This window comes from Corvus cornix, chromosome 15 (assembly GCF_000738735.6).
Source record: "Corvus cornix cornix isolate S_Up_H32 chromosome 15, ASM73873v5, whole genome shotgun sequence".
Lineage (NCBI taxonomy): Eukaryota > Metazoa > Chordata > Aves > Passeriformes > Corvidae > Corvus > Corvus cornix.
The window spans coordinates 6,163,258-7,188,259 of record NC_046345.1 but is presented as its reverse complement, the minus strand read 5'-3'; the positions used below and the strand labels follow the sequence as shown (position 1 = coordinate 7,188,259).

At 44.2% G+C, this 1,025,002-nt stretch overlaps 6 protein-coding genes and 3 long non-coding RNA genes across 31 annotated transcripts; 5 read left to right on the top strand and 4 right to left on the bottom strand.

Moving 5' to 3' along the window:
* Nucleotides 1-12,843: 12,843 nt before the first annotated feature.
* Nucleotides 12,844-22,195, top strand: PGAM5 (PGAM family member 5, mitochondrial serine/threonine protein phosphatase). Of its 2 annotated transcripts, none has more exons than XM_039560848.1 (6): nucleotides 12,844-13,115; nucleotides 16,137-16,315; nucleotides 17,582-17,707; nucleotides 18,154-18,242; nucleotides 18,546-18,676; nucleotides 20,505-22,195. In XM_039560848.1, exons 1-6 carry the CDS (start codon nucleotides 12,859-12,861, stop codon nucleotides 20,653-20,655), a joined length of 933 nt encoding a protein of 310 aa, XP_039416782.1. In that variant the 5' UTR covers nucleotides 12,844-12,858; the 3' UTR covers nucleotides 20,656-22,195. The 2 variants fall into 2 exon arrangements, with proteins under 2 accessions (XP_039416782.1, XP_039416781.1); XM_039560847.1 differs by having other exon boundaries at nucleotides 18,543-18,676.
* Nucleotides 22,196-24,494: 2,299 nt separating this feature from the next.
* ANKLE2 (ankyrin repeat and LEM domain containing 2) lies at nucleotides 24,495-39,793 on the bottom strand. Its single transcript, XM_039560846.1, has 13 exons — nucleotides 39,523-39,793; nucleotides 35,619-36,050; nucleotides 34,454-34,645; nucleotides 33,438-33,631; nucleotides 32,421-32,609; nucleotides 31,986-32,108; nucleotides 31,572-31,638; nucleotides 30,726-30,907; nucleotides 29,224-29,330; nucleotides 28,211-28,404; nucleotides 26,934-27,615; nucleotides 26,666-26,797; nucleotides 24,495-25,924 (listed from the first exon to the last, which is right to left on the bottom strand). Exons 1-13 carry the CDS (start codon nucleotides 39,791-39,793, stop codon nucleotides 25,705-25,707), a joined length of 2,985 nt encoding a protein of 994 aa, XP_039416780.1. The 3' UTR covers nucleotides 24,495-25,704.
* Nucleotides 39,794-40,850: 1,057 nt separating this feature from the next.
* GOLGA3 (golgin A3) lies at nucleotides 40,851-66,276 on the bottom strand. 3 transcript variants are annotated; one of them, XM_039560967.1, is made up of 24 exons: nucleotides 66,188-66,276; nucleotides 64,009-64,361; nucleotides 60,914-61,195; nucleotides 59,960-60,072; nucleotides 58,781-59,472; nucleotides 57,467-57,578; nucleotides 56,108-56,414; nucleotides 55,308-55,510; nucleotides 54,950-55,087; nucleotides 53,830-53,991; nucleotides 52,600-52,968; nucleotides 52,188-52,265; nucleotides 50,979-51,242; nucleotides 50,410-50,504; nucleotides 50,030-50,246; nucleotides 49,317-49,460; nucleotides 48,488-48,685; nucleotides 47,887-48,003; nucleotides 47,519-47,658; nucleotides 46,653-46,785; nucleotides 46,325-46,447; nucleotides 45,819-45,983; nucleotides 45,453-45,613; nucleotides 40,851-44,992 (listed from the first exon to the last, which is right to left on the bottom strand). In XM_039560967.1, the coding sequence occupies exons 2-24, from the start codon at nucleotides 64,136-64,138 to the stop codon at nucleotides 44,785-44,787; spliced, it is 4,551 nt and encodes a 1,516-aa protein (XP_039416901.1). In that variant the 5' UTR covers nucleotides 64,139-64,361; nucleotides 66,188-66,276; the 3' UTR covers nucleotides 40,851-44,784. The 3 variants fall into 3 exon arrangements, with proteins under 3 accessions (XP_039416901.1, XP_039416902.1, XP_039416903.1); XM_039560968.1 differs by having other exon boundaries at nucleotides 61,037-61,195; XM_039560969.1 differs by lacking the exon at nucleotides 60,914-61,195.
* Nucleotides 66,277-72,191: 5,915 nt separating this feature from the next.
* On the top strand, nucleotides 72,192-104,579 carry LOC104688626. Of its 2 annotated transcripts, none has more exons than XM_039560855.1 (7): nucleotides 72,192-72,557; nucleotides 90,485-91,476; nucleotides 95,560-95,611; nucleotides 95,712-95,814; nucleotides 97,067-97,230; nucleotides 101,064-101,309; nucleotides 101,937-104,579. In XM_039560855.1, the coding sequence occupies exons 2-7, from the start codon at nucleotides 90,518-90,520 to the stop codon at nucleotides 102,672-102,674; spliced, it is 2,262 nt and encodes a 753-aa protein (XP_039416789.1). In that variant the 5' UTR covers nucleotides 72,192-72,557; nucleotides 90,485-90,517; the 3' UTR covers nucleotides 102,675-104,579. The 2 variants fall into 2 exon arrangements, with proteins under 2 accessions (XP_039416789.1, XP_019140676.2); XM_019285131.3 differs by lacking the exon at nucleotides 72,192-72,557 and adding an exon at nucleotides 77,001-77,323.
* Nucleotides 104,580-108,226: 3,647 nt separating this feature from the next.
* Nucleotides 108,227-129,868, bottom strand: CHFR (checkpoint with forkhead and ring finger domains). 4 transcript variants are annotated; one of them, XM_039560858.1, is made up of 18 exons: nucleotides 129,778-129,868; nucleotides 129,244-129,391; nucleotides 127,274-127,373; nucleotides 122,379-122,488; nucleotides 120,770-120,829; nucleotides 120,404-120,616; nucleotides 119,492-119,707; nucleotides 119,046-119,202; nucleotides 118,665-118,819; nucleotides 118,004-118,166; nucleotides 117,047-117,189; nucleotides 116,437-116,556; nucleotides 116,047-116,130; nucleotides 115,267-115,337; nucleotides 114,565-114,652; nucleotides 114,290-114,397; nucleotides 113,159-113,231; nucleotides 108,227-111,347 (listed from the first exon to the last, which is right to left on the bottom strand). In XM_039560858.1, exons 2-18 carry the CDS (start codon nucleotides 129,377-129,379, stop codon nucleotides 111,317-111,319), a joined length of 2,028 nt encoding a protein of 675 aa, XP_039416792.1. In that variant the 5' UTR covers nucleotides 129,380-129,391; nucleotides 129,778-129,868; the 3' UTR covers nucleotides 108,227-111,316. The 4 variants fall into 4 exon arrangements, with proteins under 4 accessions (XP_039416792.1, XP_039416790.1, XP_039416793.1 ...); XM_039560856.1 differs by having other exon boundaries at nucleotides 108,227-111,012; XM_039560859.1 differs by having other exon boundaries at nucleotides 108,227-111,012; nucleotides 119,492-119,659.
* A 33,614-nt stretch (nucleotides 129,869-163,482) lies between these two features.
* FBRSL1 (fibrosin like 1) lies at nucleotides 163,483-671,284 on the bottom strand. 15 transcript variants are annotated; one of them, XM_039560806.1, is made up of 20 exons: nucleotides 670,923-671,283; nucleotides 534,079-534,279; nucleotides 448,012-448,113; nucleotides 437,016-437,051; nucleotides 334,449-334,478; nucleotides 258,576-258,629; nucleotides 218,703-218,748; nucleotides 190,189-190,585; nucleotides 188,359-188,612; nucleotides 184,350-184,510; nucleotides 181,859-181,909; nucleotides 180,852-180,947; nucleotides 177,399-177,470; nucleotides 176,791-176,829; nucleotides 175,875-175,946; nucleotides 174,528-174,660; nucleotides 171,311-171,388; nucleotides 169,781-169,864; nucleotides 168,524-168,764; nucleotides 163,483-166,493 (listed from the first exon to the last, which is right to left on the bottom strand). In XM_039560806.1, exons 1-20 carry the CDS (start codon nucleotides 671,214-671,216, stop codon nucleotides 165,260-165,262), a joined length of 3,675 nt encoding a protein of 1,224 aa, XP_039416740.1. In that variant the 5' UTR covers nucleotides 671,217-671,283; the 3' UTR covers nucleotides 163,483-165,259. The 15 variants fall into 15 exon arrangements, with proteins under 15 accessions (XP_039416740.1, XP_039416735.1, XP_039416737.1 ...); XM_039560801.1 differs by lacking the exon at nucleotides 184,350-184,510 and adding an exon at nucleotides 184,023-184,258; XM_039560803.1 differs by lacking the exon at nucleotides 184,350-184,510 and adding an exon at nucleotides 184,044-184,258.
* Nucleotides 671,285-696,395: 25,111 nt separating this feature from the next.
* Nucleotides 696,396-716,207, top strand: LOC109144431. Its single transcript, XR_002045202.3, has 4 exons — nucleotides 696,396-696,585; nucleotides 697,918-697,985; nucleotides 714,664-714,791; nucleotides 715,585-716,207. It is a non-coding gene; the product is annotated as an uncharacterized LOC109144431 (long non-coding RNA).
* A 106,177-nt stretch (nucleotides 716,208-822,384) lies between these two features.
* LOC109144415 lies at nucleotides 822,385-826,287 on the top strand. Its single transcript, XR_002045183.2, has 4 exons — nucleotides 822,385-822,503; nucleotides 823,380-823,772; nucleotides 823,975-824,046; nucleotides 826,099-826,287. It is a non-coding gene; the product is annotated as an uncharacterized LOC109144415 (long non-coding RNA).
* Nucleotides 826,288-827,293: 1,006 nt separating this feature from the next.
* On the top strand, nucleotides 827,294-842,464 carry LOC109144414. 2 transcript variants are annotated; one of them, XR_002045182.3, is made up of 5 exons: nucleotides 827,294-827,401; nucleotides 830,891-831,078; nucleotides 832,337-834,718; nucleotides 839,086-839,215; nucleotides 841,948-842,464. It is a non-coding gene; the product is annotated as an uncharacterized LOC109144414 (long non-coding RNA). The 2 variants fall into 2 exon arrangements; XR_002045181.3 differs by having other exon boundaries at nucleotides 830,891-834,718.
* Nucleotides 842,465-1,025,002: the final 182,538 nt, after the last annotated feature.

Here is a 1,025,002-nt window from a genome sequence, read left to right as displayed (position 1 = left end):
TCCTAGTTATGACCAGTGCATCATGTTTGTAAGGTCACAGCAAGTGGTCCATGAAACAACATTAAATAAAGCTTTCTGTACTGCTTTTTATTTAAGTTGTGGGGTTAAGAGGGATCCTGTGGTCCAGCACAGTTTTGAATCACTGCCACAGAGTAACTGGAAAAATTTTTATATTGATATTTGTTGAATACATTCTGTCCAGGTCATCTGGGTTTATAAATCCCAAACGTGTGCAATTCTTAATCTATCTTCATCTGTCAGCCTGTTTCTAGTCTTTGGAAATATGTCCATTTGATCTGTCAGACTGTCTTACAACACACACAGCTGCCAAGCCCTGCAGCTGCTGCAGGATTTCTGATGCCATAATTTGCATATATAGGCTAATTGCATTAAGTGAGGATCCATTCGAGCATGTTCATTATAAATGCCAGTCATATTTGTGTGCTGTCGTGTCTTCACGTGGCAGAGATTACCTTTTATATAAAATGGCCCAAACTGTGGTCACCAGGCTCCATTGATGTTGGCTACATCAAGCAGGGTTATATAAGCCCATGATCTCTTTCAATTAATTTTATTTAAATATATCTTGGCTTACCGCAATCTCTGCTTTCTTCTCTCTAAGTAATGGGTAAATTATCCAAGTTCGTATTTAATTTTTTTCATTGTTGTTGTTTTTCATTTTGCAGGACACATTTAGGTTCACATTCTGGAACATAAGGAGAGACAAAGAAAACTATTTAAATAGGTGAATTTATCTTTTAAGAGAGAATCAATTTTACAATAAATAGATTAGAATTACTGTCAAAATTGGTTTTGTTCATCTTGTCACAGTAACTTGAAATTTAAAGTAAGGCTTATTTCACAGCTGTTATCTCTAACCCTGAAACACTTTTAAAATGTTTTGGTTAGATATTTCAAATTACATGAAGAAATATGATCTACTTTTACAGATTATAACAGTCCTGGACAAATGATGGTACATTTTACAGTGCCTTATATATATGTGTATATATTTATATGTGTATATATAATGCCTATATATATAATGTATACATAACTGTGTACAGAGAGTCAAGTAAAACTAGTTACAGGTGTCCCTATCTGATGTATTTTAAGTGGAACTGATCTGTGTTGATAGAAAAAATGTGGTTGTATCAGCAGCAAAATACAAAATCGGAATTACTTAAAAAAAATGTAAGCAAATAAAGTAGACTGGAAACAGTGTTTTCTGCCAGTAGTTGTGTTCCAGGCTGGTAGACAAACCCACCATTTTAAGGGATATTCAGAGAGAAGGGAAAGCAGTGCTGGAAGCTTGGAGAAAGTAGAGAATATGTAAGAGCAACTTGCCTTACAAGTTATTTCACATTGTGTTGCCGTCCTGTTCACCTTTTACAATTGCATCCCTTGTGTGGATTTTTCAGACAGTAATTTTGCCATTTATTTGCAAGGAACGTAAAGCACTGACATAGTGCTTTATGTTCATAAAGCATATGGTATTAGATCTAGAATACACCTGGCCTGGGATGGACAGTGAGCACTATGGGCAGTGCTGAAGTTTAATAACATTTCTAGGCTGTGTTAAGATATTCTGTCAAATGGCTCTTCATTAATCAAAGTAATTTCTGCCTTTGTGGGCATGGGCCAGTTTGATCAGACAATGGCAGAAGTGCACAACATGGCTTAGGCAGCAGATTCTGCCAGACCAGGAGCTTTTCTAGGGGTTTAATTGCATTGAAGAAAAAAGGGTACCACAGGTAAGTCTGGTATTTTGAAAAATATCCCCTTTCTGAAATAAAATGATTTTATGAACATTAGTAATTCAAAAACCTCTCTTCCACCAGACTTTGTGAAGTATCTGCCATGTAAAAGCCATAAGGGCCATGTATTGCTTTCTGAGGTTTATTTCACACCTTTTAACTTCCAGCCTCCACATGGGGCTTGGCCTATCCATCTATTTCTTCAATATGGGGTAAGAGCAGAATTTTCAAGGATTTACTTGAGCACTGTCTGTGTGTGTAAAATCGTCCCACTGAGCTCAGTGGTAACTGAAAGGAAGAATGGGAAGGACATGTGTGGTTAGCCAGAGAAATGGCAATGCCTGGAACTCTCTAAGAGAAAAGTAGCCTTCCATACAAGTAAAGAACTGTCCTTTAGCAGTGTTGTTTTGGAACTAAAGCACGCCTGTGAGTTTGGCTTCAGTAAATCATATTACACAATCAACCATGAGGACTCGATGGAGGGCTTTCAACACCAAAATCACAAGCTTTTATACCCCAGATGAACACCTAAAATGAGAATTCCTGTTTTCAGAATGGCAGAATAATGTATTGAGCTCATGAGTGCCATGCCTAGCTCACACTAAAATCTTACTTCCCCTGAAATCAGTGGTACTTTTGCCTTGAATATTAATGGTGCCTCATTATACTTGACATGCCATTGGGAGTGGCACCCACAGGAATTCGCTCACTGCCATAGTTCATTGACATTAGGACTTCTTCAAGCCTCTAACTTGGAGAAAATCAAATACTTCCCATCTTTTTTTCTCACAACGGCACAAAGGGAAAAGTGGAATCTCATAAACACATCCCATTTTGGGGTCAACTCTATTTTTAATGGAACTGCTGTCCCTACTCTACAGAACAGAGATAGTCTTCACAGAGGCATTTTTGAGTGGCAGGCAGCAAGGAGGAATTTGGGATTAGTAGTGGAGCAGCAATGTGGGCTGTTCTGCCTTCTGGCTTGTCCTTAGATGCAGTGTGCAGGGCAGCGGCTCCTGGGCAGTGGTTTCCTCCTGCATTCACTGTTCCCACGGATATGAGGTGGATGGCTCCTGGTGTGCCAGTTGCACACATACATAACATGAAAGTCTCTTTCAGTTACGTAGGAGCAGAGCACATGGGAATCTTTGGGACAGAGCTGACTGTGGAAGCTCATAAAATTGCATTATATTCTGGTTCTAGTCACAGGCACAGGTGGTTTAACAGAATACAGCTTTGCTGTCAGCTTTTTCTCTTGTACACTCATTGCAACAGATGGTGAAAGGATTGTTGGGGGTTTTTTTTAAATACAAGCCAATGCTACTTTTTCTTAGGAAACTGCAGTGTCTGAGTAAATTCAGTGAGTAACAGCATAATCCATTTTTTGCAGCCTGGATATTATGGATCCATCTGGCCTTGGGATCAGCCCTTATTGTCTCATTGACAGATACGTAAAACAACAGACTTAAAAACAGAGAAGTAAGTAGTTACAAATAGGTGGTACTTGGTTATGAGTAATTTTTCAGGCACACTGTGATGTAGTGGAGACAAACTGCTCTCTTGTTGGCCAGAGTCTCCTCCACCAAAACTCACGTGCTTTGCACTGCTGTTGTTGGGAGCTGCTCAGCATTGAGCTGTGACTCACAGTGACAGAGGTACCAGCCAGATGTTCTCCTCCAAGCACTGCACGTGAGGTACAGGAATGGGCTTCAGGCATTCTGGCACCAGTTCCTGACTCCACTGTAGATTCCTGCTGCCTCGTATGTCTTTCTGTGCCTCTTTGCTCCATGTTGGATGGGGATGTGACTTCCTGACTCACAAATGTGTTGTGTTGTGAGAGGTTCAAGCGCTACTGTTCTGCAGTCAGCTCTGTAGCTGAAATGAAACAGATGCCTCCCACAGGTGTCCTGGAGCAGTATGGCATTTTTGGGGCATATTTAACCTCAAATGAAAGTATCACTCAGGTCACGTACTTGGGGAGGAAGTTTTTGGGTGCTTGTGATGGGTGTTGTTGACAGTAATTTCGGTCTTTCACGCTGACTTTGGAAAGCTGTTTTAGTACAGCTAGATAAAAGGCATTTCTGCCTTGATCCTTCCATTGACCCCCTGCATGTTTCCCTATAATCCAAACCCTCTGCACAATACCCACACAGCACAATCCGCATTCCAAGGGACCATATGCTTCATTGCCTTAAGCAGTTCTGCTCTTCCCTGCCTGCTTCTTGGAGCAGTTGTACATATATATAATAATAACTGAAATGACTGAGCAGAAATACAGTAAAAGAAATGGCTGTAGCTTGGGAGTGACCTCCAAAAGAGGGGACACTGTGATGTGCTGGTGAGGCACAGAACACATCAAGAGCTGAGTTCCACAGCCATTGACATGTCGTGGGCAGCTGAGGAAATCCAGCCTTTCACATCTTCTCTTGAGAGCAAGGATTGAGCTGCTGTGTTGCCACGTGAAAAATGTTGTTAATTCCTGTCTTTTTTTGTGTCTGTTACAGTGTGGTACAGAAGTACATATCCATTTATCTACATTGCCATATTCACAGCACATAAAGCTTGTCAAAGAAGCAATAATGCCTATTAATGCTCAAAATTATTCCTTTTCTAGTATGGTCTTTCACTCAAGGAGCAGGAAGAAGATAGAAATTAATAATTCCTGGGACTTTTAACATGGGATAGCACATGCTGATTTAAGGAATAGGAAAAATAGGTGTGTCCATGTGTAAACAGAAGTTATATGAGTTTATTTAACTGTAAAGGCAAAAACAAAAAATTGTTTCCAATTACATTGAAGAACAAAATATCTACATTTTTCAAAACATGTAAAAACCTTCATAAGAATGGATATCCTAGAAATGTAGTGTATTTCTGCCCCATTTTTACAGAATTTTTAATATCATTCTCTATGAGTATTTTTGGTTTTCTTCAGAATAATATTTTTAATTATATGTACTCAAATTCTAGAGATATTTATACAGCCTCTCTTTATGTGTCTCTGAAGCCCTGGATGCTGCAGGACTGCATTTCAGCACTGTGACACAAATGATGGAGAGAGTCCTTTTTGGGTACAAGAGACTTGGGGTGTGCTCTCTGCTCTTGGTTCAGTTAATAAATCTATAAAAATATATATACACTCTGTTACTATTATTAACAATCCCCTGCATGGGTTGGGAAAGCAATGCTCTCCTTAGCCTGGGTTTACATGACTTGATTTTTGAAGCAGAGTTCCTTGGATCCTCCGTAACTGCCTAATCCTGTGCTTAAGGATAAATTCATCACTTGAATCCTACAACTAGTGACTTGAATAACTTACACTAACGTGGTGCTCAAACTGGCTCAATGCAGCAGGCTGATTTTCACCTGAGGGTCCTTCACATTTCCCTAGGAAATGCATGAATACATTAGTAGCAATTCAATGGAATATGTTCGGTAACATAATTTGGAAGAGAGGAAGAGCCACAATGACATTTTGCCTGATCTATACCTATAGCAATTTCCAAGTTGTTACACACACACATATAAATATACACATACATTTACATATATATGTATGTATGTGCCCAGATATTTCTAAAACCAACCACAGCCTTTCAATTGTGTGTGCTGTGATTCATCAGCAGGAATAGTTTTTGGCAGGGACATAATTCTAAATCTTCTGCTAAGGATGCCTGCCAAAACATTGTTGGACAGAGATAGGATGAGGAAAGTTATTTATAAATGGGGATAATTAGGTCCTGTGCTTATTAGTGTTGAGGATGAGACAGAAAGACGGCATATGTAGTAATGAGTATCATAATATGAGAAGATGCTCTCCATGGTTTTCTAATAGATGTTGATAGAAATAATGTTGATAGAAAAAAATAAAAACCCTTCTCAGGTAAAATAACATAATTATGTGCTGCTCCCAGCTACTAGATTCAGACTGGGAGTGTGTGTACTATGCTGTAGGACAGGTTTCAGATTAATGGAAACTTGGAATACTTCCACAGGATCCAGGTGCTGACTGTCATAACTGAGATTAGATCGTTTCCTCAGTCCTGGACTCTGCATTTTGTGTTCAGGCAAAAACAAACCCTGATCAGACATAGGAACTGCATTAACTCCTCTTATTTGGAAGCAGTGCTCACAACGACACCGTCAGGAGAGAGCACTGTGCTGTCTGGTGCTCTGCTCACCACCTCTATCAGCAGAGGCAAGGCTATTTCTGTGTTCCAACAGTCATGTAGATGTATGTTACACCCCGTTTTTCTTCAAGAGATACTGTCACTGGGACAAATTCATCTTTCCATTGGTATTCTCCCTAGAGGTATAAATCCAGTGAGAGCCGTATGAAATTCATCCCCGCAGGGTCTGAAGGGCACCCATGCTCACAGACTCCACACAGCACCCAGGACAATGCTCTCAGCCAGTTACTACAGAAGAGTTGGTAACATCACACAGTGAGTCAAGAGAATAGCAATTAATATTAAAGATTTCTTAGCTCCAGGCATTGTACCAAGCTTACTAGATAGTGTGACTAATGTGTAGGAGACACTTAAGCACACATCTGTGTTGAAACAGTTGAATATCCCATTAACTTTTCTTACTTCCAAGCTATTTGGACTGGTTGCACAATGCTTGGGATTTTTACGGCCTGAAGCTCCTGAAGTCTCAAGTAAATGGTTGCTTTGGGGGTTTCTGAGTTTTTCATTAGAGGTGAGGGGAAGAAGTAGTCTTCAGCATTGCAGAGAGAAGCTTGAAATACAAAATTGGATTCCCTCCAACAGTCATTATTTCCCTGCACAGTGTGGGTTTTTTTTAACACTGGCACAATACCGACGCGGTTCAGTGCCTTCAGAAAGATTATTCATATATTTAAAGGTAGGTGCAGTGTAAGCAAGTGCCTGGCTTGGCCTCAGCCTTGGTCTCTCTGAAGGGGGTGTGGTGCTGGAGAGTTTGTCTGGCTAAATCGCAGCCGCAGCTGCTATTTGTGCCCTGTCACCAGGGGAGAATGTCCCCTGTGTGGCTGAGTATCAACCAGGCTCTCCAGACCTGGAGTTAGCGTCACTTCCCCCAAAACTATTTCATCCCAGGGTTTTGCCTACACATCCTCAATGCAGCCTGTATGTGAAAACACTGCATTTAAATGCTGTTGCCAAAAAAAGAATCAGCAGGGTTTAGACAGCCTGTGCCAAGCTCATCCCTAGGGTGATTTTTCTGAAGTAAAGCAGGGAATATCTAAAACAGCTCCTGGCAGAGAGATAGGAAAGGATATTTGGGGGAGCTAGAATTTTGCCTTTGTATTTCTTGTAAAGCATTAAAAGGATCCTTAGAACTAGAAATCTCCTAAAGTGTGTAATTAAGTACGTCACGGTGTCTCAGATGGTTCTGAAGGCAGAGCACTCTCTTTTGTGCTAAGGGAATTTTGCAGAGCAGGTTTTTTAGTGGCTTGCAAGGGCACCTAAAAGCAGTGCTGGGTTTACAGACTGCAGTGCCTAAATATTAAATGCTCAATAGTGACAGTTACTATCAAATGCAATAGAAGCCAACACTGTCAAGACCATAACAACTATTTATTTTTCTTTCTAAAACAAAAAAATAAAAGAAAATGGTGCAAAGAGAGATCAGCTGAACTTTGCAAAAGCAGCATGTGCTGTTGCAAAAGCAAATTCTCACTTGCTAATCAGGATTAGGAGAAATGCCTGAGTTATTTCATTGTTGGGAGCTATCAGCAGCACCTGTGCTTCATTAGCAAAATCGAAGTTTACTGTTATCTAAGACAAAAACGTTGGGGGGGCAGGTGGTCCTTGAGGCAATGATATCAAATCCCCTTTTGTTTACTGGAGAATGATTACAGTGCAATACTTTGCTTATGTTTCCATTCTTTAGACCATCTGTTTCAAATTAAACCCTTCTGGCGGGATACAGCATCATTTATTAGAGCGTTACATTAGATAATGCAGTGTTAGTATGGCTGTTATAAACCCTTAGTTTCATGAGTGTGACTTCAGGGACAGAACTGAGGTGTTTACTTAATGAAAGCGCCAGGGACTGTTAATGAAACTGGTTTTCCAGTTCAGAAATGACTTTTTTTATAGGTCTTTCACAATTACATTTTTGGTGTGTCTTGATTTGCAACTCTGAATGTGTTTGGTAGAGTGAAAACTTCTGGCTTTAGATGACTGAAAGCAAAGGTACTGAGAAGGACTTGTCAGTAACGAACTGTGAGACACCTAATGCTGGAAACACAATCCCTGCACAGCATGGGCTGACAGCCATTTCCATAAGTCTCCAATGCCCTGGAGCATTCAAGGCACACCCCATGTGATTCTAGAGCACACAAAGATCTGGCGGGTAATACCCCCACATCTGATGGAATTTTTTACATTTCATTCTTGTCCTCTGCAGAAACTCTTTTTTTTTATGCTTTCCATCAGAGGCAAGGCTTCATACGGCAATAGAGAGAAGACAGGCTTTGATCCTAGAACTATCCTGTCACTGCAGTATCAACGATTTGGGGACAGTTTAAGAAGTACAAGACCTTGCAAGGAGACTTTTTTTTTAAATTCACAGTCCCAGTGTACTAAACAAGCTCAGTCACTCCTTTCTAAAGGAGTAGGGAAAGCAATTCAATCCCAGGAAAGAAGTGCAGTTCCTCATAGTTATACTTGAGATACTTCAGTTTACTAGTGATGCCCACTGTTACTAAAATAATTTCTTTCAATCTGCGTCAATTAGAAAGATGGTGACTGTGAGTGCAAAATTAAGAAATGGATTAATCATGCATGATATCAAGACTTCGCATACTTTAGATAAGGCAAAGCCTACTTTTAAATAGGTTTATAGAGAGTGTGCCAGGGGAAGAGGACAAGTCTTTCATCTCAAATGAGCGTCTCTTTTTTTTTTTCTGGTCAAAGGAAATCTGAAGAATCCTCTACGAGGTGATTCACACCACCTAGATTAAATTCAAGATCTGAATCACTGCTAAAGTACATATATGTAGAGTTTCTTTCATGCCAAAATCTCCCAAAATTTTGTGCTGTATTTACCCAACACAGTATTTGTCCTGCTTACCCTTCAGCGATGCAGTCAGATACAGTCAGGAAACCAGCATCTGCTTCAAAATCTTTGGTTTTTAACTGATCAAATCATACTCACCAAAGCTGCTTAAAACCAGTATTCTCTCTTGCTCTATAAAAAAAATAAAAATTATTAAGTGGGCTTAAGTAGCATCATTTTATAACCCAAAAGTTTAAACTAGTGTATCATTTAAATGTTGCAGGGTCTGAAGCAGGCCAGGATGACATCAATATTTCCTTTAAGAAGGCCAGCAGTAAGTCCACAGCGTATGTCTGAATACATGTGGTTCAAATGACATAATGTTAACTTTTTTTCTCTCTCTCTGTAGCTCTTCTGAGAATAAATTTACACTTTTTTTTTTACATTGGGAAGGTGATACATGGTGAGTAAATATTTTTGAGGTCATAGAAGAGGCTTTACAAAACCACTTTTTCCTTGTTTCACATGTCCTTTTATTACTCTGTTTTGTCTAAAAAAATGCCTGAAAGTTCATAAATTTTGCTTGCCAGTTGAAGGCTAGAGACCTGCTCTTGATCTCCCTTTAGCTAATGGTAAAACATCCAAACACTGACTCATCCCTGTGGTGATCCAAGTCCCATCCAGAGATGAGCTGTTTGTATTCCTGGTGAAGTTAACCCTGGGGGCTGCCTGGGCCTCCTTTTCCCACAGGGTTTTTCTGCCTGCCAGAGGAAACCATTTGTTGGGCCCCACCTGTGCTGACCTTTCTGCCTTTTGCTGGCTGACTTACCTTCTCTTTGTTCTGGTCACAGCATAGTTCAGAGGCTGCCCTAACCTAGGGCATCCTCCTTGAAGGTATCTCTGCATCTAACCAGAGAAATGGGATAAGCCCCTGGGAATCATCCCTGAGGACTGGACCTGTGGCATCAGTAGCACAAGCATTTACTGTTTTTGCTAACAGAATAATTCCATTAGTGGGCATCAGTAGGTTGTTATCCTCTTAGATGGATTTTCTGCTTACAGATGAAATACAACACAATAAAACTGGATTACAATAGCAGCAAATATAAATAGGTATGAAAAGAACAAAGAGCAAGAAGCTGGGTAGTTATTGATGGAACACAGGACTGTATGTTCAAATTAATGGTAACCTTCAACAAATTATTTTTAGAGGTTTTTTTTTTTTTACATAATTGAATTGCAATTTTTACAAAGTGGTAAGTATAATCTAATTAAAAATAACATTTTTTGACATACTGAGGAAAATCTAAGGTAATCTCAAAAGACTTTTGAACATAAATTGTCTAAGTGTATTATTACCTAACCCAAGCAAAAATAAACTGCAGAATGGCGCATAGGCACAGGAGTTTCCTGATGGTGAAGCGTTAGTGCAGAATGACAGCCAAAATGCAGCACTGAGGCAAACAATCAATATTATCCATTTTCATTTTCTAGCACAATGAGATTGCCCAGATGTTCAGCAATACTTTTTTTGTGCTGGGGAAACAATTTTGACTATTGCTTAACAGCAGTCTGAAGCTTTTCTGGTGGTGAGCAGAGCTCAGCTCTGGTGTGTTTGGTGACACTATCATGCACTCGGGAAACTTGCCTGTGTTTATTACTGGGACTTTGACCCCAAATGGCAGATTATTTGTGCAAGCAATGCACCTCGAATAGCACTGAAATTTCAAATGGAACCATACGATTTTAGAATTCAGTTCAAGCAACTGAGAGATTAATCCGGAATTTTTTATTTGTCTGATCTAGCTTCAGCCTGCCCCTGTCCCCAAGTGAGCGATGGTATCTGGTGCAATTTTTTCCTTCTTTTGTGAGATGCTGGAAGTCAAATGGGATTCAGGTTAGAGAGCAGGCTGGAGGGGAAGAGGTAGGACACAAGTGGAACCATTTAATGGAGAATAAGTATTACTAGGGATAAAAGAGAAAAGGCATCATGAGAGGAAAGATTTAGAAGGCATTTGCAGGACTCTGGGACACTGAGACCTGGGGAAAAGGGACCATGCTACTTTAGGAGAAATTGGATGTTTTTCTTCTGGGCTCTTGGTAAGAAGGAACATACAAAGTATAAATACACACACCTGCCTATATAATAAGATAAATGGAAGAAAAATAATAAAATTAGCATTTTAAAGCTATATAAGAAGAAACAGCTGAGTATCTTAAATACAGAGAATGAGCAGGCAAGAAGGATAAAGGAGGGTCTGTGGCAGATTTTCATCAGGGTTAGATTCTCTTACGTGACCCCTGGGAGCCACTGTTGGTCTGTGAAATGCCCCAGAGCCAAAGGATGTGTGCTCCAGTCAGATGTGTCTCCTCTGCACCGTATGTGTGTGAAGCAGAGACACGGAGTGGTGGACAGGGGAAAGACACTCCACTGGAAAAGCTGGAAGGTGGCTTCACTTTAACAGAAAGACCGTTTTCTTTTGGATAGGCACAACGTTCTTGTGCACCTGCTGTCAGTGCCACAGGAGGCTGAGCGTGTTAACTCCAGGGCTCAGGGGAACATCTCTGTGTGCTCAGGGAGGGGGGAACAGGTTCTGGTCTCAGTGGCTCTGGAATCACTCACACTGGTTGAAATCTGGCTGTTGGAAACTCTGCCCAGCTGGCATGTTAGTGGAATAACAGGAATAGTAGTATAGAATTTGTAGTGTGGGGAATGTGGGTATGGAGTTGGAGCTTGAACAGGTGGATGGGACTGGTAAGAATGCACAATTAAATATGCAAAGGCTGGATAATGGAATCTCTAAAATCTGCTGACATCCCAAGGTCCACATTCAGAAGCAGTTCTGTCACCATTTGCAAACTGCTGAATCTGACAGGTAGAAACCAGTGCTGAATTTGGAATGTCAGCTCAGGAAAAGGGTGGTCTGTTCTGGTTATCCTTCCCTGAGGCCTCTGTTGTGAGGTTACAACAGCACCATTGCCCATCTACAGGTAATTAACATTCCAGTTCCACCATATCTTTCTTCTGCACAAGGCAATGCGTGGAGCTGTAATGAGCTCTGGCTTCTGAAAGGAGTCTCCATGTGAAGAGGGGAGCAGCATTCAGGCCAGAGGCCCAAGCGGTGGGACAGGAATGCCTGGGGGGGTGCTGCCAGCTTGGCTCTGTGGAGTGCACCTCGCTGGTAACCACTTTTATTTCCGAAAATGTAGGTTCCTGGTTTCCAGTGCCAGGGACCCAGTGCTGCCTGTAAGAGATTGATTCCTGTATGACAGAATCACAGAATCGCTGGGGTTGGAAGGGACCTGGAGACCATCCAGTCCAAGCCCCCAGCCAAAGCAGGGTCACCAAGAACAGGTGACACAGGAATGCATCCAGGTGGGTTTGGAATATCTCCAGAGAGGGAGACTCCATGACCTCCCTGGGCAGCTGTTCTACTGCTCTGCCACCCTCAACATGAAGTTCTTCCTCACATTGAGGTGAAACTTCTTGTGTTTCAGTGTAAGGCCATTGCTCCTCATCTTGTCATGGGCACCTGTGCAAAGAGTCTTCTCTTCAGACTAAACAGGCTCAGCTCCCAGAGTCTGCCTTCGTAAGAGATGCTCCAGACCCATCATCTTTGTGGCCTCTGCTGGACCCTGTCCAAAAACTCCTGGTCTTTGTTGTACTGAGGAGTAGCCGGACACAGTGATAAGGCTCAGGACTTGTAATTAGCTATGCTGGACTCGGCAGTGCTGGGTTAGTGGTTGGACTCAACGTACAGGTCTCTTCCACCCTGAAGGACCGCACAAGGCGGTTAAACCAGGCAGGGCTGCCGGGGATCCCCTGCCCAGCCCCACCCGGTGACCCGGCTGGGGCGGAAACCGGTTTGGGAGCGGCCCGGCAGAACCAGTCCCTGAGCCCGGCCTGAGGCGGGTGCAGTCCCGCGGGCACCGCGGTTCGGGGAGAGGGGGCCGGGCCGAGCCCGCAAGGGTCAGTGAAGGGCCGGGGGTCGGGGGGGTCTGTGCAGCCCCGTGCTCCCCGTTCGCGGAGGAATCTTGCCCCGCGCCGCGCTCCGTCTGGGGCGGGGCGGGCGGCGCGGGGCGGGCTCGCCGGTGAGGGGCTCGCGGCCGCCCCGCCATGTCGGTCCGCCGCGCCCTGGCGCTCGCCGCCTGCGGGCTGGCGGGCGGCTCTGTCCTGCTCTCCGCCGTCGTCGTGGGCAAGCAGCCCGCCCGCGGCGGTGGCGATAGCGAGCCGCGCCCGGGGGGCTCCGCCGTGCCCTCCGCCGCGCCGCCCGGCTTGCTGCTGCTGCCGCCCACCGCCTCCTGCCCACCGACCGCCGGCTGGATCGAGAGACCCGCCGGCACCGGCAGCTACTGGGACAGCAACTGGGACAGGTGGGTGCGGCCGGGATGCGGTGGCGGGGCCGCCTCCTCGCCTGGGGAGGTCGCAGCTGTGGTGAGGGGTCGGGAGGGGCTCAGCGGGGGCGGTGGGAGCTCCCCTGAGCCCCCTCCGGAGCCCCGCGGGGGAACGGGCTCGGGGCGGGAGGCCCCGGAGCCCTGCGGGAGCAGCCGCCGGCCCCACGGGGCAGCCCCGAGGCGAGGCAGGGACCCCACGAGTCGTTTCCCGGGGAAATTCCGTGTGGTGACCCGCTCAGAGTAGAATGCAGTTGAAGTTCGTGAACACCCGTGGAACGCTGGAGCGCCCGAGTGCCGTGGAGGGATGTGCTAGCGCTGGGTTTTGTTCGGATAGCTCAGAGACTTACCCTGTGCAGATCCCTTTATTCTGATGCTTTCAGCCAGCGAGACTGCCAAGCCTCAGGCTTGTGGTAAATGTAAGCACTGGGCAGAAGAGGTACCCTTTTTTTTTTTTTTGGCCATGTCTCGGTGTTGCTCTGTGTCTGCACCAGGGTTTTTCAGCTCGGCAGCAGCTCCTGTGTGGATGCCAAGCGCTCTCACGTGCTGGGCAGGCACTGGGCCTGCTGCTCGTGTTGGCCATGAGGCTGCCCGGTCTTAAATCCTTGTAAAGGCAGCGGCGCTTTGAAGCCTACTCAGTCGTGTTCTTCAGCGTTGAAACACATTCACGCAAGGGTTGACTACATTTTTTCTGAATCTTTAATTAGAGCGTGCAGATATCTGTATTGAGGTTTGGCTCATTTAGCTTCTGTCTGCTAGAATTATCTCCCAGGGGAGACTTATGTCAGGCTCCAGTTTAATCATAGTAAATCCAAACCTAAGCACTAACAGATTTTTATTGTATAATGCATCGTTTTGATTTTTGAGAAGCTACAGGATCAAATGCTCATATAAATAGGTCTCTGTACACCCCCATGATAAAAATAAAAGCGTCATTAAATAAAGTTGCAACTGGTTACACAGTTACACTGAGGGGGATACTAAAGCTGCTTGTTTAACTGCAACTCCAGGCCTTCCTGGTTCTGCTAAATGGTTGATTTTCTTCAAGGATTCTAAAGTACTTTCAGACTCACGTAATTTTTTTTTTAACCAATCCAGGAAGTAGAGATTGTGCTGTAAGTGGCAGAGCTGTCGACAGATAGTATGGCCAGATAATACTTCCTAGCAGTTCAGAATAGTGTATCCGCATTCGTCATAGTGTGCAAACAGTGGGAGTGTGAATATATTACCGTAGATTAATTTGTTTTCTGCTGCTTGCAGTCTACCAGTTGGTGTGCTGTGGCCTGCTTGAAATCTTAATCTTGACTTTTGGATGTTGTTGGCAGAAGCACCTAGTGAGAAAAGTTGTTAAATGGCTTATAAATACACAGAATATCTGACCACTGCTCTTTGGGAGCAGGGAATGTTCAGAAGGTCAAATCTTGAGCAGATGACCAGATAGTACAATATTCTTAACAACCGATGGCTTTTCAGGTTTCAAACAAACGAATGCAAATATCAAACTTGTTGTTGGTCAGATAGGGTATCACACTTGGGATGTTGCATTGGTCTGTGCCACTTGCACAGGAATTGTGCAGCTCAGTTCTCGGTGAGGATAGATCTAGTTTCATTCATGTGGAATACTTTATTTCAGATATCAGATGAGTTATTCCCTTTGCTGCTTTACAAATGTTCTTGAAATGATTTTAGAGATTTTTTTTGTTTTCCCATTGTATCTTGCCAGCAGTATAGTTTCCAGTGAATCAAAAGAAGTATCCTGTGAAATAGCAATAGAACTTCTTCTTACTGGACTATTGTTTAATTTTTAATGCCTTGCTGAACTTCAACAGCTTGAGGAATGTGTAGATCCTCATTGTTTAATGGAAATCATGTGTTCAGTAAAGCAAAATGGAGGCAGGAGGGCTTTGCACAGCCAGTCTTGCTGTGAGAAATAGGTATGGGAAACAGCAATTTTCTATGAGCAAATTACTTTGTCCCAAACTGAATAAAAATTATTTTTGATTAAAAAAATCTATCATCAAATAAACAAGTTTAATAATGGAAGAAGTGATGTCTGGTATGAATGAAATATGCTCTGGAGTGACATAGCAAAAGGATTTGTATTAATGGAGTGGAGGATCAGTGCAGAGAGCAGCCCAGACTAATGTGGGGAAGGTTTGGACAGGGTTGGTGATGATGGTGCAGGGATGGTGCTGGCGGTGGGAGATCTGTGGCACTAAACCTGTGATAGCAGGGACAGGGGAAGATCCCCATGCCCTCAGGAGGAACCAGGTCAGCTGTCTGGGTGATGTGCAGAGCAGGGTGCTCGTGTGCACTGTGACAAGTGGAAGAGAGATTAAAGTGGCATGAGGGGAGAGAGTGCTGAAAAAGATGGAAGGATAAATAAGCACTCCAGGCTGAAAAATAAAAAAAAGTTTTACTGGAGAGACCTGATGTGACCTAGTTTAAAGCAGAAAATAATTCCCAATGTGCACTGCAGAAGGTTGGAGTCTTTCTAGGATGTTGTTGGGGGGAGTGGTTTTTTAGTCATTTGATGCAAATGTGATTGATAAATTGCAAATTGTGTAGGTGTTATCACAGGGCCTTTTAGATATGGAGCATTTTCTTTCTTTAATGGTCAGTCAACACCTTTTCCCCTTTTCCTGGGTATCCTTCCTGGTTAGTTTTTCTTGTCAAAAACCCTACTATTATACCCTACAAGTTTTTCTGTTGTTCACTGCTTTTGTTTCCCAAGAATTAATTCAGGTGGCTGGCACTAAGTGGCAAATTTACCTTTGTCAAGTCACGCCTTTTAACCTATGACATCAACTTTTTTTTCATGCAGGCATTTATTTATACCTTTCACGGAAAGGTTTGAATCAGTTTCATGGTACAAGTGGCTAAATTGTCAGTTTTAGTTCTTCAGCTATATCTGGAAATAAGGCAAGACTATATATCTGTAAAATTCCCCTGCCTCTTAGTCTCCCCAATCTAAAAATGACTCTTTAAAATGTGTTTGTTTAGACGTGAACCACTGGCTCTTATCAACCTCAAAAAGAAAAATGAAGAAACCGGGGAAGAAGAACTTGCCTCTCGCCTAGATCACTGCAAAGCAAAAGCCACCAGGCACATATTCCTTATCCGTCATTCCCAGTATAATTTGGATGGCCGGGCTGATAAAGACAGAACTCTGACCCCACTGGGTAGGTATCACTAGCAGCATCATACTTTGCATTTTGAGGAAATTATTTTTCATGTGTGCTGTCCTGATGAGTACAGGTCAGTAACTCAGCACTGTTTTGGGTCTTGCTGCCAATCCTTAATCCAGTTTCTGGATTCCTTTGCGGCAGAAAGATGTCATGAGTAAGTTTGTTTTCTTCATTTTTGATCCTCTAGATCCAAACATTAAGATGTGATTTAGAGAGTTCTAAACACACTCAGTTGTAAAGAAACTTGTCAAAGGAAATTCTGAATTATCTTAAGGTTGCTTGAGCAAATTTTCATGCCAGCTGATGTTATTCCTAAGGGCTGAGGCTTTTAAACTCTGCTCCATTGAGATGGATTTCTCTTAAAAGGTGACTTGTGTTTCTTGTCATTTAATCTGCTGATTTATTAAAAAGAAAACACCTCTGACTTTCAGTTGGAGTGTTTATAATTAAATACATTTCACTTTTGCTGCTGTCACTGTTTCTGGGAGTACTGCTAATCAGTTACGTGAAATGAGGATAACCTCTGTTGGTGTTAATCTTAACTCACTGATCCTGTGACTAGGTCTCAAATGCTAATTAGTATTATTTTTAATAGTGTACTTTAAAAGCATTGGACACTTCCTTGATTATATATGTGCCAACACTATTTTGAGAGGGGGAAGAATTTTTATTGTGGGCTTTTTTTCCACTCACATCTCAAGTACTGGTGTGTAAACAGGAGTGAAATGCTAATTGCAGGCCTTAAGTGCTGTCTTAAACTGGTAACAAAGTATAATCTTAATCCTGTCTCATCCTGTGCCTTAAGTAAGTGACTTAACCTGTCTGTTGTCTTTTCACCTGCCTGCATGAAAGGTGGGATGAACCTTCCTGAGGCTGCCCAGGTGCTGTGAACTGTGCCAAGCTGGTGTTGCCTTTATGAACAACAACACACTGTCAGGCCTGAGTGGTCTGTTGTGTCCTTGGGATGGGGCTAGCAGGGGTATTGAATACTTCAGTGAAAGCTGCTGAATAAGTTTTGATTTTTTTTTTAATTAAAACAATTTTTTTCCTACCAATGGAAGAATGACTTGAAATTGTCCAACCAGTAAGCTTGGCCTGAGTAAGCAGTGGCTCTAATAAAAATGTTTTCCAGTTGTTTTTTGAAAGGAAAAGCCTGGCATCGATGGAGGCCTTTTATGTCTGCTGGACAACTCTCTTGGTAGTTTGCCTGAGGTCTTTAAGGGAGTGTCACCAACTTATATAATGAACGTACTTTTTAAGGTCGAGAGCAGGCTGAACTGACTGGACACAGGCTGGCAAGTTTGGGATTAAAATTTGATCAGATTATCCACTCCTCCATGACTAGAGCAACTGAAACAACTGAAATTATAAGCAAACATCTCCCAGGTAAGAGTTCCCTTAATTTTTCATTGTCTTCTGATCCTTAAAACTGCTTCCAGTAGAATTCTAAGCTTGTCCTTAAGGTTGAGATGTTATTTAGCCATTTTCCAGCCCTGTGTGAATGTCTGTATTTATAAAGAAACCTACAGCCGTAAATCTGCTTGTTTCCAGTTTATCTTTAAAAGTACAAATACACTTTTTCAAAGTGTAACAGACAGGGAAAACAGCTTGCTGTTCTGTTCACAGTTGGAATAAGTTGTCTTGCTGATGGCAAAACAGTTTTGTTGGAGAGATCCATATCCCTTAACAGAAGTGTGTAGACTAAAACGGACTTTAGGATGAGAGTAAGCCTTCCTCAAAGAAAGACTGTGAAAAATGTATTGATTGTAGAGTTGTGGGGCTGTTTGTAATGGCATGTGAACTCCTTTCTGATTGTGTATCTAATATTTCAGGAGTCAAAAAGATCAGTACTGATCTGCTGAGAGAGGGAGCACCTATAGAACCAGACCCTCCAGTCTCCCACTGGAAACCAGAAGCTGTGGTAACTTTTTCTTTAAAGTTTTCTTTATGTTTTTTTTCAGTATACTCTGTATGGACAGTAGCAGTAACTTGCAGTGTCTGAGCTGATGTTTCTTATCACAGCCCTTAGATAATTGCATACTTTCCTCCTCCCCAGTAAGTGTGCAGAACAGTTAAAATAACCTGCAGCCCTTGAGCATTAGTTCAGCCCCAAGTGTGCACCCCAATAACCAAGAGCTCTTGAGGAGAGAAGACCCCAGGAATGCAGACAGTGGCCCGTGCTGCTCTGAGCGGTGTGTAACTGTGACCTCGGTGCCTTTAGCAGTATTACGAAGATGGAGCTCGAATTGAGGCTGCTTTTCGAAACTTCATTCATAGAGCTGATGCCAAACAGGAGGAGGACAGCTACGAGATCTTTGTGTGCCACGCCAACGTCATCCGCTACATCGTGTGCAGGTACGGGCTGGCTGCTCTGTTCACCTGGGGCTTCTCAAGGGAGGGTTCACTGGAACAGGGTTGGCTTTTGGCACCACTGAGGGAGGAGATGTGTTGATTTGACTTCTTTGAAGTGGTTGGAGATCAGTGCCTGCACTGTGAGCAGCTGCTTCTGCAACTTCATCAAGGCACTTTTGAAAATTAGAACACTTTCTCATTCTAATTCTAAAGCAAAAAATGGTTAAATAGGTGAAACTTAACCTTTTTTGTCCATCTGGACAGTCACTTTAATTACCATATGCTTCTGCTTCCATAAGCCTGAGGGCTGGGCCTGTTGGAAAACATTACAAATAGAGCATTTGACTGGATGCGTCTCTTTGAGGTGACATGAATTTGATCCTGTATAATTAAAGATTGATTCAGTTTTGGGAATTCTTTGCTAATGGATATTTTTGAGTTATGTTCAAGTTGCATTAGTGTGTTTTTGCAGTACCATCCAGTATTGGATTAAGGGGAGAGTGGATCTTTCCAATAACGTCAAGGTTGTTCATAAAGGAGAAAACAGTTCTGGATCTTTGCCTGTCTCGGTGTCCAGTCAGCTGAGTCTGTTTTATTCCTCTTCCCCATCAACAAAGCACTCTCTGTAAGATAATTTGTCGTGAGCAGGACAGATGTGATTAAAGTTTAATCTGATCAATACCTACAACAATTTCAGTTAGCTTTATTTAGCTGAGCTAGTTAAATGCTGGCCTGTCTGCTCTGTGGGCTGCTTTAGCCTTTCAAAATTGCTGTACTTAAAATTATTGATCAGGTAAACAGAATATTCTTTGCTATGCTAAAAAATACCATGTTGCTCCTGCCAAGGCTTTTTCTGAAAGACTTACATACTTTTTGCTGTTGCTTTCCTCTTCATTTTAATGTCTCTTCTGTGCCTTCTATTCCAGGCAGTCTGATAGGACAATTGAAGACAATCCATGTAACATTCACTTCAAATCTAGCTTGGCTGTAGTGGTATTTAATTTCTTCAGCTTTCTACAAGACTGTCATAAGAGCCAAAACCAAGTTATTCCTCAGTATCACAGGCAAAAGCTGTTTGAGGCAGCATGGTATTTTTTCCAGCTGTTTAATACAATTGATGGAGCTCCTGGGGCTGTTGAGTTAGGAATTTCAGAATGGCTGCAGACCAGCTGTGATGCTGTGGAAGGCACAAGGTACTTTTTCTTGCCCTTCCTGAGGAACGATGTAGCCGATGGAAAGTAGTTCTGGTGAATTTCTTCTGTAGGCACGTGCAGGCCATTGGAGTGAATCCTGTGTCACTGCCTCTGCTGTGGTGGCGTGGCTGAACTGGAGTGTGACAGTCACTGTTTGCCACATCCACCTCGTCTCTGCAGAGGTGGCCCTTGGGTGCTGAGCCAGCCTCTGCCCTGTCCCAGCTGCAGAGGTGTGGTGGTGCTGCAGCCTCCTGGGGACAGCTGGAGCCTGGGCCATCCCCAGTTCTGTCTGTGATGGGGCTCAGAGCACTCCCGGCAGCCTCGCTGCATTCGAGCTGCTACCTTCTGTCCACTTGAACTAATCCTGTCAGCAGTAATCACACCCATCTGGGGCACTCTGCTTAGCCAAGTGCACTCTTGGCCCCAGTCCAGTTACCAATGCTGCGGTTTTATATCAGTTCCAAAGAAAAGGCTTTTTTCCAAGGCTGACTGGGGGCATTGGTATGCAAGCTGCACAGTGCCCACCAATTTTGATTTTCCCCCTCCTTCCCCTCCTTATCTGGGACAGAAGGTGATGCTGTGAGGGCATGTTAATTTAACTGCTCATGAATTAATAATATGTGTGTTTTTGTCACCAGAGCACTGCAGTTCCCCCCGGAAGGTTGGCTGCGACTGTCTCTCAACAACGGCAGCATCACTCACTTGGTGATACGTCCCAACGGCAGAGTGGCCCTTCGAACACTGGGTGACACAGGTTTCATGCCTCCAGACAAAATCACACGCACCTGACTGAGCACAATGAATGGATGACTGTCCAGGAGCTGCCTCTAGTCTCTTTGCACTAGCACATTCTGCTACAGTACCACTAGATTTTTATTACATTGGGATGTGATGCTGTCTTAAAATGTCCTTTAGCCCCTTTTCTCCTTCATATTCATATCTGCCTTTCAGTCCAGAAAAGAAGAAACCTTTGTAAGCCTGAAGCTGTCCTGTCCTTAAGTATTCCCCAAAACTCAAAGCTGAGCTGTGGAATACAGAGATTGAATGTCTGCTCAGCAGTTGCAAGAGCACTGACTTTTCCCCCACCCCGCTGTGAATTTCTCTAACCAAAGCTTCCTCCTGTGGGTATTTTTCTTGTGCAGGAAAGCGATTGGTGTGGGAGCAGCCTTGTATCACACTGCAGCTAAAACAAAAGGTGAGCCAGCTTGTTCCAGCGCCTGCAGGAGTGATAAACAGGGTATTCTGCTGTTCAAAGGACAAAGGGATAAAGCTTCAGTTTTTGTAAGCTGTTGAGTGTGTATGTTGATGTTGCCACTGTTCCCCTCTGCCCCCCAAAAAGCCCATGTAAACTGTGCCTGGAGGTTATGAGCATAAAGGAAAGAGGGTAAAAAACCATTTGACTCAGAGCTGTGGTGCTAGAACTAACCGATGCTTATATTAAGTGTTCCACCATCCTCAGAATGTCCTTTAAGATGTTCTTAAGAATATTTTTCAGTCTTGTAAAGCCTTTAACTAAAACATGGTCTGGAGAAGGCTGTAGGGATGAGCCTGTAGCAGTAAGATGGGAGGAAAGGAGAGCAGCAATCTTCTCAAAGTGCTTTCAGTTACTGATGTATTTTTGAGTGCTCTTTCCCATTGATTTGTATTTGTTGATTCCTTACTTTCAGAGTAGAGCAATACCACCACAGAGTTCAGGGTTGTGATGCTGCAGGTCCTGCAACACTGGAGCAAACTGCTGTTGCCAGAATGGTGAGCAAGTGGCCGTGAGATGGCTCGTCCAGGCCGAGTGTATAGGACAGGCATTGGGCAGAATGCTCCAAGTGCCTCCTTCATACAGCTCTGACACTGCTGGGTATGTGGGAGGGCTCAGAAGCATTCTGAAGCTTGCTGGGCACCTGAACCGATGTAGAAACTTGGCTCAGGTTAATAGGTGGAGGCTTGGAAAACTTCACCATAGGCATTGTCTGCCTTGGGGAGAGAGGACAGACTGTAGGACAGCAAACAAAAGTAGGACAGCAGACGTAACTTGTTTGACAGGTTCTCTGATCAGTAAGGATGTTGATGAGATACTGTCAGAGCTGTAAGAAACATAATCAGGGCACACAACCTATGGAGAAGAGGATTTAAGGGCTTGATACTGAACTGCTGCTACATCAGGGTAAGTTCAAGGAACAGGGACTGGTAGGGAACAAACTGTTGTGTAGTGTAAGGTTGTGGGGGCAAGAGGAAACCATCATGCCGTATCTCTCATTGATGCAATGAGAATAATTTATCAGTTTTTGTCTATTAACTTTTTAAACGTTTTGAATAAAATACTTTGTCTGTCTTTCTTTCCCATCTCTTCAGCTGAATGGCTGCATGGGGCAGCTGTAGCAAGTGTGGCTGGAGCTCTGCGGGGACTGCCAGTGCAAGAGCTGACATGTCCCACACTGCTCAAGGGCAACAGCTCTTTCACCAACCATCTGAAATGTAAGCTTGAGATGGGAGCCAGAGCAGTTAATTGTCGTCAGCCACAGAGCTGCCCAAGAGGGGAACTATTGTAGCCTCAGCACAGCCATTTGCAGGGCTGTGTCACCACCACGAGGAACACGAGCACCAGCACCTGTAAGATGGAAATTCTGTGCGTTTTTATTTTTGTGTGTGCGCACATGTACCCTCTCACACACATCCCCTTCTACAACCTCTGTGTCACTGAACAAGCTCTTGGTGGGCAACCAGATGACACACCACCTCTTTGCCCAGGTACAGAAATTAGCAATAGTTTTGGTGACACTTAAGGTGGGGGTGGAAAGCATGAAATTGAAAATTAAGTCTTTTTTACCATAGTCTGAGTTCCTGTTTCTTCAACACTGTAAAACTCTTCTTTTAAGTCTTTGATGGTGTGCACTTTGTTGCTGTGCACACACACAACAGCTGCAGGTATTGTGTGAGCAAGGCCTGCACTAACCAGTGAGTCACTCCTTCTCCCCACGTCCCATGCTGAACACAGGGTGACACTTTCAGCTATTCATTGGGTTTTTAATAGAAAGTGGGATAAGTCTGTATTTTTAACATGACACTTTGCTAATTAAAAAACAACCAACAAAAACACAACCATTGTTTTGCACCTTTAAAAGTGAACGTTTGGCCAAGAAAACACAATTCAAGCACTATCACTCTGATTTAAAGTGTCTCCACAGGCTCAGTGTTGAAGGGCTTTCTTCACAAAATCACAAATGATCAAATCGCTACATAAATTGCTATTTTTATCATAGCTGAAGTAATACATTGTTAGAAAAATGACCTCTTAAGTGCAGTACAACTGGACTAATGCACACTGTATAACACAGTTAAAAAAAATACTCTCCTGACTGAACCAAAACAAGATTACAAAGTGAAAGGCAAGGGTATGGTGGGTGGGTGGAGGGGTGTGTGTGGGGGTGCCTGGCTACATATACATACCAGTAACGTACATTTAAATATTAAAAAAAGAAAGCAAAGCATAATAAAGGTAAAAAGGACAAAGAACTAGTGTTAGTCTCCCTGGCTCAGTAACAAACTCTTAGCAAAAGGGCAATGCTACTGTACCACAGCTCTGAAGGACCAGGGTCGAGAACAGCAGCTGCACCCACAATTTACCCCAGCAGCTTGGCTCTAAAATGGTATTAGACAATTACGTCAGCTGATCAATTTCTCCAGAATGATAAAGATGTAATTTACATTAAATTATTTAAAACCCCAAAACCAACCAGCAAGAAAAGAAGCCAGTCTCAAACCTTTTAAAGTAAAACTGGGGGTATGTGGGGACCTTAAAATATTTTGAAACCATGGAGCCTGCTGAATAAAAAAAAAAAAACAAAAAATCCTTATGAAAAAGTCAGTTAAAATACTTGGTAACAGCAGCTTATGTTTGTGGTTCTGTTTTTTTGTTTGTGTTTTTTGTTTTTTTGTTTTTTTTTTAAAAGATGTTTAAGTACAACACCCCCCAAGCCCCTGGTACTTGTCTAGAATATGACTGAATGAGAAGCATTTATGTAAAATTGCTCCTCCTAATGTCCAGCTCCATGGCACTAGGCTCGATTTTAACAAAAGAGCAGAATAAGCCTTTTTTTGGTTTTTTTTTAAGAATAATTTCTAAAAGAGGAGTCTCTCCCCCAGTGGAGAGCTATCGCACCAAATAATCCAACTTAGAGACATTAAAAGACATCCTGTTCAGAAAGCCCAGAGAAAAACTGTATTTTATCTGCCCATAATAAGTGGATGCCACTTTTTTTTTTAAACTTCTAAAAGAACAAAAATTTAATTAAAAAAATATATTACAAAAGGCACTACTGAGCTTGCAAAAGCATTAAGTGCAGTGTTTTAGGTTAGTACCAGTCACGAACCTATGAGGGTGCACAGTTTGTGTAGGAACAGTCACTGCCGTGTGAGCAGCCCCAGGGTCTGGAATGGCCCCGGGACTGGTGGGACCCTGGGGGAGGCTGGGCTGGCCCCTCCTGCCTCCCACCTGTGTTTGCTGAACTTGGTGCCCTTCCCTTCCAGCCCTGCGAAGTGGCTCCAAGCTCTCACTCACCATGTGGCACAGCCCTGCAGAGCTTCATTTTCTGATCAGATTTATCTTCGAACAGTAAATAGGTCTTCTTTCTTTCTTTTTCTTTTTTTTTTTTTTTTAACCTAGAGAGCTCTGTTTCTGGAAGCCTTTCATGCAACATTACAACTACTAGGCTTCATAAGGAAAACTCTCTGGAGTTTTGAAAAGCTTTCTTATTCTCAGCATCACGCTGTCAAAACAAGTCATTCTTACAGAAGGCTGAAGAATAAAATTATTGACTGCTGTAACAAAAACTCATTACCACGTCCACACTAGAGACATAGTAAAAGCTCAGATTCCATAAAAATATTTTTAGTCCTTAGTCCTTGCTCTTTACAGCTGGGAAATAGCCACCTCCTGGGCCACTGGCTACCATGCTAACATATTACAAACTAGACCATTAAGTTAAGGTATCTTGCTGGTAAATCTGCTGAGATTATTGCTGATGTGCTTTTGTGTAATAACTATTGAAATCTGCTAGTGTTAACAGCTTCTCTGGGGGAAATAAACAGCTAAAGTTTTTTTCCTTAAATCTTCACACTACCACTTAAAGGAATCCCAGTAGTTTCTACAGTGCCCCGTTTCTAATGCACTTGGTAGATCATGGTGTCTGTAACAGCCTCAGAACAAGCAGAGCCTCAAGGGTCTCATGCAAATCTGTGCACACACACACACGGACAGACAGGTGAGTGTGGGTGTGGGTATCAACTAACCAGCCCAGCTGGCTGTAAACACTCTGCTTATGCACAGGGTTTCACAGCCCTCCTCCACACTGCAAAGCATCCTTGCATTCCCAGGCAGGTTTTAGGCTTTTGACTCTGAGCATTGCCCCTGAAAGCAGGAGAATGTTTCACTTCCTGCCATCGATTTCCTCTCCCGTGTTCTATTTGCTGATGATGCGTTTCCTCAACTATCCAAGGTAAAGAAAGGCAGTTGAGGGCTGTGTGTTCATTACAATGAGGATAAGTAGTGACAGCAAATACCACCATTGCTAGGGGACAGTTCAGCCCACCGTGGTACTGGCAACAAGGGTTAATTCAGAGCTACTGGACAACTGCACTGTCACGAACTTCTTGCATGTCACCAGTAATAATCTACCTCGTATATGGCATTAAGACATATATTCCATTTTTTAAACATACAGTTGTCCTCAATTGAGGAAAAATAAATAGCCAAGTAAAACCTCATGTCACTTTAGTAACATTGTAGTTTTTCCTCCACTCTAACAATGAAAACAGCTCTCAAGTCCCAGGATGATGAGTTGTATTTTAGTGGGCAGGAGGCTCTGAGAAATAGCGCAGGACACAGGCGGGGCTGTAGCGCCCAGGGCTCCCAGGCTCTGGAGGGAACGAGGCGGCACTGCCGTGTTTTCCCGGACTTCCTGGTATGGGACTGTTTCTTCCTGAATTAGGATACACTGAAGCATTTGGAAGGCCAGCAGCAATGGTTTGGGACCGGAATCTTGCCTTCAGTGCTGGACTTGGCCAACTGAAAGAAACCAGAAGTTACTGTGCACTTTTTAAAGGAAACTGCAATAAAGAGAGCAGCACTTTAACTCAGAATCACTTTAGATCTCAGAACCAATGCACCAGCTGAGAAAAATCCTATCTGGTAAGAGACAGGCCTGGAAGACTGAAAGGAATAGGAAGAGCAGGAAATATTTTATGTAGACGTGTTGCCCCTATCAAGAAGACATCGTTTCTTTCAAAATGGCCATGAAGACATACACTGTCCTTCACATGAACAGTTCCTCTGAACTGGGGTAATAAAGACTAAAAATAAAAACAGTAATAAAAAGATGCCTAAAGACATTAAATTCACCTTAACATGCCTCTGCACAACCTAAGGCAACACAGCATTCCTGCACTGCATCAACAACAGGGATAAATTAGAAACCAACAGCACAACTACCACTGAGTCCAGTGAAGGATCCAAGTACCCAATCAGTGAAGTGAGTCGTTGGCCAGGAGGAAAATACTCATGTCTGATTTGTCTGTGGAGACATGCTCAAGTTACTTGGAACAGCAGTGGAATGGAAGGAACATGACGGCAGCACCAGGAAACTCCTTATCAATAGACACCAGCCCAAAAGGCTTTGGTGATTAACTTCAGAAAACAGTTAATTCTGCTGAATATTTAAAATATGGGTTTGTGGGCAACACGACCTGAAATTCTGCTATTCAAGCTAAAAATGTATCCCAACTCCTGTGATTGAATTTGCAGCAATACCTTTGCCTGTCAGACGAGGAGTAGGACTGCACCGTGTGTTTCCATTTGTAAATCATTGGGTATTTCTGGGGATCAATCTCTGCTCCTTCTATAGCTGCTAAGACATCACCATCCAGCTTCGAGGGCTGCTCCCTAGAATGGAAACAGAACTAGATGAAAAGAGAACGACGTATTTGTTCAGGCCATAAAACAATTCCAAAACACTTTAGTTTTTATATAAGCAAAGAGATTCCCTGTGCAAGTAAGAGTTTAGAAAAACAATTCTTACCCAAGCAGGAATAACTTTAAATTGTCATTTGTGGGTGAAGTCTTCAAAAGAAACTTCTGGGAAGAAAGTTCTTGACGTTGTTGTGCCTCCTTAATCTGAATTCCAGATTCCCTGGACACTCTCTCCTTATCTAATGATATTTTGTGGTCTGTCCTTAACTTGGTCTCTCCAGGTTTTCCTGTAACTCTCGGCTCAGAAGAACTTGCCAGTGACGCTGCATAGCAGGTCTTGTCCAGAATTCCCTCATTCTCAGTTTTTTCAATGATTTTATGAGATACTCCTGCAACCTCTTGCTCTTGGAACGACAGGCTTTCAAATTCTGACATCAAATTGGAAACAGGTGACATGAGGCATTCTGACCCATCATGCAGCTGCTTTCTGTCACTGATGATCCTTTCACTGGACACAGGACTGCAAAACCCATTTTTGCTGGAAGCAGCTCCCTTCTCATAGTGCCGGGGGTGAGCTGAGGTCTCTATGATGTTTCCTGCACACTCCATGGACAGGATATCACACTCAGCATCTCCAATGGCATCAATGCTGGGCTCCCTGGACACAAGAGAGGGGCTGATATTTCGTGCTGCATTTTGTCTGTTTTTAATTTCTTCTAAGCTCATGTCATCATCATCCTCATCTAAAAATGCTCCAACAGAAATGGAATTGCAGGACTTTTTACTTTTACCTGTAAATAATTTTAACAAGAGCAACACATAAAAAGACTTTAAACAGAATGTCAAGTACATAAACCAGGAACAAATACACAATCTTTATGCCTAATTCTATTTCCTGAAGATGTCTCTGAATTTATGTAAAGCATGAACTAACCTGACTAAAGCTACAAATCCAAAATGCACACATGGCCAGCAGTGGTCTAAGGTATAAAGGCTTTCCTTGGTTTTGCTTCTTGTGTCTTTCACAGTTGTAAAGAATTATTCTTTTATTTTTAAAAGTTATTTATTCCATATCTGTGGATTACAAAATTCTATACTTTAAGATGAATTCCCAAATGCTCTGAGTGAAAACATACTGCAGATAGAGGTTTTCTTATAGGGATTTCGTTTGGGGGCTACACTCAAATAAAGTACTTCACATGAAAGATAAAGACTGCACTTCTACATTCACAGTGGCTCCTTTTTTGGCACTGTAATCAGACTGGACAAGAGATGAGTAACAGCAACCACAACAGGTGAACACTGCTTCCCCTGGGCACCAAGCTTTTCCTCTCCCTCTTCTCCCCAGGTAAAACCCATTGTTTGCAGCATTTGCCCTTCTCTTACCAGAGGGATGTGGACTTTTATATCTATTGCAGGTTTCATTTTCCCCTGTTTCTGGCTGAGCCTTTTCGCTCATTTCACGATGACTCAGGTACTCTTCTAGTTTTCGCAGCCCCTCCTGGGAAGACAGATCAACAAAACAGCCCAGAAATTCCCAGTATTCAACCCACGGGAACCCCAGTTCATGAGCTAACTCCCTGCAATAAATAAAATAAAACGAATCATTTGTGAAGACATAAATATTAGTTTGACAATAACTTTTCTGATCACATTTTAACAGCCAAACGTGCAACCAGGCAACACAATCCCACAACAATCAACAGTCTGCAAAAGCACAGACACATCCTTAGCAAAGTATCACCTCATTTGTTCTAGAGCATTTTTCACATTTAATCTACTATTTTAACAGCAGCATAAACATTGCTATCTTTAAGCTGATTGTATCTAGACATTAGATAGACAAGAATCGCCACTGATAGTGCATTCAACAGCTTTTTCCTATTTGGGAGAGGTAGGAGGAAGTGAGGGATTATTTTAAAGAATGAAATGCAGTCAGCTTTTAACGAAGTATTTTTTTCCGTATGTTGCTGACAGAAGGTATTTTAACTGCAAGGACACACCACACACACAGAGCTTTTATAAGCAACACATTTGTATTAGGGTTATTTCATTCTGCTCCCTTTTAACAATCCCTCACTTTCACAGAACAAACAGGCTATGCATTATTTTAGATCTGCCAAATGAGGCAAGCAAATGTCTGTGAAAAGCATTCCATACATACCATCAATAATAGCTAAAATATCTTTATTGCCAAGGCTAAGAAAGCCAGGTCTCACATTTTAGCTATCTTGTTTACACAAAAATACAGTAAAAATCCAACTGCAAAACACTTCATTAAATATTTCTGCAGTAGCTTTTGCCCCAAGATATTGTGCAGTAATAACTGTACTCTCAGCACAGTCTTTTGCTTTTACATGCTCTATTATTAATTTTTTATATTGACATCTTTTAGATACCTTCCAACTCTTTCAACACCTCTCTCCAGATCAGATTTCCTGACATTGTGAAAGAAGCCAGCTCTCTCTCGAGGTGGAGTCTTCCACAGCCTGCGAAATTCTTCAGCCTTTAAAAAACAGAAATAAATTAAAAAACCACCCCCCACAATATGAACTAACTCTGTGCTGGCTACATGTCTACCTACAGGTCTAGAAGATGTTCAGCTGTTTGCTGTCCACAGGTGTTGCTCAACTCCAGCTATGAAGGATCTCACACTGGATCTAAAGTTACTCCTTTCACTACTGGTGGTTACTTTTATCTCTGAAGTGCTCATGAAAGAGAAGGACCCTAATGTACAACCATCTGAAAATCAACTGCATAGACACCACATCTGCCTGGTTTTAATTTGTGTGCAGCAGGAAACAGAAGTATCTTGTGATTTTGCCATGTCATTTTATTTAATTACAAATGCGTCCTGGTCATTGTTTTCTAGGATGCAAAGGGGATATTTTTATATGCACAGACTTGCTACAGTTATTAGAATAAATTCTTGCTGTCTATTTTGAATTTGGAATGCCTCAAGGGAAATTCTTTGCAAAATCCCACCCTTCTTGACTTTATATGACAAAGATCACAGTGACTAAGAACTACATTCAGACATTAAAATACCTGTCAGCAATCAAAATTATGAACTGTTTACACTGTAGATAGTATTTTTCAGAGTATAAATGATATTTAAATTTCTGTCAGTTGAACAGAAAACTGATCAAGAACACTAAGAAGAAAAAGCACTAGCATTTTGGTAAAATTGAGTCTTAAAGAATGCAACCATCAGATGACACAAAGTCCTCCACTGCATTTATTCACTGTTTCTAAAGCTGTCGTACCTGCACCATGTTCATACTAAACAAATGAGTCAAACAAACACCAGTAAGTCTGGAATATATTTAACAGGTATCTAAGCATTCCTACTGAAAACTGAAGATTTTGCTTTTCCACTACCATCAATACATTTCCAAAACCATCCCAACACCTACTATTTGGTTGTCAATTTTTCCATCTAGAAAAATATATTAATGTTAATTCAACAAGCAGAGGTTAAACTGCTTCTAACATCCAGTGGCAACATCTAGAAATGAGATAAATTTATAGTTAAGATTTTTTTAAACTGATTCATAGCTGCCTTGAAAGGCTTTGCTTCAGGTTAGAAAGTTACAGTAATCATCTGTAAGAAATAAAGGCTTGCCAGAGGTGCTCTTTGAATAGATTCCAAGAGGAAAAAGAAAACAATATTCGACTGAACTTCTACTCTTATTTACACCGCATTTCTGTTTTCGGCAATAAAAAAATATTTACAAGTTTCTGTGCTTCTCCGTGGAGAAAGATTCATCTCCTCAGCAAAGAGAAAGCCACAATCTGTGCCAGGAGCAAGCTACACCACACAAGGAACCCTGTGGGGATCTTCTTCATCCATAAAAAGGAGAAGCATAGGCATTAGAGTCACATGAAGTTCTCTCCTTACCTTTGAGGGGCTCATGGGGCCTGCAAAAGCTCTTATGGACAACACTGGGTCTTTGGGGCTGCCAGGGTATTTAGACCAAGTTCTCTGGGGGCCATCGTCCGTCTGATCGGGCGACCACGGCGCGCCAATGACCGGAGCTGAGGAATTGTCTTCTGCTCTCAGGAGAGGTACATAATAGCGACCTAAAAGAAATCATACAAAGCTTTCTCATTAAGTTTATGTTACATCAGCCTGCTGCTTCTTCCTGGACCATCAGTGCACCTGTACACTGAACCATCTGACTTTACTTCACGAGTAAAACTCCTTGTAATTCAAACTAACTGCTTTAGTGATTACAGATCACATTTTAGTGCAGGTTCCCTTCTCTTTCAAACACAAAACCACCTGCAATGATTCATAGAGCCCTTCCCTCAAGGTCTTTAACAAATTTCACAGCCTCCTTTTGCAAATGCTTCAACACACACATGACAAAACAGAGAAAGTTCTATGTCAAGGAAACTACAAAATTACAGGACTTCCCAGCATGTCAGATACACCTCTTGCCCTGCAAAGGGTTTTTGTTTCTTTTAGATTAAACACTCTGCTCCAGGCTTGCTGAATCAGGGCCTTGCCTACGTTACACAGCCATGAGGGCAACCTTGTGATGCATATATTAACAGTTCTGACTGTAATTTAAAAGACAAAAAGTTTTCTGTCCCTGATCAGTTTTAGAGTTTCCCTTTGGTTTTTACAGCACTGTACAGCAGCATCACTTAGGAACTGAAATGCTACAGAAAGCAAACAGAATAGAAGACAGTGAAGAGCCAAAATACACGCCTGACATAGTACAAAATTCTGCATACAGACCTTTCAAGTACTCTCTTAGCTTTTCTTTCAGTTCTGCAGATTTATTCTTGCTTCTTTCACAAACTACCTGTAAATACAATTTTAATTGTTAGTACAGCCTAAGAACTTCAGTTCCAAATCAACTCCAATGTGTCTTCTTCCTGAACAATCACATTACTGGCCCCTACTCATCTCACCCAGTACTTTCAATTCATAGTAGTGCAACTAAAATACATCCAACTCCATACAGTGAAAACTTTTCCACAGACACAATCAGCATAAAATATTTTTAAAATTATACAGAATTTACTCTTTAATCATGACACTAGCACCTTACTACAAACCTTCTATCTATATTAGTCAGTAATGCTTGAATATGAAAAATACTGATCAGGATAACATTTTTGGGTTTGCTGTGGACATGGAGAGACTTACTTCTGCTGGAGTTTGATCATATTTGTTTCTTGGATTTTTTACAATGGCTGGGTGTGAGGTAAGCACATTAACAACATCCAAATTCCCAAACTTGCAGGCAAAATGCAATGGAGTATCAAACCACTGCAGTGGGAAAAAGGGAAAAATTCACATGCACTTAGAAAGATGATAAAGTCAGTACCACACATTTAATTTTGAGACTGAGGAAAGTAAATATGTGTCATGACTAATTATCCGAGCTCTTAACAAATATTCTCCCACCATAGTGCAGAATAATGACTACCAAAACCCACAGAACTAATGGACAGCTCACCTTCTGTTCTCTGTCAGTCTCCCTTACACATCATTAACCCCTTCCAGTTGTTTCCATAATAATAAAATAATAATAAAAAAATAATAATAACAATAATAACCAGGTAGCCCCCCCAATCTTACCATTTTATCTGGAGTGTTCAGGTAAAGGTCAACAATATATTGGATGCGTTTCTTCAACATGACATCATTATCATCTGGGTACATCAGCCGCATAAATTCTGGATTTTCCAGAGTGTCCAGCAATAACTGGCAGATAGCAGGCTGATTCTCCTTGGCAGCAACATGCATGACATTGTACCTACACCCTTCCTGGAAAAGAAAGACCAACATTAGAATGAACCCCAATCTAAACAGCTCTCTTACACCTATCGATGTAACTGATTTAACTGCGAAAATACAAGGGTTCCCACACTGAGTGTTATACTAATATTTTTGTAAAGCCTTCTCTTTACACCCACATTATTCTTATAATTAATGAAATTATTCTTGTACTCAGCTATAGTCTTCATTCCAGGAAAGAATGTGGCAAAAAAGGTATAATAAAATATCAAGCAATAAAGGGAGGTAGGAAGTTCAGTTTATAAGAGGAGCAGGAAAATGGGTGTAGATAGATATAAAACATTCAAACGCTTTGCTGTATGACAAAAAATTTCAACAGCTCCACAAAGCTGGTCTGATACAAGTTGAAGTAAGATTGTCAGTGTTTGCTAAATGGCACCTTATACATGGTTTTAGAATTTAATAGGGGTGCTTAGGTAAGCAATGCTCTAGGAACACCTAACTACAGCTTAGGCCCTACCCTGGTCTTTACAATTAGTCTGTTTTTAAAAAGATTCCAATTATTTGGAGGAGACCAAAGAATAAAAAGACAAGACTATTCTTGCACTACTGAATAAAACTATTCTTCCCTGAAGAACTGCACACTCAGTTCCTTTAGCTCCGCTGGAGCTAAGGAGCTCTCAGGGTGACTTACAGAGAAGTGCCCCAGCTGCTGTCAATAAACACTGAGAAACCCTGAGCTGGGTGGAACAAGGTGTCTTGAAGGAGGAGCAGGAAACATCACTCCTTCCACTTCTGCTTTCAGGCCCCAAAACTAAACCAGAACCTGGATTTCCTGTTTCCTTGCTGTTTTTTTACCTGTACGATCGTAGGGTTGTCTCCTGACCCGATCAGGTAACGAGGGTTACTCCAAATAAGTTCTGAAAATGTTGCTGTGTCTCCTTTCTCGACAGCTTTCCGAAGCTTAGCTGTGAGATCCTGAGTCCGTGGACTTTTGTAGCTGTTGGCTCTCTCCTTATTCACAGTCTCACTCTCAGGGGAGCACAAGCCATCTATCAAAACACAAACCACTCCTTTCTAGATACATTCTTTCCAGTGATCACCATTTTCACATGCTAGCCATGGAAATTATGCTTTTCATCTAAACCATGTATTAATTTTGCATCTTTAATATACAGGAGTAAGGAAACTAAACTCAATAACAAGACATTTAAATACACCAGTAATTAGTAATAGGGAGGGAGAGGAAAATGATTAATCATCTTGTAAAACCATTTCAGACTTTAATAGGGACTGGTAAACTTTGTAATTACCAGTCTGCTCCCATCCAAACTTAAAAGCAAAATTCAGCAAGAAACAACAATTTTCTGATTATTAAAATTGCTTCTGCAGTTCTGTGACTCCTGAATCCCTTTAATCTAGCAGCTGGGACACTGTGAAATATGATCAGTGCTTAACATTTTATTTTTGAACTTAAAAATTTACTTAACAATTGAGTACAGTTTTAATATACTGTGCAATTTTATCAGCTTCTTACTAAACCTGAATATCCTGAAGTCCATGAGTAAAATCAAATCCTAACAAATATGACCATGGACTACTAAGCAGGGTATCCATGCAGACCATTACCTACATTACAGCCTTAAAAAAGTAACAATGCTATTTTACATTTAAAACATTTTCCACATTTTAAACATTTTTACACTTAAAGTTCTTTTAAACTTCAGTTCATTCAATGCTCCACCCTTGGAATTTTTTCTGTTATTAGTATATTGATAAGGCAGCTGTTGCTTGTTCTCTCACCAAAAATAATAATAAAAAAAATTAACGCTGTCTATTGCAACTACTGTACATAGATGAAGTTCCCCACTTACCTCTGTTAAATGATCCCATTTTCACTGGAGACAAACATAAAGAGGACTTGCCTGGAGATGGGAAATAATCACAGATTCCCTTAGCAAATTTCTCAGCATCCTCTCTTTTTGTAAAAGCTTTAAAACGGGAACCCTTAATCATCTTAACAGCCTGGAGAGCTTCCTTCCTATCTTCATACACATGTATTCTCTCTGCAACAAAGAACAAACAAAACTACGTTATTTCAACAATCTCAGATTTCAACTCCTAGAAGAAGAGTACAGAATTCCTAGACTATCATTCCAGCTTTGGTCTCAGACTGTTTCTCTTCCACACATGGCATAAGGATCAAAAGTCCTTTTAAATCCTGTCTCTGGAAACTGAGTAGGAGCCTCCCACACACTGCAGGTAATGTCAGGTGAGACATGTACAGGGCTCAGCCATTTCTATCAATCAATACCTGAGCACCCCCTTTAATGGACAGGCCAGCTTCAACAAGCATTTCACTTCCAGATGGGAAAGCAAACTCACAGCTTATTCACCCTGCATTACTTTTGATGTTCTCTTGTTCAGAAAGACCGAATTTGTAAGTGATCCACTATCACAACTTTAAGATCTTTACAGAGAACCTTAGATAATAAACAAATTTTTCTCCTTCTCCTTTTAATGATATTGCTCAGATAAGGGTATCTTAATGTACTTTTTCTTAGTAAGAATTCTTACTACTGTCTCACAGTAAATGATCCTCTGTGCATTACTCTACTGCCAGAAACAGAAAAAGTGAAAACTTTTAGAACAGATCATTAAAGCTTCAACTGATGACAGTATAAATATTCTTTTGATTGTTTATTTAGAGGATTACTTTTTATTCTTGAGAGGGATTAAAGGCACAGAAGGGGTCCAAGAGTAGCAACAGGAAATCATTTTCTTCATCTGAGCTACATCAGGTAGAGGATCTTCATGTGCAGGAACTATAATGGCAGAACACCTGGGATGTCTTATAACTGTGTTGCTTTGCCTCAGAAAATCAAATAAATACTATTTACAGGAACAAAGAAATACTTCAAGCAATGCTTACATACTAATGCAGTGGTGTTTGTAACACCTGCTACATAAACGAGGTCTGCTCAGACACAACTGTAAAATAAATGCCTGTCATTGGAAATAAGGGCAGTGAGTATTTACCATTCCTTGCCAATATGTCATCATAAACTGGGCAAACACCATAGAATAGTGGAGGATCTCTGGACGGTGTCTGAGCAGCGATTTGTGAATCAGCACCACAGGCTGGAGCTGCACAGTTCACGTGTGTCACAGCATCTTCCTCTGGAGGGTTCAGACCCACACAGTACCCAAAGTCTGCCTCCTCAGAAGCGCTTCCATGGCTGTTGTGATTCACTGGGACATTTCCAGCAGTCTCCTCTGGCACAGCAGACCCTTCTTCCTCCAGGGCTCCTTGCTGCTCCAACAGTGCCTGAGCCAATTTTTTTTCAAAAATAAACCTCGTAGTTGCAGTAATGGGCCCACATTTCAGTCCTGCTCTCATAATCTCTTCTCTAAGTTCATCATGGCTCAGCTTCTTCAATCGGGATAATATAGTATCCATTGTTATTTCACCTACAGGAAAGGCAGAAAAGGAGATGTAACAAACACAACTTTTCTCCTGCTATTTAAATGGTATATTAAAGCCAAGGAAAAAAGTGCCTCTTAACAATTTCTTGGAATTCTGAAGAGATTCTTGCAGTGCAGAGAAGACAAAATATTTTTCAATTCAATGTGTTAGGCATGTTTTTAAGCTACCAGACCTACACCAAGTTTATTTCCTCCTCTCTCAACTACTTAAAAGAATATTTACAGCTTACATTTTATTCTTGTTCATCCTTTTTCAATTTCTTCTGCAGTGAAAATTCAATCCAGAGCATTTAATCATTAAAGTTTATGACAGGCTGAGAAATATTTGATTCCTGACAAGAAAGGCACAGTCTGTGTGTGCACTGCAATACATGGACATGAGCACTAGTCAGCCCCAAGGAAAGGGGCTGCACCTCCAGCTAAAGGCACAGAACTATTTCTAGTATTTCCTTAGGACTTTCCTTAGACAGAAGCCTAAGGCACAGTGCAGAAACCAGAGCAGGCTTTCTCTGGCTGTGATGAAAGGCTGGAAATATGTACACAACATGTTGTTTCCCAGGCCTGTTTCGAAAGCAAACAGCCAGAAAACAAAAACAACTCATCTTCAGATCTCCCTCTCCAACAAGAAACTGGAGCTGGGAGAATTTCTCCATTTCCAAAGGAATATCCTTCTCTCTGCTAGGATCCAATTCCCTCAGCTCACATCCCTCCATGTAATCCACACTGGTCAGCGAGAAGATACTAAAACCAAACTGATGCCAACACAAATTCCTTGCTGTGAAAAATACAACTGAAAAATACAGGATTTGGGCAGCTCAAGAATGTACAAAGCTTTCACATTACTTCATCAGGTACTGCAACCATGTACCTCCACAGAGGCTGTGACTCTCCTGGCACACACTGCTCAGGAAGGGAAGCTCCAGACAGAAATGATTCAACTGGGCTGTTCCCTCAGCTTGCCTTCACTCATGCCTTACACTGCCCCTTCCTCCACTGCTGAGCCATTTCATGGGTTCTACTGCTTTGGACAGGGGTGTATGGCAGTTCTAGTACTTTCTTTTCAATTTTGGGTTTCATCCTCACATAATGAAATTTAAGACTACTTTTCATATAGTCAAAAAACCCAAATGCACACAGTTAAGTTTTTGTCATTTCCAACCACAGTCAATATAGAGCCAAGTAAAAGTTTCACTGCAATCTGATTCAGAACAAACGCATTCCTAGTATCAGGAAATCCTATGAAAATGTACTTAATGCCAAACTTAAACAGTCTTTCAATTATTACAAGTCAACAGTCATGTGAGTTTGAGGGTTGTTTCCTTGGAGGGACATTTCCTTTGAGAGCTGTCTCTTTTTTATGAATGTCTTATTTTGAATGTCTGTGCTTAGAGAGCAAAACTCAGCCCCTCAACATTTCACAAGTATTAAATGGAACCTCGGTGAAACAATGGGATATGAGAGTATTTCCAAGTCCAAAAACCCACCAAACAGCAGCAGAGCCACAGCTGATGCTGCTGAGCCACTTCCCCAAAGTACTGTAGTTCCCTTGAGATTCCTGAGCCTCTAAGCAACCTCACTGTTTCGATTATCTGACTTGCCCACAAGATTGCAAAGACAGATGTGAAAGATCCTCTCACTTGTTTTCAATCCTTAATCACCTGGTTTTTTAAATAAATTTGATACCAATGTGTTTTAATCAAGGGATGCAGCCCTAAGGGCAATTAAAATATCCAAACTTGCTATTCTAAGGATTTTCCTTTTGAGACTGAGTAACTGTAAAATCACAAGAAAGATGAAAACTCAGGGGTGAGAAAGTTCATTGCAAAAACACCTCAATGAAAACACTTTGAAGAGTCAACATAATGCCTTAAAGAATTAACTGAGAACTGCTCCTATTTTTAGGGCTCAGAACTAGCACAATGATTCGGCAGAAGAGCAGACTTTTACATATATATAATTCATGTATGGAGAGCAGACAGGAACACACAAAAATCCTTCCTCCCTTGTGGTTAAGAAAAAAATGCCATGAAGGAGTGATTTCTCTGGTTTCCTATGTTTTGACAGAACATGGTACCTAAAACTTAGTGGTCAAAATTTTGTCTATTTAAAAAAAAAATTTATTTATTTTGTGTGCCTATTACAACTCTGGCATGACTAAATCAAAATGAGATGGCAAAGCAGATCAACAGTGAAGCATCAGGTTTAAGATCTGCTGTTAGGATGAAGAGTTTTCTACAGTGAGTTTGGCGTGGAAATAGGGAAAACACTGTTGGAATGAAAAAACAGAACTCTCACTAAATATTTGCGTTCTGACAATAAGATTTCAGCTAGCTTAGATAAGCATTACTGGTTTTTAACTTCATCACCTATTTTAATCGGTCCAAAACAAAAGGTGTGACTTGCAAACCTGAGAAACAGCAACTGCCTGGTTTGAGACAATACTTCAACCGTTTGTTACATGCAGGTGCAAAAGGAGATTATTTGAGCCGTAAAATGTATTATATAACTACAAATGATCCAGAGCACAGCCAGCACTGACGTTGCCACCTCTTCCAGTTCGGCATGTAAGGCCTTGCAAGTTACCTCTGCAAACGTGAGTAACTGCTTTAACAACAACCACATGTTTGAAGGTTCTTCCATATCAATCAAAACCTGGAAGAACGGGCAAAAATTCTATTTTCCCTTGTCTTGCTGGATCAGTAAGAAACAGGAGAATCTGCTCTGAAAAAATATTAAGACTAGACCCATGACAGAATGAATGACTGACTTCTAAGGATGGCAGTATTAACTCTACTATTCTCATTAAATCCTTCAATAAATGAGTAATGTAAGAAAATGGGCCTGGGTTTGTTGTTGTTGTTGGGCTTTTTTTCTTTTTTGGAGGCAGGAATGGAGAGTCACATCCTGTCTTTGGCTGTACTTGGCTGATAGGATTTGCATATGTTACAGCAACCGTGGCTTCGCGATCGGGTGATTTGTCTGTACCGCCTGTGGCTAAATGAGCCACCACTTACGAACTACGTGGCTGAAAGGGAAGGTTTGCAAAGCAAACTTGAAATAAGCCACGGGAAAAGAAGAAAGAGAAGGGAAAAGGTGGCAACTTCTCAGGAAAGAGAAACGCACACCTATGTCTAGACCCGGAGCGGGCGGGCAGGGCGCGGGAGGGGACGCGGGAAGCAGGGACAGGGCCGCAGGAGCGGGGCCGGGGCGGGGCGGGCGGAGCCGACTCTGCCGCCGAGCCGGAGGACGGGCGGGGCCCGGCCGTGACAAAGCGGGAAGGGGAGGCGGGGCGGCGGGGCCGGGCCCGGCGGGGCCCGCAGGCGCTGGGGCCGCGCAGAGGCGAGAAGGGCCGCGCGGCCTCCCCGGGGCGGTGCCCGGTGCCCTTCTCCCGGCCCTTCCCGCGGGGCGAGGGGCAGCGGCCACCCCCCGCCAGGCCTCCCCCGGCGAGGTCTCTCACCTGGGCGGCTCCCGCTGCAGCGCCTGCTCCCCGCGGCGAGCGGCGCCGGGACGGAGCGGGGAGCCGGGCAGGCGATGGGGGGTCGGGGAGGAGTATGGCGGGCCGCCGCCGCCGCCCGGCGGCCGCCCGGCCTCCTGTCCCGTAGCCGCAGCAGCCAACCCACGGCGCCGATGACGGCGCAGGCGGCCAGGAGCTCCCAGCACGGCCATCGGCCCCAGCCGGCTCCCCACAGCGACTCCCAGCCCCCGGCGGCCCCGACCCACCGCTCCATGCCCGGCCCGCGGCCCGCCCGCCGCGCGCCGGCTGCGCCCGCACGCCCTCAGGGACGGTACCTCCGCGGCCTCGCGGCTTCCGCCTCCTCCGCCCCGGCGCCCGCCCCGCGCCCGCCCCCGACAGTACGCAGCAGCGGCTGCCGCCCGGCGCTGACGGAGCTCCGCCGCCTCCCTGGGCCTCGCCGGTGACTGCGGCTCCGCTCGGCCGCCGCTCCCGGCAGCGGGGAAGGGCGGGGGGAGGCCGAGGGGAGCGCGGCGCCGCTGCTGCGGCGGAACCACGCGGCGGAGCTCCGCGCATCAAGCCGCGGCTGCGGGCCGGGCGGGCGGCGAGGGCGCTGCCCAAGGCCGGGACAGGCAGGCAGGGTTTGAACTGCACCCGGCCAGCACACGGTTTGCCATCAGCCCCGGGGACAGGGGACACACAGGCACGTCGAGAGGCCTCTTTCGAAAGGTTCCGTCCGGGTATTAACCTCAAAATGCTGCAGCGGTCTCGCATAACCCGTGAGAGATGGAAAACCACGAAGAAGGAGGCCTCTAGTGTAGAAGGAAACAATTCCCTGCACAGTTGTGAACCAGCCATCCCAGCGAATACAACATTCCTACCTTAGGGGTATAGGCACCTGTACTATGTGCAATGCGGGCACTTGCTGGTTTAAGTTACTGTCCTTAAAGAAGAAAACATTATCCTTTTAACTCACACTGCTTAAATTGCAAGTAAGGTGCAGTAATTTCTCTCCTTGTCATTGCAATTGGCTAAATTAGAATGATGATGACATTTCTGCATTGTTCCATTTTGTACACTCAGACTCCAGATGCTAACAAATGCAGGCCAAGGAATTGTGTTTCTTCCCTGATGTGATCAACTAACTGAGAAAAATGGAAATACAGTGAAGTTTAGGTGTGTGAAAAATCAATACCCAATAATGTAGTATTTTAAAATAAAGAGGTTTTTTTCCTTAAAGGAGGCTATACAGCATATTCAGGATCCCAACATAAAAATTACTGCCCAAAACCAAAAAGAAGATGGTAACTCTTTTAAAATAGAAACAACATGGGGCCCTTTAGCAAAAATAGTTTATTGCACAAAACTTTTAAAGGAATCCCTATGCACATAATTTTTATAATCAACATGCTTTGTATGATCATAAACATTAATTGTACATAGTGTAACTCCTCCAGCCCCTGGCTTATCCATTCTTCAAGAACATGGAATTATTAACTTCTATCTTTACAAACACAGCCTAAGCAGACATTACTGAATGTCATACATGAAACAGAACCATTTCATTTACAATATCCAGAACATCTTTCCCTTCCCTAGAAATCTGTGCATCTGTATTGGAAATGAGGCTGCCCAAGACTCAAGTGTTGCTCATTAGTAGGAGGCAGTGATCAGATGACAGCTGATGAGCATTAGTAATTCCTCTGAACAGCAATTGCTTTCACAGGAAAATACTTAAAGACTCTGATCACAGTAAGTCACATGCAACTATTCCCACTTTCCCCACAAAATCAATAAAATATACATCACAAGCTTCTGCATCTCCAGGAGTGAATTTGTCATCTTTAAGGTAAATTTATATTGATAATACTACCTGTCCCCAGCACACCTTTAATGTTGTCATAGCTAACACTAAAATAACCATGCCACTGCAGTTCTCTCCCCTAAGGAGGAATATATAATCTATGACAATATGAACAATAGAACATTCATCCTGGATATTACTTTACACATGTGAAAATATCATAGATTTCTGCTAGGATATTGCCTAAATAAACAGTATGGGATCAGATCCTCCCGTTGCATGAATGGATAGGGGGCTCAGCTGATCCCAATACAGTGCACAAATATTTCCAAGAAATCTGGAAGACAACAGAATGGAGCATTATGCAATATTCAGCAATGCCAGGGTCTCAGTAACATTTTATTCCATTGTAGAGTTTGCTGGTCTTTGTTGTGATTTTTTTTTTTAATGCACAGTTATTCAAGAGCCCTCAAAAACTCAACAGCATCTGAAAAAATAATGCGCAGCTTTCAGCACTTGGGAACATTGTCACATTGCTGTGGCATTTCTCCTTCACTAACTCGACTTGGTTTAGTAGGTAGCAACCACTGAAGAAACACAGAAAATACATTCTATTGCAGTGCTTGAAAAAGGAAAATAATTTTTAAAGAGATTATTCTTCAGGTTCTCCTGATTATTTGGCAGGGCTGTGACAGGCAGAGGGAGGCAGTTTTCATTCCTACAACTATGTTATTTTATTGCCTAGACAGCAGAGACCTGAAGTTTTGTAGACTGAGCATGCTTAGCCTCAGGGTGAGGCTTTTTAATAAAGCAGCAACTATTTCTCTGGGTAATTAAAAACATAGCTGATGAGCTTCAAAGAAAAGGCCTTGCTTTTATCACACACTGCATGCTCCTTCTAGAAGACTTCCCAGTGACTTCTGTAACTTGACTTAGTACCTCACCAGATTTAGACCCTCAAGTCTGTCCTTCATTTAAGTAAATGACATGGTGTTTCTGTTTGTAGAAAAAACACATGGTGAATGTAACAGGACCATACCCAGTGTCCACATACTTCCAGAGCAGGTGGGTCAATGCAGGAATCTAATCCAAAACAGCTCCCTTATCTTGGAAAGGGAAACACACATCTAAGGCTACTTGATTGTGCAAGCTCAGATGTCTTCAGGAGCTAGTCAGAAACTGCAACTGGATGCAGAATGGATACAAAAAGGAGAGCTGACATTCAGAACAACTATGAAGGTTTCTAACAATTCTGGCTTCTTTGATATCAGGTAAAACCTTTACCCATACAACCACTGCCGAACTAACAGATTGGAACATAGTGGATTTTGAACTGTAGGCAATGTGTTTAATAAAGTGAACAGCAACATTAACGCTGCAACAAGTAGTATTTTAAATCCTGGACATTTGGTAGTTTTTTTCTGTACTGAATATATTATTCACTACAGTTGGTTTTTTTCTTTGACAATACTGTTGTTTGGTTTTTTCCTTCTTTGAGCTTAATATACAGGCAACTTCAAGAACATGACAACAGCAAGCTAATCAGTACCATTTACTCTACAAAGTACACTGCAGCAGTGTGCAGACATGTCTTAAGCTAGTCTGTAAAGCTTTTGAACTGTTTGGTAAATCCGTTTCATGGGCACCTAATGCCACACCAATGCATTTCTTCCTTTACCAATTTCAAAACCTTGACTGTCAGCATCACTTGACTTTGATCCCAATAAAATATAAGTTAAAATCCAGTAGCTGCAGGGCATGAAATCATTCAGTATAAACACTTTTAGTGCAAAGTGTTCAGTTGGACTAGAGCTTGAAGTGGTAGTTATGAGAAATCAGACGTTGGATAAATATAGGTGGGTTTGGGAGTTTTGTTTGTTTATTTTTTACCTTACTGCTAAACAAAATGCAATATCCTTCCCCCTCCTACGCAACAACCAAATCCAAAACCAGCAACAGCCTCTCTGGAAAAATACATGAACCAAAACTTTTTTTTCCAGCTTCTGAATCCACTGGTACTTAATAGACTTTTTTTTTTTTTGTAAACACCAAACTATAGTGGATATAATGGACTAGTTTATATTTTAAGGACAAAAATATTCTAGTACATGAGTTGCCACTAAATCTGCCAAATACCTGAACACTGAATTTTTGAGTGAGGAGAAGGCTGGCTTAACACTGCACTATGAGCCACAGGGAGCAATGGGACCAAAGATGAAGGAAACTAAAGTGAGCTGCTTTAAAAGTAACTTAGTCAAGGTGCTCTGCAGAGGGGCTGCCACAGTACCAACACTTCCATTCACGGTGGACACCTTGTAATAGAGGGTGCAAAAAGTAGAGGAAGTGTGTGGGAGAAGATAAAGCTTTTAAAAATAATAATTTTATAGGCATTAGAATTATGTCTTTTAAAGTAAAAATAATTACATTTCTAAAAGCTCTGGCTTTGGGGGCTAATTTCCCCAAGCCATTTGTACGGTATGTCAAAGAAGAGCAAACTTAAATGTAATATTAAAACAATGACAGTAACAAAACCCCTCATTGTAGCCTTAACTTACAGTATATAAGCATATTAAACCAGATATTCAAAGTCAGAAAATTATGATTTTTTTCTTTTATATATATACATATATATGTATTTTACACGCATACTTTTTTAAGGGTGTCTACTTCAAAACTTGAAATAAAAAGGTGCAAAGTATTTGTGCAGTGAAGCAAAGCTCACTACTGGCCTGTGACTGTAAGAGAAAAACATCAGCAAACATCCCAGGCAAATCTGCCAAAGATACCAACTGCTCCGCATTGCTTGTCTTTACAGTCTTGTTTCTTTTGCTATAGGTCAGAGGTCATCTTCAAAACTGGAAATGGCTTACTCAAATACAGATATCCATAATCTGAACTTCAAGAATAAGAGATTATAAGAGGGACAAGAGAATGCTCAGCATATGCAGTTCTCAACCACTGTTAACGGCTGAACATGAGAAGAACTTATTTTTCCCTGTAGTTTGGCTACAACCCAAGATGGGGGAAAGAAACACATCCTACTCCCACAAATTAAAAAAAAAATCCAAATAAGAAAACCTAGCTGTTACATAATTAACAGTAATTCCTTAACAAACTCACCCAGATTGAACAATTACGTACTTGGAAACAGATGCTCCTCTTGACCTCATTTTAAATCTTCACCTGCATTTCTTACTAAACCCTCAAGTGAGCTAGATTCACCACTTGGCAGTATCCAACATGACAGAATTGTTATGGCAAGGTTTCAAACAAACCCTTAGAATAGCACATTCTTATTACATCAGTTACAAAATATTACATCACTTTCTCAAATCAGTGCCCTTCGCTTCTACAGGCAAAAGCACAACTCCGAATACCATTTTAAAAAAAAGGAAATAAATAATTTTTATAAAGATTTGTTTATATACTTAAAGCAATAGGATGAAAGACAACTGATAAGGAGGTTATAGTGTCAAAGCTTCCTTGTCACTAACACTACAATTCTCGTTCTTTTCATCTGCAGTAGAAATCTCCTGCTGGTCTGATGCAGTTGTGGGACTTGTAGAAGTAAGGTCCATTAACTTGCCCTCAATCTGAGTCCATGAAGACATTGATTCATGTACTGTAATGGTGTGTTCCTCCATCTGGCGCTGAAGGCTGTCCATTTCTTGCCTTTGAATGTATTGAGAACAAAAAATGCAAAAATTAACAAGCAGAAAACTGACTGCTAAATGCAAGATCAAAAAATTACTTTTCTGATTCTTGATACCTACTCCAAGACTACCTAAGATATAGCTGTATACAAGAGTAAGAAATCTACAAGAAGCTTAGGAATTGTCTACGAGCAAAACAAATACAATATGCTTAATTAAAAAATATTAGTAGCTGTTTCTGACTTTTTTCTGCTGTGTACTATTTACAATGGACATTTTGTTTAGTTTATTGTAAAGTCTTCTTTCACTATGGTAATAGCCATATAAGCAAGCACTTACAATGACAGAACATCCCACTGTCCTAAATATAGTCCCAATAAAGAATTAATTTTACAAATCCTTTCTTCCTCATGGTGGCAGCTGGTTTCCTGAAAACATTTTTAAGATTATTTAATATGGTTTAAAATAACAGGCCATACTTTAATTGCCGGAGACAGCTGTTCAGATTCTTTAAAGGCTCCTTGCTCACAGCTGTTGGTTTCAACAGTTCTTCCAGCAAGGCAGCAGGCACTGGACAATCAGGAATCTTGACTGGAGTCACAGGATTGGAAGAGTTATTCTCGCCTTTCAGTTCTTTCCTCTGGTTAAAGGAAAAAAAGAAGAGTCAGAAACACGATTAAGTTATTTCTTCAATATCATTTTTCTCACCTAGAATCTCACATCACACTACTGGTACACATCCTCATTACAGATCAGGAATCACAGGCATATTCATGTTAGGTTATTTAAGAACATTAGCAGAGGATTTTCCTGTACTGTACAATGTGTTCTTCCCATTTAAATACCTTCTTCATCTTGCCATGCTTCAGGTCCAACTTCAGTTGCTGGTTTTGCTGCAGCAGTGACTTCATGCTGTTCTTCAGTTCAGTCACTTTAGCTTGCAGCATAAACTTATCCTTCTGAGCCACTGACAGGTCTTCCCTCACCATTTCCAGCTCTGTCTTGATATTCTAAATGGGAAGAGAATCAGTATGATGTAGAGAAACAGTATAAAAATTCCAGCCAACTAATGTTTTTATAATTTTTTCAGTTTCCAGAGGAAACTAGAAAAACCCAACACACAACACTGCTGTTTGAAATGAATTTGCCATGGCAGAAAATCAGATACTAGGTTAAGTCAGTAGCCTATTTCAATGGCATAAAGGTTGAAAAAAAACAAAGGTAACAGCACAGCCAAAATAAAAATTTAGAAAAAAGTATGCTTTTAAAAAATAAAAATATTGTTTTAATTATCCCCCTACAGCAATCAGAATTTCAATCCATCAGAATTTCCACTGGCTCGACTAAATACCTGCAAGACAACTTGTATCCCTTCTAACTCCTTGTGGCTGCGCTGTTCAGTCATGTCCAGCTGCTGCTTAAGTGTTTCAATTTCTCTTTCTTTTCGTTCTACTTCCCACTTCAGGTCTTCCACCTACCAGGGCAAAGAAAAAAAAAATCATTGGAATTATCTACAGGTGCAATCAACCACAAAATCTATCAGAAGAAATATATTCTTATGTCTAATAACACCTTTCCTAAGAAAACCTAGCAAAACTTTATTAAAAACGCTGAATTAAAGACAAAGTCATAAAATGCAGTATCAGTACAGATAAACACAGTAAGTGTTCACTTTTTACCTCTTGGTTTACTAGAGGCTGTTCACTAAGTTTGTCATCCAGGTTTTTCTGCAGAACTTGGAGCTGAGATCTGGCTTCTGCCAGCTCTTGCTGAAACTGAGATACTTCCTGGGAATGTTTTTCATCCTCTACCCTGCACAGCAAGATTAACAGACAGAGCAGTTATTCAATCTGTTCTTTAAAACAGGAATTTCACTGGGTTAGCCATGTAACTGTAAATGTCATGACCATGCATGGAACCTGGTTAATTACAGCTCTGACTGAGGGCTTTGCCAACACATTCATAGCAAGAGTTAAATTACAAAAAGATTTTATGAAAGAGATGTATAAATATTAAATATTGAAAAAAGATTTTACAAAATTCATTGAGCACTGCTAATAGTCCATTTACAAACAACAGATTATGCAGTAAAAAAAATAAAACAAAACCCTGTCAGCAATTTTGCTTTGTTTTTTGAGGAATAGGGTTAAGTTTATATCCATTTTCATGTAGGTATGATAATTTCTTATAATTTAAGAAAAATTTTTATATACAAGCTAATTGAATTTTAATACATTGTGGAACATAGTCAATAATCAAATTAATCAGAGAAGAATAATAGGATCTATATAAATTGTTAATCCTTACTAGTAACGTGAAATAGTAGAAAGTGGGAAAAAGCAGATAGTGAAGCCTAAAACCAGTGTACTTCAAGTCTAACTGAATTGTAAAGAGAGAAAAATGCACGTATTTGCTCAGAGTCCAAACAAGCATCTGACAGCCAGGCTCTGCTGGGGAACGAAGGGGCAAACCCAAAAACTCACTAATGTGCACCTTTTTCAGATGATTTGTTTTAATTACTGTTCTTTTTCAGACAATTACTTACTGCAGCTTGTCCACCTCAGCCTGCAGGGCCTGGACCAGCAGTTCTTTGGCGTGGAGCTCCTTCTTGATCTCACTGAGCTCGAGCATCGCCGCCCGGTGGTGTCGGCGGTTATGGGCTGCGTCTGCTTTGGCTGCTGCTTCCTAACAGGAGAAAGAGATGCAGTTTTATTTTGTTTTGTCACTGTAGCATGAATCAGAAAGGGAGCTTAACGCAGGACACAACAGAGAAGGCATCAACTGATCTTTCAGCCACTGGCTATCGTGACAGAGACCCTGCAGGAAGTAGTATGTTATAAAACAGATTTAATTCCAGATACTTTTAAAATACCTTTAAATCACTTTCTAAGTAAATAAAAGATGAGCCATTACCTGCTTCTGAAGGTCTTTAACTTTTAACTTTTCTTTCTCTAGGGAAGCCTGTAGAGCTTGAATAAGTTGTTGCATTTGCTGATCCTCTTCCTCTTTCCGCTTTAGGACTGCCTGAACCTGTAACACATCAAAAAAGCAAATGCACCTTTTGTGTGGGCTCACTGGAAGTAGAGGAAATATAAACACAAACCATGCAGGGATTGCAAAACAACTCGCTGCTGTTCACTGATCACTCTTTCCACACAGTACCTTCAACATTGAAAGTAGCTATGGTTAAATGGTAGCTCATTGCCTATGTCCCCATGAATGTATTACTACTGGCATAAAAATGATTTATCTCAATGAATCCATATGTAACAGGGTTTGTATGTTCTGACTACCTACACTTTCACTATTGCACGTATTGTAGTGACATTTTATTAATTTTTTTTCCAAAGAAAACTCTGTTTAGTGCCAGGTCCCATTTCTGATCTTTTGTTCAGCCCCCCATATTGCTGCTGTTATGCAACACATGGAGGACCCAGAGCTGGAGAAAATGCACTGACTTCGTACAATATGAGCCAATTCCTTTCTTAAGTTATTACATCAAAAAGTCAAATACCTGTAGATTCAGTTGTACCAAGTCTGCCTCTCTTTTTGCTAATGCTGTTTCGAGGATATTATTGTGCTCCCTCAAAGCAGCGTTGGACTGACTGAGACCTGTAAGTTTTCCACGTTCGTGTTCCAGTTCAAGGGTCAACTTCTTATTAATTTCTTCTAAACGTTTTATCTTCTTCCTGAAGCCTCTAGATTCCTGAAGCTATAGTCAAAGGAAAACACAAATCAAACAAACATAACCAAACAACTTCAGACTACTATCACAAAAGAATTGAGAGTTAAACTCATTAAGCATTTTGCTTTTCCAGAGTGGGATTTTTTTTTTTCTTTTTTTTCTCCTTTAAATGAATATCAAAAACTAAGTTCACTTTGGTATTTTTTCGTGTTGGAAGACTAAAATGCTTGCTAGAAAGAAGAATCCAGGAGTACTGTTCAGGTGCAAATCCAGAGTAGTTGATACATACAATTTTTTTGTGCCACTCTACAACTGAACGCCACCACCTGGCCCTCAAAATCACTGGGGATTCATGACTCCCAGTAGTTCCAAAAGCTCATGATTCATGTATCCTCACTGTCTCATGACCAGACACAGCTGGTATCTAATACAAGAAGCACTCGTCTCTCCCTATACATCCTCTTTCCCTATATGACAATGACTCATGAAACCAAGAAGAACCAGCACAAGACAACAAAATTTGCAAGTATCACTGACATGATGTTTCCTATCCAAGATTCTGATTTTCTCCACCGTTGGAATAAAACTTTGGTACTAAAATTTCTCAGGCATTTTTTATTGTCATATGCCCATCTACGAAGCAAATTGAAGCAATCACCTCATCCTCAAGTTCCAGGACTTTCTCTCGGTACTCTTCAAGCTCCTGGCTGGTCAGTGAAATCACTTCTTGCAACTCTTTTTCCAGCATCAACTTACTGCTGCTCACAGCTCTCAGTTCTGTCTTCAGAGCTTGAATCTTCTCCTAAAGACAAAGGGGTCACACATGTGATTAGTGCATCACCCATCCTCAGGAGTCACTTCTGCTTTGGTTACAATGCCTACTCCTCTAGCAAATATGAAATGAGGTGGCTAGTGTTTAGTTTAAAGGTCTTGATCAGAGTTTTCCACCACTACATCCAGCTACTGCTATTGGTGTATTTGATATCTTGCTCCATTGGTTCAAGAAACTGGAGCTTCCCTCAGTAAATTAATTTTCTTATCACAGGCTTAACATATATAAATAAGCTATGGCTACCTTGAAAAACTTCTAGCTGTCAATGAGAAAAAAGCAGTAAGCACTAGAATTTTGGAAAATCTTCAGATACTAACCCTTAAGAAAAAAAAGGTAAAAAAATCCCACCAAAAAACAAACCAACAATAAAAATTCATTAGGAAATCTAGCCTCAAATATAGTTAAAGAAGTTCTCAGTGCTCAGAACACTGACACCATGTCTAGCTTTATTTTCCAAATATTTTCATCACTTCAGGGTGAAATAGTATTTCAAGACATATAGCTCTGTCTTTGTACAATGTCAGAAGACATCTGCATACCTGAGCAATCTGGTCATTCCCACCATCAGTAATTTGTGCTTTTAGTTTGCTCAGCTCTGCCTCAGCAGATTCCTTTGCAGTCAGAGATTCCTGCAGCCTCCGACTGAGAATGCTGACTGCATTCTCATAGGCTTTGTGTTTTGCTTTCATCTCTTTCTGAGCGCTTGTCAGGTCTGACCCGAGACGCTTCATTTTCTGTTTCTGCTCTGTAATGGCCCTGGCGTGAAAGGAAAAGAAAACACCAGGTAAAAACAAAAGCTGCTTGACAAATAGTACTACAAGATTAATTTTTCCCATGACCCAACAAAACCCAACATTTGAAAGCCAAATATGAAAACCAAATGCTGTAGTTCTTTTGTCTGTGCTAAAAGAACACTTACTTCTTTGCTTCCTCTTGCATTTGTTCTACTTGTTGTTTTAATGCCTGATTTGCCTCAGCAAGAGATTCCATTTGCTCCTTATCGAACTGCAAAGACTTAACAGGAAGGAAAAGACCCATGAGCGTAAGAACAAAAGCATGTTTGCTGTGTATGTTTGATTATAAAAGAAAAAGCATGAAATTTCAAAATTACTTCCATCTCTAAATATAAATGGCTCTCCAGTTCTCCATATTCTCTTTCCCTTTTATATCCTCTTTAACTCATCCCTCTGAGGCCACCACTGTTAACACATATGAACAGTGTTTGGATTTTGTTCTTGGAGTTCACTTTAGGGCCAAGGAAACTGCTTCAGCATCAGTGCTTCCCTCCACTTACACGAGATGTTAGTAAGCAGTCATGCATTTACAGAACTTTGCTAGGTATATGTTGAAATGTCTAGACTATTTTAAACATATAACCAAGAACATTAACTTGCAGGTGGTTATTCTGTTTGTTTCCAACATTACTAGAAATAGCAGTGTATCCTGGATGTAACACTCTCCAAGTTCAGGGCTCTACACCTTCCATACCTGTAGGCGTGTTTCCATATCATCTCGTTCTTTCTGCACTGACTGGAGGTGATTTTCTATTTCCACCATTTGCTGGTGAACCTGAGACACTTCCTTCTGTAGTTTTGCATGCTCAGATTCGAGGGACTGTTTTTCAACTTGGATTTTCAGCAGCTCTCGTTTTATCTCCTTCAGCTCTGAGTCCAGCCGCTTCTTTGTAGCTTTCAGCTCACTAATCAGCTGGTCCTTGGAACTTGCATCCCTCCGGTAAGCTTCCACCATGACCTTGCACACAGGAGTTTCAAGAGGACAATGACACTTCTGTTTCAGCTTTGCAAATTTATGACTAATTTACTATATTCTTTTAGTTTGAGGAGGGTGTGTGTCATACAAACCAGCATCAGCTTCTGTATTATATTTACTCTGATTCAAAGGCTTTTATGCAAGCTCAGATATTAAGTAACAGTTCATATCAGCAGTTAATTAAAAAAACACCTCAGTGTTCTCTGCAGTACAGGATACTCTTCTTCACATTCTTTACGAAAACTGCATTAATTATGTGCCATTTTTAAAAACCAAAGTAATTGTAACAAATTAACCATCCCATGCACACAATTAGTAACTTTTACCATAAGAAGAGGGCTTAACTGTGACTGACAGTTTAAACAGCCTTCCCAAACTTAAAACATAACAAGCTAAAACAAACTTTGACATTAGGTTAATAAGCAATCAAGCAGCAAATTAATGGTGTCTTATAAATAAGACACATATATGTGCAACACTAACGACATACCAATTTCATATTACTGTTTCAAAACCGTAAATTCGGAACAAAATTTGCAGTAAAGCACTTATTTACCATCTAATTACTGAAGCAACTATGCTTTCTCAGAGCTGCAAGGAAATGACAACGCTTGAAGACTTACATGAGTGCTTTTGCAGAAGCAAACCTAACGAACAAACCAAAGAGATTTTCTTTGGTGGATCACTTGGCAAACTCCCTGAAGCCCTATCAAAGCATTAATTGGTTGGTGGATCAGCTTTTACATTAGCTACAGATAAAAATTCAACTGTAAGCTATACAGTTTCTGTATTTTAATGTCACAAAGTTCTGTGATACAAAAAGGAGATTCAAATATCCTCACAACCCCCCCAGAAGTACATGCCTTCACTGTAAAATGAATTGTATTCCTTGGGTTTATGTCTTGGAAATTTCTTTGTTTTGCTTACCTTCTGCTGCAGGAACTGTTCCTTCACTTTTTGAAGCTGTTTTTTGAGGCTGGCATTTTCTTGTTGCAGATTTTCCACCTGCCAGAGGGGGAAAAAACAAACATTGCTTAATGTGCCAAATGTCATATTCTACTTGATTTCTTCAGTGAGCGTATCTGTCTGATTTGTAACAATTGCCTAATCTAACAAAGATCCTGTTTCTGACTAAGCACCTCAATGGTTAGATAACACAACATTTGATACAGAAATACATTCACCAGGTCACCACACTGGCAGCCAAATTACTGCATAGGAAAGATGTTTGACCCACAGTGCCACAGAAAAGAGCCCACTACAAAATTACTTCCCAAACTATGACCTGAACTCCAAATTATTGTGTTTTAAAACTGTGAGATTTCAGAAAGATCATTACCTGGCTTGATTTGACTGCCATTTCTTGCTTCAGCTGCTCCAACATTTGTGATGTTACTTCTGTATCTTCTCCAAGGCGCACTGCTCCTTCATCAAGTTGCTCTTTACTTGCTTTTGCTGCCTGCAGAGCGACTTCCAACACAATCTTCTCATTCTGCAAATACTGGATCATGTCATCTTTAGAAGTAGCATCACTCTGGAACTCTTCTAACCTGGCCTTCAGTTCATCATACTGTGTTTGCAGGTCATCCAGGGACTGCTCTTTGGTGTGCAGTGTCTCTTGGGTTAGAGTCAATTGCTTCATTAGGTCGAGGTGTTCTTGCTGCAAGGATTCAAGCTGCAGATCTCGCTGATGCAAAGTCAACTTGACCTGACAAGAAATATTATTACAAAATATTAAATAATAAATATTAAAAATAAGAAAAATTAAATTAATACAATTAATTAATACAGAAAAAGAAAATAGAAATAAGAAATATTAAATTAATACAAAACAAAGGTTATCTTTGCAAATGCACTCTAATCAAAATCAAGTGTTATAATTAATATTTTAGCCTCTAGGAGAAAATAGCAGAAGGTGGTAATATTTTTTAACTTTCCTAGGCCACTTCTATTTGCTCTGTTAAGGGTATTGACTGCCTTGTGCAGCATCTGTTACCTTACAGGCTAAGCATGACCAGAATGACAAACCTAAAATATTCATAATAGTCATTGTATTTCAAAGTTTTGCTTGAAAAAGGTGTCCACAGTCAATTCAGGTAAATTCAGCATTATTAATAATACCATATCATTACATGGAATGTAGTACTGAGCAATCACATACTTCATCTCACTGCAGCCCCTGACATGCTGCCTATGTAAGGTTACAAGGTTAAAGCAGGGCTCTGTAAGTCCAAATGTATATAATGATATCCTGACTGCCTAACAACTTTGAACATGGATCTATGGTTCTTGTCCATACTTAGAATAACCACATACTGAATTCACTAAAAAAAACCCAGCATCTGGCAAAACAGCAGTTATGAAGTTTTAAAAAAGTATTATTACTGACATGGTTGAAAAAAAGGCCTTTTTACCTGGAACAGAGTGACTTTAATATGCACTTCAGTTTTGCAGCAATCTTTCAGGTTTTAAAAAGAAGTTTAGAGCTCAGTATCTATTTACTATTGCTTTTTCTGCCAAACAAGTATTTCCCTTGGAACCCTTGGGAAGTTGATTAACAGCAGTCTACCTTTTCCAATTCTTGCTCCAGTGTTGCTGCAGAATCAGCCATCTTCTGAAGCTGTTCTTTCTCATCCTCAAACTCCTCTAGTTTTCTCTGCAAGTCTTCTTCCACCATGGTTTTAGCCTCCTGGATCTGCATGAAGGCAGCTTCTTGATCTAACATGTCAGCCTGTATAGAGAAAGCATGGAATCAACTGCTACGGTTTCAATGGAGGGGAAGGAGTTGGAAAAAGAAAAAAAAATAGGAAAAGAGAAAAGTAGATTATGAAGAAAATTTGTAGAGGAAAGACACAAACAAAAATAATTCTGATGTCTGCCTGATACACCTGTATGCCTCTACTGAAGTCACTCATTCCTATACTTAAAACACCTTAGAATAACAGTGAGTGTCTTGCATACTTGTGACAATCTGAATTCCTATTAAATAACACCTTGTCCTTTCTCAATTGATGAGCAAGACGTGAAGAAAAAGAATCTTTATTAAAATTAATTGTTTGGAAAAATTCTAATACAAAAGGAATTCCTTGGACACAGTAGCTACTCAGGAAATAGCAATTCCTGTCATTTACACAAGCTATCAGTAACACTGCAGATGGGGTGCTTCCACTAACCTGCTGCCTTACTCTCCTTTGAGACAGAAGCAGGAATGTCACTGAAAATCAGGGGAATTTAAGGTTCTAAAGAGCTTTGGAAGTGACTGAACTGAACTTCAGATTTTACCCAACTTTTCTTACTGGAGGGAAGGAAGGACAAACCTGATTACTGAGCAATTTCACACATTTAAAAAGCAAATTACTAATTTAGATTAACTTCCGATTAAATTCTCTTGAAAAAGTACATGAATGGGCAAAGGACAACATTTACATTTGCCTTCAATTAAAAACAAATACCAGAACTGCAAATGCAAGGATCACCTTCAAATGGAAAATATATGGCCTTGTTCCCTCTTATTGTTAATAATGCCACACAAATTTATTTGCTCTGAAATATTTACTGCTTTTATAATGCAGCATTTGAACCAGTTCATAAGAATTCTATGTGACTTTGCCAGAATAGCCTTGACTTTGCAAAACATAAATACACAACCTAGATAGAACATAACTCATGAAATCCATCTACAACCATACCTCAATATTTTGTAGCTGTGCTGCAATACGTTCCTTTTCTTTAATGGACCTGTGCTGGGTTTCAGTCAGCTGCTGAGACAGTGCCACATTCTCTAGTTTGAGATGTTCCAACATACCTGCTTGAGTCATTTGCCCAGCCTAAAGGAAGGAAAAAAATCACAGATTAATACCAACAGAATTTAAGAATTTCAGAAAAAAAAAAAATCATGTTGAAACTGTGTGTGCCTTATTTCAGCTACTACTTTCATGGCACTGGTGCAGTCAGGCCGTTGTAGAAGGGCACTAGGTTGTCCTGTGGTTAAAACTGACAAAAAAGAACAGATTCTCAGCTCTCCCATATACCAGTACATCACAATACCTGTATATTGGCCATCTCACTCTGCAGCCGGACACGGGCTTCCTGTGCCAGGACCAGCTGCTGCTGGTACCACTGCCTCACATTTTGGAGAGATGTGATCTCTGTTTCAGATGCCTTCAGCTTGTTGGTCAGCGTGGTCCGTTCCAGCTGCACCTTCTGAAGCTGGGTCTGCAAGGAAGCCAACTGCTGTCGCAGGTCGTGAACTAGGAGAACAAAAATGAAGGACTTGGACTAGCACACCCCACTGTGCTGTTATATGCACACTTTTTCATGGATTATTGCTATATTCGTAGGTTTTTCTACTTTTCCTTTATTGTTGAACAAAAGCACATATGCCTAATTACATAAAGATTGGCTTTTCCTGCCAAAGTGCTAGAATCCAAAGTATCGGGTCATAAGCAGAGTAAAATTAAACTAAATGAATCACTTCTGTAAGCATTCACAGTTCCTTAGTTATGAAAACATCAACTAACTAAACATCAGGAAGTAGGTGTCCTGGCATGTAGAGTCATCATTACAAATCAGTATTTGTACAATTTTCCAAAAAAACAACTAGGCCACTGTCTGGACTAAATGTTTATGCCTCCCTCTCCAGGCTGACAGTGGCAGCTTGCAAACTGTGACACTTTTGTGACACAAAATAGAAACCAATCGTCTTAAAATTCACACCATTTTATTAGTATGATATCAAATAAACACAAATTAAAATTTCTTTTTCTTCCTGGACTTCAGAATTAGGTTGAAATAAAATGATTTATGCAACAACAAATTTTTAAAGACTGATATTTACATCATCCCACCTGTGCTGTCTCTGGTGAGAACATTTTTTTGCATATCTTCAACCTTCTGCAGGAGTCTCTGGTACTGCTCCTCTGCTAACTGCAGATCATTGTTTGAAGAAGCCAAACTGGCATTCTTTGCTTCCAAGGCATTTTGCAGGTCAGCCATTGCTCGTTCCAGATCCCAGCAAGACTGCTTTAATGTGGCCACTTCTGAGCTCAGAGATTCCTGCTTCTGCTGGCTGTTTTGGCTGTGCTCCATCTGTGCCTGAAGCTTCATGTTCAAAGCTGCAAGTTGGGCTTGTAGCTCAGCCTTCTCTTTGAGAGCCTGAATGTGTCCAGAAAATCAAAATACAGAAGTCTCATGAGAAAAGACATTAATGGCTGACTAAAAAAGATGCCCAGCAAAATGGCTTTGATAAGGCAAAGACCACTTGCTTGTAAAAAATTCTTTTTAAAGCAACATCTCACCTATCAGGTATTTCAAATAGTCAAAGAAAACACAGAGGAAAGAACATACAAGACACAGAGCATTGCATATCAGTAACCACATCAGCATTTTTCATAAAACACATATTTCCACACTTTAAGGAAGAATGCTTTGTATTTTTAATGTTATACCATCAATTAAAACAAAAAGAAAATACTTATAAAGACATCGCTAGCACTGCTCTGGATTTATTGTCCCTCTTTTAATTTGACTTCTTAAAAAAAAAAACATATGAAAACCCCACTTTCTTTTTTCTTTAAGGTAATCTTTGAAGACTTTACCAACTTGATACTAATCCTCTTCACCATCTGTACTGTGTTTATGCAGTAGTGGGGGTCTACAAGGGGTAGTCTCTGTGAGAAGCTGCCAGAAGCTTCCCCCATGTCCAGTGGAGCCAAGGCCAGCTGGCTCCAAGATGGACACACCACTGGCCAGAGCTGAGCCCATCAGTGACAGCAGGAGTGCCTCTGGGATGAGGGATTTCAGAAAGTGAAAAAAAAATAGCAGAGGAACAACAGCAAAGATAAGAAAGAAAACTGTGTGAGAGAAACAGCTCTGCAGACACCAAGGTCAGTGCAGAGGGAGGGGAAGGAGGTGCCCCATGCTCTGGAGCTGAGATTCCCCATCTCTCTGGGGAGAATCTCAACCCATGAGCCTTTCATTGTTATTTCTTCTCTTCTCTGGCCAGCTGAGGAGTAGAGTAACAGAGCAGCTTTGGTGGGCACCTGGCATCCAGCCAGGGTCAGCCACCATGGCATTCTTGTAAAGTACCTTATCCAACAATGTTTTTACAAAACACAATTCCACAAGTAATGAGCAAGAAGCTCTTGAAAATTAATTAAAATATTCATCTGATTTGCTGAATACAGAATTCCAAATTCATTTTCTACCTGATTAGCTTCTAGTGAGAGTGCTTCTAGTTGCCCTTCAAGTCTCATCTTCTCCTTCATAACCTGCAACATCTCATCATGAGTTCCTGCGATAGAGCTTTCCATAGAAACACTGGAGACAGAGACAACACAAACACAGTTAGAGGGCTAGAATACAACTCTTGTCTAGTTGAAGAAAAGTGACACTGAAATTAAGAGGTACTCAGACTCCACGTGGTTTAGACTGTTGGATGTTTTTTCTGGCTTTATGATAGATCCAGAACACAGTGGAACAACCTCTGTTAAAAAGAGAAAGCAATTACATTCATGCTAAAGTTTTATACTCCAGCTTCCTGTACTTGCAGCAACTAGAATCTAGTGTGGCACCGTATGTTTGTTATTTCACAGAAGTGCAATCGCTGACTTCATCATATTCTGTATATACAGATCCCATTTTAAGCAGACAACTGGACATGATGGGATCACAAAACCTCCACAACTATTGTCTATCTGCTTTAATTTGCCTGAGAAATACCAACAGCTTCTGCAATAGGAGGAAGAACAGGTATGTGGTATAAGGGATTCTTTATGCTGATTTCTTGCTGTACAGCCAAGGCATCTTGAGAAAAAGATCTTCTCTCATTACCATAAGAAATAAGTCTAAGCCAGAATAATCATCAACAACTGATTGTACACCTCAACATCTCTGGGCATGACACTTTATTCTAACAAAGCGGGGGGGGAGTATTTAAAAAAAATTCAAAAATTTCAAAAAAACATGCATCTACAGACAACTTATAAAAAGCACACATTGTTAAGGGCTTCACCAGCCATGCACTTGCTTTCTGAATCAGTTTAATACCTGTCATACACACATAAGCTTGGGAGACTAAATCTTACTCTAAAAATAAAGAGGATAGGATATCTAGGACAAGACTCTTGGCATTTCTTAACTATGTGAGGTCTGAAAGGTACATGCACAGATTAGGAAAAGGACAATACTAAATATTACTGAGGCAGTCAACTCTACACTTTCAGACTTTACAGACCAAGGCTTGTGAGTGATTCAGAGAATGAAGTCCTTCTACACAGATAGAAACAACTGCTTGCAGTACATTTAATACAGTCAGTGGCAAAAATATCTTTCTCTAAAGATATACTTAGTAAATAGGTACTCAAGTGAAGCGACCTCTCAGATTCTTTTAGAATTTGGAAGCTAATAACAGACTTAATCACAGTGTAAGTTAAAACTGGATCTAAAGTTAGTAGGAGGCAAGAGTAATAGGCTGCCTATTCCAAGAAAATATAATTAACTAACAATGTGATCATTCTTACCTGCTAGAAATACTGTCTCTCCTGCTCCGTACCTCTCCATTAACTTCTTGCTCTTGGGCCTGATGCTCCACTGCTGCAGCCTGCAGCACCTCACTGATGGAAGGAAATTGCCCCATTGCTTCAGGATGTATCTTCTGGCCATTTATTGTATATGGAGTATCCTGTTTGCCTTCTGCATTCCGTAAACTGCTATACAGCCCTTTCCCTGACACACTGCTGTAGGTAGAGCTGTCGCTCTCATTTCCATCCAGCCTCATTCCCACTTCACTCCCATCAATCTCTGAAATGCTGTCTCCTGCCAAGGAGGAATTCTCTATTCGATCATCCACATCAGAGGGCAGACTGATCTCAGAAACAACTGATGTTGGACCACTTCTGCTTTGCGTCAGAGCCCCCCCAGATAAGTCAGTAGCCACAGAATTCCCAGTAGCATTTTGAGTGTCTGAATCTTCAGTTCTGTAGTCAGCCAAGGACCGGATCTTGCTGGCCTTAGATTTTGAACTTCTTCTTTCTTTTGACGATGCTGGAAGTCCCAAGCTACCCAGCTTTGGCCCCCTGGGGACACTGGTCCGCAAAAAGGAGTATTCTTTTGTCATCGCTACAGTGCTGGCTCTTGGCAGGATTTCTGGATTTAACATCAGCTCAGGATCCAGGGTGCTGGAGGGACGGGTTTTGGATGTAGACTGACTCGACTGAAAGAAACAAAGAGTTAACAATAAATTCCAGAGAGCTAACTTTAAAATAGCACCAAAGACTTATTTTGCTGTAATTTAAGATATAAAGCTCTACACTTCTACACCGATATTAAATATACATCCTTTCATAAACAAGGTAAATTATATCAGCAATTAACCCTATCAACATTCAGTGTATATATATTGAAAATGTTCATGTGAAACTCCTAAAGGTAACTGAAAATACAGGCAAAATTGAACATGTAGGTCACTTTAAGTTTGGTGTCGGTTGCCCCTCCCCTCCCCCCCCCGCCATTTTAAGTTGCACAAAATGGTACATTACTGATGAGGTAACAGAACCAAATTTTGCCTGTTTAGAAGAAAAAAAAATGCTTTCTCACATTTGAGAAAACTACTGAATGTTTTAGTTCAGGGCACAGAAATGGTAAAGTTTCCAAGCTTCTCAACAAAACTCAATCTAGAAGATGTGTTGCGTGGTACTCACTCTTTCTTGATGTCTCTTCACTCGGTATTGCTTGAGCTGTTCTTCCAGACGCCTTCTTGCCTGAAGTCTGATCTGTTCTTCATTCTCCAATGGCAGTGAAGACTCTACTGAGCCTGTGAGGGAAAGATACCTTCACAGTCAAACAGAAGACTCCAACACAGGCAAATGGAATGCAAAAGGTAAAAGCCCCTTCTACCATTGGCAACATGCTTCATGCTTAAGCAAGGAACAAAAGGAAAGCCCACTGACACACACCTCAAACGACCCTCTGCAAATATATCCTTGTGTAAGCACTCATAAAGCCTGTGGACTGCCACTGCTCAGTTTGCAAATGCTATAGTTCCTCCGCAGCCATATGACAAGAGATTATACAGCAAGAAAAAAATATTGCTGTCATTTAATCTCACCTGTCCTGCATTTCTGACAGTACTAAAATTATAAAACTAAGCAAGACCTACACAGTTCATTCATTCCCTACAAGCAGTGGCAAATTGTTCCCTAGATACATTTTCTTACCTCTTATTAACTCACATTAAACCTTCCCTGTAGTAAGACTTTTAGACACCTTAATATAAAGGCTTTCCCTTCTCCCCCCTTCATTGCTCTTCTCTCCCTTCCTTTTTTCTTAGCTTAAAATCATATGGTTCTGCTGGTTTTTGGTTTTGTCACCTGTTACTCCTAATAATCAAGAAGATTAGAATAGCTTCAGCCCCAGAAAGCGTGAATTCCCCTCCAGTGAAGAGCCAGTTTTAAATGGTAAGGCACATGCCTTAGCTGCAGCAGAGGGTGGCTTACTGAAAGAAAATGAATTGTAGTTCTAAGTAAAAGTTTACTGCAAAAATGAAGTTTAGTTCAAGCTTAAATGATGTTATAGAAGTCCAGAGCCAGGCTCAGAGTAAAAAAAGCTTTATGCAGCAAGAGAAAGCAGGGGCACCACCATAAACAGATGCTTACACAATTCAGTTTCTTGCATGGGAAGACTTAGTTTGAGAGACTGCAAAGCTTCTTTTCTAAGAGCTATGCCCTCAGCACTAGTTCCCTGAGACTTCCTTAGGCTGTCATGGAAACCAGTCACACCTGGGGATGACTCTTCACCCTGTTCACTGCTGGTGGGATCAAAAGATACAGGAGAGTCGGGGCAGAGCGACTCTGGCCCATTCTGGCAGGCGTCCACTTTGCTGTTTATCTCCAGACTTCCCTCTTCGTTTGGCACTTCATTGATGTTATTACTGGTAGCTGGAAAAGGAAGTTTTACTGAGCTACACTTTAAGCCACACCATTTATGTTCACACCTCCACCCAAATACAATGCACTGTTGCCTTTATATTGTATAAATATGGAAATTGCTACTGACAGCAACTGGCAGGAGAAATTTCACAGAGGATTTTTGATTCTTTACTTTAAAAGACCAGAACAAGTACCTTTCATTTGCTTTACTATGTTGCCCTCAAGCAGGACCTCAAAAGTCATCATATAAGGTATCTTGAAAACTTCACAAAGGTTTTTAAATCCTGTTAGGTTTAGAAGCATGAAACACCGTGTGTAAGGAACTCTGAGGGGCAACCTGCTACAAGTAAGGCTCAGCAGCTGCAGGCCTGTGCTGAATGATTCAGCTCTTTGATGTGCTGCTGGGCACTGGGGAGAAAGCATCCACCATCCTGATTTCCAGCCTGGACCAAGCAGTTTCTCAATTTTAAACTGAGTTTACATTTTTTCAAATAGGACATCTTCATCAAAAGTACAGTAGCAAAGCTCATATCTATCAAAATAATAAACCTACCAATTAAAATACAATTCAGGAACCACTTCAACACCAATTTTATCCCCACTTACTAGTATTTTTCTTTTCCATTAGAAAAAAATGCATATTCAAAATCAGTCAAACATTTCACAGGCTTTTACTCTGGATTTCTCACACTTTTCTATTTACTTGGCTGGGGACTACTAACATTTATGAACCTGCTGTTGCAAAAAAAACTGTGTATCTAACTTTAATTTAATTACTATAGATCTTAAATGAGCAGAGCACTGAAACAGCCACTGCCTTTCTGTTCATTCCCACACCACGTTATCGCTGAAGTAACTGGAACTCATTGGAATAATATGGAAGATGTCATTATTTTTTACTAAAGATGGTGGAAAACATTTAGCATTTATGATCACAAAGTTATTTGCAAGTGCAAAATTCAAGTTCCCACCTCTGCAGTACATCTTCCCTTAAGCCAGCACAGTGTGAACCAGCACAGAGGAAACTGAATGAGGAAACTGATTTTAGGTAGAAATAAAAAGCTTTCAGTCTTAGGTTGCCAAAACCCATCGACTCTTAAGATTGGAATCAAAATACTTTTGAGTATCTTATTTGTCATGCAGACAACATTTCAGACCATTTAGCCTTAATCATTTCTCTGATGTAGACCATCATGTTGTCACAAAAACAGCTGCAGGCATGGAAAGGGTGGGTTCAACAAGGATGTAAAGGCGGACAGAGGACAAGACTGCTTTTTAATGACTAACATTTTAAAACTAGAATATTGGCAAAACCAAATTTAAAATAGGTGTCAATGCTAAGAATAGCCACATGAAGCCAAAAAGAAGAAGACAGCTCATACGTGCAGAAATACTGTTTCTGCCCATCTCAGAAGCTGCAGCTATTACTGCATCAGGTTTATACTTTATTTACACTTTTTCTTCACAACAGTGAGTGGTATACATACACAAATGGGATGCTGGAGCAAAATTCTGGAGGAGTGGTTTCTGGGCAACTTCCTGAGGCCAAGAGACACTCAGCATCTAAACACTCCTTGAACTAAAGTCATTTAAAGGCAGTAGTGTCAATACAGCTGCAGTCTTTTTAGAACAATGGGCAAGGAGACGCAATTAGAATAAAAACAGTAGAAAGATACACTTTATCTATTTGTTAGCCACAACTCGATTGTCCAGCACAGGAGATGACAGGAACGTGTCATCTCCAGCTTCATAAAAGATGAATGAGTCATCACCTAACTACCCTCTGCCACTCTGATAACGGGCAGCATAAGAAAAGCAAATAAAGTCTCAGGCTTCCTCTCTCCTGCCTGTGACAAGTTGACAAACCTGTGGTACCAGAAGGCCCCAACCTCATCACGTCACCTCCTTTTACAGAAGGAACCACTGTGCTTTTGTGTGTCTACGCAGCCACAATGTACACACTCCTCCACCCAGCCACCCCCATATCCTTATACACCAACATACCCTCAGACTCCTGCCAGGGAAACATGGAGATTTCAATTCAGTGCAGGGAAAATACTTTCACAATGAAAACACTTAAATACTGGAATGGGCAGGGAGGCTGCTGAACCTCCCTCTACAGAGACTTTCAGAATTCAACAGGATGAGGCCCTGAGCAACCTGATCTTGCTCCAGAACTAGGTGTGCTCTGTGCAGCAGGTTGGACTACATAACCCCCACAGCTCCCTTCCAGATCAAGTTTGATTCTATAATCTACTCAGATAATGGACTCTAAAGTTTCTTGTAAACAGCTGCATGATTATTTTATAATAAAGCTTGTCTACATATAAAAGTTACTTTGAGATAAATGCCAGCATCTCTCTTTCATAAAGGGAAGCTTAGCCAGACATTTTGGGGTTTATCTAAGTAATTTAATTTATTAGGAAGATTTCTTCTGCCAGAATAAAGTGCTCCAGTCACAAGCTTACTCTGGAACAGTCATTTCAGAACTGCTCATTCTAGAGAGTTTCAGGTGTACACTCTTGGAAACATTATCTGAAGACATACCAACACCCTGAACAACAAATACTCACCTGACAGCTGATAGTATTTAAGTTAATAGTTTGGTTTTGCTTTCAAAAGAACAAGTTCTACTGCTAAAAAAACAGTTTTACACACACACAGAGCTATAGACTTCACCAAACTTGCTTAAAACTGCTGTACAAGAAATTCCTGACCTCAAGGAAAAACATCCTTCTGCATCAGCTGAACAATAAAACAGATGATTATATAAAAGCCTGGGTAAGACTAGGAAATTATTTGGTGCATATTAAATAACTTACTGTTAATTTCATCTGTAGTAACTAGCTGAGACTTGGATTTACAATCTAAAAGTTCTTCAGAGGTGCCAGGAGCCCCATTACTGCTTCTGTTCTCCAAGTGAACATCCTGCTGGACAGATGAGGAGTCCATGGTAAAAATGATCCAGATCCTTGGAAAGTTCTTCTTCTCAACAATTTGCCACCAAGTGAGCTACCAAGTCCTGTTTCTCTCCATCAGCAAGAACAGCATCAAGACGTCACACAGGAGCACAGTTCTGAGCTGTAGAGCTGTTGGTGTGCAGCAGGCAGCTGCTAACTCCACATCACGGAAACAGCTCGCAGACAAAGTCGTAATCACCAAGGAGCTGCATCCTCTAGAAACAATACGTAATGAATTTACAGACATTTACTAGAGCTCTGAGAATATGAGTTAAAAATAAAGTAGTGCCCACAGACAGAACCAGGACATGGGTAACAACAGAGACAATGAAATACAACCAAATACCCAGATTTGGGAATAAAAAGTGATCTGTTTATGCTCACTTTTTTTAGTAGCATTGATGCACTGCAGAATGATGCAACAGATAATATTTAGCAAGGGAGCTGATTTAAAATCACTGTCCCTTTTAATGGAAAGGCCTTTTTGGCCTCTGAGTTAAGAACCAAGCCAGTACTCAGAGTAGCATTTTGCTCTGTAAACAATGGTGTACATATATATGGAAGCATGCCATATATTTCATTTCAAGGAATGAGTTTCAGCATCTTTTGTTAAAATGAAGTATGGAATTCAGATTTAATTTTTTAAAAATAAATTACATCATTACTGTTTACTTGTCTGCAGAATAACAAGTATGAATCACTGTACAGAATGTGAACTACTCATTACAGCACACGTTGGCAGTCAGAATGTGGCCTGGACTGCAGCTCAACACTGCCTTCTCCTATGACCAGTCAAGAAGAGGATTTCCAACCACAGTTTACAAAATTTTCAAATGATTCTCCAGATATTCAGATCTAACCTCTGGATAAAGATCCCGCCAACTAATACCATCTAACAGAAATTGTTCTATACAGTCACTACAAGTAATTAAATTTTGTTCCGACAGTTACTGACAGATGAATCCAGATTACAAAATCTTATTGTTATTTACTAAAGAAACGTAAGAAATCCCCATTTAAAAAAAAAAAAAAAAGGGGGGGGCTGGGGGGAGGTTGTGGGAGAATGTCAAATCAGGAATATTTTGACTGCATTTTTACATGAACACAAACATTTTGAACGACATTCCTTCCATATCTCCAGGAAGCACTTGTGTAACTGCTACTGTTCCACACTGCCCTGGTCACCCAGCAACACCACCATCATCTCCAAAACGTTACTGAAGCAGCAAACAGCTCAGGGCACACAGGAAAACACAGTTATGTAGGTGACCCTTAGAGAGGTGAGCCGTGAAGGAGCCAAAAACCTGGAGCACCTTTCTAAACAGGAAACCTCCATCGAACAGAAAAACGAATACCTTCACTGTGATTTGTTACTAATTTTTAAAGATTTCAGTATAATAAAGCTTTCAATAAAACTCCTAGAACTGCCACTGTACAGCAAATAGATGCTACATGACAGGTTACCAAGAGGAATTACAGACAAAAGGCAAGGAATATTTTGGCTCCTTACACCTTGGCAAAACCCAGCCAACACGAGATGGTTTGTTGTCCTTGTCATAAAACACGTTTAAATAATCAAGGTGATCAAGAACAGCCTTCTTTTGTACAACCCATTCCTAATACTAAAGGGTCGAGCATGTTGGCCTCAGAGTCCTTTCATATCGCTGTGCTGCGCACAAGTAGACATACATACACAGAGACGTAGGCACGCCACGGGAACACAGCAATAACCCCACAGGGAAAGAGCTGTAGTACGAAAACCACCGATTTTGCTTAAAACGAACAACCAGGACGACAACAGGTCCCGGTCACCGACCGGGGAGGCGCCGGCAGACACGGCCGCGAGGTCCCCGGGCCGGGCACGTCCCTGGGCGCCGGCAGAGGCAGCGGGAGGCCCGGGGTCGCAGCCCACGGAGCCGAGCCGAGCCGAGCCGGGTGGTTCCCCGCTCCCCGGCAGCCCCGAGCACCCCGCGGCCTGAAGCGGCCCCCGGTCCCCCCGAGGCGCCCCCGCCGCCCCCATCCCGGCCAGCCCCCCGCAGACCTGGGGCCGCCCGCCCGGCGCCGGCTCCTGCCCGAGACGTGGCGCTGCCTGCGCCGGGAAGGGGCGGGCGGGGCAGGGCGGGCGGTGCAGCGCGGTTCTCCCTCCGCCGCCGGCCGGGCGCTGCCGCCGCCGCCGCCCAGCGCGGGCCCGTACGGGGCCCTGCGGTTCTGCCGCCCCCGGCGCCGCCGTCCCGCGGCCCCCGCCGGGCACAGCCGCGGCCGAGACCCGGGCGCTCCCAGGCGGCGGCGAGGCCGCCGGGCCCGTGGAGAGGCGACGGCTTTTCCACACGGACCCTTCCGACAGCGCACGGAGGGAGGGACGGAGGGGGAGCGGCTGTCGGGCCGGGCCGCCCTCAGTGCCCGCTCGGGGCTGTACCGGGCGGGGCTCTGACCGGCTCACCCGTCGGGGTCGTGGGGCTGACACCGACTTGCATGAATTAAAATTAAGTTGTGCATAAAATTAAAATACCTTTGTGAAAGTGGTGCGCCCCTCACAGCCTTCTGTATCTGCATCATTCATGTTCCTGCATTAGTGTTGCCTTTTACAGGGTCAGAGTCCAGTGACATGTCCTGTAAATGTCACGTTTTCAGCATTCCCGACGGCCCTTTCCTCATAAATCAATCCTTTGAGTTTCCAGCGTCTTTCTGGCACCGGGCATCCCACAAGTCCTCTGGAGTACTGGGAGCTGGTGCATCGGAGCACATCATTTCATAATGAAAACTCCTGCTAACGTCATACTGCCACCCTAAATATAATTGCCAGGTAATGAGCGTCCGCTTTGCCAGGTATTCCTCTGTTATCAACCTTTCCAAATTATCCTTATTATGAAGATGAATCCCCTGAGCTGTTTCTCTAGGAAGACGGGAGGCTGTTCCACAAGTCAGAGGGTTGATAAACCAAAAAACCAGCATGCTGTTTGAACTGCAAACTTGTTAACCGAGCTCCTGGATATTGCCAGCAACTAGGTGTTTTCCTGTACACATTACACAGCCCTCTAGGCATTATTTGGAAGAGAACATTACTTTACAAACTTAAGTCAGGAAGAGGACTGTTTTCAAGTGCAAATGCATGGCTGTAAGAGAGGCTCCCAGAGGTATCCAGAGAAAGTGTATCTGGATTCATGGGACAGCCTCCTGCTGTTCTGCTGCCTGAGCCAGATGCCTGTATAAGTGGGCAATCCCAGGCTGGATCAGCACCAGTGTCAACTGAAGTTTGAACTTGGCTGAATGCTTGTTTGGCACTGAGCTTGTAAACCATGTGCGGGATTTGAATGTGTGAAGGGGAGCGAGGATCTCCTGAGAACTGCGTGTGTGAGTGAGTGTTTCAAATCTTTAGTAGTGACCTTCACTGGATACTCTTCCACAAAAGTTGCCAAGAACAATATGGTGAGGAAGACTTGAATGCTTGATCTTCATTTGATCTGGTTTAGATTTTCTTTTAAGAATGTAAAAGCTTGAAGTTTTGTCTCTCGCAGAGAACTCAAAACCAGAAAACAATAACTAACAGAGAACTCAATTTGTTGAGTCACGAAAGTAACTGTTCTCTTCAGTTGGAATATTTGCCTATGTTTGCTTCTTGACTTTGATCCCATCTCTCTAGAACAATGTAATGCTTGGGTAAAGCTCCAAAGTATCTTTTTTACTTGCTAGTCTGCCACATAGCACCAAAGCCCCAGCTACAGGAATAACCACTTGTTTGGAGACTATTGCCTAAGCACAGAGCTGCAGCCGACTTAATCAGGCTGCCTGAAAGAGAAAGAGAATCCTTCATACTGAAAGATGTCCATCATCAGTAATGTAATTTTTAGCACAATAGAGGAACGTCATTGTAGTTGTTTAAAAAGCCAGAGAAAATGTCAAACACTATCACAAATGAGGCCTTTACATGAAGGGATTCCTGTAAATCTGCAGGAGACAACTTGTGTAAACTGCAGTCTCTGTCTCCAGCGGTGAAATAACCCATGGCTTAATCCCAAAGCCTGTTAGAGTTTTCTTGTTGCAGAGCACTCTTTAGCTCTTCAGGAAGAAAGATCAGAAGGTACCACAACAAATTCTTTAAGCACAGCCAGCTGCAGCATTCTTTCACCCTGCAACTAGACTGCATACAGGAGCTGCTGTGCTTCCTTCTCTCCGACTGAGCTCTGTCAGACCTTAATAGGAATTGTCTTTTTCAGGAACCCACAGGGCCTTGTTCCTAAAAAAGGAAGGGAAATTTATTCATCTTTCCTCTGAGCAAAAATAAAAAAAGATGGCATACAATGCAATTAAAGAGCTGAACTAACAAAATTACCAGGGACTACTGACCATTTGTAGAGTTACTGTCCAGCTGGCTAATTTTGTAACTCACTGCGTGTGTGAGAATTGCACTAGTGAAAGAAGAGTCAGGTTAGAGAGAAAGGCTCCATACTCTGCAGGAGCAGAGGGTGGCACTCTCTGCACAGCACAAAGCCCATGCGTGGTGCTTTCCACTTACAGCTTTTATAGCTACAAACACGTTTTTCTAAATATTTCCTTAGGGAAGTTCTTGCTCTCTAACCACTGACAACATGATGTTCCAATTCCCTGTGCTTACTGCATGTTTTTCTGCTTACATATTTCTATTACTTGGTGTCACTCAGTCTGTAAAAACTTCATCAAAAAAGAAACCTGTGCTAACCACAAATAAATAGCTCTATTACTGGCAGATTGCAATCAGACTCAGGCATCCAGCTTGCCTCTCACACCCACTGAGGAAAAAAATAGTTTTGTATTAAATACAGACAATGGAACTAGAAATCAAGTCTTCAGAAACATGCTTTATTAAAGACTGCCTTAATATTTAATTTACATATTTGATTTACTCATAAATTTTATTTATATATGTGGAACATTTTTACAGCATTCTACCTAAGCAATTTTTAGCGTGTCTGTTCAAGCACGGATAAGTATTTAAAATGTTATTTTCCTGACTATTTCTATAAACAGTGGACACATGCAACTGCGGTGTGTCTGATATAACAACATAGCTCAGGCTGGATTTAATCAACCTCTGCTATACCTAAGAGAAGGCTGGGAAAGCATAAAAAGCCACATTGTGTAACCATAAGGTTTGAAGATGGGAGCTCTTGTGTACGGAGAATAAACTAAGATTTAAGGCCTTGTTACTGAAAGTATCTTGCCAATGCCCTCCTCCTGTTTAAATCTGGATTCAGTTTGGTCACACCAGCTGTTTTGAAAAACAGAAACTGCTAAGAGCTGCATTCATTTCTGTGGGACGTTCTACAATAGTCTCTCTGGGCAAGGAGAGTTACTTTTGGTATCAGGATGCCTTACATATTCCAGGAAATTAATTCAGAAAGTTCTCTTTCCATGTATCTCTGTGTGTGTGGTAGAGAGAGAGTTGATGGAAATTACTGGGGTTTAGTGGTTTCAAGCTTAGCTTTCCCACAATAAATGATTTTTGCTGCTGGTCTGGAAGCAGTAAGTTTCTAGTTATTTTTTTTCCTAGAAATTACTTTCCCAGCCTGGGGCTACTGGTTAAGAAAGTGCTGCCATTATACATACAAGTCCTATCCACTAACTTCATAAATGTCACTATTCTACTGAAATTGGTGCTTGCTTCAGCATTTCAAGAGCTCTCAAAATGGCATAGTACAATAGGAAACACTGTCCTTGGAAGGACTTGCTAAAAGAGCATGAAAACCTTGGATTTTTCAACAGGTAGTCCAACACAGAGAACAGGACATTTACTTTCTTAAAGATGTCTCAAAGACTGTGGAAGAGTCTTGGCCTTTGTTCAGGGATGTGCACAGTTGTTGTCCCTGTATCTCCCCTCCTGATGTGTGGTGAGAATGGGCTACAGCTCTGATCTGGGCTGTGTGGCAACTCCGTGAGATGTGGGGCTGTAGAGACTGTGAGATTAGGCAGGAAGCAAAGTTCCTTTTACCCTTCTGTCCTTTCTTGATCCTTCCAGTAAATGTATCTCCAGTCTCCTTCCAGCTGCCCGACACATCTAACGGGCAGCTGTGAGACACTGGGGGAAGGCAGCTCACCTGGAAGAGGTTTGCAGGTACTACTTGCAAGCCTGGCTTCGTGGTTGTTACCTTCAGTGGGCAGTCAGACACCTTTTGGACCTAGTCTTCTGTGCTGCCTGGTGTGGGAAGTTGTTCAAGCCTATACAGAGTCCTCCTGCCTGCTCACGGAAGGAGACCATAAATATAAAACATAATCCTCATTAAAAATACGGTTTGAAAGGGTCAACAACCTGAGCTGAAAATACTTTATGATCAGACTGCTGTACGTTTGATCCTTAATTCCAGCTGCTAAGCTGTAGTGATGAAGTGTGGTGTGGACAGGTTCTGCTAGCAGAGGGTTGCTGAGATACGGGAACAAAGACATAGTGGCAGAATTTGCGATGCCAAGAACAGGGCAAACACAAACACGAGAAATCAGCATACAGTTGTGTCTGTGCTACATGCTCAAGGTCTACAGCTTGGAGTGGCAGCATAGCCCACACAGCACCCTCTTTGCCTCCAAATGATTACGGGTGCCTGCACTCAGATGACCCCTGGAAAGGAATCCAAATAACAGGGGTGTAAGATCCTTAAAAAGAGAGCTGCTAGACTTGGACTTGTTCTCTGTCTTTTATTTAGATATTTTTATATTTTTATTCCAGCAATGTCCAAGCAAAGAAAAATGTAGGTTTTGAATACCCTTTTCTGCCAGCTAGTCCTTGACTTATGTCCTCAACAACTGTGCATCAGCATCAGGGAATAGCAGATGGAATCTCTGCATTTACTTCTGTCACACTGAGCCTCATGTGGAAAAAAAGTAGATTTCTTGTTTCGGGAATTTTTCAAAGCTTAACATACATTTATGGTGACATCGCCCTGAGATTTAACTGTGAGTGTTGAGAAAAGCAATGCGCCACAGTGCTATGCTACAGAGACCAGACTGCCCTTCAGGCAGAAGTGTTCTGCTTAAAAAACCCTCCTGCCAAGGATGCCAAGTGCCCTGGGTTTTGTGTTTATTCAGAACAGATAAAATGTAGTTATAAATTCTCTGATATATGCTTTTTCATTTGACAGGTAACTCAAAGATATATTACCCAGGAGGAGCAAAATGTAAATTCAAACACAAGCAGTCACAGTAAGTAACTGACAAGGTCAGAACCCAGGAACACCCTTTACACAGAATTTGCTCTGAAAAAAGGAGGGTAAATAAGAATTGGTCACCCAAAGAATTATTTGCATCTGTGCTTTCAATGCAAGAAGTATAAACAAGCCAATTAAGCTATCGAGACATTCCTTATGTGCCCTTCCATAGAAGGGCTACTTCTAAATCAGCATGTGTAAATTTCCCAGGGAGGCAGCGTGGTCCCTGTGGGCAGTGAGTGAGCGGAGTCCTGTCCCTGAGCCTCCCTCAGCCTTAAGCTGATCAGGTTGTTACTTTTTGTAGGTGTCCAATAAAGGCTAACAGGCGGCTTCATCTCAAAAGTACTGCGAAGATTAGGTGAAGACCTGTTTCATTTCTTTGGGATTCAAACATTGTATCCTACAGTCGGGACATCAAACCCATGGAGCAGGCGGTGAATGGGCCTGGAGTAGGCATGAGCTCAGTGCCAGGATGCATTCAACACAGGACTCCATTTATGAAAGAAAAAAAGTTTTCTTTGACACCAGCCCTCCAACTTCAGGCTTCTTATATGCACCCACTTGGACACCAACTGAAGGTATTATCCATTTTTTCCCGTTGATTGAGTTGTCATCTGACACTCACTGCAGGATGTGGTGTGAGTCAACGGCGTGCAGGAGAGCGTCTCACCTGGAAAACCAGAAGGCTGCCTCAGAAACGGGGACTGTCCTTGCCCTCCCATCACCTCCAGAAAAGTTAAGTGGCTGCTGGTTTTTGTGCAGCTCCTATGCTTTGCGCTCCCCAAGATGCCCGGGAATATTCCTTCCCTGTCCCTTGCTTCGTGCAATGATGAAGCTGGGGTCCCTTTTGCTCCTTGGAAAGACCTGAGTCCTTTTCTTATTTCCCATTCCTCTGACCGTTCACTCCCCTGACTGGGCTCCGGGGTCTGGCAGGGGACTGGAGCAGCGGTCGGGTGCGCTGCCCAGGGCAGCCGCCCTCTCCAGCGCCAGCACAGCAGCCCCTCCATCTCCCACCGCCCCGCAGGAGAAACTTTTCCCGCAGGAGCCCGCTCCCGCCGCTGCTCGCAGGGGTTGAGCTGCCTCCAGCCCGGCGGTTCCCAAGCCCGGCGAGGATACAGCACCCCAGGGAGGGGGACTCGGACCAGGCTACCCCCGCTCCCCTCCAGCCCCCTCCTCTCCTCTCCAGCCCCCTCCGCTCCCGCGGCGCCTCGCCCGGTCCCGCCGAGCTCCACGCCGCAGGTGACCCCCCGGGGGAGGGCAGGGGCCGGGAGCGGCCGGGGGAGGGGGCGAGGGGCGGGGAGGCCGGGCTCGGGGGGTCGCTGTCAGCGGCGCCCGCTGGGGCACGGCTCGGCGCGGCAGCTCCGCTGGCTGTGCGCGGCGCGGCGCGGCTCGGCGCGGCTCGGCGCGGCGCGGCTCGGCACGGCGCGCCATGCTCCGCAGCGGCCCCGGCGCGGGGCTCGTCCTGGCGGCGGCCGCGGCGCTCTGCCTCGGCGGGGCGGGAGCCAAGGTAACCCCCGGCACCGGCGGCACCGGCCCCCGCCCGCACCGGGTAGGGCAGCGCGGCAGCGGCGAGCCCGACGGGGAGGGGGTGCCCCGGGAGCCCCGCCGGGAGGTGGGGAGGGACCGGGAGTCCCGGGGCGAGGGGTGCAGCAGAGCTGCCGGGAGCCCCGGTGAGGGATGCGCCGCGGACACCGGGAGGAGGGACGCAGCGGGGCGGCCGCGGCGGGGGCGGCTGCGGGTCCCTTCGGCCCCAGCCCCTCGGGGTTTGGGGTGTAGTGCTGGCCGCGGACTCGCCTCGGAGTGCGAAAGGCACCGCGAGATGTGATGCTCCGGGAGTCTGACTCCGGATCAGCCCCTCCGCTTCGGTATAGCCGGACCCGAAATCCGGTGAAAGCCCAGTGATAACGGATTCCCAGCAGAAATGAGAACACTTGCCCAAAGGCATCCCTTCCACGGTCACAGCCTGGCTTGGGGAGTCCAAACGAAATACCTCGTGCTGTATTACAGTCCCCACGCTCGCTCTCCCCCGCTCTTGTGCACCTCGGCTGTAGCACGGAGAGCAGATAAACTGAGCAAGTGACAGGTACAGCTCCCAGGGCAGGGATCCGGGCAGAGCTGAGAGAGAGTGGGCACGGGGAGCTGAGAGAGGGTGAGCACGGAGCGCACCCGAGCTGCGGTGGAAAGGCAGAGGAGGAAACACAGAGCACCCCACAACCAGGAGCAGCTGCAAAGCAGTCGCTCTGAGCTTTGGGAAGGATAAGCAGTCCTGGTCCGGCTGAAGTGACTGTGACTTTTCCTATGGACCCTGATAGAACCAAGGTTTGACACTTCTAGTAGAGATTGTCTATTCTATAAGATATGAGCCAAAAGAGTATAAGAAAATAATATTTCATACATTTATATCATTTTATATATATATATATATATAAAGATGTGGGGCTGCTTTCCCTGATGACAAATAGCATTTTAATTCTGCCTGATAAACGAATTCCTTGCCACAGCACACAAACACACAGCAATGACTGTGGTTGAAATTAAGATGTTTTATCTCACTTTGGTATCCTAGTGAAGATAGCTACAGTGAGAACTTAATTAAGCCACATTTCTGGCACTGAAATACTAACTTTACCAGGATCTATTGAATTGTATGGTTGTGGGGCTTTGTATTTTGTTTCTCTTTTAAGTCAGGATTGCATTGCAGAATGCAAGCTTACCCTCATCCAGTTGCATACCTCTCTTATTAAACTACATAACTTCCTTGCTTCCCTGAATTATTGCATCCTTCCTGTGCTGTTTCTCTTCTGCCTTTGCCTGTACAGTCATGAGGAGCAAGTATTGGCTGTGTGCTGTGCCTTTGGGGATGAAAGGCAATGGTGGGACTCTGAATGCATTAGAAAGCTCTATAATTTTTGCTTGAGTTTTTTTTTTTCCTGTGTTTCCTAGTCAACTTCTGTTGTTCTCTAACTCTGAAATCTAAAGTGTTAGATTTCACACCAGGCAGTAACTGAACTAAACTATTGACCAACAGCACTACAGAAAAGAAACTGCCTCCTTAATGAAGAAGTAGCAGCCTCCTGCCTGCTTTCCCTGACTTGACTTCTTGCTGTGTCAATTATTCTTTTGATCACATGTTGTTTATAGGCTCTTAACATACTGGACAATTTCTTTTTCAGAATGAAAGGCATTTTCTATTACTTATCTTCGTAAACGTGACAGGGAACTCTGTGTGTCCAAACAGACGTGTGTGTACATCTCTTGCTCCCTGTTTTTATTATTTCTCGGAGTAAGTTGCACTTGCTCTTCACTCATCAAGGACTGCACTGTGTTGCGTAGGCTTTGCTATTTTTATCTTTTTTGGCTTCACTGATAGTGTTGCTATGCTAGTAAAGAAATATACATCCCACTCCTAAGTTAGTGGTTCAAATGCAGTTCAATTTATCAGTTGAAAAAAGGTATTCAACGATTTATGAGAAATTATTTGTCTTTTGACTTAGAGTTAACAATGTAAAAACATACCAGGAACTCCCTTGGCAAGGGCAAAGTCTGCATGAGGTACAGGGAACTGAACTGTTCTTTTCATCCAGGAAGGTGGTCTCTGTGAGTAAGAACTGAGAAAATTTGTGATGCTGTGAGGTAGCGTGGATGTTTGCAACATGTTTTGTGGCAAAGTAGAGCTCTCTCTGGAATCCTTCACTGAGTACTACAGCAATTTAAAAATAGGAGTTAGATCAAATGAAAGAAAATTTGAAGATAAGGTGCATGATGTTTCCCCCTGCGTGTCTGTATCAAATGGAACAAGATGTGCAGATAAGCAGCTTGTTTATCCTGAAGGAAGAATGTAAGCCTGATGAAAGACTAACATAGTCAAAATTATGTCTCTGTATGTCCATTAAATATTATCTGTTTAATCAAATCTCCGTGGAGGAGGTCTCTATGCCAGTGCCATCCTTCATCTGGTATTCTTCTGTTTACTTGCTGGCTTAAAGAAAAAAAATCAAGCCTTTCTTGCTCCATTTAAGAGAAGAAATCTTAGCAATCCTAGACCCTCTGGTGAAAGTCTTAGTCCTTTACCCAGAAAGAACTATGGCAAAATTCCTGCCAGTTTCAGAGGGACCAGGATCCTTCCCAAGATCAGTGAAAGATTAAAAAAAAAAATCAACTACTAAAATATGCACCTCAATTAGCAAAGAATGTGGCCTGATTAGTAAAGTGTATGAAATTTCAGCTATTAAATTCTACAGCCTTGATCAACAAAGCACGCTCCACAGTTGGCAATGTATCCAGAATCTCAACTACTGTACTAGTCTCCTACCAGATCAACCAAGCATGCAGCTGAATCAGTAAATTATGCAACTGGAGCAGCAAAATATGCACTTCTGATTGGGGCGAGAGGATAGGGAAGTTCTCAAATGTTTTAAATTGGCACACAATAGGTCTGTCAGTGGTCAGCATCTGCCTTGAAAAAAATAGAGGCAAAATATGTAACTTTTACTAAGTCTTTCTGGACCGTTGCTGGGCTGGAAAAGTATATCCCTCAAACGGCTCAGTGTTTGTTAGCAGCAGTCCCATTCTTTACCAGATGTGCTGCACATCTGGTTCCAGTCCCAGCAGCTGCCAGGTGCGGGGGTTATTTTGGTAACACTTTAATGGGATTTTTAGGTCCAGGTAGCTTTTGCTTTATTCATCACTGTAAAGCACTGGGTATGTGCACCAGGCTGTATTTCTGTCTCAAGAGATGAAGCCAGTCAAGACAAATAAGGCACCTTCAAAGAACCTGAAAGTTTTGTTGGCAATGAACTTAATCTCTATTAATCTCTTCACTGTTTGTGAAAGTACATTGTGCTTGAGGAGCAGAGAAATGATAGGTCTTTCCTATTTTCTTTATATCTTGATTAATTGCCATAACTGCATCCTATTGTGCTTACAATGTATCTTGGCAGATCAGATGTTTACCATGCAGAGAGTTTGGATGTTCGTCCAATTTGGTGAGCAGCTATATTCATATCTTCTGAAGCAGTAGAGCTGTTTCTCCCTAGGTCCTGTGTGCGCTTTAAAAATCCAGTCACAGTAGCCGGTTCTGAACTTCAGAAGCTGTTTTTTCTTTAAATTATTAGTTTTGCTTTGTATAGAAGACCTGCAGGTTGTCCTATTTTAATAAAGATGCAGTTTCAAGGCTTCTAAAAACCAGTTTGGTTTTTTTTAATGTCTTGAAGTAAACTGTGTTAAACTGCCTGGGCTCGAGGAAGGCGTGAGAACTGGTTTGTTTTATTGCACTGTTCACTTTAGTACCCAGGAGCCTGAAACATTATTTGAGTCTAAAAATTATCTGGGCTTGTTTTTTTGTTGCTTTGGTTCAATTTTTTCTGGTTTTGGTTTGGGGTTCTTTTGTTGTTTTGTTGGGGTTTTTTAATCCACTAAATTTGGTTCATAAAGCTGGCTTGCATTGAACTTCTTATTTACCAAATTTCTGCCTCATTTCCAAGTCAGTTCAATGAATGATCCTATTTAGTTCTTTTTCCTGTTTAAAATATTTCCTACTGAGTCCAGAGCAGTGCCCTTAAAACTTAATTGATTTGGGTCATTGAACCCTTATTTTTCATGCATGTTAGTTTACATCCCGCCACTGGTCTGACTGGTATTTAAATTAGAAAATTGCAGGCGGATTTCTTCTAGAGGCTAAAGTTCACGTGGAGTCTCTGGCAAAATAAGATCCTGGAGTACATATCCCTGGAAGTGGGCAATGATTTGTAACTTTTTTTTAATTCTCTGTCTGGCCAGAGTGTTATAAATCTGGCGCTCCCTTGTTAGCTTCACGCTAAGCAGCAATAATGTCCACAGTGTTTTAGTCCTGATAATTCTAATTACTGAAGCACTGAAGAAGCGGAAAGCTGAGAAGATGGACAAGGCTGGCCTCAAGTCCTGCACAGCACAGGGGATTCTCTCTTTGTAGAGCTGAACCATAATTCTCTCGTTCGCCAAGGCCAGCAATGGAAGCAGCAGCCAAGGTAAGAGAAACAAGCCAGTGGCAGCAGATTTCTGGAATGATGTGAGTAATCTTCATGCAGAAGGAGCTAAAAGACTGCAGTGCTGGTAGAGATACCAACTACCCTTGGGGTGAAAATGCTGAAATAACTTTTTTTCTTTACTATCTAAGAGGTTAGAGCAAACAATCCTGTTGCATTGGTTTGAAAAGACCCAGCAAACAGACTTTCCTGTGGTAACCAACGATTACTATTCTCACCTCTGCTTCTTTGTGTGACAGACCAGGAATGGTGGTAAAATACTCAGGTCTCTTTCTTCCTGCCTCCCTTTCTTCTTAAAAAAAGGAACTCATGGCATATTTTGTACCAGAGGGTGGATACCCAGCAGTAGTGTACCTGGACCAGGTCTGGTAAAGCAACTTTTCCCGTTACACACTGTTCTTGGTATGCACTGATATCTCAGATCCATAAATTATAAATATTCAGCTTGATATTTAGATACCTGCTTGAGTATGGGAAATACTAAATAGAAAAGTCATTGTCTTGTAAAAATTACTTCATGGCAGTAGAAGGGTGGAGAAGGGACAGGGCACTGTAGGAACCTGCATTAATATATGGAACAGTTTTACAGCAGTAGGGAGAAGCCTGACTGTCAGCCTTGGTTTTCAAGCTCAGTGTAACATTCCTCTTACAATCTCTCAGCAGCAAATGGCCCCGTGGTTCATTTTGAATATCCTTACTCATGTCATTGCCAATGGAAAGGACGTTCCAATTTTGAGAGGAGCAAAGGCTAATTTGCCTGTATTTCCTTTCTGGATTTCTTGGAGCCCTACTGGAGCTCACAGAAGTCATCTGAGACTTCAGGAGGATTTAAATCAGGCCATAAGTACTGCTGGCTTGGATTAGTAATGATGTACATTGAGGACAACATCTGTATATGGGTTTGGGTGGAGCCCTTTCATGGTAGAAGAGTCGGTAATACTGCTACAGTACCTTTCATCAGAGGATTTCAGAGTTTCACAAATATCTAATTACAGAAACTATTAAACTATGTGAAATCCTTGGTCCTGGAGGAGTACATTATGCTTCAATAGAAACCAGGGGTGGGTGGTGTTCAAAGTGGCAAAACAAAAGCAAATTTTTCACATGCAAACTATAACCTGCTACGCTATCTCATTTTCATCCTGTGTTTTACTCCTCTCATTTCTTTATATTAGCAGCCAGGTTTCAATGCCAAATGAACTAAACAAAATGGGCTGCCACAAGCCTCCGTTCAGAACTACTGTCAGCTCTTAAGAAGGGGCTTTTGGAAGTTCATCTCTCTCTTACTGATCTGCTTTCATACTATTTGTATTTCTTTATTCTGTTAAGGTGTAGCAGGACTTAGCTAGGGTCAGGTGCCAAGGATGCCAATAATGACGGCTTCCTGGATACAGGAGCTCTGGGATGACATGCTTCTGAAAGTCCAGCCTGATCCAAATCCCAGAAAGTTGGTTGCTCAGGCTTTCCAAGGACGGTGTGTCTGCTCTGCACTATACTTAATTTGGGATTAGCAATGGGAAATCTAATCCCCTTATTCTACTTAGATCCAGCTCTCTCCTGGTTGTGGTTAGTAAATATTCCACTGTTTTGAGAGACTGAGTTTTTATTAAAGGGATTTTTTGACTGAAAATGTGGAGCCTTTACTGGTAGCACTGAGGCTTGAAGCCCGGGCTGCCCATGCCCTTGATTTCCTCCTGCGCTCCAGATCTGCATGGGTGGGCACTTCAGGTAAATCTGAGACCTCACTATTTGAATACAAGGGCCCCAAGGAGCTGCTCATCAAGACTAACTTTAAATGCAAGCTTAGCAGGCTGAACACTTTGATTTACCTCTAAAATCAACAGTAACTTATTCCAGGTTTCCTGGTTGAAACTTGAATGGGGAAGAAGAAAGGATGTCTGCAAAGCAGATTTATTTGAGAAAACAAACTGGTCACTGGTTGGGACCCTGGAACAACAAACCCAAGGCTTAGTTTTTCCTCTGTCTGCAGTATCTGTGATACTTTTTTCAGCTTTCTCCCAACCCTCCCTGCTGTGCCCTCATGGTGCCTCCTTATGTGTATGCAATAAAATAAAATTTACAAGCATCCTGCTCTCTGAAATCCTGGCAAAGATGGAGTCTTGGTAATTTCCCTTTTCAGAGTGCACAAGAGGAGACTAATCCTGGGAACACAAGGGGAAGAGAAGTGCTGCTGTTTGTATATCACCCAAAACTAAGGATGAGCACTCAGACTGTAGCAGACTCCTGGATGCTCCAGCCCCAGCTGCAGCAATGGCTCATGTGGAAGCTCAGCTAAAAAAGATTGCGTGAAAGGGAGAGGGTTTTTCTTTGCTTCCATTTTAAAGATCACTATCCATGTCTTCTGCATAAGCCCTCCCACCTGCTAGTGACATTTAGTGACACAACAACCTGGTTCCCAAAAGGTTGGGATAACAGCTCTATAGCAGGGTAATGATGACACAGAATATCTGCAGGTTTTGGCTTTCACATGTGGAACGTTTCCTTCTCCATGTTTGTACAATAGGCTTCCAGCATGTGAAACATCTGACGTGTCTGAACGAAACAATAGGGTCACGTAGCTGGAAATCCAAGCACAAACAGCTCCTCTTTTGCCAGGCCAGTTTACACATATATTTGTCTGTTTTGTTTGCTTTAAAAATCCAAGTTTATTTCCCAGGAAATGGCCAGCAAAATTTGTATGGGATTGCCTTTCAATTCTCCTTTCTCCTGTTTCTGGTCCTTTCGAAATGAAACAAAGCCGTTCTGGGCACCTAAGCTGCATACGGATTTCATTACTTAAATCTCCCCCACGTATTTGCAAGGTGATATATATGAAGTTAATTTGGGAACATTAGTTTTATAGATTCCTATGGACATACATAACTTGTTCAATGGACTTTTATACTGAACTCTGCAAGTAAACTTTTACTGCAGGGCTATAGATTTTGTTTTGTTATATATTCCATCTGGTTACCAAGCAGTAGAAAACAATCTGACCATGTTTTCTACTCTTTAATTTGAGCTGCTTTAAGCTGCTCAATTTATTGAAAATGAAAACCAGATTGATCTTCTGGAAATTGCCCCATCACCCCTGTCAGTTCCCACCAACCCTATCGTTTGCTGTTAGTTTTTCTATGGTGTGTTGCATACACTTTGTTAATGAGAACTTGCTCTGGTAGAGAATAGACCTATGTGACCTATTAAAGCCTTGTAGCAAATGGCCATGGCATCTTGAACTCTTCATTACACTGCCTTACTTTTATTTACCATGGTCCCATCATATTCATGATTATTTGCCTGAGGAGACACTCTAAATGATGCCTTTGTTTCTCTTTCTAAGGCTTTACATTTTTTTGTATGTTTGAATGAGGGTATTTTCTGAAAAAGGAACCCAACAAACTAGAACGTGGATAGCAGCTTTGTATAGATGAAGAATCTTATTTGATATGGCATCTTGCATCTTTGTTGGAGAATCTGTATTTGTCTGCTGAGTGTCCAGTCACAAGAGTTAGCTTTTTTTTTTCCCCCCCTGCAAGGATTAGTCAGAAAAGTCCACAAGAAAAGGCTGGGAATTCCAGCACTCCCTGGTGGATGTTATGTTAGATATGTTGTCTGCTTCCTTGGCCATAAAAGCTCATGTTGTGATGAAAGGAGAAAGCCAATGTTCAGACTACTCTCATAGTGACATGGCTCACGTTTGTTGCATGAGCATAGCACAATAAATTTATGAGACAGTTATGAGAGGTTTCTGCTTAAAATAGTTCTGCTTTATGGGTGTAACGGTTTTAGACCCCAAGGGAACACTGCCTAGTCAAGTGGGTCTTTCCAAGCACTGGTTTTTGCGTATTTTAAATAGATTTTTCAAATCATTTGATAGAAAAACAATCTGGCTTTTGTCCCTTCCAGACTGAAATGAGAAGAAGGAAATTAATATTGTAATGTGGGGTTCCTGTCAAGATAGAGAAGAATTCAGAATAAGACCTGGCACTTAGTTTCTAGTAAAAGCACCTGGTTGTAAATGAAATTAAAGAAAAAATGTCCTGTGCCTTGGCCTAGGTCTCTTCCAGAGCATTTCTATCTGTATTTCACAATCTACCAACGTTTTATCCACTTCATAAGCATGTCTGCACCTTGACATGCAACAACTACTGAATAATCAGTGAGTGCCAGGGTTACTCCTGTGGTGATAACTTCAATCTGGGAATCTGACAGGTAGCAAATGTACCCATGAGCTGCCAAGCCCAGAGAAAAACTATTCATCATGAGCATTTCTAGCTCTAAAAATATAAATCATAGCTGTAACTTGTAAGAGATCTTGTAGGTGAATTCAACTCCATCTTAATTAAAGAATTGAAAGGGGAGAGCCAAAACTTCTGCCTATTTATGATGCGGTGGAAAAGAGCAAGAATTCTTTTCAGTGTTCTGAGATTTCACCTCTGCGCCCTTTGGTAGATGAGTTAGCAATAGGCCTCCTGCAGTCCCACCTTTGCTGAGAGGAGGACATATTCTTCCAGAGGGCTCTTAAGATCATCTCTAACTATTGCTCTGGATTTTCCTCTGCAGCAAACAACTCTGGCTTGTGCCTGCAGAGGGAAATGAGCCAAATTAGCCAGCAAAGCCTTGCACCCAGAGCTGGGTGTTCATCTTATATAGGAATCTTGCATTGGGTATTCAAAAGGGTCTGTGGCTGCTGCAGAAAGATCTGTCCACTGCTCAAAACTACAGTGTAGGTTGGCATCTCTTGCATAATGAGGACAAACTGGTTTTCCTTCTCACCAGAACCTCCCAAAAGCAGCAGAGCATTCTGCTGCCTTTCCTCCGCGTGCTCTGAAGGCAAGCACGAAATGTCAATGTATGCTCAGACTGCACATACTGCTGATCATACTATGGAAAGCTGGGCTGTTCCATGGGTGATTGTTCGGAAAACAGCCCCTGCTTGTGTCCCTGGGAACAAGCAATTTTTTGTTGTTTGGGAGCGAGCATCTCTGGAGTTAAATGAGGAGGGCTGTTGTTCTCCACGGAGGCTGGAGTGCGTCGCTGTGCCTGGTGGTTGTCGGAGTGCCTGTGTTTGTTTTTTTGTAATTTTCCTTTTCCCCACCTCCTGTTCTGATCGAGGATCAAGGAGGAGGGATGGTGACCTCATGGTGCAGTTATGCAATCTGCCAGAGCCAGGTATCAAAACACAGTGCAGCTGTGGAGCTGGGACCTCGCTGTGGCTGGGGGCCCTGGCCTCCTGGCTCTAATGAGATCACTGACCTTCTCCTGCCACTTCTTCTGCAGCTGCTTTGATTCCCAGGGATTTGTTGTGGCCATGCCTGCCTAACGGTTTGGCAAGCTGCCGCAGGGAATGCTGCATCTACAGGCAGGCTCTAGGAGCTGGCCCTGGAGACCTAGAGCAGGTGAGGGTACCCTGAGCCCTGCCAGCCTCTTTCCATCCCAACAGAGCTTATTTGTCTCCATCCAAGGGTATGCAAACATTTCCACCCTCGCTGATTATTCTTTTTTTCATAGGAAGTGAGGAGAAGGTTGCCTGTCCTCCAGTGACATAAAGCAGTGCCTTCCCAGCAATCTTGTTGTGATGCTCAGGCTGCAGCAGAGTCACATATGGGAAGAATAAGAGAGAATAGCATGTCTGCAGTCTGAGGCTTATTTGGGCCTCCAAGTCCTCAAGTCTCGTTCAGACTTTGCATTCTTTGCTCTAATTGCTGAACTGCATTCCTGCTTCCCTCCCCTACTCCTCTAGCAGTACTTTTGTTTTCCTTGTCTCCTGCAGTAACAGGCTTTCACAGCCTCCTTCCTTTCCTACCTGCATATTTTTTCTCTTCAAATGTCCTGCAAATCATTAAAAACAATAGAAAATTTGGAGATATATGTGAAAACAGGGCCCTGTGAAGCTATCTGATGTGTGCCAAGAAGGAATACAAGACAAGTCAGTTTCCTGAAAATGGGATTTGCAGAGTGGAAATGTCACATCCATAATCACTTTCATGCGGTGGAACTGCTGCTGCCCACCACTAAAATAACAGAGCATCTGTTAAAAATGTGGGTTTGGTTTTGCTTAAATCCAGCAGGTTGCACTCACTTCAAGAAGTATTAGGTCCTCATTTAAAAATATGAGTGCCACTGCTCTGGTACCATAAATGTATTAAAAGCAAATGTACGCTCAGCCCAGCTTGAGTCCCACACTGAACCCTGCTCAGAGCTTGTTTGTGTGGCTTGGCTCAGGGAGCAAGGAGATCATATGTGTGTGCAGAAGGTGGGTTTATGTTGGGACAGGGATACTGGGAGAGCAAAGGAGACCCCTCAGCAAGCAGGACACTTTCATAATTGATGGGAACTCTTTTGGAGATCAAACTGAAAAATAATTACAATTAAAGACTGACAAAAAAGGAGATGGGAAGCTAATAACTAAGCAAAGTGTCAGCAATTCTTCTTGTATTCTGTCAATCCCATGTCTGATCTGCTTCTGCTAACTCTGCTACTTTCAACCATCCAGAGACACTTGAAGAGTTGCCCTAATGTGGGATCAGAGAGTCTCCTTCTGCTGTTGCCTCATGCTTCAAACAGCAAAGGCAATTTGGCAGAGAGGGAGGTGGCAATTCCAAGGCATTTCCAGGAATTCTTATACTGCCAGGTGGAAAAAATAGGTTAGATGTGCTGCAGCTGTATCTAGTTCATGCTAATGGAAGAAAATAAACCTTGCACACAAAGATGAGCTGAAAATGCAAAATTAAGTAGAGCACTGATTTTCCAAAGTCTCTGATTAACTTTGTCCTCTGCTTGGAAGAAGTCCTACCAGCTTTGATCTCTAGATCAGTCATCTGGTGAAGGAAATGTGGTCACTTCTTAAACCAATGGACTGGAGTTTTCTATCTTACTCTTGGGATAGTCTTTCCTCAGATCCTGTATTTGACGAGCATCCAAAAAAGCTCAGACTTCCCTAGCTTGGAAATACTGTGAGAGGAGAACTTGGGGCTTTTGCTGGGAACCACAAGAATCGTATTTCTGGTAGCTTTGCAGTGAGATCCAGCCACGTCAGCAAGTAAAGACTTGTCTTTATTTTGTTTTTCCCTTGTAAGCTGGGATTGTGGAATGAAAACTTTCCCCTTTTCCTTCTCATTTTCTTTTTAAAACCCCAAGTTTAGCATTTTCTCTCTGCTCTGGCTGAATGTTTGAGCCACTTCATATTTCATCCCAGGTGGCTGGCTCTGTTCAAATGTCCTCAGGAGTCCGGGTGATCTTTAGCTTGGAATGAACTTCCTATGTTTGGAGGGGAGAAGGGGGAGGTAGCTGGGATGCCATACCTCCCCCTCCGTGTTTTGAGCAAAGATGTTGGTGTAGCCAGAGTTTTGAAGAGGTCCCTTGGGCAGAATAAATGTGAAGGAGCTGGTGAAGGAGCCTTGAAGCGTTTCCAGCTCTTTGAAAGAAACACACGTGTGTGTGCATGTGTGCGCATAAGATGTTTTTAATTTTGGAGGGGGGAGGGATCCCAAATAAAGCTTGCTAGATTTTCATCCCACTGATGCTGAGCTCAGATGGCTAAATTTAATCATCCAGGCTGAACAATCTTGGATTCTAAGACTGCATCCATCTCTGTGCAGAAGCTATTTGCTGTGGCTTCTGTTGAATCAGCTGTAGGCTGACAAGATAAGACTACTGTGGAATGCCCATACACTGTCCTGTTCTGACACCAGGCAGCTACAGTGGATTTTGATTTTTAAATTAAGCAAAAAAATCTACCTGTAGAGGAGTTCTTTCTTTTCTGCTCTTAGAAGTGTTTAAGTAGTGGGGCTATTTTACAGGAAGGGACAAAACATAAAATAACCCTCTGATCCAAGTCATGGGATCATAACCAAGTATTGTGACTTCAGAATGATTTTTTAAAGGGCCTGAGGTCTGCACAAAAAGCTTCTATCCTCACCTCCCCTCATTACTCCAGTATTAGATTTTTTCTAGTACAGTCTTCAAGCAAAGACCAAAAATCCCTTTTACTTGGATAAGGAGTTAATACACATCTGTGCTTGAATAGACTAATAATTGCAGCACTTCTTAGATGTTCAGTCAATTTGAAATATAGTAGATTATTCCTACTCTTGTTTCTAAAAAGAAGTGGAAGTGACATTTTTTAAATCTGCCTGGAACTCGAAACACATGTGAGAAATGCACAGAAGTCGAGATGTGCATAAAGCATTAATGAGGGCAAAGTGGGTTATGAACTTTGCACATCATTTCCCTGCAAGCCTGTAGCTGGGTATCTCTATTAGGTGTGTGGCTTGGCCCCTGGGGATGTCGTGGAAATGTAGTGGCTCAGCTGTTTGTCTCCAGTTTCCTCTGCTGAGTTTTCACTCTGAATCTGGGTGTGCACCACAAGAACTTGCTATTTCTTGGGTATTTTATAAAAGAAAACAAGCTACATTGGACAAGTCCCAAGCCAGAGAATCTCAGATCATGCTCACAGAGGAATATCAAACATCAAGACAGGATGTCCTCCTTCCCCGTCTTTGAAATAAGTACACTTTAAAAATAAACAGTCTTTGGGATGCAAGTGAGTTGGTGTCCTCTAGGATGTTGCAACCAGTAGCTCCTCGTAACCAGCATTAACATGAATGAAGAAAAAGAAGCAAAATCGAGGAACACAAACGGGCTGAGGATTTCCCTAGCCAGGCCCTTGCATCACTTGGTTTCCACTTCTCTTCAGCAGGGCTTGTATCTTTACAAGCTGAATCACATGGCCATGTCACCTTCTCTTACCAGCTACATGTGACAGTATCCTCCCACATTCCCTCTGGGCTCCCAGCATCACCTCAGGCCAGCAGCACTTCTCTCCTGGAGGCAGGACAGAGAAGCTTGAGAAACTGAGCCATGCCTGCTCTCTGTGGTTCAGACAGAGGCTGGTACCCATCACTGAAGAGTCTGTGGGCCAGCTACAGGCTGCCACAACTTGCCATTCATGGCTTATTGCAAGGCCCCTGCAGGTTTTGAGTGTGGGTTTGCTCTGAGCTGCTGCAGGAACTTGTCCTGTCCTGGTAAAGTGGGGAGCTTGCTTCTGAGCATGCCTCTGGTCTAGCTCTAGCCTGGTGCCGTCTTTGATAATTATATTATTAAATTATATTAATCTTGTAGAGAATGTGTTGATTCCCCCACAGTGTTCCTGCAGGAATAATGCAGAGGCTCCAGGCCTGCATTTGTAGGTGTTGTGTGAGTGGAAAGCAGAGTTAAGGGCTGTATTACTCAGATGATGATAACTACTCTTCCTGGTGCATATTCTTGGGTGGGCCTTATGATAAAATCCCATCTGGCCAAAACGGTAATTTTCTTCTTTTTATGCATGGGAATTCTGCTTTTCATCAGTGCCTCCTGCTTCTCAAGAGCTCTTTGATGTACAGAATCCAGTGTGAAGCAATGACACACTGGCTTTGTGCAGCACCCCTGTGTAATACAGCAAGAGCTTGCTCTTTCTTTGGGAGCTGGTGGTCCTCAGGAAGCAGCCACTGGTGTCTGCAGAGAGATTCCTAAACAATGTCTTGCAGTCATTTCTGGCCACATCTGTTCCGACCCAGCACAGCTTTATGTGTAAGAAAAGCTCTCTACAACTGCATCCCATGTGGATCTGCTGCAGCTGCACTCTTCAGAGGGCAGCAGAGCATTCTCACCACCATCAGAGCACCACTTCCAGAATCACCTTTGAGGGACAAGCACAAGGGCCTCCTTGTACTCCTTAGCCCTGTGTTTCCTGGGGCAGAGGCCTTGTAACTCCTTACACATGTGTAACTTAAATAGCTCAAAGCTGATGTCTGTATTAACTACTCAGTCCAAACACCAGCACAGGAGGAGGTAAGTACATGACAATGGGACATTTTTTAGTAATGGCAGAAGATTCAAGCTTCTGAGTGGGCTGTGTAGTGTGAAAGGGGGAAATGCAACATCTTGGCATGTTCTGAAATAGCCAACCATTGTGTCTATGGCCAAGCAGCAGTAGCTGAGATTTGAGTTACTTCTAAACCTACTAAATGCTCTTCCCCAGTTACCCTGATACAGAAAGCAGGTAGGATTTGTCTGACCACTGGAGGTTCAGTGCAACACAACTGTTGGAAACATTTTGGACCTCTGGCCAGAGCTGAAAGTACTGAAAAGCAGAAGAACAGGACTAGTAATCTGGTTCTCCCTGCTCATAATTCCCCTAATTGGTATGGGCATATATCAAGTGTTGTTTTTAAAAAGACAACAACCTATCATTTGCAAAGATTAAAAATGTGCCAATTTTTTTTGCACGCATCTGTCAAAAGCCCACAAATCTATAGCTTGCTGCAGAAGGGAACATCTGTGTCTAATTGGCAAAACTCAGGGTTCATAATGGGTGATTCAAATGAACAAAACCAGTTTGTCAGTCATTCAGCTGTGGATTATAAACTAATCAGAAATCCTTCCCCCTCCCCTTCCCTCAGGTCTGTCTTGCATTTCCTATCCCTTGTGGGTTTTTCTCCCTGATCTCAGAGCAAGTCTTGAATCTTTTTGGTCTCACAAGCCATAATGAATGAACAATTCCCCACTGCCATGACCTTTCAGCCATATTTCTGGAATTCACACATTGCACGTCCCCCTCTGCCCAGGTTTGGGGGGTGCAGGGCAGCTCTTGGGGTTTGTATCGTAGCCAGCTGGTGGCTCAAGAGGCGCCTTGAATCTGAGACTCCTTGGATGTACACAGAATGTGCAAGATATTCCTCCTCAAATGATGACAGTTTGACAGATCCGAGTGAAAGTGAAGGCAGGAAAGGGAGCTTATCCTGAGAGCGGGGGCGAGGGATTTGGGGGGGATGCACTTCCCCATTCAGCACTCTGGTGATGAATCCCACAGGATCCGCTGATCTGGTGGCTGCAGCTCTCGGGTGTTAACAAAGTCCTCTGGTAGTAGAGGTGGGGCTGTGAACGCCTCCAAGCGCCTTTTCAGTGTCTGAAAAAAGGCAACTGGATCAGTTCACATATTCCTCAAAACAAAATCTCAACCCTCAATCACTGCTAATTTAAGGAGGCTTGAGCCAATCTGTGATACTCCCACACCCAGGAGTGCCACCCTGCGAGAGCAGCAGTTCTGGTGCACATTCTGCCTCCAAAACTGGACATATATTTTAGTGAAAAAGTTAGGTGGTGTTTACTGTTTCTTGCTATGCAAATATCTTGTTTAAAAGTGAGCTCAGAAGATTAGTGTGCAACAAAGGCAAGACTGCACTGATACGCTGGGATGGAGGGAAGGAGTACAAGAGAAGTCACAGAAAATCCCTCAATTCTTCTTCCAAGTGTAAGAGGCATCCTCTCCCTCAGAAAAGAGGAGCATATTCACTGAAAATCAGCATGTTTTCAGTAAAATCCAAGTGGCAACGAATGTATCTATAATTCTGATGTGAATTAGTAAATGAATCTAAATGTTAGGACCTGTAGCCTCTCAAATTGACATAAAGTTTTGCTTGTTTCTCCTGGATTTTTACCATGAATTAACTTATCCAGACTGAAACACAAAAATTTACCTCCTAGAGGAAAGATCAGTAAATTTCTATTAATATGTTTTGGTATTACATGTGGGACTCCTAAGGCATTAGACAGAGAATAATATGTATGTGGCAATGAATGTGGTTTCTTTTCCACTTGAGACTTCCAGCCACAGTCCAGCCCAGGTGCCTTAAATGAGAAGCCTGTAGTTTATGCCACTATAACTAACATAAGCTTTGATTTAAATGACACTTTTACAAGTCAAATATTGGATTTCAAGTTGAATACAGAACAGTTTCCACCCACGTTACTGTTTTCGTCGTTTTCTGTGGCCGTCCTGCATCCACCCTGAAATCCCCCAGAATATGAGCAGCACCTGCTGGAAAACAAAGGTTGTGCCTCGCAGAACAGGTCTGGATTGTGTTTCTATTTAGGAGCTTTCAACATTTGGCATTGCATTTTTCTCTCTTTCCATTTCAGTATGAGCCAAGGGGAGGGACCAAGAGAAAAAAAATCTGGAGTATTTTGATCTTTGTGGCTTTATATGGACTTCATAAGCTTCGTTTGTTCTACTGCCAAGTTCCTTTGTGTTTAAATAGATAACAGACCAAGACAACTAATCATTTCCAATAAAAAGCCACACCAAACCCAAAGCATTCCCTTTCTTTTCCAATTAATGCTTGTAAACCCATGCTCATAGACAGGGCTTGTGACCTAAGCGCTTCTGATTTTTTTCCCCTTTTCAAAAGCAATTGCCCAAGGTGCAGACTGGGCTCCGTGCTCTGCAAATTTATGAAAGAATCTTGAAAAAAGGCTCCAAGAGTGGCTTTGGGAGAAGGTAGTTGTAAATATGATGTGCAAAAGCAGCCTTGTGCACCTTTTGAGAGGCACAGAGTGGTGGTTAGTGCCACCATTTATGGACTTCCTTCCTCCTTGGAGGCTGGAGGCAATTTGTGGAGAAGGAAGAAATAGCAGATTTCACATGGAACTGTTGCTGTGTTATGTAAAATGCATGTTGGTTGCTGGTTTACTGGTGAGAGCTGGTATCTGCTGTCACTATTTTGAGAGGCTTTGCACTTGAAAAAGAGACGATTTGCCCGATCAAAACAGGCTATTTTATTGAAGTAAATAAGGCTGAGTGTCCTTGAAACAGAAGATGAGTTGGTTGGATGAATCATGGGTGATCATCAATGCAAAGTTTCTTTTTTACATGAAAATGTTTTTGTAATGAAAATAACACAGAGTTTGAGATGCTGTGACACATTTTTCCTTTAGCTTCTTAAGATTTTTCTCACACAACCAACTGTTTAGGGCAACATATTTGTGTGGTCAAAAAGTTGTGTGTTTGCCAACAGCACAAATTATCAGTAGTAGGAAGTGAGAATTATGTGAATTACTTATGTGGGTTATATTTCTCTTGGAGGTTGACCATCCAATATACACTTCCATAGTCTCTAAGAGTGGTTTTCCATATTAGATTGATGCTCCACAAACGTAGGAGCTGAGACTTGCACAAGCTTAATGAATTATCCTGTCTTGAGGGTATCTTGAACCAGTCTCTGAAGGGAAAGAAAAGAGCAGGAACTTCCATCAGTCTGGCAGACTGCATCCTGTGTGTGATCTATGGCAATATGTAAGATTCTTTGTTTTATTTCCCAGGTGTATTATTCCTGTGGTGCAGTGGTGGAATCAATGGAAAGAGGCCTGATTTTGTCACCAGGTTTTCCAAACAACTACTACCCGGGGACACACTGCGTCTGGCAGTTCTTCATTCCCATGAGAACCCATCTTATCTTGGAAATATTTGATTTTGACATTTTTGAGAGCTCTAGTGAAACTCCAGCCCTCTGGGATGGCTTTTCAGCCCCTGCTACAACAGAAAATAAGGACATGCCTTCTCTTGAGGAAAACCTGGACTTCGCTGTCCATACCACAGAACCCTCTCTCCAGACCTCAATGTCAAAGGTGGCTCAGAATCTGAGCAGCACTGGAGATCAGTCAAAGGACCTTGCTGGTCACCTGGATGAACTTCCAGGAACCATCTCAAAAAAAGATGAAGCCAAACAAGCATCTGAAGAAAACCAGTGGAAGCAGATGAAGGAACCCAAAGCGATTACCAAGGCTCACCCAGAGGAGCTGCCATTCCCTGTGGCTGGCAGTGCCTCGATGCAGAGGCAAAATACCAGTGGCCTGGAAACAGGAGATTTGGAAGGGAAGATCTTGCTTGCCCACTTAACTGCTAGTGAGAGAGATGAAGTCACAGTAGAGAGCTGGACTCTTCCCTCAACAGCATTGCCCATGGAAATCTCCTCCAGCCCTCAGTCAGCAGTGGATGTCTGTCCCCATGATGTATTATATGTTTCTGATCTCATCACATTTTCCTCTCGCTTCTGTGGGCCAAATTCCCCTGTAAACAAGACCATGGTCTTTGGTTCATCTCTGGAAATGGTTGAGGTTATCGTGGAGCTGATCACCACCACGGACCGGGGCCGAGGCTTTGCGATGCTCTTTGAGTACAGGAACATCACTGACCCCAATGCTGTGGATGCTGTGAGGCAGGAGAGGAAGGAAAATATGATGATGCTGGCAATTACTACAGGGATCATTGTCTTTGCTCTTGCTTTGCTCTCTGCCCTCTGCATAGCTTGCAGGTAAGGTGATGCACACCAGAGCCTTGGAAGCATGTGATATTATCCCTAGGGAAAAGACCAGAAAAGAGTTACATTTCCAGAAAAATGTTACATTTCCCTTGCTCTGCTAACTCCTGCTGTCCTCCAAATGTAACAGAGCAGGTACAGAGGAAGTCAATGCTGCTCACTGCTCCTGCCCTGGGCTCCTCAGCTTTCTTTCCTACTTCTACAGCTCCTGTACCCCAGATTTATTTTCTTTTTCCTGCAGAAATACCTAAATGGTCAGGACTTTCCTGGGCATTTTTTTGTTTCAATGGCAGTGGTGCCTTTTGGCTGATGGACAAAATCAGCACAGAAAGATCATCCTTCCCTGAGGCTCCTGAGCAGGCTGAGCTGACAGTCACTGAATCTTTTCACAGAGGTCCTGCAGTTTGACTCTAACTAACCATCACTAGCACTCTGAAGAAAAGTAAATAATAACCAAGGTATTACCACTTAGGATTAAGATTTAAAAATATTTTCCCATCTGTAGCATATTTTATCCAAGAAACTGTGCAGACATTTTAAATCCCATGCATTCAGTGTGTTAAGAAGTCATCTGCACATCCCTGTGATTCTGGGGAAGAGCCCAGAGCCATGCTGCAGTACCTCTCATTGTTCCCAAACGCAATCCAAAACGATCCAGTCAAGTGAGCTGATGGTCAGGCTGGGTTGTGGATTTCCAGGTCCTGATGCTGACTAGTTAAATGGCTAAAACCAGACAGTTACACAAGCATGCCTCTCCAGTCAATTGCTTTTCTTTTATATATTTCTTTTCTCTATATCTATCCAAGGAACGCTTCTCCACCCCCCCAGCATATGTTTGCATTTTTCTAACTCCCTAGTGAAAACATTTTTGTAGAAACAGTGATTTATTTCTCTCCCTTCCAACAAATTCAAAACAGAGCCCATACTCCCCAGGTTTTTCGTCAAAATAAACACTATTTTTCAAATGTTTTGACTTCAATGAAAACATCAGGTAAACTGAAACAGACACTGTCCGTTGTAGGGCTCCACGGTGGTGGCTGGGTGTTGGCATCAGCGTTCATTTTCCAGAGCCATCATGCAGCTGCTCTGGTTTCTCCCTTCCTGCATCCCCTGCCTCATCCAGTGTGCATCCTCCAACCCCAAAGCTCTCAGGATTGCCCAGACACCCCTAGCCACTGAGGCTGGTTTGACAGAGGAACTTGGTTTGCCTTGTCCTTCTTGGAGGCTGCATTTTAGCTCTGGCTGAATAAACACAAAATGCAGGCCATCACACTGGGCGCCAGAGAACACAGGCACAGTGGTGAAGCTTAAATATCATCTCTCTTGCTGTATATATAGAAATTCCTGCTTTCAGGGTCTGAGCTTTTCATAGCTGTAAGAGTTAAACTTGCATGTGCTACATCTAACCAACCTTTTTGTTTTTAAAGAGCTCGCAGAACACTAATTTAGACCACAATTTTTTTGCTAGCTCTAAAGGAAAATGTCTGGTGGAAAATGTCTTCCAGATACCAAATACTTTATTTTTATACCCTTGCCAATCTTCAAAAGAGACAGAAACAGGCTCCCTTTGCTATGGTAGCAGTCTGGGCTGATACACATGTTGAGTAGGCTGTTCTTGCTCCAATACCCCTATTTAATTTCACTGTAACAATCCATGAAGCAGAGTATTATTCATCCCTAAAAGCACACCGGCAATCTGAGGTTCCACTGGCTGAGGTTTCCTCTGCAAAGCTTGTTTAGAAAGTCAGGCCATGCTGCTCACATTCACAGTTTGGCTTTTTGCTTGTCAGATGTTTACAAAATAACCTTCTGCTCTTGCTGACCAGCAGAAAAAAAACTTCCACAGGATTTCAGCCCCACACACCAATGTTTGTATGTTCTGGTTGCTGGGAATACATCCTACCTATGGGGTCCTATGGCACAGGATTAGGCTTGCTTCTTTTAACACTGGCATTTATGCCTCTTCATTGCTCTACAACTCTTTTTTTTTTTTTTTTTTAATAAAGAAGATATCTATACCTCAGCCAGCTATTGACTGAATATAAATAGAGAATACCCCTACTCCTTTAGCATCTTGAAAGGGTGTTTACTGTCCCAGCCTCCTGTATTCCCTGCATGCTGTTCCTGGGAAGCCTTGATTACACTGCTTTGTTTCTTGTCAGACTTAAAGCACTTAAGCGAGACCAGGTGGAAGTGATGCCATGACCTGTGCTGAGTTACCTCGCCTGTGTTGTACTGGAAGAGTCTTTTTTCCCTCTTTGCTGTGGTAACTGCTTCAAGGGTATTGCTCTCTGCCCCAGAACCACTGGCACTGGTTGGAGCTTGCCTACACGTCCCAGCTGTGGGTTTTTAGTGCAGCTCAGAATAAGACTGCTGAGGCCATCAAGCACTAAGCATTAAACTTCTTTTAGGTTGAGCCTATCAAGCTCTATTTTATGCTTCTTGTCCTGAAGAGAGGCTTGAAATCAGGTGTCAAAAGTGTATTAGCCACAGTCTGTCCTCACTGCAGAAAATGTCAGGGTGGCACGGGGTGGGCTGAAGGGGGAAATGATGGTGCTTTACCAGTGCAGCACACTCAGATCTGGGACCAGCCCCCCGAGGCACAGGGACATGGTCCTGGCTGGACTGGGCACTGCAGAGGATGCCAAGAGTAACCTGGAAGCTCTTGGCCTCGTAAACTTGCCTTCCACTTTCTTTTCTCTTCATACTTTATTTATTCCTCTGGTACCAGGTTTAGCTGTTGGTGTTTTTTTCCCCATTTCTATCTGCTGCTCTTGCTCAGCTAAAAGTAGCTGGCTCTGCCTTGCCAGGAGTAGAAATGGCCTGGGATGGGCTTGGCACCCACTGCCACTCCAATGCACCAAGTCATCAGCAGTATCTGCTCAGGCTCATTGCATTGAGCCAGGGCAAAGCTCTCTGGGGAAACTCCAAGTCTCTGCCACACTGCAGCTTTTGTTTGCTACTTGGGGAGGGAATGAAAGCTTCAGTTGTTAGTTGGCCAATAATTCTAATTACTTTTGGCCATGAAACCTGGCTCGAGTAATGGGGGATTTTTTATTTTCTTTCCCAAGCCTCAAGAACAACAGATACATCCACCTTATTTAATTTTAATCCTGTCCCGTGCAGTCAAACTTTTGCTGTATGGTTGCAACCCATGAATTGCAACTGCATTTTGCATCTGCATAACCTCCCAACCCTTGAGTGTACAGTGACTCCATCAAGCCTTCAGTGCTGCCATCTCTCCCCACCCAAGCTGCCCTGCCAGTCACTGCCTGCTGCCCATCCATCACCTGGGGGTGAGAATTTGCCTTTGCAATAACCTGGGTTGCATCCCATCAGTGAGTGCATAATGCTCCCCTGTGTCTGCACTGTCTCCTGGAGAGCCATTGAACACAAACTACTCTTGTTTCAATCATTATCACGTCCATCAGTGCCAGCCTTTCGTTGTGATATCTTTAAGTCTTATTCATTCAAAAGTTTGTAACACTAGTTGTTTCACAATCTCAGTTTTAATAAAAATGTGAAAAAATGGGTAAGGACATGTGTCTCCCTTCAGCCAAGGGGCGCATTCATCCCATAATCATCTGCCACAGCACTGTCTTTCAGTGAAACAGTCATACAAATGAACGGCATCTGATGCTCTCTGCTTGCTAAATATAACCCAGTATGCAGAATGAGCTATGCAGATGAAATATTCTGTCTAGCAGGATAAGAACGATGTCACTGCCCAGACTGAAGGATCTCAGTCCTGCTATTCAGTTACTGGTGTGAAAGAACAGCTGTCAGGGGGGAGCCTGGTGGGACTCAGCAGAGGTCTGAGCTCTGTTCCTGCTCTTGCAGTGAGCATGGGAAGAAGATGACAGGTTCTTCTCTTCTTCAGCTGACTTTCCACCACATGAGCATACAATTTTCTCCCTTTGTTTACAGGCCTTGCTGCCTTGAGTCTTGGCAAGTATTTTGGATGCTCATAACCTGCTGGGTTCCCCTTGCAGGCTGAGCAGAGCCGAGAACTTTCCTGCTGTGGGTCTTTAACTCACTCAAGGGCTTGTTGTTGTTGTTGCTGTCTCTCCTTTTCAGGCAGAGAACGTGCCCCAAAAGGAGCTCATCCAACGCATGCAGTGACCAGGAGGTTAGTGCTAATGGCTTCAGCAATTTCTGTTTCTCTCTTTCATATTGGCTGTTGCACTGTTTATCTGACCATGTTTACTGGGGCATGTTCTGAGTTGTAGAACAGGATCCAGAACTCCACTGTCGATATCAATGAGCTCCAGCTGGTGGTGCCAAGTCGGGAGAATGAAAACAACAACCACTCTGTGAGCCGGGAGCAGGCGGGTAAGTGCAGGGCCTCGGCCGGAGCGGGTCAGGGCACCCCGGAGCCCTGGGCCAGTTCATCAGATCGTTTCTTCCCCGCAGTCCTTGTTGCTGTCTTGCCCATGCACAGCTGGAGAGCTACTCCACAGCAGAGAGCCTTTGTTGTGGGGACTGTCCCTTGCTGCTCCCCGCTCTGTGGTAGGGTAATTCCCCTGGCAAGGAGCTCGCACAAGCACAGCTCCAGCATGCTGCCAACACAAGCTGTTGCAGTTCATGGCATTGCAGAGACACTGGGTTAGCAGAGCAAATGTGTTGGGTTCAGGCTGCTACTAACAACTTACACAGATCCATAAACTGGGGAAGAGTTTCACCTGCCTCAGGCCTAACCTTGTCCAGAAAGGATGTGTTTTACAAGGCTCAAATTGACTTTGGTCAACTCTAACTCCTGGAGCTCACTGTTTCTGTGGGTCTGTGGATGGAGGTGCTTTGGGTGACATTTACCTCACAGTGTGCTTCCAGAAAAGAGCATCCCAGCCAAGATGCAGAGAATGTCACTTGCTGCAATTTTGTGTCACAACACATGAACTGTCCCAGTGCCCCATTTGGTTAGTAAAGGCCAAAAGGGAGTGACTTTATGTTGTGTTATGATACACCGTCAATTTCCCAGTGAACCATCAGCCACTACACACTGAGCTCTCACAAGGGTTTCTCCATAAAAAGCTAATTTTGTGCTCCTAGCCACGACAGTTTCCCATCTCCTTCCTGAGGAAGTTGTGGCCAGAATTCTCCTTGCCTGGACCAGATGACCAGCCTTGGGGACACCTGCAGACACACACACCCCTCCGTGGCAGTTCCTGGAGCATCAGGCTGCCTGTAGGAGCAGCATCACTGGGGTTTAACCAAAAAGCACAGCTCCCAATATTAGCAGGCATGAGTAAATGAAAATAAATAATGAGTTGAGCAAGTCTGCAAGTTTCTGATCTCCAGCACAACCTCGTGTGTTTAACACAAGGGATTTCAGTTCATGTCTGTTTTTATTAGAAAGCAGACCCAGGGGCGTTTCTCCTCTCCTCTTTTGTTTTGTTTTTAAAAGCTTGCAGTTTCAGGAAAGCAAACTGTTGACTTGAATTTTGTTCTGGCTGGTGCAACAGCCAGCCAAAGCCCTGCTCTAGATTGTCTAGGGATGGAAGGAGGAGGGTTTGTCATGGAGGAGTTGGAAACAGATGTTTTGGACACTTACAAGCAGTCTTTATTGATTTTCTTCCTTTCTCAGTCACTTCCTGCAGAGGCAGCACAGAACGGTCTCCTCAGGACACTGACCCAGATGTGCCCTCCTCCATCTCTGCAGTGACCACTGAGACTGGGAGTGATGAAGTGTTTATAATTTCTGCTGGACCTGGGACCAGTGGCTTGAGCTTTACCACCTACAGGATACAGGTAGGAACATTCCTCAGCATCTCTAGCAAGCCACAGGCTGTCCCTCTTGGACAGCACTTGTCATACCTGTCCATTTATGCCTAATGCCCACTTTCTAGAAAGGCAGGGATTGAACCAGGCAGTTCTCCTAACCCTCAAGCTGAGCTGCCATCAAATGATGTAGACTGTGATCCCCTGAGCCAGTATCTTCCCAACTTTGGAAAGAGCAAATGCAGAACTCTACCTTGGCTGTGACAGCAATGCAGATGTTTGCCAGCAGGCAGTAGGACCAGCCTGCAGAAGTGTTAATTGGCAAAGCTGATGTTCCATTAAAATTATCACTGGTAGCAACTGAAAGGCCTGGGAGTCAGACCTACTCCTGCCCACCACTCCAAGTGAACAGGGAAGTTACTCAGCTCATCAGCTTGGCAGAAAGTGTCACACCAAGCTGATGTGAAAATTAACAGTGCAGGCTCCAAAAAAATCAAGTGGTTTCAAGTGAAAGCACTGGGGCCCTTCCAAATTCACAGACAGAAACCTGAATTGATTCAGCAGGTTCTCTCTTATTTTAGCTCTTTCCCCTGGACTCCTGGTCCTTTATTTGTTTAGGAACAGATGACAGCTCAGAAGCCTCAGGTCTGGCTGTCACCTCTTCAACCTCGAGTGAGTGCAGACAGAGCACATTCATTACAAGTGTCTGCTAAAGCCTTTCCCAGGTCAATACTCTCTTCTCCAGTGCCCTCTCTTTTTCCCACAAGAGGATAAACAACCAGCACAAGGAACTCACAAGCCCAGGACAGGCTGTGTAATACTTCTGTCACAGTTTACAAAACAAAAGCATTCTGTATCCCTGCACTTGATTAGGAAATTAGCCAGGAGGCCAGGCTGGTCAGGATTTTCCTACACTGGTGTAAGACACGTGCTGGGCTTTTCCTCCAGCTGGCCACCCTGATGAACAGAGAGAGGGAAAGAAGGGAGAACAGCTCTGGAGCCTTCCCCTGCCTGAACTTTACCTTCTGTAGAGCAAGGCACTGGGAGTTGTACCCAGACTGGGCACCCTTGAACGAACACCTGCACTCCTGGTCCTTTCCAGTGCAGAGAGCTTCACCTGGTGGCAGTCCCACACACATCCAGCATTTAGGCAGGAGGGAAAACCATTTTCCTGGGCCTTTTCCCCCACTTTCGTCAGAAGGAAAAAATACACATAAACCCCCCATTTCTATTCTGACATTGTTTCTGCAAGCAATCTTCAGAGGGCATTTATTTAAAAAAAAAAAAAAAAGGGTGTTAAAACAGTGAAAATAACCTGAAGAATTAAACACATTATTAACTCAGGAAGTATCACCTCAGTGAAATCCATGCAGCACTCAAGTGAGACAATACTCCCAACTACATTCCTCAAGGAACAGAACACCAAGCCTGGAAGCACGGCAGGGCCTTTTTGAAAGCCCTGGGCCTTTCCCCACAGCTGAAGCCCATCCTCTCCAGGGGTGTGGAAATTGAGCACAGCAGACTATTTACAAACCTGCACTCAAACAGGAATCTCATCAGGCCACTTGCTACTCAGGGTTCCTGGATATTAAACGTGTTTACAGTTGAATTTTTAGATGAGTATTTTTAGGGTGTGAAATGCCGCTGGGCAGCCAGCCTCCAGGCCTCACAGAGGATATGGTGCATGGCTTTGTGGCCCAGCACTAGGCAGTGGGATGAGATATCCACTGGAGCATAGCCTGTTCCTTGGCAGGAGCTAAGCAGTTATCCCCATGTGAAAAGATGTGTGAAATCCTGAGCCTTCACAGTACAGTAAATAATGCCAGCAGACTCACCTCACCCAAAATGCTTGACTAGACAAAGCAAGTTATAAGGAGCTTTCATTAAAAAAATTAGCCTGATCTTTTCCCTGAGAAATTGTGTCTGGCTGCTTGCTCTTGTGCTGCCCACCAAGTGTGAGCCTCAGCTCTGCTGGGCCTGAGCCAGTGATTAGCTGGCTTTTGCTTTGCAGCTTTTAAAACCTATTTGAAGGCACCAGTCCTGTGTTACGAGCAAAGAGCTGGGAGAGCAAAAAACCCCCACAGTTCAAGACTGGCCTGAGGAAATGGAGGGTGGGATGGCTTTTGGGGGGCTTCCAGGTGTCCTCTAGGAGAGTCATGGCTTTCTAAATCCCCTTTGGTTTAAGGCATCATTCACCCTTTGGCTAACTTATGACTATGATCTCTGACTTCTGATCAGACACTGCAAATTTCAGATGCAAAGGTTTGAGTAAAAAGTATGATCATGGAAGTTTAACAAACATTTCTTGACAAAACATTTTCAGAAGTCTAGAAAATACATTGTTCATTATCCCAGTAACTTCCTGAGTATCTATCTCAAAACCAGTGGCTAATTTTTACACCAGTTTGGAGGTATTTATAATAATATTAGAATAATAAATCCTAAGACAGCCTGAAGAGGCCTCTGAGGAAAAGACAGTCAGCTTAAAAATTTATAAATAAAGATTGTTCCTTCAAAAAAATCTTAGACAAGGAGCTTAATATTGAAACAAACTTATCCAGATGCCTCTTCTGGCTTCCTACTGAGTTTCTTTTTCTGATCTAGTGCTAATTTCTTGCCTCTCTGCCCATCCATTTCCAATATGACACATTCACTAAAGAGTTTCTTTGATTTGCAGAAACTTGGGAGATTCAGTTTTTCAGAAATAACTAATTACATGTTTCTGGTTTCTCAGGATTTTTATATCCAGGACACTGTGGGATTTATTTCAGACACTCTTTAAGGGCTATGTAAACTTTGGGAATGTGGATTTTGCGTTCTTCTCATGACAACCATATTCGCACAGCTGAAAATTAAAAATATGTATAGAGTTGTGTAACAGGAGGCTTAAATAACAGGTGAAGTATTAGTAAGAATGAAAGGAGATTCTTAGGAATGTCAGGGGTTCTCTAACTTTTCTGGCTCTAAGCTTGTATCAATATTAATGACAAAAATTGTGATTTCAAATACAACATCAGAACTTATAAAGTATGGAAAAGATTTTTGTCTGTAGTTCATTTCCATATCTGATCAACTCTGCTCATACACAGGGCTGGTGACAGCAGTTTAATGTGGTCTCACCTTCTGATGATGCCAATTTTACACCTCTCTGGCTGTCTTATTCTACTCCTAAAGCATGTTTTCCACCTGAAGACCATTTTTTAATGAGAAATGCAAATCTCCTTGGCTCCACTCCACTTCTTGGGCTTCTTGTTCTATTCACCACAGACACTGAGAACAGATTATTTCCTTTCTTTATTTTTCATTCTTTTTATTTTCTTAATTCTTCCCTTACGTAGCATAAAGAGCACCACTTACTTCAGTCTTTTCTCCTGAACTGTGCATTTTTGAGACTTCTGATTCTCTTCTTGCTTGCTTCTGGATTTCTTTCAAGGGGCTCCATCCTCCTTAAGTTTTATTTCCCCAGACAGACACACCTGGAGCCTTCCAAGAGCCAAGCAGAGTGGAAGAATTCTGTCTTACACGGTGAAGTTTATGACTCTTGATCTGTCAAATATTTCCAGTAAAATTAAGCTGTAGATATTTCATATATTTAGTGAGACTTGCAGGACTATATCTTATGTAACTGAAATTCCCCACTTCAACATTAAACCCGAAACTGGGGAAGCAAGGTAACACTTTCCTCCAGGGAAGCCAGCGAGCTTCAGGCAGCACACTGGAAGAGCAATGAGGAGAAGTTGCATTCCTGTGTCCTCTGAGAACCACCGAATCAATGTCTCTTGCACTAACAGCCTGTTTCCAAAGTGTTTTAAAAATGTTTTGATGAAAGATGCCTGTAAATGATCTTAATTTGCTCTTTCCAGGACAAAAACCTTAAAAGAAGTGTCACAAGCCCGGCCTCTGTGTCTGACTGGCTGAGCTCCCATCCCATGGCTGCAGGGGCAGACGCTGCTGAGAAGGGGAATGTCCAGCTGGAGAATCCCTGTCCCAGGCAGCGCACGTGGAGCGCCCGCACTTTCCACGACTTCCTGGCTCCAATACCACAGCTACAGAAGAAATGGTGTAGCTGGAGCACCAACAGCCCCTTCACAAAGCTGGTTGACAGCAGTGTAAGTCTTGCAGGGAGGGGAGGATGTGGAGGTCAGGGTCTCAGCTCCAGTACTCTCCACTGTTCACTGATGGGACACATTTTACCCTTGCCCAGTGCATCACCTCTCTGTCCTGCAGTGCAAGCACATCTCAGTCCATCTTCTTTGGTGTATGGGAAACTTTCTGGCCTAATTATATTGTAATTTAGCCAGGCTTTCCTGAAATGTTAAGCAGCTGTATTTTCCAGCAGTTAGCACCTGGTTAAGAAATTATCCCCAGTCCAGAAGAACATTGAGAAATGCCTTCAGACAAGATTACCTCATTGAGTGTTCTGACATGTGCTTTTTCCCCCCGGTTATGCCTTGACTTTATTGTAATTGATGTATTATAATTGCACTGCAAGGAATCCGTAGGTGTGGCAGGGATATCTGGGTCTCACTGACTGTAGTCATCAAACCAAAAGCTCATTACAAAGCTAATAAAGGATGTTCCTTCCTTTTTAAGGTAATAACATAGCTTTTTGCTAAAGAATGCATCTTACCTCTAACATAACCACAAATTTTAACTTGTAGTTCTCTCGGGATCAAAGTTTCTCAGGAGATATGCTTTTCATGGCATGTCTACTAGTTTTGTACTATCTTGTGCAGGGTTTTTCTACAGCTGCAAGATCCCAAGGTGTGCCAACCAGAAAGGTGATCTCAGCCACTGAGATAGAGGGAGCATCAGAGACTGTTTACTCTGATTCATCTGCCAGTAATGCCTCATACCCCCTCACTCTGTCTGCACAGAGGCAGCGGAAGCTAACCTCCTGCAATTTGAAGAAATCCAGATTTGGGAACCCTTACTTTGGATTTTTAGCCAGTTCCCCTGACAGCAAACATGTGAGGCCATTGGATCCCTCAAGACATCTAGGGGCAGCATCTCCAGGTAACAGCCAAAGCCCCAAAAATCTTCTAGAGAGCTCCAACCCACTGAAAATCAATTTGGTCAACGGTTCAAAAACAAAGGAGCTTATGGTAGAAACAGATAAAAACAAACCAGTTTTTGTTATTTCTGAAGAAGGGGATGATCAGCAGCCTCTGGTCCTAGCAGAACACCTTAGTCAATGTGGAGATCACCTGTCAGAGCAAAATGCTGTGTATGCTCCAGCCATGCCAGAGAAACAGCTGGTGGTTCTGACTTCAGAGGGGAACAGCTCTGCCACCTTCACATCGAGTCTTCCCCTTTGGGCAAAATCCCCCACTTCATACAAAGGTCACGGAAAGGCCCCCAGCTCCTCCAGGGACCAGCAGAGCTCAGCAGGTGGAGATTCCAACACTACTGAGACCTCACAGAACTGCAACACCCCTGCTGCTCCTACCCTGTGCCAAGCATCAGTCCAGTGATGTCCTCGGAAAGATTGAAACATCAGTTCCCAAACCCAGAGGAAACAGGGATGTGAGCAGAGCAGAAGCTGTGCCGAGCAGCTTAGTGTGGCAGTCACGTGGAGGCAGCTTTGGTGAGAGCGGTCTTTGCTTCCCACACATTGGAACTGAGATTACGAGGATACAAACCATAGCACAGCACAAATGCCATCTCCCCTTATGCTCACTAACCTCATCTCTCTTCTCTTGCATGAGATTTGGATGTAGTTTGTCCAAGAAAGCATCCTCTGAAAAGGTACTTCAGACTGCAGAAATCTTTTTCTGGGATGGGAATGAAAGTAACCTGGGGTGGTCACACCGTATCTGAAATGTAAATCAGTCCCCTCTCCCTGTGGTATCACTTGAGTCTTTCTGTTGGGAGCTCTGAGTTAACTTCTGTTTATAGCTCTGTCTGTACAATCCAAGCCTTGCCAAGCCAAGGGTAAGAATTCAATCATGCATGCTTGCATACAGTTTTGTAAACTTAAGTATTTCGTAACTTCTGCAGTCTAGCACAAAGCTTACCAAGCATTAGCAACTCTAATATTAAAGACCATGATTATCTCACCTCCTAACTCTTTAGAGAAGTTTACAGACAGGCTGAGCAACCCAATGCCAGATGCTTGTTCTATTAAAGTCTGGTGTAGTTTTGTCTTTGTTAGGTCTACATAGGCTTAGAACACCTCAGTCCACCACATTAAGTGACTCCTCATGGCAACATGAGCATGTGTACAAAAACACTGAAATACTAGGAATAGTCTTCAGCATCCAACACTTGGATATTTGCAGCTGCTCTGATCCTATATCCACCAGCTATTTATTGCTGGTAACGCACAGTGACTACAGAACTATTCCCCTTCCTTTAGCAGGCAAGACTTGAAAGACAAAATTAAGGTGTGGCAAACTTTGAGTGCTCACTTCCTTTAGGAATTAATCCTACGTGGCTGTGCCTCCCTGAGTACAAACCCAGGGCATTCAATGGAACACTGAACCAAAGGGAAGCCTGCTAATCCTATTGCCTTTAATAACCCCATCAGTATTTTAATTGCCTCCTGGTGATATCTTTGCAAGAGACTCCTGCATGTTTGTCCCACAATTTAGAATTTTCTTTCTTGAATGAAAAAATTCCCTCTGAAGCTGCATTTTGCAGCTGACACAGCACATTGTTTTAAAGCAATAGTATGTCATAAAACAGGTGTCAGGAAGAAATCTTCTGCACAAGTCTTCCCCTATATTAGCTGCAGTGTGCATCCAGTTATCTTAATCCTTCCATGTGAAGGCATTTGACTGATTGCTGAAATATTTAACTGAATTATTTATGATTTCACCTGCTATTACAGCTTCCATTTGCCACCTATTAATGTCTGAGATATGCAACACAAGGCTGTAGGTTTTGCCTTGTATTTTCTCTGTGTGTTTACATGTCTGCCTAGACATAGAAGCCTTGCAGCTGGTAGCAGTGGAAGCAAAAACACATTTGCCCTTTAGCAGTTGACTCAAACATGAACAGCAAACAAGTCTCTGCATTTATTATTTCCAGACTGTGTTGAGTAGTTCTGAAGTGACAAAGTCTGGCTCCATGTTGGTTGGTTCTTTTTTGGTGGGGTTTTTTTTGTTGTTGTTTTAAATTAATGGTACTTGATTCAAAGGGAAGAGTTAATATATTTATGATTTAAAAAATATTTAGAAGTCTTCAGTACTCTAACAATAACTTCTACTGCATTAAATTCATATACATCGTAATTCAATGTTCTGTTACTAGATTTCTAAAGGTTGAAGTACTAAAATCTACTTTTGAAAAGCACTTGTGTTCAATTATTGACAATAGTTACATTTGAAGGGCTGGAAAAAGTGGCTTTTTCAATAAAAGCATGTTTAACTACTCATTTCTACAGTGTAACAACACTTACTTTGTTTTGCTGAAAGCCTGAGTTGTATGGGCAGTGCCTCACACCACGAGGACAGCATGTGGGGTACCCCAGTGGTGGTAGAAGAGCAGAAAAGCAAACACTCCTTTTTAGATCCTCCCAATTTCTCCTCAGCAGCCGAGTGAGACCAAAGATGAGGTGGTTGTTTACACCGACCTTTTCCACTACCTGTTGCGCAACCAAAGAACAGACTTTGCTAACCAGGTTTGTCTAACTGCTGCCAGGGGAGGTTTCTGTGGGAGTTTGTGTTTCCTTTCGTATCCTGCTGCCTGAACACTCTTCCATCACTGCCTGCTGCAGCAGCATATGGCCAGTTATTCACGGGACTGCACCAGACACCCTGGCTGCAGCATGGACTGTGTACAAATATACACACCTACACATGGATGTGGTGAGAGGCCCTCCTCCTGATGCACATGCAGTATTGAACAGTGCTGCTTATTCTCAGAACAGAGGTGGCTGGTTTATCAACTCTTTAAAGGTGATGCCTTCTGGCACTAGAAGATGCTGAAGCCCAGTGCCTGCAGGTGGGTGCTGCAGGTACCCCAGGGGAGACTTCAGTTCCTGACCTACCTTTTGAAGTTTTTTGTTTGGTGAGGGTTTTTTTGGATGGGTTGTTTAGGCAGATCCCTAAAGTTAACTGCTAACAAGGTATTTGTGTTTTGTTTTGTACCTTCAAAGAATGTATAAAATATTTTCTTCCTCTTACAGCTAAAGCCACTGTTTTGAAATTCTCATCTTTTCCTTTTTTTTCCCCCAGGAACACAGCCAGCTTCTACCCAAACTCTTCAAAAACGTCACAGTGCAGAGTTAAGAAATTCTGAAAGCTCTGGGTGGAATAAAGCACTTTAATACTCTCAGCTGTAAATATTGACTAGGATTAGTTTTTAAATAGTATTACTTATGGCATTTATTTTGTTCCTAACAGCTATTATTAGTTTGAAGAGCTGTGCTGCCACTTTTAATGACAGAAAACCTCATCCCTCATGCATGGGTTTGGATTCAGTTTTACCCTCGTGCAGTGCAGGGTTTGCTGTGCAATTCTGTGTTCTGTAACCAAGCAGCAAATGGGATAAGCACTCCAAATGCTCAGTAAAGAGGGGGAAAAATCATTCCAATCACAATTGCATGGGGAAAAAATGTCAGAAAACATTATGGAGCTAGCAAAGAGAAGTATTCTTTTCAGCAAAACTGAGTAATATTCACCTTTTTTCTTTTTTAAATGAATTATTCTGGAATATACTAGTAAAGCTCTCTAGCCAATGTGTTAGGTAGACTAAATAGGACAAAAATATGTGGGCATTACCTATTTTTTCACTGTAAAACAGAGCTTCAAAGTAAAAGCTTGAAGCTACACAAGCTGACAAGAATCTGGTGTGCTGGGGTTCTTACTGTCAGGTCCTTAAACTGGTTGGGAATGGAGGCTCAAAGGGAAAACAACAGATTTAACATCCAGGTAATACATCCTAACTTGGAAGACTCAGAATAGCATTTAGCAATAAAAATCCACTTATAACTTAGTAGCAAAACATGAGCTGAGGTTTCCTTTTAGAACTCTTTTTGTTAAGAGCAGCTGGTTACAAAGCTTTCTACTCAAAACTGTTTTGTTGGGTTTTTTTTCCTCAGGAGGGTGGCACATGAGCCCTAACAAAACACATTTGACTCTAGCAGTCCAGTCAGTAGATTTTATTCGAAATGATTAAAGATTAATTTGGATTGCAAGGAAAAAAAAAAAGGTAAGTCCTAAGCCAACACTTACCTAATGAAAGCAACTGAAACTCAGCAGCACTGAAAAGAATACCCAACAGAGATAAATACAGCTTCAACATATATTCATGGTCTGTCTAGAAATGTCTTTGATGTTAAACCTCATATGGCACACTTAGCATTTTTTATAATTCATTTCCTATGGAAACTAATGAGCTTAAGGGTGAAATTACCTCATTGAAAGTCAAAATGGAAGTGTGAAGAAAAGGAGGATGACCTCGAAAGCAGATTTAGAAGCAATTTTTGCATATTAAGCATTGCTGTGGGAAATAGTATAATTGGTTTTCTTCAGAACTTACTCCTTGGAATTGTGTAAGTGGTATTTCATGCAGAATGTGAGATAAAATAGGTGGGAAAAATGCAAAATCCTCATATGTTCTTCTTCAAACCAAGATGCTCTTTTCCTAACTTTCAGTGACTGTTGACTTATTTTTAAGAGGGCAGACTATAAAAAATAAGGCCCCTTTCCAGCAGACTTCTAAGGGGCCATAGGAAACCAGATTTTTAGAACATAATTTGGAATAAGCCTTCGCTTCCCAAATTCCTAACTCCTTTTACTTGAATCAACTTATTTCCCTAAGCTCTTGCTGCAGGCTAGGCCATCTGCCCTACACAGTTGTACTGAAAACTAGAAATTGCTACCAAATGGATGTATTTTGTTTGCTGAATGAAAGAGCTAATGATTAACCTTGGAGTGTAAAAGACTAGGTTTTTCCTGTTAAGTACAATGAGAACAGTTTCAGAGTTTAAGCAGAAATTATCCTGTAGAGTTCAAGCACCTGAGCCACTCTGAGGGCTCTGGGACTGATTGAGATCAGCCTGTTGCCAGCTGGCCCAGCTGCCAGTGGCCATACATTTGTGCCCTCTGAGTCACACCAACAGCTTTCTTTATTCTTTACGGAGAAAGTGCTTGGAAGAGCTTTGGCTGTGCCAGATCTGATCTCCCAGTATCAGCAGCTTCCTCAAACTAAATTAGTTACAAGTCATTTGTTGACCTAATGGAGTATAAAACATTTAAACCCACCACTTAAAAATTACCAGTTTTAAAGGCTATCAGCTCATCTTTCTGGTGCACAGAGCAACACAGAGTTTTCACTTTCACATTACTTAACCTGAGTTTGAGCTTCACTTAAATTTAGTCAGACAGCTGGTTTAAGAACAGCAACATAGATTAGCTACAACATTAAAGGGGATCCAGCTTCAAGTATGGAAATGGCAGCAGCACAAAAATCCTGGGCTCCTAAACTGCAATTTGAAGCTTAACAACTCTGGCATCGCTGTCTTCCACCTCAGATACAACAGGGTGCAGACAAGTCCTCCTATTTACTCAGCAAGGCTAAAGCTCTGTTTAGAAAAAGTTGTATTAACAGTACTAATTTGAAACCTTATAATTTATATAAATTAGATCATAATAAAGATGAACACAGTATTACATTCCTTCTAGGCTGCTGTTAAATCAAGTGGTACAATACTTGTCACTTCAGTGTTTATGGAGTTGCAAGAAACTAAAATAGTATCTACTTTTTAAAAAGTAGCAAACTGTAAAATTTGTTAGCATCTTGAAGCCCTCTTACTTCTGTTTAATAGTCTTTTGTTTAATTTATAAATCCTGTAGAGATACTGATGATCCTTTGCAATAACATCTGACACTTTTAAGGAAGTTTGAGAATGACACAAAAACTCACGTCATTTTCAATTATTACAAGTTCAGAGATGGTATTTACCAGTAAAATCTCAACATTCAAATAATAGCTTGACCAAGCATTAGCAAGTGTTGCATACATCCATTTCTATGGCTAGAGTATATGGCACAGAAGAAACACAGACAGACAACTTCAGTATATTTTTTTCTTTTTTTAATTAATAACTTCTTAGTTCAGGAAAAAAATAAACCACAAAAGAGAACTGGAAGAACTACTCTCCACCTTCTTTATAAAAGAACTTTTGTCGAAGAGAGAGACCATAAACCTTGTTCACCACTATGTCAAATCCTATCATAATCACCTCGGTTTTCACATCTATTCTACCACATTTCATGCTCAGCTTCCAAATGTCTCTTATAAAGGAGGTGGGGATGTGCTTTAGACAGGTTAAAAATATGCTGCACCTTTACAGTATTTAAACAATTACACCAAGCATAGTTCATACATTTATCACATTAACTATCACCTGGTAACCATACATTTAAAAAGGTCTAATGTAGAGTATGTAATACCCATGACAGATACTCTTACTTACTTAAGAGCATATAAAGATCAGGATTTATTCACCCTCCCCATCCACAAGTCAATTTCTGATCTCTTCCTGGTACAATATAAATGACAAAAAAATCCCTTCATTCCATTGCACTACCGCAACCCTATATGCATAGAAAGGCAGATTAATTATCTGTGACAGGGAAAAGGAAGAGGGGTTTATAAAAAGAATTTGAAGAACATCTACTGCACAGGTAGTTTAGATGTTAAGCACATGAATTCTGCTGTTTGAGTTTTTCCCCCCCAGTTTTTTATTCTTATGGTCACACAATACATCCCTACACAAACATAACTTGAGTAAGTGCAAGTTACTCCTGACCAACAAAACAACTTCAGCATAAGAGGCTTGAACACCAGCACAGTGACAGGCTGTGCTGAAAGCCCATCTGGGGTGTGGGAGTGGTGAATGAGAATGTAAAGCACATTTCTGCATATAATGTGCAAAGGCTTGATCTCCACAACTGCACTCAATTTGCTACATGCACAGCCAGAGATGAAAATGAGATCAAAACCAGCTGGGAATGGTTGTCCTGAGAAGATACAATAACCATTAAAAAATCTAAACATAAAATACAAATACAGAAGCAACAGAACATTGTTAATAATACTAAAAGACAGAAACACACTGTTGTTGTTAAAAGAAGTTTCAAGTAATATTCCAGATCCAATTTCAATCCTACTCACAGGAGAAAATGCCCAGAGATTAGGAAGAGAAGTCCACACCAAAGTGTATTTTTAATAGCATAAGGGCATGGTCAACAGACCTATCCTTGCGACAGCTATTTTCAAAAATAAAAATCTAAACAGAAAGACATCATTCTAATTAGCATTCATAGTAAGATGTGCATTACTGGAAATAGTTGGTTAATTCACTGCAACCAGTAGACACGATGTGCTGCATCATTTGTGCTCCATTACATCACAAGATACTGTGTGTACACTTTTTAACACCCAAGTATAAATCCTGCTCATAAAATAAGGCATACTTAAAAACAACATGGTCTCTACAGAGGTAACTTGGTATGCTTTCTTCTCATTCTGCTTCACTCTTCTAGGTATGATGAAAACAAAATTGGTCCCAGTCGAGGTTTGTCAACATTAGCAACCAGATTATGATGAAACAGATTAGATCATATCAATCTATGGGGAAGGGGGAAAGTTGGGATTTCTTTACTTTTAATGACACTTGGGACATCTCCCGAATGAGCTCTGCAGAAGGCATGAAAATAAAATCTACATTTACTATGTCTGTCAGTGACACCAGTGCTCCCCTTCATGATCCCTATCTCTATCCCTATCCAGAAATGCCTCCATATTGCTATAACTTGTCCAAACTCACTTATTTTCTGTAGGATTGTTCCTTCCAGTAAAGCTGCTATATTCTGTTTTAAATTATAGCTTTTTCTACATTTTCACCAGTGTATGCATGCTAGAGAACAGCTGCATTGCAGAGGTACATATTTAGCACATGGTATCAAAACAAAGAAGAAATACAAAAAAATTAACCACCAGTGTGTCCTACTGGCTGCTCTATGTCAAAAGCACTGTTTGGTCTTCTGATATAAAACACTAAAGAAGTAATAGTAGCAGAAGTCTGTTCTGCTTCAAGTATTACCCCAACTTTAAGCGTGATCTTCAAATTCTTGTGCAATTCTTTTTGTAATTTCACATGAATAAAACATCAACATGTCTAAACTAAGAAAGGAAACTGTACTACCTCCACTATAACACTGCACATGTGGTAGAAGCTTTAAGTTGAAACAGCTGTTTATTGATGGATTTTTAAAAAATGAATATTAATGTGGTTTCTAGCCCAAATGCAGTGAGTAGCAACAAAATATCGGCCTACCACAAAATGCAGTTACAAATATACACTGACAATCTCCTTCTTAAATATTAATGGCTCTTGAAATACCCATCAGATACTTGAAATACCCATCAGATACCCACACAAAACTTTTCTATTTTAAGTCTAACAATTTTTCTTAGTTTCTTCACAAGTAGTGCAAATACACTCCTTATTCTTAGGTCATCCCAAGATATGGCTGGTTTTTGTGTGTGTGATTTGTGTTCTTCACTGAAGTGATACAGGGACACTGCAGTCATGAGCATGGAATGCAATGCTTGCTGGACTACCTTGGGAAAAAAAAAAATCTACCTTATTCATGTACAGCTGGAAAATTCTACAAATTAAAAATTTCACATCAGGTTACCTGATGCAAAAGTATTGATTCCCTGCTATGGGGGAACTGAGCAGATCCCCATAAACCTTAAACTGTACAAGCAGTGTAACAGGTTTTTGTCCCCTCTCTACAGACTACAAGTATTCAGTTCTTGAATCGTGTTTGCTCACAAATGTGATTGAATTTCCTGAAATAAAGAAAAACATAAGAGTATTAAAATGTAACAAAGTTCTCAGAAGTCAGGCAACAAAAGCAAGTCAGCATTTTTCACAGGGTATTTTAAATGTTACATAGTCTAAAGCAGGCCATTTACACACTAAAATGTCTGTTTTTCAGAACCTGTTTAGTTCATACTTTACTGCCATTTTACATGTAACAGGATTTTCAACATCTCTCCTGCCTAACCCTCATTAGTTTTATTATGCACACAGAAAACCTGTTATTAAAAAGCATTCCTCTGTACTTCTGCATACTTCAAATCCAGAAGGCAATTAAAACAGGAATCGGTGAATTAACTTTCCCCTGCAAGATATTAGTAACTTTTAGTAGACAGCATTACACAAGTTATTAAGAACTAGAATTAACCAGGCTGATGCTACATTTCAACATAAACACATTCTCTCAGTGGCTTAGAATCTTCTGGAAAGAAGTTTTTCTCAGCCTGTATTATGTAAGTTTTATGGGAATGGCAAACCTGTCATCATGGATTAAACAGGTAACATAATTTTATACCAAGCGCTTCTTCCCACTTCTCAAAAATGTTTCACTGTTCACTCCTTGTGCTTCTCTTACTTGGGCCATGTGGCCCCTGACACACAACTGAAACAGAAGTTGGGGTGTTGAGTGTGTCACTACATGTGGAGGAAATGGTGCAAAGGAGACCCTGAATGTCCCCTCAGCTGAATTAGATCAAAGATAAGAAAAACCTTGCTCACATAACCGAACTACTTAGCAGAACAATTTAGCTCAATTAACAAAATTTTTAAATTAACTGGATATAAAGAAGTGGTATAACAGGATTGTTTGCTTTTATGGATTTTAGGAACTAAGAGTAGCAGCCAGTAAAGTTCTAGGAAGCGCTAATGCTTGGGGAAAAAATAAAAGAAAAAAAAAAAGAAAGGAGAAAGAAAAAAAAAGGAAAAAACCCCTGAGTCATTTTTATTCCAGACAAAATTATCCACAACAGGAACAAAGATGACTGGTGAGTACTTTGACATTGAATTAACGCTAACATTTCAAAACAAAATCTCCTCTGGGAACACAGAGAGTCCTGTAATGTGAAGTTACAGATAGCAGTGGTACTTCTAATTACATCTGCAACTTAAATCCAAAATTATTTTTGAAAGCTATTTGGTAAAACCGTTGAATTTGTAAGAGACTGCAGATGAATATTTTACAAATCTGTCTTATGATCTGCTTGCCTGAGCTGCACAGACTGGTTATTTTCAACCCACATTACCTGAAATATTAAAGGAATTATGCTAAGCGTGTATGTACATTGCAACATTAGAAAGATACTGCAGAATCTACTATTCATTAAGGCAATTTCTCAGTAAGGGGTAATAGCTCCTCTATCTAAAATTAAACTGAGAATTTAGAGAATTATTCATAAGGCAAGAAGGATTTTTCAACCCCCCCTGAAACCAGTTCGCACTTAGGGAGAAAATTTTTGTTTTCTTTTATGAGTCTTTAATATTTGTCTTACCACATGTGCATCTTTTTGTAAGAATGAAACTGCACTGGTCATCAGAGGCCTTGATTTTTTTTATTCAAGAAGCTTGATTTATTTTGGAAGGACATCTCTCATAAATGACCAGATACCAGGAATCCAAGGCCCCTGGATGTATTAAAACTCTTGACAAGTAGAGAGTTAATCTCTTCTCAGGCTTGATATTTAATTTTCAACGCATGCCAGATTTCCTGGGTCAGAGATATAAGACCTAGAAACTCCTCAGGAGCCTGCTGTGGCTTATGTTACATGCTCCAAGCTGCTCTTGTTACTAATTATTCCCACCAATTGATCCCTTCAGTGTAAGTTGTACGCACTAAAAGAGTGTCTCCTTCCACCCCAGTGGAAGAACAGACTCAAGAAGTGTCAGCCATGGGCTACATCAACTTACAAGTGCTGGCAGTGCCCTTCTGACATGCACAAAGGGCTCATTTCAAAGTTGTGTCAAAAACAAAAATGACAAAAAAAAAAAATCCTCAAAGCTCACCCAATTCTGCTTTATGCTGCAAGTTCTGGCACTTCAAACTTTGCTTTTTAGATTGTTGTTGATTTGGTTTTCTTTAAGGACACAAACCAAAACCACCCTCTAAAGTGTACAACTTACATGGCATGATGTGCTTTGACCTGAGTTCGACAGTTGCGTCCCCAGTAGCAATCAGGACGTGACGTGACAGTCACTACAAGAAGAACAAATGAAATGCTGCATTTATTACAAAAGTCATTAAAGGTGACCCAGATTATTAAGCCACTGCTAATGGTGGTTACTCATCAGAAACAAGACATGATTGGCAAGAAACAACTGCATCACTATATTGTTTCACCTTTCTGGAAACAAAGCAAACACTCTGTGAAGGACAAAAATTAATTTTCAGTATTAAGTTAATGCAGACTTATGATGAAAGTATTTGGTTCTCAGTGCTGTCAGCTGAAGTTTTACCATTTAGTTTAATAGAGGTGGACTTGACTAGACACTCAGCATTTGTCTAGCTGTATTTCCATACAAAAGAAAAATTATTAATTTGAGTAGAGTTTGTTGCTTCCCCCCACTTTCACATACTACAACTCAGCTGTCCAGCAGCTGAACTGAAAAGCAATGCTAAGGACAAACCAGGTACACTATTCTTGCTCATTATGCACAGCAGCACAAGCAGAGTGCTCAACAGCTTAAGACTGGGAAGCTGTTGCTAACAGCAAGAACTAAATTAACAGAAGTAATATTTAAAAGCAAACTGTTGGAACAGCTTCTGTTCCAAAGAAATTTAGGTCTGAAGGAGGCACAGTTGCTTGCATGCTATTTTATACTAAAATTTTAAATGCAAATATTTAGAATCCGTTTATGAAAGCATTCTTGATCCTAGTTGAGAGCTGGTAAAATGTTAAATTGTTCAGAAGGTGCATCATTTTATGCATTTAAATGGGAAAATTAAATTACAGCAACTGGTTCCTGTTGACTATATTCTGATTTTACTGAATTCCTCTTTTCACTCTGCAGATATACTTATTCTACAGATGAGAAATGATACTGAAAGAAAAGGTTCCATTAGGGAGTCTGAAAATAACTATACAAAAGCTCAGCAGCTGACAAGTAAAGCAAGGAGCATCTGAGATATTAGCCCTGCAAGGAGATTTGCACTGGGCTATATGAAAGGGCCAAAAAACCCACAGATACAAAGATAAAACTGATGTTAACTCTTTAAGTGACTTCTCCTTCCTTACTGTGCAAAACAATTCCCACCTGGCAGTTCAGCAACAGGAATATTCTGCCTGTACTGGTAGGCAAGTTCTCGAAAGCTGCGAAGGCCACAACAGTAGCAAAGCACTGTGTTCCCAGTAATTCTGTAATCTGGGGAGAAAACCAGTTTGTAAAAATGTAAGGCTTAATAAATCAGATTAAACTAAAGAGTCAGGACTGCACTGGTTCTGTACGCAGAACTCCAAACTACTTGGTAACATTGCTGAGTTACAGCCAGACAAGGAGTCACGCACATGCAAACTGAACACAACACATACCTGACAACATAAAAACTCCTCTTTGAAGAGCTAAGAGACTTTCATTTAACATATTTTTCCATGTCAGACCCCTGGATGCCAGGTAATCCTGAAAAGAGCAATTTAAGTGTTTAATCTAGAAAAATTTCCAACTTTAAAGAGTAAGCAAGCCACTTATTCTCAAATATTTCCAAATTTATCAGTAACTATGTTTTCAGAATGGGTTTATGCTGATTACAAGTAAAAATTAAATACCTGTAACTTAATTAGCATGATACATTCAGACCACCAATAAAACCTTCCACTAAGTATGTTTTTTTCAGATCTCCACTTGTGCCAAAAGTTTGCAAACAGATTCATTCCAGTCACACTCTCATTTACCTCAAATCAAGACTTCATCTGCTCTACCTAATTTAGGCAACCCTGTTATGGTATGGACAGAATATTTGCCATAAAAATTAGTGTGCAATTTAACTTGTCTGGGACAAAATATTTAACAAGCATTGCTTTCCTGGCACATTTTTATTGAATCATTTTTCTCTTAAATAATATTTTGGATGATTGTTTGGAGATCATTTAATCAGCCTTTTAGAATCAGGTTCTGCAAGTGACACAATGCTGCCACTGTAACTATTAGGCAGCACATCACTTTCATTTCATCAGTGAGTACATCTTAAACTTTGTACATTTGTTATTATCACACACAATGGTTTTTAAACATACCTTGAGGATATCAGATTCGTAGTGGTTGTTATTCAGGACACCATCTAAACACTTCTCACCAAGATTTATTTCTAATCAGAAAAAGAAGAAGAGTAAAAGTTACCATGTCTCGCCCAAATCCCGTGGCCCTCACACATTTCCTGAAGGTTCCTCTGCTTCCTGAAATAACATGCACAGGCTCATGTGAGCACCCAGTACATGACTGCATTCAGTGTTTGCTAATGCATGTGATTTATAACTTCCAGTGGCAAAGACAAGATACTGAGATTTTACTATTTCAGCTTCAGTCCACAAACACTACCAAAGCTGCAGAAATTACCAGTAAAGCATATTCCATTAGCTCCAAACTGGAGCCAAGCCATTCCAACTGTTCTAATTTATTTTTTAAAAATGTCAAAAACCCTTAAGTTTCAGATGGCTGCATGTTTAAGAGGGCAAGGTTCTTTTCTAATCCGTTACCATCAGATGTTCAGTGCTCTTGCACTGGTTTGTATGATTCTCTTACTAGACTGAAATACACCATTTTTTTTAATATTGGAAAGCATTGTGCTCAGCAAGTGTAGTTTCTAAGCCCAATATTGTATGAAGACACAAAGTTAAATCCTCCCAAAGTTACTACACATACCACTTCAATTTTTTGTGTTTGCGATGTGAGGACACAGCCCTTGTTTCTTTTTGCATGACTGTGCAACAAACTAATCTATGTCTCTTAAATTACTTAAAGTTCCAGACAGACATTATTGAAAAGAGGCTCATAAGTAACAGATTACTGCACAATACCACAGAACGGTGCCAAGCAGCCAAAACATGCCATGCGAGTGCAGCCCCAGTACAAGTGACAGAAGGGTTGCAGACAAACTGTGCCTGTAAAACAACAAAGAAAATCCCTGTAAGGACTTGAACACAACAAAACTCAACAGTTACCATTTTCATAAATCAGTAACAACAGATCCCTAATAAACCTGGTTTAAAAAAGGTACAACTTTCTCATTTAAAATACATTCTTTAAAGGAATAATAAATTCCGTAAAGGAAGATTCTTTCGTGCTGTCACTACAAGAGTCTGAATAAAGAAGATCATATAAAAAGCAGTCTTTTAAGTAAATTTAAGTTTAATAATAAATAAGGAGAAAGTTAGCTCTGCAGAAAATAAAATAAAAAATGTACACACATTGCTGAGGAGCAACATGAGGATTCTGTTCACGCTCTGCTCTTCGGTCAGGCATTGGCTGAAAGCAGCAGGTGCATATTACATGACTTCCTTGAGCAGGACACACATATTCCTGAACAGCTGGATGAGTTAAAAAGGAAAAAAAAAAAATAGATAGATTGAACAATGTACACAATTGCAATTTGGATGAGGAATCTTAGCGAATACATAAAAATGTCAAAGTAACAAGCAAGCAACCTTTTTACCAAGACACTATAAAACAGCAGAAAAACAGCATTCAGACTTCTAAACTGCACAGGTGTGTAAAATATTTCAGTATGTAGAACAGTTTAAGAACTATTAACCATCAGCAACCCATTCTGGAAAATCGCAGAAAAACTACAGCCAAACGTTGCATTTGCAAAGACACTGGTGTGGAGCTGCTCTCAGTCCTGTGAGAGGGAGCTTCCTTAGGTCTTAGTTCATTGTCTTAACACCGCTCATTGCTTAGCTCAGGGAAGTTGAAGATGATCTTTAAGGCTCCCTTCCGACCCAGGCCATTCTGACTGGGCCTCGAGTGTCTGAGTTGCAGTATTTTAGTGCCGCACTGCTGGGGCAATGTGACACTGACCTGCAGGGAAGTTGGCAGAGGTTGATGGAGCATCTCCCAGAGCCTGCATTCCTCCTGCCTCTGTCTCCTGGCCTGTGCCAGGCACAGCTGGAACAGAGTGTCTTCGGTACCCTGGGCACTGTCTGCATACTATATATGGTTGACTGAAAGAATAAAATAAAGTCATATGAAATTATACCAAACAAATGCAAATACATCACTATGCTAGACAAGGTTGGTCAGACTCTCAGAGTTTAAATTTAGGATTTCCTCATTCAGTAACGGATGGAAGTTTATGTAACTCAGTACCTTACAGCTCTGAAGACTGCAGTAGTTGTGACAGATAAAAACTTTGGTTTTTGTAGTATTCCTCAAAAAGTTTTAAACAAAAGGAAATTAAAAAAAAAGCAACGTGACTGAGAGGAATAAAGCTGGAATAGTTATCTACATGAAGAATTCTTCTGTTCCCCTATAGACATTTAACAAAATGTGTTTGCTGTTGAAAATAAAGAGGAGGTATTTTGGTACTTGGGAATTCCTAAGTCAAGCATCAGCTGTTTTGGTACCATACACCCAGTGAAAGCAGCATTCCAGACACATAAGAAAGCATCATCACAATCATCGCAAATGCACTCATAGGATCATGGACTGCTTTACTTCCTAACAAGATCTTGGGCAGAAACCGGTCCTTTTTTGTTGCACAATTCACCATAGAACTGTTGGTCACAAACTGAATCTTACTGGACTTCTAGGAAGTTCTAATTTTTGCTGTCTGCTCAAGGTTCAAAAGGATGGCCAGCAAAACTGCCAAGTTAATTACTGTCAAGAATGAACTTACCTGAAAACAGATTCATTCTGGCAGTGATCATGGAAACACTATCAGCAATAACAGCATTTGTGCAACTATCTCAGTTTGTGTGTCTGTGCATTCAAACATAGGTACATCTAATTCAGCACACAACTTAGAAACAGACATACCTGATATCTGAAGATTCGCTATCTACATCTGACAATTCCAGTAAGTCTTCAGAACTTCCCTCCTCATCTGAAAAAGATCTCCGCACCTTAGGCTGTAACATGTCTTGAGTAATTTTGTTTCTGGCATCCATGCTCCGAACATCATCTTCATTGCGACATTTATCTGGCGTGAGAACCAAATTCAAATTTCAAGATAAAGAAACAGCTCACATCCCTGATCTGCACTCTACTTTATTAACACAGTTACCATTATTGTGTTTTTATTTCCATAAGACTTGGTTTTGGGTAAGAGAGTTCTAGACCATCTTAGTTAAATTCCCCTCTCTGATAAGGAAGCCTAGTATCAGGCAACTTAAGTTTGGTTTTCAAGAGGCCATGGTCAAAGTTAGTTAAATCTACATTCAAGTATACTTTTCAGAAGTATCCTTCTCATGATTAAGTAACAAAATGAAGAATTCTTAGCATACTCACAGTATTAAATCATCTTCCACAGGTCATTATGTCATGTTAAATGCACTCATTTTCTGACAAACCACGTTAGAGAAAACAGCAGGAAAATAAAACACACAGGTATTTTATAGACAACAGTGTGTGAGGACATCAGTTACGCAGATCATATGTGACAGCCATCAGATGCTGCCACAGACACTGTTCAACTTGCCTGGATGCTGAATCAGATAAGCTTCTACCAGGTTGTTCAATATGTGATTTTTACAAATACGTTCTACTGGACAACGACAAGTTGGACATAGCGAAGATCTTTCCATCCATCCTGAGTAGCAGGCAGCACAAAAAGTATGCATACAAGGCTGCAAGCTGGAAAACAAGCAAATGGAGTCAAAATACAAATCTTCCATTTTTTCAGATACAACCATAACACTCAAAAAACTATTTAGCATTGATTTGACTATATAGATGAGGTAGGGAAAGGAAAATCAAGAGAGCTTGTGAAAACACTGATTATCCTGACCTCCTCAAACAGTTGTCACTGAACATCTTGCATTATTACCACATGATTAAAGCTTTTGTCACTCTTACATACCTTACACAGTCATGCAGCAGTTCTTGGCAAATAATGCAAGTTAACGTCTCTTCCATCTTATCTGGTTTTACATTTGTTGTTTTTGCATCTTCAGAGCCAATTTTAATTATACATTCACTAGGAGCTGCTGGTGAAAGATTTGGACAAGTGTCTTCATCTACAAAGACAGAAAGAGAGAGTTTTCAAAGCTTTTTTTAACTTATTTTTATTTAAGTATTAAAAAAATCCCTGAAAGATATGCACTGATTCACTGTTCACTGGCAACAGTCCCAAAAGAGGTTCTTGCTTTACACACTACAGCTTCTGCTACTGAACACATTATTTTCATGGGACCAGAAATCAAGGGAGACACATGAAACAAGCTGAAGGATTGATGACAGCAGTTGTAATTCAATTTGGAGGGGAGAGGGTGAGGGTTAAGTTGCAGAATACTGTAGTATACTAGCCTCTTCTTAGTTTCTTCTTAGCAGGTTCCAAACCTTCTTCCTCCCCCGTTCTTTGAGAATCTGATTCTGCATTTTCTTCGTCACTGATTTCGGGAGCAATTGCAGAAGCTTCAGCATTCATCTCCAGCTTTTCATGCTTGTCGTGCAGTGCTCTTACACACATGGATTCTAAGATGGGGAAAGCAGGCATAGGAGTGACAACTGAGGACTGTGATCCTATAAAACAAAAACAGAAACATGAACATGGCTGTACAGAGCTATGGGACATGTGAAAACAAAAGGTACTCAAACCCTGATGAGGCACATGCATCAATCCAAACATCTGAATAGGAAAAAGTGAAGCAGTAAAGCAATGTCTGCATAACTTCCTAAACACACTCTGAACCAATCTGACTAATTGGAAGACCTGGGGGTAAACAACCTATTAGTTGTGTAACCCTACTTAAAACCCCCATTCCTCTTTCAATTGCAGAGTATTTATTCGTAAGACTATTATCCAAACCAGGTCTTCCTGTCAAAGACGCCAGGCCGGAGTTATGCAATAGTGATCATACATAAGAGGTTGGGATCACAGCAAAGGGAAAGCTTTGTTTCCATAGGAGCCAATGAAGTCCCAATGACCTGCTGACAAATGCATAAAGGAATTCTCACAATTCTTTCACTCATCCATCAGGATTTACCCTGCCTGCTCATAGAGAGAAAGTTAAAATACACATATCCACCTAGTAATTTCACTAGAACTTTACAAAGCAAATTCTAAAGACCGAGACAGAGGTAAGAGATCAATCTGTTTAAATTCAAAACTGGAGCAACAGTTGGTGAGTTGGACTCAGTGATCCTGAGGGGTCCTTTCCAATTCAGCATATTCTATGATTGTGTGATCAAACTTTAAATACTTGACACAAGTCTCACCAGATGTAGATGGATTATCCTGCTGAACAGATGCAGACTCAACCGGAGAGGTAGAAGAAGCATTAAAGAGGTTAGATGTAGAAGTAGATGGCTGTGGTTCCTCATAGCAAGACTGAGTAGCTGACAGTGATGAGGTAATTTGGGTCTCATCATTACTTCTTCCTGTACTTGAGGTATCTTTGGTCACATGGCATTGGTTTTCTACATTAACTTCTACAGTTGGAAGGGGGGAAAGGAAAGAAAAATATCTGTGTGACAGTCACCATATCATGGCTTCAAAATTCCAAGGAATCAAACTCTCTCAAGAGGGTTACATTAGTCATTGGAGCTTAGCTCCTCTTCATGGATCTTGAATTACTTCCTTACCTACTGGTTCTTGAGTTGCATCATGTTTTGTGTTTAAGGATTCATAAAGATAAGCAACATCTGAAAGAGATTTAAAAATATTCATCATACTCTTTAAACAAAAATTCACTAAACTTAATCCCACATAAATATCTTCAATTCACAAGTGGCTGCATCCCCAAAGTGTCTGACAATGGAAGAGGCAAATGAGGGGTCACCTCAACAGTACCACGTTAATACTCCTACTTAGGAGGCAATTAGGAGCAGCACAGCAAGATCTTTTCTTCTCAGGAAACCAGGCAGAGCAGCTTTTGTGTGACGTTTAACTTGTGCCAGCCATGGAACCAGAGGCTTAATCATTTCTTAAACCTAAAATCTGTTCTGTCAGAACAGACTGTATTTTTACTGATATTTGAATCAAAGTTCTTCAAAGAAGCTTATTATTTCTGAGCTCACTTCTCAACCTCTTCAATCAATATTATTTCATTTCTTTGGGAGATACATGAACTCTCAAAAATACCAATTAGGACATGCCATAAATTTCAGCCAGAAACTAATTTAGACTCTATTAATAAAACCAACTGATAATATCCTTTTCTTTTCCATCTTACTTCAACTTAATATTGTTCCAAAAATTCCTCTAGCTTGCTACCTTTTTGTCACCTCCAACCACCTACAAGCAAATAAGACTGTCTTAGTTTGTAGCAATCATTTTTCTGATCAGAATTTAAAATAGTCTCCTTCAGTAGGACTTAGAATGGACAAACAGGCATGCCAAATATAAATTCTTCTCTGTGTTTGAAGATGGAAAAGCTGAAAAAGCAAAAATTGAGGCTTGGTAATTTAACTGCTTATTAACCCAAACAGAAATCAGTGATTCAGTTCATTACCTGGAAAATTCACCCAACTGATTCATTAAGTAGAATCTAGTGCAATAGTGCCAACTTAGAAAGGATTTGTGAGATAAACTATACAAGCAGAAAAATATAGCTTATCATTGCTTCATGTAACATTTACATCAGACAGCATAAATCTGTCTGTAGATAAATTAATGGCAATTTCATAAAGGAAGTATTTCAACAGTGAGTTTGTATCCAGAATTTTTTAAATTAACAGTTCATATTGTAAATACAGCATTGTTCCAGGTTTACTAATTCTACTTTCACTGTAGGGCTTTCCCCATCTCCCCCTCATTTCACCTCTTCCCTCTTTAAAACAAAAAACCCCAGCATACACACACAAAACCCCCCCCCCCACAAAACAAAAAGCTTTTGCAGCCTTTCCTACTGGTGCCAAAAACTGCTTCACTGGGATATATAAAGTATCACTAACTACCCCAGCAATTTGATTTCTAAAAGAAGCACTGGACATGTGATTAGAACCTCATTACTTACCCTTCCATGCATTAGTTCTACCAAAATTACTTCCAGGCACATTTCAATTTCAGACAGTTGCTCAGATTTGTCTCTGTAAAAACTGGCACATCCATGACCTCTTCTCTAGAGACTTGTTTTAAACATATTTCTCTTTAAAAAAGAACTACTCAATTTTATTATACTTGTATTTCTTTTCCCTCATGACTCAAAAGAAAATGACTAAGAATGCCATTTAAAAAATATTATTCACTTACTGTTCTCTGGCTCATTTTTTCTGTAAACAACATAGATCACATCCCCAGTCTGTAATGGGTATGTCTGCTTCTTAACCACTTTCAGTTTATTAATTACTGTTCCATTAGTACTGCAAAGAGAAAGAAAAGATAACTTTGCATAAATGTTTTCATAATTACATGGGAGAAGGAAGGGAAAACACATGATACATTTAAAGAAGAAAAACTATTGGCTGCCCCCCAAAAATGTAAGTGGACTAAAAAAATTAAAAAAAAAAAAAGGAAGTCTAGAAACAAAAAATTTCTCCCAAAGACAGAAGTGCAGAGCCACTGGAACTTCAAAGCTCATTTGCAGTTACTGGTAAAGAGATGGCAGTTGACAGACAAAAGATCCCTGATATTTGGCCAACGTCTCCAAATAATTAGATGATTGTTTCTGTACAATAGTCTCCACCCTTTAAGTATAAAGCCCAAAAGGACAACACGAGTTCTATTCAAAAAGTTCCAGGCTGTGTCTTCCAATTAACACTGGGAATCTCATAAGACATTCTCTGACAAAGGAACTTCTCCTGTACAGTCAGGGATGCCATGCAGCATTAATTTTTTTTCCCCCCTCCTCCTTCAAAAAGGAAAAAACCTAAAATTGTGAGGTTACTTGGACTGTTTGTGACTTGAAAGTGAGAAGTTAACGAGGTGGAAAAAAGTTATACATAATGAAAGATGAGTTGGAATGAATTGTTTTGATATTGATAAAAAATTCAAGACCTGCAGAAGAAATTAAACTAGGGAAAAGGAAAATGCAGAGCATTGCTGATTAATTTCTTTATCCCCTTAACTATGGGTGATGTTGTATACACAAGCCATTAATGTTTTATAACCAAGTCAAGTTATTCAAGTACTGAATAATTCCAGCTCACTTGCAGTAAGCCTCCTTCAGGGCTGCAGCCCTTTCTGCAGAATTTCAGACTTCTGCCACTCAAAATCTCAGCAACTGGTACCAAATATGAACGAACAGAAAATGCCTGCTTTTCCCTCTCTGCAGAGCAGCCGCAAGGAAGACCAGCAAAGCTGTGCTGCCACCTCCTGGAGGCACTGCCCGTGCCCAGGGCACCACGGACTGTCCCTCACTGCAGGGGAGTTATTTGGAAATCAGCACCTTCCCCCTCCTCTTTTCTAACACAAAAGTATGAATTAAAAGTTCAAAAGGAAAAACAAGCCCTTTGGAAGCACTACAGCAAGTCTTGATCAAGCTATTAGTTCTTGGTCTTGCTGCTGCAGCTGCTTCCACCATCTACGTGGTTGAATCAGCCAATCCAACATAAATAATGGGATACCAAAAAAATAGTAATGCTACTTTAAACATCAAGAAATGAACAAAATCTTTGGGTCACATTGACGAAACTTCAAGCTTCTACAAGCAAGAAGACTACTTATAGCTTGTCTTTTTTCCCTCAGGCATACTGATGTTGACTAGGCTGAAAGACATAAGCACTAAAGAACCAGCAGAACAGAGAAACCACTAAATGAATGCCAAAGTTTAGCAGTTAGGAGGAAAACAGAATTTTAGTCAGTCTGTTAGAAACAACACTGATTTTTAACTTCGTAGTGTTGGTAGCGATAACTGTTAAAAAAGATTACGTTGAAGCAAAAATTGTATCTCCCTCAATTGCCAAATAAATAGTAAAGTTTACACCAACCCCTGAAACCTGTCAGAGGGCCTTCAACAAAACTAGGAAACAACAAATTTGACCTCCTCAGTTTTCCAGAAGGCACAACACAGCATGCATCTCCCATCTGCCCCAAGTGTTCTAGACCTTCTTTTGTAATAAATCAGCTAAATTCAAGTAACAAGACTTGTCTTTTACTGAGTTTTAGCTTCTACAGGCAATTCCTAACCCAGACACTTCACTAAACATAGGGAGAAAAAATGTCACAATAAAGTATTTATGAAGCAGCTCTGTCATGACTGCCAAGTTCCAAGATTATTCTGGGGGACAATAACTCAAGGTATTTTTGGAGGGGAAAAAACAAAAGGAAAAAAAACCCCAAACATCACACATCTAGTAACCACTCAGGCTTGGTCTCACAAAGCAAGCTCCAGAAAGAACTATGCAAGACCCTGCTCACCAAATTGACTACAGACAGCCAAATCTTTTCAATTCTGTAGCTACACAGACTTCAATGAGAGCTGACTAATGAATTACTTGGCACACATGGACCCAGATGAAGTGGGAATAAATGGATATCACTTAGCACAGAAAATCATAAGCTTTTCTTCAATGCATTAGTAAACTAAAGCAGTTGTAGTTATCTCTCAGCCAATAACCAAAGGGAAAAGATTATTCAGCTATCCCAAATAATTGTATTGGTCTTTCATTTCCAATTTCAGGCTTTAGCATGAGGCTTTTAACAGATATGGTGACATTCCAGATTAATATTGTGGGTATTTTTTAACCAGACACACATGATAAATTATGACATTTGTACATTCCTCTGATGTTTCAAATTAAAGTCTCCATAAAGTAAGCAGAAAGTACAATGAGAATCCCAAACATGAAGGCCATTCATTAGGATTTGATATTGAATTGATGCCAACTGGCTGTACCATTTTTCAAGGGGAGAAGAAAAACAGCACTATCAGATATAATTTGTCTGTATTGTGAAACTATGTCACAAAAGGTTCCAATGTCACTCTTTTAAACAGTAAAAGAAAAAAATCAGGCCTTGATTCAATTCCAATGTGGTTGATGACTCCACAGTTTCACTAATGAACCATAAATTCTGTTTACTTCCCAATCCCATCTGCTGTGCAGAATTGACGTGAACAGCTTCACTCAGAACAGGGTTACTTTTGAAGTAGGTGAATGATCTATGTGTTTTAAGAAACTTTCATATCCTTCCAAGAAAAATGTCAGTCTAATAATTTTTTAATAATTATTTGCATCCATCCAGGAAAAGAATGTAGTTTATGTTAAAGCTTCTGGGTTAATAGTTATCTGCTATTTAAGTGCACATAATCCTGAACACCCTGCAAAGTGAAATGAGTTTTGAATTCTATTAAGGTACAGAATCCTTTCTGTACTGTAATTCTCCACTCTTTCAATGTTCATAGACATAGTTTTGACTGGAGGGTGAGGAGAATTTAGTAGCAGAAGGGACACCAACACCAGCTGCAGATCAACCTCCGATTTACTCAAAGAAAGGGAATATCTGCTTGCCTGTCATATGAGTATCAGCCCTGTGTAAATCGTTTCCTGATCTGAAACATCACTTACTACTTAGAATCTTAAAAGGAAAAAAATCCTAGAAAATAACAAATTACATTAGTTGTCTTTAAAATTTCTTTTTCAAAATGGAGAATTTTACAATTGCTTTTACTGGGAGAAATCCAACTGCTGCCTCCACTGTGTTAGGTCAGCTTGTACAGTTTGTTTTCTTTCAAGCAGTATAAAGCAACTAGTGCATGCTTTGGAAAATAAAGCAGAAACATATCCCAAAAAAGGGTGAGTCTGAGTATTTTATTGTACTATTTGCTAACTCTTTGCTTTTGTTACTTCCAAACTTTTATTTACTCAGTAATTTTGAATGCTCTATGCATTTTCTTCCACCTGCAAGGTTTGGGTAATTCTTTCCAAAGAAGATTCAAGAACTCATTATGCTATCAGAAGATAAAACCCAGTGTTGGCTGCCTACATATATGTGATGATATTCTTTGGATCAGCTACAAAAGAGAAACAAAGTCCACTCAGTTTGACTGTCCCACACTCAGTGCCTCCTTCAATGCATTCCTCTTCACCAGAAAAATCTGAGCTTGACCACAGCAACGTTTCCAAACTATTTTCCACTTCAGAGAAGAAAAAGCTGACATTGCAGTATTTTTCTGAGACTCTGGGCATCTGTACTGCCAACTCAAACATTCAAGAATCATCTCCTTTCAGCCTTATTTTTTGGGACTCATCTGCTATTTGGCACAAACATTGGAAGACCCAGAAGAACCAGAAGAGTCTTCCACAAGCAGTCATATCAAACCTGTTTGGTTTCTTTATTCAGAGATTGGCAGCCACACTTCAACTCACAGGAGGGAGAGCACTCCAGGGCTTTGCTCTTTGTTGATACACAGAAGTGTAACAGGCACAAGCAGCTTCCTGGTAACACTCCATGGATGCAGCCTTTCTGCTAGACTACCTTGTAACATGCCTCACCTTTTCATAAATATACCATACACAAAATAAACTTTAATTTGGCTTTGCTAGTTTTCTGCTGGCTGCACCTTCTGCCTCAGGGGGTGGGTAAGGGGAAAAAAAATAAAAGAGGCAGGAATGTTTCTGCATCATGCACAATTTATTCAGCTTGTTCTGTCATAACATTGGTCTAAACCAATTCTGCCACGGACAGCTTCTCAAGCTTAGATTTACAGCTACACTCAGGCTGCCATGATAGGCAAACATGGCTTGGTTTGTTGTTGGGAACATCCTGAAATTCAGGATTATATTGGAGAATGACAACTGTAAACCTTGCCTAGATATCCCAACTAAGCCTGGTATTTTCCCCAAAATTTAGCATTCCATCCCACAGCTTCTGGGAGTAAAAACCCTCCAGGAATCTATCCTGGACCTATCTCTAGTTACAACCTTGAAGAGGAGAAAGAATACACCCTTATCAGGTTTGCAGACGACAACAAAGCAGGGGTGGAGCTGCCATCAGAGGCACTTTGGCAGGCCAGAGGAATGTGCCCATGATGTACATAGATAAAGAGGAAAGTTTCACATTTGAGGTTTTGAAGGATATCATGTTAAATCCCTGTTCCAACAGTCCAGAAGGCAATTAAATATGTTATTGTGGCAGCTCAGGGCTAGTATCAAATACCTGCTGAACTTTTGACAAAAGTCCCTCCAAGAATATTCTGAGAAACCAACCTTGTATCTTCCAATGACACTTGACCAGATTCTTCATCCACTGTGATTTTACAGTGATCTCCAGACACCAACTTGTTGCCAGGGAAAGATAAGTCACAGCCTTAAAAAGAAAGCAGATTTCCCAGTGTGCTTAAAAATACACATTACACAGTCAGATCAGCATTCTACATGGCTATAAATGCAACACAAACTGACTCATGTACATCTGCAATAGTTCAAAACTTCTACTGTCACACAGGCAGCAACACAGTCTAGTGTGAGATACACAAATACAAGTGGTGAGATACCCCATGTGCTGATATGAAACTTCAGCCATTTGAAAGGGTTTCAGTTCCCTTTTTCCCCCCAATCCTAGCCCTCAAAGATGGAAATCAAATCACAACTACTCTGTTCTAGAGTGGTACAGAAATAAATCCACATGTATCTGAAGTGCTCAGTTTAACTCCTAAAGGCACACATCTCACAGCACCCAGCTCTTCTTTCACATCACTGTGATGTTGTTTCATTGGATTTAACTTCTGTTTTATTCTGGTGTATTGGGGAAAAGTAGTAGGAACCAATAACTGATTTATAAGAAAAAGTATCACTGCTCTATCTTACAGTCTTTTGTTTGTTTTTAAATAGGAAAGTTTTCCTCATCTCTGTTGACAGCATTATTGTGTTAATAAAGCTGAAGAGAATTACAAATCCAGGACCAAGATTTAGGGATACACAGGAGAAGTGTCATGGCAATGTGGATGTGATAGAAACCTTCTTACCTACGTCTCAAGGGCTCTGACAAAATCTACTCTTTTTACTTCACTTTAACATTGAATATTCAAAGCAACACTCAAGGCTCCCCACTGATCTCTCACAAACGACTCAAAATACTTGCTTACACCAAAGTTATAATTAACAACCAAGATTCCCTTCCACCTGTTCACACTGTGGGTGCACTGATCTCAGCCTGCCCAACAACAGATCCAGAAGGAAAGCAGTAGCCACTACCTCAAACAAGCAAATCTAATGCTCCTGGAGACTCATAAGTATCGCTTATAAAGTCACAATTTGGTATTCCAGTAACCCTCCATTTTATTAATCCACTAGCAAACAGCTATGAAAGCAACTAAACACAAAAGAATTCATCTTTTTTTTCTGCCAGACAACCCTCAAACAGACATCAGCTTGAAGAATCTACCCACAGCTTAATGATTAGCAATCTCAATAGATACCACCTACTGTAAATTTGCAAAACATTTTTCCTACAAGACACTGCCCTTCTCACAGAGCTATAGCATCTGGTGTTTGGTTACAACTATTTACAGGATGTGACTGATCAGCCAAATAGCTTGAACTGATGAACAGGAAAAAGAAAATTAGTAGTGTCAAGGCACAGTAAAAGAAAGTTAAAACACTTCGATTCTTGTTTCAAACACACTAAGCATGAAATCCTTTAAAATAAAGGCAAGTAGTACAAGCCCTAGCCTCTGGGAATAAAGCTTTCAAATCGACTCTCAGAGAAACTTTCAGTACTTGTTGGCAGTCTTTACATGGTCAGAAGAATTAAGGGCTTTTATGTGGGTGTTTTCTTTTCTGTGAAGCCGAAGCATTTTGCATTGCAGTTCCAACTTATTTTAGCCACAGAAACAAAATGAGAACGTAAACAGGACCAAAGCACAGAAACTTCTGAATCAACAATCGGCTTTCCTTATCTATACAAACGGCCACAGACTACCTAAAAGGCATACTGACTTTGAAATGTGCCCGCGTCACAAGTTACGGAAAACAAAAAAGTCAATATAAAACCACTTATTCACAGAGCTAAGAGGTAAATTAGGAATACGGGATGGCCTGGCAAGCACCTCCAACAGCTGAAAGCACCAAACCCAACTAGTTTCAGTCCACCTTCCAATGCTGTAGAGGGCAGGAGGGGGGATGGCTGCTGTCCCCCAAACACCGCCCCAGGCCAGCGCAGCGCGTCCCTGTCCCACCTTTCTTCCGCCCAATGGTCCATTCTCTTTTCAGCAGCAGGACGTGCGGCTCTGCCTCATCAGCACCCAGCCGGATCAGCTTCCCCCAGGGCTGCGGCTGCTGCTGGCTCTGCTCGCCTCCTTCCGACTGCTCCATTTGGATTCACATCTGACAAAAACAAACAAAGCGAACCCAAACCCCATCATCACATGGCACCCGGGGGCACAGCGTTCCCCGGCACCCCCGGGGGCCGGGCCCTGCGCGCCGCTGCCCCGCAGCCCCCTCGCGCCCCCGGGGGCTGCCCCGGCCCCGCCGCTCCCTTTTGTGCGGCGCTGCAAAACCCTCCCTCCCCCTGGGCCCCCAGCCGCCAGCCCACTCCCTTCCCTGCGCCCCCACCCCGCAGGGCCGCTCCCCGCCCGAGGGGGACCGAGCTGGCGGAGCGAGCCGGGGCGGCCTCCGTCCGTCCGCTGCCTGCCCAGGAGCGGAGCGGGGGCGGCCGGCGAGGCCCAAGGGCGCGGCGCCCCCGCTGCGCGGCCCGTCCCGGCCCCCCTCACCCCAGCGCGGCGGCCCGGGCGGCTCCTGTCAACAGACATTGCCCCATCAGCTGATGCCAGCGGGGCGGGGCCCGCACGCCCATTGGCCGGCGCGCCGCGGGGGGGCGGGCCTTCCGCCGCTCACCACCGAGCCGCGCCGCGCCGGCCGGAGCGCCGCAGCTTCCGGTGAGGCTGCGCCGCGCGCCGCCCGTAGGGAAAAGCGGGGCAGCGGAGGGGCTGAGGCGGCGGCGACGTCCGGGCGGCCATGTTGGCTGTGGGCGGCCATGTTGGCTGTGGGCGGGCCCGCCGCCGGGACAGGGCACGCGCCGCCATCTTTGTGGCGGGCAGGGCGATCTCACCGCGAGCCGTGTACGCCCGCAGCCGGCTGAGGTCGTTTCAGCGGTCGCATCCGCTGAAATATTGTTGCAGTCTGACTCTTGGATGTTGAGCAATCATTGGTTGGCCAGCAGCGGCTAAATAAAGAGCATACGTGCTGTTCCAGGGCCAGGCTTTAAAAAGCAAGCTCGGACTGAGGCAGGATCAGCGCCCGGGAAGGGGGGGCGGTCACGGGCGGAGTGACCCGGTTTTGCTCAGGAGACTCTTACAAACCCAAACCTGGCATTATCGGGGACAAGAGCAGGCGACAGAGCTTTCTGAACCTTCAGAATCGTCACTTGGCTCTTTGTTGTCGCATCGACCACCTCCTTTCAATGTCCTCCATTTGGTGGTCCATTCCCGCTCCGTGTAAAACACTATCACCACTATCCGCCTGTTGATCTGCTTGGTTATATTGGTTTCGTTTCGTTTTCCTGGGACGTTTGTATCACGTGCACCATAATGTTTTTAGACCAATTAGCACCCCGTGTAAAGTGGCTTCTCAGCCAAACGAATTGTGGTCCTTTTGCACAACATCATTAGCAACCTTCTAGTGATGGGTTCCTTTATCGTATTCATCTGAAGGACTCAGAATAGTTTTACGTTCATCAAAACAGACGGAGGAGAAGCTGAGCTATCCTGGATGTCCCTGCTCCTTAAATTAGTCATCAAACATGTACGGAGGCAGTGAACCTTTTTTTTCCCCTTTACTTGAATGATTCTGAAGTGTGGATTAAATGAGAAGATACAAAAATGGAAACAAAACACTAAAACCAAAACCACTTGCAATTCTTGGCATTGATACTCCCACTTGGTTCACAGGCTTGAGCTCTCAGGTTCTGCTTTTTTACCTTTCCTGGAAGCCCTGCAAATGCCACAGAAATCTCACAGTAACACCAGCCTGTGCAAGACAGCTGGACGGGGACATTGGTAGAAGGAAAAGTATTCAAATACAGCAGTGTTTGGATCTGCAGTTTTAACTGATACCTAACACAGTATTGCTCCATAGTCCCAATCACATGAGCCCCAGGTGAGGAAAAAAATATAAGCACACATGAGTCAAAATTGATGCACTTACTTAAGAGCTTTGTGTTATTGACCTTAGTCTATAACTCTTTCCTCAGTAATAATACTATGAAAAATGGTTCTTTGAGACCTGAATGTCTACATTCCTCCAAAAGGATTTGTCTGTAAAATACCCTGCTTGCTTTCAACTTTGTCCTGACTGAGGAATAAAACCTTTTATACATTTGAAGAGAGGCACATCCATGGAAGTTGCAATCACTCAAAAGCATTGTCATGGTGCTTCATTTTTATTACTGCTCACAGTGACTGGTAATTGTTATCTCTGAGTGGCAGAGGAAAATACCAGCACATGGGAGATGCAACTAACAGCCCAACAACCAAATCTTTTGTGTAAACTGTAGCATTAGCTGTGGGAGGAAGTTGTTTTGTTATATTGTGGCATTGAGAAAACGTATTTTCCAAATATTCCTGCCAAGAGATCCCTCTGCAATCATACCAAGGAATTACTGCACCTCGGTGATAGCACAGAGCAAGCAAACGATTGGTTCAGCTCCTGCAGTTCTCCCATAGTATCCATGTAAAAAGACAGCAAGTAAAACATACAGCTAGCTTAACGAGTCCTGTGTGTATAGGAGACTCAATTAAAATTAAATTATACAACAAATTAGGTTTTAAATGCTGCACTGCTTAGCCAGCCAGACAAATAATAATTAGAGGCGTACTGATCTGCTGTTGACTGCTGTAACTGCTCTCCATGTACACTCACAACACTTCCCCCCCCAGCTCGGGGTAGTTTTATGCCACATTCCAAGTAATCCATCTCTCAACAGGCCCATTTTGTACTTGTCACCCTCCTGAGCTGGGCAGAATGGACAGGATCTCTTTCTAGAGACCACCTTTCCCATCTGTTCCCTCAATTAAGGTTTCTTTGTACCTCCCCCTCTTCTTTGTTTCTAGACTCCAGCTCATTCTAGATGGAATTTGTTTTCAGGCTCTGAACTGTGTAGGTATACATATGTCAGGAGAAAAAGAAGCTACAAATATTACTTATTTTTTCCCTACAAGTACTGATACACGTACCAGCAGTTTGAAAATACCCTGTGGTGGATCAATGGGTACAAGCTAGAAACTGTCACCTCTGATACTGGTTCTAGCAAAAGAAATTTAGGACAACCTTACAAAGTACAATATAAAAATCAGTTCAGTTGAAAAGGACCTGAAGGCAGCTACTCAAATCCTACTGTAAATGTTCAAATGCATTTGTATTGCATTAATGTTTGAAGCTCTCTATCACCCTGTTACAGAAGACATTCAGAAAGACTGGTGTTATTTAATTTTCTCCTCCATTTTTTTTCACCTCTGGAGAAAGCAATATTAAATTCTTAATATCAGACCTGGCAAAAGCAACTTGGAAAACATGTTTCATGATTAAACTAATAACTGTGTGTTCTGCATGGAAAATAAAGTATTTTAAATCATCTTAAGCCAGCAAGAGTAATGTTATCCCACAGCCATCTTCAGCTGTGGTTTCCAACTGCTGGCTGCTTGTCTGTGGGTAAGGAAAAAACAGTTTTGTAGTGCAAAAGAAAACATACCAATGCTTTTACTCAAGCATTCCTCCAAATACTGATAGCCCGGTCCTGCAGATAATCTATGTTCCTGCTATGCTGTAGGTGAGAATACACTATTAACATGAAGAGTTTTTCAAGTCAGGCAGCCAGCCCCAGATTTCTTCCTTATAATGTGGCAGAGAAAGGAAGGTGGCCAGAGACATCACATGAAAAGGAAAAAAGAAAAGTGTCACTTATGTCCTTTTTCTTATGCTGTTAATCCAGACATGCATTACTGACCTCTGCTAGTGCTTGGAACCCTTTCAGACTAGGGAAAACCAGCATGGAATTACCCATGAGTTACAAGGTCAAGCAGCAATGGGTTCAAGTACCTCCAAAGGAAGGACTCCCTGGGAAATTCTGAGGACCTTCCAGGAAAACAAACAAAACCAACACACCAAAATCATACACAGGGGAGTTAATGAAGCAGTGCAGTTCCCAAGGAGAAGATCCTCTCAGCAGGGACCACGGCTGAGCTTTGTTGCTGGGAGAGAAGGAGCGATGGGGAGGGTCTGCTCTATGCCCAGCTGGCAAACAGAGATCAAAAATAATGCAATTATTGTTCACACTTCCCCAGTGAGCTTCACTGGATGCAGCACTGATTGACAACATTCCCAGTTGTCTTTGAAACCACTTTGTAAATGCAGCCAGGTATTTCCCAAAGAGACATAATAATAATAATAACAATAATAATAATAATAATAATTTTAAAGAAACCTTATTGACATTTCTTTTTAGAAATTGCTACAGCTAACTATTTTGTTACATTCAAATGGAATTTTAAAGCAGTATAAATACACCTTTTGGCATTATTTACATCCTTCTTTCCTTGCAGGCTGGTGGGGGAAAGCAGTTCAAATTCTTGCCTTTGGCACTTTTTAGTTTCCAAACATCAAACTCTGTAGGTAGCTTGCAAACCCCAGTAGATGGTCTCTTCTGTCTAATAAAAAAAGCACTTGATTAGAAAAATGGAACTATTCCTAATAGCCTTAGGTTATCCAAGACATGGGTTTGAGTTTTTTTGTAGTTCTAGGCACAGACCTACAGTAAAGTCTTCCCCCATCTTACCTGACACAAGCCCACCCTAGCCATGAGCATATGGACATACACTGATTCTCACTTTTCTTGGACCAGATTCAAACAGACCTCGTTAATGGTTCTTCTTGTCATTCATAGGTGACAGTCCAAGTTTTCTTTTTGATCACACAATTCATGATGTTTGAGAAATCCTCCAGCACTTCCCCAGTAAGTCTGAGATTGACATGTTTAGTCTAAGGAAGAAAAAAATTGCATGTATTATCTCAGGATGAAAAACTGCCTACAGAAAAATTACATTAGTATTTCGGCAAAGAATCCATAGAAAATTGGGAAAATTTACGGTCTGGTTAAAGAATTGATTTCATCAAAGGGGATTTTTAAACTATTTCTTTCCTTTGAGTGTTTTGAAACATACTTCCTCCAGGGGGTGCCAGATTAACACCACTGGAAAGTAAAAATGTGTGAATTACCCACACCAAGGACAGAACTGTCCATCCTGCACATTTCAAAGTACCTTGTGAGTGGTGCACCCCTCCAGTCTGAGCCAAAGGCTCCAGTGTCCAGAGTGAAATTTTTCAGCTGTTCACTTGTAAAACTCTCTTGAAGTCGGAAACTGCTGACTGGTCCTACAATTAATGTCACACACATTCTCTGCCACATTCAGATAGGACACATCCCTCAGAAAAGAGCTTTAAGAGTGGCTGAGTGGAGAAATACACCCATCTCAGCCTTTGAAAAAAGAGACCTAGGGAAGAATTAATAAATGCAGTGACAGCTGTATGTAGCTTCAACCAGCTTATGAATAAGGACAGAAACCTGGACACAAGAACTAAAATGACACAGAAAAGCTGGAGAAAACATGGTCAGGAGTGTCATCAGGTTTTCTGTAGGTCTGCAGGGAATGTCAGCTATGAGTAGGATGTCTGTAAATGTCATTAGAGAAGAGGAGAAGTTTCACTGGCTCAGAAAATAGAGATCTATCACTTAAAACACAAAATTTGCCTTGAACAAGCGACTACTTTATTCTTAGGGAAATTGATCTAATCACTATTTCCAGACAAAGGAGCAAGAAAAAAAGAAAATTGTTGAGAAATCATATCATAATATCAAAACCTTTTCAACATTTCACTGCTCATGTTTTTCTTTTATCTACACAGCAGCTAAAATAATCACACAGTCAAGCCATTCTGGGTCCTGCATTAATATTACTGAAAGAGTGCCTGGTTATCTTCTACTTGACAGTAAAATCTCTGCTGGGTAATTATTTAAGGAGAAAATTTCTGTGAGACTCCAATGCTAAAAGACAAAATCTTTAATTATACTTATATTTATATATAAATTTATATATAAATTTATATATAAATTTATATATAAATATACTTAACTTGTAGTGTTGCAAATTTACTTTTCTTACTTTGAGATTAGCAACAACAGTCAACGCTAGCAGTGAAAACCAACATAATTAATCCATAATATCATATGAGTGTGAACACTGTCAGAATGAAAGAAGACACTGAACATCATATTAATCCATTATTAGAGTGGTCTTGGACCCAGGGCTGTCAGTTAACACCCTATTGAGATGCAGAAGAGATGCTCATTGTTCCAAAAAATCACCTCACTCAATTCTCAGCTGCATGTAACAGTGGAACTCCAGTACAGTCACTGATCGGCAGCTTTGCATCAGCTAAAAATACGATCACTTGTCTAGACTTTGAATTGCTGTGGAAGCACAGTGAATTCATGAACCAAAACCTTGAGTGCTTGGAGTGATTTCTGTGACCGTGTAGGGAGCTGTGCCTGGGGTAGGCACTGAACCAGAGACAACAGATAAGATTTAGAAATCACTTCCAGTGCATACCTGGAAGTCTAGTAATTGCTTTTGTAAATGATAACGTGCCCTAAATTGCATGATCTTCAGACTAGACACTGGGATTAATGGAACATTTTACTTTATTCCTCACTTTCTCTCAATGCCATATTCTAGAGACACATCAATATTTTTGTTTTGCATTACCTTTGTAGATGCAGGCTTGGACACTAACCTGGTTTACTGGTGAACTGTCCCCTGAGAAAGGGAAGGGTCTGTCTTCTATGTCCTGTACAGAAACAAGAGGTCCCATAACATCTTGTCTGGCTTATTATTGGCAGGGAGTCAACCCTGGGGGATGTGGCAACATTTTTCATTTGTTATTTGGTTTCTTAAAAATCCCTGCTGTGGATATTAAGAGGAAATCGGCCATAATTCAGGAGCAGTAGTTCTGATGGACAGTGAGATGGAAGGTTTCATATAAAAGCCTTAGGAGGCCAAAAAGAAAATTGAAAATCTGGAAGTATTGGCTGATGGGCACTATACTTTCATTATAAAGAACACCAAGCTCTATAAACCTCTTGGTGGGAGGGATAAGAGCAGAATGAAAACAGTGACCTTGAGATCAGTGTTAGGCTAGAGAACAGTAGGTTTACAACAGAGGCCAAGTAAAGGAGAAGAAGAGGAAATGCAGGTCAGGACATCATCTTCAACTTCAACCTTGTCCTTGGCACTCCTGGTCAAAAAATGTCCACATTTATAATTTCTTTCTGTAAACCAAGCCAGATACATGTTTTCTCTCCATCCATGAAGCTGGAACCCTTAGCTAGGTCCTCTTTGCTTTGTATCTTCACTGCTGCATTATTTTCTCTGTTTTTATCATTTGGTGTTTTGCCCCATTCCTTTTCCTGGCCAGTGGCCTGCTTTGACCAAATCACTTTCTATTTACAACCCTCCTTTGATTCACCATTCTTTGGTGCAGCAAGGAAAAACTATTCTATTAATTTTCCTGTTTTGACCCAAGTCTATCCAGCCTATCATTTTAATTAACTTTTAGGACTCAAAGTTCACCTCTTACCTGCCACATTGCCAGTCTGTATCACCTCTTTGTTCCATTTTCCCACATTTCCTCCTAAGCCTGGTCTCAGTCTAAAGAAATCATATTGTAGACCGTTATTTGGGGTAGGCTTTGAGAAGCCAAAAAACATATATTATCTGCTAGCTAACTCTGGAGGCAACTGGCTATGATTTATGGGGTTGTTGGAACACCCATAGCTCAGCATCCAAAGCCACGGAGAGCATGGGACAACGAGGGTGTTGGCACACCATCACCATGTGGTTTTTCATATGGGAACCCTGGCTACTTAAACACCCTGCATTCAGGTTTGACAGACTGTAAAGTAGTGGATGTCACAGTCCCAAAACACTGGTCTTGTTACTCATTTTATGGCATTCTCATCTTCTACAGCAGTGTGTGTGTGGAGAAGCAACAGTTCAAGAGCTCACCTAAATCATTGGTTTGCAGTTTATCGTCTACAGAGCCTGGCAAGCCCATGAAAAACTTCTAAAGAGTCTGCAAAAAGTGATTGAGAAAAAGAAAATTCACGTGTGCCAGACAGCAATCGACATATGTGAAATCCCTAAAGGAGTCTGCACTACTGCTGGAAGTTTTTTAGGGGTCCACAAATCAAAAAAGGTTGAAAAACCACTGACCTAAATCTTCTCCCGCAACAGCAAATGGCCTAGAACTGCAGCAATATGAGAACTTGGCACTAAGAAATGGCATGACAGCTAAGCAGCACAAAATCTCTGCAGCTTCTCACAGATGTAAGTGGAAGCAAACAGCAGGCACATGTCTGTTTTGCCTTTCTAAGTATTTGTTCAGGGATTAGTGTTAAAACAGACACAGAGAATAAAAAGGGCAGCCTGTCTCAATGCTAAGTAATCTTGACTACCGATTACTGCATGCAACAAATTCAGAGATGGATGTGCTCCTTATATAGACTCAAAGGGTGAACTTTCACTAATTTGAAAAAAAAAATCAAACAAGCACAATCCCTATTAAGGCATCATGTCATTATTTCAGTAGATTCTCTGGAAATAAGCTTGTTTCTGTGCTAATTTTAATTCTGGCAGAACCAATTCATTCTTGGCCTTTACAAGCTGGTCTTACATTTGATTCAAAATTGGATTTGGGCCTCTGGAGATATCTGATGTCAGCCTTCCTAATGTAGTGTCAACATGAAGACACAAAGAGATAAAAAGTCAGTTTCACTTAGAGTTCCCTTTTTCCAGGGTCTAATCTGGATTTTTCGCTCTCTTTCACTTTTCCAGCCTGGATCATTGCATCTTCTTGTCATGAGTCACATTAAGCAAGAGGGCAAGAGAGTGCTTAGCCAACCTTCCTGGTTTATAGGCAGGGTCACTAACACAGCTGGAACACATACTTATGCTTCATGATATCACCTCATAAAACGATCACATAGCAGACAAATTTTAAGTGCATATTGGAAAAGCAGAAACTCTGGGGTCAGGGTGGCGCAGAGTGGAGGAAGGGTAAATGTAGGCTACAATGAGAAATAATGAGACTCACTTTGCTGGAGGAAATGGTCAAACATTAGCATTTCAATAGAAGAGGTCAAACCATTTCATCCAATACAGGATGTCATTCCCTGCAGACCAAGCTAATACAACCCATAACATCTGTACTCTGTACCGCACTTTTTAAATATGACATCCAAACTGTGGGTTACTCCCCACAAAGACTTCTATTATCCCTCCTGCCTCCCTCCCTGGCTCAGCATGCAGTCTGTGCTCATCTGGATCATATGAATTAAACAACTAAAAATGGGACACAAAGAAAAAAGAGCAAGAGCACAGAATACCTCAGAGGTGTTAAGGAAAATTGTGTAGGCACACAGCTCAGGACTTTCATAACACAGAGAAAGACTGAATTACAATTCTTTGGACAACCTTAGTTCTATCCCATCCAGGCAGGTTCATTTACTCTTTTCCTGGAAGTGTGAAAATGCTGTGACCAAAAGAAACCAAACCAAAAAACCCCAAAACCAACCAACCAACCAAAACAAACAAAAAACCCAAAACAGCAAACAACAAAACAAAAAACCCACTAAAAACAATACAAAACCCCAAAAAACCAGAAAACCCCCACAAAACATAAAAAGCAACCAAAAAACCCCAAGAAAATCAACACAAAAACCAACCAAACCCTCTTCCCCCTGTATTTCCCAATCTGCAGCACATTCATGGTTCCAAATACCTAGAGACTCAGAATTTTGCTACCACCACCGCTGCAGAGCAGAAAGTAAAGCTGCTTTTTGCAGTGCCTTGCTCAGCATGTTTTACTTCACAAAGGCAATAGAGGAGGTATTTCGCTCCACGTCTTGCACATGGCAATTGAGACAGGATTTTAGGCCACAGGTGGCATATCACCTTTCTGCCGTATTTCCTATCTTCTTATAAAGGTAGGGGAAATCCTCATGTTCAGATGAGCTGTACAGCTCTTCAGTTTTGTAGAAGTCTTGTGAATTTTCCTTGATGCTGTTTTCTCCTTTGCTTACACCAATGTCTGATTTAACACCCTCTATTTCACTGTTTTCTCAGCAGTCACTGCCCAACGGCACATCCTCCCATCAGCTTAGCAGTGTAAACCAGCCAAGAGCACATTAAACATATGATTGGATTCAGCTGGATCTTTCTGCATTGTGGGAAGAGGAAACAAGCATTTGAATAGAGTTTCTGGGTGTTGGTCTGGACATCCACATCAATCCCTTGCCAGAAAGAGAAAAAGCAGCATCACATTTTTCATAGTGCTTTTCTTTAATGACATTTCCTTCCTTCCATTAAGCAAATGTCCAGGGGAGATAAATGAATTGCTTTGTATATCTAGAGATCTCTGAAACCCTTGATCTAGGCTAAGTGTGCAAGAATGAGAAAAATAACAGGGAGCTGAATGGAGAAAGGAGATTTAAACACACAAATTCTCAGATTGAAAAAAATAATAAAGAGGTAGAAAATGGAGGCACAGCACAAGAAAATAACTCAGACATAGGCATACTCCAAAATAACACAGCTGCTAGAGGAGAAAAAAAACAACACAAAAGGACCTCATGTAGCAAAGGAGAGTTGATGTACGGCAATGCTCAGAAATTTTAATACTGATGTGTAAAATTAAACCATGACAGCAGAACAGGCTTATCTGCAAGCGTCACGTTACTTCCCCTGGGATCACTACCTTCCCACTGGTGCTTCTGTCATCTTCTCCTCCCCCCTCCAAATCTCACTTGACCTGAATTCTCATGATTTGACTCCATAATCCTCTGGTTTCCACTGTATGCACACAAAAGATTATTGTACAAAAGCGAATTCCCAGGGCCTTGGGCTTTGCTTTCCATTTAGTTAAAGAATTATCCTACAGTGGTTGAGGTGCTGGGAAACTTGTCCTGTAGATTATTGCCTACAGGGCAAATGCTGAGGAGGCTGCTAACGAGAGAACAGATGTTCAGTGGCTTATGAGCCTTGCTGAATGTAAATATCTTCAGCACAGTGCCTGTCAATAAGCCTCTGCCTGAGAATCACAAACCTTATGGACAAAATCACCCCCCCTTGTAAATGCATGGGCTTAGGCAGAATTACACTGAGGAAGAAGCTGTTCCTTCATCTGTACCAGAGAGCCAGATTTTAAAAGCTTGTATAGACATTGAGATTGAATGTCATGAAAAGTTAATGTTTTTAAACAAAACCTTGTCTCTTTCCAAGAGAAAATGCAGCTTTTGGATCTGTTATGACACAGCAGGCCTAGAATAAACAGATTTCACTGAAAAATTGATATTAAGGGTGAAAGATTTTACAGTGACTGGATTTCTAAAAGTTTGCTTGTCTCCATAAAAGGATGTTTTGCTTTCAGGGCTTCAGTAGGTGATGTCCTTCCTGGGAGCAGTCACTTAAGGGGGGTGGGTACCCCTGGACTGTCCTGAGCATCACTGTGCATCCCTGCACGCTCTGACTCCCAGCTGTAACACCTGTAAGACCTAGGCAAAATGTGGAAAGAGTTTAAGCCCCCTCTTCCAATCTTCTGAACACCTGCAAACTTTCAGCTGCCAAAGCAGTCCTGTTTTCTCCCCATTGCCGGATGAGTGACCCTCAGAGCACATATGCTCGAGTGAGGGCTGAGTAACTGATCACAACCAGGAGATGCTTCTGAGTGGCTTTTTCTCTATGAGGTTTCTTGACAGAAGACCAAGGTATGCAAGGAGAACGCTTTCCCTCAAGCTTTACCCCTTCCAGCCACCCTTCCTGGGACAAGAGCAGGCTGACCTTGCCCTGCACCTCATCTTTGCCATGGCAAAGCTCAGTTGTGCCTACATTGCTGAAAAGCCACGAGCTCTTGCTGGTCATATAGTGCAGTGGGGATACTGCAACATGCATATATCAAACCAGGAGTCCCATGGAAAAGAAGTATATATGGACAGATTCGTGGTAGATGTTTCAGAGATGTTTATTTCTCCAGCCGCTCTGCTAAGGAACTCTGCAGTCACAGGACCCCCGGGTCCTTGGCCACACCGGGGAACACAAACCAACCTATGGGGAATGAGGCTGACCAGGGCCAGGGAAACCCCGTGTCTCCCCCCCAGGGCCCCTCTCCCAGGGCTCCATGGCAGGGGGGGAGACCCCAACAGTCATAGATTGTCACTTCACTGGTGAAGTGTAGTAACTGCACTGTGTCATGAAGTTGCTTGGTACAATTTTCAGGATCCACTAAGGAGTCCTTCCAGCTGAGTGTGCCACATCTCTTTGCCTTTGCCAAGTGGTGCTCAGAGTTCCCAGTTACGGCATGAGAAGGGAAGGCAAGTGAGTAGGGTCTCTCCTCTAGTATTGAATCCATAAAACCAGGAAGGAGCTGTTTTTTTCTGGGAGTCCTCTGTTACAAGGGCACAACCACAGTCTGAAAAATAAACAAACTCCACCATGTACAACATTTAACTGAAAAGACTGGCTGGCAAGCTGAAACTTGGGAGTCCTGGGTCAGCTACTGAACTGTTTTATGATGTGCAACAAATCACTGTGCTGTGTTCACTCCTCTGATTGTCCCGTCCCAATCAGATTGCCAGCTCTGCACAGACAAGACTTGAGTTTTAACAAACATACATACTCTACTGAGCACACTGCAACCCTTGTCTCACCTGAGGCTTCTAGGTGTTCTTGTAACACTCGTAACAACACTTAACAGTTCAATCTCATATGGTGGGAAGCCTTTAGTATGTGCCTATAAAAGTGATTGGCATGGAAAGATGCCACAGAAAAGACTGTAATTACAGTCTTGTCTTTTGGAGGTAGAGACTTACTGCTCCAGTGTGCTCACCTCTGGGTGGAGAGCACAGGAGCAGCAGCACTGCCAGGACAGACACACAGTGTCTGCTCCAGGAACAGGGCAGGACCCAACCTGCTCAGCCTTGCTCCCTCCCCTTGCCTTCTCCCTGCCGGCAAACCACAGCTGGAAGAGCTGAGCTATCCCAGCTGGATCCTGGCCAGGACACTCAGGTGAACACCCCAGTTCTCACCAGAACTGTCACCATTTATTATTACCTGACCAAAGTTCTCTACAGCATCTCGATGCTCCTGTGGGCACTAAACCTGCACCCACCCAGCCCTGCTTGGCTCTGGGGCAGAGCAGGGCCGCAGTATCCAGGCTGAGGGTGAGCAGGTAAGAGGTACCTCAGCATGTAAAGCTCCATGAAAATATAGAAATATTAGGTACTTCAAACACTGCTGAAGTTTACTTTAGTTGCTCCAATGCTAGGATGAGCTTGTTAGTAGCTGTAATGTTTTGCTCTTAAGCAAAGCTATTTGAACATTTCTTAAGCCCTTCAGTATCTGTGGGACAAAGCAGGATCCATGGCAGGGCTGCACATGACTTGCTGAGTTTTGGCAGAACAGCCTAAGATTTACTGCCCCGCCTTGCGCTTCCGCAGCGAGGGGAGTTACGGGGTCCAGAGCGACCGGCCCGGGGCCACCTGTGCGCAGCAGCGGGGCGGCGATGCCTCCCGGTTGTCCTTGAGCTCCGGCGGCACTAGATGGCAATGTGGGTCTTCAGCAGCCCTGGGACGGCAGCCTTGGGGGAGCCCGGGGGGTGGGTACCTCTGGGCACCCCTGAGCATCACCGCGCATCCCTGCACGCTTCTCTGCACCCTGCTCGGTAACCCCCGCCAGACCTCCTGGGCAAAACGTGGAAAGAAATGCTCCTGGGCGGCTGTCATTGTCCTGTGCCTCCAACAACTGCCTCTCCTCCCAAATTAGATTTTATCCATCTCCGGAAAGAAAAGCTGCAGCCAGCAGCAGGGGCATTTAGTGCTGGCCACAACGCGTGTTCCCGTGGACAGGGAGCAGCATCCTGCTGCCCAGCCTAACCTGCCGTTGCTTGGACCCACAGTATCCATGGAAGAGTGCTCAGTATGGGGCACGAAAGCTCATCTGCAGGCAGCCCATGTGCCAGCATTGCATTTGTGCCCAAGGTGTCATCAGGCCACACACCTGCAGCTCTGCAGGCAGTGCTGGGGCACACCAGCCTGGGCGCCAACAAGCACTGCCATCATTAGCTGCCTTCTGCAGATTTTCTGCCCAGAAAGAGTTAACATTTCCTTTCCTGACTCCAGAATAACATTTCTGAGAGTTGGTTTCTGGACATTTTATTAATCACCCTTAATCCAGTGAATTTTTCTTCAAAAGGGAGCATTTTTCTTAATAAAAAGTCACAGAAAGAGCCTTTTCTAGTGTTGCCTTTGGATGGAGCTTTATCTGTCAGTCATGGGCAGGTTTTTAAAAGGAAATTTTAAGATGAATGATAAAGGACGCCCTGAACTCTGCAACACAGAGATGATCTGCCACTGGCTTTCTAGCTTCTGTTTAGTTTTAAAATCTGCCATGCGATGGAACATTTAATATTTCGGTTTCAGAATTAATGGTCTTATCTCCTGTCTTACACCTTACTTCTCAGGGTTGCCTCCCCCCTAAGTTCTCTCTGTGCCCATGGCACGGCTAGAATTAGCATTTCACAGCAAGAGCTGTGCTCTGCAGGAGTGAGTGGTGGTGAACACTGGGCTGTCAGTCCATGCAGACAAACTCCCCAGCCTAATTTGTGCTGCCTGTTGCACCAGGGACTTACCATTAACTCTGTTGTCATTCCTTGTCTGCTTTAACATGATTGCTTTCAAGATTTCTCTCTCCAGGAAAACATCTGTGTTTTGGATTAGTTTTCCCTAGACAGATTTACTTGGAGTTTTCCACATTAAATCTCCCTATTTGGTTGCTTTCTAGTCTATCTAGGTCCTTTTTTGTTATTATTCCTCCAGGTGCATTAAAAAATCTCCCCATTTAGTGGAGTCAGCAGAGTGCTCTGGTATCCCAATTTACTCTTTGTATTCAGCTATGAATGAATCACACATTCCTGGATGTCCTTCTGTAACACAGTGCATTCACTTCCTGCAGTCCTTTGTTTACAGTTCATGCTTTTGTCATCTGCATGATTGTGCCAATGCCCAAAAGGATTTATATTAGTTTCCATCAGTCACATATGAAAAAGCTATAAAAACCAGAATAACTCCCCCAATTGTTCTGCTTATCAGCCGTAATTACATTATCTTCTGAATGTTAAAAGATTTTCCTCTTAGTATCTACATAGTTTTACTAAATATAAGATTACAGTAACTTCCAGATGGTTATTGATTCCTGTTTGAAAATTGTTTGGATATTTAATTTTCACCCTATTTTCTGCCAGTATAGTATCAGTCGTCTGTTGCTTAGTTGTAACTAGCAGAAAATATTATTTTGTCATTTAATTCGTGGATATAACATTATAAATAGGCCCATAAAAGAAATAGAAATGTTTGAATGGCAGCAATCATGTCTAACAACAGAACAAAATGAGATGCTGAGTGAATTTAAAGCATACTTTTCGCCCTTTGTTTTAGTTTGAATGCAGGACGAAAGCATATGTAGACTGTGTCCCCAAAACACGCTTCCCCTTGTCAGCATTCCTGTATTTCATCCAGATAGGCTTTTATTTTCAACCCTCGTGCTCTGAGGTCAAATATGATACAACCTGTCCTGAAAAAAAGGGGCAGAGCTGGAGGCTGGCTGGGGGCTGCCACAGCCCCTAAAGCTCTCCTTTATTAAAGCCTGTGAGAAAGCTCCCCCTGAAGGACACACAGATGGCAGAGCTGCTCAGAGTGCCAGTGCACTCCAGTCCATCCCAGTGACTGCAGGACAGACCCTGTTCCTGGTCTGTGCAGCTTTGCTCGGTAAGTGAGGAGAGGGAGGAGGCTCAGTGCTCACTCCCCGTGCTCTCTGCTGGTGAATCAATGGGCGCTACACAGCATGCTCGCGTTATTTTCTACCTCGTGTCCCAGCACCGCTTACAGTGAGAGCTACTTCCATTTCCCTCTGCTCTTTTCTTAATGGAGACAGATCCTACATCTTATGTTCAGTCTTGTTGCTGGCAGGCTTTCAATTTGAGCATTGCACTATGATTTTCTCCAAGGTCTTGTTCTCTCAAGGCATTTCACTGCTCTTTTCTTTTGAATGCACTTGAGAGACTGGACACAGGTACTGCATCCTTTGGACGAGTCACAGTACTAGTATTTTTACCTCCACAACTGGCCTCTTGGCCTATCAGATCCTCACAGCAACCACAACAAAGACTCTCCAGTTTGCAGTACTTCTCCCCAAAGTCAAGCACTCCATTGCTTTAATATCACTGAGATATTTATGACTCACTCCCCCCTCATCCCCTTCTGCAGGACTTTTGAAATGTTCCTAAGATTCCTTTGTTCATTATTATTTTAAGGCATGCGGTCAAGCAGCTCAGTTCCCAGTGTGCTTTCTGGATGATATGGCTAAGACACTGGTCACACTGGTGCCTTCTGCTGCCTACCACAGGGTGTGAATTCATGCTTCACGTGGGGGGATGGATGGCAGTATGCACCTAAAGACCTTGCTTAGCCTGATATTGATCTTCGAGGCTGTTGTGCTCTGCCTTATGCCCATTCCCACTCTTGCCCCCTTTATCTTCACTGAGGATGATGGTGAAGTGTGGGCACAGTGGAAATTGAAGATTCACTGTGATCATTTGCAGGGGCAATTAGCAAAAGCCTGTGTTCGCCTGCAGCCTCCATGGCATGACAGAGTGTGGGGCACGTCCTCCAAATCCCATCCCTGCTCCAGGCTGTGCAAAGTCCTGTAGGATCAGAATTCCAAACTTAGCGCTGCTGATAGGCAGACAAAGGCAGAGACAGACAGTCCTCCTCCCTCACCCTTATTCAGCTGTCCCTCCTCCTCCTCCACCTCCTCCCACCTGTGAGGCTTTTGCTGTTGGAGCTTAGTGCATTCAGCTGTCTTCCACCTCCATCATTGCTTTGATAACTGATAGCAGGGAAGGTATTACTTAAAGAATCTGGGTGACTGTTAGCAAAATAAACAGGAGATGAAAGATAAGGCAGTCTCCTTGGTGCGTAATTACCTTAAAGGAAGGTCTGTTTGCTAATACTGTTGTTTTGATGTGCTAAATAGCTTGGGCTTAACGCCCCAGCAGATACTAAAACTAACTAACTAATTCCCGATGATGTCATTCCAAGATTACAGAGACTGGGGAGGTAAGGGAGGTGTATTCACAAGGCAGTGTTGTGTAAGGAGTGCTCCCAAATCACCCGATGTGGCAGACGGGAGGCTCACCTTCAGAGACAGGTCTGCTGTCAGCACAGCAAAACCCCACCATGTGATGCCTCCAGGCAGGCGGGTGGCTCCCTCGAAGTCACCTACTCCCTTCCCAGCAGCCTGCTCTTGAGGAGCTGCTCTCAGGTGTGCAGCAAGGAGACCTCCCGGCATTCACTCTGCAGTGCTCTGCAGGGAGCACTTGCTCCCCAGTTCTCCCCGTAAGGGGGATTCTCTCCCTTCTCTCTGAACTGGGCTGGAGGGAGCTGCAGCTGGTTTGTAGGCAGCTGGGTTACCTGTGTGTGTGCATCATCTGAGCTGTGTGTGATTGCAGGGTTCTACTCCTTTATTTAATTGTCTGCCTGGAAGCATCTTCTGACCTAATTATGCCCGCGGTTGTGTCACTTGGCTCGTCCTGTGTGACGAGTGGCATTGCATGAGCAGGGCCCGCTGTGCACATGCTGGCACACAACAGGGCTAATAGAGACTGACAGTGGGTACCGGGTTTTTTAAGACTAAGAAGTCTCCTGGGGTGTTGGTAATCCCCTAGAGGTGCCATTAGCTTATGATAACCACACCTTTGAAATTGTTTTATTGCTTTAATAATGTGGTGGTGATGGAAAATGGGGAACATGCCACATTTATTATTTATGCTGGTAAAAGATGAAAGTTAGCAATTAGAAGCTTTAAACTACAGGTTCAGCAGAACTACATGACTTACCTTTATTCATTTTCAGACTGTGCACCCCAGCACCAGGATGCCCTTACTGTCCAGGTTTGTTACATTGAGCTGCCTACGGAAACCAAGGCAAAGTGGCAGGGCCAGCACAATTAACATTATAAGATGGATACACATCTTACTGCAGGGATGGGTGGAGATTTCCTGGTGGGGAGCTGTTGGAACAGTGCTTTATGATATCTGAACTAATCTTGTGCTATGATAATTCTGTCCTGCTTAAGTGCTTGCAGCCTCTCTGTGCTGCGCAGTCACGCTGTGGCAGCTGCTGTGTGCATCTGATCCAAACTCGCTGCTTCCCCACACACTTAATTGGTAAAATTGCCACATATTGTTTATAAAAAAGCGTGGAAAGAGTGAGCAGAATCTTGGTCCCCAGGACTGTAGAGCAATGGCTCTGCTGCCACACGGCTGGGAATCACACTCTGTCAGCTCAAGGCAACACGGAGAGGATGTGTGTTGTACCATATGTGTCATGACATCTACATCTGGGTGGAGCAGCTCTACTGAAATAAAAGAAGCTGGTGCAGCTCATGGTAGAATGTAACATCAGGCCCTTCAAGGCTGCCATGCTTCTGAAGTGTGGGGTTTTAACCTGAGTAGCCAGAGAAAGGGCCACCAGCACCACAGCAGAACTGAAGGGAAAGGTAGGAAAGTTAGGCTTGCCATAAATGAAACGTGCCAAGACAGCAACTGTCCGTGCCTGGAGCTGTAATGGAAGTGATTTCACTAATCTGCCTTGCAGGCCACTTTCTCATTCTGTGTGATCCTTCAGTGAGGCTGCAAGTGTGTTTGATCGCTTCACCTTAGGATCAAATAAGCAGAGGGCTGACTGGGTGTTTTATCTGCAATTGGCAGAAAATGGAGGTGAGAGAGAGCAAGCAAGTAAGTTTCTATTAAGAACAGAGAGATTAATGCACCCAAATTTAATTGGAATTGCACGAGCAGGCAAGAGGTGTCAAGCTCTGAGTTCATGCACAGATTGTGTGGGTGTCCTATGTACTACATTTTGAACATCTGCAGCACGACTGTTTCTGCCTTGTACTTTGGTCCTTGCTATGAGCTTTCATGTTGGTTACTGATGTTGTACATCCTTATTTCTACTGTACACCCTTGTGCCCTTTGCCTTGTTGCACTGCACCACTCCCACTGACGGGCTGTGTGCAGGCAGAGGTGAGCCAGGACCTTGTCCATGACTTGGTTTCTCCTTGGCTCCAACAGCCTCAATGTTATCAGTGTCACACCCATGCCCTCACCACAGCCTGGAGAGAAATCCTTTCCCTCAAGCAAACCCTGAAGCAAACTTAGGCCAGCTGTAGGTTATGTCCAGAGCCTGGTGTTGTCAGTGAGCAGCACTGGAGTGCAGCACCTGGCAGTGCAGGGCAAAACACGACCCCTGAAGTCATTAACATCCACTATTAATTGGTATCCATGTTGCTCCTTTTGAAGGCTGATTCCATGGCTTAGCACAGGAAGATTGCATTAACATCAGTTGCTGGCACCCACGTTACTCAGGCAAGAAGAAAGCACTTCTGCAGCTTGGTTCCCAGCCTCCATCCCACACCTGACAAGCTCTCACTTTGCAGGACCTGATTCACTTTGTGTGTACCTCTTTTTCTCCAAGCAAATTCCTTAGGGCTGAGCATCCCTTCCTAAAGAAACTACAGCTGATTCCAGCCAGGCTGGTGAAAGGTTGGAGCCAGTGCAGTCAGCACTGCAAGTGTGGGCTGCTGACACTTAAGAGGGGAACTGGGTTTAGACCCATTCATTGCCTTCTCACATGAACATCACCCTTTGACAAACCCCATGCTTTTGGTTCAGGTTATTCCTGTAAGGCTGGAGCTCAGCAATCCCCATGGGCACAGCTCGGCCTGGCGACAGGTTTTGTTTCTTTTCCTCAAGGCTGTTGTCAGCCTTGGCTCTGCTCAGGGACCTTCCCCAGCAGCACCAGTGGGACAAGGAGCCCACCCTCACTCAGAGGATTGTGCTGTGCAAGGAAAAAAAATGTTTCTGGCTCTTCTCATGTGTATTTGGGGCAGAAAGAAGGTGTAGTTTAGATTAGAGCACTGCAGCTTTATCAGTGTTTATCAGTGTAGGAGTTCTGCTCCGTGTAGCATAACAGCCTCAAGTCCTTTTAAACCCTGACATCAATATGTGGTGATAAGATAACACTGGTTATCCTGTACTGGTTGGTCTAGATAAGATAAACCCTTTTATGCTTTAAAACTGGACTCAAAGTTTCTGCTATGTTTTCTTTTCCTTTTAATGTAGCAAACTCCAGAAACATTTTATTTGTAAGGGAGTTGTATTTAAGAGCAGATAAAAACAGTACATATCATAAATAAGGCTTTCCAAACTTGCCTGAGAAGCATGAAGCATTTTCTTTCAAAGACTAAATAGAAATGAGCTGGTAGGAGGTAGGTTTCAATGTCTTAGAAAATTGTTGGATTAATTAGAAGCTAAAATTATTCCAAGTAAATGGTCATGCCTACATTTATTTTGCCAGAACTATGTCCACACAGTGATATTTCAGCAACAGTGGATGTTAATTTTAAGGTGGTTACTTTTAATTAACATGAAGTATCTTTGGTAGTATTGCTTGAGACAGCAATAGTTTGCATTTAAAGCTGGGACTGAATATCTCTGTACAAGCTGGCATATCCATAAATCTACAGCACTGACTCTTCAAGTAGAGACTATATCTTCAGAGAATTTAGAGATACATCCATTCATTAGTGAGTTAAAATTAATAACTAGGTCCTCTATGAAATTTAGCACTTTAGTCTTGTTTGTCCCAAATGATTTTAACAATGGAGTAACAGACTCTTCACATTTTCCGTATAATTAAAATTAATTGAAATGACGTGCATTAGTTGTAATTAAGCTATGCAGCTAAGAGTGGTTGTATGTAATTGCTATGATTATATAGGCTACAAATAACCTCAAGGAATGAAAGTGGAGCTGTTATGACAGAGGAACTCAGCCTCTCACCACCTTCCTGTGACTGATGGTCTGCACAAGGGGAATGATGTCTCTGGGATGAGGTAGTGCTCCATCAGAAGGGGATGCTCTGGGAGCTGGGCTGGCTCAGCTGCCCCTGTTTTTAAGTTCATGTGAGTGCCCCAAACCTGATCATTAAAGGCTGCCCCTTTCCTCAGCTTTAGGGTAGCACTAGTGAGAATGAGAAGCTGAGTGGGAATGCAGCCCCTGTAGAGCACTGAAACCTTTGGTACAGGGTCTGGCACAGGCTATAAATCACTGAATTTATAACCTCCACATTCACCAATCCATCCCAGTTACATCAGGCACGCCCTTACCCCAGCACCAGGTGCACTGCAGGAGCTGTACAGCTCACAGAAGGTCACCCTGTGGTGGCAAACTCCTGGTTTTAGCTCCAGCGTTTTACATCTCCCTGTGGAAACGTTCTGCGGCTGCAAAGCACCTCCAGGCTACTTCGTCCAGCTGCTTCACACCAAAACTGCCCACAGCAGTGTCAAAAAGGGGCAAGGAAACAAAACAAAACATCCCTCACCACTCCACTGCTTGGAAAGCTCAGTATCAAGTAATCAAGCCTAAACCACAAATCTGTGGTCATTCTGTAGGTCACTGCAGGGTCAGGTTGAGGTTGCTGGGGATGTCATACCCATAAAATCACCTTTTTTGTTTGTTTGTTTGTGCTCTGCTTAGGCTTTTTCAGCAACATCCTTAAAATGCAGCTCAAATTGTGGGTTCCTACATTCTTAATGATGGTTTGGGGAATAACAATTCCACTACATTATATTTATTTTAGTTTGGGGTTTTTTTTTCCTTTTCACTGCCTTTGAAATATTGAGCTTCATTACATGGAAAACCCAGGGAGAAGTTGTTTGTAGCCTTTTTGGTATGAGAATAAGCCCAAAGATTTGAAATGATGCTGTTGTAATCTGCCCTCTCGCCACCTGCAGCTGGTTTGTGCATGATGGGCCCCAGAATGCAGGGCTGGGTCATGTCTTGCAGGGTGTTAGAAAAATGAACATTTCAGCGAGCTTTTGGCTTCTACAGCACGTGGGAGTAGGAGGGATATGACTCTGCTTTGCCAGCTGTTCACATGCCCCCATCCCAAGGCAAAACAGCCCCCCAAAAGCATTTGCTTGGTACACCAGCAGCAGGGCAGATGCAAAAGTCTGTGTTCAACACACAGCAGGCACCAAAGAATTACAAACTGCCCAAATTTCCCCTCTTAGAGTGCACTGGGAATGATTGACAGGGCTGCCAAGCAAAGGCTCTTGGAATGTACAGCACAAGGAAACCTTCCTGGTAATTAATGGGGGATTGTGCTTTGGGCAAGTGGCTCCTGAAGCCTCTCCCACCCCGTGTCTGTCCCTAACTCAGGGCTGGTCTCTGCCAAGGAAGCTCTGTTTATTCCCAAACTCCAAACACTCCAGAGGAGGATGTAACCTTCAGGCACCCACTTTAGCTAAAACCTCCTGGCCTTCTTCAGCCTGCTCCTCCATGGGATCCCAAGAATCCACTTCTTGCAGTGCTGTTTCATAGCCCAACATTGCAATATCAATTTTACTCTTGAAAAACTCAGCTGTCTACCTTCAGGCATAGAAACATGATTGCAAGAAAATATTTATTTACACATAGGTGTAAATTATTGACAAGTGTGGCAATCTGGCTGATTGCCCTCTTATCGTTTCTTTGATAACCTGCATCCTGTGAAGTTTAGACAGCCTAGGGGTAACCACATGGCCCATGTGTGCTTGCACTAGCATTATTACAATGCATTATTACAATTTTTCTTTTAAAAGAAAAGAAAAAGCAACCCAAAAAACCCACTCAGGATGGACAGACCATGATATTGGTTGGGGCGTGGGTGGAAGAGTGCAGGAAAGGGAGAGAAACCATTAACATTTTGCACCATTAGTCAGGAGCCTGGGGACCTGCTGTAGCAACTAAAACCCCCATATAATTTAGTCAAGGGAATTCAGCCAAAAAAATTAGAAGTTTCTTATTTTTTTTTTCAATGTAATAACTTTTTACTCCATTTAATTTCTAGTTTAACCATCTGAACAGATAACAGAAAAGTACTATGAGCTAGGGAATAATCTGAACTGAGGGAAAGGAGAGGAAAAAATGCTGAGAAACTTGCAGGCATGTTCACAAACAAGAGTCATCCAAGATACCAGAGAAACCAGGAGGCAAGTAAATCAGGAGAAAACCAGATCTTCCTACCCTATCCCAAGAAACACAAGGAGCCTGCTGTGCGTTTCCATCTGGCAGCAATGCAGACCAGCACAGGATTTGTGTACACAAGATCCCATCAGCAACCCCTGGGCTTGCAGGTTCAGTAACTCTCAGTCTCCAGCTATTGCTGCTGGAGAGATCAAGTCACAGACTCAGCAATGGGGTTTGTTTTTATTTATTTATTCTGTTTAAAAGATAAAATACTAGCTTTTGTACAACTTGTGGCTGTACTCCCATCATTTTTGCTAATAAGTATTTTGGAACGGATAATGATATCCTCATGATACTTTCTTATCCTCCTCAAAACATTGAATACTTAAGAGTAATCAAGAAGCCACAGCAACTGCTCCTGGCAGGAAGCTGCCAAGCTGTTATCCAGAAGCCTGACCAGCATTATTTGGAACAGATGCTCTTTCAGCTTTGTAATTTTCAGCCAAAAACAATGGCAGTAAGTGAAAGTAAAGCTGTGGGTCAAAGGAAGGCTAAACTGTATGAGAATCATGTGAAAATATTTTTGATTTCACACATCCTCTCATTTACAGCACATGCTTCTGAAACAGTCTGTGAACATTCATGTGCAGCTGCAGCTTTGACCTTCATGTCCATGGCCTGGATTTGCCAGCAGTTGAGACTCACTGGAAGCACAGGGTCACCGTCCTGCTGGAGCCCTGGACACAGCCTGTGACAGAAGAACTCAGCCTCTCACCACCTTCCTGTGACTGATGGTCTGCACAAGGGGAATGATGTCTCTGGGATGAGGTAGTGCTCCATCAGAAGGGGATGATCTGGGAGTGGGGGATGGGCCACACCTGAGGCTCTGTTGCCACCTGCAGCCCCTACCAGCCCTTGGGAAGGGCACTGCCTGACACTGTGGGCCGAGCAGGGGGCTGTTGGTGCAGCCAGCAGCCTCTGGCTGGGTAAAATCTTCAGTCCTATCTGTGAGCCCAGAGCAGTCATCGACGTAGGCAGAGAGGAGGGAGCTGCTCACCTGCACAGCCTCCCAGCACCCAGGAGCTCACCTGGCTCCAGAGAAGCAGGTCCCATCCTCAGGAGCTCCCAGGGCTGCACAGGACAGGGCACAGCACAAGGGCTGCAAAGCAAGATGAAGCTTTCAGTTATTAGGGCCAGGCAGGCAAACCCTGGTCTCCCCAGCTGGGTGAAGGGTCCGCTGGGCTCATGCTGCTCCTTCCTTTGCTAGGCAAGCTCAGTTTAACAGAGCTCAAGAAACAAGCAGGTCTCAGGAAATAAATGCTTTCAGTCTCTCTTTTTTATTGCCTGTAAAATAGCAGGAGGCTTTCAAAGCAACAGCAAATCCTGTTAAAAAAAGTAGAGAAAATTAAAGAAATGTTTCTTGTCTCACATCCAGCCCTTTTCACCTTAACTTTCCACCATGGTACATAAAATTTTGTATATTTTGGCAGAGCAGAGAAATAACTGTTCCCCTTTCTCTTCGTTGCACAGTCCAGGAGCTCTGAGTGAGCTTTAAACCAGTTTTGCACAAACACAGAACGGCCAAATAATAGAGCAAGAAAACAGCATTAAACTTTGTAGACAATCAACTTTATTCTGTGCACAGCAGCTAGTTTCTCCTGCTTTCAGCAGAAATAAAAAATTTACAAGAGTTCTGGGAAAGCATTAAAAATCAAACGCATCCAGACAAAGTCTAGTGCAAACTACTTGGAAATAGATCTGTGCATCACCTTCTGAAAGGCTCATTCCAGCTGTGCTGGTGTAACCAAGCTGATGGCAGCCAAAACAAATACACCCTGTGAGTTCAGAACCAGATTGGAGGGTAGAGATTTGGGTACCAGTCATCCTTTTCTCCCAGAGAAGCAGTCACAGTCCTCTGCTGGCGAGAATCTCCTCATCAAAGAGGTTTTCCACATCATTCCTTGCACACTGGCACAGAGTAAGGATGCCTACATATTTGGGAGAAAGTGGAACCTCCCAGTACTAGGAGGAAAAACCCAGCTACTGCAGAGAAGGGATCAAAGATAAGAGGGCAGGATGCATCCACAGGCCCACATCTCAGCCCTTTCCACAGGGACCATATTAGGTTTGCTGCACGCTCTTATTGCACTGAATGTCATCTTCCAAGCATAGCAAATAACATTTTCATAAAGCACTGCTTTTAATCAAGCACAACCCTCACATCCCCAAAGGAGCTATCTGGAGCCTATCCCTTTTCTCTACTGCTCTTTTTTGCCCCCTTTTAACTCCCTCCCTTAGAGGCTTGTGCCTCCAGCAAGGAGGGCTCCATGTGGTTCCCTTCGGAGCTCATTAACACGGGTCCATCCATCAGGCCACGAGTGTGAGCAGGAGCCGCACGGAGCCGGGGCCCTGCGGGGCCGCGGCACAGCCTGCGCACGGGGCTGTCACACAGCAGGGCTTTAATAAGCCTGGTGAGATGGGGAAATGCAGCCTGGGACCTGATTACACAGCCCCACGCATGCTGGGACACTTAAGCAGGACACCAGTCTTGACGGAGCAGTGGGATCCAGAAAGCCTCGTACTTACGCAGTACATTAAAAACACTAAATTCATTGTCATCCAAACAGAGTGGATTATTTGCATACCCAGACACTGTTGCAGCTGGGGTCTGGTTTGAAACCGCCTAAAATGCATTTCAGAACATCAGCCCAAAACAATACTCTCATTACAGCAGTAATGGAGACCAGCCCCTTCCCAAACCCCAATGCATGACCTCCTGTGTGATCACCAGTAGGCTGGCAAGGGGCTTGTGTGGGTGAGGGTGAGACCAGCTCCCCAGAGTCAGATAGTTATTTCCTACATGGCAGATGCTTCCTATTCAACACAAAGAAAAAGCCTTCCAAATATGTTTGTTACTTTAGCAAGAATAATGCTGGGGGTGAGGAGTTGAATCCCTTTTCATGCACAGTTTGCAGCCTACGAGTGCTCCTGAGCAGAAGGGCAGAGCTACCTGTACAGAGGATGGCTGTGATGGCTGATGAGCATGGCCAGGCAACACTGATATAAAAGCACACTCTTACCTAAACACATAGAGTTGCTGGTCAGATTTACCTCATGGCTGGCTCTGGGCAGAGCCCATCATCTCCAAATCTCGGAGTTCAAGGACTGATCAGGAATGTAGTAGACTGAAGGCTTGTGCTCTTAGGTGCAAATGGTTCATTATGGCCTTTTTCAGACTGTGCTGATGAGAGGAATCATTCCTCATTGATGAGAAATCCTGCATTTTCTTCTCTGGGAGAACACAGCTTTGTTCCCTTCCCCCATTTAATAATGCACAATTTATCAGGCTAAATTGGTGAGCCTGGTAGCAAGTGATTCAAATCAACTTCAGTGGCTACGAGCAATCACATGTACTTGAAGAAACCCACTTATACCACTTTCAGTAAAACCTGAGGAAAGCTGGCTATGAATGCACTACCATATTCTATTAATGCTCAAGAAAACCCATTTAAATGAACCTCTAATGGCTGATTGAGACTTCTATAATGAAACTCCATAAAGAGTCAGCTCCTTCCTTCAGGCTGGACAGGCCAGGTACCTCCATGGCTCTCTTCTTAGCTGTGGGTAGGAAAAACAAATGGATGGAAGCACAACTGCGCTGTGGGCACAGAAAGGAGGGAAGGCTCCTGGCTTTTCCAGGGTGGACACTCTGAGCCTCACCAAGAAGGCCACAAAGTACCAAGTCTCACTTGTGTCACCTGATACTATAAGAAACAGTTTATCAGACTGTGGTGACCACTGTGCTCTGAAGAGCTGCTCAGACTTTTCTCCTTACATAAAGCACCAACTGCCTTCAGTCTATGAACCCAAATATTTCTCTGCTGGGAGAAACATAATTTCTGTGTCTCCCTGTATCTTATGTTAGTCCAGCATTTTAAGCCTGCCCAAAATGGAGAGGTTGCATAGGCTGAGGGTGTGGAAGGAGAGGGGAAGAGTCCCTGCCAACCCCTGTGTTCTGCTTTTTCCTGTCCTTGGGAGCATCCAGCAGGGATGGTCATCAGGGAGCTGCTGTGCCCCATAGCCTATTTCAGCATGCAGCAGGCTCCCACACTCAGCAAAACAAGAAATAAATGGCCACAAACCTTTCAAAAGTATTTACATGACAACGACCCACCTCCCCTTCAGGGCAAGAGCAGCCTAATGGGGAAACTCCCCTTTGTTCTAAGAGGAAGAGCTACTGTTCCCTCCCCATCCCCATAGACCCATCAGGCTTCTGATGCCTCCCAGGTGCCCCTGTTCTGGGCAGATTGGCCCTTGCCAGTAGCTGGGGGGAGTTTGGTTTGCCAGGCACTGTGCCTGCGGGCAGCTGGAAGCGAGGGCTGGAAATCCTGGGCTGCAGCATGAGCCTCCTCTAGAGCCTGGCCTTCCCGAGCCCTCCCTGGGCAACAGCCACCAGCCCTGGTGTTCCCGAGGACCTGCATCACCCCGCTGGAGATGTGGGTGGTCAACAGAACAGAGATGGGGCATGCTGGGGCCCTCGAGCTGGAAAGGCCGTGGGTGCCTCTGGAAAATGGGGACTGTCCTTCCATTGCTGCTTTTGTAGTAGCAACTGCTGTGCCGAGATAAAAGCTTTTGTTTGCCTTTTCTCTCCTACATTCCTAATCTCCCTCTGTGCTGGTCTCCCCTATAGTCCATCAAGCACTTTTAATCTCTAATTGCATATGACTGATGAGCCTGAACTCCATACACAGCGTTGCCAAGAACCACTTTTTCGGAGCCTGCTTTAGCTCTTTAGGCCAGTCATAACACACTGCAGGACCATTAAGAGTTTATAGTTTGTATACATAACACCCTGGGAGTACCAAAGGGTGGTTTATCCAAACAGAAAAGAATTGAGATGAATGAATGCAGAAATGACTTTTGGCCAGGAAATACCTTAATTTTAATTAGGGGGGAAGGGGGCGAGAGCGGAATGAAGAGGCTTTCTTCTCTCACAAAAGACAAGACTAATGAGTTTACAGCTGCAGGCGCTGACCTTGGAGCATCCCGTATAATGCTAGTGCTGAAATGTTTGGATGTGATGTTAGACCCGATAACCTTGCCTCTAAAAGGAAGAAATAAAGGGAAATGGCTGAATGGGGAGGGGCTCATTTCATGGGGATGTACGAACGTATTTATTTATTTTCCCCCCTCTTGCATTCCCGTTCAACTGCCTTTGGTGACACAGCCGTTCACCCAGCTGCTGAGCTTCATATGGGCCTCATCTCTTCTGCAGGAAAAATAAGCCAGTTATGGCAATTTTACCATATTTAGGACTGTCCCTCATCCCAGAGCCCTTCTTTCAAGTCCCCACCTCTCTGGAGCCCTTGGCTGGAGTGAACGGGGTGCTGGAGCCCGGGGGACCCCCACGCTGGGAAACCTGTGCACAAGTGAAGATGGAGCCAGGGCTCCTGCTGCAGTGGCTTGAAAAAGGCTGAAAGCCCGAGACTGTCCTTGTACAAGGATGTTGTCACCTGCTTCACCTGGTCACTGCTTTGTGGTGTTGGAGCCCGTGCCAGTGCCCACAACGCTGGGCTCACGGCTGTCTCCAGCCCAGGAGGCTCCTGCTCCTGCGCTGGCAGTGTCACAGCTCTGGTGCCCTGTCCTGGAGAGCAGCAGGAGTGGAGCCACTGCCACTGGGCCGAGCTGGCACCAGCTGCCAGTGGGGCGTTCCCGGAGCATGTGCCAGGGCAGTAGGGATGTGTCCCTAAACCTGCCAGGCTCTCCCTCCTGCCTGGGGACACAGCTGCAAGGGCGATGCAGGCTGATCTTGCACCTCCATCCCTTGGCAAAGGGCGTGGCTCGCACGTCTTCCAAAAGCTGCAGAGCTGCTGCTCTCACCTCCCCGCCCAGCCTGCTCCTTCTGGGCTGGGGACCTCGGCCATGCTCTCCCAGCAGCTTCCAGGCAGCTTCCAGGCATCCTGGCATCTCCTTCCTCCCCTGGATCTCTTTCCATGGCCCTGTGAAGCATCATCTGCCCCTGTGGATCCTCCCATGGGTGCTACCGCGCTACAGCCAGAGCGATTATTAAACTCTTAAGTGTGAAGCTGCTGTGAGCTGCTGTGGCTGTGGAGCCAGCTTGGCCTCCAGGGAATCAACACCCCCTGCCCTGTGAGCTGGCAGCCAGACGGGCTGGAACAATAGTGCAAGTTAAGGGAGCAAAACAACCATCAGTGTTTCCTATTAAAAGTATTTTTATGATGTTGATTATTATTAATATTATATAGGGGCTGTAATTTTCTCCCGACTCACTCTAACATCTCACAAAATAAACAGTTGCTGTATTATCCCCTTGTAAATGAGACCACAGGATTGTAAACTTTAATTTGTTACTTTTGGCTGCTCTCAGGTTTGGCATACAATTAAACCAATTCATTAGTTCACAGAGGCACATTTTTGGCCATGTCTGGCTGCGTGAAGTCATCCAGTGAACACATTGGAGGCAGGGTGTGGAAAAACTGTACTGTGCCTTTGCCACAAGATCTGTCAGTAGTGGTCCAAACAGGCTGGTGTGGACTTTGCAGACCCAGGTGGGAGAGGGTCTCCTTCCTCCTGTGGCTCTGCCGTACCCTGGGCACGGGCCATTGGCAGCCCAGTGCCCCGATGTGCTGGGCAGAGAAGTGGCATTGATTCTGTATCTGACAGCAAAGTAGCTGCGTCGTGCCTGAGGCTTAACCTTTAAATTCTGCAGAGCTGGGCTAGTGAAATTCCATAGGACATGGAAGAAATTGCTGAGCTCTTGGAAAGGCTAATCTGGCCGTGCGTTACCTCCAGAGCTGGCCCCAGCAGCTGAACTAATTCCTTCAATAGCTGGGCTGCTTTCGATCCCTGCTTCCCAGCTGCAGACACATGGTTAACCTGCAGAGCCCCATGACAGCAGAGCACAGCTTTCAGCCTTTTCAGGGCCACCAGTGGTATGTGCTGGGAGTTAAGGTGGGTTTCTTTTAAATGGAAGCTGTAACAGTGTGCTTTATGGTACTACCACCTCCCCTGTCCAAAGGGGCTTAGTGCAAATCACCCCTCAGATGAGGTTCCCTTGTTGGATATTTTTCACTCTCTGTAGTTTCTTAGATGTCCATTAACAAACCAAAAATCCGGAACCATCTTAGTTTTGAAAAAAGCCCTATAAAATTAATCCCTTTTCCTTTGTTCCCTCCACAGGAGGAGGCTTTTTTATAGCACTCAAAAAGAAAGATTTTTGAATAATGAAACCTAAAAGCTTCCCCAAACTCGTTCCTCACCACTGTGTTTTTCACTGGCCAGCACTTTGAATTTGGATTTGCAGAGTTCTTCTGCTTTGCAATTTCCTCTGAGTGATCCCACCACCACCAGTGCATCTGGGGAACGTCGCTGGGCTCTGGCCCTTCATCAGCTGCAAATGCTGGAGAGAAGGGGACGCTGTGGAAGGGAGCAGAGCACTTTTGAAAAGTTGGTCACTTCCTTCAGTGTATTGACTGGTTTTTCCTTTCCCTGAAATAATAATATTTATTTTAAAAGTGTTTTTGATAAAACAGTGAGCAAATGTTGCAGAAGAGCTAATTATGACCTCGTATATGATGGCAACTCCTCTGGAAAGCAGCTGCAGAAGCCTGCCCGCCCCACTGAGCCACAGTGGTTTTCTTCCAGGGTTCCTCCTGCCGCTGGTGTATGACCAAGGCCGATGTGGGTGTGAGCTGGGCCCCATCTCCTTTGGGTGTCTAACACATCCTCTGCTCCTCAGACTGCTTTGGGGGGAGATGAAGGGCTTCACCCTGCTGCAGGCAGCTGCACTTCGCTGCGTGAATTCCAATCAGGAGCTGGAGGAGGAGGAGGACGAAGCTGGCTGGGTTTTGAGTCAAAAAATAAGCCCTGTATTTTTCTCCTTTCAGCTATTTATCAAGGCTCAGTGCAAAGGGCCTGACACCCGGCCAGCACAGCCCGGCTGCTGTGATGTGTGTGACACACGAGCTGCCGCCTAGCCGGTAATGAGGGACCTTCTGCTGAACGGCCAATTGAGCAGCCGGTGCCTCGAACAGCTTCATCTCGGAGGGACAGCGGGTGGATCTCTATTTTGACACATCCTCGCTGAATGAGGAAGGGAACAAGCAGAAAATGGCTGATGATAAATGCCGCAATTAGGGAAGCTTAATGGAGCAGAAGGTTTTTTGTGAGGAGACAAAGAAATTGCCGTGCAGACACCTGCAAGGAGGTCCCAGCCGCTGCGCAGGGAGCCTCCAGCTGTGCCGCAGCAGCAGGGGCTGGAATGAGGGGAGCCGACCTTTTTACTTCACACACACATCCCTCAAAGGCTTTGGAAAAATATTTTCCAAGTTAAACTTCAAAACATCATTTGATTCTTCTTTTTCTCCATTATGTTCAGAAATGGGAGCCTGTAATTCAGGCCTGGTGTAGCCTTCCCCCACTCCTTGCTTTTTATTCAGTTTCACATAATACAGTGCACTACTGGGAAAGGCATTTTCCTTACAAAGTATTGATCTTGATACAGTGCAAGAGCTGTGGCCTCAGCAGGGGGATGCCAAATTGCTGGACACAGGTGGACATGAAGCGGCTCCCCCGGACAGTGCTGATTGCCCACAGTGATGCCCAGTTTGAGGCTGAGCCCATGACCTGCCCTGCTCTTCCCAAAGCACCGTGTTTCTGAGCTAAGCCCTGGGCTACCAGCTCCCCAGGATTTGAGCAAAAGTGCTAAATTTGTTTGTCCAAGCCCTGTTTCTCTTTATTTCCTTAGCTGGACTATCCCCAAAGCAAACTGCACGTGCAAAGGGGCACCAAGAAGCACTGCGGAGAGCTCTGCAAGGGGTGTTGGCGTGGGGACACCCAGGTTTTGGTGACAGGCAATGCCATTTTGGCCTCTCAAGACCACTACCAAAATCCCCCAACACTGCAACACAACTATTTTCTTAAGACTTTGGCAAAAAGGAATTCCCTGAGGGAGGTAAGGGTTTCCTTTTTTTTTTTTTTTTTTTTTTTTTGCTTGGCACAAGCCAAGGAAAACACAAATCTTGTTTTCTCCACTGTTGACGGTTTCTCGGCTCCAGCCTGAGCTGCACACCACTGATCTACCTCTGCTCTCATTCTGGCACTTGCTGGGCTGCCCGAAGCACAGCTGGTGTGTCTCGCTCTTCCCTAAGCTCTCAGGATATTGCATTCCTGACTAGTTGGCTTCTTATGCTTTCCTTCCTCTGGGCCCAGGCGATGCTGGCGTTGCAGAGCTGACAGTGGAAGCTCAGCCTGCTGCCGAGTCCTTGGGGTCCCCTGCATCAACCCTCTGTTTGTCTAACTCCAGGTCACCAACAGCTAACTAAATATTTATGGTATCTCTATAGGCTGAAAAGGACAATTCCCATATGCTTATTTTAGGCAATAAAGCTGGCTTTTTAGGGAAGCACTAGATCTTTTTGTCAAGGAACAGTTACTATTTTTGACAAGTGATCTGAGGATTTGTTACAGCTTTGAAGAGTGGCTTTTTCCCTCACTCCCTGATATCCTGGTTGTCCATTTTACTGACTGGGCCAAGAGTGGCCCCCACTAACTGAAGCTGATGCACACATCTTCCACGGAGCCCCGGAGGGCATGTGGCATTTGGGACAAAAGGTAACTGAAGTGCAACCACTGGTCTCCCTCCTTACAGTTTCCTGAGTGTCTTTTTAAACACAGGTTGACTGAGGCAAGCAATGAACCTTCCAAATCCAATCTTCTTCCTCCCACCCACTGTCATTTGTTTGCTAAACTCCATCCTTTTTTGGTGGCTGAGGGAAGTCTTTAGGGAAACAGCCAAAAGTAGAATAAAAATGGTGAAAATGGCACAAAATGAAAGCTGAACAGTGGTAGAAATGCATAAAACCCAGGAAGTCCTTCTGCACCCCTTCTTTTAGCAGAAGGCAGCTCAGCTGGGGTGGCTTAAAGGAATAAGGCTGAATTAATTAGTTTCTCTGTTTAGGTAATAATACCATTAATCATGATGAACCATTTTGTGAGAAGGCTGATACTCGACACTGCGTAATTCCACAGGAATCCCACTGTAGTGCAGCATTATTGATGGGTCATCCTCCAAATGTGGGAGAGCAATGCCTCCTAATACAGTAAATGGCAAACCACTGACTTTCTTTTAATATTCAGACCTCCACAACATCAGTCATGATGAATTCTTCTGGCAGCAGGGTGGCTGCAATAAGCAATCCTTCAGGAATGCCAGGGGAGCATGGCATTGATTTAATGCTCACTTTTAAGTCCTACACAGACCAAATGCTTCCAAAGGGCATGGTCCATTTTTGTATTTTTTTCTGAAGTTTGCAGGAACAACCTCCTTGCTCACACATACCTGCATCAGGAAGATGCAGCTATGGACTCTTAACAGAGGTTAGGGGGGCTCATTTATGCAGGTCCATGTCAGAGATGGTGTCAAGCAAGATCTCATGTTGGACACTAGCACCAGGAGAATTACAATCCCCCTGAGCCAGCACTATGAATCTTTATGCTGAGTCCAACACGCTTTTCACATCCACCATGTGTTCTATGTTCCTCCAATTTCAGCTGGGAGAGCAGGTGCTGATTTTTAGTGCCTATTTTGTTTTAAGCCTCCTTTCATCAGATTAAGGACCCTGCAATTTTATTTCATTTTATTTTTTCATGCTCACTAATTTAGTCACACGCAGACCTAAACCCAGAAGCTGTAACATGCTCCTAAAGCACCGTCACCCACCGCTCCATCAGCCGCGGAGCACGAGGGGTTCGGGGCACGGCTCCATCCCCCCGCAGATGGCTCAGCCCACGGGAAAGGCTGGGGAAGCAAATGGGAAGTGGAGAGCAGCGCCTGAGGCGATAAACTTCCCGTGGTGACGCCGGCAGCAGGGTCCCTCCAAATGAGCTGCTGCACGCTTCCTTTTCTGTCCTTCTTTCCCCCAGCAGGAGATGCTGGACCAGCCCCCGAGGCGCAGAGCCCCAGGTGCCCCCGGGCCGTGGGGTGGAGATGCTGCAGGGCGGGCGGCACCGCTCCGCTCTCCTCCCCAAACCCCAAATCCCGACAGCAGCCACGGCCTCCAGAGCGTGTCACGGACCGTGCTCCTTCTGCTGGGAAGGATTCACAGGCAGAAGCAAATCCCTGTCCCAGCACCAGCCCCTTCCGCCAGCTGCCTCCTCCCAGCCGTCAATAAACCATTAGCCTCGAGTCAACAGCGCTGGCTACGACACACAAACACTCAACTGCCTTTTTCATCCAAAATCAATGTTGTATTTATCTTCATTGATCTACAAGGAAACTGAATGTTTAAAATTACAGGGGGTGCAGGGGGGAGGACGGGGAGGGGGGGAAACAAGAGTTACAGAGCCAAGAAAATAGTAGCGGATGGCTGAATTAACTAGAGAGAAAAAGCCCAGGATATATAAAACATGGACACTGAAAAATAAAATAAGGGAAGGGGGGATGGTACAGCAAGTAAAACATGGCAAAATTTACATATGGATGAAAAGTAAAATCGGAAATAAAAAATAAATCATGCCAAAAAGCAGTTCAAGGCAGAACCACACTGAAACAAACATTTGCTTATGGTCTTCATGTACTATAGATAATATATCAGAATTTCTTTTTTTTTTTTAATCAACCATTAGACTTTTTTTTTGCACTCCTAAAATTCTACTTTGTCTTGTATACAGATTCCAATAAGAACACTGCACAATTAGCACAAGGGGTCCACGGAAAATTGTCCTTGCTTGCCAGCGATCCTGCCCACAACACAAAAAAAGAGAAAAAAAAAAGGAAAAAAATAAGGAAAGGGTCTGCCGCATGGTACTGTGCCAGTTCCATCTGCTTTTGCCAGCTTGAAAAGTAGGAAACCAAAATTCCCTTCCAGGAGCGTGTGTCTTTCTCTTTCCTTGACGAACTGTCCCTTGTGTTTGTACAAAAAAATTCAGTCTCTCTTTTTTTTTTTTTGTTAAACACAAGCAGCCTTCTTCCTGTTCACATGCCATTGCCATTATGTCTCCAGAGTTGCGAGTTGGTTGTTTTTGGGTTGTTTTTTTTTTTTTTTTTAATTTTTTTTTTTAAAACCTTCCTCCCCCCAACATCCACTAAGACCTGCCTCCAAGTTCTTGCATAGTTGAAGTATATATGCCGTACTGAGCTTTCTGAGTGTGAACTTCTGACTGTGACAAGAGTATGAGTTGTAACCATGTTAACAAATAACCAGAGTGGTTCTAGAAACCATTTTTATAAAGTCTACCTATGTTAAGAATTTAATATTGGTGTACATTTATATTAACAGAATATTTACAGTTTGTTTTCTTTTTTTTTTTTGTTTAAAACAAGAAGTCAAAAAAAATTCCTCTTAAATTTCTGCATAATATAATAAGGCAAAAAACAAACAGTTTTGTACATTATTATTATTATTAATATTTTAATATATATCTGTAACTTCGGTTCCAAAGTACCAAGGTAAGTGATCAATTGGCCTCAGAAGGGAACCTCACAGTGGACTGTAAAACTACAGTATTTCCATAAATAATACTTTTAAGAAACCCTGGGTATTTTTTTCTTAAGGATCTGAGGCCTTTAAAATGCAAATTTAACTAAAAACAAAAGCAAAATTTCTTCTTTTTTTAAGTGAATAAAGAGCACAAAATTAAAAAAAATACAAATCCATTAAAAATGTTTCTCACATTTGGGAAAAAATGTACAAACTTGATATTCTTAACTCATTTTTTTTAGCACAGAAACAAAAAACAAAACCAAAAATCAATACCTATATATTAAATTCCCATTCTCAGCAACCTTCTTGTTGGAAAGTCCCCAACCCCGTTATTTATGGAAATGTGCTTAACTTCTACAAATTTTACATTAAAAAAAAAGTTTACAGCAGTGCATTTTGTAAAAGGTTTGTTGTTTTCTTTTTTTGTTGGTTTTTTTTTTCCTGTTTGTGTTTTTTTTTTTGTTTGTTTGTTTGTTTGCTTGTTTTATGTACAGGTGAGTTTAAAATTCAATGTTGGGGACTATCGTGCCTCTACTTCTTTGGGGTTCCTAGAGGGGGAATAGTCCCTGGACTCTGAGTTTGTGAGTGGAGTAGTCCTGCGAGGGGAGGCAGGTCTGGTGCTGCTGGCTGGTACGAGAGGCGGCGGCGCGCTCAGCGCTGCGGTCGGCGGGTTCCTGTTCAAAATCCCGTTGTGCATGGCAGTGGATGGACTCAGTCTGGGGTAATGCATCCCGCTCAAATGAGGCATGAAGGATGGCACATGTGCCAGGTGGCTTTCGATGGGGGACGAGTGCAAGTGGTGCATTCTGGCACGCTCAAGTTCTTCCCGTAAGTGCAAGCGCTCGCGCTCCTCCACTTGCCGCAACCGCTCCTGCTCTCGGCGGGCTTCCAGAAGGTTCTCGTGGTTGTAGTCGTGTGGTTCCCTGTCTCTGTAGGAACGCTCATGGTCATAAAAGCCAGAGGTGGTAGGAAACCTATGGATAGGATCCGTCCGGAGCTGGAAGTCCATTCGACGGTGCAGGTCTAAGCTCCGGTAGGCATCTCGCAACGGGTCCCTCATCGGGTCCCAAGAAAATCCGGGATGCGGCAGCCTCTCTCTTCCCGACAAAGGGTTCATGCCTATGAGCGGGGTCATCATCCTGCTGCGGTCCAGGACATTCATGTTGTTCATCTGGTGCACGCTGCCCATGGAGATGGGCATGGAGGCAGCCATCGAGTGAGGCAATGATAATCCATGGAGAGTGGGCGGTGGGGGATGCTCCACTGACCGGGAGTGCTGGGAAGGCTCAGACCCAACCACCAGCACATCACTGTCTTCCTTCCTCTCCTCCTTGACTTTGATGTCATTCTTAATCTTCTGGAGGTCGCTGGGAAGCTCTGTCTTTCTCTCCATGTCCTTGCTCATTAGATTGGTAAGCTTCAGGCTCTCACTTAGTGCAGGTTTGCTGTATGGGGATACAGACTGGATTACTGGCTTTGTGTTGTCCTCAGAGGGTCTCTTATCATGGCTTGGAGTTTCCTTCACTGGAGAACGGCTCTCTTTGATCTTGTGTTCAGCTATGGGTGGCTCTCTCAGCCGGTCAGGGTGCTCTCGCTCAGGCTCCTTGGACCTCTCCCTCTCCCCGAGGCTGACCTGCCTGATGGGATCGCTGGAGCTCTGGCTGTTGCTGCGGATGAGATTGCTTATCTGGTGCGTCACTGGGGCTGATGCCGGTGAGGATCTGTTCGAATGTCTGTTTTTATCCAGGAGGTCTCTGTAAAAACACAGAAGGTACATCCTTGGTTATGTGTGAACAAATACACTCGTGATGTTGGGTGTGCACAGTGCTGTGTCCAGTTGTACACTTTGAGATTGCTCAGGATTTGGAAAACTCTGCAAACATCAGCTGCAGCTGTGATGCTATGCTAAGGGACATGCAGTAGCTGCCTTTACATACTTCAAAGACAAAAAAAGTTAAATGTTCACAAATGTGGGACTAAATTGGGGATGTGGCTGGAAGATTACATTCACCCTAAGACCATTTCACTGAGAAATGTAGGGAAAGAAGAATTCTAGACAACTTATTTTTCTTAAAAAAAAGCTTATTGTGTGTTCATGTGTACATCCCTGCTGCTAGACAACGACCTTCTTTCTCAGCTATAAAACTCAGGTTCCTTTCCAAAAATATGGATCCAGGCACACAAAACAGAAGCCTACAGAAATATATGCAGGTCATTCCCAAGTCAGCCTTGTTGACTGGAAGCAGCCATAAGGTGAGGCTGATTTTCCTATGGAGCTGCAGGAGTTTTTGTTGTTGGCAGTTCTTGCAGGTACACCAGGTACTTCAGGAGGAACATGCTTGAATTGGCCACGAGACTGAGCAACTGAGCTGTGTTTCAAGAGGACCTGCTGTGACAAACAAGGGGTTTGATGACAACATCCATGGTTTAGAAAGAGAGGCACAAAGGTTTACATTTCCAACTGCACCTCTGCCTCTGAGCAAGCCAATTAGTCACAGTTAATCCCACCTTTTTAACAGGGGAATAAATAGTGCTCACTTTCTAAAAGCACTTTGCTCTGAATGAGAGACACTTTAAATGCAAAATATCATGGTGTGATTGAGAGAACTGCATTATGCAGCTGAGAGGTTCACTGATGCCTAAGTTTTATGCTGTGTTTGCTTTTGAGAGCTCTAAGACCTGAGCACTGAAAGCTGGAGGTGTTTTGGGGAGTTGTGTAAGTATTTATCCCTTATGGTTGCATTTGCTAACCCAGCTTTCTTCCTCTGTGGTAGTCATGATTGCTGGTCAAGGATGTGGTTTATTAAAACCATGTCCAAATAGGGATGCTGGGGACAGCTTAAGCTAAATTAATAGAAATGTAATAGAGCTGTTAACCCCTGTGTGAACACTCTTGGGAGTAAAGTAACCTTGGTCTGCAAATGAATTCCACTAGAATTCACTAGAAGGGAGCTTCCTACCTGAACAGTATCTGTGTGCAAGGATGTCAGACAATTTAACATTTAAAGTAAGATGATTCTCAGCCTATTGCTGCCATACAATCTTGTTCACAGGTATTGCCTGAAGATCTCATTAAAAGCTCTTCAGGCAAACTATGAACCCCTATCACTAGTCAAGCACACACATCTAAGACGTGCAGGCTGTTACTGCCTACAAAGAAGTAGCCTGTTGGAGACGACTGGGCTCTGAAATATAAAGGGCTTCACAGCTTCAAAATCATGTAACTGGGAGCTAATGAAGTAACTATAGCCCAGGTGATACAGGCCTGTCATCGTTAATAAGCATTTGCCCACAATGCAATTTTTTAAAATCAGTTTTGCTAATGGATTCATGCACACTGCTCCAGATACAGGCATTTGCATTTTTATCTCGTTAATGTCCAGCTAGCATTTGAATTCATCAGCATATCTGTACATTAATGAGAACTATGACTGTTTCCAAAGGACCCATCACAATGCTACCATCACCATTTAAGGATACACAGCAATCCTAAAGCAGCTGCATTGAAAACAGCCAAGTATACACTGAAACCACAGCAACACACCCTATTCCTCAGCCTGGTGCTTTTTGTTAACCTACTAGCAGGGACTAGTTTACCATATTTCCACAGAAGACAAATCCTAAAAGGTGAAGAGGAATTTTTTTGGTGATGCTAGTACTTGTACTTATCTGAGGGAAAGGCCTCTCAGCTGCTTTAAGGACAAGCAACATTTTCGGGAAAACAGAAAAAACAGAGAGGAAGAATAGTCCCAGGAGGAAGTGGTCAGAAGCCCACAGTGCTCACCTCTCTTTGTCTCTGTCATCTTTGCTCAGAGAAAGATCCCTCTTCTCGGGCTCCCGCTCCCGCTCTCTGTCCCTGTCATGGTTTGTCACCGAGGAGCTTCGCTCTGAGTCCGTGGGCTTGGGCCACTGTGGAGGTGTTGGGAAGGACGGCGGGGTCCGGTGGAGTCTATTCCATGGTTCATGGGGGTTATTGAAATTCTGCAGGTTTGGGCCATCTTTGTGAGTAAAAATGTTGTTGTGAGCTAGAATAACGGCAGGGGGAGGAAGAGTTAAAAATAATTCAAACCAAATAATTATACAGACATTTTTCACAATATTAGTCACAACCAGAACTGTCCTTTCAAGACTTTTTAATGGTGAGGGGGAGCAACTAGTGAGTGGACATAGATAATTCCAACACTGGGTGTAAGATCCACCAGCTCTTTTAAGGCTGTTGTTGGAGGAAGCTTTATACACCTCAATAACTCAGAGACTACTGAAAATGCCCAGCTTCTCTTCTCCACCCACCCCAGGCAAGGGCTCCAGCACAAAAGCAGTATTTTTCCTCAGCTCCTCTCTCTGGTAGAAACTTTAATTTGTGCATAGTTACAAGCAATCAGCTGCCTGCAGCTGATGCTTCAGGGACTTTTTTGTTGAAGAACCCAGAGTATTTGGTGGTATGTATGTGTGTGTATAAACACAGAGCTTGGCTGTAGGCTTTTCAGAACAGTCATTCGATTTTCCTCCATCCATCTTCAGCTGATTCCTGTTGCACCATGAGATGCACAAGCACGGTCTTTTATGTGCTCTCTTATGTGTGACTCTCAAGCACGTTTTGCCTACAGGTAACATGTTTTTGAAGTAAAATTATTTTATACAGGTAATTTCAACTTCAGTCAATGGTTACAGAGGATATCTACACAAATTGGAAGAAGTATCAATAGCTGCTCCACTGTGCATCTTCGCTGGTGAAGGGTGTTACTTTAGGTGCCCACAGGGTCCCAGAGCTCGGTGGGGTTTTGCAGCTCCAGTGTCTCTCTGAGCACACAAGGTAGCAACCCTCAGCAGTGAGGAGGCACAGAGCACAGCCACTGATCTCTGTGACATGCAGAAAAGCTCCCACCGCAGAGACCTGGAAATCTTAGGTGCAGTGTTTTCAGATAGGAGAATGGAGGTTAGGAATTAAACTTCTTTAAAAACTACCACCAGCTGCTGTAAATATTAGCATGTGGCTTTTCTGGAAGGGATATTTGTCTGCAGTAACCCAGCCAGTACTTACTCAGAGCATGACTGCCTAATCCTCCAAAGGCATTGCTGCCTAAGTTCCCAAGGCCGCTGAAGGTGCTTGACCTGCTAAATGGATCTGGAAAGGCAAACAGGGATTTAGCAGGCATTTAGCCAAGAATGTTGGAGAATGAAACGCACCCCTCCCCTTCTTAACGGTTTGAATCCAAGTAGGATTAGGCCAGACTTTAAGCTGATCCTTCTCATTGCAAGGTTCTTTGCACAGAAAATTCCCATCATGTTAAAATGGAGAAGGGATTCAGTGCTCACTCTGCAAACAGGTGCTGTAATAAACTTTTGTATGCGAGTCAGAAGCAAGCTAGAAATTAATGTCTAATAGCTGAAATTAGGGTGGCTGCTGAGCTATAACTCTCTTTTCTTATCAGTACTAATAGTAGAAGCATTGCAATTGCCTTGAAAGAATCTCAGCAGGCCCCTTGGCCAGCACTGAGGAGATGCATTGTCTTGTTTCTGCACTTTTTTCCCAGTAAAGGCACCCATCACCAGAGGAGGTTCCTCTCTGAGAGCACATAGCCTGACTCAGGCTTCCACACTCCAGAGACAGCTACGGGTTAAATCCTACCAGTGTACTTGTTTTCTTTCCTACTAGTCATCTCTAAACAACTCCTCCTCCTGCCCACTGGCTTTTCGAGTGTCCCTTTCAAGTCCTTAACTTGCCATGTTACAGGAGGTAAGGTTGCTCTCCACTTCCTCACAGATATCACATTTAAAAAATCAAGGCAAATGGCACAAATAGCTTGGATCTTTAAGCAAACAGCTATTTGCTTATTTACTTATTTTAAAACAGATGTTCTTGCCCTTCCTCTTTGATATTAAGTAGCTGAGTGACTCCACAGAGATAGTTAATTTTGACAGAATGTTCAGGAATTGATGTAAATCTGGGTATTTGCAAGAGAAAAAACAGTCTACTAGGTCATGTGGCATGCCACATTTACTGATTGGATGAATGTTAGTAAAACATTAATCAACAGAGCTTGAACTTTAATTGGCAATGAGCTGCTTGTGAGCTTCTAAAATGAGGACATTTGAGAAAATCGGGCTCTACTTACTGCCAATTAGGAAACTGAAAGGCTGGCAAAATGTGCAGAACAACTATTTGCCAGGAACTGTTCCCTGAACTCTTTTGAAGAACCTAGTCAAGACCTTTCATAGGTGGAAAATGATACAGGAGGAGCCCATTTTAAGCTGAGGCTTGTCTGAGGTATCTTTGCATAGATTTCCCCCATTTCCTCGGGCACATTCAGGAGCACAGGACTCTACAGGTCACATTTTGGCTCTGGTGCAGTGTCCCAGCAGTGACAGATGTGACAGCTCTGCACTGCCCTCTTCTTTGGGGGACAGTGAGGGGATGTGCTGGGAGCTGGCAGGGATGAGAAGCTGGCCAGCTTCTGGATCCTGAGGCAGTTTAAGCCTTTCCCTCCCCTAGTGCTACAGTGCAGGACCACATTGAGAGCCAGGAAGGGGGCACAGGTACAGAGGTGGAGGCAGGGTTACTTACACTTACCTGCCAAGTGGTTCGTAGGCAGGAAACTGCTGTGGTGAGGTGAGGGACCAAAAGGGGTGGTGGCTGGATGTGTTGCACCTGTGAGAACAAGATCCCTTTTTAGTTCAGGGGCAAGTGACTCCTTGTATACACAGAGCTTGTGGCCATCACATTCAAGAACTGGATGCAAAGGCCACATTCAAACAGCAAAAGCAAGGGAAGACCCCAAACCTCGGCCGGGTGAGCAACAGGCTGGATCTCCCTGAGAACCCTGCCAAGGAGTCTGTAACAGGGCTCTAGGAGGCGGGAGGAGACCTTGCACTGAGAGCTGCTGCTCACCTGGAGTAATGAGGAAGCCAAGCTCTTTGTCTGACATTTTCAGTCATTACTCCATGTTTACATTAAAAAGGGTCAGCCCAGGTTATGGGCCCAGACAGAAGGTGCTCGGAAGTGACTGATTAGAGTCTATACGAAACATCAGTTAATGACAGGCACGCAGGGAACATCAATCATGCCTCTCCCATGAGAGCTCCAGCTACGCTCTCACATCTGTCCCTGCATCTACAGGCTCCCCTCGGTATTTTTTCCCTTTCCTAGACACTCTCATTGCCACGGTGCTGTGCTTCCTTGTGGGAAAGAACACCACTGCTGAGCATGCTGGATTACATGAAGCTGAGGAGAGGGGAAGGAAGGGGGTGAAACAAGCAGGTCTGCCCTGTATTTCAGGGTGGACCAGGCTCACGCAGAAAACTCTGCTCTCCTTTCAGAGCAGAAAATGAGAGATTTTCTTCCTTTGCAGGCAGGCATACATGAATCTGAACGGGCTCGTAACCTGAGTGTGAAAAGCACTGGTGTCACCTGTCACTGGGGTACTTGCTCAGCCCCTGACCTGGCCTTCCTTGGTGACAGTGCCCAACCACTGATGGTCGCTATGAAACACACTCACGTGTCCAGGACACAAGCAAACTGTGAAACCTGAGAGGGAGACAGAGCTCTGTGTCCCTCACCAGCTTGGGTACCTCAAACCTAAGCAGCCAGAAAATGAGTTGAAGAAACTTAAGAGAGACCACAACAACGAGACCTATCTAGTACCTCTCTATAAACATTCTGACTGCTCCAATGCTTCAAGACGGATGGAGACTGTCATCTTTCTAATCCTTTAAGATTTCAGAAGGTGTATAATGGATGGGAGATTTCTTCAAAGGAGACGGCTTACAAACTCAACTACATGGGCTGATAATAAAAAATCCTCTGGAGAAAGCCAGGAGCAGCACTGCAGGCTGTCAGGCAGTTATTAAATAGAGCGTCTGCCAGGCAGCCCAGCATCCGTCCTGGAGACAGGTGGCCCTAAGATAACTTATGTCTCCCCCAGTAACCAGGCAATGCAGCAGAACCAATGATTCACATCAACTGCACACATGTTCAGTAAGGTGAAAAGAATGCCTTGGATATTCCAGGGTAAAAGATTTATTCCTCCATGTATTCCAGCTGCAGTGTTTGCTCATGTTGACAGCACTTTTTACCTGGATTTACCGTGTGATGGCTCCTGTGATTAATATACTCACAGACAAGTTGTTGTAAGGTTGTTTCTCTCTATTGAATGTTTTCTATTAGTTTGCCCTCTTTAATACTTCTATTTTGTACTATTTCCCCTCCTGCTTTTACAAATGAAAAGCAAGCCATGCTTGCATCTTTTAAGGGAAAAAACTCTAGATACCAACTGGACTGGTGCTTTTCTGCCTGTTAGGGTAATTCTGTCCAGAACAGCCTTCAGTAGCAAAACCAGACACGAAACAAGGTTCTTGTAATGACAACACAGGACAGACTGAGGACAGTGATAACGAAACATCTGCCATAGGAAACAGCCAGAGGTTTGTAAATAAGCTGTGCTTATGCATCCAAGTAGATGCAATGAGTATCTTGGCCTTGTACTATCAAAGTACCTTTATAGAGACCAAAATAAAGGGTAGCACCCTACAACGTAGAGCTGGTACCAGCACTGATCACATGTGGTAGAAATGTGCATTTGATACCTAACAATTTCCATCCACAGATAGAGCAGAAAGACAGACTGAAGCACTGGTGGAGTTCCTGAAGGCCATCTGCATTTGAAACTCACTTCTCACAGAAATTTCAGCTTGATCCTCATCTGCTGCTTTTCTGGCATGTTTGGGACAGAGTTCAAAACAGTTCTAACGTCATTAATTTCAACAGGGTTGAACCAAGGCTGAATATGACCATGCATGCACTGAGTTAGGGTGATTGTGCAATATTGCATCATAAAACCAGAGTAAAATTAGGGGAGAAAATTACATTATTTGCCAATTAATTACATACACAAAGAACTAAGTTACATCTCGTCAATTGATGCAGCTCATTCAGAATGCAGACTTTGGCATCTCAAACACAGACAGAAAATGTGAAGAAGTTGAGAGGAAAGTTAAGCTTGAGAATAAAAACAACATTTGGCACTTGGTAGACAGAGTCCACATGAATCCACACTGTCCTCCCAGACCAGAATGTGAGAGCTGCAGTCTTTCATGGTCGGAGCCATTGAGAACAACACGGTGAAGGTTACTGCCCTTTGGTAATTGCATAATTGTAATTACTTCTCCAACAGACTGGAAAACAACTGATCAGCGTAAACTGTATTTAATTCTTTGGGGCTTTTTGTAAATTCAATATACCATTTTAAGCCCTAGACTGTGCTAAATTTTGTAACACATAGGAGAATTTTCTATTTAAAAAACAAACACTTAACAAATACACCTTCTGTAGTATTTTCAATGCTGTTACTGAAGTTTTCCTTTTACAAAAAAACCCTTGTTTTCAGAAAACAAACAAATTTGGTGAGTGGAGAAGCTGACAAGAATAACACGCATATAAAAGCAAGAAAGAGACTGGGGCCACTTCCAATCCTGTGCAATGGTAACATTTTCAAGTGTTTTGTCAAAATCACTTTTAAAAAATCACTCTATACCCTATTAATCAGGCACATAAGAACCAGCTGCACAGACAAGACTGTGAGCGAACTGCTGCAGCTCAGTGATGTGCACAGGATCCCGCACTGGAGGTGGTGGCAGAGCCCTGGTCACAGCAGTGTCTCTGCACCCCTTGAACCAACCTTGCTTCTATTTTTGAGGCATATGTAGCTGTAAAGACATGCATGACATATACTGACTGTTGGTTGGTTTTGGTTTTTTTTTTTTTAAATCAACAAGGAATGATCTTCCCTTACCTGTGGTAGAAAACAGAGGCCTGGCAAGATCTTGTGGATAATGGAAGCCTGGAAACACTCCAGGGGCGGGAGGTCTGCTGAACAGGTCAAGTTTACCACCTATCTCTAGCTTGTGGGGATCCAGCTGCATTTGCTGTCAAATGATATAAAACCAATCTCATTATACACTTCCTTTTTTATGGGAGAAAAAGAGAGGGAATCAAGGCTCACTCCTCCTTAGCCCTGCCAGGGAGCGTTAGCGAGAGTGACAGCAGCGTCTCCGGTCACGCAGCGCAGTCGTGCCCTGCCAGGCTCCGCAGGGCCATCCCACCCCGCAGCCTCTCGGCTGCCTGCCCCATCCCAGGGATAAGGTCTGCAGGGAGCACTCAGCCCCGCAGCACACGCTGCAGCAGGAACATGATACACCGAGTGCACGGCACCCCAGGAGCAGTCTGCACTCTCAGCCTGACAAAAACTACTCTGCAGGCACAAAGCTGCTGACAGAAGCCTGGAGAGCTGGGTGATGGACTCGTCTGTTCTGCCTCTCCAGTTTGAGAGAGACGTGCCCATACTATGCCCTTCCTGCAGCCAGTACAGCTCAGTGTGCAGGCAAGGGGCAAAGGATGGAGGAAGCTGTGAGGCTGTTTTTATCCTTGCCCTGTAGAAGTGAGCATGGCCAGAACTGCACGTTAGTCATAGAAGCCAGCTCAAAGATTTGCTTATAAAAATTTATGCCCCTTTCAGAGGCACCTACTTAAGCACAGAATAGCCTTCATTAACGGGACAAAATAACTACTGCAGGAGCTATGAAAAAATAAAATCTACACAAGTCCCTTTATCAGCTATTCCACATGCCATAGGGAGCCTCGAGCCTGCAACAGCACCCCAGGGTACCTACATCCTGTTACACCTCGAGTGTTAAACCCCCCTCCCTCTGCCCACCATCACATCGGCACAGGAAGCCCCACAACCTCTAACACTGGTGTTATCAATCTACTCTCCTGCTCTCTGCTCTGTAATGTTCTTCACCACATTGGCCATTTCATTACCTCCTCCACAGGAGGTACTAATGCAGAAAGGAAACGACATTAAATGTGCATGCTTTGTAAAAAAAAGATGGACTTGGGGAAATTACTCTCCCCCTCACTTTCTTACCCTCTTTCTGGCTGTACACCCTTCCACCCAGCTCCTTTGCCCTCAGATAAACTTTACAGTTGCTACAATAAATGTTAAAGGAGTGCAAGTATTAGTTAATCAATACAGGCAAGCTTGAGAATCACCACACTAACTGCTTCCTGCCCATTACTCACTCAAATACAATCTGTAAGCTAAAAGACTTGGCTTGGTTCCAGAACCCGTCCGAATTACCTTTATCTTTTGCTGGTGATGGTAGATCTGCCAGGCAATCTGTACATGAACCGCACACCACTTCCCGGGTTTCTGCAGTGGAAAGCACAAGAATTTAGATTAATTTATACGTTAGCAATCTACATCAGATAGAACATTTCATTTCCCTTACTGTCAACCAGGCAGCTAAGCAATGAGAAAGGCTGATTACTAAAACGGCACAATGGGTGATCAACATTTTCTTCTGTACTGCAGCAGATGATGTTTAAATTAAGAAGGAAACAGGAAGAATGTGGGATATCTTCCCCATCTCATGGACATCTGAGATCCTGCCTTGTTCTTTCCTACGTGCACTCCCCCCTTCCTAAATTGAAATGAATGGCAGCAAAGAACAGTATGCCATGCTTAAGAGAAAGCAACTAATGGTTCAGAGTTCTGTTTCTGAAAAGAGCCCTGTTCATTCACCCCTGCTGCACTGCAGGCTAAGTCATGTGTGGTTATTATGGCTGCTGGCTTTTGGGGAGGAAAAGGGTACAGACAAACAATCCCCAGGATGAGCAGTGCCACAGCTGAACAAGTCCCTGTTTTCAGCTGAGCTGTGGTACTCACTGTTCCACTCTTTATGTGGAACATCAGCACACTGACCTCAGCCACCATGAATCTGTTCACTGGTGAATGTCTGCCCATGCTCACAGTCATTTATTTCTGTGACCCTCATTTCATACTGTGAACTATTAATGCACACAAATGGATGCAAAATAAGGCTGGGATTCAACCTAAATGTTATTAATCAGAAGTGGCAGAGAGCTAACTGACATTTTGGTTTAAGTAAAGGATGAGCATGAGATTTTTCTACCAGACATGTCAAATTTCAAAAGCACATGCACAATATTCCAAGCATCTGTGTATAGATATGTATATAAAATCCCCCACAAACCTTACTTACTCTTACTGGAGGCCTATAAGGGTCTGACACCTATGGAAAAAGCAGAAATAAAACAATCAGTCTTTCTAAAACTAGCCAATATACAGAAAGGTGGGGAACTTCCTTCCTCTGAACAAGTAAAAGCATTCAGAAAGCAATGTTCCAGAGAAGTCCCCTGTGACACAGGAAACCTAAAAGGCTTAAAGAAGGCTTAAAACTTCTCTTTCATTCCTTGAACCAAACTCAGCAGAATTTTATGATAAACAAAGCAGCTTCATGCCAGCAACTGAACAGTGCCAGTGCTTTTCTGAACCTTGTAATCATTCTGAAATGGAGCGCATAAAACTACTCTCCAAGCAATACTTAAGGGATAGATATTGAAGGGGTTTCCTGTCCCATTTTCCTCTGACTTTTGAAAGAAGCCAATACATCCCCCCTTTGAATTCATGGCTGGTGGAGGTTACCGTCTCACCAGAAAAAGACAACTTCTCTCCTCACTGCATGTTCCCAGTCTAGAAGGCCACTTTGCTCACCAGCCTGCACTCCTTTTTTTATCAGCAATCACTGTGTTTACTGTAAATCCAGATAAGCTGAAAAGAAGGTTATATATTGTTGCCTACCCCTGGAGTCTTCTGCAGCAGCGTATGGTGGACTGTGCCTGGTCTACCTGCTACATCAATAGGGTTTGAAGTCTGAAAGACAAGAACAGAGCGTGAATAATACTGTATCATACCAGTGGTGCATTTAACATCTCTATCTGATGTTAACAGCATTAATTAGTCCATGTTTGCACTGTGCTTTGAACACGCATATTGCTACATTAGTGCTAAATGTTATCTCTTACTGACAGCCAACAGCATTTAACCACCATGTCATTTATTATTATTGAGCAGCAGTAACAGTATTCCAGCAGCACCCCTAGGCCCTGCTGAGATCACACCCCATTGTGCTGTGCATGTGCATGGGAAGAGACAGTCCCTGCTCCCCAATATTATTCTTTAGACAAAACAGGCAGGAGAGGAGGTAGGAGAGAGAATGAGAGAGGTGGCCTGACTCCCTCCATTTTTCAGGCAGCAACCAGCACAGCAGTCAGGAACAGAATAACTCGAGCATCCTAGTCCCATATTCCACACACTGGACCATGGCCCCTCTCTGACTGGGGCCAGGGAACAATGCCTGAACCAGCAACAGCCCATCTATTTGCTTCGACAAGGCAAAACCAGAAACCTTAGAAAGTGCTTGTGGGTCTTTTATAGCTTTGCATTATTTACCCCATCATTTTCCAGCAAGAATTAAACACCTCATTGAATGAATCCCTGTTCCTCCTTCTCCAGATCCCACCTGTTGTCCTGTCCTAGATGATCCCTAAGAACTCGTTCATCTCCTCACTCTGGCATTCATCCATCTCCCACTCCAGAGCAACTGCACCTGGTGCCTCCACACAGCTGAGTGTAGAGGGGTTAAACCTCATTCCCCAAGAGATTATTTCACTCATGTTTTAGGTCAAATTATAGCAGATTTAAACAGTACAAGGCATGAGTACAATCCTGGGTGTGGGAGGGAAGGTAGGTTTTAGTTTGCCTAAGGCTACATAACTTCCAGGCTCATTAAAGAGTGAATTCTCCGGTGTGTGTAGGTAAGTCAGTGCACTCCCCAGGCAGATCAGAGCTCTCAGGGCCTCTCTGACAGCTGAGGTAGATATAAGGTGGCAAATAAGTTACAGCTTTCATACAGGCAAGAGCTTTAAGATCACAACATGTTAATAGCATGGTGTCATCCTGTCCCTTTGTCCCCTGGAGAAAGATGTGAATGCTTCCTCCAGCAAAGTAAACTGAATACTTCTGACCTTTTCAAGTTCTTAGCTTGTGAGAAATGGCCTTTGGGAAACTCGCTGAGAAATTTACCATCAGCCTGGATTTATGTGCAGTGGACTCACACGCACAGCTGTAGGCAACTGACATGGGAAGGGGAAAAACAAAACCAAGATCTCTGCTTTGGAAAGCAAGAAGTGCAGGAGTCAGAGTGCCAAAACCAAATCATCAGGTATGTAGTGATTATGCAGGCTTTAGTTAAACAGCTTGGGAGGGAGAGAGCATGGAAGAACGATGCGGTAACGATGACTGGAGTGGCTTTGCCTAGAGTTCAGCTCTGCCTCCTCTGGGAAACTGGAAAGTAATGTGCCAAAGCAGCAGATCCATTTTTCAACCTATCCCCCTCTTTTTCAGATGTTAGATTGTATGTAAATACTGCACTGTGCAGAGACCAAATGATGTCAGTGATTAACCATGGCACCAGAGCGTGACCTTGCACTGCTTAAACTCAAGCTAGCAAATGTTGGATCTATCTATCACTAAAATACATCAAAAGCTAGTTATAACAGCACTAGGAACTGCTTAAAAATGTAAAGGGTCTGTGCTCACTTCTTCTTTCTCGCTATGCAACTGCTCCTTGGCCTAATGGTATTTTACAGTGAGATGGGATCTGTGAAGCTCTGTAGTGAAGATGGAAAGCAGAAGAAGGTGCCATTGGTGTAGCAGCAGCTCCTCATGAACAGGAAGGAGCCTTATGGCAAAACAGCCCTGGCTGCACGTCAGCAAAATTTGTCCAATGCCACCTTATTCGTGCAGCTCCTTTTCTTGGAAAATCAAATTCACACCCTGACTACTCAGGGTCTGTAGGGACTCCCTGGCACCCCTTGCAGTAGTAACAACAATTAACACTGGCAGACAAACTTCATCAAGGGATGGCCATGTTCTGTCCCTCTTGCTCCCTGTGCTTCCATGACCTGCTCCTTCTCTAGGCCTGCAGCCACTACATACAGAGCTCCCACTGAACAAAGCCATTTTAGAGACTCTGCTATTTGTAATGTATCCCTAAACCAAAATAATGTCAAGGATTCGATGGGCACTGAGGAAATACTCTGGCTTCCATCAAAAGCATTAAGTTAAGTGGGAAGGTGGTAAAAGGCCTTATTTGCAGCAGTTGCTAATTACTGACTTCCACTGACGTCAGCAAGACTGCTGAGGGAAGCACATCCCACAGACCTGCCTGGTGTGGGTATGGAAATCACCTTCCAAATGCAAACAGGAATGGCCTGGCTACAGTACTGGTCCTTCAAGCCTTCTCACACAGTAGCAGAGTTCTATGGAAATGCAGTTCAAGATAAGAAATCTCTAAAATCACAGCAGGTAAGGAAGCTGAACATGTCACCTCACAAATGGAGTACATGCTCCATTTTCAAACAAATGCTATATAGATACAATCCATTATTTCTTGTTCGGAGAGATTTAACAGTTTTGGTACATTTAAAAATAGTTAATAAAAAGAACATGTCTGGGAGGGAAAAAAAAAGCAGTGCATACCACAGAATTTGCCAAAAAATGGGGGTTATCATGGCAACATTTCCAAATGCCAATCAGTGCTAGTTGTAATGACATGTTACAGCTGCAGTGCACCTTTCAAACACATTATCTCAAAGAAGCTTGCAGGCATTAATCAACCCTTATAAAACCCACTGCAAGATAACTTTATAGATGAGGAAGCTGAGGAACAGAAGGTTTAAGCGACTTGCCCAAGGTCAGCTGGGAGCTGGGAATAAAAATTCAGCTCCTTCAAATTGCTCTGCCCATTTACAGCAGTCTCTCCCTATTGTTCCCACACTTGTGCAGTCAAATTCTCATTGTTTTTTCTGGGAATAAACAGTTTATCTTTTGCAATCTCAGACCATTAGATTTACAAAATGATTTGGGACTCTTCGGTCTATTATGAGCTGTAAATATTTCAATCAAAATAATGCACTTCACTGTATGCTTCTCCTCCAGTTTCAGCAGACCTCCCAAGTGAACCACTACATCCTTTCCAAGGAAGGATCTGCAGTGCCAAGAGAAAATTTCTGCTAGAGAGTTGGCTGCTTTGTGCAGAGGATGCTCACAGTTCTGTGGGGTGATCCTTTCCAACCCTGTGCTGCACTTCTGCTATTCAAATCATGTGCTGCAAAATCACCAGAGACAAGACTCTGAACACAGTTTCTCTCCCAGAAAAAGAACAAAGCCTTCAGAAGAAGAAGTTTGTACCTTCGGTTGAAATGCTCCCTGAAGTGACCCAAAGGGACCTGAATGTGGAAGCATGGGTGGCATTCCAGGCATTGCTGGAGGATAGGTTGGAAAGAACTACAAAAGAAAAAGAGATGCTTATGTCACAGGATGACTTGAACAATAATGGAGGTAGGTGCCAAGCCTGGCACATACAAAAATAGTACTGTGCTGAACAAGTGCCACAGTGAAAATACACAATAAATTTGCTTTCAAAAATTTTAAGAGCAAAGCCAAAACTTGAAAAATGCACTCATCTGATAAATTTTCTGGATAGTGCTGAACGAGTGTGCCTTTAAAAATTGTGGACTACTGCAGGAAGCACAGAGCATAATTTGGGGTTTATGTTCACTTTCCATTAACTTTGCATTTTTCTGCTGTTGCAAACAAATTGATTCTGTTTTGAAACGTGACCTGCTTTAATTTTTAAAGCAAAAGGAACCACAAGATGCTGCACTGCACTCTAACCACAGGCAACATGCATACCACCTTGTAGTTGTGTAGGCTAGGTGAAATTTTGCTTAGGCCTCTCCTGAGCACACACAGCAGTTTTACAAGTCCCAAAACATGTAGTTTTTTGTGCTTTGGAGCAGTGGGGAGCACCAGGAAGAAACCACCAGTCTGACTTACTCCTGTGACCTGAGCAAAACCTTGTGAAAGAGCCATGCACTCCGGGCTGCTGCACTGGGAGAAGCACCAGCTGCAAACGTACTGCAATGACCACTGATTGAGCAATTCCTGCGCATTCCCTGCCATCCCAGGCACAGCGATACAGAGCCGCAGCAGCAAAAATGCAGGAGACAGAGAATTTAAAAAAAAATTAAAAAAAGCCCAAAGAAAACTTGGTACCTTAAAAACATAAAAATCGAAGATGGAAAAAGAGCTTTAGAAATGAATGGATCAAAACACTACTCATCAATTGAAAACAAGCAAAAGAAGAGCAAGCAGAACCATTAACAAAGAAACCAACGAGAAAGGTGAGCACTCACGTTGGAATGTCGAAAGTAAGGGTTGTCTAATTTGGGAGCGTACTTGTCAAACTGGAAAGAAAAGAGAAAAAAATAAGGAAACAGGTGAGTTTGGTTTTGGCAGTAGCAGACACATCAGGATTTCAACACAGACAAATAATCATGGCCCGTGTGTAAGCGTTTAACAGAGCAGAACTGACTGGTTATTCCATACTCGCTCATCGGGGAGACGACTGATTTCCCCAGGCTAGCAGAGAGGAGCCCCCAGGCCACGCTGGGCACCTCCAAGGCTCACTGCAGAACCCTGTCTCAGGCACTGCATGGACAGGCTCCTGCTCTGGGAAGAGAGCAGTCCTGATAACGGCAGCAGCGAAACACAGGGAAGTTCAGCTCCAGGTCCAGATCTGGGATCTGCCCCTGGATCGCTGAATTAGATCACAGACTAGCAGGTAAGAAACATTTCCCATTAGACCCCAACATCTACTGTGGGGCAGCCAATACCAATTCCCAGTTTCCTGGGTTCCTGTAAGCACCAAAATTCTTTTGGAAAGGGCTTAATTACTTTAAATAACAAATCTCAGTATATTCCCTCTCCCCTGCAAAAGGGAGAGTTCCCCAGAGAAAAGGTGACTGTAAACCTTTTCCTTTCCAGCATGGGGTTTTAACACCTCCATGTGTGTAGTCTGTGTCCTGTTTGTCCTGTACCATCTCAGAAGCAAACCCAAACACACACATTGCATTTCTGAACAGTATGTACATTCTGCTGGGGAGGAGGGAGTGGGGAAGAAGGCAGGGAAGGGAGCTGTAGGACCCCATGAAAAGCTGCTTATTTGGCAAGTCAGCTGCTGTTTCACACTCCTCTATGTGCAGGAGAGTAGATTTGTAATTTCATTAATTACAGTTATTACTGGAGCCATGTCCCCTCCAGTGTAAATACCATAAATTACCAAACACATGCAGCTGTAATTTCAACACTCTTCTCTGGTGTTGGGATTAGCCGACCTGATCTAGTGGAATATAAGATGTGAGTGAAATATAACAAAAGAGCCTTGCAAGTTGTTTTTGGTCTGAAGGCTGACATCAACGGCCATGGGTGGGAGGGGAGGGAGCTGTTCACAGGCTCGGGTATCACAGTTCTTAAATAACACAGGAGACTTCTGAGAAAAGATTCAGGATTGTTTTACACAGACCAAGGAAAGAAGGGAAGGTGTTTACACACAAATACATTGAGCAAACACCTGGGGCTGGATTTTGGGTGGATGATATTGCTTTTAATTGTCCTGCTGCTAAGCAGATTACAACCCAAGAACGTCATCGGGCAGTCAGCAGTGGGAAAGAAAAGTGGGAACACTACGCTCCTTGAGTCTTTGGAAGCTCTTCCCAAATGCTGCTTTTGCTAGCCTTACACAGGGTTGTTTCTGCATTTTGGACACAGTGTGAAGCTGAGAGGGGGAAAAAAAGCTCAATCTTGTGCTTTCAATCTCAAAAAGTAATTGCCAGAAATGGGGAGAGAGTGCGTTTTAAAGTACTGACAAAATCCATTTGTAGCAGATCCCTAACAATTTTGTAACAGCTGCAGCAAAGTCCCATTGTGTTACAAGCAAATTCAATGACAAAATGCTTATTACACGGACAGGAGGATCTCTCCCAGCAGAACCAGCCACACACAAATTAGTGCTTGTTGATGTAATCAAGTCATAAAATGCCTAAATCAATACAGATCAGGTATTAGGAGGAAGAGGGACAGAACTCGTATCGGATGATGCTGCACTGTGGTGAGAGCTCTGGGTAAGCCAGCACGGTCTGCCCTGCACCCAGCAGTTGTGGGGACAGTGTTTGGGGCTGGAAGCCATCCATCCTCTGGCATCCTGGTTGGTGTCTTTTGGTGTGTCAAGGCAGCTGGCTCTGGGAGAGGGGGATTAGAAATACACAGCAGGACACACAAAAAGGAAACTAAAGGGATTCTGGACTTGTCTCGTGGGTGCTGTATCTGCTCATGGGTGGCAGCAGGGGGACCAGGAGGCTTGGTGTGGGGGCTCTGGGTGGAAAGGGGGTCCCTTTGGGAGTGTTGGCCTCCAGGTTGGAAGGGCAGGGACAGCACGCCTGGCTGAAATGAAGAGGGCCGGGTTTTGTTTGACAAGAGTGGGTTAGGCTTTTTGACCAGAGATGCTCTACTTATCCTCACATTTTGGGCTGGGGTACGCACCATGGGAGGTGCAGAGGGCGGCATGAGCGGCGTCTGGGGCAAGCTGGATGGAAAAGGAGTGAATGTGTGCTGGTGGGTGTGTTGGTGCTGATGCGTGTGTTGGTGCTGGTGAAACTCCGCTCTCAGCAGCGGCACCGGGCCAAGTGAGGCAGCGGCCCGGTCCGAACTCTGAACCAAAAACCGGTTGTTCAGCTCTTGCCTGAGCAGTTCGTGATCTAGAGGAGAGAGAGAGAGAAAAAAAAAAGACACAGAGGCCCGTGGGCCTGTGAGTACCACAAAGACGGAGGAGAAAGAGTCAATATTCACCTGGCATTCCCTGTTTCTGCAGGTCATGCTGTGGTGGTTTTCTACGTGAGGACTCATTGGTGGAGGTAAGAGAGATGCCTGTGACAAAGTACCAATCAGAATCCCCGAATGAGGCTGGCAATACATGATTGGTTGGTTGAATGATATCAACAGGCTGGTATCTAAAGACAAGAGAGAACACCATGAGTCATCACAGCAGAAAACATCATCGGGGGCTCGCACTCCGCCCGGCCCGCCCGCGGCCCCGCGCCCCGCCCGGCTCTCGTCCTCCCCGGCACCTGCTGCCACCGAGGTGTGTCTGGGAACGCACCTCTGGGAACACACCTCTGGGAACACACCTCCGGGAACACACCTCCCGGCCTCACGGCAGCCGCACCTTCCCGCACCAGCAAGGTGCTGGGGAGCGCCCTGGAGGCCGACAGCTCGCTGTAAAACGAGCAGTACTGACCTTCATCCTCTGGGAGCGTGACAGGCAGAGAGAGGCGCGCACACACACACACACACACTCTGAAAATGGATGTGTGTTATGCTCTGACAGATCTGTACTTCACAGGTAAAATTTTGACAAGATGTGCAGCGCAATAAGGTAACTGTGGGTTTGGGTGGCTGGAAACTGCCTGCTCGGACATCCATCCCTGTGCCATCCACCCTTCTCAGCCCCAGGACATGCACGCAGTGACCAGAAACATCCATCCTACAAATCAAGGCCTTCTTTGCAGTAAGATTTTTTTGAGATCTTAAATACCTAGCAGTCCTTTTCTCCATTTTTAACAGGCTGTAATTCTCATTTTTTGTCATTGCCTCCAGGCTTTTCTCCTCTGAGAAAATACAGGAGGAATCAGTGGGAAGAGGAGAAACATTGAAGTGGCTCAAGATCTCATCAAGGTTGCAATGACTGCTGAAACAAGATGTTCCACCCTATGACGTGGCCTCTTCTCAGCATCTTCCTCTGGAATAACAACTTGCATGAATGTGAATGTGGTTCAGGGAAGGGGAAGACAACAGTGCTTTAGAAATGATGTCACTGAAGACAGTAAGGACCAGTGTCCACTTTTCCAAAATGTCTGCTGGTGTAACAGTTAAATCCATCTGTGGCTTTGCCTAAGAACTTCCAACAGGGATCAGCATCCAACAGGTTATATATTTTTTAAGTGAAGATCAACCTATGTCCCCACCTATGGATGACACGCACCCAGTCCTGACCGATCTACTTGCTTCTGAATTTACATGAATCCACTTCTTTCACTGTAACAACCCTTTAAAACTACTGCTCTGAATATAAAGGGGCAAAAGAACACCTGCACTTTGAAGTTTTATTTCATGTTCTGCAGGGAGTTCTTTCACTTCAATTTTTTACAGTAACATTAGAAATGTCTAAATCAATCACTTTCTGAAGTGACATTGTAAGATCTTTGAAAACAGGCACTCGGATGGGGAACTTCAAGGTCTTTACTACCACTTAGAAGCCTACACCCTATTGAAAGTCACATTTGAAAGCAAATGTTGGGTGCCTAAGTCATTTGCTTTTCAGTACTAAATGTACTGCTAAGAGTAGGTACTGTATACTGCTACAATCTATATAATTAATACAAAAGCAGAAAGTATATACATTTGTGATACTGAAGCCTAAGGCACTGGAGCAAAAGTCTCTAATGTGTTCTCCTTGGATTGAGCAAGTAAGAAAAAAACTATAGGCTGAAAGCACTTAGGTCCAAAACCTAACCTCTTTAGAGAATATGAGCATGATTTCATGTGTGTGTGTGTTTACGCTTTGAAATCTGGCATGACTTAAAGAAACTGAATCCTTCTGTTAGCATCAAGATAATCCACTTTTCTGGAGGGAGAGATAAAAGCAAGTTGGCAGTTGTAAGTGCTCTGATATCCAATTTCTTTAAGAGACTGGAAGTCAGACTGATAGATTTGCAGCTGGCTCCAGCCCATAGCCCTCTACCACAACTTTGGCCTCTGTCAGGAAAAGGCCTGGAGATGTTTGGAGAAGCTGTGTGGCACTCGGAGGAGTGGCTGCTTCATAGTAAAGATGGAATTGCCAAGGAATAACCCAGGTCTGTGAGGGGCTCTGAGCAAGGTCTGGATCAGAACTGGTACAAGAACCTGCCAGTGATGTCAGGTCTGGTCACACAATAACACAACCAGGAGCAGAGTGCCTGGGCAGCCCTTGGGACCTGGGAACACCGGCCTGTGTGCACACACGAGCTGGGCATGGCACAAAACAGCACTGCTGCTCATGGTGCCCTCATGTTCAGGAGAGAAGAGACACAGACCACCGTTTCCTTTGTGTATCCTACATCAGGGTAGCCCTTAAACCGAGGGCAGAAGCCCAGCAAGGGTTGCTCCTAAGTTACTTGTATTAGCTTTAGGTTTCAAAACAAAGAAATGCCACCAGAAACGCATTCTTGTCTCGCTCTTCAGGGCTGCTCAGCAATATTGTTTGCTTTTAAGAAAGTTTTATGTGAATGACAACAGAAGCTCCTGGCTCTGCAGCACTCTGTATTGATTTTATGATGTGCCACTTTGCAGGCATTTCATATAGTGCAGACAAGAGGCATTTCACTGTCTGCAGGGTTAGACGCCCGGACCTTTCCCTCCACTAACTTAGGCTTCTCCTACTTAAATTGCAGGAGAAATCCTTTTAGTAGGAGCAAGACTGTTACTGTTTTCCTGGCAAGCTGCTGAATGTGAATAGGTCACTTGATCTTGCACCTCCTGAAGTTAATGGTGAAAACATACTTGCTTTCAGTGACTGCAATATCATGCTTTTAGTGAGCGCTTTGCTATTTCCTTTCGCAAGGCTTTCAAAGTCTCCATCACAGTAGTCCTTTGCCTTAAACAGGGGAAGCAATGAATAGGTCTCCCACAGTGCTGCCAACATCTTCCCAGCCATGTGGTTGAAATTCTAGATGGTGCCAGGGCCTGTGACAGCCGCCAGCTTTGGCCTATGTGGTCCTGTCTCTGGCTGGGAACCCACAGCACTTTTGTCTATCATCATTCTCAGAGCTCACTTTGGACCAATTCGTACTTTTTTTTTCACTTAAAGAAGCAGTTATAAATAATGAGACATTATTTAGCTCCTGGAAGCAAAAAAGGGGATGGAAGACCATCAGATTTTTCCACAGCAAATCTGCCATTTCCTTATTCCTTTAACTGACTTCATAGGAAACAGAGAGTGAGTTTTTTGCAAAATGCTTGTCCTGTTTAATCCCTGCTGAGTTAGTCGTGGAGTCAAATGCCAGATCAAAAGGAGGCCCCAGCAAGTGAAAGTTGCTGGGAAGTCTCCAGCTGCCAGGGTCTCTTCCAGGGACAGCTGTAGGCTAATGGATAAGCTGTAAACAGGGCATTTAGGGCAGAAGTGACAATAGAATGGGGGCCAGGGTGAACAAAGGAAACTTTTTAAAAGGATGCAAAGATAGTGAGAGTTGAACAGCAGAGCTTGTCAGCTGAGCTGTCTCTGACTCAGACTGAAAGGCCACGGAGCCATGGGCACAGAGCAGTTGTGCTGCTGCAGGCAGAGGATCCTGCTCTGCCAGCAGGATGTGCTGCTGGTCGAAGGATCAGGCAAGGGATTCAGTGAGATTCAAGTGCTCGCTTAGAATAATTGTAGAAATAGTATTTTCTCATCAGTTCTAACAGCAGCAGCTTTCTTTGGAGAGGGGAGAGAGAAGGGGAGAATGGCAAACTGTGCATCACTTCTCTGTTAATCTAAAAAATGCCTGATGACTGTAGAATGCCACACTGGACAACTCATGCCCTGAACAGGACTTCTACCTTTTTGAAGCATTTGTTTTGAAGACTTCCTATAGGAAGCTACAGTGCTGTGTCTACAATCTCTCATCTGGTAAAGCACGTCCAGGTTTCATGAGCACTGTCACAGTTCCAGCACACACTGAGGGGCCTGTGTCAAGGTATTTCACCTGCCCACCAGCCAGCCCATCTCTCAACACCCTCCAGTGCATGCACGGCTGATCAGCCCTGGCAGAAGAAGGGAACCTACCCGCAGGGTGCCCTGGTATCACGAGGCTGTTGGTGGGTAACGCTGGTGGAGGTGGCAGCGTGGGTGGGGTGGCGAACATGGCCGGATGGTGCTGGTGTTGGGTCTGCGATCTGAGAGAGAAGTGCGAGGTAGCAAGATTAGAGATGGAGAGGGGCAGAGCTGGGCCGGAGGAATGGTGCGGAGGAATCTGGGGAGACAGGGGCAGGTGTTTCGGGAGGCTGATGCTTGTTGCACTGCTAGCACTGCTGCTCCGGCTGCAGAGAGAGAGAGATGGGAGGGAGGGGAGAGAGACAGAGAGAGAAAGAGTGTGTTACAATACAGGACTGAAACAGTGCAAGAAATATACTACCAGAAACAACACAGCTATGGAACATTGATCTCCCCAGGCTTATGCTTTTGCTTGTCTTAATGGCAGTGGAGACAGTTAACGAATCTTAATGAACGTCTCCAACAGGGCAGAACGGGCCTGGGGCTCTCTGGAGGGACATTTCCTCCAGTGCTACAATCCTCAGAGCTATCTGTGAGTACTGATGAAGGCCACAGAGGCAGCTGGATTTTGCACCATTATGGAGCCTCTGATGACCGTGCAGTGTCCATGCGGGTCCTTGTGACCAGAGGACACAGCGACACCGATTCCTTTTTCTGTTGCTCTGAGTGTGCAGAGCTGCACAGCACGAGTGACTCCAGGATCCCACTGCATCTGCTGCACATGTGCTGTGGAGCTTTAGTCACACAAGCATGCAAACCCACACCATGTTAATCATTTTTCTCATAGTAATTTGTATTTTACATCTTCTATTATTACTCCATTGCAAGTGATCTAAGTTTTGTGGGCTGAAACACACTATCACTGAAGTTATTAGTTGTGTAATTCCCACAATATCGAGTATTTGTTGCAAGCTAAACCTCAGGGAGATCTTGAACAGTTTGAAATATTATTCACCATTTATACTATGGTGGCATTTACAAGGTAAAACCACAACAGAGCTTACGTATGCAGGATACTATGAAATACACATTAATGACAGCTCTCTGTATTCATATTCTGACCTTTGTGCAGCTAAATATTATGCTTTAAATCAGTTTTCTCATCTTGTTTAAACTAGCCCAGCTCTTGCTTGGGAGGCAAGGCATGTTTTCTGTACCAGCAAAAAGACTATACAGGTTCCAGTTGACTGACTAAACTCTTTTCTCTAGAAACATTTTCACCCACCCTCCTTACTGGACGGAGGCAATTTAAACAGTGGAGCTAAGCCTCCTGCAAGATCTGAACATGTCAGATTGAAGCAGATTTATCAGGCCACACAGGAGCCCTGGTCTCAGGGACACAGTGTTTTCCAATACAGATCACAGGATATTCTGATTTGGAAGGGACCCACAAGGATCAGAGTCCAAGACAGATATCCATCTTTTGATGCTGGTGAGACAAAAAACCTGATAACTGTGAGCAAACCTACTTCAGTGGAAGTATTTCTGAATATGGAACAAAGGTGTTGCTCAAATTCAAACCCCCTTAAATTTCTAAGGCAAGAACTAGCCAGCTCAGACAAGACCGTGCAAAATTTTTCTTGAAACTGGACTGAAAGGAACATGTGCCTTTCTCCCAGAAGGTGTGCATTTATCACCTCATTTATCACGTTTCAAATGCACTGATCCACCACAGCTGGAAAATCCAGCCTGTAGTCAGCCCATGAAGTCCAGTATCCAAAGCATGGACCATCTTACCCCAGACGAGTGCTCGCCTTACCCCCCAGCAATTTCTGCCCAGTGTGAAACGAGCTTTAGCTCAGCAGCAGCCTGAAGATGACGTGAGCATCCCCTTCCCCCTACCTGATATTATTGAGTCCGTTGTGGGCCACCTGGTGATGCACTTGGTAGTTGAGAGGCGGAGGGATATGACTCGGAGGCTGGCTCCGAAGGTCAGGGATTAACTGAGGCTGCGACTGCGGCCGAGGTTGAGGTTGTGACTGCGGCCGAGGCTGCGGCTGAGGCGTGAGCCTGGGTGGTGCTGGTGCTGAAATCACTGGCTCCTTCTTCAGCAGTGGGCTTGCTCTGGCACTTGACGTGGGCGCTGAGGAAGTCGAAGTCACAACGGCAGCGACTGGCTGGGGGCTGGGGATGGGCAGGGCGAAGGGCACGTCGGTGCTCAGCTCCCGGCTCCGCTCTAGCCCAGACACCTTTGGGACATTGGCTGCTTTCGCTTCTGGCTTGTCATTCAAGGTGGGACCTTATGGAGCAACGAGAAAAAGAACAAAGCACGTACTGAAAGGTGTGTGTTTCTTTCTCTGCTTGGTAGAACATATGCCTGGGAAAAAACAAGTCATGTTTCAGCTCGTGGGAGCGCCGTGGGAGCACTGCTGCTACAAGATGGATGTGTGTTTGCGGCTGTCCTTCTGCTGTCCTTGGCTGGCCAATCCACAGTACTTTTAGCATGTGTGCAAGAGACTTAGCTGTCATTAAATGAATGCATACTACACAGAACACACAGCTTTGTGACTTCTTCAGAGGCCCAGGGTTATGTACAATAGGAGTGTGAACATGTCTCAAGTTACTGCTACAGTATTTACCCCTCAATGTAAGTTCCATGTTCATGAAACACATGCCTCGTCATTAAGATATTTCATTTTCTCAATGCTCATTCAAGGTAACCCACATCAGATTTAGGCTCAACTCCAGCTACAATGCACTGTAACCCAAGCATCAATCCTTAATGATAACCCCACCTGTCTTCTAGGATGGAGGCTACCTGGGATCTCTGTAGCAAAGGATGGGACAGCTCTGCAGAGAAGCTGTGACGCTGCTGTCCTCTGGCCACACGCTTGTGTGGAAGAAAAGAACAGAGAATGCTGGAAAAATCCAGTCAGAAGTTCAATGAGCACTGAAATGTAGTCCTGCTTACCCTAAACAGTGCAAACATCTGTATGCATGGCATGCCAAAACTATCAGGAATGCTGCAACTTTGCAAAATGCACCTACAGAGAGAATTCCATATGGAATTACTCTTTCTATGGTGCCAAACTCTGCCATTTTTCATAATAATTAAGCTAAACAAAGCATCCCAAAGAGTTAAAAGGCTGGAAAGGAAAAAGGGAGGAAAGAAGAGATATTTCAGATCAACCAGTATCCAAAAGGTCGAAGACAACTGAAAAGACCAACATGAAAGCAATTCAACTCCCACTGTAACTCCCTTTTCGCCCTAATCTGTGTAACCTTGAGTGCACACATACCCACAATTACAAGAAAAGCTCTTCATGGGCTACAGGACCTAACATTGTTGGTGTGTTTCACACTCACACCCCCCCCCCTCGTGCACACACAGCACCTCTGACTTTTAGGAGACATGCTTTTGTTACCCACCAACACGTGCCAGGGGCTGCCTGCATTTTGCTGCCTTGCAGACACGCAAGAGATGCTACCTACACTCATTAACATGCTCCCAACACCCTCACAAACAAATTCCACCTTTGAAATTCTCCCGTCTCATCAAAGGACTGAGCCAGTTCCTGATGTAGGAGGGTGTGGAAATAACACACAACACACACCATGAGCTAATTCTGGACGTGCAGATGCTCTGGCCAGGCGTTTGTGAACCAGCCCATGCGAGGCCAGAGTCCCCACTGTCACTTCCACAGCCTGAGTGCCACCATGCTGGCATTGGATGGGAGGAGGACAGCGATGAATCAGAGCCTGCAGCACACCAGCTCATGTTCTGTACCCAGAATGCCTACGTGGTGAAGGCATCTCCTTCCTTGAGATAAAAGGCAGCTTCCCACACTGCTTCTGGCTCTGCTTGCACTCTCACCAATGCACCATTTCCTTCATCCATCAATCAATCAGCTCATCACTGCATATGTATAAATTCAGAATGTGAGAAGAGGACGAATGGAAACATATGAACTATATTTATCAGCTGAAAATGTCTTGAGGTCTTGGGGCCTCAAACCCACAAGTAACAGGAACAGAAGCCTTTCCAAACACCAGTGTTTTGGCTGGCAGCAAGTACTATCAACACTGTACTTTCCAGCACCTTATATATCTTTACAGGTCTGACACAATGTCTGGAGATCCTAAATTATTCTCTACAATAAATATAAGGCTAACTCTCATTTCAGTGAATTTCTTTTTCAAATACGAATTCATGCATCCCAGGTAAACTGGTTGTGAGATGTAGCTAGACTTGGTTCCAATGCTATTTAGAATTTATTTTTAAAGTTAAATTCTCAATGCTCTTGCATACCATTATTTTTTATAACGCCACCTATGTTTGTAAACTTTCCTCAGATTTTATTACTAACGATTGAAAAATTGTCATTGCCTAGTCAAGCCAGGGCTCCCCACACGGCATTTTGGAGCAAGTGTGTTCACAGCTGTAGATTCCACTATTTTTCAGGAGCTACCCATTAAAAGCAATTGGGTTTCATTCCTGAGCATAGGTTTCCTCAGAGCCCATTAGCTCTTTACATCCAACAGGCCTCCTCCTACAGAGTTAAACTTCATATTGTGTAATTATAGGCAATGTAGACTAATGGTGTATATTCAAAACACACTGGCACCACAAAAGTTAGTTGAGTAAAAAGTCAATTAGATCCAAAACAAATCAATAAAGTCCCACATTAAAAGCAGCTGTTTGACCAGTTTTATGTGCAACTGCTGATTCCCCGTGGTTTCAGCATTAGTTCTCATCTGCAATTTTCTCAAGGCAAAAGCTCAGGCTCCCTTGCTGACTGAATTGACCAGCCAAGCCTGGTTGTGTTTGTTAGTACTAGGGGTACATGACTAGTTCCTGATGCCAACTTCCATCTCCCAGGATGCAGTACTGCAATATTTTTGTGTTTCGTTCTTGACAACAATGAAAATACCCACATGCCAGTTTTCCTCCTTGCCAGAAAAGCTACAGGCAAGAGTGCATCTTCTCTCCTTTTGCAGCCGTGTTGCACAAAAGCAGAGGCACTGAGAAGGGAAAGATATGATGTGCATTCATGGGCCAGAGGGGAAAAAAGTGAGAGAGCAGAGTCCCCAAGCCTTCTCAGCCACCACACAGGAATGGGAGAATCCTGGTGTTTGGTGACTTTGCTGTTTCTCCTCCTGATGACTGCAATGCACACATGGAGGTCTCTGAGCTATCTTTCCTGAAATCCCTCAGAAAGTTAATTTTAATGATTTTAATGAGAGATGTTGCCCATTCTCATCAGGATCTCAAACTCCGTAGTTTCTCTGCAGGATGCTTGAATATCGCTCCGAAGGGAACTACACTGTTGTGTGCCCAAGCTCTGACCAGGCTGACTGCTGCTCACATATGGAAATATCCCAAGGAAACCAAGCAAATATTCCCTTTTGTGCAAGCTGGATCAGGTTGCATTGAGATCCTTTCAGAAATTTCTGTTCTTGGGCTCCTAATCCTGCCCTCCTGAGCAGATGGACCCACGGAGCTGAGCACAACTGCCCCAACAAGAACACAGACCCACCCGACCACACCACAACGTTCTAGAGGCAAAAATGTGTTTATTTTTACCAAGTCCTAGAGTAATTTTCATGCTTAATGATAACAGGCTGAGCCAATTTGCCTAAGACTTGACAGTCAGCTCCAATAATTCAACCTTAATTAAACCTGAACGCATGTCAGTTCAGCTTGTCCCTTCACAGGAAATCTGACATTTGTAATGATTCATGTTCCAGCCATGCTACGGGAAGGCTGGATCACATCTGCCACTCTCCACCGTGCAGAGCGCTACCCCTTTTGAGTATGCCAACTTTTGTTTATTTTCTAACCAAACACCTTGGACTTCTTCCATTGAGAGGTTTTCTTAAATGAACACACAGTGAAACATGTCTTGATCTCATGGGGATGAATGATGACTGAGTGAGAGAGACAGGGAAGAAAAGGCTGAATCTACTCTAACAAGAAAAAAACCTCCAACAACCTTGGATTAGTAATTCTTGCCTCCCTGATTGACTAATTTGTTCATTTGGAGTGTTGCAAAATGTTAACCTCCCTACATCTTGGGCTACATCCAATTCCAACTTCAACTGGTAAAGAAAAAAAGTAACAATTTTTAAAAGCACAGAGAGCTTTAGCTACTGCTCTGTAAATCTGCAGAAACCAGAGGTGAAGTTTAAGGGAAACCCCAAAGGCAACTACAGCTTAAATTACTGTATAAAGCATTCTTCAGGAGGAGTTACCCGAACCTGAGAGACCATCAGCCAAGACCCCATCTGGAAGTTGCCTGAATTCTGAATCCATGACTGGAATAACCGTGCACTGCCCATCCCCAAGGCTGCACAGGGTGACATGCTTGCCAGCATGTAACTACACGGCATTGCAGGCTAAGCACAATACGGAAAGTCCCAGACACAAATTAAACCTTTCTGTTACAGGAATTTGCTTTCAAGCTGATTAAGAGTAGCTCAAGTGCAAGGGATTAAACATGTAAAGGCTGCTTTGAGAACTCCAATAAGCAGTTACTGTGTTATACAAACAGTACTTAGGGCAACAGCAGTTCCAGCCCTGCCTCTTGCTCTTTGCAAGCTGCTGGTTGCTGCTGAAAGGGGACTGTCAACACACGTACAACGTGATTGGAAATAATCTAATCTTGCTTGCACGCCTTTCCTTTGTCTCTTGAAAAAAAGGAAAGTGGAGTCATTCAGACGTCTTTCTGCAGCCTCCCTCTGCAGTCTCCCTTGTTGCATTCAAACAGCAAGGGTGATGGGGTGATGTGAGAAAGAAATTCCTCTCCTACATCCATCAATGACATCTTTACCAATGGCAATTTCCCAAGAAACACAACAACCACCATCTGTAGCCCATCTATCCGCCCTGTACATATCCTTGAAAACAGACGCAGGCCAGACTGGCTATGGTGAACCCTGCTCCATATTCCAGCAAGAAATGCTACAAAAGCACCACTACAGGAATTACACATGGCAAGAAGCTGAGAATTTCAGAGGGAGTTGATGAGTCCCAGAGAAGAGTTTTGAAGCATCAGCCAGGGGAACAACTAAAGAAGAGCAGGACTTTACAACAGAAATAACTAAATGAATGTCAGTGAACATTCTGTGTTGGTTTTTAAAAAAAAAATTATTTTAAATTGAACTTTTAGGCTTCTGCATAATGTATTGTGGATATGCAACATATCATAAGCAGAAGAGAGAATAAAACATTTTGCATTGACAGTGATAACACTGACACTGGTAGAGTGCTTACAAGTGAAAATCAATATTTAAGTGCTAATTCTTTATCCCTAGATGGCTTTTGCTTTTATATAAATGGCTTTTTCATTGCATTTTAGGAGGGTAGCACTACTTAACACTTTAAGCAATTAGGCTGTTTGCAAAGGTAAGGCAAGCAGAGCTACAGCACAGAAGCTCCCCAACAAAGGGGGCACAGAGTTCCTCCACCTATTTTAATGCAAATCAGCTCAAGATAAGATATAAAGACATGGGACTTGCACATAAAACTACTGTCTGGAAGGGTCCATGGTGTGCAACACAACGATTTTTAACATTACTGAGAAGCAAAGGCCAAGTTTCCATCACGACAGCAGAACTACGCATGAGGCTGTGTGAAAACAATGTTCTCCTGTGCCATGGGCTCCTCTGAATATCACGGGCTCCTGGCGGATTTTCCACAAAAAATTACAGTGTTTTCCCACAGAGAAAAGTAAACTGAGTGTGAGCACAAACCCTGGAGCCCGGCTCTGAACCCGCACTGCCGAGCGCGGCCGTGGAGCCGGCCTTTGTTCCCGGCGCTGCTCCCACAGCCCATTCCCAAGCCCGAGTGGGAAGGGGCTTCCCAGCCCAGTCTGGATTCGTCCCCTATCACTCAGTTCATTTGTACAGAGCTGTCTGTCAAGTCACATCGCCCCGCCGCAATCTGAAACACCCTCCGAACAGCTGCCACTATCAATTACTCTCCCAGGCAGCCCTGACTATCAGGAAGGGAACTGGAGCGAGCACTTGCCAGTTTTAATAAACTGTGTTGCCCAAGTCATTTAACCTGCTAGATTGCTGTATGCTGGGGCTGTAACAAGCCTTCAGCTTTTCAACCTAGAAGAAAGCAACAGTGGCAAAAAGCTGTCAGCTTGGTCCTCAGAATTAACTTCCAAGGGTGTCTTCCCCACCCTCCCTCCCGAAGTGCCCAAGTTTAAAAGTGCAATATCTTCGAGTCATTTTCATGTGTCACGACACAGAAAGCAGCTCTCATTTTTATCAGAGAGCCAGCAACTCCCAAGAATGAAGGGCTGACATGCTCCACGATTTCCATGTTAGGAGCACACCTGAGCAGAGAGTTCCTCTCTCCTGCACTCGCATGGACACATCCTGTGGGCACTCCCCAGAGCCGGCTCTGGCCACGTGTCGGTCACCACCACCCCAGCAATGCTGATGCAGCCCAAGGGCTTCAGGTTACTCCGACCACCTCGAGGGCTTTGCATCTCCCACTCTCAGTATGATTAAAGTTTCTCCCCCAGTCAGAAACTCATGCATGGCAAACTTACATTTACTTTGATTCTTCCAGGACCAGTAGGAAAGATTTCTTAAAGAAGTACCTATTTAAAATTAAAACACCTCCATCCAGACTAGTGTTTTTGGTCTGTGGCTCATGTATATACCAAGATGTTTGTGAACGTTAATCAATAAGAAAAGGTCTGCCATCACTAGTATTAATTTGAACATAGGGATCTGCTGTCCACCAGAAAGCTTACTCAACCCCACAAAGCAAAAAGATTCAAATGCACTACACAATGTTTTCCTCAGCCACCTCTGTAGATAAGAGCCTTTGTTGAGAAAGTTTGAAGCACAGAGAGGTTTCACCCCCTCCTGCAGAAACTGAGGAGCAACAGCATTAAGATCTATGGACTTGATGCCTATTTGCTGCTTTATGGTTCTTTAATGGGATGTTTTATTCCTAGAGATTTGAGAGCTTTCCATGCTCTATCGAGGCATGTTAGCTGTAAGCATGCATGATGACACACCAAAGCTGCAGGAGCTGAATGAAAATGGGTGCCAAACACAAGGATTGGGGCCACAGCATAAAGAAGAAGGATCACCATTCAAATCCCCCCAAAGTAAGTCACACTGCATTTTCCTAGCAATGCTGCTTCTAGCAATGTCTCAATGCAAAGCTGGAACTGGATTTGCAGCTAAAGCACCTACTGTAGATGCTGGCGTTGTAATGAGATTGAAAGTTTCATACAGGCTTTTTAATCTAGGGCTATAATGGTGAATCAAATGGGTTGAATCTCTTCAGCACTGCTCCTAAGCAGATGCTGAATGCCTACAAACCAGTGACGTAGAAGCCACGCTGCTTCTCTGGCCAGAAATCATTACTAAAGCTTCTTGCAGTTAGATACGAAAGGTGTGTTTGCCTTGTTCTGTTTTTTTAATGTGTGATGGCCTATTGTACATCTAATCTGAGTGACAGATAAACAACAAGGTAAATAAGTTATTTAGAAAGACACTCCCCCAATATGAAAGCAAGCAAGCACACATCCTCAACTCCAGCTGTAAGCTTTTCAACAGACAGAACTGTTATAAACCAAGGAATCTTTTGATTTTAATTAGGCAAACAAGGGCAAATAATAAACCATCAACTACTACACTACCAGAGAAAATGTACTACTTTTGCTGTTTCAAATCCATATCGATTCCCATCTAGCCTGCGAGTGAGTTATTAATCACTCCAATTAAATCATGAACACAGGTCTTTACACTGAAATTGAACCCCCACCAATAGATCAATAACTCAAACCTCCAAGAGCAATTACTGCTCAGCATAATAGAGCAGCTTGTTACACAGAGTTCCATGCAGACCACAATTCTCTCTGTCATATCCTTCACAGGCAGTGCAAACAAACTGGGAAAAGAAAGATTTTATAACTATTATTTTCAAAATAAACAGACATCTGCTTAGAGTTACCTAATCTCTCACATCACAGAGGCAGATCTGCCAAGGTCACATTGGAGACATGATTACATTTTTTCACAATTTGTTATTCTAGCAAAGCCCTGATAAGATTGAACTATTGAAGTTCACACTCTGGTTTAATTTCAAGAGGTTAAATGCCAAATCCTTTTCTTATTGCTACAAGGAAGGGATCTGCCAGGCTGCATAATACCCTGTGTGGGCTAAGACAACAATTTTGTTTCATCTGCACAGTTTTATGAAGGTTTTGATTTTTTTTTTTTTAAATGACATCAGAGAGCTCCAAACTCCCAAAGAATGATTTAAAGTAAAATCAGAAAGTGAGACTTTTCCGGAGGAGCATGAATGACCTTTTGGATCTTCCAGCCTGGAGAAGTTAAGTCAACGTCTGGCTGAGAAAGCACACTTGCTAACCAAAACCAGAGAAAGGCAAGAAAGAACATTCTGAAACACCAGATCATCTCTGCTGGGAACAGATGATTGCCCTAACCAGCCAAACGTATGCAGGGTCACAGAAATCCCCCCCTCTGCCTTGGAAGACAACTGATGCTTGTCCTGATGCTATGAAAGAAGAACTGTCTGCGCTCAAGCTCTTGGCTCTCCGTCCTTTCCAGGTGAGAGATGTTTTTCTGAGCATTCTTGCTTCTGACAGGCTGGCCCCTTCCCACAGCCCTGGAGCCCCATCCATCATCCTTCATTAGGGGAGCTATTGGCAGCCAATTAAGTGGTGATGGACCCACACCACAGAGCTAATCAAGACGAGTTCATACTTTACTCTTCAGCCTACGGCCACTGGCTCCTGCCTACCATGGGTGTCACATTCCTGCTGCTTCCCCTTGCTGCTGTCATGGAAACATGGCATCAGACCAGGCAACACCAGAAAAGCAGCAGGTAGAGGGGCAGTGTTACTGCTGGGGTCTTACCATGGCTTCCCACCAGGCACACAGGCAGCTTTTACCAAAGGAAGGCTGGGAGATTATCTATTCCCAACTGCAGCAGAGGCAGAAAGAGCCCAAACAACAGTTTTCTTCCTCCCTAAAGGGTGGCAAACAGATCTGTTCAGAAACAGTCTCAGTAACGTGACTGAGGTCTGTACCTGATGTTATGGCTGGAGCTGTGAGAATGCAAAGTTGTGCTGCAAGGGGACAGAGTCTCTGCTACGCAGGAACCAAGAGGAGCGACTGACCGTGCACAAATTAGCAAAATCCCATCTTGTTTATTTGTTATGTCCAGCCCTCACAGCTCAGTAGCTGCTGTCACATTAGTGCTAATACGCTCATAATTTGTGAAAACAACACTTGAGGTTGAGTGCTTGTCAAGTGGGGCCACTGCTTTCCAACCAGCAGCTCCTCATACCCTGCTGTCTCCCACTGCCCTCCCTCTTCATTCCCAGGCACAAGGAGGCACCTTCCAGGCAGATCCCTTCCCTGCATTTAGCAGCAGCATATTACTACCCTAAACCAACATGTTGAGCTGTTACCGAATTGCCTCCATTCTGCTAGCAGTTGTGCAGTAGCACCTCTTTTCATTAACTTAGTTGACAATGTAGGGTCAAGATGAAGAGAAACTGGAAGAATTTTCCTGCAAGCTCAAAAGCAGTAAGGCCTCACTCCTGTTTGCATGGTGAAAGTCCAGCTCCTGAGCTGCTGCAATTGCATCTTAAAAAATTGAGATATTGAAACTAACAGTCTGAATATATTCAACAACATTTCCAGTTGCATCATGAATAATTAAAATATTTAAGGGACAAGCTGCAAGTTGTTAATCGGGGAACATTTACTTGAATGGTGTGTGCCCTTTGGATTTGGTCCCTATGGCAACCAAATATTCACTCCAAAAGGATGCGCTGGAAGAAGCATGTCAGGAGCTGCCTCAACATTTTAATTCACAGAGTGAGCAATGAATAAATACAGCTACTGACAGCACAGCACAGGCAAAAACCCTTTGAAAACAGCATCAGGAAGTCACAGATGGCCTTTTGCTTTTTAAGACTGAAAAAATTCACTCTTCCTTTAAACACACCCTATCAAGAAAACTGGACTGTCTTGCACGTGAATCACACTTATTAACGACTGCTAACAAAAGCTCTAGAACAGAGGAGCTTTCCTTCACTTCAGTTCTCAATCCTTGATTTTTTGTGACTGTGTTTCCACTCCCCACAGTGGAAGGTGTTGCATAGTCAGAAAAATCTTTTCTGTCCCACCTGGTGCAATAGGAGCCACACTTTGAGAATGCAACAGCATGTGAAGGATGGCTTTGCAGAATGCTTGGAGAAGAAAAGCGTGAGGGATGATTGGTTTTTCCTTCTAAACAAGAAAGAGTGGTTTGGTATGCAGTAAGGCAAAGAAAAGAACACTTCACTACACTGCAGAAGGAAAACACCTTCAGCATGATCTCAGTGTGGGAAGTGCAGCTGCAAAGCTCCTTCCAGCTTCCTCCTTTGATGAAGTGTGAATTCTTCAATGGGCAGTAGAAATTTTGGAAATATTTTAGTGCTGGATATGTTGGAGGATAATGTATGATCTGGCATCTAGTAAGACCTAACAGAGGAACACTGTGCTGTGCATTGCAATGGAATCACACCCTATTAATGAAAAGGTACCCTTGAATCTCTTCTTGCATGAGGGTTTATGGCTGTGGAAAAAAGTCTTACAAGGCTGGAGGGTGCAAGGCAGCACGGATTGCTGCGATGCCAGCCTGGATGTGCAAAAAGCCTGGAACAGTCATTCAGCACTTGCAAACCCAAATGTGTGCTCTACACTCCTTTTCCCATTGACTCCTTGGGGTCCCTTTACATACACTGCAGTGGCCCTGCAAAGGTCATCAAGCACAAGAATTTCCACAAAGCTGCTGGATGGAATCTGCAGCAGGTTGTCAGGGCCATGGAAAACCCTTGTGATTCTGACATGCATGAGACTACTCACTGTAATGAGGGAAGTCACTCAGGAGAATATTCTCTGCCTTACTGACTGAGGTATTTGGCTTTCTTGCTGCCTGTGGTTTGCAGGAGCCCCAGCAGCACATGGCTCTGAGCTCTCCCACTTCCCAGCAAAGCCACTCTCACAACCCCCATGTTACCCTCTGAGATGGAATTGGGCAGGGACTGCCACATCTAACCTCTGTCTTGGGCAACAAACAAGTACAGGCTCAGACTTCTGCAAAGATAATCACAGGAATAGTCTGGTCTGAAACTGCTGCACATTTTCATTTCAGTATTGGGTGAAAGAAAAGAGACAAGTATGTGGGCTTAGCCTGCAGATACTTTTCCAAGACAGTAATTGCTGCATAATTTATATTCTTGTTTTTACATGTTTGCCATGTGTACCAACAATCCCACTGAATTCGCTCTGAGTTTTTCCTTCAAGTCCTCTCCATGTCACAGTTTTTCCGAACTGCACAAACACAAACAAGCCTAGAGTCCAGTACTAAGCAGCTACTTGAGTCTGGCAAATTCCTGTATTCCCAGATTCCTGCACATTAGGAGGGGAAAGTGGGGTCCAAACTAATTCTCGAGAGTTTCCGCTCTACATCAGCACAGCAGACAACATCATTCACTCATTATATCTGTATTTCCTTACAAGCAGTTCTCTGTGAAGTCAGAATTGAGCCTTTCCATCTCTACCCAAAGCCACCTGCTCCCCATCAACTCCAGATCCCCCAGGCTGGAAGAGTGCTGCCCTCTGCACAAGGGAATGCTCAGAAATAGTAAGTATTTGCGACTGATAGGAAATCTTAGCACAGTAAGAAGCAATTTATAGCTTCTGTACCAAAGAGGCTCACAGAGAAGTGCAACAATGCAGCTCCTCATCTCAGCCCTTCAGCAATGGTTTGAGGTACTTTTGCTCATATTAAACTAACTGGAGATGACATCCTAGATCCTTGCAAGGAGGGGAAATTCATTTGTTCTAATGGACCCCGAAATGGTTAATCAATTCAACGATTACAAATGAAATGCCTCATCTCTCAAGGGGCAGAATCCAAGGGCTGGTGCCACTGGTTTTGGTTTTGAGGACACAATATGGTTTTGTTTTTGAGGACAACACTCCAAAGTGCCAGCAGTTGGTTTCAGGGGAAACCACCTCCTCCCACATTAACATATTCATTTGCAAAATCTATCACATATGTTGCGTGCAAACTGGCTGAGAGATGATTCAGCTCTGACAGCATGAGAGCCTCTAGCCCAAATATCTGAAAGTAATAAAATCCACACCATCCTCTTGATTCCTCACCCTAACAGAGAAGTGACCTATATTTGCTTTGCTCTGTCAGCGTTCCCAGAAGACAGAAAACAGTAGCACTGGTCCATGCTGGGGCTGTGGACCTCACAGTGGGGTAATTGCCACAAGAAGAACACTAGCAACAGTGCTTTTGTTACAGGTTATGCTCATGGCTAATGGCAATGACTGGGCTATCACATTCTACCTTATGGTCACTCCACAAGCAGGAATTAGGCCAGGAGGGACAGAGCACCCATTATTTTATATATAGAGATGGGAAGCAGGGGAAATGATGGAAGAAGCTCTCACAGCCAGTTAGTATTCCTGTGTTTTTAAGATGGTTCTCCTCAGCCCTTTGTTTCGCAGGCAGGCTGGCTCTGAGCTGGGCTGTTCCCAATGAGCTCTCAGCCTGCCAGAGGCTCGGAGAACCTGCTCTGAATGAGTACGTTTCTTCCCATGAATTTGTTAAAACCAAAGCTTCCCCTTATGCTGGGTGCTGCACATTTCTGAAAAATCCTGTCCTCTTTTAAGACTGAACACAACCACGAGTGGCAGGAAGGAAGCAAAGATATTCCCCATCATGAAAGGAGGAGAAAGACACTGAGGGAGCAGTCAGCCTCTCCGATGCCACACCACATCTCTGGGGACTGAAGCTTTGCTGCATCCACAAGATAAATCCACCTTCTCCCCCTGTTCCCACAGCAGCAGAGAACAACTCCCCAGATACCAGTGCTGGCATATGCCAGTAAAGGTCTCCCTTTTCTTCCTTGTGTAAGGCATTTCCCTCCCCTTCATTTTATAAATTACCAGAACAGACATTTAAATGTTCAAGAATAATCTGAACAGAGTATTCATGCCTTGGGCATTTTCATGCTCTACAAGGAGTGAAACAAAAGGGCCTCATTTAATACCTCCCTACAGCATTCCCAGTTCCTGCTCGTTCCTTGTGAATCTCCAAAGGCAAACTCTCAGTGGTTCAAGGCTCCTGAAATACCCCATCCCTCCCTTCTCCCTTTTTAAGATGAGTTTCTAAAGCAAATCTTGCTGGCTGACAGGAACAGGTGGTAGGAATCCTTCAAAGGAGAGAAAAATCATTTGTAACTAATAAAAGGAGAGGAAAAGTCCAATTCCCGTGGTTTTACTGAGCACCCGTGGGAGTCGCTCAGACGGCAGGCACATCCTGCTGCTTTGTGTGCTTCTGTGCCCCCTGGCACCCCAGCCCTGCAGCTGCAGGACAGGCAGGATGAACGTACCTGCACCCACTGCCTCCTGTGATGCCAAGGAGCAGGGTGGCTCTGCCTGCTTTATGGGGGATTTCAGGAAGACTGCATCAGTTCCAGAGCCTGATGGGACGGGCTAAGGGCTGAGCCTGTCTTCTGCCCTGGATTTTGAGATCTAGCTTTACAAAACCAGCAAAAGCCTCTATCCTTTTCAAACATATAGAAACCATCCAATGTTTGAACAAAGTTTTGTGCTAGATCAAAAAGCCAGATCTGCAAAACCCTCCTTGGGGCTTTGCTTTGATTCTTTAGCAAAACTCTCCCCCCTGCAGTAAGTTTCTGATCCTCAGCCTTGGAGAGAAACATCACAATATACTGAGGTGAACAATATACCTTAATCTCTTGCCTTATACTTGACAGGTAAAGAAGTCTGACTTGGAAAGGACGCCCAGGACACGGTTGGCAAAGGCTGGGCTCGCTGTGTGGCACTTGGAGACAGCAGCTCTCCTGGAAAGAACTGCAGCCCCAGGACAGCAGCTCGCTCCCCACCTCCCCTCTCCAGCCCTGCCATCCGCCTTTCTTCTTCCCTTATTGTCAAAACTGCTGAAGGGAGAGGCGACAAGCTGGAAAGGCATGGCCAAGACTTGAGAGCGAGAATTCAAAGCACCCCTGCTGTGCTCCAAAGTGCTGTTATGGCTGCTCCCTGTGTGCAGGGAATTAGGATATGGCCTCCAGTCCAGCTACAAGCAAAGAAGGCGGAGGAATAGATGTGCTTTCTGCAGAGGCCTCAGGTATTGCTCCTTTCCTGTATTTGCTGGCAAGCACAAGGCACAAAAACATCCATGACCAGGAGCAAATGCTGGAATCCAGGTTTATCTGGATGTGATCTAAGGGATACTTCACTATGATGTGGCCAATGCAGTTGTTTGTTCAAGAGTTAAAAGGAAGGGATATTTCTTCCTATGAAGGAGGATCAGGAAATTAAACCTGGACTTGACTCAGCTCTTCCTCCTTTCTCATATGGGTTTCTCTCCACAAAGAGGGGGTGGCAGTGGGTTTGAATGTTCTCCAAATGTGATTTCCCTTCCCTCCACAAGACATTTATAGAGAAAAAAGGTCTGAAGTCCTTGCAGTCTTCTGCAGACATGCCACATTCAGAAGCTCTGGGCTTCTCCCCATTTCTTTGGTTCTCCATATCAATTTTGCCTGTTCACAGTCTGAAGTCAGCCTACCCCACCCCACGCACTGCACATACATTTGGTGAAACTCCATCACTGACCAGCTTTTCAGCAGCCAGCCCCACACCAGTGCCAGAAAGTCTATTTAGTTTGTAAGCCTACAAAGCCCAACACATGCCTTTACACACCCTGGAACAGCGCTGCAGTATTTACATCCCCTCCAAAGAACCACAAAACCATTTATCACTGTATGGTCATGCTCTACTTGTCACACACCAGCGCTGGCATCCTGGAGAGGACTGTATCACAAACAAGCGCTCACCTCAAGTACCTTTGGGGTATTCAGCATGTTGTGGCTGCACTGAATTGGTTTCTGACCAGAAAAGAGAACACTTTCTTCAATCACCCTGTAGAAATGTTTTCCTTATGGGCAAACTTCAGAAATATTCACCGCCCGATATTGAGGTTGGTTTCTCTAAGAGCTAAGGATCGTAAAGTAGCCACGTGTTTAAACAAGAGGTCATTATCCACCAGCTCCAGGGTTCAGTGCAAGCTTCTAAGCAAGGAGCAATTTGAAAATAGAGCTGTTAAAGCACTAACAGTAATTTAGTGTAGTTTAAGTTTCTGTTTTACTGATTTTTCTGGCTACGATTCATAGCGCTATCAAATTAGCATCTGGTTATCTTGTTGAGGGGAGTAAAGTCAATAGTCTAACAGGCCCATTTTGCTTCTCTTTACTGCTGCAGTTGTGTGACTTCATCGCTATTGGGACCTGAAGGCAAAGGACACAAGGACAATGCCCTGTGGCAGATGCCAAGCTCCTGTTTTGTGTGTCATACAGCACAGTCCAAAAGATGGTATTTCAAACACAGCAACCAGAAGAAACTATTTCTACTCAAGATGCCATAATACCAAAGATTTAACACTAAACTTACTAGTTACCACCCAATTATAGGAAGCGAGATTTTTCAAAGGCATGAAGTCAACAAGAGATTGAGAGTTTGACCCAAATCTTTAGAAGCTTTGTAACCACACAGTTCACCTGCACCAAAACCTGGAAGCTTTTCAGGACCAACAACAGTAGCATATAACAACATTTGCTATTCAAGCAAATGTGCTCTACTAACTCTTTGCAGAGAAATCACTTTACCCAACACCAACCTCCTCAGTCTCTCCAACTTCATCTACCCAGTGTGGTAAGAAGAAAAGCTCCTCCACACCCTTCCTTCCTCTCCCTCTCCTCCACCTCTAGACAGCACATAATTTTCAGCATTGGTTTGCTGCCCTCGGCGTTCCACATCGCTAGACTGGTCAAACCCACAGATGGAAGGAAAGATGCCTTTCCAAGCCCACCTCTGGAAAGACAACAGATGTGGTAGGAAAAGCCCTGCAAGCTCCCCTCGTTCCCTTTGAAACCCGAGGAGGACAGATGCGCAGCACATTTGAAATTAATTACAGCAAAACCTACTGCATTGTTCTCTCCTCCCCTTCCTTTTCCCCTGACCCCCTCATTGCAGAGCTTTCACTGGAACTTCTGTGGTGTGTATATTTTCCTAAAGTTGCCAGGGCCAAAATGGTACAGCTGAGACATTCACAGAAGTCAAAGAAAGTGCAGGCCCAGGTTAGTGCACAGGGGTACAATAGTTCCTTAAGAGCGAGCGTCTCCCCCGCCGCCGCCCCCCTCCTCCCAAACCTTCCGTCTCTAATGAACCTTTGGTGTCTGTCCACAAAAAACAAACATCAATCAGGCAACAGGCTGTTCCTTTTCCCCTGTTGCTAGTCTGAAATAACAGTCATCCCCCGCTGGGCTGGGAACGCCACTTCCCTCTCCAGCACACATACGGGATAATACGGGGGAGGCGAAGGAGGGAGGAAAACCCGCTCCAAGGTGCCAGAATACACAGCAAGCCGTGCCTTTCAGAGCCAGAGAAAACTTGGGAACACAACAGCTTTTGATTCCTCCTGCCCCACTGGGTACGTTAATTATTTAATAGTTGGCTTGTGAATTGGTGGTGGTGGTAAGAACAGGGTGGAAGGGAAATCAGGCTTTCCCCCCCCCTGCCCCCAGTCCCCTCCTTGTGCTGGCAGAATCGAGTGTGCACACACACGTGTGTATGTGTGTATGTGTGTGTGGCTTTGGGCATGCCTGGCAGCTTCCTCTGTGCCATGTCCTCTCTCCCCACCCACACAAGACTGTCCTTGTTGGCCTGTGACCACAGTGGCCATAGACAGCATGGGACAGCATCTGGATCAAATGTTGCTTGGGGCAAAGAAAGCCCGTCTGCTCTCCCTTTGCAGGCAGATATTTTTCACATATTATGCTTGGGGGAAGGGCACTTCGAAGTTTATATTGGATTTCGACAGAGTTGGAAATGGAGCTGCAAATCAAACAGAGATCAGCTTATGATTTGCAACCAGGGCTTTCTAGGTGTCTGAAGCAACACTTTGGAAGGAGCGTAGGGAAAAGGAGAATGTAACTACATCTCATTTGGATGGAGAGGACTCACAGATGTTAGGAATATTTTTGATCAACAGCTTTCCTGGCACCGATTGTGGTGGAATCCACAACCTTGATGGCTAGCTGAGTAAGAAAGTGCTGGCAAGCTCCTGACTGCATGCAGGCAATTTGCAATGCTGCCAGTCAATATTTCAGTGAAAACAAAATTGCAGGGATCATATTAAAAGAGGGGAAAACAGAAAATAAAACAAAACAAAATCCAGCCTTTCCTTTTAAGAGAAACTCTGATACAAACTGATAGGAAAGTCCCTTCCAAATCAAAACGCAGTCTTTGTTTGTTAAAAATTAACACGCTGTGATGGGAGCCCTGCCGTGAGCACGCAAAGGCAAGTCTGCCAGCAGCAACAGAAGCAGACACAGCAAGAAGTGGCTTTACACGGGGACACCTGGGTGGCATGTTTAGTACAGGCCTGCAGGAAATGATGCAGGAAGAGGTTTATAGTGGTGTCCATTTGGTGGAGGAAATGTATGCAGCAGGCACGGGTCTGAGCCAAAAACCTAGACTCAGTTCTCTTCAATCTTTGGGAGGAGAGAATTGATGAGAGAAAAGGAGAGAGCTTCTCTGGTAGTGTTTTCAAACTCCGGCTCTGCACGTAGCCATGCTGGCCTGTTAGTGTGAAGCAATGGTATTACTGGGGGAGACTGCAAGCAATGTAGCCCAGGTAGCATTTCTCATTGGACCAGCCTTGAGATGACTGACATGGGCTCTTGGGGGCATCTAAACTCCTGGTACAGCTCACAGAGCCATCTGGAGTATCTTCAGAGGTCTCTGAATTGCTCCCACCTGTGTGGCTGGCAAAAGGGTGCTCTGCTGCTCACAACCCTTTTCTGCCCTGGCCTCAGAACTAAGCTTGGCTGACTATGCTGCCAGTCAGTGGGGAGTCCCCAGATGTCTGCTGAAGGCAGCTTTAGAGCACATACTGCTAGAATGACATAAAGAGTCCAGAGACTAGCCTGTAACACAAAAATATTTCAGGCCAAAAGGTACATTTTGCTCAGGGAACATTTTTGTTGATACAATGAAAGGCATAAAATAATCTGCTCCACTTTGGTTACTAAATTGATCAGTACGGAATGTAATGAACATATTTTAGTTGTTGGTTGCATGTTTCTAGCTCAAAGACTGGTTCAATAACAAAAATAATGACATCTTCATTATTGTATAAACATTCAATGCTCACACTGTAAATTTCTTCCTCCAGCCATTAGGCCTCTATTAAATCACATTGTCTCTGCAGGGCTTGCACTGTGAGCACCTCTCCTGTGCCCAGAGAAGGCCAGCCATGTACAAAAGCCAGTGGCTGGGGACAGCTTAGCTGTTTGGAAGCCAAATCACATAATACTGAGAACATTAAAATGTTCGTTGTTTCATCCAACAAGGCTGGCCCTTTTCTGCCACCCTGCTTTGCACAGAGCTTCCCAGGGAGCAGGCTCTGGCTTTACAAGTCAACGCAGCTTGTGGTGGGTTTGCAAACTCTGATGAGAACTTCAGTGATGCTGCCTGATCCTGCACTTCCCAAGGTGTCCCAAGGACAAAGACTCATGGGACTGAAGGGACAAACTCCTCTTCCACAGGTTTCACAGTACGAGACACGGAGCATTCAGACAGATCTCTCCCAAAACAGGATTGTCAATAAATATGGAAATACAGAACAAACTTAGCAGACACCAGCAGCAGATGCAGGTTCATAGATGTCTGCTTATTACCAAGCCTCACTCCAGCTGAGACTTAAATAGCCTCCTTTATGCACAACGGGAGAGGGAGCGGAATTGAAGGAAACTGGCAATTACACAATTTTATTTCCCTCCTAGCCCGTTCGCTGTGCATCAGGTGGCTCTGCACTCACACACGAAAGGCGCTTGTGAGCACTAAGTGAAGCACAAAGCCAGCTTGATGCTCTGCTTTCACTGGGAGGAAGTTTCTGTGTGCTTTTCTGGATGTGGTGCAAGAGCACAGTGAACACATTATTTTGCATTATTTTGAAAGCACCACGAGTGCCTGAGACACAGGGACTTCCAGGCTGCACTGTGTCTTTTCCAAGGCTGCTACCTCTCCTGAACATGATGGTGCTCAGAAACAGATGCCAGGGTCTAAGTTTAACACCACACAGGGATTTATTTGTATAGATGCATCTGTAATCTTATTCCTCACCTTTTAATACAAATTTCTCCTTTCTAAAATCTCCACCCAAACTCCAGTGGGTGGACTGGCAAAGCACCTACCATCCCATAGTGCTTGATGATGTACTTGGGTGCAATCAGGCTCTCCCAGCTTTGCCACTCACCTTGCTGATACTTTTTAAGAATATATCTCCAACAAGGCAAAAGTTAATGTCCACTTCACTGGAGAGAGATCTGGAACTCTGACTATTCCCTTATGGATAAAAGCCTTTAAGAATTTATTAGTGATGAAACCAGTATGTTTCTTCAGAAACTTAATAGGGTTCCATAAAATTACTTCAATAACTTAAAAAATTTAATGGTGAACAAGAACCTTTCCACAGGCTTTTTGAACTGTCCGACAGAATCCCAAAGTGGGGATATAATTCTGCAATAAATTTTGCAGGATGGTTAAAAAAATATAAAAAGATTTTAATTTCCTATTGCCTCCTGCAAGTCCTTGCCATCAATTTAAAGCAACTACACGAACTAAAAGCACTGTAGTCACTTTTCTGTCCCAGCGATTTACAAGAAAATATTTACTGTTTGGGGAAAAAACCCAACAAACTAGAACAAGTATCCTTTTCAGAAACACAGACACGCAAACACAACACACTCTGCCAAGTCCTGCTCTTATACATTGATGTAAACCCAAATAAATACAGGGAAGTCAATGGAGTCAGTATGGCTTTACCTGGCTGAACTGAGCCCGGGAGCTGGGGCCGAGTGCCCGGAGCAGCAGAGATGGAAGGAAAGCCTCATGCTGTGAGTCCCCAGGCAGCTCGGCAGCAACATTAACAGGCTCCACGGGGAATGTGTTCAGCCCTTGTTAGCAGGAAGGATGGCCAGCGAAGCACGGAGGTGAGGGAAGCAGCGAGCACATGCGTGCACAGCTCACATGGCTATTAAAGGAGAAAACGGCAGGAACCCCATGGCTGAAAGCAAGCCCCAAACCCAGCCTCCCTCCTCCCCTCCCACAGGACAGGAACAGAGAGCTCCATCACTTACAGCACTGATTTCAAATGAAGCTAATACAGACAAACCAAGCCCAAATGAGAAACAGCATGGACTGCTACAGGCTGGTCAGGACAGCGGGGTCCTGTCATCAGCCCCACCCCTGTCCTGGGAGAAAGGCCTCAGTCTCTGGAGGGGCGGTGAGAGGAGCAGGAGAAGCAGCAACATGCTGACAGCATCCTCTTTTCCTGAAGTCTCTTGCTGGGACTTACAGACCTCGCCAGCATTGCACACAAAAGAGTAGCCACATCCATTTGCAATTAAACAGCATGCCCTGGTCTCATTGATCACTCCCACTGATTGCCCAGAAGGGAACACCAGCTGACCCGTGGTCAGACCCAGCTCCCCCCCGCACCAGCACTGCCTTGTCAAATCCCTTGTGGACAGCCAGGCTGCCCTGCTCTGTGCTGGTGACCTGCACTGTGAGAGACTGCTGTGTCGGCAGGAGTCCCTAATGGGCTATTACAGAGCACAGCACAGCTGCCCACGGGTACCCTGTCAAACTGCTCCACTAACACAGAAACAGCTTGGGGGGAGAGCGGCTTGGAGAGGGGCATTGGAGAGCTGGGGAAACCAGCACAAGCCCGGGCTGAGCAGAGTCTCAGGTCAGGGGGCTGGAGAGAACGGGGACTCTCCTTTGCAAAGAGCAAGCCTGACTTAAATCCTGGGGATGTGGTGGGCACAGCTCAGACCCGTACCAGACACCTCCCCTCATCCCGCACTGCAGTGCTCGCCCATTGGAAGAGGGAATCAGGTTTACCCCCAGCGTTTAACTTTCTCAGAAACTGAAGCTTTACAAAATCTTCCATGAATAAAACATGTCTCTGAGGTATTTTAAAAGCAGAATTGAGAAGACCCAACAGTTTTGTGGGGGCTGCAACTGCTGCTCTTAACATCGCCACCCTACAGCATCCTTCTGTGCTGAGATGCAACCAGGGACCGCAGCTGGAGACAGCACTGAGACTTTACCCGCTGGCTTTTGCTACTCAAAAGAAAAACAAACTATAAACAAGGAGTAAAAAGATGGTATCTTTCAAATGCCCTTTAAAAGCCTAGGCAACGTAAACTACTGCATGCACTTGGAAGGAATTTCTATTTTTTCTTCTGATTTACAGTTTGATGGTCCTTTTATCTAGTTTTACATGAACCGAGAGAAGCTAGAATGTGCCTACTCAATCAATATGAGTTTGTGCTGGCCTGTTCAGGATATATAATATTTTTCTTCTATAGTTTATTTTAAATAAAAAGTATAATTAAAGAAAATAAACCACCCACTTCATAACATTTATACAACGAAGACTTTATTTATTTTATTTATGTTTTGGTGGGCAAGGCACAGCATGCTGTTAGCTTTCTGTGATACTTAACAAAGCCGCATTTGAAATTTAAAATCTTTAAGGAAATGAACAAATTCTGTGGAGGAAGGGCAGTTGAGCAAAGAGACTTCTTACATTACCCTAGATAATTGTGCATATATATGTTTCTGTGAGTCTCTCTCTACTCCAAAAACATATCCATGACTTGGAAGCTTTAAATCAAAAAGCAATTTCAGTCTGTAATTCTCAAATAAATAATTAAACACATTTTATCTCCTACAGTATTGCTTCTATTCATTCTAATCCCACTGACGGGAATGCAGCAACATACCCCACATCCTTAAAATAACAAAACAAAACACAAGATACCAACCAGAAGGCCTGGAAATGTTTATAATTCAACTTTTCAACTCTCCTGGCTGCAGCCTGAAGCTACAAAGAAAGCTCTATGCTGGCTCACCGGAAGGGGAGAAGCCCGGAGTTGGCTGTGCAAACCACACGGCCACCGGTGCAAGCAAACCCTGCCGGCCTGCACGAGGCAGCTCTCACTTTGGGAGGCACACAACACTCAGTTTGTGTCAAAGTTAATAAATTATCCACTTTTGCAGTCGGAGTTTTACCAAACTAACCGGACAGTGTGGTTAAAGTGAATGGTCTCTTGCTTGTCCATCATTATTTCACAGACAGCTGCTGCAGATAGGGATGGCTATAGCCTGGACTAATAAATACATACAAAATAGCTAACAGGGGAGACAGAGAGTGCATTCCCACTCCCAAAGAGAAGGCTGAACTTTCCAGAGCCTTGTCTGCTAAATCAGAAACTACAAGACTAAAAGACTGCACTTACTGCACTATTTTCTGTGTTTGGTTTTGGTTTGAAACGCGGGTAACTGGCTGTGACTTAGGTGATTATCTCGCTTACCCACGCTTTTTGAAAATCGAAGTCCTCCTTCTCAGACCACTGTGTAATTATGTATATGCATATGCAAGAAAGCTAATGGCAGTGCAAAATTAGATAGAACCTTTCAAAAAGAGGATGCTGGGATGGGCTCACACACAGGATTTAGCATTAAGCTCAGGGTATCCAGTATTGCCAACCCCAGAAGCATTTACAAATCACAAATTATCTTTAAAACAAGGTTAAATCCAAAGTATTTGAGCTTTTTTATGACTGCCTGCTGTCTTTGAAGCACAGAAGAATAAGAAGTTCCAGGCTCTTCTCTGTAGTCAGGAAGACCAAAGCCTTGCCTAAATAATGAAATTAAATCTTAGATTTTGGTACAATCATCTGAGGGCCCGGGTTTCATGAAAAACAGAGAGTCCTGGAAGCTTGGGATAAAATCACAAGAGATGCAGCATGGGGAGCAGATCAGCTGCAGAGCATCCTGAGCACTGTATAAATCATAGCAATATGGTTGCTATCTAAATAAATGTGTTACTTATTTATTATTACAGATGCTGCTGGGGAAATTTTTGCATGCCTGTAATCATGGTGGACTCTTGTCCAAAGGTTCAGCTGTAAATTATCATCCCCCTCAAGTTCCCTGGTTGTGCAGGTAATCAAGCACAAGATGGTGACCTCATCAAAATGTAACCAGAACATGGGGATAAACCGAGATCAAGAGACAGGATGAATCTCAGATCCCGCTGTGGACCCCACGCAAGAAAACTGGGAAAATTTATGACATCTCTCCTGACCTCCATTCATGCAAAACACAGCCTGACTGGGTGTGGTGAGACTCGTTTGCTCTGTCTGTGCAGACCTTCCAGTGATGGAAAGCTCTCCCTCCTGGCACAGTAAGGGAAAGCCCTGAAGAAGAGGTGGACTTGGCTACAGGAGATGCTGTCCCAGCCCAGACAGGGAGTCTCTGACCCTGACAGCTGGAGACAGAGCACCGGGGGACAGGACCAAGGCATGCAGGCAGCATGGCAAGCCCGGGAGACACTGGGCTCCTGATTTCCCTGTCAGTGCTGAGCATCTTTTCAGCTGTGCTGCTGCTGCAAACCTGTGCCAAGCACGGTATTTTGAGCTCAGCTGCATTCAGGTTGTTTTCTGCTTCACCGGGCACTTACAGGTTCCTCCTGGAGAGCTGACTTGCCGCTCTCCCATCCTGCCCCTGCCCCCCTGCCCCTCCTTTCCCCTCTCACCGTAATAACCATCAGTTTTTAACAGCATGTCCTACACTGGCGGTTTTGTAGTTCCAGCTTTTAAAATGATTTAGTGTGACAGTTTAGTGCTGAATTAAAAAAAAAAAAAAAAGAATAAGAAAAAGGAAGAGAAGAAGCAGAGAGAAAAAGGAGAGACAGTCCCCTTAAGGCAACAACATTACGGAGCAGCGATCTCAGAGGAACAAGGGTTCTTCTCTGGTTCAGATGTGCTTGTCAGAGTTCAGTGTCGTCTCTGAACAAGAAATCTCTCTTGCTGGCCCAAGGCACAGTTTTGTGGTCAAGAGGACAGAAAATAAAGGGAGGGAACTTCAAAGAAGCATAAGCTGCATTAGCCCGCTGGGGCGGGTGGCTGCGGCACATCCCATGGCTGACAATTACGACCTGCATGCCGAGAAAGCTTGCCTCCCTCTTGTCAGAGGGATAAGACACAGGCTGTGAGCTTTAGAGCTTTGAGGATGTGTACAGTTCATGATGAAAGATAGCACTTCAAAGCCCTCTGCCTAGAAACCCATGGAGAAGTAAGAGCGGAGGGTAAGCAATCTTTTTTCCTGGGGGGGTGCATATGCGGGGGAAGGATAAGACTTACTTTCACTGTCATTTATTATTGCCATGAAAATGAAGCCTTGCACTGTTTATGGAATCTCTCATTAAAAGGATCTCTTGATAAATCGCTTGACAAACATTCATTAATTAAGTCTCTGAGCACACTTGGCTGACAAGCACTAGTCTTCATTTTGCAGGAGGGGGAAATTGAGGCATGGAGCTCAGCGAGCCCCCAACAGCCAGGGCAGGGCTGGGTCCTGGCCAGTCACTCTGTGCCACCAGACAAACGGATTACACTGCTCCCTCCGTGCCCAGCTTGATTCTGATCCAAAGATAGAACAACATGCTGTCTTCAACAAACTTCAAAGCTCTTTTCCACCACATTGCTGCCCAGTGCCTCCTGGGGCTGCAGGGCAGACATGGCTGTGTAATGGCTCCTCCATGGGCATCTCATGCCCTGGGGGCTCCTGGGCACCTCTTTCATCTCACAGGCACCTCCTCACACACTGCCTGCCTGGGGTTATGAATGGAGAAACCCTGGCTGCCGCCCTGCTGCTCCACTTTTCGATGGAGGTTTTCCTCCCTAGGGCCTTTGACCTATCAAACCAAGCAAGAGAAACAGCTCCTTTAAGACATCCATTTCACCCTCACTCCAGCAGTGGCCTTGGGTTCAAATGCTGGGGACCCAGCAGGTCACTTGGGCTGCAGCTGCAAGGCTATTGTGGTACAAAAGGCACCACCTCTCCTGCTTTCCCTGGCATACAGCAGGTCTGGAGCAAGGAGTGGTGGGAGAAAGCTCAACTGCCTCCAGTCAGACTCACGAGGGAAGCCCACTGCTGGAGGGAGCCAGCAGTGAGGACCCAACGCTCAAGTCCATAAAATACAAACTATCCTACCCCACACACTTCAAAATGTCATTTCAGCAGGCAGGAGGAGTTCCTTGCAGTGACTTAGGGGTGACCATCCCTCTCTCCTCCTCAGCCCCACAACTCATCTGCCTTCCTATCCTTCACTGTCACTCCTCTGCCTCATCCTCCCACCTGGAGATGGAGGGACAGATATGGCTTTCGCCTATGCTTCCCCTGCCCTTCCTGGTATTTGTCCTTCAGAAAAAGGAAGGGCTGGCTGGCAGATTCCTGTGAGAAAGGAGCTGCAGGAGAGAGCAAACAGACCTTTATTATTTGTTTATTGATTTATTCTCCAGGAGGATGTAACACCCGGCCCTTGGCAGCAAATGCCCTTGTAACTCTGTACTGCAGTGACAAGTTGGCCAAACAAACACTTTTCTGCATCAGAAAACAAAGACTGTCAGCAGAGCAGATCACGGCTTCTCTGCCCTTACTTTTAATTATTATTTCCTCACACAGAGGATTTAATCTCCTCTTCTGCTGGAAGCTCAAAGTGCCCCATTCAGCCTATATCACAGCTGTGACTACCAAGGTCACCCCGGGTCAGGACACCTCTCTCTGCAGCATAATAGCGACTGGTCCCCGAAGTGGACATCCACGCCGTGCATCTGCTGTTGCGGATGAACTGGTGTCAGGAGGAGGAGCACGGCCACCACCGCGGCCCTGCCGGGGAAGGGGCAAAGGCAAACGTTACCCAGAGAGCCCCAGACAAAGACGCTGCTCCTCCAGCCTTTTGTGGAGCTCTCAAATGCGGTCAAAGGTTACATTTTACAGCTGTTCCAGCCTCAAATAAGCGTAACCCGCCTATCTTAATACTTAATTGCATTGCTAAGCTGCTGATAAACTAGGAAGGCATAAAACAAATACGCAGGGCCGAAGACATCCCCAGGGAAAGTTTGTGGGAACAGAGGGAGTTGCACCAAACAATGAACTGGGAACAGGGGGAATTACACCAGACAATGAATCCACTTTATGTGTTTTAGAAGCCTGGTTACCTTCAATAAAAGCTGCAGCATGGATGCTGCACATTTGCTAGCTAATATCTCTCCAAAAAGGCCACCAGTGTTTACAAAAGAAGGGTACGGTGCAAATGCCCACGGGAGAGGATGAGCACGTGCCACACCATGCGAGTGCCCATCAGGAAACTGTGTTGAGCTAATTCCCTCCCCACAGAGCCACCACGGCTCCAGCCCTGGAGAACATGGCCTTAAATCAACGCTCTTATCTCACAAAAGGAATTTAAGTGCAATGCTTTGAAAGTCACTTTCTCCCGGCCATATGGCATCCCCCAGCCTGGTCGTGTAGGAGCGGCGTTCATTTGCATGTGCAAGAGACAAATCTGGCTCTTGCATTGCGGGAGTGATAACAGGGAGAGGGGTAAAATTTAGCACTGTTTGGGTTTCTGCACAAAATCTTTGCTGAGGCAAATTTCTCTCACCTCTCAAGCCAAGTGCCAAACGCTGAGGTAGCCCCAGGAGAGCTTGCCCATGATGGCAGCCCATGCCATCAGCGAGGTACATCAGTACAGAGCCAGGGTAAAAGAGAAATCTGAGACAAAACCCATGATCTGAACCCAAAGCTGGCAATGTCTACACCCACATTAAAGAAAACAGGAACAGGCTGAAATTACAGGGATATAAACAGCACTGAACACAAACTTCAAGACAGCAAATTCACAGGCATTCGCACATTTAACTTCCTGATAGGGAGGTATTTTGAAAACTCATGTTGCTGAGCTGCTCCATGATATGAAGGGGTGGGAGATCTTGGGCTTCAGCACAAGGAGGAGCCAACAAAGCTGCTAACGCTTCAACATAAGCCTCTCCAGCAGATCTCTGTGCCAGGCATTATGCAGGATGGCAAGATTTTTGTTTTGCCGAGGCAGTGCCGTATGGGCAATCTGGTTTGCCTTATCAGCGAGCCAAGTGAGAGAAGAGAAATGTTCTTCCCCACCATTTGTTTAAATTTCCCTCTTTTCCCCAGATAAAGCTGCATACTTTTGTAAAAATATCTGCAAATGTAATAACATAATGGGCTTGTCATCGTTTTCCACATTTGGCATTGAAAATCTGCAAAGCTTGGAAAGAAAGAGAATTCCTAATAGTTACTGCTGCTGAAGAGCCCAGCTAAAAACTGGGCCTGGATCCAGGTGAGGGAGCACACAACCACCAAACCGCCTTTCCATGTCCAGCACCTACTCCTACACAACTGCAAATTGTTCCTTTCTTGGCCCCACTGAAATAATGCAAGAAGGTAATTTCAGCACTTCTTATTGATGGGCCTCATCTCCCCTCTTTGGGGTATTTGCATGCCCCTAACATCCACTATTGCTGTGAACTGATTTTATTTTGCAGCTCAATGCAGAGGATGCTGCAGACAGCCACAAGCCCTGGCAATTCATTCAGAGCCACACAAACCTCCTCACATGGCAAAGTGGAACCATTCCCAGCACAATGCTTTCCACCGTATACCACAGTTTGCCCTCTCCAAGCCTGTTTCTTCGGTATTTCTGCTCAGTACCCATCTCAGTGAGATTATCCCTGGGAACACATGAAAGCAGAGCAGCCCGGTTTTATGGCTGTGCTGAGCCCTCAGAGGAGGGCTTGGCGTATTTAGAGATCCGTGGCTGTGCCCCCCAAGGGGATGTGGAACGAGGCAGTCTCTTAGCAACACCCAGTGCCTATCACAGGTAGCTGTCATTAACAGCAAGAGCGGAGCTGTGCTCTGCCGAGCACCCTCCACCATGTCCTGGACAACCGAGAGGTACAGGCACAAATGCTCCATGGGCAAAGGCAGGAGAGGGATGTGCAAGCCCTTGTCAGGATGACACAGATAGCACTGAAATACTAATCTGTTTAAAAGAAATGAGCATTTGATTGTATTAGAGGGAGAAGCATATCCCCTACAATAAGGACTGACTTCTCCTTTGTCAATAATCCCTCTCTCCAAGACACTTCATACAAATCTTACTGGAAGGGAAGAAGTCCCACCCCACACTGAGACAATGCAGCTCTAAATTTTAACTTAAATCATCACAAGCCTGTAGAGCTGATCTTTATGACAATGTGGGTGGCCAAGCTACAGGCTCTCGCAAAACTGATGTCCTGCTATTCGCACCATACGGATTCACAACCCAAATCTCTTGCTGTAAGATAAGGAAAGCATTTCTCCAGATCACTTACCTTTATTTGCTGCAGGAGAGAACAGCTTCTCAGAGCCTACAGAAGCCTGAAAAAGAAGAGAAAGAGAGGGTGAATAATCCTGAAGGAGAAATTCGGAAGGCTTGCTCACAAAAACACAGCTCATAAAACAAGTGGGTTATCTGGAGACCTGCAGTTGCGCATTGCACCTGGAGGGTGCAATGTTGTGCCATTAAAGAACGAGCATGCATCCTGAGGAGATGAAAGCCAAGCAAGAGGACTGACTGTCCTGATCTCACCCAACTATATCCTCCTGTCTCGTTTATTTAGGCAGCCATGCAATGCACAGCTATTTTATCCATGATTCCTCATATAAAAACAAAACCACCGAAACTGCTATCAAGCTGAAGGAAAAAAAAAAAAACAACCAAAACACATTTCAAAGGCTCTCTCACTGAAAATAAGCTCAATTCTTGCTGAACATGCAAAATGTAATTTGTGTATTGGAAACACAAGTTGCAACTGAACACATCTGTATGAAGGAGGGTGTTATTTAATATTATGCCAAATGACAGGTACATGCTGCTATGCACTTAGTTGAGTATGAAATAAAACGACTTCCTCTTGGAAGAAGCCCGTATCCTTGCAGACTGGATTGTACTATGCTGTCTGAACTCCACAGCAGTGTATTTGTGCTCCTCACAGCTCTGGGAAATAGTTAAAGAAATCCAATTAACCTAAACCTTGTAAACAGCTTCATGATAATCAGGGTCACTGGGTTACAGACAAGATGGTAACGACAGACAGGGAAAAAAAGTCCATTCATCGTAAATAAAGCTTTTATGAATTAATTTGATGGCTTCCTTTCCTCCCCCCACTGATATCAAACAGTCAACCGATTTCAGCATAAGCTTTTCCTCCTCGCTATCTGATAAAATAGCAAGCAGCCTCTCCAGAATCAAAGCTGGTCTGGGAGCAGGAGCACAATCAACATTACTACCATCTACAAGAAAGTATCATCAACGTGTTGGCACTGACTGCTGCATGAATAAAATGGGGTGAAGTACAAAGCTGACGAGCAAAAGATACTGAAAGTGAAAAAAGCCTTTTTCCCCCGGCTCTCCTTTAAAAACAGTTATTTAATTCAACACATGGCTGAACTAAGTTGATTTTATTTTTGATTTTATTGATTTTATTCTAAGGTGCCTTGGGAGATTTGTATGATAAAGAGCACTACAAATTGTATTACATTGCTATATATTTTAAATGACGACTCAGAAGGAAAAAAACAAATAGTAAAATGCAAGAAGTTCTGCATGAGATATAGTAAGAAGCAAGAGTGATCTACTAATGTTATTTCTAAGAAAAGTGGCACTGCAAGCACTGAATGTCTTACTTAATGCAAATGTATTAAAAAGAGAGGGAAAACAACATGAAAAATAGGTTGAGGCTGAGACACATAAGAAAAAAATTCTGAATTATGTCCACGACAAAGCTGCACGTGTAGCTGTGGCATGTATGATCATTACACAGCTCAGCGAAAGGATCCTAAAATCTTAGGGAAAATCAGTTACCTGCACGATCCCTTCACTGCATGGATTAAAAAGAGGAAGAACCAGGATTAAACAAGGTTTTGCCTAGGCTGGTTTGCAAAGAAAGTGCAACAACGTCACACAGCAGCAACAACAGTGGTGCATAAAACGTTTGACAGCCAACTCTGAATTTACAACCCATTGTTCGGAGATTTTTCACTTATAATCAACACCAAGTCACCGCAGACGCAGAACACATCTGCAGGCTCTGCGAACTCACCCATGCTAACAGCTCACGCAAAGCCAGGGCCTGCTCTCAAAGCACTCCACAAGCACTCGGACACGTGGCAGGTGGATAAATAAGATTCCCCCATTTTACAGGCAGTGAAACTTCAGCGTGGCTTGCACTAAAGCCCCAGCAGTAAATCGGCCGCTGAGCCACAAATCCTAAGTGCTGGGTCTGGATGCCGGGGTGTGCAGCCCTCAACAGGAGCCTGCTCAGGAGAGCCCTTCCTGGGGAGCCATCCAGAGAAAGCCACGGCTGCAGGACCTGCTCTGCCCGTGGCAGCCACCCAGTTGGGAGAAGCTTTGTGCTTCCCCTGCTCTGTGGAGTCCGGTCTCACCGACACCAGTTTGTGGCAGCCACCAGCTCACTCCCTTCTGCGCACCTCGGTACTGAGGGTTCAGTGCAGACTGGCAGTGCCCAGCCCTGAGCTAAAGATCTCAGTGCTACAGGTCCACACTATATTAAAACAATGTTTAAGGAAGCCAAGCCAGAAAATTCACTTTAAAGACAAAGTAAAACACCCGGATTATTGCTCAGTCTTCTGCTATCAGCATGTGCCACCGCCTTCCACAATCAGAGTCAACATTTACAGAGCAGCGTTTTCAACATCACAGCTTCAGTTCACAGACACAAACCTTCACACCTAGAGTTTACAGTAACTTTTGCTCTCACTTCTGGTGATTTCTAGCTCCAGATCTGAGCAGTTTTTGGCACGAGCACCATTCTGAAACAGTGAATGCCTGTGCTATAGGATATTCTGCGAGCTGCTGTAAAGGCAGAAGGGAAGCTGGGGGAGGAAGAGCCTGAATACATCATTCAACTCTATCAGTCACCCTTCAAAGAAAGCATACAATAAAACCTATGTGTCTGAGGGAGCCCACTAATGAGTGAAAAAATCCAGCAAACCAACACATCTGCTAAAACAAGTCCCCTCCCAAATACTCTGCTGTTCCAAGCAAACAATTTGCATATGTTTAAGAAAGGATTTAAAAAAAAAAAAATAATAAAAAGAAGTGGAATTCTTCCTTTGTGAACAAAACCAGGTATTTGGAGTCTTTCATGCAGAAGTTCAAGCCATTCCAGGAGATCACACGTTCTTTAATTACAAAATAAAACAAAAAATTTCCCTTTTTCCCCCTCTCGTTGCCTCCTGCCTGTCTCCATCTGAAGGACCATCTCAGAGACCCCTCAAATTCCTTTTTGTTGTTGCAAAAGGCAGCGAGACCTGCCCAGCCTGAAGCTCACAGACAGAAGACACCTCCACCCTTCCTGGTTCACTGGCTGCTCATCTCCCTTGCCCTGGAGCATAGCCCACAGCCACAGAACCCACCACAGGGGTTCATAAAAACCTTCGTGCACGGTCCCACCCTTGTCCCCAGCAACAACCATGGCACTTTAAGCATATCTGATATCTGTCCCCAGAGCAGCAGTTTCTGAGGTAACCTCATGTTGCTGAAACTTCTAAGACCCAACATCCTTTCGATGACACCAAGCCTTCCAGGTCCCCTTTGTGGCTTATTCAATGAAGTTACCAATCCTTTGTCACCTTTTAATTTTCTGTCTTTTCTACTCCAGACCTAGAGGGGAAAATGTCTCCACCCAGTTCTGCAACAGCTTGAAACCAGGCTGAATACATTGCAGAGGAAAATAACATTTCTGCCCTTTTCTGCTTTGCGGAGAGCAAGCAGAGGAGTGGTGCTGCAGTCCCTCCCCCCTCCTCCCCTTGAACCCAGCACATATAAACACTGATTCAATTTTCAGCACTAAAAGCTGAGCAAAGGCAGCTTTTTCCTCAAATGTGAGGTGGTAACCGCAAAGGATGTAGCACACTCTCTCTGAAGGTGAGCAGTGAGGCATAATGAAGTCCATGCCTCACCCATCCCGGTTCCCACTAACCCAAGGCAGCTGAAAGGTGCAAGAGCTCTTGCAGATTAATAATTTAATGATTATATATAACAGAACAACATCATCTGACAAAGACAGCATTATAAACTACATCAGGCCTCACAGTTATTACTTGCCCCCCCCCCCCCCCCCTTATCTGTAGCCTATAAATGGCTAACAGGGAATAGAACTGTTCCTTATCACCAACAACAGAGGCTCTGTGGACCTTCATGCCATCTCCTGGAACACCGAATGCCAGATTCAAGCCTGATAATCCAGGAGCCTGATAGCAAGACATTGGGAAACTGCTAATAAGGCTGCAGTTCTGGTTCACAAGGAACAAGCAAAGTAGTGTTAGGGACCTGGTTTGTATGTCATGTACAGGGCAAAAGCCAAGCATTCCCTCCAAATGAGTCCAGTACGGTAGGCAAAAGAAGGAGACAGTAAAATGCAGTTTAAATTTTATTTCTGGATGGCTGCCTATCTACTGGACAGCCAAGAGCCAGTCTCAAGAGAGACTGTTTGCACAATTACTGAACTTAGCAAGCACTAAAAAGTTCACAAGAAAACCCTTCTCTGGGAGATTTCTGAACTAGAAGTGCTGGATACACTTAGAGAAACGTATCCATGTAGCATGGACACTACCTGAAAATTCCGGATCAATTTTCATTCTTTCCTTTCATCTGTCTCCCCTGCTTTTACCAACCACTCCAATGCCACTTGATCGCTTGTCCAGCAGAGAATTGCAGCACGTCAGTACTGCTTTACTACCTTCCAGTTCACTCTGCAAGTCATTCATACCAGACCCTTCATCCAGTAATATGAGAACAATAACTAAAACAGGAAGGTATTGTTTGGGTTGTGATTCTTCTACAGGAAATGGAAATTGATACATATGGAAAGGTGCAAGAGAAGCCTAGAAATAGCACACATGGCCACAAAAACCCAAAGTAAAAATCCCCCTTAAGACCAACAAAGTATTCTACACATTTCAGGATACAGAAGCAGCCCATGGGTAACACTGCCTGCATTGTGAGAGGATGTCTCAAGGTAGCTTACAGTCTTTCCAAAACCTGCATTACTTTTGGAGAGAAACCACAGCTCAGCTAGGAAGACAAAAGAAAAGTCAGACCTGCAACTCAGTCATTTTTATGAACCTTCTAGGAATATCCAGCTTTGTGGTATACGGCTGGCTGGGACACAGCAGTGTAAGGGATTAAGCAAGAGGGAACAGGACTTCTACAAATCCACACTGTGATTATCTTCCCACAGAATTTATAGACTGGGCTTTCAAGAGGGCTCAGCACTCAGCAGCTGCCTTTGGGGCATCAACCTGACTGGAGCTACTGGGTATGGAGTATTTCCAAAAATTCATTTAGAAACTTGAATGGTGACCAGGTTGTTCTGAAAAATCTGGTTACAGCTGATAGTTGGGATCATTTATGAAATTCTGTCTGTTGACCTCCAGTACAAATAAGGAGTAATAATAAATAATATTCCCTAAGCAAGAACAAATCTCCAGCTTTCTAGCAACAATCCTAAAAATACAGTTGTACCTTCAGTTACACCACAACACATCACAGTGAAACACACAGCACAAACACCCCGAACAAGCAACTACTTATTGAAATGGCAATTCCTTAAATGCCACAGATCCTTCTAGTTCAACTATCATTCAAGGCCATCTCTGAGAGGTAGTGATGGGTTTTCTGTATCTTTCATGAGCTTACTCTGTAGAATGGTCACTAGAAACAAAATGTTTCTTGGACTGTACTTCCATACAGCAACACACTTGTTTAGGTTCCCACCTCACATTCATTCAGCACACACATATTCAGTACTGCTCTGCTCCTGAAAGGGACTGTCACCATGCACTTGCCTCTGTCACTTTTTCTTCCAAGAATGCTCATTTCTCTCAGCAGTTTATATAACCATGACTGTTTTTTGCAACAGCCGCTTTGAGAAGCTAGCACAAGCCTGGGAACACAGGATTAAATTAGGCCATAGAGAGCCTAGAAGCAGAGATCACTGGTCCTAATTCACCACTGAATTATGCTGACTTTACACAGTGGCAAATAGAATGTGAGGCAAAGTGGATGAGGGCCGGAAGGCACCGAAGGAAACGCTGTGTGGAGTCTGACTCAGTGCGGGGCAGGGAGGAACCAAGCTCACTGCTCCTCTACAAGTTTGACATCTCGTTTTAGTCCTCTTTTGGCAAGACAGTGATAAGCTTAAATGAACAATGTTTTGAACCCTGAGCATGTTCTTCATCATTTTACAACCATTGTGGGACTGAGCAAACTAGTTTTAATCAAGTAGCAACAGTACTTCTTAAACATATGCTGCTGTGGTGTGTTGCTTATTGCACAGATGTGCCTCTTCCCGTGACAAAGGGTGACCGAATCCTCTGACAGCAGAGGGACATCTGATCTAAGGCATGTCTGCCAACAGAGCCTCGGGGCACAGGCCTGCTCTTCCCTCTCTCCTCAAACCATCCCCCCAGCCCCTGGGGAATGGCTGCAGCCCAGAGTTCTCCCCTTCCCATCCCCTCCATTAGCAATGCTTTATGATTCATCTTCCTCTGAGCAGTTGCTGTCTCCCAAAGGAAAAGATCAAACTCCCTCTCCTTCCCAGCTCAGCTCCAATAAATAAATAAATACATGTACTGAAAAAAAATTTAGTGAAGGAGGAGAAGGGAGGAAGCTGGGGAGTTCCTGGACCTCACCAAGGCTCGTCATACAGCTGCAGAAGGTTCCTCAGCTGTTTCCAGAGACATCAACGAGAAAAGATTTCCAGCTGTCCCTCATTAAAACTGGCCGAAATACTTGCTTAATGTTAGTGTGCCTGTGTGTCCTAATTTAAATTAAGGTGCACTTGGTCCTTACTTCAGTATCTTCCTCCTTTAAACCTCAGCTCCCCAGCCACTACCAAATCTACCTTCATTTTACACTCCTGCTATTTTCCACTCTAATCAGCACTGATTTCCCTGTAACAGTTTGTATGCTCCTGGACGTTCTGGTATACGAATGACATCCAGGACAGTCCTCTCCCTGTGCCACTGGACAAGGCTGCAGCTCTCAGTGTATGATGTATTACACATCAGTAATGTGTCCATGGTAAAGGGAACTGATACACACCACAGTTAGGGAAACACAGCTCTCCATGACACTGAGAAAGGGGCTTTGTGTGCTCTGCTTTTAAACATCTCCAACACCAGAGCCCTCATGCCTTTCTTTGAGACTTGACCCCCTCCCAAAACAGTCTTTTCAGCCTACACTTCCACATTCAAAATTTTTTCATCTCCCAGACACTCACTTAGGCAAGCACAGATTTGATTACTGATTTAGCTTTTGCTACAAATGTAAGGGAAAACCTACCTTTGAGTAGGAAAGGTTGGGAACGCTGTGTAACACACCACTAAAGCAGTTTGCATTATTGTCATTACAGCTTGATCCTATCTAGTCAGCCCATCTATTTGGCTGGGATACGGCTTTTTATTTGCACTAAATCAAAGGGAATGGCGAGTGCTCTTTGCAGAACTATCTAAAACTTCTTATAATTCAAAGGCTGCACTGTAGGAAGAGTGATGAGGGAGAGCAGGGACTGTGCGGCGAATGACAGGTGGCAGACTGTTGTTTGGTACCTACCAAATTACTCTGCTGCTCCCAGGGCTGCCTTGGCATTTCATTATCCCAACTCTCTCCTGGAAGGATGCGGACATAAATTCACACCTCATGTCCTGGTTTCCGTCAAACTGAGTAAGAGTGCAAATGCTGGCACCGACCGGGAATGCCAAGCAGGGCTTGGCATGCTAGAACAAACTCTCAGCTGTGGTCTTTGCCAGCTACCTGCATTTATCATTGTAATGGCCTGCCAGACAGGACTTGGCAAGCGACGGAGGAGGGCGGGAGGAGGAGGGCCAGGCTCTGCACTGCCAAGCAATTCAATCCTGTAGCTCCTGCCATCACTGTACCAGCAGGGCAACCTTCATTTTATTTTATCTTTTAACCAATTATGTGTCACCCAAATCCCACCTGCAGCTTTCTCCAGCACAAATGGCTATAAATCACAGTTCAGAGACCAAGAGGGTTTTGCAAGACATTTGATTTCGTAAAAAGGTCACTGTCTGTCTGAGGATTGCTGCAGTTCAAAAACGAACCTGCATTGGCAGACAGGGAAGGAACCGCTTCCATCGTCTGTTGCATGTTGTCAGATAATATTAGAACAATTAGGGAGGCCAACAATGGCAGGATCATTAGGATTCAGCTGAACCAAAGCACTGATAAAAATTCAGTGAAATATCCCCTCCTTTCAATTTTTGAAGAAAACATAATCAAATCAATAAAAAAGGGAAAATTGCATGAGCACACCAGGAACATTCAACATAACCACCTTGAGCAGACAAGCAGAATACATGCCTGCCATCACTGCTCCAATCTGCAGCCTGCTCCAATCTGCCTGGCCATTCCAGAGCTTAAACCCCAGCTTTGCTATTTCTCAGAGAACTACTCTGTGGTCTCAGACCACTCGGCATGGTCTGCTCTCTAGGAAAAATGCTGTATTCTTGTTTTTAATCCATGCACTGGATACAGAGTGGACCCTGTATAGAATTTTAGGTGAAGCATATCACAGAGCAAACATTTAAGGCTGCTCAAAAATCATTTGACACTGATGCTGTTCTGGACACCCTTAGCGTCCATCCCTTTCTTGCAGGTGACATGTCATACCAGACAGCCCTGACAAACCAGCATCAAATTCTCTGAAAAGCATCAGGTTAACTGCAGCGAGTACATGAGACACAGCGAAGATTGCATCGTCCTCCTAGCCCAGACCATGGCATGTGACACACGGACATCCCTCTGACAGAATTTCCCAGTTACGGATGCAATCCTGACTTGGCCTTTTCCTGGGCCTGGGGGGTCAGGGAGCTTATCAGGAAGGCGGCTCTTGTCTGCTGCTATTGAAACTTGCTGTCTTACCCACAGCAACCTCAAAGGAGTGCCTCTGCAGAAGGCTCTTTTGTTGTTGTTGTTTCTAATTCACTGCTCCAAAATATTTCTTGGCTGCATCCCAGGGCTGAAGCCTTATCTGCCCATCCCCCCGGCAGACACAGAGCAGCTGCAGAGGCTTATCACAGTTGCCTGTCCACTGAGTTTACAAATTAACACCCTATCGAGGCTGCACGAGGGCTGATTAATCAGAGAGAGGCAGTCTGAGGGCCTTTATCACCATAAGCGGCTGCTGGGAGAGAAGTCACAAATCTCTCAGGAGGCCAGAGATGCCTTACAAATGAAAGAGCAGGAGGCCAGAGAGGAGGAGGGCACAGTGGTAGGGGAAGCAGATATTTTAGAGATAGTGGTGGTGGAGGTAATGGAGCGGTGGGAGGGGGGGAGCTGCAGGCAAACGCCAGTACATTATGACAGCTAAAAAAAAAAAAAGATAATTAACAGCCTATACCTCATGATTCTAGCTTTCCCTCCCTGGGCTATAATTTAGCCTATTGCTCCTTTGCTCCAGAGGACAATAAACATTTATTATGTTAAACACATAACTGTGCGGCACAAAAGCACCGTTCTTTCCCAGGTCCACTCCTTGCACAGCTGTGCAACCCAGGAGGACGGGGCTGCTGAAGTGGGCTGCCCTCTCATAAAGAAGATTACTCGGTTTGGACACAAAGCACATCCCTGGCTACACCCAGGGCTGTAGCGTGCTGAATGTGTTCATACTGAATGTGAAGGCAAATCCCAGGGAACTGAGAGCTCTTGGATGGGTGCACTGGCCCACCAGCACCTGGCAAGCATAGGATGTGCCCGGGTATGGGAGCATTGGCAGGCGGGAGCAGCTCCTGCAGAGATCGTGTGGTTCACCACCTCAGAAGTATCTCCTCTTTTTAATTCAGCAGCCTTGCTAAGAGGTTTACTGGGAAATTTTCAATCCCAGCAGAATTACGTGTAGCAGAGATTCTTATTACAACATGAATATTACAGTCATGTGAGTCTTACAGGAGCAGCGCTGGCCCTGCCCCCTCCGAGCACTTCAGCTGCTGTAAGATCACAGAGATTTAAGAAGATTTGCCTCTGCTAGCGGACTGTGGTTTAGACACTGGTCTCCTTTACTTCAGTGCTAGTACCTGCTGCAGCCCTCCAGCTTCGTGCTTGTGGCAGGACAATGCAAAATAATTATTAACGCCAAGGGCACTCACACTAAAAAGATTTAAAATCTAATATATCTTTAAAGGAAACCAATTTGGACATCTGTGTACATTTGTCAACATTCATTTCTAATTTTAAGTCTTCAAGTTTAATCCTTGAGACCAAGACACACAGCTGGATTTTTCCTTTGAAGTGTAATATGTATGGAAGCTGAGATTCCTATGCAGCAACATGACTCCCGAAGGTAAAACTTTAATAAAAATGCTACCAACATGAAGACATTCATAAGCAAACACTGCAACCACCTCCTGTCCAGTGCTTTCTATTAACACATCAGTAAAGAATTTAACAAATAACCTCTGGATAAAAGTGTCATTCACTGCAGCTTTACCACCAACAGCGCCGAGTGTGTGCATGCACGATCTTGGGGAATGGCCATTCCCATTTTGCCCATGGAAATTGCAGAAATAGAGGGATGCCACAGCCTAACTCAACATCTTCAGACTAGCTCTTTTCAGACAGCACCAGAAAGCAAAATCTAACAAAAATGAATGATCATCTGCCTTCTCCTCCTCTCCTGATCGAATGAGAAAACTATTTCCCGAACCACCTGGATTATTGGTCTAGGAACCCTTGCAGATGCCCAGTTTTAACACTATCCATTAGGTTAATTAGAACTGGGCGAGTAGATGCTGAGTATGAGTCCAGGAAAGGAAAGACAGCTTTTTTATTTGAGAACTCCCTGCCAGGCTCTGTGAAGCAGACAGCTGCCCAAGGTCTTCTCATAGTTCTCCTCCGCCAACAGACACTAGATTAATTTGAGCTGGACTGGACCCCCACTTGTTATGTTCAGCAGACCTCGGGTAATCAGATGGAGAAGCTACAGGACGACGACACCTCCCGTCACCCCCATCACATATCAGCAACTCTATACATGAAGGAAACATCAAATATTCATTAGGTAAACAATACGAATGCAGTAATCCCAAAACATGGTGAAATTCTAGAAGCTGTCTCTCTGGTGTTTATTAGATTGACTCTTTTAACTTCATTATCAAGTCTGCCCATCAACCCTTCTCCCTCTGTCTTATGTCTCGTGTTTCTACATTTTAGGGAAAAAAAAAAAGCCTCTGTTGGACTCCCTTTCCCCACAGCTCTGTTCTCTCGGTTGGACACCCTCACCCACAATAGAAAGCGCACCACAGGGTGCATGAGTATGTAAAGACCCAACAGATGGGATTAGGAACACCTTAAAAAAGGACAGCAAAGAAATTTCCCTACAAATGGAGGCTGCAGAGGAAAAAATTTGGAAGGAAGCCTATGGTTCACATCTGCAAAGCATCTGGCTTCCTATCCCTCACTCATTCAAGGGCAGTGAAGTGCACTCACCCACTTTCTACAGAGAAGGGTCACCAAGCTTTTCTCCTGTGCTATACAATAAGTCAAGAAAGAAGCTCTCATTGTTGTACCTTGACTAAATACAGCAATAACTGACCTCATATTCTGTATAAGAAGGTGGTGAATGGGGCAGTCCCCCATTTGCAGCCAACATATAATCTGTCTTCTCCAATTAGATATGCTTTGCAACAAATGTGGTGGATCCATTTATTTCCATACTGCAATAATGCAGATAAATCCAACTTTGGCTCCAGTCCCACTGCTTTCAAAGCTGGGGCTCTGCATTTACAATCGCTGCCCTTTTTTTTTTTTTTTTCCCCTTTTTTCCCCTCCTTTCTGCTGCAAAATGTCACCAATTTACTTTAGCCTGGGGGCCCATTTCGAGTTTTACCACTAATATACGAGAAATGCATTTTTCAAGCTGTTACCACTTAACTGTACTGATATCAGCCACTCAGGGGACACAATATTGTTTACACATCCTGCTCTATGGAATAAGCACGGATGCCAAAACTCTGCCTGGGTTGTGAAGGAGACGTTTACTCTCTGTTTTATGAGATTTCCTCGATTTGTGGCTGCCTCAATGGTCGTAAAAACAGCTGTAAATCAAAAGAGCACCACAAAATTGCAATAACAACTGTCGAACTCAGCTCTAAAAAGCATAACTCCCAGCACCAGAAGGTGGAAGGCTTTTTTCTGATTTAATACCAGGTGTGGGGGAGCCCTAGCAAGTCTACGTGCAGCACTGTGTCTGCCCACAGCCACCCCCACACGAGCTCAGCCAAACCCCTCTATTTTGGCTGCTCCCCTATCACTCGCCCCTACTCTGCCCCACGTAGTTCCTTCCGGCCCCTTTCCTCCTCTTTTCCGGAAAACAGAAGTCTTTTTCAAATGCCTGGAGAACGCTTATACAAATAACTGCTGAATGCACAGCCCTGTTTAAAGCATTAAAATAGACAGAAAGCGAGCCCAGTGTTGAACATGGCTGTGCTCTGAATTGTGGCTGCTCTGCAGGACGGCGATGGCTTTAGCAGATGACCTCAGCCTGTCACCTTGCTGCTGGCCTGCCTGGGAGAGCCCGAATTCCTGCACAGTCTCTCAGCCCAGTTTTTAGGGAGTGGAGTGAAGGAGGAGAGGGCTGGTGAGAAATGAGTTATTAACAACTGTCTTCTGGGAGCTGATTTGAGCTAAAACGGTTCCAGAATAGGCAGCTCCATTTGAGCCTCCAGCGAGGACGGGCCAAGCAGCAGATACATGAATTCAAAAGTTTGTTACTCTGTGCCACTGGCTATAGTCCAAACCAAAGAGAGAGTTTCACCCGTGGGTAAAACAGCCTTCCTGGATTTTTCCATGCCCCATTCCAGTTGCTTTCACAAACAATCTTCTCATCCTTGTCTCCAAAAATCCTAAAAGACTCTCAGTTCCTGCATCTCGCCACCCCCCTCCGCAATCTAAGACTAACTTGGCCAACAACAAACTCCCTTCAGCACCTCCCAGCTCTGAGAAACCAGCTGTGGCACCAACAGCCACACTATAAACCCTGGGCCAACAGAGTTACCCAGGCTCTTTGTGCTCTCTGTCCAAAGCACGAAAAGCTTTTCTGGCCTCACCAGCCAGGCCTTCATTCTCTTTTTCAAATTTCCTCTTAAATCAAACTTCTTTCATGGCATTTAAATAACCCAATTTTCTCCATTACAGAAAGAGAACTGTATGTGAATAAGCCAAAGTATGTGAAGAAATGATGAGAGAAAGTTCATGGGAAGTAAGTCTAGCCAGTGTTCATCTCAGTTTTTCTATCATCTGCAGCAGACTAAAATACACTTGAGTTCCAGTGTGTTACTGTATCTGTGTCTGGCGGTGTGTTTTTCCAGATGCACATCCTAATTATGCTCTTCAAGCAAATGCCCTGTGGAGCAGGGTAGCAGAAGAGAAAACCTCTTTACAGTCACCACCATGCTGTGATCCATTCTGGACAGGAACTCCCCCCTGCATTGAGAGGACAATTTAATTTCCATGGACCACTTGATGCGAAGGGAAAAGGATCTATATTCTTTTGTCTGAACCCCACAAAGTGTCAGCCCTTCTTTTCCCATTCTTCTAGTAGATGTGTACATTCACATTCTTGAGAAAATCCCCAATAGATGGGAACAGTCTTTCACTTCCAATACATTATGCCTCCCTGCTATAATCTTTTCCTTCTTGTACAATGCCTCTTGACTTTCCTTTGGCTCTTTTCTTTGCAATTTTTCCTTTATGAATACAATCAGAGAGACAAAACAAAAAAATCCCCCAAACCTAAATGGACAAAAAATGTCATTCAGAGCCTTTGCAAATGATGTTACTGGCAATTCCAGTTGAGAAACCATCTGTACAGACATGAACTGATCTGACAAAAGCTCTGTGTTCTTAACATTCTGGGTACAGGAACTCTACAGGACAGCTAAAGCTAATAGGGTGAGTATGTGATCAGCTACACCCAAGCAGCTCTTCCAAAGTTACTTCTTTTCTACTACAGCGAGTATTTGGGTGGGGTTGCAAAAACTATTAAAGCAGTCAAATGCATACCATGCCAACAGCTGACCACAAAACCAGGCCATTTCCTCACACACAAACTATAAGAAACATCTCCAGTAATTGTCTTGTATCAGTAACCAACTATTTCCAACAAAAACATGGTTCTGCTCCATTTGGAGTCTGGCGGTTCTCAAGAAGGATGGAAGGCTGTAAGTGTAGATGCATGACTCGTACTGGAAAGGTGGTGTAGCAGGACACACCATCTAACAGCAATTGCTTTGATGAGGCATAATTGCAGGGCAATTACTAGGTTAATTTTCCATATATACCAGTACCATTTCACCCATAAAGTTTCATTTGCCTGCGGCAAAGGATAGATGTCTGTCTGTTTTGTGTTCTAAGACTCTCTACTGTGTTTGTTCATGGATCTGTGAGTATGCAAAGCACCACTCATCTGGCTTTGCTCTTCTCCTTTCATGGTGGTGTCTGAGGGTGAAATGTTTTTTCAGTCCCTGACTAACGCTTGCCATGCTCAGCCACCAGCTGGAGAGTTTTCAGCACACTCACAGACATAGCTTGCCTTCTTGTTGCCACAGGCATGGCCATGGCTCTGGGCAGGAAAGCTGTCCAGTTGGAGGAGGAACACCACTGGTGTGTGTTCAACCACCAGCTTTGCATGGGAGATGCTTTTGGAAGGAACAGCAGAGCAAGCTGTACTCGACCTTTCTCTGGCTGACCATCTGTTCGTCGGCCAAGGCATCAACAACTCTATTCAGCTGTCAGGTCATTTACCCCTCCAGACAACTGTACCTCCAGGAGCTGAGCGCTGGGCTCCTGTGGCTTGGTCCTGGCTCACCTCCCTTTGGACTCTTTGTGGCAGGAGTGGCTGAAGCCACTGCCCTTTCCCTGCCTCTCTTCCAAAGTCCCACAACAGCTAGCAGCTCACTTCACCGGAGTTTATTTCTGAACTGGAAGTACAAATGGAGCATTTTAAGAAACCTTTGTGATTTTAGCCCAGACATGACTGTGCCTGCTTAGTAAGGAGATGAAAAGCTTACAGTGAAGAAAGAGGCAGAATAATCCTGCATGTTAATACACAGTGACTAACACTTTCCTGGTGACAATCTCCTTGTAGTCTCTGCAGAGGGATGTGTGTAATGATCCTCCAGAGACACTATCTTGAAAATGCACAAAAGGCTCTGATCAGACCTCAGCATCTCCCGATTAGCTTAGTGAGAGCAGTGGAAGGGATATAAATTTTCTAGAAAGTGCATTCAGAAAAGCACTTGATCAAATGCTTAGCTCCATGTGTGTGCTTAACCTCACTATACCTGAAGCACTTTCCTAAACCAACTCCTTGTTTATTCCTTCTGTGAAAAATAAAATGGTGGAAAGATCTCCAAAAACAAAAATGTAGACCTGAACAGTCAACAGTTTAGGAAAATTCTGAATTTCTGTGGCTTTCGGCTTATCAGTAAAACAATTTGGAAGCGCTGACTCTGGCAAATTGGAGGAGGAAATAAATAGAAAATAAAGAAAAAATAGCCAGAGTGGATAAGGCTGTGTTATCATAAACATAGCCTAGGTTAGTGCAAAGCAAATGTATGTACCTGTTGTTGAGTTTAATCTTCCTGGGATTTTACTGGTTTTCCTTTCCTAAAACAATACCACATACACCTTGACAAATCTAGCATGCTGCAGCTTCTCTATGTTGAGCAGACTGCAGAAAATGGAATTTTTCTTTCCCATTTGCCTCCTGGTCTCACTGCTGCTGCTCCCCATGAACACACTTGCAAGCCCTTCCCCTGTGCCCTGGCTGGTGCTGGCTCCTGGACTCGGAGCAGATGGCTGATGGAGCCAGGACTGCTGTTTCCTACGCACTTCAGCGCTTCCAATCAGACCTTGGTGTCTCCTGCCTAGCTCTGCAAGAACACAAAGCAAAAGGTGCAGCAGTTCTACACCCAATGAGCCAAAGCCACTTTTTAAGCTCATTTAAAATATCGTTTGACTAGGTATTTCTCAAAATAGGCACTTACAAGCACAGGCTAAATAAGAGCAGCAAAAAATAATCTAGGGCACCTAAACACTTTGGATTTTTAATTTTCCCCCCAAACATGTCTATTCCAACTTTATCATTTTGGACAGCACAAGACCATAAGCACAATTCTATCAGACTAAGCTCCCCTCAAGCACAACCAAGGAAATGTTTGGTTTTCTACATCCAGTCCAAAGCTTTCAGGTCCCAAGACTTACTGCTGTATGGAAGTAATGCAAAGAAGGCGATCCCTATGCCTCCACCTTAATCTCCAGACACGTAATTCCAGAGCCCCAAGTCCTCCTCCAGCAACAGAGAGCAGCCTGAAGCATGTTCTGAGCTGGGTACTCATAAACAACCACTGTGGGTTTTGTTGTCTTTATTATGAACACTTCAGGGCAATGACCACCTTTAATTTGTGCCTTCCATAACATCAAACATGATATTAAAACCTCAGAAATAGTTGTGCTTGTGCATGATATCCTGAAGGCTTTTTTTCTCTAAACCACTTCCAGCATGTACAGACAAAAGAAATAATGTCATCCCGCCTCCAACACTCCCAGCCATCAGAGGCAACGTTAACCATAACTTTGCTTCTGCTCCACATGAGTGTTTCAGTGCCTTACAAATAAGCACCTTATTCAAAGCTCTCTCCCCAATTTATTTCACTCCAAAAAAGGAGACAGATGGTAGAAGACAGAGGGTTTTACAGTAAGAGGGGTTGGATTTTTTCTTTCCTCTTCATTTGTTCCCTGTGCTGTTTCTTATCCTTGGGGACCTGGAGTTTCTTTTGATAGCACTGTGCTGCCTAATAAACACACATACAAGCACAGTCACAAGTATACATCTATCATCAAAGAGCCCTTCTTGTCTCCACTCCCCACAAAGTTGATTAATGATTACGTGTTTAACACATACATTATACATGGGAGGGGGAGACGAAGAGGGTAAATCCAAGCCCCTGTATACATTTACATATATTTACATACTCACATATAAAAAGCAGAGGAAAGCAAAAGAGGGCTATTCCCATTGGGACAACAATCCATTTTGGTAAACATACCTCCTAGCTCCCATTTTTAAAAATACAAAGGCAAAGGGAAGGCTCTACCTGGCCTGAGGAAGAAACTGAAGCATGAGCAAGCAGCCTTGTTTGGCTCCTGCAGTTCAACCCCAACACGGAACTGGTAACTGTTATCGGCAGTCACACCACCTATGGTTTGTAAATGGGATCTAACAGCTGCAACCCAGTTTGAGAGAAAGGAAAGGGGTTTAAGTTTTAAGGGTGCTCCTGGTTTGTATTATTAATTCATACAGCTAAAATCCCAGCTTACCTAGCAAAAAATTAAGTAATTAATTCAATTAAATGGCACTTTTATGTACAAAGAAAAGGAAAGTCTATCCTGTCAGATCAGTCAATACCCCAAGGTACTGGGAGCATTTAATGGACTGCAACATGGGGTGAGTACACATCAACCCCAAAGCCAGGCCTGACCCTGAACACAGATGAAGAAGAGATGTGGAAGGGTACAACATGGCAAACTTCCTTCTCCATCCTTCCAGGCTGAGCCAACCCTTGGACCTGGATAGCTGCCCATGTAAAATAAAGCTGCCTGAAGGCTGCTTTAATCATGCTGACTGCCAGTGGTCTTGAGCAATTGTTCCAGCAGCTGGGGGAGCAGTGCCATGGTAAAGGACTCCCCTGACAAAGTCCCTTCTGGCAGCTGGGACAAAGCTGGCACTGAAACCGCTATTGTGGCTCTCTGCTCTCCAAAGTGTCCCTGTGCAGAGTTAATCTTCCAGCCACTCGCTCTGCTGGTTTTCAGACATCTTTGCAAGGTTCAGATTTAATACGGGGCTCTTGTGGCACACCAGTGGCATTAACCTCTGCTGAACTGATCATACCAGCTTTCTTTCTGCTCATCCAGCTCCACCAGCTGTAGCCACAGCACAAGAAGACATGGTGAGAGCAGTGGCCACCGACAATGTTTTTAAAAACATACTTGCCTAGTATCAATCCTGAAGAGTGGGAGGGATCAATTGAGGGATCAACTGATGAAATGTTAGGAAAGAAAACCTTCCATACACAGGGCTGCTTGCAGTCCTAAGGCTGTGGCAGCTGGCCAGACAGAAAGCTCAAGTACCAAGAAGGCAAAAATAAGGAACTTTATTTTTTTTCACTTCTTTTTTACCCTGTAACCTTTTGACTCTGAATCATGACCACTGACTCTATGACTTTACACTTTCTACTACAGTAAGGCTCAGGGCTGGCACTAAAGAAGTCACTTTCTTCCATCTGCTCATCCCTTATTTCAAATATAAACATTTTCTTCAGCTGTACAAGAGTGGAAGAAATTTGTCTTGAGTTTTTCAAATAGAAAAATTCACAACTGTTCAGGAAGTCCCAGCTAAGACACTCCATTGAAATTCAGATAATTGCCAGCATTCATTTTCTCACCTGTATCTCTTCCCTTGCTTCCTGATCTCCCCAAGTCCTTGCAGACCAGGTTCTTTCAATACACTTCACCACACCACAAACTGAAGTGGATTTAGACAATTGCCACAAATACATCCTAACATAAATCTGCAGAAGCCACTGTGAAGTATTCCATTCTTTTGTGCTGAAATGAAGGAGTCCAGGGTGGAATTGGAGTCATGATCCATGGCAGCAAATCCTTCTGGTGTGCCAGGTTGCCACGTATCAACACCAGCTGCAGGGCCAGGGCTCGCATCAGCTCGGCACACTTGTTTTCATGAGCCCACTTTATCACTGTCTCATATAAACCCAAGCATACTTCTTTTGCATTGCTACTGCAGCATTTTGTGGTGGATATTTCACATCTACCTGGGCTACAGCCAGGAGATCCAGTCTTTATAACAGGGAAGTAATTAATAAAGAAATACAGCTCTATCAAAGTGCTCTTTGTTCACCTCCTCTAGTACAAACATATTACCTGATCTCAGCCAGTGCTTATCTGTTTCCCAAAACCATCTCCACAAAATGGAAAGAAAAGCATGGTAAAATATAAAAAATACTAAGCTATCAGTTCCCAGTCTAGAGGGAGTGAGCCATATCTGGCTTATCTGAGCTCGTATCTAGTTGGCCTCTGAACCAGAGCCAGACTTCTGAGATGACAGGTAAGAATTTAGACACTTCTGATTCTGAGACAATGAAAATGATCACATGAAAGGTGTCGTGACTCAGGCGAGATATCAGGATCATGTTCCTTGTACCCCTCCTGGCAGATGGAAGTCAGTCACTGTGGTGTTCCAAAAGCGGCAGTGGCTCATGCCCATGTTTATGAGCGCAGTGAAATGGGTTATGGTGTCAAACATGGGCTAAGTGACCTATAGCTGAACGTGCTGCCTGCTTCATTATCTTGCCTGTGTCCAGGTGTTTGAAAAGCACTATGATCAAATTCACTTTTATCTTCCCTGCTTCTAGATTTCAAGTTCTTTTACTTCAAACTGACACTTACTCTGGAGACTGTTCAACATTGCATGGCTGAAGCCTCAAGACTCTCTGCTGTCTCCTGAGGCAAACCTCTTGCACAACTCTGGCAGCAGAAAAATGACTCAACTTTCAGACTCTGGGGACTTTGGGGTTGAAGAAATGACAAACCATGCATGAAAACACCGTGATCGCTCTTTGCACCTTTTAAAGCAGGGAGGTGTCACAGAACAAAATCCAAAAAGCCAACAAGAGACTCACTGAAGAGTGTCTAAGACAAGGAAAGCACCACAGCTACTAAACAGGTACCAGCACTCCTGCACTTGGCCTGAAGACAAGGTTACAGCTCCAGCTCATTTTTAAATCAAAGAGATTTTGAACTATCTTAAGGCACGGATTTCTTGAAAATATGAGGCATGACTGGAAGATCTCCAAATACAGTTTGAAACAAAGATTTTGCTCTGTAGAATAACTTTAGGGAGCTGTTATCTTTGTTGTGCCACCCTGCCAAAACATAAAAGCCATATAAAACTGCAGGTGGGATAAGGGCCATCTTCATCCTGCTGTTGGGTAGGTAGCCAAGAAAAATGCCCCACAGTAACCACACCTAAGACATGTTTCAAGAGGCAGTGGTGAAAAGCAGGGCATGAGACAGCAAAAGGGGTACATCAAGCTGATGTACAGAAAAAAAATCGGGGTTATCAGATTCGAGGTTTGGGATTATTTCACATTGTACACAGAGAGAGGCTTGTGAGTTCACATTAAACACAAACATGAGGAAGTGATCCTTCAGTGGTCTGGGATCTTGCCTTGGAGGGAGCAATGGGGGTGAGCACAAGGTGACCAAGAGAAGCACATTCAACCCTTCCCTGGTGCCCGAGCCAGAGCTTTGGAAGGAATGCCAACAAATGCATGGGAACAATGTGTTGTGCTGCCAGTGTGGCTGCACTGCTGCTCTCTCCAGCCATGTGAACCAGAGCCCCAGAGACTGCTGCAGGGACCTTCCTCACTACACAGAGACAAATTGAATACACAAAAACATGGGCGGGGAAAAAAAGAAAAGCCTCATGATACAGGATGGGCAGAAGTTTCCCTGCTGCTAGTGCCTTTGGTGGGCAGTGAATCCAGAATGAAATGAAGCCAAACTAGTAAGAAGCAAAGAGCATACAATGGAGCACTGTTACTGAGATATCCAAGAGACCAAGCAAGGTCTAAAGCTCACAGATTACAGCACAGGATAACGTGACAGAGTCGGCAAGATACTCCAGTGCAGAAGTTACTCAAACCTTGACATTTTGACTTTGAAATCCTGTTCAAATATGGGTTTCTCTACAGCTACAAAAGCAATGAAAGAATTTCATAGCCATGTCTCAAAAACCCCCGATCTGCAGCACAGAATCCTTTTTTCCCCACCAGGTTTGTACAGAATCTAGTGTGGTGAAATCCTGGTCTGCCACTCAGGCTTTCAGGTATGGCTAGAATCCAGAGAGTAATAAAAATACCCACCCTTGAAATAACAATCTTGAAAAAAACATTGCCCTTGGTCCTGCAGATACCCCTGTAATAATCTCCACCATAAATTGAAACTGCTACCATTGCACCAGGAAGTGCTGGAAATATTTAGTGCTACTGTTATCAACCTGGGTTTAGTTTCATTAGTAGTCCAGACATGTGGTAATGAAGAACCCATCCAATTCTCTATCTCTGTTAGTGGTACACTTCATGGGCTCACGGAAAGCACACATAAAGCCGTTATCTCTGACAGGAATGGACACATGTGTGCATGTCCCAGATTTGGAAACTGCACTGCAGCGAATGCAGCCTTCATGTCACTCAACTGCATAGCTTAGAATTTTACATTTTAATTTTTTTGATGTCTAGGGAGATTAAAATGAGAACTGGCAGCATGTGCAAGGGATACTGCACTTTGAATGTCTTATCTATAGTGATTCAGGCTTCCCGGAGCTCCAGATGAAGCAGGTTTTTCACGATGGAAGAAACCACATTACATTGCTCCCTAGGAAGTGAAACAAAACAATAAAGGACGGTTAATCTCTTCTCTAATTCTGCTCTGTGGGACAACTCCTTCAGCAAGCAGCGCCTGGCTGTATCTACCTGGGAGGGGGTCATTTTACTTCGGCTTCCTCTTCTGCTTCCCTCTGTCCCTGGGAGCGCTCTGTCTCCCTGCTGCATCTTTCAATGGCTTTATCAGAGCTTGCACCAACTCAAGCGTGAGAAGTAGCTCTGGGCCCAGCAGGGAGAGGAGGGGGAGTGTGTCTGTATGTGCTGCGGGGGGGGGGGGAGAGAGGGGAAGATGAGGGAGGAAATGTTATTCTGTCCTTTGTCTTTTCAACAATTTCTTTTTAATGCAACTTGCAGAGCAGCATATAATTAGGGGTCTTGCGGAGCAGGCTTAAACTCAGGAGTAACCCTTCTAACGACCTCAGCAACGGATAATCAGGTGCGCGGCTGTGGGGCGCAGCACGGCTCCCCACCCGCCGCGCCGCTCGGCCTCGTAATTAGAAGCCTCCACACTCCGCTGCATAAAGGCAGATTGCAAGGACAGCGTGAAGCCCTTGTTTGAAGCTGGGGGCACAAAGATTGCAGTGCCTCTGATGGATGGAGACAAAGACTCTGATACTGGAACGCTTCCAGCAGCCTCCGAATACTCGCTGCGTTTCTGATGGACATTTTCAGGATTTCTTAGAGCGGCAAGGTTTATTCTCCCGCTCTCCCCCCACCCCGCCTCAGAATTCCTCCACAGCTTCCTAAGCCAGGGATGTGGATGTGCCACTGTATGTGCACACGTCTCCAGAGATGCTTCTGTGGTCGTATTATGAGAAAAAGGCATTGCCACCTTTCCTCCATCTATTTTTGTTAGTTCTCATTCCTGACTGGGAGAAACATGGTGACACTTAAGAAATGCTCAGAATATGGGGCTCCATCCAGCCCCCCCCCAAAAACTCCCAAGCTAGAACAGTGTTTTAGCTGACTAAGTTCACACTGATTTGAAACTGTGGTAGCAAGTACTATGTTTAAGTTGTAGCTGATGTTAGTGTAATTCCCCTCAACACCTTAGCATGAATAAAAAAAAAATCTCCTTCTTAAAATCACATCTCTCTTTGCTGATCACAACTTGCTTTTCTCTATTTACATAACTTTAGACACAGGACTAAATGAAAATTGACACTGCAGTGTATCCCAGCTACAGGAAGGAAAGAGGAGGAGGAAGAAAAGTATGGAGGACAGGATCTTTGAGTGAGACAAACGAGAGTGAGAGGAGTGTCGGCCTGTGTCATGTAGCCCGTTATAAAACAGTTGCTGACTTCTATTTTACCCCAATTTCAACACCTTTTTGCATCTTCTGAGATGCTACCATTGCTTGTTTGTGGGTTCCTCTGCACGTGACCCTCCCCAGCAATGCTGCAGCTTCTTGTCCCTCTGCAGCCACAGCAGCAGCAAAGCAAATGGGAGAAAACCAAACAGCTCAGGCAACTTGAACACAGCACAACAACAGACTGACAAAAAGCATCAAAGCCAAAAGTGCTTGAAAAATAAAGCTGAGGAAGAAAAAGCAGTAGAGCCACTCAGAAACTGTGAATTGCCAGAGAAGCTCCCTTGGAAAGAGCATAGGAGGCAGGTTCAAGGAAGAGCAATATCCATAAGGCAGTACAGTGCCAGTGGTTTTTTCTCTCTATTTGTAACAACAAGTTAACAGCGGCTGGAATAGAACAAAACATGGAAGATTTTCACAGGAAAAATCAGGACACTCTGCCAAGGACAGCTGCCCTGAACTCAAGTTATCCGTGAACTCACATTTGTAGACACTTAAAACCTAGCAAGATCATTAACAAGCTAATAAGAACCACCAGCACAAGGAACATAACCTGGATTTGCTAATGTGTTTCATTCTGAATGATGAAAGGGCAAAAGCATCCAGACACTGAGTTGCTGCAGCTAAAAAAATCGAACAAAAGATGCTGTGATTCGCATTGTCTACTACCCTACTCTTTCCATACCAGTACAAATGCTGCTACATGAAAGTGGTCTCCATCCTATTCCCAGTCTGTCTGTCTTGTGCTCTCCCCACTGTTCAAAAAGCACAGTAATTTCATAAGTGCTACAACATCCTTCAGAAAAGCAGACTGGAACAAACGCTGTACAGCTCAGCTTAAGAATTTCCTTGGTTTCTCTGCACGGACCCATTGAACCACTGAGCTCCATGACCACGCCACTGTTCTTTGGACATCAGCAGCTTCAAGGGAGCAAGACAACCTTATAGTGTTGAATCTGCAAGGACATCATCTCTCAACTCGTGACTATTTCTCATTCACCTTAGTTTGAGGAAATACACTATGGGTAGTCCTGATTTGACAGTTCATGCTAACTTGGAACTCTGTAGTGGTTTTGCTTTAGTTGGCAGCATATGGGGACAAACCTGTTTATACCTTCCCCCTGAAATGATCTTCAAGCTTCAGATCCACTTCTATGCTGGTTGTATCACATATTTCAGCAAAGAGGAGCATGGTTTCATCACACAGCAGATCTGCTCTACTTTTTCCACAGCAAGACGTGTAGTCACCTGAACAAATCTTTTCACCAGATTCTTCTGGGGAACTGATGATGAATACAAATTTGGGGAACTATAAAGAGGTAAGCTGTAGAGAGCTTCTGAATGTTTAAAACCTGATCCAGATCTGTGACATTCGGAAACTATGCAAAACCACCTTCACTTCTTTCAACTTCCCATGCAACACACTTGCTACAAATAGTTTGCACAAACTACTTCATATATCTTAGATTTATTTAAGAAAGCACCTCTGCCAGCACCTTTCTTCCAGCCCAGCTCACACTCCCTGCAGCTCTGTTCCCAAGAGGACAAGCACTAAATCCCATCAAAGCACTGGGAGAGCCCAGCCTGGCCATGGACTGCGTACAGCCCATTTCAGCACCGTCAGAAGAAAGGCTCCTGCCCATTGTGGAGGAGGAGCAATCCCTCTCTCCTGTGCCCTGGCTTGTGGTCTCCCAGACTCTCAGAAGAGCAGGGCTTCTGATTTCTGTGCCTGGGCTGCCAGCAGTGAAGCCATGCAGAAGGAGCTGGCGCAGCTCCTGATGACCTTGGAGATGCGGCTCCTCGCTGCGAACGGCGTCAGGCAGAGCTGTACGAGAGCAGACAAGGAGGAGAACAGAAAGGGAACAAGAGATTCCAGAGGGCTCTTCTGCCTCTGAGTCTTGTTACTGTTGACTCCTTACTGTGATTAACTCCTTGACATCCTCCTTCTGTGACAAGTGGGGGAGGACAGACTGAACTTGGTGATTAATTTATCAGTGAATTGCCTCCTTCCCTTTCAAACCTCGCCCCCACTGATGATCTTTATGGCTTAGCACTACCTTAGGAGAGGGTTTACAGCCTGACACAGGTCTGGCAGCTGTCATTTCATCACTGGGAAACTCCGTTTGGGACATTCTATGTTCCTTCGACAGACCAGGTGGTAACAGAGTTTGCAAGCTTCAGCCCACCCCACAAGCTCTGTATGAGGAAAAGAAATCCTCTCCTCCTCAACCCCCTTGCTCAAATGACAGTAATTAGGGAATCTCATCACTCTAGACCTGGAGAAGGAGGGGACGTTCATGGTAATTGGAGACATTACATGAAGCCACACTGTGCTTGAAAAAAAAAAAAAAAAAAGAGAAAAACCATACACAGAAGAAACCAACCCCCTTCCCCCCCAACCTGGCTGGCATTTCCTGAATAAACTGCCTTCTTTCAGGCACATCATGTGCTTTTTAATACTGGAGACTACTGGAAGGACTCCTGCAGCCCGATTAAGTGTAATGCAGTGTAAAAAGATAGGAAGGAGGGGGAATGCCCTCGGAAAAGCAATCGAAGTGAAAAATCTATCAACAGCACAGGGGCTCCAGTGGAGCTAGGAGTCCTGTTCTGAACATGCTCCAACTTCCCAGTCGTCTGCTCTGCCGGACACTCCGGGGACCCCAGCACAGCAAACTACAATTTCTAGTAAATATATCCCAGGGACACAATTAGTTTTTCAGCTGGGGGCATGATAAATTGGTCATGCATAATTCAAGGCCAGCACAGGCTGAGTATAAACTGCTCGGTGGCAGCTTCCAGCTCCCTGACAGGAGAATGCAAATGTGCTGCTGGCGCAGGAGCTGCCTGACCCGCTGTGGCTGCACCTCCCTGCCTGCTCCCCTGCCCAAAGACCACTCCAGCCCTTCCTCCCGTGCATCTCTGGGTGAATTTAATTTCACAGCGATGTATCCATCACTGTCTGATGGCCTTTTGGGACCCAGCGCTCATTGTTACCACAACAAATACCACTCTCCGCTCGATCTACTCTGTTTTTTCCATATGCAGACACAAGAGAATGGTTTTGGCACAGAAAGAGGCCGAGGGACTGTGTGGTCTATTGTCAGCATTAGATGGCCTGGGGCAAGTAATTTCCAATCTGCTTCAGTGTTCCCATCTACACAATGGAGATAATTCCAACCACGCAACTGCACAGGTAGTAAGACACACTCAGTTTGGAGTCTGATAAAGGTCTGAGAGGTGGCTGAGGATGTGCAGCCTGCCCAAACAGCAGTGTCAAGTTCTCTGAGCTTATTTTAGGTATTTAAATACATATATCTGCCTGCACAAAGCAGGAGAACAAGAGAACTTGCTGCTTCACAGAAGCTGGCTTAGTGATACATGAAGTGAAAACTCTAAGGAAACTTTGGGAGGCCTTCAAAATGATGTCCTCAGATTTTCAGCGCATTCCAGTACACACTGGAAAATTCTGCTAGAAAAAACGTTACATGTACATTCTCAGATACAGCCATGTAACTGAAGGTTGATAGAGATGTTTCACCAGCTGCAGTTTTCCTATCTACCAAGATCATGAAACCACTTCTCTGGATGCATTGCCATTTTCTGGCATTTTAAGTCCAGTTTGTGGGAAATATTCTCAAAAAGCAGGGCTGAAATGGAATGAGGCACTAATAAAGAAAAAATTTGTTTAATTTTGGCTGTGTATCTGCAGATACAAAAGCCCTTTAATTTCATTGTCAGTTCCACATACCCAAATAGGTGAGTTTGGTTTGCCTAATAGTGAAAATAATCCAGGTCAGTCTGTTTATTTTAACAGAAATACTGTTTGGGTTTTTTTTCTGAGCATGACTCTGTTGCATAGAGCTGGGTTTTCTTTGAACGAGACCAAATGAAATCCAAGCAGAGATACAGGGGGTACAAATCTAGGGAGCACAGATGTCAACCATGGGTAAGACTGAATATCCTCATCACACAATTCTGCCAGTACTCAAAAGTAACCCTACGACTGAGTCCAGAAAAAAAACAAACAGTAATGGTAAGGATACTTTTTGTCCCTCAATTTAGTGTTAAACAAGCACTTCTTGACCAAGGAGTCAGGGCCCTTTCGGCAAGACCACCACAGAGGCAATCTCAATACTCAGTTCACTGCAACCCTGCTTTGAAAGGGCCAGTGCCCTCTGTCATCCTCTTGTAACAGATGCTCTCTGAGTTCTGTGTGTCCCTTGTGACCAAGCAACATGCCATCTTCTGACATCCTTTATGGAGAAGGTAAGAAGTCTAATGTAGCTAAACGTTTCACTCAGTTTTTCTTTTCCTAACTAGTGTGCACCCGTGTGCACATACACGCACATAATTATCTGAAAAACTGTTACAAAAGTAAGTAGGCCAGACTAAATTTCATTGTGGACTAGATTAACTAAAGCAGTGCCTCAAAAATAAACCACATATTTAACTGAACTTGCAGAGTTTTATATGATTCAGCAAGTCTGTCTTGTGTGGACACCTTCACCCCAGAAAGAGATCCTTCAATGACAAATCATTTATGGGGCTGAATTACAGGGACGAGGGTGATGGTGCTCCTGAGGCTGACATTTGCAGGACTGAATCTGAAGACTGCATTTTGGTCCCAGAAGGTTTTTTTAGTCACAAAGAATATGAAGCTCTGACAGTCCTGATGTTTGTCAGCAGACTTTTGAGGAGCTGGTGAGTGCAACAGCAACAATTTCACCAACAATTTCAAATGATGCCAAAGTAAATTCTGGGCTGGAGCATAAGCCATTCCAGAGCAGGAGCTGAGGGTGAACTGAAGGATCAAGTCACTCATTCTTGGCAAGAATAACACTTCCTCTGAGACATTAAGCCCCTTCCTTTCCCAATTAAACAAAAGAATATACAAACCTTTTAAAATTTAAATAGGGTTTCAAAGGTCAGCTCTGTTCACATCAGCCCACAGAGACTACATTAAAAAAAACTCCACTATGAACAAAATTTTTTTCTTAGCGAAAACAGCAGGGACAAAATAGTGCTAATGAGGATTATTCTTTTTATGCACATTGGTAGGCTGTTTATCTTCACAGATGAAAGTCTTCTCCATTAAGACAAAATTTCCTGGCACACATGGTGCACTAATCATTGTCCCAGCTATAAGGGCTGTCCACCTCACAGCAGCTCAGAGAAACATAGAATGGTTTGGGTTGGAAGGGACTTGAAAGCTCATTTAGTTCCAACCCCTTTGCCATGCACAGGGACATCTTCCACTAGACCACGTTGTTCAAAGCCCCATCCAGCCTGGCCTTGAACACTTCATTCCACCTGTGGAAAAAATTTGTGCTCTCAGCTGGACAAGGTCAAAAGGAACAAGGAGGAAGCTTCAAGATGCCACAGCAAAACAACACTCCTCTGGGACAACCACTGCAGAAGGTTCTCCGTACCTCCAGTGACGTGTGGAGAAGCAATACCTGTGTAGTCACCATCCTGCAGACAGAATTCTGCATTTTATTTACACAGCTCATATCTACAACACACCATAAGCAGAGCCTCCCAGGCATTTACAGGGCTAGAAAATTAAACTGCAGTTTGGTCAGAAATACTAAAAAACCCTTGGTAGTTTCATGGAGCCAAGAGCCTCTGAGAGAGGCTGAACCAGCAATTCCTTCCTGAGCTTCCACTGGAAAAAGATTAGAAGAACATTACATATAACATACCCATATGCTTTGTTTTGCTTGCTTTTTGTTTTGCCTTTTAAGAAACTTCCCCTCTGGAATATTAAAAGTAACAAATTTTAAATTTTTTTTAACAAACACTAACCTCAGATCATTAGCCAACCTGGCAACAGACCAGAGAAAATTTATAGCCGACGTGCAACATCAGCTTTCATCCAGAAATGCTAATTTCAGTAAAATGAATAGTGTGTGGGCTTTTCATACTGCTTTGCATTTGGCTCCTCACAGCCCTGTTTAAAGCCTGGGAACCGGCCATATAGTTAAACTGCACAGATGTTCAACAATCTGTACTTGTGTTAATTACCCTAATGTGAGCAGAAACTCAACAGATCCCTGCTAATGAAGGAGAAAGTTTTCCAGTGTGACTACCGTATGTTTCATTGTCACTGTATTACCAAGCTTCTCCCCCTCCTTCCCCTGCCCCCCCCAGCTCCCATTCTCTCCAGCTCCTTTGCATTCACATCACCCTCCTACCTCAGCATGCATGAATTGGACCAACTAATGACTGTGTATTCGCAACATGGCAGACACCATTAGGCTGATCGGAGGTGCGGCTGCTGAATTTTAACAGGCAATTTTAAACAAGGTAAGAAAAACAGATTCATCACGCTCTTGATTCTCTCATCCCCACCCATCTGCCATTCTTCTGCCCTTGCCACAGCTCAAAAACACTCGCGAAGTGCAAATACGCTTCCCCCTCCATAAGACATGGTGGTGTAAAAAGCAATGCAAATAGATGTTGCTGGGCAATTACTGGGGATGGGAGCCCAGAGCCGGGTGCATCCGGGAGGAGAGGCTAACGAGGCGGCTCAGGAGGAGGAAGGCTGGGAGCGTGGGCTGGGGAGGGAGCAGCGCGCTCCGCCTCGCCTCGGCGGGTACACGGCGGCGGAACGGCTGCAGCTGAGCCTGGCAGTTGCTCCCCTATCGAGGGGTGAGAGCTGCTGGATTTCATTGCAGGAGCCACAGGAGCAGCAGGGAGCATGTTCAGCTGCACACAGGAGGTAAGACAGGGTTCTAAAGGGCACGATGGGAAGGGTAAGGCAACGCTCAAGTGATCAGTGCTGCCAGTAGCAATGAGCCAATACTGCTGTGCAACTTAACCCAGCATTAAAACATACTCGACCTCCGAAGAACTGCCTTTCCCACTGAGGATCTCACTTTCTCTTCCAGTGTCTGTCTGCTCCGCTCCCTGCTGCCAATCATCACCTCCAGCCACTTCTCTCAAAGCAATCTGCTCAGCAAGCAGCAGGCAAAGGGGGACGCAGAAGGGCAACTGACTTGCCCCAGTAAGCCCCAGGTGACCTCTGAATGATATCAGCCCTGGCCTGAGCCAGAGTTCACATCTCCCAGGTGCCACCACTTCACAGTCAGGCCAGTCTGCACCAGCAAATTGTATTACAATGGCCCTCATGGGAACAAATGTACTCGCCGTGCTTGACTTGACTGGCAGACTCCCACCACAGACGAAGAGGGGGAGGCAGTCAACTTTGCTCATTTATTAGATCCACCCTGCTAGGTCAGCCTCTTTGTTGTTCACAGAGCCAACAACTGCAAACTCGGAGATGGGGCAGCAGCTGCCCATCCAGGAAGCTCAGCATGTTTCACCCACACTGTTCCAGCCCTCTGCTCAGAAATGGGCACTCGCTGCCAGCTCTCCACCCGACAAAGCTCAAGCTCCGTCTCTCAAAAACCTTGTTCTTCATGAACTGAGGAGAGATGGAGGAGAAACGTCACACAAAAAGGTGGGGAGGGATCCAGTATAACCCAGAAAGAGTTGAAAATTATTTAGAGAGCACTTGGCTCTTTTCTCCTACCTCTTCATCATTAGCACTGGAAGCAACACAGCTGTCTAATGGCAACTTCAGACACCCATGGGCCAGCAAAGCGACATTTTCCACACTTAAATAACACTGAGCTGATTTAATTACTGCACTTAATAGTAACAAAAGATGTCTCAATTTAATCTTCAAATGGCCCTCCAAGATCAAAACACAGCTGGCTGGATAACAAGATGGCCTAGGCCAGCAAACAAGTAGGTCCAATTTGTTCAAGAGCCGCATCCACTCCTCGGTATGAAAGGCCAAGGAACACTTGTGCGTCGAACAAATCAAAGGAAGCAGTGCTCCTATCGCCCCCTCCCTCCCCACCCGACTTTTGTTACAGAGAGGAAAAATAAAAAGGCAGCTGATTCATGGGTAAAGAAATGCAACACGATAAAAGAACAAATGATGATGTTTGGGAGAGAAAGAAAAGAAGAACGAACCAAGATTTAACAGGTTTTGCTTTTATAATCCTTTAAGATGATTAGGAATGAATGAATCAGATTAAAATCACATGGAGGCAAAGGAAGGTGTCTTCTGTTTTTCTTTCCATACTGGACAGAAGGAGATGGCTCATTAAGGAAAGCCCTCAAGACACAGCTACAGTGAGGAAAAACCAAGCTTCATTTTTGGACAAGAAAAGTTGGGAAAAATTAACCATTTACTTCTAATGATCTCTAATTGTCCATACTGGGCTGTGATTGTTACTTTTTGCAAACTATTCTAAGAAATGCCCCTCTCTTGAGCAGCTTTCAACGCATACTCCTGCTAACACAGTGGCCAGGCCTCTCCAGGCACCTTCAAGAAATTTTCAAGCTTTTGCATGTTCCATTGCAGCTAAACATGGGAAAGTTACAGCCAGTCTTTCAGCCACTGCCATACTTCTGCAGTCACGAGTGGCAGGGAAGCCAAAATAAGCTTTTGTGATGGATCTGGGATGTAGCTTTCCAACTCCTTCTTCTAACTACTTATAGTAACATGAGTGACACACACCTCACATTTTTGACCTGATTTCTACTAACATTAATTAAAACCAAGTTTGCCATGAACCAGGTTGTTGAGCTTGTGGGGTTACTCTGGATGAACAACAACAGTCGGTGGGATATTGTTGCTGAAAGCTCAGCAAGTTTTTTCCAGTAATTTTTCCTTAACCTTTTCTTTTGATGGAGAACTAGGATGAGGTAACTAAAGTGTGCCAACCTTCTTGGAGCCCTGGATCATGTTTCTGGGGAATATGGTTTCTTTGGGTTTTGTTTTTCATTAAATGTAGAGCTTATTCCATCAACAGCAGTTCTTAAGCAACAGATGATGTCATTGGCCACTGTACCATGAATGGGGAAGACTGAGGACATGGGGTAATTCACTCCCACTCTGGTAACTCCCCCCTCCTCTCCCTGGACAGTGATGTGACAGAGGAAGATAATGTTGTCCACGTTCACAACAACCAGAGCCAGACAAATCAGTGGTTTGCCAAATACCCTGGGAGGGATGAGACATCTGACCAGAATCACTGAAGTGGGAGGGGCTGAGAGAGGTCCCGTGGCTCTGTCTCCTCCTCAACAGGGCTAAATTCTATGTTCAAGTGGGTTTCAAAGGGCCCTGGTTATCTGAGTCTGCATGCAAATTTCAGACTAATTCCCTCATTGTTTGTTTAAGTACCTTTCTTTCCCAGTGACCTTGACCCTGGATAGACCTGTATTTTCAAAACCCCATTATTTTGCAATAAACTGCTGAAGAAATACTCATTGCTTCAATTTACAACCTCTCTACTAATCTGTGTTCAAGCTCAGGGACCGAACCCTTCGTACTTCAAACTAGCTGGGTTCAGACATCTGAATGGCAAGTACAAATAACATTTTTCATCTCTCTGCCCAATTGGTTTCATTTAAGCACGACTGAACCTCATCTTAAAGCCACTTTCCCAATCAGTTTAAGTTCTAGATCAGTAACAAGAGATCTCGAGGAGGCACTCGCTGCTGAAGCTCGAGCAAGTGCATGTTTCCAGTTTGCATGTTTGTTTAAGTAAGTGACAAAGATGGAGGGACCAAAAGCAATTCCCTTAACTAGAATTCACAAGTGCAACCAAGTAGAAAATCTCCCGCCTGCCTGTGAGGAGGGAGTCAGACTTTCTCAAAAGCTGAAAGACAGCTCTGCTCAATGCCCGGCAGTGCGTACAAAGCGCCAAGTGTGGAATCCTGACCCCGCTGAAGTCAGCGGCAAAATTCCCATAGATTTCCTCAGGGCCAGGATGTTCAGACCTGTTCAGACAATTCATAAACTACCATTTCAAGGGCACACCTTTGCATGAGATTCCCAAGGGCCTTTTGAGTTTTGACTTAAATGCCTGGATTATTGTTACAATTCCAGTTATGGGTTCTTTGTTCGCAGGGAGTTAAGCAATACAAAGAACACAGGGAGAGAACAATGAAGGTATTACCATGCATGATTTGTCTTTAAAAAAATTCTTTTTCTTTTCATGAAGTTATAGATCCAATTTCAGTCTTTATTATCACTTTGCCATGTGAGAAAGTAGTTCTTAATTTTAATAAAGCAAGGGAGCTTCATATTTCAACAAGAGCTCAAATGCTTCCTGCAATACAGGAGGTGGAAAGCTCTTTCGCTAACAGTTACCGCAGGCCAGATTCAGGGAGGGAAAGGGAAATAATCTGCCCACACCAAGTAAATAAACCCTGTCTAGGATATACCTAACAGTGGGCAGGAGCCCAAAGACATCTTGTCCAATGAGATCATTTCTGCCCCCTCCATTTTAAGGGAAATTAAGAGCTTGCTCTGCCAAGCACATATTAACATTTCACTTATCGCTAAACTCAGGGTCCAAGCAAGTACATATGCTACTGCAGTCTGTGGTGCACGACTGGACTGATAAAAATCTTTCCACCATGTTAACCCATCTGGAGAAAGAACCGTATATGAAGCTTTCACTAAGATTACTAGATAATTATCTTCCTCAAATCTACTTTGCCCTTAAAAAGGAGTCTGCGGTATATCTAAGGAGGTTCTCATCAAAACGTCATTGTATTCTATTTTATGTGAAGAATGACAAGTTTAACCCAATCCACAAAAGTAAGTGCCCCAATTCATACAGGCTTGTGTAGTTTACCTCTGAAAAAATGCTACTAGTGGCCCACCATCCCAGTGCATGCTACTATAGCAATTTTAAGTCAGAAATCCTAGCTGGGTTTGGCCAGCCAAACCTTCAGAGCTACTCCAGTTTGAAATGTACTATGGAAATTTCTTTTCCCCCAGACATGACCAATAGCCCTATTATTTTACAGCCTTTCCCATCAGACCCTGTTTACATTAGTGCTGCAGCCATAATACCAAAATCCATCTTTAAATATGGTCCTCACTGGTAAAAAGTAAACATAGTTTTGCAAAATTGTGTTTTAATATTGTTCCATCTCTGTTCTGGCAGAGGAAATGAAGCCAGTTGTAACCTCAGTACCATGAATTTGGTTTAAACACAGTCTATGGTGGAAGTGAAATAAAAATTTGATGCAACATAAATTAGATGATCTGTGACCCAACTTGGGCTGTGACCAAAAGACCTGACTTGGGCTGCAGCTGCACGCTCATCCAAACAAACAGGACTGTGGACAGTGCCAATACTCTCATTTTCCACTTGAAAACCTCGAGATGCACAGCCAGGTGAGGTGTCTTGCCCATCAAGGGCACGCTGGAGAGAAGCACACAGCACGGGTGGGTCACCTGGCCACTGGGACATGCCACCTGGGTGCTTTACATACTGCATGAGTACAGAAGGGCAATATGTTATTTGTTGCATGTGTTATACATTGTTATTAATTCCACACTCTGAATCTCAGTGCAAGGGCAAAAAAAAAATAACCCTAAAAATCTGAGAGTCATGTATGGAACACATTGCTACTGAGAGAGGACTAATAAGAAAGTCAGTAAGACACCTCCTAACAAACGTCAAGCTAGAGCGAGAAATGGAGAAAACAAAGCAGTAGCAGCAATGAGCATTTTTATCTCTTTCAATTCTCTTGCATACAACTCCCAGCAAAGGGATTTAGCTGTGATAAAAAGGGCTCCAGGATACCGAAGCAAGATACGGGTTTACGATTATTTTCAGGTAGCTGAGTACGAAATCCCTGCCCCTTTTTCTCCTGGGGTCATTCATCTTCCCTAGGTGATGGAGAGCCACTCTCCCAGCGGGTGGTCCTGCTCTCACAGACCTTAATCCTTAATTGCCACAAATCATTTCCAACCTTGATGCTCAGGCTGCTGCTACCCCGTCTCCCTTTCCAGCCCTTTCTCCTCACAGTGACTGCAGCCCAGGATCCTCTCACGTTACTAAATCCATCTCTGGGTGCAGCACCCAGGAAAAGCAAAGTGCCTGCTCCAGACACTGCTGGCTGTGGCCAGTGCTGTGAGTTGACCTTACACAAGAAAAAATTCAGCTCTGCGTCTCTGTGCACGTGTGCACTCACACATGCCTTCTATTTTATTTTATTTTTTTGTTCAACTGGAATTAATCAGGAATGATAAAGAGTTTGTTTCCTGAAAGCAGCAGTGGCGGGATGAAATATGCCTCTTAAGCTTATCAGCTTCAGTGCCACTGAAGAGAAAGCTGGCTTCTAAGCCCAGGGATAATGGGCTGTCCTTTCAGGAAGGTATCAGAGGTCTCAGGAGAGGGAGACAGCACAATGGTGTGACCTTCAGCTAATAAAGCCCACCATAGAGTCCAAAGAAGCTTGGGGAATATTGACAAAAGTTCATATTTACAACAGCCTGGACCCTTTCCAGATACCATTACCAGTCTAGAGAGCTGCAGCCTCTCCACGTACACTCACACAGGCTTTTATTCTGCCTCCTCCTTTCTTTCTTTGTTCCCATGCTGGCAAAAAAAAAAAATTAGTCAGAAAACAGCAATTCTTCTGCTAACAAGGCTCTACCAGCATCTTTCTTAAAGAAGAGTTATTTAAAATTTCAATTTCAACCTCAGCCCTATCCTCTACTTGAAGGAGACTCAAGGCCTCTTGCAAGGATTCTTGGTGCGTCATCGTGCTCATCAGGAAGAAAGCATATGTGTTTTTGTGGAAAATCTGCTGGTTTATTTATAATTCTTTAAACAAAAAGGCAGCCAACATATTGTAAAATGAGAATGTTGTTGGGTTTTTCTTCAAATAGGCACTGGCAATCAGTGCAGCCCGTCAGAAATACACACCCAAAGCATTTTCAGGCAGAAACCGATCCCCCCCCAGTCTGCGTTGTGGTTGGCAAAATGACGTTTAGCCCATAACTAGAGTGGCACAGGCATGACTGGAATACAAATAACAATAATATTTTAAAAATTGTTCATACAGTGAAAAAAGCCAATTTCAAAACATTAAAACTGTTTGAAGCTGGAGTTTCATTTTTCTGCGTCCTAAAATAGTTCCAAAACAAATATATAAAAATAAAGGTTTGGAGGAAATCTGTTTTCAAGGGTAATTTCACTGAAATCAATATTAAATCTCAAAACATTTAATGGAAATAATATCTTCAGTGACAGAACAATTTTGACCGCACTTTCCAGTCCAGCTATGCCATTTCTATTTATCTGCTTCATCATTCATCCTTGCCATTCTGAAACTAATCCTTTTTGGGGCTCAAAAGGGATCCAAAACCTGGAATAGGTTAGAACTTATCCCAATGACATCTTCTAAAAGATGCCTCTGTATCATGGTGGTCTCGTTTACCATGCCAGCATTTGACAGGCAGGAAGAAGGCTGAACAAACCTCTATGAAGACCACATATTTCTCACTTTTTCAGCTTTTCTTTCCAGTGAAGAACACGCTTCCATCAAGTGCTACAGTTACATCAGCTACACAGGCTAACAAGCAGTTTTCCAATTTCCTAGAGTTTTGGCCCAAGCAGGCATTTTATCCTTTCTCCTTAATCCCATCCAGCCACATTTGCTATCAGGAGAGTTCAGGTGATTGATTGCAGCCTGTCTGAATCCAAAGTAGTCAAATTAGCTATTAATGTTGTGCTTAATGTGCTCACACAAACAAGGTCATTGGTTGCATCGAGACTAATAGAAGATGACACACACTGGGACTGCACAGCCCAGGGGACAGCAAACAGGATGAAAAAGTCTTCGGTTTATGGCCACTACTTCAAAATCAAGCCTGATGCTACAGACATCCTCTCCGTGCTCAGCAGCCTGGCTGGGATCCACTCACAGCACAAACCCAGGGGAGGAACACTCGGTCCTCCATCCCCTCAAACAGAGGTGTTACTGGCTCAACTGCAGCCACATTTTGATCCCTGTCAAGATTAACCATCCTTCGTCCTTGCCCCCAAACATTGCTCTAAATTACATTCATCCTCCCTCCTGAGGTGAGCTAACAAAACCAGTCAGCAGCAGCGCTGAGCTCAGGAAGTGGTGAAACATACCCGACGAAAAATATAAAGAGTTAATAGTGCCATCAAAAAGAGGAAGCCAAGTTCACCTTGGAAAAATACCAACTAACCCATCTGTGGGGAAATACTCCGCAGGACAAGTCAGAAAAGTGAAAAGTATTGGGTTCCTCCAGCAGGAACTTGGAGCTCTGCTTGGAATGCTGGAGCCCAGTAGGGCAAAACACCCATTACCAGCCCACCTGAGGGCATGGGGACATAGAGAAGACTGCTCAAGCAAAGTAAAACACCATTTTCTATGAATAAGAGAAGGTGCTACACATGATAACAAGAAACACTTGGAATCAGTTTCAATTTCTCTACACACTATTTCAAGGATGAGAGGTGACATCTCCTGGCTGCCACCAGGGCCCTTGCTAAGGGCTTTTCATTGCCTAAACCTTTACACCAGCACTCTTTTATTAACAATAACAGTGAGCTCCTATTGAGAAGCTCCAGAAACAACTGTGTCTGGTAGTAATTTAATACCTGTTTTCCATGGCAGAACCCCCTGGCTCTCAGGAAACCATGGGATATTAAGTGTATCCCAGAGAAACAAGCAGATCCAGGACACGTCTTCTGCTGCAGTGGATGGGCAACTGCTCTGAACCGCTGCCCTCTCTACTTCCAAACCGCAAACACTCAGAAAAAGCCTTGCTTTTAGGGTACAATTTTAATCATGAATATTGGAGTTATAAGGCTGAAAAAGCAAGCTCCATTCCGAGAGGGTATAATAATCCCACCAGTGGCTGTTCCCAGCACTCTGTCCTGCACCCTACCTCAGAGCACAAAAATGGGAAGCATAAATAGACTGCTTGTGATGTTACATGATATGGCACAAGGCTTTGTCTTTCTTGAGTGAAGAGGTGAAAAAAAAAAAACAAACCAATGAAAAATCAGGGCTTGAAACTACAAAGAATTAAGACTCAATATCAGCCAAGCTGGCGACTGGATCTCAGGGACCTGTTTCCCTCTGAATGTCTCCTTGCTGCTGTGACGTGCTCACACTGAAAATTTTCCCCTGAGCAACTGCCTGACTAAAATAAAGCACACCCTTACCATAAAGCCCTTTGTTAAAACATCTTTGCCATAAAGCTGCAAAACCTTGGCTCCCAAGTACATTAAATCCTTATAAACCTGCCTTCATTTTAACCGCGCAGTATTTCAAAACACAAAGAGCTTCTTTGGAGAGATAGCACTTTAATGAGGAGAGGGGTAAAATATATAAACCAAACCTCATTATAACATAATTTCCAGGAGACAAGCATGCTGTTATAAAAGGAATCCATGGCAATAGCATTTCACATAGCTTGAAGATTTAATACTTTTAAAAAGCCACTGCTACTTTCAGCCTTTGGTGGTGTTTTGTTTTGAACGTAACAGAAACAACCAAAATTATGGGTCCACTGTCAGCTATGTATTTTATATTCCGTAAATTGTTGCAAATGGTGGATTCAACGCTAAGGCATGCTCACAAAATGTAATGGAGTCAGTAAGAGACTGACTACAAGTTACTGTGTATACTTTTTCCTTTAAACCTCTGCATTCTTAAAGGTTGTTGCTTTAAACATGACGATGCAGCATGGACATGGTAAATTACCCAAACCAGATCCAATTCATACTGGAGTGAAAGTACTTATAATGATACATTTTGTTCATGTGTTAACAGTGAAGCCAAAGAAACCTATCAAAAACCACACTACAAGAAAAATCTGGAGTATTAAGAGACAAATGAAAGTAATGGATATAACGCCGTTCAATACCACCTGTCAGATAAATCAGGGTAACTGGCACATCAAAGGGACTGCAATTAGTTTCCAAAAATGAGAATACTCCTTTTTCTTTAAATCTGAAACTTGATTGCTTTCTACAAAATGACAAGTGGATCAGCCTCCCCCAGCCAATGAGAAAAACGTTACTGGAAAAAACTGTTCTCCCTAAGAACAAATTATCTATCAAAGGAGCATCTTGAATTACACTGGTCTACAAGACTTTTATACTTAATCTAATAAGAATTGCCATTATTGATTACAGTTCTTCCACATTAGTCTTCCAGTTGTAACGTCTGAAATGAAAGCTTAGCAATGATTAAGTATTTACTACAATCAGTAGAGAAAAATAGTGAAAAAAAAGGTGACCATAAAGGCCACCAAAGAAACAACGTACCTTTTTTTCTGGAGAGAAGGGAAATAAAACAAGCAAAAACCCCAACCCACCCCACCCCCAAATAACCCCACCCCAAACCCAACAACAGCAAGGGGAGATGCACTTCATGGTAGCTTTGACTTAGAGCACATGTAACACTGATTGATGGATACTGAAAGCAGGAACACCAGTGGAAAACTAAACCCAACCAAGCACCAAAATTGGGACAGGTTATCTGTGTTTCTCGGTCCTACTTTAGAAAATTATGCAAGAAGGGTCAGAATTTCAGGAAATGATCATTCTAGCTACTGTCACAGATTTGGGTCAACAGCAGGGTAAAAGTTGACCTGTAATTGATGCCTATAACCTGGTTAGGATAAGCATTTCCTCTTATCTCTTTGCTGCAGCTTATAACAAATGATATTCTGGACTGAAGGGTGCTTGTGCTCCCTGATTACCAGAAGGTTCAACACTTACTACATGGCTACAGCGATGGAGTGGCACTTCTGACTGCAGTTCTCACACAGGGTATCTGAAGAGAACACAACACACCAACCCTTTTCCTAAATGCAGCATCCATGGCTTTGCCTTTAATGTTCTGTTTCTGAGGTACTTTTTATAATTTTCATTTTTACTGATGTGACTCATTTACAGGTTTAGAGCAAAATGGTAACAGATTCCTCCTTCACCGTCACCACTCTCTTGTAAGTCACAAGAGACATTTCCAGCTCTTACCAACTTTAGCATGGGAGAAGACAGCAGGCTGGACAAGTCTGAGGCAGCATGTCAGCACACAAATTATCACAGGATGTCTGGTGTTAAGGTAACCCAGCCTAGCACGTGCCTTCCCTTAGCTCAACTTTAATATTTTTCTGCTTGGCTGAGCAACTAAACCTCGAGGAAGAAGACAGCTGCAAGCAAGTGTACATGCTACTTCTGTTTCACAATCTTCCCACTTCCTCCATTAATAGCTGAGGGTTTGGGGTGCTAGAAAAAAGAAGCCTTATCACAAAAGTGCAATGAGACCCTGAGCTAACAGGTTAGCTGACATGGAACTGTTAACAGTGAATTGGCTTAGAGACAGCGGGGGAAAAAAAAAATGGGGGGAAAAAAAAGGGAGACAGAGTGAGAGAGACAGAGACAGCAACCAATTCAGCTGCAAGAAATCAAGCTAAATCAGTCCCAAGTGCCCATGTTGGAGAGACTTGATCTCATACCTTGCTTGTTATCAAGGCACTCCTGATACGAGTCAGCTCCAGTTCCGTTGCGGTCTACAGACAAAACAAAAAGTTTCATTCATATCAAACATAAATATTAGAAACTTCTCAAATGGCAGCCCTGCTGGAGCAACACGTTAGGTGCAAATAGCGCTACTTCTTTTGGAGGCCGCGCTGGTTCGCTGACAGAACCTGTGAGTGCTTACAAACAAGATACAACAGACTGACACCAACCCACTGTGAGAAACTTATTTTAGTCCTGGGCAGGAGGGGCTCCCAGCCCTGCCCATCTGTCTCCACACTGCTGAGGGCAAAGAGGAGGGGATTACAGCTCCAGCTGCTCCAAGTTCCTTAAGCACATGGAAGATGGAATACATGGAGTTAAATCTATCATTGCGCTGCTCTCTGTAGGCCCTATGAAAGCACAGGTTTGAACCAGCAGAACTCAACCTACAGTCTGGAATAGACTTCTCCGTGGCTTGTGGTGCTGTGGTCCCTTTTGGGTTTTGGCTGCTACATCATATTAAAGGCAATTGAAGATACAAGAACATGCTTCCCAAATATTACTTTTCCATGGAAGCAATGTTACTGTAGTTACCACTGGGGTTATCTGATCCAGCAGCAGCAGAGGAGCTGGTGTGTGCCATGAAAATGGGGAGAAGCTGAGATTCTTGCACAGTTGTGTGCTCCACACAGGGAAGAAAACAGACAGCTCCCAAACACAGGTGTGGTCACATATGTGGCCTCACATCCAGCATGGATATCACCTAACAAAGCCCTTCATCTACATTAGAGGTTCAACTAGATCTCATCACCTGTGTGTAAAAAGGGTTTCACCTGCAGGTTAGCAGAATCAGGTTACAATGCGGTTTGGACCTCAAACGCAAACCAAAGAATTTTCCAGCACAGCTTCTGCTCCACAATTCAGTTCAACCACAAAAAATGCCTGGATGGTCCTTGAAAAAAAATATTAAATACCTCGGAAAACCCTGGGTAAACTAATATTCTTTCAGCAGCTTACATGCACCTTACACACTGTGCTACATATGGGGACTAAAGCAACTGAGCCCATGAGGTATTTGCACAACCTCAAAAAGTGAGGTTCTCTACATCACACATCTACGAATGCACATGGTGCTAAAATCACTCCTGTTGTGTAACTACCAAACCATTTGATCAGGTCACCCATGGCACATACTCCTACCACAGCAACCCCAATGGCACTGGAGACAGCTCCTCTACTAGAACAGATCCAGGAGGTGATCACGATTAATGAAGGAGCCACTCCACTAGGCTGAGCTGGGCGGCCAGGCTATCCCACAGCAGTTATTTCAGAGCCACCATCCAAAGAACCAGCACAACAGCAATGTGCTTATTTCTTTCTAAAGATGCTGTTCAGGGCCAGAAGTTTATAAATATTGTTCACAGCAGAAAAAAGACACTAAGGAGAATCCTGCCACCCAGGCGCCTGCAAACAACTGCATTTCTATACCTCCAACAAGCGACTGGTCCCCGACTGTGAGGGCTTGCTGGCACTGCTCCTGTGTGGCAAACACATTCCCACATCAGCTGCCCTTTCATCTTTGCTCAACCATCAACTGGTGATGGCTGCTTGAAGAGGAAGAGATCCAGATCCGAGTTAAAAGGCTTCACATTCAGCAATAGTATTTAATGAACAAAGAAGCAAAAATTGAAGTTGCCCCACTGTTTGTGTTGTGCAAATCGCAGATAATAGATCTCCCTAATCCTAATGAGGCCTTCCTATTAAAATCTTTATTAGCTTTCAGCTCTGCAGATTGCCCAAAGGCTCATCAGTTTCCCTATCTCTCAGTACCAAGATCTGCTTTAACTTTTACAAATAGCTCTAAGATATTTCTCAGCTTATCAGCATTGCCAAGCAGTCTGTCTTATCATTACAATTGCAGATAAAATAAATGAGCTCCCGATGATATGAATAATGGCATTTTCTGTAGGCTGGTTTCCCATTACGTTTTCAACAGATTGTAAACTTAAGCACAAAAGAGAGAAAAAAATAAAAAAGAAGCCAGTGTGTGGTGGGGGGGGGGGGAGAGTGGCTTTTTTTTTTTCCTTCCCATTTACCTTCAGTGCCTTAGAGCACAGGCTGCATTTTTAAGCTCACCTGATGAGAGCTAGTAATTAATTTTGAAAGGGAGCAGAAACACCTCAGCTCTGCTTTCTCTGAAGACCAAAAGCCCAGTTACTTCTGGGATGTTTTTTCAGCTGCATTTGTTGGAGAGAAGCAAGGGCTAAACCATGCTCTGCCTAATGAAGCCATCTTCATTAGTTTGCTCCTTTCCCTCACAGCCTAGGAATACCAGTCAGATTGGGAATTGAAATCATGAAAAGCAACAGAACTGCATTTGAATTAAAAGACTAAGCTACAAAGGTCTCCGACGGCTGCTCCGGGCTGATTAGCACGAGGCGCATGTGGCACCATTGCGGCACAGAGCGAATTTTACAGCGCACGTTCGCGGATAAAGGCAAAGTGTCCGCGGGAGACGGGGGAGCTGAAAGCCTCGCACGTCTCTGCCTTTCCGTGACAGCGAGCAGGGAGGTCATGTTCTGGCAACCATTTTCTGCCTGGTCCCTGCAGCAATCACTACAGGGTTAAACGTTTTTCCGCTCCCCAAATTCCTCGCCCTGTCACTGTATCAAGGTTATCTATTATTGGCAGTGACAGGTGAAAATTAATCTCCTAATTATTTCTTGCTGCGTAATCTGCACTGAAGGAGTAACGTAAAAGGATTACAGTACACCCTCTACGGAAGGCTTTGCTAGAAAGCCAATCATCCAGGGAGATAGAAGGGATGTGGAAAAGGGATATTTATGACAGATTTCCAACCATTTTGAAGGCAGACTACACTATAAGTTTATAACCGACAGCTCTGGAGTAAGGATATTCTTGCAGGTATCTTAACAGCCTACACACTTTTTATTGTTGATTCCTCCAGGAAAAAAAACCCCAAGATTTATATCCATTGTTGTCCCTGATTCTCCTCTGGAATAGCAGTTACTGCAGGAAGAGCATTTATGTACAGATGTTTTTTACCCCCCACAGAAACATTATGGCAAACAATGTACCCAGCCTACTTCAACTCAATATTAAAAATCCTGCAGCTACCTTCCACAGCAATTTAACTGTAACACTTTTTCCACAAGAACATAAGCTAGACTGAGTACTTGCAAAAATAAAAGTATTTAAAAAAACACCTCATTTTGTAAGCAAGCTAGAAATATCTCTGGTAACAACACAAACAGCCACCTTGAAATGCTGCCTTCGTGTAAACTCCAGCTCTCGTCTTACCACCCACGAGAAATAAGGTTTATTTTTACAGTATTAAAGAACACACATTTATCTTTAACCCTTTCCACGCAGCTCTATAAGGTACAAATGGGTGTTCTCAAGAACCTATTTTTCTATATCCATCTCAACAGCACCATTCTAGTTGAAGTTTCCAAGAACAATCAATCACAGATTGTGCTCAAAATTACATGAGCTACCTTGAGAGATGCTGTCATTACCTGCGCCTGTGAGATAGCTAATGCAGGGGTCCCTGTCTGTGAAGCCTGGCAGGTAACAGGACAGGGCAGCAAGGAAAACCACCACCTGCAATCAAGTCCTGACACCACTATCACTCACGCTTATCTTCCATTCCCTTGACGGCGGTGGTGCAGAAACAGTTTCTACGTGGCGCAGCAACGTCACCAATTCCTTTATGCAAACCCTCACTGCTTAAACCCAGCACCAACGCTCCTAATTTTTGGAAAGCCAAGCCCCGACACGAACTTGCACAGCAACACACCGGCCGGCAGCGAGCGGCCAGCCCTGTGGCTGGCGTTTCCACGGAGCAGGATGCCGCAGCTGCGGACAGGTACGCGCCGCTGCCCCGAGCCGGAGCCGCCCCCGCTGCCGGGGCGGCGCTGGGAGCGCACCTGGGCGCAGTGCGCGCCCGCAGCCACGCGGTGGCGCACGCCCCGCTCCGAGCGCGCCGGGCCCGCACCTGGAGCCCCGAAGGCCGCCCGGCTGCGCCCACCTGGGAGCGACCCCACCGCCACCGTCACTGCGCCCCCGACTGCCAGAGCAAGCCACCAAGCTGGAACGCATCTGCAACTCCGGGGACAGAAGCTGGCCGAGCCGTCTGAAACGCTGCTAAAATCACCAGCACTCGAGGTTTTAAATGAGCAGCTCAAATTAAGTGAATTCCCCAGCAGTGACAGAGGTGTTAAGGTTGTTCACCTTCTCCTCTGTTGGTTTTAACACCTCTGGGCCAGGCTGTGGCTCCTGGAGCCTCAGTACTCCCTGGACTCCGAGCATCAACAGTGCTGAAGGGCAGGTGTGTGGAAATGGATTATTTTCCTGTTAAGCAGTTCCTTAAGGCAACTGCTACTAAAAAAGTAAGGCTGTATTTAAGTAACTTTTAACAAATGTTTGCTTCTCCATCTGAAAGACAACTCCTAGGTGATCCTTAGGATATCACAAGGACTCTAAAAATATGTATCCAGCTATCAAGTTTTGCTAAATCCACACATCACCTATGTATGTTTCTATGTATTTCATTTTCACCAGCACGAGGGCAAGGCAATTTGCGTTTACACCGTTAAGGCTAGCGATTTACTCCTCCTCAGGACCTATTTTCAATAGATAAACAGAAATAATTTAACAAAGCCTAGAACAGAACGTAAGCCCTTAATGGTTTACCCTTGGTGTTAAGTAAATGAGGAAATTATTCACTGGCATCTCTCATTCTGTGGATGTTCCAATCTTAGAGTTACCTAATCTCTTACACAGTAGTTATGAGAACAAAAGAAACGTGTATAGAGGCAAAGCACCCACCTACTAACATATCAGTTCTAACAAGCCTGTTTTCCAGTAATATGTTTTCCTGATGGAAATCTGAAGAACGAATTCCTGTCCATAGGCATTTTCCCCAAATGCTCCATCATCAACCTCATTATGCAATACAGAAATTCTCCCAAGGGATATTATGTAATGGCAATCCCTTCTTCCTCCCCCTAAGGAGTATATTTCTCATTACATCCCCTCGTAATTGATCAGTCTAAGAAATCATTTCTGGTAAAACCATATGTTTCTTTACCTAGTTTAGAATTTCCACCTTTATTCAGAAGATACAAAAAGACTTACAGGAGACTCTAAAATTTCCACTTCTGATGCACGATGACAATCTTTGCTCAAACATGCTATTAAGCGAGGAGTAACACATTCTTACACCTGCCTGACCTCAGATCTTGCAAACTCATAAAGTTATTAAAATTAACCAGCCTACATTTCCTATTCTGATGATACAAATAATTTTACTTGACTGAATCTGTAATGGATTTAAGAAGACTGCTTTGTATTCCAATATATCCAGACACCACAAGCCCTAGATATTGTGGCTCATTCAACACAAGGATGCTGGGAGTCAAGGGATTAAAAAAAAAAAAGAAAGAAAGAAAGAAAATATTTAAGGCAGAAAATGACATACACATCTGCGCTTTCCAAAAGTACTGTACAGCACAGACTGTCCAGCTGAAGAATGCAGCCCTTTTCATTGCCACTTCTGTCAACATACCACCACTAAACACCCTACCAGGTTTTAGTTTAAGAAGCAACAGCAGCAAACACTAATATTTATACCCCTTGCTCAAAGTTAACGCTTCAAGATTGCACATTCTTGAAAATCAAAGGAAAGTAAGTATCAGCTACTGCTAAATATCTATAGTTTTGTCACTGGAACTTGAGACATACTCCAATCCCTTTTTTAACTTCCACATACCAGAGCTATGTGTGACACTGCTATTTGATTTAGCCAGCCCAGGCCACAAGGTCCAACAGATGACTGCATGTCCCGATAGAATAACACTGGGATATATTTCGCTCCTTCAGAACAGACTGCCCCTCTCAGATAAACAAGGCTTAAGGTTTCACTCAGAATAACCCACCTTCCAAACAAAATAAAATAAATTTTAAAAAACCCCACTGTGTACTAGTGAAAACTTGGTATCCAGCTAAATAAAATGCTGCCTGCCTTGTCTTATAGCATTAATCTCCACTGGAAAAGAAAACCAGGCATCTCAAACTGGTGCCTTTTGGCTTTAGCACAGGGCAGTTTTAGGGAACTGCGGTCAGCAAAGAAGAAAACTCTTGAAAGAGAGTATTAGGAGTCTGCCACTTGTGGGAAGTTAATGCCGTGTGTATAATTCAAGCAGCTCACCCTTGTAAGTCCGTATGTGGGGAAAATCGGATTTATACATAAACATAAACCTCTGAAGTAAATTCTGATCAGGGATGACCAGAGATTTAACTCTCTAGAAAGAAGAATGTGAAGACTCTACTTTCCTGTAATACCTTGGCAGCCTTTTCCAGTTGAGCAAGGCTTTCTTTCAAGAATTGATAACGAAGTAAATAATTCCAGTTTCTGTGGCACAGGGGAGACCAGTTAAGGATGCTCTCCAAGACCCAAAGCAATCATTCAGAACAGTAACTTACGTAACAAGAAATTATCTTTGTTACAAAATTAGGTTAAAAGGACCTCAGATACTGTAATGTTACAAAAAATCAGGACATGCCTTGAGAAGATTAGCTGGCAAGCAGCCTCCTGAGATAAATGCGCAACTTCAAGAAGATTTTACAAGCCTAAAAACCAGTTTAAATTCCAGAGAGACACACAAGCCTTTGCCATTTAAAAAGATCCTTCTTTCCTTCCCTCTGCCCTCACCTTATTCCCGAGCTCCTTTTCCAAACCATCCTTAGTTAACCAGTGACCTGGAAATCTTACTTCACCTCCCCATCCCCTTTTCAAATTTGTCACTTTAAACACACAAGGTTTAATTTCTTAATTGGATTAAATTTTTCATTCAGGCTAAGCAGAGGGGCCCCGCAGCAGGCGCAGGGAGGGGAGCAGAGCCCGGCAGCCCCGCCCCCCGCGATCCAGCCTGGCCCGCACAACCCGCCCGGCCCGGGAGCGGCGGTGATTTCTCTGGCCAAAAGACACACGGGAAAAAAAAAAATTCCACGACGACCATTTCCAGGCTTGCTATTCCTTGTGAGTAGAGGGGCTGTGGCCGCACCGAAGGGGTTAAATCGCCGGGCACGGATTTTTGAGTTTGTTACCGTTTTCAGCAGCCAGAAATCCCAGACCAACACCGGCCTCATCCGGCAGCCGGCTATAGCGCCAGCCCACCACCAACACCCGACAGAGCCGCGATATTCCGCTTCTGAAGGGGACCAGCGAGGAGCCCACGGAGCTGGGCTGCGGGGCCGCCACGGCCACCCGCGGGTGGGTGGGAGCAGCCGTGTCCGCCGGGTCACCCGCGCTGCCCCGGCTCGGGAGCTGCCGCCCGGGGAAGGCAGAGGTTCAGTGTTTATTATTCATCCTCCCCGTACCCGCGAGGGTGGGAAGGGGGATGCGGTCGCACTAGAGGAATGTGCGAAATGGGGTGGAAAAAAAAAAAAAGGCAGCTGGGGAGCGCATCGCATCCAAGCAGCTCCGCGCTGCTGCGCCTCTTTCTTGTCTTGTGTTTTATTTAAACACACCCAGTTTCTCCCGCAAAAAACCCCTCCATAATTCTGCTCGGAGCGCTCCTCGGTTGGCCGCCGGGAATGGGCAACGAGCGGCTCCCACCCCTCCGCATCCCGACCCCCGCTCGGGAGAACGCGGCGCGAACCACCCCGAGAAGCCACCGGGGCTGGCGGGGGCCGGCGGCACGGTCGGGAAAACCGAACCAACCTCTCTCCGGCTGCACCGAAAACGGCGCAAGAGGAAAAGAAGAAAAAGAGAAACACAGAGACCGCACGCACGGAGCCGCCACCACACCGGCGGGAAGCACGGCGATTTCCTCCCCTCGGCTGACCGCAAAGCCGCCAGCTCCCCGGCTGGAAAACACTTTCCCCGCCGAGGAACAGGGCTCGGGGAGGGGACGAGAAGTCCCCGAGGGTGGAGGGTCCCCGGCCCGGAAGGCGCCCACCCGCCCGCCGCTACTCACCGCGCGGCGCGCAGACCATGGCGAGCCCCGCCGGCCCGCCGGGCCCCCGCGGGATGATCCTCCGGGCGCGGCCGGGCGGGCGCGGCGCGGAGTGGAGCCGCTCGGGGCCCCCCCGCAGCGGCACAACGCGGCTCCCGGCCCGGAGGTGCCCCGGGGGTCCCGCCGGCCCCCGCCTCCTCCTCCCGCCGCGGTCCTCCGCCGCTCGCTCCTTCCCTCCGCTCTTCCTGGGGCTGCAGACACAGCGTCTCCTCGCTTTTTTTCTTCTTTTTATTTTTTCCCCCTTGGGTTTTTTTTTCTCCCCCCGGCCGAACCCGGGGCTCAAAGTTTGCGCCCCCGCGCCCGCTCAGCCCTGGAGCCGCCGTGCAGACGGCGCTACGGGTCCATCACCCGCGGGGCCAAAAAACACACGACGGGGCGAAAAGCCCACAGACGCACCAAAAAAAGGCAAAAAAAAAAAAAAAACCCAGAAAAAAAAAAAAGCGACCCAGGCGGCGACTCCGGCCGGCATCCGAGGAGAGGAGCAGGGGAACGCTCAGCTCCGCAGGCAGCGCCAGCCCGGCCCCATCCAGGGGCTTCCCCCGGCGGCGGGATTCTTTCTTTCTTTTCGTGGTTCACGCCTCGGTAGCCATTATTCCCAAGCATGGACGGGGAGGCACCGCGCCGAGCCCGCTCCGCTCCGCGGCGGCGGTGCCGCTCCCCGGGCGCTCCGCGGCGCGACTGCTCCGCGCGGCCGCCCCGCCCCGCCCCGCGCCCGCCCCGCGCCCGCCCGCGCCGCCGGGCCAATCGGGCCGCGAGACGCGGAGCTCCGCGCCGCTCCCGCTGCGCGCGCCCGCCGCGCCCTGGCCCCGCCCCGCCGCGGGCGCGCGCGCGGGTCCCGCCGTCGGGGCAGCGGGCGCGGGGCGCGCGCAGCGGGAGCGCGCGGGCGGGGGACGCGAGAGGCGTGAGAGGGAGCGCGAGTTGAGTGCGAGTGCCAGCGACAGAGTGTGTGCAGGAGTGCCCGCCCCGTGCCCTGTGATTGTCTGGGCGTGCACGTGTGCACAGGTGCGCAGGGGCTGTGCGGACGCGGCCCACATCCAGGTGCACCGGGTGTGTCTGCATGGCAGGTGTGCGGGAGCCGTGTTTGCAATCTGCGTGTGTGCGTGGTCTCTGTGTGCACAGTCTGTGCCCGTGTGTGTGTGTGCATGGTCTGCAGCTTCGTGCAGGCTGTGCGTGCCGTGTCCGTGTGCACAGCCTGCGTGTGCACGGCCCGTGTGTGTGTATGTGGCCCGCGTGTGCGTGCACACAGCCGCGTCTGGGTGTGTGCTCGGCGTGTGTGGTTTCTGCGTGCACAGTCTGTGCACAGTGCGTGTGTGCGCACGGTCGAAGGGTGGATGAAGCGTGTCAGCGCTCCCTGAACACCCGGGCATGTGCATGCCTGGCGTGTGTGTGTGCGCACGCTCCTCCCCTCCACCAGTCTGTTGATGGGCTGAGTTTGGGCTCCTTTCCCTCTATTTTCCATGTTAGTTGCAGCCTCCTGTGTCCCCGAGATACATTTGGACCCCCAGGGGATTTGGATCCGGGCAGAGGGAGAAGAGAAAAGCAAAGGAAACGTTTAATCGTGATTAACCTTCCCCATTGCAAAACAGTTGTTAGTAGGTATATTTACAATATAATTACTATTGCCGTGATTCATAGGTGCTTTAATAAATGGTTAATCAATGGCCACAGGGCCGACAATCCCCGCTGCCTGACATGCCTGGTTAGCGCCTGCCACAGTAAATCTGATTCATGGGGATGGGGCCAGCCCCTGCCCTCGTCTCCCCGTGCAGGATTGGAGTGTCGCACCCACGAGACTTCAGCACGGTCCCCTCCCCGGTCAGCAGCCTCCGTGCACTCAGCCTGCACCCCGACAGCCCGCTCTGCACCCCAACACCTCACTCTGCACCCCGACAGCCCGCTCTGCACTGCCAGCCCTCGCTCAGCAGCGTTTGGGGTGTCCCCACATGGCCCCAGCACTGCAACTGCCTCTGGGATAGGGGAAAGGAATGGCCTGAGCTTGGTTTTCAGCTGGCCTGGGGAAATTATCTGAAAATCTTCAGGGAGAAAGGTGGTAAACATCTGTATACTATTAAATCCATTAGATGTGTTCATTATTTTATATTGATTGGTATATCACTACACAAAGTTAATATATTATGATTATTAGTATATTGTTAAATCATTAAATATGACAGCAGACGCAATAAATAATTTCCAAGGGATCTCAGCTGACATTTAGAAATTGATGGGTATGTTTTTCCCTTTGCATCCTGGCTGGCTGCAGGACTGCAGTGACGCTCTGGCTGCTCTGACTGATCTCCTTCCCCAGCTTTCCTCTGCAAGTGAAGGCAGCAGAGAGAGCCTGCTCTGCCATGCCCGAGTTTGCATTTTAAAAGATGAAGCTGAATTAATACGAGCCCCAAAGAAACCTGTTGGACAAGGATATTCAAACCACTTGCATCAAACAGGGAGCCACAAGAAGGATCTACACCGGAGGCTGTACCTTGGTGTTGCTCAGGGAGAAGAACACCCTCTTGCAACACCAACAGGATTTTCATCTGAAAACGCAAGGATGGAGCTGCCCTTGCGTCAGGGGTGCTGCCACCTGCCTCCTGCAGGTACCCACCCCGACCGGGGAACACAGGAGCACAAGCATCCCCAAACCCTCAGCCCAGGCTGCAGGTCACGGGGGGTTGTGGATTTATGGCACAGCTCCTCATGAAGCAGCAGATGTTGGAGAGCATGCACATCTGTATCTTTACAGCAGGGGAGCTGGATGCCAATCAGGGTTAATTCGGGATAAATTTACAAGAGCGCACAGCATGACCCAAGGTACCTCTTTATTGGGCTACTACAGGCCTGCTAAATGCATTGGCCGACTACTACACATTAAAGCCACATGAGCTTGTATGTTCCAAATGAATTTTACAGGAAGACACAGGGATAGAAAAAGGAGGAGAGCCTGTGTCACAAATGACATCCAGATGTGAAAACACAGTAAATACAAACATCAAAAGGCTCACCCTTCCACATTCTGCAAAGACAACATTGGAGAAAGGACTTGCTGCATTTAAACAAATATTCTCGGCAAGGAAGCCAAGGAGCCTGCTGTCCCTGGTGCACAGCAAACCCCCACGGATCCGAGTGGGAATTAGCCATTTGTCAAGGCAAATATGCAGCAAATATTATGCCATCCTCTAGACGGTTCAACCTTGGATCAGGGGCAATGAAACGGGATGGAAGAGAAGGTGTTTTGCTAAGAAGACCAGAAGTTTAAATCTAATAACTCAAATCTGAAATCTGGACTCTAGAAGGCTGTGATTATTTAGATAATGTCTCCAGGGCTATGACATACTTATTACCAGAATTGATACCATTCAGGGACAGGACTTAAGCCTTGCCAGTTGTATGAAATAACTAAATAAATAGGTGCCTTTTAAAGCCTTGTTATTTGCTGCAGTGAAGATATGACTGGAATGATAGCCTAGAAAATCTGGTATATCTGGTAAACCACTCAATAACATTGTTTGAAGAAGATGTGGGAAATGAAAGGCCATTCCCCTGAAAGGGCTCTGAAGAGCTCCAAATGTCTGTTTGCATGGACCTACAGAGGAACTGGCAGAGTCACCACCAGTGAAGGACAAGTGTTCCTGGAGCCAAGGACTCATCCCATCAGTCACCTGCCACACTGTCCCTTCCCCTTCTTGCCTACTTCTGACTGCACTAGAACACAACGGGGGACAAAGGTGGTTTGAAGCAGCACAGAATAAACCTAAAGTAGCATCAATGGCAGGGGAACCCACTTAACACCCTTCCAGAAAGGCAGGGATTGGTGGCAAAGGGCACACAGGCTGCAATATCAGATGCTCACTTTGTGTTCTCGGTTCAGCCCTCGAATGTGCAAACCACAATGAAAACATTGGGTGTTACTTGCTTGAACTCTCCTCTTAGAGCACCATGGCCAGTCACTGGGCTGGGGCAATGTGAGAGCAAAGCTTAGATGGGGTGTGTTCTTGTTTTCTCCTCTTTTCAAGATTCTATCTGACCACCAACACCTTACACACAGCATGAGCGGACCACAGGAGGGACTCCATACCACGCTGGTGCTAATCTCTTGAAGGTGCTGGGACGCCAGGGTGTGGGGCCAGCATGACTGTTCTCAGAGATGAGATGAGATAGGCTGGGGCTATTGTTTTCACTCAGGCCTGACTCAAGGCTGCAGGATCACAGCCATCCACTCTACCAGCATATCTGTCTCAAGTGGAGAGCCCTCCCACGAGACAGGATCCATCAGATCAGACTGATGCTTGAAGAGAGCATGGAAGACGCTCCTCTCACCCCGAGACAGAGCACACTTCTTATTTTGGAGCTAAAAGCTTCAAGCAAAAGCAGTTTGATACTGGCAGTGCTGACAACAGACGGAGAAAGCACTTAACCATTGTGTTGCATAAAGATATCATGAGGAAATCAGGATTATACAGTAGAGAGAGTAGAAAAACACTCAGGAAGAGCTTGGATAAACTCCGGGCGAGATTCAATAACAGATGCCGCTGCCTCCTGCATCATGTGTCCCCACCTGGGCTGCAGTTGGGAGGCAGCCGGAGAGGAGTTTTATTGAATCTGTTATTGAACCTGCCTCCAGGCTGGGGCTGCACTAGGTACCCTCACAGGGCCTAAAATAGAAAGGAAGTTACACAGGAATTTGCAGAGCAACTTTTAAAATATGCTCTGATTTGCCTCAAAAGCTGGTGTGTGTGGGGCGAGGGAGCGCAGTGGGGCCAACGAGGAGTGCCAGCTGCCTGCCCGGGCTGTGCAGACAGCACCTGAGCAGGACTGCAGCTCTGCATCCATCCCAGAGCCTGCTGGTGACGCACAGCTCCGCTCCCGGGCCTAACAACACTGCAAAACTATTTAGCCATTGGAGGATCACATTACATGCAAAATCTATAGCTGCTCAAGAGCTTAATTTTGACATACAATTTTCACTTGCTGAACAGAAGAGGGAGGGGAAGTCTGAAACTGTCTAAACAAAAGAATGTTTTTTTCCACTGCACTTTCAAATGTTCTTAAACCGAACAGAATACAGTTAGAGACGGCCCTTTGCCTCGGGGCATCCAAGGCTATGGCTCCAATTAAAGAGAACAAGGATACAGGAGGTGGTACCTCCAGTCTGATTGCTCTCGCCTGGGGCAACTAAGCCTCATGAATAAACACTGTTGACTCTAACTCTCAACAAAACAATTACACGTTTGTTTTTAGAATACATTTTCTTAGCCTTTCCACTTGCAATTTTTTCTACTATAAACTAGCCAGGACAAGAATAAATACCTTTGTGATTCTCTAAACATCCTTGTAATTGCAGTGCTTCACTCATGAATGTGTATTTCAACATTAGAAAAGATCCTGAGCGATAAGAAGAAATGTTTCTTTGAAGTAACCTTTCAGAATTAGAGGCAAAATATTTACAGCTAATTATTATTACAAGAACTCCTGTACACACTGCCAGCCACAGGAGTGAAAACCTTATGTGCAAATCCAGTTACCTTTGAAGAACAAAACCACAAGGAGACGGGTGAGACTTGTATTTTTCTGGACTTTTGCCAAGTGTGATGCTGCCCCCGGGGTTCCCCATCTCCCAATGGATCTGTCAGCCATCACAGACCTCCCTCCTGGCAAACCATCCCCAAAGGGATGCTCCTGAGTGATGTGGGGTGCTTCTACGCCTCAAAAGTGCCGGCTCAGCTACGTCCTGGATGCAAATGAAAGGAGTGGCAGGATTTCTGCTGCTGGGAGGGTCTAAACAGAATAGGTAGCGGATGAGTCGTCGCAGCGGTTACAGTATCTAGGGCAAAACCTGGAGCTTCCACAAGCACCGAAGAGGCTCCAGCCAGCCCTTCCTGGGCTCAGGTTACTTGTAAAGATGCGTGCAGAAGTAAAGCAGAACTCTGGTTTCCTGCTGAGGGTAGCAGTGGAAGGAGAATAATCATTTACTCAACTTTTCAGGGATTTTTTCCAGAAAGCCAACCTATTGCTGCAAAGGAACAGCCAATCACCAACTGCCATTTCAAAATGGCAGGCCTTAAACTGCTTCACACAAAAGATTTTGGCCAATAAGTAACACTTTTATTTTTTTTTTTTTTTTCTTAGAAATGCTTCCAAACTGGATTATTATCCTCCTTCTCACTGTTAGTGTGAGGATGAGAAAACATGGAATGGGAAAGTAAGGGAGAGCCTGCTACCCTGTGGATTTGGGAGCGACTCAAGCTATCCTTGAAGATGCTTGTTCCATGTTCCAAGGCAGACTACAAGAGATGTTGCCTGCTCCTATATGTTATTTATACATTGTGTTAAGCAACAACGTGCAAATGAGCTGGAGTACAAAACGTCAGACACGGCAAGATGTTCCAGTGCTGTACAACACAGCACAACACAGGGAAGCGACTCTCCGTATGGGGCCCTGTATCCTAGGAGTGTTTATACTCGATTGGATAATTGGGACCACAGCCAGCTCATCCTAAAATATACAGCATGAGTATGGTTAGGCATTGCATCTGTAACATATACAACTTTAGATGTCAAAGCATCTTTGTTTGAAGTCAACAGCAATAAAAACTGCATTTGTACGAGAGCTTAGCATGTGGGAATACATATTGCTAAACCAGGATGTTAACACATGGCTCTCCTCAGTTGGCTGCTGCCAAAAGTATGCCTTTCAAAATTGGGATGAGCATGCCAATAATCTGTAGGATATTTTAAAACTTGGAGAAATCTACAGCTATCATGCAGTATTGGAGAAAACTCTTTTTTGGGCACATTTACCTGCGGTAGAAACTGGCATAACTCCCTCTACTTGGAAAGATTTGGGTCCTTTGCATATATGGACATGTTATGTGTAAGAAAACACGGAAAGATTTTTCTATCCTGTTTCATTTCACAGAAACTTTGCTTAGTCACTTAGTGACAAATTATTCACTTGTGTAAGTGAAACTTTGAAATGTACACAAACTTTCAAATTAATACAAACCTATCTTTTAAGGTTGCTATCTTGCTATTATTTCATTAAGGCACACAGAAATTACACCCGAACTGTGTTAAGCTTATGGGATTTCTATGAATTTCCTTTCTGGATATTAAACTTTAAACAAATATTATGATTGTATTCCAAAGGCTTGAATGGGCTGATGATTTTGAAAGTGCTACTTTGGCATCACTGTACAGCTCCATTCTTTCGTGTATGTTTTGTTATAACACAAAGAAGCTCTATTTATGAAAAGCCAGTCTTAAATCTATAGTTTGAGAAGCCATAATTTGTGGTTGCAATTGTGGTTAATTTAACAAAGCAAGCCTTTTGGTTCACAGTGCACCATACTCACTATTTTTCATAAACTATCAGAGCAAAAAAACCCCTTCAACATGTCAGATATATGATGATCCAGCAATGTTGCAATTTTCCAAGTCCTATTTTGTGGTATACCATATTATATGCACAGGAATGCTACATCATTTATTCTGGAGCACAGCCCTGTAATTATTGCTGGCAAACTACTAATTACATACCGCCATCAAATCTAACCATTTTCCCAATAAAAAACCCCTACTTTCGTGCGGAATACAGCAAATCCAGACCGGAGTGTACGCATGTTTTTATTTTAACACGCATGCCATATGGTATTGATCCTCCACTCACATGTACTTCACCTAAAATATCCGTACTGACTGCGGGATTCTGCGGGCTTTGCGCCGTGGCACCATGCCATGGGGCGGGAGAGGTCTCAGCTCTGGTTCTGCACCAGCATGTCCCCGCTTCTGAGGGCCAAACCTCTCAGCTCACACGATTTCTGGCTTGGTCTAGGTAAGATTCAGGCCCTGCTACAAAATGGGGGTCTAGATCTCGAGTTCCCCAAACTCCAGGATTGGTGTGTTTGGAATTTTATCGCTGGTTCATCTTCAGAAGCTACAATATGGCTCTACTTGGGGGCTCCCCCCATGAGTACAGTGGTTAGCCCTGCGGAGAAAGCCTGTCAGCTGGCCACAAACCTGCTCTCTGCATCCCAAGGAATTCTCTGAGCCATAGCACATTTCAATTGCAGAACTGCACAGCTTTGAGATGCTTCTGGGGAAAAAAAGGAGGGATTGTGGGGAAGAGGGAGCATGCAACCAAAATTCCCCAAAGATACTGCCCTACATGCACCGACATTTCGAGAAATTGGCCACAGATTGGACAGCCTGGAGAAGCCCCACTGTTCCCATGCAGCACGGGAGGAGCACGGGCAGAAAAACAGCAGGGACATATTGAAATACGGATTTCAATGCTTCCGCTCGAGGCTGTGCATGTCCAACACACTCGGGGGGTTCAAGGCACGGCTGTCCTGTCCCAGGCTGCCTGTGGGCTGCCAGGGCAGCCGGGAGGAGCGGCGCTGCAGCCTCCCAGGAAAGTACAGGGCGAGGTGGGAGCTGTCTCGGCACTGCAGGGAGCCAATTATGGATCTGAGGCTCCAGGCTGCTTGCCCACAGCATCTGCCCGAATGGCTGCGGGGCTTCCTGCGCTCACAGCTGGCAGCAGGATCACCTGCAGGGATGTGGCCGAGGCCAGCACAGCTCAGCAGCGCAGGGCAGATGGGGCCGGTGGCTGCAGGAGCTGCTTTCCCCCAGCAGCATTCCCTGGAGGGCATCCCGAAGGCTCTGGGCAGCCAAGGGCAGGGAGAGAAGCCCAACCAGCATCAGCATCTACTGCATCATTTTTCTTCATTCACAGAACCCCCTCCTAGCTTGGGGGGCTATTCTGTCCCCCAACATGACTTCCCTGGACTCTATCCCCCTGAGCAGTGCATTTCTGACTTGGCAATCAAAACATCTGTGAGACTTGTTCCCTTTTAAAAACATGACAAACAGTGTAGGTATGCGAGACAATTTTCTTAATCTTTCTCAATTTTCTCCAATTTCAGAACTGCAGTCAGAATTGAGCGCGGAGCAAAGCCCCTCTCTCGCTTGTCTGAAGGTCTGGAGCAATGTAAGGAGTTTGTTGAACACTTTGATGATAACGTGTGAAATGAAGCAGCCGGGGGTGCTTGTGAAGGATGTCAGAAAAATCCCACTGGAGTACAGTAACCTCAGCGCCTCTGTGGCAGCACAGGGCACGGGCTGCCAGCACAGAGCTGCAAAGAGCTGCAAAATCTGGCCCAGTTCTGGTAAAACATGGACTATTTGCTTAAGTTTCTGGCATTTGCTCCGCAGTATCCTTAGCAGCTTTAACAAGAATAAAGCATGCTTTGCATGCCAAGCAAGTTGGCTGATCTTAGTCGTGGCCTTGGTCAAACACAAGGAGTTTCTTGACAAGAAAGAACTGCCACTAAAAACATTAAAAAACGTTAATGGAACTCGCAGCTTGCAAGTTTAGTGTTGCCTCTGAAGCCTGAAAGTCTTTGGGAGCTACGCTCAACATTCATCTCAGCAGCTTCCAGGCACCAACACTCCTTTTCCTCTTTATAGCTCTGTTCTTATTTATTTCACAGCTACAGAAATGGTCTGTTTAAAAAAAAAAAAAAAGAATAAAAAAGTGACAGGTATAAGACTCAGCTCATATGGACAACTCTGGAAGAAGAGATCTTCTTCCCTGAGACTACTTTCAGGTTTGCTGCTATCAGCCGAGGATTAGTCAGCTAACATGGCATCTCTGTTGACATACATTTTCTCCCCACAGCTAAGACAGCTTAACTACTTTATGCACCAGAATATTGCAATGGTTAACCAGACATTTTCCAAAAAAATAAAAGCATCTCCTACTTACTAAATTGTAATTCTGCTTTTAGTATTGAACTGGAATCCACAGACAAAGAAGTAAGCACCCGAACACCCTTTTGCCTCTAAAATATGCTCACTTGAAAAGCTTGAAATATGGTTAAATAAATAAATGAACAGAAGAAGCTGTTTGGCCATTCTTGCAAGAGCACAGAATCCATTCAAAATCTTACATAAGTTTTCTTCTTCAGCACATACACACTACAAGGATTAAACAGAAAGGCAAACTTACAGCTTTAGACACACTTTGTGTCTCAATACCAACTGCAGCACCAGCTTCTCTGTAAGGATTATCAAGGCTACAGCCCCATGCAGCTGTCAGTCCCTGGGGCTGTAATTCAGCTATCCTGCTCTCACTCTATCCATCACATTTACACAAATCCCCAAGGTGGACTGCCTTCTAAATGTCTTTACCTTGTGCATTATCCTGGGGCTTAACAATCCAATATTGGTGCAGCCAAGGATAATTACTCTCCATTGATGATAAAACACCCTGAATCCTGTCAGGCATGGCAATTTGCATCTTACAGTGCTGAGGATCAATAGATACAACAAAGGAGTGAAACCTGATTAGATACTGCTGCCTCTCAATGGAAAGGGAAGAGCTGATTATTTTGCAGGGTTGAAATCCTGGTTAAAAAGGAAACAGAGGTCTCCCATTACAACACAGTCCCCAAGCCTGCTGTTCACCTAGAAACTGCTGCAGGGAGTTTGAGACTCGAGGAGAAAGTAGTTGAATGAACAACCAGGTCTTACAGACTCCTGGTAAAGGAGAGTTGTTTACTTGGGCCAGTGTGGCTCGTGCATTTTCACTGTAACCCAAGAGAATACAGAGGATGTGAATTGTCTGGAGCTCCAAGAGGTTCTACTTTCCCCCTGGTTTTATAGATTTACAGCATAAAGAGGACAAGTAACTAGTTCATGATCACACGCTGCTTCAATAATGAGCCTGGAAATTGGCTACTGGCTCCGTGAATGGATCTCTTTCTGAAGCATCCTCTAGGAGTGTGGGCTCAACCAAGAGCTCCTGCCCTGTTGAGGCAACAGAAATGTCATATATATTTAAAATAAGGGATTGCAGGATTTTCCAACCACAATTAACCAGGTAAGCAGATGCATGAAGGTGGAGGTGGAATAAAAAATTATCCCAACCCATTCAACAGTCTTCTGACACTAATCTAACACTGAATCTGATGGAAGATAAGAAGCGCGGTGGGTGAACTTCGGTTCCCACATTTAATCTAGAGAGACATCACAAGCTTCCGCCTCTTCAAGTCTTTATTTGGAGGCCAGTAACACACTGACAGAAACCCATGGTTTGGCTGACAGCACTGCTGGGCTGCAGGCAGGGAACGCATTCCCGTTTGGACGTGATTCTCCACCACTGACACTCCCTGGGCTCAGCTGTGCCCATCTCCCACAGCCTGCCCAGATTAGTGATACCAAAGCTCAGCCCTGGGCTGTGCACCAAGAGCTCCCAGAAAGGATGTAGCTAACTGTGTTAAATCTGGGTTTTTATTTGGTTTCTGGTGGCAGAGCTACATTAAACAGGGACTGCATGTCTCCATGTTCTTGCTTGTCTGAAAGAAACACAGAGTTTTCTTCCATGGAAATCAGTCAGCAAAGGAAAAGCTGAATTTGGGGGATCCCCAGTCACGTGAAGGACAATGTTTTAAAAAAGGCCTCAAAATGTGCAGAAAATAAAACAACATCAAGAAAAGATCTGGGCACATCTTTTCAGAATGCGTGCTCTGAGGCTGATGAAGGGCTCAAAGCAAGAGAGGAGGAAAACAGAGAAAAAGAGAAAAACTCTTCAGAAACCAGCCGGGAATAGTCTGTTCTTATCAAAACACGTTGCTGACACAGACCTGTCACGGAGCCAACATCTGCTCCCAAGTCGCAGAGTCAGTCCGAGGCAGGCTGAGTGTCTATTGCACAGGAACACCAAGAGTTGACTTGGCACGATGGACGTAAATGAGAAAAGCTTCTGGAAGCACCAGTGAGCGAAACGGGAAGGAAACTTGTTCCTTTGATGAAAAATCTTTTTATTTTGACCTACAGGCAAACTTGCAGATTTTTTTTTTTTGCAGAAAGGCATCTCTTCCAACATGGGAAGTGGGAAAAAAAAGCCTGATTCTGGACATCTGACACATATGGTAGTGTCTGCTAAAGCCAACGGGGGGTTGCATATGGCAAGCCTGGAAACCTGAGGCTCATTAACATTATGGCACAGGATTATCACTATTTTATGGTCATAAGGATCTGTCTCTTTCATCCTGATGGCTGCTGAGTGATGGTGGATTCAGATGCCCCATATTAACCCCTAAGAGTAAATACAATTTGGTGAGAAGTACCAAGCCCATGTCTAAAATCCTTTGTCTCCTTCACTGATGCAGTGGAGTAGAAAGATGCTTTCCCACCCTGATCTCCTATTCTCCTGAAATCTATCCCAGCCCTTAAAGGCTTTAACTCCCCTTGCCTTCTACAATCTCTAGGATTTTTGGGGTACTGGAGAAGATTTGCAAACAGTCTGAGACACCATCGCTGTAGAACAGATGGCAACTATCCCACCTAGGGCGAGACACCACGCAACATCCGTTGGATTTTCACATGAGCATCCAGCTCCTGGCACCGCCTGAGCCTCTGCAGAGGCACTCGGAATCTCTCCTGCGTTGTGGGAACCCATCACTCCTTGAGAAGAAAGGGATGTTATTATGGTTTTCCATCTGTCAGTGCAAACTGAAATGCATCTTTGTATTGGGCTTTCCACTCTGCACTCAGGCATGGAAGATTTAGAGCTTGCTGTTCTGTATTTGAAATGGGAAATTGGAGTGGAGCTGCTGAGTCATGAGAACAGGGGGCCTCTATTGCCAGCCGTTTCTCCCTGGGGAAAGCTGCTAATCCTTTCTGATTCACCTGGGTGCGATTGATTCCTCAGGATTCCCGCACACTCACACAGTCTCTGACTGTCAGAGGTGCATTGATTTGTTCAGCAGTGGAGAACAGAATGGATATAATGGAGGTGATTTTTAAGGTGATGATTGCTATGGGTGGGTGAAAATAAAACCATATTAAATAAGCAGCCATTAGAGCTTAAAACTGAGCAGCTCAGTTGCCTGCTTCTGCCCTCTGAAAGGAGGATGATAACACTGTCACATGCTCCAAAAACAGGTGAGCAGGAGCATAATGAATTCACAGGGTGTAATAACCCTGGTGGAAACTGGCTCAAAATGCATTTGTGGTAAAAATGCATCCTCTTGCTTCCACAGTGCACTCAAGGACATTGTCCTCATCTGAATGATGTTATGTATGGTGGAAGAAAACAGGAGGAGAACATGAATGTAGGAACCTTATACACAGCCACGACTAAGTCCCAGATAAGAGCATCCTATCAAAGACAACGATGCTAAACCCTTGAAAACAAATGTAAACCAGCAAAACTGTGGGTCAGTTTGCCAGGAAAGTTTCTGGTCATCGTTAACTTCTCCATGCAATTGGAAGGGAGAGGAAAAGGGTCAGGGTAAAGACCTATTTCCCTATCATTTCATCACATCACTCTTCATATAAGCATCCCGCTGACCAGCCTTCTCCCAGAACTTCTCAGCGATTAGCACCATGCTGTTTCTTACTGTGAATTCGAACAAGAGTAGCACAAAGCTATCAGCAGGGACTTCAGTGATCAGAAACTGCTCAGCCAATTTTCACTATCATTTTTTCTATGTCAAACAAATGCCTATTGTCACCAGGCCTGCTCCTGTGGCATGTTGAGAGCTTCTGCAAATTGCAGAGCCCCCTGTCTCTGATTTTAAATCCCTAAAATGTTAGCTTCCACCTTATAGACTAACAGATGAGCAAAGGACAGGCAGCCAGGAGCTGCTGGTGGTAATTCTGGCTATTGATGTGCAGCATAAGTATCCTGGGTACCCTGCCCCTGCCTCAACCTTCCCTGCCTGCACAACAGGGATGGAAAATAACAGTATCTGCCCTGCCACAAGGCAAAGGGAAGACAAGTTTTTTTAAGATGCAAAGTGCTAATTACTAGTTCAGACTACAGGTCCTGGCAGTGGAATTAGAAGCAGGAGAGCTACGTGAGCTGCTGTTGCAGTCCCCAAATACAACAGGCCTGCAACAGAGACTTCCCTATGATCCTGTGCTTGTGAGATCCCCATCAGCTGTGATGGGAATGTTGCACATTGATGGGATGTCATCATTCAGCCATAGGACTCTGGTGGAAGTAGAAAGAGAAGGAGCAAGCAGGCTATGAAGTGTATAACCCTGATTTAATGCCATTAATGCAATTTGATAATTAGCAGAGGCATTATAGGCCTTATAGAAAAACAAGGGAAGGAGAAATGGATTTGGGCGAATAAAGGATATGTTTTAGAGCTTCCTCCAGCCTGCAGATTTCTTTTCAAAGCACATATACTGCATTTTTTCTTACAGCAGCCACTGTAGGGGCCAGGGCATTGTATAACAAGAAGAATGGTCAAACACAATTTTAATGTGTCTAGTAAGGCAGAGTGCAATACTTATATATATCAGAACAAGCAATGTGCCAAAGTGCCTGATGATAAGGAAGAAATGTGTCCTCGATCAAGAAAAACCAGTTTAATGTGCACACTGGGAGCAGAGTATTACACAGATACAGCTTTCTCCTGGCCATGTGAATTTAAGGAACCCCTGCTGGTAACTGAGATTCCTTGCAGACAATCAGACCAGAGGCAAAATGTTGTAAATTCTTAAGGTACTGTATGACGTGAGATACATCCTCACATTTTATACAAAACCAAGAAGGGGAAGATAGCATGTAAGCATCTGAACTCCCATACAACAAATGCCATTTCAAGCATCATTTATTATGCTGCCTTTCACAGACTTTTACAATCCTCAATATGGTTAGCAATTTCAGCTGACTCGTAAAGCGGTTTTAAAATTCATCACTGAAAAGAATGTTTATCTCTGTGTTTCCTCCAGTTCGGGAGTAAAATTAGACTCTTAAAACCTGGGGATGGTGTGCCTTTAATTTTGTTTAGAACAGAAAATAACTGCGATATGAAAGGTTTAATGAGGTTAGAAATCTAAAAGGAAATGGAGTGGGAATAGATTATCAAGAGAAATAAAGCCAACCGCTGGAGAGTACACTAATATTAAATATTAGGTTTCTAAACCAAATATATATAATCCATTTAGGGACTTAATGGTGGTTCTCAGAAGCACATTTATCTACAGCTTATGGTTCAACAACCAATATTATAACTCCATTTGTCATTGTTAGGCGAGGGGGATGGATGTCAGGGAGGCGAGGGTCAGCACGTGAGGAGGAGCTCGGGAGACGCCGCTCCCGTACCTTACACACGGCCCTTGAGGGGAAGAGCTCACGTGCAGATTTCTGGCTCCACACTGAAGATCTGCCCTGGAAACATCTCCTTACAAAAATACTCCCTCTTTCATTTTCCTCACGAAGAACAAAGGCAACACATTCAAGCAGGGATTTGTCTTAAATTAGGCTTTATACCCATTTTTCATTTAGAAAGATACTTACACGTGTGCCTAACTAAATGTGGGATTACGCACTTGATTAAAATTAGCGACATGCTTAAACTACTTGATGAATTGGGTCATTAGATACCTAAGTCAATACGAGATAAGGAGCTCTGAAAATCAAGACAAATTGAAAACTCAAAAATGGATTTTGGTTCTTAGCTTTTTGCACCTAATGAATTTACACTATAGGCAAAGATTTAACTAAACCTCCTGATATCAACACCCAAAATGAAATCCCTGCTTAGGAAACACCTGCTCCCTTTCTGGCTCTGCTGGGACACCAGGGAAGGGAGGTGACCAGCTCTGGGACAGCTCTGCCCTCTGTGACTCCACTCAAGAAGCTGCAGAAAAAAACTTTCACCATTAGGAATAAGAGACTAGGAGATGGAATATTTAGGGGAAAAATGAAGAAGGATGCATGGGTTGTCACACTTCCATTTCAGAAAAAGCCAAAAGAGCCCTGTGTGGAGACACCAGCTACCTGGCAATGAGAGTTGCTGAATGACCTGCAATTCCTGATCACTTCAACCCCTCCGTGCCACCACAAGCACAGGGTCAGGTTTACAGGCAGAGGTAATTTTTCTATTATATGAAATAGTTGTACAGAACACACAAATGCCAAGTGCACTGCTCCTTCCTGAAGAGGCCTCTGCAGCGGCCTTTTTGTGAGGGCTGTGTGCCAGAACTCTTGTCCTTTTGCTGCAGTTCCATCTGCTGGCTGAACACCAGGCACCCTCTGCCTCCCTCCATATCCTGCCTTGCTGTATCCCACCAAAGAAGAAGGAGGCTGGTGCTCCATTTTACGCTTGGTATCCCTGTGTTATTTTGGTTATTCTTTGTCTTTTCCCTGTCTTTTCCTTCCTGAAAGGATGCCTGCTGTCAGGGACCCACCACTTCCAAGTGAGCACTCTGCCTGCCAGCTCCAGGCTTCTGGACGCAGCCAGCAGCTCTCTGAGGACTCCCAGACACACTTCCTTTCTCTTTTCATGGGACAGGAGGGAAGCTGAGCTGGGGGGATGACACAGTAGGAAACAGAAGTGTGCTCCATTCTCTTGAAAGGCTCCAAATCTGCTCCCTCTCCAGCCCCAAAGTACTTCTTGCGCCAATTCCTGGTTGACTGAAATCTTGAAATGTCACCAAGAACTGGAGCAAGCCAAAGGAACACGCCTGAAGTGGTCAAAATGAAATGAAACATACTCCACTACAAACAACACTTGGCTGATTCCAGCTTGAATGCTTTTTGCTATCAATGAAATTCTGAGGAAACAGGGACTTCAGGCAGCACCATATGTTGGCTATCACTCTGCTCAGGCTGGGTATTAGTGGGTTTTTACTACTAACACCATCAATAACAGCAACTGAATTAGCTGTAAGAGTCAGAAATCCATCTTTTGAGTGGTATGACCAAATTCTTTCACATAATTTGCCTGAGTGACAGAAAAATATGTTGCTAGTGTCAAACAAGTCTGGAAACTTAAAATGTTTTTAATTCTGCAAAAAAATAATGCAGGGCTTCTTGACTCTAGAGAGCTTCGAATCAAGACCTCACTTCAGGAAAGTGCTAGTTTTGATGTTTAATTGGAGCTGAAATCAATTTTGCTGAATGAAACCTGTAAACCTTTCTTTACAGCAAACACAAGGAAGCTGTTTTTCCACATGACATGTCATTAAGTTGTGGAATTCACTGCCACAGGATGTTGCAGAGGCCAAAAATACAAATGAGTTCAAAAAAAGATTAGACAAATTCACGGGGGATAAGTCCACCAGTGGCAATTAAACACAATGGTCTGGACATGACCTCTGGCTCAGGAAGTTCCTGAGGTGCCGATTGCCAGATGCTGGGAGGATAAGACTGGGGAAAGGTTCACCCTGTACAAGCCCATTTCTTGTACTCCTTCCCAAGCATCTCCTGTTGACCACTGATGGAGCAGGGATTTCTGTGCTAGACAAACCATCCCCATATGGTAATTCCTCTGGTCTCCACAACATTTGGATCTGAATAAAGCTCTAAAATTTGTTGCAAAGCTGGGAATTTGGTCACATGCAGAATGCTGCTATTTTTTTTTTTTCAAATCTTGAAAGGTTTTCCATAGTTCTCAATAAAAACCAAGCTTTACTAATCATTTCAGTGACAAAGTATCTCACACTTCTTGCCATCCCAATTTAAAAAGAAGAACCAAAGAAGATAATAAACCGAAAAAATTGTTTATTCCTATGGGTATCATGCAGCTGCACTATTACTGTGATCAAATTCTGGTGAAACAGCTGAACATATTCAGCAGAGTTTTTTGACTCTTATTCCTCTAAGTAATTTAAACAACGCTGTGTCCAAATGTCTTGCAAAATTAGAATTATTATGGCATTTTATGCAGGAGGAGTTTGCTTCAATAGGTTGCAGATGAACAGGGACATAACTCTGAGGTCTAGAGCTCTTTCTCAGACTTGTATTCACAGTGCAATTCTTAAGTCTTATGATTGTTGTTGTTTTTCTTGAAGCCCATCTCTAAGTGTAATTCTGTGGGAATCTCGGTGTTCAATGAAACAGAAAATGATAAATTTCTAGCACTGTGAAGCTTAAAAATGTGATCTAAATGCATTCTCTCATCACCCAAAGGCTGGGGTAAGGCAGAGAGAAAGGCCTCATTTAAAAACCAAGACCTCCCTGTTAAAAACAAAACATTTTCTGGGAAACGTGATATTTGATGAAGTCACCCAAATCTGTTTATCAGACTCAGCCGAGTCCCCCATTGCAAGCACCCAGATGTAACTTAAATCTCATATTCTGTGAGCCCCGAAATAGCACAAGTTCTTAATCACATTCCTTAGTCTCATCTCAGTTACAAAGCACAGCACAGATTTGGAATTAACCTGTATAAGTTTGCTGCAAGACATAATGAAAACATCATGATCCAAAATCCTTGGCTAACAGTTAGCCAGAGACATCAAATTAATTAAATAGCCTAATTCACAATAACACCCTGTCTATGTACAAATTTCCACTGGTTTAAAAAACGATTTTGCTAATGCTTGGCAAAACTTAGATCAGTTGTTTCAAATCTGAATTTATTTAAGCCTAGGCAAATTTAAATTAAGGTCAAGATAAATCTATTTAATCCTGGTTTAAAAGGGAAGAAGAAAGTCCATGTTGAGTTTTATGTAGCTTAAGCTCAATGATTGAAGTCATGTCCTTGGTTAGTGACTAGTACAACTGTGAATACAAACAGTGCCTAGGTCAGAATGTATTTTAATTTTTAGCACTTGTAAAAGTAATTCTTAGAAAAGACTTTAAAAAAAAAAGCTTGTTTGTGCTTTTATTGCTACCTTGTGCTGTACAAAGACTGTCCAAAACATTTTTTTAACAATACCTCTGTATACCTACTAAGATTTTATCCATTGAACTTCTAACACAAGAATCTTCAGCAGTAGAAAGCCTAAACAGCTTGAGTAAAACTATTTTATTCTTTTAAGCTTTCCATCTGATGATCCTTCATGGTCATGTAATTTTGTGGATTCACTAAGTCCTTAAGAGTCAGCTGGACAATGCATGACTAGCAGAAAATCACCAAGATTTACAGACCAAACAAAACCCCTAACTCCCCTAGTCAGCCTTTGCCTATCTTTATAAATCACAGGAAAACACTTAAGCCTCTTTTTTTTTCCTTTCTAAAGCTACCACCTATACACAACACCACCATTTGTTCCTTTCAGTTTCTATTAGTCATAAATTTTGCAAAATTAAAGTAAAGGCATAAGCAGGGCCTGAGTATGGAAGCCAATTTGAAGACAGACACCGAGATGAATGCTAACACAGCACCAAGTTCCACACCATCAGCATATTCTTTAAGTAGATCTAAATTATTTTTCAGTGCTGTTTTATTCAATTTGTTGCATCAGGTTTAGTTGTTTTCAGGTCAGATACCAGCAGCCATTTGGTAATTGAACACCTCCTTAATTTCAATCAGAGCCATGCTACGCTAATGCGATTCTAGCTGTTTTAATTTCTGTTGTTTTTCCCTAATTTGCTTTTAGTCTTCTAGTCCCACAGAAAGTCTGTAAGACATTAGCATTTCTTCTCATCCCTGTCAGTTGGAAACATACTGGAAGCTGTAAGAAGTTATCCACCCTGTGCTCAAAAGCATCAGAAATCAGTGTGGTGACCCCCAGCAAAAGCCAAGCAGAGGCAGAGGTCCCCAACAAACTGCTCCCTCTGGTTTTCTCCTTTTTCTTATCCCCTTGTGGGGTACTTTTCTCCCATTTATTTGGAAGCAATGGGAAGGCAGGAAGAGGGCTGTTTGGTGTTTTTTAGGAAAAGTTTTGTTTCCAATCCATGGCAGCTTCTACTAGAAGAGAAACAAAGAGAATGAGCAGATCCTGTTGTGGTGACGTAAAGCCTAAGAGATATTTCAGGGTCACCAGCTATCTTATATAGACAACATCTGGCAAAACCATCCAGCAGCAGTATGGATACCAGCCCCAGGAAAAACTAGTACACATGGCCAGAAAAAAATTATACTGCTCTGGGTTTTATATTTAAAAAAAAATCTTTTTTTTGTCAAGAAGAAGAAAGTGACATATCCACAAACAGCAGCGGAGACTTCCCGGCGCAGGCAGTGATAGATGAGGACTTTTGCTCACTCTCAGATGCATGCAAGAGAATAGTTTTTTGTGTTAAGAGATCATTACAGCTTCAGCCCTCCTACTGCACTGTTTCCTCTGAAATCAGGGGCAAGATTAAATCTGTTGTAGCAGAGCGCTCCGTAATGGCTCTGACAGACGTTGTTTTTCCTCGGCCTCACATCTGGGAGTTAACCAGCAGAGCGCTTGAAACCAACCAGGTCAGCTCTTTAGTTGAGTTTCGTGTCTAATCAGCCAGGAAGGCTGAGGCCTCAGGTCACACATGGAAATCACTACAGCTATTTAAGTCGCCAGAGGTTATTAATAAATCTCCCACTATTTCCTTAAGTAAATAATTGGAGGCCCATCTTTCAAACAAGTTATGTCTGGCCATGTTATGGTACCAATTTTATCCTTCCTTTTTTCCCTTCACCAAGCAGGAAGAACAAATCTCTGGTGACAACAATGGCAAAACTGTGAATTATAAACATCCATGTGTCTCTCATTTGAATGCCTCCTCAAGTTTCCTTGACAGCTGGGGGAGAGAGAGGCTCTTAGTCTTTCCACCAGAGCCCAAGCCATTGAAACCGCTCTCGCACCAGCAGGGACTTTGGGGGAAAGCCACGCAGCTCTGGCTGCCGGGTGAAACAGGAGCCCTGCTCTCTCCATTAGGTGCTGTTAGGTAGCCGAGTTCAGGTCCTTCTGGGCTGCCACCAGGGAAACGAGGGGAAAAGCCTGACCATGAAACATGGCCAGAGGCAGAGCTCTGGGGCTTCTGGAAAGGAAGGAAGGAGCTGAGGGAGATGGGGCTTGCGATGCTGCATCCTCCCTTCAAGTCACGCACAGGGAACTGCACCGAAGCCTGGCACACACAGGCCCTATGAGACCCACAGCCACTTGTCCCATGGCCAAATTCATCCACGCCACAAATGACAAGCCCTGGCTTACCAGAGCCCCAGTCCTTCCTGGATATGTTACTCTTTCAGCTTTGGAAATAACAGACTGCTCACACTAAGGTCGACAGGAATGTTCTCACACGCAGAAAAATTAAAACCAGCCCTGACCACTGGCCATTGTTAAATTGCACCAGCCACCCTCTGCAGGACATTTCTGCAGCAGGACTCCTGCTCGCCCTGGCTCTGACAGAAAAATTCAACACGAGATGGCTCCTGCCTGCCCCTCCTGCCCTGCCCACCAAGCTACTGCATCAAGCTCCTTGCAGGTCTAGGGGATATTTATGGCAGCTGTGATAACCCCAACGCATCTTCCAGCTGCCAGATCCCTTCCACCGCTGCACTGAGCTATGAGTTGTCTTTGTTTGAACTTCTTTCAAGATGATGCAGAGTCTCAGGCATTAGGAGTACAGAATGGGTGCTTTAAATGAAGCCAAAGTCCACATATCTTATGCATACATATGTGTATACAAATACATCTGTCCCTTTACAGCAAATAATCTAAAATTTGCCTCTGAACAAAGAACACTGGCTCTATCCTTCAAATCACATCGGCAAACAGCAAGTTAATAACCATCACAATCTTCACACATATGAAAATGTTTTTATTTGCAATGAAACCCTTTTTTTCCCCATTTTTTAGAAAATGGAGGATCTGCTCCCTCTCATAACATCACAGTCTTTTTTTTGTGATCTAAAAAACGTTCATACTTGAATAATGTTTTCTTTCTTTTTTTCTCTCTCTCTCTTTCTCTATTTCTTCCTCTCTTTCTTTCCCTCACTCTTGCAAAGATTAATGCTTTCAATCTAAACCCCAGCCTTTCTGAAGGAGGATTCTCCTCACGCGATCATTGCTTTGCAGCATTTCTAACAGGGGCTATCGACTTAATTAACTCTAACTTTAGGTCTGAATCTCCCAACGGAAAGCAAATGTGAGCTGGAGCTGCTTTAGCCAAGCAGTGCCTTTCAAGCAAGCGATACTGAAATATAATCCTCCCGTGCCTGCAAAAAAGGTGGAGGGAAAAGCTGCCCTACCTTTGGGGCATGCTCAGGCTGCAGAAGGGGCATGCCAGGGCTGGACCCCAGAAGTCCCCAGGCAGGCTGACAGAGATCTAGGGGCACTGGCAGCACAGCTTTGTTCCAAAAGCGACATATTGAGGCTGTGTGAGCACGAACGTGTGGGTGGGGGAACGGGGGGAGAGGTGGAGGTAGTGCAGCGCTCTGGCACCCGGGCTGTCGCCCAGGCATCACTGATGTGGGCACTGGAGGGAGTTGCTTGCCAATCCTTCTGGCAGAAGAAAAATTGCTACAGATGGCAACTGCCAGCAGGGAACGAACAGCAAAAACAGAGGAATTCATGACAGAAATTATGGAGAGAAAGAGGAAAAAAGCATTTCCAATGTACCCATTTCGTCTTTTCAGTTAAAGGAAAACCTGTTATCAAGAGTCCAAATGAGCAGCTCCACTGAAGCTGAGGGTGGAAATCACTGCAGAGCCATCAGAGCCATGGAATGCCTTCAATTAAAAATCTACCACGTGCTTACACAGGCAGCACACACATGTAATCTGCATATTTGCTTGTAAAGATGTGCATGCACTAAATGAGCTACAGTATTTAGGCACGTACATATTTTTGCGTCTGTGGCTCAGGAACTAGGTTAAAGACAAACAGAATCTATGGAATTTGCACATCTCTCCTTTCTGTGTGACAGAAGGTGCCAGAAGCAGATATTTGCTGTCCTATTCATTTAAGACAGCAAAAGTAAGGAGCAGGAAAGGAAAAAACAAGAAGGAAAAAAACATACAGCAAGCAGAAACACTTAAAATGAGTTACTATGTCTGGTCACTCAATCCTTTAAGCCCTGCCAACACTTTTCTGTGATTAGTTAGTAAATCTGACAAGGCCTGCGTTTGTTCACAGCTTATTGACAGAACTGTATTGATAAAGCAATATCCAAGCCTGGGGAAAGAAAGCCCACAATCTCATTTTACTTTCTCAAGTCTTTATTGCACAAAGGTGTTTTTCCTGGATGAATTCATTTTCCTGAAACTAAACTTTGAATTTTCTGAGAGTGCAGCTCTTATATCATTGCTTAATAATTATTTATTGACTAGGTAGCCATTAAACACAGGAGAGAAAAAACATGTCACACGAATTTATTTGTGCAGATTTCTGACCTGTCAATACAGCGACATTTGTTCAGAGATCATGAGAGACAGAAAAATGGTTGCTGTGGGGGTGGTAATTTTTCCATCCCCCAGAGATATCTCATGCTTTCCTGTTCCCCATGCCCCCACTCATCCTGAGGTTCTTCCTAAAACCAGCCCCTGTCTCCCCTGGAGGTTTGTGTCATGGGCATCGCATCCTGGATGAGGCTCCTGATGGGGGGTCCCTTGAGGACCCATTAGTGCTGCTCATAAATTAGCCAGATGGGGTTTGCCCTGACCCAGCTGCAGCAGGTTTGGTCTGGAGGGGAACCCAGGGCTCCCACCCCACGCAGGGGGGACTACATTTCCAAAGATTAGGAGCACTGGGATATGAAAAAGCAGGAATGGACAGGATTAAACCAGAGATGATTTCATGTTAAAACCACATATATTACTGAAGCCTAATTGCAGCATTTCACATCCAGTTTAATTTTATGAGCTTGATGAATCCAACGTGTCAATAAAGAAGTGGCAGAATGGGATTGTTCAAACCAAAATGAGGGGAAATGTGTTCAGAAACAACCACTGGATACAGACACCATTAGAGAGCAAGAAGTGGTGAAACAACTTTGCTCCAAGAGGCTGGAGAAGACAACAAACACTTCTTATTATGTGCTCCCACTGGAGACTGTTCAGTTTAAAGAGATCTAACGGCCACTGCTGAAGCTGGCAGTCAAAAGGAATTGTTGAAAAAACCCTATTTGTTGGTGTTTCATTTACTTTTTCTTTTCTGTGGGTGGTGAAAATTGGCAGATATAAGCCAACAAAGAAGTGGAACATCATCACCGAAATACAGGGATAGGGAAAATCCCTTTATCATTTGAGTTAAACCATCACCAGATATCAATGAATCATATCACAAAAGCCTATTTAGGCTTCCCTGGCATTACAAATCCAGAGTGTCCTCTGGGCTCTTCTGCAATAGCTATTGATTATGACTTTAAAACCAAAAAAGTCCTCCTTGCTTACAATAAAAAAAAAATCACTCATTCTAAACACAAAATAAAGCATTTTCAAAAATGGGCTGAAAAAAGGTGCACACATATCTTCAAAGGCTATTTTCACTATTGCAGGCATGCACATACTAAATCTTCTAAAATTTATGAAGGAAAGAATAAGTAGGAGAAATTATAACCAGTTGAAAAACGGGCTGTGCTAGGAAGAGGCTAATAAAATATATATACTTCAAGGGGTGACATGTTTATTACTAATAATCTATAACAACATTGTCCCTTTATTCACCAGTGTTGTATTAATAAGGAAAGTAGTTAAGAACCTACAGATGTTACATGTGTTTTGAAAGGATTAGTTCATGTACCAATGACTTTCTGAAAAAATGGAAGTGTTACTACAGCTACATTGCCCTGGGCTTCTGCAACTCCAATTCAGCAGTGAAACTGGAGAAAGGAACCACCTCTAAGTGTGCGTTCACAGGGTGTGCTGAGATGCGGCAGAACTCAGCACAGCTCTCCCTTCCCAGGTATTGCTTCTCCAGGAGCAGATTCCCTTCTGGTGGAGCCCTGCTGACCTCATCCAAGGAGAAACACCACTCAAAGTCTGTCAGGAGAGAGGTCATGGCAGGCTGGAGACACGACTCGGCCATGTAGGGTCTTAATAGTTTTCTTATTAATACAACACTGGTGAGATGCCACAGCTCTTGCTTAAGCCAAGCAGTCTCACAATTCTCATTTTGACTGTAAACAAAGAGCCTGGCCCTCTGTGGTAAGGATCTGGGAATGACTTATTGTTAGAGCTGCATGTTGGAAATTATTGCTGTGGCAATACTTTGTTCTGCATCGAATGCCATTTCACAACATTATCATCTCAACCCCGCCACAAACATGGATTATGCTCCATTCAGGAGAAATCTTAACAGTTTGTCAAATGATGTTTTACAACTGAGTTACCTCCAGTCTAGTCTGCTGCTTCATGCACGGTTGGATTGGACAGAAGGAAAGAGTAATGAAGTTGGTATGTAAAAAGTCTGTAGCAGCACTGTGGCACTAAAACCAGTGCAGGCCTTCTCCACTGCAGCCATTTCTGAACAATACAAATCAGAATCTCCTCGCTACCAGCTTTTCAAAATGCCTTCAGATTTAGATTTCCTGAAGCAATTCACCATTATGGTAAAAGACTCAACATTCTTGCTTTTTAGAAAGTTCCAAGAGTGTAGACTCTAGGAAGTGGAAAGTCTGGTTTCATCAAAGTCTCTCCATATGGCTCTGGACACAAATCTCAGAACCACAATTTCTAAGAAAAAAAAGGCACAGTTGTTTTGTGTCCCTGAATTTCTGGATATACTTCTTGAAACCCCTCTGGCCCAACTTGGAGAGGAACTGGGCACTTGCAAACCCTCCTATGGTCACAGCAGAATCAAGTGCTCAGCAATCTTAGCACCGGGTATTTCAGAGGACAGGTCTTGAAAATCAATCTCTTTTTGTTTGTTGTCAGTCCTTGCCCTTCACTACATTCTCTGTTGACACACCTATGCCATCCTAAAATTTAAGCAGTTTAACCTCCATCCAGGGTGTATCCACACTCCAGACCAAAGAGACACAGGCAGTGCACACCTGCTACTGCAAAGCGCATCTAACGAAATGTGCCAGGCCACTGTCATTATATGCTCAGCTACAAGCTCTGCTTATAACAATAAGTATCCACTAATTGGTAACATAACTATTCGCAATGCAAGGAGGAGGAGGGCTGCAGAGGGGAAAAATGTGCCCCTTTTATTTTCACAGCCTCTCTGAAGTCATGACATATCTACACATTTTCCTACCACATGTGCTGATCTAGAACTAAGGACGAGATGGATGCTGAAGAGAGCCATTTTCATCATCCCTGGAGAGATTTGTAAAACAAGAGAGAGCGTTTTTTATTCCCCTCTCACTGAAAGAAGCATTGGCTCCTTTCCACTTCCAATTTCACCATGGCTGCACACGACTAAACATCCATTTTGACACTAATGCAGAGTGGTGCTCTCTACTAGGTTGGGTCAGCCAGCTCTCCTGCCTGACTGGACAAGTGATTGTACAATCAGTAATGGTATATTTTACACCCCATATTTCTTAAAAAACATAATTACTAGGGAAATTATTCTTCTTTTACTCTAGGATTTTTTTCTTTTACTTTTTTTTGTCCCGAAGACACATGCGCTCACTCTCTCATAACATTCAAAATGAGGTCAGAAACTTGCACATATGTGGCTGTGTGTGCTTTCTCCTCCAACCAGAAATGACAAAGCAGAGTTTGGCAAGGCAATAAAGGAATGGCCACAAATCAGCCAGGATTATCTGACTTCCTTTAAGAAAGCCATAAATTGTTTACAGCACCATTGGTCTTTAATGGCAGAATGGGGGGTGATGGAGGGGAAAGCTTTAATCTAACAATTTCAACACATTGCCAAAGTCCTTTCCTGTAGTTTACAATAAAAGAACCTCCAAAGCATCTAACTTATGTTGGCTGGACTTTTTATTTTTGGGGAAAAGATCCTTCCCATGCTCCCTTCTCCTTCAATACAGAAATAGACTGGAGTGTAATGAGGTTAAGTTTTAAAGCATTAAGCATTTGACAAAAATGCTTGCAAAGATTTTAGCACCAGAAAACCTCTAGAGAAACTGGACAGAGCCTGGGATAATACACAACAGACTCCTCCAAGCTTAATGCACTGGGAATTGGAAGTGCATTAGGATTTTGGCTGCAGCTGGGCTTTTTACGGCCACTGGATTCTCGGCACCACTGCTGCTAATAACACATAGGTGAGGGGGCATGGAGACAGACAGCTTGCTGTGACTGCCACTCAATCACACCACAAAGCAGTTCCAAAAAGGAGAAGGCAGCAGTCTAAAAAAATGCTTTGGAAATGCAGCCAATCTGCACAGTTCCTATATATGAATTTCCAACACTTCCTTCTTCCCCCTCCAATGCAGTTCTGCATTCAAAGTTGTTTGGTTTTATCCTTTTGTTTATGCTTATCCTAGAGGGCAATTGTGAAATTCAGAACCATCACTGGAATTCAGACAATGAATATTTGTAAAGTTTGAAGGCGCCCATAGTGGCATTTATAGAGATAGGGTCTATGCCTCCTGTATTCCTTTGTATGTTTTGCCCTTCAGGGCTATTTCTCAGATGGCACCATTGTGCAATGTGCATCTAGCACAAGAAAGGCAAGCTTCTCCACTGCCTGGTATGGAAATCCTCTAAATCCTTTCCTTCTGGGATCATCTCTGCTGTTGTACTGTACTTCTTCATCCACATACCACTTTTGGAAAATGCATTTCTACTGCAAAAATGATGTAAATAAATACAGCACAGCTCACATGGTTTGAAGAGTTTGTCAACAGAAAATATCCATTCCAGACTACTGGCTTCTGAGAACTGGAATGTTTCCAAATCTATTTATCACATCACTTTATAGAAGCTCTTTCCTCCCTCCTCTTGATATTTCAGAAATTTATTTGCCTCCCATTATAAAAATAAATACAAGTGCTCTCCCTCCCCAATGCCCAAACAGTAATTAGTTATAATGATTGTTATTTATGTTGTGGCAGAGCTGTGGAGCCCCAGACAGAGGAAGGGACCTGATATGGTTACATGTTTATAATCCCTCTTCTACATGCCACTTAACGGCATACTGCTCAAAAGCCAGTAAAAGCAAATTCTTCAAGTATCACAAAGGAGACTGCCAGCAAAGTTTCCCCAGAGCTTTGGATACAAATCCCATGAAACTGAGTGGTTCCCCATACTGCAAACTCCAGCTCTAGTGAGAGCCAGTCATCCGAGTTGAATTTTTTGTTTGGCTGAAAACAAACTCACAAGGCTGAAGTACAAAAAGGCAAATGTACGGCCTTTCCAGGGCAAGAGGGAAACCATTCCCCTGTTGAAAAGCTTTTCTTTAATAATTAGGGCTGAAAAATTACTTGTATTTTCCCATGCACTGATGAGAAAGTTATAGGAAGGAAGGAAACGCAGGAAGATCCGAACAGCACAGGAGCATAGGATGAAGTACTTTTATGGATAATTGCCATACAACTCTCTATTTTGTTCCTGGTGCTTAGATACTATTAAGTAAAACTAATTAGAAATGCAATAGATAAATGTACTCGGAATTCTTCATATCCTCTAAGTGGTTCCAATACCACCCATCAGGGACTCTGCGTTTGCTGGGTAGGCAAATGATTTTCTCATAAAAAGCTGGACGACTCTTACCATGGATCATTTTCTCCTTTAACCTGCTCTATTACTGCTCCTCCTCTCCTCCTCCTCCAAAGTGAAATATAATATCCATCAGTGCAGTAATGATTCCTGAACTAGAGACACAAGTAAAAAGCAAACCCCCCTCCCCAGGCCCTCATCACAGAAGGCTTGATAAGCACAGCTAGTTAGCCCTGTCTCTAATAAATAATTTTGCTTTTCCTGCCAGGTGTGGCCCCATTTCTCACTCACTGGTTTCCCTCCCCAACAATTTATTCTTAAAAACAGAAACAAGTGATGGAAACAGAACCGGTAAAATACAAACAACGGAGCAAATCAGTGTTGTTGTTTTTTTTTTTCCTTGCTGCTCGAAAACTTTAAAGAGGTTTGGGGAAAAAGAAAAAAAAAAACAACCACAAAAAACCCCAACCAAAACAAAAACCTTTCCACTAAGTAATTGAGTCTGCACTCTCGTATCAGACATTCAATGCTAATTTGGAGTCCTGTCTTATCGCATTACAGACAAACACAGGGCCCCTTACATCAAGTGCAACAAAATAGCTACACTCGGCATTATTAATGAAGTAGATGGATTAATTTCCTATTTATGAGAAGCTAACCAACTGGCTAGCTTGCTGACAGCACTATTAATGATCCTTAATGCCCCACAGGCGGTAATGGGTCCCGCTGGGAGATCTAGGAGCGCTGCAATTTGTATTGAGGATTTAGACATAACAAAAAAAAAAAAAAAAAAAAAAAAAAAAAAAAAAAAAAAAAAAAAAAAAGCCCTCCTGGGAGCAGGCAGTTGATCAGCGGGCGCCCCGGCGGAACACAGCAGACAAATAATAAATGACAGCCTTGCGATTAAATCAAACCTTCTACTTTAAGTGTTAAAGTGTCTGACTGTCACTAACAATCTAGTGGTTGTTAAAGCCTCCCGGGGCCTCCAGGAACAGACGCAGTGAGCTGGAAGGTAAAACGGGGGGTGAGCGGCCACGGCAGCAGCGGGAGCCTTGCTGGCTTGGGAAGGGAAGCTGCTGTAAGGCAGGAATTTACACAACCTCTGAGCTCCAGCTCTGCTTTTTGAGGTACCACAGGCCCAGGGTACAGGACCCCCAAAAGTTTACATGAGTGTTAAAAGGAAGATTTTACCTGGGAATGAAACAGCCTGGAAATTCCTTACCCTCAGCTCTCCAGCCCTGCAGTCCTGCTTACAGTGGACCCACAGCCCAGTGGGAGTGGGAGTCCCACATGTAAGATCACGTTTGGTGTAAATGAACATCTTGCCTGCTGCTATCTAGGAATTTCAGTTTCCATTCATACGTCTATGCATGCAGGATTGAAACCAGAGGGCCATGTTTCTAGATTCAAAAGGGACAGGTTGAGGTGTGAACAGAAGTCCTGGAGGCAACATGGATTTCATTCACTTAGTCTTCTTGATAAATACAGCCATACACACTCTATCTTCCTTATATTTAGTTTCCTTGTTGCCCTAGACTGATCACATCCTGAGGCTGGGTGACAGCTTGGAGAAATCCCAATGCCTTCTCTTCTGGAGACCAGTGTTCAGAGATAGAGATGAAACGGGCAAGTAGGTGAGATGAAAATAAGCACTGAAATGGTCCTTTGCCCGTCACCCTCTATCAAAACACCAAAGCAAGAGCCGAGGCCTAATGAGTTAAGAAGGCACAAAGCCAACATTTTGTACTGATTGGGAGAACAGTCTCCTTTCTCTTTGTCATCCTCTCTCCGTGCCACGACCAAGCGTGGGCTTCTGTCTTCTTAGATCTTCTCCCACCCCATTTTAAAAGTGCAGTGCTACACATAATTAAAGTGAATAATGTGAAGATTTCAAACAAGGTTAATCTGTCTTTAAGGAAACATTTAGAAAATTGAGGGAAGTTGGATGTTGTGTACCTGCCATCAGCAGTAATAGAAATAAATTATTGTAATCCAACTCAGGTAATGTCAAATTCAAGGATGATGAACCTTTGTACCTTGCAGGACAAATCAATACTATTAAATCTGCTGGTAAGATTTCTATACATGGGCATTGTATGTACTATTTGCAGATGCTCTTAGAAAAAAGAACAGTAATAAACAGAGAAACAATCCAGTATGTGTACATTTCTAAAGTCACATGCAATATTTTATATTAGGAAAAAAAGGCAAAAAGCCTTTTCAAATATTATTTTATAATGAGAAACATCAAAATGGAAAAGCAAAAGCCATAAGGAGAAGAGTTTCAATGTAGCCTGGGCTGGCAGAGCTGTACCTGATGCCCATTCTCAAATGAAAGCTCTGGACTTGACACAGGCAGTTGTAAGTGCAGCACTTCCATTTGGAAAGGATGCCACTTACCACAGAGCACCTGCTCAAGCTACACCTCAGTCTTATTATACTGATGAGAAAGGTAGGAAGGACCCATGAGTAGTTTATCCAAAGCTGCAGAGGGAGTCAACAACAGGAAAGGAGATGGGAACTCAGAGCTCCACCTCCCTCCTGTCCTCAGACCACTTGCTGACAAAGAGTGTGGAGATCACCAGGAGCACTAATGCAAACAAGACCCATGGCAGTGGTGCCCCTCCCACAAGTGGTAAAGCGTAGGCTTTAAAAGGACAAAAAACCCAAACAAATCTAAGAAATTAAAGACCAGCAAAAGATGAAGAGAAAATTGCACAGGGATTCCCATGCAAGTCAACAGCATGAGAGTCCCAGTTCAGTGCCCTTTTCATGCTGCTTTTCACTGAAATCTTCAGCTCTAATACAAATTTTGAAGGAAAGTGTATCGAAGCCAGTGCAACTCTTGTTGCTGACATGCGGGGTCTGGGCTAGGCTCAGCAGATCCTCCCCCTGACTGAAGTAACAATGGACAGCTGTTCCCACCCTGATCCCGCAATGCTTGGAGCTGGGATCCAGCAGGATCCCTTGTCCTCAGGCACAGTGTTAGGTGATGCACTGCTGACAGCAGTTTGCTCCAGCCAACACTCTCCAAGCACACCACCTACCCCCTGACACACCAAAACACTCAAGTGCTTGCATAGAAGCCACCATAACGCTTCTCCATAATCCACATTCTCCTCCCTACAGAAGAAATGTGCAGAAAACAGAACATTTTTTCTTCTAGATGCTTTGCAAAAGCTCTGAGGAAGATTTATGGCTCCTATTAGGTTTTACAGGCACTTAAAGGTGGACATGACACAGAAGGGCCATGCAGTGGATCCCGTACCCCATAGAGGAGCCCTTGATACAGCACATAGCTGTGAGGAACAGCAGTCCAGGAGAGGGAACTGGAATTTTGTCTGGTTGTGATACAGACTCCCTGAGACCACTCCAACAATCCATCAAGGGTGTGGGATGATACCTGGTCTGTTGTCCTGCAAAAAACTCTCACGCAATTTATGTCATCATCATACCTCGATACTGTAGCCTGGGAAGAAAACCATAAATAATCAGCTCACATGTATCAATCAATTCTATGACCAATCCAGGTGTGTTTTCTGGCAGAATTAGTATTTTTTAAATCATACAACTTCATAACAGGTGACTGAAAAGAACCCACTGGAAAACACAGCCGCCAATTGGAATTTCTTCCCCTTATGTGAGCTTCAGTAAAGAACATGTTATAGAAAGAACACTGTGCATGATGGGGAGCTCTGGTGAGCATTGGCTGCCAAGAAGGCAGCATGAACAGAACCACACTTACCTATCTTTCAGTTCATACAAGCTGCTCTGCTATAGCCTCTGGGTGGGGAAGCATTGATTTTTAAACATCACAAACTAAAGAACAATGGATCTGACAAAATGTCAGTGTGGAACAGAGGCCTCCTGATGCAGGGAAGGCAACGTACTGCCTTTGCCCTCAGGCAGGAGCCTCAGTCCAAAGGGTGAGAGATGTGCCCAGAGGCACCTGAGGGCAATGGGAGGCTGCTGGGTGCTGAAGCTGCCCATCAAACCACCATCAGGGTTTAACCATGGGGGCAGCAAGCAGGGGTGGCAACTGCCACACTTTCCTGGCTCCATGTCAGATCCCACCTGAATTAATGTCATGCAGTGTCAGAGCAGTGAGGGGGTCCCTGGGATGCAGTGGAAGCACCAGCACTGGAGGGTAAGGGCCTCGGAGTGGCTGTAGCAAGGACACAAATTTTGGGTAACGGTCAACAACTGCACATCAGCTTTATGAGCCTAATTAGGAGTTCCAGTTTCTCCTGGTAAGACCACCAAGTTTTGCTTTGGCTGGTGGTCATCACCTTTGGACATGTGGATCACAAAAGGCAGGGCTGCACATATGTCAGATGATGACAAAGTCATTATGTACAGAGAAAATGCTCTTTGTAAGGCACCTTCCTCCCATTCATCACACAAAGAATTAAGACATACTGGTAATTTCTTTAGCTGTACCCTCCTGTCTTCCTCATGCTGGCATAAAATTGGATCCTGAGCCTTGTTTGCTTGATCACGCTTCCCCTCCTCCCACCTGTCCTCGCCCCTAGCACCTCCCACCAATTTGCCCCCACCGTCCTCGCTTGGATGGGGAAGGCAAAAAATAATAGTGACAGCCCCCACGGGAAAGCCAAGGGGCCCTGCAAAGTGCACCGCGAAAAGGAGCGCGCCTGCTCACTCATCACATTTCGCATTCGTTCTGCCACTCGCTGTCAAATTAAAACGTGGCCAACAACTCATTTCTCCTGCTCTCACAGTTACAAATTAGTCCATTAAGCTGTCTGCAGCAAGCCTTTTTTCCTCTTCCCAGTAATGGCCTCCGAGAATTCCTTCATAATCGCCAAGTCCTCCTGGGATGCCCACCGAAAGCAGATGGAGAAGCTCCCGGGTAATACAAGGCACTTTTTAATGACACAACATGCTGTGGGTCCTTTTTTATTTTGGTTTTTTTTTAATGTCCCTGTTCTCCCTTCATCATCTTTCCCCCTTCCCTGCTTTCTTCCACCAGGATGATTAGGAATTGAAAAAAAAAATAAAAGAGAAGCGGGGATGGAGGAGCACGGATGCTCCTGTGCAGAGGCTGACAGCTACAGGAAGGAGTGTGGGGGGGAATCAGCTTCAACTCCCTAATTAAAACCTCCTAATTGAATTATCTTTATTGAAAAATTAGATCTTCCATTGGAAGCTTAGGGATCTGGGAAGACAGACGATCAAGTCCTCCTGTAGATGACTAATCTGTTTCATTTATCGTGTCTCCTCCTCCCCAGGCAGAGGCTGCACAGATGACGACCGTCTCTTCTGCGGGCCAGACCTGTCGCAGAGCGAATCGCTCCTGACAGAACAAGTTGCTTAATGCAGAATTCCCTCTCTTAAGGGATGTTTTGGAGAGCCAAAAGGACTTGAGTGTTATTAGCAAGTAAAGGGCTAGTATCTGCTGGGAGTTGTCTTTATTTATTTAAAAGAGCAACTTATAAAGTGAGGCTGTTACAGCAGCTTGTTCATGCAGGTGGCACAGGGAAGGGACTGCCGACCCCAGCTTTGGTGAGGACTCTGTAATCCCCACAAAGCTGCTGTGTATAGAAACATGGCATTTAAAATAAGGCAAACAACATTTTCTGTACATTGATGATGCACAGGAAAAAAATACACTCACTAAATACAGCCAGCTGGTATCCATGCAGTACTTTAAATTATAGCTGCTCCAGAGAGATCTTTCCTGTCCACCTGTTAACCCAAAGTTAGTCCTGAAGATGCTGCTCTGCTCACCCACAGCCCATGCAGCAGATGATGGTGGTGAGCATCTGGACTAGAAAATGGCTGTGTCCAGCTGGGACCTGTTCTGAGCTGGCATTGGCTCCCATTCCCAACACAGAGCTCGGGAGCCTCCTGCCCTGATTGCAGCAGCTCTGAGGGCATCACCTTCCACAGCATTCTGCACTGAAGAGCCTGGCCAGGAGGATGTGTGGCTTTATACTGTGCAATAAGAAAAATCACCATTTGGGGAACTTGGTCCTTCCTTTCCAGGTTACTGACATAAATTGAGTTCAGCCTCTCTTTGATGTTTGGTGGTCAGGAGAGGAAGAGACTGAATCTGCCCTGCACGTAGCATTCACCTCCCAAAATCACAGCTGGCCTTTGGTGGGAGCCTCAGGACACAGAGGCAAGATTAGTGGTGTCTAGGAAGATCCTATCCTATTTCACTTTTTATTTTTTCAAAACAAGGAGGAAAAGCTCTTCCCGGTAGGAACTACCAGAGGCACGTTGGCAATTCTTGTTTCCAATGAACCACCAAAGGGTAGAGAACACAAATCAATCTTCGCCCATTTGCCTTCCTCCCTCCCTCCCCAGCAAATCAGAAAATTGGCTTCAAACCCGGAAGATGAAAACCTAATTAAATAAATACAGTGGGCATTTCTTGTATTTGCTTGCTGACTTTGCAGTGGGGTCACTCCTATTGCCAAGTCTCCTTAGTGACTGCATGGGTTAATTTATCTTTTCATAGCAAAGCCGACATTCCTCATCTCATTGCAGATTTCCAGGAGCTGTGCCTTTAAGGACACATTTTGCAGCAAAATTATAAGATTTGGTGACACTCCAGTAGTCCCTCTTCAGCCTCCTCCCACACCAAATAAAATTCAGCGACTCGGCTGTCACCCTGGCGCTCTGCTCCCCGCTCTGCCGTGAGTGACAGGCATGCTGTGCTCACACCGTCCTGGGGAACAGCCAAAGTATTCATGGATCTTATTGCTAGACAAGCTGTGATAAGGCTGTTTTCATGGCTACACACCCCGCAGACAGGCATAAAGAGAAACAAGAAGGCGGCAACGGAGAGTAAAGTCCTCTCAACACCTTTAGGAGATGCCGTGTGCTGGAGGGCGAGAGAGGCTTTTCCATGGGCAGGAGCTGTGTTATGAATGTATGTATGTCGAGGTGGGGAGGGGAAGGAATAAACCAGTTTCCTGGAAGTGAAGAAAAATTGGCTGTCTTTGCAAGTCTGAGGCCAGCTGGGAAGACAGAGGCGTGATTCAACTTTTTGTTTAAAGAAAACCCACTCCAAGTGGCAGAAATATCCTGAAAAACCCACAACCAGCCCCAGCCCCAAACCCCTAAGTCCTGTAGCAGGAGAAGGAAAAACACAACTTTCTCTAAACACAGACAAGTCAATATGAATAAAAAGTGTCCTTCATGAATCATAAATTATTACTTCAGGAAGAAAACAGACAGTTTTTCTTTGAACAGTAATATACAAATATTCCCACTGGCAGAACACAAAAAAGGAGGAAGACTACAAGTAGATCACTGCACCCTTGGATTTTCCTACCACTATCTGCTCATTTATCCTCTTTTCACAACATAAAGACTTTCTGATTGTATTATGTTTATAGCAAATATGAGACAACATCCCTAGGCTTTCTCGTACTGTTCTTTTCTGTTTTTTACAACAAATTCTGTGAAAGGAAAGAACTCACCTTTTATATTCCCTATTTACATGTGTACTCTAGACAAAGACAACAGCCAGAAGAAATCAGCTAGTAGCAAGAAATGCCATAGTGCTCAGTAGAAGGTGAGGGAAATGGGTACATGTAGGCTTGGACAAAGCAGGAGAACATGCATCCATGTGGGCTCTGACTTTGCTGCAGATAATTGACTAGAAAAGGCTTGGCCAGCATTAAAACAAATTCAGTGGCATTTGCAAGGAAGTCTGCTAGTTCTTCTTTATTTCTGTTGCACTGTTGTCCCAAAATATAATGAGAAGGGACATGCTACTGGAAATGCTAGTTCAAATAAAAAGAAATCTCAGTCGTTGTCACTAGGGTTGTACAGATGCTCATTTTAATGCTCCTGCCATATTTAAAATTGCACAAAAGATCCAAGTTAATCAGCTGAAGTCCCACTCACTTTCTGCAGAAGCCAAGTTAACACCTTTGCCTTGGCCAAGCAAGAAGGATTCTGGTTTAGCTGCTTGTGACAGCAATTGTGCACACTGATCTATTTGCATATACATCTTTTTAACTGGCTCACTGCTCTGTTTAAAGCATTTCCTTGAAATAACCTTGAACATACAGCACACATGCAGCATGCATGCCCAGATATAAATGCACATGCAAGTTCAGTGTTATCATTATAAAAATATTTCAGTAGAGTAGTGCTTCAATTAAGCATCAACTCCATAGCTTATAATTTTATTTCACTTCTTGGGGCAATTTCTGAGAAATACTTCAGTATTTTTAACAGTACATATACTGGAGACCATATATACCACTGCTGGCCTCTTGCTTCCATAAATCTTTCAAAACCAATATTTATACTCCCATGAAGGAGTGCTGGCTGCTTATTTTCCATCTCCGTAAAAGTGGCCAGATCAATAGCTCTGTGTATGTTACTTGGAAACATGTCACAGCAACCTCTAAAACCTCTTTTTCCTTTGTGTGAAATCGATTTCTGTAATATGCAAATATTAAGAAAAAGGAAGCTTTAAGTTTCCTCTTAGGATCCTTAGTGAATCCTTCAGTATCCAGACACCACTATGACGGAAAATTAAAACCCTGCCAGCAGTTTACCATCTCCCCTGAGTGCCAGCCGTGCTGTGATCCTAACACTTTGCTCCAAGCTATGAAATTCTGAAATTTGCATATTCTTCACTTTGGGATTGTTTCGGCAAAAAGGTAAAACACGGCGGAGCTGCCTGCCCGCAAAAACAACCCTCTCCTCTGACAACCTTCCTCCCTCTGAAGATGACAAAGGAGGAGCAGGAGGATTTCCTCTACTCCTTTATGCCAGTGGAAAGATAACACCACTCTTGCTTTAGATGTTGCTGCACACCCAATTTTTTAGTTAATATGCAGGATCAGGAAAATTAAACTTGTGTTATGGACTCTTACTTTGAGAAGGAGAGAAGGAGCAAAGAGATGTGCTATTCACTGGAGCTTTTTTGTGAGAGACTTGATCCCCCCCTCCTTTTTTTTTTCCAGCACAGCTTGAGCCCTGAAGCTTTTATTAAAAAAATAAAAAAGGAAAAAAAAAACCCCAAACCAAGCAGTGTACAAAAGTGGGGGGAGTAGAGAAGGTTTAACAAGCTCCAAGTCATAGATTATAAGCCTCTGCTAAAAATTTATGGCTGTTTGGATCTTTGCCACACTGAACAGATTGGCAAGCTGATCAGAATCGCAGCAGGCTGCCTAATGAGTCCCACACAATTTTTCACCCCATATTTTTCCAATAAAAAAGCAGTTAAATACCAACCGCAGCCACAGCAGAGCCTGCCATCTGGCTGCTTTTTTCTCCAGCCATCATTAAAATGGTTCTTGGCAGTTTACACCTCGCTTTTTTTCTGTACAGATGTGGAACGAATTTTCTGACAACCCTTGGATGAAACAGGGGGCTTTATTGAGCTTTACAGATTAACTGCCTAACTTCTGGTCCTAATTTTAAGTGTCTTAGCACACCGGAGGCATCATTTAAAGTGAGCTAATTGTATGTATCTGAGCCCACCAGCAACATTTGGTTAAGTTAAAGTGAGATTCAAAATCAACATTTCGAGGAGCTGTGTAACCCACGCCACCACAGTCTCCAACATCCGGCCCGTGCCGTGAGTTCATAGGGATTAAAAATAATAACTACAAGCATAGTGTTTGAAAGCGTCTGCAGAGGAAACCAAAGACTTATGGTTGAAACCCGTTCATTGCAGCCCAATGAGCATGAGCAGCTTTGTTTCTTGCTCTTTGCTTTCCAGCAGTTTGGTCAGCCAGGGAGTGAGGAGCCCCATATTTGTGGTGACTCCACTGACCCGGCACAGCACAATGAAACTGCAGCCCTGAGTGTCTGGTCAGATGTGTCTGAGCCACTTGAAAGCAGCTCCCTTTCTCTCTCTGTCACTGGAAGATGATAGTGAGCAGAGGAAGAAGAAAGCTGATTTTGGGGCACAGTGTTTACACACCGAATATCTATTTTTCACAATCCATGTTTGAAAACAGAAATGCAAAGCAAAGGTCTTTTAGAAACCTAGAAAAATCAAAATATAGGCAAGAAGCACGTTTAAAAACTGCTTGTGGGCCAAACAGAAGCAGGACAGGCTGGAGATGGATACAAGTGGCTGAATGTCTGTGGACAGTTTTGATTAACTCAGTCTGCGAGGCCGGGCAGTTTGGGGGATGGGAGCAGCAGGGCAGCCAGCTGAAGTGCAGCTAAGATGCTTTGAAAACACTGTTTCAGTCTTTCCCTAATGACTTGTCAAGACCACAAAAGAAGCAGTGGCAGTGCAGGGCCTGGAGTCCAGGTCCTCTGAGGGCAGAGCTGGAGGGCTGTCAGACCCCTCTTTCTCCCGAAAGGATGACAAACAGCAGCAGAACATCAAGGAGGCTTTTTTATCGTTTCACTCTCCTTTGCATCCCTAACACAGATTATTACTTATGCCAATCATCTTATAATGACCAGTGGATTTAAAAAATGAATAATTTATAGGAATGTTGATAACATTTATTTGTTTTCAGCAAGGACTTCATAGAATCATAGAAATGCAGTACAGAAAGGGACCTTAAAAGGTCATTGTAGACCCCCTGCTTTGAAAGAGATTATGTGCATAATAATGTAAATGACCCTATAACTGTACTCCAGAATCAACATTTTCATTAAGAAATATATTGCCCTTGTAGTCCTACTGGTTGGGTAGATAACCTTCGAGCACAAGCTGATGCAACCACAGCTATCCAGGCTGGAAACAGGCAGGAACAGTGACTCTGAGACAGCACGAGTGGGCATTTATTCAGAAACCTACCAAGCACAGGCTGGAGATGAATACAACTGGCTGACTGTGTAAGATAGCTTTAATTAATTTATGCTTCTGTTGCTGTCCAAAAACAATGGCAGTTTTGGGGGACAGGAGCAGCAGAGCAGGCAGGTGCAGCTGCGCGTTGCTGCGTTGGAGATAAAGGGTTCCATATTCATGCTCTGCTGTTGAAGTCATCCTTGGCCCCCAAACTGTGATGTGTCCTATCCCCATTACTGGAAATGGCTGTGCAAATTGCTGATGAAAAAGTGGAAAAAAATTACCTCCATCTCTTTAGTGGGTGCTGAAAGCTCCAATTTATCTCCTACCGATCGACCTAAAACACCAGTTCACCCTAAAAGCACTGATGTACTTTCAATGCACAACCCTGCAGCCCGCTGCAAACCTCACAGCAGTAATAAAAAGAATTGGCTTGAGCATCAGTAGTCAGGTCAGACAGTTCTGGGGTTCCAAACTCTATAATTTGGGCCCGGTGTGGAGGCTAGGGTAAAGGGTCTGGTTTTATAGCAAAGTGAATTAAAGACCAACCAAATCTGTCAGAGTAACTTTTTTTTTTTACTGTTACACTTCTGGTAAATTTTGCTTCTAAGAAGTATTACTGTATGAAGAGTTATTCACATACACATGCCTTGACATTTGCACTTTTTTATATAAACATTTTTACAATATTCCATTACCACAGAACGCACCAGCTAATAGCCAAATCCCTAAAGCTGCTAACAATCAAGTCTGGCTCAGAGTCGCCTCTGAATAACTTCCATTTCTTCAATGCTTTTGCACAGCAGGATTGCTAATAAACAATTGGGCAGTAAAACTACAAGTCAGCCAGTACTGCCTCTGTCTTCTCCAGTTCAGGGAATTGCTCTAATACAATGTGGAAATATATCCTGTGACCAAGCAGCCTCTGGGAATTCTTACATTTCAGGTTGGGCTGTCTTCATTTGGGTTATTTTGGGATATCCACAAAAGTGAGTCCCAATTCCCTTTCCCTTGCTCTCTACCCCCCACAGTCATACACTCCACCAAGCAAAACATTCTAGCTACTTAAAATGTGGTCAGGGAATAAACTATTTCAAGGAAAAAAACCCCCCAGTTTCATCTTAAATGGTTTCCATCCAATCAAACAATTTAGCCCAGAGGCTAAAATGATTTAGCCCTTACACAAGTCTCACACAATAGCGTTTGCATAACTTACTCGAGCTCTCTCTGCCCCATGGAGAGTTCCCAGCCCCCTGAGAAGACACAAAGGTAACTGTGCATTTGATCCAAGGCTAGTTTCCATTCTATTTAGGACTCACCTAAACTGGTAGGTTACTTGCATACAGCAAACTGTGTTCCACAGATCCATCAACCACCACATCTCCTCTGTGGTACAGCCCCAGCTGCATTTTCTAGCAATGGGCCCCATGAAAAGCAGGATCAAGGGCTCCCAAACAAAGTAGGGGTCAAGGTGCTAAACAGCAGGTGTATCTTCATGCAGAAACCCTGAATACAGCAGCACTGGTCAACCACATCACTATGGAATGTTCTAAAATTCACATTTTAGGCTTTCATGCTTGTTTCAGCCTTGAAGTGTGTTTTATTTTTATCGCTTATTATTGCTAAGTCAGTGCAACCAACATGCAGTCTTTACAGATAATGTTCTTATGGTGAGTCTCAAAACTAGTTTTAAAGTTATTAGTGATCCTTTCCTCTTCACTATTTTTAAGGGTTTATGGGTTAGATTTGAGATTTCAGCTGTAGGCAGAAATGTGGTACAAACCGATCCTAGAATTTTCCCCGTCGATCCTATTAAAAATAAATTTGCTTTATTGCAATGGAGAAAGAAAATTCACAGTGAAAAAGGTAAGAAATGGATTAGGGGTATTTTCAAGTCATTCATTTTCACTCAAAAAATAATAAATTGAAACCACATTTTCTTCCTAAGAAACAAGGCTTTGCTCTTGTAATTAAAAAAATCTCAGCACTTCAAATCCATGGGATGCATGTGAAAAAAGGAAAGTAAATAAGCAGAGAGGCTCTGGAGTTCTAAACAGAAGAGCTGGGCTCAGAATCTTACAGCCAGCCATTTGGATGTCTTGGGGTTATATAGCTCAAATTCCACATTTATAGGCATCAGCAGGAGTTTTGCCAATGACTTAACTGACTTTTATGCTATAAAGCTAGAATGATCCATTTTGATTAACTGCTCTGACCTCCTGCATAACACAGGCTTACAGCACAGGGCCAAGATTTCATCCCAAATCTGGACAGAAGAGAGATGCACAACATATGAGTCAGCAGGACAAGCACAACAATTTTAATTTTAAAATGCCAGATCGTGCTGGCAGGGGAAAACAGGGTGGATGATGGACAGTTCTGGATACTGAGAGGTTTCTTGAATTATTGGGAGATACTTGGCTGTGTCAAGCAAGCTGACTGAGCTAGCTTTCATCTCTCGTTTTTAATTATCTTTACTCTTTCAGAATTTCCTTGTGCTAAAAGTTGTCCTGGTGCAAGCCTCCTCCCTAGATCTAATCTCTTTGCTTGAGGCAACTGGGGCAGGGTTATTTTGACACGAAAATGAAGAGGACATATGTTGCATGCAAATGAGAGGGCCATAGCTCAGAGCAGACAGATTTTTTTTTTTTTCCCCTGCCCCAGGCACTTCTGTTGTTGCTTAACAGGATTTCCTGGGGATCTAGACCAACACTTTCACAACAGGGTCTCTAAAGTCTGACTCCCCCACCCAGCCATCCAAGGGCAGCCTGGGGAGCAGGTCAGGCTCCCTGGTGCTGTGCAGAGACAGCCCAGCCACGGTTCCTGCCTTTCGAGGGGGAAGGAGAGGGTGCTGCTGGGGGCTGCAAAGGCTCAGCCCCACTGAGCACTGAGTTCACCCTGAGCCAGGCCGACTCGAGAGACTTGCTTGGGGAAAAGCTGGCCCGAGGCCACCAGCCTGGCCAGCCTCACTCGCGATTTGTTGTTCTCAGGTATTAACATTGGAAAATTGGCTACTGTGCACTGGCGGTAACTTCTCAATGTTATTTAATACATGTTATTGTATTCACATTGTAAAGAGCCCACACCCTGTTCTGATTCAAGAGCTAGATACAGAGTCATTATGGTGCTATAAACACCACTTCTCAAAGCCTATGTATTGACACAGTTTTCAGTATGTGCAGAACAGACTCTCAAAACCACTCTCAAACACTGTGATGACATCTTACACTGGGCTCATGTGTCCCCACGATGGCATTAATTGAAACAGGACCGTGAAACCTATGAAACAGCAAGATCTGTGCAAAATAATCCAGCTTCAGAGATAAGAAATCAAGGCAATTTGGAGAGGAGGCCAGGTTCTGTGCTTGATCCGTCATCTTTGCTCGCCAGGATTGTAACAGACATCCAAGAGTGAATGTCACCAGGGGAAACGTTTGAGAACTTACGTTTTGCTACTAAGAAAGGTGCTTAAATTTCAAAATGCCAAAAAGGTAGGCTGCCCATGCCCAGACAAAAGTACTGAATACATGAATATTTAAAAAAAAAAAAAAAAAAGGAAAAAAAAAAAAGGTCTCAAAACACTTGGCACAAATCACACCATTCATTGCAAGGAATCACTTCTGGCCAAGCTACCCCCATGGGCTTCGAGGGCTGTCAGCAAACAGCACAACCAGAATGAACTTGCAGGTCCATCCCTTTGGCAAGTCTCCTCCAGCCGGGATGGGACTGCTGGCTGTTGGGGATGGGGGCTGGCTTTTTCAGGATTAACTGTTAAGTATATCAAAATACTTGTCCACCGCCCTCAATAAGGCAGATTTGGAACAGAAGCAGAGGAAGAAGGTCTTACAGATGGTACTGCCACTCAGCAGCTTACAACGAGGCTTGGGTGCCCTCCTGACCTTTGCTGGCTCTCCCCAGAGAGCAGCCCCACAGGCACAGGCAAGAGCAAGTCAGATGGGGTCAACAGATGGCTGAGAATATGGTGCACATTAACACACATTCTTCATGAGCCTGTCTCTGGCCCAAGAATAAGCAGGAGAGGGATTTGGCCCCAGAGCATTCAGCAAAGCCATGGTCAATACTGCACTGAAACCTCTACTGGCATCCACAAGGTAGACAAGCGCTTGCTGCCAGAGTTAAATATTTAGTTCTTAACGCACTATGGCATTGCTTTTGTGGTTTTGAGAAAGGCACGTTAAACTCTCTTAAAACATGCTAGGAAAACCCCTGATGCCTGATTTGCCTACAAACGGACGCTGCAGCGCTGTGCATGTCAAACTGTGCTTATGGGTAACTCGATAATCATATAATTTGCCTTGACGCCTCTCTAAAAAGACATCATTGTCCCTCTAATTTTGATTCCTTGTAAATAATCAATCAATTAGCTAATCTGCTCAAATGCTCCCTCCACCCCTTTATGTTTTCAATTAAAAGTGTGAAAGGCACGTGCAGACAGATTTACATGACGTTCCAGAGGCAAGAGGCGGTAATGGGTATTTTTTCTCTGATCTTATCAGGTGCCCTTTAAGTACACTTGGGGTTTCTTGCGATCTTGGCTGCTAAGCAATTCTGAGCATTCATTTTTTTCCTGATAGAAGATATGTCTTTATGAGGTTGTCTTTTGGGAAACTCCATATATAGAATATCCAGCAAACTACTTAGGAAATAGTATATTTCTTTCAAAAGCCTACCTGTGTTTTCCTGAAACCCTTAGAATGTGCAAACTGATCCTTCTGGGAGTATTCTGACTTGGCAGGATTTATGCAACTTTTGTAGAGATAGCAAAAGGCATCTGTCTTCCACAGGGCTAAGTCCTGGTCAAATTTCACATCCTTGCTTCAAAGTATGTAAGTGTGCAATTTTCCTAGCAAACTATTTGCAAGCGCTTTTAACATGACCAAACCAATTTATTTCTCCCTACCTTATTTTTTTAGGGAGCCAAATTTTTCTGTTTGAACTTTCAAAGAAAAGGAAATCAGCTGCAGGCAGACACATGACATGGAAAATTTCAGCTCCAACAGCTAAAGTTTGGCAAAGCTACAGGCAATTGTCAACAGCCCTGCAAGGGAAGTGCCAGACAATCCCCACATCGGGCTGGGCTTCCAGCTCCACCTGCAGCCTGGCCAGGAAGGCATGGACATTGTGTCAGCTCCATGCCCTCTCCCAGGCAGCCCTTTTTAATGAGTCAGAAGCAGTGATTTGTGGTGTGTATTGTGAGTGGATTGCTAATAACGTGGAGGCTGAAGTGTAGAAGGCACAGCCCTACAACTGGGGGGGCTTTATAGCAGGGGAAGATGGATCAATCACGGCTGCTCCATAACACTTGAAAGATTCACCCATTATTCATACAGATTTGGAGTCCACTTTAGACATTTCAGGTGACACTTGGCTGCAATACAATTTTTACATATAATGGTATATCTTCAATCAAAATGAAATGTTAATGCCTCAAACTGCAAAATAACAAGTCAGGATCTTGCCAAGATAAAAATCAAACAAAGAAAATGAATTAGAACAACACAAAACTGAGCAGCAACTGGAAAGGCACAACACTTTTCCCCAAGCCAAAGGCTTACTCATGTACATCGTATGAAATATTCTTTCAGGAACTAGCCAAATTTTTAAAATTGAACACAATCAAGCTTCTTAATAAATTTTATCCTTCTATAAGAGGCAAGGATATACTTTTTAGCATAAAGCATTAGTGATCACACTTATCTCTGTTTTTCAGATGAGAGGTGGCATTGCCCCGTGGACTAAAAATGGCAAAGCAGGTATGGCATTCACATCCCTGTGGGGTTATTAATTCCTGGGAGCACTGAGGCAATGCCACACTCACTTATTTCTGCTACATAGCTACCCTTCTATCCTTTCTGTGACACAATCGTTGCACTGGAGCTAGAAAGTGCCTCTACTACCCTCAGAGCAACACTCAGCCATCTCAGTTATTTCAAGTGAAAATCCAGTTGCGGGGGGAGGTCTGTAAGAATTTAAATGCACCAAGATCTCACCTTTGGTATCATTTTCCCCTAATAAAACAGGGATGATCACACTTGCATATCTGTTAGAGTGGGACAAGGACAAGTTAATGTGCGTTCCGCATTCTGAATGTGTAGCATAATAAGTGCATGAATTATTTATGTGTATAAATTTAAACTCTTTGATTGAAATGTAAGACTGGTTGATTAGAAATAAACTTCCTTCATCTTTGATACCTAGGTGCTCTGACACAGGAGCTTTAAACACTGTGGGCTCCCTGGTTGCATGTTCCCATCTCCTCCTCAGTGCCAGCACAGGAATTCATGAAATAACACAGAAATCCAGAGCTGTCCCAGATGAAGAGAAGCCAAACAAAAGTACCTCAAACCTCCAACTTTTTAGCTAGCTGAGTTTCCTGGAGCAGCTCACTGCACAAACACAGAATAGAGGTAGTGCCAGAGGGAACGTGTGGCTGCGACTCAGGGGCCACATCAGCCTCACCTGCCATCAAACCTCACACCAGGTTAAACACCAGTCACAGTACATCCACCTCCTCCTAGAAATGTTTGTTTTTTCTTGAAAACATGTCTCTGTATCTCTAGTTATCTCTCCCTGTAGTACAGTAGCTGAGCAGAGGCCCATCAGTGATCCCCTGCACTTAATGTTTAAATCACCTCATTTAATAATCTGAAGAAAGGAAAAAGTCCCAGACAATTAAGTGACACAGTGATTTGTTATCAGGGGGTCCCAAAGGTAGAGCTGCAAGAATAAGAAGTATGTATTGAGAAAACAGAGTCGCACAACCAACAATACCCTGTGTAGATAAGGCCTCTCAATTAAAAGTGTTCTCTTGCTGATGTGGATTTAAGTTGGAGCTTTCACTGCTCTTTCCTCCAGACACCAGGCAGGTATCAGCTAAAATGTAGCTTCCTGTAAGAAAGGCATAACCCCTAATCTGAAAAAGTGACCTCTCGTTATCCTTTGGGCACGAAGTTTTCCTGCAACTTCAGATCCTGTTGATACAATTTATTTCCTCAGTACAGCACTAAAAGCAGTACCCGAGTACCCATCCTGCCAGAGAGGCATGCTCAGTGAGGGATTATAAGCAATTTTGTAATTCTGTCTGTTTTAGTTGCAGATGCTGAACGGAGAGTTTGTATATAATATGAAAAGGAGTAAGAGAACATCAATTATTAATGCATCCTCATGAAGCAATTAATTTGCTGGGTCATTAACTCACCGTCTACACAGGAATTCTAAAATCCCGCAGCAGAAAAATGCTGCTCTGAGTATGGCTGAAGGCATTTGTGTGTGGGGCAGTGTCTCCAAAGCCCAAGGCCTAGATCTACAGGAGTTTGTGGTAAGCCTGGTGCTATGAACCACATGAATTGCACCACGTTTATTCCAGGAGATCTGCATGACCACCTCAGTGGAGATCATCATCCATCACTCCTCTGCTTTGCTTACAACTTTCCTCATTAATCTCAATGCATATTTAATTCCAGTTCACTCAGCCCAAGCTTTTACACTAACCAGAAATGCCATACTGGCTCACCTTTTGTTTCCAAAATACATTTGGCTCACTGTTTTTAAACAACACAAGTGGCATTTGTGCACAAGCATGCCAGACTGGACTTCTAATGCATGTTAAATCTTTCAGAACAGCTCTACAGCACAGCCAACACCACCCAGAGCTGCCGGTGTCATTGTGACAGCCGAAACACTAATTTTGTAAAATTATTTTTCTAAAAAATGATAGTTTTTACACTTTCCTTGACACAAGGTAAGACATGCTGTCTTCCCTCCACCTAAGGCAGCCTTCCCTCCCAGCCACTATCAATAATCACCGTTCCAGCAGACTGATGCATATGCTGGCTGGCTTTGCCACATTAAGTCTCTCTCTGCTGGAAGAGGCATTAATTATAAGCAGGCAAGATGAAACTTCTGCAGCATTGATGGCTGCTCTGCTGGGTGCTTTTCCTTGTACTAAGCTTGTTTTCATTAACTTTCCAAATAAATGATAAAAGGCACAGGCATGGGCAACAGAAAGGCAAACCCATAATCAATGGAGTAGCTGGCTGGCCTCCTGTGTGTGTGTGAGGAAGCTTTGTTTAGATCCGTGCAAGTGCACACGCACACAGGCTTTCCTGCCGAGCAGTTTAGCTAATCCAACCAGGAGTATAAAATATTAGCTCACTAGGAACTCCAGCACTTGGCTACATTCTTGGTGTCGTGGTTCCAAGCTAAAACCAAACTTGCTTGGGATAGGATGTTTTGTGTTCTGTCTCCAGGCTTGGTAAAAAATCAGTCAACAAAGAAGTGAATCAATGCATTCTGTTCTTACTGAAAAGCAACTCGGACAACTCTCAGGATTTTAATAGAAAATACTGATGCCTGTTATACTGATTATGTTGATTAAAATAGTGGTTATTAATTGTGTTGATTAATTACCACATTTCGTATACATGTTAGAGTTCAGAGCACGGGCCAGAAAAGAGACTTCCTTCCAAGTGCTGCCCAGACAGAGAGCAAGAAGAATATCTGACTAAAGTTCTGCTTTAGAAGTTCCAGGTTTGAAAGTTTTAAAGGAGTGCTGTGCTTGAGCAGGAGTCACAGCTTTCACTGGCAACTGCAAACTTATCTTCCAGACCTCGCAGATAGGTTAAAGAAAACCTGCTGCACCCGTCAGCAGAAACATCAAAAAGAAAATTATAAAACATACCCCCAATGCAATGTGTTGTTCTAAATAATTTTTAAGAAAAATCACATTATTTTCTGGAGCCTGACTCATGATTTTTTAAACATTTGGGGTTTGCCAAACTGCTGGTATAAATCTGGAACCGCTCCACTGACGCCACTGAAACTGCACCAATGTAAAAATGGCATCAGGGAGAACAGAAACAGGCTGAGAGAATTGGACAGCTGTGACCACTAACACAGGCTGCGCATTAGGAAAGATCAAAGACTAATTTTTACAAAACATTTTGGCTTGTTTTTTATTTTACTGAATTAGGGTAAAACATGGCTCACATTTGCTCTCAGTAGCTTGACAGGCTAAAAATTCTTCCCTGACTTTCGGACACAGCATAATACCAATGGGTATTTAGCCAGCTATTTTTCTGAGAGGTGTTTTTATCTCCTGTCAGAAGCTTCAATCACTCAAAATACAAGATTATCTTTCCTCCCAACTGCATGACTGTGGTACGGATGTCATAGCAGATAAATACAACCTTCTGGTCCAAAGCCCCATCCAGCTCCTGGACTTCATTACTCAGAAACATCCCCATCCTCTTGGCAAGGGGAACAGAGACCAACAATAATGCCTCTAAAGGTTAAACACATGAACCTTTTGTCATGTTGAAAAAGGGGAGGAAAAAAGAGCACAGGCATTGGAGAGCACTACAAATCAGGGCAACTGACTGCTCAGCAGAAACAGAGGGCAAAGGGTGGGTGCACCATTATCCGGCAGGGAATGTGCTCTCCAGAACCACTGTTCACACCCATCTGCAGAGAAAACAATCATCATCCTCAAAAGCCCCTCAGAGCTGGCAATTTTTAGGCACAGACTCTGTATCAGGAAATGCCAGATCTTGGCAGCAGGCGTGTTACTGATAGGAATGATAAACCAGCAGGGTTATATGAACACATCTATCTCCAAGGCCAGAAGAAAAGGAAAGCTAAAATCTCCAAGGCCCTTTTGAGGGAATAATCATAAAAGCTACAGACTGCATTTCCTGGTTTGTTTTTTTTTTTTTTTGTATCATGATTAAATCTGTTTCTAGCATTACACCTTTAAGAAAGATCAAAGGGAGGCAGTGAGGGAAGGATGTGCACACTTGAGTTTCACTAATTGAAGCAAGCTGAAGCCTCCAGCACCTTCTGGGTTTTCCAAAGTTTCCCTCTCTATCTCAGAATTTCCTCTGCCCTCCCCTGCGGCCTCCTTGCCCCAGCCTCTGCAAAAGTATCCAGATGACTGACACAACAGAGACGCCTTTTATAGCTGCCTGGGTACAGGAGCAGGGATAAAACCATCCCAAATCGCAGTATAATCACTGCAAGAAACTCACTGCAGTTCTTCCATTGTTCCACTTTCATGACTCCTCTTCTCTGTCTTGAAGAAAGTACATCCAGGTTTAGAAACTCTTAGTAATGTATGTCTATCAATGCCAGTAACAGTGAAACACTGCACGCGACTCATCCCAGTAACAAAACCTATCAAAGCAATGCTGTACTGGGGAAAAACTAGTTTCTCAGCATTACTGTATGTGCAGCAGGAGTTTTTGCCAATCTCCTCCTACCCCAGACCAACCTAATTAAGCTGCTAGAACTTGCAGTAAAGATAACCATGGCATCCCAAGTGGGGCTTTGTAATAACCTGACTCTGACTCAAGCGCGATAACACCGAGAGCATCGTGGATTCTGTACTCAGCCAGGCAAGTGCACTTGGATACCCCTATCCTGACCATTTACCTCCTCCAGTGTCTCTGCTTCCTTCTCTCATCCATCTGTGCTTCGGTTATAAGCTCTTGGGGAACTCCTGGGAGGTGCTGGCTTCACAGGAGAGGCTCTGAGCCAGGGTCTGCACCAGCCTCTACAGAGGCTACAATTTCCATCCACTCATCCCATGGCACTTGTGCATGAGCAAGGAAGAGAGTTGCCTGTAAATGCCTCCAAGGGTCAAGCGCAACTTTGCCTTTGATGCTTAATAAAGTTTTGAAATCAAAACCACCATGTAAATGTTGCTCTTATTATCAGGTAGGTGTGCTCTGGTTTTCTTCCAAGGGAGCTCAGCTGCTGGAAGTGGCTGGTGCTACAAACAGGTCCTGGATGTTCAACATTCAACTTTGCAGGGAGAAGACTGACATAAGAGCCTGGCACACAGCAATGAAAGAGGATGCAATCTGATTTGGCAAATTAGCCCCTGGGATGATGCAGTTGCCATATGTACCTAGGTGCCAAATTTCAAATGGAGCAGAGTGACCTGACCCTGACCTTTAGCTCTGAGTGCTAAATTCCCCCTCCAGGGAGCCTCTCTAGCCTGAAGCATGTTTCAAAGCTGTGAAGAGAATAAATATATTCACCTGGGGGATATTTACGGCAGAACATTTGTTTTCACTTATGCTGAAATCTAAGGAGAGTTTTGGTAGAGCCCCTGCATGTCATTCATTCCATCAACAGGTTTTGCAGCTCTTCTTATGCAGGTGTCTGAGGCCTGTGCAAATCTCTCTGGATGACCACAAGTATCTGATGAAATCTCTGTTCTAGACAATAATTTGCCCAATTTGGGGTTTTTCAAACAGAAGCAAACATTGTCTTCTTTCTCCCTGCTTACCAAAGACACTGCAGGACAAGATAAGGAGGCCACCAACTACAAAAATTCGCTACTCTTAATAAATATACTCAAGAAGTTTACATGAAGTATTGTAATTAACTTAACCTACATTTTGAGAAGCTGAGTGTTTTGTTTAGTTTGGGGTTTCTTTTAATCATTGCATTGCAAACTAGTAGTTAACTTGCTAATTAAAAACAATTGCCTAATGGGTCATCAGGCAGCAAGTAAGACAGGTTAGAAGGAAGAATGAATGTTAACTAGACATGACACTCAGAGCTTTCTGAGCATCGGACTAGTGTTATGATACCCAAAATACAGGTATGGCAAAGAAAGGCAAAGGAAGGCAAGCAAAGGTTCAAACACAAGGCAGATTAGTTAAAAATAGTTACACAACTCAAAACAACTTTAGACCTTTACAGATCAGTTCAGTAATGAAATGTCACAAAAGGCATCCTCCATGTGGACATGCTTTCATTTGGCTTTTGGCTTTATCATTTTAATTGACTTGCATTAATTTTTCTGAGTACCCTGGTATGGACACAAAGATAGAGGTCATCACAAACATGCCTGCTCTTCTGGAAAGCAGTACCAGTTCTAGAAACAAGTGCCTTGCTTTTTGCCAATCCACTCAAATATCGGTTGGTGTGAAAACTTATCCAAACACTCTTTCAGACTCAGGCTGGCATGAAAGAGATTGTGGAAGTATTCAGAGAAAAGCTGAGAGAAGAGCTGACTGCAGCGTTATGGGCCATGCGGTAGCTTTGGGAAAGGCAGCAGTATAGATGAACCAGGCTTCCATCTAGTCAGCTAGCAGAAATACATCTTTATTTTAAGGAACTGAGTCACTTCTGAAATGCACCATTTGTTTAAATTACAGGAAATAAAGGTTTACAATCAGGGACAAGCTTGGCAAACCTTGTTAAGAAAAAACAATGGTTTGTACAATCTGCAGAACCTGATCTCTGGAAGGCTGATACATCCCTAAAAGCAGCAGCAAAAGGTGAGAGAAGGCTTTGCTAAACTTGTGTTGCTATCTAAGTTTCACATAGAGAACATCTGTTTGCACCCTACAACATACACAAGCATTTGATAAACACTTTCTTGCTTCTCACTTTAGGATGGCTCTTTGGCTCACACAAAATGTAACACTACTTTTTATATAGTCTCACTCATTTCGAGTGCTATAAAACCAGGCATGAAAAAAATCAAATGCTTAAAGATGCAACGTAAAGCATTTTAAAAAATCTGGGGAAAAAAATTCTTAGGGTTGTCCATGCAATCTTAGTTTAGCTCCCCTTTGTGCACATGCTTTAATTGTGTTTTGTTTTCAAAATCTGGCTCCCACACTTCCTCAGCACAATCCCTTCACAGGCTCTGGTTCCCCAACACCACATCAGGCCCCCACCTCCACCCTGCAGCACCTGTCATTTTCCTCCACGCTGCTGGATGCCAACAGGAAAAGCTGTAAGTGTAAGCGGATGTGCTTTTGCCATCTACCATATTCTCTGATCCAGAACTTTGCTGGCAGCAAGGAGAACTAAGTGGAAGATCTCACTCTGCTGAAGTGTTTCAGCTGAAATTCACCCAAATAATTCAGTCTGAAGAAGACTCTCAACAAGGAAATTCACAATGACAAAGTCTGGGCAGATTGTAAGCATGTGAAAGCAGGGCTTCATGGTATAAATTGTAGGATAACCTTGACATCCGGCTTTCCTTCCTGTCCTGTTTACAGGAGGGTGAAAAAGACTTCTGTGTTCTGCAACTTTGAGAAGAATGAAGAGAACATGTCTCCCAAGCTACTCCAAAATAAACAAGGATAATTAGTGTATCCAGGATGACAGCAAAGCTTACCAGTGAGAAGCTCCTAGCAGAGAATGAAGTCAGCTGCACATGACAGAGACAAATGCCGTTTCAGGGAAAAAAAATTGTGCAGAGATTGGACAAGATTTTCCATACTCATTTTGCCTTTAGAAAATAACCCTGAACTTTAGACTTATAAGAACACACTGAGAGACAAGCATCTTTTGCCTTGGCAGCTTCAGAAGAATGCTAGGAATAAATCATAGGAACAAACAAAATAATCATAAAACCCCCTTGCTGCATGACACAGACTAGAGCAGAGGATGTACTCAGACAGTGATTCATGAGCAATGCTCCTGAAACTGCTATTGTGTCATTTCCCAACACCTCCCAATTCCTACCAGCAGGCTAAAGCAGCAATTAAAGAAGTGGGAGTGCTCTGCAAGCCTTGCCTGTCTGTAACAGGCCCAGATCCAGCTATTTATTAGGTAATCCAATTACTATGATGTGACCTTCGTTCATGCATAAGCGTCTAGTCAGACTACAGGACAGCCTATCAACCCGGGTGTTTTCCTTAGGACGCAAGCCTCCGCTCCTCCAATAACAGAGGTTATTACAAAACACAGCTACTGCACAAAACATTGCACCTCCTCTGCACCTCCTCTTCTCTCATCGTTTTCCAGTTGTCTGGAGAGCACCCACATGCCCAACCACAACGGGAACAGGTTGAGACCAGTCTCCTGCACCCACCTCTTGGAACCACGCTTTCTTCCAGCCTCCCCTCGCACCTGGGAGGAGCTTCCCACTAACACCTACACATCTGCCTCATTATCGTCCTCAAAATATTCTTTTATGGCAATGCCATAGACAGAAGTTAGGCCTCCCAGGTCTGACAAAGCCACTCCTCACCATGTTGTCTTATGGGACCTCTTTAGAGCCCATGCACACTGTCTCCTGCTTTTTCCCTGGAAGATGAGCTACCTGTAGGGGGACAGCCTTTTTGTGAACTAAGAATCCTAGTGAGGATATGGCCCTTGGCTGGAGCTCCTGGGGGCTTTCATACAACACACGGGTCATTTCCAGCATCACCAACAGAGCTTTCTTTGGAAATCAATGACAAAGCTGCAAGACTGACTATCATGACCCAAGAAAGCAACACTGAAGAACTTGGATTCCTGGCCAGTGTGTGAGGCAAGTCCCCATTTATACTCCATTTGAAACAGGCTTTTTCAAGGGATGCAGGGCTTTTGCCTGGAAGTAAGCCAAGGGAGGACCTTGGGCTGTATCCATTGACCTCTGATGACAGAGATTAGATAACAAGTGAATGGAAGTACTTTCAGCAGTGGTGCTGTGTGCTGGGAGACATAACAAAGAGCATGTATCATGGCAATACTCAGCATATATAGTTCCCTGGAGAGACTACCCAGTGAGAAAAAAAGGCTTTGGTATGTCCCTGTTTGTTACACTGATTTTCCTGACTTTCCTGAAGGAGAGAATACTTTCCAGCTCACTCCTGCTCTGAAAAATGCTACAGCCTCTGCAAACTCCAGAAGAAACTTGCGGTTCTTGATGCTCGAGGTTCACTTCAAACCACCCTTTATTTCCTTTGATTCAGTGTTTTTCACACTGTTTTAACATGAAACGCCTGATAAAGTAAGAACCAAAAGTTAAGGCACAGGAGAGGAAGACGTGCAGGTGGCAGGGCAGGTATACCTCTGGCCAAGTGAAAATGATAAATAAACCCAAAACCAGTAAGGGAGTTTCTAAACAGAATGGATCACAGCAACCTGTCCAGAGGTCTGTCAGGAAGGGTTCACAAACAACATCCAAGCCACAGACACAGGTACGGAGTCTAAAGCTCCTCTCCCTGCTCTGTGTCTCCTTCACCCTGTGCAGGCAGAGGCAGCTGCTGTGAGGAACAAGGAATGCTTCTTCCCTGTGTGGAGCTTTAGTGAGCCCTGGAAACATCACAGATGCCTTCGTGGAGCAGCTGATCTGGACAGGAATCCCAGTAATCAAATCATGGCGGTGGCTTCAATGTGATTCCCCCACCACTGTACGAAAGGCCACTGGCAAGGATTACCCAGGACAATTTAATTATGTGTGAAAACAGCTGCAAAGCTTTATGGGGTTTTAGGGCTGTTGTTCTTTGGATAGGAGGAGGGAAAGGAGAGGGAATCAGACATGGAGCGAGCTGGCTGGGAGTGACCTGTGATGGCAGGGAAACACCCTGTTATACACACGAGCAAAAGATTAAGGACTGATATATACAAAGCCAGTTTTTCTCACAGGGCTTGCTTTTCATGACTTGTCACCTGGAACGGGGTCAGTGTGACCTGCTGCACCCCACATCCCTAGTGCCATAAGAGATGACTGCTCATTTCCTGCACACACCTTCATCCAGAGAAAAGCCTACTTTGCCACTGTTTACCTGTGCACCCATGTTAAAAGACCATGGTGGCCTAAGGGACAGTGAGGTGTGTTCTTGCTGAAACTAGCTGAAATCTTGGTCATACTTAAATGAAACGGGATTTTATTGCTGCCTTTGAACAGGCCAGAGATTCACCCGTGAGAATACAGTGTCCAGAGAACAGAAGGTAAAAAGGTCCAAGGAAAAATGACACATTGTCTTTTAGATGACCTTTTCCCTCCCTGATTCCATTAAAAAGTCCCTGTGCCTTGTAAAATATCTGTAGAGGAAAACAAACCACCACAGAAAATACTTCACTGGGTATTATTTTCCTCAGGCATGATGAGAGCTCCTCAATGCAGTCCGTAAGCTGTTTGATTTAAGGACTCCACCAAACATGTCTCACACAAGAATTACAATACATGTGGTATTTGTTTGTTTTTGTTCTTATTTCAATTTTATTTCTGGATTCTACTTTGCTCTGTAAGTTATTTTCTTGCATGACAAGCAATATCCAGTTATTCATGCACTGCCTTTTTTGTTTAAGTTGACATTTTGCCCAAACTTAAGACAACAAGATGCTTACTAGAGGTTCTCCTAGCTTCAATGAGGTCTCCCATACCATTCTGGCTTTAAAAAACTAGTACATACTAAACCTAATACACATAAAACCAAGGCACACAATTAGTGACATCAGCCACAATTTCCATTCCACATGCATGTATGTTCTCTGTCTATGTACAATGGTGCTTCCAACCTGAAAACAATGCATTCAGGGAAAGAAATATGGGTTTGTGTGATGGGATTTCCAATGGAGCCTCAAGGACTTTGGTATCCCCAGACTATAAAGAAAGTCCAGAGAACAGAATGCTTAACATCTCCAGCCTCCTTTGAATTCCCAGCCTTACTGAACGAAGAATAAAGAAAGCAGGAATCCACTAATTAAAGAGAAATGGGGCTTATTTGTCTTGGTTTCTGAAGTCACAGTTCTCCACTTCTGAAAACACAAGTTTCTCACCAGTTCTTTTCTGCCTTAGGGCTATGACCTAAGCAGCTTAAATGATACACAGATTTTGGTCGAAATCTGCTCCTTATTTACTGGACTTCAAATGTGCAAGCAATTACTGAATGGGTCTCGTTTATTGAATAAAAGTATTTAGGCATTATGTTTACAAAGGCCTAGAAACATTAAAATCTAGTGAAAAACAATTATTTTTACAGAATACATCTGCAAGCAATATGAAGTCATTTTGTTTTTGTAAATTTCTCCGTAATGGACTTATTGTTGATGTGGAAAATGTTCACATTGCAGCAGTGAATAATTTTGAGATGCCAAACTTAATAAAGGAGAAATTATTGCAAATAATATCACAGCCCCTAAAGAAGAAGAAGAGGGAAAAAAAAAAAAAAAAAAAGCCAAAATACCAGCGGTTTCCTGACTAGTCAATCCTCCTCAGATTGGCAGAACCTCTTCAGACTAATCAGGAAGAGTTAGACAAATAGTTACTTTATTATGGAGGCTGTCAAATAAATCAGAATCTGGCAAGCAACTGTTTTTGAGCCCTGCAGCCGGCCTGGCTTCTTTTCCTGTAAAGCCAAGGCAGTTACAACAGACCCACGGATGTGAGTGTTTGTCTGCGGAGCAACGTGCAGGCTTCAGGCCTCTAAACAAAACTTCTTCCAAATCTGGGCCAGCATTTTTCTTGGCTTTCTCAGGTTTTGTTGTGGAACACGGCTGAGAGAAGAAATGTTTTCTAACCAATTAATTCAAGTCACTGCTGTTATTTTTAATGGAGAGCTCTGAAGCTCAGCTCACAAAGGGTAATGAGAAAATAATGTTTTAAACAACATCATCAGAGAAATTGGGCCATGGACTTGAACTACATTATCCAGTTCTAGCTGCAGAGTTATTCTGCCCCCCCAATGTTTGCTCTTTACAATGGCACGATGAATGGGAATTTTGCCTAAGCTACAAGCCTGAGACCCAGACACAACTGAAGGTCAGAGAACAGTGAGTTTCAGCACTCAGCCACAAGAAATGGCTCCTGTGCCGCTGCAGCCCTGACTCCAAACATGCTCCCAGCACCCGTGGGCTTCGTGTTTGGGAGCGAGTGAAAACCCAGGTCTGGTTTTAGCAGGGCACTGGGGCACTGGCTCACTCTGCTGTCTCACAGCACTTCAGCAAGTATCGAAACTGATGCAGAGGAGACTTAGGTACATGATTAGCATTGCTCAGTCATTCTGCTGAATAGAGGAAAGAAGAGTAACTGCATCAAGAGATAACAACATCATCTCTTCTACCTCTGTTCAATCCTTTTTGTGTTTATCTGCATTGGACAACATTAACTTGAAAGACAACCACAAGGCAGAGGGCAAGGCAAAAAGGAGACAGGGCAGGGATGGAGAAGAAAGTTTGAAATTATACTCCAGAATGGATCTAATGATCACTGGTGCTTACAGGCCTGTTTGAAATGTTTTCAAGAACTGCTACTGTACCGAACATATCCACCAGCTGAACAGCCAAGAATTGCATCTGGAAACTGTAAGATTGCCCAGGCAGGAACTGTCCTTCCTCCCACCTCCTTTACATCCATGGCAATGCAAACTGGCAGCACTGACAAATCAGTTCAACACCAATGATCATACAGACTGGCTAAGAAGGTGGGATATAATAACTCCTGAAACTAATAAGATGGCTTAAAAACATCCTTTTGTTTTTGCACTAGACCACATTAAAAGCAAGTAGCACAGACTTGCACCTGCTTCCAGATGAAAGTGGTAGCTAGTGCAGTGCTATTTTTAATATGAATTAACTTCTAATACACATCTGCTTTAGTTCTAATTGACTTTACAGTGCTACTAAAAATAACTGGCAGGCATACTTCTCCCCTTCCCTGTGTCTCAATACGGATTCTCTGTCTTACGGATCCTAAAATGCAACACTTGCAGTAAATACAAACAACCACTATCTGCATACCATCCTATATATAACATTTGACAGGTTTTGTGGGGAAGAGCCACAGATTGGTCCTTGAAGACAGCCTATCTCATGGAGAAAACCACCAACAAGAGATTGGCGTCTTACAGCTCAGGGCCAACAGCACAGGCCGAGCAGAGGAGATGCCACTGATGCCATCAGACAAAAACTGAGAGATGGGAAAAGGACAAGGAACTCATGTTTCACAAAAAAAAGGGACTAAAAATACAAGGGTAGGAGGGAGACCTTTTTGGTAGGATGTATGTTTTTTTATGGGGACAAGCTCAATAATCACAGTATAGAAATTCTTACTTCCCTCAACTTCACCTTTTGCAGGGAGGGTGAGGTTATCTACTAATTTAAAGAGGGTGAAAATAGCTGCAGTCACTCAGTAACTGTGTCCATAATATATAGTGACATGTGTAACACTCATTGGTCACTTCAGCCACCTTTGTGTCAATTAATAAAAAGAACACCTTAAAATCTTTGTTGGTTACCAGAGGTTACTCTGCACTTTTACCCTTGCATGACACCTTAATTCAGTTTATATATGAATGGGGTCCCCTTCAATTTTAGGCTAATGTTCTTTTATATTTATAATATTCAGGATAGCTACACATGCTTGATTACCTTTAAAACACTTATCATGATTCCATTTAAAAATAAATGAATCCCATTTAAAAGTGACTTGTCCCCATCTTCTAGTATTTATGGACAAGGACATATGGGGCTGATTTCCCTCATTATTAAGAAGCACGTCTGAGGCTTAAATCATCTAAATTATTCATTGACAGCAATTGGTCTACTCATACAAACTCCTACTTACATAAGGAGTCCCACTGATAGACCAGTCAAGTGGATGAAGATGGCTGAACAGATTTTGGGATGCATGGAGCATCCACGGACTCTGCTGACTTTGATTAGGGTGAGGAGTACCTTTGAAAATGGAGCCCCACCTTCACTAATTAATATTATTTAGCTGAGACTTTCAGCGCGGTTGTTCTGAATGACTTTTCCTTCACAGGTCACCATGACTGAGGTCCTGAGTGGTGATCAGCAGCAGCTGAAGGAACAGGAGTGACTGTGCATCAATTACCTCAACAAAACCCCAGCCTGTTACCAGACATTTTTAGAGAACTGTTTTACACAGGACTTCCCTTTTTGGTGTGCCTTCACAGTGATCCTGAGAGTGGCCAGACACAAGGTAGACATCTCTGCCCAACCTGGGCTGTGAAAGCTTTCACAAAGAACAAAGCCAATTTTAAGCAAATAAAATCATCTTCAAGCAGCAGAAAATGCCCATCTCTAGCATCAGTTTTCCTGTTCCTGCAATACTGAAATCGGAGACAGGAGATGGATAAATCAACTGCGTGGTTGAGCTTGGACTGTAACATTCCAAATAACAAAGGCTGTAAGCATTTAAATTCTGCTATAAAGAGACTTTCCAGCCTATCACAGACTACTGTGCTCTCTGACCACCTCAGCACTGGAAGACCTTGAGCTAACTGTTAGCATGTTTCCAATCAGTGGAGTCAGTGAGAGAACAGGAATCATCCTTCATGGAAAAAAAAAAAGTTATTGTTATTCTTTGCAACGTTTTATTTTTAATTAAAAAGACATGTTTCTTGCTCTCCTCAGAATGAGCCAAAGGAACATTTGCAGTCATTTTCAGGTCACATTATATTGCACACACTGCAGCTGATTTCACAGCTATGTGGGCAAATTACTATTTTTCTGCACAACTAAATCATTATCAAGGTAAAAGCAGACAGTGAGCACTACCAACACCTAGAGGTTACAATATATTTTAGGAAAACATGGTCTAGCTCTTGGAAGAAGACACTTTCACATTTCAGCCATTTCTCTCTTCCCTGCCCAGCCCCAACTCCTAGCCCCAGCACATCCTGGACTTTGTTCCTATATGTGATCCTCATGGTAAAGATTTTGTTTTGTTTCTGTTTCCCCTAAGAAAGGCAAAAAGGTTAGTAAGTCTTTAAACTCGCAGTTCTTAAGGCTGTTAATATTTCACATTGCCAGCAGGGAAAGGAATTAAAACTGCCAGTAGCTATCCAGATAGATTTTAAAACCCCCTTCCCTCCCCCTTCTCTCTGCCTCCCTCAGCTTCAGAGGATATTTTCCCCGCAAATTGGTTTTAAATTAAGGAAGGTGATGAAGGCAATGTGCCGTCTCAGCATTTTCCCAGGTGCACTTAATCTAATTTCATTAAGGAGATCAGGACAGATGATCGCTACAGTCGAAACATTAAGTCTGTCCATTTTTGTATAAAAAAACCATTAAGTCTGTCAAAGTGTCGGCGGGTGGGCTGTTTATTATTGGAGATGAAGGCGCGCTTTGCTTCCCCAATAAACTGTCAGGAGTAGTAAACCACAAATTAAGTCAGCTGCTGCCAAAGATTTAGGCAAAGATCTCCAACTAATTTTGACACAGGTGTGGCAAAGGCCAAGACCAGGCTTAGAAACTGTGGAAACCAAGCCTGTTGTGTGTGTTTGAGATATTTCAATTTGAGCATTGAAGAGTGGAAGACTGGGCATCAGTGGGTATGATCAAGGCCGTCCGATGCTCCTGGCACTCCACGCACAGAGCTGACGGGAGCTGTGCGGCGCCATGCGCCCCAGAGCACGACCTGCAGAGTTCACCTTAAGCAGACAAGAACTCATAAAAGCCTCATTTAAGCCACTGCTCTGTTTTGGATTTATGCACAGCTTTGACTGAAATGTAGAATCACATTCCTCAGACAGTCATACAGGTATCAAACAAAATTAGAGGAAACTCATCAAAATGCAAATGAGACTTTGGAAGACCAAGAGCCATAACAGGAATCAAGCGAAGCTTTCAGATACTACAAAACCAAACATGAGCCGCTTGCTAAGGAGAACATTTTCCTTCTCAAGAAAAACACAGCTGGGTAGAACTCAGCTATTAAAGACCATCAGGAAATGTTAAAAAGTATAAAATATTAACTGGAATTACACAATCTTTACAGTACATACAGAGAAACCAATAATGACTAATACAGAATCAGAAGTGACATTCTAACTGGCATTTTGTGATGAGGGAAAAGTCTCATGTTTGCAGATAACATGCTTTGAGCATTAAGGATGGGCAGAGCAGAGGAATGTTCATTTTCCCATCCCAGGTGCAGCCAGGGCAGGAACAGAGCTCGCTTGAGTTGTATCCTTCATTCCTGCCCGGGGACGCAGCGCTGCACACTGTGCCCCTCTGTATTACTTAACCTGGCAAACCATTTTGGAATACAGGAATGAGAAACTCTGCCAGCCAAATGAGGGCCTGCAATTGTAGCTATTGGAGCATGCATCCTCCAGAATTCTCATCTCCTTGGCATCTTTACGGTTAATTATATCATTTGATTTAATTAATTGAATTGCCTAACTCAATTGCCAATTCCTATCACCTGCCTACTCTGTTATGTTCTATCTGATCACCTTCCAAGGAGTTACTGCCATTGCACAGGTAGCCCTTTGGAGCTCAGACTATGTTATAATGGTGTTTCTTGATGTGGGCAGACAGCTGTACATGACTGCTCTCTTCCCTGTTTCCTCAGATCTTAAAAGTTTCTTCACAAGGCCCCTGGTAAGGTAAGAAAATGCTCATGGATGGGGAACTGGAAGAGGGAGATGTTAAACAATAGAGAAAGCAGAGAGCCAGGGACACGCTGACTGCCAGCAACAGAACTGGTATTATCCTGTTGTTCCCAAGAGCTCTCCATAAGATCTCTTCAACCCTTTTATGTGAGTTATGATGGATTTTTTTCAGAAAACTAGAAGGCTCTTCTCATTGTTTGCTCTGAAACCTCTTTTCTACATTTTCAAGAATGAATATGGGCACCACAGACTATGATGACTCAGCTTGTTATATACAGACTAATGTACTTAAAATTTGAGTTTTTGTCTGGAAAAGAGAAAACCACAAAATCTCAGTAGGAAGGAGCACATTGGTGCTGAAGCTTTTTCTTCTGTTTCATTTTTTTAACTGCATTCTTGCTTTATTTAAATATGAAGGTCAAGAAGGGCTATTATTACTAATAATATTTACTGCAGTTGTAGTAGAGAAGCACAACTTGGAAGGCTCCTCTCTCTCTGGAAGGACTTGCAGGGCTTAACTCAACTGCCCCAAGTCTCAGTGGGAACTTTTATGTCTGCTCCATGCACATGGTGGGTGGAACGATGGAAGCCCAGGGCATGCCAAGTCTCTCCCCCATCTGGCATTTCCCAAAGAGCAACTGAGTGAACTGGGTATGCAGAGGGCTTAGAGGATGCTATTTTTCTGGTAAATCTATTCATGGAGAACGATGAAATAAAACAAATTCACTGAGTGGTGAATTTTTGTCTTCCTGTACTGGCAACAACATTGCATTTGCCTGTTTATAGCACCCAAATCTTTCAAGGGCTACAGGGTTATTTTAAATTCAATATTTTGATATTGTTTAAAAAGCAGATCTGTTTCTAATAACAACATGCAGATTGTCTGTAAAACAGAGGCTTTCTTCCATTAGGAGAACTAACAGTCTTTACAGTTATTACTATATGGGAGTCAGCTTTCTCACTAGTTTTCACTCTGCATCACTGGATTTTCAGTCTGTAAGAATTAAACCTCAGCAGAAGCACAGATTCTGTGCATGCACATGCATATATGCAATACTACTGCGTGATGCTAAGCCTGCAGCAGAGCCCAACCACACACATCCACAAGGGCATTCAGCACTACTGTCCATAAGCCAGTGCATCCTATGGTAAAAACCACTTCAGTTCTGTCTGAGAAGCCAGCTGGGAAGTAACTGGCAAATGGAGATTTCTCATTAATAGCCACAGCTGAAAACTGTCATAGACTGAAGTGTAATGCTAACAGAAGTGCAAATACTGCCATGTGAAAGCCCTCAGTTCAATATTGTTTTTGATCTTTCCCTTCTGCTGCAACCAGTATGAATCTCAATTTCTGGAAAAATACCAAGTTTAATTTCTTAGAGGAAAGGACAACTGAATGATGGACAAAACCAGTTTGGGACCTTGGTCTGGGCAGGCTTCAAAACCAGCAAATAACAGATTATCTGAAGTGGGAACTAAACTTCCAGCCCCACAAAAACAACAGACTTATCAGATGGAACCCACTTTTTCCATTGCCATACACAAACACACAGAATGACCATTCCTGCTAGAGCGACTCCTAGACCTCTCTTCATTATTACATCCCTTTCTCCTGCTGCCTGAACTTGATTTTTCCTGTGGGCTTGTGGATACCCTTTCAAGGTCAACACAGCTGAAACAACAGTGATAATTTCATCCCCCAGATCATCCATGCAGTTTATTCTTGTCATTGCTTCTACTCTTATCACCTCCGTCTCTCACTCAAGCCCACAGTTTTCAGCACTCTCTTTGACTCCCAAAACTCCTGACATCAAAATATTCAACCTATGTTTTAAGTCCTGTATATCCTTTTTCTCTATAACATAATGAGCATCTTCTGTTTATCCACACAACTAAATTCTTGGTCAAGCTACCTCACCCTTCATTTACCATTCTATCTTTCCTTTGGAGACAGCAGATGTAACTGTGTCCTTGTGCCAGGGAAAAGTTGCTGCAAGATCATTTTCCTAGTCTGTGGCTTTGCTTCCTACACAGCTTCTCACTTCCTGAATGGCAAACTATCACTGCGTGTTTTGACTCTTTCACAGCTTACCTCTTCTTCCCAACACTGACATTCAGCATTGTTGTAAACTTTCATCTCTCACTGGTCTGATTTGATCACTCCCTCGTTAAACTTTCAAATAAGCACCTCCTCACTACTTACCACCGTGCCTTTGCTACAGAGAATAATTTCCCATTCATGGCCATAAAACTACCTGACTTTCCCTCTCAAATGCCTCTAAAACCCTAATACCTACAAATACCCCCTTTAGATTAATGCCCATGAAACCAAAGCTGGACAACAACGAGGCTGCTGGCATACTGAAACAGTGCTGCTGTTGACAGTGTCCCCCCATTTACCTGGCTCCCTTCTCTCTAATCTCATCCTTAAGCCATGGGCTGTTCTGTGTTTTTACAGCACGTAGCAGGATGGGAACCCAGCCTCAGGTGGAGGGATCACAGCACCACTGTGCTGCCCTCCTCTCATCTATCACAGGCTAAACTGCACCTGCTCCTCTTGTTCTTGACTTCCAGGCACCTACTGGGAGTCTGGAAAACTACATCATGGCAAGGCTGATTCACACTGCCACAAGCACCACCTAAGGAACTCACTGGGCTGCTGCAGAAAGTTATGAGAAAAAAATGACTTCAAAACTTTTTTGTCTCCACCTTGGATTTAACTTTACCTGTCTTAGAGGTTGCTTGCTATAGCTAAAACACAAACTACAGAACAAATATACAGTAAATACTGACTGAACTTAGAAATACAATTCCATTTTTTGCACATCTTACTTAGCACCACATTAAATGAAGAATGCTTGATATCTAACCCCTGATTTGGAAAGCTGACTTACGTGGCGGGGCCATGTAATTAAGCTGACAACCCACAATTGCCCACAGACCAGACAGAAGTCCAAGACTGAAGAACATGAACACTGAATTACTTTTAAAGAAAGAAACAGGCGCTTTTTTAATGCAATCTTGAACACTGTTATTAAAAAAATGAGAGCAACATTTTGGAGTAATGAGCAGAGATTACTCATTCCCTTGTTTTACACAAGTTGACTTTTGGCTTTCTGCAGAACACCATTTAACAGAGCACATTACCAAGCTGCTAGCCACTTTTCACAGTGATGCTAAAGCAGGTAAGAGACAATAAGTGGAACTGTTGATGGTTTATATTACTCTATTATGTTAATGTTCACTAAAGTATGCCATAAGCTCTCTCATTACATGTGTATAAACCAATTCTCTGTGGTGTTATTCCTGTGCTAAATGCTATAACTACATAAATCTTGAATTAATGGAGACTTTATAGTTCCTGAAAATGAAGGGTAATTGCTATCTGTTAATGCTGTTGTTGCTATTAAAGGAAGTATATATTTTCAGTAACAATGTTTATGGACCGTGAGCTTCACATCTCAGCTACTGCACAGAGCAGAGACAGTGTAATACAAGTATCAGACTGACTCCCTTTCTCTCCCTCCTCCCTCTCAAAAAGCACCGTATCATTTCTACAGCTTCGGCAAGCAACACTGCAATCCTCCTAACAGCTGCAGAGTCCAAACCAATGTCCTTCATTGAACATACAGTAAAGGAAGCAGGATTTGCATTGCCATCTCTGGGAATGCGTGATTTGCTAAGTTTCTCGCTTGGTTAAATGGCTGGACAGCTCACTTTATTAGTTTGGGTATCTCAAACGGTTCTGTGAGAAGCGCGTGGTGACAGAATGATAGGTGTGAGAAAGCATCATCCCACTTACTTCCTCTGAGATTTCAGCAGTGCTACAGAAGTGAAAGGCTATACTTGGCCAGAGACAGTTCTCAGAAAGTAGATGGGATTGACAAGTCCCCAGCCTTGAGTTCCTCTTTCCCGATTATTAAAAACAGCAGTGCAATGTTTGGAAACACTCTCACAGTGTGCTGTGAAACTGTACCTTGCACTAAAGTAATGGCTCCTCTTTCTGATACACTGTACATGTGACTGACTATGCTCAATTGCTTTTCTCCCCTGGAGCCCTGCACTGCACAAGGAAAAAACCCAAACCATCAGGAGGACAGGAGGGTGTTTATATTTTATAATGCAGCAAGGGTAAAACCTTAATTTTACTCTAACGTCTGTGTTTGAAAACATTAAGAGCTCAATAGCCCATATACCTAAGAACTAAATAAATAGTGGATAATTACTAGCATGGTACAGAGAGAGAAGTAGGAGGTGGAAAATTTCAGTTTTGCTTCTAGCTCTGTCGCTGACTCAGTTTGTGCTTGTACATGAACTTTTTTTGTCTGCTTTCCTCGTGAGTTTTACGCAGACAAGACTGATCCACTGTTTGTGACTAACAAAAAATATTATGCAAATCAGAAGTACATTAGTAATTCCTGCCCTGCCCTTCCTTAGTGCCAGCGTGTGTAGGTGTACCTCGAAAACGCTGGTTCTTGCTGACCAGGCAGCAGGGCAGCATTGCTCTGTAGCAGTGGGGAATGAAGCCGACCCGCCACGTAATTCAGGAAGGCAGATGCTGGGCTAGGCAGTATGCTGAATACTCCATCTGGCTGCAATAGCCTGGGAGCATTAGCAGGAGATACATTTTGCCATCACATGGAAGGGGGAAAATGAGTGTAGTCCCTCAGGACAGACACACCAAAATTTTTATAGCTCTTTGTTGCATCAGTCAGGTTAAGTTTTAGACAAACACTGAATGAATTTCCAGGGGAGTGTAGTATGTCAGGTATCAACAGAGCAAGCCAGGCTGCCTGTGGTCCCCAGCTGGAAGGCAATGTTGCACTTACATTATCCCCATGGAAGGTTTGAAGCATCTTCACTTCAACCCTGGTGAGTTTACATGCATGTGCCCACATCTCTGCTGACAAGAAAAGCAACCCCACGTAATTCCAGAGGCCTATTTAATAGAACTGTGTCATGTTTCATGTCTCTGCAGATCAGGCAAGAGATAGAAAGATGATGATCTTGTGCTGCTCTCCTTATGAAGAAAAGAAATGTTATTATTAAGCTAGAGTCACCTTAAGGAGAAGGTAGCTGGGAAATAGGTGAGCCTGGAAGGTCAAATTACAGTTACAGAAATGTAAAGAAATGTCATATTAATGGTAAGGAACACTGTAATAGCCTTTCATTTGCTGTAAAGGACAGCAAGTTACCAGCCAAACACAATGCAGCTTCCTCTGAAGGTAACCTCAGATCCCACATTCTGAAAGCTAATCAATGTTGTTCAGATTTCAATTTCTTCTCTACAAGGTGAAGTCAAACCTAATCTAACAAACGTCAGTCTCAGATGTAATGCCGCTAGCTGGGTCTACCAGTGTAATTTAGATAATCATTAATAGCATAGCTGTATAATAAAACTACATGTCACTTACAACTTCATCTGAGGTTTGACTGGCAGATCTTTAAACAGTTTTCTAAGTGATTGCTTTTACTTCCTTTGATTGGGCAGTCTAAGAAATGTTTTAACCCCATGGTATCTAAGCTTTTAGGGAATAATATTTTACCCTCGCCACCCCTGCTGTCAGCTCTGCTGCTGTGTAACCTTGTAAGAAACAGAACTTGGGGAGAGGGGTGGTTTCAGGGAGTGACTTTACACATATATAAACATATAAAATTAAAGTAATATAAAATATGTACAGTTTCTTTCATTCAACACACATGATTTAAATGTTTCTCTTCAATCAAGCCTTCATCTCAAAACACAGCTTTTGCCACACTCCAAGGATATTTAGTATCTGATGGCATTTTAAAAGAAGAAGTTGAAGAAACCCTAATGTTTCTAAAGCTCTAACAATACTAACAAAAATAAAAAGGCTTAACCAGGAGAAGTTGTTAGTCTCTTGAACTCATGGTAACCTCTGATGCATGGCTGCAGCCGGGTGTGCTGCTGAGGACACAGGGCTATCTGAAGTCAGCCTTTACTTCTGTAATGCTGATCCAGGAGAAAACTCTGTGCCACAGCTTCTCATGAATGAATGCAAGAGACTGGACAGCCAAAATACAATAAAGGTTTGATGAAGATCTGACCTGAGACTGCCAGGTTTATCTGCCAGAAGCTGGCAAGGAATACACAAGTCTTTTGTGTATTTGATGCTTAAAATCATGGTGCCACAGGTGCTACACAGTGGGACTTGTCTGTTTTCCTTGCAGAGGTGAACAAGAAATCCCCATACACAAACACAACTACAACCTTTCAATGACCAACCCCTGTATTCAAAAGAAGGTCAGAAAAATCATTGCTCTGTGATAAATATGCATGCAACACAACAAAACACTCCTTGACAGTTACCACACTGCCTTGGAGGGCAGGTCCCATCTTCTAAACTGATTACAAAATTGACATCTTCAAAGGTTGCTATATATAAAATACAGGCTCCTGACAAGTTATCAGAGAAAACTTCCTCTGATACAGCACTAACACTCTAACTCAGGTCTCACCAAATGCTCACATAATAATCAAGAAAGACTATTACGTTAACGGGACTTTCTTTCCTGTAAACAGAAGCTAGTGAAGATCACAGAGTAGCTAATCTGATGCTTTTTCATTCAACTGTAGATATTTTTAAATTTGACATGAGGACTGGAGGAAAATGTTATTTTCAAATTCATTCTTATTTTGACTATCAGGGAATTTCCAAGCATATGAAATAAGAAAATTCAGTCTTACCTTATCGTCAATATCGCTCTCGCTGTCACACTGTGGATTAGAGAGAGAAAAAAAGACTTTGAGAAACACCTTTATATATAGGGATCTTTTGCATCATCCTCTTAAATCTTTAGGATAGCTGTTTATGATGTTCACAGTTCAATGAAACACACTTCGGATGTTTGCAGTAATGCCTTTTACATTGCTAGCATAAACCAGACAAAGCCAGATTCTCTCTTACACAAATTTATGGTGTACTCTTACTTGGATGGGAAAAAGGAAACTTTAAACAAAAAAGACAATCAGCGATGCATTATAACAACCACTGTAATATGAGTGCCACAACAAAAAGCATGCCTTTTTACCATCCCAAATTGTGGAATATATAGTAACAGTTTTGCATTGCTTCACCTTGATAAGCACTTTGTCATCTAACAAGGAAACTGTGAAACTGGCAATCAATTTCTAATTTAATGAGTGGTACCAAGAATAGTAATTAAAATACATCATAAATTCTGGTACATTTTTTAGTTTGAATGAGATCACGATCCCAGGAGGAAGTGTTTACTTAAAGAGTTTTGGAGTGCAATCTCTTTCAGGCTCTGAAAATGAAATGCTCTATTTTCACAGCACAAATGATGGAAAGATAACTTGAGCACTGAACATTTCAGGACATGCACATCTTGCTGGCTGGAGCTCACAAAGATTTACAGTTGGGAACAGAAGTAAATCTCTTGGTGTCTGTTATGCTGACAGAAGTGGTCAGTGTGTTTTGTAGCCTTGGTGCCCAATGGGAATTTTCTCCTTCAGCCAACTGCTGATGGGAATGGCCCGGTGGGTTTCTGTAACTGGCAGCACCTTATGGAATTCACTGAGGGGACTCTGCAAGCCAGCAGTGACAAGCCCCAGATATGGAAATGGGCCATGAGAATGCAAATGCTTCAGTGTCATGAATGTAAAAGGAGGAATAGATCTGTTTGGTCATTTTGTCCAGATTTCCTCCTGGAGCGGGGGAGGCAGATCTTTCCTGTCACATCCTTTATCCTTAAGTCACACAACAGAAATTTCAGCTGTTACATTCTTAGTTTTCTGCTGATTTATGAGAGAATATTTAATCTCTTCTTCTTCTATTTGGCACATGAAATGATTGACCCCAAACGTTGAGCAATCTTTTATTTTTAAATTCTCTGGAACACACTGAGCACACGAAGAGCCTCAATAATATTGGAGGAATCTCCCACAGTGATTCTGCAGTGAAGAGTGCTCAGCTTCACAACTGACACCTTATTCCCATTTTACTGCAGTGAAAATGCTTGGTTTAAGGAATCTGTTTTTCTATAGTCTTGACTACGCAGAACTCTTTTTCTTTCAAAATGAAACTATTTTACACCACCCCACATGATCCACAGCACGTTTGTCACAGAGAAATCCAACTGTTTAGTAGGATGTGCACAGATCTAACTGTATTAGATCATTCTGTAAAAGAAAGAACCTGAAGAAAAATGGAAGAAGTGACAGGACACTGCTTTGCAGGGGCCAGGAGCTGTGGGTGGGCAAGTTCTATGGGAATAACCAGTGTTAATACCAGCAAACTGCTCAAAGTCCCAGCCAATTACTTTCTAGTAGGCAAGACATCAAATAGCCATGTCTTTAGTAAATACCTTGCCATAAGCTATTTGTGCCTTTTTTGTGACTTTTATTCTGTCACTGACCTCTGTGAAAATTGTTATATGAAATACAGTTTTTGGTTTTTTTCACAAACCAAAAGTAAAATCAGTCCTGATAAATCATCATGAGCAGCCATCTGCTGACTTCCCCAAACCCATGTCATGCAACCACAAACAATTAGAAGTCTCTGTTCTGGGCCTGGAATGGGACTAATTGTCCATCACACTGAGATACGCTGGAACAGGTTTGCCGGGCAAAGGTTGCCCCAGTACCTGCTGCATTTGTGCTTGCTCAAGACAGCGATAATTCACACTGACAGAGCAACACATTCATCAAAACCGAGGTGGGGGGTGGGGGAAGATGCAGTCACAGCAGTCCACTTCTTATTATTTACATGCTCCTGAGAAACACTGGCTGAGTGGAGGGAAGCCTTTCACCTCCACCCAGGGGAGGCTCAAATCAAGCCCTAATGCTACAGCGACTGTGCATTCCCCCAAATTACCAGCATAATGGAGTGGGTCACAAAGACCTTGTTATTTTACCCTTTAAAGCTGGTCTATGCAAAAGTATCCTAAGTTACCATTTTAATCTTGGTGCTCATTCAATGTGAACACACGCATTTTAGAGGCAGAATATTTTGACGACGTGATTCGTGGTTCAGACTAAAGCACGTTACAATAGAATTACACCTATCACAAGAATGGCATAAAAATAAGTTAGCACACACAGCCATGGGTTTCTTCGAATTGTGTACTTAGGCAATATCAATACGAATTTTAATTCTAACAGGGGCTTAAAGAATTATACACTGCAGTAATAAAATAACCAAATAAATTAAACTGCAAAATCCGTTGACTAGAAAGCATTCAGAATTATCATTAAAACTCAGATGCTTTTGCCTATGAGTCCTGGTTTAATAAAACCTCAGTACTGTAAACATTACCAAATTCAGCTTAAAAATATTTGCGATGTAAACAATTTTTTAGACTTTAGTAAGCATTATTATTCAAATACAAGGCAGTATTTTAGTCTTCTCTGGTTTTGTAACAAAACTTGTCTTCCTATTTCTTACTGCACTATGATATTAAAAAAAAAAGAGGAGAGGGTTTTTCTTGTTGAAAACAGATTTGACCTCCAAAATTTGTATACCTATAATGAGTATAAAACCCTATTACAGATGGTTTACATTACTAAAAGGTGCAGAATTACTTTATTTAGATGCCTAATTTTGCTTTGTACCAATATGCAACTTTGTCTCATGTAGATAAGTGAAAGTTACAAAAAGCCGGTGAACCATCAAATCCACATGCCAAATTTTATAAACAGACATATGAATGAAGCAAACATCTGCTCTCTGAGGATACTTTTTTCCCCATTCAGGATCTGGAAAGACTTCATAATTAATTGCTTTTAAAATGGAAAAGACAGCAAAGAATTTTGTTTCATTTTAGCTTACATCTTCCTTACTTTAATCATGATTGCATCAGTCTTGCAACTGCAGAAGCCAGCAGGGCTGTGGATGCAGATCCACACGTGAACGTGGCTCAGTGTGGACACAGAGCCTTCTGTGAAGCTGTGACTGCAAGATGAGTGGTTTAAAAACTGTATTTGTGGCAGTGAGTTGCCTAATTTCTTGTTTGCCTTGTGAAAGCAAGTCCTCTGCCCCCTCTGCAGCCGTGTAGGATCACTCATGCACACAAACTGTCCTTTGTATTGATTCCTACCTGGCTTTAAACCACCAAAATACCATATCTTAATCCATGTGAGAATGTCCCAAACTGGCCTACGGGATGAGAGTTTGTGGGGGAAGAATTAACACACTGATATTTATAAAACTTGGACTTCGGCTTAACATACAAGAAGATAGGAATCTTGAGACTCATGGCTACCAACCTAGGCTAACCTCCCAGTGACTCCTGAAGAAAATACAACCAGCTTTGGTGGAAAAGGCCCCAGGCTTCAGAATTCCCACACGTTTTCTTAGTTTTATGTAAAAGGAACAGGCTCCCACACTCGCATCGAGAAACAGGAACCCAGAGGCTGCTGAACGAGCAACAGCACAGAAAAACCAACGACAGCAAAACCAAACGGGCCCAGACAGAGCTGCGAAAAGCAGAAGCACTGCTGACCCCTCTCCCTTCCCTTCGCCAGGGGTGTGCGTGTTGGAAACCCCTGGTTTCAAAGGGCTCGTTCAGCTTCTGTGGGAACTGCCCTCAGCCTCCACACGCCCGCTCTGCCCCAGCCTCCTCCTCACCTCTGCCCCGGCAGATCCCCGGCTCAGCACAGGGCCTGAGGCGGGGACGCTGCATTGCTGGGATGTTGAAATGAATAATAGAGTCGTAGGAGAAACTCCAGTTTGGCCACAGAGGATTTTCTGAGTCCTAAAAGCCAACTTATCCTGTGTGAGGAGGAGGCGGCCATGGTGTGCCTTGTGAAGGCTGAGGCCACTACCCGGCTGGGCTCACCTCCCACGCTGCTGTTGTTGAGGGACAAAAGCCCTTGTCAAAACAAAAAAAGTTAAAGAAAATGTGGAGAATGGCAACTGTTGAAAGCAACGGGGGCTCATTGAAAGACAAAAGCTTCAATTACCTGGATTTTTCTAAAGGCCTGTTAACACTCCTGGTCTATAAGCAGGACTGTAAACAGCCATTGTGCCGGGTTCATAAAGGCTCCTAAAGGGATTATTCACTGGGTTGTGCCAATTGCCTCTCAATTCCACCAAGAATGTTTGCAAAGCCGACCCCTAATTGTGCAGCTTTTTGGAAACAATTTCTTGCAGTGACAGATTCCAGTCAGAAGGAAGCCTCCTGTGATGTGAGGTTCAGCAGGAACAACACGTAACTCCGGAATCGCAGACAGAGCATCCATGTGTGTAGACTGGGCCTTGTGGCGTCTCATTTTTTTTGATGGCTGGGGTGAAATCTTGCTTTTCAAGACCCCTGTCCATCATGGCTTTCCCACCAGGGAAGGAGCTGTGATGCGTTCCATCACCTGCTTCCACAAACCACCTCAAGAGGGGACAAAGATGGACTTACGGCTACTGTAAAACAGGCAACAGCATATTTGGCAAAGGATCTTCTCTTACCGTTTACTGGCACCGAGCTCCTTACAACCTACATTAAAACTGCACTGTGATTCTCGTTGTTTTCTGGTGAGTTTGGGAATCGTGAGAACGTGCTTTGACTCTTTTCTTACCCACAGTGCTTTAACTACTACATTGTCCAGCTTTTCTTCACATAATAAAAGCACTACGTTGATTAACATGACATCAGATAGTCATGTAAAATGTCTCATGCCAGGAATAAGAGCTTCAAGAAATGAAAACAAAACCAAGTCTCATAAGACTGCAACAAGACTGGCAATACCTGGATGTTATGTCATGTTGGGTGCAGAGAAATACGGTTATTTCAAAGGGAGCCACTTCCTCCAAGCTTTTGAGAAGTCATCTCAGCTTATCCACACAAACATGGTTATCTCTTACTTCACCCAAATGCAGTGGTTTATGATTTAGGTTGTGCCTACACAGCCCCAAGGCTGTGGGCCCTGTTGTGCCAGACACTGTACAGCACAGGAGTTACAGGTTCCTGCCCAGACAGCTGAGAGAAAGGCTTGTTTTTTCCTCTCCACATAAACACACATAGCTATAGATATTATTTATATTATGATTAAGCAGAGGGTGATAGACATCTAAGCTAGCCATGTGAAGAAACAGATCCCAGCCCGGAGGGACATGTAATCAAACCAGTCTACCTGCAACTAGAACTGTCTGGGGAAGTGCAAGGCTGAGAGAAGAGGAGGCAGAAATATTGAATATACTCTCTATAATTTTACCATGAAAGCTGGCAGGTTAGAATACATATGTAGAAAGTTGCACAGAATATATGAACAGTGTAGATACCTATAGAGCCTGCACACCCACTCCACAGCCATTTTACCACTATCTTATTATTTCCAACCATATTTAGTTACTGAATTTTCTTTTAGTAGCAAGGCTTGGGGAAGTACTAGGATTAAATCCCAGGTTGTTAATGTTTCTTTTAAAGGAAGGAGTAAAATCAAGCCTATTTTTAAGAGCCCTCCCCTCTCCATGCCCTCTGAGCTAACTTCCCAGGAGCAGTGGCAGCGCGTACGGATGCGCGCTTGTGTGTGCAGGGGAGGGTGTTGTTTCCTATTAAGTCTGGCATCAGATTCATGTCTGCAGGGGCTTGCTTAAGATGATAGGAAGAGAGAGTTTTATCATGAGCCAGACTGACAGAAAAGCTTGCTAATGGGACTTGAGGCATACACAGGAAAGAAAGTGCCAAAACATTAAGCTACCGCCAAGTGTCAGAGGGCCACTGATTTATTGCAGCAATTTTGCCACTGTGTCCTTTATAAGGTCCCACAAGTCCTTCCTCCTGGCAAGAAGCTGTGAGCTGCTGCAGCTCGGGGAGAAGTTTAGATCCAGAGCACAGAAAGTGTCCAAGCGAAAGGCGGGGGCCGGGGGGAGGACGGAAATCGAATGTTGACTTGAACTTGCCCCAGGCAGCAGAGTCCTCTTAGCTCCACTGCCTCCCTGACAGCTTGATGAAATGAGTCAGGGCCTCCCCATGGCTAGACCAGCTCAGGCTTCCAAGTGCCGGGGTAGAGCTGTAAGAAACAGATTGAGCCTCAGGGCAGCAATTTTTTTTTTTCCTTTCTCTCCTCAGCATTTCGCTGGGGGAAGGGGGAGGTTATGAGCACTACAGATGTATAGGCTGAGCCTTTGTCTGTGGAGGGGGAGGGCGAGGGGGAGAGAGAAGAACAGCAAGAGAGTATTAGCTATGGCAGCCGAGAATAGCCCAGAGCACTATAACTAATTTTGAGGGGCAGTGATGCATTGTACAGGCTATGTGCTGTTTGGTCTGAGGGGGCCCCTGTTGTGAAGCAGCAATCAAGAGGACATTTTGTTAAGTGACCAACAGCTGTCATCTGCAAGCCCAGAGTGGGGAAGGAGGGAGCAAGGGGAAGGGAAAAGGGGAAAAAAAAAGGAGAAAAAAAAAAAAGAGCATTTGTCCCTTGGAGGCAGAGCACATTAATCCACCAATCTGCCACAGCTTTAACTCTAAACGTGCTCGGTGCCTCCAAAGACTCGAGCTCCACTCCATCAGCCACCTGGAGAGATGGGCACCTCTCGCCCTGCTCCAGCCTGCCGGATGCAGGGAGCTTCTCTACCTCTGCGGGCTGAGAAACCGACGCTAAAAATACTGTTTAAGTCTCTTTTCATTCCATAAAATTGAGTTGATCTGCTGCAGCTTAGGGTCAATCCCTCAAGGACTGTTTTTCCCCCCTTCCCTTTTCCTTAGCACTCATAAATTAATCAGGAAGACCCTGACTAAGTCATTTCATGCTGTACAACATAAAAGAAAGTCCCCTGATGATCCATGCAAGGATCTATTAAAAGCGGGAGGAGGGAGGGAGGAAGGGTTAGGGAAGAGGGAAAAAAGGGAAGGGGGGGAAGGAAAAAATCTCAACCTTTTTGATATTTTAGGATAAAAGCTGGAGGACTTTGTTACGAATTCTAGCCAACATCAAAACACCTTAAATAATTCAAAGAACATGTTAAAGGGAAGAAACTGAATGTTGCTCTGATGTTCAGTTGATGCAACGCAGAGTATTACCCAAAACAGCACAGCCTGTTAAGGGAGACAGCAGCCTTGAGCATTTCAGTTCTTTAGAAAAATGTCAGAACCTGTAAAAATCGTAATTTCCAGCAACTTTTTTTTCTTTTTTTTTTTTTTTGCATGATATAAACTCAGCGAGACTGAAATGTAGGTTTCTGACAAGCTGTTAACAAGACAACTTTAGAAATCTGTCTGGAGCTCTCAGGGAGATGGGCTGCCATTTCACTGCTTCGAAGAAGTTCATGACATGACAAGCAAAAATCAGGGAACAGAGACCTAAAAACCACGGTGTAATTTTCATTTGCTTCTGTCGTGAAAGAATTCAAGCAGAAATATTAGAAGGCTGCACAACTAAAAAAGCCAGCAACTGGAAAATCATTGCTGTGGTTTGACAAGCACATACTTTTATGCTGAAAATGGTTTCTTTATTATTGTACCTATACACAGGAAAGCACTTCTGGAGAAGAAGGGATAATCACAAATTATTCCTTGAGATCTACAAAATAAGATCTACAGCTGCTTGCTTTCCAGCCAAGTCTAAAAATGACCTAAAGGGAGAGAGTGACCAACCCATCTTGAAAAAGCTGTAAGAGCCACCAGATTTCTCCTCATTTCCCACATCCTTGCCCTTCCCCCACACAGGACAGGTAGGAAGATCTTTCCATAGCGCAGTCTTTTACTGGAGCCTACACAGATGAATGTTGCTACCTAAGTGCTTAATAAAGACACATTCATTAAAAATAGAAAAGCCAGCATCCGATGCCATCTACAATACAGCAGTGTTTGGTACCACACTCAGGAGAGGCCTTCTGGCTGGTTTACCATATTATACCTCCTACTTTAGGCCTTAATATACCAGTAGAATCCTTTGCCATAATTTTTGTATGATTTAATGATGTCCTTTCCTGAATCAATCTATTCTACTCAATAATCAGAAAAAAGCAGATTAATCGATCGATCGATCGATCTCCATATGATACACCTCTTTCAATATTTAGTCTCTCTCCCTCTCTCTCTCACTATTTGGACTCATTCTAAGTATTTAATGGTAGGTTGATGTAGCTGCCTTGAAGTCAGTTTACCGTGATTGACCCATTATATCTGTGGTTGCAGAATCTCAGCACCCTTGGGAAAGCTTGGGAAACCCAACATACAATTTTATGCTTAATTTCAGCCCATATTTGCCAAGAAAGAGAGTGATCCGACAATGCAGGAGGTAATTTTCACTTGTACTGTCTATGATTACACCAAAGGATAATGTGAATTATAGCCATAATTCAGCCCAGCATTTGCAGGGATCACACAAATAATGAACTGGAGCTTTTTCACCTCTTTCCTATCTTGCCTTGTTTCCACACATCTCCGGTGGTGCACCCACAGCCACACTTGGGTAATTGAAAGAACAGTGCACGCAAAGTTGAATGGTTGACACTGCAGTTCACCAATTTACAAAACAGAGGAAACTCTGACAAGAAAAGAGATGCAGTCTGCTTCTCTTCTGAAGTGCTCACAAGTTCTTTTCATTCTTCCCTCACTTGGGCATTGTGTCACCTGTCACTCATTTTCTTTTCATCAGACAGACACTCTCGGAGGCATTACAGCCTCAGTGCTGTGTACGGGCTTTCTCTAAGGAACCAGAGAAACATCCATTGCTTTCTAATTCTCTTGTTTTAGGCTATGACTAACACCATGTGCTTGCAACAGACATCATGCCTTGCTGCCTCCCCTTTATCACAAGCCTCCTGGCTCAGAGTTACCTGGACCCCCTGCCCCAGCTGCTTTGGTCCCTCACGCTCTCCTGCAGGGAGCAGAAACCAAGATCGGATTCGCAGTGACTCACTGCACAGAGCAACTCTAATTTTGTTTAATGCAAGGATGCCTAGAAGATATGTCCAACAGATGAAAAATGGCTTACAGCCATTATTTACAACAATGAGAGGCTGCTGCAGTTTGGAGGGGCGGTTATAAGCTTTCTCTAAAATTAAGGAGGAGTTTAGGACTTAATATGGATATAGTCAAAAGCCACTTCAACCATAATGATCTGTCTAGTAATTCCCCATTTACTATAAACATCGGTTTTCTTCTATTTGGATTGCAAATCTAGTCCATTACTATGCCATGTCCACATCACTATGGAGTCACCAAAAACTATTGGGCCAGTACAAAACAACAGAATTTGTTGAAGTACCCTCCTCTAATGGAAAGCATTTAGTTATTCTCAGCTATGTGACTCCATGGTATGTTACTCTGTTTGGGAGTTCCATTTACATATTTATTTAGTAGAGAACATGCATGGCTGTCTTCCCTCTGTGCAGAACCATTATGAACTGCAGGAAGCTGTTAAGAGAGGATTTCAGCATGGAACCCAGGAGGAAAGGCATTTTCAAATACCTCCCTATCCTGCTTAATGACAGCCACCCTCCAGAATCAGGGTGATGGATTTCTGGTTATGAAACTTGCTGTGGTTTCTTACAGCTCATTCCCATGAATGTTTATTTTATTTCATTTATACATTTAATTTTTTAATGTATATATTTACACACATGCACTTATTCTTATGCTGCCAACTTCCTTTTCTCCTTACTTCTCCCTTTAAGTCCAAGTGGTGCAACGACTAAAGAACACACCAGGTTATGCATGAAGACACCCATCTGAGGATTCTGAAGTTCCCCCACAGGTATATTGCAGCTTTTTGCATTCATATTCAAGCTGAAGGCCCACAAATGTCTAAACCAAACATTCAGAAGTGGTGACTGATTTTAGAATCAGGTCTGACATGACTCAGGTATGAAGGCAAATCTCTGCTGTGCCTTGTAACAACTTATGCTGGACCTGGCAGGAGGAGGGGCTGAAGCCAGGCTGAATTCAGGTGGGTGAAGCTGGGCTGACCAGCTACATACCTGGAAACACACCACTACCACGCTGTATTGAATATTTTAGAGCACCGTTCAATAAGGGACTCTGGACGTGGAAAACAATCCAGAGCACCTACTGTGTTCTCGAAATACATTAATTCAGTGAAAAGAACTTCAGCTCATTCTTCACTTCATGAATATATGAAGGTTATGTGAATCAGCTGTTTTGTTTTGTTGAATGCCTTTAGTCACTAAAAGTCCCTGTTGCTGTCAGGGACAATATTAACTATACTTATATATAATTAATGCAATAATTAATGTAATTTAATTCCACTGCTATTTAACTCATAGCAAGGTTTATGTTTTTGTGGGTAAAAAATATTAAGCTTACTATAGCTACCATTAATGTTTGCATTATTGAACATTAAAATTCAAATCTGGTAAAATATTTAGCACAAGAATTGAGACATCTACAGAAGGCCTATTCCTCCAAGGAAACCCAGAGCATGCACTTGCAGATTTCAACCACTGCTTTTAAAATAAACCTTAAGGGATGGATGCCCCCCTCACCACAGGCGAACTGCCCTGGAACAAAGAAATTCACCAAGAGAGAAATAAAAAAGATTTTAAATATGAAAACTAAAAACCACCTCTGCATACCCCCCACCCCCCACAAATATCCAGCAGTTGTCATTAGCATTAATACAATGCAAATTAAATCTGCTTTTTTCCTTTCACTCCATTTAGATCTTAAAAATATTAAAGTAGGTAGGTCTTGGAAGTGAAGGACAAGCATTGCCTCGGGCATACATTTGGGTGTCTTCAATGTAATCTAAGGAATGTAGCAGAGACTTCAAGCTAATTTGATAAGAAAATAACACAGTTGGTTATTCACTGTTTGAGAATTATACACCGTCCAAGCTAAATATAAAAGCTTTAAGACCTATGCCATTACCTGGAAAATACTTCTTTGGACCACTAAGTGACAAACCTTTAAACGCTAAGCAATTTTGAAAACATATATACCCTACTTCAGGTAAAATTGCAAAGGCTTTTCCCTACCTTAGAATGTCAGCTCCTCTCTTTCAATGCCCCTAGATACTAATTTGTTCTTGTCAGCCCCCAAAATGTCCATGACTGATGGAAATGTAATGATTTACAAATGGAGCCTCCTACCTCACTGTTCTGCTTTCAGGCTGCCAAGGTAGCTTGACCAGCACTGACCTCAAAGACCAAGACAAGGGCTGGTTGTACACGTTGAAAGATGGGAATGCGAGTATCCTTAGCTGAGCCATCCTGAAGCTTTCTGAACAGGCTTGAGGAAATTTATACTTTCTGTCGTTACTACAGACTTTTTTTTTTTAAACTTTGTATTTTCCTTCCAGAGCTGCTGAGGAAATGCTCAGCTGTGTAGATAGACGTCATTTACCAACAGAAGTTCCAACATGTCAAACTCTTTCCTCGGCATTGACCACCCCCTATACGTCTAATCCAGGCTGAAGCAATTAGAGAACAAAAGAAAGAGAAAACATCTCAACAGGAGGGGAAAGAAGAGAAAAAGAACAGAAGACTGAAGAGTAAAAATGGAAAAAAACAACTTACTGCTCTGTGGACCAGTAGTGAGATGGGGCTACAAACACCGTTGGGAATGGATTCTATCACCTTTTATTAGCACAACGAGGAAATAATAATTAGCTGGAACAAACTATTATGCATTTGTCACAGAGTCAGAACACATTGAATTACACAAACCTTTTATTTTCCAGTAAATTATGATGAACAAAGGTGAATGTGAAATCTGTTTGAACAACTGGAAAATACCTTGACCAGGATATTTTAACCCCTCTCAGTTTGTGAAGCTATGAAGCAGGCAAATTTTCCTGCTCCAAGGGGAGCTGTGGCACAGTCGGTTGTTCTTTTTTCACTTGTGAATTTTGCTGTATCAGCTGCGATACACCAACCAACTCACGTGTGGTTTGCAGCCACTCTGAGCAATAAAATGTATAAATAGCAACTCATGTTAACACTATTATTAGTAAGTGTCACTACTGCCTATCGACTAGCAACAGGGGTTTTCATAGACTGCAGAGTAATTAGGTGTTTTTAAATATGCTTTAAAGCCTTTTCACAGAGTGAGTGAGGGGAAGTTCTTTTCAGAGTTTATGCAAAGTACTTGCACAGGTAACTGAAGGCTCAAGAGCTTCTGGGCAGCTTTTAGAAGCACAGGCTGAGAATGACAGTACTAATAATCAGTGTAATCAATGCACAGCAAAAAATATTCCTTGAAGTTCACACCTAATACTTTTTTATGAAGCAGAAACAGTATTCAACACAAACCACTGTGTTAGCTCAGCTGGCTAATGAGAAATTGCCACAATTACAAAAACAAATCTTTGTTTTCAATTTTCAGTAAGCAGAGCTTTAGAAGAACAAACTGCTCTTGAAAGCATGATAGTTTTTTTCCCTAAAAAAGGAAAGAAAGAAATCGCTCCTAGCAACTGCAATTATGATACTTTCATGTCAAATGAATTATATTACTGAAAATAAATCTTTCTAAGATGCACAAGAGGGTTATCTGGCTCCAGTCAGACTTATGCATTACTGGTTTTATATGTTGTACTCTACTTGATTAATATAGGTAATCAAATTATATTGCCTTCCACTGTGCTCTCAAATTCAAGGCTATAATGTTTTCAATGACAAAGTTCATAGAGTTGTATAAAAATGTACCTCATGCTGTACCAGCCCTTTATTGCTGTAGTAAAACACCATTTTCAATTTAGTAATAAGTGATATAAAACAGAGTGTCTTGATTGGCAGGGTTGTATTCATTATGCAGTGCCCTATGACACAGCACAGTTCCCAATGAAAATTTAAGGACAGACTCTACCACAATCTCAGATGTTGATACTTAAGGGAATTAAATTATTCCTTTCGCATGAGTTCTCCAAAGGAAGGACAAGAAATTGAACACAAACACGCAAACACATATTATACACTCACACACATATGGATGGAAAGGAGAAAGGGGAAGAACAGACTCATCATAACATCCTGCTATTCCATGCAGGCTCTCCTGCACTGGAGCCAATCCTATACTACTGGCTCCCACCTGGAATAGGAAAGGAGAAAATAACAGAAAAAGAGGAAGCACGACACTCAGGATAGCAGCAAACACCAGGAAAGTCTTCCTGGCTCTTCCACTGGCCTGACCTGTGACCAGAAGAAGTGACTCGGAGTGTTTAACTTGAGGGGCCTTAATGAAGTTGTGTTATCAAGTGCTCTTCACTTTATGAACATCAGGATTCTCTAAAGAGCTGTAAATTAGGCTGTCAAAACCGGGAACATCTTAACTTTGCAGCTATCTTTGAATATGTAAATTGTAACCCTTCCCTTCCTTCTTTTCCCTTCCATAAATCAGGAATAACATTTACCTTACCTGTAAACAAACCAACTGATCCGTGGATTCTACGGAGACAAAGTATTCTGGTGAGCCTTGTCATCACTGTGAACACTATCTAGAGGAGCAAGAGTTATAAAGCCATTTTCTGTCAAACTAAATGGCAGAGATACTGTTAGCTGGTATCTTTTCTAAGCATGTACATTGAGCAAATGATATGATCAGGAAAGACAACTCTTGGAGTCAGGAATTAGTAATGTTATCTTAGTTTTGTTTCCTTGGCAACTTGACCTTTCATAATTTGCTCAAAGGCAAAATACGGGCAGCATATCCCTTTCAAATCATACCTCAATAATCTTCTGATTAAAAGCATCACCAGAATGTGGCCTTGCCATAAGATGGAGAATTAACGACTCTCTACTAAATGATCCACTGATGTTGAATCTAATTTAAGTAGCCTTGCAAGAATATTTAACACTTAATGATAGGCTCTGTATTAGAGTAGGTTTAATCTAGGATGCAGCCACAGATGTCATAAGAAGGAATTAATCAGCATTGCTTCCACTAAAACAGAAATGCAAAATTGCTGAACAGAATGTATTAGAAACAGATTAAAGAACTGGGACTTAAAACATAAAAGAAACAGAGCTGATGCCACCCTCAGAGAGCTAATTTTAAATACAGGAAAACTTAATTCGCCTTTAACTGAAGAATTGGGGTGTTTGAAGTTACTAAAGAGAAGCTTGCGTTATCAAGAAGGAAAGAAAGGCAGATAGTCTTTTCCTTCATCAATTAAAAATGGAAGTCCAACCCAAATATTAATGCCTGCCTTAAAATCCCAGAAAAATGAAGTTATTGACACTCTAGGGACTATTGCCGCATCCCACATGAAGCTCTGTACTCAACGGAGTGCTGTGGAAGTTTCATTGATTTGGAAAACTCCTGCCTAATTTAGATTAGATACCTTTCAGAAAAGTAAATCTTGGAAAAAGAGAAATTGACCCCATGATTATTGAAATGTGTGCAGCTGGGGGAAAATAGGAAATACGGTGTTAGAAAATTCACTCTAAATGCCCAGTACTGAGACAACTTGCCCATCCAAAAGTTTGTGCAAAAACCTACATTACAATTAGTTGTTGTTGCATCATTCAATTTCTGTTCTCCCCTGCTGTTTGAGGACCTCATGCTGCCCACAGAGCTGTTGCTGCCCAATGTCTTTCACTAAAGCAGGCATGTTAAAGTATAAAGGCAGAAGGGACCACAGACCATCACTTCAGAGCATTCATATAGCACAAGTCATTACATTTGAGACAGTAATGCTCCTCTGTTCTTGATCTGAAGATATTGAGAGTGAATCCCCTAATCATATGAATCCATAGAAGCACATGTCATGGATTAAAAATTGCATTCTTAAATTTTTTTAGTTACTGTTAATGTTCCTGGTAACGACAAGGAAAACCTCAGTTTAGCACAGTTTTCTCCTGCAAATATCTAGGAGTGTGCTGAATACTCCAATGGCCTGATTCAACAAGTATAACTCCTGATTTAGAATCATGGCTATTAAATGGATTTTGGCTCAGTTGAGTAGCCTTTCCTTGAAAAATTATGAAACAATCTAGCTTTGGTCCCAATTTTCACTGATAGCCTAATAGAACATACAAATAATCTCAGTGCTTGTTCCCAAATGAATGAAAAATTTATATAAAGCTTTGATCTTGATGGGAGAATCCATCAAGACTTCCCATTTGTCTCCCTAATTACTTGCTTTGATGCTCACGGCTTGCAATCACTGCATAAGCTAATGTCCTGGGGTTGCCATGGCTACCATTAGTGAAGTGGAGTGAGACATGGCTCTAAACATCAGCCACCTTTGCTCGAGCTTTGCTTCTCTACCCTGGCTGCTCCTCCACCAGTGATGGTGGGAAGGTTCTGCTGTACTGAGCCAGAGGTTAATAAAATAGCTCCTATTCGTGTTATTGCAAAGGTTACTGGTTACATTCACTTCATCTTTCTCTCTGCTGCTCATACACTGGATGTCTGGACAGCAGTGCAGTGGTTAGAAGACAAGAGTGCAAGCAAGGACTGGGTTCACTTCCTAACCTGAACCACAGCTTGTCATGTGGTTCTGAAACTTGATTTTCCTGACTCTTCAAGGACAACAGTGATGCATCTCTCACCCAACAGTCCTGTTTTGAGAGCACAGTGCTAAGAGAAAAGGAGCAATAATATTCAATTTTCATAAAAAATTTGCTTTAAGTGAGTTCCCTATATTTCTACAACTTTCTGGTTATCTAAAGACCTTTCATTAAACCTCTACCCTTCTTTTTTAATAAATGACACCGAACAAGTAATGATGCATAATATACTTCAACATTACTAGTAATTGCTCATTGAAAATAAGAAATGAGAGATCACTTTATTTGCTTATCTGATGACCTCTAAAGAAAATGACACATATGATAAATGCACAGTGTGATGTATTTCCTCATTTATTGTATTGATCTGATTTAATGTAATATCCAGAAATGCAGTACTAACCCATTAAGTGTCAACAAAAGTTATATTTTGCTCTGAAGTGTATTTGTAACTTAAGTCCACACATGAATTTTTGTAGTTCGTGCAATTAGTTCATTGAATTTTTCAGCACAATCTGTTCTCAGAAATTTCCACTTTGAAAAGGATGACAAACAAATGAAATATATGAGTGGGAACCATCATCCTACCATATTTCAAATAACTAACCAAGGTTGACTGAAAAATTCCTACAGCAACAACACAATGCTACTTATTTTAGTTATTGGGAAGATAGATCACTTCAGTACTCTGTTCCTGCCAAAGTTTTATGCATTCTTTTAAGTGTATGAACTCTAAATCTTTTTTGTTCTGAATACAATATTTTCCTCTGGGAGGTATAGTACATGATAAGTATGAAAAGTTAACATGTAATTAGCATGGTAATGTCTAAGCAAATTGCATCATGCTAGAGTTAATAAAGGTTCAGATCAGAAATAATCCTCTGAGCACAGGCAGCACGAATTACAAGTTTCTGTAAAACTCAGTCACCTGAAAACCTTCAGGATCCTAAAGCACCCACCAAACATCCTGGCACCTCAGATGCTCTGCTGCTCCTTACCAACCTGTGGTGTTCAGCACAGCTCCACAAGGATCTGCCCTGAAGTTTGGAAATCATTTGGACACAGCTTTTGAGCACACAGCTTTTGGAAACAGCGATGAGCAAATGGTTGGTGGGATGGTGGGAAATGACAGAACTCACATGCCACAGGACCAGGTTCTAAATATTTACCCGCAGTGTGACACCAGGACACTTTAATTAGATGCTCTCTTGCTAATTTTCCTCACAATTAAATTGGCTTATTTTACTCAAGGAGTGACTATTAAAAATAAACCTACTGTGGTCTTTTTTTTTGGTAGATCCTGTAGTTAAGTCACGCCTGACAAGATGTAAAGCAGAATCATTGCACAAGCAACAGGGTTGCATTTGTAACAGGCAGCCCAGCACAGTGCCAATGCTCTCACTGAACCACCCAGTACTGGTATCCTAACAACTTACTATTTTATTTAGAAATGAATAGCAAGGAGCAAGAGGGAGATTCCAAATTAATTAAATGGGCTTAGAGAAGAAGAATCAATTTTGGCACAAACACTACATGTTATATTTTTAAAATTAAACCAGTGCTGCATGCTACTTAGCAACTCCAGGACCCACATAATGACAGAAAACAGCTCAGTGAAGCAACAATCAGAAGAAGCAGAAATCAGAGTGAACCGATTAGAGCAATCATAATTGGACAACCCACAGAAATAAGGATAGTACTTTTTAAAATGAGTACTGATAGTGCCAAATGTTAAAGACAAGGAAGAAAAGCAGTAGGAGCTATTTTGAGACAACTGCCTTTCTTCTAAAGAACACAACAGTGATGAGCTTGAATTCATCTCTCCAGTACTATGGTTCATAGTATGATGGTTGTAACACACAGCACATGAGAGAGAATACATAAGCCAACATAAAATTCAGCGTGATTAATATATGATTAGTTCATGTTTGTACGATGCTTTGAAGATGTAAAGTGCTAATTAGAATTTCTGGCTTAGGCTGGTTGATGCCCCAATGCAATCCAGATCAGTAAATAAGGAACTGCAGAAGTTTAAACTATCTGCCCAAAGATTGAAGAACCCAGGAGACACAAGGAAATGCTTTAAATTTCAAGTGGATAAACAAATGTATAAGAGAGAGAAGGAGAATTTAATGCCCCAGTGAAGATATTTAAAACAGATAGATGAAAGTATTTAAGACAGAAAGATAGAGCTGATGGTTATTTGAAAAACACTGTTTTACCTCCCTCTACCATCACCAGAAATATTCCCATTGGTTCATGGGATACAGAGATAGCTCAGGAATCAGTAAACATTTGCTGAACCAAAAATTCAGAATCTAATGGCCTTAGTGGAACATAAACAAATACCTTCCCAAGAGTTGTTCCGTAGTAATGAGAATGAAAATAATATTTAGTCTGCCATGCACAAGGAAAATAAAATTATGTACCCTCACAATGGAGAGTGGAAAAAGAGAAAAAGAAAAGAAGAAATTCCTGCCCAGCTTTCATCAGAAAATTTGAAACTGGGCTTCAGTAAGGCAGTAGAGAATGAAACCTGCATCAGAGGAACAGTATGTGGCAGAATATGTAAAATCATTTACAGCAAAAAGGCCATCCCAATACATCACTCTCGTGAGACCAGTGCAGAGCCTGGGATCAAACCAGAATGCCATCCAACAGAGAGATGTTGACTCTGCTACTGATCTGGCCTTTTCCTGCTTAATTAAAGCCACCGAACACTCGAGCTGGAAAACCGTAATCTCCATTAAAGCGTCATTTTAGCGGTAGGTGATCAGACCTTCCAAGCTACACTAAGTAATTATGCTAGCAGGAACCACGAGTAGTATAAATGTGACCACAGGAAGGCTCTTAATGCCCAATCTGGTAACCTCTGAGGATTACCAGGCAAACTAGTACTTCCAGCTCCAGCCATGTCTGAATCGAGACTGAGGTCCCAGGAGGCAGACGTGTCCAGTGCCATGCAGGGAAGATGCGTGGCTCTAATCCTATAAAAGTACTAAGCAAGGTTGGGTATAACCACATCTGTGGGAGCAGGCACTGCATGTCGTGGTTTGAAATAAAATAAAGATGAAATCTACCAAAACAGTAGGCACAAGCCAAGGAAATACTCAGTGTGTGAATATTTGCTTTTAATCTCCATTATGATGCAGAAATAGATGTGGAGGCCTAGAGGACAAAAATTGGTTTTGTTTTATGGAATAAGAAACGTGACCAAGGGAAGTGCCAGTAACACAAAAACCCTGCAGAATTAAAACCACTACAGATGCATGGCAGTTGCACTTCAAGCTTAGCAAAATCTCTGTGAGCTGATGTCAAAAATAGCATTTGGGGACCAGGGAAAGTGGGGTCCCCTGGTGATACCCCATGGTTGGAAGACAGATTGTCATGATGCCGAAACCACATTAAACCACTCATCCTCCAATGCCTGAGTTACTGAAAAGAACTGAGGCAGAAGAAAGACAAAACAAAGCAAACCTCCTAATTACTGTTAAAATGAAACAAAGGCACTTTCTCATTATGCAGGATGCACATTTGTCTGTAGTGGGCTCTTGTAGAGGTCTAGGACTATCACTCACATAATGTATGAAAAGATGGAATCCCTAGGTATATACAAATCTTTGCCAAGTGTTTTTAAAGCTAGAGTCTGTAGCAATACACATTTTGCAGCAAATATTTAGAATGAAATATTTCATAAAGTACTTCAGCCCTTCTTTGAGTGTTTAATTTATCTGACATAAAAGAACAAGAGTGTATAGCATTTTCCTGTAAGTGGATGTAAAATACGCATTGCATGGATCCCTATAATTAAAAAAACAGCAAATCATTGTCATTAATGCACAAGCAAGATCATAAATGAATACATTATTAAGTCCTACTGAATTAATGTTTAACTGCAATAGAGTTGAAATTGAATGAGGCAATTAATCAGAGTAAGAACTGAAAAAAAAAGCCACATCTGTCTCACTTTGAATACATTGAGCAAAACGACCTTCAAAACGGCACTGCCAATCACACCACGCCGCCCACTGATTTGACAGTCTTGGTGCCACCACAGAGAGAAAGTTTAGTCAGTGTAACAGAGACAAGCTTTCCATCTGAGTCACTTCATGGGTACATCTCACCCTGAGGGAATAAAACAGTATGTCTCAAGGGTCTTATTTCATAAAATCATGAATGTTCAGATGGTGACGATCATGCTGGTTATAAATGTGAACTACATCTGCTCAAAGTCACCAGAAAATGAAACTGGGGGAGTTGACATACATTAATGATAATTTTTACAGGCTTAATGCTCTCCAATATCTAGGGGAGGCTAAAAAAATTATGTTCAGAAGCTTTTGTTCAACGGATTGTGCTTTGCGCAACTAAAATACATTAATTTAAATTTCCCTTTATCAGTTTTCAACTCTGTAGTGGAATTTTCTTTAACGGGTTAATTAAACTCCATCAGGTTCTTAACTGTTGAAAAGTCTTAGTTCAATTTATGTCAGAGTTTAAGGAGGAGTAAAACGATAATACTAATGATGATAATGACCCTTATCCTAGCTAAAGCTTTTTGCACTTCCCATGTAGAACAGCATCTATTGTTCACCAGTCCTACCTTTGACAGATCGGTAGGGATATGTACTTTTCTTCTGTGTAACATATTATGAATATTAAACAATATTTAAAAAGAAAAATCCACTGGTATTTTTGTAGCAAGTTCTTAAGCAACAATTATCTTTGAATAAAGATTTTTTTCACCCTCAATGCAAATGAACTGCAAATTTTCCAAACCACAATTGTTTTACTACATCGCACTGATGGAGCGACTGGCATGTAGGTAAATCAGCACACTCACTTCCCTTTCAGGAGTAATAAGGACTACAGGCAGGATTTTCTGGTTTAAAAAAAAAAAAAAGGATTTCTGAGATATTCATTGATAAAGCAGCTAATAATTAGGGGTTAGGAAAGTTTGCCAGAGAGCTGAATAGTGGTTAACCTGTTCCTACACTCCTGCTGTAGGAACTCACTATTACTTTAAAATGCACAATAATTTGTCATTTATCACAAGATATGGTTTTTTGCATCAAAAAAAAGCCAAGTCAGGCTATACAGTTATCTTTCCATTAACATTTTGCAACCACACGTTTGCTCACAGTGCATAAAATGGGTACTCGAGGTCAACATGACTGGGTCTGTACAGCACCTCAGTTCATCGGGGGAAGTTGGGGTCTCAAAGTCACTGTCACAGGCTATGAGGAAGGTCAGCAAAACTAAAAGTTCATTTCAGCTACTGTAGAAATACAGACCTTGTGTGCCTTCTCTCTGGTCCTGTTTATTAATGAGTATGGATCAGAGAAGGCCCTAGGAAGCATCAGACCTCCCTTCCTGAGAAAAGGGACACCTGGAATGTGCCAAGGCTCTCACTGGATAAAGATGATTCCCTTAAAGGATAAGGAATAATACTCTTCCATATTTTAAGGGCATTTAGACAACTTCCCAGGATATATTTTCAGACTGGCAATATTTTATTTGGATACCAGTGTGAGATCCAGGCATAAACTGTGATACAGGTTATCAGTTTGGAGGAGCACAGCAGGATGGAGCCATCGCTGCTGAAACAGGACAGTTTCACTCTTGGCTGCCAGGTCTAACATACCATTGCTTATATTGAACCCATCATGACAAAACAGTTTCTCAGCACCTAAATGCAAAGGAGGGCATTGGTAACGCCAACCACCTGCAGGGATAGTTAACCCATCCTGTTTCATGGGAAGATGCAGGATTCAAGGCTGAATCCTGATCTGATCACAGCCAATGGTGTACATTTTGTTGGCTTCCATGAGACTGATATTAGGATCTGTTATAGAAAGGGTGAGCGAGGAAGAAGGAAGAGAAAGAAGAGAGCACGAGTGGGGGCTTCACTGACACACACAAAACCAAAAGATAAAATCAACACAGCAATTTAGCTTCAACAGAAACAAGACAGTTCTTTTTGTTTTGGTTTGGGTTTTTTTTCCAGTGTGAATGTTAATTACCGTGCCTTACAGCACAGATAACGAGAGGGTTTTACTGCCTAGCATTTTTCAAACAAAGACATGAAAAATTCATGAGCGGGGAAGACCTTGGTGTTGAGCTTCAGTTTTCTTGTCAAATATTTCAGCTCCGGAGGTCCTTGGGAAGGTTACACAGCAATATTCAAGTCTAAAGGATGCCTGTCAGCTGGATCTAAAAGGAACAGGAGTTTTATAGGCTACATGTGACCTTGTCAACGTATTTTCACTGGCCAACAGCGTCTTCCAGCATCATTCACCCAGTTTACAATAAAACCGAACACTGAAATGGCTGTTCTGCTAAGGACACAGCACTCAAAACACCAACCTGTCCATAATACAGCAACTAAGATGGTTCATCTGGTGTCATGAAATGCTGATGTCTGCACATCACTCTGAAAATAACCCAAATGTACCTTTGTGCTGACAATCAGATACTGGGCTCCAGGAAAACTTTGTCAGGCACAAAAAATTTATCAGGACTCTATGCAGTCCAAAATGGGAAGCAAGATCCCACTATGTCTAGCATGGCTTCTCAGAAGATCTAAACCCTCTTTTCAAGTAACTGGCTTTAGAGACACGAATGCTTCGCAAGTTGGCTGCACCTTTATTAAAACTCAGCTGAGTTTTTCTTTTTTAAGATTACAAAAGGAATTGCTGTTTGCTGACATGTAGGTCAGGCATAGATCAAGTGTGAGGAGAACAAGGCTGTTTAGTGGACTAACAAGAAACAAGTGTAACACAAAAGCTTTTGGGATCATGTGAAACTCCTTCCCTTCCCTAATCAAATTCACCATAGCTGAAGCAGGAATTTGATGAGACCTTCAAAGTCTGAACCACTCAATGTTTTCTTTCCTTGTTAGTTTAATAAAGAGAAACCCCTCAGGTGAGTCACTAAGAATCACTCTTCAAATCAAAAACTTCCTTAATCCATGTTCCCATGCTTTTAAAAATTATTCTGCATCAAAATTCTCAACATACCACCTTTTCCAGAACAGACTATTGGACAAAGACAGGCCAACAGCCTCACCACAGTCTGTGTGCTCTGTGTTGATTTCACACAAACACCACACCTCAGTAGCATACTGCAAGAAGAGATGCCTGAACTGTGAATTTGAGGTAATTTCTTAATTAATTGCACTTTCCAGAAAGCTTTTTTGGCAAGTAGACAGATTTAACATATGCTTAAGTCTCTGAACTTAGGCAAAAACCTTCAGCTAAAAATATTACCAAACAAGGAAAAACCTCTCATAATCATGGCAGTGCTTAAGAACTCAGTGGAGCCAAAAGTTCACACATGTATACTCATTCTCTCCCACAGCACTATTTTGAAACTAGACTCTTCTTTAGAACCCCAAATTTCCTCGTCTGAATGGTTTGCAGGGATTTCCTATACCTGTGTTAGGCTTAGTTTCATATGTAACACCATATTGCTGCTCGTGACTCAAGAGTCTGGGAGATATTTCTCTTGCTAGTGTCAGTACCACTAAACCCAGAAGGGTTTTGGCAGTCACAGAGGTACTTATCAGAATTTTCTAATAATGACACTGGAATTGGAAGGTAACACTTGATTAGGTTTCCCAGGACTGAGCCTGTAAGAGTAAAGCTGCAGCCCATCAGTCAAAGCAGAAGACTCTGAACATTCATGAGCAATGCAGTCAAATCCCCAAAAGTGTCTGCCACCAAAATCAGGAAGTTTTAAGTTCCCAAGAACTACAAACCCTTAAAAGCAGCAAACCCTTCAGTCAATATACTTTCTCCTTCACATCTGCTAAGATTTTACTCAACTATTGCCATCACATCCCTGTCCAGAAAAGAAATGGGATTCAACTTCAACTCTAAAAGCACAAAGTTATTAAGAATACTAAGTCTTTGTTTTACAAATAAGTGACAGGAAAGAATGCTGGCAGCTTCCTTCTCTTCTTTTATAAACTGTTGCTGACGAGTGCCATCCTGGCCTTTGAAAGATAATCTGTTGATGTTTAGAGGAAACATGGTAAACAAGAGATGAAAAGTCAAAGGCAAAGTAAATAAACACACTGGCTTCATCAATTCTGTATCTGAGGTGGGTGATAAAGAAAGATGCAGTGCATTTAACCTCATCACGCTTCCCTCAAGCACCGACAGTGCCCTGTGTGCGCGTGACTGCCGCAGGCTCTCAGCTAGCCATGCTCAGCTCCCACATGGCCACGCCGAGGCACGCAGCCTTCCACCGCCGCCGCCTCAGCCGGCCCCTCGCAGCTCTTCTGGGTGCAACAAGGCACAATATTGCTCTTCCCAGCTGTTCTTCTCCATACTTCGCTCCCTGGCTGCACTGCTCTGAGCAAACAATCTTCTCCTTCTTGGGACACATATTTTTGTTGCAGGAAATATCTTTCAGAGATTTGCCTTCCTGGCAAAATTGTGAGGATGGATTCTCAGCTGCACTCTAAATCTGCTGGGAACAGTGAGTGGGGATAGACAGCTGATGTAAAATTACTAATTTTGCTTTTCTAAAGCTGACACTGTACTCACTGTGTCTTTTGGACAGCCTACACTCGCAAACCCCATCCACAACATATGCCTGTTTCAGTGCTTGGTAGACACATGGAGAATTCAGCACTTGGTGTGGAACATTTTGGAAGTTTCTGGTCCCGGTCTCAGCCTGACTCCAGTATGACTCTAGCAGAACAGTACTTTGCAACTGCTAAGAAAACACCTGGCCTGTTAAAAACCAGAATTATTCAAAATCTGTGTGCTGCTCCTGTGACCTGAGCTTGCACCTCTTCATCATGCAACATTGTGGTGACCCACAAATGAAAAAGAAAAAATAAATATACTTCCATAATAATTTCTGACTCTGCACTGGGGAACAACAGGGCAGAGTTCAGGCATCAATCCTGCACTGATGCTGAGTTTCCTCCCTCTCTGAGGTTACTGAGATCCTGACCAGCTTCCTTCTGAAATGAGTGTCTGGGCTCCACCACTCACTTTCAGTATCAGTGAGCATGAATCCTTCACAAACCATTTTATTTCAGTCTTCGCTCCTGCCAAGTGCCTTCTTTTTCTGTTTGTTTTATATCCAACAAAGCTGTCACTTCCCCTGTCTGTTCTTGCCATGGCGGGAAGTGCTTCCTTTCATTTCAGATCACCGCAAAGTTGCAGGTGAAATCTGTTAGATCACAGAGCAGCTCATGCACAAAGAAGTTCTGACTAGAGAAAAATGCCCTGTGGATTCTCATATCAGTATCTCAGCTGGACCAATTTGTAGCTGGTTTGTGCTCTGGAGCTCCTCACTGAGAACATTATGGGGCAAACGAGGGCAGGTTTTGTCCATTGTCGCTGGCCCAAAACATTCATCTGAGCTGCAGACCCAGCAACGGCACCACTTTGCTCCAGTTTTAAATACGAAAATGTCTCTTTGTGAGTCACCAGTACTACCAGCATGACCAATTTGGTTTCTGCTTTACCAGACATCCTGTAACTAAACCTCCAAGGGAGAAGACAAGCCTAATGACTGTATAGAAAACAGTGGATCCCTCATGTTTTTCCCAGATAGTCCTAGAAACAGAGAGTTTGAGCTAAAGTAGTGCTGGAAATGGCTTTGCAAAAAATTAAAATGTATTCCAAAAATAAACAGGGAACTTAAAGCTGGCCTATCATTTTCCATGGTAAAGGCATTTGCTAAAGGGGGCCCTCCATGGTGCCAAACCGCAGGTGCTGTCTCCCCTTGTATCTCCAGACATCTCTGCTTGTGTATTTTTAAATTATTACCCAGAGCATTTATTTTTCAGGTTTGGGTCCAATCGACAAGAAAAAGTTTGTTTGAAGAGGTACAACTTAGAAAGCACAAATCCTTCACCAAAGAGGAGATCTAAAGCATGTCTGTTTCCAGATTTCTTTCCTCTAAGAGGTTTATTTCTGTTTATTACTTACTAATATGTTTAAACTGTGTTGGTATCTAACCTTTACATTTTAAAGACCTATGTTTAAAAAATGATCTGTCTCTACTAGTAATGCAAATAAGATTCCGAATCACAGATTGATCTCCATGGAAGCGTGTCGGTGTCCCCAAGACACGAGACACCTCAGTCCTGCAGGGGCCACGGCGGCTGCAGTTAAACCCTAAATAGCTGGGGCAGTTTCAGGTCCGAGCTGAGGTGCTGGGTTATGACTGAGTGCCTCAGCAGCACCTGCACATCCCATGCTTGGCTACCGCTCGCTCTCTCGCTTTCATGAGAACCAAAATTCAGCCTCCTACACATCCACCGCAAAGAGGAAACTCGACACAGACACAGCCAAATCGGTCGTGGCCAATGGTTAAGCAGAGGGGAATGTACCAGGCAAAGCCACCAGAACAGTGACTAATCTGCTGGATGAAATGTGGCCAACCTCCACCATCCTGATTATTGAAATCACAGCATCCTCCATCCGAGGCTGATTTGCCCGAGAAAATAACGCAGCTGCAGGGTCAGTTTTATCATGGCTTAAGCTCTTTTCCTGCTGAGCTTAATAAAAGATGGAGAGTACTCAAGTGATTGAGGCATCTCTTACAGTGGGTTGGTGACTCATCTGGGTTTAGAAAGAATTCAGGGTTTTTCCTTGCTCACAGGCCTGTATTTCAAACAGTGTTTTCTTTTGACTATTCCTGTTTTCATTTCATCTGGTTTCCATTGAGTAAAATTAGAAGCATAAAGTTTAAACTATATTGTGAACTGGTGAAACATTCAAACACACAGAGGAGTTTATATTGAATGCAGGCCATTTGCTGAGGCTCATTATCAGCTAAGCATCGACTAACGAAGGCTGCCAGATTAACTGTCCTCAGCCATGCAACAGTAGAACATTTCCCTTGTCTCCAGCTGGCTATCCAGGATTTTTTTCATTTGTGAATGTGGCTTACAGCACAGAGACTACTAGACACAAGAGCAGAGACACAGGCAGGCTGCTCTGGTTGTACTGAATGTAATCCTGAAGGAACCTTTGAACATTTGAGTCAGATACTTGCTATTCACCAGCATCAGAAACACGGCAAGGCACGGGTAACACAAAAGGAAAGTGTATTTGGCAATAACAATAAAGGGAATAAAGTAGATTTGTTTTCAATATACTGAAAAATAAAGCAACTTTACAGAGTTTAGAGACACAGTTCCTATAAAACCAAATGCTAGATCATCCTCATACTGAGCTAAATGGTCTCAGTTCATCCTCACATTCAGATGCCAGAACCTAAACCCTAGATCCAGATCATTCACTGGAAAAGAGAGTGAAAAATATTTAAATAAGAGATGCTATCCACTATTACTGCCTTACACATGTTAAGCATTGATTGCTCTGTAAGCTATGAATACAAACTTTCAAGCAAGCTCATTTGAGAGTTTACCAAGCTGTAAAAAGTCTGCACTTGTGTGCATTCTACTGAACTACTTCAGGCTTCCATTAATGAAAATGGCTGAAAATTGGATTCCTTAAGCCCCATATATCTCTTGCTGTTGAGAGGTTTGTGCTGTTGCAGGTAACCATGTACCCATTTGGGAAAAGAAAAGCCTAAGAAGAAAGCCAACATGACTGCTTAAGATATTTGTCTCAGCCATGGCAGCACTCTGCAGGATTTGCCCAGCAGTCCACAGTCTGGCAAAGCCCAAGATAAACCTTGCAAAAGAGCACCTGCGATGGTTCAGTCATGAGTTTTGTTCATTTTTGTCTTATAATTCATACCACAAACCTGGAACCTTCCTACTGCTAGTGCAAGTTGCTCTTTTACCAAAATATTGTATCATTTCTGACATTAGTGGTATGGGAATTCACTGTAATAGAGATCTATATTCCCAGGCTGCTTTTAGATTGGGTTAGCAAACAATGTATGAATGCTGAACTGTTCCAACAGATCTACTGTTCCCACTCATTTGAGAATAACAGAAAAAATGCTGTTAGGCAGGCAAAATCCTATGTTTTCTATATGAAAAAAACCCTGTAATGAAGAAACATGTTTTTTTAAAGGCTCTGGATTCAGTCTCAAAAATCAGGACTATCAACACAATATAAACATTCTTGCTAATTAGGAAGAAGTTCTTATCTATTTGAAGAGAACTAAGACTGTGGTCCACATTATCACACTATTAAGGATGCTATGCCATGATTTCCACATGGGAATGTTGTTTTTTTTAATAACACCACAACACTTCTTTAATATGGTATGAAAAGTGTCATGGCTCTTAATGACACTTCATTATCTGAGCAGCTGGCTTTGAAAAGGAGATGTGGCACCAGAAATTTGGGCAGCAGAAGCAGCCTGTCAATCATGGGCACATCCCATAGCCATCGCTCCATCTTTGTCATAACTCGCTCTTGCCCTGTTTTGGAAGAAGGCAAAAGACTGGAATCTGTTATTTAGATGATATCTGACAAGTCTGTTTAACATTCAAGTTGTTCTCCAGGGAATCAGCGCTCTGGGATCCACCACAGCCATTGACTTCCCCAAGTCCTGCCAGGCCGGCCGCTCACCGGGGTCAGAGCTCTGCCGTGGTCACAGATTGAAAGGAGCCAAGTGCAGGCATACAGCTGAACTCATTATTATATTTTAAATGTTTCAGGAACCTCAAAAACACATTAAGTAATGCAATAATAAAACTCTCAGTGAACCTGTGCAATAAAATCCATCAACAGAGGAGATGGGTAATATAATCTCTTTAGAAAAAAAAAATCCTCTGCTCTATGCCTGAATTACCTTGTGCACCACAAGATAGAGGATTTAGACTATGGCAACGGACTGAAATCTCTCTTCAGGGACATCCTTCTCATAATTGTACATTCATGCCTCTCTCCCCAGTAGTAGCCTAAATACAATTTACCGTTGCACACATTTTTATAGGGTTTCTGCAAATCCGCCACTTTATTACCACCCCAGTTATAAGGGGCCACACGGCAATTCCTAAGGGTTCACTAACTGAGCAAGATATTAAGCTTGAATAAAAAGAATCAAAAACGTCTATCTACAATTTATAGTTCTCTATAAAGGACCTTGGGGAACTGCAATTTGAAGGTGAAAAGTAAATGGAAAGCAGATTTCAGCTGAAAAATTCCATATGATCGATGGAAGACTTACTGAGAATTATCCAGAGAGGTTTTTAAGGTGTGCTAGAGGTAAAAACATCCAACTCCAAATTACACACAAGACACACAACATCCCGCTGTGGATACATCTGATTAATCAGGTCTATTCAGAGCTTGGTAACAGCTGCCTTCTTTATGCACATCTCGTGAAAGCAACCCTATTTTACACCTTTCTTCAGCAGAAAGAAAGAAAGGTAAAAAGAAGACTTGAAAACCCCTGAGAGGGCCCAGAGTACCTATCACTTTCCCAGTTTGCCTGAGAGATCCTGAGGTGCAGAGGTGAAATCTCTGCTCTGAACCAAGCCACGACCACTTGGGACTTGAGCAACTGACCTCAGCTGTGCCTCGCTTGCCCTCCTGGTGAGTGAAAGAATTTCATATCATTCACTGTTTTCATGTTTTCTGAAGCTGGCATGAAAATGGTACAGAAATGAAAGCTATTATTTCAGTGCTTTTTGTCTTCCTAAAGTTGTAAGAACAATAACATACAGTCACTGCGACATCTAATTATAACCAGCAAAAATGAAAAGAAAAACTATGCAGTTAATTATAATTACCTGCAGAAATTAAGGAATAAATTGAAGTATTAATATGAGCAAAAAGAAGTGAAGTGTAGATGATGTGGCAGATGTATACTCTTGCCAGACCCAGAAGGTCTGAATGTGGCAGTCCATCACTAACACCGTAATACGTTGTAACACTTGAAAATCAAGATCGGATGTTTTAGTGAAAGATAAACTATCTCTAGTGCTCCAACACCCCTTCACGTTTGGCTGAGTGCAGCCCCCCCGCCCAGGGCACATGAGGAACCAGGAATGGAGTCCTGATAAATGGTTCTTACTTCTGAAGAGAGGGGCCAAAACTTCCGCTGTCTTATTCCTCAGCTGCAAAGCATCCAGTGATGTGCTTGGCCCACTGAATCTGGGGAATGGAATGCACCTACAGGAATGACTCTGCACTCAAATGGTTTTTTAGCCTGATCCCAGCCACTGCTCCAGTACAGGATCTTGTGTGATGGAGGGATGGGATATTTCCAGGCAGTGAACTTTCTTGTTGATGAGAGGCAAAATATTTATCTCTGAATTTTGGCAATTTTTGAATAGTGTCATAATCTCCAGAATCTGTGGAATCTGAAACACTGACATATGGTAATTAACCCTCTTTTCATCTCTTTGATTCAATTGCACAGGATAAGTATAGTAATGCATAACAGGTGGGAAAATCTGTATTTTATTTATTTATTTTTGCTTTGAGGTGATGGAGATAAAAATCATAGTCTGTATTTGATGCAGAATCAAATGAAGACGTGGTGCACTCAGGCTGCTGTATATCCACTCTGCCATGATGTTTGTATTAGTTCTCCTCCTAAGGCTACTTCTAGGTCCAGGAATAACTGCTCAGAAGCCAGGCTGTGAAGGTGACACTCTTCTGCGTGTGCTGTGACCTTTATGCTGGTGCTCTGGACAGCAGCACAGCTCAACCAAGTCACTTCCCATTATTTATGACATTTCAATTTGAGCCTTAATAAATCATGCTCAGAGACAGTGTGATTTCCCAGCTAAGGAAATGCATACAAGGAGGAGGTAGGTGCAATCAAATGTCTTGGGAGTCCGCGGATGATGGGCTATTAGAGGAAGATGTGTGGGGAGGCAACCTTGGTTTTACATTGGCAGACTTTCAGTGGAGGTTTTTTCTGGAAATCACATTCCCTGTTGGCGCTTGGTTCGTCATCCAACCCTCCTTCCTCCTCCTCCTCCTCTCCCATACTGCTTTCCCCCTCAGCTATCGAGAAGGCTCTTGGCAAAGACTGTCTCTAATATGTGCTTGCATATGGCAGAACATCTATCTCGATGGAAGCAACCACACATTAATGTATAACACAAATAATGAACAATGATTCATCTGAACAGGCTTGATAGGAAGGGCTGCTTTTTTCAAATCTGGGCCTCAGTAAAGCTTTGAAGGATAATTTCCACTAAAAATTGGATCAAGTCCATCAAGAAGAACACAAATTCCTGTTTCCTCCAGATTGTTTCACTCGATTCACTAAAATGTTTATTCTACACTCAGAAAAAAGTTGCTGGAATTTCTAAACTGCATTAAAATTAATCCTTTGCTTCTTTACAGTTGCCTTTTTCAGTGCTTCCTTTGTTCCAAGCTGGCGCTTACAGGAGCTTTCATAACCAGCAGGCAATCACATACATCCTTCCTGTTTGCAGTTTTTACTGTACTTTACACAAACAAAAAATGTGGAACAGTCCAAAGTACATCTCAGACATCTGAGAAAGAAGAAGGTAAATGTTGCTAACAGTTCCCAGCAGAAGACAAGAAGAGGAAAAGGCCACCTAAGCTTTGAAATGGAGCTGCCTTATTAACTCACGTCTACCTTGTGAAAATAAGCTCATGGGATAACCCAGCAAGACTCACACAACCCCACAGTGCTCTTGAAGCACAGATCTGCTCTGAAGGGACCATTTGAACACCAGGACAGTGGCCTTATAAAGGGAAGTAGAAATTAGTACACAGAAAGCCCATGCCAGATCATAAAAGCATCAGTCCTGGCACCTAGGGAAGGACAGGGCTTGCCCTACAGCATCTCTAACAAATTAACATGTAAAACACCAGAAGCCTCCACTCCCTGCAGTGCTCTCCAGCTATCTGGCCCATATTAGGCTCTAATTCCAAGTGAGTTTTAATTAAGGACTCTTTCCAGTGCATACCTCCAGCAGGTTGGAATAGTTTGATTTCAAGGTACTGGTGAGCCGTGAGAAATGCTCAGTAGCCAGTGACACTTTTCTGTTCCTCTACTTAACACACGGAGATGAGACTCAGTGAATGAGCAGCAAGTCACACACTGGCCAACAAATGTCCTTCCCCATCAGCTGACACTGAAAACAGACACCCACCTCTGCAGCAAGCACTCCAAGATGGTTAACAAACCCTTATTACCTTTTGTGAACCTGTGTCTCATCAAAATTTAAACAGACACATTGTCACACTTCCAAAACATCCTATTTCCTGCCAATGAAACAGTGAATTGCTGCTTAATGTTCTCCAGCAGTATTTGTTATAGACCAAGGAGCCAGCTCTCTGCAGTCTCTGGTACACTACAAAACATGCTCATTTTCCAACAGCCGTGGATCTGAAAATAGACAGGGCTCAGGTGTTTTTACTACAATGCCATGAAAAAAACCTGCGAGTGCACTGAGAAAATAGGCCTTGTCTACACGAGCACTTGATTTTTGTTAGCCTGGGTGCAGCTGCACTGCTGCTGAAAACAGGACAGAATATTCAAGCGTGCACGGGCCTTTAAGGAAAAAAGAAGCTGTATGGTTTTATGCATCTATCTGATACACATCCGTGGGAAAGGACTGGCTGATTGCTACAGCTTCAAACAGAGGAAATACTTTTAGTTGCATCCTTATCCTTCTATCTACAGACTCACCTATCTACCTGTCTGCAATACAGTGGGAAAAAGTAGTTCACCATTTGCCCTTGCCCAAGCTTTGGCTATGTGCCACACCAACATATCATAAAAGACATTTGCTGTTCCACAGCTAAAGAGGCAGCAGGAAATGGCCATGTGCAGGGTTATAGAAGCTTTGGAAGTGGAGATGAAGGCTCTTAGTCCTGCTCTTCTAATAGACCCACCACCACCACTTCATCCCCAAGGCTCATGCTCCGTGCTTCAGAGATTCTTTACGGGACAATAGGACCAACTACAGAGGGATGGAAAGAAGCTTGATCCCAGAGTGTACTAAGCACCTGGATGGAAAGCAGCACCAGAGGGCAAAACTGCCTTTGCTTTTGCAGAAAAGGTCTCTCTGAAATTACTGTCCCACCAAATGTACAGGGTTTGCTGTCACACACCTACTGCTTGACCATCAGCCACTTGTTGCCCAGGGAAGTGGTGGAATTGCCATCCCTGGAAGTGTTAAAAAAATGTGTGGATATGGACTTGAGGCCATGGTTTAGTGGTGAACATTTGGTGGTGGTGCTATGCAGACAGCTGGACTTGATCTTGGAGGTCTTCTCCAACCTTAACAATCCCATGATTTCTATGCTTTACTCTCTTTGGAGAAGAACAATCTTTAATTATGGAAAATAACAGTTAAAATGTCTTTTAAAAAATAGGGAAGAATAATAATAATAAATAGATGTATGAAATGTTACATAGTTGCAATGGATTAGAGACAATTTTTTGCTAAGAGGCTGCAATGGGAATAACATGCAGTCTGGAAGCTTTTTTTTTGTTTACTGCTTAAATGAATGATGTTCATAAGGTTTCCCACAGCCCCATGGAGTACTGACTGATATCAGTGCCAGCCACACAGGTCAATAAAGAGAATTTCTCTATTACCACCATGATTCATGAAAGTCATTACTCCCATTTTGACTTGCTTCCCAAAAAAATCTGCATGTAGCAGCTCACTTGCCAAATGCTTCATGTGTACTCTTAGTGAAACTGGTGCAGACATGGTTTTGTGAAACAGGACTGGAAATACTGAGAAATGTGGAGGACCCAGAGCACATACAATCTCTAAGAATAATTTTCATGCTGGTGGACTGAGCAGGAGCAGCTGCACAGTGGGGTCTAATGGCTCCCCACTCTGTCACACCTCCTGCCATGAGGAATATGGAGAAATGGGATGAAGTCAAGTGCCACTGAGGAGTTCTGCTTCAGGATTTCACTAAGAAAAACCCTCTCTACAGCTGGAACCCAGACCCTGCCCACCACACCCAGCATCTCTCTGTCTGTCTCACACACACTCACACTTACTTTCTTTTTTCCTGCTGGCAGGAGACACCTTATCTAGAAGGTTATGCATTACTGTGATACATTTGCTTTTGAAGTACTGAGTGGCTTTTAGAGTCTGGCATTTTGAACTTTCAGGAGGAAGAATGTTACTCTCTCAGCAAACTTTGAAGTCTATTTCCTGAACACATTAACTGTTTACTCTCTTTTCTCTCTCTTGGCCACTTTAAGCTCCTCTAGAGTAAACACAGTCCTCACACCCGAAAAATCTTATCATGCCGGTATCAAATAACATCCCCAACACAAGAAATTAACCCACCTATTCAAAACACATGGACTCTGAGAGAGGCGTGACACCACATCTGTAAGAGAGGCCCCAGTCCCCTCTTCATATACTTGTCATTTACACTCTATGAATGCGGCATCTTTTGCCATTTTTGTACACACATCATAAGAAGCAAAAGCTATCACCAAATATTCTTCAACACAAGCAAATTTGGATTTCAGCTGTTCTTTCAAGGGGAAGCATTTTGGTTCCTAATCATCACCTGTGTCCCACAGATTTTTAATAAAAGCTTAGTTGTGTGTTTAAAATCTACAACTGCAAAAAGAAAAAGAAAAGACCACATCAAAGAAATCTTTGGCTGTATTTGTGTATTTGACCACTTCCAAAGAAACTAGGTCATAATTTCATATTCAGTTACACAATCACTAAATCCAGCAATGACTACAGAAGAAACTGATCCTGTAATTTATTCTATTCCAAGCATAAGTTTAGGATAACAAAGATTCAGCCTGATAACTTCCCTCATTTAATGTAATTCTTTGTCATGAAAACAGAAACAAAAGCGAGTTCCTTGTGTTAGGCTGTGCTGTCAATTTAAATACCTTTGAAAAGACTTTTGTGGTTGAGTGACCTGGGCTGGCTACGTGCTCAAAACAACCAGCCCTCCATTAAAGAACAAAGGAAAGTATGCCTTACTTTTAATCTGATAAACTTACATCCTGATCTTAATTGGTGAGACCATTTTGCAAAATTTGACTTCTTTTGCATTAAAGAAACAAAATTTCTAACTAGAGTTGGGTTGTTTAATTAAAATCGTCAATTTAGAAGATAGCAATGTCAACAAACATAAAGCTGCAAAACTCCACCCAACACAGACAGTGGAGTTTTGTCAGTGAGTCACCCTCCTTAGTAGCAATTAAAATATATATTGATTTTTTAGCTTCTTTGCAGTAAAACACATTCAAAGCAAGTGTTAATAAACATTTCTCAGTTTCTGCTTCAACCTGATCATCTGCTTCTTGCTTTTCTTCTAAGAAACAGGAGGAGGAAACTTGCTCAACTCACTGAAAACAAATGGCTTTTGCATAACTGTAACTTCAAGAGAAAACCAGTGACAAAACCACCCCACAGAAGCCTGGGTTATGATGTAAGCCAGGCAGTTTCAAAGCACAACACTCCTTGTGCTGCAGTCTGAGGAATACAACAAAAAGGTGCATCAGAAGAGCACAGCAGAGAAGACGTAAGCCCACCTTGCTCATACTCATTCCCCTTTTTCCCTCTGCCACAAGTGTAGGCAATGAGAATTAATCAAGGAAACACATCTTGTGCCCAAGAGGTCCCTCTCGAGTGCCTTGATCTTAAGAGTACATTCCTTCCACATGTGTATCTTCTCAATCTTACCATATTGTTTTCCCTGTGAAAGCTTATGAGAACATTCTGTGCCTTCTTTTTGCTCCCACCCTTCCCAGGAAAAGAGAGATCCAAGAATCTCAAAGCTTTTGAGCCCATACTTGCCCTCCACATTTGGGCAGAATTCCTACTGCTGATTCAGGAGCTTCAAAAGACAGAAACTAGAATTATGTATCTTTTCGTATGCTGGACACGAGGGCTTCTTTGTTTTAAGCCAAAGCTAGGGCCACAATGATTATAAACTAATCACCGTTGTTTCAAAATTTCCTTCACTGGGTTTGAAGAGATTTATTGGTAATATAATTGTTTTTACTCCTGGATGAACAGAGAACTAAACAAGAAGAATTGGTGGGATGGGAAAACTGGACAAATTCAGAAATCTGGTGCCAGATAGTGGGGCACTGCTGCTGCTGAAATACGAAAAAGGAGAAAGAAAACCCAGTGGATTTGAACCATCCTGAAGAGAAGGCTGGACACAGCTGCGATATGCAGTATGTGTAGGAAAGGAGGCCAAGAGGTATCTGTCCAGCTATCCCCCCAAAGCCCTGACCCATTCCCTGGCCTAGCTGCTATGGTTTTTCACTGCTCAGGCTTCTGATCCAGACTAGGAGAGCTGAGCAAGACATGAACTGGCCAAACACAAGTTACCAGGCTCACAAGACTGAAAGAATAAAAGTACCTGGTTTGGGTTATACATAAAGTGTGAAAGGAACTGGTTCCATCTGGCCCTGAAAACTACTCTTTTATGAAAGAATATTCTGTACTTTACTATGTTGGCTTAAAACTCCCTTAAGCTCTTAGCCACCTGTATTTGATCACCTGCAGTCTGACTGCGAGGTGGCTGCTCGGCGTCGCTCATCCAAACACCCTCCCTGTGCTCAGCCTGCTCTCACACCCACACCCCCCCCGTTTCACACCTCCACGGCTGCTCTCTGAGTCACAGGGATCACTTTCGTCCCAAAGTTTAAACATTTTCTTGAAAAATCAGGATGTGAAGAAATGGCAAAAAGAAATAATTAAAAACTGGCTTGAGAATCCAGAATTTTACGTTTGCAAATGCTGCGCTGGCTTGCCTGGCTTTTCTTAAAAAGTCATCCCTTCTGCCCCCAGAATATGCTTTTCCTAGAGGGAGACTTGGAGGGCTGTTTCCTTTTCCAAAACCCCTCTGCCACCAATGCTGGTGGCTGCTGCTCCTTTGCAAGGTGACGGCCCTGTCCCCGTCCTGTCACTGCGTGTCAGACGCCGCTGTGCTCAGCCTCGCTTGGCCTCTGGCCTAGAACCTGCTCTCGGCTTCCTGGCTGCCATTTGGCATGTTTTGTCTATTTTTGTTTTAACTCCTTTTCCTTTCTTAGAACATTTTCCAGGCTGGGAAATTCAATCGCAGGCTGCCCCCAGTGGCTTGGCTGCCAGCAGGGAGGTTTGCCAGCCCGGAGCTGGCAGGGTGAGAATTGGACGCTTCCGCTCCCATCTCCTCATGGACCTGGTGCCCCAGGCTCAGCCAGGGCACTGTTGCAACGGCGCCGAGAATATGGGGTGTCTCTGCCTCCCCATTTCCCTTGGGGAACACAGCCAGGACTCCTGTTTTTGTAGTAACTTGGCTATTCCAGTCCATGACAGCAGCTCACCAACTGCGAGGCACAAGGGAGAAACGTCCGAGAAAGATGGGACATGTTCTTTTGCCTTGAAGAGGCCACTGAAGGCTCAACACCACTGAATAAGTGTCAAGAAGGTGGAAATAAACCTGAAAGTGTCACATGCCTCCACTACCTCACCTATGAAAGATCTGTGTACAAGAAGTAAAAATCTGGGGTGGAATTGAGGCACTGCCAAAGGACACAGTCCAGAGGGAAGGTAAGCTGGACTGCAGTTTCAATGCTGCCATGCAGGTCACAGAACTGACAGCACGTTAGGCATGAAGCGTAAAGCACTCAAAAATCCTAAGTAATATAAAATATTGGAATTTGTCCCTTTGGCAAGACAACTTACTGTAAGAACATCAAAATCTTCACATTTGAAACTAGGTTTCCATACGATGTTGAATCAAGTTCAAAGCCTTGGACCTTATTGCTACGGCACTCCCCGGCTTATATCCAAGTTATCTAAGAGATTATTGAGTGCTCTGGGATGACAAAGAAAATGTTGACATATTTACAGTTAGCTTTCTATAACTTTTAAGTTATGGAATTGATGTCTGGTATCTGCAGACAATGTGCACGATACAGACACTGAAAAAAGAAGGTATTTGCTCGTTTGCTCCTTAGACCTTTCACTGGAAGCATTCACGATATAAATAAAAGCTACAAATATTATTTCACACCCAATACAATTGTTTACATTCCCCTACACAGCCTAATAACAAACATATTTCTTTTCAGAGAAGAGAGATCTCAAGTGGTTTAAGGACTATGCTGCTTTTATCAGAATGGCAAAATGAGCTGCAGCCATATCATAAGGCAGACCCAGCCAGGATAACCCTGTGGGTTATTAGAAAAGTTATAAATACATTTACACCACACAAAAGCCACGTGTGTGTGGATTTTTTTTTGGTAGAAGAAGAGAACCCAGACAATAAGCTTTGAAGGCCCAAGATCAGAACTGAGTTTCTTTTCTGTGACTGAGACAACACAGGAGAGCATGTGGTCCATCAGGAGGGTCTTGTCCTGGGGATGATCGCATGGAGACACGGCAGGTCACCATGTCTGCTTCCAACATGAGACAACTGCATCTTTCCTAACACGCTGACATTTGCTGGATTTCCTTTGGCAAAACCCTGGTGTGGCACTGCTGGCCCTTCTGCTACTGCTCCCTGCAAGGGGAGTCTCCTCCACAGAGAAAGGTGACATTCCTACCTCCTGCAAGCACAGCAGGAGATCTGGGACAACCTAAGTAAGGTAAGTACCACAACACATGAAGCAAGTAACACTTTTTCTGGTTAAGTCATGAGCTGTTGCCAATCTTGATTTAACTGTATCGGTGTGAGATGGAGGAGAATTTAAAAGAAATTACTGAAAAGCTTTTTACTTTTCTCACAAAAAAAAGAAAAACCAAAATAAAAGCCCCAAACACCAACAGTCTGACAGCAAGAGTAACCTCCAGTTCAGTGTCAGCCTTAATGGAAGAGAAAACATAAGGAAACGTTTTCATTTTGAAGGTCCCAAGAGGCTCTTCCAAACAATACCAAGAAAAAACATTGCAGAAGTGCCAAGAATCAGGGGAGTGCTCCATTTACTTATTTTTATGGTCAGTCACTGATCATGCTGATATTTGACTTTGGCTCTGAAATCTTAGCTGCGTTAAAATAAAGAAAACACACAACTCAGGGTAAATCCAAAAACAAACTGAGATATTCAAAGAACTACTGGTGCTATCTCTAAATGCTGAATTGTAGTTATTTTATATTTTATATTTTTACCTTACAGATTTCTAGGACAATGATATCTTTCTGTGTTACCTTCCATGCAGTGGATAATTTTCTGTTAGATTTCCTACATAAGTAGCTAAAACACTCATTCTTTTGCCAGAAGAACGAATCTGAATTTATACATTTAAACTATCAAAATGCTTACCACAAGTTTTAAGACTCTCAGTGGCATCAAAAGGCTTTCAATAAAGTATAGGGTGCCACAAAATAGAAAAAATAAAGGCAAATGGCCAAATAAAAAAACTCCCAGCTTTCCATAGGGTCCTTCAGACTATGGCATTTACAGACCTTCAGACAACAGCTGGCACTGGAATTACCTTTAAGGTAATTGCTTAAGACTCCACAATTACCTTTAAGGTAATTGCTCAAGACTCCACAAACATTCCACCTCTGCAGTGCCTGGGAAAGCCACTGACCCTGGGATGGTGGCCAATGCCCACCCGTACTCTGCAGAGCCCACGGGTTGAGTGAGTTACAGAAGCAAAACCTGTCACAGCAAATGGGCTCTCCCATTGTACCCGGTCATGCATTATACAAAAGTCACCATTTCTACTGCACTGCTGTCCCTTGGAGCAATGGGGAAGATCTACCAACGCTCAGATCAGTTACCACCCACTGAACAAAGCACTCAAGGTGGCATGCTGCTCACTGCTGAATTCAAGAGTAGAGATCTATTCTAATTTTACAGTGTTCCTCAGACAAAGCATCTCATGGTATCTCAGTGACTCTATCTGGGTTTATCTGATGCTGCCAAATTTCCTCCTCCAATTCTGTCTATCTCCTCTCTCGCTGGCCTCCGTATTAATGAGACTGAGCTAACAGATTGTGGCATGTCAACATGCTGAGCTGACATCCTGCTGCCCCCTCCGTGTCTGTCTGACTTTTAAGCTTTTTCTTTCCATTTCCCTTCTGGATTATGTGTAACATGCTCTGTAGTCCAGGAATGCCTCTTGCTTTGGCTGCCTTGCCTCTCTTTTTGGCATGCTCATGGAGCCACAGGGAATCTTGCTGAGGCCGGCTAAGTCACATGTTTGTCCTTTAATGAACATTAAAAAGAAAGCAGAATCTCTGCCATTTTGATGTTTCTATTAATACAGGCCACAAGAAAGCTCAGGTTCCTGCTACAAAGATCACAAAAAAACAAAGGCATCTGTAGCAGCTGATGCAGAAGGCCTTGATCATATTGCAAAGAAAAGATAAATTATCAGGCAGTACAAGGCACGTGCACTCAGTTTAAATTTGTTCAGCACAGCAATTTGGTAAATTTTGCTGTCACTTTCTGGCATTTCTGAGCTTTGTCTTGAATGACCTTTACTTAAGGATTTATTTTCACGCCCTGAACTAAAGATGTTCAGCACAATGGAAACACGTCTTTGGGAAGTCACCTTATGGGATACATCTTTAGGCTGGGAGCTGAAACAGTGACGTTCCTTCATAACCCTTTCCTCCCTTCTCTTCCATCCAACAAAGGTGGAGAATGCTTGGGAATTACAACTCGTTTTTCCACAGATGCCCCACACAGGGACATCTCTTCTGGAGAACAAATGCAGGTGTGCAAAGACCGTGGGAGGCAGGGAGAGGGAAAGACAACATCCCCAGCACCTCAATTTCAAGTTCAGCTACAAACACGTTCAGGAAACTGAAACTCAGGTTCTCGAACAGTGATTTGCTGTGTAAAAAGCAACCACCAAACCAAAAATATGACCGCGTTCAGCTGGAGTGACCTTTGCAAGAAATCTAGGGGAAAAGAAAAGAGCAGAATCTTTCCTTCCAAGGGAGGATTGTGAATTGTCTCCCAACTGCACTCCTGTGCGTGAATCAATTTTCTTCCAGTCGATAAGTAGCGCAAAGGTTCTAACCTTCATTTGTGCTCCAAATACTCAATCGGGGATGTAGAACACATACCAATTAAGCAATTCAGCTAAAATAAGAAGGCCGTGAACCAACATCGTTGCTGCAGCTGCCCCTGAGGGATCGAGGGTTAGCAGCTTGGGGAAAAGGTAATTTATTGAGCTTAATACTCTGCGAAATGTTCTCATGATAATAAGATTGTAAGATCGTTTTAATATCTGAAGTCATGTTGAAAAGGTCATTTCCCACTTTTTACGCCTACCTAAGTCATGTAAATTAGAGCTACTCAAACAGAGTTGAGGATGTTTGCAGCCTAAGTTTTTCTACATTTTTGGGTGACAGAGAAAAGTGTCAGTAATCCCAAGTGGTGGACACAACCAGCCAGCAACCATGAGTTTTAGAATAGCAACAGTAATGGAAGCAGCTACTTTTGCTGTGCATTAGGCCAGTACTTCATCTTTGACCTAGCAGATACTACTCAGACTTTTGTCCTCCTTTTTAATGTTGTGATTTGTTAAAAAGTTATTTCAAACACATTACATGTAATCTGAAAGGGGAGGGGAATACAGCTGATGTGTTTGCCAGGGAAATGGGGCATTGGCAATTTCACAAAGTACTTGCCTCTTTTCCAACATGCTTTTTTCCACAAGAGAATTAACTTGGAGATTCTTTTTTCCTTCCTTTTTTTAAAATGCTTTCTAGGCAGAAACTTTGTAGACTTTGCCTCCACATCTCCCAGCCAACATTCCTAAATCACAACTCGCAGCTGCCCTTGCTATTGCAGCCTCAGAGTCTCCATTTGGCAGAGCACCAGCATCATGCCAGGATGTGATGTTTCTGTGATGTGCACAATTACCCAACAGGGATGGAGCAGAGATCCCCAAACACATTTCACTAAGGCCCCTGAATCATATTTGAAACCAAGTCTTCAAAATTTATAACAGCATTAGGCTATCTAGGCCCTTAGTTTCATTTATGTTTTGAAGCTTCAAATCCATCACACAACGGAGCTAAACGAGGGCATTATTCAGAGCAGTAATGCACTCGATCCCATGGAGGCTAAATGATAGAAATCCCATCCTGCTCTCTTCTTTTATTTTCCAGCATCTTCTTCCCTCCTCATCTTTCAGCCCCAACTCTTGTCCTTTACACAGCCACTATAAAAAACAACCCTCCCAGGAAAACCTCCCTTGCCGCCTCCCCTTCCTAATAATTTTTCCATCTCCTTTCTCCTGAACCACTGCCCCATTTGTGACTCCTCACTGGTCAGGCCACAAGCTTTTCAGAGAAAAAGTCGCCTGTTTTTCTCTGCTTGGCAGTGTGCTCCAGAGGTGCTATGCAAACGATTTATTATAACAGATTATGGCCCAGAGTAATTTAATAGACTGGAAAGCCCAGCTGAGGAGAGCCAGCGATCCAGCATTCACAAAGCGTGCCACGCTTGTATTTTTCAATACATAATACATAAATCTCCCTGCTGCTGTGGCTCTGTTTTCAGATTTTCTGGGTTTTGTATGTGAAAATTTTCCGACTATTTATCAGCTTGATCTTCTCTTTATCATCCCTTACAGTCCTCCTGAAAACTCCCTGAAACAGAGAGATCAAGGCAGCTGCCACACAATGTCAAAGCCTTCCAGGGGTGGGGCTCTGCAGAGGGCTGTATCCCTTCATGACAGAGTATCACCCTTATTGTGATACCGGCAATAACAACAATAACATCAAGCTGAACTGCTCTATCTCAGCAGAAAAGCTGGGAGGGAGAAGAAATGTCTGCATGCTTGTCTTTTGGCTTCCTTGGTTAGATCCAAAGAGTTGAGGACAAAAGGCTTGGCAAAAAGAATCCCCCTCTGTGACATTTGGGGGATTCACTGAGGACAACTCTTCCATGATAATGCTGCACCCCATTATGATCTCTCTGTTTTGTTACTAATTGGCCACACCTAATAACAAGCCTGCCAGGTACTTCACCAGTTCCCATGAGAGCACTTAGCTGACAAGAAGTTGGTGCCAGCTGCCAGGTAACAGCCCACTCCCCCAGCTCCATCAATGCTCACTTTGCTTTTCAAGCTCAGTTTTGCTAAGGAACACATGGCATCCAGCTAGAAAGTTTTTCCACTATGAACTGTGCTTTCAAGGAAGGTGATTCACAAACTAAAGATGGGAAACATAATCCTGAAAAAATGAGAAAATGGAGATCCTGAGCAAAAGAGAGACAAGTTTTCATTTAGCCAATGGATTAAAGGTCAAACCTAAAACCCACCTTTCACTTGGTTAGATGAGTGTGTGTATTTTATGCAAGGCAAAAAACCCCAAGGAGCCTCAGTTTTGAAGACTGTCTTCACTGAGAGGTTCCAATTTGGATGTTGTCTCTTCCTAACAGACTATCACAGAAGGCTCTCGAGCACCGGTGCTTATGGGGTTGTCTCCTCCTTTCCCCTCCTCCTCAGCAGCTACCGAGTAAGTGAAGTTTCCAAAACACAAGCAGAACTCACTCAACTGTGAAACAATAAATCACGTTTGCCTCGCTTTGGCAGTGTGTCTGCTTTGCAAATTTGCACCCTGCTTGGGATGAATGTGGCTGTAGGTATTCCATGGGCAGAGCCAGGCAGTGGTTAACGGGAAACCTGCTGTCTACTCCTTCCAGCACGTGCCAGGCACTGCAGCCCGAGTATTAAGAGATGATGAATTGCTATTTGGGAGAAATATATGTTTTACATATAGCTTAATATGCGTTCATAAAGAAAGGCTGAAACCTGTTAATTCCCGGCATTTATACCTTCAGCCAATTAAAAAAATTCCTGTACAGTTTTGGAGGAGCCAGTATTACACCATGGACTGGAAAAATCTCTGCAAAAGGGAAAAATAAACCCTCGAAGCACACGGATAGTACAAATGACAGAACACATTTTCTGCAATTCTCCAAAACTTATCTGGAATGTTACTTAAAAAAAAAAAAAAAAAAGGGTATAAGATTACGTGGAAAAAAATACACACCTTTCACACATGTTTTTTAAAGTCAGCATTTTTGTAGGGAATTTTGCAGCATACATTAAAAAAGTGCAGAGAGAGGCAAGGCATTTCAAATAGCTTCAATTTTTTCATTAAGATCACTCTTTTTCCTCTAATTCTTTTCATAACAACAGCAAAGTCTTCCTGAGTTTTTGTAAGTTTTGTATGGCACAGTCTCTCAAGAAGTGATGGTCTAGTGGACTTACTGCAGTCAACAAAGAAAAGCAGTGTTTATTGCTCTATTAGGGACTTCAAGAAATGCCAGGTCTGTAAGAGACAATCAAGACAGGATTCATCTGGCTATTGTAACTCCAGGCGCCTGGTTCCTAACTCTGGCCAGTCCTTCCTTTTGCTCCAGCCCTCCTCACGATCAATAAAAGGATTAGGCCATATTCAGCCAGATTCTGAGCACTAGGAAACCACAGCCACACCACCAGCCAACCACTTTTGTGCTCCAGTGTCTCACAATGCAGCAGCAGCTACGTGGCAAACCTCTGCACGTTACAGACAGATGGGTTTTAAATAAAAGCACACACCCAAACCAGATCTCTAAGAAACTCTGCTCCCAGGAGGCCATCCAGAGCCAACCTACGATGCTGGAGGGAAGAGCCTGGTGCTCTCCCCTTCACAGACCATTCAGCCCTTTGCTAACTGATGCCTGTACAGAGCACAGCCAAGAAAGCAACCATAGACAGTGCTGAATCTGGAAAACGTGAAGCATGAAAGAAGCGTTTAACTTCATAAATTCAAGCAGATCAAATATTTCTAACTCAAACTTTCTACGCGTCAAACTTTGCAGCTGTTCCCTTTATCAGCTCACTAGGAAAAAGTCTCTGTGGATTGGTGCCATTCTTCATAAAACCTCAATTGCTCTGCAATAAAAGAGGTCTAATTTTTACAGTACAGTTCTGCTTATATTTAGTATCAACATCTGACCACAAGTGCCAAATATAAAAGTTACTGGGACTCACTTTAATTGCGTTTCGTGCTCTCTTTGTGCACCAAATCCTTTAGCCTTACTCAGTGAACGCTCAGGCAGCTGCCATTTGCTTCTACCAGTAAATACTTAACTTCCCTTCAGTGTGGAAATCCAGCACTAACTTCCATTGCTTTAGACTGAAACCAAAATGCTCTTCACATGAGAAATCCTATGTGTAATATTACATGACAAGAGCAATATTCTACCTCAGCTGTCCTCCCTTTAAAATTTTCACTAAAGCAAGAATAAATATAATAAAAAATGCACCAATTCCTTTCTTTCCTGCTCTCCCCCTCTTGAGGAGTTCTCAAAGCCAATTAAGACATCATTAAACAGTCAGGCCCAGCAACGGAAGGCAGAGCACCATGGAGCACCTACAGCACGACTGCAGTCGCTCGTTAGAGCAAAGGCCATCATCCCAATTAAGGACGTTCACTGTTTAAGCAGCACAGCAATTGCAATCCTTTTGGCATTCAAGGCTGCGTGACCCTGGCAGGGATGAGGGTGCTGCGATCCTGTTTGGGAGCGCAAATTAAACTTCCAGTAGTTGGGTGCAAACAGGCTTTCCATTAACTTTTTCAATATTTAGTTTAACTACCTGTGTTAAAGCCAGGGGGAAATTTACTGCTAAGAACATTCATTTGCAGGCCCATCTCTTGCCCAAATACCTTAAGTAGTACAGCAATAGTTTCATGTTAATGCACATCTTGGTTAAATAAGCCAGTTTTCCAGGCTGCTGGGTTTTCATTTACATTTCTGGTAGATTAGTCTGAGCTATGGAACTGAACACCACGTCCACCAAGAAATGGGAAGAGGTAAATTAGTCCTTTCTTCCACAGCTTCCGACCTAAGAGCCAACAAGGTCCCAGCCACTTGAGTTGTCCATGAACCTCTCTGCTTCTGGGGGCAGTACACAAACCCCCTTAACCATGGAATATAGGTACCAGCCTCAGCTAATGAAATATACCTGGGGCACCTTCCTTGGGGTTTGAACTGGGATGTTTGTCCAAGCTACCTGAGGCAGTCACCAGGAGGGGAAAAAAAAAGAAAAAGGAATAATAATAAAAGGTTGATTAATTATGTGCAATAACTGGGACAGCATATCATGAAAATTCCATTCTTGTTTACTCAGCTAATTCACTTTTTATGAGTGTTTAGGCTTTAAAGCAAAACAAAGCACTAATTACCCAATTAACGAGCAATTAAGTTACTGCAGCCTAATAGCCTGTACAGTGGCTGCCTTTATGAGTCTGATGGTGAGTTAGAGACCCATTAAACAAATTTATACACAGCTGTAGCAAACATTACATTTCCAGAGATGTTACATTACATGCTAATATTTTCACAGCTTTGAAACATCATTCACTGGTTTAGTGAATAGAGTTTGCCAGTTTACTCAGCCGAGCTCTGACAAAGGCAAGGTCTCTCATGTTGTATCAGCAGCTACAACCCAGGGATGGATGAGAAGTGGATCTCTGTATTTCAAAGCCTTCTTGAAAAATCAGGTGACTTTTAACCAAGGTGAGTAACATTTACCTTAAAACTTTTTAATTTTACCTTAATTTAGGAAGAAATCACAGTCCAGTCGTTTTCAACAAATAATTGCACTTATTTGCAGGAGTCTAAGCTGCTGTCTGGAGCAGGCGACATTGTACTGCAAGTTTTAGGTTGGCAATGGGGTTGTGAAGGTGAGGACATTTTACTGTGTGGAGAGACAAGACGTTTCTGTAAATTCCTGTAAGGCAGATGGGATTACCTGTGATGAAGCATGACATCCCTGAATGATGGTGCCGTATTAGAAGCAAGCTCTCCCCTCCTGCACACTGAGCAGCAACAAAGCACAGTGGCATGAAAGCTAAGGAAGAGTTTGGTCTCAGCTCCAGTGCTCTCTTCCCTTCAATGACTACATCAAACCCACCATATTATATCTGTATTTCAGGGCAGTTCAATTTTCACATCAATAAGGGGTGTATCTTTTAGTGCAATTTTGATTGCATGGAGAAAAGCTCTATTTGTAAAGCAACCATTTCATCACAGTTTAAGAAAATATATTTTTTTCTGAGTGAGACTAAATGAAACTCAAAATAGATTGATCATTTCTTTCTGCCCATACAAGACAGGTTTTCATTTATCTACTAGCACACGAAAAAACCTTAGTTCACCTCTTTCACAGGCATAGTATCACTTCAAAGCACAGGCTGCACTATGTAAATAAGGAATGTTTCATAGACCAAAATCATGTAAGCAGTGCAGTATTTCCCTACCAGGCTGCTGCATTTCCCCAGGAACTCCATAGAAACACGCTGTAAGCAGTAAAGATTATTTGGTATAGTGGTAGCCTGCCTTTAACCTGGTGCCAAAGACAAGCCATTACTTGGAAGTCCAGGAGCTGGAAGTATATATTTTTTCAAGTTGCACACACACACATCAAACCTTCACGCTGGTATCATCACAGTCCCACTGAATTCCATGAACTGCCCAGGTCTGGTTCCTGCATGTTCGTTAACAAATACAAGACACACCTGTGCTAATGAATGCGAAAGCATGAGGAGATCTCATCTGTCTTATGGATAAACAGAGTTCTGCTCACATCCTGTCCCCAGACACTTCCCCAAGAAGAACTGCTAATGAGGCTCCATTGCCTTTGGCCTGTGCTTAGAGTTCCTTCTTGTATAAATTCTCTGATATCTAATAAGGTGTAAGCTTAAGCATCAACATTTTCCCTAGTGGGAATACTGAAGATATGTTCTTTTCTTTCTTTTCCCCCACAAACACTGCAAGAATTTACTGGGTTTGAGATATTTGTTGTTCCATGAAATTTGGTGGACCAACTCTCTGATGGGATTTAAAAAATTATTAGAATGGAGAGGTACAGACAGACACACAAGGACATGTGATTGCACAGATTGTGGTTTCTTAGGAAATCAGGCTAAAGGAGAAGAGTAACCATCTCCTTTGGTGGTAGATGGCTGCATGGATAAGTGTATCAAGGTAGGTTTTGTAAGGTATTTAAAACCAGCATGGCAAGGAAAAACTATGGAAAAACATCAGGAGCAATAGCAGAAAGCCAGAACAACTCTCATTTTTGTGATCATAAATAGTGTAGGAAGATAAATGGTCAGCCAAAATGAAAAATGTGCAAAACAAACCTGAGGGCAACAAATAAGAGTCAGAGCAACTACATCTCACGTAAATAGGGATATCTTTTAATCATGTCTTTCTTAAAAACTTCATCACCCATCAGCCACTCAAACTGGCAACCCAGAAGCATCTGCTTTTGATTGAATAATGTCTCCCAATTTATCTTTAGTCTTTCATTTTTTAATTTTAATTTTTATTAAAGAAAAGGTCTTACCTGGCCTGTTTTGTATTGTTCTCTCTGCTCTCTTTTTTTTTAATCTAAAGTAATTTCAAAGAGTGAGCGTCAGATATCAAACCCAATATCCTTTTTCTCATTAGCACTTTTCCCGTGCAGACCTTCAAATGTGGTAATAATTAATGAGTCTGTGTCAGAAAATGAATAAAAGATGGCTCAGATGCTTCACTGTTCAGGGCTGACCTTTAGCTGAGTCTACTGTATTAATATATTCTTGTGTTGTCAGACTCAAAGAGCTAACTGCCTTATGAATTATTTATCAACACAAAAAGTCTTAACCAGAAACAGTGTTAACATTAATTTCTAACCCTCTGTGTCACAGCAAAGCCTGCCTGCACTGCATAATTGAATTTTAGTTTTAGACAAGCAATCAAAGCACAAGTCGCTGTTGTTGTAAGTGTGGCTGCCTATGATAGCAAGAGGAACGGCTGCTCTTTTTGCACATCTGGTGCATTACAGGCAGTTCAGGTTTCTGTGAGCAATAAGCCCTACTGCAGACAAATGTGGAATGGATTTGCAGTGATGAGGAGAGCTGTGGCTCCCTCCTCCCCAGCACACTTCTAGATGCTGAGCTGCTTATTACCCTGCTATTGCCATTTCTCAGTGGGGCTGGTATGGAGATGTGTTACCCCTTCTCTGCTCTCAGCACCCTGAGGTGCTGCCTGCTACACCTGAACCATGGGGGACAAGGCTGGGAAGACTCTCCAAAGACTCTGCTGGCTCTTGATTTTGGTCTTCCACCAGGTCTCTCCCAGATGAGAGTCCATCTATCTCCCTGCTCTCCCCTGCATGCTCCCCAAATGCATGAGCTTTTGCAACCCCATCATTTGCAGCTGTTGTAAAAGTGGGTTTCAACTGCTATCCCCAGCCAGTTCTGAGTAATTGCCAAATTGATTTACAGGTTAGGCCTAATTTGTATCACACCAACCCTACTAAGGTCTAAGATTCAAGGGCTCAGTTAGGACTTAAAGGCTGCATTCACAACTCTTCCCTGCAGGAGAGTCTTGGGAAATTATGCTTGTGCTGGACCAAGAGCAGAGATGTAACAACACATGTGCAGGAGGGAAATGACTCTATTCCCTGGTGGAATACATCAGCCTGCACTCACAGCTCCTGGAAAAGCAGCACCAGTCTAGTACCTTTTTTTTCCAGTTCACACTCAGTGACTGAGGTTTGTTCATCCCTGAAGAATCAGTTCAGAGATTACCAACAGAGCATGAGGGCCTTATAGAAATAAGACATGGCTTTAGGCTCTAAATCCTGCAACAACTCAGCCAAACAGCAGCTTTGGTAGCTTTCTCCCTCTGTTCTCAGAGTCAGCAAGGGCAAAAAGAGAATTAAATCCCTTTGGCTCTTTCCTGTCTAAGTAAACAATGAAGTGGGAACTCCTTAGACTTGCAAGATACCTTCTCTTCCTTTTCCTGGGAGCTTAAAGCCAGAGGCTGAATGAGAACCAGGAAAGGCCAGCACAGGGAGAGGCTGCTGCTGATAGACCTCCACAGGAACTCAGGTCTGAACAGGGATGATGGAGAAGCACCAAGAGCTCAGGCAAGTGACTGTGCAGCTGAAGAGAGGAAGACAGACACCCTGTAAAGCAGAAATGCTGCAGTTCCTTCAAGGGAGAGTAACCCTACCCAAAGAAAAGAAGGAAAACACATCCTGTCATTCAGCTGTGCATCACCTCGGTGCCTGATACAGGGAATGAGTTTGACTGTGTTTGTAAAACCTGTTGTGGCTTCACACTGAACCCAGCTCCTGCTGAGGATGTTGGGATCCAGAACAAAAGCCCTGAACTACAGGTATGCTGACTCTGAGGAAGAAAACCTGTTTTTACAAAGCTACCAGCAGGATCTAGATGCTTAATTCGAATTAATGGAAACTGTGTGCCTTAATCCCCAGAGAGCTCTGAGAAATTTTAATAAAGAAGATCTCTACTGTCTCCAAAGTGAGGAAGGAGCAGTACCCCTTACCTAATGACTGACTTGGTAATCAAAGGTTCGCTCTTCCCAGGAGCTGTGTGCATCACGCCTTTGCAACAAGAAAGCAGACGACTATGAGCGTTTTAATCTGAGCTGAAAAGTGCTGAGCTTTGTGGGTGTTAGGCTGTGTGATTCTGGGTTTTCCATCCAAGACTGCCAGCCAAGTTTCAATGGAAAACAAGACACGACATTTTTCAACACTCTGCTAACTCTTCTTAAGACTAATCTTTTATAGGCACTGGGATCTTCAGAGCAGATTATTTTCTGTAGTTGTTTTTATTTTTACTCTGGAGCCTATGATGGAATAAATCAGTCTTTGCCAAACCAGATACTTTTCTTTGGCAGACATTTGCATATTAAATCTAAAATTGTTTGTCATGACACAGTGAAAAGCAATTCTTGAAAGCCACTTCACATCCTTCCTGCAAGATCTCACTAGCACCTCCATAAGTAACGCTGACCTGTTTTTTTGGAGACTCGATAACCTGGCACATTCAGCTGTTCCTTGTACCATTAGTGCTCCAAGCAAAATCGATGATCAAAGGTCTGGAAGACACGCACTTCTGCAGTAAATCCCCAAGACAGCTCAGGTCTCCCTTCAATTTGGTATTTATTAGCTCTTTCCCCAAACACAGCACAAGATGGTGACGACTAATTCCCATCTGTACACGCCTGCTCCCAAGCTATGGAAAATGACTCTACAGGCCAACTGGAAGCTGAATAGTTTATCCATGAGCCAAACAAGTGAGATTTAAGGATGAGTGATACGCTGGGATTGACTCTTTACCCCACCAAAGGCTCCTGGAGGGTATATCCTATGCAGCACATCTCAACGTTGGCAAACAGACGGAAATAGCTCCTTGCTTTATGGCCATTGCACCGGCACGGTGACCTGCTCCGGATCCCGCTGCTTCCCATGTCCCAAACTCTCTCTGTCAGTTGTGTAAAATATGTTACAATTGGGGATATATATTTTGTTTTTAATCTTCCACTTCAATATACCAGACTAAGCTAGTAAAAAAATGAGACGGTCATGCTCTTTTAAAATAACAAAACACCCACCCTGGCAGTTATGACATAACCCGGCAGATTTTTCTTGTTACTTTGCTGTTTTAAGTGCCTCACTCAATGTGAATCCAATTACCAAGGCCTTTGTTTTCCCTAACAAAGGGACTGTGTTTCGGGGCTCCGACTCATCTGGCTTTAATCATCTCTCATGAGGGGAGCTCACTAACAAGCACCTTGGGATACCTTTTATGACAGATTTGGGAAGGCGCATGAAAGAGGGGATGGTTTGAAGAAAGAGGAGATGAGGTAGATCCCCCACTCCTTTTTTTGGTTGGTTTTTTTTGACAAGTGCACAGGCTTTCCACAGCGCTCCAGTAAACTCGAGTATGACATACCCCTGGCCACGGATGGAAGTGATTTTCGAGTGGCTATTTTTTTGGACTGAACTGTGGTTTATTTTAGAAGTCTCCAAAGTATTCTGAAAGAAGGAAGGAAGGGAAAAAGCCCAGCTCTGGATCTTCCCTGGCCCATGTGGCTAAAAATTACCCATTTTACTACTACGCAGGCCTGTGCCAGTTGGCCAGCCCAGACAGACATGTTTTCTTTTCCCTTTTAGGCTTATTCTATAACAGATTTTTCCTCATAAAAGTTACAACTGGTGCAGCTCCTCTCAAGTTTGAAAAGCAAAACTTTTGAATTCCATAGGACTCAATTAATGTGGCCAAGCACCACAGGTCCTTCAAGCAACACAAGGAACGAGACTTTGCTCTGGTAGAAAATGGGAATTTCATTCTTTCCCCCTTCATTGCAGGAGGCAATCAGGGTTGCTCAAGTCACGCTTTAAAAGTAATCATTTCAGTACCAGACAAGTAAACAAAGTCTTATTCCATCCTGAAATGTTGTATTTAAAAGGGAAAACCCTTCCCCAAAGCAATCTTTCCCTGCTAATTGCAGTGTAAAAGACCATCAAACATACTGTAAGTATTATTTTCTCAATGTTGCATGGAAAATTTACGGTGCAATTTCCACTGTATTCAATAACCAGCACAATGACTAGTGTTAAGCCTAGAAAAGCTTGTTTTAATCACATATTATTATCAGTTGTTTTGCTTTCATTCAGTTTAATAATTTTTTTCACAGGGCCATGAGCTGGCTACAGCAATTCCCAAACACCTGATAGGGATAAGTACTTAAGGTTTCTGGGTCAATCCTTTTTCACTGCATGTGACAAGGACAGGAGTCAGCCAATTATCCCTTTTCTCAACATTTTGGTAACCCCAGTAAATGGCCCACAGTCACACAAAGTCTTCTGAAGGATGGTCTATTGTCTCAAAGGTTCCTGGCTGTTGCAGCACTTGCTCTCAAACCCATTATCCCCTTGTGTACTGGGGGAAAAATAAATCCCCAGCTGAAATGACAAAATCCTCTTTTTTTTTTCAAAAAAAGGGAGTACAGTAGAGAACTGTCCAACTTTGATGAGAATCCCAAATGTTTCCTGAAGGCCCACAAAATTAGAAAAATGAGGCAAACAGTGAGAAGCAGCAGACTCCAGGCCCTGCCACCCAGCTTTGGCTCTTGCCTGGTTAAACTGGGATTTTTGGGAAGAACTTCACCCTGCAGTGTTCACAGCATCCCAGCTCTGGACAGGACCATCTAGTCCCTCCTTTCTCTTAGCAGGATCAACTCTCCCCTGTTCTTTGCTGGAAGGATGGCAATCTACCCCAGCACCTCTGCTTTTTCCAAAAGCTTTGGAAAGCTTTTCATCTGCTCGGTTTGCCGCTGCCTTTGAGCAGTCATTTTGGATGAATACAACCATTCCCAAAACACAGGGGAGAATCTCTGCTCTGGGACAGCCTTTTCACAATTTCTTTTTGGGTCGGAAATCAATGCACAGACCTGTACCAGGCAAGAACTGCACTGACAACCCCACACAAATCACAAGAGCTACTGTGTTAGGCTAATGTGGGCAATGACCCAGGCAACATGATTTACCAGTACAGTAACTATCATACATTTCATGTTGATTTACTAAGTCCTTCCATGAGCGCCGGAACTAAAACTTACACTGGATGTTGCAGAACTCAAATGAGAATTGTTTTTGTCTACTCAGAACACAGGGACATCCCCAGGGCAGGGGAAGTCTACAGCTGAAGCCCCTCCACTCCAGACCCTTTCTCCTACTGATCCCAAACGTCCCCAGTGTGCTACACACAGGACCATACAAAGGCAACTGAAGTGAATCACAGACAAAAAATTAGTGTGTTCCTCCCAGAACAGAGGAGAAGGTTTACCTAGTTATGAGCTTTCCCACCCAGCTTAAAAAGTCTGCTGAAATGAGATTGCTTGGCCAGGCTCGCAGTAATGCAAGGGGATGTTCAAAATCAGCTCTGAAGGTTCTGTAGCTGAGAAACATTCCATTATCATGAGCTGATGGAGGCAGTTGAAGGTTCCACGATGCTTCAGCCAACAGTTCAGGAGACCACACTGCTTGCCATGGCCTATTAGTATAATTATTTGCTATTACACAAACTGATCTGCTAAGCTTCAATGAATTAGCTTTCATTTTAAGAATTTTAGCTTTCTTCTTTAGAAATGTATCTGCAGGGCTAAAGGAACCCCAGCATTGCTCCACAGTACAATGACTATCAGGCAAAACCCTGGGATACCAAGAGTTTACAGTGGCAGGCAGCTCCTAAGATTTTGGTTCAAGTTCCTACACAGCTCTCATTCTTGGTTCTGCCCTAACTCCCTGTGCTTGTAAATAGTTGACATCAACTGGACAGTGGAACCATCTGGGCACAAGATAGTTACGCCTTGGTTTTGTGGTTTTTTTACTATCCAGAAAGATCAATGCAGTTTCCCCACAAAACACTAATCATTCTAACTCTGACTATGAATAATTAAGAGCATTAATCATATTTCAGGCAAATATTTCAATACAGTCTATTAATATATCCCAATCAGATCAGAAAGACTCAAGCCCAGTAATAATTGAGATTCTAAGCCCTTCTAAAAGAAGCTTTTTAAGACATAGTGTGGTTCCAGATGTTTTGCACAGCTATTTATTTAGCTTGTAAAAAGGCCACCAAAAACATTCCACATAATGATGGGAGAACCGCAATTACATTGTTGTGGGGATTTACAAAGAGCTCAGCATACTTTTGTGATTTAGAGAAGAGAAATCTCTCATTCTTTCTGCGAGCTGATTTCCAGATTTATGTCTGTGCTGTGAAGTGCCCTGGGAATCATTAAAATGGTGACAAAGAAAAGTGATTTGCTTTATTAAAAGAGGAATGAAGGAGGGGAGGGTGAAAAGAAGAGAAGCCTCCCTGCTCTCCCCTACAACAGATTACTTTCCTACTTGTCACGGCATTTATGCGGAGTCAAATGATCATCAGGTAGCATTGATACTCTTTTGTTTCAATTTTTATGCATATTTATTAACAACAAATTCCTAGAATAGCAGCACTCCAGTCCATCCTACAACATGCTCCATCCTCTGCTTTACCAGGCCCTGCTCAAGGAACGATGCCAGCAGCATGCCCACCCCACAGCCTGTTGCCCCACATGGTACCTTTAAGGTCGTTGGTGCTAAAAATTGGAGATGTGGCACAAAATTCATTGCACACCATGGGAGGCTCTTGCTCCCTTGCTGCCACGTGGCCACATCCATGCTGGGGATGACCACAACTGCTCCTTGCTCAACACCCCACGCAACCTGGCCTTAGACACTTCCAGGGATGAGGCAGCTGCTCTGGGCAACCAGAGTGCCTCACCACCCTCACAGGGAAGAATTTCTTCTGTGTATCATCAAATGCTTCAGAGAGAGCAGAGCCCAGTTGCCCTGGGGCCAGGCCCACTGCACAAGTTTGTGGATAACAGAAATCACCTGCTGGGACACACTGTGCTGTCACCCAGAGCATTTAATTTCAAGTGTTCAACAGGCATCAGGAGGCTACAGTTTTTAACTGATTCTGATTTGAGCTGCCCAGTGAAAATGGAAATCTCTATATCCCACTAGCAGTTCCCCGAGCTGGGAAGACCTCATGAACACCTTATCTCATTTTGTCATTTTGTCAGCTAATTGCTCCAAGCCAAACTGGGTTCAGCCTTCATGTCCAGGTGCTCTCTTTGGTCCTGCAAAGGGTCACTTCAGTTCAATGTTCAAGCCTTACTCTACTTCTACAGCACAAAAAATAAAACCAGATATCCCTCTATAGGAAATAGACCAAAGAACCAAATCAGCATTTTCAGCACTTCACAGATTTGCTGCTTTCATTCAAGTCCAGCCCAATGGCTGTGACTCCAGCCTCCAGCTCCAGGAAATGCTCCTGTTTATGCTCCAAATCATATGTGATGTGGCCACACAGCTCACCTTTGTGCCCTGACCCTGCCTGCCACTGCCAGCAAGGGGAGACAGCACGTCCTCAAACCCTGCCCCAGGGTCAGAATCTAAAGGCAGCCACCTCCAAAACCAAACGCTGCTAAATTCTGCCTACAAGGACACAAAGGTGCCTTTTTGAGTCTAATTTTTTTGAGCTATTTCAGTGAAATAGTTTTATAACTCCTGGCTATGTGGTGATAGCTGAAGGTAAAGATTTTCATCTTGACAAGGGTGTAGAGCCCCAGGGCAATACAACTGCTGAGCTGCAGGTGACCTCCTCCCAGGGATGGGGCTGACCTGTGCCTGGTGCCCTCCAGAGCACGTCCCCCTGTCCCACTGCTCCCCAGCCAGCACTCCCTGCACAGATGAAGCCCGAGCCTGCTGTGCTAAATTAATGAAGAAGTGACATCCTCACCGTAATTCCTAGGGAGAGAGTGATGAGAGGCCTTAAACGTGATTGCTTTCCATCTGTATATATGCTTAAAGATTGTAAAATAAATTAATGGGGAAATCTAAAACATAATGATAAGGATTCCCCACTGAACAGGTGTTTTTTCCATCCATGAAATTACAAGTTGCCAGGAAAAGACATGGGCCCAGCTCAGCTTTATTTCAGTCTCAGCTCCTTCTGTTAAAATAATAACAGGCTTTATGTTCCTGAAGCTGTAATTAAACAAGTGCTTTGCAAGGAAGACCTACAGCTTGTTGTACTGGAAATAAAAGGGAAGCTACAGCAAACTGCTCGGATTGGTCATTCCCACTTCTCCCTGCTTCCTAATGTGACTTCCTAGACCAAGTTCTCATTTCATGCTGCTGGGTTTATTGTTTTGCCATTGTATTGTTCCCCCACCTCCTTTTTTTAATGGAAAATATATAATCATTGAAGTACATTTAAAATCTAGCCAGAACACAAAAACTAGAAATAAAGTAGGTCCTCCCAAGAGCTGCACAGCCAGTCTTTGCCTCCAGTATCTGACAGGGACACCCAAACAACTTGTGCACAGCACTGAGCATCCTTCCAGTCAGAGTGTAAATGATGAATTCTGCTCTCAAACATGTAACATAATGTATGGTGTGAAAAAAGAGAAAACCCACGAGTGCTGTCGCTGCATATTTATGATATAAAATAAGAATTAGCATATGGGAGAGCTCTAAAGGGAAAACAGAGCACAATTTTCTTCAAATTCAGGACAATTGAATCAGTTTTAGAATCCAGGACTTCTAAAGGAAACATGCATTTTTACTAAGTCAGAAGTCAATTAACCTGTCTATAAACCCTTCATATAAAAGATTCCCCCTTCACCATGCATGATAGGAAAAGAATAGCATAAGGCAAAGATGCAGTTTAGATCCTGATTTTTAGTTTTAAAATATAATTTGGGAAAGAAGGTAAGGAGGATTTTCTCACTCCTCTGCCCATCCACTTTTCTAAGGAAATATATTTATGAAGCAACAATGTAACAGAGAGAACACAGGCTATAAAGTGATGATAATTACTAAAAAGCAGCTACAGTGAATTCTTTACTTGCATGCTAAGTGCAGAGTTGCACATCACAGAATTAGACATGTTTATGATGGGAACTCTCTACTAATACGTGCAGTTGACCTACAAATATCTTGCTCAAGAGAGACTCTAATTATTAAGGTTTACATGATTTAGCAATACAACTGAAATGCAGAGCAATTTAACATTGTGGGAAGAAAGTGGCTCTGGCAGAGAGTTCCTGAAATACTGAGAGCCCTTGGCTGTGGAAGGGAGAAGTCGTTCCACCAGCCTAGACCCCCAGGCAGGACTGACCCCCACCTCCACTTTGATTCAAAGTCTGGTGTGGGAATGCTCTGCAGCCCTTTCTGCCAATATACCAGGAATGAAAGCAGAAACCTTTGCAGCCAACAGCATGGACTGCTGCAGAATGAGCACAGCCAAGGCTCTGCAGGCAGGGATGGAAAGCAGCACACCCACTGCAGACTCCAGCTAAGGAAAAACCACCACAGGCAGAAAAACTATCACCAGCCCAGGACTGGTCAAGCCAAATGCCACATCTGCTATGTGCAGGCAAAAGGCAGAGGGCAAGCCCTTGAGCTGGACAATGCACAGTCCTACAGGGCACATTAATGTCTGTACAGACTTCAGTAAAACACTGATGAAATGAGCCCTAACTGCTTGCTGCAACTCTCTGCTGTTTCAGAGTACCCAGAAAATCACTGGAAGTTTGAAAAAAAAAATTATCTTCTGGTGCTTCCTTAAAGACCCACTGCATGAGGAATTTCCCCCCCTCTGACTGTATCTTAATTGTTGCCCAAATTGTTTCCTAACAGATATCTACATGCAAATGTAATGTTTTGGTTTTATCTTTCAGCTTCAAGATAAGGCTTCAAATTAAAATGGAAGGGTTGTGTTCCAGACTTCAAGAAGTGAGGTATAAATAACGTCGAGGTAATTAGCAGTGTGCTGATAGGTGCCGGCACCACAAAGACAACCCTCCTGCATTCTGTGCTTCGTGAGAGCTCACGGACGGCACAGAGCACTGTGCTCCTGACCAGCCCTTCAAAGAGGGGCACTGATACGGGGTACTTGTGAGGGCCACAGCAGGGGAGATGGAAACAAAGGTCCCACACATTGATAAATGCTCAACATCGTGGAAGAAAACACGACCTCAGCAGGCCAACAGTGAATTTATCAAAGGTCCGTGCAAGCTTTGCCCACTTGGAAAGGCAGGGCAGGCTCTTGCCAGATGGGAGGAGAGGAGGAGAGCTACTCCAACTCTGTAATTCAATGTTGTCTTTTTCAATAAAAGTTAAAGATACTTGGAAGCTCAGGGTACATAAATGCTGGAATTTATAGCTGTCTCAGAGACAGCTGCATGATATACAGTTCAACGGGAAGGCCACCACAATTAGCCCAGCTTCCAGGATTATTTTATTGGAGGAAGGGGGTGATAGGCACTGTTTAGAAAGTGGGAAGTAACAGAGAACAAAGTCTGTCTTTGGAATCATTTTATGAGCCTATGCAAGGATAAGGTGCACATACAGGCAACTCCTCTGTGCAGGGAGAGTCCCTCGGAGAGTGTGACAAGAGAGGGAATGCAATGCAGCAGTTGTCTTTCTAAAACCACAGTTTCCTGCTGCAGGATTATCCCCCCTTTTCTTGTGTTGTCCATGATACAGTAAAGACCTGCACTGCCAAACTCCCTGGGGAGGGTCAGACACAACACAGCACAGACATGTTCCTTTTCTGGTGCCTGCAGAGGGAACATGACATGCTGCAAAGCATTTAGGAATCTTCAGACCATAACAGCACAATGTACAAAGAAAAGCATGTGGGTCACATAAAATAATTAATTGCTAGAAAGTTGCCCTTAAAACTCCACCCCCCGCCCCAAAAGCGCTTTGCAAATACTGTAAGCATGTGCATAGGAGGTAAGGAGGCACAGATGGTGAGTACCTTGTCTGAGGTCACACTGGGAAGATTTTACAGTGTTTGCAGCTGGGGAAACACAGAAGTGAACATCAAGATAAAGACTGTGTATGCAAGACTGGGTGTTTGATAAGTTTGTATGTTCAACTTTACTTTATTGATTTTCATAATTCCATTAAATTAAATTTATATTCCTTTATGTATCTAGCTATACAACTTTAAGTACATTATAATGGAGTGCTACCTGCATCAGGTTTAGTGCTCCAGTACAGATCCCACACCAGCAAGAAGGGGAGGAAGAAGCTATCATGGCCAGGGAGGAATGTGGTTGAAAGGCATATTTTTTGAAAACAGGTATTTCAGCATGCAAAGCAGGTACTTTCTGTGTCACTTAACAGTAAGCCACTTCCCTGTCCATGCTAGGATAATTATTCTGTTTTCATGAAGAGCTGATCCCTCACAGATTGAGGCCAAGTTGAGAGAGCTTTGAACCACGTGGCCCACGTTCTGCCTGGTGTTTGTGTGAAATATCTAATGCCTTCTGAGAACATATAACCACCAGCAAGGGAAAAACATGCCATGTCGTGCGCCCCACATGATGAACTAAGCTGGATTTGCTTTTGCTTCTCCATATTTTTTTTTCAATAAGACTGGAGGTGCCTGAAGAACACAATAAGCTCTTCCCATTTACCCATTTCCTAAGCTGCACTCAGCAGGAAGTTTGACACTTCTGCTCCAGACCTAAAGAAGGGCTTGTCTGTTTTCTCCAGCTACAGCAGTCTGTCCAATAAAAGATTGTCTAGGTACCTCACCTCTTCCATAACCTTTCCTGAGAAAGCTTTTTACTGACATCTCAGTGGTAGGCCAAGTGAGAAAAGGATAAAGCTACAGCTACTGACTTTTAAAGGAAATAATTGCACAATCAATTTTAGGGGGGGAAAAAAAAAAGGTCAGGATTAAGCTAGCAGGGCTTCAAATCCAAGAGCTGATGTGGTTAAACATTATCATCAAGAGATGGTGACAAGTCTGTCCTCTGAATGAGGTATCATACCCCTGACCTCATCCTCAGCTGCACCAAGGCCATCCCTGTTACACTGAACATCTTCCTTATTTTAACTCTATTTTTCATAATAATGAGCTGCGTGTGATAACAACTCAATTTGTCCATAAAATGGGATTACTCTTATCATCCCTCCTTTGAATCTAATTGATGTGATAATATTTGCAGCATGTTTTGTCTCATTACCTATAAAGGTAAGTAAGAAACAAGGATGATTGAGAGCAGCTCCCAGCACCAACGCTTTTTGGTTTTCCCACAAAAGAAGCACCGGCAGAAATTTCACTCAGCTCATGTGAAACTTAAGGGAGGAGTAAATGAATTGCTCTTTTATCATGTCTTATTAAGAATGCTCAGTATATAATCCATTCTTCAAATTATGCTCTGTTGAAACAGTCAGATAATCATATTAAAAAGGTGAATGGAAGAGGAGAGCAGCACAGTTAGTACCTGTCACTTTAGTAAAAGCAGATGTAGGCATGCATAATACATTTGTTTCTTAACCAGGACTCTAAAATAGTGTATTTTAGAGCCTTACATTTCACTAAGTAATACCATGTACTGTGATAATACACTGTAACATTTCTCAAACTGCTGTCACAAATGAAACTAGAGCTCTTAAATAGTGAAAAAAAAATTGGCTACTATATTGCAGTAGCATTTCTTCAGTCCCCCACCCCAGATCACTGCAATATGAGGGAGGCAGCAAGGCACTGGGGGAGAGAAAGGAGCTTACTAAAGGTCACATGAATGCAATGGCACCACTGAGAAAGAACTTCCAGACATTTGAAAACACAAATTTTGAAGCTGGAATAAAACATCTTCACCTTTCACTGACATACAAGTATCAAACAGTGAAGTACATCTACATAATATGTACTATGCAGCTTTATTTTTATCACAAGGTTCTTCTAGCTGAATGCACAAACTGCTTTGCCTCTGCTGTCATGATTTATTTTATCACCCCAAAACCCCCCATAAAAGGGAACCTTTTATCTGCTGTTTGACAAGCTACGGGCTCCGTTTATTTCACACTACAGCACAGCACAAGGATGTTGTGTTGTTCCTCTGTCCAGGAGACCCAGACTGAGCTTTGTGACTCTCTAGTCTCTTTTGCCATTCTCATTTCTGCATTTCTGCATGTGAACACTTGCCATGGTCCTGCTAACTGCTCTTTGATGCTCGGCACAGTGGAAGCAGGAGGGTCCTCACCCTTTCCCCAACAGATGACTTCAGTCATAGTCTTTAGCCAGCTGGCGAATGAAGAGCTGCATTGCACTGAGGTGCTGGGTCTTTTTAACAAGAAAACACATTCAAACCTTACACATTGGCTAAAACTCTCCTTACTATGCAATGCCACAGCTCTCACTGTGTAAGTGAAGATTTTTATAATGTGTTTTCTCACCTACATCCTCAAAACATCTGGTTTAGGAAGCAAGTGTACTCTTCAGTGCTTACAGGAATGTTCTGACACCAAAGGGAAAAACAACCATTCCCTTATAAAAGTTAAGGACTCCTCAGATTTTTAAATTTCTCACTTGGCATGTTCCATCCAGGCTTTCCTTATGTCTTTGCACCTTCCAACAGCAGAGTTCCCTCTCCCACACTTTGATTCTGAATGAGGCAGCACTTGTTTCTTTCCCTACTTCAAGAACTTTTTTTAAATGATCACTGAATCATGAAATACCATTTTTGCCAGTCCTAAGTACTTCACTGTAGTGTTCCCACCAGATTTGCTTATCAAAGGTCATAAACCTTACACTGCTGCTAATAACAGCAGCAGCTCTGTGCTATTGTTCTGTCAAATTTCTGTACGCAGCTGGTGGCTGCAGTTAAACTTCTGATCCCATTTACAGTAGATAACAATGTGATACCACTTCACCTGGAAACAGCTGTTCAAGTGCTGATGTTTTGGGGTAACTTTTTTTTTTTTTTCATTTAGCTTTTTTCTCTTTCCCAAAGAAAAAGCTCCTTTAGTTACAGCTCTGAAGTAGGAGTCTGGAATTTTGGTTCCTGTTCCAGCGCTGCTCAAATCACAATTTTCTGTGCTAAGAACCTGTGGTTGTAGCACTAAGGTTATCTACATACAAAATATATGCATTACCACGTAGATTTGACATGTGCAAGCATACCTATGTGAACACACACAGACACGCAAAGCTGGCAGGTTAGAAACAAAGCTATTTGGAATTTGTCCTTTTTGTCTAAATCATTGACAAACCTCCTTAAGAAGTTGCCAGTAAGGCAAGTAAGCTAATCAGTCCACTGCTAGTATTAAGTCTAAAACAATCTCCAGCTGAAATGTGATTAATCCATGCATGACAGCTTAAAGGTCAAAGCTAGAATGCAGAGCTTCTTGACTGCAAAGAAAGAACTGACTTATTTTTATCTCTTCTTTAAAAATTACAGCAGCCATGAAGTGGCTCAAGGAGCAGAGTAATGAACGTCATAAACCTGCCTCATAAAAATGGCATTCATGCAGTAATACAGCAGGTCAGATGAGCAGGGAACATTTCATTAAAAATTCCTCTTCTTGCCTACCCAAGAGAGACTTAAAACTAATCATATAAAATGGCTGAGTGACACCATTAACGAGCATTAATATTTTAAAGCTTTAATAGTACAACAGAGCTAGGCTGTTACATCAAAATTATACAACCTTATTAGACAGTGCACTTGGCTGCATTGTACTTGAACTGTCACTACCCCTGATTGGAAATATTAAGGTGGCCATGAACCACAGCACAAATACCTTGTTGTCTGTCCATACTTTGAAGGTTTGGTAGTTTCCTGACATGTGCCAAATTCTGGAGGATTTTGTGAAGAACAAGCTGATTTACCTTACCCATACCAAAGGAGGGAGACCTTTACTGTGAGAAATGGGAAAGGCTGCTTTCAGAAAGCTGTTAATTTTAAAAGGTGCTGATTAGAATTCAGATTCTTGTGATCTGGATTACAGTTTTACACAAAATTAGCACAACCATGTGGGCAGAAAAACATCTAAACTTTCCTTCAGCAGCAAGATGTGAAAGGGAAGACTGGAGAAAGCAGAGAGACTAGAATATGAGACAAAGGTAAATGTCACCCATATCAGTCTTCTGGGGACAACTAAGGATGTAGCTGACAAGATCAACTAAAAGCTTCACTGGGGATTACCTGTGGTCACACACAGTAAACTTGTGAGTTACAACCACACTTCATAAACAACAGTTTCCAACTTTGCCTCCTTTCCTTGTGGCAAGATCAAATCTCAATCATAGTCTCTGGACATGAAACACATGAAAGGGAACTGGGTGAGGAGATACAAACAAACAGAAGGTTTAAAAGAAGCATTTTTTCAATTTTTTATGAGTAGTGTAGATCCTATCAAACCTCCCAAATGTACAAAATGCTCAGTGCCTCCATTGGTGCTCTCTTCCATGATGTTGCACTTCTAAACACACACAGAGCTAGTGGCAACTAGCACTGCTCCTCTTTTAAACTTTAATGACTTGTAGGACAGTAATTAACCAACTGTGACCAACAATGTAGCCTTACACTGCAGCCTTAGCAGGCATCCTACTTTAGGAACATCCAAAAGATCAGCAAAGTTATCATTTAAGAGAACCTCTTAATTACTCTGGCATTATAATGAATGTTTCTCATAGGCACCCAGCTGTTTTGTTTCCTCTTGCATAGAGGCAGAGAAATGACTTGCTCAACAACTGCCTGAGTGATAAGACACTGGTATTCTTAAGATTGAAGAGATAATGTTGATGACTGTGAGCTATTTCCCTCTCCTAAATGCTATAATTTTAGTGAGCAATTCAAGAAGGGATTTCTCAAACAAAAGAGAAATGGAAGAGTTGGCTCAGTGTTGGTTACTTAGGCAATGTTTATAGTAAATTGATGCTGTGATTTTCAAGGAGGAAAGAGATTTAAGAAAACTGCACTAATCCAGTACTTGACAGCCTTGTCTTTGCTAAATACTGCACATAATTTTCACCAGCACGGCTTTCTGCATTTCATAAATGTGGAATTTGAAAGAAATACTAATAGCTCACATCTATGAATGCTACTGGGCTCAGGTAACAAATTTTCTTGGCTGTATGTAATTACAGATCACCAATTCTTGAGTATGTTGAAGAAATAATATCTAATAGCATCCCTCTCAAAATGCATGAGCATCTGACAACATGACAATTCATGGGGTCAAGCAATAAAACGATAGAAAACCAAAGATGCTGCAAGAGACCTTTCCTCAAAACAGGGGAGACAATAAAACCAGGAAATGGGTAGCAGTAAAAGTCGCTTAAAACGTTAAAGAGTTTATATTCAGTCCCATATTTTCAGCACACACCTGTGGCAGCCTCACAAAATTCTATTCCTTTGCTCATCCAGAACAGGTAAGTTGGACACATACACGTAGTGCTGCAGTATTTTTGTCTTCTGTTGCCAAATCCCGAGCATTAACATCAGTCTTAACTAAGACCAGCTGGTTGGGTCATACATTTTCAACTCAATACACTGATTGAAGAAACTTACAGTAATGATGTATCACTGTGACGTATGGCCAGGCACTACATGACAGAGAAGGAGAGAATCCATCATTTTGTGTCTAACAGCTCTGACACTGCTCAAAGACCACGGTCAGCAACAGACCTTCCTGAATTACAATGATCCTGCTCAACTGGAGAGAATCAAACAGCAAAAATAATTAGGGAACTGAAGCAATCTCTTGATGACTTATGGCAGAATGAATTGAACAAGAAGGCTTTGACAGCAATAGCCATGCAAAAATGCCATGCCTGAGGGGAAGTACGTTGTCATTAAACCACGTTAAGAAAAACTACAACTAACAATACACTGAAACATAGACACCTAAAGAGGGAAAACTTTAAATCTGTTATTCTGGCTTGCGTGCAATGGAGAAATAAGACGATTCATTAAATAAACTACAATTTAGAGCAACTGCAGGAGTTCAGCAACCTTCCCAGGGACATGCAGAAGGGCTGCTGCTGCTTTGGCCACCAGCAGGCAGGCTGCATGTGCACAGCTGGGCACAGTCTGATCACCTGCAATGGGACAAACTTAGACAAACTGTCTTTTCCATCTCTATTTTCCACCACCATTTGAAATTCAAATCTGACCTGCCTGTAAATAACCTCTCTCCTAGCCAGAAAATAAAAAATCATAGAAAACAGAACTTTTCATTTATGACTGCTTTAGGATTCAGACTCCCCTGGGCTTTGTGTACTTGGTTACACAAGAAAGCTGCAAAAGCAAAGAGAAACTGCTGCAAAGTGAGCTGACAGTAGCTCCACTCAAACGTCAAAAGCAACATAATTGATAGGACTGTTTGGAAGCATCCAGCCTGAGAAGTATCTTTGACAACTGAAACCGTGCTAGAAATATGTAGTAATTTGCCAGATAGAGTTTACAACCCATAATCATTTCAGAAGTTCCTCTCTTTCAATAGAGCTTGTCTGAAAATTAGTACAAGACCCGGAGGGAGCAAACATCCATTATTAGTAGCACATAAGTGTAGGGTAATTGCCACAAAGCAGGTGCATGGCTGCTGCGAACTGCAAGAGGGGATGAGGGAGGTGGGGTAGGACACCTGAATTCAGGAACCAGCACAAAATGCCTGGCTTTAAATACGACATTTCAGCCCCTGCCAGGCTTGCCCTGTGCCACTGATGGATTTGCTAAGCAGCTGCTCCTCATGCTTCTCCTCCACACTTCCAGGTTCTCTATGCCCCGAATGGTAAAGAAGAAATGGGAAATCAAAAAGAGAGCAAAGGGGCAGCAGAGAAAACAGGCAAACATAAAAATGCCAGGGCTTTCATTGAGTACGCAGACTTTGGGAATCATGGCATCTCACAGACTGCTCTGGAGGGCAAGGAATGTGGTTTCAATCAGCCTCAGCAGGTTGCTCGTCACACAAATGCAGAGTAATTTCAAGTTGTCATGGGGGCACAGTCTCCCTTGCTCTTCAAAATACTTACAGAATAAGACTGGAAAAAATTCTTTCTCTTTCCTCTTTTTGCTTTTTAAAGTACCCATCAGGTTAACTGAGGAAAGCTGTACTTCAAGCTGATGTCCGCCCTCAAAAGGAGTAAAAAAAAGAAGGGGGAGAAAGTCATCACACTCCTCCTGCTGTTAACCAGGCCCCGTTTATGTCATTTCCAGATTAAGCCTGTGTTTTATACCACGTATTCGGAAAGGCCCCCAACACCTCCACTTCCCAATTTCACCTTTGCTTCTCTTGGTTTGTTCCTAAACCAAGTGACGAGGAAACACAAGAATGATTTCAGTGAGAGAATCATTATGGATGGTATTGTTAAAAAAAAAGCACTGAACTGTTCACTTGCCTGAATAATTACTGAGGATGAAGAATCCCCTTTGTGGGATCTGTTCTCTGTGGTGGTGAGGACGGGAGGCAGAGACAGTCTATCAATCAAGTCAGACAGAAAGTGTCTGTCCTTTTTTATTCAAAAAGGATTTTGCATTTCCAAGTGCGTTGCTCTGGTGTAATGAAACCAGCGGCTGCAAGCTCCCATGTAGCACTTCAGCTCTGTGCAAGGACATGCAAAGCCTTCCAGCCTTTTACACAATTTATTTCTTTATCTAATAAATCAAGTCAGGCCTTTTTGAGTAAAGCATCACTCCTTGTGAAGGAGTGAAGAACCGCCTCATTTGACAGTGCAAGGAAGGGGAAAAAACCTAATGGGGGAGCCAGCTTCATTTCAAGGTGACACTAAGCAGAGAAGGAGGAGAGGCAGCAGATTGGTATTCCGTGAGGCTCCACACAGGCGTTGGACAAGAGATTCCTCTGAATTGAGGGAGTCTCACTCCATTAATTCAAAAACCGATTGAGGTGGAGGGAAAGTAGAGCAATATGCATTATGTATTTGTTACAAAACTATTGTGTCAAAGCAATATTTAGTGGTAAATTATGGCACTATCAGGAGTAGGATGCCACATACATAAATCAATTTGTCTCCTCTGCTGGCAGGAGTGTGACAAAAAGATAAGAGCTCATCAGTGCCATTATTTCCCTGGGCTGGAGGAGGAGAAGGGACGAGGGGGTGGGGAAGAGCTGCCGGGAGAGCCCAACATACCATTGATTGTAAGTGACAAAAGGAGGAAGGCCTTTAACTTTGAGAAGCAGAGTTAAGATGCTATCACCAAGTTAAAACAAAGAAACCAAACCCCCACTATGGGAAGGTTGTTTAGTACAAACAAACTTGACTCTTCCCCACAGGAGGTGGAAGGGGAGAACAGAGACAGACTACTCACTCATCCTCATTTATTTTCCTAAAATCATCTTGAAAAATCGATTAAAATTGGAACAATAATATTTTTTGTGGCAGAAGGATGAAGTAAAAAGAGGCTTTATTAGAATAAAGGGAAGTACAACTAGCGGCCTGCTAAATGGTAATTACGCCTTTATGGAAATATCCTGTTAATTACTAGGTCATTTTTTGTTTTACAATTGAGTTGTCAATTTGCAGTTAATTTAGGCCATGCCAGTCTAATAGCTATTTACAGATCACACAATTGCCTATACGGGAGGAGCATGTGGCCTCCGGGCAACAGATGCCATTTTGGGAGAGCTGGAGGTAAAGTATCATTGAACAAATGCAAGCCATCAACCCAAGGCGGCTCCGGAGGGGGGACATGGCACAATAACAATAAACACAGCGAGTGCAATGACGGAGAGGCTTCTTCACTTCACTTAGTGCTCAGTTTATGGTAATAAGATAGAGCAGCATGTTAGAGAAGCTATTAAATAAAATCATAATTATCCCTCTCTTTAACAGCACCAAGCAGTTGTCAGCTCTTCTCTAAACATAACACATCTGAAGCTAAAAACCCAAAAGAAGGGCACTAAAAGCCACTGAAACATCACCACGATCTGTGGGGATCTTTGCCTAAGCTTGGCCCTGAGACAGGTGAAAGCATCTCTGCTCCTGGCACCTCCTTGGCACAGGTGCCTTCACACCGTGGTAATGGGCACAGCGCAGTAGGATGGGATATGAACATGAGAGCCAGAGATGTAGCTGAGAGGTGACAGCTGAAATGGCTCAGAACTGCCAGCCAGGCCACAAGGAAATACTGGGCCAAATGACCAATTTGCCAAGGTACCAGGGAGCATCACTACCACTGAGGAGGAACACAGCGTTCTTGGCGGCAGAATAAAGTGCACATGAAGTATCTCCCGAAATTGCTTTCCTCTCTTAAAATACAAAGATCCTTGAGGCATCCACAGGGATAACATCTACAAGCCATTTAGAAATGTAAAATACAAACCCAATACTCGAGGTTTTCAACATGCTCATTCCTCTGTTCCCAAATACAGCTTTACATATTTCAAAGGATAAACAAGCTACCCTGTGTCCATGTAACGACTGGAAACAAAACAGCCCATTATTGTCTTGTCATAAACTTTGAGGAAGCCCTAGAGTTCCTCCAGAAGTTCCCTTCCTCAGTGTCTTTGAAGGACAATGGAAACATGGAAACATGTTTTCTTGCTCAGTCCAAGGCTTTAGATTTTAGGAATTTCAGACAAGTGAAGTGAGAGGGCTTCTCGCCAACATCTGTTTGAATAAAAGGAATCTTATGCGCCACGTTTCACATGAAGACCTTTTCCCAAGACCTCCTGAGGTGCTGTCATGTATATTAAAAGTTAAAGCCCCGGTTTTGTTTGATAAAGTGAAGTAAGGGGCTCTATTCTTAGCAACATATTGAGGCAACAACATGAATAGTCTTGACAAGCTGTTCTCCTTCCAGCTTAGTCCAAAGCATGATATCAACTTCCCATAATAACTACAAATGGAAGTAACGAAGGGCAGAGAGGAAAAATACAAAATAAAATACAACAAACAACTCAAGCAGATTAGCAGGCACTTTATGAAATTATCAGTTTGCAACAGTATAAACAATTTTAAGTCAATTTATAAAAAATATTCCCAGAAGGCAATCAAGTAAATCAGGTAATTATATCCTGTAAAGGGAGATAACATCAGGAAAATTAGAAACACTTCTGCACATAAATCAGAGGAAGGAAAGCCTTCACACTTCATTTACTCATTATCACATTTTATGTATTTCTTTGCAGAAGACAGGGAGCTGGCATGGTTAATGTTGGCTGCTGTGTGCCCCGATTATCATCAGTACTTATGGAAATGGCTTGAGGTCGGCTTACATAATGTTGTCAATCAACAAAATATGGAAAAATTGACAGACAGATAATGGAGGAAAGTGACAAGATTTTATTCCATAGGAACAGGAATTTACACTGTGAATACTGACATTGGGAGAGAGGCTGGGAGTTCAAAATAGAGCCTTGATGAGGCAGGGTTGGAGATACCCAAGGTTTTGGAGGAGCTTGGGATCTCAGATGTGTGGCCTCAATGAGCTCACACATCTGTTGCTGCAGTAATTCTAGAGATCAGCGAGCACCCGCCAGTAAATACACAAGTCACAGGTCTAACGCAAGGTTTCTTTGGTTTCTTGTCTAGAAGCCTAGGCTGTTTGCTGCCATGCCTAAAGGCTTCCCAAAGTCTTGGCCTGGACCAGCCACCAACGGATGGACCACTGACTGGTTTTTCATAAACTGCTCCAGCACAGTTCTCTGCTGGGTGTATGTTCAGTATTGCATCTACCTATCACAATTTTATCTGCCTTAGGATGGAAATGGCAAACAATCTGCACAGGAAGACTGAAAGGTGGCATCTAATTTCACTGCAAGTCCTGTCAGCAACACCTGCAGTGCGCCATTCTCCTCCCTCTACCTCCAGTCAATCGTGGCACATCTCCATGTCTTTTAGTAACCATAACCCCGGGGAATACTGTTTCTCTTCTCACCAGAAAAAGAACATCAGTGTCATGTATCTAAAATGTAGCTCTCCACTCAGCTGAGCTGTTAAGCATCTATTTAAAGTTACGCGCACGCTTAAATTTCATTAAAATTAACAGGACTTAAAGAAAGTGCCTGGAGCCAAGAATGTTTTAAGCGCTTTGTTGAATAAGAATGTACTTAAGCAAATGCTTAAATGCTTCCCTGAATTGGTGTCAAACTTACATTAAATCAGGGTTCTTGCTGTTTTTATACCAGTATGTCACAAGTCACGAAGAAGAGATAGTGTTTAACCAAATCTTCAATATTTTTTTCTTAGGATACATAAGAGTTGTCCTATTTCCTGCTGCAAGCAAAATACATCAGAAAATGTCAGTGGGGAATTACTAGTTGCTGAAGCATCTCTAAGATATTATGGCAGATAAGCCTTTTAGTAGTTAATATTCGTCCCCAGCCACATCCCTGCTTTATAGATTATAATTTCTCTTTAATAAAGGAAAACCCTAAATCCCGCAGCTTCAGCTGGAGACGGATTTTCATTTATTTGGTTGCAAGAAACCAAATTAAGAAAATTACTTTCTAACTAATTTTATAGTGCTAAAGAACATCTGATCATATGCTGGGGAAAAGCTTCAAGCTTTCTGGATGAAGCCGTTAAGACATGAGTAATAATTGGAAATTTACTGTGCATAAATCTTGATGAAATTAAACTGCATTTAAGTATGTTCTATAAAAACCAGGTCAAACGGCAAATGACAAATGCCCTGTGTCACTCGGTGTGGGGAAAGGTATTGCAGAAAATCAGAATAATTAATTCTTCCAAGTACTAAGCACAGGCAAAACTTTATTTTTTCTTGTGTACAAGAAATCCAAGCATTAAATTGCTGGATATTTCTTTGTCATTCCTGACTCAGACTCTGCTCTGGAGGGAAATGGCTGGAGCTGCACATGGCACAGGAGGATAGGAGACACAGCCTCTCTAACAACATGCTCACTACCATTATTCAGTGCTCACAGGCTCCAGCAAATCAGCCCAAGTGCTTCTCACACAAAGGTAGGACTTTGTTACATCGAAATTGTTCCACAACCATTTTCATAGGCTGATCCAGATTCTTAACTGGTGTGAACTAGAGACAATAAAGTTCAGTTATCCCAGCCACTGACCTGCTCTACTCTACAGAGCCCGAGATCTCCCAAGAATTCCCATACAACTGTGTGTTCCTTGCAGATAATGCACAGGTGCAGTGCAAACCAAAACCCAATCATTTATGGCAGAGGTTTAGAGTAATAGCTAAAAAGGAGAAGTTCCTGCTCAACTCCCATGGACTAGGATTTTATCAGCATCTGCAAAGCATCATCACCACAATACAAATATTCTGAACACAGGCATCTCTCTCCTTAAGAGAACAAAAAATAGTTAAGTTTTTTGAAAGGACAAAAAGACAATTCAATCATGAGCTACCATCCTTCTAAAGCCTGTCACAGTACATTAAAACAATAGAAAACTACAAATGTGATAATCAAATGTTTTTGTAAGTTAATAATTTCAGCTTACAGGGCCAATTTTTCACTGGTGAAAGCTGCTGCACTCCGTTGAAATCAATGGAGCTATGGCAATTTACTCCAGTTAAAGGTCTGGCCCATTGGTTTTTGAAATTTAAGCAGAATTGGAGGAAGAAAGCATAAATTTACAAGCGAAAAAGATTGAGAGAGGCAATGAACCATCCTGACCTTTACTTTCCAAGTCACACACCAGAGAGCACAGCCCAGAATAAGGCAATGGGGAAGAAACTGTGCTCTTCATTTACTTCACTTGCACCAGTTGCACCATCAAACTCAGTTCATTTTAAGTTACAAAGGCACCCTTCTAGAAATCCTCAGTCAGAACAATGGAAGTCGGGACACGGGAATACCAGAAAATGAAAGAGAGGGCATGGGGAAAGAAAATCAACTACCAGCAGGAGAGACACCTGCATTTGATGGGAAAGACAGTGAAGCTGCAACCTGCACCTTCTTCACTGAGGGACTGAGGACAGAGAAGGGATAGGCCAAGGACACGGCTCAGAGACCAATCTGGGCTTTGTTTCCATGCGGCTCTACTGCCAACCTGGGCTTGGGGCTGAGCTGCAGAGGAGGGAAGAAGGCTTGGGAAATTCCATGGACATAGCTCAGACTTCAGCATGAAACAAAAATATTCTAATTTAGCACGAAAAGTAAAGGCAATTCCCAAGGAAAACATTCATACTGTCCTGTTATGAGATTATACAGCAAGTACCTACTTGTAGGTGTGTATTAAACACCACTAGTTTCTCCTTCACGATATGTTGCATTTACTCCTGTGCAGTTAAAAACAAAAACCCTGCTGATCCAAACCCTTTCAAGTAATGTTTGTTATGTTTCTTGTCGTTACTATTTGTCCAGTAATACCTTCCTACAGCACTTAGGCAAACTTGTAATGGAAAGCGTCTAAGAAGCCCCATGGAGACTGGCCCAGAGCCCTGCCCCTGCTCTCACAGCAGCTTGGGTGCCCACCCAACTGCAAGGTATTATTATTTTAATCTAGAGAAAAGGAAGATAGGGCTGATGCTATTGATCAGCCCAACAGACCATCAAGACCTACCAGATACGTCTGCTGCTAATCTATACTTTCTGGTTCACAGGAAGGTAACTGCACATGACGTATGTGCCATTCATCTCTGATAATGTGCTGAGAATAATTAGCTCGTGACATTTCTTTGTTCCAACTTATCTTTGTATCTCTGCCTATCTCTATTTCCTTTTCTGAGACATCCTTTTAGACTATCCTATTTCTGATATTTATTTGCCATGAGCACGCCACTGGCAGGCATTGTTAACTTTAAGGCACCAAGAAGAAAGAGCTCTGTGCTATCTGAATTATTTGCCGTATTTCTTGGCTGAATGTGGGTGTTTAAAAAAATATATTTCAGAGCATCAAACAGGAGAGAGAAGGACGAGTTACCTGAAAAGACTTTATAAAGGGCTTGGGATTTAGTAACATCTGCTCACGAGGAGACTGCAGATCTTTTAGGGAAAGTTGGAAAGCAGCAGTCAAGCCTGTGAATTGCACATTATACCCTCGTGAATACAGACAGCATTGTGGAAACAGAACATCCTGTCAGCGCGGCTATTTGACAGCCTCAGGTAGCACTTGCTAACAAGGATGAGCTTTATTTATTTATTTTTACAGAAACTCATTTTTATGATTACTCCAAACCAAAGTGAGATTTTGGGATTGAGTTTGAGAACTATTATAAAGTGCTGCACAACTGCAGGGACTCCTTCTGGAAGGTCACGGCTCAGCGAAACAGGGAACCAATTATACACCTGCTACCACAGCGTGTGCTCAGGCTACACAGACGTACAATGACAGTTTCTTCTTGTAAAAACTGGGGATAAATCAGATCTGGGAACAGAAATCACCATCCCTTTAGACAAACAAGGCTGCAGTTCCCTGGACTGAACTGTTCAACTCTTGCTTTCTTTAGGGGAAAGAATGGACCCTGCAGCTTCCCCTGGGGCCAGTGCTGCTGCAGACTCAGGAGAGAAAAGGAATACAGAGCTCTTGCTGCACCAATGAGAAAATGGCTCCAGCTTCAGACTGAAACATGTCTTGGTGACATGAAACAGCAGCACTTGCTGCCTTCTGCCCAATTATTCATCAGCACCTACCACCAGCTGATCCGGTCAAAAGCTGCCTCCGACTGTTTGTTGTCCTCCAAGGAGTCAGCAGCAGGACGCCGCTTTTACACTCCAGGTTAGGTTTCCTCTCCCATCTGGCCTCTGCTATGTCTTCAGAGAGAAGATTTCATTTACAGGCTCTTTGCCATGAAGGAAGGAAGCTGCCTGCTACTTCTGTTCTCTGCAGGGATGATGATACAGCATGCCTGCATGCCTGCTCTCTAACTATCTGCTACGCCTTTGTGGCACACGCAGAAAAAGCCAATTGACTGCCACTGCCTAGTAAAAATACTCATGAGAAAAACAACTCTTTTTTTTTCTCCCATGAATATGCTGCTCTTGAGTTCTCACTTGGATTAAAATTGGTATTTTCAGAGGCAGCACACTGCGATGGGCAATGGGAATGGAAAAATGCAGGACTCCCCATTACTTGCAATTCAGCTTTGTACGGAAGAGATGAACGCAAGTTTCACCTTGTGTTCTCTTCAGTCATCAAGTCCAAGGGACCCCATCATGTTCAAGAAGACAGCAAATGCTGCTGCTCTTTCTTTTTCATGCCTGGTTCTTATTTCCTCTGAAAAACACTTTTAATCAGCATGCTGCAACTCAGTACCCTGGATAGGAGGAGAGGGAGGAAAGAAAATCTCTTGCCAATGAAAGTTTCATGCATATGGCACAGCCCCATCACAGATCTCCTAAGGAACTGGCACGATCTCCCTGTGGACATCAGACAGCTGTGATCCTCTCCCGTCCTTTTCAGTTCAAAGTGTGTGAAACTCTCCCCCCTCAGCTACAGCTTCCCATGGCTCTGATCCATGGAGCCAAATTCACACATGCATCCTGCTCACATTTAAGACAAAGGGATTTTAATGATTAAAGTTGCGAGAACGTAGCAAAGGATGTTAATCATTTTCCCAAGAACCTGAGCCAGAAAATCTAACATTTATGGTTTGAGTTCAGGTTTGGGCTTGTGGGCTTTTTTAGCCCTCCCTCAGGCCTGAAACCCTCGAACAGTCCTGTTATCCTCAGCTGAGCTGAGGCGCCTGCCATAAGCCATCAGTTCCCTCCTCCTCCCACTTCCACTGTCTCCTTTTAATCGCACCAAATCCCTTTGGCACTTGCCTCAGGGTAGTACATAACTCTGCAGGAATTCCATTGTCATGTAGCATTAATTTAATGTCCACTTATTATAAAGTGTTATGGAGAACTAATACACTGTTCCTGGATGAATTAGAAACCTGCCTGCATAATGAAGATACTGTTTTGCAAGGTGCTGCCTATTGTTCGGCATCTTAGGCTCTGCAGAAGGAAAGTGCTGCTTGTTTTGACAAGCAACTGAAATTTCTGTTTGCTGCTTTAACAGCAATGTTTTAACTGTCATTCTGCAAGGATAGAAATGTTCTGTAGTTCAAAACACACTTTTCAAGGATTGATTTGGACCAACTTACTTGCCTGTTTTTATATATATACATTTAAATGTCAAATTAGTGCAAGTCTAATTTGCTTACCCTGGTTGAGAAGGGATTTCAGGGCACAGGACCCCGTGGCACTTTAGACCTGTTATGTGACTAAAGGGCAGCCTGCAGCTCTCAGTTTGATTTTCCTTTAAAAGACAGCTCCCGCCATCACATTTTAATAAATATACTTAGTCAGAACAGGTAACTGTGAGAGTATATAACTGTGCTACAGGATAATTATGTACTGATACAGTGGTGCACTTAAACTGTTTTTTTCTGAAGGGGAGCACATGGCTCAGAGAGGGCCCCTGCATGACAAAGGGAGCAGGGTTTGCCTGGCAGATGCAGGGCTGTGACCCTGTGCGTTCCCAGCTGTGAGTCCATGCCTTTAGGAGCAGGAGAGCCCTGCAACCAGCACACACCTCACCCACAGCAGGCCAGGAACACCATCCTCAGCTGCAGCTCTTCCTCTGCTAGCACACATGGAGCTGGCCACTCATGGGTGTATGTCCACCTGTGAGGGCTTTAGGAACTGCCCTGGATCATCATTTCTGAACTGGATTTGGTGTGCAGTGGAGGTTATTGGGCTCCTGGATGACACTAATTTTAACTTCTCATCTGTGCTTCATCTGCTCTGGCACAAGAAAAGCAGATGCTGATACTTCCATAACAATAAGCACCTATGCAAACAATTATTAAAAGATTCTAATGACTTTGGCAGCCAGTTTGAGAAATGACAGGATGACCAGTGGCTGAAGTTCAGCAGAACTGAAGAGGACAATGCAGTCCTGAATAACACAGGACACAGCAGTTCGTGCAAGTGCGATCCTTCCACACTGCCACAATCAACACGATTACTAAAAACAACAGGAACATAAAAATAACCAAATCCACAGGCAACGTCTAAATAAATACAACTGAGGGAGCACTGAAGTTGCTGGAACAATGCTCCTTCATCCCGTATTTTCCTGTTTTCATTTGCAATATTGCCAGCAATGTGAATTTCACAAGAACAGGCTGTGATCTTACCAGTTAGGAGACTTTAATTTTTGATGCCGTGAGACATAATCACGCTTTCCACATTAAAATGCCTGAGTTTGAAAGCTGGAAGTCCTTTCCTAAAGCAAAGATCTTTTAATGACCAGCATTTCAGGATGGCACGGGATGAAGAACAACAATCACACAGCAAACTCACCACACTGGATTCCAATGTCCCCTCTCATGCCTATCAACTCCTGGATTTAGTCTCAAAGCTATGGAACAGAAATTAAAAACTACCAACAAAAGCAGGAACTAATTTAATGTCAATTTGTATTTAACCCCAGGGGTCAGTGCAGAGGAGGAGGGACTGCAGGCAGCACCCACTGGGACACAGCAGAGTATGAGTAATGGAGCATCTGTCTGTTCACTGCAGGGACATGTGGCTTTGGTGGCACTTTAGCCATTTTGCTTCCAAAAAATCAGGAATAATTTTTGTCTGGTTCCAAAGATCATCATTTCACACATAATATTAAGGAGTTTTAACTTAATGAAGTCAATGGTGTGAATAATTAAAGTTACCTGATAAAAGAGAAATCCAAAAACACTTTCCTCCCAAGTCTGAAACAGTTACAGGATATTAAAAAGTAACCAGAGAAAGAAAAAAATTACATTATGCTCAGATAAAACTCCCTGAATACGAAGGGCTGAAGTGTAACTAAGAAGATCCAGGCAAGATAATGCAACTGGCAAGTAGCCCCTTCCAGCTTCTCCAGGATAGTCTTTGGACAATAAAAGGAAGTGCTGGAAATGCAGTGCCTGCAACTTTGCTGACACCGTGACAGCGACAAAGAACATTTGTCTGTTTAGCTTGAACGAAAGCTCTGAACAGACTGGTGGTAAATAGATGGGTGTCTGAGCAATTAAATCAGGGGCAATCATGACCAAACCCTCTGCCAAAGTTTAAGCAGAATGAGACAGGCACTCAGCCTCTCCCAGCACTCCCCTCCTGAGCATTTTGCGTGGTGGATGCAATTCCCCTGCACCAGAGCCAGGGCAGAGAGCAGAGCAGGGAGAGATGATGGACTGACCCACAGCACGGGGACAATCCCCTGCCATGGAGCCTGTCTCTGCAACCTGCCATGGCCTCTCTTCTTGCTGGTCCCCCAGCTTTCCTCTAACTTAGGCACTTGACCATGGAAATAAATCCCTGCCCAGCTCCCTGCCAGGTCTGATAGCAGCACAGTTATCCCTGCCCACGGGCTGCATCCCAGCAGCACACTGAGCCTGGGCAAAGCCGTGTCCTGGGGGAAGGCAGAGGCATCTGGGGTGGCTTTCAGGCTCACACAGCAGCACGACTTGGAAAGAGTGGCTCAGCTCACAGCCTCAGACGCTCACTGACAACTTACAGTGGCGTATGGCAACAATCCACCGGCACAAACCCGATGTTGCGAGTTATCGCAACTATTTAGAGATGAGTGGCAGCCAGGAGAGCTCCCAGCAGAAGGGAGGAGGTAAGGGGAGGTTCTACAATGAGATAGAAAACACAAGATGGGGAAACAGAAAAGGAAAATAAAAACCTATTCCAGTCTGTTTTTTTCCTCTGTTATGACTGATAGATCTTCCTTCTAAGAATGTGGCAGGCTGTCAGAGACTCGTAACTTACTGGGTCTGATGGAATTGAGGGAGATCTGTGTAAGTCACCAGATACCAGGGTATGTGCACACAAGCTGCTGAGGACCAACAGCTCTGCTTCCCTGCTTGATCCCAGCTACTGAGAGGACTCTGCCACAGGGAAGTAGGTACTGTTTGGGAGCTTGTTCCTGTTTTAAATGAATGAGACCGTTTCACCCTAATATAAAGACCCACCCAAAACATTTTAGGAGTCCTTCTCCATTCAGCTTTTGCTACCACTGAGTAAAACAAACCACACAGGAGCAGAAGAGAACCGGAGAAGCAGTGAAGCTGATGGCAGTGGCTCTGGCCAGCAGCCAGGGAGACAGGGGTTCTCTGTCTCACCTTACCATTTTCTGCTGTTATTGCAGGACTCTCTACATCACACATGCCTTGTGCTCCACCAGTTGTACCTTGGCAACACAGAATTCACACCCTTTTTAAAGGTCAGGCTCTAATCGTGCAGCTGCGCAGCTGTAACTGTAGTGGTGCACAGAAGGTCCACAGTGTTCTCCAATGAGAGTAAATAGCAGCCAAAACTAAATATTTCAGAGTTCAAAATAAATTATTTTCTTCCATACTCACTGGGCTACAGTCCAGTAAAGTCTTTTTCAACTTCAATTTAGTACAAGACTCTGCAGTGGCTTTTTTAGCACATCTTGAAAGCACGCGGGTACTTGCCAGAGTCGTCTGCTCCCATGGAATCCCTGTGTAGTAATTTCTTTCTAGTATGGGTCACCCCATAAATGTATTTTTCAGTGCTACAAGGCAAGATTCTGATCTGAGTCATGCTGCTGTAAATCTATTATAATTCCACAATCTAGCCTTTAGCATTTTTAATTTCTAAGAATGCCACTGGGGTATATTTATTTCCTGTTTTCTACAGCCTGTTAGGTGAGAATTATAGTCATGTTGTCCAAAGCACACTCTAATCTTATATGCATCCATTAGTGGCTTAAGAAAAATAATCAGACTGTCCAATCAGGCTAACAGATAACACACAAGCCATCATTTACCTGTTATCCCTTTCTGCAATATTGTGATTTCCACTTGGCCCCAGGGTAACACACTATCGGTATTAGCAATTTTCCTTGTAAATTAATCAGAACCACCTAGCAAATAATTACAAACTTCTCTTCCAAATCTATTATCTTCAAGTTTAAATGTGGGCAGATGGTAGGCCTTAGGGCATGTTTTATTCCAGGTATGGAATTAATTGATGATTTCTCACATTATAAACAGAGAACTTCAAATTATTGTTGAACCTCTAATTTTTTCCCCTCTCATCCTATTAATGTTCATCCTAGGTAAATGTCTGGCAGCAATGAAATGTGCATTTTAAATACTTGGCCAATTTTGATTCAGGTGAGAGAATCATAAGGTTCCTTCTCACCAGCACACTGATATTCAAAGCTTCTCTGTAACACTCATTCACTGATGGGTAAAAATTAATTTCTTCCTCAGGCTCCCTGCCCTTGAGTGGAGTTGGACACTTTTCTAAATAGGACTTTGACATGCACAGTAGTTTCAGAATATAGTCTATGACATTTGGGTTTGAAAATCAATTTTTCCTTCAAATTGATACCCTAGAGCTGAAAACTGATTACTTATTAATTAATTAAGCTTTCAACGAGCACAGGATCTTTGGAAGCCCAGATGAGGGGGAGGGGAGCTTGTAGAATACCTGGTCCAACGCACACATGGAATATCTGACCTTTATGATTTAGGACTCTTCACATCAGGCCAATGAACTGAGATACCCTTAAAACCAGCATGTAAAGAGAGGTTCATGCAAAAGGCTTCCCTTTCCTGTTTGACAGGCTCTGAGTCTCAGGCCTAGACACCCAGGGACCTGGGAGTCTCCACTCAATTTGAACACCCACCTATTACAGACTTCTACAATTACCAAGGTTTGCCTCAAAGGCAATACCGTTGTTCTGCATCATTTAAAGCCATCAGATCAACTAAAGCAGTTTTGTAATTAAGAATGGGTCACGCTCAATACCTTTCCCTCAGAACAGTGTGGTACTTGCTATTCTTTACTACTCATGAAATGGGGATATTAAAAAAACCAGAACTATTTTCTATTGCCTAGACTTTGAGCATCAGTGCTATTGTCAGCTTAGAGGTACCTACTGTATCCTAAACAAAATGAATGTGAGCAGATCACAGGAGCCAGTATGGACACAGAAATACTTTATTTTTAAACATTATTATAATTTGTCTTACTCTATGCAGAGATGTAAGAAATAAATAAATACCTCTTTATAAATCACAGCCGTACAACAAAGCACTGAGAGTTGAATTCATTGCTTCCTTCCTTTATTATTTTTCTTTATGACTTCCTCATTTGGAACTTCTCCTATTTCATCACTCACATGAATAAAAACAATCTTATGCAATCATACATCACATTTCTCTCTCTTTCCTGGAAGGAGGGGGAGGAAACCGTCTCAAAACAACTGAGACCATCAGAGAGATTTTCCCAGTTGAGACAAGTGGCAAACGTGTAGCCAGCACAGTGTCCCTCTCATTATCATTGCCCTACAACAGCCTATCAGCTCTGCACGTGGGAATCCTAAACTCCTACTACAGCCAGGGAAAAACCCAGCAAAACAGCTATTAGAGAGCATTTGTTCTTAGACATTTTCAAGAATTATGTCAATATTAATAAAAAGCTTGGGTAATAGAGATGGTATGAATGCAAAGCTTTGTTCTGGCTTTTCACTCGAGGAATGCCTGTTCTTTGTCAGCAATTCATGATCAGCAAAACCAAATCAGAACAACTAACTGGGTAAAAGACAAAAAGACAAACAGCTTTTAATAATGTAGAAAGTCGATCACCGTGCATTCCCAAGACCGAGATCCAACGCCTGGTATCCAGCAAACAAACCACCATGGTTGCATTAATAGAAGATGCCTGATGCACAAGGAACATGACAATTTTAAACAAGTAAGTTTACTGGCCAAGGTTCTCAGGAGCAATGAGTATGTCAGAACACCCAACCTTTTCCTCACTCCTGTCTACAACTCGAGATGCTTTAGGAAAAACCCTAATTTCAGAGTAGGAAGCTTACCTTGAAGTATCTAGAGTTGTAGGTGGGAGGGATGGAGTGTTTGGAATCTGGAATTGTTCCTGGTAGCCAAAACAAGGAGCTTTCTTTGCAAACAGCAGGTACTGGGCCCAATGGGAAGGGTACCACAGAAACACTCACGTTATACAGCTCAAAGCAGGAGCCTGAAGCTGCACCACCAGACAGATCTCCCATTACAGTGAGAGTGGTGAAGGATTCTGTGATGGCAAATAACTGCTTACCAAGCTGTGTATCCTAAGGGGCAGGAGGAGGGATGCTTCAGGAACTAAAGTTTAAGAAGCAGGCAAGCAAGAAGATCAGGGTTTCCGTAGACCAAATTCAACTTCCTTGAACAGGAAAATACTGATTTTGTTTATCTAAGTAATAAAGCTTTTACTATCCCTCCCATGCTCTTCACTGATCATAATTGTTTAGGTAACGCTTGGACAGGGAAAGACAGATACAACCAGAAACCATGAACTGCATTCTCTCAGCAACACATTAAGCTCTTTGAAGAAAAACAGGAACATTTAATAATATCTTTTTAAATCAAAAAGAAGGATGGAAGCAACTTAATTCCATAATTAAAGGGTTAATTATATGCATGATAAAAATAAGTTTTATGTTTTACTGTGTACACCCAGTCCCTATAATCGGGTCATAAATAAAAAGGCTGGTGATAAGGAAAGCTGCAGGCAGGAGAGCAACTCACCATCTTTAATGGGCAGTTATATGACATGCTGCTAGTACATTGGCAGTAAATCAGCAGAAACATCTTTTATAGAGTTCTAGTTTTTATGATGTCATTAACTTTCCTCCTTATACTTAAGGGATAATGAAATAAAGTCATGAGGAGGGATCAAAGGATGAGCCCGAACTGTGTAGTTTGAAACAGCCACAGGGGAATGAATTTTGCCCACGCTTTCCTGCAGACATTTTGAGGGCAGAGAGGAGCGAAGAGTGGAGGAGGCAAGACAGACCACAAAACTTTTGGCAAACCCTGAATATCACACATATTAATGAGCTGTTTTATGAGAAGAGTTCTTTAAGCAATATTCCTGTGGCTTCAAAACACTGCAATTTAGCAATAATTTAAACACACGAGGTGGTGGGATCCACACCATGTTGAAAGAAATGGCAAGGCAGGCTGCAACATTAGCACACCCATATTGCAAAGATTCCAGACACAACAACACTGCCTCATCCTCTTGTGTAACCAGAAACGCTGAGCAGGTGCCATCAGCAGGGTAATGCACAGCGTCCAATAACCAGTGCACACCAGTAAACTGCGGCAGTAATACTGGGAAGTTGTGACAGTTGTGAACCATTTAGGTCAAGTCAGGCATCAATCTAACACAAATGGAAGAAAATGTTGCCAGTGGATCCGTATCTAATTAAAAAAACTAAAGTAAGCCACCCCCTGCCTAGCAGTGGCCACTGTGATTAATCATTCCATAGGGTACCTATCAGACAGGCCTTAAAAAGCAGGATGAGGGTTCTAGGTTTTGCTGACAAAATGACATCCAAATCTGAAAGCTGGTAGGAAGAACAATTTCTTGACTTCTTGATCATTCCTTAGTCTCACTTATACCCATAAAAGAGAAAATTTTGTGTCTTCCCCCTGCAGATACCCAGTGCTGGCCGTCTCTTAACTCACAAATTATATGCAGCCCGGGTCTCCTCCTCCTTACAGCCCAATGTTTTCTTTCACTTGCTTTGCATAACTGTTTAGTGGATTTTGCCAAGGAAATGAAGATGGAGAAGTTAATTAGCCCATCTTAGGGATCTGCACGAGCACGTGGGAAGCTCTAGGTCAGCGCATCTGTCTGCAAACACAGCGGTCAATTAGCACGAAGAACATTTATCAACAAGTGCTGTTACATTTTCCACAAGCAACCTTTCAGCAAACTCCCAGCCATGTTGTACAGCAAGGCTCAGACGTGTTCGTTAAGATTCTGGAGGTTGCTCTCCCCAAGCACCGACTCCACTCATCTTCCCATTCAAATTGAAGCTGTCTTCTGTCTGATGTATGCACGCAGCGGAGCGATGGAAGAGTAACCCATCCTGGCTGCCATGGAATAATAATGGCTGTGTCAATGTGCCTGTCCATCTCCTGCCTGAGCATCTCGCACGTGCTCCCCATCTTCCTCGCAACTGCAGCCGCGGTGGAAGCTCAACCCTGACAAGGCAGTATTAGAGATGGAGAGAAGCTCCTCTCTGGTGTTATTAAGAGGAAGGGGAGGGAATGGAGGAGCTAATTGTGCACACTGCAACTCCTTCTGAAAATAGGAAACTGAGTTATCTCAGTGTTTCTTATAGGACTTTATGCATTCAAACTTCTCTAAATGAGGAACTACACCATGCATTACGCATCGCCATAGAGATGATTGTATACCATTACCCAAAATTGAACTGAGTCTGTTCAACCTACCCTGTACTCCAATTTGTCACAGAAACAGTTTCCCTGGCCCATTCATGTAATGAATGTGGATATGAAGTTAATGCCAAGGAAGATAAGCACCCTCAGGGTTATTTAAGCCTACCCTTCTCTGTCATTCCCTGCAATATTTCTTAGGCAGCATTATATAGGAGTTTAAAAAAAAGAAGCAGAAGTGGAAACAGGGTAGTGGCACATCATTCAGATCTGATGCCAGCATTTACAGTGACCTTGCTGGGTGGAAAGTATTTTACTGTTACCTATTTCAAAATCCAACAGGATCAATCTTAAAATCTGTTTTGTTTTCAGAGAAGATACTGAAGGACACAATGCACAAGTATACTTTGTCAGGCCAATGTCTCTCCTGTTTCTACAGAAAACTTCTCAAATTCGTCATAAAAATCACATCCATCCAATGAAGAGTGAAATGCAGACCAGGTTCCACAAAGCAACAAGTCACATTCAGAAGCTCAGCACTTTGTTACGGTGTTCTGGATAAAGTCCTGTTCAGGTGAAAGGAAAGGCTCAACTCCCATGAATACCATTCAGGTGAGAATTTAATTCTTTTTAATTGTCCCTTTTAGCTTAAACACTGCCATACAAGCAGTAAGGCAAAGGAAACGCCAGCAAAGTGACTGCAGCAGACTCAGAGAGGAATCCCTGTTCACCCAGGCTTTCCAGCTGTTGTTGAAGCCCATCATCACATCCAACCCAGAGATGATGCCTACACTGCAAAATTTGGCAGGATTCTCCATCAGCGAAGCAGAAGCAGTGCCTGTGTACTGGATCAAACCTGTACTTGGAAGACAGCAGCAGGATCGAGGTGCCTTTAGATGTGAGGCTTGTGAGCTGGGAGGTTAAAAGCAGCATTAGAGAATCAGGTGTCCAATTCCCACTGAGAACTACTGGTAATTAGTATCTACAATAATACAAAGACCCACACGATTAATATGCAAAGATGCTTGTGCAGAGGGCAGGCTGGCTGAAATTTAATTTTTAGGGTTTCCACAGCAATTTTGTGACCTAACACTTGATTTTTACCTTCAATATTCCTCTATATCCCACCTACCCTATCCTTACAGCACAAGCCAGCAAGATTACAAAACAGGGCTTATCTACAAAGAGCGTTTCCCTGCTATGGAGCCTGTGATGTCCCTCAATTTAAATTGCAATGTTTTCTTCTTTGAAGGATTGCTAAGTGGCAAGAACAAAACCTATGACTGTCAGGCTCTAAGCATCACAATTTCTTATGGCTTTACAGCAGAACATTAGGACAGGATGAAGAATTAGCCGTGTCAAGGAGAAAATTTGCTACTGTCAAATTTGTTTAGTTATTCGGAGTTACAAATATGATTTGCTGCTACCAAAAAATCAACTAGGCTGTATTAAAAGTGTAATTTGATACCCAGCTATAAATCTCTTTAATAAAGGTGTGGTGGAAATGATGTTATCCATATATAAAGATTAATCTCTATTTAAATATATATAAATTCAGGAGGCTGAACGATGCCAAAGCTGAAAGGCATCTTCTAAAGTGCGAAGGTGCTTTGTTACTCCTGGTAAATGCTAATTCTTTTTGCTGCCGCTTGGTTGTACTTTACATTTAACCACACAGTCCTATTTATTATTCTCACTCTGAACTTTCACGGCATCCCTTTCATCAGTTAAATTCCCCCTTTCGAAACAAACATCTATTTGAACAAAAACAGTCTTAAAAAAAAAAAAAAAAAAAAAAGAATCAAAGCATTTTTAGTGAAATGAAGTTTTCTGGACTGAATTACCCAGCCTACACCATAGCATGCTCAGCCAGTGGAAATTATTTAGGAACAAGCGAGGGATGGGGCCAAAGGCCCGAGGCCTTTATCTGGGCGGATGATTGATGCGCTGCGGGCCCCGCTGTGGCGAACAGCGATTTTTATCTGTTGCCAGCAGCAACAGGGCCGGGGCGCAGCGTGAGGCCCGCGGCCGGCGGGGCGCGGCACCGGCCCGCACACAGGGACACACAAACGGCCTTTTCAGCCGGACAGGTCTCGTGGGGGGCTCTGACATAAAGAGCCCTTTGGAAAGGCTGGAATTGTCAGCCCTTTGATGGCCGCATGCTGGGCCATTAGCTTCTGTTACTAATTTGCGGTGCATGTGAGAGGGCAGAGCGGCGGGAACACCTGCGAGCGGCTCGGGCGCATTGTGGGACGGGTTTTGTCAGGAGAGACGAGGAATAAAGGACGAGGCATAACCCTTCCATCTAAAGGGCAGATGACACAGGCTATTATCGTTTCCAGCCATCAAAAGGACGGCTCTGAAGTAACATCAAGCCGTCTAACTCAAACCTGGAAAGCCAAAGAAACTAGGGAAATTCAGAGTTAGTAAGGGGCCAGCTGTAACACAATGTGCCAGGAACTTTTCGGGTAGAGGCACCCTTACACACCAGGATACTGAAGAACAACACACAGAATTCAAGGATAAACCATCATCTGCGGTTGTACGGATTCTAAGAGTCTCCTCGAGCCCCTGTGGGGAAAACATATGAGGGGGAAACAGTACTGAAGATGGAGGCATTCATGGCAGATGCCAGCCCTAGCCAGAAGCGGAAGAAATGCCATTTGGAACTGTTGGGGTAACTTCTAAACCACGGATTCCTGTGCTCTGAACACAATATTACATTTTTCTACCAGCAATCCCATAGAGAATTAAAGCTTTCACACAACTGGGCCAGTGAACACACCCAGAAGGTCTCCTTGCCCCACGCATGAGCTAAACTGAGGCACAGCAAACAGCACGCCCCAGATCCCAGAGCAAGATTACGGGAGCCTTGGGAATACAGCACAGACCTCCTGTCTCCTCCTTCTGGCTTTGAACACAAAACCTCGCTTCCTTTGTTGGTTAATATTCAGGATGCAGAAATTATAAGCATTCAAGGCTGAAACTTTAAAGATTAATATAAAAGCAACTTTTGTATTACATTTGTGCAAGCAACCAGAAAAGTACATATTGTAAAATAATCCACAAGTCATACTACTGTAGGCCACTGCAGTGACTAATGAACATGTTAACTTTCAGGCTGAGTTTTGCTGGAAAGCAATTTTTCCCACCAAATTATAAAGTCTACTTGAGTAAAAGAATAATTTACAACTCTCACAGCACCATGGTGTCACAAAAATACCACACCAGCAAAATTAAATAGGCGTCAGAAAGCACCACAATATCCAAACAAATCCAACCCCAACTGCAGTGAGAGGGAAGAAAGTCCACTGCGGTAGACAGAGTCTACACTGATGCTGAAGACATACTTTTATTGAACAAAATTTCTATAAACATGGTTTGCACGGTCTGTATTCACGCTACAGCAGAGCCAGGAACCAGAAACGGGGCCCCACTGCATCAAGCTACTGGTTTTCAGCCCTGGGACATCAGACCGCCAGCTTTGCTGAGTACTTCTTAAATGAGCTGTAAAAAGGTAGCTAAGAAAAGCAAGTCTGTGGTCAAGATGGCTTTGCATTCAAAATATAGGGCTCTGCAACTTTAGTGGTGTTTTTCTTAGGTTGTTTGCAAGTTGGAAGAGGTTGAAAACCACCAGCAAGACTCCAAGTGAGGTATGAGAGAAACCTACCATTATAAAAGAGGTTTGGGTAAAATGGCAACAGACTCGGACCAAACTGAAACCCAAATAAATATTAAAACACATTACTACAATTCTGGAATCAGAAAATGCCATCAGCAAGGCTCCAGGAAGTTCTGAATCTGGCTCCTAACAATGCAACTTTAATTACGAGTCTTTCCTACCTGTGCTTCCAGCTTTACAGCAATTGAACACATTTAAATGTCTGAAAACTCAAATCATGAGATCTTGATCAAACCATTGTAAGCTTATTTTCAATGACATGTTTGCCTTAGGTTTCACAACCACTGATTAGAATTCATTCATTTTAAAGCAAATTCTGACAAAATCAATCAACTTGAAAAGGTACTGGTGAGTGAAAAACACCACTCTCAGTAAAGCCACAAGTCACAGCCATGCTGTGGTCCTGCTGAGCTGACAAAGTCCCACTCCATTCTCCAGATTGTGTTTTCTTGGGATTCCTGCAACTTTCTACTGCTGTCATTGACAGAGATGAAAATCCTACTGTTCCCCCACTCATTGTCCAATGCCAGTGAGGTAAAGAGCTACCTGAACACAATACCCACAAGGATGTTTGCTCAAGACAGACAGATCAGAGATAAGGCTTTGGTCAGAACAGGCATAAACCATCCGTAATGTGAAGCAGAAATTAGTCCTATGGAGGATCTTTCTTCAAACTCCATTCCTGAAGTAAAACAAAGCAAAAAACTCTAAAATCCCTTTCCTTGTTCCCCCCCCAAACCTCTAGATAAACCAGTTGGTAGTGCCAAATGTGCTGTTCAGAGGCTGAACCATTCACACACCTCACAGATAATGATCATCCTGTCAGCTCCACACCTCAGAGCTGGCAGGCAGCCCCCAAAGCATCTTTGATTCTGCATGTTTTCACATTACTCAACCCCTCCACACAACAATCTTCTGCTCACTTTCCCCGGCTGTCCAGTATAGCATTGAAGAAAATTAATGAGAAACTGCCCTTCTGATTTTTCTCTCTCTTTGGAGAACCTGCCCTTCCCTTTGATCTCCCTGTGAGCCTGCTTTGATGGGTGACCCAACCACCTGAACAGAAACTTTAAAGCACAAGTTACTCAGGCAGCATGTCAGAGCACTTTGGGCCAACAAGATGGGCACCTTGCTGACACTTTAGTCAAAAACATGCCAAGCTCCTCCTTTCTAAACACCAGATTAATCTACAGTTCATTTGCATTGCTCTTCATGCATGTTTGAACACATCCTCTTCATTTAAACTGCATTGCCTAAAACAACTTCCATCATTTTCCTCATTCAATGCTGCAGTAGTACTGGAAGCTTTTGAGGAACTGATTTCCTTTACATTTGCAAGACTATTCAAATTTCATTATTCAGTTCCAAAAGCCAACTATCACATCAATTCTGCCAACCCAACAGCTCACTGGCCATCATTCAACAGAGGAACTCAACAGAAACACTTTCCAAAATCCATGAGTTTGGTTGCTGCTTCCCCCCTTCCCCAAGATGATTTAAAACAACACACTGAGGTGAGGGATGAAGTGGGGCCTGACAGGCCACTCTGCCCACACTTGTGCTCTTTGCACCAGCCAGGTGCAGCCCATCAGTGCTGCAGAGGGTACGTGTCAGCTTGTGCTAACATCCTTCAGATAAAACCATTATCTTTACATCATTCATTGGCCTTTATACAAATAAAGTCACTGAACTAAAACACTGCTGCAGAATCAATTTCTTTTGGTGTTGGTAATGAAGGCTTTGGCCTTTATTTCCCACATAAATATGTACTTTTTTTCCAGGAAGGAAGGAAAAAAAAAAAGGAAGGAAAGGAACAAAAGAAAAAAAAGGAAGGGCCTTTCTTCTCAGTAACTGCTGTAATTTCCTTGAAATATCAACCAATTCTTACCCTCCTGTCTCACATGGGACCAGATATATGTATCTGTGAGAACAGCCCATTTAAGTCCCTCCCTGCAAATGCTCTAAATAGGATCCATAAATAGGATTCATATAATGAAGCTGATTCTGGCATGCCTGTAAAAGTTCTACTTGTTGAGAAAACTATTTCAAGAATGATATTCTGTGAGAAGTATCATTGTTTGTGAGTTCTGAAATGCAAATATGCAAATACGGACACAATTTTTTTTTTTAAATAAACAAAGTCTTAAATAGCTGCCCAAAAATAATGCAGCCAAGCTTGAGAAATAGATGTAGATATGAAAGTCCTAATTATTCAGCAGTAGGACTAATCCAAAGAGATTAGTTGGAAACTGAAAAAGAACGAAAACAAGGGAAGTGATAAACACATGAGACGCAGCATTTGGTTTCAAAGTGGGCCAGGTGGCTTCCTTGGCACTCTGGCAGCAGGGAATACTTCAGACTCTCAGCACATTCCGAAGGCAGAGAAGCTGCCTGCCCCAGCCCATTGGGTGGGCACAGGTTCAGGGATCATGCTCCCTATCCTTTAAAAGCAGCTGGACTGGAATGTGACCACAGAGACCTTCACACTACCCCGCTGCCTTGCAAATCTGGGCAATAACTCACGCCACTGCAGGCTGCAAATTAATCTGAATTAGGAGTCTGATAGTCTAGCTCTAGCCATCACACAATCTCCAGGTGAGTGAGACTCCTGGAGCAGGGATACGCCTCAGGGCGGAATGAGCAGTGGGGAGTACCTGGAGAGAGCCACCAGGGCACAAGGGCAATGCCAAGGGGCACTTGGTTCTGCAGCTTCACAGAGGCATGGTCTGTTGTCACCAGAGCTGATGACTCCTGGTCCTGTCTAATGCCAGTGTCTTGCCCTCTGAGATTCAGCTTATGCTCCACACCACCACATCCCTTGGAACACACTCTGGGGGCAATTTTGGATATGGTCAGTCCCTGTTGCTTCCAGCCTATATAAACAGGAAAGGACACTGACCTGATATTATCCAAGACAAAGGGAAAAGATGGGGAAAGAAAAAAATAGTTCACTTTGTGGGTAGTGTTCCAAGAATGAAATCTTTTCAGCGACTCCCTTCAGGTGCTCTCCATCCCACAACCTTCAAACAGGCATGTTCTGCTGCATCAATGAGCTCCACAAGGTCTGGTGTTCTAGGAAGGGCAGTGGTTTAGCCACCTCCTCAGTGTTCTGCACAACAGTTAGTAGGAGGTTCATCGCTATACATCAAAGATGTGGTCTGCCTTTGGATAATTTTTCATAGAACTCTTAAAAGTGACGAGTTAAAAACATTTATCAGAAAAACCAGTGTAACAATGACAAAACCTGCAAAAAATAAAACACAAGAAACCAACCACTCAGGCACACACACGAGCTTCCAGACATTTAATTACAAAATAAATGCGTATGACAGACATCAACAGCCTACAGGAAGATTCCTGCTTCAGTATTCAATGCAGCCTCAATAAATATTTCAAGGTTTCAAATGGATGCCTTGCAATAGCACAGTTTCCATTTGCACAAGTGCCAGAAGGAAGAATTCAAAACAGGCTTAAAGCAAAACCAGAGTATTTTCCTGTAAAACTTTAATTGGGAAACTGACACTATATAATCTGTACATCATTGCCTTCGAGCTGTTGTTAAAAAATTAAAGCTGTATCAAAAGAACTGCTTTGTTAAATTAACACGTTATGCATACCAGACATAATCTGCATCAGGAAAGGAAATAGCTTTGAGTCCAAAATACACTGATTGCTGTGGTTGTCATTGGCAGAGGCTGAGCCAAACGACGTCAGCAGACTAAAGCATCTCTTATGCCTCCTGTACGGACACACACCCTTACAAACACCCAGCCGTGATTTCAAAACCTGAACAAAAGCAGCAGATGAGCAGGATTTCATCATGGTGATCATTACAGCTACAAATCACACATCACCTTGTGTGAATTCAGTGTGAAGTTTTGAGATGCGCAGGTACAGGGTGGGGCTGTGCTGCTGGAGCCCAGCTGCCAAGTCCACCTTTGCTTTTATTCCAAGGCCAGCAGTGAGGAAGAGGCTGGAGTGCCCAGGGCTGGTGTGATGGGCGTGAGGGCTCTGGATCAGCCATGAGAGCCTCTCACCATGAACGTGACATCCCAGTCCCTTGCTCTAGTGGGAAGCACTGCCTTCCCCACGCTTGCTCAGCAGCATCTGCAGGAGTGCAGCCACTGCCAGGACAGGCACCTGCAGCGTGGGGAGCTGGGCTGCAAGGTGTGGCCTGGGACAGAAGCCAAGGGGCTTGGTTTGAGGAGAGGGATGGTCAGACAGGGACATGGGACGAGCAGCACAGAGCTAGGCACAAGACAAAAAAATTAAGTGGATCTTCAGAACTACCTCACCTATTTTAGTAAATACTCGGTAAAACACTCTCCCATCTACACATCTCAAGAAAAGACCCAAGTATCACTACCCTGTTTTAAGGCCAGAGGTACTCAGGCACTGAGGCTCATAGGAACCTGCCCAAGGCCTCTTTGAATGCATTAATTTAAAGCCTCATTTGCTTAAGTTTCTCTCTGAAGTCCATTCTGATCCTGAAGTCTGCTCAGCAAATACATGCCAAAACCAAACCAAATGCCCCAAGTCATACCCAGGATATGAGCACCTCCTCTGTTTAACCTTTGCAAGCCCTTGTCACAGTCACCATCACTCTGGCTTCAGATCAATCCAGGCTCATCAAACAGGCTACACTTTGAAAAGTGATTCATCACTTTGTATGCCCAAACTCCTGACAACACGACAAACTCAAGGAGGCCAAGTTTTCTAAAAATACAGAGCATGCTTCCTCTGAAAAGCTCAGTTCCTCTCATATGTTTCAAGTTGTTCACCTCTGAATCTGAAGTGCCAAAGTAATTTTGGAAGATCTGAACGATAATGTTTCCTCAGTAAGAATTTACAGCTTTGCACAGGACGGTCTGTACTCCATTCTGTGCACCGTGAGTCTGAGGCAGTGCTGTGGTCTGCAGTGGTGAAGGCGGGTTAACAGTTTTGAGGCTTTCAAGATAAGCAAAATTTCCCTTGACGTTGTAAACTCTTCAGGTGGTTAGAGACAACAGTTTCTGCTTTTTTGATGTCTTCTCAGAAAAGAGCTCACATAATTTTATCAGTCTCTGGGGTGACCATCAGATAACCAAGCTATTCCTGTCGGAACCACTCAATGCATCTCCCCCTTCCTGTCACTGGCAATCCACAAGACGACCAGGGGATTCGAGCTAACCACAGGGCTCACAACTTAACTGATTAAGTAGGTGGGAACTGATGCCAGCTCAGCTCAAAGTGTCTGTCTCTGCTAACCAGAAGCCAGCCGCAGGCTGTGGAGGGGAATGACCACAGATAACACACTGATACTGAAACCGTTTGGTGAAGCTGCAGCTTCCTGCTCAAGTGCTCTCGCAATCTCTTCGAAATGAATCTTCAGCAGGAAACTGGCTGCGGTTAAATAGGCTGTTTGGGTCGTTGTGTGGCGTCTATTGCTGTCTCTTGTCTTCAAGGGACCATTTATTATTCTCTCCTGCCCTCTTCTCCAGCTCTATAGAAATGAGCTGAATTAGGGCTCCTCAGAGAATGAGTCTTTAGGGGAAAGGAAAGATGCTCAGGCAAAGTCTTCCAGCACCCTGCACCCATTCCAGCTGCCAGATACACTGTGCTCTGTGGCCTCAGGCATCTCCACTGTGACAGCCTAATCTTCATGACTCGAGCTCTTTTTCTCTTAAAGCAGGATGCTATTAGATGCTATTAAGCAGCTTTGGAAGAGACATGAATGCATGGGGAAAATGTGTTCTGTGAACTGGAAGGGGAGGTTTGATCTAACTTTGGTCACAAGCCTTACAACCACGCTTGTGTCAACACCTGTTTGTATTTTGCTATGAGGAATGTGTGCAGAGAAAGCCCTTTAGACATGTGATTTTTGAGATCAAATTTTGGATCTTTGGTTCATTACAAGTATCCCACTAAGTTTAGCTTCTCAGCTGTTCAATGCTGCTGCTGCCTTGCAGGTGATGGCAGAATTTCATCAATCCACTAAAACACATATATGCTTTATCCACCTCAAATGCAACAATTTTTTCATTTGGTGATTGCCAACTGGTCTGAGAAAGCTGCTGCATGAGTTCAAAGCACACAATACACAGTCTGTACCATCCCTCATCTACAGCACCCTAATTGCTACAGGATGTCCAAAAATTGCCCTGCTTTGATTAGCTGATTTCAAGGGCAGCATGAACCATTTCAACCCCATGTCCAGAAAACCCATGAACCACACATGATAGCTTCTTAATCAACCCAAAGATTTCTTATTGTTTACAGATAACAATGCACCAGTCTAAAAAAACTGAACTGAGGTTTGTAAGCACCTAGCAGCTACATCTAACATCTTCCCAAAAACTGCCAGGTCCTGAGGCTTTCTGGTGAACACATGTGGTGAATTAATCAGACAAGAAAATTCCTCAGGATACTACAGATCTAAGCTGTAAGTGTTCAGGCACACTAAGTCTTATCCATCATATAGCACAAGAGATGAAATGCAGACAGTAAAGGTATGAATCAGGCTACATTCCTGTAGAAACCACTGCAGCCACATCCACAGTGATGTAGCTGTATGCCAGTTTTCCATCATTCTAGTTGCAAACCTCTGAATATTCACAACCAGAAGCACGGCATCTGGAAAGAATCTACAAATAAAGCAGTTAATTCCATTAAAATCTAGATGTGATACCACTTGAGTGTGTAACTCAGCAGCACTGTGTAAGGACCGCTAGTGCTTGCTGGATTTTTTAAATTATATTTTTGGGACACACACTAACTCCATAATCAAAAGCAGTTTTGAGCTCAAGACTGACCTCAAGGTTACAAGACTCTATGGCAAACTGTTCCCTTTCATTGGAAGTACATTGTACAGCCAGGACGTCAGCACATCCACACCGGATGGGCCACATGGCTAATTAAAAAGCAGCTTTGGTGGTTGTATCTGTTCCAAGAGCAGGTTAGTAAAAAAAACCTTATAACAAGTAATGAAACTGAAGGTTCTACAGAAGCAGACAATTCCCACAAAAACAAAGCAGAGCTCAGAGTGATGAACAATTGTTTTACTCAACCTCAGTGCCTTTGAGTTTCTGACCTGTGACGAGCTGAGAAAAGAGAGAACAGCTACAATCACCTGAAAACTATGCTGAAACACAGGGTATTCTGTGAACTGGAAGTTAAAAATTTCTCCATGAAATTAAGTAACATTGATTGAAGGGTTTAAAACAACTTTTGGATACAGCAATGCCGTACCATTGCCTCCCTAAAGGTATTTAATAAAACAGAGACAAGGAAGAAGCAGAGAGTATTCGGCCTTACCACTTGCCAAATGGTATTGCAAAGATCTTCCACCCCAGCATGATTCCTATCTCACACCCAAGTTACAATGGATTCATTTACTTTCTGCTCTTGCCCTCCATTCTCCGGATTTCTAGAACTGCAGTTGGTCCTTTTGCACCACACAGGAAGTCTCTTATAGTTTCATTTATTTATTTGCTATAAAAAGGAGAAGGGACACCTTTCTAAAATGTTACCAGCAGGTCATGGTGACTGGGGCTGGTGTTGACCATGAGCAGCTGTGATGCTGAAATGCTGTGGCAGCAGGAAGCAAAAACACTGACCCTGCGTAGAAAACATCTCACATGGCTGACCACGGTTTCCATCTGAATGCTCCTCTTCCAGCAGTGCAAGCACTGCAGATGACAAAGTTGCTCTCCAGCAACTCTTTTACTGTTGCAGCAGGAGCTGAACAGTTCCTAGAAAGGCAGCCCAGAACCCCAGGCTCCTCCCTGAACCACCTGCACAGGGACACCAGCACAGAGCCCCTCTGTTCTCTCACCCCATAGGCAAGGGAGGAGAGCTGCCTTCCCACTGCAGAGGAACCACACGGCCCAGTACATTCACATTTTAGCAGCCAGCTCTATCGCAATCCAGGCTGAAACACGAAGCGAGGAGAGAAACCTCAGCCTACAGCAGATTTTCACCCATTTGCAGCTTTCACAGCAGAGCCCCCACACCTTCAGCATGTTACCAAAAGTTTTCTTTGGTGTGAGAGCAACTTAGGGTTGCATCTGTTGTTTTGCTAAATTAAAGTTGCATTCTTGTCTTCTGTTAGGACAGGGAAGAAGAAACTGAAGATCTCTCCTGCCTATAATAACACATCCCATTTTTTAAAAAAAGGTGATAAGGAAGAAATACAAGTGATGAAACTGAGTAAAAACCACCAACCTACAGGAACCCTTCCCTACACTCTGGATGTGCAGTGACCATCACCCAAAGAGCTTACCCTCTCTAGACGACTTTATTTCAATACAGTTTAACATAGGGAAAACCATTTTGGGACTGATAAGCAATCAGGGTATTCCACTGAGCTGCACAATTAAATATTTATGATGCTTCAAGATGACAGACAGTGTTCTCTAATGCAAATAACACCCACAAAGTTGATGCAATCGATCCCTTTTCCTTGATCTCTCTTGTTCACCAACTATCAAGGCCAACAAAACATGCTCACCTTTTATTTCCACAACTGCATTCTGCAGTGGCACTTATTTCCTCTGCTGCTTCCCTTACACACCCTGGTTTTGGGTGCAGTTTCTGCAAGGGCACAGTGAAATATGAGACAAAACAAGAGAGTGTGAACCCCTGTTCCACCCACCCCCATGAGTTTCCTCTGAGGAGCCTAGCACAACAAGCACCAGTGCATGGGCAGCCCTCAGAAATGGGCTATTTTAACCCTCCCTGTAGTTATAAAAACACCAGCACTGCCCATTCTCACTGCACAAGGCTATCAGAGAATTAAAGAAAAATCAAAAGCAAATCCCCCAAGAGGCCCCACACTTAACCCCTGCTCACTGTGGTAGCTAGGTAAGGAGCCCTGATTCTAATCAGCTGTCTGCTTTAATCATCTTTTTGTTGGCTTTGGTAAACAGAAAGGAAAGAGAGTTAAAACAAGGCAATGAATTCTAAGGAAAGAGAGTCATGAGAGCAAACAACAATATGAAAACAGATGAGACAGACAAGCAAATACCCTGCCCTGCTACACAAAGAAAGCTACAGCACACATATGAGACAACTGCTTTGGGACAGTCTTAATCAAAAAGGTCCAGAAATAAAGACCAGATATTCTCAAAATCCTCTGCCTTTCCTCTTCAGCAGGATGTAATCCTTTCCAGGCTGGTGAATTCAAGATGGATTTAGGACAACTTTTCATTTTAGCCTGCAAGGCCAGTGACAGCGAGGTTATCCCAGCCCGAAAGCCAAGGAGCACTGGGAATTTCGGGGGACGCGTCTGTTCAACAATAGCGTCTTTCTACTCAGATTAGAGGTCTGCTCCCCCCCACTGCCCCGAGCGGAGGGCAGTGGCAGGGAGATTAAAAACACGGGCAAAAATCACACACAAGTCAGACGTCCTGTCCCTCGAGGGGCTCGCAAGGGCTCACGGTGTCAGCTGGCTGTGCCTCCCTGCCGCTGGGGGGTTTATGGAAATCGGGATCATCCCGTCCCACTCTGGCCACAGGGACAAAGGGGCACCACTGCCGAGCCTCCGAGGCAGCCCCTCTGCCAAGGCCATGCTCAGGCAGGGGGAAACTCAGGCAGAGAGGGCCCTTTGTGCTTGCTTACGGCTGTAGAGATGAGTGAAAATCCATGGGACTTTTCATCCTAATTAAAAGCAGAGGTCATCTAAGAAGAAACAGACTTTCAGAAAAGGGAACTTCTAAAGGAAAATGCGTTGTAAGGAAGTTCATGGACTTCAGTATTTGTAAAGCTGAAGTATGTAGTTTATTTATGTTTGTACTTCTGCTTAAGCTTTTCATGGGACATTTCAAAAACCCTCAGAAGAGCTCCCACAGATCTGGAATAATATGTGTACTAATTACTCAGCTCAATTTGAGCTCATGGCTTATGGGGCAGGCCCTGGAGCCAAGGGCCAGCTCCTCAGCTGGCTTACAGCAACCTGGCTCCATCCCACATGGCACTAAGAGCAAACAAACTCTTTATTTATTCAGTGAACTCCACCTGTCCAGGTGAATTCAAGCATGGAGATAGCTTTTGTGAAGTGAGGCTATTTAGGAACATGGGAAAAGAAAACCAGCAGAAGTTAAATGCTTTGGACTGACACCCACCATTTTATTCCTGACTGTCTAAAACTCCTATTTTACAGGGAAAACTCCTTTCAAAATACATTACACTTCTATTCCATATTATTATTTTTCTATATTTTTAAATCTTTTGTGCTGTCATTGCACTTTCAGGACACATCACTTTTTTTTTATAGTCCCTTTTTCTTTTCTCTATCTGTCTTCAAAGAAGACAGAATATTGTTCCACCAGAAGGGGACCTATCTTGTCCAGAAGAAGACAATTAGAGTCCTTCTTTTATGCTTGGCATCATGGCAAAAGGAGATTGATACTTATTTTGGAATTATTACCTCCCTATTCATAAATCTTGTCCAGAAAGTCTTGCTCACATTGCCAGCCCACAGGCACACTATTGTAGGAAATACATATTAAATTCAGTTTTATCATTTACCTTTGGCTCCAGCTCAAGGAGTTTTAGATTCATAACAAGAGCCCTGTTTCCAATATCGATTTTTGGCACAGAAAAATGCTAATTTTTCAGAGGTCCTAAAATACAATGAATTTTCCAGCCTAGCTAAGAAATGTTACCTACCTACAGAAGAGATTTTTCATTAGCGTGTGACAGAGCAGCAGGTGGAGAAACCCCGTTAGTTACAATTCCAGTGTGCCTCTGGTCACCGAGCGTGCTTCTACACCATGAGGGAAGCACACCAGGAATTCCCAAACAGAAGTGTGACATGCTTCACTGCAATAATTTTATTATCTTCATGTAGAAATTTATCCTTCTCAGGACATCAGTTTCTCCATGGCCATCTTAAAGACCATGGTATACAGTCATCCCTGGGGTCCATGTAGGACGTGGTACCGACTCAAGGTCTGTACAGAAGAGATGCTGTTAAAGGTCCTTTTCCAAGTCATAATTTGGTTCCAACCTAACAGCCCAAGAGCATCCTTGAAGCACAGAGTGGATCAGGGAACGCTGCTGGTGTGATCGTCAGTGAGCCCCCGTAACCATTACACCGAAGCCGTGAACCTGCCCATGCTCACACCAAGGATTTCTGGCATGAGAACAGTCTCCTTAGCAGGGACCATCTGCTTCAGGGTCTCACAGAACTGCACTGAGCTGGCACAAAACTGAAAGAGGCCATGAAAAGAGCTTTACAGGGGATATAAACCTGCAGAGTCTACAGTTCCTCGGTGGATGATTTCCCAGCACTTTGCAGCCATTTGTACCTGTCCTCCCTCCCACTGAGGCCACTGCACTGGGCACTATCTCTGTGCTGCAAAGAGGGGAATGCAGCTCAGAACTGGCTGTCCCAGCAAGTGCACTCACAGCCACGAGCTAAAGAGATCTGACAGGGGCAGGGTGGTTGTGGGCAGCAACAGCCCCACTGTACAGCAACACTGAGCTCACAGCACATGACAGGAGTCCTGGATGGCTGTAAAGATCTTTGCTAGCAACTGAAAAGCCAGTTCCAGAAATGAACAAGATCATTTGAGAGGAGCAGGAAGGGGCAGACTGCAGTCCAGGCAGTCAGTGGGCTCAGGGTGCTCAAAGCCTACCCAGTGCTTGCCTGAGTCACCTCAGGTTCAACTTCACCCAGGGGTTGAGATAACTGTTCTCAGGCTACGTCACCAAGCAGGAGGAATGAAGGTTGCAGATAGCACTGAGCTGACTCGGGATGACCCAAGAGTCTCTGCAAACCTTATGGTGTTGTGCCCATTTCTCTCTATCCACGAGCTCCAGCCCGAGTTATCTGAGACACTGGTTTCCGGCGCTCAACAAGGAAGATGTAAAATAACAGAATTTGATCAGCTGCCAGGGATTTGACTAGGCTACAAAGACTTTGATATTTTACAGAAGCTCAGAATAAAAATCAGCTGCTGCTGTTGCCAAGTGTATGTTACTGTTTTCATTTTTTAAAAAAAGCCCTTTCAAGAACAAATAAAACCAAACAAAGACGTCTCATCCTCCTGTGCTTTCGTTCCAAGGCACACTCAGACAGGTTGGCTCACTGGCTATCCATTTGCCATATGCTTTCAAGTTTTTTCTTTTATTCACTCCCACATTTTAGCCCCTTCCATTTTAGAAGACGAACAGCTGCACAGATGCTCTATAAATAAACTACATAATTTATTGGAAGAGGTTTTTTGTTTATTTTTTTAAGCTACCACATATTCCCCAGTTCTATCCTTTTCCATCCTCTCTGTGAAACTGAGTAAAGTTCTACTGCAGCTTGGGTTTGTCTCTACAGTGTGCTCAACCTTATAAACAACTGTGACTTTTTAGCCACTAATAACAAACTGTATGTACTGATATTCATTGTAACTACTTTATAACTATGTTTGGTTCTAAATTAACTATTAGAAATAAATTTGACAAACATCCATAGGGTGGATATGTATCAGTGATACATAGAAACCTCAAATAATTCTAACTCTCATTTCTGATTCTCTGTGTACTTGTTAACAAATCAGTGCATTTTCAGGTAGACAGGCCTCTCATCCTGTTACCAAAAAGAGAATCTGTTTTGTCTGCTCAGAGGACAGACAGACCTCTCTGACTAAAATCACTAATCTCATTCGTGCATGCAGGAAATGTGACGAATGGCTGAAGTAGTTTATCACACAAATGCAACCATCAAGTCATAGAGAGAACGAGATATTAACCTCCACAAACAAATTCGTGTTCTATTCCTCAGCACAGCGGAAGTATACATTTAATGAGATAAGGATATGAAACACATGCTACTGATGAGAGAAGGAGCTTGCAGCAGCAGTACAGACATAGAAATGTCTCATCCTGTCCAATTAAAAGTAAATGCATTGGAAACTTTATTTTGGGAAATAGGGTTATATGAAATTTTGTCCGTGATATGTACAGGAGACTCTGAAACTATGTGCTAGGTCACTGTTAACGCTGGTTTTGAGGCTCAAATTAAATCTAGGTGCAGCTGGAGTTCACCACAGGTTATGTGGTAACTTCAATGAGACCAAAATTTCACAGTTATTTCAAGCATGCTACTTACTTAGGCACCTAATGTTTCGTGGGAAGCCTGAAGCCAAGGAAGTTGCTGGAATATCCAGCACTCAGGAGTTAATCATTAAGACACTTGTATTTAGTTTTCTTCCTGACTCTAACTCCACAGTCTGTACTTTATGGATGAGGCATTCACTGAGGTTTTTCACCAATGAATAAGCCTGCTCTGAGTGCCCAGACAGGCCTTGATGGCTCAGCTGGATGAGCCAAACCTTGGACTGAGATTTTTCATGCAAGATTCCTAATGTAGGTTTTAAGTTCTCACTTTGCAAATGCTCATTTCCTTAAAATGTGCATTTTCTACAAATGTTTCTGAAAGCAAACATCTCTGCAAGGAAAGCTGACGCAAGTGAATGGTGAAGAGTGCAGATTCAGAACGAGGTAATTAAAACTGAGCACGCACAAAATAGTTTGTGGTATTTAAACAGCTGCCGATGGAACCCAGTACAAGAACTTCACTGAATAACGATACAGATCATCGTTCCACAAGCCCTCCACAACACAAGCCATCAGCACAGCTATCAGGAGGAACACCCAACACAGCAGCACCTCCAGCGTGCCTCCTGCTACCACTGCTTTCCCCATGTCTGGGAAACAACCCATTCGATGTAAACAGGGCCAGAGCCAAAACAGTGACTTAATGTTTCATATACAGCTGCTTTCGTGAGAAAATGAAAACTGTTATAGATATTATGGACAGCTCCTGGTGGGGGGCCAGTTGTCTGGATCTGGTGGTTTGAACGTTTCTGTGCCACCTGGGAGAATCAGCTTCCCAAGCAAGTTTGGGCCAGCAAGGTCTGGCAGTGCTGGAAGTGGGAATCTCTGACTTAGGCTAAATCAATTTAGAGCAGCATCAGAGCCTTGGGGGAAACAGCCTCAAGAGCTGGCATGTGGTGGGGCAGAAGGCAGTTTAACAGGGAAAATGACAATCCATAAAGAAAAGCAATGCCAGTTCACACTACTCATGATCTCAAAATACTGCCCTGGCATGCAGAAAGCTCTTACCTCCCTTGAGAAGTTACGGGCCGGCGAAATAAGAGACCCTTGTCCCCACACATGCACAGAGAAGGAGCTAGTAATATTCTCAAAATCATTTCTCTGAGAAACAAAAGCAAATTTCTGAATAGCCAGCAATGGAAGAAAACAGCCCTATGATTTATTGGCCTTGAGACTCTGAGAAGAATTCTTTGGGCTTTTTCCATTACAATTTTGCAACCTATGTTATAGCCACTGGGAAATTGTTTAGTTCCCAAACCATGCCCTCAGTCATAAAATCTGTGAAGATGATTCATTATTATTTATGTGGTGCCATGGGCATGCATGGCATTTTACAGACAACTAGAAGATAAAGCATCAGCCTTTAGAAGCTTAGGTGAATATGACTGTCCCCATGTATGGAAAGCAGCACTCAGCGGGTCCTAAAGCAAACATTCCTCATCCCTCAATGAATTAAGCAAGGATACTCACCTGGGATACTGGCAAGATTTAGACAGGAGAATACTTAGTAGACATGTAACTACTGTCTAAAAATTTGTGACATTATTTCATTAAAACTGTGAGACTTTTCAAGTCATGTGCTGTTTTGTAATGGTTTTGTGATGAAAATATACTTAATCTTGTATTACGAATTTCTGATCATATGCATGATAGCATGTGACCGTGTTGCTATGAAATCAGACCATATATTCTGCACTGCCTGGGAATTTTTTCTCTTTGTGCACTGGGTAGAAGCTCAGCAAGTTCCATCACACAACCCTAAACTTACAACATAAATTATTGAAAGAAAATAATTCTGGTGATTATTGTAAAAAGAAATGTGTTCCAGGCCTCCACATCAACTTCCTGAAGTACATAAAATCCACCCTTGTTCTGGTCCTACAGAGAATGAGCAGCTTTAGCTCTTGGTATAAAACAGTTTGGGACCATTTCACCTAGAAGGCAAAACTTTATCATGGCAGAGGTTGTGAAAGCAGCAATTACTGTCAATCAGCGTAGGCAGGAATCGTTTGCTGGACTAAGACATTTATGTTCATATTTGCATATACCTTCATCTCTAACCTTTGCACTACACATGACTTACTGGCTGAACAACCCGGGTATCATGTCTCCCCACCATACATTTGTTTTGAGAGTCAGATATAATGTGATTCCAGGAATTTTCATGTTGACTCTGCTAAGCCTCTAACACCCTCTCCTGTTTCTGTATTACTCAGTGATGTCTGTGCCTGCCTTTTTGGACAGCTGAGCAGAAAATGTACCCCAAATAAACAAATTAATCCACCTCTACATGAAGAAATGTCATTATTGCACATACAAATAAGGTACATATGAACAGAAACGGACAATTAAACAAGTCTGGTACATTGCATACACAGGCAGACATGTCCTGACCCTGTAACACCACCCTAGAACATTGTGGCACTCCTGCCAAGGAAACACCAGCAACACCCTCCCCTGAAAACAAGCGAGCTTGTTTTACAACTCAGAGCTTGTAAATAGGAGAATATTGACCTTTTTTTTTGTTCACAATGGTGAGGGGCACAATTCTTCATAAAATGGGAGTAATTGTGTGTTTGATTCTTGTATTTAACACACAGATGAAAACCTGTATGGGGAGGGAGGAGAGGAGAGAAGCATCTCCTGCTGGTGTTGAAAACTCTCCCCACTCAGGTCTTATAATTCTCCAGAGGTGACTACCTAGCTGAAATACACCATAAAATGACAAAAAACCCCCTCCCTATAAGTATAATATTAAATTAAGAAGCCCCCAGGCTCTTAATGCACTCTCACATGTCAGGGCTGTCCCCTGCCAGGTGCACGACAGCCCTGTGCTCTCACCCTGTTTCTGTTCTGCATTTCTTCCATGTCAGTGGCTGTGCAATAGGTAGTGTAAACCTCTGCAATCAACATCAACAGAAGTGAAAGAATTAGCTGTAAAATGACTTACGGAGTAGCCTCTTCCTGAAAGCGATTGAGCAGAACTCTGTGGGAGGAAACAATATGCCACAGTAAGTAATGCAAGAGATTCTGTGTAATGTAAGATAAGAATCATTTTGCGATTCCCTCCCCCAGCCCAGTATTCCTTAGGGGAAAACTCCACAACCTCAAATGATCTCCTGATATTCTGTGTGCTGCCACAGGAGTAACAGCCAAAGAGCACTTCCAGGTGAGGGCTCTGGGGCTATTTCAGACAGGGTTTCGTAAGGCAGAGCAGGGCTTCGACAGCTCCTCCCGACCAAGGTAAAAGCTCTCAGCGTGGGATATGTCTTCATAGCAGTGGGACACACACTTTGAACCATCCCTCTTCAGGATGTGACGGCACCTTCCTGGGAACAGCACGCACATGTAAGGATGCTCTCCAGAATCACGGCTGTGCACTTTGCCTCATCAACTCCAACTCTCAATCATGTAACCAAATATCCCACTTTCCATTCCCCTCTACGAATCCGTGAGCCTCCAGCCTTCATTGCTGCAGCGTTACCATATGACAACTCTATCTGAAATAACAATAGCAGCAAAGCACTAATTTATCATCTCTCAGAGCTTTAATAAGCATTCTGTCCCTTTTGAATAAGTTAAATTACATTGTTTACTCCTGCTCTTCATTTCAGCTCCTCCTGCTCCTTTCTCTACCACATCCTTACCTCTTTCACATGCTGCCAAATCATTTGGTTCTTTTCCTTCTCATTACACCAGCTCCAGTCACTTGGATCCCTTTCCCCTCTCTACGACCAGAGACTGTTGAGCTGCTGGGTTTTTGCTGGCAGTGGCTTTCTCGAAGCAGCTAAATGAATTCCACCTCCAGCTCCAGCTGCTGCCATAAGCCTTCTTTTCGGAAATTAAAAAGGAGCCAGGAACACACGACACCACGTAACCCAGTGAGTACTCTGCAGGCCAATTTCCAAGTGTGATTTATAATCATGATGCCCTTACTACATGATTTTATTAAACAAGATCCAGGGAGTCTTAGCAGTCCTGTTTCTAAGACTGATGTTCTAATGGGTACCAAAAATACTGAATTGTTGCAGGCTGATCTTGAGGATTGTCTTGTCTTTTTGCAGCAATGCCAGAAGTTACCATGTTACTAAATCAGCACAGCCCAACACCCCAAAGAGATTGATGCAAACTGATTACAAATACTTGCAATTTTTCACCAAGATAACAGTCCCTTTGTACTAGCAGTTAGAAAACCTTTTGATCAGAGGATACCTAGATATACACAGAAAGCTTTTCCAGCCTCCTGCTCTCAGTGGAAGACACAATTGTCTTGTTGCCCTGCCCATGCAAGCTCTGTGCCACTGGCTTGCACCTGCCTCTGACACCAGACAGGCAATTCTCCAGCCAAGTGCCCATGGAGGAAAGTTCCCAAAGTGAAGAAGAGACAAGAGCAAAGCCCTACAATTATGTGGGTGTGGGAGGAGGGGTCCCTGTTAACCCTCTCACCAGCTGGCACAAGAACGAGGGTGCCAGTCCCCACCCTGGGATGCTGCACCTGCCCCTCTGTCCTGCTGTAGCTCCAGAGACCTCGGTGCTGCTGGAAAAGGACAGCTTCCACAGGGCAGCCTGAGGCAGCAACAACACTGGTAACAGCATTTGAATTCCCACCTTCTGTATATGGCACACGGATTTGGCCACTGCCTTCAAACACTACAAAAAAAGAGTAGGGATTTATAAATCTCTCTAATATATACTGCCCAGAAAGAAAGCTACAGACCAGCAAAATGAAGGGTGGTAGCATTTACCCCTATTTTTGAGAAACTATGACAAACTTATCCCTCTCTCTAGGTACTCTATACCCCAAAGTACTCATGGAATTCAGCCTTGTATAGAAAAAGGTTATTAACAATATCCTGCTGTCTACATAAGTATGTCAAGCAGCTGAACACAATTATGTGTTCCAACACTTTGGAGAGCTTGATCAGGCAGTTCACCTAAAGTAAACACAGAAATGAGGAGGAGGCAAATTACCTGCTTGGAAAGGCAGGAGGAGGAAAGGAGAAAGGGTGGAAGTTCTCACTCTAGCCCTCCATCAACTGAGATTTAACCAAGAATGACAAGGTCTAACAAATTGGAAATAATAACCAAAAACAGAAACAAGAGGTTTCATTAGAAGCTTCTCTCTAGGGAAACAGCCTCAGAGCATTTTCACTCTCACAGTTATTTTCAATCTTTGAGCTTGGTGCACACACAAAATGTTTTCCTGGGATGGAGCAGACTCTTGGACAACAAGCTCAAACACACTAACAGACCTGTTTTTTTTAAGATAACTTTCAGGCATCCCAAGCTGTCCAAGAACCCCAGGAATATGCAGACCACTGATTTAAAACCACTGAGTAGAAAACAATAAAATCAGTTGTTGAATAAAGTGTTACATCATAAATAATTAAAACTGAATGGCAATTTACTCTAGCATTTTTCACATCCAAGAACCCCTTTTCTCTTAAAAGGTTTAGCATCAAATTTCCTGAAAATCAGCGGTCAAAAAGGGTGGGGCTTTTCCCCTCCCTCAGAATTTTTATTGCATATATAAAGTTAGTAAGTGGTGAATACTTTGGAGTCAACCTGTAAAACCTTTTCCAACAATTAGGTTTATGCACAACCATGCCCCACACTCTCCAGGGCTGTTTGCATGCATTTTTCTGCACAACAAACCACTATTGCTTTCTTGGAAAAGCTGGGAACACTGTGGCTCTTGAGGCAGATCCATACCAATTGCCACATGGAGCAATTCTGAAAAAAACCCAGCTAATATCATCTATGAGTGCCAGAGCAGAACAGTTTGTGTGCAACTGTGATAGATGTTACTAAAGAAAAAAAAATCTTTGGGGGTTAATACAAACATGGCTCAATCCGTATGTCTCTATATCAAGATCAAATAATGAGAAAAGTAATCAATTGTGGCTGCAAATATAAGAAATGTTAGTGGAAGTTTAACTTGGCATCTACCCAAAGCTGAAGAAACCTCCTTTCACAGTGAATGAGTGCTTGTCTGGCAGGAGTAATTACTGGGGCAAGCCTTCAGCTGGAACAACTTACCGAGGCTCTTACCTACAAGGACAGGAGCACTTACATGGAGGGCTGTCAGAAAACTCTTACTCTCCAAAGAGTCTATTTGCTGTTTTGGTCCATTTTCTCCTTGTTGGAAGGGCCTCAAGCAGCAGGGTACGATGGAGCCCATGGCACCCAGCCAGCCACACTCCTGTTGGTGCTGCACCCACCAGCACAGCACCTGCCTGGGACCTTCGGCTCACCTGAGACTGAAACCCAAAGCAGCTCTTACTGCTTCAACACAGGCACCCAAACAGCCCCAGCTCTGGCCCTCAAGCACTGCCTGGAGAAACCATGGCAGGCAGGAAAGGGGCTGACAAACACACAATTCAAAGCCAGGATCATGACCCCACCCAGCCAGCTCCCTGCGGCCAGACACATCAGCTGCTCTATGCTGTTCCTTTCCAAAAACCTTTGCACTTGCAAACCCCAGCATTGCAGGGCAAGTGGGACGTGGGGAGGGATGTGCCCCACAGCCCAAGCACTGCCCACCCAGAGCAGGGCTGGCAGGCACAGAATTCCAGCCCTCTGGCCGAGCCCTCCACATCCACGCTGAGCCCGCAGCCACTGCTCCAGCTGGACAGCAATCCTGAGCAAACCTTCAGGGAGGGCAGCAGCCCCTTCTGCCTGGCCTGAGTGCCAGCTTTTGTCTCTTCCAGTGCTCTTTGGAACACCCACTGTTCCTAGGGGAGACTGTTATTACTTAGGGGCAAAATGAGCATGGTCTGTGCATTTAATGATGCAAAAGTGGAGCTGCATTGCTAAGGTGGCATTTGTGCATAAAGATAAATGGCTTATAATATTTTGCAGATGATGTGCTCTTTTACAACTAAAGATTTTTGGTTCCTTCTAAGCCCAAGGTTAAAACCAAAACCAGACAGTACAGACAAGACATTTCAGTTATGTCACAGAGTGAATTATTTCTACCCTGGGATAGCTCTCATGTTAATTATACTGGATATAAAAAAATACACCTTTCTGGCAGCAAAGGCAAAATCTTACTGCTGAAAGACTCTACTATCCCCTCACTGATGTCCTTGAGAGCTTGAGTTACACTGCTATCTGCAACTGTATTTAAAAGATTTCTTTCTTTCTTTGTGATAAAAATGGCAACTGCAATTTAGAAAAGAAAATAATGAGAAAATCTCACCAATAACCTGCAGCAGGTTTTCCAAGATTGTCTATTAAATTGACAGGAAAAGTTATTTCCCTTATATAAATAAAAGCATGGCCTTCCACTGCTCTCATGATGCAAAAGAAATTAAGACACTCTCTGTTCAGTTTCTTAAAGCTATTGGGTTACTTATTGAACTCGATGGAGAGCAGGAAGGGCTTTAAAATCCAGTAATAATCAAGGTAATAGGGCACCTCAAGCCAATTCCCCACTCTCAATGGGACAGGCAGGTTTCCACTTGGATCTTTTGTATCCTTGATATAAAACCTAACTATAAGGGGATTAGTTAAAAGCAGGTGATGGCAGCACAACCACAAAACTAGCTCGTTTGTAGGGCTCCCTTCCCTCCTCTTTGGCTAAAGGACACGAATTAACATATTCCAGAAATGTCAAGAGTTCATTCCTGCTTTTCTGACATGTGCCACTTTTGTTGGCTGAAATCAAGAGTGTATCAAGTACCTCCAAATCAGCTGTTGAAATGGCTGTTTTCAGGCAGTAGCAATTCCTGTGTGGCACAGGACAGTCCCCAAAACCAGCCTCCAACCCTGCTGTTAATGCCACCCTTGTGTTAGTGTGAAACTGAGGCAGAGAAAGGCTCAGATGTGCCCCGTGGCACCTGAGGAGTCCCCAGCAGAGGAGGGAACTGAGGCAGAATTCCCAGCTCCTACTTAGTGCCAAATCTTGCCTTGCTAAATCACAGGCCCAAACTTACCATACAGCCCAGTGCTGCAAGGCTGATTTGCTTGGTTAGCACTCAGCAGAGTTAATCAATAGTATGTACAGAGAAATCTGATTTTGAATTCTGTTTTATAGCACCTGTTCCGGATGAAATTCACCTCAGCTGTACCCATCTTCCACTCTTTCCCATTCCCAGAGTCAGAGAGGTCAGAGGCACCAGGAATTGCACGTGTTAACCCTCTCCTTGGTCATTTATAGAGCATTCAACAACAGAACATGGGTTCAGCTTTAATACCTGGAGAAGTCTCATATTTCCTTCCCAAGCAAGTCCTTTATGAAACTCAAATATCTTGGAATGAGAAGGGTAAGTGGGGAGGAGGGCAAAAAGAGCCAAGGGCAGGAGATATCCCAGACCTTAACACAGAGTCTCTTAATGCAATTGATTTCCATAGCCACACTCCTGTCTGCTGATACAATGAGTTCAATTGACGTGGCAAAGGTCACCCAGTGCATCTGATGTTCACTAAGATTAGAAACCCGGACCTGACAAGATAACCACAACACATGATGAATGATTTGGACGTCGTGCAACGCTTGAATGTGTTCCTTCTTGAATTCACTTACTTTATTCTGTTGGATAAACAGAGAGTGTTATGCTCAGAAACACTGCAAAACCAGTCTGGTAAGATATCAAACTACACAAGGTCTGAACATCCGTAACTGGCTTGATAAGCTACAAAACAGCTTCCACCCAAGACACTTTTATTCCTACAGCTGATGGCTGCAGACAGCAGAGGGAAAGACAGCCACTGATCAGGAATGAACAAACTGAGTGCAGTTAGCCAGGAACAACAGGAGACCACCTCACACTTCTGAAATGCACAGAACCTACATGAGTGCTGCTCCTGTTCAAAGCATCACCATCTGCCAGCTTCATAAAACTTCTCCAGACTTTTCTTCTTCCCAACTATGCCTCACTACCTGAAACTTTGTGCCAGTCATTAGAACTTAATTTCTGTGAAGCCGTTGTCATGCAAGCATTTGGCGTTTTGTGGGACACAGATAAAAGCAGACAGCATGCTGAAGGGATGGGAATTTTTGCCTCCAGAAGAATGGGACTTACAAGGTTTCATATCCTTGCATGTATATTCAAGCCAGTTTCCCAAGACTCGTGGTTTGTGGAAGGGGTCTTAAAACTATCCTATTGCTACTCTATTTCCCTAGGATGGTCTTATTCCGCTCTTCAAACTGCAGATCAGATGCCAGTGTGTCACACATGGGGAACAATGGACAGCACATGCCACAAAGAGTTTGCAGCCCACATGTTACTACCCCAGGCCTTCCAAAAACTCCTTCAATGTGCTCTGTAACACCCCTGACCATGGTACTGCCACCCTGCTGGAGCCAAGACCAGGCATCCCACGTGCATCAAAGTTTACAGTGTGGATAAATACAGAGCTGTGGTGTGAATGTGGTCCAATTCTCATTTCAGAGGCTCATCTGATTGTGCTTCTGGCATCACTTCAGCCTGAGGCACACGTGAGGGACCTCCAGCTTTGTACCCTGCTGCTGCTCTAATCCCTGTGCCCCAGCAGGGGAAGCATGGTACAGAAAGTAGGAGGGGAGGGGGAGACAGTGCCTGTGATGGCACACAAAGAAAAGCAGATCACAGTGAACTGCCTGAATTAGAAATCACAGAAGTTATTTTGTATTCATCTACCAGAGAGAATTTTATATCTAGCCTATACAATATGCTAAACACTTATCAAAGAACATTTAGAGAGATGAAACTCTTTGCATTTCCTAAAAGACTGCTTTTCGTTTATTATGTTTAAAGAAAAGCAAACAAACATGTGAGGATAGGACGATGAAAAATTAGAAAAGATAGCCTGGGGGATGAGAGGAAAAGGCTCTCAACAACTGAGTAGCAGCCCTTGCTGGTTCTATGCACAGCTGAAGCCAATCCCTTGAAAAGGAGAGTTTTGACTCTTAAGTGGTCAGCACCTCTTGCAACATATTTCCTAATCAGCAGGTATTTATGGTCGATATTTTATATTTCCAATTTCCCCCTAAGGGCTCCTGAGAAAGCAGCACACCTGCCAACCTTTTCAGCTGGGCCAATAATTGCCAATTTGCTCTTTGCCTTAGTATATCACTCAATTTAGCCCTGGCTGTGCCCTGCATACATCCTCATTCATCTCTGTGCCCCCATGACAATTAGAGTGTTAGCTTCAGCTAACTAGGGCAACTATTCTACTAGGGTTGGAAGACAATTATTAGTCTATTTTCCCATCTTGTGGCAACAAAATTGAGAATCCATGACAATTACATTCAGCAATTCTGCACTCTGCCGCCTGTTCCCCCTCCTTGCCCCCACCTTCCGAATATTTCAAATTATCACAGCTCTACTACCACATTCAAATTTTCCATGTTCACAGGGAGTGAGGCTTCTATTTAAATGATAATGAGGGACGATCCATTCAATTTAGTGAGGGAGAAAATCCATTAAAAAGCAGGCAGTTTTTAAGCTGATGGGTCAAGAAAAAGATAAAAACCCTTTTTTCAAGCCATTATACAAGGCTCTGTGTGGATTTTTGGACTGTTCAGGACATCAGAAAAGATTAGGACAATTATGGAACATGGGGAAAACCAAAACAAAATGCCCAAGCTTTCCACTTTTACTTGGGTCAACACAACAAAATAGCAGTATGGCTTATCTGGCTCTTAACTCTCTGGCAACTTCCAATTACCTCACTCTGAAAGACAGCAGAGGAAAATCCCATTTTGGAAAAAGGCTGTTGACTCTGTTTTGGTTGTAGAAGACTTAAGAGTACATGTGTAAGAGGCATATCAGCTTTGCAGTAGTTTTTAAGGGAATTTTACATCAACACTGGGAACATAAAATGTGGCAGATTCCCATTCCCTCTTCGCACCACAAAGCCTGGGCTAAAATATCACTGGTTTTCTGCTCTGAAGTTTCATCATCCCAAAGAAGAGCCCAGCCTCAACAAATCAAACCTCTGCAGCCAGAGATGATTTCACTAGATCATAATAAGCATTTTTTCCCCCCAATGACCCATAATAAATGGCACTTGGTGTAATGTCTGGAAAGACTTACTATACAAGCCAGACAATTACTGTCTCACTATGAAATTGTATCATTCTCTCCCCACAGAATTTTCATTCGTGGCAAGGAAGGAGCAAGATGCTCTGGGTTTTGTTATGGATGAACCAATGGCTGTTTGTGTGTGTGTGTGTGTGCACAACATAATCAATCATTTGCCTCAGTTTTCTTTAGAGTGCAATTATTTCACGACAGACCAGGCCACCTCTTGACTTCACGGTCCATTAGAGACTAATGACATGCATTAATGTAAATAAAGAACAACTTGCTGGCATCCCATTGAACAAGTCACCTCAAGAAACAAATGGCACAGAGGGGCTGAGCTGTTCAGAACAGCACCTCTGAAATGGGGATCCACAATGAAGCTGGAGGAAGGACTCAGCGCTCCTAAGGTGGCACCGCTACAGCCGACACTTCGATGCACACATTTCCCACCACACCTGCTGTGTGCTGCCCTACAGCAGCCAGACCTGTCACCTCCTGCCTCATTTACTCCATTGTTCACCCCAGTTAATGTGGAAAGGCGTAGGAGGGAAAGGCAGCACAAAAAGCAGTCCTGAAGGCCAAATGCACCGAGGAACAGCAGGAGAGTGAGAAACAGCCCAGGTGCCTCCTGCTGCAGAGCATCCATCTGCTAGGGCACCGCCGGGTGCTAGAGCCTTGGTTTGTAAGCACCAACCTCCAGGAAACACAGTCCCTGCCTTCCCTGGACACACTGACTGCCCTGTGGTCCTGATCCTGAGGACATGCAAGGAGTCGTGCCAATCCAGCGGCACACCAGCTATTTAAACAGCGTGCTGGGACATACAGCTCCAGAGCCAAAAGGGACCAGGCATGGCGGGACAGAAAATCCTGCAGGAATCGACACTCAGTAGCATGTTGTTGTCTCCTCTCCCTTTCCCTGCTCCCTCTCAAAGTAAGAGAGCCAGTCTGCCTCCTTATCCCTTTGCACAGAAACGGGGAAAACCATCTGATTGCACCCACGGGACTTCCTAAGACTTTCAGACAGTCGCTAAATAGGCTACAGAACATGTACCAGTACGCGAGGCAGCGTTATATGTAATTAAAGCTAAATTGCACTCATCAAATAATGAACGAAGAGCATTCCGTGATTCATGAACCTTACTTTTCAAACTGTTTAATTACTAATTTGGAAAATTCTCATTTGCAATGGGTCGCCAGGTCACGAGAGCAGCTTCAGCAAAGCTCTGAAGTGTGCCCCGGCCTCCAGGCACTGCCCAAGCATCTCCGCTGACTAAAAGAGAACAGAGTGCCTATTTCCCACTGAATTTCACTGGCTGCTGAACAGGCTTTGAAGATTTTTGCAGGAATTAGGCACTAAGAGTCAATTCCTACAGGCTCAGCCTGCAACTTTGGGGGCAAAGGGAAAGGAGGAGAAATACTGGAAGTGCATCAGCTTAACAAGAAAAGTCTCCAAGACCACTTAACGCTTTGACCTAAGCTAATGGCTAAACTGGAATATGTTATTCCTTTCCTGCAGCCCCACATTACAGTGCTGCTCCCAGGCACTCCTGCTCATGCACCTGTCAGGAGTGGCCAAGGGGAGGGGAGGCGGAGAATCGCATCGATGTATGTGTATATAAAATTACCATCATTATTGACTAATAACACAGCCAAAGACGGCCCACAGCAAGGGGATTTGTCCCGGCCCCCCCCCGGCTGCCTGGCCCCACTGCGGCGCGTGGGCTCGCAATCCTGGAAGCAGATCACAGGACACGTTATTTTTCTCTTCCTCCCACTGCGTCGGCTGTTTACAGCGCCCCATTCACACTCCAAACATGTAGAGAGAATTTTCCCTCGTCACATTTTCCTGTCAGAGCTGTCAAGCTGAATCCCGCTTTAATCTGCCAAAAGCACTTTTCTGCTGACATTTTTAATAAATACTTTCAGCTTTTAAACACATTTGTGGGAGCCATTTTTTCCCCTTTTTCTCCCTTTTCCTCCTGTAGAATGGGCTCTGAAAGCCTTAATAGCAAATACATTACACTTATCAAAGGCTTTCCCCCCCTCTTCCTTTTGCATCCTGAAGCGGAGGTAGTGTTTTCAATTTTAAAGCTAAATTAACTGTCCAATTGAATTTAGCTGGTGTGAGCCGTTTTCTGTGACAGGTTTTAGTTATGAAGCATATTTTACATTAATAGAACTCAACATGAAAACCGCTCGCTCTGGGATTTCTGTGGCTTGCCATTGAAATGGCAAATTTAATATTTCAGACATGCTCGTGCCAGCGTTTGATTATTGTTCTTCATTTAAATCTCTCCTAACGGGAAAGGTCCTAATTAGTAAAAAATCATGTTTTAATGAAGGCGAAATGCTAATTGCTAACACAAAAAGCCTTCATATAAAATTATCCCAGCACTGCCATTGATTTCTTGGTGACTCAAAAGCCCATTTGTGTGTTTACACACTAAGGCACCGTTTGCTTTTGTTTTATCATAACATTTCACTCAACGTACCATCGAATTTCCTGAGAGAAAGACAGCTTTCCCCCAAAACCCTCTCACATCTTGGCAGCAGGAAGCGTAAAATTAGATGAACTAACTTTGCACCCAAACTATGTGATTACGTGCAGCAGCTAAACCCAAAGATGCTGTAAAAAGCTTTTTAACACAACTTCTTTGAAAAAACAAAACATCAAGCCATTTTTCCCCAAGGAATAACAATTCCATTTTGTTTTCCCATCTCTGATCTTTCGCTTATCATATTATTTGCACCATGATTATAGTGTTTGCAAGGCAGCTCAACCACTTATGCCGTAACACTCAATCATGACATAAAAAAAAGTTATTACACAGTGACCTCTGGATGCCAACATTTGTTCAGCAAGATTTATGAAAAGCCATGTCAGCAGCGGGAATTGCTGCAATGAAGCGATGCTTTCTCCTGAATGGTACTTACATCACTGAGACGGTCCCTTGAGCTGCTCCGCTGAGAGCTTGTGGCCTCCCTGATGCTGTCTTCCTCGCTATTTCTGCCACTTCTGCTTGTAGGGACCTTCATCTAGAGGGAGAAGAAGGAGGGGGAAAAAGGAGATTTTCAAGCACTGCTCTGCCACCTGTTCCCGAGGTTGCCGACAGCAGTTTAGTCAACGTTTCACTCCTACACCCACGCCACCATGGAAAGGCTGGAATGCATTGGGGCTTCTCTGCAGTTGTGCTTGACCACGTGTGTCCACGCTCCTTTTCATTAACATGAGAGGGAAGGTGCTTTTGGCACTCCTGGAAGCAGGCAAGGCTGTGCCAAAGTCCTCAGGCCTGACATGAGGGGGAAGCGGACAGACAAACCTCCTTCACTCTGCTCCCAGCACACCTCAGCTGTGACACTGCTGTTGCTGCCTGACCCACCAGCCAGAGACGTGCCCTGGGGCCACCCCAGTGTCTGCACTGAGGTGATGATGGCCACTGAGGGCCACTGGCCTGAAACAACTTGCTTGAGACACCACACAAAAGTTGAAGTAGAGCAGGTTTAACTCCTACAGCCAAGGCTGGTGCTTTAACAGCTAAATCATCCCACTCCCTTCACCTGAAGTTGTGCTTGTGTTTGCATAGAAGTGAGAGAGCCAATGTTTGAAATCACAGTAACCTTCCTCTTACATCTGCAAAGAGTGTTACAGGGGGAGGAGAGGGGTAGGATAGATGTCATTCACAGCTTCATTCCTGGGCTCATTTACTAACAAATTATTCTGCTAATTCCCTCATAAAATATTAGGTGGAAAGAAGTGTTTAATTTATTAATAGGTTCTATTCATATCAGTTTGGTTCCATTTAAATTACACTATTTAAAATGTCGGCTTGTACAAATTGGTATTTTTAATGGCAATAAAATCCCTTTGTTTCTTGCTGTCCTGTTACACGGCAGTGCTGGCAGCCAGCAGGGTTTGCTTGTGGTGCTGATGTAACCCCTGCAGCCCTGCCCCTGTGGCATTGGGCATGGCAGCCTGAGCACTGAGAGCACTGATCACTGCACTCCATGGACATTGGAGAGTGCTGCCAGCTAAGTGCCCCACAGTCTATTAATATTTTAATGCAATTTTCAGGGTACTGTATGGACAATGAGCTCTAGTTCTCATCCAGAGTACACAGCCCTGTGGGGGCTTGGGTAGCAGAAGACAGGAAAAGTAACATGCTCAGTAAATTTCTGATTTATGTCCTTGCTCTGCATGCCTTTCTGCCACCTTACACATCACCAATACACTTTCTTCTGCAGGATAAGACTTGCAGACACATCTAAGAGATAGAAATGAAAATTTTTTCGTGGCCACCTTATCACACAACCACCACTCTCAGTACAGTGCCCTGTCTCACTCCTTGCACACCGCAACACCTTTCCAATACGTTGCCCACCTGCAAACTTCTACCAAGACCAGTATTTCATATTTGCTCCTATGTCAAAATGTTCGAAAGCACAGCACAGCAACGAGAAGCAATCCCTGCTGGGATCTGCTAGAAGCATTTCCAACAACAGTGAGCTTGCATTTGCAACTACCAGCACCACGTATCAAGGCAAGAAATCATCCACTTGAAGTTCATGATGTTCAATCCATATTGTCTGTTGCCTTAATAAATGGGTCAACAACATCAAAACCAGAAATCTAACTATACTACAATACTGGCCATAAACCATCAAATTTTTAATTAAATTTGGTAAGAGTTTTTTTCCTAAATACATTAAATGATTGTCATTCACTATTTTATTCTTTTTTAGGTCTTTATTAAGCAATTATTACTTCAGCTATCCGATTATCTTGCCTAGGATTGATGCCAAGCCAATAAGACAAATGGTAATATCCCATTAATTACAGCCTTTCATAACACTGGCATGCCAGCTTTTTTCTGTCAGCTGTGTCTTTCTACACTTACTCAAAACCCAACTCCACTGGTTTCTAGTCATCAGCCAGTTCTTCTGAAACTCTCGGATGTAAAGTATCTGACCTGCCAATTTCAATCCTTCCAGACACAGCAGGTGCTTTGTTTCTCCTTGAAATAGGAACCACTTAACCATTACAGGGCAGAATTACAATTTCCCTAACACAGTACAGAAATGCCCATTGAATTCTGCAGCTTTCTGATTTCTGATCCATAACCTTCCCCCTCCCACCTAGGAACACATCAAAGCCTGTCAAAATTATTACGCTTCTGACCTAAACAACTCCTAGACAGCTGCAAATTAAAGTAAAAATAAATTATGCCATTCCAAATCCTTTCACCTTCCCAAGTGCAAATGGTTGCTAGAATTAATTCAAAAGGACTAAACTGCCAGCTGTTTAAAGTTAGCACAGACTCACCCAACCTGTTACCAGACTGGAACCTTTTGCTGCTTTTCTTGAGTTACAGTCAGCTCCAAACACCACCTGTTTCTTTTCTCCAAATTTCATTAAAGGAAAACTACACCTACACACACAGTAACAAATTGAGACAATTTGACCTGACAAGGTCTTGCACGGGCAAGCAAATTAGAAGCATCACTGCTGCCATTAACCTTTCCAAGTAAATATCAATTATTAAACTTGCTGCACTACCTCTGTCCCCAGTTTGCTGCTGTGAATTAAGAGGGTCATCAGCCTTTTTGACAGATCTTGTTCATTTACACCTGCTGCCTGCCAGCAGGGGAGCCCGCACACCCGCAGCCCCAGTGCTCAGCCAAGCTGCCTTAATTCATCAGTAATTACCCTAATGAGCTGCATGCAGGACCCAACGAGGAGGACAAGTTGTTCTGCTAAATGGATGCATTGGTTTCACGGGCACTCTCGGCAGACCTGGGTATTAGCAAACTGGTCTAAAGCTTCTTACCTAAAGTTGCCACTGGCTCAAGCTGCTTGATTTCTAGCGATTTTCTCTGGGTGTTTTTGCTTGAGTTCCAGAAATTCTTCCTGACCACGTTCCCTGACTGAATTTTACTATAAAAACCAGTATTCCTCTCCCTTGGAAGAAGACATTACTGTTCCAGAGTCCGCAAAGTTGGGGTGGGCCAGAGGCCAGGTGGGCTCCTGGCCCCACTCCCAGATGTCATCTCCACCTCAGCACAGATCCAAACAACCAACTCCCCAAATTCACAGGCAAAACACACTATGCCCTCTCATACAACACATTGCCAGGGACTTCCAGAGGCATTAGTGCAACACCAGCCACCAGGATTAAACACCTCAGGTAGATGAACCAAATATCCCACCTAAAACTTGAGCAGCCCATATTGATGGTCCAGAGTATTTCCACACAGTGGCAATGTCCTTCAGCAGCCAGAATTACATATGCAATTGAACCTTACAGGCTGTTCTCACCCAAAATCAAACCCTTTTGAGACACACATTGTGTCTCCCCTTCCCTCTGCATTACCCACTGAGAGCACCCAGCTCCTTGAGCAAAACCAGTCCTGTGGATGGGTTTGCCCTGTTTGAGGCAGGACTAACCCAAACTGCCTTCCAGACTGGAACTGGAGGGTTCCAGCCAGTGTAACAAAGCCAAAACAGAGACTGGGGAACAGCAGGAAGGAGTGTGTGGGCCAAACCCGAATGTGTTTGATCAAGTTGCCCTTAGGTCTGCTCAAAGTGTTTTGGGAGCCATCTGACAAACAAAATGCCTCAAAATAACCCTGATGCCCAAAGCTCTGCAGAGAGGGGCTTGGAAAGGTGCCTCTCAGCCTTGTCTCCTGAGGGCTGGAGGTGGGAGGGAATCTTGTCTTAGACACAGGCTGACTACTGTGTCACTTCAGGAGAGCAAAGCTGGAACAAAATAAAAAGGCTTAAGGGGACAACTGAAGCTATTTGGTAATTTATCTCTTCCAAACCCTAAGACAGCAAGACATTAATGTCCATACATACGAACTGAAATAGGTGCTGAAGTTTTACTCCAGCAGTGCCTGTTTCATCGCTGAAGTTAAGGGAATTCTCCAAAACCATTAATTAAACCCAAAGCTGCTTAAAAACCAGACCAAAGCAGTCTCCTGCAAGATAAATAACACCCCAGACCCACCACACACCGCAGAGCAAAGCTGGTGGCAGGCAATCCTGGCTCTCTGCAGTAGCTGCAGTCCAGCTTTCACCAGGAACGACAGATTTGTGTTTGAGAACATGGAAGAGACCGTTTCCAGCTCGGTAGGAGCAGGCCAAGGCTGCAGACGGGGCTGGCTTGGCAGGGAAGGACCGGGGGTAGGCACAGAGGGTTTGTAAGGCCATGATCAATTTGCATTCTGCAGGTGCTCACAGACAGTCCCAAGCCATGTTCGGAGCCAAGAATTATGAACCTTGCGCTGTTGGACATCATGTAGCATGATTAAATATCATAACTCATCCCGGTAATAACTCCAGCTCTGCTATCCTGGAATGCTGTTGCCTTTCTGTCTCTCCCATCCAGCTTCCCCCTCCCTACTTCTTCCTGTGGGGTGGGGGTGGAGGAATATATGAATGGGCAGAATGGGTCTTGTTTCCCTAAAAGGGCTTTTTCATTACCACTATGTTGGCTCTCAGCCCCTGCTTTTTAATCATAATAGATCAGCCTGCTCTCCATTTACTTAAGCTTTTCCGATGTCAGAGGAAAGCACGTTTTTATTTGGCACACCTATTTTCACATCATGGGCACGCTGCCCCTGCTCATTATTAATAAATACACTTCGATTTATCACAAGCTCCATTTGAGTGCCACGGGGAGCCTGGGGCAAAAGGAGACAAATTCTTTTCTTAAGTTGTTCTGAAAGGTGCTGGGCTCCCCGACCCTCACCCCCATTAACCCAGCACAGCTAGTGCGCTCCTACTGGGAGCTCCACGGCCTGTGCAGCGGCAAACTCGGACTGATCTTGTGCCATCTCAATATATTTGTTCATTATCTTGCGCACACACAGAAGCATTTGGAAATGTACTCGGGGCACAGGCCAAATTGAATCATCTGCCTTCATTTTCCACACGATCTGAAGCTACAGCTGCTACAACAGGCTGTGGGATTTTTATTTTCCTTCCTTAACAGGTTTTTTTCTCGCTCTTAAAGCCACAGCAGTCTCATTTTAAAGCCCTTGCTGTTGCTTGGGTTTGCATGTGTTTTGTACAAAATGGGTCTTGCATACACACAGGGTGGGAAAAGAAATTCCCAGCAACCTCTCTCTGCGCAGTTCTGAAGGAAAGACAGAAAGCAAAAGCCTCAGGGAGAGACATAATTAAAATATTCATCTCAGAGATGCCTGTTCTGGTGGCTCAGATGGGTCTATTAATTCACTAATCCTGTCACCTCTGCCAGTGGACAGGCACCAGCAGGAATGGCACCCACCTACATTGCGCTGCACTCTGGAGCCAGGAATAGTCCATGAAAACAAAGCTGTCCTTCCAGATCAGAAGAGCAGAGCTCCACACAGCACCGAGCCAAGTTACCTCCTTTCAGGAACACGTTAACTTCGAGAACTAAGTTTAATTCCTTTTTAAAGCTCTGGAAGATCCACTTTTATTTATCTTGAGAGAGAGGACAGACCAAACATAACCTTCAGATTTCCATGTTACTGACTTCACGGCAAATCTGGTTTGGCAGAAGCCACTTGGAGATAAGTGCGTAGAGCTGAGAGGCGTCCAAGTCCCAGAGTTTAGGTCCAAGCTTTCAGACCACCAGAGACAGGGATGAATCAACCTTATCATGTTCATCTATCTAAACGAATACTGCTGAACACCACTTTGCATCTCATCAGCAGGTAATGACTTTATCATCAGCTCTGCCAAAGGACCCTTTTTCAACTCTTTCTACAGGGTTAATCTAAGGAAGAAAAATTTCCTGCAGGTAACATTTCATTCTAACAAAGATCATCATTTCCCACAGTTACAAGAATTGATAACACCAACTGTTCCAAAAACTTATCAAAAATAATTGTATGGCCTATCTCCTTCCCAATAAACATGAAAAGGATGCTTAAACAATATTTTGGGAGACTTTTTTGCTAACACATGCTTGCATTTTATTATCAAGTCCCAGATAAGCTCATGTTTCTCTGGTAGACTATCAGCGGTAGCAGCTTTCTGCAGCAGGAGACAGTAAACTGCCTTAATAAATACAAATGGACAATTTAATTAAAATATATTGGAGACTTGGAAAAAGTACTATTTGTGGATGAAACAGTCTGTTAAGGGATTGCACTCAAGGCCAGCTCAGTGTATTTCAGGCAGGCAACAATAAGTGGCAGTGAAACATAGTGCACAGAGCTCTACCCTAAGGATTGAAGACCACGCCGAAATTATAAATGTCTGTTTTCCAGAAGGTGGGGGGGAAGTCACCCTGTTGTCTCTGGTTTTAATGCTTGAAACAAAACAAACCCATCTGGCTTTAAAACCATACTTTTTTAAACCTGAAAAGACCCACGTATCAAAACAAGGTGGAATCAGCTAAACACATTACTTCTGATTTGTTTCCTTGAAAATCCAGCCTTAATGCATTCTAACAAAATTTATCTATCCCAAGCATACCTCATAATGAGATCAACTGGGAAAAATATCAGGCTTGTTTGTATATTTTATACTTGCTCTAACTTGGCAGTTTGGAGATTATGTATTCCCCAGGTCCCTCCTTAAATCGTTTCACACGCTGCAATTTGATTTTCTTTGCTTGCCCTTTTCCACAATTTTTTTTGATACATTTTATTGAGTTCTGGCTCAGAGGGAAACGTTTCCTTTGAATTAAGGGTGCAATCATTTTTTTTCCCCCTCTAAATAAGGACATATGGCATAGAAAGCAATGTTATGGTCCGAGTACTTTATGATTGAACAAGGGCTCATTTTAAAAAATGACAGTAGCATCAGGTTGGATTAGAGTAGTTTTTCTAATTGGGTGGTGCTGCTGTGGATGCTGTGATGGGCTATCTTGGCCATAACTCACTTTAAATATGACATGTCCATTTTTACTTACTGTGATGAAGAAGCAAACACCACCAGTGTTTGATACTGAAGGAAAATTGTCTTTTTTTTTTTAGCATTCACTCGGTTCCATCATGTTTTGAAGGTCAGTTTTTATACATTTACCTGCTCTGCAGACTACTGGTTCCTAATCCTGGTTTACCAGTTTCTTTTGGCTAAGTTATATCAATTACCTGTGTTGCAGTCAAGTGGTCTGTAACGCAGTGGTTCATTTTTACCTCTCTCTGGGATGCAGAGAACTTGAATTGATGCTATCAAAGGATTTCTGTGCTTAGACTCAGTCAGCTGCTAAAGTAAGGCAAGTTCAACAACTTACTGTAATAAAAAGTATTATCAGTGAAAAATCAAAATATTCAAAAGCTATTGATAGTTTCTCAGCTACTTGAGCAACATTAACTACTCACTAACAACCTAACTTTATATCTTAATGCTTGCAACCAGATATGAGGGCCACCTTCCATTTCTAAGAGCAAATGAAACCCAAGCTCCTTTGGTACGGGCAGCTGCCTTTGCAGTTTTTGGAAGAACTCCTGTCTGGTGCTGTGATTAGCCAGCAGTGAGCTCAGCTTTAGCTCTCCAGCAGACACATCTGCAGATCTGGTGCCACTTCTAACTAGGGAGGAACTCTGTTTGACTTCATGGCTCTTGCAAGGTGCCATCTAAAGAGCAGGCCAGTGCCCTGGGGGCCTGGAGAAGCCTTTCTCCACAGTGCCCAGCACATGGAGGCCATATGGAGCAGCGGGGTTGGCTTTTCTGCAGCTCTGGAACTGCTGCAATGATTTTTCACAGCTTCTGGGCTGGCAGGTGGCCTCGGCTGTGGAGCAGAGCCGGCACCGCTTCCCCACCACGACCTGAGCTCTCAGGATCAGGAGCCTCGCTGCCATGCGAGAGCTAATGCTTATTTTGGAAAAAAGCTGGTGCTTAAGCAGGCAAAACTGCTCGATTTTACAGCTGCCATCAGGCCTGCATAGCAAACTGCACTCTGCATGCCCCCAGCCGCACTTGGCAGATGGCAGCAGACAGCTGGGAAAATCTGGGTTTGACATACGTCAGTGATAAACTGTGTCAGCGTAGACCTGCTTAGGTTACAGCCAGCGAGTGCGTGTGCCGGAGTGGGCCTTGGACTGCTGAGGGGGAAACAGCATTCCCAACCTATTTAACTAAAACCTGCCTTCCACAACAGGGCAAGCAGGTGCAGATTGCACCTATGAGCCTTCAGGGCTGTCTGGAGAGGCAGGCAAGGCAACAGAGGGGCAGGTATTGGGTTTGCGTGGCAAAGTCTTGGTAGCAGGGTGTCATCTGTGAGAAGCTGCCAGAAGCTTCCCCCATGTCCAGTGGAGACAAAGCCAGCTGGCTCCAAGACGGACATGCTGCTGGCCAAAGCCAGGCCCATCAGCAATGGAGGCAGCACCTCTGGAATAACAACACAGTTAAGAAGGGAGAAATGTTGCTGCACAGAAGCAATTGCAGCCAGAGAGAGGAGTGAGAATATGCAAGAGAAACAGCCCTGCAGTCACCAAATCAGTGGAGGAGGAAGAGGAGGAGGAAGAGGAGGAGGAGGTGCTCTAGGCAGCAGAGCAGAGGTTCCCCTGGAGCCTGTGGTGAAGATGACAACAAGGTGACAGGTCTCAAGGAGTGGCATCCAATAAACAGTCCATGAGAGAACTGAAAGCGTTTGAGCCTCTTAGAGCTGAAAGCCTCTGTGCCTCTTGAAAATAAGATTTGTAGCTTCAAATTTCACATAAAGATGATTCGAACCTGTGACTCTCGGTTATAAAATGCCATCCAATATGCATCAAACAGAAAATTGATTTAGCACGGGGGTTTTTTTTTGTAATGGGAAAGAAATGGATACACTGAAGATGAGCTCAGAACTCTTACAGCAGATGCATCAAGTGTTACCGATCTGGTGCAGTGGACCATAGCGAAAGGATCACTGTAAGGGAAGTAGCTCCAAGCAGGACAGAGGAATGATTGACTAAGCATCCACTTAGAAGGGAGAGAGCTGTGTTCAGCTGGAGCCAACAGACTAAATTAGGCTGAGCTTACACGATGCTTTTAAACACCATGTAGGAGGCAATCAGAATTGACAGCTTTAACATTGCTGCCATCTATGCATACAGATACCATCTATTAAAGGCTAATATCAACAGCTGTGATGTTCAAAGCAAAAGTAGATTTAATATACATATTAAATTGTCCAAAGCTGCAGGAAATGTTTCAAAATATATTAGGAAATTCAACCAAGAAAAATATCTCTGTATATTACAGTAGTTCTCTTCTGGTAATGCTACTCTGCAAAGCCAAGAGTTTTGAGTTTTAATATGAAAGGTGATGATAACCTTCAAAAATGATTTTAGTAAAAGAAGATCCAAAAAAGCAAGGTAAACTTATTACTAATTATGTCAGACAGCTAAAACACTCAGCCTCGACCTTGGGAAGAAAACAGACATTCCCCAGCTTTCTGATAGAAGATATCAGACAACATTTACCAAGAACAAAGTCCAGACCTGTTGCACAAGCTATAGAATGGGAGATCATTTCACACAGGTGTTTTAAACGATCTTGGAATATCCACTGAGAAAACAGAAAAAAGACAAGTATTGGAGACATATTTCAAATGAGCAACCAGGGCTGGCTGGGCTGCTGTAGACACAGTGCTGTGATACCAGGCTTGAGCAGCAGAAGAAAAGAACACCAGAACTGGAGTAAAGTGACTCAATTAAACTATTTCAACAAGGTTTTCTGGAAAATTAATCTTCTTGAGTAAGCCTGGTTTCATTTCTTCAATAAGTTTGGTTGAAAAGGAAACTGGATAAATGTGATACATTTAGGATTCTTGATGCACTCATACTACAAGACATTCTGATAAAAGCTAGTGCTATATAAATATCAATAAAGCATATTTTAAGTGGAAACCAGATCAGCTGAGTTCTCAGAAAGTAGTGTCAATAAGTAAACGTTAATGTTTGCTACAGAAGGTAAAAGGATTTAAACAAGGTTTGCAGCTATTCAATAGTCCCATCAATATCTGAGAAAAATGTTATCAAACCCACTGCAGATAAAATTCACAGATGCCAATGATACAATTTTAAAATAAATAAGGAAGAGAAGGGGAAGGCAGCTTAGGCAGCAGCTTGAATTCTGTGAAAAACACACCTCAGGAGAAAAACCATATCCCAAAGCAGGGCTGCACTATGGTTATGAGGAATGAGAGCAGCTGCCTGCAGCTCCTGCAGAAGAGAGACTGTGCTGCCAAACAGAGCCTGCTGGGAAAAGCTGGGAGGTGACAGCGGACTAGTGTGTCCTTATGGTCCTCCTGCATAATGCTACACCAAAGGGAACTAATCCGACCCCTCAGCAAGGGAAGAGAGGCCACTTTCTCTTGAATACAACATTGACAGGAATGATTTTGGAAGGTCTTCAGCCTCTCCAGTGCACCAGCAAGGCACAGCTCTACTGAACAGACAACCCATGGCAGGTACAGTCTAACCCACGGGACAGACTTGGAGAGTTGTCCTGAATTGCTCCAAGTCCTTCTTACAGGGATCACAGAGATGAACTGAAACTCCATTAGAAAGCAAAAATTGCCAGCACCTCTCCAGGTGTGAGGCACTGCAGGTCTCTCCTTACCTGGAGCCAGGCACAAAAGCTGCCTCCTGATGCTGCCCAACAGTGAAGGCAGCCTTCAAAGGCATTTGGGTTCTTGTCCATGATTCATGGCAGAGACAAAAACACCCACACTCTTGCTCAACAATTCACTCAACCCCTCCAAGTGTCCCATGTGAAAAAGCTGTGCTTAGTACAGTTGGGTTTCAAATTCATTGCTAGGACTCTGAGGCACCACAATAACACAGTTAAAACACCACCAGATGTGTGTCATATAATACACATTAAAAAAAAGAAAAGACATACTGTGTGCAGATACAACAACAATTTGCTGTTCGAATTAATTCAGGAATCAGTACCATCCCTATAAACCAATATATAAAACATATGCTACTGTAGGCATGCATAAATTGCATGCATTTTTATCCAGATAAAGCCACACGTGCAACTAATAAACTAAAGTGAAAAAAAGAAAAGAAACAAAGTAAATAAATAAATGCAAAGGCTGCCTAGGGAATAATGAATTTTGCAGAAACTGCTGTCAAAGATCACAGTGCTGAGCAGAGCCCCAGCCGTGCTGGTCCCTACTCCCAGCAGGACAGTCACAGCCTGGCCTCAGGCCATTGGAACAGGCAATTCCCATGGAGTAGAAATGGACCCCAAACAGACCCAACCAAGTTTCTTGCCCAGCACTGGGGTGAGGTTAAGCTACAGTGGCACGGTTCAAATCACAGGAGAGAGTCTCCCACACACCCAAGATCTGGCCTGATATTGCATGTCTCCAGCCGTTCCGCAAACCAGCCCACAATCACGTCCCTTTTACAGCTGACGATCCCTAAAAACCCAGGAGCAAGGCTCCAGCCTCACAGCAGCTGGGGGAATTGCTGCCATTAAAGGCAAGAAGAGAACCAGCACTTCAACATGGAAGGAATTGATGGCTGGCTGGCACGAGCTGTGCTACAGTGGGAATTTAGCAAAGCACAGACAATTCCCATGCACACCGCCATGAGTAGTTTTATTCCAGCTCCTACCTTGTTCTAGTCAGATCTATGATTTGCTTTTATTGCTAATTCAAACTCTACAAAGCCCCTCCTTGAACTCTGCCTAGACTTTTGGAATCTGTCCTTTCCCTGGCAGAGGTCTCTGTCCCCCAGCCAGCTGTCCCCAGTCTCCCACAGGCAATGGAAAGCTAACCACAGCTGCTTCTGCTCAACAAGAGCCAGAGCCATTTTCCCCAGGCTCCCTGCACTAGCAGATGAACCAAGCCACTCTGGCAAAAATCAGAGCAAACCTCACACCTCTGCAGGTCTGGAAAGCAGTTCCCTGGCTCTGCACTTGAAGCAGAGGCAAGCTGCAACATCACTGCATGTCTGGTTGTGATCACCCACTGTGATCAGTCAAGACACCGGAGTTGTCAAGGAAACTTTCAGTAAGGCCATCAGCTCCTACACCACCAGGGCAAGTTTTCTGATTTGAGAAAAGTGTAACTACCAGAGCAAGCACAGCCAGCTCCTCAAGGAAACACAGAAGCAATTTCCTCTAAATGCCCAGGGGACATCCTGTTTGCTGATCGACATCCCGAAGAAAACAAAAATCTAACAATAATTACAGCCTAAGCAACTACGGTGAAACCCTTTGGTAATTTTCAGTCCCAAGTAACTAAAAAGGGGCAACAATTATTTTAGCTAATGATCACTGAACTTTCAGATTAATGTTCACAGCTGGGGAAGGGGAAGCAGCTCTTAAGAAGGCAGCACTGCTGTCAGGCTGAGCCCAGAGCTCCTTGAAATAGCTGGTTGATACTTGCTACCATCAAGGGACACAGGGCACTACCCAAACACGCAAGGAACTAAAGCCAGCACCGAAAGCTCAGTGCAGATGGACTAGGATCCTGCCCTACCTTCTTCCCACAGATTCCAGTAGTTTATGGTAGAGAAAAATCCATGTTGTTGGCCCTGTCTGTACTCTCATGATGTGCAGCACAGGAGTGGCTTGGCACTAGCCACACATTCCCCAAAACAGTGGGTTTTAACATTTCTCAGTCACAAAAGGACTGGCTGACACTCTGTAGCTCTGATACAGCTGAAAGGGCAAACTGCAGAGGTAAACACCAGGCAGACACTGAGGGTTATCCAGCTGGCCTGAATTGCTCCCTGTGAGTTTAGACAGCCTCTCCTCACTGATTCTGGAGAGAAAAATGTAACTGGTGCCTTCCAGAAAGGGGTCAGGCTGTGCTTGGGGATGAGCTGGGTCTAGAGGAGGGGAAACCTGCCTAAGGCAGGCCCAGAGAAACGTGAGCCGTTGCACCTGCACTGTTTCACAGAGGCCACAAAGGCTTGTCAAAGCCCAAAATAAACAAGTCCACTAAGTTCAACTAAAAGCCTGTTTTGAAAGTGATTTAAAGCATTGTAAATGCTTGTCAAGTTTTAAGCCAAACCTTCATTTTGTTCAGGTTAAATAAGTTATCAATCAGTTTAACTTGAACTGGAACAAGAAGCTTCTGAAATGAAATTAAAGTAACAGCCCAGTTAATTGAGCCTGCTTCAGTCCTTCCCATAAGGATGGTCTTAGCTTCAGGAAATGCTCATCTTCCTTGTCACATTTGATGCAGAAAGGTATTTTAAACAGTAATAAGCATCTGCTTTCTCTACTTGTTCAGTGGGAAAGTCTAGAATTATATACACAGCTGTATAGAGGATGCTGTAATAGCAAGATGCATTTATTAATGATCCTACTAATATTTCCTGAGAGCATCTCCAAATACTCTGCAAATACCCATCAAATTTAAACAGCAAGGATGTGCAGTGGGTAGTATTATCATTCCTTCCCAGAAGGGATGAAAAGACCAGATGACTTTGGAAACATCAAGCAATGAACCTGGAATAAGGCTGGGACTACAACTACAGAGAAAACAGGGTGGCTAAAAGCACTGCAGCTTTTAACATCAACCATCTTGCATCTTAACCACCAGATCGTTCTCCCTGGGTGACATGTAAGCAAATATTTCTTTGAATGAAAGCATAATGTTAATAGAGGAGAGCTTGCTGAGAAAGCAAAAAAAGGAATTGCTGCATTCTTGGATACTACATGGAAACCCTACACTCTCCACAGGAAATATTTTAGTCAAAAGAGATGTAGAGTTACAGCATGAAAAAACGAGGCCATCAGATAAGGCAGGTTTTCTGAAAAAGGGATAAGGGAGCTTGGCCTTTGCTACTGGGAAGATTTGGAGTGATTCAGGACTGTTCGTGACACACAGGTCAGTGAGGTTTCACTGTGGCACAAAGACCTGTGTCTGAGTGCTGCCCAAGGCAGGAGGCTTCCAAGTACCTTGGATACAGATCTGGGAGATGACCAAGGTCTGTCACACCATGGGATCTTTACAAGCAGCAGTAGGGCCCAGAACCAGGGGGAACAAAACCTAAAGCTCAATCCAGAGACCAGAAGTCAGGAAAAGGACTTCTCTGAACTGTAGCTCTTCCTGAAGGAGCAAGTGTGGGAAAAGGAACAAAGCCCAAAATAACAAAACTCGTGAAGGCTCTATGGGTAGAGCTAAATAACCAGGTAATTATCCAGATCTTTATTGTTCCTTTGCTGCTGCCTGCAGATGAGAAGAAAGAGAACAATAGAAGTAGCAAGTGGGGATGGCCAAAGCCTCTAAAATATTGATGCACAAATTGAACATTTCTTCTGGAGATGTGGAGCTGCTCTCACATGGAGCTTTTGTGCTAATAGTTGTCTCAGTCAACATGCAAGGTCTTTATAACAATACATGTCTAGATACCACTGCAGTATAAATATCCTTGCTCAAAACACTTTGCATCTTACTGCTGCTCACACTGTACCTGGCAGTTTCCTATTTAAAACAGTATTACTGCTAAAGGAAACCAGTAACAGAGGGCTAAAGGAAACAATCTTACTCACTGAACCAACAGTGTTGTCTCAGCAAAACAAAGTAATTAACATCTGAGTTCACAGGAAAATATATTAGCACAACAGATGCATGTGCATGTATTTCGGCCTTTTGGTAAAATGTGCTGTTTTGGGGCCAGATGTTTCTGCTCATGCCAAAGAAGAATCCAGCTGCATCAAGCTGTGAATATTTCTTCTGATCTGACAAAATCTGCTATGAACTAGAAGAGAAAAAAACAGTACTGAAGTTTGAAATAGAAGTCTGTTTTCCACTGGGGATTTTACCACCATCTGTATTTTAAAAGCTTTAGTACAACTTGACAGAGCCTGAAAAAGTTTGCAGCACAATAGGTAAAGCACATTGAAATACCATTCAAGTAAGGTTTCTGGTAGAGTTGAAACATATGGTAAAAGACTAGTTTTATGCATTTTTCCCCTTAAAAATCAATTTATACTTATTAGTTGGATTTACAACATGTTTAAATTGTATGGCCTTTTTTGTAATGTGCTGCCATTATGAGCTAAACTCTCATTATTGAGATGATAGAGCAATATTGAATTACTGGGCAAACAAGGTCCTTTTTCAAAAACACCACAGCAATTGCTTTTCTCACGGTTTCTAAAACCAGGTGTTGTTTTTTTCTTGCATTAATAGAATTACTATGGATTTGCACTAATGCAAGAGCAAAATCATATCATTTTCCCAAAACCATAAAAAGGAGCCAAAATGGAAACAGAACAGTTCAGCAGAAAACATGAAAGCATCTTGTAACACCATTAAGCTCACAAACTACGACACATTTATCAATGCTTGGGTGTTATCCCTCCTAAAAATCATCCATCCAGCAGGAGCAGCACTCTCCCACCTCCCAGGCCACCTGTGGAAAAGCCCGTAACTCATCTCACAGAAACCTCTGTTGTTTCATCCCCCAAAACCAGCTCCTTCTGCCCCAGGGAGAATGCAGTGGCAGGAGCAGCCTCAAACAGTGACTTGCTTGAATAAATGGCTGCACCATTATTTTCTGGCAAGTCCTAAAACTGAGATTTTCTAACCACAACTTGACTCCGAAAGGTGATGAGATTCCAATCTCCTCTGTTCTATCCCCAAAATTTCAGCCTTAACAAAAAAAATTTAAAACTTCTGAAACAGGCAAACATATATGGTACAGTGCAAATGGAGCAGAATGCAGCTGGATATTTCTGAACTGAACTCGGTTTTCCATTCTGCTCTCCTCAGCTCTCGCCAGCAGCCAGGCAGCTGTGCTGCCTTCCAGGTGTGCGGCACAGCTTTGCCACTGACAGGGTTATCTATTTTACGGAGAATTATGCTGGCAGTGAAAATCACAGTAGAATTGTTTTGAAAGAAGCAAGCCTCAGATGGGCAATTTAGATTTCACAGAAGTTGAAAGAGGATTTGCAGGTTCAAATTATTAATCAACACCCTGCCAGGCAGGGGCCAAGAGCAATCTGCAGGCGCTGAGTTTTCTTGGACTTAGACTGTAAAATCTGGATTTTAGATTGTTTCGGTGAGGAGAAGGATTTTTGTGCCTACAGCCCTTTCCTTCTGAAGTATCCACGCAAAACGGATCCCTGGCTTTTAGGGGCAAGTATGAACTTATGGATGGTGGGGTAAACTCTTTCAGGAAATTAGGGATTTGGGGGCTTTCTGAGTCAGTGGACACACTGCACATGACAAGGTTACTTCCTTTTTGTTAAAATCATGTTCCAGCTATAACAAGACAAGATAAACTGCCCATGGGGTCACATGGGGCCTTTCTTTTGTTAGCAAGAAACATGGAAAAAACTGGCCAGAAAAAAGCAGGGGCTCATGGAGAATCCAACCTATTGCTACAACATTGTCAGCTCTCCCCTGTGCCAATCAGGATGAAACAGGCTGCTCTGGGAAGGAAGAATTTAATTGTAATAAGCACCTAGCAGAGTGTAACAATGGTTAATCACAGAGAAGCACACAGTGGGTGCCTCTGGTCACATCAGGCTATCTTCAGCATCCTTTTGGCTTGACCTGTCAAGTTCCATGCCTTCAAAATTCTGCAGGGCCAAACTTAAAATAAAAAGAGAGGAAAAAGGGGGTGGGGGTAGGGGGGGGTGGGGTGGAGGAAGATGGGGGGAAGAAAAGGGAAATTATCCATTAACAGTTTTAAAGAAAATGCTAATTAATGTTCTTCTGCAAACAAAAATGTAAAGCAGGTAGAGAGACGTTCCACCATTAGCTGCCTATTTCTATAAACACCATCACTGTCTCCTGGGGAACAGTCTCTGACAGTTGTGAGCAGCTCCTCCTGCCCTCACATCTGAAGCCCCTGAGTGTGCAGGGCTGGATGTTTCAGGTGTGAGCAGCAGAAGGGCAGGGGAAGGTGAATGAACAAGACAGGATTCCCCAACACGTGAGCCAGAGAGCACCTGTTCCAGGTCTCCTCTCTCCTGTACATCTCTATTACAAAGAAGTGTTGCAAAATGAAAATTGGGAGCTTGAGGCCAAAATCAAAATAGAAAGAAGAGGATATGCACCCACCGACCTTTGCTGAAAACAGTGATTTATTTTTTCTTTATGTTTACGTTAAGTGTGTCTCAGAGAGGCTGTCCACAGAAGCATCACACCACTGCTCCTGCTGCACTATATTATAATACTGCTTGTTTCCTCTTGCCAGCTACTCATCAAGGATTACCACCAGCACAGCCCTCCGTTCTTTCAGATCTAGTCAGAAGGCAAATTAGTTGCAGCCTGATGGGGGAGTGCTAAATTTTTCATTACAATCTTTCTCCGGAGGTTTGGTGTTTAATAATTTGTACTGTATAAAATTTCACATATGGGAAAACATGGCACCACACAGCCTCTCCAGATGCCTTTTTTTTTTTCCTTGCTGCTAATCATGCGAGCCCCCCAGCTAAAGAAGTGGATTTAGGGCATAATTAAAGCTTTATACTTTAATAGTAATATGGGTAAAGCTCAATTTTATTTTTGAGAAGAACACGCCACATTTGTAAATTCCCATTTCACCGAGGATCAGTTTTCACACAGGCTTTGCACCCGGGCTGCTTTGTTGCTGATATACCATGGAACATAAACCATGTAAGCAGCTCGTGGTGCTGTGAAAGGCACACACCCCTGCTTGGCCACTGCAGAGGCTCTTTAGCTCCTTATGATCAATCCGAGAGCAGTGGTGGCTCTGCCAAGGAGCCTTCACATCATCTGCTCTGGTTTTCATCACATAATGTGGCAGGGGAGTCTCTCAGATTGGTCATAGGAACTTCGAACTTCTGGAAGTTTTAGCTACAGCCCTAAGCAGAGCTGAAAGTGATTCAAATGTGCTGCTGCTCTCCTAAACCTCCCCTAAGCCACCACCCTTCTTCCCTCCCCACAGAGCCTGGAAACCGCAGGGCTGCTGTCATGCGTGGGAATGCCAAGCCCTCTCCCATCTTCCCACCACTGCTTTCTCCCCATGTTTCTGATGAGAACAACAACCTGGAACATGCTTTTGGCATTAACTACAGCTGCATACAGAGCACAAGGTTCACACACTGGCTAAGAGCCCTGAAAGCCTCACCGTAAAGTGGGACTAAAGTGGGACCCAAGTAGGGGATAGATGGGAGGGTCAGTGAAAGGGAAGAAGAGGTGCTGGCAGAAAGGCAGGAGACATTCCTTGCATGGCTGAGACAGGAATAGTTGTGCGATGGTCAGCATTCTGAGGACTAATTTTAATCATTTGTTGAATTCTGGAGTATAGTGCCTCTAAAAAAAGGAAGTACTCCAGGGATTATACTCCCAGGATGGCAACTTGGTATTTTAAATCCTTTCCCTCTTCTCCTAAACATCCTCCTAAGTAAATTCAGAAAACGCACAGAGTAGTACAATGATCACCTTTCACAATATGCTTTTAATTCAATCCGAGTTTCTCCCATCTGCTCAAGAGACGTACAGACTGCCTTAAAATGAAGTCCTTTGGTGCTATCATGGATTTCTGATTTCCCAAAGAAAAAACAGGTGATAAAGAGCCAGTTCAAACTAGCACGGTAAAAATCTACAGTGTTCTTTGACAAACCCTGTGCTTCAGCAGAAAGCAGAGACTCCAGCTTTGCCATTAAGCATCTCTGTGCCTCATGATTGAAAGCCAGGCTTTACTCTAGCAATCAGTAGCAACACTGGGTAGGGTAAAGTAAAACTGTTACCATGGATAAGCATCTACTCAGCTCTCAGAGCCTGCAGTGTGCTGGCAAATAAATCAAATGACCTAGAACTGAGAAATAATGACCTTGAAAGTGAGAACTTATTTCTGTTTTTATCCATCTTTACTATCACAGCTTAAACTAAATCAACCATGCATTTTAAGATCTATATTGTATCCTTGAAAATCTGTTTGAGAATGCTGAAGTCTTGAACTGCTCTTTGTTGAAATGAAGAGCTTATTACAGGTCAAAATTTTACTTGCTTTGTAACTGGTTATATGTGTTAAGTCAGTACAACCAATACAGGAGAGACTGCTCCCAAACTCAGTGAACCTTCTTGGTGGCCATGAGACTACCAACATAAAACTGTGGTAACAAAAATACAGGGAAATAATGTAAGTACTTAGAAGTGCTTTTCAAATGCCTTTGAGTTCCAGTTTCACTGGCATGTCTAGGTCCTGCAGGGTGAAGACTCTCAGCTCTGTGATCCTGTGTTTTTCACCACGCAGCTTCATGAAGGCTTGACTGGTGGTCAGTTGGAAATGGCAGTGCAATGCACCTGCTCACAGAGCAAAGTGACCTTGAGGAGCCTCACTCATCTCAACGTCCAGCACTCATTTCCATGAAATCCCTGGGCAGGAAAATACACATATGGAGAGATAATAGAGGCAAAGCCTCCATGTCAAAGAGCAGATTGGACTCTTGCCATCAGGCCTATGACAGCAATCCCTAATTCTCCAGGACATCTGCTTATCCAGCAAAACACAAGCTGTCTGTCCAGCAGCCAGGCCAGCCCAGGGGCTGGCACACATGGCAGAGTCAAGTTCTACCCCAGCTCTGACATCAGGCACATTCATCCCTACTATCACCCTCCCTCCCTTTTTTTTTTCCCTTAAATAGAAAGCAGTTCTACATAATGTCATTATGCTCAGCTTGTGAGGCTGAGTTTATCTGTGACTGCCAAAAGCACTGTAATCTTCAGCACAAAGTATGATTACTCTGTCATCGTGCATCTCTACAGATAGCAGTGCTCAGGGTATCCTCAGAATGGGAAGAGGTCAAACCACTGATGTTAAACCCGTGAGGCCTGAGAGCTAAAGGACGAGCTGCAATATCAGTTTTTGCCAGAGGAAACTCATCCATGTTCTGATTTGTCAGGAGAAGGATTTATATCAACTTATACCAGATAAGGAACATGGGAAATAAATACCAAGTCAGAACTTACTAATGGGTATTATTTCTCAGATAGCAGCAAGTTAATGCTACATAGCTAGGCAACAAAGCCATCCCATCCTTGATAAAGGCATAAACACATTAAAGGAATAATCCCTATGTGACATGAGGTTACTTGTGCATTCATAAAATTTTCACTGCTTCTGCCTTTTAAAAATCACTGCTCTGTCCCAGCCTGATCAAACCCTGCAGCCCATGATCTGCTTACCCTTCAATATGCACAAACATGCAGAGAATCCCATTATAAATCCTTTTTTAAAGGATAAATAGAAGTCTCTCGTTTCACAGACAAACCAGCAGCTTGACCTAATTTCAGTGGTTCCACATTATTTCCAGTATCAATTTATCTATCAGATACACTCTGCCAGGAAACACCAGGGTCATGCTTTGCTCCCCAGGCCCAACTGCAGGGGAGGAAGAAACCTCCCTAAGGACACCGAGAAAACTTGCGGAATATCCAAACTAGAGATACAAATTCTCATAATAAAATAGTTTAAGTTATTCTTTTTCATAAAAGAATTAAGACTATAACTGTCTTTCATTACAGAAATATATAATTTAGCACAGTAAGACCTCTTGAAGGGACAAGGTATTTTCTAAACTCCTGTGTAACAAGACCATTTAAAACTGAACATTTACATGGTTTAGGCACTCTCCTGAACTCATTAGTTATGGCAAAATATCAAATTGCTTCATTACTGGTATGCACATTTAAAATAAACACTCTGCTTCCTTAGAAGTTCAAGAAAGTCATGCTGGAGCAATAAACCAACATTCACACATCAGGCTCTGAGTTGTCAGAGCTCTGCTTACATCACTGACTCGTTCAATGGTAGAGGGACAGTAATGAAAGGAGAAGCCAACACAAGTACTCATCGTCACAATAGAGAGGATTACATAGAAGAATATTATTTTGAAGCACCTTTTTCTTCTCTAAGTATGATTAATAAAAAAATAAAAATAGAGAAAATAACATTACATCTGTCCATATGTAAAACGGAGAGATGGGGAAACAGGCTATGGCTGAAAAATGTATTGCCATCTCCATCTACAATCCTTTTACCTCCCTGAAAACAATGATATCTTGGGGCAAAAGAGAAACTTCTGTTGAAATTTCACAGCAAATGGTTTTACAAACCCCATGTTGCTTTATCAACCATTAGCAAATCATTTTAATGGGAAAATTTACCCCAACTTGTATGAATTTCCTCATTTTAGGAAAACTCTAAATGATAATAGTTTACTGAACAGAAAATGTAAGTGATCTAACATTGAATATGCTTCCCTCTTTCAATAAATAAGGTGCTAAAAACAAAACACTGATGCCAATTTGTAAGATTTAATGAATATGCAGACTGGTAAATTAATAGACTGTGGCCCAGAGCTGCTCATTTAGAATGCTGCTGTTATAATAAAATTAGGTAAGTATCCAATGAAAGCTCAGGACCCTGGGCTGGTGCCATCTAATTGAAGTTTACACTTTATTGGAGATTCCTTGCATCTTATATATTTGGTTTGTAGAGTTTAATAGCTGGTGGCCTTGGCTATAACTTAATTACAAATCAGAAAGGAAGGTTGTGTCAGCACGATAACATTTGGCGAAGCTGAAATGTCAGTTTCAGGCATATTTCACCTGTTCTCATCTTGATTTAAGTGGACTAATAGGTCCTAATCAAACAGAACAAATGGGTCTTTAAAGTGAAGATACAAAATTAAAGTGCCAGGTCCCATATGTCTTTGATCACCAGTGAAAGCACACCAAGTGGGGGGCACCAAGTGCCCAACCAACAGCTGAAGATAAGGACAGACAATGTTGTGAGTCACAATCAACAGACCCAGGAGGACCTGAAGTGAGGAGAGGAACAAGCCCCAGTTATGAACAACCGCAAAGTTTGAGCCTGAAGACCTTCTTAAGGCGAGAAAACATCAGGTGTAAGCAGAGTGAAAGCGAAAGGTGATTCCAGGTGATTCACCTGCCCACAGTTAATTCTCTCCAGGACTGAAGGAGAACACATTTCACCTGGTGCCTGTTGCAAAAGACAGGAGGGAGAGGTGGGAGGGTCTCAGCAGGCTCTGAGGTGGTGCATACCCACAGCCGTCACATGTGTTTTTCCACACTCTAACAATAACCTGATGGAAAGAGATGATTGGCATATGCCAAGTAAAACACTTCAAGAAGATAAAAAAAGCCACGGGAAAGCAAGACTGTGTAACTTTCTAAAAGATAAGATTGAGCATGCTCACTATAAACAAACCCACCTCCACATCCCACATACACATGCACCGTGTGGCAGTCCATTAACACTCAGAGTGTTCTACTGATTAAAAAGAAAACTTAATACATCTGTCGGAACACAGAGACAGAATAAATATCCTTATCGTTCCATTTACTGTAAATAATACTTAAGTGCAAGTCAAATATTAGCTATATTCAGCACAGCATCATAACAAAACAGGCACTGCTAACATTATGGTCCCAAACTGTGTTACTTGTAATTAACATCTGACATATATCTGCTTTTGCAATCACCCATTACTGATTAAATGACAAGGCACAATGTCAGATGCATAATCTGATTGGTTAGTACTCAGTTACCAAGGTGTTACATTTGGAAATTGCCTGTGAATTGATTTCTTTTATTGAATTAATAAGTGTTATCATACTGTACAGAAGGCAAAATTGCTACTGAATGTGAGCGATAACATATAATTACAGAAAATCAAATCCTAATCTGCAGAGCCAAGCCAGGTGTCAACATTTTAATTGTAGCTGGGGAAGCGCAGTAACACCACGGAGCAGGGGGAGGACGGGAAGTGATCTCTCAAGTGTAGGAAGAAATATATTGCAGAAAGAACCAACTTTAGTTAGGCATGATAGCAACCTCGAGGGATGCCAACCACTCATGTGCAGAAAAATTAGACTTCATTTTTCATTTTTGACTATAATCCCACATGCTGGGACACCTGACTGTCATGCAGACCCAAATCTCTCTCTCAGTGTCTTCAGATTTGCATTTCTGGGAGAATGTTTCGGAAAGATTTTAGGAGATACAAGCATAAAATATGGAAATCCTGCACTTTCACTATTCTTTCAGTAAAAAGTAAGAAAACAATATCCCTTCTGTCCCCAGAAAGATCAAGTCCCTTTGAGATCATATCACAAGTTTCTGCTACAAATAAAAACTCAAAGGTTTTATTAATTTTAGTAGCTTTCCACACTTTTTCAGTGAAAAATGCCTCTTCAGGCCATTGCCTAGTTGCCCTCCCTGTCAGCCTGCAAACTCTGCACTAATGCAGCTACTGGCACTGAAATTGATGATGTTAAATTGGCGTAACCTCGTTGCATGGACACTCTCAAATTAGCTGGTTCCAATACATTTGATCTATCTCAGCCACTCCTAAACCAATTTGAGTGTTCATGCTAAGGGACCACACCAGTTTAACTGTGTACTCAGAAAATGATGTTGCTAAATTGCTGCCATTTCTTAGAAATAAGGAGGCCTTGGAGAGCCCTGGCTTCCTCCAGGGGATGAGCCATTCCAGCCACCATAACCAGCTTGGCAGGCTGTGATTCTCACTCATCAGTGCACAACCAAAACCTTTCCATACCACCCCCGTGTCCAGATACACTGTGCAATTCCAGTCTCAAACATCTCCACCCCTTCCTCCTCTCGGCTGCTGCCTTCCCACCCTTAGCACCCGAGACACCTTCTCCCACTGCCATCCCCCAGAGCTGTGCTGCTGTTTCTCCTGACAGCAAAACAGAGCTGCTCACAATCAGGCACAAGCTGCCAGCTTTTCCTGCCGTGAATTTCTCTCATTTGGCAATGTGTGATCTCTGCCCTTTCAAAAAAGACCTGGCTAGGCACAAGATGAGGGGGCACAGGCAGGAAGCACCAGGGGCAAATGACAAAGCTTGGTTCAAAGACCACACCACTTCGCTACTGCACCACAAGCCAGCTCCTAATTTGCAAAACATCTGTTCAAATCATCAGCTTTTTCTGTTGTTCAGGGATAAAGAGGGTAGGTTAAGTCATCCTGTTGGCATACAGAGAGAGAAGTTAAGCCCCATGCTAATACCACCCAGCTGGCAAGGTATCTTGGCAGCAGGATGGCATATAAACATTTTACATGAGGCTCTTTCCAAATTAATTCCTTTTATGCTTCTGTTTTCAGGGCAATAGTGAAGTTTCATTCTAGAATTACAAACCCCTGGGCTTAGCTGCAAGATGACCAGGGCAGCAAGTCTCTTCCCAGCATAGTTACACCACTGGTCATGGCTTTGTGTCTCAAGAACTGCGAGTGCATCTGGCATATAAAATGGCCAAGGGTGGTGAGGAAAAACAGCAACCTAGGCAAGGGCATGCAGCATGATGAGGTGAGGTGCCTGGGTAAGCAAAGTTTTGGCTGGGTACAAAGAAGCCACCATTGCATGGAAAAGGGAGAGAACAGCACCTCTCCAGCCTGAGTGCATCTTAATTCTGTACATTGGCCAGTCTTCTAGACACTAATAAAGTTGTTGGAAGCAAACAAAAACCCCAAACTAACAAGCACTTATTACTGTAGCTGAAGTAACGTATTTTTAAAAGAAAATTTCTACAACATGAGATGTATAACTTGGCTCTACAGTGATCACTGTGGGGAAAATAACTGGTAGGAGTTGCTATATGCCTGAAGAATGTGAATTCTGGGGAGCAGGAGGAATCAGACTCACAGGAGAAGTCCGAACTACTCTAACAGGGAAAATCCAGCAAAACAGAAGAGAGGCCTTCTTTCAAATACTTTTTTTCTGCAGTTAAAGGTAGTGCTGGGGAACAGGATTGCAGGAGAGTGAAAGCCTGTATCGATTGAGATGAACTGCACCAACCTGGAGGCCTTTTGCTGTGACGAACACCAGCATGACCTCCATGCAGGAGCTCCGGAAAAACGACAAGCAGTTAATTGGGTTTCCTTTCCAGTCACTCAATTTACAGCTACTTCCTGACCTCGGCTTTACAACGTTTGGAGCCTTGGTGGTTTAATGAGCTAAAATTCCTGCTTTTCCACAAACGGAACCTGCCCAGGTACATTTCTGTATCTCTCCTGGGCTGTGGCCACCGCAGAGCAGCAGCAGTTGCTTGCTGCTCCTCAGCCAACCCATTTTTTTTGGAAGACCATGGGGAGGATGCTGCCTCCACTGCTCCTCTCCTGCAGCAGGCCCTGGAAAGCACACAGGGAGCGGTCAGACAGAGCAGCACCAGGCTGCCACATGCCAAAGGAACTCTCACCCCGGCCCGATGCACTTCTTCCATTCCAAGGAGACAGAGCCCAGACGTGACAGTCCCACGGCAGGTTTAGGTGATGTGAGCTTTAAGCTATCCAATTCCCACTCCTCTCTTTGCCCTCAGCCATATGTTCCCACCTTCTCTCTTGCACCAGTACCTTTATGACTAAGTGGTGAGACAATTCAGGAAATTAGTCCCAAAAAAAGAATTTTTTTTTTTTTCACCACATTAGTTTTTGGCTGGTTTAGCTCTTTCCAGCAGTTATGAACACTTACACTGTTGGCTGAGAGGAAGGGAACATGTGGCCAGAAGCATTGGGGAGGGAGCTGGAGACCCTCTCCCTGTAAGATAGGACCATGCTGGAAGCAAGCAAAGGGCAAGCTCTGCCTGCCCTGTTTTACAGGGATCTTCCAAAGTTCAAAGGAGGATGAGCCTGGAACCCAACCCAGTTGTTTAGAAGGTATTATGTCAAATAGCTGTTTTCTGCAATAATTACTTCAAATTTTGCTGTGCAAAACCACAGTTACAACTACCCCAGTTGCTGTTCTGTGGGAGAGATTCCCAGGATACATCTTCCTTCAATAATCTCCTGTATATTGCTGCAACTGACTTGGGCACCTACTTAATCTGTGACCTTACAGCTCCTGTCAAGCAGACTGTGACCCTCTCTAGACTTGTATTATCCATTACCAAATTTTCATTTTTATTAAGCTCAGCAGAGACTTTTTTCCTTCTCCTCTAGGAAGCATGAATTCTCTTTTGTCATTTATTCCACAAATGATTTACACCAAGAGCCTGTCAACTATAGGAGGCACTTGCTTGTGCTTACTATACCTGCAAGTAGCTCTGTCCTTTCTGGGTCATTACTAATAAAGCACTTATCCCTCATACAAGCACAAATGCCTCCCTGTGCTCTCATAGGTATTTATCTGAGCACTTCAGAGTCCTCAGTGGATTTATCCTCACAGTGCTCTAGCAAGCTGGGCATTGATGTGATTTCTGTTACACAGATAAAGAACAGGGCTTGGAGACTGAATTCCACTCTTTGCTGCTTCAAGGAGACTCAATCTCCTGAATCAGGATGCTGTAGCCACTGACTCCGATGATTCCTCCTTACTCCCCACACCTGCTTCCTCCTGGGACAGCAGGAAACTACTTTTGGTTCATCCCACACTCTCTCCTTTATCAGCCAGCCCCACACCAGCAGAGTATTGCTGCTCCAGCCTGCAGGAGAGAAGCCTGGGGCCATTTCTTACTGTTGAAGTGCTTATGAAAGAGAGCATCAACCCCCCACATCCCAGCCCACATGATCCAAATCATCACCCTCCATCCTGCTCCCCATTCACAGATGACTCATGAGATGAAGTCTCCCTGCTGCTCAGCACCATCACTCTGCAGCCAGCCAGATTTCATGAACAACACTAAAACAAATATATTTGTCTTGCAATTACAGCGCCAAGACAAGCAAGGAGCAAAGCTGGGGGCCAACTGTAACACCACAAGATTTTGGCAGTCAGCCCTCTTTCCAGCTCCTTATATATTTTTGTCCCAACTTTCCACCTAGGTCTCCCTCTTTTCAGTATTTCTGGGCAGATCATAACACCCACCGAAGAGCAACAAACGCCTGCGTGGCTCAGTGCTTGCCCTTGATGAATTAAGGCATCTCCACACTCTCTCCTCTCCCACTCTTTCCAGCACCACTTTATCACAGGCAAGGCTGAGAAACCTGTTGCTGCTGTGTTTCTCTTTTAAACCCTAAAGCCAACTGGCAAACTAGAATTTAACCACAGAGCTGCTGAATGTAGTTAGATTAATACACGGTGGCCAAACAAAACACTGCTTTTAAAATGCAATTTGTGCTTGGCACTGAACACATTGGGAGAATTCAGAGCAATAATCTGCACTACAGACCAGCTCATAACCCTATGCAGAAAGTGCTTTGATGCCCCCAATTTACATCTGACAGCCTTAATGCATTTTGGAAAGGGGCAGTAGAGTAGAAAGCCCCTGCACTACTCACAACTGATGTAAGAAAACTCATTTTTGCTTCTACTTTGCTGTAAAATTCTATGTGTGCACACACCCCATTTTCCAAAATCTAAAAAAAACCACAGCAAGATGGTGGAAAAAAATGTTATAACTTTTAGCCTGAAAATCCTCCTTTATTGATCCAAAATACACCTGGCAGTTTTCTGGTGGCATGGGGGAAAGGAAGGCGTAACAAAAAGCTTTCACCTGTGATTAACTTGCCTGACCCTCATGCAGCTCCATCCTGCTGCACCGAGCTGCAGCTGTGTTCATCTGCACAGGTATTTATGGTCAACCTCTTGCAGACAGAACGCATATTTCTCCATCATAGTAAAAGTTAGTTCAAAGCAGGCTGCTCTCATTGAAGTCCATGGGAGATTTTTTTCTTCCTTCAACTTGAGCAGGAGATTGGGCCCACTGAGATAGTTTGCTCCAGGAAAATCCCCACTTGTTGATTATGGCTCAGCAGGAATAAACACAAAGAATATTTTATTTTCATTGATAACACCCATTCCTCAAATAATTTGAAATTAATCCTCCAATTTAATTTCAAGCTGCTTTTCTGCTGCGCTTGGTTGCTGAAGGAGAAAAGATTCTGGAGAAAGCAGCACAGGTGAATTACATTTGCTCAATGTTTTCAGCATTAAATAATCTGCACATAACTCAGGCTCGCTCGAATGGTACACTGCACTGACCTGACATAAAATACAGCTCTGCTAAGCCAAAAAAGATAAAACAGGAATACCTTCATATTTAAAGGAGAAACAGTGAAGGATTTCAGACTTTAATGAGATACAGATGCTGACCACTGAATGAATCACTCTGCCCATAATTAAAGAGTCTTCTGATGTCTGAAGACTCTTCCTGTCATGAAAACTCTTGGATGCCATTTCATCTCCATCCTAAGCCTGATTTCAGACTGAAAGAGGGGAATCCAAATGTTGATGTCACCCCAGACACCACTTATATTCTCCATTTCCCTTTTGAAGAACTTGGTATTAATTTCTGTCTATTCGGGTTTTATGTTTTTATAGGTCTTCAGGCACCCTTAGAGCTAGACCGGAGATATGAAAAATCAACGATGAACCAAGGAATTTCCAGGCACCATACTTTAGCATTTCACACAAAACAGCAGTATTTAAATGAGGGATCTCTCTCCCTAGCCCCCAGTATAAAATCAGAAAATTCCACTTTTGTGTACATGAACACAACAAGAACATTTTACAGTTTTGTTGATGTTTCAACTGTAACAATCCAAGGATACCAGGCAACTGAAAGTCACAAGAAGTTGGAGCTTTATTACTATTATTATCCAGCTGGGCTACCTGGGGGTAAAAATAAAAAGAAAGGAAAAAGCAGTGTCCAGGTACACAGCCTTTTCATGAGATGCCCAAAAGCTTGTGTCTTACCTCATAACTTGCATGTCCAAAAAAGCCCCTTTTTTGCCAATTAGGTTGGAATTCTCTATTTTAATTTACTTACCATTACTGCTCCCTGGGCATGAATAAATCTCTCAGCTTTTCTGCTATGTGTTAAAAGAATTATTTAAAAAATAATAAATAAATCACTCTTATCTTGGGCTGAAGTATCACCTGAGGGTACTCTTGCTTCACTGCAGCTGTAGCCTCCCCAGGGAAGCTGGTCCCCATGCAGAACTAGCCCTTATGCTGCAAATCTCTCCTAATGTCTCTTCTGACAGCCTGTATCCTCCCTGAAGGGTGATGTTCAGAATGAAATGTACTGCACCCACCACCAGAACCGAATAAATTGAACAAAATCCCTGGAATATTTTATAGTAAATCATATTTCTATTTCCTGATGACTTTTCTGCCCCTACAAAAAGACGCCATTGCAGATCCCAGGGCATTAGTGATCAAGCTCCTGTAACCCCAAACCCTCCACTCACGCTTTATTTTATCATTTCTGGTAGAACAGGTACCTGACCAGTTCTGGTCTTTTACTGTTCATTCTTTCTTTGCGTAGCACTGCCAAGCTGGAACCTACTTTTTTCAGACCTTTTCTATTATTTCAGATCCCCTGAATCCTAGTTCTGAACTCAGCTCTGTTTGTACCTGTTTCAGCTTGGCATGAGCTGCAGAGTACCTGTGATCTTTATTGTGTCATCCAACTGTTAACAGAGATGGAAACTGCTGAGGGAGCTGCAGGTCTCCACCTCTTCCAGGGACTGCTGCCTTCTACATGCTTAGAAACAACTTAATCATTTTTATCATACTTTCCTGAAAAATATTCTCTAGGCATTACAGGCTTCCCAGCCCACAGCTCCTCCCTTTCTCCCTTTTTGAAAGATATCCCATTAAATTTTCTTTTCCGCAGTCTTCTCAAGCCTCATTTGTCCTCCACAGATTTTCAAAGATTATCACTAATGGCACTGAAATCACTTAAGCCAGTTTTCTAACTATCTGGAGCTGAATTCCTTCAGGCTCTGCTAAGTATTCAAACTTATTCTTTCCCTCTTTTCTGAGAGCATGCTGGCTGCAGCTGACCCTCTCAGGAAGAACAGAAGGGATAAAAAAGTCATTTGGTACTTCTGCTTTCTCACTTCCATCGTCTGAGAGCTTTTCCTTTCCACTGAGCAGTGGCCTAACTCATTCCCTGGCTCAGCTCTTGCTGCAAACACATTCATAGAAACCCCTCTGGCTGCCCTTTTTGTCTTTTGCCAATTGTGGCTCATTTGGACCTTGGCTTCTCAATTTTCTTTGCATGTTCATGATAAAATCATTCTCAATAGTTTGACCTACTCTCCAATTTTTTTATGTTGCTTTGAGTTTCAGGTCATTAAAGATCCCGTAATTTAGCTAAAGTAATCTCTTACTATGTTTCCCATCTGTCCTCTCCATTAAGGGAGTTCTACTTGTGCATTAAATTTGCTTCTCTAAGAAACTTTCAACTCTCCCAAACTTCCTCTTCACTTGGAGTAGCTTGCCAAGACTGCAGCTCTGAGCTGACTGAAATCCACTTCCCCGAAACCCATTGTCTTCCCCCTGCTGCTCTCCCTACTCTCCTTCTTAATAATCAGCAGTCTGGCAATCCAGAAATGTTTTTGTTTTAGAAAGGCTATTCTGCCCAGGTGGACTCATTCCCTAAATTTCCCAAGGACTGAATTCCAGTTACAGATCAGTTTGCATCTGTTCTGCTTCGGGTTCTGGAGATGAACAAGGGTGTACTTCAAGCACTTAGAAGAAATTTTCCTGCCAAAGTTTCACAGCCAAACCTGTCCTGCTGCAAAGCATCACCCCAGAATAGAGGAACTGGCAAAGAATGAAAGGAGGGGAATTAAAAAAAAATCCTCAGATTTTTCTGGAAGGACAGACAACACATCCTCCAAAGTGCCTGAATCTTTAGCTCAGTGTCTGTCCTTAGGAAAGGCTGCAGAATCCGCCTTGCTGCTGGCACAAGATATAATGAAGGATTTAAGTACAGGTTGTAAAATTCTATGTGCTGTCCTAGATAATTTATACCTTTCCAAATGATGCCTCTCCATTCCTCAGATACGGGAGATCACCCTGGAGGAGTCAGCCCTGACCTCAGTCCTTTCAACATCCTCTCTCTGCACAGGGGATACTTATATCCTCCAGCCGTGCTTCGCTCACAGTAGCAGTCAATAGGAAAGAGTGACTTAGACAGAGGAGTTCAGAAAGAACAAATATTTTTATAGCAGCCCCCTAATACTTCGAGCAGGACGGGAAGACGACAGCATGTACAAGGGAGCCATTGAAAACAGCACTGCTCCTAACATGTGCTTGGGAAGATATCTGTTATCTGGGGTTTGCCAGCTGGCTCCTGTGTGCACAAGATCACTCTGCCTTTAACTCTGTTTGCTTTGCCGTTCCCACAAACGCAGTCTTTGCCCTGCACAAAACCCCCTCCTGCTGTCAGCTGTGATTAACCAGCCCCAAGGAGCCCCCGCCAGCCAGGCTGCAGCAGGGCCAGTCCCACAGGAAGCACAGCTACCCCAAACAATCCCCTAACAGATGAACACTGTGCTCTGCACTGAGAAGGAAGCAAACTCTCTACCCAGGGTCTGTGTGAATCCCACCATCCTTCCCAACACCAAAGCTGTCAATGGTTGACTTTTGCAACTTTGCACTGAGCATCCCTGGGAGGACATGCACCCCATCTCCAGCCCCACTTCGTCCTTCGGCAAAGGTGATTCTCCTGTCTCCTGCCCCCAACTCCAGAAACTCAGGTATCAAAAAGAAGAAATCTTCCTTGATCCTTGCAGAGAAGAAGGAGACATCAGCTATAGGATTGATGGAGCCTAAGTATGGTGCAAACAATGAGTTATCCACAACCTGATCTGTATTACCAGCTTAATTTCTGACTGTTCCTCACTGGGCCATACAGGTTCTTTGAATGTTTTAACCTTCATTCTAAAACAATTGAGGTCCTTGCTCCCATTACTATCTTTGGCCAAACTCCACTCCTAAGAACACCTGGACACTATCAATTTTCCCTTTCACACAAATTAGGACTATTACATTCCCTTACAGAAGCTACATTTCTTCTATTAATTTGCTTTTACCCAACTATTTGCACCTCCATCAAACATCCTAAGCTGCCTATATCAATATTTGGGTTGCTAGTTTGTTTTTCTTTCCAGCTTGTTTCCATTTATGGTGTGCTTCTCCATTTAATATTAAATCGACAGTGACAGATCATCACCCTTTTTCTAAATTCACTAAATGGTTTAATAATATAATTTTGAGAAATAGATTTGTGACTCGCACGCACACACCAAGGCAAAATAAAGATGACAGCGCATTTGAACAAGGCAGCAATAAAACAGTGATAGTAATAAAGAATAAAAATGCTATATCAGGTTGCCATGGGAACCAGCATTCAAGGACTCCAGGTAACGTTGTAAAACATGCCACTGAGCATAAAGCAGCTAAGCAGGTTAAGAGGTTATTTATTAGGCTGCGACATGTCGTGCAGTGCCCTCTGGTGAGAGCGCAAGAGAGGCACAAATGGGTTCAAAATGAGGCAGAAGATCCAAGTATTGGTGCCCCAGGAGCATCACCCAGGAATTGTCAGCTTGGCAGCTGCACAGCCAGGGAGAATAGCACAGGTCACAGGCAGCGAGCACAGGTCATGCACAGGCAGAGCTGCGCAGAGGTGACACCAGGACACGCACCCACAGCTGCTTTAATTTGTCTCCTGTCCCAGCCACAAGCACCACGGGGCACACAGGGAGCCACCAAGGGCTCCAGGAAACGTCTCCATAGGTGGGATCTGCCAGCCTCTCCGAGTGCTGCTTTTCCTGCCGAGGGTAATGGGACCAGCTGAGATGAAAGCCACAGCAGGTATGATTAAAGCCAGTAAGCACAATCCTTGGGCACAGCACATTTTCTTAAAGACTGAAAGTGGAACTTCTTCCATGCCCAGAAATTTCACTAAAATTAGCAGCAGTTCCCCACGTGGAGGAGTTCCAAACCCAGGCTCAGAGTCCCTGGAGCTCAGAGTTTCATGCACCACTGCACGAGGAGCACACAGAAACGACTCAATGGGGTAAGGAGCCCATGTGCAAACAACAAAAAATCCAATTCAGTAATTCAATTCAACTCAAGGTAAAACCAGCCCGAGGTGTCCTGTCCTACACAAGACAAAAATAAATAGATACCAACCAAGCACAAGATGTTCTTGAGCGTCCTGACAAGGTAGAACATCTCACACATACACCACAGAGGATGCTCCAAAGCCTTTTGAGCACCATGTGCTCCACTGCACCCTCACCACGACACTCCAGGCTCATGGGGACACGTGGCTGATGGCCATGTCCATGCCTGCCAGCAGCAGACACCCGAGTCTATTTCCAGGTACCATTAGTTAACATTAAGCATTTATCTGGGGGAGCAGAATAGATTGCTTACGAATATCACAGCACAGGGTTTCTTTTTTTCCCCACAGGCCTGTCTGTAGGGAAATCAATACAAAATCCAGTTAAATGATTTTGAATAAACACTGTTAACATTTTGTATAGATTGCCTCCTGCAAAACTGAATCAGAGCTAACACCATCCTGATCCATCATCCTTCCTGCTACACCTAAAATAATGGAAATCACAACAGAGGGAGGATGATTTTTAAGCCTGCCAAACCTGCTAAACACAAGGCATGGCTGGATTAGCTTTTTCTATTAGCAAAGCCTATTTAGCCTAATATTCTGCAGTGCTTTCCACGCAGTTTTCCTGTTGGGATGAGGGTCAGTGCATGCCCAGCCTGCCAGCACTACTCTGCCAACAGCCAGCTCCCGAACCCACCACAGCTCTGTGGCTAGCAGCAGATTTGGATTTGTCTTTAAACTGCAGAAATACTGCTGGGAGGTGGAGGGGGGCTGGAATATGAAACCCATCTCTCCTTGTTTTCCCCTGCACCGTTAAAGCTGTCAATTCAATTCTCCTCCCACTAAGTGGCACCAATGCACCGCAAACCACAACGAAAACATCTGTACAGACAGCTTATAAATAAATATTCCCCTGTCTTCCTGAGCCTGGCCCGCAGCAGGGGAAATCAAACAAGCAGGGGCTGCATGCGAGAAGGGGCGGCGGGGCTGCCGTGGGCCAGCTCTCCCCCAGCACAGCCCTTCGGGTATGGCTCTCCTCCCTCATAAAACCTTTAATCACCTTTCCATGAAGGAAATGCCACTTACAGGGACATAAGGAAAGAGAAAAAGTCAAAGGGGCAATCTTGTTTTAGTTGCACACCCAATACCTGCTCTCTCTTTGAGAAGAAAAGCAGTGCAGGGACAGCAGCAGACATTGAAACCCATGGAGCATTGAGCGAAGCCCAAACCAGAGTCCCTGCAGTTGAACTGCACATAATCCACACCATGAATCACACCCCGAATGCCAGGCTCTGCAGTTTTTCTTCCAGACAGCCCTTGTGAGGCTCTTTTGTTCAGGAGAGCGGTAAGGAGTGCCCTGAGTTCCTGGCTGAATCACCCAAGGCTTTGCCCAGCAAAGCCCAGCTCTTGTGTTACTGGAGAGCAGGTATGTGGGGCAGAAACAGCTTTGCTGTAAATCAAATCTACTGTAAAAAACCAAATCTCTGGCTCAAACTTACTGTAGCTGGGAAAATGTTATGAAATAACAAGCCCCATTTCTGTTAACCATTAGGGGCAAGAGCAGAAATCAGCAGGGAAAAATGTCTAGCAAATATCTTTCCACCAGTGCTCTTGAGAGAAGTGACAACTAGCCAAAAATACCAGTACAAATGCCAACAATGAGCAGTTTGGGACATCACCGTTTCCCCGTCATGTCCTGTCCTTTGGAAGTGTGATGCCCATGGTCCCTGCTAGGTATGGAAACAAGGCCGTGTGTTGAGCAAAGAGCTGAGCAGTGCCTGGACAGGAGGAGCAGGACCTGGCAGCGATGGATGATTGGTCTTGGTGGTTTCACTACCAGTTGCCTCACATTTGTTCCAGCAGAAAGCTGCTAGAAGACAGCAGCTCCGTAACACATTCCCATGCAGGCCAGCCTGGCCAAGACACAGAGCCCAGTGCTGGAAGCTGACAGACACTGACTCCTCCAGCCTAGAACTGCTTGTGGCTGATGGCCACCACACTCCAAACCAGACATACCAATCTGCCCTCCTAAATTAGCAATATGCAATGGCCACAGAGGAATATCTTGCCTTCATTTACAACAGAGCTAAACAAACCACAATCACCATCTTTTTATACAGCAAGTCTGAGCAGTGATCCCTAAGGGGAGGAAGATATCCCAAAAGGGAAGAAAAAAGAGTTCATAGGCACCTCCTGAGTTTGTTTTTAAAACAACACTCACAGATGTAGTAGTGACATTAAACCTCCTGTGCACTGAAACCAAAACAGGGAATAAAAGAATCCTTTCGGTCTTGAAACATTCCAAATCCCCTACACTGAGCGCCAGGGCATCACGTCACTGGCCAGGGAGGTTGACTTGCTTCTTTATGCTCCCTCCACCTTTCCCCATGCAATATCCAACAGCTGATTATTCTGTTGTTTGCAGTAGACTGAAGTAATTAAGCTTAACCCTAGTCCTGTGGGAGTCCCAGAGAAGGTTAGTGATCCACAGGCATGGCACGCTGTTATTTATAGCTGATTAAGTTCTATTTATCTACATTTAAATGTTGCAGGAGATGGGAAGAGATCCCAAAACACATCTGTGTCTTATTAGAAACACCAGCTGTGTGTGGTAGCTTAAAGTTTGCCTTTCTTGAGAGGTTATAAGGAAAAGAAAAACCAACCCTGAATAATTCAAATTCTTCCCTTTAGCTAAATAAATTGGTGTGGTTTAGTCATAATCTTCAAGATGTAAGCCTGCCATCCCATACAACTGACCTGCTTCTGGGGTCAAGCTCAAACCCAAAATTAGCCAGGCCACTTTGAAGCTGTTCTGAGCACTGTAATTGCATTTAGTTTTTACTGTAAGACTGCTCATGTCTTAAGAGACATGAGAAAGGTGCCCAGCAGGTCACAAACCAGATCTTTAGAGACTTCTGAGCCTCTATGCATTTCGTAACAGCACTGTGGTTTCACTAGTTAGACCATCCTCATATATATGCTCTATTTTCACACACACACACAGAGGAAGACAAGCAAACTGAGGGGATGCAGTTCTGTCACCACCCTTTCCTCCAGACAGATGTGGTGCTAGGGCCCATAGCAACAACTGAGACTGGTATTAAAACCTTGGTGTAGTTTGACTTAATGCATTTTTGGTGGTAGAGAACAGTAACAGAACTACTTGCATGTAGGAGATATAAATAGTTTCAAACCAGTATCACCATAACTCCAAGTCAGGCTTCAGAGGAAGGGACACAACTGTCTTGTCACTATTTTCACCAAATCACAGAGGTAATGCAGAGTTTACCTCCTAATTGCCAAAGCAGAATGTACTGAAGGAAGCAGAGAACTGAGATTTCCTTCTGTAAGAAGTCCTAGTTGAAACATCCAGATAGCAACAGGGGGATAGAGCAGGAATGTCCAGCTCTCGTGGCTGCAGAACTGTAACTCTCCCTAAGAGGCTTAAGAACCAGAAGAATGATGTATCATCTTTGCCTTTCCCCACTGCAAACTATTTGTGAGCTGCAAGACCTTTGTTGGTAAGTTCCAGCCCAGAAGAGCTGGCTGAGTTTCACTTCTAGCACCACCTGAAATGGAGCTGAGATTCAAAATGAAACTTTAAGGTAAAAAGTAAAACCTCTGAGTTTTGCAAAGAATGCTTTGAAATGCCTCAGCTTGGCTTTCACACCTTCTCGCACAGGAATCAGTGAAACTGTCCACAGGAGCTCTGTGAAACTGCATCTTGAAGGGAAGGCACCCACAAGGACCACCTTCACCCCAGCCACTGACTGCAATCTTCTGATGGACGATTAACCAGCTGTCAGTCACCCCACCACAGACCAAACTGCAGCTCACTTGGGCTTTGTTTGCAATCCTCACCCACAGTTTGACCTGGGGGGTAAAAGCCACCCTGCTTTCCTGTGCAAGTTCTCCCCAAGCTCCCGGCTCTGACCATCCCCATGCAGTGCAGAGGCTGGGGACTCCTTGCTCTCACCAGTCCCAGCCCACATCTACTCGAGTGATGCAGCCGTGGGCTGATGTTAACAGAGCGTTAAACCTCAAATTAGAGCATGGCTGGAGCAAGCCTGGGATATTTCCAGTTTCCCCTAGGAAGGCAATGCTGCCAGCTCTTTGTTTTCTAGTGAGGCATGTGATAATTTGGCATCATCTTCTAAGTTCTGAAATTTGCTGGAACAAAAGAAATGTTGAGCTTTCATTAAGAGGAAAAAACAAAGTGTACAGTCTCAAGTCATAAACACAGACTTGAAAATACAGCCCATGAGTGCCTGAACACAATTAAGAAGACTCTAAACCAGTGCTCATTAAGTATCTTGGTTGCTGGATAGCTTATGTGTTCATTCTTATTATTTGATTAGATAAACTCAAATAGTTTGGAGTTGTATTTCTGCTGTGATTCATCTGTTGCTAAATTACTCTTTCACAGGCCACCTGTACAACCCTAAGGAATTCAGATGGTCACTCTGCAGTGATATTTTAAAACTGATAAGATATAACCAATATACAGAACTATCAATCTCTTAAATTTATCTTACTGGTGCTTTTAGAGGACATGTTTCAGCAGTTGCAAGCAGATATGGGCATACATTCAGTAAGTTAACTGCCAGAAAGATCCCTCCCATATTATAGGAAAAATAGAGGCATTTCAGTTTAAAAACAAAGGAAAAAAACCTATGAAATGAAAGCCAACAATAAAGCAAAGTCTGGTTATTCCAGAGTACAGTTTCCCCTGGTACTTTGTGTTGCAATTATTGACATATCCCCAGATAGTCAAACTTATGTGGTCCAAAGTTTTGTTGTGGACTTTGTAGAACACGTTGTGCCTGAGCCAACTGGAGCAGACTTAAGTGTGTTATCAGGCTGACCAGTGGAACAGGGGACACACCAGATTTGCTACTAAAGGGAAAAAGAAAACCACTCAGCTACACAAACCACAACAAAACACAAAACCAAATTCAAGCACACTACAAGATGCAGGTTCAAGGTGCAACCACCTTGACATCTCAAGACTCCTTGGTTGGAAGAACAGCACAAATAACCAAGATAAGGAAGCACCAACACCTCCCACTTCTCTGTAATTCCAGCAATAGTTGAATACAGCTCCTGGCAGAGCCACACCTCATAACCACAGGACAAAAATATCGTCAGGTACACACAACAGCAGCAGGATGAATACTCCTCTAACAGCAGCAGTATTTCTTCCTCATGCTTTTTTCATAGTGTTTTAACTTTATCCTTTGGCTGAACAGGCTAAAAACATGAGTAGAGATGGAATGCCTGGATGCACTGCTTTGCTATTAATCCTAATAAGCACAAGCAGAAACCTGAAAGGGTACTGCAAAGGGGTTTTTACCACAAAAATTCAACCTCAACTTCCATTTTCTAACCATAGTCCTGCAACTTCAGAATTTTCCTTGTTGTACTTATGAGTTCCACAGTTTCTCTGCTTCCTCCTTTCAAATTATATTTACACAAAAACAAACCAATTTGAATTACTCTGAAAAACTAAGCAGCATACGCTTTCAGATGTGCAAGATCTGCTGAGTGCCAAATTTATTAGAAGAAAGGCAGTACCAAAATACCACCATCTTGCCATACCATATAAATCACCTTCAATAAGAACTAGACAAAAACATTGCATTGGTTTCTGTAACCCTGTTTCTGTCCCATTCATTGCATGCAGACGAGATGAGTTCAATTGGAGACTTGTTACTAATCCCTATCTAAAAAAAAAAACACCCCACAAAATCACAACCCCAAAAAGATAACACAGTCAAAAACAGCACTAAGAACACAAATGTACTGCCACAAACGCCGCATAGATTTTTAAGAGCTGGTGCTTTACATCCCCATTCAATGAACTGCTGTAAACTAACAGATTGTTACAGGAACTTTGGGGAAGTAACCAGGAGAAAGCTCCCAAGCCTGCTGTGCTCCCAAGCCTTTAGTATCCTCACAGCTTGTGAAACTGCACAGGTCAGAGCCTGAAACGGGATCAGATGAAGAGGTGCAGCAGTACCTTGTTTTTCTTCTTCCCTCAGCATTCACCTCCACTCCTCAGCACGGGTCCCCTCTTCTACGCACATGCACTGTTCCCCAAAAGTGCTCAGAAGAGGCTGTGTGGCTCAAAATGAGGAGGATCTAAAACAAGAGCTTAAGCACTTAAAAACATGAAACAAAAGAAGAGAAGGGGGGCGGAGGGAAAAAAAAAAGTAGTGGAATAAATCCAAGCATAGCTCTTGCAGCTCAGAGCCCCTGGCAAGTGCCAGCAGTTTCAAAAGAGCTGTAATCTCTAAACTGTTATCAAGGTTTTATCGCACTCCAGTTCTTATCTAAAGCAAACAATCACTAGAACAGCAGCTGATAAGGCATCCTGACAAGGTAATTTCAGCAATTTAAATCCACTGCTACAGCCATCATACACTGAGAATATTTTAACACCCTTTCCAGTTTAACCTCTAATCTCTCTTCCTCTGTTCTTTCCAACACAGGGCCAATTTTTCTCTCCTGCAGCCAGGCACACTTCCTGCCATCGCTCGTGTTACAGGCAGGTGCCCTTTGAGCTCTCCCCTTCGGCGTCCGCAGCACAGCCACCAACGCCAGCTTGCTTAATCAAAAGGATCATTATTTTCCCCCTGAATTCAAGTGGCCATTTTCCCTGGCTTGACAAAGGTCCATCGTTAAAAGCGGTGGCTACATCTGTCACAAGCTGCTGTGTGGGAGAGGAGAGGGAAATCAAAGGCAGCAAACATGAGGCAGGATCAACCCCGGCCCTGCGTGATTGGGTGTAACACAATAGAAATATGTTCTTTGGAGTCCTGTGGGATTGTCACCTTGAACATCTCACCCACATGCCACAAGGCAGGATTAGCTCAATGGCTCATCTTCCAAAATCATTCACTGGCCAGAACATCCAGCATCTCTTTCTATATTTTTCCTTGCAACAGACTTTTTACATCAGGCTAGACTTTGATATATGGGACATCTGAAAACACTTATTCATGCTAAATGTAGCTGGCAAATGACATACAAAACAAAAACAAAACCAGCTACCTCTACTGGAAAGAAGCATCATTCCATCTGATACAATTTCCTCTGGTCACTAGACACTGCCTTGACACAACTCCTAATTATTTCTCTCTATATGCTGGAGCAGAAAAGTGATACTAAGCTACTAAGACATGGCTATGTCTCCAATGCTAAGCAGCAACTTGCCTATATCACATGATGTTGATGTACATAGGACAGGGCAGAGCAGCTTTAGAACCTAAGGAATTTACCCTGGGCTTTTCACAGCTCCCACAAGGCCGGGGAGCCGAGCTCGACACTTGTGCAATGGCCCTGGGCACACCCAGCTCCTGCAAGTGCAGCAGAGAGAGCAGCCAGAGCCACTAAAGTCACCCAAGTGACCACAGGAAAAGTTCCTGGAGGAGCCTGTGGCCAGGTCCCTCCTGTGGTGCCATCACTGAGTGTGCCAGAGCTGTTGTCTTGAATAGAAAGTGAATGGTGCAAATTAGAGAAATTGCTCAATCCCCTCAGGTTGAACTTCCCAAATCAGGAAAGGGAATTCAAGATTTCTTGGTATATGCACACCAGGGGAAAAAAAGCCCCATCCAGATGCTGCAAACCCCAAGAAATCCCTTCATTAAAGATGGAAAATTCTTTTACACCCTATTTCAAAACTGTTCTTCAATCAAAAAAATGAATCAAGAGACATACCAGATGCAAGCTCCCATTTTCCTCTATAAATCAGCATCTGACACGTGAAATGTGAACTAATTTGTTTACATTACAAGACTTAAATGTGGTTATAGAAATAATAGAGTGTCTTCAGTTTTAATCAGAAAAAATACATCCTGAGTTTCAGAAAAATTACCCAGCACAGGTAGGAACAGAACTAGAAATATACCATGGTGGCCTTCACCAGCCCAGAGAGATGAATTATTTCCTTTCTCTTACACTGTGAAAACCAGTATTTTTTTCATCCCTGAATACCTCTGATTGGGAAAGCACTGGGTCTCTGACATCAAGGAAACCCACCAGTAGTGGTCTGATTCACTGGGTATGAAAATCTGGATGTGTATGAATATTGCTCTAAAGGAGACGACATCAAGATCTGCGTAGCATGAGTGTCTACCACATAAGAAGAAAGGGATCATCTAGTTGTAAAAGACATGCAGTTTGTATCAAAATACACATCATCTTTGTGTCCCTCTTCCAAGGTTTTTTTGGGAGGTTATTTGGGCTGGATATTGTGTTCTAATGGGTTCCTATTGTATAATATTTGCAAGGGCTGGGCATTACCCAGGGTCCAACTGCTCTGCTCCAAGGAGAAATGAACATCATAGTTCAACCTGTTTCTTCAACCAACCTGAGTGCACAGCGAGCTCACCTGTGAAAGCACAGTTATGATACAGCGTTTAAAACATCCAATCCGACCCACCATAAACTGTCACTTCAGGCATTTATGGCAGACAGTAAACACGTGCTTATCAGGGAACTGCACCCTGCAAGCTCAGCCAATGGTACAGTATTTCTTATCAAATCAATGGCTTATCAGGGAACTTAACAAAAATAAAGGTTACACCATACAGTCTCCTCCTTTTTACCTCTGCTCCATCAAGATGTGTAACTCCAATTAAAGCTACATTGCTCAGACTTTGTAGATCTGCTTCCTCCTTGTCTGCCCTTGAAAGCAAAAGCCTACCTTTAAAGCAAAGCATATGGAAACAATTCCCTGTCCAGCTGTGCTGAGCTGGACAAACAGTGCATCGACCCCAGGCCTCAGTCGTGCCCACCTGCTCGGGTCGATAACCCAGCGTGGCACTTGGGACTCCCTGTCCCCTGTGTGCTCCCATGCTGCTTCCTGCACCCCAGGGACAATACCAAGGTCAAGAGCCATCAGGAACAAGCGTGATGTGTCTGCACAGCCACTGGAATCACAGGGAGACCATTGGTGCTGATAGGGATTTGGTTAACCAAGTTAACAAATGAAAGCAAGCACCATGTAACAAAATAGAAAAGAACTCAGATTCCCTTATGTCTGCCTTTTACCAAGCATTGCCTAAAAATGTCAGGTCACGTTGCACGAACAAGGGCATTTCGGAAGCAAGCAAAAGTGAGTATTTTTGTTTGACCAAGTATTAAAACCCTTCAAAAGCCACACTTCTCCACACAAAATGAGTTATTCCTCCCTCTGTGGTTGTTCTGTCCCACATCACAGCCTTACTCCCCTACTGGCAAAGTAACATAGCCCCTTCAAACAGAATAGGTTGGATACAACTTAGTGCCCATAATTTAAATGAACTTAATTAACGATCTTCTAATTAATTGCTGCTTAACAGGTGATATCATTATTAGACCACCTTCCATCCATAAGTTTACAGCAGAGGCCCTGGAAAGTACTCACATAAATAGCAGCCAGATGGAGATTGAGGAACAGGCGTCTTGAGTGGTTACTGATGCTGTTATCTGAAACAATTGCTATTAAATGCCTTCACACATTCACACACGAAAATTCCTCCATTGCACAGGATCAGAAGAATTTCAGGTGCTGAGCTGCTGAGTTGCCAAGCTGAACTTCACACTAACCAAAGACTCCTCTGCTTCCAGGGAACAGGCTGGTGAAGTAACTCAACACAAGGGAAAAGAAAGCCTCTTGATTTTTTTATTCAAACCAGGTTTTTCAGATTACAAAGCAGCTGTCAGTACTGTCACAGAACCATATGAATAATGACTAAAAAAAATTCAACAGAGGTAGCCCAGCTATTCACCACTTTACACTATACAGTCCTGGTCAATCCATGCTTCTAATCTTGACATGTGAATGCTCTTTCTAAAAGCTCTAGCTCATCAGATATAAATTAACCTGAAAAATGGAACTGACCTGTAAAGTGATCTGTCCTTTCCCTCTACTTTTTACAAGATCTAAGAATAAAACACTTGGGGCCTATAATGTGTTGCTGACAACACTTGATTTTGCTGAGCTGTACAGTCTGGAACAAGAAACATTCATTTTACTTAAGAGACAGAGATGGATTTTAATCAGCATTATCCAAATTGCTGCAGTAATATTCACTAGGTTTTGAGAGCATCAAACTCACTTCTCCTCTGTGCCATCACCAAAAGCAATCAACACAACATTTTTCTCACAAGCAGAAAAGAATCGTCCTATGATTCTGCTGCCAACACAAACCCTTCTTCAGAGCTTTGCTAAGACCAAATACAATTTGGCCATTGCTGCTCACAATTCTTACAGCCTGGCTACAGATGGAAATGACTCCAAGTTGCTGCAGGATATGAATGTGTGTGTGTGATACTCCTTTCAGACAAGGAGCCTTTTCCCAGTTCCCTTTACTACACTGAACTGAGGTAAACTGCTAAGAGAGCCACGTGGTGAAGCTCTTTTGGGTCATTTCTCCTGGTAAACAAGCCCTAAAAAGCTGGAAGTGCTGAATGGGAGAACAGCTGCCCTGAGGAGCATTCTGCCACCTCAGCTCCTGGTCCCACAGCTCCTTCCTGTGCTGCAGCCTGAGCTCCTCCTCAGATGACTAGGAATGCTTTCCATCTACAAGAGCTTTCCTATTGATTAGCTGTTGTTTGGGTTTTTTCAGGAAAATCTTTAAAAATAGATACTCATCTGTTTTATCAATACTACTGACAACTCCATTGTCAAGTAAAAAACATTAAAGCCCTTAACTTTTTTTTTAACTTCTTTAAACTATTACCATATAAATCTGAACTGTCCTTATGGATTACCTATGTGTGCTGTTGTTACCAAGCCAGGTTAAATTTAGTTCTAATGTAATGCACTTACTTTTCAACGAACTCATAAACACAAACCCCCCTTGATAAGCAAGCAATAAAAACCTGTCCTTTATTGCCAGCAAGGTAATTCCAACTTTAATATATCTATTATTTCAATACTAAGATTATTTTGCTGCAGCAAATTGAATTCCTCATGAAGGAAATGAAAGAAAATGCATGAGAAATGCTGAAACAAAACTCAAGATTCTGTGAGAGACTAGAGAACAGAAAATTTCAGAGAAACTGAAATTAGTATTGATATTACAAGAAAGGATAACTTAGAATAACATTATTTCTCACATTGTTGCTGGGATAATTTGAAGAATGTCAAGGCTAAGCACTTCTATACTGCACTTCATCTGAGACTATCGGAGAAGAGGCACTGAACAGTTCACTTTGCCGCTGCCTCAAGGACAGGATTCCCAGCTTTCAGCCAACCAACCTGCAGCAGGCAAAATGCTGCAAGTGGAACCTGAGGTCTTTTTTCTGACTCACTTTCTCACCATTGCAAAATCCTTCCTTTTCCACAGCCTGGATCTGATCTGCAAATTACTCTTTTCCTAGTGTGCAAAAGAAATTGGGAATGGGTTGAAAGATCATGGATTGTCCTGAGAATTTACTCAATTTGTGCGAAGATTTAGAAGGCAAGTTAACCATCTGCTGTATGTTAGAACAGCTGAGACTCAGAACTCTTGTTCCCCTTTGTGATCTTAACTCCACAGGCTCCAGAAATGTTTTCATTAACACCAATTTTGTATTCAGAGAATCAGACACTACCATCATCATCCTAAACCCAATGCTTTGCACCACAACAGTTCTTAATCAATACAAATATGATTCACAAATTGATAGAGGATTTGGAAACGTGCAGAATCTCACATCAGAGGATGAGTCTCTTGTCATTGAGCATTTCAAGCTTCTCCTTCAGATGGAGATCTGCCATACGCAATTAGAGGAGTTTACACTTTATTTTCATGCTCCAGTAAGAGAACTAGAATGTTTCTCAGTAAAACAAAGACTGAAAACAGAATTGGGATCTCCAGAGTATAGCATAGCATTGTATACATCAACTACCACCCCCAACAAAACCAAGTTGGAAAATAAGGAAAATAATAAGAAAAAAAAAATCAAAACACTTTATCTTCCACCATCTCACCAAACTGAAATCAAGCAGTCAAAACATGCTGGCTGCACCCACACAACAGAGAAACTGAAGGGAAAGGCAGGACCAGAACTATTTCCATCCTACCTCCCACCTTCAGCTACAGCAGCCACAACTCCCCAGGTCTGTTTGCCCTGACTGCCACGGAAAGCCCATCTTGCCCAGACACAGCCTGGCTGAAGCTCCCACAGCAGCAGGGTCTGTGATTATTTGGGCTGACACAACCCAGCATGGTCCCCTAGAGCCAGGGAAAGTTTGTTCTTCACTGCAGTGTGAACAAGAAATGGTGGAAGTCACAAAGATGAACAACAAAAGAAAAATGTAAAATTGGAGAAGTGAAAGCTACAGTACAGGACAGTTAGAGAGGCAGGTTAATTATTAACACCGAAGACTTACCATCCCTTGGATCTTTAAAAATGTTTAACTAGCAGAGCCACAGTAAGGAAAGTATGTGGTTGGGTCTTCTTTCCATTTTGCAGAGGAGGAAACTGAGGTGAGGAATGAGCTCTTAAAGCCACAGAGAAGGGCACAGCAACATGAATAAATGTGTCTGACTTCTAATCCTGCCTGCTAGACTGAGAGTCCTCTGCTCTGGTTTATCCTCTTCTAAACCTTGATCAGGAAAGTGAGTATCAGTATCTTTTAAGTAACAACATTCTTACTCGTGAATTGAAAAGCACTTGATACAAGGGACAAAATAAAAAAGCTGACCTTTGACATTTTTGAAAGCTCAATAAATGGCAATAGGAAGCAAAATTGTATCGTGCACCAATAAACCATAAATTATTTTATGATATGAGAGGTTACTTAATCTAAAACTATAACTATTAAGGAGAGTGATAAGAGATAAGGAAGGTAAAGACTCAGGGACTTTTCAGTCTCATATCTTATCACTTCTGGTATATTATTAACCAGCTTGATTCACAATATCCCAGTTACTTTGTGATCTTTCCACAGTTGAAAACTATTACCAAATGTGAAGTATCCAGAACTTTGTTCAGTTGTGCCACTAAAACAATACAATCTTGTTTTTGATCACGCATTCAAGCTACAGTAGCACCAACACAGGGAGTTGTAAATCCTGCAGATTTTTTTTTTTCTTAAGCCTGTGTAAACTTTATTTTGATTTTACTCTGAAAAGGACAGTATGAACACTTACTACTCCTCTCCAGTCAACAGACTTTTTAATCCACTTTGCAAAGATTAGTAAACTGCTCTCTAATATATTGCTTTGACATCTCTCTAACCAATTACACAAAGTTTTCCAGCAGGCATTGATTTATGTTAGATGTCCACAAAAATAGTCACATTAATAAAGCTGATTGTCTCTCTCACCACAGAAATTATTTAATGACAGAGGCACTGGGATGCACATTCACCTGTACCCAAAGGAAATCAATTTACCAGCTAAATCACCTACCTGCTGTTAAATCTTTTATTTAGCTTGCATTGTTATTGATTTTAATTGAAGAAGTCACGATTTGTCATAGCTTGTAGTGCCTGAAAACTAAAAACTCTTTAATGTGCTGTTAAAATTGCAGGTTGTTTTGTCCACAGTGGAAGAGTATTGCTCAACTAAATCCCCATATCACAAACCTGCAATCACCCTGCACCTATGATTGTTTAGCTCTTGTAAACCGTTGTGGTTGGATAAGACATCTCCAAGCAGAGTACTGGGGCTTGCTGGCTGGAGAGAGAGAGAGATGTATTATTTTATTAAATGCAATTCATCCTCCTCCCCTCTAAATCCTCTATCCAGCCAAGACTTATTCATATCAATAATCTCTCAACTTCAAGAGGTTAATGAGTATAAAATATTGGCATGTGCTGCAACCTTAGGGATGTAATTGCACAGAGACTTCAATGCAACACAAACCTACACAGCGGCCAGAAATGTGGAATCTTCTCCAGGTCACTGCTGCTCCTGCACCTCAGCAAAGGTGATGGTGCACATCAGGAAACTGGTATGGCTAAAAACCTCCCAAAATATGGAAGAAAAAGACAAAACCAAAACGAAACCACTAACAAAACACACTTGACTCTGATCCTAACCCACAGCTGGACAGAGCAGCGCCTACATAAAACCTTGCTCCAGAAGTGTATGCAGTTAAGTGCCCCCCATAGATCATTAAGGAGGAAACTCTTTCTGGAGGTGGCCGTTAGGTGGCTATTTTTGGCCAACAAAGCAAGAATGTAATTTTCTCTGATGCCAAGAGTGCTGTGTTAAAGAAAAAGGCCGTGCAAATAAAACACAACCCAGTCTCTGCTCTTCTAGCACAGCGCTGTCCCCAGCCATTTTACATCTGGCAGCTGCTTGGCTGCTCCTCACCCATGCTGTCCAAAACGAGGCATTTCAACACACACTTATGTTGCAAACAACATTCAAAAGCTTTTCCTTTTGTTGCAACACTAAACCAAAACAAACTTTGAAATCTCAGAAGCTGCAACAAAACAGCTCTGTCATTCCCCCAGCCAGCTTTAATCCTCACCCCAGAGGAGCCTGATGGCAGAACCACAGATACACTCAGGGCTGCACAAGCTCTATTTCAAGCAGTTCCTTCACACACTGTGCCACCAGGAGCCTCTAACATGAGGAGATGGGGGAAGCCTCAAACACTTTATATTTCTCAAGGGAAAATAATATCCTGTTTTTCCTCACTGGAGGGTGGTTGGGGAAAAACAACTTGTGAAGGTGGTTTGCAGCCAGCATTACGTATGCAGGGCACAAACATTTCCCACCCACAGAACTCACCCTTAACACGCCCTGTCCACGTTTATTTTATTGCATCTCCTTCATGAAGTTACACTGCCTATAATTATGCAACTAATACAGAGGGATGGATACATTACATTGCCTCATTAGATTGACAATAGGTATTTTATAAAAAACATTTTTAATGCAGCTGCAGAGGAGGTAGAGGGATAAGAATCGACAGGTAGCTCTCTCCCTGCTGCCTTTAGCTCTGCACAGTAATAACCATTACATCTATCTCTCTCTCCCTCTTGGTAGAAATACTAATTTAAACCCAAAAGCCCAGTCAGATTTGAGTTGCTATTATATAACTTTTCATTTGACACACACACCCCTCATTGAAGATGGGTTTTTCCTCTTGACAACAGAGCTATGTGCTCTGTGTGTGGGGAATTACAGAACACCCACCTTTGCTCAGCTACGTAACATCTGCAGCATTTCAGAAAAACAATTCTCTGTCAGACATTTCACCGAGCTACCACCAGGATCCTCCCCTCCGAGTCACCAGGAGAGCAGGGAGGCAGTAACCCTGAAAAGCTCTGTCAGCTCCCAACACTTAATGCTCTCTGACAGTGCCTGCCTGGAGCAAGTGGCTGTAAATAAGAGGGTATGAGACATTCTTCAGCTTGGAAAGAAACAAGGGGAAAACAGAGCTGGAAGTGTCCCTAGGCTTTCTAAAATGTAAAAAAAGACTCCAGCTCTAAAGAACTGAAAGATGGAAATCTCCCAGCATCCTGCAGCAGCAGCCAGATGGTGTTTCTTCACTTATCGAGGCCCACAAGAGCCATCTGAGCTAGAGGGCAAAGACAAACAAGCTGCTGCAATCACACAACTTACCAGCACCTGGCAGATAATAAATGCTACCACTTAACACAACTAGAGAAAATAAGCTACACTGGGCTCAAGAGCCTCAGCTAAAGGTAGCTAAAGGGTGCCAGCCTGTAACAGCAACTCAGGATGGTGCTCTTCTATATTCTTTCTTGTTACCTTGGATGAGGAAACAATTGGGAGGCAAAAGTCCTCTGAAAACCACCAAAGTTAAGGATTTGGTCAGGAACCTTCTGCTTAAGAAATGTGACCAATTCAGGACAGGAAATAAATATTTACCACTCCTGAAAATACCCCTAGCTCTGTTTTTTGAACCCACATGGCATGAATGCTATCCAGTATCAAAGCACATACGACGTCCTGCTTTTTTCATCCCTCAGTAAAACCCACAGTAACCAGGAAAAGAAATCAAAATGCAAGTGGAGAATGGAAAGACTGGGAATTAAGGGTCACACAGGAGCAAGCTGGACTAGCAGAGGACAGCAACAAGATCATAATCCAAAACAAGCAACATGAGGGTGTAGGAGATTTGCTTCTCTTCTGGCCCTTCCATACCATGTATTTCCTGTTACCACCTCCCCACTAACTGCAGTCTGGTTTCTTGTTCTCTGACTTTGGTTATAGGAACTCTTTCTGCAGCAAAGACAAAGCCTGCATTAGAGGTGACCAACCCCATGGGCCATTCCATTATGACACAAGGCACCACTGCATCCAGAGATTTTAGAGAAAGTGCCCCTGCTCTTGCACAGGTATCCAGGATGCTGAAGTCGTATTTACACACAGGAAGACACAGCAGGAGGCCTGAAGGTGTGAACTTTCCTAACACACCAGTGTGGGTCTCCACTGACCCAGCAGCAGCTCCTCTAAGGGTCAGACTCAGCTTCACTCTCTGCTGAATGAATCATCAGTGGTTTCTCAGGCAGGAGTGCCAAAAGCAAACTGGAGCCAACGAGTGCAGATGCTGGCACTCTGGGAGCTGGACTGGATCCACTGTCTCGTTTTGTACAGCCACTGCACAGCTGTCAAACAGAACAGCTACGGCCATTACTGAGCTGGGAGAAGAATGGAGCCAGATAACCACACAGAAGTGTCTGCATTTTATAATCAACTTTGAGCCATATGTTGGGATTTCCTCCACAAAAGCATTCAGAGATACTGTAGTGTGGAAATATAAACTAGCAAACTTAAGATGCTTCTTTGTGAGACGCATTTTTCACTGAAGTTATTTACCTACCCAAGCACATATCCAGCAAAATGATGCTGAAACTTCACATAACTCCATTCTCAGCAGGGAAGTAAATAACTTGAAATATGATGAACTCATGCCTAGTTGATTTAGAAAGTTACTAATTTATTGATCTCTAGTTCAACCTCTCCAAAGTTAAGATTAAAAACTGTTCTGCCCCTTAGTCCAAAGAGAGGTTCTGGGCCATGCACTGGGATGCTGGGAACAGGAGTATGGACATAACCCATATTTGATTAAAATGTGGGTTTCTTTCATTAAAACATCAGCTTATAAGCACTAAATGTCGCCAGTTTACCTCCATTCATCAATTATGCCAAATCCAGAGAACACACAGAATCAGGAAGGCTTTATACTTTCTGATTCATGCTGATGTAAAGAAATCTACAGCATCCCCTCACTATCCCCTCACTTGTGCAGCACATTGCTTTTTTTAGTGGAAATAATTTCCCTTGTTAGATACTGCTAGTAACAGTCCTGTGTTTTATGCTCCTGATTCAGAGGTACATTTCCTCTGGGTTTCTGTATGCTCACAACTGGCAACAACTACTGATTACTGCAAACATTCTCCTCTTCTTTAGCACCACTAAATCAAATGCAGAATAAACCTACACACCTCTTCTCAAAAACCAGGCTTTTTTTTTTTTTTTTTTTTTTCCCTCTAGAACTCTGTACCCCATCCCTGTTTTAAAGGCCCACAGCTGAATGTGGGCACAGCCTCACCCTGGCTTGGGAATGGCAGAGATGGAGCTTTCCTCAGAGACAAACAAACAACAGAGTAAAACTCACTGTGGAAAAATGAAAGATTACAGGTAACTGCCAGCTAAAGAGCAACGTGCTTATTTATTCAAGTTCAACCCAAATACAGCAGAAGCTTAAGGACAAGACAGTAGAGACAAAATGTCTCTGCACACATTTGAAAAACCTTATGAACTCTCTTTCTTTCTATGCAATCAGACTAATTACACTTGTGTAGAAGTCTAATTACACCTCTGCATTAGCTACCAGTGAAGTGTTTCTTGGGTTATTTCTGAGCAGCCTACAATTAAGCCAGCCTCATCCATTAACTGACACTTTGTGTGTGTAGTCTCACTGCTCCAATTATGTACCTCGAATCAGCCCCTGAAAATCCTCCTTGCTGCCAAAGATATCCTGGTGAAAAATGAAGGACATTGGAGGTGGCTTGAAAAATACTGCCAACATTAAAAACAAATGCTGTTATGCAAAGCCCTGCGTTTAATTTAAATTTGTGCTGCTTGAGATGCAAACAAGATTCATTTCACTACATGGTTGTGCTATCCATTTATTAACTATTCCGCATGAAATCCATTTCTAAATGATTTCACTAAAGTTCATAAGCCGTTCTAAAACTCAGAAACTGATGAAAAAGGAAATGATCCAGCAGTCACAAACCTTGAACTAAAAGCCTGATGGAAATAATTTTATTTCTTAATTTAAACAGCACATGAAATTGGATTCAATCCCAAAATCATTACATGCTCTTTTTAATTAAAACTTATGAAGGTTATAGCAAGTGGTTATACTTTCAGAAGGAAGGAACTGAGTTTACTGCTGTAGTAGCCTGTGACTAATATTTGGCAACAGACAACAAGTGGGGCACACAGAACAAAGTTTCCACACTTTTACTTTTACACTTTGATATCCAAACCCTGGCATTAACAAGGACTGTGACTTCAGCTGGGGATAGCTACCTCCTCTATTTTCCAGACATCAGCAGTTCAATGTAAACAAGAAAAACCCCCTGTAACAGGCTGCAATTTGCTCAGTGTCATCAGCTCCCACTTCTTATGGGGGATTCTGATACACCATCTGTAAATAACACTGACAGTAACAGGCTTTGCAGAGGGATGAAGTATTTTTTTACACGTTTATTTACTTATTATCAATATTCCCATTCTATTCAAGCCAGCTCCTGAGCAAAGCAGAGTACTAAGGACATGCTTGTAGGAACAAGTGATTCTCCAAGCTCTTCCCAGAGCGGCTAAGAGGGGAGAGCTGCATTCCTCACAGAGCTCAATGGGGCACTCAACCACCACTTGTGGTAGAAGAGACACATTTGTGCCTTGCCTAGGTAAGCAAGAGAGCTAAATTGTGCCTCTGCAGACCTGTGGGCCCTGTAAATCCAAAAGGATGACTCCAAAGTCAGCTCAGAGTACCACACACTGCTCACACAGTGCTATCGTCCCAAAGGCTTTCCGCCTTCAGCATCCTTCCTTGCCACTAAACTCCAGCACCAGCCTGTCCACACCCAATACACATTGTATTCCCCTAACCACAGTGTTTTTAGAACATATTCTGCTTCTCTGTACTAACACCTCTCTTTTCTTCCCACACAGGTGAGCACTCACCCAGCACTTCCCCGCACACCCTTGGCTACAGGACACCAGTGCCATTTACCTGCCCTGTCCCTGCAGGGCCCCAGCACCCTTCCTTCAGCCACTCCAGCAGTCAATGCTGCTAACCACACCAAACCTGAACAGCTTCTGCCCACTTTCAACACCTCCCCAGTCTCCCAATAACCCACTCAGTGACCACCACAGCCCTGTTTTCCAGCATGGACCCGTTCACGTTGCAAAAACCCAAATTATACCATCAGCCAGTATATGTGTTGGAAAAGACCCACAGTCACAACGTGATACATTTATTCCACGTGTATTTGTGCTTACAGAACAGGAGGTTGCCACAATGCTAATTCCCTCTCTCAAAGAAATTAATGGCAAGTGAAACAGCGCAACGTTGAATTTCTGTGCTGCTCACTGAGCTGCAGCTCAGTGGAAAGGCACATCCGCCAAAAAGCAACAGAAGACTCAGCCATGGAGCCCCCCTTTTTAAGCAAGTATTCTGTATGCAAATCAAATCCAACTGAAGATATCACTACAATGTTAATGAAACCCTGAGCACTGAAAAAATAAGTGTCAAGGGAGTGTAAACGCACATTTTGAAACCACAGTGTGCTATTACAGAAAACATCTTATGACTACCACGGTCACCTTCGCCCAATAGACTTTGCATAGCACAGAAACATTTGCCATCTGCAGTATTACTGAACATGCATGTTCTCATGGCTCTATTAAAAAAGACTGAAGCTTTCCTCGCCTGGGTCAATGAGACAGCTGTTTAAAATCATACCATGCTTTCAGAAATAGAGACCCTTTCAGGACCTGGTTTCTTCAAGTAACTTCTGATTGATCTGTGAAGGAGCAGCTGGCTGTAGGCCAGAACCAGCGTTGCCAGTTCCCTTTTGCAGAACTTTTTGCAGGTCTATTTGTATCTGGACAATAGACAATCTGGGAGCAGATTTAAAGATGATCCTGATCCTACATTAGGGCTTCACTTTATGCACCATCCCACTGAAATTACCACCTGAAAGGTACACAGTAGAGTAACTTCTGCAAAAATGCAGCGTTACACAAAAAGCTTCAATGGGCAGGATTGCTGCTACACTGCCAGAAACAGCGGGACTTTCCTTAAACTCTTGGTTTGACTTAACATCCACCAAAGGCTCCACTTGTGTCAACTCTGTAGAGTGTAGGGTCATGCACCCGCCTCAAAATGCAAAAAGAGGGCCTCTCATGAGGCACTTACAGCTACCTCCCACCCTGGACATGCTGAATGACTGTATTTGAAACTTTCAGAGTGAATGTAATGGATAATCAAATCCCAGAAATGATACAAAATCCTTGTGTAGCCTAGGACTTCTATGATATAATTATAATATGAAGATATTATAAGATCAAAGTCAGGGAGCTGACTAGGGTAAAATATAGAAGACAACTGTTTGCAAACTGCTTCAGCTAATGTTTTTGAGGCTTTCCAACTACTGAATACATGACAACAATGCTCCTTCTACAGCTAGTTTTGCACTCTCCTATGCTTCACAATCTGCTTTCTTTATAAAATGTCCTAAGCAGTGCTCTTCCACCTTACTAACAGTACAACTCACCTTGCAAAATCCCTCAGAGAACAAGGACCAGCATTTGAGTAGTTTCTTCATTCTAATGCAGCACAAAATGATCCAAAACAAACAGCAGTAAATTTGCATTTCAGTGTGACAGCAGCGATCTCAACAGCAGCACCACAGAGCATGAACAACTAGGTTTGTTTTCAGGTTTGGACAAGAATTGTAAATCACCTCTGCAAAATGATGACTTTACAGGAACTTTGCTTTTAGGACAAAATCTCCATAAAATGTGCAATCCGGGTACAAATGCCAAGTGGGAACCTGCAGGACTCTTCCCTCTCTTCCCTGCTTGACCTCATTATCTGCTCAGAGCCCACTTAGCAGCTCAGTCTAACCACTGAAACCTCACAAATTAATAGCACTTACAAGAGTGCATGAACCGTAAGTCACCTGGGGCAACCTTCCAACGAAAAGGAGCTGCCACAAAGTCTCACAGCAGAGCCTGAAATGAGGTTATTCTAACAGCAAGGAAAAAACTCTCTCAGAAAGCTCTTCCCAATCCTTACCAGCACCAATTTTAAAAAAAAAGTTATTCACATTAAAATTAAGTGCGAAAACAAGGCTGGTTTAGCATACTAATAGCTTTCCTAAGCTCAGTGTTTCTGTTCACTAATCAGCAGCTTTAGAAGGGTTTAAGCATCTTGTTTTAACACTGCCCTGACAGTGAGGATCCTGCCCGAGATGGTGCTTAAGCACTTCCCAGTGTGCGATAGGTCCATGGCAGCAGCTTTCCCCTCTGCAGAGCAAAGCTCTGTAAATCACAACACTGCTAATCCTTCAGTGTCTGCAAATACCAGTTCAACCAGCAGGAAACCAAATCCCCAGCTGGACTGGTTCTCACCAGCACTTCACATTCAACAATAAACAAGACCCCAGAGCAATAAGCAGAAGATGTTCACCAATACAGATATCAATAGGCAAAACGTTATTCCAGAAACATGTGGCTCAGTTTACGTGCAGAAAGTAACTTAGGCTAAGTTTCTTAACTGGTTTTACACTCAAGCATGCTTAAACTTAAGTGTTACATTTGCTGCTTTCTTCATTTCACTTTGCAGCAGGATTCTTAGAGTAAATGACGATCATTCCCCCAAAACATGAGCTTTCAATGCATGTGGCAACTCCAGGGCACTCTCTCAAACTCCTGTTCCACTGACACTGGACTACAAAGCTTCATCCAGAGTAGCTGGTGGAACACCTCTGATGTTCATCAGATCCTTCATTTCTTGAAGTGCTTGAGAAAGAAGAACCCAGGGAGCCGAGGTAGCAGCAGCAGGGATGAGGTACAGGCAGTCACGAGGGGGAGAGAGGGTCAGGAGTGCAGAGACGGAACAGCATGCAAAACCTTTTGATCTGCTCATTTTTGTATGTCCAAACCAAAAACATCTTCATCACAGCCTTCAGGATGCTATCTCACTGTCTCCATGTCAAACAAAGCAACCAAACATTTCCATCTCCCTTCTCTCTGTCTCCCCATCTTCATATTTTGCTGCAGACCACTGGACATGTGTTGGGGTGACAACTCCTGAGAAGGAGTGGGAAAGTGCTGGTATTTGGAATGCTCCATCACAAGCAAAACCTGTTATTTCACTGTAAGAGGAAATTCCTAAAATTTAACTTCCTTGTAAAGTTTATTTTTAATGACCAAACACTATCAACCATCATGTACACATGTACACAGCAGGACTTCTTAGGAAAAAAAATCTTTGAAAAGAATCATGATCAAAATAATGAAGACTCCTTCATGAATTTTTATTTTCCTTCTTAAAGGACTACTGAAATATGAAAAGAAGTTCAAGTCTTTTTAAAAAACAAACAAACCAGACACACAGAGAGAATACAAGGCATTCCTTTCTATCAGGATGGCCTCATTTAATCATAAAGTGGAAAGAGGAACAGCACTGGAAGGAAAAAACAAGAAAGTCTGGCCTCAGCAAGTGCACAGCCTGGAGCTCAGGCTGCCCTCGCTTCCCTGGCGAGGGGCAGGGACAGCAGTACATCCCACTTTAGCTTTCAGGGATTTTAGAACTGGGAACTTCTTTGAGGAGGAATCCCATGCTGAAATACTGACAAAAGAGCAGCCAAGTGTTGCTTTTTAATCTGTTACTTTCTATGCTGAGACAAGCAGTTGTTTCTCCATGCAGAAATATGGGAGTGAGGTGCAAAGATGAGAACACCAGCGGATCAGCTGTCTTTGGGGACTGCTTATGCAGAGGGAATTTTGTTTGTTATATTTAGAAATCACCAGCATGGGGAACAACAGAAAAGGAACACTCTGCATCACATACAGCCCCCCCATCTTGCTGATGAGACTAATTAATGAGGAGTCATTTCACAGATCTCATTTCACGACCCGTGCTGAGATTTCAAGGCAGTTCTCTCAGCTGAGCCTCCTTTCATTTGCCAACTAAACACGTACTCCAAACCACTGGATCAATCCCTTGAGATGTATCCCCTTTCACTAAGGTGTGAAGAAAGCAATGTGCTGCTTCTCCAGAGGAGAAGATCCATGCATGTCCCATCCCCGGGACCTTCACTGTGATGCCTGTGATTAGAAGCACTCCCTGTACCTTTTCCAGGAAACTCCAGTGTGGACTAAGAGACCAAATCCTGACCTGGTTCAGACACATCAGAAGCCTCTGACACAGTTTGTGCCATGTCATTCCTCTCCATCATCACCCCATGGCTCTCTCCCCCCAAGCACACCCAATTAACCTTAACTGAGGCCACTGAGCTGCTAAAGCTCTGCTTCCGCTGGTAGGGACAGGGCCTGGGGCATGAGGCTGGCACTGCCCCTCAGACACTGCCAGCTGCTGTTTCTCCCCTTTGGAGGTGGATGTGACTTATCTGTCTTGCATGCACCGACACTGGAGCACCCAGAGTTTCCACACTGCAAGAGGAAGGGCAGTGTGGTCCCAGGACACCATTCCTGAGGGGCTTTCAGCAGCAGGTGCCTTTTTACAGAAGCCCAGCATAAGTCTCTCCATTACAAAACAACTGAGCACCAAATCCCTCTGAAAACATCACTGTCACTCTTGCAAATTCACCAAATAATGCTTAAACATTATATTATTACAATATGGGGCCTTTCCTTTTTTCTAACCTCAGTTTTCTGATTCATATTCACTACCTGGAAAGAGGAACATCAATCTGTAAGTTCTATGTTAGAAGTGTGCATGGAGAAGCAGGAAGAAACTGGAGGGGATTAAAAAGTAACTATTAGAAAGTCACTTAAATTCCCCACTTCCGAAGAAACCAATTACAAAAGTCCTGCATTCATGACTTTTGAACTTGCATTTTGCCTGCAGCACATTTCTCCATTCCTACAACTCTGAAAAGGATACTCCTGAATGTCTGGATCCAAAAGTCCACAACAGGATGAAGTGCTAAAACAGACCAACAAACATCCAGTAACCAAGAAAACAAACGCCATTAGGAGCCTATGTATTATGTAAATACTTCCTGTACAATCCACGTTTTGCTCAAGTCCACCTTGCCAAGCACACAACACACTCTAACAGGCAATATGACATTTAACTGGTGGTAGGTTTCAGAGATAACAGCTCTCTACACCAAACAGGCTTTTCACATAGTTAAAAACCACCATTTCTTCCTGTAAACAGAAACAGACCAGAATCACTGTCAATTCAACACATTATCTGAATTAGGCACCAAATCCCTGTTTCTGAATTCACAGGTATTTTGGATGAGAAGACTTAGCTCTGCATTTTTTCTGAAATCAAATCTGAAAACAGGCCAAATGATTGCTGTGCACCTGAAACATCCAAATTTACTAAGAAATCCACCCAGAACGCCAGCAGGAGCATTAGGTGGTAATTCAATGGTATTGGGAGAAAGGAATGAATAATTCACTGGGTTTAGACAGTCAAAACTTACCACTTTTGGTGAACTTTACCTCTGAGATTTTAGATTCATTCAAACCCAAACCACAGCTCAGCAGGTGCAAATTCATAAAAGCACAGAGTTTGCATGACCTGCTTCTAACTGAAACCACCATCTTTCTGCAAAGCAGCAGCTGCGGCAAGCGCTCTAAGAGAATAAATATTTATTCCTCCTTAAATAAAGCTGCCTTCCCACCCACGAGTACAGGCAGAACAATCAAAGGCTTCTCAAGGACAATTATAGGAAAAACTCCTGCCTGCCAAAATCAACCAGTGCCAGCACAGTGAAACCTGGGACACTTGCTCCACAGCTCCTTTGACAAAAAAGGCTTCCGTTACAAATCCCGAAGGATTTCAAGCTTGTTTCATAGCCACAAGGATTATTTCCCTCCTTTCCTGGCCAGCTCTTCTTTCAGAATTCATCAATATCACTCCTTGCTGCTATGTAACATGAACGTGATGCATCATACAGCAGCTTCTCTTCCCAAGGGGCACAAACAGCACACCAGTGCTAACCGTATTTTTAAGTTCAGTTTAGCTATTTGCTCTGATTTCTGCTATTTTTATATCTCTTGACTATTCATCTTCAAAAACAGTCTTTTGTGATGACAAATAACAAGACAGATCAATTCCTTTTTACTCCAGATGTTAAGATAAATTACTTTATATAAGACACAGCCCTTGTCACTGATACTGCTAAAGAAGCTCAGAACAGAGTACTAACAGCTGAAACCTTATACACTCAGGTTGACATTTTTAATTAGATTTTTATTGTTCTTTGTTGATTTTTCTTGCTTGTGCTACTGTGCACTTACAGATTGGAACAGCAACATCCAGCTGGAGAAGACAAGCAGCTGAACCTGCAGCAAGGATCTAACTGGTTAAAGCTGTATTTTTGCAAACAAACAGTTCATTTCACAATGGGCTCGAACCACAGGACATGCATGTAGATGGAGCCTGCACTCTTCCTAAGTTTGAAGGATGTCCAGGCTGCACGCAGCTTTGCAAGAACAGGAGGGTTCAACACCCACAGAACCCTATGAAACCTACAGGAAATGTCCCAACTCTTACCTCCTAACTCACTTTATGGACACTCACACCAAGGCACCCCCCACAGCCCCTTCATTCTCCATCCTCAGAGCCCATCTGTACAGTCCCGTGAAGGAGCTGACGGAAGATGCAGGAAAACCACTGGACTGAGCAGCAGAGATCACGTGCATATTCCTGCTGGGGCAACCAAGCCACCAGCAGGTTCAGACTGGGGCAGTGCCTGTGCCAGAGGCACAGCAGAGCCTCAGAAGAACAAGGGCTCCCTGCAGGGCTGTGTAGCTTGGCACTGACACCACGTGTTTCATCAATGCTGCTCACGTAAAACAAATAAGAATTAAATCAGGGCTACTGAAGGCTCCTTCCCAGCTCCATCCCATTTTATCACTTACTTATTTGCCAAGGGTGATGTTATCTGCACAGGATTTGCATCCAGATTCTTATCCTTCATGTGGCAATATTGCAAAGGCAAATTCCTGTTTTCTGTTCACAAGGAGCAGAGCAGTGACTGAGCAACCACACACACGTGATGTCAAGCCCTAATGAAATCACGGACTGCACCAATACCCTGTGACATGTTCAGACTGCAATCCCGACAGGGCATGTAATGGCAAAGGCAACTGCTGAGAGCATCCTGGATCACATCCAGCCTCTTCCCCAGCAAAAGAGGGTAATTAGGCTTTCGGGCATGGTCTGGAAACGCTCCCTCATGCAGAGTTTTCCCAGCAGAGGGCACTTTTGATTCACAGACCACTTCGGAAGGTGCTTTTTGTTCTTCTCCATCGCCATCTCAGAGGGCTGAAGCAAAGGTGGTGCTGTCTGCTTAAAAATAGAGACATCGTTGCTTTAGCTCCACTTCCCTGCCTCCCTCTCCCCTCCAACAAGTTTTATTAAGTTCTCATCTTTAATTCATGCCTGCAGCAGAGCTGATGTCACTTTTTTTTGCTATTAAAAAAGGATCCACGAAGCACAAGCCAAGCTTGCAGTGGTATATCACCTACTTCCCTTCTCTATTTTTATTTTCACTTTCAGTGATTTGTTAACATTCATTATCCTCAAAAAACTGAAAACTTATTCCAACAGAAACACAACTACAGCACTTGGAAAAGGAAAGCAAATAAACCACCTATTAGATTACATGCTCCATCCCCTGCAAAGGCAGGACACAACCCACCAGAGACATCTCACAAATTAAACCCTCCAGTTGTCTGCAGGAAATTGCAGGGTGTTAGGGACCAGTGAAATAAACAGCTTAGCAACCACTAAGGTGAATTCCCCTTTGGGAAACTGTCGTTTCACAGTGGATGCAAAGTGAGAATGAGGGAGGATGTGTGATAAGACAGTGCGTGGGGAAGAAATTTCCAGCAAAAGCCTTGGGAGTTGAGATGTTTTCAACTGCTAGAATAAAAAGCAATAACAACAAAAAAAGGATGCCTGAATCAACTAACACACACATCTGTCCTAAGTTAAAACACTGGGACAACCAATCACTGCAGTTTTGCCATAATTCTGCTTCATTTGCATACAGCTGGGATGTGGGGTTTAGGTTGGCAGCACCGTGTAGCTGACTGAAGGCCAGACAGTCTTAGGACAGTCATGCCAGGAGTGCTGTCCTGGGGTTTCCTGCCATTAAATCCTGTTCCTGTGCCTACCAGGGCACCGTTCTGGAAACAACTCAAGAGTCCACCAGCATGGACTTGGACCCACCAGCCTCCACACCTGCCATTTCAGCCTCTACCAACAGCCCTGAGGAACCTGTGGGTAACAGAAATTTTGCAGAGTTGATCAATGTCATGCTGCAGATGAAGGAAAGCTCATTCAGTAGCAAGTAGCCCAACTGAACAAGTCATTTCCTCCACAATTTATGTAATTTAGAATCACTCTGGTTCCTCTTGGCTCATGGATGAACAGTTTTGTTTTTTCAGAAGTCAGAGCAGCGGGTGGTGTGGTCATGTTGTGTAAGATAATACAAAGAGCAGAACAATTACTGCCAAAGGAAAAGACACTGTATCACAGGCTTTGTGTTTTTTACCGTGTTTTGTTGAGCAGGACTTCTTGCAGAATCACTTGTTTGTGTCATGTTTTACTGGAACATACGTTATTACCAACCAGCTTTCCAACCCAGGAGAAGCTGTCATAAACATGCTTAAATAAAGAGCAAGAAAGCAATTGAAGATCAAAGGGATTGTGTAATATTTGTGTAATAGTAGACTGGGGAGGAGGGGTATGAAAAAATCAAACCCCAAATCCCAGAGACCGTTGCTTTTGCAACAACAAAGAATGAACCCCAAATACGTCAACAGTTGTACTGAAGTCAACAGGGCTAAGCCACAGTAATTCCCCAAATATTTTATTCACCTGCTGCAGGGAAGAGACATTATTCACTGCAGGGCAAGGCAACTGAGTACAATGTTAACTGTTGAAGTGTGGGCTCCAAAAAAAAAAAAAAAAAAAAATTAATTAGGCCCTTTCTTTGATTCTATACTTTGCCTTCAGGGCTTGTAACCGGATATTTATTACATGATTCTGTAATATCTTTTCTATTATTTTACAGAAGCAGTAAATGTTGATAACAGACACTTGAAGTTACACCACACATCAATGCCATTCTGTGCAAAGGCCAGCACCAAAACGTCTCCCCAACATGAACACCAGCTTGCAAATCATTAACAATTTTGGGAAAAGAGGGTATTTCCCTGTTGGCTGTTAATCAGTAGCAGGCCTGAACATACATCCAGTAGCAATCATCTTAAGAAAAATACATGAAATCTGCAATAAAATGGTCTTTGGCTGGCTTCCAAATCCTACACAGTCCACAGGCACCTTTTCTGCTGCATTCAACATGCTCTGAACCACACGGCACTACGGGCTGTACTGCTGTCCTTACAAAAACAAAAATCTCCCACAAAACCCTCACAGACACCAAATTCAGTTCACACAGAACACATGCTATGAATATCTAGGCTGTGGCCTCCAATAAGATATGAGAAAGCCTGGTGTCCATACCAGAATCATGGAATTCAGGCCAATGAGGTAACAAGGAACAAACTGGTCCCAAGATCTGTGGCAATAAGATGGGTATTTCAATAGAGACACAGCTGTCAACTGCATAGTCCCACAAACTGCTCTGTCATCCCCACTGAGGGCACAGCAGAAACTACCAGTATTGGCACTATGGCCAGAAGGAATTTTTATCACACTGCAGGTTTCTGGAGTAATAATAGTAATAACAACAATTTTTGTGCAAGGACAGTAAAAGAGTTTTTAGCAAACTTTCTAACACAACCTTCTGCCCCAAGCCCAATCCTCCTGGCTTCATTCTCCTTTTCCCTGAAAACATGGCTTATCCCTCCAGCTGGCCAGTGCTGCAGATTCATTGTAAGGACTCCCAGCTCCTCCAGGACTGCAGCAGCCCAAAGACTTCAGCTGCTTCCACCTACCAGCAGCTTCCCCAGTGAAGGGAGAATGAAGGGATTGTTTGCATCTCTCCACAGCCCTGAAAAGCTTCGTGCCACCACTGAGCCTTTGCTGAATAGACACAGTGCCAGGAAGTCAGTGCCTGTGAGCTCCTGCTTGTTTTCAGGCCTGGCAGTGATGGATTACGTACAACCACAAGTTGGGCACAAACCAGCTGTCTATCTGTCTTTTCCAAACATCTTGCTTCAGTTTCTGTATTATAGAGGTGCCAATGCCTTGTTTCAGGATGCCTACTGCATAAAGAGCACATATTTCTCTGAATATTTTACTGTCACGCAGAGGGACTGGACTGGTTTTTTTGTAAAATGCTGTTGCTCCTTCCTCGGCACATTCCCCATAATAAAAGTCTCTCTGTTCCCAGAGGCCTGAAGCTGAAATGACAAACTGCACTACAGCTTTTCTCTGCACAGAAGCCCACAGGCAGATCCTGCTGTCACACTAGAAACCTGTGCTCCACACATCCCAAACCTCCTGCCAGGGCACTGTGTCTGGAACAGCAGCAACTCTGAACTTCCTGCTCCTGCTGTGTTTCCATCATGGACTAGAAGAGGAAAAAAGGAGAAACACAGCCAGAATTCTCCTCCTGGCCCTTACACAAACACTAAAGGGCAAAGCACTGCAACAGCTTTACAAAGAGTCTAAACCTGCCCTGTCCAAGACTGTATATAATCCTTTGTAGCAACGTATACAGACACTACATGTACAAGCACGCACACGAGTCTGTGTGGGGTTCAGTTACTCCAAAGGATGTCTGGGAGAAAGGGCTATAAACAGCACCTAGCTTGGGAGGGGGAAAGAAAAATTATTAGTTACTGAATTTAGGTTATCAACCATCAGGATTAAGTGCTGAACACTTTGAAAACATTTCCAGTTTTGTGGGAAAAGCTATGGTAACACTACTGTGCTGTCCTGCAAAGTCAGAACAATTCCCAGGGAACAGCCTGGATCTGGCTGCAGCACTGCCTACATAGCAAAAACAAAACCAAAACACAGATGAAAGATGTTTCCCCTCTTCTCTCCCTGAAGGGGAAAAAAAAAAAATCTCAAAAACATCTTCTTAGTCTGAAAAGGAGATCACAGGGAGGAAAACATGTAGGAGTCCAGACGAATGATAGAGCTGTAGACCAGGCACTGCTGCATCTGCTCCAGCTACACAGTTGTTTAAGAAAAGCATTATGAATTTTTTCTCTCTCTTTAGATGTCTTGCCTGAATGCTTTAAAGCAGCCTCAGAGGAATGTGCTCTTGGGTCTGAATCCCGTAGGAAATTATCCTTTGTGGTGGATGGTCTCCCCTTGGGGCCTGTCTGTGTGTTTTGCTTTCATGTAATCCTCCCACCTTGGTTTTCTAATGTAATGCTATCCACATTATTATAGCTCTTTGATACTCTCAAATGGTACTTACTCAGGCTGTCATATTTTCAGCTCTCCCAGACTAGGTCTGACTGGCTTGGATGGCCTGTAGTTCACGCCATAAATATTAAGTCACTGAAAGACAGTGTGGAGTGTTTGTGTGCCAGTGGCAGACATCACGTACAGGAGAGCCCAGGCCACTTGCCCTTCCAAGTGGGATGTGCTCTACAAGAATAACAGAAACCTAACATATAAGCACCACTCTCTCAGGACTCCTGACTAGCTTTGTGTCCTAGTTCCCTTTTCTTTCAACTTCTGCTCCAAGAAAGTTCAGCAGATTCCATGCAAGTTTTTAAAACAGTTCCTGTGTTTTAGCTCAATTTTACCCACAGCCCAGCAGGTCCAGCACCCTGACCTGCAGACAGGACTTGCTCCACACTGCCTACCACCGAAGCTTTCTCAGAAGACACGAATCTTCACTGGCACTACTGCTCTCATTTGCACTGAGAGCAGGGGTTTGTGGTTTCCTTTCCAGTTCCTCTGCATCACACAACCTCAGTGCTCGGGATTTGCATCACCTTCATTGTCTCCCCGATGCACCACGGGAATTTAACCATACAGCAAGCCTCCACTTGGAACGTTCTCTTTTCTTCATTCTGGCATGAATTTACACCCTGACAAGTTGGATCTTTAATATCCCTCCCACACACACGCAGAGAGACAACTTCAGTACCTCCCCCGCTCACACAGCGGATACCCTTAAACACATGAATCAACGTTTACCCGCAGCTTTCCTACAGTGCTATCTAACTACCAGCAGTTATCGCCCATGTGTAGGAACAAACTCAAATACCACTGCATGGCTGACTGCTCTCCTGTAGTTTCGCTCTTGAAAGTTATCTCCACTCACAATGCAGGCTCAGTAACGGGGAGGAAATGCAGTCCACCAGAGTAACTGAGAACAGGGCGCCTGGACTCTGCTTCTAACCCTCCCCTGGGTGCTTGCTGGATACCCACAGTGAGTCCAGCCCTCACCACAAGCCTTGCCTTCAGCTTTCCCACCTGCAACACTGCAATAATAACTTCTCTGCAGAAGACTAAGAAATCAATGACATAAGGTAAATTTTGTAGCTGGTTGATTATTACCAAGATTTATGTCCTGCACTCTAATGCAGGGCAGTATTTCACAAACACAGGGCTGATGAACTTCATGGCATATATGAAGAGGTGAGAGTAACCATGCTCATTAATGGCATTTACCCTTAAATTTTGAAGGCTTGTCTGAGGAAGAAACTCAGTCTTGGCCAAAAAAACTTCTAATCACATCCCAGTTAAGTTGGCCCACTGCTATATAACGTTCACTGTTACAGATACATGAATTTCTGGCCTGAATTGTTCTAGCATTAAAAGATGCAGAGAAGAAATATCAGGTCCCTGCATCACTGCCCACCCTACCACCTCCCTCATTTATTATATTTTAGAATACATAATATATTCTTGTTATATTATTTAGATTATTATTTTAATTAAATAATAGAACAATCCACAGCAATAGGGCTAAGCAAAACCTTCCTTGTTTTTCCCTCTCTCCCTTCCCTAAGGAGGGCTGGTACAAAGGACAAATCCCCAGTTCCCTTTACAAGATCTCTCCTGAGCTGGTGCTCAAACCTCATGGTGTGGCAGCCATCCTCGGGCCATTTCACCAGAGAAGTGCTCCAAGAATGGCAGCACAGCAATTCTGCTTTGTCTTACTGTCAACTCTGTTGAAAAGCAGCAAAATAGGAAGGTTTGCTTCATTCTCCACTGCGCAGCAATAAATTGACACAGCACAGCTGCAGTCTGCTCAAGCTGAAGGAAGGAAGAAAACAATTTGGGGCTCACATCTGTGCAGCAACTCTTAAGAGAAACCACCCATCTCTGTTCCACCAAAGAACTGACCTAGCTATGCAGTTCACTTCTGCTGATGACATTAGGTTTAGGAAATGCTCAGCATGTTTATTTTGCAAACAGCATTTTGCTTGGAAATTACAAAAGAATCAGAAGTGCCACTTGCTGTTAGACAACATTATAATGCAAAATGAAGCACAACCATTGTGACAGGAGAACACAGTCATTAACTCAAGAGAGTTGGCAGTCTTCTGATATTTGGTAGATTTTTCTCAAATTCAACACCCTGGATTCTTGGGATCTGAAAATCTAAATTTTCTTCCTTTCATAAAGCCTTTTAAGCAGCCCTCATAACTGCAGGATTAAAAGTTATGTACCTAAATGGCAAGTATACAGATTTAAATATTTTATGTTGAAGTATCACCTATTTTGAGGACAATATTATGATTCTGAACATTAGGTTTGATAACTATGAACAACCAGCATACAGGACTCCCTTATCTCTAGGTCAAAACCTATATCTTTCATTGGTTTATCTTTTAGAGACAGTTTATGACTGCTTACAAAACAAAGACACAGGAATTCTCACAGCCATGGGCCTCTCATTTTTGTTAGAGCTGCACAATTGTGACGACTTGCAAACAGTTGTGATTGATGTTAGAATAATGCAGAAATCATGATCAACTAATTCTTACATGATAAAATGGTCTTTTTAACTTTTTTAATCCATCTCTGATCTGAAAATAACTCTGCACTTTGAGGATGTTCACAAGGGGTTTGTCTGTGTTACTACAAAAGTACCCAGCAGTATTCTTGAAGAATTTCCTGTCTGGAAAATGTGTTTTCCAAAGAGGGCCCCTGAGAAGAACACAGATGGATCTATGCAAAGTCTGGTACTTCTGTAAGAAGCCAAATAGGACATGTCAAGTGGCAGAGGAACAAAAGGAGATGGTCACATCCTTGAAGGTGCACCAGCAAAAAAAGACTGAAGACAAGATAAGACTGGCTGTCACTTACTGTCTTCATGCATCACTTATCCTAAGAACCAGTAGCTTAAGAAAAGTTGAAGGAAAAAGAAAAAAGAAACCAAACCAAAGAGAAATAATCCAGGAGTTCCTACCTTGCAGTATATTTGGAGTGCCCACACTTTCCACTGACATCGTGGGTTCATGCAGCATATGGAATATCCTCCCTGACCAGGCCACTGACAGGAAACATCAGCAAGTTGCCAGGACTGAGATGAATGAAACTTAATGATAAATAGGGAAAAAGTCCAGAACATTGACTCTGGTTTCCTCCTGCCTTGCCCAGTTTGCCTGCAAGCGATAGTGCCGCAGTCCTGTCAGTGCTGCTCGTGCTAATTAGATCTGCACAGCTAGAGTGGAACATATTAAGGTTAAAAAAAAAAAATTACCCTCTGAACCCACTAGTACATATCCAGAGGAACTATTCTTTTAAACTTCAACTTAAATACGTATTTATCTTTGTGCTCTGAAGTCCAATATACCTCATTTTCAATTTAACCTCTCCTCTTTTATGCTTTGTAGAAGTTGTACAAGATCACTTATGCAGAGACTTAATATTTATAAAAAATTCAAGCAACTGGAAGAGCCAACATTTCAAAGGGTCAGCAATCAATGCACACAACCCCCACTGCCCAGTCAGCTGGAGAGAAACAGACACAAACTGCCAAGTGCATGTTAGGAAATGTTCTGGATTTCACATCCCCGGCACGGCGATGGGAGGGAGAGCTGCAAAGAGGGGAACACAGGTCAGACCCTCCAGCAATGCAAACTGTAAAAATAACTCCTCTGACTGCAACCAGCTCGCAGTCAGTCTCCAACACTCACTGAAGTCACTGGGGCAGCCGGCAAGGCAAAGCAGTTCTCAGGAGGAGGGGGCAGACAGGAAGCCTTGGTGCGGAAATACGGCATTCCAAGCCCAGAACCAGGATGGAGACCTGCCGTGCTCTGCTTCCCTGGAGCTCCATCTCAACGTGCTTATCTGTGCCATGCTGCACTTCTCTTCCCAAGAAGTACTGCTCACCTGAGAGAGCACAAATCAGTGCGTGTCAGGCTGATGGACCTATCCCCCCCTACAATTTTAATTTTAGGAGTAAATCAAGGGTCCATCATCCAGAGATATCTTCGAAGTACAGCAAAAAAAGCCTACACGTCTTGCAGGCTGCATTCAGCCCATGGAGGCAGCTGGAAAGTCACCACCTCTCCTCTGCTAACCAGCACCAAGTAATTCAAAGCAAAAGCCCAGCATGAAATCCCCCCACAAACCTATTTAACAAGGTGCTCTCAAAACCTTCATTTTGCCAAGACTGATTTTATAGCACTTTGACAGGGTCCAGAGACTGTCATCAGTATCCTTCATCCACCAACGTCCACCATTTACATTATTTTGTAATCTGACATGCAGATTTAATAGCTTTATATTAGGTGTGCTCTGAAGGGAGTCTTTGAAAGTCAAATTCCTGCTCCTAGCACATGGAAGGTTAGAGTGGTTCCCTTTACAAGCTATCCCAGTCTCAGGGATATTGGAATATGTAATGGTCACAAAATGTCAACCTACAACTTCTGTGTGTAACAGGAAGGTGTTATGCCTGGCTTTAGACATAGAACAGCGGGGAGCAAAGTACCTTAAATAACCTGCTGATGGTCATATGTGGATCTAGAGATGACCTGTAGGCCTTTTGCACCTCACTCGAGAAACCACCTTTTTTCCTTCTATGATTGTGTTAAGGGGATTTTTATGTAGTATAAATTAGGGTGAAATATTTCTTTCCAGTGGAAAGACCCCAAAACTACAAGTACACTTAAACATCAACTTTTAATCATTTCAAGAAGCCTTGTTTAGAGGTAATATTGTAGCAACTTATAGTAGTAAGACACAGTATAAATATGCAGTAGAACAAAATTACTTAAATTAAGGAGAAAAGCAGCACATGATGTTCATAGTGCCTGCCTGAAAATTAAAGATAAAACCATTTCAACTTGACAAACGATACTAGAATTATACCTTAGTAGAAGCTTCCTTAATTTCTTTGCATCCTCTCCTTCAGACCACACCCCAAGTATCTTTTCTGTGCTAATATCCCCAGAGAGCTGTAAATTCTCAGCAAAAGGCCAACAAAAAAATTGGAACAGATACAACGTGATATTTCAAATACAAATTGTAAATACTAATATGTAACAGCATTTCTTTTTCTTGTTTGGATTTAGACTGAGTAGAAATCCATTCCCTTTCCTGAAGGGAGCTGAGTGGGCTGTCAGTGTCATATGTGACAGCAATCATAAGTTCATCAAAGACAGTAAGTTTACAAAGCTTACATGCAACACTTGATCCTAAAGCTCTTTTCCAATCTGAGTGGTTCTATAAGTAAAGAAAAATTAAAGTGATATGCCCACTTTGTCTGAGCAACTGCCTGCCCCAAAAGCTGCCTCTGCCAGGGACGTGGCAGCTGCCGGTGCTGCAGAGCGGTGCCACAGCTGTCGGGCAGCACACTTGTAGCCCAGAGCTTACTGAAGCTTTGCAGATGAGAGATAAGCAATACTTTATATTTCACCCAGATGTAGATTATGAGCCAGGAAAAAGAAAGCTTAAAAGGTGAATGGCTTCTTTTGGCATTAGCTGAAATCTCTGTATAGTCTCCAAAGAAAGCCAACAGCGAGGTCAAGCTACAGTATGGGAATTCTATAGTCAATAAAAAACCCTGGTTTTTAAGCTCCAAGTCAGAAAAATTCAATGTGGATGACCACTTATTGAAAGGGTCATCATCCAACAGAGAGAAAATTGCTAGAGCAACAAAGAGCCCAGAAGTATTGCTCAGTTTATAGAAACCACAAAGAAGGACGAATTCTAAATCCGTCTCCTCCTAGTATTAATCTAGTTTGCCTCCAAGGATCGATTTATCCTGCAGAAACCGCATTGTGATGGTGCAATCAAGTTCCTTCTTCTCCAAAATCTGAACTTGAACTATAAAACAAAATTTGTTTTATGACTGCATGCTGACATTTACATATTTATTTAGCACTGAAAGCACAGCTCCAGCACTGCACTGATACGCAAGAAGGACGGATGGGGGTTCTTGTCCCAAGATGTTTTTTTTTTTCCAGTTTTCCTCCATGGAGCAACTTTACTTTTGCTATTCTCCAGGTGACTGCACTGTGACCTGGCATTCTCAGAATGTTTATAGAGTCAGAGCTTAGGAAGACTATTTACAGATTTCCCGAGGCCCTGAGGATTTCCCTCTCAGGGAGGAGTTTCAATGCACCTGCGTATTGACACTGTGCCCATGAGGCTACGCCTGCACCTGCACTGCCAGAGAAACATCGATCCTCACACAGCACTAACCTTGCCCAGGCACTCTCCAAGAACATCAAAGCAACGCCTGAACAGGCTCCTCATGGATTCTGTAGCAGGACTTTCCATGCATTAAATGACTCACTGTGAAACAAAGCCAGCTCAATGAGTCTTGTAGCAGAATGTCCCACTGCAGTGAAATAAAAACCTCTTTTACCTGAAGGCAGAGATCCCTCCCCCACAAGACCAACTTTCTGCAAATGCCCCTCTTTCTGATTCTCATTCTCAAACCAGTACCCTTCTGCTCCTCACCTGCTCACACTCATGCTCCCAAAGCAAGGAATTTGCTTTGCTAATTAGTGTCATTAGGGAAGTTGGGGAACATGAAGCACAGATTAAAAAATTGTTCAGGCTGGGTTCTTAGCACTTCACCCTTGTGATATATCCGTGTTGTAAGCTCTGCACTGAACAGCACTTGACTCAGCCTCAGTTTGCAGCAGAGAGAAATTAATTGCAATCTAATAGGATTCAAATTGGTACAAGGGATCCCATCATTACGGGACAAGACAGAGTAAAACCGCAGTACATTAGCAGCCAGCAAACGGCTTCAGTCAATGCAGTGGAACAGGCAACACCATGCCTCAGACATGATGAATTGATACCTCAATAATTGTAATTTATTAGTCGGTGCTGCTGAACTAGCATATGAGCCAGGTGGGAACGGGCTGATCCTACACGGTGTTAGCGGAAGGAACGACATTCCTTTTACAAGGTCTAACTTGAAATAATTTTGCACCAAAGCGAAGATGTGTCACAGCTTAATTCAAAGCAGCAGTTATGTGTACTGGAGGATGAAAGTGTAAATCAGCAGCAGACTGGGAAGCAGAAGGCTCCCGATACAAAACGTCAGTGGAGTTGCTCCCTCACTCTGCAACCTTTGACAAGTCACTTGAACCTCTGATGCTTCAATGAAGGCAGGCTCAGGAGCAGGATTCTCATCATAGGCCACATTTATCCTCTGTGCTTAGATCTGAGGTAAACTGCAGCCCCCTCCTCTCTGTACTTAAAACTGACACTGGAGTTAGTACATGAGTCTGGCCCGTGGATATTTAAAGTCATGTGTGACAAACAGGCTTTATGTAATGAATTACAGTTAAGCTGCAAGAGTAAACCTGACAGACATGCACATGCATTCACATTCACACAGAGCCCAAGTGTCCCACTTCCACATGAGCAGCTCCAAGGGAACATCTACAAAGCAAAGTGAAGGTTGGGTTGTGACATGGATGAGTGCACCCACAGCAATTTCCTTCCAGGTAGCACACACACAGGGTAGTAGAGCCCAAGGCAGCAGAGGTTAACAAGCTGGGATCCCCTTGGGTCTGCATTCCTGTTCCTCCTCTCTGCTGAAGCTTATGCCACTGAATAGTCATAACTTGTTGCTAAATGAGGCAATCATTCCCATGCCTAGTAATGCCACACTCCCCATGGATTTTGCTGGGCAGGCGGAATTTTAAGAATTTGGAGTATTTTCCAGTTAGCTTCAGTGAACAGAATGTAAGCCACCAACACCGGAGGTGCCAACACAACCCACCAGCAGCTGCTATTTCCCTCCCATCTTCTGTTAGGGAAAATCTTTTGGATGCCAAACCCCCTGAAGCACAGATCTGCCACCCTCACACCTGGTTAGACCTTAACAACTCCTTTTGCCTCTTCTCTTCTGAGGTCAGTGAGGAAAGCAAAGGGCTCCTGCACTCGCTGCAGGAGGACCAGAAGACCACATGAAAGGTGAAGGTCTGGGTTTCTGAGCTACGAGCAATACATAAACAAATGCCACTTCTGGGAAGAATAAAAGAGACGAATTAACACTGAATTGCAGAATTTTTTTTTTCTTGGCAAGCCTTTATAGCTCACTGCAATCAGCTCAACATATATTTCATACTCTAAGCTCATAATCAAGTGGGGCTATTTCAGAGTAGTAGATACCTGAGTCCTATTTCAAGCTTCCTTAAGTGGATCTATTCCTTCCTAAAGCCACCAGAGAAGCCAGTTACCAAAGACAGAAAACCACAAAATTACACATTCAGTACTTCTAACCAGCTCTTCACCCTAGAAGACTTTTAGAGGGTATATAATTAAGAAAAAGAAAATGGTTAGGCTTAAAAACTGGCCGAGCGAGTTTGCTATCAAGATCCTTGCCGGTGTTTGCACTGTGGAAACACCCTCACACCTAGTTCTCAATCATGAGATGATGATTAATACCAGCATTAGATCATCCTCAGCAATTGCCAGAGCTTTCTGCAAGGTTCTTGCTGGATTAAATCATTGAATGGTGCTCAGCACCTCTAAGCAAGCCCTTGAAACCTGATGCTGGCATCCATCCCGGGCACCTGATCTGGCACATTAATCCTGCATGATGCACAAACACTAACTTGAAAGGAGTCACTTCTCTCGTGTCCTCCATCTGAACCAGCTCCTTGTGCTCTGAGTCCGCTCTGAGCTGATGTGCCAGCGCTGTTTCCAAATCCAGACAAGTCTGTGGGTGATGAGGTTCCACAACTTAAGGCTAGACCCTTAAATCTTGCAAGACCCAGGCTCCTACAGCAATGACCTCCTCCCTTACTTCTTTAGGTTGAAAAAATAGTCTTGTGTTTTGCTGTGTGATAATAAAATAATCATCACGTCCCCTACTACTTTACCTCTGTGTATTGCAAGCATTTTAAAAAGCAAGTAAAAATTATTTTCTCCCCATTACAGATAAGCAACCACACAAAGGATATGGCTAAGCAATTTACCCTCCTGCCCAGTAATCTAGTAGCACAAATCCTTTAAACTCAACAACTTTACCAACTAGCACTACTGACAAGAATACAGCCTTCCCTTCTCTCCCAGACAGGGTTATTTTTTGAGGACGAGGAGAAGGGGTTTTCAAATTATGTGTCTGCATTGTCTAGAAACATAAAAAACCTCAGATACCAAGTACCATCATGCTAGAGCAAGATTCCTATTCAATACAGAAATAAAAATATCACATACAAGTTAATTCCTTACAGAGTGACTACCAGGTGAAAGCCACTATCTGATAGTGAAAAAGAATGTATCACTTGTTTAATTTTTATTTTAACATATATAGCTCAGAACTGGAAACAGCTCATTTTTTTGGATAGGTAGAAAGAAAAGATTGACTTCTACTGATTGAATCCGAATTCTGTCAGAACAAGCTTCAAGTCAACAAGTATGTCAATACTTAACTAGGAATTAACTAAGGGCTCCCATTTGTGTAGTTGTGTTAACAGCCTTTGCTGCACAAAACAAGTGAAAAAGCCCTTCAGCTTTTTAGCAGGTTTAGCAGATCCACCTTAGGCCATTACAGCACATCTCCACAGGTCTCTGAACAGCAGGATACACCGATCAATGCGGGTCACATGGTGCTGAATGCTGCAAAAATCCTCTCCCTTCTCTACATCCTGCAAATGAATACAGCTGAAGCAGGAGAAATTCCTGTTATTGCCTATGTAAGTTACAGACATTCTGCCAAAATAAATAAATAATTACCATTAGGAAAATGAGCACATGACGCCACAGAAGGAAGCCTCTGGAATGATCAGAAATCCTATTCTGAGCCCCATTAATGGAGCACAACAAACATCTTAAAACAGCTTGTGCATTTTATGTGCCTGGATCTATCAAAGTAGAAGAAAGACATTTATTCTAGTAAAAGGTATCAGAATATGAAACTAGAAAGCAGAGCAAACTTCCTAAGTGGGATTTGCATAAATGCTTAAGTGAACGAGGAGCACATTGCACAACAAGTCACTGGGATTTAGGCTCTCAGCTAACGGAATCCTTATGGGGGCAATTTCAGCCCCATCCAACCTGGCCTTGGACACTTCTTGGGGATGGAGCAGCCACAGCTTCTCTGGGCAGCCTGTGCCAGTGCTTCATCACCCTCCTAGTGAAGAAACTCCCAACAGCTCATCCGCTTCTGTATTCTTTTATTCATAGGAAGAACACATTCATGTGTTCAGACTTCACAAGCGCCAAGTTTCAAGCCACTGAAACCCTCTCATAGAAAAATTGTGATTTGTGATGAGCAGTTATCATGGGACTGTAAATAAATTCTTATTCTTAAAGTACAGTGGCAGGTCAGTAAATGCTGAGATCCAGAGTGGTGATACTTGTGTAGCTGAAGAAAAGGGAAAAAAATGCAATTCAAGCAGCAAGGACTTAAAAGCTGCTAGAGTAAAAAGGGGTTTGTGAAAGAAATCATCTTTACAAAGCTACATGATAGTTGGATGAACACAAAGCACTATAAAAATAGCCAATTCCTGAAAAATATTATTTCCCTGTTTCTTGGGTCAGTAAATCCCCTATTAACTACCAAAATATCTGCTTTTGGCCATGCCTTAGGCTTATGCCTATTTGAAGTAACCCAAGGTTGTCAGACAACAATTCAGTTCCTACTAAAGAACACACACACAAAACCCCCCCCAAAACCCCCATCAACACCAACAAAAAGCCCACCACAAAACAAATTACTGGGGGTTTTTTCTCTGGGACAATGCAGACTTTATTACATCTGCTATTACAACGTGCCTATAGCAGTGTTCTCTAACAAGCAGCCCCAAGGTCAAATATGTTCCTTGATCAATTTACCAGAGGTCCCTGGTGCTGCTGCTGTGGGTAGACTGACTGGGGAAAAAAATAATCCCTTTATTCCTTTGCTTCACTATAAGAAAAAAAAAAAAGCTGTCACAAAGACATTTTTCTTCTCCCTCTGCTCTTGACAAGTCAGGTAAACAGGGAGGGAATACCCAGCTGCAAAGGACTGTAAGAGACCAGCATTTGTACAGGCATATAAAACCACACTGTTTATTTACCGAGCTACTCAACGTATCAGGATGATTCAGAACAAGGCTAAGGGGATCGGGAACATGTCTTAGCAAAACACCTGCAGTATTTTGCATGAGGACAAATAAAAGGCACTCTGGATGTGAGTGTTGTGTGGTCATCTTTGTACAGGAATTTAACAGCTCAGTACATTGCTACAGTCAAATAACTCCGACAAGCAATAGCACTAATTCAGAGATGCTCTGAGCAGCGTAGTCACCACATTAACCCTCTCCTAGTTTTGCCAGTAAAGCTGTGACTGGTTTTGCTCAACACACCAGTATCAACCAGTAAGTAGTAACTCTACCCAGAAAAGCAGATTTGACACTGGCAGACTTGCTACAGAAATCGCTTCAGGCTTGCATCAAGCAGCAGGAAAGGAGTTAATCTCATTGGTCACAATGCCAAGTACCACTCTTACTCATGCCTGACTGCATGACTTTTGTTTCATATGTTGTGATTTATTTATTTTGACTCTGTGTGTGGGTTTTAGTCACAGACTGGCACCAATGTTAATGGGAACTGTCCCATTCAGCCCCCCAACCTGGAGTGAGTCTGGAGCTCCACGTGCCTCCAGTTATTTGTGGGTGATTGTAGGGATTGTCTTTGCTTACTCCTTATGGCTGATTCCCATCGCTTCTGAACAAACAGGCTAATTCCTGCAAACAGCCCCTTTAAAGACACCTCCCTCAAAAGAAAAAAAAAAAAAATTACCCTTTGCTAATGGCCTATAATGGGTCTAAATAAAGCCTGAGCTGTTCCTTACTCATGCATAACTTCATTGCTTCTATTCCCTTCACACCCTGCCCGCTTGGCATAATTTGCAGAAGGGTTTTAGCATGGACAATTGAAACACCCACATGCTGCCTGAACTAAAAAGCTTAATCCTAGATCCCCTTTCTTCCTGTGTGATAGCTAAATGTGGCTTTTATTTTGATAATGCTGGTCCCATCTGCACTGTTTCAACCCATGAAGACTAAACTCCAACCACATCCCCACACAGATTAGGACAGCATCTCACCCCACACAATGGCTGGAGAAGGCTTAACATCTGGCAGAACTCCAACTTCACATTTCATATGGCCAGAATAGAATTCCCCCTAAATTAGCAGACTCCACGTGTAAAAACCCTAAGTCGCCACACGTGGTAATTAATTAGCACACACCTTGGTGTGGTCCAAAATCAGCACATGGACAAAGGATGAGCCACAAAGGGGCCACAAAGAACAGTTGACAGCTTCTTCCAAGACCACGCATTCCCACTCGGGTGCCATGCCCTGAAACAGTTTTAATCCATCTTTCTCTTTAAGCAGAGACAGCACTGCCACTGACGATGATACGACAGTGACAAAGGAGGGCTGAAATTCAGACCCAAATTGTTATTCCCCTCAGCTAGGCAGTTATGCACAAGAAACACTGCTTGTAAACACTTCTTTGTCAAACACTCAATTACAAGCTGCTTTATGAACAAAATGAGGCAGTCGCAAGGAAAGCGAGAGACGAAAATGGGGAAGCAATCTCCAGTGGCTCACGGCCATCACACCACCATGGCCCAGGAACATTCCAGGTCACACTGCCAGCCCCTCTCACAGAGGGCACGGGCACATGGTGGGAAAACACCAAATCCAGCTCTGCAGAACAGGGTTTGGGTTTTGAGGACCTCAACTTTGTTCTGCTGTTATGGTTATTTCCTATGCGGTAAGGAAAGAATAACTGGTTTATTTTTGTATCGTCGGTTTTCACAGTCTGAACCAGGAAGAAAAAGAGCACATGTACAAATGTGGAACAAGTTCAAAGCCCTCAATTCAGGCAACACTTGCAATATGACTCTCTTTCTTTGTGCCATCCCCATTTACACCTTTATACACTGAAATTGCTCCATATAAGCTAAAAAGTAACTGGAAACTGGAACATTCTTTTTTTTCATGTTAAAGCTGCAGATGTATTCCACAATGTCCAACTGAGCTACCTCCATCTTCAATCCTAAAAGGACTGAAGCCCTAACTCCAAAGAGACACTTCTGACTGACACTACAGCCAATAAATGTCATGCTAAATTATAAAATATTGCCCTATGACCACTCAAAAGCTTTGAGAACCAACGGAAAGACAACTTTATGAGATTTAGTACCACTTTCCAGGAGGCTGCAATGTTACAGCACCACAGGGCTCTTCATCACGGCACTGTTATTCAAGCTGCCCTGGACAGCACCCACTACTTGATCCATTACCTTGTCCCTGGATTCTTTGAGCAATATTATTCCAGTGGATAAGATTTCCCCTGGAAAGAGTTTTTTCCTTGTTTTTACTGTTCAGTGTCAATGAGCCAAGCAGAGCTGTAGGAGGAAACATCAGAGAGCAAAGTGAAACCCATTGCTAATTTTCATCTTTAGCTGGCAATGGATCCGCAGCTGAAGGAAGAATCGAGCCTGGGCTCCTTTCCCTAGAGCTCAACTGAAACCCTTTAACCAGAAGAAAGTGGAAGGGGGAAGAAAAGGTGAAGATAAAAGATTTGTTTTTAAATTAAAAAACCTGCACATATTTACACAATTGACTTTAGACACAAACATCCAGAATCCAACAGCTACCCAAAGAATACTTTGCTTCATAATTTCAACAATTCCAACTGAGAAAGAGCAAAACTGAATGAAAGCTAACAGAAAGAAAAAAAGCCCCAACTTTTGCATATGACGATAGTAAGAGGTTTTGGGTATCATTCCTATACTTAATAAATGAAACCTTGTTAGGATTTTTTTTTAATAAGTTAATTTCAATGCTCAACTTCAGAAAAATGTTAGAATCAATTTAGAGTGCTAATAGCTCAAAAAACCTACATACAGACAACATATTTCAACTCCTGACTTAAAAGATACATCCCCAACTACACCTTAGGACTCTCTCAACCACTAAGTTTGGAAGAGCTTTAAATCTATCACAAAACCCTACTGGCTTTATTTAATTTTTGAATTTCTTTAAGACAAAACATTAGGGAAAATAGACTGATTTTGACAAAACAATTGTGCAATGGCATTCACCTGAATAGCTACTAATAACCTTGCTTGAAGGAAAAATGCAAGTGCTTATTTTACCTAAGAGATGCCTTCAAACCAAAGATGTGCTCACTCAAGCTGTGTATATTCTCAACAGCTAGTGTAAACCATCCATCAGGCAGAAGTATGAAAATTATCTCCCTTAAGAATCCACACAGAAAGAGGCTGAGGGATGTGGGTAACACTGCCCGAGGCTGCAGTTTGTGAGGCGAGAGCAACTGAGCGGTGGAAAACAGCATCATCTTTGATACGCTTCCACGAGGAAAGCCAAGTGAGCTGGACCAGTGCCACTGAATGACTTCAGGCAAAGACTGGCAGCTGCCAAAGCAATCCTGCTACAGCTCCTGGCACACTGGGTATCCCAGCAGTCTCCTGAAGAAGCTGAGATCCAAGGCCAACAGTGAGCAAGGACAAGTTCTGCATGAGGAAAGTAACAGCACCTCATGAAAAAGGTATTTATCCTGCCTCAACCACACATGACATTGGGATGTCACTTTGCTTTAAATCAGCTCAGATTTAGACTGGAGCAGCGCAGATGGTTTAGTTATCACACTGATAAGTGTGCTAGGAGAAGAATATTGGCTGTCTGCATCAACTGTGCTTATTTCACACCAATAAAAATACCTGTGATCATCCCAAATATCACTGCAGACATGTGGTGCAAGCAGAGGAACATAGGCTACAATTAGGTAACAGATCCAAGCCTCTTCTGCAAAGTTAGCTAAAATACTGGGCAGCTAGTGCTTAAATCAAATTAACTATCCATTCAGATGCTTCTTGTCCAAATCAGGAAAACAACATCCAAAAAGACTGTGGCTTCTTCAGGGTCCTAGCCCCTCCTGCAGCATCCACAATGAACCCAGGAAAAAGGTCTTACACATCTCACAGGACACCTGGAACATGTCCTGTCTCACAGCTATGAAGAGATGTACAGTAAAAACCTCCAGCCAGGGTTTTGAATCTATTCAAACAGCCCACACTACTCCATTTTCAACTTGCTAAAATCACAACTACAATAGAAGTGCTCTATCTTGGTACTTTCTCCAAAAGAAACATACAAATAAAAAATGAGAGGAAGGAAGAAGGAAAAGAAAGAGGACTTTGTGCATTGTGTCAACCAACTATATTCAACAGGGAAAAAGATACAAGTGGTTATAGCTTCCTGTAAATTACTTCGTGTAATTAAATCCCCTTCTCTAAATTACAGACCATTTAGCTCTTTTATAACAATGTAACCAATGACCACCAACAACCTTTTTTATAGCATCTAATGCCACCTAAGTTGTTAGCAATGAAATTTCCTTTATATTTCTCCCTTTCAAAAGAAGCTGCTGTAATGAGATTCATTCACAGCTACTTACAGACTGTCATCGAGAAGAGAGGATCACTTGTTTCCCTTTATTCTGCTCCTCTTTGAGGCTATAGTTAAGCAAACGTGACCTAAAGTCCTTATCAGTCATCTAAATGCAGGCAGAGAAGTTAAAGGTGACCAGCAAGAGTTTTTAAACATGGATTTTATAACTGGTTTGATTCTCCACATACATACAACATCACTTCCTTACACGGCACCAGCGTGGCTTAACTATCTTCCTACCACTTGAATTTTCTGACCTTTCTTAACTTTGAAACCACCAGGAACATCATGTCAAGATTTGTTTGCAAGCCCCTGTTCGCTGGGGACAAGTCCTGCCCGATGAGAGCTGCTCTGAGCGGCTTCCCCTGGACTGCTCCCTTTAGGAAATGTCTGCAGTTACAGAGCTCTGCTCAGCCACGCTTCGCTGGGGCTGCAGCTCCTGCGCCTGCTGCCGTGGGGAGCCGCGATGGAGGCCTGAGGCCCCTGAAGTCACTGCAGTTCAGCTCCACTGCAGGCATCCACGCAGCATCCTGTGCTTTCCTCGCTGTGCTCTCTAAACCTACTCCAACATGTCCTCAAAGTGCCAGCAGCCATCTGGAGAGCTGGCCACCTCGCTGTTGGCCAGATGCTGTGAAGTGCGAGCAGTGAGGGGACAAATGGAAATCTTGGAGAAGAGGAAAAGCAGGGACCAAGAAGGCAGAAGCCGGTGCTGCAGGCAAAGCCTTGGGGTCTGGTAGTGAACACAGCGTGGTTGATGCCGTAACAGCAGCAGTATGATCCTTAAATACAAAGCAGGGAGCAGAGTGCTCGTGGCAAGGCAGTCCCCATGGGCCCCCAAGCCCTGCTTGCTCTGACACCCAGAACAAATCCCCACCCAAGCAAAGCCCATGGCAGTGAAGTGCTGGCCAGGTGAGCCAGCCCTGCCCAACCCAGCACAGGCACACCAAGGAGCTGCACTCAAGAGCCAGCTGAACCTCTCTGGCAGAATCAGGGGAGCTCAACAAAAGCAGGGACAAGTGGGGACACATGGAGCAGCAATACTGACAAGGGAAGGTCAGCTACAGAACACACTGGTCCAGACAAGCAAGCATTTCACTATTCAGTGAAAAAGACAAAGCCACATTCTCTTACATATAAGACTTCCAGCAGCCAAAACATGCTTTACATCACTGTTCGGAAAATAATATTTGCAGTGTAGTAAAATCCAGCATATGCTTCTGTTTCATTCTTCAGCATTAGTCTAAAAATAGTTGGACACCCCACAATTCTAATAAGCATGATTTCTTCAATTTATGTTTCCCTACCAGAATGCAGAGGGTTTTGAAATATATTTTTTCTGGCTTAAGCAAAGGCCGCCTCTTGTCACAGTTCCCAGAGGGTTGATGGCACTGTTTTGCACTACTCCTGAAGCACAGTGTGTTACAGAAATCTGTCATGGAAGCCGTGCTGTAGCTCTCCAAAGGTGGCTGCAATCCCAAGATGAAGTTACCTGTGCCACAGCTATAATGTAGACTTTAATAGTCTGATATTGGTACAGCATTTTAAACAAACTACACACATTGCAAAGTTCTCCCTCTGCTGCAGAGCAGGCTCTGCAGCCACTTCAAGAATCTCGATGAATTCTTGGATAAATTTAGCAAAAACAACAGCACTTCTTTGTAATAGCAGGGTTTCATTTGGGAAATAAACATCCACTTTTTATTTACAAAGGATTTTTCCTTCTCCTGCCACTGCTGTGCTATGCCTACTGCTTCCCTCTACTTTGATCCAGAAAACAGAATACCAAGTGCCTAACTGGGACTTAAAGCAGATTTTTAAATTAGTTCCTGACAGTGCAAACAGATTGCTATTGATTGAAATGAGGCAGATTTTAGGCCTTGGATTAGCAAACCTAATGCCTCAATGCCGTGTTGCCCATTTCAGTACTTTGCACCGTTGCTCCCCAGTGGTTTCCCAGGCAGCTGTGGAGTCTCTGCAGTTGCAGATTAGCGTGAGAGAGCAGGGCAGGGCCATCTGTGGCTGCGCCTGCAGCCCTGCTCAGCCGGAACAAGGCCTCCTCCCAAATCCCCGGGGCCAGGACCCTGCTCTACACCCTCATTAGGAGCTCTGGAGCCAGCGAGGCTGTTCATAAATTCAGGAGGGAGTCTGTGTTTGGGAAGGCTTTGCTGGAGCCCAGCACCACAACTCGCCAAGCCCAGTGACCTCCACTGCTGGCCACGGCCACGCTGGATGGAACCAAAGCACCAGGAGAAGTCAAACCCCAGCTTTCCAGACAGCCTGGCCAAAGTCTGGGACAGAGACTTCACCCTTCCAGACAGCCTGGCCAAAGTCTGGAACAGAAGCTTCACACAGGCAATGGCACTACCTGATCAGCCCTACCCTCCCAGCCAACACAAATGCCTACTTAAAAATAATCAGTGCAGAGCTTTCATATCCAAATTGTACATTCTTGTACTTACAAAGGTAGAAGTGGATTCTGCTTTTAAGCAACATTTCACTGATTAAAAGAAAATGGCCTTTTTTCCTCTTGCTTTGTTGTTTAGTTTCAAAGAATGTTTAAATAACAATATCTGCTAACAAAAAGGGTAACATCAATTAGAAACAGAAAGAAACTAGTCTGTATAATTTCAGTGTTCAAAAGCAGCGAAATGCAAACACCAAAGCAGCACACACCAAACCAAACCAATCCCCAAAACCCACATTAAAGGCAACCTTTTTTCTTTTTCTTTTTTTTTTTTTTTCCGGTAAGCTGACTGCCTAGAATTCATTGGGTTTTAGAAGCCTGAGATACTGAAGGTAACAGAGTAAGTTACTGTTATATCTAGACCCTCTTAGACACAATTCAGCTTCCAAATGCTACGTTATTAAGACATGGAAGAACAGGCTTATCCATGTCCTCTGGCTAAAGACAAAGACTCCAAAGGTTATTTTTCAGACTCACTCTCCTATGTGGCTGCTGAACCTCAGCTATGAAAGGGACATTTCAGTCTCTCATCTGTGCACCACTAAGCACACACAGCCTCCAGCCCACCAGTGGCTTCAAGTCCAAGCTTTCCAATTACTCTTATTATCAGAAAAAATACAAGTAAACCTCAAGCAGCTACACTCTCCTATTGCCCAAGCGTCAGCACAAACAATATAATGCCAAAAGAAATTTTCCACACAAAGTATTTCATTATCCAGATGAGTTTCTAGACCGTTTCTCTCTGTCTTGGGAAAGGCCCCACAGCCTTGCAGTACCACCACCACCACCACCACACACAAATGGGGCCAAGGGTACGTAAATGGTTTGAAAAGGAGCTATCAATTTTCACCTAGGCATCAGAAGAAACAACGTGCATCCTGGATGGAAAAAATGACTTAGTGTATCACCTTTAGCTCAGATCAGCAGTAACCCAGAGCACGGCTCTCCTGGGGGGCAGGGAGGGTGTTATATCCATTAATGAATGTTGGATAATGAGATGATGAGCATCACAGAAAAACCACATGAATAGGTAATCAAACTTGTTAATGCAATTTAGCAGTTCCAGTCCAGCAAGAGCCACAGCAACAAGATACATTAATTGCTGATAGCTCTCAGCAGTTTGGGGAAGGCTGGGGAGTGAATGAGACTCAGGAATTAGCTGTGCTTTCCCTCCCTCCAGGAAGCTCTGCTGAAGTCACAGAGATGTCACGCCTCCGGAGCAACACGACCGCGTTAACTCCCCTGCCCTCTCCTCCCATGCTCCAAAGCCAGCACGCTATTTATGAGCACTAAATACGTGCTACACCACCCTGTGCTCCTCAGCTTCTCTGAGACTCTTCCTCATCTCGGGTGATTTAAACAGTGGGTGAGAAAAGGAAGGAGGAGGTGTAAGACACTAATCTTCGTGACAAATGACTATTTGCAGAACAGTGTGTTATTACAGCAGCATTTAACATCTAAATATATTCAACACACCGCGATGCTCCCAAGCTGACTAAACAGAGAGCTTAAAGCTAAGCTATCTGGAAATACTAGCAACTCTTTCCTATTAGCCCCAACTCTTTTCCAAAGGTGGTCATTGTACAGAAAGGGCAATGAATGTGACTAAAGCCCCAAAAAAAAAAGAAAACCCCCAAAAACCCAACTGCTCTACACCCATGGTGCTCAGACTTTCGGAGGAATAAGCAACTCCAAAAATGAAACCAGAAAAGAGAAGAACAGCTCAGCTAAGACTAATCAAAGACTGACTCAAAGAGCGACTCTCCAAAAACTAGAGGAATGACCTAGGACACATAAGGGAGCACTGGAACTAAGAGGTTTCATTTTATATGTATCTCTTACTTAATTGAACCAAATCGTACATCCAACCCTTTAAATCCCTTAAACGGGTGATGGGCTGCTCTCCCCCACCAGCACTGTGTGCAGCTGTGGTGGGGACTCCTTTCCCCCAACCACTGGGTTAGCCTTGGACACGGCCTTTTGAAAAGGCAATGACTCAACTTCCAAGGAATGCTCCTGTGCTGGAGGCAGTTCCAGCCTTTCAGAGGGGCTGGATATACTGCAGGCCACTCTGGCTACAGGGAAATACACCACAGCTTTCAACATTTTCTCACTCCTTGATGTACCTGATCCTGATGACTGCAAGAGGTTTTGTTGACCCCCACTGTAGAACAGCAGTTTCAAGTCAGCACCTTTCCCTGTGTACATGTGTTGAGAGCAGCCCCAGACCCTGATAAATCTTGGACTAAAGGACCTAGAACTACTTGAAATGCCTTTTTCTCCCTCTGCTTAGTTACAGCAAGAGATAAATGTGTTTGAATGATTTTTACACACAGTTGGGAGTAATAGGCTGGAAAGGACAGATTGGTTCTTGCAGCCCTCTCCCCATAGCCTGAGGTACAGAACAACCAAATATTCAGGAGCAATAGCAATCTGGATGCTTTGTCAAATGGAGTGAAGTATAAATCTAATTTTCTAAACAAAGCAGACAACCTGGCACTGAAATCAGCTTACCACTTTGCACCTCTCTACAAGGATTAGCAGAATGCCATAATTATAATGCCCAATTTGATTTATTAGAGGAGGCTGCGTAGAAAAGATGACAATTCAGTAGCATTATGAAGAGAAGGAATACGAGTAGAAGGAAAGCTGCAAATTGAACAGTAATTTCTAAGCAACATCTCAATATAATTAGCATTAATTACAATAAGCTATCCAAATTAGGTATAAACCTATCTTTAATAACCCTGAGATGCAAAAATCACCCCCCAAATTCCAGGAAACTTAATATTACAGCCAATTTGTCTAGACAGCTTGGCAGGAAATGCCAGAATTCTAGGTGTGAACTTTGTGGTTACTAAAAAGAAGGAAAAATTATTGAACTTGTCTGTATCATTTGCATAATTAGTTTGAACTAAGAATAGCCTAGTTTATGTATCTTAGATTGTGCTGCTACTTTCATCATCCTTACAGACCTCCAAACTTGTCTGGTTTTCACAACTGTATCAGCTAGGATAATAGCAGGTATTTTAAAAAACTCACTTTCCAACAAGAGAGGAATTCTAAATGTGACTTCTTTAAAGAGGCACAGTGTATTAATGAGTCACTCATCACAGGTTTTATTTGATACTCTCTGTGCAAGCTCCTCACTCTTTTTAGAGTTTATTACTTATACTTACAGGTTAAAAAAAAATTAAACAATGAAAGTTGAATTGAGGTTTTTATGAATGTGGCAGAAAATCCCCTATTTAACCACTGATGGCAGCCAAACACTAGTCAGAAGAAATAAGTAAAAATGTCCCCATTTTTCAAAACTAAAATACCAATAAAACTAAATATTTGGTCAATTAAGGCAGGAGAGTATGAGAGAAATTGGAGTCTGCCAGTGCAACAAAATCTCTTACCCCAGAGGCTTCTATGGAAGTGTCATGCAATCCCTAGTGCATGCAACTATGTAAAACTGAGTTTTAAATTTCACGTAGAAGATGTCACTATTAACAACCTTTTCCTCCTGCAGGAAGAGGGAACGTCCCCACTGTCTCACACATCCACAACTATGCAAATCCCCACTGTGCACTGGATTTCCTGCAGTGTAATTTTAGATCTGAAGAAACAACTTTCACCAGACCATGAGAATTTCTAATTTAAAACGTGATGAGCACTTCTAAACCAGTATGCTAAAACATCATCCCAAAAGACTGTCTGTGGTGGAGAAGTTATAGGGGAGGGTTACATGAGATAACCTTCACCATCTTTTTAAATCTTAAAATATTGCAAGTCTGAAAAAACATTTCCAGTAACTGGACAATTCAATCTTTGGCTGTCTGGCACAGGCACAGGATTAGTTTCACGGAACAGAAGGTGCACTTGGGTTAAGCAGTTCTTTTTCTGCTGGAGGAATGGGGAATAAAAAGCACTTTTTATTGTAGTGTGTTTCTCAGCTCAGAACAAATGCTAGAAGGTCAAGTACACTGGTGTTCCCACTGGCAACCCTGTGAAGGACAACTGGGAAAGTGTCCACAGAGAGATGCTGCTGTGCCATGGGGACTGCCAACTGATGAATGCACACTAAGGCACTAACAAATCTCCCTGCTGAGCAGCAGTTAAGTGATAAAAGCCTACCAGCCACAGCGCCTTTCCTCTGTCACCTGGCCCTCTGTACACACTGTTGCTCAGATGGGAGTCTCTGGAATCATTCCCTCCAGCATCACAACTCTTCATTCATTAATGCTCTCCCACATTTTAGAAGGGTACACAGGAAAGACTGCCCAGAGCACAACTTCCTCCAAAATGACTTTTCACTTCTGAAATACTTGAATAGTCTCTCCCCCTCAACACACTGTTTTGGGGGTAAGTGAAACTTGATTCACGAGATGGACATATCCACGTTTGCAACTTCTGGGTGCACATTGCCCAGCACACATTCTCCAAAGGAAGTTATGATCTGATGGATGATTTCTAGTTGTGTCCATGACCATAAGAGCCACAAATCTATGCTATGAATCACTGCACTGTCTCAAAGCTGCAGGATACAAGGGAGGCCTGCTCCTTCCTTCCTACATTACTCAGTACACCTGGCTTCCACTTCAGCTTATGGAACCTGCCCTGAACACTGGATTTGTGCACTTGGCCACAAGTCCTCTAAGAGGCATTGCTTTCACCAGCACAAGTCACCAGAGAAGCTGTTTCCAGTGACAACCTCACCTACCAGCAAGGACACTTCACAGTGGCCAACAGACGATGGTTGCTTCAGATGAGAAGGAATTTCCCTACCTGTTTGGATAGCTTCAAGGGGAGTTTCTTCTTCATCCGTTCCTTGCCTCTTTCTGCCTCTCTCTCAGAGCTCCCCGCATCATTGTTATGGCCATTTTCACTGGGCTCAGCAGATACACAGTTTTCAGATTCTCTAGGTTTCTTGCCTGGATGCCTCTCCCATTTCTCCTTCCGCTCCTGAGGCTTTAGTGACATGTCCTTCTGCAAAGGAGATTAAAAAAAAAAGAATGGTAAGTTCTTTAAGTTCTTTGAGGCCACCTTTACGAACTGAGCTGTATAAATATTGAATAAAAACAAACAAGACAGTATGTTTCTTCCAGAGATGACTTAAAATGAATAATTAGGCATGCACAATGCAAACAGTAATTTTAGATTAGATTAGGATGAATACTCTCCAGGCTATGTATTTGATTAATTTCAGTGATGCTGGAACTGGCTATGAAAATGAGTTCACTTCAGATTAATTCAGAAACCATACGTCAACAGCACGTGAACAAATCACCATGCCTTAAACTGTTCAACTGAAACAGAGGTGGGTTTTATTTTGTTTCTGATCTCAGAACTAAACACATCAGACCCCCCTTGGGGCTGACAGTCTCTGATTCACAGCAGCATTCATATGGAGAAAGGCACATCTAAAGCCCTACCCGCATTCCCTGAGCCAGAGAGATCAATGGGATCCAAACACACAACAGAGGTTCAACACTTCCAAGTGTTAAGTGTCTGCCCTGAACCAGGGCTGTAACACACAATCTAAGCACAGCTTAAAAGCGGGTATGTCATGTCATAATGATTAACATTGGAAGAGAGATCAGAGAAGGGAATTACCCGGCTATCCCTGACATCTCTGAGGACTGAAAGCTGAACTCCTGGTGACAATGTACCAAACTCCCTACACACACCGTGTGGAAAAGGAGTTGAAGAAATAATATGCCAAATCACTATGACAGTGGGCCACTAAAGCTAGATAAATTTTCCCTTATGTCTTTTATTAACTGCTCAAGGATAAAAACTGAATTCTTACGAGAATGTTTTGCAGAGTATCTGTTCCAATTATTTTTTTATGTGAGGTAAATCAATTAGGAAATACCTTAAAAGCACTGCTTACTATGCCAAAATTTGTCAGCTTCAGCCACAGATATTTTTCTAAATGCCTTGCTTTTGACTCAAGCAGTTACATGACAGATATTTGTATCTTACATGAATGGAGATCACAATACAACTGCTCACATCAATGCACACACCACCTTCAGTACTGCAAGAGAGCTCATGAAAATCATTAGCTCTCTAGTCTCTCAAAAACTGAAGCCCAACAAAAAAAGAAAATTAGGAACTGGAATGAAATGCCCTGCTGATTGCTCCAGATTACTTCCTCCCCCTCTCCTTTAATTAGTGAATTGACTGCCTCAGTGTGCAACATGCTGATTCCACTCCAAATCACTCACTTGTTTAAAGTTACCCATCCCTGGGAAGTGAGATGATGCACTGGCACTTTAGGGTCACAGACACATTGAAATTAGAACCACGCAATAAAATACTTAGAGCTGTTTCCAATTCCAGCCCAGGCTCCCAGACAATCAGCCAGCACCCAACCTCTGTGCACCTTGGGCAGGGGTCCTGTGGGGCTGGAGGCCCGTCTTACAGCACACACAGATACAGCAAGTTGCAAAACCCCCAAAGATACAACCCCTTCCACCAAAATTAAAATACCTATCACTGTCTTGGAAGTGCAGAACACACCAGAACACAGCTCAGCTTGCCAAGTCCGTAACTAGTGAAAGAGTGAGGAAAATACCTGTCTGGCATTATTCTCCATGAATGATAAAATAAGGAATATAAATCAGTGTTTAGCTGCTCAGTTTGGCTTTTAGTTTAAAGATAACACTTTAAAGCAGGAGTTCAAGATGCCAATTAAGGAAGGTCATATTGTGCTGTTTACTGGGAAGCTACTGAGATGAAAATCAAAATGCTAATCTTCAGTAACTAATCAAAAACTGGCCGCATGGAAATGATATCTGCTAACTGATACTCAGCAAAACATTAGAAACAGAAATCACCACAAATGTGCACTTCTTCACAAAGCCATATGCAGCTTGTGACGTGACAGCAGGTGCATGGAAGATGCTGCATGAAGTGACATGGACCCCTGATGGGGGAGAAAGGAGGCTGGGGCAGGGGAATGCCACCACCTGAGAGCACCAGCAAATCATGCACTCCTGGCCTGAGGTGCAACATTCACTTCTAAAGATGCCTTCAAAGCCAATAAATTACCATTTTGGTTTAAATTCTATTTGGTTTCACATTGTGATTGGGTCTCTGTTAATGCTTCAGGGAAAGTCTTCCCTTGGTACCCACACAGCACATTCACTGCAGGTTTTCAGACGATTCCTTTCACCACAGAACTGGTCTGGAAATCTGTGTTTTTCTCCTTACTGAATCCTACAAAATTCCCTACTTTGATATGCAGCTTTTTTATCCCTATTTTGTCTGGAGATTTAAGATTTGTCTCATCGCTGAGCTACTAGCAAAATTAATTCATGGAATACAGTTATAGCTGGATCAAAGCCAAGGAAATAATTCATTCACTTGTAGTGCCACTTGCATCCAAGAATCTCAAGCACTTTCCAAACAGCCGCGAATTAAGCCCCAAGGCCGAGGCTGCTCCTGCCTCCAGAGGGAGGACAGTGCAGGAAGACCTGGAGCAGCCATGGGGACAAAGCCACGTCTGGCAGCCTGTGACAAGAAAACCTACTCCAGAGTCCCATTCCCTCCTGCTTCAGCAGAGGACACAGCTCACAGGATTTTTTCCTGAGAAGGCAGGACACTGAACTCAGCATGTCCTTGCTGACAGAGGGTGACAGCGGGGTGTTCTCCAGGCTGCTAAATGCAGACCTCTGCAGCCTCAGGCAGAGAGCAGGAGGGGGCTAATGGGGTTTCTGTTCCTGCCTGCTTTGTTTCCTTTCTATTTGCTCTACTAAAAGAGCCTTCCAGTGATTGCTCTTTTACTAAAGTTTATGACCTCCAAGTTGGGGACCTCACTTAGCACAAGAGCATACTATTTTGGGATGGGCATCTGTGCTTGTGCACAGGCAATTGCTAGAAAATTTAAGCACATCCAGAGTATACAGTACATCACAAGAGTGGACATTTATTGATGTACCTTGACTGACTCCAATCCAGAAAGCCCAGCCTGCAGGTGAGACTGGCCTCCTAACAAACTGCCCCACTGGAGCCTTCCCCCCTCGCAAGCCCAGAGCAGCAGATATTTTCACCCTTTCCATATCATGTAAAGCCTAGAGATTCACACAGTGACAGTACCTGAAGTCAGACCCCAAAGTCAAAAGGTCTCCACATCAGCCTTATGGTTTCTGCTCAACCCAGGAGTCTGCAAGACCTGACTACCTTTGCTGTCACAGGTCCAGTAAATCCCCTCCATTCTCTCTTCTCAGTTCCAGAAACAAGATTGCTAAATCTTGCACCAGAATATAGAATACTATTTTGTTCCTTACTATTCATTGCTTCCAGGACTGTCTCCTACCTGTCCTCACTTCAGAATTTCTCTGACACCTTCCAGGGCAGGCTACAGCCTCTCCATCTGCAGCCCCTTGTCTGTCTGGGCTGCAGACGGAGAGCAGATGGTTCTAATTGGCTGCATGGTTACAGATAAGGAAGAATTAGGCCTTTCTTCAGAGCCTCTTTCCTGGCAGTTACTCCATGAAACACACAGATTCTATCTTCCTATTTGTTTATTTGGATGTACAGGCACCAAAGAACACTTCATCTGAAAATGGGATTGTGATACCTCCTCCAGCTCTCCCTGGAATACCTCGCACACCAGCAGCTGTGAAGATCCACTGACAAAGACCCTGGCAAAGGCTGGCAACCCAAGTATGTAACTTGGGCTCTGCAAGAGATTTTGGGAGTCCACAATAAAAACCTTTGTGATTTTTTTTTTTTCCCCATCACTATTCAGCCCAAGCTAGTTATGCAACTGTAGCTCTGCTTGCAGTGGATCTGGCAGGAACTTTTAATCACTTGGAACACTCCCTCCTGAAAAGCCACTTTTCTTCTGTCACCAAGGCACAGCTGCAATCTTCAAAGACACTCAAGGTACACACTGCTCAGTTTATAAGTAAAGCCAGGAGTAATGTGGGTGCACAGCCCTCAGCTGTGGAATGAGACTGTTCTTACCCCTAAAATGCCACAGCAAGAGACTTCTGCACAACGGACTCCACGTTGTCTGTTTGATCAGGAAATAATGATCAGCCCTGGAGGAGCCTGGCACAAGCTCACATCCCACAGCCGTCCGCTGGCTGCAGTTATCACTGCCTGTTTGCTCAGCCCAGCTCAAACTCAGCCTTAATCCTCTGAATTTACACAGCTCTGAGATCACAAAGTGTGCAGGGGAAGGCAGTGGTTGTAAATACCTTTCATACACAGGGAACACTTAAAGAACCTGAAGAAAGTGTCCAAAACCCACATAGCTAGATGAAAACTGCTGCTGGGATGCAGAGGGTAAAAATAACACCAACAGATAATAAAATAACTATCCTTAGCCCTCAAGCATCAGTTCAAAATGCAGCCCTGGTGCAAAAAACAAGTCCACTACAATCCCCCATCCCCAGGGCCCATCAGACACCGCAAGGCTCAGCCAAGGACTGGTTACACTCCATTCCTACCAGACTGCCTCTGCCGACTTCAGAAGATTATATGGGCTGCTTTCCCAGAAGGGAAACAGCCTCTAGCTTCTCTCCACAGCTCTTCACTGCAGCACTTATTCCTTAAGTTGGGGAATGTGAAACATCCTACCAAACATCAAATAGGAGAAGGATCCACACAAAGGAAATAAAAACCACTGCTGTCTCTAAAACTGACCCTGCTTGTCCCTGTTTCTGCCTCCAGCTTCTCTCAAAAAATTGCAATGGAAAAGGCCCTGAGGATCCGAGTACCATCTATCCTTATATCAACTTTATCGTGCAATTAGCAGTAGGGTTGTCAAACATGTTTGTTTAATAGTTCAGGGAGAGATCCTGGCTCAGAAAGGACCTGAAACAGATTTATTTTTAATTAGGTTAATTTTTAAATATTCCTATTGACCTGATACTCAGTTTATAGACCAGCACCACAGAAACAATTGCTGACAATTTTCTCCTGCTTCTGAGTAGACAAAACACATTACAAATACAGACAGGACCACTACAAATGCAAACCTACTGTCCATTTATTTGCATAATGGGGACACAGGAGACAGTCATTCAAATGGCAAGATAATACTGGAGATATACATGAGAAAAGACTAACTTTAAAGCATGGATTTGAAGACCAGTCTGTAGAGAGAGAGAATCCACTGCAAGAATAGGAGCTAGCACAGTAAGAGATGAATAGCCAACAGGCTAATGAAATAAGGTGAATGATAAGGAAAGGAAAAAAAGGATAAAAAAGGACCACTGGAGAGTATCAGGTGTATCAGTATCACCGCACCAAGGTGACTGAATTTGAACTCAGCATGCTGAACAGGCAGCAAATGCAACTGGAGATCTCGAAAATGAGCAGAAGCACATTTAACACTGGGAGAGGGGAGAAGTTTGAGCTCTGCTCTGGAGAGCTGTGGGGCAGAGTTTGCTGTCAGTGAGGGCAGCCAGGGGTAGGCACTGCAGAAGGAGGGCTGGCCCAGAGCTCAGCACTGTGGCTCCTTGCTGGAAGCCCCCCCACGGCAGGAGGCCAGCCTGGATTCACTCTCCCAGAGCTCAGGGCACTTTGGGAAGCAGTCTGCTGGCACGTCCAGCCAGACGGCTCAATTTCCACCGATGGGGAAGTTCTCACTTCTCCTGAAATATAACACACACTTGTTTGTTTTACTTTCCAGCCCTCCCTTCTCCCCCACTGTGAACTCCACTGCACATATAACTCAAGCCCCCCCAGCCTCTCAGCCAAAGGCACTAAAGCTGTTTTAAAAGGCAGAAACAAGAGTCTAGATTTGAAGTGACTTTCTTGCTTTGACCCTACATTCAAGCAATGCAATCAATATCAATTAAAATGATTGCAAATGAAATCCTTGCTTGTTTAACCTTGGACTGCAATTCTCCTTTCACAGCTGACATATTCCAGATGAGTTTGGGTCCTGCTTTTTAAAATGCATCACATTTGCTCTGACCCTGTCACACGTTTAGCTCAAGAATAAGATGACTTTTTGACAAGACAGATTTGGAAATGTTAAGACATTTGAAGCTGACACTGGTTTGCAGGTTTATGATTCATGATTTAACTTAAAAATACAAGTGGATGAACCAAGAAACTCGCTGTAATTGAAACACTCAAATTTATTACCAGAGGCTACGCTCCTGTCACCTATGAATAGCTGAAGAGCAAGCTGCCATACTCTGCTGAACACCCGCTTGTTGTGCCTCCCAAGAATTAAGACCTTTGCTTCTAGGACATCAAAGACACAGTAACAAGTAGAGAAAGCTTGGACAAATGTTACTTCAAGACAACATAATCAAAAATCACCAAAAGGAAGGTCAGTTCACTCTACTTTTAAATGCACTTCAATCCACGTTGAATTTACAAGGCTTTGATTGCTCTTTTTGCTTGCATGAGACCTGAATAAATAATGATATAGTGCTGGGCCCTATAATTGTTTCTAAAAACTGGGGAGAAAGGGGGTGATACTGTTCCCTTCCTTTTCAATTACTCAAGGAAAAATCCAGTCCTCTCCCTCCACAGTAGGAGGAAGTACCTGGAAATAGAATGTTTAACAGTCATTTGGGGGACAATAAAAGTGAGAATGCACACAGCAAACACCTTCAGTTTAGTAAGAGGTCAAGGAAATCCGCACAGATGTGAGCATATGGTTGTCCATGTTTTTGGTATAAGCCTTTCTCCCCCATCACCCATCGGGGAGGTGGATACACAAAATCTCCCGTTTGAAACTGCACTCCACAAGCTCCACAGGCAGCCAGCCATGATTTTCTCCCTCTCCTGCAATTTCCTCCTCAGAGCCTGCGGGCGCCTCACTGCAGAGAACTGCACCCGTCTTCCTCGCTGCCTACTCACAGACACTGCACAGCTATTAGAACTCCCACAGGTGCTTGCTGTCCATCAGAAAGGAAATGATCCCATTTTAAGCCATCAGTATTTCCTCTAGTGATGGCAGTAAATGCCCGACGAGTGCTCACAGAATTACTGTCAGCGGAAAGTGTGTCAGAGAGCAAGGGAGCTTAAATGATTGAAGGGAAGCTGGGGCACCATTTTCAGGTAGATGAAATGAGGCATGCTGCAAGCACAGCCTGCCCAGCTTTTACAGGCTGCAGGAGTGCTGAAAGGTGCTGCTGCCCATGCACCACCAGGCCACCCTGCCCAGCTTCCACTGCAGATAAAAAGCACATTTTGGCTGAAGCCGCTTTCAGCCAAGATTGGGAGCTCAGCCTGCCTGGTTTATGTTGTGTACAAAGGAGTTGGAGAGAGCTTGTGCCTGTCAGACAGCACCTTCTCCAGCTGATTTGATCGCTGTGCTGCCGGGTGCGAATGCTGAGCACAGAGCACATCCTTCCTGCAAAATCCCATCCTCCCGGGAGCTCCTTCCCAAGGGACCCATCAGGGATGGCAGCAGCACCACACACCGCCCAGCATCCCACAAGTGACAGACTATGCAAATACGCCCCCATTTTGAAGAATGTGGCCTGAGGCCACCAATCTCAACTAACTTCCAAAGGTATCCAGTAAGTAAGCAAGTGACAGAGTCAGGCACTCACTCCAGGGTCCAGTGTTTTGGGAAGACATTCCTCAAGTGTGCCAATATCCAAGGACACTGCTGAGCCCAAGCTGATGATAACCAGCAACCACATGCTTCTTGACAGAGCAGCCTCTAAACAGTTAATCTGAACTAATTTCCCTCTCTCCACATTATTCTAACAGGCACTCATTGAATTCAAACAGCTCCTACAGAGTGGCGGAATTAGGACCTGAAGAAGCAGCTCCTTCCCTGAAGCCAGATGTGGCCATTTCATCACTCATTTCCAATCTTGCCAGGAAGGTAACACAGTCCCCAGTCCCCAGCTGGCCCAAAGCTGCCAAAGGAAAAGGCGTGAGGATCCTACCAGCACAAACTGGTGCAGCAGCTGGATGCATTCATCATTACCAATTTTCATCTAAACTAGTCAGATAAAACCAGAAAAACCATGTTGAGTAAAAATGCCTCCGGCCAGGAATGCTAAGAAATACTACATCTGTCTTTAAAATTAATAACAAAAGGAGAAAACATAGCTGTTTCTACCTCTGTTGAGGGGAGAATGTCATGCTTCCATGAGCTGGACTCTGGAAATGGAGTTGAGCCAAGCTGAGGCTGGGCAGATGGACTGGACACATGGCTCATTTACCAAAGACAGGGGCCTAAATTGCTCCCCTCCATCTATACTTCTGCATTTAAAGTTTTGATCTTCACCGTGTGAAATACACAACAACCACAGTATGACTGTACTGACTACCATGTGAGCAGCTTCATTTTGCAGCTGAAGAGATACAGCTATAACCTTAGGGTAGCTTGGTCATGACAAATGTTACTTCAACACAACCTCAGCCTGGTTTCTTAAGTAATTCAAAGCTTCCACCTGTCAAATATGAAGTTTTTCTCTATTTTTTAGGATTCCACCACACGTTCACTTCATGGTAGACACTTTTAAAACACAGCCATGAGAAATGTACTGCTCTTAAGGCAGTAGCACCTACAGCATGAGAGCTCCAGACGAATCTCCCACACGGTGACAGCCTCGAACGCGTTCACTCCACCAGTAACTGCAGACGTTTTGAGACTCTGCTTCCAGCCTACACTCTTTATTCCCACCTTCCAGGAAGGGTGCTGTTCCCAGTGCTGCTGCAGAACAGAGGGGTGAACGTTCCTGAGCTCCAGCAGAGCCGGCTGCGAGCTCCGCCTCAGCCGCAGTTTGACACAGCCTGCACAGAGCCAGCGAACGCCGCGCCAGGAGAGAAGAGAGCTCGCAAACTGGCTCCTGCCAACTCTGCTGTAGGGGTGAGAGTCTCCAGAAATAAAAACAGCCATATCCTGATCCCTGGTGCTGCGTTAGAAATTAATTTATGTTTAAACACCATTACACTAGAGGCATTTTTTTACCAACTCTGCAGTTGCCCTCAGTGGTAGGCAAAAATTTTCAGTTCAGCTGTCATGAGCTCTAGAATGTGTATTCAATAATTAGTCCTCTGGTAGTTTCTTCTGGCTGGGAAACAAACGACAAGAAATATAAATGGTTCAACAAGAAAAAATATGTAGAAGCCAGCCTTCTCCAGAAACAGCTGCCCATAGCACATTACTGCAACCTAAGGGGAAAGCTCTCAGCAGGATGACTTGCAGCAGGAGAGAGATGCCTTTCTAACTATCTAAATGACACATGTGCTGATGAAAAGCCCAGGACGGTGCATCTGTGCCACCCTGGCCACCCCTGCTTCCTCCTCACGTGCTGCTGGAGAGATGCATTGTACAGTGCAGGCCTGCAGCTGTCAGTCTGGCCAGCAGAGATGGGGCTGAGCACACCACATGCTTCTGGGCAGCTCTTCTATAACTGGTTTGCTTGAACAAACAACAAGCAGCCAAATGTTTCAATATATCCTTAGGGCTTTCTAGAATAGTTTCAAATATTCTGATATCTGTGGCAGAAGCAAAACATTCATTTATATCCTAGGCAATTGCTGAGAAATGGGAAACATACACTATAGTAGCAGGCAACTTTAATGTATTCTATGTTACAAAACATTTTCAGTCAGAGAGCTCAAAGGTCATTAATAGATTTTCATATGTTTACCGACAGCAGCAATTTCAGGCTCTGTAATTTTAAAACTGCATGTCAGTCTCTCCACTTCCAGCTGTTATTTTAACATTAGATAATGAACACAATGCAAAGGTTACACAATCACTTGAACCAGCTTATGCAGTAGATCCAGTCACACAAATAATTATTAAATTCTAATTACACATATATTATCACTCTTGTTAGAACAGCAGGGCAAATCCTCTTTTATAGAGAGATCAACAGTTTAGAAAAAGAGGCCAGAAAGGTTATTCTTTTAATGTTACAGAGCTGCTCTTCTCTCTCCCCCCATCACCTAAAGCACTGTTGATTTATGAGTCTCAGAAACAACACCTTGTTAACACCTCACCAGTCAGTGCACATCCAGCCACCAGCTCCTGTTCCACTTAAGTCCTTCATAGATCCCAAACACAGACACTGATGCCTACTTAAAATATTCATCCTTGATCAGAGAGACAAAAAAGCACTTAGTGGATACCCAGTATCCTGTTTAAATATGCTGGTTTTTCTCTATACAACTACTTTGAAACTGAGAAGACATCCTCCAAAACTTAAGAGATTTCTCCCAAGGAGAGTGCTGTTATCCAAGCCAAAGCTTTGCAAGACATCAGGCTTCCATACCATAGGTTTTTATTTTATTTTAATTTTGAAGGAGGAGAAATAATTGTAATCATCTGATCTGACTCTTTTATCATGCAGCCAAATGAGCAAAGTCAAAAACTGTGGTCTCAGGGAAATTTTGGATGTGCACTAGCAAACTATCCTCTTACCACATAAGAAAAACAGCAGATTATGTTTTGCTCATCTCCCTCAGTTTTTTTCCTCTCTATTCCCAGGCAGCGCAAAGTGTTACTCGCTCTGGTTTATTCCGCCCCAATCCAGCTGTCAGTCACACAGCATGGAACCTCAATGGGAATTGAGGAATCTCAGCCCCAAGATTTAGCTTTGAAGCAGGACAGACCAGCAATGTCCCTTTGTGCGACTGAGGTCTCCTGCGGTGACAGCAACGCTACCCTGGCAAAGTGATGTCTCTCTAATCCCCAGTGCATCCTTAGCCAGCCATGAATTTCACACTGGGAAATTCCAGGCTTTGACATTAAATAATTCCAGCTGGGGTTTTCAAAGGGTAAGAGATAGGAGTCCAATCCCATCACATTCCAATAGGAAGCCCTTACGGTTTGGTTTATTTTCTTTTTAAGAAGGAAACCCATATTTCATTCTCATTTCCAGCCCCGTTTCCTCTGGGACATGAAATTGAAAGCAAGGAACGGAGGGCAAGTGCGGTGCTAATGGGAAGAGAGACTTCCGAGAGACTGACAAATGACACCACCAGTTCCTGGGTACATCAGCTCACAGTGGGCCATACAAGAAGGAACAGATACATCAGCACATCCATTACTGTTCCTGAGGAAAAGGAGCCTCTGCACTTTGCCTGGTTAGTCTCACTTGCCACGAAGGAAGAAGTAACCAAACAAACCATCAGGACAGCACACAATTAAAGCATAAAAGCGAACAAACGCAGCAAGCTGCAGTGAGGAGAACATGTGCAGAATGGGAATGATGTGATCCACTCAGCCAGGCATGTCAGATACGGCCTGGGGCAGGCAGAGCTGCCAGGACAACAACCCACTGCAGAGACAGAGCTCGGCAGAGCAGGTGCTGTCACTCACTCCACGCTCTCTCACCAAATCCAGAGCCAGTGCTCCAAGTTTTCATCGGCTTTGACACTCTCTTTCCATTATGTTTAGAGGACCTCAGTCTTCCCCCAACCAAGAGGTGCTAATCTGGGTCTCTTTACAACCATTTCCTCAATTCCCATGCTAAATTACAAGTTTCTCTTAATGCTTGGCTTTTAGATATAGAAACTTTCAGATATAAAAAGCTTTCAGATACAGAAACAGATATCTGCACTTCCCAGATCTGAAACTGAAATCTGGCTGGCTTGTAGGACATTTTTCTTCCTTACTGGAACAAGACTTTGTCAGTCAGAGACTAGAGAAAGGTGCATTCATGCAAAGTTTTCCATTTGCTAGTAGCCCTCAACTTTGAAAGACAATAGGGAATTAAAATATGATACAGAGCAGCAACTCTCATCCCTGCTGACCCACTCAAATTAGTTAAGAGTGCTTGAACATCTGATTCTTGTACATCTCAGAGTTCAACTTTGCCTCTCATTTTCTGTTCACAGCACCTTGTGTCAACAGTAAACATCACAGAGGAGAAATACAGGTGCAACACACAGCACAGGCATAACCCTTTGGCAAGAACCAAAAACCCAGTCAATGTGAGAAGGGTTAAGACAGAACAGATGCAACCAGAGACTCTGGGGAACAGCCTGTGTAGAAGCAGGGTTTCTTGTGATTACTTCTGTCTTGTAGTTCTTAATAACCCACATCACAGCTGACATCTCCACTTCCTTATGTAGATAACCAGAAACAGAAAAGCTGACATGGCAATTATACTGTACACGCACACACAGCCTAACAACTCTACAACAGCACAAGCAACGGAGAACAAGCACATCTCACGTGTGAGATACTTGGTCTAGAAGTTGTTTTAAAAACTGCTCATAAAATCAGGTACAAGTTGCAGCACAGCTCAAACGTGCAACGACACAACTTTCAAGATGAGAAAGATCTATAAAAGCATTTTACAACTCCTGTTTGTTAAGAAAGCTCTAATCTCCATCACAGCTATAACCCAGGGGACTCTTGGTGCCCACCTATTCCCACAGCACATCACACCCGAGCAGCAGCAGTCCAGGCACGAGTGAGAGGACCCCGGCCAGCAGCGCAGGGAGATGCTGGGGTGCAGCAGGCCAGCGTCCCCTCTGCCACCTCCATCTCGGGAGGCTGTTGCTAAGAGACAAAGCGCCACGGATGTCTGCAAAATCCTCCAGCTCTGCCCCGCAGTGCCTCAGCCCCATTCCCAAACCCGGCACCCAACGGGTCACAGCGTCTCTCCTGGAGCCTTTGATAATCTTGCTTTTGTGTGCAAAGCAACTCTTGTCAAGGAATTCAGGGAGCCCTATGATAGTAAAAACTGCTGATAAAAAGATAATATCAAGAGTACTCCATTTCAAAAAGCTGATAGAAGGGCACAAGGGGAAATTTCACACAGCAGAAGTGCTCGCTAAAGCAGAAAGGGGTTTAAAAACACAGAGGTTTTGAGGTATTTGTTTCCAGTGAGGGATCTGGATTTTGCAAGTTCCCCACTGTGACCGAGCAAAATTGTAAGCACTGGTTCTCAGGTTTCAGCAGACTCTGTAAAAGCAGGTGACTGAGACACTAGCACTCTTTTTGCAAAGATATCAGAGGCAAGTGTATTCTTAAACCTTACAGATCTGGGCTGACAATATTAAGGCCTTAAAAATCAGAAAGACCAGCTTCAGTGTGCACCCATCCCACAGAAGGCAGCAGGCCGGGGAGTGCAGGGCCATGTTAATTAACACGTGCTTAATGGCACTTAATTCCCCATCTCTCTCCACACCACATCTCTCTCTCTCTCATTGATACAGATGGGGTTTGTGGCTTTCACATCCCATTAGCAAAAGTCTGCCTCTAGGAAGAAAAAAAAAGCATGCAGAGAAGGTGAGGGAAAGTTCTCTCATAATTTATAAATAACATCACCATTTGGCTTTTATCAAGCTTTTCTCATTAGCAATTCTTAAAGCACAACACAAAGGGAGTCAGTATTTTGACCTCTATTTTTACAGAATGAGAAATTAACAAATGCAAAGCAGCTCGCCCCAAAATCAAACATCACTTCTCTGGCAAATCTACATCTCCCAGCTCCTAATCATACTGTGCTGCAGGAGAACCGACAGTCAAACAGTGTCAAAATCTCCTTCTGGCACTGGGAAAGGTTTCATGGTGGTGGTAGAGCGCAGATTTTTCTAGGACACGCAGTATGTGCGAATGCAGATATTAGCTACAGAGTGGGCAACAGGTGGTATCTGTACAGCTTCAACCTTATATCCCTTTGAGTGTCTTAGATGAAATCAGCTTGAGAATAGCAAGGACAACATGATCAATATATTAAGTCAAGCTGTTTGTTACCAGAAGAGCAGAACTGGCAGCACTTCTTGGCTTTTGAAACATGACACATAACCTGGCCTTTCTAATGCGCTGCTTTGGATGGCACCCAAATCCAGCACCATCTGGCCAGCATGGGCATGTGTATACAAAGAGGACAGAAGAGACTCCTGGCTGACAGATAAAGTGACATATCAGTGCAGCAACATGGACTCCAAATCTCTTCAGCCTTTGCAAAGCCAGCTCAGCAGGCTGCAAACACAGGGCCAGTTAAATTACTTCAGGGCAATAGCAGGGCTGAGAATTTCTCATGCACATAAGATCCAGGTAAGCATTTGTTTTGTTTGTAGAAAATATTGCCAACAATAAAAAAAAAAAAATCCAACAAAACCAAAAAACCCAAACCAAACAAAACCCACAAATAAAGAAACAAACGTCAAACAAAAACGCAAAAAGTTTTTCCTGGGGTAGATTTGAAGCAGAACATTTCTTCTCCTGCCCCAAAACTAATCCCTAAGTTTAAAAGCCCAGTTTTTCCACCTCTATTTTTACACTCACTCTTGCATGACGGTCTCCTGGCATCACACAGCAGACAAAACCAACATGTTATTCCATGGCTTAGAACTTCTTAAAGCTTGGCCTCCCAGCCATGGCATAGGCCACTCCTTCCTTCTCTCCTGCTACCAGGATACAGTGCACTAGATTCTTCTAGTTTCAGTTTCTAGCATTTCAGGGATGATTTGGCAGTAAGGAAGTGAGATTACTTAGGTAACAGCATGAATTGCAATCTGTTCAAGAGAACAAGTGGGATGTCTCATACTGCATCTACCATCCAATTCTGCATTCACCTACATGGTTTTATGCAGCTGTGAACTCCACTGAGACAAGGAAAATCACAGTGGTGGAGAAGAGAGAACAATCATGATCTCAGTTATGCCAACTCAAAAACCCCCCAGGAATCACTGAGTAATCGGACCAAATGCCTATTACAGTTTAAGAAAATACAGACAACCTATCCACTTTCTAAAAACCCAGTATTTTACACAGAGTAGTCAAACCTTGTTCTGAGCCTGACCTGTTTTTCATTCACTCCCAGAGATCACTGGCTTTACAGAACAAGCCAATTATCCCTTGCTCAGTTTTGCAGTGATAACACTGCCAGCACAGTGCCTTCTCCCATCTCCAGTCCCTAATGCCCGGCCTCTGGTTTCAGGATCCAGCACTTGCCTCAAGCCTGAACCGTGAGGAGTGGTTTCAGAGCCAAGGAACATGGGGAAAGGGGCATGGAAAACCAGCCCCCTGCTCCCACACAGAGCCCAGCCTGCACCCACCGCTGTCCCCATGCAAAGGCTTCATTCAGGCAACTTCCACCGGCTCTCAGCACACACTTGCTACTTCCCCTTATCTAATCTTACTTTCTGGTACTTGACAGTATCGAAGGTCCGGCATTTAAAGCATCTGGAAGAAAAACAGCCTGCAGAAGCAGCCGGGGAGATTAGAATGAAGGCGCTAATTGTCTCTGCTGGCCAGTGAGGAGGTGCTGGTGCAAGGACCAGCGCTCTCTGCAGCCTTGTCGGGCTCCCACCCCTGCTACCCACCCCAGCTGTGCCCTGCCCTGCTGAGAACGACCTTGAGAAAGCCCTTTTCCTTCATCAGGGAGGCACCCGTGATAACTCAGAATTCCTTTGTCAGTCCCTGCCGGGACACCAGCACAAACACCTGGGCAGCAGCACAGCGAACTGGAGCAGTTTGCTGCCCCAGTTCACCAGGCAGCCCCAGCACTGACACCACGCAGAGACAGCTGAGCTTGGGAAGCAGAGGACGAGGTGTCCGTGACTGCCCCAGTCAGCAAAGTCACTGACAAGTTTGGAAACAAGTGATATCCTGAGCTTAAGTTGAAACATATTGTGTGATGAAGGAAGGAAGAGACAGGAGACACAAAGAGGAACTGAAAAAGAGAAAGTCCCTTGTTCCCCAAGCACACCAAAGCAAAAGTCATTAGAAAAAAAAAAAAAGGCATTTTAAGAGGATGCATGGGATGCACAAGAAAAAAAATCCCCAAACAAAACAACGACAACAAAAACAATCTACAAAACAGATCATTACGTTTTGTTCAGGTTTTACACTTCTAAAACTTAGTAGGTCAGGCTACTGATACAAAAATGCATGTAGAAAACTCCTGATACATTAAAATCAGACATCAGTCACAAAGCCACTTACTTGCATGAAACCAACCTATTGCCTTCTGTACTTTTACACATCTAAACCAAAGCACTTCAGTAATAAAGGATTTTAAATCCCACCATTATCAACGAAATACTAATTCCCAGGACCCACTTTCACTTTTTGTTTCTGTAGAACCACTAATTCTTTAGGGCTCTCCCATTCTTTGCTGTACCTTCCTCATCTGGTTTCCCTGTCCTTTGCTATTTACTGCATTACAAACAGTTTGGAAGATTGGAAAGCACAGTATTTAACATTTTATAGAAACATCTGCCAACAGAGCTGCTAAACACTCTTGTAAGAGAGACAGAGATGTTTATTTAGACATGCTGCTGACGTTTCCTGTTGCATTTTGATCCTGAGGCATATGTAGTCCTTCCAAACAATTTAGCATGTACTGTGGAAGCACAGTTCTCAGAGAAGTGCAGCTGAAAGTAATTGAGATTGAAATTTCAGGACCATCGCAGGAAAACCATTACCAAGGCTCCTCCCAAGGCTCCAGGCAGAACAAGCACCTGGCAGAAAGGCAGGCACAAGGCATCTGGAAGCACAAAGTTTGGGGCTTGGGCAGGACAATTTAATGGCTGGCTCAAGTGATGCTGGTTATGCTGGCCGGTACCACAGGGCTGCCAAGTGCAGTGACCTCCTTCCACAGCCCAGCACACCATCTGTGTAGCAAAACCTGCAAAATGCACACGCAACACCGACACATCTGTGGCACCGCCACCAGCCACTGCCACCAGCAAGCCACTGGTCACCACACTGAGCCAGCAGGGCGATCCCTCCAGCCATGCCTCAGCACTGATGGCTGCAAAGGTGTGCCCTCAATGCACCTGGCTCTGTGACCTCGACTAGATTTAATTACAGCTCTGATCTGACTCCTCCCTGCCCTTCTGCTGGAATTTACCACCCCACAAGTACAGCTGACAGCACAGAGCTTATCCAGCCCACAGCCCCTGCAGTTCACAACCTGATGGATTACTGTAAACTATAAATTGATCACAGTTAAATCACTTTCAGCTGCTGCAGCAGAAGCCCACAGGGAGGATGAACCCACGTCCCTCATCTCTCTGCCCTTGCTTCTTATGTATTAAAAGAAGAGTAACCCCTCACTACAAAGTTAAAACCATTATGTTGGGCTACAGAGTTTTCAGACGGGCTGTGTAAGTACTTAAGGAAGAGAGTGCTTTATCCTACATCCAGTGAAGAAAAAACCCCACAGTTGCAGCAATCCGAAGAAAAAGAGAGAATCCCAAACACCCTGCTTTTGACATCTGATCCCTAGAAGCAAAGGATAATACTTTCAACAACAGATTATGAATCTGTGTATACAGAAAGGATTAATGCATACAGCTTGTTGGTTACAGAGATGAAGGAAACTTTAAAAAAAAAAAAAAAGAAAATGAGAACTGAAATTTAAGCTAACCACACAAAAATTAAGGGTTTATTATGGGTTATAGACTTAAACAAGCAAGCAAAGTACTGTTGTGCACCAAAGGAAGAGCAAATAATCTACTCCAGCTGAATTTACTCACTCAGAAGTGTGGATTTCATTCTCCCCCCAAATAATGCTTTTGCAGAAGTTGATTTTACCTTGTGTTTGGGCCTACAAAACAGTGAGGAAACAGTATTTCATTGTTTTAAGACCCTCATAACTTCTTCATGGGGGAAAGTCGATCTTTGCCTGCAAAGATTGATCCATCACAGTAATGGATGTCCCATTCACTATCTTTCCTTCTGATGCAAGTTTTAAGTTATTTATGTAAATAACTACGCTGGTTGCCCCCATCTGACTTCCACAGGGAAACATTTTAACCAGGAAGAAAATAAAAACCAAAAACTGGAATATTGTAAAAACTTGCATTTTCTGCAACTACTTTCAACAAGAACCAGCCCAGGAATTTTCTTTCACTTGAAAAAGCCTCCTTTAATAGTGCTCAGATTCTGCACATATTTGTGTAGAGCACATTGCTCCAATTAAAAAAGAAATGGCATTGCTAGATCTATCTACATGCTTATAATTACTCGGAAAGAAGTAGGTCTTTTGGTTTCTTCTTCTAGCTCCAGAGGTTTTAAATTCTTTATAAAGGTCAAATCATCTCATTCAGAAGTGATGATGAAGTTCCACCAGTGTTTGACTGAAAAAAAGGTCACCAAATCCAAATGCTCTCAATATTCTTTAAATAAACTCATAGGCCTTTGCTCAACTGTTAAGGATATTTAAGGACACTGCAGTTAAAATGTATATACTTTATCTCCAGTCACTCTTATCAGCCAGAGGTTGCATTAAGTGGCTAGAAACCTGAATAAGAAACTCCTATCGCTGCACCTTTTTCTAAGTTCCTTGTACCACAGGGAACCAAAAAATCCTGATGCTCTGAATATGCCATGGTGACTTATGATTTTAGTGATTGGAAGGATGTTAAGGGAGGGTAAAAGAACAATAAACAGAACTCCATGTCTGAATCTCTCTATAACAGGTTAGCACCATCTCAGAGATTCATAGCAGTAACTAAAGAGCAAACACTGTTTTAAAAGCAGCATATGCACTCACACAACCTGATGCACTTGCCTTTATATTAATCAGTTCACACGTACCACTGCATTTTCCTTTTTTTGATCACAGACACCATCCCAATAGATAAACCCAGAGTATAATTGATTTGTTAAACAAATGAACCAGTACACATCCAAGCTCAAGAAACACAGGACTGAAATTTGCTCAGTCCAACAGCTACAAGATAAAATATGGGTAGGTCAGTTTGTAAAGATCTCCAACACACATCGGCAGTCAACCTTTGTGCCACCAAGACTTGCAAAGACTAAAGGCATCAGGCACAAGTGACGAGGTCACAAACTAGTGATATTTACAGGTTACAAATTAAACATGACTGAACTTCTCATCAGCTTCAGACCACTCTGACCCCCATGCAGAGCACAAGTGAACCAGACACAAAACTGCAACCTGAAGTTGCCAACAAGCAACTTCCAAAATCTGCTTTTCTTCTTCACTGCCCAGGACCACACGTCTGGATTCATACCACAGGGTTAATTTACAAAGTGACAGGAGTTGGGGAGTCTTGAAAATAGCTCTGTGCTCACCTCCCTGCAGCAGGGGTGGTTGTTTCACAGAATTTTTATCAAGTTGCTCAGACAGTGCAACATACCTTCCCTTTCCACCTTCCCTTCCTGCTTGATCCCTGGAATATTTCATTCTGGACCTTTCCATAAGATTGAAGTGTATAATTTGAGGCTGGATGTACAGTCACACACACAGAGTTAATCCCAGCCTTTAGCCAAGGTAAAAATAGGTAAGTCAGTAGAAGGGAAGTACTGTGAAGAAGAGAATGTAGATATTGGGAAGGGAATAGTAAAGGAAATGAAGTTCATTTTTCAAACAGCTGGGCTAAGAATGTCATTCTTTTGAGGGTAGTGAGGGAGTTTGATGCACACATCCCCCCCTCCAGTCTTCATGCACTCTAAAGAAAAGAGATCTGGGCTCTCAAGCAAGTTTGCCCACACAGAAATCAGCTGCTGAGCAGCCAGAAACACAGGCCCCTGTGCAGGAACTGGGGCTGAGCACACTTCACATCACACCACATCTCCAACGGGAGCCATCAGTGCCCCCCCAGCTTAAACTTTCCTTATCCCAAAAGCTCTTCCTGGCATGAATTATTTTAGGCACAATTCAAATGCCTTCCTCTGAAATCACTTCCAAGGACTCAGAACCAGAAAGCCCCAAGCAGGCTCTCAGGTAAAGCACTCATTTCAAAGAGCGAGCAGAAGCACAAGGTACCTGCCAGCTGAATTATTTAGGAGCCATGGGCATGGGATTTTCAGCCACTGCTTATTGCTGCTGGGGCAGTGCCTTCACCTTCAGGACAGATAACTCAGTGCTGGGCTCAGACTGACAACGGAAGAGAAAGATGCCTTTGTGGTAGAACAGAGTCTCTCTCACGTGGCAAAACTCAGGAGCTGAAGGTCAGAAATACAATACTGTATATATCAAACAAGAGGGCACACACCATTACAGGCTTGTAATGAGAGTCTGATTTCTTCCACAGCAAATTATAAATATACCACCGCTAACAGTTTGTGTACCCCTTTTTTTATAAGGATTTCTGCCAAACTTAGTGCTTATAAAAACAAGTGATGCAGAATTGTTCAGAGCTTCATCCAGACACATTTCCCCATTAAGCCTTATTAAAACACATTCTCTAATTCAGCCTTTACTCAGGGAAGCTTTCTGACTGCCAGATGAGCCACAGATCATTTGTAGCGTGAACTAGAATCCACTAAGAATTAGTCTAAAACCAAACTCATTTCCTCTACAGGCTGGGGCCAAGATTTGCATCAAAGTCTCTGGAGGCAAAAATCCTACAGCATTATAAAGCATCACTGGCTGCCTGTTTGCCTTCCTAGCACAGTTTTACATTTACTTGAAATCCATGTCTGTGTAACGGTAAAAAATTAGTAGAATATTTCAGATTCAAGAGACAAGAGCAAAGGGTTGCTTTGAAGGTGTGTGAATTGAAAGTTTAGTACTGTTTGCATTCATCAGTGGATTTGTTATAAAACAAAGTCCTGAAATGAATTCATAGTCATTTAATCACAGTAGCTTTGATTCACCTCTCAGCCACAAAACACAAAGGTATGTCAAGATTCTGTATTTCCAGGACTTACAACACATTGAAATCCCTGGATAAGAGTTAACACCCTTTTATTTCACTAACTGAATGAGTAATTTCACTAAGAAAATAGTCACAGGTGCAGTTTCACATCTCTATGTATTACGTTTACAGGAGCAAGGGCACTTGCCAGTATTAGCAAGTCTTTTTTATTTTATTTTGGAGGTTAAAAGCTATCCTGGATATATATTCATTAATAAATTTTGATAATTTAATCACTTAATTTATAAACCTCGTATCTTTCCTTTACCCTGTAACTTCTGGTGGGAAAACTGAATCATACACAGTCAGACTACACATGAAATCAGTAGACAAGTCAAACCCAGAATCACAGTTCGTAGACATTCCACACCAAGCCTTGTTCCTTGGGGCATTCTCCCTCTGAAAATTTGGCTTACATTTTATCTATCCTATTACCTTAGGAGAGAAGGCCACCGCCAGCAACAAAATAAAGCTCAGCAGTAGAGGAGCCCACTTAAACCAGGAAGATGTTTAAAGTACTGCTGAGCAGATCCAAGGGAAGGCCTCAGCTGTGGAGCAGACAGCTGCCAGAGAGGATGGCAGCAGCGAGGTGGGCTGCACGAGACGGGGTGGCAAAGGAAAAATCAAACATCACGAAGGCCAAAGCCGTCCCTGCGATCTCAGCGTTTCCCAAGCTGTCAGTAATGAGGCTGCTGCTGTCACTTACCCCTCCTTCACTCCCTGCCATCAGACACTGATAGCACGCCTGTCACAGCCATCGCAGAGCGGGAGGCAGAGATGACAAATCACAGGGAATACGTGTCAACACAATCAACTGGCCTGAAGACAGACAGCTGGTGCGCAAATTCCACCACAGACAGTATCGCTTGTGAAATCATTCCAAGGCATTTTTAGCAAGCGCAAGCTCTCAACAACAGCCCTGGCTGCTAAAAATAGCCCGCTGAAGACTTGCTCCAGCATTAATAACAGTGCTGGCTAAATTTGAGTCATGACCCACTCGGTGACATATAAGCAAAACAAGCACAAGCCTCATAAAGAAGTAAGAGATTAGAGTGCTTAGAGCCCCAGCAATTTTACTGCACCAATATTACAATGTTTTCTCAACATCATCACTGTCAGTTGTTAAGAGATTCCCCCAAAATCCTGGATCGGGAGGGAGGCAAGCAGGATCCTCTAGAGCGAGGTCAAAAGCAAAAATTCAGGTAACTCTTCAGCACAAACATCAGTGTAGCTCAATGCAAACACTCCTCACTGCAAACAAAAGGGACCAATGCAAAGGTGCCAGGTGTCCTCATCTCTCCCATTTCAAAAGTTCCAACTTAGCATTCATCAGTTTACAAAATACAACTGCAATATCATGGATAAAACAGCAAACACTGCTTCCCCAATGGTTTTGAATCTTGAGAAGCAGCAGTATGACAGGGAAAGAGATCCACTTCTCTCTGGTGTACAACTAACCTCAAAAATGCAGTTTTCCTAGCAAGAGCTGTAGCAGCATCTGCAAGCTGGAACTGTTCAAGATCTTTGAGAACAACATAAAAAAATGGCAAGTGCACAGAGAACTCTTAAAACTCACATACCTAGGCAGCAGCTTTGTCTCTTCAGGTGTACATTTATTCCCAGACGATTTTAAGAGAAAAATCTGCCTCAAAATTGCAGGTACACTGCCTCAACACAGGCCACCAGACTTGTTTGAATTAATCCCAGACTCAAACACAGCCTCTTGTTTAGAAAGGTTCAGCTTAGAGATATCCAGAGATGGAGTCATCACAACCCTTGGTAAACTGCTACAGTCATTAATTATTCACCCCAGTAAAATTTTGCAGCTTATCTCTTGTCTAAAAGTATCAGTGTTAGAGCCTTCCAGCCACTGGATCTCCTTACAGTTTTGACTGCCAGACAGAAGAGCTCTCTATTATCAAATTTCTCTTCCCTGCACAGGCTGCTATAAATTGTAGTCATGTCACCCCTTGCCCTCCTACAATAAAACAGACAGAGCTCCTGGAGTCCTTCCCTGCCAGACAGATTTTCTGAATCTTTAACAGTCCTCACGACACTTTTCTTGAAGTTTCTCCAATTTTAACCAATGTTCTTGAACTGCAAGCATCAGGATGGAATACAGAATTCAGGTTACACTTGTGCCAATGCCAAATACAGGGCTATAACTACCCTGGACCTACTCAGCTCAGTACTTCCCTGTCTATACATTCAGTCTTGGGCACAGTCAGGCTGTGAAAACTCCAGTTCAGATGGTTATCTACTTTGACATGCCAACCTCTTTCAGGCTAGCCATTTCCCAGGAGATGCCTATCCCTCCTCCACCTCCTCATTATAGCAGAAGGGCCCTCATTTTGTCCCTAGAGTATGGCATTTTATTGCATCAGAACACACTGTTCACAGAGCAATCCTAGTCACTCAGGCCCTGCCTTATCTTGCACTCCACCTAATCTGTGTGTTATCTGAGAGCTTTATGAGTAATGGTTTTATTTTTTCTCTTCCAGGTCACTGATTAAAAGAAGTTAAATAGTGCTATGCTAAGAACCTAGTACAAACATACCTTCTGGAACCTGCTTTTGTCTGCCCAATTTTGAGACCTTCCAGTTAAGACAGTTTGGAATCCAGCTCTGCTGCTTCCGTTCAATATCTGCATTAACAAACAATAAAGCTGGGACAAAACCCCTCAACTTCAAAATATATTGAACCAGATATCTGGGGCTTTCACAGCTGATTGCAGCAGCTCTCAGAGAAAAACAGAGCTACCAGCTACCATACAGATAGCATAAAGTTTGTAAAGTGCCCAAGGATCCACATCCATCTGCCTATGCTGCCACTGTCCCTCTGGAGAGCAGAGCTGCACATTTCGGGGTGTCACAAACCTGTGACATTCACGGGCCTGGGAGGAGCACTGGCAGCACACCCAGCAGAGGAAGGGAAAGCTCCGACTCCCAGAGGAAACTCCTCAGGGTTATGTAGGGTGGCCTTAGAGAAACCAGGATTGTGCCTTTGAAGCAGAGAGCAGCTGGTCCCCTTAGCTCCTCTCAGCAGGGTCCCCTAATCCCACCATGATAGAATTAGATTACCTGTAATGGGAAGAGATTTAAGTGCAATGAGAACAAGGCTCTCCAGAGGAGTAGGAGGCTGTGCAAGACGTGTCCCATCCTTGCACAGTGCGAGCAGCCCCAGCCAGAGCTCAGCCAACTCCACCACGAGCTCCCAGCCTCATCCATCACGGCAGCTGCACAGGACAGCCATGCTCTGCAGTCCCACTTGAAGAAAATGAGGTATTTTGAGAGTGAGCTTTCTGGTCCATAACATTACAAGTTATTTTAGGGGGTTATTGAATAAAAATCCTAGAGAACTGGAACAGGTCATTCAGACTAGATAGTGAGGTCCAGTGATTAAATGCAGTCCCCTCCTTCTTCATCTCCACAAAATGATGTATCAGGAAACCAGCCAGGACCTCCACTTGCCACCAGACTTCACACTCCCCATTTTGTGCTTAAAATAGATTTATCTGTATCAAAATATCACAATTGCAAACTCTTTCTGCTGCTCTGCAGTCTCTTCGAAAAGCCACAACCACAGCCAGCATCATGTTCCTACAAGCCCTGTTGGAGATAAGTCCCTGACAGACAAGCAAGCATGAGAGAAGGGATGCAAGGAATGCATCTAAATAATATCTGAACATACATAGCTGAATCCTCTGGGTCTAAATCTTGGAATTCATCCTCATGACAGCAGTGCCTGCCACTGCTGTCCTCCCAGCAGCACCACCACCATGCCTGCACAGTGCAGAAGTCAATGCAAAGTTCTACCATTTGTTCTTTCAAAAAAGCAAAGCAAAGCTCTTACATTGCTGCTTGTTCTCAATCAAAGCCAATTCTATTCTTTAAAAAGTGCTCCTGATGACATACAATCACACGTACCTTAATCTCTCAAATAACTGATCTTGAGCCACTCCAACTCTAAGATCTGGAAACCACATACTTAAAATGCTGCTAAAAAGCCAGTGCAAGGAAAAAAGTGAAACATATTTTTTCTGCCTCTGTGTGCCACAGAGAAAGGCGCCTACTTTCCACACTAGTGACACATTTTTAAAAGGATTTCAGGTCCACTATGAAGTCTCACCTGCACACAAAGACAGGGACAACTCAGGAGTGAGGCACATCCTTTGTCTTAGTGGGGTTTGTCCTTTAATGAATCAGTAACACCAATGAAAACAAAAGCAACTTCACCTGAAAAATAGTGAGGTTATGACTTTCTGGTCCTTGTCAATGCTGAGATTCTGGACTAAGGATGAAAATAAAAGGCAAAGAATTAAATTTAAAAGTGCAAAGAAAACCTAAGATTAGCTGCAGAACAGGTGTCTCTAAATCCCCACATCTAAAGACATTAAATCTATGCTTAGATTCCTCTTCCCATTTCCCAAAGAGCTATAAAGATAGCCCTGGATAAACTTCCCAGGGGCGACAATCTGGAATTTCTCATAAGAACAGCATGATAAAGCTGTTAATGATAAATTCATGCAGAGGTGTAGGAAATCAATGTAAAATGGCAGTTTCATGGGCAACACTGCGTATTACACAGCAGTGAGAGCCTTAATAGCACCTTCTCCCCAGCACTGAGCACATCCCGAGGCTGAAGGAAGGTGTTGCTTTTCCTTGTACTTGGCAGGAATAGCCTGGATAAGGCAGGGAGCCTGGGCAGGCAGGGACTGGGAGCTTTCCTGAAACATCCAGCCCGGGAGAAGCTGACAGCTCTCTCCTGTCAGTCCCACACAGCTCTGCAAGCAGCTTGCATGCTCACCGGGGATTTGTCCTCCTTACATTCTGCCCACCAAGAAAAGTACTTGGCAAATTTGGTCGTGTCATTTTTCAGTGGCTTTCGTGTCACTAGAACTGACAAGCCCCTTATCCTGCCTGGCAGGAACAACCACAAGGACTTCTTGAAGGGAGTCTGCAATAGAGACCAGGCAAAGCTCCTCGTTCTGCTTTTAGCTGCAGTAACAGCTCTGAAAGTGCCACAAGTCCATGTCTACCCCATGCAAAGTTTTTGTTTAAACACTCCTGCAATTATGATTTGACTCATCTCTGCAAAATGAGGTTCTGAATATATTCATAAGAATTATCACAAAAATTGTATAAATGAACTTTCGTCATGCTTGCCAGTGTTTTAGCCAAGTCAGTGTAAAGCTTTTATCTTGTCTAGCAAAAGTTGGCAGGTTAAACCCAACCTAGACCCTTGAGACTGCACAAATGACTGCTGCCAGTCAAGTAGCCAAAGCATCAAATCATTAAGGGCAAGAATTCTCTCTTCATCATTTAATACATCAAGGCAAACAATTAATGAGCCTCATTTCCCTGCAAGTGTCTCCCCGAAACTTTGCTGGAATTTGGCCTAGTGTCATCATTTAATTTTCAAAGAATCCTCCTTTCATCTCCATCGCCAACAGACTTCCCACTCCCTTCAATGTCTTTTTATTGGTCATTTGTTTAAAAACAAGAGGAAAAAAAAAAGCTAGGTCAAAGTCCTCTCACCTCATACTACTTCACTGTGTAGACTCACAATAAACTGAAAATTATACTGTGTGGTGAGAGTAGTGTATTATCTACATAGCATAGGGAAAATCCATGAATAGAAAACTTACTCTGAAGAGAAGAAAGTGAAAGGAGTATCAAAAGCAGATCAAGTACAGCTCAACCAAGAAATACAATCTTTTCAAACTTAGAAGAGAATTGGAGTGGCCATAAATATCTAGCTAATGAGGGCTTTAAATGGGATCTGTGCTCCTAACTCCTTCAAACTGCTAGAAAAAAAAAATCTCTGAATGTCAATAGTGCTAAAATCTTCAAGAATTTTCTATTTGCCCTGCTTATACAAAGGCCAGAAATTCTTACAACCATCCATTCCCCTTTGCTCATAAATATTTATCTAGTTGGAGCCAAGTGCATAAAATGAACCTTCTATCCCGCTTATGGCTGCTCTCCCTTTAATCCTTAATCCCTTTGCACTATCTTCCTTGTCTCTAACCTGCAGAGGACTCTGACTGTTTGCATTTAATTCTTCTTACACATGCCCTGGAGCACAAATGGCTTGTCAGGTTAAAGATAAAGCAAACATGTACTGCCACCAGTAGAGTAACCAATCTTTTTGATATCAGAACACTTGCAGCCAAGGCAGGCCAGGGAATGGAAGAATGAATAAATAAGTGCTTTGGCTGGGATCTCCCCACTCAGCAAATACACAGACTTTTGTAGGACAAACCTCTTGTCCACTACTCACTCACTAATTCTGAAGTTGGTTCCCTTCTTCATTTTAATCTAATGCAGCAACACCAGGGATAGCCTGAGACATCAACAGCCAGAGATAAGCCTGAGAGATTATGTCTAAATTGCATCTTGAACAACTGTGCAGGCAGAACAGAGAAAGGAAAGGTATAAAATCTATAAGAGGTCAGCAATGAGGGGCTTGAAGCCATCAAGAGATGAGAAGGACCTGGACAGTGTTTCATCAGCACAAGCAGAAAGGTCAGGGCAGGAGGAGCACTTGGAAGAAACATTAGTATTTAGTCTTGGAGAGGGTCAATGGAACAAAAAGACAAGAGTTTGTCAGAGTCAAGAGCTTTCGTTCCTGAACAAGTCCTTTCCATTTTCCTACTGATCTACATTTCCAACCACAAAGCCTTTCAACTTTTTGGAAGCTACACTGAAATTAGTCCTCAATTTTAAACCAAAGGCACGAATGAAACCCTAACAGTTTTCCTCTGTAACAACCATGTCTCATTAGTGCTGAGGACTTGAAAGCTGCTCACCTTCTTTCCTTCCTGCAAAGCCTTCCCTGCACTGTGAGCAATGGCCCAGAGCTGCTGCTGCCTCTGAAACCCTGACAGGCCACTGCCACAGAACACTTGTGAGAAGCTGCTGCCAAAGAAAAAGCTGCCAAGGCCCTGCCCACACTCACTCCTGGGACTGAGAGACCATGGAATTTTTAAATAGGTGTTTCTTTATGTTGTTCTTTCCAATCAATTTGTTACTACTTTTCCTTCAAAACAGGAAAATTTAAGGATTTGGAAAATTTATTTAAGCATGAAAGTGCATCATCTGGCACATGAGGCATTTCAGGGCGAGGATAACATTACATAGATCATTGTGATGATCCTGTTGAAGCACAATGTTTCCATCCTGTTTCTATCCCGAAACGTCAGGCTGACGAAAAATGTATCAGATTTTGACATAATTTGGAAAATATTTATCATTTCTTTCAAAAAGTCTCCTTTAAATCAAAGCACACACATATCCCTGTAGCCACAGAGAACAACAGCCAAAATAAGATATAAAGAAGGGAAAGTGATGGTGAAAAGAGAGTAAGTGAAACCCCTTTATCTGCAGGGGCCCCTGGACAGCAGGGCTGTATTTGCAAGTAACACCTCCAGTCACAGTCTGAGAGCTCTCAAACAGATCTGGAGTAAATGTACACCCTTGATTCTTTGATATAATTAACATTATTTGTCTCAGCATCAGTAAAAACAGGCTTTTGCCTGTTGCAAGATTTTTGGCTATGCCCACTATTGTTTACTTGAATGGAAGGCTAAAGGGCTAACTGAAGCTTTGCTCCCTCTGTTGTGAGAATTTCAAATACTGTGGAGAAAGCATCCCTTTATGAACAAACCTTGTGAATCAACAAATACAAACCATACCCCTTGAAAAAACAAACAACCCCCCAGAAAACCAAACCAATCCAAATATTTTCTTCCAACACTTCACAAAAAACTTCCAAACAAAGCGCACAGCCGCCACTCAACATCTACTTATAAAAGTCTTTCTGAAGCCTTTATGAAAATGCATCCATGTGCCTACATCCATTATTGTACATTTACACGCCTTCTTGGAAACCTTAACCTTGAGAAAATAAATATGTGAAAATGTCTCCTTTTGGCAGAAATGCTTCCTGCTGTTTGAGCCATAACAGGAAGATTAAGCTGTGATGCACCTGCTAGCAGCTTGCAGGTAGGAACAGAGAGGTGATGCCCAGAACAGGTAAGGCAGAAGCTCCAGGGAGCTCTGCAGAATGGCAAATACGTGCTAGAGCAGAAGGGGGTATGTTCTTCTGATTGCTGCAGCACATCCAGTAAAAGCTGCCAGAGGTGACCCAGCGCCTCTCTGCAGTCCCCAAACTTCAGAGAATACCTAGATATAAAACTGCTGAGTTTTAACTCACTCTTCCTTGAATTTATGCTTTTGTTTGTTTCACTGCTGCTTCCTCCTTAAAGGTGCAGATTCAGGACTAGAGAAATTAGGGTGAGAAATGTCTCAGTAAAGTCGCCATCAGCTTAGTGGATCAGGTCTTCTGCAATTACTGTGGTGCAGAGCCCACACTGGAGGAGTTTATCACCACTGGGGAGCAAGAGCATCAAACCCTCCCCACAGGGGCCCCGAGGGCCAGGTCTGCAGGGCTGGCAGCCAAGTGCCAGCTTGGCTAAGCCCTGCCTCATATCTGAGACTGATAGGCAGCATTAGAACCCCAGCAGCACCCACTGCAGTGCAGGAACTGATTGGTAGGCAGAAGCAGCAGGTTTATTTACCTGCATGGAGAGAGATTCCAAAAGTTGGTAATTTGTGAAAGAAAAACACCCACAGAGCATTGGGACTTTGCAGAGGCCTTTTTTCTTCTTTAATGCAGTATTTGAAGCTACCTGTAACAAACTCAAAACAAAGAACTGCCCAAACCTTATAATAAAGCCTGACTTCACACAATTAAGCAGTTACTAAGTCCTCCAGCATTTCCTAACTGGGTAGATAAAAAGCACTAACCACTCTTTCCCTTATGCCTCAGACAGTCGGCACAGGAGTTCCCAGATTTTAAGCCTCCTCTTACATACCCACAGCCCAAATTTGAGAGTTTTCTTTGCATTTTTTCCTCCATATAGAAGTACTTTTTAAAAATACACATCCAGTAACCCCACTGAGCATCCTTTCACTGATGCTTCATTACAGGCTGAAACAATGTGAGGGTGGCCCGGTTACAAATTCAGAGGACAAAACATATGTTACTTTAGCTTCTCCCCCAGACTGGTTATTAAAACTTATAAAAGCTGAGAAGGCAAAGGTCCCAGGACACTGTCTGCCCACGGGAGCAGCCAGCCTTTATGTGTTTAAACATCATGCTTGCACTTCATGCCTCCACCAGCTGCTTTCATTTAGATGCAGGTCACATTCACACAGACTAGAAAGCACCACAGACCCGTACAAATTGCTAACATGGGAATTCAGGTCCTTGAAACTCCCGCACTGCAGCCAATGAACAGTCTATAATTTCTCCATTAAATATTTAAACAATACTAACAATACTGCTATTAATAAATAGAGTACCTTCCTTTTTTAGTAGAGGTTCCTGATGCCTCGGATAATTTTGCTATAGATTTTTTTAATACTTATTTCAAACAGACTGAAAAATCTATAAAGTGGCCACAGAATAATGAAGTTCAGTCTTCTGAGGAGACATGAATTTTCCTGTCAATCCACCAGTCGTACTTCATAGATGCTTACAACATTTCAGGAGTGGGGGAAGGAAATTTGGGGAAGAGCATCACTTGAAACTGGTTTCCAATGGCAGATCAGAGAGCACACAAGGCAGCAGCAGAGAAACATATGTTTGAACCCAAGCCAAAAATCTGGCTTCCTTAAGAAGTGTAGGATGACAAGCCTCTTGTAGCAGTAATAGTAGGCTGAAAAGTGGGGGTGGAAAAATTCCCTCTCTTCATGCAGAAGGCAAATTCTGTAACATCTACCTAACAGTACTTAATTTAGAACAGCTGAGGTTTGGAGAAAGCCCTCAAAATGACCCATTAAAGACAGTCAAAAGCTTCACACTTTATGCATTGATATTGCAGTCTCTTCCCTCACCACTGCTTTAAGAAGATATTTGGGGAAATGGCAAATAATACATTGGTATCAAAGACCTAAAGCATTTGGCAGGACAGACACCCCTACATTACTTGGTTGAGAGCTGATAAATGTCTGTTCTTTTGCTATCCTACGTTAACATTTCCATGGAATTAGGCACATGAAAATTGACGGTGATCAAAAGTTAATTACAGTGTTTATGACAAAAAAGAGCAGAACAGTGGCTTTTAGTTGGGGTGTTCCCTTCACCAAGTTCAGCTACTTCCAGCAAGAGAGACTCTCAGGGAATGGCATTTACTCTTACCAGCAGAACCGATGGTCTGGCCTGTTCTACCCACAGTTCACAGGAGACTGACTAATGGTACCAGCCTAGAGCTGAAAAATATTTTTATGTTAGCAGTCCTTCTGCTGTCACCAACAGAAACTCTGCATGCACCCAATTACCAGAAAACTGCATAGTCAGGAAGATAATAAAACTAATGTGCCAGCGAAAAAAAAGGGGGAAAAAAAAAGGGAGGGGAAAAAAAAAAAAAGACACAGACCCAAGTTCTAATGTTTCAGATGGCACTAACTGTAATTCCCCAGAGGGTTAACACAAACTTTGGCTGAGGTCATGTCCAGCCTCTGTAGGCTTAGTAAAAGCTACTGCTTTGCTTTTTTTTTCTGCTGCATGCCCTCCTCCACCTTGAAATAGACTGTGCTGATTATCAGTTTTGTGTCATTTGATGAAAAGAAACTCCAGCAACTGGCTTGCATAGCTGCTTATACAGCAGCAAGTACCATATTTGTGGAGTACAAGAGAGCAGAAAGACATCTGCTTGCTTGACTCCAGTAGGTACAAGTGGCTCATTCTTCAGGACACGCTTGTGCTTTCTCTGCCTGAGCGTTCACTGCCTGAGCTGCCTTGTCTCGGATGGCTGAATCCAATCCCTTTCCTTTTTGCATATCAAAGAGTTGATTTCAGCAGGATTGCAGGGGATGCTCAGAGGCTGCTGTCCAAGGCTTGTGAGATGCTCCTTTGCACCTGCACGCAGCTTACAAACTGTTTGCTACCACAACTGAGCATGGGGAGTTTCTATATTCCGCTTCCTTTAGCTGCTTACCAGCTTTTGTACATCCACACAATTTTTGAAGGGACTTCAGAGCAAAAATAGTCACAGTTCTTTTAAGAAAAAAAACCCAGTGGATTACAACCACCTCTCCAGTCCTGAATCCAGTTGCAGCTGTCATAGGTTTTCCATGGATTAGCATCCTTAAAAAAAATCCCAAACCACTGAAAGCCTAGAGCAAGCAGCTCCTCAGGTGGGAGGCAGTGTCCCGAGGACACACTGCTCCTCTGTGCCAAGGATCACTGAGCAAGGCAAGGAGCCACACAAGCTGCTGGAGTCTGTTTCCCTGCCTGTACATTCCTGTTTCATCACCCTGACCCACCCCAAATCCGAAGATACGCTTTTTAAAAAGTGAACAACCTCTCAGCTCACTGTTACCTGAAAGCTGCTGCTTTGCGTTCCTTGAAGAACAAGCAGCACAGATCCCTATCTACACTTCAAGATTGCCCCAAAACCACACAATTCTCCATAGAGAAAGGTTCTGTTTTCAGGTTGGCACTCATGGAAATAAACAAGCAAATGGAGAGAAAAGCAGAATTTTTACTTTTTCTAGACAGCAAAGCTTTCCACAAAGTGTCAGCAGTTCTGGGTTTGCAGGCTGTTGGGGAAAAAAAAATAATAAAAAGGAAAAAAAAGCAAGCCAGCCTTAACCTGTTTCTTCATGGCCTCAGTGAAAACACACATGCAAAATGAGACCAGAACTAAGCTTGTCAGTGGCATTTCTCCATCCAAGAGATGACCAGGTTGAAGCCTGAAAATTAAGTCTTCATAAAGGAGAGTTTTCCAAAACTGCGAATTCCCACTACTTCAAATGACGGCAGCTTTAACAAAGAAAACACTACTCTGCTTTAGTAGGCAGAGCTACTACCAAAAATCAAGAGGAGTCTTTTTTCTTAAATTAAAACTGTTTCAGTTCCTCGTTGTTTGTCTGGAATTTGAAGGGAATACAAATACAAGACAGGAGCAGAGTAAGAGCACTACTTTTTACTGGGAGGGTTTTTTCTCTATTTTTCTTTTCCTGACATAGAGTCAATACCTTTTGGTGCAAAATATGCATGGGCTGATTCTTAGAGGGTTCTTCTCCCCAAGAGCAGTGCAACAAAAGCCAATTTATTGCTCTTTTTTGGGTGCATTTTTCTTTTTAAACACAGTAACATTTCATCTGAATTTCAGCCTGCAAAGCTAATGTGCATGCTCAACTGCTGAATAATCCACGGATTTAAGTGTCCCTAAATACACAGTGAAAAGATGGATTACCCATTAGGATAAAATAATATACACAAGCCTCTAAATACACATGTACACTGTAATACACATTTTAAATAGTCTCTGTGTGTGAATTTAAATGATAATATGCATGTTAAAAAGTTTCAAAAGACATCTTTACAAAGAAGCCATTACCACTGTGTAAATAATACATCATTTAAAATAAATTCGCTGTACTCCCACGAAAGATTCTTTTTTGGTCAACGTTAAAAGGAGAAATGAACACACACATAAAATACAAATAGCACTGTGGGATCAGTTTCAATCTGCAGCAGAGTGCACACGTGGGGGCAGGGGGTTATTCAGTTCCTAACTCAGCATATTTCACGTTCCTTCACTTTTGTCCAGAAATCTTGGGAAAAAAATAGAAATAAAAATATGGCCTTATCGATTAATAAAGTAATGATTTACAGTCTTTGCAAAGTGTGGCCTCTTGCCAGTGGACATCCAAAGAATTTCCACATACATCCACTGCTCTACAGCACACACAAACTTGGTTTTTTCAATCAGCTCTCATGGACCCTTGATAATTATCCACAGACTCTAAACCAAAAAGGCTAAAATGTTCCTTCCAGACATGCATGGAAGAAACACCATCCCCACTGCTACCTGGAAGGAACAAACCCCAGTGCTTTGGAGGAGAGAAGCTCTGATCTGGAAGGCTTGGGAAGGTGTGATGGTTGAGAGACCAGTTTTAGGAGGATGAAAGAGCTATGCAAAACAGGAAAGCCTTAAACACAAATGATCAGGTTTTATAACTTTTTAAATTCCAATTTTCAATCAAGTCTGGCATACACAGTTTTGGCAAAGCCTAAGTCTGGTATATTACAGGGGATTTGCTACTAAAATTTACATTGTTGAGCACAGAGTAAACAACAAGGTACTTGATAGTGACACTGCTATGTACACACCAAATACACACAAATCCCACAGAGTTTGCACCACTCAATGCACCAATACACTAAAGCCATATAACAAACCCACAGGAAAGTCCCAAAGGAATCAGGCATCTAACTTCCTTTTCAGGAGTATTTATAAGCCTCACCTGTATGTACTGCTCTGAAAACACCAGATCTGTATCATTTCCTAGCACATTTCATTGCAGAACAGCAAACACACTTGTCAACCCCAAGCACGTTTGGGGCTGAAGGCAAACCTTCGTGTGCTGATTCCTACACACATATTGAGCACAATGATATGCCACCAAATACAATATGACAGAATCATAGCTGAGCACTGAAAACACATAGGAAAGGGGAAATCCACTCTCACTCTGCAACAAATGGCTGAAATAATTTCAGTCACGAAGAGTGACAAACATAGGAGCATAGCGACAGGTAAGCAGCTCTGCTGCCACTGAAATGGGAGCATGGTCCCTTCCCCTGTTTTGTACCAAGGCCTTTCCTCCTCACCTGGCCATCTCCCACACAGCCCACATTCCCTCTTCTTCCAAAAAGGCAGGGAAACAAAACCAGGTTTCTCCCTTTCAGGGACAGGACAGAGATGAAAACAGTGCCCTAGGGGAAAGAAATAGAGCTGTTCCAACATGATCCTGGCCCAGCTCAGCTCTGGGATTAGAGGAACTTCTGCAGGGCTCAAAATTTCAGGATTTGTCCTAGGATCCTGACACAACCCCAACCAGAAGCGACATGTGCTTTTTCAAGTCAAGATGTCACTTGCCAGGAGACATGCCTGTGCCAGCTGTTGCTGCTGAAAGCTTAAGCCTGCAACTGTTTTGCTTCATTTTCCTGACTGCTCTTAAGTTAGTTTTTATTCTGCCTTTCCAAAAGTGATTTAAAGGAGAATAAAACCAAGAGAAGCAGAGAAGAGCTGGTGTATCTTCTTCCAAGGGAAGCTAAAAAGTGACAAACCCTTTGTTCTAAGCACTCCCTATCTCAATCTGCACTCTAAATTCTCTAGGATACCTGCCAAGTCTCGCCTATGCCTGTGCCCTGCACCCTCCACTTGCTGTCAGCACCCACATGTCCCAGTCTCTCTGTTGCTCTACCAGAAATTAATCATACACCCAGGCTAAGGGTGGAATCAGAGGAATCCCACTCGACCCAAGATCAGCTTTATTTGCCCAGTGTTTCCCAAAGGCCTGCAGCACCTGAGCTTGGTGGGGAAACAGCAGGAAAGGCCCTATTTCCACTGGCAACCAAGGATGCCTTGGACAGGCGACACAGATTAATCTAAACACATATTAATATCATTTGGCCTAATAGTTAGCAATTGATTTTCTTTTTAGCTGACCTAGCCTGAGTGCTCAGCCAGAGGAAGCCCTGTGCTCTCAAAAGGCAATGTTAAAAAGCAAAAAAACCAACACAAAACACACCCAAAGACCCAGAAAATCTGGAGCGTGGCAATGGGAAAAAATGACACACCGTGTCTGCTCTGCAAATTATTTTCCACTTGACATTTCCCCCCACCCCTCCCTGAAGACTCCCATCCAGTCTGTGCTATTTGGGTTACTGGAGAAGCCAGGAGCCCCGTTCAGGGACCCGCTCCTCGCCGTGCTCGCTGCCACACGGCCGGGATGACGCAGCCGTCTGGGCTTCTGCAAGCAGCCCGACACGGGACAGAGCCACGCAGCTCAGAAAAGTACCTTATTCATAAAAAGCACGCATTGACATCCCTGAGCAAACTCTGAAAGAATGTATTTGCCCACACAGCGCTGCTGAGAGGCACGAAAGAAAGCGATTTTAAGGGCTCTTTAAACTGGAATGTAGACACATCAAAGGTGAGCTCAGGCTCTAGATTCAATAAGCTACTGCTCCACTCTTCCCTCTTGACAGTTTGGCCTGAAACAATCCCAGGCAACTCCTCTAAGCCGAGCACGATTACTTTATGACATCTTGCTTCAAACTGATTAAGGCTGAGGCAACTCAGAGCTTCACTTCGGGCTCCTTCCAGAGGGGAACAGTCAGCTCTGCAAGCTCTTTATTAGCACAGGTTTGGGGCGCTGGTGGGGAGCATCCTCATCATCTCTGGTGTTTTTGCAGGTGAGCTGGGAACAAACTGCTCTCCCAGCCTCAGCAGGAAGGCTGAAACTGCTGAATGCAGACAGCATGAGCCCTCTGCCACACACAAGGCAAACTCTGCAGCTTCCACTGCTACTGGCAAGGGAAAAGTGAAACCTCTCTTAGGAATGAAAGGGCAAATGCAGAACACGCAATAACAGGCAAGATTAGAAAGCAAAAGCTGAAACAGATGCCTTAAACCTTCATCTACATTAGGTCACGAGCGTCAGCAGTATTTTTTTCCACTTAAAAACCAACCTTTGTTTATAAACACAGTTCTATTATACGTAATTCATAAACCATGTGATTCTAATACTGTGACACCTCAAAACCGAAATTTGATTCTTTTCATAAAGCAACATTCCATTAAAATTCACATTTTAATCAGGTTCTACTTACTTTGTTTTGCTATTATTCAACCGTAACAACAAACTTTTGTAACTTAACTTTAAAAAATCAACCAAAAAAAACCTCCCACAACATAATTTGGTAAATGAAATTAAATAAATCGTTAAGGGAATTTCTAAATCCCTGTTTAATGAAGCATAATAGATTGGGTTGTTTCTGTTCTTGGGTTTTTTTGTAAAGTAAGAGTGAGTTTTGTTTTTTACAGTTTTTCTATTGTTTCTGTAATTTTTAATGCTGCAAAGCTTTGCACAGAAAATTCAGACTCCTAAAGCATTCAAATTTCTACTGAACAAGATAAAAACCTTAAGTGCACGGGTCTCAGTTCCTCCCAATGAGCACTGCCAGGACCAGCCCAAGGCCTGCAGCCTCCTCAGAGGTGGATGAGGATGGGGATGACCTGTCTGAGCCTTCTCTTGAGGGACAGCTGCTGTTTCTTCTTAGGAAGAAGCTCTGAAAAATCTGTATTCCCTCCTTCTACCTTAAGTTACATTCAGGTCTTTGCAGGCAGGCAGAAGAATAGAGTTATCTCAGTGTCATCTTAGAGATACCATATGGCCACTCTTGAATTCACTTTGGTCACCAGTTTGCATTAAGAGATGACACCAACCTGCAGCATTTCAGCTAAAACATGATTCCTGCTGCAACTCTAGAAGCACACATTGCAATTGTGAAACTACTAATAAAATTAATAAATGAGGGTGGGCAGAATTGCCCAATGTCACATCTTTCTACAAGCAGTATTACTTTAAAAATATATTTTTTTTAAAATCATACTCTTAATATTATATACTTTTGTTATGCAAAACTCAAACAGTTTCTGCAGCCAGAACTGGTGAGTTAATAAAAGTAATAAATCATGAGCAGGATGAAACTCTAGCCTACAAGACAAAAATTATTCCCATTTTCCATGAGAACAGGAACTTGCCATCTTTCCTCTCCAACAATTTTGACTTTTGTTCAGCATTGGAAGAAAATCTCACTCCATATTCTACTGTTGGTATTAGGCACCAAAAATTAATTGCTGGGTTTGCTTTCTTGGAGCAACCATTTGTATGGATGCTTCCCTCAATTTTGAGATGGAAAGCACATAAGAAACTCACTTGATTCAGAGCTTGTCGTGTGCTGCTTTCCTTTATCCCTGGAGTAATGTATTGGTTTTTTAACCAAAACAAACAGAGAGGATTTAGTAGAATACAATTTCTTTTGTTTTATTGCTCCATTAATTTTATTTATGTTCAAATATGCTGCTTTTATCAATTTGGTATGAGTGAGAGAGATGCATCAGGAGGAAGGAACATGATTGTACTTCAGAATGAGGCATTGGGCAGAACAGGAGCAGGAGATGCCTGAACCACCTCGGATGATCAGTCATATTAATGCAGCACAGCTTTGATAGGTAGCAATTACAGGGTAATAGATAGCCCAAGCATTATTCAGAAATCTACTGCAACCATATGTTTAGATCCCTGCCTTTACATCCCTTCCTGCAGATACACAGGCAAGCTGTCATTATTTAGGAAGAAAAAAAAAAAAAAAAAAAAAAAAAAACCAACCCAAACCTTCCTTGGAAGCATATTTTAGATTTTCTCATCTGTGTCTCCTGAAAGTCTGCCACAGCAGAAAGTCACCTGTTTCCCAGAGTTATTTCTTTACACTGCTAATTTTTGATCACTCAACTGTGCCTCAGTCAGCAAAGCAATAAATACTCTTAAGAAACTGTAATAATAACAGCTTAACAAAACCCAATTGAAGACTAACTAAAAAAACCCAGAATAAAACAGATACTCTTGCTAACTGAGCCCACTACACAGAACACTTCTGGGTCAACATCCTGCCATAGTTTTTTCTTACGTACTACAAAGGACAAGCTGCTTTTTAACAGCAGCATCCTTTACAGAGTGAAATGGATAGAAAAGGCAAAGCACTTGGCTACAAGAAATGAATGATGATGGAGACCCTGCAAAAGGCCTTTCCTAATGACAAGATATTACTCCACAGGTTAATGAAAACCAAATACCAATTTAACATGCTAACCTTTGAGCAAATTGAGTTCAACTAATCAAGAGCCCTCCAAAAGGGTATTTTGAGCTAAGAGAAGAGACTGGAAAAATCATTTACATAAGAGGGCTGGTAATGGTGCATTTAATGGCATTGGTGATGGGGAATTATACTAAGGAAATGAACACATCATGTACGACCTATTCCCCAAAGCATTTAATAGGACGTCTCCAAAGAGCCAAATTCTGCCCACTGGTAGTGAAGCACAATTCCTGTTAACAAGGAAGGCAATAACAGACTCTTCCTCAGGACACCCCCTTCTCAGAATTTTAGACAGAAATAATATCTACCACCAAACTCAGACTGGATAAAGGGCTGTCTACATCAATTTTGGTAACTAAAGGACAGCCCACCTCTGAACTGGAACTCCTCCAGGAGAGAAGGACATTTATTACCCATGATCTCCTATTTCTTTATAGACCCTTCCTGTAAGGAGGATGTGACACCAATCTCTGAGTGCCTCTGGCTGAAGACTACTGGATAAATAAATCCTCCCACCATTCTCTTAAAAAGATTACCCTGATAAACATACTTGGGAAATATCATGAGTTTGTGCAGGCACATGCACAAGATTCTGTACATACCTGCCTTCACCTTGTCCTAAGCACCTTCTGAAGCTACTTTTGATGCCCATTTAGCATGGCTCAACTACAAGAAAACAAACCTCCCTGATTCCTCTCTAAAGCTGAAGGCAGTGCAATTCTTAGGCTCAAGCACAAGAAAACAAACCTCCTTCATCCCTCTCTAAAATTAAAGGCAGTGCACTTATTAGAAATTTATATGAACAGCTAAACAAAAAGTGATAATTACATATTTTGTAACAAAAAAGTAACTCCCACAAAGGCAAAGATGTAGCTGGCTTTCCAGCCTCTATGCACACACACAGGAATGGCAGTAAGGGTTTTCCTCCGCTCTTTCTCTCCTGCCCCCACCAAGTCCCATGGCCCCAAAAACCAGATTTGAAAGTCTGCTTTGCACCACCACCTCCACATACTCTGAAAATTACTGGAAACAATCCAGCAGTCCCCAGCTAAGCACCACACCTGTGATTTATCACTTACCACTCACGCCGTGGCAACTGCAAGCTACGTATTCTTGTTTGTCAAACAAAACAGCATCAAATTACATGGTTAGGAGCATGTCCAGCATCTCATAACAATTCCAGGTCTTGACAGATCCAAGATGTTACATTACAATAAAATCAGGACACATCTTTAGGAAATATACTTTAGGAGAGCATTAAGCTCTGCTATATATTATCTTTTATAATATCAGATAATGCAGCCCTTTTTGAGGAGGGCAGAGGAGCAGGCATTTCTTCCCTGAAGATTTCTAATACAGCAGGGAATAGCTGGCAGCTAACAAATGCTTGCTTTGGCAAAGCACATAACGCTGCTGGTTTGTACATTTGCTAATATTTTCAAACTCCTCAGAAATGACCTAACCCAGCAGGCACCTCTGGCCCTACTGCACAGAGCTTCTGTCTTCAAGCACTCTCAGTCCAGCCAGACAACTGCCCAGGGGAAGGACAGAGAGACTGTCACCTAGATGAACATTAAATCAACAGATTACAGGAAATAATCTGTACAACTATAAGGGAGGCAGCTCTACTTGAGCACATTTAGTAAGACAGTGTGAGGCCTTTACCCAGGAAAGCATCGGTGAACAATGGGCTCCAAAGCTACAACAGAAGCACTGCAGATACTCCACCCAACAGGAATGGTGACCACACTTCAGGAACACTCCCGACTCACTACCTTTTAAGCCTTTAATAAATCGCATTTTTTTTAATTTAAAAAATGTCATCTGCTGACTTTCACTTTGGAGAAGTCCTGAACTATTGTAACAGCCACCTAATGAATGCACTTTAGTGCTTTCTTGAATTAAAGACACCCAGAGAAGTCATCAAAAAAGACACTACTCACAGGTACATTGAGCTACTTAAATCATCTACTACATTTCAATGTATCATGTGTAAATTTATGAGTCAGACACCCTCCTCCCTTTCAGTTCAGCTAAAGTTTAAGTACCGTGATTCTTGCTGGCTGCACTGAAGGACTAACCTACGACTTTTGGCTAACAGCTGCCCTTCAATTTTTTCATTCTTCCATTCGTTACTCATTCCTGTCTCACTGTCTGAACAGTAAGAATCACAGTATGAATCTAAAGTTTTCCAGTATTGGGAACCCTTACATTGCTTTGAAGAAAGATCCCATGGAAATGTGCCTACAGTTAATAAAATACCCAAATCTTCTGCGGAACTACACCTTGCAGTTAAGGGATTCCATAATTAGAACATAATTACTGAGCCATATAATGTGTCAAATTACAGAGAATGACTATTTGGAAAGCTACAGATAAAGAGAAGGATGAATAAATCTGGAGCCACAGATAAAACCAATTAAACTGAAGTCCTTCCCTTCAGCATTCCTCCAACACTTTGGAGACCATCTCTGTACCCAGTACTAGTTTACATGCACAACTGCTGTGATAAAACTTTTACACTATATACACAGCATAAATCCCAGTAGTAAATAATTCAGTACAAGAAACGGCTGCAAAGAGGGACAGCTGGTGCTGACAACACTATCAGCATCTTTGCTACTACATGACACACAGTCAGTTATGAGTGGAGTAAGATTATGGAGAAGACAACACAAATTTCAGGTTAAGATTGGAGTTGTTAAAGGATTTCACTTGTTAGTTGAATAAGAGCCAGCATCCTTTAAAGCACTGTTCAAAATGAACCTACCTGGCTTCAAAATACACTGAGAAGGTCTTTGCATAGAAATTCAAAGCATGCGAACAGCACATCGAAAACATGCAGAGAAAGACAACACTCATCTTTGTTTGGTGTAAATCCTAACACTTGGTTATTGCAGAGAATAAAATTGCACTTAGCAATTCAGTCAAAACTATCCTATAATATATGGAAGAGTCCAAGAGAGGGTAAGGACCCACAAAGGCACAACCCTGGTGCCCTGCAGAGTGGGCAGCGCTGTGGGGTCAGTACCACAGACACCTCTTGCACCAGCTCAACAGCAGCTTCTCCTAAAAGCAGCTGCCTGTCCTGAAGGTCACAACAGGCCTTGGCAGAGTGAGGACACCCAGGGGAGCTCAGCAGAAACAATAAGGTATGATAAGAACAGAAGATTTAGAAACAGCCCCAGAGGAAGCACTTATTTCAGATTAAAAGACACACACACTCTGCACACGGCTTAAATCATCCTCCATTAGTTATGCTGATTTCTAATTTCATCCCAAAAGAGAACCTTCCCTCCTGTACGTGTAGAATTAGAATTTTTTAAATTGGATTTCCTTGCAAGTGTACCTCTATTTTTTGCTACTCTCCCAAAGCTCATTCAGTCACAAAAAGAAAATGTCACTTTTGCTATTTGATCATACACAGGGCAATGCTTTTCCTCACCCAGTAGAACGAAGTCACCAAGAGTTGCAACTACAAACAAAATCAGACCTCAGGCACCTGCTTTTCTCTGCCCCTTCAATACAACAGTACCATTCTTGCCCCAGTACAACTTCAGCAAGGCACAATCCTTCCAGAAACTGAAGGGGAATGACCTGTAAGAACAGCATTCTAATTTGGTAAGGCATAGATAAAAATCAAGAAAGGAACTAGGTAAAGTACACTGAGAGCACAGTTAGTGATAAATAAGGGATCCACCATCTAAATTAGTACCAATAATGACATTCTCTTTCAAAGAAACTGAGGTGTAAGAGACACTAATGTCATTTTTTCCTGTACAATAATATAATACTGACTTTTTTTTAACAAAAGAAAGCAAGCCGTCTGACCAAGTCAGAACATGAATTATGGCCACTTTAGAGGACCTGAATGTAACACCAGGCCACACTGCTCACATTGTGGCAAATTTAAATAAAGATAAATCCAGTCAATGTAATCTTTTAACTGAGCTGGGGGATTGGGAATCGATGGAAAAGACTCCTAATCTCAGCACCTGACCCAGAGGCCTAATAGCAATATTTACCTAGCTAAAAGGAGGACCAAATATATATTTTAATATATATATACGCAAAATACAAAGTTTTATTAATATTGCTGCTTTGAAAAATATTGATTCATCAGTATTTACTATTTAGAGATTATACTGACATTTCAGTTTGACAAAACCTACAGCAAACTCCCCCAAAATCCAAATTTGTATTATCAAAACGTTGATTTAACAGCGATAAAAAGTTTCAAAGGCATATTCAAAGTGAGTAAATAAGAACTCACTTGTGCAATAAGTGTCCCAACTAGCCAGAAGAAAACAAAAACAAAAGGAAACCACTGAAAGCAAAGAGCTCCACCCTTAAATCGCTATCACAGGAATGCAAATCTCCCGGTGCGGTATCCATTAGTCAGAGCACCATTGGGGGCTGACTCACAGCCCCGCTCCGAGGCAGCAGCTGTAGGGCAAGTCCCTGTGAAAGGGGCTCTGGGGCCAGGAGCGCTTCTGGGCTTCCTTACAGACCCCACACACCACCGGGATCACTGCCAGAGCCCCACAGCTGGACAAGGGGCATTAAACCTTCGCTGCTATGGAAAACTAAAAGCCGTTTATAGAAATGTTGAACTTAAACGCATCTTTTTTAATCTCCTGCTAAAGAGGCATTTCAGTGCTTGCTCTGCTGACCACTGCCATCTTCCCACACTTGAAACCAGCAGCACTGATTCTTGTTTTCAGAGAAGAATTGCTTCTCCAATACCTACAAACAGCATGGGACGTTAGAAAATGCTGAACAGTTCCCAGTTACTTCTAAAAGATCTTAGAAAATTCATGTATCCCGGGCCATAAAAATGCACTTCTCATCATTCTGGTTAGAATATCATCAAAATACTGTCTGCTTTTTTACAAGCCCAATTAGCCCCCAGATCCCTCTCGTGTTTCTAGCTTTTTCTGGCTGCTATCAGAAATCATTATATTTAAACCTGATGCAGTTCAGAAGGAAACCAGAATGGCTGAATCTTTATTAATATTAAATAAAGACATCAATACCTCAGCAGCACATAGTTATTTAAGATTATCTGTTATCCTTATGCAGAAAGCAAGTCTGCACTACACCAGAAGTGTACATATGATCCACTACATTGCTGCTAAAATTCACATGACATTTAGATATTTTACCTTATGTGAGAAAAGCAGTGTTACAAGCTAAAACAGTTAAATGTGTATTATGCAACTTGTGCCATAATATAGTATCAAATTCAACAGCACTGAGCACACCCATCCAAGCTCGATTTATTGCAGCTAATTGCTAATTAGGGTTATTTTTGAAGCACTGCTGTTTGCATTGCACCACATTTGCACTTGGGGAGGAAACAGGATTTACAAGGTCAGAATGAAGTTTAAACATTTGTATACAGACTGCTTCCCTCCCCTTGGTATTGCTGAAAGGTCTCAGCAATCTGAAGACAACAGTATTTACACATGTGATGTTATTAAAACTGGGCACTCCCAACTTCGTATAAAGCAGTTATTAACATGCAAAAATTCAAAGTAGGATTGCAACAGTTACCCAGACAACTTTCTAATTAAATAATGGCAGTAATATCACCATGCTTCCATGTACTACATTAAAAATTGAGCAGTGCTGCACTAATAATGCATTGCCCATTTACATAATCTAAAGACCCTGGCTGCCAGTATCAGCTATGGACCTTCACACCATTAACCATCAACACGCACATCCCACACCCCCTCCGTGGCCAGCAATTCCAAAGATAAACACAGCAGTAATTCATGGAGGCTCCTGCTTCAAACTCCTGCCTGTTCAGACCCATTGTTGATAGCAGGATGATCCTCAAGATCAAAACTTGGCTGTTTCTTTTAGAAACCAAACCCCTCTGTAGACTTTCCTATCCCCAATTCGAGCATTAATCTTCTCATTCCCCTAGCAGATTTCTGACTGGTGTTTTAGGCACCACAGGAGCGTGTCTGCAACCAAAATACCATCACAGTAACTCCAGCCCAAGCACTGAGCCTGCTGTGCTGGATGGATTCCCCAGTGCCCCTGCAATGTCTCTGCCAATACCCAGCACAGCCACGTTCATCAGTACTGCAGGTGGGCTGTGCTGGGGCACAGAGCAAAGTGAAGAAGACTAATCCACCTTTCAAAACTCAACTACAGCTGTCAGTAACTATAAAAGTAGACTGGCAGAGTGCTACAAAATTTAATCCCTTTAAAAATAAAGCTTTGGTTTGGTTATACTGGATACAGGACACTAACATGCAGGCTGTACAGAATTAACTGACTATAGAAAGTATGCAGGCTGAGTGACCTCTAATCAGGAAAACATGACGTGCCTAGACTTACCAAAGGTTCCTCCTGAATTATTACCTCAGTTCAGATTTATTTTTATGATTTGCTATAACTCTTTCCAAATCTTCTCTAATCATTAGCTGTATCAGCAGTATGAGAGCCCTATGAAAAATAGTGCAGTGTTATTTTTGGTTTCAAGAGACCAATTGCATTTCCAAATATACTGCTAGCAAAATCCAGCCAGGCTGTGGCTTCATAAATCCAGAGAGTTTTCCTGGCATATTATCCCAGAGCCAAAGACAGCTAGTAGAAAACCCCAGGGGAATGGGGATTCGCAGCTTTGACTTCATGAACTGTAGCACAGGGTTATGCTTAAATGTTAAAAGAAGAAACAAAAACGTGGCTCTTTCTGTGCCTGCCCAAGGAGACGGTTCAGAGAATGTGTTTTCAGGAGGAATTAAGAACTTGAGTCTGTCCCAAGTCCCTGGAAATACATTCATATTTTGGCAGCATGCAGGAGCCTGAATGAAGGAGCTCCCAAAGTGCTATGGAGACAGGATAAGGACACTTTTTCAGCCCCAAAGCATGTACATAAACTACAGCACCAGATCTTCCCTTAGCGTGGGTACATCTTTCCCAGTTGTGTCTTAATGGAAAATATACTTGCATCAGTAGACAGCTGCTTACAGACCAGCTGGTCCTTCCTGTCCTCCACTTTGTTTTTAAAGGAAAGCCGCACTTCTCCTCCCTATCGTTCCCTGCCAGACTTCTGCAGGCACAAAGGGACTGCAGCACACGCCAAGGGTCAGACCTCTTCAGCACCAGCAGACAGGAAGGGGCTCGATGGCACAGGAGTTGGTGTTTTCTTCTGCATTACACCACACACCACACACATACATTGCTGTTTTGAATAATCCTTTCCAGTCAACAGACACTCTCAGAACTCTGCAATATAGCAGATTTGGCCTCCACACTGTTCACAAGATGTTTTGCATCAGTTACTTCAGCTATTTCCAATGTTGATCGGGATCTCAGGGCACAAAGATTCCCACGAACTCTGCAACAGGCCAAGCCCTGCACTTGGTCTCCACCATAACCACACTGCCCTGAGACAGCCTTGGCCATGCTGTGGTCAGTAGGAGGCCAATCCTCTCCCTGAAAGGCAGAGCATGGTTTCAGTCCACTCACAGCATGGGGAAGACTGACTCAGTGGATTACCCTGAGCACTTAAAAGGAGGTGGGATGGGTAGAGAAATACATTGTTAGACAAAGGTATATTCTCTTGACTCAAGGAAAAAAATCCAGCCTTGTTTGGAACTTTGAAGGAGGTCTTAAAACTCATTCACTTTTGCTTACTCCACTCTGCTGCACAAGTTCATACAGCATCCAGCAGCATGGACCTTTTTTAAGTCTTGTGGGCTTTGCTACAACATAAATGTTCAGACTCAGAGCAATTACTTCTGACTGCACTAATGAGACAAGCATGCTGTTTCTGTACTATATATATACATTATACACAAATTTCATTTAACAACTATCTTGGCTGTGATGTAAACCCATCCCTACTTAATTTATGTTTGCAAACATTTGGACTGAAAATTAAAATTAATAGAAAGCTAAAATAAATAAAGGAGCTCCTGCTGCTCTGTGTGAATGTTCAAGAAAGCAAAGTGCAGAAACACTTCCCCCAAGCAGAGAGTTTGCAGATTCCTGATTACTGAACAGCCCTGTCAGACACCACTGACTGACTTGGTGTGGGGGGTGTCAGAAAGGGTGCACAGAATAGAGGAATTTTCTCTTTTCATCAGGCAGTCATCCCCTCTCCGTACAGAGTGGGGACTAATGCACGTAAATCCCTGGTTCATCAAGAAGTGAATAGACCTTTTGTTGCAGTCTATTACAGTTATAAAGATTCTGGCCACGCTTCTCTTACCACCACCATCCCCTGCACCAAAATGAAAGGTAGAGCTTAAAAACACAGAGACAGATCAGGATTCAAAACACGCCAGAAGAGCCCGGCTGCACCAAGAAGAAGAGAAAAAGCCTGCCAGCCCCCCTTTCAGGGCCTTACGACACCACTTTTGAGAAGTTTTGCTCAGGCAGCTGACATCCAGTTTTCGTCTTCTACTGCAGATGTGCGGCTTTCCTGCACAATGGGCGCCTGCAGCCCTGGCGCTCTTCCAGGTCCCACTGTGTGACAGTAACAAAAGGCGAAGCTGGAAGCCCTCAGCTACAGCACAGCTCTAAGTGATTTAGTGACCACAGCGTCCAGACCTTGGCAGCAGCTGCTGCTTTAAAGGGATGTTACCCAAGGAGTCAGTAAACCACAGAGGCAGGCGGTTTTTCACACTAGATTTGAAAAGTTCTGCTCAAAACTGAAATGGTCCTGCCACGTTTCTTTAAAAATCCAAGGCAAAGAGCAGGGAGATGGGAGAGGACAGGCAGGGATTGTCACTGGAAGTTGTTAATGCAATTACCACAAAGGCTAAAGACCATTCCTCATAGTATCCTCCACTTAAGGACTTCAAGGCACTCTGCAACCATTAGTGATGGCAACCTTCTATCTCCATAGCCATATATTATTTTTCTTTTGAGTCAGAAAAATGAATCTGTGAGATTAAACCAGCCACTAGTGACCAGGACAACTTACACCCAGGATGATACTACATGGACACCTTTTCCCCTAAGGGTGTGTAGAAAATTACCTCTTTGCATTCAACATCACATCAGGAATTTCCATTTTCTTTGGTCCACAGTTGTACACCACTATGATGCCACAAAAGGGCTTTTGCAGAGAATCTTCCACTGAATGCAATCTCTAGATTGTGAAGGGGAGATATTTATGAGCAACAGAATGCTCAGCACTGGACATCAGTGCATCCCATAACTCAACACATACTGCTCTTGCAGAACCGTATTCTCAGTCCCCTGCAGCACCCCACAGCAGTTTTTTAGTGCCTATTCCAGAAGGATATGGCCTAGAAGAGCTGGGTTGGTTTTTTACATGGTACAAGAGCCAAGCAAATCCACAAATCCCTTCAAGCTCTGTTAGATATTTCACTTCTTCTCCAAGCTATGGAATAGCTGAGGTTTTGCTACAAAACTTGTCACATGTATCAGAGGATTAATGGAAGTGCCAGTGCAAGCTTCCAAAAACACGCGGCGAACACACGGAGTGCTGTGCTCAGCATTCAAGTCCTTCTGCCCATCATTTCTTTTCTACCTTCTGGTAACATACAGGGTTGAGGCCCTGACACAAAGTGGGTCCTTGTTTAGCTCTGCTGACATGTCCTGCCACCTTCCTTCTCTGAGGCCTCCTTGCAGCCACCCCTGGGTACAGTCACACTGTGGTCATGATGAAGGGCTGCAGCTCTGAACTTCTCCTGGTAGAGCTCCAAAAGCAGGTGACCCTAGCTTATTCCCAGAGCTCAGCTCTCCTGCTTGGAACCACCGCAGTCTGTACTGTAAGTACAGCCTATGGCAACTCTGCAGGGCAATGGAGGGCAAATGACTGACCAAAAAAATCACCCAGGGTCTGCTACCAAAGGGGAATCAGTAGCCAGCTGCATTAATAGTGCACTAAAATTCCACCAATAATTTAATCCAAGAAATAAACATGTAAATTCAAGAAAAAAAAAATTATATGAACAGTAACTACTGTGCAGCAAATACTCAAAATAATTTTTGTCAACAGAGCACTAATTAAGATGGATAAACACTCCTTTCGCTAATCTTCTGCCTCCCTCCAAAGCAATTTAGTTGCCCACAGGGAAAAAACGTACAAGAAGAGACTGATAAAAGAGACAAATCAAAAAGGTGCACAATAGTTCTATATGCCAGAAGCAAGCAACAGCTCTGCTAGAGCTCTGCTGGAAGGGGAAAAGGTACAATTTTATATTTCTTCGCGGTGTATGGGAGTAATTTTAAAAAGACCTTTTAAAGCCATCCTTCACCACCTGCAGTCGAGTGGTCATTTAAAAAGATACACTGTAATCAAAGCACCCACTAACTACTGAGAAACACTATTAATCCATGAGGCAGCACTTCTCCATCCATTCCCTCCACAGCCATTCCGAGTGAGTAAAACAAAGCTCCACTCACTTGTGTGGAGTTTGAGCTCCTGAGAGAGCAGAGATGGTGGGAGGGAAGTCAAGACGTTACTGAGCAAACCCACAAACAACGGCAGATTGCACCGGGGCCCAGGACGGCTCCTGTGGTTACACCTTTGGCCAGCTGCCTCGTCCCAGATTTTGGGTTGCTGTGACAGCAATGCACAAACAGAGTTTGGTTCTGCATCTGAGCTCTGGCAGTTTTCAGTCCGCAATATTAAAGTGGTGCATTCGTCAATGACTTTAATGTGCAGGGAAGGGAAACCAGCAGGAGCTGTTACATGTTCTGTTGGGCCTTTCCTGCTCAGAAGGGTGGGAGGGAGGGAGAAAATGCCTTTGCAAAACATATGGTTTGAGCAAGAAGGGGCAGTAAGTGCTCTGCTCTCCCAGCACACAGAAGACATCAGTGAGAGGCGGGCAGCACAGTAGCAAATCTGGTACCAGGAAATGTTGCACAATATCAAACACATAGAACAAAAGAATAATTTCCTGCTCCCCCAATGGAATATATCCTGTGTAGCCTTCTACTGTGCTCTAAAACACAACAGCTGCACGTTCAACCCAGACAACATCAACTTGGTAGGCTTAGAGATATTTTTTCCACCTCACTGTAACAAAGGTCAGATAAATGGGAGCAGCAAAACCGGGCACACCAAGCTGGGAATCAAGAATCAATGCATCATTGAGACTCCTGCTCACCAGACACATCAGGAATGTAAGCAACTAAGAGCTGGAATGGGGGAAACGGGAGGGAAAGGAAAGGGATTTGAAACAGTTGTTAAGCAGTAATTTATCATTTAGCAGTTCTGGATGGGGTGCTGACTAACCAGTTAAAGAGGTTCTCCCCTAAGCTTGGAGGAGGAATAGGAACAGTGCAAGAAATCAAGAGCAAGGAAAAAAATAGACAACCTAGAGGAGGATCAGCAATTCTACCTTGTTAAAGAAAGTAATTTTTCTGTCGCACAGGTGCCTGTGTGACTTCAGGTGACTGGTCTGGGCGAGGGTCCAGCCTGATGCTCTTAAGTGGCAATGCCTTCAACAGGGCTAACAGCAAAAGTTGCTCCCTGCAACACTTGGACCAGATCTCCCAGTGGTTCAAAAGGGCTGAGGCTGTGGGAGGAAAACACAGCTGGACCATTCGGATCACGGACACTGCCTGCCTGCTGCCAGCCCCCAGTGCTCTTTGACGGGCAGTGTGGAACAGCAGAGCCATCGCTGGCATTTCTGCACAACATGGGGTAAGAGACAGGTTTATCCAGGGTAATTTCACAGCATTCTCTTGCTCCATTTCCTGGTTGTTTTCCAGGTCCACTTTGTTATGCTGTGAAAGCATTACATGCCGGTGATCATGGTGACAAGACATACCATGACGGCAGCGCAGCTAAAGGCAGCAGGCTCTGCAAAAACAAGCAGACAGGTCTGCCTTGTTCTCAGCAGTCAGCTCCCAGTCCACACTACCGAGAGACAAAATGGGTTTCTAGGGATGGGGTGCCAGGTATCTCATGCCTTGCCAGTGACTCAGTTAACTGGTAGGAGAAAAATCACTGTCTGCTTTGCACCACATTTACCCTTGTTTTGCAAATGCAAAACTGGTTCTGAGCCCCTTCATGTTTACATGGAGAAAGGTAGAAAAGGCTTATTTTAAGAGACGTTGAGCTCTTTTGGTAGAAGGACCATGACTGCTCCTGGTCCACAATATTACGAAACTCAGATTTCCAGCATTTGCTAGGTTCCCAGCCTGACTGCAACAGCTTAAACCCAGCCTAGAACACATGCAGAGACTCTCAACTCACCACCCACTCCCGGAGCTGAAAGGAGTGAGGACTCCAAAAGGTTGAACTGTAACAGGCAAATGTATTTTTAACAAATTCTGTTTCTATAAATATTACAAAGCTTTCTGCTCTTCAGAGGCTGCTCTGCTCCCAGTGCTGCTGACATTACGGTGACATTTAGGAGGCCTTCACATTGCCTTACTGCCTTTCGTATGCTGGTTTTGTTCGAGGGATCAGAGAGACATATGAAGACACAAGGGCTGCTTATTCAAACCCTGCTCACTCGCTGACCTGCTGCTCAGGAGCACAAAGGGGCTCTCCATGTCAAGTGTGCTGCCTGCCGCCGTCTCCACCGCTCTGGAATGCATATAAATGCAAAGGACACTAACCCCGAGGTGCCACCAACAAGGCACAGGGGTGAAGGGATGGGGAATTCATTTCTGAAGCCGCATTAGTGCTTCACGTAGTCCCAGCTAGTACTGTACCCTGTCCACACAACATAAAGACTCTCCTTTATTTATTAATTCCTGCATTTGCCCTCTCCTCTCCTCTATTTTCAAAGCTGTTTTCTCTGCATTCTCTGTCCTCCCCCTCCATTTCTTCACTTTCTTGCACTCTCTGGAGACCGCTGCCAGCGCAGCATGAATGGCACCGAGCTGGCACGCGCCCCAGATGCTGACATCACCTCCTCTCCTGCCTCAGCCTCCAGATCCCGCACCTAAACCACTGAGCATCCAATGCCCTCACTGCTGCCTCTCGCCAGCTGCCAGCTTCAGATGTAGCTCTTCTGGGATTAAAAAGTAGGGTGGGTGCACAGAAAGAGGCAACATTTACAAATATATATATATATATATATATACACACACACATACACATATATGTAAGAAGAGCAGTCTTCCTGAACCAATTTGTGACAGTAACACTTGGGTTAGGATTCTTTAGATACCGTTTCACAGACACTCCAGCCCAAAAAACACCCCACACATAAGGTAGGAAATGACTCCTACATACCTGAACAGCTCCTAAGTGACCAGTTACCAGGATCACATCTGCACATTTGTTTAAAAAATGCTGCAACTGTTAAAAATCCAGCTCATAAAAGAAATAGGCAAATAAATAAATAACAGCAACTATAGTTATCTCCAGGATTCAGCTGTTCAGTCTCATTCAGGGTAAGCTGCCACTGGAATATCCAGTAACACTTTCAATTAAATTTAAGACTACATGTCCTGCACATCACAGAAAATCTAGTATCATGCACACACTGTACTGTGACCTTCTGGTTATTCCGAGCAGAAATTACAGGGTGATACTTAGGGTGAAGAATCCATGTTCTCACTTAAACAGGTGCTTAATTTTAGGGATGAAGAAAGCCCTTAAACAAACACAACAGATCCAGGACTCACTGTACAGTGTGTTCCTTGGACTTTGTTTTATTTTACATAGGTACCAAATGTTTTCTTAATAGGAAACTTCAACTGACTTTCTTTTCCTATTAGAGGGCATGAAAGCCTCGACAATGGTGGTGGTTGCAGCTCTAACAGAATTCTCCCATTGCAGACAAAGAAAAAATAGCACATCTCACTTCAGTCTGCACCAGAAAAAATGGTCTGAAGACTTGTTGGAACACTCAACAAGATGTTTTTGGCCTCCTATGACATTTAACATAGGTATTGTCATGCTAAGAGGATTGTGATTCACAAGAACTGAATACTTGAATGGGATCATTGCACAAAAATTTCCATCTACCTTAGAAAATTGCGCATTGCTTTTTGCAATTCAAACCCTGAGCACAACTATAGTTATTTAACCTTTCATCAAAAACTGTGAATATCTGATAATAATAAGTACAATCTATAAAGGCTTCAAGTCAACACTTTTTATAAGCAGATTTGTAAAGTAATAAATTTTCCATGACTTAACGATCAGCTTTGCCTATGAAAGCCAATGTTGTAATTCCCAATTGATTGTAGATGTTAATCTCGCAAGTCTCTTGTTCTTATGCTGTGATTTATTAGCTGAATTAATGACAGATTGCACTGTTTAAAACAAGCTGCTGTTTTACACAATAACCCAGGAAGCTCAGTCCAACTGAGTCACCGAAAGGATGTGAGGAGGGTGGTGTGCAAGGTGAAACTGCTCACCATACCTGAGCCAATTTGTCTGATTGCCTTTGAAATGCAGCATTAATTGTTTAACAATTAACCCTATGACTGAACACCAGGAGAGCTGAATGGCAGCAGCTATTCAGGCTCTCTGCAGTTTGGGATTCACATCCAGTCTCGGCAATTCACTTACATTGAGGCATTTTGCTTTCTCATGGAAAACAAGAGAAGATTCCCCCAACCCCCCTGCCACATAGTCCTTTGGGTTTGAAGGCATTGGATGTAACCAGAAAAGGAAAACTACAGAATAAGGACAGAACCAATTCCTCAGGCCTTATCTCACTGCTACCACAAAGCATGCGACATTATGGTGCAATAAAAGTTAGACCCTTCTCTGCAGATTATTCGTTCTCTACCTCTTCAGCAACAATTCCAGTGTATAGAGAATGTGCCACAAACATGCTGGAAACAATGCAGTCAAACAGAGAGCCAGCACTGGGGTGGAAACAATGACAGCTCCTTGGATAGTCTGAGTCTGCAGGTTTTACCAATCGTGATGCTGTAACAAACTCAGACCTTTTCCTGTCAACTTTGCCATCAAGACCCAACACAGGAGATGAGAGCAGGAGCTATGAACTGGGGGGGGGATGTAACACGGGGAGCAAACCCTGTTCTCTCAGGGCAAGTACTCAGAGTGATTTAATTCTGCTGCAGGAGCCCCAGGTTCTACAGTAAATGGCTTCCTCCCTTCATTTGCTTGTTAAAAGCTCCCCTCTGAAGGGATCCCTGTGTTTTGCAATGAATTTGAACCTGCTTCTGTGCTTTCCCCAAGTGTTGCAGTGATGGGAGGCACTTCCTGAGCCGCAGAGTGCCAAGTGTTGCCAATTCCCATGGAGCCATCGCTTGCAGCTCCAGTGCCTCGCTCGCTCTTCCCCGCGCCTCCCTGCCTGGCGAGAGCGGCAGCATATGCTGCTCTGTGCTGCGGCTTCCGAGGTGAGCAGAGAGTTAAAAATAAATAAGGAAAACCAAATAAAGGAACCAAAAGGATGGAGCCTTGCGTGTCGGCTTTTGAACAGGTGCAACTCCCAGGCAGTCACCTCGGAAGAGTCACCCTGAATCCCCGGGACCGCTGCTGTTATCGGTTTTTCAAAACTGGCCCCAGCCATCTGCTGGTGGTCAAGCTCCATGATGTGGCAATCAATTACAGCTGTTATCTTGTCCTAGCTTTGACAGATGTTCCTCTCTTTCATTGTACAGTAATTACTAGTGAGCTGCCAGCAGGCTTCACACTTTAATTGTAGCGCTAATTTGAGACAAAGAGAGGAAAAAATAGGGAGAGACAGACAGGGAAAGGCAAAAGCTAAGACAGCTGTGGAAATTGGAGCACCCATGCATTAAACATTTCTTTACAAACAAGAGGTGAAGGCAACCAGTTACCCCAATAAGACTTTAAAAGGCAACACAAGCACCATCCAACCACACCATGGCCTGCAGTCCTCCTTCCTTTCGCAGAGGGAAAGAGGGACATGTCCCTTTCCTTGCCAAACAGGCTATGCTAAAAATACCTGCCAGCCTTCTGGCAACGCATGGCTTCACACTGCCACGCAGCACGGTGCCAACCACCTTACGGGAGTGAAAACTGGACGGATAAAGATGCAGGGTGGGGTTTTAATTTGGGAAGGGGAGGTGTGTGTTAAACCTTCTTGGAGAACAACGAATCTACATAAATTACAACACAGATGAACTCCTACTGCAAAACACAAGCAAAAGCACTCCTTCGCCTTGCTCGAGAGCGAGAGTCACAGAGCACCTGCTCTGCAATCTGGTGTTCATGGAGAGCCTTTGGAGATGGGCAGGAGAGGGTAAGAGCTGATGAGACCAGGAGCCAGCAAGGTAGGAAACCTGGCGACTCATTTCTTATGTAACCCAGGGCTCTAAAGAATCTTTAGAAAAGGGGCACAATAATGTTTATCCTTTTCTTCTTGGCTGGTCTAGATGCAGCGTTTCAGTGCAATTTCTACAGCTGTATTTTGTATTAGTTTCTGTACATTCCCTAATGATGCATACCCCGTTTCTGTACACTCCCTAATGATGCACACCGCATAGCCCCATGAAAGGACTCTACAATGATCATAACCACATGCAAAGCCCCACAGTAAAACCCTCAGCAGCTGCTTTTTAATGACAATAGTTTAAGAAGTGTTTATTTCCTCTGTATAGACTGCAATAGAATTTTTATTTTAAGGTGTTAAATAGTCAAAAGACTCTTTTTAAACAGGTTCCAGAAACCAAATACCAAACTTCCACTGGAATTCTGAACAATAAGCAGAAAAATACTCAGTTGCTAAGAGCAATTGTGCAGCAAGCTACAGACACCCTCCTACCGGATGTCCAAATCTGAATTAACTATTTTCTTTACAATTTAATTCACAATGGACCTATTTCTGCTGCTGAATATTTATTGCATCTTTCAGTAGCACTTAGGCTGTGGTTCTGTGATGCGATGTGTTTGGCAGTAACAGTGGCTTACAGCCGTTCCTGTCATGCTCTCTCCCTTTCCTCTGCTGCCCACCCCATGCCCGGCCTCATGCCACTGGCTGCTCCCTGCTGCAAGTTGTGGCAGCACAGCTATTTCAACATCCATTCAGAGCAGGAAATGGAGAATGGCAGTAGAAATTAACACCCTCATTTAACATTTTAAAAAAAGGGGTGGAAAATGGGGGGAGGAGACTATTTCATGCTGGCACAACTGACACTGGGGTTTCGCAAAGCAGCTCACTGCCACCCAAGGATCAGCCAAGTCCCTGAAGTGGGGAAGGGGTGGGGAACCAAAGAACTTCCACCAGTGTGGAAGAGCTCAGCCATCTTAGAAACCTTCAGCTGGCACAGCACATCACCTGTGTAGGAATGAGAAACACAAAACTGCTCGGACCGGTATGACTGAGAACTCCTTCCCGAGGAGACGTGCTCCCAGTTTAATTGGACACCGTCAACTGCAGGCATCTGGACTGGAGCTCAGATTTCTGTGAGCTCAGATCCACTGATGTTTTCTGTCCAGAAACTTGTTTGTTTTATGTACTCTCAGATTTTACATTTTAATGCCACTTACTGACCTTTTCATTATTTTATTTTTCTGTTCTGGTCTCAAGGAGTGTTTGTTGATTTCATTATTTTATTATTACCTTGTTGTTGGGAGAACTTCTGAAATCAAATGGTTGGAAAAACGTGTGAGGTTTTGGTGGCTGCTGAACACAACCAGCCTGCTCCTGCCAAAAACGGCAGCGTAAGTTAACTGATCACCACACAGCAGCTGTCAAGGGAAGAGAGGGGAAGGGACAAAGCTGTACATTTTTAACATGTTTCTAACATTGTAAATAGCAAAAGTAGTGGTTTTACAGCAGCAGAACTATGTGGTTCACTGACCAATGATTTGAAATGTCTTCTCTGCAGGAACTGCCATTTATCTGGATTACTGCTTTTTGAAAAGGGACTTTGGGACGGTGCTGTAAACATCTGCCAGGCAGTGAGATGTTATGCAGATGGACAAGAAAAGTAGGTTGACCAAAACCCACTAGGGGTCTTGCTACCTGATAAAGTCAAGTCAATGATTTGGAAAATAGTATCACAGGAAGCATAACTACCTGAAATAAGCTTCATAGTCTGCTTACCAACTCATCTTACTCCTCGACTTCTACACATCCTACAGGCAAAACATCCTTCACTTAAGAGACATATTTGGGGGGAAGTTTACACAACATGTTCCCTATCAACCGAAATTCTGGATCACATCCCTCATGCTACCTTTCCAAATATGAGCAAATAGCACCTTTAAATCTCCAAGTAACCCAAGACATCAGTTGACCACAATTCCACTATGATTTCTCCTGGATATGTGTCCCACGATAATGTTCCAGCCAAGCAGCCAGTTAGAATCTCACAGAATTCCACTGCTGCCATTCTTGTCTGAGACACCACACCAGTACAAGCACTACAAGTTCAACTGCACTGCTCTCCCCCCACTGTATCCCCTAAAAGAGAGCCACATATTCCCCAGGGAGCAGATCCCTGGAGTCAGCGGGTGCTGACCTCTGAGCTCTGTCTTCATCAGAGAGGACTTGTTAAATGCAAGGCAATCTCTCAACTGTCCTCAATGCTAAATAGGCAATTACAATGCTGATTGATTGATTACAGTTCCCCGTCTAAATTATATCAGGAGAGAAGGCAAATCACTCAGAGAACTAGAAAAATCACAGCCTAACTTCAGGCAAGTGCAGAGAAGGGTTTTTAGCAGTCTGAGTAACAGGCAGGTGGACTGGAGTCAAATCATTGCCCTGAGCAAACAGTCCTGAACACCAAAGGATCCCTGAGCACAGAGAGGCTGGGCAGGGACTGCAAATCAGCCATGACCATGTCAGGCCATGACCTTTTGTGGGAAATTAACTGGAAAGAAAAAAAGGAAAGAAAAAAGGTCTCCTGAGCCTGATGATCCCCAAGTACCACAGATGTGCACTCATCCCCCATACTTACTGCTGTGGAAGCAGCCTCACTCCAACATGAATTAGACCCCCTCCTCCTCCTGGCTGCATTTCTTTTCTCTCCTATTTTTTCCACACTGTACCAGTGGCTTAAGTATCTCTCTGGTTTCCTTCCATCAGCCATGGCCAGCAGCTGGCAAGTGGCTGTGACAGGTACGGCAGAGATGGTTCGAAACCTGCTCCCTTATTCAGGAGGCAGCACAGCCTCCCAAACCCAAATGGGACCCCAGCAATTCCCAGACAAACATCCCTGCTGTGTCCCTGCCAGGACACTGAAGACCCCTGGTTCAATGTTCTCGGCAGCACTTGCCACGGTTTCACCTCACGGCCCCACCTCCACCTGCGCCCACCACTTCTTTAGGCCTTCATTTCTCAGCACTGCTCCCCCTCCTTCCCTCCTGCTGGCACACCTGTGATCCAGGTGTCATTCCCAAATATAACCCCGGCAGTTTTTCCTCACAGGCTCCTTATTCCGTGTCACTGCTCCAGCTCACCTCTCGCCCCTTGCTGCCTGCTGCTCCCCTCCGCCCTGGGCGGGCGAGGCAGGGCCGCAGAGCTGGGCACTGCCAGGACACCGGCCGGCCTCAGGCGCGGGGCGGGAGCGCTGCGGAGGCAAAGCCCCATTCAGCGGGGTCAGAGACCTGGGGCCCTGCTGCTGATGGGCAGAGATGGGTCAGGCTGAGCCCTCGGCCTCTTCCCCAGCCCGAACGTGATACAGAGCTGTGCAGAACCCGTCCAGGAGAGGTTACCTCTGGCTGAGGGGCTGCTGGCCCTCAGCCCCTCGCTGGCTGGGCTCAGCCCAGGCTTTTCTGCCACTTTAAACGCTCCAGTCCTGCTGGGTGTGCAGCCAAGCTAACCAGACCAGCACAGCCCTCCACCCACCACCAGACACAAGTGTTGAAGAAAACTTGCTGTAAGAGCCAGCCTTTGGTGCCTTTCTACTAATCCTTTCTCATTCAAACACTGGCTCAAGGGGCAATGACTCCCCTTCCCCAGTGCCCGGCATGGCATCCCCCACACAAGACCCCACAACAACCCACGCTGGCTTTTGAACTGTATCCACAGCAAGGATGAGCTTTCAATTCTTATTAAGGGCTCCCTCACACACAGCAGAGAAGCCTGTTACAGCTGCTTCACCACAGGGCACTGCCACTGCCACTCACCCCGGTGCCATTCAGCCGCAGCCACCCCGCAGCCACCCAGTGCTGGGGACGCTGCAGACAGTGATTATGGCCATGGCTCCCTAAGGAGTGCTTTTGGGGGAAGGGAAGGGAGCGGGGGATGAAGTCCAGCTGCCAAAACTTTTAATTCCTTCTCACAGGATCAAGGCTGAAATGTTTGAAACAGTTCCTTAACAAAAACAAAAGAGGCTGTTGAAAAGAAAAACATTATGACAGCTGCTGGGAAAGTCACCAGTGGGTGAACAGCAGTCACCTGCAATCCCCGTCCCCGCGCCACTGCTTACAGGAAGGAAGGGATTTTTATATCCTGAGCTGCAGTCTGCACTTCTTATTTACTTTCCCCTTTCTCCCAAAGCCACCCTGGCTCAAGCTCACTGCTGTCCTGTTTCCAGCCTTCAGGATGGCTTTCACAAGCTGGAAAGGAGGCAGATTTGCCAGACACTGTGCTACGTTGGTACTTCAGCACTGACCATCCTGTGGCCACAGGAGACAGGCACAGAGAAGCTGACCTGCAGCCCTCGCCTTGCACAGGCTCTGGCAGCAAATACGAGACAGATGATCTATTTAATTTCCTTTTAAGTATTGCTACATGAATGGGAAGTTTGATTGGATCAGACAAACTTTGTGACATGAAGAAATCTTTCCTGCCAAAAACATGTTATCAAGTGGAAGGTGTTTTCTTCAGAAATCTTCACCCGCTTCTCAAGGCCAAAAGCTTTGCTGCTCTTACATTTTAGGACAGACTTGCTTCTGTAAGTATACTACCGAACAAAGTTTCCCCACAGAAGAGAAAAACAGCCTGTGCATCATTACAAAAAATTAAACAGAGCTTCAAATGAAATTAAGTTAATTATGTACACCTAATGACAGGTATGTGCTTTTAAAACAACAGATGTTGCACAGATGTGGTTCAAGGTAAAGATGACAACAAAAGCTCTCCTGGTGCTTCAGAAAATGTTTCCACAGAGCACCCTGCACTGCACCACCTGTGCCTTTAACCAGCTGTCAGAGCTTGTTTCTTACCCAGGTAGAGCAAAACCTCCCTTGCCCACTGCATCCACACCACCTTGTTTATGGCTGTTTATCTGGGGGGTGGGGGTTGTTTGCTTTTAAAGAGGCAGCACTGACAGAATTCCAAAAGATAATTTCCTGATCATCCCCACTACCTCCAAGATTATTCTACAACCTTCTCCCGCCTCATCACCATCTAGCTTCTGCTCAGAAAGCAGAACATGTCAGAAATCTCTGTCCTGCCTTGCATTTCCCCTTGGTCAAATATTTTTCAGGAAGTAGTTGATCTGGCCTGCAGGATATGAAAACCAAGGTCAACCACATCACTAGATGGCTGGTAAGAAAAGAAAATAATAGCACGTCTGAAAGGGGGCCAAGAGAATTAATTTGAAGGGGAAGTTATTTAGGATGAAGCTTTACAAAACGGGAAAAACAGCGCTATTATGTTTCACAGGACCATTGTCACAATGAAAGACACTGTGGCACTAAGATACACGCTAACAAGGGACATACACATTCCTAATAAACACATTTACATACTGTTGCATGTGGTAATTGCCTTTTATTCTACAGTCACTGGCTACATTTCCAGATCCTTTGATTTCTGTCCAACACAAAAACCTAGCCTGCCCTTGCTCATGAATTTTGGAAGCCAGCATGAAAATATTCCAATATGCAGAATGGGAGCTTGTACAAACGTGCCAGCAAAACATAGCTCTGTGTGATCTGACGCATTATGAACATAATGCTTGCTTTTTTTTTTATGCACAGGAGCACACGGTCACTTCATGAATCATAGGAGAAGAAAGAATAAAGAGGAGAAAATACTGGGGGAGACTGCCTTAGAAGTATGTGGTTTTAAAAAAGGATTTGAGGAACATTGTGACATTTTAACTTGCATTTGGCAAGATGAAGTTTGATTGCAGTTTATAGCAGCTCTCAGCAGTGCACTGGGAAAAACAGAGCCAACTGCTAGCAGGTGAAGAGGAGCAAAAGAAGAACATATCAGGGCTGTAACTCTCCTCACTCTATCACAACTCCTCTCTGCCCCCTCACTGTTTGAGTTCTCTGCTCTGCCTGACTCAATAAATTAACCAAGAGACCCAAGGCTCTGATGCTGCAGCAGCCCTGGGCTCCACACACCATCTTCACCCCACGTCACCCCGACACCCAAGAAGAACAGGCAGCCCCACGTTTGGGAACAGCATGCTGGAATGTGTGCAGGGAGGAGCTCCATCTCTGCTCAGTCTCCCACCCCGAACAGAGCAAGTCTCTCACCAGACCCTGGCTGGAATTTGGCACCTTTGCCTCTTTGCACACAGTACAGATGGCAGGATAGACGCGCCTGCTGGTGCAGGAAAGCTGTGCCAGTTCTCAGGAGGTGGCAGGGAGGGAAGGCATTAGCAGAGAAGGGTCACCAAGATCAGTGCTTGCTTCCCTGGTCTCTGCCTCCTTCCAGAGGCTCCTGGAAAGACTTGGGAGGAAGGGGAGTCTCCACTTTCTGGATGCCATATCCAAGTATTTAAAAGATCTCCCCACAAACCATGTGTCCTGCTTGATGAATGATTTTTTATCTCAGCTCTGAACAGCTGTTTATCTATTAATTACTCCTTTCCCTGTCCATTCCTGTTGATTTAATTAAGGCTCCTCTCAACATCCTCCGAGGAAACTAATGGCTTTGGTGGTGACTGAAAGGTGCTGAGTAATTTGCACGACCATTTCCAGTTCAGATTCTTTGGAACGGTGCTATCAGTCAGCCTTGTTTTACAACAAATTAGCAGAGCACACCAAAACGTTCAGCTATTCAGACACACAGTCCAAATGTGCAGTCGGAAAGAGATGATGCCCTTCCTCCAGCACCACTTGCACTGCACTTCCTGCAGTCCTACACACTCCCGTTTCACCAGAACACAAATTAGACTGCAGTACAAATAAACAGAAAAGCTCCACAGATTTTTCTTTGTTTATCCTCTACAACATCTGCCAGAGCCAAACGGGAAGATCAGGCTTTGGTTTCAACTGAGATACTAGAAGCCCTCCAGAGCCTGAAAATCACACAAGGGAAAATCAGATTTTAAGGCACAATAAACATGTCTTCATGAGATATTAAAAACCTTAGCAAAATAAAAATAAATGTTCATGTAAACCAAACACCAGACATCATGTATTTCATCAGCTGTAGGCCCGCATGCCCAGGAGAAAAAACATATGCAATCCTATGGGGTAGCAGACTGGGTGTTCAGGCAAGGCAGTTGCTATTTTGTGTCTCCATTCCCCAGCCTTTTTGGAAATGAAAATTATCCCTTCTTTCTCTCTCTCCTCACTCCCACTCCTAAACAACCATTTCCCAGCTCCCATTCTCCCCCCACTATTTGTAAAATGAAGAAAATTAAACCAAATCCTTAAAAAGCCTCAACACCCAGAGACAAAACAGACTGGTAAGACCCAGGTATTACCATACAAAGAAAGCTTGCTCAGGTGCTCAAGGATTTTTTTTTTGTGCAGATACAGTCAGATATCAAAAGCAGCCTTGAGAGAGCCTTACACTGCACACATGCTGTGAATCTGTAAACTTTTTAGTAGCCATTTGCACATAAAAAAATGCGTGTTTTAAAAATCCTTGAGGATCAAAGCACATCAGAACAGAGTTTTAGATAAAAGGAAAGATAACACGGTATAGAGATCCCTAGAGTCAACCCAGCGGCTTTCATGACATTTTAGTCACATCTTTATTCCTTTCTACCTCAAAAACCCCAAAGGTCAATTTATTTAAATTGGTCAGAGATAAGCTGGAAAGTGAGAAAGACTAGAAGTAAATAGGGATTGACACACAGTGAACCTAAAAGATACTTTTGAGAGAAAATACTCTTTCCTGTATTTGTCAAACACATGGTACATTTGAGGCATTAAATACTACTTCAAATAATTACCCAGGTAGGTTTGTAGAAGTCAGCTCAGCTGCATCAGTGACCAAGTGCTGCTTCCTTGCTCTATCATAGTATGTGAAATTGCTCACAGGAACCAGAACTCTCATCTCCTACAACGTGTCCTGAGATACCAGTCTTCTAGACTGGTGGTGGAACAGAGCCTGAACTGGTTATGCCAAGGGGCAGTGGTGGTGGATCAGCTCTGGGTTGGACCACGATGTGCCATCTCTAAAGACGCCAGGCAAAGCAGGTTCCCTTGCTGAAAAACACTCACAGGAACACGGTGTTCTCTCCCTCACAAAGTACATCCAAATCAAATCATTTGCCTTTGATTCTTTCCAAAATCTTGCTCTGGACCACCATCAGGAGTGAAAAATGCTCCCAACTCATTAATTTACAACCACTTAGTCAAATTCAAAATCTTATGGACAGCTACAATCAGTCAAGTGACATTACTTTGCATTAATCAAACCACTGTTGACACTTGACAGCAGTGAACACATGATTTGTCTAATCTGTTTTAATAGAGAACACTGTCAATTTACCAAAATTACTTTATTGAGCTCTAAAGAAAAGTATGACACTCCTTAGAAACCTTCCGAATCCAGACCTCCTGGATCCCTTACAATTAATTTTGCTGCATTGTGAGCAGAATTCTTACCTTGGGTCCAGTACAATAGAGAGACTTGTGCTGATTTCAAACATATTTAGCTGAGACACAAGAGATACAACAGGAAAGTTCAGACATACAAGCTGAAAGCCAGACACTCAATGGACCCATCAGCAAAGGATGCAGTGTTTAAGAAAGCTATTTTAATGCCTGATAGCTATTTTCACCAGTTTTAAAACTTCTCTTGGCCCTTTTTACAACCTGGGACCCAATTTTCTGAAAATTCCTCCCATGTAGATCAGCTTCCTAAAACACACCACGATTTGACCATCTAAATAAAATGCATGTGTTTATGAACCATCTGTCACAGTCACTGCACAGTACTGGTTAGGACTTTAGAAAGCAGATGCCTGATGGTCTAGAGAAGAGCTACTAAAACAGGGCTGGGGAAAGCCCAAGACAGGGCAGTAGGTACTATCTGTGCTCCATTTAGGATTGTAAGGCATGGGGTACATGCAGCAGGAGAGACCTCTGTGCAGTTTGCAGTATGAAACCCACTGCATCATCAGCCATCTCCTGGCTGTTAGCCACCTTGCATTTCGGGGTTTTTTCATTGCAGTAAGTAATACTTAATTTTTACCAGATGTTCATTCATCAATATCCCCAATATGCTTCAAACACATTCACTTCTCCCTTAGCCTTTTCAAACAGATCAAGTCTATCAGCAACCCTTTGATTCCTCTCAGTCTTGTCACAAATCCAAAGTTGGAATGGATGAAAAGATGGTGGGGGGAGCCTATCCCTTCCTGAGGGTACCAAAGCCATGTCACTGCAGAAATCATCTGAGTCCCCCACTGCATTCATTTTGAATTTGCAGTATTTTGATTACTTCTAGAAGAGTCTGTAAAAGGTAACTACGAACAACACAAGCCAATCACCAAGTAAGGTTCAGTTCCCTCCACTGGGACCAGCACCTCAGTGATTTCCTTTTACTATATTTTTTTAAAGGAAACTCAAGAAGAAAAATATTGAAAGCTAATATTTCTTTTGTAAAAGAAATGTCAAGAGGGCAGTTAAGCAGTCCCATGGGAGAGATGACAAAACACAGGCCCTACAAACCCTTTTCCTCTCTCTTGCTTTAAAGGTAAAGTGGGTGAACACACAGTGTTTCTCTTGGAAGTAATACCAGTTGGCTCAAACTCTCCAAACACAAAATTACTGAGCTTGCTTGGGAAATGTATGCAAGTTGTACTATTAATTCAAATGCTTACAAGATGGCTGGGGTGCTGCTAGCCAAGTGTGTGGGTCATGTGGTGCTTTTATTTGCTAATGAACATTGAGGGTGGGTTGGCCCTGGGAACAAAAATCTGAGAAGAATCATAACTTGGCTCAGGGCACGGTCTGATAAATGCTGGGAATATGTATTTTAAAAGTCTGCTTGGAATAAAGCTCCCTCTCATACCAGCAATTCAGGCAGACTTTTTCCCCCACTTACCACCCCTTTGAAACTGGGGTACAGTTTCTATCTGCAAGCTGATTTAAGACATCACCCCTCCCCAGCACACATGGAAGGAGGGATCTCTGCAGTCCTCAGGAGGCAGGGGATACATGAGAACGCGCAGGCTTTCTCCCAGGCAGGCATCAGGGATTGCTGCAGCAGCTGAACAGCTCTGGCTAAGTCTGAAACCCCCACTCTGCTGCCCAGACTGGACACACAACAATTCCACCCCACCCTGGACTGTCAGATCTGCACGTCTGTGCTGCTGAATTCACATTCTCACCCTCCAACTCCCTTCACCATACCCTCCCCTCTTCCAACTTTTTTTTTTTTTAACTGCAAAAGTTTGTTTAAACAAAGAGACACTCTTGGCCTCAAACATATTTTATGTTTTTTTCCCCACTCCCTCCTCTTGCCCTTTTCCCAGCAGAAATCACCCTCACGTGCAATGCTTGCTCTGTGTGAAGGAACTTCCCTCTGTCCCAGCTCATCCCTCCCCACCAGGGCTTCAAATCACGGGTTTTATGCTGCCCCTTGCACTGCAGCCAAGACTGAAGAGAGGAGGATCAAAGCAGCTGTGAATAAATAACGCAAACAGTAATGGTGGTGTTATGAACATTCATTATTAATACATTTTATTTCTAAACCGCCGTGACAGTCTAGACCACCCTGCAAAAGATGAGGTACATCTGTTAAACACTCTCTTCCCTGAAAGCAGCATTAGAGGAGGTCATGGATTTGAAAGATTTGGATGGTGTCAGCAGACAGAAAATACCCCACTTTAGATAAACTCAACAGATTAACATCCCAGTGGCCAGCAACTGGTTCAGCAGGTAGCACAGTGAGGACTCCAGGAAACAAAAAAGCTTCCTCCAAAGCATGGGGGTTGTTAAGTGCTCTCTGAACTGAGAGAATACAGTGTTTAAGAACAAAAATTTAGGCTGGAGATGTCACTAGCCTAGTTTTGCTCAACAGTCACGCACAAATACACGACTCTGCTGTTGTATTTTCAAGAGATAAGTGTTAACATTTCAAAGCTTTAAAATACTCCTGTAGGCACAACGGGCACAAAAAACGACGAGAGGCAGGAAAGCACTGTGGTGACAAGATAGATGTTTTTAAGGTCCCACCGCTCTTTCAGCAAGGTGTTAACCACAATCATGTCTCAGCCCCATGGTGCACCCCAAGTCAGGTTTCAGCTCTCTTGGCTGCACCTCACAATAGTGACCAGCTTTGTGGCTAAACAGCAAAACCCAGCCTGAGGACACGCTCAGCAAGTAACACAAGCCTGGGTCGAAGAAGAAAAGAAAATGGATTTGAAACCAACCAGGTGGCTTCCTGCTGCCGTACTGGGCTCAGGGCATGCCCACTGCTGGCTGCAGAGCCCCAGGCAGGATCTGCGTGCCAGAGGTTCAGCTTCCACTGCCGACTTTCAACACTTCTGTCTCTCCCATGACTAATCACCATGTGTGTGCAATTACAGACCCAAGGAAAACGGCGGCTATTTTGCATTTTCCTCCTCAGTGCCAGACACTGCCTCCTCCGTTAGGGATTCCAGAACCAGAACTTTATGGCCCTGGGTTGTTCACAAGTTGTATCTACTCTGGAGGGAAGGGAAGGACTCCATTCTTGCCTTTAGAGCCCAGGCAGATCTGGGCTTCAAGAGGCACAAACACCAAACAATATCAAGAAACTCACATGTATTTGACAGGAAAAATTACAATTCAGAAGACAATAACATTTGCTGGTACTATGACACTTTCACTTAAACACTTCCTCAAATAATTTCTTCCTACCTAGTCTGTATTTTTTCTGTTTGAATGAAGGCCCTAGGAATATGCAAATGTGTAAACTGTTGGGAAAAGCTGTGATGTTAGTCATCACCTTACACTTAATTTTATCGAAAGGCAAACTGACATTTAAAAATTAAATACATACAGGCAGAATAAATTAGATAGAAAATATCATAAACACTATTTAGACCAAACACTAATGGAAATGTTTTTCAACACAATTTTTAAAATACCTCTACTGTTATAGAAAAGCAATTAAGTTGTATCTTCCTTCTCTACAATACAAAGTTAAAGACTGCTAAATTGATTTTTCCTTAATGTTTTTGATCCGTGACTCGTCAGCCAGTTATCAATGGGGATGCTGAAAGCACTTCACATGTCTGTGTGACAAGAAGCCTCTTCTCAAGTACCAGAGACAAAACCAAGGCCCAAGCAGCTCCAGTCTACAGAGCTTCAGGCTGTAACTTCCTTTGGACACAGACATTCTGGGCAGGTGGAGGACAGTAAGAAGGCTCGATCCAGCCACGTGGTTCCACCTACTCAAACAGAAAAGTGGGGCTTTTCAGTGACACAGAAAATATGTACAGTCTCCTGTGGACAAGCTCTGAAAACACTTTAAAATGGTCAGAGCTGAAGTGACCTTGCAGGTAGGAATTGAGCTGGTTTAGAGTGCCCATGTCAGAAGAGGGATCTTTGCGTGTTCCTAAACCAGCTGCGCACATGAAACTTGGGAATGCAAAAAAGAATGATTTATCCCTAAACAGCTGTCAGCCTCTAAGGAAAACAAGGTGGGGGCAGTAGGGGGAAACCAATGTTAGATTTGCATAATTTGGTAAAACAGTTGATTCCAGTGACATCATTTTCTGTCTCTTTTTGAGCAACATGCTGTCACCAGAAGGAAAATGAAAAACCTCCGTAAGAACAACTTTGGAAACAAGCATCAGGCATTATTTCAATTGTGAATTGTATTCACTGAAGTCTTAGCTGAACTCACAAAGCTCATGCTAAGAGACAGAAAGTCCCGTACTCTGTGGAAGCATCACTGTTGTGTCAATGGATGTTTGAAAATTATGTTACCAGAACTAAACTTTACATCACTGAATATTAAAGACAGTGAAGATTAAATCTACTTGTTCAGCACACACGTGCTTCTGACTGTGCAAAAATACTTCCTTGTCCTTTCAGAGCATCTCATGGCCTATGATATGGCCAATTTAGTAGCTGCTTTTAATCATCTTTACCATTCTAACCAGTCCTTGCACTAATTCAAAGCACACTATCTTTTTCACTTCCTTTTTAACGGGTAGCTAGAGGGATCCAGACAAGAATAGCTGAAATATAAAACAGATGCTTTAATGTTTCTGAGTTTTCACTACTATGTAATTTTAAGGGCTAATTATGAAATTACTGTCTATGCTCGAAAGACTTTTCCTCCAAACCAACATGCAAGTTTCTTTACCAACATCCAAGCCACCCACAAAAATATTTTAGCAAGGGTAACAGCCCCACATTGAGTGGGCTTCTTGGCTAACCATCACCCCCACATTATCTGAGTCCCAAAAGCATGATAGCTTTGGGTAATTTTCAATCACTAAAGCTGAGACAAAACAGATGCCAGCCTGTGTCAGTATTACAGTAAGCATTATAACCCTTAACACAACACAGCAATAATGTGGTAGATGACATTGGCTTGCCTTCCCGATGCTTGCATTTAAAGAAACCAAACTAAATAAAAATCCTCTTTTTTAAAATTGAACTTGACAGTGTCAGTTTCCGGACTGCTCTGATCTTGCACTTTGTGGAGGCACAGACGGTGGGTTCACGCCAAGGGACCCAGCAATCTAATTCACAGTCAGGAGGAGTGGAGGGAAACAAACTCAGTTTTATTTTCAAGAAAGATGGGATATAGAAAAGCTTAGAGTGTGCTGGAGGGGACAAAAAACTTGGCCTGCACCTTCATTTTGGGCTAAAAGACGGTTCATTTGACCTGTAGGCTCTCTTTCTCTGCTCTCAAACTCTTTGCTCCCTACCACTGAGTTGTGATTCACCGAAGGCTTTACACCAAAATTTCTCAGCCTTCAGCTGCAGATGAATGATCCCTGTGAGAAATGCTCAAAATCAAACTTATTATTAGGGACATATTTACTGCCCTTTAAATCAACTTTTAGAAGCAGTTTGTGACCTGTAATCATAGTCTCAGCTGAAAATTCTCACTGAAAACATTTTTAACACCTCTGTTTTAACCAGTACAGACTATATCTAGTCAGCCAGACACTTGCTACCACACTCTTCACACTTCTAGCATTGAACCCAAGAGGCCCTTAATGCAGGTATAGCCCAAAGATAAGAATTTGAAAGTGCACAAACAAGGATTCTGCAGGGGTGAATTAGCAGCCCGCTGCTTGCATTCAGCTCCTTGACTATTGTGCTCCTTGGAGCCAATACACACTTGCCAATGCCACTAACCACATTCCATAAACCAATTGTTAGTAACAGGAATCAAAAGCTGCACGCACACACAAAGGACTCCACAGCTTTCACACACAGAAAAGAAACTCCAGTTTCTCTTATGCCATGTGAACTTCATAAAACATTTCTACTGTACTTAGAGTTTGCAAGGAAGGAGTAGGAAAGCACAGAGCTGTGCTCAGTTCTGTCTCCAATCACCCTGAGTCAAGGCTCCTGGGCATCTATGACAGTGGTCATTTTGATTAGGAACAGAATTGGATTCTTCCTTGTGACGATGGTGAGATACTGGAACAGGGTGCCCAGAGAAGCTGTGGCTGCCCCACCCCTGGAAGTGTTCAAGGCCAGGTTAGACAGGGTGGAGCAATCTGGTTTAGTGTCTCTGCCTGTGGCAGGGAGGAAGAGGGAGTTTGGAAGGAGACGATCTATAAGGTCCCTACCAACCCAAACCACTCAATGATTCTAGAAATATAACAAAGCTGACCTTTCTGAACTTTTGTGTAAGTAAAATAAGCTTTGGGGTTGTCACAAGCACCCTTACAGAGCAGAGCTCTGCAAAAATAAAGACTCCTTGGTCAACCTCACTATTACATCTTCTTTTGGGATCTGTGGCTGCTCTGTAATTACACTCCACCAGACCTACGTACAGTCGCTGTCAAACTCACTGCAAACCAGCTAATTGTGTCAACAAAGATAAAGCTCACTTCCAGCCCTGGAGAGCTCTCACAAAGAGAGACTGATACAAGGGGGTGAGGGGAGGAAAGCTTTGAAAGCTCAAAAAGTAACTGAATTTAGAAAACGCACACTTTCCAGTCTCAGGATGTATAGCAACCCAGAAAAACATGTTTAGAAATTCAACCAAACACACAGAAGGGAGCAAAACTCACCCAGGTACAGCAACGTGTCATAAAATGACTAATGGTACCACTAAGACTCAATTGACAGCAAGACAACGACAAGCAAAATATATTACTTCATTTCATCTTTCCCTCATGCTCCCTCAATAAATCCAAGGCAGGGAAAGCATGCTTTAAAAGCATGGAGTGGTAACAGAGAACAGTGAAAAAAAACAGCAAAATCAGAGGAAAACACACAAATAAGCAATGGAAATAAATTTCACTTTTATCTCTGCAAACCCATGATGGTGTGCACACTCTGCTTGCCCAGGGAAAACACCACCAGTGGATTCATCATCACATTGCTGTGGGTATCCTCCCCAAATCTGGACCGACCCATCTCTGCAGATGGGAAGATGGACAGGCTTCCCCGTGCTCACTGCACACAGCTAGTTATGGGATTAGAGAACCGATTAGGTCGGAAAAGACCTTGAAGATATCACAGGTATTTTTCAAGTTCATGCCCTAACTCGTTCCACGTTGATTTACTCACTCTCCTGTGTCTCAAGTTTCTTCTTGCCCTTTTCCCTGACAGGATTTTTACAATTATTGGTCAGCTTTTGCTCCATTAGAGCCCCAAATTATTTACCTTTTAAACAGATGACAGAGCATCCCTTTCCCACCTCATCCCAGGATGAGGCTGTCCAAGAGAGGTATCGATGTGCTGCTCTATTATAATTCTATTATAACTTTAGAGAACAGACAGCTGAGTTGGGAACACAGTCACCTGTCATTAGTCACGTAACAAAATCAAACTTCTCTTTGCCACTCCTGTTACTTTAACATATTAGAAATGCTGCTCCTGCACATTCTGCAGTGTAGAACAGGGAGGAAAAAAGCACATTGAGCTTTCAATGGAAATTGTTTCAGTGGATTTGGCACGCAGTGTTTTTGAAAGGGCCACAAAACAAAACTAATCCATTGATTTCAACTTCAGTCTAAGTGTCTCTGCAATAAACAAGTGGTGGTTGCAATTCACCATGAATTCAAAAGTTAAGAAGTCCAACAGAAAGGGACTACAGCGTCATTTACTTCCAGGCCATCCCAAAGGATGTACGTTCTCAACTGCTTTGGAAAGAAGTAAAAATACCATGTACATTTTCTAGGAATAGTTAACTGAAAAGGTTTGTGTTTCTGTTTTCTTTCAAACTCTAGCAGCAAAGGGGAAAAAATCCAACCTTTTACCCACTCATCAATTTAATAAAATGTCAAAAACACACAGGATCACTTGAGCATGTGGATTTGACTCCATTATTATACCATATAATTTCAACAGCCTGTGGTTTTATTGTCCACAAAAAGCAATAACTTACTGAAGCGAAAACAACAGCGGTATTGCATTTGTGGTACAGCACCCTCCCAACCTTAAAGCTAAAACTTGCTTGTATTTCTTCATGTGCAAAAGTCATCAAGGCTTTTTGGGACAATTTCTTTTTCTTTAAAAAAAGTGAACAGGTGACAATACAGCTTTATATGTAATTAAATAAAAATGAAAAGCCATCATACACATTACAGGAATTGCTTTATCTCAAATGACTCAGCTGTGACCTGTCAGAGGCCAGCCAGCACCGATACTGCTGCATCAAAACCAGATTTCATTCCTACCTTCCCCGTCCCACATATCTCTAATATTTATGGGCAGTCTGGTAATGGAGATTAGGCTATGACTTATCAGGCTGCAATAAGACATGTTAACATGGAATTATGGTCCTTTAGCATAACCAGTAATGATGGGTAATGTTATTTACCTGAAGAAAGAAACATCACTGTCACGGCTGCAGCTCATTCTACTGAGTGTAATTTAGTTCAATCATTTATAAATGCCTGCCTTGCTTATACTTTCCATTTTAATTTCCTTGTACTCCTTTAGTACTCCTTGTACTAAATCTTACGGTATTTAGAAAGACAGTTTGGATGTCCTACATAATAACCAATGAAGGTAACAAAAAGGAAAGCCTGACACAGTCCTATTTTGCCAAAGTGAGTCCCATTAACCAGTCACGTCAAGTGAAGACTCACACTGCAAACACAGCCCACACCTGAGGCACAGCCGGACTCACGCCCGCTCAGCAATGTTTGCGGAACAGATGGAGGCACAACGTGTGTAAATAGCTCTGAGGTCACACTTCAGGTCCCCAGCATTTTTTTTTTGCCCTCTCTTCCCGTTCCTTGATGCAGCAAAATGATGTAGTGAAAGCTGCACAGTATCCTGCAGCAATAGTACAGACAGCCACATGCACCATTTCAGACAAATTCTGTCATTTCTTCAATCCTTAAGCTAAACTCAAGACTCCGTGTCTTGCTCATCTCTCATAAAAGCAGCTAAACACCATTAAGAGAAAAATCATTACCAAGCAGATACGAGAGCAGTTGAGTCAGCCTCCCAAGCCTTCCAGCCCCCAGCATCTCTTCCCATCCCTCTGCCACAGGACTGTTTCCCTCAGCTGGGCTTGATTTGCAAAACAAGAAAATCATGGCAAATCACAATGCAACAATTATGCTTCTAATAAGAATCACAGTTTCTCTCCCTCCTGTGGATTTTTTCCTCTCAGGCCCCACCAATGCTTTAGAAAATCCTACTTACGTGTACATGGCAAGCATTCAGGGGTGGCCCTGCAGCACTGCTGTGAGGGAGATGTGCAAATCAGGTAAGCAGGCCACAACAAATTTGTAATTATCTGGCATGATTAATACAGCAATTCTACAAACACCTCTAAAGAGCCTATTATATTTTGAGGTCCAGCACAACAGGTTTCACAGGAGGAGCAGGTGGACAACAAGGAGTTCTTACATTAAAAAAGCATCTTGACGATGAGTAAAAAGTGATAAAAACTCTAAAAAGAGTCAACTGGATTTTTCTTTAAAGCCTTTAAGTTCTGTGGCCAATTTTGCTGGTGATTAAGAAAAGCAGCCCTTCAGAAGCCTGTTCATTCGCAAGCCCACTCATTTATTCTCTGTATGCATGATGTGATCTTGGCACGTATGTAGACACTTGAAAAGAGATTAAATTCATCCGCCAATATAGTTATGACTTTGCTAATATGTCTTTCCAGTCCAGGATATTTTTAAGCAATCTGAAGACTAATGAATCATAGTAAAGAAGAATGTTACTGGGCAGAATACATGAGGCATGAAAAAGAGACGACAGACAGCTGAACAATTAATTTTCGATTACAACTAAGTGAGGACACTTTCTGAGAACATTTGCTCAAAGAAGACATCACAGGGACTGTCGTCACTTTCTGCAACATGAGCAACATCACTCAAACTAGGCAGGTTCACACAACAGAAAATATCTAGTGACTTTTACAGACTAAGCAAGTTAACCTTGCATATAAAATATGAGCATGCAGAGAAGAAAACCTGATTCTTAAAACTGAATAAATTGCATACCTGAAAGCACAGACTGGATATAAGTGTCTGAGCCTGAGCTGCTCATCCCGTAAGGCCTATTCTGCTAAAGCATAATTATCATCATACACCATCATCTCATGGGATTGCCCTGAAATGTTCTCAAAGTGGTTAGTAGAACTCTGGCTGTGCTAAATCATTTTCAAATTGGTGCTACTCTTACTGAGTAACTTATCATCTATTCAGAGAAGGGGAAAGTTAGATGGCTCTGTGTGACAATTTCCCATTTTACTTCAATTTAGTTAATACAGGGAGAAAATAAGAGGGGAATTCAAAAGCCAAGGAATTTTAAAGAAAACAAAAACTAGATTACACCCATGAGATATTTAAAAGACAATACTGGATTTTAAGTTCAGAATTGCAACATTCAAAGAAAAGCAGGCTGGAATAGACTAGGAAAAAAACCAGCTATGAGCCATCAAATCAGAAGCAGCAAAGAAAGAAAAAGTATGTTGGAGACCTTTTTAACTACTTTACAAGTATTAATCCCTATTAACTATTAATTAGGGAGATGGGGTTTTTTTCTGAAGTCCAACACAGTGTATAAAATACTGTCCAACAAGGCTGCTCCTGGTAGGGGAGACGAAGTTTTGCTTGCATGTGGTTTCTTTGCTTTTCTAATCCCCCGGTTCTCCTGGGCTGTTTAGGGTGTTTCAATCACCAGCCCTGGTGAACACACCTGGTACAACAGGAGGAAAGGGAGATACAAGTGCCTCTGATTACAAGTGCATGCAGAAGAAATAAGCTTTACAGAAAGGTACTGTTTGAGCTGAAAATAAATTCTTAATAAACAAGAGAGCTCCTAAGTCGGGGTGAGAGCTCTGCATTACCTAGCAATACTGCACCCAGGCTTTACAAAACCATGTATGAAAGGACAAACTCTCTTTAAGGATGTCCCCATTGAAATCCTAATTTTACAAAATGCAGGGTGAAGACACTCCTGAAAGAGAGGAGTAAATGCCCATATGAGAAGGGGCATTATAGGGTTTTTTTATTATTGTTACTGGAAGAGACTTTCAGCAACTGAGGGATTAATTCATCTGCTTTATGCATTCAATTTATTCACATCCACATCATGTTTGTTCATTGCACCACTCTTTCAAACCACGCACATACACACAGAACTCATTCGAAGCCTGAAACAACCCACCTCTGAGCAGATGCAAGATTTGTAAAAGATTAATAGGCACAACAAGCAATCTCAGCTGCAGGGGGAAAAAACACCCTAGTTAAATATTTCAGCGCTTTCATCAAACATCTGTCCTCTAGGCTGTGCCTGACAGAATGGCAAGGTAGCTTCTCACTGTGCTGGGTGTGTGTGGTGAGTTTTGGTAATGGAGGGGCTGGAGGTGCTGTAGGGGTAGTCTCTGTGAGAAGCTGGCAGAAGCTTCCCCCCTGTCCAGTGGAGCCAAGGCCAGCTGGCTCCAAGATGGGCCCACCACTGGCCAGAGCTGAGCCCATCAGTGACTGTGGCAGAGCCTCTGGGATGAGGGATTTAAGAAGGGGGAAAACAAACCTGGGCAGATTTTAAGATTTGTGTTTATTTCTCACTACCCTACTCTGATTTAATTGGTTATAAATTAAACTAATTTCCCAAGTCAAGTCTGGTTTGCCTGTGATGGTAACTGGTGAGTGATTTCTCTGTCCTTATCTCAACACACAAATCTTATGCTGTACCTTCTCTTCCCTGTCCAGCTGAGGAGGGGAGTGACAGAGCAGCTTTGGTGGACACCTGGCATCCAGCCAGGGTCAGCCCACCACACTCACAAAGATTACCAGACATCTGCTCAACTAAAATCAGCTTATTGGTGGATGCCAGCTGAGCGCAGCATCTTGGAGTAACTCAGCATCCTGTTGCGAGCCTGTGAAGATGTTCCAGTATTAGCTCCCTTCAAAATGCCTCTCTCAGAAGATAACAGTACGGGTGGGGTTTTATGTTAATACAAAATCAGCTGGCATAATACATGTACACTACACTGGGAGCCTGCTTCCTGAGGGTGGGAGGCAAAGGGAGGCACGTATCCAGAGCTGCCTCACTTCTTGCTTTAACAGCCATTTCTGAATGCAGCCAACTGCAAGCAGCAGTAAGTCTCAGTGCCAGACAAACAAGGTTGCTTGGAAATGGCAGGGGCTTGTTTTTACTACCCTCTCTCCCAACTCTAAAATACAGAAGGAATAGGAGAGCTTTGATACACTTTACACGTACTCCAATAAAAGGGAGATGTGGAAGGACATTGGTACTAGAGGGAGACGCTGCAGGATGTATCTTACACATGAAGCAAGTACAAAGGGATCATCACTCGAGCAGTTTACCACTGCAAGAGGTTTTTGGGCACCACTGCCTGCCACTGCAATACATCTTTCCTCTCCTCCTGTGAGCATGTTTACTCACACCACGCCCTTCTGCTCTTAGCACAGCAATGCTCTCAAACATCTCCTATCCCCACCAAAGTGGGACTGCTCAGGACTACCCCAAGCCCTAAAAACACTGAAACACTGACCAGCTCCTCAGACAGGGTCCCTGGGCAATGCCAACCCCACTGCACACAGCGGGGCAAGCTGTAGGACAGCCAAGCGTTTCTGGGGCATGGCCCATGGTAGCTCCACTCACAACTCAACCTGGAATAAGCCAGGAGCAAAATAATTAAAAGCCTAGGAAAAGCTCTGACCTTTTTCACTTGGAAAAACCATTAATGTAGCACTGTGGAGGTCAGATTGCCTTGGGACCTGACAGACTGCCAGGACACCCTCAGAGGAATCACTGGACTTGGGGTTTCTAACTTACCTCACATGCCACAGAGCACCGGGGAAAGGTTAAATGCTCTGCACTTCCACTCCCAAACCCAGACAGAGGTCACATCTGCACTGCTGGCCCAAGGACAGCCAGCTGCACCCTCCTCCCCTCCAGCAACAAGTCACTGTCACCCCTCCACACAAACCTCTTCAGCTGCTACAACCCCACACAGAATCAGGTCTGCAAAACAACCTTATTTTCCAGTGTTTTTTTAAAAACATGTGACACAAGCTCAGCTGAGATCCCAGGCACCTGCTCAGGAGAAGCAAGGGAGTAAAAGGAGACACAAGGCATACAAGCATATGAGAGCTACTGGAAATGCCAAGGGGAGCCTTTAAAAGCAGTTCTGCCACCCAAGAATTGGTCCTACCAGCCAGAGAAATAAAAGGCTGCTAAAACTTGGCAGGACCATTTATCCCTACTCCAGCGTCAAATTACTTGTTGTGGCACTGTGTGATGCTTCCAGCATCTGTCACTCAAAAGCTGTGTTGTGGTACAGCTGTGGCTTTGGAGGAACATTCAAAGCCAAGGATTATCAACATACACCTTCATCACCTGGTGCCTCTTACCAAGCACAGACTGGAGAGATTTCCTTGAAGCTGTGAGCAGCACAGGAGTACAATTACCCTAATAGCAGCTTGCCTTCCAGAAGAGTGTACCTGCTTTCCAACAGGCACTAAAAATAAAAATAATTTTCAATGAGGCACCCAATGAACAAGCTGCTTTTTTTCTTAAATGAGAGCAATGAAGTATTTAGAATGTGTAACATTTAATAATATTTAAAATATAGAGGCAATAGCCAGGGCTTTAACAGCTCAGAGCTGCCATTAAAATTAATAGGGCTACCTACTAATTATCTCTGAGAATCAGACCATTGGGTGCCTTGAGGATTTGCACTCCTCTGGTTTAAGAACCCTGGCTTAATCTCTGTTTAGTCTTCCTCACCTTATTTTCAATAAGCATACAATGTAATACTCCTTTTTTGCCTTTTCTTTTTTTTCTTTTTGAGCAGCTGTATATTTCATACTACCACCCACGAAACAAGGAAACCACCAGGCAGGACCACAAATGCTCACTCTAGCAGGACAAACAGCAAGACAGTAAGTCAACAGCCCCCAGCACACCTGTGCCTCATGCAGAGACCGACACTAAGTGACACTGAAGGCCCACGATTGCTGCCTCCCAAGGACTCTTCCTGGAAGCTCAGCCTGTGTGAATATTCAAACATTGCTCCCATCCTCCTCTGGGAAGCTTGAGAGTCCAGGTCATTAACTCAGCATCAAACCCAGAGCGTTTCCTCAACCGACACTGCTGAACACAGCAGGTCTGATCAGCAGGAGCATCACCATAATGGGAAAAGGTGCAGTGTGTTCATATAAAACAGCTTAAAAACCAAAGAAGGTCCCTCCCCAGACCTGATAAACCACACCACCAGCTCCAGAGCATGGCTGTGGAAAGGGGAGCCTCACAGCACAGCATGAAAGGTGATGGTGCCAGCCCTCAAACTAAATGAGCATCTCACTGCCAGAGCTCTGCACCTCAAAGGGGCAGCAGACAGGTCCCCTCCTCTGGGAACTTTCAAATGAGGTTTCATACTTCACTCTCAGCAATTTCACTGAAAATTTAATTATATCTTTATCCAGTTAAAGTCTGGCACTTCATCTACATAGAAGCCATATGTCAAAATACCCTATTGAAAGTTACCCACAGAAATAGTATGCAAAATGGATTGCTTTCACGTCTGAGTGGCTCTCCTACTGTTCAGGACAGGGCTATCATGTTTTCCATAACTTGCTCAGTTCATTGTCTGCAGTCAAACAGCACTGCTAGCATTGTTACTGCCAAGTAAACCATGATATTATTATTCTCCTGAGAGTTAATCCACAACCCACTGAAGACAATGGAAAGCCGCCCCTTTGCTTCTACAGGCTGCACATCAGCTCGCTCAGCCACGCTGCTGGTTAAGTACACATTTAAGACATGAAAGCATCACTAACACCAGTCAGAGAGGGCAGACAGACACCCAGCCCCAAACACAGCTTTGTGCTGGTTCCCCAGCCCACCCATGGATTTCTGTCAGGCACGAAGATTACAAGATCCCTCTCTTCACAGTGCTCATATTTGAATATCTTCAGCTCTTGCACATCAAGCCAAGCCTCTCAACAAACTGAGGGTTATTTGCCAGGGCTGTCTCCAGCCTGGTGCAGCACTATCCAGTCCAGAGAGTGAGGATTCTGCACCCTCCTGGGGACCAAATGGCTCGGGTTGTCCACGGGGGAGCACCACAGGCATTTAGCAGCATCACTGGATTCATTAATTAAAGCATTTGTGGAGAGTCACAGGAGAGCAAAAAGAAAACCTTCCAAGTTTTGCCACTCCTTCTCACTTTTGCCCTCCTAAGAGGCCACACCAGCACATTTTAAGGGAGCAGGGAATATGCACATTTCCACCCTGAACCCTTTCCTGGCCATGCTGCTCTCTTCAGAGCCACTTGTGTTCTACCAACCATCTTAAAGCAGAGAAACACAAACTTTCTCCTTCAAATACAAAGACCAGCTGTCTCTCTATCTAAAATACACTTTCTTCTGACTTTTCCTATTATGTAAAAAAGGTACAAGGAAATATTTAAAAGGCAGCAAATTAAAGACTTATAAAGGGAAAACTTAATCACCCCATGCAAAGCAAAGCTCAGGAGACTTGATTCAGGGCCCGGAAAATTTAGAAAAATTCTTAAAAAGACAGAATATTTATATCAACAAGAGCATCCAGATTTATAGCAGCAGGAAGAAAAGAAGAGGGGAACAGTATGCAGCAGTGCTTGGAAGGGATATAAATCAGCTTGCTTCAAGAGCAATTTAAGCTCTGAACTTGTAACAGTTGGAAACTTTCTGTGTCAACACAGTCACTCCCTTCCCTCAGTTGGTTTTATTTCTCCTTCAAACCCCATGCAGCAGAGCTGTCCCTTCTCCCCACTCTCCCCAAGTCCCTGCAGGTGCTCCCACCTGCCCTGGGGATCTGGAGGACCCCAGCTCCAAGCCCACTGCTGGCCCCAGGCTCAGACCTGCAGTGGTTTCAAGCTGTGCCAGCCACCTCAGCAAACAGCACATGGTTGTTGTACAAGACTGTGTACCTGCAGATGCAGCTTTCCAGAAAATTCAGCAGCACTGCAATGAAAGGATCATTTTCAAAGCTTCAAATCCAGGTGCTTAGAGTTAATTAAGTCCATTATTTGACTTCAAAGGGAAAAAATACATTAAAAAAAATCAAAACGAAAATAATTTTCTTTCCACAGCTAAAGCACTACAGAATCCATTTTATCTTTACACATCCACATCCTCTTTACAATGCTTTCTGAATGCTGGGCATGAAATCCTATTAATTTATAGGTACTATTAAAGGCATCTGAATTTAATATTCAAATGGCGAAGCCTTTTTTCCCCCCCTTTTTTGTACCTTAGCAGAAAGCAAAAGCCCCTCTCGTTAAACATGCCTAGTGAAAAACACAGTTAAGCAAGGCCATCTAGCACTTGCCAGGATATTTAAACATCTACGACAATGTTCCTTGAACCCTAAAAACTGACACCATCTCTGCCTTAACCACCTCCTTTCTTGTGCCATGCAGTTGATTATCCTCTGTTCCATGGAAGCCAAGACAACATCCCAGAACCTCCTCCAAGCTTCCTAACCAAGGGGTCCAGGTTCCCACATCACTCTGTGGCTCAGCTGCTCCATACCATGGATCAGCCCTTCCTCCCTCCCAGGAAAAGCTGAATCTCCCCTTCCCAACTGAGCACCATGGCTGAATTCCCCTTGACCCACGGATCCTGAATTCCTGTATTATCCAGTGACTGCGTAATTCTTTAGGGAAGATAGATGGGAGAAGGAATCCATAAATCTTTCATTTTTTCTCAGGAAAATGAAAGAACGCTGCAGGCAAACTTTCCACTGATGTTTGAGTTGCTTCATTGAAAGCAACTGTGTGTTTTCTTCAGACAGTTGTTTTGCATGATTCATTGTGAGGCCACTAAAACAACTGTACTCTTGAATTTTAAGATTATTTGTGCTACCACACATAGCCATTCCCCCTCTTCTCTCTCCTCAGCACCAACAGCCCTTTCTCTTACTTGTCTCTCAATGAGATGAAAGAAAACAAGGCACAGGAGACAAAGCACCCACACTGTCCCATCCATGAATCAGCCTGGCAGGATATAATTCTCACAAGGCAGGGAAGGGGGGAGAATTCAGCTGTTGGCAAATTTTCAGCAGCCAATATTCCTTAGAAACATATAGATTTGATTAAAAACGTTTGTTTTCTGTCCAAATCTGGTAGGAGAAAATGAATGGTGCTCTTTGTTAGCCATCAATCTTCTCCACTTGTCCACGTGCCAGATGGCACCGCACTTCATAGGAGGAGAAACAATAAGCAAAGAGTCAGTTGTGCAGTAAGTTTGCTTATAATAATTTCATCTCAAACAAGCAAAAGGAGAATAAGGATGGAAAGATGTAAAGAAGAATATTAACTCAGCGTTCATTCACTTTATTTCTTTTTTCATAAACAAACCCCCACTCTTGGCAATGCTAATTATTAACATCTCTGAAATTTTTATTCCCCCCAATGGATTTTGCATTTTTAAGAGAGTTTCAAATGGAGCGTGACCAACTTGTTATTAAACAGCAAAATGGAAATATTTGTAACCTGCAAGGGGAGCCTGACTCCTTTGGCACGGACAAATGCCCCTTCCCCAGCCCCAAGAACTTCCCCACTGCACAACTGAGACAGAAAGAGGGTGGGAGAGGAGCCGTGGGCAAGGGCAGGAGCCAGAAACCCACCCCAGCTCCACCACTTCCCTCAAAACCAAATCGAATTACAGGTTTGGCTTGTAGAGACATCTGTTAAAAACAAACAACCAGCATCTTTCACTTTCTAAGAGAGAACTTAACATGTAAGTCACCGAGACGCCGAGGAGGAACCCCACGGTGCCATTTCACAGAGTCACACTTCAGAGCAGAGCTGCGCCTCGAGATTCGATACCGCTCAACAGCATCTGCTGGTATTGTGCCAATAGCATATGCTGGGAGCAGATATGGATTCCAATGCCAGCAACAATATATATTTTAAACCCAGCTACAGAACAACAGAGCAAGGGGAGCAGAGCAGCAAGGCCTCTTGAGTGCGAAGCAGAGCCTGCATGAACTCCCACAGCCAAATTCGAACCCAAAATTTAGCTGCGGGTCCATGATTAATGGGGAAGCAGCGCCATGGAACAGCTGCATGACAGACCCCAGGAGGTCAGAGGGAGTGGGAACTGAACGGGTCTGCCTGAGCACAGGCTGCAGGGCAGCGGGAAGTTCCCTGGCTCTCACCACCAGGATGCACAACTGGCTGCCCCCGCTGTTTAGAGAGTTACAGAGCCCCATTCCCATGGCTGCTCCTTCTAGACCTGCTCCAAAACACCACCAAGGGGATGGCAAAGGCAGTCAGCACACTGAGCTGGGGCTCAGGAACAGCTCAAGACTCACTGACCCAGCTCTCGAGTGTGCAGAGAAGCATTCCGGTTTTGCTCTTTAGGTACCACAAAGATGACACATGCTGAACCAGGGGCTCTCACGTGTTTGCAAAGTGTTGGACGTACACTCTCTCTCTCTGAGGATCTCATTCAGTCACGCATATATTAAAGAAAAAAAAATTAAAACAAGGCCTTGAAAACTTTGGCCCTGTCATCCCTGGCAGATGAAATAATCCTAGGGGAAACATTATTGCCTCAGCTCTAACAGATCGGATTTAGACAGCCGGGATTCATTCTTTTGGCTCTGCTGTTGACCTACTGCTTGAGCCTATTCATCTCCCCTCTGTACTTCTGTTTGCTCATCTGCAAAATGAGCAAGATACTAATCTCCTGTTCAAAGCATTTTAAAACTGTGGATGGAATAGCTAAGTGCTGCTGGTGTGAAGAATCACATCACTTGCAACCTTTTTTCCAGCTGTTAAGTAGTTAATTGCTCAATCTGAAGTGATCAGATGGTTTCCTTCTCTAACCAGTCCTTTCTATCAAACTGAGATCTTGACATATCGCTGAAAACATCTTGCGGAATTAATGGTCTAATTTCTCTACCAAATGTATTCATTCCTCATCTGACAGTTTCGTGAGGCGCAAAGCCAGGCAGGGAAAGAAGGTCTGAAAAAAAAAGTAGCAGTAATAGCACACACACCGCCCAAAAAAACCCCAAACAAACCCACAGAAACCAACTCATCTGGACACGAAAATGTCAAGAGAAATTACAGCTGCCTAATACGTTACAGATAACAGCAATAGCCCCATGGTTACTCCATTATCCAGCACCAAACAATTTCATGCTCTGCAACTACATCATGGGGAAAAAAAAGTCACAGCGAGTCTTGGCAACATCTTAAGTGGAACAAAGTGAAAACCAGCCCGAGCTACAACACGGGAGCTGTTCCCGTTCAAAGTAACTTAATCTTCTAATACGACTGTGTACTTTAAATGCACAGGAGGAAGGAGCTTTGAGGCATTATCTGCTGCAGGCAGAGGATCCGGGGTAAGCAATACTGGCTGCTGCTGCTCAGCTCAGTGCTGAGCACAGGGCCCGGTCAGGGCTGGCAACAGCCAGAGAAAGTAAACTATATACTAAGGGTCAGCATTTTGTGCTCTTATATAGGTTAAAATAAATTGTTCTGATTGGTACGGACCTCAGTTTTAGGGATGCAAACTTTGAGCCAGCTACGAGGCTCGCTGCACAGCCACGGTGTGCAGGTGCACTCAGCAAAAACACACAGAGACAGCACTGCTGGGTTTAAATGTCTTTTAAATGAAAAAGGCAGAACAGATGCAAGTGACAGAGGGAGTTTTTTCTACTCTTGTTGAAAACCTTGGTAAGGGAGGCACAAGAAGATTAACCTGTGAAACATCAGAGCTGAGAAGTGTATTCAAGTCCCAATCTCACGCATGTAACCAACCTCTCTCTAGTCTATTGAGTCTGAAACTGAGCACTGCTCAACACAGATCGTGAGAGAGATTTAGTTTCCCAAGATACCACCTCATTTGCTATCCTCACACCAACAAAGCAGCAGCATCTCAGGCTTTCACACTAGTTGCTAGCATTCCTACAAAGGAGAAACATTTTTTCTTTTTTATACTAATTTAGTTTTAATAAGCTCAGTTCCCACTTCAGTTTCTCTGCAAGGTACAAAGTTATCACAGGAGGCCTGGTAAATTATGCACCTTTAAGGATAAGGTGAACTTCAGACTTTAAAAAAATTAAAAAAATCTTAAACCAAGATAAAGCATTTTGCAGAGCAGAACTGCTGAAGACATTTAGTGCTACAGTGGGACCCCTGCCTCCTCCTGGAGCGTGAAAAGGGAAGTATCAAAGAGTGACAAACAGAGAAGAAAGGGAGTGTGCCTATCAGGCTGTCAATCTGCCAATAAATCCCAGCGCTCTGCTAATGCCTTCAGTTCCCCGACAAGTCTCACACTGTTTAAAGACACTGTGATGTGCACTCTGAAGAATTCAAGGAGGTGGAAGCACAGCCCAAAGCCTTTATGCTTAACTGTTGAGGAAGAAAAGGGAAGAGAAGAAAACCCTCAGCTATGAGGGTTTAAGAGACTGCAGTGCTGAAGTGCACCTGCAGCCTCTCCCATTTATCACCTGCATCTATAATTTATAGATTTGCACTTCATGCTGATGCCCAGCCTGACGTGGGAATCTCTGTGCATGGCACGGGCTGAAGGAGTGAGAGAATCACACCTGCCTGCCCAATATTCACCAGCTGGTGAAAAAAGAAATGGTGAAAAAAGACACGGTGAAAAAAAGCCACCACTGCACCACAAATTAAAAATTCAGGTTTATTTTTTTTTCTTGAGTAGAACAAAATGCATCAGATCCCAAACACTGAGCCCTGGGGGTGAAACTCTGCCTCATCCAGCTGACAGAGCTTGAAGCTGGCTTCAAAAGCAGCACAGCTCATCAGAGCAGATTTCCACCAAACCCACACCGCAGCATTCCTGCTGTTCATCTTTATCACCACAACCGGCTCACAGTGCCCAGCGAGGTCAAGACCTCGCTGCCTTTTTTTTGTTCCACAAGACTTTTCATACTCCTTCCTAAGACTTAGCAGCCTGCTCCACGGTGAGCCGGGCACCTGGCTCTGCAGGGGTGGATTAATAATCACAATAACATATTTGTAAGGCTGTCTGAATGAGCTGTGTATGCCCAAACTCCAGCCCCTTGCATTTTCCATTTTAAATTTCAAAAATATTTCAGTTCAGTCTTTCACAACATATTTTAAGTACAGCACATGCTGTATTTCTTTAGTTCCTTATCTTTACTTTTAAGAACCTTCAGAAATATTTCTGATTGTTAATTAATTTTTCTTTTTTATTGGTTTTTAAGTTGTAGTTATTTTTAGGTAGTATTTATTTTATTTTTATTTAATTTTAAATTTTGGTTGGTTTTTTTTTTAATTTATTAACATTTTTTAAAGCTGGTCATTGGCAGCCACCACGTACAACTCAGGCTGTTTAAAACATGGACCATGCTGTGGTTTCTGCCCACTGCAGTCAGCACTGCTGGAATGTTCTCCAAGCACAACCCAAGTTTTCCCGTGGAAAGTCTCCAGAGCAAGAAAAGCCAGGCAGCAATCAAACATCATTACAGCCAGACCCTTTGATAGTTGTATGCTGTATCAAAGCCAAAGAACAATTCATTTAAAAATACTCACCATGAGCTATTTTTAAATTAAATTTTACATGTATAAAGCCAGAGTGAGAAATTGAGATTTCTGTTTTACGAGGTGCTTTTTAAATCGTGGAAGCTGGAGAGGGGTGGGGAGAAGAAATTTCTCCATTTTGATAAGGATACAATTGTAACTGCCAGCAATGCATTGCATTTGTCTGATGAGTCTCAGAGCAACCCTTAACCACCCTGCCCTTCCTGACATTGATGGATTGCTTAATTCCAGGAAGTAAAATATAATTATGGAGACAGATGAACAGAGACCCAAGAAACAGCATAAAAAGGTATTGCATAGCCATAAAAAGCAATATTTCATATATAACATTATTAAAACTAAGGAACTGTTATCTAAGAAAGTGTTATCTGCATAAAGACTCTCTGCCTATTTAAACTCAAAAGGAATAGATGGAATTTTGTTCCATGTATGGTCTACCCAGAATTTATTTATACAGTTGTTTTAGAGCAGTATTTTAAGATGCCTGTATCATTATGCAGACACACTGTATGAACTTCAAAAATGTAATACATAGCAAAGCTGTCAGAATTTCTCTCTTCCCCCCCTAGCCAACCTCAGAACACCTTCTGCATTACCTCTCTGAATAGGTGATCAGGCTCTAATTCCATGAGGGCAGACGATGTCTTGGGAAAGCAGGAAATGCCAGGGGAGTACATCTCAGGCTACAGACACTTCCCAAAGGTAATTCCTGAACTGATTTCTAAGTGATGGCACACATTCCTTGGCAAGGCAGAGCACAAATATTTCCTGCATGCATGAACTGCTGGGAGCCACCACCAGTCTGCTGCTGCTCACTGTGACCTATTCAGTTTGCCAACCTTTCATCCCAGACTGTGAGCACTTTAAAACAGACAGTATTTGTTGCTCTTTTCCATTCCTTAACACAATAGGACTAATCCTTGTTCAACATTTAAGGGTGCTTCCAACAGGAATAATCTCCTCCTCAAAGCACAGCTGATTTTTTACCCTAGCACTGGAGTTGTTCACTGTGAGTAGAAAAAAAAAATTCCATTTCTTACTAAAGAATTGGTCTATAAAGCTGAATTACAAAGCGCATTTTGCTGTCTACATTTTTAATAGCCTTTAATAACTTACAGAGTAAGAAGCCTCCTGAAGAAGGAAAAAACTTTAAATAAAAAGACCCAAGCAGCAAAGCAAGCAACATGTACATTTATCTTACGTACACAGCCTCCCCCTTCAAATCGCTTAAGAAAAATAGCTTCTAGACAGATGGTGTTTTCCCTGTCTTGACTCCAGTTCAAACCTCCTTTTTGGAGAGACCAAGTTTTCCACTGAACTGCACATTATACACCAACAAAGAATAAATAGGCTAAATATAGCTTGCAGCCAAATCGCTGCAGTCTTGCAACGCAGCATATTCCAGAGTCCTCTGAGGACAGCCAGCATGCTGGCAATGCAGCCTGCACTATGTTTAGGTCCTCCTCTTTATAAATCATTACCTCCACATCAGTCAGTGCCATCCCCTGCAGAGCCCTCTTGAAGCACGCTGCTCTCAAAAGCAGAAGCACCGGGATATGGAGCCATCCCTCCGTAAGCTGCTGCCTCCTTTGTTATGTCCTCCCCATCAGCAGTGACTCAAATTCATTATCCCACCACTGCTCTTCAGTGAGCTGCACAGAGTGGCTGCTAGGGCTCTACACCATCAGGGGATGCCCATCCTCTTCTGAGCACACAGCCCATTGATGGTGTGAAGAGCTGAAGGTGGGGAATGCAGCTGCTGCTGATCTCACCTCTCAAAGCACCTGAGAAGTGACAGCTGAGGCTGTCGGATACCAAGGATCAGCACTGCTGCTAAGAACTGAAGAAAAATCCCAAAACAACTACTGTGCACACTCAGAAACATTGTTCAGGGAAATGCTGAGTGTCCATGCACCTTTTGTGATGCTCCCAAGAGGTGTGCATTTCTTTTCCCTTAGGAAGCACTGCTGAATTTGTGGTTTTCCAACCTCGGCTGTCTCTTCAGTGTGTGGCAGCTTGTCTAAAGCACAGGTCACATTACACCATGCAAAGCACAGCACTCCTGCTCCACAAACAGCAAACTATGACATTCAGAGGTTTGGCCCCCTCCTGGACCCCTCTGGACCAAGGGTCATTGTTGTTTGCTGTTCATTTTTTTTTTTGGGAAGCAGTTTGTTACCTGACCCACGGGGAGCCACCTGACCCCAGGTGAGCTGCTGCCTGTCTACACATTTATTTATTTAGGTTTTATTTCGGCAGGCGAGCTCCCTGTCACAGTGGCAACACAGGAAACACTTATTGTTTTACATGTTTACAAACAGCCCCTTCAGATCTCCCTTCCCTCTCTGTCCCCTGAGGCAATATGTATTGTAATAAATTCATAATTCACATTAGGATGATTTAAACAGCTTTGGAGTGGCATGTTTTAGTGCCTTGATTCAATTGTCTGCCTCTCACACTGACAGCCCCGCTCGCTGCAGCTCCCGAATGCTCCCGCCCGCAAACGGGGATAAACACGCAGGGAGAGTCACACCTTCCAGGAGAGGAATTGGGAACAACCTCACACAAGCCTTCACCGAGGAGATGGGATGAACACTGCTGTCTTGCCCGGGGCACATCTGGGCTACAAAGCTTTCTGTTTGGGGCTGCTTTTGGGCAGGGACATCAAGGAGTAGCTTCTCACCACATTTATTGTAAATTCCTACCATCCAGGCAAAAAATCCTAGCAGGTACATTACCACCAAGCCTCCTTCAGGCCATACACCATCTTGCAAGATGTTTGTAAAGGAAGGAAGGCTGGGTTGCCACAAGGGAGAAGGAGATAAAACTCTATGTCAGAGGGAAATGCCCAGGAGTCCGTCTCTTTGTTTAAGGATCTTGAGCAATGAAAATCCACTGACAAAACACCAGCACTTCTGCTGGTGTTGCAACACAAGGAAATTGTCCTACAATGTGACAGCAAAAGTTGGCTTTTAAATATTGTAACTACTGCCTCAAAAGGTAAACAATACATAGTGGATCTTGGATAACTGCTTAGTGTTTTCACCTTGTACCAACCCCAAAATACTTTCTAAGTGCTCACCAGCTGTTAGTCACTGCCTGCTTTCCCTACAGATACAAGAATATGCAAATGAACAACAAAAGAATAAAAATCAATGTCACAGCTTGCTTTGATGTTTTTAAAACTGCAGAACTTAGTACACATCCTTTCTATATTCATGTTGCAACTTTTGTGAACCATGCTGGTGAAAGTATCAAAGCATCAGCAATTACAGTTATGACAAGAAAACCATTATAAAAGGGTCACACTGTGATTAAAGCATATTTTTCTATTACAATCTGGATATCTTTTTGTTGTTGTTTTTAATTAGGTGCATTCTAGTAAAGATTTAAAAAGTTTTGTTTTCTTTTCCTAGCACTCAACACAGAAGATGCTGAAAAGATTTGTTCCATATGGCTGGACTCAATCTTGAAAGTCTTTTTCCACGTAAACCATGTTATGATACTATGATACCTGCTTGAAGACAACATCACCTATGAGGATCCCTGCTACTTGGGGCTAGAAGTGCTTTTTTTCCTATTATTAGTCAAAGTAATCCACTGCACTTTCATAATCCCAGAGGAACACAAGGGACTGTCCCACCCTGAACCCAGCCACAGGTACTGTTTGACTAACAGAGGTCCATGTGGCAGCAGCTCATCCTGAAGCCCTGGAATTCCCAGCCCCGGCTTTTCTACCACCTGCACATGTTTCAGGAGGCCTATTCTTACCTTCATTCACTCTTTTTTGTCCTAGCTGCAATCTCACAGCCAAGTGGAGATACTGCCTAGTGGTATTTGCTATCTTTCCCATATCTCTCCTATCCCAGAGGATTAACCATCTCTGATCAATTATCACCAGCATCTTCTGCTGTTTTTGCCTGGATCATAATTCCTCTGTGTGTTTCAGCACAGCGTCTGGTGCTATTATGTTTTACCCTACGTCTGTTACACTTCTGCTCTACTTCAGATTAAAATGTAATTTTAAACAGCAATAGCAACAAAATTACTTATTGTACTGCAATCAGCCAACTACACAAAGATAAAACTAATCATTTAATAAGTCATCCTAGGGATTTTTTTTCCATCTGTAGCAAAGGGCAGTAAGACATGAGATCACCAATTAATCAGGCTCTAAGACATCTTCATCTTTGCCCCTCTTCTTTCAACCATGGAAGTGATGTTTTCCACTGTCTCACAAATTGCTTAATACATTTATTCTAAATCCAGCTGTCTTCAGAATAATTTCAATTACAGAATTCCTCTTTTCTCCGTTACGACCCTTATGGAGTTGAAACACATCGTACTTGAAAACACCAAGATGTGACACCTTTGGATTCACGAATGCTGAATAAAACACGGCCTCAACTTTTTTCCTCTCCCTGGTTCTAGAGTTGAGCCTGGTAAACACAAGGGACTGCTCTGCCAGGGAAGCAATGCACCTGCAGTGACAATAACTCAGCTCCAGCCCTCATCCTCAACATCCCTCCAAGCACTGCAGGCCCTTACACTTCCTTCAACAAGCGAACATTTAGGAATATATAGAAGCCAGTATTGAGTATCTCAGGCCACAGCACTTTCAAAGCCTTGAAGTCTGGTGAAAAACAAACAAAAACAGTCTTTAGAACAGTGACAAACTTTTCATCCCTGTATCTCAGAAAATATAAGAGCTTAGACAGGGTAGATACTGTATTTTAGCACAATCCTCCAAACCTCACAGCAGGCTGTCAAACCATGTTAGTACAGACATGTCTCATAACTCATTTGGGATGCACTCCTCAAAAATTCAAACCTCAGAACATATGCACCCATTGAGATAGGGCATAAAATAAAATTTAAAAAAAAAAAATCGACAGAAAAGTCAACAACAGTTTATAAAGAAGGATTATGGATGCAAAGAGATTTGCATCTGATATATAACCAAATCCTAGTGATCTGGATTAAAGCAGGAAAGCCTCCTTTAGATACCCAGAAAGTCAGGGGGGAAAAAAGGAACAATTAAAAATTCTACAGGGGCATAATTTGGTCCCTAATGTAAAGCACAGTTTCATTATTCTAGAATGAAATTCAGTGGACATAATGCCTCCCACAGCTTGAAAAAAGGTGCCTGGAAATGCCAGGAAATGAGAATCGGTTTATGCAAAGAAAATTAAGAAGATTATATGAGGTCGGGGAAAAAGGATAGGCCGCACAGCCCTTTCTCCTTCCACCTTCTGGCATCTTTCATTCCCAGAAAACCAAGCCACAGCAGTGCAGAGGGTGGGGAGGAAATGGCCATAAATCATTCACACTGGAGCACTCCCCCACGAATTTCAGCTTTTCTCAAAAGCTTCATTTTCACCAATTTCTCCACCAGTAACTCAGTTCTGGTCAAAGGCACAAGGTGCCCAGCAGAAGGAGGGCCAGGATCCACCACCCTCCATGCCCTTGGCTGGCAGCAGTGCCCAACCTGAGCTGAGCTCTGCTAAGGAAACACGACGGCACTCACCACCATCAGCTCCCACAGCAAAGGGATGTTTTAATTAACACGGTGTCACGCAATAGAGAAAAAGCATATTTCGACCCGGATTAGCATATGCTTCACTTAACAATAATCACCGCATTCACAAAGAGCCTGACAGCTAAAGTGTACACTGAGCCGGCTCTAAACAAGTTTCTGACATCAGCAAAAAAGGTATGAATGAAGGAAAATGCTGTCTTTAGCTGACTTTAGTGACTTTTAAAATCATGTTGCTGTTCCCACATCCTATGAAGAAGAGCTCTCCTATCCAACTTTTGTGGTGCAGACCACGACAAACCCTGACTTCCCTTTAACAAACTGTATATGCTCTGTGACAACTGGGGCTTTTTGTTTCCTAAGCAGAATAAAACTAGTTCCATCTGCACTTTAATGAGGAAAAGACTGCAGAGCTGGTATCCAAGGATGTCGATGGTGACTTTTTAAAGACACAAGGTCCTTCAAGCTCCTGCAACCTCTCCAGTGCCTGAAGAGGGGTGAGCTGTACAGGGCAGCTGAAGCAAACCTGAGCAGCCTGAGTTCCAAATGCTCCCCTCTGCTTGACCTAGTACTTCGTTACCAAACGATTCACGAGCACACACTGAAGTTACAGTAAGGAAATACACTTATTTTCTGCTTGGCCAAATAGTGAATGAGAGAAGACTTAGAAGTTATTTGATAATAGCAGCAAGCAGTGCAGTTCTTAATCACTGACGGCAAAAGGTAGCTAAGTAAGCATCTCAAACCAGGAAATTCCCAATTCCTTGCAAAAGAAGGAAAAAGAAAAAAAAAGAATCAATCACAAGCTGTCATGATATCCCATTGTTCAGCACTGTTAGCATTAGGAAACAGTCACAGGGGATTAAGGCAGCAGAGGACGTGTAGTAGTTCCTGACTGCTAAGCAAATGCAGGCTGCCTGGTAACACATGGCACAGGGCTGTGATTAATCATTACGATGCGACACAAGGCGAACCACGGCCAGATAATGTCAGGAGCTGAACTGTGCCCTGCCTCTGATGACAAGTTGCTTATCCTAACACGCTCCACATTTGTATGACTAAGAAAGCATCCCCAGCTTGCTCAGTGCCTCTGACCCACGGCCAAAGACTGGAGGATGCAGCCAGGGTGAGGGGGCAGGTAAAACACTCAGGGTTCAATCCTTGCAGGTCTAAATGCATCTTTAATAGGACCCGGTGTGAAGTATTTCTCCAGGAAACCACTGAAAACCATTGCCTTTCACACCCACTAAAGGGGCTCCTCTGGATTTACAGCAACAGTATTTTCTAGATAGACTGCAATCGGTGGCAGCCTGTGGTGAAAGCAAAGCTGTATTTTTTACTTGCACTTTATATCAGGAAGGAACCTAAGCTTCAGAACTTCCAGGAACCAACATCCACTTCCACAAAATACCTTGGAAACAAACTCTCCCTGATATTCACTGAAACTAAAATTCAAGTGAAAACCATCAGGTGGTTTGATCTATTCCCAGAATTGATTTGTTTTGTTTGGGTTTTAAACAGATGGAACAAGAAAAATTCAAAAGCTCTGTACCATCAGCAAGAGAAGGAGGGAAAACCTACTGCATCCTTCATTGTGCCCACTGCCATGGGCCATTAGTGAAGTTCTACTCTGCATTAAACAGTATTTCATGTGAACAATTATTTATTAAGGGTATGGACAATAGCATTGATTGTTACAAGTTTGATTGATTAAACAGACAAATTGGCACAGTTTCTCCCTCCCTGCCTGCCATATGTTTCTTCTTAAACATCTGGCAAAGCCTTTGTTTTTCCTTGAGTAACCTAGCAGGTGTTGAACCAAATCCTTAATGCTTCAGTTTTCCCATTGGAAGCAGATGGGTGGAGGAGACACAAGACTATTGCATTTCCAACATCTCTCTTTCCTTCTCCTCTGTGGTGGCCTCACTAATAGCCTGAGGTTAAAAATAGAGAGAATTTCAGATTCATCATTAAAGTGATCTTTTGATGTGGAGAAGACTCTCTACATTGAGACAAGGAAGTCAGACCTCGCTCCATTGATGCAGTTTTCCCCTGTTCCTTTTCACAGCACAAAGGATACAAAAAAAAAAGAGAGACTTTGTATCAGCCCTTCACATTGCTGTCATTAAAAACGTTTAACGTTCTGCCTCCCATCTGAAAGGGGTTATTTGTACCTTGTTCTTGGGCCACTGCAAGCCACAGTCTCCTCTCCTCTGCTGCTGGAAGTCACTGAGTGCCACAGTCAAGCTCATGCTTGAAGTCCTACATTGGGCACTGCACCAAATTTGTAATTCAGGCTGAAAGCACAGAAACACAGGTGCCTAACACTGAGAGGGCACTCTTTATTTTGAAAAAATGCAGCACCACTTTAGCTAATTAGGTCTTATCTGTTTAAAGCTACAGGATAGTTTGATAACAATTAGGAAGGACTCCCAACAGGCTGCTAGGATCAAAGGCCCTTTCTGCTACGACGTTTAACAAGGAAATTAACACTTTTGCCAAGTAATTTGCACATGCTGCCAAAGTTGTTTTAACTTGCTGTAATATTTTAGTTTTAAATATGTACCTGCAGAGATGCTGCTTTAATTCAAGTGTTCTGTGTGCCAGCTACAGTCTCCCTACCACACCACCAGCTCCCATTTACTGCCGGAAGGGAGCTTTCACCAACAGGATAACTGAAGTGCTTGCTTCTAGTCACTTTAAGAGATAAAAAAAGAAACAAAAAAAGAGTTTGGAGGCAAAAATTCCCTCACCATTTTTTAATTCATGGAAACTAAATATTTCCAAAAGACTACCTGTGGGATCCCAACCCTTAATGCCACAAAAATTAATGAGAACTGTGATGCCAAGATGCCACGCATGCTTGAAAAATCCCAAGTGGACTCTTCTGATGGGTTTTTAATATTTGAGACTGGGGAGCAGTCACGGCTCCAGAGAGCTGTAATGAAGAATGGCTGAGGGACAGTGAATATAATGAGGGAAAACACAAACTGAACAGCTGTATTTCATAAAGAAACAATAAAACCATGCATAGTAGTTTTTCTTTTTTAATTCAGTGTAATGCTTAAAGAGACATTCTGATACCCAGTAAATTATGCTCACATGTCCTCTGCTGATTACTCTTTAATAAGATCAAGCTTCCAGCAAAGCACAGTACTTGTCTCCTGGTTCCCTGGGATGCAGGGCAGGGCTAAGCACCAGCACTCCCAGTTGGGCTCTGGTGTTCCTTTATTTAAATCCATCCTGCTGTACCCTGAACCATACACATGCCACAGCCCCTGCCCTTTGTGCTGCTAAACAAACTGCAGGATCGATCCCTGAAGGAGGCCTTTCCCCAGCTGCTGCTGGGCAGAGATAGTTCATTCATTCAGCATTACTCAGCTCAGGTTAGCAGCCAAGAAGCCAGAGTTTATTGAGTGCACCAACTCCAAGCCAAAATTACATTTATTTCTTATAGTAAATCAAGAGCAGACCAAACTAAGGGAGACAACAGGACTGTGGCTAAAGCCAAACAGTGAAATTTGGAGGACTGGGGACAGCCTGACACTGCTTTGCTTCAATTTCCTTCCATAAGGAGGGCAGTGATGGCTTTCATTGGGCAGTGATGGCCAATGCTGAACACAACAGTGGCCTCCAGCCTTCACCACCACCTCATCCATGGCTACAGCATCACCCACCCAGCCTCTGCACAGAGACCACGCTGCCTAGACACGAAAGTTTCAGCTACCCATTGATCCTAACTAGACACTGGTCCTATTTCATTGAAACATTCCATCAGTGACCCTGTGGCACCAACAGCCCTGAGCCGGCAGCTCGGGAGAGCAGGAATGCAACTTCTGCAGCACATCAATTTAAAGAGGGAAGATGAAGTGCCATCCTTGGATCTGGAGGCAAAGGGAAAACTGTTTTTAAATCTGTAACCACTAAATACAGACTCTCACCATGCAAACGTACCACTTTCACAGACTAGACACTGGCAAAAAGCACTTTATTTTTACTAGCACTTCTTTTGTTCTCTTTAGTAACTCAGCCACATCAGTTAGTGACCCACTGCAGCACTGAGCAAAAATACCCAGGTCACAGCAAGACACCTGTGAGTCAGTGAGAGACTCCCTGTGTCAGAGCCCCGAGCATGCTGGTTGGAGCTGCAGAGGTACAACCAGCACAGAACCACATCCTGCCCTGCAGCAAACCCCACAGCCCTGCCACAGCCCCGGCCCCTGCTGCCAGCAACCAGCTCTCAAAGCCACCTCCGACCCTTCAAAGAAATCTCCAAGTTTTCTACCACTTTTAATTAGAGCTCATAAAGTGCACCAGGTTCTCAAGTCTTTAATCACATAAGCTTTGTGAGTTTATTAGCATGACAGCAGACAGCATCAGACAGCATGAGAAAGGGAATTAAGAGTATTTGCAATCCTTTTGCTACTTCTGTTCAAATGTTGATTGTCACATGCCGAGAGACTCACAGGGCTCAGCATTACCACGTTACAGGAACCACTGTTCTCTCAAACTGAAGGCTAAAGGCTTCAATCAAAATCAGAGAGCGAGGTGCTATAAAAAGGTTGGGGGAAAAAAAATAGCTTCTGACAAGTTCTAAGCAGACCCGGCCAGCAAAGAATAAGGAGACATCAGTAGCTGTCACGTACTTCTCACTTGACCTCAGGCAAATTGTTTAGATTTTACAGATAGGAAATTGAGGCAAAAAGTAACTGATAATACCAACTGCAGCCAGAGCTCCCAAGCTCCAAGCCTTAGCCAATACACTCCATTTCTAGAAATGAAAAATAACATTTCAGTCAAGTAGATATTCGTATTTTTTGATATGAAAGTATCTACTGATTAGTCAGGGTAACTCCTGAAGTGCAAACTAGTGTTTTATTAGAAGAATCTTCTCCCTGAAGTTTAATAATTAAACTGGACACACTAACCAAAAGTAGTATCTTACTTCAGAAGCGATATTTAATATTGCACATGAAGTGCAGGTAGCTTCCCCAGTCTTAACTACAGCAGCATCTCTGACAAAACCAGTGCACATCAATCTGCTGTTATACAGGAAAAGCTGCATTCTAGATTTGGCTCAATACACACATGAGGAGACAGAGACTCAAATCACCAGAAACCTCACTCTTCAGATGGTTTGTTGGATTTCTGAGACCAAAGAGCTTTTTCTGGCTCATACATGTAGTAAGCAAAGTATAGCCAGGAAATTACTCACTTTTGAGAACAGGTCTTTTTTAACCCAAGCCAGAAAAGGTCTGGAACCTTATTTCAGATGACAAGCAATTAAAAACCAAACCAACCCTTCCCCAGCAGTTGCAAGAAGTGAACCCCAGAGCACAGTAACTGGAGCCAGTTTTGCAAGATACTTTCTGAAAGATGGAAATTTGGCTATGTTCCCAACCTAAATTTTCCCCCAAGTGCTCACATGATAACTGCAGGGACAGCGAGACAGGTGCCCCCACCTTTACAGAAAAAGGTCATCTCTGTCCCCTTGTACATAGACACTTAATTTAGTAAATTCACTCTGCTACAGTTTTCTCTCACTTCCCTCAGACAGTTTCCAACAGTTGCTGTGTTACAGAAAATATCTCCTGTAACCCTTCAAAATTAGAGGATGTTGTGCAGGTGTTAATTAATGTCATGGATGACCAACATAGGTCCAGATAACACCACCACAGGGCAGACAAACAGGTCACCTACTGCAGTGGTCACAGGCTCTCCAGAACAAAGATTAGAGTCAGAGTAGGACGAAGGTTGTCCAAAGTTAGTTTGATTGACAATCTCCTTAAAAACCCTAGCTTAATACCAATGTTGAAAATAGCTTGGATTAACACAGCAGAACTGTTCTATCAGGTACTCATGGTACCAAAACAGTCACCAGGAACATTAGCTGAGAGTAAGAAGATAAACTTCTGGGAAATAAATCAAATTCAGAAGGCTCGTTTTCATTTCTAACAAAAATAATTCACAGGGTAAGGAACACTCAGGTGCAGCCAAGTCTCCCTGACTTCCCGAGCCTACTGGTGGGGATTGAGGAATCAGATTCAGCAGCAGGATCTAGCAGCGCAAGATTTTGAACCTCACCTTCCACTGACTGGGAAAGGGGAAAGCCACACAGAAAACAGACTTTAAGAACAAAAAGGCAGCAGGGGATTCTTCTCCCCCTGCTGAGCACCTCTGCTTTCCTGGCTAACCAGAGCCACGAGAATCCCAAACAGCTCAAACTCTTCCCTGCTACACTCCCACACCATTTTAGACAAGTGCCCTGTTACTGCTCCAAGAAATACAAGAAAGTTTTGTGAGTATGAGAGCAGTGGCAGGCAACGCAGTAAAGTGAAAAACTGTTGTTGTGAGCCCTGGTGGACCCCTCAGCCTTCCCACTTGTGCCAGAAAAAGTAAGAGTTTAGACAAGCAGGCTTGGTGTGGCCATTAATCACGAACACCAGCAGAGCAGGTTCCACACCAGAGGGAGGACCAGCGAGGCAGAGGGGGAATTGCACTTGGAAAGAAAGGGACTGCCCAGACCACAAAAGGTAAGTAAGAAGGTACAAGGCAACAGGACTAATTGAAATACAAGCGTCAAATGAAAAAGAAAGCTTGAAATGCGAAGCCCAACAGAAAGTATAAAAGCACATTCTGAGGGGCAGGACCACAGAGTTGTGCTTAAGGACTGCACACCTTGTTTTCTGCTCGAGACAGAAACTCACAACGCATCCCCACATTTGACCTGTGCAGTATTACTTTAAAACCGCTCCCACCAGTTAATTCTACAGCCAAAATCTCACCAGCCAGTTCTAATCCTTTTAAATGGTGGGGGATTTCTGCTGATCTTCTGTATCTAGGGATCAAACCAGCAATGCAGAAACAGGAGGGGAAAAAATTGAGTTTAGTTTGATTTAGCACTGGGATGTTTTGTATTGAGCAATGAAATAAATGTGACATAGCTTTAAAATAAAATCCATAATGTTCTTCACTGCAAGCAATTTGGGAAGCCTCCTCTAAGCATTAATAAGAGCAAAAGGATCTTATTTTCTAGACCTTTCCCTTTATGGTTTCCCAGCTCAGGCTTACATGTACTTAGGAAATCCCTGATAGACACTTGGATAAAAGGTCTCATTTTCACAGTTTTCCACCTAGAAATGGTGTTAGAACATAAACAAACCCATTCTGCGTCTACTTACAGTTCTGAACACCTCAGAAAGGGAAGCTCTGGTATAAAGAACACGATGCTGCCTGCCCAGGGCTGAGGCAGGTTGCAAAGGGGCAGGTTCCAGCACTGGAAATGGGAGTTTCATTGTGGACATTTTAGCTCCAGATGCAGTAAAAACAACCCCAAGGCTCTCCCCTTAAAACACTTTCAGATCTGTCAGTAACTTCTAGAGTGACTAGGTTTTCTTTTTTTCACAGATCTCCTGTGCACTGAAATGTCAAAATTGAAAATAATTGAGACCACATGAAATAAGTAGGATTTAATAACAACTGTCAAGAGAACAAAATTAATAGTCTTCCATTTCCACATTTCTATCACAAAAACTTTAATTTCTGGAAGAGCAAAGCCCTCTCTGGTGTATTCGATCTGCTTCATTAGTTGCCAGTTTGGAATCGATGCGATCAGCCCATGGCAGGTTCTGTTATTTAAAGATGTGAATCAACACAGCAGCTGATGGTCCTCAGATGGCTACAAGAACTCCAAGATCCCAGGCACAGGAAAACACACATTAAACTGCAACTCGACACACTTGTCTCGTGGGACATTTGGGTATCGCTCGTGACGCAAGCTCAGCTGCAGCTGGACTTTGCCCACTGACGGTTCAAAAGCCGACTGCCAAGTCACTCGTGAGGTTTATTGACACTGCAAACTGGACTGAAGTCTGATTTAGAAACACTGCTCAGCAAGTTTGGGGATACACTTTTAAGCAATTACACAAACAACCCCATAGACTCAATCTAAAATTCAGCTCCACAGTCCAAACAAGTTTGGTTTTTTTTAAATGATACAGTTCCAAGACTATGAGGACTTTGATGCAATTCAGCTGTGGGGGACAGCATGCCAACAAAGCACATCTGTCACTAATAAAAATAACAAAATGGAGCCTGGGTAAGGCCTATCTGTACTACTGCATCAACTTCCACTCATTCCTACCAAGTTGGACTATTAATAGCACCATCAATGCAGCAATAAACTACATACTTTTAATAGCTGTAGTAGAAAGTTTACCAAACAAGCAACGAGCTGTGCAAGGGCAGCTAATACACCAGAGCAGCAGACAGAAGCCTTAGACAACACACGTATTGCTGTGCTACTCACTCCTGTGTGTTTCTTGCAATTAACACAGCTTCATTCATCACCAAAATCATCCTCATGATGATTTGGGAAGCTTCCTCTCCCCATTTCAGGGAAGAGCACAGGTATGAAGACGGCAAAAAGTGGACCAAGGCATGGGAGGGGACAGTGATGGGCTGAGTGAAATCAAAGCTCTGAGCCATGGAGTTGTCAGGGGGCTGCAGCAGCTAAAAATCACACCTCTGAGATCTGGCAGAAATAGAAACATGGAGGATGTTCTTCAAAAGCAGCAAACTTTCATGGACTTTACTGTGGTTAGAGTCAAAAGAGCTTGACATGTCTAACCTTTGGGAAAAACAGGCCACATTCCTCCCCTGCTCTCCCCTCTAACCCCAGCTGTGGGAATTGGGAGAGACACAAGGGAAGCAGGCATGTGCCTTCGCAGGAGGAGGTTGGGAATGGTACAGTGCAACATGAAGTCTTTCCCTTCACTCAGCTCACACTGCACAGACTGTCACACATAACTTAACACCACCTGAATTTGAAATCAATTTCTCATCCGCAGCTCTCCTCTGACATTTCAAATTCCTATTTTTTCATCTTGTGAAAAAGGCCAGTAATTGCACAAGGGAAACTCCTCAGCTGTGGGCATGGCAGGGAAATCAATTAAAAAGTTCTAGTTTCATTTAGGGGGAAAGGGTCATTCTGCTTTAACCACCTTAACACAGGAGTGAATGCAGAAACCAAAGTAAACCCAGCAGGACAGACCACTGCCATTAGGAAGTGCTGACAGCACAATGCAGCTGCTGCCATCCAAAGCACTTGTAACTGAAATCTCTTTTCTTGTAAAGAGGTTTGGTAGCACACAAATCAACAAAACATCACTTTCTGCATCCATAAGAAATTTTTTTTGCATCTCTCAGCCAAGTTCCCCCATCAGACTGATTCATATACACTAAACCTAAACAGACTGAGAATCATGCCTGGCAATTTCAGTTCCTTCCCAGTTTCTATCCCTTATGATATTCTTACTTCACTAGAAATACCATGTCTCTCAGGCATGCTTCTACCAATTTAGCTTCTTCCCCATAAACTGCAAGCAAAGAAGCACATTCACCCCCACCTGAATACAGAAATATGCTGCAAGAGTTGGTGGTAGTGGGGTTTTGTTTGGTTTCTGTGCACACACATGTAGCCAGGCCATAAACAAGAGAGGGTTCGAACCTCTGCGAAGCCTTTCACATGGCTTTAGAAACTACACACTGAGGACCTGAAGCACAGCCCCTGCAGTCTGGGATTAATCATCTTTCATTCCTTTTTCTCCATCACCTTTGCTGTGCAGACCCTTGGGGCACAGCTCTTGGGGCGCTTGAGTAAAACAGGACCCGGTTGAGCAGGATTTAGCACAGCACTAACCTCACTGGGATCTCCCACAGCAACTAAATACTCCAGTATTTATTTATCCACTTAAATGTACATTTTGAGCCAGCATCTGCTTTAAGAGATATACACATATGTAAGTCAGCAGCAGGAAATTGGGTCTTCTGGGAGATCATTATCTCTTGGCACTGGCAGAGAGAGGATCCCTTTGAGAAAAGCACCAGATCCTACAGCATTATGCCAAGCACTGATGATGCTGGGGATGCACCTAGGAGAGGTGCCTGGTTCCACCTGCACAGCTGTGACGAGGAGTAAGTGATGCCTGCTGCCCCCAATCACATGTAAACACCTCCTCCTCCCCAGGCTCCAAACCCAGGACTCATCTGTGAGGAAACAGCTCCCTTCTCTCCCACTGCTTTGGATACAAGAACTGACTCATCTTGTAGGGGGTTTTGCCCCCCCTTTTCCTCATTCCAATGCAGATATGAAAAATAATAGTCTTCGTTTCGATATTTAATCATATGCTTCATTTAATAATGAGTCCAAGAATAATTTAATCCTGGCTATCAACATAAAATAAGATACTGTTCTTTTCGCTTGATTATGTACTAAAATAAAATCCCCTCTGCTCTCTGACTTCTCACAGGCCAGAGTTTTGCTTGTTCTAACTTATAATATAAACACAAATTACGTTACAGATTTGATTACACACACAACACCTTGACCTGCATTTGGAAAGGGGCACAGGATGCTCCTCCCAGCAATTTCACCTGCCTAATTACAAATGCTGCCATCTCCCTTGAATGAACAAACTCTCTTACGAAACTGAGAGAGAGCTGACATTTCATGGCACATCGCCTCGTGCCTCAGTGAAGAAAAACATATCACGTGCCATGGATTTCTGGAAGCATCACCACTCCCTTATGGTACGTGATCTCTTGCCAGGAATAAATAGGACAGAGTCCAGCACTGGAATCACATAACATTTGGCTTGCACATAATTCTTCTGTTATTGTGTGTTATTATACCAAATGCACCGTTCAGGTACTGGCCACTCTGGAAAAATCTCATTAGCTAGGAAAAGCCTGGACTTCAGTACGAGGTGATTAATAATCTGGAATGTCTTGCTTAGATACCCAGTGAAAACTTGAAAAGAGTCCAAATGTCTGGAGAGGGCAAGTGCTTTTGCATATTACCTTTATGTGATTTAAATGATCCCCCAAAACGTGCTCCTTCGAGGACAAATGGTGCCTGTTCTCTATACAGTTCTTAATGCTTTAGGAATGATCTCAAATCATTTTGAGCATCTATAAAGCACAATAATGAAAATGTTGTCATTTTGCATTAAATATTTTAATAAAAAAATTACTTCTATCTTGGCAATATTCATGCACTTAAACTCTCTGCTTTGTTTTTCTCTAAAGACCTTTCACTTCAGCTCCTCCATCTTTTTCCATCTAAAACATTTCTGTTCAATATTACATGTGTGCACTCCCACTCTTAAATCCTCCTTCCTCCTCTATTTCTCACCGTGCATACTTCCTTTGGAAACATTAAGTAGGATTTATCACTTATTTCTGAAAAAAGAAAGCGTTTAAAATTTGAATACAAGTCCTTCAGAGATAAAGCATCCCAGGTTAAATTTAATGATGTCCAGGGGAATACTATGCAAGTGATGAGCTGCCTGCTAATATGTCGATGCTTTAGGGAAGAAAAATATCAATTAAATTTCATAGCATGCAACTACATACTGACCTTGAAAGCTATCTGTAACTCAGTTTAAACTTGAAAATTCAAAGTCTAAGCCAGAACTTCTGCCCTAATTGGTTTTAAGATCAATGAAGAACAGCACAGCTCTGTAGAGACTACGGAAATACTAAGAGAATCAATCTGGAGAAAAGAAGAATTCCCCCAAATCCTATTAAGTATTTAACCATGACATTTGTGTGTGCATCTGCTCTCCCCCCGCCCCCACCCCATCTTGGGTTTTGGCCATTGCTTCAAGAGATATTGATGGTTCTTTTCTCTCTCAGCCTTCTGATAATGCTAAAAAAACCCAACAGTCATGATAGCCCACATCTGGCAGTTCCACAGCAGTGTCACCCCAGTGCCTGAGTGAAGATTTCTGTGAGTGAGCAGTTGTTTATTACTGAGAGAACGACAATCCAGCAGCACAGACAGCAAGGGCCACACAGAAAGAAATCTGCTATTATCAACCACTCCACCACTCAAAGGAAACCCAAAAGGGAAATCTCTCACCTGCAACCAGATTTTATTTTAAAGCCTCTCCCACAGCAATGCCCTTTTCTAAGCAAGCTGCAATTCAGACTGTGCCATGTATTCCACTGCAATTCTAATGGCAGGGAGTTGTTTGGGGGGTTTTCAATTATTATTTTTATCTGCACTGATCTAGCTTCTTAGTCTGAGATTTCATCATCAGGAAGAAATAAGAGCAGAATATACACCTGTCTTTCCTACTACAGAGTTCAAGCCAAGAAAAAAAACCTTATATACTTATTCAGAATAAATATACTTAATTTCATCAAACATGTGTAAGCTGCATATCCAAGCCACCAAGCAGAAACAGGGAAAGGAAGTCCTACTTTGTATTTACTGAACACATCCAGAAAAGCCCAGCTCCTTCCAGCTACAGTCCAGCTTGCTTTCTATAGAAGTTTCCAGACCACAGGCAGCAACAGCAGGACATAATGCACGTGTTGCTGTTAGAGGACAGCCAAGCATATCTTCTCACTGAAATTCTTCTGGACTTTGGATCAGTAACAAAATATTTTGAAATTCCCCCAACATTCCTTGGAAGTTGCATTAAAATTTGTGATGCCTGAGCTGATGAAAAGGCACAATGTTGAAACAGCACAACTCCTTCCTCCTCGGCTAACAGCACTTATTCTGGGCAAGGTGAGGTGGGATCCTTTTCTTCCAGACTTAATGTGGTAACTCTTTTCAGGTGAGAAGCTCATTTACATGATGACTAGCAGCTGGTCAGAACACCAGGTCAAGTGAGCAGATGTTTAGAGCCATTAACGTTATCAGTTAACCCTTGTAAGGCTGGGTTTCTACCCCTTGCAGCAAGTGGAACATAAAACCCTGCACAATTAAAGAGTTGTCCAAGTCAGCTCTGAAACCCAGACCAACTGATTTTGAAGTTAAAAAACATGAGAAAATAAAAGGGTTCTTCTGATCAGGGCCTACAGACCCATTTATCTGAGACGCTGCACGCCAGCTCAGCCTGTAGTTCAACAAACCTCTACCAGCTTCACCAGCACCAGACTGTGGCAAATTCTGCAGCAGCCTGAGGCACCTGGGGCATCCACATCCCATCAGACCCACAGCTACATACACATAAATACACGCACAGCTCCTTCCTCTGCTTTGAAACATCCTGCAGAAGCCAAAGCATGAACTCTTCCTGCAGAACAGCCTGGGCTCTGTGTAACATATGAGGTTGCTTCATCATGAAATTTGCTCTCAGACTTCTTAAAGTCTGAGTAATTATTTGAAGAGCAAAAGACAAATCAGACAGCTCCTAGCATCGTGTTAAGGATCCCAGGAGCAACAGAGCAGCTCTTTATTCATGGAGCGTGAGCACCAGGGCTCAGCTCAGAGGGAAGCCTGTGAGCAGACAGAGCAGGAACCCATTAGACTGAAAAGAAATGCCAGAAATCCACTTCAGAGGTTCAGGCAGATCCTCCTGGAGCACTACTCCAGTCCAGCCCTGGCTCCTGCAGCCTTCAGATGGCTGTATCTTCCTAAGGTCTCTGTGTAATGGGATAAAATGAGGTGCTGAGGTTCAATGACACAGACCGAAGGGAATTAAGGTCTGCCACGTCCCTGCTTAGAGGGGATAGAGATAAGCCTGCAGAGAACTCTTACCTAGAGCAATGCCAATAGGCAAAGCTACCACACAGCTTTTGGACTGTTGTAGCACTTTGGGAACGAGAATTATTTCATATGAGCAGGACTGCCTGGTGAGGACACACAGCAGGGCTCTCCTGCTGAGTCACACTCTGCTCCCGGGGTATTTTCCCTGCATTGCTCAGGCTGGGACCATGGAACAGCAGGAACAGACTTATTGTCATATAGGTGTTGCTTCCAAACGTCCCTGGTGGCAGCACATGGAGTCCAGCTTTGCTGACCCTCCAAGGTGAGGCTGCAACAGCTCCTATCTGGGGCTGACACCAGCTGTAAACCAAGAGGGGAAGTGGAAAACATGGAGAGGAGGGCAATGCTCAGCACCAACAAGCCCAGGATAAGCTACGTTTGCGGCAAAAATTTTTGCAATATAGTATCTGATCACCTAGGGCTTACACTTCAGGGTTGTTTCCACTGCCTCTGGCTCCAGGGAAGTAATGTGGCTTTGCTCCACCACATGGGCCATTAGCCTCGATGCAAAGTTCATTCCCTCATGCCCCAAAACTGGTATCAGGAGGGAATTTCACACCCTCCCAAGGCTCCATCAAATTGAGCATCAAAAACAAAAGCCTCCCTGCAGCAGGAATCCAGCAAATTACACCGAGTTTTTTTTACACAGCTAGTTCTGTCTGGGATCAAACACTGGCATCTCAAAGGGGACATTTGTTTGGAGACTACTTAAGCCTTTGGAAGGACTTTGGTCCAGGATATCTGGGCTGTCCTCAGCCTTAAAAGGTTGCTGGTACCAGCCTCAGGTATTTTTTCTGGACTCTACACAGCCCAGGAGGGGACAGACCCGGACCCAGCTCCTCAGAAGCACCTAAGTACCACTTTCACCTCAGCAATAAAACCATTTAAAGGCTGGGTGCTTCTAAAACACACATTCAAGTTTCAACCCCCTTCCCTAATTTCCCCAATCACATTATCAGTTTGACCACAACAGGAAAAGAAGAAATACGAAAACAAAAACCCCTTTGAGCACTTCATAACTGGGTGGGGGTTTAGTATCACTAAAGCCTCTCACTGGTTTTCAATACAGCTTTATTTTAAGAAAGCATCTATTATATGAAGCTTGGGCTTTGGCAGGCAGAGCAGAAGCCTGGCCAGTGCAGAGAAGGAGGACAATACTCAAAGTGCACTATTATTGTGTCACTTTTTCATATTTCTTAATATCAACTTAGTGAAAAAGTTTACTGCTTACTGGAAGTTACTTAGCATATGACTTCTGCATTATTCTGCAGCCATGATACAGCCTCTCCTTTTCTATCCTCCTACACAGACTTAGAAGAAACATTTTCTAGCAGTTCATCTGAGCCAGCTATTTAGTTTTCGCTTGGCAATATTTTCAACTAGAGGCAGGTCCAGCCTCCAGGAAAACAAGTTATGCAGCAAGAGGGTGGGACACTATCAGAGAACACATAATAAAGTAAATACTAAGTATGACCCATGAAAGAAAAACTAAGAGATGTTATTTCCATAATGTTGTAAATTAGAAGTCATTGACACTGATTAAAATGTGAAATTCCTTGTGGGCTGTTTTTCATTCTTTGGCCATAGAGGTGGAAGGCCAGAGCCACATCCAGAAAAAAAGTACACTGTGAAAGGCCAGCACCAAACCCAGCCATGACCCAACATCAAAACAGCAGCCCAGGAGGATTAAGGAAAAGATCCCCAACCCAGCTCATAAACCTTCCAACAAGTCTTTGAGTAGGAAAAACTTCACAGCCTTTTTTCCTCTGCTGCACTCAGTGTTCAATGGACCTAAAGCAGCTCCTCCATCAGCCAGGGTCCTGCTGGTATGGACGGAGTGATATTGCTGTGCATTTATTGATTAACTTCCACCCAGCATTTTCCAGTTGCCTGAGAATCAATTTAATATCATCGATGAAAGCAATAAGGATAAAAAAGCTGGATGGGTACCTTTGATCTACACAGTTTTACCAGGCACCAGCAGCTAAAGCATTGCTGATACTCTCCTTAAGACATTTTCCCCTCCTCGAAATTATTTTGCAGTTCATTCAATAAAGCAGCAAAACAATTTCCTGACAAACTAGGAAATGACTGTTGGACTGAATTCAAGAACTTCAGAAAGTATTAGAAACAGAGATTTAACAGAAAGTGCTTGGATCCCACTGACCTTACAGACAAGTCAGACTGTCATTTCCTCAGCCATCAAACCCAACCTGCTCAAAGACTGGTGGGAGGGAAATAATCCTCACTGTGAGTCATGTTCCACTGCCTTCCACCTCACACACACTTCCAAATGCAAGCCTGAAGGAGTCACACACACACACAAATCCTCATCCACTACGACCCTGCCATAATGCTTTGCTGCAAAAACAATGCGATTGGTAGAAAGTATATTTAAAAGTCCGAGTTGTGCAGGGAAGTCTCCACAGAGTAGGTGGGCAGGGGAATCACAACACCAAGTTCAACCTGCAGTGGCAGACAAGTTCCTTCAAGTCCATGCCTCCCTTCTGGAAGCAAGGGCAGAACAGCAGCTCACCCACACAGACTGCAGGCTCCTTGGGGGAGAAAATATCCTGTCTTCAGCAGCAAAGCAAGCACGGCTGCAGACAGTAGCTGCACTTCCCTGCCTCAGTCCAACACTCTGTGTTTTCCCAAACACACTGTACCGCCTGTGTGCACCACGATGCCCTCCACAAACAGCTCAGCCAAAAGCAAAGCTGGGCAAGTTCCTCAGTTACTAATGCTCCCTATTGCTTCTCCAGAACACACACTACTGACACCAAGAGAAAACCCCGACAAAAAAACAAAACAAAACCCCCAAGAATCAAAGTGGTCGAAGCTTTACTTTACCTGGTGCAAATAAAAAACAATCGCTCCAACTTATTTCAGCTCTAGCAGCTCACTCTCAATCTCCTTTTGACTCAGAGCAGTGCCCAGACAAAGCAGCACATCAGTGCTGCTCTGAATTTAAGGCCTGACTGTGAAGTCATTGTTTTGCTCCTCTCTAGAGTTACCGCGTGTAGGCCTCAAACCATGGAACCCGAGAAAGCTCGAGCTCATCAGGGCTCGCTGCTCTGGAACTGGGATCCCTGCTGAAGGAACGAGGGAAGGTGCTCACAGAAAACACGCAATGTCATCGTGTTTTCCTGCCAACAAACCGCACCATTTCTTAAAGTCTGAATTCCACTCCGAAAAGGCCCAAGAGCGCTTTGAGCGGTGGCCAGCATCAAGCCTCCCCTCTGCTCCAAGGAGCAGGTGAAGCTCGCCAAAGGGAGCAAAAAGATCACACAGGCTCCTTTAAAGACATAATATTGCAGTCTGGTTTATTCCTCTTCATAGAATAACCACAATATATGGCAAATCGACTTTTTTTTTTTTTTTTTTAAAGAAGACAAACCACATTCAAAGCTGTCACTTCCTGAAGGCTGCACTATGGACTTTGTGCAAGAGGATGGGGAAACTCTTGACTCAGCCCAGACAAGAGATGGGATCTGGTACAACACACGCCTGGGGAGAACAGGCAGCTGGGCTACCCTGTCACAGCTTGGGGTCAGCTGTTGCAGGGACATTGTGGCGGCCCATCCAAGCACTGGGTAAAGTAAATTCTCGTGTTCTTGTCTCACTAGCGAGGTTTATATCAGGAGTAGTGAAATAGGAGTCATTTCAACAGCTTACCAGAAAATCTAGGAATTGCTCCAGGGTCTTGTGAATAAGAAATTAACTAAAAGCACTGCTGTACACTTTTCTTGCAGATTTTAGGGGGTTTTGACTAGCAAAATATTAGCAAAATTAAAATTGAAAAATGAGTACAGCATTAGCCTTGATCTAGCAGAGAGCCACAGAATGTTTCCAAGTATTTCCCCCAACCTCCCATGGGACTTCTGTTTCCTTAACTGTAAACATGTGAGAAGTCTCTGCACAACTGAACTAAAAGCAGTACATCTGCTTTCTCAACAGTTACACTTGCCTATTAAAATTTAAACTCAGTTCCTAAGTACATGAATATTTGTGTGCCCAGACAGGAGCATTAGATTCCCTTGCAAGACCTTCTTTCTGGTCAGATGCTCCAAGAGGAACAAATGTAGCTGCTGGGAACTGCTCAGCATACTGTTTTTTCCAGAAATACACACCAACCATTTCCATCCAGAGATTCAATGTTTCCTTTAAAGAGGAAATAATTCAAGACTTTTTTTTTTTCCCCAGTAGTAAAGAGCAATTGCTTCAATATTTAAATTCTCAAGCTGGTGTTTAGTCCCACCACTTGGGGAGTGGGATACATTTGAATTGAGTCAACTCGATGAGCTGCTGCTACCTGGAAACTCATCTCTGGGACAGGTATATGCACTGAAGGAAACATATGAATGGGTCATTTACCCTCTGCCCTTCCTTCCCTTAGTTTACAACCAAAGCAGTTTAAATGTAATGTATGCATCAAACAAGTGTAGCTCCAGCAACATCTATGTGACCACAGTCAAGCAGGAGCCTCCAGGATTTAAAGGGTGTCATTCACAAGGTGAGACTTCCTAAGCTTAGGAAGAAGGTACATTAGAATCCCAGCACTAATATGAAGAGGACACTATATAAGCACTTAAGAGTTCTGAAATCACAGAACCTCTGCTGAAGCTGGGATCTCAGCTGAGATCTCCACCCACACCAGCCACCAAGCCCACCTCAGCAATGCAGTGGCCACCCAGTGACAAAAAGGGGATAATTTAAAACATCAGTTTTGTAGGAAGATGGTCATTACTTATTCTCACAGCTAGGCAGACAAAGAGAATAATTCGAGCCAAATACATCCTTAATTTTTCCCCCACTGAGATAAGACCACAATAGCCTTCCAATCTTTAGCTGCTCTCTTCTGTGAGAGTTGCACATATGTGCTTTTTATTAGCTTTGGGCTTTGCAATTAGATGGATTTTCAGTTACTTCCAGAAATGTTGCAGGATGACTGAGCTGCAGCTAATCTTTGCATCTCACTAAATGGGAATATGAAAAATGCAGTGGGGCTCCCCAGCACTCCAGCCAACACAACTCAATTCTGTATGTGCACACAGAAATACAGTAATGCTGTATTTCACATCTGAACTCTGGCACAGGCACCAAAAAGGGAACCACAGCATAGGGAGAAAACTAGTTATAATCATTGATTTGTAGGGAGGAGAAGGAAAAATAACACAGACATTGCCTGCCAGGAGATGACCAATTTTCCAACAGTTCTGCCACACAGAAACAACTCTGTAGAGCTGTGAGCTTTCTTCCTTTTTCTTTTATTTTTTTTTTTTTGTTCTTTTAAGCCATTAAAGCAAAACAGAAGATTACAGCTGCAACAAGCTATCCCTTAACTCTAATTAGAAAGTATTTGTTGTCTGGATTTAAAACTTCCCAACGTGGTGTTAATGAACTGTAACACTGTAGCAAAAGGTATTAATAAACACGCCAGACTGTGGGCTAGATAACAGATTTCTGCTCTCAGTTCAGAGGATGCTGGTGGGGGAATTTTCTTTGCTGCTTCAATCCAGAAACTGTAAAACAGGGAATACAAGTATTTAAAGTGGAAGACTGATGGAAACTATTTACCTTGCAAAATTATATTTAAACATCTACTCCATATTCTGTTTTGAGAGAAGTAAGTCTCTTCTAATCTACAAACAAACACAAATTATGTTTTACTTTTTTTTCCCTCCTTGAAAGAAAAAAAGCAATAGAGCAATTGAAGGGAAGGAGAACACTAAACTTAGTTTTAAAATTGTTTGGGGTTTTTTTTGTTGTTGTTGTGTGCAGTTGGGTTTGTTTGCTTATGTTTGAAAGGGGGGTTGGTAATTTTTTGTTGTGGAGTTGCTTTTTTAGTGTGACTTTTATCTCCTTTTAAGATTCCAGAGGAGCAAACAAAAAGTGACTGAAAGTCACAGAGGATGAGAGGCACCAGCAGCAGAGGATGCACAGAGGGAAAGGAAGCGGCTCTTTCCACCCACCAGCAAATACACTTTCCATCTTCCAGCAGATCTCCCTATTGTTTCCTAAGGAATTCCTCTATTTATCTTTCATCAGGGCATTTCACTCATATCAAAAGCCTTCATTCCTACCCATGGCTGTGATCAAACCCTGGCATTACAAGACACGATCTGTTTAATATGCCGTACACACGCTGATCGCGGACGTGCCAGCCTGGCTCTCTGCACACACTCTGCACCTCTGTGGCCACTGCAGCAGCTCCTGCCCCCTCTGCCAAAGCTGCACTGGCCCAGCCTGGCTCTCCCTGTAAAGTTTTCTGTTGCACTGCTTTGAAATACAAGCAGCACTCTCTGTGCCATGAGCAGCACAAGGCGTGCCCTCGCCAATGTGCAGCAGCTACTGAGCTGCTGGTGTGCTGGAAATGATTTCACCACCCCAGCATCTTCCTCTGAGGGCACCCAGGGCCAGAGAAGTCCTCCAAAGGTCTATGCAAAAGGAAGAGAAGGGGAAGAAACGAGGAGAGAGAAAAAGGAAAACCATTTACTGGTCACTGAATCGGAGCTGTAACCTGACCCTGGCTGCGTCTTGCCACCAACAGCATTAACTACAAGCAGCTTCCATTCAGCAGCTCCTGCCAAAAATAAACAGTGCTGGCTTTCCTGGCTGCTTGCTTGGGTTTGCTCTCAATGTTTTTCTTCTTGCTTCTTCTGGCTAATTGGGATATGCTACGTTTCCTCCAAGTAGTTTCTTAGTTTGTTTCTACCCACTACATTACTAAAATTGGAGCAGTTTTTCACAGTACGGAATGAAAATAAAAGCTGTTTGATCAAAGATGGCCACAGCAGGCAGCCTGGCATTTTAGGGCAGACATGGGAGGAAGGATAGGAGGGGTTAGAACAGGTACACAGCAACTGCTGGAGGTGGTGAGGATGTTCTAAAGGTGTCACACCAATACATTTTCCTTCTGGAAGAAACTCCAGCAACCAACAGCACACACGGGACCTGGTCTGAGTTGCAGCTGGCAAAAGGATTTAATAATCACCATGGCAAAGTAAGAATTAAGAAATACATGATGAGTGCTAACAGTGCTAAAGAATATTTAGGAAATAACAACAACAAACCTGATTGATTTAAGCCTTTGGACAAGCTTGCTTATATAAAACCTCCTTTCTTGCTTCCCCTAGACCCAGCAATGCAGGCAAACAAAAGAGGAAAGAGCAGTTTTGTCAAGCTAAACAGCATGTTTCTGACCCAGCCACTGAAAAATAAGTTCAAAGGCCTTTTAAAACTCCTATTTTAATATGCCATAAGAAGCACTCTCTGCCTTCTAATTTGTTCAGCTCTTTGAAACACCTAATTTCCTCTGTACTGTCACTGCACAGCACTCTGAAGCCTCATGGAGCCCTGCCACTTGATTCAACACCAACAGTCACATTTCAATAGGCAATTCCACTTGAAAGGTTATAAATGAAGAGAAAAAAGATGCCTTCAAACCAGAGAATGCAATGCAACACCATTTATTTATATCCAAGTCCTCCTTTCTGTTGCTGGCTACTGTAGGCAGGCACCAGAGAAGGGGAGCTTTAAAGCTCAATAATTAATTCTAAGTGGTTTTAAAATGGCTAGAGATTTAAGGTAGACAAGATGGAACACTGGAATTAGAGTCAAGCTGCTGTGCTCTTTGCTCTGCTCTGGTATGCACTGTTTACTCTGGCACCACATAAAATACATAATTGATTTCTCAAGGAAAAGAAATGAGAAAAAAACAGCCCCATAAGCCTCATTATTCTATAAAACAAAAGTAAAAAGGTGTGTTTCAGGCCAAATCACAATTGTATTTCAATAGGAGAATTGGAACAGAATCGTAATTTCATATTTATTAAAATTCATTTACTACAATTGCCATCAACAGGACCCCCAGGCTGCTAACAAGAATCTCCCTAGAGTCAGAAGCATCAACTTCTACAAGCATATTCAGATTTAAAGAAAAATTAAATTAAAAATAAATTTAATAATATTACTTTGGAGAACATTTATCATTCCCGACTGTGGGGATTTTTGGGTTGTGGGGATTTTTTTTCCCTTTCCAAACTTCCTTATTAAGATTTCACGAAATTATAATGAAACTTGACAATAAACCACATGGTGTCTAAGCAACTCCCAAATTAGTCAGTTGGTAATTGCACCAGATACACAGCAACTATTTGTGTGTCCCCAGACAGCAAGTGCTCTTCTTCCCAAGGCCAAGCAAGATTCCAGGGGGTTTCAAAACATCCCTGAGACAGAGCAAAACACCAGGGGCAAGAAATGCACCATGCTGGTCAAGGCTGGACAGAAAGAGCACTTTGGGGACTCACTGAAGCCCTGCAGCTGGAGGCCACGAGCCTGTTGGGCTCCTCCAGATGCAGCAGAGGAAGGGCAGTTCATGAGGAAGGGCGAGGGACCTATCTGTGCTGCACCCCAGGAAAAAGCTCTGCTTTCACCCACAAAACAAGAAAAATCAGTGTTCGTCGCTCAGCTGAGCCTCAGCACTACAAAGTGAGCCAAGGCCTTCAAACATTCAAAGAAGAAAAGGAGAACCTGTGAAAATGCAACCAAAGAAACGCCACCAAAAACCCTACCACAGCAAATTAAAAACCAAACAAAACCCAAAATAAATGCAATTAAAGTAGAGAGCAACTACAATGCTAGCAAAGGGGAGGGGTCATGAGGAGAGGGACTTGTCACAGTCTTCATCTTTTTCTTATGTTCAGGAATAGTAATTAAAGGCAGAACACAATGAGATCCAATTTGTCACACAACACCTGCAATCAGCTGAGCGAAAAAAACTACATAAATAAGACTCCAATCCAAAAAACGCACTATTGTACTCATACATTGCAAAGTATACTTCATGATTGTTTAATTAAAGTCATTTTTAGCTTTGCATGGCTGCAATCACCAAACATTGTCTCCCTGTCAGCATTTGAGGGGCTAACATACTGTTGCCAACAATTAGCACAAATCTGGCTGACATTGTTTTCTCCAAAAATAAACCATGCATGTTAAGTAGCTTGAGAACAAACATGAAAACAAGATTTTAGGATAACATTTTTCTTCTCAGTGGAAACACAGCAGTGCAGGAAGCCCAAGTAATCACTCCAGGATCTAGTCAGCCACCACCACACCTTTGCTGCTGGTGAAGCACCACCAGGGTTATATTGGGGGTTATGGACACCTGTGATTAACAAACCTGTCTAAGGAGATGGGAAACACTAAGTCCAGTCTCTTGGCCAAAATCCCAATTTCCTTTCTTTACCAGCAATGCTCTGAGGATGGGCATCATGGCAACAGAAGAGTGTGCAGGAAACAGCCTTTAAAGTTCTCTTCTTTTGGAAAACAGGCTTGTCTCTTAACTGGAGCCATCAAGAACAACACCAAAACACCACCACAAGTGTGCAAGTCACTGGGCTCAGGAAGGGAGCAGTCCTCTGAATTAGGAGCATCTGAGAAGCAAGCACACAAGCACTTCCAAGGGCAGCTTTGTTCACCGCCAGTCTTCAATTTTGGGGCGCAGCCATTCACCCACGGCACACTCCACCCCAGATGTGGTTGCCCAACAAAGATGGTTAAACATGACTCAGAGAACAGAGATGACTCTAATTCTCATGAAGAAATACTGCATTTAAATACAGACTGAAACTGCCCAAAAGGGAAGAAAACAGTTTCTTACTGTTGGTTAGTTACAGCCAGGACTGTTTAAACTCCTGCATTGACAATGGAAATCATGAACCTCATCTGAGGAGTAGAAGCAGATACATACTCCAGTTTTGAAGCCAACACATCTCTTTTCCTGTGCTCACATGACACACGGATTAGAAGCAAAGGTGGCTTTGGGTGGCAGAGCAATAGGCAGGGGTCTCATCCATACTCTGAATATTCCCTCTCACACTAAATACACTATGCCATTACAAAACTAATGCTGGAAACCCTTAGCCAGACTGAAGAAGTTAACATTTTCTACTCAGTGGATAGCAAGTCTATAACTGCTTATTTTATACCCTGTTCTCATCTCTGAAGGCTTTTATTCTCCAGAGCAAATTAATCAGGCAGCTTGCATTATATGTTCTTCCTCCAAGCCTGGCTCCTCTCGGCATCTCTATTGATCTTCACTCAGCAAGCCATTAGCAGGAGGTTTTGAAAATTTGCTGGTTTTACAGTTCCCAGAGAAAGCCAAGTCCAATTTAGGGGGATTGCCAGGTTCAGATTTGAGAGCTCAGTCCTTCAGGGGAAAGATCACCATTTCTCAAAACACGCAACTACACTCAAATCCTGTTCTGCTGTTCACTCACATGTGCCTGTGTTTCTACTGCTCAGTGCTGCTGTCTGTTAAAGAAGACTCTTTTAGATGGCCAAGGAGAACAGAAGTGAGAGAGAACAGACAAGCACCACATACCTGCAGCCAGCAAGTAAGCCAGGGGAAACACAATCTGTGAGATTGATGCAGAAAAAACAACAGGAGAAAGATATGAAGAGAGGGGTAGGAAGGTGACAACTTTTAATACGTAACTGTAAGCTTTTGGACAAATTATTTTTCCCTTGGACTCCAAAAGGTCATCTCTTCAATATACCTCCCTTGGGTTCCCATTTCCTCTCTAGTCCAATAAAGCCATAGTGGTAAAGAAAATTGATGCAATTGCAATGTATTTTTGCCACGCTTTCTGGCATGTGTGCCAGATGACCTTTGTTCCTTCTCCTTTTGTAAGCTGTATTCCCTAGACATGCATGAAAACAAACTAAACCTGATCACCCATCCTTCCTATTAAATATCATATTAGACCCTGCATACGTGCTGACCACACCAGGAACCACGCAGGCAGAGGGAAGTGCTGGCTGTCCCCAGGGCTCCCCGCACCACGTGCATGTGCACACTGCAATTCTGTTGTGCCAAGTCTCCAGCTGACTTTCACACTGTGCAGACATTATCCCCTGGCAAACAATGGTGCTCATTCTCCCACCCATTCCCGCTGTACACCGTGTGTCCTGCTGAATCCAGAGAGCACAAATGCCAGCCTGGGATAATGTTCCCAAAGCCAGGCTCACTGCTCAACCCATGTTACATGAGCTGAGCCTAGCTGGGCATCCCCACACTCCTGGAGGGAGGAAAGCAGTGGAATGAGAAAAAAGAAGTTTCTGCAACAAAAGAAACCCTCAATTTTAGACCTGAACTTGCCCGAAGTCCAGGGATATAGAGACTAAAATCAACAAATAAATTTATTTTTAATTACCCTTAGAGACATCTAGAATTATCACACTGAAAACAACTTGGGTGTGTAACACCAGTGCCAACTGCTCCTCTCTTTACCCCATACAGCACTGTATTGTACCCCAGCCCTGACTACCATTCTGAAGAGTGCATGTTTTTAAAACACCAACTCAAACTTGAGGTTCAATTCCCTTACAGCTGCTGCAAGCACAACAGGAGGAGCAGAGCTGCCTAACCAAGCTGGGCGAGCCCAGCAGCACAGCCGTGCCCCCAGCTCACCTGACCTCTCATGCTAAAATTTCTTTGTGGCCACAAGAAACCAGGACACAGAGCCTGACTTGCTCCAAGTACTAAGCAACACACTGAAGACAGGTCTGCTTGTCTACAGCCCAGCTCGAGGGACAGTGGCTGCAGGGCCAACAGGGGACCAGTCATCTCTCCTTGGCTTGCTGGACCTCACAGAGCTCCACAGATGAACAATTGCCCGGCACTGTGCTACTGCTAGGAAGGCTGGCCAGGAGCTTCCCTGGAGCTCAAGCACTTCAGGACCAGCTCCACTTCCACTTCTAGCCTGCAGTCGGAATGTTTTACTCAGTAGGAACCAGGGGTGAGTCAGTCCTCCTGCAAGCCACTGACCTCAGGGTGAAGGAGGCGATGGGTGTGGGGGGGTCAAGCCTGGCTAGTTCTCCATTATTTCAGTATTTACTCTGATTTGGCTCCCTGCCCTTGTTTTCAGTCACAGTGGGTCCATGGCTGCCCCAGCATGCCCAGATGTCTCTGAAGCCACCCTGACCCATGCAGCACAGCCCTGGGGAAGGTGGCCCTGGGGACGCAGCAGCAGATGGAGGAAGCACAGCCCGGCGACTTCCTGCAGTTTGCTGGGGCACAGTTACCAACCCCCCAGCCCCAGTCCGGAGAGACAGTGCTGCAGCTCCTGCATCCGAGCCAGGAAATCCCAGCCACAGCTAAATTCTGTTTTTTACAACCCTCCTGAGAGGGAAGGGCTCGGGCTGTGATGCAAGCCCAGATCGGTCTGGCCATGCCGCAGGAGTGATGACTGGCTGGTCAGCTCTGGCCAGAGGCCGAGTGGCATCACAACCAATTAACATGGTTTAGAAACATCTCCACCCTGCACCTACTGTCCCACTGAAAGCAGGGGAAAAGAGAAATAAATTAACAAGGAATAAAGAAATGAAAAGGCAAAGTGCACCCTGTGTTCCCACTGCGGGCAGCTCCCCCAGGAGTAACCAGCTGGGAAGGAAAGGCAGAATAAATCCCCTCCACAGGGGTATCCAAACTCACTTGGCATGGGAGGTAAATCTGTAACCAGGAGGAAATCAAGCTCTCTCCACTACAGAGCCGATACAGATTGTGTAACGAGGTGCTTCCTTGCCCACACTACCACAAACACAAGCCGCCTGCATGCAGAAAAGTAAGTATATATCGTTTTCTTTAGAAATCCACCGCCCATTTCACCTCCCCCTCACTTCAAGCAGTGAAAACAGCTTCTGTCCAACTGTCACGTGAAATTTAAGCAGAAATGACAAGAAAGGCAGCTTTGTGCAACTCTCCCTGTAATTTTCCCATCTATGATGTACGTGGGGAGATGGAGAATTCAACAAAATGCAGAGGAAAAACCAAAATCACCAAATAACAATATACTGAACATAATACAACCCCACCACTGACCCACAGACCAGCCACCTGCTTCCCCGTATCTGGGTATTCTGTTACTCTTTGCTGGAATTTATTTAAAAGATATCAACAAAATAACAGGAATACAGTCCCAAAGGAGTTTTCCCCCCCCTGATGTTTCTCTGCCACTGCAAAATTCCCTCTTTAGGCAATGATCTAGAGCTCTGGCAGGGTCTGGAGGCAGTGCCCTAGCCCAGACTCACCCTGATTTCATGCAAACACATTAATACCATGCTATGGATGCAATTTCCTTGTGAGGGATGCAGACCAGCCCTAGCAGCAATCATTACAGTAGCTCCATGCATAACTCTCTCAGTTATCCCAGCTACAACCCTGTTAATGCGGCCCTCTGCTCTTTTTAAAGTAGCCTTTCACACATCTGCCTAAACTGTAATTTCCTCATTTTGCAAGATCTAAGGCTTGTACTAGACAGCATCTCTTAGGTATATTTAACCCACATCACGGGCTAAACAGATCACCAGTGTGAATTCTGGGGAAGCAAATGGCTCACAATCTTCATTATATGCATTACACAATTTGGGTGGGGTTGGGTGTTACTGGGGTTTTTTTTTAATTTTAGTTTAGATTTTGATCCACCATTGAATAGCTTTCCAGGACACCTGCCCCACTAGCCTATTATTATTAAAAAGTCTCCTAAGCAGGTATGAAAAGCCTTTGAGATTTTCTGGCTCAAAACCACAAGGGAATGATCAATTGCACAGGATGATGAGCTGTGTTTGTGGAAGGGGCTGGGAATGAAGAACAACCCACAGACAACACATCCAGAAATATCTAAATGGACAGTCTTGAGGAGAAATGGTCTTTCAGTTTTTCATCTTTCCCCTTGTCGAAGATTAAATATCAGTTTTGAATCTTGGTGCCAAAAAAAGCTTTAAGACAGTGGATCCATCAGACAGAAGTGAAGAGACACCTCCAGATATTAGTTATAAAATCGTATCCTGAGGCCACCAAGCCAACTTCCCCCTCCCAATATTCTTCATCATCCACACAAACCTCATCCCCCCCACACCCCAATATTCCCAATATTTACACAATATCCAGAAGAGCTGGGGGGTAGGGGTGAAAAACAAAGCCCTGTGCATGCACAGTGGGGCTGCTACAGTACTTGGCAGAGCTCTGGAAGACGAGACAGAAATCCCACGGGGAGATGCAAGGGAAGGGATGTGCTCTGGGCAGCTCTGCAGGGCGCTCTCACGTGCCTTAGCAATCCTGGTGTGATTCCAGAGCCGCGTGCGCCCGGGGAGCGATGAATCCATGAGCGTTTTGAAGAACCAAGCAGGGGCAGGGAACAGCAGCTGGGGGAAGGATGATTGTCCAGAGCAACCTACTGCCTTGCCATGCTGCTGTCTGCACTTTCCAACTGATTAAGCCAAAGGATTGGGGGGAATTTCACAAACTAAATCCTTAGAATATAGAAAAGGGAGGGGGAGGAGAGAACAGCAATGGCTGAAGGACATTCAGCAGCAAAAGATGCTTTTTCCTGGTGGAGTAACAAAAATTCACAGTCACTAAATAAGTGGAGAGAGGACCTTTTAACAGGAACAGCTGAGAGACTGATTTGAGAATGAGAAAAAGACCATTTTTACAGAGTGAAAAGCTCTACCCCATGCAGCTATTTGTAGCTGGTGGAATACACTGGATTTCTTCCCTTTATCACCACAAACAAGAGGCTGTTTGTATTGTAAAGCTGCAAGTTACACGGCCAGTCCCAGTGTCTGTTCCTTTATACTTCATCTCCCAATTTTATCATAAGCAAACATGCAGCTTACAGTTGCCTATAAATTTCATCCTCAAAACTCTTCAGAACAAAACACCGTGTACTTTAATCTTAATGTACTCCCTATCAAAAAGATCCTGCTTGCAGGGTTTACAACTACTAAGCAGTAAAGTACCAGGAGATAAGTTATCCTTGTTTTACAGAAGAAACAGAGGGACAGAGATTAAATAATTTATCTAGACAGGGGGGAAAGTGACATGCCCCAATTTTCAACTCTGATTTTTCCAGCTTTGCCCCAAGCTGTGCTGAAAGTACTTTGGAAGGGCTCTTCAGCAGCTACTGCAGAGAAAATTATTTGCAAAAATTAAATTTCACACCCAGTTTTAATAAAACTTACACCCCGATAATTCAACAAGCAGGATGTGAAAAAACTCACAAGTTTAAACAGCTCAGAGAATTTAAAGCTAGGTGCTTGTGCACCTGCAATTATTTTAATAGAAGGCTTTATGCAAGACCAGGGCACTTCACAGGTGCTGCTCTACTCAAAAAAAATATACAGTGCCATGAGTGCTCAGTCCAAAAGAACAGGCAAAGGAACAAGCAGGAGTTTACAAGCAGCCTAAGACTGGTCCAACTATTTTAAGCACATAGAGGAGAGAAAACACATTTGCTCACACATGGATGTGCACCCACATACACTTTATACTAATCATATACTAGCTGGGACAGGATGGAAACCAGGGAACTCCTTCAGCTACAATGAAGCTGGGTAACACCAGGCAGGTGGATACAGCTGCCTCCCTGGGACCTGCCTTCAGTTTAACATGAAGCTGTCACAAGAAAATAAATATATAATTTCCTCAAAATACTTCTTACCATACAATCTTCAAGCCCTAAATCCTGAATGATTGACAAGGCATTCTTCCACAGACCCTGGAAAAGGTTATGTTTATAAAAACCTCCACCTTTCACTAAAAGAGGAAACGCTCAAGCAGTTTAAATTTGGTGGAGCAAGAAACTCGCATACAGATTAGCCCATTTATTTGTTATGATGTTGCGAGATACTGTTTTATTAGCTTAATTTGTCTTTAACAGCACTGGAGACCAAGGTAACTACAGATGCATTGCTGGAGCCTACATAAAAAAACCCCCAGCTTTTGAAAAAGCATCTTCTTATTCTTGTACTTGCTACTCAGTTTTGTTTGTTTTTTAAAAAGGCTGACTTATTTGAAGCAAATGAAGCTTTTAAAAAGCTGGCTGGCTGTTAGCAAATATTTTATACCATTTCTCCACTTCAAAGACTGGTTATATCAGAGATTCTACAAAGTCCACAGCACGCTAAATTGACACAAATCCCTGACAGAAACAGAGCTTATGTCTAACCTACTAGCAAAATTCAGCTACCTGAATAATTAATATTCTTCAAATTAAGATTTCACTTAGCTCTCTAGGTGTACAATATTTGTTAATTTTCAGCTTCAGATCAAAATCAGAGAGCAGACCTGGCAATTTGGCACCAGCGAGGACAGAGTTTTGACACCGGCTTCAGTGAGGCACCATTTCACTCCCAGTCACTCCAAGCTACTTCAGTTTATTTCTCTTTCTTTCCTCCAGCTTTTTAAAAATTCTTCTCTTTTCATATCTCTTCTGAAATCCACTGCAGCTCAACTGAGTTCCCAACCCTCAAACAACCTGTTCTCAAAAGGTGCAGCTGAGAACTCCAATACGAACGAAATATGTGCTGCAGCTTCTGTGGAGCTGGGACCACTTTACATCGTCTTGTCTGATACTAAAAAAAAACCAAAACCAATCTACAAGAGTGAGCCATCTTGTTTCTTTCAAGTCTGAAGAAGCTTTGAGAGTGAAAAAACAAAGCAGCTAACAGTAATGAGTTACACAGAACCCCTCATCCATGCATTTTGCTTCCAAGGGAGCAAGACGAAAACGCAACATCAGATCCACATGAAATTCTGCACCTAATCTGCAAACCAGTTACCATGACTGCACATGCAAATTGGTCAGATAAAAGCCAGTCAGAGGAATAATTGGCTATTTGGAGGTACAAAATGACTAATTTATCACAGCCACCACATAAGTGGTTTTTTTTCTTCCGCTTCATAATTGCGCCACTTAATTCTCCAAGTCCAACCTGGTATTTCAGATCCAATATGGCACAGTAAGTACTGAAACAGGAGTCCCCAGGCTCCATCCAGAGCTCCACCACTACTGTGACACAGGTCCAGACTTTCATTTGTGCCCCACAGTTCCTGGCAGGAAGTCAAGGCACAACTTCTAAAGGTGACTGTAAAAAGCCACCCATGCCCAGCAGTCTTAAACACTTCTTAGTAGGAACTGTGTAACCTCTGAAGAAGCCTGAGAAGCCACCAGTGCTGAAAACCCCAGCATGGGCTGCATCTCTGTAGTGTCACCAATGCCACTTGTGAGCCTGAACCTCCTGAAGAGAGCACCACCAACGACCAACCTTCAGAATCATTTTCCGGATGCTGTTCAGACACTGCTTTCTATAATTTGTAACTTTGCACAACTCTCATTTTCCTGCCTAGCAAAAAGTTAGCACAAATATCAAACCCCATCAGCACCCAGTCTTGTAGTAACTACAACCAGCTACAGCTTCATTCTAGGTGTTCACAACTAAGGCAGGAGCAGAGCATTATCATTTCTCTCCTCACCCAGGAGGAGATGGGCATCAGTGACAAATGATGTCCCTTACCAGCAAACACCAAGACCAGAGAGCTTCAACTTTAATGCCTCTTCCACCTACTAAGATACCAACTATGTTCCTGCTGGAAATACTGGTAATTTTCTTTTAATACTTTCTTCCTGGGATATGAAATTAATTCAACTAAGGCAGAATTGTAAAAGAATACAGGAGGCAAAACAGAACAGGTCTGTATAAAATCTGATGCTGCAATGCTTAGACTTCAAGGATGCCATGGCATCAAGCTTTCTAATAAACACTTCATTCAAGCAGGAAAGCCAGCCTTAAATATTCTCTCCTTTAAGCACAGAGCAAACAGATCAGTTGCTAGTAATTAGCTGTTTTCCCTGTACTTCAGACACTACCATCTGTGAATTGGGCCTAATATCTTCACACAGTAATTGTGAAGTCTTACATGGGAGCTGATACACCACTCATTCCTTCTGAGATTTATAACAAAACATCATCCTCTGCATATTTTCAGCCCAGTAAGTAAGCATATCAGCCTCCTTCCTGCATAAAACTGTACCTCTCATACCAAAACAACAGCTGTAGGTAGGATGCAAAAGTACATGCAAAACTATAAGGGAAATCTGGGCAAAAAGACAGTTCAAAACTATCTAATTATGAGATTACCAAGGCAAGTTTGTGGGTTTTTATAGTTAAATTTCAAGTCCACCTTCACCTCATAGGAGCTGGGAGTCCATGGCGTACCCAAATGTTCTTTCTCCTGCAGCTGGGGCCAAGGAAGCCCCTGGCTCCAGACAGGTTTCTGCCCTGCACTTCTGGCAGGTGCCTCCCCATCCCCTTGCTCCTTGCATTCCCTGATGACTCCAGATGCGCTGCTGGAGATGGGATTTGGCGTGCACAAGCTCAGAAGGAAAAACCCTCTGCCCAGATGTGCTAATCCCCCGTGGCAACCCACTTCACCACACATGACCTCCAATGGCAGGACTTGACAAGGTCAATGACTGCTGTGCCACAGAGGTTACTTATGCTCACTGAAGTCTCCCATGTGCACACAAGAGGGGCCCTCCCCCTCTTTTAGTGCAATTAAATGCTTTTCATTTAGAAATTTGCACAATTTATGTGCAATTTTCTCCCCACACAACCAAGCTCCATTAAAGCCATTTTCACACAGCAGAGGCAGCGTTTAGCTGGGCTCAAACACTGATCTTATCCTCCTGACACTTTCTTCAATCCCTCTGTGGGATTACAGCTGGGAAAATGACACTGATTAGAAGAGCTCCTGCTTCCCCCAATCCTTGGATTTAATATCCAATACAGGCTTCTCCTTAATACAACACATGCATGGGATACAGTACTGAAAGAAAGATAGGAGGAGAAAAAAAGAACAGAAGGCTAAAAAGAAGGAATTATTGTGTGAACAGAGCTACAAATGCCATTTACAGACGGAACTGCTTTTAACTTTCTGCCATCAGGAGGGTTAGATACCTCATCCACTCCAAGCAACCAGCCAAGCACAAAAAAGCTTGTCTCTTCTTTCTCCCTGTCACATTGAAACTAATCAGTGAAAACAAGGTAGAAACTGTGTTCTCAGAACAATTAAATTGCCAGTGAGGTTTTTCCTTTCCCAGTAATCCCTTCCACCCTCAGCCACTCCCCACTACCCCATATACCACCAACTTCACAAGCTTAACCACGACCAGAGTCACTCTGGCACAATCATCATTTTACACCACCCATTTCAGCAGCCCCCTCGACTTAGATGACCTAAAACACAGAAAGAACATGTAGCTGTAATCCTGCTCCAAAGGCTCAGGCCATATTGGCAGGGTTTCTTTAATCAATACACATCTGCTCTGCATCCCCCCCTCCCCTGCCTCCCGCCTGCCCCGTGCCAGAAGGGCATTTGCGTGGCTGTGCAGCGAGCCAGATCAGGGAACCAGGGAATTAGTTTTCCTGGCAGCATAAACGCTAGTGCTGGAACAAGGGAGGTAATCGGGACAAGCAGCCAGGGCAGGAAAGGACCATCCCCTTCAGCAAAAACACATACTTATGTCAGATTAAAGTGGTCACAGCCCCAGCTCCCTGCTCACTCTCCCCTCGTTTCTGCAAGCGTGGGAATTACCCAGCAGCGTGGAAGATCAAGTTGTTTAGCTTTGCAAAAGGGTGTCCATCTAAACACAGAGCTATTTTCACAGCTTGTTTCTTCCCTCACCAGCTTTTCCTCCCTTTAAAAGCAAAAAAACAATTGAATAAAGGGATTTGGATGCCATCAGTCACCATATTCCTGTGCCCGGGCAGGGAGTAAAGGCCACAGTGCTGAGGGACTGAGGACAGCAGCCCTGGGCTCCTAAATGGAAGGGTGCTAACATTTTCCTCTGGCAAGGTAAACAAACCCAGCAGTACAAAGATTGAATGACTCCATGGAACAAAAGGGAAAATAAGGTCAAACCAGGAAAAAAAAAAAAAAAGGAAAAAAAAAAAAGGAACAAGAAGCAAGCGAGATGAGAGAGATATGACAGATACAAACACACAGACCAAAACCCCCGAGAGGCTGCTCGTTAGCTCTGAAGCCAAGCACATGGAAAAAGAGAAGAATTTACTTCTTCCTCAACTGGAATGTTTGCATAATTGTCACTTTCAATTCTACATAATTCCCTTTTCCACACATTTGTTTCGTGTCTAGGCCACCATGCATGAAATAAATCCCTGTCTCAGAGCACGGCCTGTCTGTGCGACTCAGGGTGCTAAGGAGATTGGGTTTCCCGTTTATTCCTGTATTACATTCCAAGAAGGTGTGAACAGTGCTGTATCAGACTTAAAATATCAACCAAACAAATATCCACCTCAGCCAGGACAACTTTGCCTAGGCAAATTTTTCTAAAACCATAAGGCTAAGTGAGCGTGGTATTACTGAAGCGTTAATTAAATACCATTTCCCCCTTCCCTCCCTGGGAAACACTCAAACAAAGTGTGCCCAAATAAGCAGTGCCCAAACAAATAATTCAGTCTGAAGTTTCAGGGTTGTTTCTTCCTCCATCCCCAATTAAAATTCTATGCACTCACTTTTGGGATAGGTTCAATTTTCTTCATATTTAGTGCTGGTACCCAGGTGCCCTATTAAAAAAGCTAAATTATAAGCTCAGATATTGAAGTATCAACACTAATTAGGTCTTTTAGACACATTTTTAGATGCTGTTTAGAAAATCCACATTAAAAAGAGCAGGGGCAAAGGACGAACTTTCAAAATTAAAAGGAGCAGCACTGGGTAATGAGGCACCCAAATTCTCATTCTTTTTTTAACAATAGAGACAAACCATTTCAGTGGCCATAGTGTAAAGAGAACACAATACTATTTCTGTTTTCAGACTGAAGAAAGTAGAAAACAAAATTCAACTGCTGCTAGACAGAGGTGATATTTAAAGTTTATTCAATTTTAAAACTTGGCAGTGTATCATTAGAAGAACAAGAAAGTCTAAAAAAATTTCTGCACATCACAGCAAAGGTTTTACTTTGTAATTCAGCAGCAACCCAAATTCTGACCTTCTTGAAAGGTACCTGCAGCCCGCAGAAAAAGGCATTCCAAAGTTTCTAGTTTGGCAGCTGCCTGGGAAGGCAGAGCCAAAGGGATGTCGATGCACCAGGTGGGAAAGCCTCCACAGCCTAGTTCTGTTCCTTTCACCAGCACCAGGAAAACATTGCAAGATGCCAAAATTTACTCTTTTTGAAAAGGCTTGATCCCCATGAAGACACAAAGCCAGGTGATTTCCCCCCTCTGCCCCCCATGTTTTTCCATTTCCATAAGCCCACCAGTTAAAGTGCACTGCTGGGAGCTGTTCTCTCCCCAGAGGACACAGCTTCCCATGGTGGGAAGGGACCCCCACACTCTCCCCACTTTTTGTTCCCTCACATCAGAAACACCAGTCTTACATCATGATTAATCTCCTCCTAACTCAAAGGAAGTACAAGAATGCTCCAGTAAAATTGGTAAAAGAAGCTACACTTTGCATTTTTCCCCCATGTCTGTATTCCTGTTGGCATGCTTTATGTGTCTGGGTTTATGCTTTAGGCGCAGACTCATTATTCCTACAGTATTCAGCAGAGGCTCAGTGAATAATCACATTTTGCTTATGTTCAGAACATCGTAAAGGTAATACTTGGAAAAAACACCAGTGACTTCATCTGCTGAACATTTATAAACAGGGAATGGGAATTTTAACACACACGTGTGCAAAAGGAAAAAGATGTCAAAGAACAAGAAGAATTCACTTATTGCTTGAGACAAAAATCTATTTCCCCTCTTCGGTGGCTGCTCCTTTTTGCCCAGCTAAGTGCACTGAACAGTGAAAATTCACCTGCAGGTAACTAGCAGATAATCAGAAGTACACAAAAAGCAAACCAAGGAGCACCTCAAGGGAAGACAAGCTTTATTTGCTTACAGGAAACACCACCAGAAGCTGCCCATTCACCAGCCCTGATGCTGACACGTGCTCCACATTACAGCATCTCAGCACTCTGCTCAAGACCACCCCAGGTGCTGACCCCATCCCATGCCATAGAGGACAGGCACTGCCACAGGAGGACAGCAAACCAAATTAATGTGATTTTGGATGGCTAGCACATTGTACCTAACACAGATAAACACTCACAGTTTATACTCTGTCCTTTTCTAGGTCAAATTAGTATCTTTGCAGGTTGTATCAACCTTACAAGTATCATCAAACATGCTCCTCTTTGGGCCACAAAGCTCCATGCCAAAACCCCACTGAAAACATGCCAGGCCTGGCCTATGATTGCACACAACATATCAGCAAACAGCTATTTAGTAGCAGCCACAGTTAGCTGACCTTCAGGCAGAAACTCAGTAACCTGATGATGATGACATTCCTGGCCCTGGATTGTCTGCTGCATTTATTTTGGCAGTGGTAAAGAAAATCCACGGATACATTTTGACCAGGAAGCGCTGATCAGGAAAGCAGAGACCTCGCTCCCGCCCAAGAGAGAGGCTCCAACAGCCTCCCCTGGAAACTCACACACCCGCCTGCTCCGCCTGAGCAACACAGCACACTGCAATAATCAGTAACATTAATAATCTTACAGTCCAGGAGCATGGCTGGCCTCAAAGCTGCAGCACAAGAGCTACAGTGTTTAGAGACCAGCAGCTTTATAATTATATAACCCTGAGCATCTCCTGGGCAGAGGAGAGCCAGGCAACATTCAGACTCCACAACCCATCCATGTGTTTCTCAGAACACAACACAGCTGAAGATAAAAAAACCAAAGATGCTCTCTCTGGAAACTGCTTGTGTAAACTGTTTATTTCCTTTTTTTTTTTTTTTTTTAAAAGACCAGTTTCAAAAATAATTCTTGGGAACCTACCAAGAAAACAAACTGCTTATAGCTGTCTGTCTGAGGTATCACCTGGGAGTTTACATTAGCTTACATAGGCCCCATTACAGCAGTTCATAACCTCTGGTTTGGAAAGAGCCTGTCCTACACCTGCCAAAACACAGGGTCATTTTCTAAACAAGGCAGATGAGCTTGATGGTAACACAGGGCTCCTCTATCCAACAGGCACTAGAAAGAGCATCTTTCCTTGCAAAAAGCCTAAAAGTTGTACAAGTGATTTAGTAATGAGCATGAGAACCTTCTCTGATTGAGTTCTGCAAGCACTCTTGCCTAGATGCAGCTAAAATTTTAATTTCCAAGTCACACACCCTGTGAGACTTAGCGTCATCCAGCGACGTGGAAGAAAAGTCATGTATGAGTGTGAAAGAGCTGTATGAAATCAAGTTACAGACCCTGTGCAGCCCCGAGGCTCTCACTTGCTTCATTAATCCTCTTCCCAATACAAACAGCACTGGAAACGCCAGTGCCTGTATCCATTCCCCACACAAGTTACACCGACCCTGCAGCTGCAGCCACCTCCACAGCCATGGACAGCAGCTGGGGACACAGCTCAGCTCCACACTGCCATAGAGTACCCACGGGGACAAGCTGAGAACAAACCTCCACCCATTCCCCTCACTGTCAAACCCACCCAGGGGCTGCCCAAGGAGTGGGAATAAGGCTCAAACAGGGTTATCAGTTTGTTTGATGTAATCAACAACATTGCCATGTGCACACTGACACGAATGTACAGATCTCTGTGGAGTTGATGGATGAGCTGATGGCAGGCAAGTTATAAAATCCATCTGGTTGGAAAACCATTGTCATTTTCAGCTAAAAATCGCACCAGCAAACTCGTATCACAACTTTGTACTATTCAGCATCAAACTAGAGTACCAGAGTGAATAGTGGTGTTCTTTCCTGGAGAGATCTTGCAAAATATTCAGTAACTCAACACTAACAGCAGTATGACAGGGGTTTTTTCCCTTTTTTTTAATGCACCAAGTGCTTTAGTTAAGCCTGAGAAAAAATGGAAGGTGTTTTTTGCCTATCTTGCAACAAAACCTTTCTCGAGATACATCTGTTCTGCATCAGGAGAGTTTCCTAGTAAATGCACGAATGAGCGCTGCCATGAGAAGCCAGATTATAAATCCAGAGCATCAGGAAGGACTGATGAAGCTTAGGGGAACTTAAGAAGCCCTAAGTCAAGGCCTGTGTTTTAACTCTGAGAGGAGAACTAGAGCTCAGGAAAATCTCAGGCTGCATTTGCACCATCAGCAGTGCCCAGAGCAGGGCACAGCACTGCCCAGGACATGCCACACAAAAGGCTCTCACACACTGCACACACCCCTGATGTGGCAGAGGAGAAACCTTTCCCTAGGAGTTTGTACAAGGAGATTTTGACATCAGAGGCTCTCCCATCACCTCCTGCACAAGCACAGCACACACGCCAGGTTTGAGAGACAGCTCCGTCACGTCAGAGGGGTGACAGGAGTTTCCCTGGGCGGCAAATCCAGCCTCCCACCAGGTACCCCAGCAATGGCAAAGCTGAGGTGACACAGGCAGTGATGAAAGAACTTGCCCAGAGCTCAGCAAGAGGAAACTTGTGGCAGAGTCAGAAAGAAAACCCCGTTATCTCAACTTCCGGACCCCTCTGCTTAACCGCCAGACCACAAAACACTTTTATTGTAGGATAACATTTCAACAAAACGCTGTTTTCTCTTAGCAGAAAACCCACTTTGCAGTTTTACTTTCAGAAGTCCATTTTTACTCCAACTCTGTAGGACTCCAAGCCTGTGACTCGGCATAAACAATTTCTCCCTCCTTTGCATGCCCCAGTTTTATTAAGTAATCCCCATAAAAGCAATTACTGAGCTTTGGACTGAAAAATAACTAGGGGAAAAAAAAAAGAGAGACGGCAAATTCTGCATATCTTTATTTGCATATGGATTCCCTCCCTCCCCCTTTCTAAGGTTTTTGCCATGAGGTCTTTTATGTCTCTTTCAATAATCATATAATTATATGATTCCTAAAGTACACGCTGGCAACACTTCAGGGGATTTTAGTCATTACAGGTGACAAGACTTTTCTCTCATGTCTAATGCTCGCTAGGATTTCCTTCCACTTCACTCACAGATAAGATGAAGAACCAAGTGACACCCAAAACACTCTCACAGACAGATTTTGGAGGAATCAGCCCTTTTCCTTCTCCATTACAGATGGCAGGGATGCAGGGAAATGGGCAGAACTGAACTGGAATGAACTTCAACTGGAATGAAGCACTTTTTCAATTAAGCAGCCCATCATTTTTCCCAGGCACCACATCCAACTATTTTAATGGCTTTCACATTTTTTCTTTTAATTTTACAATCTGAAAGAAATGCCAAGGTTCCATCAAGGAGTGAGAATGCCATAACTCCATTTCGTCCAATGGCTGCAAGTTATTAACAAGATGTCAAAACATCATAATTATTTTATATCAAGTTTGACTGATTTCATAAACATCTCTTAGCTGCACACCATCCTGAGTCTCGCTCCCCCTGAATGCAGGTATGTGCCCAGGCTAAATGGAGTTGAGAGGCTGCACATCCTCTACCACAGCAGTGCAAGAGACATTTACGAGCCACCAAAACATCAACAGCAATAATGCATTTTGTTACCTGATGCACTTGATGTCATTGTAAGGTTTGAGACATTGCTTCTCTTGAAACTCTTTGGGGGTTTTTGCTCCTCTCTACGAATAAGAGCTCCCAGGAAAGAAGCTGCAGCTTCACTAAGCCACAGGAGGGGTTAAAGGAACAAGCCTGGTGTCCTTCAGCAGCCACCCAACAGCCAGCAGCTCTGAATTACCATTTGTTTCCCAACTTGGGCTGCATGCTTCCTCCTAAATTCAGCATCTCGTCACTAAGTACAGGCTAGATCAGGGACACCCTAGCATCAGAGCGAATCGATCTATATTTAAAATTGGGCCAAAAAAAGAAAAAACCCGAACAATTACTGTCTCATTTTTATGAAGCTAGAAAGAACACCCATTGGAGAGCAAGGTAACACGGTATCAAACCACAAACACTATAAGCTTCACATTTAGACTACAGGCACAAGTGCATCATGTGTATGTATTTTCTGAACTCCTCTCTATGACAACCTGCGCAGAAGAGAGAGCAAGGCAGGCTGTGGGCAGAGGAGAGCAGCCCAAGCGCAGCTCCCTTGCCCTGCCGACCGTGCACGGCAGTCCTCAAAATAGAACATTTAACTTCAAATTGCCATGTTTGTGTGGCACTATAGATAGCCAGCACAAGATTAAAAAAGCTTTGCTCTGAGCACAAAGGGAGAGACAGGAATGGTGCCATAAGCCCATGTTTTGCAGCCAGTGGCGCAGGGAAATAATTTTGATCCCTTCAATCCCCTTATCCATGCCAACCACTGACCTTGCAGATGCAACTTTTGTTCAAGTTCAGTCCCTTTTTGGCTCGAAGCAAGACAGAGCTACAAAGGAAACACTCTCCATTCATCCTGGATCATCCAAGCGCCGCGCACGCAGCTGCCCCTGCGCTCCTGTTAGCCAGGTATTTCTGAACCTCACATCCAGTCACTCAGTACAAAATAATTAAGCTGCAAAGGGTGACAGTCACCTCTTTGCCTGCCACTGGGGCTCGACACATCTGCAGGTGGGAGCCCTGCAGCCGGCGCAGTTCGTACCTGCCCAGCTTTCACAACTCTTGCACCAGAGGAACTGGACCGACAACTACACACAGGCCGGTTTTGCCTGGGCGGCTCGGGAGCCGTTTCACCCTCGCCTTCATGCTAAATGTTTCTGGATTAAGAACATAAAGACTGATTCTCCTTTCAGTATGAGAGCAGCATTCTTAATAGTTCATTAGTTTTGAAAAAGAGACTATTTCTCAAGGAGATGGACCAGGGCTGGCAACACTGTGCTCCAACTCTTTTCTCTCTGAAGAGCATGGCTGGGGAACAGTCACAGCCCCCCATGTGCTGAACACAGTAGAGCTAGGAGATATTTAAACAGCAAGAGCCACTTCACCTACATAAAACTCTTTTATACATTTACCATGATAAACTGGAGGCATTAAAGTGCAGTGAATTGGAAATTGTTCTCACTTAGAGCTGGATGTTCACCTACAACTGATACCAAGACGCACACCCTACGCACTGTATTTCAAATCTTTATTTAAAAAACAAAAAACAAACTGCATCAAGCAGGAAACAGCGTTTCAGTTCTGCTGATACTGTTCTCTCTCGAGTACTTGCTGCAGCACCGCAGACAAACTACACAGTATTTCCACAACCTGCACCACCAGCACAAAGCCCAGATGCTGGAGAAGCTGAAGCAATAAGCACATTTTGGCAACACTCCCTCCAGCCAAAGTGCACACAAGTTTGGGACCTGTGTGCATGCAAAAGTTAAGCCTGACACAGGGGAGCAGCCTGCTGTGGCTGTGCCTGGAGAATTTCACACCTCACCCAAAGAAAGCAGGAGGATACCAGAAGGGGAAAAACACAAACCACCCCAAAACCTTTCCATCAGTGTGTCTCCAGCCACAGTACTGCATCTCTGTACCTAAATGCATTTTTTCACAAGTGCAGTTGCAGGACCATCAGCCCTTCTGCAGAGCAAGCAGCAATCTACCAAAGAAACATCATCAAACACCAGGCTGATCTCATCCTACCCAGCTCCCTTCTTCACTGCTATTTTCCCAGAAAGCAACATTGTGATAGTCTCATTCTGTGAAATAACTGAGATAAACGATAAAAAGCGCATCTTCTTAGCACACTGAGAGGACAGTAAAGTTTTCAGTTCTTACTAGGCATGAAGTCAAATGCACTACTGCAAGTAAACATTCATTATCTGGGTGAAGTGGAACACGAATTCTATTATATCCCTTTTATTACAAAACCTGTGCAATACAGAGTCCCTTATATCTTTTTAAATACTGTAGATCCTAACTAATTTTAAAACATATATATTCTGAATTTCTCTGTGATGGTTGACCTACTTGACATTTCAGCAAACTTCACCTCATGTTTTGCCCCAGGTTTCAGAGTGTTCGAGAAAGCCTGAGCAGCTAGACTATGGGAAACTACTTTGGAAAAAATGGTAGGATATTAAGAGGTCTTTCAAAACACCCAGACAGACATAATCCAGCACAAATTGAGTTAAAAATGAAACCTCAGGCAGGGATGAGGGTGACCTCTGAGCTTGGTTGGGATTTCCAAGCAATTTCCTCTCTCCAACACCCCTGCAGCCACTTTATGTTCACTAAAGGTGCCCTGACCGTGGCTGCAGGGATGGCCCCAGTCAGGGGCTGTACTTGCCACACACCCCATCACTCTTCTGATCCTGGCAGGTTTCACTGATGAGGCAGAGAACTCCCTATCCAGCAGAAGAGCTGAATCCTTCCTCACCACAGCCCACCACTTGACCATGGTTTGCAGGGAACATTGCTCCTCTCAGTTCCTGACCCAGCTGAGCACATACTTCAGGATTTCCAGAGCTCTCCCCCTCTGCTTTAGCTCTGCATTAATCACCTCTGATTCCTCAACAACAACAAGGTACCTTGAGCACCCGCTTCAGACAAGATGAAAAAGAAAATCAACAGCTAGGAGAACAAATCGATGGAGACTAGCAAGCCTTCAGAAAAACCAAAAGGCATTTAGAGCCTTTAGAGCATTATCCAGAAAATCATTAGCTTTCCTGGGGTTAAAAGCACTTTTTAAGAGGAATAACTGGCCATCAGAAATGCTAGCTTGATACACCATCACTTGACAATTAGGCAGAAGGAAAAAATACTTAAATATCTAGAAACTTGTTTTAAAACATAAGCTAGCTATGGAAAAAACTAAGCTGCAAAGTAGACACAGAGGTGGTGACAAATCAGCAGTTACATTGCTAAGTCAGTGGAACTAGCACAAAACCTTTGGAACGGGAAGCTGCAGTTAAATACATTGGTTTTCTTATCAATGAGAGATCAGAGCAACAGTAACAGGACAGTGAACAACACACATGTGAAAGCAGCCTTATCAAGATGACAGCTGGAGAATTTATGGATTTTGTCCAGAAGTCTTCTATCACCAACAGGCTTTCTAAACTGCTCCACTCAGGCACAAACAGCAAAGAAGGAACTGCGAGCCAGCACTGCCAGACCTCTGGATACAAACAACAGTAAGAGTGGGTAAAGCATTAATCTCCTTGGGGCACAGCTGGGCCCCAGCTCAGCTTGTAAGGGCAGCATCTCCACTTCAACACCACGTGCACCGAGTCAAGGTCTGCCCTCTTTCAGCTCAGGGATCTGCTTCTACACAACACATCACTCCACACACATCTGAGCACAGATTCTCCACAAGGTTCTATAAGTAGGTTAAACATTCCTCAAAAAACCCCGTACACACAGGCATCCCCCCTCAAGAAAGTTAACATTTCCATTCAGGACTCCAAAGCTTTGCTGGAATCTGTAAAAATGATAAACAACAGCCAAAAAGAAAACACAACCCCTTGTCTTTTCAACTACTTTGGGAGAACAATTGCTCTCAAAGATCGCATTCATTAACATTCTGATGAAGTTCTCTTTTAGCGCTGTTTTTCATACTTGAAAGGAACAGCTATGATCAGAGAGAGCCCTCAACTACCGACTCACTCATTTAGATTCTCTCGCTCTGATTCACCAATCACCTTCAAGAATAATTAGCAGCTTCATCTGAACGTAATGAATATACACACATGCTCACATCCACACCATTCATTTCGGAAGGCGGGGAGAAATCCCCTTTTCTTCAGCTTTCCTGACCCCTGGCACAACAACCATCTCCTGGGCAGCACCAGCACCTGATGGTTTTTGCCATAGCTGCCCACCTCACTGACCACCTCAAGCCAAGGGTCAGAGCAAACTACATTTCCAGGTTAAGTCCAAAGTCGTGGTGAGTGGCTGGGTATTAAAAAACCCCAAACAGAACACCACTACACACACACACACAAATCAGCTGTAACCTGCGTGAAACCTGAGCTGGATTTATACAAGAAGATCCAGGGGAAGGAAGAGAAAGGAGAAGTTTTAACTTCTTATACACAGAAAGAGGCTGCTGCTTGTTTGTCTGGGGACTTTTTTTTTTTTCCTTTTTTACTTAATTTAAAAGATATATATATATATAATCAACTCAGTCTTTATTTGGAATATGGTAGGATAGGAGATACATAAGTCAAGTCACAAGTATCGCCAAAACAAGACACATGATTTTCAGATGACAACAGCCAAAGGAAACACTGGCACATGAGTTAAAATCCAAAATGCTTAAAATTCACACCAGACAGCTAAAGGAGACCTCAAAGCCATCCCTCTGTATTAACCTTAACTGCTCACACTCCCAGGTCAACACAAAGGAAGAATACATATATTTTTTCTATAAAGCGCCCTTTATTTACAGGAATACCAGGGGTGAGAATTTGCTTCAGTGGGGAAGGGGAATTCACAATATGGTGAGATATAAAGAAAAACAAGCCAAAAACCACCTTACCACTCCTAAATGATTCTACCATTAAGTTCTACCTAAACACTGAGAAATTTCATTTCCAAGGGGAAACCCAAAGCTTAGTTAGTTTATTAAACATAATCAGAGATCATTGTAACATCAAGAAACAAACCAAGCTAGAACACCACAATGAGCTACCACATATGCAACAAAAGCTCCTTTTAGGATTAAAAAATTAAAATACTTTCTTAGTTCAGTACTGTCCCTAGGCCGTGTACTCGCTTTCACACTTTCTTCCCCCTCATGAGCATAGAAGGTTTCATTTCTTATCTATTTTTAAAATAACATTACAGCAGATTTTGGGTTCTCTTAAAAAAACAACGTACACCAAAATACAGATTTCCTCCAAAGCAGAAGAAAACCACCTGTTGCAGTCAAGTTCACCAGAGAACACAGCTCCACACCACACAAAATGACCTTGCCATTTCTGTCATTTACATGGGCATATACTACTTTAAACTACTTTTGCCTTAACCATCTCCTTGCCTTGCTGCTGCATCACATCTACCAGACAGTGCCCATGGTCCAAGGCAGTGCTGCATGGAAAAATCCACACAATGTAGAGTACTTTCTTCTTTTTAGTGTTACCAGGATTTAGGAAACGCACACAGTCATTATGCCCAAGAATGCAACCTTGAACACAACACACCTGGTTGGTGTGAAACAGGTGAATTCTGCTCACACTTTTCCCTCTGATGTCCCAACCACCATGGTTGCAGAGGTGCACGTTTTCTACATGTTGGTAAATATAGTAGAAATCAGTTGATTTCACGTGGTGCTCTCTGACATGTTGGTAAATATACTAGATACCAGTTCATTTCAGGAAGGTGTTCTCTGATGTTGGTAAATATAGTAGAAACCGGTTAATTTCAGGTGGTACTGAAGTTTTTTGCAAGAATTTTAAAGTGGATCATTTGTAAAGCCTTTTTTTTTTTTTCCCTAAAGAAAAACCAGAAGTGCTTCCACAAACAGAAGTACCTTGGGTTGGCAAATATTTAAGGTCACTTTCTACCCCTGTGTGCCAGGTTATGGTTTGGGTGATTCAATAAAAAGGCTCAACCCGTCTGAAAAGCCCAGAGTTTTCCCTGTCAGCCTGGAGGGACTGCACTATCATTTGAATTCTATTTCCTGATAATGTGCTCACCATGGTAGAAAATTTCTGCAGGAAGATGAATTTTACCTTCTTCCCTGACAGCTCAGTAGAGACTCAGGGGTTTAATTGGACCTATCTGCTGATGCATATTTGACTAAGAGCATGCCCAAGAAAAGAAAAAATAAGGTTATACAGACAGGTCTAGGGCTTGGTTTAGAGGCACACGAAAGCAGATCGCTCGCTCATTATCAGTTCTGCGTACACAAAGTAATTGGCTTTCCTGTTAGGACAACACCCCACAAATGACATCGCAAAAAGCCAAAGGACAGCCATCACCGAGCTAACACAAACCTTCTTCCCTCTCCAGCACCTGCACACCCAGAGCTGCTCAGGGACCACTGGGCTAAATGTCCCTGCTGAGCAGAACCCCTGGCTCCCCCAGCAAGGGTCCTGACACCTGGGCACATGGCCAAGGCCACCCCTGACACCTCCACGGGCACTCAGGGACCATCTCTGGGACTCTGAGAAGTTGGTTCTACAGGTAAAAAACTCACAACCACGATGCCACCAGAGGCCTGAGTGACAGCAGGGGTGGGCTGGGGAGCAGCAAAGCCCACAAACAAAATGGGACCTCTAAGTCTGAGCCAAAGACATTAAAGATCCCAGGGCAGATCTGAGGACATTCATTAGCCTGTGCAGAACTCTTCACTGCTGTAACACACGTTAATAGATACACAAGTGTCAGGAAATCCAAAGCAGGGAGAGCACCCAAAACTTTGCCCATGCTTTCACCATGGTGTGTCACAGAAAGTGGGCAAAGGCACCAGGATTGTTCATATTTACTGGGAATTTAAGTTATTACACCCAACAAGCAACTTGTTAGGTGCTTCCTCTCGACAACTCACTTCTTCCCCTCATACACAAACAAAACAAAAATCAAAAGCCAAAGTCATAGTTTGTCAATGCCCCTCTAAAAATACTAAATTTCCTGCTCTGCTTAACTTAGCTCAGACAAGGCAGGCAGTATTTGCTCAGCAAATATTGTTTGTAATAAGTTAGACAAGCAATATTTTTTGCCAGCCTATTAACACCAGAAAAATATGTACAGTCAACAAGAGATGAAGAATTTGTTCAATTACTTCAAAAATGGGAATTACAACCGAGGGATTATTATCCATTTAAACATCTCTTTTCCACAAAATGTCAAACACTAGCCATTTGCTAACAATCTCCGGAGACAGATAAAGTAACATTTTGGCAATGCAAACACAAACTCCCGAGCTGGAGGAGGGGGGAGTGGGAGGAAGGAGGGAGGGAGGGGGGGGGGAAGCTCCACCATTCACAACAATGCCGGACCATCCCAACACGCCAGGAATATTTTGCAGCCAATTAAAACCCCAAACAAACATTTGACTTGCCCGAAGTGATGGCGAACACCGGCCGGAGCCGGACAGAGGAGGGGACCGGGGGACGGAAGGAGCAAGGGAGGGGGGGCAGCAAGTTGCCAGCGGAGCCGCGATCACCCGGGCTGGCCCGGCACCCTCCTGACCGCAGCCCCGGGATCCCCCCGGGCTGACACCAGGATTAATGCACGTTAATTGCTATTTGCAAATTTCAGCAGCCTGAAAGCGCCGCGCTTCCTTTCTCAAATCCCTTTTTTTTTTTTTTTCTCTCCTTTCCTTTTCCCTTCCAACCACCCCCCCCCCCCCCCCGCCCCAGCCCCCGCCCGCGGAGGGCAGAGCCCCCCGGCCCTCTTACCTCCAGCGCTTCCAGGGTGTTGAAGCTGGCGATGGCGAAGCCATCGATCAGGTCCTCTTCCTGGGAGCTGGACTCGCGGCGGCGGCGGCGCGGGGGCCGGGCGGCGCGGGCGGCGGGCGGCGGGCCCCGCGGGGCGGTGCAGTTCTGGCCGCCGTTCTCCTTGCCGGGGCTCGGCTCCTTCTCGGAGCCCGAGGACGGGCTCTGGTTCCGCGGGTCGCGGGCCGCCGCCTCCCGCCGCCGCACGCGGTCCCGCTGCGACCTCGACCTCCGGCTCTGCCGGATTTTCCCATCCATCGCCGAAGAAGAAGCAAATCAAAAAAATTTAAAAATAATAATAATAATAATAATTAAAAATTTTTTTAAAAAAATGAAAAGGAGAAGGCCAGGCGCGGGGGGGGGGGGTGGGGGTGGGAGTGGGGGGGGCGCGGGGGGGAGAGAAAAGTCGCCCCCCTCCAACTCACCGCTTCCCCTCTCCAACCCCGGAGACCTTAAAAAATAATAATAATAATAATTAAAAAAAATCAACAACAACAACAACAAAAAAATCCTGCTGTTCAGAGCCTCGGATCCAGGGCGATGATAATCCACAGAGCAAGGCTGGGTGGCGGTGGCGGTGGGGCGAGCGGCACACACACACAAAAAATATTAAATCCACGGAATGACCTTGACAAATTTCCACCCCCCGCCTCCCCCCACCCCCCAAAAAAAGCAGCGACGGGAAGAGGAGGGGAGGAAAAAAAAAAAAAAAAAAAAAAGAGAAGGGGGGGAAGATTTATCTGGATCAGGACGAGGACACCTCGGATTCACTCGGCGCGGAGGAGAGAGGCAGATCCAGGAGGCTCGACCCAGCTCGGGATAATCCAGGCGCGGCGCCCCCTCCCCGGGGGCAGCGCCGCTCCGGGGCCCCGCTCCGGCCGCCGCGCACCGCCAGGGGGGCCGCCGCCGCCGCCGCGCTCGCCGCCCAACTTTCTTGCCGCGGAGCGAGCGAGACAATCCCTGGGCAGCCCCCGCCGCCGCCCGCCGCCGCCGCCGCCCGCCGCCGCCGCCGACCCCTCCTCGCCGGGCGCCGCCGGCGGCTCGCAGCCCCCCGCCGGCGCGGCGCGGCGCCCCCGCCGCCGCCGCCCGCTGCCGGATGGCGCTCGCCCGCCCGCCCCAGCCCGGCCGCCCGCGGCGCGGCGCAGCCCCGGCCCCCAGAAGCCGCTCAGTCGGCGCTGCCCGGATGCCGCCCCATTCTCCCCGAGCTGGGACGCGGCGCTAGCACCGCCCGGCCGGCCGCGCATGAGCAGGGCTGCCAGCTGCGCGTCATTCCCCGGCGCAGGCCCGGCCGTGCCCCCGGCCCCCCCCCTTCCTCCTCCTCCTTCCCGCCCCGCCGCCGCCTCGCCTCCCCTCCGCGCGGGCCGGGGGCGCCGCGCCCGCCCGAGCCCCCGGGAAAAGTTTCCCCCGGCCCGGCTCCCGCCCGCGGACCCGCGGCCGCCCTGCCCCGGGACGGGGAGGGGTCTCCGCCCGCAGCGCCCCGGGCCGGGACAGGGCGCGGAGGGGAGCCGGGGACAGGGGACGAACTGCGGAGAGCGGTGGGACCAGGCGTGAGCTGCGGGATGGGCTGGGGGTCAAACGATGAGCCCAGGGGCGAGGAGTGACCTGGGGGTCGGAGGGTGAGCCAGGGACAGGGAACGAGCTGCGGGATGAGTTGAGGGTTAAACGCTGAGCCGAGGGACGGGCTGAGGGGTCAGTTGGGGGTTCAGGACAACTTGGGGAGCATAGGAAGAGCTGAGAGACGTGGAAAAAGCTGAGGGATGAGCCAGGGAACAATCTGTGGGTCAAGGGACAAGTTAGGGAACAATCAGGGAATGAGCTGGTGATGAGGGTGCAGGACAGAGGAGCTGGACAACCAGGGCTGTAGGTGTGCCATGGAGCAGTGTAAGGGAACCAAGGGTTAAGAGTCATGGAGATGGAAGCAGGAGACCTTGTTCATTAGCTCCTGCTCCCTGTCCATTCATCTAGTTGAGGTTTCATTTGGGCTCTGCAATGCAGGAGGGGGCTGTTTCCCGTCTTGTTTCCCTGCAGTTTCAGGCCCTCTCCTCTCTGCAGGATCACCTGGCCAAAGGCTTGGTCCTCAGGCATTCCCCTGGGACAGGACTGGCTTGGTGGCCAACTGAGTAGCAGTGCAGTGCCCAGTCCCAAGGACAGCACTGAGGAAGGTGTGCCTGGATCAGGGCTCCTGCACACGGCTGTCCTACATAGCGCAATGGTAGCAGGACTTAATCCTCCTGTTATCATCTTTTATTGCGCACAGTCAGATATTGCAGCATGTTACCATTGCTTCTGGGTACTCCCTTGTGTGGGGCTGGCTTTGCTCCATTGGACTGACTTGGCTTAATTCCTTACGTTTTCAGCTGCTTTCACCTTTCCTGGGGGCTAGCCTTTAGTTCTGGATGTGAGAGACATTAGAAAGATGTTGTGAAATAAAACCTAAAGAAGTCCATTGAGATTCATGTGTAAGGGAAAAAAAATCCATGAAGGAGATTCAGAGTTAGTGGGAGCTGTGGAAGTAAGGGAAGCCAAAAGATTTCCTGCTACCTGCTCCCACTGAACTGTGTTCCAGTTCAGTCATTGCCAGGGATGGTGGCTTCATTAGGCTGGTGTCCCCAGAAGTGGCAGACTGGCAGCTGGGTGTCTAACACACTCATCAAATGTTTCAACGTGGGCACTTCAATGCCCATCTTTCCTTCATTTTCTTACATTCCTAATCTAATTGTAACAACAGAGTAGTCAAAAATTAACCCCCTTCCACCTGGCCCAAACAGGCTCTTTGAGAAGGGTTTCTGGTGTCTGGCAACAGCATTGCCCTATCTCACTTAGACAAGCGCTAAAATAAATATCATCCTCTTAAAATGTAGCATAGAAACGTCATTTAAATTTAAGCCATTTAAAACCAAAGGTAGAAATCCCTTGTGTAGTGCAAAGCCTCTTAATGCAAATAGTCAGTCATGCATTGCATGCCTCAATCACACTTGTATCAGTGTCATTTGTGTCCTAATAAAATCCTATAATCTTTTGCGTGCCAATTAAAGGAGGAAGATAGCTAAATCTGGCTGCTTCCTCAGGTAATTACAGGCTAGTGGGGAGCCAGACAGTTATCTGCCCTGGATTTTGCTGGACTGGGGATTTCCAATGGGTATTTCATGACACTATAGTATTTTTTAAATGTATGGTATTTGAAAGGCACAACCAAGATCCAGGAGGTGGCTGTTAATGAAAGGTCTCAGTTTAAATACACCCAGTTAAACAATGGATTTGGTTTAACAACGGTACTTGCTTTACCAGTATTTTAAGGGACACTTTGTGGAAACAAGCATTTACACTGAGTTCACTAAGTTATTTTTACACTGGTGAGCCTGTCCTTTCATTTACAAGGTAATTTCTATGTTGCTTATAAGTACATCATAAGGGTAAGTCATTAAAAAAGATAAACTGGGGCATTTTTAACAGTTTCTCTTGCTAGTGCTCATCTCACTCCTGTTGTGCTATAGGCCCTCCATCATTAATATGCATTTCTAGTTCTCTTTTTTCATTCACTTCCAAATTTGCTGACCAACAAGGACAGTGGAAATTGCCTGTAAAGTTCCTTTCTTTATTTCCTGTCAGCAGGGTCATCAAGATTCTCATCCCGTGTTTACGTACAGGAGTTTAATGTCACTGGGAACGTAAACCGAAGGTGCCTTCTGGGGAAAGTTGTGAATACCATTATTTTTTTCAATTAACTCCACAAATTCAGCAGCACTATGATTGTCCATAGTTCTTCTCATTTTTGTATATATATTTTTTCTTGTTGGAAGATGCAGCAGAAGGGTCATCCAAAGGAATTAACGAAATCAAACAGTCCACACGGGAAAGGATGCCTCTGCTTGAAACTGCATCTCTGAATCAATCATGCCTTTCCTTCCACCAAGGCAATTTTGTGTTTTCAATAGAAGGCAGACCTACAGTGGTTTTGTTTCCCCCCCAGCATCAAATGGCATTCCGCACAATGATATTCATCATGTTATAACTCTAGGTGAATGATAATGGATCAGAGGGAATGAAAACAGATGGATGTTAAAACAGACAATTCCCTGCCACAAACCTGGGAGCCCTCCACTGCTGCCTAGTCCATTCATTCAGTGGATAATTGTATTAGACATTCCAACAATAGGGAGGCCTTCTTCATTAATCCTGAATTTACTGAAAAGAAGCTTTGCAGACTATAGCCCTTTCGGTGCTTAGACAACATCAGGCAAAATTTACCACAGGCTTAAATGTCTAAAACTCAGCTGGATAGAAACTAGCACAGAAAATTCCAAAAGCAAGAGAGATGGGCAAGTGAGGCCAGGGGACAGGACAACCCAGGAGCAGCCCTGCAGGTGGGCAGGAGACACGAGTGCCTTTGCAGCAGAGCTGCAGGTCAGGTGATGCCAAGGAAATTTATTGGAAGGCTTTCCTCTTGCTAGAGTGCAGGCACAGCTCAACTTATCAGTGCTGGACCTGGGTTTGAGCTGATTGTCCATTTCCAGCAGCCAGCCTCCAGCTCGCCACATGAGCCAGTGAATGCCAATCCCTGCCATGTGATGGGGCACAACCGTTCCGTAACCCTGGTGTGCATCAGGTGACTGGGGCTAAGCAATACAGATCAAGTCTCTCACCAGCTGTCCTGTGAGTCAGACCTTGATTACAATATTGACATTAACATTTTAATCACATGCATGCTGCTGCAGATTTTAATGACCAGCTTGCTATGCCTTTGCCTTTTGAGGATCAGAAATTAGACCCTCGTTCATAGCGTGAGGGAGTGTGGCATCAGAGCAGCAGCAACCATAGCAGTAAACATGGCACTGCTCTCGCCACCAGCCTGCCCCTGGACATTAACCTTGCTGGCACTGAGCACCTCACTGGAGCAGGGACTTTGTTCTCAATTACTCTGTTCCTGTGTCTGGGGCAGTACTGGAAGTTATGAAAAAGGAGAAAGGCGGTGCTTTTGTATTCTTTGTAGCCTGAGGCAATGTGAAAATCTACCCCATCCTTGTGTAACTATCATTTTCGATTCACAGGTACTTTAATCAGGGCAGAGTAATCCAGAGACATTTCCTTCATCCAGTGGAGGTGGAAGCAGAGTTGTAACTGTGCTTTTTCTGCCCAGTGCCGTCAGAGTGAGGTGAAGAAAATTCAATGCAAATGAGAATCATGCCCCACATCTGCGTTGTTCCTCTCACCCCAAACACGCTCCACAATTCTTGCAAATGCTGCAGGCTGAGTCTGCGAGGCTTTGCTTTGTTATAGACTGTCATGTCCAAGGTGGAAGCACAACCAAAAGGTCACAATAAATAAACTGAATACAAAATTGCTTAAGGCAATAAAAAGAGACCACAGACTTTCATTACAGCTCTGACGTGCACCAGGAGACACTTCAGGATGTTAAATAAGCTGGGTTTTGTGATGATGGGCTTAGTTGTTTTCTGTTGTTTCTTCCCCTGCTACCCCAATACTTTGCCAAAACAATCAGGCCTTAACTGCTTGGTATCCCTTTCACAAACACGGGCTGCCTTTATCACTTGCTTCATCATGGTCATTTGCACTGAAAATACATAATCACGGTCAGAGTACAAAGAATCATTACGAATAATTAGTTACTTCCAATATGGCAAGTCAGTCTCATAAATCTTGAATATTTGGCTTTGGTTTTGGAAAGAGATTCCTTAATGGCTACACTTGTGAGACTCTGTTAATTGATATAAAATTGTATTCAAAATTAAATTTGTTTTAACAGATCTAAATCACCCCAATAAATCAGCTTCAGCCTATCTGCTCTAAGGGTTCAAGTACACTTTTTTTTTTTTTTTTTTGCCTTTGGGAGAAACTGTGAGCTTGCAATCAATGCTTAGAGGGCTGGGTCTGACCCTCCCCTCATTGACTAACCACTTCCATATGCTGACATGGGGTGATTTTGCTGATCTGAGGAGTCAAAAAGGAGGGGCTGGAAGGCACAGCCCCTCTCCCCAGTCCAGCTGTAGCAGCTCTGGGGCACTCAGCCTTCCTGGCAGGCAGGTGTGTGGGGAACAGAGGGTTCTGTCCCAAATCACCTCACAGCCAGGGTGTGAGGAAGGAATTGCCTGCCTCTCTTCTGAGTGGGCAAAGGAGAGGGAATTTTTATAGGAAAGAGAAGGAGTTCAAGTCTATCTGTAATAGTCAAGTATTGAGGATTTATGCTATTATAGGTAATAGCAGTGTGAATGGTAGTTCTTACGATGCTTTTTTTTCCTTCAGAGAAACCGTCCTTTTCATCTGGTACCATGGGTGAGAGAAGGTGAGAGTTAACAACAATGGCTTAATTCTACTTGACTGTATATACTCTATTTAGCTCCTGAAATTGTTTCATGACAGGATGTTATTATCTTTATCCTTGCTTCAAACCACAGAAATGGAGCTTGAGAGACAAAAGCCCAGTGTTCCTCTCCCATAGTGTCTTCAGTAGGCTGTATTCCTCACCTCTGCAGCAGTGAGCTTCCCGAGATCCTGTGTGGTAGAAATCTGTTGGAAGAATTCCCCATTTACATCCTGCCTGCATTTGCTGTCTGTTATCTTAAATCTCTCTCTAATTATTTTTTTTTTTTCCCCTTCTCCTCCAGAGATTCCTTCTTGCCTACTTCATCTCAGTAAAACTTTCCCCACCCTCCTCATACCTGCCTGTATTTCTGTCTGTCTGCTCGCCCTCGGGTTCCAGCCGTGGAGCCCGCTCGGTGTGGGCAGGCTGCAGCTGCTGCCTGCAGCTGTAGGAAGGGGATGCTTGGTGCTGAGGATCTGCAGGAGCGTGGGGCAGGTTTGGGGAGGCTCAGAGCTCCTCTTGCCTCATCTGGGAAAGGCCTGCAAAGCTCTGTGTCTGCTGTCAGGCCCTGCAGCGCAGTGATCGCCAGCTAATGCTGGGTCTTGCTTGGCTAGGGATGCCTCAATCCTGTTGGGCTCAGCCATCTATTTAATGATTCTTTTACTTGCCTTTAGAACACTGCGAGTGCACAGCCGCTGTCTCCAGTGCTCGGTGTGGTGTGTTTAGGGCTGAATAAAAGTGACAGCCTTTTCCGTTTTATTGGGTGCAACTGTTGCAAGTGTTAGAAATTCTCCATGGGTAGAAGTTGCTTCTGTTTCCAAGTATCTTGTAGGTTGTGCTCAATTTACTCTTAGATTTGTTAAAGCAGTATGTTTCACTTTGATCCCTCAGTGCATATTGTTGTTCAGCTAATACTTCAAAGAAAAAAATATTAAAAATTCCCAAATGAACAACAAAAAAACCTCACCCATCCACCTTGGGAAACCTGAAGGTTAAGACTAAGTATGGTTTTCTGTCCTAAGCCTGGAAAGTGAGGAGAAAGCTGGTAAAAACTGATTCAGAGAAGGTATATTTGGCAGTCTGCAACTTGCAGAGCTCTCCTAATAAAGGCTGGCAGGGTGCGCAAACGGAGCTTAACACATGGTCATGATAAACAGGTGCTGAAACATTTCTGCAGCATTTCTTCCACTAATATTTTGTCTCTTTAAAGCAATCGTCAGGAAGATGTGTCATCTTAATTACACAATCTGGGAGTAAGCAATTTACTAGTAGCTGTGTAACTTGTTAATAAAGGCTTCCCTGCAGTGGGATTTTGGCGCTCTGTGTACCAGCAGCAGGCTAAGCACTAAGGGAGGCTGGCAAAATCACAGTGATACATAATTTACACTGGGTCAAGTTACCCTTTGTGGCAAGTAGATGAGCTGGACAAGTGTTAAACAGGGCTTCCCCTTCACTGCTGTCCATGCCTATAATGGGAAATTTATTCCCAGAGTGGATGAGGCTTAACTAATTACCGTACAGTTGTGTGTCCTGGTGTCTTTGGGTCACAAGACCAACTTCACATGAGCCAAATCAGAAATAGATTCAAAGACAGGAGAATATAATAGTCCAAAGTATTGGCTTTACTGCCTGGAATCATTTTGCAAAGAGAAAGGTAGAACTGGAAGTTGGATGAAAGGAAAACAGGAAATATGGGAATGGCTCACTCTCTGTTAGAGTGAGTGTGTAATAAGGACTGAATTATTCTTAACACAGAGAATTATTTTTTACATGCACCTCATACTATTGCTAATCTTTTGTTGTCCTTCATCTGATTCACTGATTTAATTTCACTTCTGCAAATGAAGCAAGGAGCCTAAATTCATTGAGGGGGCTGTGAGGGCCTTTTCAAGGGAATGTATTGAGTTTCAGAAAGCATTTTACAAGAAGGTAGCCTGCCACAGTCTTGTGCTGTAGGACTTCCTTTGGAAGCATATATTTCTCCCCCATAAGTCTTTTGAACAGTTTTATACCACACATGTTTCAAGAGAATTAAATCAATAACAATCTGTACCTTTCTAACCTGAAATGCAAGCTCTGCACGGCAGGAGATCAAGCTATGCAATTAACTGTTGTCCTTTCAAAGGAATTCTGACAGATATTTATAGTTTACTGTATTCCATTTTCCTGCCATTGGAATATAACAGTACAACTGAATGCAGCTGACTGGAACTATGAAATAATTATAGCAATAACTATTTCCTTCTCTACTGGGGAAATCTTGTAAAGTACTGCATGTGGGAACTGCTGATGTTCTTGCCCCTCAAAATCCGGTCCTTACCTTCAGTTTATCATGCATCCCTGGCTAAGTCACCCAAGAGAGAATTTTTGTTCCATTACCTTCAGCTTTTTCTAAAGTCATGTTCTAAATCTCCCGTTCATCTTGATGTGGAATGAATCAACGCTGTAGAAATAAATGCTCTTTAAAAAGCTTTCTATATTTGTGCACGGACAGTGTATGAAGTAGAAAGACCTCTCTGTAGTAAAATAAGTCATATCTTTGTGTGGGAGTTTGGAGCCGTCTATTAAGAGGAAACTATGCAATATTACCAGAAGTGAATAGATTGGCATTTGACTGCTAAGCACTTTGCAAATTTCGATATAAAGGCACTTATTTTATACCCTGAGCTGTCACTGTAACTTATGTGCTCGTGCTGGTGACTTAGTAGCATAATGACAGGCCATTGTTACTGAGCTAATTAATTTTAAGCAATCTTTCCTAACAGTATGCTTGAGGATGACATTCATTTGCTGCAAACGTATGAGACATTGATGCATCAGGAAAATAGTGATGCTGAATCTTTGAGCTACCTCTTGCTGGCTCAGTATGATTGTCTTATCCAGGGATAGTTGCTGTGTTGGACACTTTAGATGCCTCTTGCCACTAGTAATACCCTCAGTTATTTACCTTACAGCTAAGGGCTGTAAACTTCCAGCTGTTGGGCTGTAAACCTGCAGAGGAACACTGTAGCTTCCAACATACGATGGGATCGAATGGTTGCTTTGCCATGTGGCCATTTTCTATCACTCTGGTTGAATGTCAGCAGATGCTTCCCAGGACCTTGCAAACCAGGATCAGATACAGGTGGTGCTTTGGGGAGCAGTGTGGTGGGGGGATCGTGGTGTCATTTAAAAAACCCAGAAGTTCAGAGTAGGGTAAGTTGACGTGGAAAGGTCTCTTCCAAGAAAGTATTGGAATTATTTTCCTAACAATGTTCACCAAGGTATAGTAAAGAAGTGGTGTCCAGATGCCGTTTGCCTTTACCTACATGGACTGGGCATGAAATTAAACCCAGCTTTCAACATGAAAGGAATGAGAATAGGGAAGAGAAACCATTCTCACTTTATTTTCACAGGTGGCACCAACAGCTTGTGGCTGTTGAGTAATACTGTATTGTGCAGCTGCCTTAGAAACTGGTGGTACTGAGTCATTCCTGGGTAATAATTTTGTTTTGGAGTCCCCCCAACTTGTGTTAAGACTGGGTGGATAAGCGGTGGTACTGTAATGGGAGGAAAAACTCAACAATCAAAACTCCCAAGTTTGCATTTCCTGGGACTGTCGTCATAGATGTCAAGTCCACTAGAAGGAAAGAAGTTAAGGGAATGGAGAATGTCTGCTAAATTAACCAGATCTGGGAGCTCCCCATGTTTTTCCGTATGGGGCTCTGGAATGCAGCTGTGTGACCCTCTGGTGTAGTAAAGCCTGAGTCTGCACCCCAACCTGTGTGACTCAGCTTCTGGAAGTTTACTTCTGTGTGTAGAGGGAAGATTTGGGGTTTCTGCACAGGGAGCTGGTGTGTGCGTGCAGATCAATACCAGAGCTGAGAACTCTCCTCCTGACAGGCCTGCAACAAACAGTACATTATTTATGTGCTCCTCTCATGTTTCCCTGCCCGTTATGTAAATACTAATCAAGGTGAAATTGGATTCAGCCACGTCTAATTTTGACTTCGGTTTATTTTGGTGATATCCAAGCAGAAATCAGTCTAATGGTCTTCTGGAGGGGTCCTGAGGTTTTCTAAGACTTTGCATGGATTTAAAGCAGAGTCCCTGTGTAGGCTCATAACTGGCTGCTGGAATCCCAAGAGCTGGTGCTCTGTTGTTCCCAAGCTTTGCCCTCTCCTTTGTCCACAACAGAAATGTGAAAATACCACGTCCTGTCGAGTCTTTGCCCTTTGACCACAGCTGATGTTACTCATTCTGATAAGCAGCAGCAGGTTTTAGTCCATTTATCCAACATTTTGTTAGCTTTGCATCCTCTCCCCCACAGCCTTGAGTTTTTCACTTTGTGTTTATGACTCTCTCAGTGTGTTTTTATTCCAGTTCAGCTGGGAGCAGGGGATTTCTTTGGGAATGTTTCACAGTTTTCAATTTGTTTTGTGGTTTCAGGAGTCTAGGGTTGGTTGTTTGTATTTACTTACTTATAACTGCTATATTTTTTCACCTGTCTGTAGATCTGGGAAAAAAGGTGCTTTTCTGGCAGTGTTGCCAACCAAAGTCTCTTGTTCTTATGTGGTGAGAGCTGGGGCCCTGCGAGGCTGCCGTAATGTGCATGGGTGTGCCTGCTGAGCAGGGCAGCTATTAGTTCTGTGCATGATGATGGTTTCTGTGATGTGCATGACTTTCTCTGTTGGGAAATGAACTGTGAACACCTACTCATTTTTCACAGGCCAAATTACAGTGCTGTTTCAGCTCTCTGAATTGCCTACACCTCAAAAAGAACGTCCCTAGGACCCTTTAGTGCAATAGTAATGAAATAGCTGGGGCTGAGCAGCTCTTCTGTTAGCAGGAACCACCTCTATAAATTTAGCCATTTGCTTTCTGCCTGGCAGACTTCTGATGCACTTGATGTACTTCTTCACCCTTTTATTTTTTTACACTTGAGGTCGTCTTTGTGTGCTTGTTGCTCAAGCTTTAACTGTGATTAAACCAAAGGAAGAGATTTTGGAGTCAGTGAAATTTTGCTTAGACTTCTGTGTCACTCTGAAAAGCTCAAAGGCTGCAGCTTAGAGAAAACAAATTAAAGTAGACATTACTATTTTTCACTGAGGGAAGGGGAAAAGCATTACCAGTGGCATTGCTGCTAAAATAGATAATACAGATTCAGACCTTGGAAACAAAGGAGCCCAACTCTCAAAGAATTCATCCCAAAGTTGGAATTCATTTGCTTCCACACTTGCATCTTTGGATGATCATTAAATTCAGTTTGCACTTTCTAATCTAAGAGTTCCCCAGTGGTACTTAACAGCTCAAATTTTTTTTTTTATTTCATTCTCCTCTAGTTTTGGGGTTATTCCTGATTTGGTCTAGCAGAAAAAAAAAAAGTTGCTTCGTGGAGCTTTTGACTCTCAAGGTAGCAGGACATGGCCAGTAATAAACTTGTAATGGAGCAGAGCCCAGCAGATGGAGGGGACAGGCCCTTGATGAAATGGGAGCCATGGGATCTGTCTCATCAAGCAACTGTCAGAGCTGTCTTCCTCCTCCTCCAGGATGACCATGGAGAATTCATGCCAGTGCATTACCTTCTCCCAGGGAATCAGGTGTGTGTCTGCATACAAAGATGGTTTCAGTCTCTCTCTGATTTTCCTAATGTTATACCACAGCATGTGTGTCTTTTGTTGTCTTCGGAAAATAAAAATCCATTTTTCCTCAATGAGGAGCTTTTTATGTTCTGAGGTTTGGCCGCTGTGGTCAAAACTATGAAAGGTTTTCCTTAAAATCAAGCTTTCCAATGCAGCAGGACAGAAAGAATACTGCCAGACAGTCAATTTGAGCTTCAGAGCTGTGCAGGTACTTAGAAGTGCAATCCATCAGGTGCTCTGATCTACAAGTCTGGCTGAAATCTTGCAGCCGTCAGCATGACATTACTCCCAGTCACATCAAGTGTGACGAATTGCTAATAGATGTTTTGAAAGGAAAACTTAAATTAGCTTCCGAAAATTCACCTCAAGAATACAGGATCTGTCTACAGCTTGGATGTTAAGGTGTGATTTTAGCCCATTTTGATAAATCACTAACACCTGGGGTTTTGTTTCTTTTTTATTCCCCGCCTCAGCTGCCATTTTAACTTGTGTTTAGCTGGCCGTTAAACAATCCTGTGTTCTGCTAGAGCAGACAAACTGTGTTGGAAGGTGACTAAGATCAGAAGGAAAACTAGATACATTTCTTTATTCTTGGTGGCTGTGGCTTTCAGTTCAGAACAAAGGCAGGCTTTTAAAAGCATGCAATGAGGATGTTATAGGATGTGTGTCGGTCCCACATCAGCTCCGATTAACTCCGCTCGTACACAGAGTTCAAGGTAAACTGCCACGTGATCAGCGACATGAACTCAACCATTCGGTCATCCTGAGCGGCAGAAAAGAGCATGTACTGATTCTGGACTCCTCCCGAGAGTGCAGAGGATGTTCATAATGTGCTTCCTCAAGGCAGAGAGAGTGCAAGTCAGCATCTGCTGAGTGCAGAGCTCTTCACTGAGACAGAGTTGCTCAGCTTTATGCTGAGATGCTGCCCCTGAAACATAAATGAGGATGGAAAGGGTGATCCTCCGAAAAGTAGAAGGAATATGGAAAAGCAGATTTCCAGGGAGGGTGGGTGCAGGGATTTAGCTGTACTGCTGTGTTACATATGTTGCTCGTGGCCCAGACTTGGGTTCCAAGCAACTGTGCCCTACAGTCTGAGCGTCCATTACATGTCAGTCATTTCCTTGCCTCAGTTGTCTTTTTCCCCTCATTTGGGCTGCCAGTTCAGCAGGGAGCAGCTGCAGGGGACAGCAGGACAGAGTGCTGGAACTCATTTTTAAGTACCTGTTTTATGCTTTGCTAGAGCAGCTGGAGAGAAGGGATAAATTATTATAAATTGCCAGTCTATGCAAAAAGGTGTTTGCATAAATTATTGGAGAGCCCACTTGAACTTGTTGAGCAGTGCTCCCACCAGCATTAAGAGGTCATTTAACCCTCTGTGCGGCCCTGCTGCGGAGCCCAGTCATGCATTGCAGAATTCAATGAGTTCCACCATTTTTCTTCTGAGCATTGCCCAGAACTGATGCAAAGTGACATCTGACAGCACAGGCAAAGCAGTGACAATGCTCTGAGACACTAATAATAGCTGTAGAGCTAGAGCAGTTTCCCTCTATCCTTATTTTTTATTAGATTCTCCCCCCTTTGGTGAGGAAATGTTGTCATCCCTGGCACAGTTTATCCTTGGAAACCACCTTTGCTGAGCCATTTAATCACAAGGCTGGCTGCACAGTGGAGTCAATGTGCTAGGAATGCTCCCACCATAATCTCTTTAAAGAACAGCTGATACCTCATTGAGAACTTTGAAAAAAACCAACATTCCTCTTGGGCGATCCTTGCCAGAAGTTAGGAGCAGTGAGGGGTGCTGACGGGGAGAGGCTGAATCATCTCTGGAACAGCGTGGCAGCAACCACCCCTAGAAAAGCAGGCTGCAAATCCTGTGCAGACTCCTTCTCTTCCCCCTTCCATTTCCTTTGTTACTAAGGAGATTTACATTGAAACAAGCTCTGCAGGAATCTTCAGGTTCCTCGCAAGGGGATCTTGATATTTCTACTCCTTTATAATTAGTGAAAGAGGATATTAGAAAGGCTTCCTGTGAGGGATTCTTGGGGCCAAATTACAGTAAAAAGGGAAAAATTACGAGTAGCCCTCAAAACCTCAGTTGTGTGGCAGTGGTCAATTTGATGGGCACCCAAAGGCAATCCCAGGGGCAGAGCGAGTTGCTTCACTAGGACAGAAGTAGATCAACCTTTGTTATTGTTTTTGTGTTTTTGTTTCATGCTCTCCTGCTGTAGTTGTTTGTTCCTTGCACTTTTGCCTATTTCTGAAGGTTATTTATCTTCTTATCTATTTATCTATTATTTATCTTCTGTTTAACTGTTGGACTTAATGGTCTTAAAGGCCTTTTCCACTCTAAACAGTCCTGTGATTTTATGATATCACCCTGCTGTACTGAAGTCAGCTGCAAGGCTGCAAAGAGCAAAGGAGGTTCTAGGATGTCTGGATTAATTTGGATAGCCAGGTGTTTTTAACCATGGATATGGAAGGCAAGGGGCAGTAATTTTTTTTTTTTACTTTTTTTTTTTTGAGTGCTGGAATTACAGGAAGGAATGGATGCCTAAGGAGGACCTTAAGGAAGAATTTAGGCACCTAAACCCTAAAGGATAATCCTGGCTGCTCCTGCCTACTTCTGTAAGCAGCTGAGTATCACCACCAAGAGGGTTCCTTAGGTACTTAGAGCTCTCCTCTGCACATCTAGAATTATCCAAGTCTTGTTGATGCTGAATTGCTCAAATCTGATCTCTCTCCTAAGCCCTGTCAAGATTAAGAGACCAGGCTTTCTCCTGCCTCCTGTGAGGCCGTGCTGGTGGCACAGGCAGAGCACGCCTGCAGCAAGGCTCTGCACCAGCAGCACACAGACAGCTGCTATTTACATTCCAAAGCAGGGGAAGAGTCAGGGATATCCTGCTGCTATAAAATACCACTGAATATTAAATGGCATGCGAGGAGTGGTTGCACGAGCAATGGGGGTTTGTCCAGTCCTGTGTGCTCCTCCACTGCAGCAATCTTGGCAGACTTTTCATTTTTGCTTCGCAATATCCTTGTCTCTCCCATCTTTCTGACATTCCTGTCGGCATTTCCCTCTACCTCTGACATCTTTATTCATCTCTACCATGTTCCTGTTGTTTTCCCATAGCCCCTACATTTAGCTGTGCCATAGCTTCTGCTTTCTCCTGTGTTCTCTGGCTGCTGCTGGGAGGAATAAAACCCAGTGGCTCAAGGGTGGGTTGTTGGGAGCAGTATCTGTGCTGGGCAATGTGATGTCCTGTGTGTGTCAATTGGAGACATTCTGCAAGAAAGGGAGTGCTGAGCAGTTTTCCAGTGCCTTCTGTCTGAGTCCACGTGGCCATGGAAGGTCTGGAGTTTCTTTACAAGTAAAGCAGTCTAAAGTAATTTTGATGCAAGGCATAAATTTTCAGAATGTAGTGCATACAGTGGGCAACATGGAAAGTGCTTTGAGAATGGAATTGTTGGAGATTATTCAGTGTGAAGGTGAATGGAAAGAAAGCACAGAGAAGGGAGGAATTGGTAGGTTCCTGTAAAAGAGCAGTTGAAATCTTAGAATGATAGTTTCCTCCCACCTCAGCCCCCATCTCATCTGCTGGTGTCTTAGTGTGTATTCAGCAAGCTAACAGCATCAGGTCCTCTTTCACCTTGGCAGCACCACTGGTGATACTATTATACACCTCTATGGTTACTGATTCTTTTTGCCAAGTGTTCCACACGAGTATTTTTTTCCCATGTTGATTATGCAGAATCTTCTGACCTTTAGAAATATGGCACTTCTGACTGCTGCAGTGGAAACCAGCCTTTCCGTTTACATCTCTCCTCAATTCCCACAGCATTGCTATGAAACACGCTTCTTTTAGTTTTTTTCCCCCCCTTCCAATATATTATATTCTTGTAGATTTAACCCTCAGGAAATCAACATCTGGTACCAATTATTGTTCTTTAGCTGAGGTGGCTGGATCTCCTGCCTTACAGCAGTGAAGGTCTAGAATTCCTTTAGCATAGGGAGTCCATCAGGAAAGGCAGAAGCTCTCTGTGAGGATGCTGGCATTCTTCCCAGCACCTGTTGGTAGCACAAAAGGGTATGTTACAGGCTCAGCTGTACAATCCCAGGGTACAGAAACACTATGAGGCCATTAAACACCCACTTTAAATTGCACCTTTGATCAAATTCCTCACCAAAGGCAGCATGGCTGTGCAGTGCTGCGTTCGTGCTTCGCAGATTACATCCCCAGATGTACGAGATCTCTGGAGACTAGAGGGGAAGGAATGTCATGCACACAATAGAGCTGGAAAAACCTTCTGTCTTAATGGTGTCCCATCAAATCTTATCTGATAACCTCTCCTTTTGAAAGTATGTGGAAAGCCAAAAATAAGAACAAAGCAAACCATAGACACTGACTTGCCCTGACCTGTCTTCTAGGCTGTATCTCTGTGGAGCTCTCCTTGCTTGCTCTACTTGTCTTGCTGTGACCTCTCTCTCATCTTGCTATCAAGCTCACTTGCTAGTGTGAGAAGCTCCCCCTCCCTTCCTCCTTTCCTTCTTTCCAACCTCTCCTGTTTGTAACGACCTCCTCATGCTTGTCTGCCTTATCCACTTTGTCTTATATTTTCAGCAGAGATTAGAAATATCTTTTCTTCTGAGTCTCAAAGTTCTGAATTCCTCTATCTTCCTGCCACTGCTTATCTTGCTGCTGTATTTTTAAACTCTAATACACTCCAGGATATAGTTGTCACCAGGGACAGTTGAACAAAGTAAAAGTAGTGTAGCAACCTTCCAAAATTCTCAGCAAAAATGCTTTGTCAAAAGAAGAAAGTTCAAGGCATAAAAATCTATATATTTTTTAGTTGTTGAATAGTGACAACATATGATAGCAGAATGATTTTTGGAGCACGTTAACTGCATTCATCCCCTGCCTGAGATATCCACAGCTGCTTTTGTGGTAAAATCCATTCTGTCCTGACCCATCATGTATTGTATCACTTCTAGTTTGAGGCCTCTGTGGGACTGGGAAGCTTGCAGTAGCTAGCTACCAGCAGCCTGGAAGGTAAAGGATTGCTGTTAGCCCAGTCTTTCTGATGCACAGATGAGATACCCAAGCAGAAGGAGGAACCATGGCTTGTAGCTGGTATCACACCAGGAAAATGAACTCTGACTTCCCCATCTCAGCTAACAGCAAAGGCTGTGGGCCATCCTTCCTCTCCTCTGCGGTTCCCTCCAAATATGAGGTGTGACATTCTTATCTAGGTGCTCACTATCAGTGAATCCCTTGAACCCTTTGAGCTTAATGAAAAGGCCCTGAAACACCTCAGTTTTCAGTCTAAAGAAGAGAAGTACCAGATTGTTATTGTCATTCAGCTGAGGAGGTTGCAGTTTGTCTTACAAGTTATTGAAAGTTTTACCCTAAAACCTTGGGCTGACACCCATGTGGCGTTGGAAGCTCTCACTGAATATAGACTCAGGTGCTTTCCATTTGGAACTTTCTGCTTGGTCCATAAGATACCTTTGCATGCATATTTTATTTCAAATGAGGGCCTGTCAGGCACTGTGGGGGTAGTAAATAACAATTTTCTTTCTTACTGCTGCCCACTTGGGATCATAAGTTGCCATATTCTGAACAAGGTTATTTTCTTTACCTTTGGTTTGCTGAATTATACTTGCCCTGAAGACAGCTCTAAGATACATATCTAGCTTTTGAAGCAATGCCCTTGCAGTCTCTGACGTTCATTTTCACATTGCAGTGCCCACAGCTGTTTTCAGGAACCTTGTCCTTCTTCTAGGACTGGAGCATTAGTAGTGTGCAGCACAGTGTCTCCACTCTAAGTTGTTTACAAGACCATCTTACTGTCTCCTCTTTAAGTCTTGTGCTCCTTGTGGGTTCATCTCTCTCCTCATTTCAGGAGGCTTTATTACCTTCTTCATGGAAGTGAAACATTTAAAAATGTGAAACTTGGCTGTTAGAGAATCACAATGAGGTTGTGGCCTCTGCGGTGTCTGGGCACCTAAAGAGCACTTCCCTTCCTCAGGGGAGGAGGATGGCCAGAGCCTGCTCCAAAACTGGCAGTACCCGATCAAGCAAGGGCCAAGCTTCCACCTGATGTTAACCCTGCAGCTCCAGTGAGACAATTCAACAAATCTCTTCTAGTGCTGCATCTATTTACTAGCAAAATAATTACTTTTTTTTTTTTCTAACTGGTTTTCTTTAAGGGATGGTAAGTTGTTGCTTTGCTCTGGGTGGGAAAAAAAAAATCAAAAGAAGAATCAAATGATTCCTACTTCTTCTGAAATCATGGTTTTGTTATGCTGAATAGCTGCAAACTACTTGCAATACAATGTAGAGTAAATAAGAGATGCCACTAACTGAAGTGTAAACTGAGCAAAATGTGGGGAGCTCTCAGCACAACCTAATTTAAGTTGTTTGAAGTGAGATTGGACAGAACTCCAAGGTAAGAACACAAGGTGCTGAGTTTCAGGTCTCAGACAAACCCAGTGGTCAGCAAAAGTCTTTAAGATGCTCAGATGATCTTAATTTTCAATACAAGTAATGTAATGTGTGTGCTGTAGGTGCCAGAACTGTCAGGCAAAGAGGATGGGAGGGAATATGAAACCCTGTAGAACAGGATTAGGCAGGATTAAAGTCTGAAATGATCACACTGCACCGGGTAGCAGATATTACCACAGCCAACTCAGTACAACTCAGTGGGACACTTGACATTGCACATTTTCAAGCAGCAAGTCTTAAATCTATATTCATGTGGAATCTTCTGCACTCCGTCTGGTGGGAACAGAAACACGACACAGCTTCAGGTGCTGGCTATGGGGAATAAAGCACAGGCTGCTGCCTTGCAGGGACAGATCTCTGCTAGGAAAATGGAAAGCAACTGAATGATGTATGTAATTATGTTTGTTTGCAGGGCTATGTAATTTCTACAAACCCACTGAGAATCCCTTAAACCTGAGATTAAAACCTGCTATAGATACATTTTTAACAACAGTTATCTATATATAATTATATGTACATATGTAGCAGTCGGTGTAATCATGTAATAGCTGCCAGTGCAACAGTCCAAAGCACATAAACATTTACCTTTATAAATTAAACCATATACTTAAGTGCTTTGCTGGACAGGGAAGTACTTAAGCATTTTGCTTAAATGTTGGGCTGAGTCAGGTCGGAATGAATCTGAGCTCCTCTCCTTTTGCTGTTGGTATGAATTTACTCCCCTTAGAACTGAGCAGTGTCAAAAAGGTGTTCCAGAGGTGTGTTCTTGCATCAGCATTGTGTGTCATCAGCTCTGTGTACTGGTGCCTGTGCTGCTGGACCTTTGGCAGTGTGGGAGGATCAGGATGCGGGATCCGTGCGGCAGAGCTGGTTGCAGGCTGGAGCTCTTCACCCACTGTTCTTCAGCCTTTGCATCAAACACATCTTTGAACTGCTGCAGATTCCAACCCTGCCAGCCCCTAACCATGAGGTAACTGTTTGCTAGGTCCAATGTGAGTCATAGATGGGGAGGATATTTCTGGTTTCCAATTAAAAAGAAAGAAATGGCGAAGCTCATAATCATGAGCAAAAGGTCTCTGTGCGGTAATGGGAACCAGCTGGTGTGGCAGGCCATTGCAGACTCAAATCTGTCTTTGTTCAAAACGTGGCCCCACCATTATCACGGTTGGAAACAGTCCTTGGTGCTGACACAGTAATGACAGCTTCATGTTTTAGACACATCTAATGGCACTAAGTCCTGATCTTAGCCGGCATTTATCAAGATAAGTAAGCCAGTCAGGCAAGAGCATGGTGGGCTGACTGTACTCCTTTAGATAACGATGTGCGTGTTTCCTCTCTTGGAAGAATAATGAACAGAATATGACTGTCAAAATATTTCTCTATGGAGAGATTCCAAAATAACTGACACTTACATGAGCTCCGTACCATCAGCACTGTGAGCTTCCTCACAAACCTGGGAGAAGTGGAGCTGTGACCAAGAGATGTGAGGATTTATCCTCAAAGCAAATCAAAGCCTTGGAGATTTGTTTTCTCACAACTCCCTGTAGCTCTCATTTGCAATTGGACCTCTCTTGGGAACAGCTTCACTTTCAAGGACACTGAATGAGATGGTCCTTTAAAAGCTGAGGGACAATCCTGGTGATTTCAATGAGGTTGATTCTCATGTAGCATTGTCTTACACTTGCTTTATCTGAAATTTTCACTAGAATTATCCAGTCTAGCAGAGAATCAGGCCCTGCAAGTTCAACTTTATAATTCTGGGATTTTCCTTCCCAATCTGACTGGAAAATAGCTCAGCTAATGACTTGTCTGCAGAATAGAGTGCATGCACAGACTCATGCAGAGCTTAATGTGCTTGTCTGGTGCAGCCAAGCCCTCTCTTCAGCTCTTTGCCTTTGAGAATTCTGGGAAGCACATCTCACCAGCAAAGAGGCTGCTTCTAGGACCAGCGGCTGTTTTAGGGAGGGTCCATTAAAAAGGCATGGCTGGGAATTTGAAAGGCATTACTGAGAGTGCTGGTGAGCTTCTGTCTAACCCAAAGAGGAGCGTGGTGGGGGTGTTTTGGAGTCAGCTGGTGCTGCTTTGAGCTCAGAGAGGGGTGATGGCCCGTGCACCCGGGATCCGCTGCTCCTGGGACGGAGCAGTGCGCGGTAACGGTAGAGTAAGCGCCAGCAATGCTGCAGCACAGGTCAGGGCTGGAATGTGGACACAAAGGGCTCTCCCTGCAGAACAGGTCAGGTCATGCTGCTGATTAAACGTGTCCTGCCAAGGCGTCATAACACTCTCCAGTCTGGGCAGCTGCGAATTAGGAGACCAGGGTTTGCAAGGCTGGATTAAGGTGAGTTTATTCGCTTTTAATTCTTTCCGATGTAGATTTGTCCCTGTTAAGCTGCGATGAACTTACTTTTTGCAGTCAGCGAAGGGCTGACACTCATGCTGATGGAGTGACTCTTGTATTTTTGCTGACCTCTGTTACACGCTATTCACTGCAGTTTTCATTAATTTTCTATATGGGCAGCCAAGAAAATGTCTTGTAGCTGGGGTTAGGGTGTGTGTATGTGTCTGTCAACTTTTCAGCTGCCAAGATCCCCCATTTCCTGAGTGTTTTAGGGTTGTCTGGGGGATGCTAAAGATGACTGGGACAGCAGTAAAATAATATTTATAGAGCTATGTGTTTGTGAAGGGGACTGTGGTTTTCTAGGTAAACAGTTGCTGGATTATGCAAAATACTCTGTATGTCCATCAAAATCCTCATGTCATGGGGAATATCTCCTACACAGTTTCATAGAGAGCTTCTTTTTAAGTGCTGGTGGTAAACCTGTAATGCTCTGTTAGGTTTTTTTTATAGCTTGCAAAGGTCCCTGATTGATTTTTCACACCTTTATTTCCACAGCAATAAGGTTTTACATACTGAGATGCGGGAAGAAAATAAGAAAAAAAAATATTCACAGGATGTTGAACGTGTTTCACAACCTGAGCCTAAGCTCAGTCCTTCAAAGGCTCTCAGCCTGGGGGTGGGTAAACTAACTAGACGAGAGGTGGAAAGTTTGCACGTTCTCAAGTAAGGGATCACTTAATTTCATCAAAAATTAGGTAATTGGAGCGAATTCCCTGATAAACCCAGCTCAACACGGTGCCGGTGTCAGACGTGGAGTGGCGTGGTCTGGCAGCAGAGCTCAGCCACACCTTGCTGTTCCATCAGCTCCAACACCAGTTGCTGCAGCACTCCCCGAATTGTCATTTCACTTTATTTCTGTGCACGGGCAGGGCAGGGATAAGGGGCTAACTGGGTGTGTGGGAGAAAGGATCTGGTGATGTGGGTTCAGTCGCGGTGCTCCTGCTGCGTGATCTCGGCCGGCTCCAGCTGTGCTGCTCTGCACTGTCCACTCTGGCTGGAAACCCCCCCAGCAGAATGGAAGAGAACACCTGATGGGGTACAAGTGACAGCTATGACCCAGAACCCACCCCAGGAATTGTCCTTACAAGTTACATTGCAGAGATCTGCAAAGCCTTGATGAAGTTTAATGGGCTGTAGGCGGTTTTGCCATTTGCATAGCAGACATCGTTATTGGGGGTATTTCCTTCCATATCTCACAGCAGCCTGTTGGAAGACTGGAGTCCAGCCTGGCTCTCTCAGAGCTTTCGAGTAAACAAACAAGCATGCATCCTACTTAAAAAAAACCCAGACTGGCAATTAAAAAAGGCATCTTGCATTGTGCAAGCAGGAAGGGCTGTAAAACACACTTTGCGGGGAGTCAGTGGAAATGCATTCAGTCTAGTTTATAATCACAGCACAATGAAATACCCCAAACATAAATAGCAAGAAATCAATTTTCCTTAGAAAAAGTAAAATAAAGAACATTAAATGATCATTTGAGTAGATAACTGCAGTTTAGTTGGTGGTATAACTGTCATCTTGCCTGTGCACAATAATGGAATTAATGCAGAGGGGGTATGGTTTAGATGTCTCCTTCTTTACAGTGACAATAACTCCCTTGTTTTCTCTAGTGAGTAGATGTTTATATTCTAATTTTGTCTCTGCAGGCTACATAGAGCCTTAAACTTGCAAAAGGGATTTGTGAGCAGCCTGCTTGTCAAGAACAAATGCTCGTCAAAAGAAATGCGTGACTTATTGACCTTGGGTTCACTGAACCTCCATCTTGATGCTTCCATACCACTAAGGAATTGGCTTCTCTGAAAATTAAAGTTCTCAGATTAGAATAGAGGCTTCAACAAAGGACCTGTGTGGCTTTACAAATACACATTGATTAGAGGACTTTGGGAGAGCTTTATTAGACAAGTGGAATTATGAAAAGCAAACGTTTGAGAAGTAAGAAACGGATTGAGGTCAAAGTTGATGAAAACCAGACTTTTAAAAATACAGAATTTCTTATTTGCATTTTGGCTAAAAATCTTCACTCTTTGTCCTTACCTGTTACATTATTGTGACAGTGTCTGGCTGCCTTATTCATCTTATCAAGGTCATGATGTCCTGTGGGGAGAGGTGATGACTTTCAGGAAGACTCTCTTTTGGTTTGCCCAATATTTGTTTTGTGTTATCCAATTCAAATTAGTTTGTTGCATCTTCCAAGTTTTTATAAGCTTACAGAAATATTTCAAATTCCTACTCTTAATGTCTGTATTTAGTAACTACAAAGCCATGACTTTTTTTTTTGTTTGTTTGTTCTTGACAAAACATCTCTCAAGAAATCAGCCCAAAGATTTCTATGCAAAGTTAGGGCTCTAGTCTTAAGTTGGTGCTCCAACTTTTTGAAGGTTCAGGACTGTGCCTTTTTCTAAGGCACCAAGATGAGTCTTTGTGCTAAAACGAAATTTATAACAGTTTAGTAATTCCCATACAGAACTATGCAGAGGAAGTGCATCCTTCCACTGCAGAACAGTGTATTTGTGCACATGTGTGGCCATGATGTGCATGTGTTAAATACTTCTGTTATGTGTGTACATATCCACAAAACCTGATAGAATGTTATTTAAAAGCATATATAAAATAAAACTGCATATGCTTTTCATATGGTCAGGAAACATCTTCTGTGTGGATGGTAGTTAATTTTTAAAAATCAATTTGCTACATTGGTTCCAAGGTTCTAACACCTATATTTTTTACCTGTTTAATTACAGAGATATTTGTATGATGAGAAAACTCAGAAAACTGAGAAAACTTGTTTTGCTCACCCCATAATCTGCAGTTTGCTTTGATGATAGTATGTCATAATTCCCCCTGGGTGCCAGTCAAAACAAAGACTTTGCCCTGTACACAAGCAGTTCTTGTTTGGATGGTTTTGGTATTTTGAAATGTGGAGTAAAATCCAGGACAGATTATTTCCCTTCCCATAGCTGAATAAGGATAAGGCTGAAAGTGTGAAGAATCTTCAGGCTTAAAGTAGCAGAGGTTTCAATCCCCTTAACAGAGTGCCACTGCGATGCTGCGCTGTATCATGGATAGTTTGAAAGGAAAAGTAGGAGGAAAAAAACCCTCAAAACCTTTCAAACTGTCAACTTTTTGCTGAAAGAGGATTCTTCAAATGCTGTTATCAATGAAACTGGATGGAGAAATATTTCTCTAATATTTTGAAGCTTCTAGAGTTAGAGTACATTTTAGAAGTGCTCGTATTTTCTGCCATATTTTCATATTTCTTTTTCTTCTACCTTACCCCATTGACTTGAATTAATAGGTACTGGTTGGGGCCTGTTACCAGGAGTTTGCTGTAATGGTACTGTTGAATTGCATGACTTAAACTACAGCTGTTGTACTTATGTGCACTCACTGATACCTTTCTGGCTAGAAGAAAGCTTCAATTTTACTTTTGAAACTTAGATGGCTGGACAAAACAAAGTACTCCATGAAATCATATATCACAAAACCTGACAGTCAATACTGTGAAATGCCATTTCCATGACTTGTTCATGACTCTGCTTCACTGCTGGAGCTGATTACTGCCTGTCTTTATGTTCCTGCTGGAGGATCAGTTGTCTGAGCCTGAGATTATGCTCATGTTTAAAGACAAGCTCAAGGTTTGTGATTTGGGATATCAATTAGAAGGCAAGGAGGAGGGAAACATGTTTAGCTGCAAGCTTGGAGAGGAGCCATTTGCTGCCTGTGTGTGTTCCCAAAGCAGTCCAGGGTCAGCGCGCTGGCTCCAGCCGAGACCGGAATGGGCTGGGGAAGGGCAGCCAGATCGGTCTTTATCCCATAGTCCTTCTCTTCTGCCTCATTGCAGCTTTCCTCAGCCAGCAGTTGAAGGTTCTATGTCATACCTTGACAGCCAGTTTTCATTTGTCCTTCTTGTCTGGAGAACAGGAGTGATTTTTATTTTCTGATTTGGTTGAAAAGACTTTATAGTTATTGGCATTAGCTATCCCTTTAGTGAGTCTGTTTTTGACATTACTGAATCCAAACCATCCAATCTCTTGCTTTTCTCTTGGGCTCAGAAATTGCTGAGAATTAATTTTTAGGCTCAGATAGAGTTTTACAGCCTTCTAGTAATCTGAACTGAGATAATCTGCTGTCTCAAGTAGAAGATAAGAAGAAGAATACTGAACAGCCTCAGACAAGACACACAATGAAGCTTCCAGCAATGTTTCTGAAGTGCCTTGGGAGGGTTGATGATATCCCTGCAGCACCACTGGCTATCAAACCCCTGTTTGCTGGGCATTAATGTAGGGACTACACATACCATGGTGGTGGTGAACAGGGAGAGCCTTGCTCTGCACAGAGCTCTCCTGGTGGCCACGCAGCCACTGCTGTACCCAGGGCTGTGCAGGTGGCTTTGTCATGCAGATGGCTCCAGCTGGAGGTTGAAGGTGTCCCAAAAGCAATGCAAGTGCAAGGTTATTGAATACTGCAAGTGGAGGGCAAATCCCAGGAGCTGTTAAAAATACCAGCACAAAAGAAGCTTTTCTGTCGACCGTTTTCCTTTGGGGCCGCTGTTAACCCCAGACTATTAATTATTTTTTTCCCCTAGATTGGATTTCAAGTGGAGAACAGCTCTGTTTTAAAGATGGTGCAGTGTCCAGAAGAGTGATGGTGGGCACACAGAGAAACCAGCTGCAGTTTGGGCTGCCTGTGGTACCCAGGAGCTGCACTGGCTGTGAAGTTTGTAACCAGCCAGGCAGGGGTGAAAAAAGGTCAGGAAGAATCTTGCTGTTCCCGGTGTCTGTCAGTAAGTAATCATGCAGATAAAAATCACACCACACCCTCAGCTCAACAAAAAATTTCTTTATCTATATATCCATATAACATTACAATACAAGCCTCAGGGCATCTCTTGTCCTTATCTAAACAAAAGTCTACTCTGGAAACCTTAGTCCTGCAAGTTATGGCATGAAATCACCCTTTCAGCAGAAAAATGGTGATTTTGCATCTGGAGTCAAAGGAGGACTGGCTTGGTGTACAAAGCTATTATGTTTCTCAGATCCAATCACTCTTAGTAATTCAGGAGCAACTCACAGATCAGTCTGTGAGGGTTTTATTCCGTGCAGCTATGCATCCCACTGAACTATACCTGGGTTTTTCTTGGGGTCCTGCTGACATAGGAGTTCTGTGTAGGGTTATCTGCCTTCTCTGTGGAAGGCATAAGAAAAATTATAGACAAAAGAAATTAAATGACCTGGCAAACAAATGCAAACCCACAACCCTGGACTGTTGTGCTGTCAGCTGAAGTGAGGAGGAGAGAAAGGTTTTTTTTTTTTCCAGGGAAAAGCAGGAGCTTGCTTGTTAAATATGATTATCAGTTGCCACTTTTTTGTTTTCCAGATTTGGTGCAGAGTAACAGATGTACCTTCCCTCTGGTGTGCTGGGTGACTCCTCTGCTTCATGATCCCAGTTTTCTGTGGGCAAACACACAAATTAAAAAGAGGAGGAGGGAGCTGTGTGTGCTGCTTGGGCAGTGCCTGCACGGCTCTAGGCAGGCTGTGGAGGATGCAGGTGGACAGGCAGATACAGCTATCTTCTGGGAAGCAAACCTCTGTGTGAGAATCCTTTCCCAGACAGAGAAACCTCTGTGGGTTCCTCAGTGTGTGTAGCATTAACTTGCACAGTTCACATTGAAAAGGATGTTAAAACAGTTCTTAAAAATAATTACACATAATGATCCTTTTCTCTGTCTTCATGCTTTAAAAATAATTTATTTGCCCTGATTAGTGCAGGTAAGGCTCAGAACTGAGCTGAGCCTTCCTTTAAATAATCCCACTCCCAGGTGGCTGCACTGTTCACCCCAGCCTGTGCAAGAGGCAGCTTAAAGCCTTGGTTTCCCCTTCCTGACACCATTAAAATGAAGCCTGGAGCCTGTCCCCGTGTGGGTGGTGGAATGCTGGGCAGGGGTGGCTGTTCTCTGAGCTGGCCACTGCAGGAAGGGGGCTGTTCCCCAGGGGAGAAGGAGCAAACCCTTCAGGCTGGCTGGGAAGGAGAAGGGAAACAGAGCGTGACCTATGAGGTTGCTGTCATCTGTAATGGCTCTGTTATTTTTATTTTTTCCTTCCTGGTACTTCTGCAGAGTGCATTACTCCGTGGAAAAGATCCTGTAGCATCAGCTCCCTCCCTGCTCCAGACAGATGGTAACTGGTAAGCTTTGATTTCTTTCCTTAATTATAGCGTCTCAGTGCAAAACTTCAAGAAGATCTTTAAAATACTGCTGATTATTAAGAACTGCACTCCCTGCTTGCAACATTATTTCTTGACATTGCTTGCCTTTTTTCCTTCTTGGAGAGGTGAAAAGCAGGTTTTTGTAGTTTTCCTCTTTAGACTTTAAATAATACTGTGTTGCTTCTGTTTTATTTTTAAATGTTTGCTTTCCCTCTCACTGGAGACCTGGTCTCCCACCCCCTCCTACAGTCCCCAAATGCAACTGGGGTTTTGAAAGTGCTGTTTGTTCTTCTCACTTCACTGTTTATGATGCTGGGCAGTGATGCATTCAGATTATCACAGCACGGGTAAAATAATACCTAGTTCTTCACTTACATCCTATTACTGCACCTCAGAGAGCTCTCTCACTTAGATTACTCAGGGGAAAGTCAATGACATACAGTCTTTTGATTTCAAATACAAATAGTTGTGTAGAGATTTAAAAGATACCCTAATTTATTTTGAAATGGCCTGTAATGTGCTGGTGCTTTTTTGATTGTTTTATTAGACTGTGATTTTTCCATCCAGCTTCTATTCCCAAAGCCTACCAAATGATCATGATTTACTTAGGACATCTGTTAAATGCTGGGCTGTCTGGGGAACAAAGCATGGGAGCTGCAGCCCTGATGGGAATATTGAAGGAAAGCAGTGAAACCGACTGTGAGCTCCCAACAATAGGGCAATTTGAGCCAAGCCTTACTGCAATTCCTGTAGCCTGCATGGCTTTTGCACAGAAATGTGTACATCTCTGGAAATGCTGTGATTAACTGCTGATATTAAACATAACTCTCTCAAGACCACCTCAAGACTTGTAGATCTACTGCTTTGATATTTTTTTCCCTGACGAGAACAAATCTGGAGCATAAACAGGAGCACTGACAGGATGCTGGGACCTGTTTGATTTCCCCCACCCACAAATGCTGAGATATTTCTGTTTTCAGCTGTCACTATTAGTGTTTTCTCAGTTCTCCTCCCCTCCACCCCCAGTTGCGACCAGTGCTAAAAAGATTTTTTGATTCTTTCCTAACAAACCCTGTTGCATTTTAGCTTCCTACTGCAGGACAGATTTACTCTCTGTGGTTACCCTGTGGTTGCCACATGTTAGTTACATTAAAGGCACTGCTCCCATATCTAATGAAACAGAAATCCATGAGATATATAAAAACATTCTACTATTTTCAATAACATTTCCTGTTCTTCCCTCTCTCCCCTCAATAATTTCATGAGTATGGGTTCAGTCTGTTGGAAGGGAGCTTTCAGCATTGGGCTAGGTTGTTAAAATAGATCCACCCTGTTTGGCTTGCAGCAGTTGCAATAACCAAGAGCATGGAGGTGATATTCCTGTTTGAAGAGGAGTGATGGATATTTATCTATGAAATATGAGCCAGTATCTAGGGCTCTTAATTGCCTGATGGCATTGAAAAAACCACACTGTGAGTCAATACAAGTTTTACTTGTGCAAAGATGATTGAAATCCATACAAAAAGGGACTCTAAAGAGGATGATGTTTAATACCATAGCCAGAGATAGTGAGATCTGCTCTGTTTGTACCTGAAGAGCAAACTATAACCTGAATGGGGGCTAGAAAAAAATATTCAAGACAATTTTTAAGTGTGTTGAAGCATCAATCCTCACAAAGTGTTGAAGGAAACGTTTGACTTCGGCCACTAAACAAGCAGCACTATCTTGGAGACTTGAAATGGTCTGTGCTTCTGCATTTATAAGTTTTATTGTTGTCATAATATGAAGTTTAAGAGCACTCAGGGCAGGAAAAAAGGTCCTTTTTTTTCCTGCTTATAGTTTTTCAAGTGGATGGATCACTGTGTAGGAGGGTTCAAATGACTGTGTGAGCTGGGAACTGGAGCTGGGAGTTCTGTTTCCCTCCAAGTGCTTGAACTCTCCATAGAGTCAGATCATTTTGTATCTGGACTTCAGTATAAGGTTTAGTCAGAGATGACAGCAACAGAACTTCTTCATGAGTCATCTGCTTAATCCTGCTCCAGACAGAGGGCTCTTCCTTTTGCTACATTAGTCTGTCAGTAGCTCCCTTGTCTTGCTCTTAGATGTGTTGGTTATTGCTGGTTTGGGTTCTTTCTAAATTAGGTTATTTTTTCTGTGCTTTCAATTCTTGTGGTGGTGCCGTTTTCAGCCATTGCAAGGATTTTTGTTACCTCTGCAGGGTTAGCCCTGTCCATGCTCAAGCAGATTACTTCCAGTCCTGAAGGGAAAACTGTCTGGGAGGTTTCCCATGAAGAAACTGATCTAATCCCTTTGAGCTGGCAAAAGACTTCTGAGTTTTGAAATGTGCCAGTCTCTTCCTTACAAGTAATTCCTGTCAATTCTGTAGAAAGGCAACAATAATTTAAAGAGATGATGATATCTGCAGGTCTGTGACCCGAGAGAAGCTCTTCTAGTAGTGGCTAGAAATTTCTGTAATGAAATCCCAAACCCTGTGAGAGATCCCAGGCTTTGCTGCCAACCTGAAACCTGAGTTAGGGTTTGGTAGGTCCATGAAACTTTCAAGAGAACTGTGGCCAGTTTTTGATTTCAGCTGAGTTTCACAGTGGTGCCATAGGTTCATTTAAATGCTGAATATGTGGAAATGAGCTCCTCTCCTTCCATGTGAATGTTAATTTAGTACACTTTGTTTAGCTGCGATGGCAACACAGTTTTTGGAAGCGTTCTGTGTGCATTAGTCATCAATATCTGAGCGATGTTTCTATTGTGCTCATCTGCCAATGGTCCTAAAAAGCATCAGCAATTCATCTATTCCAGCTGGGACAAGAAAGCCTGACAAACTGCAGTGCTGCATTGAAAAGCAACTAAAAATGGAATCATAGGGCATGTTTATTGTATTTTCATGACTGCAGCAGTCAGGGACTGATTTTCTAGCATACTGCAGCATTTGGGATTACCGCTGTGGGCTGTCCTGCTTCATCCCACAGGATGACTCAGTTGTAAGTCTGCAGCCCGTGTGGAGGATTGGCCTCCCATTGGTACTGAGGGGGGGAGGGAGCTATATTTGAGTCCAGCTGCCTGGCATGGTGCTACTTTTACTTTGACAATCTGGTGCTGGGTTGGCAATCCCCCATAAAGTTGAAGAGCTAGCATGTGTAGGGCTGACACAGGGTCAGACTAAGAGGATTACACTGGGAGGTTCAGCTGAGGTCCTGAGCTAGAACCTCATGAATCCAGGTTTGACTTCTGCTCTGAGAGCCTTGCCTGACCTTGTGCTCAAAGTTTAGTTTCCATCCACAGGGTGAAGATGATGTTTCTCCGTCTGCCTGCCCTTTGTTTCTCTAATTAAATGATGGGTGAGGATGGGCCTTAATCAATGAAACAAGAGAGGGTTCTCACAAAGCTAACTTCAGCTGACTAGGTTTTTTTTAGCGCCTGTATCTAATAGGCTCTTCCAGAGCTGCTGAATGGCAATTCCTGCTCTGAATGCCTTGATTAAAGCTGGTCTGTATGAATCCCCCTTTTTCATTCACACTTACACCAAATGCCACATCTCCCCGGGTTTGGAATGCTGTTACGTTTTAGCCATCTGTTTTCAAGGCAGTTACCTTCGAGAGAGGTATCTCTACCCCATGGGCAGCCTGTGCCCTGCCTGGTGCTCCTGTACTGATGCCTGTGCTGTCAATACTCGGGACCACCTCCTCCCAGATGAGTTGATTTATCTGCAATTTATCAAGGGGAAAACAAGGCATAAGAGAATTCTGCAGAGCAACAGCACCCTGCATCTCCTCCTGTCTGGAACTGCCCTGGCTGGCTGCTCCATCACATGCTTGTGAGGAAGGGGGACTAGGACTGGAAGGTTTTTAAGGTCAGCACCATCTATTCAGAGCATGAAGAGAAGGTGTGACCTTTTTCAAATGGTAAGCTTTGTCAGTGCTCCCATTGGGATTTTCCCCCAGGTGACTGCTTAAATGTCACTTGTGGTAAGCCGGGGCATTGGAAGCGCTATGAACTTCCCTTTCTCCTTCCTAAGGCAGCACAGGGAGATTCTAATTAGCTGCAAAACAGAGAACCTCCTATGCTTTCCTAAAGTCGAAAACATCAGAGAAGTGAATAGCAATGTATTTTTCATATCATCTCTGTTTTGTAAAAGCCACACTTCTTGAAGACGTCTGTTTCTTCAGCAATGAAAAAACTCCTCCTGTATAGCTACAATTAACACTGCAGCAATAACTCAGTGGCATACATTCCTCGTGTTTATTGATTAGAGAACAAGCCCCCTGGGGTTTACACTGCTTCCAACATATTTGGTTCCAGCTGAATACCTGCAGTGTGCATTGATCTAAGCGTGTGATTTCTCCTAAATATCAGCCATCCTATTGCACCAGCTCCACACGTGCTGGTGTAGCTGCACAAAACAAGTGGCTGAGAGTGAAAAATCGTGTGAAAAATGAAAGGACACCTGTTCCAGGCTGTGTTGACATCCATGAGCTCTGTCTGTCACATTGAGGTTACACCTGCTTTACTCACTTGGCTTCAATAGCGTGACTTCTGATTTATACTTGCATGTATGAGAAGAAACTGAAGTCCCTCGGGCTATGGCAGCTCAGGGCTTCAAAGAATCGGGTCTCTGCTGCAGAGAAGGACCAGGTACCACAGTTCAAAGTGAACGGATGCTTATTTCTTTACAGCTCTTGTTTTCTTTGTGAGCATGAGCTACAGATCATTGCACAGGCATTTCCAGTATAGGTGTGGCTGCAGTAATTACTGCTTATTCTTTTGAAGGAACCTGTGCTTACAAAACAGAGCAGGCTGTGAAAGCAGATGAACATGCTGTCCAGAAGGGCCCATTGTGGCCAGCTGAAGTTCAAAGATTAGGAACAGGGGAATGAGTTGCTTGGCAAGACAAGGGCTTCAGCATAAACTGTGCCTGGTGAGCCCCTGGAAGGTGCAGGTGAGCTCTGGCTGAGCAAGGGCTGTGCTCTGATGCTGAAAGGACAGGGCAGGTGGCAGAGGGAGGCAAAGGGGACAGATGGATATGAAGGAGAGGAAGGCTGCAGGGAGAGAGAGGTGCTAGCACTGTAGGAGTAACAAACTGGATGTGCTTCAGCTCATCAGCCTCTGATCTATTTTAAAGTTGATATTAAAGTATGAAATAGCGTGTGGCAAGCAGGATGGAGGTACAGACAAGCTTTCAAATCAGCATTTATAAGGGCAGGGTAATTCTGCATTTCTATTCATAGTTGTGTAGCAGAAAAAGCAGAGGCTACATGTGCAAAACTGAGAAGAGCCTGATAAGCAAAGGAGGGCGCATTAATACACCAGGAATCGGGAATTTCTTCTTTCAGCTGCATCTGGTGTTGGCTCCTACCAAGTATGAAGATTCCACACACACATCTGCCACGGCCTCTCCCAAAACCTGCTAGGAAGGGTGATGCTGTGAAGGTCTGGCTGTGCTGCTCTGGACATGAAGTGGGCTGGTCCTGTTCCCTGCAGAGCTGCTCCATCAGGGCACCTGTGCTTGAGCTGCCCTTGCTGTAGCCCAACAGGGATGAGACCTTCACCTCTCAAGTTCACTCTCAAACCTACTTCCCTATAATCTAAGAAAGTGCCTCTCTCTCTTTGCTCTTGGGGATGTGACCTCACCATGGCTTTCTGCAAAGGCCTCCAGAAATGTCTTTTTTCCAAAATGCAGGGTTTTTTTTAAATGCAGCCTTTCTTTATCTTGCACTATGTTTTAATGAATGCTGCAGCAGCCATAGTGGAGAAGGCTGTGGCAGGACTGCAGATGAGTGTCTGAGGAATGTTATTCCTGTTAAAAGTCAGGGCTGAGGCTTTGGTGGCAGGAGGCTTGGCTGCAGAAAGCGAGGAGGGCTTCACCCTGAGCTCACTTAGCCCTGCTCACCCAGAGCAATCACAGCTGCTGCTTTGGACTGTGCAATAAGAAGCAGTCTCCAAGGTTCATTAGGCCCTCGCCTATTAAGGGCTTTAAAAACTCGGGTCAGGACCTTGAAACAGATCTGCAGGCTGGGAGTGAGCAGAGTATGTGCACTATCCGTGCAGCCAGGGGAGCGTTTTGGTTCAGCTCCAAGTGGATTGGTGCCTGTGGAACAAACCCACCTGGAGTTAATTGAGAATGCTGGTGGCCACTTTTGGCAGGGAGGCAGAAGCAGGCCAGGAGGCTGGGAACAAGCTGGCCCCATCCCCTGGGCACGCTGCTGGAGGCTCTCACGGGAGGTTTGTGCTGACACTTCCCATGCTGTATGTGCTTTGTGAACTTTCATTTCCAGCACTGTCAAGAAAAAGCCTTTCCTTGTAATAACAGACATGTTTTATTTTCTTGTGGTATGATTGCATGTATTTGCTTTAGATAGAAGGAGGAATTTTTTTGTTATGATGAATATGGTAAAACACTGGAATACGTGGCCCGGATTGGTGGTGAATGGCCCATCTATGGAAACATTCAAGGTCAGGTTAGATGGGGCTCTGGGCAACCAGATCTCATTAAGGTCAATGCAGAGGGATTGGGATGCATGGTTTCTAAAGGTCTAATCCAACACAAACTATGCTATGATTTATTTTCACTCTAACCATACTGTCCTGACAAGAAGGCACTGCTTAGAACAACAACAGTTTCTTAAATTTAAACGTGGCTTTTCTGCTCTTAGGTACCTATCTTTCCACAGGCCATGTGCATGGCAGAGTAATTGTGTGGGATACAGGACTCTACTTGTTAAACCCATGGAGATGAAGCTCTCCAGACAACTCTCTCAGGTTTGGCTGGGATTTTTAGGTGAATTCCAAATGTCATTAGGAGGATTTATGGGTTTGTGTCTGATGAACAGTGTCCTTTGTTTTCCTTCTATTCTTTAGCTTATGAATGTGAATGAATATCTAGCTGATGAGCCCACTGATATTTTAGTATATGGAACGAAGTTAGGATGCTCTGAGTATTTATAAATGTAATCAAGGAGAATTATCCAGATGTCCTGTGCCTGTGTCATTTGGGAAGTGCAATTAAGTACAGATAATAAAACCAATACATTCCAGCATTGATTTTTGTTGGCCTCAGATCTTGGAGGAGATGAGGGACTTCCTGCTCCAGGAGAGTGGCAACTGGAAAATGAGTGGGACTGGAGCTGCAAGTCTGAGGAGTGTAAGGTGGAGAAAGGATGCTCTGGTCAATATCCAAGAGGAATTGATTGTAACCTGCATTGGAAAAGTAGATTTAAGAATGAAGACTGACCTGTGCTGAGATGCAAGTCCTGCTGCATTGTGTGCCTTGGTGAGAGGGAGTGATGTGGCAAAACAGGGCAGAAGAAGGAAGTCTTTTGGTTCCAGCTCTGTCAACAGACTGTTCGTGAGCATGGACAGGCTATTCTGCCCCAGATTTTCAGTTCTTTCATCTACTCTCTCCTCCCAGCATCTCCTCTGGCTTCTTGCCAGGCTGTGTTGTCCTGCAGGAGAACTTTGATTCACTGTTCCTCTGTGGAGCTGGGCCTTTCCTCTCTGCCCTCTACCTTTGGCAGCTCTTGCAGAACATCCCTGGTACCACTGAACCTTCTGACCAGGACAGATCTCTTGCCCCTGGTGCAGCCATTTTTCCCAGTGCTGGTGCCCCTGTTCCACTCAGTGCAGGTTTTCCACGTGCAGTATGATGGTGTCTGGATGAAATCTGAGGCTGCAGCTCATATGTACACAGATACAGCTGCTGGACCAGTATTTCTTCTGTCTCCTTTTCAGCTTCTAAGACATGGCTCCAAATTGAATCTCAGAAAACTGAAGTTACAGGTCCAAGAAGTAGGGTATTGTTTTTTGGTTTTTTTCTCCTGTTTTGTGCTGTTCCACAAACAAGGTGGCTTCCTCCTTGCTGCAAAGGAGGTAGGGGCTAAGTTCTTCAAGGGGAAATTCCAGTTTGGGGTAATGCAAATGAAAACACCATGTGTGTCCTTTTTCATTCAAATTACATACAAAAAAATTGGTGATACGAGACATGAGCAAAGGCAGAAAGGAGCCTAGAGTCTTTAATCTTTAAAATCTATTTTACATGATTAAAAGGATCCTGCCTAGAGAAAAGCAAGACTGGCTATTTATATCTCCATTCTTCTCCCCACTGCTCCCCCTTTTTTTCCCAGAAAATACTGCACAGTCTTTCACATCTGAAAGACCACGGCTGGCTGCCATTAATTTTAATGCTAAATCCTCATCAGCATTTCAAAACATTATGAAAACGTCTAAGAAACTGTCTTCTGGTAGCTTGAAAATATTGCAGGCAGCAACCTAAATAATACTGTAAGTGCCCTGGTAAGTACAAGAGCACATGCTGGAAAGGAAAGGAGAAAAATAAAAGGCTTTAGACCACCAAGCAAACGTCAGCTCTACAAAGCAGGCATAAATGGATTGCAGGATTTCATGGATGCTGAGAGTTTGAATTACTGGCTGGGCTACACCTCACAGAAAATGTGGTTTTCTTTTTTAGAGAACGCATCAAATATTGAATGCTAGTTTGCTGTGCAGTCTGCTCCATGGACAAGTACATAAATAACCTTACATGGGGGGTTCTGTTTAGGCTGACAAATGCAATTAAATGAATGGAGTATGGCCATATTAGTGCTCTGTTACACTGCATTGGTGAGGATGATGGATGCCAATTAAACTGAAATGAACGGTCATAGGTTAAACAAATGATGACTCTGATCAAAGCACTCCTCCTTCAACAAGGCATTCAACCTATCCTAAACTTAAATACATGGTTTTAAGTCCTGCTTAAAATTGAGCTTAAATAATCTCCTGCTTAGGGAAGGGCTGGACCATGCATTTTGGGTTAATTTTTTTCGTTTGGAATACTCATGCTTACCTAGTCTGTTATGCATATGCCAAATTTCACTGGGCTTTCAGGACCTGCTCTTGCTGTCTCATGCTTGTTTGTATTTATAGTGCTCCAGTGGGCTTGGGGAACTGAGTAAGGATTGCAAAAGCTCCTGCTATTTCTGCTTTCACTGATGGTGCTGTCACTGAAGCACTGCCCTGCAATGGGTTGGCAGCAGAGGCCCAATGAGTGGCCCTTCTCCTTTGTAGTAAGTGGGATGTTGCCATCTGAAGATGATTATCCATATCATTAGTTTTCCTTTAGTCAGTATTTTTAAGTATTGCCACACATCTCTGGTTTTGTAAGACTTAAAGTGATTTTTTTATTCTTTTCTTTTTAAGAGGTTGTGAACCTACAGCCTCATTTTAATAATAATTAAAAAAAAAAAAGACATGTAATTTTTCAAGAGCAGTGAGGGAATAAACCCTGTTGTTTTTTCCCGGTTTGCATAGGAACTGGGACAAGAACTCTCTCCAAGCAAGGAGAGTCAAAATGTCAGGGATTGCATGGAAATCCCAGGGTTTGGGGGGAAGTGTAAAGTTGAAAACAATGGCATAGATAGGAAACTTCTTTTAGCTCCTGTGCTGCTTTTTCTCTCTTTGATTAGACATCAGGTTGAAGTATCATCAACAGTGTGAGTTCTGAAAAATACAAGAGAATGCACTTCAGGTTAGAAAGCCTGCCTTTTATTCAGGTATTAAAAAAAGAAGCCACTAGACTACTCTTAAAATACATCACTGAGAGGGGTTAGGCAGGGGCTGGAGGTGCACACTACATTTTTCATTGCCAGCTCCTCGTAGCCAAGGTGTGTTGTCAAGACCAGCCTTGGAAAAGCACTTCCCTCTCTCCTCCCAGTGTGGCTCTCCGTGGTGACATCATTAATGCTGATGGCTATAATTGACCACAAAGCACAGACCTTTAGTCCCCACCTGATCTTCCCCAGTGTTTATACACTGCTGGCCTGACCACACAGCAGACTAATGAGCATTACACTTGACAAATATTGTCATGCCTGAACAGGAGATAGGGATTCTGTTAAGACAAGCAGCAAGCCTGGGGGCACGTCATGCTCAAATAGGAAAGTTAGGAATTAATATTAATTCTCTTCCACTCACTAGGGGCCTGATCCAGATCCCTGATGTCAGTTAAGTCTTTCCACTCTGAGCTTTGCTTCCCTCCTATGAAACAGCACTTTCAAACAAAATACAGCCAAGGAGTAGAGTAATAAATGTGACAGTAATGGCAGATGGTGCAAACTGTTTTTTAACTGCGATCAGGACAGTTCCAGTAGCTGGACAAGGTGCTGACTTGAGACAAAAAAAACCAGGTCCTAATTCCTTCTAGATTTAACTGTCTGGAGTCTTGATATATGTTGGATAGCATTCCAAACTGTATGTGCTAGAGCAAGATATGGTGAGCAATGTAGAAGAAATGAGAACCTGTGATTCTCTTTGTTGCCCATTTGCCTGTCGTGTAATGCTCTGTGTGGCTGCTGCATCCAGTCTGCATGCAGAGCTGTGGGAGAGCTCCCCTCTCCCCACACCAAGGCTGCTCATAAATCCCTGGGAATTGTAGTACCTGTCCTGCTGAGTTGCCTTCCCCCTGCTACCTTATATGCATTTTTCTTGATTATAAATGGCATCAAAAGTTTTAATGACTTCTTGAGGTTTTCTTTCTAGATGCTATAGTTTATTTTTATTTTATATAATTTAAGATAGAGAGCAGTTCTTGCAAAATTAATGAGATTACAAATTATACTCTTGTCTAAATACCTCTTTGGTCTGTTTTTCTGGTGTCTAGGCCTCATTGTACTTTTTTTTTGTCGTAACTTGCTGTGATGGCAACTGCTGCCTCCTTTTTAATCTATTTCTGACAGAATCCTTGATATCAGACAGAGTCAGATATTCCTGAAGCTTTGGGCTAAATTAACTAACTTTGCAATACAGCAGAAAAACGTGATGCCAATTTGAGGGGATGGTCATGTCTCCAGCCTGCTGCTGCGAGCTGGCTCTGCCATGGGGGTGATTGCTTTTTGCTTTGCTCAGAAAGCTTCTAACATTGAACAGCTGATGAGTTGGACTTTCCAGGGTGCTCTCTGGGTCTGTTCTCCTCTCCCTGGCCCCATGTGAGCGTGCAGATCTGAGACCAGCATTGCCTGACCGTGGGGTTTGAAGTACCTGGGTTTGTGTACCTGTCTCAATGCTGGGTTTTATCATCCTTCCTCTGGGTCTGAGGTGCACAACCACAACCTCATGCTCTTGACCAGCTCCTGCATGTGCTGGAAGAGCCTGAGGTCAGGGTGGTCACCTGGGATTTTGGGCACCCTCAGCCTGGGAGCGCTGCCTGTGCGCTGCCTCTGGGCAGTGAACACGTTCCCAGCCAGGCAGGGCAGCTCTGTGCTGACTTGCTGTTTGCTGCAGACCGTGCTGGAGCAGCGTGATCTTGTAAGACAAAGCATTGCTGAGCATTCCTGTCACCAGATACCCGTCTGGGTCAGCAGAAGGCAGCCAGCCCCTCTGGAGTGGAGGGAGCCAGTGTGCCACCAGCCTGACGTGGAGTCCTTTGGAAGATTGTCCTGTTGACAGGAGGTGATTTACTGGGGTACACATCCAGGGCCAAGTTAAACTGAGCCAGCTGATGCAAGTGGATCTCGGTATAGGTCAGGCCTAAATGCAGCCCAGAGCATTTTGCCTGCCATGGCTGCAGCAGTGTGCCAGCTGCTGGTGCAGGAGCGCTCGGAGCAGCATTGAAGGCACAGCCCCGAGGCCCAGCGAGCACTCAGGCTGCCTGGGGTGTGCAGTGCTTCCCTGTCACCCCTGCTTATGTCCTTAGCCATCCACCTCTGCGACAGATGCGACTCTTCACTTTAGGATCTAATTCTGTGTTCAGAATATTTTGGGCTAAATGGAGAAAAATAAATAGTTTATCACCGAAAAACGCAAGGATTCTTTCTTCGCAGTGCTGGAAAGCAGGTGCAGGGAAGGCTTTTCACCAGCCTTGCTTCCTTCCCCGTGGGGGACGTGCTCAGTGCACCCATCACCGCCCCCAGATCTCTGGGACACGTGGCCAGCCCTCAAAGCACACTCGGGGCGAGCAGTGTGCAGTAATTGAGCTGTGCATCGTCGCAGGACTGTCTTGATCCATGATGTTTGCTGTCAGCAAGATCCCAGTGGGAACTGCTGCAGACATGTCAATGTTCTGCTTCCTCTGCAGAGAGGCTCCGAGCTGCCAGGGCAGTTTTTAATCTCAATATCACCTCGATGCTTTCACCTGCGTGCTATTAAGCTGTTAATATATCGGGGGAAAAACTCATCCAGGCAAGTGTATTAGGAATACTTAAATGAGGTAGCAAAATATTATTGTTATTAAACGTTCCCACCAGACACTTGGACAGCTTGTGTTGCAACCGCAAAACTAACATTTCATTACAGCAAAATATATATTCATAATGGATTGCAATTTACCAAAATACACAGAGGGCCCCGGGTTTGTCAGTGTGCATTTGCTCTGCAAGAAATGCATCTCACTAAAAACTAGATGTCAAAATTAACAGTAGAGCTTTTGCAGTGTAGGGAGGAAAACTGACATTTCCAAGCTGGCAGTCCAGCTCTGTGAACAGCATCAGGGGCTCTGTGTCCTTAAACACAATGTTTAGCAGCAGAATGGCATTCGTTTGTTTAAATTATAAGTGGTGGGAAATCACCTACACTGTGTTGGTGGAAACAATTGCAATCAAGCAAGATCCTGAGATCCCCTCCTACACCTCAAATTTCTACCCCCATTTTCTCCTTTTCCATTCACTTTGCCATGTTCCTGTCTAGTAAAATTACAAGAGGTTGTGAAAATTAGTTCAGTTCTGGGGAAATTGCTGGGGATCACTGTCAGGGTCAAGGTTTGGAGAGGGATGAGGGAGACAGGTGTTTGAAAGCTCTCATAAATGTCTGAGCAACTGTTCTGAAATGTAAATTATTGATTCATATCCTCCTGTTTTCTAATGTGCTTTATCTTCCTGGTAATTTAACCTAGTTTCCAGGGTATTTTTATCTGTCGTTTTCTAGAACCTTTATTACCCGTGTATTTTATCTCATCTCTTTCTCCTGTTCTTAGATGCTAGGTAGTGAGTCAGGGCACTGATTAGCTTGACTAATTTTTTGGCATAGTTTTCTATCAGGGGAAAAAGGATGCACATTTTTAAAAGTAGAGGTAATTACCTGTTGGAACAACACAAGAACCAGTGGCTTCTTCAGTTCTAGCAGCAGCGGTGTCAGGATTTATATTTTCCCAGGAAATGTCTCTGGTTTTCCACTGTCATTAATTTTGGAAGCCCTATGGCCTGTATTACACGGAAGATGGATGATCCTGATGGGCCACCATGTTTTGGGACTTCCCAGACCTGGTGCTTGGGCACTGTGTTTGGTTCTGTTCCTTGCAGGAGAGGATGGGAGGAAGGATTTGGTCATGGGGTCCACCCCTGGAGGAATGTGTACTGTGGAGCTGGAGATCTGCATCTCAGGCCACGTCAGGCGAAGGGCAATGAATTACTTGTGAACTGGTGGGAAATCTTGGCTCCTGGAAGGCTCCTGGGGTCTCTAATCACTGATTGAAATGTGAATTGCAATCTCCCAGCGCCTGTGATTGTATTTGCTAGAGCAGGTGCTGCATCAAAGGGTGCTGATATGGGATTCACCTGCTCCTGGGGGGGTGGGAGTGGGAATGTGCTGTGGGGACCATGTCTGGGGACACTGCTGCGTGCAGAGTGCAGTGTCCTGGGAGATCATCCCCTCTCTGCTGGGCTGAGAGGCCGGACAGGGTGAGGAAAGCAGCAAAAACGGGGATAGCTGTGTGGGAAGGGTGCTCTTGGGGAACCCTGTGGAAGCTGATATCCCACTGATAATAAGAGTTGGTGTATTTGTCTGTGGGTGCTGTCCTGGTCCTGGCTACTGGTATTTGAGCACCCCCAGGGAAGCAGCCTGCTGGTGTGGCTGTGCTGGGTGGGGAAGCAGTGTTCCATTTTACAGGCAGGACGAAGCACTCGCTTACCTGCGGACAAGGGAGATATTCAATTTCAGGGCAAGATCATATTTCCTCTTTAAAATCCAGATAGATAGAGATGGCTGTTGACCCCAGCAGCATTATGTGACCTTATCTATCACACAGATACTTTCCTGAGGTTTTCTATTAAAGAGGCAGGCCTGGGTGTCCAAGGGTGAGCGTGGGGGTGATGCCGAGGTTTGAACCCACCCACCCACACTGAGCAGAGGTGGCTGGTGGGGCACAGGAGGTGCCCTGCACAGCTGGCTGGGTGAAGCAAAGGGAGTATCATCTAGAGGAAAACAGCTCCCTAAAGCCAGTGTAGAGATGCTTAGTAAATCACTTGAGTGTGATCTCGAGCATCTCTTGAAATGTTTTGCTGAAGTGGGGCCCAGCAGGGGAAGAAGTCCTTGGGCAAATCATGGTGTATAAATACCTCTGATGTGAGTGTAACTAAGGCCACAGCCCTGTCACACAATGCAGTCAGCAATAAATAGGTTCCTGAATTAGAGAGAATCTCTGCAGTATTTCAGATGTGACTGAGCTGTATGTATAAAATGGCCTTTGAAATAGCAGCTGTGTCTGCGTTATCTTCTTCTGAGAGATAAGCAATTATGAGAATGTTATAATGATTTCTTTAAAAAAAATTTGGTTTAAACAGCAATTGCTTTTCAGTGCAGGAGATATTTAAACATCAGTACCTTGAATTGATTAAAAAGAGCTGTACTGATAATGCAATTTTGTACCTTGTGATTTGCACTGAGCAGCGCAATGAATCATGATGAAAGGCTGGAGAGGAGGTGTCTGATGGGACCTTCGGCCGCTTCAGTGGCTCTGAGGTGGTGTGTTCATCTCACAAAGGAAGCTGCACTCATATCAAACTCCTCATTAGTGCTGCTGTGTGTTTAGTGGCGTGTTGTTGTTCATTAACGGTGAGTGTGGGAATACCTTGCCTTGCTGAAAGGCCTCTGAGGAGAGCCGTGTTTCTAAGGGATACTCAGCATTCCTCTGCGCACCGATGCCTTCTATACTTGAAGGATTTTAAATATCACACTTTTACAACCTGCATTTCTCCTAACTGTTTATTATTCAGAGCAATTACATGTATTTTGCAGACTTTCCCACATGCAAAATAAATTCCTTCCACTTGGATAGCTAACTGCTGGAAAACAAAGTCTCCCAAATAACAGATAGTGTCACTGAATTCTTGGATCACAGAAGAATTTGTATATGCTCCTTGAATCATGAGGCAATTTCTTTATTCAAGCCCTCTTGGAATCTGTTCTCTTGCAGCCCATAACTCTGGTGCTGGTTTACGAGTAAGGCTAGCAGAGGTGCTCACTGTTTGAGTGTGTTCTTGTATCTCATGGGCAGTGTCAGGATGCTGTAAGCAGATAGAGCAGTTACCAAGGTGAGCTGGATTCTGTCACTCTGTTCTTTTAATTCCTTTTTGCACTGTGTAAAAACCAAAGCAACAACAACAACAACAAACAACAGAAGGGGGGGGAGGGTGTTTCATTTCACCGAGCTACACTCTGAGCATCATTAATTTCATTTCTGCTTGAGGTGACACTTAGGTCGAGAATCCTTCTGTACCCTGGTTCCTGCAATTAGTCTGCTACCTCCTCAATGGGGTCTCAACCATCTAAATCCTTGTCTTCAAGCAAGTACTGACAGCCCCCTCGTGTTAAGTTTTGTAAACACTAATTTGTGACATCTCCCGTGGCTTAAATCAAAGCACTCAAGTAAAAGTAATAATACCACTGTTAAAGTGAATGTTACAGGAGAAAACGGCTGTCACCTGACGCTAAATGGATGTGACACCGAGCATGTTTCAGGAGACGCTTCTAATGAGGAGGCGCTGGGGAAGCAACGCCGCGTGCGCAGCCCCGGCTGTCAGCTCCAGGGCCTGCTTGGCAGAAAAAGGGAGAACAGTGCTTGTTTCCAGGCTGTTTTGCATTTTGCTCAGGTGCACCTAAAAGGAGGAGAATGACCTGGCTCCTGCAAGTCTTTGTGTGAATGGCAGCTGTGAGATCTGCTGGTGCATCGGGTCGCAGGGAGCAGAGCCCTGTTTGTGCTTGGTGCTGGACACACAAGTGTCTCCCTGTCCTGTAAAATTGAGTTTAGTAACCAGGAGACACTATGACTTGAAGTTATGCTTAGACTGTAGAGCTCTTTTCTATTTATCATTTTTCTCTCCTTTGTTTTTTTTAACCCAGCCTTTCAGTCTTTCTTCCATAATCACATTGGATAAATTGAATGCATCTTTCCCCCTTTTCCTTTGTAATGCCCTGAACATTGTTGTTGTGTTACATGAACTTTTCATGTCTGGCAGTACTGGAAACAACAGGAACCCTCGAACCCTAAACTGTGTGCCACACTTGGTAATTTTCAAAGAAACTTCTGTGAGCATTCATAGCACAACCACAGTACAGACTTTCCAGCAGGTCACTGAACTGGTTGTACCCATCTGCTGTGTTTGAGCCTGTTGAAGGATAAAATAAACCTCTGCCAGCATATAAGAAGCCCAAGCAAACTGGGAAAGCAGACAAGATTATCAGTAAGAGAGACACCATGCTGTGTAAATTCCTATCCCATGAGAGGAGCAGGGAACAGGGGAAAATGCCTGGGGGTGTTGCCCATGCAAGAACTCTAGGCTGGGAGGGGATGGGTGTCAGCACTGGGTGGTGGGTGCCCACTGGGCCTCACCAGCGTGGAAACTTGACAGCTGGTGCTGAGGGCTTCTGTCTTTTTCCACAGGCATTAGTGTGAAACTGCACAGAGCAACGAGGGTGTGGAGCACGGAACTGGAGTGGGAGGGAGAGAACAGAGACAGGAGGCGAGGTGATGCCCAGGAAGCAGTGTGGACAGCTCAGCTGCAGCTGAAGGTAAGAAGTGAAGGCAGGAATACAAGAAACACCTCTGCACCTTCAGTGTAGCAGGAAGTGGTACTTTTGCTTGGTGTGACCCTGAGTGCTCTTGTACCTCCCAGAGACGCCGCTGGGCAGTGAGCCAGGGCAGGGCAGCTCACAAGCCCAGTGGCTGGGGTCTGGCTCGGGGCGGGTGCAGAAGGCAGCAGTGCCATACACTGCCCAGCTCCTCCCGTTCCTAGTGCTCGTTAATCCTTTATCCATAAAAGCATAGAATCAGTAAGGTTGGAATTAAACCTTTTCAGGCACTCCTCTGTCAAGAATGTTTCTAACGTCTTTCTTTTTTTTTCCCTTTTTTAATTTAATTAAACTGGAAAAAGCACGTTCTTTTTTTTTTTTTTCTTTTTATTCCTCTATTCCTTTATGAGTAGGGGAAACCCCATCTAGTAAGTCTGAATGCTTCTACCGTGGAAATATTTAGTACCAGCTCTGGCATATTTGTGTTGGCTCCCTGATTAGACAATGTGCCAAGCTGTCCTTCGTGGCCTTAATTATCACAACTTCAGGCCAGCGCTGCCTGCTTACAGCGTAATCCCACGGCCTAGAGTGAACCCTGAAAATGCTTAATTAAATGACATTCCACAACAGATTAAGGAGTCAGAAGCCCAAGATAAATAAAAAGGGAGACTGACCATAGGAGTGGCAGGTGCTCTTCCTTCTCAGGACAATGCTCCTGACATGGACTGTTTCATTTTGAGCACATTAAAAAAAACAACATTGTTTGGTAACCGTTGGCTTCTTACATTTTCAGGGGACAGTGGTTCAGAGGGATCCTGCCTTGGGATGCAGCGTGAATAGCACTGTGGACTCTCACTGATTTTACATCAGCTAAGGATCTGCTCTATGCTCGGGTTATTTTTTTTTTTTTTGGGTACCTGGATGAGGTCCTTTGCCAAAGTCAGTGGATGTCTTTGCAGTTCTGAAATCCAGGGTGAGCATCAGGGTCAGACACCAAAAATCTGTTGCTTTTTCTTTTTTTTTTTATAAACCTATTGAAAAATCCCCAACCCCAAACAAACCTTTTCCCCCATGTAAAATCTAGTGTGCAGTTATTTGGAACAGACAGGATCACAGTGTGTTAGGGAGCCCTGTGGGAGCCAAAGCCCACGTCTAACCACAGAAGATCAGCACACAAATACAAATGCTGAGATAATGTTACAGTGCACAGATTAGGGCTCAAATCTTCAGCAAATCTGCTCAGAGCAAGGAAATGACAGCACGTGGGGCATGTGCAGCACACTGAGCATGTCTCATTCAGAGGCCCATCAGTAAAGGCAGTTATTGCTAATATTGTGTTTTATCATATTATTTCTCAATTATTTGCTCCAACAACTCTCTTGTCTCAGCTAAATAAACTGGCTGTGCAGAAGCTGATCTGATGTGATTTCTTCTTTGTGAGGAGAGTGGGTTGTGGTTGGCTGTCACGATGTTTCCAGGGGTTTGGTTTGTATGGTTTGTGTCCTTCTCCAGCTCTATAATATAATTTGAGCAATTAAACTACAGGAGAAGGGAGTGAATTAAATGTCCCTGCTGACACAGGGACAGTCTTCAGGGGAAACAAAATACAGAGGATCTGAGTGAGGGTGGTCCCTGGCTGGTGCCTGTGGTCAGGGGGAGGGGAAGTAGTCCCAGCCTAATCCCCAGTGGGCCTGTGTTACCCAAAGTACAAAATATACCCCATGCTTTGACATGAATGGAATCTTTGGGTGCACAGAAGCAAGGATTTTTTTATATTTGATAACAGAAGCAAGGCACATTATTCCTAAACCCCATCAGCTAAGCTGTGCAAGGGACCGTAGCACATCATTTCCCTATCTCTGAAATGGAGGCTTTTTTGCTGAGCTGGGCTATTCAAGTGATGAGTTTTTAGCATGAGGGAGGCCTCTTGCTGCAGCTCAGAGGCTTCATGTGCTTAACCCCTTACCCTGTGACTGGTCATGGTGGGGCACGGAGCAGCAGCCTGGAGCAGGTTCCAGCATCCAGCCAGCCCCAAGCCAGATCTCCTCTCCTCTGAAATGCTTTTACAGAGCCATCACCTGCCTGAATGCTCCACGACTTCACCCAGCACAGTGCATTTACCAACATTAGCATTTATCATCTTCTCTGGCAGCTTTCCTTTTTGCAAATGAAAAGTAGAATAGTTTAAAAGAAGTGAGTGAAATCTGACAGCAAAAACCTCTTTTTAGGTATTCCATGGAGGAATAACCCAGGGCAGTATGTGAAGCAGAAGTATTTCTATTTACCTAGAGGTATCCTGTGCTTGGCGTCAACAAGTCTGCACTGATTCCTGTTCAGGGCTTTATATGTGATAAAAAGCATCTCCTCAGATTTGTTTTCTTTATTCTATGTTTACTATCTCTCTTCAAACTGAAAATTTGTCTTGTTCCAGTCTGAAGATGCAGTTCTGCAGGCGTTAGAGCATCCTCAGGTTCTCCCATCACATCTCCACGTCATCCAGCAACATGAAACTTTTGGGTGCTTTGCTCTCCAGCTGCGTAGAAGGTCAGACAGAGTCCAAGACTGGGGATTTTACTCAGTTTGGTCTTCACGAGGCTTCTGTGTGTGTGTGTGTGTGTGTGTGTGTACAAACTGGGACCCCTCTCAGCTGCAGCAAAGCTTTGTGCAGGTGAAGCCCCAGCCTGAGCAGAGCCCAGCTGAAGGCCTTCTTTGTGGCTGGAGCAATATAAAAGTTTTTAGATCCAGTCTTCAGCCTTGAAAGTGCTTCTTTGAAGTCTCTGGGCCTTCACATGTTCTCCAGACTTTCATTTTGTGTACTGGGTTTTTTTGTAGGTTTGTTGTGGTTTTTTTTTTAAGATTTCAGGTAAGATTTCAACAAGCTGGGGATGTATCAAAGTTAAAATACTTTGCTTGAGTCTTAATCAATCCAAACTGTTCTCTTAAGAAGGAAAAATAAAGGCTGCTAAAGCCGGCCAGACACAAGGCAGCAGATGTTTCTCTTTACTGTCAGAACAGCAGTCTTTATTAAATACCAAAGAGAGCCCTGTAAATCCAGGAAGGCAGTTGAGTCTATGCTGAGGACACCTCTTCCTGAGGCCAAACAGCCTTTCCTGAGTAATTTGTTTTTCCTGCTGATCTTTCAGTGGTGTTTCTGTGACATAAAAGCAAAAAGGAAAATGAATATTTAACTGTGGAAATTGCCTGACAGTTTGAGCTTAAAAAGAGAAGGGAAAGAGCTGGGATGATGCTGTTGCTACCTGTGCTGACTGCTCCTTGGTGCCAGGACTAATGTGGGACCGTTCCAGGGACTCCTGGAGATGGCCCAGACGGAGCAGGGGGCAGTTTGTGTGGTCACCACACTGTAAACTGCAGGCATATCTTCTCCCAAGAACATGTCTGAGGAAAAGCAAACAGCACGTTCCTGTTGCCTGGGAATGGCAGAGCGAGGTCTCTGTAGGATGGAGAGAGCTCTTTAGGGGCTGTCTGGAGAGCACCGGCCATAATGAGCCTGGTAGTTTTCATTAGCATTGCTAATGGCATCTTCCACTTTTAAGAAATAACAACAAGGTTTCATGAATTAATAAAAGGAAGATGGTGATTGACTGAACAAAGGGTGTGCCAGCCCGTGCAGCTGGTCTGTTTTAACTAGGTAATGTCCATAGATACGGCGTTAATTTAATTCTCAGTTGAAATACTCCAGAGGAAATGTCAGATCAATAATGTAGGAAAGGGCAAAGATTTGCTAAGCCTGGCTGGCTTGCATATGTTAACTACCATGAGATAGATATGGATAAATGCTGAACATTAAGGTGAGTAATCACAACTGTCTTGGGTGTCTGAAAAAATTTTCTGCATAAACGCAGTACAAAACAAACATGTTTCAGGCAAGAAGCCGGGTAACAGGTTGTTATTTCATGCACAGCTCTGCAGTTAACATCCATGGGCTTGCTTTTTGTTTCTGAAAGAGGACAAAAAATGTCATTTCAAATATTGTCCAGTCCTCCCTAGTGTGGTGCTGAGAGTCCCTGTGCCCATCCCTACTCCGGGGTCCTGCACCAACACATCTTCATGCCTGCACACACGTGGGTACCAGCACTAGCTCTTGGTGGTTTTAAATCCTGGTTTGTATCTGAATTTTACCTTTCACCACATTACTTGTGAGATTTCCTCTGGGCTGGGGGGCAAAGGTGCTCCAAAAGCAAATCCCAGCTCTCCTTGTCAAGAAACACTTCTGTTACCGGGAGCTGTGCTCAGCTGTGGTCGTGGCTGGCACGCTTTCATTGCAATGAAACAAGAACAGACACCTTTCATGGCCTTTGGGCCTGAATCTCAACTATTTGGTAGTAGCACAGTAATTTTTCCATGCACTCTTGGCTAAACCACTCAGAAACCTTGAGGATTTATTTATTTAAATAACACTATCTCCCCCAGTGCTGGGAGTGAGGGCTCTCCCAGGACCCATGTGTGTGTGTGTGTGGAGTTTATGGGAACACTGTGATTTCAGAATTGCCAAAACAAACAACAGGTGCCTGTGTTATTTTGCAAGTAGGAGCTGCTCAGATATCAGGCTTTGGCAGAGAAGAGGCTTCCTTACCACACTGATCTTCCTACCCCAAAGGCCCTTGGGAACCTGGGTGGTGTATTTATGCTAAAGGATGCCGAGTTGGAAAACGTTTTGAAATCACCTTTGATGAAGAAGTCTTTAAAGTGCCTTCCCAGCTACTTGTTTGTCTGCTTAATTTTTGCTTTCAACAACAGTATGGATCAGTATCAGGTTTAAGTACAACTGGAGAAGGCGCAGGGTGACTCAGAGAATCCCATAATAGCCTTTTTCCTAGGGGCTTGGCTTACCTACTCCAGAGAACTGAGCATGGGTGTAGCTACATTGAGGTCTGTACCAGCACGAACCTGTGGTTCAGAAACAGGGTGGGATTGGGAGAAATGCTCACACCAGAGCAGGGAGCCCTCCTCCAGGAGCTGTGCAGGTTGCACAAATGTCCAGGCAGAGTTTGTCATGCTGGTGGCTAAAGATGGGTGTGCTGTGGGAGCGAGACTGTGCAGAACAGTCCTTCAAGTGGGGCTTCTGCCCTTCTCCGAGGGATACAGTACCTGTTGCTGGCTTTTTTTGGGATCTAGTAAAGCCAAGGCCTTCCAAGGAACCAGCTCCTGCCTCAGGAGCCCCCCACTCAATATTTGCCATATCATAGTACTGCTTTCCCAGCAAGGTGACAATGGACAGGATCTGTCCCCTGAGTGCCAGGGAGTGCTTGCCTGGGCAGGACAGCATGGCAGATGTGTTGCTGCCTGCCATGGTGCTCTCTAGGGATATGGGGGCTTTGGAAAGAGCTGTGAGCAGCCCAGTGCCTCCATCCCCAGTGTTAACTGGCCTCTTACTGGGCTGTTCCCAGCTGGGTTTTAAAAGGAGGAAAGAAAAGAGCTGACAGAGCTGGAACTGCTTTAAGGTGGAACTGAAACAATAGCTTGTGGCTGTCTGAATCAGTTCCCTTGTTCCATGAATTTGACTCAGAGCTGAGTATTTCAGCGCCTCAGAAAGAAAAGGCTTATTTCAGTTTTGGTTCTAATAATGGGCAAAGGTCACAGCAGTTGGGAGGAGAGGGGAAATGAAAGGCATGGGCTTGGCTGTTTTCTCTGAACCAGCTTCACCCGTTCCTGGTTACGATCTCAGCAGAATAATAGCTGATCCTGAGCAAAGCCAAGAAATGAAATTAACACATGCAAAATTATATTACAGCCGTGTCAGGATCCTGCTGCCCGGCAGCGTGAGCAATGCATCCTGGAGCACATGGAAAGGACAGCACAGAGAAACTGATGGCTGGGAGCAGAGCACCTCGCTCTGCCAGGCACAGCCCATCCCCGCATCTCTGTGCTCTGAGGCACCTGCAGCCCCGCCCTTGGGGCTGGAGAGATGCTCTGCTACCAGTGCACCCACAGCTCAGCCTTCTCTCAGCCCCCCAAGGTGCTTTAACGTCCTGTGAATCCAAACTTGAAACCTGCCGGGAAGCTCAAGGCTGATGCTCGAGCTTCTCCAGGAACTTGGCCACATTTCAAGAGCAGATCATGACACACACCATGAGAGCTGCCTGGGAGGAGCAGCCTGGGCTCCATGCCTTATGGAATAACCCAGCAGGAGGCACTTCCCTGGCTCTGATCACCTGATCCAGGTTTATCTTGAGGGGTGGATGCTCATCCCTCAGGCTGGTGTGTCCCACTGCCTTCACTGTGCCAGGCTGGGAGCATGGTGTGTGGCAGGAGCCCGTCAGGGCTGAGGAGATGCTGGCAGGTGGTGAGGCAAGTGCTGGCTGTGGGGAGCCCTGGCCAGAATCTCCCACCAGCTCCTCCATTTCCAGCTCCACAGGAGCCAGCAGCAGGGTCAGGCCTCGCACAGCTCATCCCGCTGCCAGTACCAGCAACTGGGAGCTGCTAAAAATGTACCAACACACCCACTTTGACCCCTGTGGCTCTGATGTAAAGGCAGGTTTGCTCAGAGATGGGAGATTAATATGACTATTCCCACAATGTGCTTAACGACATCATTTACTTCAGAGGCTCTTGGGACAGTGCTGACACTCGCTTTAGCAGCTGAAGTGTTTAATGTGTTCTCCAAGGCACTCTCTAAACACAGCTAGAGCTGAGCGACACAAATGTATTTGCAGAACGTTTTAGGGTTAGCACACTCCAGAGCCACGCAATCAAATGCTGGTGAGCGTGAGGGAATGCATCTTTGAGAGGATCATGATTCAGCAAGGGGTCGTGATTATTAAATACATCACACGGCTCCTTCTCGGTATTTTTCATACCTTGTTCTCAAAGTATTACTCATATAATTTTCCCTCTGAAAGTTATTACAGGTGACTCACCTTTAGCTCGAGTGAGCAAACATGACCAAGTGTTTATTCTGTTCACAGCTGAGCAATTTTAAGCCCAGATCCTGACCTTAAAAAAGTCCCTGAGTGAGGCTGGTGGGTAAGACAGTACACCACTGGTCCCTGGAGCATCGTGACTCAGAGGCATATTTCTTATTAAAATGCTTCTGCTTTTAACTCGAGGCAGTCACATCTTGCTGACTGACATCCACACTGAATTTCCCGTCCCACCCTGAGCAAGAGCTGGGCTGAGCTCCCACCAACTCCCCAGGTCCCTGCTGCTGCCAAAACATCATCAGCCTGAGGCCTTTGCTGCTGTCCCACCCAAGTGCAGGAGGAAAATATGATAGGAAATGCCTATTTTCTTCCATAAGCAATTAATATAAGTCAGGATGGGTCCACTTGTTGCTCCAGGGAGGAAATAAAAATGAGCATCCCTGGGACAGGGGAAGAATGGGGAGCAGGGGCTCAGCTTCTTCCCATGGCTGCTGCCAGCTCCCCACTGCTGCCCCATCTGAAGGCTGGTTTGGGTGAGATTTTCTCTTTGGATCAAGTTCTATTTTTTTTTTTTTTGGTCTCCTTGGCACTTGAGATCAACAATTTCATCTTGCAGTGACAGCTAAGGGAGGGCAGAGCATGTGCTGCTGTCCTGCCTGTGAAAGCTTCTTTGTTGCCTGCTGTTAATCTGAGCAGTTTTGCAGGCTCTCAGTGCTTTTGTCTCGAGTTTTGTTTTCAGTTTGGGTCCCACCACCAGTCCCACATGGCTTCCTGGCTAGCAGAATGATCTCTAAGCTTAGCAGACAGAAGGCTTGCAGCCTGCCCAGTGAGCAGGTGAGGGAAACCTCACACCCTGCGAGAGGGGAGCGCCTGCAAAGGAAAGGAAAAAAAGGCAGTGCAAAGGCTGGTGTCACAAACCCTCTTCCAGGCTATTTGCAGAGAGGAAGGGACTCTGGCAGGGGACCAAGAACTCTGGGTCCTTGCCCTGGTGTTTATTGCAGCAAGGATAAATAAAGGGAGAGCAGTGACCAAGGCTGGGCTGGGCACATCGCAGCCCCTGTGCCAGGAACCACCCTGGAGCCCCGAGACACAAAAATGTATCCTGAGCTCAAACCTATGTGAAACTGGCTGGGGGGAGGCTTAGGCTTGGGAACTGATGCCCTAAAACCTTCTTGGCCCCGGAAGTTGGGATTAATTATTGGCTAATTGGCTGGGATGTATCTCATTTGTAACAAATGAAGAGAGGAAGGTTGGGAGGCTGTGGTTGATGGAAGCAGAGCTGGTTAACTCCTGGTTAAGCTGGCATAAGAAGCTGTTATCCTGCTCTGAAGGAGGCAAAGGAGGGGGCTCTGTGGTGTGGTGATGCCTTATTCGGGTGTGTGTCCACACACAAGAATTGGAGGATGTCACTTGCAGGCTGTCACCCACCAGGCCTTCTTGCTGGTGGCCAGGGCTTTGGAGATTGCCTGCCAGCTTCATGGGCTGATGCCCTCAGGAAGACAGGAGCCAGGTAATGTGTGTTATGTTTTAGTAGCTTTATAACCTGGGAAATTGCCTTTTGAGAGGGTCGGGGGGAACAAAGCAGAGTCGCTGTAATTCTCAGAGCCCTAAACTCTGTGACAAAGCTGCTGTGGAGAGACTGAAAATTTTTATCAGGAAAATATCAGTAGCCTTAGTCTCTCATTGCCTTCTTTTATAATGCATGATTTGAAAACATGTTAGTGTTATCTTTGTGTGATATAGGAAGCAGCCATGTAATATTGTCTCTTTGGAGGTTGTGTTAGAGCTTAGAGTCTCTGCTCAAATAGCTACAAGGTTAAATCCCAGGTGATATCTCAGAGGAATTGTAGAACTGATATTAAGTTGAGCCTCTGACTTGGGGTGTCCCTCCCCTGGCTGGGCCATAGATATTTGTGATAGCAGCTAACCAAATTAATTTGTCTGTGCTCCCCTCCTGGCTTGTGAAACTGGGGTAGCAGCAGTTTGTTATCTTGTAGATTCTGTGTAGATCAGCCCAGTAAAAGTTGTGAGGGAGTGATGATGGGATCTGTACCAGAGCATGGGGAAAGATGAGGGGAAAAGAAATCTGTAGGACTGAGTTTAGGGTTGAAATGCAGCAGTCTGGGTTTCAAAACTGGTAATCCCTTGGGAAAAACTGATATAGTGGTTTTGGTGCTGCATCTCATCGAGCAGAAATGTTTCAGTGAGGGTGCTAAAATGTAATTAGCAGAATAATTCCAGTTGAACTGGCTCTGCCACCAGCTCCCAGAGCCACTTCCCTGTGTTGTGTGCTCCGGCCATGCTGCTGGGAAGATGCAGAGCCCTGAAGTCCCTACTCTACCTCCCTGCTCCCCAAATCAAACAGTGTCAATCCTTGGCACTCGCTGTGAAGTGTTGGCCTCATTTGCTAACAGCTTTGGTTCCTCCATATCTGAGACAGGATTATTAATATGCCTTTACCTCCCAGGATGGCTGAGGTTAATTGAGATTTGTGAGGTGCTGAGAAGGTGCAGCAATGAGCATGGCAGAAAGTGGAGGCAGCAGAAATGTTGGTATTTGAGGGAAGATTTTTAAAAACAAGTCTGGAAACCATCAGAAAATACAAAGAATAATTCCCCTCTTTTTGTAACTAGAAAGTTTTAACAGTAATTATTGGGAAAAAAATTTGAGCAATTTTAAAAAAAACCCTCTGCTCTTACTCTTATCTGATGGCAAAGCAGATCAAACAGAACACTTTCTGATAAGGGTCGTGTATTTGCCAGTTGTTTAAATGAACACCTGCGAGCCTTACCTTCAATATTTGCCTTTAGAGGTGGCAGGGAACAGTGCCCAGGAGCTCTGCAGACCTCGGGGAAGAGGCACAGAGCCTGAATGGAAAAGAGAAATCCCATGAGTATGTGTGTCTACACTGAGCTAACTTTGTGGTAGTGATGTTAAAACCCCATGAAATGGGGTGTGTTGGGTTGGAGCACACACAGCCAGCTCCCGAGAGGCCAGAGGAGCACAGGACACATTCAAAATACCAGTGGGTGATCCAAGGCTCCTCCCCAGCAGGTTGGTGTCTCCCAGACAGGGGTTGTTCAGGATGGTCTCCCAGTGCTACCCTGCTGCTCCTCCTGACCCTCAGGTACCCAATGAACCTGATGCTGAATTTCTGCTGCTTGAGCCCTAATCCTGAAAGAAGCCTGAGGTGGGCCTGGAGCACTGCTGGATCTTTCTGTTCTTCCCCATCTCAGGAGCAGGGCCTTCACTGTGACTTCGTGGTTTGCTTACTTGGTTTGTTTGGGATTTTTGTTTTTAAGGAAAGATGATGCCTTTGGTTTGGAACTCAGAAACAGGTGTGCAAGTGAAAGGTTTGCTCCTGATAAATCGCACTGAGAACAGCGTGGGGAGAGAACAGTGTGTGCCTGAGCTGCTGATGTCAGATCTGTTTGATGTGTTCTTCAGGGTGGCGAGGATAAGGATGTGTTTGCCCACACTGGTATTTGTCTGCCACTGCTTTGCTTTCTGTAAGAGACAAGTGATAGGAGATGGAAAGGTAACATGGAAACTGGGATGCTTGAAGCTTGTGTAATTCAAGTGCTGGTCCTTTTGCCATAATCTAATGGAAACCAGCAGGGCAGGAGGTGCCAGCAGAAAATACTTCTTGTCCTGGCCCTGTTGCAGAATGACTGGGTGACTTTGATTGATGTTTCACTGCTCCATCCTTCTTCCTCTGCTCCCTCAGTGGCTTTGTGCCAGTTTCTGACCTTGTGCAGCTGTTTATGTGGGGAAAGGGGAAATCCCCTCATGATGTGTGGAGATTCCTGTCACACTCCCTGTCCCACCCTGCATCCCCATCCCAGCTTCATCCCAGCCCAGTCCACCCTTCCCAGGGGCAAAGGTGCTCCTGTATCCTCACTACGGTGGTTACATGCAGGGAGCAGCACGAGTGTTGGGGTGCCCCTGGGCACCAGGTAACTGCTGGAAGGTTCTCCCCAGCCACCCTTGCACCAACAGCTTGGTTTTGTACTGCTGGCCCTGTACAGCTGTGCAGGGGTGACAGCTGGTGTGGCGGTCCTTGGTCACTAACGGGGCAAAACTCGGATGAGCCCTGGACCTTGGGTCTGCTGTGAGTGCCTGGCTGGCCAAGCAGCACCTCCTGGGCCTGGGGCACTTCACTCTGGGACATCACTCCTGGGTTGTGTTCGGTGACCTTGAGGCTGCTCAGCAAAGAGCTGGCACCACATTCCTGTGGATTTCCCTGGGGTGACACAGCCAGGAGAGCATCAGGCTTTGTGGCAAGGACTGGTGTCAGCAGCAGCAGGGTCTGCAGGGCCGCCCAGCCAGCCTCATCTCATCCCCATTTCCTCCTCTTCAGTAGCACAAAATGAATCCCTCAGAAGTGAAGTTAACTAAATAAACAAATATGGAGCTATTTATTTTCTATTGTCAAAGAAATGCTGTGGGCTCAGGCGGGATTTTGTATTCACTGTTCACATCTGCAGCCCTGCTGTGCTCAGGGTGGGGGAAAGACTATCCCTTTTATTTGCTCTGGCCTGGCCAGTAAATCAGATGGGAAGGATCCCACCCTGAAGCCACCCCTCTCCAAACACTCTTCCCTTTCTCCCCAGTCTGAGGGGACCAGAGCTGCGCCATCCACATGGTAAACACTGTAAGAAAAACAAACACTTCTTCCTCTCTGGGTGCGGGGAAGAGAGAAGAAAAAGGCATTAGCAATGTCGTTCTTCCCTCTGAGCTAAGATAACACAGCAGTGAGAGCTAAGGATGCAGCTATGGTTCAGAGGGGGTTTATTTTTATTTTTTTAATACACCACTGAGAGTTCAAACAACATGTCAGTGATACGTTGCCTTTTGTAGAGAGTGGCTCTGTTTTCTCCACCCTCTCTGGGTTCCTTCTTCTGTTTTTTAATTTTCTTGAAGCATTTTAGTCACCCTGTTGAACACATAGCTCATCTGGATAAAAGCCTCTGCTGTGACATCCACAGCCTGGAACTGCAGAGTTGTTTGTTTCAAAGCAATACTCTGGGAGAATTTATTGAACTGGCATCTCCTCCCCCCCCGCCTCCCGTGTAAATTAATGAAATGCATGTTCTGTGGCACTTGTTAAAAAGCAATAAATCCTCTCTTGCATTTATTGCTTTGAAGGTAAGGAAAAGAAGACGTGATTTAGTCTTGAGGTAGGGTGGCTGGAGACACTCTGTTTTCCCTGGTGCTCTGTCTCAAAGGCAGAGTGCTTTGTTTCAGCAGCCAAAGAACCTTGAGAACCCAAAAATGCCCCTGGACTGTGGAGGCCTGATCCTATTGGCTGTCACCCAGCTGAAGCCCCATCCCAGGTGCATTCAAATCCCATGCATTCTTCTGGAGGCATCACATCTCCTGGTAAGCCCAGCCCCAGGCTCACAGAGATACTCCAGAAGTAATGGAACAGGGGAGCTGTTGTGGGCTAAGTGCCTCTTCATGTCTATAGGCAGCTCTGTGCATCTTGACACTCGGTGATTAGAGATGTTAGTCTGCACTTAACAGTGCCTGAGTATCTCTCAGCGCTTTGCAAATCCTGATTAAACAAACCATAGTTAATGGCTTTTTGATTTTTTGATTTTTAAATTTTTTTTTTAAATCCTTATATTGCCTGCATGTGGTAAAGCCACTTTCTTAATTTCTGAATCAGCTGAATCAATGGCAGTGCTGCAAACAGAGCCAGGTGCCCTCAAGCTGGTCACTACTCATGGCCTCAGCATGAGGGCTGGGTGGCTGCTGTCCCTTTCTCCCAGGGCTTGGCCTGAGCTGCCTGGGCAGAGGGGCTGATGTGGATGTGCAGTGACCTGGGCTTGTCCCTGCTCCCTGGGCTGGGAATGCCCCCAGTGCAGGGGAGAGGTGGGAGACATCCCTGCAGCCCTCCTGGGGTCAGATCCACGAGTGTGGCAGCTCACACTAATGTGTGTTACACACTTGGTGTCCCTGCGTGGCACGCACATGTGGGGAGAGGAGCAAGGCTGCTGGCCCCTTGTGCAGCATGAATTTATAGTCAGATGTGAGCTTTCATGTCTGAGAATGCTCAGCAGGTTGAGGGAGTAAGTGCAGGGTGACTCAGAACAGGATGGTAGGAAGGGGCATTCGTGACCACGAACACAACCTTTGCCTGTCCCGTGGCCTCTGCTGCACCATCAGCCTGATCACACAAAAATCAGGACAGAAAGTCCTTCTGTCTGCCTCAAGCTGACCACCTTTCTTCTCTTAGTCTTTGACTTAAAATTCTTCTTGGCCAGAGGCAGGTGCAGTTCCATGGGCTGTGCCTAAGGGATGCCTTGGGGAACATTGGTAATATTGGACCTTCATGGTAGGGGAGGACAAGAAAGTGATGGGAACACCAGCCCCCAGAGCATCCTGAGCCCTTGGATGAGACCTTGCTGTCTCACAGGGAGGATTACATGTATTTAACTCCTACCAGAGAAGGAGAGCAGGAATGACTGGGAGGATGTGGTCAGTAGGCAGTTAACACTTCTTTTGAAACCACAAACCCCAATATACTTTTATTTTTCTCTGGAAGAATGCAAAACCAGCTTGGCTTGTGGCATTTTCTGTGAATCAAACTGAATTAAGGAGTAGCTGTATATACCAAAAGTTCTGGCAAGGGGTTCAGGTGCTGGCCTTGGAGGTGGTTTTTTTTGCAGATTTTTCCCATTCCAGCTGCTCTTGTGGCTCTGAGGAAAGCAGAAACAGTGACCTGGGCAGAGCTTATTGGGCTTTCAGATGAGCTCAGAGTGGTGGGAACCCTGCCACACACATCAGATTAGACAGTGAAAATAGATTAATTTCTTATCACTGCTTGCAGCATATTTTGCAACTGGGTTTTAAGTCCTCCTGTTGCAAAGTGCTCTTGGTGCTGCAAAAATGTGTGTACATGTCCAAAAGGAAGAGACCAGACCAAATGTCACCCTCTCACCACCACCAATGCAGTTGGCATTAGCATGAGGATCCTCTTCAGCATCCTCAGCAGAAGCTTCTACAGACGTGGGCTTTGTGCCCATAAGGGTCTCGGTTTTCTCTTTGGATCCGGTGGTTTGGAAAGTACTTGCTCACCAGAGGAAGCATCTTAATTCATGTTTCCCTGCAATGAAGCACCTACAAAAGGGATTTTCTCCCCTTCTCTGCATCAGAGCAAGCCTTAAATGGCCATGTGAGCTGCATGCTGTCTTTCCCTGCCAATAACCCCGATAGCAATCACAGCCACGTGGTCAGTGTCCTTGATCGCGCTTTGTCATCGCGCCTCACGGCTCACAAAGCCTTGGCTCTGCCTCTCAGCTGGAGCATTAAGCCTGATGACAGATGCCAGTCCTCCCAGCTCCAATTGTGGCCTCTGGAGTGAGTGGGATTGTGTTTTGTCGGCTAAATAAGGATTTCAGTGCAGTGCTGGGGAAAGGCACTGGCTACTCCCAGATGTGTTTGCTTCCAGTGTGAGGATGGGATTTGGTACTCAGTGTGTTTGGAGCAGTTGATGTGGAGACAGCATCACATCACGGAGATGATCCCTCGCCCTGGAGCTTGGGATGCAAGCACCAAACCCTGCTTGGCTCTGGGGTCCGAGTGCCTGTTGCCCTTGGAGACCCCAGGCAGGACATCTCAGCAGGATTTATCCCTCTTTAGGAATGCTCTACACCCAGCAGCAGTATGTGGAAAGTGATTTTTTTTTTCCTTCACCTTATTTATTTGCTCTGGGAAAGACCCATTCCTTGTATTTTCATGGAGCAGCGGAGGCTAATTTTTAGCGCCTGAGGCTTTAAAGCAAAATAAATAATAAAACCCAAAAGGGTTTATTTCTATGTCCAAAACATTCTTGTATTTAATTCAGCAACATGAGTACAACTCTTGACTCTTTCTGTGAAACAAATTATTACCTGGTAACAGGGAAAAACATTTCAAAATCTCTTCCAGGTATCCAGAAAATCACAAAGCAGAGTTACAGCCTGAAAGTGAAGCCCCAAACCACTTCTGAGTGGCAGGTTTAAAAGCAGCTGAGGTGAGAAGATGCCTGAACATGCATATTTTGTAGGTGGATAAGCAGCAATGAAGTGTGGCGTTTCCTGCCTTTTGGAAGGGTTTTAGTGGGCTGGCTGATCCTGATCTCCCGAGGTAATGAACAGGGATGGGAAATGGTGCCTGCAGCTGCAGGGAAGGACTGGGGAGAAAGGAGGCAGGAGGAGAAATAAATGAACAGGGTTTAGAGACTGCAGGTGTGTAGCTCCTGAAGGGCTTGGTAGGACAGTGCTGTGTGGGTGCTCTGGAGATCAACCCATGGCTGTAACCACCACAAACCCAGGGACAACTGAAACCAAAGATCTGGTTTTAAACCAAACAACCAACATCGGCCTGATACTTTTCCACATTTTTCTCCAAGGTGTAAAACAGCCCTGAAGGCAATATTTTTACGATATTGCAGGCAAAAAGCATGGGTTGAGGAGCCTGCTTTCTTCTCCTCTCCTTTGCTGTAGATGAACCAGAACTGTTCCAACCCAACCCCGTTTGCTCCAAGAATCCCCAAGTCCTGAACAAACTTTTGATAGTTTCCCTCTGAAGCTCAAACCTAAGATAGCCTTTACTGATTTCTCTATGATGTGTCAACTTTTGGGTGCTGAGGCACAGGGGTGGCAGGACCTCACAAGGCCCAGGCTCCCTCCCCTTGGCCAGGGCAGGTAACACCAAGTGTTTTCTTTGAGCCTTTCCCTGGCATCACATCTGATGGAGACCCTGGAGCTTGCACTTGACTAAACACTAAAGCCTCATCTCCTCTGAAGTAAGATTCCTTCTTCCCTCTGCTGTGTTGAAATTTACAGCCTGGCTCAGTGCCTGTGAGGCTGTGATGTCATGGTGTGTGATGAAATCTGTGCTGTGCTCCCCAGGGCTCCCCCCAGCCTGTCCTGCACACGTACAGACCCGGGAGTATTCAACCAGCAGAAGGCTGCTGTGATAAACAGCACTGTCAGACTCTTCCTCGTGCTGCATTCCCTAACCTTGGTCACTTGGCTGGTGCTGCAACCTGAACTGCAAAGCCCAGGGCTGCTGGATTTACAGTGGGCACAGTGATCTGCAGTGCACATGTCTCATGGAGTAAATATTCCAGGGGGAGAAATAAAATGTAGCTTTCTGAGCTGTTTGTCTCCAGCAGCTTCAGTTTTCTTTTTTTATATTCTTTTTTTTTTTTTTTTAGTGCAAGCTGTAGAAATAAAATCAACTCTGAGGTTAATTTGGGTTTCTTTGGATTTCCCCCATCTTTCTGGCTTTTGGAGTGAGGGAGACCTGTATGTTTTGCCAAGGAAGATGGATGTTTGTCAGTGGCACTTCCTCTGTCCTGTCCCTTGAGAGCCATTGATGGCACTTGGGAATTGATGCCTTTGAACCCCAGGAATTAATGCCTCCCAGCTGTTCACAGCACAGATTGGTCTCTAGATTGCATGTTTTAACTAAATTGGTTACAAAGCAAATCTGTCTAAACTGGTGTGAGCCCCTTTGTGTGGACACTCCTAAATCAGTTTAAGAGTGGCTGGTATTGATTTTAACTTAATGTGGTTTGTTACTGAAGTAAGCTGGATCAATAGTGCTAAATAGGTGCCATTTCTTGTGTTGACTTTGCGATGGAAAACATGCATAGAAAAGATGAGCAGAAAGGGAAAAAGATTGAGTTTCTTCTTTTGTTGCTTCCCAGTGATCATTAATCAGTTTTTATGGCCAGTTTGGGGATTTTCCCCCAAAAGATACCAGTTTAAACAGCACTTTTGAGGTGGTAATAAAGATTCCAAATACTGCCTTAGCAGGGGATTTCTGGGAATGCAAAGCTTTGTTTCACTTGTTTATCACATTTACCACTGAGCCAGGAACCCATGCAGGGAAGCAGCACCTGAAGTTTCCCGAGAGCTGCAGGGAGGATGCTCCATTGTTCATTTAGTGCCTGGAGCCGTGCTGTGCCATAGACTTTCTGCATGGCCCTGGGAAAACCATGAGGAGCCTGTGCCTCCATCACCCACAGGTACTGATGGCTGTGTGTAGCAAATAGAGATTTTCTTGGGCTGATGAAATTAGCAGGAGAGCACAGAAGCACCTGTGAGGATTCATGTTCAGGGCTTACAGCCCTCCTGCCAGAAGATCTCTGCGCTTGGCCTCAGGTGAGCCAGAGGAGCAGGATTTGGGATGTCTCCAGGAAAGATGGAGTGGAGGATGGTGTAATGAGAGTGAGCTGCCCTGTCTCCTCATTAGGACTCGGATTTTATTGAATCCAATGAGGTCTTTGCCTTCAACCTCTCTGTAAGCAGCGTTTAGCCCTTGCTGTCAGTGCCGTGGGTTTCCCCCTCATGCATTATGCATGAGCCTTCCTTCCTCCCTGCCTTTGCAGCACTGCTGGATTATCATAACCCTCTGAGTTTAGCTGCTAAATTTCATTTGTTGTAACTGTCAATTATGGATCCATGCTGACCATCAGGGCCTTGTGTTGAGTCCCTGCTGGCTCCTGTGGAGCAAGTTCTTCCCTGTCCTGGTAGCTGAACGATGCCTGCAGTGCCCCAAGGCTGCTCCTTGGACACAGGGGCCAGGCTGGCTGTCACTTCACACCACTCCTGCTCTCACAGCCTCTGCAGCAGGAGAAATCCAAATATCTACACTATAAAACCTCTGAACCTTTGGTTTCCACTAGGTCTTGGACAGGTTTCCCTTCCCCCCCACTCCCCCTGCTTCCAAGTCTCATCCCTGAAAGGCACATGATGGAGATGCCCTCACACACTCGGCTCATTGCCATGCACATTGCAGTCAAAATCTCATTTTCATTCCAGAAACAAAAGGTCTGTCAACTCATTTAACTGCTCAGAAAACACCAAACAAGAAATAAAGCCCAATTAAGAAAGAAGAGAAGGAAGAGGCTCAGTATAATAGATTGTTTTGGTAAGTGGTTTCGTCAGCTCCATTTGTGAGCTGTTGCTATGTGCTGCCTGTGCTCGGGCTGGGGCTGGTTTAGGGGCAGGCAGGACAGGCAGCTGTCCTGAGGGCTGCTCCTGGAGCTCTGGGAGCAGTGGGCACGTGGATGGTCTGTCCCATGAGACCCTGTGCCCCCAGATGCCGAGTGCCCCATTTGTCCTGCCAAGGGGTGAGAGCAGGAGCTGGGGTGCTGCTCTCTGACACCACCTCGTCTCTCAGAGGCAGCCCTGTGGGAGCTGCTGCTGGGGCTGCTTTGGAGGCTCTGCCCAGGTAGCAGCAGATGGAGGAGGTCGGTGTCACCATGGCCGGTGACCTTCCTGCAGACACCACCTGGCTGCTCCTGGGGATGGCCCTGTGCTTGCAGGTTGCTCACAAGCTTTCCCCTGACTTTTCTCTTCCCCTCAAGAGATGACCACTTCAAACAACGGTTCTGCTTTCTGATGCATTAAGACTTGGAAATTTGCCATCCATCACAGCTGTGTGTTTGAGCCTGTGTGATTATTTTGGGAAGTGAACCATGGTGATTTGTGTGTATGTGCTTTATTGGCGAGCAGGATGTTCCCTATCTACCTCTCCCTGGCTGTCTGCATTTGCATTGGTTAATAAAATGTCTGATGTTCAATGACTTTCTGATGGGTGAACAAGATTTGGCATACAGGATGCAGTAGTTTTTCATGAAGGCTAAAATTTCATCCTGGGAGACTGAACCCTCTGTGGCAGCCATACACAATCCATAATAACAGAAGCTTTTAACCCATCCGTAATTGCTTTCATATAGAAAATGATTGCTGTAAGTTAACTTCATAATTCTAAATCAGTGGCTCTCAGTAGGAGTTCAGATGCTTTAATTTGCCCTGAATTAGCTTTAACTCACAGGCAGTTCATCTATGCTCTTTTCTGATTATGTTCCTTGTCACTCTGACCCAAACTTTGTCTATTTAATTTTTGCCTCCTCTTTCTGAAATTAGACCAGTTTCCAGTGATATTTCACCGGGGGGGATGGTACTGGCTGGGGAGAGGAGTGCATGAGGTGCTCCCACCTGGAAGCCAGCCCATGCTGAAAACCTGTCCTGATGTGGTTGTGAGAGACCCAGCTGGGGTTCTCCCGCTGGGCTGAAGGTGTGGGTACCCCCCAATAAGGTGGGAGAGCACCCCAAGCAGGGCCATCACAATGGTGGCTCCTGGGTTGGTTCATGTTAAGGATAAATACGATGCCATGGTTCCCTTTCTTTGGCTGTGAGGAGAAGGGGGAAGGACATCGTGGCTGTCTCTGTGTGAACCCAGCATGTGGAGCTTTCCTGGGCACAGTATTTGCTGTGCTGTGATGGCACAGACAGCACAGATGTGGTGGCAATCTGGGGGTCCCTCCATAATGAGGACAAAGCTCCTGGCTGGGTTGTCTGGCAGTCCCAAAATGAGCAGGGTGGCCGCTCCTCCCCTTATGGCAGCAGCCAGCTCGTGTGAATTTGAGTGACAGCAGATGAAGGGATTGCATTAAGGCTTGTGTCTAGAACTGCACATCTGTGTCAGCTCCATGCTAAATCAGTAAACAGGATGCTGAAGGAAAAATACTTTCAGGCTTCTCATGTCTTTATGCATCAAACCTATTGGGCAATGAGGAGCTCGGGTGGTAGCAGGGATTGTGGTGTGGCTGGGCCGATAACTTCTTGTCAAATCAAAGGTGAGGGCTGGGTCCCGGAAAGTGCTGGCAGGTTGTTGCCCTGGTCATGTGGATTCCTTTCCAGTGGTAGTTACTATGCAATTTGGATAGAAATCTTCAACCTGGGAGCCTATGGTACAGCATCAAGAGGTGGCGGAAAATCACTTTGCATGTTCCAACAGACTAACAAATTACCTATGGAAATGCACTTGGGAATATTCCTCAGTAATTGGATTTCAGCTGTTGTTTCAGTGTATGTGCCCCCAGGCTGTAGAGGTAAAAGGACTCCACTGAAATGCTTTGAAATGTTCTCTGGCACCTACAGAATGTGTTTACTATTAAAAAGTGAAACCTGCAAGTCAGAACGCTACTAAGTGCAGTTTAAAAACAAAATTGCACCCCTGCAGCATAGCTCAGGGTGCTGAAGCATCTGGTTTATCCAGACAGTCTCTACTGAGAAACATTCCTGTGACTTGAGTGGAAAAGTCCTGTCTGTGTCTTCTGCCAGGCTAACACGGGCACGGCTGTGTCGTGCAGCAGGGTGTAGAGCAGGAACCCTCCAACAATGGCTGGTTTGAGTCCACAGGGCCTGGAGTAGGCTGAGAAACACCTAGGAGGCTTTGAAGGATGAACACTTCTAGTTTTGGTATCTCTTGGATCCTCTGGTCCTGCCCCTGGAAACGAAAGTGCTCTTACAGGCTTGAAGTGAAGAGAATTTGCTGCTTTTGCAGAGCATGAGGAGCAATAGTTCCTTAAAGTACCTGCAACGTGTGTAGTGAAGAGGAGATGTGCTCTTGGGACACTGACCCTGGGTGTCTGGCACCCTTTTCTTTAAATGTTGGTGACATCTCCAGTCCTGCCCTTGATGCTGAAACCGCAGATGAAAGAGGGATGAAAAAGCTGCCAGTAACATCACATGATGACCACTGAGTTTGATTTGGAAAAGGAGGGCAATTTGAAGTGGCAATAAGTTGGATAGAATTGAGTCTGGATGCTGAGAAAAAGTTCTTGAATTTGGGAGCAGAAGGGAAGCAAAGCCTTTTTCCTTAGTCATACAAATCTCATAAAGCTGAAGAAATGGTGGGATTTTTTTTTTTGTTTGGTTTGGTTTTTTTAAGTGGTGGTCCCAGCTGTCCAAATTCTGATTCTCAGTAGCCACATGCTGCAGTTGTCTGCTCACACTGGGCATCACTCAATCTTTTCCAGTGGAGATGTATATTGAGATAAAAAGGACTAGACTTGCACTTCAAGAGCTGTATGTGGCGTTCCAAATCTAACCATGAGTTTAAAACACAGTATCCTGAAAAGATGCTGATTTTGAAGTGGGAGGCCTCCTTTGGGAATCTCTTTTCGGGGGTCACCTTCAACTTGTTTTGCACAGAAACACATTTCTAGGATTCTACAGAGCAATCAAACCCAAACATCCCTGGTGTGAAAAGTAGGACTTTTTTTTTCACAAGGTTTTTGAGTGTAAACCAGAAGTTATTATGTGTGTGTTACACCTGCTGAAGAGCAGGGAAATGTAATTTTTTTCTTCTATTAAGATAGTGTTTAGACAGGCTGAGCTATACACCTGGCTGCAGGTCAGCCATAAGCAACTGAAAAATCGCCATCTTTCCCCCTAGATTTACTTTTTTCGTCTGAGGATATTGAAAGCTTCCCATCTCCACCTGAACTTTTCAGCTCTCCCTTCCCTTTGGCAGGAGCTGAAAGCAAACTTGGCCCCGCCAACTGCCCCGGTTTGTTTTGCAGGAGCTACACGGAGGGAAATAAATCTGCTCTGCCGACCGAGGCAACTAGTTCTGTGGGTTTATAAATGCTGCAATTGAGTGTTTTGACACGGCAGTCAGATATAGTTAATCTTTCCCCTGACCTCCCGGTACAGGAGCGCGGGCTCAAGCCGCTGCTTAAGCACGTCCGTCTCCTGTTGTAGCATTCGCGCTCCAGCGCCCCGGCTAATCAAGTGTAATATATCTCTGGGTGAAACACCCTCTCTGCTTTTCACAGCTCTTTAAACAAAAAGCACACCTCGGCGCATTAGTTACGTACACAAACCACAGAGGGTTGCGGTTCCTGTGGTTGGGAAAGGAGTTGGATGGGCTGGGCTTGTTCCGGGGAGGAGGTGTGGGAAAGGTGTGGGAAATGCTTGCTTCCATCTCCCCAAATATGCAAAAAAAACACCCCAAAATCAAGCCCCACTTGGTGTTGTATCAAAGGCTTTGAATCCTGATGTGGGGATGGTTTTGCGTATGAATATGGAAAATAGCTGCTTGGTGTCATCCCAAAGGTTGTGTATCCCGATGGGTGGGTGGTTATGAGCCCAGGGTCCTGCACCAAGTGTTAGGAGAGGTGGGAGTGGCTCTGGCTGAGATCAGAGCATCTCGTACAGAGGCTGCACAAGTTACCTGGTCTCAGTGCCTGGTATTGATAAGCCTTTTCTACAGCAAAGGGTAGCTCAGGAGACAGTAACATTCGGGCAGGACAGTGAGCTACAAGGATTAGAGGCGTAGTATTTATTTAAATTGCTGGGCTTTTCTCTTTGGCAGCACAGCTGGATCTGTAAAATGGGCTGTCCACAGAGGTCCAAGGATGACTCTGGTAGCTCAAAGCAAACTTCCTCTGCAAATCCAGGAAGACCATTTGCTGTTTTTAGACTTACTCATCCCAGCTTTCACTGGAAGAAACTGGGAATGTCTTGACAAGAGGTGCTCTGTTTTTAAAAGCATATAACAGAACATGTCCCTGTGCAGTGCCTGCAGAGGTGAGGCAGGGAAACCACAGGAGCCCTGATCTCAGATGATGGGGTCAGGTGTGGGATGGAGCCTGGAGGTCGCTGAAGGGAATGGCATTTTGTGCTGGGCTGGAGTGGATGGTTTTGATGGCACCTGTGACTCTGGAAGGTGAGGCCACGTGTTCACAAAATATCCCATAGTAGCTCAGAAGACAACCAGGAAGGAATAAATCATGCAGGAAATTAAAAAAGAAAATGGGAGAAGAAAAAACGTGTTTCAGCATTGGTCCAAATCCTGGTTAGGTTTGCAAGTAAGGCAGTTGTGCCAGCAGGGCACAAAGTAGTTTGTGACTTCTAGATTAAGGAGTTAAGTGATTTTTTAAAGGTTTATAAACACTGGACTAGATGACCTCTTGATATCAAACTTTATATTTTCCTATGATACTTTGACAGTTTTCCCCCAAAAGATCCCAGATGCTTTCTCCTGTAATTTTTCTAGCCTCCTGTTTGATCTCCCCGGGATATCAGTGTGGATTCATTGATGTGCCTGTGTTAAAATTCAACAAAGCTTCTGCTTGAGAACTCTGTTTTACAGAGCAGCTCATCCTGTTGGATATTGAAAAATTACACAGCTCAGGGTAAAATACATCCCAACCCACCAAAAGTCTCATACGCCGAAGTGCGAGGTTCCTCCAGGCAGTACAATGTATGAGCCCTATATAAATGTCTGTGTGAAAATAAGATACTTCAATCTCTTTTGAATCCTGGCTCTCCCAAGCCCATCACAAAGCCAGTCCGCGACCTCTGCGCCTCCCTCCCTCCCTGGGAAGCGGAGCTGAGCTCTCCTCGGGGAGCCGGGGTGATGCTCGCCGAGCTAATGTTTGTAAAGCCCTTTGAAGGTGAGTGTCAGCGCGTACCTGCAGCAGCAGCCGGGCTTGCGAGCGCTCATTACCATGCAGGGCATGCTCAGAGAGCAGCTCTGTGGCGGTGTGTTAACTGTGCTGATAAATCTTGTGTAAAAACAACACTCCACCGCGCCGTTAGAGCTCCTTCCACCTGGGAACATCAAAGCCCGACACAAGCGCGGCTTGATCCTCGCAGCAGCTGCGGCGTCTTGGCGGTGCGGGCGGGGCTGTGGGGACACCCCTGGCTCTGGCAAGAGGGGGAGGCAGTCCTTGGGGTCTCTTAGCAAGGGGCTCTCTGCACCACAATAGCCATCTGACCCCAAGTTTCTATACATGTACCAAAAATATGCGGCTGGGAGCTGACCGGCGCTCCCAGGGAGAGGAGGGCTGCCTGCAAATCACTACAAGCAAGTTCAGGCTTTAGCAATAACAACGACAAAAAAAAAAAATATAGGAGATGTTTTAAGTCTGTCTTCTATGCTATGAAAGGTAATTGGATACCATTAGAAAATGGAATAGCAATGCATATGAAAGCAGTCATGCCAGCACTGGAACAGGGTGTCTGCCTTGTGCAGAGTGCTGCAGGACTGCAACCAGTGCCCTCTTTTAAAGGTTGCAATGTCTTTTAAATGTATTTACTTATCCTAAAGCTTTGAATCCAAAACAGCTGCAAAATAGGAGGTACCTGTTATTAAACTTTCTTTTTCCCATGGCTTGCAGTAAGTTACTTCTGTTAAAAGAGATGGAAATTTCTGTTAGGGAAAAACCCCCAGATCAAAGAATAATTTAGGTTGCAAGGGCCCTCAAGAGGTCACCAAGTCCAACCTTCTGCTGAAAGCAGGGCTGACCTCAAAGTTAGACTGGGTTGTGATTTAAATGTGATGACATTTATTTATATAGTGATAATCATATAACACTGAGTGTGTCAGTTTATGTTCAGCCTGGCTCTTGGAGTAAAGGGATAACTGGAGGAAATGGACTGGGATTTTTGAGATCGATTTTTGGGTAATAATCTAACCATCACTGCCTTGGGATAAGTTTTTCCCAGTCTGGCACAAGCCAGGACGTGAAGGATGCTGTGCAGGGCAGGTCCCAGATATGGACACGGCCAATGGGACCCAAGGAGGGTCCTGAGGTTGTCCCCAAGCTCATCCTATGGGTATCCCTGTGCCAGGTTTAGCTGCTTACACTGCCCCTGGCAAAGCAAGGAACAATCTTAACCTGTGCACAGCGACATCAGCCTCAGCTCCTGCAGCTCTGCTGCGTTCCCCTCCTCTCCCAGATATTGAAGAGGAGCTGAGGAAGAGCAGAGAAAGTTTTAGTTCAGCAAATCCATAAATCATTTCATTTGATGATTATTTATGAACTAGATCAGAAGCTTGTGACAGTAGTTCTTAAGAAAGAGTTCCTGGCTGCCGAGCAGTTGGCATAGTTGTCCTCTGAGAACATTAAATATGCATTTGCACAGGTGACTGTGGCTTCTTCCATTAACCCTTGGTTTCCAGCTTTCAGCCATTACTGCACTTTTTACACACAAGCACGTTAATACTTCGTAATTCTACCCTAGAGACTTCGTCAGGAGTGCAGTGCCCTCTCCCTGAGGTGCAGCAAAGGTTGTTTGTGTTGTGTTTCACACTCAGCAGTCCTGTCTTTCTTATCTGAAAGCCTTTTCCCTCAAACAATATTTACTGCTCAGGGATGGAGACTTCTGCAGTGGGGCAGGACCAGTGCAAGTTGCTGTTCTTTGCTGCCAAGTAAGGCAGCAAAACATCACCCTGCTGCTGTCCTTGCTGTTCCTGCCATCTCTGGAACGTTTTTCAAGATTTTTATTGTGCTGATGCCACAAGAAGCATCCTCCTGGTCCCTCTGCCAGGGAAGGACCCTGCAGGCCTGCACACTCTCCCAGCTGCTTGGTGAGGATCCAGTAGCCACAGTGCATAAACTGGGTGTGAACACGAGGGGTTAACATTAAATGCAAAAGGGCTGCAGGGTTCCTCTGCAGCTCTTGGGCAGGTTTGGCACTGTCACTTCGTGGTGTCACTTGACAGTTAAAGCAAATGCAAGCGATGTTGCAAAGAACAAATTAATTAGATTCGACAATAAGACTGGGAAATGACTTTGGAGTAATCTGTTACAGGAAGGGAAAGTATTTAATTGCTGGCTTCTTGGCTTTCTGTTTAAAACCAGACACAGGTTTCCAGGTCTTGTGAGGAGTAGGCACCTTTCTGGTGTCCAATAATGGTTTGGATAAGAACATATTTCCACTGCTGTGGAACTTGTTACTCAGTGTGAACTGGGAAAAAGTTACTGGGCTCCTGTAGTTTTTAAGAATCCTGTACCAAATTTCCCCCCTAACCTGGGAAGCTGGGTGGATGTGAGTAGCAAGCATGCCTGGGTGCCTGCCTTCCTGCCTGTCTCCTGCTGCAGGGCTGGGTACCACCTGCTGGTTTGCACCTTTGACTCAACTGAGCTTGACAGAGAAGCCACAGAAATGGGAGAAGAAAAAAACGTGTTTCAGCATTGGTCCAAATCCTGGTTAGGTTTGCAAGTAAGGCAGTTGTGCCAGCAGGGCACAAAGTAGTCAGTGACTTCTAGATTAAGGAGTTAAGTGATTTTTAAAGGTTTGTAAACACTGGACTGGATGACCACAGAAAGTTTGGGAGATTTTGCTACTCTTAAATCCAGCTGTTGTTCTTTTCTGGGACCATTTTGCACTTGGTGGCTACAGATACATTGCAATTTCCAGTACCTGCAGTAAGGTGGGCACACCCACCACTTCTGTGTCTTCTCCAGGTGCAGCTCCCCAGCTCTGCTGTGTTACCTCTCCTACAGCTGGAACACCCAAAACAGACTCAGAATAAAATACATTTGAAACCTAAAAATTCTCTTAATTTCCTCCTCTTACCAGGAGCCTTATTCTAATGTGCAAGCTTTTATGTAATGAGCTTTATTGTGTAGATCTACTAGTATGGGTTACAGCTCCAGTTTCCTTTAACATTGAATATTAGCATTTATTATTTATATAGTGCAAACAATGCACTAAGCTCAGTGTAACTCTCTTAGTTACAGATGATATGAATCCCCAATTGTTATTTTTGTGGCTTCGTAAATGCAGAACTTCTGATGCTCCAGTTATCCATAACCTTTGACATATGGAATCTGCGATGCTCTGGCAGTATTTGCCAAAGGTGGGAAAGTCAGCTGATGGATTTCAGGAAGACTGTACCTGAGTCACCCTGCCTGTAGGAATAGACTTGAATGACATAGTTGTAGCACTTATGTGCATTTCTTGGGGATGAAGGATTAACAGATGATGGATTAGGCAAATTAATCTATGGTTTGTCAGGACTACATTACACAAAGTTCAATTTAGTTTGATGGATTAATTATTTATTATTTATTATTTGCTGTTGTGTGTCAGTATGTGGCTCTTCCTAACGTGATGATGTATGAGAGCAGCCCATGCCTGAGCTCCTCTATTTAAAGGTCATCGTTTCTGTAATTAACCCCATTTTTCATGGACTTTTAATGCCAATACATTCATTTGTGCTGGTCTGGAATGTGACAAAGAAATGCCATTCTTTAAGTAAGGTTTTCTTCAGCTGGAGAGCTCCAAACCATAGGACTATGAGTAGAGTCTTTTGGGGTACGAGCACACCCCTTCTTCAGCAGGTTGCCTGCAGCTGAATTTGTCTGACCCAGCAACATTTTCAGGGAGACAGAGAGGACTTAGGTGCCTACAATGCCAGTTTTAAAAAGGGATGTGAAGCAGGGTGATAGAACAGCATAAACCTGGCAGTGCGAGGTGGGATTGGGACCAGAGCCACTCTTGAACTTCTCCAAGGCCTCGCACGAACCATTGCAAACAGATCTTTGCAGCAGAGCAACATCCAGGTCTTACAGGCTGCAGCACAGCATAGGGCTGTGCTATTTCCCAGTGGCTTTTTAAAGGTGTGATTGCATTTTCCACCCTCTGAGCTACCAGACTCCTCTTCTGCAGCCTGTTCATTCCTGCTGAGCTGGGTTTTCAGGATGTGCTTGGGGACAGTGGTTTCTCTGCAGGGACATCTCCTTGGATTGTGCCCAAGGCTTTGGAAACTTCTACTCCCATCTCACAGCCAGCCTCAAAGGCAGAGTGGAATCTTGGAGGTGAGGTCACTGGGCTGCTCCAGGTGGGAAATATGTCCTTGCCTGGGTATCAATGTCCATGTTCCCAAACAGCACCACAAAGCAGGAAAATGCTCTTTTTTCCTGGTGCAGGAACTGGGACCAGCCTCTGCTGTAGGGCTGAGGCTGCATGTGCAGCCCCATCTCCCCATCTCCCCATCTGCCTGCAAGGGCAAGGCAATGGCAGCATCCTGCCTGCCTGGCTGCTCCACACAGGCAGCAGCAGGTTTCCCTCTGAATTTCCCTGTCTTTGTGGCTTAAATCAGAACCTTGGGGCTGGCAGAGTGCCTGCTTAGCGAAACCATGGGCTAATCATTTACAGCAGAATGCAAAGGCAAAGAAGTGTGTTTTTAATCTTTACAAATGTATCTAGATAAGCCAGGAGACAGACTTATCTTTTGTATTACAAGAATGAAGGGTAAAAAATCCACTCTGAGGAACGTTGCTGTAGCGTCCTTGGCCTTTTCTTCAGCCTTTGTCTTTTCCTCTGTATCTTGCGCTGTTGAATTAATGGGATATGAACTCTGAATACTTAAGTGATCTATTCATTTTAATTAGCTTCCTAATAGCTTCTGGACAGTGATGGAACATAACGTCGGGGACTGGGCTGTTTACCTCCCAAAGCTCAGGGCACTGCGAGTTGCCTGTGCACAGCTCCTGCCCTGCCTGAGCTGCCGAGCAGCCTCTGGGACCGGAGGAGTTTTGGGCAGGTTGCACGGACGGAGGGTGTGAATGTGAGGGGGTGGAGAAACACAACTGCGTGTGTTGGTGGCTGGGAGTGCCGCCTCCTCTTGGGAGGCTCCCTGTTCCCAGCGCTGAGCGCGGGTGGGATGGCTCGGCTGCCTGCGGCCGGGCAGCCCTGGAGCAGGCTGAGCTCTGCCCGGTGGGATGGGGATGGTTTGGATGCAGCAATCACGGGTGGGATGGCTCGGCTGCCTGGGGCCGGGCAGCCCTGGAGCAGGCTGAGCTCTGCCCGGTGGGATGGGGATGGTTTGGATGCAGCAATCACGGGTGGGATGGCTCGGCTGCCTGGGGCCGGGCAGCCCTGGAGCAGGCTGAGCTCTGCCCGGTGGGATGGGGATGGTTTGGATGCAGCAATCACGGGTGGGATGGCTCGGCTGCCTGGGGCCGGGCAGCCCTGGAGCAGGCTGAGCTCTGCCCGGTGGGATGGGGATGGTTTGGATGCAGCAATCACGGGTGGGATGGCTCGGCTGCCTGGGGCCGGGCAGCCCTGGAGCAGGCTGAGCTCTGCCCGGTGGGATGGGGATGGTTTGGATGCAGCAATCACGGGTGGGATGGCTCGGCTGCCTGGGGCCGGGCAGCCCTGGAGCAGGCTGAGCTCTGCCCGGTGGGATGGGGATGGTTTGGATGCAGCAATCACGGGTGGGATGGCTCGGCTGCCTGGGGCCGGGCAGCCCTGGAGCAGGCTGAGCTCTGCCCGGTGGGATGGGGATGGTTTTGGATGCAGCAATCACGGGTGGGATGGCTCGGCTGCCTGGGGCCGGGCAGCCCTGGAGCAGGCTGAGGAGCTCTGCCCGGTGGGATGGGGATGGTTTGGATGCAGCAATCACGGGTGGGATGGCTCGGCTGCCTGGGGCCGGGCAGCCCTGGAGCAGGCTGAGCTCTGCCCGGTGGGATGGGGATGGTTTGGATGCAGCAATCACGGGTGGGATGCTCGGTGGGTGCGTGCAGAGGGCAGCGAGGGCTCCTCGCCTCCCGGACACCTCCATCCGCAGGCTCCGGGGCGCCGGCCGGGGAAGCGCTCCCGGCAGATGGGCCTGTCTGGATTCTGACTGCATCCTCAGCAGGAAGCATACGGTGGGAGGCTGGGGACAGCGAGGTGAGGCAGCCAGCCGCGCTCCTCGCCTTCCGCTGTGCGCATGAAGCTGTGAATGGGAGGGAAGTCGGGAGCTCCGGAGCAGCCAAGACTGGGGGCAGAGAGATTCGCACCGTTCCAGTTTACCGAAGCTGTGAAGGATGTGATAGATGAATCACTTTTGCAGCAACCTTCTCTGCCTGAGATGTTAAGCTTCTCTGTGCGCAGCGTGTACTTGAGGAAAAGATAGAAGGGATGTTCTCTGAATCAGGGGAGAGGCTGACGCACAGAGACATTTTCAGGGGAATAATTTACATATGCATTCCCTTTCTAAAAATATCAGTCACAGTATTGCCTCTATTTTTGCATGCAAGGCTCTCCAGGCTGGTAGATGGATAGAACTGGGGATCTGCACTTACATGGATCCAAATACCAAAGGGCCATTGGGATGACAGCATGGGATGCCTTGTGCTTTGCTCAGGAGGCAGAGCCTGGAGCTGGCTAAGCTCCAGATGGGGGTGAAAATGGGCATGTTCAGGGTGATAATGCCCCAGATGTCACCCATGCATGGTCTCATGGGTGTGGCCTGATGGACAAGGGTGGAAGTCAGTATTGGCCTGTTCCCTTCAGCAGAAGGAAGCTGGCACGACTGAGCACAAGGCAATGACCCCTTTGGAAGGGGCAGAGAAAAATGTAGGAATGCTTCATTTCCTTGATCAATAGCTAAGAGAGATGGTGGTAAAAGTGTGTAGCACACCACAGTGATTGTCCTGGAGGCTGGTGGGTAGGCATGGAAGGGCCTTTCCCACCACAGCTGCTCATGTTGGAGCCCTGGGGCTGGAGCCCCGTGCTGAGGGACAGGAGCGATGTCAAGGTTTTGCTCTGGCCCTGCCTCCTGGCATAGAGAGAACTGAGTTTTCAGATACTTTTGATATTGTCCTGCTCAGCTCCAGCAGAGTCAAAGATGAATTTCTGATAGTTTCATTCAAAGATGAATTCCCTCTGACAGCTGCAGGATCACATCTGGGTCTGTACTGAGCTCAGCCCATAGTTTAGAACTGCTGGACTTTCATCCTGGTGGGGGAAGGTTGACATGGGGCCTGGGGATCCCAACCAAAGAGTCCTGGAGTCTAAAGGGACAGGACTGTCCCTAATGTCCTTCCTGGGGACCAGGTGGGACTGCAGGATAGGAACGCCCACCTCCCGAGATGCTTAAGGCAGAACCTGTGTCTTGGCTTCATAATAAATTAAGTAGCTCAATAGAAACACACATTTATCTTGAACTTCTATCATGTAACATCCTACAGAAACAAAGTGGAGGAGTGCTTTGATGTCACTCCAACAGCCTTCTCCATTCCTGGGTCTCCCATCTGGAATTTACCTTAACCTTTGCCTTGGGCCTGTTAGGGACTGGTGAGTAAAGACAGGAAAAGAAAAGGAGGAGGGGAAATAAAGGTACAAACTGGCCATTAATACACGTAAGCTGGAAAGAAAACAGGCATTGCTGCCACCAGAGGGTTGAGGTTATGAAACAGCTGTGCAGCAACGCTGTGTCCGAGTGGTTTTATGATGGAAGCTGATAAATTTATGGAGGGGATTATACAGTCCAGACTTTGTGTTAGCAGGGACCAGACTCTCCGAACAAACTTGAATTTTGTGAAGTCAGAGCTATGCTGATATAAAAACTGTCTTTGTAACCCTGAGCAAAACCCATCCTTGGCCACAGCTTCATTGCAATGACTGATCTGAACCAGGGGCTGATGCTCTCCAGCAGTGTCACAGCATCCTCCTCAAAGTGGCCACACAGGGCTCTGACTGATGGGGACAGGAGACAACATGCAAGGCCGCAGCTGAAACACCAGGGAAAATTTTCTTAAAGTGTTTTTTTTCTCTTTTTCTCTGTGGGTTTTGTTAGTACTCTCAGGAAGTCCCATTAACGCCCACTCACTCCAGTAAGACACATCATTTTGCACCTTATTGTGTCTTCTATGAAAAGCTGGTACTGAGGAAGCAGCCTTGTGCTTCTTTGAAATCGTCTGTCAGAAAAAACATCACCCGGAAAAAACAAACAAACAACCGCAGATCCCCGAGCACGCCGAGATTGATTTGTAGCACTTTTCTCCCCCACCTTCCCTGTGCAGAAATGTTTTGGCAAGCCGTGAAAAATCAGAACCCTTTGCTGTCAAATGCAATCTATTTGTGAGGGAGCTGCACTAAGGGCTCTGGGGGGGTATGAGGGCTCTGCCAAGGAGCTGAACAATTCCCATTGAAGGGATGCTTGTCCAGAAGAGCAAACGCAGCCGGGGAAGTGTTTTGCAGCCTGTGAACAAGGACAGGAGAGGAGTAAGGAGAGCTCACTGTGCAGGCTGCAGAGAGAGCTCTGGGAAAGAGATGCCACACCAAATGTAATACAAATGGGAGACAACCTGCCTACTCATTCATATCTAGTATTTTTCTAAGTGTTGCTGTTTTTCTGCATCCCGTTAAGCTTTTTGATTTGTTTCCATCTGTTCAGTATAGATCAGTTCTGCAGTTTACTTAAAACACAAATACCCTTTATGAATCTCTACAGATGGTTTTCAAAGACTTATAGAAAGACAAAGATAAGATCAAGAAAATCTTGAGTGTTTGCCTCAGGGGAAAAAAATGGGACAGTCGCTTTGCCTTGCAGCTGCAAGCCACGTCAAATCAGACACTTTGATATGTTTCATTTTCTGTCTGAAGTCTACATCTGAAAGGCAGCCTGGCTTATTTCAGTCAATGCGCAATTTTGGTTAGTCGGGGCTCTTTCTCAGCTTCTAAAAAAGATGCTCATTTGCATCCTCGAACAAAGACAGCACTTTCCCCCCCAACATTCAGTGTCTCTTCGCCAAAAACTAATCATGCTGCAAAGCGTGTGTGGGTGTGTGTTTTTTTGAGTGGTTCTCTCCGGCCTCGCTGCTCAAACTGCCGCAGGGATGGGTGCTCATCCTCTCCCAGAGAGCCTCGTCCAGGTCTGTCGTGTTTGTCCTGGTTCTTGGTAGCTCAGGCAGGACCCCAGGTCAGAGCTGAGTTGTGCAGAGCCTGCTGGCAGGTGACGGTGCATCCCCCTGCATCCCCCTGCGGGATGCACAGGGACCGTGCCAGTGCCCTGCAGCCCCAGCCTGCAGGATGGGGTTGGAAACACTGGGAGCAGGGAGCAGTGGAAGGTGTGGAAGGAGGGAGAACACACTGCTGGAGGACCACGCTCTGCTCAGGCAGTTTCACCTGCTCTTTGCGTTAACTTCTCCTCAGGCCAAGGCTGTAACTGCAGTAACTCTGCTGGCCTCGATGGAGATTCTAAAGCCAGTCTCTGGATAATGCACTGCTTACGTGTTTTTTAAAAAGCCCAGTCTTTTCCCAGAGAAACCCCCTGAAGTAGGGTAACTGATAAATTTCGGCTACTATGCCATTCTGCTTTAGACTCCTTGCGTGGGAGAGAGGGGACTCTCATTTCTTGTCTTTTCTTTTTTGCCCTGTTGGGTCCATCCCAAAGCCATTTGACATCAGAGGGACTCCCTCTCCAGGCTTCAGTAGACACTGATGTGGGCTCTCGAAGATTGGCCTCAGCCAGAATGAAAATCCTTGCAGAAATCTGAGTATTTGCATTGCAGACTGAGCCACCACAAAAATAACGCTCCACCTTAAATGCTCAGCATTACTTAGAGCTGATTTAAAAAAAGCCAAACCACCAACTTGTAGGAGACATGCACGTTAGCACCGGACTTTATGCGCAGAGACAAGGTGTGTATTGTTTGCCCAATTAAAGAGATAAAACCTGTAGACCACAGTCAGCGAAATGAGCTGTGAAATGAGTGATGACTCGCTGAGCAGGCAGGTGCACGCACAAAGGCGTATGCAAACTGTTCTACTTATCTAAAGACAGTTTTATTGCCTGATCATCAATTTACACCGGGGTTGCTTCAGAACTACCTCGGTGCTGGGCTCTCAGATAAACAGGAGAAGGAGTAGCATCCCCTGTGCTTTTCTTGCCTTTTGGAGCAGGAACAGTCATCAAGAGAGGAAAGGAGGTAAGAGAAAAAATGGGAAGGCCAGGGTTGTGCTGGGGCACTGTGTGGGACCTGTGGCAGTGCCCAGCCTGTGGCTCATTCAGTGATGTTTGTGCTGCTGAGCAAGTTCCTCCCTGAGCATGTCCTCCACGGGGAGAAATGCATCCAGCCCCTGAATGTGGGGATGTGAAAGGGATGCCTCGTGTGCCCCTCAGTCCCAGACACAAGGAACTAAATTAGGGAGGACAAATGAGCAGTTCCTCTGTTTTGCCTTGACCCCACAGAGAAATTTGAGAGCAAAGTGTGTAAAAATTACAATTCCTGTCAAAAAAATACAATTACATGGATCCAGCCAGCTGTGTGTAAACGTGTGTGCTTGTAGCAAATATTACTGGAGAGAAGTTTGCAAACCTGGTGCTGAATGTGGATTTGGGGCAGCTTTGCCAGTATTTCTTTGTGGGAGCTGCTCATCCTGGAGTTTTTCATCTGGGGCTGGGAGCCCTCAGGAAAGGGACATCTCCCATGTGTGCTGTGTGAGCAAGAGGTGGCATGAGCCAAAGTGCTGAATTTAAACCTTGGTACAATAGAAATACCAGCAAGTTCTATATAAATATGAGCACCAGGGAAGTCGGAAGACAAGAACGTTGCCCTTGATCTTGAAAGCTGAATTTGCAAATGAAGCAGCTTCCTCTTTCCAGCTTTCTTTGTAAGTCAAAGACTGTATGCTTCCTGCAAGAGTTTTACAACCATGTAAATCAAGCCTTTTCCAATGCACGTGTGTCTTAGGGATCTAGGATTTGCCTCAAATGGATAATTTTATCGTTTGCATCAGAAGTGTGTTCTTCTAGAGATTAATAAGTCTCATAAGCTCAGCTGTGAGACTCTAACAAAGGACAGGTTTGGGTTCATTACTGAACATTTACACCTGGAAATGATAACCGTATTAGAGTATTTTGCATCCAGGTAGTGAATCTGAGAACCAAATAGTTGTTGGAAAGTTTCAGACTGCTTGAATGGAGCATATATTCCACGATGAATAACCTCATCTGATGAAACTTCTCAATAAACAACTTTGCCTTGATTGTTAGCTGCTGGATTCACCACTCCTGATCTCGAGGAATAGAGACAGATGCTTTTTAACCAAGAGGTCAGGAAAACCAAAGTTCATAAAGCCAACACATCTGGTGTCTGTGCTTGTGATAGATTTCACACTCCAGCCTGGCTTGCTGACATTTGTCTCTGAACACCATTCATTTCAAAAGCAAGGGTGAGAGCATGGCTGTGACAAATTGGTTATCAAATTAGACTGATTACAGATTTTTTCCTTTTCTAACACCGTTCTGTGAAATTTCCTTTTCTCAGTCTTTAGAGAGACTCATACTAAAGCTTCAGATCTAAGCCCTGCCAAATCCCTAATTTTTTTCAGGTCTGCCCCCTCTCAATTTAAGGGAACTGCAGTTTCCTCCTAAAGAGACCCTCGCCTAAGGCAGGGCAGCAGAGCTGCTGGAAGCAACTGCACTTCTGAGACAGGGAGAAGAAAGAGGGTTGATCAGCCAAGCTGAAATTCCAGGGGTTTTGTCCTTTGGCTTGCTGAACAAAGTTTTATTGTAGGGCAAAGAGAGAAAGGACTCCTGGCCACTGCCTGTGAGGTTTTTTAAACGGTGTGGATCAAGCAGCAGTTATTTTAGGTAGATGAGTGTGTGCAAGTGTGCCCATGTGCATTGTGCAGGGGAGGTCTCTAGAGACTGGTACCCTAGAAAAGAGGGGAAATACGAGATATTTATTGCCAAGTTAATACCAACCTTTAGTTGCTGTATGATGGAAAAGAGAAAGCATTGTCATTGCCCTCTAAAGGGTCCTGTAACCTACCTGCCCCTCATATGCTTATCCCTGTGAGTGGGGGAACAGCCCCCCAAATCCCCTGGAATGTCCTTGCCTGGGCACATGGATGCAGGAGAACTCAGTGAGGCCTTAGTTAACTGAAATCTATGGAAATGTGTCACATGTTGTGCCAAGTCTGTAGGAGGTCTGCTGTGACGTCCTTACGTGTCACTCCAGACAGAGCAGTGATTTTATGAAGTTCACTTTGTAAAGGATTGACCTCATTATCCCAAGGTAACAGCTGCTGAAGCACATGGACTGTCAGGACTCACTCCTGGTTTCCAACAAGTCTCTCATGCTGCATGTTGTTGTTTTCTGAGAGCAGAGGAAGGGATGGGGAAGAGGGAAGACAAGTGGGACTGAATGTAGCATGGCCCTGTGGCAACATCACATCCTGGACCTGCTCAGTCTGGGAACTGTCACTGATGTACCACAGCCCATAGGTACATCCATAGCACTGACCTTGCACTTGCAGTGTTATTTGCTAATTTTTTAAAAAAATGTGTCCATATTCAAAAGAATCTCTGCTTCTGATATGTCAAAACTGCCACTAAAATTAAGAAAATCGAAGCTCCAAGCTTTCCTCTTGACTTTGCATGTACTTGCCTGCTATCCACACCCTGTACAAGAGTCTTTGAGAAAGTGGCACACCGTTGCTATTGCTCATTCCTCACCACTGCAGGTTTTTGATGAAGCTGAGTTACGACCACAGCTGCAAAATACCGTATGGTGCTGATGATGTGGGGATGTGGTTCTCATAATGAATTCAATTAGGGCCTGTGTTAAAATGCAGGGAGTGCAGCACTGCATCCCCCACCAGTCTCAGCGTTCCCAGCAGCTGTGTGCTGCTGACTCCGTGCCCTTCGCCTTGGAGGGTCCCCTCACCTTGTCTGTGCTTGTCTCCATCTGCTTCCCACTGCAGTGCAAGTGCTGTAGGCAAAGGATGCTGCCTGCTGCCAGTGCGGACCTAGGGGAGGGTGAGCAGAACGGGGCCTTGCTTGGAGGATGGAGATGACCTTGTGTGATGGAGAGGATGTTTGTGTTCTCAGCAGTGACAGATGAAGGGAGGGACAGGAAGGATTTGGGGACAGGCAGCAGTAAGTGTTAACTGGTGGCAAAATATTCACGCAGGGAGACAATTTGTGAGCTGAGATTTTAATTTTTGCCGTTCTATTCTTGACCTTTGCTATAGGGAATTGAGCAGAGCAGTCATCAGTTCCTTCCTCCACATGCAAGAACACAGTTTTTGAAATCTATGCTCAGCTTTTGGGACCACTGGGAAGTCCTCACAGCAGCGTTTGAAACAAGTCCCTCATGCATAAAGTAATCAGGTTTTTCCAGTCCCCTTTTAGAAACTCCCTCTTGGTTCCCCACTGCATTGGGATGCTCTGCTGAGGGGCTGTGCCCCAGGAGGGAGAGCACAATAACACAGCTATTCTGTGATCACCCCCTCCTCCTTTATCACTTGTTCACCTGGTATAGGGGGACTACCAGGCTTCAGGGAAAAAAAAGAATTAAAATTGAATCCCACCACAGCAGCACAGGGATTTTGTAGCACAGCTAATAGATGGAGCTTGGGATAGATGTTCACTGTATCTGCAGAATGGGGAATGTGTGGCATGTGTATTTATTTTTTAAGGAGGCAATAACATACCTTGAAAGAAATGTTTTAAAATGTTCCAAAAATCTACCAGCTCTTTGCAATTTTGCTCAACTGCTAGAAATAAAATGCCACTTGCATGGCACACTGCTGTAAGTGTGTAAGTTCCTTCAAATGTCCTTCTGAGCCTTGGTGTCGGCTTATTCAACAGCCACCCTCAGCTGAGAAATCTCTAACTTGAAAGATCATTTCCCCTCCTGTTACTGAACACCAGAATAACCTTTCACAGCATAAGTCTACTCTCCCACGTATGAGCTCAGCCATTATTCCCTGTGCTCAGATTTTCTTGGAATTTCAGCTCTAACCTAAGTTCCTGGGTGATTTGTTGCAGGTCGCTTGATATCTGTCTTGGAAATGTTTTGGTGAGATGCAGTTGGATGAAAGATTTCTATTTTCAAAGCATTAGCTTCAGCTGACCCACTGGAAGAGCTCATTCTCCCAGTTTTGTTATTTTGCCTCCAGCAGTTTGCTTTATTGCAAGCTCTCAGAAAAATTCTCATCCCTTGGAAACATCTCCATTGGGTCAGACAGCAACTGAGCCTCATCCCAGCCAGACAGAGCACGGCAGGGATTGCTCTCACAGGAGGAGTGTGGCTGGCTTGGCCCTGGGAGCCCCCTGCCCCCCTGCCACCAGTGCCCATCCGATGTGGGGAGCCTGGCCCTGTGCCCAGCATGGAAGCAGCAGGGTTTACCTTGGAGTGAGCTCTCCCCTGCACTCCCAGGAGCTGGGCAGGGCTTTGGGCTGGGTCCTAGGACTGAGGTGCCCTGGCTCCAGCAGCCTGTCCAGTGGGTGATGTAATGAGGCCCCAGCTGTACAAGAAGCAGTACTAGGAAGGCACGGTCTCCATCACTCTGCTGTGAAACAGGAACAGAGTTGGTTTTATTCAAAAGCTTTGAAGGTGACTGGACTTGCCAAAGTCCCTGGCTCACGTGCAAGTTCTCCTGCCAGCCCCAGGTGACCCTGGGCAAACTGATCTCGGTGTTAGACATGTCAGGTCTCTGCCACAACCCTGGCTCTGCATGCACACTACAGGGATTCTATCCTAAATCTTCTCATGTGAATAAGCAAGGTTAAAGTGGTTTAATGTGAGAATTTCTCACTTCAACAAATGCATTTCTTTCCCCTAGTCTGAATCATAGAGGAAAAAAAATTGTCAGCGTTTCAGCTACAAAGGATATAAAGCTGGTATTATACCTCGTAAAACAAGTGGTGCAAACCAGAGCCGTGTATAATGCTGAGTGGGCAACTCTGCAGCTAAAGTGCAATAGATTATCTCAAGCTCGAGCAGTCAGGACCATCAGTCATGTGGTTTCCAAGAAACTGAAGATTTAGACAGAGAAATGACTTGCAGGGAAAAATTCTGTGATTACGTCAGGAAAAAAATGCACATTTAGTCAGATCTGCTAACTAATAGGGCCTAGGCACCACATTTCTAAAATAAAGGGGTTTTTCCTTATCTTAGGGAACTAGATCTGTGTGGTTTATCTAAATTCCTGTCTTGCCTCCAAAGATTCTGTGAATAATGAATGAAAAGCAAGTTAAACCTGGGTTGTAAGTGGCTGCCTTACAGGATTCCCAGGGCTCTGGGGCCCTTGGCTGGTCACCGTGTCTCCTTTCCCCTTGCAGAGGCAGGCTGCTCGGCACAGCAGAGCAGAAGAAAGGCTTTTCCCTAACAACTCATTTGTGTGACAAGATGTGCTGGAAGGAAGAAAGCAGCAGAAGAAAGGAGTTTTCCTTTGTTGCTTGTTTATTCTTGAAACACGCTCTGTGCACCTGACACGTTTGCTGGCTTCGTTCTGGATCTAATGCAAGAAATTGGCACAGTCTCACTGCTGTGGTTAATTTTAAATGCAACAAGATCACGCTACGGTACTTGACACATCTCTAAGAGCAACATCATGACACTGTTGACACTGAATGTTCGCTAATGGCATCCGCTGCCAAACTCCGATGTAAAATGAGTGGGATAACAACAGCAGCATTTAAAAAACTTCATTCAAGGGAGCATTTAAAATTTTATCAGGTCTAACTGGCATGGTACATTTGCAAATGTGGAGAATATCCAGTTTCCTTTGCTTACTCACAAGCTTCCACGTGCAAGCCAAGTACAGCTCCATCCCCCAGGGCAGGGAAACCCAGAGGTGCAGCAGCCATCCAAACATCTGTCCTCGCAGCATGTGGTGTCTGGCTGGACTCATGCAAGCACCAAGCTCCTGGCATTTTCAGTTCTAAAGAAAAGCTTCATTATTGGGTTATTGATGGTCCTAAAACAGTTGTGTGGATAAGTCAGAATGTAGCCACTTCAGCTTTTCAGTCAATAAAATAAAATAAGATAAGATGAAAATCAAAGTTCTATAAATAAATGTGGCTGAGTTAATCATTAGCTAATGATCTGTTGGATGTAAGCAGAAAAGAATTACTGGTTTTCTGTGTGATTGCTGTGAACATTTCTGTGTGTGGATGCAGTTATATTGGCTTAAATTCTATGCAAATACAACTTCATTGTCACTTTTGCTAACACAAGCTACTTTCCAAAAAGTACTCTTATTTAAATATTTACACAAAAAATCAGTGGGTTTTAAAACACATCCTTAGTTTGGATGCTGTAAATCACTCATTTAGATTGCCAGGTCTGGGTATAAACAGGGCTCCTATTTTTGGAGATGGTGAGGAAAGAATTGTAGGGAAAATACTTTTTTGTACTGATGTTTCAAATGCTGCTCCCTCCCAGCAGAGAGCTGTGGTAGAACTAATCAAAATGTTTGAGTCCCACTGGGTTTCCAGTATCTGTATGTCAATGGCATTTGAAATTTAAACACTGTGAATGTTGAAATTTTTATTTGGGGGAAGGTTAGGGCTTTTAATCTTTTTGGAGTGGTTCTATTCCCAGAAATAGGGTTTGCAGGACTTTCAGTAGTCTGGGGCCAAAGCAGAAAGGAAACCTATTATTCTCTCTGTACAACCTGCAGTGGAAATCCTGAGTGGGGCTTTGCTGCACAACCTCAGTTCAGTGATGATGATAATAAGTTCCTCCAGTTGTTAAGTACGGCTAATAAAGTTGAAAAACACCTTTTGAAAAATGATTAGGTAGATAATAAAGTATGTCAACTTGAAAAAAGGCGTTCTTCATGTGATGACTGGAGATAGTTTATCACTTTATGAGTGACACATCCATTTATAAATATTTATTCTCTCCGGTGGTACTGATAAATCTTTTGAGCCTATAAGACCATTGATACATACACAGTAATATCATTTGTCTTTCCAATGCATTTTATTTATTATTGACTAATTGCCTGCCAGATTGTGAATATGATAGGGGTGGCATTGTGCTTTGATTAACTGTATGTTAAAGTACCCAGAGGAATTTAGATCTAGCTCTGAGCAAAGACATCCAAGGCAATAAATTGTATATTTTGAAATCAGCTATGCAGTATGGAGCTGCAGCACTAGTTAAACAAGCTGAGCAGAGGCATTTTCCAGAGCAGTTTATTTTGATTAATGGGTTCCCAAAAGCCTCTTGCTGCTGTTTACAATGGATTTGCTGTAATATTTACAATAAACTGGGGTAAGTCAAGAGAGTTTTAATGTACTTTGACAGGTTACTTGCGCTTCACAAACCCGGGGTGGGGAGTGTGGTACGAAGTCAAACAGGTAAATGTTTCGTCCCTTCTCTTTTTGGCACATGTGGGGATTTTTTTCTTGTTCTTCCTCCTTCAACTCCACTCTCAGACATTTTCTTAGCCAAATGTTTAAATCTGGCTTAACACATCTTGAACCATCTTTGTGATGACTGGAGATAATTTATCACATTAGAGCTGACACACCATTTATAAATATTTATTCTCTGTGGTGGCACTGATAAATGGGCTGAGCAGCGGGGCCGTCGGCAGAGGCTTGCGGAGCCTCTTCCCTCTGCCTGCTCCTCCTGGAGCAAAGGGCTCTGGCACCAGCACCTTCCTGGGCTGGCAGGGAGCACAGCGAGGGCAGTGGTACCTCCTGATTAACTCCATCAGAACGCTTCGAATTAGGACACACAAGACCTTGTTAACCAGCGGCTCTCATCGTGAAATTCAAGGTTTCCAATGGCACAGAAGCTGTCACAGCAGGAGTTCTGTGCTCTGGGTGGCTCTTGATGCCCACCACAAACACACACGTTTGCTCACCTCTTGGTTTTCCTCTCTTGAAGCCGTAAGGGACAAATGTCATTGTCCTGCCCAAATAAAAATCCCTCTGTGGAAGCTGGCTGCCTGAAACATGGCACAAGATGGGGGATGTGTTAATGTTGGAGACGCCTGCCGACACTGCCAGCCCCTCCACTCACCCCTTCTTCCCTAAAAATGGAAGTACTTTGTCAGGCTGTACTTAGGCACCGTGTAATTTGACAGGAATTCTATTGTAATTAGCACCCGCTAATCACTGCCAGCAATGTTAATTAGCTAATTGTACCTTGGGCATTCAAAACCCAAGCAAACCCAAACCTCGTAGGTAATTCTGTTGAAATAGATGAAATAGCCAAATGTGTGCGTTCTTGTGAGGGATGTGGCCGGGGAGAAGGCGACACGTGCTGGTGGCTCCTTCTGAGTCCTGCAGAAACATCTCCCTTGGGGACCTTCTGGACCTTCTCCACAGGTCCCATAACCTGAGCCCGTGGGCAGGGTGTGGACAGTGCTCTGTAAGCGGGCAGGGGGAGGGTGAACTTTGCAGGACTGGTGCAAGAAATCCCCAGGATTAGAGAGCTCCAGAGGCAAAACTGAAAGCAGGAGCCGGGGGTACACACCCTCCTGTCAGATAGGCCAAGTCAAGGAAGAGTTTGGCGTTTCCAACTAGGGAAAATGATCTTGCTCAGGTTTTTTTTTTTTTTTTTATTCTGTTTTTAACACTTATTTCTTTACAGTTAAAGAAACAGCGAGTGCCATCACCCAGGGCTGTGCAGCAGCCTTTCTACCTAGCTCTCTTTGATTTCCATTATGCTTTCCAGTGGATCTGAGATGTAATTAATTAATTGATTTTTGCTGCCAGTCCCCTAATTAACACTAAATAAAAATTCATGCCAGGGTTAATAGCTTTAAAAGTTGGAGGCAGGAGCTTCTGGTGCTCAGGTCTGCTGCCCGGTGAGCAGTGCATTTGGGTTATATTCCCTGCCATGCTTTTAATTCCTAATCAATTGAAAGTTAATTTTGTTCTTAACTGAGAGGGAGCCAGAAATGGGTTACTGTTACACAACTGGTTTTGTTTTATGGCCTTACAGGGCAATGTTCACAACAGTTATAGCACACTGGGCAAACTGGGATAGATGGCAAGGACACGATCCTGGTGTAATACAGTCCCCAAACCAGTGAGGTTTATCCCTTTTGCTCCCAATGCTTCCCATAAATGCTGCACTCTTTGCTCTTTAGTGTACGGGAAAATTACCAATACTTAGTATTTGCATGATGCTTCAAGGCTCTGAAGTGCTGGTTAATTTTATGTGTGACCAGTGGAATTTTACTTACAAAAAGGTGAGGTTGTTTTTATCCGTAATCTCTTACTAGACAATAAAATTGCAAACCAGACAGAATTATTGAAAATATTGCTTTATGTGTTCATAAAATGAATTATCTGAACCATCTCATTTTGTCTCTGGAGCAGGAATGCTAAAATGCCTCAAAGACCTCAACTGAACCTGGGAAAGGTGGGCTCCTGGATTTTGGTGGTCCATTAAACCTTTATAAACATCCCCGTGTAAATGATGAGAAAAATTACAAACATTCTCTAGTTGTCTTAAAAAATGAAAGAGAAATAAGAACAAGATTTTCTATCTGACTGCTGCTTTCACTTTTATGCCCCTGTGGCTATTTGGCTCAACATCTTCCCTTTCCTGGACATATGTGGTGCAATCCTGAAGTATATCAGGGAAATACTCAGAGCCAACATCATGAGCAGTGAAACATGGCCCTGTTTGACAAAAATGAGGTTTGATAAAGACCTCTGCAGGGTGGTTATGAGATGGTGTATTTACATTCTTTTCAGTCAATGAAGAACTTAGTTTATGAAGTGGGATTGAAGCAGTTCAGGTAGGCATGTGTATGTCCAAGGCAAACATCCTGTAATTCCAATTGTTGTTCGTTGTGTTTGGGCAAACCCCTGAGAACATCCATGTTCAATGGGGCTTTTCCTTCTCCTGGTTGTTGTTAGTAGTACTGTCCTCCTGAAATATGGAAATGTTCATCTTTGTGATTTCTCTTCCATTTTCCACTGCCTTCTGTACTCACTTGCCCTCATGCAACCACAGTGTGAGCAGCTGTGCAGCTGCTGTGCTACACCCCAGTGCCCTCAAGGTGCCTGGGCTCAAATTGGTAACATGGTGCCAAGCAATGGGGAAATAGAGCTAAAATCCCTGCTTCTGTCTCTTCTTTTTGTCTGTGTTTGGGCATTTGCAGCACTGAGCAGTCTGGAAAGAGAAAGGAGCAAAAAAAGGCAGTTTCAAATAAGTGCTTAAAATACATTTTTTTTCCAGTCCATTCCTCCTAGGCTTTTAAATGTTATGGGTAATTTTTAAGCTACAAGGTGGTGCAAGTTGCAAGGTGTTTGCCAGAGCGTAGCATGCTCTGTCTCAGTTGGGATCACTATAGCTAATCCCCAAGCATTCAACTCTGATTTTATCTTTTTGTTATCAACTTTGTTCTTTGATCCAACTGGAGTATCAGTTCCATTCTCTTCCTTTAATGATCTGCTGCTCATTTGCTTCTCTGGTCAAATCCTGTGCTCTGGATACTGCCAGCCTTTAGCCCTGGCCACACTAATACATAATGCAGATGATAAAAGCCAGTGTAACAGAAAAGAGGTCCCAGGGAGAATACAAACCATGACAAAATAAGAAGGAAGCAGATGGTTAGGTATTAAACTGCAGTAATAAAATAACATCTGGCAGAATATCACACACACGCACTGATGCCCATCTGAGGAGTGCACTGATTTAAGTAATATGTTTCTCATTTTGGTGCAATTAACACCAAAATTTGCATAGAGAACAGTGGCAGAGCACACAGAAGCTTCTTTTGAAAAATGAAGTCCAAATATGTCTTTCCTACAAGGAGATTGGGCATAGCAGATGCTGATGGATTTCTATACTGTGGTGTAAAGCAATTAATGAGTCATACCTTCCTGCTGGCCAGAGAACCCATTACTCTGTTTACATGCAGCCTGGCAGATGTACTTGTTTGCAGGGCTGGAAATTAAAAGATAAAGGGGGAATAGGACTTGACCACGTGGAACATCACTCCTCCCCATGCTGTAGAGAGAAGGATGCTGTACAGACTAGGCAGATCCTTAAAACCCTGCGGAGGTAAATCTGACTGGCTCAATTCCACTCCCAAATTTCCCTTTATGAGAGCTAGGGAAAGAGAAACCTTGGGGGTGAGTTTCTCAAAGGAAGTTGGAGGGAAGATGAAATCCCTGCGTGGTTTAACAAGCCACAGGCAGCTCCAGGTACCCTGCGGGCGGGGAGGTGCTGCCTTCACAAGCCCTGGCCTGCCCACAAACGGAGCCCAGGGTCAGCCCAGCCTGATGAGAAAAGTTTAATTTGTGTTGCTGAGCACACTGAGATGCTGAGGAGGGGGTGTGCTGGGAAAGCTGCTGGTGGGGGCACCGGGGAGCTGCAGGGTGGTTGAGATGGGGCTGACATCGGTGCAGGGCTGGTTTGAGCTGTGCTCTGCTTGGCCATTAGCACAGAATGGAGCTGTTCCACGGAGAAGCCCTTCACCAGCAGCTTCCATAACACCTCAGTGACCGAATGCACATAGAGGGGAGGGGTGGAGGGAGCAGTGTGAGGGCTCCCAGTGGGACCCTCTGGGTGTAGACACCACCCCAGCCTTGGGGGACAGCCTCAGCACCTGCTCACCCCACACTCCACGGGACAGGAGCATTTGCAGATCAGAGATGGAGAGCTGCTGCATCTCCTGCATGCTGGGAGCTGTGTCTGGAGCACTTTGGGATTTTGCCTTTCTCCGCAGCAGGATGTGGATTGCGAACCTCCCTGAGGGGCTCCAGCAGAAGCACACAGAGCCGTCCTGTGGAAGCACCTGATAAAGTCAGTGGTTCATTCATCAAAAGCCCGTGCAATTAACAGCAGGTTGTGATAGAGGATTGCCAGTGTGTGACAGAGCAGACGACCTGTGCTCTGCTCCAGCCAGGGAAGCACTGGGTCACCACTGCCGAGGGCTGGGTCACACTGCATCCTGGCATGCATTTCAGCATAAATGACATTTCCTCTGGGAAATTTGCAGTCTATCTTGGAATAAAAGCAGCTTTGCTTTGGAATTCCCTAGGTAGTAGAGTTCTGAAAGAGAAAAGCATGGGAAGAGCTTAGCCTCCATCTACCTGCTTGTCCCTAGCAGGAGGGAGGTGGGTGGCAGCTCCTCAGCTCTGCCACGCAGACAGGTTTGACTGTCTGAGCTGGGCCTGGCTGCTGGAAAACCCCATACACTGAATTTTCTCAGTGTAATTGCCTTTTGTGATGTCCCAGCTGGCCCAGCATTACCTGTCTTTGCAGGCCAGCCAGGCTGGCCAAACAGCAGCAGTATTCCAGGGAAGGGAAAGTGTATTCCTTTCTGTTTTGGTGTGTTCAGTGAAAGGCCTGATCTTGCTTCTTTTGAAAATGGTGACAATAGTCCCATTGATTTCCTTAGAAGAAAGGAGTGGGAACATGTCTAAAGTTCTTCTTCTTTCAACAAAATGGAATAAAAGGGGCGCTTTCAACACACCTTTATTCCAATTCCTTCTGCCTTTTGTATAGGGGTTATCTGCTGGAAGTCTGCATCTCCCCATGCACAGAGAGATCCAGATTTTGACATGAGCCCTGAATGCCATCACATTTTAAGTGAGAATGTAGTGATTTACTTCCATCAGCACAGCATTTAGATCATGTGGTATCTACTTTCCTGTGACAATCTTTACAAGCAGGAATAGTAAGGATGCTTTCCTGGTAGCAGATCTAGGACACCGACAGAAAAAGCGGAGGGGTGAAAGCTAGAGGGGTATTTAGGGGTGGAAAGAGTTATTTGTATTAACAGAAATATGCACTACTGCAGCATCTCTGAGGAATAAAAGGCAGAATTTTGCCGTTTTAGGGACTGTGACGTGAACAACAAGCTTTTGCAGCAGTTACTTGTCTTGAAATCTGATTTCCAAAGGCAGCAGCCTTAATTTCATTTGTTCTTTGCTGGGGATCCCATGGGAGTGTGAGCTTCAGTCTCCAATAAATCAGGAGAGCAACATGCGCTGTGGGCTGACTCTCAGGCTCACTGGGAATCTCTCTTTCCTTCTCATTGGGCTTTTGGGTGCAGTCTTTAATTCTAAAATGGTAAGAATAACCTTAATTCTTATTTCTAAAGAAGTATTGCTGCCAAAACCAGGAAACGAATGAGAGCTCTGCACTTTGCCTGCTCCTGCCCCCAGAGCACCTCCTCCCTCCTCCAAACTGCAGAGTCCTGGGGGACATGGCAGCTCTGACCTCTGAGAACCAGTGTTCACAGGGTATCGTGGTCCCAGGTATTCCCAAAACACCGAGAACAAGCCAACCTCCCTCCCAGAATGGCTCCAACCAAATCTGTACAAGCGAATCCCTGACCCAGGGACCCCTGCAGTCAATGAGCTCTTTCGGCTGTGGAATCTCACACTGAGCACATAACCTTTACTTTTGCTGCCTTTCTGCTGGGTTTAACCATTCCACTGTAGTGCAAAATGGGGCTCTGATGGTGCCTGAGGAGCAGGTGGAGGGGTCAATGTGGAAACATTTGCAGAAAAACTGCCTGCGCCAGCTAGTTTTACCAGCATTTTGCATTTCCCTGAGTTACTTTCTGAAGACGGTTTCATTTCCTATGTGATGCCTGTACTTTGCTTGCATTTCTTCTCTTCAGCCCCCCTCGATGATATTCTGGTGCCTGCCTTCTCAACAGTAATAATAGCTGCAATATATTTAATAGCTACCCACTGCCAGCCTCTCTCAGCCTCCTCCATGGATTCCCCAAGGTACCAGATGCATAATGCATTTTCCAGCTAGAAATCAGACCTCGCCAGGATCTGCCCTCTTGAAAAAAACTCCTTCCTGGCAGGTTCCCCAGCTCTGTGGGAATTAGCAGTGTGTGCAGAGGCACAGAGGTGGTTTCCTTTCTCTGTTTGGGTGTGAAGTACAAGGCTTGGAGCCACATCAGCTGCTGCAGACGAACAAGGCTGCCCCAAAGCAGTGCCAAAGCTGCGTGTCCTCCCTGCAGAGTCCCTGATGGGACACGTCATCCTGTCCCCAGCCACCCCAGCCACCGAGGAGTGGAGCTGCAGGGATGGAGCTGGGTGATGGGAGGGAGATTTTGGAATGAGAAACAGGAAAATGCAGAAGTGTTACAAGGGCCTAACTGCAGAAAATCTGTGAAATATTCCCAGAACTAACCCAACTAACCCAGGCTCACCTGCCAAAGGCCCTGGTGTGAGCAGCATAGCACTCTATCCTACAAAAATTGCTGGATGGGACAGCCATGGGGGGGTTACATTTACCTTAAACTTTAGTTTCTTCAGGAAGAAGCAACTAATTTCATTGTTTATTTGGCTTTCTATACAAGCAAAGAATGATTTAAAGTAATTTGCTTGTGCAAATTTCTGCACCTCCTGGTGTCCCTCAGGACGGGCTTGTTTTCAGAGGAGAAACTCATCAAATGACTCAAGGAAGGTTTAATAAAAAAAAAAAAAGGAAAGGAAAAGGCTGTGGTAGAGCTGGGAAATGAACCCAGGAATGTTGACTTTGAACTACATGAAACCAGTTGCACTACAGTAGCATACTTGGTAGTTTTGCTTGGTTTTCAGCCACAGCTTTAAAGTTTGGCCAACAAAGTTAAGAAGTCAGGAAGGGGGTAATTTTTATTCTTCAGATGAGAAGACCGAGAAATCTAAAAGCCTGGTGCTCACAATAACTTATTATTGCTCTTTATTTGATGGAGTGACTCATATAGCACATAGCTTCAGGAGCAGGTTTGGGGAAAGCTATAGCTGAAAACACAGCCAGCTGTAAAAAGCTAGCCATTTCCTACACAGCATCTACTTCAAAAGAATAAAATAGATGTCTTCTCTTTTCTGTCCAAAAAGTCACTGCAGAAGCAGCTTTCTTTTGTTATCTCCCAATAAATGTGTCTCTGTAATAGTGGAATTTACTGCTGGGGGTGTGTGTTTCTCACCGCTGCTTCCCCTTACAAAGGAGCTAATCTATCTTGCGCTGGGAGAAGGCAAATGATGTCATGTTTCCTGTATTTCAGCCTACTTTCCAGCTGCTGCAGAAAGGCAGGGCTCTAGGTAAACATTTCACTCTGCAAGGGCAGAGCGGGAGCTGCTGCCTCTGGCTGGGCTGGGCAGGGCTGGCTTGGGGCTCCTGGGTGACAATCGTGGCATTGCTGGCACCTCCACGCCAGCCTGGCTTGGCTTTTCCCACTGCTTGCCCCCTCGATGAGCAGCCCAAGGCCACGGGATGAGCGGGAGGCAGCATTTCCATCCCCTGTGCCCCTCTCTGGTGGGGCTGGCAGCTCGGCAAGTCGGGGCACTCTGCCCTGGCACAGCCCCGTGCCCAAAGTTTGCAGAGCACCGCCTGAACCAGTTTTCCTTCCAGCAAGAGAGCCCTTGACATTCATTAAGGCTAAATTCACTCTCACATTTTAATCAATGAGATGGAAAAAACAACAAAACAGGAATGCATAAGCAAGTCTGACTTCTTTTGCCCCCCCCCCCCCCTTTCTTTCCCTTTATATCAGCAATCTAACAAGCCCAGGATAACACCCGCCTGCGTGCCGGATTCGCCCAGGCAACTACCACCGATGCAGATTGAATAATTATGCATGCAAAGGCCCGTCTGGTACCTGCCACGAGCAATGACTCAGTCCCTGTGCAGGTGCATGTGCTGCCTCCTGCCTCCGCCCGGGCCCCGGCTCTGCCCAGCGCATCCCCGCCCGTGGCCCCGCGGAGCGCGGATGCCCAGCGCGGGCACCGTGCCCCCACCGAGGAGGCTCCTCGGCGTTCTGGGGCTCTCTGCTGGTGTGGGGCTGTGGGTGATGGCAGATTCGGCAGAGGCAGTGCTGGCAGGAGGGGTGCAATCCAAAGCCTGGCTTTTCCCCCACCACCACCGGACCTTCCTGTGTGGATTTACCCCCACACTGTTGTCCCTTCCCCCGGGTTGCTGCCTGCAGCCCCGTGGCTCTGCTGCCTGCAGTTTTCCACTCTAATTCTGTCCTTTCCAGCAGAATATGACTTTCTTCATATATTATACCTTGAGTGCGATACAAGAAAATAAAAATGAGTAACAGCTTGTTTCCCAGTCCTGGATGGAGCAAAAATTTTGATGAATGGGCAGACTACTTGCATGAAAAAGAGCATGAATAATTTGTAATGAATAATATTCAAGTGTTACCTTTTTTTTCCACTCATAAATTGCTTGCAAATTTTTTCCCCCCCGAGCTGTTAGTCACCAGAGCAAATACAGAGCAGCTTGTTGGAAGCATTTGTTTTCTGCTGCTCTGAGCTGTGGTTAGACACGCTGGTCACTCTGATGGATGGGGAAACTCATCCTGGCATGTTTCTTCAGGTGACACTTTGTGATTCCCGGGGCTTTGCATATATTTTTTGTCACAAGCAATGGCAGATGCTGAAAAAGCTGTTTGTTTGCTACTGTTAGTAATTTATAAATTATTGCTTCCACAGGTTTCAACCAATATTGGAGCTTGACAGAGATGCAGGTTAAGAATGAATTATTTTATGAAAAATATGTGTAGATATTTTTTTCTGCTGGAGAGGCACAGTTCACCATTTCCCCCCATTTCTCTGGAGTTTTGCTGTTAAAAAATAACACTCTTATTATAAATAACACTCTTCTTTGTGGAGAAGTTTTATGGAGGTGGAGGGTGAGGAAGGGAGAGATGGGGCGTGGGTGAGGTATTCCCCACCTCTGGCACTATTTGTCCTGGTTTTATTAATACAGCAGGCTGCCTCTTCTGACCTGCTCCCACGTGGAATAGCTGGGAGTTTGATTCCATCCTTCCACCCTCCTGCCTGTCATCGGGAGGGACACATGATGGCCCCCAGCAGTAAACTCTGTCTCTCCCAATTTTCACCTTTCCTCCCACCAGGCCAGCGTGGGACAGGCTGTGGGGTGGGTCTGCAGTGGGGACAGGCTGTGGGGAGGTGGCAGAGGTGTCCCTGCTCTGTCCCCCTGTCCCTGTGCATCCCTGCCCTGTGCTGGCAGCCCAGGGGAAGGACAGACATCAGCCCCTGACTGGTGGATAGTGATTTGCACATGAGCTGCATCTCACCTGGCATTTTGCACTTTGAAATATGAATGGTTATGAAGAAAACCTGTGCACACCTGACTAACCCTGCCCTGCCCTGCTCTGGCTTCTCTGGGTAAGCTGAGGCCAGGAGAGGGTAAGAAACGTGCCAGGGGTGGCATTGTCCTGACAAAGCTGCCCTGATCTTTGTTCTGGGCATCATGTGGACACTGCAGCCTAAGTTATTTTGGGATCTCTCCCCCACCTCTCCCATTTTCTATTCCTTTTCCACTGACCTCTTCTAATCAGCTGAGATACTTTCCTGTTTTCTTTTTCCCTTGAACTCAAAGCAGTATGAAGGAATGACCTCTCTTCCATGCACATGATTGCATTTTAAACTTTAATAGCTTCCATACCCTCTTCTAGGAGTTGCTCTGCTCAGCTGAAGGTCTGTACATTGCATTCACATTCAGGGAGCAGCCAGAAGATGATGGCAAAGTACGGTCTCTACATCAGATCTCCTTCTGCATGATGGACGCTTCAAATTTAAGCTACACTTCTTTCTAAGCTGAACTTACGAGAGGTTGGGGTTCATCTGATATTTATTGACATTATACAGCTGTAAAGAGATTTGGTTTGCCTATGAATAAATCGCAGTGTGATGTAGTTAATGCTAATTAAGAGATATCTTAATAATGTGCAGTGATTTCTTAATAGATGCCAAGAGAATAGGCTTAACGGGAGATAGGGAAACACACACACAGACCTGCTTTTGCTCTGTCACAATCCCTCCTCCGAAGTGCAGAGGAATGTTTGATTTCTGGGTGTGTGTGTCTGGCAATGGAAACCAAAGCAGCCGAGATTACAACAGCTCTGCTTATCCTAAACTGGGTATGGGGTTCTTTGAATGACTGATTTCCTCTTAGCACCTCGTTACTGATCATGGCCTCTCTCAGAGCACAGGGAGATGCCTTGGATACACGAGGAATGACGTGGGAACAGTGATTTGTTAACACGCATCCCAGAACGGAGAAGTTACAGCCTAAACTGCTTCCTGGTTGTGAAAAACGTGATTAGCTCCTGGGTGGATAACTCTGTTATGAACTTTGATGTTATGAACTTTGATGTGACAGCAGCTCTTTCAAGGGGGGGAGGAGGGGAGGAAAGGATGTGTGAGAACTCTGCAAAAATCAGAATAAGGGCTTTTAGTTTATAGATGTTGTCTTTTTCTCTCTTGGTGGAATTGCCTCTTCTCAGAGGCAATTAGGTCAGGGATGAGCTGGAATCCAACTTGCAGTGGATAAAACACTGGAGAAGTGGGCTGGTCCTCACAAACCCCTCCAGACCACCTCTAATGAGTAGCTGGCCTTGCTTCCAGCCCCAGCTGAGCTCAGGGACATCCCATCCCTCGCCAGCAGCCCACTGCTGCTTCTCCTTTTACAGCTGTTCCCTGATTACATCAAGGTTCAGCCCCTTGCGTTTGCTTTTGATGTACATCCAGGCGGGAAGGCGTGTTGGGGAGGGAAGTGAGGACATGAGCTGGAACCCCACCTTCCAGTGTGAAAGCCTAGTGCAGGGTTAGCGGCAGCAAACGATTCTCTGTGACCTCTGCTTCCTCTGCCATGAGAGTTTGCATTGTGCAGCCATGAATGCATAATTCATTCCCCACCCAGCGGGGAAATGCCCCGCTAGCAGGGCACAGACATCCTCAGCCCGGCGCTGCAGGAAGAAAGGAGGTGGCGAGACAAGATTTAATGATACACAGCCCTACAGGAGGGATGTGGGAGATGGATTCTGAGTGGGCATGAAGCAATAGGCCTGTTTGGCTGGATTCTTTGCCACCTTTTTTTTTTTTTTTTTTTTTTTTTTTTTTTTAAATGCAAGCATTCGGTACTACCGATGGTTTTCCAGAATTTCAAAACACCTTTACTCTGGCTGTGAAAGCTCCAGTGGGGTTGCAGGGCTCAGCAGCTCTCTCTCCTCAGGGTTTGTCTGAGGGACGAGCCCTTCAGTGCCCCCAAACTGGGGCAGTCACTGCCAGCCCTGCAAATGGGGTAAGACAGAGTTTGGAGAAGTACTTTGCAAATCTTCACCTTTGGAATGCTCATGTCTAGCCCAGCTATGACTTTTTTTAGATGAGAACAGACTTCAAGAAGAAAGCACCCATCCCAAATGAAGCACCATCAGGGCTCATTCCTAGCTCCCCATGGCAGTCTCTTGCCAGTCACTGTCTTCTCCCCCATGGTCTTTTGTAGTGGTTGGGATGGACTTGTTCTCCCATCTTTGTATAAAGTCCCTTTGTTGAGTGAGGTTAGAGGAAGCCTGGAGAGGTCCTTGGCCTGTCTCCCTCTACTGAAACAGGAGCAATTTTATACTCAGACCTTTCCTGATGGGCAGTTGTCCAACCCACACTGAGGGGCACCCAGAGAGGAGCATTCCCCTTACCTGCCCAGGACAGCACGTGACGTGAAGCAGTCCCTGTTGCATCCATGGTTTCTCCACATATTAACCTTGAAAGGTGTCATCTGAAATGTCTTCTTTTTTTCCCTCTGCAAACTGGAAAGCAGAAGAACTGAGAGCCCCTCAAGAAGACATTTCCCACCCCAGATGTTCTGCCACGTGATCCTGGTGTCTCTCCTTGCTGGAGGAGCTCCTGTGTCGTTCCCAGGCCTGGGTGAGGATGACATTCCTCCAGTGGCATTGCTACAGCGAAGCCAAACTCCCCGCTCAATGTTCGCTGCAGAACAAGTAAATCCTCTCTGGAAGCATCCCTGTCTGCACTGAGACCTTGCCTTTGAAAGGTGATCATGTGAAAAACATCCTGCTACATTTTGCAATGAAGATCTAATCTGCATTTTTTACCTGGGAGCCGTCCATCATTTCTAACACCGTGACTTCTGGGTGACTCTTCTGTGCTTCTCCCTGGCACTGAGTGCCAGCTTCGTGCCAATAATCTTGGATGACAGTTATGGAGGTCTAAATTCATCCCTCATTTCTGTTATATATTGCCTGTGATTTAAAGCCACTTAAATATATATTGCCTGTGATATAAAGTCACTTAATTGTCTTGTTCCTCATCTGTAATATAATACTGCATTTTTCCTCCCTGTCACCTGCCTGCTCTCTGTGGATCAGATGGTGGTCCAGGCAGGGCTCTCTTGGGTGCAGGTGTCTCAGCAGACTCTTTGGAACCAATAAAGTACTTTAGGTGATTAACTTCTGAATTTGGAACTAAAGATTTTTCAGTTTCCCCCAGTTCGCTGCTAACCAGACGGAGAGCTTTGTGAGATTTTCTGTAATATTTAAATCCCAGCTTCTTGACTTCACTGATTTTTTGAGAATCTTGGCTCCTGGGTTCTCTGGATTTTTTTTTGTCTTGTCTTTTAAAAGAATATCACTAGCACCAGTGCAAAAAAGATCCAGAGAAAGATGTCCCCAGATGGCTGGAATCTGCTATTTCTTCAAATACAAAGAAATTTGGGCTGATATCATAGCTTTCCCCAGGCTCAACTCATCAGTCTTGTGCATGGGGATGGACCTGTGCAGAAGCAGCATTGGAGCCAGGAGAAAAGCTGCTTTTTCTGTTCTGGCTTGGATCAGAGAGTCCCTTGGACCTGACACTGTCCATACAAAAACTGAGTCTCAGCAGCTTCCTTTGGACAGCCTGCTGCTGTAGAGTTTGTATCTTCATAAATATTTCTCTGTTATTACCTGCTGCCACAACGCACATAATAGGTATTAAGAAATTCCATCTGGGAAAAGGGATATATACATATTTAATGGAAGCATTTTAGAGCCCAGAGAAGTCAAACCTCTCTGTTCAGGCGTCCCTCTGTGTGCTCCAGAACAGCCACAAGAGTTAGAGCAAGTTATGTATGAGTGATCTCCTATACTAAAGGAGCTACATTCATATCTTCCATTCTCAGCCTCCACCTCCTCCTATTCAATTTACAGTCTAAACTCTTTAAAAATGCCTTGTTACTGGTTGGTTTTTTTTTTCCTGTGAGGAAAGGGCACTTGTGAGACAATGCTCTCAAGTGGAGATTACACAGAGCTGGTGCATGTTGGTGCATGATAACAGGAGAGGTTCCAGCAAGCCCCAATATGTAATAAACTGCAAAGACATAAATTGCTTATGATGAAACCTTTGATGGTGGGCTGTTAGGAATTCCCAGTGCAGTGTGCCATGCTGCCTTTTACATCAGCCCTTACAAGAGCACTCCCAGACTCGTTGGCTCCAAGGGGTTAATTATACATTATGGATTAAAACAATGAAGGATGCCTGTTAATACTCAAATCATTGCACGGTAACCCTGGGTGACTCCCTCACTGCTGCTGCCAATTTGCAACACTCACCTGGGGCAAGATAGGAAAAGCTTGTCATTTCTCACCCCTTCCACTCTCTTTCCCTCCTCCTTGCTGGTTTTTTTTCCTCATCTGCAACATCAGTTTGCTTGTCAAGGTAGGTGACAGGTGAAAAGCCTACCTGATTATTGAAATTGTAAGGTCAAAAGCAATTGAATCCATCTGCCATGGATGGCGATTTACAGCCAATGCTGGCCCAGGCACGCACAGATGAGGGGCAGGTGAGGCAGGCAGGGGAGTCCTGATGGGAGTGATAAAGCAGGGGCTGATAAAGAGGGTCAGGGAGTCAGTTCTGGTTCTTTTCCTGGGGGTGAGGTGTCTTATGCCTTGGTTTCAGTCAAAGCATCGACTGGCGAAGCTGTGTGGTGTCCTCTGAGGCACCAGGGAGCTGCTGATTGGTGTCCCCTCAGTTTGCTGTCCTGACTCCAGAAGCCTGAGTGCCTTTTATTTGCCAGAAACCAGCACTGACACCAGAGAGGTGAGCTGAGATAATGTATCTGTCTAAATGTTAGATACTAAGTGGAGATGTTATGCCATGAGGAACACTTCTAGGGCTTCTGAGGTCTCTCCTGTTACAGAAGACTTTTACAAGCTAAGTTAACATCCACAAACCTGGGGTGAAGTTATTCTTTCAGCAGTTGCAGGCTTTGTGGTTTTGGTCTTCTAAATAATAGCTGGAATAAAATGAAACTCTAGAAACTCTACTCTCAGCTTCCTCTCCTGCACTGGGTGAAATCCACCCCACTGTATGATCACAAATCTGAACCTGTGCTCTCTGTTTATCCTGATAAGCTTTCCTACCTACAGCCTGAAGGTTCCAGCTTGTCTGAGTTAGTGGGGCCCTCTAAACATTCACTTTGTGCTGGGTAGAGCTGGGATGCTCAATGTGAAGCTGGAGTTGAGCTGTTGAACCACGTAGAAAACCTTGGTAACAAGTGTTGCATCCAATTTTCCTTTCTTTCCCTTAGAATTTGTCTGGAAATCTCCTGCCTTCATCCTGGGGAGCCCCTCTGCTGTTGGCATGTGGGAGGCTACTATTTGTGCTGATGCCTGCTGGCTCTGAACAGGAGTGATTTTGCTTATGCAGTTTACAGAATTGCTCTGTACCGGTGTCTGCGTGGCTCCAGCGAGAGCAAATCGAGTGTCAGTGTGTGAGGATCCCAGGGACTAGCTGGGGAGCAAGAATTAATCTTCTGGAAGTCAAGTTAATTGAGCAGTGATGGTGTTTCTGTGTCCCTATCCCCACGCAGCAACTAATCCCTGCCAAAACCGTGGCAGAGCCTGTCTTACAGTCTTTTTACAGACTGAAGGAATGTTTGATGGCTTAAGGAAGGGGGGGGAAAAAACCCAACTGGGGGCAGCATGTAGTAAATAAGACTTTGACCTTATCTGAAGTATTTCTGTGCACTGAATCTAGCCAAGGACTCTTGAATAAAACAAATGTGAAGTTTCTAGGCCAAGTAGGTCTTGAGATATGGCTCCACGATAAATTGTTAGAGGAATATTTCAAAGGCTGAATTGCACCTCATTTTTCAAAGTCCTGTATCTCACAAATACCTTGTCTGATTTGCCACAAATTTTGTCAATAAACTAACCCCTGACTACTGATTGTGTATGCAAAATTGTGAGCAAAAAAAGCTGCATGAATCTTCACTCTTATCTTAAACACCTCCCTTCCAGGATACGTCCCCTCCTCCCCCAAATATTGGCAGAGCTTTTGGGGTTACTTTAAAAAAATAAATCTGTAAATCCCAAACTGGTTAGTGCTGAATGGAAGGGCACAGAGCTTGCTGCTTTCAAGTTCTTAGTTATGGGGAGCTTGAATAAATAGGAAGCTTGAAGCTAAGTACGGTAAGTGCTATAAGGATTCTTTATTTTGTGCATGAGCACCAGGAGAGTAAAAGTAGAGCAAAGGGAAAAGCAAGGGGGTTTGAGGCAGGAGCAATGAATAAGTCTAGGACTTAGTGCTTAGTGTCATCCTCCATAAATGTTATCCATAATTATTAATCTCAGGGCATTATGGCTCTCTGGCAAATGCATTCTTGGAAGAAAGGCTTGATAAAGCTGTGCTTCTGTTTCAAAGGTGTGGATAAACGTTTTTTCTTTCTGTTTTTCCCCATTTGTGCGCTTGCAAAGACAAGCTTTTTCCAGTATCTGCATTTGGATCCATAGGGGAGTTATTAACTACACTGGCAGCATTATCCAGTAGCAATGGGACAATGCCTCTGTATTCCTAGTAATTTATTGCATGCTATTATAAGGATTTAAATTATTTAATCATTTAATAATAGGCTAAAGAAACTTTGCATGTCTATGCTTATGATTATTATTTCTTTTAGCACTGCTTGCTCTAACCTTCCTTTGGATCCTAAGGAAATAGGGGACTCAGGGATTTTATTTTTCTTTATAGGTAGATCCTGCCTGAAGCCTCTCAGTTTTTCAGGGATAAAAATTTCAATTAAGCTTCACAAAATTAGCAGTTTCTCAGACTTAGATATTTAATCCACATTCTTCTGTGTGTGACACTTGTAATAAATTTACAGAGAAATCATTGAGAAAATACCCACTTGACTGAAACATGAAGGAGGAGTTTGGGATGTTCTCTTTTAAGATCTCAGTAATCTGTTAATATGTTTCAAGTCAACATTTCTAAAGAAACAAAAGTAACTGAGTTGTGGAAGTGTTTTCATGTCCAATTATTTCAACACTTGTGTTAACTCTCAAATCGAAATCCTATCCATCCTCATTACATAGATATAATCAATATCAGTAATTTAGAAGCTAGGGAATATCTTCATTAATATCCCCTGTTAAGTGGGCTTTAAAAGTCATTGTGTTATTATCCAGCTATTATTTTGTCAGAGTATGAGATTTAAAAGTAATTTTTCTGTGTGCTGCTATGCCTTGCTAACCCATACCAAGCTGATAAACACCTAAGAAATCAGTGAATAAACAAGCACCACTTAAAATACCTTTTTTTATCAGACATTATTTTTTTCCAAGCTGCTGCCTAATAGCAGCACTTATAAGAAGAGCCATCACTCTGCATTTATTTAAAATACTATTGTGGTGCTATTTTTTTTTTTTTTTTTTAAAGTGTGTTTCCTTTGCTCCCAGCTGAAGCTGCTGGGATAAGCCTGTCGCTGCTGATCCTCTTGGTGGTGCTCCAGGTGTGGAGGTGGGACACAAATACCAGTTGCTGGAGATGCTGTGGAGCAGATCCAAGCTATAAAACCATGTTGGTGGGCAATGGCTGCTCAGGAGCTGGCCTGAGATAAATGTGTGGGTGCTCAGATGTCAGGGCTCTCCTCTATGCTGTTGAGGTCCAACTGTTGCAGGACTAGAAGTGAAAATCAGGGGGGAGGATTGCTGGTGAGGGCTTTGACCAGCACACTGGGGTTTGCTGCTTCCACCCAAAAACTCACTTCTGGTTCCCCTTGGGCTGCAGCAGTCACAGAGTGCCCATGTGGTACCAGAGGGAACCATGCTGGCAGGGTGTGTCTGGAAGCTTGTGTGGGAAACTGTCCTACACTGCTGGTGGGATCCAAGAAAACCCCTGATGGAGTGAGTGTGTGGCTTTCAAGGAAAGCTCTGCATGAGTGGGACTCCAGGGATGGCCCCATCCATCACAAGTCATGGCTCTTATCTCTGCAGTGCATGAGAGATATGGTTTATGAAAAAGCTCTAGGTGATTATTTGTTTTTCTTCTCTGCTGCATATATGTCAGGAGTTGCTTGGAGCAAGCTTTGTGTTTGTTGGTGGCATGTGAAACAGTATCTTCCAGGAAACTTCAGAAATATTTTATGAAGTGAGGTAATAAAAATATCCATGTGGTGCAGCCCATGCAAAATAACACTTTTGGCTTGGAGCAGTGTATACGGTTTCTGCAGTGCACAATGCTTCCACGAGAAACACTTGCAGATGGATTTCATCTCCCTGGTATTTTAATATCCATTACTCAACTCCAGAAAGCTTTCCTGGGGTGTGTGTAGAAGCAGTTATCTGTGACAGACCCTCCCAGCCTGGATCAGGGCTGGTTTGCACTCGGGCTGGCCCTGCCAGGTTGCATCCAGCTCAGTGCTCCTGGCTCAGCTCCTGGAGATCCCCCAGCAGCCACGCTGATCCCATTAACTGGGGGCTGTGGGGTGCCTCTGCAGGGCTGGAGCTCCGGGGGCGGGGGTGCTCCTGATGGGATGTGCAGGGCTGAGGCTGTGGGAAAATTGCTCCAGGGGTGGTGGGAAAATCCTGCAAGGGAGGCTTTGCTTCCTGTGAGGACTCTACCAGAGAGATGGTCTGGACCACCTTTGAAGAGGAAAAGATTAGAATACACTCAAGATGTATCAGCTAATTAATAGAGCTCAGATATGGGGTTTGCTTTGTAGCTGCTGCTGCTGTGCTCCGGGAGGAGTTTGCTACAGGCTCAATAAGGATCCTCCTGTGGCAGCGAGTACCAGCTCTTTCTGCTGGTCTTTTGAGGTCTGTGAGGTTTGACAGGATATGAGCAAGGCTAGTATGCCCAAAGGACAAACTGGGCAGTTGTTCAGGGTTGGCATTTCTAGATCTGATGAGGGATTGCATGCAAATTACCCCTAATAAATGTTAATTACTGGGAGAGTACATATTTTGCTTGATTCCTCTTTGGCAGCTTGTGCAACTGTGTTTTTATATACCTGGTACTTGAAACGTTTGATTTAAAAAATAATAATCCTCTGTAATTACAATTGCTTTATTAAAGGTTTCAGGGTTTATATGATCTCTGTAGTAAAACTTTATGAATTCTTCTACCTAGATAGTGATCTCCTGGCTCTTGCTCCAAAAGAGCAGTACAGGGTTTGCTAACCACTCATGAATTTATTTGCCAGCCTTTCCCAGTTTGGATCCCATGATTTCTAGTAACTGGAGATCATGAGGACTGAGTATTTTTGCCCAGGATGTCTGTGGGTGGAAGCCCAGTTGTCAGCTTGACTTAGTCTTGATGGTGACAGTGGCACTGACTTCCCTCTGCACAGCTCAGCTTCCCATGATTTGCCTCATGAGCAGCTGGGGCATCAGCTGAGTTTGAGCCAAACTGGAGATTTCCCCTGGTCCTGGGCATGGCAAGGCAGTAAAGGGCATCCCAAGATGTAGAGGCAGCAAGGATCTGCTGCTTGTGGTGCTGTGGGGAGCAGGAGGGCCACTGGAGTACCTTAAGCTCTAATGGGTGCCAGGGTGCTGCTTCCAGCTCTGCTTTCATGACTTTTTCGTGGCAATCCCAAGCCATGGCTCTGCTGTAAGAGCTGGGATGACTCGGCTGTCTCAGCTGGTCTGATAAGATATCCCACAGTGCAAGCCCTTTTGTGCCCAGGCTCAGGAGGATGACAAGGCTCAGGTTACCCTTTGGGGGACAGCTGCTGTACACCATCACCTCAGCATTGTGGGTGGGCAGGAGGAAAGCTCTGCTCCCAGCCTTCCAGCACAACCCCTTCTAAAAAACCTGTGCCCCAAACTTGCTGTTTTTCTGTTTAACTGTGTGACCTGAGAGCGCCCCAGCTGTGTTGGCTTAACCGGGCTTATTTCTGTGGTCTGTTTGAGCAGTTATGTTTCCTTTTCATAACTCATCTGGAGGAACATCTGACTCTGTGAAGCTCTCTGTGGTGAGCTCGGCCTCGGCAGCTCTGCAGACAGGTCACGCGTTGTGTTTGGCAGCGCCGGCGATGATGAGCATGCCAGCAACAGCAATTCAGAGCCCTTGTGCCCATTTCCACTGGAGCTACAATCACTGGCTCTGGGACAAGTTTCCTGTCCTGACTCATAGCTGCTGAGTCATTTTTAATTTTATCTCCTTTTGAAAGGAAATGGCACTTGGTCTCAGGTTTCTTTTGTTGTTATTTTTAATGTATGGCAATATTTAATAGCTTTTGGTTCACACTTTATTTTTGCTATTAACACTCTTCCAGTTTCAGGCTGGCTGCTGTAACAGCACAGTTGCATGTTGGGCTCTGAGCTGGGGTAATGTGTTGGAATAACTATTGGAGTGTTTTGATACAGCAGCTCCTGTCTGTCTTTCCTCATCTCTGGCCTATGGTAGATAATCTGGGAAGATTTTTAAAACCTACAAAATGCGTCCATCCCAAGCATGCACTCAAAGGACTTTTTTTCTTTCCCCACAGCAGGAGCTTATGTATCCCTTATGGGCTTCTGTGCTTGTTAATCACACCAGCTCGTACAGGTTTGCTCTTAAAAGAATTACCCAGCTCATGCACAGTATCTTCTACATGCTTTATGACAGTACTGATGGTGAATGGACTTCTCTATTTCCCGTTGGGTGGCAGAAAGCAGTAAAGCCCTGCTCAGATGAGTCTTGCCTGGTGATTTGGGACACTGTTTTTCCATGATGCTGTGTTACTGCCAAGGGATACAGTGCTGGAGCTCAGCAAGTGAGTGGAAGCACTTTCTTGGTTCAATGAACCCTGCATCAGGCACGTAAAGCTCAGTCGCTCCAGGAAGCCACCACGGAATTTACCTCTGTAGTTCAACATGGTGTATTTTTCAAATGGCAGCAGTTTTCTTCTTTTTGTTACTGTTGGAGGCATAAGGCACTGAATTCTCACTCCCTTTGGGCTTGTAGCTGAGATAAGGTGTGTAGGTTTTACTGTTGCTCTCAGATAGTAGGTAAACTGCTCGAGATGCTGAAAATGGGAATATGCTAAGTACTCAGGAGTGAAGAGCCCTGAGCTCGAGGGAAAGTGCTTGGGAAGTGGAATAATTCAGCGCGTGGCAGAGCCAGAGGCTGAGCTCTGCCCCAGCTTTACCGCAGAGCCGTCTGTGGGCAGGACGAGCAGGAACGGTGCAAACAGCAGATGGGAGGGGAGCGCAGATGCCAACAGCCAAGGTGAGGACGTGTGGGGATGAGAGGACAGTCTGGCTCCTTCCCAAGGGACCTGGGTGCCTCCCAGACTACCCTAAGTTGCTAAAAGCCTGGCTTGGCTGCCAGCTTCCCTCCGCCTTGCTCCAGAGAGGGGGCGGTGCCGGAGCACCGGTGTCGCGGGTAGGAGCAGGATCCGACCCTCCCTGCGCGGAGATCTCCCACTGCTGCTCAGCACCTTCCCTTCAGCCGGGATTGTGATGGTTTGGAAGGACCGTTCCTGTGATTTGCACAGCGTCTGGCTCCTGGCCAGCAGCAGCAGCAGCTTTTCTTTCCTGGCTAATCGCTGATAAAACAGGAAGACCTTGATCATCCCTTTTGACATGAATAACGATGTTATCTGCTGTGATGTATGACCCAGAGCCAGATAACGTCCTCTGGCAGGCCTTTTTTCTCATGAGATGTAAAATACAATGATTATGTTACAAGGGGGAGATAAAGTGGCACAATCTTCACTAGTTCAAATAACTAATTGAAGCAGGAACTAGTGGAAATGGCTTCCTTTGTTCCCCAGCCATTGTTGATATAACAGTGCTTATAATGAAAGCTGAAACTGTTGCCCTCTTTTTCCTTTTTTTTTTTTTCCTTCTCTATTTTTTTCCCTTTTCAACTCAAGTGCCTTCAGTCGTGTTTCCCTCTCCCTGTTCCCCTGGGGAAGCTGAGGACAGCGGTGATTTCTAGCAAGGGATCCTGTTTTCCAGCAAGACTTTTGTGAGTGTTAGGAGGATGAAATCAATAAGTAGCGCTCATTCTTTGTCTCCCTAGAGGACTTTTGAGAACAGAAAAATTGAGACCAGTGTTCTCTAAACCATAATTACGCTTTTTGATTTTATTTGCTTTCTTTTTTTATTTTTTTTTTTGAAAGCAACAAACCTAATTACCTAGGCAGGAATGGTGGCCAGGGGTATATTGGTATTTCAGTGAGTGTACAATGCTTACCACAATTGAGTTCAAATATTAAAAAAACCAATGAAACAACCCAGCCCTAAAGCAGGCTGGTGTGAAAAGCAGGAGGGGTAAGAGCAGAGTTTCACACAAGGAGTGGTGCTGCACAGTTGTGGTACACAATGATTAAAGGTGTTGGGGAGATTACAGAGCTTGGTGTGATCACTAGAAAAGCTGTGATGCTTTTCCTCCCAGGTGGGGCAAAGGAGACTTTTTGAACCAAAACTGGCTTCAAATGTTAGACAGGAATTCCTTAAAATGATTTAGTAATGTCCACACCACACAGAAGCCAGCATTAAATATGAGCTGGCTGTTGAAGGCTATGGGCTGCAGGTTTGCAGCTGTGCTGGGGGTTGCACTGCTGAGCAACAGGCTGTGCTCTGATGACTTGATAACCTGCACAGATGAAGTCAGTACAGATGTATCCTATCATGTGCAGAGAGACACAGAGAATTTAAGAGACTTGCTCACATTCCTAGATGACTGTACCAATTCCATAATGAAATTAGACTTCAGCTCTTGTGATCTCATTACAGCGTCAAAGGTCTACTTGGTCTCTCAGAATCACTAAACTTTAATCTTATCAGCACTCATTTTATGGCACTTTTGGCAAAACATCTGACTTGCATGATGCAGGCTCGTTCCAGCTCTTTGTCCTTGGATTATAGACTCTGCAAAGCCAGAGGGTCTGCAGCCGGTACCCCCTTCTTTCTTGGGGTCCAGTCCTCTAAAGTTCAACTCTTACAAGCTCCCACAGCTGCAGAGCCCAATTATCTTGCCTTGAGACCAAATAGGTGAGGAAAAGGTCACCCTCAGCTCTCTGTGTGCCTGGGCTCTGTAAGGCGTTTGAAGGACCCAACTTTGTATTTTATTGAACACAGGATGATTTGGGTTGGAAGGGACCTTAAAGATCACAGAGTTCCAATCCTCCTGCTGTGGGCAGGGACACCTTCCACTAGACCACGTGCTGGAAGCTGGTCCTATCCAGGCTATCCTTGGCCAGTGGCTGATTATGGGTGCAGAAGTTTCAGAGGTTACTCAGGTACTGGGAAGATTTTGCCCACAGATTACGTGTAGTAGTGGAGCCTTTCATCTGACAGCTGGAATTGTGGCCTCCTTGGTGGGAGATATATTTGTTAGAGCTGTAGAAGGACATTTTTACTTGCAGATTCCACCTTTCAGTTGCTTCCAGATGACCCTCTTGATGCACTTTTTTTGGACCTGTGTAGGGGGGACCCTGACAGTGCAGCAGCAGCCCCTCTTGAGCATGAGCTGCTTTGGTGTCCATCAGCCTCCCTGCTGCAGAGCTTGTGCTGTTTGCTGTCCTGAAGCAGATACAGCACAGGCCAAACTCTGAGTTTGCAAGTTGAAGTTAGGCTCCCAAAATACTGCAGAAGCAGTGTGAGGAAGCTCAGAGCTGGGCACCTGGGTGCTATTTATGACTGAGCTACTGTGTGACCTTGAGCAGCTCCCTGCACCTCTGAGTCACAGCCCAGCCTCCCCAGCTGCCGAGGCAGTGGGGTGGTAACACCGACTTCATTTGCAAGGGTATCATGTGGTGCAATTTTGCAACTAATTGAATGTAGGAAAAGAGTTTTTTCCCCAGTCACATAAAAGCTGCACTGCAATGGCCTGACCCTCCCAGTGCTCCCGTGCAGGCTGGGAGTGTGGCTGAACTCGCTGACTTCCAGAGGGTGCTTTGTTCCCCGTAAGTGCAGGAGGAAATATTTGCAGAGCTGGGACTCCTGTGAAAAGTTTTATGAGTTACCACATGGCCACTGTGCAAATCAATTACTGTAGTAGGTCTGTAATGAGACTAACCCACAAAACTGTTACTGATTCTACAGCAACTTGAGCAGATGCCAAAAAATGTGGCCAATAATTAGTGACGGCCTGACGGATCCAGGGCTTCTCGGCAGCGTTTGCTCCGTGCGTGGCTCACAACACAGCTGATCCTGGAGATGGTCCTGCTTCTGAGGTCAGATTAGCTGTTGTTTTTCAAAATATTTGGTTTGTGTCAGTCTTTTTTAGAAACCTGGCTTAAAACCTTTCAGGTGTAAATATAAAGCTTAAAAGCTTTTCCACAGCTCCACCCTTAAGAATGGGTTTAATCCTTTTAACAAAGCTCTGATCTGACAGTTTATTTCGCTCTAGGCTTTAGCTTCAGTGGTTGCAGCCAAAACCTGACAAGTTCTTCTTGTTAATTCTGAATGTATTATCCAGTGACAAATGTATCTCCCACTTATATGTGACACTGAGAATGAAATGCATATGATCAAATTTCTTATAGCTGGAGTGGGGCTGGTTGTTAAGAACATCTCCATATCTTTGCAGTATGACAGTCAATCTAAACCCATTCTTTTTCAGCAGCATATCTCAGCCTAGTTTGGGACACTCATGATGGGTTGCAATCTGCTGCCATACTCTGCAAAGATTAAAGAAAGGCTAAAAATAAACCTGTCACTTTCCCTGGACACTTTCTTGTGAAATGCAGAGAGATACCTCACTAGAATGCAGAATAAATTCATATAGAATTTTTTATGCTATGTTTTTTTTATGGACAGATGGAGTCAGCGTAGTTTCTGATTTCTCATTTCTAAATACAGTGGTGTTATGTACAGCCTTCCACCTGAAAGCTTGTCTTGGAAGCCAAAAGAGAATGAAATGGATTTTTACAATAAAGCCAAAAAAGTTCTTAATTCTTTTAAGTTTGCCAATATACAGGATACATATAATGTATTTAATGAACTCTGCTCAGAAAATATTGGCATGGTGATGAAATTTATTTTCTGGAATGTAGTCTGTCTCAGGAGGTTGGAGTTTTTCCTTACTTCTACAGGACTGATCTTTTGGTAGTGTAGTAACACCTCGGGAGGAGGATGACTGCGTGCTATGGACTGAGAGCCAGATCTCTGCCCACAGTCTGTGTGACCCTGTCCTGCACTTAATCCCCCTTAAGCAGATCTCCTCCTGCTGTACACCTTCTGTGTGTCTAAATGGACCCATAACCCACTGCTATTTGCACCCAGTCCTTGAGTTTCATCGCTGTTCCTGTTCCTGAGGCTGGTGGTTGCTGAGGATGCAAGGGATCAATCTCTTCTCAGTGTTTATCTGAAAGCAGCTGCATCTTCTGAGTGACTGCCCTGTTTCCTCTTCCCCCAAACCATGCAAGGAGCTCGGTGGCTTTTGGAAATTGATGCATGAAGGAGAAATGCTAATGGCAGGATGTCTCTGGGCAGTGCTGGCTGGTGTCACCGCAGTCAGAATGCATGGGTGATGGGGAAAGTCAATTTCCTGTTAAATTAGCTTGGCTGTTTCTCTAAGAAAGGTAGAATTTTAATGAAAGTGCTTATTAATGGATGAGCCCAGAGGGAAGTGGGTTTGTGGTGAGGCCTGAATTTTATAGGGAAAGCCTTACCTCGTAAAAGGCCACAAAAGATGCTTACAGGCCTGAACACGGCCTGCTTGGGAACTGACTGCTTGTACAGGGGACAGTCTTCCTTTTCCCATAAAACATTAAGCATTAAGGGTGCCAACTGAGTTGGTTCTCTTTTATATCAGTCACAAAAACAGTAGGAGGCTTAGTTCCTGTCAAACTTTATGGGCCATTTACAAGGAGGCCTTCCCCAAAGTCTTTCACAGGCCAAATAAAAATAAATGGCACTGAAAAATTTTATAACAATGCACGAACTGTTGTGGCAGTGGGAGAACATGTGCTGGAGACCTTGTCTCCTTCCCCTGTGCTGAGGAATTAAAATGGAATCTTAATTATTGTACCTTTTATAGGCTTTTTCATTTTCGAGCATTACTAGTCTCATGGCTGTCTTTGGGAGGGGGAGGGATTGTGACTTTAGAGATGAGAAAACGTGATAGAGGTACAGTTTTGTGGCCCTGGTGAGTGACATCTGCCCTGCAGAGAGATAAGGAAAACCATGGTTGCAGGGTTGAGAGGGCTGTTGGACCTAGGTTTGATGTCTGATACATTTGGGCATCCTGTCTGAGAGCTTGGAGATGGGTAGAGAGAGGCAGACATGGGCACACGAGTGCCTGTTGAGGCCATAATCTGGGTTCTCTAAAAAAACTTGCCTTAAACTGGGGGTTTGGTTCCTGGTGGTGTGGCTGTGCTGCTGCTGGGGAGGTACTTCATCCTGTTACTTCATTTTTCTGGTCAATACAGGAAGACAAAGGGAAGGAGCCAGTTTTCCTCAGTGCTAGGAACAGATAAAATATTCGGAGAGGAACAGTGTGGTTCAGCGTACGGTAAGAAGTCTGCTAAGAGGAGTAGCTGCAGTTTCCAGTTTACAAGCTGCACTTCTGTCAGGGGAGGAAAGCAGCACCTAAAACCTGTGTGGAGAGGGAGCAGCTCTGGGGAAGGTTTTTAATAGACATGGGCTGAGCAGTCACTTCTGCAGGAGCTGTCTCTGGGCTGCTTCACTGCGCCTTCTGTGAACTGCTGAACTCTGCATCTCTGCTGAGTTTGCCACACCAACAGCTTTATCGGAGGAGTGAAACAACAGCTTGCTTCCATGGGAAGGGAGAGGAACAACCTACCCCTCAGCAACCAAATGGGCAGCAAGCAAAGATGCTCCTGAAAGGGTTGCTCTTCCCCTCTTGTGTGTGAGTTCTCGGCAGCCCTGCTCAGCAGAGGTCAGGGGTTAAGGCAGAAATGCAATCACACCACTGCTGCTTCAGATTGCACGTTTGATAAAAGATTATCAGTCAAATTCCCTCGCTGACCTTACAGTATGAGAACTGCTGTTGTTTTGTTAAATTACTTTTCCCCATGAGGGGTGGTCCAGCACTGGAGCTGGGGCCCAGAGGGGATGTGGGATCTCTGTGCTCAGGGATATTCAGGCTGACTTTGTGTTTGCTGCGGTGCTGTATCAGTTCTGGTTCAAAGTCGAGTTACCAAACAGGACATGGCATTGAAACGAGCCCCTGAGGTAAAGAGAGGTATAAACCAATGATCTCGATAATTTTGCATAACAATGACATTATTCCCCTTCCTCATATACCTGAGGCTTCATGACTTTGAGTCAAAGCTTTAAGACAGGTTTACACTAATGCAGAAGATCTGAATGCTGTAAACACACAAGTATCCAATTGCTTTCTAGTTTGGGTGTCAGGCTACAAGAAAAAAATACCAGTAATGTAACACAAAAGGCATTGTACTTGAGAAGTGAGTAACTAGATTAATTTAATTTTTAATTTGTTCTGGGTAACATCAAAGTAGCAAAAAAGTTGTTAATCTTCCTTCTCTGAATAAGCTGTCTGCTAACAGGGAGGTGTGAGGGAGGGAGATGCCTATTAAAGGCCTTTAATTAAGTGAAAGTGTCAGTATTACCCATGGAGAAAGTACTGCCTTTTATTCTCACCCGGGTGGTGTCTGGTTGAAGACATGTGGCAACGCCCTGTCTGCCCGAGCCCTCCTCGGAGCTGGAGGAGTTCAGGTGTGTTGTGTTGTTTCAGGGGTGTTGGGGCCACAGTGTGCTCTCAGAAGTGCTTTCTGTTTGCAGGACTGGCTGGGTGCTGAACCTCTGGTGTGCTGCAGTCCAACAGCTGCTGCTGGGAAGGGCTCAGTTGTGCAGAGAGCATCAGCAGCCCCTGAGCAGCACGGAGGCTGATGCCAGGTGTGCCCCCAGCAGGTGCTGGGAGATGGAGATGTCTGTTACCCTGCAAAGCTCATCATCTCCCTCACTGATAGGCAGAAGAACAACATTTTCCACTCTCCAAGACAGTCAATATTAACAAATAGACAAGAATTTAGGGCCTTCTTGCCATGCCCACACAGCCCCATCGATGAAAAAAGGCTGCGTGTCTGTAAGAATTGGAACCAAAGCTACAAGAAGTGACTGGGTGGGAGGTTGCCTTCCTCTTCCTCCCTGCCTGTGTGTATTTGTGGGAGAAGGCTGATGGTTCTGCCTGGTTTTATTGCCCTGTCTGTATCTAACCAGGACTTTTACCGCAGCACCAACTCTTCTATTTCAGATTTTTTTTCTGATGTACAGCATATATGAATTGGAGGATAAATAACATTATGACCTAGCAGATTTCCTAGTGAATACTCTTGCTGCATGTCAGCTGGGTGCACCAGGGCTCGTGGGGACCCTAGCACAGCATCTTCCTCGTGGGGAAGAATAATCCCCTTTTGATGGTAGTCTGTTTTGCTGAAAGCGACCAAATAACTCAAGGACCTTAATTTTGCAATCATTACTCTCATAGTTAACTTTGTAATTAAAATGAGTCCAACAGAGTGTAAAAAAAAAAACCAACAACAAACAAACAAAGAGAAAACCAAACAAAACCCAAGCTGAGCCAACCCAGCCCTCCAGAAAAACAAACTGTTGCTTTTACATAGGAATTTTTTTTAACTGTATTTTCATTTTGCTTAAGTGTCTGGCAAAACTATTTGCTTGTCAGTAAATTGCTTAAAAAGTTGTTCTCTGCTGGCAGAATGAATTTACTTTTGTGTATATGTATGTATTTAAAGAAAAACATTTGGAGAGAAAAGTTGTGATTTTTAAGGAAAGAATTTTTCTCATCACAAACACTTGTAAAATTTGGAAGTTTTTGATTGCTGAGCAGATTAATCAGGCTTAGGGTCTACTCGTGTGAGTAGAGTAGAGGTCATAGGGTCAGGTTTTCGTATGTGACTCATCTCTCCTACCCACAGGAAGCAATACCTTTCAGCCTTGTGCCCAGCTGGGCAAGATCTGAGTAGGGCTGTCTGTGCTGCTACCAAAAAAAAAACATGTTGGGAGTTAATTTGAGTTAATATAATCTCAGTAATCACTGGATTTATTGCCCAGGAAAACTTTAGGCCCCTCAGTCTCTCCATTTGGCCAAAAGCTGAGCTCATGGTTTGTGGACTTTGCTGCTTTGTACCGACAGGCAGGTGCTAATCACTCCCATACAGCGGAGCCACAATTTGCTGGCCTCTTCTGGAAAACATTCCAGCTTTTCACAGTGCCCTCTTGCATGTGCTGCTTTACAAGGAAACTGTAAATTACAATTAAACCAGCACGCAATATATTATTTTCTTGGTTGATAGCAGGTTGTTTTATGGGGGGAGCACTTTAACAAGAGATGCCTGGGGGTACGTGGCTCGTGGTGTCCTGCCCTTCTGTGGCTCAGGTTGTGCACGGATGGGAACATACAACCCTCATTGATAATCAGGCTGCAAAGGGCTCTGTTGAGTAATTGCAGCATTAGTCTTCCCTAAATGAAGCTTCAAAGTAATTTCAGCTTTTTATAATTACAGAGCCAGCGGACTGTAACAATTTCCAAATGTTTTGGAGCTGATTTTAAAGCTGATCCACAACGTGTAGTTAAGATAAGTCTCAAAGGCCCAGATCCTTTGTTTTTAACTAAAAATCTATTGGGGAAATCTTCACTGATGCATGTAAAATTTACACTGACCACAAAGTGGTCTCGATAAAGTGGCACCCCCAAATGGGTTGGGGGAAAGAGGGAGAGGAGGTGCAGAGAGGATACAGACATGACCAGAGTTTTGATATTAGGAATACTCTAATGACAATTTTGATACAAGGTTTATTAGAAAAAATATAATTTTCCCTGTCCTTTTTATGTATCTCAGCGGATGATTTTGAAGCAAAGACCATTTCACTGACTAAAAACACCTCATTTTTTAGGAAGTTTGGGTGTCTTGTGGGGTTTCTGTGCTCCATATGTAAAGAAGAGCTTGTGGATCAAGGCTTCAGAGGTAGTGAAGTGCTTATAGCTGGTGATGAGTACCTTAAGGGCATTCTCAAAAGCACTTGGACATGTTGACTCATTCATTCTTGGTATTTAAACCTGAAAACTGGGCCTGAGGGACACAGAGAATGGCCATCACCTCAGCTGGCTCATCTTGGTGACCTAGGCTTAATGTCTTTCCCAGTAAAGCTTTTCATGGCTGAAAGTAAGGCTGGATATATTCATGCACTTGATATTCATCCAGTGTACAACCCTCAACTGCTTTTCAGGGATGTAAGGCTTCAATTACCACATCTAGGATTATAAAAAATAGATTGTGATCGCCATTGTTTCTCAGACTGCCTGAAAGCTGTAGGAAATATTCTGGGAGAGAGCTTAGGAACCATTAGAAGAATACCTGGAAAAGAAGGGGGAAAAATGATGTAACTGATTCTGGTCTGGCAGCTATTGAAATTAAGAGTCTGACATGTGATGTGGGGAGGGAATTGAGGAGGTTCCTGGCCAGCTCAAGGGAACGAGATCAGGTTAAAAATTTTTGCATTGGGATTAAAACGTGGGAGTGGGACAAAGAGTAACATGGAAATGGCAGCTGACTGCAGAACTAAGTAGAACTAGTAAAAATTTGTTTTCTTCCTTCCCATTTTGAAGGTGTTATAGCAAGGCAGTGCTGTTGAGCTCGATTTCTCCTGCTTTGTGCATAACACCTTGAAAATCATGTGTGAAGTGCCTTTGCCTCCTTCCCTTCCAGCCTCCCTTGCCTGCTGCATCATCTTGAGGTTGGAGCTTGGGGATATCACCCTGCTTATCTGTGTATATTTTCAATGTGGAAAGCACGTTTTATTGGAAACAAGAGTCTTATTTAAAGTAAGAGAGAGCGCAAAGAATTTTTATCCTTTCATGAAGTTGATCCAAACCTTCAAAGTGTTTTGGTAATTGTGTTTATGGCTAAAAGATTGATTATTTAAATCTGTGCTAGAGTATACTTTTTAGTATGAAGTAATGGCTCATGACAAACCAGCTCAGGAATGCTTTTGAGTTTTTCAGGAATTTTTTTAAGCTGGATGAGGAGGCAAGAGTGTAAGGCACTAAGTTTAGCATTTCAAAACATCTGGATCTGCTCTATGGTTTATTTTTTAATGTGTTTTCCATGGGTCTAGTTAAACAACCACATGGCTTGATGGCAAAATGAATGCAAGTGTAGTGTTTGGAAAGGGACCCTGGATGAAAGTTCTGTTGCTAGTTTCAAGTTCTGTAGCTAGAGTCAAGTATATGCTCTTGTTTCTGGTTAGGTTGTGTGGATTCACAGAGAGCCCATCTTGGCTGCTGCTGTTCCTTTCCTCTGCCAAAAGCTGCTAAACATAAAGCAGGCAAAGGAAGTACTAAATTACAGAACACCTAATCTTTAGTCCTTTGTTTAATCTCAAATGAGTCTCCCAGATCTCATAACCAGAAACGAGGCCAGCACACAAGGCCAAGAACAAGATGCTCCAGAACCTGCACTGGAGCAAAAGGTCTCCTGTGGCTGCAGGGGCAGGAGCAGAGGTGAGGGGAGGATTCTGAAAAGGGCTTTTTTAGCCTGTGCTGTTGCAGAGCTGCTGAGAGCTGTGCTTCTGATGGGCTGCCAACGCACCAGCAAAGTGTCTGGCAAGAACTGGTCCCTATTTAACTGCTATTAATTTTGGGCACACTGAAGGTTTTTGGGGTTTTTTTGTGAGTGTTAAAATAGATATGGTTGTATTGCTGTGAAATTTATAAGGACCTCATTGGTGATAGGCAGAGGCAATGACCTAACTTAGCTCTGCTTGCAAGTGATCTTAAGTCATTGCTCTTTGTCCTTCCCTGGGGTGTCCTCTTTCTCATATCTATTTTCCCACCTTTTCCCTCTTCCAAGCATGTGTTTTCCTTCTGTTGCTGCTTTCATCTTGGCCCAAATGCTGTTGAGGCCCCAGTGCTGCACTTGTGTCAGGAGAGTGGGGCTGGCTGAGGTAAAAGGCAGCTCTTGAGGACTGTGGGGTCCATCTCCACAAGAAGTTTAGAGCCTTCCCTAAAACTCCCTGTCACTCACTGCCATTCTGTCTTAACAGTGACATGTGGTGGCAGCAGGATGCAACAGAGGCAGCATCTTTTTCTCCTGCAGACATGTGAACACCTTAGAGGGTCTCAGAGCATCTTGTGTCCCTGCACTGGCTCACTTTGAGGGTTTTGTTGACTCTCTCAGCCCAAGAGAGTTGGGCACAGGCCCGTGCAGGCTGAGGGTGGAGAGAGGAAGTTAGGCAAGAGGTAGTGCCCTTTACAAGGTAAGGATAGGGTTTTTTTTTGTTTTACAGCATATAGCACAAAAATTCTTGTTTTGCTGATATTACTACAAGTAATTATCCTCTCTGTTCTTGTTTTGTGTGGTGCTTCTTTTGTGCAATGTTTTCTTAATCATCTGCATTTTATGCATGTGCACACACTTGCAAAACCACTGCAAGTGCTTCTGTTGAGATCCTACCACCTAAAAAGTGTGAGTTGCTGTTGGGTACAACTGGGGTTTCTTTGTGTCTTGATACGATTTGTAGAAGTTATTCTGAAAAATCTTCATTTCCCCAAAAAGACTGGAAATTGTGTTGAATTGACCTGTAGAGAATTGATCCCTTGCAAAATGTTTGCAGGAAGGATTGGGTGGCAGGGTATGTACAGGCAGCAAAGGGAAAAGATGGATTCCTCAGGAAGGGGAGGATGGAGCACCAAAGGAACAAAAAAAAGGATTTTGAGGGAGAGGTAGGTGGCAGAAGAGTAGAGAAAGTCACGTGTTGATACCCTAAAAGAAGTATCCTGAAGTGTCTTCTGTCCTTCAGGGTTGCAGCCAGTCCACACGCCTGGAAAATAAGGGATGTTAGTGTGTAGGTGTAAAAAAGGGCGCTGGAGATGGAGCCAAGGATGGTGCTATTTGTCTTTGGTGACTTGTACAGATTCTTGGGCTGCGGAGTAGAAGGGTTAACCACTCTGTGTATTAAGGCTACAAAAAGCTTTTCAACCAGGAACATAAATTACTGAAGCTGCTATTCACAGAGACACATATGAGACATAAAACAACTGCCACAGCTTTTCACATGTCTTGTTGTACTTCATCTCATGGTGATGACTGGAGTGCTCTGGGACTACTTTTCAAAGTATTCTCCTTTGTATCTCGAGAATACACAATGGCTCAGCCTTGACATCCATCTTCACGTGTAAGGAGATTGATAGGTCACCAGTGACATAGCTGCAAACATGTTATCAAGCATCTTCTGATTGCTTCCAAGCAAGGGTTCTTGTCCTGCGTAAGACAGACAGCATTTAGATGCTCCCTTCCTGATTATCTCACTAGGTTTTTATTTACTCTGAATCATGTGAAGAACAATCACTATATACTTCTTTCTGCTTTGTGATTTGCAGGGAGCCAGTGTTTCCAGTGACTGCTGGACTCCCTCATTCCCAGGAGGGCCCTACTCTGAAGTGAATATGCAGAAATCCCAATCCTAGAGAGCTGCTGAGGTCCAGGTCTGGAGGGATAATACTCAGCTAATCAGATATTCATGCACTTCTGTCCTCTCTGTTTAGAAGCAACCAGATGCTGCCATGATCTTTACCAAGCTGAACTGAACAATCAAGGAATAACCTCACTGGTCCAGGATTTTTTGTTCCCTTCCCACTTGCCATCTAGCCAGAGCAATCACTACCTTGCCAGCCTTCTGCCTGTCTTGCATTTATGGTTGGGAAGTTGCAAACATGGTGTGTGTGTGTATGCAAAACTGCAGGCCATTGAGCTGAGATCTGCTGGAAAATGGGTTCTGGGAATAAGAAAAGTATCTTAGTGAGTTTAGTATTTTGCACTCAGCTACATAGCTCATACTTCCCCTCATGCTTCTGAGCTGAAAAGAAGCCCAGTCTCCTGTAGAAAGTGAAGTTAAAAGGCAGGGCAGCCTCCTGTTTGTGTTGTGGCAGAGGCTTCTGTCTGCTTGGGTTTGTATCAACAGACACAAAATGTTGACTTCACCTCTGTGTGTTTATCTCCTCTCTGCAGGTTGTGTTTGCTCTTGTTCTCTGGGAGGGCTGGCAAAAGACCTGGGATCTGGAGCAAGTTGGCTCTGGGGCCGTGCCTGGGCCTGGCTGGGGCAGGGGATGGGGCTCTGTGGGTGCCCAGCTGGGTCAGAGCTGAGACCTGCTGGGCCGGGTGACATGGAACAAAGCAGGGGAACACTTGTGTGTAAATATTTGCCTTCTCAGACCAGGAGCTCTGCAAGAAACAGGTCTCAGAGCACACATAAACATCCAGCCCTCGCAGCTCTGAGGCTGGTTGGGTCCAGCAATGCCCAGTTGTGCTTGTACTAATATTAAATATAAGCAGTAGGGTTTTGCCAGCCTCATCCCTCAGGCTAGCCCTGTTTTTTAACAGCTCTGCAATGTACTCTCCTTCCCCCACACACTTTTTTTCCCCCCTTACCATAAAGTAAATCAAAACTGGGGTTAGACACAGTTAAGTGACCATGAAATGCTCAGAGCTAATCCTAAGGCCCTTGTCCTTTCAGGCATTAGCCCTGCTGTGACTCTGTAGCAATCTCTTCTAGCTTTGCAGTTTTCCAGTTTTCTCAAAATTACCTTACTCATGTCCAAATCCAGGATCAGAAGAGGTGCATTTACCCCCCCCCCCCATCAGTTCCCTCAGTCAACTTCTGTGTATCTGCATGAAGCAGAAACAAATCTCCCTCTTGCACTGTTGCAAGGTTTTCACTTGTCTCTGAAGTGAAGTGTGGTAACACCTGCTGACACAGATACACATCCAACATTTTGAGTCCCCAAATGCAGCAGTGAACTACCAGCTTCCCCAGCCCCAAAACTTGGATTCAGAGGAACCTAGTCTGGAGCATGGACAGGTGACCTCTCCCTGCACTGCAGAATAAGCTTTTTATCTTTCATATATTATTTCCTGTCTTATGTGCTGATATGGCTCAGGCACAAACTTAACTCTTAAGTGCTGACACATTGCAAGGGTTGGTTTGAAATCTGTGTTTGTCATAATCCTGGAGAGATTAGCTACTTTCACACTGGTAATACATCTACAGTGTTGGGAGGCAGAGCTGATTTTGTGGGTCTCTGCTCAGAGAGACCCAGTTTCCAGCAGATTTATCATGCCCTGCAGTGCTCAGTGGTGAATTCTGCCTCTTTCTCCCAATCTCTGAAGACACAGTAAGTCTGAAACAATGACTCAAAGCTCACAGAGTTTTCACTGTGGTGTTTGGGGGAAAACCCTTGGGGGATGTTTTTTGTCTTGATGCTGGAGTGCTTTCACTCAAGTACAGAACCAGAAGGATACAAAAAAAAAGTTTTGCTCCGGTTTGGAGTCTTGTGCTGCTGTCTGGGAGGAGTTTAAAGTTGAATAATGTTGAGATGGGGCAGCACAGTGGTGGTGTGGGATGGGGGAAGGCTTTTTCACTTCCACAGACCAGTCAGATGCTCCCTGTCTGCAGGGGTGGCTGATTCTCCAGGAGGATGGTGAGGGATCACTGTGAGGAGCTTCTAAGGAGGCTACTGAGCTAATGAGTTGTAAAAGCCAGGGAGCATTTCCACCATGCTGAGCACTGAGCTGAGGTGGCTTTTGGAGCAGGCTCAGCTGGTAGTATGAGAACATGATGAAAATAAACAAGGTATTATGTGGAGATTTGGTTAGGGAGTTGAAAGTCAATTCACCCACAATTCATCGGCTGCATTTGTGACAGGTGAATAAAATAAAATACCTTGAGAAAGAGCTTGAGGTAATTTTTTTTTTTCTGGGCTAAAGAAACTAAATCAGAAGACTACACCTTTCATGGAAGGCAGTCAAGCTCTTTTTCACCAAACATTTGGATGTCAACATGAGCAGCTTGAGCCTATGTAAGATTATAGACTTTTTCACGTGTCAGTCAAAATATCCTGGGGAGAAAAATGTCACATTTTTCCTCTGTGCTACTGGCACTCATGTTTTGTAAAACACATAGCTTTTTATTTAAAATAGATCTGCAGATATAAAAGCTGAACAGAAAATATCAGGAAGTTGGCTGGTCTCTAGAAGAGATGCCTGCTGAGAATGTAAAATTAATTTGCTGCATGTGAAAAATGCTGGCTGTGGGGACAGATGACAGGGAAGGTGTCTAAAAGAGAACAGCATGGGTATGTCTCCTCTGTCTTGCAAAGCAAAACAGTCCAGTTCTGTTCACAAAGGACTGTTCCTGGGGTAAGCTGGTAACCTGATCTTTGTTCCTTTCACACACTGGTTTACTCCTTTCCCAGTCTCTCCCTTCCAGCACAAAACACTTCTGTGTATCTTACCTAAGGACAGAGAACAGAGGCAGAGGTTTGTGAATGGCAGGTGCCTCCCTCAGCTGATGAATGATACTTCTGGTCTCTCTAAGATGCTCAGGGCCTCTAGGTAATGTTTGTTCATGTTTCCTCCCACAGAAGAATTGTTCTGACTTGGTTCATAGATCCATCTTAACAGAAGCAAAAACAACAACAAAAAATAGTATGTTCTTGGGTTGAATTACTTGTTCCTCCAATTAAATAAACTGAAGCATCAACATTTTTCCACATGTGTGAGAGAATTGCATAAGGTGTTCAGGAGCACAGCAGAGCCAGCACTGACCTCTCCTCTCAACTCTGACTGTGACATTGGTAGTGTCTTCCTCGTTCCTCTTGTGCCCAGCTGCATTTGCCTCAGGTGAAGGGCTCTGCTGGTGCAGGATCGCTTTCAGGACGTGGTTTGACTGTTGGCTCTGCGATGTTTGGTGTGAGAAGATAAAGCTGTGTCTGTATCTCTGCGGTGCTCATCTAATTTCACTTCTAGGTTTTGCAGCAGGCCATGATTTTCCTGGTCTGCACCAGGCCGACACACAGAAAATGTGGAGAGAGATGGGTGATTAATTGACAACTTGAGACAAGAACGTGTAAGGAAAAGTACATCCCTATTTTGTTTTCAGAGGATTTAGGGTGCATGCTTCAACCTACCTCCACCATTAGCGGACTGTGGGGTCTGGCCTGGAGGCAAGGAACCAGGAGATCCAAACTGTAGTTTCAGGATCCTTAAGGCTTCTGGGTTGAACTGAACATTGCTTCAAATTGATTGTTAAATCAGGGAGTGTGGGCGTAGCTCATTCCATTATAATCCCCACAAATTGCTTTGTAATCGAAAGCTTTTGTTCCAGTGTCAAGTGGTTAAGCACCAAGTAAGAAGATCTATTTTACAAGACTAGACAAGATCTGACAGACAGCGGAAACTTAACTTTCAACAAATATAACAATCAACATGAGAGAACCAAAAGGTCCTCATTAAGCACTGCTGTTCTTAATTAATTGGTCCTTCAGATTTACTTCTTTAAAGCTGCTAACAGCCTTAAGCCTTTCCTAGATTAATTACAAAAGACGAACAAATCACAATAATTAGTTTAGCCTCAGGCTCTTGCCAGGCCTCTGACCTATGTGTGTAGGTTTGCTCCATGCCGGGTAGACTGGGGGAAGCAATTTGCCTTCTTGTCTTGTTTCTGAATCAGAATTTCTGGCAGGAAGTGGGGGTTTTTTTTATTATTTTCTTCAGTTGTTGAAAAGTGTAATTTTCCTTCCCCTAATAGATTCTTGTCACTTAGTTTAAAATGATCCCTCTGCTGTAACGGCTCCCACTTGGGCTGGAAGCCCTCCTTCACCAACAACAGCTCAGTCAGTGATGATGACTTTCAAGGCTTGTAATTCTTGGCTTATGGGGCCTACAGACTCGGGGAAGTATCATTAAAAATGAATCATGCTGCTCCCCTGGGGATGTGCCTGCTTCCCGGGATGCACATTAATGTGAATCCATCACCCCTCCCCTGCTGCAGAGGGCTGGTAAGTCAACAGTGCAGTGCAGGAAGGAATTTCACAGAGGAACGTATGTGTTGTACCTATCCATGTAGGGAGAGAGGCTTTCCGTGTGTGCCTGGAACAGCAGAGCTGCTGCTCTTTGGGTCTTTCCTGGTTGGATCCACCCTTTTATCTGTAACTTAACACAGGCTTTTGGGGCCATCCCTATTCCTTTTGTTCTCCCATTTCAACAGTCACCCCGCTTTGTTTTGATGAGTGGTGTCAGTGTAGTGGGAAAGTTTGTTTCCTGTGCCTCAGTTTCCCTACCTGTAGAATGGCACAGTACCATCCCTTGGAGATTAGCTACATGTCTTGACTTACTCATTCTGTAAATTGCTTTGAGATCTTAGGCTGATGAGGAGATAAGGGAAAATTATTCCAGTTTGTGCTCTTGATTAGATAATCATCTGCTTAATTTCCTGTGAGTTCAATGAGGCACCTAAGAATTATGCTAAACTGTGGTTTAAGAAGTGACATCATCCCAGTGCTGTACTGTTTGACAAAACTGAGTGTAACCACGGATAACCGCTAAAAAATGCTGTACCAAGATAGTTGCTGTGCCCCTCCACAGGGCCCTTCCCAGCAGTGAAATGAAGTGGGAGGTCCTGGGGTGAGGGCACATGGTCCCTCCACAAGCCTTAGCCCAGAATCAGAGTGCAGCTCCACTGCCAAGAGGAGAATCCACTGCAGAGGTGCTTCCTAAGCACAGCAGTGCTGTGTTAGCACCTGTACTGCTGGATATTTTCTTCCCGAAAACGAAGGGAACAGAAATTTTTCATTGAAGCTTTTGGGTTCTCTCTTCCCACTTACCTGCCTTATGTCTCACTGCTGCTGGATGCAGGTTTAAAAGGTGTGTTTTTATTTATTTTTTATTTTTAATGCTCTTAAGGTGTCTTCTTTCAGGCCAGAAGAGACACAGCTGAGCTCCTGTGTGCTGAGCTGCTGGGCATTGCTTTATTGCTACCTGGAAGCTGTAGAGTAGCATTTATTAGCTGTGCCCCAGCTAATAAATCTGTGCTGGTTTTTTGCTAAAAAATTCCCTTCTGCTCTAGCAAAAGAGTACAAACCAGTGATTTTTTTTTTCACCTTAAATAGTGAGTAGCTACATTGAGGCAAATCCCCATTCAGAAGAGACTTTGGTCACCTCTAGGACAGTTGATATCAGTAATGCCAGTCCAACATCAGGAGGGAGTCAAAACCCAAGCTGGCTACTTCCCCCTCCCTCTGGCTCCACAGTGAAAATCCTGGCCAGCACAGTTAATCCATTTCCCTTTTATTGCTCTGACAAAAAGAAAAGGATCCTTATCTCTCCAAACTAGAAGTGGAATGGGAAGCAAGCAGAGGCCTTCCTCTTCCTTCTACTTATCATCTCTTTGTCCCTCTAAATTTGTCTCTGTCCCTGGACCTTAACCTCCCACTCCAAGGGCAGGACAGGGCAGGCTGATAAGCCTTCTCTGAAACCACTGGTATTGAAGCAATTATTCAACAGCTGCAGCCCTTTGCAGCTGAGCAGAGATTGCCATCTCTGTTCATGGGAACACTGTCCTCATGCCTCCCTAATGCATCCTGGCCTCCAGACCTTATTTATGGCACCTTCTGGCTGAGCTCCAAAGTGACGCAGCTTGGGGATCTTTACCGCGCTTTCTTTGGACTCTGTCCTCAAAACCAAAGTAATTGTTATTTTTTTTTTTCTTCCCTCTCTACAACTGCTCGTGCTGAATTCTGTTCACAGGACAGCAGCACTCCTCACTCCAGAGAACTGGTCCTGTGTGTTTGCTGTCCTTTGGGAATAAATGCAGTGTGACACAGGCAGATGAACGCTCTGCTACACATGTGCTGGTACTGCCTTGGTTAGCAGGCTCCATTCATAGCTAATCTGAATGCAGTTGGGGAAATGTGTCTGCAATATTTCTATGCATTTCTTAAAAATTATCTATTTGTAGTTTCTAGGCAGAAATCATTGTAAAAAGCAGAATTTTACACTTCAAGTTTTTTCAGTTAAGCCCAGAAGTGTGATTGGCCCCCAAGACTGCAAGTACAACCTCAAATACTTGTATTCACCCTCAGTTCAGAGTTGGAAAAAAACTTGCTGGGTGTTAGTTTCCTCTGCTTGGGGAAAGAAAAGTCCCATGGAACTATGAAACATTTCACCAGAGAGATTAAAAATATCAATATATGCAGCAGAGAGTCAAAAAGCCACCAAGAACTTTTAAACCCAAAGCCCCCAGTGGTAACGATGCTGGTGGTGCTGGCAACATACAACTGACACAGAGTAAAAGTGGCTTTGGAACATTAAAAAAAAAAAAAAAAAGAGCAGGCTTCTGCTTTCATTTGCACCTGGCATGACCTAGACCTGTGCCTCGTTCAGTGGTGCAGCTCCTGTGGGAGTGTGGGATCGAGGAGGGGCTGGGGCAGGGGAGTGGGAGGCTCGGGTCTTTTCTCTGAGTTATGGATTTAGCAATAAACAATAACAATTTCCCCTTTATATAAGCACCAGTAGGGGAAACAAAACAAACCCTTTGCCTCATTTCCTGTTGTGTTTTGAGGTTTTTTACCAACACTGAAAACCACAGTTCATTACGGGAAGTTTTAGTGGTCTGGGTCTGTCAGTGTTTTAAATCAGTATTTGGCATCAGCAAATGAGACACTTTTCCCTTGAAGTTGGAGGGGAATTTCACTCTTTTATGTGTGTTTTGTTTGAGAAACGGTGTATTCGCATTTCTTGTCAAGTTCCTCATTTATAAGCACTGTGTAAAGCTGCACTAACAAAACCAGCAATGTTTTGAACAGTTTTCCTTCAAGCTGGATGAATAACACTTAGCTATTAACCTGCCGCTTGCCAGGGGCTGGGGAATGTGGCAGTCACTGGCCTGCTGTCAGCTCAGGTTAATATCACAGCCTCTTTGTAGAAGAGTTTTCATCAGTGGACTTGTTCTGGAGGGAGATATGATAGGAGCTTGAGATGCTGGTAAATTTTTATGGAGTGAGTAGGCTTGTATCATCCATCTGGGATATTGGGATGGTGTGAGAGGTGCTGTACGCACACATGGATAACAGTGTGGTGCCCCCTCAAAACCCAGGAGGAGCTAGCAGGAAAATGAAACGCATGTTTGTAGTTTTTTCTCTCTGGTTCCCAGTCTTCAAAAGGAGTAGGAGTGATGGTATTAATCTGATTTTGTGGAGTATCCTGAGATGCTCAGATAAGAATAAGCACAAGAATGGCAGCAATGCCACAGAATTCCCTCAGTGGTCGTGTCCTTCATCAGTTGTGCTCTCTCTGGGCAACCAGGCTTCAAGATAAGCCAAGCCTCTGTCCCAGACTGCTGTGAGAGCTTTGGGCTGTGAGGAAGCCTGATTTTATAGTGCTTTCTATATGAACTGGCCTGCTCCCAGCTTAATGCACATAGCCTGGCAAAAACCCACCAGAAGGACTGACCCTGCTGTAACTGGGAGATCCCTTATCTCTCTGGTGGGCTGTTGGCCACGCCAGCAGGGGACTGCTGTGCCTGTCCCAGTTCATTAACTTGTGTGGGCCATACAGATGTGGAAGCAGTTCTCCAGTCTCGCCACCTCACTTCTCACATCAAGCATAGCCTCAGAAGAAGCTGTCTCTGGGTCAGAGCCTCCAGCAATACAGAACTGAGGGTTGTTTAAAGAAGATGAAAGTTGCCTCCCTGTCCCTTTGGAGGAGCAGGCTCTGGAGCGAGGTGGCTTTGCTGCTGTCCTGTCTCTCCATGGAGACTCTGCGAGCCCCCAGAGAATGTGCTCTGGTGCCAGGGGTTAAGTGTTTTAGAGTATGGGAGGCATAAAACAATTGGGCTGAGTGTTCCCATGTGCCACCAAGATCCATTTAATTCGGTAGCACAGAGAGAACTGCGCTTTGGCACCCTCCCCACCTCCACCAGCCCTTGCAGAAGGGATTAACACGGGATTTAATTAATAAGCAGAGTGCCTTTTTTGGTTTTTTTTTCCCTTTAGCGTGGCATGTCCTACCTGGACATTGCCCTGTGCTATTCAGGCTCGTACCCCTTTACCTGGGCACAGGGAAAGCCACACTTGGCCCTATGTAGCCACGGCATGTAAAGGTGTGAATACAGGTCTGGCAATCCTATCTTGCTTCCTGAAAGGGATGTGGCCAGTCTACAGACAAGGAGGACAGCCAGCAGGCTTTAGGGGGGAGGAGGGAAAGGTTGCACTCTAAACCTTGTGCTTTCTGTGATACTTTTCTTTGATCCCTTTGCTTTAAAAGGGAATAATGCAAATTTATTACGTCCCACACCCCTTGAAGTTGCAATAGGCTAAAAATCCCCACAAGTTTTCCAGCTGAAATTTGCATGGCCCTTGGCTTTGATGCCAGATAACATGTTGCTATGCCACACGCTGCCAAGGAATCTGAGTGCTCCGAGCACAGGGACACTAAAGATGCCACACAGAAGGCTCTGCATGCTTGCTGTGTTTTTCCATAGCAACAAATACGCCTGATTACAGCACATTCATATGCTCTATATAATGAGTATCCCATAGGAAATTTATCACCGTGCATCCTGCATCATAATTAGAAATCAGACTGGGGCAACTGAAGCTAATTCCCCAGGCATGGGATGTGTTTGGTGTGGAGAGGGCAGTGGGGAGCAGAGAGGGGAGGGTGAGAGGCAGCTCTGCTGAGTGCCTGGTCCTGATGCTTGTTGCCAAATTTCACAGCTAATTCAGAAATATTTGTGCTGTCCCTCCTGGCTGTGTGTGTGTGTGTTTGTGAGGAGAGGTGTTTTTGAATTTTTTTTTATCTTGTTTAAAAATTAAAAAAAACCCCCAGACTTTCTAGCCTAATTTCTCTTCTGCCCCCCTTTGGCAGGGAGAAATTGAAACCAGCAGCATTTAGGGTTTAGTTCCATAGGCAAAGCGTGTTCTCCTGGGGGGTTTCTGCTGTGGCTTGGTCCAATTGTTACTGCTGTATCACTTACAATATTCTTAACTACTTCAGACAAATTCAGCAGCGCTCTAATGAAAAAAATAAAATACGCAGGCAAAGTTTCAACTGGGAAAATTTAATAAAGAATTTTATTCACCTGACAAATCTAATCAATTTTCACCAAATAAGGCAACATTCGGCCTCAAGGCTAGGAGTTCACTGCGTGTGCAGTGTGTACATTTTTGCAGGTTCAATGGACTTGGGGTTTGTGGCTAGTGCTGAGCTCGAAATGAAATGTTACCGGCAGGTCAAAAGCTGTTTTGTACCACGGCAATTGTGTTAGGTGTTCATATGGTTCAGGCAGTGATGATAGCTATTAAGGTGTATCTACTTATGTTTGCCATCAGCACTGCATTAAGTTTTTTTCTTATATGATGAGATCTATTCAGATTCCGGTAATGAAATTATCTTTCTTCTCCGTTAACCTGTGTCACTTCAATTTAGGAACAAATGCTGCCCTTGACTGTAGCCTGATCTGAGCTCACAGGCTTTCATGGTACCTCCAAGGACAGAATTTGGTCACCACTGGTAAGTAGGCATACAAAGGGGAGACACAAATGTATACAATATTGAAGCCATACATATATTCATTGTTAGTATTAATTATGACTTCGTAGTTAAATCAACTGGTTTTGTACCCAGAGGTAATTTTCTGAGGCCTCAGTGAGCTCGTGGTCAGGAGTGGGTAGGAATTGTGCAGAGGAGGGATTTTCCACACTGAGATTTATCATGTTGCATCACTTGCTGTTGCAGGGGCATGTGGGAGTGAATCAGGTGCCCCAATGTAGGTGTCTTGTGATGTTTTTGATGCTCTGCAGCATTTAAGACATGGTCATACTGCTGGAGTCTAGGATGCAGGAGATCTGTGCCCATTGCAACAGGCACATTTGAATGTTGAAGTGGCAATAGATGCTTGTCAGCTACTTGAAGTGCTCCCTTCTACATAGAAATAATGATATTTATTCAATAAATGGGCTAATTTAATGCCCCAGAGACTGAGCTGATGTTAGGCATGATACTTTACATTTCAGTGAAATTATTTAGGATGGGCTCACAGAAGTTCATGCGGCTTCTAGTTCTTCCTATTTGTGCTAAAAACACCAAGACAAACCCCATGCTGCCAAATTGAACTGTATTTTGCCTGTGTAATGGCTCTAAGTGATGCAGTTACAGCCTTGTAACTGAGACTTCCTTCATCTCAATTTCTCTCCCAGCTCCCTACTCAGACATAGCCCAGGTCTGGATTTGGGGCATGCAAAGGGCAGCCTGCACCTAACCTTTGCAATGACATGAAGATTGCTGTGGCCATTTTGCTATTTCAGGGGCGTTTGAGTGCACGCAGAGCTCTCTTGCAGGTTGCTGTCATTATTGTGACTCTCACTGCAGTTTTCATCTTGGAAATGACTGATTCACGTGGTGGTTTGAGGTAAAAGAAAGCCGTGCCGGGTTTCTGGGACTGGCATTGCAAATGCTCTGGTAAATGAACTGGTTTTCATTTGCCATCAGCTGGGTCTTTTAGCTTGGACTGGCTCTGCTGATAGACCTGTCCTATCACAACAAGTACAGCACTTTGTTCCCATGTTCTCCAGTATGGAACAAGGAAAATGCAGCAAGCCTCTTTTCTCCTTTCCAGGAGAATGCCAACATTTGCACCAGTCCCACAGCTCCACAGCATTAGTGAAATCACTGGATGGTGTACTATGAATTGAAGAGGCCAAAACACTCTGTTGTAACCTTTGAATTAAGTGCTGCTCATCACAGCCCAGAGGTGAGGCAGCTGGACAAATGGCCTGGCAGCCAGCCCAGATGCCCAGCAGGCACTTGCTGGGCACCAAATGGCCCTGTGTGCTCTGTGTCCAAATGTTCTGGTTGCAAAAGGCCCCGTTTCACAAGCAGGGGCATCCCCTCAGGAGAGGATGCTGCAGCAGTTTCTGGGCCATTTGTTACCTTCTCTCTCCCTGAAGTGGCCAGATCAGGTAGAAGTGTGTTTTCATCGGGAGGAGAAGCTGCAGAGAGTGCTGATGCCTTGTTTGGCAAGGGTGGAAAAGCGTGGGATTTTAGACAGGTTCTCAGGCAAGGGGCAATGGTTATAAGTGGCTGTCATGTGGAGAGGAAGAGTAATTTCCACCCTCAGGTTCTTTCCCCTTGTGGGGGGGGCAACAGACTCCATGCTGTTAGATGTCAGATCTTGCTGTGATTTATTGTAACTGTACACAGGTCTAAAAGCTCCTCTTTCCGCAATGCTGTAAAGCCGCAAGTAGATTTTATTCATTTGGGGGGATTTTCTTGATTACAGACAACAGAAAGTGCATTCCTGTTGGTTGGCACAATTCCTGCCAAAGATCCAGGCAGTGAGACAGATCCCTGGGGGCTTTTCCAGATTTGTGCTGCAACTTGATCTGCTAAACTTGCAGTGACCGAGGGATTATTGTCCCCAGTGCTGCCTGGGTTAGGTTTTCCTTTGGAAGTCAGGTGGTGTTCTTCTTATTAAAGCATGTCTAGGGCAGGGTGTTAAAGTGGCATCCTGTGTTGGTTTAGGGTGACTGGTCTGACAGACCACATCCTTCAGCACTTATTGTAGTGCCCATCCGGGCAGCAGAACAGGTTTTAAAACCATCTACACATGAAACAAGTTTGGTGCAGCAAGAATAGATCAGAGCAGGAAAAGAGAGATGAGTAAGGAGGAGGGAATGGGAAATAGGCTGATGTGTCTTTGGAAGGAGGAAAAGGAATGTGTAAAACAGACATAGGAGCAGTAGATCAAAGCAGCCCAGTGGGAAGAGGAGAAAGAGCAAACTGGTTATTGCATGAACAAAAATATCATCATGGATGAGACATGAAGGGAATGACAGGAAGAAAAGAACAGAGATTGAGAGTAAAAAGAAACATTTTCCTCTTAGAAAGGAACAGAAGAGTAATAAAGGATAGGAGTGGGAGGTGAAAGGGAATTAGATGAAGAGGAGGAAGGCTGGAAATAAAGACATACTAAAATGGTGACCGTATGACCCCAGGGGAAGAGCAGCAGCTTGGAGATGTATCTTGAAATTCACTTTGGGTAACACACCATGAAGCTCAAGGTCAGGCAGGAGCTCTTTTCTTTTGTGAAAGAACAACCTGTGCCCACATGAATGTCAGACTGGTGTTGATGCAGGCGGGGGCTGAGAAGCGAGTTTGTGGCTGGAGCCCTGGAACAGAGTCTTGTCTAAGGGAAAGAAGAGAGTCCAGGGAAGCACAACCAAGCTGCTGTGGTTCAGTGAAGCAGGCAGCATGCGATGACATTTCCTTTAAACCCCTGCCTTGTGATGAGCCTGCTGCAGGGTAAGCCCGGGCGCTGGCAGCCTGCAGCGGAGCAGCGCTGGCCGCGCAGCACCCTGCGGGACGTGCCTGGGCTCCCTGCCTTCACTGAAGCTTTCCTACGGACTCACTTCCAGCAGCTCCTGCCTGGCTCTTCCTGCCTCTGGCTGCCTGCTCAGGGTGGCCAGAGCCTGCCCTTTTGGCAGCTGGAGATGCTCCTCCTCATGCTGCTCATCTCCCGCAGGCTCTCGGGGTGGATGCGTCCCTCCTTCCTTATCCTCGGTGCCCATTGCTCAGTGGAGCAGTTTGCTTCCGCTCCAGCTGCAAGTGGCATTGTTAGTTCTTTGGCTCTAATAATCTTCATTTGAAGCTCTAATGGATATCCACACAGATAACATGCTAATTTATTAGTTCAGCTCAACTGGGCTGCAGGATGAAAAATGATTGCAGAAGACTTTTAATAAAATTCAAAGGGATTTTATAGGTCTCAAGCCACTTTTAAAATGCAAGAGAAAGCCAAGAGTATTACTTTGTTAACCCACATAATTCTATCCTGCCTAATGAGGTCTGGAGCTAATCTTTAGTGCTCTGCCCTGGGATCAGAATTATTGGAGCAGGTAAACACTGCTAAGTACCACACTGCATCTCTGAGTTGGGTTGCATTGTCACCATGACTTTCTGTTCCTTCCCTTTTATGAACTTTTCATAAAGCTCAGAATAGAGATGATTATGTAAAAACAAAGAGCTGGCTTCCTGTAGTGACTGGCATGCAGCAGCCTCCTTTCCTCTGTTCTGCTGGGGTTGAGGCAGTGAAGGGGGAAGCACAGCGTGTTGGCTTGGGGGAGAGAACAAGTCTTGACTTTCAGGCTGCTTTTCCAAAGGCATGTAGAGAGATCAGCCCATGACAGCCACCACTCACCTGTGAAACTCATGCTGCAAGCTCAGTTTAAGCAATGTAGTTCTTTTCCACGACAACTTCACATTTCTTACTCATTTTTGCAGAGCTAGTTTGTGTTTGGGGGGGGACAAAGGGTGGGCTCCTAGAAATATGGGAGACAAATGATCTGCTTAAGCCTGTTCAGGAGAGTAAAATCTTCTAACCCGAATGAGGAAAGACTGTTTGTTCTCCTCTATATATATGTTTTGGGGTTTTTTTGCTGACAGAGACAATCAATGCAGTTTGACAGAGTCAGTGTTAGAGGACAGAAAATACAGAGCAAGACTGCCAATTACTGGAAACTAGTGACCCCACTTGATTCAGGGGAGTTACTCATCCACACCAGCTCAGAACTTGCTTCCCGTCTGAGAATCCATAATGAACTTTGTCCTTGTCAGTAATATTTCAGCTCAGACCTTGCCACTAAAAGCAGACAAAGCAATCAAAGAGTCAGGCTTGTTAAAGGTTCCACAAGCTGCTCATGCAGTTCCCCCCACCTGTATAGGCTGTGAGGAAAAGTATTTTGGTCTGAGTTAAAAACAAGGCAGTTGAACCTCAGTTCTCAGAATGGCTTGAAGAAGCTTATCTTCTCCAAAGATTTTTTTCCAGAAAGTTGCACTGTGTCACAGCAGGCTCCACTTTGCTGTTTTCACCGTGTGTACGATGTCATAACCAATGAGAAAGCAAACCCCTGTGAGCGTAGAATTTGTCATTATGCTTACTAGTCTAATACAGCAGCACGTGTCCTGTGTTCAGGGCAGGTTTTGCTCCAATTTATAAGAATTATGACATTAGTAATCCTTTTCCTGAGTGTAAGCAGTGCTTGTAACAGTCATCAGCAAAGCCCAGCCACAGATGTGGTTTGGATGCTGGAGAGAGTTTTGTCCAACCAAGTGACCTCGTGATTCACTCTGGTCCCATTACTCAGTGATTAGAGTGTGACCTGGGGAATATTAGCCACAGTCAAGGCAGAGGAGGTTAAGGTGACCACTTACCAGGAAAATGGAGCTTTCAGGGTATAATCTGTTTACAAGCATTTAATTGCAGTAAATGAACCAGGCAGAAGGTGAGGAGGATCTGAAACACAGAGGAATAACAAATTGACTCATGTTTATTTAAGCATTTATATCTTCTGAAGCTGGGCTTAGCCTGAGGATGCAAAGGGATTAAGGCATGCTTGCAAAGCCCCTTGTCTTCTGCATCCTACTTTTCCCCTATAATGCCAAATCCTCTATCCCTTTCCAGTGGGGTCTATGCACTTGTACATCATTTTATTTTGCTTAGAATATTCTCCCCTGTCATCTGCACTGTTCAGTCCTGTCCATCTCACTCCCTCTCCCAACCTATTCCTTGTGTTTCAGTAAATGCTGCTTTTTCAAGCTGGTTTATTTTCCCCCACTTCCCTTTAATTTGAATGTAGAATTATCTGTCTCAATGCCTGAATGTGTAAACAGGGTTGTATCACTTTGGGCCAGCTGAAAGCTGTACTTTCCAGAAGGGTTCAATTAATTAAACAAATCCCGACCCCAATCTCATTTTGACCTAAGTTCTAAAATGCTTGACATGAAATGGATCATTTTCTGGAGTTTTCCTCTTGATGAATCCACATTTAATATTAAACTAAAATCTAAATTAGTTTTTTTCCCTTGCTAAATGTCAACATTTTCATTTTGAAAAATGTTGGAACAAAATGTTCTGACACCTTAGAAAACCCATCTCCTCCCATACCAATTTACCACCCAAAAACCCATCATTAATGTTTTATCCATGAAAATAACCTGATCAGCAGTTGTAGTAGAGCTTCACCTCCTTTCAGTTCCGCCGCTCATGGGATTGCAGACCCAGTTGCCTTTGTGGATTGCCCCTTGGATGGAAGCCTGAGCTGGGGGCAGTGGGACATGATAAATGGGAGATGGGGGCTGGCCAGGGGTCCCATCTTGCCTGGGGTGGCTCTTGCACCCCAGAGTAGTTGCTTTTGGGTGACTGTGCACAGGATTGATGGGTAGTAGTGGCAGCCCCAGTGAGCTACACCTGAGGCTACAGGAGCCCGGTTTGGCTCAGCTTGGGGCCATCCTGCCTCCGTAGCGATGCTGCAGGGTTCCTGCAGCTCTGCTATGGCTCTGCTCAGATGGGCACACTCTGGGCTGATGGTCTGTCTCATCCTTGACCCATTCCCAAAGAGGTACCTGGGCTGGGGCTGCTCCTGCAGCTGCCCTGCCTTTTACCCCATGGGGCAAGAGCCTTTGTTTCCCTGAGCATTGGCTTGTTGCTCAAGTCCCAGAAGATGCTCTTGAGGCAATAACTGCAGACTCACAGAAGTGTTTTACCTGTCCAGGTACGGAAATATTGCTATCCCTGCTTTCTGGATGCAGAAAGGAAGTGTATTTTCCTAGCTCTTGCTGATTTTCAGCAGTTCCCTTCATTTTTATGACCCATTATGGTTCTCATTTTCTGGTTATAGTCAGAGAATATGCTTTCACCATGATTCTCACATACCCACAGCTGAAGAGCCCAGCATGGGCTGTGCTGCACTATCCTGCCCCCTCCCTCCATCCCAGGCTTCCCACATGGGCTCCTGCTGGGCTCCTGCTGCTGTGCTGGGTGAGTGCCTGTGCCGGGTCCCTCGCTGCAATGCTCAGGCGTGCAGGGCACAAGGCAGCATCTTGTTCTACAGCACCCTACAAGAGGCGTGTTTGCTGCCCAGCAAAGCCCAGTAACACCTCTGAGGCTGCAGGGACGTGTCCTGGGCTTCTCATTTCAGCTCCAAGCCCCCTCTTCTCCCCGTTGTGCGAGACAAAAGTGGAGCGAGCAGTGAGAGCTGTCAGGCGTGTTAGTTATGATCCCATCAGCCCTGTTTATGGTCTCATGATTCAAGTCTCTGGCGTGGGGAGCAGTGGTGCTGCTGAGCTTGTTGTAACAAGCTCTTGTAGGACGGCTGCTGGAGGCAGTTCCACCAGCGAGGCAAAAGCCTTGCGGTAGCAGCGGCTGTCGGGGGAGCAGGGCAAGGTGACCTGCCAGGTGTCTTGTTCCTGTGATTTATCCCAGACCTGCGCTGACTTACCCCCCTTGACATTGTCTCCTGTGGTTTGTGCTGTCTCTGCAGTTGGGGATGAGGCTGGGAGGACGCACCACTGAGGAGATTTCCTTGTGGGCTGCAGGGTGTGGGTGTTTCACACGTGGGGTGTGTGACACAAACTGCCAGGGCCAGCATGCTGTGCATCCTGGAACCTATAAAATGAGCGTTGTGCTTAGGGTGGGTGTGTGCATGTCCCGTTTGTCTTCATTTATCGACCCACTTGAGGGGCAGCCACAACATTTAACCATCACTGCCCCCCAGACAGCCTGTGGGATGTGGCTCTGTGCTCCATGCTGGCCAGCCAGAGCTGGTAGCAGCACTATCCAGGGATGCAAAAGATCAATCACTGCAGTCCATTCCTGATGTCTGGTGTCTCAAGCCTGGGGACTGTTCCAATGTCTTGAGTTATCCCAGTGTTTAGTTCAGTTTCTATTAAAGCTCATGAAAAGATTCCCATAACTGCAACTGGACTTCCTCGCTTTGACTTTCACTTTCTGAAGAGCAGATTAATTGCATGGGATCTGCAGTGGAAAACTTAGATGTGCCAAGAAATGTAGACAGCTTTGCAAGAGCTTTCAAATTGCTGGGCTGCAAACAACTTGGAGCAACCTGTAAAGCCATCTGAAATGAAAATAGTTTTCCAGTTAATCTGCAAATGAAAAAAAAAGTCCCACTGTTAAGAGGGACAGTTTTTCGCTTGGGCTGTGATCTCAGTGGGTTTAAGATGATTTATGTGGGGGCTCCTGGAAATTCTGTGCCCTGTTTTGTACATGGTTTGGTTCTCGTGCTGCTCCTTTGGTGTCCACTGTGTTCAGACAGGGCAGTGACCATCAGCCCCCATGGGGTGGTTTCCTATTGGGGGTGGAGGTTGAGAAAAGATTTTTCTGGAGCAAAGTAACTTCGAAGTGTTCGTGTAGGTTGGCATGCTTGCCATGTAGAGAGGACGCTGATTATAAAGGGAATTACCTGAGAAAGTGCAAAGCAATGAATTTCAGACCACTTTGACTGTTCCCTGCTTTACATGCTCTGGTGAAGCAGATGTTCCTCAAAAGCCCTTGGGCCAGGAGGGTGCCCAGGTGTGCCTGCTCTGCTGGCCTGGGTGCAGAAGTGACCCAGGCATGCCTGCCTGCTGGCTCCTGGGTGCTGAAGTCCAAACTTGAGGTCTGCAGTGTCAAAGGGTTGGGCAGGGAAGGGAAGTGAAACAAAAAACCAGAAGCTGAGGGAGTATTTTAAAGAAATGGGTGACTCTCTCATGCTGCAATGGGCCATGACCAGGCTGAAGGCAGTGCCCTGCTCTGATTTCCCTGATTCTGGGACATGACTTCTTTCAGTTCCTTCTAGACACTTGAGAATAGGGAAGAGTGGAGAAGGGCTGTGGCAGGCCTCAAATTCACCTTCAGGAACAACTGCTTGGCCCAACCTGGTAAAAATTGCCCCTGTTGGATGCACCAGCCCTGCTCCACAGGAGGCAGAAACATTTCAAATTCAGAGAAAGGTGATCTGAACAGCAAAAGGCCCTGGGAACACCATATGTCAAAGCTGGGTAATGATTTCCCATTGCATTACAAGGTGTGTCAGAGTTAATTTCTTAGACTTGGTGAAGGTCATATGAGCTTTAATGTGATTCACCTGGTGGGGTTTTAATTCTTCTTGTGAGCAAAGTCCCACAGCTGTACATGGGGAAACTCAGCTGTGCTGCCTGGCAGAGCATGGCTGTGACTTTGTTTCCCCATTCAGGAAATAAAGGATATCCAAAGGTCGTGAAGGAAAACTGTGTAAGAATTGGGCATTTTGTTATTTGAGTGTGTTTGAGAAAGGGAAGCAGCAGTTTTTCCCTCTGCAGTAGAGCCTTTGAGGGTAGGTATCTACCTAAAATAGGTAGAAGATTATTTAATATCTCCAGATATCCCCGCAGAAAGGTAGCAGGAGCAGCCCTGTGAAGAACAACAAAATTTAGGAGTGTCAGCTCTCTTAGCAGACATCCAGCTTGCCTTAAAGTATTCCCCTAGCATTTACACGAGCACTTTTCCCTTTATTTATTTATTTGTTTGTTTGTTTATTGTCTGCCTAATGGTTTCAGCCTTATCACAAAGAATGATAGCAGCACGTCACTGACGGAGAGCTCGCAGTTGCCATTGCAGTCCCAAGTAAGTAGTAAATAGCCCGCTCAGAAAAAATAAATGCTACTTTTATCAGTCTGTCCATGGCACCCATATGTCCAATTTGGGATTGATCACTCATGCAGAAAAGCTAATAACACTAAGTATTCTGCTTTCAGACTCCACAGGCAGAGACAGGTTATGTGACCTCTGTTTGCCCCACAAGCATGGTATTGTGCTGCTTCATCCATTGCCAAATTTTGTTTTAAGGAGGAAGCAGATGTGGAGCACAGTGAAAGGAACTAAGTAAAGAATTTCAGTCCTGGTTAAGAGAACTCTAAATGTGAGGAGATCTAGCTTTCACCTTATAAACCACAGACTAGGCACAATTCCTCTTCAAGACCCCTGTGTCAGACCTGAGGAAGAGAACAAACACTTTTGGCCTGGAGGAAATAAAGAAAAACAAAAATCCCATTGCTCAGAGTTTTGCTGTGCAAAGCTCTTTGTAAAAATGAGAATATCTACAAGATTTGGCCCTGGCTTTTCTGACTGGAAGTTCAATGGTTAAATGGCTAACTAATCCCTACCTAGAGCCTTCGTTTCTTGATTTTACTAGAGGGAAAGATTCAAACCTCCAGCTGTTTGCTGTTTGTAGCAAGGGGTTGTGGTTGTTTGGTGGTTTCTGTCTGCTGTTATGGACAGGGACTTTCATGGTCCTGGGCTGTCCAGAACCCTCTCATGTGTTTCTTGGTCATTCAGTGTATTCACATGGATTTAGGGTATTTTTGAGCTCTGAACTGACATGTGAGTCAGGTGGCAATTTACGCTGTGGTGTTTAAAGAAAGGAAAAAAACCAACAAAAGAAGCTCTGCTCTCAGCTCTGCTAGAAATTGAAGTAAATAATACACCTGTATCAGCAGTTTATTTGACAACATAACTACAGGTTGGTGACAACTGTTAAAAACAAAAAGGGAAAAAAAAAAAGATATTTTGGTTATATGTTAGCATTCCAGGAATTAGAACAGGGGGAAAAGAAAACCTAAGGAAGCAGATAGAGCCTGGATCTTTGCAAATGTTCTGTAACAGCACAGGGCTAAAATCTGCTGTTAAGGTACTTGAAACCCAGGATCTCACTGTCTTTATTATAACAATATCCCAATGCTGAGAGTAGGAAAATTCAGAGTGACAGGTGCTCCATAGCTCTACAAGGACCAGGGTGCTGTGGGAGGATGCACAAGGTGTGTGTTGAATTTATAAGTGCTACTTCCAGCTGTAATAATCCCCTAGAATTTCACAGTGTGTAGAGCAGTGCTTGGGGTTGATGGAGCTCCTCAGTGAATGGCCAGACTCTAACCTGGCCATGTGCTATCAAACACTGCTGGAAAATGAAACCAAAAAATCCACTCTGCATGTTAATTATAACAAGAGAGGGTGTTTCTGGGTGTTGACCTGCCCTTCCTTCGGGCTTGGGGAGTCACTGCCAAAGGGAAGAGCAGTGTGAACATTCTGGAACTGGAATGGACACTGCTAAGCCGAGCGGTCCTGTGGTGGGAAAAGCTCTGTGTTTTGGCTCTTGCAGGGGTGTGCTGGAGGTGTGGAGACCTCCCTATGCAGAGAGGAAGTCTTGCCAGCACCTGGCTGCCCTCAGCATCCATCTACAGACCTGAAATCCTAGTTTAATTTCATAAGGGTGTGTGGAAGATATTTTCAATTTACCCATTCTGGACAAATTTTTGCTGCTGAAGTAGACAGAAGTGCTTTGTAGAGGTTTATAATAGCTCTCAACCTAAGTGTTTCTATTGGATTCAAAGAGCTAATTATCTCTTTAAAATGCCTTTCCAAAATTGTTTGCAGGCTTCTCCTCCATTAAAGCTGAACCCAAATTTGAGTGTCTCATGTACTTGTAACAGGTGCCACAGGACACCTGTTAACCTTCTCAAAAAGAAACACTAGCCAGCAGCTGATGTCACTATCAAAGATGTCACTATCAAAGGCAGCATCTTGGGACATTTAGAGTCTTTTTCGGCTGAGTATTTTCTATTCTAGTAACAATGTTTCCCTTAGACTTTGTTGGTTTGTTTTTCAGTGGGCTCAATGGCTCGGATGTACTGAGAACCTGGCCTTTTTCATATGGAAAAGAAAGATTTAGCACAAAGATTTATCTTCATGAGCTAGGGGAAAATTTCCTTCTTTTTGATGGACCCAGCCCTTTAAAGCCTCTGAAAAGAAACCAAATATCTTTAATTCCCAGGAGGTATCTCAGAGGATCAGAGTTAAAACATTACTCTCTGAACTATTAGATACAGAGACCTCTGCATGACCCTTTGTGTTTCAGAGTCTCAAGGCTGTGGATTCTCCAGAAGAACCTATTTCTTCTATAACCAGAGGCTGAACAAGACTGTGCCATTATAGAAGTTTAAATAAACTGCATAAGGTCATCTGCTGTTTAAATCTGTGCTACCAGGTCTGTAGATATTTTTGCTTTGTTTCTAGGCGAGCTCAGAGTCCCAGTGCCAAAGGGCAACATGTAAATTGTGCTGTTATTCTGAAGCATGCAAGGTAATAAATGGTGCTGTCAATTGTTTTCACTCAAGTGACAGATCTATTCTCTTCAAAATGAATGACCAGGAATGGCTATTATTGCAAAAAATTCACTATGTATCATCTCGTGCCTGTTGTTTAACAAATAATGCTAACTCTAATTGCCTTCCTTGGTGGCCGAGTACCTATGAGTTAATGTTTTTTTTTTATTGAAGACATGTAATTTACCATTGCTTTTGATGTGCCATCTGATTGAATGTCTCTGTGAATCACATCTGCAATCTAGCACTGCATGTCCCAAAGGAATACCCCTTATCCCATTGTTTTCTCATGATCTGGCTAAAAAGAGTCTTAATTTAAAATTTTTTTTTTTTTAAACACAAACTATTAAGCTTCTGTTTCCCAATTTCTAGGTTGACATTCCTGCTCCTGGCAGATACACTAAAGTTTAATAAATCAGTTGCATGTGGGAATGTATGATGTTTTATAGTACTAGAAATAGCGGGTTTAAATCTCAATAGCACTTCTTCCACAGTAAACATGGAATTAGCCTGGAACTTGATTCCACAGTTCTGCCCAAACTCCCCTGGAATCTGACTGCAGCCCTTTCTGATAGCACCTTGTTTTTCAACAAGAAAATGCTGCAGCTGATACACTTCAGGATACAAATATTATTGCTTTTTAAAGATTTTTTTGTGATTCAGCTATGCCTGTTTTTCTACAAATCTGTGTGCCATTTTTTTTTCCAGTCAACATTGCAATCTTTGTAATGTTTTAGGAGGTTAGAAAGTAGCATCTGAAGCCATAAAGCTTACATAAAGCTTGCACTTCAACAACATATTTTAGAAAGAGCTGATGGCAGACAAATGTTGAAGTTAAAGCGTTGCTTCCTTGGAAAACAATACAGCTTCGTGTGCCAAAAAGAAGGTGATGGGGGAGCAAAGGTAAAACTTCTATCAGCAAAAATCTTATTTTTTGTAGCCATTGAGGTCTGTTGTGGTTGAGAATGCAGTGAATAGTCCCAAAAAGGTCATCAGAGATGTGCAGCTTGTGGGCCATCCTCTGCCCCAGGCAGTGCATTTCAAGATTCCCCTGTTACTAAGAACTGTAGAAATGCAAGCTTTGTGCTGGTGTGATGGGCTGAATTAGACACAAGGTGATTTATTCTAAAGTCATTCTGAATGCTCACCTCGTTGAACTCTCCTCCTCATAAAGATGGCTGATACTCCTGGAAAAGGTATTTGTTGCTTTCTGTTGTGTTTTTACGATGGTATCAAGCTGGATCAGTCACCCTGGTGTAAGTTACAACTGTGTGACTTCTCAGTGCAGATGAATTTTTAGCTAACGCTTAAGGCCAGGGCTTGTATTTGCATTTCTTTATTACAATAATGCTCCATTAATAGGCTTTCTCAAGCAGCAAAAGCCAAGGTCTGGGGTGTTAAGAAGGGGAAATGAGATGGGGAAATAAATGTAGGGGATGCAGGTAGGACAGGAACTGTGACTTGCCTTGCAGTCATTCAGAAGCCAGTGGAAGCACTGAGGAGAACTCCAGTTATCCTTGGGGCTGGGCATGGATGCCTCCAGCAGAGGGATGTCTGAAGCCCCAGCAGTGGGAGAGGGGATCCCAGCCTGCCAGAAGCAGCATTCCTGAGGGGGCTCTGTTGGGGATGCTCTCTCAGCACGCTGTTATTCTCCAGTTTAAGCCATTTGCCAGCAAACCCCGAGCCCAGATTGCTTTGTTCTGTTAAAACAAATATCCAGGAAATTCAGCTACAAACTTTTGCTATCGCTCAGCTCTTATCTTGCTCTATTGCAATAACTGTTTGATGACCTCAACAGAGGCCTTGAATCCAGTAATCAGTTCTTCAAGTTTGCAACAAAATCCATTCTTTTTTCTAAACAACTACAAGTAACAAGAGGTTGTCTTGGCCTTTTATCTGTTTTGACAAACAAGGGCCTAGGCCTCCTCCTCCGCATGCTGATCTGCTCTTCCAGGGTCTGGAAGGAGGATGTGGCTTGGCTCTCCAGACTCCTGCCTCAGCTGGGACTTGCTGTCTCATGCAGCCGCCTGGCAGAGCAAAGGAGGGAATTACATTCCTTGCCTGAAAGGCAACAGAGGCTGGTTGGTTTTTATCAGGGCTGCCACCAGGAAGTTCAGCTGGTTGATTTGCATAGATAATTTTTAGCTCCTGTTCAGCCTGAGTGAGGAGCGATTTGGAGAGTAAATGATCTGAGTGATTCACTCGAGGCGATATTCACCCTGGTGGTTTAGCCCCGAGAAGCCAGTGATGCTGGTACCTTTTTGTTCCAGCTGTAGGTCTCCGGTGTGGAATGGGTTAAATTGCAGCCGGTAACTGCAAAGCATTTGTCTGAGGACTGGGACCGTTCTTATCTTTACAGTGAAATATTATCCCTTCATGGTTAACAACCAGCAGCAAACCTGCTCATTGTGGAAGCAGTTTGGCATAATTAGCCGGTTAAAGAAGTCTGCCTATTGATTAACTGAACTAAATGACCCATAATTAAGAGCCCAACTGTGGAGCTAATCCGTTTGGTGGTGTTTTCCTTCCCCTTACAGGTTTGGAACCTGCAGGTCTGTTGGCTGTCAGGGGATGGGTTGGTGAGGAGCCCACGCTGGTAATTGAGTTGGTGCGTCCCCGCGGGGCTCTGACGGACACCCCCTGGGTTGTAAGGGGCTGCCGGCACATGGCTCTCCCCTCTCAGACCACAGAGGTACAGCAGGAGCCCTGCTGGCTCCCACGAGGGTTTGCTGCCTTTCTCAGGGCTCGCAGGAGCTGTCTGCTCCACATCACCTGGGATTTAAGGGGGCTTGGGGGAGGCAGCTCCATCCCTGCAAACAGCCACACGGTGTGGGCTGTTGTGAGAGGGCCCCATGTGCTGGAAGGGGACCCAGGCCATGAAAAAGACAAAGCTGGGGCTGAAGCTGTGGGAAGCCATTTGTTTGGTTAGCTTGCAGTGTTATTTCCTTGCAAAAAGTTGCCTATTTTTAGTTGTAATTTATGTCTAGCCTGATGCATATATAAAATGCATTCAGACTGGAGTTTAACTTGGGTAGTTTAGAGGAGCTCCTGTTTATACCTGAATATTATTGAATCTCTCAGTACCCCCTCTATAAAAGGCTACTTTCTTCTCACACTTTTTTCCCTATGTCTTACTAAAGACTACACCAAAATGAGTTCATTGCTTTGCCCTCCCTTTGATACAATGCTATAAAAACAGGATCACACTTTGGTGGTGAGACCAGCCAGCCTGCACAGTCCCAGCTGGTACCAAGCTGCACCAGGCCAAGGGATTGATAACATTAAGCTACAGTTTCAAATAGTCACAAAGAAAACAATGATTATTTTTTTCTGAAACTCAGCTCTTATCTGCCTCTTCTTCTCAATCAATCCTCCCAAAAACCACAGAAGTAGCAATCTGAGCAGATTGGGTCTCAAAGAGTTTAGGGTTAAAGGACTCCTTAAGCGCTACTCTTTTCTTTGCTGGGCCCACTGAAATAATCAGAAAATATTTTCACTGACTTTACTGGGTGTTAGAATAGGCCCCCCAAATCCTCATCCTCTCCTGCATTGTGGAAAGCTTTTGGCTGTGTGTGTTTCTGGCACAGAAAGGAGATTCTTTCTCCATGTGATTTCCTTTAATCTCTAAAAGCTTTCAGCCATCTGCAATGGAAGCTGCTGGCGACAGAGTTTGCTGTGCTGGTGTCCTCAGCCTGAACCAGCAGAGGGGCAATTCGAGAAGTAAAGACTTAGATCTTGGTTCTTGCTCTGGTCACACCATAGTGAGGGAGGTATCTGCTGATGTGAGGTTGCTGTGCAGGGAACAGTGGTACCTGGTGAGTGTGATAGGGTGATGCAGGTGCCTCCTGCCTCGGGCTGGGGACTTCCTGCTCTTTGCTTCACCTCCAATTTTGCTTCAGGCCTTTCTGGGTCCACACGGCCTCCAGTTCGGGGAGGCATTTTCTAGACACAGACCCCACTGTGCTGGACTGAGCTGTGTGTTTGGAAGCTGGACTCATGTCCCAGCTGTAAAGCACCTCTGTGTGAATCTGGCCAGGGAATGGCCTTGCCCCAAAGGTGGTCTGTCTGTGGGAATTGTGTAAGGAGTATAGCTGGAGCTCGGGGAAAATGTTATAAGCAATTACAGGAGCGCTTGTACGAGAAGCCAGCTGAGGATAAAACCCTGCAGCTGCCTTTTAAACTTGATTTTATCCCATTCTGGCCTTTCATCCTTCCTTTTGTACACATTGCTAGGAGGGAATAGTTAGTTACCTCCTATTAATATCTCGACACCTTCATGCAATGTCTGAACAGCAGAGCTGGCTCCTGCTGAGTATCTGACCATGATCCAGGAGGTTGCTTTGATCCCAGTGGTGGGAAGCAGGGAGACAGTGGGATATTTTCTTCCCCTAGTAGCAAGAAAGTCATGGTGCCATTCACATCACCTTGCCTCCCACAGCTGGAAATCCCTGGAGCAGCTCACACATTTGTCTACCTGTTAAGCCCTTTAAAAGGAAATGAATTAACTCCCTGTAAAGATGCCAGAGACAGCTCAGAGTTGCTTGAAATCTCACCAGGATTCCCCTGTACACATATGTCCAAAACCCTCCAGCAAAGGATCAGACCCCAGGGAAGGCAGGGATCACTAAGATGCCTGGGCTCTCTTTCTGCCAGGCATTAAGGCAGCCCTCAGTGTAATGTTGGGAAGAGATATCTCCTGTCCCCTTCTTACTAGAGTGGTACTTCTTGCTGTATTTGCTGCTTTTTAAAAGTTTGGATTTGGTCAGTACCTCATAAGCACTTTTGCTTTGGCAGTGAGAGAGCAGCTGCTTCCAGGAGCTTGCAGAATCCCCAGCAAATCTTGAACTTGAAGGCTTCTATTATTTACATATATATATATGTAATAATTATTATATTTATATATAATATCTGCTTATTTAATGTAGATATTATTAAAGTGGCTATGACTGTATCAGCAATCGCTTCTTAGCACATCGTGTTATGCTCCGTGTGTCACCACAGAGGATGCAGATAATCTGAAAAGTGCCTTGCTTGCACACCAGAGCTTTAATAGCTATAACAAGACAATTAGTACATCATTCCACTTGAACTTTAATGCAATAATTGGCAGTAAGTAATTCCCCTCTGATGTGATACACAGCCAGTGTTGTGAACAAATATCAGAGCAGCCCTGTGTAGGAAAGGGAAAATAAAAGTCACAGCTGCTGATTACGACCAAGGGGGTGGATTTGGGGTTGATGTTCCACAACGATGGATGTGGTGTGGATGTTGGACACGGCCCAGGAGCACTGTGAGGACTTCCACTGGATGTGGCATCCTGATCTGCTGTGTCTCTGTGCACCTCTGGATGAGTGGGAGGTATTGCACAGTGCCCCAGGGGAGGGGACACATTTTTCCCCAGGTGTGGTACTGAGAGGTGCAGATGAGGCTCTTCTTTCATTCTCCCTGCCCACAGAGAGAATGACTTTGAAAAAGGGACATTTGGATAGCAGAGATATTTTCCGATATTCAATGAATCAGAGCCTTGGCAGAGGCCAGCACATCCCGGAGCAGAATAAGGATTGCTTCTTTCTCAGCATGACCCCAAACACTTCTGAATTTCCAAACGTGTTTCTGATTCTCTCTTGCAGTGAGGTCAGTGGGGAAATACAGGCTGTAATGCAGCTTTGTGATTTGAAGTTCAGAGTCTAAATTGTGCCCTAATGTATCAGGGAAAAGCATTTGTTTCCCATGATGGATCAAGTGGATGCCAGCAGACTGCTTCTTCTGTGCCCAGGAGCTGAGCCCCACTGCCCATGCCTGGTCCTGGCTTTCTGGAAAAAACACTGCTCGTGTCAGGAAAGCTCTTCCAGGCTGCCCTAATGATGTTCACATGAAAAGAAAAGGAAGGGGGAGGGAGGAAACATCTTAACCCATGTCTTGTATGATCTCTCCTGTGATCACATCCTGTCTGATCCTCCCTTCTGGGTCTCTGAAGCGTAGGTGGTTGGTGTGTGTTTTCTAGCAGCTCTGTGCAGTGCATGGGTGAAAAGGCCGCTTACCATGGGAGTTTGTGATCTGGAGAAAACAGGAAATGACATTTGGGCAGTACTACAGAAGATGGGTTTTCATTGACCCCATGTTTTTGAACAGTCATTTGCACTATTGTCTAGGACCAGATGTGTAATTAATGATTTATCCTAGTCTTTGCAGATTTTTATGATGTGGGCACCATAAAATTGTTTCCAACGAAGATGAGGAATGTGTTTCCTAAACTTCTGAGGTAACAGTCAAATGTGGATCTTGATAGCAGTTAGAGAAAGTTTCTCATTAGATGGTTATTTGATGCACATTACGGTAATGTTGACAGAAAGCAGAGTCCCCAGTGCTGGTATTGAGGCTGCAGCATGAGGGGTGACTCTTCTGGAGCTCCTACTCAGTGGGGAGTGGGGACAGTTTGCTCAGGCTGTGGTGAGGGGGAAGGTGTTGACATTTGTGTGACAGGATCTGAGGAATCTCAGGACTTAACATCCAAGTCTGTCATGAGGATGTTCTCTGCTGGGCCGACGCTGGGAACAGCAAAATTCCTCCTCCAGCGCAGGCAGGCGTGGACAGAGGAAGTGTCTCCAGCTCTCACAGCCCCTGGCAGGAGCCAGCACTGCTGTGTCCTGGGCAGAGCTTTAGCCCAGTGCATCCTCCCCTCCCTGCCAGAGTGGCCGGTGCTGTGCCATGCCAGCAGATGGAGGCTCTGGCTGCACTCCTGCCATGTGCTCGGAAAAGCCCCAGTGATTCATTTAAATATTCCCCATCCAAGCATGGCAGGACTCACTGTGCTTGGCAGTGGGGCAGGGGGTGGGCATCAGGTGTAGCAGTGAGCAGGGGAGTGAGTGGGAAGAGGAATGTGTTGGGGGCTCCAGGCACTGCTCTCCTTCCACCCAAATTCCTCTGGCAGCTGGATCTCCCGCTGCTCCTGTTCATAAAAAGCAAATGACTTCTCAGATTTATTAGTTACCTCCAGGTGCAATTTATCAATCCCAGCCTGGGCCCTGCCCAGGCAGCTGGGGAAAAGCTTGTGTCTTTGATTAATGTGCTCTCCCCCACAATGGTGGCAGATTTCTTACTGGGGTTTAATTCTAACAGGTTCTTAAAAATAACAAGAAGCATATTCAGCGAGCTGTTTAAGAGGATGCAGAGCTGAAGCACAGTTCATTCTCTAAAGCTTTGAAGTATTTACAGAAGGAGTTGAGGGAATCTTCATGGAAGCTGGGAGGGTAACGGAGGAACTTTAAAGGAGGGTGAATTGGAATGGGCGGAAAAATGGAACAATTACAACAGCTCATAGTGGAAACAGGAGACTGAGGGGTTTCAAGGTAGAAATGAAACAATGGGAGTGAGATCTCAACAAGAACAAGTAAAAAATGTTAAAGACTGGGCTCTTGCAAACACAAGGGTTTCCTTTAAGCAACACAATTTTTGCATCCGAAATTGTTGTGAAAGGATAGAGGAACATTAAGTGGGAAAAATCAGAAAAACTAGCAAGATGAGAGGAAAATGGGAAGCCCCCAAACCTTGGGCTGCAGTGTGGAAAACCTCTGAGGCTTCACTGCAGCTGTTCCCCTAATGCATCAAGAAGATGCCTTTTCCCATCTTTATTTTCTTCACCTTTTAGCCACAGCTTAAAATGAAAACATTACATATAGACCTGCCTTTTGGAGATTGAGCCAACAAGAGCTCTTGATCTTTTGACCCTTTTTTCACAGATGGAAATATATTAACTTTCTCCTCCTTTTCAACAATGCCAAAGCTGTTTTTTCACAGTTCAGGGTCTGTGCTTGAAAGCAGTTTGCTGTTTTCCAGTGGGATGAGCATGCTGGATCAGGATGGTTTGGAAAAACTCCACCAGCATCATCTTGTCCCCTCTGCACCTGAGTTGGCTGCTGACAGCTCTCCTAGGTGCAGCAGCTTAGATTTCAGTCTGACAAAGTGTTTTCACACCCTTTGGTAGGGAGGAACGTCATAACCCAGTTAAAGGGCAGGATGCTCCAAGCTTTCAATGCATATTTATACCGCCTATTTTAAGTATCTACTTTCAGATCTTTCTATATGGTCAGTGCAAAAATAAAAAGATTCCCATCTCTGGAAGGTGACTCATGACACCTAAAATAGACTCCTCAGACATCCTCTCTCTGCACTAATTATAGAAGGAGGCTGGAGATGTTTAGCACAGTTTCAGCACGTGAAGGTTGGTGCTGCAGGGGAGAGCAGCAATACCCACTTTGTTTTCCCTGATGCTGGCAGCAGGGAGCTTGGAGTGAGTTGTGTGCAGGTTATCTGCAGCCCAGTCCCCTGCTCTGTGGCGTCCCTGCCCTGTTTCCCTTTGCTCCAGAGAAAGGTGTTGAAGGCCACACAGGTACTCCCAGGTCTGTCCAGGCTGATGATCTGCTCTGTTTCTGGTAATGCTGTGCATGGTAGAGGGACTGTGGTCACAATTCCCACCCAGGTCACACTGGGACTGCTGCAGGATGCTGTAGGAAGTGGTATGAGATGCCTGCATCTCCCTCAGAAAGGCCTCTGGAGAGGAAACCTACTGTGGTCTCCCCTTGTGTCATGGCAACTGTGACAGAGCAACGTTGGCTTTGAGAATGGGACACAACCACATTAACCTGTGGGAGTTCACCTGAGGCTTGGGGCTGCCATTCACTGGTTTTCCTGCTGATGCAAAAAGAGCAAAACGGTGACTGTGGGTGAACATGGGGTGGGTTTGCCCCACCCTGTTCATCCTTCAGAGCAGGGTTGCCACGGTTGCCACCAGAGCAGGTGGCACAGCCTGGAGTTTCTCCCTCCTCTCGCCCCACTTTGCATAGCCATCCTTGGAGCCACAGTTGAAAATTAAGCCCAGAGTTGGCCATTTGTAAACCAAGCTGACAGGAAATTGCTGGCTTTGTGCTGAAGAAGTCATTACCTTAAGCTTTATTGCCGTGTGCAGAGTTTACTTGTGACAAAGTAAATGTGCAGAGATGTCTGTAAATAGGGCTGGGATATTGCTGCGTTAACAGCTCCTGGTGAGCCATCAATCAGCAGAGCGGTGTGGAAGGAGCCATTAAAAGCCAATGCTGCAGACAGCAGAGTCTCTCCCACATGCACACGGTCGGAGCTCTGCACCCCACTGCCAGCTTCTTCCCTGGCTGGGCAAAACTCCCTTCTCCCTTGGGTTTCAGAGGATGCTTTGCAGCCTTGATGTGTCATCGGAGATGGTGATGCCACCCGGGAACAGAGGGTACTGGGGAGTGCTGGGCTGAAGGACCCACCGGGAAGAGCTTGACTGGATGAGGTCTGATCTTAGGTCCCCCTGCCACTTTGGCTGGAACAGCGTTGCTGCAGAGCTGGTGAGAGAGCCTGGTTTGGGATTTTGGTTCTGTCCATTAACGTCATGGCTGTGAAAGGGAGGGAGCTTTGTTTTAGTAATACCAACATAAATCTCATTTAAAATAAACGAGGCAGCGAGATGCACCACTCGTGCTGCTTGAACTGCAGGAGAAGCTGTGCTGGGGGGGAAACAGATATATTGAAAATAAGTTAGTGTCTGTGTGATTGGTGTGTGTCTAAATGATCTTGGTGGTGCCTTGAAGGAGCATCTCCTCTCTCTGGTGAGGAGCTGCTGGCAAGCAAGCAGCTCTGGCTGTGCAGGGGCTGAGTTCTCCTCCAGCTCACAGAGCTCTGGCAAGTGGGAAATGGGGGTTTCTGGCTTATCTGTGTTTTCTCAGGGTGGCTGACAGCCTGCCTTAGTTGTCTGAGCACTTCAGGATGTCTGGAACTTTTTACGTGCTTCTTCCTTTTGAGTCAGTCCCCTACTTCTGGTGCTGTTTTGTTTTCTGCTAAAATTGTGGCAGCCCAGTGCAAGCATGCATTTCTGGTCTTTTCTGGTTTCTGCCACTTGTGGGAGTGATAAAGTCAGACAGGGAATAAAATCTCATCACTTGGGGGTCACCAGAGGGGCAGACTGCAGGAATTTTCCAGGCATTGGTTGTGCAGGGCCGGATTGTTGCACTGCAAGGGCAGCCACTGAGGAAGACAGAAGCCTGTGTTTGCTGTTTATAGCCACTGCTTCCTCTGGGGCAGCAGAGCTGGCCCAGGGCTTCTGCAGGTGCTACAGCTTGGGGTGGTGTGGGAAGGGAAAGGGAGAGTTGGGAGGTGGCAACAGAGATCAGATGATGCTGCAGATTTCCTCCGTCTCAGTCCTCATTCTCACAGCTCGTGCCTCCGCAGTGCCCAGGAGCTGTTGATGCTTTGTATTGATAAACCTGTTTTGATATTGATTGATAAACCTGTGTTTGCCCATAATGAAATCCTGACACAGACACAACGTGGGGCCGCTCCCAGCACTTCTCCAGGCGGGGAACACACAGAGCTGTTCTTTCTGCTGTCCCCCAGCCTTGCCTTGGGAGTGCCTGAGGCTCTGCTTGGTGCTGTGGGAGGGATTCGTTTCTCACTCACTCTTCAGCTGCCCTTTTGCTGCAGGCCAGTCGCTTTGGCATGCAGAGGGAATGGCACCCAGCTGTAACTCAGGGCTCATTCCCTGCATCCTGGGGCTCTGGGAGCAGGGCTGCTCTTACAGCCAGGCACCTGGCTCTGGCTGGGGAGTGAGCCATGGAGAACTTGGCCCAGAGTGAGCAAAGTTCCAGCTGACACGGAACTTTTCCTTTTCATCCACAGCCACAGCAGCCCCATGAGCCTAGTTAGCCTGGCTCCCACGGTGCCAGCCTCAGAGCTGTGTCCCCCCTTCCAGCCTCTCTCAGCATGACTCCCTGGCCCCTGCCTGAGTTTGTGGATGTGCTGCCAGCAGCCTCCCATCCACTCTCCCCTTATCAGAGGGAAGCAAGAGGGTTCCCTGGGGCCTCTCATGAGCTGAGGCATCTCCTCCAGTCACTGCAAATTGTTGGCAGAGCCCACAGGGAGCTTTGAGGGACCCAAAGCAGAGCTGAAGCTCGGTGGCACCGGGAACCAGGTGACAGCATCCCAACTTGCCCAGCTCAGCGGGGTGTGGGAAGGAGAGCCAGCAGCTCCTGGATGCCCACCCAGGACAGGGATATGGGCTGGCTGGTGCCAGCAGGGAGGGCTGTGATGTGCTCCCTGCCCAGGCTCACAGGGAAGGTGCTTCCCTGGGAAATGCTGCCCATGAAGTGTTGCCCTGAGGGATGTGATGGCAAGAGCTGCTGGGGAACCTTCCTGTCACACTCTTTAAAGCCGAAAATGCTTACCTTTCCCTTCCAAAACTCAGCTCTATGAGAATAAGTATCCTGATTTTACACATTTGAAACTGCAGTTGCAACATTAAAACAGAACTGCTTTTTCAAATTTGAGGTGACTGTGTGCTGAAACTTCAACTGTTGTTACCAAAACTGCTTGGAGAATAACCCTGGTGCTCTGTGGCTGCTGGGTTAAACTGGTTTGCTCTGGAGTGGTGTGTCTGGATTGCTGAGCAGATCAGGAAAACTGTCCCCAGGGCTGGGGTCTGAGTGATCTGCAAAAACTCTTTCCCTTGAGGAATCCCTAGTGCTGATTCTCAAGGCTGAGCTCACGCTGCAGCCTTTTGTTCAGTTGAGGTTACTCATATCATCTCTCTCCTTTACGTGGATGTTTATTTTTGCCAACCTTTGAGGAACTGAATTGTCTCTGAGGCTGTTATCTCTCTGTCAAGTTTGGCTGAAATTGCTCAATGAGTTCAAAGTTGTTGAGGGAGACGCAGCCAGTGTGAATGTAAGAGCTATAGGAAATTAGACTGACAGCCTGAAATGAGAAACACTTTAAAACTGTCAAAACAAAAAATCTTCCCAGTGGTCTGGCCTGACTTGTCCAGATTATTGGTTCCTAAAGCATCACAAGATCCTGCCAGCTACCCCCAGCCCTGAGGAGCTTCTGAGAGCCTCACATTGGGAAGCACAGCATTAACTCTGCTGACAGCACAAAGAATCCTTGGGATCAGCAAGAGATTTGCCACCAGCTTTTCTTGTGGCCTCCCAAGTCTGGGAGAGTGGAAGCCCATGGCGAGATGCACATCTGTACCATCACCAACCCACCCCAAGGGGAGGTGGCATGCCAAAATCATTTGATTTGTGTTTCCTTTTGCCAAATGAATTTGACTGAAAAAGGATCTGACACCAGCTAATTAGATGTAGGGGCAGATTAGAAAAATAGTTGCAATAATGAATCTGCTTTTACTGGTCCCTGCTGCTGCTCCAGGAGTGCTATCACAGCCATTCACAGGATGGTTAATCTTTCAGCAAATGCTTTGAGCGTTTTGTGCAGGGAGCTACGCACCATCAAAAAGAATGAATGACGCTGTTTCTCTTCCCTATCGTGGCTATCAACCAGAGCTGTCTTTGGCAGAGCTTGTAGGTTGATTTCTGGTTGAACATTAGAGGCAGAATTCATCTGTCCAAACGTAGACATCTAATTGTGAATGTCTACATCTGAGTTACTTGTCTAGACTCTTGTTTATAGGAAAGAAATGGGCAACCCAAGGACATGAGTCATTGTATGCTAGAGTAAATGTCTAAAATAGGTCAGATGAATCATTCTGTAAATGGGCCCTTTTCTCTGCTGTGACTATAAAGGGAGCCCAGAGTCACCATGAGGGGAGACAGAGAGATGCTTCTAAAGTAGAGTGAGATGCATCCCAGCTCAGATACATTTCTGGGTATGCATAGTCAGCTGCTCTTCTGTTTGCACATCTTCCTGACATTCTCTGTCCTCTTCCTCATGCCCTTCCCTGTATAAATTTACCTGAGGCTGAGATGCCATTTTACTCTTGTAGCTTCTGCAGGACAAGTCCCAAGTACCTGCTTTTCCTTTCTCAGGGTCATCAGACTGGAGTCACCTTTGTTCCACACCTATGTCTGGGCCTGGAGCTCCGCTTTATCCTCTCATGAATCCCTCCTTTCCCTCTGCACTGAAGCACAGCTGGGGATCTGCTTTCACTGCAGTCAGGTACATGTCCTGTTTAGTCCTTCCACACGAGCCACCTGCAAACATCTCAGATGCCCTTGTGTTCTCCAGGCCAGCACAAGCTGCTCTGATTTACTCAAAATTTCCTTAAACTCCTGGTAAGCTGATAGAGTCCCCTCCTGGGCTTTGATTGTTGCCTTTTCCATCCGTGTTATATCTGCTCTGAGTGGGCACTGCCACCTGAGAGGGACTCACAACAGCCACCCCTTCTGAGGTGAATTGCCAGAACTGATGGTGCTGGTGCACGGTCTCAGCTGGGGGGGTCAGCCTCAAGCTCCTTCACAGATTTATTCCCATTTTATTTCTGTTTGCTGAACAAAAAAAAATGTATAAAACTTACAAATCCTTCCAAATAGGCTTGGAGCCTAGTTCTAGATGTAGCATTGTTTAAAAAAAAAAACAGTGCTGTGCTGATAAATGGGGTAGTAGGAGGAGGGAAAGAAACTATTTATAACACACAGTCCAGGAGATGAGGGAGGAAAGAAAACTGAAGAGTGCCGATAAGATTTTTGCTGCAGGTGTTTTCTCAAGTTTTGGCTTGGAGACAAAGGGAAGCCCACAGACCATCCAGATAAGCCCATTAGGTTAGCTGAGCACTGTTTCATTACTCAGTAGTGTTATCTAGGCCCTCTGGCCTCAACAAAATCCCAGCTTTATTCTTTCCTCAAATGCTATTTTATTAAAAAATCCTCTCTGTGTGAGAGGACTTTTAAAAAAGCATATTTAAAAAAATATATTAGAACATGGGAACACTTTCAAATGCTGGCAAGCTGCACCCTTGTGTGAGTGTGAATAGGACACGATGTGCCTGTTGTCTGTTGCCTCAGTGTTGCTGAGACTTTCCTTTTCTTTTCTTAGCTGGGATCAAGCCCTGGATCCACAGGTGTGGCTTTGACCTGGATGAGATTTGGCATCTGGAGCTGATGGGGGCTGAGGGATGTGGGACCAGATCAGGGGTGCTGTGAATGTTTGTGAAGAGAGAAGAAGTTGTCCTCTCCCCTGCGACCTGAGCAATGAGGAGGTTGTGGGGCAGCAACCAGCACTCTGGGAAGCAGCTGGGACTGGGAGCCGTGGAGTGAGGGGCACCAGCCCTTCTGAGTGGGTTGGCTGAGTGCTTGAGAGGGGAACCCAACTGATCTGCCTGCCAGGGAAGTTAAATTATGTACCCAAACGCACATTTTTCTGAGAACCAGGCACGCAGGAGCACTTGCTGGAGATGAAAGCTGATGGAACACGGAAACTGAAACCACGGTAAGCCTCACCCTGCTCTGAACCGTTTCCCACTAGGAAATTCCTGGCGGCAGCAGCCTTTCTATTTGCTCTGCAGAGCGTGGGCCGTTCGAAGGTGGCTCTGTGGCAGGAGGCGCTCCGGGAGGCTGCTCCCTGCTCAGCACTCACTGCTCGCAGTAAACAGAGCAGGGATGACTCAGAGGTGCTTTTCCTTCCACCACAGAGGTTCAAGATCAGACCATGTCAGTAATGAGCGAGTATCCTGGGCGTTCCTCTGATGGTGTTCCGAGCTCTGGTGAGTGGCCAGGTCCTGTCTGGTTCCCAGTAGGCTGACACCTGTGACACCTACTGTGCATAAAGGGCTGTCCTGACACTGTGACCAGTCAGGCTGACGTTTGACTGCGGTGCTGCCCAGTGTAAGGTCATTCCTCCCACTGGATAATGATGCCTGTGAGGACAAAACATCTCTGCTCTTACACCATCCCACACCTCTTTGTCTAACTCAGCTCTTCTGATACCTGACAGTCCCTCTGTGTTTTCTTCTCATATCCAGAGCTAACCTCACAACTAAAGCTCAGCAAATCTCTTTAAATCCACTTGTTCCTGGAAGCTTTCTCCCTGCAATGATACCTGTGTGTGTTATTGTCCTGCAAACACTGACTTAGAGATTTTCCCTGACGCTAAGAGATGCCATTACTAAAACCAAAGCAGATGGTAGAATGGGATTGAGGTGATATTATGGAGATTTTCCCAAGGTGTCATGTATTTTCTGCAATTATGAGGCACTCAAATGGCTCACCTGAGGAGGCTACAAACCCTCCATCTTGAGAAGGTTTTTAAAAAAGTGAACATTTGTCAGGGATGACTTTGTTACCAGACTTTCCCTGGGGAAGGAGATGAACTGTGTGGTTTCCTGAGGTCTAGTCCCAGGAAACCCAACCAAGAAACCTGCCAGATGCTGAAAGTGCTTGTAAGGTTTAGCAAGGAGAGGAAATGTTCAAAGAAAAGAACATATCTCAGACTCAAAGCTTTCTCAGCAGTACTGCTGAGTTTGATTAGAACAAATCCTGCCACATTTGGCATTTGAAATGCATGAGTAACAAATGATACCTACTTCTCAGGGCAGGAGGAAATCAGAGTGCAGCCTCCTTGGGGCAGAGCATGTGGGAGTTTGCTTTGTATTGTCTGACCCACACTGGGGCCAAGTACAAACAACACTTGAAATTTGCTCCCAGCATTTAGATACTTCTTAAAAACAAAAATGATATGAGATGGGGAGCATTGAGCTAGGCTCAATCCGATCCCAGGGTAGTTTGCATTAAATGGTTCCCAATTCTTTCTCTAATATTGTTCTCCTGCCTAGCCTGTGTGTGCTGCTCATTTCCTCTGCTGGAGGAGTGAGCAGCACATAGCAGCGGAAGCTGAGCCAGCCAATAAAAGTGATGTGGCAGAGGGAAAGAGAGGAATGTTACAAACAATCCCTGTTTTGGCTGATAAAGGCATCCTCAGGAAGCTTACAAGTTGTAGGAGTCTGTCATTTTGCTGGGCCTGGGGAGAGGAATGGAAAAAAATATATGCACAAAAAAGGCATTTCCCCATTTGATGCGATTTCCATAATACGCTAGCACTCATTCTACTTCTGCACAACGTGAGGCAGAGATCCAGGTCTCCTCACCCAGATCTCCTGTTGCTTTGAGAGGGATGCAGGACTTGCAGTCTCCCCTCTGTGGTCTCCAGCTGTGGAAAGCTGACCTGGAGTGAAGTGGAGGAAGAGGCATGTGGGGTATGCCCAGCCCCTGCCCTGGAGGGATCTCTGCTGAGATTGTGTAATCACTCAGCAGGGCTCCCTGGAAAGGCAAACATTTCTTTGGTCACGGCAAGAAAAGACAGACCCACAATCCTTTAGGAGACCCTATGCAGATCCCTTGTAACCCATTGGCCTTCACCCATCCCCTGTATCCCTATAAAAGCTAAGCCCTCTGCCCCTGTGGGACAGAGAGAGCTGTCATCCCTGGCTTTCCCCTTTGCTGGAGGACGGACCAACAGTAAAGCTCCTTCCGTGGGGAACCAGCCACATGAGCCTCTCGTCTCTCTCTGGTCTGGCTTGGCCTGGAGGCTGCCCTGCAGAGCTGAGCTGGAATCACGAGCTGATAATCACTAAAGAGCTGACAGCCTCTGCACGGGCCCTCCTGGCCAGCAGTTGAGGGAAGACACCGGGCCTCGGGAAGGCGATTCCTTTCGGGACCATCTCCCCAGACCATTCACCTCTTCCTGGGTCAGAGCCACTGACCCCTTCACCAGCTGTAATAGAGGAGGCTCATGTATCTGGTGTTATCTTATTTTCCAGATGTTTTTATTTCCCCAAAACGGGTGCCATGCTATCAGAGGGATGTCCTTTCTGGACTTCTGACATTCTTTAACAGGCACAGACTGGCGTGGTCAGCAAAGTCGCATCCTGGAGCGTCACGTTGTGCACCACAACCACGTGCTGCCACAGCAAGAAGCCACCAGCGGAGCTCTCCATCCAGCCCAGCGGTGCCAGGCAGGTGCCAGCCCCTCGGCGGGCAGGCTGCTGTGTCAGGCTGAGTGGTTTTCACCCACTTCAGACGCCGGCAGTGGCGATGCCGTGTGCAGCGGCCGTGGCGTCGGGAATGCCCAACGCGCCATCGCGCGAGGAGGTCCGAGCCCAGCCGGAGCGGCGCATTAAACATTGATCGCTCCATTTGTACGCACCGCTGGCGTCACGCCAGGATGAATCCGAAATGATTAAATCTCCAGCCGTGTCGCTTCCTTTCACAGCAACATAAAACATTTTTCTCCGCTCATCAGTGCGGTGATGTTGTGCCGAGGACAAGGGGCTGGGGCTCTGAGCTGTGCTGGATCTGTCGCTGGAGTGCCTCTCTGGCTGAGACACGTCCCCAGAGCTCCCACTCGGGGAAGATGCACAGCAGTCTCCAGTGGCCACATGACTCACCTCAGCCTCCCCTGTCACCTGAGCGAGACAAAGGCAATTGGGAAGGCAGAGAAGAAAATAACAAACTGTTGACCACATCGTAAATCCAAAGACGTGGCAACAACAGAGCTAAGGTCATTCATGCAGGAAATATTGTAAATGAAACTGCAGTGTTCGGATACAGAGTCTGCTGAGAAGGAAATCTCTTTTGGTAGCTTGCACCTGTTAGATACAAAGAAAAGGAAGGGACTGGATTTCTAAATTTTGCAGGAATCTATTTTTTTTCTCCAAAAGACAGCATATTTATAGCTCTAGTAAAACTGCAAAATTGGTATATAAAAAAAAATCCTACAACAAGAAGAAATTGATTTCTGGATCTGATCAGAGCAAAGCTCTTAATCTTTGCTCCTCTTTTATAGAACTGCTGCCTGGACACCTCCTCTATGGGCCCAGGACCTAATGCTTTTTCAGCCCATTCTGAATGGAAAACTGTCAGGAAAGGGAAAGAATCTTAATTTATTCTCTCTTTCCTTGATTAAAAAAAAAAAAAAGAAAGAAAGAAATAGAAAAAGATAAAGAGATATTCAGATCAATTGTTCTCCTTTTTTCAGTGCTTCTCAGGTGACGGGAGAAAGTGAAGACTGTTGTAATCCCTTAAGCAGGCATTTCACAACAGCAGTCTCCAGACAGGACTCAGGTGGGTCTGGAAGTGCAGAGATATGAGCAGCTGAACTTCATGCTGATCTTTTTACAAATCAGTCCACGTGCTTTGTGATGTGAGCACGTAGAGAGGGCATCTTGCTTCATCTATAACTCAAAGGCCTTGGGGCTTTAAGTAGCAGCAGAAACAAGTTCCAAGAAAGGCTCTGGAAGCGCCTACATAATCCCCTGTGATGGCACCCTGACTCGGACAAAGCTTTGGTCCCCAAAGAGGATTGAGAAGCTTTAAGCTTAAAGAAAAAACCCAAACAAGCAATTGGATCAGGTTTTATTAGAATAAAACCAGGGACGTTAAATTTTGCAAATGGAGCAAATGTAAAGCAGCTGTTTCCACCTTCCCTGCCCACAGGTGGGTCCTTGCTCCCAGAACTGGCTGTACCTCAATGGCCATCTGAGCTGCAACAGAGAGCTCCTGGTGGGAAACGGGTACTGTGATGGCACACCTAGGAGAGGAGTATTTGGAAACTGGGCAGGAAACCTCCTCTTCAGACTGGCAGGTGATCAGGAGATAGTCAGGCAGCCCCAAAAGAAGGGAACTGAGCATCCAGGTTCGGTTGCTGTGGCTGTAGGTGAGTCAGCCAGGCACAACATTCGTGTCTCTGCCTCAGCCTCCCTCCCCTTGCCTGTCTCCTGGCACCAGGGTCTCACAGATGCCTCCAGCAGTGCCTCTGTGTTTCAGATACCTATTTGTTAATAAGGCTAGAAGCTTTGGAAGGTCCTGTCTGACTTAATCCCTATTGATCACAGAGCCTTGATGTGAAGGAATTTTAAATTTCCAGCTGTTGACTGTTTAACAGCTTCTGACTTCAAAAGCTCTAGGAGCCTTCTCCTTTTAAAGACACTTTCCACTTAAGGAACATAAAGTCAGCCCCTCATTAATGCGTACTTCTCCCATAATTATACAAGCGTTTGTAGTGCAAACGCTCTGCTCTGTGCCACATGCACATTCCTCATCCAGGAAATCAATAGGCAATAAGCAACATCCATTTCTGATCTTTATAGTAGTCGTTTGCTGCAAGGGCAACTTTTACTCAGTTTGACAGTGCAGATGTAAAATAGATGATCTTTAAAACCACCTGGGTTTCCTCAGCTGGCAGCCCATTGTCCCCATATGAACCAGGGCATATTTCCCCATACCAGCTCGGCAGCTGGGAGGGCACCACTGCTCCAGGCCACTGGCACCTCCTCCCTCCCAGCCAGGAGCATGGAGCTGCTTGGGGGCTGGTCCCCAGACAAACTGAGAGCTGCCAGTGGGCCTCTCAGGCACAGAGGGTGACAGTCTGAGTTACAGCCCTGAGTCAGGGAGCATGAAGGAACCTGGAAATGATTATGGAGTGTACAGGGGAGCCTGAGCATTGGAGAGACTGCAGAAACCATGCTGATCCCTGGGGAGCTCAAACCATATAATTTACACAAGTCTATGCCTGAACTTACCTTTACAGTCATGCTCTTGAAAAAGAGTTTACTTAAAAGGGAGGGGATACATGCTCTGGGGCTGAAAGAGCAGCTGAGCAGAGCCAGGTTTATAGGCAGAGATTTGCATGCCTTCAAATTCACAACACAGCCTTCCTGTGTGTTGCATGGCTGGGATGGAGGCAGTGAGGGGCTGGAAAATCTGTCAGCTCTGTCCTGCACTGGTCTGAGCTCTGTGTGACAGCAGGGACCACAGGGCGAGGTGGTGCTTGGTGACACTCAATGGAAATTGATGTGAGCAAGGTGTTAGTGCCTCCAGGAGACAGAGCTATTCTGGGTGCAAATGCTTGGGCGATCTTTGTGAAGGTTCTTACATAAAACTGAGACTTGATACTTCTGAGGGTTTTGGGGTTTTTCTGGTTTTGTCAAAAAAGAAAAGGAAAAATTCTCCCTTCCCGATGGCTCCCCTTCCCAAACCACTAGGGCAGCTGAAGAAAGTGAACTAAACATACATGCAAAGTATAATGTACACCTTCCAGCTTCTGAAACTGGTGGAGCGGGGTCCCAAACACAACAGCTTTCTTCACTGGCCAGTTCTGACTCACCCTCCTTCTGCAGAAGCCATGAGACATAGTGAAACCTGGCGGTCTCAAACTGTTTACAAAATGTACAGGAAGGCACTCGTCCAACTAACTTAATGCTGGTTTTTGGTACTGAGACACACTCAGCTGTGCAGCTGAGACAGAAAACCAAACTCCGTGGGTGGAGCAAACTGGAAAGCTGCACCAAGCTACCCAGAGCTGCATGCAAGCCTGGGACCAGATGGGGCATGAAAGGGATCTCCAGCAACCCCAAATCTCACTTGTCCTTGAAGTTGGCAGAGAGAACTGTCACTGAGCTGATCCTCATTTTGTTTCCTCTGATTACATTGTTTTCTGCTCTGTGTGATCAAAAAGCAGTGGGACACAATCCAGAGGGTCTTCATCACTGAAGCTGAATGCTGTGGTTCGGTGTGAAATGTTTGCTGCACTTGATTTCAGAGCTGCAGGAGAGGAGGCTTCTCTGCAGTATATTGGAGAGGGAGAAACCTTCTGGAGGGACACACTGGGTTGTATCCTCAGTGTACATGGGACAGGGAGCTCTAACACACATCCCAGTGCTGGCAGCTCAGTGACAGTCCCTGCAGGGATCAGGCTGTTTGTGTGTGTGCATCCCCGTGCACCAGCCGTGCACAGCTCCTGCACTGCTGCCGAGCTGCTCTGCCCTCAAGGTCAAGTGTTCTTCCATCATGCAGCATTTTAATTGCCTTTGGATATCTTTCAAAACCTGAGCTTGTGTCTTGATGAAACTTTTGACAGGCAGTGAATAACAGGACCATTATTAATTCATGTCAGATGAGACTGAAGTGTTTCTTGTTTATCCTGCCAAAATGGTAAATGAAAAAAATGGACTTTTTCTTTGACCTTGGTTTTGGTTTGTGCTGCAGATCCCCACAGAAGAAAATACCTCTGTAGTAAGTGTCTTATTAACAGAAAGCATCTGCAGTAGGAAGAACAATGTGTTCTGGCCCAAACTTGCAGCTGTGGCCACCAGCTGTGACAGCCCTCTTGCTCCAGCTTTGTCTTTACTGGATTATGTCAGAGGTAGCTTTAAAGAACAGAGAGGAGGGCCCATTGGGAGGCTGGCTTAGAAACAACCTGCTGCAATCTATAGAAAAAGTTTGGGGTCTGTGAAGGGCTCCAGCAGCCCAGGGGATAACCTGACACTTGGCTCCAGGGCCCTCGCAGGCGAGCCAGGGAATGCAGGGAAAATCTGGGTATCTGGTGAGTGGAGAGGTATTTAGTAGCGGGAATGAAGTGTGTGCCTTCCAATCACATAAATTATATAAAGACTTTGGCCAGACTCTAGACATCCCCCTGGAGATCATTACTGCTCTCTCCCCGTAACTTTGGGTCTTTCATACTTCAGTGTGGTTTTAGACATTGGGAAATGTTCAAAGATCTTTGGCATGGGTCTTGTATGCCCATTTCCCAAATAACTGTCTGCTCCTCAGGTTTTCTGTGACTGCTGGGGGCTCGTGCCAGTACTTCCAGTGCTGTCCTCAGGAGCAAGGACTGCAAAGACCATTTGGCACTGACTGTGTATGGGAAAATCTAACTGTCTGCTGGTGATTTGCCTGACCTGCTCCTCTGCTTTGTCCACGTGCTGCTGATTCTCCTCTTGGGAGCTAATTCAGAGCAGGTATCAGGAAGTTCTGCTCTCCTGGGGTCTCTATGCTGGTGGCCTGGCAGCTTGGGCTGGGAGGAAACAGTTGTCTGCACCCTTGGGACTACAGCTGCTCTTTATAGAGTTTGGGTGTTGTTTTGTTTGTGAGCTGGTCCTTGAATGTTCTTAGAATAAAACATAATATAATATAAATAAGTGAAAACACATTTGCCTCACCTCCACTCATATAAAACCTGTTGTGTATAGCTTTCTCTTACATAACCCACCTGACTCCAAGAACAAATGTCCCTAATTTCTTCTGGATGATAGGCTTTGTAGAGATTTAAAGGGCAATTTCTCTCTCCTTCTCTTAGCTCTCACAAAGTATTACAATAAGAAACTGCAGTGACAGACAATACTTAAAGGCATGGTTTAGAAGTGATTCATCTGTGAAACATGGTGTAGCATATTTTATTGTATTTTAGCTAGTAAAAGCTGTGCCTTCTAGCCCAGCTCTGTCATGCTGCATGGTAAGTTACACTTATAGGAATCCCAGCCACAGAGCTGAAAATAAGTACCCTCTATACAAGAGTTAATGTGGTAGACTTGTACTTAGACATGTATTTGTAAAATATTTAAGCTGCATGAGAAGGGCATCTGTAGGAAGATATGATTACAGGATCACAGAAGTGCAGCACGGGGCTGCAGTCATATTTTAAGGTTAAAGAGCAATCATTAGACTTTGGTGGCTGACACTGCATGGATGGAAGAAGGGAGGCCTTTGAAAAGCTGAGTGGGGAACAGCCTGGGTCTTGCATTTGCTGCCCCAGCTGCAAGTTGGCCCCAGCTTGAAGGATGGTGTTTTTACTGATTCTGGGACCCTCTTATATTGTTGTCTTATGGTAGGAGATGAGAGTACCAGGAATTGCCTTCTTGTGGCAGCACATGCTTTATGCCTGCTACTATCCAGGCAGAAAAGCACAGAAAAGCTGATCTCCTCAGCTTTACAGGAGTACCTCATCATCCCAGGGCTGTGAGTGCCTTCCAAACACACATAGCAGTTTTAAAAGCTCTTCAGCATATCTGGGCAGTGCCTTGTAGCCTCTTGGCACAAAGCAGTTCAGTCTGTAGTGTAACAGCCTTCAGGAAAGCAGAAAACTGGAGTCCCTATTGCACTTACTGGTCCTTATTGCACTGGGGTGATTTAGTCCTGCAGAGAAACACCACCTCTATACTGTGACTGCAAAGCTAAGCTTGAATCTTCTAAACTCTTGAGTCTTACCTATTCTCCTAGTGCTAGCAGTTTTCCAGCCAAATGGAGAGGAGGACATGGTCAGGTCCTACAGTACAAGGTAAAGTACTGGAAATTTTTGATTGCTGATTCCTAAATCACACCCAGTCTAAATAAGCTCCAATTTACTGAAGTGTTTTACCAGCCTTCCCTTGACTTCACTGAGCCCTAAGCAGATGTTTAAACTTAAGTGCATGCTTGAGTTTTGCTGAATCATACAGCAATAAAATATGCAGAGCTTGTCTTTAATATAACCTACTGATTCATGTGAAAACTACACATTTCCCGCAAAGCCTACTTTGAGTTAATTAATGAGCATTAAGGACTCACATTTTTCTAGCGAAGAAGGGCCCCAAGGGATCACAGCAATTTGTGTTCATACCCTGAGCAGATACCAGTACAATCTTCCCATGGAGACAAAGCCTCGAGCACTCCCTCTGTGATAACCAAGCACTTACATTTGATGGATGGGTTTTAGCTGCCTCTGACACCCCCTGGGCTAGGCGGGAGGACTTGGCCTCTGACCCGTCCCTTTCATCCCCTCTGGCTGGAAGTGTGCCCACCACATGGCTGATTTTGGGGGGGGATGAGGGCAGTCTGCACCCTGAGAAAGCAAGAAGGGGAGTGGAGGGGCTGCCTTCTTGAATGTAAGTTCCCAACAATTTCCTAAATCACACCAACTCCCATTGCTGTTGTAACAGCCTTCTCCGCAAGCTTGGCCAAAGGGGCCCGTGATCCATGTCCGCAGCACATGCTGACCACAGGAAACCCTGGCTGTAAATTTATTTTGGAGCAGAGCAAAATGAATCAGAGCAGCTGGGTGTGCCAGAGGGAAGCAGAGTGAGTGCCACTGGAGTCAGGGACTGCCAGCCCTATGGCAAAGCATCCCAGGACCTTGTTAAGGTGGGACTCGAGCAGCCCCTGCCACAGGAGGTATGGGGGCACTCCTGCAGGACATAAAGATACAGATTCCCAAAGGGCCAGAAACAGAGCTGGTGCTGAGTGCTGCAATGCAATTTTCTTGATGACCACTTTGTTTGTTTGTTTGGCAGCCAAGAAATGACCCTTGGTGGCTGTGAGCTGCACAGCTCAGTGCTCTCAAGGAAGTCACAGGGAGTTCCAGGCTGGTGAGACCTCCTCCATCAGCAGGTTATCCTATGAGGCTCATCCCTATAGATTTAACCAGCTCCATCTTAAAACTACACAGGTTGGCTGAGGGTTTTTTTGTCCTTGATATTTACTCCCCACTACTGCTCTCCCAGGCCCGTTCCAGAAGCTTACTCTGCTGGTGAGAAACTGTTTAATTTCCACTCAGACTTATGTCAACATTGCCTGGTAGCTATTTCCCTTCTCTCTATTTATCCTTCTAGAAATCATTGCTCAGCCCCATTCCCAGCCCTGTGTGGTCCTCCTTCAGCTGCAAAAGCAGGGGAAAAGGAGGAGATTGTTATGGGAAGCACTGGAGCAATAAAACTGGTGGTTGTGGTAATGTTTAGGAGGAGTGAGCCCAGCAAGGACACACACTTGGAACGCTGGTGGCAGGTGGGACTGGGGAAGAGGGATGTCCAAGGGAAAGGAGTTGTCTGTCCTCAATGGGTGAGGGCACCTTATGCTTGGCCTCCAACCAACTGTTCCTGCAAAGGAGCTAAGGCTGCTCCAAATGTCTGCAGTTATGAGGACCAACAAGGCAAGATTGGTCAGAAGGAGAATTACTATGGTATTTCATGAAGCACTTGAGCTGGACTTGTAACACAGAAATACGTTCATCAGTTGTCAGCCATTTGGCCTGAGGAATGGCACATTTCACCCTCTTTGTCCCCATAGGTGAAAAAATAGGGTAATAATAGCCAGTCACCTCTCCCCAGGGTATTGGGAGGGTCAACGTCTCTGAAGGGTGGGGACCATTTAAAGTAATAAAGTAATGCAAAGTATCATTATTATTAACCTTCCTGTGCCTCAGTTCCCCATTTGCAAACTCTCCCCCAGCACATTTTGATTGCTGTTTCCTCAGGGACCTCTGCCCAAGGGGATTTCTGTTGGAGATGAGCTCTTCAGCTGCTGCCACTGTAAACCTGGCCCACTTGCCAAAGATGCTGGGACGTGCTGAGATGAACCAGATCAAAACGTGAAGCTGATGCTCAGAGTCTTCACAGGAATTTATTTTTTGTTCTGTTATTGCTGAATTCTATTTACTTTTGCAGTGCCCTGCTATTACTTGTTTTCTCTTTATTTTCCAGCTGGTTTCTTATATGAGGTTCAAAATAAATGTCTTGGAATGTTAAGGGAGTGCCTCGTAGAGGGTATAATTTCACCCATCTCTGCAGTGACATTTCCCATCCTTCAGGACAGCAGAGGTGAACCTCCTCTTTCAGCAGCACGATTCAGGTACATAACCACCTCTGAGCCACTGAGGTGGAAGTAAAAGGAATGCAAGGCAGAGGAGATGCAGGCCCGGGGAAAGAAAGCTGAGTAATGCCCCAGGCTTGTAGCTGCATGCTGATTTGCATGTCTTCGGTGTGCTGCTGTCAGGAGGTGCAACTTTTCTTCTGCACATTTCCTAAAAAATAGTGTTATTGACCTTTGCAGTTAGTTCAAAGCGTGAGGAAAGGTTTTGTGGGTTTCAGGTTTGTGTGTTTATCTGCCTCACCTGAAGCCTTGACTGCTCCCTTGCAGCGAAATGAGCCCTGTATCTGGTGAGCCGTGTGTCACTTCAGTTCTTCCCAATACCTCCTTGCTGTCTTAATCTAGCAAAGTTGTTTTTCTTGAGCTTGGCTTGTTTGTCAAGTGAAGCATCATACATTGCCTGGAGCCAGGATGCAACTCTTGAAACCCAATAGTTTACAAGCTGCTTCTTTGGAAAGCTCAATTTACTTGGGATGAGTTATTCTGAAGTAATATTTTCTTTCCTGTTTATTTTTTCTGACAGATCTTCTGCTTTCCCTATGCCCTGTCACATTAAACGATTTATGCACAAAGTAAGCAGTTTGGGTTTGCCCTTGTGACTTTACTGGAACCAGCTGCTTATTCTTATCACTATTCTGCCAGCAAGTGCTTCAGCAAAAGAAATTGCAAACTACCCACTGCAGCCACTGCATTTCAGTGCAGTTAGAAGTGAAATCACATCCTAGTTTTAGGTTAAGGGTTGGATATATGAATGCTGAAAGCTCTCTGACTTTCATCTTGTGAAATGCTGCAGTGTCCAAAGCGAGGTGCAAGTCTGAAGGAGACCACTCCCTGTTCAGAGGGAGTTGCCAGCTCTGCAGTGGTCTTTCCACAGAGGCATGTAAGGGTGGTGTCACCACTGACACAAACACAAGATGCCCTCAGCCAGGGAAGAAAAGCAAATCTTGAAATCCAACCAACTCATGGCTGAGTCTTCCCATCTTTCTTTCTTCAATGGGCTCACAGAAACATTTATTTTTTTTCCTTTGCAAGGGTGTTTGAAGCATTCTCTGAACAATAGTTTCTGTTCACTTTCACAACACTAGAAATAACTGGAACACAAGGCATCCTTCACAATGCTTGGTTTGGTTTTTTTTTTTCCTCTAGACTTCCATATCCAAATCTCTCTTCAATCTATTATATCTTAATACTTAAGCAAAAAATTACTCATGGGACTATCTTTTTATTTTTTTTTTTTGGTCTTGAAGGCAGTCCCCGTTACTTCACAGCATGGAAATCAAGTGGGAAAGTAATCTATGCAAATTACATGTGCTTTTCTGGTTGAATCACGTTGCCTTCACTCACGGTAATGAGTCATTTGGCATAAAGTGGACTGTTACTATGAATGGAGAAAGCACATCAGGGCTCTGCTTCTCAAGAATTATTTCCACTTGCTGCATCTCATTTTGGGCTGGAACCACAAGGGGTGAGACTGCTGTCAGCTTCTCTGTGCTTGAGGGACTGTAGTTCCTGAGATTTTCACTGGTCCCAGATCTTGTTAACTGCTGGTGCTGAGGGTGGTGCCTCACAGGTAGTCATCAAAGCTGTCTCACACAGTTCCCAAATACTGGCCATGTAGTCTTCTCCTGTAGTAATACTGAGACTAAACCAACAACTGGCCTCAGTGAAGAGGAAGGCAGAAGTGAGTCCCATCCCATATGCAGTGTCTGAGAAGTGACTGCTCAAAGTGCAGCCTGTCTGGCTGAGGCACTGATTCCTGCCAAGTCAGCTGCCATGTCAAAACTGGTCCTGTTTGTGTCAGACCTCAATCAGGGCAACCTAAATCAAATTATCACTCTGGAAGATTTTTTTTCTTGTAGTTTTTTCTATATAGTAATTAACCCAATGACCAGATGGCGAGGTCTGGTGCTTAGACTGAAAACACGAGTGCCAGAGAGCTTGGATTTCCTGCTCTCAGCTTCATAAGCACTACAGCAAAAGCAACTCCCATGGGCATGACATGTTATGCCTCCCCTGACCTTACACAGGCTTACATTGCTTTTTCTTGACTGGAATACTTAATTCTTATTTATTTATTGTAATGGAAACAGACAACTGACACTGAAGTATTATGACACTGCTGATTGATAGTTGAATGACAAGCTGCAATGTCACTTTCTTACGAGAATAACTATCCTGAATTACAAGGGTAGTGAATTGAAACACATCCTTTAGAAAGATGCCTAATCTCATTTTTTAAGCTCTGAGTGATAGTGAGCCTGCTATCCTGTCAAGTAAGGTCTTTAATTGCCCTTACTGTGAGGATAGTGCATCTTATTTCAAGTTTGGTTTTACTCTAATGGCATTGACTTGCCTTGTGACCTTGGAAGAGAAGGGATGGATCAGTGGTTTAAGGCTAAATTGATCCTGGAATTTATGTAGTAATACACTTGCTCTGGAGAGCCTCCAGAGTTGTTTTGAACAGGTGAACCCTGAGTGGAGTTTCAAGTTCAGTTCTTAATTTTTGTGTGTGATTTGTGAGTATTACTTGCCATTATCATTAGCCTGGGGTTTAAACTTTGTTAAGCAGCTGGCCTGGGCTTGGTCTGTGCAATGGCAGGTAAGACACTTCATCAAGCCTGTGGCTCTTTTCTGCTTCCTGGGCTTTAAGAGGAGCAGGGGGGATGAGCCTCTGTGTACTTGTGAAGCTGTGATGTCATGGTGAACACCTGTAAACCCCAAAGAGAATAAATGCCACAGTTATGGTTTCACTGCAGCGCTACTCTGGTTGGAATACCCGGTGAGAAGAAACAAGCATAGTCTGAATGACAGCCCAGGTGAACTGTCCCACATCTGTCATCAGAGTAGCATTTAATTAATTAGGAGATAAATGACTGTGCCATTAGGAGTGTATTGAGACCAGTGAAAAATGTTCCAATGTTGATAGAAATCACATAAAATAACAGTCACTGAAATAGCTTGTCAGGTCTACACTGTTTTTGACATGTTACTTAACACTGGGGAGCCCCTAAGCTTTAAAGAAGCATCTCTCTACCCTGATCTAGACAAATTACTTTTGTACCTTGATCTAAACAAACTCTGATCTCTTTGCTGCCATTGAACTCACCTTGTCTGAAACCTAATCTGACTACTTTATTCTACCTCTGTACTGGGAATTCACTCTATCATTAGCATTTCAATCTATTTAATTCACTGAGGGTCGCTGAGCAATGTAACCAAATCCATGCTAAGCTACCACTGGCAATTTAGCTGTCAGATAGTCTCACCTTCTATTTTTAGTTGCACTCAAATTCCTCGCTTAAGGGGGTGCACACTGAATTTCTGGATTAGCTTCCCCCTGACCCCTCTATTCTATCACTGCCAGTCATGTTTAGGTTAGAGCCCTGTTTACATTGTTCTGTTACACTAATTGCAGCTTGTCAAAGGTATGGACAGTATTCTGGGAGACTCTGTTGACAAGCCAGCAACTCTGGGATTAAGCCTTTGCATGTAGAGCTGAGAGGAGTCTGTGTTAGTGCAGTGAAGAAAGTCTTTTCTAAGGAGACTTGTTAAACTGCAAAGCCAAGACCTCCACAATCTTATAACCTAATTCTTTAGGCTGGCTAGGCAGTCTCATCTTTGGCTCTCCATAAGGTGTTCTGTAGTGCCAGATGCTTACACTTGGGTAGGGCAGGAATAGCATTGCCAAGGTTCATACCTTCAGAGATAGGAGGTTAGGATAAGGCACGCAGCTGCACCATTTCTTTTCGAGAGAATTATTTCAAGCAGCTGTGCTCCCTGGCCTTCTGTGTCTTTTCAGCTATTTTCTCTTGCACAGATTCCACTATATCTTATTTTTATATTTATTTTCTCCTGGCACAGCTGTCTCCCGGAGCTCTATGTTCTAATGACCTTCTTAGCAAGTACATATGCTGTGGTGTATATTTAGTTTTGAACCAGCTTATGGCTCTTCTTAGGTGCAATTCAGGGCAGGAAGCAATTTATTCCTGTTAACAGAGCTGTGTACACATGCGTGCTCTGCCTGTGTTAGTTACACTCTGGTTGCTTGTTGAACTTGCTTTAGCTCTGTATTCCAGTCACATTGAAGTCTAATTTAAAAATTAAGCAATTAATCTGTATATTAAGCTTTGAAGAAGCATCTCTCTACCCTGATCTAGACAAATTACTTTTGAACTTCAATCTAAACAAACTCTGATCTCTTTGCTGCCCTTCCAACATACAGTATATGTGTATATAGGCAGAAAGCAGGCTCTATTGGGAGGAAAACAGCCAGGCTGGGCATTTAAGAGGTAAAGTTCTTGATCTGTCCTGTGACTTTGTGGTCACTTCACTTCTCTTACCTCCTTCAGGCTTCAGCTGCCATCCAGCCTCCGAGTCCTGATGCTGTTTCCTGTGATAGATGCCCAGTGCATGTACCAGTGAGTCCTGCTCTGAGCTGGGCTGGCCGTGTGAGGCTCCTTCGGGGGCTGATGCTCAGAGGTGAGTGATACCAGACTGCCCTGCTTCCTCTGATTCCAGCTCCACCTGACACCAAATAAATATTTTCCTGTGCAAAGGCAAGTAAAGAGCTGCGGCTGTTCCCTTGGAGGGTCATGGCTGGGGATGAAACTGCAACGTTCATTGGGAGCCTCAGTAATACCCAATTCAGATTGCTGATGAATACATCCTGACTTTGGGCACATACCTCCTGTTAATACTAATGGGAATGTCACACATGAATGCTGGAGAATATTGCCCATTATTTTTGGTCTCAGAGCTCTGAGCTGAGAGATTCCCAGAGAAAAATGGCCATTTGCTGTATGTTGCAGGCTGCAATTCATTATATACTGTGCATGGTGACTGTTATTTACCTTACAGAACTGTAATGTGATAAGAAGTCTATGTAAGCCACTTAATAGTCTGTCTACCTTAAAGAAAATGTGTACCTGATCAGCCTCTGATTTATGCCACTTTCACCCCAGTGCAACTCTATTGGCTCCACTGGTGTTATCCCTGATTTATGCCAGTCTTAGTTGGACTTCATGAGTTTATGTACTTTATATGACTCATGTACACGAGGAGAAATGTAGTCTAATAAAATATCTGGCTGTGCATCGTAGCTGCAGGTTCCTTGCAGAACTGTTAACAGGAGTACAACAAAACCATGCTCTGCTCCTCTGCAGTGCCTATATATTTCAAGGGGTTATATCCCATATCTGTAGAGATATAACTTAATGGTCTCATATTTGACTAATGTGCTGCCTCGCTGGCACAGTGCAGAGTTAGAGCAAGGCAGCAGGCAGGGTAAACCTGTAGAATGAGAATAAGAACTTGAAACTTGACTGTGGTAGTTTGGGCTTTTTTTTTTTTTTTTTTCCACTTGGTAGATCAAGTTCTTTGCCTAGAAACAAAGAACTTTCCACAGATTTTGTCCCTTCACTCCAAAAACATCTGTTTCATCTCAATCATCTTGCTGCATCAGCACTTATCCTCTGGCTTTGGGGTAGAAAAACAGTCATTTTATGATATTTATATTGCAGTAACAGCCAGGACATGCAGTCTTAGATGCAGGACCCCTTGTTCTAAAAAATATGTAAACAGACCAGGAAACTGCTCTCTGGCTCAACGATCTTGTACTCCTGTTAATGAGGGCTTCTCTGATCTCCATGGCAGCTTTTATCATCTGGCCTTTTCTGCAAGGAAAGTGATCATTCCTCTAATCTCTGGAGCTGGATTATCAGTCTGAGCTCTGGTGAAGTTGTTGGGGTGATATCCATTACCTCTGCCGGATTCCAGGTCGGCTCACCTTCTCTGGTACACCTGGCTCCTGATGGCCAGAGCTGACACCTGAGACTGCTCTGTAGTTGATCCTTGTTTCCTTCAGCATCTTTCCTTTTAAAGTTTGCCTGCTTTCCTGTTAAGCTCTCAGACACATTTTCACCTAATGAGTATGAGTGACAGGTACACTCAGTTGTCAGGTGTAAAATACAGAGGCTGGGTGAATTTCTCAGGGAAAATATCAAAAACTCTTTGAAATTAATTCTGTACTGCAGGGACAGCATGACACCTACTTAAACCTCAGAAAGGTGCATTTTGGAGACACTAGTAATTCTAAGCTTGTGTCCTAGTCTGCATAGGTTTGTGTACAGCCTTTGATGAGTTGTGTGATGGTAAAGTGAGAAACCTTCAGGTTTTGCTGCAGTATTTCACCGACTGCATTGACTTGTTCCATTACATAAAAAAATAAAATTAAAGCTGCTAAGTTCTTAAAATGGAAAGTGCATCTTTCTTGGCATGGTAAAACAGCAAGCTGAAGGCTTGCTCTGCCTGTACATAGCTGTAATTTATGTTTATGCTCTCGTAAGGGGTCTGCTTGCCCTTGATGCATGTGCCTAAGTCCCATTAACATTAATAGGAGCTGAATGCAAGCAGGGAGGTTTAGCTAGAACATTAGGAAACATTTCTTCACCAAAAGGGTTGTCAAGAATTGGAACAGACTGCCCAGGGAGGTGGTGGAGTCACCATCCGTGGAGGGATTTTAAGATGTGTAGATGTGGTGCTTAAGGACATGGCTTAGTGGTGGCCTTGGCAGTGGATTGGACCCGATGGTATTACAAGCCTTTTCTGACCTAAATGGTTCTGTGATTAGCTGATGCTGAATTCCCTAAATGCTGCCTAGAGTTCTAAAGCCCAGACTGGGTCACTGCCTCTGCAGCTGATCAGTGCCTCACTACCCAGAGCTGCTCCCCTCCCCTCTGGCCACACAACAGCCAAAGAAGGCTTTTTCCAGGGCTAGAGCACTGCAGTCGTCCTGTTACGTAGGCTGGGGTTGTGCACAGGGGTGGCTGCTGGGAGGTGTCCGGCTTCCCTGGAAAAGCACGGCAGGAAGGAGATTCATCAGCAAGGGATGTTTTCTGCTTAGCTCACACTGTAATGAGCCCAAGTCCCTGGGTGGAGAAAAGAGAGGTGACAGGAGGAGATGGGGAGACGGGAGGGGAACAACTTGTTTCAGGCAACAAATCAGTTGCTAGCTCTGATCCAAAGCCATTTGCATAGATGATGTTGGCCTACGGTGTGTTGGAAATATAAGGCACTCTGTAGACAGCTGCCCAAGGGAATGCTAATTAGCTGCCAGGCAATTAATAATTAATCAGACTTTTGTTCATTGTGAAGACAGTGTTTTCTTTGGCAGCTTCATAATGTTCTGAGTATGCCTTGCTTTTCTTTCACAGGCTGATATCATCGTGCTGGAACCAGGCTTTGTGGCGACATGCTTCTCCCTCCCTCTGGCATCCAGCTCACCCTGGCCACATGTGCAGCCCAGGCCACGACCTCGGCCTTGGCTGGGCTCTGATGGCCCATTTAACAGTCAGAGGCTGGAAAGGGAGTTGCTGCTGTACTATTTTTAACCAGCTGGACAGTTAAATAATTCAGAGGCAGACATACACACAGAGTGGTCTGGGCTGTGCCTGAGATCTGAGAGGGGAGAAGAGCATTGTATCGACCCTGCTGGGCTTGCTTGACCTCATCAAGCATGGGTTCTCAGGCTCTTTAACACAAACATGAAACAAAACCCAAACTTTCAGAAGTGAAATCCCTGCCTCACTGACGTCAGTGGGACTCCTGGCTCTGACTGCAATGGAGCCTGGATCACACTTAGCTGCAAGGCAAGAACTGTTCAGTGTTTCCTTGCTTTCTAATGCTGCAGAACTCTTTTTCCATGACAATAAAACATAGTTACAGCAAGCAGAGTCCAGAATGGGGAGTGTCAAAATTTCTGGGGGAAAAAGGGATTAATTTTAAGAAATCTTGTTTCAAAACAGGATGTCTTATGTATGGCTACTCCCCCCGATTTTGCACTAAGAAGGGATGTACAGAAAAATATTTCCTACCATCTCTTCTTCCCAGTCCTCTCCCCAGCTGTCCTGTGGAGTGGTTCTCAGCTCAGGGGAAAGATAACCCTCTCAGGGATGCCAGGGAGAGCACAAGACCTGCCAGCAAACCTGCTCCAATGCAGAATTCCCACAAGGTCACAGCCTCGTTTGGGCATCCCCCTGCTCCAGCATGGGGTGTTCCCCAGGCTACAGGTGAGTATCTGCCCCACTGGGGACCCTTATGGGCTGCATGTGAATAGCCTGCCTCACCATGGTCTTTGTTCATCATGGGCTGCAGGGGAATCTCTGCTCTGGTGCCTGGAGCACCTCCTCCCCCTTCTTCACTGACCTCGGTGTCTACAGGGCCATTTTTCTCACATGTTCTTGCTTCTTTCTCCAGCTGCAGTTGCAGAGGCACTCCCACCCCCACACTCCCCCCACGACCCCTTCTTAAAGGCGTTATCCCAGAGGCTTTACCACCGTTGCTGATGGGCTGGGCCTTGGCCAGCGGTGGGTCCATCTCAGAGCCAGCTGGAACTGACTCTGTTGGACATAAGGGAAGCTTCTGGCAACTCCTCATAGAAGGCACCTCCGTAGCCCCCCCGCCACCAAAACCTTGTGATGCAAACCCAGTACACTTGTCTGTCAAATAAAAGGCACAAACTCAGTCTTTAGGCACGAGGGAATCCACAGAGGAGCTCAACTTTGAAAGACAAATGTGCAGCAAACCAAGCTTCACTGATCCTGCTGTTAATAGGGCTGCTTGTTTCCTTTGATTCCTGTGTGTTAGCTCAGCTGTGTTTTGGGACCGAACAAGATCTTTCCACTAGTTCAATTTCAAACACGTGGTAAATGACTCCGTGCCTGGAGCACCCAAGGTTCCCGGGTGGTCTCTGTGCAGAGACCAGAGTTGTTCCTGCTGCTGGGATCAGGCAAAACACAGCTCCCTGTTACAGCATAACCAGTGCCCACCGGAGCCCGGCTGATGCAGAGAGGAGGAGGAGGTTGCAAGTCCCTCGTGCATTCCACACTTAAGGTTCTCCCCGTGTCTCCATGACCCAAATCATCACGACATTTGCTAGCAGAGGCATGTGAAATCTTGTTAAAAGAATGTGGCTTGTGATGATGCTCGATGGCTTGAATGAATAATTGGTGGCCAGGCTGAGTCAGGCAGTGCAGGCTGGCAGCCAGCAGCTGGGCAGAGGAGCCCGCCGGAGCCGGGGGCTCGGCAGCACGTCCAGACAGCGTGTGCTGGGAGCACGGCGTGTTTGAAAGGCCAGCTGTAACCCGTGTGAGGCCTGTGTATTCCTGAGAGCCCATTAGGAGAATACCAGCAAGGAAAAGGAATTTGGCCTCAGAGGTGTGTTGTTCTAGCCAAAAGTATAGGCAAGTGGGTGGGAAGGCTGGACATCCAGAGTTCACATTTGCAAATGGAAGTGATAGTGCACTTGGAAAGTGTGACTCTGGGTTTACCAAATCCCACTTCTTTTTCTACAGCTGAGTGATGCCTGTCTGTCCTTCCTTCTGAGCTGCAAGAAGACATTCCCTTGGGAGGCAAAACCCCTGCCTGTTTGACAATGCATGCAAAATAGGATGCTATGCCCTGTACAGTGCAGAAGTTCAATTTTCAGATAATACAGAATTGGGTTGTCTTATCTACTACTGCTAGCAGGCTCTCCTGAGAGTCTGCACAGCAAAATTTACCTGCTTAGTATGGTGAATTTAAATCACCAGAGCCACACTGGCAAAACTCTCCTGTGCAGAACCTCATTCTGGTCTAAAGTCCTTGAGTAATTATTCTGTAATAAAGTCACTTAAATTTTAGAATAGAGTGTCCATGTGGAGAAATTATACAGGCACAGCTATAACAGGATAATTATTTTGTTATAGCTATGTCAGTCAATTTCTCAAGGCGTCAGTCACATGGGAAAGTTGAAATTATGTATTTTTTACAGTCTACAGCAATTCTTTATTTTTTAATGTCCATTAGTGCTTGACTAATGCTGAATGATGGTGGAAACTCTCCAGAACAAAGACAGTGCTCAGAGTTTCCTCGTGGTTATCAAAGGAATTTGGATCTATTCTGTTAAAACTAATATGTAATGAATTGGCAGTGATTGGGGGTTTACAGCTGAACTGACTGGGAATTATGAAACCACAGTTTACTAAATTCAACTGAAACAGCTGAAACTCAGAAATTTGTCAAGTCCCTATTTATGTGCTAAGAGTCCTCAAGATTTTTTGAAGAGTACACACAAAACCAGATTAAGATACAAAATTCTCTTATTCCAACACAGTGTTGGATGTTTGAGATTTCAACACAGGACTTTATGACTAATCATACCAATTTTGGGGGTGTCTGAAACAGTTCAGTTCCTGAGTAAGTTGTTGTGAGGTGTATTCATTATGATTCATTATTAACTGTGGTGGAAACAGTCCTTTAGGATAAAATGGTACCTGTCAAAGGACAATGGCATATATGAGATTTCTATGGAGATACACCAGAGCTAGCTTGAGCCCGGAGATTAAAGCATAGCAGGAATTAGGAGCCTGGCTCCCCTCAGAGCTGTCTGTTGAAACAAGTGCCAACTGAATTTGTCACAGTCACGTTTGAATCTGAGTTGAAGAGCTACCAGAACAAGGAAGGCCAAAAATCTCAGTGCACATGAATGCACTGTGTGGTTCCTGCACGCCAGGCTGGTCACACAGCAAGCTGCCTGGGGAGCTGGGGCTTCTGCACAGGGAAGCAGACCTGATACGTGCTTAATAGAAAGCATGACTCAAAATGAAACCTGCCTGTGGCTGTCAGCTGTCTTACAGCAAAATGTTACCTAATTACATGTATTACATCTCCCTTCCTGGAAAAGGGGTTGGGTTTGAGGTGGAGGATGCCAATGTGCATATCCAAGTGGAGATGCCAGCTGGGATGTACACAAGGGGAAGAACAGAGTATGGTCTGTAGGGCCACAGCTGCAGGCACATTTGGGTACGTGGATGGCTTCTTGGTCCCATCAGTGTCTCCATTTGTACGAAGAATGTTCCTCTGTCAACCTCTCCCAGTATCACTGCGCCAGAAGGAAAGAGCTCTCCTAATTCAGCACTTCTTGCTGTCACACAAAGCCCTACTAGATCAAGTAGGGTAAACCACCCCATTTTGATTTCAGTTTATCTCCATACATTCACCTCATTGGTTCTTTATCTGAATTGGGGGTTTTTAGGCTGGAGGGGGAGGCCCATTTTTCACAGGGCACAAGGATAAAAAAAGGACATCTGTTTCCAGGGCTCCGACACAAAGGCTTAATCATGTTTCAGAATAACTGCAGTTATAAACTGATGGGGCATTTAAAATGCTATCTAGTTCCAAACATCAAATGTTCAAATTCTGCCTTAAGGGGACATTAGCTGATTATCAAATCACAATGATATTCTTATAACTTTATTTTAATAAACAGTTTTCATAAATGTTAACATTTTAATGGATGATTACATTCATATTTAGCTAACAGATGCATTCATGTTGATTGATGTTATTTCCGTGAGTACCAAAGGAATTAAATAATGACTTGTCACTTATGGCAAAGAGCTGCTCTAATATTTTTTAAATAAACAACATCATTTGCGCTGTTTGATCAGATGGTGATGCTGGGGTCAGCTGTGGGTTCGGGGGGTGGGACGCCGAACTGGGGGGCAGCTTCCAGCAGAGCGAGCAGACCCTACAGCAACACCCCCAAACACGGGGGGCCCGTGGGACCAGGGGAACCTCCTGCTGCCCTTTAGAGGCTGCTGCGTGCCGCTTGTCCGGCCCGGGCACAGCGGAGGGGTCAGCCCAGGAGGGAGGGCGAGGGGCCGGGCCGGGAGCACCCGCGGCGGTCCCGGGGAGCGCGGGGCGGGCGGGGCGGCCCGGCCCGGCCCAGTGCGGTGCTCTGTCCCCCTCTGGTGGCCGCCGCGGGGCCGGTGGCTGTGCGGGACCCGCTGCGGGCTGCCCCAGAGCCCCGGGCCGGCCGCGGACCTCCCGCCGCTCGCCGGGGCCGACCCGGGCCGGGTGCGGGGCTCCCGCCGCCCTCCGGGGCCCTCCGGGGCCCCCCGCACTCGGCACCGCCGCCCGCGGCCCCTCAGGCCGGGCGAGCAGCAAAGCCGAGGCACCTGTGGCCGGCGCGGCCCCGGGCCGGGCTCGAGCGGCTGGTTCGGAGCCGAGCTCCCTGGCAGGCACACGTGTTCCCAACAGAGAGCAGGTTTGGGGGTTCGCTTGGCTTTGCAGGGCAGCGGTGGCCGAAGCGCGGCGGCCCTAGAGCTCCCGCAGCTGCCCGCTGCCGTGCACAGCCGGCGTGGCGGGGACACGCCGGGAGTCCCGTTGGGATGAAGGGGTACAGAGCCCCGCTGTGCGGGAGTTCCATGGCGGGGAAAGCATGAGGAACCCTAGAGAGGGGGTGCCATTGTGATGAAGGCGTGCAGAACCTGTCCTTGTGGGGGTTCTGTTGTGATGCAGCCTGCACAACCCCACTGTGAGTTCCTTTGGGGTGCAGGTCTGCAGAGCCCGCTGTGTGATCCCTGTTGGGAGGAAGGTCTGCAGAGCCCGCTGTGAAGGAGTCCCATTGGGATGAAGCCTGCAGAGCCCCACCATGAGGTATGGGGTCCAGGCTGTTCAGTCCCAGTGCCCCGGGGAGCACTGGAGGTTTTGTGGTGCAGTGCTGCGTTAGCTGGGATGGTGGATGAAGAAGAGCTGTGCTGGAGGTGACCTCTCTTTTTAGGGTCAGTTCTTGATGGCTGACTTTTGGACAGCTTGCCAAGAGAGCCTCTCGGTGTCTTAGCCTTCTGTATTTCCTGGTGATTGAGTTTTATTTCAAGAGACCAGAAACAAACCTTTGATGCCCTGTAGTCCTTTGGGACCTTGGTGGCCCCTGTGTGCCCACAGTGAGACGAGAGGCTGTGTCTTTAAGAGGCAGAATTAAGCAAGTGTGTTTTTTCCTGCTTTCCAGAAGTAGCTATTAGGTTTGAGGGATCGGTTATCTGATCCAGCATGACAGATGGAGGCAATGTTTTTGTCTATGATGACTAAACCTATAGAGATTGCATAAATAACTTCAAGGTACACGTTCTGATTTCATTGTGTGTTTACATGTAGGTGTGGGTATATGCTTTAAAAAAACCCCCAAGAACAAAACCAACACAGAAAATCTCAGTGGTGATCCTCTGCCATAAATGGCTTGAAAACCTTCCCCTTTTTGCATCTGTGTCGTGATTTCTCTGAGCGACTCTTGCTAATGTAGCTGTGAGTTCAGACTGCTGCCCATGAACTGTCTGAGACTTTCTGGAAAGCAGCTCCAAACTCATTCCAGCTTGTTGCCTGCAGAGATCCAGGAGAGCTCTGAGTGCCATCAGTGATGCTTTCTGCCCCAGGCAGCGTTGGCTCAGGGTGGGAGGGGCATTCATGGGGTGTCATGGTCTGGCAGAGCCTGATATCTGGTACCCAGTTCTCTGATGCAAATAGCTTGTGTTGCTTAAGGTGTTCAAGCCCTGCTTAAATGCCTGAAGTCGAAGATACAGCTTTGCATACGACAAAAGCAGCCAGAGCTATTTGGTAAGTACTGGTTATGTCGCCCTGGTTAGCAGCCTGGTTGTTTCCTGTGGGATTTTATTTTACCTCAGTGTGGACCTGTGTATCTCATGCTTTTAAACATTTGACTCCTGTCATGTATTTCTCTGCAGTTATACTTGTGTTATGTCTTTTCCTGGTAATACACTGTGGCATTTCTGCTGCTCACTGAACTCGGGCACTATAGGTAGTGGCTGGATGTGAAGCTGTGTGCTTCTCAGGATTGGTGCGTGTTTAGCAGGGAAATTTCCTGGATCAGCAGGAAATCTTGGGCTGTTGTTTGCTTTAATGAGCAAATGTACCTGTTGAGACCCCTGCTGAAAGCAGAGTACCCTAAAGTGTGGTTCAACGATGAAGTGCTCATGGGAGAAACTGCAGATGTCCAAAATCACTGGAGCAGTTCTTAATCTACTGAAGATCCCACCTAATGCTGGCAGGCTACAATTGCTGTGTGGCAACTGCATTTCTGCAGTGGGAGGAGTGTCTTGGGGGACTGAAATGTCCTTATTAAGGAGTTCCCAGTCTGACTTCTGGGACCAGCTTCTGCCATTGCCTTTTTTTTGTAAACAACCACCTAAGCTGCTTGGAGGTTGAGTTGCATTGCACTTTGAGCTAATTCATAAACAAATACCAGCTGAAATACAAAAAGGAATTTCTAACTGTTTATAAAATAGTTTGCCTATGAGACCAGTTTCTATATAGATAGTTTTTACATAGATTCTTGTGATGTTGATGTCATAGGGCATCACTGAAGATCTTTACAAGAGTCTTGACTGCTCACTTTAAATGGCTGCTTTTAGTCATAAGGAAAGATAGGCTTTTTAACAGCTAATCAGGCTGTCAATATGGTGTGTGTGTTGGGGGTTGTGTGTTTGGCTTTGGTTTGTTTTACCCGTGAATGACTGTCCAAAACAACCAGTGATACTGGCTCGGGGAGAAGAACTGTTCAAGAGAGGTATGTTGGCCTCCCATGATTTCCAGCAGACATGGATATGGGCTTTCCTAGGTGGTGGACAGAGTATACCCAAATCAACCAAAACAAATTGCAAACTAAACCACAGCCTTTTAAAGGAAATCCAGCATTGGAAAAAAGAGACGAACAAAATCCCAACCAGAAGTCACAGGTCCCATAGCTATAAAAAGTAAGGCAAAGATAAAAACCTGATGCTGCAATCTGCTGTGGACAATTGGGCTGTGCTTGCTCTGGTGTACTTTTGAGGGTGGCAGGTGCCATTTTGATCTCAGACTTTCTTTGTGAAAGCAAACATTATTAAACAAATGCTGGCCTGTATTTTTCCCATGCAAAACTAGTCACGTTTTGGGCTCTCCAGAATGGCCACATGGCAGATCTGTCTGTGCCTTGGAGCCATTTCTGATGGACGGTTTTATGAAAGCCAACTGCAGAACTCCAGACTATTTCCCACACACTTGAGAGGGATTAGCTAATGCTTCAGTGCCGTGCTTCAGTGATGAAGAACAATGTTGTCATATTGCTGGCAGAGTTAGCCTTGGACTGGAAAATTCATTGAGCAAGGAGTGTTATTGGTTCCTGGCTCTGCTGTACCATTTCATGGGTGCTCTTAGGCAATGATTGGCCCTAAGAGGAGATCCTAAAAAGATTTGTACAGAATGGAGATACAGCTCCAGTCCTCAAGATCTCTTCTCAGCTTCTGGCTGGTCCTTATGATTTTGACACAAAGTGGTCTGTGGCTGGAAAATTTCCTGGAAGTGTGTGCAAACTTCTTACTAAGAAACGCCTGCTTTCACCACGGTGAGCTGCTTTGTGCTGAGCCCCAACCTAAGGAAACTAAAAGTGTGAACCCATTCCAGTCCTTGAGCAAAGACTTACCCATACTGAGCAGTAAGGGGAAGGAGGGTGGCATGAAAAGCAGCTGCTAAGCACCCAGTGTTCTGGGAACTGAATTTTGCACGGGTGGGAAACAGGAGGAGAGGGATTGCTGTCCTACATGGTAGCACTCGTCCCCCCCTAATTCAGAGGGGTCTGCTCTCTGTGAAGCAGAGTGGTCCAGCTAACTTGTGCCAGGTACCTTCCACATCTTATCATCTGTGAGTTGCTTTGACTCTGTAGTTTGTGTTGGCTGTTTTTGACCTATTTCATGCTGGGAACTCCTCAGCTCGTGGTGGCCAGAGGTTAGCTCAGCTGAGAGCTGGCTTCCACTGAAATGTGCCTACTTTCTCAAGACTAGGTTTGTGCTTTTAACAGATGTCTAATTCTCTTTTCCCTCTAGGCCAGGGAGGTTAATTGGAGGAAAGTGACTGTACATCGGGCCCAAGAGCCTCCTACAGAGATACTTGGCACAAATAAATCAGCCTATTTTTGATGAATAACAAGGCCCCAAAGGCTCTAGTTCTTGCTGCCTGCACAAATTGCAGGTATAAATTTCACAGCTGATCACAGGGACTCCAGAATTCAATTAACTCTCAGCTCATTTAAAAAAAAAATGCTGCCTGCCTATTTAATTATGAGTGTCACTGATACTACACATGCTGTTCAGGAAAACTCCAATTAATAAAGCATTGCATCATTAATATGAGTGACAGCATGAAGCCTGTGACTCTCTAAGGAGTCTGCATTGACCTTCTGCAATGACAGACCTGGGATTTAATGGAAAGGGGAATCCTTTTCTTCAGGTTTGGGTGATGCTGAGGGAGCTCTGTGCTTTGTAGGCTGTTCTGGATGCCTTTTTTTGTGGTTGGGGTGTAATGTAGTGCTGGCAGCTGGTGATTTAGACCTTCTGGTACTTGGGTAACCTTCTCAGGTCTCTGATTGTGGGGATGGGGCTGCACAGAGACACATGGGGCAAAAATCTGCAAATGAACGTGTAAGGCACGGTGAGAAGAAGACAGCAACATTCTTCTTGCACTGCCTTTACCACATTAAAGCGCATTTCACTGCCAGGAAGGGTGTTAACCAAAGCTGTACAAATAACCACATCTCTGCAGAATGTTTCATTTTCAAGTGTTCTTGATTTAAATTTAGCTCAGTCTCAAAGATCTATCAATAAACAGACACGTTTCATTTTGACTTTTTAACGTGTCTTTCATTTTAAGCCCAAATTGATCTGATCTGGTTATTCCATGCCCCTGCTTGTGCCCATCCTGCTACTCTCTTGATTTCACACCTTGCAGGTTGTTATTGGAAGTGGTCTCCATTTCTGCAGCTGCGTCCTTCCACTTCAGGAGGGTGTCTGTGCCAAATGGCTCTTACCACAACTGAAGTATCAGAATGATACACAGAAGATGCTTGGCCTTTTCTCCCAAACTGTGTCCCTCCTTCCTTGTGGGTCCTATGTGTGACCCACAAGGATCACAGACTGGCATTTTCTTTATTTGTTCTACAGACCATGTCCAGTTTGTACCTCAGCTTTCTGAATAATACTGAATTCTGTGTTCTCTTCACACTACTGCTTTTTTTCTTCCCTGAGCTGCTGTGCTCCTGACTACAGCAATCTTCTCTCCAGTCGTGGCAAAAGCAATCTCGCTGCTCTAGCCCAGAGGCACATGTCACCCCAGATTAGATGTCATGGCTCCATCTCTGCTCCAGTTCCTTGCATCTTCCTGGGATTTCCACACTAGTCACCGGTGCATTCAGGAAATGTGTGCCCAGATGTTGCTGCAAAAAGCTGGTAGTCACTTTGATTGCCTCAGCTTTCTCCAGTCCTTTCATAAACTGCTTGCCTTGTTGCCCCGTTCTATGTGCTGCTGTTCCCTGTTGTTGGTTGGAGCTGCAGCTTTCGCTGGTTCCCACATTTAAGTAGAATGTCTTCACCATTTGTGTTCAGGCACACGCATGTCATCCATTAAATGCCTGCAGGACCACCTCTCTTGTCCACAGTATTACCTTAAGACCAAACCAAAAGAGAAGCTTTCCCACTCTCTCTCATGCCTCTACATCTCTAGCAGCTACTTCAGTGCTGGAAGAGGGAGTGGGTGTTTTGTTCGAGTTTGTTTTTGCACAGTGAGTGGCTGCACAAGCCCTAGAGCTGTTCAAGGGCAGTAGTTAGACCAGCATTTCTGACACTAGTGAGAGTTCAGATTTAAACCTGTTCGCTGCTCTCCTAGGACTGCTCCTTTCATGCTACCCACTTTAATTTTCTACTTACTTTGTTCCCCCGTTGCTTCATCTTAAACTGAAATAATCTCTGTCCTGGGCTTGGAGCTACCTGTCTGTCTTGTACTTGTACAGCCTGAGGCTTAACAGGGCTCTTATTGATGACATGGTGCCCTGGGCACGGCTAAAGCACAGCTCTGGGATTCAGATTCTGCTGCCTGCCCTCCCTGTGCAATGCAAGCCCGTGCTGTCACTAGGGCTGGTGCTTGGCTGTGACCAAACTCTCCCGGGACTCGGCTGAGCAAACTGTGTGAAGTCACTGTAACCCATTGAATCAGCAGGGTATGGTGGCTGCTGCTACAGCCCTCGGGTGGCAACTTCTACTCCTCCTGCTGCAGCTGTGCAAGCCCTGGAGACCACTGATTCCCATCTCACTTTCTTAGCTGGGGCTTGGTGGCCGTAGCACAGTGCTCATCTTGGAGGAAGTGGCTGAGAGCCAATGGAGACAAGGGGGTTGGATGCTTCTTATGAGAAGGCTGAGGCTGTTCTTGTTCATCCCCTTTGGAGGTCTTCACACAACTCCCTATTTTCTAACTGCTGGCTTTCACCTGCAAAATAAGGATGTTCCTGTAAGCCTCATGAACTTTAATTGTGAATAGCGAGCACAGTGGTACAGCAGTTGCCAGTGATTGAGGAAAATTGGGCACAAGTCCTTGTTTTGACAGAAGTGTGATATTAAGGCTGCCTATGGGAGGTTTTGCCAGCTCTAGAACCTGTTCAAACTGTTCTGCAAGGTTTTGATTGTTATAAAATGAAACTGCAATGAAAAAAAACATGTGGCCATGCTTCCTGACCAGCTGCATCTGGGCATGAAGCTCGTTGCCATTGCTTGTCTTGCGTGATTACAAGGGATTGACTTTCCTGCTGTTTGTCATCTTCTGGCTACCTGTGGGGGTGAGGGCAGAGTAAAGGTTGTGAGCCACTTTAATGTGTGCCCCTGGAACAGCACGGAGTTTGCCAGCGGGGCTGCGATGTTTATGCAGTCTCTCTGCACATCCGTCTTTCTGAAAGCATTGCTCATCTGCAGTGAAATTCCTTGTGATGCTGGAGGAAACAGAATGTGAGACTGCAGCACAGAGATGTGCAGATAACAGGATCTCCCCCTGGGAAAGGCTGAAACCCTCCAGAATTCCTGCCTCTAGCTTTCCTGGCTTTGAAGTTGGACTCATGTGCCAGCCTTGCAAAGGTGTCAACTTCATCCTGAAAGCAGATTTCCTGCACTTAAAGGGCTCCTCCTGGCTTCTCCTTGCCTTCTTCGAAGCATACAAACCCCAGTGCAACTGAACATGACCCCCACGCTGACTGTAGCTGTGTCTTGCCCTGGCTGGTCCCATCTTTGCTGCTAAATGCACCTGGGAACAAGGTGCTACCCCTTAGCTGAGGTACCCTCACTGGGGTGCCAAGTCCTCCAGCCCCCTTGGGATGACCCTGAGCTGCCTTGCTCCCTGCATCTGGCAGCCTCAGGGCAGCTTGTTCGCTTTGCAAGGCACAGCCCTTTTCTCAGCACAGCCCACAGGCAAAAGGCAGCACTTTTATTTGGCTCGAGGGAATTCAGGAGCCAACTTTTGGCACTCATTGTGCATTTTAGGTGTTAGTGAGCTGCTGGTGTGGGGACACCCTGCTCACTTTCTCAGTTTTATTGAATATTAGGTGGGTATCCAGAGTGCTTCCCATCCATGAAACTGCTGTGTACTCCTCTTGTGGAAGGCATACTCCCCATGCTAAAAGGGATGTGTGGCCACTTGAGATCTGCAGCCTCCTGTTTGGAAGCCTTCCTTGTACAGCATGTGGGAGCATGGGGGTCAGCAGGGAATTGAGACCTGCAGCATCCTGGGATTTGCCATTTTCTGCTGCTGTAGAAATATGTTCTCAGCACTCAGTAGAGTCCTTAGCCCTGGCTTTAAAGGAACAACAGTGACACATGCTATACCAAGAGCTCTTTGGACCCTTGAACAGGCTGTAAGGAGATTCATGCTCCTCACTCAGGTGCTTTTTTCCTTTGGTTTGATGCTCTTTACTACTCCTGGTGTAATCAAAATAATGTCAGGTCTGAGTACTATTGACCAAGTTCCACCAGAGCAACTCCTCTGTGACTACATGTATGACTACAGTGTAATAAGCTAGACTTGACCTAACCCCAGAAACCTGGGATTCTGCTTTGGTTTGGCATCAAATGGAGAGGCTGACCTGAACCTGGAGGATGGGAATCTAAAGCGTGTGAGTGCTGGCTTTCCTGGGGGCTCCTAAAACTTCTGCTCCTGTGCTGAGCCTGATCTCCAGGTATTTGCTTTTATTTTCAGCATTGTGTTCTGATCCCAACCTGAAATCACAAGGTTTAAGTGGTTGAAGTATGACTGGAGCCTGACCTCTGTGTTCCCTGAGTAGCTGCGCACTTGGGCTGTGCATATATTTTCCTTTACCTGTCTGCTTGTTCTAATTAGGATCAAGCTCCAGATGAAGTAAACCTGACTTGTGTACTTGCCCAAACTCTGAGGATTTGGTGTTGGAGTTTTGATGAAGTGTGGTTCATTTCTCTTTAATGTTTCCACAGTTCTGTGGTATCTGGCTTCAGCTGGGATCAATATCAAAGGTGCCAAAATAAAGCAGGAGTGGCTGAGGTTGGGATTTTCCAAGCCTCACAAAGAAAATAAGGAAGAGGGTCTGTTGTTAGCTGGAGTGTTTTCTGATGTCACTGTGTAACAATCTGCCTTGAGGGAATCCAGCGGTCCAGATCAGCAGAGCATCGTTTTCCTTCCAGCCCCTTTGGGAAGCTTTGTGAGGATAATCAGGGGACTTTATTTGAAATATTAATCTCTGTCTTGGAGGCACTTGGCCTCTTAGATAAATTGCTGAGGAAGGCACGCAGTGAGTTTTTTTTCCCCCCTTCTTCTTTTCTCTGGAGAGACAATGAAGAGCCACAGAGTCCTTCTGCTTGGAAAGAGATGTCTCCCATTGTGGCTCCCAAGAGAGGTTCCAGCTCACAGAGATGTTGCTCAGGAGAAACCTAAATAAGAGTTATTGGCATTTGAGAAACATGCATCACTGCACCACTAGAATGTCTGCCAACAAGAATGCCATAATTTCTCTGAAATTATGCTACATTTCTCTGAATTAAGTTATAACAGCAGCCCTTGATGGGTAGGAAGCTCACTTTGTTTTGTTGGTTGGTTGTAGTGCAGTGTTTAGAGTTAAAAAGAGCTCTCAGCTTTTCCACTCCCTTTTTCCTGGGCTGTAAGCAGACATCGCCTCTTCTGCCCTGGCTGTGCCTTGACTCGTGTTACCTGTTTTGGGAAGGTGGGTTTGTGTGCAAAGTCTCCTAGATGGACCAAATAAATGAAATTCATCATATTACTCTCTATTTTGCCTGTTTCTAGAACTTGCTAAGCAGTCCCTAAAGATTGCAAACAAATAAACTGTGTCAGGGCCTTATCTTGAACAAACTTGACTTTTCTCCTTTGCAGAAATTGCATACTGTAGTGTCAGCTTTGCAGGGGATGACAGAAACCAGGATCCCAAATTACCATGGCTTGTGGCTAATTCAAGTATTTCACTGTCAGCTGAAGCTGAATTTCCTCATATTCTAATTAGAACTCTTAGCTGGCTGGAAGATGGGATGGTTTCACTGGAAGCGTTGGCAGTGCACCTAAATAAGCAGATTTTACATCCTGCTGTTTTCCCCCTATAGAATGTTATTAGTTCTTGTGCTAATATATAGGGGATGGAGGAATGGAGTGTCTTGCCCCAGCTGCAGAGGTGGGAAGCTGGGTTATGCTGCAGGCTGATACCTGCTGGGGGCTGCTCAGCTTTGGGGTTCAGCCTTGTTCAGCGTTCTCATAGAAGCTGGAGCAAGTTAGCATCCCATGTTTGAAATGACTGTAGGTATTAAATACACTGATTCAGGAACATCTGGTGATATGGAATGTGGGATAAGAAAGGGAGGTGACATCCCCTGTATTTCTCTCCAGCTTTTCTCTTCTGGAGGCTTTTGCTTTTCTGTTCAAAAAGGAATGTGAACTTTGCCAGGTACAACCAGAAACATTGGTTCAGCATGAGTTGCTGGGTCTTACCAGACTCTTTGGTTTCCTCACGCCAAGTCCAAGAGGTTGATCTTTCTTATAGAAGTTTCAGCTCATGTTATTTTGACCGATTAAATACTACAGATGACTTTTTGAGATCCAAGCTAGGTGCTCTGGTCCTCAAATTCAGTGACCAGTATCTTAATTTGGTGGTCATATGTATTTTTTTACCCTTCCCATACAGTATCTACTCAGAGGCGGAGGCCAACCACGCAGCCTTTAAAGGTGCATTAACTTCTGCAAGACCTTTGAAAAGAGTGAATTAAATCAAATTGCATGTGTTGCTTTGCTTAAGGAAGGCTGTTCAGCCACACAGAGATACTCATGTGAAGGAATGGGTGCTTGCAGGAGATGCAGCGAGTCTCTGTAAGTCACCCAACAGCAAAGCTGAGGTGAGAACACCATCTGGGAGTGATGGGTGTTTCTGCCAGCCATGGTAAAGTGAATATCTGGTTGAATGACACAATATCTGGCTCAGTCATGCTGGTGGTGTTGCAAGTATATTTTTGAAAGCTGGACTTGGCAATGCTTGTTACCACCTCACCAACACGGCTTGGTGTGCTCTGACTCTTGGCACTGCTACTGGAAATAGGGTGGAATAATGCTGCACAGCAAATCTTTTATAGTACAGTAAATATAGGAGGTGGAAAGGTCTTTAAATGGCTGATTGAACTTGTCTGGAACAGTCATGAAATTCTGCTTGGAGCCAGAGCAGGCTAAATAGCCTAGGTGTCCCTTTTTCCCCCTCATTCACATGTATTTCTGGAGGGGAAATTAATTCAGAAATCTTTCAGACTAAACAAACCTCTTTGACCTCTTGTTGTAGCCTTTCTTCTCCCCTTAAGAAAAAAAGCTAACAGTTTGGCTCTGCAATAATTCACAAAAGCTTTCTGCTTGCCAAAATTGTTCACTCCACCCCCTGCTCCCCCAAATTCACTCTGCTCCATTTAGTAAAGTTTGTTGGCAAAGATAACCTGACTTCATGCTGTGGAGAATATTTGTTTCTTAATAGAAGATGGAGCAGAAGTGGAATTGTGCTGGTTGTGTATATTTTGCCTTCTCAAGATTAGCCCCAAGCAATTATCTGACTATGGACTGTGCCAGAAAAACACAACAGAACAATTTTAGCAGTGCCAATGAAAACTCCAGAATGTGCTGCACTCAAGAGTGTAATTTTAGATTCTGTTTTCAAGTAGTATTTCTGTGACATCATTGACTTTAGGAAAAATAATACCCCAGGGCTTGTTTTACAAACAGGATGGAGCTTTATGATTTGGCAGCTTTCTGTAGGCAGAAAGACAAATGTTCATCACTTACAAACCCCCGTATGACAACGGGCTTTGCTTCCTATCAGCAGTTAAAAGTAATGAGAAAAAGTAAAAACTGATGTGGAAAGGGAGTTGGTAGGCACTCGCCTGCTGCCCTGAGGGCAGGGATGCTCAGATCACCTCCAGGAGAACCTGAGCTGTGTGAAGATTTGTTCTGGGATCGAGAGCACTCCAGGCTAAATCCCGTGCGCACAGTTGCCCCGGGCAAGATTTGGGAAATACAGTTGTTTCTGCTTGTGCTGCCTCTGGTCTCAGTTCACGACACAGACGTACTCAAATCGGGTGTCAGGATGGGAGGGCTCTGCTGGTCCCCTGAGCAGGCTCCAGCTGCCTCCTGGAGCTCTGTCATTCACATGCAGCCTGTCTGGTGTGTGCTTGAGAGGTTGGGATGTCGTGGTGACACTCCTTGTGTGCCTCACCCAGAGCTCTGCCATCAGGAACTGCTTTGAATTTCTTCACCACTTCTTTTCAGAAGTTCTCTGTTGATTGTAGGACTGGAATAGGTTGATTTCTCAGCCTGTGTGGGCCCATGTGCACTTGGGCAATGCTTTGCAGGCCTCCAAAGCTGAGGTGCCATGGCATCTCTTACTCACAAATTTTGTTCTTTCTTGTAGAAAGAGTTTTCTTCATTCTAATCCACATTTTTCTTTCTGTATTTGTAAGTCCATCACTTCTGTGTTCTGCACATGCACTGCAAATAGGAAAAGGATTTTCCAGCCTGCAAAAGTCTCTCTTTGACCCTTACTGGGACTTTCCATTCTTCCCCTACCCATTCTTGTCCATTCTTGAAGAGTCTTTGTGCTATTTCCCCCCCCTCCCTTCTTTTTTCTTGTGGGCAGATATTTTAGAAAGCTCTCATAGTACCTGCATCAGACACTTCCAGGCAAATTCAAAGTGAGTTAAAGAAAAGATAATGTCTATATCAGCCTTTTTCGTTCTGGAAAGCTCTGTAAGCTCAATGGGTGCCTTCGAGTCAGTGAAATAACTTGTTTCCCTTCAATGAAGATTTTCTTATGAAAAAAAAAGGGTTCTCTGGCCCTAGTGCAAACTATGCTTGCAGCTTTGCTTCGTCCTGTGCCTCCCAGTACATGCAAGTGGAAAATAGTTTATGTTAACTGGGATGAATCAGTTGTGGCTTGAAGACGAAGTGATGACACCAGCTCTGTCAGCAGCTGGTTGATTCAGTGTTCTCTCAGGAATTCAGCAAGTTCATAAAATCAGATTGCACACAAATTTCTTTCACAATCAGCACCAGTGACCAACTCCAGTGGAGTTGCTCCCAGGGGGAGTTGGTGCATCTGGCACAGGATGGCTCTTCTGTTGCTCGACCACAATCCTGTTTGGCAAGTTTGGGCACAGCAACCATGATCCGAATGAGTAGGCTCATTGTTTGCTGGAGTGGGGAGATGCAGGCATCAGGTTGCCTTTAACTGTGTGAACTATTAGCTCTGCTCCAGAAAAACACGTGTAACTCATGCTGATTTCCATGCAAGTGAGTAATTCGCTATGAGTGTGAACCCTGTCAGGGAGGGGCTGCATCTTCCCCTGAATGTGTACAATGTCCAAAAATCTTGGGCACAGTTATAATATAAATAACAGATCCTTGTAGTCTCATCAGCTCCTAGACTCCCTGGGGGAGCTTTGCATTCTTCTGTAAATATGAGCTTTGTGGGAGAAGTCTGATGCTACACAAGCATGTGAGAATTTCCTTCCCAGTTGGCATGAAAAGACTATAAATCTGTGGAGACACAAGCCCTTCCCCCTAGCCCTTCCTATAAAATTAATGGGTGTTCAGTTAAGCCAAAACAAAGAGTGGTTTCCCTCAGGCAAAGCTGTCTTTAAAAAAAGGTGTTTTAGCATACAGATAGAAAACCTTGTTTAAATCCATGTTTAATAATGCAGTAAGTGTCCAGGGAAAGGAACTGTATTTCTTACCCTGCTTTGGGCTTTCAGCTTCCTGGGAGTAAAGGTTGGAAAATAAACAAGGGATGATGCTAATGGAGATTAAGGGTGACCTTGGCCTGTGGGGTGAGTTGCATGACCCTGCAGGGATTGAGTTGTTGGATAATGGAGACTTTCAGACTACCTCTGTCAGGCAGGGAGGTCAGCTGTGTCACTTTGACTGCAGTTTTTCTCTCTCCTCACTTCCTACCTCCATGTTGTAGAGATGTTTTAAGGGATAGTGGCAGAGAGCTAAGAACAGAAAGTCACTAAACTTCAGTTCACCTCTGAAGTCCCTTTGGCTGAAGTGGTGGCAGTTGCCAGCATGGCAGTGTGGTTTTTTTCTGGTCAAATCCTGAAGATCATGGGAGGGTGAGGGGGTAACCACCTACTCTGCCCCTCCCTGACAACAGATAGCTGGCATCATCTCAAACTCATCTGGCCTTGAATCCTTCCTGTCACTAAATTCTGGAGGAGAAACTGTGCATGATTCTCCCTTTCCACTGTACCTGGTTTTATATTCCTCAGAGTCTCAGAAGAAATCAAAAGATATAGATCTCACTGGTTAGAAACTAGATGAGGCTGATAGCCCTCAGTACAAAAAAAGCAATTGAAGAATATTTTAAGTTTGTGTCACTGCTTGGCAAACGAGTCAATGACGGCTGTCTCCAGCTTTGGTAGCAATGTGAAGCCTGCAAAATACAACCCACGCTGGGAGCTGAGATGCAAAATGCCTGCAAGCATATCTGGATATTGAAATGATGGGAGTTGTGAGCCGTTTCTTATGGTGTGGGTTTGTGTTTAATATCACAAGGAATTTTTTAAGGCTTTGTGTAAATTTTGTTTGGTTTTGGAATATTCAGATCTAAGTGGATGTTCTGATGGAAAGGGGTTTTATTTATTTAGTCATTTTGGATAGGTGAAATAATGCCTTCCGGGGCTTCAGATACTGCTCAATAATTTATAGCAATGTAGAGGTACAAACAATTTCCTAATAGAACCAAAGGCAGCTTGAGGGCAGGTGGGAGCACGGTAAATGAGGTAACTGCCCCCAGAGGATCAGAGGCACAGCTGCATTTTAGGCTTGGTAATGCCCCGGGGATGTGATTATCTTTTGATAACAGAACTCCTGTGTGCCTCTCTGCCTGGCAAGGGTTGGGAAGGTGCTGGAATAGCTCTTCAGTGAGCAGGTTTCCCTGCAGAGGATCCTTTTGAAAGCGTTTGGGAACCTGAAGCAGCTTTTTATTGTCTGGAGAGGTGGACAGGAGAGGTCACGGTTCTGGAAAGCCCAGTCTGTGACCCTGCTGCCTCTGCTGCGTGGGTGGGAGAACACCACCATGGGGGGCTGCCCCATTCTCTTGCCTTCTCCCTTTTTCCTGGTTATGAGAGGAGAAGCTTGTCTGTTGTGCCTGGAGCCAGACAGCTCCATTTTTCTTATATGGTTGCCCTTGGGCCATTTCAATTCAAAACCCCTCTCTAGGTAGAGTGTGTGTGATGATTTTCTGCTCTTTCCCTCTCTCTCCATTTGCTCTGCAGCTGCTCTAAACGCAGCTCGCTGCTGGAAGTAGTTGCTGAGAGCAACGTGATACAGCCAGGGTTTCATTTTTGCTGCTGTAACCTTCTGTACCCTGCTATTGATGGAGTTTTGATGTGTTTGACTCCAAGTATGGGATTCTTCACCTTCAGGCACCAGTCCTGCTGGATCCCAAATGTGCTAATGCTCATTTACAGCAACATCAATTGGCACATTGCAACGGAGCTTTGATCCTACAGCAAGGGCTTATCTGCTAAATGACTGCAAGGGTGTGAGTGTCCCTAAGGGTTAGGCTCAGCATATGTTTGCACGGGAAAAGGGCAGCTATCTGAAAATGTTTTTTCAGTGTTTTCTCGGATAGGTTAAGAAGGGAGACAATATTACACACTGCTTTTGGAAGAAAAGAAAAAAACCCTTAAGCTCTCAATCTGTAACCCAAGGTTACAGATCCCTTTTTAGACAGTTCTGCTCACGATCCAGGGAGAGGAAGCAAGAGGTAAGGTTGTCTGCCTAATTTTTCTTTTTTGTCATCCTCTCACAGGGAGTTTTTGCGCTAGCCTGCAGACAGAGGGAAGAGCTGGGTGAGTGGTGATGAAACAATCATCACTTAAAACTATTTGCTGATAATGAGTCACTCTTCATGGAGTCCCAATCTGTTCTCCCTTCTGTCAAATACGAGTGCAGCAAGTCTGCCTGCTTTGCTGAAGAGTTTTACTGGTTTGTTGTTTTTTCTCCCCTGAAGGAAGGATTCTAGCAGGAGGATTTGGCGAGAGGGACGAAAGAATGAAACATGTTTGTGGGTGAATATTAATCAAGAGGTTCCTTTTTGTGCCAAACCTGAGGATGAACCTCCTAGCAGCTCAGATGAGGAGCTGTGAGGGTTATCTGTAGTCCATAGGCTCCCTCTTCTATCTGGAACAAGTCTTGCCAAGTCCCCATGGCTGTTACTCCTCAGCTGAAAGTGGAGTTTAATGCAGAACCTTCAGCTCAGGTGGTGAGGCACAGAGTTTCTCCTGCTGATGGGATGGTATTTAAAAAGAGCTAAGAAAATTATTGAAGACAAACCTAGGGATGACCCAGCATAAATAAAATAAAGCCTGCATGATCCCAGCAGGCCCCTAGGCCTTGCCTTCTCCTGCAGTTCCATTTGCAATGATTTATAGTCAATATCTTGATAAATGCCACCCGGTGTGTTAAGAGCTGTCTGGTTTGTGTTGTTAGGGTGGCTGTGATGTCTTCCCTGATATGGTTCCTGCAGTAATAGGCTAGTCCTGTAGATTTTGATGAAAACTCGATTTTCTTATAACAAGGTTTAACAGAAGGTTTATTGAAGTATTGATAATGGAGAATGCAATAGATACATGTCCCAGAGTTAATATACTGTAAGACATTAAAGAATACATCGCATGTTTATCACTGTCAAATCCAATTAAGGTTTTAATTATAAATAAAAAGAATTGGTTGTTCAAGCATGGGAAATTATGATCAAGGAAGGGCTAAGCATAGGTTCTGGGTCAGACTGGACTGAAAAGGGACCAAAATCAAGAGAATTAAGAGAGTTTGGAATTTCTTCCCAGAACTACATAGACCTCTGCTATAGACTAAGGCATAAGTTTTGTTCAGTGACCTGTCAAGTGAGTTGGGGGCTGGCAGTGAAGTGGGCCTGTGCCACATGCTGAAAGCATCTCTAGGCGGTCTGGGGCCCTCTTCCGATGTGTGAATGCATTATTGTTAGTGCCAGAGTGATACACAGCTCTGCATCTGCCCTGTCACAAATCCAGTGAAACCTTCCACCAGCATATTACTGCTTTTCCGTTCATCCTGATTGTAGCGAGCCCGCTTCAAACACAATAATCCTTCTTGCAGATCAGATATACAGTAATCCTCCTTTACAAGCAAGAGCACAATGGGCCTCTGCCGTCAGACATGATGTAATCCTGCTGCATCAGATAGAGAATTTCTTCCCTGTACCATGTGAAACACTGTCCTCTGTCTTCTAATACCACACTGCAGCCTTTTTCCATCAGGTGACTTTCACATCCATGCACTGTGGTTCTTCTCTAGGCTCTAAGCAATAAATTCCCATATTTCCTTGTCATGCTCTGCTACAGCACAGACATTCCATGTCCCCAGGAATGGTAGCAATGGGTAAAGTGGGAATCTCTACATTGCATATGATGTGCTCTTTTGAGTAGGGGCTTCTCCTGTCTTCTGCTTGTGCAGGACCTAGTGCAGTTAGAGGCAATGAACCCTGGGTGGTAGGGGAATATACAAACCAGATGACTGCAGGCTCTCTTGCTTGCAACTCCCTACACTCTACAGGCCTCTTAAAAATTGTGAAGCCTGTCTTTGAGCTCTGCTAAAAACAGGTGCTGTGGTTTTACCCCAGACACTGCAAACAGAGCAGCTGGCAGCTCTTCCAGCTGCACCTCCTCTTCTCCTGGTAGCTCAGGTTTTTTTGCCGTCTTGCACAGAGTGTTGTTTAATAATTCTTCTGCTGGGGATGATACAGGAGAGTTGTCTTTTGTATGCATGTTCTCTTTAACCTTTCTCTAATCCTTCTTGTGGGTCCTGAGCACTGCAAATCCTCTTCTCTTTAAGGACAGCCTCTGCTAGTTTCTTGATTGGGGAGGGGAGAAGAGGGAGATGCTGTCATGTGGAAGGAAAGGATGTATTCTATCGCTCTCTTAATCCTCCAGTCTGTTAGAAAGCAGCTACACATCCTGCCTGATTGAATACCTGCCTTGTAATTCAATCTCGGAGTTCTGCTGCCATTCATAAGTAGATTACGCTGCTGTGCTGCGGGGCTGAGCCAGGGTTTGTGTATTCCACCGGGCAATCCACGGCAGGGGGATGTACCCTCTGCTGTGGCGAGGTGAAGCATCTGAGCTAGAAGCTGAGTTGGGGTGTTAGAGGGTGGGGCTTGTCAACTCCTTGGCTTTGGGGCATGCACACCCAAATATTCCCTTTATGTGTCTCAGAGCCACATAGACATTTAGATATGGATGGTGAGATGGATGCTGGCTTTATCTGCTTTTAATTTGTCCCTTTAAGTAGATGTTTGGTGACTTGCATTGTTCTGACCTTCTACTTCCCCAGAAATGAGTGCACAGTGAAAAGTGGCTCAACACTTGTGCTCTTCTGCCTTGACCATCAGTGCAGTATCCATCACCACTGGCTGGCACTTCTTTGGTAGCATCAAGACACACTTTGTGGCCTAGTGGGACAGAGGGTAACAGATGTGGCTTTCCCACACATGCACAAGCTTCACTTCAGATTGTGTGTTGCCACTTGGAGAGACAAAGTGATCCGTGTTTGCAAAGTGCACATCTCTGTAACCTGAGAGAATGCAATTCAGAGCTGAGAGGTAATAATCAGATAGGCTTAGCAACCAAAGAAACTTCCCAGTGTTTTGCTGGGATCAGAGCTATGAAATGGTGTTTGTTTGTGGACTCCTCTTGTATTTTCAGGTTCTTGTGCTGTTCTAGGGCCATGGAACAATGGACGTGGGGAACTGAACAGGGGAAGATGGTTATGTGGTGCTGTCTTTGTGCCTCCTAGGTTGGAAAGTGGGTAATGCTCATTCCTGGAGCAGAAACTGGGTGGTTCCTTCTCAAGAAAATTCTTCCAAGGCATCTTTGTGAGCAGAGTGAACGGATTTTGCTGCAGTGTTATTTTTTTTCTGCTCTTTTTCTGTTCATTAAATGATATATATTCTCATGGAGGCTCTAAAATAAATTGTTGTTGCAGAAGCACCTTTTAAAACTTGTCAGCTGTGGGTTTTTTCCCCAGTACCTTTGCCTCTTAGGACCATAAATGGCTTCCTAAAGCAGGAAAAAAACCATTATTAATTACACTGCCTAATGAACTCATTTGGCTTTCTGCCCAGCTTCCAAAAACAGCAGTAGCACCAGGCTGGATACTGTTGTCTCACTGTAATTATGTTTATATGGAAAGTTAATTTTTGTTTTCATAAATTGATTTGAGGCTTCTGGAAGCTATTTGGAGATAATTAACTTTGCCCACACAGACCTATATAAGGGCGTTTGTTTACAAGGTAGCGCTCGGTGCTGGAGCATGGAGGTAGGTTCCTGGGATCATCTGGAAATATTCAGTTAGCAGCTCAGGGCAGCTGTTTTCAGACTCGATTCCCTCATTTTGGGCAGCAATAGCAAGCAAACACCACAGCCTGGAGATTTTTCAGGCTGGTAACAACCCTCAGGGTGGACCTGCAGTCCCTTGCTGCAATCCAAATGAGCTGCAATCCAAATAATTCAAACACTGCAAAAGCTGGTGCTAAAATCACAAGCTCCCTTAACGTGAACGACAAACGTGACAGTCCCAAATGGAAAAGGCCTGTAAGGAATGAGACCAGACCTCCACAAATAAGCAGTTGTGAAGGCAAAAGCAGTTCCCATATATCTTTTATAATGGTGAGGATGGAGAACAGGCAGCAGCAGCGTCAGGTGATTTAATGGGGCCTTCACCAGCAGGATGCACGATGTGATGCTGCAGAAGTGACTTATTTGTTCAGTCAAAGGCGTGTGTCTTTGGTTTTCTGGCCCCTGCAGTGAACTCTCCCTTCAAATCAATTCATTAATGAGCTAATTTACTATGCATGGAGATCCATTAGAGAAATGTGTAATAACCTTAGGATGCAGAGCCCTGTTCCCGGCACACGGCTACTGAGGAACAAAAGAGGGAGGAAGAAGCAAGGGCTCCTTGGCAACTCTAAGCCTGTTTGGGAGCTCTTGTCTGACCCCTTTAAAATGCAGGGGAATACATAAAGCACTCTGGGTCGTGTCTAATAAAGAAGTGGATGGCTTGGCTGAGTGGAGCAGCTTGTGTAGGTCAGCGCCCAGGGTACTCCTTTTAAAGCTGCGTTTTTAAAGTTCCCATGTCAGTGCTCTGCGGGCTTTCTTCTTTAAGAAGAAGACTGTTCCTCAGAGGCCTGAAAATGTACTAATTTCTTACTGCACACTTCAAAACCATGGACAAAGCTGCATCAGAAGGCCTTCAGGATAGGTTGGCGTAAGATGTGTCTCTGCTTTTGCTGGTGGAGGGGCTGGATGGTATTTAGAATTCATAATTTTGGGTCTACAGATGATGCTGTCTGTTCTGGTCTGTCTTGCTCATAACAAAGAACGACTTTTCTCAGCCCTTGCAGAAGACTGATGTCCACACTGTAGCCAGACTGCCAGCAAGCCCATAAATTCCAGCTTTTCCTGTTTGAGTCTTTGCATTCCTGTCTCTTGAGCAAATCCCCAGGGTCAGTGTTTTGAAAATTTTATCTAGTGCATCGATCAGGATTTGGAAATTTCTACAGATTGAAGGGTCAGCATGCTGGAACAACAGCCCTGGATGAGATCAGGAAAAAAAGGAACTTCCAGAAGATGCTTGTGGTGTTTCATCTGGTAATCCTGTTGTTGTAAAAGAAGAAGCAAAGCAAAGTGTTAATAGAGATGTTACAGGTTTCCTAAGGTAGTTCACCATCTTCCTCCTCTTCCTTTCCCCCCACTTCCCCTCTTATGCAGCAGCAGGGTTGTAAGTTCTATTCCTGATGTGCTACTGCACTTTCTGTCAGTTAGACTTAGGGTCCAACCTCTTTTAACCTATATCTATGACTCTGAGAAAAAAAAGTATTTTTCTGTAGAGGAAACTTGCCATTTTCCTTTTATTGATGGATGTTCAGGCCCTGCAGGCCAACCCTCTTTCAAATTCTGTCATGGGATTAGCCAGCACCTTGAGAGATGTGGCAATTCAAGGCTGACCACAGCTAAAGTGAAATTTCCTTTTGGATCCCATGGTTTGGACACCAGATGGTGAAAAGTGTCAAGTACACATGCGCACTTAAAGCACTAATGTTAAAACAAAAATCCTGGAAGCAGGTGTGGATGAAGGGCTGTGAATGGGAAGGGCTGCCCCTTCCTCCTCCATCTGCTGAGCTCTCCCAGTGATAGGTGAAGGGTTTACCCTTCATCTCTCCAGTTATTTGCTTCTGTATTTTATGGAGACTGTTTATTGTGCATTACAGGCTGCTCCATAGCTGTGTTCCCATGCCAACCACCCTGCAATATGGTGTACACGCTCAGCGAAACAAAGCAACTTTAATCCTCAACCTTTGGATGTCTCCTGCCCATCGGGGCCAAGCCTCCAAAGAGGAACCCTGCTGCTTTCAAAGTGGAGCTCCAGCTTCCAGTTAATTGGGCCCAGTCATTAAAGGAAATTCAGTTTATGTCTACTGGGACTGTGAAGGGAGTAGATTTTTTAATAGCAAATATCTACAGTGTGTATTGGTTGTCTTCAGGTTAAAAAAAAAAGCAAACTCTCAGCAGAGAAGAAATAATTCAAATTGCTTGCCGTTGGCAGAATGGCTGCCCTGCTCTTTAGAAGCTGTATTTATATCCTGTAAGAACCAGCTCATTAGCTCTATTGCTCACACAGATAATCAACAACATAATTAATAATTATTTATATGACACCTATGGCAGGGGGCTTGGGATCACATAACAAAACATAATTTCCTTATGATCACTCAGGCATTTCTAATTGTGGTTTTTTTCCTTTTTTCTGTCTGTTCCTGACTTTCTCTGGCTTTTTGTGCCAGTTTTTAATGTTCGGCACAGGTTTTTTGGTTAACTTTCCACCAAGTGTGGTGTTCTCCATTATAAACCTCTCTGAAGTCCCACTGGGTCCACAGAGTTTTTCAAGTGTCAGAACTTCATCACCCTGTAGAGCAACCTGGATTGGCATGAGCAGCCACAGCTGTGTTAACTTCAATTGCATCTGTTTGTCCTGATTTGTGGACTGATCCCTGTCTGCACTTGGATGTCAAAAAGCAGGATTTCTCTTGGTCAGGCACTCCACCTGTTGTGCATCTTCCCAGGCCAAAGCAGGGCTGTGGGATGCTGTGTTTGGGCGACACCCAGGATGTCTGTCCTGGGGAGGACTTCTGAGCAAAGCGTTCTGATGCTTTTCCTTGGGAGGGATTTCATCTATTTTAACCGAAGATTTTATTCTCAGACAAAGCTAACCTTCCTCTAGGTTTCCCTGGCAGTGCTTTGACTTGCATTATGCAAGGCAGCTCCCATACCCTGAGCTGTGGGGAGACCCACGGGGCAGCTTTCATTGTGTTTTGCTAATGCGGGGAATTGTTGCAGCTGCTGGCATCAAGGGTGACATGCATCAGAGATCCTGCAGTCACATCCCATAAAGCCGCTCTCTCTGCAGTGCTGTCAGCCTGAGCTGTGTCAGGACAGCAGGGGACCGATGTGGGACAGCACAAGTGAGGCTCATTCCTTGCCCAGCACAGCAGAGAAGCTCCAGGAAAGAGGTGTACGCACTTGGGGACAGGCTGACACAGAGAACAGTGAAGGGGCTCACCGGAGATGAGAAGGAGAGCAGGAAATCAGGGGGCACCCCCATAACAGGACATTGTAAGGTGTAGCTCATGCTGTAGAGATTCATTTCTTTTGAGCTTTGGAAAGCAGGTCAGGTGTTAAAATGCATTTGGGAAAATCTGAAGACATGTTTTGGATGGGGAGAAGGGGGAGAAGCTGGTCTCTGACTGGGGATGTTACTCCTGTGCTCTAGGAAAGCTGTTCTTGCACAGAGGATCCTTGTACTGAAGGAGCAGAGGAAAAGGATGCATCTGAATAGGATTTCAGCAGATAGGAGATCCTAAAGCATGTTGCTGCTGTCTAAAGCTGCCAAAAGGGAAAGAGCTGTGCCCTGCTGGTGGCACCTGCCTGCTGTGGGAAGGCCACTCTTGCCCTGCCCCCTACGTGGATGCCTGTCTGTGGAGTTGGGAGCCCAACGTGCCTTTGCCATATCTGGGAGCCTCAGCCTGAGGCTTGGAAACTGTTTGCTGGCACCATGTGTTGCTAAGCAGATGGGCCTCTGCATTTGTACCCGCTCAAGTTTTTCAGAGAGGGTTGCTTTGGTGTGGCATTTCAGTAATTGTTGCCAGCACAGAAAAACAGAAGGAAAAGCATCTCCAGTTCTTTACCACCTGCTTCCCCTTCCTCCTTGTGGCCCCCATCCAACACCTAAGTAGGTGCTTGCCCACAAAATGCTCTGGGAGGAAAATGAGAGAAAAAAGCCCTACCCAGCTTGACTGCAAGATGCAACAGGTGAAATTCTGATGTGAGGGAATACCAGAAAAGTCTTACCTAAGCATGCTAAAAATACCTGAGGGTGGGGCAGCTGAGTTACTAGAGGGGGAACTTGAACTACAGGAGACTGTAAATGGTTTGAATGTGACTTGCCAAGGCATTTGCTGATCTCTTTCTCTGAGGGCAGGTACCAGCTGGGGTGTGTAGGTGATGGCAGCACTGTGGGACATGCCATCCAGTCCCTGCCCATGGAGCTGGGTGCTGCCGGCAGCTGGCTGGATTTTCCATGCCACTTTCCTTCTTCCTAGCAGGGCAAGGGTTCAGTCTCTTTCCATGTTCTGGTTCTGAGTTTTATAACAAATGACACATAGGGTGTTTTTTTAGTTAACCACAAGGGGTCCATTTGAAGTGGGATACAGCAGTGGAGCTGCAACCTGTCTGTCCGTCTTGAACGGAGTGAAAGAGTTAAGAACAATGCTTCAGAGTTAACATACAAAAAATTACCCAAAATGTTTTGAGAATTCTTACCTTCCCTCATTAAGTTTTCACCTCCTTGTACTTGTGGCTTCACCCCCTTGGTTAAGGGGATTATTGCCCCTGAAAAATGCATTTTGACAGATTACCAGGCTTCATCCCAGGCCTCATTGGCTGATCGGATACAAGCTGACTCATTTCTCTCCATCCCAGTGAGTGATCCATCTCTCTTACCCATTGATTTTTCTGTCCTTGTGTCTTGAGATTTATGGAACTAGATGTTTCAAAGCACAAATTCTGTTCCCAAACCCTTGAAAGATCAAAGTTGTTAGTATTTCACATCTTCAGCACCCTGTTCTTCTCCCTCTGTTCAGTAAGGAAAAATACACCGTTATGTGTTAAAAGCATGTAGCGACAGATTTCTTCATCACCCAAAGGCTCTAGGTACCAAAACTGGTCTTTGTTACTTTTTTGTGTGTCCATCCACCCCTTGCCATGCCAGTTAACACATTTCCATGGTTTGTGAGCTAACAGGCACTGAACATATGGGAGAATCGTGAGTTACATAATTTTACTTTTTTTTTTAAATGTAAATTTTTTACCAGATCTCTAGCTGATGAAGAAAGAGACATATTGGGAAAGAAGGTGTGGGTGAAACAAGGACAACATTATCCTTTTGCTTGGCCACATGGGTTGGTTTGTTTTTTGGAACGCCCTCTCTTGCAGATGATCTGCCCATAAGTATCTGTTGCGCTTTTTGGTGGTATTTTCTCTTCAGCATTGTTTTTCCTGCCTCTAACACAAAAATGCTATGATTTTTTTTTTCTGGTGTGTGACCACATTAAGCACTTGGATCTTTTCTTCCAAAGGGAGAAGAACAAGGTATCTTCTCCCTCCTCTGTTGTTGTGACTACTTCCAATTATAGCACTAGGGTGGAGATTTTTTTTCTGCGTTGATGAACAGGACTCCTGTGTCACTACAGATGTTGCCAAGAAAGAGGTTGATTTAAGATGTATTTTAGAATGTAAGTGCTGCCTGAGAAGTACCACTATATTTTTGCTGCCTCTGGGAAATTTAGCTGCTGCTGCGTTGCTGCTGGAGGAGTGAATGCACACCCTTTATCTGATCACCACTTCACCCTTCCTCAGTCCTTCATGGCAGCATCCAGTGAACACACTGTGCATAGCTGATGTCTGATATGTTCTGCTGGAAAGCTGAATGATGCATTGTATTGTTCAGCAAAACCAGTTGGTGTGTTTATTGTGAGCGTTTGGAGAAACAGAATCAATAACGTTTATGTAATACTCCTGTCATCCACTTCAGCCCCTCCCTTGTAACTGTGGCTGCCTTTCCTGAAATGAGTAATGAAATGTATTTAATTGTACGCTATGATGGTCACAGGACAGCAGCTCCAAAGCTGTTCTGATCACCACAATGTACAGTAAATACTCCAGCAATTTTCATGTGCAAATGAGCATAAGTTAGTGCAGTGTCTTGTTTGTAAATGAGCACAAATAGCTGTGCCGGGTTCATATTTTTACTGTCAAGATTATTATCCCTCTGAAGGCATCGAGCTGCTTGTTGCAGCTGTTTTACTGTGCATTCTGCAGAAAAGGTGGCTGAGCAGAGCAATCCTGTGCAAGGCAAGACAGTTGTGCTGCCACCAAATCATGGTGTGGCTTTTTTGCTTTTTTTGTGTGTGTTATATTACATGCCTCAATAAGATCATCTGCTGTGTCAATTTGGACTTGCAGGGAGGGGATGACAAGTGGCTGCAGTTCTTGCTGTCCTGCACAGAGAGGGCCACGCTGGGCTCTTACAGTTCATCTCTGCTGTGACAGAGAGCAAATTGTAAATAATTTTTTCTTTCCCCATGAGGGAGTGCACCTCCAATATTGTTCAATGGAAGTCTACTTAATCTAAAAAAATTATTAGAAATTTGTTTCAATCTCAGCTATGTCTTTGGCACTGTAGATAGTGAGGAATTGATGTTCAGATCATAGTTTACTAAGTGGATCTTTTCCCTAAAATAAATAGATTACCCATCTAGACTAAGTTTTTTTCAGTGACCTGTAATAAAGTGAAACTCCTTCATAAATGAGCTAATGGATTGGTACAGGACAGTGATGTAGGCCTGTACTGAATCTCAGCCTGCCCATCAGTTTGCTTCCCTTTGGTTTGCTCAGAAGAGATCTGTGTACCAAAACCTGAAACCCACTGGGTAGATCACCCTGAGTTCCAGTGACAGGTCAGGGAAGGCAAGGAGGCTGGGATGAAATCAGATTACAAATATTCTTGGCAGTCCTCTCAGCTCTTTAAAGAGATTGCTGCTTGTCTCTTTACTACTCATTTTGTCTTCTGCTGCCGACTGCAGTGTAGGAGCATCTGATTATTATAGAAAAGATGTGGGATTATCACACTGAAGCAACTAAAACAGTGAAACTTGTTCTTGGCATGATCCAAAGCCTTTTAAAGCTGGTAACAATCTCTGCTTTCATTGCTCAGCCTTTCCTAACTCTTTCCTCCATAAGAAACACTGTGTTGGAACATCTAAAGAGTCTGGTGGGTGCGTGTAAAAAGCCACAGGCTAAACAAGTCTGTGCAGTATTTACCAGAGGCATTGAAGCTCCTTGTGTAATTTTAGTGCAGTCAACCTGGCAGGAAGCAGCGTGCTTCCCTCGATTTGGTGGCTCAGCTGGGTACTGTCCTGTGCTTCAGCCACTGGGAACTGTTGCTGGGACGAGGGCAGCAGCGCAGGATCACAGGCATTTGGGATATGCTGCACATCTGAGTCCAAGGGGGCCCAGGCAAAATGTCCTGCTTGTAGTCCAGACAGCTTCTGGATTCCCTGGCTGGAGGAGCTGTGGTCAGAGGCTGGGTAACAGCAGTCCTATGGCTTGAGGAGTGCTGGAATGTTTTTCCTGACTCTGTGGGGGAGACAGCTCTGCATCCTGTCTCTGCAGCTTCACCCCGAAGCTGTGATGGGAAATCCTACAACTCATTAAGGACATTTTCCTTAGCAATGTCCTTAATCACTTCTCAGGATACTATTTTTTTGCTTCCCTTTCTCTTTATGCTGAGGAGGTAGTTTTCTTTTAAGTGGGTTATGCTAAGAGTTTATCCCATCTGACTCAGCTCTCTCCACTCCTTGGTCTGTTCTGAGTCAGTCCCTTCCTAGGAATGCTGTGATCATTGTTGCTGTTAGAGACCTTTAAGTCTAGCTGGACAAAGCTGGCAGCTTTAGGCTTGGAGTCACATTGTCAGGGCTGTGAATATAGCAGGGTGGGAACCTGTGCCAGATGTTGGGATCTGCCCAGCAGTGACAGCAAGAGGCTCAGTGTGACGGGGAACACCTGCCTGAGCTGCACGGATAGCCCTTAGAGACAGCCCTTCTTGCTGCAGGTGGTGTCCCAGCTCAGGGTGTGTCTGTGCTCTTTGGTGGCCATGGCTGCTCTGGAGGTGTGGGTCTGCTGAAGTGCAGGGCACTGGAAGGGTCATCTCCACAGGGGTTTTGTGAGAGAGAGGTCACAGGGCCACAAACGATACTTGAGACTGCGTGTGTAACAAGCTAAATCAGTCTACGCTCATATTTGCTGAATTAGCTGCAGCACCCGAGGTGACTTCTGGTGCTCCTGCACCATCTGTAGAAGGACAGGCTGAGCTGGGACAAAGCCAAGCAGCACAGTCAGCCTGTCCTCACTGCTGCAGGCCACCAAGGTGAGTTTGTCCTGGATCAGCAGAATGAGGAGAGGAGGGCTGAGGTAACAAAATCTCTAAAGAGCTACTTTGCCCCGTGGAGAACTGAGCAGTCCTTGGCATTATTTTGTACAAAATACTGATCATGACAGCTCCTAACTGCAGGGGATTTTCAGAAACCTCTGGGGATTTTGTGTGAACATCTGTTTTTGGTAAAGCAGCTCTTTCTAAGAGAACAGCCATGCAAACAAGCTGTTCCTGAGTGTGGAGGATTACACTGCTTTAACTGCATTTGTCTGGTTAAAGTCTCTGTTCTACATGGGTACTGGAGAACACTTTTGAGATATTTCTTTGCTGCAATCTTTGTTCTTCCATGGATCTACAGCCTCCTGCTAGCCTTAGCTGCCTGACATGTTACAGACTGTCACCTTAGCCTTTCCCTAATAAAGATGTTCTTTGCCTGTTTGCTTATGGGTCTTCCCAGCCACTCCAGAGTTTAAAAGAAAGAATGAGTTCAGGTTAAATTACATTAATGTGCAAATATGTACTGACTTCATCTACAGAACACTCTTACAGCTTCCTCCATAAAGCTGTACAAACAGCAGTAATCCTTCCCTCCCTGAACCCCATCAGTCACCAATGTTCTCACATTGAGGGGGTGAACTTTCTGTGATATTACAAAGTCTTGCCCATGGGTGTGTAATGCTCTGTTACTGGTGCTGCAGAGGTAGGTAGGTGTAAGGTGTAGGGTGCTGGAAAAAAATCTCATTCCTTGTTTCTCAGGCTTGCTCTCATCTACTCACTGAACAAGATCAGCTGTGGGGATTGGTGTTCACTCCTTCACTCCAGGTATCAGATGTGCAGGGAGGGGGGCAGAGGCTCTGGTGATGAATAAAGCAGAGCCCAGTTTAGCTGGTGAGATGTTCTTTGATAGACAACTTTCATGTCATAAAAGGGTTTTGGCATATAGGAAAGGAGTAGCACCTCAAGGACACCACTGCAAAATGACTTTCTTGCTGTGGCCTTCCCAAGCTGGGAGCAGCAGGTTAATTTACTGTGACTCTCTTTCCCTGTGCTGCTCACCATCTGGCAAGGAACCCCTCTGCTCCTCCTGCCAACGCAGAACAGGCAGGTACATTAAAACCAGGCTTCTGCAGAAGCACAAGCAGGTCCTTACTGAATGTACCTTAAAAACAGCTCTGTCCAGGGTTTATAGCAGAGATGGCTTTCCTGAAATACAAGGCTGTGAGTAAAATAGGGACATCAGTGGAGATGATCACAAAGCACCTCCCTTTTGGTGTGGAAACTGCTAAGGCTGCGCTTGCCGAGGCACAGAACTTGCTGTTGATCTCTGCAAAACCTGTTATGCCCTGGAGGCCTTTCATGTGCCTGTTTAATATTGCAATTACACTTGTGTCTTTGCAGGTGAAGGCCAGGGGCTTGTTGCACTGAACTTAATTATATTAGTACATGATTTCTCCAAGCCCTCTTTAAAGATAACTGTGTATTTCATCCTTGGTGTCTGAGCAAAAGGACTATCTGCTAAAGATGATTTTAATGATGGAGGTGAACAGTTCTTTAATAAGATGGAATCTTTCTTGCTGAGACACCAAAACTGGTGGCAGTTGGTGGGTATGATCTCGGCTCTAGCTCAGGCAGCCAAGTCAGTGAAATGAGCTTTGTAGTCTTTAAGTCATGGTATCTTTTTGGAAGGTCCTGTTCTCTATCTTGCTTTCCTCTTGTGCGTGCGTTTGCAAGCCAGTGTAGTGCTAAATCCCCGCTGAGGGAAACCTGTAGGAGAGGATCACCTGAAGCCTAAGCTGTGTGGAATCCAGGATGAGGTATTTGTTTAAGCATCTCTGCTGTATTTCTTATGACCCTTGACTTGCTTAGTGCTGTGTGTGACCCTGACGGGTAAGAAACGCTGCTTAGTGAAGAAGTGCATTTCTGGAGAGCAGCAGAAAGATTTCTTCACAGTTTGGCTCTTGTATCTCTGCACTATCTGTAAGCTGGATAAAAGCCTCAGAGGAATGATTGTCTGAGCAAGATTGAATCTGGAAGAGAGGCTCATGGATCCCAGGAAGAAACTGGCTGTCAGAATGTAGTATTGACTGGAAGAAAGCAAGTCCTTGGAGGCACTATTGACTGTCATTACTGATGTAGTGGAGACTGCCTAAAGTGCCATTTCTTGAGAACGGCATCATTTTTTTGCTGTACTTTTTTCTTTTTTCGTCTCCTTCTTTTTGCTTTTGAAGAGGGTTGGCAGAAAAGCAACACTAGCACGTGTCATGAGTGAACTGACAGTACATGCTGAGCTGGAGCCTGCTGAGGGACTTGTTTCAAAATGAAGGGCAGAGAGGGGGTCCTGAGGGACTGGTTCCCCTCAGTGCATACTCAGGCTGGAATTGGAAGTGTTTCCAGCCCTTGCTTTTGCAGAGAGCAAACTCTCCCCTGTACTCACCCAAAGGCAGCTGTCTCACAGCAGGAGCTGTGAGGCTTTTTCTTTCACCTGCCCACTTTAGATTTTGCCTTTTAAAGCAGGGCTTCCATTCAGGAGATGCAGTGCCAGGTCACAAACAACTTGGGACAAACCTGGCGTCTGTGGTAGAAAATGTACAGGGAGGAGGGTGAAGGATCTCAATGTTATTTTAAGACTTGGCAGAAATAGCCTTAGGGAAAGTGAATACAGCTGCTTCCCCCCTGCTTGTCTCTGGTATTCCTCCACTTGCTCTCTCAATGCTGAGCCTTAAACAATAGGGGGAAGAGCTCATGGCCCTTTGGGAATGTTGGCTGTTCCAAACTCTTGCAATTAGGCTGGGCAGAGCAGCACTAATTGAAACAACACTGTCCCAGCCCAAGGAGCTGTCTTGGTGTTTGGGATGGAAATTTCAAAGCCACTTGGTGGACATGTACTTTTCTTTTTAGTTGGTTTTTTTTTGGCGTTTGTTTGGTTGGTTTTTTCTCTCCAAGGAAGCCCATCCACATTGCTTTGGTGGCATGCAAAATGTGAGTTTTAAGTTCTCTGGCTTTAGTAATGCATTTCCTGAATTTCAAAAATCCCTTTTTGCAAAAGTTAGTATTTTTGGTTAGGGTTCTGTTTTCATTTGTCTACTTTCAGACAACTCAACAACTCCTTCAGAACATAATGACTTTGGGCTGTGCATTCCACAAAGCTGTATCCAAAAAGTCCTTGAGAAGCACATGGACATCTATTGAAGCTATACAGGAAAATTCCAGTTCCTCATGTACTTCCTAATGGCACAGCCTGAGGATAAGAAAAGGAATAATGTAATAGGCTTGTGCATGTTAATGCTTTCCTTATCCAGCACTTAACTTTGTACTAAATAAGTTCTAAAGTCCTTCACCACTTTATGTGGTGCCTTTGGGAACTGAGTACACTATTAGTAGCCTACTGACCTGTTCTGGTGTCCTCATCTAAAATTGGGGTAGGATGGCAAAACCTAGTCAGCCACAAGTAATCTGTGCACACAGATTGTAGGGATGTTAGATAAAAACAGACATGCCCTGTTCCCAAAGCAGTATGGGAGGGATGAGAAAGGGTTGCTGCCCAGGCTGCTGGAGGTGCTGGGTAGTGTGAGGATGAAAAGGCAAGAGAGATTGAGAAAGGTGATGCCACCTTTTTTCACAGATCCTCACTCTGGCTGCCATTGCTCTGAAGGGGCTCTGCCCCCCGAGGGCGTCTGGCATTGTGGGGTGTCCCAGCTGAGTGTCTGGCTTTTCTCTGTCGAGGACACATTGGCTGGGATGCTGAAGTGACTCAGTGTTTGGATATCTGGACATTGTTTCAGGCAGAGGATTTGCTGCGTTGTCCATGACTGAGATAGTTTTGGATAACCCTGTTTGTCCAGCTGTCTGGTTAAGGCTGAGATGTAGGTAGTCCTTGTTTTGTTCATCTAAGGAGGTGAAGGAAGCATTTTGAGGAGGCTGTTAAAATCACATTCTTGATTTGAGATGCTTTTTCCCTTTTCTACTTCCAAAAGGACGATGCTTTTTTGGAAGTGATTTTAGTGCTTATCCTTGAAACCTCTCTTCCCTTCATTTCCCCATCTGGATGCAGTTAGGCTTTACATCCTTTACTCTATGACTCAGCATGCCTCTGTGGCCTCAACCCCCAAGGCTCTGCTCCAAGGCTCTCTTGGAAGCACCATCCCCTGGAGAGTGTTGTCTTCCTGGCTGCTGTGACTTGGCTTGGGAAACTGGGTCTCACCGACTTCAGCAACTCTATCTTATCTTCAAGGTACCTCTCAAGGTTTTAACTCAAAGCCTTGGAAATGGTCTGACACCCACGTTATCTGCAGAACTGATTCAGCTGCCATGGCAGCTGAGATCAGCTTGAAAGTTAAGCTGGACAGAATTGAAAAAAAAAAAAAAAGAGCAAAACTATTTTGGTCCTAATTAGAAACATTGGGGAAAACATAATTGAGGAGTATGTGTTTTAAACAACCAGCTCTGCTCATGGCCTGTCTGGGAGTCAGGGAGATATTCAGTCAGCAGGCTGTTGGGTCTCAAATTCTCTTGCTCCTGGCAGGGGCTGTAGCGACTAGCCTAAGCTGTGTGGATAGGAGGCAGAGCGGGTGGGTGCCTCTGTGGGACAGGAAACCAGGGCACCCAAGCCAAAAGGAGTTTGCCAAGGTCAGAGGGTGGGTTAGTGGCAGAAATGGAACTGAGTCATCTGGAGCCTTTTTGGGGGGGGACGTGGGCTCAGTTCCAGAGGTGTCAGAAAGCAGACACAGCATCTTGTGGTGCCTCAGTCCTGGCTCTGGAGGCAAAGAGGAGGCTGAGGCTTTGTGCCTGGCTGAGGAGGAGCTGCTGAGCATGTTTTAACAGCACCCTGATACAAGGCACTTGATTCTCAGGGAAGCTTGCCAGAATCCTGGCAGTGACTGAAGGTAGGAGTGAAAGTAGGGATGGGGTTGTTTAAAACAGCTCTGCTGTTGCCTTCTGGAGAAGGTCACCAAAGGGGGTTGAAGTGGACATTTGCAGGAATTAGATACTTGACTTCCCTTTGTGTCTCAAAAGAAAAATATCCATCCTGGATTCATTTTTCCCCTGAAGGGGAAAGCTGTGTGCTAGACTGTCCCATTATACTGCAGCAGACACAGAGATCTAGTTAATTTAAGTGCCTCTTACTTCAGCTGAAACATATTTGCAATTGGAATACCATTCCTGCTCACTGAGCAGAGTCCTGGAAGCCACAGGCTTTTGTGTGAGAGATCCAATTAAAATACAAAAAGAGAGATGAGGTGAGTAAAGCTCTCCCCACAAATTCTGGGAGGGATTTCCTGCATGAGGCCAGCCTTGACCTTGAGCATTCCCAAGTCCTTTCCCTGGGATGCTGACCCAGTATTCATAAATCATTTGAAGCATGAAGTGATCTTTTTATTTAATAAATAATAAAAAAAAAAGTAATTGGATTGACATAAATTAAAGCTGAGTTAACCTGTCTGGAATAATTGGATTGGTAATAATGGGCAGCAGTGTGGATTGAAGTAGGTCACAGTTTAACCCGGAGGCCTGGAGAGGCTATTTTTTTTTTTCTACCCCTCCCTTCTTTGCCTTTTTTTCTTTTTTTCCCCTCTGAGAGCACAAAGAAATGTGATGGGAGGGAGATAACCAGTGTGTGCCCTGTGCATGGGGCTGCTCATATCTGGGGAATCGCTTCAGGGGAACTCCAGTTCCAAACCTGGATGTTCCTGGGAATAATATTCCCTGGTTCATTGCTGGGAAATGACGGACAACTGTGACAGAAGCTGTATTGTACATGGTTGCAGTGATAAATCATTTCACAGGGATTAACCCTCCATCCTTTCTGTACTGTCCTTCCATACCACTGATAGCGAAAAGGCTGGAAGAGCTGCTCGTGAATGGGGGCTTTCCAGTGACAATGAAATGTGTAAATCACTGGGGGGTTGCTGTCTTCTATTTATTAGTGTAGTGATTTGGTCCAAAATACTCATTACTGTTTACCCTCTGTGAGGTAAGAATTAGGAGAAACGCAAAACAGGCACCAAACTTGAAAGAATATAAAGAAATTTATTAACAGACCTAAAAGAAGAAGAAAAAAAAACCATACCACACCTTCAGAACACTTCTCCTCTCCTCACCTTTCTCCCTTCTCCCAGTGACAATGTAAAAAGACAACCCTTGAGATGTTCAGTCTGTTTACCACTTCCATAATAACCTTGTTCAGTCCATTTAGGAAGAGGAGTCTCTCTTGCCCACGCTATGAAAACATTATCACAACGAGACAGCTGCCCGGGTTGGTTCTCTGCTCGCACGTGAGTCCCTTCCCGCAACTTGCAGCTTTTCCCACAACTGCTTTCGAGGGTCCACTCTTGAATTACTGGGGTACAATTTTAAGGTTGAGCCGTTCAGAAACAGAAGTTCTCTTCACCCTTCTGGGAGGATTTAATCTCTAAGAACAGAGGCCCTTCTCCTTCCCTGGGAGCAAAGGGTCCTCCTCATCTTCATCTCTAGGACTATCTCTGGGAGCATCTCTAGGAACTGAGGTTTTCTCCTTTTCCATTTGGAGCAAAAGTCCTCATTGCTTCCATCTCTCCCTGTTCAAGCTTCTCATGAAATTACAGCTGCGTCAGCATCTGCCTATCTCAGCGCAGGTGCTTTTGCTCACAAGTACAAGTTGAACACTCCACCCCCCATGCCTTCATGAAATTACAATGGCTACTCTGATATATCATAGCTTTACAACAGAATTTCAGCTTTAAGCATCTCCTCTTTCTTCTCCCTCAGGTTTTCAGCTCTTCACAGCAATAAAAGGGTTAATCTCACCCAGGCCTTGCAGCTGGAATTTCGCTTATTGCTGTTGGTCACATGATCTTTGCTGGACAGCAGGGCAGCTTCAGCTGAATCTTGGCCGCACTGCAGAGGGGGAGCCGAGCCGCTCTGGCTGCCCACAGCCCTGCAGTGGGAGGGTTCCACGGGGGGAACAGGGCCCATCAGCTCCAGGATGGCTGTGGCCCAGCCTGGCCTGGCCCGAGCAGGGCCTGGGCCGGGCCCGCCGGCCCCCGCATGGGGCCCGCAGCCACCTGTCCCAGCACCGGAAACAAGACAGAGCCCTGCTCCGGGGTTTGTCTGTTCTTAAGTGTGGATCACAGAGGCGGTCACAATTTTAAGTGGCTTAAAGAACTGTCCATATTCAAACTGGCCACTGATAGGTTCTGTCAAGTCACAGAGGAAGCTGTAAACACCCCTTTGCAAGAACATCACTTCCGGGACTATGCTTGCTAACCCATGACAGTTAGAATATCTCTAAATGCCTCCCTAGTTATTCTATGTATTTTAGTCTGACTGGACTCTTCCTGTGTCCTTGGGTGACAGCAACAGTGATAAATAACCATAGTGTTGAATAAAAGCAGGAGCTTTTAACTCAAAGTAGCCTAAAGCTATTTTACATTGCTCTGCTTCTGACTTGAGACCTTCAACACTCTTTAACTACTGGTTAGAAATGATGAGTACTGCTGAAGTGCATCCAAAAGGAGTGATTCCTCCAACCCCTTGAAAAATATCCCAGGCTTGGGAAGTAACTCTAGGATATTGCTTCAAAGCAGTTGCATGGTCCTCTCCCAAGACCTTGATTGGAAGCATTGCTGCCTTTGACACCATATCCTTCACTCCAGTGAAATCCAAATCCATCAAGGCACAGATGTTATGCTAAGCACATGAGAAATCTCGTCCCCATTGGGATAAAAACATTTCCAAAGGAACCACTTCCCTCAGAGTGGCAAGAGGCCAAGAGTACCACTCAGGCAGTTGAAAAATGAGCTGTGTAGAAATCCTCTCGAGATGAAACCCTCCTCTGATCCTGGAGCAAGCAGGATATTGAGAGTATGTGCTAAGGAAAAGTTCACGTCCCTGTGGCATGTCCTGGGAAGGGCTGGAGAAGTGAACATGCTGCACACTATGCTGGAGGTGTGGAGCCAAGCAGGGATGAGGAGGCAGTGCAGAGAGACCAGCCCTCCTCCTTGCTTCTCACCAGGGCCATTTGGGTCTTGTTTGCTTTATTCTGTAAGAAATTGATGATGGTTCTGTGGTTGCAATAGTTGCTTCATTAGGTGAAGTTAACTGGACTGTGGCCAAATCCTGCTGCCTTTCCAAAATTGCCTAAGTAGTTCTGATTGTCATGTTAAAACCACTTACTGCAAATGGCTTATTTGGAACAGTGGTTGGTGTAAAACGTGTCCTCAGCCACACTGTATCACCTGCTTGGCAGGGAAAGGTTTTGAAGAATTACACTGCCACTCTAGAGCTTTCTGTCTGACCTCTGCAGCCACTACCTGATGCTGCTGGGCTCAGTGGTAAAATTCCCTGGGTCTTTGGTGGGACACTTGGTACATTTTACAACATTTTGCTGTGAGCAGACAAGTGCGTCCGTGGCAGGGAGTAGCCAGAGCAAGGGCTGCCTGTCCATGCTGTGCTGGGGCTGCTCCCTTGCTGCCCCATTGCACTCTGTGCTGGGCAAACTCCTGCGAGAAGGATCATCAGTCCCTGTGCCCTTCCAGGACAAGGGAGGGCTGAGGGAAAGGGAACACTTCCGAGTCACCATCTGCTCAGGAGCAGTCCAGCTAGATGCTTTTCTTTGCCTAGAGCTTATGATAAAGTCACAGCGTGGACTTAAATAATTAGGAGATGCCTGGGTTTGGAGCAGAGAGTCACTTCTTTCCCCGCTGACCTTGGCTGATTAGCAAATATTTGGTATTATTTGTAGAATCCTATCAAAGCAGCCCAGAGGTATTCATCTGCTTAAAAGCCTCTGGGAGATCTCTCTCCCCCATGGGGGTACTGCCCATCCTGGCTCTTCAAAGCAGGTTTTTTGATTAGCTGACGGGAGATGCATTTTTAAGATCTTGTGGTTTTTTGATGCCTTTTTTTTTCTCCCCACCCCCTTTCAAAGAAGGGAGAAACTTAACATCACACTAGTCCCTTTGTGGCAGTTTGGAAGTTAAATTTACCAGGACCATTATCTTTAACAGCTGCTGCTGTCTGACAGATTGAGTTTATAGTCGGTCTTATAGGCACTAAAATCACTTTTATCCTTGTGGGTCCAATTTCAGAGCTATTCAATTTATTATCTCTAACAGCTTAACAGCTGTTCTCCCCACTCCCTCGTACCCCTCTGCCCCTCACTCCCTCTGGCTCCCCAAAGCTCAAACCTAAGGGTCACCCCTTAATCCTGGAGGCAGGAGCAGGGATGTGCACGTGCTCTTCCAGCAGCACCTGGAGCTTTACTGGAGACAGCCAGCCTCCACTGATGGAGGAGGCTCCTGCTCTGGCAATTTTTCCAAGTGCAGCACCAAGCCATGGCCACAGCAATCTCACAAGAGCTGTTTCCTTCTCATTACCTTGGCGGAGGAATCTCCCAGTCCGTGCCTCAGTTCTCTCTCAAGCAGAGGTGTTAAAGCTTTGTCTCTACAACTGGTGAGGCCACCACGAACCTTGGCAGCAATTAGTCAGCTATGTTAATGGGCCCAAGGGAGGCTTGTTCTTGCTGCAATTACTCCCTGCTCAGCAATGGCACACATTTCCCCTACCACCTTTCCCACCCGCCCCATCCCCTCATTTTTCTCGCCGCTCTGCAGAAGCATTGATTTATTGTGTGAGTAGACACTGTGATGATGAGATATATTGTGAAAAATCACTGAAAATTAGTAGCGAGAATTCTAAGATGGATTTCACTTATTTCCCTGTAATGGTGGTACATGATCTATTACACCTTGGCTGGGGCTAAGTTTCCCTGAAGTTAATGGGAGGCTTCCTGTTGACACATGTAGTCTTCGGATCAGACCTGTGGAGTTTTGGCACTTGTCAAGCGATAGCAAAATCTCAGCAAGTCTTGTGGCACAAAGGAGACTATTCAGACCTGTCACTGAGTGTCTGTTTCATTCTTTTCATCTTCTCCTCCATTCTATTCAAGTTCTTATGCTGCTCTTGTTCCAGTGGTGCCCGAGTGCCCTCCAATGGTGCTAATGCTCCCACAAAGAGATAATAATGATACCCGGCTGCTTCAGAAAGTCCCTTTCTGCTCTGCTTCATTTCCCTTCCACCTTGCAGACAGTCTGATTATACCCCGTGGCTATTCCTACTCTCTTGTCAGCTTCAGAAAGGAAGAAAGAAGTCATTAGAAACCAACAAAAATGTTAATTGTATCATAAATCTCTGAGCAGAGCAGCATTTCAGCAGTTTATTCTGATTTGGGTGTGTGGCACTGCAGCTAAATCTGCTTTTCTTTTTCCAGTAAGTCACTGAAAGGCTCAGAAAAGATGGAGGAGACAGCCTGGTTTGCTAAAGCTGTTTGCAACATCAAATAGTGCTGCACAAACTTAGCATTTAAGCCTTAGACCTATTTTGGAAGCAATACTTAAAGAAGTAGTAAATAAATTCTGCATGGTTTTTCTTTTTATTAGGCTGAAATAAGTGATAAGTGTTTGCATGCTTTTTTTCAGTGTGTGTTTCAAGAATGGCTTTAAGGGCATATGGGACTGAGAGCACATCCAGCACAGTAGCCTCTCTTCAGAAGAGTTGGGCTGATGCCTCTTCCTAACAGAGGAAAGGCATCAGTAACAGTTTGACCGTGTGGCCAGGGGAATCACTCATTGTGCCAAAGAAACTGCAGAACTGGATTTAAAAAAAGAGGTCTGGAACTGTAGCAAGGAGTGCTGCACTTGGAAGAAAGGCTCAGAGCAGAGGGTGCTGCCAGGTCTCCTTGCAAAGGCTGCTGCAGCACATCATGGAAACAAGCTGGTGACCTTGGAGAGACTGTCATCAATGGTGTAAGGGGTGTAACCAGGGTGTATTCAAGGGAGATGACTGAAGTGATTTCAAATGGATAAAATGGGTAAGTTCGATCTGCACAAGCTCAGGGAGTGCCGTTTGCTGTCAGCAGTGGGCTTATGGGAGTAGAGGATGCCTTTCCTTCAGGCCAGTGTCCATCCAGAGCTCCCACCCATGCTGGGACTGTTCTTCTCAGGAGTGGCTGTACTGGGGAGCCCCACATCCAGCCTGTGCTGCCCTAACTGAAGCAAATTACCACTGATGGATACCTTCAGCACGGACGTGGCAGAGCCAGGAGGGATCTCGGGGCTCAGGAGTGGCTCACATCTTGCAGGCAGGTGGGTGGCAGCCCAAGGATGGGGGACTGCAAGGTCTGTGGAGAGGCACAGCCACTGCTTTGCCTTCCCCATCAGGTTCTGATGAGTTCAGGTTGAGCTGTTCTCCACCAAGTGCACATGTGTCTGTGGATGTGCTTTGTGCTTCTATCCTTTTTGCTTTTCTCCCTATTTCAATCCAGTTTGACTGTGGCCAGTCCCTGGTAGAGGGGAGGGAGGGAAGAGGAGGGTTAATCCAATCCTTTTATCTTGCCCTTTGTCTAATTAAAACCACAACAAATGGCACAGTTTAGGTTTAAATGTAATTGTGTTTAATGAAACATTAAGGGCAATTAAAGGAGTTACCGTGGCAGCCTCTCTATACCCTCCAGGGTTATAATGGTCTGATGAAGTGCTCTTACTGGCTTTCTTGGCAGGGGGCTGTTAATTGCGTTAGAAACTGATAGTAGTTTTCTTTTAATACTGAACTTTCTCTGGGTATCCATCTCACAGGCATTTGCTTGTGATCAGACTCTGGAAGCTGGGAGCAGCACATGGGCACGGTGGCTGCCCAGGAGGATGGATGGGGCACTGGGGGCTGCTGAGCTATCCCTCTCCTTGGCTGAGCCCCTGAGCTTTGCTCTGGACAGTCACTGGCACTGGAGGCACCCACTGAAGCCTTGAGGCCTGAGTTCCCTTTCTGGCCTAATATTCTGCTGGCTATATTGTTCATGGGAGACAATGCCTTATGTTTTTTGCCTGGGAAAGGTTGTCCTGATATAGTTAAGTTCCTCACTTTGTCAGCAAAAGGGAAAACATATTGTGCAAACTGAGATGATTCATGCTTGTAAATATTATATAGTTGCTATCAATCTCAGACTTTTAAAAGAAGCACCTAGAGGTCATTGCTGGAGATTTCACAAGCACAAAAATTTGGCACCTTCCTTCTTAAAATGCAGCCTGAATTTAAAGCCAGTTCCTCACATTTTAAGACTTTGACTCATGCCTGACTCATGTTGTTTTTAAAAATACAGATGGGAGTTGGCAAGAGTGTGATAAACTGAGGCACAGAGGGAGAGCAAAGGCAGCCCCAGCACTGCCACTGAGGTCAGGCTTCCCCCACACCATCCTGAAAGGTAACCCAGAGGGAATCAGGAGCAGAGCCAGGAACAGGATGCCCAGCTCTAATCGCTTTCCTGCATCTTGAAGAAATAAGCATTGCCAGGGCAGCAAAATAAATACCAGTTCAAAAAACCGATGGTGTAAGTAGACAGCAAATAGTCCCCTTGCAGAAGAGGTGGGATAGACTGGGTTCTTTCTTTGTCTCTGCTGCCTCTGCATACAGAAACTGTGGCTTGAGAACAAGGTTAACTGCTGCCTCCTGAACATGGGGCAGGTTTGACAGCAGCTTTGTGGCAGCAAGGTTGCCTTCACATCCCTGACAGGATGACTGCTCTGTAAATCTTAGTAAAAGATGTCACAGCAACACGTGTCCCCCAGAGACTGGGAGGGGAAGGGAATGATATATGAGCAAAACCTGTCTCTCGAGTCCTGCCATCTATTTCTCAAGTCTTAAGGAAATGCTGCCACTATGCTGCCTCCATTTATCTCAAGTAAATATGGAGGGAAACTTCTAAAATAAGAGGCCTTTAAATACATTTTTTTTAAGGCAGAGGTTATTTTTTAACACAAAAGACTTTTTTTTTTTTTTCCTCAGCACATTTTCCAGTTGCTTTCATAAATAAATAACTTAATGCACCTCCTTGTCTCCACCTGCTTCCTGCCCCATTCAGCGGGTGCTTCCTGAGGCCTGGGGAGAGCCAGGCAGTTATCTCAGCCTCCAACAGCTCCTCGGGATCCTCTGGCCTTTCCACAGCATGAGGGGGAACAGATGGACCCTTATCTCCACCTTGCAGCCCAGGACCCAAAGCCTGTGGAGATCTGGGACTTAATCACGCTCACTCAGGAAACCTGTGGTTGATCAGAAGCTAAATCCTGTTCACTTTTTTGGGGGGGTAGAGAACAGTGACTTGGACATAACAACAACTGTATTTTTGGGTCGTGGCTTCCCTTACCAGCCATTGTGGACTGACTGGGGAGGTTTGTGCTCCTGGGGTGTGTTTGTGTGGCTGTGTGTGCCTCAGGTGACAGGTGTCTGTGGCCTGTGATGGTACCACACAGCTCTTGGTGAGACAAGTGTGCTGTGGTGAGGAACTCTCAGTAACTTGCCCTGGTCCTCAGTGGTGGGATCCAAGCAAAGGATCCTTCCTCCTTCCTGGTGTTGAGATAGCCAAGGAGGTATATTCGGGGCTGCCAGTTTTTCATTAAAAGGGTTTTTTTTCCCCAAACACAAAAGTATTCTGAAAGTGTTTCTACCCGAGACTTCTGTTAATTCTTTTCTGGACTTTGTACCTGCTGGGTGCCCAGACTTTATATCACCCATGCCTACTTGTCTGTAGCAGTAGGAAAGCCAAGGAAAACAGAAGTGTTAACCTGAGGCTTTCCTGCCATGGCCCTTTGGGTGCTGTTGGGTAGCTCTGCTCATGCCCTGAGGAGGTGTTTTGCATAGCAATATGAAGAGTTTTTCTCCCACTCCCCCATCCTTTCATGCTTGAAGAGCTTTGTGGCAGCAGGAAACTGTCTCTAGGGAGGATTGATCTTGCCCTTCACTTCATAGGGATTAAGGGCCTCTCCTTGGGCTGGGATGAACTCCCTTGCTCCCAGGGAAACTGCAGGGACTGCTGTGTTTCACTGTGATTATTCTTCTTTTTCTTCCCCCTCTTGTGGATCCAGAAGGCTGTTTCACAAACCTTTCACACTTTGTGCTCCAAGATCCCTCAGTCCACTTCTCGCTTTTCCGTGGACCATTGCTCTCCTGAAGATACCGGCCTGTAGAACAGTGGGCACGTGAAAAAAGGATGGGGAGGGTAAATTAGATCATCCCCACTCTTGATACACTGATCCTCATCATCTCAGCTGCCCTGTCTCTGGCCATACACCTTTTCTTCTGCCTGCTGCTGCAGTGGTGCTGCGGGAGCAGGGACAGGGCATTCACACTGCTTAAGTAAAACATAATAATTTAAGTTTTATTTAATTTAAACAATAAAATGGCCATTAAACAAGTTATGCATTGACCACCTTACCATGCCCTCTAGTGCTAATCCTGATTAAGTGTCTTTATTACTTGGCTCAGTTGGCCTTTTTTAAATGACAACGGAACACTTGATAGCACGAGTGCAAACTCTTTCCCTCTTGGCAATTATCTCCCTTCCTACTGAGTTTTGCAGGAGGAAGGAGAGGGGGAGAGGGAAGGAGAAGGGAGAGTGGGTTGGCCAGGGGAGAAATCCAGCGGCACCTGATCCGTTTATCACACAGATATGCCATAGTGGAGGCTTAATGGAGATTTAAATAATTCAGAGCACTCAGCCCCGCTAAAGCTGTATAATGAGCCTTCTGCACTGTGAGCCACTGCTCGGCTGAGCATACGAGCAGGGAGGTCGTGTGGTTTTGCCATGCATAATTAAAGGATAAAAGGGGATTTAGAGCAACAGTGTTACAATGAAGCATGCGGACAGAGGCTTCACTTTTATTTAACTTGGAAATGCCAAACTGTTTTTGACTTGCAGAATAAGCTTCCCTCTTTCCTCTTATCTTTTTTTTTGTATATATATATATATATAAAACATATTTTTGTATACATTTCTCCCGTCCCTTGCTGACCTGTCCCTGCTCCCCTCTGTCCCTTAAGCATGGGGTTGTCTCTGAAGAGGATTCACAGTGATTCTTCTTTCACACTGGGACAGCAGCTCTCAACTCTGTGGCTATTCAAGGTGGAACAAGCAGGTGTGAGCTGAGAAGCCTTTTCCAGCATGTTTCATGTTCCCTTTGTTTCTGCTGAAAGGAATGGCTCCAGATGAAGAGAATGAGAAGGAAGATGGGAAGAATACTGGGGAGCACTTTAATGGTGTGATTTACCATTTTCTACTGTGTTATTTACAAAATCTAGGGCAAAATGTGCTGCCTGGATGGATGGATCTGAGACAACTTGGTCATTCCTGGGTTTTATTGCTCCTTTCTGCTCCTCTGCTCCATTCTTTCAGGAGCAAACAACCTTCACAGCCCCTGAGATGCTGTGTGGGGCACTTGGGTACCTGCCTGCTGCACAGCTGAGCCAGGAATGGTGTTTCTCACGCTGCCCTTCATCAGCTTGCTGTATCTGATCTGCCCCTCAGCCCTTGCTGTTGAAGGAGGAGAGAATGGTTTTGCATTATACTCCTCCTAGGAAATGGAAGAGCATGTTTTTGTGCTGAAAGTTGCTATCAGCCACGTCTGGAAAACTCTGCAGGTCTACAGTGGTGGTGGGTGATAATTAACACGTCTTTTCGTTAACCCCTTATCACAGCCCCAATCTGCTGTGAGGAAGCTTCTCAAAGCAAACAGGTCTGGTTTCATCACAGCTCTTCCCAGATTGAAGGAGTCTCCCTGCTCTTCTCCCTGTGGAGTGGGGGCAAACTGGAGACAGCTCCAATGGTCTGGGGGATCCTGAGAAGGTTGGGGAAGTGAAGCATAAATTCACCTGTAGTAAGATGTTGCCTCAGGTGACCAAGGAAGGTGAGCTCAGTTTGGCATGGCTGCAAAATGAAGTTTATGTTGTGGGTGGAGGTTAAAGGGACTAAAGGGATATTCAGGCTAGCAAAGCAAAGATTGAGAGGGGTTCCTGCTGCTCCTTGTATGTAGGGTGGAGAACCATTCTTGCAGGTCAAGACCAAGGCAAAACACTGAGCAATGAGTGCCCAGTGGGAGTGGTGAGGTCTAAAAACCCAACTGGTTTTAAGGAGATACGTGATAACTTGCAGAAAGGGATTCTATGATATTTCCGCCTGCAGGGTACATGGATCATTAAATCAGGAGGTCCTTTCTGCCCTTGGATCCTTAATAACCCCTTTTCCCAGGGCTGTGGGAAGCACTGCAGCAGCTCATGGCTGACTCCCTGCACAAGCGTGTCCGTGTTCCTTGGGTCTCTCCTGCCTTCACCACTGTCCCCAGGTAGAGCTTCCGAGTTGCTTGTCACTGTGATGTACAGCCAGGAGCACAAGCTGCTGCCTCACGTAATCCCTAGAATTAAATCATTATTTTCCTTTAGATAAAGAAAACAAGAAGGAATCTGTGGCCGCTGCATTCACCTTCTTGGCGTGTGTCTGTCAGTTATTTGTTTCTGGGTGGGAAGCCAGGGCCCCTGTGACATCCTGCACGGTCACTGTAATGGAAACATCCATCTTGTCTCCCTCAATGCACACTCTCCATTTAGGAATTTCGAAAACACTTCTGTCAAATATCACTCTCTGCACAATCCTGTTAGCAGGGCTGATGAATGGAGTCTCAAATTAAGACCGATCCCTCTGATAACCACAGTGCTGTAGGAGAGTCATCTGCTCAGTCAGAGCTATTTATTATATTTGATTAGCTGGGATGGCAATCTTCACAACCCACTGTAAATTCTATTAGGGGCACTCTGAGGCCCAGAAATGCAAATTAGACTTCACAACACACATATGCATACATATCGCCTCTCTTAGCAAATGGGTAATTTCCTCACATTTATTTCAGTGTTGTTACAAGAGAGATGTGGATGCCTTCCCTTCGCCAGGAGGAAAGGGAGAGGGATGAGAGGGACACTACAGGGTGGTGAGACAGCCCCACGTTCTCTTTTCTCTTCTTTGTGAGACCCTGCATGGCAGCAGCTCCAGCAGGTGTTCTGTGAGCCCATGGCTTTCTACCTCCCAGCTCCCACTAGCACACATCCTACAGTCATCCCCTTCCAAATGGGTGCTCAGAAGCACAAGTCTGTACAATGCTGCATAAACCTCATGGGAGACTGGCCTGTGGTGAAGCTGTAAAGACAGGGCAGGCCCTTCACTGTATTTTGTTGTTTCTCCTTTATTTGATGCAGACAGGCCCCAGGCAGATCCAGCTGGCTACGTGACACAAAGTCAGGTTGGAAGCTCAGGGCTGGCTCTCCCCTGGCACAGCGGTGGCCACAGCAGGATAGGGTAGGTTTGCTGAACAGCTTCATTAATAATAATTGGTCAGGTGTTCTGAGGCCTGTGCATAAAAGGCACATTTTAATAAGATTGTTCTTCTGGATGATGTTAGTGCAGGTCACTGAGGTGCTTTTGACTCCAGTGGAGTTGGCATTAGGTGCATCCTTTCAGGAAAAGGGCAGCTCACAAATAGTGCATCTACAAGTTCCATTTGTTTGTGGTGATTAATTCTGCCAATAACTGAAGGAGTTTATTAAGGACAAACAGAGCAGAGATTATTTGGGAGCTAACAAGCAGCACTGCTGGTGGTTTGCTTTCTTCTTCTGGTCGTATTTTATTTTAAGAATAATTTTCATAATGGCTCATTAATGTCTGCATTACATAATCATTTACTAATACACATTATCTGGTAGTGTACTATCCATTGATCTAAGGGTTAGGTTCATCAAAACTGGTTATTCTGTGATTAATAGGTTTTTAATAAATCTTTTTTAAAGGGTGACTAAACCTCTTAAAGAACAACACTGACATAAATCTGATCTTTATATTTTCCCCACCTTAAGTTCTTATACCTGTTCAGTAGGATGCTTACAACATCTGTGTCCCTTTGATGTGCTTCCCATTGTGTGTGTTCCCCTAGGATTTTTATTAAGGTGAGCTGCTGCAATGCTGCATGACTAAAAGAAAATCCTTATAGAGCTGGAGGTACCTGGCAGTGTATTTAAGTCTTCTTAAGCAGTTAAAAAAAAATAATTCCCAACATGGTGAATGAAAATCTTATCTGCGCATGATAAGGATCCCTTGGTCCCTGTAATGTAATGTAGTTTGTTTCTTCCAGCCTCACAAATGCTTTTGTTATCTTTGCTTTGATTTTTTTTTTCCTTCTCCCCTCTGTATTGCTTTGATTTTTTTTCCCCCTTCCCTTTTCTCTTTCATCATTGTTGCTTGTAAATCCTTCCCTTGGTAGAGATTAGAGTAGGAATGAGTGATAGATGCTGTCAGTAACAGGAGCTAATTTTACCCCTGATAATGGCTCTGTGGTTTGTACAGGCTTCACTGTGCTGATGCAGACACACACCTAGGGGCCCATCCTGTGTGTGCCCCGCTGGGCACTGGGGGGCTGAGCTGCTGGCAAAGCCTTGTGCTGGGAAGAGTCTCTGCCAGTGCTTCTCACCGATGAAGAATTCCCTCCAAGCTCACAAATAAAGCAACAGCAGTTTTTGAGTTTGCCACAAAGAGTGTTTTGCCTTCTGCACAAGAGTGTGCATGTGACTGCAGTGGGAGAGCGGTGATCTGCCTTGGGTGCAGCCCCATGTCTGGGGAGAGGATTTCCCTGGCACCTATGCAGGGATGCAGCTCCCAGCCCAGCAGGGAGGATTTTGGGGTGTCATGGGCAGGTCCCATGGCAATGGCACTGGAAACTCATGTAGTAACACCACCAAGCATTGCTTAGGGTGGTACTACTCACTGCTGAGACCTCCTTTTGGAGTTAGGACCTGCACAGTTCTACTGTGGAATGATGCCAGCTCTCCAGGTGAGCCACTGTTCGTAACACTGAGGACTGGGAGTTCAGAGGTGCTGCTGTCCCAGCCTTGTCTGCCCCCCAGAATGGCCCAGTGCTCTATGGATGAGCTCCTTGCTGCTGCTTTGTGCTCATCTTGTACTACCAACAGTGAGGGAGTGCCAGGCCATGACAGGAGATGCCATAGCCCGCATGTCAGGAGGGACCAGAGCTAGGAAAGAAGAGGGCTGCAGCAGTCCCCAGCTTTGTTCTCAGACAGTGGGGGAAAAGCACTGCTGGAAGGTCACCAGTGCCCTTGACCTGCTCCTCCCTGGTCATGCCCTTCATGGAGGATGGGGTTGAATTTGGCCCTGGTCTTTCCCTGCAGTAAGTCAACACTCAACAGGTCATTTTTCCTGGTATTCTTACAAGGGGCTGACTTCTGGGAGGGGATTTGCAGAGCAGATGAAAGATGTCTGAAAGGATGTTGGAAGTCTGAAGAAGTCTTGAAGAACAGCTGTCACAGCCAGACTCCCATGCAGATGGTTGTTCTCTGCTCATTTGAAATTGCAGCTGCAGTTCCCATGAAGGTTATTCACTCCTCTGGCCTATCCTGGTGAGTTTGATTACCGTGGGTCATGTTCCAGCCTCAGAAGGGTCGCAGTGATCTTGGTTAACCGCTTGTCCTTGGATAAAGGCTGAGTGAAATCCTTGCTTTATTTGGTGTGACACAGTCACATCAAGCCTCTGCACTTTATAATACCAGCAGTAGTGACTGAATGGAACCAGTAAGGCAGCTCACCATGGTGCTGTCCCCTCTTTGCTACTTATGAAGCAGAGCCAGGCCATCCCTTTATTTTGAAGTATTTCAGGTGCAGCAAGGTCTATTCTTCATGAAGCTGTTACCAGTTAGAGAGGTGGAGGAAGGATAATGGTACAAAGCTGTGACACAGCTGTTCCAGCCCTGTTCCAATATGGGCTGGGAGCAGCTGACGGCCTCTGATTGCTGGTGATTTTCTTAATTATGGTTAGAGATAAACAGGGGGTGGATAGAGAGCAGATGCCATCTGTGAGGCCAAGTCTTCTGCTACTTGCAGAATCTGTGGTAAGGAGAGCTCTGCTATGAAATAGTTTGTGCCTGTCGGGAGTGTTTGGGTGTTAATTCAGTGTGGTTTTGCTGCCTTTTGATGGGGTAATGGTAATCTGTGTAATTACAGGGTAGTTTCTCGTTAATAACTGCTTCAGTCATTTATCCCTCCTGCCTTCCCCACCAATTTCTTTTCTTCTGCAACTTAGAATGATATTACTCATAGAGTCGTACATATTTATTTTGTCTAATGGAAATACATGCAGTGGTATGTAAATCAGGTACAGGACCCGAATGCTCTAATGGTTCTGTCACTGGGACAGTCAGCATTCACCCCTGCAGTGCTGAGTCAAATGGTGGCTGTGTGAGGGGAGCTGCAGGTGTTTTCCAAGCCGCTGGCCTAATCAATTGCTCTCCTCACCCCTCTGGAGCACCACCAAAGGAAAGTGGGTTTGTGCATCTTTTGGTCTTGCTGTGGTTGCTTTGGACCCAAACTTAGAATCACAGAATCACTTATGTGGGAAAAGACCTGTAAAATCACCAAGTCCCACTGTTAACCCAGCACTGCCAAGTCTTTTATTAAGGGAAACCCAGTTTTTGATCTCTTTGGCTATGCAGGCTCTTTTCACCTGTGTAATGTTCTGTCCTTCGTCTCCTTTCTTTTTTTATGGCGTCTTTGCATTTTCAATCATATTTTCACAGTGAGCTGAAAAGGAAATCAAGAATCTGCCAAAACATTCATCATGTCTTTTCTTTTCAAAATAGCATTAGAAGTCAGGCCTGTTTCAGGGTCTGTGTGTTGAAAATTATGCAACCTGGAGCTGAGAAATTGAAAAGTCCTGTGAACACTGGTTTGAATTTTTAACCAAATTCCTGTCAGCTGCATTTCTTCCTTTTATATGTTTTCTTTCTATTAATATTCTAGCAAATGGCTTTACAAGAAACAATGAATTTTAAACAAAACATGGAGGAGTTTTCCAGAGAATGAATTTCAAGTCATAAGTGTGCATATTCTTACTGGGCTCTGAGAGAAACCTCCCTCTGCAGAACAGAGATGTGACATTGATTCTTACATCCAAAATCAGCCAGAATACCCCGTGCTTTGAATACACCCAGCAAACAGCTTAGAAGAAGATGGGTATCTTCTTCTCTTGTTTTGCACCAGTAAAACCAAAAGAGGAGACAGAATTCACTGAATTGTTTATGGGGAAGAGACTTTCACATAACTCAATTTTTGTCACGAACAAAGCTCAGTATCCTGACAGATTCTGAAAGGGCTTTCTGTTTCAGGAGGAGATGGTAGGGTGTCTTACTTAAGGAACATCTGGTCTGTATTTGTGAGCTTCTAGGTGACTTACAAAGCTACAAGAACGTTGTCTGCAGAGGTGGTCTGCACTTGCAGCTCCTCCTGGAGTCCTTGTGAATCAGGCTGGTGGCACAGACTCTGCTGTCATCTTGAGGGATCTCCTTTTTTTTTTTGCTTCTTTCTGGTTGTCTCCTGACAAGCTTGGGAGTGTGGTTAGATTTTTCTGCTTGGTTTTCATTTCCTTTCTGCAGAGGAACAGTTTGTGGGTTCTACATCCTGCCTCTTCACCGCAGGTTTGTAACAGATTGGTGTGGGGAGCCAGCATCCCCAAAGGCACGACTGAGCGAGCCTGAGGCTGCTGTGGTGGTCCTGGCACAGCTGTGTTCCAGCCATCACCCAAGCTTTATTAATTTCCAAACATCTCTGAAGATAATTGTGTTCTCCTAAGGCAGGAGGTGTCCAAAAGGACTGAGGGTACAGCTCAGAGGTGATACTTGTTAGGGGAGAAGAGCTGCTAAAAGTCATCTCCTGCAGCAAGTGGGCTGAGGTCACCCGCTGGGAGGCAGGGCAGTGGGGCATCCTTCCCCAGAGCTCTGTGCCCTCTGCCTGAGCTGGAGACAAAAATAAGATGCCTTTAGCAGAACCATGACCTTCATGAGTACAAACTTACATAGACCCAGCCCATGGGATGCAGGGTGAAAGGGTGATGAGGGGAAGCAATTACATCCTGACACAATAGCAAATGAGAGAGGCTCAGTGCCAGTATTCCAGTGCATGAGTTCACCTTGGGACCTGAGTTTCCTCTCGGGACCACTGACTCCACAGTGCTCTGAGGTGCCTCTCCTGAGGCTGTGCTGGTTGACATTGACAGTTCAGCTCTCCCATGGAAGAGGCTGTGGAACAATCTGGATACTTCCCCAGGGTCCTCTGAAGGTCTCTGGGCTGCAGAAGGTGCAGGTTTAACTTCCTCTACCCACTGCCTTCCCAGGCAATTCTTGTCTTCTTGAAAGCAGGCACTGCTGCTAAGGAGAGAGGGGAAAGTTGTGTGGGAGGAGACCTTTCCTCTGCTTGAGAGATGAGGTGTTGTGAATCTGTGTGAAACCAACTCCTTCTGGCTCATGCGGGTGGATTTGGGCAACCCCCTCTTCCTTTCTAACCCCAGCCTGCCTCCTGCTGAGCCAGCCAGGACCAAATGCTCCATCCCCCCTGCCAGCAGAGGCAACCTGTGCTAATGTGATTCAGGTCCCATGCTGCTGTTCCACTGCCGTTCCATCTGATTTGCTGGAGTCTCCCTGCTTTGAAGGCAGCCGTTGTGTTACCGTGTCAGAAGGTAATTAAATAGACCCCAATTCTTTTAATTACTGCTCTCTCCTCGGTACATGCCTGCATACAGGGGTGAAGTGAAGGGTATGGAAATAATCACTGACAGATCACAGCTGGAAATCCCTGGCACCTTGGATAAACATTGAAGCGAAGGCACCGCGCGCAGCCCAGGCGGCTCGGCTCTGCAATTACTGTGAAACCTGTCTAAAGACACTGGGGCATGGAATTGGAAAACACAGCAGGCTCTCTTCTCCAGAGAGCAGGATGTAGCAAGGGGCTGGGTGATGACGATGAGAGGCGTACCTGATACACAGAATGGGTTTTTTTGCTGTTGGCAGGAGGCTTCAGACAGAGGCGAGGTGAAATAAGCAGATTAGTGAGACACACCTCACTGGATGGGGCAGCAAGGTGAAGGAACACTGAGACCTGGCAGCTTATTAGAGATACAGGTCACCATTACATCCCTTATCATTGTTGTGCTGACAGGGCTTTGACGCTGAGAAGGTGGATAAGCCCTGGGTTGGGTGTCTTGGTGCTTTCTCTGCCTGGAGACCAGAGCTGGAATGAGACAAAAGTGACACCAGATCCTCCCATGTGCTGTCCTTTATGCCAAGTGGTATGAGGTGATAAAAGCATCTTCGGCTTGCACCTGTGCAGCTGTTCTTCACATAAGGTGAAAATGTTGTTGCCTTTGAAGTTGTTGGAAGTTTTCCTCCTAAAAGTCAGGGAGAGGGGTTCTTCAACAGTGCAGCTCCTGGAGAGGTGTTCCAAGGTGTTGGATCATAGAGAAATGATTTGGCAAGGCACAAACGCTCCTGAAATGTCTTGCTGCAGACAACGTGGTGTGTTGCTTCTTCCCTCATGTTTATGCTGCAGTCTTTAGAAAATAATCAGCTGCTGGTATCTGAGTGCATTGCTGTTGCAGGGCTGGTGGAGGTGAGGCAGGCAGGCAGCAGAGCCATAGCTGGAATAAATGTTTCAAAGATATGACCAGAAGCCTCTTTCTGGGGACTAAAGCTTGCTTGTTTGAGAGCCAATTCTGCTTTATTACCTTTCCCTTTATCTGCCATTCTGGTTCTAAAAAGGTCTCCTAATGCCTCATGGGGTTAATAAACCAGGAGTGGAGGCAGGAGACTTAATTTTGAGTCGTGCAATTTATGGGCTGGGGAAGTTGCTGCTTGCCAGGCATCCGGAAGGCAGCAGAGTGAACAGTGCCAGCAAAGGGCTGCGTGCAGCTCGTCTGCTCTGCTGTGCTCAGTGGCACCAGCCACGGGGGAGCCTGAAGATGTGTCTGTGGTGGTTAGAGAAGGAAAGAGAGAGGAAAGATGGGACTATTTTCCCCCCACTTACCTGTTGTTTTGTGTAAAGGATCAGGCCTTGATAAATGCCCCCCTAATTTGTTGCCTCTCTGCCCTTCCTTCAGAGGATGAAAAAGTCTATTCTGAGCCCTGGGGCTCATGGGGTTCCAGTAGGACAGTAACTGAGAGCCAGTGGTGCCAGAATGGGTAATGAGGGCAGGTTTAGCTCCTGAGCCTGCTGACCAGCCTTGCTTGCACAGCTCAGGTGGCCCAGGCCAGGGGCAGGAATCGGCTCAAGCTCTCACCTCTGGACTGATACCAGAGCCTGGGATGGGTGGTACCAGCAGCCTGGCTGCTGGTGGGCAGAGCTGCTGGCATTCATGGATCGTGCTGGCAAAAGCAGGGCTCTTCTCTGTGGGATGCTGGTCTGCTTCCAGTGATTCGCAGGAGATGCTTCCTTCCCTGGGCTGCAGTCACGTTGCCTTTTTATTCTTCTGGGATTGGCATTACTCATGTCCTCAGAATCCCCTTCCAGACAAAGCACATGGGGCAGTTCTGCAGGAAATTGTTCCATTTTTTGCCTTGTATTTTGCCGTGTTGATTGTACTCTCTCCAGTGTTGTTTGCAAGTGAAACACAGTACCTGAGCCTAAGGGGAAGAAATCAAGGACAGAATTGTCTAATTCCCGTGAGAAGTCAGCTGGATCCTATGCCTTGGAATCCTGCTAATCTTAATGATCTCTCTGGGTTTAACCTGAGCTGATGAGATTAGGGCTTGTGCAGGTCGTGTTGCTGTGTGCATAGCAGGGCCCTCCTTCACAAACTGCCCCTGCCTTTTGAACCTGCACCCACCCCATCCCAGTACACAGTCCCTGAGGGGCCTGCTATCTTGGTGAAGGATCTTCCTCCTTCAGAGGACCTTCTGGGATCCTGGTGAAGAATTCTGAAGCATGAAGAGTCATGAAAGCAAAACTTATTTGTCTCTCCTAATGGACACCACATATTTTTTAAAAAGCCCTTTTAGAAACAGTACTTCTGGTTCAAATCATTTGGGGTTACACCAGTAGCTATGGCAAGAGAAGGAATCCTGCATTTTCTTTTTGCCACCACAGCCCTCCCTGGTTTTCAGTCTGAAGGGAACAGCCTGATTCATGACAGTGTCACAGCTCACTGGTACCAGGCAGGACCCTACAGGTGACCCTGAGTATCTTGGCACAACAGAAAGAATTCCATAGCATAGAAATAGAATGGAGACTACAGACAGAAAACAGCTTTAGCCTGTCTGACCCCTCACCCCCTGTCTAATTTTCATGGGTATTATTTACTGCTGCAAAATACTACATGCTTAAGTTATAAGATTATTTTAAATCAAGGCAATTTCATGGCCATCTGCGAAACTACACCAATTTTCACCTGCTGGCCATCTCAGCCAGTGTTGATGTATCTTCTTGGGTTCCATAAAAAATGTTTTTTTCAGAAGCTGACTTGTTAGCTAAAGAAGCAGCAATGATCTTTTAACAATGCCATGAGGCTGTTCGATGCAGCATTTTCATTGATCAATGTCCTTAATGTGGCACGAGGATGGCTCCATTTTTCCATTACTTCTGTGTATCCAGCCTGGCCAGCCAAGCACTTCAGTGTGTGGCAAGCACTCCTGCTTGCCAAAACCCATTGTTATGGTACAGACTGGTGTGCCCATGGCAATTGTAGGTCAGGGGTGGAGATTTCCAGTTGTGACTGTGTTTTTGCAGCAGCACAGAAGTAAAAGCAGCCATGGTGTGATGACCCTCCCAAAAGGGGAAGGAGGTGCTTCCTTCCCCACACATGGTAACTCTTTTGCTTCTGCTGTCTCAAAACAGACAAGGATGAAGAGCGAATGAGGATGGGGAGGGAAACATTTGCAATAATGTCCCCAATGTGAAATGGAAAAATGTTCGGGATAAGTAAAGAAAATGAGAGTTCTAACCATTTTGGTCTGCCATTTCAGAGGTGATCAGTTTTCAGCGGAAAGAGTGTTTATCCTGTCTGGGCCTTCATCTGCACACCAGCTAAATGAGTTTAATAATGGCTCCAGCAAGGCCCCTACAACACTGTGATGTTTTCAAAGAGCTTTGAGGTCTTCATATGAACACACAGCATGGGAACGAAGTGCTGCTGCCTTACAGCTGCTAAGCCACTTCTGCGCTTGGCTCCAAGGACTCTCAATTATTTCAAGATGCTGAGATGGGAGCATGTTCTGGTTCAGTGAGGTGCACGTGGACATCAGATATCCTCTTGTGTCAGAGCAGCAGGTTGTAGACAGCAAGTGTCTCTGAAAGGAAGTACTGCCAATCCTCTCCAGGTACAAATCTCAGGGAAGCAGCTCTGTGCTTTGGGTTAGAGGCTGTGATTAGAGAGTAATGAGGCCTTCCACACTGGCAATGTGTCATGGTGATGCCGAATTTAATGGATTCCTTGGGGTCTTTGCTCTTTTTCTGCAAACATTTCCTCCTCAGCCAGACATTCAGAAAGCACTGTATGTTTCCTCCAACCCTTTCCTGCTCTGCAAACATGATTTTTATATGGTTTTGATGGGTTTTGCTTAATGGTTTCTTCATGCTGTTTAAAGGATTTATGTGCCAGGGGTTAATATATGTTAGTATTGTCATGGATTTGTACCAAAAGGGCTTTTGTTCTCAGCCCTGGACTTTAGGAAGCCTCTTTGAGTAGCTCTCAAATGGTGTCTTGTGTCTCCTTGGCAAACAAGCTCTTCTGACCCCTTCAGCTCTGAGATTAGACCCGAAAGTAACAGCACCTTGCAGTAATGCTGGGGTCCTGTTAGGGGCAGCATGGGGGCTTAACTCTCCAGTTAGTGAAATGCTGGCAGCCCACAGTGACTGCAGAGAAGCCAGGTAACTTAGGAAAGTGAGTGTGTGCTTACCAGGTACAGCAGCCAAGTTCTTGAGGCCTGAGCCTGTGGTAACATGTCCTTTCTCAAGCGGAGAGTAGTTGGCTGCCCACTTGCCAGCACATCTTGCAACACTGGCAGATTCCATCTACTTTTCCTCTTTTCTTTCTTTCTCGTTTTTCTTTTTTCTTTCCTCCCAAATTTTCATCTCTCTGCAGGGAAAGCATTAGCTGGTGTGAGAAGTGCCATCGATACTCCAAGGGGTGTCCTTCCTTTAATAGCCCTGCCTTAATGCAGAGGAACATTTGCCTGCAGGTTGGGTGGTGATGCGCAGACCCATTAAGACTTGTCTGTTAGCTCATGACAGCACTTTAAGCTGTTTCTTCGTGTAGAAAAGGAATAATACTGAGTGCTGGAGGGACTGAGGCAAAAACAGTGAACCCAAAAGTTACAGACAGCTTTCAGAAAATCTTGTATCTGCAGGAGTCATCCATGGTCGCCTTGCCTCTGGCAGCAGAGCTGAGATTCTCTTTCCTGTGCCACCCGCTGACAGATGCAAATGGCAACTGTGTAGAAATAGCCTGGGGAATAGTAATTTCATATTTCTGCTCCAGATCTTGCAGAAAAGCTCTTGGATGGTGATCAGGGATTAGCTACCCTTGTCATCCATCTGTCCTTAGTGCAGTAACAAATCAGAGCCTTGCTCTGACCAACCATTCTGTAGCGGGACAGCCCCAGGGATCCCAATGAAGATGATCTGCTGGGAACATGATAGTTGTTCTTGGTGCCAGAGATACAGTCTGAGCCACTTCAGAGGGATCCTGTTGGATTCTGTCTTCCTCCACTGGGATACATGTAGAGATGGGATTTACTTTGCAGTTGTGATCTGAGAGTTGCCAGACAACCTCTGCTACAGCTTGTAGTCTTGGGTAAATCAGAAGGCAAATGTCCCTCTTTCCTTGGTGACTCAGTTATTGCTACAGGAAGGCAAACAAAGCAGGAGCAGGTAAAGTGACAGACCTGCCCCTGTCTGCCTGGAGCCATGCCCATGTCCTGAGTGTGGGACTATCTCCTGTCAGCTGATACTGATGGTGAGGAGAGGTGGCTTACTCCAATGATAAATCCAGACCTGTGTCTTTTGGGTTATTTGATTTTAATTTAAAGGATGTAAGACTATATCTCCAAACCTCCCCCAAATTTCACACCTACAATTCCTCTTCACTTCACATGCTCTGCAGAGGACCCCTATGAAACTGGGTCCTCCTCTTCCAGTTCTTGGTCATTCATGGTGTAATTTTGAGATCCGGAGATGTGCTGTGAAATCAGGAGCCCCTCTGAAGCCAGAGACTGACCAGGGCTGTGCAAATGGATGGAAAAAGGCTTGCAAAGTGGAGACAGTTTCTAGACAAAGGCGGCGTGCAGTAATCCCTGAAGAGTAAATGGAAAACAGATTACGTTTGTTCTCAGATCTGTTCAATAATGGAGCAGCAGGCAGCTGCTGGCCTGCCTCCCCCGGGTCCCTGGCAGGAGCAGACAGCCACTACATTATTAGTTGTCTGCCGCTGGCAGTCCAGCAGGACTCAGCGGGGCTTCTGGAGGGGAGCCTGGTGCTTTGGGAAGCAGCCCCTTCCTCCTGCCTCCAAGGCTCTTTTAATAAATGTGTCTCTTCCCCTGAAAACTCCTCTTCATAGCATGGTGTCCACGTGGCTGTGGTCACAAGCACTGCTGTAGCCACAAGGCAGGGAGTTCACCCGGGGTTCTTCATTTACTGTGGCACTGCAGCACCGCCCCTGCTCTGGGCATCGGGTGCCAGAGCCCGCAGTGAAAGGGACTCTGCCTCAGAGAGCAGCTGGACAAAGCCAAGGCTGTATCCTCGTCCTGTGCGGGGGGAAACTGAGGCACAGTTATGCTGTCACATGGATACAAACACCATGAAAGCGCAACACACATCTTCTCATAGCATTTCTTCTTGTTAGAGCTTATCCTGGTCATTGGGAGGAAGCCTGGGCATGGTCACTGTCTCAGGTGGTTTTTTAGCAGGGATGCAGCAAGTCACCTTTTTTATACTGTTCCAGTTTTAAACTGGGAAGTGTTTCCCTGCTCATGGCTCCAGGCCTCTGCCAGCCAATAGATGGCCTAAAGAGCTCTTTCTTGGGCCACTGTTTTCCCTCTTGTCACCAAGCTTTTCTGCTTCATCTTTTGCTCCCATGCCCAGTATTTAGTCAATCACTTTAGCTGCACAGGTGATTCTTGGTCTGACCTGCAGTGTGGTTGTGTCTTGGGTGAAGGACAATTTTTTTCAAATCTCCAGTCTGTAATGAACATTAATTGCTTTGTCTGTTTATCTTGAAACAATCCCTGCTGACCTTCCAGCTGAGGAGTGTGCCTTGGCCTCTGCCCTGGCCTTTGGGGGAGCACCGTGTGCTCAACCTGATTTAAAAGCTTGCTTGTTTTAACCAAGTACATAAGTCACACAGGGGATTGTGTGTCCAACATGACCCCAACATGAGCTTAATTATCGAATTAAAGGTCAAAACACACATTTGGTGACTTTCCCATTGTGCCCCCCCCCTCAAAAAAAGAAAAAGCTTTACTAAGAGATGTCCAAACAGAACAATGTAAAATTGTTGTGGAAACACTTTTTCTTTTCTTGTGTCCCTTTTTGCTTTTGCACAGTCCCTGAGCTGATAACAGTGGTATATTTGTGTGAGGAATTCTTAATTTCCTTTCCACAAAACTTCACCTGCTAGTGCTGCTTGCTTTTTTTTTTATTTGTACTTTTTCAATATTGTATCGCCTCACAGTGGCTTGCTTGATAATTTTTGCATGAAATGCTGGAAGGTGCCTCCTGTGAAAGTTGGCCTTCGTCCAAGAAACTGCCTTGTTCTGGTTTTTTTGTTTGTTTTGTTTAGGGTTTTTTTTTAAAGCGAAACCAACAAAAAAGTGTTATCTTTTCCTCTAGCGCTTGGTGTAATTGCAATGTTGCTGTGCTCATAGTGGGATGTGGGCTGTCTTGGATTACAACTATACCCACACGTATTTTTGACTGCTTCTCACCTAAACAGTAGCTCACATTTAGAAAGCCACCCATGGATTTTTTTCCAGCTGGAAGAAAATAGTTTTCTTCTTCTGTGTTTTTAAATTGAGAATGTTTTCCCTCTGGACAGGGATTTTCTTTTATTGTTGTGCTCCTCTCTCATCATGAAGTGACAGAACATATCCCGCTGCCTTTAGCAGAACTGTAGCCAGAGGGGAATCTGTTTGGAGCAGGTATCCATGGAGAAAGGATTACCCCAAAGAAAGGTGGTGGAGCCCAAGTTATTGATGCCACCCTGGCAGACTCAGAGGGGCAGTGTTTTGTCACCTGCAGTGTCTCAGGGTTAAACCCCAAGATGCAGGACACGTCCCACCAGAATAGGACAGGCCAATATCCATGTGTCCTTGTCCACCTACAGGAGGTGTTGTGGCAGCTTCAGGAGAAAAATCACACAGAGGCTACTCAGCACTCCAGACCTCAAGAAGAACCTGGGAGTTACCAGAAAAGATTTTATCTGTTCTTTAGTTGTGTAAGCATTTTTTTTATCTTGTTTCCTTGTTTTTTCCTTTTTCCTCCAGTCTGCCATCAGTCTCTTGTATCTGCAGCTTCCCTGCAATGGAAGGGGAGGCAGAGTCAGGCTCTTTTGTTGGAAGTGGGAAGGAGGATCACTGACACTGCAACGATGCTTGTGCCCTTGAAAGGGGCGTGCAAACCCATGAATGTCCCTGGCCTGAAGACTGGATGATCCATACCCCTTTTTATTCTTTACTGGAAGGGTGCAGAGTAAAGAAATAGAAGTCAGAGCAGTTATACCCACTGAACAAAAATAATCTGCTGTTATGATAAGCACTACATTAATGATATGATAAGAAAGCAAGACCCACTCATTATTTTCATCTCTGCTCTCACCCTGGATAGATTACTGGGCCCAAGCAGGGACTTCTTATGAGCAAAAGAGATTTTTACACAGCTCCCAGTTAACCCAGTGATGGGGAAGGGAAGGAGGTAGCTCAAATGCTCAGCTTTCTGCTGTGCACCTCCAGGGAGAAACAGTTAAATGGAGATGTGAGGGCTTGCCTTGCTTCACAAGGCAATAGTCTCTTTTATGTGTATCTTGCCTGTGTTGATATTTGAAAGCTATTTTGGGCCACAGCAGCAAATTTAATCCACAGTTTGTTGTCTCTCTAAAGTATTGTACCATAAAAACTCAGATCAATTTTGACAGCTCCAACTATTTAGATTGGAGAGGAAAGCCAAACAATGAATCACTCTGAATATTTACAGTTGAATTCATCCCAGGGTACCTGTACCCACCTCACTGAAATGAAAGCGTTATCTGAGAGGTGAGCAAAGGTTTGCAGGCTCCCAGCTATTTTCCCAGCTTGCATGGAGTGGTGTATCCAGGGCTGGGATGTGAGGAGCAATCCAGGGCTAATGTTGCAGAGGGGTCGATGAGTTCAGAGTGGTCCACACGCTCCCTTTGGGAGGCTTGGGGATATATGCTATGCTTGCTCTGCTGAGAGTCAAAGCCTTGAACCAGAGTAAATATAGCTTCCTCACTTCCCTGGAGCTGGCTGAAAATGTGGGAAAGACATGCTCACAAATAATTATATAGTAGTCAATTTTCAACGGTCCACAGGAAAAAAAAAAGTCAAAATGAAACAAAAGCCCTCGCAGTAAGTTATTGAATTAATTCCCTTGGATATCTTATCATGTTATAGTGTATGGCTATGACTTGATATGCAGGAATCAGCGTTCAATTCTCAGCTCTGGTCCCTTCCTCCTGTGGTCTTTACCCGAGATGCTCCATTTCCCTCCTGTCTCAGCTGGAAAATCTCTTTTCAGGTTTTTGCCTGTTGCCCATCACTGCAGCATCTTCCCCGTTAAATTGATGGCAATTGCAAAGTCCTTTGCAGCTTTTATAGGCTTCATAATACTCCCTCACAGGCAACTCAACAGTCTGTATTGGCTCTCACTGTCATCCTCTGAAATATTGCTGTTTTTCACATATGGAATGTCCCCAGTCCCAGAGGGCCTGCAGCCACCGTGCTAACTACAAACAAGTGCAGGGATTGCTTTGCTGTTAAAATGCAGCTCTGTCCCGAGCGTAGAGAAGGAACTGCTTGGCCGAGTTATGAGCAAACAGCTTTTTGCTCATTTCTTGGTGGAGATGACCAGCTATTGGTCAGAGACAGAAGAAACAATTGCTTCTACAGGCTTTCTACACCTAATGAGAGCAGGATACGGTGACGTGCTGATTTTTGGCCAGGTTCTCAGGGCTGTGTTAGGTGTCGTACGCATAGTTAGGTGTTAGGTGTTGTGATTTGCTGTGTGAGTTTTCTCCCCTCCTCATTTTTCTGTTTCTGCCTCCTCTCCCAGTTTGTCCCCGTGTGAGCCTCTTTGGGCTTACCTCTGTTTGTGTCCATCAGTGTCTCAGAGTGTGGCCCTCTGAGGTCCCTGATACCTGAGTACTTCTAAGCTCTGGCTTGAAGCAGTCATGTAGGACCTTTCCAACTTGTCTCCTGTGTGGCTGAAGACACGTCTGACCCCAAAGCAGGAATTATAATGGTTAAACTGTCTGTGAACAGACAAACTGTGAGATGGACAATAGTAGCAAAGCTCCTGGCGTGCTTTTCCCTTAATCCAGGGCCTGCCTGCAAATGCCACAGATAGCACAGGCAGGACAAGGGGGAGCGGGGCACTGGGAGGGAAAGTGAGAGTGGCAGCTGAGATGAAAGGAAAAGGTGGGGGGGAATCCCTGAAAGCATGGGTGAATTACTGCTCTGCTCATTCTGCGCTGTTTATGTGGGGAGAGGGACTTGTCCGACTTCCTGGTGTTGGTGGTTTATAGGAGTTCAAGTCTCACCTCTGCTCTAAAGTGCCAAAAGGGAGACATATACACGTTACCAGGAAATCATAAAAAGCGCCAGAAAAGGTCTCGTCTCTCACACATAGTGGGGGTGGGAGTGAGGGGAATCATCAATGCACTGTGGGCTGGACAGGGCTGAAGGTGTTTGGATGGGGAACGGGTACAGTGTGATCCCACTCTGCAGACAAAGGGTCTGTGGCAGTGCCAGCTGGAGTGCCAGGCTCATCAGTACCAGGATTAGGGATGGTGGGGGTGGATGTTGCACAGGTGAATCCCTCCCCGGGGAGGGAGTGCCTCATGCCAACCATTGTGCTACTGACAGCTGAGTGTGCAGGCAGTGGGAGATGTATCCTCTGTTTCTCCTCTTTTTCATGCTTGGAGCATCCCCTCTCCTTCTAACAGGGTTGGGGTGGTGATGAGAGAGTTTCTTGTCTGTCACAGCCTCAGCAAAGACAGCAAGTGAGCCTGGGACTCGGTGGCAGAAGCTTGTCCCCTTTCACCTTTCCACCTGCCCCACTGCTGTGTTCATGGGAATCCCATGTGCTTTCCTATGCCCTCCCAAAGGCAGCTGGAGAGAGGCAGAGAAGGGACAGACTTATCACTGTCCCTGGGAGCCTTCCAGCCAGCACTGAAATGTGCACATGCCATCAGGAAAGGGCTAATTGCCTGGAGCGGGAGCAGTCCCTTGGATGGATGTCCCCATGTCACGGTGCCTCGCAGGGTGGCACAGCTCCCTCACCAGCTCAGTGTGCCAGGCAGCTACACTGGGCAGTGCTCACCAATGCTGGCATTGCATCCAGGGAAGAGCCTTGCTGTGTGGAGAGTAAACAAAATGCTTAATTTACAGCCATTGATTTATTGTGCTGTTTGCTGAAATGATATTACAGTTGGCTGCAAACTGTTTTTCATCCTCTGATAGCGAGCTCCCATCACAACAGTGCTGCAGAAGCTTTTGCTGCCCACCGAGAGTGATGCCAGCAGGAGGCTGGGAAATGCCAGCTGCAGCTGGAGAGGAGGGGTCACAGCCTCAGCTGGCACAAGCCAAGGTAGCACTGCACCAGCTGGCATTTGCCCATGCCTGGTGTGCTGCAGTTGAGGGGTCTGGTCCTTGCAACAGCACAACACACTTGCAGGCTGTGGACTGAGAAAATTCAGTGTAGCTCCTTTCTGTTGATGGATATTGAAGGAAAAGAACAGTCCTAAGTGCAAAGAAACCTGGAGGAAGAGGCATTTGCATTTCTTTTGTTCAGTAGAGGTTCTCTTTCTATGGTTCATGGAGGGACCTGCTTAGTCCATGCCTGTTCCTTGTTCTGTGTTTCCAGTTTAGCCTGTCTATCGTTGAGGGAAGGGCTCCATGGGCAGCACTTTTTGTTTCTGGTGGCCTCATCACTGTGGAATCCTAAACCTCTCATCCACCCTGTGCATACAAATTAAATAAAGAAAAAAACCAACCCACTGCGTGTGGTTGGTGATCAAAGGTAGGGAGCTTGCAGCCCAACAGGCATTTAAAACAACAACTGAATTTCTCATTGATCTTTTATCATTGCTGGCTGAGCCTGCCAGCTCTCTGGAAAGCTGTGGTCTGTGTATTACATTTATTGTGGCTCCATTTGTGACAGCTTCTTGGAGACAGAGAGGGAACTCGTGGGGCAAACACTGGATGGTGGCCAGAGAAAGGCAATACGCACCAGGAAGATGCTACAACTCATTCAGTGTAATCGTAGCAGCAGAAAAACAGTGGTGGTGGGAGAAAAGCTTACTGAGATCGGTGACGAGAGATGACTTGGCAAACAAGGTCCAATTTGGAGGCTGTTTCTTTTCCCCCTCCCTGTGTGGGCACTGCCCAGGTGTGTGGATCTCTGAAACGTGCTCTTCTGGAACATGACGGATTTGCCTTCAATGGCTCTGTAATGGGATACCTTGGAGAAAAAGGGCATTATCCTTTGAAGCACACAAGGCTGGATTGCTCAAGGGCAGTCCTTGAGTTGCAGCTGCTCTCACTGAGCGTCCTCCAGGCAGGTGGGCAGTGGCTGCCCTCCTGTGAGTGAAACTGGGGGGCTGGCCAGTCAGAACCCCCCTGCCAGCCACGCAAACTGGTGACAGCTCAGTGCTAGCAACCCCAGCCCAGGGGTAACTGCGTTCTGCTGCCTTTTTACGAGCCTGGTAAAACTGGGCTTTACCCAGCAACTGATGGAGAGTAACACCTGAGCATTAGGGTGTCCTTGGTGAATGGAGAGGGGCTGGAGGGCAGGCAGACCCCTTCCCTTACTGCCTGCCTGCAGCCTGCACACACTGTGCTGAATCCAAGTATGGGTGGATTTATCATCTGGGCAGGATGCTACCTTGGCATTTAGTCCTGCAGACCTCAATGAGATAAATTACCTCATTGCCTGTCCCTGTCGGCCGCTGTCCCGGTCGCTGCGTGGGGGAGCAGAGAGGCAGCAAATGTCTCCTTGCCTGTCAGAACGGGCTGCTGTGAGCCAGCACCAGCCAGCCTCCAGAAAGCCGCTCTCCCCTTGATGCCTTTCCCTCCCTGGGAGGCAGGTTCATTAAGTGAAGAAGCTTTGTGGCAGCGGGGAGCCTGGCTGCTGCAGTGAGAGGATTGCCTGGCACTCGGCTGCGCCATGCAGGCTGCTGCTCTTAAATCTCTGCCCTGTTAAACGGGATTGGCTTGTCTGGGAGCAGGCAAAATGCCCTCCTAGCACATGGGCATTAGTGAGAGAGGGTGAGGCTGCCAAGACATCATTGCTGATCATTAAGTGTGTTTATAAAGGCAAGGCCAGGAGCCAGGCAGGCCCTGCTGATCCAGCCCCGCTGCTGCAGCAGAGCCAGTGGCAGGGGGTGCCGCCTGGGTAGTTCTTCCCCCTGCTAGATTAATTTCTGAAGTAAAAAAGCCTGAAGTGAGTCAGGTCTGAGCACTGGCTGTGCTGGCAGCATTCCTCACTGAGCTCCTGGAGAGTGCTGGCCATCACCGAAGCGGGGACAATGTCCTGGTGTCCTCACAGGGACAAGGCCGTACTCACAGCATCGGTGCCATGGCATGGGGCAGCAGAGGGGTGCCTTTAGCCAGAGCGGAGACCCTCTGCCTGCCCACTGTGATGCACGTGCCAAATGCAAAGTTATTTCTTATCTCGTTGCAAAAAGGGAGGAAAAAGCACTTGTTTCCCTTTGTGAGTGGCAGTGGAAATCACAAGCTGCTTGGTGAGGGGGTAGCGTGGCTCTGTGCTAACATCTGTGAGTGATGGGTGGCACTCGGAGAAAAGGTGTCACAACCCATCACATGCCTGAATCATGACAACAAAGGGATTGTTCTTCCATGCCTGTCTTCTCTGCTCTGGCAGTGCTTGCACACATCGTTCCTGAGGTTGAGATCATTCATGCTGGAATAACTTATAAAGCATCAGTGTACCACTGGGATTTAAACTTCTCTTTCTCTGCAGCCTTAAAAGGAAGGAGCTAAAGGCAGGATACACAGACTGATGAAAATTACTGATTTTATTCACTATTTTTACCACACTTTTTTTCCAGAATAAAATTGTATCTGGGTGATTTAATAATCTTGAAGTATTCTGGGCGGGGATGCAGAGCTGAAATGCAGTCAGCACTCAGCACTTTTAGAGAACTGAGCTGTATTTCTGGTGTCTAGGGACTGGTTTAGCATTGTAACTTTAGATGATTAGACAACGGCTCCGACACATTGCTCCTACCTCATTTTCTTCACATTTTTCATAGCAATTTTTTTTCTGCAAGCAATGTAATGTAAGCAGGTTGTATTCTGCTGGTTTCTAGGAGGTGAACTTGCAGAAATGAAACTGGAGCACAGTGATCTTTCCCCATCCCTGCCTGAGTGGTCAAGGGGGACACTGTTTCCTGTACTTAGAACATCTGGGGATGGAAGGGGGCCTAACATCTTTCCTGGCAAAGTCAATTTCTTCTGGTAGACCCTTGTGGGATGCCAGGATCTAACGAAAGCTTCAGATCTCCTAATTTGTGTTAAAAGAAAGAGGACAATAAACTCAGAGACTGGTGTTGTCTTAGGCTGGGCTGGATGGTAGATTTCGGGCAAGTGGGCTAGCAATCAGGAATACAAGACAGGTGACCAGGCCAACTTCATGGGCCCCCAAGCCAAACCCCATTTCCTCGTTCCTCTTGCATCTGCTGTGTTTTGTCACTGCCGCTGCTGCTCAGCTGTGTTAAATGCTGCTGCTTCAGAGTGAATGGCTTGGCCTCTGCCGGGGGCAGGCAAAATATATGTTCTTCAAGACACACTTGCTGCCAGCCACCTTCCCTGAAGGTGGACATTTGTTATTATCCCAGGAAGGTGAAGGATGTGCTGCTGTGGGATGTAATTCACCCCAGCAGAAGCCTCCTGCCAGAGCCCTCATCCCTGTGCTGTGGCAGAGGAGGGGGCACAGTCCTTGCTGTAAATGACTCTGAACCCTCAGCCTCTTCTGGGTGGCATCAGGGCAGTGCCCCCTTTGTACTGGCTTTGGCTGAGGTGACAGGAACCAGGGGTGTGCCTCGATCTGCCTGGCATGGCTGCTTCTCAGAGCCATCCCTGCTGTCACTGGAGCAGAGACTTGCCAAGGATGATGGCACCTGATAACCTCAAAGTCAGGTTTCATTGGGATGGCTGTTCCTGTATGTCTGAATTGCATTTTAAAGTGTGGCTTAAGTGAATAACTAACGTCAGCACTCTTGCTCCACGATAATCCCTGTGTCTGCTTGATTAGTGGATAGGAAAACAATTAACTAGGAGGTAATTTCCTGTTGTATGGGCTTTTTTTGGGGTTTGGGTTTTTTTTTTCAAAAGTCTGGGCCTGTGGATTATCCTGATTCTCTCAAGGGCAAGCAGTTTCTCATGTCCATGAGAGTAAATGCCAAACTGCTCAGGCTTGGCTGCAGCATTGGCTTTATTTGCCAAGGACTTCAGAGCATGCCTGAAGAACAGAGGGAGAGGGAAGAGGGAAAACAGACAAGTAATTCTGACACACTTTAGTATTCCTGGCGGTGCTGCTGCCATCAGCTGTTCTATCAGCTTTCACAGCCCATGCTATAATTAAGATCTGTCAACACTGATAAAAGGGAGAACATTCAGTCAACTAATTAAGTATCGCTTTAATACTCTAATATTTAAATTCAGGTTCCTAAATCAGCAGAATAATAAAATGTTTTATGTCTGCTTAAATGGCAAGGGAACAGAATGTGAATATCTCAATAGTGGATTTAATTATCAATCTGCCTTTCCCCCGTGGAGCAGAGCGGGTCTCGGTGCCGGTGCAGCAGAACCAGGATCCCTGGCAGCTGTGGGAGGAGAGTGCAGAGCTGACTGGAGAGAGCAGGCCCTGAGCTGGAGGGAGCTGGGGAGCCCCTGCAGCATGGCTGGGGTGGCCAGGGCTTAAAACCAACCTGGATGGGATGTAAGTGTCTAACTGTAGTGTTCAGAGCTGTCCTTTCCAAATGTGCCATGGCTGGCGATGGCTCTGCACGCTGAGGAGGAGGCAGTGAGGCACGGACATGGATCAGGGCATCAAGGGGATCATCTGGGAGCTGTGATGCTTTGGTGTATTGTCCATGGCCCCAGACACGTGAAAAGAGCTGAGCAGGGAGCAGATATTAAGTTGAGCAAATGCTTCAGCAGGCCTGGCTTCAATATTACCTTTCCTTTGTCCTTTTTGTGTTAGCTTGCTGTGAATATTTTAGTGAGCACGTTTACTGGCAGGAGTGTGTTCATGTGGAAGGGAAATATTTGTTCAATTAATCTCCAAGAGGACTGCAAACAGAGATATTTGAAGTATTTGCAGTAGAAACTTGATGGTGACTGCTGCACTCGTCCTGGCAAGGAACACAGGCAGCCAAGCAGCTCATGAGCACCATTAAACCGAGCAGGGGAGTCGGGGTTGTAGTGAGGGGGCTGCTGCTAACGATGGCTCAGGTCTGGTGGGGAGCTCTGCCCAGGCAAGGATGCAGGGCCTGGAGTTCTTTTAAGACTTAAAGTTGTTCTCAGAAATTACATGGGATGGAAAAAGGCTTGGGGAGGAAAAAAAAAATCAATTTGGAAAATCCAGCTCTGTTCACACATAATTTGCAAACTGGAAAAGAGGTGAAATTCATCAAGGAAATGAATCGTTACAAATGATTTGTTCAGCTGTTGTAGGGAGACAATTTATGAATATTGATCTATTTGTAATTGTGAATAACTCCCTGTGGAAGCTGTGTGCTGTAGAAGTGTTGGGTATCTGAAATTGACTGAGAAAATGCCTTTTTTTTTTTTAACATTGCAGTTACTTCAAAAGGCTTTAGTCAAGACTGCAGCCTCCTTGTGCTGCTCTTTGTAGTGGTTACTGTTGGAATGAATGCTTGGCCAAAGAGTTTTCAGAAAATACCCTGACTTCCATCTTCCAGCAGGGCCCGTGGAATACAAAATGACTTGCCCAAAGTCAAAGTCTGTAGCAGACTTTGGGAAAGAATCATAGTTTGCTTTGGTTTGTGGGAAAGTGTCCCAGAGCAGGAATTATTGGCATGTCTGCTGCAGAAACCCAGCTTTGCAAAATTGAGGATTTTTATCAGAATGCTTGAGTTTTGAGGAGGTGGTGTGAAATCCTGTGTAATTCCCATGCTCTGTAGGAAATGGAGTGCAGGTCACCCCCAACAGGGAGCTCAGCTGCCAGGGAAATGTGGGAAGGTGGGATGGATGCATCTCACCCGGAGGGTAGGCATGGGCACCTGCAGGAGTTATTTTGAACTGAGCAGCGAAGGAGAAAGCATCTCTGGAGCAGAAATGTCACAGAGGATTCACAGCACAGCACTGGTGTGCAGCTTGAGGGTTGTTACCCTTTCCCCTCCTGGAAGCTTCATTTCACAATTATTCTGTGGACGCTGTTACTGTGTGACTCTGGCATGGTGCTTTATAGCAGGTGATTTTCTGTGCTGCCCAGCGTTTCAGTCCTGAGCATGCCACTTGCTAAGTGGAAAGGGATGACCAGCAAAAGCATGGATTATTTGTTTTAAAGTAGAGAAATGTGGCAATTTCATACCCTGCGGTTCCTTCCTGACAACGCATCCTCCTGCATCAATCACATTGCAGTGAGTGACAGCAACCAGAGGCTATTCATAAGGGTGGCATCTCAGCATGTAATAATCATAATTACATGAAATAATAACTATCTAAAGGGCAGCACAGTGAGTGACAAGCCAGAGAATATACCTTGACACCTGCCAAAGATATACTAAACACACAGAGAAATTTTCCCCAGGATCCTGTCACTTTGTCAACTAACAGAACCAGCCAGAGTTAATAAAATTACTCCAACAAAGTCAGGCAGGGCTTTTTCCCTTGCTGTCAGAACCTCAGGTTCACAGGTTCACAGAATCATTGAGGAGCCTGATCTAGGTCTGGCAATGATCTTGTCGTTACTATTTCTGGATGTAATTAATTGGAGAATTTTCTCTGCATGGAGTTTAATCTGATAATTATTAAAGATAATAATTGATAAAGTGCAGGTGACAGCAGGCTTGAGGGACCTGGCTAACAAAAAAAAACCCTGGAAAGGTTTGACATTTCCTTTGCTACCACTGCTTCTGATATTTAATTCTACCTGTGTGTAAGGGCTAGACCCTGGGATGTGGAGTCCTGTGTGGCAGCTGGTAACACTTACAGGCTTCATCCTGAGGTACAGCAGCAGGTGATCTTATACTGTGCAGTGTCTAATCCTTTGTGTAAAGCAGACATGGAAATTGTTTAGACAGACCCCCTTCCCTGGCAAAATGGTTATGGAAAGACAGGAAAGGGGGATAGGAGTGGGAGAAGATAATGGGTGTAGATAAAACATGGACCACTCCAACTAGAGTTAAGGGTATTGTGTGTCCCCCCACAGGACCTGATTTTTTAGAAATCATCTGCAAGTTATCCCAATTAAAATGAAACAAAAACTGTTGGCTGAGTCCTGGTCTTCCTGGCCAAGCTCCCTGGCTTGTGTTGTGGGTGGGTTTGGAACAAATATTCCCAATCATGAATATCTAGCAGGAGTCATAACCCTGGAGGTGGGACTGTGCTTCCCTTCCAGAGCGTGGGGAGCACTGCAGGAATGGAAGATGCAGGGCTAGTTTTTGAAGGCTCGTTACAATTGGGTTATGTGCATTCTGAGTGTCTCTTTAGTGCTGTTCTTTTACACTTAAATAACAATTAGAGCTGGTGGCAGGGCTATTTTTGTTCACTCTTGTTGTGAGATGTGGTGTTTGACCATGTGTTATATTCCCTGATGTGGTCCCTCCTTTCCCTGGGTTCCTGTGTGTCCTCCCTTGCCTTGTTTTTAGGTACAAGAGGGAGCAGCAGTGTCCATGCAGCACAAAGAGAGAGGCACCTGTGTCCCTAATGTGGGTGTCAGACATCACAGCTGTGAAACAGCACACGGGATGAAGTTCATGCAAGAGGTTTATTTATACTCCTGGCGGGATGTACCAGTGGTTTCCATGGGAATGGGAAGGGCTGCACAGTAGGATGGCTGCTCTTATTGCACATGATAGAGAGCTAATGGGGAGGGCTGCAGCCTCCCCATGCCCTCATTAATCCAGCCCCCTGCCAGCTTCCCAGCTCTCCGTGCCCTGCACCAGCCCTTATGGGCAGGTCATGGGGCATGAGGTGAGAGGTGCAATTTTTAGGAAACAAATGCATGTTCCCATAACAGTGAAGGGATAAAAATAAATTTTCTGTGCAGCCTTTTTGGGGGTTATTATTTTGGAGAGTAGAGGGTTTATTTGTTTAGTTTTATTCCCATAATGAAAGTTCTGTGGGGAAAAGCAGAACTGCAGGTGCAGTTTGCTTCGTTATCATGGGGTCTTGCTGCTGTGGGGCTGCACAGAAAACCTGGGAGAGAGCACAGGTGAATTTGGCATTGGCTGCCATGTGCTAGTGGAAGTTGTTTGTCCTCTAGAGCAACAGCTGCTGGCCAAATCCTGCTCCTGGGCACATTCCCTGCAGGCATTCTCCAAGTCTGTAGCACAATCTGCCCCATGCCTGGTTTTGCAGGGAAAGCATCCTAGAGGGAAGACATGGTCCTAGGTGGCCACAAGCTGGACTGTTCCTGCATCCCTCCTCTCAATGCAGTGGCTGTAACACCCCCTCCCCCCCTTGGTTGCCTTGGAGCTTTTGAGGAAAGGTACAAAACTCACCCTTCCTTGCAGTCAGACACCATCCCACAGCTCAGCCTGTGCTCCATGGAAGGATTGGGGTGACTGCATCTCACCTACCCAAGACCAGCAGCCCTCCTGACAAGGGGGAGCTGCAACCTCAGCTTTCCTTGGATAGCCCTGGGGGGCTCCCAGGCTTGGCGTCCCCGAGATGGTGTCAGCCAGAAACAAAATCTCATTTACCCCACCGTTTGCTCGGAGGGCAGGGATTTCTGGGGGTGTGTGGGTTTCCTGGAGCCTCTGAGTGCCATCTGCTGGGCGAGGGGCTTTGGTCTGGGGGCTGTGGCTGCAGAGAAAACATTTACGGGGAAACAGAGACTGGCAGGGAGAGGCCAAGGGCTGTTAATAATACAGTAGGTAGGGGAAAACAGAGGATGGAACACACCAAAAATTGCATTCAGACAACACAGATGACAGTTATTTTGATTTGTAAATGTCTACCTAGTCGGAAAAGCTGCCATAAATAATACCCAGCTGTCAGGCTGTCCTGATCCGCAGGCTGTGCGCTCAGGCGTGGCACTGATGGGGGGCTATATTTTTCTCAGTGTACATACAGGATAAACACACACTCTGCCTGCACATGTTTGTCATTGAGAAATCCCTGCTGCACCTGCCGTGTTCAGGCACTTGAGTCTTCAGAGGCAGAGTGTTGTTGAATTTAATTTTTTCCCTTATATAATTTTCCTTCTTGTCCCTCATCTAAGGCAAGAAAATCCCTCATCCCACAGCTCTGTTTCTGTTGTAACACAAATTGGCTGCTCACTTTGGATTTGCTGGAGCAGGCAGCAGCAGGGCCAGGTGGCAATCTCTGGGTACCCAATGCTGCACTGCACTACATGTTTCTTCTCCCCAGGCTGGGGAAGCACATAAACCTGAGCCATTTCCAGGAAGGTGCTTGGCTCTTGCCAAGATGTCACCTGTTTTTTGGATAAATAGAGCACTTCAGTGCTATCAATATTTATGGATTAATCTGTTTGAAGGCCAAGAGGGAGAGTTTATCATTATCCACTCTGCCCAGCGTAAGCTGTGGAACAGCACCAGCCCACCTGCAGCCCGGCCTCTCCACCAGTGCCTGGAGGCAGTGCAAACAAAACCCTACTTGCTGTCGACCTCGACTGCAGTTTGGGGTTTTGGGATCAATTTCTGGATTGGAGCAGGAAACAGCAACAAGGACACGCATTTCCTTGGAGGGGTTTGCCTGAACTTAAGGTGTCTGCTGGCCCTTGATGTGACGAAGGCAAGCTGCTTCCCTCCTGGAGCTCCCCACACCAGCACAGCCACCCATCAAATGCTGCTCAGAGATGCCAACTTTTTTTCCTGGGAAGCAGCAACAACCTGCAACCAAAACAAGGCTTCTGTCCAACACCATCAAGTGATTCCTGAAATTGCCTCCTGAAGGCACTGGTCAGTGAGCTGGATTTATGTTCAGGTAGTTGGTGAGAAGGAAGAGAGAGTGAGGAGGATTTTTGCTTTTCCCCATCAGCTCTGAAAATGGCTCAGGAACAAGCCCAGCACCCTGAGAGAGTCACCTTAACTCAGCTGTGTCCTGTGTTTAGAATCCCATAAATAAACAGCTGAAAAGTCACCTAAAGGTTTGGGAAATCTTTTGGGGGCAACCCTGGATGGATTTATAGCTTCCCGTCAAGAACCACATGAGATTCATGGCTGTGTGTGACTTTGCCTGAATATTTGGCTGAATTCTGCTTTGCATTCTGGGCTCAGACAGATTTGTAAGAGAAATCAGGGGGAGACAAAGTCTGCAGCTTGAACTGAGCTCAATGTTCACATACCCTTGGGAAGCAAAGCTTCTGGGTGTTTTGCACAGCTGCAGCCTCCAGACTTGGAAGGAAATTTCCCTGTTGAAGATGCACAAATCCTTTAACAGCCCCTTTGTTCAAGGTGCAAACTGCTACCAGTAAATGCCACATCCTGAAAATGCATTTTGCACTGAGCTTGTCTTTTGTGCCGTGTTTCAGCTGGCCAGCCTTCCTGGGATCACCAAGCAGAATTTGCTGTAAAATCATAGTATCTTTGTATTTTCTTTGCCCTGTGATTGATCTGTCTCATTGTGTCACAGAGCTATATATAGCTTCTCCCTACCGGCCGATGGAGTGGCTGCTTCTGGCCGTGTCACCTCAGGTCGGATTAATTAACCCTGACATCATCCATTTTCATGGACAGAGATCCCATTCCCTGCTGCTTGTCAACAGGAGCAGCTTAGGGGTGAGTGCAGGCGGGAGGCGATGGGGAGGCTGTGTAAACACCATCGCTCTGCACCGAGCCAAGGCATTTCCAGTGCCTACTTAAAAGAGCAGAAGCCAACTTTTCATCTCCTTGTTTTTCTTAGGGCTTAGCAAGGAACCAGTAAGTTTGCAGCAGCTCTGATTACAAATATTTGCTCTTTTCTTTGGCCCTCGATGACTCTGCTGTTGGCTTGGTGACAGCGCTTATCCAGTGCCGGTGCTGCAGCCGTCCCAGAGCACTTGGCTGCGCTCCCCCAGAGCCAAGCTGTCCCCAGTGCCTTGCAGGAGCAACAAGGCTGAGATTTCCTCTGCAGGGCTCTTTTGGGTGCAGTGTCAGCTGGGGAATGGGATGAGGAGCCCAGTGCAGGTCCAACCTCCAGCTCTGACAGGCTGTAATTGCTCTCCCAAACCTTCTGCAAGGGTGAAGAACACAGGGCAGGACAAGGAGCAGCTCCAGCTCTGTAACACCCCTTTGTCAGTAGGATCCCTCCCATGCAGCACTGCTGCTGAACCTCGTGGGTCACAATTGTTCAAACCTGTCCTGCTCATCTGTACTGGCATTGAGTGGCCTCTTTTCAGAGCAAAAGAAAATCTGTGCAGTTGCAGGGGGAGCTCAGGCAGCTGGGGCTGGGGTTTAGATCTGGGTTGGCTTGCTGAGTTGGCCCTGAGTTTGCCTGGTTGACCTTCAGATAACTTCTGTAGCTGACCCTGCTCTGGCATTACTAAGCTGTGGCTTCAGACCTTCAAAAATTAGTGGTTTTTTAAAATTTGGAGCACTTATTAATGGAAGCACAAGTGCTTCCTTTTTATTAGAAAGTACTGCTGAAGGATGGCAGGGGGAGAGAGCATGAGAGATTAAGTCTACTCATGGACTGGATCAGAGTATGATATTTTGTCTCCCACTGTGTTATCAGCGGTATTAGACGAAAATGTCAGAAATCCTGCAGCAGGCAATTACAGTCCGATGTGGGCTGCTGCTGCCTGACCTCGGGTAGCCTGCGCTTGGTTTCTGTCCTGAAACAAGGAGCCTTTCTCCCAAAGCTCTTTGCCTTATGCTGCCTCATTAAAAGTCTGCACTGCCTTCGTGTCCCACAGTATGACCTGTGCAAAAGCTGGGGATGGTGGGAGGAAGGAGAGAGCTAAGCAGTGGTACTGTGCTGGCCCTTGGAGAACACGGGCTCGTGTCAGCTCAGAGCGCTCCCTTTACTGTGCCTCACCAGCATCTTCCTTTTCCTCAGACTGCTGCACGTGAGATTTATTCCTCCAGCCTCCACGGTATGCATTAGCTCTGCATTTTTTTGGCTGGAATATCATTTTGCTACTTCATGCTAATATTTTGTGAACTTCACCAGGCCTGCTATTTTTCTTCGATTTCTCTTTGCAACACTTTCCATTCTGGAATGATCTGAACTTAATTCATGTGCCATTTGCTCTGTGCTCTACTTTCAGCACATTAATAAAAATAATTTAAATTGTATTAGGCTCCAGACAAATCCCTGTAGTATCCCATGAGTATCTCCCTTCAAGCTGATGCATTTCTCGTCCTTATTTTTCCTTTGTTCCTTGCGCTTAAGGCAGCTTTATACAGGGATAGAGGTTTGTGTAGCTGAGCCAAACTGGAAGTTGAAGAGCAATAAAAAAGTGCTCTGCATTTTTGAAGTGAGGAGTAGAGTAAAATAGCCTGAGGTGAAAACAGCCATGAGGAGAGAGGATGGCTCATGCTGGCATCGCTGAGTACTGAAGATATCAGTCCAGCACAGTTCTGTCCCTTTTTTGCTGGCTCCATGTCCGTGTGGCTATGCAGGAGGGCAGGGAACCACTGAGCCTGTGCCACCACCAGCCCCGAGTGTGGAGAAGTGTATTCTTCAATCAGCGTGTTCTCTTTATTTTTACAATGTACTTCACGGAAAACTATTACACCTAATTTGTTCTGGATTACTACACAAACAGCATCCAGATATCACTTGTCACCTTGGGAATAGCAGATGATACACAACGAACCAGCAGCAGCATGCTCAGGCTGAAGGGCCTTATGTGTGTGTATGGTTTGTCTTCCTTTTGTTTCTAAATGTGACTTGCAGCATAAAAACACAGATTTTAAGCAAGCACTTCCTTGCACAGATCTGTTTTGGTTTAAAACATTTAGTGTGTTCCTTTAGCAGATCAACGTTCTTTGCTGCTCTTTTGATGCAGTGCCAGTAGTGTTTATTTTTTTAGCTGAAATTATTTCCTCAGCAGATTTGCTTTTGAAATGACACTGCTCTGTGCATATCTTGGTTAAACCTAAGCTCATCTAGCTGCTGTTCTCTTCTGGTAGATATCTTGCAGATAGGGAACAAGGTTATTGGAAGGCAAATGCTCATTTCCAAGCCATCTTAGAAATACATCAAAATCTGTATGAATCAGACTTGAAGCAAATGAACTTTAAAATCCTGGGTTTGATTATCTCAGAGAATCCCTGCTGAAACTAATAAGGCAGCATCATGCAAAAGACATTCCAGGCTCAATGTTACCAAGTATTAATTATTGTTATCTCTTCGCTAGCTGAAGCAGTGTCTACAGCCCTGCAATTTAGCTTTCCATCAGAAAGAATGGTATTGGAACAAAACTAAAAACTAAAGCTCAATATAAACACAGCAGACCTGAAACAAAAGCTGTCATGGTGCACTGTGGTTCCTTCCCCAAACCACAGCCGGGTGTGCCTCTGCTTTAAAGTGGCTTTAAATCCACCCAGGGAGCAAACTGCTGCTGCTCCCCTTGTAGAGCCCTCTCTTGGGCTGCTGAGGGTGAGGAGAGGCCAGAGGGTGGGAGACTACAAAGTTTGAGGTGTCTTTTCGAGTCTACCATGTGCATCATGGATGACTTTGTACAACAGTGACATCTGGTGATACCCATCAATATTTACTGTTTCACTCTGCTTTTAAAGAGGGTGGAGTTAAAGTCTGCAAATTCCTTGTTGCTTGCGAAGTAAGTTAGAGCAAAGCACTTGGCTGGGCTGCTCCTGGCAGCCAGCTGGCCCTGTTTGGCTCAGGAATGTGGGTGCTTCTTGGGCAAGGGCTGGATGCAGAGCCATAGGAGGTGATAACATATCTTTCCTCTTTCCTAACTCAATATGGTCTTGACTTGCTGCTTGGTTTGCACAGGGGATGTGACCTGGACAAAAGGATGCATTTCCACTAAATGGTGGTGGAGAATGTTTGCTGACCCATCTGTCCTAATCTGCAGGTCTGTGTGCCACAGACGTGTATGTTTCCTCTTTTCCTCCTTCCTTACCAGTATTTGTGCAAATTAAAACAATTTGAAAGGTTTCTATGGATTGATTCAAATATGTGAATTGCTGGAAAGAAATCAGGTTATTCTCCCCTTCAAAGGATTCTAAGTGGTGTCTGGACCACCTCCCAGGATCAGTGCTTACCTGAACACTTGATGCCTGCTGTTACATCTCTTGAAAAAAGAGAGAGCTGTGCTCCTCAGGGCAGGGACTGGGTACTCTCCTGTGCTGCATCAAGCACTTAAATGATGCTTAACAAGAGCTAATAAGAAAAACGATGGTTTGGATGTGCCCACATGGGGGACAGCAGGAGAGGTCTGTGGTGAGGCTGAATGCAATTTCTTTATTATTAGATATTATACATGCACAATGAGCAGCCTTGGTGTGATTATTCCATACCTATTTCTTTCCAAAGAACTAAATCACCCCTTGGAGAGCAATAGGAAGATAATGTTTTCACACCATTAGTCAGATGCTAAAATACCAATGCAGTTTTTCTTTTCCCTGGTAACATAAAACTGGAAACAAGAATTAAGCAGAAAGGTAACACCTCATATGCTGCCCAAGGAGGTTTTTTCAGTTTTGGCAACTTTGCTAGTTGAAAGCTGCAGCCACTGTATGTTTGTTTCCAGAAAGTCCTGATTCTTCAAAGGAATCTAGTTATGGTTGGACTCCTCACAGGGATTCCCTGTAGAGGCTTTTCAGTGAGTTTTCATCAAGGACCAAAAACCTTCAGGCTTGCTTGGGGGAAGATGGGGAGAAAACTGATGCAACTTCTTCCAAGAAACTCCTCATTTATGAGAAGTCTATCTTGCTGTGAGCTCTTGAGCATCCCCTTGACTCCGGTTTATCTCACTGGCCCCAGTCCAGCTTTCCAGAGCTGAGGTTGAGGGGCTTTGGCAGGGCTGCCCTAAAGAGCTCACACCCCCTGGGCCCCTCTGCCATCTGCAGCACCAAGGGACAGAGACTTTTTGTACAAGTAACCCTTGTACCTGGATTTCCTTGGGAGCCTCCAGGAGCTGCTGCTGCTCCTGGGCCTATCCCACAGCCTGTGCCTCCCTGTATTTCATCTCTGTAAACCCACTGCTATGCTGGAAACCAAAAGTTCCCTCATAGTCCCTCAGGGATCCTTATTGACTTTTATGGTCTTTGAAAGACCTCTGCATGGATTTGTAATCATTCTACGTGTACGCCGAGAAACACTAACATAACTGGTAATTAATTTGTTTTAATTGTTTTTATATAATCCCCGCGAGCGACCTCATGTTTTGTTTTGCATCTGTTATGTTTCTGACTCAAATTTTAATGCCTTAATGGGAACAGTGCCAACTGCTGTTACTCTGAGCTATGAGCAATCTCCTGGCACACTTCCAGTCCTTTATTGTGGAACTAACTATACAGCACTGTAATTTAACTAGCAAAATGTGGCAAATCACTATTATTAATAACAATAAATCTATTTCTGCAGGTTGACAGCATTAAAATAACAAATTATTCTGCAAGGAAAGCTGCTAATTTTGGGTGCTTTCCACTGTGATCATTGCAGAAGTATAATATCCATTATTAAGAGCCTTTTGGTGTCTCATGAAGGAGCTGTTTGCACATGACAGTGCATCGTGGTACTTACTACGGGGGAGGATACGGAGGCCTTGACCATGGCTATTTCAGTAATTCATCATTTTCATTTAAATGTTAATGGCAGGATGGGGCAGGTTAGGGAAAATTGCTTGCCTCCCCTGCTTACCATTCCCACTTTTTTAATAATCTTGTCTCACTCAGTTAGTCAAATCTTAAAGCCCAAGATCTTAATTTCTGCTCCTCTCTTCCCTTCACTCTCTCCATTCTTGACTCCACAGTGTCCTGCAGTCCTCCGAGGTTTAGCTGTGTGCTTGGTTTGGGCAAGGTTTCCACTGTGAGAGCAAAGCCCACCAGACACTGGTGGGATAGGCACTCTGGTGAGCTTAAACAGGAGATAAAGGACCATGGAAATCAATCCCTGCCTCGTGAGTTGCAGGCACCAAAGTGTCCTTGTCGATTCTGTTTGCAAAGTTACTGTTTGTCCAAGAATTTGTTAACATACCCAGGGGTTTTATTCACTTTCTGGTTGTTATTTCAGGACAGTTTTTATCCAAACCCATGGCAAGTAATGGAGAGGTTCTTACTGACCATTGGCTCAGCCCCTTTGCTCATTTGTAGGAAGCTTCCAGGTGTCATTAATGAGGAGGGAATGGGGGACAGGAGTGCCTGTTGCTGCTGTCTGCCAGCTGGTGAGTGTTCCCTTGCTCTGTGAGCTCTCCCAGCTGAAGTGGGCAGGTGTCCACAGGGCCTGGAGTGGAACTGTGCTGGAGACCTGCCCAGTGTCTTCTGCAGTCTGTCACCTGCTGTCAGCTACTCTCTAGGTGATACCAGTGAACTCCTCTGCTGCTTCAGCAGGGGTTACTGTTAGTGGGTAACACGGGTGAGCTGTAACTCACAGCTCTTTAATCTAGCCTCAGGCAGGGTGGCATATGCTCAGAACATCAAGAAGAAAGGGGGCAAGGGGCAAGGTCAGTAAGAATAAATATGTGATCTGGAGATAACTGGATGCAGAAAAATATGAAGGGAATAGAAGCAAAAATACGTGTAGGGAGTGAAATTAAGAAGACACATGCAAAGTTGGGTGATAGAACTACTAGAAATGTCAGGAGCAGGGAATCAGGAAAGAGACCAGGGTCCAGAATTTGGTCACCAGGTGTTTCCCTCTGCACCAGAGTCCATGAGTGTGGAGCCAGGGTGCTGGAGAGTCTTGGGTGAGCAGGTAACGGGCCCAGCTGTGAGGTGGTGTTTGAACAGAGCAGGAGTGAGCGTGAAGAAGGAGCTGAGACACCTGAAAACTACACATTGGTGCAGCTGCAGAACTCTCCGTGGGGTGGTGTGCAGTGAGCTGCCGTGTTCCTGCTTAACTCCTGGCACGTGGAAGAAGTGGCTTAGAGCTGCTGCAGCAGGGGATTGCTGCAGTGTTTTGGTCAGTGGTTTTCCTTATTTTTCTAGTTTCAGTTTTTCAGGGAGAACAAGGAAGTGCGGAGATCGGCAATCAGTCTGACTCTGTATGCTTGTTAAAGGTGGAGGGGATTCATTTCCTCACCCAGCTGGCTTGAAACAGGATGGAGGCTGCCTGCTTCTCCACGGAAACCCACGTCTGTGTTTGGATATCTGTGTTTGGATATTTGTGTCTGGATGGCGGCTGACGGCTCCTTTTGCAGGCTCCTCGCGGTCGCTCCAAGTGCTCAGTCCATTTTCTCAGAGATTAAAGTCTCTCCTGGTGTCTGAGTGGGCTGTGCAGGGTTTAATCTGCAGCCAAGGCACCCGCCGTGCCATACGGAGCTGTTTGCAGAGGGGCAGCCCCCTGAGAGCACCGACAGTCCAACAGGGCTCCGAGCTGTTATCCAGCCTAAGCTGCTGAGCAGACTGTGGTAATTCAAGCTTAGCGAGTTCAGCAGCAGCTGCTGCCCTCCCAGGCAGCTCCAAGGGTGGCACTAGGAATGGCTTTCTGAAGGGCGTCGTGGTCCCCCATTTTGCTTAAAAAAAAAAAAATCAAATCCTAGTTTATTCTCTGTTATTTTTGTTCTTTGCATCCCACCCTTTGCTTTCAGCCAAAGATCCTGTGGCACTTGACCAACAAGAGGAAGGCACTTGACCTTCTGAGTGTTTTCATCCTGTTGATGTGCAAAGCAGCCAAATTCTTGGTCCGGCGTGGTGGGCAGTGCTGGCATCCCCAAGCCTTGCTCCACCATCCGAGCGAGTTTTCTGTAAGGGTTTTTTAACTTGTTCACTTTAGTTTCCGTTGCAAGTGATCAGAACAAAAAAACACTGAAAATTGTCCTTTTTAACTTCATTAGAAACTGCTCTGGGAGTGCAGGACATGGTCATAAACAGACACAGAGCACAAATGTGCAGTGGTGAGAAACGAACCACTGATCTGCACTTGTCTGGGAGTAGTTGCCATGGGTTGAAGCAGCCTAGTTGAAAGTGGAGGGGTGAGATAGCAATCGAAGTGATTAAAGGCTGGACTCTTTCATCTGTAGATGCTTGAATAACTTTCCATTACTTTAAATTGGGTTGCAAATGAACATCCCCTTTGATCTATAATGGGACTTTCCAATCAGCGAGGCCTGAGCTCAAAACATGAAAAGCAGTTTACATTGATGAGAGCAGTAGGAAAGATCTGAACCCTGAAGAACAACCTGCTCCAGCAGTGCCGGAGATAAAAGAAAAGTGGAGGTGGCTCTTTGGGAGGCAGGAGGGTCAGAGGAGTGACCTGGATTGCCCAAGGGCGGAGACACCGCTGTGGTTATTCAAGCTCTGAATGACCCTCATTCCAGGTTTAAATCACTACTGCGAGGGTCTTAGCCAGTCTCCTAATTTAAATGCTGAGGGTATTTTGGGTGGATAGAATGGCTGTTTTGTGGGTGGGGTCGGAACATTGGGTGGGTGTTTACTGCTCTTGTTTTCATTAGGGAGCTACTCATGCAGAACCAAAACAGGAAAAAAAAAGAACTTATTTCTGCAGATACTGACATTATATTGGCTTTGTTTAAAAACATCCGAGTACCTAAACAGTGTGGTTTATTTTATTGGTTGGTTAATATCTAGGTGATATTCCTTATCAGGTTTGACAGGCCAGCTTCTTGGCCTAAGTTACTTAACAGCATCTCTTTATTGCTGAGTTCCCAGCTTTTGTTGGTCTGTCTCACAGCCAGGGTGTTATCTAGCGCATGGAATTTGATTTATTTCTGTGCTGGCATGTCCAGAAGAATCCGTGTAAAGAAAACAAACTGCATGTCCCCTTCACGGGAGATCTTGGCTGCTATTTCGCTACCCACTAAAAGCTTTATCACTCAGCCTTGTTATTACCATACTAAACGGAACACTTCAGAGCTTAGCGGCTTAACAAGATAAAAACATGCTTTGTGGTTAATGTGGTTACTGCAGGCATGCACCGGGGCCGGGAGGGGAGCTGCTCCCTTCCTGCTGGGGCAGCTGCACAGCGCCGGGAAGTGCCTGGCCTGATAAAGCCTGTGAAAGCAAGGCAATTCGAGACAGATATTTCAGCTTTATCAGGCCAGCGTGCTGCAGGCTGACCCAAGGGACAGGGAAGGATCCCTTCCTCCCCCGCCACCCGGCTGCATCATTTTGTGTCCAAACCAGAGCTGGGGCTGTTTCTGTAATTCTTTCTCTAGTCAGTGCAAGGGTGTTTTCCAGTTCACAGGGACAGACTGGGATTCCCCTCTTGATACCAAGTGTTGAAAATAACCCAAAAGGCCTTTTTCCCCTCTGAGTAGTGGTTGTCTTGTGTTGTCTGAAATGTGCAAATTTTGGAAACTTCCCTGTATGACTTGCTTTTTGGCAAGCTGTAACTTTGGGTACCAGGTGAAGGGAGATGTCTGGGTTCCCTATTGCTAGAACTTCACAAGTACTTAATTTCTGGTATTTCCTCTTCCCAGAGATCCAGTTTTACTTCTCAGGATAACATCAAAACACACACATTCTCCTGAAATACTTCTGAACTAAATTTGCCGGCATAACTCTAAGAACCTTTTCGTGTACCTTCCAATGTATCTTGGTTTTATTTAAAGCATAAAAAGACAATAATTAGACAAATCTGCAGATGATGCCCGAAGTCAGCTTTCTAGCTTAAACCTGAATGCAAGACACCCTACGTTTTGTCTCTTCTGGTGCTGTTTGATCCAGTGTTCAGGGGGTATCTGACTGTTTCTTACAAGAGCACAGTCAGTCCTTCTTTCTCCTTCCCAAAACTTCCTGAACCTGGGTCCTTCACGAGATCTTTTTCAACCTTCCTTGTCTTTTCATTGTTGTTGCTGTTAATTTTCCACTTTTATTGCCTCCTTTCTCATCCCTACACTTTGTTCTCTCTTTTTTTGTACTGAAGGATGAGCTGTCCTCCCACAGTGCAAACAAATTTACTATGCTGAGGCTCTTTGCTTAGACAAGGACCCATTTTTAACCAAATGTTTTGTAAGCAAAAAGAGTATTCGTTTTCCAGGACACTGCTAACAAGGACATTTTTGTGGCTGTCATTGCTTAGTGACTTCATATCAACTGGCATTGCTGTGAGCCCAAAGAGAGTCCAGACTGTTCCTGGACTGCACAGCATTGCTGCTCTGTTCATGCCATCCCTTCTCTACCTGGATACAGGAAAAGCAAAAATCCTGAGCATGAGGATGGGAGGGGTGGTGGCAAATTATGTCACATTGTGCAATCACCTCATTCCATGTAGACAAACCAACACCTTCCCTTGCCAGCGCTTGTATTGAATACTTTTGCTCCTCCTGACAGCAGCAGTGAGTTAAATATTACACAGAGGTGATGTTTTAGTGTAGGAATTAGTACTTGGAGCTATAGTTCAGTTTGCTGTGGAACATGTTTTTCATGCACACAGCATGCAATAAAAAAAAGCAGTTCAGCAGTTCCAGAGTGCAGTTCCATCCCAGTGGTCAGGGCAATCTTTCACGCACCAAATGCTCAGGCTCACTCCTAAAGGTTCCACTGTGGAAGGAGGAATAACCAATTAACAAATATTATTGATGTTTACAGACAAGGCAGTGTGTGTGCTCTAAGCATCAGGAGCAGGTGTTGCAGGTAGGAGGAAAGGAATATTGATGAGCAACCTCTTGAATCCTCTGCCTTGTGACCTGTCTGGGAGCTTTAACTAAATTTGATTAGTGCAGCCATTAATCATCTGTTAGTGCTTTTGATTACACTCCCTTATATAAACAGTTTATAAAGTGTATTCAGGTGTTTCATTATAGCTCCCAGGCAGTGCCACGATCCTCCTCAGCCTCTTCTCCTGCGGTGTGGCCTTGGTAGGATGGCTCAAGCTCTGTGTGTGATGGCCAGAGGTGCAGCCCAATCCCTTGGGTGGTTACAGGACAGCATTGTCCCATGTGGGAGATCCTTGGGATTACCCTGTGTTACGTGTCAGTCTGCCTCTCTGTTCACTCACATTTGTACAGCTGGTGTGTTTAGAGCTTTGGGGTCCTAAAAACACTGTTGGTAAGTTATCAAGGAAGACACCTGCCTGCATAATCATGAGCCAGTTTGAGGGAGCCCCTATTCTCATTCTGGGAGCTCCATAGCACCCATTCCTTCCTAGGGATGTAGGTGAGGAAGTGGTGAAGTGCTGGTGTTCCTCAAACCTGCCCATAACCTTTCTCCAGCACTGTCATGCTCACCCATAGCTCTGCAGACCTGTTCCAGGCCTGGTGGCATCACACATGAGGAGCAGGGGTGGTTTGGGGAGGGACATGTTCTGCTCACTGCTTGTGGCTCCCAGAATTCACATTCACAGGTAAGTCCTGCCAGGGACGTGCTCACCACATCAATATCTCCAGTTCATGCATTATGCAAATTGTTTGCACTAGAGAAGTGCTTAAACAGCTGAAAAGATTTGAGTTTTGTGCACAATGTACACTTTGCTTTACCTATATTGATAGCAATGTAGCCTATTTTAATTAAATAAGTATGGAATGCAAATTGTAATACTAGTTGATTTGCAATATTTATGTAAGCCTCACATTTTGTAAGTATTTGAATTTCATATTAATTTTGCTTTGGACACATTTTTCTATATACTCAACGAATTTTGTCTCACTGGTTGAAAACAGAGCTGGTCTCTGCATTTACAGAAAAATTATTTTGGTATCTGTGGAACACTTTGCAGAGAATGTGATGCAGCAGTCAGGCGTTATCCTCTGCTCACACAGGGTAGCATCCCAGTTAAGCATGCAGGAGGGTGGTCTTCGGCTGGGCAGTGGCCTGATATTGCAGGGGCTGAGGTTCAATTCTCAAACCTGCCTTTGAGACCTGAACTGTGTCCCTTGTGCTGTGCTGAAATTTCCATTTCGAGGTGCAGTCAGCTCATTAGGCTAAGCCAAGTGTGACTGTAAATTCTGTGATTGATCTGAGCCCACCCCAGCTCCCATCTCCTGCCCATGGGAGGAGCACTCCAGGAGCCCCTCAAGGCACCATTCTTCCCTGTGCTTCACTCCCAGCTCACTCAGGGCCTCCAGCAGCTCCTGCAGAGAGCAGTGTGATGCATTCAGGTGGAGTTGAAGGTCTGGAAGTGCTTGGTGGGGTGTCAAAAGGAGTTTTGAGTCAGAATTTCAATGTTTAATACAATAGATTTCTCAGGACAGGGAAAGAAAAAAAAAAAAAGGCAGCCAAAAATAATATAGTGAAATAATTGCTATCTCTGGAAGTTTCAATTATCAGTCAAAATATCCTGAAATCAAAACCTTACTGACATTCAGCCTCAATTATATAAAAACCATTGGGGATATGGAATATGTTCATATAAATGAGGTCTCTGATAACTGAGGGAATTTTCAGTGTACTTAATGGATGTCAAGAGACTTGACCCTGTTTTGAATACCAAGGAGTTTTGGATAATTGAAGTTTGGATAATCTAGGTTGAATTGTAGAATTTAGCAAATTAAGATAACGTTAAGAATCTGTGTGAGTTAATTTTAGTTCTGACAAATGGAACCAGTTTAACTAGCTCGGAGACTGGAGCCAGCAGACAACACAAAGTGTGCCACAAGCTGCAATTATCCCAGGCATCACATGCAGCCTCATTAACGCTCTCTTGCCCGGCCCCTGGAAGGATCTGTGTGCACAGATGAGGGATGGTTTAATTTCTCTGGGCTGTGTTTAGCACACGCTGTCAGGAGGGCTTTGGGTTGCTACGAGCATGGCTTCTGTGATGAGGATTTGTGGCTGCTTGGAGGTGAGCAGAGCTCAGTGAATGCCAGCAGAACGGGGGATGTGCAGGGGCTGTTGGTGATGATTTGGCTGATGAGACCCCAGTGCAAGGCAGAGAAGTGCAATCCTCCCGGCAGTGCTGTCTGATGGCCCCAGTGCACACGTGCTCGCCCTCCTCTCCTCTCTTCCCCCCCATTCCTCAACATGCATATTTTAAATTAATATTTTAATGTATTTCTAGGTTTCCAGGAAGGGGGCGGAATAAATTATTAAAGATGAACTACAGTGGCTTAAGGATATAAGAGCTGTAAGGTTTGTGGGGAAACAGACCATCCTGCATTAAATCAGCTGACAGCACTTACCCAGCTCTGATAAGCTGGCAGAAATGTCTTTATCTGACAGGTCTGAACAGACTCAGTGCCTGGAAGTTTATTTTCTCCTGTCTTGTCATAACAAGAAGCAGCACCTCCCTCTCCTTAACACCTTTGGCTTGAGGACTAGACCCTGGAATATTTCAAGAGAAGACTGCCTGGGGGCAGGAGGGATGTCCATGAAGTGACAGCCCAGGAACTCCTGGGAGCTGTTACGGATTTCTTGCTTAGCTGCAGCTCTTGTGCAAGACAGTTGACATCAGTAGGAGTTGCTCCCTAAACTTTTTAGCAGTCTGGGTCTGAACGGTGCCTTTGACTGTAATATTGAGGTGTTAATTCTTCCTTTACTGGCTGTGGAGGGAAAAACATTAGACAGTGTAGTGTATAGAAAGTACTTAAATGGGGATTATATGAGAGGCAGTGGAGGAATTTTTGACACAGGCATGTATTAAGTATTTGGCCAGTACATTGTGGATCACAAAACCTCGTATTTCAAAAATATATTCTCATTTTTAATGTGAGCCCCCTTGGCAATAGGAGAGTGGTGACAGGGTGGTAAGCAGTTGTTCTTTGTGAACCTTTTCACTTGTCACAGGCTCCATGTGTCTGGAGGAGGGTTTATCAGAGAGCAAAATGACTACACAGCATCACTGAAGGATGCTCTGCAAGTGCTCTGTGTTGGTTTTACCACACTGGCAGCTGGAAACCCCGGATCACCTGGGGTTCCATTGAAATTTATTGCTGTGTGCAACCCCTACCACCTTCAAAAAAAACCAAACTAGAATAAATGAAAGGATTGTCCTCTTTTATAGATGGGAATGGAAGCCATGGTGCTGTCAAGTGACGCACATAAGGTTAACCAAGAAACTGTATAGAAAATTAATCTTCCCAGCTCTGGTCTAGGGTTTTAAACTTGTTACTCTTGGATCTCTCTTGGATCTCAATTTGAAACCCATTGCATTAAAGTGGATGGAAAATTAGCCAAGAAGGTTAATCCTACACTGAAGGAGCAAAAAATGCTCAGTTATGGAGAGACTGAGAGATAAGACACAGCAGAACTTCAAACAAGTGCTCTAGAGGATACTATCCAGATACCAGAGGCTTGCTGGAGAACTGATAGGAGAGCAGCGTGTATCAAAGCACAGAGGGGAAACACCAGGGGTAGCTCAGGTCAAATGTCAAGGGGGGCTGTTTTAAAGAAGAAAAGTAGAAATAAAAGAAGCTGCATTAATCTGCAGGGGTGTGATAGCTGGGAGGATATTCTCACCCTTACAGCTTTATTAGAGATAGCTTTCCTTGCAGACAACACCAAAAAAGGAGACCAGACAATGTCAACTCTTTTCTACTGCAAAATTACCATGCGGAGACCACAGGGAAAATGCCTGAGACCACAAACTGTAAACAAGATGAGCCACTGTCAGGCTCAAAAATCAATGTTTTTTTAAAGTGTATGTTAAAACCAACTTTGTTTACTTAATTGCAGTAGAACATTGTATTTTCCTTAAGAGAAAATTGAGAAAACCTGGAGGGTGATTCAGCGGTTTGCAATAAATAAACACAAATGTGAAATCGAACACTACCCAAATTACAAAAGCTAAGTACATGAAACACCCCCGGTGCAGACTTGTCACTCAAGTGCCAACTGTCAAGGGTTGGTTACTTTTCATAAAGCATGGTTTTAGCCTTTATCTTAATGTCAGTACTTCGTTATGATTGACCTTCTTCTGGCTGGAAGCCCACTTAAACGAAACAATGCTATTCTGTTCGGAAGAGGGTGAATAGAGAAAGCATTGTTACTTGGTAAAATGCCTTTGGACTGACTCCCAGATGGGAAGGAAGTGCTGTAATTACTGTACTCAATACACAGCACTGTAGGGGCACGTAAGGCAACCGGTCTGCAGCAGGCGAGCAATCCTACACCTCTGCTGGCTGGGAGGCTCCACTAACCGAGCAATTTTCATATTACTGTTTTATTTATTCTGCTTAAGCAAAAAAATCTGCACTTGATCACTGGAAATTAAAAACTCAAACCAGGATCCCTAAGCAAATAGGAGAAAAAACTTAAGAGCCTGCTCATCCCCCAGTGTCTGCTTGGCAATGGTGAGCACAGTCAGACTAAGCTGGTTTGTGTTCTTCAGTATCTGTGGAAGGTTATCCATATTCTGTTCCAAATCCCACAAAATTTTCTTGTGATTACAACTCCATTAAATATAATCTGTGCTATGAAATGTGTCTGGTCCTAGAATCTCTGCTTTTGAACTTGTCACAAAGTAACATATAAATGGCACTTTAACATGTGTATTTATCATGATACACATTTCCCTGAACACTGTTTTTATAAAATAGCACAGGAAGCACATTCATTACAAAACTTTGCAGTATTGTGATGAGAGACTTCTCTTTTAAGTGGAAAATGAACTCAGTTACACTACTGTCATTCAGTTTTATCTTAAAAGCATCTCAGCAGACAAATGGGGAAGGTGAATTATTCCAGCTGCTGTATCTGCTACCCTTTGTGAGAGATGCTCTTTGCAATGCACAGCTCAGTCTTAATAGAGATGGGCAAAGGAGATGGGAGGAGTTATTATTGCTGTTTTACAGAGGGGGAGCACAGACATACAATTGCTCACAGTTGTTTGGGAGGCTTGACATAACCAGGAGCTGAATGCAGCCTCCTGAGATGCAATCCAGGTGCTTTCCTGCCCAGGAAACACCTCAAACATGCCTTTGCCTTGTCTTATGGGGCTTGATTCCATTGAAAAGCTAAAACAGGCTTCTCTTTAGCCATATATTTAGGTTTTTTGGTACTCTGGTTAATATTTTTGCTGCTGGTTTGTAGCAGCCCTCTGATGTCTTACATTGGTGTGCTTGGGGTGGCTGATGGATTGGGCAGTTCTGCTGATCATATGCATTAACATTTATCTTAGGTTAGCACCAGGGTCTAGCTATCCTTTGAAAAAATATACAAGGTGGTTTGTAACCTTCACCTGTCCCTGGAATCAAGTGCATCTCCTGGCTCTGTAACTTACTCACGTCCTTCTGGTGGGAAACGTGCAGCAAAACCTGGAGGGGCTTTGCCCCATTTTTAGGCAAAGTACAGCTTGAATGGGTTAACTGCATAGAGCATGTGACCCAGCTGAAAAGAGCTTCCCAACCAAAATAGTTTTAATTTGATTGCAAAAATGTTGGGATCCAGTGAGCACCTATAGCCCTTCCTAGGGAAAAATACAGAGCAGTCACAGCTCAGCTCAGGAGAAAGGTTCTCTGCCATGTGTGACATCTCCTGTCCTTTCTTATGCTGAACCCTTTGGCCTTTGCAGAGGAAAATCATAGGTTCCTCATTTAAAAAAAACCAAAAACCAAAAATCTCCCTGATTCCCATTTGTTTTTCATGCAACTTTATCCTCTAGAAGTAACATGGAAAAACGGAAAATGCCATGTTTTCAATAGACACTTTGTTTCAATGTGAAAGAGGCAACTCCTGCAGTTTTCTGGATCCCTGATGTGTTTTTGAATGGCATCCAAAGTTTGGGCCAGGATAGACAGGAAGCCAGATGGGGACGTTTCTGTATTTTCTGAGTCAAATTGCTTCCCATGCTATAAGGAGTTTTAGTCTCTGGAGAACCCAGCTGTGATGGAGTCAGAGCTTTTAATTCCTGTGATGCTGACAGATCTACCAGGCGCTGTGATGAAGACCTGCTCTTGCCTGGAGGAGCAGGCAGCGCTATCCTGCATGTTTGGATGGGAGTTCATTCCTGGAAAACTTGTGTGAAGACAAATGTGTGGTCCAGCAGGAGTGAAGGGTTTGGTGCCATGTGCAGAAAGATGTATGTTTTCATGTGTATGGTGATTATTTGAGGCAATCACTGGCTTAGTGCTTAGCTTTCCTTGGGGACCACTTTTTCATGATATCTGGTATTTTCCAAAGGCCCCTGCGCTTAGACAGAGGGGCTGGAAGTCAGCCAAGGTGATCAAAATGAAATGGAAAAAGATGCAGGTTTTTCAGATTTTTTTTTTTAGGATATTTATTTAAGCATAGCAGTTTCATAGGGGTCATCACTGATATGCACAGAGGAATTTTAGCAGGGAAGCATTCTACCAGCATGGCTGTGTTTTATTGCTGGTGGGATTATTATTAGATTAGGGAGAAGATTGCAGCTGAGGGAGGGGGGAGTTTGGTGGGATCTGGAATTTGGATAGACCTGAAGAGGACAACTCATTGCTTGAATTGCTGCTGGTAATGAAATTGCTCTTGACAAGTCAGAGGGAGCTGCTGGCTTCCCGTGTGCTGAGGTGTCTGCAGGGATTGGGTTGCTCTTGGAGGAAGATGAGGAAAATCCAAAAGGCTTCATTGTTTTTGCTGAGGCTGCAGGGGGGTTAAACTCGAGCAGCAACATGCAGAAAGGATGCTCCTAACAGCAATGCTGGGGGCATTCAACACTTCACTGGCAAATCCTGTCAGCCAAAACGAAGATGAAATTCCTTGAAAACACTACAGACAGTGAGGGTTTGGTGCATTTCATGGCTGTCCTTTGCATTTCTATGGTGGGTGGCCTGCTGCCAGCTCTGCTCCCACCAGCTCCTGCTTCCCCTGGTCCAGCCCAGCACGGGCAGTTCCCTGTGGCTGCTGGCACTGTGGGCTTTGGTGAGCAGAGCTGGACTGGGCAGGAGTCCCCAGGCGGGGCTGCTGGGGGTGAGAGGAGCAGCCAAGGACTCTCTCTCCTTCAGGTGCTGAGGGTTCTGGCACAAATCCTCAGAATTCTGAAGGCTGAAAGCACCAATTCAGTGATGACTTTGCAGAGCTTTGGAACACCTCCTCCTGCTCCCTGACTGTGGCTCTGAGGGGTTTGAGCTCTCAAAGCAAGGTGGATCCTCAGAGAAACAGGCTAACACTGCCCCGTCCCTGAGCCAGTGCTGGAACTATGGGCAGTGGATTTCCAGGTGCTTTCTTGGAGGGAGAGCCAGACAGAGCTCTGGGTGACCTGCTCCAGCCCAAGGTACAGGATTTGCCATACGTGTTCCAGGGGGAAAACACACTGCATTTTGGGCAAGAAGCTCAAGTTGTTGGGTCCAACAACTTGCAAAATATTCTATCACTTGCTAACAGATTCTCATGCATAAAAAGATGAGGTTTTAATTACTGCCCCCTCTTTCCATACTGGCCCCTCACAAGCAGCTAACTCCTTTTGAATGGAGAGCATTGCAGTGTGAGTATTTTTTTCCTTCTCTTTTTTCCCCCCCTAACCTACTTTAACTAATTTTCAGGATGCTGGCAATTGACATGCATTATTTATACTGCTGCAAACCTTGTATTTGGGATGAGAAATCCTACTGTCAGGCTTCCTGCTTCTAATAAGCATTCCTTTCACTGCATTATCTCCTCGCACAGCCCAGGGCTGCTCTTGCCAGGGACCCAGCTGGTGTTACTCGATGACTTTGTGGCGTGGGGAGCCTGCCTGGTGTAGCGGATCTGCTGGCTTGTGTGCTGCTCATCAGCACAGAGACACAGGCTCCTGCTCTAGCAGAGGGAGGGGGATGAGGCAGAGGCAGAAACCACCGTGGGATTGAGTGACAGAAGTCCTGATTTTCTGTGACCCGCTGTCTTGTGTTGCGACTCGAACCTGTGCAATCTGAATTTAAAATGCTTCCATCTCCCTCCCCTGCCACCCAGTGTGGATGAGAACAGAAGGTGAAACAGGAGGACAGCCAGTGCAGCCCCTGGAACAAAATGCTTTGAGGTTCTCAAATCTGTCTCTGTCACACTGGATCAGTTGCCAGGGCCTGTGCCGCCACCTCTTTTTGTTCATTTGTAAGATAACTCATTCCTTAACAGCTGAAATGGCTTCTGACAAACCTCCCCTTTGAAAATTGTGCTCAAGGACACTGCTCTTCCACTGTTTGCACAGTCAAAATATTCTGGGGAGGATTTTTCCCCCCTCTCTTTTATCTGAGGCAGCATAATAAAATACCTTAGATAAACAAATTTATTCTTGGAGGGATGTTTATTAGGCGCTGGCAATCCCTATGATAAATAATTTCTCTGGGAGGAAAAAAAAACCCTAAGTAGAAAGTAGGCCAAGGAAATGATGTGAGTGCAGGGGATAAGGCAGGGAGTAGAGGATGCAGAGGCTCCTGTCGGCTCTGGGGGTCTCAGATGCTCCCGCAGTGCCATCTGCAGGGAAGCCCATGGAGAGGGGGCACAGGGGCCTGGGGCAGGAGTAAGACTCCCATATTTGCATGCTCTTTTTCTGAGGATTTGGGAAAAGCAGAGACAGCATGTGGCACCAAATCCCACCATGGGAGAGATTTTACAGACACCTGTTAGGGGGTCACACACAGCTTGGGCTGTACATCGCCAGCTGGGGGAGTGGTGCAAGAAACCGTGCAATAGTGTGTGAGAGTTGCTGATCTTTTAGTGCAGAAACCAGAGGCAGGTTCTGAGGTGGGATGGATGGGGGGAATGGTTCATGTCAGTTTGAGACAGGTATTTTTTGTTCCCAGTTTTTTCAGTGAAATTTAAACCACAAAACTTGCATTTCGGGTCAACCTGAAATGTCAATTAAGTCAAAAATGAAGCAGTCTGTTTTGATCTGGGGTTATTTGTCTCCTGCTTTTCCTCTTAATTTAGGTGACTTCTGGTATGAGGAAAAAAACCACTTCAAACTGAGAAGCCAGAAAGTTTTTTTTTGAAAATATTATCACAAAATCACCGAATATTCTGAGTTGGAAGGGACCCACAATGGTCACTGAGTCCAACTCTTCACTGAATGTCCCATATGAACCCATGACCTTGACGTTATCAGCACCATGCTTTAACCAGCTGAGCTAATGGCAGGGATACATTTCATCCTTCCCAAAATGAGGCCTTTGATTTTAACAGTCTTGTCCTGAAATGCAGTGTCTTGAACTCTTTTTTTTAGATTTCCTTCCCAGGAGCAACCTCACAGCCCCTCACCCTCTTTGCTAACAGCAACAACCGTCCCCCAAGTTCATCCCCTGTTCAGTTGCATCTCATTACAAATCATTCTCAGCAATTTTGTGTCAAACCTCTGTTTGCTTGAATGAATACAACGTTTTACTGCTAAAGAAATGAGTTACAAAGTGAAATATTGCGGATAATGTGAAGAAGTGTGTGGCAGTCCCCCTGAGACTTGGTCCTTCCTTGTGCCTTCCCACAGCCCCCCTCTCCCCAAGCGCTGTCGACACCAGTTCCTCAGCGAGCTGATGGGCAATAAAAACCAGCTCTCGTGTACCAGGGCTGCATGAGGATGTGCTGCTCTGATTGTGGGAGGAAACTGGGTGAATTATTTCTTCTTTGAGAGGCGACTCTGCTAAATGATATGTGCTGCACAGAGAGGTCAGCTCTGGCCACGGAACACAGCCAAGCTCCAGGGAATGTGAGAGGTGAAGAAGGTCCTTTCAGTTTTACTGTTAATGACTGATCTGGAGGTTTCTGTATAGTCTGTGGTTAGAGAGAGCTCCAAGCAGGTATTTTGGCATAGAAGAGATGGGTTAGATTTGATACAGAAGCTGCGAACTCCAAAATGACTTAGATGAGCAGAAGCGTGGCAGCACTAGGACATGGTTTCTCTGTGCATTTTGGGATTTTCAAAGAGGCTGATGGGATACCAAAATCACACTGACTCTGGTTAAAGCTATGCCTAAGCTTAAAGTACAAAAGGGAAGTGGCTTTGGCTGGAGGGAAAATCCAACTTTTCAAGAAAAAAAGATGAAGTTAGAATGCTTGTAACTGACCGAAACCAGAACATGGACTGACTTCTTGTGAGTGGATTTCAAATGCAGAGCAATTTGCCTTGTGCAAACATTATCTGGGGTTTCCTGTGGGTCTGGCTGGCACAGGTCCCCAGTGAAGGTGCAGTAGCAGCTCCTGCTGGTGAGCAGGCACCAGCTCAGGAGGCAGCTTGGGATGCTGAAGTGCTGCTGGTGATGCCAGGACTTTTGGAAGCTTTTCTGCCTCCGTGTGTATGAGGAGCAGTGGGAGGCTGTTATTGCTGCTGAGAGATTTCAGGCAATCTTAGTTCTGGGAGTGTTTTGAACCTTCAGGTGTTGAGGTGGAGAGGGAAAAGAGAGAATCAGAAATGGAAGGAGATTAATTCTTGAAGCCTGTCTGCATTTTTTTACATAAATTCTGGGCTGCATCCAGACGTGTGAGGTACAGGCTACAAAAATCCCTGCTTCTGCTGCAGGCAGAGCAGAGGATAAATATATATGGATGAATAAACAAGGCAAGTAATCCAATCTCATTGCTAGTATTCAGTTCCTGCACTGTTGCTCTAGGCAACCAGCTTGAGTGGGGATATTGTCTATAACCTTAAAAACTGATTATAGGCTACTTCACTGCCTCATACGGTCTTAAAGAGGATTAGAAGAGAGTGTAAAGCTGGCTTAGGCACTATGTTAACAAAGCCTCAAAGGCATCTGCAGATTTCCTTGTTCATGAAGTGATTAACTTATTTAGTAACTGTGAAAAAATGTGCACATTCGGGGAGCCAGGCTGGTAATAATTAAGAGATGTAACTGTGCCGCCGTGAGCCGCGCTCGGGCTGACAACTGCGTCTGCTTCACACCAGCACATCCGGCTGCCTTTCGGAGCCGTGGGGCTGCTTTGGGCTCAGGCTCAGACAGGTTTCCCCCGTGGTTTTTCAGCTGGAGGGGAAGGAGTGTGCATGGTGGAGAGGAGAAGGGCCCTGCTTGTGCCTTTCACAGCTCTGCAGGGCTGTCCTGTGTCCTGACAGGCTGTGTTTGGGTTCTGCCTGGCACTGCAGCCAGTGGCTGAGGCCTTTGGTGACCCGTGCCCACGGGAGGAAGCACACACCAGCACTTTGCTTCCTCCTTCAGCTGCTTTTAAACTAAAGAATAAAAATGGCACTGAAAAATGACACCCTTATCCTAGGCTGAAGTGTGCTGGTTGGGGCAAACACCAAGCAGCCACAGCCAGCGTGTCAGGTGATTGTAAGTGCAAGGTGAAGCCAGTCCTGGTTTTGCTTCTTCACAGTTTGACAGCAAATGCTTTTCTTTGATGATAATGAAGCCAGCAAGCCCAGCAGAGAGGGCTGTGATGGGGCCCCCATCTCAGAGGATGCCTGACAGGATCTCTCACCAGGGTTGGGTGTCACAAGTTTCGAGCACGCTGTCGCTGACAAATGAAGCTTTTTAAACCTGAAAACATGCAAAATTGTTTGGTACAGAGGGCTAGCTTGGCTTGTATCCATCCTGAAAGTAAAACAAGTAAAAGTGGTTTGAAATAATGACAAAAGCCTTTGATTTCAGTGTGTTCCCTCCTTGTGAAAATCCTCAGACATCACAAAGATGTATGAGAGATCTTGAAAGCACAGATAAACACCATCACCAGTGTGTGGTGGATCTGATACGGGTCCTTCATTTTTTCAGTCCTGATCTGGATGTGCTGGAGGAACTCTTCTATTGATGCACACCTCACATTGCACTTAATGCTTCTAATTTTCTTTTTTTCCCCAGATCAATGTGTTGTTGTTTAGTGAGATGATTTCATAAATTCCTACAGAAGTTCCATGAAAATCTGGATTAATAATGGGAAAAAAATGAGGAGATAAGAGAGTACCCTGTGTCTTTATAACACACTGTGATTAAAACTCAAGCTCTTTACCACCCCAAGCTTACATGTGTGTAAAGTGACAGGGGGATGAGAATTATGCCTTCAGAAGGGAAAGCAGACACTCTGAAGGAGTATCATAAGAACAGTTTCAAATCAGGAATAGTTTAAATGTGGGAAGATCCAAGAGGCCTGTTAATAGTCCACCAGCTTTCTGCTAGTGGATGGAGATAGGTTTTGATCTCAGAAGAGTGGAATGGCACTTTGTGTCTTCCATCTCTCCTCTTGTTTTCCTGTCATTGCTTCAGCCCCTGATAATGGATGGGATTTTCAAAGTCACACAGCCTTGACCTGTTTGCTTTGTCACCAAACTCAGCTGAAAAGCTGAAAATTCTGCCTGCCTTTCTATTTCTGGCTTTCCCAGGAGAGGGGAATTCATGAAAGTCAGTGGAAAGAACTATTGGTTTAAGGAAAACAATTACAGACCTGTGTGTGCTTCCCCACTTAGCTTCTCCCAGGAAAATAGGTGCTTTCAAATGCTGCTCTCGTGTTAACAGCTCTTCAGAATCTGTCATTGTAGCTACCTGTGTTTCATTCAGCACCTTAGGAAGAGACCCAAATAGCATCTCATGGATGAAGAATCTCCATTTTAACCTCTACAAGTGTCAATTGTTCTAAATGTATACGCAGCACTTGGCATCAGGGCTTGATTACTGTTATTGACAGCATCCCTTGCTACACTTGAAAATACATTCTTAATACATGTTGGCTGGAAAACAGCTTAAGTACTTAGTAGTTGTTCCAGTCCTATTTGCTTTTTTCCCCTCCTCTCCTCTTCCTTGAACCACTGTGCATTAACAGTTTTCCTATAATGATGTAATTTTATCCACTTTCCATCCGACCAGAAATACTGAATATGTTTAGTGGCTCCCAGGGTATGGCACGAACTCATTTGGATTCGTTGATCTTCATGTTTAAAAACCTTGTGGCAGGCAAAGTGTCAGATTTTTCTATCTTGTTCCACAGGCAGTTTCTATTTTGATTTGGTCTAAGAGGTGATGAGGCCAAGAGAGATTTCATATCTTATGATCTGCTTGTGTAAGTCATGTCTCTTAAGTTAATTTAGTTAGGATGCTGCTGGCAGTGTGCACTGGCATGGCAGTTGGTGGGAGGAACACTCACATCAGGTAAGGTCCTCCCCATGTTGCCTGAGGAAGTGGCTTCACACAGACTCTCTGGATTTGCACTGGTGTGCTGCTCAGCAGAGTGAGAAAGCTGCAAGTGGCCCTTACGTGTTTCATTATGAGAGTCCTGGAATAACACTTTAGGCCTGGTTCAAAGCCACATTTTTAATGAATGAGTAATCTTCTCTCTTCTTCTTTTTCTGAACTGTTAGCTCCTCAACACACGATGAGAAGAGGCAGGGAAGTTACTTCTCTTCCAGCTGGAGGGCTGACCAGTGGATCCAGAGGAGCAGGTTGAATATGTCACCAGCCACTTGAGCAGGGAGAGAGACGCTGCTCCTTCCCTTTGAGAAAAGCAGATGTGCTCCCTCCACCTGCGAGGAGAATACCACTGTGAATCACTTCATCCCGTGCTCCTCCTGAGGGTCATTTACGCTGAATTTTGAAGCCATTCCATGGCTGAAACTCAACCAACCATCCATGCTCTCCTTTGGCTGTGGATGGAGCTGTGGGGCGAACTGGATACCCTCCAAAACAAACCCATTCCCGTGGTCCAGCCAGGCTGCAGCAGCTGTGGTGGGGCAGGGGGAACATTAAACACAGCGAGCTGGGGTTTGATTGAGCACTGTCAGCTCCTCTTTGGGGGTGAGCTGGTGCTCCCCAGGCACAGCCATTGATCCATGCATGGCACAGCATGTGGGAAATGCTTCCTTCACTGCTGTGCAAAATCACTCTTATGAAACTCAGAGTGAATGCCAGCACTTTCCTTGAATGTTCCTTGGGAAAGAGCTGCAGCAGGAATGTTTAGGTGGTGTATTCTCTGTCAGCCATACTTTCACCTCACGTGCATGCTCTGTCTATTCAGTATTACTGGAAATCTTTATATTAGCTCACTTGTTAGCTATGGCAGCTCCCCAAGTTATTTCAGTAGCTGGGGTGTGCTTTGTGGCTGTGTTCAGTAACACTGAGGCTCCGGCTCTTCAGGCTGGGAGAGTTGCCCATGCTCTGTGAGCAGGTAGAAAAATCTACTTTTATGCCCCAGGTGTGTAGGGAAGGAGGTCTGGATTTTTTCATCTGTAACAGGCCTTTCATGTGTCATTGGGCAAGTCATTCAATCTCCCTTTACAACATTGCTCTGCTCTGCAGTGTCTATTACAATCTTTATCTGTTTTTGTCAGCTAAGAACCTGTTCTTTAGGATGGGGGATTTCTTCCTATGTTTATGTGTAGTTGTGTCATAATTAGGGTCTCTGGGTATTGCCTTAATTCCCACTATAACATCACCAAATTATACTTGAATAAATTACACATCATGGATATTAAATGCTCAGCTCAGTTTCAGTGCAAAATAAAAAGCTCAAATGATGGTAACTTAAACTGGCAATAAAATAGCCAGCATTACGCCCGTAAATACTTAATTTGCAAATGTTTAGAGAATTAGGCACCTGCTATAAATCTTTATTGTGGGCTTTGCACCCTGTTGGCAATCGGTGAGCTATATCTCACTTCATTATGCATGAATGTCTAATTTTCCAAAAGCATAAACGTGGCCTCCAAGGGCAGGCACATTAATAGCATTCGAATGAACCAATTTGTTTCCTCCCCAACGTGTTTATCTCCCAGCTCTTGGTTGCGAGTGCCAGTGGAAAGGTTAATGGCTCACAGCTCCCTGGCAAATGATGCACTGGTTTAACCTCTGCCAGGGCTGGATTTTTCATTGTCTTTAGCCCTCAGCGTGTTGAAAGTTAACAGCTGTACCCCGTGTGCTGGCTGGGATGGAAGAGGGGCTTCTTTAAATTATTGCACGTGTCCAGGATTAAATGGGTTCCTGTTTCCCTCTTGCTCGTTGTGGCCCTGATTCATCGGGTACATGGTGCTCTGGGAGCACTTGTGCCTGCTTCAGCAGAGCCTTTGTGCCATTTTAAACACACAAAGAGCCACCAGAGCAGCTGGGTCTGGTCACATGCCAAAAGTCAAGCAGCTTTGAGCTGAATTCATGCACAGCATTCCCAAGTGGAAATACCTGGGCAGGCGTGAAAGGAATATACAGCCTGAAAGGTAATATGGCCTAATGAAATGTTGGATGTGCTTTCAGTGCTGTCAGAACCACTGGGCAGCACAAGTCTATGCTAAAGTTTGTGTGTTTCAGTATCAACGAGGCTCAGCTTTGACAAATGGGAGGGCCAAACCACGTAGGGGAAAAAATTGTATGAATTTTGCTCAATTCAGATGAAAAATCAAATGAAATGGGCTTTTTTCTTCCTGTGAAGAGGTCTCAGACCTAAGCTCTACTGAAATTTGTTTTCAGCCTGTCCAAAAAGGAACATATTTCTTTAGGTGCTTAAATACGACTGGAAGTGTGGCATTTTCAAGGCAACCTGAGTGAATTAGGGGCAGAGCCATGCTCAAGGATAATGCACCTCCTCAGGCACTCAAACTTAAAAACTACAGCCCAATTAGAAATGCTCCAATTATTACTATTATTTGCTACTTAACAGCTGTCACTGGAGGCTCAGGACAGCTTTGTGCTGAATGCTATGAATACATAGAAGAAGAAAAAAATATAACCTGGAGGTGCTTAAAATCTCTGCCTGAGAGACAATGAATAGATGCAACTGGCTGGGAGGCCAGAGGTGGTGGGAAATAGCTGTGGAACATTTCATCAAATCTGAAAAGAATCCACTGTTGTCTAAATCTGGACTCTGAGCTATTACATGGAGTAAGTAGCATTAAGCAGGCAGGAATGGCTGTCTTTGAGCAGAAGGGATATTTATTTCTAAGCTTGAGTAATAATTACCATGGTGAAGTCAATGAGTTTAAAAGGAAATAATCAGGCCACAATTACAGGGGTGGGGTGAAGAGCCAAACCGTGCAAGCTCCCTCTTCCTCCACTAACCTCTGCCTTTCTTTCCCTGTTGTCCACTTGCTGCATTACCCTGGAATTCCAATGAAAATTTAAGTGTATCTAAATGTAGCCTTGCCCCTGGGAGAGGGAGTGGATCTGTCATCAGGGATCTGTCCGAGTCAATAACATTTCCCCGGCAGCCCCGAGCCGAGCCTCAAGATCTAACATTTCTGTCTGAATTATCAGCTAATGCTCTGACAAATTGCCTGTGATTTTCTTTTTTTCTCCCTGAGTGGATGTGCCTGGTCTGCAGATTAGGTAAACACGGCTGGGCTCTGGTGTGGAGCAGCGGCTGATGATTTCCAGCCAGACATTTCTGTCAAGCCAAGGAGCAGGCGGGTGGCCGGGCTGGACACGGCTCTGGGGCTCTCACAGCCACAAGCCCGTCTTGGGAGATACCCACTCACCCTGCCAGTGAGAAATGATGGAGTTGGAAGGTCAGGACCTGACAGAGACTTTGAGTAACAGGGCTGCGAGTGAGGCTTTGCTCCAACTGTACAAAATGGGCTGAGCTGTAGCATAAACGGTGTCGCTAAAATGGGCGGCATTGCTGGATTTGTTCTTCTGGCAGAAGGAGACAGCTACTGGTGGCTTAGTCCTTAGACACTGAGGTCATCAAAACTGCCATGTGTGTGATTTTGCACTTGTAAAATGAAATCATCTTTGAGAGGAAAAGCTATGGAAAATGCCCCGGAGAGGCACCCATGGGGTTTGTTTCTCTGGCCACAAGATTCTAACACCTCTTGGATGAGGGAAACCATCACCATCGCCTGCCTCTGCTCCGACTGCGTGAGATCCAAGTGTCTCTGTGTGTGCCTGCTGGAGAAGTGATTTTCCTTGGAGCATGAGCTGGTTTTTAAGCACTGTTGGTGCAGTGGCAGCCTGAAATACTGATGATGAAGTAAGATCATGAATGAGGGAGAGGCAGGAGAAATTCTCATCTGAGCTGTCATCGTCAGGATTTACATTCGCTGCTGCAAGTCTGTTCTCTGTAGTCAGGTGGATACACATTCCCTCCCTGGCTTTTTCCGATCCCTCTGCTCATATGAAAACTCCAGACACCATAAACACCCTTTTCTCCTGCCTGAAGCAGCCACCCAGCCCCTCTGCAAAGGGCTTTCCAGTGCATTTCAAATTCCAGCTGCAAACTTGCCTTGCCCAGCCCTTCCCCTTGCTAGTTATTAAGTAACATGATGTAATTATTGGCTCTGCTATGAAGTATTTGGGAATTGATCAACACTGCAATCTTCCTTCAGGCTGAGTACTGCTCCCCCAAACCATTGGTAGGAGTTGGGTGCTGAATTCCCTTAGGCTCCCTTTGCAAATGTCAGTGTTTTACTGGACTGTGGAGTAGTAGAAGCACTTTGGGATATGTGACATTTTCTACTGCCTTCTTTAGGAGTGCATCTAAAGGAAAATAACACCTCTGGGAGGACAAGAGTTGTGGGACTAGAAACACACATCCTATAAAGTCACTGAGGTGCTTGACAGATGAGCAGTGGCACCAACTAGATATATTCCTGTATAGTTCTAGGAAGCCAAATAACTGAAAAGTAGAGATATTTATAATCTTTCTCAGATGTCCACATAAACATGCACAGCAGCCAGGAAAAGAGATGCAGTTCTGGATTCTTTCTGAGGAATCTCGGGCTGGGCACACTGCTCTTTTATTACAGGAACTGCAAAGATTTAAAGAGGAAGTGGTTGAAGAGGAAGGAGGGACAAAGGCCTTTGCAATCTAGAGTATCTCACTTAAAATAAGTATTAGTCATAAGTCATTAAAACAAAGATACCTGTCAGCAATGGTTGATAATCGATGGATAATATACGTCAATGAAATTATTAAAATGGAAAATAATTGCAGAGCTACCATTCCTTTGTAAAAGACATTCTTTGCCTGAAATGCCAAATGTTCTATATGTAACATTTGAAGCTCCCAGAATGAAATTCCCTTCCTTTTCACGCAGCAGTGTGCGCTGAGGCACAGAGATAAAATCTTTAATGTCATGGAAGATAGATTGCATTTTCGATAGGCTGGAGATTTGGTAGTTAATAGACACAGCAAAGGCCACCTGAACTGATGAAGGGGAATGAATGGGTCATTCATTTTGAGAGGCCCTGTGCGTGTATCCAAGGTTTTTCTAAATATAGAAATAGTGGATGGCTTGGGCTTGAGCCTTCTATCCCACAGGGAAGCTGAATCCTTCATGAACCCCACTAGCTGGGAACCTCATCCAGAGTCAGACCCTTGGTGGGTCCCATGGTGGGTCACTGTGGGGGGAGAAAGTTCTCAGCTGAGTTGCTGGGGGGTTTTTCCTCTGAAGAAAATACTGCCTTTTGCTTGGCTTGAGTATCCAGTTATCCCTGATGTAGGGGCAGGCAGAGGTGCTTGGATAAGGATGGGAACAGCAGGTAGGTGCCAGTGTTGGGAAGCAGTGCTGTTGCTGTCCCCAAATCCAGGCATGGACCAAGAGGGGTAACACAGGACCAGTACCCAGCCTTTTGGGTTAGACAAGCCTTAAGGAAACAGAGTTGTGAACACATAAAAAAATTTTTTCTTGATTCTGCTACCTACTTTCACATTAAGTTAGTGCAGGCAGGAAGGCAATAAAGAATTTGCCAAGTGCTATTTCTCTTGCCATTAAAGTTTCATGAAAAAGTTCCACTGTCAGGTCTTGGTCCTATTTATAGGCATCTTTCTTGCCTTCAACATTATTATTAAACTCTTTTGTTATAGAAAGCTAGTCTGAAAATGAGCTGGCCTGGTAAATAAAACACTTGCTTTTGCCAGCATACTCATCTCCGCAGAGCAATATACCCAGGAATATTTTCCTCATATGTTTTTGTCAACACATTATTGCATATGCCTATTTAAGCTGTTTTAGTACATTCCCAGAGCACTTGCTTTTCCTGTCAATTTGAGGTGTAGTCATGAGCAGGCACTGTACAATTCCTGACCCCAAAATCCAGGAGGATTTTGAATCCAAGGGAGAGAAGGGGACTTTATTCCCCCTATATTCACAGGCAGCCCAAGTGTCTGCTTGTGGTCTTATGCCTTGGAAATGCCTCAGAGCAGGTGCTTCAAGCATACCCCAGTTGTTCCTCCACTTCTGAGAGTCAACCTACAGTATTCACTAGAATGAAGCATGCTACTAAAAAAAAATTGCTTTAAGTGCTTGCTAATTATTTTGCTAAACAGGGTTTTTTGCTCTGTATTATTAACAAGGCAAATTAAAGCAGGGGTCTGTGATGCCCAGAAAACATCTGGTCAATGAAAATGAAACACTAAACCCAAAAGCTCCCCTCTGTGGCTTGTTTTCATCCAGCTGTGCCTCTTTCAGGATGCCTCTGCTCCCCCAGGGTGTACCCAGGACAGTTGTGGAGAATATCTTACGTCTGTCTATAACAAGAGTGAAAAAATCCCCTTGCAGAAAATCCCAGTAATTCTGGGTACTTGGGACCCTAATTTCTGTACTCTTCTGAAAGTTTTTCCACAAATATGCATGAAATTGTATCTTTAGTCAAGTCTATAGCCCTTAAAAGATAGACATCTATCAGCTCATCCAGCTTTTTTACCAGGAGAGCATTTTGGATGCTTTTGACATAAGAAACCATTAAGAGTTTTTGATATTTTTCTATGTTTATAATATGCATTTAGTAGCTCCCTCCGAGATGTTTGAAAACAAAGTTCTTTGTCTGTTTGCTTATTAAGCTCTTTCCTTATCTGGCAAAGGGTGGATGCTCTACCCCTGATTCTCTCCTAGCAGCCTCAGGAAGCCTGTTGGAGTGTGTTGACTCTGGAGTTTCTGGAATGGAACCAGATGCAGTAGATAAGGTATCTTATCTCCCAGAGGAGGATATAAACAGCCTGACTGCAGGGCATGCTCCACCTGGGGGTTATGGTGGGAGCTGGGCAGGAGTGGCTTTTCTCTGCAGATTTAGTGCTTTAATTCATGTTACCTCTATTCCATTCCTTCCACCTGTGTGTTTCAGAGATGAGACAGGGATTCACACAGGCTCCTCCTGTCCATTTTGGCAAGGCCTTGCACTGGGTACTGGCTGATGGTTTGTTGGGTTGGGCCTGGGAAATGGCAATGCTGCTTTGCAAAACTTTAGGGAATTAATGTTCTGTGTAGAAACAGCATTTTCTTAATAGAAGAAAGTGTGTGAGGATGTGAGGAGCTCAAACTTGGCACCAGAGAGATCCAGAGGAAGTAACTGTGGCTCAGCTGGAAGTATTTCTGGATTTTCAACTTTTCACAGCCCCCTCTGCTTGATGGGATGAAGCAAGAACCAAAGAGCAACTCGCTCTGCTCTGCAATAGCTCAATTACTGCAGCAAGTGCACTTCCAGATGTGGGTAGAGCAAGCTTACAACCAGTAGAGTCATAAAAAGAGCGTATGACAGCATATAATCTAAATCAGATCGTGAAAGATCAATCAGTGACTGTCCCTGTCATCAGTGATAACATTGTCTCACTCTCAGTTGCTTTGATGCCAGGGATAGTCTTGACATAAGAACCACAGATCTGAATTCAAATGGGGGAATCAAGAGGTTATTTCTGGCTTGATTTTTCCCCTCAATCTGAGCCATGGATATGTTTATTAGAAACTTGCTCCTGCCTTCCTTGATGGCAACTCAAAACTCCCAATAACCCACACTGGTGTGCTCTGTGCCTCTTGCTAGAAACTGGCCTTTAGAAGGTTCACCAACCAAGCTGAGAAGGTTAAAACAACAACAAAAAAACCACATCAGAGATACTTGGGCTGTGTGCCCACATTGGCCCAGCCTCCCTGTCTGAAAGGGGCCCCTTTCCAGGCCTTTTGCTGCTCTCTTGTCCTGAGTCCAGGCTGCAGGACCAGCACCCCTGGACACCCTCCACAGCCCCTCACACCCAGCAGGGCTCTCCAGGGGTGCAATCTCCCCTGGCTCAGCTGGTTACAAGCTGTACCAGCTGCCAGCAGCATCCTCAGGAGGTCCTCAAAGAGAAAAAGGGAATATATAACCGCAAGTGCAAAAAAGTTACCGCGTGCCTGTGCTGTTGTTTATACATTTAGATACTGTGATTAAATTACATACATAATGCATAGTGTTTGTAATACATTATTAATAATAATAATACTGTCTTGTGTTATTCGGCTAGAAGAGACATGCTCTGAGTGATGGTTCATTGGTCTATTCACACACAATTTTCATACATCTCTAAAGATTACCATTTTAACAGCTTTCTGTATGGATACTGCCAGGCAGTTACATTTAACAGTGCATAAATCTAATTCCCTCCGCACTCAATTTTCTCAGGCAGCAGAATCAATTTGAATCTGTCAGGATTTTATTCTAAAGTCTATTAATGCCTCCTGCCTTCTTCTGTATTTCCTCCTCTCTCTCTCTCTCTCTCTCTCACTTAACAATCTCAGTCTTTCATGAATTCATTCAGCTGCAGAAAAAGATGCCCCACTGATACAAACACTCTTTTATCTCTTTACAACAGAAACCTAATTAGGTGTGAAGGAGACACAAGAAAGGTCACAATTAGCCCTCCAGCAATAAAGGTTAGCGGTTGTAAAATCCTATAATAATGCTGTTGAACTTTGTTATTATCAATAATGACGGCCTTTGACAAGGTCAAGTTCATTATTCTTAGCAGCTATCCCCGAGCTGCTGAACACCACTTAACATCCCACCCCAGCAGCCCCATCCCTTCCCCTGCTTGCTCCTGCCCTGGCTCCTGCCACAGGACCTCTCACGCCTCATGTGGCAGCTCGACCCTTTGGGCACATTTCAAGACCTGCTTTAATATTTTTTGTATTTTTGCTTTAGTATTTTTTGTGCCGAAGGATCGCTCGCTGAGCCTTTTAATTATTAGTTAAAAAAAAAAATCGCCTGTGGGTTTTTTTTTTTCTCTGAGCATGGGTGGAATGATTCTGCCTAATTAAGAACTTAAATGGAGATGGTAACAAGAAAGTAATAGGAAATGTGGCCTGATAACAGCATTTTGGAAAGGAGGAGAGACAATTACATGCTTTGCCATTAAAAGCCAATGAACCTCTGACATCTTCAGATGCTTGATTTTTGGGTTGCTTTTATGCCTGTTGAAGAGGGCTTCCCAGGAACCTGACTCCACTAGAAATGTTCTTTTTCAGTAGGGCTCTTGAAGAAGCGGGATGAGCATGCCTTCACTCTTTCACCTACTTGTTCTGGAGCTTTTAAGGGTCAGGAATCATATTTAACCTTTATTTTCCAGTTCACCTGGAATGAATAAACAATCAGTGATGTGTAAGTTGGGAAACTCCTGTCCTAGGCCACTCCTAGACTCAGTGGAGGGACAAAGGGAGGTACAGAGAGCAGCAATTCAGATCTCAGATGGGCTGAGCAGCCCTTGGAAGCTGTCTCTCTCTTTCCTTGTCCTCGAGGGAGTTTTGAATAATTACACTTTTAACTTAGACACCTGGGGAAAATACTGCTGCTTAACAGTAAGTGTTAAGCTTAAGTTGCAAAGTAAAACCAAAAAAATGAGTATAAAAGGTAAAGTGCTAGAAATACGAAATGTTTGATCTACATATTAAAAAAGAAGTTAACAGATGAACATGGATGTTTAGTTCTCTCACTTTTACCACCCCTCAAGGCAGATTCTTGTCTTCTCAAGTCAGAGCATTGTATCATGCTGCCTCCTGCTAGGTCTCCAGATAATGCTGCACTTGGACTTTTACTGGCATTAAGCCATATCTCATCTGGTATCTTAAAGAAAATTATATTTTCAGAACACTATATCTAACCAGCCTGCAGGGAAAATATCAATAACCTAGGATATTCTTGAGGTAATTCATGCTTTATAGAGAGGACTGGGTGCTGGCACAGAAAATTGTACAGTTTCAAAAGCTCGTGTGAGCAGCAAGCTCAAGTGCAGAAGCAGAACAGAGTTTGTGCTGCCCACAAACTCCAGGGCTCGGGCTGTGCTTGACAGGGAAAAGCATGTGCTGAGGGCAGTCCTTAATTCATGGCTCAAGGCTGGAGTTCACACAGCACTTTCAGAGAGTGCAGACACAGATCACTGGACTCCTTAAGGATGTTCCTGCACTTACCTTGCTTCATTGCCTCCCTGCTCCCCATTGCCCGAGCGCTCAGGAGCCCATTCCAAGCTGCCCTAAGCTGGCTCTGCTCCTCTGAGTTCTGCTGATTGACACCAGGGAGGCTCTGGCTGGGTAAACACCACACAACTGAAAAAAGAAAAACGTAGGAAAAGCGGATAATAGAGGCCAAAGCTGCAGAGTAACTGAAACAAATGCCAACATCTGTCCTACTACTGAATTTCAGAAAGGACTTAACAGCTGCCAGGAAAACATAGGAAGTCATATTGCTTGGATGTAAGATTTGGTAACAGGGTTCCTGATACTTTTAACTTCCAGTTCTAAGAACAGCAGAAGGTTGCACCCCAAGCTCATTAAGTGACGAGATTCCTGCTGCCTCCTCGGACATCCCTGTGAGATGTACCTTACTGCACCCTCCTGCCCTCCTCTCCCTGACAGAGCATACAATATGCAAAAACTTGCAGAAAGGACATGTTGCAGGAGAAAATTGTGACTTTTATTTGTTAAGTGACTCAGCTCTAGGAGGAAGATTAAGCTCTTTAGCTTCCCTGTTGTCCTCGTGGCACTCACTGGGCATTTATCTTGCTAATGCTTCTGTGTTGCTGTTACTACCCGGTTGGTAGGAGCTTCTATTTGCATAAGGCAGCAGATTTTTTTATTTATTAAGCCAAGGATGCATCCTTGTACTTCAGCAAGGAGTTTATTGGCTGATTGACATTAAATGCCAATTTTATCAAAATATTGATTGGAAAAATTCTTGTGCTTCCATCGTGTCCTATAGCTATATCTAATCTCAGCTTCATCCAGCCAGTGCAATATGTTGCTTGCCAGACTAGAAAATGATGTATGAGCCATCTGGGCAATGGGCCCAACCCTGGGCAAGATTAGTGCTTCAATTAGCTGCTGATAGCATTCCATTAGAATATTGGTTTCAAAGAGCACTAAACAAGAATGTTGTGCTTTGATTTTCAGATTTAATTACTTCCATCAGGGCTATAAATGAACTCATTAGTCTTCATGGCTCTAAAACCTAGAGACAATGGAATGTTACTGCTATTGTTCTTTTGGGCTGTGCAAACACTGCTTTCCAGAGGCTGTTAGGAATGGCTATCAACCTTCCCCGGTTGCTAGCAGGCCTGACGCTGTGGGGCCACTCTGGAATCAGCTCTGGTGACCTGTGGGGGGATCCAGGGGGATCCAGGGCCTGCTCCCAAGTGGCAGCTTCGTCTGGGGGCTTGTTACACACTGAGAAAGGTGCTGTGGAGTAAACTCACACCTTGGCACTGCTTGGCTGCTTTTCTTTTCAAAGTTATTTTTCTGTTCTCGGTTTCTTCCTTTATTTTAAGGTTGCGCAGAGCTTCTAAGATTTCTTGAGGCTTTTTTCTTTTTTTAAATCCACTGCATCAGGATTTCATTTCTTTTTCCCTATTTTGCAGAAAATTTTCCCTTTTTGTTCAATTTTATGGCCTTTGCCTTTTCCTCTTGACCTAACTGGGCAGTGCACTGTGTTCCCCAAGCACTAGCTTTTTCTTTGAACATGACTCTGGCCCTGTTCCTCCTGAAAGAGGAGGGAAAAAAATGAATGGAGAAGGGAACTGCAGAGGCTGACAGTCACTCCCAGTGGCTGGAAACCCTTGAGCTGAGCAGTTTGTTCCTGGTGAAGAAATCCTGTCCCAAGCAACTCAGGCTGTCACTGAAGTCAGCATTGCTTTGGGCAAGACCAGGAAGTCCCAAAGTCCTTCCAAACTAAATTGTACAACAATTGTGTGAGGAGAAGGGCAAAATGAACATTCAGCTCTGATGAGGAAGGGGCAGTGCAGGGTTACCAAATCAGAACCTTGGTATTTATTGAAATTAACCCCCCAATACAGTGTTGCCGTTAGTTCAGCAGCACATGATGTTGTTTATTAAAACCTTAAATTTTGCAGAGCTTTCTTTAATCTGAGGTGAATTTCACTTAGTCAAAGTCCCTTTGTTTTTTCTGGTTTCCTTCTGCAGAGGAAGGATGCCATGTGTAAATAAAGAATATGATGCTCTGCACCACTGACTTTTATTAAATTAAAGCTGTAATCAGTACAGTATGTCTTAACCATAATATTAATGTGGCTAAACCAGTAAATGCTCTCATGTTTAAAGCCCAACACCTGCTTTCTATTAACATCTGGATAGTTATTTGATTTTTCATTTTTCATTGCAATAGAAAATTCTTTGATGAAATCCATAACTCAGCTGTAATTTTTAGCTCCCAACCCTGCATAAATCCCAGAATACGATCGGAAAAGCCTACTCTCACAACTTAAATAAGTTTCTCCTAAATTTTGCCAGACTGTTGTGATAACGTTGGGAATTGAGGGAAGTGAGTAAAAATGCTGAATCCTTTGACATCACTCAGAATTTTGCCCTTGGCTTCCAGCAGGCACATCTTTTGCAGTTCAGAACAGTGGAAGTCCATCCTTTCGAGGCCTCTGCTGGTCACACACCTCATTCCCCTCTTTTGCTCTGCCCTGCAGCTTGCTGGGAATCTGCAGCAGGAATACCAATGTCCACAGGGCTTGGAGGCAAAATGCAGAAGGGGCAAAATGCAGAAGCAGCTGGGGCAAACTGAGCTGTGTTGCTGTGTGGGGCACAGAGGTGAGGGGATGGGGAGGGGTAGACACCAGGCTGGGCAGTGCAGCAGCCTCCTCTCAGGTCTCAGCTCCTTCCTCAGTTGTGCCTGTCTGGGAACATGAGCCAGCCCATGGAGAGGGAAAGAAAACATCCCTGCCTAGTCTGGTCAAGGGCAAAGCCCCTGGTGGAGTCAGTTGGAGTTTGGATGTGTACTTGGGTGATTTTTTTCCTATCTGAGTGCTTTCAGTGCCATTCTCAGTAGTTCTGGAGCCATTCTCAAGTGTTTAAAAATAGAACAAAGTCTCTCTCTCTGTGTCTCCCTTCTTTCATTTCCCATCTTCAGGGGAATGGTCTGCCGGATGTATTTGTTTTTCTGGTTCTGCTGTGCTGGAGAGATGGGAAGAATGAGGGTGAGGAGTCTTCCTCTATGGTCACTGTTTTGTCTAGTCAAATTTCTGTTCTCTAGTGCCAACTCCTGTAAAAGCTAAACTACTTCTATTTTAAAGACTATTTAGGCTAGAGAAAATCAGGCAGATTATACACAGTTGTCAGAGTTCCTGTCAGCAGATGAAAGCAGGATCACTGTTGGCTTCTGGCAAGTATTTCTGACTCGATCCTGTTCTGCTGCTGCTTTCCTGTGTACCCTGCCCTAGCAGTGCTCCTGCAGTCAAACCTCACAAGTTTCTCATCTCCCACCACGGCCATGCCCTGGGGTGAGAGGTGCAGAAGTAGAGAACAGAGAATGCCCACACTGGGATGGCCAGGAGGGACTTGCTTTCCTCATGACCCCAGGCCTGGGGTTGGTGCTCACAGCTGGCTGGTGCTCACAGTAAATTTCATATCTGCATGTACCAAGCAGAAGGGAGATGTTGTGCCAGCAGTGTTTAAAAGTGTGATCCTGCCAAGAAAGGGAGAGGACCATGACCACAATGCAAATACCCAAGCCCTGTGCTTAGGCTTTCCTAACACTAATGGTGGCCATAGGACAGGCCTCCTTCCTATCCCACTGCTCAGCCTGGCTGCTGATCCTGGCCTTGAAGGAGGACACAAGTGTAACTGAGTGAATGAATTAGCAGAGCTCCTGTGTAACTCATCAAACACCTCAGATTTAGCAATACCAACCCAAGGCTGGGGCAGCGTTATCCTAAAACCCTGTAATAAATTAGAACAGACCCAAATTCCAATGGGCTGTCACGTTTGAGACACAGACTGTCCAAATGCTGCTTGCTCTCAGTTTGTCACCGATCATGCGAGACTGAGGAATAAACACCAGATGTTGGGAATGGGAGGGAGACTTCTCCCTGGCTGCTGCTCCCGCTCACGTTCAGTCCCAGAGCCCAGCCCCAGCACCGACTGTGGCTCCGAGACCTCTCCCTGAAATCACTCAGGAGCTCCTGTTTCCTAATGACAATACAGCCGTGGTTTATTTGAAGGCTGAGCCAAATTTGTATCAAAGCCAAATATGTCTGGCTTGGCACCACGAGCTCGCACCGGAGCCAAGCAGCTGGAGCAGACTGTACATGTATTTAAAGAGAACAAAAACAGAGAGACTCTTGAGTTATCTCCTCCAAGAGGTCAATCAGAGTGCCAGAGTGCAGTGCCAGGTTTTGCATCAGGCTTTCTCTGGTCTATCCCTGCACACCTACAGGCCCAAATCCCAGGCTAAGACTTGATTCTCCTCTAATTTCCCACCTCTTCCTGGCTTTCTTCTTGTAGTCTGCTAATTGCAGGAATTGCAGCCTTGTTGGTATCTTGCCCCTGCACTCACCTTTTTTCTTCTTGGGGACACGTCCAGCTCGTGTTATTTGCAATCCACACCACCACAACAAAAAGCACTCCAGGGTTTTCTGGATGGGCTTGTCACAAATCTGTGTCCATTTGGGCACTAAGGGGGTAACCTTTCCCATCACACAAAGAAGCAGCAATAAGTCTTTGGCTTCAGGATTCCAGTCACATTCTGTGAGTCAGGGATCTGCTGCTAGTCCACTGGCTCCACTAAATGATGGTTTATGGGATAACTAAAGATTGTGGAGGCTGTGGCTGCCCCAGCTGACTGCAGTGGGAGAGGCTGTGTTTGAATGAACATTAAAAGGCCTGCTTTCATTCAGGGTGTAATTCATCACTAATTTAATCCCTCTTTCTTGAACTAAGATGTGTTCAGATGCTGGACAAGATGGATCCTCTTCCCCCCTGGCTTCAGAAATACTTTAGGTCTGTCTGAACCATGGACTGAGAATGAGAAGGAATCACATTGGATCACAAGATATTATGAACTCAAGGCAGACCTTTTCTTGTCTAATTAACGATTTTAGCCATGATATTAAGTCCATGTGTGCTCATAGCTCACCACAAATGAGAAATCTGGAAGCCCATTTTCAAAGCATTTTCCATTATGCAGCAGCAGGAGATGTACCATGGTTTTTCAGTAAATTGGTAGGTAAATTGTTTTCTCTCTCATCTTTACTGCTATAACACAAAAATTTTAAGTTTAGGTCTCTAGAGTGGTTTTTTTTGGGAGGGGGGGGATTGTTTATTTGTGCTCCTACCCATTACCTTGAATTGAGGAAGTAACAGGGATTAACATGTTGGACTGGCAAACAACTGCATGAATAAAGGGCAAAACCTGTTTACTGAAGTAAATCTTGAAGAGATTCTGGTAGTGAAGTAAATTGTCACATCCAGTGGTCATTCATAATCTTGCTTCAATATGTGAGTGCTGAAACTGCCCTTGATTTCATCCCAAATGTCTTGGGGAGGTGCTCAGCAGCTGACTCATTCCTTGCCCTGAATTCCCCAGGGAACTGAGGTGCAACCCAATTAAAGGTAATTACCTCTGACCCGTTTCTGTGCTCTCTGGATTGCCTGTGAGATTCACAGCCCCTGAAATGAGGAATCTGAGACCTTTACATAAAATGTTTGTTCAAGACTCTTTATAAATGAGGGAATGTGATTGAATTGGAGCCCCGGTGAGGGTGGGCTGATTTCAGTGGCACTGCATTAATTCTGTATCAGATGAAACCTTCACTCTGCCCTGCTGCTGGAAAGCTGATGCCCTTGCTCCTGAGGGATGGAGGATGGGTTTGGGGTCGACCTCATGGGGGTTATCCCTGGTGTTTGTAAAGCCTGAGCTGTTGGAATGATCCTGTATAATCCTTGGTTTGCTCTGGCACTTTGTTCAAACTGGGTCCTGTGATGGTTTGTGCCAGCTCAGGATTTTTAACAAATTCCCAGCAAATCATGAGAGTGGAGAGATGGAGCTCTGGGGCTGGGTGAGCAGCTGAGCCTGCACCTCTCACTGTGCTCCTCTTGAAGCGGGGTCTTGAGATTGTTACCTTGGAAGAGAAATGGAAATGGCCCCACGGTGCTTAGGAGGTGAAATACCCTTTCAAGGTTCCTCATTCTGGCAACAGGGGGCTTTTAGTGATCACGTAGATCTGCCCGGGAAAATAGAGGAAGAACCTGTGTATAGTGGGTGTTGGGCCCATTATCTAAATATAGGTAGCATTGTGTGTATTATCTCTGTTTGTTTAGCCGAAGTAAGATGGGCATTAACATTCTGTTTCAGTCTTAATTAGTGGCTGATAAAAGCACAAGGTGATAGTTAACAGTCTTGACAGTGTAATTCATCTAAAATTTCCTAATAATATGGTTGCAGCAGTCTTGGAAGAGCTGATTTAATGACTTTCACACACTTAAGGTTTGGTACTCACAATATCCAATATGCTGGTTGCTTAGGAGACAAAATTAAACAAAGCTGAACGCATTCATTTTCTCCTTTTTTACTGCACAGAGGATTAACTTATTGCAGTATTTTTCTCTATTAAATGCCTAAGCTTTAGGTGTTTAAACAAATGAAAAAGAACCAAAAAACCAAACCCAACCTAACAATCCAGATCCCCTATTAAATCAGCAGATGGCTCCTAGAGCCAAATTAGGGACCTGTGATAGAACCATAAAAGCTCTGCTTTATACAGTGCACATGTTCAGAGTTGGCAGTGTTAAATGAGACCTCCACGCAATCTGCTCTGAGAAATAGCCTGACTGGCATTGACCCCTTCCTTTGTATAACTCAACACTGTGTCATCAATTGCAATTGCACAGACGTCTGTGCAATTTAGCAGACCTTGTAAGGACTGACTTTCCCAATATTTGTTTAAGATGAACTGTATAAACTTGTTATTAGTAGTCTGCCAGAGTAAGGGAGATAACAGTGTTTGCATTAGGCTGCATAAAACGCAGTACCTGGGCAAGGTGCACTGAGCCTGCCCAGCAAATGTTCTTGTTTCAGGGTCTGCTGCTGATCCTGGTGAAGGCAAAAATGAAGTTCCCAGCAGCACATCAGGGCAAGACCATGCCTGTTCTATGTTGGGCAGAGGTTCTGAGCTTGTATGGCTGAGTAATTAAATTTTCTAATTTTAAAAAAGTCTCTGAACTCACCTGAGCAATGCAGGCAGCAGAAGGCGGCTGCAGTGGGGTCTGATTGCTCTCAGTGCAGTTTTATGTCTGTATGGCTTACTGATTTCCCCCACAGACTCTGGCACTACTCATCCCCCAACTCAGCCCTGGCTTCCCCACACATATCTGTGCTCATCCTCTCCCCATATGCTCTGAAATGGGGTGTGGGATCCCAGTGTCCACCCTGGGGCTCCAGAGGGGCTGTGAGCAGTGACCACTGCAGCTCAGAGCTCCAGCCTGGAATTCTTTGCAGAACTCTCAAACCATCTCTGAGTTTCCAAACTTAATCTTAGCTCAAGGAAGGAGAGAAAACACTCCCATTATTAAAACCGCATTGTTTGTTGCAGTTGATCAGAACAAAATGCCTGCTTTTTGCCTCCTGCACAGAAAGCCTGGGATAGGGAGGAGTGAGGAAAAAGCCCTGGAACAACAAGGCTGATGGCAGCAAATATACGGGCACTATTTCATTTTTCATTGAGTTTGTCTTTCCTTTCCTTGCTGTCTCTTCCTCCCCATGGTACCTCTGCATTGATTTTTCACTCTGCCTGTTTATAAATGTTTATAAAGCATTTAGGGAGCCTAGGGAAGGAAAAGTCTCCAAGTACTTAGTGGAGGAAGAACTTAAACACTGGGCTGCTGTATTCCTGCTGACGCTGGGCAGTATTTCAAGCCAGCCAGAGTCCTGCTCCAGGGATGTGGTGCTGCTTGGGTGGGGATGGCTAAAGCAGGCAAAATCTTAGCTCAGCCTGTCTGCAGCCACTGCAGAGCATCCACGGTGCTGAGAGCAGGAGGGCTTGGAACAGCACTGCCATTTACAGCTTGGGTGAAACCAACACAGCATCAGATGGTAAAGGAAACAAGCACATATCATTCCACATTTACTGTTTGCTTTGGGCAATGAACTTTTTTCACATGAAATAATTAATTACCTTCTTGTCTTCCCACCCTCTGAGTGCAGTCTTGATGAAATAGGAATGGCGATGTTATTAGGCCAATAAATTTATTTATTGATTCTATCATGCTGTTCATTAGAGAAATGAGGCAGATGGGGATCTTCATGGATCTCACAGGAAAGACACCAGAATTCATCTCCCAGGCATCCCCATGTTTCTGATGCCTGGGATGTTAGTGTAGCTGCAGTCCTACTTTCACACTAGCATTTCTCTCTGCTTCTTGTTGTGTACGTCTAGTTCCACATCCACTGTGGCAGTCTTACAGCACCCACGTTCTTACTGCTGTTGGAAAACTGAATTTGTGAAGGTGGAAATCAGCTCTGCCTGGCACAGGTGCAGGGTGTTCCACACAGTGCTGGAGGAGCTGGGTTGTCTGATGTGCATCAAACACTGGTTGCAGTGTGAGCTTTTGCTGTTGTTGAAAGGTAAAACATTCGTTCTTTCAAAAGCGCTGGGCAATGAGGGAAATCATGAAAGGTTATTTTTAAAATTTTATATCCCTGTTTCCCCCTCATCATCCTTCTTAAACATATCAAACTGGGCATTTTTCAAACTACTGCGGCTTGGCTTAATGCCCCATTCCCCATCCCTTTTCACACAGCTTCATCCAATTCCTCCTTGACTGGCCCAACAGCTCATTAGGGGTTGCTGCCTCTCTCTTCTGTTTGATGGTGCTGCCCTGGCATGTGCTTACCTGGGCCCTCTGCTTATGGATTTTACTGGGGTAGGAATCAGGAAAACAGTTAGACATCTGTGTTGGAGTTGAGTGGAGTGAAGGGCTGTGACTTCAATTCCTGCTGCTTCTCTAAGCCAGCTTGGAGTGTGCTCCCTTACTGGAGATGCTCACAGGACCAGTGCTGGGTAAGTTGTAATATGAGAGGCAGAGTGCCATCAGTGTGGTATTTCAGAGGGGCTGGGGTTGTTTTAACAAGGCAATGAAATCTACAGCAGATCCCTTCTGTTGCTCTGTGTTGAATGCTCATGGTTTTTTTTCTTGAGGGTTTACTTTTAGTAAAGTGTTACTTCTCTGACTTCTGTTGATCCCTCTGCTTTCACGTTCTGAAGTTCCAGTCTTTAGAGTACTGTGTTTTATTGGAGGCCTGGATGCTGAAGGTGCCCAGATAATTGCACTGTTCCAGCTGAGGGGTGACAGGGAAGGCACAACTTCCAAACCACAGTGGAGGATTGTATGCCATGGATCTGCTTACAACTGTTCTGTGGGGGAAGTTGGCAGAGTTTGGATCTTTTATAAAGCAGTTTTCTAAAGGAAGCTCTTTTTCTTCTGCAGCTGAAATGTTTTGCACGAAGGTGTCTGTTTCAAAGATGTTTTGACAGAAAACTTTGGAAAGGAGTGTTTGTTTTGACTCCTTTGTTTTGTTTGAACTGTTTTTTCAGTCTTTCAGTGAAGTGGTTGCTTGTTTCTAAACAGAAGCATTTTGAAATTTCTGTTCTGCAGAATGACTTGAGATTCTAAGGTTTTGTTCTAATTCAGAGTAGCAGCAACATTGGAAGAGTCAGGATACCCAGTAGGTTTAGGATTCCTCCACCACCAGGTAGGATACAACATTGTTTTGTGTAAACTTTGTTTGTAATTGCTTCTGCTCTCACTTCTGTAGGTCTTCAGCTGGGGAGTTGGTCTCTCAGTTGTGAGAATATGGTTGCCAGAATGCCTACAGAAAGGCTCTTCTGGCCCAAGAATTTTATGGGTTTAGTATTTATGCAGTTAGGAGCAAGGTTTATCAAATGCAACAGGATTTTGATAGGGCAGTACTGGGAGAGGACACAGCTGCATGGGCACGGACTGAGTTGGGTTGGGTTACATTCAGTTCAGGGTGTTCTCCTGTTTTCTGCTCTTTTCTCATAGCAGCCAGCACTGTCACTGTGCACAGGTCCCCCTTTCCATGACAGAAATGACGAATTTGGTGGGTATTCTGGTGGGTGGGATTGGGAAAGCCCTGCAGTAGGAGGCAGAGAAGGGGCTGCTGTCCCAGGCCACCAACATGGGGCATTCAGGGCTCCTGAATAGCAGGATGTGGCTCCTCTGCGATCCCAGGTGTTCCTTAGGCTTTCATATCTTTACTGTATTTTGATAAACCAATAAATCTCAGAATTATTTTGATTTAGACCGTCCAAAACTTGAAAACAGCTCGACTTACACAGTCAATAAACCAAAACTGTCTCTTCAGCACTGCACTGACAAGGCTCAGAAGAAAGACACACAGAGAACCTCTCCACTAATATTAAACTGATTTGGCCATTTTTATTCTATAAAGGAGGCTGGTTATGAGATTTAAAAAGACTCATATATCATGCTGCCTCATTAATTTTCCATTTGGGCTCAGCTGTCAGAGGATACCGTATTAAACTGCTGCCTGGAGTAGTCTTCGGTGGCAGAGAAATGATGTTTGATACCCTTTGCATTTCACACAGTCTGTATAAAAGGTCTCCTTGATTTGCCATCCCTATTATTTTCTGTCAGAGAGCCCTGCACGGCCTCTCCAAAATAATATCACCTCTCCAAAACCCTGAAGGTCTATTTGTGGTTTCCATGGTGACAAAATGACCCATAATATTCTTTGACTACTTCAGTAAATGAAGGACACAACTGGGCCTTTGAAGAATAATAGATTTTTTCTGTTTCTTAAGAAAAGATGTACTTGTGAGCTCAGAGAGGGGAGGGGGGGAAAGGATGAAAAAGATATTAAGGGAAGAGATTTGGCTTGTAACTCAAAGGACTTGCTGCAAGTGTAGCAGACAGCACTTGTTGAAAAATAGACCTTGAGCCATCTGGTACAAAACAGGAGTGGGGTATAGCCCTTGTGATGACTGAGATGAAGGCACTCTGGCTGTAACTCATTTTTACAATCACTGTGCTGCTTAATTCCGAATTCTGCGACACGCAGGGCCAGGCGCTGCAGGTGCAAGTGTGTGGTTAAAACATTTTCTTCCAGGAACCACCAGACCCCTGCTCTGTGCTGTGTGGGAGGGAGGATGGGATTTTCCAGCAGAGCTGGCCTGGGGGACAAGTGGGTGGGAAGGAAGCAGGGAGGCTTTTCTCAGGGTATCTGCAGAGTTTGTGGGAAAGCCAGGTTTGCAGTGTGAGCACTGTTAGTGACCTGCCCTCGTGGCAGAGCTGGGGAGGAGAATGTCAGGCTGATTGTTCCGTCCCCCAGGTACTCTGGGATGATGCTCTTTGCTTAGATGAGCTCTAATTCAGCTTTCTTTAGCACACATTCCTGGCTTGCCCAGTGATGCTGTCTGTGACCATTAGCTGCTGGGCCAGAACTGGTGTGTTGGGTCTGGCTGGGTTACATTAGGTCAGAGAAAGGAGAAAGGTTGGTTAAAGTGCCTAAGAATAATAACTGTGAGATTCCTGGGCTGCAGGAGCAGGCACTTCCAGGTGGTTCAGGTTAGCCAGGGTAGGTAAAATCCAAACAGCTGAATTTTCTGAGCACTGAGGGGGCTGCACTGCAAAGCAGAAAAGTTCAGGATGTTCCCAGGAGCCTGTCAGTAATTCCTGCTTCTGGAGTTATTGAGCTTTTCTTGTGTTTTCTTTTGGGCGTATTCTAGCATTTTGCCTCCCAGTTCTGGAAGCAAGAGGGAAGTACAAAGATGACTAAAACTTGAAATTTAATTCCAGAATGTCCTGGTGTTTTGCAGATGTCCCTGAGATGACTTTAGCAGCTCTTCCCACCTCTGAGTATGCTAGTGCTGCAAGAGGGGACCAAAGTCTGGTGTAATTAGTTACTCACTATTTTCCCCACATTTTGGTGGATTTTTTTTTGCTTGGGTGTGCTTTTTGGCCTAAAAATAAATTGACAAGGTTAAAAAAAGCCAACCAAACAAAAACATGACTGCAAAACCAATACACTTGCTTAATAGAGGACTGTAATTGAGGCAACTTAATATAAACAAAGGAAGAAATGAGGGTGAGATTAAGCCTATAATCAGTCTAAAACCACATTTACCACCTGCCTTGAAAATTTGAGGCAAAATGTTGCCTGGTTCCTCTGTTCCTCACATGTGCATGCCTTTGGCAAGGATGATTAAAGTCTATGCTGCTTCCTCTCTAATGTGAACAAAGCCCTTCAGAGCCCTATTCTAGTTTCCTCTTAGCATCATGTTTGGCTTCCTTTGGGACTGACCTTTTACTGCCCACAGCCCACCTCCATCCTGTTAGAGAGCCTGCAGAGAGTTACTAAGTTAAACATCATAAATCCCACTATAAATGATTACACAGAGCTTTTCACTAACAATCTTCTGTGGGGATATCAAGCTTGATAGAAGCATAAATCATTTAAAGAACATCTGCCTAATGAGGGGTAACCTGGAACTGCTTCCCTGAGCCTGAATGTACCAAGGGGAAAAAAACTGTAGGCAATTGGCCTGTTTTAGCTGGTGCCTGCTGGATGCAGGTTGGTTTCTGTTGTCACAACTGGCTTTGCTGGACACACAGGACTTGCCCACATTCCCTGACAGTGGCATTTGCTTTGCCTGCAGCCCATGGCACCAGGAATGAGGGATGTAAGCTCAGTTTAGTGCTCGTTGTTGTGAAGAGAGACCGATAATGTGTCTAGACACAAAGTTCTACAGAGGCAGATGAGTCAGAAGAGGAAACCCAAGCAGGTGGTTTAGAGGCAGCCTGAGCAAGGACGTGCTGTGGTCTGGGAGCTCTGTTTTGTGAAACGGCAGCAGGAGTGGGGAGGCTGAGAACAGGAGCCATGATTTAGGAGGTGGGCAGAGAATGCAGATGGACTTACCTTGCCAAGGCCGTGCTTGAAACACCGTGGTAGGACATGTAACACCTGTGCTGGGAGAATGGGAGGGTGATGCACACAAGACTCATCATCAATCCAAAGGTTGGACTTGTCAGGCAAATAACAAGCTGAATTTGAAGGAAGGAGTCTGATAAAGTTAAGAATCAAATTAGGACTAATAGATCAGGAAGTTGTTGATAGATACAAGGGTTGAGTTTCCAGGAGAGCCTGATGCATTCCTTAGGATCCACCACATGTGAATCAAGGCTAACAAGAGTGTTTGCAGATAATCCTACAGGCAGAGAATAAACTTGGCACTGGAAAGGCTCTGTCTGTTCATTAGGTGTGATGGGAAGAGTTTGAGTTTCCCGTTGACAGTCACAGCTGAGCCAGCCTGTGACTTTGACCATCTGAGAGACACTTGACTGCCAAACTGATGATGGAAGGCCCATGGGGTGAGGAGTAGCACATGGAAGCTTTCCCATTTCGAATCACTGGGTCATCAGGAAAGGTGTAAATAAACAGCAGCGGTAACCTTGGAATGCAATTGAATCACTCCTGCTGTGCGAATTTGACTGCCAGATGCTCGTGGCAAGTCTTCATCTCATGGCTTAAAGCTGCTGCTGCCTGATGATAGATTTAACAGACGTGACTAGCCAGGAGCAGGATCATTTTTTTTTTTCAAACTGAAGTTCTTGTTGCACAGAAGTGGTCATGAGATTTCAGGAAATCCATTGCCTCTCTGCATAAATAAACTTGCTGGATGTGTGAGTTGTCTGTCACCTCACAGTGGGGTCATTGCTGGGTGTTAGTTCTCTCTCTGACCTGCAGAGATGGTGCCTTGAATCTCACCACTGTGATTAGAACAGAGACAGGGGGTCATGAATAGTTCAGTCTTCTCCTTGTGCCGTTGAGGATGAAGCCAATAGGAAGTAAATATTATTGACTGCTGTTTTCATTCAAAAATCAAGATTCATTGAGGTGAATCTGAGGTCAATAGAAGCTCTCAGGGGGAGGAGACCAGTAAATCATGACACTGGATAAAACAATATTTGTAATGCAGCTAATTTTGGATATTGAATGTTACTTGATCTAGTGGGTTTTTTTGTAATTTCTTTTTTTTTTTTAATTGTCCTGTTAACCAGATTGGTAGGTTGTACCATTTAAAAAGACTGGGTGGTCAGGTAGTGGGGCTAATTAATCTTGGATGACATTCTTCCCTGGGTGGAGCTCTTTCTCTACTTGAACCTTACCTGGTTGTAATTGAGTTCTCTTTATGGAACTGCTTTGTGCTGTGTGAGCATTTGCAAGTAGGACACGTGTACTGGAAATAAAATTTATTTTGGGGGAGGGGGCACAAGCAAAGATGGAGGGAGACAATCCTTGGCAAGTATGAGGCTATTACAGCATCTTTTTCATTTAAGTGAATCAGACAATGAGTTGGACAGTACTCTCACTAAAGATTTGACCATTTCTTTTGGAGAGAGCTTGCTTTTTTTCCTGTATGTGTGTTCATGACCTTGACCGATGTGGCTGCACCCTGTGGCTGGAAGCTGTGTACCTTCTCTCAGGCCAAAGCAGGGCAATTGGATTAGATGGTCAGCTGGTCTCAATAGCAGTTGCTCCACAGAAGTCAGTGGAGTAAGGCCAGTTTATACCAGCTGAGAATGTGGCCATCATTTTTACTGACTCACATTTCTAACCCTTGCTGTGCTCTCAGATTCCTGAGCTGGAGCCAGCCTCCGTGGTAGCTGCAAGGCAGGATTGTCAGAAGCATCCAGCCTTGGCCTGACTCCACTGCCTCGGCAGCAAAGGGCTGTTTGTTGTGTTACTGCATCCAGCCCCAAAGTCTAATGGGTTGGATTCAATTAGGCTGCTGCTGGAACGCCGAGGAGCTGGTCCTCCGCTGGAGCGCGTCGGCTTCAGTCCCCAGGAATCAGCGAGGCTGGGCTGGCGTGCAGCTGCTGGGGATCAGGCCTGGAGTCAGCTGCGTGTTCTGCTCACAAAAGGAGGCTGAGCAGTGGCAGGGAGAGCCTTCTTCTCTGTGTCAGTGCATTTCCTGCCCTAGCTGGAGATGCTGCATTTGGGTCTGGCTACCCCAGCGTGGCTGTCAAGAAGCAGCAATGCCGAAGGAGTGGCATTGCCTCCTGGCTGCTGTCCCCATGTGTTCCCATGGCCCTGCCACGTGCTGCCAGAGCTCCTGGGCGTGCACGGATCCATCTGTGGGCACAGAGCAGACAATCAGTGCCTGGTTTGCTTTTAAAGAGTGTTTCAGCCCTTCTGCAGATGGTCAGCTGCCCACTGCTGCCTTGTGTCCGTGTGGGAGAGCAGTGCAGGCTGCCCTTGCGGCTGGGAGCCACGCTCTCAAAACAGATATTGCGCTTCTAGAAATGCAGGTTCTGGTTCTTTTTGCTTTTTTTTTCAGCCAGGGGTTGTTTAGGGTTTGGGTGTGTTGTTGCCACTCACTCAAAACAGGAAGACCAAAGAAGGGATGGCCTCTGGTTGGCTCTCGCTGAGGTGTTTGCTGCAGGATTGCCAAATCCAGCAGGGATTTCGGAGGAGGAAATAATTATCTGTGCACTCCTTCCTCAAATCCGCCTCCTACTCCAATGTTAGAGAGCATCTAAAAGGAGCTGCCAGGGCAGCTGCTGTGCCAAGTACAGCATTCCCCAGCAGGACCATCCTCCAAGAGCAAGCTCCAGCCTGTGATGGGAATTAAGTCCAGAGATAAGGTGGCTGCGTTGACTGACGTGCCACTATTCTTCTAGCTGGCTAAATGGAAACTCCCCCCTCAGCAGCCTGTGCATAACCCTTCCCTCTCACCCAAAGCATGATGTGGCTTTTACCTTTTCCCCCACTGAGCTCTTATCAGCTGGAGCTTGGAGAGCTGGAGGTGCCAGCACAGCTTTGCCCTGGCTGAGTGCCACCAGCTCTGTGTGACACAGGGTGGCAGCCTGCCAGCCCCATCACTCCCCTTGCAGCGTGAAATCCCAGTGGGTAAATTCCAGCTACTTCAGTGGGAAATGGGAGCGGCTCCTCTGCAGCTGGGAAGGGCTGAAAGCACCACCAGGCTCCAAAGAGTTTGTGGAAAACTCAGCCTGCAGCAATGAGGAACGCACAAACCGGTTTTTGTGGTGCCTGGGAGTTTGTGTGTGTAGCTGGAAATCCCAGCACACTTATCTGGAAATGACACCCTGAAATGCTCAGCTTCATGAGCGGACCTGAGAGTGTTTTGTGGGTCAAAGTTTGTGCTAATTTCAGTTTTGTCAATTCCAGAGTTTCACGTTTGTTTCATTATTATTTTGCAGTGTTTCAGATTAAGGGTTCAAGATCCTGCTTGATGAAGGCTTTAGAATGGCCAAAGATTTGCCCTAATTATGTTGCTTAATTCTGTATGAGCTGTGGCAATATAAAAAAAAACCAACAGGGAAAGCCCTGAGATAAAAAATATATTTAAGATCCTTTTTCTCTGTTGTAAATGCTGAGCCCTCTGACCGGGGCTTGGATCTTGGAGTGAGTCAGATCTAGGGCACTGTTTCAGCAAATTTTTGCTTGAAGTGTTGTGTTCCTCACTCCAGCAGTTTGGTTTGTTTTAGGCTATGACATGTCCAGCCTTGTTCTGCCACTGTTTCAATCTGTGGGACATCTGCTGCAGGGCAAGTGTGTTGGGTTTGGGCCCTGCTCTGACTCAAGTAGCACTCACTAGACCTAGAAAAGGGCCAAGATTCTCCTCCTAGGAAAGAAAAAACTGAAGAGAAGATCACCAAGGGCCATAAAATCATGAGTGAAACAAGAAAACTGAATAGGGAGTGACCATGCATTTACTCTTTTAGGATTTGATTTAAGGGGCATCAAATGGCAGGATTAGATGGCAGAGCCAAATTGAAAAGGACATCCTTCCTCACACAGTGTGCTGATGCTGCCACAGGGGTGGGAGGTGTTGAGTTTTTGTGTCTCAAATAGTAACTGGATGAACTGAAGGAAGAAATGTCCATTGAGAGCTATTAAATGTAAAAGCTTTCATCAGCTGTGGCCACAGCGTGGGCTCACAGCACAGGCACACAGTTAACAAGTTCCAGCAAAAGGGGCTTTGGGGCTGCTCTGATCACCTCAACTAACTTCATGTATCTCTCAGACCACTGAGAAATATTTCCAGTGCTAACCTACACATTGTACCGGTGACCCACCACCCCTGCTCCCTCCGCTGCATGCAGAAAGGTCAAAGATAATGATTAAAAATAAATAACCCAGGAAACCCCCACTGCTTCCCTCTCAGGTCGTTCAGGCTTGAAATAAATCATCTTTCTATTTCTGAAGGCACAGATGACTTAAGCCAAATTGCATTTGGAGCCATTATCCTCACACTTATTTATGCTGTCGTGTCTTGTGCTAACAGTTTGTGAAATATTTATTTGCTCCTGGTCTCCCGCAGCTTAGCTCTGGATTCATGAGGCTCCCATGTTATGTCTCTATTCTGTGCAGCTGCATTCTGTCAAGGAAGGAGGAAATGAAGACTCCAATCTGTGTTTTACATTATAGAAATATATTGCACATCACCGCAGGTAATTCCATTCAACAGGTGGATGTTTTGTTTGCACGTGTCAGGCACGTGGGTTGTGTTAGAGTAACTAAATGTGTGCCAAACCTTATTGTCTGATGATGAACAATTCTTCTGTATTTGTTTCCCAAGCTTGCCCTTGTGCTTGCTCTGCAGGTCCCAGGTAACTTGCATGAATGAGTTTGAGAAGAATAGGGCATATCCTAAAAAAACCCACATGATTGTAGTGGCTCAAGAGATGAGGTAATTCCAAGTGTGAGATTCTGTCTGTATGAAATGCTGTAAATACCTTTATCTAGGAGATAAAGGTCAGTCAGCCCCGTAAGCATCTGAAATGGCTTCCCCAGGCACAATGCCAGCTTCCCTTCCCTCAGCCTGGAGGGGAAATGGGCTGTGGCAGTGCTCTCTGTGGACTGTGGGCCTGGGAAGACGAAATCTGTCTGCTGGACTTCCCTCCCCTTATCAGAAGCACTGGTGTAAGTGTCTGCTTGAATCTCTGCAAGAAGATCGTGTTTGCTGTGGTGGCATCAGGGTAGCAGCTGATTTAAGATACACTTGGCTGGGGCAGCAGAAATCTGCTGGAGGGGAACTGTCCTGTTTCCAACTCCCAGCTAAAATCCAGGCTAGCAGTGACTGGCTGTCACTTGTGTTGGATTGTCAATGATTATTACAGAGTGTGCTAACAATCCTTAGTCCAGCTATGGACAAGTTTATCCAGTCTCAGAACCACTGACAGAGCTGGCCCCTTGTCTGAGCAGAGTTGCCAGAGGCTGAGCCAATACTGAGTGCAAACTGCCCACATCTTTAGGAATCGTGTCTAAAACATGTCAGGCTTGTGGCACGTGATTGTACCATGTTGATTTTGGTGCTGTAAAATCAAACCCACCACTCTGATGTCGTCACTAGAAAACCTTTTGCAGTCTAAATCCAATTTTAGATAAATATATATTTATATATATGTATGTGGGGAAAGAGCTGCTAAGCTGCTGTTGCCGCTTCTTGGTGAATTACTCCGACAAGCTCCTTCTGGTGTTAGCTTTAAGTGACATTTGCTGTGTAAATGACACTGACATTCAAGCTGAGATGTTGGCTCTGGCAGCAGCTCGCTGGTTTGTCCCAGGGTGCCCTGGAGAAGAGCCTGCAGCAAAGAGCTTCTGCTGCCAACAGGTGCTGCTGTGGCTGTTTGGGGAGGAGAGTGAGCCTTGTTCTCACTTCGGTGCCTTTTCCTTCCTTTTATGTCTCCAGAACACCTGGGGACACTGATTTAATTTTTGTGCCTCCACAGACAGTGAAGAGTGCTGGTCTTGTGTGCAGCACAGCACCAGGGATGTGCTGGCCTTATTTACCAAACACCTTTGGCTAAACACGGAGCCAGGTCGATGGGTTGTGTTTAAACAATTGATTGTTTGAGGGATGGGATAACACAACTACCAAAAATTTCTGCACACTGTGTGCACTGATCCTCTAAAGGATCAGAAATTTGTCTTAGGTGATGCATAGCTTTGCCAGAAGAAATTAGCATTTGTTTACTTATTTTCATCCAGAGGACAAGCTTTAAAAGCTGCAAGCAGAGCTTTTCAAAGGACAAGTGGGAGTTAGTTGCCTAATTCACATTGACTTTCGGGGAGATCTGGCTGCTGAGCTGCTCTTTATGCCTTTCAGAAATCTCCCCTTGGTCCACGTAATCTCTCTGTAACCCCTTTTTAATTAGCTTGTCTTTCTGGAAGAAGAGACCAAGAAGTCACGTTCAAAGATTATTGCTGTATCTGGCAGCTGCTAGAATAGCTCAGTTAATGCTGCAAAATCTTACTGCAGGTCCCAGCAGCCTGTCTGGTCTGCCTCCCTGTTCTGATTTGGCCAGGGGATGTAAACTGCCCCCAAGCTGTTCTCCAAACCCATTTCCAGCCCGTGATACTCTGTGCTGTAGCACCAGCTGGCCATTTATCCAGAGAGCCTGGCTTTGAATCTCTTGGCAGAGCAAAATATTTGAAAGGGAGAGAAATGAAAGACTGGGGGTGCTTCAAAAACTGAATGCCAAGAGCATGTGTATGCCAAGCAGGAGATAATGGTGCTACCTTTGCTGTCCCAGGCTCTCCATCGGCAGTTCATGCCACAGCCTTGCTCCTGCTGTTTGGGATCAAGAGGAAAATGTCAGTCCTGCAGGGAGCATTTGAAGATGCAGCCTTAAAGCTGAATAGAAAAAAATCAAAGTCTTCTTAATGGCACATTAGGCATCTCCAACAGATTTGGGATGGGGACAAGGAGAGGTTTCTGAAGCTTCTTGATTTGTTTTTGCATCTGTAATAACAAATTCAACTCAGAATTCGTATGAGGAAATGTAAACGTTGAAGGTGGGAGCCTGGTGAATTTGGACGCTTGAGGGAAAATATACAGTATTGTTATGAGGAGACAATTCCCTAAAGCAGATGGGGGAAAGTGGTCCCAGGGGCTGGGAGAGGCTGAGAAAGGAGAGACTGATGAACTGGTGGCTGGGAAAAATCCTGGATATCGCATTGCAGAGAAAAAGCTGATTTTTGTGTGCTGAAGTTTTAGGATTCAGGTTCTTATTTGCTGGTGTAATTGCCAGCAAAGACAACTTGTCAGTCTATGTAAGATCAAACCCTACAGTGGTTAACACTTCAAGCAGGGGGCTCTGGGAGTTGCAGTAGGTTTTAGTGCTGTCACTAAAAGTAACAGCTCTGCTGTTGGGGACCTGGCTCAGCCTTGTCCCCCACGTCTTTGGGAAGCATTTTAAGATCCTTAAATGAAAGGCACAGCACAGCTATAACATGGGTCACCAAAAGATGTTACTTTTTAGTTCTTCTAGTATAAAAATATTGAAGAGGAGATTTGGCTCTCTCGGTGACCACCCCAGAGACCTTTCAGGCTGAACTGGCTACTGTCAAGCTACTCTAAGGGGAAAATAAACTCTCCTATATCCTTGCTCTCAGCAAGTCCTTTTAAACATCACTGCATCCTAAGCACATGAGCTAGAAAAACAGCTGCCTGCTCCACTCCTTCTCTGCCTGATGAGGTTAATAATAACTTTGAATGCATATGTACAGCATTAGCTTTCATGGTAACATGCATAATTCAAATCCCCTAAAGAACAGTAGAGCTTTGAGGAAGCAAACTTCCTTAATGTACTGGGCAAGGATCCAGCTTTTACCAGCTGTTGAGGGTTGATGTACAATTTTTGGTTAAGTGAATAATTTATCATGGATATTATCTGTAGTGTATCACATCCCGACAGTTTGTAGGCCTGTGCATATGGCTCTTGAGATGCCACAACACTGCCATATGCTTCATGGCCCATTACCACTTACTCCCTTAAGATGTTTTCCCCTATGTTAAGCATGTTAGAAGTGCAGTGGGACCACTGGCTCGGTGCAAATGCTGGCTGGGTTCCCCCCCCCAGCCTCCCTGTATTTAAAAAAAATTAAGAAGGAAAGAAGGACTGTTCAGACTCTCCACAGCCTTGTCATTTTAAATAAGCTGCCTGCTGCTTCATGATACAGATGTGGATTATAAATTCTGCAGAACACCTGTCCTGAACTCATCCCCAGCTACCCCTTCTAACACGGTTGTGTTGTTACAAATCTATTTATTGTAGCTCCAGTCGACTGTCTGCATAAATCAGGGCTGCTTTAATCAGTCAGTGAGGCTGCTCTGCCCCTCGTATTCACAGCAGCAAAACAGAACTGGGACGTGCTGGCAGCCTCTGAGAGAGGTATGGAATGCTGTGTCCCAAATTCCAACTGCAGGTGTCCTATTTCTTGGTCAGGAGAAGGAATGCTGAAGCTGAAGGACTTCATAGTTTATGTAGCTGCTACAGTGCAGGAGGGGGAGAAAACATCTGGGTTGTTTGTCAAGTTGATTGCTTATATAGGAAGCAGCTTCATACTATAAAAAAGACTGAGTCAAGACTGAGAGCAAGCAGCTGCTGAGCTGTAATTATAGCTGGGTGTCCATCATGAGGATGCTTCTTCAGCTACAGAATGTGCTGGTTTTAAGTTTGGTGACTTCATGTTCAGAGAAATATCTTTGTTCAGTGGTGTCTTGAACTTCTGCGTGGTGCTACTGGTCAGTGGCCACCAGGGTCCCCATGGCTGATGGTGTAGCTTGCAAAAAATGAAATAAACCCTACAGGAGTTGTTCACTGCTGAATGTGCCTCAGGAGAATAAGTGCTAGAATGAGATCTTTCATGGATGCTGGATGGATTATTTCAAATTCAACGTTACACATGATTTTCCTGCAGTAAAAAACCTGCTCTCTTTCCAAACAAATTGCATTTTTAGATCTGTTTATTACCCTGTGGTTGTTTTCCAGGGTAAAGATTGTGCTCAGCTTTCTCTTGTGAGTCTGTTGCAGTTGGGTTGCTTTGCTTGTGTGAGTTGCTCTTTTTTCCTCTTTCCTGACTAGATTAGAATTCTTACGCTTTCAATATTTTTTCCTCTCTTAGTGAGAGTATTGGTCTTTAGATCATCACTTCCGCATGCTTAAACATGAGAGATGCTCTGGGAGGTGGAACAGGAGAGGGCTGTTGTGATGGCCAGCACAAATGTGATGGCTTTCAGGTGACAGGAGCACATCTGCTCTTTTGCTGCCACCAGGCACCCTCTGGCAGTGGGAACCCTCCTCCCTCTGCACACCAGTGGGAGGAAGGCAGCCTATGCATCTTGGTTATTGCACTCTCTTCAGGGAGAAACAGGGAGGGCTGTGATCAGTGAACTCCTGCCTGGCTGCAGAAAGGCAAAAGGGTCCCAGAGGAGCAGACCCCAGCTGGAGGAGCTGGCAGTCAGGGCAGCTCTGTGTCCCCCTCCCCGAAAGAACTGAATGCAGGTAAACTGCAGGGTGAGGCGCTGGGTTAATCCTGCCAGGGTCAAAATCTGTGCTTCACTGAGATCTGGTTGTGCCAGAGCTGCTGCCTGGACCGAGGGGAGGGTGGGCCTGGTGCAGCAGTGACCTTTCCTGGCTGGGATCAGCTCGGAGGGCACATTGCTCCCTGGCTAAGTGTGCTTGCTGCTAGCAAGGGAATGTTTATCCAGTGTTTTGATTAATCAACCTTGAAAAAGAGTCAGATGGATTTACTCAAGCATCTAAGTAACCTTCACAGCAAAATATATAAACCCCTGTGTGTGTTACAGGGCCGTCTATAGCCCTGGCCTTGGAATAATGATGTCGGGAGTCTTAAGCTTTTAGAGCATCGTGGTCTGGATCTGACCCCAGAACACTTCTTGTTTCTGAATGCCAACCAGTTCTGTCATGGTGCTCACTATGGCCGTGTGAAGGTGCCTTTCCTGAGGAGCCCTGGTGCTGGCAATCTTAAAAGTTTTTTCTCAAATTCCCTTTGATCCTGGAGTCCTGTCTTGGTCTGCTTGCTGGGCTCTGGTCCCTCTGCACTCTGCTCCTCTTACCCTGCTGCTTAACGCCTCTCAGTTCCAGCCCTCATGTTGTTCTCTTTTCACAAGTGCAAATGTTAAGGATTTTAAAATGTGGTTAGTGGTGCACGTTGTCTCCATCAAAGCTTCCTTACCTTAAATAACAAGACCTTCAGAAACATAATTTCATTTATACCTTCAGCTTTGGCAAACAGAAGATGACCAAAAAAACCCTGCAAATAAATAGAGCCTCCCCACAATAAAGCACTGCTTTCCTCTAATGTTTCTAGAGGGATTAAACAATGCTGAGGATAAGATCAATATTTAAACAAAAAGTTCTTGAAGGGTGTGTTCTTTTTAAGAAGATCATATACTGAGCTGAATTATGAGCAGACCAGTTCCTGTCTCATACTGGAGGAATTTGGCATGTGTCTTCTCTCATAAACATGAAGTCCAATAAATTCTTGTGGAACTATCATATTAAATTAAGATGTAAAATCATGGCAAGGTCTGCATTCTTTGTGGCAACTGACATAACAACTAGAGGAAAAAAATAAAACTCAAACAATTGTTTTAACTGAAAGTCCAAGAATGACATCTAGTGGCACCAAGTGAGACTTCTGGAATAATCTTATGTGGGAATAGTTTAAAGCTACAGTCTTCCTTGACTATTCTTATGCTAGAGATCCAGATTTTCAATCACTATCACCTACCCATGTAAAAAAAATATTGCAAGCTGAATGCTTGTTCTTTAGGTTTGTTTTGTTGTTGCTGGTTTTGGGGATGATAACTTCAGATTAGTTGAGGCTGTCATAAGCTTAGAAACACTTTTTGCTCTGTGTCTAAATGAATGCCTGTGCACCACAAATCTAAACTAATACTTGTAGTTGCTTTAGCTTCTTTAAGTCGAAGTGAGAGTAAGGGCAATGTCTATGGGATTTCCAGCACCAGATTTATCTGATGAGAGCAGAAGTAGTAGGTGACAGAAGAGCTCTTACACAGAGGAAAGAGAAGAAAAATGCCTTCTCTGACTGCATTCATTGATTTAAACTAAAAAAAGTGAAACTTCAAGTAAAGCATTTTTTAAAGGCATCAGGGCATCATTTTAGCTAATGAGAGTCAGTTAGTTGGCAAAAGGTAGAACTCAGAGGATGGAGTGTTCTGGTCTCCTCTGTGTACAATGGAGAATGGAATGCTCTGAGAACAATGCCAGCGTGTCTGACCTTCCTGCATCTTTAAATCCCACGGGATCTGATGAGGATTGTTAACATATTCATCATAGCAAACCTGGTGATCCCAGCGTGGCACAGTTAATCTTGGCTGCTCAATTTGTGTTGTGCATGTCTGCTTTGGAATTAACACTCCACCTTCCTTTTCTTGTGCTGTTCCACTTGTAAATGTAGCTCTGTCCTCTGCTGGGAATGGAGACCTTGGAGTCTCATTAGGAATTGATTGCACTCCCACTCTGAGAAATAGAGAATGGATTTTAGCTGCTTGCTTTAAACTCGGAGCACATACCTGGCTATAACGCCACATAATGAGGTAAATAGTTGCTGCAAAAATGCTCTGGTTCCATTTATTAAGAGAGAGTTTAAATTGACACAAGTGGAGCCCTTTTATCTTTTTACCCAGCAGGCAGTAAATGAAGTGGGTTAATGTCTCTGGAGGAGGGGCAAACTGTGTTATAGAGGGAAATTTTGCTGAGGATATAAAACTGAAAGAGGGACTGCTAGGACAATGAGATGAATGGGAATGTGGAAGAAAAATCCCACAACTCAAAATTAGGCAGATGTCTTGACAGCAGAGGCTCAACTTTAAAACAGGAGCTTGATGCAGCACATCAGAGACTGAGAAGTGTTGTAGCTTCTGTAGGACACTCTGCTGCTAAGCATCCTCTTGGAAGAAAGGTCCAATGCTTAGTAGCCTAAAGGCAGGGCCAGGTGACAGTATTGTCTTAGGAACAGGGTTGGAGAAGAGCTGATGGATTTGGTGATGGACAGAGAGTGACATCTGGATGCAGATCCAAACACTGTGATTCGAGAGTAATTGCAACCTTTGGTGGTTTCAGTGTTTTCTTTCAAAACAGAATTTAGTTACGGATTAGTGTCACTAAAAGTTCCTTGCTTTATTAGGAAGCTTTCTTTTGAAGAGGGCAGTAGTACTAATAGGTGATCTCTAAGGCTGGTGTACTGTGGCAGCTTTAATTAGCCACAAACCTCTTGGTACGTGTGTCAATGATTTTCCTGCCTGAACTCTTCACCCTTATTCAACATGAGTCTTTCTATTGATTGCCAAAAAGAAATACCTGAGACTTAGTAGGTGAGGCTGTGATAGAGGCAGCTCTATACCTGAAAACCTGTCGAGACTGATTGTCTGGAGGTCCAGAGGGAGCTGTTTTCTGTACTGGGTGGCGATAAGGATGCAGGCGATAAGGAGCCGAGTGACTCTCTCGGGAGGGTCTGCCCAGGGGACTCTGAGCTTGGTTCCCCAGCGTGTGGTCCCCGATCAGAGCACTGCGGGTGTCCCAAAGCAGGAGGAGTTTGTGTGAACGCTCTCCCGGATGCCCACTAGATGACGGTGCTGTCCCACAGACCCTGTCTGTGTGCTGGGAACCGCCTCTTCCACAGGGCAGTTTCGCTGCACCCACAGTGGAGACGGCCAGGCTCTGCTGAAGGAAGAGCAATAATCATCACCTTTACCCTTCTTAAGGGTCTTGCTTTGTTTTTATTTTCCCCTCTGAACTGAGAGGCAATTTTCACATCAAATGTTGAACTGTTCAGTTCATTCTGTTTAATTTGGGATCTTATGCTTGCATCACTTAAGAGAAATGAGATGAACAAAGTTGTGGCACCAGTGCTGAGGATGCATTTTGGGTGCCCTCACTGAGTTTCGTTATTGGTAATTAGACCAGGTGTTTGAACCGTGAAAACTTGTTTGGAATAATATGCAATGCTCTCTGCATGTAAAGATATTTAGTACATATTTTATCTTCATGGTGGCCTTCCAGCATCTCATTTGATGCATGAATATGAGCCAAGGTACTCCCTGTTCCTTATTGTCAGCAACACATTGCAACAAGTATTTGGGGTTTTTTTCCTACTTGGCTACTTGTTATTGTCTCTGTGGGAGCAATCTCCTAAAGGCTCTCAGCACTGTGCAGCACAATGTCCAGTGTTGTATCTTCCCTCATCAGCATCAGTGTGGTTATGGTCAGGATGCCCTCACTGTTCCAGGAAAAACAGTAGTCCAATAAAACCTTCTTGTTGATCTTGAGACCTCTAAATCCCCTGGCAGCGCTGCAGGGCTCTGGATGTGTTAATTCAATTTACAGCCACGATAAGGCATCAGCAAGTGGTAAGAGGGTTGTAAAGTAACCTTTGTATAATGTGAGTCTTTGCAGAGACTGCAGAAATTTGGCAGGGTTTGCTCAAGAGACTCCAATTTGTTTAGTCATTAGTATTAATCAGGAAGAGAGTGCTGCATTTCATAGCTTGGTGTTTCCTCTCCATGATACCCTCCCCACCAGGGTGGATAGCACGCTGGTTTACATGGAATGATGAAATGGAAGCTGGAGCAGAATGGTCCTTCCAGGGTATCTGCTGGCAGGACTTCCCTTCAGCGCCAGCCAGATGGACCGAGTGGGTATTGCAGCTCAGGCTCGTAAACAAACTTGGCTCCATCTGGCTGGGAGATGGATTTCATTCCCAGTGATGTAATTCTTGCACCAAGCTCCCTCCCTGTGATCCGTCTTTCCCTCACGTGTGCTCACTCTGTCCCTTTCGCTGGCTGGGCAATGGCAGGGGTTTGCTGTGAGCCCCGTGCTGCCCCTGCTCCTCCTGGAGCCTTCTCTGGGGGTAAACTCCTCACAGGTGCTGGTGCAAGGACTTATGCAAGAGCCTTGGAACTCACCTGCACCAAAATTCCTCAAATGAGTAAAAATACAGTATTTCATGTCTCAAGATGTTGAAGTCCAAGTGAGCCAAGTTAAAGGGGATTTACCCCAATATGAACAGAGTGGGCAGTGGGAATGAGCCTGGAGTTAGTGTTTCCACAATTAGCTTTTCCAGCAGTATGGCCTCACTCTAAAGGGATGCTGATACCTTCAGAGATGGAAAAATCACTTCTTTCCAGTACAGCTGGTCCTGGCTCCTGGCTATGTTGGCTGCCTCCCTTAGGGCTTTTACTCACATCTCTTACTTCATACAACCTTTTTTTTCTCTCTTTTTTTTTTTTTTCAAATTTTATTTATTCCCTCCAGCATTAAATATTTACCTCTTGTTCAGCTGAGAGCACAATTTGGGCATGCTGGGACTCATGTCAAATTTCTAAATTGCCACTGGTGAAACAGCTCTGGCATTAAAACAAAATGCCTTGCATCTGTTTGTGGCTACCTGTAGTCTTTTAATTATCTGGCTAACATATTGCATGGGAGAGAGCTGGTCTGCCCGGGGCAAGGTTAGAGATTATTTGGTGTTCTCTCTTTAAACAACAGATTCCAAAAAGGAGAAACCAAAATGCGCTGTTGTGACCTCAGCTCCCCACCTCGTATACTGGATACATCTATTTGTACTGATAGTGCCCTGGTCTAACTCAGCATGCATCTAATGAAATGCCATATAAATTATTTAAGATTGATTTTAATTAAAGCCAGACCTCTGACAAGGCAAAAGTCGTACATACTGTGTTAGCTGGATGGAAGGCACTTGTGGACTCATTGCTGTGTTGTGCTCAATACCTCTTAGCTCAACTCAGCTTCCAGCTGCATCACCTTGTGAAAACAAAATGTGATAAGATTCTTGTTAAATTTGCTCCTAAGATTATTCATGTTCCTTCTGGAGTCAACAGGAGCTCTGTCCCTGCTCTCAGCATCCTGGAGCTCGTGGCTTTATGGCATCCCTGTAGCTCCTGCTGTGCTCTGGCTGCAGCAGGGTGCATTGCTTCCCAGTGGATTCAGTAATGTAAAGTTGGCAGAGGTGAAAGATCACAGGACATCCATGCAGGCATCTCTTGTAGTGCTCCCCTGTGGTGGCAGCATTTGTACAACTCTTCAGACCTCTGTGAAGTTCCCAGAGCAGCTACAGGAATGGGAACAGGTCTGGGACTGTGTCTGTTGTTCTGCACTCAGGGAGCAGCACCTCACCTGCCACTGGCGTTCCCTTTCCATTGTAGCAGGGAGTGTGTTCTCACAGTGACCTGGCAGAATCAATCACTGTGTTTGAAGGAGTAATATATATATTTATGTAACACAGAGAAAAGCATTTCAGTTCAAAGCTTGGCATAAATAATACATCAGGTTTCCTGCCTAAGCTGTGGTTTACCATCATGCTGAGACACAAATGTAAGGCGGGGGGGAAAACCTATTATACAGAGCTCAGCAGGCTTCCATCTTGTTACTTATACATAAACTGAGGGTAGGTTGTCCCCCTATTCACATTATGAGGTGATTAGCATGTTGTTTAACATCAATTATGCATGTTCCATGTTTACAGGCATGTTAAATTATGCAAGCTGTAGTCTTTAGGCTTTTTATTTAATTTGTTGGGGGGGGGGAGGGTGGGAAAAACCAACAGCAAAACAAACCTTTTAGTTTGATGGCCTTCCCTCCCTTTCCTATTTACCCCCTGGCTTTTAATTTGAGCAATGTCAGTGAGAGAGATGCTCCCACATCTCTTGGGGACACGTGGCCTGGCACAGGGGCTGTGGCAGTGGCAGAAAGTCTCTGGAAGATGTATCTTGTAGCAAAGTAAAGACATTTTTTGTGTGTCTTTGCAAGTTTTTTCTCTGCAGTAAATTTAAAAGAAAAATTAAATATGAGCATGAGTGGATCCAGAAGTGCTCGCTTAAGAGCGCTTGCCTTGAATGCCAGGCACAGGCTGGATCTTGCCCTTTCTAGGGCAGGTAAGTTCTTTGTTTTGAAGCATGGAATACTTGAACTTAAATACGGTCTCCAGCACTTGAACCCTGTGCTGTGTTTAATTGTCCTGTTTCAGTACTTCCAGGAGTACTTTTGTACAGGTACTCGTTGGAAAGTGTCTTCCCTGAAGCCTTAACCTCACTCTGCTTAGATCTGGTGAAGTGGGCACCTGACCTCCGAGTACATGGGTGCTTTTGAGCTGTAATGTGTTCCCCTGATGATTAAATTACATTTGCTGGTCATCCTGGTGTTTCATCTTCAGGGAGAGGAATGCTCGCCTCCTAGAAAAACACGCTGGCCTGCAAACTCTCAGAGGAAATGGATTTTCTTTTCAGCTCTTTACTCCAACTGAGAGCGTCTTTCAACTCATGGAAAGACAAGTTTGGAAAGAGATGGGGGTGGGGGTAAATGCAGTGTCTGAAAGAGTTCATCCTCCATGGCTTCCTACAGTGATAAAGCACAAAATACTTCCCTGCACAACTTTAAGACTTGAAATAAAAATCACAAGCTTACAGCTATGGTGTGCTGTAAGAAAAGAGCAGGAGGGCCTGAAGGCATGCTGGAGGTCATAGGTCCCTGCAACAGCAGCAGCTTAGAGAGCTGAAATTCCCAGCTGAGGACCTAAGAAGAGAAACACATCCTCTGTTATGAAAAATCACCAAAGGGCAGGAAAAGACACAAAACCTGGTGATGTGTTTTAACCCTTGGTATGCATGCAGAATGAATCCTCCATCCTGCTTCGTGACATTGGGGTGCTCGTGTGATGGTTCTGTGAAACAAGAGCTTTATGTACCTCCTTTTTAAACCTGTCCAGAAATGTGACAAGCACAGTGCTGTGAGGACATGATGGGATGGCTACAGGCACAGAGCCCTGCCTGTGGGGCCAGTGGTTCGAGCAGAAGATACCTGGCTGCTTCTGTCTTCAGCTAACCAGAGTCCCCAAAGCTATGCCAAGAACACTAAAATAAGCCATGGGTTTGCACCATGTGCTTTTTGCAATAACGAAGCAGCCCTTGCAACCTGATCTTGCTCCTGAGGCTTTGTGCAGTTACTGAGCTGCTACCCACAGCAGGGCTGGTTTCAAACCCTGGCAACAGGGACATGTCAATATGAGGCTCTTTGTTAGTGCTATGGCCACTTATTAATTTTTTTTTTCAAGGAGGTAGGGAATCCATTTTATTCAGAGCCAAACCCAGTTAGGCCTGACCTTTATTTAATTGTGTCAGATGCAGCTCCCCAAGGTACTAGTATCAGGCAGGAGGGTTGGGCAGTGCAGTGATTCCTCACTCAGTATTTCAGTATTGCAGGTTTTGCCAAACAGATGAAAAGGAATGTGATGCTAACCACCTGCTTTACTATCAGCATAAAATTCACAATAGGAGTGGGTCAGAAATTGAGTCCTAATGCACACAAAGAGTTTGTAATCTCAAAACAATCTGTGTAGCACCAGGGAGAGTGCTGCAGGCTGTGATTCAGTAAGGAGAAGGCTGGGTGTCCAACACGATTCATTGTGGTCACAGGTATTAAACAGGGAGAAGGATCAGCAGTGAAGCCAATTCAGAATCTCATTTTCCTGACAGGCTGCATGTACATGCTGTGCAGTCAGCAAACACACACCTGTCTGGGTAATAGCTAGAGAGAGATACACACAACATGCACACACATCTCAGGAACAGATGGGGAGGCTCATAAAGTAAGTTTATGGAAAGGCAAGATTAAGCTGGAGAGGCAACAAAATGCTCCAGGAACTTAAATGAGAAATATATGTTGGCAACGGGACAGTGCTTAGAAAGAACAGAAAAATCAATTGTTGTTTAGCTGCAGCAGAGGATATGGATCATTTAGCAAGGGCTTGTAGAAAATATCCCAAGAATAGTAACAGTGCTTCCAAGGACCTCAAAGAAACCGGTTATTCCATGAGTTACAGTTCCCAGTGACATGCACCACCTGCCCTGGTGGGCAGAGGGCAAGCCTGCTGAATCAGATTGGACAGGGACTAGAATATATCAGAGTTTATTTTGCCATGTGAGAGGCCAACAGCGAGGCATCTCTCAGGACCTGGAGATCTGGGATCCTGAAATCCCCCATATTTTGTAAGTTATTTCAAATATGAAACAGCTTTTTGAGGGAAAAATTCTTATTTTATGAGAGCTGTATCTTCAAGACCCACTTCTGTGACATCTATTAAATATAAGGCAATTACTGATAATTTTAGTGTATTGACCAGAGTTTGGAGGTCTGCTGATAAATATTTATTTTTCAAAGAAAGTGTGGTTTGAAATGATTTTAAGTTGTGATCTATACCAATAATTACCACCTTACCTGCATGATGTCCCTTGACATGCATTTCATAGTGGCTCTTTACCCTTTATTGTGTTTATGATAATCTGAACCTCTTTGCTCTAACAGGATTTTCTGAGGGATTTGGTAAGTTTTAGACACTGTAGGGCTGTGCAGGGTCTCTGTTATGCAACAATACCCTAGTGCTGCTGTTGTAGAAGTAAATAGGAGCTGTAATGATGCAGAATTACTCTTGTGAATTACCCACATAGATATTGTCAGGCTCTGCGTGCAAACCAAATATCGAAGGACAAGAAACATTAGAGACTTTCATACTGCTCTGAGAAAAACTCATCTTGAATTTGAGCCAAGCATTTATGAAGTAAAGAATAAAACCACCATGAGTGTGTGCCTTTGATAGGCAGCAAGATCTCTTTATTTTGTCTGTATTCCTCGGCTGCATTTGTTCATTTGGAAATTTGTATCTAAGGAACTGAAAAACACGAGTGGTGGCCTAGGCTCTGTTTAATGTGAAATGGTTCAAATACTAAAACTCTGTTTTCAGTTTGCTCCCTGAGAGTGCTGTGCTGCTCTCGAGTCCTTTCAGTTCCTCACTCCTACCTAAGCTGACAGAAGTCAGTTTGTCAGTCTCTTTTCATGCATTTGCTTTTGACCAGAGCACTGCAGGACATCATCCAAGTCACTCTCCTCAGTGACTTGTGAACCTCTATGTTCTCACTATTACATTTTTATCAAATACTGTAGATGCTGATTGTTGTGTTTTGCAGCACTGGGCTATTTATGTGTTTTGCTAGCAACAAATTCCTGGATGCACCTGGAGAAGGAGCACATCCAAGCAAAGTTTTGCCTGATCTAGGTTATAAATTAAAAATAGGCTTATTAAATTGTTTAATCTTTCTGCCCTTGGCACATGCTATACACATGAATAATTAAGAATAAGTCAAGTTCATGGTATATAAAACCCTCTAGAAGCTGTGGTGTTTCATGACTGTCTTTTATCACAATGTGAAAGAAAAGACTTTTTTTTTTTTTTTTTTTTTTTTTTTTTTTTTTTTTAAGTCCCAAGCTGAAAGGAAAACCAGAATCTTACACATACAAGTGATCTCTGAGGTGCAAATGCTGTGGATGCTGGGACAAGAGGTTTTGATCTGCTATTTAAATTCATAGTTTTAAAAATGTTTTAGCTTGGTTTTTAAGATCATTGCTAGTTTGGTTTCAAACCTTAAAATTCAGAATTCATCCATGTATGAAGACGGTTATGTAAGAATGCACATGTGCCTGTGTGTCTGTGGAGGTCACGTGAGAATGTCCATCGTGTTTCTGGAGCTGTTCACTGGAGCATCCTGACAACCACAGTACTACATAACATAGTGACAACTTGCTTTGGTTTTCTTTCCAGTGTCTGCAGAAGGTACTCTGTGTATTTGTATTTTAATGGTGCATCTCCTACTTTGCTGCCCCTTTTCCAAGCATTTAACCTCTCTCAGATTCTTTTCCAGTAAGACTTTATTCCTGGCTGATCTACTGTTGCTCAAAGACACCTCTGCTCTGAGAAAAACCTCCCAATAAAGTGAGAAGAGGATGAGTTAGATTTAGGTATTACAGAGAGCAAAAGGTGCTTCAGAGCAATAAAAGTCTGGGATTTTTTTGTGGCTCTTGTGTTTTCTAATTGACATTTACCAAATGTCCTTGCACTCAATCCAGACTTTTTAAATCACCTTTGCCTAATCTGTAGTTTATGATTACAGGCTTGTGGGCTTTTTAAGGCCTTTTCAATAGTTATTGGTGGAACTGGGCGGGGGGGGGGGGAACTGAGACAAAAATGGAGCAGAATCAGAGGGTTGAATGAAAGGTGTTGGTAATGGTATTGGGGATGTATGACTGAGAATCATGGCTCAAGGTCCTCAAGAATGAATGAAATCTGTCTTGCCTCTTCAAGAATTAAAGGGGTCCATGTTTGAAGATGCAGCTGTAGTGATACTTTGTGAGCTTTTTCAGGTGTGTGGGTGTGTGGTGATGCTTCCCTCAGGACAGGATTTGTGAGAAGCATATGGGGTCACTATAGTATAGATGCGTGGTTTAACAGCTGCTGGCTCCTGTTTAGCCTTACCTAATTCAGTGTAAAATGCACTTTCTCCTGCTGATCAGTCCTGTTTAACCTTTCCTGTACAGCACACGTTGCCTCAAATTAGGAACAGTGTAATAGACTAGCGAGAAGTTCTCTAGGCTAAGGATGAGCAAAGATCCCTTTGGGGACTCATCTCTACAATTGCTTTTTGCCTTTTGCTGTGAAGTACAAGTACTGCTGCTTTCTAAGATCTCATGGAAATGGGACTCAGGAAATTTTAGGGAGAGGCTGTTTGTGCTTACGGGTTACAGGAAATTCCACCTCTCTAAGTATTGCCACATCCCTGTGTCCAGGCCTTGAGCATCTCCCTTGTATGGGTCTGTTGTGCCAGTAAGGAACAAAACCTGCACCTTAATTTTTTTAATGTACCCCAAAACACAGGTGACTCCTCTGTAAAAAGCATATAAAAATGCAAATGATTGAACAACAGAACTAAGCAGTAGGCTAAGTCCAAAGCATTCTTGATAAAAGCACAGGAGGGCTGATCTACAACTACATTGTTTCTGGGTTTCTCCTTAAACAGCAGAATATACCATTGAGTTCCTGTTTTAGAGCTTTCTTCCATTTTCTATTCTTTTTCCAGGTGTCATCTGCAGCATGCAGCAGTGCACTTTGCCTCCCAGTGAGTTGTCCTTAGGCAAGACAACTTTAATTGTCTTATTTTTGAGCCACATAACACTATAGCCTTGCTCCCTGCTGTAAAATGGCTCCCAGCTTAGCTTTGCACGTCAACCTTTCCTTGCTGTTCTGATGTCCTTGGCATCTGCTGCTGATTCCTCAAGACAGTGCAAAAAGGAAAACCATGCCTTGCTTGTGGAGTCTCTTTTGTTCGTTTTGTTTGTGCTGCTGAGCTCCTGTTCCTGAGCACTGCCTGGATCTTGTGTGGGCACTTGGTAAGTGTGTGTGAAATGTGCCTGTTGTGATCCGATCAGACCTGCTCAGGTTTCGTTCCACTCCAGTGACTGAATCCTCACCCAGGGAGCTGCATGTGTCACTGTGACACACCAGTTTGATCCTGATATAAAACCATGTGAATTACGCCAGAATAAACCCAGTTAGCGCCTTAGTGAATCTGACCTTTGTGGTTTGGTGGCCTGAGGAGACAGCAGCTGTACTTGTAAAGGTGTCTCAGTAGTCACCACAATTTTCCATTCCCTTTTTCTTTGGGAGAGAGGGAAGGGGAGTCTGAGGCTATTTGAAAAATGAAGCCTATAGAAGAAACAAACAAACTGCCTGCTTTGGTATTAGAGTCATCAATCTTGGTCAGGCATTATTGCCAAAGGAGAACTAGGCTGGAGAAATATGCCTGTCAGTATTCAATCATTACGTCCATTAGATACTGGTTGGCATTGATACATATTAAATAAAGGAGTGTGAGTTGTAGCTGCTCCAGTATTCTCTGTGTGGAACACCCAATACAGTGATAACAGGCTGAAAATGCTCTCAGCAGCTCGTTTGTTTATGTGTACATGGAAAGCGGAGTTGGCAGCTGGGCAGGCTCTAACACTGAAAAGAAGAAATTTGGTTGTGTGCCAGGAGGTCTGTAGTCACAATCAACAACTTCTCAAGGATTCAGCTCAGGAAGAGTGAAGGCATGGAGCTGGGGCCAGCTGAAGCATTTGCAAAGTGACAGGAGCAATATTTTTTTTTATATATATTAAGGAGAGAAATAGTGATGAATCCTGTTGCCTTAGCAGTCAATGGAAGGCTTAGAAACTCATAGGAGGAAGTTGATAGCTGTTGATAAAGCTCCATAGGAATTACACCTGCAGATTTGAGCTTGAGGGGAATGATGCCACAGGTGTAGTGGGAGGGAGGATCAGACTGGTCTGGGTGAGAGAAGAATTAAGTTAATGGGCTCAGTTCTCTTCTGCTCTGAAGCCCCTGCAGCAATAGGAACAAACTGTGCCAGCAGTCGCTGCTGTGTGGTGATACAGAACAGCATGGAGGGGCCAGCACAGACAGGAGAAAAGTCTTCAAGCTCAATTGCAGGCTCCTAGGATGGACTTGGTTTCCTACTAACAAAGCAAATTTTATAACATGGTGACTGCTGCAGAGAAGTGTCTTTCTGGCATCTGCATTGTAGCTGTTTTAGAAATAGACACAGACATAGGAGCCTGTGCCCACAGAATTGCCTCCCTTGCAGGGAACATAGCTTACACCTGTGATAGATGTAACAAAGGTGACCTGCTTCCTTCTCAGCATGATGCTTCAAGGCTTTAAAAGTGCAGTATTATCTTTCAAAAGCCTTCCATGGCTTCCTTGATGCTGCAGCTCTGGGTGATAGCATCCTTGGCTAGAGAAAGGCAAAGGTCTGAGCACAGCTGTTCCTCTCCACAGGGCAGGCTGAAAACACTGTCGTTAAAAAGCAGAATTTTCCTTTTGAAAAATGGAAGAAAACATTTCTGAAGTCCTGGTCACCCTGAACAGAAATACCTCATTCCTGCAGAGCTGGGTGGGAGCTGTGCTTTGAAGCTTTGTGCTTCCGTCCCTCTTGCAGACCACAGGTTTCTCATCACGTTGTGTCTTAGCCCAGCCAAGGGCTGAAGAAATCAAAGCAGGGATGGGATCCTGCCCAGCAAACCCAGCACATCCCCAAGCAGAGCCAGGGAGTGCATACCTTAAAGTGAGGTATTCTATTGACAGCAGCAATGCACCTGGCTCTCAGCATGACAGAATGGGGGACCACGAGGCAACTGTCTCATTGCCTGGGTGTCTCTTTCACTGTGTGGAGCTCTTCAGTGCTCAGGATCCCAATTTGATTTCATCAGACCCTCCATCTAGATGGCAATGCAGTGGATGGCAGCTGTGCCAATGAATTTACTGAGCATCAGCTGTGCTAACCACACTTTGTTACTCTAAGCTTCATTTTTTCTCTCTAGCCCAGCAATGTTTGTGCTTCTTCCATGCTCACTTTGTTGCTGGACCTTGATGTAGCTCTTCCTTCATTTGTTTTCATATCCTATGGGACATTAAACTTTGTTTGTCAGGACCTAAAATATACATATCTCAGGTAATAACATTGTTTACCAATGACATTGTGGACCCTCTGCTGTTCCCACTGACCAGCAGGAGCACTGGTTCCTCCATTACTTGTGCATCCTATGTAAGATTAACGTACCTCTTCACCTCAAACCATTTTCTAACATAAAAAACCCATCTGTTTCACAAAGCACAATTTCCCCTCTTTAACAGGGTTCATATTTTGGCTTTTATTTTTCTTCTTCGTTCTACTTTCCATTCCATAGTGCTGAAGCTTTGTAAAACATACAGAACCGGTTTGCTTTGACAAAGGGGAAGTTCGGAAATGCCTCTGAAGACTGAGCTGTGGGCAATTTCATTCCACACAAGTGTGTCTTGACTGTGCTTCCTGACAGCTGGGTGCCTAACCCCAAACTAGATGTTAGAGCTGTATTTCCCTACTGCAAGTCTGTCAAGGAGATACCAGATGTGTTAACTTTCAGTGTTCACGGTCCTCGTGTGTATTAGCAGCAACAGAGCTTCATAGGTTGTAAACATGACTGGGTGGGCCCAGGATGCTGTTATTTTGTTCTTATTTTTGCCCCTGTGGACCCTGTAAAGGCAGGTATAATGTGCTTTCTGATCTCTGTAAAGCATCTTGACATCTCAAGATGGAATTTTCTCCTGTGCACTCTGCCACTGTCTCCCTTATTTTCCCCAGTTTTAGAAAGCCTTCATCTAAATCCCCTTATCTGAAATACATGAGACTAAGCAGTGGATTTTGATATATTCCAGTGGTGGGTTGACCCTTGGCTGGTTGCCAGGCTGTTCTCTCACTCCCCCTCAGCAGGATGATGGTAGGGAGAAAATAAGACAGAAAATCTTGTGATCAAGAAAAATGGTATTTACCATCATGGGCAAAACAGACTCGACTTGGAGAAAACTAATTTAAATTTATTGCTAATTGCCATAGGTTTGGATAGTGGTAAACTGGGTGGGCCCAGGATGCTGTTATTTTGTTCTTATTTTTGCCCCTGTGGACCCTGTAAAGGCAGGTATAATGTGCTTTCTGATCTCTGTAAAGCATCTTGACATCTCAAGATGGAATTTTCTCCTGTGCACTCTGCCACTGTCTCCCTTATTTTCCCCAGTTTTAGAAAGCCTTCATCTAAATCCCCTTATCTGAAATACATGAGACTAAGCAGTGGATTTTGATATATTCCAGTGGTGGGTTGACCCTTGGCTGGTTGCCAGGCTGTTCTCTCACTCCCCCTCAGCAGGATGATGGTAGGGAGAAAATAAGACAGAAAATCTTGTGATCAAGAAAAATGGTATTTACCATCATGGGCAAAACAGACTCGACTTGGAGAAAACTAATTTAAATTTATTGCTAATTGCCATAGGTTTGGATAGTGGTAAACAAATAAATTCAAACAATACATGTGGGGAGTGAGACACTCCTCTGTTCTCAGCTCTGTCTCTCCATCCTCCTCACAGCCTGCATCAGGCTCCCTAACAGCAATCAAGGAGTCTTTGGATACTGAAGAAAGAACTTTTATCTGCACTCAGCACAAGCACTGCTTAAGTGACAGCTGGAAAGAAGTGCTAAGACCAAGTGCATAAACTACTCAGGCCCCTGGGAGCCCATTTCATATTTACTTCCAGCTCCATTTCAGAACGTACAGCTCAAATTTCTGGTGTTGTCCTCGGGATGGGAGAGAGGGAGTCAGTCCAGTCTAATTTGAGGCAGCCCAGGCTGATTTGGCAGGCTCCCTCCCTGGTTGTTATTCTCCAGCTGTCAGACGCGGCCGGCGCCTGAGCCGAGCGTCGGGAATGCCAACCGCGGGGGCTCCGGCTGTCAGCAGCACTCAGTGTCCTGTGGCAGTTCTCTGACGGGCTTCACTTGTGTTGTACCTGAGCGAAATCCCGTTCTGCCCACGGTGGGGACTATAATCCATCAAACTTGTGCGTCCTGCGTTGTCAGGGAGGTGAACGGTCTTGACTGAGTGAGAAAAAATGTGGGTAAATGCTGGGTTTGCACGTGGGCTTTGGTCTGTCTTGTGAGCAGTGAAATTCTCACCACAAAGTGAGTGAGAGGATGTACAGGGTGTGTTGGGTGTTATGCCCCCACAGAGTTAGCCAGTACAGTGCCAATTTTTTCCCATCCAAACTGAGGTTGGACCAAGTATGGACCAGCAAAGAGATTCTGGCGATCTCTTCAATATTGGGAAAGATTTTTGTGCCAAGATGCTGCTGGATGAGCACAATTCCACAGCACTGGCTTGGTTAGATGGAGAAATGTTCCTCTTAGAGTTATGGCAGTTGTGGAAACTAGCCCACGGAGCTGAGGCTACCAAACCCCCCTGGTAGGGTTTATTAGTTTCTCCAAATTTTAATGATTTTCAGTGAATGATTCCTCAGGCTGACTTGGTTAAAAAGATTCAGGCCAAGTAGTAATTTCAAGGTTGTGATCTATAGGATAATCTGCTGAGGGCAGGGCCTACAGGAGGTTTTCCCTGAAATAAATGAATGCATCCATCTTTGGTGAGTGGCAGCTGAAGGCAGCCTTGTACGTGGCCTCCTCCTTCCTTTTTTTTGAAATACGAGCACGTTTTGACTCATGGGAAATCTGAGTCAAGTTTGGACTCATGGGTTTAGTCTGGTCAATTTTACATCCTCCTGGTTTCTGAACTGGAGCAGCTGTGCAGGGGAAAACAGGTTTTCCAGGTTTTTCCTGGAGTTACAGTCCCGGGGGATGCAGAGCTGTGGTCCTGCAGGTGCACACTGGTTGTCCAAGCATGGCTGTCAGTCTTAAGGGATTACTCTGGTATTTGGCCACCTCTTTGTAGACCTTGTGTACTTTAGAAGCAGAGAATTGTGAGAGAGATTTATAGTTAATTAAGAACTTCATAATCTAATCTTACCTTTTATTATAACTCAGGCTAATGAGCTCTACTCAGTCATTCACGTACTGAGGCCAGGCCTTTGACAGAGGGTTCCAGCTCTGACTGAAAGATGCAGCTGAGTTCACCACATCCCTCTCAATTATGCTCATGAATAATTTGCTTATGATATTTGAGGATGCTTGCAGGGTATAAGAAATTCATCTTTGTGTCTGGTTTCCCTGAAGAATATTCCCCATTTCCTGAAAATACAGCAGCCTGTGCTGGATGTGCACTGCCTCTCTCCTTGTCATTCATTACAGCCCTGCTGAAACATTTCCGGTGGCGAAGCAGAAGCAGAAATGTGCTGCAAAAGTGCCTGTCTTGAATTGCATCTGCTGAAATGGACATTTTAGTGAACTGCCCAAAGTCTGGAAATTATTCATGCTGACTATTTGGGAAATGCTTTCAAATAATGAATAAATTTGCAGGAATCAGAGATTGCTCACGAAAGAGTAATGATGGTAGAGAAGACCTTTTCCTTTAACTCCCCCTCCCCCCCCCTCCCCCCCCCCATTTAAGTTTCAGCATTAGGTCTCTGGTTTGTACATCTGCTTTTGAAGTCACAGCATCAATGCTGATTCATTCCAGAGGAGAATTAGGTTTGGAGTAATTTTAGGGAGTATATTATATTCAAGGGTATGGAAAGGAAGAGGGGGCAAACCCACCTATTATCTCCAGGAAAATATTACTTAACTTCTGATTTGCAGTTTTTACTTTTGTCTTATTTTACTGCTGCTTTTTTTTTTTTTTTTTTTTGTGGGGGTTAATTAAGGCTATGCTATTACTGAAAGTTATTTCCTTCTCATAATTAGAATGTGATGTTCATTTTCTTAGCCTGTTTTATTCTGGTCAGTATTCATTTCAGTGCTTAATCATTTCTGTTCCTGTCTGCTTGTAATTTTACCACTTGCAAGAAACATTGCCCTGGCACTGGTGTTGGTTTGTTCTTCCAGTGTGCAATCGCCTTTGCTCTGGGTTACACTGGGCCTGTCAATGGAGGAATCTGATTTTTGGGATAACAAGTACTCAACCCTTGAACCAGAGGTTATCTCCTTAACCTGGCATCTGTGGGAAATATGTGGCATACATGGAGCTGTGTATCATATGAAAGTCTTGATGTCTTGATGAAACTCTTGGTTTAAGATAGGCTGGGGTCAAACAGTATCTAGTGAGAGCTGCCTGGCAAAGTATTTCTAAAGGAATCTGAGCCAGAAGGGCCCAATGGTCCCTGGAGAGAAGGGAAGTCCTAAATAAATTGTGGGAAGGCTGGAACTGTGGCTGAGAGCTGAGCTGTGATGACAGGATTTGGGAATCCAGCAGAAGAATCTAAATCACGAAGCCTCAGCTGAAGGTACCCTGGTGGAGTCATGGCAGGGGCTCAGTGTCCAGGGGAAAGTGTTGGGTGAATCTGAAGGTTCATGAAGCTGATGATGGGGCTGCACTTGTGTGTGTATGAAACCTGGGCTGCCTGTGACTGTAAAGGGCCTTGTTGATGAAATTGTGGGATTTCTGAATCAGAGTTAAGTGCTGCTTGGCACAGTTTGTTTCATTGTCCATAATGATAGACTGGACTGCCATGCATTTCCAGCTGTTCTTTTTTTTTACCCTGAGCCTTGTTTGAAAGGATTGGTGTATCTTGGCTGATAACTGTGCAGCAGAAAGAAAATGGTTTCTTAAAAATAGCTGAGCCTACACTAGGGAGCTCATTATTTCCACTGTACTGAAAGACACTCCATTCACCAAGACAGGCTTCCATCAAAGAAACCATCAATGCAGTCTGCCATCATCTCTCAGAATACCTTGTTCTCTTCTCCATAATTAAAACACAGGAAGGCCTATTTATTACCCCTCTGGGAGTGTGTTCCCACCTGCTTGGTTTATGCAGACTGCTGAACACAGGTTCAAATGCTGCCAGGGAACTCTCAATGAGAGGCCCTGAGATGGGTATGTGAGGGGATTATAATTCCTCAGGAAAGGTAAAAGTGTCTTTGGGTTGTTACAGGGGAGCTGCAAATACATCATTTCGATTCTTGCATCATAAGCCACTCATTCCCATTTTACACTGTATTGCAGAGGGTAGACTTAAGTGGATGTAACTTAGCATTACATGTGTTTCTGCACTGTTTGAAGCCACACAATCTAGTCACTGTTCGATTTCCTTGGCTTTACCAGTCACCAAGGGATGCAGCATTCTGTGAGACCAGATGGAGTGTGTGTGAACTGCTGGACTAACCTCCCAAGCAGATTTAATGGATGACAAATATTGAGCAGAAGTGAAAAATGCTGCTCCATTGTGGTAGACAAAACCTAAGCAGATCTGGAAACTCCACTGTGATCTCCCAGCTTCTGCTGGCTTACTATGCAATTTAGCTTTTAACTTCTTAGAGGTGAAATTGTCTGCAGTACAAACTAGAAGAGTGCCCATTAAAATATTCATCATGGCATGGATCAATTCTTCAACACTTATTTCTCTAGCAATCAGAAAGTCGGTGCTAAAATAAATATCTCTCCCCCCCGTTTTGTTTTGTTTTGTTTTCTAAGTAGAACTCATTGGTTTGATCTCTTTTATAAGCAGATACTGGAGCTAATGAAGATAGAAACCACGTTTTTCTTGACACAGCTGACTGGGTTGACTGATTTATTTGCAGTATGGCAACAGTCCATTTTCTTTGCATACATGTACTTTGCATACTGTTATTGCTGCAAAGTTCTCTCAATTAAATTTTGAAAATGAGACGTACATATTTAAATAACAAGTGCCTGCAGAAAGGACTGGCTGGATGTGCACTGAGAATAAGCTCAAAGCTTCAGTAGGCTCTTGTCCTACTAAGTTTGCTAAGGTACTAATGGAGAAGGGAAACAATGGACTGAAAAGGATGAAGCATACAGTTTGTATTCTGGAAACAAGAAGTTCACAGAAGTCACCTCTAAGTACAGTAGAACTGGAAGGTGACACTGCCAAAACTAAGTTCTGTTATCCAAAGTGACAAAATTGCCACTGCTAAGGGATGCAGTAATGCCAGTGGTGAAATTTACCTTGTGTTGATTAATTATTCTCTCCAAATACCATCTCAATCCAATTAACTGTCCTTTTTTTTCTTCTCAGTGTCCCTTTTCATCCCTACATGCCCTGCAGCAATATGTACATTTCTAAAGTACCACATCATTCTTGCAAGAGTGGTACATCGTGCTAACCTGCACAGCTCCCTTTTTTGACACTCTAGAGTGGCAAGAACTCGATATGAAAGAAGAGCATATGGTTCTTCCACTAAAATGTTCCCCAGAGAGCCTTTTCCGAAACGGGAATCCACCATCCGGCTCTCATTTCTCAGCTACCCGTGTAGCTGCACTTATCTTCTGTAAGCTGCAGTTTTCCACCAGGAGAGCACTCCCTGTTTTCATGCTGGGTAAATGGCCCAGATGTCTGTCCCAGAGCTCAGTGCTGCCACAGTGAAATCAGGATCTGGCTGCCAATGAAACCGGTCCCGGGGGTGCATGATTCCAAATCTCTACCAGAGAATCTACAAGACCCTGTTGGCAGATCAGGCTGTACCTGGCCAGGTCTGCTTTGCAGAAAGGCTGCTCCTGGGGGCATGTGTTTGGTGAGGAAGGAAATGCCAAGGACATCATTGCATTTTGAGCCTTGGGAGAAAAACTGTTCACATCTGTTTCGGAAATGAGCTTCCAAATGGCTCCCTTCTTCCAACAGCAATCTGTGCCGTGTGCTCCATGGGCTCTCTGCAGAGTGCTGATTACCCCAGGCATGTGTGGACCCCAGGCTAATGAGATGTGATCCCAGAAACACAGGGCAGGTGTGTCTGGCAGTGATAGCAAATGACAGAATTGGACAGAAAGAGCTAGCTATAATTTTTTTTTTTCTCCCCTTCATGCCTCTGAGATTGTTCTCCATACTCTCAGGGGGTATGGAGCTTAAAATGAGACCTTTGTCTCCCAAAGCTCCCGTTTTAGATGTGAGTAGAAAAAACCACAGGTTTTTTTTGTAGCATAGAAGAGGACAATACATTATTTTTCTTTGCAGATAGGCCAGGCTGCCTTGCTTACACCTTCCCCTCACTGAGTTATTACAGAAAGTGGTATCTGTGGTGTGAATAATGCTGTGCTCCTGCCAAAAGGCACACAACACATTGGCTATGGATCTCATAAATGTCAGAGGCATATAAGGAAGGTAATCGGCGATAGTTCGAATCCAAAAAACAAAGGGGCTGAAGTGCAAAATTTGGCTTCGTTGATGTTCAACTTGAACTTTTATAGACTTCTGAGAAATGGGTGTTCTTGAAAAGCAAATTGCAATTACAGTTTAGCGCTGATTTATCACAGAGCAGCTTAACGAGGAGGTTTCACTGCGTGCTCCGTGGGCTGGTACTGAAATGCAGCATTAAATCTCCCAGGGACTGTTGGCACCCCACACTGAGCCAGGCCCCTTATCTGCAGTCACTGTCTTACCCAAGAGGAACTGCAGGCAGAAAGCTTTAGGAGATTCTGAGGTAATTTTAGAACAGTACTGAGCAGACACTGGGTGCTCCCGGTGCTTTTCCTGACAGAAGTTCGCTCGGTTAAACTCGACCAAATATTTTATTTTTTTCCATGTTTATACACTAATGATTGTATCCTGACACTCAAAGTCTGTGAAGGGCCACTGGAAAATTCTTGGGCAGTTCAGGTTGCTCTTCTTTGATGTGAAGTAATTGTGTTCACCCAAACCCTTCTCAATGTGTAGGTGCTTCAGTGCATTTCTTATCCTTCTCTGTAAGAAAGTCCAGAGAAACCTCTGGAGTGTCTCAGTCCTTTAGTGAAAAGAAAATGTCAGGAAAGACACATACAGCCTTTGATTTTTTTCTGAATAAATGCAATGTAGAAATCTCATGGAATGTAATGGGTTCAGTTATTTTGGGAGGAATCCCTAATGTTTCATTTCATGTCCTTGTGTTCTACCAGGCAATGCACCCCACCAAAGGAAACTGCTGAAAATGCAGCTGGGACTGCTCATTGCTTGGTAGAAGAAACACTGCAGGTTTTAAAAGTTTGGGTGAACCAAAAAAAGAAAATTCAAATCAAAATTTTCCTGCAGGTGTTGTATTTTCAGGGTTAATTCCCCTACTGCCCTCAGCAGCCTGCTCACTCTGGCTTGCTGAGCTCTAATGAGCAGGAGGAGGGTGGACTTGAAAGCAGCTCCTACAACTGGGGCACTGTCTTTACTCTGTTGTACACCTTGGAAACAAGGATGAAAAGAGAAAAAAATCATTTAATGACTTAACATAATTACTCTATTTTCTTCATTTGTAAAATCATCACATGATAATAAAAAGTAGCTTAGCAGCATGGATTACTGTTACTGCAAATGTTTTTCATGGAGCTTCTAGCTGCTCTAAACCTTTCTAGCAGAAGTTCTGATCCAGATTTGAATTCTAAGGTTGGTTAAAATTTAGCATTGCGTGTCTACTTTCAGGTTTTACAAGTTATGAATTAGATGTGGAATTAGGAGCTCAAGTGCTTTGGTAATTCAGAAGAGTCAAAGTAATTCAGAGATTTGCATCAGACTCGTTTCTCGAGGTTAGAGGCACTTCTAATCTAGAGACACTGCTGTTTCTCCTACTGTGAGGACTAACAGGCAGAATGTGGTGACAGCTGGCAGCATGTCACTGCAGCGTGTTTCCCCTGGGTTAATGAAGATGAGGAGGAAAAAGCTCTGTCTCCTTCATATTCTCTTAACTTGGTAGGTTGAAGAAGTCTGACAAAGTCTTTCAGAAGTTTCTGTGAACTGCTTTGTTTGTCACCCATTAATGGTGACACTGCAGTAACTACTCCAGGACGCTCCTGGGGCTTTGCTCAGGGCAGTTATTTTAGGGATGAATAAATCTTTAGAGCACTCTACAGGTGACATCTAGGATGTAAAGATGCTGATCTTTGCTGTCTTTAGATTGATCTCTCTTGTGAATTTGCAGTGGTATTGTACTGCCATGAGATAGATGAGGAAGCTGATAGACATGCTCACAGAGTGAAATGCTTGACCCCATCTCTCTAGGTCAAGATAGAAGTGAATTGGTAAAACTGTTGAAAGGAGCTTGTTCTGTCCCAGCCTGTAAGGCACCTGCACTGCGCAGTAGTGCTGAAAGTCCTTTGAGTGAAATATTTATTGAAGTGGGCAACAGATTTTTTTACTGTTCTGTTAGCTGGGCAAGAAGCAGCTGCAGTCTGAGCAGTGTGAGTAAATGAGGAAGCAGAATGAATCCCCTACAGATCAGCTGCTCCCATTTTGCCCCTGCTGCAGGATTGATACTTCAGGGTCTACTCAGGCTGCAAAGAGGTGTCTGTCTGTCCTCACAGAGAGGAAATGGGGCTGCCATGAGCATTCTTCTGTTCTTTCTGATCTCTTTCTGCTTGTCAGAAAAGAGGCTTTTACCTTTAGCAGTTTGTTCTTATTACAGAAAGCATATTGGAGAATTAGAAAAGGTGCAGGAGAGAGTAACTAGTAGGATAAAAGGTCTCGATGGTTTAGAGCCATGTGGAGAGGTTAAGAAAATTAGGCTTGAATTCATTAGAAGACAGGAAATTGAGAAGACATGATTCAAATGTAAAATTCTAGGGAAGGTGGATGGAGCCGAAGCTGTGTGGGAGCAAGATAGAAATAGCATGTAAGAAACAGAGATGGAAGAAGATAGAAAAACTACTTTGAAAAAGTGGATTTTTCAAAGGAAGTACAAGCAATAATTTTTAGACAAAAGAAGAATGAACTGGAAAACCTGAGAAAGTGGATAGCCCAAGAGGAAGCATTGGTAGGATGCCACTTAGAGCCTCAATGCCAGCCTGATCTCATCTGCCCAGCTGTTACCAGTGTGTCTGTTTTAAGTGGAAGCCAGTGATCAATGTAAAAGTTATGGCCCATACCTGATTCTACCTCTGATAGCAGGGGAAGTGCTGGGTTAATGACAGTTGGCATAAATTGGCACCACCCTGACTAAAACAAGCCAAAGTCCTCTGTAATAACAGTGACTTCTTCCTTCTAGAGATTGGGCCTGTCCTTGTGGTCTTAAAAGGTCTGTGGCAGTTGGGTTCAGGACTGTGAGTCCTTTGGGACTGTGTCTCATGTAAATGCATAGACATGCCCATGTCTGGTGGTGAGGCCAGTTCCCTGCCCTGCTCTGCTGTGTTTGACTGTTGGGTAGCAGTAAACCCAGCAGTTGTGCTCGCAGTGGTTTTGGGTTTGTTCCATATGTGCTCAGCAAACCTTTCTCGTTAATCAAAATGAAATCGCTGCCTTTCGCAGATGCTACCCAACTCTCCAGGAGAAAGTGCCAGAAAATAAATGAGCCTTTTTCTCACCTGTCCACAAGTAATTTTAGAGCCCCCAGGTGATCTTGCAGCTCATGAGATTTAAATTGCAGCCAGGCCTAAAAAACAAGCACTCAGATTTCTGTGTGTCACGTCAAATTTTGCCCCAGTTGTAGCGGAGTTCAAAGAAGTGTATTTCCAGGAGCTGGCATTTCCTGGTGCCAGGAGCTGGCACTGGAAAGAAGGTGGGGACACAGCTGCTGAGGATGTGCTGCCTGCAGATGCAGGAAGGAAGGAAAATGTAACGCCTGGAAGGATGCTCCAGACTATCATTTGCAGAAGCACTTCAGAGGGAGCCTACAAAGAATTGAGTTTGTCAGATTTCCCATCCTCTCTGCTATTTGGAACAGGGGTTGGAAACTCAACTCCCGTGGGCCCAACAGTATTTACACAGCTGACAACTTTCATTTGGAAGCTGCAAATGGACAGTTAACACACAAGCAGTACATCCCAGTGAGGTGAAAGGGCTGCTGCAGAGACACATTAATTGGCAGGCCTGCTCCTTGCCGAAGTCTCCTTGTCCTGATGTGTGCTAATGATTTGGGGAATGGCCGTGCAACAGGGGAGAGCTCGCTGTGGGCAGTTCTGCAGTTGATGTCGGGGAAGAGGCCAGAGCCTTGCCTGATCTTTCAAAGACAATCTCTCATGCCTGTCCCCTTCACAACCTCCTAAGGGCCCTGCTGCAACTCCACCAGTTGCTCCAGAAAGAAAGCACAGGAAATATCCTCCTTAAGCACAGTTTTTTCTGCAGAGCTGCCATAAAACCAGCCTGTGGGATTATACAAGTCCACTACGAGGTGAATCCAACAACCTGCAGCTCCTAATGCTTGCCCATGCTGATTCGCTTCCACATTACTCACTCCTGGATTCAAGAGTGGCCCCTTGAGGACAGTGGCAATGAGTGTGAATTGAAGTGGTCCCTGGCACAAATCTCAGCATCCCATGCAGTGTCTGAATGCTGTAGGTCAGGTACCTGTGCAGCTGTACCTAACAGATACCTTTGTACACCCAGTTGTCTCTGCTGGTTTCCATCTGGATTGAAAGCTCTGAGGAGATTCCCCACAAAGCAAATGCAAAACCCCATCCATTAGACACCCCTTTAGGTCACATTTTCTCTCTCACCCTGTGCTTGCTCCAAGATGGGGAGATTAAAATCCTGCTGGCTCAGGGCTTCTTTCTGACAGCCTTATCAAGCCATTAAATGTAATTCTGGATTGCTGCTGGTTCTCAGTTGAATGTGAAAGAGAAGAGTTTGGAAAAGTCTGGGAATCATGGTGCTACCCTGTATTCCCGCAGCATCCTTCCTTGGCTTGTTCTGGCTCCCTGCAGGGCTGAATTGTCGTTCTGCGGGGCGAGGCTCCATTCCCTGCCTGGGAGGGAGCTGTTCACACACGTAATTGCCCATGTGTGTGAGCCTGGGGGAAAGGCTGCATCCTCTTCTTAGCCCCTGCCTGGTGCACAAGCTGGGTAAATAAATAAGCCTGCAGCCTCTCCTAATAAAATATGCTCGTTGCTCCAGCTCTTCTGCTGAGTTATAACTTTGGGAGTCAGAGTAGCCTCTGCATCTTCTGTATGAAACCCGTGCAGCTGAGGCTGGTGACAAAGAGCTGTATTTTACATAGGTGAAGCTCCTACTGTAAATTGTAGCATATTAACTGCTGAGCTCTTTGCTTCTAGGGTCTGTTTAACATTTGGCAGCATTGAAAGAAATAGCAGCTGAAGATGAGAGTGGGAACACTGTACTGTCAGGTCAGCTAAAAGAACTGTGCTGCTTTTTCCACTGCCTCAATTCTTAACACCAGTGCAGTTGCAACTACAACCTCGAGTCTATCTGAGTAAGATGATGGGATCAAACACCTTTAGTTAATTAGTAGTAGTGCCATTACCACTCTCGCAGTGTTGTCTTTTATTGGACACCAATCAGGCTATAATTTTATATGATCCTGTACTGCTTTTATTCTGTTAATTCCATGCCCATTATGGTCCAACTTCTTTATATCTAATGAAACACTCATTTTGTAAAATTGATGAGCTTTTCTAGATTCTGTCATTAGTTCTGCAAATCTGAGTGACTCCAGTTACCCCTAGGTTTCCTGGCAGTACTGACTCTGTTTTTATTGTGTGTTTCCTTCCAGGAATGCACTTAGAGCTTACCAGTGTTGGAGATAAAGGGGACTTTAACAGATGCTCAGCATCCTTTGGCTGTCAGTGCAACCTTGGTCACATCACTTAATCTGTCCGTGCCTCACTAACAAATGCTTCCTCTGTCACCATGGTGTATTTGTGTGCTGTGCTTTTGGAGGCGGACTCTGTGTGTGCTGCAATTGGATTCCATCCCTGTTGCACTGTAGAGGTGCCTCTTGTCACAAATATCGACAGTAAATCCTGCTGGGATGGCAGGAGAGTTACACCTGCTGTGTAGAGTGAGTGGGGCAGTGTTGTCCCCTGTCCCTCGTTAGAACTGCTCCACCGTTTCTTGGCACTCACCTTCCCTAGCTCTGTCCCTGTTCATTTTGTTCCCAGAGTTAAATGGGAGCTGCTAATTACCCTGCACATATGCTGGGATTTCACTGGAATGGGGGCACTTCTTGGCTCAGCACAGCTCTGCCCCGATGAGGAGCAGGGCTCGTTTCCTCTGGCAGTGTGTCAGCAATGCACTTTTCCAGCTGACCTGTGTGGTCACAGTGTCCTGGTTGACATCTCTGGGTCTTGCAGAACTGCATCCTGCTAGGGGCTGTCTCATCAGGGCGGCAAGGAACCGCTGAAGTCCTCTCCAGGAATGCAAATGCAGCACACAGCTGTGTTTCTACCACACCAGAAAAGCTCATCCCATGCTAGCAAAAGCTTTCACAGGCCAGCAGGCAGGAAAAACATTCATATCTTCTCAGGCAGAAAGTCATCAGTCGTGTGCTGATGCTAATTAGCAAAATTCTGATTAAGTCATTGGAGCAGTGCCAGCTTGTACCAGACGAGGAGCTGGTCCATGTGGAGTTGGTGGATATGGCACAATGGATATAGTGGGGGCTGAGAGCACCCAGGGGAGGTGGTGTGCCAAAAGCAGAGCCCAGAGCAGCAGCCATGCAGTCCCAGTACCAATTTAGTTTGGGTTTCTTTGCTTGTACTTTATTTATTTGCTTTATTGTGTTTCTCTGTCTACCTACCTCAATTTAAGATGAGAAATCTTTCTATGTGTACACAATACATGCGTGTCCCTACCTTCCCTGTGTATGCTGGGGGTTGTTAAAGCCTGCAAGAGCCAGCAGTGTGTGGTTCAGCTGTCAGCTGCACACAGGCACGCTGGCTGCCTTGGGGATCCCCTCGGGGAGAAGAAGTATGGGCACTGTGCTCTAGTCCTAAGGGACCTGGATAGGAAACAGGTTTGTTCCCCCCTTCAGCTCACCAAACTGGTGATTTATAGGAAATCCTATTGATTTATAGGAAAATCAATCCAATACAGCCAAAACATCATCATTAAATTTCTGGGAAAAGTTGCAACTCTTTTCAGCTCTGGTCATAAGTGTATGTTCTTAATATAGCATCTTAACATTTCCAACTATCCATGACAGGAGTTTTCTGGTTACCCCATACCCACACACACTCGTTATTCTGCTTCAGTGTCTGGAAATGTTTCTAGATTTAATGAGTGAATCATCATCTGCAGAAAGACTTGAGTTTACAGTGTGTTAAGTTTCTTGCATTAAACTTGTATCTAACTCCATTTTTCCTTCTTGATCATTACTGGTATCTACAGGTACGGGAAGCTTAGAGAGCAAAGTTCATGAGGTGTTACTTTTTGTCCTTGCAAGTTCATTACAGAGATGTGTAGTCCAGCAATATTAATTAAACAAAAGTAATTATTATGATACCCTTAAAAGACAAAAGTTTGACCTATTTCTCTTCTTCCTCATCTAGCTAAAGCCCACACAATTATACCCTTGATAATCATTCAGTGGAAACACTCAGCACATTGTAAGTTTGAGCTTATTAAAAAAATGGAGACTAATGTATGGCCCTCTGTTGTTCTCTGTACTGGAGAAACCTGTCTTCAAAGAAGATGAGGACAAACACGGGTGATCTAATAATTTTTCTGTTGTTGGTAGAAAATCATCTTCCTCATGTACTGTACAATGTCAAAATACTGTTCTTATTAGGTACTCACATACCAGGACCTCTGATTTAAATGTCAAGCTAAACTGAGTTGGGGGGTAAGATTCTTTCGGCTGTGGACTGAAAAGCCTCTTGTGCAGCCAAAGTGTCAATGACACATTTGCCTTTCCCAAATAACCTGTGTATGTTCCCTCTTTCTGGGGTGACAAAAAAGCACAAGCAATGAGATTTGCACCAGTGAGGCTGCCCCTGCTTTTGAGCAGCTGGTCTGTGAAGCTTCATGAACTCTGGTCATTATGAGATCCTCAGTCTCATGCTGGCTGGCTCTGCAGGGTACAGCTGCCTAATCTGCATGCACAGGATTCCCTTTCCTCATCATTTTGATGGTGAAGCCTCTGGGATGAAATGCAGAAGCTCTGTAGTAGTGCTGAGTAGTTACTCGGCTGCAAAAAAAAAAAGAACAAACCCAGAAGCTCCGAGGGCATTGAAAAGAGGGACTGTCAGAAGAAAACAAATGCCTGATCATGTGGTGTGATGCAAGAACTCTGATAGTTTGTCACCACATCTCTGGAGATTGCTCTGGTTTTCCTTCTCAAGAAAATGAGCATTTCAAATGCTTCATTTGCAATTTTGTGCAAGTTCTGTCTAAGACAAGAGGTGTCATTCAGTCTTGTGCTGTCATGCTGGAAGAATGTTGGTGGCTTTGAGTCCGCCATAGACTGAAATTATGTTTGGGGGTTCTTTTCCCTTTTTTATAATGGATCCCAACCAATTATTTGACACAGTGAAGGTTCAGCAGGTGTGTAAATGCTCCTGAGTGTTCATGAGCAGTTTGAGAGAGACTCTGCTGAAGTGAGGGGGGATGGGAATAATAAGATGTTCACAACTGTTGTAGATATTTTAAAGTACTAGCTGCCATCGCAGCTCTGGAAAAAGAAATCAGAGCCTGGAAGCACAATTTATCCAGGGCTGTGGGAGAATCAGCTTAGGGTTTCAAGGCTGAAGGCATGACTGGCTGGAGAGATGTAAGGGAAAGTGCTCTGGGAATGGATTCAGCAGCTGAAGAGCCCTTGGATGCAATGAAGCTAAAGGTGTAGAGAGACAAATCAGTGACCTTTTAAGGAATTGTCTTTCCAAATCATCTGTGAAATCATCCAAAATGACAGTTCCCATCTTATAGTCAGCTGGTGCTTGAGCATTATGGAAAGCTTGAGATAGAGATTCCTTGTTTGGCTCGTTCAGGTGGGAGGATGGCTCACAGAAGCCTGTGGTGTCTGTAACAGTCAAGGACAGGTCTATGTGTGTCACATAAAATGAAATCCACGCCCTGGGCTTTTAGGTAGGCACTTCAGTAGAGCAGAATTCCATTGTAGCCCATGGAATCATCTCACTGCTTGTGTTAATGAATGGTTCTCTTTGTCAGCCAGCACGTGTTTGCTCAGAAATGGGTAGTTCAGCTTGTGAGCCTCAGAGCTGCATCTGTCCTCCAAGGTGTGTGGTGTAGGGAGGGCACAATCTGAGCAGTTCAGGGGACAGGAGGCAATGGAGCTTGCAGATGTAAGTGTGCAGCATCACAAGGAACACACGTGGCTGGCACATCTGCAGCCAAAGGACATCCCTCACTTCCATGTCTTGGGAATCAACCACATTAGTTTAAGTTTTGCTGCACTGCTTTGATAATGCCACTGAATTTCTAGGTTGATGATATTTTTTTTCCTCCCCTCTTTCTCCTCTGGCAATTACACAAAACAATTTTCCTCAATCCCCTGTTTTTTTTTCAAATAATGAGCTGGAGTTCTGCTCTATGGAGCTCTATTTCTTTTTTTTTTTTGTGCTGTTCTCTGTGATGAGTGTGGTGGGAGCATTTGTCTCCCCCAGCTGCCTTCGTTGTGGCCAGCTGCAGAACAATTGGTGAGACACCATCTGGCTGTCCCTTATTTCACCAGCTGTAGGTGTAATCAGCAGGATGATTGCAAAGCCCCTCTTCCTTCTATACAGAAACGCTGGAATGCAAATGCAGTGATGCATGAATGTGTAATGGGAGATTGAAAACATGCCTTGGTTTTCAGAGGGCTACAAGACCTGCATTATGTTATTTTTGTACAAGTAAGAGCATCTGGGTTAGGGTGTACCTGGTGGAGGAACTGCTGGTGTTCAGCTGCTGCAGCTTCTCTGAGGTTGGCATTTCTCAGGGCAGGTGAGTTGGGGCACAAGCACAGGGAAGTTTGCTGTTTGTGCCTCCTACTGCTCCCACAGAGGCACAGAGAGCTCCCCTTCTACAAGCTGCTGCCTGTTCAGATGGGTTTAGATTTTAGTCTCTTAAGTCACTGAAAGTTTTCAGAAGTGCACAGCCAGGACTTGCCATGTTTCCCCATGGAAGCCAGCAAGATAATGGTTAACTTAACGCTTATTTTGACTTGTTAAAAGTGTCAGGATTAAGCCCTGCCTGTGGTACTCTCTCTACCCCACATTAGGTGTGATATTTCAGCACCTGTAGCAGCTGCTCAACCATTCAGTGACCCAGACCTTCCGGAACAGCCAGAGCTGGAGGGTTTCTTTCACTGGCTTTTACCTGGGAGCATACCTGGATTTTAGCTGGTCTGTCTGTGTTTTTCAAAACTAGCCACTGATGTAATGACCTCCTGATGTTCTAGAAAATCAGGCAGGGCATTCCCGGAAATTTGAGGTCCTGCTGCTTGGGGACTGAGGGGTTGTCCTGGACTGGTGAAACACTGTGTGACCAAGCTGTGCTGAAATTCCTTAAAGCCATGTTGGCTGTAAGCCTCTGTAGCAGAGGCTCGTGCAATGTTGCATTTGAATTATTTAAGTAGTGCAAAGTACAAATAGCTAATGAAGAACCTTACTCATAGATTGTAGGGCTAAGGATTATGATAAACCTGCATAGAGGTGTAGAGGAGTAACAGTATGGAAGGAGGATTATTTAAATAACGCAGGTAGCATTTATCATCTGTTATGCATGTCAGTGTAGTTCTTTTTTTTAATTAAAGCAATCAGTACTCATATTCTTTCACATCTTCCAAAAATCATTGCATTGGTAAAATTAAAAAAAAAATTATGTTTCTCTCCCATAGGACTGAAATTAATATTGACCAGAAGGGAATTGCAGATATTTCAGTCTCTAAAGTCTGTGGCAGGATGACTCCTTAGTTAAGCCCAGCCTGTTCATAGGCTAGAGATGGAAAGATGTATGGCAAGCAACAGTTAACATGTTGATTAATGTCATATGAAAAAACCACTGTGTTTTGAGAATAAAATAAAAGGCAAGGAAAGAGTATGTGTTTGAGCTTGGTAAGAACAATGTTAATTTAAAAAAACACATAAAGACAAAAAGCTGTTTAATAGGAAGTGATCAATTCTACTCATATCAAGACTATTAATCTTGCTGCTAGTTCAAAGCAAAATAAACTGTCAAAACAGCCAAACCAAACAACAAAAAAAGTCCTCCATTGTGCTAAGCAGAAATAGCTGCACAAAAGCTCTTCAGTGGAATTCAAATTTCTGATTAATTAGACTGCAGTGTTAATTAGTGCCAGTGGTCCTGAGACAAATCTAGTAATTAGTGAGCTGCATATCCAGTGGGGAAGCCCAGCAGAACACCTGTTTCAGAGTGGCAAAATGGATGCAAATGGAACATTTGCAGTGTTGCTGCACCCCTGTTAATTTTCCTTGTTCTGTGGCTCGTACTGCAACCATTTGTGTGCAAGTTTGAGTTTGTGAGCAAGATCTCTGAAATTATAAAAAACATGATCTTCTGTTAGGCTGGTAGTGCTGGGCCAGGTATTGCCTAGCTAATGTGAAAAGGGTGACTATGGATCTGGAACATGTTATTCCCAATTGTTTAGGCTGCAGTAATTAACAGTCGATCAGGCTTGTGTAAACGGATTAACAGCAACTCAGGCTCTCAAGACAAATGTGTGTAAACCTCAGACCCCAAACTGAGTCTGATCCGCAGAAGGTTTAAATCAAAAACTAAGCACATGAGTTCTCTTAAAAAATGTGCTGGATCAGGAAAGGTTCCTCCTGGTTCTCACCACTGTGACTGACTGGGTGTTGGCAGATCCTGCTCACCTCTGATGAGAACAGAGTAACCACAAGCCTGTCAAAGGCAGGTCCTCTCATTCCTGAGACTCTTGTCTACTAAGAACTCCTGGTGTGGTTTTACATGTTCATAGCAATACTGATAAATGAGGAGTTGTTTCTTAATTAAACCCTTTGTGGTTTTGGCTTTTTTTTTTTTTTTCCGAGAAGGGATTTATTTTTGACTCTGTTAAGTTACAGAAACAGATATTAGGCTTAGGAGAAGTTCAGTGTGAAGCAATTGCTGCTGTCTGCTGCATTAGGGGAAGATGTTTGAACACAGCTCTGAGCACTTACTAGTTGCTCTAGGAGCAGAGAAATGGTAATCTTCATTCCTACCAAAGGTTTTATGTTAAGCACAGAAACTTTTGTACTTTGATCAGATACACTGTCTGCTTGGAGATAATGGTCTTTTTTTTGAAAAACAGGTGCATCCAGGATTAAGATTTCACTTGACCTCAATTAAGGATGTCATTGGTTGAATAAAAAATACAGGGCTGGAAATGTCCAGGTGCCCTTTGGGGCACGGTTCATCCACATTAAATGCCATGGGTTCCTCTGGGTAATGATCTCCTGCAATAGGAAGCATTGTCAGCTTCAGGGCAGGCTGGAAGAAAGGCAAGATTCAGAGCAATTTACTCCATCTGAGTTTGACACTCAGTGTTGACACAGCTCAGATCTGATTAAGGTCAAGAGGCAGAAAGTTTGTGTCAGCATGGAATGGTACTGAAAACCACAGTTTCAGAAGTACCAGAGAAGAAGGAATTGTTGCTAAGGAAATGGTCTTGTTTAATAGTCTGTTTCTCTACCAGCCTGGTCCCCATCAACTTGAATATGGTCATTCTTAATGTGATACAAATAGAGAGGCAAAATGTAGCCCTTGGCCATGAGCCAAGCAGACTCAGCAGAATCTTGAAAGAAAAATAAAGCACCAATCAAGTTAGCAAATAAAAGTGGAGATTTGTGTCTTTCCTCTGAGGACAGATGATGGTTTTTAAAAAGTCTTGTGATCAGAAACCTTAAAATTTCCTCTCAGCACAAGAGAAATGCTCCACGGCAATACTTTGGTCTCTGTGATTTGTATTTTTTTTCCCCCAGGAAAACTCAATCTAGTTTTGTAATATTTTTTACAAGCAAATAAAAATACCATGCAAAACACAAGTTAAAATATTGTGACAAGCAACCAGGATATAGGCCAGTATCTCATCCTGTTAATGCCTTAACCTTTTTTGGGATGGACATTTATCTGAGTAACAATGGGAGAAAACGTGGGCAGTGTGTTAGGTGGGACTGGATACCTCTTGCTAGACCCATGGATCTCATTATAAGAGAGAAAAATGTAGTTTGAGGCATTCAAGCCCATCCTTTGTCCTGAAATACAAGCCAGTTCAGTATTCATGGGCCATCATGTGGAGGGGAAAGTGGACACTGAATGTCTGGCATTGCTTTATTTTAGCCTGGCTAACAGAGGTAGAAATGTTAAGGGCAGTCCTGGGCACCAACCTAGCTACAGTCTCTGGTCAGAATAGAGTTGTCAGGGCCTTTTTACTATCTTGTTGCATGTCTTGGAGCCGTGTAGCCGAAGCTGGAGGTCTCCAGCATGAAGTCACCTCGTCTCTGTCCACATGGGCAAATGCTCTGTGTTCCTGCAAGAGGCAAAGAGCTCACAGCAGACACTGCACCACGATTCCTCCCTGGGCTCTGCTTTCAGCTGGGCTGAACTGGGTACCTGGCAGCAATTGGTAGCTAAATGCACCTACACAGAGCAGCTGTAATCACAAAATCTATAACCTTATGGAAATCAGAGCTGGAGTGCAGAGACCTTGTGGACTTGCAGTCTATCATAATGACCTCTTCAGGTCAATAAATGCTGTGAGCAGGAAGCCAATTCCATCCTCTCTAACCTGTCTCAGTTTTGAGAAAGGGCAAATGCTAAGGTTAGATGTGAACAATACCCGGATGATGGGCATGATCAAAGTGCCACCATGCAAGGGTTTGGAGTTAAAATGTGTCAGAGTCATTTAGCCTCCTTAACAGGCTTGCCCTGGAGCTATCCAGGTAGGTGACAAAACTGAGATTTTTCTGAAGGTTTCTAGCTTTGCTGGAGGTCTTCAGCCTTTTGGGTGTTACCTGAGCTCAGAAGGATGATCAAGTAAATCATTACCTTTGTGGAAATGGTGCCAAGGCTTTTGTTGGTGCTCCCTGCTCAACATCCAAATGTAAAAAATATGTCTCTTAATTTCTGGGGGGACTACAGAAAAAAAAAATCCCAGTACTTGAAATCTTCTTTTGCTCTAAAGAAACTTGTAACACATTATTTAACAGAGGCATGGGAACAGGCATTCTCCTGTAATGTTAATTCCAAGGAGGGCTTCCACAGTAATGAAATATGCCACAGTCAGTGATAGCTCAGCTGAAAAAAATTGGCCTGTTAAGGAGAGGCTCAGCATATGTGCCCCTTTACACCGTCTTAAATCACTCTTACATTCTGAATTGTCTATTCCTGATAAATCTCTTCAACGTTGCTAGGTTTGAAGTGTGTGGAATTAATGCATCCTTATGGGATGTGTTCCAGCTGAATTCAGTCTTGTGTAATTCACTGCATTGGAAGTGGCCCAAAGTGACACTTCTTCCTTTGTTAGTTTTGCTTATTTATTTTTTTTTTTTACAAAAGGGCAATTGCTATGCAAAATACCTCTGAGAGCTATCAGCATTGGAAATATCTGTCACTGTAAATAAATTTGGAGTGTTTGTGGCTTATCTCAAGCCATGCTGTAAACTGATCAGAGTAGGGGCTCTGAATTAAAATGAATGAAAAATGAAACCAAACTCTTTGTTTTCATTTACACAGGTGTGTAAATGCTGCTGATGTGTGAATAGTTCCAAGAAGACAATTAATGGAAAGACACCCTTACTTGGTTTTACAATGAATTCCCCAAACCATCTTGTCCTTGGTGCCTCTTCACGGAATCATGTACAGCTTCCTGAGTCAATTCAGATGTGTGCCTGAGTAAAAGGAAAATAAGACAAACTGAAGGAAATGAAACTTCCACAGGCAGTTCCTGAGTTCAGAACTGCCTCTGTGTGAAAGCAGTCAGAGAATGTACTCAGAAAAAGGGCTCATTTAAGTCTCTCAGGGGAAAAAAAAGCGTGTTGCTAACACATAAATTTAAAGATTTTCTAATTAGCTACGTCCTCTATATGATGTAATATATATTATATATTGGTATGCGACCTTTGTATGGGCAGGGCAGGACCCAGGTGAGCCAGGCAGGTGCCCAGGGCAGGGTGGTGGTGGCATTAGGTTCCTGCAGGCTGGGGTCAGCCCTGCTTTGAAGACCTCTCCCCAAGGCCTGGCAGGGTGCTGTAGATTTAAATTTCCCATCGTGCAGACTTCTGAGAGCTGGTGGCTGAAATACCTGCCTGGTGATAAATACTCCTAATAACAGATCACTTGAATGCCTGTGGTTTCTGGCTAGGTCATTTGGAAGCAAAACTCTGGGCTGGTGGGGCACCCTGGTGATGGAACAAACCTATTAGTGCTTTACTTGCAGTTTAATTAAGTGTAGAGGGCTGGATTTGCTTGACTGGAGGACTCTGGAAGAGATCCAGTTCTGTCAGCCCTGGGCTCGTCCACTAATTGCCCTAACACGGGGAGTAATTTGGAGAGGTTTTATGGAAGTTTCTCCACCAGAAAAAAATCTCTCCATTGGGAAAAGAGAACTTGATTCAAGACCAGAGAGCGTTTACAGCTGTAGTTCTGCACTGTCCTGGAAGAAAGGGGTTCCTTCTCTGGGACACTCCAGCAGAGCTGAGCCATCCAGCCCAGGCTGGGCTGCAGATTGACCTTTGCTGGGCCCAGTGTGCTGCCCTGGGGCTGGGGCAGTGCTGCTGCTGAGGCACAACCTTCTGCTACCTGGGCAAGGAATCATGCTGTGCTAGAAAATTGTGGTGAGGTTTTTTGTTGTTTTGTTTTTTTTTTTTGCTAGGAAAGGTGATTATTCCAGTTCAGCATTTGTGCTTCTTTCAAGTTCCAGTCTAATGGTCCTTATTCAGACAGAGGCATGCTGTGCTTTTACTTTGGGAAATCTGCTTGTCACTTCATTAGACCACTTACAGCTGAGTGACAGGGAATTTAATTTTCTTCCCTTCTTTGCTACTGTTGAAGAATTCTCCCCCATCTCTCGTGTCACCCTGTCATACTGGGGTGATGTTTGGGCTACGGAGATGCCGTAGCACAGCCTCTCAGCTCACAGCTAATCAGCTGTCTTTTATTCTGCCTTGGTGTCACCTGTCTTGATTTCTGTGTTACAAAATCCTTGACTCATCTGTTGCTTAAACAGCTTCATTATTTGACACCTTGCTTTCAAATCCTCCTGGCGGGGCCAAGAATATGGGCACAATGATAGAAATTTGCTCGGTATCCATTGGCTTCAGGGGAACAGCAAGCTCCAGGATCTGAAGTTTCAGGTCCAGTGCCAACTAGGTTGAACAAATAGCCCGTGGTGCCTCCTGGCCAGGCTTCTCCCTCCTCATCCTCGCTTACCCCTGCACTGGAACAGAAAAGTTTTATTTCCATTTCTTTCTTCTTCCGTTCCCCTTTCTCCCCCGCCCCTGTGATCCATTCCTTTATTTATGAAATCAACAAACTCCAGTCAGAGACTCTTCTTATCTCTTGGCAGTTCCAGAAACTGCTCTTGAAATGCTAGAATGTGAGAAGAGTGTGTAGCAGAGCATCTGGAAAACTTATCTTCCACAACTTTGTATCGCTGCTGTATTGCAATTTTTCTGCCTCTGTACTCTAGCTGACCTATACGTATAATAGAAAACTTTCTCCTATATTTCTCATAGTCAAAAGTTGTCTTATCTTCAAGAAAGAAGGAAATAGGTTCATTACTCAGAGAAAGACAAGGAGATGTCATCCTGTGGTAGGGTTTTGTGAGTGCTTTGTTTGGGTTTTATAAGTGGCCACTTACTGAACTAAAAATTGCAGGGGGAAAAAAAAAGCACAGCAGCTTTTCCCATTACTATTTTGTTTTCTAATTAATCCTGCCCATTCAAGCTTTATCTGCTTTGCTCATGCAGAGTTTGCTTTTATAGCTTAAAAAAGGGTTGTGGGGACGTGTGAATACCCTCCTCTGCTAATGCATTTTGATTGCTATTTTTCCCCACTGTTGGAAGGCTTTTAGAAACACCACGACTCTTAATTTTTCATGTGACACTGGTTTCCCACCACTCTGGGTTATTCAGCTTGGTAAACATTTTGCCTGAAGGATTGCATTTCCTTTGATGCACGAGGTGGAGAGCTGAAAGTTCCAGCAACTGTGATTGCATTTGATGAAGAGATAATTAAGACAGGCTAATTTTTATGTGTGTATTTAATAACTTTTGAATCAGCCTTGTGGAAGCGAATGGTTCCCAATGCTAATCACTGCAAACCAATCATATGTCAGGCAAGTGCTTGGAGAAAAGGAATTCCCTGTGGTAGGGCTTGGCTTTAGCTTGGCTGGGTGACTCAAAGTCAACCTCTGTGGCAGCTCTGTGGACAATTATCATGCTGCTCTGCTGCCTTGTTCCCTACACAGCCAAACGTTTTATCATCCTCGTTTATTTGTGAAGTTGGTCTGGATTGTCAAATTTTGGTCGTGTGATAATATCTGAATAAAATCTGGTTGTATTGTATTTGGAAAATGAGGTGCTGTGTGAGTAACTGTGCATGGTCCTCCCTGTTGCAGCAGTTTCTATCTGACCAGCACATTTCTCTTCTAGAAAAAGCAGCTTTATCAGAATTCAACTTTGCAGTATGTGTCAGTTGGGTGCAACTAGATTTTGAAAGAAAAATGGAGTTGGAGTATCTGAAGAGGATCAGCTTTTAGAGCTGCAAAGTTGTGGAGCAGACCTGATACTGGCATCAATTATTTTCTTGATTTTTCAGCTAAAATGAAGCAAAGTATGTTTAAAAATGCCCATGAAATTAGGTTTTTAGAAGAATTATTATGGCTTGGAAGAGAAACTACACTCCAAGAGCATTTCTTCTGGAACAGAAATTCTAATTTTAGCTAATATTGGTGATACAGAAGAATAGTACCTATCTCTTTGATGTCCTATGCACTCATAAATGAGTACCTATAACACCTCAGAGTTGAATAGGTCCATGTAAGTGCTATTATTGTTTATTGCTATTTAGCATTAGTGGATTTAGGTCTCTCAGGAATCCGATTAAAGCAGAAATAGTGATATTCAGGCCTTCATGTTCCTATTTGTCTTTCAATGGGTTTTATTTCATTACCTTTGAGACCACTTAGGGAATGATTTCTGACCCTCTCTGGGTAATTTTCTAATCTGTTAATGCTAAAATATCTTTGAGAGTCCAGATCTCAGGCTATTTTTCTTCCCCTAAGTGTTTCTTGGAGCCATTTAAAAAGCCCTTGGAAAGTATAACAACAAAAGCCAGGCAGTGTAAGTACGCATGACTTTAAATCATATATAGACCCTAATTCTGGACAGACAAATCCCTCTTTGTATGCAGTATCATCCCCCCCCTGCAGCCTTCCCTGGCTAAAGCTGTCAGGGCAAAGTGCATTTCAAAGCTGAAATGTCTCAGTGTCAGAGCAGTGCTGGTCTGTCATTGCTCTTCAAAGTTTAATGTGGTATTTAGAGGTGAGATCGAAGAGATGCAGCATCCCTGCAGCCGGCTCTCTTCTAAACAGCTCAGGTCTTGAGGGCTCTTGTGATGGTGCCATCTCCGAGGTGCTGAATAAAAAATATCTGTGGCTCCAGGTGGAATCCAGTGGTTTGTTTCAAGTGCCCTGTTGAAGCTTCCCAGCTCCCAGCCTGTGGCAGCCAGATGAAAGCTGTAACACGTGTCTGTGCATCCTAGAGCTGCATCTTCCAGCTGCACTGCAGTCATTCCCTCAGGAGCTGTGAAGTTTCATCAGTGTGCTGCTGGGGGAAAGCTAGGCTGACGAAATTACTTTGCACAATCTGAAAGCAGTGTTCTCTCTGATCTGATGGGGAAGAAATTCATACAGTTGCATGCCCACCTTTGAAGTAATTGCATTTTCAGACTGTTCAAGCCTTCCTTCGGGTGTTGATCGTGTCGTTGCTCCATTGCCATCCAAATGGTGTAGCTGTAGAGACAGCCCTTGAGATGATTTGGAAAAGACGCATGCAGAGCTGAAGTTTGGGAATGAGATTCATTAAATAATGCCCAACTCTAATTGTGCTTTCTGCAAGGAGGCTGGAGCTGGCAGATGTGTCTCTGTGACAGTGAGGCCTCTGCTGGAAGGCTTATACCTGTCAGAGCCAGAGACACCCTGCTGACTGGACACAGATTCCCTTTGCTCTGGATGTAGTTGATGAAGCAGCAAGGAGGTGAGAGCTGTGTTGCTCCAGCCTGGCTGGATGCCTCTCAGCAGAGACATCTTGTTCTGTGAGTTAAAAGGACTCGACTAATCACTGCTCTTTACAGAATAGCTCTGGTAGTATTTCATAGGCATTTCCCTTTAGTGAACTCATTTTTCTCATCTCTCTTATGGCTGAAGCTCCTGAGCTGGGTGACTCTTTTAAGAATAACTTTGTCCTCTTGGCTGTGCATAAGGAGAAATTGAGGTGTCATTAATGTTTATGTCCTCCTGGGTCCTGGAGCTCAGAAGGAAGAGAAAACAGAGAGCAGCCAAACTGTAATTTGCCTGGGCAAAGCAGCAATGCTTCCAAACCATAACTTTTCTACTTTCAGTGACAAAGGTCCAGCTTCTGAGCTGGAATAGGAAGCAGAAATTTCCACTTGAAAATGAAGATGTATATAGTTATGCTTGTTTTTCTCCAAAACCTTGTATCACTACCTTTCTTCTAAAAGATATGTTGTTTACTTCTCTGTTCTTTGAAATTCTCTTGTTTTCTATTCACTGCTGCTATTGCCCATCTCCTTTTCCATGTGAAGGGTTCTAAGACAAAAATTTTTTGGTCATCTTTGGTGGTGAACAAGGAAATGAAAATTGTCTAAATTAAAATCATATCCCTTCCTTCCCCTTTCCATAAGAAGCTGTATTTCCTCCCACATTAAAATCTACAGGCATGGTAGATTTGAATAAGAGGAAACCTATGGATAGTAGGAAGGGGAGGAAGATACCTAATTCAAATTGGAACCTTCCTCTCTTTCTGTGGATTACTGTTTTAAGCCTCTCTGAAATAAGTGTTTGTATTAAATAGCTTGATAGGTAGAACATCGAAAATCCACTGTTGAAACTCCCTGAGAGGTATCACCCTCCTGTGCAGAAGGAAAGCAGTGCTGATGCTTTACACAGGTTGAACTTTCCTCACTGCAAGCCACAGTCACAGGTGATAAATGACCCTGCAAAGCCTGAACTTTTGTGTGAGTGTATTATCTGCCACCAGCTTCAGGGTTCAAAGTTTCTCCAACACATACACTTCTTCCTTTACCTGCAAAATAGGTTGGGGGTTTTTTTGTGGAACTACTTGTTCTTTCAAACAGTGTCTTCTCAATCCCTTTCCCTCTGGCTGAAGCAGCCACGTGTCAAACCTGGGACTGTGACCTTGCACAGTGCTGAAAGCAATAAGAAATGTCCAGCAGGAACTGTTACGTGTGGGACTGGCTTTGCACTGTGTTCTTCACTCTTCTCTACCTTCGGGATGCTGATGCAACAGCCTCACAGGATGTTTGATTCCAAGAGGTTGAATATTATAAAAATGAAGTAAATAGCGTCAGAGCATGTGTAATTCTAAACTGCACAACAGTTCAGACTGTAAAGTATTAAAGGGTGACTGTAATGTGATAAACTGCTTTAGTAATAAACCAAAGACAAAGTGCTGATTGTGATCAGGGGGCATTTCATCAAAGCTAATGTGCCAGTTTGGACAAATTTGGAAATACATCCTCTGAGAGAAGACAGGTTACAACTATCCCTGCCCCACCAGGTTTGGGAAAAAATGAATTTTCCTCGAAGAAAAGTGAAAGAGATAAAAACTATTTATTTAAAAAACACACAGGAAAAGGATAACAATGCTAAATAATAAAACCTCTCGCTCTGCTGAGAGAAACCTGAGAAAATTTCTGAGTCCTTCCATAGATCTCTCTTCCCCTGCCTCGGAGCTGGGATGGGGTGGGGCCCCCTCCTCCAGGGCCTCCACCTTGGTGGAAAAAGTCCTGATGTGTTCTGATGTTGAAAAAAATCCAAAAAAGAAGAAGGGAAAAAACCCAAAGTCCCAGGAAAGCAAAGTTCAACTCTCTGTCTCTCTCTCTCTGGAGAAAAAGTAGCCAAAAACTGGCTGAGAAAGCGAGCAGAGTGCTTCCCTCCGCTCTCGCTCTCTCGCCGCAGCAGAACGCAGAGAACTGTCTCTGTCTCTGTGTCCTTAAAACAAACTGTAAACTGCTTTGAAGAGTTTGCTCGGGTTTCTTTTTTCTCTCCCCCCTCTCAGGCTCCGTTTAAAGGCACAGAAAAGGCAAAAAATGAATTTCTGGGCATGCAACAACGATATGGGCTACACATAATAAAGTCACCCCAAGACAGCTAATCATGGCTAAGGATAACTCAGAGCCCCTTTTGATAAATGTGTGAGTGAAGTGAAGCAATGTGTTGAGTGGTGGTGACAGGAGGCTTGGATCCTGGCAGGTGTGGCTGTTAATGGTATAGATGCAGCACAAGGAGCACCCCAGAACGGAGCAGCCTGGGTCTGGTTTTGAGTAGGGCAATCTGGTGACAGATTTACTACTCTCTGAACAGCTCAGAGGTGTGTGATGGAGGGATCCCCTTCTGAGGTTGATGTCCTAAGTGTCATGTTCTGAGTAAACTTTGCTGGAATGGGTTTTTGCCACATGTCTGTGCCTCCCTCCTTCTGCCTGACCTGGTGATACAATGCAAATCAGACACTCCTGTCCATAGGCATGATGAACTCTCCCTTTAACTTGACCAGCTGGACACGTGCTAAGTAAATCTTGCCAGTATTAACAAGGTCTTTAAGGGTGTGAGTCCTGGCTAACTCTTACAATCTGTCATTGCACCTTTAAATCTTCATCAGAACTAGAGCTCTGAGTCTTCCCAGGACTGTATTAATTGGATTTCATGCTACTGGGAGGGTGTGTGGTTTGTGTCTTGCATAGCAATTGCAGGTGCAGCCACTGAAGATTTTAGTGCTCCTTGTTTAATTCCTCCAAACCTGCCATTGCTCTTGAAACTTTTAATAGCCACCAGCTTACCTTTTGTGAATCGGTGATTGGAAGGAGTAAACAGAGGTGGAATAGCATTTCAGCTAATGCAAGTCACCTATGTTTTCGGCTGACTCTGTCAAACTATGTTTCTTTCTTTAACCTTTGGATGATTTTCTTTGCCAAGGGACTGCCTGGCACCGTGGTGGCCTCAGGTCCATAAAACAAAGTAAGCATAACTTATGCATCTGAAAACTGTCATCTTTAATCTCGATTTCCAGAGTGCATTGCTGACCAGACTGCAATTTTAAAAGCTTTATTCCCCCTTTTTCTGTCGAAGAGGTCTAGTCAGAAAATAGTGGAGAACAAACCCATTTTTCAGCCCAGATGAAGTGCATAAAAATTATAAATTGATTTTTATAGTGCTTGTTGAACTTGCTTGCTCAATAATAAATTATTCCAGTTATAATGTAACCAATGCATTCCTTGTAACTACCTGCTCTCTGAGCAGTGACAGTCTACAACTTGTATTAATATAAACCATATTGAGCAACCAGCAGAGCATACGCAGTGTTTCAATGCAACATCAGCACTGAAATCATGATAAAATACTTCAGGGTGTCGGGCTAGTCTGTGACAGGGAGCTGGTAATTTGGTCTGGCCTTCAGGAATGCTCTTCAGGAGCTACAGTGGTGTTAATAGGAAAGAAAAAGGTTCACTGGCAATAAAGGGCTGAGTGGCACTTTATTTGTCTGTTCAAATCAAGTATCAAATGCCAATTAAAAGGGTCTCCTGAAGTCACTAATTAAGCAGCACGGAGGGATTGATTAGCCATTTACCAATGACTGTCAGTACAAATGCATTTGTTCTATTATCCCAGCATGTGCCTCAGGGAATCGACCACTTTCTATTAATGAATCCGAGCATGTTCACGTGATAAGCACAGGACTCTGGCATTTAATTTGTTTTAATATATAAACCATTAACTTTATTGACTGGTCTATGCTCTTCAGCCATGGATATGTTTTCTATTGCTTCAGAGGAGTTTGTCTCCAAAATGACTCTCCAAAAGGAGAGGAGCCATCCCATAAAAAAGGTAAGGGTCAAATTATTGTGTTCCAATAGTGTGCTCCAACACTCTGGACTTCCTGCTGCCTCTCTGGGCCAGAAAGGTGAAGATATAAATGAGGAAACTGGTAGTGAAAAGCATGGTTTTGAAAGGTCCAAGTTGAAGATCAGTGTGGAACATCTGTAGCATTGCTCCAGCCTAAATTTCTGTAGCAGGATTTTGGGCAGTTGGCCCTGCCCTGGCCTTGGCAGCACCCCCACTGCGAGGTGCTGGAAGTCCTGAGAGTGCCAAAGACTGTGTTTGGATTTTCAGTGCCTCCATTTCCTTCACAACTCTTTTGATGATGACCATGTTTTGAAACAGAAAAATACTTTCCACACTGTTCATCTTGAAAATGACCCTTTTATTTTTGTTCAGTTTGAAGAAAACACCTCTTTGTGTCAGAATTTCCCACATCACAGTAATGTTTGGCCAATATTCCTGCCTCATCCTGTTACATTTTTCTAATGGAGCTCCAAATGCAGCTTCTGCAGGAGATGTTGGGGTTCTGGGAGAGTCACCTGGGAATCCTTCCATGGCTGTGCAAAGAGCTGGTGAGCAAGGAAATCTCGTGGGCAGTAGGTGTGAGACACCAGCTGCCTGCCAAGGTTTTTAAAGGCAGATTTAGTCTTGCTGTGACAGGGTCAGTGGTTTTGATTCTACACCTTCAGTGGCAGTTTTTTTTCCCTGACTTCAGTGGGAGATTTGATGCAACATGGAAAGGGAAGGAGTTCAACACAGGTGGAATATACTGCCTTTATTTTCAGAATTCAAAGCCCGTTTGATATTAAAATGCAAATAAGCAAGAAAACAAAAATCTCCTCGGAAACCACAATGCCTTATTCAAGATGCTGCTATTTGATGCCTATTCCAGACTTCATCCCAGTTTTAGTCTTATATGAAAGTCTTCCCTAGTTCTGATTTAATGTTTGGGGAAATTAGATTCGGAATGAAATATAGTAGGAGGAAATATTTCTTAAATTTGATAGTTGAAAGAAATACCTTTAATCTCTCCTGTTATTAGTACTAAAGGAGTTTTCAGAGAATAATAAAACTATCGCACTAAGCCCCTTAATTCTTTCTTTTAGTAATTTCTTCTCATGTTTTTAATTTGCTTTTTTATTATTCTTCTGTATTAATTTTTTTATTCTGTTTTTCTCTGCAGTTTTCACCTTTTTTCCCTCAGTTCAACATTCTGTATTTAGTACTTTTTTCCCCCCACTTCTCCCTATCCCTTTTTAAAATCTCTTTTTTTTTTTTTCTCTTCTCTCCCTCTTCTCCTTTTCAGCCTTTATTTTGCTTCATATTTTCCACAAGAACTCCGTCTTCTGCTGTCATGTCTCTGTTTCTGTCAGCATGGTCACGGTGGATGATCCCTGGTGGGCTGTAGAATGGCCATGCCTGCTTTTCTGAGGGCTCCCTGCCTGCACTGCTGCTGTTCTTGCATGACAACAGCAGCTTGTCTGCTATTACCAGAGATGTTTTGCCTGCACACACACTCTGATGTGGCAAGAAATGTGCCAGGTATTGGGTAGTTTGAGAGTGTGTAGGAATATTGCTGGTGAGTATTTTTGCTCCTTTAACTTGGTTTTGTATCATTCTCCTCCTTTTCCTTTGGCAGTAGCTCTGTGCAGTCACTTTTGTGTTGGGTTTGTATGTTAAAATCTGCCGTGAGGGCAGCTGTGGAGAAGGAGGTCGCCCAGATGGCTCATTAGAACCAGAAAGTCGGGGAGGCAGGCAAATTGAGACTCGTCTGATATGATAATCCTGCTATTGTGACTAAAAGAATCACAATAAATATAATCCTTGTGTAATAAGACCAATAATCCTTGTGGTATTTGCAATGGAAATGGCTACATGTACGAATGAGCCTTTCAAAAACAAAAGTTGTTGCTAATCAGTCATCAGGTGGTTACTGTCATGGTACAACTATGCCACCACCTCTGTGCCTTGTGGCCCCTTCCTCGTTTATCAGTTCCAGTCATAGGTGTTTGGACATCATTAAGTGGACTTGACATGCAAATTTGAGCTGAATATAATGGTCTACAAAGAAAAGATTTGGATTAAATATAAGACATGGTCCTAATACTAGGATTTGGTGGCTCTAAATGCATAGAGTGCCTGAAATTAATCTTATGGTTATAGCACTTTTGTTCACATTGTATAATAGAGTAAAATGTTTTAACAAATGCTTTTTGATGACTGTGATCCTCTCTAGTCATAGAAACTTTACCTGCAGTTACAAAAATATACAGAATAACAATAATGTCCCAAATCTGACAAACAAGACATCCTCAGTGTCTGATGTTGAAGTCCAGACTGCTAATGTGGTTCCTGGAACCATCTTTATCTCGTGTCCCTCCCTCAGCCTTTGGATAGTCCCTGTCCTGACTAAATGGCCTGACTGCCCTGAGGGCCTTTGCAGTGGGGTATTGTTGAAATTCCAAGTGGCAGCTGCTGCTCATGCAGGGACCAAACTCACCTGAGCTGTGGAGACTGTTGGAAAATGCCATTTCAGGTAGCCAGACATTCTGAACTGACCATCTGCTTTACAGTAGGTGTTCCTGTGCCTCATCAAACCTAATTGCTCCTGTGATTGTTAGCAAATTGGGGGAGGGGGGGGCTATTTCTTGTGGTAAATTTAGTGGTGATATTTTCTGAACTATAAATACCAGTCCCTCTTCAGATATCTGCTGGCTCCCATTTATCAAAGTGACAGCCAGCCAGCCAGCGAGCAAGCCTCTCAAAATGAGTGATAAAATTAGCTACAATCGATACTCCATTCAAAGTAATATAATTAAGCCCACAAGTTTACGTTTAATTTCATCTTGCAGAGGACTTTGTTTCAGAAGGACCTGATTTTTGCAATAGCCAGAGGACAGAAGCACAGATCACTTTACAGTTCTCGTTGGACAACTGCACTTACTATGAAAAAAACGTTAGAGCAAATCTGGCTGATACATCTATTGCAGGGAGACAGGTGTCAGCTACCACAAATTTCAGGGCAAAACAGCAAAAGTTTTACAATACAATTTTTTTTTGAGGACTCCAAATCATGATGGATGCTGAGACAAACCACTTTCAAGTTCATGTGATGACTGGTGCATATCAAATTTAATGAGGGAGGCAGAATGCAGGTTAGTATTTATAACTGGAATTATCACTTATAGGAGCATATAGCACACCAATTTATCTTACTACCAGTTGAGTGAAGAGCTTGGGCAAGTATCTAAATTTTGAATATTTGAAATAGGATAAGGGTATTAGTAGGACTAATTGTTTGGGAGTTACACTGGCTGTAAGGAAAAGAATTTTCCAGGGTTTGAGTCTACCTCCCTATATCTGATAGTTAGGCATTTTCATCTGCTTGAGAGTTGATTTTCCCTGATAGCTGCCCTTGGATCACTGAGATGTTTGTGCAGCATCACTGGTTCACTGCCAAAAAGTGCTGCTAACTTTGAAAAATTTGGTATGGAGCATTGCACCATTGATGTCGGGGTGTACAACAGCATCATTACGATGTGTTTGAACGAGGTCTTGGGTAAGAGCACCAGGTGCCACTAGCAATGCTGGTGCTTGTTTTCAGCATGTAAGATCCCATCCTGCTCCTTGTGTTCTCTCCCACCTTTGTGCACGTGGGCCACTTCATCCTTCAGCATTCCTGTGACCCCTCCTGCCTCGAGTGATCAGGCTCTGGTGCTGCCTTGTCACTGTCCCCCACTGCTGTAATGCTGTAATGCAGTGTCAATGAAGCCATAAATCAAGTCTGCTCTGAAAACAGATACTTGTAGAAAGCTAAGCATCCAAAAGGTTCTGCACAGTGCACAATCCAGACACCAGGCTGATCATCTCTTTCCAAGCTGATCCAAGCAAGATGTTTCCTTTTATAAATTGGGGGTGGCTGCCAGCAGAGAATTCTGTGCAGAGATAAATTTTTTGTGGGATTTGTTCTGTTTCTGTTTGATCTGTTACATTGCCTGGAAAACCCTTTTCTTTTGGCTCTTGGATTGAGGTCCTGCTGTGGGTGTGGGGTGAGGCATCAGTGTCCTGTGTGGAAGAGGGATTGGCAGCAATTGCAAAAGGGAGTAGTGTGGAGAGTTTGAGCAGAAGGGTTTTGGCAGCTCCTGCTCGCAGCAAATCCAGAGTGTATGATAACACTTACAAAGGAAGTGTCAGGACTTGGTGCCACATTAAAGAAAGCCTGAACTAATCTTTCAGTTTGGGCTGTGAGAGACTCTTTTACAGTGGTGGGTGTACGTGTGCATGCACACTGTGTGCTTCTGGGTGTATAAATAAAAACTGGCCTCTATTCTTGTAATCCCTTCCTACTGGAAAAAAACCTCCTGGTATTACATGGATTTTTGGTCAATTCAGAAGAATTTGTGTCTTAGCACATTTCCAATCAATTGGTCCTGGGAACATGCCTCTGACTGTGCACTTGTGTGCTGCCTTTAGGCAGTATGTGTAAAAAGGCAACTACCTCAGGAGCTTTAGCTCTGCCCAGCAGGAGAGCAGTATTTCATGAGCTCTCTTGCATGCTTTTGTCTGAGAAGTGATCATGTTTGCATTATAGGTCACTCGGAAATGTTTTCTTCTGAGCAAGTTTTTTCTGTTCGAGCTATCATCTAACCCAGAGCCCAGCCATGCAGCTGCCTCTTGGGTAAATCCTCTGACAGCACAATTCTTGTCAAACTGTTTCACGTGTTCATCTAGGTCAGAATAGTCAGAGCTGCTGATGTGTGCTGCCATCAGCAACCGCATTGGCCTGGGCACATCAGTGCGTAGAATGGTTAATTAAAAAAAATGAGCTGATCTCTGTTTGCCCTGAGCCAGGTTAAATTGTAAGGAAACTTGCAAACAGCAAGGCCTCTTGCTGGATGGCTCCTGACAGTCAAGAAGCAGATGCTGGGGGTGACTCTGGAATTCCCTGTGTGGTTGGAAATGCAGTCATCTCAGGATGACAGAGATGACAGGACTGGAATTACAACCCTGTTCATGTCAAGCTTTGTAGAGATGTGCTGTGGCTAAGGCTGCCTGTAGCCTTGAAATTGTATCTTCCTTTAGTGGATCCCTCACAGCAGCAGCTATTTCTGTTGAAATGCACATCAGATTTGGGAGGTCTATATTCCACGCTTTGGAGGAGTTTTTTGGCGAGAGCTGTCGTTCTTAATTGAGGCAGTGCTCGCTTCCTGGGCGTTTGCTTTGTCAGGTATGGGTTTGCTGTGCAGACAGACTTTAAATGTGTTTAACTCCATGCTCTGCATCTTGGCTTCAAAGGATGTCCCCATAGCTCAGAACTACAAAGCCCTTCATCTCCCATGTCAGGACTGATTTCTTTGCTCTGCAAAGGGAAGTGAAGGGTGTGGATTGCTGTGACACCAGCCATGGCCTGTGCTTCAGCTGCCTCACTTGCAAGACAAGAGAGCACAAGGCTCTTCTGGTCTCTGATGTGTGCTGCACGCTGCTGTGAGTCCCTCAGAAATGGTAACTGTGAGGATCCATCTGACTGTGCAGCTCGGTACAAATGTTACAAAGATGGATTAATGACTAAGTGTTCCTTGGCTGCAGCTGAACAATGGAAGGTGGCCCAGCACTCACATGTTCCCTGAGAGCTCATTTCTCCAGAATGTGGCTTCCCAAATGCCACCGGAAAGATGATGATGACAACTTCGTGTGAAACACTGGAAGTGGCAAAGGGTTCCACAAATTAGCTCATAGTCTTAGAAATCAATATCATTTAAGATATGTGTTCCAAACAGTGGCAGCACTAATCTGAACGCATTCCCTGATTCAGCAGCTGAATGGAAATACCCATTAGAGAACAGGATGCTTCCTACTGTTCAGCCCACGCCTTTCTCTTTTTTGGAAGTAATTCATGTTCCTTCACAGCTGGTGAAGGCAATGAGCTCCTCTGTGTCTATGAATTCCTGAGGCATGAGGAGAAATACTGAGATAAAGAATCAAAAGAAGTGGGGCTGTGATAGAAATCTACCAATTAAGACAAGCAACCAGCTTAGCTTTGGTGTTGGACAGGTAGGATTGGCTTTTTGCTGGGGACTGTATAGTTAAATGTGGGGTTTGGGCCTTAGAGGCATTGACTGGAGTTAGAAAATGCTTGGATTTAGACTAAGAGCTATTGGATAGGAGTTACGGTTTGGGTAAAGGACAGAAGGTGCCAAACCCAAACACTCTTATTGGTGACTGGTGCAGTGCCTGAATAGGGTGAGGTGGCAGGGGCTGACAGGTCTGTCTGGGCAGATTTTAACCTGGGACTATGAGGTTTTGCTGTCTTCAGCCTGAGGTTTGGACTACCAGGACAATGGAGACTGCAAGGTGGGTAGAAATCAATGCTGCCTTGATCTAGGACTGGGTTTTAGGTAGGGTTCAGGACATGAGGTTAGATGGAAATGGTGTATATGGAATAAAGGCTTCTAACCTGGTAATCTGTATTTCCTTTAAGCTGAAGAACTCCACTGAGTTTTGAAGGAGCATTTAGGATAAGCTGGGCTGGTTGGTGCCTGCTGGTGTTTTCATGTTGTACTAGATATGGGCCAGAAAATATCTGGGTCCTCATTAAAACTAATCACTCATCTAGAAATCAATGAAACCATTTTTTCCAAGGGCTAAAGTAATTCAGCTCTCCTGACCAAAAGGAGTGGTCAGTCACAGGGCAGCATCTCTGTGTCACAGTGGGCTTTATTTAAACAGACTGACTTGCTTTTTACCCCAAGCTGTGTTTGTGGGCACAGCTTCTGTTTCTTCCAGGCTGATGGGCACTGCTCCTGGCCACTGGGTGCAATCCTGCTTCACCACATCAAGCTTTATGGCCCACTCATAAAAGTAGACTTAACAGCAGCAGAAGCCTAAATGCTGCAGCGTTATTGCAAAGCAATCCAGGCTCCAGAGTCCCTGCTTCCACAGCCTTGTAAGAGGCTTGGCTAGACAGCAACGGGCCAGCCACCAGGGTAAATAGAGTGCCTCCCAATCTGACTCAGTTTCAGATGTAGTTTAGCACTCATTTCAGTTGGATGAGAGTCTCTGCAGGGATGTGCAGCACGCAGAACCTCAGTTCAGGCTTTCTTCTGGTGCATCATCTCAGTTTATGTGGAGAGGAGGTGTGTGCTCAGTCCTTTATGCACTGGTTGATTCCTTGCTGCCCTCAGTGCTCCCCCATTACTCCCTGCAGCTGGCTTCAAGAACAAAGGGAGATTTCATTATTGCAGTTCAGCTGCAGCCAGAGAGAAAGATGGGCTACAGATTCAGGCAAGAGCAGACAGAGAAAGGGAGTGAGCGTGTGAGTGCACAAGGCAAATGCTTAAAACTCAATAAAATAAAAAAGCCAAGGAGAAAACAACTCTAGGCAGAAGGAAAATCTTTAAAGAACTGAAATAATTCCTGCACTGATCACCATCATAAATCCAATACTAAATTCTGATACCCTCTTCCTTCTTCATTTTTAAAGCAAGGTTGTCCATGGAAAAATGTTCTATCTCACCTGCTCCGCCAAAAGGCCCCATGTGACAAATGACCCAGGGGAAAGAAAACACAGCATTAGAACAAAACAAACCAACACATTCTGTGGGGAGAAAAGACCATTCTTACCTCTTGTTTACAACCTTCTTTTGTACTACTGCCACATAGGTCCACAGATGTTTTATCTCCTGTCACTGTCAGGGAGATATAATACTCTTTAATTTCCAGAAAAAAAATCCCTCTACCCCTAAATTCTCATTATAGGATAGAAATGTCTTCATCTCTGTTCTTTGAGAGAATCATTTGGGAAGTCACTACTTTAGTCCTACTGCAAGCAGCAATAAAAGGGCTGTCGAGACTTTGATAAGCTGTGTCTACACAATTTCACTGCAGAATTTTGTTTCTTGATTTCCCCATGCCGTTCTGCCATGTCCTGGCTGTGCTCCGAGGATCTGTTTGTTCTTAGCGAGACTGCCCCGGGCGTTATTTCCCAAATGATTCCAGCACAGCCTCTGAAAATCTGGCAGAGGAAAAGCTAAAATCCTGTCTCTGACAGAGGTTTGGTAGCAAAGGGCAGGTACGTGCCCAGTGAGTGTTTGTCTGGAATGCTTCCCTTTTTCCCTGGCAGGGTCTACCTCTGAGGCTGACAGCAGCACAGTCCTGAAAAGCTGTCCCACAGTTTGGAGTTGTTGCACTTTGAATGTAGAAATCTGGCAGCTGGACCCATAGCGAGGGCCTAGCAGTTGGTAACTAGCTCCTTGCCAGCTCAACAGTCCAGTCCCTTGAATTGTTTTGGGTATAAAAAAAGTTTAAACAAGACTCATCTGCTGTTGTTTTTTTTTTTCTCCTTTTAGGCTCTCCAAAAGCCAAGGACTTGTAGGACATTTGGGGACAGCTTTTCTAACCACCACCACTCAGTTTGTCCTGCAGCTCTTTGACACATATGGTTTCTTTAAACAGTTCAGTATCATTCAGAAGGATTGTGTGCACGTGAACAAATTTAAATTTGGATGCTCCTTTGAGAGATACTGAGGTCTGTGCGAGCCCAGATGAGGTGTTAGCAATGGATTTGTACAAGAGTGAGTGTCCTTAACATAGGGATGGACTCTCCTAATATGCCATTATATTCTCCATGCATTGTGCTGATACTGTCTGCTAGTGGGTGATCCTGGACACTGGTGACTTGTTT

Coding starts and splice junctions, on each gene's coding strand:
- GOLGA3 (XM_039560967.1), bottom strand. CDS start 64,138: ATGGACTCCTCATCTGTCCAGCAGGATGTTCACTTGGAGAACAGAAGC. Junction 57,579..58,780: donor AGAGACAGTATTTCTAGCAG/GTAAGAATGATC, acceptor CTCTGTCTCCAG/TGTTTCTATGGAAAGCTCTA. Junction 55,511..56,107: donor TCTCACCAGAGACAGCACAG/GTGGGATGATGT, acceptor TTGTTCTCCTAG/TTCACGACCTGCGACAGCAG.
- PGAM5 (XM_039560847.1), top strand. CDS start 12,859: ATGTCGGTCCGCCGCGCCCTGGCGCTCGCCGCCTGCGGGCTGGCGGGC. Junction 18,243..18,542: donor ACTGGAAACCAGAAGCTGTG/GTAACTTTTTCT, acceptor CGGTGCCTTTAG/CAGTATTACGAAGATGGAGC. Junction 18,677..20,504: donor ATCCGCTACATCGTGTGCAG/GTACGGGCTGGC, acceptor TTTTGTCACCAG/AGCACTGCAGTTCCCCCCGG.
- ANKLE2 (XM_039560846.1), bottom strand. CDS start 39,793: ATGGAGCGGTGGGTCGGGGCCGCCGGGGGCTGGGAGTCGCTGTGGGGA. Junction 32,610..33,437: donor ACAACCCTACGATCGTACAG/GTAAAAAAACAG, acceptor TTTCTTTTCCAG/GAAGGGTGTAGGTACAATGT. Junction 31,639..31,985: donor ATGATCAAACTCCAGCAGAA/GTAAGTCTCTCC, acceptor TTGTATTTACAG/GTAGTTTGTGAAAGAAGCAA.
- FBRSL1 (XM_039560801.1), bottom strand. CDS start 671,216: ATGGATGGGAAAATCCGGCAGAGCCGGAGGTCGAGGTCGCAGCGGGAC. Junction 534,280..670,922: donor ACACCCTGGAAGCGCTGGAG/GTAAGAGGGCCG, acceptor TCTCCTTTGCAG/AAGGACATGTCACTAAAGCC. Junction 177,471..180,851: donor AGGGAGCATTTCAACCGAAG/GTACAAACTTCT, acceptor CTTGTCTTTCAG/ACTTCAAACCCTATTGATGT.
- LOC104688626 (XM_019285131.3), top strand. Junction 95,612..95,711: donor ACGCATGCAGTGACCAGGAG/GTTAGTGCTAAT, acceptor TCTGAGTTGTAG/AACAGGATCCAGAACTCCAC. Junction 97,231..101,063: donor TTACCACCTACAGGATACAG/GTAGGAACATTC, acceptor TGCTCTTTCCAG/GACAAAAACCTTAAAAGAAG.
- CHFR (XM_039560856.1), bottom strand. CDS start 129,379: ATGGAGCAGTCGGAAGGAGGCGAGCAGAGCCAGCAGCAGCCGCAGCCC. Junction 122,489..127,273: donor GTGTCATTGGAAGATACAAG/GTTGGTTTCTCA, acceptor TTCTCTTTGCAG/TACTAATGGAACAGTAATTA. Junction 118,820..119,045: donor CTGCTGCATGACTGTGTAAG/GTATGTAAGAGT, acceptor CTTGTTTTCCAG/CTTGCAGCCTTGTATGCATA.